Source organism: Schistocerca serialis, chromosome 5 (assembly GCF_023864345.2).
Source record: "Schistocerca serialis cubense isolate TAMUIC-IGC-003099 chromosome 5, iqSchSeri2.2, whole genome shotgun sequence".
NCBI classification, from domain to species: domain Eukaryota; kingdom Metazoa; phylum Arthropoda; class Insecta; order Orthoptera; family Acrididae; genus Schistocerca; species Schistocerca serialis.
Window position 1 is genome coordinate 72843853 of NC_064642.1, and position 1153433 is coordinate 73997285.

The following is a 1153433-nucleotide window of genomic DNA, read 5'->3' on the forward strand; positions in this document are numbered from 1 at the left end:
TGTGAAATACAGCTTTTAGGGCCATGAGAAGCATACATAAGACCAAATAATGTTGTTTAAGGCCCTTGGGAAGTATCCTTACCACCAAAATAGTTTCTTCACGAGACATGGGAAGTATACTTATCACAAAATTAATATTTATTTTGTACATATTATTGTGACTTGTATCAGCTCATTTATTTATTGTTTTCACATTGTGGTAAGTAAAATAAAAACAGAAAAAGCTGTTTTACATTTTCATCTGTAATGGTGACATGTAACAGCTCACAAAAGGGAAGCAGGAAATACACATAATACCATAGTTTAGCAGTTCACAAAAGGGCTGGGGGGAGATATACATTACTACCATAGTTTTTGGTCATAAATCATAAAAATAAAATTATCAAAAATAAATTTGGCCAGTGAATCACAGTTCTACTAAAATACCAAATAAATAAATAAACACTACTGAGTCACACAAAAAATGCAACTGTGAAAGGGTTATAAATTATGCTAACTACCATGGATGGAGGTGCAGAACAATGCCTTGCCCCTTGTCCATGTCCATAGTATCTAAATTATTAGCACAGGGAAAGGCAATGGTCAAATGCAGCACAGTCATCAATAACAAAACTTTGAGTAAAATCAAGAAAGAATCTTATTTAAAGACAGTTCTGATAGGCTTTGAAAGATACAGAAATGACATGACTTTCAAAGAAGTTTCAAAATGAGAAACAAGCCCTTAATGTGTAATATAAAATCATTGTTGGAATACAAACAATAGTATAATCACAGAGAAAGTGTTGAGAAGTAATGCTAGTGTCTGACCAAACAGACAGATAGATGATCTAGATTAATCAACACTTTGTTTTTGTCTTATCTGCCCATTGTTCAATTTCTCATCTTGAGTGGCTTTCTTTCCTACCATTTTGCATCTTCCAGCCAGAATTCTTGGTTATCTCCTTGTAACAAAAGAGGAGTATTTCAAGCATATGAACAACAAAAATCAATATAATATTAAAAATTATTCTAACTGGAAAAAATATGTGTTACACATGAAAAGATAATTAGTTATTGTGAGATCACTACTGTTGTCACCCGTGAGATCAGAACACATTGCTTCATTTTTACAGTATATATTGTGACTTGTATCAGCTCATGTTGTATCAACTAATGTTGGTTTTCATAAGTCAGATATTTGGCATATAATTGGAAAATTCTTAATTCATCATGGTAGTGACGTTCAGTATAGCTTACAGGGAAATATTTTTTAAAAAAGAAACTCACCTTCAGATGATATACTAAATGCAAATGATGTTTCTGAATAAATTTATAATGTGTGATGAACATAGTGCAAAAATAATTAATGAAAATATATACGTTGTACAGCCAAAAGGACTGTATAAAATAATGTTTAGAAATCTAAAATCAGAATTTTATTCTATTACTGGTAGGCCTACTATACAATTTCAACATTTCTTGTTTCATTCATAATACATTTAAATTATTTCTAATAATAGTATATGGCATGTAGCACTCTTTGCAGTTCACAGGGTGCTGATGTGTATTACAATTGTAATGAATAAAGTGCTAAATTAATAAATAACTTAAGTTTAAGAACGGCATCTCATGAAGTAACACTGAATATGGTGACTGTTAAATAATTTTTGTAGCTGCTTACTTTCACAAACAGTAAGAAAATGTACACACTGTCTACTGATACATTTCTTAATTCTGTGATGAAATGGAAATAAGATAGGAAGTGTTATGTAGAACAGAAATAGTGAATTTTCATCATAAATATCAAGACACCTGCTTACTGAAATCAAAAAGAATCTGTCTCAAAATATATCCCTTTATGTCTAGGATGATTTGTACAATTGGTTCTAATTTCCAAACATTCTTAGAGAATTACTCTAGAACTGTTCTCAAGACTCTCTATTTGCACATGGTCATAGTAAATTCTTCTGCTCGTAGAAACAACAAAGCAAGATTTTTACATTTTAAGAGAAAAATAAAAGATCCTTGTAAGTACAATTCAAATTAAATAAGAAATTTTTTATGGTTTCAAAAACTAACTAATTTTACATAAGGCAAAGAAGTGATGTATAGTCGCCCTTATTAAGCTTTCAAGATGGGAATAAAGATAAACTAAAAGGGAGAAAATTTTGTTCATACTAGTATACCCACTACACTGCAGGTATAATATATTAAGAACCACTTACCTCTGAATGAATTAATTATGACCTCAGTTAGCGGGTTCCTTATTTATCTTCTTCCATGTATTGAGACTGAAACTGAGGCTTTAAACCATGTGCCTTTGTAACACCATAGCGGGGTCCAGCTGTTTTTGGTCTCAATTTTACATTTTCATCCCCTGTAATTTCAATTGTGGCTGTCGGTGTCGTATTATTTTTGGGTTTTAAAGCATGTGAACTTCTAATTGACATAGGTGCTGGTACTAGTCCAAGATCTCCTGTTCCGTAGATTGTGACAGCACTAGTGGCTCTATCTCTGAAATAAGAAGGAAACTGCTGAAAGAAATGTTGCCAATTATACCAAACCTATAGCTTTTTTAACATAATTTCTTTGTTTCAGCATACAGAAATAGGGATAGGTGGTTTAGTTTCTGTCATTGTATCCTTTTGGATGGAATTATTTCTGTGTTAATAGAAGTCTGGAATAACAGCCATTAAATCTATAAACAATAATAGCTATTCTTTTGTAATTTAGTATATTGTAATAATGTATATAAACCATTGGTTCCATTTGAATCTCTGGGGTAAAATTGTATACGTATATGGATTTAAGTACTTGTGTCCAAAAGTTCGTGAAGTTTCACAAAGGCAAATATCACACTACCACAGTTTTTACCTTGGGATGGGATAAAGGTAGCATGTAGTAATGACACAGGTATGTATAACATACACTTTATTCCATAACTGACACATACCGAATCAAATTTAAGTTCATGGCAGGCATAAAGCACACCAAATATAAGTTCCTCCGATGTTACACACCAGGCCACTGTCACTAGTCAGAGTTTTCTCACTGCACCAGCTACTGTTGCAGGCAGAGTCCCCACAGAGTGACCCCCCACCCCCCTCCTGTGAGTGTGGAGCACTGGGGAAGGAGAAAGCCAGGGAACACTGCTGTTGCGATTATCTTCACACCTTCGTGCATGTCAACTGTGCCATGGCAGGCTCCAACGCAGAGCGCAGTTGGACCATTTCTCCTTGAACATGATGGGACGGCGCAATGATGCCGTCCTGCTCTGTGGAATATAGATGGTATTTGTTGAGGTGAGGTGGAGGTCAGCGGTGATTGTCAATGGTGCAGGGCTAGAGTGTGGGCATGGCAGACTGACAGGGAAGGTGACATTGTGCTATCCATCAGAAAGTGCTCCACATATAGTTGCAACATGAAGGTGTTATCAGTGTCTGACTTTCTTAGGCTGTCCCTCAATAATGAGGAAATCATCAACTAGTTTGATCTCAATTTCATCCAGCAGAAAGTGCTGCATGTCTAGCTGGAACATGGTATTCTCAGCGTTTGATCCAGGCGACACATCATTGTGCTGTGAAGGGGGTAACAGCGTTGGTTGGAGTGGTTTGTACGTCATCAGTATGGCTGACATCAAATTAGGCCCAAGCTGGTTTTAAGTGGTTGACTACCACAGTGGTAGGCTTACCACGAAGCAACATGTAGAAAGTGTTAGTGCCTAGTCTGATGCCTCTGTGAGAGCTGATATAAGGCAGCTGTAGTGCAGGGCATGATATAGTCATAGTCTGCCAGTGCCATATGGATGAAGATTTTTGGAGAACTGTGTGGCTATGAAGGTGGTATCCTGAGCTGTGTGACGTGTTGTTTGACTTGTGTGATGAGGAAGGGTAATTTTGTGATCTGTCCATCAGTGGTATTTGTAACACAAAGCCTGTAGAGCAAGCAACTCATCACAGAGGACTTCTACGAGGGAGGCACGGAGATCGTCTTTGTGAATGGCGCATACACATAATTGTACCCAAGGCAATGCTTTCATCCAGTGATTTCTGTGACAGATAAGGGCATCTTTAAGTGTATATTGCCATCATTCTAGAAGGCCATTACTTTGTGGATGGTTAGCCACTGTGCAGTAATGTCGTACAGTGCAGAGGTTGCATAGTTCATTAAACAGGACTGATTCAAACTGTTGCCCCTGTCAGTGGTGGCTGCAACAGATTGTGTAATTGGTCGAATATGATCTTCCTCATCGATGTTTGCATGAAAGGTTGAATTCAATTTTGCAAAACAAGACACAATATTTGCTTGGTGGATGCAGAATGGAACAACATTCTTTATGTAAGTTGGTTGTAGAATCTTGAAGGGAGTCAATAATTTGTGAGTTTGCAACTGCGCCTCTGATAAGTTAATAGGACTGTAGGCAGTGGGTGCATTAAGGCTGTGGCAAGTATGAGACAGTTTTTAATTTTATCAAAGGCACGTTGCATATGTGGAATCCACCCAAATTTACACTTACCAATAGTGTCCTTGCCAGCTAGAACTTCTGTAAGCAGTGATTGTAAAGCACCAACATTAGGGAGAAGTAGGCCACAGAAATTAATCATGCCAAGAAAACGGCATAATTCTTGGAAATCTAACAGACAGGGTAGTTGCTTAATGACTTGGTTTGTTGTAGCGTGTGGGGCAGGAGGGAGGGGGGAATACTAGTGGCATTGACCACGTGGCCTAGGAAGACTACTTTCAGCTGACACTTGCCATCATTAATGATGACACCATTGTCAGCAGGCACATCAAGAACTTGTTTGAGATGCAGCTTATGCTTTCCCATGAAGGAGAGAAAATTAGAATATCATGCAAATGTGCACAGCAAAAAGGGAGCTTAAACAGGATACTATGAATAAATTGCTGCCTGGTCTGGGTCATTTTTTTGAGGCCATAAGGCATGTTCAAAAGTTCATATAAACTGGAGGGTATGATGACAGCTATCTTTTGAATGTCCTCCTCAATCATCAGTCTCTGCTCGTATGCCTTTCTGCAATCAAAGATGCTGATCCGAGGCATGGGTGAGGTAGCGGGTATACGTATTGACTCTAACCTTGTATTGAAGTAATGTTGCTGGAGTTGTTGCAGTAGGGCCAGAGATGTGACACATTCGTGCATGTATTGTTAATGTTCATCACTCATGTTGTGGTACTGCATGTCTTTCAAGAGAGAGGTAGTAGAAACCTACCATGGTTGTGAGGGCCAATAACCAATGTCACCATGAACAGAAAGACTGTTGTCTTCATGTTGCAATGTGCCGCATACTACATTGATGGATACTACATTGATGGAAGTCTCAGAGAAAATCATCTCCAAGTACCAGTTCCGTGACATATGCAATGAGAAAGTTCCACAAAATGACTCCCCTGAGCCAAGATCCAAGGTATGAGACATGGATCTGTGGACAGTGATAGAGGAGTCATTCACTGTGCAGAACTGGATGGCAGATATGTCCCTTGTCACTGCAGAAGGTCCAGAGGGTGAGGTGCTTGATTCTGAACTCATGCCAATGAGGAAATACTGTCTATGTATGTGGTTTAATATGTAGAGTATACTACTTTGCTAGGAGGTCCCGTATGAAATGATTTGTCAGTATGCTGCAATGTATGGCTACTCGAATTTTCATCACAATCCAATGTGTCTATTGTGGATCTCACTACAACTTTTGGGTAATCACACAGCAACCAGCAGTTGCGCACCACATCGCCAAACTGTGTTTGGAACTAGCAGAGCTGCCCCTGTACAGGAATGTCAATGCATGAAACATGGTTGCCAATTTTGTGAATTTTTGTCATGGTCGGCTGAAGGTCACCATACCCTGTAGCAGTGTTGATGTCATACTCAGGACTGGATGGGTGTGGTTGGTCTGGTTTGGCTGTGCCTGGATGGATGGTGTTACAAAGCTGCTGTAAGTCACAGTTGCAAGCATTGTTATCTGTGGCATTTATACATTGTTGGTACTGCAAAATGGCAAAAATCCTTGTTTCTGAAATAAACTGCTTTCAGAGGTATATGAATTCTTACAGGAACACAACCAGTTTTGTGATTTAAATCACATCTTCAGCTGTACATACATCAGTAAATCATTTAAGCCTTGAAAGAGGGTGACTGAACCTTCTCAAAATAAAATACTGTTACCAACAACAAGCAGGGCATCAAAGTTCAAATTGACCAATTCAGAAACTGACATGTGAGGTAAACACACTTTTAACATATCAGTTGAAAGCAGTTTATTTCAGAAACATGGATTACTTCAGCTGCAGTTGCCCTCAACAGAAAATTATTGGTAAAAATCCTGTCTGCCAATATTAATTTGCTCACCAATGACTTGCTTTTGTGCAAAGTCATCACCACTTGTACCTAAGGTAAGATCTTGCTGCTTTGGTGTCCATGAAAGGCAACAGAGCAGTGCAGGCTTTGGGGCATAGTATTTATTGCTATCCACGGCAACCAAGATAGTGTCTTGATTATGTCAGTGTGTTCAGTAAGGTGGCAGAGCAAAGCAATGAATTTTGCACTGTCTTCTGTGAAGCCAAGAGGGGGCAGAATGCACTTAGTGATCACAAATCACATCACAGGTTGGTCTGGGCAGAATGGAGGCAGCTTCAGTTGTGAACCAAAATGGGCGGTCATATCACTGATGCATAGTTGTGCCAAGGGCCAGTATGATGTCCAGAGGGGATGACAGATCAGTTCACAGTATCCATATGTGGTGCTGGTGTAAGTTTGGTAGCGATGTCCAGAAACTGTCCAACCGGCTGGGCTACATGATGCGGCACAAATGGCTTGATTGAAATTGGATGCAACATGGTAGGCATGTCAAAATTAGTGAACAGTGAAGAATTTACATGTCCAACTAGGTGCTTAGTATTGGTATGATACATATGTGAAGTGAAACCCGGAATGAAATCACCCAATAGATTGTCTGTAGGGATACATTGTTCAGTACTGTAGGTAGTACTGTTAGCTCCACAGATTTGGAGCCGAGTACCCCGGCGAAATTCTGTATGGCTCTGCATTCCATCGCCAACATTTTTTGGGACCAAATCTGTTGAAATTCGAATCGGGTGTAGATACCAGCAAACAAACACTTTCCGAAACCACCCAGGATCTGCACTGAACTCTTCCCCCAGTGGAATTGATACAAAGAGATCAAAACTACACAGTAATCAATTGATCTACAGAGTTTGCAAGATGCTCGTAAATTCTTCAATGATTCTGATGCGTTATTCACGTCCCGCTATAAACGTGCATATCGTGACAGATTCCCAATCGACTTCATCGGCATATTAATATTTTATTTTAATTTAAATAACTCCCTTAGGCTCAAAACTAACAACAAATATGAACCAATCTCACCCTTCATTTAATTCCGTGCAGTGGAGCTGCGTACACAAATAGTTACTCAGTACAACACTGAGTGTGATCTTTTTCCTGCTTGAACAGTATCAGTTTCTGAGTATTTTGCTGTGAAGCACTACACACATCCATATGAAAGTCACTGTCTTGTCATAAGGATTTCAGTGCTCTACAGTTGCAAGATGGCTCCATCATCTGTGCACAGTATCCAAACAGAATGTGAAGCTTTAAAATGAGCCTTACACAGTCATCGCAGGTCACCAGTGTCGATTTTACCCCGGGATGGGAGAAAGGGTGGAGAAATGACACAGGTAAGTGTATCATGCACTTTATTCCATAATAGACACAAGAAGGATACATGTCTAAGTTCATGGCAGGGATAAAGCACACCAAAGCATAGTTCCTCAGATATTCCTTGCCAGGTCACTGTTACTAGTCAGAAAGCTTCGTCTCTATGACAGTCACTGTCACTGGTGGGGTCTGCACACTACCATTTTTGGGTGACTGGGTATGGGAGAGGAATGGAGGAGTGCAGTCAGTCCTTGTTGTACATGATATTGTTACACTGTTCATGTTTCAATAAAGGACATTTAACCAATTTCATGCATGAGAGTGCTATAGGATGGTCACCTGTCCACAATTTTCTATAACTGATTATCTGATTTACACTGCCTTATAAATTGGAATGTATTTAGGATAAACAATTAAACAATGGAGAATCCAGGATGGAATAATGACAATATTATGAAAGGGATAGATTGCTATTCACCATATAGGGGAGATGATAAGTTGCAGATACGCTCAATAAAAAGACTGTCAAACAAGTAAGCTTGCGACCAAAAAGTCCTTCATCTGAATTAGACAACATATATACACATGCACTGATGCAAATGCAACTCACACACACATGACCACGGTCTCTGGCTCTGGCTGCTGAGGCCAGACTGCGAGGAGCAGTGCATGAGGGGAGAAGCAATCTGGGTGGTGGGGTAAGGAGGAGGCTAAGGTGGAAGGGGGGTGGGGATAGAAGGTTGTTAGTGGTGGGAGACGGCAAAGTGCTGCTTGTGGGAGTGTACAGGGACGAGGTGGAGAACGTATAGGGCAGCTAGAGCTAGGTGCAGTTGGGAAGTTGGAAGTTGGAGGAGGGCAGAAGGGGGGGGGGGGGGGCAGTGGAAAAGGAGAGAATTAAGAAGACAGTGGGTGCATCGGTGGAATAGAAAATTGTGTAGTGCTGGAATGGAAGCAGGGGAGGTGGTAGTTAGGGAAAGGGCAGTGACTAATGAAGGTTGTGGCCAGTGTGGTTATGGGAACATAGAATATACTGTAGGGAGAGTTTCCACCTGCACACTTCAGAGAACCTGGTGTTGGTAGGAAGGATCCAGATAGCGCAGGCTGTTGAGCAGTCACTGAAGTGAAAAATGTTGTGTCTGGCAGCATGATCAGCAACTGGATGGTCAAGCTGTTTCTTGGCCACAGTTTGTCAGTGGTCATTCATGTGGACAGACAGTTTGTTGCCTGTCACGTCTGTGTAGAATGCAGCACAGTGGTTGCAACTTAGCTTGTAGATCACATGGCTGGTTTCACAGGTAGGCCAGCCTTTGCTGGGATAGGTGATGCTTGTGTCTGGAATGGAGTAGGTGGTGGTGGTGGTGGTGGGAGGGTATATGGTAAAGATCTTCATCTAGGTCTATTACAGGGATATGAGCCATGAGACAAGGAGTTGGGAGCAGGGGTTTTGTAAGGATGGACAGGCAGAATACTAATGTGGGAGGGGTGGGAAGGATAGTGGTGAGGACATTCATCATTTCAGGGCACAATGAGAGGTTATTGAAACCCTGGCAGAGAATGTGATTCAGTTAATCTAGCCATGGGTTGTTGTGAGTCATGAGGGGTATGCTCCTCTGTAGCCCGACAGTAGGATTTGGAAAGTGGGGGTGACTGGAGAGATAAGGCACAGGAGGTCTGTTTCTGTATAGGCCTTTGGAAAGGGACTAAGGCTTTTGGAGGAAACATTCATGACTATTTTTTGGGTCTGTTCAGGTTCTGGATTTTGTAAGGTGGTGAGAGAGAGTTTTTGAGGGTGGGGTAAATGTAGTAGGTCTGTGAGGCAGGATTTGTCAGCTGTGAGGGGATTTGGGGGAGGTTTGGATGTTGTAGAGGTGGCAGATAGTGGTATTACGAGGTGGGAGTAGAAAGTGAACAGGGTGGAGAGTGTCAGATATGATGTCGACTATTTTTGGTGATTCCATTAGCCAAGCAACAATGCATAAACAGTATGTGTGACTGGGTTCTAGCTATGAGTAAGGAAACTTTTCTGTATTGACGCAGATGAAAGGAGCAAGAATCCATGGTGGACGATAAAAATGCATAAATAACATAGAAATAGGTGCAAAAAATTCACAAAAATACAGCAAAGCATGTAGGAAAAACCACAGCTGAAGTGTGGGGAAACAAGCTGAAACTTGAGGGGTAGGCCAATAGTGGAAGCTGAAAACCAACAGATACTGATGTGAAAATACAATGAAACCAAAGAAAAAATGAATAAAAGATTGTAATGGGGGTTGCAGGTCTGTGGGTGGATAAGTGTAAAGAAGGGAGACGGCAGATGTGACTAGATTAGGTGAACTTAGAATCTGTGAACTGGAATAAGAGAGGAGGAATGTGCGGTGGGGAGGGGTTGGTACAATAAGGTACAAGTTTTTGTGACGCAGGAAGGTATGAAAAATAACACAAAAATATGCAAGAACGACACAGGAAGAATGATCAGCTTGAAGGTCTAGGATTAATGATATCAGTGGGAGTATGGCCAGTATGGTCTTTTAGCCATAGCCATCTGTTGTGTCTGGATGACGTGACTGATACAGTGTGACTCTTAAGTAGTGCATGCAGTGCAGATTGGAAGGCAACAAGTGAAATGCAGGGAAGAAGAGAAAGAAGGGTGGCAGACACTGAGTATAGTAATGTGTTAGAAAATAGTAACAAAGGAAAACAGCACTGGGTCCCAGGATGTAAGAAAAGCCATTGGGCAAAATCTGCCCTCTGTTTAACTCCTGACTGCACCTAGTTACCCTACCTTCTCACCATCTCATCCCTGTATGCTCGCACAAGCAGCACTCAGTCTGCTTCTCCTATTGTGCACTGCTGCTCCCAGTCTGGCCTTGGCAGACAAAGTGTGTAGTCATGTTTATGTGAGTTGCGTTTGTGTGTGTCCATATCCATGTGTGTGTGTGTGTGTGTGTGTGTGTGTGTGTGTGTGTGTGTGTGTGTGCAGTGTCTAATTATGATGAAGGCCTTTTGGCCAAAAGCTTACTTGTTTGAGCCTTTTTTTGTTGTGCCTATTTGCAACTTAGTATTTCCACTATCTGGTGAGCAGCAATCTATGCTTTTCATAATATTAGGGTAAACAATCAGAAGACAAAACCAAATTGCACTGACACATTCTAGGTGCATAAATTTGAAGTCACATGTGTGAAAACTAAGGAGGAAATTAAACATGTAGTATTACATCCTGCAGCGTGTATCCAATTCTCTTCTTCAATTTAAAGTACATATCCTATGCCACCATCAAACCGGAATTTAACACTGGGAATTGTATTAGTTAACTGGTTACAAAATTCTAAATTATCAGAGTTAGGGTGAGTTAACATTCCTCTTTCAGTAAACCCAAACATGTTGTGTGGTCTTCAGTCCAGAGACTGGTTTGACACAGCTCTTCATGCTACCCTATTCTCTGCAAGCCTCTTCATCTCTGAATAACTACTGCAACCTACATCCTTCTGTATCTGCTTGGCATGTTCATCTCTTGGTCTTCCTCTACAATTTTTAGCCTCCACACTTCCCTCCAATACTAAATTGGTGATCCCTGATGCCTCAGAATGTGTCCTACCAACCGATCCTTTCTTTTAGTCAGATTGTGCCACAAATTCCTCTTTTCCCCAATTTTATTCAGTACCTCCTCATTAGTTACATGATCTACCCATCTAATATTCAGCATTCTTCTGTAGCACCATATTTTGAAAGCTTCTATTCTCTTCTTGTCTAAACTATTTATCACCCATGTTTCACCTCCATACACAGCTACACTCCACACAAATACTTTGAGAAATGACTTTCCGACACTTAACTCTATACTTGAAGTTAACAAATTTCTCTTCTTCAGAAATGCTTTCCTTGCCATAGCCAGTCTACATTTTATATCCTTCCTACTTCTACCATCATCAGTTATTTTGCTCCCCAAATAGCAAAGCTCATCTACTACTTTAAGTGTCTGATTTCCTAATCTAATTCCGTCAGCATCACCTGATTTAATCCGACAACATCACATTATCCTTGTTCCATTTTTGTTGATGTTCATCTTATATCCGCCTTCCAAGACACTGTCCATTCTGTTCAACTGCTCTTTCAGGTCCTTTGCTGTCTCTGACAGAATTACAATGCAGTCGCCTAACCTCAAAGTTTTTATTTCTTCTCCATGGATTTTAATTCCTACTCCAAATTTTTCTTTTGTTTCCTTCACTGATTGCTCAATATACAGATTGAATAACATCAGGGATGGGCTACAACCCAGTCATACTCCATTCTCAACCACTGCTTCCCTTTCATGGCCCATGACTCTTATAACTGCCATCTGGCTTCTGTACAAATTGTAAATGCCTCTTTCTCTCTGTATTTTACCCTTGCCACCTTCAGAATTTGAAAGAGAGTATTCCAGTCAATATTGTCAAAAGCTTTCTCTAAGTATACAAATGGTAGACATGTAGGTTTGCCTTTCCTTAACCTATCTTCTAAGATAAGTCGTACGGTCAGTATTGCCTCACGTGTTCCAACATTTCTACAAAATCCAAACTGATCTTCCCTGAGGTCAGCTTCTGCCAGTTTTTCCATTCATCTGTAAAGAATTCCCATTCATTTGTAAAGAATTCCTCTTAGTATTTTGCAGCCATGACTTATTAAACTGATAATTCAGTAATTTTTACACCTATCAACACCTGCTTTCTTTGGGATTGGAATTATTATATTCTTCTTGAAGTGTTACAGTATTTCACCTGTCTCATACGTTTTGCTCATCAGATGGTAGAGTTTTGTCATGGCTTGCTCTCCCAAGTCTATCAGTAGTTCTAATGGAATGTTGGCTACTCTCAGGGCCTTTTTTTGACTTAGGTCTTTCAGTGCTCTGTCAAATTCTTCACGAAGTATCATATATCCATTTCATCTTTGTCTAAGTCCTCTTCCATTTCCATAATATTGCCCTAAACATATGTAAGGTATTATTTTATTTTTATTTATGTAATACAGTGATGGAATGCTTCTGGATTTGAGTTCCTACCTAAAAATATGTACATCATTTCCACTACCATTCTTTATGCCATAAAATGAGGGTTTAGGAACATATTGTACATTGACTTAACTCCTAATTTTCTTTTATTTATTTATTTATTTTTAAAAAGAAACACACTACGATCATGTTTAATGCTTGTACTGACTACACCATTCACAGCAGAGTGCTGATTGCTCTATGTGGTATTCAAATAGTATTTGATTATATTAACGTAAGTGTATTAATGCAACCATTTTGATAGATTGGTTCATGGTGAAGAAATATAGGTAGGCAACTCTCCAATCCGCTCTGCAGAGTGTGGGAAGTAAGTGTGTGCAACTTACTGCAACTTATGGAAAAATTAGTTTACAAGTGTAATGCCAGACCTCAGTGTCCAATGGGCACAATATTTTAGACAATTTACACATTTCTGTTATCAGGAGGTCATGATGATGAGTTCACTTGATGATGGCAACAGGATCATATGCTAAAATAGCGTGCTCCATGGACACACAGATAAACTAAATTTTAATCAATTGCATCATGAGCAAATTATGAGTCACCATAAATGCATTACTATAGTACAGCCCCTAAACAATGGTGGTTTGTATAGCTCCAGACATGGACAGAGATCAAATTGTTGCCAGTTTCAAGTCACAGTTGGAATAAGCAGGTACAAGTGCGCTGCACTTGAAGAAAATGTGTACACTGCAAATTACACCTCTTGCTTGCTTGTGCAGAACTTGTCACTTACCACCATCATCGGCTGTGACAACTCACAAGTAATGAAATAAAAGTTCATTAAATAGCACACTACGATCATGTTTAATTCTTTCACTATGACATTCACAGCAGAGCACTGAGAATGCTACTGAGCTCTCACTGGTTGTCAGAGAATGCTTCATTAGATGTTCAGAATAGGCCTAAACTTGACTGCCATCATTCGTGGCTCCAACTATAGTTATACAAAGCTTGAATGACTGGTATCTGAACTGATTATGTTGATCAGAAAACCTGAGATGTAAAAGTACTTAGTCCTGGGCTAAGATTCCTGTGAGTATAGCTCTGCTAAAGTTCATCATTCTTTGTGTGCCTCACCAAACTCTTTGTGCTCTGGTGGATTTGCATTCAACAATATTTTGTTAGACATTTCAGTCTGGATTGACTATCCTTCTTGTTTCATATGAATGTCACCATCATGTTTTAAAGCTGATTAAAAGCTGGTAACATTTTTACCTGGTATTCTAATATGTGAACAGTGATGGAATTTCTTGTTTGCAATCCATCTAGCAAATCATTACAATCTCTCATAGCCAAAAAAAATGTTGAGCTGGGTTCTGAATCAAATAATGTTTTTTTTATATATAAAAGGATAACATTTCCACTTTTGAATGTTACCTTTAATTAAAAGCAGCTTAAATGTGTTTATATACAGCATTGCATGTGTGTATGTTAACTTTTATTGCAGACCTATTCAAATACAACAAGAGTTTGTAAGATGGTGGAATTTAATACTATTTCCTCCTGTATTTCACAAAATTGTCAAATTTTAAGCACAACAATAGATTTGTTATAGTGGCTAGTACATAGTTTCTTGTGTATCTCTTGCACTAGTGCCGTGCAAGTCAATGTCTTGTTATTGTTTGAGCAATGTCAATTCTGCATCGAGTACTTCAACGTATTGAGAAATCTCTAGCTTGTTGAAACACGAGTATCATTTGCCCAGCCTTCCCTTTCTGAATTCTTCCAAATAAATCTGTACATCCCCTCAACAGACAAAGCTCCATCTGTAAAAGTAAGTCAACCCCCATACAGGGTGATCAGAAACAGACTGAAAAGCTTGTAGGCGTGCTGCAGAGTAGACAGTGCTGAGAAATAACTGTTAAGAAAAAAATTCAATATGTTATCATTTCTGAGTTAACTAGGGTTGAAGTTAGCCAACCAGGCTATTGTGGGCACAAATTCAAGTGGCCTGCCATGGACAGTATCACAAAATGTGTACACCATTTGGTTTCCTGAAAACTGAACAAGAGGATGATAAAAAAATTGGACATCCCACAGACAGTTGGTAGACGCCTCTTCAGTTCAAGAGATAAACAACCACACATCATGAAAAGTTCCTCTGCTGAGAGTGTCCGTGGTGTTATATTGGAGATCAATCTGTACTGGATACAGAAGCACCATAGAAGTTGGAGGTTAAAGAAGCCAGGCCAAACTTTGCTTAAATGGAAATTACAGATACATCATAAAGAAGACATGACAAGTTGCACACAGGCACAATTAAAAGACACTTATGTAAAGCTTTGTGCCACAGCCTTTATCAGTAAAAGTGAGACACACACCATTCACATACACTAGCAAACACACCTCACTCACACACGACCGCCAACTCCAGAATCTCGGACTGGAAAGCAGCTACCACAGGGAATGCAAACAGCAGTCTGGAGGAGGCAGGGGAAGGGGAAGGGATAATAGTGTATGGATGAGGAGAGAGACAAACACTGCCTGATGGAGTATGCAGCGACTACACTCTTGGCTGAAAAGAGAACACACAAATGACAACAGCCAAAGTTTAGTACAGATTCGTCCATCTGAGAAAAGATCTATGCACGAAACCTTCAACTATTACCACCGCCATGCCTTAGTAAAAGATCTGAATGAGAACCTGAGAAAGTTCTGGTCCTATGTAAAATTGCTAAGCATGTCTAATGCTTCCATCCTTTCACTCATTGACCAGTCTTATGGGGCAATTGAAGATAGCAGAACAAATGCCAAAGATTTAAATTCTGCACTTAAGAAATCATTCACACAGGAGAATAGTACAAACATACCATCATTTGACCATCACTCAGAGTCCTGCATGGATGAATGAACACCTTGCCACTCACAAACCCAAGATAATTCTGGTCCTATGTAAAATCACTAAGGGGGTCTAAGGCTTCCATCCTGTCATCCGTTGACCAGTCTGGTGTGGCAGTTGAAAATAGCAAAATGAAAGACAAAGGTTTAAATTTCAGTTTAAGGAATCACTCATGCAGGAGAACTGTACAAACATACCATCATTTGACCATGCACAGAGTCCCATATGGATTAAATGTACACCTTGCCACTCAAGATTAACACTGTCCTACCTTAGCAAAAGGCCTGGCAAAGAATCGATGAAAATTATGGTCCAATGTAAAATCCCTAAGCACGTCTAAGGTTTCCCTCCAGTCACTCATTGACCAGTTTGGTGTGGCAGATAACAAATGGAAAGTTGAAGCTTTAAATTTTGCATTTAAAAAATCATGTACACATGAGAATTGTATAAATATAATGTTGTTTGATCAATGAACAGTCTCCCACAAGGATGACACAGTAATACGCATTCCTGGGGTAGAGAAACAATCCCAATTAGGTTTTACAAAGAGTACTCTACAGCACTGGCCACTTAATTAGCTTGCATTTATCGCAAATTTAGAGCACACTTGATCCTGTTTAGAATAAGAGAAAACGAACAGATCCATAAAATTACAGACCAATATCATCAACATTGGTTTGCTGGGAGTTCTAGAACATGTTGTTAGTTCAAATACAATAAATCTCCTAGAGCCTGAAAAGCTTATGTCCACAAATATGCATGGTTTTAGAAAGCATCACTAGTGTGAAACTCAGCTAGACCTTTTCTCACATGCTGTAATGTAAACTATGGATGATGAGCAATAGCCCAAATCCATATTCCTAGAGTTCTGGAAAGTATTTGACACAGTCCCCACTGCAGACTGTTAACAAAGGGACGAGCATACAGAATAGGTTCCCAGATATGCAAGTAGTTTGAAGACTTCTTAAATAATAGAACTCAGTATGTTGTCCTCAATGGCAAGTGTTCATCAGAGACAAGGGTATCATCAGGAGTGTCCCGGGAAGTGTGCCAGGACTGCTATTATTTTCTACATACATAAATGATCTGGCGGACAGGGTGATTTGATTTGATTTGATTTGATTTATTTCGTGTTCCATAGGTCAACTGTGTTGAATACACAAGGACGTGGAACGAGTCAGTTTTTTACAAATACAGTCTGATAATCTTATAGCATATACAGAAATTTGAGTACATAATTATATAAAAACTTATACAGTAAATTCTTTGGGCAGCAATATAGAAAAAGAAAATACATATTTTCTTAGAATTATTAAAACACTACAGAAAACAGATACGGAGCACACACAGATACAGATCTCAGGTTAAATAAAATTCGTAGTGGCATTATGTCAACTTGTATTATATAATATTAAAATATTACAATTTATTTAGTTAAAAATTCATCTAGACTGTAAAAAGCTTTTTCTAGCAGAAATATTTTTAGTGCTTTCTTAAACTCGCTATTGTTATGAATCTTTGTCTTTATTTCGGGAGGAAGAGCATTGAAGAGTTTTGCTCCAGTGTAATGGACACCCTTTTGTGCCAAGCTCAAATTTCTGAGTTCACTGTGTATGTCATTCTTCCTCCGTGTGTTATGCTCATGATAATTACTATTTGGTTGAAATATATCTATATTTTTACAAACAAAACACATGAGAGAAAAAATATATTGGCATGTAGTTGTGTATATTTTAAGATTACGAAAACTATTTCTACAAGAGTCTCTTGGGCGCAATCTACATATAATTCTTAAAGCTCGCTTCTGTGCAATGAACACTTTCCTTGCTAATGGCTGGTTGCCCCAAAAAATAATTCCGTACTCAATGAGACAATGAAAATAGCCATAATAGGCCACTTTTGCAGTGTTAGGTTCAACACATGTAGTGACAACCCGTAAAGCATAGGTAGCAGAGCTAAGCCTCTTACAGAGATCAATAATATGTGAAGACCAGTTCATTTTCTTGTCAATGTGCACTCCAAGAAATTTTGTTGTTTCCATTCTGACTATTGGTTGATTACCACATGTCACACTTATCTCTCTCTCTTTTTCTGTTTTTGTACAGAATTGAATAAAGCTGGTCTTACTGGAATTTAATGAGAGACCATTCACCTTGAACCAATTAACCATATCTGAGAGTATGTGATTACTGAGTTCCTCAAGATTGTTGACTGTTCTACTGCTCATAAAAATTGTGGTATCATCAGCAAATAATGTAAATTTACACGGCAGGCTTGTACATGATGGTAGATCATTTATAAAAATCAGGAATAATAGTGGCCCAAGAATTGAGCCCTGGGGCACTCCACATGTAATGGAACTCCATTCAGAATCTGAGGAAGTGTCACATACTCCACCCGAGCTATTCAACACAACTTTTTGTTTTCTGTCTTGGAGGTACGACTGTAGCCAATTGCCTGCAACACCACTTATTCCTACTAATTTTGCTTTTTGCAAGAGAATCTGGTGATCAACACAGTCAAACGCTTTGGATAAATCGCAGAAGACACCAAGTGCTAGCATTTTTTCATTAAGGGTTTCTAGAACTTCATTTGCAAGTGCGTAGACTGCGTCTTCTGTTGAACGGCCCTTTTGAAAGCCAAACTGGCTTTTGCTGAGAACTCCATTCTTCATGAGATGATCAGTAATTCTTACATGTATTAGCTTTTCTAGAATTTTGGAGAAAGCTGTCAGCAAAGAGATAGGTCGATAGTTAGTTAGTTCAGCTTTATCCTCCTTTTTGTACAGGGGCTTCACAATGGCATACTTAAGTCTACTGGGAACAACACCTTTCTGAAGGGAAGCATTGAAAATATGACAGAGAATGTCCCTTATCCACACACAAGAATATTTCAATAAGTTACTAGATATATTATCAACCCCTGCAGAATTCGTACTTTTTAGAGACATGATGATTTTTTGAATTTCTTCTACAGTGACAGGATTAAGGTGCATTTCTGAAATTGTGTTAGAATATACAGCTTGACAAAGAGTTACAGCTTCATCAACATCGGGCTTGCAACCAATCTGTTGAGATACTGATAGGAAGTGTTTATTAAAAATCTCAGCCACCCTTTTGGGGTTATCTATTAGGATACCTTCATATCTGATATTATTTATATCTTCTTTACTTGTTGCATCTCTTCCAGTTTCTTTTTTTACAATGCTCCAAATTGCTTTTATTTTATTATTAGAATTATCTATTTTCTTCTCATAATAAAGGGCTTTTGATTTCTGTATTAGTTTCTTCAAAATTTTACAGCATATTCTATAGTGTTCCCATTTTTCTACATCTTTACAGAATCTTATTGCAGCATAAGTTTCCCTTTTGGTTTTACATGACTGTTTTATACCTTTTGTAATCCAAGGCTTGCTTACAGAATTGGAAGCACTGTTTCTGACCCATTTCTTGGGAAATATTTCTTCAAAAAGAGCACAGAATTCATTTATAAAACAGTTAAATTTAGTATCAACATCGTCATGGCTATATACTAAAGACCAATCCATTTGCTGCAACCTGTGGTTGAAAGTTCCTTTCGCCTTTTCATTAATTACTCTTATGACTTTCCATCGAGGAAATTCGTTTTTGAACAGATTAACGTCATAAATAGTGAGAATTTGTCCATCATGATCTGAAAGCCCACTTATAACCTGCCTGACAATATAGTTCTGATGTCTATTTACATCTAAAAAAACGTTATCTATCATAGTTTGGCACTCGGATGTAATTCTTGTTGGGAAATTTATTACTGAAGTCAGATTGAGTAAGTTCATCACAATCTCAAAGTCTATTTTATTCTTATTTTCTGTCAAAAAGTTTATATTAAAATCACCTGATACTACAATATCCTTCGCTTTTGAAAGTAACCATGACAGAAGGAGTTCCATTGAATGCAGAAAAGTTTTTATGTCACCTGAAGGAGCCCTGTAGACAGCCAACACTATTATTGGATAGAATTTAGTTGTTATTTCTGTGGCACATGCCTCAAATTGTTGTTCCACACAATATTTCTTAATATCTATAGCTCTGTATGCTACACTATCCTTAACATAAATTGCTACTCCACCTTTATCTTTACTTTCCCTACAGTAGTATGTTACTAAAGTATAACTTGCTATAGATGGCAAGGCACATTTATCAGTAACATGGTGCTCAGTTAAGCACAAAATCTGGGCATTATTTATACTGTCCTTTTCACTAATGTTAATAAGGAGTTGATCTATTTTGTGAACAGCAGTCTGCAGTTCCTTGCTGATGATGCTGTGGTGTCTAAGATGAGTCACTATAGCATCACACAAGATGACTCTAGACAAAATTTCTAGTTGGTCTGATGACTGACAGCTGGCTCTAATAGAAAAATACATAAGTTAATGCTGACCAGTATGAAAAAAAGATCCGTAATTTCAGAACAGCATTAGTGGTATCCTGCTTGACACAATCACATTGTTTAAATATCTTGGTGTAACATTGCAAAGCAATATGAAATGGAATGAGCATGTGAAGATTGTCATAGGGAAGACAAATGGTCAGCTTTGGTTTATTGGGAGAATTTTGGGAAAGTGTGATTCATCAATAAAGGAGACCACATATAGGATACCAGTGTGGCCTGTTTTTGAGTACTGCTTAAGTGTTTGGGATCTGCACCAGGCTGGATTAAAGGAAGACATTGAAGCAATTCATAGATGGGCTGATAGATTTGTTACCTGTAGGTTCAAACAACATGCAACTGTTACAGAGATGCTTCAGGAACTCAAATGTGAATCCCTGCAGGGAAGGCGACATTATTTTTGAGGAATGCTATTGCTAAAATTTAGAGAGCCAGCAGATGAAGCTGACTTCAGGACGATGCTATTGCTGCAAACATACATTTTGCATAAGGACCGTGAAGATAAGATAGAAGAAATCAGGGCTGATATGGAAGCATATAGGTAGTCATTTTTCCCTTGCTCTGTCTCCGAGAGGGACAGGAAAGGAAATGACTAGTAGTGGTACCAGGTACCCTCCAACATGCATAGTACATGCTTGCAGAGTATGTATGTAGATGTAGATTTAGATCATAGCGCGATACTCCATTAAGACACACATACATTGCATGGAGTGTTCGTCGCTGTTAGTAGTAGTTTATCCTGTAGTGAAGTAGAAGTGGATAGTTCCTGTGAATTATTATGGGTGGAGGTTACACTCAACAACCGAGCTAGGTTAATAATTGGCTCCTTTTACCGACCTCCCGACTCAGCAGCATTAGTGGCAGAACAACTGAGAGAAAATTTGGAATACATTTCACATAATTTTTCTCAGCATGTTATAGTCTTAGGTGGAGATTTCAATTTACCAGATATAGACTGGGACACTCAGATGTTTAGGACGGGTGGTAGGGACAGAGCATTGAGTGACATTATACTGAGTGCACTATCCGAAAATTACCTCGAGCAATTAAACAGAGAACCGACTCGTGGAGATAACATCTTGGACCTACTGATAACAAACAGACTCGAACTTTTCGACTCTGTATGTGCAGAACAGGGAATCAGTGATCATAAGGCCGTTGCAGCATCCCTGAATATGGAAGTTAATAGGAATATAAAAAAAGGGAGGAAGGTTTATCTGTTTAGCAAGAGTAATAGAAGGCAGATTTCAGACTACCTAACAGATCAAAACGAAAATTTCTGTTCCGACACTGACAATGTTGAGTGTTTATGGAAAAAGTTCAAGGCAATCGTAAAATGCGTTTTAGTCAGGTACGTGCCGAGAAAAACTGTGAGGGACAGGAAAAGCCCACCATGGTACAACAACAAAGTTAGGAAACTACTGCAAAAGCAAAGAGAGCTTCACTCCAAGTTTAAACGCAGCCAAAACCTCTCAGACAAACAGAAGCTAAACAATGTCAAAGGTAGCGTAAGGAGGGCTATGCGTGAAGCGTTCAGTGAATTCGAAAGTAAAATTCTATGTACCGACTTGACAGAAAATCCTCGGAAGTTCTGGTCTTACATTAAATCAGTAAGTGGCTCGAAACAGCATATCCAGACACTCCGGGATGATGACGGCATTGAAACAGAGGATGACACGCGTAAAGCTGAAATACTAAACACCTTTTTCCAAAGCTGTTTCACAGAGGAAGACCGCACTGCAGTTCCTTCTCTAAATCCTCGTACAAACGAAGAAATGGCTGACATTGAAATAAGTGTCCAAGGAATAGAAAAGCAACTGGAATCACTCAACAGAGGAAAGTCCACTGGACCTGACGGGATACCAATTCGATTCTACACAAAGTACGTGAAAGAACTTGCCCCCCATCTAACAGCTGTTTACCGCAAGTCTCTAGAGGAACGGAAGGTTCCAAATGATTGGAAAAGAGCACAGGTAGTCCCAGTCTTCAAGAAGGGTTGTCGAGCAGATGCGCAAAACTATAGACCTATATCTCTGACGTCGATCTGTTGTAGAATTTTAGAACATGTTTTTTGCTCGAGTATCATGTCGTTTTTGGAAACCCAGAATCTACTATGTAGGAATCAACATGGATTCCGGAAACAGCGATCGTGTGAGACCCAACTCGCTTTATTTGTTCATGAGACCCAGAAAATATTAGATACAGGCTCCCAGGTAGATGCTATTTTTCTTGACTTCCGAAAGGCGTTCGATAGAGTTCCGCACTGTCGCCTGATAAACAAAGTAAGAGCCTACAGAATATCAGACCAGCTGTGTGGCTGGATTGAAGAGTTTTTAGCAAACAGAACACAGCATGTTGTTATCAATGGAGAGACGTCTACAGACGTTAAAGTAACCTCTGGCGTGCCACAGGGGAGTGTTATGGGACCATTGCTTTTCACAATATATATAAATGACCTAGTAGATAGTGTCGGAAGTTCCATGCGGCTTTTCGCGGATGATGCTGTAGTATACAGAGAAGTTGCAGCATTAGAAAATTGTAGCGAAATGCAGGAAGATCTGCATCGGATAGGCACTTGGTGCAGGGAGTGGCAACTGACCCTTAACATAGGCAAATGTAATGTATTGCGAATATATAGAAAGAAAGATCCTTTATTGTATGATTATATGATAGTGGAACAAACACTGGTAGCAGTTACTTCTGTAAAATGTCTGGGAGTATGTGGAATGATCATATAAAATTAATTGTTGGTAAGGCGGGTACCAGGTTGAGATTCATTGGGAGAGTCCTTAGAAAATGTAGTCCATCAACAAAGGAGGTGGCTTACAAAACACTCATTCGACCTATACTTGAGTATTGCTCATCAGTGTGGGATCCGTACCAGATCGGGTTGACGGAGGAGATAGAGAAGATCCTAAGAAGAGTGGCGCGTTTCGTCACAGGGTTATTTGGTAACCGTGATAGTGTTACAGAGATGTTTAACAAACTCAAGTGGCAGACTCTGCAAGAGAGGCGCTCTGCATTGTGGTGTAGCTTGCTCGCCAGGTTTTGAGAGGGTGCATTTCTGGATGAGGTATCGAATATATTGCTTCCCCCTACTTATACTTCCCGAGGAGATCACGAATGTAAAATTAGAGAGATTAGAGCGCGCACAGAGGCTTTCAGACAGTCGTTCTTCCCATGAACCATACACGACTGGAACAGGAATGGGAGGTAATGACAGTGGCACGTAAAGTGCCCTCCACCACACACCGTTGGGTGGCTTGCGGAGTATAAATGTAGATGTAGATGGCTTAGGACTCAGCTTGAGTAACATTTTGAGTTTTGGTGGTATTTTTCAGGAAGAACTGAGACACAATGCTGGAAGTGAGGATTATGAGGAATGCTTGGAGAGGATACTTTTGGGAAAGAGTCAGAAGATCCTTTTGGGATTTGGTTTGAAACTATTCTAGGCAGGGCACGACACTCACCCTGTTGATTGTGGTTTGGGACTGGGCAGTGAAGTGATACTTCCAATTAAGGTTATGCATAAGTGAGAGGACATATTTAATTATGACTGTATGACTGAGTTTTGGTGTGAGCTTGAAGGTTACGCCTTTCGAAAGAACAGATTTCTAAAGATAAGAGACAGGATCTGGATGAGAGGTTTAAGACTGAATGGGGGTTGGGGTTCGATTATGGCTATGATCAGTGTTTGATATGAGATGTGCAGGATTGGGAGATTAAAAAGGAAGCTAGCTTGGGCTTGTTGGTTAGGAACAGGGCAGGGGGGAAGGGGGGGGGGTCTCTGGTATTAGCATGGGTGGTAGAAGAGAGAGAGGTGGAGGGGGACACCACAGTTTAGAGATTTGATACTACAGTGTCAATAGCTTCTTCAGGTGGCGTGAGGCATTTTGCTCAAACTGAATATTGATTTTTGTACAAAATACTTTTCATAAAAGGTTTTTATGATATCACTGTATACAACTTCTGAAATTCGAGAATGAGGTGTATGATTTTTGGACATTATGGATTGTCCTTACATATATGAGTAATAAAAGATATTGCAAGGAAACACCAACACTTTTCAATTTGACAGTTATATCAAAAATTTAAGACAGAAACAGGAAAGAAATGCATTCTTGCCTATTGTTTGTTGATGCTGGTAAATCTTACTGCCTTGAAAACTAAAGGAGATGTAGAAGAAGTGGAGATGGATAGGAAATATCACAATACAAAGAGTAACTTTTGAGAAAGAATTGATTCAAATGAGAGCCAAAGTAAGTATTTAATGTGCTTGCAAGTGTGCTATTAACTGTTCATGACTACATTTGCAAATGAGGGATCTGATCTGTGACAAAGAAATAGTAATTTTGTTTGACAATTTTTATCTTTGATTCCAAAATTTTCTACAATAGATTGTAGTGATGCATATCACTCCATGGGAGTGAGGCATATCCTTACATGTCATTAGTGATGAGTGATACTTACACCAAGGCAGCTTATATAGTAAAAAATAATATGTCTAATATTAAAGTGCAGTATTTTGTACTGATTTTATTTTTATTGTGCATGTGGTGAGCTATACTGAGGGATGATACACATCTTCAGCATGGAACAGCAACTGTGCCAAGTTTGTGAGAGAAAATACATGGGCTGGATACAAAGTAGTGGTAACACTGCTGTAACATCAAACCATCTGTGTTGACACAGTGAAGGCCTGTGAGACGAGTCTGTACAGTGAGAAGGGACAGTACTTTGTCAATTACTGTCACAGCAATAGTGCAACTGCCCTATGTTTACATAGATAGCGCAGCATTCTTAGCTCAAAATTGAAGTGGCATGAGGTCAGAGTATGCAAGAATGTTTCCAGCGACTGCGTGAAGCATGTGGTGAAGTAGAGTTGCCATACAGCACAATTTCACAATGGGTTAAAGCATTCAGAGTATGCAGAGATGCTGTGACTGATCACCCCCGTACAGGGCGACCCCATGTGAAGGACACTACAGTTCAACTCCTTGCCTCCTTGTTGGATGCTCTGTGTGAGTTACTAGCAGAAGTCAGAGTATGCCACAAAACTGTGCTCCACTTTCTGCATAACATTCTGGGATACCACAAAATTGCAGCATGGTGGATACCTCTTGAAATGTCTGAGGTGCAACAACAGCACTGCTGTGCTATCACACAAGATTTGTTGAGCTGGTACCAAAGGAAAGGTAATGACTTTTTTTTGATCCATTGTCACTACTGAAAAAAGCTGGGTGCACTCATATGAACCAAACTTGAAATGCCAATCCAATGAATGGAGATGTCCCACTTCTCCTCTAGACAGAAAGAGCATGCTACATCAAGTACCATGAAGGTGATGTTCATTGTGACGTACGATACTGATGGGGTAATACTTCATCTTGCTGCACCATCAAGAATGATGGTATACGCTGGCTACTACTGCACATTCCTGCAACATCACCTTCATCCAGTGTCAGGCAAAAGCGACAACATTTCATGGAACAGCAATCCATCCCTTTACATGGCAATGCACAATGCCAAACCGCTACTGCTGGCCAGGACCTCTTGCACCACTGCCAATAGGAGAGTCTGGAACATCCACTGCACTCACCCAATATGAGCTCCTGCAATTACAATCTCTTTACCAAAGTGAAAGCACCACTGCGAGGGATCCAGTACAACACTGGAGATGATGTTATCCATACCACAAGGCAGATGATACGGGACCTCAACACAAATAGGTATGCAGATGGTTTAAGACACCTTCTGGACATTTGCAAAAGGTCATAAATAACGGGGGTTATTATACTGAAGATGTGTAATTATAAGTACAGTTCTCATTACTATTTATCCAGCTGTTGTACATACTGGACATGGTTACTCCTTAAGATCTGAGAAAGCAAAGTGCTGAAGCTGTCGATTCGTTAAAAAGGGACCTGTTGATTCATCTGTGGAATGAAATGGACTACCATTTCAGTGTCTCTCAAGCAATGCATGGTGTTCATGTTGAGTGTATGCTATAGTGTCTGCACAAACAAAATGCTCTGAACCTTGACAAACTGTCTGTTGGCTTCTGTCTCAGGTTCTTCAGCCGATATTTGTTTGATGAGTTTTCTGACATTTTGCCAGCATAAATGGCTAGCATTGTCAAAGCTGGAGGAGGACTGGAGTTGAGCTTGCAGGTGCAGAGTATATGTACCTGGTGTGCCAATGTCCAAGGGGCTCTCTGTAGTGATTTACAGTTTGGTTCTCCTTTTGCTACCTGCAATAGTCGTTCGCTGAATCATGGGAATCCAGGATTCATTCACCTTGAGGCTTTCTGCTTTCTTTTTGAAGGTATTCTCATGTTTGTGAATTTTTATAGCCTCCCTGAACAATCAGTTGCGATAGCTCTTCTCTACTGTGAGAATTTCCATGTTGGTGAATTTTACTATGTGGTCGACGTCGCACAGCATGTGCTCTGCCACAACCGATTTCTCACCTGCCCCAACCTGCAATGTCGCTTATGTTCTGTGATCCTGATGTTGATTGATCATCCAATCATTCCAACATAAACTTTTCCACATGTGCATGGTATGCGGTATATTCTTGACTTTGCCTATGGATCCCTTTTCTCTTTTGCCGATCTGAGACACACTTTGACCTTCTTTGTCGGTTTATAAATAGTCTTTACGCCATGTTTGTTCAATATATGGGCGATTCTGTCTGTCAATCTGGGAGTGTATGGCAGAAAGCCCATATCCAACATTTCTTTTCCCTATGTGTCACTTCGCTGAGTGTTTGACTCTGTTACACTTCTTATACAACTGGTGGCATACCCATTACTCCTCAGAACACTTTCCAGGTGTTGCATATCTTGTCTGAGGTACAAAGGTTTTCATATTCTTCTTACTCGCATTATGAGCATATTAGTCATGGCTTGGGTGGTGGTTTGACAGTTTGTGCAGGTATTGGCCCATGTGTGTCAGTTTTCGATACATGCTGTGTCCCAGATTTTCACCATTCCTTGGGACCAGTACATCTAGAAATTGCAGCTGCTTGTCCTTCTCTATTTCTATGGTTAATCTTATGTTTGAATCAAGACCATCCAAGTGTCTTAGGAAGTCACCGAGCTGTTCCTCACCAAGGCCCCACACAACAAAGGTATCATTGATGTATGTGTACCACACATTAGGTTCACAAGTTACCAAGTCTAGTGCGTGTGCTTCAAAATGTTCCATGAAGAAGTTGGCCACCACTAGACTAAGAGGACTACCCATGGCAATGCCTTCCAGCTGTTTGTAGAAGTTGCCATTCCATGTGAAATAACTCCTGGTGAGACATGCATGAAAGAGCAAGACATCTCCAAGCTCTTTCTGAAACAGAAGCCAAAAGCAGTTTGTCAAGAAGTGGCCACAAAAACTTTAACAGTTTTGTACTTTGAACCTTCCTCTATCCAGTCACATGTGCAATGTTTCTGTCTTTCATAGTCTGTCTGTCATAAACAACTGAAATCTATTCTTTCTTTTTGAATCAGCATGTATTTTGGATTTAAAATTGTTATTACAACTTTGGTGATGAAGTTCAGAAGATCTATTAGTGGAAGTACATGGTCAATCTATTGTTATACAAAACCAACATTACAATACATACAGTATAATGTAAGTGGGTAGATAAGAAATCTACTCACCAAGTGGTGGCAGGAGAACACACACAGATAAAAATTAAGGAAAGCTCCAAGCTTTTGGAGCTACGGCTTCTTCTCCTAGGCAGAAGGGTTGAAGGGGAATGAAGAAAAAGGACTCGCTAAGTTTAGGAAATGGGGAGAGTTTGAAAAAGTTGTCCAGAATCCTGGATCAGAGGAGACTTTCCCCATTTCCAAAACCTCACCAGTCTTTTTTCTTGCTTCCCCTTTAACTCTTCTGCCAGAAGGAGCCACTGACTCCAAAAGCTTCCAAATTTTCTTAATCTTTATATGTGTGTGTTCTTCTGCTGCCACCTGGTGAGTACATTTTTGTGTATCCAGTCACATTATATTTTCAAACACCGATTATTTTTCTAATATATAAGATATGATACAGAATGTGTTTTTATCTTACATTTTTTCCACTCTTCTCCTCTGATCTGCCTCGCTGATATTGATCAGCTCCAAAAGATATTTCAATAGCGTCTCTCTCTTGCTTACATGAAATGAATCATCTGGGAAGTCCTGCTGTACCTGCGCAGGGAGAAGAACACATTTCTATCTTAGGTTTTCTTGGTGTCATTAGTTAATATTGTGCTTCTGGGTGTTCAGCCAACTATTATTTCCATGCTATGCACAATATTTTGACAACTGATCCAGTTGTCTTCTTCAGGTGCTGTGAGTTATGCTATCATATGCGCTTTAGTCAGACTGATTGGAATCCAGGCAGCAAGTATACACAATAGCGCAACTTGTAGTATCTGAAGAAATGTGAGACAGTCTTCAGAATATTGTGGATAAAACAAAAACAACAACTTGCCTGAACACTCAGAAGAACACCATTAACACACTTCCATACAGTAATAGTTGCTTTGTTTTCATTTTGGCAACATATTAATTTAATTATTTTTAAATCTCCCTGTATCATGAAATGAATACACCACACTGGTTACAACTAGAAAGAAGGATAGACCAACTGGTGGAATAAGGAATGGAAATAAACAATTGGAGAAGATGGAAAGTGTCAAATACTTGGAACTGTAATAGGGGAAAATGGAAGAAATGAGAAAGAGATAAGTGAATGTGGCAGAAAAGTAGAAGCATTCCTGCAAAATGTTAGGAGCCTTGTTTGGAATAATGATGCCCTACAAAAAAATAAAGAAGTGATATCGCTTTCGTTTGGTAAGTCACATCATCTTTGTTTTTATATATGTATATATATATATGGGATGTGTGGATGGATATGTGTGTGTGTGCGAGTGTATACCCGTCCTTTTTTCCCCCTAAGGTAAGTCTTTCCGCTCCCGGGATTGGAATGACTCCTTAACCTCTCCCTTAAAATCCACTTCCTTTCGTCTTTCCCTCTCCTTCCCTCTTTCCTGATGAGGCAACAGTTTGTTGCGAAAGCTTGAATTTTGTATGTATGTATGTGTCTGTTTGTGTTTCTATCGACCTGCCAGCGCTTTCGTATGGTAAGTCACATCATCTTTGTTTTTAAATATATTTTTCCCGCGTGGAATGTCTGTCTGTCTCTCTCTCTCTCTCTCTCTCTCTCTATATATATATATATATATCTTTAAAACCCACTTCCTTTCGTCTTCCCCTCTCCTTCCCTCTTTCCTGATGAGGCAACAGTTTGTTGCGAAAGCTTGAATTTTGTGTGTATGTTTGTGTTTGTTTGTGTGTCTATCGACCTGCCAGCGCTTTTGTTCGGTAAGTCACCTCATCTTTGTTTTTATATATAATTTTTCCCTATATATATATATATATATATATATATATATATATATATATATATATATATATATATATAAAAACAAAGGTGATAGATGATGTGACTTACCAAATGAAAGTGCTGGCAGGTCGACAGACACACAAACAAACACAAACATACACACAAAATTCAAGCTTTCGCAACAAACTGTTGCCTCATCAGGAAAGAGGGAAGGAGAGGGAAAGACGAAAGGATGTGGGTTTTAAGGGAGAGGGTAAGGAGTCATTCCAATCCCGGGAGCGGAAAGACTTACCTTAGGGGGAAAAAAGGACGGGTATACACTCGCACACACACACATATCCATCCACACATATACAGCTGACTTGTGTGAACAGTATACAGTCAAACTGGTGGCTGCAATCTATTGTGATATGACTAGGGCAGCTGAAGGGTGCCACCAGGTGTCGATGAGGGCTGTTGGGACTGTCTCTGCAGTGATGTCTGCTGTGGGTGTTGCGTCTGGTCTGCGTGTGAGGCAGTCTGTCATCATCAGCAGATAATGCTTGTCTTGGGACAGAGAGAGCAGGCACACAATTTTGACATGGATGTGTGCAAAATGGCATGTCACATTGGTATGGCACTGACAGATGTATGGATGTGTCTCCTGACTTTATCACGCTGGCATGCAGTGCAGATGTGTGCTCATTGATGGCAGACTTTCCATAGTCCTGGCCAGGTAAAACACATGAACAAGGGCAACCCAATGGTGTTGATGCCGGAATATGACAGTCTGTGGACATGGTCAAAAGCATTGCACTGGAATTTATCTGGGAGAAATGAGCAGTGTGTGCCTGTTGACAGTCACACCAAATTTTGTGGGCAGAGCTAGGAATGGGACCTAACTCATGTTGTAGGCCACTAGAGGTGTCATTTCGGAGGCTGTCCAGTTGTCTGTCATTCTCCTGTTCTTAGGTGACGTCCTCGAAGTTCACATGCAGAGAGGTAATGGCACAAGCACGGGACAAGCATTTGGCGATGATGCAGTCAATTCCAGAAATATACGTATGTATGTGGAGAACTGTGATACATACTCCAACTGTCAGAACTGGCACAGCATACACTTGGTGTTATTGTTCCAAAATGCATGAGCTAGAGGCTTGTGACTGGTGAAAATCATGAAGGCTGAAGTATTTTTCTGCCAGCTGCTGTAGCCAAGCGGTTCTAGGTGCTTCAGTCTGGAACCCCGCAATCACTACGGTTGCAGGTTCAAATCCTACCTTCGAGGTAGGTAGCTACACTCAGGGGTTCCAGAACTATGGCGGCATTGGGCAGATGGCATTGATAAAAATTTATCATGCCAATATAGCAGCAAAAGTCTGTGCATCTGTAGGTGCAGCATGGTTAAGACCACCTGTACCTTGTCCGTTAGTGATGTGGATCCTCTAGGGGTGATTAAATACCCCAGAAACTCAATTTCTGTGACACCTAATACACTTTTTAATGGGTTAAAGATGATGCTCACCTTGCTCAGGCGGTGGTGGTGGTGGAGTTCGGGTAACATTAAATAGGCCAGGATGTTGTCGAGGTATGCAAAACACCACAGTAAGCCTTGTAAGACGCCATCGAGGAAATGCTGCAAGGTCTGGGCAGCATTCCAAAGACTGAACATCATGTACAAGCTTTCAAAAAGCCTGAAGGGCATAATAATTGCTGGTTTTTGAATGTCTTATGGCACCACAGGAATCTGCATGAATGCCTCTGTGCAGTCAGTTTTGCTAAATATAACTGAGCCTACCATGGTGTGGCTAAAATCCTGCAGGTGTGGCACTGGACATCGGTCTGGCACTGTTTGTGTATTTAAGGCACAATATACTTTGCATGGGTGCCATGAATTATTATCTTTCTGTGGTACTAAGTGCAAGGCAGAGGACCATGGGCTGCACTTGCTACAGCAAGTCACTTGGGCGCAAGTCAACGTGAATGGCACAAGGTAGTTGGAATGGGTGTAGTCATGATGTGGTGGACCGTCAAACATTTGGTGTCTTCAGTGCATGAGGCGGGTGAGTAAGCTCCGGAGATTTAGCCAGTATGTCTCCATATTGTCCAGAGGACTTAACATGTTTAAATCTGAAGAAGCTAGCCAGCCTTTGCTGTCCTGCTAGTTTCAAATATGTTTTTGAATCAATTATCTGGGTATTTTTGATGTTGGCTAATAACTTGAAACCCCCACCCAGGATCGGTTCATTGATGTCAGCCCCAATGAATATCCATGTGAATGAGTGGTGCAGTCCAAGGTCCAAATTTCAGTGATAGGTGCCATACTTTTTTACTGTTGAATTGTTTGCTGCTGTAAGAGACAGCATCTTGGCCTTCCGGTGGTTTCTTAGCATAGGTGGCGGGTGAAGGGGGGGGGAGGGGGGGGGGGAGAACAAACAGATCAAAACACATATCAACAAGGTACTTCGCACTACCAGCCTGTTATGTTATGAAGAAATGTCTGGATACTGCACTTCAGCCAGGTGCACCTATGCCCGGTTGCAGCTGGCATTTGGGTGTGATCAGGGATACAGACACTTTGTCACTTCATTGTCAACGCGTGAATGATACAAGCAAAAGCTGCTCAACTACTGTTCTGATGTCATTGACATCCCACCAGAATGGCTGTCACTGCACTGCCTGTTGCACGAGCCGGATCAGCAGTAGTGGGATCTGTTACCACTACGGCACCAACCAATCAACCTACATGCTGAGTGCTGCCGCCTGTGCAGCAAGTCCTGAACTAGGTGGTGCAGGACAGCTTCCATGCCAGTAGCTGTGGGAGATATGTGTCGCTGTAGAGTAAAATTTGCCAGTGCAGCCACAGCTGCCTTGGCAGCAGTATTGGGCACCATTGCCAAAGCATCACACACCCGATCAGCCAAGTCTACGATGATGTCTAGCTTCATTTTTGTTTGGATGGCAGTAACTGCTGCACTTGGGATGGAAGGCAGTGCATCCAGATAGCATGCAACAGCAAGTTGTAATAGGGAATATTATTATTATTTTTTCTCTCGTTCTTTTAAAATAACAAGTTATTTTGTACCAGTGATAATGTTGGGATACAAGCAAAACAAGTAGAGATATGCTCTTCAGTTGATTAATTTCTGTATCTTCACCTATTTGTCTCTATAACTGGTAGCAGGCAGACATATGACGAGTTCTGCCATTTTAATATTGTTCAAAAATGTGTATTCTAGCCATACATTAAAGAAGTGCTACAAAAGTTATTAGGGAGATGAAGTTTATACATGGATATTTATATATATAACCCCATCTGTTCACCATTTAGCACATGCCGAATCCTGCATCAAGAGGATCAAAGCAGACAAGAGGAATTTGCATGAGCAGAGGAGGAGTGATCTAGTAACAGCATTGTAATAAACAGCTCTATGCACAATGGCGATAATGAGAAATACATGAATTTAAGTGATGGATGTTGATCTAAAATGTATTGAATATTGAAGGTTTGTTGATATTAGTGCCAGTTAAAATTCACTCAGGATGTTTGCACCTTCCAATTTTTTCAATTATTTTTTCCATTTTTTAAAAATTACTCAAGCAGTAATTATCAATCAGTTTTCATTATATATTATATTTTATGCCCCCCCCCCCCCCATTCTGCTTCTATTCAAAGTCTGGGACCTTGTCGGACTGTGTGAGGTTCTGCAGGTGTCGCAGGAACTGAGGTGGCCTCCTGTCACCATGCTCCTCTTGGCACATCAACTGCTGCATCTCCTGTTCCTCTGACAATGAAATTCTCCAGATTAACTCCTCTTTTAGTTGCTTATATGAAGACTGGTTTGATGGGGCGGTGACTTTGTCCAACATTTCGGCCACACAGTCTGGATCTAGCTGGCTCACAATGTGTCCGAATTTGGCAAGGTCGCAGGCAATGTTCTTGCTCAGGAAAACCACCTCCACTTGGCTGAACTACATAATTGGAACATGGGACCAAAAGGACAGCAGATTATCCAACACCCATCCTGTGCTTGCCGCCACTCCAGTAACAGTGGGAGGTTTCAGTGTGGCTGAGATTCGTTCATGGAAGTTTCACTGGGTTGGTTCCAGGTGGGGAGAGACCGTGCATGCGGAGAATGCCTGTAGCTCACTATCCAGCCACTGGCTGCACACTAGCAGCTCATCTATTATCTTTTGTCCACTGTCTGTTGTCTTTTGCAGTTCTTCCAAAGTCGTCATCTTGCTTTAACGCCTATTTCTTTATGGTTTTTTCACAAACAAATCACTCTTCGCACATGAGGATATAAGTGTTAGATCACTCATCATTCTGCATCAACCACACCAATGAAAGTTCATAATCACATATTTAGCTTATTAATCACATTGGGGTCACCAGTGAAGTGGAAACATGTGTGTATTGCTGCTTACTTGTCAGTCGTGCAGTGAGTCAACTTCACTGTTGTACTCATGCATTTTGTTCAGGATGTAAGCTATGGTGACAGTGTTGTATCAGGAACTGATAAATACAATATTGCTGAAAATGTATTTATCCTGCACAAATGGGTAAATGGAGAAGTAATGAAAAAGAAATCAGGTCACAATGTCTATCAAACCAGCGATCGTGATAATCGTGTTTGCACAGTTCCACTCGAACACTGATCCTGGTGGGTGTACACTCCAAGGTGATGAGTGTGTTGTCCGATCACATGAGTGTGGGAGAACAATGGACGTGTGTCCAGAACGAACAAACTTTCCTCGCAATCGTGGGGTGCCGTGTATTTCACAGACGCAAAAAAGCGAAAATTGAAATGAATGGAGAGTGCCAAACAAACTTCTCTACCCATCAGTGGGGAACTCATGTTAAGCTTGACCCATGTGGTCCGCGCATTAGAGTACTGATGCTTGAAAAATGCACCTGCACTGTATGGTGGCTCAGTTCAAACTGTCATTGCTGACCCATGGCCGTGTGCACCACACATTTGCTAGACTTTTGCCTGTCAGTAGGTATGTGCACCAATGGACATCTCACGTAGCTTTCTTAGGCCAGCCATGAGTGACTGTGGTCATTTCATGCATTTTTGCAGCACAGCTGCCAAAATATGATACTACAGTTTTTCACTTTGTGAAGTGCACAATTTTACATTTCTAAACATTTAAAGCAAGTTGCCAGCCTTTGCACTATTTTGAAATTTTTCATGATACGAGGTTACTATTAATATTGTCCATAAGATTATTAATACACAACTAGGAACAGCAAGGGTCCCAACATGCTTTCCTGGGGCACACCCAAAGTTACTTCTACAGTTGACGATGACTCTCCCATCCAACATAACATGCTGTGTTCTCCCTACCAGAAAATTTTCAATCCACTCACTAATTTCACTTGATACCCTATATGATCATACTTTTGGTTATAAGCATTGATGTGGCACTGAGTCACATGCTGTTTGGAAATCAAGAAATACTGCACCTACCTGACTGTCTCGTTCCAAAGCTTTCAGTATGTCATGAGAGAAAAGTATGAGTTGGGTTTCATATGATCAGTATTTTCAGAATCTATGCTGGTTAACACAGAGGAGGTCATTTTGTTTGAGATATCTCATTATGTCTGAGCTTAGAATATGTTCTAAGATTCTACAACAATCGATGTCAAGGATATTGGATGGTAATTTTGTGGATCACTTCTAATATCCTTCTTCCAATTACTGGGCACGGTTTGTTGGATCTACAATAGATTATAGTCAGAAGAGGGGCTAAAGCCACAAATTCAGTATAGATTCTGATAGGAATTATGTTGGGCCCTGGAGTTTTCTTCAATTTTAATGATTTCAGCTGTTTCTCAATACTACTGACACTAACGCTTATTTCATTCTTCCTTTCAGTGGTACAAAAACTGAATTGGGGTGATTCTCCTGAGTTTCTCTTTGCAAAGGAACCTTTGAAAATGGGGTTCAGCATGAGCCACAGCTGAAATTGATCAACTCAAACAAATACTTGGGTGTAAAAATTTGTAGCGATATGAAATGCATCAATCATGTAGCTTCCATTGTAAATAAAACATGCAACTTACTATAGTTCACTCATAGAATACTAGGGAAATGTAATCAGTCTACAAAAGAGACTGTTTGCAAAACACCTATGTGATGCATTATAGAAGCCTGCTGAAATGTGTGCGGCCTGTACTAAATAGGAATCGCAGGGGATATTTAACATACATAAAGAAGAGTAGCAGGAATGGTCACAGGTTTGTTTGACCCATGGGAGAGCATCATGGAGATGCTGGAAAAACTGAACTGGCAAATACACAAAGATAGATACAAACCATCCCATAAAGCTCACTTAGTAAGTTTCTAGAAATAACTTTAAGGGATGAACCTAGAAATATACTATATCTCCCCACATAGAATTCCTGTAGGGATCTTGAAGACAAGATTGGACTGATTACAGGTCACACAGAGGTGTTTAAGCAATCATTCTTCCCATGCTTCATACATAAATGGAATGGGGAAGACCTAAAGTTGGTACAATGGGTAATATGCCCAACATGCACTTCACAGTGATTTGCAGAGTATGGTTGTAGATGGAGGTAGATAACTTCACCATCTGCAATAATTCTGAGGTTACTACTGTCTGCAAGGTTATGAACATACAACATGACCATAAAGGATACCAACACACTTCCAGATATTCTTGAAGTTACTTCTAAATCTGTCGATAACTCCCCATTGATGATAACATGCTGTGACCTCCCTACCATGCAATACTCACTCCAATCATTGATTTCAATTGGTACCCCATTGGACTATACTTTCAGAATAAATATTTGTGTGATGCTGAGTCAAAACCTTTTCAAAACTCAAAAATTACTACATCTGTCTGTACCCATGACTTTCTGGATGGTGTGAGACAAAAGTGCAATCTGGGTTTTACATGACCAATGTTTTTGGAATCCATCCTGACTGGCATTGAGGAAATGATTCTGTTCACAATATCCTATTACATTTGAGTTCAAAATATGTTCTAAGTGCAAGGCTCTACAACAAATGGATGTAAAAGATACTGGATGTCAGTTTTATGTATCATTCCTGCTACCCTTTCTTTAAATTGATGTGACCTGTGATTTTCTCCAACTACTGGGCTCATCTTTTTGGTTGGTTGACTGATTCATGGGAGGGGACCAAACAGCGATGTCATCAGCCCCACAGGATTAGGGAAGGATGGGGAACAAAGTTCGCCAGGCCCTTTCAAAGAAACTATCCTGGCATTTGCCTGAGGCAATTTGGGGAAAGCACAGAAAATCTAAATCAGGATGGCCAGACACAGGTTTGAACCATCATCCTCCCGAATGCGAGTCAAGTGTGCTGACCACTGCGCCGTCTCGCTCGGTGCACATCTTTTTGTTTGATGGATTTCCAGCACATTACACTTCAAGGAGGGGCCACCTCAGCCACAAATTCTGAATAGGATATCTGTTCTATGTTAATGTTTTCATTGTTTTCTATAATGCCACTACAATGCAGTGTACCACATAAAGGTGACCATATTGTGTACAGCTCATCTGTACTCATCTTGTGAATTTTTTCTGGTATGAACAATGCCAGCAATCTTTGATGAACTTGTGAACCATATATTGTCACATCCTGTGGTGCATGCAGTGTTACATAGTGGTTAGCATCACTATCTAGTGTGGTGCTGGTCACCAGTTCACACCTGACCACCAGCAACCACTTGTTATTACATATTTATCATTTCTGGAAGACTCTTGAAATTGTTTCATGGATTAATAAACCAATAAATCGATCTTATGTTTGTAATGTTTATATATTTTAGAATATTAAATGTTAGTAAAAACAGCTACATTGTCTGTCCATGAGGTCAGTCTTCTCTGGCTGTACATTGGTGTCAATAATGAATGTACTTTCAGTGGTAAGTATTGTATTTCACTGATGACCCTGCCTTAGGATATGGACTTCATTGTGGTTTAGACATGACACTGTTTTATGGAGGAACCAGGTACTTCAAAACATCTACATCACAGTGGCTCCAATCAGGCAATGTAAAAGTCATTGCCTACACAGACAGGAAAAGAAAACAGGCAGTATGTCATTTCTAAGATAATCCAGTTAGGAAACAGATGGAGTCCTGAATAGCAGTAAGTCAGCTGCATGCCAGGCATCCAACAGTGTTTTCCAGGGATGCTGGTCAGGACCCTATGAAATTGGTGAAAGGATTCTACAGAGAAGCCACATACAACAATGGGATGACATGGTATGTGTGGCAAACATGTACTTTTAAACTAATGGCACAACCAAACAATGGTTTGAGAAAATCTACATTTACATCTACATACATACTCCACAAGCCACCATATGGCGTGTGGCGGCACATGGTATCTTGTACCACCACTAGTCATTTCCTTTGCTGTTCCACTTGCAAATAGAGGGAAAAAGCATCCATCTATGTGCCTCCACATGAACCCTAATTTCTCTCATCTTATCTTCATGGTCCTTATGCAAAATATATGTTGTCAGCAATATAACTGTTTCACAGTGAGCTTCAAATGCTGGTTCTCTAAACTTTCCCAACAATGTTTCTCAAAAAGAATGTTGCCTTCCCTCCAGGAATTCCCATTTGAGTTCACAAAGCATCTCAGTAATACTCATATGTTGACTGAACCTATTGGTAATGAATCTAGCAGCCTGCCTATGAACTGCTTCAATGTCTTCCTTTAATCGCACCTGGTGGCGACCCCAGACACTCAAGCAGTACTCAAAAATGGGTCATGCAAGAGTTCTATACAAGGGCTCATTTGCAGAAGCACTACAATTTCCTACAATTCTCCCAGTAAAGTGAAGTCAACCATTTGCCTTCCCTACAACCATCTTTACACGCTCATTCTGTTTAATATTTCTTTGCTGTCTTACGTCTAAATATTTAACCGATGTGACCCAGTTGGCCTCCCTGCATATGCCTGTGGTTAATTTGCAACTACCAGAAGTTTCATTGTTGTATGTTTGTTAGTTATTGTTCTGTGTGTTCAGTGCTGTATTGAACAGAATGCTGTGTTGCACAGTTTCCAAATTTTGAGATGGCAGAGTTAAAGGAGCAAAGCATCTGCATTCAATTTTGCATGAAACTCAAGGAAACCTTTACAGAGACAGATCAGATGATGCAGGTAGCCTACAGGGATGAGTGCTTAAGCCATGTTCAGTGTTACAAATGGTTTAAAAATGGCCATACAGAAGTTAAAGATGACTCTCACTCAGGTCTCCCCTGGTAATCTATTGATGACGCTCATGTCAGGATCATCTACAATATTGTGCATGACAATTGAAGACTGACTGTTCAGGAGATTGCAGAAGAATGTAACATTTCAATTGGATGATGAGCGAAATCCTGAGACAGCATTTTGGAATGCATTATGCTGCTACCAAGTTTGTCCCACGGCCCTTGAGTCAAAACCAGAAAGACTTTCACCTTACAATCTGTGAAGAGCTTTCGGATCGTGCAAATGAGAACGAGATGTTCCTTAAGTGAATTATAACTGGTGATGAGACTTAGGTCTATGGTTATCATACTGAGACCAAGGTTCAGTCTTGACGAGTGAGGAAAAGTTCTCCAAGACCAAAAGAAGCTCATCAGGTCAGGTCAAATGTCAAAGCTATGCTGACAATTTTCTTTGGCTTGGATGGATTACTTCATCAAGCCACAGGGACAAACTGTTAATTGATGGTACTATCGGGACATGTTGCAATGCCTGTCATAAAAGTGAGAAGGAAATGGCCTGAAATGTGATGAGACAATTCGTGGATCTTGCATTACGATAACACACCCACACATTCATCCCTGTTGATACGTGACTATTGCACAAAAAATTAAATCACTGTGTGCCTAATTCTGTGTACTCTCCAGACCTGGCTCCTGTGGACTTTCTTTTATTTCCAAAGTTGAAAACTTTATGGAAGGGATGAAGATTTGAAATGACAGAGAGATAAAAGAAAATTCACAGACGGCACTTTGCATAATCCAGCAAGGCTGTTTCCGGAAGTGAAAACAGCAATGGGAGTGGTGTATCAATTGTGAAGGAGAGTATTTCAAATGAGATCATGCACAATAAGTAAAAGGTATGCAAAGAAAGATTTTGTAGACAAAGTTCCAGAATTTTTTGAATGGACCTTGTACACTACTATTGTTAAATTTGAACATTAGGAGATTGTTTTTCCTACTCATCTGTTTTAAGCACTTTTGTCTACATTTACAGCAAGCTGCCATTCATCACATCAACTACAAATTTTGTCTAAATCATCTCATATCCACCTACAGTTGCTCAACAATGACACCTTTCCATACAACACAGAATCATCAGCAAACAGCTGCAGATTGTGCAGATTGCTGCTTACCCTGTCTGCCAGATCATTTATGTACATAGAAAATAATAGCAGTCCTATAACACTTTTCTGGGGCACTCCTGACAATACTATTGCCTCTGATGAACATTCATCACTGAGGACAACATTCTGGGTTCTGTCACTTGAGAAGACTTTTAGCCACTCTCATATCTGGGAACCTATTCTACATGTTCATACCTTCATTAACAGTCTGCAGTGGGGCACCATGTCAAACACTTTTCAAAAATCTAGAACTATGGAACCTGCTGTTGCCCATCATCTATGGTTCACAGGGGTGAGAAAAGGGCAAGCTGAGTTTTGCATGAGCAATGCTTTCTAAAACCATACTGATTCATGGGAAGAAACTTTTCTGCCTGAAGGACATTTATGAAATTCAAACTGAGAACATGTTCAAGAATTCTGCAGCAAACTAATATTAAGGATATTGGTCTGTAAGTTTGTAGATCTGTTCTTTTCCCCTTTTTACATGTAGCACTCACGTGCACTTTATTCTGGTTCCATGGGACTTTGCACTGGATGAGAGATTCACAAAAAATGCAAGCTAAGAAACCAAATTGGGATTCCATCCATACAGGAGTCTGTACATTAGTCAAATGACATTGCTTGTATGATCCTCCTCCATGAATGATTTAAAACTTCCCTTCCTTTTACAGTCTTCTATTACCACAAGTTCCTGGTACATGCATTGAGCTCAACCTAATTGTCATCAACTGTGTAGTGAAACCTAATTGTCATCAACTGTGTAGTGATTGCTACAGAACAACAGGACAGCACAAAACAGTTAGCACATTCCTTATTGATGAAGCAGTAGAGTTACAGGTGATATACACAGAATCCAAGTAGTAGTGAACCAAGAGCCAAGTCCAATGAAAGGGCCAAGGAGTGACGGGATAGAAGCCATTGACCCACTTAGCAATTTTATGCAGGACAAGGGACAAGAATTTTCTCAGATTCTCCACAAAAAGGTATGACAGTGATAGTTGCTGTATGCTTAAACACCCCCCCCCCCCCACTCCAGTTTTTTAAGTGGGGTACTAACAATAGCTTATCTGCTTTTTCTAGTAAACATACTCTCCTAGTCTCCTGGATGGATTTATTAACTTTAGTAGCCCTCAACACTATGATGACATCATGGTCACCAATCCCTGTCTCTATACTGACACTGTCAATAAGATCAGGCCTGTCCAGAGCTACAAGCTCTAAAATATTTCCATTGCTTGTGGGTTGTTGATCTAGCTGCTGAACGCAGTTTTCAGAAAATATGTTCAAAAGTACTTATCAATACTACCGGTCCGCACCACCTACAAAGGATCCATAGGTGTCCCCATCTGTACTCAAAAGGTTAAAGTCACCTCCATCTAATAATGTATCACCTGGATTGGGGGTATTTCTGTGCTCCTGAGTGTAGACTTTCTTTGATTCACGCACGAAACAAATCAGGAGTCGATGTTCACGCGCGCCCCCACACACACACACACACACACACACACACACACACACACACACACAGCCGACTCATGAACGATCGGCAAGCCAAAACGCATCATCTGGTAGGATGACTGACTGGCTGATGATCCACCAAGACCATGGCCCAGCTCAAGTGATGTGTGGCAGCAATGGTCAGGTGAGCCATGTTGACACAGATCTCACTGTTGCTCCAACCCGACTGCACTAGTGCCGCATTGCAACTCCCGACTGGCAGATCCGGACTGCGCTCCAGACACATTCCAACTGACTGGCAGCCCAACTCATGACCCGAACTGCCGATGTGAACTCGCTTACAACAGACAACGACTGGGAAGTAATAGCAGTCAAGCAAAGATACTACGAGAGGGGATATATCGATACGCGCTGCTAGCACCGCTCACGGTCAGGTAAAGCAGCAACTCAGTGACAGTAGTAATTTAAATTAGCATAGTGAGTTGTAAGTACATTAAAAACAGTGTAAAATACATGATGGCGGGAAAATGAGCCACGCACGGCTCATCCTGTTTACCCAATTACTCATCAGGACCTGCAGGGCATCCTAACAGCATGTCTGTATTCATTTGTCTGTTAAGTCAACTTTGATTTTGGGCCAAATACAGACATCAAGGTTTTAAGAACTGTGATCAGATGACATTTCGTGCCATACAAGAAAATATGCAACTTCTGGATACCAAACATGACTGCCAATATAGCCTCCTATATCTGGGAATTATTTTCTTGTGCTGTTGTGAGTGTCTTAGAGGTGAATGCAAGAGCCCATTCTGAACCATTTGGGTTGAGCGTTACTGATCTGATTTTTACATCACAATTCTCATGGAATTTCTTCTTTAACCATCACAGTTCCATTACTGAGTATGGTGAACAGTTGTTAAATAAGATACGCAACACCGCAGGCATTACTTTTCAATTCCTTCATATTTATAGACGATAAGCACCATTTTGATGATCAGTTTGAATTTAGTAATTTTGACAGTTAATACACTGTCCAGTCACATTAATGTGACCACCTGTCAAACAAGTGAATAACCACCTTTCGCAGTGTGGACTGCTGCAAGACATTCACGAAGAGAGTCAGTGAGGTTCTGGAAGGTACCAACATGGATGTGGACCCATGCTGACTCCAGTGCCATGGCCAGCTGTGCTAGGTTTCACAGCTGAGGATCCGTGACATTAACAGCCTGATCATCAAGCTAAACCCACAGAGTCTCAATTGGGTTTAAAATTGAAAAGTTGGTGGCTACTGAAGTACAGCAAATTCATCCTGGTGGTCTTTGAACTATGCACATACATTGCAAGGTGTGTGACATGTTGCTGTGTATTATTGGTAGATGCCAACATGCTGAGGAAAAATACACTGCATGTGGAGGTGGAAACAGCCCTCAAGAGTAGATTTTGATCCACTGTGCATTCCAGAATGACAAGCTCACCCAAGAAATGCCACGGAAACATTCCCCAGACCATAACACAATCTCCTATGGCCTGGACCCTTCCAATGACTGTTGCAGGGTGTATGCTTTCAGACATCAGATGTTTCATGCCATCCACGTCAATGGCCACCAGTCTGAAGCAGCATCAAACGTCATTCATCTGAAAATGCCACCTGTCGCCACTCAGTGGACGTACAGTTGCAAGATTGCTGTGCAAATTCCAGCCTTTGTTGCTGCACCTATAGCAGAATCACATACACAACAACATATGCTGAATGGTCATTGAGGAGGCACTGCTAGTAGCCCTTTGGTTGCTCAACAGTAGCACATCTATTTGCCCATACACTTATATGTTCAACATCTCCTGTCATCTATGGCCCATGGTGCGCTACAGTTGCCTCAGCGCCAGTTTTGGATAGTGCCATTTCGTTATACACAGTATACTTTAACCACGGCAGCACATGAACGATTTACAAACTTAGCTGTTTAGGAACTGCTTCAACCCTTGGCCTGAAATCCAATAATCATGCCCTTTGCAACATTAGACAAATCGCTCTGTTTCTGCAGTATGACAATGAGTGCACTATTTTCTGCATCCCACGATATACTTTGTATACTCTCCACTGCTAGTGCCGCCACCTGCCATCTTTGAGTAGTTATTGCAGATTGACATCAAATATAGGTGGTGGTCACATTAATGTGACTGGATCATGTCTATCACAGGTCAGCACTTTGTAACAGAATTTTGTAATTGGCAACATAGTAACTTTACAATTCAACTACTAAGCACTGAATGACTAATAGCATAGTGATTTGGCTGATTGAATACCAACTGCAGAAAAACATAATAGTAGCTGTGCATCTTAACTACTGTGCACTGACTATGTTGTTGTGGTGGTCTTCATTCCAGAGACTGGTTTGATGCAGCTCTCCATGCTACTCTATCCTGTGCGAGCTTCTTCATTTCCAGGTAATGACTGCAACCTACATCCTTCTGAATCTGCTTAGTGTATTCATCTCTTGGTCTCCCTCTACAATTTTTACCCTCCACACTGCCCTCCAATACTAAATTGGTGATCCCTTGTTGCCTCAGAACATGTCTTACCAACCAACCCCTACTTCTAGTCAAGTTGCGCCACAAATTCCTCTTCTCCCCAATTCTATTCAGTATGTCCTCATTTGTTACATTATCTAGCCATATAATCTTCAGCATTCTTCTGTAGGACCACATTTCTAAAGCTTCTATTCTCTTATTGTCTAAACTATTCATCGTCCATGTTTCACTTCCATACATGGCTACACTCCATACAAATACTTTCAGAAAAGACTTCCTGACACTTAAATCTATACTCTATGTTCACAAATTTCTCTTCCTTAGAAGCACATTCCTTGCCATAGCCAGTTTACATTTTATATCCTCTCTACTTCAACCATCATCAGTTATTTTGTCCCCAAATAGCAAAACCCATTTACTACTTTAAGTGTCTCATTTCCTAATCTAATTCCCTCAGCATCACCTGACTTAATTCAACTACATTCCATTACCCTTGTTTTGCTTTCATTGATGTTCATCTTATATCCTCCTTTCAAGACACTGTCCATTCTGTTCAGCTGCTCTTCAGGGTCCTTTGCTGTCTCTGACAGAATTACAATGCCATCGGCAAACCTCAAAGTTTTTATTTCTTCTCCATGGATTTTAATCCCTATTCCATGTTTTTCCTTTGCTGCTTGCTCAATAAACAGATTGAATAACATCAGGGATAGGCTACAACCCTGTCTGACTCCCTTCCCAACCACTGCTTCTCTTTCATGCCCCTCGACTCTTGTAACTGCCATCAGGTTTCTGTACAAATTGTAAGTTGCCTTTTGCTCCCTGTATTTTATCCCTGTCACTGTCAGAAGTTGAAAGAGAGTATTCCAGTCAACATTGTCAAAAGCTTTCTCTAAGCTTACAAATGCTAAAAATGTAGGTTTGCCTTTCCTTAATCTATCTTCTAAGATAAGTCGTAAGGTCAGTATTGCCTCATGTGTTCAACATTTCTTTGGAATCCAAACTGATCTTCCCTGAGGTTGGCTTCTAGCAGTTTTTCCATTCGTCTGTAAAGAATTCATGTTAGTATTTTGCAGCCACGACTTATTAAACCGATAGTTTGGTAATTTTCACACTTGCTTTCTTTGGGATTGGAATTATTATATTCTTCTAGAAGTCTGAGGGTATTTTGCCCACCTCATATGTCTTGCTCACCAGATGGTAGAGTTTTGTCAGGGCTGGCTCTCCCAAGGCTATCAGTAGTTCTAATGGGATGTTTTCTACTCCCAGGGCCTTGTTTTGATTTAAGTTTTCCAGTGCTCTGTCACTAACTATAGACTGATACATTCTGAGTACTGGGCATTGACTGATTGAGGTTATGTCTACATCTACATCTACACCTACACCTACATCTACATCTACATCTACATCTATACTCTGAAAACCACTGTGAGCTGCACGGCAGAGGGTACGTCCCATTGTACCAGTTATTAAGCTTTCTTCCTGTTCCATTCACATATGGAGTGTGGGAAGAATGATTGTTTGAATACCTATGTGCATGCAGAATTATTCTAATCTTATCCTTATGATCCCTGTGTGATGATACATAGAGGGCTGTAGTATATTCGTAGAGTCATCATTTAAAGCTGGTTCTTGAAACTTTTTTAATAGACTTTCTGGGGATAGTTTACACCTGTCTTCAAAAGTCTGGCAGTTCAGTTTCTTCAGAATCATTGTAACACTCTCCCATGGATTAAACAAACCTGTGACCATTTGTGCTGCCCTTCTCAATGTACATTCAATATCTACTATTAGTCCTATCTGCTACAGGTCCCCCGCACTGTAGCAATATTCTAGAACCAGTTGCACAAGTGATTTGTGAGCAGTCTCCTTTGTAGACTGATTGCACTTCCCCAGTATTCTACCAATAATCCAAAGTCTACCACATGCTTTACCCATGACTGAACCTATGTAATCATTCCATTTCATATCCGTAAAAAGTGTTACACTAGGTATTTATATGAATTGGCTGATACCAACAGTGACTCACTGATATTATAGTCATAGGATACTGCTTTTTTTTTCATTTTGTGAAGTGAAAATTTTACATTTTTGAACATTTAGAGCAAGTTGCCAATCTCTGGACCACATTGAAATCTTATCGACATCTAACTGAATATTTATGCAGCTTCTTTCAGATAGTAGATAACTGCATCATCTGCAAAAAGCCTGATTTTTACTATTAATATTGTCAGCAAGTCATTAATATACTATATGAACAGCAAGATCCCCAATATACTTCCCTGAGGCACCCAAAGTTATTTCTACATCTGATGATGACTCTCCATCCAAGATAACATGCTGTGTCCTCCCTACCAAAAAGTCCTCAATCCAGTCATAAATTTCACTTGATACCCCCTACGACCATACTTTTGACAATAAGCGTAGGTGAAGAACTGAGTCAAATGCTTTTCAGAAATCAAGAAATACTACATATATTTGGTTGCCTTTATCCAAAGCTTTCAGGATATCATGAGAATAAGTGCAAGTTGGGTTTCACATGATCGATGTTTTCCAAATCCATGCTCGATGGCATTGTCGAGGTCATTCTGTTCAAGATACCTCATTATGTTTGAGCTCAGAATACGTTCTAAGATTCTACAACAAATTGATGTCAATGATACTGGATGGTAGTTTTGCGAATCATGTCTACTACCCTTCTTGTAGACAGGTGTTACCTGTGCCTTTTTGCAAGAGCTGGGTACGGTTTTATGTTCAAGGAATCCACAATAGATTATTGTTAGAAGAGGGGCTAACTCAGCTGCAAATTCAGTATAGAATCTGATGGTGATTCCATCGGGGCCTGGAGCTTTGTTCAGTTTTAACAACTTCTGCTGTTTCTCAACACCACTGACATTAATACTTATTTCATTCTTCTTTTCAGTGGTAAGAGGATTGAACTGTGACAATTCTCCTGGGTTTTCCTTATTAAAGAAACATTTGAAAATTGAGTTAAGCATTTCTGTACAGCTGGAGTGGCCGAGTGGTTCTAGGCGCTTCAGTCTGGAACTGCGCGACCGCTACGGTCACAGGTTCGAATCCTGCCTCGGGCATGGATGTGTGTGATGTCCTTAGTTTATTTAGGTTTAAATAGTTCTAAGTTCTGGGGGACTGATGACTTCAGATGTTAAGTCCCATAGTGCTCAGAGCCATTTGAACCATTTCTGCTTTTGCTTTGTTACCCTCAATTTCAGTTCCTGTATCATTCGCTTGGTACTGGGTACTAACCTGGGTGTCATTAGCAGCCTTTACATATGACCAGAATTTCTTTGGGTTCTGTGAAAGATCACTTAGCAATATTCTGTTACAGTAATCATTGAAGGTATCATGCATTGCTCTCTTGACAGCTAAATGCATTTCATTCAGCATCTCTCTTTCTGTAGCTCTACTCTTTGTTTTACACTTATTATGCAGTAATCTCTGTTTCTTTAGAAGTTTCTTTACAGTGACTGTATAGCAAGGAGGTTCCTTCACATTATGAACTTTTGTACTGGATACGTATCTATCCAGTGCATCGTCAACTATTCTTTTAAAGGTGAGCCAGAGTTCCTCTACATGCTCCTGGCCTGTGCTGAAAGTTTCAAGTTCATCATTGACATATTACACTATTGATTTTTTATCTAGTTTACTGAACATATATATCTTTCTGCTTGTTTTAGTTGTCCTTTGTACTTTGGTAATAATTGTTGTCACAACCACATCATGGTCACTGAATCCAGTTTTGATGTGGACATCCTCAAAGAGGTTAGGTCTATTTGTTGCCGTTAAATCCAACATATTTCCATCATGAGTGGGATTCCCAATTATATGTTCTAGGTAGTTTTCAGTAATGCATTTGGTAAAGTTTCACGGGGCGTCTTATCATGACCACAACTAACAGAACTGTAATTTTTCTAATTAATTGTTGGATGATTAAAGTCTCCACTGATGATTACAGTTTGGTTGGGGAACTTAGGTACAAGTTAACTGAGTTTATCTCTAAAGTTTTCAGTTACACTGGGAGATGAGTCTGGTGGGAAATAGAAGAATCCAATTATCATTTTATGCCCACCCCTGATACTATGTCTTGCCCAAACAATCTCATATGCAGCTTCCATTTCTAGCTCAGTGGATTTGAGATTCTTGTCTACTGTGACAAATACACCTCCTCCATTTCCCATTAGCCTATCCTTTCGATAGACACTTAAATTTTCCCCAAAAATCTCACTACTATCAACTGCAGTTTCAATCAGCTTTCTGCACCTCGTGTTATGTGAGCTTTGATGCCTTTCATAAGTGCTTCAAATTCTGGCACTTGGTTGCAAATGCTTTGGCAATTTACCATTAGGATTTTAATAGTCTCACATGTGGGAGGCATTTCTTTCGATCTTACAATTATACTTCTGGGTTTCCTAAAGCTATTGTTATCTGGGTTGGATGGAGAGTCACCTAATCCAAAAAAACACTAGTGTGCACCCCACACAGTCAGCTACCTGAGTAGCAGCTTCTGATGTGCAGTGCATACCTGACCTATTTAGGGATAACTTAACAGTTCTCAACCCAATGGCGCAAGTCCTGGAAGTCGCAGCCTAGCTCTTCACAGAACCTTCAAAGTCTCTGTTTCAGTCTTTCCACATGACTCAGAACTAAAGGGCCACAATCAGTTCTGGGGACAATGTTGCAGATTGTGAGCTTCATTGAAAATCCATGTGCAAGGCTGTTCTTCTCAACTTTCTCTGCCAGTCACTGGAATGACTCAAGAATGGCCTTGGAGCCCAGACAACAGACATCAATTGTTCCACTGTGCACCATGATCTGCAATTCGTTGCACCCTGTACCCTCAATGGCTGTCAGAATAGCCTCTTCAGCATGTTGAATGAGGCCCACAGGCATACACACTGAGTGCACTTGGTGTCCTTTCCTATCCTTGCTGCCATTTCCCTAAGGGGTCCATCAATCACCATATGTCTGAACTACAGACAATTAATAGACCCCTATTCTTTTGTGTTTGGCTCCTACTGATACTGGACAAAACAGGTTTCCCCAAAACAAGTGAAGTGAGTCCCACTGGTTCAAGTTTCAGTGAAAGACAGCACCTCATACTTGTTGTTTTGGGAGACTGGTACAAAACACGAGGCCATTCCTGGTCCCCAACCACCCTGCACAGGATGCCTAGACCTACCATTGACATGCCACCCACAGTCAAGTGGACGGGTAATGACGATCCTGTATTTTCTGTAGTGGAAACAGGATCCACAGGAGAGGATAGTACGTGAAGTACCTCTGGTGTAGCTATCAGAGTTACACGACTCTCGGGAGCTCTTCCAACACACTGATTCGCAGCAGCTGCCAATCATTCGACAGTAGTCAGGCCAATTTCCAGCTCCTTATGAACGTCAACCAACTCATCTCGTGTTTGAGAACATGGAATATGGGAGTCTGTGACATCAATTTAAGGCTATTCTGGTGAAGGATGTAACCTATATATTTATTAAAAGGCTGAAATAAGGAACTTTTTGAGAAATTACACTTTAACACAGCTTGCAAAAAGATGAAAAGTACTTACTGGAGATTCGGCATATGCTCCTCTTGTGTCCATCCTGTGAGCACTATATCATCCAAATAATTTACATACTGTGGAATAATTGGAACAGTTTGTTCTAAAAATTCCTGAAAGTTTGCTGGTGTGCTTGCAACACCAAAAGGTAACTGTTATATCAACAGAGGTCAAAAAGAGTATTTAATACCGGAATAGCTTTGGAAGTCCTGTACAATGGAAGTGAAAAATAAGCTTCCAAAAGACTGATTTTAGAGGAATACTGACTCCCTTATAGTTTTGAAAATAATACATCAAGACACAGAGGGGGGTTTGACACTATGATCAAGTGAGTGTTTACCATATTTTGAAGTTCCCATGAAGGTGTAATAAACCAAATGGTTTGCGAACAATGACTAAAGATGATGCTCATCTAATATAAGGTAATGAGGCAGATGTTATTGATGTTATTGTTGTGTAATCACTCCGCCACAGGCCGTGCATTATGAACAGGTGCTCCATCGTGTTGAAAGATGCTGTTCAACAGTGGGAAGCCAGAAGGCGCTTAAAACATCAATGTAGACCTGTGCTGTGATAGTGCCACACAAAACAACAAGTGGTGCAAGCCCCTCCGTGAAAAACACACCGTAACACCACCGTCTCTGACTCCAGTTCTACTATAACCTCATCTCACAAGGCTAAGTGTATGAGACAGGCTTGAGACTTTGAAACACTTCAGTATTGTCAATTCTTTTAATGTAATGTGGGTGAAAAAAATTAGAAGTCATTCCCAGGGCTGAGAAAACAAGAGAGCAAATTGGGGACACAAAGATTTCATTTCTGCACATGAAATAATGTTCTGGATTGAATGGACTGAGTGGTGGATAGAAAACCCAAAGGCTGTATATGCATCCAGGCCAAAAATATTTTCCACTGATTGTTCTGCTACTACAAAGAAAGTAAGTGTTCTGGTTATTTGCTTATACACTAATTCAGGAACTATCTGGCCCAGTAATGGCATTTCATGATGACCATAATTCCACTGTTTAGTTGCTGCTGTTTTTAAGGATGGACATCCCAATTGGTGATTATGTAGTCTGATTAATAATTGAGACCAAGGCCATGCTATAAAAAAGGAATAAAATGCGAGTGCCATGAACAGCAAAAGGTGGCATGGTGCTACCTTTGACTCTGTGATGTCATTTATGTGTATCTGCACACCTGACTGTTGATGGCATGGCCGGCACTGATAAACATCAGCTATATGACCATGATGAAAGTACTGTTGACAGACATCTTTATAATATTGGCAACATCTAACATGTGTAGAAAAACAACCAGGACAGCTGTGCAGTTGGCAAAAGTTTCACCGAGGCTGTACAGAAAAACTTTTATGGCACTGGGTTCAGATGACAACTATCTGGGAGTCGTTCCACTGTCATCTGGATTGCAAGACATTTTTGCAAGCTCATCACCAGATGGACTAGGTCACATGGCATTTTCCAATCGAGACAACAGTTCTGATATCTGGTAGTAGACAGAAATGGGATCCTGAGCTGCTTGAGAACATTTAAAAGCCCTAGCAATTCGCATACCTTCAGCTAAAGAAAATTGTGACTGCCAAAACAGTGTAGCATGCACTTTACCATTTGGTGCTAATCTAATCACCATGTCACATATTAATGATTCTATGTATGACAGTCCACAAGAACATATAAAGTTTCATTTTCTACCCAGGCGTTGCAGGCCTGTGATCAACTTTTATGATGCACAGCTGTCTGATATTGTCTTACAATGTTGAAAGAACTCTAAACAAGTGGCCACTAAAAGCATTTTTGTTGCAATATGTCCACCCAAAAGTTCTGAATAGTGGGGGTCGGCAGCACCGATGGGTCAGATAAAGGGGCCAGGTTTTCATGGGATAACGGATCTGTAGGTTTATTAGGTAAGAGAAAGACTCACTGTCACTCAGGGCACTTAATGTCTCTTGCTTGGGAATGAAGTGCTAAACACTTACATCCCAGTTCTCTTGAGCGTCAGTGGGCAACTGCAAATCCTGGATTGCCAGAAGTGATTGTAAATGTGCTTGGTCTGTCAGCTGCCGTACAAGCTCATACTGCTGCTCGAGCTGTCATTTCCAGAGCTCAAAAACCTGCTGGTCTATTATGTTTGGAATTCTTATCAGAACAGTCTGGTAAGTCCTATTCTGACACAGGATTGGTTGTTGTTCCAAAAAACTCTCATCACCACTGTTATAGGTCTGCTTTTTCAGTAACACAGATTTAATTAAGCACAACATATTTAAAATTATAGTTCCTGACTTCTCTGAAAGTACACCAAACAAAAGACTTCTGGAGGTGGACACCACATGGTCAATACAATGCTCTGAATGTTTGTTGAATAACTCACATAGTGATGGAGAACAGTGTAGGTCTGACTTTAAAACACTCAGATAGGATCCATGATCTCAGTGCACCATTATGCTGTCAATTAAAAAATAATGGTCAGTTGAATGGTGAGCAAAATAGTCCTGTTCTAGACGGGTAAATCTGTGCACTAGCCAAACATTGTTGGTAGGCAACAACAAAGTTCAAATCATAATCAAAGAGGAAACCACACTATATGTCAATGTAGCAGGAATAAATTCAAACAGTGGTACAATAGGAACTACCCTCTGCCATGCACTGCACTGTGATTTACAAAATATGGATGCTGATGTGAATGTAGAAGTTCTTTCTTAATGCTGGGCTTCCACCCATATCATCCATCACTCTTCATTATTTGGGCTCTCATAATGAGTTACTACACATGATTCTTCATAACATTGAACAACAATATCAATACAAGTTTAACACATCCATTCCATTCTCATTTGAAACATCTGTTTTCACAATTTCATAAATCTGTTATTTTTAGACAATAGTCGAAAATAACAAATATTCGTCATGATATTTAATTTCATTAAATGAAATTATAAGTGTCATAGTTGATCCCTAAATACTCATTTGTGTTTTATAATCCATCCCAGTAGCTGAGATCATTTCTAGTCATGCATAATCTCTGGATCAGCAGAAGTTAGAGTTAAGTTGTTCACTTCAGCTCAATAATGTTGTGTGTCGAGCTGCTGCCAACATTAGTGATCTAGTAATACAGAACCTTGCATATACAGCTACTGTGAAACGACTGTCATACGATCTTGTTCTGTGTCACATTTTAATACATCTCTTGATGAGTGACAAAGTGGTTTCTGGCCCATCGTGGGCAGCACCAGTTACTCTTTTCAGTCCTTATATAAGTGGAAGATGTTGTATGGAATGGAGCTAGAAAAACAATTAGTAATGTCGCTAAATGTTGTGTGGAGGAGAGCGAAAGTAAAGATTAGCTCCACCCTATCTCTATCTGCCAGTTAGATGAACAGTGAAATATACAAGAGCAAGCCTCAGCTCTATGAGAAGAATTACGAATCTCTGCAAAGATAATCCTGGAAATCATCGGAACTCCTGCAAGAAAGAAGTAAATTTCTGTTCAAGTCTGCTTTGAAACTGCCTTGCACTATGTCTGAATTATGATAAAATAGTCATTTCGTTTAATGCGTAAAAACTATTATTCACTGTAGAAACCTCTGGTGCAGATTTCCTTAGTTTTAAATACATTTCTGCATAGAACAAAGTCCTGTTCTGAAATTTTTAACAAATTTGGTTTCATGTGGCCCAAAATCTACTACACTGTCCAGACACATTAATGTGACCATCCGTCAGAAGCCTGAATAACCATCTTTTGCAGCGCAGACTGCTGTGAAACTTGCAGGAAGAGAGTCACTGAGGTTCTGTAATGTAGTGACAGGGGTGTGGCGCCATGCTGACTTCAGTAGCATGGCCAGCTGTACTAGGTTTCGTGGTTGAGGAACAAGGTCCCACAGACTCTTGGCTGGTACATGGCCCCCAAGGATATATGCATACTTGTGTTGATCCATTGCGCCTTTCCAAATGACAAAAACTTTCCTTGGAGCATAACACTCCCTCATCAGGCCTGGACCCTTCTGACAATTGTTGCAGGCTATTAGCTTTTCAAACATTTCATGACATCTGTCATTTCATGGCCAGCGGCCATCTGTTCAATGGAGCATAAATTTGTGATTCATCTGAAAAGGCCATCTGTTGCCAGTCAGTGGACACCCAGTTATGGTACTGGCATGCATATAGCACCCTTTGTCACCAACAAATGGCAGTCAGCATGGGTGCATGAACCAAGCACCTGCTACTGAGGCCCATAGGCAGCAACATTCACTGAATGGCCACTGAGGAGAACTGTTGGTAGCTACTTCATTCATCTGGGTGGTTAGCTGCTCAACAGTTGGATGTCTATTCCCCCATACACATCTCCGCAGCTGTTGTTGACCCATCTCATTTATGACCTATGGCACACAAGAGTTGCCTCGGCACCAGTTTTGGATAGCGCCATATTGCCATGCACAGTATATTTTAACCGTGGTGGCACGCGAACAGTTTAAAAAGTTAGCTGTTTCAAAATTCTTCCACCCCTGGCACCAAAGCCAATGATCATGCCCCTTTGGACATCAGATAAATTGCTCCATTCCTCATTATGACAGTGACTGCACTGTTTTCCATGTCTCCCTGCATGCTTTTTTTACCCTCCACAGCTACTGCTGCCACCTGCTGTCTGTGAGTGGTCATTGCACGCTGACATCAAACATAGATGGTGGTCACATTAATGTGACTGGACTGCATGGTAAAATCCAGTTGGAGAGCTGGGGCTTACAACTGATGACATATCCTTGGTGCAGAAAACTGATCTCATTCTGTGGAAACTTTAGCTAGTACTCAAGGAAAAGATCAACTGGACTTGATGTATTGAACCTCTGAATAATGTTTTGTTGTTAATGGGATTCACAAGGCAAAATGTGTATAATCAGGGAGCTTCAATGCTAGAATGTGGAGATATTATTGATTTGTGGTTATGTTTCATTATAAAAATGAAACATATTAGGGAAGTAGCCACAGAAATAATCTATCTCAGTGAAACCTAGATAGACAGTATTTAGACAGAAATGTAGATACAAGGATGATGTTGTTGGTATTTGGGACAGGAACTCCCTCTACGAAACTTATTATTGGAAGTGTTTGATCAGAAAGGGGTTCATTGGGGAGACCTAACTAAAGTTTTGTGCTAAATCCACAAAAGCTGACTTCCATAGTCGAATGAATTTTGAAATCTTTGAAAGGTGATAAGAGAATATGGTTCTCTCAAATATTCCACCACAGGCAGTCATAGTGATGGACAGTGCTTCATACCATAACAGACAGAACAAGGCTGCAATGGCTATAAAAAGGGCATGTCCCCTGCAATGAGAGTGTGAGGAAGCATGCTTGATTCTCTTTAATTTAAGAACATAGACCATAGTTATACATGGTTGATAAACTAGCTAAAGATAAAGGCCACATCGTTGTCTCCTTGGTGCTTTATAATTGTTATTTAAATGTGGTGAATCTGGAATGAGTGGCAGGGAAAAGGTTGTTTAGGAAGCTCGGCATGACTCCCTGCTTAAGATTGCCAGTGAAGCCCTTCTGCCAGTAGCTGCAGATAAGTGAGAATGATACAGTAGGAAGGTTCAACAACTAGAAGAAGATTACTGGAGGCATGACATTGTTGTACCTGCAACAGACAAAATCATTTTTGATCCTGGTGAATCAGACAGGAGCATCAGTAGTATAGAATGATGCACAGATGAAGAATGTAATGAGAATGATTCCGAGTGATTTATGCGTACCTACAATTCAACCTTATAAATGAAATTAAATGTTTAACATTTTATCATTTTTATAGATAGAATATAAGTTCAAAACTACTGGCTTTTTTAATTTTGAATTGTCTATGAGTATGAATACAGAATTAGTAGCAATAAGCACCATCATTCAAAACGAACCTGTCAATTTTTATTTCAAGAATTCTGTTAGGCTCCTGTTCAGTTTTTACTTTCACAGATGTGTTATGTGAAGCAGCTAGTTCCATTGTAGTGCCCGTACCACATGACGAAAGCGTGGCTTGTCCACTCCCCACCCCCACCTCCCAGTGCCACCTCTCACCCCTCATCTGTCCATGTTCTGGGAGTTGGTGGGCAGAGAACATTGAGAATAAACTATCATATACATTTATACAGTGAAACTCAGTTCAAAAGTAGCCACTTCAGATTCTGCTGATGAAAAAGGTCTTCAGCTCTAGAATCTGAGTTACAAAGAAAATAGAAGCAGAGATATAAAATTACTTATTATCCGACCTCTCCACAGTGTCTTATGGAACAGAGGAATCACAGGTGATCATGATATGATGCCTGCGGAATGTGGTTGGTAAGCTCGTTGGTTTCCTTGATGCTATTTGATGGGAGTAGCTTATATACAAGCTCCAGATTTAACACTCACATTATTATCAAGATCATCACTATTGTCACCAGCAACAACAATTAACAATGCACTACAGGGACACTCAACTCAGTCATGAAGTAGAGTTAACCAACATCAGACACAAGCAGTCCATGTGGCATCAATTAGAAAGGTGTGCACATAGCCATGAGCTACCTGAGTCAGTAAGGAAGTTAATTTATCACAAACAATTCTATCTACTTAAATACTGCAATAATTTTTAATTGAAGGTAATAGATCTAAAGTAATATCTACTGAAACTAAGTAGAAGGCAAAGTACAATGAATATTTACTTACCATTAGAGCTTCTTTGATTGCAGTAACTGCGCTCTGCAGCACATTTTCAAGCTTATCAGACCACATTTGAGCCTCCGCTATTTTATTATTTAGCTCGTTTTGTTTTCTAAGTGCCTTTTGTAATTCCTGCTGTGTTGCCTTCAGCTGACTGTTTCTCTCATTAGCCTCTTCCTCAAGCTCATTTAATTCTTGCTGGAGTGCGGCTGCAGTATTTGCCTCTGCTTGCAGTTTCTCTCTCTCTTGCTCCATTCTCTGTTGTTGGCTTGTTAAAGTTTCAATCCGCTGGTAATTATGAGTATTAATGTTACAGGATAAATTACTTTGATTTGGTTCTTATTCTCAAATATTTATTACAATTTACAACACAAATGTTAATCATACATACTGTTTGTTGCTCAACACATATAGTGAGAGCTTGATGTTTCTCTGCTTCATAAAGTTTCATTTTTGTTTTCAAGTCCATATTTTTCTCTTTCAGCATTTCATTTTCTATCTTCAAGTATTTGTTGGTCTCTAACATCTTGTCAAGCTGAAACATCATCACTGAATACACAACCAAGCACTTATTCAAAATGCACTTAGATATAGAGTCAAATTATCACACACAAAACAGAAAGGGTCTTGAATTGTTAATTATTAGTACCAAGCAAGGTGGCACAATGGTTAGCATACTGGACTTGCATTTGGGAGAATGATGGTTCGAATTCCCATCCAACCACCCAGTTTTAGGTTTCCTAAACTACTTAATGCAAATGATTCCTTTGAATAGGGCATGCCTGATGTCCTTTCCCATCTTTCCCTAATCTGAATTTGTGCTCCTTCTCTAATGACCTCATTGTCGACAGAATGTTTAACTCTCAATTTATTACCTTCCTTTAAGTGTTAATGGCCACATAGTGTAGCGGCTCCCTGCAAATGCACTTTTGGTGCTTGACTGCAAGAGGCGGAGTTTATCTCTTTTATCAAAATCATAGCAAGCAAGAAATTACAAATCAACAAGAAAGAAAACTATAACAAATCAACTAAACTTGGTGCAATTTATGTGGACAATGTTTAATGAGTGGAATGGTTTCCAAATGCACAAACATTACCTATGTAAACAATTTCCATACAAATTGCGAGAGAAAGAAGTGGGTGATGACAACAAAATCATTCAACATAGTGACTTTCTACTGTTACTTTGAGAGACGTTGTTCACTACAGGGTACATAGTTTTCTGCTGTGAACAGATTACACAAATGGCTTGCAGTGCTACTGGTTTTCACATGGTAGTTTTGTGTAGTGCTACTGTGTTGGCAGTAAACTTAATATTTATATAAATTGATTTGTGCAATCTCAAATTAAGACATGCTTTGATTAATGAAAATTTGTGCCAGGGCTGGGCTTGAACCTGAATTTCCAGCCTTTCACTCATTTAAATTAACCATTAGTCTATCTGAGTGTGCCTTGAGGGTTGACACAAATTTTCATCATTTCTTGTGTTCTTCCTATTACTTCCAAACAAACTTATGTGGTCTTCATTTTAATGGTGGTGGAGGTAAGTGCCTATGGGACCAAATTGCTGATGTCATCAGTCCCTACCGAGCGAGGTGGCGCAGTGGTTCGACACTGGACTCGCATTCGGGAGGACGACGGTTCAATCCCGCGTCCGGCCATCCTGATATAGGTTTTCCGTGATTTCCCTAAATCACTCCAGGCAAATGCCGGGATGGTTCCTCTGAAAGGGCACGGCCGACTTCCTTCCCCATCCTTCCCTAATCCGATGAGACCGATGACCACGCTGTCTGGTCTCCTTCCCCAAAACAACCAACCAACCATCATCAGTCCCTAGGCTTACACACTACTTGAACAACACACAGCCATGCCCAAGGGAGGACTCGAACCTCCGACGGGGGAGCTGCGCAAACCTTGATGAGGCACCTGAGACCACGTGGCTCTTCATTTTGCAGTAGGAACAAATGAGGAATGGATATGATGGAGGTTCATGAATTACACTGCCACAATGGATATGTGTGAACTGAATCTGCCTCACTAATATGAAATAGGTGGAACTGAGAAGAATGAATTGAATGAAATTCTGTAAGTGAAGGACACTTGCACACCTTTGATCTTCATGATACTATTTAGTTGTCTTCACTGTCTCACTACTTTCTCCAAAACCAGGTTAGATAAAGTTTGTGACAGCCCATCCCCTTGCCGGACTCTTATTTTTATTTCGAAGCTGACTGACAGTGTACTGCAATGCCTTATCCTGGCAGTATTGTTGCTTAACATTTCCTTTATTATTGCATGTGTTGTAGCATCCATTCCTCTATCTTCTTACACAATAAGCAGAGTACTTCTGGAAACTGAATTGTAGGCCTTTTGGAAGTCCACAAATGTCACTATTATCTCTTTTCCTTTCCTGTGTCTGTCTTCTATTATCATTCTTATTCCCAATATCTGTACTGTACAGTTCCTCCCTTTTTTAAAGCCACACTGGTACTCTCCTATTGTTGGCCCCAGTTGTTCTTCAACTCTGTTCAGCAAGATTCTCAACAAAACCTTGTACCCTATGTTTAAGAGAGAGATTCTCCTGTGGTTATCCAGTACTTTCTTGTCCCCTTTCTTGTGTAGTGGTATTATAATGGCTTCTTTCCAGTCTATGGGTATTTTCTTATTTCTCCAGATATCCACTATTATACTGTACATACTTCTTTCTATTTCAGGGCCACCCCACTTGATCTCTTCTGCACAGATACCATCATTGCCTGCTGCCATGTTGTTTTTGAGGTTTTTAATTGCCTCTGCTACTTCTGCCCTGGTGGTTGTATTGTCTAGACTATCCGGACTTTCGTCACTAGAGCATAAGTGTGTCCACTTTACTGTCAGTGCTTCTGCATTCAACAAATCCCTAAAATACCTAGCCATTTCCTCTCACATCTCTTTCTCACCATTTTTTATTGTGCCATCTTGTTCTATTACGAAGGGTTCTTTTGCCTTGAAGCCTTTAATTCTGCTCTTCATTTCTTTGAAAAAGATTCGTGATTTGTGTTTCTTGAAGGCTGCGTTTCTTTTTTCAAGTTTCTCATTCCAACTACTTCTCTTGGCATTTCTGATCGTTTTGCCAGCAGTTTTTCTTGCATTCTGGAAGTTCAACCAGTCGTCTTGCTTTTTACAGAATTGCCATTTCATAAATGCTTTCCTCCTGGTCTTGACCACATTCTCACATACATACATCCACCACTCATGCTTCCTTTTGTTGTTGTTAGTAGCCAGTCACACTGCCTCTTCTTCCATCATATCTCTCACTCTCTTCCAATCACTCTGAACTACCATTCTCTTTGCATACTCCGCTCTGTTGTTTTTTTCAGAAGATCTAGGTCAGTTCTGTGAGTGTTTATGGTCTTATGTTTCCTTGGTCCGTTGGATATCCATCTGCATTTTATTATGACAAGGTAGTGATCTAAGTTCATCCTGCTATGTTTCCTCACTTTCGTATTCATAATCTCTCTGTGATTCTTGTCATGGATTGCTACATGGTCTATCTGTTTTTCCCCAATCCTGTTTCCAGGGCTGACCACGTTGTTTTCTTGCTTGCCTTAGCTTTGTAATGAGTGCTCATTATTCGCATATTGTGTCTCCTACACAGGTCCACTAATCTCTCACCATTCTTGTTTGTTCTCTTGTGAGCTGGATAATCTCCCACAGGACCTCTTAACTTCCTTCCTGTGCCTATTTGCATGTTAAAAACTCATAGCATAATAGTGACACCTCTTTTGTCCACGTCTGTCACTACCCTATCCAAAGTGGACCAAAAATGTTAAGGTCCTGCTTAGTCTTTTTTGTTCTTATCATTTCTTGGTGCATGTGCATTTGATAGTGTATAGGTTTTGTTTCCTATTTTCATTGTCAGATATGACAGCCACTCGTTTATGTCCTTCCACACAGTAATACTATCCAGGTATCTACGGTCTACTTCAAAGGCTGTGCCAAACATAAAATGTTGCTTTGCCCCTCCCCCCCCCCCAACTCCGGGTTTCCCTTTCAGAATTGCACATCCCTCTGATTCCGTTGTGCTCTTGCCCCTGAATCTTGTATCCCGTAGTGCCAGTATGCCAATCCCAAGTTCTTTCATACTGTCAAGAACTTGCTTTAGCTTGCCCACCTTCATCATTGTCTGTATGTTTATGGTTCCCACTTTAAAAGTCCGTTTTGGTCTGATTTTGTGTCCATGATTTAGACTGGATTTTGAGGTACTGGTAAGTTTGCAGTTTTGTTTCGTATTTGATGCAGGCTTCCCAGAATTCGATATCCTGCTTACATTGACCTGAGTCAATGGGGGATTAGCCCCCTGGGGTATATTTGTAATTATCACATGCTTCATGACTGCTTCACAAGCCGAAGCTTCAACTTTGGCTACCACATTTGCAGTAGTGTGGTTACAACTGAGGTGGTTAGCCCCAGAGGATGTAATCAGGCCGCCCTACTGGGATCAGATGCCTTTTGTGGCTGCTTCACTGGAGGACAGACGCCACTCTGTTGTGAGAAGGTTCATCCATCTTGAACACCATTGAGATCCGCCAAATCTTCTTTTGAAATGACGGGCTGTCTTCTTCTGCTCCTCAAGTCGTTGCCCTTTTCATACTATAATTTTAATTGAGAATGATAAGGAAAAAGGATAGGATAGGATAGGATACAGGATATCAATAGGTTGTTGTGGGCCACGCTTTGTCTGGCTCCTCCCCTTTGGCCTGTCCAGCTTAGTCCTCCGGATCCAGAGCACGCAAACCTCCTTGCCCGCATGGACAGTACAACGTTAAGGCAGTGTCCCCTGAGGATGAATGTAATTAATTCAACACAATAAATAAAAAAAATTATACCATTCTCAAATATGATAATCTCTTGTTGCAGCATTTGGAACTAAAAAGACACATTAGCAACAATGAATGTTTAAGTCAGCCTTGGAGAAATGCTCAGGTAGCCCAACAGTTAAGGCAACTGCTTGCAAAAAGCAGAAAATGTGGTTTCAGGTCCGCATCTGGTACCAATTTTCATTTGTCATTCTATACATTACAGGTCCAGCATTTTTGAATGGTCTTCACAGATATCATTTCATGTCATTACGTCTTCACCAGTTTCATCCTCATCAATTCCATCCAATTCATTTCAGGTAAGCTAATTCAAATGGAATACATCCCATGTGGCAGGGTAGCCTCAATCCTCCATCATATACATTCCTATAGCGATCCTGTTCTAGAATGGAGAACCATCTATGTTTGTTCAGAAATAACAGATGGCTACAGTGAAAATGAAAATTTGTATCATACCTGTGATTAGGTAGCATAACTATTAAGCCAACTGCCACAATAAACAGGAAGTCTCGGTTCTTGTCCTGCTCTAGCACATATATTCAGTAATCATGACATGATCATTACAATGTAGTTCAGTATCTCTGAATGTTATTTCAATAATATCATTTGATGTCATTGGATCTTCACTGATTTCCAGTTGATATACATCTCTTGTACAAGTTAAGTCACAATTGACCAGCTTACTAATTTCTGTGGTGGTTGTAACCCACAATAAAGAATCACCTCCTTTGTTCGTAAGAAAAACTAGTGACAATGAAAGTATCTGTTAGGCATGGAGGTGTGCTCAGATGCCTGAAGGCTAAAGTGGTTGGTTGTGAAAAGTGGTAAATCCAGGTTTAAGTCATGCTCTGGCAAAAATTTTCATTCCTCTTGTTGCGTTCATCATACCTCATGTCATATTAATGCCATAATATTTGTGGAACATAATGACATATATATATCATAATATTTTCATTTTTTGTATGTGTTAAAAACAAATGCACTTGCTGATAACTGATGGGCAAAAGAAATGTGCAGACACCTCCAAAATTGCAGAATTCTTTTTTTCCAAATGGAAATTGTATTCCATTTTATTACAAGGATATTAACAGTTTGTCAAATTACTGTTGATTTTCATGAGTTATAAAATCAGTCCTTTGATTAACTTACAGATAAAATTCTCTGATATGTGAATGAAAAATCAATTTTTGAAAATGTAATATGATTGTATAGGCAAAATATCTACTCACCAAGTGACAACAAGAGAAAACACATATAAAAGTTATGAAAATGTGCACTTTAGAGCCAGTGGCTCATTCTTCTGGCAGAAGGGTTGAAGGGGAAGGAACAGGGATGAAGGAAAAGGACTGGCATAGTTTAGGAAATGGGGACAGTCATGGAAAAGTCACCCAGAACTCCAGGTTTGGAGGAGGTTTACCAAATGGAATAAGAAGGAAAGGCTTATTGCTGGGAACTGCATTGGATGAGATTTAAAAACCTGAGAGCTTAAAGGTGGAAGACAGGGTAACAAGCAAGACAGAGATTACTGACAAAAATCATGCAAGAGCTAATAAGAGCAGAATGCTAAGTGTTTTATACGTTGGTAGAGGTGGGGCATGGGGGAATACACAGGTCAGAAAATAAAAGATATAGAAAACTAAAAGTGTGTGAAGCAAGGAATAGTTATTGAGAAGAATAAATTAACACATATGCCAGGTGGGTGGCAAGAACCAATGACATGTTGTAACATCAGTTTCCACCTGTGGAGTTCTGAGAAGCTGGGTGTCGGGATGAAGAATCCAGATGGCATGTGTAGCGAAACAGGTACAGACGTCGTGACTGTTATATTGTAGAGCATTCTCTGCAACAGGATATTGTGTTTTGCCACTCTATACAATCTGTCTATGCCCATTCATCCTAACTGATAACTTGTTGGTAGCCATGAGCATGTAATGGTAGTGGCGTCAATACATTCCTCAGTAGAAGCGATTATACAAAGCATGGACTTCACTTGCGAATGGAAGGCAAAGAGAAATTATGTAGACATTTACAACTAGGAGTAAGTGCCAATCTGCAAATACCGGCTCTAACATACATACAATGTGGAGACCTTTCAGCAAATATGACAGTGAAAACACAAGAAAAATCAGCAGCAGAAACAGACTTATCCAACTCAATAGTTATGAAAGATAAACGAGCAGGCACAAAAAAGAACTGTACTACACCTTCATCACTCAAAGAAGACACAGTGAAACAAAACTACCATGAGCTAAACCAAGCTGCGATACCGGCAAACGCATCTAACCCAAAAAAAGCAGCAGAACCAAGTTCCACACCTGAAGATATTCAAGATACAACAAGAAGAACTGGGCACTGGAAACCAGAAGCAGTACCTGCAGGAGACCCACTAAGGACATCAGCAGATCCAGTCTCAAAAGTATCAACAAGGACATCTAATTTTACATGTATCAGTGAACACCAACAATCAACTACTACCACCCCAGCAACAGGAGGAAGTTCAGCAATTCCAGTGAGAAGAAATGTAAGGTGACCATGTCATCTACAAGATTTTTTATTCCCAAAAAGCCTCAAGACCAAATTAGGATTACTAGTGCACCTATCAACACCACCTCCAGTAGCAGTCCTTGCAGCAAAACCGGAAACCACCTCAACATCGACCACACAAGTTAAATGACCAGAGAGATGGAGAACTGCCCCTTTTCACCATCAGGACATTTTCTTATGACCAATGGAAAAAACCAACTCACGCTTCTAGATGAGAACGAAGATTTCTCACACAATTTAAATTCAGGAATGAAGGTAAGTGGTCAACCAAGTACAATCAGAACAAACCAAAAATCTCACCAGGTCACTCTTCTCCATCAGAATATACAGTCACTTAGGAATAAAGTAAGAGAGCTTGAAATCTTGCTATCAAGTGAACTCAGAAACGTTAATATACTGTGCTCAACTGATCACTGGCTAAAAGAAAATGAGTTAAAGACAGTGAAAATAACAGATTATGTGTTAGCAGCACAAACTTGTAGAAATAAGTTTACACATGAAGGGAACTGGGTATACATAAAGAAAGATATCGAATTCAATAACTTAGACAATGTTGAATCCTTAAACACTGAGAAAGATTTTGAAATATCAAGCATAGAAATTCCAGCATTCAAGTGAATTGTAATATGTTTATATAGATCTCCAGATACCCACCTAAAAAAATTCAACACTCGGCTTGATACTTTACTAAATAAAGTAGTAACAAATTGAAAAGCAGTTCTTATATGTGGAGACCTAAATGTAGACTTAAATAAGCGAAGCACTTCAAAATCTGAGCTGATGAACATATTAACAGCCAATAATTTGGAGATTACAATCCACTCCCCTACACGTGAAACGAATCATTCTAGCACTACCATAGACCAAATAATAATAAGCTCCAAAACAAAATATAAATGAGTTGTAATAAAAGCTGGACTGGCAGACCATCATGTGCAGGCTATAAACTTTTGTGTAAACACTAATCCATCCTATAATCATATGAGGAAGACTACACACATGGGCAGAACTTACAGTAATACTGCAGTACAAACATTCCAGAATTATCTCCAACAAGAATCATGGGAGATAGTGTATAGTACAGAAAATATTTCTGATAAGTTTCAGACATTCATGAATATTTTTAAATATTATTTTGATCTTGCTTTTCCATTGAAAGCCAAAAGAACACATACCACTAAAAGCAACAAGTGGATTACTAGTGGTATAAGGAAATCTTGTGCTAGAAAATGGTACCTTCATAATATTGCAAGAAGCTACAACACAACTCAGGAGTTTGATAGTTACTTTAAAACATATAAATCTATCTTAAAGTAAAGAATAAAGGAGGCAAAGAAACGAGACAGTGACAAATACATAGAAGATGCTTCAAACAGAACCAAAGCAATCTGGAAAGTTGTAAAAAAAGAAACAAAATCTTACAAAAGTAGAGTTAATAATATAGTATTAAAGGCTGGCTTGGAAAACATTAATAACCCACAGGAAGTAGCTAATATGTTTAATAACTATTTTATAAATATAACAGAGAAACTATTACAACAGACTTCTAATAGAAAACAGCATACAGAAACAGGGAAAAAAGTCTCAAACAGATCAATGTTTCTATACCCAACAAATGTAGAAGAAGTACAGGTTACAATAAAGAGTCTCAAAATGAAACACTCTGCAGGTGTAGATGATATATGTGATTTCGTTATAAAGAAGTGTGGGGACTTGATTACTGAGCCCTTAACCCACCTATGTAACCTATCTTTTGCTACAGGAACTTTTCCTTCATGTCTGAAAATAGCAAAAGTAAAGCCATTATACAAGAAAGGAAACAAAGATGATGTTTCCAACTACAGACCACTAGCACTTCTTTCTGTTTTCTCAAAAATATTAGAAAGACTTTTCAATAAGAGGCTAACAGACTTCTTAGAGGTAAATGGCATTCTGTCAGAATCTCAACATGGATTTAGAGCAAACTGCTCAACCGAATCTGCAGTTCACTCCTTTCTATTAGAGGCACTGATAGCATTAGATAACAAAAAACTTACCATGGGCATATTTTTAGATTTTTCAAACGTATTTGACACCATAAATCATGACAAATTGCTACACAAGCTAGAAAATCTTGGCATTAGGGGAACAGCTAACAACTGGCTCAGCTCTTATCTTAAAAACAGGGAACAATATGTGGAAACAGATCAAGAAAGGGACAATGTCATTAGGAAATATAGTTCCAAGCTACTGGCTGTTAAATATGGAGTGCCACAAGGATCAGTAATGGGTCCTGTTCTGTTCTTACTCTATGTAAATGACCTAAACATAAGCTATGACAGCAGTAAAATATTTCAATTTGCTGATGATACGAGTGTTCTAATTACAGGAAACTCAGAAGAAACTCTTGTAAAAAACATAAAAGAAACCACTGACAGGCTAACATGTTACTTTGATGACAATGACTTAATAATAAACACTGAAAAACTGTAGCTATGGTTATACACACAGCACACACAAAAAATCTTATATCAACCAATCTAGAGCTATACGGACAGACAATTGCCAAAACAGCCTGTACCAAATTTCTTGGACTTCATCTACAAGACAACTTGAAATGGAAAGCACATATTGAGCAGATGAACAAAAAATTAAATTCTTCTTGTTTTGTGCTGTGTACATTAAAAAATTGTACCAGCTACAACACCCTTCAGTGCGTATATTATGCAGTTGTACACTCTCACCTCCAGTATGGGATTATGTTCTGGGAAAATTCTGGAGGTGCCATCAAAAGATTCAAAATTTAAAAAAAAATAAAAAAAAAATAAGAATAATGGAAGGGGTAGATAATTGCAAATCATGTAGACCATTGTTTCAAAAAAGGATGATCCTGCCACTTCCTTGCATATATATACTTGTAAATATAATGTATTTAAAGCAAAACTTACATACAAAAAGACCACTCATCACTCAAAATCACACAATACACAGCTATAATACAAGACAAAAATTGAATGTACATATTCAAAGCGCCAACACAAAGTTATTTCAAAACAGCCTTATCCACCCTAGTATCAAACTATACAATGCCTTACCAGATACCATTAAACGCATACAAAACATTGGTCACTTCAAATCTAAACTGCTTTTACACAGTAAATGAATACCTACAAAACCAAATTTTTGTGTGTTTACCCAATGTAGTCTCATTCAGAAGAACATCTGTATTTCATCTCTCTTTACATAGCGTAACAACATTTATATAAGTATTCATCAGTAATTGATATATTAATGTGTGTTATTATGTACAAAGGTATATTATATGTAAAACTGTTAATATTAACAAAAAATCCAAATATCTCTTGCACATTGTGCAGCTGTAGATGAAAATGGATCAATAAATCAAATAAATCATACCAATGCAGAAGGCTATACAGTGTTTCCATTACAGCTATACATGACATGTGTCATTTCACAGGTGGCTCTCCCTTTGATAGTATGTGTTTAGCCAGTCACAGAGCTGGTACAGGTGGTGGTAGGAAGGTGCATAAGGCAAGTCCGATAGCATAAGTAGGCGCAGGGGGAAGGGGAGAGGGAAAAAAAACTATTCTAGGTGTGGTGGGCAAAATGTCAGACAGAATGGACCTCATTTCAGGGCACAATTTTAGGAAATCATAGTGTTGTTGAAGTGGCTGGTTAATACATTCAAGACCAGGATAGTACTGAATGATAAGATATGTACACCTAAGTTGTTTTTTGGAGGGATCAGCAGTACCAGAATTGAATGTGATGTCCTGGGAAATATGCTTTTGAACTAGGATGGTGGGATAATTATGCCCAGTGAAGAGTGAACTGAGAATGATAGTGTATTGCTGTAAAGAGCCTGCATCTGAACAAATATGTTAGCCTTGAATTCCATGGCTGTATGAGAGGGAATGTTTAATATGGAAAGTAAGGCAGCTGTCAAAATGTAAGTACTATTGTTTGTTAGTAGGTTTAATGTGAAATGAAGGGTGTAGCTGGCCCTCGGTGTGGATGAGGTCAACACCAAGAAAAGTGGCATGGAACAGAACCTCATTCAATTTAACTGGGAGAATGTATTTAGATATTCCAAAAACTTTATCAGGTCAGCCACACCATGAACCTATACAGCAAAGGTGTCATCAAAGTATCTAAACCAAACCTTGTCTGTCACCACTGATCCCACCTTACTCTGTACCAACATCCCCTATGTACATGGTCTGTCTGCTGATGATCATTGCCTCAAGCGGCACTCACCACTGATGCCACCTTACTCTGTACCAACATCCCCTATGTACATGGTCTGTCTGCTGATGAACATTGCCTCAAGCGGCACTCACCTACTTCCAAGTGTATGACATCCTTCCTTCTCACCTTAATCAACTTCCTACTCATGAACAACTGTTTCAACTTTGAGGGGTGAACATATAAAAAAAAAAAATCAGGTACACGGCCATGGAACCAGGAAGGCTCCTTCCAGTGCCAAACTTTTCATGGGTGCTTGGAGGGGGCTTTCCTGGGATCCATAAGCCTTCAGCCCCTGGTTTGGTTTAGATACACTGATGATGTCTGTGCCATATGGGCTCATGGTGTAGCTGACCTGTTTATATTTTTGAAGTCTCTACATACATAACCTCAATTAAATTTCACATGGTCACATTCTGAATCCCACACCACTTTACTACATGTTGACCTCAACCTCACCGAGGGCCAGCTACACACTTTTATTCACATTAATCCCACTGACAAATAACAGCACTTACATTTTGACAGTTGCCACCCTTTCCATGTCAAACATTCCCTTCCATACAGCCTTGACATTTGAGGCGAACACTGCTCAAATAGTGCAGTAAGAATAATATGTGGTGTACATCCACGATAATTTTGTAGATGTCTTTTTAAATCCTTCACCACATAGAGGAAGCGTTTAGTCGCAGACAGACACAATGAAAATACTATTGTTTCTATTCCACCCTGGATTTCCCTCATGAAGTTTGTTGTACATAATCACTGGAGTTCAAACAGAAAAAAGACATACATAATTACAACGCCAGGGAGAAAATGACATCTCCCCATTAATGTTGTATTTAGCACAACAAGGAATGCGCAATGCTACCACCAAAATATTTGATCACTTACGCAATGATATAAGATGTCTGACAAACAGCACTGTTAAATTTGAAAACAAATTTCTCCTTGACAACCCCTGTTATTTAATAGAAGAATTCCTATTTTTGTAATGTGTAAAAGGTGGTGTGTAGGATTTACTGACTCACATCTGTATTATTGTTAAAGAAAAAAAAGAAAACAAAACTCTAGTAAATGATCATCATGTAGCCATATGTACAAACAAATTTGTCATGTGAATAAAAAATGAGTCAATCCACATCATTATGATTAATCACAGAAATGATCCGTGGAACCTGAAACTAACTAATAAATGATCACTTTTGGCTACAGAATACAGAAATAAAGTGGTACAATATGCCAAAATGTTTATGATAACCGGAAGGGCACTGTGCAGCTGCCAAACTTTAATAACTTCAGCAGATATTATTATCACACATACTCAATAAGACAAAAATTCTATAGAATATGAGAATGTGTTAATGCTCTCTTTGTATAAGTTAAAGTTTTCACAAGAAATCACCCCAACAGAAGTTTAATTCACTTTATAATTCCCTCATATCTTTTCTTTCTTAATGTGTTATATCTAGACTGAGAATTACAACAATACAGAACAAATGTAATTAGGAACTATTTGCTTCTGTGTTATTTAAATATTACCTCATTGTTTAAAGCAATATTTTCTCTTATTGCTCTCTGAGTTGTAGCAGCAATTCTGGTTTGTGTTGCATCTTCAAAATCATTTGATAATTGCAGCAATCTAGTCTCCATTTCCTTCATAGCTCTGTGGATGTAAAATGCAAGTCCATACAGTCCAATGCATTATGAATTTAGTTGTCATTATACAATGGCACAATCCAAGTGGAGTACAACATAGTGAAGCTCATGTTTAAAAATTGTTTACAACATAGCAATTCTACATGAAGCTATACTATTTTGAAAATTACACAAATGAACGAAAGAATATGAGGAATACAATGGTCAACAAAAGAAAATTGGAGCATTTTGAAACAAGCATTAGAAGAAGACATATATATACATCAACTAGGCTGTGCCTAACACATCCTCTATTATATCCTTTCCCCTTGGAATGTTACTCCAGGGAGATACTAAATGTTCACTCTAAGAAGACTCTTAAGCTTGGTGACTGACAGCAGAAGCTGTGTCTATAGAAGTTGACTGACCATGGTTGTACCAACAGTGTTCATAATGCAGCCAACTTATCAACTTTAGCTAGCAGATGCTACTGAGTTAAGTGCATCTATGTACTTGTAAATGAAAGCAGATGCAACATAAAAATAGAAATATCGTAGAAATATTATACTGCTTCAAGGTGAATGTTAAGCGGTTTTGATATATTCAATGAAGACACTTGAGGGAATATGGAATAGTTGTAGGTAAACAACTAGAATTCTCTCAGATACAGATTTATTCACACTTAGCTTCTACACAGATACAAGTCCGGAGGCTAACTGCCGTTAGCGTCCAACATCCTGCTCAAAGACTGCTCAAAGAGCTCTCCTCAAAGATAGCACACTTACACACAGAACAAATATCGATATGTATGGCGCTCTACGCCACATAGCGCCCCCCCCCCCCCCCCCCCCCCCCGTACAGTATGGAGTACGTCCCTGTGAATGGGGGGGGGGGGGGGGGGTGAGAAGTTAGGAAGATAACCCACAGTTCTTCTGCGTCAGGCGGAAGCGGTCGACTGGTAGGAGACCGGGGGGTGAAACCCGGTACGTCGACGGTGAAGTCAGCGAGCGACGCCGGCGGCTGAAGACGACGTCCCGTCCTGGAGTGGAGGTGTAGCACTTCGTCAGCCGGCAGGCGGAGAATCACCTTGCCAGAAGGCCTAACAAAGGCACGCAAATTGCCACATGCAGCACTTCTCATCAATTTAAAGTGGCGCACCACACGAGATTCTGCACTTCCTCCCTCAATATTGTCACACGCGAGTACCACACACACCGTATTGCCATCTACGACAACAGATAATTGTATGTCATCAGGGTGCACATGTGTTGTGAATTCTTCGATGGCACCTGTACGAGCAATGGTAGGGAGGCAGGGAGGTGTGGGAAAGCCATGGCAGGGGGAAGCATCTGCTAAGAGGAAAGTGGTAGGTGCACTGGACTGCGCAGGAGACAACCTCGGGTGATCAGCTGACAGACGAGGAAGCGTGACCGAAGGCAACGAGGAGCCAGCGTGGATTGAACGGCGTGACAAAGAGCTGTCACACGAAGATGGTAACACAATGGTAGAATCCGAGTGGTTGGCAGTTCGACTGCGAGGGCTGTGAGGAGTGAAGCCCAGAAAAGATTGGCCACTCGAATTAGATGAACGCGGAGAGGGAGCAGTGCTCGGCAGAGAAGCACGCTGTGGAGAATCAATACCCGAATGCATGGTGTGGGAAGATGGATAGCCGCTCGAAGCAGGAGTGAGAGAAATAGGGGCAGAATCAGGGAGGTTCACCTGAGGCTCAATGAAAGCTGGTTTCACTCGGTTGAGTGAGACCTCGATTACAGAGTCTTTTATGAGGAGATCCATGTTATTCTCAGAGCGTTTGACGACCTTGTAAGGACCTGTGTAGGGCGACTGAAGCGGGGCTTTGACTGAGTCGTCTCTGAGAAACACGTACTCACAAGAGTCTAGCGTGCGCGGTACGTACATGCGCGGAGGTGTATGAGCAGCCAGAGGTGGTGGCTGAAATTTGCTGCAGTGCAAGCACACCCGCTCGAGAAGTGAAGGGAGTTCAGAGGGCTGTGGAAGTGGGGTCGGAGTGACTAATTCTCCAGGCAAAACCAGAGGTTGGCCATACACAAACTCGGCTACGGAACCCTTGAAGTCTTCCTTGAAAGTCGCACGAAGGCCAAGAAGCACGAAGGGCAGTGCCTCTGTCCATAGTGAGTCATGGCAACGCAGGGCAGACTTTAAGGTGCGATGCCATCGCTCGACAAGCCCATTGCTTTGGGGGCGGTATGCAGAAGTATGAGTTTTAACGATACCACACATTTTACATAAGACAGAGAAAACTAAAGACTCGAATTGTCGCCCCTGGTCAGTGGTGAGGTAAACAGGTGAGCCAAATCTAGAGATCCACGAATCTAAGAATGCTCGACTTACTGTCTCAGAGGTAATGTTCGGAATAGGCACAGCCTCAGCCCACCGAGTCATCCTGTCAATGGCTGTAAACAAGTAACGGAAACCCTCGGAGGGGGGCAAAGGGCCTACGAGGTCGACATGAACATGGTGAAACTGGCCTGGCGGTTGGGCAAAACAGCCAAGGGGTGGAGAAGTGTGCCTGGAAACTTTGTTCTGTTGACACACCATGCATGGCCTTGCCCAAGGCTGACAGTCACGGCGCATGTCTCTCCAGACAAACCGTTCAGCTACCAGACGGGTGGAAGCATTGACACCAGGGTGTGCTAATGTGTGCAGTTTGTCAAAGACCTGGCATTGAAGGGGCTTAGGAATGAATGGCCGCAACGTACCAGTCAGTTCATCACACTACACTAAGTCAGATATGCCAGGGAAAGTAGAGCGTACCGGTTGGAGAGATGAGCTGTGGTCTGAAATTAACTGCATGGTATCGGGGTCTGCTGATTGCAGCCGAGGTATGTCCATTAACTCAATTAAGGTTGTGACAGCACCAACACGTGAGAGAAAATCAGCGACCACATTGTCTGCTCCTTGGATGTAGCGAATGTCATTTGTAAATTGCAAGATGTAATCGATGTGATGAAAGCGTTGTGGGGGCGGATCAGCTGCAGGATTTTTTATGGCAGGAACCAACGGCTTGTGATCAGTGAGCACATAGAAATCTCGTCCCTCAACATCAGTTCTGAAGTGTCTTATGGCCTTGTAAACTGCAAGTAATTCTCTGTCGAATGCTGAGTATTTCTTCTGCGCGTTGTTTAGCTTTTTTGAGAAAAACTGCAGGGGGGTCGTAACATCATTGTATGTCTGACTCAGTACTGCGCCGATAGCATTGTCACTAGCGTCAGTAGTGATAAACATTGTGGCGTCCGCTCGTGGGTGAGCAATAGTGACAGCGGAGGCCAACAGCTGTTTGAGTTCATTAAATGCCTTGTCCATGTCCGGTGTCCATGGTACCTGGCGGGTGCCAGAAGTTTGTGGGCCAGCGAGAACATCTGTGAGAGGAGCCTGCCCCGCAGAAGTGGCTGGCAAATGTTTCTGGTAATAATTAACTGTTCCGATGAACCTGCATAATTCCCTATAGGTCTGAGGGCGTAGCATCTCGAGAACAGGCTTGATCTTGTCCTGTGGTGGTGTCAGACCGTCCGATGACACAACATAACTTAGGAATGTGACGGATGACTGGTGCAATTGAGTCTTTTTATTGTTCAGTTCAATACCAGCGGCTGCTAAAATATCTGTCATGACTTGAACACGCTCCTCAATCTGTTCCAAAGTAGAAGCAAAAACCAATATGTCATCCATGTGTACGAAACAAAAGTCTAGATGGGATAAAGTTTGATTGATGAAACGCTGCCACGTTTGGGGAGCGTTTATCAACCCAAACGGCATAAATTTGTATTGGAACAGCCTGAAGGGAGTGGTTATGGCAGTCTTTTCAATATCCTCCAGAGCCATAGGAATCTGATGAAATGCGTGCTTACAGTCAAAAGCAGAGAAGTACTTTGCACCTGCGAGTGCATGATTGAAGTCTGCAATGTGTGGGACTGGATATTTATCAATGATGGTGCAGGCATTTAAACGCCTATAGTCTCCGACCATACGCCAAGTACCGTCTTTCTTTTGGTCAAACAGGATAGGACTAGCCCAGCAACCGGAAGAAGGTTCAGATATTCCTTTTTGTAACAGATCGTCCAATTATTCTTTTGCTATTTTGATAAATTCTGGCTTGAGGCGGCGTGGGCGTTGCGATATGGGCGGCCCATCGGTTAGACGTAACCGATGAACTGTGCCATTAGTGACTACTGCAATACGTGGCGCGGCACGACAGTCAGATGTCTGTGAAGCGGAGCAGGCAGTGGCGGACAGGCCAAGCTGTGGCGCTGAGGGCACGGAAGTACAGGTGTGTCACCCGCTCGTAGGCTGCGTAAAGGCCGCACACGTGTTAACATGGGCGAGGTTGGTACACTGGTTCTTGGTAGCGGGCCGTGCCGCTACGAGCGCTGTAGGCGCGAGTGGGCGTGGCCGAACAGCAGATGGCCGCAGTTCATTGCCACGAGCTTGGCAAGTTAATTGTCCATTCGGAACGCAAGGAGCATGAGCACTCGGGCATACCCTATCATTACAAAAGGGGGTGCTGACACAGTTTACAGAGTTCACAACATTGTCGTTACGTGCGCGGACACGGGAACACCCGACTGGCATGGACTGACCTTGCCTGAAGCCGACGAGTCATCTGCTTGTAGTGCCGCGAGGCGTTGTTATGTGGAGGCCAACTCGTGGTGTATGTCGCGGAGATGCAGCAGCATTTCCGTACATTCCATCCGCAACTTCGAAGACTTGGCACACTCCACTAGCCACTTGTTTGTCCAAGATTGCAGCTCCCAGGATAGGTTTACACACTTCTTAGCATAGCACACATGTTTGGTGTTAGCCGAACTGTCACTCGGCGAAGCGAAAGGAATATGTTTGTTAAGGGGGGGGGGGGAGTAAAACACAGTATTTTGCACAAAATCTAGTGACAACTGATAGTGCTTGAGGAAATCAATTCCGAGAATAGGTTCTTCAATTGTTGACACTAGAAACGTCCACTCCAGCTTGCACTCGGGCGAAAGTTTCACTGTATACAAAGTGGAACCCGAACACTGTAAGGTAGACAAGTTCACTGCGCAAAGTACTGTTTTGTGTGGTTGCACTTTATTGGTTGCTAGGCGAACCGGCAGCAAAGAGACGTCTGCGCCAGTGTCTACCAGAAAACATACACCTGATCATAAATCGCGAACATAGACTCGACCACACTTACTGTTATTGTCCGAAACGGAGTGCAACGTAGGATGGTGCCCGTTGTTTACATCGCAGGAGGTGGCACCGTAGCCTACCTGCGGTTGGAGTTTGGGTAAGAACACGGTGACTGGCATTTGCGAGCTTGCTCCCCAAATCTCGCGTGGAAGAAACAGTAAGGTTGGGTGGGCCTGTGCTCCTGTGGGTAGTTGCTAGGTGACGGAGTATGTGCCCCAGAGTCTTCCACAGAGGCCGATGCACTGTCGTTGCGGGGAGTTGAAGGTGCAGGCAGGGCGGCTAGTTTAACAAACTTGTTATTAGCAGCACCAGACAAGGGCGTGGCATCAGAAAGCATCTTAGTGCGGTCACGTCCAGAATGCAGTGCACGGAGCTCACGTTGCCTGGTGGAGTATGCTCTGTCGGCGGCGCGTAAACGTTCATTTACTGGCCTATCTTCATACGCAGAGATTGCAGTCTGGACAGGCAAAGGCAGCTTTTCAGTCCAGATTTCTGCGAGCATGTCATCAGGCATAGCTTGCTCATCAACGAGAAGACGGATGCACCGCCACAGCTGGGACGGAGACCTGTCGCCGAGACGCTCTTCGTAGATGAGCTGTCGCACATTTTCTCTCCTGGTTTTAGAGACGCACTCCAGTATCGTCTGTTTCGCCACAGCATACTTCCCTGCTAGGGGAAAGCTGGTTTCACTCGGTTGAGTGAGACCTCGATTACAGAGTCTTTTATGAGGAGATCCATGTTATTCTCAGAGCGTTTGACGACCTTGTAAGGACCTGTGTAGGGCGACTGAAGCGGGGCTTTGACTGAGTCGTCTCTGAGGAACACGTACTCACAAGAGTCTAGCGTGCGTGGTACGTACATGCGCGGAGGTGTATGAGCAGCCGGAGGTGGTGGCTGAAATTTGCTGCAGTGCAAGCACACCCGCTCGAGAAGTGAAGGGAGTTCAGAGGGCTGTGGAAGTGGGGTCGGAGTGACTAATTCTCCAGGCAAAACCAGAGGTTGGCCATACACAAACTCGGCTACGGAACCCTTGAAGTCTTCCTTGAAAGTCGCACGAAGGCCAAGAAGCACGAAGGGCAGTGCCTCTGTCCATAGTGAGTCATGGCAACGCAGGGCAGACTTTAAGGTGCGATGCCATCGCTCGACAAGCCCATTGCTTTGGGGGCGGTATGCAGAAGTATGAGTTTTAACGATACCACACATTTTACATAAGTCAGAGAAAACTAAAGACTCGAATTGTCGCCCCTGGTCAGTGGTGAGGTAAACAGGTGAGCCAAATCTAGAGATCCACGAATCTAAGAATGCTCGACTTACTGTCTCAGAGGTAATGTTCGGAATAGGCACAGCCTCAGCCCACCGAGTCATCCTGTCAATGGCTGTAAACAAGTAACGGAAACCCTCGGAGGGGGGCAAAGGGCCTACGAGGTCGACATGAACATGGTGAAACTGGCCTGGCGGTTGGGCAAAACAGCCAAGGGGTGGAGAAGTGTGCCTGGAAACTTTGTTCTGTTGACACACCATGCATGGCCTTGCCCAAGGCTGACAGTCACGGCGCATGTCTCTCCAGACAAACCGTTCAGCTACCAGACGGGTGGAAGCATTGACACCAGGGTGTGCTAATGTGTGCAGTTTGTCAAAGACCTGGCATTGAAGGGGCTTAGGAATGAATGGCCGCAACGTACCAGTCAGTTCATCACACTACACTAAGTCAGATATGCCAGGGAAAGTAGAGCGTACCGGTTGGAGAGATGAGCTGTGGTCTGAAATTAACTGCATGGTATCGGGGTCTGCTGATTGCAGCCGAGGTATGTCCATTAACTCAATTAAGGTTGTGACAGCACCAACACGTGAGAGAAAATCAGCGACCACATTGTCTGCTCCTTGGATGTAGCGAATGTCATTTGTAAATTGCAAGATGTAATCGATGTGATGAAAGCGCTGTGGGGGCGGATCAGCCGCAGGATTTTTTATGGCAGGAACCAACGGCTTGTGATCAGTGAGCACATAGAAATCTCGTCCCTCAACATCAGTTCTGAAGTGTCTTATGGCCTTGTAAACTGCAAGTAATTCTCTGTCGAATGCTGAGTATTTCTTCTGCGCGTTGTTTAGCTTTTTTGAGAAAAACTGCAGGGGGGTCGTAACATCATTGTATGTCTGACTCAGTACTGCGCCGATAGCATTGTCACTAGCGTCAGTAGTGATAAACATTGTGGCGTCCGCTCGTGGGTGAGCAATAGTGACAGCGGAGGCCAACAGCTGTTTGAGTTCATTAAATGCCTTGTCCATGTCCGGTGTCCATGGTACCTGGCGGGTGCCAGAAGTTTGTGGGCCAGCGAGAACATCTGTGAGAGGAGCCTGCCCCGCAGAAGTGGCTGGCAAATGTTTCTGGTAATAATTAACTGTTCCGATGAACCTGCATAATTCCCTATAGGTCTGAGGGCGTAGCATCTCGAGAACAGGCTTGATCTTGTCCTGTGGTGGTGTCAGACCGTCCGATGACACAACATAACTTAGGAATGTGACGGATGACTGGTGCAATTGAGTCTTTTTATTGTTCAGTTCAATACCAGCGGCTGCTAAAATATCTGTCATGACTTGAACACGCTCCTCACTCTGTTCCAAAGTAGAAGCAAAAACCAATATGTCATCCATGTGTACGAAACAAAAGTCTAGATGGGATAAAGTTTGATTGATGAAACGCTGCCACGTTTGGGGAGCGTTTATCAACCCAAACGGCATAAATTTGTATTGGAACAGCCTGAAGGGAGTGGTTATGGCAGTCTTTTCAATATCCTCCAGAGCCATAGGAATCTGATGAAATGCGTGCTTACAGTCAAAAGCAGAGAAGTACTTTGCACCTGCGAGTGCATGATTGAAGTCTGCAATGTGTGGGACTGGATATTTATCAATGATGGTGCGGGCATTTAAACGCCTATAGTCTCCGACCATACGCCAAGTACCGTCTTTCTTTTGGTCAAACAGGATAGGACTAGCCCAGCAACCGGAAGAAGGTTCAGATATTCCTTTTTGTAACAGATCGTCCAATTATTCTTTTGCTATTTTCATAAATTCTGGCTTGAGGCGGCGTGGGCGTTGCGATATGGGCGGCCCATCGGTTAGACGTAACCGATGAACTGTGCCATTAGTGACTACTGCAATACGTGGCGCGGCACGACAGTCAGATGTCTGTGAAGCGGAGCAGGCAGTGGCGGACAGGCCAAGCTGTGGCGCTGAGGGCACGGAAGTACAGGTGTGTCACCCGCTCGTAGGCTGCGTAAAGGCCGCACACGTGTTAACATGGGCGAGGTTGGTACACTGGTTCTTGGTAGCGGGCCGTGCCGCTACGAGCGCTGTAGGCGCGAGTGGGCGTGGCCGAACAGCAGATGGCCGCAGTTCATTGCCACGAGCTTGGCAAGTTAATTGTCCATTCGGAACGCAAGGAGCATGAGCACTCGGGCATACCCTATCATTACAAAAGGGGGTGCTGACACAGTTTACAGAGTTCACAACATTGTCGTTACGTGCGCGGACACGGGAACACCCGACTGGCATGGACTGACCTTGCCTGAAGCCGACGAGTCGTCTGCTTGTAGTGCCGCGAGGCGTTGTTATGTGGAGGCCAACTCGTGGTGTATGTCGCGGAGATGCAGCAGCATTTCCGTACATTCCATCCGCAACTTCGAAGACTTGGCACACTCCACTAGCCACTTGTTTGTCCAAGATTGCAGCTCCCAGGATAGGTTTACACACTTCTTAGCATAGCACACATGTTTGGTGTTAGCCGAACTGTCACTCGGCGAAGCGAAAGGAATATGTTTGTTAAGGGGGGGGGGAGTAAAACACAGTATTTTGCACAAAATCTAGTGACAACTGATAGTGCTTGAGGAAATCAATTCCGAGAACAGGTTCTTCAATTGTTGACACTAGAAACGTCCACTCCAGCTTGCACTCGGGCGAAAGTTTCACTGTATACAAAGTGGAACCCGAACACTGTAAGGTAGACAAGTTCACTGCGCAAAGTACTGTTTTGTGTGGTTGCACTTTATTGGTTGCTAGGCGAACCGGCAGCAAAGAGACGTCTGCGCCAGTGTCTACCAGAAAACATACACCTGATCATAAATCGCGAACATAGACTCGACCACACTTACTGTTATTGTCCGAAACGGAGTGCAACATAGGATGGTGCCCATTGTTTACATCGCAGGAGGTGGCACCGTAGCCTACCTGCGGTTGGAGTTTGGGTAAGAACACGGTGACTGGCATTTGCGAGCTTGCTCCCCAAATCTCGCGTGGAAGAAACAGTAAGGTTGGGTGGGCCTGTGCTCCTGTGGGTAGTTGCTAGGTGACGGAGTATGTGCCCCAGAGTCTTCCACAGAGGCCGATGCACTGTCGTTGCGGGGAGTTGAAGGTGCAGGCAGGGCGGCTAGTTTAACAAACTTGTTACTAGCAGCACCAGACAAGGGCGTGGCATCAGAAAGCATCTTAGTACGGTCACGTCCAGAATGCAGTGCACGGAGCTCACGTTGCCTGGTGGAGTATGCTCTGTCGGCGGCGCGTAAACGTTCATTTACTGGCCTATCTTCATACGCAGAGATTGCAGTCTGGACAGGCAAAGGCAGCTTTTCAGTCCAGATTTCTGCGAGCATGTCATCAGGCATAGCTTGCTCATCAACGAGAAGACGGATGCACCGCCACAGCTGGGACGGAGACCTGTCGCCGAGACGCTCTTCGTAGATGAGCTGTCGCACATTTTCTCTCCTGGTTTTAGAGACGCACTCCAGTATCGTCTGTTTCGCCACAGCATACTTCCCTGCTAGGGGGGGTGCTTTGACCAGATCGTAAATTAAATTGACGCGGTCGTGAAGATGGTTCATGAGGCAAGCGAAGCGTGCGTCGTCGTCCAAAGCACAGACATTGAATGTTTGCTCAACCAGGTTAAACCAGAACTCCGGGTGAGCGGGTTTGAAGTCTGGTAATTTTGGCAGATTCGGCACTGCAGTCACTGCGGAGGTGCGCCTATTACTTCGGACGGAAGTAGAGCATGCAGAAGATTGCGAGTCCGAATTATTGGCTTCCCGTAATGCAGGAATTGCGAAATTCACTTGATGGGGGGGGGGGGGGCGGCTGAGAAGCGACGGACGCTCGAACGGTGTGAGGATCGTCATCAAAATGTGCATTCTCATTGACGTGGTAGCTCGGAGAGAAGCCACAAGTGCTTAAGTACGCCAATGAATGTCCGTTATGCACACGGTATTCACTCAACCGTGAGTGGTGGGGCTGGTTGTAGATGTCGGAGTAATTACTGTCCAGCACAGAATTGTTGACTTGATTAGAAGCAACACAAGGATCCCACACACGTCCACTAGGATGCACACTCGGTGTGATATTTGCTGTTTGGCGAGCGCGGAAGGATACACACGTGGCGGGTACTGATTCGAGTTTGAATTTACTACTGGATTTTCCAAAGTAGCAAAACCTCACTCGACGCCACGAACTGTATTGAATTGTGTGTTCGACACAGGAGTAGGAATGTTCCGACCAATACTCTGTGGAGAACACGTGGGAAGGTCCCGGCTAACAAAGCCAGAGTCCACGACCGTTGGCGGTTGGAAGAAACTGGCGGCAGTCGATGAATTCCACTGCATGTTCTGGCTGAAGGATTCCGAAAATTCGTGCGGCATTTCCACTACGACGGCAGGAGTGCTGGAGAGATGTTACTGGAATCCGGGCGGCGGTGAATGCTGAAAGGCCATTGTCTGGAGCTGAACAAAGGCCCTCGCGATCGCGGAGAAACCCGACGCGGTAGGTGCGTAAATAACCTTCGAGCGGTAACTCGGACGCGTATTACACAAAAACGGGGTCACCAGTGAGGGAATATGGAATAGTTGTAGGTAAACAACTAGAATTCTCTCAGATACAGATTTATTCACACTTAGCTTCTACACAGATACAAGTCCGGAGGCCAACTGCCGTTAGCGTCCAACGTCCTGCTCAAAGCCCTCTCCTCAAAGATAGCACACTCACGCACAGAACAAATATCGATATTTATGGCGCTCTATGCCACACACTCTTTGCACACGGTACTGAATGCCAAAGATGGTAGTATTGGAAACAAGTGAGTATTGGTACAAGGTCATATGCCATCTCCTAACTTCTATCAAAGCAGCAACTTGCATCAGCCACTGTGCCAAGAGTGTTCTTAGAGTGAACAATTAACAAGCATAATAACGTTAGAGGATTTTACAAAGTAGTAGAAAGGCGACATCACACTGAAACTGGGAGCTTCTGGTATAGCACGTTCCCATCTGCTATGTCCTTTTAGTCCCATAAATAACTTTTTCTCTGCTAATTTATATTATTTTTTCAATACATTTATCTGTTGACATTTAAGACTACATAAAAATCTCAAGATCCTATTTATACTTGATTTCAATTACAGTTTATTATTCAGATGCTCATTTTGATTGTTCTGATTGCATCTGTGTAATTAGTTTTCATTAAAGCACTGATAATTAAAAGTTACAGTTAATTAAAATTAGCACTACAGTTTGCTACGTGCACAAACCTATGAGCCAACAGCATAATTCCATACAGTACCTACAGCTTTCAGAAGGTAAGCATTCCAACTTCCTTGTGAAGTACTGTAAATTACCTTAAACTAATTATCCTCTGAAATAATTACACTTCAAATTCCTAAGTTGCCCCACTTTCCATCACAGTTTTTGTCAGAACCACTGTTAGATTCTGAACTTTGTCTACATATTTTTGCCACCTTAATTTTTCTCTACAATTTGACAGAAAGCATTGATCAATTAACTCAATAATTCTTAATTTCAAGCTACTGGCTCTTAATTTGCAATATGATGTTGACACATATAGACAAGGGGAATCACAGTGTGTAAGGATAATAGTTCCACACATTTTTCTAATTTTTGACTAGCAACCTTTCGTATAATTAAAACTCACATAAGTTCTTTTAGTTCGTCAAAAACAGTAAGTTCCAACCTAGCCAAACTTTAAAGCATTGTGTAGGTTTCAAAATAACAGTTTGTTTTTACAACTGTCTATATGTAGTTGGCCACCATCCAAAATAAGCATTCACAGTTCGCAGGTATATGAGCAACATCTATATCAACAAAAATAATCAATGTTTGAAGATATAATGTAATTAAATAGATAAGAAATCTACCTACCAAGTGACAGAGGAGAATATACACACAAAAGGTATTACGTATGCAAGATTTTGCAGCCAGTTGCTTCTCCTTCTGGCTGAAGGTTTGAACGGGAAGGAAGGGGGGTGAAGGAAAAGGTATGGTGAGGTTTAGGATGTTTTAGCAGTAATCTCTGTCTTGCACATTACCCTACCTACCATCTTTAAGCTCTCAGGTCTTCAAATCTCATCTAGTACAGTTCCTGACAATGTCTCTCCTGCTCATCCCATCTGGTAGGTCTTCCTTGATGCGAGGTTCTGGGTGACTTTTCCGATCTCTACCTCTTTTCCTAAACCTCACCAGTCTGCTTCCTTCACCCCTCTTCCTTCCTCAACCCTTCTGCCAGAAGAAGGAGCACTGGCTGTGAAAGCTTGTATAAGTAATATCTCTTATATGTGTGTTCTCCTGTTGCCACTTGGTAGGCAGATTTTTTCAGCCCTATTACATTTGAGTAACATCTATGTCAGATGTGCTCTTGTTGTTTACTCATACCACAATTATGAACATTCTGTACACAAAAATATGTGCACCAACAATCACAAAACTCATGAACTTCAGTAGGTAGAAAACTTATGAGTTATTTCTGTCATCTAAAAAAATGAAAAGTTTGACTAATCTGTGTTGTGACGAACAAATATTGTGTAATGTTATTGTCATCAAAACCAATGATTGTTGAACTCTATGAAACTCATCATGGGATTGCTTAATTGAACTACCAATGCCAGACAGTGTTATTGTGGACTGTGACTATTTCTTATAAATGTTTATTTCGTGCCATGATAGAACACTTAAAATTGTGGATGGTGACTATTTTGTACAAATGTTTATTTTGTGCCGCGATAGAACAATTAATTTCACCACTGCAATTGCGGGGGTGATTTTGGACAGTTGTGCTAATACTTTTTCATAGTGTAAAAACTGGTTATATGTCACATGGAATATGCAAGCCTTTGTCAAACAATTATTCATACAACTGCTTTGGACACAAGTATGTTTGCATGATGTGTCACCCAATGGATACACAAAGGATATGACTGATCAACAACTTGTCTGTCACGATCAGCCAGCAATCACTGTTGACAATTTGTGAACTCACATACAAACTGTGCAGAGAAGATTCTAAAGAAATGTATCCCACCCTTCTTATATTCTATGCCATAACACTGAGAGACTCTGGCTACACATGGAGGTTTTATATTACAACTTTAGGATCATGTGGTTCACCCCAATAGCTGAACGGTCAGCACGTTGGAATGCCAAGCACGGGGGCCTGGGTTTGATTCGTGGTTGGGTAGGGAGATTTTCTCCCCTCAGGGACTGGGTGTTGTGCTGTCCTCATCATCATTTCATCACCATTGTCAATGTGGAAGTAGCCCAATGTGGTGTCGCACTCAATAAGACTTGCACTTGTCGGTCGAACTTCCTGACTGGGAACTCCCGGCCACTGACGCCATACGCTCATTTCCATTTTCAGGATCACGTGAAATTCTGCAATCACCATTTTTGCATTTTCATGCAATTAAACCTTATAGTGCACTTCCACATGAGCCATGGACCTTGCCACTGGTGGGGAGGCTTGCGTGCCTTAGCCATACAGATAGCTGTAATATAGGTGCAACCACAATTGAGGGGTACCTGTTGAGAGACCAGACAAATGTGTGGTTCCTGAAGAGTGGCAGCAGCCTTTTCGGTATCTGCAGGGGCAACAATCTGGATGAGTGACTGGCCTGGTGTTGTAACATCAACCAAAATGGCCTTGCTGTGCTGGTACTACAAAAGACTGAGAGCAAGGGGAAATTACAGCCATAATTTTTCTTCAGTGCATGTAGCTCGACTGTGTGGTTAAATGATGATGGCATCCTCTTGGGTAAAATATTCTGGAGGTAAAATAGTCCCACAATCAGATCTCTGGGTGGGGACTACTCAGGAAGATGTTATCAGGAGAAACAAAACTGGCGTTCTACGGATCAGAGCACGGATTGTCAGATCCATTGATCAGGCAGGTAGGTTAGAAAATTAAAAAAGTGAAGTGCACAGGTTAAAGCTAGATATAGTGGGAGTTATGAAGTTTGGTGGCAGGAGGAACAAGACTTCTGGTCAGGTAAATACAGGGTTATATATACAAAATCGAGTAGGGGTAATACAGGAATAGGCTTAATAATGCATAAGAAAACAAGAACACAGATAACCTACTATGAACAGCATATTGAATGATTCATTATAGCCAAGACAGACATAAAGCCCACACTAACCACAGTAGTACAAGTTTATATGCCAACTAGCTCTGCAGATGATGAAGAGATTGAAGAAATGTATGGTGAGGAAAAAGAAATTATTTATATAGTTAAGGGAAATGAAAATTTAATAGTCACAGGGGACTGGAATTCAACAGTAGGGAAAGGAAGAGAAGGAAAAATAGGAGGTGAATATGGACTGGGGAAAAGAAACGAAAGAGAAAACCTCCTGCAGAATTTTGCACAGAGCATAATTTAGTCATCACTGACACTTGTTTTAAAAATCATAAAAAAGGATGTATATGTGGAGACACTGGGAGGTTTCAGATTCATAATGTAATGATAGGACACATATTTCAGAACCAGATTTTAAATTGTAAGACATTTCCAGGGGCAGATGTGGACTCGGGTCACAATTTATTGGTTATAAACTGTAGATTATAGCTGCTGAAATTACAAAAAGGTAGGAATTTAAGGGTAGGGGGCTTGGATAAACTGAAAGAACCAGAGATTGCTGAGAGTTCCAGATGGAGCATTAGGGGAAGATTGACAAGAACAGGAGAAAGGAATATAAGATGAATGGGTAGCTTTGAGAGAGGAAATAGTGAAGGCAGTAGAGGATCAAGTAGGTAAAAAGATGAGGTCTAGTAGAAATCTGTGGGTGGACAACCCAAGAGATATTGAATTTAATAGATGAAAGAGAAAATATAAAAATGCAATAAATGAAGCAAGCAAAAGAGAATACAAATGTCTAAAAAAATGAGACTGACAGGAAGTGAAAAATGGCTAAGCAGGAATGGCTAGAGGGCAAATGCAAAGATTTAGAGGCATATATCACAAGGGGAAAAATAGATACCACCTGCAAGAAAATTAAAGAGAACCACCTGTATGAATGCCAAGAGCTCAGATGGAAAACTACAGTGGAACTTGGATTTTACATACTCCAATTTTATATTTTTTTGCGATTCTACAACATAAATTTGCAGCTCCTGTGAAAAATCCATAATATCAATGCTAAAAATTCCATGATTTTACATTTCTTCCTTGTAAGGTTTACCTCAGTTCTAAGTTTGTGCTCAATATCTGCCTTGACTTTGTCCTGATTCCTTTCTATTGACATTTGATGTGATTGAATGAGTTTAAGTGGCACAAAAGACAGATGGTTGGCACCATGGGGATGGTTGACACTATGGGTGGTGGTGGAGTTAAGGAAATATTCTAGGCCATTATGGAGAGGGGAGACAGATGAAATGCTGATGTAATCCACAATCAGTGTTGCCAACACAACTTGCAACATTTAGCTTCATCACACAATCATGATACAACTACTGCTAGGTTGTAGCGGTAATGGAAAAATAAGACAGTCGATGTGAAGCATTCTGGACTGAGCCAATACGTGACCAAAGGACCCAGCCAACACCTTTTCTTGTACCACTTATAACTCAGTCTCATCTTTTGCTTGTATTTCCAATGTACCGTATTCAGCAACAATATAAATTGTCAACCATTTAAATTCAGACACTGAATCTCAAGGAATATGCTTGGTCATAATCAAGGAAACATCACCCATTTCCGGCTAGTGAACTGTTATTGGCTGGCGACTTGTTAAGTCACCCAATGGCCAGTGTAATCACCACCCCACACTGACACATGTAAAATGTTCTCACCTACTGGGTGTGTGGAGAGGGGGAGTGGCCCTTCAATGTTGGGAGTGCAGGATGGTCTGAAAGCATTATGCAAAATGCTGAAAATATACTTTTCATACATATGATGTGCTATGACAGAGGTGTCACATGGAAATAGAACACGGGTTTTACTATAGCACAATTTAAAGACTTTCATGTTCAAATCTGACATGACACAGTTGCAACAACTATATACACTACTCATGTATATACTTTGAACCACACACACCACACACTGCAGATCATAAATATGGGCAGCAGTGATAAGTGGACATGAACTGAAACCACAGCACCTGAGCTTTCTTTAAAATGTACATTTTACACAATGTACAGAAATTCACTGATCTGACATTTAATAAGTTTGTAATGTCAACTAGGGAAGTAAACTATTTTTTCATGTGTCTGTTTCTCTCATCCAACTTAAATAACACATTAATGGTGGTGAGCATAAGAAATGTGGCTCATAAGGAAAGCATTAAACAATAACAGGAATGGGGACAAAGTTTATCATTAACTAGATGTTCGCATTTATGCTTATGGTTTAACCACTTAGCTGCTGTGATTTTTTTGGTTTAATTCAACATGTTCATCAATTTTTGCTTTTTTTCTGGACAAGCACAGAGGACGATCTCTCAAAAATGCGCATTTTCAACATATAATTTGTGGTCATAGCATGTCAGAAAATATCTCGATTACCTTGTACCCAGGTACCAATTTAAATTTTTTTATGAGTTTTTACTTGCTGTTACACATGTGATTTTGTAAGAACAAATGAAATTCATTACCACAAATTATTGTGTAAACATTATATTGTACGTTTAATTTCAATCACTTAGGCAGATTTTGTACAAAGTATTGGAGAGGACTGTGATTTTTAATCATATATGTCAATTACAAATATTTTTGCTCATATTCTGGGGCGTTTTAACATTTTCCTCGATCCTGCATTTTTCTCAATTTTGTGTTTTTTAAGTCTGGACCACACAAAAATGTAAAACAGGGGTTTCACTGTAGTCCAAACCAAAAAAGAGAAAGCTGAAAGATGGGAGCAGTATGTAGAGGGTCTATACAAGGGAGATGTAATTGAGGGCAATATTATAGGAAGAGGACAATGATGAAGATGAAATGGGAGATAAGATACTGCTTGAGGAATTTGACAAAGCACTGAAAGGCCTAAGTCAAAACAAGGCCCCAGGAGTAGATAAAATTCTGTTAGAACTACTGATAGCCTTGGGAAAGCCAGCCACAACAAAACTCTTCCATCTGGTGAGCCAGATGTATGAGACAGGCAAAATACCTCAGACTTCAAGAAGAATATAATAATTCCAATTCCAAAGAAAGCAGGTGCTGATAGTGTGAATATTACTGAACTAACAGCTTGACAAGTCATGGTTGCAAAATGCTAACATAAATTCTTTATTGAAGAATGGAAAAACTGGTGGAAGCTGGCCTCAGGAAAGATCAGTCTGATTTTGAAGAAATGAAGGGATACATGAGCCAGTACTGACTCTAAGACTGCTCACAGAAGATAGGTTAAAGAAAGACAAACCTACATTTACAGCATTTGTAGACTTAGAGAAAGCTTTAGACGATGTTGACTGGAATACTCTCTTTGAAATTATGAGGGTGGCAGGGGTGAAATACAGGGAACGAAGTGCTATTTACAATTTGTACATAAACCAGATGGCAGTTGTAACAGTTGAGGAGCATAAAAGGGAAGCAGTGATTGAGAAGGAAGTGAGACAAGTTTGTAGCCTATCCCTGATGCTATGCAGTAACTGAAACAAAAGCAAAATTTTGAGTAGGAATTAAAGACCAAGGAGAAGAAATAAAAACTTTGAGGTTTGCTGGTGACATTGTAACTCTGTCGTAGACAGCAAAGGACTTGGAAGAGCAGTTGAATGGAATGGACAGTGTCTTGAAAGGAGAACATAAGATGAACATCAAAGAAATCAAAAAGAGAGTAATGGAATGTAGTCAGATTAAATCAGGTGATGCTGAGGGAATTAGGTTTGCTATTTGGGCAGCAAAATAACTGATGATGATCAGAGTAGAGAGGATACAAAATGTAGATTGGCAATGGTAAGAAAAGCATTTCTGAAGAAGAGAAATTTGTTAACATTGATTATAAATTTACCGTATTTTATGGACTATAAGACACTACAGACTATAAGATACACTCTGACTTTTAAGCAGTTTTTAAATAAATAAAATTTGTACCATTTATATCAATAGATTGGAAAACAAATTCTTAGTTTATAAAACCAAATTGACCTTTAAAATTCCTGAAAATCGTCATCTTCTAATTTTGGCCATTTTGCATTCAGTCATCTATTTGCACATTTAGTCTTCCTCATTTTGCTCAGGTCTCCTTTACTACCCCATCAGTCAAAAATGGTTTTTTCTGTTTGTGGAGGCCCGAAATGCTGCTCAGCTGTTCCGTTTCCACGTTCTTCTGCACATGCTATTACTTTCAATTTATAGCTTGTATTATATGAATACCTTTTATTTTTTACCATTACAAAATTATCTACTAACAAAAATATTGTACCGTTACCGATAACACAAATCACTTTCCACTCAAGTTCACTGGCACCATAGACTGCAATGATGAATCATAGGCTAGACAGTGTCCTGGGTTTGTGATGGAGGGGCAGCAGGGAGACAGTGAAAGCAAGCTTGTGAATCATCATGCTGCTGCTGCCAGTCGAATCCAATGTTGTCAGATAGAGGTAGTTTCCCCATGGCATCGAATATATGGACATTTTTAAGACTGGTGGGAATGTTAAATCAAACTCTGGACATTTTTTTTATTAATTTTGAGTATATGATACATCAGAACTTTGGAGACAATTTTTCAGAGAAAAAAGTGCATCTTATAGTCTGTAAAATATGGTAGACAGGTAAGTCACAAAACTAATGAGGTGATGCTGAATAGAGTTGGGGAGAAAAGAAATTTGTGGCACAACCTGAGTAAAAGAAGGGACTGGTTGGTAGGCCACATTCTGAGACGTCAAGGGCTCACTAATCTAGTACTGGAGGGAAATGCGGGGGTAAAAATTGTAAAGGGAGACAACGAGATGAATACACTAAGCAGATTCATAAGGATGTGGGTTGCAGCAATTATTCGGAGGTGAAGAGGCTTGCACAGCACAGAGTAGCATGGAGAGCTACATCAAACCAGTCTTCAGACTGAAGGCCATAACAACAGTTCATTTCAAGCATGTGTATCTTCCTTTGGCCTGTAACATTTACAGACATTAATGTACAAAAAGAACAGGCAAACAATAATACAAGACTATATTTCTGTAACTTAATTAAAAATTGCAGCAGCACCAATGTGGTTTAAGCTTCAGCCAATTTTGTGCACACACACACACACACACACACACACACACACACACACACACACACACACACACACACAACATATGAAAGTAGAAGTCACTATTCTAGCCTTTGTAACTGTTCCTTTTTTCTCCAGGAGGAAAATGGTACAGGCAGTGAAGGTTAGAAAGGTGGAGTAGGTACCTCAGTCCTCAGGCTGAGAACGACCGACCTATCATGAGGATATTATGAGACAAAGATGAAGGGTGAGGTGTGAGAGACAATATTAGTTCAAAGATAATACATTCATAATCAGTGTGAAAGCTTTAATCCAGATATGGCAAAGGACAGAGTGAGAAGTAAAATGAATACAACAATAAAAAACTCAGACAAAAGCACAAGATGAGATGGGAAAAAAACCAAAGGGAGAGAGGAAAACAAGAAGACATGAAAAATATAAAAAGTGTTAAGAGTAAATCATTGTGTAAATTAATTGCCATCTCTGTAGTTTAGGGAAACTATTATCATGCAGGACAGTCCCGTGTGGCCCATATGGTGTACAAGAAACCCAGTCCCTTAAGTTATGCTGTACAACATGCCCAGTAACTGGATACTGGGTATTGCTACAATGGAAAGTACATATGCCAGAGAGAGACTAACGAATAGTATAAAAAGGGCAGTGTTTCATTCTTTCTTATAGCTGATGCACATAGTGTTGGAGGTAAAGATCGTCTCTGCTGTGTATTGTTAGAGGAATTGAATATTGTCTTAGAGAAGACCATGCATCCACATCTATACTCTGCAGATCACTGCCAAGTGTGTGGAAGAGGGTACATCTCATTGTACCAGTCATTAAAGCCTTTGCTCATTCCAGTCATGTATGGAGTTTGGAAAGAATGATTGTTTAAATATCTCTGTGGAAGTTGTAATTAGTCTAAACTTATGTTCGCAGTCTCTATGGGACTCATACTTAGGGGGTTGTGGTGTATTCCTAAATTCATCATTGAAAGTTTGTTCTAGAAACTTTCTAAGTACACTTTTACTAGGTAGTTTGGGTCTATCTTCAAGTGTCTATCAATTCAGTTCTTTCATTATTTCATCATCTTCATGACATTCCCTCATGGGCCAAACAAACCTGAGACCAGTCATACTGGCCTTCTTTGTATCTGATCAATACACCCTAAAATAGGACTATATTTGGTATGGATCCAACACATCTAAGCAATATTCTGAAATGGGATGCACAAATGTTTTGTATGCAATCTCCTTTGCAGACTGACTGCATTTCTCTCATATTCTACCATTAAACTGCAGTCTGCTACATGCTTTGCTTATGACTAAGTTATCATTCCATTTCATATTCCTACAAATTGTTACTGTCAAGTATTTGTATTCCAACTGTGGCTCACTGATAGTGTAGCCATAGGATAAAGTGAATTGTCAATTTTCGGAACACTTCAAAATCTTACCGAGGTCTGACTATAAACATTCTCACACTATGCTTCATTATAGATAACTGCATCATGTATGAAAAGTCTACTATCAATATTGTCTGCAAGGTCATTAATATGTAACATGATCAGTAGTGTGCCAACACACTTCCCTGGGACTCACCTGAAGTTACTTCTACATCTGTCAATGGTTGTCTGACCAAGATAACATGCTACATCCTTCCCATCAAGAACTTCTCAATCTAGTCACCAAACTTGCTTAATAGCCCATATGAATATACTTATAATCAAATAACTAGCATATCATTCTAAGTCAAATGCCTTTTGGAAGTCAAGAAGTACTGTACCTTGTACCTATCTGACTGCATTGATCCTTAGCTTTCAGGATCTCATGTGAGAAAAACGTGAGTTATGTTTCACATGATTGATGTCTTTGGAATCTGTGCTGATTGACTCTGACATAATTCTGTTTGAGATATCTCATTACATTTGAGCTCAGAATGTGTTCTAAGATTCTAAAACAAATTGATGTCAATGATATTCGATGGTAGTTCTGTAGGTCATTTCTGCTGATCTAGTAAGTGGGTGTGACCTGTGCTTTCTTCCAACCACTGGGAACAGTTTTTTGTTCAAGAGGTCTTCAGTACATTATGGATAAAACAGGTGCCAACTCACCTGCAAATCTGGTATAGAATCTGATGGGGAATCCCTCAGGCCCTGGTGCTTTGTTCAATATTAATGACTTCAACTGTTTCTCAACATCACTGACACAAATATCTATTTCATTCATCTTTGCAGCAGTATGAGAATTAAATTAGGACACTACTTCTGGGATTTCCTTTGTGGAGGAACATTTGAAAACAGGTGTAAGTGTTTCTGCTTTAGCTTTGTTACTCTCAGTTTCAGTATCTGTCTTGTCCATGAGTGTTTGGTCACTAACTTTGGTGCCACTAACAGGCTTCACATTTGATCAGAATGTCATTGGGTTTTGTGAAAGATTTTTGATAATGTTGCATTGCTTTCTTGACCCAGCTAAATCATTTCATTCAGCATCTCTTTATCTATAGCCCTTTGATTTGTTTTACACCTGTCATGCAGCAGTTTTGTTTCTTCAGAAGTTTCTTTACAGTGACTGCATATCGTGGAGGGTCCCTTACATCAAAAACTATTCTGCTTGGTCTCTATCTATTTAGTTCATAATCGACTATTCTTTTAAACATGAGCCATAGTTTCTCTACATGCTCCTGTCCTAAGATGAAAGTTTCACATTCCTCAGTGAGATATGACATTTCATTTGCTACATGTATAAGACTCACACGTTCATGGGTATTGCAAAGCTGGAAGTAATGTTTGAATTGATATTAGGCAACAGTGTTCATTGATATTTGGGCAATGTTTGGATTTTTTTATATTCAGCCATGCAAGTCACACAGGAATGCACTGTTGTATACTGCTAAAAGTGATGCCCCATCTTTATTGAACTGTAATTCAATTAATTGTAATTTATTGTTCACCTTTGTAACCAGGTGAATTGTATGTCTGAGATCAACTACACATATCTTTTTTTTTATATCTAACTGGAACTGCATTCAATTTATTGACAAGTATTTTAAATCATTCCAGTTATGGAAGTGAAATGTAATTGATTTGAGTCCATGTGAATTGGTATATGGCGACGGGTCGAAGGATGTAGTTAACCGTTACAATGCATCTTTTCATTTAAAAACAAGGTAAGGGAATCACAATTATATTTATATGGAGACAATGATAGTGGTAAGGTCTTTTTTTACTGAAAAAGTATTTTTACAGAAGCAAGAGTTGCTTATGCCTTACTGTAGTGTATTTGGATTTGGTGGCTGCAGTCGCAAAGTACACTAAATGGTAACATCGCAAGTAGTTCTCCCACATCTGGGAGCATATTGTCAATGGATGGATAATTACAGTTAATTTTAAAAATAAGCCAGGAGTTGTGAATGATGTTCCTTCCTGATTCATCATGAATTACAATCATTTCAGTGTCACCGTCCTAAGGCAATCTATTCATTGGCCGTCTACAGAAATCCTTCTTAAACACCCAGAATCCTAAACCCCTCACCTGGTTCAGGTTCACTGATGACATCTTTGTGATCTGGATTGAGGGTGACGTCACCCTATCCACATTCCTCCAGAACCTCAACACCTTCTCCCCCATTCGCTTCATCTGTTCTTACTCGACCCAACAAGCCACATCTCTTAGAAGTTGACCTCCCCCTTAAAGATGCTACATCAGTAACTCTGTCCATATCAAATCTACTAACCATCAGCAATACCTCCACTTCAACAGCTGCCACTCGTTCTATGGCAAGAAGTCCCTTGCATATAGCCTAACCACCCGTGGCCATTACATCTGCAGTGATGAGTGGTCCCTCTCGAAATACACCGAGGTTTTTGACAAGGCCTTTCCAGACCATAATTATCCACCAAACTTTGTACAAAAACTGTGCCTTATCTTTGCAGTCACCCAACATGACCCAAAGTCTCACCATCTGGCCACAGAGGAGCATTCCCCTTGTAACTCAGTAACACCCAAGAATGGAGCAACTGAATTACATTCTCCACCATGGTTCTGATTACCTCAATACACCGATGCTAACAATATATTCATCCATCCCTACAAAACCTCATGGCTCATATCCCTGTAATAGACCTAAATACAAGACCTGTCCCATACATCCTCCCACCACCACATACTTCAGTCTGGTCACAAACATCACCTGTCACATCAAGGCAGGGCTACCTGTGAAACCAGCCATGCAATCTACAAGCTAAGCTGCAACCACGGTGCTGCATTCTATGTGGGCATGACAACCAACAAGCTGTCTGTCTGCATGAATGGCCACTGACAAACTGTGTCCAAGAAACAAGTGGACCACACTGTTTCTGAGCACGCCATCCAACACTACATTCATCATTTCAGTGACTGCTTCACAGCCTGTGCCATTTGGATCCTTTCCACCAACACTAGCTTTTCTGAATTGCACAGGTGGGAACCCTCCCTGCAACATATCCTATGTTCCCATAACCCTCCAGGCCTCAACCTTTGTCAGTCATTGTCCTCACCCATTTAGCCCCTTCCTTGTTACTATTCCAGCACTACACATCCCTCTATTCTTCCAGCACTACACATCCCTCTATTCCACCAACACATCTAGTTGTTTTACCTTACTCATTTTCTGTTATCCCCACCTGTCTCCCCCGCCTCCTTCTAACCTCCCAACTGCACCTAGCTGCCCTACCCTCTCTCCACCTCATCCCTGCAGACTCCCCCACCCCTACCCTGGTATCCCTCCACCTCCCCACCCCAGCCTCCTCCTTACCACCCCAGTTGCCTCTCTGGTCATGCACTGCTGCTGCTCTTAGTCTGGCTTCAGCTGCCAGAGACTGTGGTCATGTGTGTGTTGAGTTGTATTTGCATGATTGTGTGTGTGTGTGTGTGTGTGTGTGTGTGTGTGTGTATGTGTGTGTGTGTGTATTTTTGACAAAGGACTTGTTGGCTGAAAGCTTATTTTATGACAGTCTTCTTGTGCCTATGTGCAACTCAGCATTTCTGCTATATGGTGAGTAGCAACTATCCTTTTCATAATGATGAATCATTTTGATTTGTTCTTCATTAGAACAATCAATTCCATTCATCACTTTAACTACTGACAACTGTCAAAAATTCCTTGAATACCAAGAAACAGCACAAAGGAGTAATGAAGGCTGTCACATCACTGCATTTCATAGCACAGGCAGAAGATGAATACAGAACAACACTCATTACTAGTAGGTATTTTCAGCAGGAGAGCCTGCACTGAATGTCTACACACACAACACGATGCTGTACCCCAAGACAGAATGAACACAAATTCTGTAAAGAAGACACTTACAAACACTCTGTACCAGCTGTTACAGAAAAACAATCCCTTCCACCTATGAGGAGGATGGCAATCTGATCTGTCAGTGTGAAATTTTTAGAGTCATCAAAAGGGAAAATAGAACTCTCAATGCATTGGGCAAGACTTCCCACCTGGAAGTGGATTGTCAGTAAAAATGTGGAAAGCACATGTGGAAACCTTAACATCAAAGGTTTGTTTCCAGACTGGTGACAACTAAAAATACACAGAGATAACATAAAGATCAAAAGTACCGAGTTTTGTACTAACTGAAAATAAGTCATCAAGATGTTCCACAATACAAAAGTCTTCAATTACTAAACAGACAGCAAAATGCTGTAGCTGATGAAAAAAAGGTTCAGAATAATAGACAATGTAAGTCAACAGATCACGAATCATTAACATTATCAGCAAGATATCAGACTCACTTAGATATTAAGATATCTGTCACATCAAAGACATCAATAAGCAGTTTTTATGTCCTGAAGTAAAAAATGGAAAATTGCAATAAAACAATGAAATTAATTTCTTCAAAGTAAACAAAACCTGGACATTAACAGATTCTCCTAAATCTCAACAAGCCATTGATAATGGTTGGTATTATAAACTCAAATACTCTAATGGTGATATGACTTGACAATTCAAAGTAAGATTTGTAGCAGGGATCTCAAGCAAATTGTAAGAATAGATAGCATAAAACCTGAAGTTCAGTGACCAGGTTTGGGTCAGTATTGATTGTACTACCATTGCATATTCCAGAAACATATGTCTTGAGCAGCTTGGTGCTCAGACTTATTATATTAATGAAAATTTATCAGAAAGTATTCATATGAGTCAATCACAAGTTTTGAAGATGGAACTAAGCAATTGTGTAATTTCCACTGAATCTTTTTTGGCCTGAAACAAGCTTTTAGGTCCTAAAACCAACATTTTACTGTACATTTATATAAATTTTTACTCACCCAAGTGTAGACACATGTATGGTCACCCTACAGGTTGCATTAATTTTAACTATACATGTTCATAGTGCCATGACAGCTGTTAATCATCCTGTTACAAATAATCTCCTACTAAGTGAAGTATGGGGAGAATGTGATGTCACATCCAGAAAATTGGGTATTTAATTTGCCTGCAGGCAGAACATTTAGCAGATGTTTCTACACATATCAAAAAAAGTTTTGCATCACCTTGGTTATGAGAGTTCTGGAACCTTTACAGAAAATTGGAATAGCGATCAACATAAACATCATTTCTGCCCTTTTTATTGTTCATGAAAACTACACATTGCGTGTTGTACCACCATACAGCGAGACCTTCAGAGGTAGTGGTCCAGATTGCTGTACACACCGCTACCTCTAATACCCAGTAACACATCCTCTTGCATTGATGCATGCCTGTTTTCATTGTGGTATACTACCTACAAGTTCATCAAGGCACTGTTGGTCCAGATTGTCCCATTCCTCAACAGCGATTCGGCGAAGATCCCTCAGAGTGATTGGTGGGTCACATCATCCATAAAAGCCCTTTTCAATTCATCCCAGGCATGTTCAATAGGGTTCATGTCCGGAGAACATGCTCTTCACTCTAGTCAAGTGATGCCGTTATCCTGAACGACGTCATTCAAAAGATGTGCATGATGGGGGCACGAATTGTCATCCATGAAGATGAATGCCTCACCAATATGCTGCTGATATGGTTGCATTATCGGTCAGAGAACAGCATTCACGTATCGTACAGCCGTTACTGTGCCTTCAATGACCATTAGCGGCATACCTTGGCTCCACGTAATGCCACCCCAAAACAGCAGGGAACCTCCACCTTGCTGTACTCGCTGGACAGTGTGTCTAAGCCGTTCAGCCGGACCAAGTTGCATCCAAACACATCTCCGACAGTTGTCTGGTTGAAGGCATATGCGACACTCATTGGTGAAGAGAACATGACACCAGTCCTGAGCGGTCCATTCAGCATGTTGTTGGGCCCATCTGTACCATGCTGCATGATGTGGTGGCTGCAAAGATGGACCTTGCCATCGACATTGGGAGTGAAGTTGCACATCATGCAGCCTATTGTACACAGTTTGAGTCATAACACGACATCCTGTCGCTGCACGAAAAGCATAATTCAACATGGTGGTATTGCTGTCAGAGTTCCTCCGAGCCATAATCCACAGGTAGCGGTCATCCACTGTAGCAGTAGCCCTTGGATAGTCTGAATGAGGCATGTCATCGACAGTTCCTGTCTCTCTCTATCTCCTCCATGTCTGAACAACGTCACTTTGCTTCACTTCACTCCGAGACGCCTGGACACTTCCCTTGTTGAGAGCCCTTCCTGGTACAAAGTAGCAATGCGGACACAATCAAACTGTGGTATTGACTGTCTAGGCATAGTTGAACTACAGTCAACACGAGCTGTGTGGAATGACTGGAATTGATCGGCTGTCAGATCCCCTCTGTCTAATAGGCACTGCTCATACAGGGTTATTTACATCTTTGGGCAGGTTTAGTGACATCTCTGAACAGTCAAAGGGCTGTGTCTGTGATACAATATCCACATTCAATGTCTATCTTCAGGAGTTCTGGGAACCGAAGTGCTGCAAAACGTTTTTTGATGTGTGTATTTTCTATTTCACTAAAGCCCTACCACTAAGATAGATTCTATGCCACTTCAAGATGGAGGATGTTAACCCTGTAGCAGTACCAGCAGATCCTCCTCATCCAAATAATATGAGTTGACATGCACAAAAATGGACATGTTCAATGTACCATGCAATTAAGCCACGAGTAGTCTGATCCATTAGTCAACAGAAAGCCCGCTAGACATTACTTTGTAAGTTAACAGCATCAGTCGGTATCCTGAGAAGCCCATGAAGATTAATTGGTGTGTCACAAAATGGTAATAAAGTAGACTATCTGATCAAAAGTATCTGGACACCTATTAGTGGACATTAATATCAGATGAGTCCACCGTTCACCTTTATAACATCTTGATCTCTTCTGGGAACACTTTCATTGAGGTATCTGAATGTCTGTGGAGGGATGGCAGCCCATTCATCCTCAAGAGCCAAAACCAGAGAAGGTAATGATGTTGGATGCTGGGATCTGAAGGGAAGTCAATGTTCTAATTCATCCCAAAGGCATTCAATTGGGTTTAGGTAGAGACTCTGAGTAGGCCAGTCTACTTCAGGAATGTTATTGTGCACACACTGTAACACCATAATTACTACTGTAAATACTTTGTACAGATTAATTCTGTTAAATGTCAAGTATGTTTTTCACTATGCAATGTCTTTGATTTATTGTAATGAAGTGGAAAGTTGTGTAAAGTGTTTTCTCTTTACTATCTAAATTCATTGTATTAACTGGAAGAAAATGAAATGTAATTATGTGGCTTTTGTGTTGACACGTTAATGTATTTAAATATTGAGTTTTTTTTAAAAAGATGTTTATTTACAACTAGGTACAAGCTGGTTTATACCTAGGGACTTGCATTGTATAAAATGAAAAGCAACAATACTTCTCATCTGCAACGGAAGTGAGTTGGCATATGCCAAAATGTGATTGGTGCAGGCTAAAAGGTCGAATAGTAGGCTGTCAGCAGCTAGCTACTGGACAGTCTGGTCTGAGCAGCAAGTGCAAGTGCAAGTGCCGAGTGAGGCATCCAGTACCTGGATTAATATGGGAAGGCCTTGGATGTGTGTACAACTATAAAATGGTGCTATATTATTGAAGAAGGCTCTAATGTTGAAAGTATCGTCACCAAGAAGAAGATAATAGAGCAAATTACATCCAGAGGAAAGACCAGGTAGCCACTATGTACTCACCACCAATATTGCACCATCGCTTCAGCAAATCTAAGAGGTCAGTGCATTTAAGTGTTGTTTAATTTGTAATAATAGGGCAAATTCTGTGAAACTTGTGTCCAATCCTTGATTTGGTTCCTCTCATGATACCTCTTAGGATCCACTCCACAGAAATACTGACATCCAAGAATCTTGTGTGTTAAAAACTGATGAAAATGAATATCTGTTTATTTGCATAATTCTGAATGCAAAAAGATATCTAGAGATGCTGTGGTTTCAATTGAAGTTAAGGGAGGAAGTTATTGTTACATTTATGAAAGCCTCCATAGTGATTGATTTGCTTTATTTCAAGGTGTTTGTGCTTTAAAGATAAACTGCATTAAATTCTGTTAGTGAAAATTACTGGTTGTATTAATGGCAAGAAGAGAAGTAGCCACAAAATAACTTGGTACAGTGGAGACTGGTCCCAAACTTCAGTCGTAGACTATGTACTAGTGGATAGGCAGATGATGAGCAGCCTCACAGATGTTAAGGTCATTCCATCTGAGGCCTTAGACAGTGACCATCGGCTGTTGGTAGCCACCCTCAGAGAGAAAAAAGATAGGAGGGCAACAGACATACAGGAGAAAAGGTTGAAGACATGGATGCTGAAAGAGGATGAACGGAGGACCCAGTACCAGACACTGATCAGGAAGAAGCTGCCAAAGGAAGATCAGAGAACAGTGGAAGAAGAATGGGGAGATTTTAAGAGGGCTCTAGTTGAGGCAGCTGAGACTGTGTGTGGAAGAACTAGCACAAAGAGGAGAAGTAAGGAAACCCCATGGTGGAACAACATATGTAAAGAGGCAGTACTTCGAAAGAACAAAGCCTTCAGAGAATGGTTCCAGACCCGAACAGAGGAAGCTAGGGTAAAATATAAGGGAAGCAAGAAAGCGGCACAGACCATAGTAAGGGCGGAGAAGAAGAAGTGGATGGAAAAATGGACAAGAATGTTAGAAGATGACAGTGAAGGGAACAAAAAAGTACTTTACACCATGGTAAGAAATAAGAGGAATGACAGAAGCGAGTGCCTGAGGATCATGGATAATAATGGAAGAGTTGTGGAGGAAATGCATGAGCTCAAAAAGATTTGGAAGGAGTACTTTCAAGATCTGTTGAATGCCGTCAAGTGGGTAACTAACAGCGATGGAGAGCCTCAGGCAGCAGACGATTATAATAGTGGGGAAATTGATTATCTAACTTGGAATGAAGTGGAAGAAGCCATAAAGAGGATGAAAGGGGGCAAGGCACCAGGTTGGGACGAAGTAACAGTGGATATGATACGAGCAGCAGGAGAAGTAGGAACCCAGTGGCTATACAGAGTGCTGAGGGTGGTGTGGAAGGAGAACAGAGTTCCTGAGGATTGGAAGAAAGGAATTATAGTCCCGATCTTCAAGAAAAGGGATGAAAGGAGATGTGAGAACTACAGAGGAATCACCCTGCTATGCCACTGTGGAAAAATCTATGAAAAGATCCTGGAGAAGAGAATAAGAAGCAGTATTGAAAGTAGACTGCAAGAGGAGCAGTATGGTTTCAGACCGGGAAGATCAACAACGGACCTCATATTTGCAGTAAGGCAACTGCAGGAAAGGCACTATGAGTACGGGAAGGACTTAATCATGGTCTTTTTAGATATTGAGAAGGCGTATGACAGTATCTATAGGGACAAGCTCTGGGATGTGCTGAATGCAAAAGGGATAGATGAAGAGATAACACGAAAAGTCAGAAAAATGTATGAGGGAAGTGAGAGTTGTGTGAAAGTGGGGAGGGAACGTACTGCATGGTTCAAGCTGGAAAATGGGCTGCGACAGGGAAGTGCACTTACGCCTTTATTGTTTATTATTGTTATGGATGAAATCCTACAGCAAGTATCAGATGCAATTGGAGATCATAAAATGAAAGCAGTGCTTTTTGCCGATGACCTGATGTTATGGGGAAATTGCGAGAAGGAGGTGCAAGAGCAGTTAGATGTATGGGAGGCAACAGCGGCACAATATGGAATGCATTTCTCTGCAAAGAAAAGTGAAATAATTGTCACAACAAGGAAGAAGAATAGGCCAAATGTGGATATAACTTGTGGAGGGGAAAAACTACAAGTGGTAGAGAACTTCAAGTACCTGGGAAGCATGATTGAAAGTAAGGGGGGAAACGCAATGGAAATAAATGAAAGGTGCAGAAAAGCAGGGCAGTTCTTCAAATGCATTAGGGGGCTTATTTGGAGCAAGGAGGTGCCACAGAAATCCAAGGGAATTATATACCGAACCTACTTTGTCCCCATATTGGCATACGGAAGTGAGACATGGGTAATGCACAGAAGCGACAAAAGTAGAATACAAGCTAGTGAAATGAAGTTCCAGAGGAGCAGGTTGAGTGTAACAAGACGAGACAGATTGCGAAATGTGTATGTGAGGGAAAGACTAAAGGAGGAACCAGTACAGGACAGGATAGAAAAATCAAGACTGCAGTGGTATGGACACATGAAGAGAATGGATGAGGGAAAAATTCCAAAGAGGATGTTTGATCTGCAACTGGAGGGGAAGAGGCCCAGGGGAAGACCAAGAGATAGATGGGTGAAGGGAGTGAAGGAATGTGTGACGAGAAGAGGAGAGAACTGGATGAAGGTGGAAGAGGGGGAATGGTGGAAAGACAGAACACGATGGAGAGGCTTGTGTTCCCGACAGACCCAGCCAGTGGCTGGAAACTGTCCAAGATGATGATGATTAATGGCAATAAGACAGCACATTGTCTTGAAGTTAGTTAGATTGTAAATGCACTTGAAGTCTTATTTAAAATTATATAGAGAAAATTGCTGGCATTAACTGTTTTAAAAACCATGCAAGGTGAGTGAAATTAATGAAAGAATAATACTAAAATATGCATCTTACAAATTGTCTCAGAAAAGTGTGTTTAGTTTGTTTTATAGAAATGGACAGTTTAAGGATCCCGAATTTTGATTTGCTTAAAATGAATAAACCTATTTGAATAATGAATATACAGGGTGTATACACAGACAAGGAAAAGAAATTCCCAGATTTTTCCCGGATCTCCTGATTAAAAATTCTTTTTCTCCCAGGTGAAAACACACTTTTTCTGTGTTAAATGACAGTATACTTTCCCTCGGAACTGTAAAACATATCATTTGAATGGATATGGTTTTATACAGCAGTGTAGAATTTCCCGGCACTTTAGAAAATGAAACTCAGGGCGAAAAACACGTTTTGGAAAGATCTCTGATGTGCAGCAACATGTACGCTGCATATTTTCATATTACAAAAGTATAAATTTGAATTCCACCAACAGGAAAATGTAATGGTTTAAATTAATATACATAGTGTCGCTACAAGAAAAGCAAAGCTTTCGCATATAATATTTGTCTTGAAGATTAATAAGCTACAAGAGAAGCCTAGCTTTCACTTGTAATGTTGATTTGTTTAGCGCATGTTACACTTTAAGATATATCACACAAACATGCCAGAAAAATTTTTAATACTGACATAAATCTCTGATCTTCTAGGCTAGAAATTCTTCTAAATGGCTCGTCATCAAAGAGTTGGTTTTTAAAAGAGATTTAGGAAATACATTGTACATTATCGCACATAGTTCATCTTGTGTGAAAGGAAATTTATTTTGAAAATAACGCTTTTCGAACAACAATTCGCAATATTTTCCCGGGACTTGTTAGAAATAGATTCATTTCAGCAGTTGCCCGACAGCGCCAGATAAGAGGCGTCACCGCACTTGCGCAGCTATAGTGACGTAGGAAGCCCATATGTTCGTACGTGTAAAACATTAAAAGATCTTACATCTTGTCATAAAAGAAACAAGACATCAGAGGATACTCCAGAGTGTCGGAATTTCGTGAACCATACTAAAATGCATAGTTTGCCTTACAGTGCACGTTCTTATGTCCAGATGCCCAATGACGTAGGCCTTGACCTGATATGAAACTTTTCAGTGTGGTTTTCGGGACGTAAATTTTCTTCGAGTACCAGTACTCTATTATCTCATGTTCTGTTCTTTGTTATGGCATAATGCCATACATGCTAGAAGATGAAAACGTGCACTTTAAACGCAGCGAACAGTTGAAACCAGCCAATAGCATGGAATTAAACACTTCGTTTCAAATAAATTCACTGCCTCAGCAGGAAACCCTAATAAAAGCCAAATTTCTCTAGCAAACCGACAAAAATAACTTTATTGTTCTGCAAGGCGATTAATGCTTGACTGTCAGAAAGGTGGAAATAAAATAAAATCTGAAACTAGTAACATATTTTAGCCTTCCGTAATTATGTGAATATATTTTAATTCACTTGATAGCTCCCATCACAGAAATCTGTCTTGTTTTCATTTGACGTGAGAGCAGTAAACGAAGAGGAAACAGAAAAATCACAAAATGTAAACACAGGTCACGTGGAGACTAACCCCCCCCCCCCCTCCCCCACTATAGCGCACATCTTTCTAAAGAGTCTGATACATAAAACATATATATCTTCGAGGAAATGTAAGACACGTTATTTGGTCTTAAGTGTGCACTCCAGTGCCACGCCTCTTCAAACAACATTCTTATAGCGCACATCACTGCATTTTGCTCTGTGGAACTCAAGTGTGTATATTTTGTAATGGATGTCATCAAACTATTTCAGGACAGTGGAAATTAATATGTCCTGTAGTGCCTATCCTGCTCCCAGTCGGCCGGTTTGACATTCTGCCCAACCCCTCATAATTAATACTGGGCATTGTAACCAGGAGAACAAGTACTCTTCAGAAAATCAGGACTCTTTATTGCCTATTAGCTAACGACTTGCTCTTCTGTGTAACATAAAATTAAATATAGGATACCTAAAACCAGTAAATACATAAGACAGGCAAGACAGTGCACATTTCTTCAATCCTTAGGTCCTAGCGATTTTTCTCTCTACTCTTGCTAAAGCTTTACATGTCATTCTTTCCTTTCTGCGAAAGAACTATTACCTCATCAAAGTTCATCAAACGTTTTGCTACGTGAAAAATGGAAATATACTGAAAAAGCTGTTAATACAATTCGTACTCAAGACTGGTGTGGTTTCTCGATCTGATTATGTCTATTTTGTCACTGTGTGCTGAATAAAACAAAATAGGCCTTTCTAATATTGCAGCAATTGTAACATACACCAAATAAGCGACACTGTTTCGGCAATAATGATCTTTTTATAATACGACAAAATAATTCACGAAGTACCAATACGAAATACCTATTTGGCCTACTACAAGCAAAAAGCTTTAAGTTAGTAAATAGTTACACATTTCATTCATGCGCTCCAGTTTCTCATGCACGAGACCAAAAAATAGAACGAAATTTTTGTATAAATTTGGATTGTCATATTCTTCCATAATTTGTGTGATTTCCCCATTTCTTCTCCTTCTAACAAACAGTCTTATCATCACTAATTCTGTAACTATTCCTACCACTGTCAAAACTCATTCTCCAGTTAACTTTACTACCCCTGCCACAATCACCGGTTTAGTTATCCAGAGATTATTCTCTGGTTAGTTGTTATTATGAGTCTCCGGTTAGTCATTATTACGAGTTCGTAAAATGCGTTTCCCGTGCTACTTCCAGAATGGAACTTAAACAGCTGCTAGCCAGGGACTGCAACTGGCCCTGTCTAGTGTAGCGATCTGGCCAAAAATTTTCTGTCAAAATTTCACTTTCTTGGATATACCGAGAAGATAATATGTAATCTTTCTTACCTGTTATTCCTGTTACTCGATTATTTCCACTCTGGTAGTCTGAATCTATGGATTTCACTAGTAATTATAACAATGCTGAACATTCGCAAACCGAATCAACCACATAAACAAGCAGCAGTTGGCATTCTCCGGTTTGGTTTTATTCCGCTCAGCTCATAAAGCCCCGTCCTGTTTTGTCTGCAGGAAAGTTTGTTTCTAGATGTGACGATGATTCCCCTGGCAGAGGCATCACATACAATACACATGCATTCAAAAATCAACTTATAATTCCCACCTGGTTCAGATACCCCGGTTTGCCCTCAGCCCCCACTAGATCTGGGCCTGCTGCGCATGCATGAATCTGACAGCTTTGGCGCGCCAGTAAAATTTTTCTGGGTACCATGTGGCTGGTTGCTGCTACTGCTACTTCCACAACCAACAGCCACATTTCTGTAGCCAGAAGAGGGAAAAGCTACTAAAAAGCCTTTGACACATTCTGCTGTTGACAGACACTTGTATGAGCACTTTGTTATTTTATATGGCACATTTCCTTTACAATTTAAGTTTTATTTTCATTTTTTTCTTTCATTCATGTTTTAACGCTGCAGTATTATTCTGCAGGAGCAGGATACAGTAATAGCCTTTAGTTAGAGTATCGGTTCTTACCAGTCAAAATTACAAAAAATTAACTGAAAACTTAATCAACGAAAATTTCCCGGAAGTCTAAAAAATTCCCGGGTTTTTCCCGCTTTTCTCCCGGATGAAAAAATTCCTGGGTTATTCCCGGATCTCCCGGTTGTTCCGGGTTGTAGACACCCTGATATATTAATTGCAGTTGAAGTAAATTTTGAGTTTTGTGTACTTTGTGTGGTGGAAATTGGAAAGTCAGTTTGAGAGCCCCCACCAACAATTTTGCTTGTTGAAGATAAAATTATCATAACTGCTCTCATTCATAAAAATAGAAAAATTATTACCTCTTAATGAGTATAAAAATCCTATTGCAAGTGGTGTTCATTTATATTTGTACTATGTGAAAAGTAACTATTGAAACAGGACTATGTCCATGTTCATTTTTGGTTTGGTAGTGTCTTTCACAACATTTGATGATGAGATAATTTATATATGACAAAGTATTACTGTTGAGAAGAGATATAGCTGTTAACTGTTCCTGTGAGAACCTGCGAATACCTACTAGTTCTAACCGTTAGCATTACTGTACCACTTGTCTGATTATGGTAGAGTTCATTGCACTACTTCGAAAAAGAAGTAATGTTAGCTTTCCTTTATCATAACTCTATACATGTTATATAAAAGTAATGTCTCACATTACTATGCCTAATTAGGCTGGTGACCATTTTTTATTTCATTTAAGTAAACTTGGTTACTTAAAACATTTGCCAAATTTCAATCTTTAGCTTTCTGATTTCTTCTGTAACACTGATTTCAGGTTCGATAAGCCAAACCCATTAGGTAACTCACGGTCAATTTTACTTAAATCCTCCTAGAGGGTAACATTTACTGCATCGTAATACACATTGTGTGTTGATATAATACGCGATGCAGTATAGTGTTATAACACGATTGCCTCATAGATGCTGTCATGCTGATACAAACGATCATCGTCTCTGGACTGTTCCTCTTGCACGCAGTACGTAATGTTGTAAAATGTGCTCATATCCTTCTGCATTTAGTGTTTCCTTAAGCACAATAAGGGGACTACACCATACCTATGAAGAACGCCCCCATACTGTAACTAACACTACCTCTACGATTCACTTTTGGCAGTATGCTAGTGGCAGGTTACAGTCTCCATGCATTCATCGAACCCAAACCCTTCCATTGGACTGTCACAGGACAGAACATGATTCATTACTCAAAATAACTCATTATGAGTCATCCACTGTTCAGTGATCACTTTTCATGCCCCCTTAAGCGTCTCTTGAGATTGACTACAGAAATGTGTGGCTTATAAGGAACTGCTCAACCACTCCACCCATTCTTTTCAACTCCCTATGCACAGTTATTGTGATACATGGCCTACTGGTAGCATTTTGGTACTCACAAGTGATTTCTTCCACTGATTTTATGCCACTTTTTACACTGACGCTTTGCTATGCCCGACAGTCCACATCTGTTAGTACTGATATTGGTTAAGGTGCGGTTGTTCCTCCACATTTCCACTTCACAATCACATCACTAACAGTTGACTTGGGCCACTTTAAAAGGGTTGAAATGTCCCTGTTGGATTTGTTACATCCAATGAGTAGTCTTTGCTTGAAGTCACTGGTCTCTCCTGACTGACCCATTGCTACTGTGCTGACACCACAATACTCCATACCACTATTTATACTGATGGGCCAGGCTCTCATAACATCTACTGGTCAATTCTGCATTGCATATAGGTGCTTGATACTTTCAGTCAAATAATGTATGTGAAATGTTGTTTATTCATCCCGTTAGATATAATTTTCAACTCATTCAATTTGACGTCTACGAGACATGTCAGGTTTTACAATAAGAACATGTTTAGAAGAAATATAAAAGAATACATTATTTTATAAGGATTTATGAGACACAGATACATAAATACTCATTATAGTTTACAGTACACACAAATAGAATATGTAATTGACAAACTGTCAAAGACACTGCAGATTAGGGACTACACTTTCCATCAAAACATAAAAACTACCTTCAGGCTATAAGGATGCAGACTCTGTGTGTCAATTTTATATGTAAATGAATAAACACACACCCAATAAAATACTTCACAGTATGTGACCACATTGTCAACACACAAAATTCTCTGATGTTTTGCCCACTATTGCAAATGGTGTTTTGCTTACTGCTGAACAAGAAAAACTTTATTTCTTTTATACTAGTGGAAGAAACTGTTTTCATAAGCTGCTGTCGTATTGAGGATGAGGAGGAGGGGTGTTAGACATCCTTTATTGCCGTTTCGTTGATTTCTTATTATTGGTGGAAATAGAAATCCTTGACTGGTGCTTGTGCTATTTCTTTACATTGGTGAAGAAACGGGCAGCAGTTACGGTGTAGCACTGTTTACTTAATGCCTAATGCCGGCTGAGGTGTGCCAGTACTCTGCATACCTACTGCCACTGTGGTCTCCTGCACAAGTGCGTGTATTACTTTGTGAGAGATGTTGGTTGCCCTGTAGTGCTGTTATTGCTGGGAGCCATGATGCTGAAAGTCTATACCCATTTTCTTTATTCATGTCCATGAGCTGCTTGGCTATTTCTAATACCTCTCTAATCTTCCTCCTCAAGGTAAGAGGCTGTTTTGCCAGTATGTTAGTTTATCTGTATTGGAAATATCATCTGTGGTGCATTGTCTTAGATGAATGTATCTCTGACGTTCAGTTATCTGTGTGCTAATCAGTTGCCCTGTCTCAGCTATATATGCCAGTCCTCACTCGCAGCTGATTTCATTGACTCAAGCAGTATGTAGCTTGTCAACTGCATCTGTAGACACAGATATACAGGGTGATTCAAAAAGAATACCACAACTTTAAAAATGTGTATTTAATGAAAGAAACATAATATAACCTTCTGTTATACATCATTACAAAGAGTATTTAAAAAGGTTTTTTTTCACTCAAAAACAAGTTCAGAGATGTTCAATATGGCCCCCTCCAGACACTCGAGCAATATCAACCCGATACTCCAACTCGTTCCACACTCTCTGTAGCATATCAGGCGTAACAGTTTGGATAGCTGCTGTTATTTCTCGTTTCAAATCATCAATGGTGGCTGGGAGAGGTGGCCGAAACACCATATCCTTAACATACCCCCATAAGAAAAAATCGCAGGGGGAAGATCAGGGCTTCTTGGAGGCCAGTGATGAAGTGCTCTGTCACGGGCTGCCTGGCGGCCGATCCATCGCCTCGGGTAGTTGACGTTCAGGTAGTTACGGACAGATAAGTGCCAATGTGGTGGCGCTCCATCCTGCTGAAATATGAATTGTTGTGCTTCTTGTTCGAGCTGAGGGAACACCCAATTCTCTAACATCTCCAGATACTGTAGTCCAGTTACAGTAGCACCTTCAAAGAAAAAGGGACCAAAAACTTTATTGGCTGAAATGGCACAGAAAACGTTCATCTTAGGTGAGTCACATTCATACTGAGTTGTTTCCCGCGGATTCTCAGTGCCCCATAAACAGACATTGTGACGGTTGACTTTCCCGTTAGTGTGGAAAGTTGCTTCATCATTAAACACAATCTTTGAAACGAAAGATTCATCTGTTTCCATTTGAGCAAGGATAAAATCACAGAAATCGATTCTTTTAATCTTATCAGCTGCAGAGTGCTTGAACCAATTTCAGACGATAAGGTTTCATAACTAACCTTTTTCGTAGGACTCTCCATACAGTTGATTGTGGAATTTGCAGCTCTCTGCTAACTCTGCGAGTCGATTTTCCTGGGCTGCGAACAAATGCTTGCTGGATGCGTGCTACATTTTCATCACTCGTTCTCGGCCGTCCAGAACTTTTCCCTTTGCACAAACACCCATTCTCTGTAAACTGTTTATACCAACATTTAATACACCACCTATCAGGAGGTTTAACACCATACTTCGTTTGAAATGCACGCTGAACAACTGTCGTCAATTCACTTCTGCCGTACTCAATAACACAAAAAGCTTTCTGTTGAACGGTCGCCATCTTAGCATCAACTGACGCTGACGCCTAGTCAACAGCGCCTCAAGCGAACAAATGTACAACTAAATGAAACTTTATAGCTCCCTTAATTCGCCGACAGATAGTGCTTAGCTCTGCCTTTTGTCGTTGCAGAGTTTTAAATTCCTAAAGTTGTGGTATTCTTTTTGAATCACCCTATATTTACTGGCCCTTGGCATTTGAAGATTGTTAGTTATTTGGATCATTTTTACGAGTATCTTCCAAGGGACTGTGCAATAGTTTGGGTTCAGTGGCATGTACCTGTTGGAATACATGGCCTGCAGTCAGTATCCAACAGTCAGATGATTAATATATCGGTTTTAATATAATGATGTCATGTGCTCTCTATCTCAACTACAGTATAATATATTGTTGCTTTCACTTTAGGTTAGGTTGAAAGATAATTTGGTTGTGAGAGAGTGAAGCCAAGGAATGTGAACGCAAAACTGTGGGTAACTGACTGATCTGTTACATTGTCTAAAGTTTGGTATCAGATGGCAGACAATACCTTGGATATAAGTTGGAAGAGACAATGAATGTGAATACAAAATTTTGGTTGTGATGACAGGCTGATGTGTACCATCACCCAAGAATTACTAATGTTTCGAGATGGTAATTTTAATTGCATAATCAAAGATGTTTTTACCTGAAAATACAGTTTGTTCATAATGCTACTGTTTTATATCACAGGTTTATTTCTTTTCATGATAAAAACATTATGCTGTAGGTACATCACTGTTGACTGAGAATCAGTTGCAACTTTGTCATCTTAATTATAGCTATCTATGTTGGTAGGCACTTCTACCAATGAATAACATAAAAGCTTGAGTAGCCCTTAGTTTTAACTATGGCTATTTTTCTTGTTTAGTTCAAACAAAATAGAATTTTTAGGAAGAGATTATCTTTTTTCTTTATTTATTTTAAAGAAACAAAAGTTGTGAGGCAGAGAGTAGGATACAAACCTTCCAAGTTGATGCAAATCGAATGGCTTCAGGGTGACTGTTTATTGAAGCTAACTTCAATGGGTGGTTGTGGTCTGTTTTCCTCACATTTGTGTTGTTGTTTTCATGATGATAAAGAGAATGGATAACATGAAACCCATTGCAGGCATACCGCCTACTCATTTTTAATAGCACAAAGGAGCCCACTAACCTCAACATCTCCATCTGACAAAGAGATGTCCCAGTGATGCAATCGACTTTTTGGAACTATCTATATGGTGATATAGGTTAAGATTCCAGATACCACACACTGCAGCCATTCACCCTGGTGGGCCCTCGTTTGCGAGTAACTGATGGAAAAAAAAAAGAAAATTGGAACTTTGTGCGATACTCAGTGGCATTCAAAAAGCTGCATTACATAGTCCGGTTGCATGGTGTAATAGATGGGATAACAGCATTGGATGCAGGAGGCTATGGGTTCGAATTTCCTCAGGTTCAGTAACTTTCTTTTTTTTTTTTTAAATCTTTACTGAAATAACTTTGATCATAGTTTTTATTCGTTTAATTACTTTAAATGTAATTTTTTAATCCCATTCCTTTGTCACATAATTTTAATCATAATATCAACTTCTTCATTTGCCCTCATTTTTCTTCCTGTCATTCTTTCTCTGCTTGAAATCTTTGTTCATATGTTTTTAATTAATTTTATGTATTAATTTTGATTTAATTTCTTTTGTTTTGTCGCTCTGTTTTTTCATCCATGTTATATCTATTTCTCATTTTGCTTGAATCTTGTTTAAATTATAAACCTGTCTTTCATTTAAATTTTCATCTGCATTATTTTGTCCATAGTGCAGTAGGTATTTAGGTTATGTTTTAAATATTTGCATGAAGATTACCATGGAAAAAAAGTACACCTGGTAACAAAAATACATTTTTTGCACCATTGCACAAATAGTAATAGGTTATTTCATCTTTTGTTTCCTAACTGATATCAGACTTTTCAAATAACTGAATATTATAATAGATAAATATAATTAAACTCACATTAAAAAAAAATTCTGATTGTAAAAAGGACGATATAAAGAAAAATGAAACAAATGAAAAAGTTCATATGGTGATTAAAATTATGTGACAAAGGAATAGAAATAAAAAAAACTGAGTGAAAGAAATTATGAAGATAATTTGAAGAAAGATAAAAGAAACTTATGGCACCTGACATTTGAACCTTTTTTGTGTAATGTATATAAACTTTTATTTACAGAATAACATACCAGATTTTGACAAATCACTTCACCTGTTTCGCATTTCAAAGACAACTGATCATTTTGGTATAGTCCAGGTCTTTGGTTTATGAGACTCTTTAGTTTGTGACTGTCCCTTGAACTGAGTTCAGTAGTGTTTGCTTATGCATTTTAGTACATTAGATTGCCTTTTCTGTGAAAAGGGAAATGCTACATTTATCATTTATTTATACAGAGCAAATGGAAATCAGAAAACATTTGGATGCAATAAGAAGCTGAATTACACACAAAAAAAAAAAAAAAAAGAAAAATAATAACAGTAGAATCTCTTGTTACTTATCCCTTGTTTGACTACAGTGGTATTTTATGTTGTATATGTTTTGTATTTGAGGCCGTATGGTAATGGCCATATGGTAATGGCAATTAATGTTCTGTGCATTGTTCTTACAGGTTTACTAGCACATAGAGGCAGTGTAATTCCTGGTTGACACTGTATGGTTCAGACTGTTTCTGAATTTAATATGGTGTGGTATTTTAACTACTTACATAAAATGTCTAAAAAAAGGGAAGCAAGAACACACATAATATTAGGTCACATAAGAAGAAGGAAAGGTACATTGAAAATCAGCAAGAAGGAGAATTTATTTTAACTTTTAATGTTTGATTTTCCTGCTATTCATGATTATGTTGAGTAAAGCGACCTTTTACATATATGCACATTTCATCTATACAAAAGAGAGAGAGAGAAAAACAAATCATGTTACATTTAGACAAACTGAGTAAGAAATAACACATTGGGGTGCAATGGGAAAAGCAAAATATAGAATAAATTTTATAAAAGTGAGAAGCAAGAATAGGAGAGACAGAGCAGAGAGAGAGGTAGGCAGTTACGGTGAAAGAGAGGGCACATTTAAATATGTAAACATTAACTGATTTCAGTGGTGCACACTAATTGATTTCAGTGCACAGTTGTAATGATAGCATGATAATCACTGTTTGGCACAAGTTGTGTTTGCACACAGTGAGAGTAAACACACAAAAAGGATTATGATGATACCGCCAGAAGAATTTTGAATGTGAGAAACATAAAAAAAGGAAACACTTTTTGCTATCATTTTATTGCACTTTGAAACACACCTCATAATTCTTAATGCTTGTGGGGTGTGGGAGGGATGGGAGGGGGTTGACGGCGGTGACGAGGATGTTGGGTGTAGGGGTCGACAGTGGCAGTGACGGCGGCAGCCAAATGACGTTGCAGCAGGCATCCCTGAAGGCGGGGGTCAGTGGTATCTCCAGGAAGTTGTGGAAAGTCTTGCAGTATTCGGCATGTTGTTTTGCCCTCATGATCTTCCCGCAAGCCCATAAGGAATTGCACTGTCCAATGGTTTTTTTGTGATGACTGTGTGGGCCGTCAAAGCTAATATTCACACTGTGGCCATGTGCTTTTGTCTGGGGAACAGTTTTGCTTCAGGGACAGTGAGTGCTGTAACTTGTATATTGCGTGGATCACTCCTGTTTATGTGGATTACCACTTTTTTGCATGTCGCCCATATATTACTGCTTGCCCTGCTAAGGAAACAGTATTCTGTAGTGCCCTTTTTGTTGCACATTTCACTGTTGGTTGATTTTCTCATATAGATTAGGGCCAGCATCTCATTTGTTGGTATGATAGTGTGCACAACCTTGTACCACATAGATTTGGAGTTTTCTGGTGTTGCCCATTGTATGATGTTTTTCCAGACTACTACCTAGTTGAGGTCTCGTAATTTTGTCTCGATTTTTGTCTTGCTTGTGTGCCCTCTCAGTGCACTTAGATGTTTTTCGCTATTCTTAGTTGTGTGTTAGCTACAGTGGGGAGCGCGTAGCTCTTGTTGAGTGTCAGTTGACTGATGTTACACATCTTGAAGGGGATATGGCTGGTGTCTGCAGCACATCCTCTCACCATGGCCTATAGGTGTTTATTAGGCAGGCCATGATGCTGTTTGCATTCTTATTTCCATTTGCATTGCTCTGTGGAGCAACAATGGTGCACACTTCATTTTCACTTTGACTAATCCCAGCCCTCTTCCTCCTTCCTCAGTGAGCACATCATACTTTGAAGATCTCCCGCATCCACAACAGCTCATAGACTACCCCTTGGATCACTCTTGCAATTTCTCTTGGTGCACGTAGTATCTGTGCCATATACCAGGCATCTGACAGGACTGTCGTGTTGATCAGTTCCACTCTTTTTCCCAGTGATAGGTTTCCGTTCACATGTGTGAAGGGTTTTTTGCCAGATGCTGCCATCTTTAGTACACATTTTCGTATTTCTATCCTGAGTATTTTACAGATGTTTGTTATTCAGTATCACTGCCTGTTGATTGTTACACTCACGTTAGCAATGGGGGGCAGCACTGTTTACTTAGGATTCATCCTTGTCCCTGATGCAATATGGAATGTTTTCATGATTGTCTCAATTTTGTCAATATCCTCCTCATTGTTGATGAAAATTCCCACAGCATTGGCATAGGCTAAGCATGCGACCATTTGTGGTCCTATGTGGTAACCATTTAAAGTGGCTGCCAGTTTTCACAGGAGTGGGCCAAGTGCAGCCGTGAAAAGGGCCATGGACAGTAGGCAGCCTTGTCTTGCAGACCTCCCTAATTTAATTCTTCTTAATGTCCACCCACTTATGGATGTAGTTGATGTGGCATTCGTTAGGAAATTTCTTGTGATTTGAGTAAATCTGTAGCCAAATCAGAATACTGTCAGCATTTGAAGTAGGTACCAATGGCTGATCCTGTTGAGAGCCTTGTGAAAATCATTAGAAATTATTGCTGTCGTCACTCTGGTGGTTGCGGCAAGCACAATGCTGTCTCTGTATGTGCAGGCAGAATTGAAAATGCTCCTGCCATGTACAGCACACATTTGCCTTCGGCTAATGGCCTTTATTAATGCTGTATTGATGTTGTCTGCGAGCATTTTGTAGCAATCTTGTAATCTGTATTCAACAGCTTTATACATCTGAACTCCTCAATCTGTTTCGCCGCCTGTTTATTTGGGAGCAGAATTACTGTCCCATTGAAGAATGAGGCTGGTATTTCTGCCCCATTTAAGATTTCATTTACTATTTCACTTAAGAAACCACCTAATAGGTCCCAGAGTTGGCTTTAGAATTCCTTGGGGATGCCAAAGGCACCTGGTGCTCTGCCATTTGCGCTGCCTTTGAGGATGACTATCACCTCATCCTCAATAATGCTTTCAGTCAGTAGCACCCAGTCTGCACTGCTCAGGATCTGATGTGTTTCCAGTAGGATGTCTGCCATTTTGATGTCGGCTGTCTCTTTGCTTCCGAAGAGGTCACTGAAGTGATTTTCTACATGGTGTAGGATTTTTTGTTTAGTAGACAGCTTGTTTCCATAATGGTTGCAGAGTTTAATGATGAGCTTGCTGTTTGCACACTGCCTTTCTCTGTGTGAGTGGTGCACAGTGGCAGGCTTATCTTCGATGATGCCGTGTTTCTGGCTGTGAGCAATGACACCTTTCATTCATTGTCATTTGATGTTGAGGAGATGTGCTTTCAATACTCTCATATATGTCAGTTACTGTGGGTTGTCTGAAGGGCATTTAGGGCATCTTTTAGTCTGAGTGCATGGGACTCTGCCATGATTTTTCTCCAGAAAGCTTTTCCCGCACTGTATCTAATCAGCAATCTTCTGATGGCTGGCTTGCCATGTTCTACCCACCATCTACAGTGGAGTTGTATGAATCTCGTCTTTCTGGACATTCTCCTATTATCTTTGTGATTTCAGAATATCGTGTTCATTTTCCGTCTTCTTTTCTGACCAGTAATCTATCTTCTTGGCTGGTGGATTTTGGTATCATATGCACAGTGATCAGAGAAGATCACTGGACAGACTTCTACTTGTGATACAGAGGTGGCCAACTCTCTGGTCACATACACGTTGTCTAGTCTGCTTTTCCCCCTGTTGTAGTGGAATGTGAACTCTTGTGTTGTCCCTGTTGTGCAGACACCATGTGTCGATGAGCTTCAGATGCCTTATCAGCTCTTGCAGCTTTGCACATAGATTTGGCTCTGGGATCTGATCTTCTGGCGCTGCAACACAATTAAAATCCCCCTAGCACAATGTTGGTGTTGTGCAGGAGGAGTTCAGAATTGCATTCACTGAGGAACTGACTTCTGGCATTCTTGTTATTCATTCCCCATGGTGCATATATGTTTATGAATAGTGTTCCTGCAATTTCTACCACCAAACCATTCTTGTTTATCTTTAGTTTTGACTCTCCTGTTTCAATTTCTTCTCTGACCATGATTGCTGTCCCTCATTGGGTTTCAGCATCAATGTTACTGTAAATGTGATAGTCCAGTACCTCTTCTCTTTGCACTGTTACTACCTCTTGTAGAAGAATTATGTCTGTTGTTCTGTGCTGCAAGAAGTCTGAAAGAGCCTCTAATTTCACTGAGAAGTTCATTCGGTTGACACTGCATCAGAGGATCATGTGCACTGTTTTCCTGTGAATTTACAGTGGTAGGCATTAGGCACTTTACGGGCATAGGTCGGGTGTTTGCTGTGGCCAGTCCAGCAGTAGGACCACATCTTGGGTTGTTTGTGGTCTTTTTGTATTTGTGGGTGCTGCGTCTGACACTTCTGCACCGCTTGTATCCATCGATTTCACATTTTCTTGGGTTTTAGTTTTTGCCAGCTTTTGCTGTTCTACATTATTCTCTTTTCTCTCATCATCAGACTCTTTCAGTATGCATGCTATTTTGTTTACTGATTTCTTGATCTTATTTCGCACATCTCGCTGAATGTCTGCGGTATGTTGCAGCTGGGTCTGGCCCGCTGGCTGGTCACAGCTGTTTCCTGGATGGGGGCGTCAACCTCTGTGATCCTCAGCCACTGGGCAGCAGAGGAGGGAGTGGGGCCCTGGGCTGGTTTGCTCTCCACTGAGTGCTGCTCACCCTCTAAGTCGGAGCTGAGCTTTCACTTCTCCCCCACACCGACCAAGGCCAGAGAGACAGGCTGGGCCTCTTTGCACGTGGCTAACAGTGCTGTCGCTATGGTGGTGGCTACGGCTATGGTTAGCTCTTCATTTGCACATGGTTCTTCACCTGTTAACACTCCAATGTATCCATTCTGTTGTGGAGCAGTCATGCTTTTTGTGCATGGCAGTTGTGCCGGTTGTTTGCTCCTGGGGCAGTTTGCTGGCAGGTGCTCTATGGAACTACTTACTGAGCATGTCTGGGGCTAGCTGCTGTACTGCATGACCCCCTGTGTCCTCATATCATTAGGGGAGGTGGCACATGCTTATTTAACACAATTTAACATACCTGATGCCAGAGTCCACCTCGAACCAAAGTCCTGCACCTCAGAACCCACAACCTCCTGCATGTGAATCTGTTATCTTATCCATTACACCACACAACCAGACTATATGATGCAACTTTCGTAACACTATTGAGTATCACACAAAATTCCGACTCTTTTGTCATCAATTACTTGCAAACAAGGGCCCACCAGGGCGAGTGTCTGCAGTGAGTGATAGCTGGGATCTTAAACTACATCACACCATAGATAGTTTCAGAGTTGAATGCAGTGCTGAGGACCTCTCCATGTGAGAGACAGATCACCATGAACTGTGCCATAAAGTCTGACAACTCTGAGGGGTGATATGAGATATAACCCAGGACATTGACACAGTACTTGTATCGGTATTCTGTATTTCATCTACATACTTTAATTTTTACTGTCTCAGCTAGTAGATCTGGTAATTAAATGTGAATACTGGTATGATGGAATTAAGAATTATTCTAAAGTTAGTTCTGAATGTCATATTTTAATGTTTTGAGTTTTAAAATGAGCTCTCTCACAATAATAAATGATTGACCATGTGCAGTTGGTTCAGAAGTACTACATCTAAATATAAAACATTTTTATAACATACTTATCCTTTGCAAGGATGAATTGCCTTTCCACTTCATAGAGTGTCTGTTTGTGTCTTTTTTCCTGCTCAGCAATCTCTTTTTCTTGAAGGCTGAACTTATTCATTAATTCATCTCGTTGAATTCGAAATTCTTCCAATGAATTCAGCTTTCCATCTGAAGAAAAATAAACACTTTTTATAATATCTCTTCATAGGACTGGAAGGGATTACAAGGCAGAAAATCAACTGATTTAGCACGCTCTCCATGTTAAGATGTTTTGTTTTTAGGAAACCTGATAACTGGATCCTTAGCAGGTGCACTGTTTTACATATGGGATGAGAGTGATTAAAACACATATACATTTACAATTATTAATGAAGAAATTCAAAACTATAAAAGAAAGCTCATACTTCATTAACTGTTACACAAACAGCCAAAATTTTAAACAATTGTTCTGATAAACATTGCCTCTTTTCCACTAATTGTAAGGAGGAAGTATTTTCTGGACCATTTCATGCACTGGGCACATTTTCTGAATGTTTTGATATGGATGCTGATAATATCCAAAAGTTCTTCCATTAATCAATTTTCAATCACGCCAGTGCCTCAGATTCATGTAAAGTTCTTTGTTGATGACTGTAAATTAATTTGCTAAGAAGATTATAAAGATATGGTGAAGTTTCTGCCTGCCAGTGATTACTTGGAGATCTCCATATAAATTGCTCTAAAATGTGGTGCTTATTTAAAAATGAACAAAACATTTATCCCAAAATCTAACATGTATAACAATGAAAATAATCAATTACTGACAATATAATGTACTTGGATAGATAAAAATATACTCACAAAGTGGCAGCAGGAAAACACACACAAAAAATAAGGTTATACTTATGCAAGCTTTCAGAGTAAGTGGCTCCTTCTACTGGCAGAAGGGTTGGAGGGGTAGGAAGAGGGGTGAAGGAAAAGGACTGGAGAGGTTTAGGAAAAGGGGTAGATTTTGGAAAAGTCACTCAGAACCATGGGTCAGGGGAGACTGACCAGACTGGATTTAAGGGCCCATCCAATAACTCTCCCCTGACCCACGGTCCTGGGTCACTTTCCCAAAGTCTACCCCTTTCCCTAAACCTCTCCAGTCTTTTTCCTTCACTCTACTTCCTTCCCTCAAAACCATTCTACCAGAATAAGGAGCCACTGGCTCCAAAAGCTTGTGTAAGCATAATCTTCTCTTATGTGTGTTTTCCTACCGCCACTTGGTGAGTAGATTTTTATCTATCTGATTACAAAATTAATGTATGATTATTCTGGATTTCTTGCTGATTATACTGCTCACAAGTACCAGCAACATATTAAACCTGATGCTACTGCTTGCCCCTGGTAGATTCCTAATGTGTACAGCCCCAAATGATTATTTGTATCTTCGTTGTCTATGGGAGATGGCACACCCAGCACACTGGAAACCTACTATGGAGAGCTACTGTATCTGGGTGCTCTACTGAAAACTAGTGTATATGTAAAGAGGCTGGTTTGGGAAACCATCAACAATGTAGTACATGCTGAAGTACTAAAATTTAAACTTGAGTTTATTCTTATTCCAGATAAATCCCAGTTACAGCAGCACTGCAAGCCAGTGATAAAGCCCATTCAATACACTGTGTCAATTCATTACTTTTAATCGCACAACATCGTCAAATGAAAAATTAGACGTGTACAGCCAGTCAATAATTTCTATCATAATCACACAGCACTCTCAAACTCACCAATAACAAGGGACCACCTCAGCATATCTAAACCTGAAACTCTCTCTCCTGGGGAAAACAAATAAATTTAAAAAATTAAAAGAAACCCTAGTCTTGCTACCAAACAATCGTAGCTGCAACAATGGTGTTAACATTAGAAGGACCGTACCAGTCAATCTGAATGGTATGCATTGTTGAACATTTAATAAGTAGCGTAGTTTTTATTTATGGGCCTTATTTTTCATGACTTTTAGTGTGCCTTGGTGGTTTATAATTTCTGTAGAAGACAAACGACTATTACAAAAACTGAACAAATTGTAAACATTTTTATCTTAAAGGACCGCAGCCCATCATTCCGACCTTTGAGATACTTTCTACATTTCATGTCTATAGAGGTGTAACAATGGATTTTTTCATCTGCTTAGCTCATTTTACTTCACTGTTGTGATCTTGTTCCCTCTATCACTTTATATTTTACTTTATTTAGTGGTAGAGTGGACATACTTTAGTTGCTGTTTTCTGTCAGTACAATGTTGTGTTCAGCAGAAGTTTAGCGCACTTTCTCATTATTATGGCATGCCAGTGTTTTCATTCAGATGAATAATTACTCAATTATGTGGACAGTTTACCAGAGAAGTTTCTAAAGGAGAAGGTATTTTTGAATGTGATGAGTTGGATGATAAAGATGACAAATGAAATCAAATAATCGTATGGCATTTATTGGCTGGGATATCCCCTTCAGGGTTCAGCTGCCGTATTGCAAGTCTTTGTAGTTGATGCCACTTCGGAGACTTGCATGTCAATGATGATGAAAATGATGATGAAAGACACACAGCAACCATTTCCCTGCCGGGAATCAAACCCAGACCCCCTTCTTTGGTAGGCAATAATGCACTATGGAGGCAAACATAAAGATGACAAAGATTATAAAGATACATGGAACATCAGCCCCATGAAATAGAACAAGGCAAATTATCAGAGTCGGAAGATGAGCACTCAGAACCTGTACAACAACATACAAATAACATAGTGCTTAAACGTTCGATTCCAGTGGCACCACAAATTCCTACTCACAGCCGAGGAAAAAAAAAAAAAAACAAAAAAATCACATCCATCTCAGCATCTGGAAGTTTGAAGTACAGAGGCTGCAGCCGATGGAACAAAGTGGACTCAAATACACCAGCGCATGCACCTGGAAGATTAGGGCGTCACAACATGTTGGTAGAAACTCCTGGGCCAAAGTGTAATGCTAAGAAACATAACTGCAGGCAGTTACTCGAGTTCATGGTGAGTGTTGATAAACAATAATATTCTGCTGAACATAAAAAAACTGTACAGAAATTAGAGCTCGAGTACTTCTCCAGGATGACAGTGGGTACTTGATAGTGCCAAATTAGAAGCTGCCATAGCTACAATGCATGCAAGTGGAGTGTATGGAGGAAAGATTTTCCCCCTGAAACTTGTGTGGTCTCAAGTGTGGGGGCCAGCATTTTTTCCTCGCACTATGGGAAGAAACAAGTTCACAGAAGTCATGCAATTTTTAATATCTGATGACAAGTACACTCATGGCGAAAGACTCAAGACCAATGGCTTTGCAGCAGTTACTCCAGTCTGGAATTTATTTGTAGCTAACTGTATCCAGATCTATAAACCAGGTGCATTTATAAACATGGATGAGCAGCTCTATCCATGCAAAGCTCGGTGCTGCTATATACAACATGTGAGCAATAAACCAGACAAATGTGGTTTGAATTTCTGGCTTGCAGCAGATGCCAGTAGTAAATATATGGTAACTGGATTTCCTTACTTGGGTAAACAAAGTGAAAGAACCACTAACATACCTGTACAGAGCATGTTGTTACACAGCCCACATAACCTTACACTTCGATAAGAAGAAATATAACATGTGACAATTTCTTCACAGCCAAACATCTTGCAGAGCAGCTGAAGCAGGAGGACACAACCATGGCGGGTACAATGAAGAAGCCCCAAAGAGAAGTTCCTCCATCAGAAGACTACTGCCAGATCTTTGTATGACACTATTTTATACAAATCTGGCTATACAGCAATTACTTCCTATCAGAGGAAGACCAAGAAAAATATTCTTCTATCGAGCACAATGTACCAGTCAGTTGCAGATGACAAGCAAAAATGGAAGAAATTCCCTGAAAGTGTGAGCTTCTACAATTCCATAATGGGTGATATTCTGTCAAGTTTGGCAGCTGCAGATGACCTATGCATGTGTTTTTCAATGTCCTAGACCTTGCTAAGATCAGTGTCTGGGTGCTTCACAGAGAGACAACTGGAGAAAAATTTATCAAATGAATGTTTCTTTTCAAATTAGCAGAAGAACTCTCTTCTCTGTATGTAAAATCAAGGAAAGCCTTGTCTAACATTCACTGCTATCACTGAAAAATATAAGGTACTGGTATGGAAGACCTTCCATATTGAATGTTGTAGATGTTCAAACAAAACTAAAAATCTGTGTGTGGAATGCTAGAAATTTGTATGTGGTCCATGTGCTGGAAGTGTTCAGTACACGTGTGCAAAGTGTGTTGACAAAGATGGAGGCTTTGATTGAAAAGATGTCATTGAGAGAAAAAAATTGTTATTTTCTCATTATTGCTACAGCAATTTGTGTCTATTTTTCTTTATTTTTCATACTAAATATATGTTTATGACCTGCATGAGGCTTTATTGAGTACAAGTCATGCAGATAAAAATGTTATTACTGTATAATTATATGTTTATTTGTATTTGTAAGTTTAGTTTAAATTGATTTTGCATTTACAATGTATTCTGCACTTCGATCTTTTTCATTTAATTAATTATACTTTCTACAGAAATTTTTAAGTATAACACATTTGTGCAATAAGCATGACACACTACCGACCTTAAGAAGTAAAACTGAAAAGAAAGAAGAAAAACTTCACCGGTCAAAATGACTGGTAGCGGTCCTTCTAGGTAGTTCACAAATACCAGTCCTCCTAGGGTTAATTATGTTGTATCACATGTCTAGCCAAGACTGAATGATAGAATCCACCTTCTTCAGGATGAATAGATGGCCAACTGAGTGATGGAATGCAGCCAGTTGTACCATTATGCAACAAGATTAAAGAGGAAAGCCTGTATCTTATACACATGTCTGACTAAAAATAATTTTTGCAGGATGGAAATTGACAGCTCACATACTTTGATGCATACTCAGTGTATATGGCTTGCTCCAGGAGTGCCTGGTGCCAGCTTAGCTAAACTACAGTTGATGCTGCTTAACATTCTTAGTTATAGAAGGCTTCCCATTTCACTGACTGCACAAATGTAGTGCAGAAGCTATCAAACAGAAACTTTATCAAATAACATGAGAAAAGGCCTGTCTGCACCCAGTGTCCTGCTACTGAGCCACTTTAAGACAATTTACTGGCTTTAAAGCTCCAGATTTAATATAGTCTACTAAAACTTGTGGTTTTACACAAATCTCCAGCTACCTCAGCACCATTTGTATTTGATGAACAATAGCTGTAATATCAGAAAGAGGATGGAAAATTTTAAAATTGTCGACAAATAACTACAAGATGCATGACTTTGATACCGCCATTTGCCAATAGGTGGCGACAACTTAGCTTGGACCTCAGTCAACATAATCTCATTCAAACAGTAGTCTATTTGTGTCTGCACCAAAAAGTTGCTCTTGATTGAAAATGTCGGTTTACAAGCCTGATTCTCGTCATTTGCGGGAGGTGTTACTGTTTTGTTTCAATATGAAGAAAACAGCGGCTGAGTCTCATCAAATGCTCTCAAGTACATATGGTAAGGATGCTATTAGTGAAATAAAGTGTCATGAGTGGTTTCAATGCTTCAAGAACAGTGATTTTAACAGCATAGACTGGCTTAGTGGTGGAAGAGAGAATGTTTCTGAACATGCAGAATTGGAGACATTGCTGAGTGAAGACTCGCGTCAAACTCAAGAAGAATTGGCATGATTAGTGGGAGTGACACAGCAATCCATTTCCAAACGTCTCAAGGTTATGGGCATGATTCAGAAAGAAGGAACTTGGGTCCCGAGTGAGCTGAAACCAAGAGATGTTGAAAAGTGTTTGTGTGTTTGTGAACAGTTGCTTCAGAGGCAAAAACAGGAGGGATTTCTGCATTGAATGTGACTCAGGACAAAAAATGGGTTCATTACAATAACCCTAAATGCAAAAAATCATGTGGATATCCTGGCCATACTTTCATGTCAATGGTCAAACCAAGTATTCACGACTCCAAGATCATGCTCTGCATTTGGTGGGACCGTCTCGGCATCATGTACTATGAGGTGTTAAAACCAAGAGAAACAATCACAGGTGCTCGTCATCGAATGCAATTAATGCGTTTGAGCAGAGCATTAGAAGACAAATGGCCACAATACAGCGAGAGGCACGATAAAGTGATTTTGCAGCACGACAACGCTCGACCCCACATTGCAAAAGAGGTCAAAACATGTTTTAACTGACAACAGTGAGTAGACTCCTTAGTTGTGGGCCCCACATTTTTAGTTAACCATGATCATCACTGCCTTCCACGGGACAAGACGCCAAGTGTTAAGGAATATTTCCTGAATCTACATTGGGTGGGCCTTAGTAGCTCCTTCAAGTCAAGGAATTAAGTAGCAATTGATCCTAGTTCAAATGCCTCCTGTATCAGCTGGTGGGGCTCACATTTTAATAAGTGTATGTGTTTCTGCATTACTTCTCTGCCTCCAGAGCAAGATGATGATGGCCTATCTTTCTTTATTTTGGGTAGTCCCCTTCAGATGTAAGTTCCATTATAAAAAGTAAGGATATGTCCTTTTGAGATAGTATTTAGGTTCTTCAGTACATCATAATCCACTTCATGCAGCCAGGGCACTAAACCATGAGTTAAAAATGGTATGGAACTCAAATCCCAAATTTGCTGAACTGCAGCTCTAGTGGGATTTCTGACTCGACTCTCAGTAGTAAAAGTGGGTATAATCAGGGCTTGAATTTGATATTAGCTAGTATGACTAGTGATTATCTTAATGATTACCTGCTTCCAAAGTCAAAGTTGCTAATGCACACTAGTGCAGTGGTGCACATGTAGTTCCTGATCACCAGACTTTGAACCAATGCTCTTAGTTAAAATTCAAACATCTTCACAGTTTCTGAATATGAAAAATGAGGGCACAATACTGATCATTGGGATCTGTCTGTTGGATGGTGATACACTCAAAAGCAATTTGCACAGAGCAGGCTTTGTACTGACACCAGTTTTCACCCCTTTCCATCTCTTTTTCACAACCATCAACAACACAAACATGATAATAAACTCTACATGCTCTCATCACAGTCATATGGACTGAACAGATACACGTAAGACGCAATACTCACACTTCATGAAGCAAAGGTTTCAGTGTACACAAGGAAGGAAAACCCATCCAGTTTGGCAACTGAACAACTTCTAGTCTCCTAGCCAACAATGCCATACAAATTTGCCTTTCATCTAAGTGACTATCTGAGATGAGGTAGTGAGTACACAATTATCCAATATGGTCAATGCTGATGACATCTTCCCAAATGATGCCTCCTTTAACTTGTTATTCAGATGGACATAAAGTGTGTAACCACCAGTGTAGTTCTATCATGCCTGCACAAGATCTTATTGCTCTTCTTAAAACACACCCATAGCCAGAACCAGAAGAATTACCAGTTCCTAGTGACACAACCATTTTGTAAACTCTTTATGGCTTGTTTGTTATTTATGACATTTATCAATTTGCTTAATTCATGTTGCTTGAGTCCATACAGTGATTTTATTTTTATTTTATTTATTTCTAGGTTTACTTAATGTCACAAGATTAGGGTCATCAGGTGTTCTCTTATGTCTAACCAAGCATTCTGTATATTTTACATTACATTCATTATGGCATTATGATAACCATATTGTAAGTTATATTTAATATAGAACATAACGTTTAGAAATTACTAGGTTTAAGAAAGAAATACAGCTTACTTAAATTCATGAGAAGTACAACAAAAAACACAAATAAAGAATGGTAGATTGAAACTACAAAAGCTAGCAGCTACTGTCATGAGAGTAGAGGTGGAACATGAGGAGAAAGAGGAAAACTGCAAAACAGTATTATGAAAAGGATAGATTTCTGCTCACTGTTAAGGCGGCACACTGAGTTGCAAACAGGCATGATGAAAAGACCGTTACATATAATTTTTTGCCCAAAGCCTTCTTCAGAAAAGAAAAACACACAAATTCACACAATCAAGTACACCACACACACACACACACACACACACACACACACACACACACACCTGACTGCTATATCCAACCAGAATACAACAGAAATGCATCAAACGAGAGCAACAATCTGCACTAGGGAGAGGAAGGGGAAGGGATACTAGGATACAAAGGGGGAAGAGGAATCATTGGTGCCTGTCAGAGGTGAGGGCGCAACAGATGGCAGGACAGTGCTGCCAGATGTAGTATCGGGAAGCTGTGGGGAGGGGAGAGGGGTGGGGGAAAAGGAAGTGGAAAGGAGAGGATCAGAGAAGGGGAAAAGATTGGTGGATGTGCTGGCAGAGAGAAGCACACAATGAGGGTGAGGAGAGGTAAATTGTCAAGAAGTGATGGGACAGAAGGGCCGGAAACTGTTGGGGGGGAGGGTGTGGCGAAAGTAGGTTACTGTATGTTGAGGCCAGGATGATTTCAGGTGCAGAGAATGTGTTGTAAGGATAACTCCCATCTTTGCAGTTCATAAAAGCTGGTGGTGTAGGGGAGGATCCATATGGCCCAGGTCATGAAGTAGCCATTGAACTCAAGCATGTTAAGTACAGCTGTATATTGTACCACAGGGTGATCCACTTTTTCTTGGCCGGTTTGGCAGTGGCCATTCATCCTGGTGGACAACTAGTTGGTAGCCATACTGATACAAAAAACGGAGCAATGATTGCAGCAGAGCTAGTGTGTGAAGTGTGCTTGCTTGTGAGAATGTGCGTGCATTTCTCTTTTCTGAAGAAAGCTTTGGCTGAAAAATTATAAGTAAGAGTATTTTCATCATGCCTGTCTACAACTCAATGTGTTACTTTTACAGTGAGTAGCAATCAACCATTTTCAGAATATTATTGATACTCCAACTAGGGCTTTCCATTGTTTAAAAATTACAAATTGTAATTAAGGAAGATAAAGGAAAAGAAAGTGGGGAGACTGCCTAAGAAATGAAAATAGAAAGGAGTGTAACAGGGAGAAGCATTTGCTTTACTGTTTGACAGAGGGATAAATGGCAGCATATGTTAATATCAGGAAAAAAGTTACGAGTTTGACAGAAGGAAGTGCTTCACCTTCTTTTTAGTTACAGGTCACTGACTTGTGTACAGAGTGCAGGGTAGTTTGATCCAGAGGGGAACAGCAGCAAAAGACAAGGTGTTTTTGTTTTTTGGATAGTTACACCTAGGATACTAGATAAGTGAGACCTTGTGTTTTGATTGTGGTAAGATAACAGGTATTTAATCTCTGATGTGAGACACTGGAGTGCCTGTGCACTGAGGAGCCAATGAAGCAGACATAGTGTATGGTAGTCACATAACTTGTCTGGCTGCAACCAACTTAACTGGACATATGAAGCACTGAAGGGGATATAGAAAGATTTTGCAGATGTAATGCATGCAAGCATTCACAGTTAGTACTAACTATCAGGTGTTCTCAGTACTCATGACATAGTGGATAACATGGCGATACTGGAGGTTCAAGGTTCAATAGAACAAGCGGTTCTACAAGTTTATGTATTTTATCTTGTGTAAATATAACAGACCTGTCTTTCAACAACATCTTTGCCTCTGTACTTCCGCCTCTACTGACATCTCTGCCCAAACTTTTTGCCTTTACAAATGTCTGCTTGTGTCTGTGTATGTGCGGATGGATATGTGTGTGTGTGCGAGTGTATACCTGTCCTTTTTTCCCCCTAAGGTAAGTCTTTCCGCTCCCGGGATTGGAGTGACTCCTTACCCTCTCCCTTAAACCCTACATCCTTTCATCTCTCCCTCTCCTTCCCTCTTTCCTGATGAAGCAACCGTGGGTTGCGAAAGCTTGAATTTTGTGTGTATGTTTGTGTTTGTTTGTGTGTCTATCGACATGCCAGCGCTTTCGTTTGGTAAGTCACATCATCTTTGTTTTTAGATATATTTATCTTGTGTAAATATGTTCCAAAACTTTCTGAGGGCACAGAGGCAAGTGGACAACTTCCTGCTAGTGGCTACAGTATTTTCTGCCCAGTTGAGATGCTCATCCAATGTTACAACCAACATGGTACTGAAATACCACAGCCACTTTGGATGTGGAATGTGTTAAATGTTATGATAAAATATTAGTCATATGTAATGACTAATTTTGATGATATCAAATTTAGTTTACAGTTTAATACACAACAGATTCACAGTGAAAACATTACAGTAATGCAAAATATTAACAAGAAATTTTTATCATCTTCAGATTTAAAATGTATCTTGTTCAAAAACAGTTTCACATGCTTATATGTTGTTATGCAACTTGACAGATGTTTCAGAAAATATATCTAGAATAAAATATGTAAACAAAATGTAGCTGAAGGTTCACAGGAATTTCTAATCTTGGAAAGACACTGATATCTATCTCTGTTTATCATTAAGGGGATGTGATGTGCAAGTGTTGCCTTCTGCTCTCCGCAGCCAAATATGTGTTGCCACAGTTTAGCTGAATGTCCAACAAAGGTGGTTTCCAAGCATTTTGGTTACTTGTTTTGTGCATTCTTTAGTGATAATTCTGTCAACAACAACATCAGTAATCCATTGGGTTCATCAGGTAAATCAAGAAAGATAATTACTTGGTGCATTTCAGTCCCTGTTTACTCCTAAGAAGCAATAAAGACAAGTTTATTTTATTAGTATTGAATGTCTGATGCAAATACTGATAAGATGCATTGCTAGTTAAAAAAACCATGTACAACAAGAAATTTCAAATGAGGAACTACTGAAATTTTGTTGATCACAGTTAGTAAGGTGGCCTAATGATATTGTAACAGTATTGAAACATGATCAATTTCAATGAGAAACAGAAAGTCTGCAAACCACTATGACATGATAAAACTCTTGTCAAAACTTCTGTACACTGGCACAGAAGAAACAGTTGCAGAAACCATTGTGTCTGTGGACTGGTTGATGGGTTCTGTCAGTAGTTTATTCTTGCTCATGAATCTCAAGTGAATATATGTTTTTTTTCTATTTTTTGCCATTCAGGAGAGCAAAACTTCTGATCTGATTGACCTAGCAAGCACATTTGCCTTTTAATATTCTGTTTGAAACTCAGTAGTCTCATTTGAAAACTAAAAAAAGTGTCATTACTGAAATCTTTTGATTAAGACACAATGCTTCTAAAAATGAAATGCAGAGAGCAACCTCTGATTTTTTTCTGCAATAAATCTGAACCTGCTTAGTGCCATTGTGACTATCTTGAACCTGTAGGTTGAAGGAATGAGATTTAGGCTACTTTTTGCTTGAATTGATATATGATTCCTATTACTGCGAAAATCATATGGGCAGCAGATCCTGTAACCACTGGTCACTGCCCCCGAAGTTTATTGCAGCACTTTTTACGTGCTCTAAAAGATGTACCATTGACATATGACCATGTTGCCTGGCTAACATGTGACCTAGGGAGGCAAAAATTGTTGAATCCAATGTGTAGTTAAGGATGGTTAGGTTTTCTGGGGTAAAATTTCAGGTGATAGATCAGGTACATAAATTGATGTATGGCTTATAATCATGGTGGTGGTGTCTGTCACGGTGGTGGGCAGTTATAAGGTTGGTCCAGACATGTCACATTTGGTACCATTGACTGAAAGTCCCTGATCTTGTAATTATATTGGCTGTGTGCCACTTTGTCAACCTGACTTGTAAGCAAGTACAGGAAACAACTGTTTGATTTGCTGCAGAGAATAATCAGTGTAGACCCACTCTTTGGAAAAAGTCTGTTTTTTCTGACATTACTTCTTTCTCCTATATCCATACACCAGCCCTTCCTCGAAGTCATCAAATAACTGTGCTTACCTCAACTTCTTGTGGCACATAATGTACGTCCAAGAACCACCTGGTAGTTCTAGCTTGGCTACACTCAACAACTGCTCATCGCTCTAATTTGCTAACCTAGTTGCTGAGTCTAAATCATCAAAAATGGAAAGACTTTTGCCCCCGATTTTCCTGAAAATGGGATGACTAATACAGCAGTGTTGGTGTCCAGGGTAGGTGTACTTGCAAATGACTGTTCCCTCTTTCCTTCCTTAGCTGCCCTATCTCTGCTTTTAACAGAGCTACTGGATTTATTAACTGAGCTTCCTGAGCAAAACTTGCTTCTCCATATTACCTATTTACTACCAACCCTAGTATACAACATACCCAAAATAAAAATGAAAATGAAGAAGAAAGGATAGGTAAACAACCAAACATGTTGTTGTTGTTGTTGTGTTCTTCAGTCCTGAGACTGGTTTGATGCACCTCTCCAAGCTACTCTATCCTGTGCAAGCCTCAACATCTCCCAGTACCTCTGCAGCCTACATCCTTCTGTATCTGCTTAATGTATTCATCTCTTGGTCCCCCTCTACGATTTTTACCCTCCATGCTGCCCTCCAGTACTAAATTGGTGACCCCTTGGTGCCTCAGAACATGTCCTACCAACCGATCCCTTCTTCTAGTCAACAGTCTGAGCATCTCCTCCCTAGTGAGAGCTAGCTCATCTGTATACCATTTTAGCTGTTTGTTTTTCTGTTTGTGTTTAGGGCTACTTTTGATTAATGGTGAGCAGGAGTACCATAACTCTATGAGTATTTCCAGGAATTTGTTAAACACCATTTCACCAGCACCCTTTCCAGGTTGTGTGTTGTATACAAAGTCCCAGTTAACATAAGATATTCTGTCAATAAATAAATTAATATATTCATCTTTCTGCCCTCTTACCCATGTGGCATTAGACTTGATTCTGACTGATTTAGGCAACTGATCACAGGAGAATGTTAAAATCAATGGTTCATGATCAGCTAGGGCTCCACTGGCAAGTCTGACGTCGTACATATCTCTAGAAAAATTTACTATAATATTATCTAAGCACGCCTTATCCCGTGTTGGTGTGTAATTTGTACATTGTAAATTTAGTGATCTTAAGATATTAAAAAACGTTCTAGTAACATGTTCATCACTGTTGGCCATTTCAATGTTGAAATCGCCACAGATAATTAGTTTTATGTTAGATTTTAGTATTTTCCTCATAAGCAGCTCAAATCTTTCGAAAAATGTATTTACATTTCCTCCTGGTGATCTATATAAGCTAACAATTATGGTATTCTCTACGTTTAGTCTTATACAGCTAAATTCTCCATCTAGTTCTGCACAGTAAGAGCTAACATCTATTTTAGTAAACATTATACTATCTTTAACAAATATTAGGGCACCTCCATTCTTTCTTTCACTTCTACACATAATGTCTCCAACAGCATACCCCTGAGGAACAAAATATTGTACTTGATCGTCTGTCAGCCAATGTTCTGAGATACAAACAACATCAACGTTTTCAATACTGCACAAATGTTCTAATTGTAATACTTTGTTCCTAATGCAGCGAATGTTCGTTTGCATCACAGTAACAGATTTATCTTTATTGTTTATTGTCTGAGAACACTCTCTCATTCGAATGTCGCTTTTAGCAGCTAGTTCAAGTACAGGAGGTTTATTACCCGCCGATTCACAGACTTTTATACTAAAAAATGACGTACATTCCAGGTATTACTCAAACCGCTACTTTCGTAGATCGTTTTATTCCGTGTGAGTCTTTCTTTAATTATTTCATTGACACGATCGCAAACAAACTTTCTCCCTTCATAGTTTAGGTGGCGCCCGTGTCTGGTGTGAAGGTTACGCTTAAGTTTACTTATATCGACCACAGCACAATTTGCGTATTCAGAGCACAGTTTCTTTATTTTAATATTCGTTCTTCGAATTTCTTTATTAACGCACGAACTATAGATTAGATCGTGCCTATGAGGCACTGTAGCAACAACTGTATTCCTTGATTTATTTTTTTCTAGAAAGTTCTGAAGCACTTTTACGCAGACATCTGCTTCATTTTTCGCAACATCATTTGATCCCGTTATGCAAACGACAAAGTCATTTTCTTGCGTGGATTTTGTTTGAATGCAAGCGTCTAAAACGTGTTTAGTTCCCGCTCCAGGTTTAACAACACTGGTCACTGCTAAGTCTCGATTTATTTCTGGAAACATATTTGATAAATTCCTGCCATGGCTATCTGTTAGAAAAAGCACACTGTTCTTTTTACCTGTTGTTTCCCGTTTATCAACATTTTTCCCAGAGTGACCATTCGTTTTCAACGCATTGTCTTTTGAATGGTCTGGATAATTTACACTGTCTTTAACTCCATCACTGGACTGCAGAACACCGTATTTGTTTTTATCCGTAAATGTAACTGATGTTGCAAAGTTCGTTTTCATTTTTCCAGCTAAAGTCCTACCTTTGTGTCTCACTTCTGTCCACTCGGACGATTTGTGCCTTTCGTCGGGTGCCACTTCGGATGATTTGTTCTTCGACCGTAGTTCCCGATTTTCATTCTTGAGTGTGGTGATTTCGCTTCTTAAAGTGTTGATTAAGAATTGTAGACCTGAAACTCGTTCTCTTAAATTTGTTATTTCGACGTTACAATTCTCGCACACTCCCTTTTTTAGTACATAACTGTAACTTTTTCTCATCTTAGGGTTATACACTTCTACACTCGCGGCCATATTCCAAAGATGGTTTGTGTATGCCATAAAATTCCAGTTTTGCAAGTAGGGTGTTAGATGGTATGCAGTCACTGATGAGTATCTAAAGGTGGTATATTTTGGCCTCTTTCAGTCACACATTTCCTACGGCATATTGTTATGGGGACATTCTTGCTTTGTCAGTGAAATTCTGAAAATTCAAAAAAAAGTAATTAGAATAATAAGCAAAGCTAAGCCCAAGGAACACTGCCATCCCCTCTTTATCAAGCACATGATATTAACTGTGGTGAATCTATACATCTACACAGCCCTGCTTTATGTCAAAAGCAACTTAAATGAGTTCGAGACCAGAGAGAACATACATCCCCACAACACCAGAGGCAAACTGGACTTTGACATACCAAGACACAGACTCACAAAGACTGCAAACTCACACAAAATAATGAGTTTAAAACTCTTCAATAAACTTCCAGCATCTGCTCGGTCACTGACCAATAATATTTTCAAACGTAAGGTTTATGACTGGCTTCTCAAACACCCATTTTATAAGATAACAGAATATTTTGAAATAAGCATTGACATTAGTATATAAGAATATTCCTAAAAGAAAAGGAATTAAATTGTAAAAACTTTACTGTAAAGTTGTTGTTAATTGTATATTTAATGTTCAGACCTATTCCGCTGTAAGTGGTCAATGGTGAATAAACTGAATACTGAATACTGAACTGAATACTGAATACAAACTCCTCTTCTCCCCAATTCTATTCAATACCTCCTCATTAGTTATGTGATCTACCCATCTAATCTTCAGCATTCTTCTGTAGCACCCCATTTCGAAAGCTTCTATTCTCTTCTTGTCTAAGCTATTTATTGTCCACGTTTCACTTCCATACATGGCCACACTCCATACAAATACTTTCAGAAACGACTTCCTGACATTTAAATCTATACTCGATGTTAACAAATTTTTCTTGTTCAGAAACACTTTCCTTGCCATTGCCAGCCTACATTTTATATCCTCTCTACTTCGACCATCATCAGTTATTTTGCTCCCCAAATAGCAAAACTCCTTTACTACTTTAAGTGTCTCATTTCCTAATCGAATTCCCTCAGCATCACCTGACTACATTCCATTATCCTCGTTTTGCTTTGTTGATGTTCATCTAATACCCTCCTTTCAAGACACTGTCCATTCCGTTCAACTGCTCTTCCAAGTCCTTTGCTGTCTCTGACAGAATTACAATGTCATCGGCGAACCTCAAAGTTTTTATTTCTTCTCCATGGATTTTAATACCTACTCCAGATTTTTCTTTTGTTTCCTTTACTGCTTGCTAAATATACAGATTGAATAGCATCGGGGAGAGGCTACAACCATGTCTCACTCCCTTCACAACCACTGCTTCCCTTTCATGTCCCTCGACTCATATAACTGCCATCTGGTTTCTGTATAAATTGTAAATAGCCTTTCGCTCCCTGTATTTTACTCCTGCTACCTTCAGAGTTTGAAAGAGAGTATTCCAGTCAACACTGTCAAAAGCTTTCTCTAAGTCTACAAATGCTATACACGTAGGTTTGCATTTCCTTAGTCTTTCTTCTAAGGTAAGTCATAAGGTCAGTGTTGCCTCACGTGTTCCAACATTTCAACGGAATCCAAAATGATCTTCCCCGAGGTCAGCTTCTACCAGTTTTTCCATTCGCCTGTAAAGAATTTGCATTAGTATTTTGCAGCTGTGACTTATTAAACTGATAGTTCGGTAATTTTCACATCTGTCAACACCTGCTTTCTTTGGGATTGGAATTATTATATTCTTCTTGAAGTCTGAGGGAATTTCTCCTGTCTCATACATCTTGCTCACCAGATGGTAAAGTTTTATCAGGACTGGCTCTCCCAAGGCTGTCAGTAGTTCTAACGGAAAGTTGTCTACTCCCGGGGCCTTGTTTCAACTCAGGTCTTTCAGTGCTCTGTCAATCTCTTCACGCAGTATCGTATCTCCCATTTCATCTTCATCTATCTCCTCTTCCATTTCCAAAATATTGCCCTCAAGTACATCGCCCCTGTATAGACCTTCTATATACACCTTCCACCTTTCTGCTTTCCCTTATTTGCTTAGAACTGGGTTTCCATCTGAGCTCTTGATATTCATGCAAGTGGTTCTCTTTTCTCCAAAGGTCTCTGTAATTTTCCTGTAGGCAGTATCTATCTTACCCCTAGTGAGATAAGCCTCTACATCCTTACATCTGTCCTATAGCCATCCCTGCTTAGCCATTTTGCACTTCCTGTCGATCTCATTTTTGAGACATTTGTATTCCTTTTTGCCTGCTTCACTTGCTGCATTTTTGTATTTTCTTCTTTCATCAATTAAATTCGGTATCTCTTCTGTTACCCAAGGGTTTCTACTATCCCTCATCTTTTTACCTACTTGATCCTCTGCTGCCTTCACTATTTCATTCCTCAAAGCTACCCATTCTTCTTCTACTGTATTTCTTTCCCCCATTCCTGTCAATTGTTCCCTCATGGTCTCCCTGAAACTCTGTACAACCTCTGGTTCTTTCAGTTTATCCAAGTCCCATCTCCTTAAATTCCCACCTTTTTGCAGTTTCTTCAGTTTTAATCTACAGTTCATAACCAATAGATTGTGGTCAGAGTCCACATCTGCCGCTGGAAATGTCTTACAATTTAAAACCTGGTTCCTAAATCTCCGTCTTACGATTATATAATATATCTGAAACCTTTTAGTATCTCCAGGGTTCTTCCATGTATACAGCCTTCTTTCATGATTCTTGAACCAAGTGTTAGCTATGATTAAGTTATGCTCTGTGCAAAATTCTACCAGACGGCTTCCGCTTTCATTTCTCACCCCCAATCCATATTCACCCACTACGTTTCCTTCTCTCCCTTTTCCTACTGTCGAATTCCAGTCACCCATTACTATTAAATTTTCATCTCCTTTCACTACCTGAATAATTTCTTTTATCTCATCATACATTTCATCAACTTCTTCATCATCTGCAGAGCTAGTTGGCATATAAACTTGTACTACTGTAGTAGGCATGGGCTTTGTGTCTATCTTGGCCACGATAATGTGTTCACTATGCTGTTTGTAGTAGCTTACCCGCACTCCTATTTTTTTATTCATTATTATACCTACTCCTGCATTACCCCTATTTGATTTTGTATTTATAACCCTGTATTCACCTGACCAAAAGTCTTGTTCCTCCTGCCACCGAACTTCACTAATTCCCACTACATCTGACTTTAACTTATCCATTTCCATTTTTAAATTTTCTAACCTACCTGCCCAATTAACGGATCTGAGATTCCACGCTTCGATCCTTAGAATGCCAGTTTTCTGTCTCCTGATAACGATGTCCTCTTCAGTAGTCCCCGCCCGGAGATCCGAATGGGGGACTATTTTACCTCTGGAATATTTTACCCAAGAGGACGCCATCATCATTTAATCATACAGTAAAGCTGCATGCCCTCGGGAAAAATTACGGCTGTAGTTTCCCCTTGCTTTCAACCGTTCGCAGTACCAGGCCATACTGGCCCAAACAAAACCTTGAATTTGGCACTTACTGGTCTGCATAGGATGTACCTGCCACAGAAGGTTCATAGTTCTGGCCGCTGTCTTCTGGCTGTCCATCTTCATCTTCAGCAGTCAGCCTGACATCAATTATTACATTGGAGCAGTTGGAGACGGTCTAGAGGGTGGCAACAATTGCTTTTTACTGAGGCTTGTTTACAATCATTGGTTGTCAGCGCAGAGAATACTACGAAATTTCCCCAGTATGATGCCCTCCAGCTGCTGAATGCTGTTTTCTGATGCTGATGCTGCATCACCCAACTCCCGTTTTTCCTGGCTGTAGTAAGTGAGGCTGATGGCAGCAGCTATGAGAACATCTGGCTGTGTCATGTTCCACTGCTTGGAGCATAGTGGTCTTCTGCTGTTATCCCGATGAGGGCAGAGATGGCTGGACCCTCACATCTTACTCTCAAGATTACAGCAAAGTGTAGGGCTGCCTCTGGGGCCCAGATGCTTCCATGGCAGGCAATGGTTCATGTCCTTGCAGAAGCAGAGGCATCCACATTATTGGAGCAGAACAGAGCAGTGCTGGCTCGACGTCACCTAGCTGCCCAGTTGTTCAATGATGATGGGCTGCTGCCGCCCCCATTGATTTCGTGGTAATGGTAGTATGTCATGCCGAATAGTCTAGAACAGGATGATAACTCAGCTATCATAATTGGAGTGCAATAACCCCTGCAGGCTGGTGCAGTGTTGGTATATGCAGCCTGATGTTACAGAGGTGTTGCAAAGCTACTGGCCATGTCATCCACTTCCAATCATTGACTGACTTTGGAGGTGGCATGGTTTTCATCCTGGCACTGCACTGCTGATTCTAAGTCTCGTTTATAATTGTACCCTTTATACTTGATGTGACAGAGACTTTTTGGTACATTTGTTCATATGATGTTTGATTATAAATTACAGATTTTACAAATGGCAGCATACAAAGTAGGGACTACAAAATGTCCAAGCATGAAATTCATTTTTCATTCAGAGGTGATACTGTCCCATTCATTTATATAAAATTTAGTATGTTTTCCTATTGAACAATTATATAATTATGATTAATCACTTATCTTCATACTTACTTATTAACAGTATCTCAGATGTTAATTGCTCATGCATCATTTTGTAATCATGTTCCATTTGAGAGATTTTGTTCTTGTACACTTTTGTTTCAGCTTCCCGAGACTGACAAAAAATAAAAATTAATTTAAAAATGTTGATAGAAAAGCATCAATTTGAGCAGCCAAGATAAATATTTTTGCTTTAACAGTTATTACCTTTTTCAATCCATCAATTCTCTCCTGCAGTTCTTGAATTTCACCTACTTTCTCCTGGAGAATTTTTTTCAAGTATGAAATTATATCTGCCCTGTCTTCATCAAGAACCTCATACAATTTTTGATATTCTTCATTACTGAGCTCTAGGTCCAAACACCTTGCTTTAAGCCTATGTACACAAAAAAGTAGCTAACACTAAGATTCCAAGATTAAGGTTCTTATTATACTGAACTGAGCTCTAGGTCCAAACACCTTGATTTAAGCCTATGTACATAAAAAATAAAAAGTAGCTAAGACTAAGATTCCAAGATTACGGTTCTTATTATACTGAACTGAGCTCTAGGCCCAAACACCTTGCTTTAAGCCTATGTACGTAAAAAATAAAAAGTAGCTAAGACTAAGATTCCAAGATTAAGGTTCTTATCATACTGAACTGAAGTTCAAACTTTAAGACATGCCTAGCTCTAAAACAATAATATTTTTTAAAGAACCACAACTTCAGAATACAAACAAATAAATTATATCTACTTATCAGGTAGTAGTAGATGCAAATATGAGCAAATGAAGGCACATGTACTGGCTTTCAGAACCTTCTTTTTATCCAACAAAAGGAAATTCCTATTCAGGAATCCAATATGAAACTTTCTTTCATATCAAACAAGAGACAACAGAATAGGATAAAAGGTTAATTAGCAGTGGAGTGATACGCAGAAAATGGGAGGAAATCTTGAGAAAATTTAGCTGCTTTGAAGATCAAGTAAAAAGCTACCTGGGAGAGCCTCATCAAGGGCTGGAGAAGATGGAAAATCAACAATTCATTGATAATAATAGTCAAGAATAATGGTCAGAAGAGACAGGTAGTGCATTCCAAAAATTTGAATAAAGGGAAGTTCACACTGAGAAAAGAATCAGAGGGGGAAAAAGAAGAAAATATCAGAAGAGATGGACTAACAAGGAAAGGAAAGACAACTAATGTTATAAAAAATGTATAAAAGGAATTAAATAGAAAATGGGGTCAAAACTAGGGAGAGAGGAGCAAAATAAACAACAGGTAGACAATATCAAAGAAAATACTTCATAATTCACCTCAAAAATTGAAACAGCAGCATTGCACTGTCACTTCTAACCCTCATTGTTTAATTTAATTGTTAACTAATTAGGGCTAAGATTTTTTAAAGCTGTGAATGTGGACAATTAGTAACTGCTGAAGCAATTACAGGGTAAATGAGTTCTAGATTTGTTGTTGTCACCTTTAATCTGTTGAACTGGTGGTTTAAATTGATGGTGTTTCAGCAGCATTGTTTAGTAATATGGTATTGTAACTTACAGACAGGTTCAACAAAAAGACTGCTAAACACGTAAGCTTTCAGCCAAAAGGCCTTATTCTGAATTAGGCAACATACACACATATATTTACATGAATGCAACTCCCACACACACATGACTGCAGTCTCCGACTGCTGAGACCAAGATGCGAGCAACACCGTATGATGGAAGAAGCAATTTGGTTGGTGGGGTAAGGGGGAGGCTGGGCCAGGGAGTGGGAGGGACAGTGGGGTATGGGGGGGGGGGGGGAGGTAAAGTGCTCCGTGTGGGAGCACAGAGGGACAAGGTGGGGAGAGGGTAGGGCAGCTAGGTGCAGTTGAGAGGTTAGGGCAGCTAGGTGCAGTTGAGAGGTTAGGTGGAGGGTGAGGAGGGGCAGAGAGCAAGGGGCAGAGGGTTGGTGGAGAGGAAGCAGAAATGGAGAAAAATAAAAAACTGTGGGTGTGTTGGTGAAATAGAAGACTGTAGAGTGCTGCAGCAGGAACAGGGAAGGGGATGAATGAGTGAAGGACAGAGGCTAACGAAGGTTGAGGCCAGGAGGTTTAATGGAATGTAGGTTATACTGCAGCCAGAGTTCCCACCTGTGCAATTCAGAATAGATAGTGTTGGTAGGGAAGATCCAGATGTCACAGGCTGTGAAGTAGTCATTGAAACGAAGATTTTATGTTGGGCAGTGAGCTCAGCTCAGCAACTGGGGGGGGGGGGGGGGGGGTCCAGCTGTTTCTTGGCCACAGTTTGCTAGAGGCCATTCATGCGGACAGACAGTTTATTGGTTGTCATGCCCACCTAGAATGCAGAAAAGTGTTTGTATCTTAAATTGTAGATAACATGTGTGGTTTCATAGATGGTCCTACCTTTGATGGGATAGGTGATGCTTGTGACTGGACTGGAGTAGGTGGTGGTGGGACGATGTATGGGACAGACCTTGCATCTAGGTCGATTGCATGGTTATGAGCCATGAGGCAAAAGTCAGGGAGTAGCGACTGAGTAGGGATGGAGAGGATTTTATGTATTTTTGGTGGGTGGCGGAACACCACTGTGGGAGGGGTGGGAAGGGCAGTGGATAGGGAATTCCTCATTTGAGGATATGGTGAGAGGTAGTTGAAACCCTGACAGAGAATGTGACTGAGTTGCTCGACTCCTGGGTGGTACTGAGTCAAAGGGGAATGCTCCTCTGTGGTTGCTCCTCTTGGAAGGTGGTGGCTGACTGGAGAGGTAAGGCATGGGAGATCTGTTTCTGTACAAAGTTGGGAGGGTAATTAAGGTCTGTGAAGGCCTCAATGAGACCCTTCGTATATCTCAAGAGGGAATATCCACATTACAGATACAGTGTAATGTGTGATGTAGTGAACAGCAGCAATTACAGTGCTGCATTGAGAGAGTATCACTGACTGAAAGATCTGAGGAGAGGCCCAATATCATTATATGGTTTAAAGAAGATGATAATGAAATTCAAAAACACAAGTCAGCTTGGTGTGCCACCTGGAAGAGGAAGGCGTCCTGTCCCAGTGGAAGCTACTGACAAAGTTGCCATTGCTGTAATTGACCAATAAACATGTGCCCCGGCCAGTGCTACTGCTCATGCAGTATCATGACAATTGTCCATCCCACGGCAAATATTACGGAAAGTTTTGTAGTGTCTTTGACACTGGTATCTGAACGAGATCCAGACAGTGCAGCAACAGAGACCTCATGATCCACAGCAATGTTCTGAACTTGGTCTTCAGTTTCTGGCACAGATCAAACTTAATGACATGTGGCCAGGTAATATTCTATGAAGTGACAAGGCACATTTTACGCTACAGAGTGCAGCGAATACACAGATCTGTTGAGTTTGGGAAACTGTTAAACCACATGTTGCACATGAAAAGCCACTGAACTCACCATATGTGACTGTGTAGTGCGGACCACAAGCACCTTTATTCTTGGCTCATTCTCCTTTACACCCAGAGGGCCTGTCAGGTATATTGGGATATCTGCATGTTATCAAGACATCCTTGTTCAACATGTGATTCCTGATTTGGAAGAGCGCAACTGTATGGAAACCACTGTTTTCATGATAAATGGGGTGACACCTCATGTCGTTCACCCAGTGAAAGATCTGCTTAATGTAACCTTCCATGAATGTGTTATCTCCAGAGATTTTCCAGATGCATAGGCTGCAAGATCAACTGATCTGAATCCATGAGACTCTTGGATCTGGGGATAGCTAAAAGAATGCATTTACCAGGGACATGGTTGGTCTCCAGCATCTCACTGACATCTTTAGTGATCCTACCGAACAAATTATGTAAGCATCAGTTAATAATAAAATCGATATTATGCCCTTCTCATTTGTTTGACCTTTTGACCATTCCTCATCCATTACAGATAGAAACATTTTTATATGTCTTTCTTGCATTCACAATGCCAGACTTGCACCTGATGGCCAAAATTGGGAGCAGTTTTTTTTCCAGCATAAATTGATTCCACATTAATGCATTATAATACCTACCAAGTTTCACTGCCATGCGATAACTATAGACCTTAGTGGATCTCGCTGAGTAGCTGCACTTTGATTATAGCCACCTGGTACATTTCAAACCAAAGGCAAGGTGCCTGCCATTCCTGCACAAAAATTTAAATAGCAAGTAGTGTACAATAGAAATTGAGAGACTTTGAATATATCTTTTCTTTTTCAGTGCATTCCATAGCTATTTGTTGTTGGACTATATTTTGTATAGCTATGCTTCCAGGTGTTCTGCTGCATTGTTGTTTCTGTTTCATCCACAACATTTCAATGACCAACTCAGTCATCTTCTTCAGGTGCTGTGAGTTTTGCTCCAACCAGGCAGTGTGTGCACATAACAGCACAACTTGCACAGCAAAGAAGTCAACTGAGCCAGTCTTAAAAATATTGTGCATAAAATGGAAACAACTATACAGGGCAACCGGAAACACACAGTTAATCAATTTCACCGAGAAAACCTGAGGTACATGTTGTAATTTGTGCAGTGTATTGTTCTAAAATACATAAAGATTATAAAAATGGAAAATTTGTTTCTGTTAAGTAGGGCTAATACATAGAGGAAAATGCTGATGCAACTGCCATTTTGTCAGAAAATCGGACAATACCAAAAGAGATTATACAAATTACAGCTGTTGAGGATTCAGTGACAGAAGTTGATGTTAGAAGTCCAGCAGAGGATTTAGCCTATATTTATATATTTACTAATCCTTTTTTCCATTTACCCCTCTCTATGTCCACCTGTTCCTCCCTCTGTCTGTCCATCTCATCCTCCAACTTCTGTCTACCTATCTCCTCCTCAGCACTCTCTCCATCTCTTCATTTCCTCCTCCTCTTCTCTTTGTTTGGTTCCTTCATTCCCTCTCTCTGGTCATATCTTCCTCCCCTTGCTTTTGACCATATGCTCCTCCTCCTCTCTCTTTCCACCTCTGGCTCGCCCTCTTCCTTTTTCACCAGCCCACTGCCCATCTACACCTTCCACCTACCTCACGCATCTCACTCTCTTCCCCTCTCTCTATCCATTTCCTCCTCCCCTCTCTCTGTCCGTCCCCTCCTCTATCCATGTCAACTTCTCCCCGACCATGCTCATTGGCATGTGTAGCACCTACAATACTGTTCAATAAAGCAGGCAGATACCACTTCCACAACACGCCTGTCATGCAGGGCAGGCTATACATCAATGGCCTGAAAAATCATTTATTTCCCCTGATATACAGGCCACCTTGCAGAGCAGGTCGATAAAGCAGGCTGATACTACTCGAACACAACATGCCTGTCATGCAGGGCAGCATAAATGTTGGGGCTCAGAAAACTGTTTCTTGCCTCTGATATGTAGGTTGCCCTGCAAAGTAGTTTGATTTGGCAGGCCGATACTGTTTCCACACAACATGCCTTTTTTCCAGTTCACCCTATATGCCAGGAGCTGGAAAACACATTTTTGTCTGTGTTTCTTCTCCTATTGGAGCTAGGAGTTTACAAACTCCACGACTCTGACTGTTGTGAACCCTGCTGTTTCTGTACCAAATTTGGATGAAATTGATCCAGAGGTTTGGGAGGAAGCCCTAGACACCCACACAGAAGATATGGTCATCACACCAAAATCAAGCAATAAAATCATTTTTATTATAAACACATGTAGTGATCTGTGTGCATTTCTTATGATCTCTTACTACATACTTTCTCATACTTTAGGTGACAATCTATTACTCAGGCTTTCCTGTGGAAAATGGGAACAGTGTTTTGTCATTGGGTGTGAGCTTCATCATAGGCTCATTGCAATGCAAGATGCCTGCCCAAGAGTGTCAGCTGTGAGAAGGTACAATCAGAACATTATGGAGCAGCTTGCCATGCTGTTTTTCTCACTCACCATGGGTGAGCAGTTCCAGAAATATAAAAACTTTTTGGGAGTGTTTAGAAAAAGAGCAGTGTTTAATTTTTCTCCAGACAGTAATCAGAAAGTGTTACAAAAACAGAAAGTAGTTCAATTACACTGAGAAGTAATTGAATTTCTTTTTTTCAAGAGTAACAACATAATAAATGGAGGAGTTTTTATGAGAAATGAAAAAAATTATGTATGATATTAATTTCATGTGATTCAGTGAGCTGATACAAGTCTTTCAACTGGACGCCACTTCTACAACTTGCATGGCCTAACCCACCCGAGTTATCCAACATGGGAAAGGGGACCTACAGTCTCATGCAGAATCCAAACCATGTGTCATTTCTGGTGACTCCTCACACTGGTGTGGGGTGAAGGCTAGGTTACAACAAAGGGTAATAAATCTGTGGTCTGACCGATACTTGATCCCATCATCTCTAGGTTCCCAGGCACGTGCCTTACTGCTAGACCATCTGCCCCCCCCCCCCCCCCCCAAATCCAAAAAAAGGATGAAATGAAACAAATTAACAGTGAAAGGGGAAAAATAAATATTACATGTGATATAGATCAGCAAGCTAGAAATATCAAGGAACATATTATAGAACTACACAAGAAAAAGACTGAATTGAGTCAATGATTAACTGAATTAAAGAGCGTTACACCTAAAGGGCAAATTATATTCTGAAATCAGGAAGTAATAAGATTTAATTAGAGATTAAATAATGGACAATTCAAAGCACTGCCCACCAAATTGAAACAGTTCCACGAATCTACCCAGCAGGAATCTGCTGGCATTCAAAGGCAAATTTCAGATTCTAGCCTAAGATTAAATGAATTAGAACATTTGAGAGATTAGGGTGGGATAGTTGTCTCAGATTCTACTTCAATAATATTGGAGGAACAGGTGAATCTCAAAGTAGAACAAAATGTAAAAGAAAGAATTTCAGATATTAGGGTGAGATAGTTGTCTCAGATTCTACTCCAGTAAAATTGGAGGAACAGGTGAATCTCAGAGTAGAACAAAATGTAAAAGAAAGAATAGTTATCCATGTGTTCACCTCATTCAACAGAAATCTCTGACAAAACAGAAGAGGAATTCAGTAAAATTTGGGAAGAGCTAGAAAATACTAAAGAGGTCATTAAAAAGACAAAGAATAATGGGATGTTAGTGTTTCCTGTAAAGTTACAAAAGGAATTTCCATTGGAACCAGGGACAAATTTAATAAAACAGTTTACAAACTTTAAAATTGGAGGATACACACACCATATTTATTTTCTGAAAATCATTACCAAAGCAATTATAGATCGGCATGCTAAAAATCTCAAGGAACATATTATAGAATTGTGCTAGGAAGAGTCAATGATTCACTGGATTAATGGAACAATGTTGAATTTAAATTGTGTCCACTTCATTTGAAAGGAGATGCAGTAGAATGAGGAACTACGTATGTTGGGGAATTTGTCACAGGTGAACTCTAAGGAAATTACAAAAAGGAATGTTGATCACACAGTGCACAGGAAAAATTAGCCCAAGAATTATCAGATCCTCACTATTATAACCAGAGTTGCAAAAGTTTTAAGCGATATAATGAGTGGCACTTGACATGATCAAAATATTTATATGAACTCAAACAATGGGAAGACCAGGTTGGAGTATCAACAATATTATGAAAAGGTCAGATCGCTGCTCAACACAAAGAAGACGGGTTGAGTTGCAGACAAGCACAATGATAAGGCTGTTTCACACTGACTTTTGGCCAAAGCCTTCTTCAGAAAAGAAAAGAAAACACACACCACATTCACACAAGCTGACACACTTCATGAACACATGGCCACAATCTCCGGCCACAGCAGCTGGAGATAGCAGCCATGTGTGTGTGAGGTGTGCCTGCTTGTGTGAATGTATGTGTGTTTTATTTTCTGAAGAATGCTTTGGGAGTAAGCTCAATATGTTGTCTTTATGGTGAGTAGCAATCTATCCTTTTCATAATATTAACAGATGTAGATGTCACTGAAAACCGCCTCATGACAGTGTTAGTTCATCATCTACCTTCCAGATCAGAAAATAAATTTGATATCATGATTGGTCAAATTTAAATGAACCATTAACATTCACAGGCAGTTGGATATTTAAATAAATAGTACAGGGATTTCCCAGAAATGGAGGATCCCAAGAAGGGCAAAATTAGGAAAATAGATACCTTCTCTGTTTCAGTAGCAGACTGAAAGGCGGAAGTTAGTAGAAACTCACATGTCTGTAAAAGATAAATGCGCAAAGCATACAACAACTACCACCATCATAGCTTAGCAAAAGATCTTGTCAAGAACCCAAGAAAATTCTGGTCCTAAGTAAAATCATTAAGCAGACTGAAGGCTTCTACCCAGTTACTCATTAACCACTCTGTTGTGGCCATAGAAGACAGCAAAAGGAAAGCTGAAGTTTTAAATTTCATGTATAGCAAATCATGCATGCACTGGCGCATGTTGCTAGCTCAGTACGTGTCATGCTTATGCTCCGTAGGATCTGATGCCATGTTTTATATTTAAACATATATATTGGATCCAATGTCAAATGTGTGGTATTTAAAAAAAATTAAGACAAAGAGCTACTTCTTTTATATTATGTATTTTAAAACGCGATTAAGTGGACGACCCACAAATGCATTAGACAGGTGAGAGCCCTCACATCACATATACATATACGATTCGATGTGTAACACCTTCTGAAGAAGACAGTTTTAAAACTGTTGAAACCGTGACAAGGTTTAATAAACCTACATTTTGCAACTGGTTGGCTGTTATTTCCAATACACTGAAGCTCTTAATTTTATCCATTGCTGTCAGTGTTTCTTCTGAGACTATTATTTTTGTAAAATAAAGAACAACCTCTTCAGTCCATAACAGTGATTTTATTTCAATGCATGATATATTTGAGCCCTGGGGGCTCATCTTCAGGTGCGTTAACAGCCTACATCATTTTTTTCCAAATTTAGGTCAATTGTGGTCTGTTAACAGCATTGGATACATGGTTTTAAAGCACAGTATGATTAGACACATTTACAAACATATATACACTTTCATTGTACAGCACACTTGTAAAAACAAGACAAATGTTTACAAATGTGCTGTAAAATGGGAAGTGTATATATGTATGTAAACATGTCTACTCATACTGCACTTCAAAAACCATGTACCTACTACTGGAAACAGACCATAGTTAACGTAAATTTGAAAAAAAAAAATTGATGTACACTGTCAAATCATCTGATGACCCAACCACACACTACACAACAAAATCCTGCAGGTTGCCACCCTATCACATGCTTGCAGAGAAAGCAGCTCCACTTCACTGCAACATTTGCTGCAGTAACAATGACCCCTCTGTCACTGGGAACAGCTAGCAATGGCTTGAATTCATCAGCCATCTGACACTGGTCACCTTCCTGATAATGATACACCGGGCAGCCTTTATAGGACTGCTGCCTGCAGCTCTTGATCAGTGAAAATCTGGCCTCCACTGCAAGTCTCCCAATAGAGCACGTCAGAACCCCGACAACCATTGATTGTGACCATGACCAATTCCGAACTTGCCTACTGCAGCAACAGCAGTTGTGACCAACTGAGTGCCCTCTCGTGCATCTGCAAGGAACTGTAATGTATATACTGACATTTTTAACAGGTTAGGATGATGATTACTTTTCCTTCACTGAGAAACTGATTCTGTTGTTCATTTTCTTGTTTGCTTCTTTGTTGGAATAAAGTTATATCATTCATTGCTACCTGTACACCTTCTAGTTTTCTATGCGCACCATTCTGCAATGGGATACTTTAATTGGCAACAGGGATAACCTTATCACAACTCTCGTGTATACCTTTGGAACTTTGCTCCCAGTATCTGTGCTCCCCCAGGTAGCCACCTCTCTGAATGCTTGAGCCTCCAAATGTTTAACTGTTGTTCATCTGCTCTTTTTTCACTTGCCCATTTCCCATGGCTCAATATGCGACAGAACTTTCACTTCTGCAGCTTTTCCAGTTGCAGGATCAGCAATTGCTTCGTTAAAACTGAGCACTTGCTTCAGCGCTTCTCTGGGGTGACACTTCCCACCTGCTACAGCCGGTATGATACAGCTTCTGCTTCACGCTCACCTCTTTCTGTGCACCTCAGAGGTCCTCTGACGGCACCTCACCTGTCCTGATGCCCCCCCCCCCCCTTACGTTGCAGATTGCCACACCATTATCATTGCATAATTCAGACTTCGCTGCGGCAACGACTCTTGGCCTGTCATCCTTGCTGCACTGGACCACACACTGTACAGAATTCCACTCTTCTTGATGCTTCTATCCTAAATGACTCTGGCCCATTGGCCACTGGCCCCAGTCCCCCAGGACCTCTTGCATACTTGTTTCTCATGCTGTGGATGCTTGGCATCCACAGATACAGTATACTCAGCTTCAACACCTCGTAACACAGCACCTCCGTTTGCTCCAGTGCTTCCTTTCAGTCTGGCACCTCCCGACGTGGCACTTCTGTCCATTCCAGCACCTCCTGACATGGTGACATGACGCCTCTGTCTGTCCTGGCACCTCCTGACATGGCACTTCCATCCACGATGGCGCCTCACGACACCACTCCTCTGTCCACACTGGTGCTTCCTGATGCAGACCCTCCGTCCACTCCAGAGCCTCCTGACATGGCACATCTGTCTACTCCAGCACCTCCCGACATGGTGCTTCTGTCCACTCCAGCATCTCCCAATGCAGTGCTTTGCTCCACTCCAGCGCTTCCTAAAATTACACTTATGACCCCACCAGTGTCTCCTGACATGGCAACTCTGCTTCATCACCTCCACACGTGGCACTTCCACCCAGCGTAGCACCTCTGCCAAAAGCAGCATATCCATCCAATGTGCTGCAGTCCAATGCAGTGCCATTGGTTCTCACACTTGCAGTGCCCTGGATTCCTCCTGGCTGCCACTGATGCCTGCAGTACCACCAGCTCCAGCACTGTGGCTGACCCAATTTGTCTACTACGCCATCTGACCCTCTCCTGCACTTCTGGTGCCCTTGACACCCATCCATTTCCTGGTCTTTCCTGTTCCTTCAGTTGGTGATGTATCTCCTCTTTTTTCAGTTTCCACTGTTCTGGGTCTGTCATCTCCTGATGCACATTCCAGCCAGCTCCCATCCTTGTTGCTGTCTGTTGTCCTGCTTCTGGTGGGGCACTGCCCCCCGCCTGGTCATCAACCTTGGCTGTCCTTCTTTGTGGCCCTCTCTGTCTGTCTTGTGACCTTGCCCACATCTTCCGTGCATCGCTCGTGGAAGTTTTACCAAAAGATCAGCCTTCCCACTTTTGGCAGCATGGGTGCATTTCTTGGTGATGACTCTGCAAGTCTTTTGTTTTTCCAGGCCTCCTCCGAACAACTTTCATCTGCCCTGGGCCATACATCTAATGGCTCTGCACCAAGCACCTGTTACAGCCTGCTCCAGCAACTTCACTGCTGGCTTTGGCACCACCCTCTGTAGCACTACCAACCCACCTGGCTCTCTGCTAATGCTGCCAGTCCACTTGCATCATCCATGCTTGCTGCTGGCCCGCTCGCACCCTCCACATACACTGATGGCCCTGCCTGTTACCACTGTTCCAACTACATCCTTGGCACCTTGCTTCATCCCTCAGATGTCTTGTTTGTTTCATCCACCAAGTTTCTTCCCAACAAGCACCCTGATGGCACACTATGCACCATTCAACACTGACCCTCCAGTGTCTTCTCTTCTCAGCAGAACACAGCCTCTTCTCTTCAGGGCAGCCTTTGGTTCAACTTCGCCAGTGACATTGTTCTCCAGTCCACTTCTCTTGGTCAACTTCACTGTCTCCTCTGTGGGTAAGAGGAGCACCGTGCTCTCAGCTGTCACCTCAGCCACAGCTGTCCTGTATGCATCAAGAAGGCTTCACCATCTCCATCCAAAGGTAAAATGAGTGCAGCAAAAGGTTGAACCTGACAGTTCAGCACGTAGCCGCTCTGTCAGATGCCTGCAGCCAATGCACCTCTACTTCACTGTGGCTGCCACTGCAATAACGAGGGTGCCACAATCACTGGACAAGGCAGTAGCAGTAGCTTGCATATGTAAGCCACGTGACACCGGCCAATTCCCCAGGAAACCTTTACAGGACTGCTGCCTGCAATTCTTGACCGGTGTTAATCTGGCCTCTCTAAGACAAGTCTCCAAATACAGCACATCGGAACAACAATGACAGTAGTGCAACCACTGATTGTGACTGCAACCAATTCTGACCTTGCCTACTGCAGTGATGCCAATTGTGACAAATAACTAAGTACTCTCTCTGGTACCTTTATGAAACTTGACCCCATAAGTGACAATCTTTATGTTCTTTTCAGTGAGAAACTTTTTCTCTTGTTCGTGTTCTTGTTCTTCTCTGTAGAAATAAAGTTGTATCGTTTGTTGCTATCTGGACATCTTCTTGCTTTCAGTGTGCACCATCCCACAATGCAACAATTTAAAAGACGTGTCACCAGGATTTAAAATGCATCATGCATTGAGATAAAGTCACAACTGTGACTAAAGGTGGTTACTGTTTATTTTACAAAAACAAATACGTCTCCAGTCCCTGATGGAACCCCAATTGTCAGGAATCTCTCACCAAGCATAATGACCCAAATGACTGGAAAAAATGCAGGTGAATCCTGTTTATAAGAAGGGTAAAAGAATGGACCCACAAAACTACAGGCCAATATCCTTAACATTAGTTTCCTCCAGAATTCTTGAACTTATTCTCATTTTGAATACAATATATTTACTTGGAACAGAAAAGGTTCTGTCCACAAATCAGCAAGAATTTAGAAAGCATCAGTCTTGGGAAACTCAGGTTGTCTTTTCTCGCACATTATCCACTGAACCATGGATGGAGGGTAACAGACAAATTCCATTTTCCTAGATTTCCAGAAAAGTTTGACATGGTGCCCCACTGTCGACTGTTAAAGAAGTTAAGAGCATGAATAGATTTCCAGATATCGGGTGGCTCAAAGATTTCTTCAGTAATAGAACCCAGTACATTGTCCTTGATGGCAAGTGTTCATCAGAGACAAGGGCAGCATCAGGAGTGACCCAGGAAAGTGTGACAGGCTCACTCTTATTCTCCATATACATAAATGATCCAACAGATGGGGTGGGCAACAATCTGCAGCTGTTTGTTGGTAAGGTGTCATTGTTGAGTGACTGTAGGAGGATACAAGGTGACTAACATAAAATTTCTAGTCATTGTGATCAATGGCAGCTAGCACTAAATGTAGAAAAATGTAAGTTAATGTGGACGAGTAGAGAAAACAGTCCCATAGTGTTTGAATACAGCATTAGTAGTGTTCTACTTGACACACACAAGGAAATGGAACAAGCAGATAAGGATGTAGTAGTGAAAGTGAATGATCAACTTTGATTTATTGGCAGAATTTTTGAAAACTGTGGTTCATCTGTAAAGGAGGCCACTTATACAACACTAGTGTACTTGAGTACTGCTTGAGTGTTTGGGATCTGCACCATGCTGGATTAAAGGAAGACACTGGAGCAATTCAGAGGTGGGCTGCTAGATTTGTTACTGGTTGGTTTGATCAACAGGCGACCATTATGGAAATGCCTCATGAACTTAGATGGCAAACCCTGGAGGGTAGATGATGTTCTTTTTGAGGAACACTGTTAGGAAATTTAGAGAACTGGTATTTGAAGTTGATTGCAGAATGACTCTAGTGCCAATGACACATCATATTTTGTACACTAAGAAAGGAACCTGTAATACAGGAAATAATCGACATAATCAGGACAGGGCAATTGATTTAGGCAGTGTACTGCTTTAACATATTCCACAGATAGTAGAACGGGTTCGATAATTGATACCTTCCACCTCCTCAATGATCGAATGATAAAAGCCAGAGTACGAGTGAAAGGAAAAAGCATTGAAATCATCCAAGCATATGCCCAACAGGTGGGGTGTACAAAAAAGGAGAAGGAGGAATTTGAAGATGACATGCAAAAGCAGCTAAATGGAAGTAATCAGATTATAATAGGGGACCTCAATGCACATGTTGGCACAGACAGGAAAGGATTCGAGGAGATAATGGGACCAGAGGGCTGGGGGAACCGAAATAGAGAAGGAAAACTGTTGCTGGAATTCTGCAAGAGGAATGGGCTGACGATCGCTAACTCCTGGTACAAGAAGAGAAGTAGTCACAAAATAACTTGGTACAGTGAGGACTGGTCCCAAACTTCAGTAGTAGACTATGTACTAGTGGATAGGCAGATGATGAGCAGCCTCACAGATGTTAAGGTCATTCCATCTGAGGCCTTAGACAGTGACCATCGGCTGTTGGTAGCCACCCTCAGAGAGAAAAAAGATAGGAGGGCAACTGATATACAGGAGAAAAGGTTGAAGACATGGATGCTGAAAGAGGATGAACGGAGGACCCAGTACCAGACACTGATCAGGAAGAAACTGCCAAAGGAAGATCAGAGAACAGTGGAAGAAGAATGGGGGGATTTTAAGAGGGCCCTAGTTGAGGCAGCTGAGACTGTGTGCGGAAGAACTAGCACAAAGAGGAGAAGTAAGGAAACCCCATGGTGGAACAACATATGTAAAGAGGCAGTACTTCGAAAGAACAAAGCCTTCAGAGAATGGTTCCAGACCCGAACAGAGGAAGCTAGGGTAAAATATAAGGGAAGCAAGAAAGCGGCACAGACCATAGTAAGGGCGAAGAAGAAGAAGTGGATGGAAAAATGGACAAGAATGTTAGAAGAGGACAGTGAAGGGAACAAAAAAGTACTTTACACCATGGTAAGAAATAAGAGGAATGACAGAAGCGAGTGCCTGAGGATCATGGATAATAATGGAAGAGTTGTGGAGGAAATGCATGAGCTCAAAAAGATTTGGAAGGAGTACTTTCAAGATCTGTTGAATGCCGCCAAGCGGGTAACTAACAGTGATGGAGAGCCTAAGGCAGCAGACGATGATAATAGTGGGGAAATTGATGATCTAACTTGGAATGAAGTGGAAGAAGCCATAAAGAGGATGAAAGGGGGCAAGGCACCAGGTTGGGATGAAGTAACAGTGGATATGATACAAGCAGCAGGAGAAGTAGGAACCCAGTGGCTATACAGAGTGCTGAGGGTGGTGTGGAAGGAGAACAGAATTCCTGAGCATTGGAAGAAAGGAATTACAGTCCCGATCTTCAAGAAAGGGGATAAAAGGAGATGTGAGAACTACAGAGGAATCACCCTGCTATGCCACTGTGGAAAAATCTATGAAAAGATCCTGGAGAAGAGAATAAGAAGCAGTATTGAAAGTAGACTGCAAGAGGAGCAGTACGGTTTCAGACCAGGAAGATCAACAACGGACCTCATATTTGCAGTAAGGCAACTGCAGGAAAGGCACTATGAGTACGGGAAGGACTTAATCATGGCCTTTTTAGATATTGAGAAGGCGTATGACAGTATCTGTAGGGACAAGCTGTGGGATGTGCTGAACGCAAAAGGGATAGATGAAGAGACAACACGAAAAGTCAGAAAAATGTATGAGGGAAGTGAGAGTTGTGTGAAAGTGGGGAGGGAACGTACTGCATGGTTCAAGCTGGAAAATGGGCTGCAACAGGGAAGTGCACTTTCGCCTTTATTGTTTATTATTGTTATGGATGAAATCCTACAGCAAGTGTCAGATGCAATTGGAGATCATAAAATGAAAGCAGTGCTTTTTGCCGATGACCTGATGTTATGGGGAAATTGCGAGGAGGAGGTGCAAGAGCAGTTAGATGCATGGGAGGCAACGGCAGCACAATATGGAATGCATTTCTCTGCAAAGAAAAGTGAAATAATTGTCACAACAAGGAAGAAGAATAGGCCAAATGTGGATATAACTTGTGGAGGGGAAAAACTACAAGTGGTAGAGAACTTCAAGTACCTGGGAAGCGTGATTGAAAGTAAGGGGGAAACGCAATGGAAATAAATGAAAGGTGCAGAAAAGCAGGGCAGTTCTACAAATGCATTAGGGGGCTTATTTGGAGCAAGGAGGTGCCACAGAAATCCAAGGGAATTATATACCGAACCTACTTTGTCCCCATATTGGCATACGGAAGTGAGACATGGGTAATGCACAAAAGCGACAAAAGTAGAATACAGGCTAGTGAAATGAAGTTCCAGAGGAGCAGGTTGGGTGTAACAAGACGAGACAGATTGCGAAATGTGTATGTGAGGGAAAGACTAAAGGAGGAACCAGTACAGGACAGGATAGAAAAATCAAGACTGCAGTGGTATGGACACATGAAGAGAATGGATGAGGGAAGAATTCCAAAGAGGATGTTTGATCTGCAACTGGAGGGGAAGAGGCCCAGAGGAAGACCAAGAGATAGATGGGTGAAGGGAGTGAAGGAATGTGTGACGAGAAGAGGAGAGAACTGGACGAAGGTGGAAGAGGGGGAATGGTGGAAAGACAGAACACGATGGAGAGGCTTGTGTTCCCGACAGACCCAGCCAGTGGCTGGAAACTGTCCAAGATGATGATGATGATGAGTAGAACGGGTTCCTTGGGGCAGATGACAGAAAACACAGAATGCCTCCCAAGCCAGTGAGCTGGTAGCACTTACTCGACCAGAACCAACTCATGAATTGTTACTAGAAGAGGGATGACAAGATATGAAAGACAAAATATTAGGTGAATAGTAATGGCAGAAATTTTTAATTGTAACGTGGACATACAAGGGAGCGATATGTCTTAATTCCCATAAATTTGTAGCACTTTTGAGAAAGAAGTTGTGTGGAACTATACCATAACAGACGGGTATAACGATAAACAAAGGGAAACAAGTTTAATATTTACTACTGAACACAAACTATGCTGTTGGTTACTAATTTAAGATTGGGATGTATTATTAGGACTTGATTGGTTATTAAACTGTAATGTTACATTAAATTTTGATAATGAAATCATTAAGTGGGAAGAGAATGGAGAGAAAATACAAGTAGTTAGGGGTAGCACACTTAATTTATAGTAATCACAGTTATTAATTGAGGCTACATGATCAACACAATCAAAGTAAATCATGATGTAAAGCTATATAATACACAATTACGTAATTAAGAATATTTGGTAAATCAGGTTTACTTATTATGATGCTCCAGAAATTCGCTAGAATGAAGAAATATTCAACCTTTTAAAAAGGGGTCTACAGAATCCCTTCATTTAGTTTAATATATCATTCTGATAATCTTTTTTAAAGAATGGAAAATCCAGGATGGAACGTAACAATATTATGAAAAGGAAAGTTGCTACTCACGATATAGCGGAGATGCTGAGTCGTAGAGAGGCACAACAAAAAGACTGTCACAAATAAGCTTTTGGCCAGCAAGGCCTTTGTCAAAAATAGACCACACACACACACACACACACACACACACACACACACAGACAAATGCAACTCACACACATGACTGCAGTCTCTGGCAGCTGAAACCAAATTGTGAGCAGCAGCAGCAACAGTGTATGATGGGAGTGGTGGGGATAAGGAAGAGGCTGGGGAGGGTAGGGTGAGGGATAGTAGGGTAGGGGTGAGGGACAGTGAAGTGCTGCTGGAGAATGTGCAGGGACAAGGTGGACAGAAGGAAGGCAACTATGTGCAGTCAGGAGATTAGACGGAGGGCAGGGGACAGATGGGGGGTGGGGGAGGGTAATGGAAAATGACAAAGTAAAACGACTGAGTGCTTTGGTGGAGTGAGAGCTGTGTAGTGCTGGAATGGGAATAAGGAAGGGGCTGGATGGATGAGGAAAATGACTTAACGAAGGTTCAGACCAGGAGGGTTACAGGAACATAGGATATACTGTGGGAAAAGTTCCCACCTGCACAATGTAGAAAAGCTGGTGTTGGTGGACAGGATCCATATGGCACAGGCTGTGAAGCAGTAGGTGAAAAGAAGGATGTCATGTTGGGCAGCATGCTCAGCAACAAGGTGGTCCACTTGTTTCTTGGCCACAGTTTGTTGGTGGCCATTCATGCAGAAAGACAGCTTAACAGCTTGTTGGTTGTCATGCCCACATAGAATGCATGCAGCACATTTGTTGCAGCTCAGCTTGTAGATCACATGACTTGTTTCACAGGTAGCCCTGCCTTTGATGAGATGGGTGATGTTCGTGACTGGACTGGAGTAAGTGGTGGTGGGAGGATGTATAGGACAGGTGTTGCATCTAAGTCCATTACAGAAATATGAGCCATGATGTAAGGGGTTGGGAGCAGGTGTTGTGTAGGGATGGACAAGTATATTGTATAGGTCAGTGGATGGCAGAATACTTCGATGGGAGGGGTGGGAATGATATTGGGCAGAACATTTCTCATTTAAGGGCATGAGGGGAGGTAGTCAGTTGCTCGAGTCCTGGGTGGTGCTGACTTATGAAGGTAATGTTCCTCTGTGGCCAGATGGTAAGACTTTGGGAGGTGGTAGGAGACGAAAGATAAGGCATGGGAGATTTGTTTTTGTACAAGGTTGGGAGGATAATTACAGTCAGTGAAGGCTTCAGTGAGCCCCTCAGTGTATTTTGAGAGGGGCCTCTCATCACTGCAGGTGTGATGACCATGGGTGGCTAGGCTCTATGGAAAGGACTTCTTGGTATGGAATGGGTGGCAGCTGTCGAAGCGGAAGTATTGCTGGTGTTTAGTAGGTTTGGTATGGACAGAGATACTGAAGTAGCCATCTTTGATATGGAGATCAACACATAGGAAGGTGGCTTGTTGGGTTGAGTATTGACAGCTGAAGCAAATGGGGAAGAAGCTGTTGAGTTTCTGGAGAAATGTGGATAAAGTGTCCTCATCCTCAATCCAGATCGCAAGATGTCATCAGTGAATCTGAACCAGCTGAGGGGTTTAGGATCTGGGTGTTAGGAAGGATTCCTCTACATGGCCCATGAATAGGTTGGCATAGGATGGTGCCACGTGGGTGCCTATAGCCATACCCCAGATTTGTTATAGGTAATGCCTTCAAAGGAGAAGTAATTGTGCGTAAGGATATAGTTGGTCTTGGTGACTAGGACGAGGTTGCTGGTTTGGAATCCATCAGGCGTTGGGAAAGGTAGTGTTCAATAGCAGTAAGGCCATGAGCATTAGGGATGTTAGTGTAAAGGGGTGGGCATCAATAGTGATGAGCAGGGCACCTTATGGTAAAGGGACAAGAACTGTGGAGAGTCGGTGGAGGAAACGGTTGGTATCTTTCATATGGGAGGGTAGATTCTGGGTAATAGGTTGAAGGTGTTGGTCTACGGGAACAGAGATTCTCTCAGTGGGGGCACATTAATCGGCCACAATGTGGCATCCTGGTGGTTGGGTTTATGGACTTTAGAAAGCATACAGAAGGTAGGAGTGCGGAGAGTGGTAGGAGTCAGCAGAGAGATGGACTCTGGGGAGAGGTTCTGGGATGGGCCTAAGGATTTGAGAGATCCTGTTGGATTTCTGGAATGGGGTCACTGTGGCAAAGTTTGTAGGTTGACAGCTGGTGGAGTCCTTGTGCTAGGTAATCCTTGCAGCTCAAAACAAAACACTGGTGCAGCCTTTGTCCGCAGGTAGGGTTATGAGGTCGGTATCAGTTTTTAGGTGGTGGACTGCGGTTCTTTCTGTGGATGTAAATTTAGTTTGCATGTTGAGTGATTTGGGGAATGATAGTGAGGCAAGGTTCGAGGTTAAGAAATTCTGGATACTCTACACCCTCCTCACTTCCTACTCCTGCTTTGGAGTACTACTGTCCACCACTTCTACAACAAGCTCCAAACCTCCCCCATGGCCCCTCATAGCTGACAAACTGTGTCTCGCAGACCTCCTACATTTACCCCACCTTCTAAAACTCTCTCTCACCACCACACAAAATCCAGAACATAAACAGATCTGAAACACAGTCATGAAACTTTACGCCAGAGGCCTTAGCAGCACAGAAATATCAGTCCTTTCCAAAGGCCTCACCTTTTGTCTCATTCCCAAATTCAGTCACACAGGACTTGTTAAAGCCCTTTCTCCCCTTCTCCAGGTCCCTACATTGGCAACACTTTTTTGCCACCAACCCTACCAATCATCACTCAACCAAAGACACTGTTGAACCCTGCCTGACTCAGTTCACTCCTCCATCCAACTGTGATACACACCCACTGCTCCCAAATCACACCCTGTTAACTTGACATCCACCTCAAAGATGGCTACATCAATACATCTGTCCATATCAAACTTACTAACAACTATCAATACCTCCACTTCAAAAGCTGCCGCCCATTCCATATCAAGAAGTCCCTTCAATACAGCCTAGACACCCATGGTTGCCACATCTGCAGTGACAAGCAGTCCCTCTCAAAGTATACTGAGGGTCTCACTGAAGCCTTCACAGGCCATAATTATCCTCCCATCCTTGTACAAAAACAAATCTCCCATGCCTTATCTTTTCAGTCTCCCACAACCTCCCAAAGTCTCACCACCCGGCCACAAAGGAGCAGTCTCATCATAACTCAGCACCACCCAGGACTGGAACAAATGAATTACATTCTCCACCATTGTTTCAACTACCTCTCATCATGCCCAGAAATCAAAAATGTCCTGCTCACTATCCTTCCCACCCCTCCCACCGAACCTACACAATACACTCATCCATCCCTACACAACACCTGCTCCCAACCCCTTACCTCATGGCTCATATCCCTGTAATAAACCTAGATGCAAGACCTGTCCCATACATCCTCACACCACCACCTACTCCAGTCCAGTCACAAACATCACCTATCCGAACAAAGGCAGGACTACTTGTGAAACCAGTCATGCGATCTACAAGCTAAGCTGCAACCCCTGTGCTGCATTCTATGTGGGCATGACAACCAACAAGCTGTCCGTTCACATGAATGGCCAAGAAACAAGTGGACCACCCTGTTGCTGAGCACGCTGCCCAACAAGACATCCTTTATTTCAATTACTGCTTCACAGCCTGTGCCATATGGATCCACCAACAACATCTTTTCTGAGCTGCGCAGGTGAGTACTCTCTCTGCAATATATCCTACATTCCCATAACCCTCCTCACTTCAACCTTCGTTAGTCATTATCCTAATCCATCCATCCCCCTGTTGCCACATTCCAGGAATGTACCCAGTCTTTTTATTTCTCTCCTTTTCTGCTACCCCCATCCCTCCCATCTATCCCCTGCCCTCCATCTAACCTCCCGACTGCACCTAGCTACCCTAGCCTCTCTCCACCTCATCTCTGTGCGCTCCCCAGCAGCACTTCACCGTCCCCCACCCCTACCTTGCTATCCTTCCCCTTCCCACCCCAGCCTCCTCGTTACCCTCACCCAGTTGCCACTCCCACCGTGCACTGCTGCTTGCAGTGTGGCTTCAGCTGCCAGAGACTGCAGTCATGTGTGTGTGTGTGTGTGTGTGTGTGTGTGTGTGTGTGTGTGTGTGTGTGTGTGTGTGTGTGTGTGTGATCTATTTTTGACAAAGGTCTTGTTGGTTGAAAGTTTATTTGTGACAGTCTGTTTGTTTTGCCATCTGCGACTCAGCATATCCACTATATGGTCAGTATCATCTTTCCTTTATGTAATATTGACAATCTTTTTCTGCATTCTGCATGTTTTCTTTTAAAAAATTTGAGAAATTCACCAAAAACCTAATTCTTTATGTCAGCAGCGACTGTATACTCCTATGGCACATTGTAGCCATTGACAAGCAGCTTGTATGATTTTCTTCACTACGTGATCTAATTGAAATATTAGAGTCTCCTGCAAAGAGTACTGATGTTGTATCAGTTCTTTTACTGGTCAAGTCATTTACATACAACAGAATTCAGCCTTGTGGGACTCTGTACTCAACTTTCTTCTCATTATTGTAAAAACTAGAAATTCCGTGCATCTCACTATCTTTGTATGTTTTTTGATTATGGTGCTTTGTCATTAAAATCTTATTACGTGCAAAACCAGTGTTTCAGACCTGGTTACAGTGGCTTCATTTGGGTCTATTAGTGTGTTTTTGCTGTCCACGGTCACATATTTTGCCATGAGTACTCTCTGAGTATGGACCTGCTTTTGTCTGCTGCTTCTTGCAGCATGTTTCATGACTGGTAGTCATTTGCAAATGAGAACACATGGATGTTATTAATTAAAGTTCAGAGAGAATAAATGAAAGTTTTGAAGTTTTTCAGTGACATTTAAATTCTCCCAGAACTGGTAAAGGAGCAGTTGAACAGAATGAGCAGTTTTACAAGATGTAACGAGACGAACATCAACAAAAGTAGGTTATGGACTGTAGTCAAATAAAATCAGATGAAGTAAAGGATTAGATTAGCAATTGAAACAGTATAAGTACCAAATGAGTTTTATATTTGGGTACTAAAGTAACTAATGGTGGCAAATTAGGAAGTATAAGAAACAAAGACTAGCAACTGCAAGAAGAGCTTTCCTGAAAAAGAGGAATTTGTTAACATGAATATAAATTTAAGTGTATTTATCTGTAGTTTAGCTTTGTGCGGAAGTTAAATATGAACAATAAACAGTTCAGACAAGAAGAAAATAGAAACTTTTGAAATATGGTGTACAGAAGAATGCTGAAGATTAGATGAGCAGACTGAATAATAAATGAGGAAGTACTGAATCAAATGAAGGGAAAAAGATGTTATGCCACAACTTGACAAAGAGAAGGAACTGGCTGAGGCATCAAGTAATTGTCAATTTGGTAACAGAGGGAAATGTGAGGTTCAAAAATTGTAGAGGAAGAGCAAGATTTGAGTCTGTTTTAAGCAGGTTCAAATGGTTGTAAGTTGTAACAGTTACACACAGGTGAAGAGGCTTTAACAGGACAGACTGGCATGGGGAGCTGCATGAATCTGTGGCGACTATCGACCAAGTCGCGGGTAATATCTTTGTTTTTGGCAAGCTCTTTGCCCCAGTCTGTGGTCGCGCGTGAAAGTGTACGGACGTGTACCGAGAATACAGAATGTAAACAACTGTATATGTGTGCTTACGAGAAATAAGAAATGGTGTTTATTACACATGGTGTAGCGTGCATCATTAGATTCGGCAACCCTACCACGCTAAACCCATACTGGTGACCCCGAATTTTGTTCGCGAGTGCTACAACGAAATCTTATACCATCGAGCAGTACACAATGGATCACTGGTCGCCTGCTACACCGAACACGTGCCAACTAAGTGTTCCAACGGACGCTTCGGCATGGTTTTACAATTATCCACCGGGCGTCCGCAATAGTTCTACGCAGTTTCCGAACACATCGACTAGCTGTACTCAACAGGACAGTGTTTATACAATTCCACAGCCACGTGTTCCGAGTGCCCAACAGCCGACGCAATGTGCTCAAACCCCAGTGACTATGTTTAGACGTTTCCCAAGTGCAAGTGTGAATTTTCCACCCGAATCAGTGACTATACAAATCGAGCCGGACGCTCAAGACAGGAGAGTTCATATTTCTGCCGGAACTCCGGATTTTGCACCAACCCCCCCTACACCACCAGCGTCCGCTTTACGAGTGTTTCCGACGGCACACGCCGATCCTGCCGCGTGTGTTCCACAAACATTAGAGGATTTTAACTATTTTAATGCACCTGTAGGGGAGGGGCCCGGAAACTGTATTCCGTCGTTCGCCGCACATCGGTCGACTACGGTCGATTCTACCGCGCCGGTCCATTCTACGCCCGTCGGCGTTACTCCGTCGACCGCTCGATTCGTTGATTTCTCGACCAAGGTCGAGCCAGCCGCGCCTACCGTGCCGCGTGCCACTGACAGTGGCGGAAGCTGGTGCACCGCTACTGCACCCGAGACAATTACGTTGCAGAACTATGGACAGGGAGAGACAGTTTCTGATAAACATTTATGTCAAGACTTTCCCACCCGTTGGCCGAAGCTACCACCCCTTCGCAAGGATCACCCACGCACATGCTTTGCCTTGGTCGACCACGTCCTGCAGCTACACGGCGTCGCCGACGACAATTCGAAGTTCCTATGCTTACTATGTCACCTCCATGACGAACTGGATCTGATCTGCGACATTGTGGCTTCGCCCCCCGCTACGGACAAATATGCGTTCGCCCGACGCACCATCCTCGAGCGACTATCCACATCGACAGAGGAAGCTATCCGCCTCATCAGTCAGGAATCGCTGAGATCCAGGTCCCCGTCGCAACTCTGGCGTCATCTCCGCGCTATGATTGACACGCATCACATGCCGGACATTACACTTTGGACCATCTGGTTGCTGAAACTTACCCCGCAAGTTCAACTTCACCTTCTACATGTAACTTCGGCCCCACTAGATGCCAAACTGAAGATCGCAGACCAGGTTTACAACATTCTGCCCCCCCCCCGCATACCCTCCCAGGGTGCCCTCAGGCCTCAGGGGTTGGCACACCTGCGCGGCAGTTCCCATCCTGCAGTACAGAGTGCGCACGACTCGCTCCACGCATGCGCGCGGAGCCAACGCCGCCTGGCAACCGTCGCAGTAACTCCTCTCCTACCAGCACTACTGCAGCGTCGCCATCGGAGGGAACTACAAACAAGTCCCCCTCCACTGCTGCTTCGACCTCAACCAGCGCGACGGGCGACGCCACGCGCCGCCCCGCTTGGTGTTATTTCCACTCCCGCTTTGGCGACGCGGCTAAGGAATGTCGTTCTCCATGCGCGTTCCCAAACTAATAACGCGACCCAATTCAGGCGCTATGGGCCGCGTTGCACCGCACAGACGCCTATCACTAAATACTTCTTCTCCTCACGCGCCAGGACGCTTGTACGTGAAAGATGCAGTGTCTTGCCTTTCATTTCTAGTCGACACGGGGGCCGAGGTTAGTGTGATACCTTTGTCCGCAGGTATTAAATTCGAGCTTCAGCCTTGCCCCCCGCTTCGAGCCGCCAATAATTCCCTGATCCGCTCTCATGGAATAACGAATTTAAGCCATAAACTGCAGGACATTAATACGCCCTTACAGTGGACTTTCGTTATCGCGGATGTGGATGAACCCGTGCTTGGGGTAGATTTTCTCTTAGCCCACGCACTGTCACCCAACCTACAACGAGGTACACTAACCTTTAACTTGGGAGACCGTACCACCGGTTCAGATATCTTACCCCTCTCATCCGAAAGCGCCATTCTGCTGTGTGAGCTACGGAAACTGCTGTTGCAGTGCTTTCTCTTAGATCACACAACGACGAACTTCGGGACAGCAATGGGGCCCTCCGCTTACGCATCGCCGCCGTGCAAGCCAAGCTCACGGACGCGCGTAAGTAGACCGCCCAGCTGTTGCACACGGTCACGCCCCCAACTCCTGCACCACTTCCTCGCACCTGCAGCCGACGCCGAGTGACATTTCTACTGCCGGACGGAAGCTGTACCCGCGATGCTACCAGGTACCCCACCGAGCTCTTCGACAAGGACTACCAGTGGATCACCGCCACTGCTGCTGAACTGCCGGCCTTGGACACACACACGTGTGCATTACAGGTTAGTCACAGTGCAACGGGTCCCGGTCCAGCATCCCCATCGGTGTTCGCGATCAATAACGGTACTGTCCACAGAATAAATACCACAGAAGGCCCACCGGTACGTGCAAAGGCTAGGCGTTTAAATCCGGAAAAACTTAAACACGCTAAAGCTATTGTTCAGGAACTTTTAGATAATAAGACTATCCGCCCTTCTTCTAGTTGTTGGTCGTCACCCATTCATTTGGTGCCCAAGAAAGATGACACTTTCCGCCTCTGCGGTGACTATCGGGCGCTTAATGCCAGAACAATTTTAGATAATTATCCCGTCCCAAATATTCAAGACTTTACTTCCCAGCTGCATGGGGCACAAATTTTCAGTGTAGTCGATTGTCATAAGGCGTACCACCAACTGCCAATGGCACCTGAGGACGTTGAAAAGACCGCTATCATCACCCCGTTCGGGTTGTTCGAGTATTTGTTTATGCCATTCGGCCTTAAAAATGCTGCACAGACGTGGCAACGGTTCATCGACTCGCTGGTTGGAAAACTGGACTTTGCATATGCGTACCTGGACGACTTGTTAATTTTTTCTTCCTCCTTCGAGGAACATGAACAACATTTAAATACAGTGTTCCAACTATTAAAAGCAAACGGTATCGCAGTGAACAATACTAAGTCACAACTCCGCCGCACCAGTGTCACTTTTCTGGGCCACAGAGTTTCTGGCGACGGCATCCGCCCCCTAACTGAACGGGTGGAGGCCATTAGTACGGTGCCTTTGCCCAAAGATTTTCAGGGCCTCCGCCGCTTCCTTGGAACAGTAAATTACTACCGTAAACATATTCCCCGCGCCGCCGTCATACAAGCCCCACTGACGGATGCCCTCGCAGGAAAAAACACATCAGGGTCTCGGGCGGTCACGTGGACTCCAGATATGCGTCGCGCATTTGATAATCTAAAGTCAGCCTTACAGACAGCTGTTACGCTTGCTCACCCCATTCCTGATGCTCCCATCTCGCTTACTACAGACGCAAGTGATACAGCAGTGGGGGCAGTACTTCAGCAATCCGTGGGTTCTGTTGTACAGCCGCTCAGATTTTTCTCCCACAAACTGACCGCTTCCCAACGTAAATGGTCGACCTTCGACCGGGAACTGTTTGCTATTTACGCTGCTATCAAATATTTCCAAGACGATATCGAAGGTCGCCATCTCGTGGTATTTACCGACCACGAGCCATTGGTTTACGCTTTCCGTAACCCAGGTAAGGACTCATCCCCGAGACGTTTTAGGCATATGGACCTTATATGTCAGTTTATGAATGACATACGTTACGTCAGAGGCGCAGACAATGTCGTCGCTGATTTTCTGTCTCGGGTGTCGGTTTTATCTTCACAACTGAACCTCAGTGAGCTCCCTAAATTGCAGACAGAGGATACTGAACTCGCAGCATTGCGTTCCGATATCAAAACAGGACTCAAACTAGAGTTACGGACACTTCCTGGGTTTTCATCACCCATCTGGTGCGACATTTCAACAGGACGCATACGCCCGGTGATTCCTGCACCTCTCCGCCGGGACATATTTAATAGTATCCACGACTTGGCACACCCTGGCATTCGCGCCTCCGCACGTCTGGTATCTGAACGTTTTGTTTGGCCCGGGGTGATAAAACAGTGTCGCAGTTGGGCACGAGCATGTGTGGCTTGTCAGCGCGCAAAAGTAGGACGTCATGCACAGCCCCCCATGGGTACGTTCGATGTGGCAAAAAGAAGATTCCAGCACATACACATCGATATCGTCGGGCCCTTACCCCCCTCAGGCCCCTTCCGTTACATACTGTCCGCAATTGACAGGTTTACCCGCTGGGTAGAGGTAATTCCTCTCACTACTATCACAGCCGATGCAGTGGCCCGAGCCCTGCTGTTAATGTGGATCTCGCGCTTCGGCTGCCCAGTCTCTGTCACCACCGACCAGGGCCGCCAGTTCGAGTCTGCCCTCTTCCGACAGCTTTGTGAACTGTGTGGGGTGAAACGATTTAGGACTACAGCATACCACCCCCAGAGCAATGGGCTTGTGGAACGCTGGCACCGAACGCTTAAAGCTTCCCTGATGTGCCACGGAAGTGAGTGGGCCGATGCCTTACCATGGGTAATGTTAGGCGTTCGGGCCGCGTACAAAGAGGACCTTGGCGCATCCCTGGCAGAGGTACTGTATGGAGAACCCCACACACTCCCAGCAGAGTTAGTCGAGCCTTCACTTCCTCCAGATCAAATCTGCGACTCGACATTCGTCGGGCAGGTCAAGGAGCTAATTGCTAACATCCGCATGCCGCCTCCTCGACCACACACGCCCCCTCCCGTATTTCTGCATAAGGACTTGGCGTCGTGCACTCATGTCATGGTGCGTGATGACACCATCCGACCGGCACTCAGACCTCCATATACGGGCCCGCACAGAGTCATATCACGGCATACCAACACATTCGAAGTGCTCATTAACAGCACGCCTCAAACGGTATCCGTCTGCCGCCTCAAACCTGCATGGACTCTGGGAGAACTGCCCGATACCCCACCCAGTCAGACCCCATCCCCTGCTGCACCCACCTCGCATGAGGCATCTACCGACAGTCCATGGATGAGCGACGCCCATTCCCACACGTGTGACGTTCCCCACTCCCAGTCGTGTGACAGTGCTACAGGTGCGTGTGACATTCCTATGCAGAGTGATGCGTGTGATGACTTACCCTCCTACAGGCAGCCCCTCGCCACTCCCCTGTTAGGATTCAGTGATGTATCAGGGACCAGCCTCAGAGCGTGTGATGTCACCGATGACGACTCGTGTGGAGATTCTGTCAACCCGTATAAGGAAGTGGTAGTGAATGTCAACACAGATCTTATTTGCAGCTCTAATGTGTTTTTTGTTATGCAGCCGGGTAATGTGTACATCTTCTACGAACAAGCCAGCTTCCCCAGTGACAACTTAACTCACATTCATCTCCTCCAGTCTGTCCCCTTGCCTGTTGGTACTGACCCATCAACGGTCAAAGTCCTACGTACCACCACAGGCATTCAGATCCGCTATCCTGGCCCCTCACAACCCACCATCCCCTCCCCATATCCCTCAACTGCTGTACGAGGATTCACCCGGTCAGGCAGGACCATCCGCCCCCCTCGCTGGCTCGAAGACTGCAATTACTAATGTAATGTAATGTAAGGTATGGTTTCTGATTAAACACCCTCTCCCTCCCCCCTGGGTGTTTCCTTTACATGTATGCCCCAATATTTATGTTTGTGCTCCACACTCTAGGGGGGGGGGGGGCTAATGTGGCGACTATCGACCAAGTCGCGGGTAATATCTTTGTTTTTGGCAAGCTCTTTGCCCCAGTCTGTGGTCGCGCGTGAAAGTGTACGGACGTGTACCGAGAATACAGAATGTAAACAACTGTATATGTGTGCTTACGAGAAATAAAAAATGGTGTTTATTACACGTGATGTAGCGTGCATCATTAGATTCGGCAACCCTACCACGCTAAACCCATAAATCTAACTTTTGGGCTGAAGAGCATGATACAAACAACATTATTTATTCGCAAATTTATCTACTGAGAACTGAACTTAATTTTACTTGATCCTACAGGATTACATTGCATACAGTAAATGCATGTGGAATATAGGACACATCAAAAACAGAAAACATTTATTATCACTTATTTCCTATGCAGCAACCATTTTGATTAGACTCTGCAACATCATTGAGTGTAAGAAACAATACATGTAACTTTAATTTAGTAGATAATCTTTAACACTGCAAAACTCCTCTTCCACCAGATAGTCTTTGAGCTTACTTGAAAAGTTGGTGTCATATATACTATCATGCAGGGTTTTAGGCAGACTTCCTAATAGTTTGGTACCTGAGAAATGAAGTCCTTTTTCAAGTATTATCAGTTGGTAGGTTGGGCTCCATATATTGCTCATCCTCCATATGTTCTGAGTATTGTATTTGCAATCCAGTCTGAACTATCTTTTATTATGTATGTTACTGTTTTATATATGAACAACACTGTAAAAGTTAAGATGCCTAGATTTTTGAAGCAGCTTCTGTATGTTTCAGACGTCCTTTTTCAAATGATCCTAATTGATTTTTTATGTAGTGTGAACACTGTGTGGCTGCATAATTAATCGATAAATAAAGACAGTCACTGAAAGAGTGAAAAATGTATTATGCTTTATATCATTGTCTCTATCTTACCACCTTTGTCTTAGTTTCATGCAATTGATACTCTGTATTGCCTCATGTTTCATATATCTTCAAGTGAGCTGTAACGAACTGTCAAACAATGGAAACTTCAGGATGAAATAACAATAGTATTTTGAAACAGATAGATTGCTACTCATCATATAGGGGAGACATTAAGTCACAGACTGGCACAACGAAAAGACTGCTTTGCGTTTAAGCTTTCAGCCAACAGGCCTTCTTCTGAATTCACACACACACACACACAAACACACACACACACACACACGACCATGTTTCCAACCACTGTGGCCAGACTATAGACTGAAACTGTATATGATGGGAGCAGCAATGTGATGGATGGTGTGGGTAAGGAGGAGGCATGGGGCGAAAAGGGGGAGGAATAGCAGGGAAGGGGCAGGGGAAGGTGTGGTGCTGCTTGTGGGAGTATGCAGGGACATGGTGGGGACAGGATAGGGCTACTAGCTGCAGACAGAAACTTACACTGCAGGGAGAGTTCTCACCTGTGCACTTCAGAAAAGCTGGTGTTGGTAGGAAGGATCCAGATGGCACAGCCTGTGAATCTGTCATTGAAATGAAGAGTGTTGTTTCGGTCAGAATGTTCAGCAACTGGGTGGTCCAACTGTCTCTTGGCCACAGTTTGCTGTTGGTCATTTGTGCAGACAGACAGCTTGTTAGTCGTCCTGCCCATATAGAAACCAGCACAGTGGTTGCAGCTTAGTTTGTAGATCACATCACCGATTTCACACGTAACCATTCCTTTGATGTGATAGGAGATGTTTGTTATAGGACTGGACTAGGTGGTGATGTGAGGATGAATGGGACAGGTCTTGCATCTAGGTCTATTGCTGATGCAAGGGGTTGGGAGCAGGGTAAGAGTAGGGATGCCGCAACAGCCAGACCTGTGGTTTAAAATGCTTCTGACAACATTAATCCACAATAACAGTACATACTTGCAGATATAGTGAAATATCACAATTTATTGTTGTTCACTTGCAAATACATAAAACATGAGACACTAAAGAGAACCACCAACATGGGAGTATGATAAAAGAGAGAAGACAGAGAAACAATACAAAAGATATTATACATTTCACTCTTTTAGTTATTATCTTTACTTCTCAATTAATTTTGTTTCACAACTCTTTTTGTTTCTTGAATGTTTGAGTTTCCACACACAGTCACTCCATACTGCACATATGGTTCACAAAGCCCATGTTATATTGTGCACAGAAGCTGTTTGCTGCATATTTTAAATAGCTGATTCATTAAGAATATGGTGCAGTTGTGTTTGTTACAGATGGAATGCGGTTTTGTGTGTTGTTTTCAATACCTTAGTACTCTTCATTTTTGGACCATTTTTTCCATTTTTAAGTTCTCTGCCACAGTTATGTAATTATCATAGAGTAAGTTTGATATTTCTCTACTAACTGTAACCACTGTGTTCTTTACTTTCATTGACCTGATCCAGTGTTTTTTTTAGTCCCATATTTTTCCTTTCTCTCAGTATTAATTATGTTCCAAGCTGCATTTATCTACAATTTTGAGTTCAAAAGGTGGTGTTAATTGAGCTTGTTTTTGTCTCTCTCTCATTGTTTTCCTGTATATCTTGTGTAATGTTATACAATTTTCAGCTTTTCCCATCCATTTCAGTTTGTACAGATTCATAAGCTGTTCTAATATTTCACAGGTAGTCCAGTGTGTTTGATCTTGCAGCCTCTGTTTTCTCTTTACCATGGGATATGCTACATTAAAATGATGTTTAATTGCTGTAATAAATGCATCATACTTTTCATTTATATTCTGTATCTGTAAGGTTTCATTCCAGTAGCAACCATTCACAAACAGAAATTATTTCAGTTTTTTTTCAGTTACCATCATCTCATCTCTGATAGTTTCTTGACCATAGTAGCCGGCTCTGCCAGCAGTGTGCATATCTTTTTTGAGCTGATTATGGTCCACTTTTGACACATTTTTTATAAAAATAAAAATGCCAGTTTAATTTTTAATGTGGATTGACCTGTGCAGCTGACTTAAATTATCTGACAAATGTCAAATCTGTTGATGTATGCTTGATTCATTTCTTCTCTACTCATAGTTGTCCACCAGGCAGTGCAAAGCCTGACAGCATCATGGTTATGACATGCTCAATTGCTTCATTCACAAAATTTAAGGAGTGCCATCTCCCCAACATGGTAGCTATCTCTCTTTCAACTTCTCAGCAGTATGCATGGTTTCTTTTATTCATTTGTTTTTCCATGATATTGAGTCATTCTGCTATGTGCACTCTCCTAACTAAAATGAATATCAGTTGCCATCATGGGCTGCTAATGTAATAAATGTTGGAAGTTATTCTGATGGAACAGTTTCATTATGATTAATCACAGCTGAAACTGAATTTAAATGCAGAACTGTGGTGTTTAATATAGTCATTCTAGACTCATGAGTGTATTTAAATTTTTACTTTCCCAGTATGCTAGTAGCTTAATACGAAATTGATTCTCTAGGAGTTGATACCATAAGGATTACATATTTTTTCTAAAGAAAATTGCACACATTTTGTTAACTGTGTAACCACTGAAAGCTGGACAGATGTGAGATCATAATCAAGTGCAAATAATGCATATAATACCTTCTCTTCTATATTCATGTCACAATTTGAAATGTATTTCCCTAAGAAGTTAGTGAGGTCCAAGTCTTCAGAACAAAAAGCATACAAACCTTGGATAACTACAGGCATTAGGATTTCCACTGTACCATGAAAAGGCTGAACCAAGAAATTAAAACTTGCTCAGATCCACAGTTTGTAGATTATGTAAAAACATACAGAAAAATATACCGAAAGGCAACAGCAAAGGCAAAGTTGCTATATAATGACAACGTAATCAGTAACTCAGACAACAAACCACAAACTATATGGGACATTGTGAGGAATGAAACTATTACATTGGGAGAAGAGGAAGAAATAATACTCAAAAGCAGTGAAAATTGCAATGTAGAAAAGAATGAAATGGCAAACTATATTAATAACTATTTTTTAAATGTACCACATTCACTAAACTTAAACTTCACAAAACAAAAAATAATACATGCTCCAAGGGTTGGCTGCAGCATGAATATTCCTTCAACAAATGAACAGGAAGTAATTAGAGTGATTAGAAGCTTAAAACTAAAAATGGCAGCAGGTGTTGATGAAGTACCAGTTTCAATCATAATAAGGACTGCAGTGCAGGTTGCAAAACCTTTAGCACATATTGCATATTTATCCTTTAGTGAAGGTGTATTTCCTCAACGACTGAAGATCTCAAAAGTGAGGCCACTATTTAAAAATGGAGACAGACATAAAATAGAAAACTACCGTCCCATATCACTTCTTCCTGCTTCCTCCAAAATATTAGAGAAACTGATAAAATTGAGAGTCACTAGTTACCTAGACAATAATAAACTTTGGAATAGTAATCAACATGGTTTTCATGCGAAACGAAGCACAGAAACTGCAGTCATAGACTACACCCAAGAAATAATTAAAAATTTGGAGAAAAACAAAAGTGTAGTAGGAATCAATTTAGATCTATCTAAAGCTTTCGATAAGGTCTGGCATGAAATCCTCCTTCATAAGCTGGAAGCAGTAGGTATTAGAGGAAGAGTTAAAATGTTGTTTGAGTCATATCTCAAAAACAGATCTCCGATTGTAGAGCTCACCACTGTAAATTCAAATCAAAAAATAAGGTTAATTTCAGAAGCAAAAGAAGTTCCTTTAGGAGTACCCCAGGGCAGCATCTTAGGATCACTACTCTTTCTCATATATGTCAATGATTTACAGTTACAATATAATACAGCCAAAATTGTACTATATGTAGATGACACAAGTTTGATAGCGAGCGACTTTAAAAACTTGTTGCAGTCAACTACTGACAAAATCCTAAAAAGTATTGAGACTTGGTTCAGTGCAAATAAACTTACAATCAATGCAAAGAAAACAAATTACATACAGTTTGGTAAAATGATTCAGGATGAAGATATTAATCTAGAACTGGATGACAGACTAATAGAGAGAGTGCATTTTGCAAAAGTGTTAGGAATGCACATAGATGAAGCTATGAATTGGAAACACCATGTAAAATTTCTTACAGACAGACTTAACTCAGCCTGCTTTGCACTGAGAGTTATTGCAAATGTTTGCACTCTAGAAGGCATCAGAATGGCATACTTCGGGTACTTTCATTCTGTTGCCTCATTTGGAATAGTGTCTGGGCCAGCTCAAAATCTCAAAATCTAACTTGAAAAACATTTTTATTTTACAGAAACGGGCTGCTCGAATAATTACCCACAGTCCAACACAAGCTCACTGCAGACCTCTTTTCAAAAAATTAGGAGTACTTACTCTGCCATCAGTCTATATACTTAAATGTGTGCTCTTAACCAAAGCTAATCTAAGCAATCTCCACACAAATGCAGACTGTCACAACTATAACACAAGGAATGAGAATGATCTCCACATAGAACAAGTAAGAAGAACACGAACTCAGAAGCATGTAAGCCACATGGGCATTAAGCTCTATAATGCACTGCCTCAATACATTAAAGATTTAAAGGACAATACAAATTTTAAATTGGAACTTAGAAAATTTTTAATTGATAAATATTGCTACTCAATAAAAGAATATCTTGAAGACCAAGAAAATGACTTTACAAACTAACCTCCAAAATTTTCTATCTTCGTTTGTTTCAGCTTTTATTATACTTTACCATCTATAGTACTAGTCACATATTGTTACTGAGAAACAAATTACTATAAACCATTTATGTGGAAAGAAACTGTAAGTTTGCTGTCATTTATTATAGACAATTTCATTTTGTACATTCTATATTTTAATTTCTGTGTATGACAAACCCAATTGTAGACAATTTCATTTTGTATATTCTGTATTGTTAATTTCTATGTATGACAAGTCCAATATCGTTTGTACGATGACACGGATGCTAAATAAATAAATATGCTTCTACATCTACATCTTTACTCTGCAAACCACCGTGAAATGTACAACAGAGAGTATGTCCCATAGTACCAGTTATTAGGGTTGCTTTCCATTCCATTCACGTATGGAGCTTGGGAAGAATGACTGTTTCAGTGCCTCTGTGCATGCAGTAATTATTCTAATCTTATTGTCACAATCCCCATATGAGAGATATGTGGGGCGTTGTACTATATCCCTAGAGTCATCCTATAAAGCCGGTTCTTGAAACTTTGTTAACAGACTTACCTCTCAACTTTCCTTGTGAGATCGGTTATTTGAAGCTGATACAATTCCTTGTCTACCTCACTTAATTCCTCAACTACTTCTTCTTTTTCCTTTTTCTTGTTGCCTTTCTTCCCGCCTTTTCCTTTCTTCCCCATTCTTTTGCTCTCTTCTTGTAGTTTTGTCTACCTGAAAAGCACTGAAAAAAATTGTTTTAGTCAGCAGGCCCATAGATATAATCAGCACTGCAATTATGTTAGTACTTGTTTGAATTTCTGATGATGGATATGGAACTATGGTTGTTAAAGTCAATGTTAAACTGCATGCTCAACCAACTTTCACAGAGTGAAAGCACTAAAATTTTAATTCTTTTGCATTGTGAAAGGTGGCTGCAGCTATATTTCTAACATTTAGTACTTTCTTGTTATTAAACAGGAGTGGGGTTCACACAACACATAAATTTCTCATTCACCATCTGGATTTCAGAAATTACTATCAATGTTTCTCAGACAAACTTTTAAATTTAGTAGTAAAATAATTAGCAGCTGATGTACATTCAGTTCTTTGTAACAAAAATTGTAAGAACCTTTAGAGATACACATAGAAAATGAATGTGTATATCATTATCTAGATGCGCAAATGTTGCCAGTAACACAATGATGTTTCTAGTATAGTTTCTCTGACCTCACAATATTCACAGTGACTTTTTGATGCATACAGAAACATTGTTGCAGAAAGTACAGGTGATTTGCAGGTGAAATATTCTCTTCAGTTTTAGTTCAGCCAATAGTTTAGTCAATATTTGTTTGTTTATAGAAATGATCTTGGAAACACTGTAGCCAAAGCAGGTCATCACACTTGTATGATGAAAGATGCAAATTTAAGGCTCATGTACAAGGAAAACTACAATATTACCAGGCAAGCTGGGCCGATGTGCGGTGTTACCACGGTTACTACAAGTTTTTGCTTGCTTCATGATAAACTTTTAGTACATTTTGTGACCAACATGCATCATTTTGATGAAACTTTATAATGTGATAATTTTATGTATAAATCAGATAGTATTATGGTCATCCAACTTGTCACTTGTGAACTACAGAAAAGTAGCAATAGTTGTGTAAATATTGGTGTGGGTAAAAGATGGTACATAGCTTTTTGATTTCTTTCACATTATCTGAGCTTTTTGATTTCTATCACATTATCTGTATGTTATTTGATTTTCTGTACACATCATAAAGTTATCCTGTACATATTTCTCTGCATTAATCATGTGTTCTGTTCTAAGTAACTGCGTGTTAAAAGATCGTTTTCTTCCTTGAAATGGTTCAAGTGTGTTTACCCCGGACTCAGTTTAAAGAGTAGAACACACTAACAACTGATTCACAGCCAGCATCTTAACTTTTAAATATTTTAAAAATTCAAATTATGCAATTCCAAGTGCAAAAGTATGACTTACTGGCACAAAAAATGAAGCTCAATGGACATACACTAAATAAAATTCTGTCTTTGAAATGTCTATGCACACAGATGAATAAGAAACTGAGGGGCCACAAGTACATAGATAAGTTTCTCAGAAATCTCACTTCTGCCTGCTTTGACCTTAAAAATCTCTCTCACTGAGTTGGCTTGAGGACAGCACTGCTAACAAGCTTTGCATATATTCTTCTATGGAATAATCTTCTTGCAAACTGCATCATGCAGAAGCCTTCTCACAGTCCTTGGGAATCTTGCATTTATGTGCCACAAGATTTAAAACCTAATGGTATTTGCAGTTAGTTACAAGACTGACTTTAGAATGAATTGTGAAATTTAACCACAGTGCTACGAGGGTCACTATAGAAGAAATGCACACTATTTTTGTAAAAATACAGTTTTCATTCTGCATGTGTGAAAGTTTTACAGTGTGTAGATACATCTTTCCTGCTTGTTTTCAAACTTAGTTCAACCTGTTCCCGTAGGTGGTACCATCACAGCATGTCTTCAAAATGGCTGCTACACTTGACGTTCGTCAGAAGCAACGTGCTGTCATAAAATTCCTGTGCTGTGAAAACGAGACTGTGGGAAACATCCACAAGAGGTTGAAAAAGGTGTATGGAGATGCTGCTGTCGATCGCAGTACAGCCAGTCGGTGGGCAAGCAGGTTACGTGATGAAATTGGGCACAGCAATGTTGAGGATTGTCCTTGCAATGGCAGGCCTCGTAATGCACACACTCCAGAAAATGAGCAGAGAGTTAACAAATTGGTGACTCCTGACAGACGCATCACAGTGAACAAATTGTCATGCTACGTTGGGATAGGGGAAGGAAGTGTTTGCAGAATACTGAAAGTGTTGTCGTTAAAAAAGGTATGTGCCAGGTGGGTTCCCAGGATGTTGACAGTGGCTCACAAAGAAACAAGAAAAACGGTATGCAGCGAACTTTTGGAACAGTACGAGAATGATGGAGATGAATTTCTTGGAAGAAAAGAATTGTGACAGGTGATGAAACATGGCTCCATCATTTTTAACCAGAGACGAAGAGGCAATCAATGAAGTGGCATCATGCAAATTCACCCAAGAAAAAAAATATTCAAAGCTGCACTTTCTGCTGGAAAAGTTATAGCTACGGTGTTTTTCGATTCCAAAGTACTCTTGCTTGTGGACATCATGCCAAGTGGAATCACCATAAATTCTGATGCATATGTGACGACACTGAAGAAACTTCAAGCTCAACTGAGTCACGTTCGACCACATCAGCAAAAGCAGGATGTTTTGCTGTTGCACAACAATGCACGGCCACATGTCAGTCAAAAAACCATGGAAGCGATCTCAGATGGACAACACTGAAACATCCGCCTTACAGTCTTTACCTGGCTCCATGTGAATATCATCTCTTTGGGAAACTGAGAGATTCTCTTCGTGGAACAAGGTTTGCAGATGATGACTCCCTTGTGCATGCTGCCAAACAGTGGCTCCAACAGGTTGGTCCAGAATTTGACCATGCGGGTATACAGGTGCTGGTTCCAAGATGGTATATGGCAGTTGAGAGGGATAGAAATTATCTGGAGAAATGAAAATATTGTTCCTAAAGGATGTATCTACAAACTGTAAAACTTTCAAACATGTAGAATAAAAGATGGATAAAAAAAAAAAAAATAGTCTGCATTTCTTTTGGAGTGACCCTCGTAAAGGAAAAATTGCCATATATACTTATGACTATGAAAACTAATACTAGGAAGCATATTAAATAACGAAATTTTAATTGTTGAGTATAGTATAGTAAATAAGACAATGGAAAATCCAGTATTGAATAATAACAGTATTATGAACAGGACAGATTACTACTCACCAAACATAGGAGACAATGAGTCTCAGTCAAGCATAACACATAGTCACACAAGTGTAAGTCTGGTCTCAGTGACCAGAGGCAATGGTCATGTGTGTGTGGTTTGTGCTTGTGTGAATGCGTGCATATTTTCCATTTTAGAAAAGGCCTCTTGGCCAAAAGCTCAAATGTATAGCAGCCTTTTTGTTGTGCCTGTCTACTACTCAATGTCTCCTGTGTACAGTGGTGAGTGGCAATGTAGCCTTCTCATAATATTATAAGAATACATAATTACCTTAAAGGTGATTTGGGGGTGTACAGGATGTGAAAGGCAGTAATCAAAGCTGTTGCTTCTGGCACCAACAACTGCTCTAGCCTGTTGATAATACAGTCAAACTGAGCTTGGATGACAAATATTACTAAACCTTTGCTGCAGAGTCCATCAATCTCAGTGTTTCGTGGGTGGTGATTCTCAGTCTCTGAGCAACCTATGACCACGCTTCCAATGGAAGGAAGGAAAGACGATTGGGTAACATTTAGGTCATTACAGACGGAGCACAAGCTCAAATTGTTTCAAAGATGGGAAGGAAGTTGGCTGTGCCCTTTCAAAGGAACTGTTCCGGCAACTGCTTGGAGCGATTTAGGGAAGTCACAGAAAACCTAAATCTGGATGGCCAGATGCAGGTATGAACTGTCATCCTCCAGAATGCTTCCAGTAGGCGAGAGATATGGAGAACATGCTGCTAGCAGTTGAATGCCCAATATATTGATGTAGGTCAGAACAGCACAGGCAAGATGAGGTCTTGCATTACCTTGTTGAAAGACGGAGACCCTAAAGACGTGCGCAGCCACCAGTCTTGACATGCCTGAAGTGTAATGACTGCTGACCAAATTATCAGCTAAGTGAACCAGAGGTGATTGTGTTGTGTCCCCAGTGGCATCCCATATTATCATACCAGTTGCTGGGCCCATATCATAATGACAAATGTTATATGGCAATGCTTGTTCTCCTCAGAATATCCATAAATGGATGGATACCTCGAAATACTACACACAGAACCAGGACTCCTCTGAAGAGACAATGTGCTGCCACACCTGTGGCCAATACTGTCACTGGGCACACTCCTATTGGTGCACCATTCTCTGTTGCCGTATCAGAGAAAGCCGCAACAACAGTTGCTGTGCTGACTGTCTATGGTGCTCCAGATATCATCACACTCTCCGCGAGGGCATTTGTTTTCCTGCAAACTAACGTGTAGTACTTAATCGAATATGAATACAGGAAATTCGTGGCATAACTTGACTAAAAGAAGGGATCAATTGATAGATGCGTAATGAGGCATCGAGAAGTCATCTATTTGATAATGGTGAGAAGTGTGAAGAGAAAACATTGTAGAGGGAGAGTAGAACATGGATACGGCAACCTGATTCAAATGACTCTAGGTTGTAGCAGTTAAGCAGGGATGAAGATGCATGAACAGGATAGGCTATAGTCGAGACGGCATAAGAAGATCCCTGACAGTTCACAGCACTGTTGCCAGATTTCAGCTGTGAAGCGCTAACCGCTGCAGGCGAAACCAGTAACCATCTACAGAGCTGTGAAAACGTTACCTTGGTTGAGGTAGGTCTACCGTTAGGTAGCTGCCACGCCCAGTCCACTGCAACTGTCAGTGGTCAATTTAGACCGACTCAACTATAGCATACAGAGCGGCGTCAAGGTTGTCTTGTGACTGAACACACCACAACAACAACACTCGACAGACACACTTTACACGCAACTCTCTCACATTTTGCAGGACGAAAGGGCAACTTTCCAATTAAGTATCTGTATGTCCATCTCTTTAGAGATGGTTGCGGGACTTCGCTGTTCGATACAGACGATCAAATCAAACGTCTTTCAGCCTTCTAGTATCCAAACTTATTTTATGTGGCTACCAGTTTCAGCGTTTTACTACGCCATCTTCAGGCTGTTGACCGACTTGTAAGAAGATTCTATCTGACCGACTTGTAGGAAGAATCTATCTCGCTTCTGATCGATACAGGGGCCAGCAATACTGGTATTAGTAGATTTTTGCTATAGCATTCACTTCATCCATCATCTGCCGTTGGTCGGTCAGGGGCCTGAAGATGGCGTAGTAAAACGCTGAAACTGGTAACCAAATAAAACAAGTTTGGAAACTAGACGGCTGAAGGTGTTTAATTTGACATCGTTTTCAATTACGCGGCTGAACCTATCTCTCAGAGCCTCCCAGTCAACCATGCCACACGATTTTACTTCCTTTGGTGTCGAAACTATTCATAAAACCAAAGCGCAATCAGTTTCTTACGACAACTTTTAAATTTGATACATTTCTGAAACATCTCATGAAATATGTAAGTTAGCTGTTGACAAGACATTATGTTTCGTCAAAAATAGGAAAATAGAGAGCCTGGGTATCGACAGTTCTTCACCGAGTGCCACGTAAAAATCTTATTTGCTTTAGTTCAATCAAACCAATTTTTTCCCACAAATCTGCCGCGCTGTGACATTTCCACGTTTAACTTTATCTTAATAGAAATTTTTTGACACTGTGTAGTACTTTTTCGTGTTATCATTACTACTGCTATTATCCGTGTTACTATCTGAACTCTTGGATACTTTTTATGTTCTATCTGTTTATTTATGGTTTAGATTGCAGGCTTCATGATCATTTACATATGGTTAGTACTGTAATACTCTGACACGTTCTACATCCTAGCGATACATTCGCATCAAGAATGCATGGAACTCGAAAATAAATGAAGAAAAATAAATGTACATCATCAAAACCTGAGTCTCCTTCTCTGCCTTATATGCTTTCGACAACAACGGTACGGCAGCTAATTAGAATTTTATTTTCGAACCATTATACACGCAACTAGTATTCATTACAGTAACTACTCTTACAAAAAAACGGTGAGATTTATTTCGCGTAGAGTGTCGATACTTTGTTTTGTTAAAATAACTGTGCCGTCGTTTATTTTGATACACTTCTCTTATTGCAGAATGTTTTACTTATACCAATACCCTTATTTCAGTTAGTGCTTCTTGACTGCTGTTGCGATAGAGCATACAAAAGTTAAAATTTTATTAATTACCTTTATTGTATGCTTGAAACTTGCTCCGATGAAAGCGTTTGAATCCGCCGTCTTGTTTACCAACTGACACACTCACGTTCCCAAGGCGACACTGCTTTTACCTGCGGGTGAATCGAGCATGAAGTCCAGTACGGTAGCGTGAATCGGCGACTGTTTGCATTCGATATTAACTTACGCTTTGTTAAATATACTTTTCCGACAAATACACGTCGTGTGACTAGGGCCTCCGATCGGGTAGACCGTTCGCCGGGTGCAAGTCTTTCGATTTGACGCCACTTCGGCGACTTGCGCGTCGATGGGGATGAAATGATGATGATTAGGACAACAAACACCCACTCCCTTAACGGATAAAATCTCCGACCCAGCCGGGAATCGAACCCGGGCCCGTAGGATTGACATTCTGTCGCACTGGCCACTCAGCTACCGGGGGCGGACACTTTTCCGATAGATGAACGAGTCAACATTGTAAAGAAACGACTACACCGAAGAGACGTGGATCGCGAACACTGTTTATGAAGCAACAATGCGCATGGTTTGCACAGCTGACGCCTACACATGTCTCATGTTCAACAATGGAGTTTTCACTGGCACTTTGTTATGGTATTGTAGGATCTCAAAGGTTGTAAAGCAGACGATCGACCGAAAGCTTCCGATTTCTGTCGACTGAGGACTGGGGTGAAACCTGACGGTGGAAGAAGCAAGCAAAAAATTGTTGTTAGTCGTTGTACATATTGACAGCTATATTCTGTTCCTCTAAGCTAGGGTTGCTATACCGAGCTAGGATCTCGTCGGTACACTCTGAGATGAGGGTGTGGAAATGAAGTACAAAATATACTTAATATAATTACTTTTTATTTAGAACACAATTACATGGAATTCGTTGCGGCAGTAGTAGTTGGTACACCACATTTTTCGGAATATATCACCGTTTTCAGCAAGTCAAGGCGTTACTTCAGTTCTTGAGCCAAACTCGGAACAGTATTTTGCAATATTGGTACAAAATTTGGTGTTGTCAGCATGTCGGGACAAGAAGGTCCCTAACGGCAACGGTCTCGATATACTGGGACGGATGACAGCCCGTGTAAACAAACATATGGTATGCTCTATTATTAAGCATCGCTCAAGCGCATGATATCGTAAGACCACTGGAAGTAGGGGCTTACTTGGTGTTTTGGTGCCATTCTAGAGCGAGTGAAACTCTGAAACATGCTAAAGCATTGAGTTCTTAGGTTCTGTTTGATACATTTAACCCATTTAATCTGTTGTTTCGAATCTCATTGGGCTGTCGATTCACAGTGCTTAATTTTCAGCAAAGAAACTTACAAAAATTATGAAATTTGTGTTGAGAAAATTGCAGAAAGCTACGACTTGGAGGGCCAAGCTTCGTCAGTTCTGCCAACGGTATTGTATTCTCGGAATGGTAGGAAAACTTTCCCGTCAACCTTTACAATGTCAGCGATATTTTTTGTGCTACTCATTTTATTATTGTCTATCCTCCATTCAGAGGTTGTTTATTAACTTTTCTTTCAATCTCCAGCTTAAATTTCCTCATCACATAGCAGCTGTTGGCACTCGCCTTTAACAACCATTTATTCGTTGTGATACTTTGGACAGCTGATTTACTGATTCCTGTGAATGAAGGGGAGCACTCTGAAGAACGGAAGTGAGAGCGAGACCACTCAGTCAGTTTTCGTTTACATTGTTCCGTCTATGGGTTCTTAACGTAGAAAATGTCATTTCTGGCCTGCTGTGTACCAAGAAGAAGAAGTTCTAATATCGCGCAAGGAATTGAATTTCACGTTTCTAATGTCGCCAAAGCATTCTCTGATCTTGTGCATGTTTTTTTTTTTTTTTTTTTTTTTTTATGAGAATAATTCCCCAGCTGCTGACGAATCTCTGGCAACATCGATTGATGAAACAGACTTTAGTATTCGTTCATCCATTCATAGTGTTCCATAGATCCCACACAGAACAAAAGTCTATAGCAGGGTCAGTTTAAGGCCCAGCCGCTGCTTGAAACGCCAAGCTGAGAGGGGCGTCAAAAACTCCACAACTTCAAGATTTCCATACGGGACGTATTAAATAAAAGACTGTTTTACCAAAACTCAGCTGACGCCATTTTTTTCAGAAAGTGTTTTTAACGGTTTCTGGTACTTCAGTATGAGCCTCACAAAACGACTAATAGAAAATACGACAAAACTGAAAGTTTACCATTGTAAAAGGCTCCTGAATATAGCAAATTTACACAAAGCTCATTGTCTCCATTTTTCAAGATTCCACGAAAGTAAACTAATTGTTGTTTCATGCTGCATAGTTGAAACTTAGAACACAAAGTTTACGCGTTGAATTTAATAGCCTTTACACTCGTACGCGTTTCTTGTCAGGCAATCACACAGCGTCATACAAGATAAACCAACTGTTTGCTAAGCGGTTGTTGGACAACAATGTATGTTGTCCCGTATAATTCTCTTTCTTGTACAGCCACCACTTTCAAGGCCGGTTTGGCCAGGCCCAGTCGCACATTGGTACAGGGAAGCGCAGTGAAGGAAATACTTCGCGACACAGTGTGTGCGCATATTGGGAGACACTGCAAACAGTCTTTCCTCGTTGATCCAGAGAGCAGTCCTTCCTTGTGTAGATATCGCTGAATTCATGAGTTCTATTCTGGTGAGTAAAAGGACATTATTGTGTTATTACATAGCACTCGAAAACGGAACAAATCAGAATGAAAAAGCGGATAAATAAACAGTTCACGAACTACTTCCGTTTGGACCGGAATCAATTCCACGCAGTTCACGAGCCCATGTGACCGAGAGGTTCTAGGCGCTTCAGTCTGGAACCGCGCTGCTGCTACGGTCGCAGGTTCGAATCCTGCCTCAGGCATGGCTGTGTGTGATGTCCTTAGGTTAGTTAGGTTTAAGTAGTTCTATGCCTAGGGGACTGTTGACCTCAGATTTAAGTCCCATAGTGCTTAGAGCCATTATTGAAATACATATTTTCGGAAGGGTGTAATGCTTAAAAACCAATTGAAAGCGAAGAAAAACTCCTCGTGTTCTTGAGGTAAGTTTTACCCAAATATCTTACAAAGTAAAGACATGAGCAAGAATTAAATTACTTTGGAAAATTAATTATGGTAATTTTGTTACTATTCATGAATTGAGTGTAAGATCCAGCAGTTGTTCTTGTTTGTCCACTGAGCTCTGAAAAATGTCAGAGACGTACTGCTGGCTTCCGACGAGTACGATGGATATGAAGAACTTGTTGCGTCGTAATTCCAAGGTGGTTCGAGTTCTTGAGCTGAAGGACTGTGAATTTCCAAGAGGGATGCCTCAGTATGTGAAATCATTTCAAATATTTTACTTCGGACGAAATGTTGACTTTTTGGGCGCATATTTTTAGTTGCTTGATACAGCGACATAAATAAATGATGTTGTGGGTCAATGGCAGATTTTGAGTCTTCAATCTTTTCACTTTCAGTCGCTCTTTCCTTTGCCCTTTGTTCACTCTGCACCAGATGCGCGGGGAAGGCTGCGGCATTTATCGATCTGAATTAACCTAGAGCTCAGGCTACGCCACGTATCAGCCTGTCATCACAACCAAGACTTACGTAGGGGGGGGGGGGGGGGGGGGGGGACAATATCATACCTTGGCCAAACGTTTACGTACTGTATCTTCTTTCCGTTTCTTGATAAACTACTAAATAACATCAAAATCTAACGCCAAGACAAAATCTATAGGTAGCTTATTTATCCCACATCACATTTCCCAACAGTTTATCGCAAGAAATCGTACTAAAAGATGCATTTTGGAGAGACCAAAAATGTGGTGTGCGTTAGCTTCGTTACATGCTTATAATGTTTGGTATTTTCATTTCTAAACTTCAGACATTTAACGTTTTGTGCACTCAAGCCGCGGTGTTCATGAGTTTGCGTGGCTTAACAGTGATGTTTCAATGACGTCACGGATCGTGTGCTCTGGTTGGCTGACATGAGCAACCGCTATGGAAATGTAGAGACCATATCTGTCTTATTTACACTTATGTATAACAAATATATGCATTTTAAGTGATAATGTGCAGACGACTACTCAAATGCATTGTACATTGCTCTGTTAAAATTGCATGGATACCCTTTCTTGATTTATACTGTTTTTGTTGTTGATTCATGTTTACATCGAACCTGGGTGCACCAAGTTCCGTCAGTTCCAAAATTTTACATGATAAGCTGCACACTGAAATTTCGAACTAGTGGTATGCTGCTGTTAATCTCAAGAAAGTATAACACATAAACTCATGCACAATACACTCAAAAAAAGAAACTTGCTAATAATGCACATTACCAGCAATCAGCGAGCAAGGAAACTGAAGTACGGTACACATTTCGCGCAAGTGGTATATTTCGTGCGCTTGTGCCTCTAATCATTTGTGAAGCTCTCGTTAAGTAGTGATACTTACGGTACCCTAGTCTAGTGTACCCTGGCGATACACTGCAAACTTGCTCCCGCGGTGGATAGAACAGCCAATGACAGAAACAAAACAACTGTATAACACTACCAAAACAATAATACTGCACGTCGATTGAAGACGCATCAAAGCATTATTCAGGGGCAGGGATTCGACAGCGAAGTTTCAGAAACTCTTTTCATTCTCTTTTGATGCAAGCAATGGAACGTGAAGATTGTGTGCAGGTTGGTAGGACACACTTAGGCTGAAACAGCAGAGCCTTCGGGACGCCCATAAGAGCTGTATTACGACGAAAACATGCCCCAAACCTCCGCTATGGAACTAGTGAGATGTCAAGGCGCAGTCTTTAAAGACTTGCTACTAAAGTGCGCGTCATATATGTTGGCGGCCGAGTTTAGGTTCGTTCTGCGCATCTGACGTCACAAAACACAGTCAGCCAATGAACAGAGAACGACGTTGCCAGATCTCGACTGCAGTGCAGAGCATGGACGAATGTCTTCAGTTTTAGAAACGTTCAGTCCTAAATAAAGTAATAGAACAAAAGCAATGTCTTGATAGCAGACTTCCTTTTATACTGCTTTTTCGCAATAAAGAACAGCGGTAATTGTTTATTTCCTATTGTACTTCGACGAAGTGTGTGTAATTCATCGTTATACCAACAGTGTTTATCAGTGTTTTGTGTGACGGGCTAGGGTCCTCATGGCATCCCATATGTGGACGAGCCGCGATAGCGTAACGGTTAAGGTGTTTGGTTTCTATGTGAAAGGTTATGAGTTCAAACCTTGTGTGATGCTTAATATTTTCATTACTTAAAAACAATATCGAAGTGCCTTACTTCACGAATTATATTCGTTTGAATGCAGTTTTTTGAAATTTCTAGTGCTTTGTCTCTTCATTAACCCTTTCGCTGCTGCAGACAGGTGCTCCCCACATTCCGCGCTGTGGGAGATTTTGTCATCACTGCACTGCTCGCCTGTGCAGACACATGGTGTTCCCACTGCTTTGACACGCTTATCATTCGATTTCACAAAAACTATTTGGGCCAAAAATTTGATTTTTACACGTCTTCTTGACTGATACGTTCCCCCCATAAATGACTTAATTTTGTTTCGATGTTCAACGCAGTTATTATGCAGCATTAAATGTAGTAAACCATTGCACGAAATTTTGAAGAATTTGCAGAGGTAGAAGTCCATAGCGTATACTTTCCGTATGGTCGATTTTAGTTGCCACAATGTTGAGAATGAAATGTGGACAAGATACCTAAATTTCATATAAAATTTACTGTATAACAATATCTCATTTAATTTAAGTACCACATAGGTGTTGTATGTAATACTGAGAAATTTCCGTCTTTCGCGACTGTAATAAAAGTTTTATTTACACCGGACGCGTTTGGCTTTATTTTAAAGCACTTCAATCAATGAAAGGTATGGCACACACACAATGGTACTCATGTTCTCTTTCTTGTTTTTGTTCCACAGTCGCAGTTTTACCAATGGCACTGAAATATATTCCTCTTCTGCAACTGTAATAAGCGACTTATTTAGACCAGACGCGTTTTTCTCTTTTGAAGCATCTTCAGTGGACAGTATTTTGTCTCCTCCATTGCCAAGTCACCTTTCCTAGTTTTGTGCTGTGGTAACACAATATTCAACATTTTTGTTGGCTGATCAGTGTTTTAGCAAATAAATTATATTTGACATAGCTCAGAGCACTTCACTGATAGACGGTATATTCAAGTCCTAATGTTTTTGTAAGTCCACAGTTTTGTTTAATGTATTTTGTATACTTCCTTTTGATTGATTGAAGTGGTTTAAAATAAAGCCAAACGTGCTCAGTGTAAATAAAACTTTTGTTACAGTCGCGAAAGACGGAATATTTCTCAATATTACATACGACACCTATGTGGTACTTAAAGGAGATATTGTTATACAGTAAATTTTATATGAAATTTAGGTATCTTGTCCACATTTCATTCTCAACATTGTGCCAACTAAAATCGACCATACGGAAAGTATACTCTATGGACTTTTACCTCTGCAAACTCTTCAAAATTTCGCGCAATGGTTTACTATATTTAATGCTGCATAATAACTGCGTTGAACATCGAAACAAAATTAAGTCATTTGTGGGGGGAATGTATCAATCAAGAAGATGTGTAAAAATCTAAGTTTTGGGCCAAATAATTTTTGTGGAATCGAATGATAAGAGTGTCAAAGCAGTCGGAACACGATGTGTCTGCACAGGCGAGCAGTGCAGTGACAAAATCGCGCACAGCGCGGAATGTAGGGAGCACGTCTTTGTAACAGCGAAAGGGTTAATGCGGCCGTGGTGGCTTTACTTCATGAACTGCACGCTCCCCCCTAAACGTAAGCTTGCGAACTGTGCTATACTATGGCGCTGCTTCTATTAGTGCGTGCGTCGTGTTCAACTGGCAACGCAGCAATGTCCCGCGTCTGGGCGGGCATGCGCGAGCCGCCAAGATAAAAGAATAGAACTATACCTGTTCGAAAAATATGGCGTGACATCACATATCAACAGTTATAAAAACGTTGACTGGCATTACTTAAAGCCCTGTGTGAAATATGCGAAATGCGTTTTGATCATTTAAATTCTGTAATACGATACTGAGAAATTTATTCTAATATATATTTTGGGGCGGTTCCGCTTCGGAGCCTTTAATTACTAGCCGCGCCTGCTCTGTACAATGAAATTTTTTATAAGCTTGGAAACATCAAGTTTCTTTGGTTTTTCTTTACAACATCGGTGCTTGATTAATGAGGAAATGTCCATTGTGCAAGACCCTCAGTATGAGAGTCAATACCTTCACCTCCGTTGTCGTCGTTCTGAGACACTGTCCCGTGGGAGCACATATGGCGCTCGCTAAGTGAACTGTGCTGCCCTTCCCTGCTCCTCAATTTGCGCTGTTGTGCTTGCGCCAGTGTCTCACAAAAACCTTCTCTGCCCCGCCTTGTTGTTTCTATAACTGAGGGTAGGCAATTTTCAGAAGTGATAGTATGGATCAAAACAAGGAAACAATGTCCAGTAACCATGGGCTCCAACATGCACTCTTTAAGAGCTACAAGCACTCGTTCAATAGAGGAGATGTGTTTCATAGTAACGAAGATGAACAAGTGCTCATAGTCCTGAGGAATGCATTTTAGAGACTATGTTTCTTTCCTTCTTTTGCTGCATAGTACCACCTCTGAAAGTTGCCGAGCCTACAATCTTAGCAACAACAGTACCAGTACATATATTCCAATATCAGAGATATCAGAGCGATTTTCACTTATAAATTTCGGCTGGTTAGTTTTCGATACAGGGGCCCGTGCCTCAAATTGATGTATTTATCATTCTCCATCATCCTAGAAAGTTTGTCCATCATCGCAGAACCACCCGGTATATATATATCAAAAAAAGTTTTTTATCACCCCGGATCCCAGAACTCCTGAGAACAGACATTGACTGCGGATATTGTATCACAGACATATTCCCTTTGACTGTTCACAGATGTCACTAAACCCACCCAAAGATCTAACCAATTATGCATGAGCAGCGCCTATCAGACAGAGGGGGTCCGGCAGCCGATCAGTTCTAGTCATTCCACCAGGAAGGAGGTACATGGTTCTGTTGTCTGTAGTTCAACCATGCCTAGACAGTCAATACCGCAGTTCGATCGCGCCCCCATTGTTACTTTGTGCCAGGAAGGGCTCTCAACAAGGGAAGTGTCCAGGCGTCTCTGAGTGAACCAAAGCGATGTTCGGACATGGAGGAGTTACAGGGAGACTGGAAATGTCGATGACATGCCGCGCTCAGACCGCCCAACGCCTACTACTGCAGTGGATGACCGCTACCTAGGGATTATGGCTCGGAGGAACTCTGACAGCAACGCCACCATGTTGAATAATGCTTTTGTGCAGCCACAGGACGTCGTGTTACAATTTAAACTGTGCGCAATTCGCTGCATGATGCGCAACATCACTCCCGATGTCCATGGCGAGGTTCATATTAGTAGAGGGACAAGGACGGCGTCACCCTACTCTACATTGTTGCCAAATTTAATCAAGATGGCGGCAACGACGACATCCAATATGGCGGGATGTAGACTTGGCAACAGCGCATGACATCATCCAAGATGGCGGATTTTGGCGGGAAAATAGGCCAATTGTGCTACGTCCACTAACCTAACCTCAAGAAAAAATGGCGGGAAGTTTGAATTTTGGCGGGAAAATAGACCAATTGTGCTACGTCCACTAACCTAAACCTCCAGAAGAAAAAAATGGCGGGAAGTTTGAAGTCCAACAGGATAATGCAAGCGAAGACCGTACTTGTCTTTATTATTATTGATTATCATTTATTAACATTCATTATCATTTATAATTATTTATTATCATTTCTTATTATTTATTATTATTGACCTGCCTCCACTAGAAAATTCCCTCCAAATTCAAAGTCCAACATGATAATGGCTCAAAACCTTACTTTTGTTTATTATTATTCATTATCACTTATTAACATTCATTAGCATTCATTGTCGTTTATTATCATTCATTATCATTTATTATCCTTCATTATCATTTATCATTATTATTATTATTATTTATTATTATTATAGGCCTACCTCCACTAGAAAATTGCGCCAAATTCAAATTCCAACACGATAACGTCTCGAAAACTGTACTTCTATTTATTATTATCATTTATTATTTATTCAAGATGTCCGATTTTCTCGGTAAGAAAGCAATTTTCCTTACATGCATAACAAAAATCCATCACAAGTTCAAATCCCAACACCATAATTGATCACACGTACGAACTTTCTCCGTCACTTATCTTTTTTCACTGGTAGCCTATCATAATCGTGTCAAATAATAAACGGCTCTTATAGTAACGTAAGTCACGTCCTTTGATTTTGCAGGGGGGGAAGGGACTGAAGGCTTTATTTCAAGCAGTGCAGTCATCACTTGTTCTCCAACACAGTCAGCACACACATCTTTCATATCGCAGTGCAGTCACCACGACGTCTGCGCTCCAGCTGAATTAGTTCAATTCCTCGCCACCCCCTGGCCAGCGCGCGGAGACACTGCCGACGCCTGTCACGTGAGGCGGCCGCCCGCGCTAGACCGCCGGTACACTGGGGGGCGAGCCCAGCGATCGCTCCCACTTCATAAACATGTTGTCGCTGGACACGCTGGAACTTGCCGAGTTTGACGCCACAGCGGCCCCTTGTCCGCTCACCACGTGTATTCGTCGCCTCCGCACGTTTGCCGCCAAAATTGTTTGCCTCGGAGCTGAATCACACAACGGTCCGCCGTTCCCAGCCACACTTTTGGCGCCAAAGTTGTTTTCCTGGGTACGTTCAAACCTGTCGATGTCGACCGCTCACCGTCCACCACGTGTCCTTGTGCGAGCGAGAACGCAGGCTACACTTTTGGCGGCAAAGCTTGCTCTACACTGGAATCCGCCATGACTATATAACAGCACGTTTGGTCCGCACTAGAACGCTCGCTAATACACTCCCTCGCGCGCGCGTAATAACTGTACAATCGCTGCGCCGCCGCCCCGCTTACATCACACACCCTCCATATACGCAATGGACCTAGTCTTCTGTAAATACCTAAGTACTTAATTCCATTTCGTTTTTAAGCATATTAAATAATTCAATTTAAATTTCATATACGTATGCAAAGGTGTTCAACTACCTAATTTCAAGTACTTTTTGAGGACCAGACAGCCACCTCATCCTAGGAACCAGCGCCGAGTTTGAATTCTGCCAGTAAAGAAAGGTCACTTCTGCTTTCTCTACCAACCTAACAAAATTGTTGTAAATAAAGGGCACTTGTACTAACCTCAGCAACCTGACTGCCACGTCCTCCTAGGAACCAGCGCCAAGTTTGAAATCTGCCATTAAACAAAGCTCACTGGCGATTTCGCCACCAACCTTAGAAAATTGTTGCAAACCAAGCTCATCACCGCTAAACTAAGCCACCAGCACTCAAGCTCTTCATACACGTTTCGGGTAAAAGGTCTCACCCTGCACTAGGCCCATGGATGGAGGAACCAATTTACTTTATTTAGGATTGGAGTATATGTATCACACCGACATGCTCCACACCATACAGACCTGCAAAACACTCTTACATAACTCATTTATAATGCTCTAGACATACGCTTGCTAATTGTAAATAGTTAAAAATAGCTCATAGCCCAGCCTACAGACATGCAAACCACTCGTAAATAATGCAAAACATTTACGTCCAAATAGCCAAACAACTGCTAATTTCTGGAATATAATTTCTTTTTGATACTTTTACTTCTCATAGGTTTCGATATGTAAGGCTGACATAAGGCAGTTTCTGAACTCCAGTTGTGCACTATACTTGGCAACACAACCACACCCATCAAGATATTCATTCCAATCCAGACCTGTAACTCATCTACAGATAAATTTGTTGACTCACTCACAGTCTGACCAGATTGCAGTTTTGGCGTAAAAACCGCTCAGACTGCGCTGCGCTGCTCGGGGAAGTAATGAAGGACTGCACGCTATTTGGTTGGAGCCCCTTTTATTTAGTCGTGGAGTATATTTGTCACAAAACACACGCACTGATCCGACTGTGGTCATCTCACACAGGCCACAAAGATGTAAACAACTCCTAATTTCACCACACAATAGCAAACAGCTGTTAAATAATGCAGTACACAATACCCACAGACGAGCTCTGTACTCTTAAACTATCCAAATATAGCACAGCACAGTGCACAGACTTGCTCGCAAAATAGTGCAACAGACGCGCCCAAACACCCCCAGCTGCCAAACCGACCAAAAGTCTCTGCTTGGTCCCCCCCAAACATGACCACAACACAGTCGCATTCGCGCCTAACACCGGGGGAAATTGATATCGGCTATGCACCTTAGATTACGCTCCAAGGCAGACGGGAGAGAGGGTTCCAGAGCCTCCACCCAAGTTGCTTGCGCGCACGCTCGTGACAGCCGACCAGAAAGGGCAATTCACGCGCCATAATCTCTGGAAAACAATACTTCTAATTATTATTATTATCATTTACTATTATTTATGAGCATTTATTATGATTTATTATTATTTATTCAAGATGGTCGATTTTGGCGGCAAGAAAGTCAATTCCCTTACATCCATAACAAAATATCTCTCACAAATTCAAATTCAAACACGATAATCTGACATACCTACGAAAAAAAGAGATGAATTGGGGCCATGCCGTTGGTGGGGAGGCTTGCGTGCCTCAACGACACAGACAGCCGTACCATAGGTGCAACCACAACGGAGGGGTATCTGTTGAGTGGCCAGACAAACGTTTGGTTCCTGAAGAGGGGCAGAGCCTTTTCAGTAGTTGCAGGGGCAACAGACTAGATGATTGACTGGTCTGGCCTTGTAACACTAACCAAAACGGCCTTGCTGTCGTGGTACTGCGAACAGCTGAAAGCAAGGCGAAACTACAGCCGTAATTTTCCCGAGGGCATGCAGCTTTACTATATGGTTAAATGATGATGGCGTCCTCTTGGGTAAAATGTTCCGGAGGTCAAATAGTCCCCCATTTGGATCTCCGGGCGTGGACTACTCAAGAGGACGTCGTTATCAGGAGAAATAAAACTGGCATTCTACGGATCGTGAGCATGGAATGTCACATCCCTTAATCGGGCAAGTAGGTTAGAAAATTTAAAGACGGAAATGGATAGGTTAAAGTTAGATACAGTGGGAATTAGTGAAGTTCGGTGGCAGCAGGAACAAGACTTCTGGTCAGGCGAATACAGGGTTATAAATACAAAATCAAATAAAGGTAATGCAGGAATAGGTTTAATAATGAATAAAAAAATAGGAGTGCGGGTAAGCTACTACAAACAGCATAGTGAACGCATTATGGTGGCCAAGATAGACACGAAGCCCACGCCTACTACAGTAGTACAAGTTTATATGCCAACTAGCCCTGCTGATGACGAAGAAATTGAAGAAATGTATGATGAGATAAATGAAATTATTCAGGTAGTGAAGGGAGACGAAAATTTAATAGTCATGGGTGACTGGAATTCGACAGTAGGAGAAGGGAGAGAAGGAAACATAGTAGGTGAATATGGATTGGGGCTAAGAAATGAAAGCGGAAGCCGTCTGGTAGAATTTTGCACAGAGCATAACTTAATCATAGCTAACACTTGGTTCAAGAATCATAAAAGAAGGTTGTATACATAGAAGAATCCTGGAGATACTAAAAGGTATCAGATAGATTATATAATGGTAAGACAGAGATTTAGGAACCAGGTTTTAAATTGTAAGACATTTCCAGGGGCAGATGTGGACTCTGACCACAATCTGTTGGTTATGAATTGTAGATTAAAACTGAAGAAATTGCAAAAAGGTGCGAATTTAAGGAGATGGGACCTGGATAAACTGACTAAACCAGAGGTTGTACAGAGTTTCAGGGACAGCATAAGGGAACAATTGACGGGAATGGGGGAAAGAAATACAGTAGAAGACGAATGGGCAGCTCTGAGGGTTGAAGTAGTGAAGGCAGCAGAGGATCAAGTAGGTAAAAAGACGAGGGCTAGTAGAAATCCTTGGGTAACATAAGAAATATTGAATTTAATTGATGAAAGGAGAAAATATAAAAATGCAGTAAATGAAGCAGGCAAAAAGGAATACAAATGTCTCAAAAATGAGATCGACAGGAAGTGCAAAATGGCTAAGCAGGCATGGCTAGAGGACAAATGTAAGGATGTAAAGGCTTATCTCACTAGGGGTAAGATAGATGCAGCCTACAGGAAAATTAAAGAGACCTTTGGAGAAAAGAGAGCCATGTGTATGAATATCAAGAGCTCAGATGGAAACCCAGTTCTAAGCAAAGAGGGGAAAGCAGAAAGGTGGAAGGAGTATATGGAGGGTCTATACAAGGGCGATGTACTTGAGGACAATATTATGGAAATGGAATAGGATGTAGATGTAGGTGAAGTAGGAGATACGACATTGCGTGAAGAGTTTGACAGAGCACTGAAAGACCTGAGTTGAAACAAGGCCCCGGGAGTAGACAACATTCCAATCCCAAAGAAAGCAGGTGTTGACAGATGTGAAAATTACCGAACTATCAGTTTAATAAGTCACAGCTGCAAAATACTAACGCAAATTCTTTACAGGGGAATAGAAAAACTGGTAGAAGCCGACCTCGGGGAAGATCAGTTTGGATTCTGTAGAAATGTTGGAACATGTGAGGCAATACTGACCTTACGACTTATCTTAGAAGAAAGACTAAGGAAAGGCAAACCTACATTTCTAGCATTTGTAGACTTAGAGAAAGCTTTTGACGATGTTGACTGGAATACTCTCTTTCAAATTCTAAAGGTGGCAGGGGTAAAATACAGGGAGCGAAAGGCTATTTACCATTTGTACAGAAACCAGATGGCAGTTATAAGAGTCGAGGGACATGAAAGGGAAGCAGTGGTTGGGAAGGGAGTGAGACAGGGTTGTAGCCTCTCCCCAATGTTATTAAATCTGTATATTGAGCAAGCAGTAAAGGAAACATAAGAAAAATTCGGAGTAGGTATTAAAATCCAGAGAGAAGAAATAAAAACTTTGAGGTTCGCCGATGACACTGTAATTCTGTCAGAGACAGCAAAGGACCTGGAAGAGCTGTTGAACGGAATGGACAGTGTCTTGAAAGGAGGATATAAGATGAACATCAACAAAAGCAAAACGAGGATAATGGAATGTAGTCGAAGTAAGTTGGGTGATGCTGAGGGAATTAGATTAGGAAATGAGACACTTGAAGTAGTAAAGGAGTTTTGCTATTTGGGGAGCAAAATAACTGATGACGGTCGAAGTAGAGAGGATATAAAATGTAGACTGGCATTGGCAAGGAAAGCGTTTCTGAAGAAGAGAAATTTGTTAACATCGAGTATAGATTTAAGTGTCAGGAAGTCGTTTCTGAAAGTATTTGTATGGAGTGTAGCTATGTAAGGGAGTGAAACATGGATAATAAAGATAGTTTGGACAAGAAGAGAATAGAAGCTTTCGAAATTTGGTGCTACAGAAAAATGTTGAAGATTAGGTGGGTAGATCATGTAACTAATGAGGTGGTATTGAATAGGACTGGGAAGAAGAGAAGTTTGTGGCACAACTTGGCTACAAGAAGGGATCGGTTGGTAGGACATGTCCTGGGGCAGCAAAGGATCACAAATTTAGCATTGGAGGGCAGCGTGGAGGGTAAAAATCGTAGAGGGAGACCAAGAGATGAATACACTAAGCGATTCAGAAGGATGTAGGTTGCGGTAGGTACTGGGAGATGAAGGAGCTTGCACAGGATAGATTAGCATGGAGAGCTGCATCAAACCAGTCTCAGGACTGAAGACGACAACAACAACAACAAGTCAACCTCCTGTGAATTCGTGGGAAAAGGACTGATGTCTTTATTTCAAGCAGTACCGTCATCACTTGTTCTCCAATAGAGTTAGTACACATCTTAGAACGCAGTCCAAACGCCCAGTCCAACTGAATTAGTTCATACGGTCGCCACCGACCCGCGCGCCACCGGCGAGCCAGCGGTCGCCTCACGTGACGGCCGTCAGCTGCGTCCGCGCCCGCTGCCCGTCCAGCGGCCGCCCACGTCACAGCCTACTGGCGGCGACCCGCGTCACGGGCCTGCGCTTGTCCAGCGATGTAAGCATGTTTTCGTGGACAGTGGAGTCGACCCCCACCGACCAGAAGCGTCTCGCGGGCCCCGAGGAATCATGACGTCACATCAGGACATGACGTCGTCTCTCACGCTAGCCAATAACGCTGGTAGTTTTCGAAACGCGGATATTCTTTGAACATGACATGCTAATGCCTTGTGGGTGTGGGTGTATAATGGCGGGTTTTGTGATTTGTGTGCGTTAAAGCTTTTCAATCACGGAAAAAAATTGACAATACTTGCTGCAAAAGCAGATGCTTGCAGAGGAGAAAGGATAGTTTATATTCCAGATAATGGATGGTAAGTAACTTCCGTTAGTAATCTTATAATGCTCAAGAAAAGTAAAGTGTATGGTAAATGTACAGAAATTTCATTATTTGTGCCTATAGTATTCTGATGCATTATGTTACCCAGTAAAGTTTCTTTCAATGCATCTATGTGGATTATTTGTGGTAACGGCGTATTCTCATAACAAATGGCTTCGGTATTTAAGTTGCAATCATCGTAGCTTTTTCGTGATCAGAATTGTGTAGTAACTATTCTAACGTCAGTAACCTGCACATTTGAAAACTTTTGACTGTTCAAAATTACATCGTTCATCATAGTCAGTATTTTTTACAGTAAAATAGGTATGAATTGCAATGACTGAATCCAGATTTGTGAGTGATATAATCTGTTTTTGTAATGGATGTTTCAGTTTCTGAAGTGAAAATCCAAAGAAGAGAAGACAGCGAGAAGTAGCTTTTTGTCTGTTTCATGGTTTATAGGCCTACTGGGGAAACTCGCCATGTAAAAAAACGAGTAACGCATCAAGCGTGGTACCTCTATGGTGATGTGGAAATCCGAGCGTTGCTAATAAAGAAATTAATTCAGTGTGTGTGTGTTTCTTTTGATTCCTTTACCATGTTGCTTATAGTAGACCAAATTTAATTAAAATACCCAAGTGATAATTTCAACATAAATTGGACTAAGGGCATAGCTGTTTCTAATGGCTTTGCTTCTTCTCAGAGGCAGATTATGAACATTTACCTTCCTCAGGCATGTGTGTTCACTAGTCATTTATGGCAAAAGAAATCACTGACTGAAAGCATAATTTGCTTGGTAGACATAATTGGAAATGGCCTTTTTAGTTATAATTTTACATTTTTGGATTACGGTACTCCCAGAGAGATTAACTTATGCATTTCTTGACCCTGACATGATTAGTAATGGATGTTTCACCACCAGGTCAGGCATAAAGCATTAAGTGTCCTGCTCTGCTGTGAGCAGCATGGTAGTCAATGTGTTAAGCAGGCATTTAGGAACTTTGAGTGTGAAGTATATGAATCTGTACAGTCATGGCTAAAAAGAACAGCTAGAATGCTAATTACTGTTTCAGGAATTATCCTTTACACAGTTAAATATGTATCTAAAAATGAATAAATTTGTAGTCATTTAATCGTTTGGTTTTGTAAGACATTTAAATAAAAATACTGCAGACCCAAAAATAGTCTGGAAATGGCAAGGAATATCAAATATAAGTAAATATTTTTCCTCGATAAGATTAAAGTGTAAAATTGCTGATACCTGGTTCTTACCATATCACTGCTGGCCCCAGCAGAGCAGTCTGCTGTGACCACCAGCACCTTCATGCCAGCCAACGGGTTAATACACAAAATAGGGCAGTGCAAGACTTGGTCCGTGATTCTCATTGATTGAAGCAACTAAAATCAAATTTCTGAGGTGTGCTGGAACTGTGTTATTGGTATATTCCCCAGCATGATTTAAAATTTTTGCATTGAAATGGCACTGACAGTGCATAATATATTTTGCAAATGAGAATAGATACTAAAAAATTTATGTGGGAATTTATTTCAAGAAACCCTTTCATACTGAACCTGACAATTATGTTGACACACAAGTAAACCCACCTGAATGGTACACTGGGTTACACAAGCATTAGCTGTAGGTGTAGAATAGGTAATTTACACGGAAAACTTTTCATACAAATTTTATTGTAAAGCACACCAAATTTAAGGGAAAGGTGCAATGTCTAGATGAGATAAACTTGGACACACGAGAACTGGTTTTGCTCAGATATATGGAAAGTTAACTGTAGTATTATATGACATACAACACATCTGAGGTGCAAATTTGTGGAGAGGAGAGATTGCATTAAACCTGTTGTGTATGGTGCACATTTTGTTGCAGTGCTGGGATGATGTCATCCAGATTTCAAAATTAGTGGTCTAGTAATGAAACTCTCATCAGTTTTAATATTTAAAAATAAACATGCCTGAAAAAGGAAGCTGAATTAGGACTTTCAATTAAATTGCAAAAATGTTCTTGTTTTGCACATTCACTGCGGATGACACTTAAAAGCACGGTGTTAGTAGCTCTTATTGACCTTTGTGTCAGCCACAGTGAATATGTTGAAGGTTTTAAAGTAACAAAGTAGTTGTTGACATTCAGGTATTAATGGATGACAGCAGCAAACAGCAATGAAATAATGTGAATTACTTAAACCAGGAATTAAACAAGTCTACATAGCTTTGAACACAGTCAAAAAATGGTTGGTTCAAATGGCTCTGAGCACTATGGGATTTAACTTCTGAGGTCATCAGTCCCCTAGAACTTAGAACTACGTAAACCTAACTAACCTAAGGACATCACACACATCCATGCCCAAGACGGGATTCGAACCTGCGACCGTAGTGGTCGCATGGTTCCAGACTGTAGTGCCTAGAACCGCTCGGCCACCCCAGCCGGCGAACAGTCATTTCAAACTTGTTATTCACTGCATATTTGTATGCTATAACTAATACAGCGACCTTTTATTTTCTCATCTTTGATCTGGGACACGTGTCACATCTTACTTGTTTTCCTAGAGCAACTCTAGGTTTACAAGATCCACATTTCAGAATTCTGGTAATTGCTAGTCCTACCTCATGCTTAAAGTGTGGGTTGATAGCTGTCTCTTCAGATATGATCTCATCAACTGCCATTTCAGAAACTTGAAGCAAAAATGTGATTATTCAATTTTCTGTCAGTGATGAATATATCACTAATGATAGGTATATTCATGCTGGTATAGAACAGTGCAGGGACATCTTCTGGAACACCTGCTGGGTAGACTAAACTGTGCACTTCACATCCAGTGCATCAATTTCTTCATAGGTAGTATCATAGTACACTACTATCTCAGACTTGATTGTTGCGATGCTCAGCAGCATTATGCCTTGGAGACACTAAACTAACATCCTTCTTAAGTTTTTTGAATGAAGGATATAAGTAAGTAACATCCCCAAAAACAATTAAGTTTTACATTTTGCTGTCAGGAACTCTTTTGGAATCTTTCCTTTTATTATTATTTTGTACATGTGTGGCCTTTTTGTTTCCTCTTCCCAGCTTGACAAGCACATCTGGTTTGCTTAATGGGGATATTTATGGTAACAAAAATAAATAAATAAATAAATATGTGGATACAATGCAACCTGCAAACCAAGATCATCCTCCAAAACTTTACGAGCCTAGGAAATAAGCACAATGATTTGGACATAATAGCATGTTTTAATAAACCAGATGTTTCAGTTATTACTGATCACTGGTATACCAAAAAAGAATCTTATTATGCACCCATTAACAAAGAATTTCTGCTCATCTTTCAGTAGGGATATCAAACCTTATGGTGATGTTGCAAAAAGTGGCAATAATTGGTGCTCAAAGATGTAATTCCTTACGTGTTGGGGGACTGATGACCTTAGCTGTTTAGTCCCCCTTAAACATCCTAACAACCACCACCACCCAACCAACCACCTTACGTGTTGAAGGTGTTACTGAACTTTCTGCGATAAGCTATAGATAGGAATGGAAACATAATTTTAGATATAGAAAGACCTCCATCTGAAAGTACAGATTTTTTTTAGCTAATCTCTATCAGTTGCTTGTAGAGAGAGATAGTAAACACTCTGGGAAAGCAGCTGGGTAATTATGCTGATAATTGTTCACAGTTTAATAAAACCTTATCTAACACAAATCAGTTTTCACTCTTAAGGATGGTGAGTGACACACACAGATCTAACATTACTGATATGTAATACAGGGTACCCAGGACTTTGTACTGGGATACTTTTGTTGATTTATGTAAATGACAAAATACTGCTCCCCAAATTCAAGGATAGTTCTGTATGCCGATGCTACATCCATTGCACGCAAGTGTAAAGATCATGTGCAACTACAAAAACTATGAAACTGTATTACAAATGAAATAATTTGGTATTTCTATGAAAATCATCTCATTGTCAGCACAAGATTGCAGCAGTAATGGATTTTCACCCCACAAGACAGATTTTGAAATTCAGTTGTGCACTGGAACTGATATTGTCATCAAAGAAAACTACTGCTTGGTTACAATTAAACTTTCTATATTTAACATGTTATAATGTGGAAACTAATTACCGTACAAGAACATAACTTGGTAGCATTAATGTCAAGGACATGGGGAAGAGAAATAATGCAGAATCAATTCAATTGAAACACTTAATGTGCTGCTACAGTACACCATACCATTACATACCAGTACCATTACTGATGATGGTGATGGAGGCTGTTATGAAAAGCTTGCAGTTTTATTCAAATCTGATGTGGCAAGTCAATAGAACTTTTTATCCATGTGAGTAAAAGTATTGTGTAAAATCGATAGCGCAGCTTCTTACAGAAGTCTCTTCAGGGTCCTTCGGAGTCTTTCACTTACATGTCAACATATTTACTCCCTAATAGTATTTGTTATCCATAATAGGTGTAATTTTACTCCGTTCAGTTAAATGAACTTGCAAAATACTGGAAGTAAAAACAATGTTCATGTAGACTATACATCCATGCCTACGATTCAGAATGGAATTTCACATTTGGATCGAAAGTCTTCAGTAGGTTGCTGCTAACCATCAGGCAGAAAACTGAATATCCTAAGATATTTAAAAAAATACAAAATAAAAAAATTATTTTATTAGTCTCTCCTTCTATAATTATAATTAAACGTAATGTTTCGACTCAAGGATGCATATGCTAGTTAACACTATGGTTCAAATTAACAGGATTTTAATTTTATCATTTTATGCAGGGCTGACAGTACTCATTGCTTTGTACGAAGTATGAGAGAAAAACAAGACTTGAAAAAAAAAAAACATTTCTAGCTGTCACGGTCATTACTTCCTTCCTCTGTGAAGATGAATATCTTTTGTGACTGAAAATGAGGGGAAGATCACTTACACCACCCGTATAGAACACTTATGTGACACATTCATGAGTATTGCTCCAATGTTTGAGATCCAGGTCAGATTTAAGCAACACACTGAAGCAACTCTGAGGTTGGACGCTAGATAGGTTACCAGTAGTTTCAAACTATGTGCGAGTATTATGAAGATGCTTGGCAAACTCATGTGAGGATCGCTGGAGGGGAAACAATGTTCTTTTTTTATAACACTATTGAGAAAATTTAGAGGGCATGAGAAAACAGGGCTCGGATAGTAGATAGCCTTTCTTCCCTCTCTCTATTTGCGAGTGGAACAGGAAAGAGTATGATTTGTAGTGGTACAAGGTACCCTCCACCAGGTACCATTTGGTTGCTTGTGTAGTATGTATATACATCAAAATACGGAAGTTAATTGTGACTGCTTACTACATTAAGAATTAATAGTTGAACTAACCTAAAGCTTCGTGATTTAGTTCAAATTTTTTCTCCCACTGATACACTCTGACAGTCAGTGACTTGCATCTATAGCAGTCTTACAATGTGGAGATGTCAGTATTGCTTAAATCTATTAATATTCCCTCAGTGAGCTCTTTTTATCTTAAGATCACATAAACTGGATTTTTGAGAAACTACACACAGGAAGATGGCATATAGCTGTTTACAGAAAAACAACGATAAAAATTTAAGCATATCGGTAACAGACACTGGGCAAGAGCACATATCTGGGCTAGAGCACTATACTGGATTTCGCACCCTTCCCCCCCCCCCCCCCCCCCCATTTTCCCTAGAAACCTTGGCTATTTCGCCCCCTCCCCCCCCCCCCTTTTCCCTAGAAACCTTGGCTGGAGTTATAAATTTATTTATAGCATAGTCTAAGGTATAGATCAGGGTGAAAAGAGATAATTTCGTTGACAGTTGTGGAACACAGCGAATGAGAAATAAAGGTTGTGGTAACAGACAGACGTGTGGCTTTGCCTAATATTTGTTTGCGGCATATTTAAATGCATTTTCCCACATTTAACGCATTTCTCATAATTAAAAAAATAATAAAACTTCTAGGTCATCCCCAAAAAACATATATTAGAAAATGAACAAGCATCCGACGTGTTTTGATGCATATTACGTACAGATCTCGTACACAAACTGGAAAAATGCAATGGGCGTTCCACTACGTATCCTTTACCATATTTGATTCGTTTTTCCGCATTTGCTACTGCTGGTATGGGTTCAAAGAAAAATTCGTGCTGCAAACGTCTCAGTGGTAGTTAGTCTACATTAGTAAGCTGCAGTTAATGTGTTAAAAACATTTAGACACATTGTCCTCAATGCGTAATATGTGTTATGCTATAAATCACTCTGCCTTTCGACTAATAATTTGTAATCAGTTGGCTTCAATCAATCACGTAAGACTCTAATATGTAACTTTGACTACGCTGCGGATTATTATGTCACTATAATCGAGATTATTCGCATTCAAATCTTCTTTCTACATTCAATTCTGTTAACGGAAGATTCATTCAAACAATCCGGATTGATTTGACGTTCCAAAACAACAGCTGAAGGCAGGTCTGTATAAACGCTGTTTTGACGTCACTTACGTCAACAGAGTTGTTAACAGGTCTAGTCACCAGGCAGCGCTGTCACGCTTTCAGCCTTTCTGATGACGTCATGAAGCGATTCCTCGGGGCCCGCGAGACGCACGTCCACCGACCAGTTGGCGCCAAAGCTGTTCTCTGGACTGGTTGGAACCTGCCGACTTTATAACGGTCGGTCGGTTGATCCAGCACCTGGTTGACAAAGAATGCCCTGTCGCACGATTGACGCCAAAGTTTGCTCGAGAGTGGAATCCGCCATGACGTCACACAGGTGGTCCAGCACATGTGCTCGCCACGACGTCCCTCGCTAAGTTAATTGATCAACCGACTCTCAGTATTCAATCCACATTCTGCACTTACCTAATCGAAGATCGTCACGAAAACACACGCCCGTACACGTGAGCCTTTGCGCGCGCCGAGCTTAGTACCTCCGCAAGTGAATGTAACAAAGTTCCCATGACTACTTAATGGAATTGATCAATTAATTAACCTCTCTGATGCGGAAAACTGCCACGTCCACCTAGATGGGGAATCGATTTTCCACCAGTACCACGCCCACCTGGACTCGGAATGAAATAGTTAAAGTCCCTACCGACCACCACGGCCCCTTACCGACCCATGTTCGTCGGCTAACATGTACTAATGTGTACTGCCGTTTACTAACGTGCACCAACCTACATTAACGTATATCACATTTCTTCTATACAAAAAAGCCAAGATTGGATTCTGATGGTCAGTTCGTGTTTCGCTACCAACACGAGAAAATTGTGGCAAACGAAGCCACTAACCTAAGTTCCTTTCATGATTCAAAATCGTCTGCCTCTCTCTCACACCACGAGCGCGTGTTCGCCCACGTCACAACCTGGACCTTTATACTCGTGTCGGACATACCCCTCTCTAAATATTCTAGCTAAACTATGACCCGAATACTGCTGTTCAATCCACACGGTCTAGGACATGGCCAGAGCACACCCCCAGCACCTTAGCCGAGAACATCGCTCGCCCCACCTGTAGTTAACCGCTGAGAGACGGAGATATGCTGCAATCACATCCCTCGCGCTGTCGTAGCTACTTGCCTCAGCAATTCGATCTAACAAAACCTCCAAGTAGAAAAAATAATAACCAACTCTCTCATATTCTATATCGTCCCACAAATACGTAACCTACATTTTATTTAGGCATCGAGTATATCTATCACTCCCAAACAAAAAACACTCGCCCTGATGGACCTGCTGTCATGTTGCACAGTCGGCAGACATGCAAACAACAACACGTAATTTCAGTGCACAATTTCAAACTGCTCCTACATAATGCAGTACACATAACAGTAAACATCATCAGTACTCGTAATCTGCCCAAATAACGCATAGCAAAATAACTCAACAGACGCGCGCATTGAACCTGTCCCACACTAAGTCACACGTCCGACAGCTCTCAATTCACTCAAAGGTCTCTGTTCGAACCCTCAAACATGACTTGATGACAGCCACATTCACGCCTAACACCTGAGAAATTCATATCACCTAGACGCCGAACATGACTATCCAAGACAGGCCGCGCGCGTCGTCTGTCACCGTCCTAACTCAGTGCGGTCCAACACACATGTTAAGGCTGCATTCCATTGCTTGCCAGCCTCCACGCTGCCCTCCAATACTAAATTGGTGATACCTTGCTGCCCCAGGACATGTCCTACCAACCGATCCCTTCTTCTAGTCAAGTTGTGCCACAAACTTCTCTTCTTCCCAGTCCTATTCAATACCACCTCATTAGTTACATGATCTACCCACCTAATCTTCAACATTTTTCTGTAGCACCTCATTTCGAAAGCTTCTATTCTCTTCTTGTCCAAACTATTTATTGTCCATGTTTCACTTCCATACATAGCTACACTCCATACAAATACTTTCAGAAACGACTTCCTGACACTTAAATCTATACTCGATGTTAACAAATTTCTCTTCTTCAGAAACGCTTTCCTTGCCAATGCCAGTCTACATTTTATATCCTCTCTACTTCGACCGTCATCAGTTATTTTGCTCCCCAAATAGCAAAACTCCTTTACTACTTTAAGTGTCTCATTTCCTAATCTAATTCCTTCAGCATCACCCAACTTAATTCGACTACATTCCATTATCCTCATTTTGCTTTTGTTGATGTTCATCTTATATCCTCCTTTCAAGACACTGTCAATTCCGTTCACCTGCTCTTCCAAGTCCTTTGCTGTCTCTGACAGATTACAATGTCATCGGCGAACCTCAAAGTTTTTATTTCTTCTCTCTGGATTTTAATACCTACTCCGAATTTTTCTTATGTTTCCTTTACTGCTTGCACAATATACAGATTGAATAACATTGGGGAGAGGCTACAACCCTGTCTCACTCCCTACCCAACCACTGCTTCCCTTTCATGCCCCTCGACTCTTATAACTGCCATCTGGTTTCTGTACAAATGGTAAATAGCCTTTCGCTCCCTGTATTTTACCCCTGCCACCTTTAGAATTTGAAAGAGAGTATTCCAGTCAACATTGTCAAAAGCTTTCTCTAAGTCTACAAATGCTAGAAACGTAGGTTTGCCTTTCCTTAGTCTTTCTTCTAAGATAAGTCGTAAGGTCAGTATTGCCTCACACGTTCCAACATTTCTACGGAATCCAAACTGATCTTCCCCGAGGTCGGCTTCTACCAGTTTTTCCATTCGTCTGTAAAGAATTTGCGTTAGTATTTTGCAACTGTGACTTATTAAACTGATAGTTCGGTAGTTTTCACATCTGTCAACACCTGCTTTCATTGGGATTGGAATGTTGTCTACTCCCGGGGCCTTGTTTCGACTCAGGTCTTTCAGTGCTCTGTCAAACTCTTCACGCAATATCGTATCTCCCATTTCATCTTCATCTACATCCTATTCCATTTCCATAATATTGTCCTCAAGTACATCTGAGCTCTTGATGTTCATACACGTGGCTCTCTTTTCTCCAAACGTCTCTTTAATTTTCCTGTAGGCAGTATCTATCGTACCCCTAGTGAGATAAGCCTCTACATCCTTACATTTGTCCTCTAGCCATGCCTGCTTAGCCATTTTGCACTTCCTGTCGATCTCATTTCTGAGACATTTGTATTCCCTTTTGCCTGCTTCATTTACTGCATTTTTATATTTTCTCCTTTCATCAATTAAATTCAATATTTCTTATGTTACCCAAGGATTTCTACTAGCCCTCGTCTTTTTACCTACTTGATCCTTTGCTGCCTTCACTACTTCATCCCTCAGAGCTGCCCATTCGTCTTAGACTGTGTTTGAATTTGAATTTGTGAGAGATATTTTGTTATGGATGTAAGGGAATTGACTTTCTTGCCGCAAAAATCGACTATCTTGAATAAATAATAATAAATCATAATAAATGCTCATAAATAATAGTAAATGATAATAATAATAAATAGAAGTACGGTTTTCCAGAGATTATGGCGCGTGAATTGCCCTTTCTGGTCGGCTGTCACGAGCGAGCGCGCAAGCAACTTGGGTGGAGGCTCTGGAACCCTCTCTCCCGCCTGCCTTGGAGCGTAATCTAAGGTGCATAGCCGATATCAATTTCCCCCGGTGTTAGGCGCGAATGCGACTGTGTTGTGGTCATGTTTGGGGGGGACCAAGCAGAGAATTTTGGTCGGTTTGGCAGCTGGGGGTGTTTGGGCGCGTCTGTTGCACTATTTTGCGAGCAAGTCTGTGCACTGTGCTGTGCTATATTTGGATAGTTTAAGAGTACAGAGCTCGTCTGCGGATATTGTGTACTGCATTATTTAAGAGCTGTATGCTATTGTGTGGTGAAATTAGGAGTTGTTTACATCTTTGTGGCCTGTGTGAGATGACCACAGTCGGATCAGTGCGTGTGTTTTGTGACAAATATACTCCACGACTAAATAAAAGGGGATCCAACCAAATAGCGTGCAGTCCTTCATTACTTCCCCGAGCAGACTTACATATCGAAACCTATGAGAAGTAAAAGTATCAAAAAGATATGTCGCAAATAAATAAAGTACACTCGTTCTTTCTTCCATCAGCCTGTACACTGAAATTATATTCCAGAAATTGGACGTAAATGTTTTGCATTATTTACGAGCGGTTCGCATGTCTGTAGGCTAGGCTATGAGCTATTTATAACTGTTTGCAATTAGCAAGCGTATGTCTAGAGCATTATAAATGAGTTATGTAAGAGTGTTTTGCAGGTCTGTATGGTGTGGAGCATGTCGGTGTGATACATATACTCCATTCCTAAATAAAGTAAATTGGTTCCTTCATCCATGGGCCTAGTGCAGGGTGAGTCCTTTTACCCGAAACGTGTACGAAGAGGTTGAGTGCTGGTGGCTTAGTTTAGCGGTGATGAGCTTGGTTTGCAACAATTTTCTTAGGTTGGTGGCGGAGGCGCCAGTGAGCTTTGTTTAATGGCAGATTTCAAACTTGGCGCTGGTTCCTAGGAGGACGTGGCGGTCGGGTTGCTGAGGTTAGTACAAGTGCCTTTATTTACAACAATTTTGATAAGTTGGTAGAGAAAGCAGAAGTGACCTTTCTTTACTGGCAGAATTCAAACTCGGCGCTGGTTCCTAGGATGAGGTGGCTGTCTGGTCCTCAAAAAGTAGTTGAAATTAGGTAGTTGAACACCTTTGCATACGTGTATGAAATTGTAAATTAAATTATTTAATATGATTAAAAACGAAATGGAATTAAGTACTTGGGTATTTACAGAAGACTAGGTCCGTCGCGTGTATGGAGGGTGTGTGATGTAAGCGGGGCGGCGGCGCAGCGGTTGTACAGTTATTACGCGCGCGCGAGGGAGTGTATTAGCGAGCGTTCTAGTGCGGACCAAACGTGCTGTTATATAGTCATGGCGGATTCCAGTGTAGAGCAAGCTTTGCCGCCAAAAGTGCAGCCTGCGTTCTCACTCGCACAAGGACACGTGGTGGACGGTGAGCGGTCGACATCGACAGGTTTTTTTTTTCTTTCCCCCCCCCCCCCTCCCCCCCGAAGGGGGCGGGCTGGCAGCAGCTTAGTGTGCCGCTCTTCAGCCGACAGATTTTGTGACAAAGAGCAAGAGAACAAATAATAAAAAAAAAAAAAAAAAAAAAAAAAGCAGGCGAATCGGAGACTCAGAGAGTAACAAGGCGAAAAGAAATCGTGGAACTTAAAACAACAACACAGGGATGATGACGCTAATAAAAATACATACGAAGCAGTCAGGGAAAACAATAGACAATTAAAAAAACACGGCGACAGTCTGGATTCTGTTCGCAAAGGACATAAAATTCACACCTAGCGACAGCATGGTTTCTGTTCGCAACACAAGAAAGACAAACAATACTGAATAGTCACTGGAACACTGCACTAAAAAGTTGGCAAATGTGACACCACAGTCGAGAGCAGCTGGGGGGAAACTGGACAGAAGATGGGAAAACAAAAAAGGGGGGAAAGGAGAGTAAAAGCGAAGGGGGGAGCCGGGAAAGGAGCTGAAGGAGGATGAGGACCCATAAGAGGGGTGGGGGGCAGACGCGACAGGGAGTGGGGTAGGCAGAGGAGGGGAATACAAAAGGACTGGGGGGGGGAGAAGGGAGGTAGGGAGAGGTTTAGTGGGGAGAAAAACAGGACGGAAGGGGGGCGGGAAGAGGGAGCCCAGGGAAAGGACAGAGGAAAGGAGGGGGATTGAGGATCAGAGTTGATAGGAAGCATAAATGGAGGGAGAGAGGGCATCATCCGGGAGGGGGAGTTGACGGAAGCCACCTTGGGAAAGGATCGACAGGCTTGAACGTACCCAGGAAAACAACTTTGGCGCCAAAAGTGTGGCTGAGAACGGCGGACTGTCGTGTGATTCAGCTCAGAGGCAAACAATTTTCGCGGGAAGCATGCGGAGGCGACGAGTACACGTGGTGGCGTCAAACTCGGCAAGTTCCAGCGTGTCCAGCGAAAACATGTTTATGACGTGGTAGCGATCGCTGGGCTCGCCCCCCACAGGCGTCTAAAGCTAGCGAAATGAGGGATGCTCAACTACCGGACCTACCGATAGATGGCTCTACCAGCTGATTACTGTCGTCTGTATTGCCCGCCATATTCGAATTTGGCAAGAAGTTTCTCTCGGTCTGTACGGTGTATAAGGAATTAAGGATTATCGAAATGGTGATTTCTTGTTCCGCTTTCAATTGTACGAAGCGATGGAGTAAGGAGAGTGACTTACCATTTCACAGGTAATACGACTACCGATACAATACGATAAAAATACAGACTTAGTGCGTTTGCTAATTCGATGTTTTTGAACAGGTTTCCTCTAAAGCACCCAGAGCTACTAAAGACGTGGATTACTTCCGTGACGCAGAAAGATTTTAATCCTACATCTTGCAGTTTTCTTTGCGGAAACCGTTTCCGACAAGATGATTACGTAGTGAGCTCTGGAACGTGGAAGAAACGTTTCAAACCCGAAGCAGTGCCATCAGTTTCCGACACATTTGATGCACCAAATAAACAGCCACGACGATATGTTGTTAGGATTTTGAGCGACAACGATGATTCTACATTTGAGGTAGCTAATTGCTTTCCTTGCTGTGTGTGCGGTTTTTACTTTTGTGAATTTATTTCGTACGCTACATAGGTCAAAGCAATGTTGTAATACAGGTCCATATTTTTGTTTTTAGCGTTCTGTCATGGAATCCGTGCTCGATTTGCCCATTGCAGACGCTACTGATTGCGTGGAGAATGTTGTGAATGAGAATTCTTCCGTGGAAAGCATGTCCCACTTATCCAATGCAGAAGCTGCGAATTGTGTCGAAAACGTTAGTATAAGGATGTTTTCACACCCCCAACGTTTTCTTATAATATTTTTTCATCAAACCTTGAGTTATTTCAATCGTATATAACGAAATTATTTCCTTATTTAGAGTGCAGTTGGTTCTTCAGTAATTGATTGTGGTATACAGTCGAAAGTATAAATGGAAGACAAGGCGACCGAAACTTGCATTTTTTTTCTCAGACATTGTGCACGAATTAAAACGTAAACTGAAGTGTGTCCGTGAAAAAATTCGAAGAAGAAAGTGTTTTCCGTGGATGACATCATAAGTTCATTGAAGGAGAAGGGGCATCTTCCTGAGAAGTTACATAACTTCCTCAATCATCAGAAAGGAACACAAGTGGAATTAGTGTGCAATTTAGTGAACAACTCTCTCTCATCAAAGGGTAATAGATGCACAACAAATGTGAAAATGTTTGCGATGACTGTGTACTTTTATTCACCAGCAGCATATGAATACCTGAAAAAATTAATGCCTCTGCCCCATTGATTTCAAAATGGGTGGCAAGTGTAGACTGTGAACCTGGCTTCTTAAAAGATGTTTTCAAGTACATTGTAAGGGACCAGTTCAGCGATTCATGTCTAATTGTAGACAGTGTGGCAATTAGGAAGCAAGTAGTTTGGGACCAAGGAACTAAGCAGTACACAGGTTTTTTAGACTTTGGTGTGGAAGTGCCTCAGTAAAAGAAGTAATAGAGCCATCTGAGGCTCTGGTTTTCATGCTTGTCTCTATTAAATACAAATTTAAATGCCTGATTGCATATTTCTTTATCAACAGTGTACAGGCCAATAATCAGGCCACACTGATAAAATCTGCTTTAGAGAGGCTGCGTAGTTCTGGCATTAGGGTTTGGTGTGTTGCGTGTGATGGCTGTAAGGTAAATATAAGCACTTTATGTTCACTTGGCTGTACTTTAAATTTTTACAAGGGTGATTTTAAAAGCTACTTTCCTCATCCTGTGGAAAAATACAATGTTTAGTGTATCTTGGACATGTGCCATATGATTAAGTTTGCCAGAAATGCTCTAGCAGAAGTATCTGCTATTGAGTCTCCAACTGGCATTATTAGATGGCATTTCATTGAGCAATTGAACAAGGTACAACAAGAAGAAGGTATGACATTTGCCAACAAACTATCAGGACAACATATAAGTGGTGTAAATAGAAAAATGAATGTTTCATTAGCTGCACAGACTTTCAGTTCTAGCATGGCAGATAGTATAGAGTTTTTGAGGAGGGTTTGTGATCCAAAGGAAGTGAAGCAACAGTAGAATTTTTGTATATATTGATAGGATTTTTGGTATACTGAACTCTAGAAATCCATTAGGTAAAGGGTATAAGAGCCCCCTGAGACTTGACAACAAATCTTATTGGCTTGGTATTTTCAGACACTGACAATTATATCAAAAGCTTAAAAATCATTGGTGTTCCATTGCTGCTCCATGCAAGAAATGTTAAATCTGCATTAGAATGTATTTATCTCTATGCTTTTCACAATATGGCCACTAAAAATGCATTTGTAAATTTTGTTAACTGGGGAAAACTGTTTAAAACAAGTGACTGCGTGTACTCTGTTGTAGAATACTCAGAAACTGTTTCAGATGTTAGTGATTGCTGGGGATATGCGACAGAAATATATACAGGCCAAGATTTTGCATTGTGTTAAAATTAAATTTGTAGATTACCCATTTCCTGCTCCTGCTCTTGGTCATGATTACCATTATGAAATTGGGATTGAGGATTTACATCAGACTCAACTTGTTTGTAAGATTGCATCCCTGTACTCCTGCACATGCTTAAAAACATATGGAAAAAAAAGCTCGCTGAGAAAATTTTAAACAACAAATCATGTATAAGGCAGAAGTTAAATAAACTCATATTGTTTAATCATGTATAGTGCTCAAATTGGAAAAGATTATGTATTGGATCATTTCATGCAGATGGGTGTGACATTTTGACAGATTTTTTAAAACTATTTTGTCCATAGATTTGTTGTTGTATAATGATGAACTTCAAACAATGAATCACATTGAAGTAAAATTAACTCTTTACATCCTGTGTAGATATTGTAACAAAATTATAATTATTTATTACATAAGCTTATTTTAAGATGTTTGGTGTTACAAAATATGCACTTGCATTAAAAATGGGTGATTTGTGTGAAATTAATGAAAAAAAAAATTTTCTGAGACTTATTTGACAGATGGCTTTCAGTGTGAGAAAATGTTGTTGTTGTTGTTGTGGTCTTCAGTCCTGAGACTGGTTTGATGCAGCTCTCCATGCTACTCTATCCTGTGCAAGCTTTTTCATCTCCCAGTACCTACTGCAACCTACATCCTTCTGAATCTGCTTAGTGTATTCATCTCTTGGTCTCCCTCTACGATTTTTACCCTCCACGCTGCCCTCCAATACTAAATTGGTGATCCCTTGATGCCTCAGAACATGTCCTACCAACCGATCCCTTCTTCTGGTCAAGTTGTGCCACAAACTTCTCTTCTCCCCAATCCTATTCAATACTTCCTCATTAGTTATGTGATCTACCCATCTAATCTTCAGCATTCTTCTGTAGCACCACATTTCGAAAGCTTCTATTCTCTTCTTGTCCAAACTATTTATCGTCCATGTTTCACTTCCATACATGGCTACACTCCATACGAATACTTTCAGAAATGACTTCCTGACACTTAAATCTATACTCGATGTTAACAAATTTCTCTTCTTCAGAAACGCTTTCCTTGCCATTGCCAGCCTACATTTTATATCCTCTCTACTTCGACCATCATCAGTTATTTTGCTCCCCAAATAGCAAAACTCCTTTACTACTTTAAGTGCCTCATTTCCTAATCTAATTCCCTCAGCATCACCCGACTTAATTAGACTACATTCCATTATCCTTGTTTTGCTTTTGTTGATGTTCATCTTATATCCTCCTTTCAAGACACTGTCCATTCCATTCAACTGCTCTTCCAAGTCCTTTGCTGTCTCTGACAGAATTACAATGTCATCGGCGAACCTCAAAGTTTTTATTTCTTCTCCATGAATTTTAATACCTACTCCGAATTTTTCTTTTGTTTCCTTTACTGCTTGCTCAATATACAGATTGAACAACATCGGGGAGAGGCTACAATCCTGTATTACTCCCTTCCCAACCACTGCTTCCCTTTCATGTCCCTCGACTCTTATAACTGCCATCTGGTTTCTGTACAAATTGTAAATAGCCTTTCGCTCCCTGTATTTTACCCCTGACACCTTTAGAATTTGAAAGAGAGTATTCCAGTCAACATTGTCAAAAGCTTTCTCTAAGTCTACAAATGCTAGAAACATAGGTTTGCCTTTCCTTAATCTTTCTTCTAAGATAAGTCGTAAGGTCAGTATTGCCTCACGTGTTCCAGTGTTTCTACGGAATCCAAACTGAACTTCCCCAAGGTTGGCTTCTACTAGTTTTTCCATTCGTCTGTAAAGAATTCGTGTTAGTATTTTGCAGCTGTGACTTATTAAGCTGATAGTTCGGTAATTTTCACATCTCAAAAATGGCTCAAATGGCTCTGAGCACTATGCGACTTAACTTCTGAGGTCATCAGTCGCCTAGAACTTAGAACTAATTAAACCTAACTAACCTAAGGACATCACACACATCCATGCCCGAGGCAGGATTCGAACCTGCGACCGTAGCGATCACGCGGTTCCAGACTGAAGCGCCTTTAACCGCACGGCCACACCGGCCGGCAATTTTCACATCTGTCAACACCTGCTTTCTTTGGGATTGGAATTATTATATTCTTCTTGAAGTCTGAGGGTATTTCGCCTGTTTCATACATCTTGCTCACCAGATGGTAGAGTTTTGTCAGGACTGGCTCTCCCACGGCCGTCAGTAGTTCCAATGGAATATTGTCTACTCCGGGGGCCTTGTTTCGACTCAGGTCATTCAGTGCTCTGTCAAACTCTTCACGCAGTATCATATCTCCCATTTCATCTTCATCTACATCCTCTTCCATTTCCATAATATTGTCCTCAAGTACATCGCCCTTGTATAGACCCTCTATATACTCCTTCCACCTTTCTGCTTTCCCTTCTTTGCTTAGAACTGGGTTTCCATCTGAGGTCTTGATATTCATACAAGTCGTTCTCTTATCTCCAAAGGTCTCTTTAATTTTCCTGTAGGCGGTATCTATCTTACCCCTAGTGAGATAGGCCTCTACATCCTTACATTTGTCCTCTAGCCATCCCTGCTTAGCCATTTTGCACTTCCTGTCGATCTCATTTTTGAGACTTTTGTATTCCTTTTTGCCTGTTTCACTTACTGCATTTTTATATTTTCTCCTTTCATCAATTAAATTCAATATTTCTTCTGTTACCCAAGGATTTCTACTAGCTCTCGTCTTTTTACCTACTTGATCCTCTGCTGCCTTCACTACTTCATCCCTCAAAGCTACGCATTCTTCTTCTACTGTATTTATTTCCCCCATTCCTGTCAATTGCTCCCTTATGCTCTCCCTGAATCTCTGTACAACCTCTGGTTCTTTTAGTTTATCCAGGTCCCATCTCCTTAAATTCCCACCTTTTTGCAGTTTCTTCAGTTTTAATCTACAGGTCATAACCAATAGATTGTGGTCAGAGTCCACATCTGCCCCTGGAAATGTCTTACAATTTAGAAAATATGTCCCTCAATAACTATGTTAACTTGAATTTTTCTCTTTAAGAAAACAGTTTAATCACAGGATGGGTGTGATCTAATGAAGTATGCAGTGGCCCTATGTTTCAAACAGTAATGTTTGTGGATACTCTGCTACATAAGAGCAATAAAATTGTTACTCTGTTAATTCTTGTTTTAATACTTCCTATAATGAACACAATGTTCCAGTTGATCATAAGCATTCTTATTACTTTATAACCATTCTAGAATAAGGGGACCTGAGTCAGGCAAAACCTAATTTTCTGAATTTTGTCTTTATTTTGCTAGGATGTCTTTCTATTATATTTTCCTGTGTTGAGGGGGGGGGGGGAGAAGAGAATGCAAATAATCATATAGAATTATCTTTCTAGCACTACAAAGTGCAGAATACAGTGATTACAGGTACACGTGGAAATCTAGGAAATTTCAGTATTCATGTTACATGCCTAATTTTCATTAACAATTACCTTAATTATACGGTTACACTTTTTGTTGATTTGAACTGTGTACTACATGTTAAAAAGATTTTGTTTGGTCATAGTAATAAAAGCATTTCTTTTTTTTTTTTTTTAGGTCATATGTCCCATATGGAACTGAAATTATCAAGTTACAATGACAAAGGAAGGAATTAACATTAAGGAATCTTACTTCACAGAAATTATGTAACAATGGTTACACTCCTTGCAAGTTAACTTTAACATAAACCATTTAGTTTTCCATTAAGAGTGAAAGCAGTTGCACGAGTCACGTAAAGAACAAAGTTTCCCATAGGAAACTAAAGTATTTTACGTTCGACTTATTGCAGACCCAAAGTATTGTGATCTTCTTATTTCTATTTAAAAAAGTTTGTAACTCAAATTCACAGACATTTTGGACTATGTACATACATGTGTGTAACAAGGTACTTCTCACGTGTCATGTGGACCTTTAATTTTCTGGTTTAAATATAATTTATTTCATGAATTACCTTTAATATCGACAATGTCTGAATGCAATATTTACCATTTAGAAGATGAAATATTAGTGTACAGAATAATAAACTTCATGAAAAATGCGAGAGATTGTAATGTACCAAACTTGGAATGGCTCTTTATCAATAGCAGGTAAAATAAAGGCTTCTATTAAATGTTCAACGAAACCAGTCAGTACCTCTTAATTCACCATAGAGGTGATACAGTAATAAAAGAATTTACTTTTTTCAGAATTTCTGCTAAGTATTAAAAGTGTGAAGACCTATTCAATAAGTATTTGCTTTACCAATAACGCGTAGTACAAGCACATGTATAAGCAGGTAATTAAGGGAGTCAAGACTTGTGTTAAAATTAAAGATACTGACTGGTATTACTTGCTCACAAAACATTGTAGTTGCTGTACAGTTTATGCTGTAAGTGGTGTACCCAATGTGATTCCTGGAGGACATAATATTCTGTTATCCTATGGGAATGCACTGCTACCACACCTGTTGAAAGCGAGTTTTGCTGTGGAATAGTTGTATCAGACGTCTGTATCAGAAAACAAATCTCCACTGTGACACCCTCATGTTCTTGGTATGCTATTAGCTATAATTACAGGAATACTCTTCACATGGAGGAGGGAGGGAGGGAGAGGGAGAGAGAGAGAGAGAGAGAGAGAGAGAGAGAGAGATGGGAGAAAATCATGTTCTTAGGAGGAGCAAGCTTTACAGCAGCATATGCTGTTAAAAGCATAGTGAGATTTTCTTTTTCATCATTTCCAACACTGTACACAACTTTCTTGCACTTTTATTTTATCACATTTTTCCCTTGAGAATGGAGAAGAGAGAGGAAGAAGAAAAAAAGAAAAAGTAAGCGAGCTTTCATAAGAACTGAAAACTCTACTTGTGTCATTTGTTATTTTCAAAATGTTACTCTCTTTCAAAATGCTGTTCTATTTCTTCAAACCAATTCTGAATGTCTCAGGTTATTACATGTTATTTACTGTACATTGTCCAGCAATACTTCTATTGTTACTGGACAGTTTGTAATTTGGCACTACCTTTGTACCACTGGTATTGACTAGTGTACTTTTGCAGATAAGAAAATCGACTGGACTAGAATGTCCTGTCAGTATAGGACAAATTCAGATAATATGGAACTTTTTACACTAAATTTGCAATATAATGTCACCCTTGTCTAACACAGATTGTAACAGCTATTGGGGTGCCTGTCTGGCCAGCTTCTACAGCTTTCGCTTTCAGGTTTGTTTTTTGCTTGGGCCATATCATGACAACCAGTCATTCCAGTGATTGACACCATGTCAAAGACTGGAACCAAGATTCACAGAAATAAAATTCCATGGTTGTAATTCATAGTCTAATCAATTTTGCTCACTGACATGTTTTGAATTCAATTTTAAAATAAAACCATGGTACCAGCCATTATTTGGGTGTCAGACTGGAAAATTACAGTTTTAAGACACCCCAACCTTAAAATTAACAGCTGTGATCGATGTTATTTTCAACAAGTTCCTTCACTTCCTACATCATCATGGATCAGTCCAATATAATATTATTACTACACTTAACTTCCAAATGATACGAGTTATGCATGTAAGAGGAGCCTTAACGTTGGCCTTTGTGTTTGTCTCATTTAAATGTATTTCTTGTCTCGTATCGAAGACTGAAGCACTGTCAAGAACTGGTGCGTTGTAGCGTTGCTCTTGGGGGACAAAAAATAAAAAGAATTGTTACTTTTTTTTTAATGTCGAAAAAGTGAATATTTTGGTGGGCCACTTGGCAACAGAATCAGGGATTTATTACACTATTATAATAACATACGTTGACCATTAAATACCTGAATAAGAGCAGCATATTGATATATATATATATATATGAGATCGCTCGGAAGAAACATTATCATTTCTGTGCATTTTTATAGTCGCGATGTAGTCATACCCGGATCAACACTAAGGGACCAGAAGATTTATAGACTTTAAAAGAAATGCAACACTACACAATTAAAAAAGAGTTGGTTCAGAAATAATAGGAAAACGATAATGTTCCTTCTGCCTCATGCTGCGTTCGGCCCATCAGCGTGATCGTAATTTCTGATGATGAAGTAACACAAAATAATTAAGTTAAGTAAATAAGGAGATGGACTCATCAAGGTTAATTTACGAAAATAAGCACACTTATCTTTAACACACGTTTTTTTAATGCTACGTACCTTTTCATATTAAATTACAATAGATGACCATTGTGGTTAAATACTTTATACATAACAGTCAAAATGTCCTCTGGATGCTGTCTGTTCGATATCAGTTACAAGAAACTACATCTTTTGTGATTGGAAAAAAATAACAATTAGCATATTCACTCAATATTTTCACATCAAATATAATATACAGTTGTGGAACGCAGCAAGTCCGCGTCCGCCTCTCATGGAATACAAACAGTAAAAAAGGTGAGGCGCCAAAAGCCTCATTTGTCTTGAAACAACAGAATTCTTTTTTACACCATTAATCGATACATGTACATAGAGATTTACTGGCACCGCGCAAGAACGGTAAAGATAAAGAATAATAGATTCTGTCGCTGCTATGCGATGGTTCATTTCTTTTGCTTTACAATTTTTCGATAACTTTGGGCATGAGGAGGGAAGGAATACCGAAGGTATTACTTTCATCCTCATGCCCATTGGAATATTTGTAATTTTCGGATGTAACATACAGGTTATTAAAAGTCTCATTTCATATTCATTCCATAATAAAAGAATTAACGTTTCAATTTGTAATTACTGACGGTGGATCATTGTGAATTTGTTCTGTTTTCTATCAGTGTTTGCATGGATTCAGTCTTTCTTGGTGATTCTTAAAATTAAGGCTATAAGTACACATATTTACAAAATTTATAAGGAAATAGAGTCACACTTCATTTTTCATCGTTGCAAAAGTAATTTGACTATCACAACTGGTACACAACTTTCTGTTTTGACAGTATTCATTATATTGTCATCGTCTTGTCGATTGATTGCCTTGTCCGTCGTCGCATTTAATTATACATTTATTTTCGTCGCACATACACTATTTATGATAGACTTGGATTGTAGAGCGGCCACTGGTGATGGCTTCGAAAAGGAAGTCCATATCTTTCACTTTCAGGGCTCGAGTGTGGCTCTCCGAATTATTTCACATATGAAACAGATAAAATGTCTTATATTAGAATAGCTTACAAAACTAATTTTATATACATGTGGGATGGGATATAGGAAGGATCGGATCCTTTGACGTATTTTCGTGTGCTTATTTTCATTCGTATCGTGATCTCTCGTTAAGGTTTACAGTTCAACAGTGTTCAGAGGTGACCTTGTGACTTGTCTCTGTGTACAATCAGTCATTATAATAATTACGTTAACTTCTCTATCTTAGAGTCTCTCGGAAGGTTTATGATACATACAAAATGTTTTCAGTACTGGGTGTGAATGTTTTTGCTACAGAATGTAGCGCACAGCAACTGTGTTGTCGGTTGAACGTTTACATTATTTCGTCACGTGGTGGCTGTCCGCCCCCACTGTTGCGAGCAATCTTGAAATTCAGTCTGTGCGCGCGCACGTGACCGGAGCTTTCTTGCAGAGCGTTGATTTCGCACTTGAGGTGCCGTGCGTCGCTTTTGTTCGGCGGATCGTGGCTTTGTGCTTTTTTAGATTGCTGGAGGGAGCTTCTGCCACCGAAACTGCCTCACATCACTTCCTGTCCACTATCCAGTTACGGATTCACAGGTAAGTGGTAGCTACCGCTGCAACTGCATGTGTGGAATGACACTGATTATTACACACATCAACGAAATTGTTCACACATATGGTGCAGTATAATACTGCCACTGAAAACCGTCGAACTTTAAAACTTCACTTGCACTGTGGTGAGCGTCTGCGTGAACGGTGTATTAAAAGAAATTCTCGCGTCATAACATCACACGGTGTTTACAAGTTGATTTACATACTAATATTTACAAGAGTTCATTTAAATCGATAAATAATCTAATTGACCACTTTGAATCAAAACAATTGTTTCTCAATTAGTCTTTTTTTTAATTTAAGCCTACGGTCACAGGTAGGCTATTATGAGTCCTTTTTCTTTGACCAAATCCATTCCAATCTCCTTTACAAATTAATTTCATTCATAGTAATCTTTATCACGCTTGCTTACTCGTTTTGTAGGACCAATACTTTTTTTTTTTTTTTTTTTTTTTTTTTTTAGTGCTCGTCTTATTTAGTGTCAAAAGTTTTTCTCGTATGTGCTTGTCTTTAAAGAAAGTTCGAGGACAGATTTGAAAATAGCAATTCCGCCTCTGAGTTTCGTGTAGAAATACAAACAGTCGAAAAAAAAATGGGAAAAGCGGGCCTACTCGCGGATCGTCGACAGAATCTAAATTACTCCTCAACCAGGTCGAAAATTTAATTTACATTGCGCATTACAAAAGCAATATGCGCGTCGCGAACCTACTCATTTTTATATGTAGTGCCTCACTTCCCAAGCACACGTGCATCTTTACAAGTTGATCCTGAGGAGTGGATAGTATCAAGGATCTTAAAGGATTTGCACTTAGGAAAGGGATTCAATAATCACATAATCACAGAGAAAACAATAAATATTGCAGTGCACACTTAAAATAAAATCTATCACTTCAAGCATGTATATATAATATGTATCTTGCTGCAGCTTGCTTACTACTCTTTGCTCATTTCTTAGACTAAGCCAAGTTTATGCATTACGCATTTGGGTATTACTTATCATTTGTATATATATATAAGCCTCTCACTAGAGTGTTGTTTTTTTTTGCTGCTGTCGCTACCTGTGAAGCTTGGGCGAGATCCTTATTATATGTGCTGCTAGCTTGTGAATTTGCAGTATCGCTAATGCTCAATAGTACCGTGAAGTTGCCATAATAAACCATGTTACTCATATCTTCTTTGACTCAGCTTGTTTATAGTCTGGACTCATCTTACTTTGCGTTATACAATAAACTTCCTGTTTATTCCATCACGCTTTTACTTAAGGTTAACGTCAGGCCTTTTTAGAACAATTGCACTGCGTCATCAATCTGTTCATGCTTAATCCTAGGTATCTGTTCACTTCAAAGAGATGTTATTTTATCGCTGGCACAGCACTGTGCTGGAATTTACAAGTTAAATCTACCGACTGTTTTACGCTAACAGGTGGTGCCTTATTTACGTCACCTTTGAAAATAGGGAATAACCTCATGGAATCGAATCTTTTCTTACAACTTTCCTATTTTGTCTGGACGTTTAAGTATTTCCTTTTAAAACAGGTCATTAATTTGTCCTCGATTAAATTTCACTTACTAATACTAAGCACATATAATCATCATTTTCATATTACTATTTAGTGAGAGAAGTGCATTATTCGCTCCTTCCTGCTCATTCTCAAATTACTATTTAGCGAGAGAAGTGCATTATTCGCTCCTTCCTCTTTCCTCATTTTAGTACCTCGGGGCTAATTAATACCTCTCGAGTACATCATTTTCCTTACATACTAACTTATAACTAAAATTGAAAATCGCCTCTAGGACATGTCCTCCTGTTTACATAAAGATTATTCATATAAATACTTGTCTGCAACTTATTCTGTATTTTATTTTCCAGACGCGTTGTTTTAATACACAAGGTTTCCTTTCAGCACCGGTTAACGTCCGTAGTCAGTTCAGTTCCGTTCTTGTTACTCATTGGTTAATCCTGATCTCCAATACCTTAGAATTTTCTTACAGCTTAAATTAACTTAATTCCTGGCGTTATAAAATTTTCTTAAATCCTGATGGTGGAACAATCCTTTGATTTTATTCGTGGCAGGGTCAGATAACAAATAGCTACCAATGTGTGGTTTCCTCATTATCACAAAGGGACCTTCATAAATGTGTTGCCACTTACGATTCTTCTTTAACAACAGGGATGGTTTAAAGTGAGTCCTGACTAATAACTAACTCCAAGAAACTTCTGCAGATGCTCTTCAAGAGCCTCTGGTCTCGTTCTTATGGGTACTATAATTTTATTGATTAATCTTGCATCTAGGACTAGCCTTACGCTACCATCTGATTTTAGCACAGACAATAAAGGACTCGAATAAGGTGAATGAGATACTTCTATCACATTCCAGCGTAACATTTTCTTGATCTCGCACTTGACAGCTTCGCGTCTCGCATATGGAATGGAATAGCTTGTTCTACAGTAGGTTGAATGGGGCAGGACATCCATTCGATATTCAAAGCCTTTTATTAGTCCAGGTTTCTTAGAAAATACTTGAACGTAATCTGTTAACAAATTGTAAAGCTCATTCTTCTGTTGTTTGGATAATTCAATGGACTCACTAGCTTTACCGTATAATTCATTCTGACCGGGAATTAGGTCTTTATACTCATCGTCATTAACACTTTCAAGATCTGTCATGTCTTCTGTCTGACTGTACTGTTGTCTTTTAGTCCATGGCCGTACTGCTGTTTGAAGCACCCCAAAGTTTGTCTTCACCTTACTTCTTAACAAATTTACAGTTACTTGTTGCTGGCTCGCTACTAGAGTACAGATTCCACACTCGATGTCAATTTTAGCTTTCGTCTGCCTCAAGAATTCCATACTCAGGATACATGGCACTGATAGGTTTTTAACAATAAGAAAAATGCACGTTACTGAAATAGACTCTATCTGGATTTGAAGCTGAGTCTGAAGATTTACACGTTGTGTTAGTGGACCAATTGCTCCCGATATGGTGCAACCTTGAATTGGAAGTGATAAAACTTTGCATACAGAGGATATTTGCTTAAATAAACATAAAGATAAGACATTTATATTAGCTCCTGTATCTACAATAGCTGTTACAGGTATGTTGGCAATTGATACCCTTATGGAAGCTTGAACTTGTTCGTCCCATACGTCATCATTGTCTTTCGTCTCAGTGTCTGCTACTAGATCATCCCGTAAGTTTGTCTCTTTGTCATACCTGATTGCTTTAATTTCGTGTGGACTAAGGGACAGGGTGCCCCCATTCAAACCTGCAGCATCCTCTAGGAGGCTCAAAGGTGCTGCTTTTAATTTTCCGCTCGACGCTTACTTTCCTGCTGATTTATATTTCTTAATGTTTCTTCCGTCTGAAACTGGTGTTGGTTTTGTGGTACGAACTCTGTTGGAAACGGATCTTGTTGTCCTGGCGTATTCGCTTGCGCATAATAAATTTGCGTATTATGCGGGCGTTTAGGCTTCAGAGTTCCCGAAGGTCCGTTCGCTTGTTGCGTGAAGTGTATATTTTGTGGCTGAAAGGTATTTTGCTGTGGCTTGTGTTGATTGTAACCGTTACTGAAAGGTGTACATTGGTCTCCACCTTGATTATGCCATTTATTTCTTTTCCACTGACGATTTGAATCGTAAGAGTGATCGTTTTGATAATTACCGTTGATCGGTTGCGTGTTTCCGTATTGATGGAGCTGTGTGCTATAATGTGTATTTTCGTACTGAGGTGGTGACGAATTATATATTGGATTGTATCTCTGGCCGTTATTGTACTTATTTTTGTATTTGCTGTTGGAGTACGTAGTGCGTTTATTTTTGAAACCGTTGTGGGGTTGGTACTGGCTGTCGCTGTGACGCGCTTTCGCTCGGCCACCATTGTTGCCTACGTATTCTGTATTGTGCTGGCCGCCTGCACTGAAGTGGGCGTTGCCAACATCAACTCTAGCGTCCTCGTAAATCAGATCTAACGAGTCTAACACAGATAGGAAAATGTCCGTATCGTCCTCAGACACGTTTACTAACTTTTCTCTGATCGCAATCGGTAGCTTAGTTTTTAGAATCATAATAACGTCTTTAGCGGTGATCGGCGAATCCCAGAACTTGATTTTCGCTAAATACTTTTCAAAATATCTTCTCAAACTACCGCGCTTACTGTTAAACACTTCGGCGTTGTAAACCTCTTTTCTCAGGCGCTGCTGCACACCAGAACTCCAGAATTTAGCTAAAAACATCTGTTCAAACTCTTTGTAACTTTTACAAGAGTCGACCATTTCGGTTCCCCATAAGGCAGCATCGCCTACGATAAATCCACTAACAAATTGAATTCGCTGGCGGTCACTCCAGCTACTCGGGAAAATTCCTGAAAAATTTCGGAGGAACACGATAGGATGAATTTCTCTTTTCTGTGGGTGAAAGGTCGGAAAAATACGATGTCTGATCACGCTTTCCTCCTGCATCAAACTGACAAAAGTGGATGGGCTGGTAGTTTGGTTAACTTGTGCTTCTATAGAACTATGAGTTTGAGCGTTAACAAATGGTGAACGGTAATGTACCTGCTGTTGTTCATTACTTCGTGGTGAATTATTCCAGTCTCCTGACACGGGTGGCAGGGAATTTTCAACTTGACATTTTAGTGTACGAACTTCATCAACTATCTGTTGACGCCATTCAGGTAAATCTTGAGCTAACGCTCGTCTTATCTGGCCTAATTCTGACATCACCGTGTCTCCTGTTTTTCCAGGGGCTGCCAATATTTCAAAGGTCATGTTTTTGACAGTTTCCCTGAGTTCGTTCTTGACCTTGTTTTCTATGAATCCATCTTTGTTTTTAATCCACTCTTGGTAGTGATCAGACAATGCTTCAGCATGTGCCTTAACAGTATTCTTTATTTGGTCCTCTACATTAAGAGTCTCAATCTGTTTCGAAAGATCATCAACAACATTCTCGATCGTGTCTACCGCGGTTTTAACTCCTTTGACCTCATCAGAGATTGCAGTATAATCTTCTTTTAAGGTCGCAGCTTGTTTTTGATATTCTATCACTTTTGAATTTATCTCTCCCTTGGCTGCTTCGATTTTTTCATCTAACCGTTTTGAAATATCCTCTATTTTTGACTCTACTTGTGTGTCAATTTCTAGCCTCATGATCGTGATCTGACTGCTGATTTGGCTTTGGACATTACCCAACAGGGTATTTAAATCAGCTGTTATGTCTGCCTTTAGTTCGGCCTTTACCGAATTTAACCGTGTATTTAGGTCATTTATCTCCGTTTGCAGATCTGTTTTTACTGAATTTATGTCTGTTTTTACCGAATTTATTTCTGTTTTTACTGAATTTATGTCTTCTTTTACTGAGTTGCGCAGATTTGTAAGGACCTGATTTTTATTATGCCGTCTTTCGGCCTTCTCTTTTTCTTCGCGGGCCTTTTCATCTAATTTTTCCTGCTTTTCACGTTCCTGTCTTTGCGCCTCTCTCTGTCTTTGACTTTCGAACTTGCGTTCCATTATTGCTTCGATCATTGCAGCCAAGTCATTTTTTTCAAAAGCGGGAATAGTTTGCACACTAGGACCAGCTTCTAAAACTTCGGTCGAGGCTGCTTCTGCCTCCGCTCGTGTACCTATCGCGCGTGATCGTAATGGATAGTGAGGTCCATTCGCATCACCGCTGTCGTCTGGTTTTGTTTGTGTCCGCTGTTTACCGTCAGCCATGTTCATGAATTATTTGTCAAACGTCAAAATGCTACAGATATTGTTTGTCACTGCCGTCAGTCGTTTGTCTGTGACGTAGTGCTATGGCTTACTGGGACCTAAGATAAAATTTTATCTCTGTGTAACAACTGACGTTCATTTACGCCAAGAAGACAAGATGGTTCCTACTAATTACAAACAAATGAAATATCACACGTTTTACCGGTTTTGAGCGTAGTTATCCGCCATATCGTAATTTTTTTTAAGCACTGACAACAATGTTACACTTTCACTGAATTTAACTACGTAAGAATGGACTATGGACAAATTGAAATAAAGCTGTTTCAAGGCAAGGAAAGACAGGTTTACGTTCTGATCAACTCGAAAGATGCTACGTCACTACGAAAGCTTGGCTACTGCGTATAAAAATTTGACTTACTATGGCTGTCTTGATAATGATACAGCTGGATACTCGCGTTTTTTGGTAATTTCATCAATCGTTCTTCTGAATTAATTAAAAGGTTTTCCCACTTCTCTTTCTCGGTTGAATTGCATCCACATGAAAAAATGAAACAGTTATTAGAACAAGCAAAGAAAATTTTTTTAAACACATACATGAAATGATTTTTTTGATCAAGTCCCTGTTCGGGCGCCAAGTGTAGCGTTGCTCTTGGGGGACAAAAAATAAAAAGAATTGTTACTTTTTTTTTGATGTCGAAAAAGTGAATATTTTGGTGGGCCACTTGGCAACAGAATCAGGGATTTATTACACTATTATAATAACATACGTTGACCATTAAATACCTGAATAAGAGCAGCATATTGATATATATATATATATATTTGAGATCGCTCGGAAGAAACATTATCATTTCTGTGCATTTTTATAGTCGCGATGTAGTCATACCCGGATCAACACTAAGGGACCAGAAGATTTATAGACTTTAAAAGAAATGCAACACTACACAATTAAAAAAGAGTTGGTTCAGAAATAATAGGAAAACGATAATGTTCCTTCTGCCTCATGCTGCGTTCGGCCCATCAGCGTGATCGTAATTTCTGATGATGAAGTAACACAAAATAATTAAGTTAAGTAAATAAGGAGATGGACTCATCAAGGTTAATTTACGAAAATAAGCACACTTATCTTTAACACACGTTTTTTTAATGCTACGTACCTTTTCATATTAAATTACAATAGATGACCATTGTGGTTAAATACTTTATACATAACAGTCAAAATGTCCTCTGGATGCTGTCTGTTCGATATCAGTTACAAGAAACTACATCTTTTGTGATTGGAAAAAAATAACAATTAGCATATTCACTCAATATTTTCACATCAAATATAATATACAGTTGTGGAACGCAGCAAGTCCGCGTCCGCCTCTCATGGAATACAAACAGTAAAAAAGGTGAGGCGCCAAAAGCCTCATTTGTCTTGAAACAACAGAATTCTTTTTTACACCATTAATCGATACATGTACATAGAGATTTACTGGCACCGCGCAAGAACGGTAAAGATAAAGAATAATAGATTCTGTCGCTGCTATGCGATGGTTCATTTCTTTTGCTTTACAATTTTTCGATAACTTTAGGCCATCAGGCGTTTACTATTGAGCGTATATTAATGTTTGTGAGGCGAAAATTACTAATATTACAGCGTCTACCTTATCACTCAGTTAAAATACACTGTGTCATGTACAGGCGTTAATAAAATTATGGAATTTAAAATTCTGATCAAAGAGAGAGCCAAATTCGTAAGTGAATGTTGCAATTACAGTGTCAGCATATATGCAGATCGGTAATGCATCACTTCAGATAAAGAAAAATAACAGTTTTTCCGTTTATAACTAAGTAATACTTTAATAGTTCAGTTATAATTTCTGTTGTCAGCAAAGATACCCCTAAGCAAACTATGTCAACTTTTTTTCAAGACACGTCTTCACTGTTTTCCACACTTGATTTTCCGAATCATACCTGTAGTTAAAAGCTTTGGCAACCACTGTAATTTGTTGAGCTCCATTGAATCTTAAATAGTATTTTAAAACGGGCAAATAAGTAAAGCACTCATAAAATTAATAGTAAACAATTTATAGGTCAGCTTGTCAAACTTCCAAAACACACTCGAATTTAGGAATTTCATAGCAGAACTGTCACTGTTTTTTCTCACTAGATTAGAAACACTTCATTATGTTGATGTGTAGATATCTAGAACATCCAATATAAAAGACTTATCAGGGCGCAGAACGAAAAACATTTTCATCCGCGTTTTGACACTTCGTTTTTCGCCAAATTCAGATATGGCGGACACTCAGTGATATAATCTTTGGCCGGCACGCCCTAGAACCATCTATCGGTAGGTCCGGTAGTTGAGCATCCCTCATTTCGCTAGCTTTAGACGCCTGTTCGCCCCCCAGCGCACCGGCAGTCCAGCGCCTCACGTGACAGGCGTCGGCAGTGTCTCCGTGCGCTGACCAGGGGGTGGCGAGGATTTGAACTAATTCAGTTGGAGCACGGGCGTCGTGGCGACTGCACTGCAATATCAAAGATGTGTGTGTTGACTGTGTTGGAGAACAAGTGATGACCGTACTGCTTGAAATAAAGTCTTCAGTTCCTTCCCCCCTGCAAAATCTAAGGAAGTGACTTATTATTTTACGCGATTATGATAGGCTACCACTGAAAAAGATAAGTGACGGAGAAAGTTCGAACGTGTGATCATTTATGGTATTGGGATTTGAGCTTGTGATAGATTTTTGTTATGGGTGTAACGAAAATGGCTTTCTCGCCGAGAAAATCGGCCGTCTTGAATAAATAATAAATGATAATAATAAATAGAAGTACAGTTTTAGAGACATTATCGTGTTGGAATTTGAATTTGGCGCAATTTTCTAGTGGAGGTAGGCCTATAATAATAAATAATAATAATAATAATAATAATGTTAAATGATAATGAATGATAATAAATGATAATGAATGATAATAAATGATAATGAATGATAATAAATGACGATGAATGATAATGAATGTTAATAAATGATAATGAATTATAATAAACAAAAGTTAGGTTTTGCAGCCATTATCGTGTTGGAATTTGAATATGGAGGGAATTTTCTAGTGGAGGCTGGTCAACAATAATAAATAATAATAAATGAAAGTAAATAATAATAAATGATAATGAATGTTAATAAATGATAATCAATAATAATAAAGACAAGTACGGTCTTTGCATGCATTATCCTGTTGGATTTCAAACTTACCGCCATTTTTTTCATCTGGAGGCTTAGGTTAGTGGACGTAGCACAAGTGGTCTATTTTCCCGCCAAAATTCAATCTCCCCGCCATTTTTACTTGAGGTTAGGTTAGTGGATGTAGCACAATTGGCCTATTTTCCCCCCAAAATCCGCCATCTTGGACGACGTCATGCACTGTTGCCAAGTCTACATGCCGCCATATTGGGTGACGTCATCGCCGCCATCTTGAATAAATTTGGCAACAATGGAGAGTGGGGTGGCGCCGGCCTTCTCCCTCTACTAATATTTGCATCCACGACACAATGCACCGCAGTACAGATGGGCCCAAGAACATGCCGACTGAACCTCTCAGGATTGGCATCATGTTCTCTTCACCGTTGAGTGTCGCATATACTTTCAACCAGACAATTGTCGGAGACATATTTGGGGTCAGTCCAGTCAGGCTGAATGCCTTAGACACACTGTCCAGCGAGTGCAGCAAGGTGGAGGTTCCCTGATGTTTTGGGGAAGCATTATGTGGGGCCGACGTACACCGTTGGTGGTCGTGGAAGGCGCTGTAGCGACTGTATGATGTGTGAATGCCAATCTCTGACCGATAGTGCAACCATTTCGGCAGCATATTGGCGAGGCATTCGTCTTCATGGTCGACAGTTCACACCCCCATCGTGCACATCTTGTAAATGACTCCTTCAGGATAATGACGTCGCTCTACTAGTGTGGCCAGCATGTTCTCCAGACATGAACCCTATTGAACATGCCTGGGATAGATTGAAAAGGGCTGTTTATGGATGACGTGACCCACCAACCACTCTGAGGGATCTGTGCCGCATCGACAGCTGCCAAGCCGAGAGGCCGTGCAGCAGAGCAGCAGCAGCATTTTTGTGATAAACTGTAAATTAATGTAGTCCTTGTCTTTCTGTTCATGTGCTTCCGCAAAAAAATGAACTGTACGTATGTATTTTACTGTGTAGACTAGTGGTTAGAAAATTAATTGTAGTTTTCGTTTTTGCGTAAGTCTTGTGAATATCCTTGTGTAGGGCGGCTTCCTAGTGTAAATTTTCCATGTAGAGAAATTTATTTCTGTTTAATAGCTTGCGGTCTCAGAATACAGTGAGAAATCTGCACACCAACTTTTAGTGTCACTTTATTCTCTTTTGGTATATTTTCAAACCCAGTAGCGCCACTTGAGACCTTATATCTATTTTATACACAGTGCGATATGGCTATGGACTGTGCTTGTGAGAAGACGCAAGGAGAGTTGGCTGCTGTTCATAAACAGCTGGAATCTGCGTTGGCTAATGTCGACAAGCTTCTAGCTAATGCTCGAAGTTGTGGTGTCGTCGGGGCACCAGTAATGAGACCTATGACACCTTTGGTGCTCTGGTAGCCCCTGGTGGCTCGGATGTCGCCGCAGCTTCCAATGCGCAACATCTGGCCAGTCCGTCTCACTCCAGAATGGGTGGCAGACACTGGTGGGTTCACGTGTCACTGGGCTTCCAGGCGAAAGAGGGAGCAGGCTGTGCGGCTGGCTCTCTATGTCTTAGCAACAGGTATGAGGTGCTTCCCAGTGTTGACGATAGCTCTGAGCCAGCACAGGATGCCTCTCCTGTTGGGCCAGCAGTCAATTTTCCTACCCAGTATGGACAAGTACAAAGGGTGGGTATACCAGTCATTGGGAGCTCCAATGTTAGGTGGGCGATGGAGCCCATCAGGGAGACAGCAGGCAAGATGGGAAAGAAATCCAGTTTGCATTCGGTATGTTTGCCAGAAGGTCATATCCGTGATGTGGAGGAGGCCCTTCCAGTAGCTATTGAGTGCACTGGGTGCAACCGGCTGCATGTAGTGGCACATGTCAGCACGAATGACGCCTGCCAATTGAGTTCTGAGGCCATCCTCGGCTCCTTTTGGCGGCTGGCTGATTTGGTGAAGGGAACTAGCAATGTACGTGGGATGCAGGCTAAGCTGACTATTTGTGGCATCGTACCCAGGGTTGATCAGAGTCCTCTGGTCTGGAGCAGAGTGGAAGGTCTAAACCAGAGGCTGACAGCTCTGCGGATGCGAATGCGAATGCGGATGCGAATTTCTCGACCTCCGCTATCTGGTGTAGAATTGTAGGGTTCCCCTTCATAGGTCAGGCGTACACTACATGCAGGAAGCGGCTACTAGGGTGGCGGAGTACATGTGGCGTGCACGTGGGGCTTTTTCAGGTTAGAGGACTCCTCCCTTAGGAGCTAACACGATTTGCCTGTTAAATCAGCCATGGCGACCTCAGAGAATCTTGATCCTCGCAGATCAGAGTTAGAAAAGAATAATATAATTTCAGTAAACTGCAGGAGCATCCAAGGAAAGGTCCCAGAATTAGTATCGCTTACTGAAAGTTATAATGCACAGATAGCATTGGGAACAGAAAGCTAGCTGAAGCCAGACGTCAGACTGGAATGTTTATCGTAAGGATACGTTAGTCGACAATGGTGGCAGTGTGTTTATTACAGTAAAAAAATTCGATAAAGTCTAGCGAGGTGATCACAGATTCTGAATGTGAATTAATCTGGGTGAAATTGAGTATCAAAGAACGGTCAAAAATGGTGATCAGATGCTTTTAAAGTCCACCTGGGTCAGGATATGTAGTTGTAGAGGGCTTCAGACAGAACTTACAGAATATCATTAGTAATTTTCCTGATCATGCCGTTGTAATAGAGGGTGACTTCAACTTGCCAGTTATAGATTTGGAGTGTTATGCCATCAAAACTAGTGCCAGAGACAGGGAATCATGTGGCACTGTTCTAGATGTCTTGTCCGAAAATTGCCTTGAGCAGACAGAGAACCACCTTGTGAGAGTAACGTCATAGACCTCCTGACAACAAACAGGACCCGAAGAGACTTTCAACAGGACAACTTACTGAATTAGTTAACGTAGAGGTGGATATCAGTGATCATGAGGCTGTGAGAGCATCTATGACGATGGGACCTACAAGGAATGTTAACAAAGGTAGGAAGATATATTTGCTCAGCAAGGATGACAGGATACAAATTTCAGAATATTTCAGCAGTCAGCATCAAATATTCGGTGATGAGGACGAAGATGAGGAGAACAAGTGAAAAAATTCAAAGGTGTCGTTCAATATGCCCTATACAAGTATGTTCCGAGTAAGGTTTTAATGGAGAGGAAAGATCCACCGTGGTTTAATAGCCGTGTTAGAAAAGCGCTACGCCAACAAAGAGCACTTCATCTCAGATTCAAGAGAAGTAAAAACCTAGCTGACAAACAAAAGCTGAACGAAGCGAAAATGAGCGTAAGGAGAGCAATGAGAGAAGCGTTCAATGATTTTGAAAGTAAGACATTGTCAACCGACCTGAGTAAAAAGCCTAAGAGATTTTGGTCGTATGTAAAATCAGTAAGTGGGTCAAAACCATCCATTCATACTCTCAGTGACAACACCGGCACCGAAACGGAAGATAAACAGAGAGAAGACCGAAATACTGAATTTTGTCTTCCGAAGTTGTTTCACTGTGACCGATCGTAAGACTGTCCCTCCTTTCAACAGTCGTGCAAACGTCGCAATGGCAGATATTGAGGTAATCGATCGCGGAATTGAAAAGCAGTTACAATTGCTTTGTAGTGGAAAGGCTTCATAACCAGATGAGATACCTATAAGATTCTATAAAGATTATGCGAAATAACTTTCTTCCTATGTTGCAGTGATTTATCGTACATCGCTTGAGCAACGATAGGTACCTAACGACTGGAAAAAGCGCGGGTCATTCCCGTTTTTAGGAAAGGCCGTAAGACAGATCCACTCTATTTTAGACATACACTCCTGGAAATGGAAAAAAGAACACATTGACACCGGTGTGTCAGACCCACCATACTTGCTCCGGACACTGCGAGAGGGCTGTACAAGCAATGATCACACGCACGGCACAGCGGACACACCAGGAACCGCGGTGTTGGCCGTCGAATGGCGCTAGCTGCGCAGCATTTGTGCACCGCCGACGTCAGTGTCAGCCAGTTTGCCGTGGCATACGGAGCTCCATTGCAGTCTTTAACACTGGTAGCATGCCGCGACAGCGTGGACGTGAACCGTATGTGCAGTTGACGGACTTTGAGCGAGGGCGTATAGTGGGCATGCGGGAGGCCGGGTGGACGTACCGCCCAATTGCTCAACACGTGGGGCGTGAGGTCTCCACGGTACATCGATGTTGTCGCCAGTGGTCGGCGGAAGGTGCACGTGCCCGTCGACCTGGGACCGGACTGCAGCGACGCACGGATGCATGCCAAGATCGTAGGATCCTACGCAGTGCCGTAGGGGACCGCACCGCCACTTCCCAGCAAATTAGGGACACTGTTGCTCCTGGGGTATCGGCGAGGACCATTCGCAACCGTCTCCATGAAGCTGGGCTACGGTCCCGCACACCATTAGGCCGTCTTCCGCTCACGCCCCAACAGCGTGCAGCCCGCCTCCAGTGGTGTCGCGACAGGCGTGAATGGAGGGACGAATGGAGACGTGTCGTCTTCAGCGATGAGAGTCGCTTCTGCCTTGGTGCCAATGATGGTCGTATGCGTGTTTGGCGCCGTGCAGGTGAGCGCCACAATCAGGACTGCATACGACCGAGGCACACAGGGCCAACACCCGGCATCATGGTGTGGGGAGCGATCTCCTACACTGGCCGTACACCACTGGTGATCATCGAGGGGACCCTGAATAGTGCACGGTACATCCAAACCGTCATCGAACCCATCGTTTTACCATTCCTAGACCGGCAAGGGAACTTGCTGTTCCAACAGGACAATGCACGTCCGCATGTATCCCGTGCCACCCAACGTGCTCTAGAAGGTGTAAGTCAACTACCCTGGCCAGCAAGATCTCCGGATCTGTCCCCCATTGAGCATGTTTGGGACTGGATGAAGCGTCGTCTCACGCGGTCTGCACGTCCAGCACGAACGCTGGTCCAACTGAGGCGCCAGGTGGAAATGGCATGGCAAGTCGTTCCACATGACTACATCCAGCATCTCTACTATCATCTCCATGGGAGAATAGCAGCCTGCATTGCTGCGAAAGGTGGATATACACTGTACTAGTGCCGACATTGTGCATGCTCTGTTGCCTGTGTATATGTGCCTGTGGTTCTGTCAGTGTGATCATGTGATGTATCTGACCCCAGGAATGTGTCAATAAAGTTTCCCCTTCCTGGGACAATGAATTCACGGTGTTCTTATTTCAATTTCCAGGAGTGTATATCGTTGACGTCAATCTGTTGTAGAATTATGGAACATGTTTTATGCTCAAGAATTATGACGTTCTTGGAAAATGAACATCTCCTCTATAAAAATCAACATGGATTTCGCAAACAGAGATCCTGTGAAACTCGGGTATCATTCAGCTCACGCTAGGAGAGAAGAGCCCTCCGTCATGGACACGTAGGCACGCGTCATCATGAGTTTCACGAGTTGTCCTCTCGACTGTTGTGTGCATCCTGTATATATCGACTGTTATGTGCGTCTTGAATCTGCATTGTTATTTGTTTGTGTTCATTTCCAGCAATACTCGAAATTATCTTCAGAACCACTTCAATTTCTTAGTCTAACGGTTCTGCCCACAGTAATTATGTACAATTCATTGGTTTTTATGAAGATATGAAACACTTTAATTTCTCCCTATTTCACGTTTTTATCCACATGATTTATGCACGAGTAATCGGATTAAAAAAATGACTACACACTTTTTTAAACTTTCGTTATGATTATGATTCCTTCACTCAGCAGGGTGAATAGAAACAGCAGGGTGAACAGAAACAAAACTTCATGTACACAATTACTTTGAATACTACTGGACATTAATTTGAACTATTATTGTTTTTGGGTTGGCCACACTTCAGACTGTTGTTGTTGTTGTGGTCTTCAGTCCTGAGACTGGTTTGATGCAGCTCTCCATGCTACTCTATCCTGTGCAAGCTTCTTCATCTCCCAGTACCTACTGCAACCTACATCCTTCTGAATCTGCTTAGTGTATTGATCTCTTGGTCTCCCTCTACGATTTTTACCCTCCACGCTGCCCTCCAATGCTAAATTTGTGATCCCTTGATGCCTCAAAACATGTCCTACCAACCAATCCCTTCTTCTAGTCAAGTTGTGCCACAAACTTCTCTACTCCCCAATCCTATTCAATACCTCCTCATTAGTTACGTGATCTACCCACCTTATCTTCAGCATTCTTCTGTAGCACCACATTTCGAAAGCTTCTAAGGAAACTATGTTTTGTTGGGTTGGCAGCATTATAGATTGATGTTTATCCTTGTGTCTGTGTCGATAATTTTTAAGTTGTTTTCCTACCTACTTTGAACTTCTCTAGTAAGTAAACATGTATTCTACATATGGCAGTTAATGGCATTGTAAGTACTAGGTATAACATCTATATAAAACAGTAAGGACTGGTTTTTGTTTCACTTTCAATGAAATCAGGTCTGTGAATTTTCAAATTTTTTAGGTTATGTTTATAAACTTAGCAAAATCTAAAAAAATCTATTAGTATGCCATATTAATACTATATAATTCTCCAGTTATGTTACATGCACAACTAACATATCTTCCTTGTTTCAGAGTTGCTGTTGAAATATGCCACGGAAATACAAACCCATCATTGGAGGTGGTTACGAAAAACACAGACCTAATGGTATAAACAATGCCCTTTCTGACATCAAATTGGGGGTTAGCTTGCGGAAAGCAGCAGAAAAACATGGGATTCACTTTAGCGTACTATACAGACACCTAAAAAGAGGCGCCGACATTAAACCTCAGGGTGGACAAACTGCCTTGTCTTTTGAAGAAGAGAATTTGTTTGTAGACAGATTGGAAACATGTTGCGAATGGGGATATCCTGTTGACTTTACAGCCTTAAGACTTCTAGTAAAGAATTCGCTGGACAGAAGGGGGAAGGAAGTGAGAAGGTTTACGATTCATCTCCCTGGTAATGATTTTGTGAAATCATTTATGAGGCAACACAAAGATCAATTAGCAGTGTGAATGTGCCAAAACATAAAACGCTCCAGAGCTGGTGTCACACCAGAAACTATCAACAGTTACTTCGATGAACTGTCAAAGGAATTTGAGAATGTGCTGCTGTCTAATATAATAAAGTATGATGAGACAGACCTTATAGACGATCCAGGAAATCAAAAGGTAGACACACGGAGGAGAACTAAATATCACCCAAGGGTCATGAACTCCTCAAAGGCATCAATTTCCGTAATGTTTGCAGCTGCTGCAGATGGCACTATACTACCCCCTTATGTCGTGTATAAGGCTTTGCATTTACATCGAAGTTGAACCGAAGGTGGGCCAAAATATGCAAGATACAATTGGACAAAATCTGGTTGGTTTGATTTGTTCCACTTCGATGATTGGGTCCTTGCAGTTGCTGTCCCATACCTGAAAAAGCTGGAAGGTAAGAAATTTCCCATTGGAGACAATTTATCTTCGCATCTGTCCATAGAATCAGTTAAGCTGTGTCAGGACAATGACATAAGATTTATATTCCTACCAGCAAACACACCTGACACAACCACTGGATGTGGCATTTTTTCGGCCTCTTAAAACTACTTGGCGCCAAATATTAGAAGAATGGAAGAAAGGCCTAGGAAGAAATGAGGCAACGTTTCCTAAGGATACATTTCCTCTGCTTTTCAAAAAGTTGCGTGACTCCTTGAAGGAGAAAATGTTATTGCAGGTTCTAGGAAATGTGGGATTGTACCTCTAGACCGCAATAATTAAGTGTTGTCAATGCTCCCAAGTACTGGTACCAGTATATCAGTAAATGAAAACCAGGATAAGGTCAATCTTAAGGAATCCACTAATGCTATTGAAAACAGTTTTAAAGAACTCTTCCAGGGTCTTAGACAAGACCAGACTCTTAAACAAAGGAGAAAAAGGACAAAAGATAATGACTAACCTGGCAGAAGTGTTAGTGTTGATGACTTTTAGGACATGGATGGGGAGGGCCCTTCGAGAGTCTTACACAAGACCAGACTCCTAAACAAAGAGGAAAAAGGACAAAAGTTAATGTCCAGCCTGACAGAAGTGTTAGTATTGATGACTTTGAGGACATGCATGGGAAGGATGTAACCTGCAATTCTTCACTTTACAGTGATCGAAGCCCTTGTACATCTAAACAAGACAAGACAACGAAAAAAAAAAAAAATTCCCGAGAAAAACAGAACGGTCTTGCTTCTTCATCAAAGGATGAAGATGCATACTCAGTGCAGGTCAGTGATGATGACTTGATTTTGCCCTCTTCGTTTGTACACATGTATTTACATTTAGCTTTGACGTTATTGGTACAACCGCAACGATCGATGTACTTACTCATGCAGTCAATTTAGGTTATTTACGTCACGTTGACTTAGCGTTACGACACTATGACATAAGGTTGTCCTCATCTGGTGTGAGATGAATGCTACCCGCGAAACTCAGCACGTTCTGTTCCTCCAAGAGATCCTCAGCGCAGTGGACAACGGCGCTCAGTTTGATGCCGTGTTCCTTGATTTCAGTAAGGCATTTGGCACAGTCCCGCATTGCCGTTTAATGAAAAAAATACGAGCTTACGGAGTATCGGAGCAGACCTGCGATTGGATTCAAGACTTTCTTGCAGATAGAACTAAACACGTCGCTATTAACGGAACTAAATCGACAGATATAAACATAATATCCGGAGTACCACAGGGAAGTGTGATAGGACCGCTACTGTTCGCATTATATATAAATGATCTAGTAGAATGCGTCGGATGCTCTTTAAGGCTATTCACAGATGATGCAGTTGTTTATACTAAAGTAGCAACGCCAGAAAATGGTAGGAATTTGCTGAACGACCTGCAGAGAATTGATGAATGCTGCAGACTCTGGCAGTTGACCCTGAAAGTAAATAAATGTAAATACTGAGCATGCATGGGAAAAGAAATCCACAACTGTACAGCTACATTATTGATGACAAACAGCTCGAGACAGCACCTGCCGTAAAATATCCAGAGCGACCTTAAGTGGAATGACCATACAAAACGGATAGTGGGAAAAGCAGACACCAGACTCAGATTCATCGGAAGAATCTTAAGGAAATGAAACTCATCCACGAAAAAATTGGCTTATATGGCGCTTGTTCGCCAGATTATTGAGTATTGTTCATCTATCTGGTATCCCTATCAGGTAGGACTGATAGAGGAGATCTAACGAAGAGTGGCACGTGTCGTCACGGGTTCGTTTAGCTGGCGAGATAGCGTTAGGGAGATGCTAAACAAACTCCACTGGCTGACGTTACAAGAGAGACGTTATGCATCATGGAGAGATTTACTATTGAAATTTCGGGACAGCACTTTTCAGGAGGAGTCAGACAATGTATTTCTTCCCCCCACATACATCTCACTTAATGACCACGAGGAGAAAATTCGAGAAATTAGAGCAAATACACCACTCTCTGTTCACGAGTGGAACAGAGTTGTAGGGATCAGATAGTGGTACCGAAAGTAACCTCAGCCACACAGCATTAAATGGCTTGCGGAGTTTGATGTAGATATAGATGTAGATCCTGTTTCCACTGCAGAAAATACAGGATCTGTTGTTACCCGTCCACTTGAAGGCAGAGAGAAAGTCATGGATAGCACAAATAAGAGCTTCAGCTTATAGAAAGCTGAAAATCGTATAGAATGATATTCATGTCCTGCATATGTGGCTCTTGAGACTGTGCTAAGCAATGAAGATGAGTGTAACATCATCGTGAATAACAAAGTGATGAAGTTCTGATGTTAGTGTCCATTCTTCTTTCTTGAAGTTCTCCACAAAGCACATCCCTTATTTTACAAAGAGCAGTTTCATTGACATTTTTCTGAAACTTTTGTGAGCTTATGAATTCTCCTGTCTGTACCTGTATCTGTACCTAGTGATGAAAGGAGCTCTTCAAAACTCAAGTTGATAAATGCATACCTTGCGCCAACTCTTTTTCACAGATGATTGTGTGGAATGTCAGCTTCAGCCATTGAAAGCTATACCTTGAAGTTAATAAATTCAAATTCTATTTTGAAATAGTTTACTATATTAAAGGCTAAAAAACTGCAGTATAATGTTTTTATCCTAGGTAAAAATTGTCAGCACATATGCTCAACAACTGTAGGAACTAGGTCTGTACATGAATTTATTAGTAAAATATTTCTGATTTGGATCATGTGCAAACTTGTATTTCCTTTACACTTAACATACATAAAATTTTGGCCCATTAGTCAATCATTAGCTCCTTTCATGTCAGATTATCTAAAATTTAACTATTTACTGGTAAGTTTTAACCACTTATAACATACAATTTAAGCAGTTAAATAGTCTCTTACTAGATGATATTTTTTGTACTTCTGTCCCACTTTTTCCATTGGAAAATGAAATAATTTCTAACTTATCAAATTAAAAAGTTTGATTGATAAATTACAAAAATAACAGAAACTTTATGTTTTCATATTTTCCACTGAGTTTAATAGATAATACATATATTTTTACTGAAGCTAGAAAAATACAATAGGTCTAGTTCTTTCTGCTTTCAATAAAAGCTTTTAAAGATCTCAGAAATTATCTTAAATGAAATGAATTGTTTCTTTTTTTCGTATTTAGCACTGGAGTAGGATTAACAAAATACGTGTGTTACAGAGAAGTATAGCATCGTACATATTTGATAAGAAAAAGCACTCCATCTCCATGATCCCAAGAACTAGATTTATTTTTAAAGGTGTTATCAAAAGTTGAAGGAAAGCCTGTTAATTGAGATTTAATTATTTTACTTGCAATTAATATGGAAGGCAATTTCAGGTTGTGAACTATTTTTATATTAAAATGATAAGCCATGGCGCAATGTTGAAAGAAACTGAGGCCTCTTTCATTAAATGGGTGACTTAGTTCTGAGCTTTGTATGAAAGTTAATGCAGTTTCTTCAGAACGTAGCAACGGCCAACAGTTAGGTCCTGGGGAGAAAATATTCGGGTAAAATTTATTACTGGCTGTGATTTAAATATGTTTCCTTGTCGATTTTAATATCAAATTGATTATCAGACTTTGTTCTATTAAAATGATTGCAGGTGCTATTGTATTTCACAAAAGAAGTACTACAGTGCATGAAATGGGACAATCAAATTATAATAACCAAAAGAAATGCTCTTGTATTTAAGAAAACAGATAAAATTATGCACCTGTAAAGGAAGGACAGGTTTGTAAATGAAATATGGTCAAACTTTAACAGTGTATTTTAAAGAAATCAAAATCAACTCACAATATTCCACATAGCAAATATTTGATGCCTAATATTTGAAACAAAAGATGCTCCACATGAAACGCGTAATATTCAAATGCATGCACTTGTTATTCTGATTACTATCAACAGTTCCAGTTGCTAATAATTAAGTAACAGTCCAAGAAATATCTCCTATTTGATATATTATCCAGAGGTGTCTGGAATAGTTATGTTACTTTGGGTAAATTTTGTGTAAAAATTTGTGGTTTTATAAAGGAAACTGGAGTCTGTGAGGGGAGAATGGGGGAAGGATTAAAATGATATGTTGGTTGTGTGAAAAAATGTTTTCAAACTGTCATAAAATGACGTGTTACAGATTTCCTGACAAAGTTATTCTGCTGGCCATCAAAATTACACCATAAGGGCAGGGTGCAACAAATGCAAAATTGGCATGAAGTGTAATATTGTACATGTTTAGAGATGCAAATGATTAGCTTTTCAGCACAACACCACAAAATGTGTAGAGGTAAGGCCAACTAAATTCCATAAATAAAGAAAAATTGCCTGTTTTCCATCCAGAAATGACATTTGAATATTGGTAGTTTGTGAGAATCATGTTGTGTCTCATGTAAGAAGGAAAAATGTCTAACAGCATGTCAGAAATTGACAGTGGCAGGATCATGTTACTGAGACTGTGGTTCATCATTCTGTTATTAGCTACTCCCACTTACAGAAATGTGGAACCAATAGGTTAACGAGGACCCTAATCAAAGCCATGCAAGATCTCAATGGCCTTATACATCTAGCACTCAGGAATACAGTTATATTGGTCACCTAATTTCGCAGAATTGTACAGCTGTGTCACATACCTTGAGATGACTTTTGGAGAACAAAAAACTATCAGCATGGTGACCATTGTTGCAGCTTTCCTTGACACAGAAGCAGAGAGGGGCAAGCTGAAGTTGATGTGTCTAGTGACAACACTGAACACGGGTGTGGGAAGACATTTTCATCTAGGAAAGTCCCAGTCCAGCGTGCAGTTTCATGATGGGCTATTCATGTGTGGGGGCTCAGAGAAGAATGAATATTATCACACTGCATTTGTCATTGTTGTACAGGCCCAGCACATGGTGTGATTGTAGAAGGTGCCACTGAGTACACAACTTTGTTTCATATAGCTTGTAGTTTGGAAAGCTGACATTACATTTCTGACATGATAAAGCTGGTTTTTGCCCTTTCTTTGAGGCTTCTATGAGGTTATCTTTCAGCATGGTATCACAAAACTACATGTTGCCCATGCTGCCCTGATCTACATTAATACAGAGAGTGTTCATCTTGTAAAGCCACAGACCAGGAAACAATGATGCCAGAACTGATCTTGATACAATGGTTGTGTATAGAACAGGTATGTTGTAGGTAACTGCTAACATGTACAATCTTGTTTCCAATTGGGTGTGAGTTTATAATTACCTTTTGGTAAAGTAAGTTTGTTTCCTGGCTTTAGATCATTATTTGACGTAAATTTACTTTTCTAGAGAATTCCAGAAAAATCGATATGACATTAGTTCTTGAAATTGCTTTTCTAAATTATTTACCTTTGAAATATCAATAATACAGATATATACCGATAATCACCATAAATATGACATGTTGATTTGCAGTCAGGCACAATGAAATGAATGTTACTTATTTATTGTTCAGCCAAAGCCTTCTTCAAAAAATAAAACACACACACATATTAGTTTACAGAAATGAGCATACCTCATGGACACATGACTGCCATCTTTGGCAGCTTGGACCAGAATGCAACTGTCGCATTGAAGGAAATTCACTGTCAGGAGGGGGCAGGGCATAGGAAGGGATATTAAGGTATGACTGGGGTGAGAAAGAGCTCTATCTGGTGGAACAAGCAGGGGCTAGATGGGGAGATGACAAAACTGCCAACAGGTACAGCGTCCCTGTGGGGCAGGGAGGTGGGGTGAAATAGAGAGTTGAAAAGGAGAGGAGCAGGGAAGGGAAGATGGGTGGGTGCAATGGCAGAGAGTGGTGCACAATGAGGATGAGGGAACATGAACGGGGAGGTGGTAACAGGACAGAGAGGGCAGACACTTTAGGGTCGAGGATGTGGGCACAATGGGTTACTGTAGTTGAGGCAGCGATAATTTTGGGAGCAGAGAATGTTTTGTAAGAATAACTCCCATCTGTGCTGTTCAGAAAAGATGGTGCATAAGGAGAGGACCCAGATGGCCCAGGTTGTGAAGCAGCCATTGAAATCAAGCATTTTATGTTCAGCTCCATCTTGTGCCACAGGGTTGTCTACTATGCTCTTGGCCGCAGTTTGGTGGTGGATGTTTATCCTGGTGGACAGCTGGTTGATAACTATACTGATGTTAAAAACTTTACAATGATTGCAATAGATCTGTTACACGATATGTCTGCTTTCACAGGTCTCCCAGCCTCTGATGGGGTAGGATAAGTCTGTGACAGGATTGTAACAGGAAGTGATGGGTAGGCGGATTGGTCAGGTCTTCCATCTGGTTCTTCCAAAGGGATATGATACCAGTCATAAGGGATTGGGGTTGTAGGTGGCATAGGAATGGAATAGAATGTTGCGAAGATTGTATGGGTGAAGGAATACCACTTTAGGAGGGGTGGGAAGTATACTGGGTAGGATAACCCACTTTCAGGGCATGATGATAGGTAATCAAAGCCCTGATATGGTACACTTGTTCCAGTCCTGGGTGCTACTGGTTGACAAATAGGGCACTCCTTTGTAGCTGGTTCTTTAGGTGGTGGGCGTATTGGGGCGTGTGTGGGGAAATAGCTCAGGAGACCTGTTTGCAGACTAGCTCCATGGGGTAGCACCTACCTGTGAAGGCCTTGGTGATAACTTTAGCATATGGGGGCAAAGGAGTTCTTGTTACTGCAGATATGCTGTCCACTGTGGCCAGATTGTATGGGACAGAGTTTTTGGTGTGGAAGGAATGACAGCTTTTGAAATGCAGTTACTGTTGGTGGTAGGTAGGTTTAATTTATTTATTTCATGTGATCTGATGGTACACAGTGTGTTGCAGATATCGGAAAATGTCATTTAACATTGTTAACATGTATTAATGTAAGCCTATAGTATTCTAATGTATTATATTGCTCAATGTTTTCAATTTAGCACAAACAGCAAGATTACTGTTCTAAGTATTCATTTACAGAGTAAAAACAGTGACACAACAAATATGACTTCACGGCTTTGCTAAATTTTATGTTGTCTTCGATGGACTTAATACTAGTGGGAAGATTGTTGAATAGTTGGAGGCCCATGTGGAAAACTCCCTTTTTACACAGTTGAGTGTTTGTACGTATAACATGCAGGTTTGCGTTTTTCCTGGTGTTGTGTTCATGTATTTCATTATTCTTTACGACTCTGGGGTCAGTTGGCACTATATGTTTTCTGAAGAATTTTAGAGTCTCAAGAATGTAGAAGCAAGGCAGTGTAAGGATTTCTAACTTTCTGAAGATGGGTTTGCAGGAGTCTCTGGGTTTGCTCCCATTAATAATCCTCAATGCTCTCTTCTGGATTCTAAATGTGCTCAGAGCAGTTGGAGCATTTCCCCAGAATATTACACCATATTTTAGGTGGGCTTGTATATAAGCGTAGTATGCACTGGTTAATGTTTTCAGGCTAGCACATGTTTTCAGTACACTCAATGCATAACAGCCAGTACAAATCCTGGCATTTACCCTTCCTGTATGTGTATTCCATTTCAGGTTATCTTGAACCCACAGACCTAGGAATTTGAAAACAGTGTCGGTATCTATTGACTGGTTATTTATAGTGACAGATGGCTGAGAGGAATTTGCATTTTGTGTTGTGTGGAAGTTCATGGAGGCTGTCTTTTTGGTGTTGATAGTTAATCTGTTGATTTTTGCCCAGTTGCTGATTTGATCAGTAGCCACGTTCACAGCTTTTTGCACCGCCTCTATATTCTCCCCTTTGAGGAGTACAGTTGTGTCATCAGCAAATATTATTGTTTTGTGTGCATCAACATTCAGGCCCAAGTCATTAATATACAGGAGGAAAAGTAGGGGTCCCAATACTGAGCCCTGTGGAACACCTTGCTTTACAGTTTTATTACTTGATAATATTTCGGTTATTGAGTTGCTTTGTCTATTAGTATATTTCATGCTGACTCTCTGTATCCGATTGGTTAGGAATGTAGCAATCCAGTTGCTTGCAATTCCTCTGATACCGTAGTGTTCTAATTTTTCCAGTAATATTTTGTGGTCAACAGTGTCAAAAGCCTTTGACAGATCCAGAAATATGCATGTTATTTGTTGTTTTCTATCTAACAGTTCTAAAACCGTATTTATGCAATCATATACTGCAGTTTCTGTAGATTTGTTGCTTCTGAACCCATGTTGAGCTAAACTTAATAAATCTTTTTTTTTCAATGAAGTCCATCATTTTTTTGGACATTATTTTTTCAAAAACTTTAGAAAAGCAGGATGAGATTGAGATAGGCCTGTAGTTATTCATATCTTTATTATCACCTTTTTTGAAGACAGGAATTACTTTAGAAAGTTTCAGAGCTTCAGGGAAGATACCTGCCTGGAAAGAACAGTCACAGAGGTGAGTTAATGGTTCAGCAATTGTGTGTTCACAATTTTTGATTACAGCTGCTGGGATACCATCAATTCCAGCTGAATATGAATTTTTGAACTCTCTGAGGGCTTTTGCAACATCATTTTCAGTGACTTTGGTAATGAAAATTGACTCTGCACATGTGTGATATTTTTGGTTTGCTGGATGGTAATTTGTGTTAGGATTATTTTGGACCAGTTTCTCAGCTATGCTTGTAAAGAAATTGTTGAATGAGTTCACCACAACTTTGGGATTAGATATAGATTCATTGTGGAGTTTGATTTCTATGTTCGTATGTGAAGCTTTCATTTCCCCTCTTTCCCTTTTTATGATATTCCACATTGGTTTTACTTTATTGCTGGATTTGTCAATGTACTCATCATTCTGCATCCTTTTTGCTTGTCTTATCACTCTTTTTAGGATACATGTGTAGTTTTTATAGTATTCTATTAGTTGGGGGGAGTCACTACTTTGTTTACGTAACATGTGGAGTATTCTTTTATGTTTGCAAGAGATTTTTATAGCTGGTGTAATCCAACTCTTGTTTCTATTATTATTTATTCTTACTGGTTTTTGTGGAAAGGCCTCTTCAAAGTGGTGGATCATTTTGTCAAGAAATATGTTGAATTTCGTGTTGACATCATTGACTGTGTACATCTCTGTCCACTTTTCTTTACTAAGGAGGGCATTTTGCATGTTCAAGTTCTCTTGGGTGAAAAACCTTCGTAAAGTTTTAGGTGGGACTGGGTTTGAGGTATCTTTGCTAACATCGACCTTTAGAATGACAGCTTGGTGGTCACTGAATCCTGCATTGTATACTTCTAGAGTTCGGTTCAGTTTATTTCTATTTGCAAAAATTTGATCTAGAGCTGTCTTGGATGTGGGTGTTATTCTAGTGGGCTCGTTTACAAGGCCATGGAGATTATAAGTTTTTGCAATGTTAATCAATGTTTCCCTGTTTCTGTTGTGGGTGAGAAAGTCTATATTAAAGTCACCACATATAATCACCTCCTGTTTCCACTGACTTATTTTGGATATAAACAAGTCCATTTGTAACAGAAAATCATTAATACTACTGGAGGGGGGACGGTAGATTGTAGCTACAATTAGATTTAGATCTGTAAGCTTTATGGCTGCACATTCAAAGATCTTATCTGTTCCTATTTCCTTTAGGGTAGGAAGTGGGCTATATTCAATGTGTTGTTTGATGAAGATGACAGAGGTGTTGATGGAGCCATCAGAGAGGAAGAAGTCAACGTCCAGGAAGGTGGTTGAAGAGTACCAGATGAAACAGACTGGAGAGAAGCTGTTGAGGTCGGGAGGGAATAAGAATATTAAGAGCACCTGGACCAGACTTGGTGTTTGACATTTTGGGAAGCTAGGAAAGCCTCCTCTAGATTGCACAGAGGCTGTTATAGGAGGGTGCCATGCAGCTGTCCATGGCTGTGCTGAGGATTTGTATGTATACCTTCCCTTCAAAGGAGAAGCAGTTATGAGTTAGGATAAAGTTATTAATGTGTATGAGGAATGAGATAGTGGGCTTGGTGTCTAAAGGATGTTAGGAAAGGTATTGCTCAATAGTGGCAAGACCATGGACATGAGGGATGTTGGTACATAGGGTATCTGCATCTACAGTGATGAGTAGGGATCCAAGAGGCAAAAGGGTAGGGTTGGTGGAAAGTCACTGATGGAAGTGGTTGGTACTTTTAACGTTGGAGGCTAGACTGCAGACAGGTGGTTGGAGATGTTGGTCAATGAGGACCAAAATGCTTTCAGTGGGGGCACAAAAGCCAACTACAAGGGGTCATCTGTTGTGTTTATGGATTTGCGGGGCTTGACAAGAAGATTGTGTGGGTTCTCATAAGTGTGAGAGGGGGAAATGGATTCAGGGGAGAGATTCTGGGAAGAGCCTATGGCTTTAAACAGTGATTGGAGGTTTTGTTGGACTTATGGGATGGGATCACTCTGGCAGAGTTTATGGATGGAGGATTCAGGTAACTGGCAGAGGCCTTCTGCCAGGTAGTGACTGTGATTCTTAATGACAGTTCAAAATGGTTCAAATGGCTCTGAGCACAATGGGACTTAACTTCTGAGGTCATCAGTCCCCTAGAACTTAGAACTACTTAAACCTAACTAACCTAAGGACATCACACACACCCATGCCCGAGGCAGGATTCGAACCTGCGACCGTAGCAAAACTCCTTTACTACTTTAAGTGTCTCATTTCCTAATCTGATTCCCTCAGCATCACCCGACTTAATTCGACTACATTCCATTATCCTCATTTTGCTTTTGTTGATGTTCATCTCCTTTCAAGACACTTTCCATTCCATTCAGCTGCTCTTCCAGGTCCTTTGCTGTCGCTGACAGAATTACAATGTCATCGGCAAGCCTCAAAGTTTTTATTTCTTCTCCATGGATTTTAATACATACTCCGAATTTTTCTTTTGTTTCCTTTACTGCTTGCTCAATATACAGATTGAATAACATCCGGGAGAGGCTACAACCCTGTCTTACTCCCTTCCCAACCGCTGCTTCCCTTTCATGCCCCTCGACTCTTATAACTGCCATCTGGTTTCTGTACAAATTGTAAATAGCATTTCGCTCACTGTATTTTACCCCTGCCATCCTTTAGAATTTGAGAGTATTCCAGTCAACATTGTCAAAAGCTTTCTCTAAGTCTACAAATGCTAGAAACGTAGGCTTGCCTTTCCTTAATCTATTTTCTAAGATAAGTAGTAGGGTCAGTATTGCCTCACGTGTTCCAACATTTCTACGGAACCCAAACTGATCTTCCCCGAGGTCAGCTTCTACCACTTTTTCCATTCGTCTGTAAAGAATTCGCGTTAGTATTTTGCAGCTGTGACTTATTAAACTGATAGTTCGGTAATTTTCACATCTGTCAACACCTGCTTTCTTTGGGATTGGAATTATTATATTCTTCTTGAAGCCTGAGGGTATTTCGCCTGTCGCATACATCTTGCTCACCAGATGGTAGAATTTTGTCAGAACTGGCTCTCCCAAGGCCGTCAGTAGTTGCAATGGAATGTTGTCTACTTCCTGGGCCTTGTTTCAACTCAGGTCTTTCAATGCTGTCAAACTCTTCACGCAGTATCGTATCTCCCATTTCATCTTCATCTACCTCCTCTTCCATTTCCATAATATTTTCCTCAAGTACATCACCCTTGTATAGACCCTCTATATACTCCTTCCGCCTTTTTGCTTTCCCTTCTTTGCTTAGAACTGGGATTCCATCTGAGCTCTTGATATTCATACAAGTGGCTCTCTTTTCTCCAAGCGTCTCTTTAATTTTCCTATGGGCAGTATCTATCTTACCCCTAGTGAGATAAGCCTCTGCATCCTTACATTTGTCCTCTAGCCATCCCTGCTTAGCCATTTTGTCTTCCTGTCGATTTCATTTTTGAGACATTTGTATTCCTTTTTGCCTGCTTCATTCACTGTGTTTTTATATTTTCTCCTTTCATCAATTAATCAAAATATTTGTTCTGTTACCCAAGGATTTCTACTAACGCTCGTCTCTTAACCTACCTGATCCTCTGCTGCTTTCACTACTTCATCCCTCAGAGCTACCCATTCTTCTTCTACTGTATTTCTTTCCCCAATTCCTGTCAATTGTTCCCTTATGCTCTCCCTGAAACTCTGTACAACCTCTGGTTTAGTCAGTTTATCCAGGTCCCATCTCCTTAAATTCCCACCTTTTTGCAGTTTCTTCAGTTTTAATCTCAATTCATAACCAATAGATTGTGGTCAGAGACCACATCTGGCCCTGGAAATGTCTTACAATTTAAAACCTGGTTCCTAAATCTCTGTCTTATCATTATATAATCTATCTGATACCTTCTAGTATCTCTAGGCTTCTTCCATGTATACAACCTCCTTTTATGATTCTTGAACCAAGTGTTAGCTATGTTTAAGTTATGGTCTGTGCAAAATTCTACCAGACGGCTTCCTCTTTCATTTCTTACCCCCAATCCATATTCGCCTACTATGTTTCCTTCTCTCCGTTTTCCTACTCTCGTATTCCAGTCACCCATGACTATTAAATTTTCGTCTCCCTTCACTACCTGAATAATTTCTTTTATCTCATCATACATTTCATCCATTTCTTCATCATCTGCAGAGCTAGTTGGCATATAAACTTGTACTACTGTAGTAGGCATGAGCTTTGTGTCTATCTTGGCCACAATAATGCATGCGCTATGCTGTTTGTGGTAGCTTACCCGCACTCCTGCTTTTTATTCATCATTAAACCTACTCCTGCATTACCCCTATTTGATTTTGTATTTATAACCCTGTATTCACCTGACCAAAAGTCTTGTTCCTACTGCCACTAAACTTCACTAATTCCCACAATATGTATCTCTAACCTATCCATTTCCCTTTTTAAATTTTCTAACCTACCTGCCCGATTAAGGGATCTGACATTCCATGCTCTGATCCATAGAACGCCAGTTTTCTTACTCCTGATAATGACGTCCTCTTGAGTAGTCCCCGTCCAGAGATCCAAATGGGGGACTATTTTACCTCTGGAATATTTTACCCAAGAGGAAGCTATGGATGAAATTTTATAGAGAAAAACATATTCAACTATGATTTAAAGTATGTAAACAAAATTTCTATTTGTTGTAGAACATTATCAATACTTGAAGATATGTAAAAGTATAATATTTGATTGTAAGTTTAGTCATGTTTAAGAACCAACAATGCTTGTAAAACATCTCAATTATTGTACAACATAAATATTCGAGCAGCAGAGCTCGCCATGTCTTAGTTTGCCTCTAATTTTAACCATTTCTCAGTTTTAATCAAGTTCTTCTTACTTTGATTTTAGTGCTACTTTGTAACAAGCTTTGTACCACAGCTGTTATATTTTGCTGGAAAAGTTAAAGACCAAACAAGAGGTCAAATGGAAATATTCATCGGGTTATTACACTTCATTACAAAAAAGATCAAACAGGCTGAATGAATTACATTTCTTGATGATAAGTATTCACTCAGATACTGATTTAGTTGCGCATTACCATTCAGTGCTTTTGGCTCTAAGTGATGTGCATTAGAAATGTGTCTCCATAAAATCATCTGCAGTATTTTCGAAGTTGAAACCCAGACTGAAATACAAAGCATTCAAAAACAGCCTGGATCATATGCTCCTTTGTGGACTTCAAGAAGGCATATGATTCAGTCAATTGGCAATCCCTTTTTGTTATCGTCATAGAACAAGAACTAAACCTGAAAACCTTAAATCTTATCAAACAAACACTCACCAACACAATCTTCATAATAGACTGACTTCATGGTTTCCATATTTCTATAAGAAGAAACAATGCATAATGCGAAACCCGCTGAACTCAATCTCTTGCATAGATCCAGGAGGTGGTTTGACCGATTTAATTTGCTGTCAATATGCAAGCCTAGGTATTTTGAGGTATCCACCCTGGTTATCACCTGCTCACCTATTTTTACTACTACTTCCTCATCCTTGAATGTTGTGTGGAACTGAATGTAGTTTGTTTTAGTGTAATTTAAAGAAAGGTAATTAATGTTAAACAAGTTCAGTGTTTTACTTAAAACCTCATTTGGTGTTTCCTCAAGTTTATCTACTGAATTATCAATAAGTAGTGTAGTGTCATCAGCAAAAATGGTAATCTACAATATTCCATACAGAGAGGCAGATCATTTATAAAGATAATAAAAAGTAGGGGACCCAGAACTGAGCCTTGGGGCACTCCACATGTGATGGTAGCCCATTCTGAAGATAACAGGACTCCATTTTGACTATTCACTACAACTTTTTGTTTCCTGTTTGACAGGTACGAGTCAAGCCATTTCCCTGATGAACCACTTATACCAAGATGTGCAGCTTTTTGTAAAAGAATCTGGTGACTGACACAGTCAAACGCTTTTGTTAGGCCAAAGAGAATCCAAACCACCTTTAGTTTTTTGTTGATAGATTCCAAGACTTTTCCAGCAAATGCAAATATTGCATCTTCTGTTGACAAACTTTTCTGAAATCCAAACTGACTTTTGCTGAGGATATTTTGATCCCTCAGATGCTTAACTATCCTGGCATGCATTAGTTTCTCTAAGACCTTTAAAAAAACTTGTCAGTAGTGATATTGACCAATAGTTAGCAGCATCTATCTTATCTCTCTCCTTATACAGCAGTTTTACGACTGCATACTTAAGCCTCTAAGGAACTATTCCTTGTTTAAGTGATGCATCAAAAATATGGCAAAGGACTTTACTTACCTGGCTGCAACAGTATTTTAATAATTTGTTAGAAATATTGTCAATCTCATTAGAGTTTTTACTTTTCAGAGATTTAATAACTCTTTCAATTTCTTTAACAGTGACTGTTATTATCTTCATGTGTTGTACTGAGCTAGGTACTCTGGCTTTCAAAAGATTGATGGCTTGGTTCATGGAGCCTTGTAACGCTATTTTTTCTGTTACTGTTAAAAATGTTTGTTTAATGTGTCTGCAACTATTTTTGGATTGCTAACAAGATGACACTCACTTTTTATTTGGATATTCTCACTACTAACTGCATTTTTCCTTGTTTCCTTCTTTACAAAATTCCAAATAGTTTTTACTTTATTGCTTGAGTAATCAATGTCTGTCTCCAAGAATGTGTTCTTTGCTGCTTGTATGGTCTTATTCAGAACTTTATTGTAGAGTTTATAGTGCATACTCCCACTGGGATCATTTGATCTCTTGGCTGCTGCATATAGTTCTCTTCTTTTTTTTACAAGAAATTTTGATGCCTTTAGCAACCCAGGGCTTGTTTCCAGATTTTAGCAGGTTTTCTCTCACTAACATTTTTGGATTGGTTTCTTCAAAAAGATTTGTAACTTTATATATAAATATATTAAAATTTGAGTTAACATCAATTGCAGCATACACAGGAGACCAGTCCACTAGGCCTTTACAAATGTCTGCTTGTGTCTGTGTATGTGCGGATGGATATGTGTGTGTATGCGAGTGTATACCTGTCTTTTTTCCCCCTAAGGTAAGTCTTTCCGCTCCCGGGATTGGAATGACTCCTTACCCTCTCCCTTAAAACCCACATCCTTTCGTCTTTCCCTCTCCTTCCCTCTTTCCTGATGAAGCAACCGTTGGTTGCGAAAGCTAGAATTTTGTGTTTATGTTTGTGTTTGTTTGTGTGTCTATCGACCTGCCAGCACTTTTGTTCGGTAAGTCTCATTATCTTTGTTTTTAGATATATTTATCCTAATAATCATATGAAAATGTGTGTGGCTCATCCTCAACATTAGTGAATTTAATGAAAGTAACTCTGTGATCAGCTGAAGAGGACCACACAATTCTGATCTGTAACAATACCATCTTATGTTGTATGGTGTCATTTGGATACAGTATAGAGGGGCGTAGGTAGGGCGAGCATATGGCTCTCCCAGCCATTGTTTTCTCCGATCAGTATAAAAGCCCTGGCACTACTGAGAATTACACCCAGGTTCTTCACATGGCAATCAGATATTCTGACCTCTCAACTATGGAATTGGAAAGTAAGTGTAATGAATTCAAGTAGACTGAGAACTTTGTTATTTGACTATACAATCAATTGGAATTAGACATGACCACGAAGTTTTCATATGTTCATCAAGTTCCTTTGAACTTATGAAGAAGGATAAGCTTTGGGAATGTGGAGAGTCAATGTATACAGTCACAAAAGAAAAGGAAACTAGTACATTAGAAAAAAAGTCACTGCTTTGATAAAAGCTGCTGCTTCCTCAGTTACATTAAATCTTCTTTTGGTCCTTTATATTTTCTTTCTTACAATAATATTTTTTGAAGGAAATAGTAACCCACATATGGAATAACAGAGTTTCCTAAGAGTATCTTTCCAGAATGACTTAAAGTGGAATGACTATATGAATCTTATGATGGCAATGGCAGTTATCAGATGAAAATTTTACAGAAACTTCCAAAGCTGTTCAATACATGTACAGAAGAAACTACTTACAAAACATACATTCAACTGGTTTTTGTGCTTTGTTTTATGGTTTGGGACTCTAGCAGCTTGAATTAGCAGAAGAAATTAATGGTCATTACAAGCATGAACTTAGATAGCAAATCCTGCAGAATGGCAGCTGCTAGGTAACTGATATAGATTTAAAGAACTCTTCTTTTCATTGTGGCTTTGTTTAATTAGTCCAAGGAAAACTCAACTAATTGCAATTGAGGATGTTGCAACAAAAGCAGTGTGCATTGTATAAGACTTTCCTCACAAAATTTGAGGGCTTACATTCCAAAAAGAGTCAAGAAATGTATTACCTCCAATATATTCCACATACTGATCATATTGGGAAACTCAGAGAAATGAAACTTATACTGGCAATATGGAAAACAACAGACCACATAGTGCATTGTGGAGTATGGCTGTTGATAACCAGACAGGTAGATGGTAGGAGCAGTTTGCTGATAAAATCTTCTTTTGGTCCTTTATATTTTCTTTCTTACAATAATATTTTTTGAAGGAAATAGTAACCCAGATATGGAATAACAGAGTTTCCTAAGAGTGTCTTTCCAGAATGACTTAAAGTGGAAGATAAAAAAAGACCAGTGCAGCAACATAAAGGGAGGTAGGAAGATAATAATGATTGGAGGGAAGAAAATGCTCTTTCAGCAAGGCACTAATACACAAATTTAGAGAACCAGCATTTGCAGCCAACTGCAGAACTGTTCTACTGCCACCATTTCATGTAAGGACCACGAAGATTAAATGTAAGAAATTAGGGCTTCCACAGAGGCTTTTATAGACAGTTGTTTTTCCCTCACTCTATTTGCAAAAGGAACATGAGAGGAAACAACTATTAGTGGTACAAGGTACCCTCCGCCATGTATCATATGGTGGTTTGTGGAGTATGTATATGGATGCAGATGAAGGTAAATATTAAAGCATGTACCTGAGGACTCTAGTAATGTCTGGAGGAGTCCTCTGTCCAGCAGTGGACCTGAAATGGCTGGTGATGATAGTGATGATGAGTCTGCAAGTCTGAGGAGGTGGTTTTAGTTTTATAATTCTCATTTTATAGTACAATGTGGCCTGTGTCACAAAGTGATTTTATCTGAGGCACCATTCTACTGAAACATTGTTTGTTGTTTTATCCATATTTGTGAATGCAGGCTTTCTCAATGATAAAATTGTCTCAGGGTGACATCCGAGTCAATGCATTGTTCTTGGGCAAGTTTCTTACTTGCCATCTTCAGGTGAAGTGTTGGGTTCACATCTCATTAGGACTGGACCACAGGTTTCTCTGCATCCTTGGTGCAAGCAGAATCAGCACAGCAGCATGTGTGTGTGAGTGTACACAAGTGTCGGGTCATGGTGTCTTCTCTCCGTGTAGCCTGTTGATTCCACCCACCGCCACCGGCATGACTCCATCGGTGCGCTCTCATCTACTTCTCGCTAATGTTGTGTTCCACGTGGTGCTGAGTTGGAAGCCGCTATCCTGTTTGACCAGGTTATCACTGATCTGCCTCTTTAATAACAGTCCCAGAAACCCTTCACTCTACAGTCTCTTGGTTTGTTCAAATTAAAATGTGTGTTCTTCCCTGAGGCTGCGTTCCACTACCACAGATTTTTCCTTTTGTCTGAGGTGAACACTTCTCACATGTAGGCTGTGTCCCAGTGTGCTGTCTACTGTATGGAAACACACACAGTCCTGTACCCCAATACCGGGAGCTGCCATCATGTAGCATAACAGAAATCCATGCTCACTACCCTTGTACGCAGAGTTCATGACATGTGTGACAAGGACAGTTTATCTATAGAGATTCTGCACCTGAAGAAAACCTTCCAGAAGAATGGCTACACCGAGACGCAGATTAGATGCACTCTGAAGATGAACAAGAAGAAGAAGGAGGACATTCAGGAAGAAGAGAACAACAAAGGTCTGGTATTCCTCCCATATGCAGGGCTGCCCACAGCAAAGATTGCCAGGATATTGGAGAAGAACAAGATAAAAACCATCTTCTACCCTCCAGCAAAAATCAGGAATATGCTGGGCTCAATGAACACCGGGTGTCTACAGCATTTCTTGCAAAAGTGGAAAACAATGTATCAGACAGATGAAGCATTGCATCACACAGCGCATCTCTGAACATGTGAGAAGTGTTGGCCTCGGGCAAAATCTGTGGTAGCGGAGCACAGCCTCAGTGAAGCACACACATTTCAATCCGGACAAACCAAGTGACTGTGTAGAGCAAAAGGTTTCTGGGACTCTATTATTAAAGAGGCAGTGGAGATACGGACAGTGATAACCTGGTCAACTGGGATAGTGGCTTCCAACTCAGCAACATTAGCAAGGATAAGATGTGAGTGCACTGGCGGAGCCAGGTTGGTGGCAGCAGATGGAATAAACAGGCCGCACTGAGAGGAGATGCCAGGACCCTGTGCCCACGGCTTCACTCACAACGCCCCACCGCATCGATTCTGCTCATGCCTGATTGGTCTGACCAGCATCGAGGATGCAGAGAAACCTGTGGTCCAGCAACAATAAAGATCTGGATGAGACGTGAACCTGACACTTTACCTGAAGATAGCAGGTAAGAAACTTGCTGAAATATTGCCTGAGAATGACGCATTGACTTGGCTCTCAACCTGAGAAGACTTTATCAATATTTATTCATACTTTCATTTCTCAATATGTTGCCCAATTTTATTTTATAAGCCTTATTATGAAGTCTCTAAGTAGAACTTATAAGTAAATTTGTGGGGACAATACACTGATCCACAATGTTAATTTTGTTCTTGTCATTATTTTACCATAAATAGGGACATGGAGAAAGTCAACACAATAAAATATGGCAGTCCTCTTGGATGCTAGTTCATCTACATGTACCATCAGTAGTCTGCAGGCCATCTAACAGTGTGTGTCGGATGGTACTTCTGGTACCACTGATGTTCCCCCCACTTCCCTGTTCCATTCAAGAATGGTGCTTGGGGAGAATGATTGTTGGTAAGCCTCTGTAATAGTTCTAATTTTCTCATTGTGGTCATTTTGTGACACATATGTGGGAGGAAGTAATATGTTGCCTGACATTTCCTGGAAGGTACTCTCAAAATTTCAATAGTAGACGTCTCCAGGATGCACACTGCCTTTCCATAGTACCTGTCACTGGAGTTTGTCAAGCACATCAGTTACACTCATGCACCAACCAAACAATCCCGGGAAAAATGTACCAGTCTTCATTGGATTTTCTTTCTCTCTCTCTCTCTCCTCTCAGGCCTACCTGGTAAGTGTTTCAGACTGACGAAGAATACTCAAGAATCAGTCGAACAAGCACCTTGTAAGCCACATCTTTCCTGGATGAGTTATGTTTCCGTAAGATCTGCCCTATGAGTCTGCTTTGCCTACTGTTTAGTTTCACGTTGTCATTCCAGTTAAGATTGTTCTGGATAGTTACACCTGATATTTTATGGTAGCTACTACTTCCAGCATTTTGTCATCAATAGTTGTACAGCTGCGAATTTCTTTCCCTATGTTTGTGCAACATGTTACATTTATTTATGTTCAAGGCCAACTACTAAAGTTCATTCATCAATCAATACTGCCTCCGGCATTGCTACTTTCTCATAGGCAACCACATCATGTGCGAACAGTCTTAAAGAGCTTCTGACGCTTTCTACTACATCATTTATATACATTTTAAACAGTAATAGCACTGTCACGATCTGTGCTCTGGCAGTTACCCTCACTGCCATTGACGTTATTCCATTAACGATGCCGTGTTGAGTCCTATCTGTAAGGAAGTTTTGAATCAAGTTGGGCAAGACTGCTCAGATCCTGCACAGCATTGAGTATATGACCTTCCTGATTCCATATCCACATGAGAGTCATTGGATTTCAACAATGTGAGCATCAGTATTGCAGAGCAATTAAATTCACTGTTGATGTTAAATGGGCCTGCCGTTGTTGAATTCTGGCACTTGTTGGTTGACATTTGTCCTCCTTGTAGGAGGCATAATTGATATTCTCATAGTCAACTAATGTTCAAATGTTATTTTGAATCGGAAACCCACTGCACACAGAATGTAGACAGCATTACTACACCTGCCTTGAGCAGTTCCACTGACAAGCTAATCATTTACATATCCAAGCCTGCAGTTTGCTATATTCATGGTGTGGCAATTTTAGTGGTGAACTATGTACGGTATTATTTTTGTTGTGACTGATGGGTGTATATGATCGACTGGATATTTGTTACAGTGTCTGTAACTACGTTTGATATATCAATAGACAGCCTCTTGGTTGATACACGTTGTTAATTTGTTGACACCTCTCTTACATTTGTAATTTCTCTAATACAAAAAAAATCTTTTACTATCTGTGCTTATACAGCAATCTCCAACTGACTTGCATCTTATGAGTTCATATGATCGAATAAAAATGAAACACTTTGTCAGTGGAGAAACTTGTTAACAAATCTTCACAACCAAAAATTTTGTAATCATCACTAAATCTTTACCTTTCCTTTGTTAATTTGTTGACACCTCTCTTACATTTGTAATTTCTCTAATACAAAAAAATCTTTTACTATCTGTGCTTATACAGCAATCTCCAACTGACTTGCATCTTATGAGTTCATATGATTGAATAAAAATGAAATACTTTGTCAGTAGAGAAACTTGTTAACAAATCTTCACAACCAAAAATTTTGTAATCATCACTAAATCTTTACCTTTCCTTTGTTAATTTGTTGACACCTCTCTTACATTTGTAATTTCTCTAATACAAAAAAATCTTTTACTATCTGTGCTTATACAGCAATCTCCAACTGACTTGCATCTTATGAGTTCATATGATTGAATAAAAATGAAATACTTTGTCAGTAGAGAAACTTGTTAACAAATCTTCACAACCAAAAATTTTGTAATCATCACTAAATCTTTACCTTTCCTTAGAAAGTTCTTTCTTGTTGCATTTGGGTAGCTACATGAAATAATGTACTTCTACACACATTGTAACATACATTTATTTAATTACTTATATTGATTCTGTTATTTATTTTTAGATAATTCAAATTAAATTGCAGTATAATTACATGAAAGATTGCCTAACTTCTTGCTTTTTATGGAATGAAAAGAAACCTTTACATCACTTTTTAATCTAGAAAGTATTTTCCTTTGAGTCAACATATTTTTATGCAAATATAAGAATAAAAGAAATCTCATTTCTGTGAAATATGAACAACTGACATGATTTGAAGAAAGGATATCTCATGAGAGCTGCAGTAACAGACAGACTCAAAGTTATACATACTACCTGCATAAGCATGATTTCACTTAAAGTCCAAGAAAATGTGCATAAAAAATAAGATTTAATTTCTTTCCAATTCCAAGATATTGTGCTTCATCAATGTGAGAATTAAGTGTGTATCATGATGAACAAGTAACAAAAGTTGAATGTTGATCCCATAGTCTGCTCAACATTCTACAGTGTAAGTTCATATTACAACGTTTCATTTCACACACCGAGAACACTTTTTACTAAGAATGACACCATTCTCAGTTTTTGTAATAATGGATGTAAAATACCTGTTGTTGCTTAATTAGCTTTTTTCAGCAGTGATAACAGTAAATATTAATGATGAACCATTATTTCTGGCAGTTATAAATCACTACAGGTCTGAGAGAAACATATTTCACATTTGGTGTTTTTAGTTACAAATGCAACATCATGAACTTATTTTGATTGTTCTGATTGTCTAAGTATGAATTTTAAAATGAGAACAATGGAATGAAAGTCTCTGGATGCAGCTTAGAAATGAAAGTCAGTTCACTTTGTCGCCCACTTCAGAAACAAACTTGTTAAGCAATGAGTCTGCACTTTATTTACAATGAATATGCATTTTACAGTCCCTTTCATCTGATGAAAACCTAACAGTATTATTTCTGATCATTACATGCTACATTATAACTGAGAATATCACACATTTCTCTTTGATTTCTTTGTTAGGATTGTGGAATACAGTTTTAACAGACTGCAATGAAAATAGTGTGTCCATTGTATCTTTGTTAGTACACATTACAAAATTCTTCAACCAAATCATGCAGAAGATCACTCTGAAGTCTTGTCTATCACTGAAACACAACATATAATTAAATTAAACTATCCCTTTGGCTTCTGCATGCCATACAACTGCATCCATGCATGTTGACAGAACATGCAGTTTTTCTCCATACAGCTCATACACACTTCGGCTTGTACTCCTGCATGATACAACACACACATTCATGTATGTGTGTATCCACAAAAGATTTCGCACACACATACATAAACATATTTATAAGCACGTGAGAAAGTAGAGTGTTTGATTTTTATACACATTCATGAAGGAATATAGTTCAACAAAAGGACTTAACTGAACATAAGTACATAGAAGAACGCAGCAGTATTGGTTCAGTCATGCACTGCATTTTCCTGCAAATTATGATTGCACAGATGCCTGAGTTTGACTCCACATATTTTTATTAACATACAAATGGCTTAACTGCAAATGAGCATAGCACAGGCAGTACATTATTTTCTGTGGAATGAGAGAGATCATATGGACTGATAGCTTATCAGATATTGCTAAAAAACTGGCAATAACATATTTAAAAACATAACTCAGAAAGTTACTGTTTTCCATTAAAGCAACTACCCAGGATTAGGGTAGTAATGTTCATAAATTTCAACGGAGGATACTACTGAGTCAGTTCATTACTGTATAAATTGCAAGTGGCAACTAAAATACTGAATTAGCATTTTACTAAAAGTGAGTATTTAAGTAAGGAATGTACAAATTATTTTTCACTTAAAAGAAAAATAGTACATAACAAATCAGATCTCACATCAATTGCAGTGAAAACAATAATAAGTGTTACAAATAATGAATTCAGTCAGAACAATGGTAAACACTGAGTCTATTCACACAATTTTTAGGGCACGGAACAGAATTATCCAAATCTATTCACAAACAACATGATGTCTCAAAATACAGTATCTCAACAACATTATTTGTATGTCATGTATCACAATTTAATCAGTCACGCCAACACATAAAGAGTGTGGACATCGCCATCCCTCATATCCAGAGTTAACAGATGTCTCACTTTGGCTTCACACTTCTAGTGTCCAAATGCGTGAGTCACAGTATCGGTGGAAGAAATGTGCCAGAGTCATCAAGACTGGGATCTAATGTCGAAACTAAGTCAGCTGTCATACGGCTTCCTATACTAGGTTTTGGTTTTGTAGAGTCCACACGTTCAGGTTCTAAGATCTTAGAGACACATTTCTTGCCTCTGTATAGTCTGTATAATGAATACTGCTGCTGGGAGGGGGCAGGAGCAGGTTCTGGTTCAGAGACAGGCACTCTTCTCGTTTGGTGGGGAACAGCTACCGTCTCGGAAGGTGATCGCCTCAGCTCCTGCTGGTGCATTTGGACAGTGGTTGATGACTGCAGCCACTCATGTCTTAAAGCTTCATCTGGTGTCATTCGCTTTTTAGGATCCCACCTGTTAATCATAAAAAGTATCTCAGTTAGTGCTACTGTAACAAGCTTTAACAAGTTTTTAGTTCCGGAAGTGTATAAATAGAAACCTTTTTCTTTATATTAAACCATATTAATGTTGTTTATCAAGATTCCACAAAATTAATAAACTATTGTAACATTACTACTGAAACCTGGTGCGTTTACTTCTGACAATGTATGTCCAAAAATAACTTAATCACAGTTGTAGATATGTGATATTTCTATTCAAGATGGTGACTTCTAGTTATGGACTGGAATAGCTGTGAACATTTTCAGCCCTGTAGAAATAATATTTTTCACCCCACAGCAATCTAGTTTCTTTGAATGGCATTTTACCTATATAATTTGTTGGACAACCATTGCACTAACACTGCCTCTGCCTATGCATTTATCTTCTCTTACTTTCTTTACCCTTCTTCCTGACAATGGAATTTTAATTCATGAGTTTTATGTACTACTGTACATGTCACAGATTTGACTGGAATACTTGGCTATTCAATATTTTATCACAGCCATTACAGTGCTGAACGTAAGAGCAGCCAAGAGGAAAAGAATAACTGTGTAGACTTTGCAGAAGCTGCTTATGTAAGAATCTCTTATGAAGTTTCGTAAATCACTAAATTAAACTGGTGTTTGTCATTCAGATAAATGGGCTATTCATTGAAACAAGCTTTAACATCACACATTTTCAATCATGATGCCCTACCACTAACCAATGGATGGATAAGGATAACAATAACTTTACATGAGCTTACAATAATTTTTCAGAGTCTGCATGTGGGAACAATCATCTTTTTTATACAAGTGTAGAATTAACTATGTTCACATTAATCAGTATAATAACTAACAAACACAAAAACTGGTACCTACTGGAGACATTTTGATATGAAATCCACAAACAGGGGGTCATTACACCTGATAGCAAGTGCAAGGTCTTTGGACCCAGGCTTCCTCTTCCTGCCTTTACTGTTTGTAATACATCTTGGGTTGCCTTTTGAATCTGCAAAATAAGAATAGGTATTGATGATGTTTATACTCTGCAAGGAATACAAAGCACACACACACACACACACACACACACACACACACACACACACACACACCTCGGCTATCAATGTAGATTTTTCACAACAGGCAGTTTTCATGAGCCCACTACACTGATCTAAAGGTGTAATGTTTCAGGTGTTTGAGACAAGTGAAACACAGAAACTTTGAAATTAATTCTCTGACTGAAAATTCCATGGCATCACCTGTACTATGTATAGATTTACGAACCAATAGTGAGATATGAAAATTTATGCCAGACTATGACTCAACCCCAGACTTCCCACTTAACGGGATTGGTTGCCTTAACCACTTCGGCTATCCATGCATGCTTGCCAGACTGACCCAAACTTCCGTATGTTACACTGTCTACATCCTCATGTCATATTTAGTGGACTGCTATATCAGCATATAGCCACTGTGACATATGGAAGTTTGGGTCAGTCCAGGAAACATGCATGGATAGCTGAAGTGGTTAAGCTGACTGTTGCTGATAAGCAGGAAATCCGGGTTGGAGTTCTGGTCTGGCACAAATTTGCATATGTCACTGTTGGGTAGTAAATCTACACCTAGTACAGCTGGAGTCAAGGAATTCACAGTCAGCAAATTAATTTCAAAATAGTTCAACAATGTCTGTCCTTTCAGATGAGCATGTAACTAACCACAGCAACAGCTCACCAAGTATCAGGGAAGAACATGGATTTGATGTGCATCAGTTAATATTTATTATGGCACTTTAAATGGCATAGGCAATTGTGGATCATTTTCTTCTATCAAAACTCAAACAGTTTTTCCAAATTTTCGCTTTCTCTGATGATTTCATCATCAGTGAGTGAGCAATGAGTGAGATAATAATCTTGTTTTGTCTTTCTCTCAAAATCTTCTCCCTTCATGTTCTAGAAAACTTAAGAGTTTAAAATACATAAAGTTTTAAATGGTGAATTCCTATGGGTATGTTCCTTACTCTCTCTCTCTCTCTGTGTGTGTGTGTGTGTGTGTGTGTGTGTGTGTGTGTGCGCGCGCGCCAGGAGAGATTCTACATTTTGCTAAGATTAACCTCTTGACAGCTACAAGGCTCTGAATTTGCTACAATCATAGCAACATACTATCCCAATTTATTTTCACCATCGACTCAAGTATACAACTACAGCCAAAAGACCTTTGGATTTCAACCCAACTACACAAAAAAATATTTGTAACAGAAGAGAAATTAAATGGAAGCCCATATGTTGACAAAATTAGATCATTTTTTGTAGCAAAAAGAACAATCATTATTTAGCTACAATTTTTACAAAATAACACAACATTTTATTGCCACTAATCATCCAAATTTGCAACTACTACTAAATGATCACTCTCTGTTAAATATGCCACTACAACTAACAAAAATAATAGGTTTAATTTAGCGCTTTTACTACTACTGTGATAAGACAATCCAGCAAACTCTTTATCTCTGCATTTGTGTTGTGCTCACAACACTGGTTGTGCTTGCATCTAGCACATGAAATCATATAAAGAAATTCAGGAGGCAGACAATCTTGTAAAGATGAGCTATCTTCTACCGCCTTACCATTATTCTTTGTTGGTGGATGCCATTGTATCACACTCACATGTGCGGCTTTGCAGACTTCACTCTGTGACTGTCCAAGCTGAAATCAGAGTCCTTGAAAATTCCAGTTTATCTGTTCTATAAGAAGCCCTGCCCAACACCCACTCAGAAGCATAGACATCCCAAGATAATTTCACAGTGTTTCCTTTATGCAGGGAACATTCATTGGTCTGACAAATTCAAAGGGTATTTCTTCACAGTCTGGCTCAGTATGCCAGAGTCAACTCCTGAAATGCATGTGCCTATGTTTCTTTTGCAGGCTATGTAATTCTTCTTTCTTTCATGTAATGTTCGAGTTCCTTTAAAGAAACACTATCAATAACATTAATCTTGTTCATTGTCTCTCACTGCTCAATAATCCATGCAATGTTTGTTCCAAAAAAGGTCTTTAGCTGTTACTACTGACTGCCTTTTGAACTCTCACATCATTTGATGTGAAGCCTTGGTTTATTAAAAATCTTACGTATCGCCCTCAATTAATACTTTTCATTAACTACTATGTAAGCCTTGCTCATGATTCATTGAAATATACTATTCCATTAGTAACAAGCATACATTTTAAAACAGCACCAATATAAGTTGTTCTTAGAGTCTTTGGTTAGTCATTCTTGCAAAGACATTAATAAATTTTCTCCTTGCTTGTCATGAGTTATCCAATGATTTGCCTTGTCCTTTCTGTCATTGAAGGGAAGTATCTGTCTGTGTTTATTAAAGAACACATTTGGGATTTATGATGAAAGTGATCTGCTTGGAACACAAAAAAACCTAATGTGGATATTAGTTACACTCCTGATTATGAACACTCCACTGATAAAGAATATAAATAACAGCAGGAATAATGGTGTCTACTCACCATATAGTTAAACACTGAACTGCCAATATGTACATAAACAAGACTGAGGACAGTGCTGAGCTGTCAGATGAATCCCACCTGAGCTGCAGAATACCCCTTGTAACATACACACCCGCACAGTTACACTGTCCCAGCCAACTACACAGTAGAATTTGTCCAAAATCTCAGCAACATACTTAGTATTGTTCATGTGCGAATTGAGGACCCAGTGTCCCAAGTATGCAGTGAGTAGTTGCCTTTATTCCTTCCATTATTTAGATTACACCTAGGACTTTCCTGCCACACCAATAAAGAATTGTTACAGCCCAGGTAATATGATTGTTTGCCCAAAACAGATTCAGTTCAGTGTTTGATGTTTAATATTCTGGGGCCAGAATCCTGAAAAATGAAAAAGTGGACATAGCAGCAAAAGAAGCTTCTCAGGGACACATCATAGACAAGTGTAGTGTCCCCCAATGACGTGTTTCCTCATTACTCCATCAGAAATTCATATGCTATAGGGAGTAAACGTGGCTGGAAGTGACAGAAAATAAGCTGCAGTTAATGAAGCCAACTGTCTAGCCATGTTGGTCCTCTTTCTGGCAACAGAATGGGACAATGTGACGCCAATTCACTTCTGTGTAGGCCATGGCTTCTTAAAATTGCTAGAATTGCTTTTCGTATCACTTTCAATACACAATATGTTAACAAAATGTGTTTTATGTTCTGACGAGAGGCCTGCAGTAAATTTAGCTACTTTAGCTATGATAAGTGTAGTCTGTGTTCTAAACTTTTATATATATATGGTGTCTGTTCTTTCAGACAAGTCCAAAAGAACAGATGCCACATATACTGTAGAAAATTAAGCCAAAGATGGCCAATGATCTCTTCAGTGCTGAAGCACACCACACTTGAACTCACGAGAATCAGCAAAAGGCTGCGAGTAATGAGGATAATGGGCAGGGCACTACTTTAGTAGTGTGTGGATAGGTTGAGAATTTGGGTCTGACAGGAGACATGCTGGGGTACTCCACGCAGCATGTCCAGATGGTGCAATGGTCAGTGCAACTACCTTGTAAGTAGGAGACCTGGGTTCCAGTCCTCTTGTGGCACACATTTTCAATCTTCCTCATTGATTTAAATCAGAGCCCACTCACAACCAATGTCTGTTATTCCTTTGTGCCTTACTTTTGTGAATTGTTCAGATTCTAGCCTAAATTATTAATTGCCTTTATGTGGGACCAAAATGTTAAGGGTTGTCTGTCAACTTGACAGGGTACGCAATTATTTGCAATTCACTGAATGCTTCTGGCATTGTTCTTATATTTTGTTTGACTTGGTTCATCATTTGTTTGTCAGCATGGATTCAGCTTTATTAGCAGCTCTCTCTGCTCTCATAGTAACTTCTTAATATTGTTATTGAAGCATAGTCAGTTTTTCCCAGCATTCACTATCTTCCATGATGCAATCTCATTTAACAAGTGGTGAACAATACTTCTGTATTTTCACCGTATCCCTTCAGAACGCAGAATGTTTGCCACTGATTGGTCAGATATTTTCCAATTCTTTTCGTCTTATCCTTGTTAAAGAGAAATATCTTCAAATTTTCATAACATTTTAATGAACATACTGATAAATGATGGTATAACAACCTTATGGTCACCAATTCCTACCTCTAAACTGAAAAGTTTGGTGAACTTTGTTGTGAACAGATGTACGTGTTCCCCTCACAAGTGTGTTGTCCAAACCCACTGTGCAAGGTAATTTTCAGGAAATTTATTTGCTATATCATCATAAGAATTATTGTTCCTACATTCCTTTCTAAACACTTCCATCTCCCAGTCTATAAGTTGCAAAGATAATTTAAATGCTATATTTTTCTGCAGTGTTCTGCCATTTTGACACTTGCTGTGAGTGGATCATAAAAACATGTCTTGAAAACATCTCCACACAGACTCTAACTCTGCATTTATGTTATTAGGTAGTGCTTTATTGGTTACCTGTGCAACTTGACAGCAGCGTCAACATCCCTCACCCCTTCTTTCTTTTCATTTGTCATTATCTATGATATCTATGACATGTCTTCAAGCTACCTATAGCCACGCCTTTTCCATACATTTCTCTCTACACATGCAGGGAACAAAACCTAAGTGTCTAAAGAGATCGACACAAGGTATTTCCATCGGACTGTCTTAGACATATAGACTGTACATAAAATATTACTCTTTGGCATATCTAGATTCTAATTTCAGATGGCTGTGCCTGAATGTTTTGTTCATATAACAAAAAAGCTTTCCACTTTCAATTTAGTGGGTCACAAAATGTCAGGACATGAGACTGCTGAATGTCCATGCCCACATAAGGAAGGTTGACCTCATGGGATATTAGAAACAGATTTACATAATGTAAACAATACATGAGATGCAAGAGGGTGTTTACTTAATAACAACAAAACAGAGACAAGAAGAGAACAAAATATCAAGTACACAATTAAAGAAAAAGGTATACAAAATGGATCTCCAACTTTAAAAAGAGTTTAAGAATTCTATCAGTATGAGGAACAGGCTGACATATATGGTGAAGGAAACAGTAAAATAATAGTATTTAGTTACTGGAAGGAAAAAGGTGTTGCTTTACATGGTATGTGTGGAGAGATTCAAGAGGCAGGAGGGGACTTGTCTTGATGGGGAGACTAACTGCAAGGTGTAACAGCTGGAGATCAATTATGTTTTGGCCCTTCTTTACTTTTGAGCCTATGGAAATCTTGTTACAGTTGCTCTCACTTCCGAATTTGTTAAATGGACACTCCTCTTCTGTCTCAAAAAGTTTTACATTTCATGTATTGCCAGACTGAAATTAATTTTTATTAGGTAATGTTTTATATTCACTGACACACAGCAACCAATTGCTGCACATATACCTACCGAAAAATAACCTTCTTCTTGAAGCATTCATAATAACATCCTCTGGTGGTGTACCTAAAACTTCCATCACACATGCCAGCTGTTCTACTTCATTTTCGCCAGGGAAAAGTGGGTAACCAGTGTATAACTCTGCAAGTATACAGCCTGTAAAAAGATGAAACTAAGCTGTGATTTCCATTAAATTCTATGTTTACCTTCTATTTATATGCTCTATGCACATACTTATAACAATTCAATAAAAATCTTTTTCTCCTTTCTTAAAAGCCTAAATTTTGTAAGTGATTTAATTAGGCGGTTTGGGTGATTTAAAAGGTTTAGGAGCACACTCAGAATATACAAGGGAATCAGTATAAAAATGTGGTTTTACTCCCATGATACACTGTTTAGTAAATTTACTAAAAAAATAATTTTACTGTGTTAATTACATGTTCCTGTAAGCACTGTGAGGAAAAGGCAGAGAATGGTGTGAATAAAATCATATCCAGTTGTTTTCACCTTACTCCTCCCACCCATATGAAATTGAAACAAGGGAATTATTAATGAATAAAAGCATGAGGCACCACCTGCTGTACACCAGAAACAGACTTGTGGAGTGTATATGTAGGTATTCTGCATATTCAAAACAAAAAATCTTCACATGTTCTTCAGTGTGTTTAAATAAAGATAACTGTATGTAAGGAGTGGTGGATACACAATTGCTTTGCAGTTACCTTGAAAAATGTGAAGAACTTCATACAAGCAAGTGAGAAACATAAAGTGACTGTTATAAGACAGGCAATATATGAGCCACATCTAGAACATAGGAAAAGGTAACAAGTGTAATTGTGAAAGAAACTCTACCAACAAACACACACAAAAAATTTGTGCACCTTTGTATTTCATGAAAAGCTTCACACTGATGGAAACCTGGATATGGTTCTTTAAGAGTAATTACAACATAAACATGGTTTGCCATTGAATGACATAAACAAAATATGATGAAAGGAAATGATGGAGAATAAGAAAGAAAATGATGAAATGGGCACAGGAATACAATTCTGCCATATGTGATTCCCAGAGTTGAAACTGGTCTTAGTTTTTATTACAGAATGGTAAAACAATCAAGGACTATAATTATAGTACTGAATAAGAAACACCACTGAATACAGCAGTAACAACTATTAATGGAAGTGGACTGAGTGAATACACTTGTACACAAGAGACTGAAATAGCTAAGAGAACTGTAGCTACAGAGTTGTATGGTTCTTCAAGTGCAGCGATATCTAAAACCATTGAGCAAGAAATAAAAATATTATTTCGCATACAATGTCGTACTTGTAATTAAGGAAATAGAATATTTTTTGCTGTTAACCTTACCAAGACTCCACATATCAATTGCTGTCCCATACTGCAATCCAAGAATGACTTCAGGAGAACGATAAAAACGAGACTGAATGTATGTATATACTCGTTGGTGAGCATAACAGGAGCTTCCAAAATCTATCACTTTAATGGAACTGCTTCCACGTTGTTTGAGAAGAACATTTTCCTGGAAATTACAATAATGGTTAGAGGAATAATGCTTGTAACAATAGAAAACAATTTCCTTTTACCACAATTGATACATAATTTGCTACATCTCAGTTTTGATACTTACAGGTTTGAGATCACAGTGAATTATATTTTCTCTGTGGAGTAACCTCAGACACTGAACAAGAGAATTTGCAAATCTTCTAATAAGGCTTAGGCTGAACCCTTGATAATTGTTCCGTTTTATCAACTCATACAGATTCAAACTGAAAGAATAATGACAATAAGTAATAGTTTGCACAAAAGTAACCTCTGTATGATTTAATTTGTGTGTATTCTCAGAATAAAACAGGAATTCTCAGACATACCTCATAAGCTCAAAACTAATACACAAATGATTTCGAAAATAGAAGTGGTCCAACATATGAATGACATTGTGACTTCCATCTTTATCCTTCTTCCTTAGATGGTCCAGAATCCTAACTTCTATAAGTGCTTGGTGATGAAATCTCTTCTTGTTCCTACAACACAAGAGATATTTATTGGGTTTCAAGCATTCGCTGTGGAAACATGGCTATTACAACATTTAAATGTATTTCAAACAATGGAAAATCCAGTATGGAATAACAACAATATGCCTTATTACTGGGAAACAACAGTGGCCATGGGTGTGTGTATGTGTGTGTGTGTGTGTGTCACACTTGTGTGAATTTTCTTGTACATGTCCAATAGCTAAACAATATCTAGCAGACTTTTTCATTATGCCTGTCAGCCACTCAATGTCCCATTTAAATATATTTCATAGTTAATAATGTGGAGAAATAATTTACTGAACTTTGTGTTGCTCATCACTATACTCAGAGGCTGAGTTCCCTATGAGCATGTTTGTCAGCCTGCTTTGTCATCTAGCAGGGGCTCAGAGCAGAATAATGATCAGACTCTTATTTTTCCTTGACTGGGCATCAGTTTTAGATAATTTACAAACTGTTTAACTTCCTCGTGCATTAGCTGTTCTTTTTTGTCTCAAATAATGAGTACACAAAGATGTACAAGACATGAAAAAAGTTACATTATCATAAAATTGAAGATTTACACACACACACACACACACACACACACACACACACACACACACACTAACTGGCCCAGAAAATATTTAAGAGATTGACGTGGAACTGGTTCTTGATAATGACCAGGAGAACTTCCCATCCCAGAAAATACTGGAAACCACGATTTCAATGTATGTTGAGTTCTGTCAGTGGTTTCTGAATGAAATGGAATCACAAGTTTTGGATCCTTAGTTTTCTTCAGATGAGGCCTGGTTCAGCCTACCAGGATATGTGAATTCGAGAACATACACCATTATGCATCAGACAATTCCCACCAGTACTTTGAAGAGTCGTTGCACAATAAAAACTGGTGCTTGGTGCGCAATGTCTGGTGTCTCCAATGGAACATGATTCTTCCATCAAACTCTTAACGCTAACCAAAGTGTCCAGAAACTGTTTAATCCATATATAGATCAGCTCACTGGAGATGAATGACAGTATGGATATTTTCAGCAAGATGGAGCAGCAGCCTTGACAATTTTGTCACAAGTGCATAAGGTGTTTGACGAGGATACAACAATCAGCAGAGGCAGTGCAACCTGCAGGTTACTCCCATTGCGTAATCTCTCTCCCTGTAGTTTTTGTCCCTGAGGGAAATAGAAGGGTCATGTGTACTCACATAATTCTCACATACTGGAAGAGCTATAGCAGAATAATGCAAACACTATAGCTAATATCCCTCAGGCAGAGCTGCTACACATGTCTCACAGTTTGATAAATTGAGCACAGCACTGAATCAATGTTAAACAGTGGTTATTTCCAAAATCTTTTGTGATGTTCATTAACAAGGGTCAAAAAAATGGTTCAAATGGCTCTGAGCACTATGCAACTTAACTTCTGAGGCCATCAGTCGCCTAGAACACAGAACTAATTAAACCTAACTAACCTAAGGATATCACACACATCCATGCCCGAGGCAGGATTCGAACCTGCGACCGTAGCAGTCGCTCGGTTCCAGACAACAAGGGTCATTTTTGTGTCAGTTTTATTGTAAACAGTAGTCATAAGAATAAGTTAGGAATAGTGCATATTTTGAAATATGTTGGTGTATCCTACAGTGTAAGTTTCTACTTTTCTAGTATAAACTACAAAAGATACCCCTTCAGCACATTGTTATCAAATTGCTTACCTTATTATTTTTATTGCTACATGCTGATTAGTTTTATGGTCAAGTGCCCGAATGACTTGTCCAAAACTTCCTTTACCAATGACTTCCAAAATTTCATATCGGTATGATATGTGGTCATGAAGAACCTACAACAAAGACAGTACAATGATCCTCAAATATCTAAAGAAAGAAAAACATCACAAAAATTAGACCAACACAAAAAATTAGTCAAATAAAACTAATTACGGGGACCAAAATTTCATTTGAGATACTTACTTTGTTATAACTGCCATTATCATCGTCATAGCCACCATTCTGTAGTGGCCCTTCTTCACCATGTATTTTGCAGGCATCAAGACCTAAATACCAAATCTCTGGATATTTCTCTATTTCTGTTCTCTCATAGTCTGTCAGTCGATTTCCATAGTACTTCAATGCTTCTGAAATGTGTAAGAGAAAAATATTTTAATTGATTCTACTCATAATAATTTCTTGGTTTGAAAGACATGGCTCGGACATATGAAGAAGTTACAGGATTAGTTATTATGACAGTTAAGGAAATAGATTTGTAAACTTCCCAGGTTTCATCCTTATGAGCACAACAAAAAAATTGAATCTTTTGACCAGCCTCCCTCTAGTCATTTACTAGTGAAGATGAAAATATTGTAAACCAAATTTTTCATTTCCTTTCTCTTTACACTTTCACTTGGGTACAAACTTAAGAAAAGTGTAGCAGGGTTTACACGATCAATCATATTTTTATTTGCACTTTTTGTTAGTAAATACCTCTTGTTGTTTTATAGAATGGATGGTATGGACCTCACTTTATATCCCACAGGATAAAAGACATGGCACATTTTTTTATCCATTATAGCTTCTTTCTCATGTATTTGAAGCAATGTCATATCAAATCTCCGTCTACTAATATGAAAAGTATCAAAATCCAACATAAATTTTTATCTTAAGAAGGAACTGCTTAATGGATATTTTACATCTTTGTTCATTTCTTATCACAGCAGACAAACTTCAAAGTGCAGTTTCTCGTAAAAAATTTCAAAAACTGTATAGTTCTCTATACTCTTGGTTATTGTAATTTGTATAATTTTCTGATTTTGTTTTTATTTATGCTTCTACTTTCCACTGCTTTAGAAGACAGTGGCTCACTGTAAGCTATACTCCTACTATCTATAACTCACATTTTCATCACACAGAAAGACTTTCATAAATTGGTCTTAATGGAGAAATTTCTCTCTCTCTCTCTCTCTCTCTCTCTTTCTCACACACACACACACACACACACACACACACACACACACACTAATTACAGACACAGGATGTTAGAGGCATAAGTGCAGATATTTTTATTAGTGAGTCAGGACAGTGTACTGAATAACATTACGTCAGCATTTACTTCATTTGTAGACTAATAATTAAAGCTAATTAGGAGCAATATGTATTTATTTTGGTTAGTATCTCGAAGTACATGTGGCAAGAGCAAGCCATCAGTGCTTATTTTCTCCTGGGCAGCAGGTCGAGTGTTGAAGTACAGACGTGTGGACACTCAACAGTTAATTCTATAGTGACAGGCATGTTCTACTTAGTGATGCAGTTACAACCATGCAGAAGACAATAGGTAATAACTTATGTGATGTGTTTGGAGGGAGACTGTCAGATGCAGAAGAAAATCAACTAACACACTGAAGCTGGTACATATTATGGTACCAATGATCACAATATCTGCACTTATAACCATAATACCACACACATATATACACATGCACACACAGGGCAAATATTAATGAAACTGACAAACTGCAGGGATGGTTTCATGACTGGAAATGGAGGAAAAAAGTCCTATGAACATGTGTCCAGAAACAGATTGTTGCCACGGCAGGTGGTGCTGACGAATGAAAGTTCCTCTGACCATGTGCCGTGTGTTTCTTGTGTGTTGCAGGCTGTGTGATTGACGCAGCATACTGTAAGCAGCAGAATGGTCTGGTATTCATGTCTGGAACAGGCCGAAATGGTGTTTGTTTATGGCCAAGCACATGGAAATGATCAATAGGCAACACGGCTACGCCAAAACAAGTACCCTCAGAGACACTAATTGTGTCACCCAAATTTCAAGCCCTTTTTGGATCTTTCAGACAGACAAACATGCCGGGAGGTGATGGACTGTGTGAACACCAGATTTGGAGGACTGTTTCTACGGGATATACAGACGAAACCTAGTACAATCTCCAGGTAAGTGGTCTACCAACATTTTGTAAGCCACAGTATTGATTATGTGTATCCTGCATGACAACCGCTACTATCCCTGTCACCTGCAGCACAACAATTATCAGCAGCAGATCTCCCTCTACAGGAAGGATTTTGTCGATGATTTTTGCACCAGACCATCACAATTACAGAATTTCTGTCATCAGTCCTCTCTATCAACAAAACAACCTTTACCAGAACTGGTATCATCAATCTGTGTAATCGTCTTCTATGGGGGCATGTGGTCAGAAGAACTCTCATTTGTCAGCGCCATCTACCATGACAATGATGCATTTCTGGACATATGTTCATAGGACTTCCTGTCAGGAATCTGTCCCTTCTGTTTGTTGGTTTTATTGATGTTCATCCTGTACATATATGAGGGGTTTCAAAAGAAAAGGCACAAAACAACACTGTGGATATAACACAATACTTTATTTAAAAGTAGTCACCATAGAGGCCTGAGCACAACTATCCTACTGTTTCACAACTTGAAGTATGCCCTATTGCCAGAATTCCTATGGCTGTGACAGGAACCAGTACTCCACCACATCCTTCAATTTGTTGTGACAGGTGATACACTTCCCTTTGAGACGGTTTTTTAGTAAACCAAACACACTGAAGTTGCAGGGTGACATGTCCAGATTGTAGGGTGGATGCTCAAGCTACTCTCACTTGAACTTTGCCATTACACATGCTGTACGACCTTGGAGATGTGTGTTACCATGGAGCATAATCACCTGCTCCACGAGCAGCCCCAGGCCCCTTGCTCTTGATGCATTTGCATAGACTACAGAGTATCTCACAGTACACATCACACATAATAGTTTTTCTGTGCTCGAGAAATTCAATGAGCACCGGACTTTGGGCACTGAAAAAGATGGTGTGCATTACCTCGCCTGCTGAGGGCAGGCCACTCACACTTCCAGACAACAACTGACAACATGGCTATACTAGCAACACGTCTGTGTGTGAAAGTTCTACTTCTGAGTAAGGAGTTTCTCTAAAAGCAACTTGATGCATCCTCTATGGAGTGAGTATCTAGCCCTTCCACTCTGTTGTTATGTCATCCTGGACCTTTCATTCTTGACAACAAATGTTTCTCAGGATCAGTTATGTATGACAATGATCAACACTTTCTGAGAGTGCATAGTTTGTAAACAGCAATTTTGTTTAAGGAAATAAGCATTTTACAAGAGCATAGAGAGTAGCAACTATGATGCTCTCTAGACAAGTAAATTAGCATTAATGCACGATGAGTGACAACATTGAAAACAGAGTTTATTTATCATAATGACACTTTGTAGCCTTCTACTGACTTGTTCTACACACCTGAAAATTCCTTTAAGGACTGAGCCCTACATAACACACAGTGTGTAGACAGGGGAGTCCCAGCTGCAAATCTACACCCCCTCGGAGAAAGAAAATTTCCACAAACCAAACTCACTTCCTGTCTTTCTGCGTCAGAAGAAAGCTAGATCATGTAATGGATATTGAGTACTAGCAAGTGTGCCCAGAGGCATTTGATACTAAATCTCAAAATCATGTCGTACTTCGCTGTGAAACTAACATTGCCTACCCCCGATCCCACATCTAGCTCACATCCTGAGTGAATACACTCTTGTGTATGATTTTGTAATAAGTCATTTCCAAAGTACTTTTAAAACGTGGAAAGGTCTGTGGGAAGCTGGAAAATTTAAAAAATTATGTTTCTCTAGCCTTTGTGACGTCTTACACATTTGTATTTTTTGTATCCAAAACACAAATGTTCCATCAATACTCGAGTCATTTGCAGAAATAAACTCAGTGTGGTTTATTGTCTGTTAACTGTAATCACGTAACGCATTATAAAACTTTGAAGAGTTTAGAGCTTCATGATACCTCGCAGAACACATTTACTGTGCTCTGATCTCTCAGAGAATAATATCGATTTCCGGTGAAATCATCCTAGAGAAAACAAAGCCTGGCGTGGCTGCAGCTCCAGGCAATTGCCCACCTTGTTTCGTTCTTCTTCTTGAACACAAGGTAATACATCCACATGCACTCGAACCAGTTATTTTGTCTTGGCGGGAAACTGAGGTCTTTCAGACGTGGGTGGAAAGGTGATGTTATTTCTCAGCGGCTGGTATGAATGATAATGCATACCGCTCTTTCTGCTGGAAAAAGACACCAAAAGCGTACAGAGGAGGAGGCAAGCCCTGTGGTTCCTGACAGCGTTGTAGTATTTGAAACAAAGCGCTTTCACGTCACAACTCAGGTACCTCCATCTTTTGTCAGTTGTTTTTTCTATCAATATCTGTGAGGGTGGCGGCGCTGGAAGAGCGGCGTTCAAATTCCCGTTCGACATTACCGATTATTTTGTGCTGGTGTCCTCACAGATCTTATTTAAAGAAAGACAATTTAAGAATCACCTAGAGCTGCTAATGAAATAAGCCTTTATTCACTAAGAGTTTCAAACAACTGATCATCGTAAGGTAATACATATATTCCTGTTTGGTATTAGGCGTCTAAAATAAAATTAAAAAACCCAGGATGGTTGTTTACTACATTTTTGACGCCACTGTAAGAACTACAGCTTACAAGATGATGTTAAAAAAATGTTACCTGATGATGTTCTGTTGATTGAAAGTCGTACTGATTAAGGATTAATTTCATTAGCAGCTCTTGGTGGTTCTTGAATCTACATCTACAGCGCGCAGGCCACCTTATGGTGTGTGATGGAGGATACTTTGTGTACCACTGTCACCTTCCCTTTTCTGTTCCTGTCGCGTGGTTAGAACGACTGTTTGTAAGCTCGAATTTTATCTTAAATGTTCCTTTCGAGAGGAAAAATGTAGGCGGAAGCAATATGCTGGTTGATTCTAGTTAAGGACGTTCACGCATTTTTTAACAGTAAGCCACAGCGCCTCTGTTCTAACGTCTGCCACTGAAGTTGGAAGCGTATCACCATGGCTAAATGAACTTGTGACGACACGTGCCGTTCTTCTTTGGATCTTTTTTATTTCCTCTATCAGTCCTATGTGGCACGGGTCAAAGATACGTCCCTCGTGGTTCGACTAAGCTTACTGAGCATTCTTCCAATGTATGTCAGTCTGGCATCTGCCTTACTTGCGATTAGTCTTACGTGTTCGTCCCACTTAAAATTGCTTCGTAAGCATACGTACTTCTGCATGTTTTAGGGATGTGACTGACAGCTTCCACTGCTTGATCGGCAATCGTGTAATCATATAGTAACGGGTCTTTGTTCCTTAAATATGACATTCTTCAAACATTCGGATTTAGGTTTCCCTAAAATCTAGTATGGCAACGCGACTCAGGGATAACTTGCTTGAAAAGGCCATTGTCGACTTCGTCTCTCACCGTTATCTGACTGAGCGAGTTCCCCGTCTGTAACGACTTTGTTGTTGTTTGTGCTATGAATTCTCCCTTCTCCCTTATTATTCACCACGTCCACCAGATTCTGCATGGCAAATTAATGCTGAGATCATGTGTCTGTGTCTTTGGAGACTTACCCGTTTTCTAACATCAGTATCGGTTTTTAGAATATATCTGCAATTTTTGTATTATAATGGAAAAGGGTGTTAAATATGGCAATGTATGTTACGTACGATGCAAATGTTCAAATGGCTCTGAGCACTATGGGACTCAGCTGCTGAGGTCATTAGTCCCCTAGAACTTAGAACTAGTTAAACCTAACTAACCTAAGGACATCACAAACATCCATGCCCGAGGCAGGATTCGAACCTGCGACCGTAGCGGTCTTGCGGTTCCAGACTGCAGCGCCTTTAACCGCACGGCCACTTCGGCCGGCCACGATGCAAATGTAGACGCCTGACTACACAACAGGTCTATCAATTACCACAACCTTCATTTCACATTCATTTTCGTTGGCGGGCCACCATCCATCCTGTCTAGACCTCGGGCTACGCTACAGATCAGTCTCTACGCAGAACCAAGATTTCAAGGGGTCCACTGCCACACCCTAGCCATCGCTAACGATGCTTCGCCAGGCTGGATGTTGGGCAGAAAACGCACTCCCAGTTCTCTTCGTACCAGCGGGATACCTTCCTGCAGCCGACACCGTACCAAGTCACAGCACTCGCCGACACACAGCTGTAGTGGAGCACACGGACGCTGACTTACCGGCTGGGGTGAGCGGCAGTCTCCGGCCGTGCGAGTCGTGGCGCGGCTGCTGCTGGGGGCTGTGGTCGGCGCTGCTCGAGCCTGAGGTGCCGACCGCAGAGCCGCTGTTCAGCACGGGGAAACACGCCGACACCGGCGTCGGGGCGGCCGCCGTCGACGACGCCCGAGACTCCTGGTGGTGGATGTTCAGCCGGGACACGGACACGCTCTTGAGCGACGGCAGCTTCTGCACAGGTTGGTGGTACCACACCGTGGTCGTGAGCACTGCGCCCGACATGGCTGCGCGGCGACTGCTGGCGGCCAGAGCGCGCGCCGCGGCTCGAGCAGCTGGTATCTCGGCTACCGGTCTGGCTGGTGGGGGAGGGGGGCGGGGAGTGGGGAGGCGCGTGGAGGGGGCGACGCTTCCTGGTGCCACCGGGTCCTTCCCCTCCTCGTAACAGTCTGCTGCTAGCGCTTTGTTTGTATTTGACCCGCTGCGTGCGCGCAGATGCGCCTTGTGACCGACCGCAGTAGTTAAATTCGTCTCGCCGTGTCGAAGGGGATAATGTCTTCATTAAAACCTCTATGGCCAAAACTGCGCACATCTAAAATCCTTGAGAAACTTACGTTCATGAGAATCATGGATCATGTTAATAAGCATAACATCCTTAACAAAAACCAGGCTTTTTCGACCAAACACGCCATTTTCTCATTTGTCAACCAACTTCTCGAACCCATAAACAATAAAATGTCATCAGTTGGAATCTTCTGCGAGCTAAGTCATTCGACTGCGTAGATCACAAAATTCTGCTTACGAAGGCCGAGTATTATGCCTTATATGGTAAAGTTGAGATATGGTTCGAGTCATATCTAGATGGCAGAAGGTAGTACCGAATAATTCTGCAGTGGCACCTTCCTGCTCTGACAAGGGCACAGTGAAATGTGGGGCACCACAGGGCTCAGTGCTTGGTCCCTTCCTTTTGCAAAACTTTATCAATGATCCGCCATGGTGTACAACACGAAAAGTAAACTTCACCCTATTTTTCAGACGACACAGCCATTGTGACTGACAAGAGTACCAAACTTCAGTCCAAAGAACTCTGCGTCCACTATATTCAAAGAACATGGTGGAAGGAAGGGACCAAACACTGAGCCCTGTGGTACCCCACATCTCACTGTGACCCTGTCAGAGCAGGCAGGTGCCACTGCAGAATTATTCGCTACTACCCTCTGCCTTCTGTCACCTAGACATGTCTCGAGGCATATCCCAACTTTAAAATATAAGGCACAATGCTCGGCCTTCGTAACCAGAATTTTGTGATCTATACTGTGTCCACTATATTCACATCAAATGGTCTGTCCCTGAATGTTAACAAGACTCAATTCATTCAGTTTCAAACAGCAAACAAAAAACTGGAAAATATTGAAATAAAACGTGGCGGCAAAAAATATTGTCAGTTTTCTTCCAATTTCCTGGGCTTACACGTCAACAACAATTTAAGCTGGACAGTGTGCCTCATCGACTTATGTAAAAGACTGAATTCGGCAGCATCTGTCATTTGCTCAATTACGTCTGTTTATTTCTTGGAAATAATCAAAGCTGCATTCTTTCGATATTTCCATTCACTTACGACCAGTAGCATTGTGTTCTGGGGAAACCAGTGACGAGGAAATAAAGTCTTCATTGCACAGAAGAGAATCACCAGAATTACTTCGCTAATGCGCTTTGTGAACAATAATCATACAATTTATAGAACAAACAGTGAGTATCATGATCATAATACAAGAAGTAAACAGGATTTTCAAAAAAATGGTTCAAATGGCTCTGAGCACTATGGGACTTAACATCTATGGTCATCAGTCCCCTAGAACTTAGAACTACTTAAACTTAACTAACCTAAGGACATCACACAACACCCAGCCATCACGAGGCAGAGAAAATCCCTGACCCCACCGGGAATCGAACCCGGGAACCCGGGCGTGGGAAGCAAGAACGCTACCGCACGACCACGAGATGCGGGCCAGGATTTTCACAAAGATATAAAAAATCTCATCATGGTAGGCAGTAGATTATTCAAGTATAAAAGTATACAACAAACATCCAGTTCACGTTAAATCAGTCATTGTGGGTAAGACTTATTTGCAGATGATACTTATTTGCAGATGATACAAACATTGCAATAAATAGTATTCAAATATAAATTTAGAAAGGGCAGCTAATCAAATTTTTACTGACATTAATAAGTGGTTCATTGCCAATTCACTGTCATTAAACTTTGAAAAGACCCACTACATGCGGTTCAGAACTTCCAAGAGATTTCCTTCTGGTGTGCGTATAAAATATGATGACAAGGAAATAGAAGAAGTTGAGAGTGTAAAATTCTTGGGATTACAACTTGATAATAAATTCAGTTGGGAGCAACACACTAACGAACTGCTAAAGCATCTAAACAAGTCTGTGTTTGCAATGCGAATGATGTCAGACATAGGAGATATAAATATAAAAAAACTGGCATATTTTGCTTATTTTCACTCCGTTATGTCATGTGGTATCATATTTTGGGGTAACTCCACAAACAGAGAAAAACGTTTTTGAGTACAGAAGCGTATGATAAGAGTAATGACTAGTGTAAATCCAAGAACATCAGGTCGAAACCTATTCAAAGAATTGGGCATATTAACCACAGCTTCTCAGTATATATATTCCTTAATGAAGTTTGTTCTAAATAATACATCTCTTTCTCCAACTAACTGCTTAGTACACAGTATCAACACTAGGAATAAGAACAATATACATAAAGATTTAAAATCACTTACTCTTGCCCAGAAAGGAGTCCAGTATTCAGCAATGCATGTTTTCAATAAGTTACCAGCAACCATTAAGAATTTAGTTTCAGACAAGGCACAATTTAAACATAATTTAAAAGAATTTTTCGTGGCCAACTCTTTCTATTCCATCCATCAGTTTCTCAACAAGTGCAGCAGACCATTTTAATGAAAATTTATTATACTTTAATTTTTGACGATACTTGGTTGTAACAGCCAAGTAACTACCTACTGTGTGAATGATGGCTGTATGGAAAGTCTTAAGTCTGTAAATAGTGAAAGTTTAATTTTAAATCTTGTACATAATCTGACTGTTCTTAACTGAGGATCACTGAAATTAATAATTTACTTTAATTTTTGACAATACTTGGTTGTAATAGCCAAGAAACTAGCAAATGTCTGAATGATGGATTTAATGAAAGCAGATGTAAGTATTAAACCTGTAAATATTAGAAGTTTAAATTTAATTCATGTACATAATTTTACTGTTTATTGACTGAGGATCATTAAAATTAATGAAAGTCAAGATTTCTAATTACATTTTTGTAATGTGTTTATTTGATATGTTCCACATCCAGGAGGATTCCCTCTTTTATGGGCCTATGGAATGAATAATTAATGTAATCTAATCTAATACCGAAACAATGGAGATTTCAGAGGGTTCCAGGAGAAAGATAAACTGTGTCATCCACCGAGGAAACAGAACAACGTATTCATGATAGACAAGGCCTGTCTATGCAGCAGCCAGCTCTCGTTTCTTCACTGGCGATCCTGGCAACCAGTTGGGATCACTGAATAACAAACAACACTGCGAGACGTTCCTCCTAGGGTCCTTCAGCATACAAAGTCACATGTGCTACAGAAGGGGTGGTCTAGCAGAAGGCGCTGGCGCCTATAAATTCGATACTCTGAAGCGTCTTTGTATGCTGTTTCCGGAGACGCGTTCCTATGCTCAAATTGTTCCTCAAGGCACGCTCTACAACCTATCGAAGTTTGTCAGTGTCGTTTTGTAACACGTTGCATATACACTATCTGATCAAACGTGTCCAGGCACCCCTATATAACGCGGAACTGAACCGACAGTGTGAAAGGAAAAGGTGGGGGGGGGGGGGGGAGCGGGGAGGGGGGCATTGTGCTGGCTGTAGAGAAGCAGCAACAGCGCAGAATGAGTCTGTCAGGAGAGCTCATTGACTTCGAAAGTGCCCACGTCACTGGATATCACCCAAGTACCAGATCCGTGAGGGATATTTCAATCCTTCTAAAGCTGCCCAAGTTGGCTGTTGCCGATTATAAAATGAAAAATTGAAGGAACAATCACAGTGAACCAAGAGCAGGCACATGACATGACTGGCCCACAGAGACCGTTGAGCACTGCGGACGGCGGATGCAAAAAATTTTGAAATCAGCTGAAGGAATCACTATGTGACAATTCGATGGACGGGTTTGGGTTTGGCGAATGCGTGGAGAACTTTACCTACCAACATGTGTAGCCCCGCCGGCCCGAGTGGCCGAGCGGTTCTAGGCACTACAGCCTGGTACCGCAAGGCCGCTACGGTCGCAGGTTCTAATCCTGCCTCGTGCATGGATGTGTGTGATGTCTTTAGGTTAGTTAGGTTTAAGTAGTTCTAAGTTCTAGGGGACTGATGACCTCAGATGTTAAGTCCCACAGTGCTCAGAGCCATTTGAGCTATTTTGTGTAGTCCCTACAGTGAAGTACGGAGGAGATGGTGTTATGGCACGGGTTTGGTTTTCACGGTTAGGATGAATCCCCTTATTGCGCTTAAGAAAACGCTACATGCAGAAGGCTAAGTGTAAATTTTACAGCACTGTGTACACTGGAGGAACTGTTCGTAGACGGTGATAGATTGTATCAGTATGACACTGCAACGTTTCATTAAGCAGCGTCTGACAGGCAATGGTTTGTGGGCAACAACGTTTTTGAAACGGACTTGCCGGCCGCGGTAGCTCACTGTAGTCATAAAAAGTTCGGTTTACACATCAGATTTCACGCGGTTAGGTTACGCTTTTCTTCGAAAAATCGTCGGAAAACTGCAACAAACGGCCGGCCACGGTGGCCGAGCGGTTCTAGTCGCTACAGTCTGGAATCGCACGACCGCTACGGTCGCAGGTTCGAATCCTTCCTCGGGCATGGATGTTTGTGCTGTCCTTAGGTTAGTTAGGTTTAAGTAGTTCTAAGTTCTAGGGGACTGATGACCTCAGATGTTAAGTCCCATAGTCCTCAGAGCCATTTGAACCATTTTTTTTTTTTTTTTTTGAAGCGGACTTGCTTGTCCAGAGTCCCGTAATGAACCCAGTGGAAAACTTTTGGAATGAGTTAGAATGTCGACTTCAGTCAGCAGCCCAGCGTCCAACATCACTCAGTTCGTGGCTTCGGCTCTTGAGGTAGAATGGACTGCCATTTTTCCACAGCCATTCAAACACCTCACTGAATGTGTACCCAGCCGAGTTCAAGGGTCGTAAAGGCGAAGGGTGGCCACACCTCATATTAACATCCACTATCTGTCCGGATAGGTTTGATCAGATAGTGTGTATATCATAGAGAGAACTTTCGCTTGTCAATGAGTAGTTGTGAGATTCACGATTTCGGAGACATACCATTCGAAAGAGCCCAAGACACTCGATTTAGTCTACATGCGTCATGGCTTTCCTCCGTAATACGGGTGTGATGCCAGACACAATGGAGCATCAACGGCATTGTGGGAAACTACCACAATGTTATCAGTACGTCCTTACGTAAACAGGTAGATTTTAGAGGGCTATCAGTTACATGATTCCACGTTATCTGAAAAGAGGCAGAGATGTCAGAGGATTAAGAGCAGCTCGTAGAATGTACGAACCGTCGCCTCTTCTTAGTAATCTGCTCTTATTATTCCGTGTAACGACATCAGAACGAGAACATCTCCGAAGTGAGCGGAAAGTGCTTCTCACGAAAGGAGATACGTCAGAAAGATTTGCACTACGATTAGTACCACCATTAGTCGACTACTTACGAGACGTGAACTGTCGCCCCTTGCAACTGGAAAAGATAAGTAGAAGAAACAGTACGCTAAAGTGACGACAAATCAAATACCAAAAAAGTAGAAATATGGTTCGTTGTTAGCGCTGGATATGTTTTGCAAATGGTTTTAATACACGCAGCACTTTTAGTCTAGATTTGTCCTATCCCCCCCCCCCCCCTTAGAAAGCGCTATAACTTCTAGAAACGAATATGTTTACCACGTTTGGGAACTACGGATATGTAGTGAATGTTACCATCAGATGCAAATCACATGTGCAACTCTAGAACCATACACACAAGTATCACTAGACATATTCAGAATAATTCACTGGTTAAGAACTGGAAGAGATTTAATAGTGATTCAAATGAATAATAGCTATTAGCTATCTCCGTACTGAAGAAGAACGTATGGATTGTAACCGAATCAAACACACACACATACTGCGTTCCATGGTATCGTAGATGAACGGGGCGAGCTGGGTTTCACAGATGATCGTTTTTTACAGATTCCATGTTGATACCTACAGAGGAGATTCGCAATCTCCAATGGAATCATAATACTCGAGCACAAAACTCATTCCAGGACAGACATCAGCGACGTATCGTTCTAGTTGTATAAGTCTGCCGGCCGGAGTGGCCGAGCGGTTCTAGGCGATACAGTCTGGAACCGGGAGACCACTACGGTCGCTGGTTCGAATCCTGCCTCGGGCATCGATGTGTGTGATGTCCTTAGTTTAGTTAGGTTTAAGTAGTTCTAAGTTCTAGGGGACTGATGACCTCCGAAGTTGAGTCCCATAGTGCTCAGAGCCATTTGAACCATTTTGCACCATAATCAGTTGTTTTTACTCGTTTCGGTGTCGCAATACACTGCCCTTAGGTCCCTCTGTGACTCTGGGTGAACATGGTGACAACGGGAATCACTCCATATATCTCATAGAAGGAACCATTCGTAGACGGTGATAGACTGTAGCAGCAATGCAATGCAATGTTTTATTAAGCAGCGTCTGCCAGGCAATGGTTTGTGGAGAACAACGTTTCTGAAACGGACTTGCCGGCCACGATGGCCGAGCGGTTCTAGGCACTTCAGTCCGGAACCGCGCGACTGTTACGGTCACGGGTTCGAATCCTGCCTCGGGCATGGATGTGTCTGATGTCCTTAGGTTAGTTAGGTTTAACTAGTTCTAAGTTCTAGGGGACTGATGACTCAGAAGTTAAGTCCCATAGTGCTCAGAGCCATTTGAACCATTTTTGTGTAAGTCTGTTCGACAACACACCTTGAAAACATGATTGACATACTTGTTTTCCAGTCACCTGGAACTCTTCGTTCGTGCAGCAACGTACAACTACTAGTAGAAGAGGAGCAATGCATTTCGTACGGAACATATCCGTGATGGTACGTGCGTCCAGCTCATATTGCAACATACTTTTATTCGAATATGACTTCCCGCTAAAGATACGTTATATTGTCAATACCAGGTGGATGGAGCCGCTCACTTATAAACATAAAAAAGACGTAGATTAATGGCGAATAATGTAGTCGAGACGTCTTTTTTCAGCTCACCAGTTTTTGTTTGTTTGATTAGAAACATATGCTCCGTAACTACAAACACGTCTGCTTCGATCAGTGTCAGGGAAAGAAGACCACCAATCCGATTTTTATCATTTTCGTCAAAGAAAGCCAACGACAACAATCTCTCTGCATTCACTTTCAACGATGACAAAACAAACTCGCTAAATTAATTATTACTATACGAATTCGGCCAACTCAGGACCACGTCAAACAGCTGATTTGTGGTATCATATTCTTTTCCTTTTTTCGCTTCCCAGTATTTCATTTTTTCTCTCTATTGTTCTCTTTTTTCTTCTTTCTTGTTTTCTTCTTTCTTCTTTCTTGTTTTCCTCCATGAGTTCTTTCCCTGAATTTTTGTCTGTTTTGTAAGTCTGTCTCTTATTCTCAACTCATGAAGACCTTTCTTAATTTCTATAAACCATGAAATTTTTTTTCGGATTTTTGCCAAAGAAGTTGAATATTTGTTTCTGTCAACCTCCATTATTTTTTAAGTGGCCAAAAAATGTAGTCATCAGCTTTCTCATTGTATCTATTACCTGTTTTTTTATACAATTCCTTAATGTTTCTCAATGTCGAAATCCCATTTCTATTCTTTGGATCGAAAATATTCGTCTGATTATTATTTAACAACTTGACAATGTTTAAGGCGTGGCATTCTGAGGCATAAAGATACCCGGTTTCAATCACCAAATTATAATGCTTAAATTTTCTATTAATAGATAGGGTTCCTTGTTAAGTGGAATGCCATTACTGGATTAATAACAACAATAAAGCAATTAACAGTCGATTCCTGCCGCTGACGGGGCGGGGGGGAGGTATATGAGATATTACAGTCTGCGGGTAGAGTGCTGGGATGGAGGGGCTACGAGTGAGTGTGTGTGGATACGGATGGTGGTTGGCGGTTATCGCTGAAACAACCGTTTTCCTTTATATTGTTTTTTTCACGCCAGTTTAACCTGACTGTTAAACCCGCTCGAAGTAACCAGTTTCTTAAGTAATCTATTTTCAGTTTTATATCCCTATTATTTCCTGTAATAAAAGTAGAAATCTAACAAAGATTGAAAAATTTTGACTCTCTCAATTTCAAGAGACGTAGAATCAAAATATCAAATTAAATAGGGAAATAGAAGAAAAGTTCGTACGTCCACTGTTCACTGTTTTTCTCGAAAGATAATAAGTGAATTTATAACACAAAAATACACCAGGATTATCCTATTGAGTCTAATTTTTTGAAACTCTGCTCAGAAATCATGTTGTAATCGGGATCCCAGACCACTATTCGGGCATTTGAATAGTCAGTGCTGAAGGATGGAAACTGAGGTTGAAGAACTCTGTTTTCCTTGTTAATTTGTCCGTTTTCAAGGGCTAAAAGCAGATGAAGACATATTATGTAGACACAGATAGATCAGCTGCTTTATATTTTTATTGTACCCCATGAGTGAACTGTTGGTAAGTTTATCATTTATTACTGTTCACCTAATTTCCTTCCTTCTTTTATTATTTCACAGAAATGGCAGATAAATCTTTAATCCTTTAAAGCAAATGAAGCATTGTAGCTCACTGCTATGTTACTTCGTAAAAATATTTCCAGACTATGGTTGGTTCTAGGCGCTACAGTCTGGAGCCGCGCGACCGCTACGGTCGCAGGTTCGAATCCTGCCTCCGGCATGGATGTGTGTGATGTCCTTAGATTAGTTAGGTTTAAGTAGTTCTAAGTGATAGGGGACTGATGACCACAGCAGTTAAGTCCCATAGTGCTCAGAGCCATTTGAACTATGGTTGGTGTCCTGTCTCAGCAGTGCTGTACCAATACTTATGCCGTGTGTCTGTTGCTCGTTTCTGTCGGCATTGTTATTATAACAGCACTGATCATTTTCAGTCGTTTTCTGTAATAGCGCAATATTTCAAATCATTGCAGATTTTACGAATAAAAATTACTCCTTTTTTTAAAATGTGTATTTAAAAACTAAAAATTTTAGCTCTGCTACTATGGTTGATTTCAGTCCTTTTACTCGGTTATTAATAAAAATAAAAAATAAAAACTACTTTATAACCTAGTCCAAACAAATACCGATAATTCAGAAGTAAAACATCGGTATCGATTTCAATCGGTCTGTTTTTCCCATCCCTAAGTGAGGGAGAAGCGCAGCGCCACAGACTTGATAACGAGCGGAGGAAAGTAGGTGTGCGCGTTGCGTCACGACCTACTTGGGGCGTGGGTCGACGGCGGCCACCGAAGCCTAACTCTGGGCCCGCTGGAGTAACGGGACGCGGAGGCGAAATGGAAAGTCGCACTGCACACGCCATTACACCTGCAGCTACTCTCCGCGCTAGCTCACGAGTCTTGTCTTGCGCTCCGGTGTGTAATACCGGTTAACTCCCTCTTCGGCTCTACTGAAATAAAAAAAAAATTCAATAAAGTTTTCTGAGAGAGTAAAGAATCGAAGTTCTGCTATACTTGACAGTAACGGAGATCGAACAGATAGTAGGCTCCGTGTAATACTTCAGCAAATCTCGATCAAGTTGCGCAGCAGTGGTCGAAAATAGCACACCGCAAGCGCAAACAGGTATCTTACGCGCCACCGCGCAGTCCCTAGTCTATTCAACGCAGAGAGTTGTGCACCAGTATGATGCAACAGCGGGCACACCATCAAAACAGATGTCCATCTAAACGAGAGAATGCGCATTATAACTGGAACGATTAAAGCCACACAATCATGTTAGCTCCACGCCCTTTCAGACATCGCTCGCTAGACCTGAGATGACAACCGGCCACAATTGAAGAATAGAACAGGCTTATTGCTCCAATACTTCAATGAGTAAGTCCAGTCGACACAATACTAGACAATACTACACTCTCATGCTTGAAGTTTCGCATAACCCTTTGGGAAGATAAAGCTGCGTTGCAGCGTCAACTCATTATCCTGGAGAAAGCATGGAAATAGAGATGGAAGGCTAGCAAAGGTTTCCATCATAATGGGTACGAAGTAGCAAGCAAGATTTGGTGCCGCCTACACAGGATAAGCAACGCCAAAACTAGGGCCGCCCTACACAGATGGGGCTTCGTCGACAGTTCTGAACTGCGGAACAGCTGAAGAGATTGTGCAGGCTATTGTCCAATAGTGCTCCAGGGAAAGGTGCTCTGGGGAATGGAGTGATGACCTGGAAGCTACAGCTGAAGTTGTTAACTGGACATGATACACATCTGTGGGTGCAGAATGCTGTGTCAAAAGTAGTTTTCCGTAGAATCTGTGATTTGTATTACCTTCTTCTTTATTTCGTGATTTCAAATCTTTCTATTATACAGGGTGATTCAAAAAGAATACCACAACTTTAAAAATGTGTATTTAATGAAAGAAACATAATATAACCTTCTGTTATACATCATTACAAAGAATATTTAAAAAGGTTTTTTTTTCACTCAAAAACAAGTTCAGAGATGTTCAATATGGCCCCCTCCAGACACACGAGCAATATCAACCCGATACTCCAACTCGTTCCACACTCTCTGTAGCATATCAGGCGTAACAGTTTGGATAGCTGCTGTTATTTCTCGTTTCAAATCATCAATGGTGGCTGGGAGAGGTGGCCGAAACACCATATCCTTAACATACCCCCATAAGAAAAAATCGCAGGGGGTAAGATCAGGGCTTCTTGGAGGCCAGTGATGTGCTCTGTCACGGGCTGCCTGGCGGCCGATCCATCGCCTCGGGTAGTTGACGTTCAGGTAGTTACGGACAGATAAGTGCCAATGTGGTGGCGCTCCATACTGCTGAAATATGAATTGTTGTGCTTCTTGTTCGAGCTGAGGGAACAGCCAATTCTCTAACATCTCCAGATACTAGTCCAGTTACAGTAGCACCTTCGATGAAAAAGGGACCAAAAACTTTATTGGCTGAAATGGCGAATAAATGTACAACAAAATGAAACTTTATAGCTCCCTTAATTCGCCGACAGATAGTGCTTAGCTCTGCCTTTTGCCGTTGCAGAGTTTTAAATTCTTAAAGTTGTGGTATTCTTTTTGAATCACCCTGTACTTTATACTTTAGCTTACGTAGCACTGCTCCTTCTTGGCGTTGTGATTCTTTTTCCATCAGTGTATGTAAATTGTCTAAATTTAGCTGCCAATGCTTTTTTTTTTGCTTTAATTGTTCACCTCCAGTGCTTATGAAGCGCAGATTGCGAACCATTTGGGCATTTACGTGCAGGGATGAGGGCAAACGTCTAAAAGCCTCACTTCGGCTGACCAGTGCGACACGTGGACGGCAATTCATCCGGGCTGGCTCGTCACCCAGTGTCCAAGCTACGGCTCTATGATGCACACACAGCAAATTAAATACATGTGTATGTAGAACTAAGCCGACGAGACGTACGAGCACATGACTAGATGGATTGTCCATTGTTAGCGGTACGTGGTGCAACATTCACCGACAAAAGAAGCAAGTTGCGTCAGGACAAGTATGCTAATAATGGGAGACCCTGTGTAGAATAGGATTCCAACAGAAAAAGCGGAGAATCATTGGGTGAAATGGAAGAAAAAACAGAAGAAAACGTTGCAATCTGCTTGTGGACCAGATGATTCGCCGACAGTACAGGTCGCTATTGTGAAAAGAACGAAAGAGATTACAATTTTGATAAGCATTCAGGAAGAGTAGTTGGTTCTAATGCAGCAAACTCTCGAACTGTGCAATTCATAAAATGTGTTATTGAAGGAGATCTTGTCTAAAGAGTAACAGTCACAATCGGAATGAGACGCCTCATGAAACACGCGGAAGTAACATTGCCTGTGGATATGAAATGCAGTATATTTCATCGGTAATTAAGTTCGCTTCGGTTAATTAGTGGGATACTGGAAAACTTTATATCTTATAGCCTTTTCTGGAATGTTGCTCAAGTGTCTCGGAAAAATTTTAGAATCAGGACATTCTGAAAACCATGAATCAAAACAATCAGGTAGATGTAGTGTTTCTTTACTAGTGAAAAGCCATTCATTAAGTACTACACCAACTATTATTAATGAAAGTACGGCCATGGTAGGGAGGTTCCAGCATGTTGTTTGGTTGGCGAGTCATCGACCAATATAGAAGTAACCTCAGACGTACGTATTGGGCTATTAATATTAGTAATTGCGCCAGGCTTTTTACAGATGCGTTGGTCTACAATGAAGTACACTCTGAAAAAAGCTGCGCAAATATTCGATCAGATGTGGATATAATGTCAGAGTGGTGGAAAGATTGCCAACTTGGTTTAATTGTTCGTAAATATAAAAGTGAGCATTTCGCAAAACGAAAATATGTAGTATCATACAACTACAATATCCTTGAGTCACAATTAGAAGTAGTCAATTCATAAAAATAGCTGGGTGTAACAGTTGTGACGACATGAAATGGATTGATCGCATAGGCTCAATCGTGCTTAAAGAAAGTGGCAGACCGGTTCGCTGATAGTATACCAGGATCGTCTGTCTACAAACGAGATAGCTTACAAAACACTCGTGCAACACATTGTAGAATATTGCTCAAGTGTGTGGGACCTATACCAAATAGCCCTAATACTGGATTCTGATTGAATACAAAGAAGGACGTTTTGTTTGACTCGTGTGAGAGCATAATGGGAATGGTGGTACAACTGAACTGCCACAAGCTTGAAGACAGACAACTATCTCGCGAAAGCCTACTTAACAAAGTTTTGAGAACCAGTATAAAGCGAAGAATCTACAAATACTCTTCAAGTCCGCAAGTATCGCACCTGCCGGGACAGCGAAAACGAAGATTTGACTGACTACAGCGCGCCCACAGACATTAAAACAATAATTCTTCCCGTCACCCATACGCGAATGGTTTGATGGTAAGACTCTCTGTCACGCTCTTTACAGTTGTAGAGTACATGAAGACTGAGCTAACTGCGGTATCCAATGGAAGGAAGCCTGACGTGATACCAGCTTAAGTCCGAGGAGAGAGTAAATGTCGGAAATTCTTACCTGGTAGACACTAAAATCTACGTAGAAAATGCCGAGAACCGGTTCTCAGTGATAAAATTGGGAGTAGTCTTCTTCACTCGCTTACCCACTTCCCCCGGAGATGAGATAAAATTATCTGGATGTCGTGCGAAGGTATTCCGGCAAGTGTTTCAAATCACATTTCACCCATGAACGAGACAAGAATAAAGTATAAGATAATACAAATTACATTAACTGATTTTCTAGGTACAGAAATAAAATAGGTTGGAAATTTCTTTCGGCTCTGAATCGCCGCTGCTCTTGACTCAGACTGCCCACGCCATAACAGTGCCGTTACGAGCCATTTTATTCCCTAACTGCTCGCGCTTCTGGGTTGTGGCAAGGGCGTAGTCGAAGAAACGGTTCTAACTATGGCAAACACCTGCGTCGTATGAAAATTAGCTGTGTGAGGATATTGCTTGACTACTTAGAGTTTTACCGGGAAGGTTACAGCCGATACACAACACACCCGGTAGCTTTTCTTTTTAATATTGACCTTGACAGATGTTAATGAATTTAGTTTTCCACTACCTGTGCTAGAAACGAAAGACATAGTGAGTAAGGAAAAAGAAAATCAGGAGAAAGTGAACGCAGCACGTCTGTACTTTGAAAACGTCTAACAAAAAAATGTATGCTTTTCACTGCTCGATAACAAAATAGAACCAACGCTAACGCCTTACGTTATACTCCTATGCAATCTGACAGTGACAGCCATCCAAGTGGTGCCGTGGCTAAGATACGAAAGGGGCTGGGTTCAAATCCCTGTCTGCTATCCTAATTTTTGGTTTCTTCCCTTTTTTCCGGTGGATACCGGGATAATTCTTCGAGCAGACTTCGCCTATCGTTTCCACGTCGTTCTCCAACTGACCTTGGTCTAACTCTAACGTTTCTCCTTCCCTCTCCTGCACTTTTTTGTGAATTAAAATAGGCCACTGTTAAACGACACTGCATTTTCACTGTTAACAGGCCTTCCGATAGCAGTAAGCATTATTTCGTATAAATTCCAGAACGAACACATCAGAAGAGTATAGAATTTACGCTTGGATAACGCTGACTCAGACATTTCAAAATTAAATAAAAGGAGAGTAACTTTTGTGTTACACTGGACATCAATAACATATTTTTTAAGTCAGAGATCCAATCAACAGAAGACGGGCCTACAGCTTCCTATGTTAATGGAAAAACTCGCAATTCTGATATGTTTCTGACATATTAGCTACCAAAGTCATTCACTCGGAGGCCGTTGTTCACTGGTCCACACTTGTACAGGACAATTTATGGGCGGCTCTCAACTGACCAATACATTTATTGTCGACGACATTCTGGTCTACCATGCGAGTGATGGTATAAACTGCACAAGATGTTCAATGAAGTAGAACACGGTAGTGTGTTTAAGAAAAGATAAAGCGTCCCCGTTTTGGAGTACTAGTTAGGCGTGGACAGAAGATAGGATACGGTTTTTTTTTATACTTCACCTTCAAATGTAGCTGGGAAAACTCTCAGTTCGCAGCAGTCGAGACTAGAGACAAAATCCACGGTACTTGGCACAATCACGACCCTTCGAAGGATATGCAGAAATAAAGCAACCACACAACCTGCTGTAAAATGGGTGACAGAGGGTACTTTTTATTGAACCACACACAAAAGTATTAAGGTCTGTTCAAATACGTAAATGATCACTTTTGTTGACAAACTGCAATCTCTCAGCATCCTACCAGTAAATGTAAGCCTGCCATCTTACGTATAACTGTGCCAACGTTTTCATTCCCTGACGTGGAGAGCTCGATGGTAATCCATGCACCAGGCTGATGTTTTGCTAAGCTCTAAAAGTATGCTACCACAATTTCTACCCTCGTCATCTGCCAAAAGCCTGAGATTTGAGCCAAACCACCTGCTAGGCAATGAACGGCAGTGACCGACCACACTTCCCTGAAGCAGCCCCCTCCCCCAGTGCGTGTGGATGACTCTCCGTTCACGATAGCTTGTCACTCTCTGCCTGTCCTAAAGAACTTAACTCAGTCACGAACGTGGTCACTTAATTACACAGAGATATTAGCTTTTGTAGAAATCATTGCAGTACTGCATAAAAAGCTGTTTGAAAATCTAGAAATATCGCATTCTCTTGGTCTGTTCTACCCATGCCCCTTAGAGTATTATATCGCCTGTGCTGTGGCGATCATCTCGGAGGTAAGCCAGTTCGAATCCTAGTGCTGGACGAAATCTTGACTGCCAGTATTTGGGCGGTACGAGGAGGAGTTGTGGTGGAGTCAAGTTTCTCGTCACCAGTCTTTGCGCCATGTCCTGGGTTAATTTCCAGATCTCTCCCCAGTGTGTCAACAAGTGAGGGCATGTGATGCATCCATCGGATGACGACGTTGAGTTTGGCGGCCCCTTTGGTGCTAGTAGAGAGGAGTAGCCTATGTCTTGGCACCTGGTTTCACCTTCTCCTTTCTCCACAAATAAATACACTGAAATGCCAAAAAACTGGTACACCTGCCTAATATCGTGTAGGGCCCCCGCGAGCACACAGAAGTGCCGCAACACGACGTGGCATGGACTCGACTAATGTCTGAAGTAGTGCTGGAGGGAAATGACACCATAAATTCTGTAGGGCTGTCCATAGATCCTTAAGAGTACGAGGGGATGCTTCTGAACTGCACGTTGCAAGGCATCCCAGATATGCTCAATAATGTTCATGTCTGGGGGGTTTGGTGGCCAGCGAAAGTGTTTAAACTCAGAAGAGTGTTCCTGGAACCACTATGTAGCACTTCTGGACATGTGAAGTGTCGCACTGTCCTGCTGGGTTTGCCCATTTCCGTCGGAACGCACAATTTACATGAGTGGATGAAGGTGATCAGACAGGAAGCTTACGTACATGTCACCTGTCAGAGTCGTATCTAGATGTATCAGGGTTCTCATATCACTCCAACTGCAAACGCCCCACATAATTACAGAGCCTCCACCAGCTTGAACAGCGCCCTGTTGACATGCAGGGTTCATGGATTCATGAGGTTGTCTCCCTACTCGTACACGTCCATCCACTGCATAAAATTTGAAACGAGACTCGTACGACTAGGCAACATGTTTCCAGTCATCAACAGTCCAATGTCGGTGTAAAGCTCTGAAGGGTACATGAGTGGGCCTTCGACTCCGAAAGCCCATTCGCTGACGTTTCGTTGAATAGTTCGCACGCTGACACTTGTTGACGGCCCTTCATTGAAATCTGCAGCTGTTTGCGGAAGGGTTGCATTTCTGTCACGTTGAACGATTCTCTTCAGTCGTCGTTTGTCCCGTTTTTGGAGGATCTTATTCCGGCCGCAGCGATGTCGAAGATTTGACGTTTTACCAGTTTTCTTATATTCACAGTACACTGGTGAAATGGTCGTACGGGAAAATCTCCATTTCATCGCTACCTCGGAGATGCTGCGTTCCATCGCACGTGCGCCGACTATAACACCACGTTCAAACTCACATAAATCTTGATAACCTGCTATTGTAGCAGCAGTAACCGATCTAACAACTGCGCCAGAAACTTGTTGTCGTATATAGGAGTTGCCGAGCGCAGCGCCATATTCTCTCTATTTGCATATCTCTGTATTTGAATATGCATGCCTATACCAGGTTCTTTGGCGCTTCAGTGTATAACGGCACACCTCTAATGTATCCACATTCTAGTAATGTGCGCGGAGGAAGAATACCCTTTCCGACAGGGCTGAACCCATGCCTGTGGAGTATCCCAGCCAATAAGCCATACGATATTTAGGTTTAAGGCGTCATAAGTAGAACATGCTAGCTGGAGTGTTGAGCTCAAAGTACATTTTCCAGGCTGTTAGGGGGCTTCGCGAGTTAACACTGAAGAGCGTGAGACTACTTCTAAAATGACCGCTTTCTCAGAAAACAGAGTACAAATCGTTGTTTCCTTCAGCATATTACTGGTGTTGTTCCAGTGTAATTCACAACCGAATAGAAACATAGTGTCGGGCTCGCCAGACACTTCTACTTTCTAAGGAACGAACATTAGTGTTTAACTACCCGTCGACGAAGAGGTCATTAGAAGAGATGGAGCATGAGCTCAGATTTGCGTTACCGAATGAGGTGGTGCAGTGGTTAACACAATGAACTCGCATTCGGGAGGAGACGGTTCGAATCCGTGTCTGGCCATCCACGTTTAGGTTTATGGTGATTTCTCTAAATTGCTTGAGGCAAAAGCCGGGATGGTTCCTTAGAAAGGCCACGGACGATTTCCTTCCCCATCCTTGAAATATTCCGATGTTGTGCTGTGTCTCTAATGATACCGATGTCAACAGGGTGTTAACCTCTGATCTCCCTTCCTTCCTTCGGAGTGTGGAAGAGTGGGGAAGGAAATCGGTCGTGTCTTTTGAAAAGGAACCATCCCGGCATTTGCGATATGCAATTTACGGGGACTGTAGGAAACCTAAAACTGGAACGGATATTTGAACCGCCGTCATGCCGAATGCGGGTCCATATCATAGCACTGGGACTGCTCGCTCGATTTCTGTCATCCGATGTCATGAAGCGTAGGAGCTTTCACTTTAACTGTTATAACTAAAGAAAGTATATACTTAGCAACACTGAGGTTGGTATGAGACTTAAGCACTTTGCTGCTAACACTTTTAGTTATTTGTGTTCTGATCTCTGTCAGTCACTGTTTCATTTTTGTCGTCAGTCTTTTGACTGGTTTGACGGGACACGCAACGACTTCTTTATCTGTCTCAAAGTAGAGTCCTCCATTATTTGCTGGATACATTCCAGTCTCCGTGTTCCCCTACAGTTTTCGGTCTCTACGATTCCCTCGAAAAACCACGACAGCTAAGCCCCTATGTCTCTCATCCTATTCCTTTTTCTAGTCTGTGCTTTCCGCATATTCCTTTCCTCGCCAATTCTGTGAAGGACATTTCTTATCTTATCAGTGCAATTAATATTCAGTATCCTTACGTAACAAGACTTCTCAGACGCTCCGATTATGGTTTTTTTTTTTTTTTTTTTTTTTTTTTTTTTTTTTTTTTTTTCGGTTTCCCCGCAGTCCGTGATTCACTTCTATTCAATGTTACCGTTTCAAAAGTTGGAAAAGTAGTTTACAAAACAGCAGTAGCTAATTACCTGAACGAAGGAATAATATTCTACGTTACTTGCAGTTATCTGGAAATTATAACGGAAACGATATTATAAGGTGAGTGTGAGAAGTCGGTTGTCCGCACATCGCTTCGAGCAGTAGAGGAGGACCAGGCGAGGCCTGTCAATGAAAACAGCGTATCACGGTCACTGCTATGACGAAGCGGAGAAAGCTGGCGAGCACTCGAAGGCTGTTTTGTGAGTACGCAACTCTGACGCGCGTGGTGGAACACGTCACGATTGGGGCATCATCGATAACGTGCACGATTTCCTGCAGGGGATTACGTACCTCTTCTCACGTGGCTACGACCTACCTGTTCGGTGTTCCCCCGAAAGTGGAGGGAGATTTCCCAGTAGTGCCGGGGGCTGTCCGGTCATTAGGAACGGACAATGATGCACGGGCCCACGCTCCCCGTTAATGACGATCACTGCAGGGGCGCTGATGGCCGTGTATACAACAGTTGGAATCGTGTGATCGGAGACTTATTTCTTGACAAAGTTTATTTTATAATGTCTGTTCCTCCAGACATACACAGGGTGTCCCAGCTATCTTGTCCACCCAAAATATCTCTGGAACAATAACAGCTATTGGAAAACGACTTTCACCGGTATCAATGTAAGGCTGGGGCCCATGAATGTACATATTTGGAAACATTCTAAAACGAAAGCATATGTTTTTTTTAACACAAACTTATGTTTTTTTTAATGGACCTCCTATATTTTTTCTTCAGCAATCCATAGCATGACAAAGCACATACACAATGGCGTTGATTGCATCGCAATATTCCCATTACATCCCGAGATATTGAGACGCGAAGTTGACGCTTGAAACACCCGACATGCGCTGCTAGCGCACGTCCTGAGGCTCAGGCGTGAACCCCATGCTGCCCGTAATCGCGATATGATTGACATGCGTAATCACCCTTCCATACTTATCAAGAGGTCCGAAACGAATAATACGGTCTGCTGCCATCCTACATTAACGTCGTACATTCCAGCAGGTATTTATCCCATAGGCTAGGGGTAATGCGGTTCTGTAACATATCTGTGTACCGCAACGTTAGTCACAAAGTTAACTTCGCTTATCGTTAATCCGTTACTAAAAAGGTAATGCCGTTCAACGTTAAAACTTTACTTTACTGTAGATCTAGCGCAAGTGACAGTTAATCATTCTCTCGTAATAGCAAAATTCATGTTGATGGCTTTAGTGAAACGAGCAAGTGGACTAAAAGTTTTGCCGTTGTTTCGGACCTCTTGATAAGTATGGAGGTGTGATTACACGTGTCAATCACATCGCGATTACGGGCAGCATGGGGTTCACGCCTGAGCCTCAGGACGTGCGCTAGCAGCGCATGTCGGGTGTTTCAAGCGTCAACTTCGCGTCTCAATATCTCGGGATGTAATGGGAATATTGCGATGCAATCAACGCCATTGTGTATGTGCTTTGTCATTCTATGGATTGCTGAAGAAAAAATATAGGAGGTCCATTTAAAAAAACATAAGTTTGTGTTAAAAAACACATATGCTTTCGTTTAAGAATGTTTCCAAATATTTAAATTCATGGGCCCCAGCCCTACATTGATACCGGTGAAAGTCGTTTTCCAATAGCTGTTATTGTTCCAGAGATATTTTGGGTGGACAAGATAGCTGGGACACCCTGTATACAGGGTGTTACAAAAAGGTACGGCCAAACTTTCAGGAAACATTCCTCACACACAAAGAAAGAAAATACGTTATGTGCACATGTGTCCGGAAACGCTTACTTTCCATGTTACGGCTCATTTTATTACTTCTCTTCAAATCACATTAATCATGGAATGGAAACACACAGCAACAGAACGTACCAGCGTGACTTCAAACACTTTGTTACAGGAAATGTTCAAAATGTCCTCCGTTAGCGAGGATACATGCATCCACCCTCCGTCGCATGGAATCCCTGATGCGCCGATGCAGCCCTGGAGAATGGCGTATTGTATCACAGCCGTCCACAATACGAGCACGAAGAGTCTCTACGTTTGGTATCGGGGTTGCGTAGACAAGAGCTTTCAAATGCTCCCATAAATGAAAGTCAAGAGGGTTGAGGTCAGGAGAGCCCGGAGGCCATGGAATTGGTCCGACTCTACCAATTCATCGGTCACCGAATCTGTTGTCGAGAAGCGTACGAACACTTCGACTGAAATGTGCAGGAGCTCCATCGTGCATGAACCACATGTTGTGTCGTACTTGGAAAGGCACATGTTTTAGCAGCACAGGTAGAGTATCCCGTATGGAATCATGATAACGTGCTCCATTGAGTGTAGGTGGACGAAACTAAAATGAGCTCTAACATGGAAATTAAGCGTTTCCGGACACATGTCCACATAACATCTTTTCTTTATTTGCGTGTGAGGAACGTTTCCTGAAAGTTTGGCCGTACCTTTTTGTAACACCCTGTATATGTCGCCACATTGCTTTCAGCACTGCCTACACCGCCACACCAAACGGACAGAGTTGTTATTCTGCCGTATTTATACAACAAAATAACAGGAAGACTTTAAGGCACAGTTAACTCTATTTATGACTTTGTAACCCAGATGCGTCGATATTGCTGAGAAAAAATATATGCACTAAGTAAAAGGGCAACGTAAGTTCGTCCTCCGTGACGTACGACAAATTACTTTGAGCGACTCGATTAAGAGTTCTGTTTCAGTTTTCATCTTTTGGCAGTAGACTGGCTTTGAAGGGCCATTGCTCCAAGAATCCACACAAAACACAGTTAAAGGTATTTTATTACGAATACACGCGCCACATTCGCCTAACGCCATTTCATTAATTTTGAGCTCCTTTCGACATTAATCACAAATCGCATCGTTCAGGAGATGGTTAAATATTTTCATTGCGGGAGCAAAGTAAGCAGCCATAAAAACATTTAACCATATCCCTTATGAATTAAAGATAATGACAGATATTGAAAGTCATAAAAAGAAATTGAAATCATTTTTACTTGAAACGTCCCTCCGTTCCGTAGATAAATTTACAATAGATTACATACGGTTTAAATACATTTATGGAATTTTGTTGTAGGTTCATATTTTTTTTAAAAATACAGTTACATTCAGTTGTTGTAGGTTCAGATTTTCAAAAAATCTAGTTACGTGAATTGTAGCCATGTTTCTATAGCAAAAATATATGATATTTGTAAACCTACTAGTAAGTTCCACATAATGGCGACTTGTTGCAAATGTGAACAATGGCCAAACATTGGTGACGAAAATTTCTTCCACCAGGAGGATTTCAGGCTGTTAAACCGCGTATTATCAGTCTCATGATATGTAGTGTCACCGCATAAGCCTTTCCAAGAGCATTAATAAATAATTTGTTACAGTACAATGACGTCTGAATGCCGGCCCATAGAGCAGAGAATGCACGCGTTACCCGTGGATGGTTTTTTTTTCCTCGTTTTTGGTGCGATCGCAGAATTCGTGATATCACGGTTCTCCTTATTGGTTGGCCTACTTTCTGTTTCTTCAGAAATACTTGCGTCGAGCTGCATACCTAGGTAAGAGACATCCGATGGACGGTGTCTCACCCAACACCTTGCCTGAAATCGCTCAGTCAGTCTCTCCAAGAAGCATTGGCATTTCGCCAGCAGTAACTGAGCCTTCCTAATGTAGGACGCGCAGGAACAGAAAAAAAATAACAATGACCTATCACACTACAATTCCCACATATCTCGAGTTAACCAGAAAAGTTCGAAGCTTGTGGAGAGTTAACCTATCGATACGATACACTGAGAGAAATGGGAATTGTTACATCACAAATACACTCCTGGAAATGGAAAAAAGAACACATTGACACCGGTGTGTCAGACCCACCATACTTGCTCCGGACACTGCGAGAGGGCTGTACAAGCAATGATCACACGCACGGCACAGCGGACACACCAGGAACCGCGGTGTTGGCCGTCGAATGGCGCTAGCTGCGCAGCATTTGTGCACCGCCGCCGTCAGTGTCAGCCACTTTGCCGTGGCATACGGAGCTCCATCGCAGTCTTTAACACTGGTAGCATGCCGCGACAGCGTGGACGTGAACCGTATGTGCAGTTGACGGATTTTGAGCGAGGGCGTATAGTGGGCATGCGGGAGGCCGGGTGGACGTACCGCCGAATTGCTCAACACGTGGGGCGTGAGGTCTCCACAGTACATCGATGTTGTCGCCAGTGGTCGGCGGAAGGTGCACGTGCCCGTCGATCTGGGACCGGACCGCAGCGACGCACGGATGCACGCCAAGATCGTAGGATCCTACGCAGTGCCGTAGGGGACCGCACCGCCACTTCCCAGCAAATTAGGGACACTGTTGCTCCTGGGGTATCGGCGAGGACCATTCGCAACCGTCTCCATGAAGCTGGGCTACGGTCCCGCACACCGTTAGGCCGTCTTCCGCTCACGCCCCAACATCGTGCAGCCCGCCTCCAGTGGTGTCGCGATAGGTGTGAATGGAGGGACGAATGGAGACGTGTCGTCTTCAGCGATGAGAGTCGCTTCTGCCTTGGTGCCAATGATGGTCGTATGCGTGTTTGGCGCCGTGCAGGTGAGCGCCACAATCAGGACTGCATACGACCGAGGCACACAGGGCCAACACCCGGCATCATGGTGTGGGGAGCGATCTCCTACACTGGCCGTACACCACTGGTGATCGTCGAGGGGACACTGAATAGTGCACGGTACATCCAAACCGTCATCGAACCCATCGTTCTACCATTCCTAGACCGGCAAGGGAACTTGCTGTTCCAACAGGACAATGCACGTCCGCATGTATCCCGTGCCACCCAACGTGCTCTAGAAGGTGTAAGTCAACTACCCTGGCCAGCAAGATCTCCGGATCTGTCCCCCATTGAGCATGTTTGGGACTGGATGAAGCGTCGTCTCACGCGGTCTGCACGCCCAGCACGAACGCTGGTCCAACTGAGGCGCCAGGTGGAAATGGCATGGCAAGCCGTTCCACAGGACTACATCCAGCATCTCTACGATCGTCTCCATGGGAGAATAGCAGCCAGCATTGCTGCGAAAGGTGGATATACACTGTACTAGTGCCGACATTGTGCATGCCCTGTTGCCTGTGTCTATGTGCCTGTGGTTCTGTCAGTGTGATCATGTGATGTATCTGACCCCAGGAATGTGTCAATAAAGTTTCCCCTTCCTGGGACAATGAATTCACGGTGTTCTTATTTCAATTTCCAGGAGTGTACAATTACCAATGCTACCCAAACTAATACTGCAGTATTTCCAAGCCTGCGGCATATGACAGCTGAAATTTCATCCTTGTGCGAGCTCATTTTCAGTACAGAAGAACAGCAAATCTTACAAATGAAAAAAAAAATGGATGCGTGATGGCACTTGGGTGTGTCTAACGTCACTGTAACCTTCAAGTCGGATATCGCAACACAGAACGTGCACGTGCAGCTTATCGCCATCTTTCAAGACTTTGAAAGTGGTCGGACCACTTGCACGTGGGAGCCGACGACATCATACCGACAGATCGCAGACAATGGCTGTAGTATAATGAGATGAAATGAGCGTATAGCATCGTTGGCTGGGAGGCTCCATAGCGTAATGCAAGTGGTGACCAGATGGACTCAGGGCAACGAGAGCAGGCCTGCGTCCTTGCAGAAGGACAACGCCGCGAAAAGATTGTAGAATTCTTCTATTGGTTTTGGCGAATATTCGAATGAGAGCAAATCGAAATCCGGCCACTGGTCACAGGTAGAGTACCACTACGAACCGTCGGCAACAGATTATGTGGCATTCTGTGGCGTTCAACAGTTAGTCTCGCTTTTGTTTGTGACGGACAGATCGACGACAAGGTGCCTGCAGACAACGTGGGGAAAGGTAACAGGATTCTCGAAATCCGTATCTCTCCAAATCGTGGAACAGGGAGCTGTTGGGTATCGCAGCAGGATTCATTCAGTTGAGTTGAAGGGAGGCTCGCCAGTATGTGGCAAGAATGATAGACCCTGTTGTCATAGTCCTCATGACCAGGGAGGATAATGCAAGACCCCACACTGCTGTTCAAATCACATATGCCTTGAGGACTCAACAGATCTGTGACTCGCCTGGCCAGACCCTCGATTTGTTAGCCACATAGCGTGGCCAGGATGAAATGGGATGATGTAAAGGGTTATTCAAAACGACCTAGACAGTTTCAGATGATTTAAAAAAAATTATATTGAGGTAAGATAGTAATTGATTACATGTAAGCATATAGCAACTCAAGGTTTTCTTTTTTATTGCAGTGATATCCAGCAACATAGCTGCCAGATGGACGCAGAAGGAGTTTAGCGTGAAGATTGTTTTGCAAGAGGACCACATTTGCCAAGACTCCACCTCTCAAACAATTCATTTGCAAATGGGCACAGAAGTTTAAGGAGACAGGATGTCTTTGTAAAGGCGGTTGCATCGGGGCAGCTGTGACTGACATCGATGCGGACATTTTGGGGCGAACATGGGACGAACTGCACTGTAGATTGGACGTGCACCGTGTGACAAACGGTTCACACATTGAACATTTGTGAACATGACACAAAAAGCTTCTTGAGTTGCTGTTTCTACTCATATAATCATACAATACCTTACCAGCTCCTAGCCAGCAATTTTGATGAACTGTCACTGCAGGTATCTCTGGCATGGCAGGGAACTCATCAAGATGACGTTCGGAGACTGTTTGTTTCCATTCTATAACTAATACAAGAGTGTAGAAGTGCCCATGAGGGCACACCTAGTACTGATGTTAACGACGGACGTAAGTTCTGAATGAAATGGAAATTTAATCGTTTAACATATTCATAAAGTAGGTTAAATGTTGAGCTGGTGTTTCATGGTGTAACGGTTTCCATTTCCATACTTACTAAAATATTCCAGACTATTATGCCGCTGTCGGATGAATTTCTCGTTGAAACACAACACCGGAATTAGAATCGAAGTAGTATCCAGTTGTCCCTTTGATTAAGTCACCTTCACCTCGCTAACCTGAAAAGCTCCAAAGCAACCTCAGAGTATGTTTCAGGAATGTCGAAGTTGGAATCAAGGCTTCACCCATGCAATGCACTATGTGTTCTATTCAGCTGAAACATCTTTTTAAATTGGCATACTGATTTAAGGCAGCAGACACAAATGGTTCAAATGGCTCTGAGCACTATGGGACTTAACATCTGAGGTCATCAGTCCCCTAGAACTTAGAACTACTTAAACCTAACTAACCTAAGGACATCACACACATCCATGCTCGAGGCAGGATTCGAACCTGCGACCGTAGCGATCACGCGGTTCCAAACTGAAGCGCCTAGAACCGCACGGCCACTCCCAGCAGACACATTTCTGCTTGATCACGATATCTCTAAAACTACATTGTCGTTCTATGGAAAAGGCTCTTGTTGACAGTGACGAATAAGTACAGCATCTGCCGAACTGAGTGGTCGGTGAGTGCAGAATGTGGAGTGAGAGTGAAACAAAGAAAGGTGATAGTAATGAGAAGTAGCACAGATGAAGGATAGGAGACAAACTTAATATCAAAACTGGGGCCCACATAGACGAACTGCTCGAACTCTGCTACCTAGGAAGCAAAATAACTCTTGACGAAGGATGATATAAGAAGCAGACGAGCACGGAGAGGGCATCCCACCCTTAAAGAAGGCTATCGGTATCAAACACAGACCTTCACCTGAGGAAGAAATTTCTGAGAGTATGCTTCTGGAGCACAGCATTATATGGAAGTAAAACATGGACTGACGGGAAACTGGAAAAGAAGAAAATCGAAGCATCTGAAATGCGCCGTTACAGAAAGACGCTGAAGACTAAGTGATCTAAGGGAAGAAACGAGTTTTCCAGACATCCGATGAGGAAAGGAAGAATATGTGAAAAACACTGAGTAGAAGAGATAGCATGGTAGGACATATGTTAAGGTAGTAGTGAACAATTTCCATGGTAGCGTATGCTAGAATGAGGCGTAGACACACGAAGATGGGGACTGGAAGACAGCCAACAAATAACTGCAGATGCTAGGTGTGCGTGCTGTTCTGAGATGAAGAGAACACTGTTGATCAAAGATAAGTAAATAAAGGCGCTGGTGAGATCAAGATAGCGTTACAGTTTGGCAGGTAATTTACTAAGCCTTTCCGCTACCATCGTGTTATTACTTAGCATTCTTAAAAACGGTACCCACTCACACAACAAGAAAAAGTGAATTTTTCTCTCTCATTCACGTAAATAATATTGGACTCACAATAACTGGAATTTAATGGAACACCCTGTAGAAAACTAAGGCGGAGATACCGCTTTGTCGGAACACACACGTTATGCAGTTCTTTAGAAGCATTTGTCATATTCTGTTTGTCGAATACATTCTGAGTAATGGGAAGTGCACGCTGCGCCTTGTTTGGGATGTTCGGAAGATAAAGTTATCTAGCCAATCGACTCTCGGAAAAGATATGTACGGACAACGTTGTAACACGGATAGGAGTGTCTATAGGAGGTTATCAGTGAGCGGTCACGTGTATTCTTGAAAACTTTGTGTTTCTCCGGCCATCGAATGACGATAACGACAGCTCTGAACGAACAGATGTCGTCATAAAAAAGACACACAATGCATCACAGTATTCGATCGATCATTTCTGTGCCATTTATGCTGCCGGTAGATCAACGAAACGGGCATGTCCATATACAAGCTTAAAAGGACACTAAAAATCCGTCACTAGGACCCCACTTTGGCTATTTGTTAATAGAACTGCGTAGTTGAACATTGTCTTCCTCCAGCCTGTCGAAGTAGTATATATTGTGGATGGCTATGACGAATGCTCGTGCAGGGTAATGTTGTGATTTGTTGGTATGGAGGAGCGTGTAAGGAATGCACGTGAGTGTATGAAATCTTATTCCTCGGGGAAAACACCTACTTCAGCCTCCTCCTCCGATAGCGATTTCTGACGTGCTCATTCTGTTAACATTCTGGTACACAATCTGGTAATGAGACACCGAGAGATCCAGCATTATATGTGATCCCTTGTTTTTAATTTAGATGCTTGGGTATAACAAAACAAATGTGGTACTCATAATGCTCTCGATGCAATCATCTACAGTTCGCGTTCACTCAATACCAAAGTCGAGCTGTCTACATTCTTACCGCGCCCTTGAATATAATACGGGATTCTACGGATTCCCGATTCAGTTTTTAGCCTTTAGAACTGTAGATTTTCTGTTCCTGCGTCATTCAAATCAAACGTCTTCATTTTCAAATAATTTGAGACGGGATTTAATAATTCTTCTCTCTTCCTCAGCTAAACAGTTGCAAGAATTACGCCCACTCTCTTCATCGGGTTTACATTACAACTGACGCTGCTGTATGCAATCGCACCCCGGCAAGAAAAATGACACAAGTTGAAAAACGGCATCTTTCGTTAATGCGACCGAAAAATACGTGAGAAGTGCTCCAACGTGCACGAAAATTATAATGGAATTTACTGCATTGAAATTTAAAGGAAGTTTATACAATCCTGAAATAAATTTTTAGAATTCATTCTTTAAGTCGATTTTTCTTAAATGCTGCCACTTTTGAGTTGTGTCACTGTTCTTGCTGGAGTGCGATTTCGTTAATCGAACATAATTCGCACTGCCAGTGGCTAATATCGCTTTGTTGGGGAGACGTGTAAATTTATAAATGCTTTCCGTCACGAAGATATTTATTTGCCTTGGTTTACTACCGCACTTTTATTTCATCATCTTCAGACCATCACGATCAAAAATATCCCAGTGCACATTTAAAATATTCTTCATGAAATATCTGTAAAACGTGATAACTAAAGTAAAATACAAAATGCGTCCTTTAAAGTGAAGACGCCCCTTCACCAGTCGTGTACAGTCATCAACCTCGCTTACCCAAGCAGATGTGTCATACGGGTCTACAATACCATGCGTTAAACATACGCAAATTTTGTAGAGGAACACACCGTATACGAACTATTGTTGGCTCGCTTGGCATACCGAGCGGTTCTAGGCGCTTCAGTCTGGAACCGTTCGACCGCTACGGTCGCAGTTTCGAATCCTGCCTCGGGCATGGATGTGTGTGATGTCCTTAGGTTAGTTAGGTTTAAGTAGTTCTAAGTTCTAGGGGCTGATGACTTCAGATGTTAAGTCCCATGGTGCTCAGAGCCATTTGAGCCATTTCGCTTGGCATAAGGAAGGCTCCATCCAGTAGCCGAAAACAAGCATCTCCGTTCAAGGGAGAGGTAGGTCTCAAGGAACTGTTGCTCACCACAGTCAGGACATAATCTCTTCATAATTCCCTTTCATACATCTGGGGAACGTCTTCGTATTTTAGTGCTCTCCAATCCACTGCATTCCTCTTCTCACTCTTTCACATCCTGCTTCGCCCTCAGTCTTCCCCTTTTTCGCTCTTCGTAATTTTTTCCGCTTCCCCGGAAACGGCGACAGGCTGCCATACTCCGCTACGCCATTGAAGCCTATACCTGATAAATAACAACGATGTAATGGAGCATTGCAGTCTTCGTATGAACGCGTTAAAACCTGCACACCAAAACGAGAAGCGAAATTTGGTTCATGACACGGTTTTCTGACAACGTTATCTTCGTCTGCGCTACAGTCAGAATGCAGACATGTCCTAGGGAACAGTCCGCAGCTCGTGGTCGTGCGGTAGCGTTCTCGCTTCCAACGCCCGGGTTCCCGGGTTCGATTCCCGGCGGGGTCAGGCATTTTCTCTGCCTCGTGATGACTGGGTGTTGTGTGATGTCCTTAGGTTAGTTAGGTTTAAGTAGTTCTAAGTTCTAGGGGACTGATGACCATAGATGTTAAGTCCCATAGTGCTCACAAGGGAACCTCTCCATCGCACCCCCCTCAGATTTAGTTATAAGTTGGCACAGTGGATAGGCCTTGAAAAACTGAACACAGATCAATTGAGAAAACAGGAAGAACTTGTGTGGAACTGTGAAAAAATAAGCAAAATATACAAACTGAGTAGTTCATGGCAACATAGGCAACATTAAGGACACTGGAACCGTAGCAGCGCCGTGGTCTCGTGGTAACGTGAGCAGCTGCGGAACAAAAGGTCCTTGGTTCAAATCTTCCATCGAGTGAAAACTTTAATTTTTTATTTTCAGTTTATGTGACAAACTCTTATGTTTTCATCACTTTTTTGGGAGTGATCATCACATCCACAAGAAAACCTAAATCGGGCAAGGTAGAAGAATCTTTTTACCCATTCGCCAAGTGTACAAGTTAGGTGGGTCGACAACATATTCCTGTCATATGACGCACATGCCGTCACCAGTGTCGTATAGAATATATCAGATGTGTTTTCCTGTGGAGGAATCGGTTAACCTATGACCTTGCGATCAAATGTTTTCGGTTCCGATTGGAGAGGCACGTCCTTTCGCCTACTAATCGCACGGTTTTGCGATGCGGTCGCAAAACACAGACACTAAACTTATTACAGTGAACAGAGACGTCAATGAACGAACGGACAGATAATAACTATGCAAAAATAAAGAAAGTAAAATTTTCACTCGTGGGAAGACTTGAACCAAGGACCTCTCCTTCTGCAGCTGCTCACTCTACCACGGGACCACGGCGCTCCTGAGCTTACATTCTCCTTTATGTTGCCTATGTGGCCAAGACTGATGACCAGTTTGTATATTTTGCTTATTTTTTCACAGTTCCACACAACTTCTTCCTGTATTCTCAATTGATCTGTGTTCAGTTTATCAAGGCCTATCCACTGTGCCAAGTTATAACTAAATCTGAGGGGGGTGCGATGGGGAGGTTCCCTTGTCAGAGCCATTTGAACCATTTTTCGTAGGGAACAACTGACATTTGTGACACCCGACCTTGACACTCCGAGATGCGACATACGTTATGTGTCAGGTGGCCTGGATTACGAACTGTTTGGTAGGGAGGGCGCCATTCTGCTAACGTAAGGAGCCACCGAAATTCGGAACGTGCGACGGAGTGTCAGATATGAGTCAGAGGCGCAGTGCCTGCAACTGGGCCACCTTGCGACGTCACAGCGGCCGCCGGCCGCTGTTTACGTCGAGATAGCGTGTGACGCGGGCGGGCAAGGCGCCGGCAAGCAAGGCCGCGAGGGCCAGGTAACTGTTTGCCATTCCCAGCGCCACGTCTAACTCCTCCATGTCACGCGCAGACCGTTAACTGGCCACAGCCAGAAGCTGTATGACGTTCTTTGCTTTCGGTCTAATTCCACCGACTACCGAGTCTTAAATGGATCTGGTGTGTCAGAGACGGCAAAGGACATGGAAGGCACAAATGTTCAAAATGTGTGTGAAATCTTATGGGACTTAACTGCTAAGGTCATCAGTCCCTAAGCTTACACACTACTTAACCTAAATTATCCTAAGGACAAACATAAACACCCATGCCCGAGGGAGGACTCGAACCTCCGCCGGAGCCAGCCGCACAGTCCATGACTGCAGCGCCTTACCGCTCGGCTAATCCCGCGCGGCTGGAAGGCACAGCTGAGCCTTGAAAGTAGTTCATAAGACGAATATCAAGAAGAGTAAAACAAAATCAACCAAATGCAGTCTAAGTCGGGCGTTGCTGAGGGAATTAGATCAGGTAATGAGACAGTAAAATGAGCAAATTTTGCTATTTTGGCAGAAAAATAAATGACTATGGCCAAAGAAGAGGGGGATGTAAAATATGGACTGATAACAGCGAGAAAAGTATTTATGAAAAAGTGAAACTTCTTAACATCGAGCATATATTTCTATGTTGGAAGTCCTTTTTGAAGGAATTTGGAGTGTAGTCGAACATCGACGAGTAACTGATGAGGAGGTACTGGATCGAACTGAGGGAGAAAGGAAATTGTGGGACAACTTGACTAAAAGAAGGGATAAGATGAGAGGACACTTCCTGTGGCAGCAAGGAATTCTCAATTTGATAATGGAAGGAAGTGTTGGCGGTCAACATAGTAGAGGGAGACGTAGGCTTGAATAAAGGAAACAGGTTCAAATGGACGTGTGTTGTAGTATTTGTGCAGAGATGAAAAAGCTTGCACACGAAAGACTAGCATGGAGAGCTGCATCAAACCAGCCTTCGGACTGAAGACCACAACAACAACAACAACAATAACAAATATCTCAGAAAAGAAGACAATAGAAGCTTTTGAAACGCACTGGTTTAGGAATATGCTGAAGATTAGATGGGTAGATCAGTAACTACAACCGGGCCCACCCGGTTGGCCGTGCGGTCTGACGCACGGCTTTCCGGAAGGGAAGGAGCGCCTGGTCCCCGGCACGAATCCGCCCGGCGGACTTGTGTCGAGGTCCGGTGGGCCGGCCAGTCTGTGGATGGATTTTAGGCGGTTTTCCATCTGCCTCGGCGAATGCGGGCTGGTTCCCCTTATTCCGCCTCAGCTAAACTATGTCGGCGATTGCTGCGCAAACAAGTTCTCCACGTACGCGTACACCACCATTACTCTACCACGCAAACAAAGGGGTTACACTCGTCTGGTGTGAGATGTTCCCCGGGGGGATCCACCGGGGGCCAAACCGCACAATAACCCTGGGTTCGGTGTGGGGCGGTGGAGGGTTGAAGTGGACTGCGGTAGCCGTCGTGGGGTGGTGCACCACTGTGGCTGCGGCTGGGACGGAGCCTCTCCGTCGTTTCTAGGCCCCCGGTTAACATACAATACAGTACAATACAATACAACTACACCCGGATCAGAGTAACGAAGCTGTCTGCAAAAGAAGATACGACAACAAGTGACTGGAGAACGAGCTTCGCCCGCGCCTCCTGTTTAGCTGTTGTGTCACTCTGCGAACGACAGCACTGCGGTCGCTAATGTAACTGTTGTGATTAGTTTTCGTCATGTACTTTGCTTCTTTGTACTGATTTTTTGAATATTAAGCAAAAATAATGTCTCCAGGAAACAGCGAAACTCAGCAGCGAAGAGATCAGACTGTTTACTGTCCTACTAAGACAAGCAGCATTGCAGGTTAACTGAAAACATGGGAAGGAATTCCGGCACTGAATTGCACAGTTGTTGCCGCCACGTTCCTATTGGGCGAGAGGGTAAGGACGAAACGACATCATAGCTCTTTTAAGTGTCCGCCAATCACTTTGTTATTATGATCGAGGTATAATAATAAGGTGGTGCAGATTCCATCAGGGGAAAAAAAAGTGTGGCACAGTTCGACTAAAATATGGGATCGCTTGAAAGATGCGTCCTGAGGCATCAAGGAGTCGTCAATTTGCTGTTTATAGGGGAGGAGGGGGCAAGTGGGGGGGGGGGGGGGGAATAAAAATTGTAGAGAGCTTGGCTATTGTGAGGAGGTTGCTGTAGCTACGCAGAGATGAAGAGGTTGGTTGGTTGGTTTTTGGGGGAGGAGAGCAGACAGCGAGGTCATCGGTCTCATCGGATTAGGGGCGGATGGGGAAGGAAATTGGCCGTGCCCTTTGAAAGGAACCATCCCGGCATTTTCCTGGAGCGATTTAGGGAAATCACGGAAAACCTAAATCAGGATGGCCGGACGCGGGATTGAACCGTCGTCCTCCCGAATGCGAGTCCAGTGTGCTAATCACTGCGCCACCTCGCTCGGTAGATAAAGAGGTCTCCGCACGAAATAGACCAATGTGGGGAGCTGTATCGAACCAGTTTTCGGACTGAAGACCACAACATCATAGAATTGGAATATAGTGTTGCAATAATCACTGATTTGCATCAAAGGACACTGGCTGAGAGATGTGACTAAGTGATTAAGATCCTGAGCTCGGGTTTGGAAGAGCAGGGTCGGAGTCCATCAGGCCACATTCATTTACGTTACTTCAAAGTTCTTTAATCATTTCAGACAAATGTACGGATTGTTCTCTGAAGTGACACCGCGATTCTCTATGCGACACATGACCAGGTAAACGGGTGCTCCGCCTCTAATGATCTCATAGTAGACGGGATACTGAGCTCTTGATTCCCAATAGTTGCAGTTAAATCATAGTCTCACTCATATTCCATCAGGACAGACGTAAAATATACTTCAGTAGAATAAGCTTCCGGTACACAACAGGAGAGGACTCACAGTTCATAGTATCTCTGACAATGCGTAGCGCTACACGAGTTGTAACTTAAACTTCGTCCTATTAAACGTCGCTAAAAATGGAGAGCTCAAACGGAGACAGAAAAGTATATAAAAAGGAAAGACAGCATTGCGTTTAGTGAATTATTCCAGAATTTGTAACTGACCGCGGTTAATCGTCGGTTACCTAAATCGTGATTGCTGTCCTGGGAGTCGAACTCTGGTCAAACTCATCAGAAGCTCCATGTTTTATTTGTGAGTCCCCAAGCTGATCGTCTGTGGATCTGATTGATGGAAAATGTGGCACAAAGTAAATCGTATTGTGCCCAAAAGTACAGAAATTTTGTCCATAGCTGTGCCACGAAAGGTACTGGTAGTTTTGTGTAAGTAAAACGTGTGTCACTCTTAAGTGAAGAACAGTAATTTAAGTGTCAGAGCAAGTGAACTATCAGTTACGCCAGGCAGGTGTTAATAGGAGATATGGAACGGAACCAGCGTCTACATCCGTCTTGAGCAATCGCTTAGCTTACTGACGTCACACAGGAGAGTGGTCCAGGCTGACTCAGGTGGAACGGAGGTCGAATCGCTTCCGTGATCCTGTAATCCGCAGGGCTCAGGATTTATTTTCGGACCTGAGACCAATTACGGCCGTTTTCGAAGAATGGATGAAACAGAGACGCAAAATTACATGTACTATTAACAAGATTATGAGTCGGGCCATGATGCGTTGACTAACGGTTCAGCCGCTAGAGCGTAACGCAAAATACCGGTTCAGCAGGTAGTTATAATTAATTTTAATTCACACTGATATCAATACATCATTCCCGGTTGCACATGCACGATGAATGTGTTAGAAATCTCTTTATGGTTAATATCGTTGTCAATAGCTTATGAGCGGGAAATGAAACGTGTCGATGGGAAATAGTTTACACGAATAAGCGCGGAAGCTTCATGGAGATGTCATAATGATAACCAAAAGCGATTCCCTTTCAATGCTCCACTACCGAGTCCTTTGTAATCGATGACACTGAGGACTGACAAAATTCACTTCGGAATACGACTAGGAGAAACAATTCCACGTTGAATTACTATAATGAATCATTTACTGATTGCACGGTTAACAGGATCAGAAGAAGGTATTTTTACGAAAATGGAGGTTTATGTTGCGTTACAAATTTCGCAACTTCTTTTGAAAGAGTAGAAACTCAGATTTTTCTTTCTTCTTTTTGTTTATATTTCGTGCACTGTCGACAAGAAGGTCACTTGAAACATATCTGTATTAAGAAGGATGAAGACGGAAATGGCTCTGGATTCAATGCAGCACCATTCCCGTCTCGACTGAAGAGATGTAGCAAAAATCATCGAAAACGCTTGTCAGAACTGCAGGACTAGGACCTCAACTCGGTACCTCTAAACAGGAATTTTAGGTATAGCAGCACTTCACTCGGTGCGCAGAAAAACCCCTCGCGGTAAATGACCGATGAAACAACCGTACAAGGAAAATGGGGAAGCAAGGCAAGAGTTTTTGCAATTGGAATATAAATCACATTTCCTACGGTGTAGGTAATGTACAGAATATTTTTTCAGTTTTGATCCAAATAACACGAGGCCCATCTTTCCGAGCAGAACGTAAGTTGATAATGAAACAAAATTTGAAACTGACTATTTTCTGATAGTCTAATAAAATAATCTGATAAGATTGGCTGTTGAAAGCGCATCATTATTTTGTCAACTGTGAACAGAAATGTGTGACATTCGAAACCGTTTCTCTCACAGTTGGAGAATTAGCGCTACTAAAGTGCCGTTATATTACAGAAAGAAGGTCTAATGAGTGTGGGAAAGTGTAAATGACGCATCTCCGGAGCCAGATACACAAGTGAAAAGAAACAGCCTCCGGGGGCGTTATTAAATTGCCGTTGGAATTTTTCACCTGGCGTGTAAGATTACTGGGTGCTTCCTCAGGCTGATTCATATACGCTTATGGAAATGAAAAATGTTACACCATGAAGTACAAGTCCGATATATAACAAACTTCGTAGAGATATTTATCGAAAAACGGGTAACAAAAAAATGGTTCAAATGGTTCTGAGCACTATGCGACTTAACTTCTGGGGTCATCAGTCGCCTAGAACTTAGAACTAATTAAACCTAACTAACCTAAGGACATCACACACATCCATGCCCGAGGCAGGATTCGAACCTGCGACCGTAGCGGTCGCTCGGCTCCAGACTGTAGCGCCCAGAACCGCACGGCCACTCCGGCCGGCAAAAAAAAAAAAAAAAAAAGGGTAACACTTAATTAATTTACATTCAATTTGGATGTCCATTATCAACAGTATCTGTAGGGACAAGCTCTGGGATGTGCTGAACGCAAAAGGGATAGATGAAGAGATTACACGAAAAGTCAGAAAAATGTATGAGGGAAGTGAGAGTTGTGTGAAAGTGGGGAGGGAACGTACTGCATGGTTCAAGCTGGAAAATGGGCTGCGACAGGGAAGTGCACTTTCGCCTTTATTGTTTATTATTGTTATGGATGAAATCCTACAGCAAGTATCAGATGCAATTGGAGATCATAAAATGAAAGCAGTGCTTTTTGCCGATGACCTGATGTTATGGGGAAATAGCGTGAAGGAGGTGCAAGAGCAGTTAGATGCATGGGAGGCAACGGCAGCACAATATGGAATGCATTTCTCTGCAAAGAAAAGTGAAATAATCGTCACAACAAGGAAGAAGAATAGGCCAAATGTGGATATAACTTGTGGAGGGGAAAAACTACAAGTGGTAGAGAACTTCAAGTACCTGGGAAGCGTGATTGAAAGTAAGGGGGGAAACGCAATGGAAATAAATGAAAGGTGCAGAAAAGCAGGGCAGTTCTACAAATGCATTAGGGGGCTTATTTGGAGCAAGGAGGTGCCACAGAAATCCAAGGGAATTATATACCGAACCTACTTTGTCCCCATATTGACATACGGAAGTGAGACATGGGTAATGCACAAAAGCGACAAAAGTAGAATACAGGCTAGTGAAATGAAGTTCCAGAGGAGCAGGTTGGGTGTAACAAGACGAGACAGATTGCGAAATTTGTATGTGAGGGAAAGACTAAAGGAGGAACCAGTACAGGACAGGATAGAAAAATCAAGACTGCAGTGGTATGGACACATGAAGAGAATGGATGAGGGAAAAATTCCAAAGAGGATGTTTGATCTGCAACTGGAGGGGAAGAGGCCCAGGGGAAGACCAAGAGATAGATGGGTGAAGGGAGTGAAGGAATGTGTGACGAGAAGAGGAGAGAACTGGATGAAGGTGGAAGAGGGGGAATGGTGGAAAGACAGAACACGGTGGAGAGGCTTGTGTTCCCGACAGACCCAGCCAGTGGCTGGAAACTGTCCAAGATGATGGTGATGATTATCAACATCACTCTTTGAGGTGTAACCCCCACGGACACGAATACAACGGTTATATTCGTTAAGGCATCGAAACAGTCTCCCAACATCATCTTGATTAATTTCTTGTCATGCTTCAAACATATGCTACGTCAGTCCCTGAAGACTGCTGGCTACAGGCTGGTAAGACAGTACACGTTTTTCCATCACAGATACGCTCCGTGGGTAACACATCAAGGGACTGGACGGGTCAGTCAAGAATCTGTAGATTCTTCACTTCGTTCGTGACGTGATATGCAGTGTGGGTTCTTGCGTTATCCAGTTGAATATGCCTCATAGTACCACGGTCATGAAAGGTTTACCATAAGGGATTACCATTCTTGCCATATACAGGCGAGCATTCAGTCACTCATCAACGATTATCAAATAAGCGCTGTCGTCATACCCAATAGTTCCCCAAGTCACGGTTCCGCGAATTGGAAAGGCATGGTCCATCTAACCGCCCCAAACAGAAGCGAGACCCATCACTGAAACACCACAGAGTCCTGCTCAGCGTCTTATTTGACTGTGACGCTACAACACGCGAGTGTGTGATGTCGGCGGCACAGTGTAAGCGGCAACTCGAGAACCACAGACAGCGATAAACTACTCGAGAAAGTCCTTTGGGGCACGTTGTGTTGCAAACTCCATCTGAAAAGTTCCTGTAACGTAAGACAGACCCAATATCCACATGTACTTACACCATTCTTCATTCCTGGAAATGGCTTTTTTCTGTACCGAGAATAATCTCGCATACTGATGAAATTTTAAACAACGTGTCCTATAGGCACATAAATACTGCACTACCAGTTTGCTAGCGTTCGGTCAAATTTATGGTGTAACAGTTTCAGTTCCCGTCAGTTTATTATATCGGTAGGTTGAACTCGCCATAAGTTTCGAATATTTCTGGTTAAATGATGATGTGACAGGTCGTGCCTATATTTCTTCTTGCGTTGGCAATACATCTTACACCAGAGAAGCTCTGTTTCGGTTGGTAAAGTGCCAACCCTTTTTGGGGACACTGACTGAGCGATTCTGGCAAGGTGTTGGCTGAGACACCGGCCGTCGGAAGTCTCTTAAAGAGGTATGTGGCTACACGCAAGTGTTTCCGAAGAAACAGAAAGTAGGCCAACGTAAGAGGAGAACAGTGATATCACGACAGAGTAAGGAGAAATACATGTGAGTAGCGCATACACTCTCTGCATACCGATGACACCCCGAAGTAGGTCAAATTAGGTCAACGTGAAGATCGTCCACTGTCCAGTCACATTAATGTGCCCCCCCCTGTCAAAGGACCGCTGTTAGACGTGCAGGAAGACAGACAGTCAGTGGAAGTTACCGACAGAGACGTGGAGTCACGCCGACTCCAGAGCCGTGGTCATCTGCGTTAGATCTCTCGGTTGAGGATCTATAGAGCGAACAGCCCGTTTGAGGTGGTCCAAGAGATTCTTGACTGGGTTTAAATCCGATATACTTTAGCCAAGGAGCCATATGAATAGTTCACAAACTCTGCCGTTTCGGAATTGCTTCAACCCTTGTCCCGAAAACCAATGATCGTGCCCTCCCCTCTCCATTTCCGCATTACGACAACGACTGCACTGTTTTCTGCGTACCCTCGACACGAATTATATCCTCCTCTGCTAGTGCTGCGGCCTGGCGTGTGTGAGTGATTGTTGCACGTTGACGTCGTACACAGGTGGTGGTTACATTACTGTGACTAGACTGTGTATCGTCTCTGTACGTCCATCTTTCCAGAGATGGTTGCCGGCCGCTGTGGCCGAGCTGTTCTAGGCGCTCTAATCCGGAACCGCGCAGCTGCTGCGGTCGCAGGTTCGAATCCTGCCTCGGGCATGGATGTGTGTCACGTCCTTAGTTAGGTTTAAGTAGTTCTAAGTCGAGGTGATGATGACCTCAGATGTCATCCCATAGTGCTTAGAGCCATTTGAACCATTTTGAAGAGGTGGTTGCGGGACTCGACTGTTCGCTACAGGATGTCATATCAAACACCTTTGAGCCGTCTAATTTCCAAGCTTATTTTATTTCGCTACCAGTTACGGCGATTTACTGATCGCAACCGAGGTGGAGTCTTCCTACACGTCGGTCAGGGGCCTGAAGATGGCGCAATAAATCGCCGAAACTGATGTTGTTGTTGTTGTTGTTGTTGTGGTCTTCAGTCCTGAGACTGGTTTGATGCAGCCCTCCATGCTACTCTATCCTGTGCAAGCTTCTTCATCTCCCAGTACGTACTGCAACCTACATCCTTCTGAATCTCCTTAGTGTATTCATCTCTTGGTCTCCTCTACGATTTTTACCCTCCACGCTGCCCTCCAACGCTAAATTTGTGATCCCTTGATGCCTCAGAACATGTCCTACCAACCGGTCCCATCTTCTTGTCAAGTTGTGCCACAAATTTCTCTTCTTTCCTATTCTATTCAATACCTCCTCACTAGTTATGTGATCTACCCATCTAATCTTCAGCATTCTTCTGTAGCACCACATTTCGAAAGCTTCTATTCTCTTCTTGTCCAAACTATTTATCGTCCATGTTTCACTTCCATACAATGCTACACTCCATACAAATACTTTCAAAAACGACTTCCTGACACTTAAATCTATACTCGATGTTAACAAATTTCTCTTCTTCAGAAACGATTTCCTTGTCATTGCCAGTTTACATTTTATATCCTCTCTACTTCGACCATCAACAGTTATTTTGCTTCCCAAATAGCAAAACTACTTTACTACTTTAAGTGTCTCATTTCCTAATCTAATTCCCTCAGCATTACCCGGCTTAATTCGACTACATTCCATTATCCTTGTTTTGCTTTTGTCGATGTTCATCTTGTATCCTCCTTTCAAGGCACTGTACACCCGTTCAACTGCTCTACCAAGTCCTTTGCTGTCTCTGACAGAATTACAATGTCATCGGCAATGGCAAGGAGAGCGTTTCTGAAGAAGAGAAATTTGTTAACATCGAGTATAGATTTAAGTGTCAGGAAGTCGTTTTTGAAAGTATTTGTATGGAGTGTAGCATTGTATGGAAGTGAAACATGGACGATAAATAGTTTGGACAGGAAGAGAATAGGAGCTTTCTAAATGTGGTGCTACAGAAGAATGCTGAAGATTAGACGGGTAGATCACATAACTAATGAGGAGGTATTGAATAGAATAGGAAAGAAGAGAAATTTGTGGCACAACTTGACAAGAAGATGGGACCGGTTGGTAGGACATGTTCTGAGGCATCAAGGGATCACCAATTTTAGTATTGGAGGGCAGTGTGGAGGGTAAACATCGTAGAGGGAGACCAAGAGATGAATACACTAAGCAGATTAAGAAGGATGTAGGTTGCAGTAGTTACTGGGAGATGAAGAAGCTTGCACTGGATAGAGTGCATGGAGAGATGCATCAGATCAGTCTGATGCATCTCATCAGACCGCAACAACAACAAGAATACAAAACTGCTGAGAACACTTCATGGAGTAAGTTAAGAGCTGGAATATTCGGAAATGTAATTGCGATGTGCGGCAGAGGGCGTCATCTGTGAGCGGCTGGCAACGGCTGAGGCGATAAGGTGGGTAAGGTCGCCGGAATGCGGCGCCTGGGGATGCACGCAGTGGCAGCAGAAGTGGTGTGGGTGTGAGGTGTGAACGAGTGGGGGGGTGGTTGGGGGCGGGGTTTAGGCCGCGGGCGGTAACGAGCCGCCCCCGGCCGGCATGCAGCGTGCAGCGCGGGGTGCGCCCCGCATCGATCCCTGGGCGCCGGCCGGCGCTGCGGCTGACGTCACGGTTCTTTGACGCCCCGCAGCGGCCCCACCCCGCCTGCACGTGCGGCGGCCGCGACCCACCCCCGCCGCCCCTTCTCGCGACATTTTCCGTAGCGAGAGCGAAAGCCGGCGCATTTCATCTCGTCAGCGCGGCCGAGAACAGCCGCACTTCCAGAGATACTAAAAGAGGCTGAGAGTTTTCTCCACTTGTGCTCTCTCTCTCTCTCTCTCTCTCTCTCTCCCCCCGCTGTTTTCGTAATTTGACAGATTAATTTTATTTAACAGTAGCTGACTACCCGGCGTTACTCAGGTATTTACACCGCCGGAAAAAAAAAATTAATACACCTCGAAAGACGACGTCGATTTTAATCCGATGACGGCGTATGCCACCTGCTAATATTATACTACTGGCCATTAAAATTGCTACACCACGAACATGACGTGCTACAAACGCGAAAGGAAGAAGATACTGTATATGCAAATGATAAGCTTTTCAGAGCATTCACACAAGGTTGGCGCCAGTGGCGACACCTACAACGTGCTGACATGAGGAAAATCTCCAACTGATTCCTCATACACCAACAGCAGTTGACCGGCGTTGCCTGGTGTCGTTGTGATGCCTCGTGTAAGGAGGAGAGATGCGTACCACCACGTTTCCGACTTTGATAAAGGTCGCATTGTAGCCTATCGCGATTGCGGTTTATCGTATCGCGACATTGCTGCTCGCGTTGGTCGAGATCCAGTGACTGTTAGCAGAATCGGTGGGTTCAGGAGGGTAATACGGAACGCCGTGCTGGATCCCAACGGCCTCGTATCACTAGCAGTCGAGATGACAGGCATCTTATCCGCATGGCTGTAACGGATCGTGCAGCCACGTCTCGATCCCTGAGTCAACAGATGGGGACGTTTGCAAGTCAACAACCATCTGCACCAACAGTTCGACGACGTTTGCAGCAGCATGGACTATCAGCTCGGAGACCGTGGCTGCGGTTACCCTTGACGCTGCATCACAGACAGGAGCGCCTGCGATGGTGTACTCAACGACGAACCTGGGTACACGGACGGCAAAACGTCATTTTTTCGGATGAATCCAGGTTCTGTTTACAGCATCATGATGGTCGCATCCGTCTTTGGCGACATCGCGGTGAACGCACATTGGAAGCGTGTATTCGTCATCGCCATACTGGCGTATTACCCGGCGTGATGGTATGGGGTGCCATTGGTTACACTTCTCGGTCACCTCTTGTTCGCATTGACGGCACTTTGAACAGTGGGCGTTACATTTCAGATGTGTTACGACCCGTGACTCTACCCTTCAGTCGATCCCTGCGAAACCCTACATTTCAGCAGGATAATGCACGACCGGATGTTGCTGGTCCTGTACGGGCCTTTCTGAATACAGAAAATGTTCGACTGCTGCCCTGGCCAACACATTCTCCAGATCTCTCACCAATTGAAAACGTCTGGTCAATGGAATGGTGACCGAGCAACTGGCTCGTCACAATACACCAGTCACTACTCTTGATGAACTGTGGTATCGTGTTGAAGCTGCATGGGCAGCTGTACCTGTACCCGCCATCCAGGCTCTGTTTGACTCAATGCCCAGGCGTATCAAGGCCGTTATTATGGCCAGAGGTGGTTGTTCTGGGTACTGATTTCTCAGGATCTATGCACCCAAATTGCGTGAAAATATAATCACATGTCAGTTCTAGTATAATATATTTGTCAAATGAATACCCGTTTATCATCTGCATTTCTTCTTGGTGTAGCAATTTTATTGCCCAGTAGTGTAAATGTACTGGTGAAAGTTTCAACGTCGTCCGCCAACAGATAGCGTAGTGGCATAGGTAACGTAATGCCATCCGTGTCCACCCTTTAACAGGGAATGCTCATAGCCAGAAGGTCCACTGTGGTGTAAACGTGTGAAGGAAGCAGGCAATCATTCCAAGGAGACGTACCCGTGCTTTCTACAGACAACTGAGCGAGTCTGAAAGGCGTCAGTAATTAGCCTTCCGAGAGGCGGATGGTCCTTTCGGAGAATTATCACACAAGCTGGACGTGCTGCGTCAGTTGTGCAACGATGCTGGTACCAGTGGCGACTGAACATTTTACACTCGTAGAAGAGGTTGTGGACGTCCACGCGGGATCCTCGTAAGGGCAGCAGCGGCAGATCGTACTGCTATCAGAGCACAGATAAGAGGTCTCGAGAGGCCAGACGTGTCAACACGAACTCTTGCGAACCGGTTATTAGCAATGGCAGTATGAGTACGCAGCGGCTCAGAGTGCAACGAACACTTAAAACTAAACACAGAAAAGATGTCAGACTGAGATTCGTTGCCAGAATCCTCAGGAAGTGTACTGCACCTACAGGACAGCTAGTTTACACAACCGTCGTTCGGCCGCCGCTCGTCATTCTGAGACCCGAAATAAAAAGGACTGACAAAGGAAACAGACAAGTTTCAAAGGAGAGCAGAGATTCGCTTAGTGTACAAGAGAGCGACACGAAGATACTCAGCCACAGAAGATACCTTGTCCACCCTTGTGTGGCTTAGCGTTGAAACTCCGTGCATTCATAGGAGTCTGAACCGATGTATTTCTTGCTCCTTCCTATCTGCATCTCGCGAAAAGACCACGAAGAAAATTATTTAAATAAAAATGAATTTTTAATGTACCATGCTTTCACATAGGCCTGGCAGCTATAAAATAATGTGTAATAGCCCCAAACACGTTCCTAACTGCATTTAGAGTCCTGAAAATTTTTGATTGTGAATTTTTAATTGCTATTAAAATACATGTTAAGATTTAAAATGAAAAACGTGGGGTGCATGCAATGGATAATGTTAAGGAAGGGAAATATTCATGCATCAATTAGGAAGTAATGTAATAGTAAGGAGGTGAACTATTCATGCATCAATTATGCATTGCGTGGGCCCCCTGTTTTTCGTTCTAAATATTGTAAGTTTTTTCATAGCTATTAAAAATTCCGAGTCACCAATTTTGAAAACTTGGGCCTATTTGTATGGTGTTAGAAACCAGTCTGTAGCTAGGAGAATTATTTTATACTTCTTACAAGGGGAGGCCGCCAATTGTGAAATTCAGATTCGATTCATACTGCGCATAATAAAAGCTCATGGCCAGAGGTGTAATGTGGCAAAGCACCATGATGCACTTCTCAGCCGTTGTCGAGAAAATCGACAGTTAAAAGAAACCGTTGCGGTGAAATACTCTACCATTAATAATTTCCTACAGTGTCGTGGCGCAGAGGTAAGCGCTTGGGCTCGTAATCCGAAGGTCGCCGGATCGAATCCCGCACCATGCAACTTTTTTTCATTATTAGTTTTTTGTAATTCAAATATATATATACAAACTATTGAAGAATTGCTTATGCATGTTGGAGAAGGCGGATCGCTCTCCAATTGTACCGCCTCCATTTTTCCGTTTGTTTAACAGGGTGTACCAAAACTCTCACGTCCGCACTGATTTTCAACGATGTTAAAAGTTGCGCTAGGGACCGCATCTATCTTCTTTCGAAGTTAGCATGCAACTACGCTGTTATGCGGCGGCTCGTTTCGGCCCATTCAACATCTGTCCATCAAGTGTAACGAGCGAGTAACGGAGTTTATATTTCATACCTGCCACAGCAAATTTGTGTTCGTGGGGTCTCTATTCTAATTCTAACGTTTGACTTACGCTATACGTATTCGTTTCGGAATATCGTTTCTACGTCTTCCGTTAACTATACGTGGTAAACATTATGAAGACAATTAATAACATTTGTGAAATACAACTTTATTTGCGGAAAACATAATGATGTTCGAAGTCGCCAGTTTTTCCACGACAAACGACTTTCAACAACTTATTATATGCATAATTGTTGCAACTGATTGCCGGGAATGTTATATATATATATATATATATATATATATATATATATATATATATATATATATATATGTGTGTGTGTGTGTGTGTGTGTGTGTGTGTATATATATACACATTTGAATTACAAAAAACAAATACTAAAAAAAAAAGGTTGCATGGCGCGAGATTCGATCCGGCGACCTTCGGATTACAAACCCGAGCGCTTACCGCTGCGCCACGACGCTGTAGAAAACTATTAATCGTAGAGAGTATTTCACCGCAACGGTTTCTTTTAACTCGGTTTTCTCGACAACGGCTGAGAAGTGCATCTTGGTGCTTTGCCACATTACACCTCTGGCCATGAGCTTTTGTTATGCGCAGTATGAATCGAATCCGAATTTCACAATTGGCGGCCTCCCCTTGTTAGTCCGATTTAGGAAAATGGTATGTTAAAAATTCCAGCTTTACTTAAATAATTATTTTCTGATTCATATTATTGTGAATGAGAAATGTTTCTATCGATTGCAAATATTTTGATGAGATTACAACAGAGACATGTAATAAATTTCCAGTTTACTCCAGTTTCCCTTCACCTGACTCAGTCAGTCTATCGCTTTCTCCTAAGTATATCTCATGAAAAGGCCGAGAAGGTTAAAATTACAGAGATTCTAACTCACACGGAGGCTCACCAGCAGTCATTCTTCCCGCGAACCATTCCCGATTGGAAGAGGAAAAGGGAGAAACAGCAGTGACACACAAAGTATCCTCTGCCAAACACCAGGTAAGAAAACGAGTTAATATTGCATTGCCATAGCACATCGGAAAGTTTATTTAAAATTAGCTAAAAATTTTATGCCGAACCGACAGACAGATACACAAAAAGCGTCAAAATAAACTACGAACCATTCGCGACTGCAACAGGAATGGTGGGAAAGAATGGGTAGTACTCAAAGTACGCTCCGCCACACACCATAAGTTGTGTTTCAGAGTGGAAGTGTAGACTGGAGGGAACATCGTGTGCGCCGTCTATCTATGATTCGTGTAAATTTTATTCTTTGTGTTAACAGATTTTAACTGTTTGTCTATCGTATTTTCTTAGAGGCAAGTTGGAGAGCAGCACAACATTTGCCTTACCGAGCGTGGAAAACCGTTTCAAAACAACACATAACACACAAAACACACACACACACACACACACACACACACACACACACACACACAATGGCTGGCCGATATAGCGCACAAACGGTAGTTAATCGCCACTCAGATTCGACCAAGATTCATGTTACCTGTTACTGTGATGTTCCAAGATTTAGACTCCAGCCATTGCCCTAAATCTTTGTGCAGCCCGATTGTCTGCAGAGCAGACTTTCCAGCTACCTGAGGTCAACCGAGGGGCAATGACAGAGTGCAGCACGGTCGCAGGTTCGAATCCTGCCTTGGGCATGGATGTGTGTGATGTCCTTAGGTTAGTTAGGTTTAAGTAGTTCTAAGTTCTAGGGGATTGATGACCACAGATGTTAAGTTCCATAGTGCTCAGAGCCATTTGAACCATTTTTTTGAGTGCAGCACCAGTAGCGTGCTTCCCACGAAAGATGCACACGTAGACGAGGCAACTCCTCGAAAAACTTCCGCCTGCCGTCAATAGCTGTTCATTACTTACTATTTCATCGAAGGCCTGTAACAGCCAGACTGTATATATTGTGGTTTACTACGCGATTATATACAATGAAGCGCCACAGAAAGTGGTATAGGCAAGCGTACTCAAATACAGAGATATGTAAACAGGCAGAATATGGCGCTGCGGTCAGCAACGCCTATATAAGACAACAAGTGTCTGGTACAATTGTTAGATCGGTTACTGCTGCTACAATGACAGGTTATCAAGATTTTAGTGACTTTGAACGTGGTGTTACAGTCGGCGCACGAGAGATGGGACACAGCATCTCCGAGGTAGCGATGAAGGGGATTTTCCCGTATGACCATTTCACGAGTGTACCGTAAGTATCACGAACCCGGTAAAACATCAAATCTCCGACATCGCTGCAGCCGGAAAAAAATCCTATAAGAACGGGACCATCAACTACTGAAGAGAATCGTTCAATGTGACAAAAGCACAACCTTTCTGCTGGTTGCTGTAGATTTTAATGCTGGGCCATCAACAAGTGTCAGCGTGCGAACCATTCACCGAAACATCATCGATATGGGCTTTCCGAGCCGAAGGCCCACTCCTGTACCCTTGATGACTGCACAACACGAAGCTTTACGCCTCGCCTGAATCCATCAACACCGACATTGGAATGTTGATGACTGGAAACATGTCGCCTGGTCGGCCGAGTCTCGTTTCAAATTTTATCCAGCGGATGGACGTGTGCGGGTGTGGAGACAACGTCATGAAACCATCGACCCACTATGTCAGCGGGGGACTGTTCTAGCTGGTGGAGGCTCTGTAATGGCGTGAGGCGTGTGCAGTTGAAGTGGTATGCGACCCCTCATACGTCTAGATACGTTTCTGACACATGACACGTACGTAAGCATCCTGTCTGATCACCTGCATTCATTCGTGTCCATTGCATTCCAACTAACTTGGGCAATTCCAGCAGAGCAATGCGACACCCCATATGTCCAGAAATGCTACAGAGTGGCTACAGGGACACTCTTCTGAGTTTAAACACTTCCGCTGGCCACCAAACTTGCGAGACACGAAATTTATTGAGCATATCTGGGATGCCTTGCAACGTGCTGTTCAGAAGAGATCTCCACACCTCGTATTCTTACGGATTTATGGACAGCCTTGTAGGATTCATGGTGTCAATTCCCTCCAGCACTACTTCAGACATTAGTCGAGTCCATATCACGTCGTGCTGCGGCAATTCCGTGTACTCGCGGGGACCCTAAACGATATTAATCAAGAGTACCTGTTTCTTTGTCTCCCCAGTGTACATCTGCCATGTTGGAGTAAGCGAACTATCGCAAAAAAGGAAAGTCAGTGGAAATTTTGATACACTCACATCGCGAACTTTTCATTAGATTTCGGGACGGACTTAACGCTATTTACCTGTTCTTCAAGTCTGAAAGAACGTGCCATGTCAGTGAAATTATTATGAGAAGAAGCAGATGCATCCACTTTTTCTATTTCCCTTGACCATTAGTAAAAATGGTTACATACAAAGTACCTGCAAAAAAAGCGCTCTTTATTGCGAGATGTACAGCCTACAAGAGGCTGTTCGGGTAAAATACGATTAAAAAAAAAAGAAGAAGTATTAGTTCACAAATATCAACTTTAGAATGTACACGCCTCGGCCTGTTCAGCCGCATGTTTATTTTCGAAGCGTCCATGTAGCTTCATATCAATTCACGCATTTGCTGGTGGGAAGCAAACGCGAAGATTGTTGTTCCCCATCACGTGACGCGTGGCAGATAAGCGGGTCGCTCGTGGCGTTAACGCTAATGTAATGGCCAGCTAATCAGCAATTACTGCGAAACGACGTTCATTTCGAAGACCGGTCAAGCAGCAGAAGTGCATCAATCATGACCCGTGATTTTCTAACTAAACTGTTTAGCAGCGGAGCCGCCGCCATCAACGCAACATGCACCCGTAAACTTTCAGCGCTGTAAACTCTTGAAGAGACATTGTCTATGATTGTTGAAGAACAGAAGACATAAAATGTGGACTGGCAATAGCGAGGAAAGCATTACTCAAAAAGAGACATTTGTTAACTTCTAACATTAAGTGTTAGGAAGTCTTTCTCTGAAGGTATTTGTCTGGAATGTAGGGTGTACGCAGTTCAGAGAAAAAGAGAATAGAAGTTTTTGAAATGTCGTGCTACAGAAGGATGCTATAATTTAGGCGTCGATCGAATAGATACTTATGTGTTACTGGACCGTATTAAGGAAAAAAAGAAATGTATGGCAGAACTTGACTAACAGAAGGTATCAGTTGATAGGATACATCCTGAGGGCTCTAATACATTACGCAGATTCAAATGGATGTCCAACAGGTTGCAGTGAAGAGACTTTTGCAGGACAGGCCGGCGTGGAGGGCTGCATCAAACCGACCTTTGGACTGAAGACTACAACAACAACGACAACATAATAGACTGAACAGTCAAAGAAACTGGTACACCTGCCTAATATCATGTAGGGCCCCTGCCAGCACACAGAAGTGCCGTAACACGGCGCGGCATGGATTCGACTAATGACTGAAGTAGTGCTGGAGGAACTGACACTATGAATTCTTCAGGGCTGTCCATAAATCCGTAAGAGTAAGAGGGGAGGGAGGTCTCTTCTGAACAGCACGTTGCAAGGCATCCCGGATATGCTCAATAATGTTCATGTACGAGGAGTCTGGTGGCCAGCGGAAGTGTTTAAACACAGAAGGGTGTTCCTGGAGCCACTCTCTAGCAATTCTGGACACGTGGGGGTCGCATTATACAGCTGGAATTGCCCAAGTCCGTCGGAATGCATAAGGGACATGAATGGATGCAGGTGATCAGACAGGATGCTTACGTACGTGTCACCTGTCAGACTGGTATCTAGACGTATCAGAGGTCCCATATCACTCCAACTGCACACGCCCCACATCATTACAGAGCCTTCACCAGTTCGAACAGTGCCCTGCTGACATGCACGGTCCATGGATTCGTGAGATTGTCTCCATGCCCGTACACGTCCATCCGCTCGATAAAATTTGGAACGCGTCTCGTCCGACCAGGCAACATGTTTCCAGTCATCAGCAGCTCAATGTCGGTGCTGACGGGCCCAGGCGAGGCGTATAGCTTTCTGTCGTGCAGTCATCAAAGGTACACCAGTGGGTCTTCGGCTCTGGAAGCCCACATCGATGATGTTTCGTTGAATAGTTTGCACGCTGACACTTCCTGACGACCCAGCATTGAAATCTGTAGCAAATAGCAGAAGGGCACTTTTGTCACGTTGAATGATTCTCTTCAGTCGTCGTTGGTGCCGTTCTTGTAGGATGTTTTTCCGCCCGCAGCGATGTCGGTGATTTGATGTTTTACCGGATTACTGATATTCACGGTACACTCGTGAAATAGTCGTACGGGAAAATCCCCTCTCCATCGCTACCCCGGATATGCTGTCCCATCTCTCGTGCGTATTCGAACTCACTTAAATTTTCATAATCTGCCATTGTAGCAGCAGCTGACAACTGCGCCAGACACAAAACACTTGTTGTCTTATATAGGCGTTGTCGACCGCAGCGCCGTATTCTGCCTGTTTACATGTCTCTGTATTTGAATACGCATGCCTATAGCAGTTTCTTTGGCGCTTCAGCAGAACGGCATGCTCCTGCGGCAAGCATATCTGAAATTTAGTTTGTTTTTGGATTGTGCACTTATGTGCATCTCTGCTTGCTCGTCATCAAGTAGTTCGTTGACAACACTGATTATCCCTACGGGTGACGAGAAATGGTGCCTTTATGCTAACGACCGAGCGGGTTGGCGCAGTGGTTAGACACTGGACTCGCATTCGGGAGGACGACGGTTCAATCCCGCGTCCGGCCATCCTGATTTAGGTTTTCCGTGATTTCCCTAAAAATCACTCCAGGCAAATGCCGGGATGGTTCCTCTGAAAGGGCACGGCCGACTTCCTTCCCAATCCTTCCCTAATCCGATGAGACCGATGACCACGCTGTCTGGTCTCCTTCCCCAAACCAACCAACCAACCAACCTTTATGCTAACGTAAGGATAAGAAAAGAATGGTTGAGCCCAAACAAAGCAGCTCCCCGTACAAGGACTTGAGCGCATCCACGAAAGATAACATTATGCTCGGGCGGAACAGTGGTGGTGTGGTGTATTAAGAGTTGCTTTGCCGAGGTGCAGCCATCACTGCTGACATTAATATTCGACAGCTAAGACGTCTTGCAAACGCAGTTCAAGAGCAACGGCCAGGAAGACTGAATGATAACACTCGCCCGTATTCTGCTAGACTGACAGAAATCATTATACAGGTGTTGGATTAGAAGGCTATCCGACCCACCTTACTCACTTCATCTTGCACCCTCAGATTTTCACCTTTTCCGCTCTCTATCGAACAGCCTACAAAGAACTTCCTTTCCGGATGAAAATGAGTTCTGAACGTGGCTCGACCAGGTCTTCGCCTAAAAACCGTGTGATTTCTATAGTCGTGAAATCGAAAAAGTATCCCAGCGTAGGCAGACTGTTGTAAATAGTGGAAGAGAATATATTATTGATGACTAAATTCTCTGTTACGTGTATCTACTTATGGAAAAACGCTACGAACTTCTGTACCAACTCAATACGTCCTTTAGGACCATGCCTAGTAACGAGTAACGAGCCTTCGGGTTGATGACAGCTTTACCTTTTACAACTCCCCACGATGTGCGAAAATAAAGAAGACGACAACCAAAGTTATGAAATGTATACGGAAACAGGAGCAGACTGGTGACATCTGTTGGGGTGGGGAAAAATAGCACAATTAGACGAGTTCATATACTTTTTTATCTATGAAGCCATCTAGATCGCTAAGGATATTTGTTTATTTAAAGCGACGTTTCAACTTCTGCCATCATCAGATCGGAACTTGGAACCCGTAAAACAAACTTCCCTGTCGGATGCAATAAAATCTATGACCAGGTGTGTCGCTGTCCTAGTAGATCTCACACCTTTTTGCAGTGCAATTTAACGTGTAATTCTTCAGCTAGTGAACCATCTCATGCAACTTATGTCCCCATTGGTATAAAGGTACAGCGTTTCCAGCTGACGGTGGTAAGATCACGAACTTTTGTGCTCTCGCAGACTTACGTCGAAAGGCGTCTGCTAGTAACACAGGAGCAGGTCGGGCGAAAGTGGGTGCGCAGTTTTGTCTGTAGCGGGCGTATACATGGCCGTTGTCTGCTGGGTTTCGGGTTTCAGAGCCTGGCGGGCGCTTCGCTGGTGCGCCCGCCGTGAAGTTCAGCTCGTCTCAGAGCGGGCGCTAAGGCGAGACAGCCCTGAAGAGAATAGCTGCCACCTGGATCTCTATCTCAACAGTAACAACACTCAACTGTTGTCAGCGAGCGCAGGGCCAAGGAACTGAATAGAAAACGAGAACAGTACAGAGTGAGCGTAAAATCTTTTTTTGATTACAAAACGTTTCTAAGAAACTATGCTAGATACTGCTACGCAGTTTGTTGCAAATGGTATCTTCTAGCATACAGATTTTTTACGAATACACTTTCACATGTCTATACGGTTTTTTGCAAATACTAGCTTAATTCATGAATAGGGTGCAGAATAATAACCGTCACCAGTGCAATAGCAGGTGATTTTCTTTAACAAACGACCAGTTTCAGTCTTGTCTCTATCTTCATTTACATGTTTCCACACTAGACGTTTGAGTTCACTGTTTAAATAAAAAGCAAATAAAGTGATGATGACTAAATAGACGCAACTGAAACAGCTGGAAGTGCAAAGCGACATGTGATGGAAATATTAGCGAACTTACATATAGCTGGATTGTCCATATATTTTGAACATTATGGTTTACCACATGTTTTTACAAACATATGGATACTCCACCTGTATGTAGGTAAATTAGTATTTGCACTTCCAAATGTTTCAGTTGTGTCTGTTTGGTCGTCACCACATTATTTGCTTTTTATTGAAACAGTGAACTCCATCACCATGAGTGGAAAGACGTAAATGAAGAAGGACACAAGGCCGAAACAGGTCGTGTATTAAATAAAACAACCTTATATTGTGAGTGGTAGCTGTCATTATTCTGCATCCTGTTAAAGAGCAGTCACTAAGGTTAACTGCATCCATTATGAATAAAATCCATTTCTATTATGAAGTTTTTACTGATACACTTCGGCATGTGCTCCGACAATTCAGTTACAGGAATTTCGACCATGAGTAGTGTTTCAACGAGATGGTGCACCAGTACACCGGGAGTTATTTGTTCACCAGTTCTTCGATAAAATCTTTCCGGGCTCTCGGATCAGTACAGACATCCAACATGACGGCCACCGCGTTCACTAGACATGAACCCTGTTGACTTTTTTGTGGGGTTACGTTAAGGATAAAATGTTCAGTTCATCAGTTTCTGACGTGCAAAGTCTTACGGTTCGAATAAGAAATGGTATAGTGGCGGATACGGAAGAAATTTTGGTAAAGACATGGAGAGAAATTATGGCCTATACATTCTACGGGCAACAAACAAGGCACATGTGGAAGTGCATCCATAAAAACAAAATCCATAAAAAATTATCAGTTAAGGTACCGTTTCCTACAAATTGCATAGCTGTGTGTAACAGAGTTACTTAGAAGTAATTTTTGTAATCAGGAAAAGACTTTACGCTCACCCTGCTATGTCACGTGCGAAAAACCTGTGAGTTGTCACGCAACGTTATATTTCTTTCCAAAATTCTAAAACACTCAACATTTGACTTCTCAGCTGACATTTTCTTCAGAGTTCTTGTGGTGCGCCGCGCGGGATTAGCCGAGCGGTCTACGGGCGCTGCAGTCATGGACTGTGCGGCTGGTCCCGGCGGAGGTTCGAGTCCTCCCTCGAGCATGGGTGTGTGTGTTTGTCCTTGGGATAATTTAGGTCTTAGTAGTGTGTACGCTTAGGGACTGATGACGTTAGCAGTTAAGTCCCATAAGATTTCACACTTTTTTTTGTTGTGGTACACCCACGTGACTGAACGCACAGTCAGCAGAAAGCTACGTAAATGAAATTCGTAGAAAGACCCAAAGCGACCGTCATATTAAATAAGCCTCTCAGACAGAGAAACAAACTGCTCACTTAATGTCGGCCTGTGTGGCCGAGCGGTTCTAGGCGCTACAGTCTGGAACCACGCGACCGCTACGGCCGCAGGTTCGAATCCTGCCTCGGGCATGGATGTGTATGATGTCCTTCGGTTAGTTAGGTTTAAGTAGTTCTAAGTTCTAGGGGACTGATGACCTCAGCAGTTAAGTCCCATAGTGCTCAGAGCCATTTGAATCATTTTTTGCTCAATCAACTCATTTGATAGCATAGAAATTAGTGGCAGGGCGTATGTACACTGACCAGCCAGAACATTATGAGACACCTACCTACCTAATAGCCGATATGTCCATCCTTGGCACGGATAACAGAGACGAGGCGTCATGACATGAAAGCAGTGAGGCCTTGGCACGCACAAGTCGTCTCATTCCCGTAAATTCCGTGGAGGGAGACAATGAACCCTGACACCTATGTTCAATCACATCCCAGATTTGTTCGATCGGGTTCAGATCTAGCGAGTTGGGGGCCAGTACATCAATTGAAACTCGCCACTGTGTTCTTCGAACCACACTACCATACTCCTGGCCTTTTGACGTGGTGCATTATCTTGCTGAAAAATTCCATTTCCGCCGGGAAACATGATCGTCATGAAAGGGTGTAGTGATCTACAACCAGCGCACGATACTCCTTGGCCGTCACGGTGCGTTGCACGAGCTCCACTGGACCCGTGGGCGCCCACGTGAAAGTTCCCCAGAGCATAAAGGAGCCGCTGCCAGCTTGTCTCCACCCGCATTACGTGTCAAGGAGTCGTTCCTCTGTGTTCCCATGGAAGACGACGGACTCGAACCCTCCCATCGGCATGATCAAGAAGGTATCGGGATTCATCAGACAATGCAGTGCTCTGCCACTGTGCCAACGTCCAATGTCGATGGTCACGTGTCATTTTAGTTGTAGGTGCCGCTGTCGTGGTGTTATCATTGGCGCATGCATGAGTCGTCCGCTGCGGAGGCCCACCACTAGGAGAGTTCGGTGCACTGTGTTCAAACACACTTGTACTCTGCCCAGCAATAAAGTCTGATGTTAGTTCCGCCACAGTTGACCGCCTGTCCTGTTTTGTCAGTCTGCCCAGCCTATGACGTCCGACATTTGTAATGAGGGGTGGCCGCTCAACACCACATCTTGACGTGGTTTCACCTTGGTTTCGCCACGTGGTAAAGACACTCACCACAGTACTCCTCGGACATCCAATAAGTCGTGCAGTTTTCGAATTGCTCGTGCCGACCCTCCGGACCACAACAATCTGCCATCGCGCTTCTTCCCAATTCGACACACGGACAGCACGCTCACTGATAATACATGCACCGTGAATGTGTCTGACTAGCAGTCAATCCTTGCCAGATGACGCTGCTGTCGCCTGGTCGGTTTTTTGTCGACAGAAGGTCGGTGGTCATAATGATTTGAGATTTGGCTGATCAGTGTAAATTCTTTAACTTGCACAGCTTGCTGTCAACAAGAGAAGAAAACACGCATTAAATGCCGAAATATACGACAAAATGTAGCCGAGTGAAGGGGAGATTCTGTTAAAGGATGCCTCGGCTGCAGCAGAACTTTCAGCGTTACATGAGCTGGAGTGTGGATGACCCCAACGTTCGGCTGCGCTTGTGCTTTCGAGCTGTCATTGTAATATCATTCATCAAGTTTGTTACGACAAGCGGACAACAATACGCTTCGCTCGGCAGGCTTCCCAATACGTGTGAGGCTTCAGCGCTTGGTAATACTGCAACAACGTCGTGTTTTGGAACACGTATTATGTTTGAGTATAATAACTTTTCTGGAGACTAGAAATCTACTCCGTAGGAATCAGCATGAGTTTCGAAAAAGACGATCGTGTGAAACCCAGCTCGCGCTATTCGTCCACGAGACTCAGAGGGCCGTAGACTCGGGTTCCCAGGTAGATGCCGTGTTTCTTGACTTCCGCAAGGCGTTTAATACAGTTCCTCACAGTCGTTTCATGAACAAAGTAAGAGCATATGGACTATCAGACCAACTGTGTGATTGGATTGAAGAGTTCCTAGATAACAGAACGCAGCATGTCATTCTCAATGGAGAGAAGTCTTCCGAAGTAAAAGTGATTTCATGTGTCGCAGGGGAGTGTCATAGGACCGTTGCTATTCACAATATACATAAATGACCTTGTGGATGACATCGGAGGTCCACTGAGGCTTTTTGCGGATGATGCTGCATTATATCGAGAGGTTGTAACAATGGAAAATTGTACTGAAATGCTGGAGGATCTGCAACGAATTGACGAAAGGTGCAGGGAATGGTAATTGAATCTCAATGTAGACAAGTGTAATCTGCTGCGAATACATAGAAAGAAAGATCCCTTATCATTTAGCTACAATATAGCAGGTCAGCAACTGGAAGCAGTTAATTCCATAAATTATCTGGGAGTAGGCATTAGGAGTGATTTAAAATAGAATGACCATATAAAATTAATCGTCGGTAAAGCAGATGCCAGACTGAGTTTCATTGGAAGAATCCTAAGGGAATGCAATCCGAAAACAAAGGAAGTAGGTTACAGTACGCTTGTTCGCCCGCTGCTTGAATACTGCTCAGCAGTGTGGGATCCGTACCAGATAGGGTTGATAGAAGATAAAGAGAAGATCCAACGGAGAGCAGCGCGCTTCGTTACAGGATCATTTAGTAATCGCGAAAGCGTTACGGAGATGATAGATAAACTCCAGTGGAAGACTCTGCAGGAGAGACGCTCAGTAGCTCGGTACGGTCTTTTGTTAAAGTATCGAAAGCATACCTTCGCCGAGGAGTAAAGCAGTATATTGTTCCTTCCTACGAATATCTCGCGAAGAGACCATGAGGATAAAATGAGAGAGATTAGAGCCCACACAGAGTCATACCGACAATCTTTCTTTTTACAAACAATACGAGACTGGAATAGAAGGGAGAACCGATAGAGGTACTCAAAGTACCACACCGTCAGGTGGCTTGCGGAGTATGGATGTAGATGTAGACGTAGATGTAGACGTAGATGTAGAAACTGTTGGTCCCTGACGCCCAGACGCTGACCGTACCTACACCGGAAATGCGTGTTGAGTGCTCGGCGTTCCAAAAAGCGAGACCGGCCGCTCGGTTTTAGTGCTAATTAAAGCCTTGACTGCCGCAGGAAACAGTCGATAGTCGACAGTGGGACCACTTTTTGTGGCCAACCCAAACGTGTCTTTTGCAGCAGTTCTGGACTCCCAGTCTGAGACGTTAAGTTACGTGGCACTGTCTTCTCCCATCCACAACTTCAGCTTTCAGGTATACCGCTGCACGCGAAGGCAAGTTTCTACAAGGATTCGAGTTTGACTGAAATCGTCAGCTTGGGGACAATTAGTTACTTTATAACACGAGCACGTAGGGACCCAGAAAGTGAGGGTAAGGTAACTCTTTACCTATGTATCGTCATTATCTGTTTATCATCTAAGAAGTTTTGCCAACATGATGGGACGCCAGCGATCTGTATTAGTCAATGTCTAAAACGGTGCGAGGTTCCAGGTGCAGGTAACCTATCCAACGGCTTCCAGGGCCAATAAAATTTTGGTTTTCTATATTTAAGCCGGCCGAAGTGGCCGTGCGGTTAAAGGCGCTGCAGTCTGGAACCGCAAGACCGCTACGGTCGCAGGTTCGAATCCTGCCTCGGGCATGGATGTTTGTGATGTCCTTAGGTTAGTTAGGTTTAACTAGTTCTAAGTTCTAGGGGACTAATGACCTCAGCAGTTGAGTCCCATAGTGCTCAGAGCCATTTGAACCATTTCTATATTTAGTATACTTATTGACCGGATATAAAAATTTTAAACGCTGTCAAAGTCTACTCATTAAGAGGTACAGTCTTACGGTAAAGGCTTAACAGACTAAGTCACTTATTAAAGTTAGAAACCGGGTGCATATCTTGTGGTAGCGTGAAGTAAGGCACGCAAATTACCGAGATTATATTCATCCAGTATTTGAGAATGGGAGCACTTTGTGACTTCCAAAAAACCTTAGAAATAATTTCAGACCAATAGCTTATCGCTTAGTGCTGTGTGCAGTAAGAGTTCAGCATCAGTTATGATGACTTAATTTATTACTTCTTTGCTACTATTTCTATTCGTAACGCATTTTGCAGAGGGTATCTGCATACACCAAAGGCCATATCTTCAAAATTATTTCATTGTGCGACACATAGGACAGGAGATGTTACGTCATTAACCTTGAGATGCGTGAAAAATTAACTCTTCTTTAAAACAGGGCGCAAATCACCCAGGCAATACTCATTCTAAACTACTCTCGCTTACATTCTTAACACCAAATATTTAACACGTTAACTTGTTTGTAAAGTTGGTTGGTTGGTTGGTTTTGGAGAAGGAGACCAGACAGCGAGGTCATCGGTCTCATCGGATTAGGGAAGGACGGGGAAGGAAGTCGGCCGTGCCCTTTGAAAGGAACCATCCCGGCATTTGCCTGGAGCGATTTAGGGAAATCACGGAAAACCTAAATCAGGATGGCCGGATGCGGGATTGAACCGTCGTCCTCCCGAATGCGAGTCCAGTGTCTAACCACTGCTCCACCTCGCTCGATGTTTGTAAAGTAATCAGATGTTTGTAGCCATTTTATTCATAAGAATCCGATTCTTCAAAGAAATGGGGGGGGGGGGAAGAGGGCGGGGGAGATTATTATTGGTTTTTAATTAATCCATGCACATTATAAAAATGGATGTATGTATGAGTGTGTGTGTGCGCGTGCATGTGTGCGTTCCTGATCTCCACTTAAATCAATGAATGATTCAAATGGTTCAAATGGCTCTGAGCACTATGGGACTCAACTGCTGTGGTCATCAGTCCCCTAGAACTTAGAACTACTTAAACCTAACTAACCTAAGGACATCACACACATCCATGCCCGAGGCAGGATTCGAACATGCGACCGCAGCAGTCGCACGGTTCCGGATTGCGCGCCTAGAAAAACCAATGAATGCATCTCAATCAAACTTGGTACACACATTCCATACTGACGGGCAACAATGGCTGTGGGGTAACAACCGCCTACCTATCATAATTCAGGAGATATGACGTCATAAACAAAGAGATGCGTAAAAACTGCCGCATTGTGAATGGCGTTTAACTTTATAACTTCTTTGCTTATAAATCTATTCGCAACGTATTTTGCGGACGGAATTTATGTATGCTGCTGAATGTACGAATGTACCAACACAAATATAGCGTTGTACGACACATTTAGTTCAAGAGGTATCACTTCATAAAACACTGAGCTGCGTGAAAAAATGCTGCATCATCCATGAAGTTTTAATACTTATATTCTTTACTACTAAGACACTCCTACAATCGGATCAAATTAAGGAAATCCTTGACTACAGGCGGCGCTTTTGACAGCTTTAAACTGCGACGCGACAAATGCTGTAGGCGGAAACAATCGCCATCTATAGAGCTAGGAAGAGACGTTGCAATACAGTTGTTGTTGTGATCTTCCGTCCTGAGACTGGTTTGATGCAGCTCTCCATGCTACTCTATCCTGTGCAAGCCTCTTCATCTCCCAGTACCTACTGCAACCTACATCCTTCTGAATCTGCTTAGTGTATTCATCTCTTGATGTCCCTCTACGATTTTTACCCTCCACGCTGCCCTCCAATAGTAAACTGGTGATCCCTTGATACCTCAAAATACGCCCTACCAACCGATCCCTTCTTCTGGTCGAGTTGTGCCACAAATTTCTCTTCTCTCCAATTCTATTCAATACCTCCTCATTAGTTATGTGATCTACCCACCTTATCTTCAGCATTCTTCTGTAGCACCACATTTCGAAAGCTCCTATTCTCTTCTTGTCCAAACTATTTATGGTCCATGTTTCACTTCCATACATGGCTACACTCCATACAAATACTTTCAGAAACGACTTCCTGACACTTGAATCTATACTCGATGTTAGCAAATTTCTCTTCTTCAGAAACGCTTTCCTTGCCATTGCCAGTCTACATTTTACATCCTCTCTACTTCGACCGTCATCAGTTATTTTGCTCCCCAAATAGCAAAACTCATTTACTAGTTTAATCGCCTCATTGCCTAATCTAATTCCCGCAGCATCACCCGACTTAATTCGGCTACATTCCATTATCCTCTTTTTGCTTTTGTTGGTGTTCATCTTATATCCTCCTTTCAAGACACTGTCCATCCCGTTCAACAGCTCTTCCAAGTCCTTTGCTGTCTCTGACAGAATTACAATGTCATCGGCGAACCTCAAAGTTTTTATTTCTTTTTCATGAACTTTAATTCCTACTCCGAATTTTTCTTTTGTTTCCTTTACTGCTTGCTCAATATACAGATTGAACAACATCGAGGATAGGCTACAACCCTGTCTCACTCCCTTCCCAACCACTGTTTCCCTTTCATGTCCCTCGACTCTTATAACTGCCATCTGGTTTCTGTACAAATTGTAAATAGCCTTTCGCTCCCTGTATTTTACCTCTGCCACCTTCAGAATTTGAAAGAGAGTACTCCAGTCAGCATTGTCAAAAGCTTTCTATTTTCTATCGCTTGAGCCTTGTCCCGCAGTTACGCAGGGTCAGGCATCGTTAATTGGATGTGGCATGTTAATGGTTAAGGGGTGGGCGGGTGCCCTTCCTGCCGCCACCCCGTACTCCCCGGGACGTGATTAGTTTACCCCAGATGTCTGTGTCGAGTGTAATCCATGGAATAGTGCGAATGTGTTCAGATGACTGCGCGCCGTGTAAATGAGGCGGAACATGGGGACCAGCGCGGTATTCACCTAGCGGGATGTGGAAAACCGCCAATTTTTTTTTTAATCTCATTTTGTTCGCTTTTGTTCGTTGCATCTACTCGGGGCGCACGTCGAAGACATCCGTTTAAGTTCGTTGTTGATTTTTTTTTTTTAATTACAGAGGGTAGCTAACCCTCTGACCGAACACGCTGAGCTACCGTGCCAGCATGCTCTCGGCTACCCTGGCGGGTTTGTCAAAAGCTTTCTCTAAGTCTACAAATGCTAGAAACTTAGGTTTGCATTTCCTTAATCTATTTTGTAAGGTAAGTCGTAGGGTCAGTATTGCCTCACGTCTTCCAACATTTCTACGGAATCCAAACTGATCTTCCCCGAGATCGGCTTCTACCTGTTTTTCCACTCGTCTGTAAAGTACGTTACATAATTCTAATGTTCGGTAGCCGTGGCACGGCAGTGCAGCCAGAGAAACGGCGTGCCCGGCCTGGACAACGGTGTGTGCCTTGGCGACGACAGGGAGCGCGGACACGGCGCAGAATGTGCAGCCGAGGCGGTGTCGCGTTGCGTCTCGCGTTCTCGCGTTCCGGCGCGCAGCCAAGCACCGACAAGCAGCCACCGGGCACCTGCCGCCCCCGCCTGCCGGCCCCGCCTGCTCCGGTTACCGACACGCCGCCACCTGTCTCCCTTGCTGCCACATGTGCCTCCTGTTGTGCGAACCACCACAACACGTTCTCTGCTCTTTTACTGGGTTAACTTCGGAACAAAAGTGCACGTTCCGACGAGGAGCAAGGAAGTCGATATACCATTACGGTTCTAGGAGGCGTGTGTGAAAGAAATTGCCTCTCTTCTATTAACACTATACCGTAGGTCTCTCGAGAAGCGAAGCGCTCCTAACAAGGGAACCTCCCCATCGCACCCCCCTCAGATTTAGTTATAAGTTGGCACAGTGGATAGGCCTTGATAAACTGAACACAGATCAGTTGAGAAAACAGGAAGAAATTGTGTGGAACTGTGAAAAAATAAGCAAAATATACAAACTGATTAGTCCATGGGCCACATAGACAACATCATGGAGAGTGTGAGCTCAGGAGCGCCGTGGTACCGTGGTAGCGTGAGCAGCTGCGGAATGAGAGGTTCTTGGTTCAAGTCTTCCCTCGAGTGGAAATTTTACTTCCTTTATTTTTGCGTAGTTATTATCTGTCCGTTCGTTCATTGACATCTCTGTTCACTGTAATAAGTTTAGTGTCTGTGTTTTGCGACCGCATCGCAAAACCGTGCGATTAGTATACGAAAGGACGTGCCTCTCCGATGGGAACCAAAACATTTGATCGCAAGGTCATAGGTCAACCGATTCCTCCACAAGAAAACACGTCTGATATATTCTATACGACACTGGTGACGGCATGTGCGTCACATGACAGGAATATGTTGTCGACCCATCTAACTTGTACACTTGGCGAATGAGCAAAAAGATTCTTCTACCTTGCCCGATTTAGGTTTTCTTGTGGATGTGATGATCACTCCCAAAAAAGTGATGAAAACATAAGAGTTTGTCACATAAACTGAAAATAAAAAATTAAACTTTTCACTCGATGGAAGATTTGAACCAACGACCTTTCGTCCCGTAGCTGCTCACGTTACCACGAGACCATGGCGCTCCTACGTTTTCAGTGTCCTTGATGTTGCCTATCTTTCCATGTACTACTCAGTTTGTATATTTTGCTTATTTTTTCACAGTTCCACACAACTTCTTCCTGTTTTCTCAATTGATCTGTGTTCAGTTTTTCAAGGCCTATCCACTGTGACAACTTATAACTAAATCTGAGGGGGGTGTGATGGGGAGGCTCCCTTGTAAGAACAGCTCAGAATGGGTCGAACAGAGGCACAAAACTATAGGCATACAGGGTGATTCCAAATTCCTATGCTGTTTAGATATGGAACCCATGTCTGGAAATGTACCGTTTGGATGTAAAATCAGTTTGGCGATCGAATCACTTTCAAAACTCCCACTTCACGATAGGCGCACAGCGGATGCAGTGAGCTCTGACCTGCCTGCTGCAGGAACACGTGGCATGGACAATGTTTCGAGTACTTGTCTTCACCTCTCCTAAGTGACGAAGGACGTCCTCTTCAAAGTCGAGAATGCAGCGCGCCATGGAGCATCACAACAAACCCTGGAGTCTGGACAGTTTCTCTTACAGTTCAGAGTGCATTTCACTGGACTCGGTTTTAGACAAATGGACTAAGTCTTATCCAATAGAAGACGTTCACTATCTATATTATTAAGTAATTATCCCGGAACCCAGTTGCACGTTGCCTATCTAACGGCTTTATGGGGAAAAATGATTTTCAACGTTTCGCATAATTTTTGGTCGAATTTATAAATTTAAAATGCTGTCATAATCTACTCATTAAGAGATGTAATCTTATGTTAAAAGTTTAACACATCATTTCTAACATTTACGAAACCTCACAAAATGATGAAAGGAAAAATGTTTATCGTTTACTACATTTTCGCTGTTCGTGTAGTAAAACTTTATTACCTGACATATTTTAATTTATTAATTTTTTTACTACAGACTCTATTCGCAACACCAATTGCAAATAGTGTCCACATACATCACTGAATGTGCTCGAAAAATTGTGTAGTTGTACAACCTACAGTTCAGCAGATATGTCATAGACATTCAGATTTGAGCAGAACGAACTTCTGCTTGAAATAGCGCGCACTGTAACTTCAACATCAGACATGACGGTTAATTTATTAGTTATTTACTACTACATCTATTCGCAATACACTTTGTAGGCAGTGTCTACACAGATCACTGAATGTATCTGCAAAATCATATCTTTGTACGACACATCGTTCAAGATGCATAACATCATAAACATTCAGAAGAGTGGAAACCTTGTTTTTAATGAAAATGAAAAAGACTATATTCATCTCGTTTTGCATAATGTGAGCACTTAGCGATTTCCAACCAACTTTAAGCATAGTTTCAAACCTTTTCTAAACTTTTTCTCTATTTCATGTTTAACGTCAAATATTTAACGCATTAATTCATTTGCAAAGTAATCAGGCACTGGAAGCTGTTTTATACATAGAAGTTCGATTCTTTAAAGAATCGGTGGTTTACTGGTTTTTTAACGAAGTGGTTATACCGTCAGTCATGATTCATACGTTCACGCGCATTCAGGCTGCAGATCGTATGCAATAACACGCCTAAATGTGATCGACATAAGAAAAATTGTATGAAAAACACCATAAGAGTATTGTTTGTGCGAACGCGTGAGTATTTACAAAACGCATTTTGTGCATACTGATGTAGTAACTGTTACCAGAGAACTGCTCGAGAAACATCCTTCACAGAGCGACGGGATTATTCCTAATATAAACGCAAAAAATGTGACACCCTCCTGTGGTATAACGCGCAGGGTAGCAGCTTGCGAGACAGTGAGCAGAGGCAGTTCCGGATCTAATCCGCGTCGCAGATAGTGAGAATCGGCTGCTACACCCCCTAGCTTGAGTGTTGCTTTTAGCAGGTTCCCCACGGTCATTTAGGCAGATGGTCCCTTAGTTCCACCACAGAGAACACGATGCACAAACTGTTGAAATACGATAGCACAGAGAACAAAGTTCACACATTTCACAGACAAGAGGCCTACACGGCTATCTTCCCTGATGTTACCCTGACCGGAAGGGCATCCGGTCACACAGTCGCACAATAAAATTAATCCTGGATAAGCAGACCTCTTAATTTGTGCCATAAATGGCAGGGAAAAGAAAGAAGATCAATGCACACTGTGTTCGGAAAGAATCATTCTCTTTTGTTCCATCATTCTCCAATATTCATCTTAATACACTACTGGCCATTAAAGTTGCTACACCACGAAGATGACGTGCTTCAGACGCGAAATTTAACCGACACGAAGAAGATGCTGTGATATGCAAATGATTAGCTTTTCAGAGCATTCACACAAGGTTGGCGCCGGTGGCGACACCTACAACGTACTGACACGAGGAAAGTTTCCAACCGATTCCCCATACACAAACAGTAGTTGACCGGCGTTGCCTAGGTGTTGTTGTGATGCCTCGTGTAAAGAGGAGAATTGCGTACCATCACGTTTCCGACTTTGATAAAGGTCGGATTGGAGCCTATCGCGATTGCGGTTTATCGTATCGCGACATTGCTGCTCGCGTTGGTCGAGGTCCAATGACTGTTAGCAGAATATGGAATCGGTGGGATCAGGAGGGTAATACGGAACGCCGTGCTGGATCCCAACTGCCTCGTATCACTAGCATTCGAGATGACAGGCATCTTATCCGCGTGGCTGTAACGGATCGTGCAGCCACGTCTCGATCCCTGAGTCAACAGATGGGGACGTTTGCAAGACAACAACCATCTACACGAACAGTTCGACGACGTTTGCAGCAGCATGGACTATCAGCTCGGAGACCATGGCTGCGGTTGCCCTTGACGCTGCATCACAGACAGGAGCGCCTGCGATGGTGTACTCAACGACGAACCTGGGTGCACGAATCGCAAAACGTCATTTTTTCGGATGAATCCAGGTTCTGTTTACAGCATCATGGTGGTCGCATCCGTGTTTGGCGACATCGCGGTGAACGCACATTGGAAGCGTGTATTCGTCATCGTCATACTGGCGTATCACCCGGCGTGATGTTATGGGGTGCCACTGGTTACACGTCTCGGTCACCTCTTGTTCATATTGACGGCACTTTGAACAGTGGACGCTACATTTCAGATGTGTTACGACCCGTGGCTCTACCCTTCATTCGATCCCTGCGAAACCCTACATTTCAGCAGGATAATGCAGGACCGCATGTTGCAGGTCCTGTACGGGCCTTTCTGGATGCAGAAAATGTTCGACTGCTGCCCTGACCAGCACATTCTCCAGATCTCTCACCAATTGAAAACGTCTGGTCAATGGTGGCCAAGCAACTGGCTCATCACAATACGCCAGTCACAACTCTTGATGAACGGTGGTATCGTGTTGAAGCAGCATGGGCAGCTGTACCTGTATACGCCATCCAAGCTCTGTTTGACTCAATGCCCATGAGTATCAAGGCCGTTATTACGGCCAGAGGTGGTTGTTCTGGGTACTGATTTCTCAGGATCTATGCACCCAAACTCCGTGAAAATGTAATCACATGTCAGTTCTAGTATAATATCTTTGACCATTGAATACTCGTTTATCATCTGCGTTTCTTCTTGGTGTAGCAATTTTAACGGCCAGTAGTGTAGTAGCCAACAGTACAAATTATAAGAGGTATTAGGGCGTCACGTTCATAACGTGTGAACTATTTGCCCGTCAATTAAATGTTTAAATTAGCGCACACTGCTGGTCATTACGTAAATTAACAAGCTGACGTCATTAGCAACATGGGCGTAATAGCGTGAACGTAGCTTTCGACCGGTGCTTTGTCCCCATGCCAGTGATGCGAGTACTTAAATTTATTCAAATTATTCTGTCTATTGTCCATTGTTCATAACCATTAGCATAAAAGATTTTGGACGGGCTCAAGGAATGGATTAAGGTGCGAGGGTTTTAGAGGTGCTCGTGCGTCACATTATGAACTTAAATTCATCTATTCCCTGTCTCTGGCGCAACCTGGGAACAATCATTACTATATGATGATGTTAATCACTGGAATCAAAAACAAAAACTTTTGGTTCTTTGCAACATGATATGGCGAAGACAAGTAGAAATGCAACTGCTTGGAGCCGACCGTTCACTTTTTAAACTTTTTTTCAGTTCACGTAAGCCTCCTAACAAAATACATGTTCGGAAGGTCACATCGTACCGCACTATAACTAAAATATCTTACCGAAAACTTGAGTCAATTTGGAATGGTTTCTGTATGCTAAAAGCAACTAGAAATTCTGTTTTGACTTTTATAACGCCTGTTACAAACAGAGGCGGAGTAAATATTTTAGGAGGTGTTAACATAGACTAATTACAATAAAACGTCTCATATAATGTTCTAATCTAACCCAGACAAATATTCACAGAGTGTATTACGGTAAGATAAACGATTAAATTCGAAGCCTATTTTCATAAATAACCCTCCGATTTCAAATGCATTTTCGAATTGCCTTCAGAATGCCGCGTGTAGTTCTTCAGTGGTACTCTTTTTTATCAGGACATCACTGTTTATAATCTAAAGTGTCAATTCGTCTGTGTTTCACGTTTTTCTATGTAGACTTCTCCCTTTAACTATACGCAAACGTAAAAAGCTGAAGGCGTAAGGTTCGGGAACTTTGCAGGCCAAGAGACGTGACCATTTCTGCCGGTCTATATTCTGGGGAATGTTAGATGTAGACGATGTGTCACATGATGACTGCAATGTGCATTGATCCTATTGATGCTGGGAAGAACATATCCATCCTTGTATTCAAAGGAACCTCTCCCAGTAATGCTAGAACCTCATTTTCAAGGAAGTCTAGACAAAAGGGGCCGTTTAAGGCGATACAGTAACACTAGTGGCCCAGTCAACTGATTGTCTGTCGTACCACACCACACATTTACAACGAATCGTTCTTGAAAATGTGTTTCCACAAAGACATGGAGGTTTTCGTCGGGCCACCGATGTCAATTACGAGTCTTATTGATACCGCCCGAGCGAATGTGACACCATCAGCAAAAAGTATTAATGGGATTAACCAGCGATTAATTCTAGTAGTCTACCCGCTTCATCTCCTTCTAGAAGGTGTTGAATCCGCTATAAACGATAAAGATAGAGCTACAGAGACGTACTCTTGTATGAGGAATAAGATCCGCGTAGACATATTGTTCTTCTTGATTGACTACGTTCTGTCAACTGAATACTGTCTTCTATTTCATCCAGACCGCGTCCATTTGCACATTCAGATAATTGTAATTTAAGATTACATCAAACAAGACACCAAGGAACCACAATACGGCAAAAAAATGTGACATACGGTCGGGCCATAAAATATTCACCTTGCCACAGCGTTAAATCCAAGTCATAAATGATGCACTTGATGGTGTAACGTGAGACCCGCTTACGATGACACATAGGCGATAAAATACGTCTGAGTAAACTATAAAATTAAAAAAATTGTTTTGCTAAATGCTATATTGAGACACTGAAAATATGGCATTTCAGGAAGGATTATATTTTCCTGCAGCGGAAAAGATGGGAATTTCATGCAACGTTGTTGAACTTAGTTGGTTCAAATGGCTCTGAGCACTATGCGACTTAACTTCTGAGGTCATCAGTCCCCTAGAACTTAGAACTAATTAAACCTAACTAACCTAAGGACATCACACACATCCATGCCCGAGGCAGGATTCGAACCTGCGACCGTAGCGGTCACGTGGTTCCAGACTGAAGCGCCTTTAACCGCACGGACACACCGGCCGGCCTGTTGAACTTAGTGATAGAAGGAGTGTCTGAGAAAGGGATGAAAGAAGATTTCTTTGAAATACTCGTACTTGCGGAATAAATGAGCTAAGAACAAGTATCGTTTATTGTAACGTTTTCGTAAAGCCATAGTAACCAGCAACAGAGGGACACTGAGTCAAACTACCAGTGTAGTGAAGAATCAGACATTGCCCGAGAGACCGGTAGGATTACAACATAAATGATACCGGTAGGAGCCCGATAAAAATCTGTAAGTGTGCCTTACATTTGATTCTAGGCAACAAAGATTTGACCGTTGAATTGGTAATATAAAATGCATCTCTCAAAGGAAAGTACAGCTTCGCCAGTGCTCGATTCTGAGGCTCCTGGAGTGCGTTAAACTACGAAACGATCTTGTTGCATTTTCTTCTCTATTTACTGGTGCTTGTCGTTTGTCTGTTATAGCAGCTTCTAACCACCTACATCTGTTTAACACGCGCCGTTTGCAGGAATCTAAACAGACGGACGCGGTCTTCGAACTCTGTGACGGGTCTTGGTGGATGCTTCAAGGACGCCTCTGGTCCGGTCGTTCTCTGCTGACGCACAGCAACCTTTGTGCCTTTCCTGGAGCTGACTGGACGTTCAACCTTCACCGCGCTTTACGCCATTCTATTTCGCAGGCCTAAAGCTGAGTCATTAGTTGACAGACCGGAAGACAGACAACAACGGTCCGTTATGTTTATTGACATCATGCCATGAATCACTCTTCAATATTGTCTCCAAACTTCGTCCACAAAGATTTATCATCATGTTCTTGTCAAGGAAGCAGGCTACTTGAGTCTAAACTCACTGCAGGGTGGTTTCAATGAATGTCGTCTTTCAGCAGTGTAAACTAAGTGGTCGAAAGTCACAGGAAGTTTTGTCACTGTCGAAGATGTACCATTTATGACTATCGAGCGTTGTGCCTATATGTTGGATGTGTCTAGAGTGTGGACACGATACACAGGGTGTCCCAGGGGGAAGGGTCAATATTCAGGGATATGACAGGAACGATCATTCGAAACAAAAACTGTCTAGCAAACACGGGTTCTAAAAGCATACCTTTACAGCTATAAGCACCTCATTTTTGCTATTGTGATGCAAATCTCTTCTACTGGTGGTACTGGAGGTAGTATGGGCCAAAACAAGAAAACAATTGGCTGATGAAAATTGAATCTAAAACCCATACTTTAAGTCTTATGAGCAGTTTTTCAGTAAAAGAGAAGTGTTTCACAATAGCGGAGATGAACAAGTGTTCATAGCTCTTAAAGTATGCACTTTGGAGCACTTGTTTACTGGACATTTCTTCTTGTTTTGATTCATAGTACCACCTCTCAAAAAATGGAAAGCGAAGAGCTTGCGATAGAAGAAATTTGTTTCACAGTATCGAAGATCAAAAAGTTTTCCCAGCTCTTTAGGTATAAATTTTAGGGTCCGTATTTACTACACTTCTCTTCTTCGAATGATCGTTCCTGTCACATCCCTAAATATTGACCTTCCTCCTGAGGCACCCTCTAAAAACAAGTGCAAGAAGCATGGATCATAGTATATCGAAGATTAGACGAGAATTTGGGTTGAAGAGATCAACGTAGTCTGTGGTGTCATATACAGTGTAGCAACGATAACATAATCAGTTGCTAGCTGCTGTGGCCGAGCGGTTCTAGGCGCTTCAGTCTGGAACCGCGCTGCTGCTACGGTCGCAGGTTGGAATCCTGCCTCGGGCATGGATGTGTGCGATGTCCTTAGGTTAGTTAGGTTTAAGTAGTTCTAAGTCTAAGGGACTGATGACCTCAGATGTTAAGTTCCATAGCGCTCAGAGCCATTCGAACCATTTTGCACCATAATCAGTTGTTTTTACTGGTTTCGGTGTCTCAATACACTGTCCTCAAGTCCCTCTATGACTCTGGGTGAACATGTTGACGACGGGAATCACTCCATACATCTCACAGAAGGTGAAGAAAACCTCGGCGCCCGCAAAACTTCTTATCGTCTCTGGTGCGTGTGTCTGCAGCACGTCAACTAACATCTTAGTGTCTAATCCATACTAAAAGTTGAGCTGATGCGCTGCAGCCATATGCTCCACAGGCGGTAAGACATTTGGCGGACGTCGATGGTTTCTAGACCTGTAAAAGGTATGGTGGTGATTTCCGTTATCAACGTGATCACACCGAGTAATAGAGGATCCTGAAGATTATGTATTACAACACCAAACTCTGTAGCACATAAATAAACCAGTAAATACCGGTGATGTTGTCATCGTTGATGCATATAAGTCGCACAGTCCAATCACATTAACTTGACCACCTGTCAAAAGCCTGAATAACCACTTTTTGCAGGGAGAGAGTCAACGAGGTTCTGGAAGGAACCGTCAAGGATGCGGATCCATGCCGACTCTCGTGACTTGGCCAGCTGCGCTAGGTTTTTCGGTTGAGAAAAAACGAATTGCATGTAGGAGCGCACATGGTTCCCAAGAACAGATGCTTAATTGTTTTGATTCATTGTGCGTTTCAGAATGACGAGAACACCCAGGAAATGACACGAAAACATTCCCCAGCCCTACCGTTGGATCCTTCCGACGATGACTGCAGGTCGCACACGCCAACGGCCATCTGTCCGATGAAGCATAAAACGCGATTCATCTGAAAAGCCCAACTGTCGCTACTCAGTAGACGTCCAGCTGTGGTATTGTCGTGCAAATTCCAACCTTCGTACCCCATAAACAGCAGTCAGCATAGGTGCATGAACCAGGGCAGAAATGTTAGTCAAGGAGACACGGTTAGCAGCCCGTTGGCTTATCTGGGCGGTCAGTTCCTCAACAGCTGCACGTCTGTTCGCTCGTACACAGTTCCGAAGCCGTCGTTCACCAGTGTCATCTGTGGCCCATGTTGCACCACAATTGCCGTTTTGGATATCTCGAATTTGGGGTGCACCGTGTGCTTTATCAGCCGGCCGGGTGGCCGAGCGGTTCTAGGCGCTACAGTCTGGAACCGCGCGACCGCTACGGTTAGGTTTAAGGGGCTCCGGAAAGGCTCAAAATCATGAAAAGTTCAATTTTTACTTTTTTGCGTTTTCTGAATCTGCAGACTATTTATTACCTTTTAATAGATATATAATTTATTCAATTCCGAAGACTACAACTATTTTTAAATTTTTTTTGAAATGTGTTCTACATGGGCGTGACCCACTGTGGCGCTGTTAAACTGCTGTCAAATGGTGTTATTATTAACGTCCGTGTTCATCAGGTACATTTTAGTGATGTGAGGTAAAGTATGTGTTGTGGCTAACCTGTGAGGGTTCAATATATATCGCTGGTGTGATTGTCGATTGTTTCATGTTTATTTACTCTGTCGTTATCTCGAAAATATTCGTAATTAATTCTGTTTCTTGAGTCTCTGTTTTGTTGAAGTATAATAATGAGCAAAAGTAAAGTTATTAGAAATCCTCTGAAGGCTTTTAAGAAAAGGAGAAATGTTGGAAAGCCAAAGGTATGTGTTATTACTGTAAACAATAAAGACGATAACGAAGTGAGTGAACCTAACCTCTCATGTACACCTGCCCATAGTAGTCAAAGTGGGAAAGAAAATACTTCACAGAAGAAGCTTGGTTCAATGAGTGAAAACTATGAATGTTTTATGGGCGAATCGGATGTGAATGAAATATTTGATATGTCGGTTCTCAAAGGAATTTTTTCAAACTGTGTAAAATGTATTCATTGTAGTGAAGTTGGTCTGGAACTCTCCATAATAAAGCACGTAGGACTTGCTAGTGAAAAACAACGGAAATGTGATAAGTGTTCATACATGACCACTTTTTGGAACAGTGTTGCAGTAACTGCAACTGAAGAAAATGGTAGCAAAATCTACGAACACAACAACGAGCGATGCTTGCTTTAGGCAAGGAACGCCTTCGGGCTGCAGACACGGCTGTAAAGACTCTAGAAATACAAGCAAGAGTAAACAGGAGGAGGAACAAGAGGAAGCTGGAGGAGGAGTTTGCAGAGGATGAAGATAATCCATCCTATGGACCTGGAATGCACTAAAAAGTTAATCCAATCTTTGTCGCTCGATTCCCAAAACTTTTATTTTCTCATACTAATTACATGTTTTCTAAGGATCTTCCAAACATATTTGTTTCAAACTTTCAGTAAATGTTACACAGTACCTTCTGCATAATTTAACACAGCCTTTTTCCAAAAAACTGTATATTTTTTAATATATAAATAAAAAATTGCAAAAAAATGTTGTGAATTTTCATTACAATTGAAAAAAATCATCTTTAATAACTGAACTAAAATTTTGTAAAATCCCTGTGTTAAGTTGTAGCCCATATTCCAATAAATAATCTGTAAAAAGTTCAACTTCCTACCTCAAATACTTTGTCAGGAAAGATGTAATTTATAAGCGTTATTTTAACATTGCAAGTATAGGGCGTTCCGGAGCCCCTTAAGTAGTTCTAAGTTCTAGGGGACTGATGACCTTAGAAGTTAAGTCCCATAGAGCTCAGAGCCATTTTTTTGTGCTTTAACAACGGGGCACGCAAGCAGTTAACAAACCCAGCCGTTTCAGAAACGCTTCCACCCTTGGCCCGAAAGCCAATAATCACGTCCTTTAGGAGTCAGATAAATCGCTCCGTTTTCCCATTACAAAATGGTTCAAATGGTTCTGAGCATTATGGGACTTAAGATCTGAGGTCTTCAGTCCTCTAGAACTACTAAAACATAACTGACCTAAGTACATCACACACATCCATGCCTGAGGCAGGATTCGAATCTGCGACCGTAGCGGTCACACGGTTCCAGACTGAGGCGCCTAGAACCGCTCGGCTCCCCATTACAACGACTGCACTGTTTCCCGCGTACCCCCAACACACTTTATATACCCTCCACTGCTAGTGCTCCCACTCGCCATCTGTGAGAGGTTATTGAACGTTGAAGCCGAAAATGGGCGGTGGTCACTTGTCTGTGACTGGACCAAGTGTAAGAGCTGTTATCCCAGTATCCACGAAAAGATGGTCGTGTGGAGATTGTGCAGGGAGGACCTTCAGTGCCGGAGAGTCAATGTTTTCACACGCAGAAATGGCCGCACAGTTTCTGAAGTCACGTCGCCTCTTCAGATCGATACGGGGCGAACGACAATTAACTGTGAGTCAGATCGCCTCCGATTTTGGGATTCAGGATCCAAACTATTCCAGCCAAATTAAGAGCATAGATTTCAGCATCCGATGGCCGACTCGTGTCACAATGCCTGACCATCATCTTTGGCCAGTAATCTGCTGTATATCGACATTATGGCCGAGTTTCCGCTTAAACGCCATAGTGTTCATTATTGTTTACCACCCTAAGCAGTAACAGCTCACACCATACAAAAACAATTAAAGCTTGGCTAGTGTATGGTTTTTCAAAAATGTTCAAATGTGTGTGAAATCTTATGGGACTTAACTGCTAAAGTCATCAGTCCCTAAGCTTACGCACTACTTAACCTACATTATCCTAAGGACAACACACACACCCAGGCCCGAGGGAGGACTCGAACCTCCGCCAGGATCAGCCGCACTGTCCATGACTGCAGCGCCTTAGACCGCTCGGCTAATCCCGCGCGGCTATGGTTTTTCAGGATATATTATTTTCTCTTCTCTTTGTCTACTTTCGCTAAGATTCGTCATTCCGAAAAAAGCTACTTAAAGTCGAGCTGAAAGCTTCAAATAATGATGTGGAGAGCTTTGCGAAAATACGGGAAAAGAAGAAAAGCTCTATAAAAGAGGGAATGTTAGGTTTTGAAGTGCTGTCGACGACGAGGTCATCCCATAATTAGCTTCAGCTTTTGAATGGACGGAGAGTGAGATGAATGTAGTGCGTTTCCCTGTTTTAAAGGAACCATCCCGAAATTGTGATGAAGTAATTTGGAAAAACAGCGGAAAACATTAATCTGGATGGCAGGGCGGGAATTTGATGCACGCTTGTCCCTACCCCAAATACAGTGCGTTAACCACGCTTTAGTCGGTAGCAAGATTGGACTATAACATCTGGACTCCGCTTCTCGAATGAGATTAACGTTTAGACCATGGAGCAAATCGGGCGTAAATCACGAATGGAGCTGCAGATGTCGCAGGATAAAAAGAACAATAGAAGCGGCGATAACAGACTGGGCGGTGCATCAAAACAAGAAACTTTAACCACGTGTCAGGTCTATAGCGTGATGATTAGCTCAGTTGTGGCTGATAAGCGAAAAATTTTGAGAACACATTTAAGCTGCGTACAAATTATTTATTACCCGACCGCTGTTCGGGACTAACCTATATCAGGAATACTGTCATTATCACATTCAAGTTGTCACCTATCCAGTTCTAGGCGCTTCAGCCTGGAACCGCGCGACCGTTAAGGTCGGGCATGGATGTGTGTGTTGTCATTAGTTTAGTTACGTTTAAGTAGTTCTAAGTTCTAGGGGACTGATGACCTCAGATGATAAGTCCCATAGTCCTCAGAGACATTTGAACCATTTTTTGTCACCTATCGGTTATCAGGGAGAAAATTTGAAAAAATTGAACCATGTATACTGTCTGATCAAAAGTATTGGAACACCTCTATATAATGCGCAGCTGACCACCAGATGGCACGAGAGGTGGACCCGCCAGTATAAAAGGAGATGAGGAGTACCACATTATCAGTAGGGACACAGTAAGGACAGCTCAGTGACTTCGAACATGGACTAGTCACTGGATGTCACCAGAGTAACAACCCCATGAACGACATTCCAACCCCTCTAAAGCTGCTCAAATTGGCTGTTGGTGATGTAGCTGTGCAGTCGAAACGCGAGGGAGCAACCAATGCTAAACCAAAACCAGGTGGTAGACCTCATATGCTGACGGACAGCAACCGTTGAGCACTCGGGGGGTGGCTGTAAAAAATCGCACGAAACAGCGAAAGGAATCACTCTATTCCAGAGTGTAGACAGCAGTCCAGCTGGCAGAATGACTGTGCGTAGAGATTTAAAATGAATTGCGTACACTGGTCGAAGAACTCTTCATAGTACATTTGTGTAGTCTACAGTGAGCTACGCGTGAAGTGACGTAACGGACGCTGCCATTGGACAGTGGACGATTACAGACGAGTGATTTGGACAGGTGAATCACGCTATACCCTATGGTAATCCAATGAACGGGTTTGGGTTTGATGAATACCTGGAGAACGTTAGCTGCCGTCATGGCTAGCACCTACACGGAAGTATTGAAGTATGGAGGAGGTGATGTTATGGCGTGGGATTTCTTTCCGTGTTTGGGCGTGCCTCCTTTACTGCGCTTAGAGCTACTGACAGCCTTGGGAGAGCAGGTCCTGACAAAACTCTACCATCTGGTGAGCAAGATGTATGATACAGGCGAAATACCTTCAGACTTCAAGAAGAATATAATAATTCCAATCAGAAAGAAAGCATGTGTTGACAGATGTGAAACTTACCGAAATATTAGCTTAATAAGTCACGGCTGCAAAATACTAACGCGAATTCTTTACAGACGAAAGGAAAAACTGGTAAAAGCCGATCTCGGGGAAGATCAGTTAGGATTCCCTAGAAATATTGGAACACGTGAGGCAATACTGACACTACAACTTATCCTAGAAGATAGATTAAGGAAAGGTAAACCTACGTTTCTAGCATTTGTAGACTTAGAGAAAGCTTTTGACAATGTTGACTGAAATACTCTCTTTCAAATTCTGAAGGTGGCAGCGGTAAAATACAGGGAGCGAAAGGCTATTTATAATTTGTACAGAAACCAGATGGCAGTTATAAGACTCGAGGCGCATGAAAGGGAAGCAGTGGTTGAGAAGGGAGTGAGACACGGTTGTAGCGTTATTCAATCTGAATATTGAGCAAGCAGTAAAGGAAACAAAAGAAAAATTCGGAGTAGGTATTAAAATCCATGGAGAAGAAATAAAAACTTTGAGGTTCGCCGATGACATTGTAATTCTGTCAGAGACAGCAAAGGACTTGGAAGAGCAGTTGAACGGAATGGACAGTGTCTTGGAAGGAGGATATAAGATGAACATTAGCAAAAGCAAAACGAGGATAATGGAATGTAGTCGAATCAAGTCGGGTGATGCTAAGGGAATTAGATTAGGAAATGAGACACTTAAAGTAGTAAAGGAGTTTTGCTATTTGGGGAGTAAAATAACTGATGATGGTCGAAGTAGAGAAGATATAAAATGTAGACTGGCAATGGCAAGGAAAGCATTTCTGAAGAAGAGAAATTTTTTAATATGGAGTATAGATTTAAGTGTCAGGAAGTCGTTTCTGAAAGTACTTGTATGGAGTGTAGCCATGTATGGAAGTGAAACGATAAATTGTTTGGACAAGAAGAGAATAGAAGCTTTCAAAATGTGGTGCTACAGGAGAATGCTGAAGATTAGATGGGTTATCACATAACTAATGAGGAGGTATTGAATAGAATTGGGGAGAAGAGGAGTTTGTGGCACAACTTGACAAAAAGATGGGACCGGTTGGTAGGACATGTTCTGAGGCATCAAGGGATCACCAATTTAGTATTGGAGGGTAGCGTGGAGGGTAAAAATCGTAGAGGGAGGCCAAGAGATGAATGCACAAAGCAGATTCAAATGGATGTAAGTTGCAGTAGGTACTGAGAGATGAAGAAGCTTGCACCGTATAGGGTAGCATGGAGAGCTGCATCAAACCAGTCTCAGGACTGAAGACCACAACAATAACAACAACAAGAAAACGCTATGTGACGAAGGATACGAATACATTTTAGGGTATTTTGGGCTGCGTACAGTAGAGGAACAGTTCGGATACGATGATATTTTGTGTCAACATGGTAATGCACCGTGTCACAAACGGCATCTGTGAGACCATGGTTTGTGGAACATGACGTTTCCTAGTTGGAGTGGCCCGCCCAGCGCCCTAACTTGAACCCATTAGAACACTTTTGGGAGGAGTTGGAACGTCGACTTCGCTCCAGACCACAGCTTCTATCATTACTACCTTCTCTGGTTTCCCCTGTTGAGGAAGGATGACCTCTCATTCCTCCACAGACATTCAGACACCGCATTGAAAGTGTCCACAGGAGAGTTCAAGCCATTTTAAAGACGAAGGGTGGACACAGCCCGTATTAATGTCCTCTAATAAGTGTCCGGATACTTTTGATCAGATGGTGGTACACACAGGATGTCTTGTTGGAATGACGAGGTAGAAGCGACAGCTGACACTAGCTTCAGTAGCAGACGAGTTGCGCGGAATCCTTACTTGCTACATCTCTCGCGACCAACAAGAAATCACGCATTCACATAATTATATTTCTCAACTTTCTTCTTAGCAAAAGAAACGGTTACAGTTGTCAGCCTAATATATGATATCAATATGGACGTGATTAGCGTCAGTGCGAGATTCATAAGGACGAAGGATGGGACAATCCCGAACGCCGGTCGAGTAATAAATAATGAGCACGCAACATCTTAAAGGAGTAGTTTTTAAAAATTGGCGCTTATCAACTACAGGTGAGGTGCGGAGTCCCAAGCATCCAATAATGTTCGTAAGCTGAGGTTATTTGACAATAGCATTTCAAGGAAGTCTTCTGGGAAACTCAAATTACTATCGAAGTTTTTAGTTTTATAAAACATTTATGCACGTTTCATTAATAGTTTCAACACTTCCTCAGTTTTCACAACATAAAGAGAAGCGAACTGTAGCACGCTGACAGCGGTAGATAATTTATGTGTACATCTGTCTAGCAAGTGCTCTACATAGGAAGGTGAATACCAGTCGTTTGATCTTCACTCCTACATCTTACATCCAGCACATTGAAATCAATGGAAACGATGAATGTAGGTGCAAAGCATTATGAACTTAGCAGAAAAAATAACGTGTACGTTCATTTTCTACAACCTCATCTACATTTTAACACATTATTTTTAAGTACTATTACTAATGGACATCTCGTTGGGCATAATTAAAGACTTCAGTAAGATCCTCCATAATTTTGAGGATCAAAGCAAAAGGTCTCCAGAACTGCTGCAGGAACTTCGCGCTACAAGTAATGTTATCCTTTCGAAATCTAGTCTTCTGTTCTGTGTGGCTGAGTAAGAACAGTGACGCAGCTGGTCATTTCGCAACACATCAGTTTCCTCCCGCGACATACCAACGATCTTCGTCGCAACTCCGAGGCTACTTCCCGAACGCGGTAAATAGCAGCTGGTAGTCTGATTCATATCCAACAGTGTTTCCTCACAGTGTTGGTTATTTCGAACGTGTAGCGGGCCGTACGTAGCGCTTACTACTGGTAGAAGGTGTGTAACTTCTGGTTGCATTTACCGTTGGTGCGAAATACTGCGTGTATTGTGCTACACCCGTAAAGAGATGCTACACTGCTTAAGATCACGGAAGAGCCCGGTTCAGATGCCATTCTCCACCCGTATTTAAATTTCCTGAGTCTTTCGTAGGCCATTGAAAATTGGTGCGCAGATCCTTTCAACGAGGACACAGCCAGAACCCTCTCCACTCCTAGTTGAACTGGACGGGCCCTTAGTCTGAAAAGACCTTGTTGATGGAATATTACTCTTTGATATTTGTGCTTATGCGAACAAAAACTAAATTATAATTTGCTGTTTTTCTGAAATCCTGTATCAATTAATATTACAAGATTTTACCTGTCCAAGCTAGTCCAACAATTTTTATTTGCTTACTTTAGGGTGTGGTGACAACATTTGTCGCAAAAGGATGGAAACTGTCCAGTAGCGGAGCACCGACTTGTGAAACGGGAATTTCAGTTGTTGGCCTACTTATACTTCCGAATAACGCTGTAATCAAAGTTTGTCTGCCATGTGCTGCAGAGAGAGCGTTGTCGAGAAGTTCTCGAGAAACATAATTTAAGATGATGTTTTATCCATTCTGCATCTTGTGAGCTCCGCAACAGTTGAGTATTGTTGGTGAAGAACGCAACCAGTCACAAACACAAATAAAACTTCATTTTAATACGGTAACCGACCTACATAGGGAGGAACGATCATCACGATAAAATAAGGGAAATCAGAGCTCGTACGGAAAGATACAGGTGTTCATTCTTTCCGCGCACTATACGAGATTGGAATAATAGAGAATTGTGAAGGTGGTTCGATGCACCCTCTGCCAGGCACTTAAATGTCATTTGCTGAGTATCCATGTAGGTGTTGATGTCGATTTTGTAATCAGTGAAATAGCATCACATTCCCTCTCAACCAGTGTTCGTTTCGTTTTCTCATCCCCCTCCGAGCGCTTTACTTTTTTGTCGGACTGTGTAACCAATAGCTGTAAAACATCGTCTCGTTACAGTAATTGTAGCGTGTCCTTAAGCCGTCGGCACACGGACCGTGCTGTCGAACGTTAACGTTGAGCGTGCCGAGTTCAACGTGCTGCTGAACGCTCGGGAACCATGCGACTTGTGCATACGCTACGTGGGCCCCAACGTGGTATACGCGATAGCAACGCTCTCCAGCGGCAGTTGAGGGATATTTCTAGTTCGTAAATCACACTGTTTACTCAACGGGCGCGCGTAAAATTCCCACGTTAGCTCTATTAAAACGCACATTTCCTCCATCGTCCACAAAAAGGAAAGTACCATGTCCAATCAATAAGGACACAGACTTATAAAAAGCTCCATTACAAACAGTGCGGTACAAATTTGGAATACTTCTCCACATAAGATAAACATTATTTCACCATTCCAACATTTTAGTAAAACCCCAAGGTCAGTCTTACCTGATCACTGTTCGTACCCAGTAGCAGAATCTGTGCAACATGTGAATTACGAAGCGTGAAAGAAAGAGGAGCAAAATATCTTTACACAAGTAGCGCAAGCTGTCCTGTAGATCAAGCCAATCGAACAAAGTCATCCCTCAAAAAAAGGTGAACTTATATATACATAACATCAACTATTATAGTATATACTTATATTAAACTAATAATAAAGTATCAGAACCTAATAAAAAGGAGAATGTTAGGAAAAATAATTTGGATACGCTAAGATGCGAACCACCACCCCAAATATCATCTTCTTACAGGTCATTGACGCTTCTCATTACGCTAAACCAACACTAGGTAAATTATGTCTAATCATATTGTATTACAGCTTTCTGAAAACATTAATCGTAGATATGTTACCAAGAACAATGCGTTTTGGGTGGATCTTTAGTGTGTCGCTGACTTCAAATAGCCTACTCTCGTAATATGCAAGTTACAATAATTCTCTTGGCAGGAATATGATGTTTCTCATTATTTTATTGGAACGAATCACACAGTTAACAACAGTTTTTCCAGTGATTCTCAATTTGCTGGTGCTCAGAAATGGCATATATACATATAGGCTTGAAATGAATGACAATATGGCGCCACACAACTCCGTACTGAAGGGAGACGGTGTATGTGTGACGTAGATGGCGCTGTGCCATCTCATTGGTCAACGCTCAGACGCACGCTCAGAATATCTGACATGCCAGATATTGCTCTGCACGTTCGGAAAGACTCCCGAACGTGCTGTTCCACGCTATGACGTCAGAAACTCGGCACGCTCAACGCTCAACGTTCGGATGCACGGTCCGTGTGCCGACGGCTTACGTTGAGCGTTGAGCGTGCCGAGTTTCTGACGTCATAGCGTGGAACAGCACGTTCGCGAGTCTTTCCGAACGTGCAGAGCAATATCTGGCATGTCAGATATTCTGAGCGTGCGTCTGAGCGTTGACCAATGAGATGGCACAGCGCCATCTACGTCACACATACGCCGTCTTCCTTCAGTACAGAGTTGTGAGGCGCCATATTAGCATTCATTTCAAGCCTATATGTATATATGCCATTTCTGAGCAACAGCAAATTGAGAATCACTAAAAAAAAACGTTGTTAACTGTGTGATTCGTTCCAATAAAATAATGAGAAACATCATATTCGTGGCAAAAGAATTATTGTAACTTGTGTATTATGAGAGTAGGCTATTTGAAGCCAGCGACACACTGAAGATCTACCCAAAAGGCATTGTTCTTGGTACAATTTGTTATAATTAAACTTCAATTAGTAACATATCTACTATTAAGGTTTCCTGCATGAGCTAAGATACTATGATTAGACTTTTACAGTATGTTGTTGTTGTAGCGTAGTGCCTAGCACGGCCGGCACGGTAGCTCAGCGTGTTCGGTCAGAGGGTTTAGCTACCCTCTGTAACAAAAAAACTGAGTGAACGAATCAACGATCAACCTGAACAGGCGTCATCGGACGTCAGCCACAAACAAATTCAACGAACAATCTAGAACAAATTGAAATTATATATAAAAAAAAGCGTCACTGCCTCGTAGATTATTTTGATGGGGTGGTGGTTCGTGTCTTGCCACTTCCAAATTATTTTTCCTAACATTCGCGTTTTTATTGGGTTCTGATACTTTATTATTAGTTTAATATAAGTATATACTATAATATTTTATGTTATGTAAATATAAGTTCACCTTTTTTTGAGGGGTGACTGTCCGATTGGCTTAATCTGCAGGACAGCTTGCGCTACTTGTATAAAGATATTTTGCTCTTTTTTCATTTTCGCTTTGTAATTCACGTATTGCAAAGATTCTGCTACTGGTTAGGAACACTGGTCGAGTAAGACTGACCTTGGGGTTTTACTAAAATGTGGGAATGATGAAATAATGTTTATGTTATGCGCATAAGTATTCCAAATTTGTACCGCACTGTTTGTAATGAAACTTTTATAAGCCTGTGTCCTTATTGATTTGACATAGTACTTTACTTTTCGTGGACGATGGAGGAAATGTGCGTTTTAACAGCGCTAATGTGGGTTTTTACGCGCGCCCGTTGAGTAAACAGTGTGATTTATGAACTAGAAACTTGCCGCAACTGCCGCTGGAGTGCGTTGTGATCGCGTGTACCACGTTGGGGCCCACGTAGCGTATGCACGAGTCGCATCGTTCCTGAGCGTTCTGCAGCACATTGAACTTGGCACGCTCAACGTTAACGTTCGACGGCACGGACCGTGTATGCCGACGGCTTTATGTCTGCACTCGTTACGAGTTCTCTAGTGTCCGACGTGAGAGGGAGTAGTAACTTGAGGTGCAACGCCTGGGAGCGGGAGCTCGGCTAGGGTAGTGACCTGACCCAGCCGGCAGGCACGGCGCTCGGCCGCCGCTGTCACGCGACGTGGCCGCCGCTGGGACGCGTAGGCGCGCCGCCACTTGTTGCAGGCGGGCCGCCGGCGTGCGTGGGCGGCACGGCGGCTCCAGCTCCAGCTCCAGCTCTGACTGTGGCTGCGGCTGCGGGCCGGCTGGCCCTCGGAGGCCGGCCGCTTTGGCGCAACGCCGTTGCTCAACGGCGGCACCAGCCCGACACGTTCACCGCCGCCCCAGAGCCACCCCTTGCCACAAATCGTGACTGACCGCGCGCGTGGGCTCCGGTATCTAGGAGGCGGGGTCTTTGTCCACAGTTGAAATGATGGACTGCTCTTCCCCTAATACTTCTACAGCTCCACTGGTGTGCAAAAGTTAAGGACGAAAGTCACTTTCATATCATGTGTCACTTCCAAGTAACATAACTAGATAAATCACGGAGGGAGTCCCACAGGGTTCAAGTGTGGGTTCACTCTTATTCCTTATATATGCGAACGATCTTGCACTTAACATTCAACAAGCAGAATTGGTGCTTTTTGCAGACAGTACTAGTATTATAATAAACCCTGTTCGAGAGGAATCAACAGAAATGGTGGTAAATGATATTTTCTAAAGAAGTATGAAGTGATTCTCAGAAAATGGGCTGTCCCTGAACTTTGAAAAAAAAAAAAAAAAAAAAAATACCACACTGCAATCAGTTCTGTACAGCAGATAGTCATAGCAAGAATCGATGTAGCACTTGAGAAGGAGTCAGTATGTACGGTAGAACGCTTCAAATTTTTGGGTGTGCGTATTGATGAAAACTTGAACTGGAAGAAGCATATTACTGGGCTTGAGCTACATTTGATCTTCGTACAATTGCTAATCTTGGAAACAAACGCATCACGCTCCTGATCCATTTTGCATGTTTCCACTCAATAACGGCTTATGGACTAATTTTCCTTGGTAAGTCATCACTTAGAAAGAAAGTACTGATGGCACAAAAACGAACAGTAAAGATAATATGTGGTGTTCACCCATGGGCGTCATGTAGGCATCTCTTCGAGGAGCTAGGCGTTCTAACTGCGCCATCACAACACACATACTCGATAATGAAATTCGTCGTAGATAATCCAACACAATTTGAGAAAAACAGTTATCTCCATACCTACAACACTAGAGGGAAAAATGACCCATTGTTAAAGCTGTCAGCTTCTCAGGAATGAGTTCAATACGCAGCAACAAATATTTTTGATCATTTTCCCAATAAAAAAATGTCTGTCAGGAAGAAAAAAGGTTCAAATGGTTCTGAGCACTATGGGACCTGCCGGAGGCAGGATTCGAACCTGCGACCGTAGCGGTCGCGCGGTTCCAGACTGAAGCGCCTAGAACCGCTCGGCCACCGGGGGCGGCCATTCTGACAGGAAGAAAAGCAAGTTTTAAATCTAAGTTAAATTACTTGTTCCTGCACAACTACTTCTATTACATCGACGAATTTCTACTTAAAAACTGATAACCAGTAAAAAAAACTTGTTTTTAAATGTGGTTGTATGAGTAGGACTAAAAAAACAATGCATTCATTAATGTTTTCACTAATCGTGTATACATACCCTGTAAACTGGCTCGTTCTTCATCATTTCGCTAAATCAGTCAGGGTGATCCACGTAGCACGTAACTAACTAACTAGATCAATCTTGGGCCATACATGGAAAGAACTGCTAGAGTATAGCAGAGAAGGTAACTCGGAGCAGTACACAACGACGCGAAGAGAACTCACACGTTTATTCAAAGACAATAATTACACTGAAGTCACCGCAATTTATGATAGTACTCTGGAGGTTACAAAAGGCGTGACACGGTTCTTAATAGGGTGTGTCAGGACCACGGACGGCAAAGCATGCTCTGCGACGTGCTCCCATTCTGGCCAGAAAATTGGTAAGGAGTTGTTGTGGTAGGGCGCTTGACAACTGTTGTGCGGCCGTTGGTGTGTATGGACGCGCTGCAACTCGTCTCTCCAGCGCATCCCACACGTGACCGATGGCATTCACCTCGGGGGAACGGGCAGACCAGTCCATTTGCCGAACATCCTCTCATTCCAAGACGTCCTCTAACTGTGCTCTTCGATACAATTGTGCGCATTTATCCATGAAAAAGAAGTAAAGTCCCAATGCACCCCCGTAAAGACGCACACGGGGGAAGAATACAGTGTCACAATAGTGTTCAGTGTTCATCAGTTCCAAGATGTGGACGAATGGCTCCGAGCACTATGGGACTTAGCATCTGAGGTCATCAGTCCCCTAGAACTTAGAACTACTTAAACCTAACTAACCTAAGGACATCACACACATCCATGCCCGAGGCAGGATTCGAACCTGCGACCGTAGCGGTCGCGCGGTTCCAGACTGAAGCGCCTAGAACCGCTCGGCCACACCGCCCGGCAAATGCTTGAAACATCCTCGCAGGTTAACTGCACTTTGGAGAGAAGTGTTATTAGTGGGAGCGGGAAATAGTCATTAAAATGCCTGCTTTTTGTTCCTGAAGTCGAATGCCCGAAGGACGTCAAATTACAAGAATTTCGGGAGGCAGCCGACATCTCACGAAACTAAGGAGTGGAATGACAGCCATCGAAGGTGTAGGAGGCTCGTAATGAGCCCCATGGCATGGAACTGAGAAAATGGTGTGTGTATTGATTCCGAGTGATCAGTATAGCTGTTCTGAAATATGGACAAGTTTGAAATTACTTGAAGCTGCATTCTCCATTGCAGACTTGGAATCAGTCACTTCCCGGGTTTCTAAGCGAGTGTTGGAATTTAGCTTGTGAGCACGTGCTCGGTAGGCAGAGAATCCTAAAATCAGATCCCGAAGCCATAGTTACCTGTATGGTAGTGATGACAGAAGTGAAAACGAGGTGTGACTTTATTCCCTATTGGCTGTGTACTGTTATCCTCAAAAGCAGCCACGCACTATCCAGGGGTTCTGTATAAACTTTTAGCGGTACGCAAACGTAGTCCAGCGGTCGGATCTCGAAATCTTCATCACAGAAGTTTCATTGTTTCAATGTGACAACTGTGACCATCTCTCACGCATCGAATCAAAGCTGACTCCTCTCTTACTGACTGCAGAGGATTAATCCAGATCCGCCAACAAACGGTTTCACTTAACTTTCCGGAGCAAGACTTTGCGCAGTTTGTCTCGCGCACAGCCCAGCGCAAGCAGTATTAGGATTCTGCCTGGCCGCGACCGTGCATGTGGTTACACGCGACCCTGCGGAAGCTCCGACGCACGGAATAAAGTAAGGTCTCACTCTGCCGCCGTACTTCCCACTGAGCGTGCCAGCAGACGTAAGGAACACGAAACACTTGGCGAGGAAACCGCGTTCCCAATGACGCCACGAGCGTCGTCATATACAGCAACGTCCAAACGCTGGCTCTGCGAATCATGGCACTGTCGAAATTCTTTACGTGCTCTCAGCTGACGGAAAACGCAACTAACAGATCTTCGAGCTTCTGTAAAGCCTGGCGAGCAACACTACTTCTAAATACGATTACTAAGCCCATTGACACGTCTTTGATGCTCTTTGGCTCTTTTCCTTAGCGAGACTGCCATGTTTTCCTAAATTTGGTCTACACCTACACATATACTTCGCAAAATTATGCGTATAGGGCGAACGATACTTTTTACCTACATTATCGATTTTCTGTCCTATTCCATTAGCGAATTCAGCGAGGGAGTAGTACGCTATCTGATCAGAAGTATCTGGACACAAATTAGAGGACATTAATATAGGCTGAGTCCAACCTCTGCCTTTATGAAGGACTGAACTCTGCTGGAGACACTTTCAATGAGATGTCTAAATGTGAGAAATGGCAGCCCATTCTTCCTCAAGAGCCGAGGTCGGAGAAGGTAGTGATGTTGGATGCTGGCGCCTGGAGTGAAGTCGAGTTCTACCTCATCCCGAAGGTGTTCCATTGGGTTCCGATTGGGACATTGGGCAGGTCAGCCCATTTCAGGAATGTTATAGCCCACAAAATATTGCCTCTCAGGTGCTATTTTGTGACAGGGCTCATTGCAATGCTGGTGCAATCATTCATTGTCTCAGAACTGTTCCTCTAGTACACGCAGTACAAAATGCTGCAAATTGTGTTCATGTACACCGCATTTCGTTTTCTTAAGCTCAATAAGGGGACCGCACCCTAACCACGAAAAATGACGGCAGGTAAACTTCTCCAAGCATTCATCAAACCCAGTGGCGGAGCATACTTCGTACTCATATTATTCATTTCCTGACCTGTTCCATTCGCGTGTTCATCGAGGAAAAAGATGGGTGTCTGTATACCTCCATACGCGCCTCAGGCGCTCTTATCTCATTTTCATGATCGCTAAGCTGTGTGTTTGTACTGGCATCGGGGACGCAGAGCGTGAAACTCGGTGTTGGCACGTAACAAGTTACTCTGGAATAATTTCGAGCATGAGATCTCCATTCTAGCATCGATGGTGTTACTTGGTCTCTTTCATTAAAATCTAGCGTGTGCGTTAGCGATCCTGACTGCAGCAATGGATTTGTCCACTGTCACGAATGATGATGATGAAATGATGAGGACAAGACAAACACCCAGTCCCCGGGCAGAGAAAATCCCCAACCCGGCCGGGAATCGAACCCGGGACCCCGTGGTCCAGAGGCAGCGACGCTAGTCACTAGACCACGAGCTGCGGACGTTTTTCCTCGTTGCATCCCTTCCCAACATAGACTACATTTTCAAGCAACCTTTTGGATTAAGCATAAAAACTATACCGCTACCGTATTTTTCTTATGCCTTCAATATACAGGGTTATTACAAATGACTGAAGCGATTTCACAGCTCTACAATAACTTTATTATTTGAGATATTTTCACAATGTTTTGCACACACATACAAAAACCCAAAAAGTTTTTTTAGGCATTCACAAATATTCGATATGTGCCCCTTTAGTGATTCGGCAGACATCAAGCCGATAATCAAGTTCCTCCCACACTCGGCGCAGCATGTCCCCATCAATGAGTTCGAAAGCATCGTTGATGCGAGCTCGCAGTTCTGGCACGTTTCTTGGTAGAGGAGGTTTAAACACTGAATCTTTCACGTAACCCCACAGAAAGAAATCACATGGGGTTAAGTCGGGAGAGCGTGGAGGCCATGACAAGAATTGCTGATCATGATCTCCACCACGACCGATCCATCGGTTTTCCAATCTCCTGTTTAAGAAATGCCGAACATCATGATGGAAGTGCGGTGGAGCACCATCCTGTTGAAAGATGAAGTCAGCGCTGTCGGTCTCCAGTTGTGGCATGAGCCAATTTTCCAGCATGTCCAGATACACGAGTCCTGTAACGTTTTTTTCGCAGAAGAAAAAGGGGCAGTAAACTTTAAACCTTGAGATTGCACAAAACACGTTAACTTTTGGTAAATTGCGAATTTGCTGCACGAATGCGTGAGGATTCTCTACCGCCAAGATTCGCACATTGTGTCTGTTCACTTCACCATTAAGAAAAAATGTTGCTTCATCACTGAAAACAAGTTTCGCACTGAACGCATCCTCTTCCATGAGCTGTTGCAACCGCGCCGAAAATTCAAAGCGTTTGACTTTGTCATCGGGTGTCAGGGCTTGTAGCAATTGTAAACGGTAAGGCTTCTGCTTTAGCCTTTTCCGTAAGATTTTCCAAACCATCGGCTGTGGTACGTTTAGCTCCCTGCTTGCTTTATTCGTCGACTTCCGCGGGCTACGCGTGAAACTTGCCCGCACGCGTTCAACCGTTTCTTCGCTCACTGCAGGCCGACCCGTTGATTTTCCATTACAGAGGCATCCAGAAGCTTTAAACTGCGAATACCATTGCCGAATGGAGTTAGCAGTTGGTGAATCTTTGTTGAACTTCGTCCTGAAGTGTCGTTGCACTGTTACGACTGACTGATGTGAGTGCATTTCAAGCACGACATAAGCTTTCTCGGCTCCTGTCGCCATTTTGTCTCACTGCGCTCTGGAGCGCTCTGGCGGCAGAAACATGAAGTGCGGCTTCAGCCGAACAAAACTTTATGAGTTTTTCTACGTATCTGTAGTGTGTCGTGACCATACGTCAATGAACGGAGCTACAGTGAATTTATGAAATCGCTTCAATCATTTGTAATAGCCCTGTATTTTTGCTAGCATCACAGTTTTACATCCATTGCCAGATAAACGTTGCACGCCGGGTTGAAACTGCGTTGTGCACGTTCACCATAATACTCGGATTTTTCTAAAACGTTTCATTGCACAAGTAAAATGCGTCAACCTTATAGGTGTCTCCAGCAACGGGAATAGCTCAGATAGCAAAGAAAAGCCTAGCGAATGTTTTGTTATTGACGTTACGGAACAGTATCGATAGTGAAACTTTCCTGGCAGATTAAAACCGTGTGCCGGACCGAGACTCGAACTCGGGACCTTTGCCTTTCGCGGGCAAGTGCTCTACAACTGATCTACCTAAGTACGACTGACGCCACGTCCTCACAGCTTTACTTCTGCCAGTACCTCGTCTCCTACCTTCCAAACTTTCCAGAAGCTCTCCTGCGGACCTTGCAGAACTAGCACTCCTGAAAGAAAGGAGTTCGAGTCTCGGTCCGGCACACAGTTTTAATCTGCCAGGAAAGTTTCATATCAGCGCGGAGTGAAAATCTCATTCTGGAGTATCGATAACGTTTGTCAAATATAACGTTTTAACCTGATAGATGGACGGATTTGTATCCAAGAGGTAACACAACCAACATTCATAACAGAGTCATGTTCATCGGTCAGTATTAGCAATAATTAGTGCTTGGTATGTGGTTGACAGGGTGCCCGTGGCGTGCTAGAGCAAAATAAAACTGTATTGATCGTTTCAACGTGATACTTTCTGATAGAACTGAATACATCAAGACGAAAAACTGGGACATTACTTGTGCGTAGGCGATGAGCCGACAGGCCGACAAGGGCGATCGGAGACGTGTATTTATTATGCCTCGCGGGACACAATGCAGGTTGCGCCACGTGTGTCGTGTTTCATAATGGTCGTGAACCAGTCAGTTCGTGCAGTGCCAATCGCAATCGACTCATTGCGGCAGAACATGCTTCAGTGGCTGTGAGGTTGCGGAATTTGTGCCCCACTTTGACTACCGTGGGACTCGGCACGCAGATCCGGCCGAGCAAAGTCGTCGCTCGTTACGTGAAGCTGTCGTTTGCGCCACAGTCATTATTTCTAGTTTAAAGGTGTTAAGCTTCGTAGTCGCCTGTATCTAGTTTATCTGTAGGAACTTTCCTTTAATTTCGCGTATGTCTGGTCCCGCTTTTCAGCACAGATTGCTACCCCGAATAACAAGTAAGGATAGAACGAAAACTACTGGACTTCTAGGACGCTTCTGGATATGAATTTACCATTTGAAAATGGTTCAAATGGCTCTGAGCACTATGGGACTTAACATCTATGGTCATCAGTCCCCTAGAACTTAGAACTACTTAAACCTAACTAACCTAAGGACATCACACAACACCCAACCATCACGAGGCAGAGAAAATCCCTGACCCCGCCGGGAATCGAACCCGGGAACCCGAGCGTGGGAAGCGAGAACGCTACCGCACGACCACGAGATGCGGGCATTTGAAAATGGTCCCGTCGACGTCGAGGTAATTGGATAAGGAGTAATAACTGCGGTCGGAGAAGGACGAGGAAGAAGATAAAAAAAAATGTTCAAATGTGTGTGAAATCTTATGGGACTTAACTCGTGTGCTTTTCAAAGGAAACATTCCGGAATGCACCTTAACAGATTAAGCAACACGGTGCAAAACCTATATCTGGATGATCGGTCGAGAATTCCAACCATCCCCCACCCATTGCGTAAACAGTGTATTTGAGAGTAAAAAAGGGAAAGTAAATTCTTTTGTAGAATTCCAACCATCCCCCACCCAATGCGTTAACAGTGTATTTTAGAGTAAAAAAGGGAATGTAAATTCTTTTGTAGAATACAAAACTTAAAAAGTCTGTTTATGTTTTACATACCAGTTTAGCAAGATGATGATCATATGAAACAAAAGAAAAAATTTTGCGCTCGAATACTGTTATAAATTCTACACATTGCATCGCTGTGTCTTTCACTGTGATGACGCCACATTTCATCAAGAATGTAAGTCCCTTGAAATTAGGACTGACACGAAGAAAATCAAAAGATTTTACAGTATTTACAGTCGCCAAGTGGTAACAATGCACAAACACTTGCAAGTGTTAAAAAAAGAAAGGAAATGAAAACTGTAAGTTTTTCATTTTATCTACACTGCTGATTGACTTGAATCCTGAAAGGATAATGTACGAAATGAACTGTGAGTGGAAATTGGAAGTAAATGCGAGCTTGTTTTTATGACACTGCCGTTACGTCAGAAAATTATGAAAATGTACAGTCACTTTTAAAAAGAAGATGAAGTACGTATGGTCAATAATGTGACTTAGTATGAGCCGCGGGGATAAATATAGTACGAAAACTGAAGTACTTTAGCCATTTCGCCGGCCGCGGTAGCTGAGCGGTTCTAGGCGCTTCAGTCCGGAACCGTGCTGCTGCTACGCTCGCAGGTTCGAATCCTGCCTCGGGCATGGATGTGTGTGATGTCCTTAGTAAGTAGTTCTAAGTCTAGGGGACTGATGACCTCAGATGTTAAGTCCTATAGAGCTCAGAGCCATTTGAACCAACCACAACTCTTCGACAACCGTCACTGCGGTTTCTTCTCGAGAATTAACTACTGCCCATGTTCAATGATCTCTGCACTGGTTGTTCGTCTGGTGTGCAGTTAGTTCTGCTGAAAGTGTTATTCAGTTTTTTTTTTTTAACACAGATTAGGTCGAATTTCATGAGGGACTGCATGCTGACTTACCAGGCGAATGAATGTTCCATGACCTCCTCGAGTTCAATTTTATTCAAACAGTTCCCACTGACCGATGATAACAGTTTGGTACCTACAAAAGACCATCTAGCAGTGGACGCCATCACTTCAAGAGTATCAGCATCTACGCTCCAATAAACCAGAGACGTCAAGGGCCTTCGACTTTATCATTGATTAAAATTTGCACAAGCAGATTTTAAACGCAAGTTCGTTTTCCCAATTACTCACTTGCAGGAGCAGGAACAAATCTCGTTCTCGTATGATATTTTGCTAGATGCTCAGAAAATAAGAATGACTTCTTTAACACTCTGTTAACAAAGAAGATACCGAAAGATTCAGATAGCGTAACCCAAACGCGTCAATTTTAAAGGACATAGCCAGTACAGGGATATACCAATCTTCATGTTACAACGAAGCTTCGAGTGCTGTTCGAAGCTGCTACATGCAAGATAAATTACAGTTCGCAATTCGTACGTTGAGCATATGTGACCACACTACTTTGATTGTGAAATGTATTCTAGTCTCATTATTCTGATGACTTTTTTTTTATTTTCACTTCTCTCAGTCTTCACAAGACCAGGTTTGCACAGACACACAAATTGATGAAGAAACGTATGGTCCTTGGTAATGTTTATACAGAAAAGTTATATGTTTATTTGATCTATCAAGTTTAGTTCCTCCACTTCGCTAAAAGTGAGCCAATTCTCGAAGTGATGTCATTATAAAATGTTTTTGATACATTATTATGACTTTTATGCAAATGTCTGACTTCTGATGTATGGGTATGCTACCTGTTAAGGAACTAGAGCAAATTATTACAGTGTGGAAAGAAGCTGCTAGTGAAGATACCTTTATATTCTGTATCTTCAGCTTTATTAGAACAAATATGGTGAAATAATGCGAAAGATCGATGAAATACAGAATACTTTTACCATTTTATGCAAACATTCGACAACAACAATGTCGAATAGCGAGGTTGTGGAGGAAAGTACTTTAATACCCAAGCCCCGATGTAGGAGAAAATTCAGATAACCCACTAAGTTAGCCACCGAGCGCGTTGCCGTTCCTAATGTTTTGCTACCTGAGCGCCTGTGATGTACGTCGCGCTAGACCCAGAATCAGGACAAGCAGTAGGCAGGCGGGGAGCAGACGACCGCCTATTTACGTGCGCTACCGTGTCCCCCTGCTTCCACACGCGGCCTGGAGAACACCGTTGTATTTTCGACGTCGTGCTCACGGGCTTTCCACGCCGGCCGCCATCTGTTTCCTGGGTGTTACACAGCCTCGAGTTTTCCGTCTGACGTGTCTAAACGATTTCCTGCAACAACTTCACTAGAGGTCTACATTACACGTGCTGATTTGAGTCATTCCGGAAATCCATAACAGCTGATATTTTTCTTGTGACTAATGTGTTTCATATTTCCATATACGAATATATCTGCCAATTGGATTCCAAAATTCCCGCTGGGGGTTCGAGTCCTCCCTCGGGCATGGGTGTGGGTGTTGTTCTTAGCATAAGTTGTAATATTTTGTTATGTTTGTAAAATATTTAAAGTTTTGTATTTTTGCTCTGTATGTTTCATGTTTGGAGAGAGCAGCGCGACTCGCGGAAACGGCGACTTCACTGCCGGAACCAGAAAGAAAATTGCTGGCCACTAGACGTCGCGGGTCAACGGCCAAAGAGCAGCAGAAGATCCTGTGACCAGTTTGTTGCGTCGATCTCCAACATTGAAATAAATAAAAATTTGTAATTTTCCGTTGTAATGACGTCACAGTATGTTTAGTTCATGTTGTATTTTGTTCAGTTCTGTTTTGTAGAGTCTGATGTTCACATCTGTATGTAGCATATACGAAGACAATAAAACAGTGTATGCTCTAAAGCTTAAATATGTGTTCGAGAATTATTTATGAAGAGTTATACTGAGGAAGAATTATTACTGAATTTTTCCAAGCTATTAATTTTCAGAAGAGTTTGATTTCGATTTTTTGAATCTTAAAGGTTTTACAGTCTGATTTTAATATGGGAAAAATAAGATAACTTGCAAGAATATAATTTCCAAGAAGAAACTAACGACATCTAAATTTCAAAAGTTTGTGCAAACCAGTTGGACTGAGTGACGTAATTTTGCACAAACGACTCAACTGAATTTGTTTTAATTACAGCTTCGTTCAAGAATCTTTATAGAGAACTTTAAAAGAATTTTAATAATTTTTTTGAAGTGTTCTGTAAACGACGTTGGTGACGAAGTCTGCACATGGTCATATTTCAAACAAAAACCATTGAGTCACACGCGTCGTTTCACTACACCGTAAAGTAGTGTGTAAGTCTAGGGGCCGATAACCTTAGCAGTTTGGTCCCTTAGGAATTCACACACATCGAAAATTCCATGGACCATTATCCAAGAATCCGGCCGCCGTTTTCAAATCGGGACATGACTTAATTTTTTCTGGAGTGAATTGATTCAAATTTTAACTTACTATACGTTCTCTTCAAATCCTTCTTAATCGAAAGAAAGTGATTTCATAGAACAACAAGCCTCTCTTGACATCAGAGCCCACTCGGAGATTATGACTCGTTTTCATAGTCTGTCTTAAATGTCGTTTCACTATTTTAACGATTTGCCCTTTATGTTTATGAAGCCTATAACAAATAACTATTAGCTTATACAAACTCCTAACCCGGCATGGACATCATAGAAGAATTCTAGAGGGAAAATGGCCTTCTAAAATATGGTGCTGGAGATCTCCATGACACAAATAAGGAGGATGACCGCGGCTACATTGGAAGGACGGAGCGAGGCGTGCGACGCAGGAGCCGGCCGCGGTGGTCTCGCGGTTCTAGGCGCGCAGTCAGGAACCGCGCGACTGCTACGGTCGCAGGTTCGAATCCTGCCTCGGGCATGGACGTGTGTGATGTCCTTAGGTTAGTTAGGTTTAATTAGTTCTAAGTTCTAGGGGACTGATGACCCCAGCTGTTAAGTCCCATAGTGCTCAGAGCCATTTGAACCATTTTTTTGCGACGCAGGACAGACGTACACAAAAGGAGGACTGCTACATAGAAGGAGATGGAAAGTTGGATGCGAGAGCAACTACATGATGCAGAAAACTCGCAGAAAGAAGAAGCAGAATAACTGTTAGAATTTCCAATGTAAGTTTGATATGTTTTATGGCTTTTATATTTAAAGATATGTCTTATACAGGGTGGTCATAAACAGTCTGAAAACATTGGAAGAGTGTTGGAGGTTAGGCTGCGCTGTGAAGTAAACGTTAAGAAAAAAAATTCGATACGTTGTATCGTTCCCGATTTGACTAGCATTGAAGTTAGCCAATCAGGCCGTTGCGCGCGCAGATTCAAGTGGCCCACCAGAGACGGTGTAACCAAACGTGCTCGTCGTTTTGTTTCCTAAAACCGAACTAGAGAGCGATACAAAAATTGGACAGGGGACGGTCGTAAGGATCAAACCCGAGCCAAAGGCGGAACAGTGTCGTGCGCTGTGAGAACGCCTGACACTAATTGTTATCTGGCAGGTCGCTTGAATTTGCGCGCGCAACAGCCTGATTGGTTATCTTCAATGCTCAATAGCTCGGAAACGGGGCGACGTATCGAATATTGTCAAATGGTTCAAATGGCTCTGAGCACTATGGGAATTAACATCTGAGGTCATCAGTCGCCTAGAACTTAGAACTACTTAAACCTAACTAACCTAAGGACATCACACACATCCATGCCCGAGGCAGGATTCGAACCTGCGACCGTAGCAGTCGCACGGTTCCGGACTACAGCGCCTAGAACCGCATGGCCACCGCGGCCGGCCGAATATTGTCCTTAACAGTTATTTCTCAGCACAGCCTACACTGCAACATACTTACAAGATGCACAGGATGCGCGCGTACAGCGTTACAGTAAGAGCAGGGGAAACAAGGCACTTTTAGTTATACGGATGTAATTGTCTGGTTGTTGTTATAGAGCTTATCTTGAGACCGCGTGTAATGAACGTTTCGCTCAGCAAATGCCGTCCCTGACCAATAGACACGAACCACTCACAAGAAAAATATGTAAAAAAATTTTTTGGGTGTTTAAGATTTTAACATAGTTTTTTCTCGTTTTTCCTGTTATAGCACGTATTGGTCTGATTATATTCGCCATACATTCTCTTCATTATTTCCCGGCAAAGTGTTAACTTAAAACGAAGTACTAAGATGATCTGACGAAAATACTTGCTAAGTAATGGGATAAGGTTGCAAGAGGGGAAAATTATATTTTTAATTGTTTTGAAAAAAATCTATTACATGTTGAGTTTACGAGTTGCCACACAGATGCGTCCTCCAGCGAAGGGGAGGATTGGCGAGTGCTGGAGGTAGGAAAGCTGTAAGCCAGAAAACCCGGAGTCCACAATTGCTGTCGCCTTGACAAAAGAAGACTCGTTTAAAACTTTTTACAACGCCAGACGTTGCTTTGTGTTCGTCACTGACTCACGTAAGTCTGACTAATTGCCAAATACCAGCCGCGAAAGCCTGCACTATTTGATCACGCAATTTTTTTTATCGCGTCAGTTCAGGATAATAGATAATGATATTGAAGAATTTTTTTTTAGAGGAAAGTCAGACAGTACGGTGCGCAGTTGCTATAAATGGCTTTTCAGAATATAGGCCTGTTCAAAATATGATGACCAGAAACGCACTTTTTCCCAGTATGTCTTTCGTACTGGAACAGTTAGAGTATTCGGCAATATTTATGTTAAGCGGTTCTTTCTAGTCAGCTTATAAGAACTAAAAGTACACTACTGGGCATTAAAATTGCTACACCACTAAGATGACGTGCTACAGACGCGAAATTTAACCGACAGGAAGAAGATGCTGTGATATGCAAGTGATTAATTTTTCAGAGCATTCACACAAGACTGGCGCCGGTGCGACACCTACAACGTGCTGACACGAGGAAAGTTTCCAACGGATTTCTCATACACAAACAGCAGTTGACCGGCGTTGCCTGGTGAAACAATGTTGTGATACCTCGTGTAAGGAGGAGAAATGCGTACCATCACGCTTTGGACTTTGATAAAGGTCGGATTGTAGCGTATCGCGATTGCGGTTTATCGTATCGCGACATTGCTGCTCGCGTTGGTCGAGATCCAATGACTGCTAGCGGAATATGGAATCGGCAGGTTCAGGAGGGTAATACGGAACGCCGTGCTGAATCCCAACGGCCTCGTATCACTAGCAGTCGAGACGACAGGCATCTTATCGGCATAACTGTAACGGTTTGTACAGCCACGTCTCGATCCCCGAGTCAACAGATGGGGACGTTTGCAAAGACAGCAACCATCTGCACGAACAGTTCAACGACGTTTCCAGCAGCATGGACTATCAGCTCGGAGACCATGGCTGTGGTTACCCTTGACGCCGCATCACACACAGGTGTACTCAACGACCAACCTGGGTGCACGAATGGCAAAACGTCATTTTTTCGGATGAATCCAGGTTATGTTTACAGCATCATGATGGTCGCATCCGTGTTTGGCGACATCGTGGTGAACGCACATTGGAAGCGTGTATTCGTCATCGTCACACCTGCGTATCACCCGGCGTGATGGTATGGGGTGCCATTGGTTACACGTCTCGGCGACCTCTCGTTCGCATCGACGGCACTTTGAACAGTGGACGTTACATTTTAGATGTGTTACGACCCGTGGCTTTACCCTTCATTCGATCCCTGCGAATCCCTACATTTCAGCAGGATAATGCACGACCGCATGTCGCAGGTCCTTTACGGGCCTTTCTGGATACAGAAAATGTTCAACTGCTGCCCTGGCCAGCACATTCTCCAGATCTCTGAGCAACTGCAAACGTCTGGTCAATGGTGGCCGAGCAACTGGCTCGTCACAATACGCCAGTCACTATTCTCCTTGGGCGAAATGCCGTTCATTCAAAGAAAAGAAAAGAAGGAGACGTTGATGCTTTTGTTTTGGAGATCAGCCCGGACGATTAGCGCGTCAGAATACTCATCGGCGGCGGCAGGCTGCGCAGACGGCGACAGGGCAGGACAGGAGGAACTGGTTTGGCGGCGCGGCGGCCTTGCTCGGGCCCACGCGGGAGCGCAGACGGCCGGAATGCAGAACGGCTCATTCGAAAGGGAAATGACCAGCCAGCCGACGGTTCCCATTCACGCTGGGCGCCGGCCAGCGCTGTCGCCGCCCGTCTTCCCACCCCGGCGGTGCCAGCACCCAGCATACAACGCTCAGTACCTGGCACTCACAACCCAGCATTCAACACTTAGCACTCAGTAGCCAATACGGAGTACCCAAAACCGCGGCACCCAGCACCTAATCACCCGGTACACAAATACCCAGCACCCAACACCCAGAATCCAGCACCTAGCACCCAGCACGAAGCACCCAACACCCAACAACCGGTATGCTGAAACTTCCTGGCAGATTAAAACTGTGTGCCGGGCCGAGACTCGAACTCGGGACCTTTGCCTTTCGCGGGCAAGTGCTCTACCAACTGAGCTACCCAAGCACGACTCACGCCCCGTCCTCACGCCTTTACTTCTGCCAGTACCTCGTCTCCTACCTTCCAAACTTTACAGAAGCTCTCCTGCGAACCTTGCAGGACCCGAGTTCGAGTCTCGGCCCGGCACACTGTTTTAATCTGCCAGGAAGTTTCATATCAGCGCACACTCCGCTGCAGAGTGAAAATCTCATTCTGGGAACATCCCCCAGGCTGTGGCTAAGCCATGTCTCCGCAATATCCTTTCTTTCAGGAGTGCTAGTTCTGCAAGGTTCGCAGGAGAGCTTCTGTAAAGTTTGGAAGGTAGGAGACGAGGTACTGGCAGAAGTAAATCTGTGAGGACAGGGCGTGAGTCGTGCTTGGGTAGCTCAGTTGGTAGAGCACTTGCCCGCGAAAGGCAAAGGTTCCGAGAGCGAGTCTCGGCCCGGCACACAGTTTTAATCCGCCAGGAAGTTTCATATCTGCGCACACTCCGCTGCAGAGTGAAAATCTCATTCTGGAACCGGTATGCTGCTCACAGTTTACCACGGCAGAGGGTCGGACGGGCTCTGAGCAGCTGTCCTGGCCTTGGGGCGGGGACTCTGTATAATCAAAAGCATGTGGGCGCCTAAAATCGACATTAATACCATGTCTGTCCACTCTTCGCCTTGAAGACGGCTTCAACTATGCTGGTGACACTTTCAATGCTGTGTCTGAACATATGCAGATGAACAGCAGCCCATTCTTTCTCAATAGTGAAAGTGGAGAATGTAGTGATTTTGACGGTGTAGGTTGGAACGAAGTTGAGTTCTAACTCATCCCAAATATATTGCATTTGGTCCAAGTGGGGACTCTCCGTAAACCAGTCCACTCATCTACTTCTACATCTACATTTATACTCCGCAAGCCACCCAACGGTGTGTGGCGGAACGCACTTTACGTGCCACTGTCATTACCTCCCTTTCTTGTTTCAGTCGCGTATGGTTCGCGGGAAGAATGACTACCGGAAAGCCTCCGTGTGCTCTCGAATCTCTCTGATTTTACATTCGTGATCTCCTCGGGAGGTATAAGTAGGGGGAAGCAATATATTCGATACCTCATCCAGAAACGCACCCTCTCGAAACCTGGACAGCAAGCTACACCGCGATGCAAAGCGCCTCTCTTGCAGAGTCTGCCACTTGAGTTTGTTAAACATCTCCGTAACGCTATCACGGTTACCAAATAACCCTGTGACGAAACGCGCCACTCTTCTTTGGATCTTCTCTATCTTCTTTGTCAACCCGACCTGGTACGGATCCCACACTGATGAGCAACACTCAAGTATAAGTCGTACGAGTGTTTTGTAAACCACCTCCTTTGTTGATGGACTACATTTTCAAAGGACTCTCCCAATTAATCTCAACCTGGCACCCTACTTACCAACAATTAATTTTATATGATCATTCCACTTCAGGCGGCCGCGGTGGCCGTGCGGTTCTAAGCGCTCCAGTCCGGAGCCGCGCTGCTGCTACGGTCGCAGGTTCAAATCCTGCCTCGGGCATGGGTGTATGTGATGTCCTTAGGTTAGTTAGGTTTAAGTAGTTCTAAGTTCTAGGGGACTGATGACCACAGCAGTTAAGTCCCATAGTGCTCAGAGCCATTCCACTTCAAATCGTTCCGTACGCATACTCCCAGATATTTTACAGAAGTAACTGCTACCAGTGTTTGTTCCGCTATCATATAATCATGCAATAAAGGATCCTTCTTTCTATGTATTCGCAATACATTACATCATGTTAACGGTCAGTTGCCACTCCCTGCACCAAGTGCCTATCCGCTGCAGATCTTCCTGCATTTCGCTGCAATTTTCTAATGTTGCAACTTCTCTGCATACTACAGCATCATCCGCGAAAAGCCGCATGGAACTTCCGACACTATCTACTAGGTCATTTATATATATTGTGAAAAGCAATGGTCCCATAACACACCCCTGTGGCACGCCAGAGGTTACTTTAACGTCTGTAGACGTTTCTCCATTGAGAACACACACACACACACACACACACGTAATCAAATCGATTACTCCGTAACGGCACAGGACGTGTCGTCTCCTCTTAGTCAAACTGTAACGCTCTTTTCTCCCCGGTTCGATTCAGTAACTCTTCATCAGTCATCCTATCTACACATCTAATCTTCAGCTCCCTTCTGTAGTACAACATTTCAAAAAGCTTCTATTCTCTTCTCGCTTACGCTGCTTATTGTTGACATTTAACTTCCGCGTAAAGTTATACTCTCGGCTGTTGCTTCCTGAAAAGACTTCCTACCACTATTATGGGACGTTACCAAATTTCTCTTTTCCTGAAACACTTTTGTTACTCTTGCCTGTCTACATTATAAAAACTCTCTACTTCGCCTACCGGCAGTTACCTCGCAGCTTAAATAGCATAACTCATCTGCTACTTTTAGCGGCTGATTTCCTAATCTAATTGCCTCTCTCAACAGCTGTCTTAATTTTGGTAGACTTAGTTACTCTTGTTTTACTTTTATTGAAGTTCATCTCATATCCTCTTTTCGACACACTATCCAGTTGTGCTGATCTTCTAAGTCCTTTTTTGCCTCTTACTGATTACGATGTCATCAGCAAACCTTAGTTTTTATTTTTTCTCTCCGAACTTTGTTACTCTTTCCAAAGTTACCTTTCGTTTACTTTACGCCTCGCTCAGTGCACAGATTGAATAACGTGGTGGATAGGCTCGTTACAAACCTGTCTCACTCCCTTTACAAATACTGCTTTTCTTTCATGTCTTTCGACTTTTACAGCTGCAGCGCGATAGAAATGCATAGGTTTTCGCGGCCGGTGTTAATCTCATTAAAAGTGTTGTGGGTGTATTGAAGCATTATGTTATGATGTGCGAAAATGTAGCCTACCTACGTAACGATCGAGCTGCAGCAGCCTTCCTCAGCGCAAAGTCCAACCGGCCGAAATTTCGGTACAATTTATTATTTTACAAGATAACGCGGCAGTGCACAATTGTGACGAAACTGTCATCTGGTTATTGTACAGTTTCTGAATAACCTTTTGCTCCCTGTATTTTATCTCTGCTTCCTTAAGTATTTCAAAGAGGATAGTCCAGTCAACATCGTAAAAAGTTCTCTCAACATCTATTAATGCTATAAATATAGGTTTGCGTTTCTTTAGGCTACATCTTAAGAAGATACATTGTTGTCTTGGAGTTACTGAACTGTTTCCCTACGTCTCACCGTTCGAACGTTCGAATGGCCGCTGTAACAACGCCGGTTCTTGACCAGTTCTAATGACCTCGAAGCGGGCACCGTAACAAACGCACGATAACTAACTTCGCTCTCCAAATTCCAGTTTCCTCCGCGTTTTTAAGAGGCTCGTGTAAAGAGAGAAAAACTTGGCGGAACGCAAATAACAGTCTCCTCGCCGGGACATAATTTCACGCGGAATTATCGGCTCCTTTCGTCGCCCACCGGCGCGGCGACGATACTGACCTCCGAGTCGTTCGCCTTTATGCCGCTCGCAGCCGATGCCATTCACCTTGGACGTCCTTAAATAGGAACGGGTGCCGTTAAGCGAGTGGAACGCTCCTTCCAACTGGCGCTCCCGGACCCTCCCTGGAACGCGAATTCCAGCAGCGCCTGCCGTCGCTTCCACGTACCCGCTGGCTTTACTTCCTTTCCCGCGTAGCTGGTTAGCATTCTAGAGCAAGGCACGTTGCCCCAGCGCTCATTTGGAAACAGCTCTCAGATTCGCCTTTCAATAAAAGCTCAACGTATGACAAATTCTTTCGTCTTCCGAGCACCCGTGCTGTCGGCCGGAATCCACACACTCTCAAGGGATGTGGGGCGTGCAACACAATTTACGCGCCTGGCAACGGAAGACAGCAAAACGAAAGCTGAAATTTTAAATTTAGCATTTGAGAAATCTTTCACGCAGGAGGATCGTACAAACATACCGTCGTTTGAGTCTCGTACAGATTCCCGTATGGAGGACACAGTGATAGACATCCCTGGGGTTGTGAAGCAGCTGTATGGGTTGAAAATAAATAAATCGCCAGGTCCTGATGGGATTCCAATTCGGTTTTACAGAGAGTACTCTACTGCATTGGCTCCTTACTTAGCTTGCATTTATCGCGAATCTCTTGCCCATCGTAAAGTCCCGAGCGACTGGAAAAAAGCGAAGGTGACGCCTGTATATAAGAAGGGTAGAAGGACGGATCCTCAAAATTACAGACCAATATCCTTAACATCGGTTTGTTGCAGGATTCTCGAACATATTCTCAGTTCGAATATAATGAATTTCCTTGAGACAGAGAAGTTGCTGTCCATGCCTCAGCACGGCTTTAGAAAGCATTTCTCCTGCGAAACGCAACTCGCCCTTTTTTCACATGATATCTTGCGGACCTTGGATGAAGGGTATCAGACGGATGCCCGGATGCCATATTCCTTGACTTCCGGAAAGCGTTAGACTCGGTGCCCCACTGCAGACTCCTAACTAAGGTACGAGCATATGGGATTGGTTCCCAAGTATGTGAATGGCTCGAAGACTTCTTAAGTAATAGAACCCAGTACATTGTCCTCGATGGTGAGTGTTCATCGGAGGTGAGGTATCATCTGGAGTGCCCCAGGGAAGTGTGGTAGGTCCGCTGTTGTTTTCTATCTACATAAATGATCTTTTGGATAGGGTGGATAGCAATGTGCGGCTGTTTGCTGATGATGCTGTGGTGTACGGGAAGGTGTCGTCGTTGAGTGACTGTAGGAGGATACAAGATGACTTGGACAGGATTTGTGATTGGTGTAAAGAATAACAGCTAGCTCTAAATATAGATAAATGTAAATTAATGCAGATGAATAGGAAAAAGAATCCTGTAATGTTTGAATACTCCATTAGTAGTGAAGCGCTTGACACAGTCACGTCGATTATATATTTGGGAGTAACATTGCAGAGCGATATGAAGTGGGACAAGTATGTAATGGCAGTTGTGGGGAAGGCGGATAGTCGTCTTCGTTTCGTTGGTAGAATTTTAGGAATATATGGTTCATCTGTAAAGGAGACCGCTGATAAAACACTAATACGACCTATTCTTGAGTACTGCTCGAGCGTTTGAGATCCCTATCAGATCGGATTGAGGGAGGACATCGAAGCAATTTAGAGGCGGGTTGCTAGATTTGTTACTGGCAGGTTCGATCATCACGCGAGTGTTACGGAAATGCTTCAGAAACTCGGGTGGGAGTCTCTGGAGGAAAGGAGGCGTTCTTTTCGTGAGTCGCTACTGAGGAAATTTAGAGAACCAGCATTTGAGGCTGACTGCACTACAATTTTACTGCCGCCAACTTACATTTCGCGGAAAGACCACAAAGATAAGATAAGAGAGATTAGGGCTCGTACAGAGGCATATAGGCAGTAATTTGTCCCTCGTTCTGTTTGGGAGTGGAACAGGGAGAGAAGATGCTAGTTGTGGGAGAGAAGATGCTAGTTGTGGTACGAGATACCCTCTGCCACGCACCGTATAGTGGATTGCGGAGTATGTATGTAGGTGTAGATGTAGACATACACTGCCAGGCACCAGGTGATAGTAAGTGCATACTGAGGATTGTAGTGCTGCTGATTCATTTGTCACGGTCATCACAGCGATGTTTTTAGATCAGCAGGCAGTAACTGTGAACAATGCAAGTTTCATTCGAGGGTCCAATAATGCGCTATCGACGCGTACGTACTTCTGATGAACAGCGTCAGCCATTCGGGCGGGGTCGCATTGTGGGCCTACGGGAAGCTGGATGATCGTGTCGACGGATTGCTGCACATGTCGGGCACATAGCATCCGAGGTGCATTGCTTCTTTCAAGACTAGTCTGCGAAAAATTCCCGCACCTGTGCACCACATTCTGAACGTCCACGCCGTAAGGACGCAAGTCAAGATCGACGCAGTGTGTGAGCAGCGGTGGCCGACCGAATGTCATGCGGGGGCGCAATCCGGGCACGTGTTGCACGAGCTGTGTCATCAGGAACCGTTGGAACAATCCACTTGCACGCATGCCACTGCCCTGGCTACTATGGCACCACGACGCCATTGTGATGTCGTGAAAGAGTTGACAGAGAGTGTGATGAGGCTCTGTTGTCTTCAGTGATGAGAGTTTGTTATGTCCGTATGTGACTGATGGGCGCACGTGTGTATGGTGTAGACCTGTGACCTGTCTATTCCGCACTGCAGTTGCCTGCGACACACAGGTCCCACCCCAGGATTCAGTGTGTGTGTGTGTGTGTGTGTGTGTGTGTGTGTGTGTGTGTTCCCGCTACATTTCAGAGGCTGTTATCCCGATGCTGCAACTGTTTCTTCAACAGGAAAGTGACGTGCTTTTTCAGTAGGACAATGCATGTCCACACAGCGCTGCTCTTATGTGCTCCTTGTGGTGTACAGCAACTGCCCTAGCCAGTAAGATCACCAGATCTCTCACCGACTGAATACACGCTGGACATGACGAAGCGAGAACTCACTCTTTCTCCAGTGCCTGCAAGAACCATTGCCAAGTAGCAACAAAAGGTGGAAGTTGATTGGAACACTCTATGGCAGGATGCCATTCGGCACCTTGATGATCGTTTGCAAGCGACAAAACACACGCCTACGGTGCCGCCAAATAGGGGTAAACTGTGTACTGACATGACTGGGCGTTCTTTACTTTCACATAAGTGAATCATTTGCTTTGAATTCGTTATCATATACTCCTAACACGATGAGCTACCACCGCGCGGAGTGGCCGCGCGGTCTCAGGCGCCATGTCACGGATTGCGCGGCCCCTCCACCGGAGGTTCGAGTCCTACCTCGGGCATGTGCGTGCGTTGTTCTTAGCATAACTTAGTTTAAGTAATGTGTAAGTCTAGAGACCGATGACCACAGTAGTTTGGTCCCCTAGGAATTCACACACATTTGAACATTTTGATGAACTACCTCTCATTCCACTTGTGAATAAATTGACCTTCTGCTTGAGGATGTTGCACTTTTTTCCGTCAGTGTATTTCTCCTAATCGGGCTCGGATCATTTACCGTCAATGCTTCACTCATGACCGAGTCTTAATAACAGTCGACAGCCTGTCTTTGAACCGCGAAACAAATGTAAACTTGCTAGTGCTTCAAAACGAATGACTACTCCTTTTTAGCTCACTGCGTTCTGAAAGACAGTCTCCACAAAGACAAATGGAGATAAGACAATGGCACAAATCATTCAAAAACATCACGCTTCAGGTCTTTTGTATACATGGGCGCCGGCCGCTAGGGCCGATCGGTTCTAGGCGCTTCAGTTCGGAACCGCGCGACCGCTACGGTCGCAGGTTCGAATCCTCCCTCGGGCATGGATGTGTGTGATGTCCTTAGGTTACTTACGTTTAAGTGGATCTAAGTTCTAGGAGACTCATGACCTCAGATGCTAAGTCCCATAGTGCTCAGAGCCATATGAACCATTTATACACGGGCCCACAGCTTCAGGGAAGTCATAACAGTGTAAATAAGACTGTAAATCGATGAAAAAGTTTGTTAATGAAACTCGTTTCAACTATGAAAATGTCAGCTCTACTGAAAGGAAAAAAATAGACTTGCATGTTATGTGGCACTTGGAAAGAAAACGAGAGACAAACGGTAAAGCAAAAATGCGGATTCATAATGCCTTCTAAGCATCGTTTAATGTGTTTACATTTTTATATTTTTTCGAGTAAATAAACGTTAATGTTTTGAAATGTTTGGTCGTCCAGTTCTCAGCCGTGTGGAGAATCTAGCTTGCACCGTCTGTGCACAAAGTTTCGAAACTTATTTTATTTCGGATGTATGAGCGATGTCAGCGCAGTAACTACGGTCAAAGCTCGAAGTAACAGCTGTAAACAACAGATGTGCATTGGTTCTGAGAGTTGTTTCAAAAATTAAAATGAAGCAACATCTGTAAATCAAGTGTTCAAAACATTTCCCAGAATGTTTTAAGCTGAGAAAAGTATGTGCAAAGTTTTACCCACACACGTTGACTCCCAAACAAAAATTACGGTCCGAGAACGCTTGCCGCATCTTGACTGAAATGCAAAACGAGGTCAGTTCTTTCGTAAAAAAAAATCAACACGGGTGACGAGACTTGATGTCGTCAACACGAACGTACCATAAAAAGACAGAGGGCAGAAATTCACTTACATCCAAACCAGCGTGTCACACGAGTTGAACAATAACCCAAAGATGGACTTTGCTGACAGTTTCACGTGATTGTGTGAACGATAAGTGCGTTGCATTGAAGTGTCGGGAGATAATGTAGAACACCAGATGCATTAAAACCACCGTCTCAACTTCTCTCTGATTTTCAATTAATCGGGATTTTTTTTGATTGACAGAATGTAACCTTCGTTATAGACATACAGTACAGAATTTTTGCTTTGGTCATTAATAAACTCTATCATAATTTTTTGAACATAGCAGTCTAGAGCAGTTTTTATTTAACTGGTATTGCGAATTTCGTTATATTTAGGTCACACTCAGATTTAAAACCAAAATACAGTATGAAAGTTGCTACCACTGGTGTGCGTCATGTTAAGGAATTTTTAAATCTGAGGATCGACAAAGACGGCCATGGAGGTAATAACAGTTAAATAAATATGCAGTACAGACTGTTTGAGTCATAAAATGATAAAACTAGATCGCTGCTATTCCGCGCGGCGCCGACCGGTGTGGCCGAGCGGTTCTAGGCGCTTCAGTCTGGAACCGCGCGACCGCTACGATCGCAGGTTCGAATCCTGCCTAGGGCATGGATGTGTGTGGTGTCGTTAGGTTAGTTAGGTTTAAGTAGTTCTAAGTTCTAGGGGACTGATGACATCATATGTTCAGTCCGATAGTGCTCAGACCCATTTGAACCATTTTTTATCCCGCGCGGCAAAATGCCACCTCTCTGTCATCATCACTAGTTCCTTAGTTGTGTTACTATACTGTGAGTCTTTCTGAGAAGGGCGGCCCCTCATACCCTCACTTTCACCGTTCAGGTGCGAAACTGCACAACAGACAGCACTCAGAACGGGCGCAACTTTGGCGCCGAAGTGAGAACAAAACCGACCACCCGTGACAAACAACGCTCGGTACAGGAATAATACACCAGGGCCGCTGTGGCGGACTCACTTGTCGCGAGTGGTCCACTGCAACAGGAAAGCCACTCCTGCTGAGGCTTTCATGCGTGCGCCTCAGTAGAGGCACCAGAACAGAGGCCTGTTCGGTCAGCGGCCTGGGCCCTGCGGTCGCCCCAGATCACGTGTCGCACCGAAGTCACGTGGGTGACCCGTGCCTGTGTCTCCCGCTCCGCTGTTCCTACACTTCACCGACACCCGTAAGCACTCCAGAAGAAAAAAATGGTAACCCTCTGGAGGCATCACGCTAATACCTATAAACACAGCCTGCAGCACTGAAAATGACAAAAATGGTTCAAATGGTTCTCAGCACTATGGGACTTAACATCTGAGATCATCAGTCCCCTATAACTTAGAACTACTTAAACCTAACTAACCTAAAGACATCACACACATCCATGCCCGAGGGAGGATTCGAACCTGCGACCGTAGCGGTCGCGCGGTTCCGGACAGAAGCGCCTAGAACCGCTCGGCCACCAAAGGCCGGCTTGAAAATGACGCTCAGTTCCGCGACGGAGAGAATTCGCGAGGTTCTTCAGTAAGGCACTCATTGGCGACGATAACCGGTAGATTTATGCAACTGCGGGGATATTTATTGCTGTATTTCACCCGCCATTCCACATAGTACTAGACATTTCGTATGGACGCTAAGATCGTATAATCAAGCTGATCAGTGGAGGCGACAAGGGAATCTGAACGTTCGTCAAACCAATGTAGCATCAGGAGGCGGAACGAGCCATCAGGAGGTGAAAACTGTGGTTCGGAAGGCAGGTGGTAGACTTCGATTTATTGGGAGAATTTCAGGAAAGAGTGGTTCATTTGTAAAGCAGACCGCATATAGCGACCCATTCTCGAGTACTGCTCGAGTGCTTGGGATCCGTAGCAGGTCGCAGTGTAGAAAGACATCATAGTAATTCAGAGGCAGGCGGCTAGATTTGTTACCGGTAGGTTCGACCAATACTTAAGTGTTTCGGAGATGCTTCGCGAACTCAAATGGGAATCCTTGGAGGGAAGGCGACGTTCTTTTCAAGAAACACTATTGAAAACATTTTGAGAACTGGCATTTGAAGCTGAATGCCGAACGATTCCAGTGCCGCCAACAAGCGCGCGTAAGGGCCACGAAGATAAGATTCTAGAAATTAGCGCTCATACAGAGGCGTACAGACAGTCGTTCTTCCCTCGGTCTATTTGCGAGTGGAACAGCGGTGAGAATGACAAGTAGTTGTACAGAGTACTCTCAATCAAGCACCGTACGTACGGTGGATTGCAGAGTATCTCTGTAGATGTAGATATGGAGTGTCTCGTGACTGCTCGTGATCTCTATAACGCAAAACTGATCCGAGTGGTAAGCAGATCTGTGTCTGTCTGCTGGCTAGTCAGCATTGTACGGGACTGTAGGGAAATGCAGGGTGACTTACAGTTTATATTTGGTGTGATGAACGACTGCTTGCTCTAAATGTAGATAACGTACGTTAATGTAGATGAGTAGGAAAAGCACTCTTGTAACGTGCGAATAGAGTAGTAGTGGTGTGCTGCGTGACACAGTCACTTCGACTAAATATGCAGGCGTAACTTTGCAAAGCGATGTGAAGTGGAAAGAAAACATAAGGTCGTTTGTGGCGAAGGCGAATGGTGGACTTCAGTTTATTGTTAGATTTCTAAGGAAGTGTAGCTCATCTGTATAGATCACAAATGCGACTCATTCTCGAGCACCGCTCCTGTGTTTGGATCCCCTCTAGCGCAGATTAAAGGACGACATCGAAGCTATTCAGAGGTACTGTTGGATTTGTAACCGGTACGCTCAATCAACGTGCGAATATTGTGGAGATGCCTCGGGAACTCAAATGACAAACGCTGGAGAGAAGACGTTCTTTTCACAAAACGCTGTTGAGAAAATTTAGAGATGGCATTTGTGGCTGGCTGCAGAAAGATTCTACTACCACCAACGTACATTATACGTGAGGATGACGAAGACAAGAGAAGGAAAATTAGTGCTCGTATGGATATACATAGATTGATTTTTTCCTCGCTCCATTTGCGAGCCGGCCGCTGTGGCCGAGAGGTTCTAGGCGCTTCAGTCCGGAACGGCGCTGCTGCTACGGTCGCAGGTTCGACTCCTGCCTCGGGCATGGACGTGAGTGATGTCCTTAGGTTAGTTAGGTTTAAGAAGTTCTAAGTTCTAGGGGACTGATGACCTCAGATATTAAGTCCCATAGTGCTTAGAGTCATTTGAACCATTTTTTTCTATTTGCGAGTGGAACAGGAAAGGGAATGACGTACTGGTACGAGGTACACTTCATCAGGCACCATTCGGTGGCTTGCGGCTAATGTATGCGTGCAGCCGTTTGAACGCAGCTGTTCTCATTTTGGCACAGGGAACTCAGCACATCATTATCATCATGAAACTTTAAAAAAATTGGCAATACGTTGTCATCGAAAATGTTGCAATTAACATCATGGTTAAAGACGATGGTAACCCGAAATGTGCGCCCAAACCACGGTTCGAAAATCACCTCCAAAGAATCAGAGAACCACCTCTCTCCTGAACTACATTCCCCACACGTTGCAAGCTAGGGCCTCGTCGACTCTCGGTGCAGTCGACGCCTTGCATCATTTGGAAAAAAGAAAAAAAAACAACGCAAAATCGTGGCTCGACAGATCACACAACACGCCCCTAATCAGCAGTTGTCTAGTTTCTGACGTGCAACTTCATTCGCGGCTGTGAGGATAGGCCTATTGCGAGGTACTTGATTTATCCAGAACACGAATTCAATATCTCAGCTAGCGCACTCTCTTCTTCGACGGAAATAAGATGGGTTTGCTATTACCGTCCCTCCCCCCCCCCCCCCCCCCCACACACATACCTTCGTACGTCATGCGCTACTGAGCCCACTACGTAGCAGACTAATCTCTCACACCAGTGTTTATTTAAGCTGTTTGTTTTTACAAATTGTAAAATTAGGCCGATTTTATCTGCTAGTTAATCTCCTTTTCCGTCTGCTAACGATCAATATGCATACACAGCAATTCAGCAAATTACGGACAATGCCGTAAATGCGCCAGTATAATTACCGGTGAATTTTAGCATTCTGCTTCATTTATGCTGCAAATTAATTTGTCGGCCGGGGAACAACCGATGGCATTCGTGGAACTGTGACCACATTCACGATCCCAATTAAAATGGCAGCTGCGCGCGACTCCGTTTGCACGATAGCAGACACTTCGACATTAATAACGTACTGCTTGGATCGCATTTTAAAAATTTACAGTCTGTGAGTGTGAAAATATTCAGCGTTTTGTTTAGCAGAAATTATAGGACAAGGTGTGCTGAAGAAAACTGAGATCGTGGTCCTAATCTTGGAAATAAACCCCAAATGAATGTGACGAAAACTCAGAGGCTGACAGAAGAACATTTCCACGCTAGCCACGATCACAAAAGAAATATTTTCATTTTGTAAGTCACCTTTACCTCCAATCACAATGTTGCATTTAGGGGATAATAATCTCAACTGATTACTACTTACGTATCGCCGGCCGGAGTGGCCGAGCGGTTAAAGGCGCTACAGTCTGGAACCGCACAACCGCTACGGTCGCAGGTTCGAATCCTGCCTCGGGCATGGATGTGAGTGATGTCCTTAGGTTAGTTAGGTTTAAGTAGTTCTAAGTTCTAGGGGACTTATGACCACAGCAGTTGAGTCCCATAGTGCTCAGAGCCATTTGAACTTACGTAACACCAATTTCCTAGCGCTTAAGTCAGATGGCAAAAATCGCCTTATCAAAAAAAGTTATGAACAAGCATAGCTTGCAGGCAAAGAAATAGTTTACAAGACACTTATGTGATCGACCACTGAAAACTGTTCGATCAAATGTGCTCTGGGTCTAGGCTCCCTGCTAAGCAGTTGAAGATTCCGAGAAGATCTGTGTGATTCGTGAAACTTGTTAGTGTTACAAACAAACATTAATGGCAGTGTTGAGGGGCACTACAAAGTTCAGGAAAGAAGTGGAAATTATGTAGGCACCAACTCTTAAAATACTAAGCGTCATTCTTTAAACAGGAACAGGAGAAATGTAGTGACCCATATGCATATACAATTACCGCCTCGGTATTATATACACGAACATTAAGCCCAGCAACAGAGGTGTACATGAAACAAATTTTGTTTTTAGTTTAATGAATGCCTTTGCTATCGCCATGGCCATATAAAGTTTGGGTAATGCTTCTGTACCACTGATCGTAGCTGTGATATATAAGATGTACCAGCAATTCGGTAGCTGGGCCGTTCCCCGTCTGCCAAATTATTTTTACGTTTATCTTTATAATTATTTCCATGTGCCCGAATGGTGGTGGACTGTCAGAAGCTGATTATCTGCACTTCAGCGGTAAAGGTGTTGATTGCAATAAAGCTGAATGTAAAAGTGCAAAACATTAGTAAAAAGTGCGAAATTCAACAGTTGACTAGATCGATCTTGATGTCACGACGCATGCCTGCTATGGCGGTGGAGCTGACCATATAACGAAGCTGACGCTGTTAACGTTGGCTCTGGAACTACTGTAGTTCGACTGGATGTCGTCTTCAGTGGATCGATTTCCTGCCGATGCCGGCCGCTGTGGCCGATCGGCTCTAGGCGCTTCAGTCCAGAGCCGCGCTGCTGCTACGGTCGCAGGTTTGAATCCTGCCTCGGGCATGGATGTGTGTGATTTCCTTAGGTTAGTTAGGTTTAAGTAGTTCTAATCTAGGGGACTGAAGACCTCAGATGTTAAGTCCCATACTGCTTAGAGCCATTTGGACCTGCCGATGGGATGGAACTACGAGACGAAAAAAAGAAGGTGGAAAATGAATGGAGGAACTGGAGTGTGAATGTGGGTTAAAGAAGTGAATTATTCAGGTTTGCATAACGAGGGCGAGGGGAAAAAATAGTAGCCGCATGGCATGATTGGTCAAGAGTCCCTCAAGAAGGATATTCTATTGCCTCGTGCAAGTCGCAATTGCGGAGAAACAGGAACTACAGCTAAATGTGGGATCCGAAACACATTACCTTTCCTGGATTGGGGTAAAGGGGTAGCACATGGCTGCGCTTATGGTGAGAAGTGGAAACTAGTCAAGGCTGGCCACCTCGAGGTTTTGCGCCACTTCCTGTAGTGTCTTCACGGTCGTTTCTCTTTATTTATTAACTGTAGGACAGGGACAATCGTATATTCTAGTCTGCATCACGTAATTTTATTCAAACTAGCTTTCTAAAATAGATATTCGCATTTATTCCTGGTAACATATCGTCTGTACTGTTGTATGTCGTTGACGCTGTGGTTGTGGTAATGAAATGTTCGTTTCTGTTTTCATCTGTATTTATTCTTATGTTCTGTAAATTACTACACTTAAAGCAACTAAACTGAAATTCTATTCGTTTTGTATATAAAATCGCCGTTTTCTTTCGGCAATATAATTTATTTGTTTCAGACACGTTTCGCCGTTTAGTTGAAGGTATCTTCAGTGGAATTTAGAATGATGCAGTTTTGTTTTGATATGCGTTATCTGTAGATTATAAAACAGTTCGTGACTTGTTTTTTGCATAAGTAAGTGATTACTTATAGTTATCCGAGTTTTTGGCTGGCATCTGTATATAGTCACTCATTTGCGCAATAAACAAGATGCGAAATGTTTTACAATCTACAACCATGTTTTACAATCTACAACTATTGCATATCAAAACAAAACTATATCATTCTAGATTCCACTGAAGATACCTTAAAGTAAAAGGCGAAACGCGTCTGGAACAAATAAAATACAATGCAGCAAGGAAAAGGCGGTTCAAAAAATGGTTCAAATGGCTCTGAGCACTATGGGACTTAACAGCTGAGGTCATCAGTCCTCTAGAACTTAGAACTACGTAAACTTAACTAACCTAAGGACATCACACACGTCCATGCCCGAGGCAGGATTCGAACCTGCGACCGTAGCAGTCACGCGGTTCCGGACTGAAGCGCCTAGAACCGCACGGCCACCGCGGACGGCGAAAAGGGGGTTTTTATTAACAAAACAAAACAAATATTTCTGTGCTTGTCGCAGCCACGCAAACTCGTTAAGCTGAAATTCATTTACGTTCGTTGTATCTACGATGAGAGCATTATCAAGAAGTGAGAAAATATATTTTGTGACTAATACTGCTTCCTTTAACTGTGTAACTTACCTGGAATCCGAAATAGTTCTCATTAAAATCCTTCCGGGTGTATTATCGCGTCATCTTATAAAACATTAGAAATGCTAAAATAGTATAACCGACTGAGGATGGTCCTTGCAACACGGCCGAAACGTCAGGTATTTTAGTATTTGAGCATTTAATTAAATAAGGCTTCTATACACCTAGAAGGATTTTAATGAGATTGACACCGGCCGCGAAATCTACTAATTTATACTTAAAATCGTCGTTGATAAAGGACTGTCACGTATATTTCTTGTTGGTAAAACTGAAGAACTATCGAAGTGAAACATTTCACCATCAAGCGATACCAATTGACGGCATTTGTGAGGGTTTTTATTTTTTTTTTTTTTTTACATATATGTGTTGTCCTTCGAGATGATGAGGGAAAGTAAAAAGAGAAGTGCATCGCTTCAGTATCTAGAAGGGAGAAAGCGAAATGGGAGTAATTCTAGAGGTATCTGGACGTGGCTTGACGGTGGAATTTGTTGCAGGACATTGGGTCACTCAAAGGGATTGATGTTTTGGAGAACTGTGGTTGCGTAACCTATTGTGTCATCATTGGTAGGAGCGAAATTTGAATCTGCCTCTACATCTACATCTATACTCCACAAGCCACCTTATGGGGTGTGGCGGAGAGTACTTCGTGTACAACCATCCCTTCCCCCTTTCCTCTTCAAGGGATCTACATCTACATCTACATCCATACTCCGCAAGCCACCTGACGGTGTGGTACTTTGAGTACCTCTACCGGTTCTCCCTTATATTCCAGTCTCGTATTGTTCGTGGGAAGGATTGTCGGTATGCTTCCGTGTGGGCTCTAATCTCTCTGATTTTATCCTCATGGTCTCTTCGCGAGATATACGTAGGAGGGAGCAATATACTGCTTGACTCTTCGGTGAAGGTATGTTCTCGAAACTTTAACAAAAGCCCGTACCGAGCTACTGAGCACCTCTCCTGCAGAGTGTTCCACTGGAGTTTATCTATCATCTCCGTAACGTTTTCGCGATTACTAAATGATCCTGTAACGAAGCGCGCTGCTCTCCGTTGGATCTTCTCTATCTCTTCTATCAATCCTATGTGGTACGGATCCCACACTGCTGAGCAGTATTCAAGCAGTGGGCGAACAAGCGTACTGTAACCTACTTCCTTTGTTTTCGGATTGCATTTCCTTAGGATTCTTCCAATGAAACTCAGTCTGGCATCTGCTTTACCGACGATCAACTTTATATGATCATTCCATTTTAAATCACTCCTAATGTGTACTCCCAGATAATTTATGGAATTAACTGCTTCCAGTTGCTGACCTGCTATTTTGTAGCTAAATGATAAGGGATCTATCTTTCTATGTATTCGCAGCACATTATACTTTTCTACATTGAGATTGAATGGCCATTCCCTGCACCATGCGTCAATTCGCTGCAGATCCTCCTGCATTTCAGTACAATTTTCCATTGTTACAACCTCTCGATACACCACAGCATCATCTGCAAAAAGCCTCAGTGAACTTCCGATGTCATCCACAAGGTCATTTATGCATATTGTGAATAGCAACGGTCCTACGACACTCCCCTGCGGCACACCTGAAATCACTCTTACTTCGGAAGACTTCTCTCCATTGAGAATGACATGCTGCGTTCTGTTATCTAGGAACTCTTCAATCCAATCACACCATTGGTCTGATAGTCCATATGCTCTTACTTTGTTCATTAAACGACTGTGTGGAACTGTATTGAAAGCCTTGCGGAAGTCAAGAAACACGGCATCTACCTGTGAACCCGTGTCTATTGCCCTCTGAGTCTCGTGGACGAATAGCGCGAGCTGGGTTTCACACGACCGTCTTTTTCGAAACCCATGCTGATTCCTACAGAGTAGATTTCTAGTCTCCAGAAAAGTTATTATACTCAAATATAATACGTGTTCCAAAATTCTACAACTGATCGACGTTAGAGATATAGGTCTATAGTTCTGCACATCTGTTCGACGTCCCTTCTTGAAAACGGGGATGACCTGTGCCCTTTTCCAATCCTTTGGAACGCTACGCTCTTCTAGAGAGCTACGGTACACCGCTGCAAGAATGGGGGCAAGTTCCTTCGCGTACTCTGTGTAAAATCGAACTGGTATCCCATGAGGTCCAGCGGCCTTTCCTCTTTTGAGCGATTTTAATTGTTTCTCTATCCCTCTGTCGTCCATTTCGATATCTACCATTTTGTAGTATGAATCGACGGGACAGATGACTTCAAGTTTATAGGAATAATGCTTAGCTGCAGATGTATAGGTGCACGTTGGGTGGGGCAGGTCGTAGGCCAGATAACCGTGATGTCAGCATTATATTGGCTCAGAAGATAAGCCCTTCCGGCAGTTTACGTAACTGCAAGAGGTTCGGAAGCAGCGGCAGGTGTTGGGTAATGTGGAGCGCCTGGGATGTGGACTGCAGCCAGACGACACTTCCGCACAGCCCTGGCACGCTGATCGTTGCGCGCCACGCTATTCGGTAATGGCGAGGCCCCTTGCTTGATTATGCGCGGATGCCGACGGGCCGCCACTTTGGCAGCTCTGCCAAAGGTTGCTGGCAGCACGCGCTTCCGCTGCACCGCCGTCTGTTCCTCAAGAGAAAGGCGCAGCAGCTGCTCGTCTGCCGACGCTATCTCTCCAGGAAGCACCTTGCCTGCCTATCGACTCGCGTTGACTATTTCTTCTCTCTTTTTCGTAGTTTCCGTCCCCTCTGTACACGACCTCTTCTTTTTAGATTGGATCTCTGGCGAGCAACATCTCCCTTTCAGAGTAACCATTCTAACAACCCTACCACAATGAAGGTCAAAAATTAATTATGATTGTAGTGCTGCTCACGCTGCTAAATATTGCATCTTCCGGCAACAACAAAGTTATATTATGTGGCAGGTGTCATTAGAGCACAATTAATGTAGTCATTTCTTGAAATAATGGATAAACTAGGCACTCATCTTTTCTTGTTTCCCACGCTGGTCTCGTTGTGAACTCATGGATCAATCGTCGAAAATGTAGGTAGTGATGATTCCAAGCTCGAATGCAAAGAGGCCTAGGTGTTATTCTGCGATATTCGAAAGTTTTATAGATGTGTTTCATAAACCATTCTTGAAGATTAAACTTTTGCAAGTTAGGACAATGGTGATGTAAAAAAGTAATCAGCGCTCCGAATTTAAGTTACACTTCTTTTGTATTACTTTTGTTGCAATATCACGTAACTCGTTCCAAAACATCACTTCACAATATAAAACATACTTGAAAATATCTTCTCACTGTTAAAGTTCACATTTCATAAACTGACTACAATTTGCGTCTTTTTAACATAACGACCAAAACTTGACTCTCTAATAACCGCTTACGCGCTCAAAAATCAGAGTTAGAAGTACGTCAAAGATCATAGTGACAAAAGAAAGAATACACATAAGAACAATATCATTGCAATAAATACATATCGATGTATCGAAGTACCTCTACATTAATGAAATCAAATCTGAATGTTGTCACAGGAATATGTTAACTAGTTTACAGAAACACAGTAGAATATTGCTGGTATCGAGAGGTTGAGGTGAGGTGCCGTAATGGTTACGTAATTCAAGTATCATTACACCATCGAACATAGTCACCACAGCTTGTAGTGAATCATACGTCTACATGCATCGTCCGCAAGCCACCATATAGTGTACAGCGGAGCGTACCTATCACCACTACTAGTTAAGTCCTCTCGAGTCATCGGTGCAGTCGAAGCCTTCTACCATTAGAGAAATCGCAAAATCGGGGCTAACAGTACACACCGTCATTCAGCTCCTATCTAGTTTCCGAGTAGTTTGCTCCACTGAAGACGTGCTACTTCATTTGCTGCCCTGAGTATAGGCCTATTGCGAGGTATTCGATGTATCCAGATCACGAATTCTGTTCCTCAGCTAGTGCACTCTCTCCTTCGACGAAATTAATATCGGTATGTTATTATTGTTTTGCACACACACACACACACACACACACACACACACACACACACACACACACACCGTCGTACATCTTACGATTCTAAATCCATTACGCAACAGAGTGAATAATTTCTCAAGCCAGTGTTTAATTAAACGGTTTGTCTTTCCAAACTGTAAAATTAGGCTGATCTGATATGATCTGTTCGTTAGTCCCCTTTTCCGACTGCTAACGATCAATACGCATATACAGCAATTCTGCAAATTAAGAACAATGTCGTCAATGCGTCCACTGGCAAATGGAGCGAGGGAAAAACTGTTCTGCATATGCCTCTGCACGAGCCCTGATTTCTCTTGTCTTCGTGGTCCTTACGCGAAACGTAGTTAGGGGCAGTATAATCATTCTGTAGTGAACTTCAAACGCCGATTCTCTAAATTTTCACAACAGTGTTTCGTGAAAACAACGTCGCCTTCCCTATAGGGATTCACATTTGAGTTACCGAGGCATCTCCGTGACACTCGTGTATTTATCGAACCTATTGGTAAAAAAAATTAAACAAATGGTTGAAATGGCTCTAAGCACTGTGGGACTTAACATGTGAGGTCATCAGTCACCCAGACTTAGAGCTACTTAAACCCAAATTAACCTCAGGACATCACACACATCCATGCCCGAGGCGGGATTCGAACCTGCGACCGTAGCAGCAACGTGGTTCCGGACTGAAGCGCCTAGAACCGCTCGGACACAGCGGCCGGCCCTATCGGTGTCACATCTAGTCCTACGCCTCTGAATTGCTTGTGTGTCTTCCTTTAATGCGACCAAGTGGTGATCCCAAATACTCGACCTGTACTTAATAATGGATCGCGCTCCTTTGTAGATGAGCAGCTTTCTTTCTTTCTTTTGCTTGTGTCTTTTTCCCACAGTGACGCAGGGTCGGCATGGTTAGTCGGATTTGGCAAGGTTAAGTTAAGGGGTGGCCGGATGCCCTCCCTGCCGCCACCCCGTACCCCCCCCCCCAGGACGGAATTAGTGTACCGCAACTGTCTGCGTCTAGTGTAATCCATGGAATAGTGTGAATGTGTTCAGATGTCTGCGAGCCGTGTAACTGAGGCGGGACGTGGGGACCAGCCCGGTATTAACCCAGCGGGATGTGGAAAACCGCCTAAAAACCACATGCAGGCTGGCCGGCACCCCGACCTCCGTCGTTAATCCGCCGGGCGGATTCGAACCGTGCCCCGCGCGCCTACCCCGGTCCAGGAAGCAGCGCGTTAGCGCTCTCGGCTAACCTGGCGGGTCATATGAGCTACTCTTTCTTAGAATTCTTTCCCACTGTCGCCCTTACGTACTCGTTCCATCCCATATAGCTCCGCAGAGTAATGTCTAGGTATTTAATCTACGTGACTGGGACAAGCAGCACATCATTAGTACTATATTCGAACTTTACAGGATTACTTTTCCTACTCACTTGTATATTTACTCTATATTTAGAGCAAGCTACCATTCATCACACCAAACAGAAATTCTGTCTACGTCATCCTGCACCCCCTACGTACTCAATGTCGATGATGATGATGTTTGGTTTGTTGGGCGCTCAACTGCGCGGTCATCAGCGCCCGTACCAAGCCACAATCACGAATAATGATGATGAAATGTTGAGGACGACACCAACACACAGTCCCCGGGCAACGAAAATCCCCAACCCGGCCGGGAATCGAACCGGGGACCCCGTGATCCAGAGGCAGCAACGCTCGCCACTAGACCATAAGCTGCGGACTCTCAAAGTCGACAATTTCCTGTATACTATAGTGGTTTTTCTTTTCTTTTCTTGTGTCGTCAGTCTTCTGACTGGTTTGATGCGGCCTGCCGCGAATTCTTCCCCTGTGCTAAACTTTTCGTCTCAGGGAAGCAGTTGCACCCTACAGCATTATTGCAACTACTGGCTTATTAGAAAACAATTCCAGATTTCTGCTAACCCTATGAGTTTTGCTATTTGGGGAGCAAAATAACTGGTGATGGTCGAAGCAGAGAGGATATAAAATGTAGACTGGCAATGGCAAGGAAAGCATTTCTGAAGAAGAGAAATTTGTTAACACCGAGTATAGATTTAAGTGTTAGGAGGTCGTTTCTGAATGTATTTGTGTGGAGTGTAGCCATGTATAGAAGTGAAACATGGACGATGAATAGTTGAGACAAGAAGAGAATAGAATCTTTCGAAATGTGGTGTTACAGAAGAATGCTGAAGGTCAGGTGGGTAGATCACATAACTAATGAGGAGGTATTGAATAGAATTGGGGGAGAGTTTGTGGCACAACTTGACTAGAAGAAGGGATCGGTTGGTAGGACATGTTTTGAGGCATCAAGGGATCACAAATTTAGTACTGGAGGGCAGCGTGGAGGGTAAAAATCGTAGAGGGAGACCAAGAGATGAATACACTAAGCAGATTCAGAAGGATGTAGGCTGCAGTACGTACTGGGAGATGAAGCAGCTTGCATAGGATAGAGTAGCATGGAGAGCTGCATCAAACCAGTCTCAGGACTGAAGATCACAACAACAACAACAGCTAACCCTATCCGTCAGATCGTCTACATATGCAGAGACCAAGAGCGGGACCGATGACCTCGCAGTTTGGTCTCTTCCCCCAAAACAACCAACCCCCCTCAACAAGAGCGGTCTTATCATCCTTCTATGGCGCACTCCTGACGATAGCCTTGTCTCTGATGTTCTGATGACAACTTGTCGTGCGTAGTTGAACTACATAAGTGATTCTAGCCACTCACATCTATGGGAATCTATTCCATATGCTTGGTTAACGTCTGCAGTGGGACGTCGTGTCAAACGTTTTCCGGAGATACCGGAAATAAGGAATCTGCCTGTTGCCCTTTATCCGTTGTTCGCAGGATATTGTGCGAGAAACGCGCAAGCTGAGTTTCTAACTCCATGCTGATTTGTGGACAATCTGTCCCAAGAAAATGTATTATATTCGAACTTAGAATATGTTCGAGAATTCTACAGCGAACTGATGTTAAGGGTATGTGTCTGTAAGTTTGCGGGTTGCTCTTTCACCCTTCTTATATACTAGAGTCACCTGTACTTTTTTCCAGTCGCTTGGGACTTCACGCCGGGCTAGAGGTTCGCTACTAATGCAAGTTAAGTAAGGGGACAGTGCCGTAGAGCTCTACCTGTAGAGCGATATGGCACAGCAGTGAGACGCTGCAGTAGCGGAGCATCAGCGCTAATTCTGGCGCTTCCAGCGTGAGACCGGTTTACAATGAAAAGACACCGTCTGGACCACTTGCTGCGTTTTATTGGATAACCGGTTTCCACCCGTAATACACTTCATCTTCAGATGCGCATAACTGATGAAAGAAGAAAAACTGTGCCATAGTACAAAACTGACAGTAATGCGGCATTAAAAAGATGCAAACAGTGTCGGTACAAATATAACGTCTCGTGATGTAATTCACATTTATGATTGCGAAGCGCAGCTTGCTGGCAAGGCAAGGATTCACAGAATTCATTGAAAAGCTCTTTTATGTATAACCAATTAAAAGTCGCCTTCAAAACAGAAACTGCTTTAGCACAGACAGTTCGACATAATACTTACAGGGAGAAAAAAATGGTTCAAATAGCTCTGAGCACTATGGGACTTACATCTGAGGTCATCAGTCCCCTAGAACTTAGAACTACTTAAACCTAACCAACCTAAGGACATCACACACATCCATGCCCGAGGCAGGATTCGAACCTGCAACCGTAGCAGTTGCGCGGTTCCGGACTGAAGCGCCTAGAACCGCTCGGCCACAGCGGCCGGCCGAGACTCAACTCTTAGGCTGTCTATTACCATTACAAGAAATTAACAGTATTGTTTAAAAAGTTTCGAAGTTTCAACAGCAACAAGAAAAGATGGTTTCCTCCTTCTTTCTATTAAAATTTTACTAGGATGCAGTGCAGAAAGGCACGACTGGGTCACAGTTTTACTTCAATGGCTATGTTAATTAACCGCCATCCCTAATGCCCGGAGCATAAGGAGCTCGAAACTCGGAACTCAGCTGCCACGTGTACCACGAATAGCTCGATTTGGATAAAACCAACTGCCATGGGTCGGCATGTTGAAAGCCGCACAATAGAACGTGAGCTGCCAGAACCGTCTCTTCGCTATGGATTAGATAAACCACGACTCTACACATCGACCTATGTTGACAGTACGTCACAGAGCTTACAGATCAGCACAGACCGCAGCTGAAAGCTGTAAAGCCTGTTTTACACGATCGACTTTCTGGTCAAGAGCGACTACTTGTGGTGGGTGCGCGTCAGGTGCTTGCGTGTAAATCAGACGCCAACTGGGTCGGTGACGTCAGTGATCGACTGATTGCGCCGTCGAGAGTCTTACAATCCCGAGCATGCTGAAAACTGCGCATGCCCAGAAATAGCCGGTGGCGGCGTCGTTTGCTAACAAGGGCTTGCTGCGCTCTCTCATGTTTTAGTAATAAATTTCGCATCCTCACAATCTTTATCTTATTGCTTGCCTTGTTTTCGTAATACTTTGAAAAGGAAGCATTAGGACTTGGTATTTTTCCTACAAGTGTTCTCTCAACATAAATATTAGACAGCTCAAAGCAGGAAGTTATTAAAGGTTAACAATATCTGGGCAAAGACACAGCCTACACTTCACATAAGTAATAACGTAAATAAATGAGGAACTACTTTTAATAAAACTTGTTTCTGCTTTAAAAAGACAGCCTCGTTGAATATCATCAGGAGCACTGCATTGTATAATATTATAGCCGCAAATATGTCTCAACATTACCCTAGCTTCCATTATGGAGCATTGTCAATGAGCGTTAAACTGTATAAAACCTCGTGTTGTTACTGAAGTTACAGACTTTACTTATGCTAGGAATACGACAAATAAAGGAAAACGGGTTGTTCTAATGATCGGAAACAAATTAAAAGTAATAGTTAAAAAAGGACGAATCTGCAGTAAACCTTTCTAGTACTAAGGAACAGGCGTACACACAGGGAGAAATGTTTTAACGCTCCGGAGAATGAGAACGGTCGTCAAAAGAAAAGTGGATGAAAAACAGAAAAAATGGACGATTATTTCCCCAAAGCGAACTGAAACTGCTTCTGGATGTTATTTGGCAGTTAGAAAGAGAATAAGATACAAAGGATAAAGTAAAAAGGCGTTATTTACTGATACAAATATTGTTCGCTTTTTTTTGTTTGTATGCAGGGTGAACCAGAACTCCACCGACAAACTTCCAGAGGTGGACTAAAACAAGGCAAAAACTCAAGTAAACATTGGCTCTAAGATGCATACCTTAATAACTATAAGCATTTGTTCATATTCGCTACTATGAAATACTTGTCTTGTTTTGAACAAGTGCTCATAGCTCCTAAGGTATGCATTTTACTGGATTTTTTTTCCTGTTTTAGTCCATACTACCACCTCTGAAAGTTTGGAGATGGATTTCTGGTTCACCATGTATATTATATCGAGCAAAGGAATGTTGACATTTTGAAATGTTTGGCTGATCAGTTTTCAGCATACCACCTATATCAAGAGCGTCCACTGTTCATTTTGGATACGTTTTTCAACAAACTCTGTTATTATTGCCAGTTTCTTAGACTGGTTATTATATTCCTACGTTTTGTAAGGAGGGTGCTACCTCACAACCTGACTGTCACCCTTCAGGGGGCAAACTGCACAGCCGACCGCACCCAGAACACATAATTTTGGTGCAGGATGTAAACAAAAACGACCACTCGTGATACGCGAGACGAATTAGTGTAGCATTAGTACGCCAGGAGAGCTGCAGCAGGCTCGCTTGCTCGAGCTGTCGTTTGAGACAAGACAGTCGTTCCTGCAAAAGGGGCGAAGTTACGGCGAGTTACGGAAAACTTTTATACGTGTTGATGGCAACGTACGAGACCACCGCTAGCCACATGAGACAATACATCCTGCTTCAGTACATGAGGCAGGGCACCATTCAGTCTGATGGTATAAGCATTCTCGTGCGGAGGATGTTCTACTATGTGGAATAATTACTGTCGAGAAATCTGCGTGCCATAGTCCCTAGAAATCCTTGATCGCCATGCACTCGGCTTTCCTTTAGACATCCTCAGATGGATCCTTTAGCATTTCATCAGACTCGGAACTTAGTCACTTTGAACACCCTGGAACAACCTATACCACCCGAAAACTCGACTCAATAATGCCAGTCACCCCTCTAATTTCCCATCCTAGTACGCCCCGCGCCTCATGGCACATGCCATCAACCCTACCGCACATTCTCCACATCCTCTTCCACAGTAATTTCAACCACGTTCCTCTCCCAGGCAATGAAATCTGCCCCGATTAATAGTGTGCTTCCAGGTATAATGCCGAACTGTTGTTTGCATTTTCTGTACAATATATCGATGACACCGAACTATCAGTTTAATAAGTCACAGCCGCAAAATACTAACGCGAATTCTTTACAGACGAATGGAAAAACTGGTAGAAGCCGATCTCGCGGAAGATGAGTTTGAAATCCGTAGAAATATTAAAACACGTGAGGCAATACTGACCCTACGATTTATGTTAGAAGCTAGATTAAGGAAAGGCAAACCTACGTTTCTAGCATTTGTAGACTTAGAGAAAGCTTTTGACTGGTATACTCTCTTTCAAATTCTAAAGGTGGCAGGCGTAAAATACAGGGATCGAAAGGCTATTTACAGTTTGTACAGAAACCAGATAGCAGTTATAAGAGTCGAGGGGCATGAAAGGGAAGCAGTGGTTGGGAAGGGAGTGAGACAGGGTTGTAGCCTCTCCCCGATGTTATTCAATCTGTATATTGAGCAAGCAGTAAAGGAAACAAAAGAAAAATTCAGAGTGGGTATTAAAATCCATGGAGAAGAAATAAAACTTTGAGGTTCACCGATGACATTGTAATTCTGTCAGAGACAGCAAAGGACTTGGAAAAGCAGTTGAACGGAATGGACAGTATCTTGAAAGGAGGATAAAAGATGAACATTAACAAAATCAAAACGAGGATAATGGAATGTAGTCGAGTAAAGTAGGGTGATGCTGAGGGAATTAGATTGGGAAATGAGACACTTAAAGTAGTAAAGGAGTTTTGTTACTTGGGGAGCAAAATAAATGATGATGGTCGAAGTAGAGAGGATATAAAATGTAGACTGGCAATGGCAAGGAAATCGTTTGTGAAGAAGAGAAATTTGTTGACATCGAGTATATATTTAAGTGTCAGGAAGTCGCTTCTGAAAGTATTTGTATGGAGTGTAGCCATGTATGGAAGTGAAATATGGACGATAAATAATTTGGACAAGAAGAGAATAGAAGCTTTCGAAATGTGGTGCTACAGAAGAATGCTGAAGATTAGATGGGTTGATCATATAACTAATGAGGAGGTACTGAATAGAATTGGGGAGAAGAGGAGCTTGTGGCTCAACTTGACTAGAAGAAGGGATCGGTTGGTAGGACATGTTCTGAGACATCTAGGGATCACCAATTTAGTGTTGGAGGGCAGCGTGGAGGGTAAAAATCGTAGAGGGAGAGCAAGAGATGAATACACTAAGCAGATTCAGAAGGATGTAGGCTGCAGTAGGTACTGGGAGATGAAGAAGCTTTCACAAGATAGAGTAGCATGGAGAGCTGCATCAAACCAGTCTCAGGACTGAAGACCACAACAACAACAACAACAACAACAACAATATCGATGACTGACCCAGCAACCTTCTTCAGGTGCTGCCAGTTTTGCTGTTACGCGCACTTGCTGCCTGGATTCCAACCACCTGGAGAAGACGGATGGGTCGGTCGTGGAACACTGCAGAAAATGGATATAATTCGAAAGGACACCAGGGAGCACATTATTAAGCAATAACGCCCAGAAAAGCTGGGAGGCCACAAATCTGTCCCGACATTTACCTAACCTATCAACTGTGATTTTGTCCCACTTGATCGGGGATCCCATTCCTTTCGCTCCCCATCTTTACCTACCCCTTTTCACCTTTCTCCCTTCCCCTTTTCCCCCTTCATGTTATGGTCTTACCGACATAAATCACCACCCTCCTACCCTACTAAACGCCTAACCGTCTTCCTCTCCAACAACAGACGATCTTTCCCAGGGCAGGTCCTTCAACATTTAGTGACAACTGAGTGCTTAATTTTTAAGATCGTTAATTTACATGCTGTTTTAAATGTATTGTTATTGTTTTCGTTTTACCTTTCAGTATCCCTGTTTTAAATTATCACTGGATCAAATCAGCTGTATTAATATAAAAGAAAAACGCGTTTTGCATGCTGCCATATTAAGTTTTTTATTTAAGTTGTGCATCCAGACACGTTTCGTCTTATTTACATCTTCCGCGATTTCTTTCGTTTGCACTTATAGGTTATCGTTTGCACGTATACATTATAGGTTTAAATCAGTTGATTGATGTTCGTATAATAGAATTGAAAGCTACTTATACATCAGCGTCTGCTTGTTTATTTGTAAACAAAACAGTTTTCTCTCTTGTGATCACTACTTTCGAGAGACCTGGCTGTTAACTGCTATTTTATGTGTCTAGAGTCTCATTTGTTTCTGTAAGTGTTACAAACGTTCTTTTTTGTTTGTCTGACTATGTATGTGTATACACTCTTTTACGCTTTATTTTATTGTTTATTTATTTATTGTCTCTTTTTTCTTTTTATTATCAGTCTTTTCTTTTTCGTGTTTCGTTTATATACTTTGTTGAGAAGTGAGATTTGTGACCATTTACTTGGTATTTCCATCTATTGTATGATCATTCAGTGTAAAAATCGAGTGATTAGTCATATTCACTTGGTCATTTAGTAGTAGTTCCTTTCCGGCCTTTGTTTTGTATATGTGAAACGATAACCTATATATGCAAATGAAAACACCGTGTACTATTGCAGGACACTCACTGAAGTTGCCTTGTAAATAAGGCACGGAACGCCGTGCTGGATCCCAACGGCCTCGCATCACTAGCAGTCGAGATGACAGGCTTCTTAATCGCATGGCTGTAACGGATCGTGCAGCCACGTCTCGATCCCTGAGTCAACAGATGGGGACGTTTGCAAAGACAGCAACCATCTGCACGAACAGTTCGACGACGTTTGCAGCAGCACGGACCGTCAGCTCGGAGACCATGGCTGCGGTTACCCTCGACGCTGCATCACAGACAGGACCGCCTGCGATGGTGTACTCAACGACGAACCTGGGTGCACGAATGGCAAAGCGTCATTTTTTCTGATGAATCCAGGTTCTGTTTACAGCATCATGATGGTCGCATCCGAATTTGGCGACATCGCGGTGAACGCACATTAGAAGCGTGTATTCGTCATCGCCATACTGGCGTATCACCCAGCGTGATGGTATCGGGTGCCATTGGTTACACGTCTCGGTCACATCTTGTTCGCATTGACGGCACTTTGAAGAGTGGTCGTTACATTTCAGATGTTTTACGACCCGAGGCTATACCCTTCATTCGATCCCTGCGAAACGCTACATTTCAGCAGGATAATGCACGACCGCATGTTGCAGGTCCTGTACGGGCCTTTCTGGGTACAGAAAGTGTTCCACTGCTGCCCTGGTCAGCACATTCTCCAGATCTCTCACCAACTGAAGACGTCTGGTCAATGGTTGGCTAGCAACTGGCTTGTCACAATACGCCAGTCACTACTCTTGATGAACTGTGGTATCGTGTTGAAGCTGCATGGGCAGCTTTACCTGTACACGCCATCCAAGCTCTGTTTGACTCAATGCCCAGGCGTGTCAAGGCCGTTGTTACGGCCAGAGGTGGTTGTTCTGGGTACTCATTTTTCAAGACCTATGCACCCAAATTGCGTGAAGATGTAATCACATGTCAGTTCTAGTATAATAAATTTGTCCAACGAATACCCGTTTATCATCTGCATTTCTTCTTGGAGTAGCAATTTTAATAGCCAGTAGTGTAGTGCTACGTGTCCTCTGACTGAAGAGCATGTTGACTGTAGCACTGACGGCCCACACCCCACCCCCACGCGTCTGCATTGTGGAGGGCGCAGGCTGGGTGTTGTGGCTCAGACGCCGCCCAACGTCCCAGATCGAGTAGCGGGTGGCCGCCTGTGGGCGTGTCCGCAGAGGCGACCGGTGGCGGGTATCCAGGTTATGTCAACAGGCCGGCACCTGGCGCGCCGCTATTGTGGGCCGCTGAGAGACTGGCAGGCGCTGCGTCTATTCTGGTGCGAGCCTTCCGCATTGCCGGCGGCCTTCCGCTTCCGACAGCTCCCCGGCGGCCGGGCACCGGGCCAGCGCCTCCTCGGACGCACTCACAGCCCTCTCAAAAACCGCTGCGCTCTCATTTCTCTCGCCTCTCAGTCCTAAGCCCCTCCTACAACAGCGACTCTCTCGTCTCTATCGACTTCTCGTGGTGAGCCCGCTGCACCACCGCTGGCGTTTTATTCCCGTCTGTCACTAGTGGCCAAAACCGTATGTATCACAGTCTAACACAGTCTCGACACTCCTGTTCATTTTTATTTTACACTGCTACAACAGAGCTCCAAGCGGTTGGAAAGCTTCACTTCAGAGTACGATATCAGATGAGCACGAAAACTACCGTTTGTTGATTTGTAACATAATTTTTACAACAAGGAGTTTATGTAGTGCCATAAAAATGGAGAATAACTAAAAAAAGGACTCCAATATGTCTTTCTTCAGTTTTCTAAGGATCCTGGGAGATACGAAACAGTAAATTATAGGACAATTTATTTACAATTACAATGAAATGAATACCCCTAGTTGCATACAAACGTCGATATACGTCAACAGAGACAGTTGAAAATGTGTGCCCCGATTGGGACTCGAACCCGGGATTACATGGCAGACGCTCTACCCATCTTTTTTTTTTATTTTCATTCCTTTCGTTCGATACAGTCCGTTGCGTTTGGTCTGGTCGGACGTCACAAGACATACGTTCAAGTTGATCGTTGATTCCTTTACCCAGTTTTTTTTATTACAGAGAGCACGAAGCCCTCTGACCCAACTCGCTGAGCTACCGTGCAGGCATCCATCTGAGCCACTGAGGATAGTGCGACTGCAGGGACTATCTCTGGCACGCCTCCCGTGAGATTCACATTCCCAACTTATTGTCCCGCACTACATTCGTAGTGTCTCTGCCCATTATTCTCATTACTCGCGGCATATCGTTTTCTTTTAAGAACAAAACATTGGCTAATAAGCAACTGAAGACCTGAGCTTTTGCAGAAAGACGTCATATATCTAATCAACAACGTGAAGTTTTCGTCACTACGCTTCCAGTGGAATCAATGAATGTGGAACATAGTAAACTTCTATCGAATGTAATACCTACATTAGTTATCGTACCAAATAAGCCACCACAACGGTAGCTGAAGATGTGATGAAACAATTTCCCAACACGCAAGAAGCCAGTTGCACAACTGTTGTTACATCTGAGCCGCAGACGGCAAGAACCTTCAACACATTCGCTTCCGAAGTAAATTTAATTATATTTGCGAAAATATCCGTGTATTAGAAAGTCGAACGAAGAGTAAGGATGTGCGACACATTAGACTCCGTACAAAATTGTTACGTGTCGAGGAAAGTGAACTTCACAATAAGAGCAGACAACAGAAGTATATAGAAGTATATGCTTCTCAAACACGAAATATGTGTTTACAATCAGTTGCTTTAAGAGGAGTAAGTTGCAGTTACGTCAGAAATTACTTCTCCATGAATAAGTATCTTATGTCACTCAGTCAGTGAGTTTTTACTGTTTCTACATTTATTTCACATCCATTCATGTCTCTTGATAATTTACTAACGCTTGGGACGCAAAGGTATAATAACTGTACCGTTAATTAAGTAGAAAAATAAATAAAAACAAACATTAATCTTAAAGCCAGGTCTTTCGCCGTTAGGGGTGCTAGTGTCTCTCCAACTGTCAAACGGTAACATTTGTCACAGCAGGGAGTGTGGTAAGTGTGGTTTACACGACACCGCCAAAATTAGATGTGTTGTCAGACTGTCGACTATGCAGTTTGGCGCATGAAAGGTAAATATGAGGTTATAAAGGGACCTGCCTTTGTACGAAAAAAATCGATATATAGTAGCAGAATGTAGAAACTAGAATGACAATAGTGTTCATTAATGAGCAAAGCGAAATTCATAATGAATGTTATCGACGAAGGTCGTGTGGTGAATTCTCTGCATTCCTGAGAACTGAAAAGGATAAAAGAATAGAAAAACTGTAGTCCGAACATTTAGAAACATCTAAATTTATTTTCACGAAAAAATATTTCCTTACAAACACGTCAAACAATATTTATAACACAGAAAATAGTACTTTTTTATTTTCTTTCTAAGAGGCAATTAACATCGAAAATTATTTTCCCCTTTAAATTGTCACGGTTGGAAAAATTTTCATTAAAAATGTTTGTCCATTTACATTCCCATTCATATATTTTTCCTTTGTCTTTCTTGCTATCAGACAGTTCGTCTCTCTTGTGGAAGAACACTAACAAGAACAAGGTCATCGAGGAACCTTCGTAATCTGCCACGAAAACAAAGCAGAGGTTAAGAAGACACATAATCCATCACTACGACAGGAGTGAACTCTGCGAGAATAGACTGACTTCCTATGTTAGTAGACGAATCCCGGCACGTTCAATTGATCACTGACGTCAGTGATTCGCTCCCGACGTGGTTGGCGGATGATTTGCACGCAGGCACAATATGTGCGCACCCACGGTTGGTTCTCTCTCCTGTAAAACTGGATTTAAGGCTGTATCCTGACCCCTTTTATCTGTACAGCGTCCCGTGATCAAACCTGTGACTAGCTCCTAAGTTCATTTTATAAGAGGGACTTTCTCGTCAAAATCCATTACTCGCGGTGCATTGCACGTCTTGTGTAAAACAGGCGCCAATCAAGTCGCGAGTGAATCACTGTCGCCAGTGATCAACTGTCTGTGGTGACTATAGTGATCGAAAATTGTAGCCTGCTACAGACTGCGCACGTGCTAAAAGAGGAGACCGTGGCATCGTCTTCTAGAACTGAAAGTTAACCAATTTTCGCATTGCTAATTCATGCTCTAGTAATGGGTTTTGAACTTTTTTGCAGTCTTTATCTTTATTTAACTTTTTGTTTTGTTTTCGAGTTACTGTACGCAGATTGCACCAAAACTCGATATTTTTCCTAGAAGTGTTCTCTCAAAAGAGATATCATACATCTAAAAGCATAAAGGTGTATAGATTTCATAGTACCTGGACAAAGACAAAAAGACTTCACTGTACGTAAATAAGAATGCCAACAGATAAAAAAAATTTCAATTAAAATTGTTTCAGTGGCGAAAGAACAGGAGAAACGGTTTCCAGTGTTATTTTCCACTAACAAATAAAACAATACAGGAAGGAAAAAGCAACAAGGTACTATATAATACTTTCTCAATATTGTTAGATGTGTTTGTATGTACATGTTTCCTCGATCAAATAAATGTTGATGTTTTGAAATGTTTGGACGACACTTTCCCTATTCCTCCAGATCAAAGCCGTGTGGTGAATTAACCATTTGCTTTGATCATCGTTAATTATGTGACTACTAAATTTTGAAATTTTATAGGAGAGACAGTATCTCCAACTTCACGGCTCTCACAACATACGGAAATTTAGTGTCTACTTTTCAACAAAAATCGGCGAGACTCAGTACAGGACTAATACGTCACAAGTGCTGCAGTAGACTAACTTGTGAAGACTAGTCAATAGACAAGAAAGTCGTTCGTGTAAAAGGGACTTTAGACATCTACAGTCCGTAGCAAGGGGTTACACTGAGGCATCCGTACGAGGGTGGTACATTAAAGAAGGAAACAACAGCACCCGCAGATCTGTAAATACACTTTGCGAATTAAATCCCACGTTTAGCTGCCTGTAAATATAGGCCATCTGCCTATTGTGGGATCCTAGGCCATATTTTAAGCTCAATGATGAAGACGGAGCTGGAGGGAAACAAGTTTCTCTCAAAGCAGTAGCTCGGCTTGAAGTAAAATCACTCGTATGAAACATATGTTACTTTATTCATAGACATTTTGCAAACAACAGATGCAGGAGAAGAGATAGAATGCGGCCGGCCGGAGTGGCCGAGCGGTTCTAGGCGCTACAGTCTGGAACTGCGAGACCGCTACGGTCGCAGGTTCGAATCCTGCCTCGGGCATGGATGTGTGTGATGTCCTTTGGTTAGATAGGTTTAAGTAGTTCTAAGTTCTAGGGGACTGATGACCTCAGAAGTTATGTCTCATAGTGCTCGGAGCCATTTTATTAGTCCTACAGATAAAATGAGCAGCGAATCAGTGCAAAATTTAACTACAGAAACTATTCTACAGAAAGGTTCTTTTCATTTTTTTCTGTAGGACCAATAGTTTGCATGTGCAGAGCGAGAGAAAATGAAAATCTCGCACGTGGGTTTTGAAGTCATTTCAGATTACGTAAAACCCATCGGTGGGGGCAGCTGAATCACGCTCTATGTAGATGTAAATTTATCTTGGTGACAGCTAACATCAAGTGACTAAGTAATTCCATCCAGATACCTAGATCCATGAATCTTATGACGAGAGTGAAACACGCAGTTCATGGCCAACGCCTCAGACTGTGGGAACAGCGGACAAAGACGAAATCCCTCGACAGTTTCGGACACTGGGAGGCCAGCTCAGAGGCGAAGCAGCCACAAAAAAGCCAAGGCCTTCTTGCATCGCGTGGAAGCACAAGGCTGCATTCACAGGCGATGCGGCGGTTCCAAATTATCGGGGCTCAGTCACCGACTCCTAGCCGCCAGGCACTTGCTCCGCTTCAAAAGCGACCAACAAGGGTTCGCGAGGGGGGACAAAGACATTGTATTCTCCTCTTCCGTGCGCCGCCGACTTTCAACAGACGCACCAGTTACTTTCCTTACCCGTAGATAAACCAAGAACAAAGTATACATAAGTACAATTAAATATTTATTTGGTTTTGTGGAGGGTCGTTAGACAGGTCATAAAAAGTATAGTTTTGTGAAATCTATAATACTGAGCAAGCAGTGCGACGACTCGTGGGTAAGTGTGGACCCACTACGTCACCATCACCACAACTGCCGTTGACTTTTACGTATCCAGTAGCAATGGGAGGCAGCGGAAACAAATGCAAATATCACGAATCTAAAAAATTCACTCTCGGATCATGAATCTATTCGTGGACAATATTAAAACTCGACTGCAAATTCGAATGAGACAAATGTTTGCATGACTGCTAATGACATCCACAGAAAACTGTGCATTGATAAATATGACAAAAAGTACATCTGTCGATATCTTTACATCTCATCAGAAAATTTTAAAACATAAATTATTATCTTATTTTGTTAACTGACAGGGTGATAACGAAAATAAACCAAAAAAAGTATATTATAAAGAGGTACCATTGCAACTACTTTTATTCAGAAGATATTTTTAAGCTAACGACACCATTTGCGTTTAATAAGAAACACACTTCAATAATGGCAGTCTGTCCCTTTTACCGTTGCATAATTTTATTCTGGATAAATATTCGTATTTCTTTCGTATTCTTGGTCCGAGTAAAGGCGAAAAAGACAGCAGATGGAATCAACTGGAGTTGAGATACCAGCACAGCGCCAATTACAGAAAGGGGAATAGCTATCTGAATTTATTTTGATGGTGAATAGCTTTAAAAATTGTTCTTAGATCAGTACATACGATCCTTATAAGGATTCAGAAAAATAACGAAAACAGAACTAATAAAAACTAGTGATAAAAGCACAGCCGGAAATAATGGTGAGTACAGCATTAGTATTTAAAATATTCGCTACGTCGATTGTGTTTCGATTGGTCTTGCAGCTTGTCTTTCCTCGACCTAATATTGATTGTCCGGTTAGTAGGCGAATCGCATTTTTCTTTCTTGTTGTTGTTGTTGTGGTCTTCAGTCCTGAGACTGGTTTGATGCAGCTCTCCATGCTACTCTATCCTGTGCAAGCTTCTTTATCTCCCAGTACCTACTGCAACCTACATCCTTCTGAATCTGCTTAGTGTATTCATCTCTTGGTCTCCCTCTACGATTTTTACCCTCCACGCTGCCCTCCAATACTACATTGGTGATCCCTTGATGCCTCAGAACATGTCCTACCAACCGATCCCTTCTTCTAGTCAAGTTGTGCCACAAACTCCTCTTCTCCCCAATTCTATTCAGTACCTCCTCATTAGTTATGTGATCTATCCATCTAATCTTCAGCATTCTTCTGTAGCACCACATTTCGAAAGCTTCTGTTCTCTTCTTGTCAAACTATTTATCGTCCATCTTTCACTCCCATACATGACTACACTCCATACAAATACTTTCAGAAACGACTTCCTGACACATAAATCTATACTTCATGTTAACAAATTTCTCTTCTTCAGGAACGCTTTTCTTGCCATTGCCAGTCTACATTTTATATCCTCTCTACTTCGACCATCATCAGTTATTTTGCTCCCCAAATAGCAAAACTCCTTTACTACTTTAAGTGTCTCATTTCCCAATCTAATTCCCTCAGCATCACCCGACTTAATTCGACTACATCCCATTATCCTCGTTTTGCTTTTGTTGATGTTCATCTTATATCCTCCTTTCATGACACTGTCCATTCCGTTCAACTGCTCCTCCAAGTCCTTTGCTGTCTCAGACAGAATTACAATGTCATCGGCGAACCTTAAAGTTTTTATTTCTTCTCCATGGATTTTAATACCTACTCCGAATTTTTCTTTCGTTTCCTTTACTGCTTGGTCAATATACAGATTGAACAACATCGGGGAGAGGCTACAACCCTGTCTCACTCCCTTCCCAACCACTGCCTCCCTTTCGTGTCCCTCGTCTCTTATAACTGCCATCTGGTTTCTTTACAAATTGTAAATAGCCTTTAGCTACCTGTATTTTACACCTGCCACCTTCAGAATTTGAAAGAGAGTATTCCAGTCAACACTGTCAAAAACTTTCTCTAAGTCTACAAATGCTAGAAACGTAGGTTTGCCTTTTCTTAATCTAGCTTCTAAAATAAGTCGTAGGGTCGGTATTGCCTCACGTGTTCCCATATTTCTACGGAATCCAAACTGATCTTCCCCGAGGTCGGCTTCTATCAGTTTTTCCATTCGTCTGTAAAGAATTCGCGTTAGTATTTTGCATCTGTGACTTATTAAACTGATAGTTCGGTAATTTTCACATCTGTCAACGCCTGCTATCTTTGGGATTGGAATTATTATATCCTTCTTAAAGTCTGTGGGTATTTCGCCTGTCTCATACATTTTGCTCACCAGATTGTAGTGTTTTGTCAGGACTGGCTCTCCTAAGGCTGTCAGTAGTTCTAATGGAATGTTGTCTACTCCCCGGGCCTAGTTTCGACTTAGGTCCTTCAGTGCTCTATCAAACTCTTCACGCAGTATGATATCTCCCATTTCATCTTCATCCTCTTCCATTTCCATAACATTGCCCTCAAGTACATCGCCCTTGTATAGACGCTCTATATACTTCTTCCACCTTTCTGCTGTCCCTTCTTTGCTTAGAACTGGGTTTCCATCTGAGCACTTGATATTCATACAAGTGGTTCTCTTTTCTCCAAAGGTCTCTTTAATTTTCCTGTGTGGCAGTATCTATCTTACCCCTCTTCTTTACGTTAAAAAAAATCGTTCAAATGGCTCTGAGCACTATGGGACTTAACAGCTGAGGTCATCAGTCCGCTAGAACGTAGAACTGCTTGAACCTAACTAACCTAAGGACATCACACACATCCATGCCCGAGGCAGGATTCGAACCTGCGACCATAGCGGTCGCGCGGTTCCAGACTGAAGCGCCTAGAACCGCCCGGCTACCAGTCTTCTTTACGTCTCAGATAGTTGGGTAGTTACTCATGACGCAATGTGTACTGTATTTCGTTTAGTATTAACTGCAAACCTAAGATGTTCAACACCATACGCCTCGTATACTTAAAAAAATGTATCAACTGTAACAGCAACAGGACAGTTCTTGTCTCACTAGCCCGTCTTGAAAATATTTTGAAAGGGAATAAGCCGGCCGGCGTGGCTGTGAGGTTCTAGGCGCTACAGTCTGGATCCGAGCGACCGCTACGGTCGCAGGTTCGAATCCTGCCTCGGGCATGGATGTGTGTGCTGTCCTTAGGTTAGTTAGGTTTAATTAGTTCTATGTTCTAGGCGACTGATGACCTCAGAAGTTGCCGCATAGTGCTCAGAGCCATTTGAACCATTTGAAAGGGAATAACGTCGTACGCCAGGAACACAAGTTTCCTAGACGTGTAATTGAGAGTACGTTTATGTAATTTTATCTGGACGGATTCGTACATCACGTGTCTTTACGTCAGAACGAGCGCATTAGTCTTAGGAGAGTTGAAACAAGTGAATGTCACGCCTATGAAGCTGATTAATTACTTGCTCATTTGCGCTGATAGCTCTCTTAAAAAATACTCTAAGGAAACATTGACGCTACAATGCACACTTTTTAACTACAAGAAACCCGGAATTCAACTCCAAGAACGGTAAACAAGCAAACGGCGTAGTATGTAGACGAAATAATACTCCACTTCGTTTTGTTCTTTCTTTAGCTCATAAACACAGAATTAAATAATGAAATTCGCGAGATATTGTAACTCTGATCTCAAAGAGCATAACACGTCGATCGCTGTCTTCCTTGACACGACGTAATCCCAATATTCACCCAATTAAACAGCGACTCTTCTGTGATGAGGCCAACCTGTGCGACATTCCCAGGTGATTTTCTGCTCCCGCGTAACCAAATGTTGATCTCGATACTTCGTTTCCGTCTTACGGATGTAATGAAATCTGGAGAGAAAGACACAAAAACACTGAACATACATTGCACGATTCGCAATTGTAGGATGCTCAACGCGTCTTCCTCATGAAGGTTGCATTAGGGTCCATTACGATCACGGCCTTCACACACTGCCGCAGCAGGTTTCGCGAGTCGACGACGTCCAAGCCAGAGGGGTCCGACTGCCCAATTAACGCCGCAACACACGTCCTGCGAATCGGCGCCGTAGCGAGACGGGGAAAACGTGACGAGGAGGAAGAATATGAAATCAGCACAGCAGAGAAGCGAATAAACAGTCTTCCTTTCCCATTGTGCATTCGACTGGGGGACACTTCCTGCTGGTGTAACACGTGTACCGGACTACTGATTGCGCAACGACATTGCAGATGCGACTCACAGGACCCAGAGCAAACCGCAGGATTTCACACTTCACTGATGCTGCCTTTGGATCCAGTCCACTGGCTTATAAAAATGAAGCCGTACCAATAGCCTTGATCGCACTCCAGATTGATTAAAATTTCGAAATGCGTATTGTTTATTGTTACTTATTTTTCAGCTTTACTGAATAACACCGTACAGATATTTTAGGGAAAGATACACACGCTTCCAACTAATTACAGAAGCAGAAACAAAATGTGCAAGTTATATGTTGTAGAAGAGGAAAGACGAACACAAAAAACGGGACTTATAATAAACAAGAAGGAAACGGCATTTTTGTAGTTATGAAACTGGAAACTGAAACAGAGATTTGAAAGCTGTAAATGGTTTTAATATCTCGGGGTCATTCCGTTGTCAAACAATAAGGTCGTTCAGGGTATATATTCGTACAATACGTTAAATGAACGCTGTATTGTGGATCATAATCAAATTCCTGTCCATGTAAACGCTCTGCCGAATTTGATTCATGCCGCGCGGAGTGGCAGCGCGGTTTGAGGCGTCATGTCACGGACTGCGCGGCTGGTCCCGCCGGAGGTTCGAGTCCTCCTCTTTCTAAATGGAATAGTTCCGTTTTCTGTTATTTACTGTCACTTAAATTTCTATTAAACCAAGGTGACTAGTAATTACATATAATAAACTGTATTAAATGCCGTTGATCGCCGCTGGGGGTGTTGCCGTCTATTCACGTGATCTCAGCACGCTATTTAAGCCCATACGAAGGGTTAGTCTCGCATAGTTTCCTGCCGTTATGTAGACAGGAGTGACACCACCAGAAGTCGACCAATGGGTAACATATTTTAAATTTACGTAATTTTAGCTGTTGTATAATGGAGTCTTTCTGACGGCTATCTGTAATTTCACAGTGTAAGCGCCCAGAAGATGACCCCTACGTCGGGTTGAAACCGGTTGGCGGAATAATAATAATTGTGATTAAGAGTGTTTTTGAATAATTGATTAATCATACTAATCGCTGCTTCATCTCCACAACCATGTTGTCCAAAAAATCGATGTAATATTGCCCCACACACGGCCACTTTGCCCCGTTTTGGAGGGCCTGAGGGTTTTTTGGCAACAGGCTGTGTGTCCCATATCCCAGTGAGGGCGATAAGGGGCCCGTGAGACGCCGCGCCTATGTGCTCCTCCAGAGCTGCCCTCGTCTCGGGCGTGGCAAGGCCGGCGCCCGCCCGCGCGCCGCAGCCGCTGCTGCTGCCTGGCGACGCCCAAGGCCGTGTCAGCCACCTCGCCTCTGCTGCTGCTGCTGCTGCCTTTGTCCCTGCCACACTTGCTCCCTCATCCGGCGCGCCGCCTGGATCAGCCACCCGGCAGGTGCCACCCGCTCGCTTCTCCCCCCCCCCCCCTTTTTCTGCTCGCGTTGCCAGCACGTAACACAGCGCGGCTGTCAGCGCCTCGTGCTCATATCCTAGTCACCAAAGGTCATTTTTCAAGTAAAGTCAGAAACGGGACTAATTCTGATGGGCCAAAACATTATAACCAAGACTGACAGTGAGACTAAATGCCGCGCACGTGACTGTAAGGAAAGCATACAGGGTGATCCATTGATCGTGACCGGGCCAAATATCTCACGAAATAAGCGTCAAACGAAAAAACTACAAAGAACGAAACTTGTCTAGCTTGAAGGGGGAAACCAGATGGCGCTATGGTTGGCCCGCTAGATGGCGCTGCCATAGGTCAAACGGATATCAACAGCGTTTTTTTTTTTAAATAGGAACCCCCATTTTTATTACATATTCGTGTAGTACGTAAAGAAATATGAATGTTTTAGTTAGACCAATTTTTCGCTTTGTGATAGATGGCGCTGTAATAGCCACAAACGTATGAGTACGTGGTATCACGTAACATTCCGCCAGTGCTTGCTTCGTGATACATTACCCGTGTTGGTATTTTTAAAAATATCGGGAATCCGATACCTCGATATTTAAGAAGGATGCCATAATCGTATCTCTTCTGCGCGGCTTTCCCCTCCTACTCCCCCTCCATCTCTTGTGCCTTCTTTCAGTGTCTCTGCGCTCCCTCCTGCCCTGTCTTCCCTTTTCCTCTCCCGTCACATGTGTCTCCTGCCTCTTCGTGAACCCACGGTTGCCCCTCCTCTCTTCATCCCGCCGCTTCACCAGCTGCCCCATGCTCTCCCCTTCTTTTCCATCCTCTCTGACCTTTCCCTCGGCAGGTCCCACCTGGTAGTTTTATTCTTCGTCGTGTGTGCTCCAAGTGGGTTTTAAGTGTGTTGTTTCGGAGTGTTTTTAATACTGTGGCCAACTTTTAACCTGTGCATGCGCATCCAGTGTCTTCTCTGTGTTTTAAGAATCGCCAACTGCGTTTTTTAACTTTCTGGTGACTTTTTCAACTGTCCCCAATGAACGTCTACATGTCAGTGTATTTTTACCTCCATTTTCTCCCCTTACTCTGTTTTATGTTTCCCTTTTTTACCTCCTTATGTATGTATTATTTTATTCTTGTTTTAGTTGTCATGTCACTCGGCTGAAGAGCGGCGGATTGTGCTGCTGACAGCCCTCCCCTGCCCATATGGGGCAGGGGAATGAAATCACAATAAAGAAAAAAAAATCGTATCTCGACATATACGAAAAACGTATCGATATATCGAAAAAATGTTTAGACCTTTTGGCGTACAAAAATATCAGGTGCATATTATAAATATAATGGCGGTTTTAGAACTGTATATTTAAGTATTGATTTATTATTAGATATTCTGTACCTCAACAAGCTAGCAGCCTACCTACGCCCCTTAGGGCAAGAACTGAAAGGAAAACGATGTACGCTCATGCTTGGCGATAACCACTTTGCTACCAATGTAAGTGGCGCAATAAAAGGTCCCGTCGTTCGGTATCGTCAGATATCGGATATGTCCCGACTACTTTATGACGACTTCCCTGTATTTTCATTTCAGCCAACGCCAGCGACCTAGCACGTGTAGCGTCACAACTGAACAATGCGAGACTGGAATAGAAGGGAGAACCGATAAAAGTACTCAAAGTACCCTCCGCCACACACCGTCAGGTGGCTTGCGGAGTATGGACGTAGATGTAGAACTGAATGGTGGTTAAACGTTGCAGTTGGTAGCGCTGAGCGCCGAATGCAGCCCTGCTGAATAGCCGCGCGGTAATGGGGCCATGCCACGGATTGCGCGGCCGCATGGGGGTGGGCGTTGTTCTTACCATAATTCAGTTTAAGTAGTGTGTAAGTCTAGGGACCGATGACCTCAGCAGTTTGGGCTCTTAGGAATTCACATACACACACACACACGCCGATTACATCAGCATTTCCCCTCACAAGTCTCCGCCTATCGCAAAGACCATTATTGTCATTTAGATTATTGTTCATCATTTTCAGCAACTATAAACGTAGGCTTCCGCGGCCGTTGTCACAGTCTATAAAATTCTGGGTTTGAGGCCGCATTGTCAACAATAAAATTCCGACGTTTCGGTGACTGTTGCAAGACGCCTTCTTCAGGGTGTACTGCTAAGTGGACAGTACACCCTGATGAAGGCCTCTTGCAACAGTCGCCGAAACGTCGAAATTTTATACTTGACAATGCGATCTCAAACCCAGAAGAATCTTATTGACTGATTTTCAGCAACTGTTTTGAAGAATGATGATGTGAAGAAATAGCACACTAGTTACGTTAATAACTGTTGTTCTTTTAGAATTTTTTAACGCAACGGGTGTGCTATTTCTTCACACCAGGAGTATTGTTATCCCATTCACGAACACCACCTGCCATCCCCCCCCCCCCCCCCCTCATTTTTGCTAAAATATCGATGCATCGGATTTTTATCGACAACCTTTTTCCAATCTTGGATGTTCGGCTTTACGTTTCACAGTCACGTCACCAGTATCTACTTGGCCAACTTTAGAACGGTTGAAATCTCTCTGATGGATTTGTTATTCGGATGACTAGTACTCGTCGGAAGTCACTGACCTCCGCTGACCGATCCATTCTGCTGTTACTGGTTCTCTGTTAACAACACAATACTCCCAGCCTGGCGTGTCCACTTCTCGTGACATCTAGTGGTCGATTCGGCGTTACAGAGGGGTGTCCAGATAGTTTTGATGTGATAGTGTATACGGCCTTGCTCTCTCGCCATCTCGTGCCTCTAGCTGTTGCAGTGTTTCCGCCTGGTGTGTATGCTGTGCTCTCTAGCAGGGTTGAGGTTACGAATGCTGGCAGACACGCTGGCCAGTAGCCAGCGTAATGAGACGTGACCGAGAGTCCGCGGTTGCAGGGGCGGGCGTGAGGGCGTGGTCCAGCCGTGCCGCGACTCACAACGCAGCAGCCACCGCGGCCTTCCCGTGGGAGCCGCCGACGCTCATTCATCTGCTGCTCTGCTCGCCTGCCCATCACCAACGGCTCGGTTTCTGCTTTGCTGGAGGAGCATGTCGGGCGAGCAGGCTGGTGAAGATGGGACGAGGGGACATTGGTAAGGGCGGCGCGATAATAAAAGCTTGCTCCGGCGGATGAGTTGAAGGATTCGGTGTACTGAGTGCAAGGGGCAGCGGAAGCCTATGTCACCTGGAAATGGCGTCATCGCACTGGAGAGTACAAATTTTGACAGGAAACGAGATCATAATGATACTGAATCTACCAGTGAGCGAAAATGGAGGAGTTGCTGGAGCAAAAAGCCCGACGAGAAATGGTCAAAAACAACGAGGTCGGGGAGGGCAGCTGCCCATTAATACCCCATCGCCATCCCCCACCCAGAAATAATCTTCATAGACAAGCCTTGCATCCTAACTCCTTAGGCAGAGGTATCAGTTCAGTTTGGAGAAAGCCAGAACATGTAGTAGATATTAACAGCCGGCCGGTGTGGCCGTGTGGTTCTAGGCGCTTCAGTCTGGAACTGCGTGACCGCTACGGTCGCAGGTTCGAATCCTGCCTCGGGCATGGATGTGTGTGATGTCCTTAGGTTAGTAAGGTTTAAATAGTTCTAAGTTCTAGGCGACTGATAACCTCAGAAGTTAAGTCGCATAGTGCTCAGAGCCATTTGAACCTGCCTCTGGCATGGATGTGTGTGATGTCCTTAGGTTAGTTAGGTTTAAGTAGTTCTAAGTTCTAGGGGACTGATGACCTCAGATGTTAAGTCCCATAGTGCTCAGAGCCATTTTTGAGATATTAACAAACAGCAAGCGTACGAAAACCATTCGTCGTGAAATATCAAAATTCTTTTGTCATTCACTGTAAAACTAACATAAGTTGATCTCGCTCCCCAAACCTACCTCACCCGTCAAGCCTCAATACAAACGACACTATTGGATAAATAATGCCGTTTCCGAGATTTCCCACGCGTAATCGACAGCCGGCATTCAGATTCCTTTTTGGGTCCGTGGTTATTGTGACGCTGTCGAAATGGACGGGCTACTACGGAGCATGAGGGCGACCCGCCTGCATCGACTGAGGATGAGTATGTAAGAATGGAGATGGTTGCTGTGCAACCAGTCACAGATAGGATTGATGCTCGAGTGCTGACATGGTATGGGCGCGTCCGGCGGATGGAAGAACAACAATGGCCGTAGTGTTTGCTAATCGGTCTTCGCCAGGGAGAAGGATCCGAAGGAAGGAAACTGTTGTATCATTTTCGTCAAGAAGTAGCTTAGAAAATTTTTTGTCAAGAGCCGCATTCCAAAACATGAGTGCAGTTATAACTTCGGGTGTTCAGCAGAAATGCATACAGTAAGAACAGTGGAGGTGGTAACAAATGCTATTACATAAATTTAGTACGCCACAGGCAGTAGTTATTTGAAAAACAGCCATAAGCTGCTGATAAAGTAAATCTTTACTAAATATCGTTTTCGACCAACTGTTCGTCTTCAAGCACCATGAAATTATCTGCAACTCTCTGTATGACGATGTTCTTATTGTGGAATTTTACTGTGGACTCTGCAAGCCGAACGGCGGCTTTTATTTTATTTTGTCATTTTACGTTTTTTTATCGTACCGAAACATGGATGATCGAAGCCGGTACTAAATAGAGAGTTATTTTATCGTCAGCTCTTGGTACTTATGAGTACAACCATCTTCCAGGAATATACTCTTCTCTTCGGACACCGTGTGAGCAGGGTAGGGTTTACAAACAGGGCCACCCCCCCCCCCTCCATTTCCCCTGTACCCCTACTCCTTTGTAGGAAAAGAGAAAAACTATACCGAGGTGAAGAACCGAAAAAGCTTCTGGTACCTGGTGACGATGGTCTGGTCGTGCAGAAAGTGTCATCACTTCTGTCTCTGCGCTGTTCATTTTTGCAACACAACCTACGACCAGCTTAGAGACAGAAGTGATGACACTTTCCGCAGGACCTGACCATGATTTTGCAGGACAATGCTCAAGCACGTACAGCGCAAGCTGTTACTGATTTGTCTGACCGATGGGGCGGCTAAGTGCTATACCACCTACTGCACTCCCCTGACTTAAGCCATCGTAAGTTCAACTCGATTTCTAAACTGAAGGAAACACTTGACGCCATTCAGAACTGTTACAAATTCGTCGGGTAATAGACCGCGCCGTTCGAACTGTCAACTCAACTGGCACTGCTAAGAGTATCCTACGACTTCCACATCGCTGGCAACGGGTTAGACATAATGCTGGTGACAACTCTGAAGATCAGTAAATCGTTGAAACAGGTATCTATTTTGTACGAGCTGTAAATAAATAGTTGCCACTATGGAGAAGAAATAAAAACATTAAGGTTCGCCGTTGACATTGTTATTCTGTCAGAGACAACAAAGGACTTGGAAGAGCAGTTGAATGGAATGGATAGTGTCTTGAAAGGAGGGTATAAGATGAACATCAACAAAAGCAAGACGAGGATAATGGAATGTAGTCGAATCAAGTCGGGTGATGCTGAAGGAATTAGATTAGGAAATGAAACACTTAAAGTACTGAAGGAGTTTTGCTATTTGGGGAGCAAAAAACTGATGATGGTCGAAGTAGAGAGGATATAAAATGTAGACTGGCAATGGCAAGGAAAGCGTTTCTGAAGAAGAGAAATTTGTTAACATCGAGTATAGATTAAGTGTCAGGAAATCGTTTCTGAAAGTATTTGTATGGAGTGTAGCCATGTATGGAAGTGAAACATGGACGATAAATAGTTTAGACAAGAAGAGAATATTTCGAAATGTGGTGCTACAGAAGAATGCTGAAGATTAGATGAGTAGATCACATAACTAATGAGGAGGTATTGAATAGAATAGGGGAGAAGAGGAGTTTGTGGCACAACTTGACAAGAAGAAGGGACCGGTTGGTAGGACACGTTCTGAGGCATCAAGGGATCACAAATTTAGCATTGGAGGGCAGCGTGGAGGGTAAAAGTCGTAGAGGGAGACCAAGAGATGAATACACGAAGCAGATTCAGAAGGAGGTAGGCTGCAGTAGTTACCCGGAGATGAAGAAGCTTGCAAAGGATAGAGTAGCGTGGAGAGTTGCAATAAACCAGTCTCAGGACTGAAGACCACAACAACAACATTAAAGTTCCAACCCTCGTGTCCGCTACATCCCGACTCTATTAAAGCTCCGTCGTGCTTTGCGAGATAGAAACCCTGGGAAGATCACCCTGGAATAGGACAGGGCGTGTCCTCACACTGCTGCTGTCACTCTGGAGAAGACCAGAACATTTGGGAGGAAAATTATTGCACATCCTTCCTGCAATCCCGATTTGGCATCCTCCGACTATCATCTTTTTTGTGCTACTACGGAACAAATGTGAGGCCAACGCTTCCAGATGATGCAGAATGTTCGTGGATCAGTGCGCCAGAGTCTTCGGGAAGCCGCAACGGAGTTATATCGTAACAGTATTTTCAAACTCTCAGAACGACAGGAAATATGTGTGCAAAAAAATGGAGACTCCGTTGAAAAGTGACAAAGTGTGTAGATTAAGATGATGTGTTTGGTTCGTCTAGAAAATAAAGACTAAAAATTTTCAGAATTGTTGCAGATTTCTTCCAGTATTGTCCTCGTAGCTAACACCCACATTTCGTTTCCTTGTTTGTGTTAATGTGTGTGTGACCAAGTCTCCAGAACATACAAAGACGCCATCTTTCTTTTAGAGCCCCTAGGGCCGCGCCTACCTGACTTATGCGTAAGTCCGGCAGTGAAAGTGCGTGATAGAGTATACAAACAGAATCATTTTCCCGCTCTATGACGAGGGAACTTAGGGGCGGTCGCAGAGCAGCGCCGGTACCTACCTCCGCCTTGGGGTGTGGCGGCTGGATGAGGGGCCTCCCGTGGCCGCCGCCGCCCCCGCCGCCCCCACCGCCGCCGCCGACATGCGGCGCGGGCACCGCTTTGCCGCCGGAGCCGCCTCCGCCTCCGCCCCCGCCGTACTTGCCCAACACGTCCTTGTGGTGGAGCGCCCCAGGACTCTGCAACACACAACGGCGGCCGCTGTCAGTCGAAGCAACCTGGCGCAGCTGACGGGCGCTAGCTCGCTACCCACCACGCAGCCGCCTGTCTGCAAGGACGGCCGCAGCTCTTTGTTTACGCGGCAGCAATAGGCGCCTGCGCTCGCCGCTCTCACACTGAAAATGCCACTTCGCGAATCTCTGGCAGGCTGTAGGCTAATGCTTATTGTTGTGTTGGCAGAAGAGCCAACACCGTGTTACTATTGGAGGCCGAAATGCACGCGTTTAGCTCACGCAGGCTGGCGTGAGGAGGGAAGGACTATACTGACGTGAGGTCTGGAACATGACAAGGAATGAGAATTCAGAAAGCTGACGTAATTAGTTTGATACTGAACTTTAATCCATTAATGATGAACGTCGCTCTTGAAGGTACATGATTCATAATATTATCTGTTCAGATCCTGACGTACTTGTAGTAACTGAATATGGCACCTTGCTAGGTCGTAGCAAATGACGTAGCTGAAGCCTATGCTAAACTGTCGCCTCTGCAAATGAGAACGTATGTAGTCAGTGAACCATCGCTAGCAAAGTCGGCTGTACAACTGGGGCGCGTGATAGGGAGTCTCTCCAGACTAGACCTGCCGTGTGGCGGCGCTCGGTCTGCAATCACTGATAGTGGCGGCACGCGGGTCCGACGTATACTAACGGACCGCGGCCGATTTAAAGGCTATCACCTAGCAAGTGTGGTGTCTGGCGGTGACACCACACTTATGACAATAAAAACTTTGAACATAGCTGGTAAGGTTCAGTGACCGTGTCAGAATTATATTAGAACAAATAAGCCCTCGGTCACAAATATTAAATCAAAATTGACCAGGTTTCGACGCTACTATGAGCGTCGTCTTCAGAATAACATTAACTGTTCTAAATCATATTAGGTATATAATACATTAATAAAATTAAAGTTTGTGCTGACTGGAAAGAGATGCAGTACTTACAAGTCATATTTTAAAAAATCTAAGCCGGAAAGGCGACGTCATGAATAGTTGTAAATAAGATGGCGAGCCGCTAAGGGCTCCTCGTACTTGAGTGAACGAGGCTTGCAACCCTATAATGCATTAATAAAATTAAAGTTTGTACTGACTGGAAAGAGATGCAGTACTTACAAGTCACATTTTAAAAAATCTAAGCCGGAAACGCGACGTCATGAACCTTGTTCATTCAAGTACGAGTCTCCCTTTGTAATTTAACCCCCCCCCCCCTCCCTCCCCGTTTCCTTCCATTACTAAACTGAAAGACAACACAACGGAACAGAAGAGAATCGAAGCATTTCCGATGCGATGTTGTATAAAGAACGTTGAAAGTTAGGTGGAATGATAAGGTAAGATTGAGGAGGTTTTCCGCATCGGTGGGCAAAGGAGTACATGGAAAACACTGACAAGAAGAAGGAACAGGTTGATAGAAAATGTGTTAAGACGTAAGGGAATATCTTCCACGGTACTAGAGGGAGCTGGAGGAGGTAGAAACTATAGAGGAAGACAGAGGTCCGAATAAATCGAGAAAATAACTGAGGACCTAGACTGAAAGTGCTACTCTGACTTGAAAAGCTTGAAACAGGAGAGGAATTCGTGGCGGGCCACGTCAAACTAGTCAGAAGCTAACGACTCAAAAATAAATAAATGAGTAAATAAAAATTAAACAAAACTTATTATCCCCCGACCTCTAAGGATTTTTTCTATCGAACTAACCCGTCCTTTAGTCAACTCGTAGTGGTTCAAATGGCTCTGAGCACTATGGGACTCAACTGCTGTGGTCATAAGTCCCCTAGAACTTAGAACTACTTAAACCTAACTAACCTAAGGACAGCACACAACACCCAGCCATCACGAGGCAGAGAAAATCCCTGACCCCGCCGGGAATCGAACCCGGGAACCCAGGCGTGGGAAGCGAGAACGCTATCGCACGACCACGAGATGCGGGCAGTCAACTCGTGTCATGAGACTCTATTTCTCTCAGTTATATTCAGTACATCATTGATCGCTCAACCTACTTATCTAATCTTCAAAATTCTTCTTTATTTCAGAATCAACTGAGTCATATGGTTCCTAATCATGAAGATCAAAATGTTTAGAGCTTATGAAGCGTACTACATGGAAGTTTTCACAGTCTCTACGAATAGTAGAGAACATCGAACATAAAAGCACGAACTCTAAATTACGCATCCAATTAATAAACAGAGTATTCCGAGGTGCAGCGCAACAATTCGCTTCAGTTTCTACACGTCAATACATTTGGTCTTGCTGTGAGATGTTTTCGAGAAGCACTCTTCATCAGCGGCTGCTCGGGGTATTAAGTCACCGAAAAAGTGTGCTGCTGAAGAAGAAAACGCAATTAATCTCCGAAAGAGGTAACCCAGAGAGCCCACGTCCGCTCTGGAACCACTCCTCCCACGTCCTATATGCAATGCATCAGGGAGGACATTAGGGGAGATGGATATTTATAACCGACCTGCCTCCCGTAAGGTGAGTGGCGAACTATGAAAATATATCCCAACCAGTTCTCGTTAGGCAACCAAGTACTTGACAGATTGTGCAAAAATTCCCCGACACCTGAGAACTATTAACTAGTAAATTTCTGGTACTTACGCTGGGCGTCACGATCATTTTAGTTTTTTCTCTCTTTGTTTGATGAAATGTGCTGCTTTCATCAAAAATGAATCACTGGAGAGTAGCGAAAACTATCGTCTCCACACTTTCTTTACTATGGAGTATTTTTTTAATAGTGGCATCACCAGCACGTTATACATATGTTTAACATCGTAATCAGAACTTCAGATTGGTGTAACAGTAGCGTCAGCAGGACATTATATATATATATATATATATATATATATATATATATATATATATATATGTTTCACATCGTAATCAGAACTTCAGACTGGTATACTTTTCGCATCATATGAACTTCAGATGAAATCAGTGTGAATGCTGATGAGATTCAGTTACCAGGTTTAGTGGCGGAGGCAGTTCATAACGCGTTTCTCGACCAGGCGAACTGTCTGGTTAGCTGTAAGTCAGAAGTACCGTGTACTTGTACGCTGACAGGACGTGGCTTCAGCTATACGTTTTACAAACGGCGTGCAGGTCCTCTGTATAAGGCAGGTGTCTTAGGTAAGTCCGTGTTTGATAATGGAAGAAAATTCGAGGCAAATGGTAGGGAGACACTCTTACATCGGAGACTACAGCTACGGGATCGCACAGTGCAGTGATTCATGTCCGTGTATCAGAATAACGCCTTACGTAAAATGCCTCGCTCGTCGTGGGACGTCTTTATGTAATGACATAGAGCAGACTTCAAGGCCAAAACCAGTCTTATGGAAAAAAAAACTTGCAATAAGCTGGGCAATGAAGGTCGAATGAAAAATAACCGAAAGACGGGCGACAGTTTTATTTTAGGTAGAAAAAATAGCAACAAACTACAAAAACTACGAAACAAAAAAAAAATGCAGACCGAAGTACGACAGCGACGAAACGTTATATTCGTATCCCAGAGAAGTAATGTCTTTGGTGCGGCCATCAAACTTGTGGGTTTTTCACTGCTTCCTTGAATCATTTCAAGGGAATGCTACGATAATTCCTTGAACAATATCAGACATTGTTCCTTCCATCACTCTCGCAAGAAAGAAAAGAACGTGAAAACTTCATGCTGTTATTTTCGGCAGAGCAGAACTAGTCTGTTTTGAGGGACATAGCCTAATTCTGTTGCATTCTTTATAATAAATTAAAGCAGTTCGTTGCGTCAGAAAATATTTGGTCACGTTCCGGTGGATGTTTACTTGAAAACCGTATTAAAAGTTTCCTGGAAGTTCCAGAATGTGTTAAGTCTATTGGTCGATTCTAAAAGGGAGCAAAACCTGCGGCAGAAAGAAGGAAAAGATGAAGACATGCGGCATTTGAAGCGCATTTGTTGTTCAAGTGCAGTTACGACGACGGAGGAGGGCACAGAAGTATTTCTAAACTCTGTGAAGAAACACACCAACACATCTTCGTACAGCCACTTTCTGGCCTAGTTTGAGATGCAAAACCAGTAGACTTCGTGGTTCCACAGAAAAGCAAAACGGATATAAAAAATCAGACTCAGTAAAGGGAAGTATTATGGAAAATTACAACTCAACGTTCCCCAGAAGCCTTGGCTCCACACAGGTGGAATGAATAAAACGAAGTTCCATAATCAACATTAAATTTAATCACGAATCATTGGCGAGCCATCTTCACCGAAAGTAAACTGTTTGGAAACCAGCAAACGACTTCCTTAGAGCAGGTACATACCATCAACCAATATCGAACGATGTACCAGTTATTCTACACGAAAATAATATATTAATTTTAAAAATAATTATGAAATATGCTAGCTACTGAAACTGACCGTAGGTTAAATTAATTGATAATAAGTGTGTTTGAATGTGTTAATGATGTTCGAATGTAGTTCGTCCTATTACGACGTTGAACTGCCAGTATCGTTGCTGTGAAAATTTGCCAGTTTCTCGTCTGTGTAACTACATTATCTGTTAAACAAACCAGTGTGACGTCACTCGTGGTGTTTGCTTGCGGTGATACCTGCAAGCACTTGCCTTCCGTTTCTAAGCATTACAGAAACCGCTCATACCTTACAACATTTAGATCAAAACACGACGATTTTTCGAAGGATCTGACTGGAGAGAAAATGAGAACAGCGACACCCGTTCTCAGCACAAAGAGCTGACGATCTACAAGTAAGAGGCGAGTCGTCTTACGATAATGACGTCATTGGTTCCAAGGGCAAAATCTCTGGCCGTCTGTGAGATCATCCGCCGGTTCCGGAACGAGCGGAAAGAGCACGGACGGACAGGATAGAAGCGCGAGCGGTCTAGAGGTTTCACGAGCGAAAGGCACGTAGCGCGTGGTGGGCAAGGACAGGTCGACAAAGGCGCTTTCCTCCGTGTCTCCTTCCCGACAATGGCGCTGCTGTCCCGGGCCGCTAAAAAGGAGAAAGGTGATAAAAGGCGTACGCGATTGACTGCAGCAGGACTCCTGTTTTCTGAACAGGAGAAAATCTCGTACGTGCTGGCTTGTGCGCAACGGTATGAAGAGCGTGCAGTACAGCTTTCAATAATAATGGCAATATCTTAACTAATCATACAATGAAGGCTTTCACGACCGGATGGTACTGTTGTTGTTAATTCTTCCGGGTTATAAGGCCGTGGTCCATGGAATACTTCTATTCCTAACGTTTCTTCCAATACTACGTTGGACATCCTCAGAGGTATGGCTGGTCCTGTTGAGTCCTGCCGACTGACGAGTGGGCGTCGGAGAGCGGTCTAAATATTGGGGAAAGTGGGCGTGGTCTAGCTTGCACATAGTAGCAGAGAGAAAACTAGTCAAAGATAAAATGTAACTATCGATAATAGTCCGTCATAGATAAAAATCATTTACGATCCTGTAACGCCACTGTCCGTATCTCGCTTAATTTCATGGCCTCTTCTCTTCTATTAAAATTATCTTCATGCTTATAAATTTAATCACTAAAATAGCGGCGCATACCCTCTCAACAAGCGAAGTTTCATTTCTTTTGCTCCGCCCCTTCTGAGTGCTTCAATTTTGCTGTCAGGAGTTTAAATGCCGAAGTGTTTCATCACCTCGGGGCAGCGTGGCTCTCGCCCTCGAGTAGCCTCAGACGTGAGCAGAGAGCCTTCATTTGTGACAGCACCTGTGCCTTCCAGACACGTCACTCGTGCGAGCTTACGTCTCTCGCACGGATCAATGAGTCACGTGCAATAAGCGTAGTCATAACGAACGATGGCCCTTCGTCGGTCCCGCTCGGTTCAGCTTCTGAAAGGGATTTGTGCTTCTTATGGCAACAACTAGCGGTTTCTGTTCACATAACATAGTGTCAGTAGAGATGAAAAAAGCAAATAAATAAGGAGAATTGTTCAAGCAGAAAGTGCCTTCAGCAAAAAGAAGAAAATATTGAAGTCAAAACTTGTTGTTGTTGTGGTCTTCAGTCCAGAGACTGGTTTGATGCAGCTCTCCATGCTACTCTATCCTGTGCAAGCTTTTTCATCTCCCAGTACCTACTGCAACCCATATCCTTCAGAATCTGTTTAGTGTATTCATCTCTTGGTCTCCCTCTACAATTCTTACCCTCCACGCTAAATTGGTGATCCCTTGATGCCTCACAACATGTCCTACCAATTGATCCCTTCTACTCAAGTTGTGCCACAAATTTCTCCTCTCCCCAATTCTGTTCAATACCTCCTCATTAGTTATGTGATTTACCCATCTAATCTTCAGCATTCTTCTGTAGCACCACATTTCGAAAGCTTCTATTCTCGTTTACTCTAAACTATTTATCATCCACGTTTCACTTCCATACGTGGCTACACTCCATACAAATACTTTCAGAAACGACTTCCTGACACTTAAATCTTTACTCGATGTTACCAAATTTCTCTTCTTCAGAAACGCTTTCCTTGTCATTGCCAGTCTGCATTTTATATCCCCTCTACGTCGACCATCATCCGTTATTTTGCTCCCCAAATAGCAAATCTCATTTCTTTAAGCGTCTCGTTTCCTAATCTAATTCCTGCAGCATCCCCCGATTTAATTCTACTACATTCCAGTCAAAACTTAAGATCAAGAAAATCAGGAAAACGTAACTGAAAGCACATGTTTGAAGTACGGCAGTGTATCACTGTGAAACCTAGACCTTGAGGACTGAGGAAAGTAAAATACTGAATTCTAATGAGATATGGCAATACGTAACTAATGCACTGATAAGATCGCGAATGACCAAGTTCTTGAAAGAGTGGGGGAGAAGAAGTTTTCATGGAACATTATCGTATTGTAGACAGAAGACTTGAGATTCGTATTCATGTACTGAGAGGTGAGGGTTTCCTGTAAATAACAATAATGGAGGTATGTGCCAATAAAAAAAAAGAACTAGGGGAAGACCACAACAGAAGTACATACAGGATGTTAGGGGTATATGTGCACATATTGTTTATTGGTGACTGAGAACAGTGTACTGAACAACATGAAAACAGTATTTACTTAATTCGCAGACTAATAATTAATAGCTATTAGGAGTAGTATGTTTTTAGGTTATTTAGTACTTCCTAGTAGCATGAGCAAGCCAATAATGCTTATTTTCCCCTGGTGTTCAAGCGTGGACGTGTGGAGACAAAACAGTTAGTCTATATTGACTGGCGTAGTTCATTTAACGGTGCTGTTACGACCGTGAAGAAAATATCAGGTAGTGAATTATGTCTGCGGAAAGACTGTTAAAAGCAGAGAAAAATAACTAACAGATTGAAATGGGCACATATTGAGGTACCAATGATCACAATATCTACACTTACACCCCTAACTCCCTGTACATCAAAGTTATGAAAAATATCAGCTGTAATTCCTACACAGGAATGACGATGATGGAAAGACGTGAACGCTGGGATCCTGCTGCCAAACAGTCCGCGGCCTTAACACTAAAGGAAGGAAGGAACGAACAGTGTGATACAAATTTAGCAATATGCCACAAACTATGAATTATTAGAGGAGAAGAATACTACAACTTTAGCTTCTCCGGGATGTTGAGAATACCTTAAGAGTTTGATTTACGCTAATGACGGGGTCCATGACATCACTTTATCAGCCACATGTGTTTTCCTCTTAATTAATACTAAAAGGGATGCTGCTGGCGTCAGATTAGGATCTTGTCCTTCAGCTGCACAAATGCGTACAGGTGAAAGACTACGAATACACTCCGAGAATGGTTGTTTGCGGTCTGTAATTAAAAACCCGGTCATTGAAGTGAACTTGGTATCGAAAATTGGATACTTATGCAACGGGCGTACAACATGTTCCTGCCTCTTTTGACGAAACATGAGATAATCAAAGTGTCTGAAATTATCAGGAAAACGTGCAAGCTACAGGGAAAGAAATAAATAATCTTTTCGCCTATAGTCACAATTTTTATTTTGCCTCCCGGGTACTGCTTTCGGTACACAGTAACATCCTCAGGCCATCCTATGGTGAGAAAAATGTAGTACATAGAACAACAATGCATAAAAAATCTACAAAATATTTTTCTCTATGACAAAAAACGTATTGTATATAGTGTAACCTTCAAATGTACTCGTGTGAGCAGCCTCTTAGCTACGGTATGCAGTCGTCACGTCCGCTTCCCAAGTACGAGTAGGTGTGGCAAGTATTAAAAGCAAATTTTTGCGGCCGGTAGTGATAAGAGTGCTCTCTACGCACAGAGTTTCACTTTTTACCTCCTAAAAAGAATCACAATGTAAAAGATATCGAAACAATACAAAAATAAAAATAGCATAAAATATGAAATTAAGAGAATACATGATGCAATAGTCCCCTCTGTAACAAAACAGTCAACGCTAAATAGCAAATCTATGCGACCAAGTTTTCATTGGCCGTTTGCATACGGTTTATGTTACTGTAAAGCAGGGGTAAGGAACTACGTATATATTTTAAGGATACGCCATATGCCATACGTTTCCTGCCGCAGAGAAAAATATTTTGTAAATATCTTATGAGCTGTTGTTCTATGTAGTGGAGTTTTTTAATCATAGGGTGGCCTGAGCGTGATATGTGTACCGAAACCTGTAGCCGGTAGACGAAATAAGAATTGCGACTGTAGACCAAAATATACATTACTTCTAAAGTGTATAGATCGCTCTTCCAACTGACAGTATGTCAAGAAGATGTAGGGAAAAAATAAAAGAAAAAGAACGAAAGGTGAAAAAAGAACTGGTCGAACTAAAAAGTATGTAAGAATGCGATGCAATTTTTTCCCCCTAACTGTTCAACATGTACATCGAACAAGCAATGAAGGAAATAAAAACAACGGTTCGGGAGCGAGATTAGAATTCAAGCTGGAAGGATATCAATACTAAGATTCGCTGTGACATTGCTATCCTCAGAAAAGGCGAGGAAGAATTGCAGGATCTGTTGAAAGGGTTGAATAGCCCAATGAACACAGAATATGGATTGACCAAAGAAAGAGGAAAGTAATGAGGAGTAACAAAAATGAGATTTGCGACGAACTTAACATCAAAATTAGGGTACAAGAAGTAGACGAAGTGAAGCTCACGAAACTGCTATATATCGCACCTCCGACGGCTGCGACGTAACTCTTTCCATTTACTTTGGTGGTTTTATGTATCGTTTTCAACAATATTTTTCTCGTCATGTACTCTTTATTATCGATTCGACGCTCACTCAAGCATTTCTTATCCGCTGCGGTCTCATTTTCTGTTGCCTTAGAATAAATGAAAAATGCAGATGCAGGTGTGGCTTGCCATGTCCTGATGAATATTGAGCTGAGCGGACGTAAGTAAAGCGAGCCGCGCTCTCGCTTCGTCACATTTCCTTAAAGTCCTTAATAAACGGTGAGTTAAAGTATACGTTGGACTGGGCCAGATAATTTGATAATGTATTTAATGCAATCTATGTTAAAAGTAGAAAGATGGTCGAGGAAGCAGGTGCTTAAAAAATCTTTGTGGGCGAGGGTGGGTGGATATAAAAATACAATAGAACAGGCAAAGAGAGCACTCCTCGACAAAAGAAGTGCGCAGGTAAAGGGTATTCTAAGGAAAAGAGCAGCCGTTAACTGCACTAACTGCGGACAATAGAAGCCACTCTGCCATCCACGTTTCTGATAAACTGCCGCCGTAAGCAGGGAGCTTCTAAATTCTATATTCTGACGCGGCTCGTATCATTTCCAGTTATGCACTTGAAAACGATGCGCGTTTACTCTCAGATAACGCGTCGAGGTAATGGTGCGATAACGTGACGCCTTAAACGAACTTCTACGATTGACGTCACACGCAGAGCAGAGGAGCGAAGCGACTGTGCGGTTTGAAGCCATCACGGATTGGCGCTATGTTCAGAGTCGCTGGTGATACCAGCACACTATACTTCTGCAAACCGTCTGTGTCGTACGAACACCATGCATCACTTGTGAGGGTAATGAAATAACGAAGTTGTAAAGTGTGTTGGGAATCCACAAATAAGAACTTAAATCTCGCATGCTACAGTTGCTTTGAGCGTCCAATAGTCTTGCAGCCGTTGTAACGGAAGGGATTAACGAAGAAAGATTGTAATTTAACGTTCCGTCGATACTGAACGCATTGGAGGAGGAGCAGCTAGTGAGAGTGCTAACACACAGCCTATTCTTCTCGAACAATACGACTGTTGAAGCATCATGGTCATCATCTAACAACCGTAACATTGCCATACAATCTTATGCTCTCGATGTCCAAGACTGGATGGACACAAAAAAAATATTCAAATGTGTGTGCAATCTTATGGGACTTAACCGCTAAGGTCATCAGTCCCTAAGCTTACACACTACTTAACCTAAATTATCCTAAGGACAAACACACACACCCATGCCCGAGGGAGGACTCGAACCTCCGCGGGGACCAGCCGCACAGTCCATGACTGCAGCGCCTTAGACCGCTTTTTTTTTTTAATCTCATTTTGTTCGCTTTTATTCGTTGCATCTGCTCGGGGCGGACGTGGTAAGACATCCTTTGAAGTTGGTTGTTGATCGATTAACTCAATTTTTTTATTTATTTATTTTTTTTTATTACAGAGTGCAGCTAACCCTCTGACCGAACACGCTGAGCTACCGTGCCGGCTAACCGCTCGACTAATCCCGCGCGGCGGATGGACACATTTAGTATTTATCCCTGGAGGCTGGCGTGAAATCTGGTGGCACCAAACTGTAATAGGGTGTTCAGTCGATCGTTGAAGTACCTTGTTCTTACCAAGAGGCTTCGAATCGATTACATTTGCGTCAGACTTAACCATATTACTGCAGTTTAAAAGTATCACCCTCAAAGGATGTTTACTAGAATGCACGAGGTGATTCAGTTAACCTTACATATGTGCTTTATGCAACCCACAGCGCCTTCAAAAACCACTGCGAGATTTTCATATTCTCTCACTCGCTATGCATAAACTATTAGTCCTACAGAAAAAAAATGAATAGGAGCTTTTTGTAGGAAATTCAATGTAGTTAAATTTTGGACTGGGATATGTTTTGCTGGAGTCCACGCTTTTCGAGTTAGTCAAGAAAAACGCATTTGAAGGCCCCCTTCGTACGTTTTTCTTGAATAATTCGAAAACTATGGCCTCTAGGGAAAACGTATCCCAGTACCAAATTTAGTTACACTAAATTTTCTACAAAAATTTCCTACTAATTTTTTCTGAAGGATTAATAGTTTGCGTGTAGCGAGCCAGAGAATAAGAAAATCTCGCGCACGGCTTTTGAAGACGTTGGCGCGTTGCATAAAAACCATGGGTAGGGGCAGCTGAATCAGCCTGTTTAGATACGAAAATCATATCGCGCTAGTGTCGGATTCTGTAATATATGTCCTAAGAAATGTACTCAAATTTCACGCACAATTTCCTGTTAATCAGCAGATATAAAGTAAAGAACTTAAAAACATCTTGTCTGATGCAGCATGATGTTTACAAATGTCCAAACTAGTGACCATTAGTGTATAGAGGTTGGTGATAAAGCACCCCGCCGGCATAACAAATTGCATCGAGCATTTAATTTGGAACACACATCTTTCAGTTTCTACATTAAGCTGCAGATATTTTTTCTTTGGTGTGTGTGTGGGGGAGGGGGGGGGGAGATAATTACATCTTTGATGTGCCCCCCCCCCCCAAGGGTTTAAGATCTGGTAAACGAGAAGAATACTCAACAAAACTTCTCTGGTCAAATCATCTCCTCGTCAGACGTGCATCAGGAAAGGTATTTGTCTTGAAAATCTCCAATGCCTACAGAATCATCCTTGATACAATCATTGATTCGCTGCGTTGGTGGATTTTGATTAAATTTCCTTTTAAAATGTTTTTACACCTTAGTGACGTTATCGTACTTTCAATACCACTTCCGCAAAAGTCTCTCTTCCTGAAGAAATTACACTCGTGTTTGCGACATTCAGTTGTCACCTGGAGATGGCCTATGAAGCCGCTTGACATCGAACAAATTCAGAGCCGCGCGGCGAGGGTGTAACGAGCAGTTATAGGCCAGAAATTTTCGGGAATGGTTGTAAGAAACGCGACGTAGTTCTTGTGGAACCCTGTTGGGTATATTTAGTGAACCAGAATTCGCAGAAGACTGGGTGACCATCAGACTGCCATAGCGTATATCTCACTTAGGGATAGTGAGAATAAGATAAGAGAGATTAAGACATGTACAGACGCTTGTACGTAGTTATTTCTCCTTCGCTGAATGCACGAATGAAATACGACCGAAATCTATATTTCCACCAAGTGCCCTTTCCCATGCACTGTAAATGTCTTGTGGAGTCTTTATGTAGATGTTAAAATGCATAAAAAAGTTATAGAATTGTTTTAGCAAAAGGTATAACAGTAACTGAATTTTTTGTCAGTGCTTGGTAGAACATGGTAACAATGTTAAATAGGAAGCACTTCCAAATGTTCTTCATGATATTTGTTCCATCACGAACGGCCCATATGTTCTCGACTGCAGACAGATGTGGCGATCCAGCAGGCCAAGGTAGCATTTTCCACACTCTGTAGAGCATACTGGGTTATAACGGCGGTATGTGGGCGAGTGTTATCCTGTTGGAAAATATTACCTGCAATGCTACCCGTGAATGGCAGCGCAACTTGTCGAATCACCAGACTGACGTACAAATTTGCAGTCAGGGTAGGTGGGATAATCACGAGAGTGTTCCAACCGTCACACGAAATCGCACCCGAGATCGTAGCTTCAGGTGTAGGTACAGTGTGCAGCACGCAGACAAATTGGTTGCTGGCCCTCAACTGGCTTCTTTCCGACTAACACAAGGCCATCACTGACACCGACGCAGAACCAGCTTTCATCAGAAAACACAACAGACTTCAACCCTCGCCTCCAATGAGCTCTCGCTTGACACAACTGAAGTTGCAAATGGCGGTGGTTTGGGATCAGTGGAATTCACACTGCAGGGCGTCTGGCTAGGAGCTGTCCTTGAAGTAATCTACACTACTGGCCATTAAAATTGCTACACCAAGAAAAAATGCTGATAATAAACGGGTATACATTGGACAAATATATTATACTAGAACTGACATGTCATTACATTTTCACGCAATTTGGGTGCATAGATCCTGAGAAATCAGTACCCAGAACAAACACCTCTGGCCGTAATAACGGCCTTGCTACGCCTGGGCGTTGAGTCAGAGTTTGGATGGCGTGTACAGGTACAGCTGCCCATGCAGCTTCTACACGATACCACAGTTCATCAAGAGTAGTGACTGGCGTATTGTGACAAGCCAGTTGCTCGCCAACCATTGACCAGACGTTTTCAGTTGGTGAGAGATCTGGAGAATGTGCTGGCCAGGGCAGCAGTCGAACATTTTCTGTATCCGCAAAGGCCCGTACACGACCTTCAACATGCGGTCGTGCATTATCCTGCTGAAATGTGGGGTTTCGCAGGATCGAATGAAGTGTAGAGCCACGGGTCGTAACACATCTGAAATGTAACGTCCACTGTTCAAAGTGCCGTCAATGCGAGCAAGAGGTGTCCGAGGCGTGTAAGCAATGGCACCCCATACCATCACGCCGGATGATACGCCAGTATGGCGATGGCGAATACACGCTTCCAATGTGCGTTCACCGCGATGTCGCCAAACACGAATGCGACCATCATGTTGCTGCAAACAGAACCTGGAATCATCCAAAAAATGACGTTTTGCCATTCGTGCACCAAGGTTCGTCGTTGAGTACACCATCGCAGGCGCTCCTGTCTGTGATGTAGCGTCAAGGGTAACTGCAGCCACGGTCTCTGAACTGATAGTCCATGCTGCTGCAAACGTCGCCGAACTGTTCGTGCAGACGGTTGTTGTCTTGCAAACGTCCCCATCTGTTGACTCAGGGATCGAGACGTGGCTGCACGATCCGTTACAGCCATGCGGATAAGATGTCTGTCATCTCGACTGCTAGTGATACGAAGCCGTTGGGATGCAGCACGGCGTTCCGTATTACCCTCCTGAACCCACCGATTCCATATTCTGCTAACAGGCACTGCATCTCGACCAAGGCAAGCAGCAATGTCGCGATACGATAAACCGCAATCGCGTTAGGTTACAATCCGACCTTTATCAAAGTCAGAAACGTGATGGTACGCATTTCTCCTCCTTACACGAGGCATCACACCAACGTTTCACCAGGCAACGCCGGTCAACTACTGTTTGTGTATGAGAAATCGGTCGGAAACTTTCCTCATGTCAGCACGTTGTAGGTGTCGCCACCGGCGCCAGCCTTGTGTGAATGCTCTGCAAAGCTAATCATTTGCATATCACAGCATCTTCTTCCTGTCGGTTAAATTTCGCGTCTGTAGCACATCATCTTCGTGGTGTAGCACTGTGGTACCAACTCCTGCTCAGATTGCTGCTGCAGATGCTAAATGCGCTAGAGCCACACGGCGAATACGATGGTCTTCTCTCTCAGTAGTGCCACGTGACCGTCTGGGCATGTTCGTGACCACCGATGCCAGCAGTCATTACAGTGGCTACATTCCTGCCAAGTTTTTCTGCAGTATCGAGGAAGGTACAACCAGCTTCTCGTAGCCCTATTACACGACCTCGTACGAACTTACAATCGGTGAGGTGTCGATAATGTCGTTTTTGTCGCCTCAAAGGTATTCTTGTCTAACATCAACTCACGACGCCCAATCTGGAAGGTAACTAACCCTCACGACCGTTACCGCTTGTGTTTAAATCAAATCTGATTTGCATCCTCATAGTGGCGCCACTTAGCGCCACTCTTATGCAACTGGCACGAAATTTGAATAGACATTATCTTTTTGGTGTAGAAACACGCGCACCAACTTTCGTTTATGTCGCACATCTCCTTCTTGGGTTTGCGACTTTTTTCCGTCAGCGAGCTGCTCAGTACTAACCTTGAAGTGTGATACGGTCGGGTTCTCCCTCATTGTTGCAGGCACTGTCAGTGGAAGTGCCGGTGCCAGCAGGTATTCCTAACGAAACCTGCAGCCCTCCGATTCCGTAAAAGCTATCACAGCCGACTCCGAACGTCGCCATAGCAACGGCCTCGGTACCGTCAGAGTGCTAATCAGCGTCGCATCACAATGCGAGTGCGGTCGTGCAGGCAGAAACTAATGGTTTCGTAGCGCGTGGAGCACCCTGTTAACAAGACTGGAGTTCATTAGCGGAATCGTTAACGGGAAGAGCAAAAGTGACGCCGAGAACAAAGGTCCACGGTGAAGGCAAGTGCGTGGAAAGGACGTGCGTGCAGAGGGAGCGGCTAGCGCTCGGCGGCGCGTGTGATAGCGGCAGACTGCGAGAGTGAACTTTCTCCAGCGGGTGACCTACTGCTGTTGCCACAGCCGGCCGGTCGACCGCTGCCCTTCACCTTGCCGCTTCCTGTGCCGCCGAGCGCTCCCGGCCAACAAACTTCTGACCGTCAAATGCCGGACACGGCGCCCACTCCACAACACTCGAGCCACACGTGACGTCATTTTAATGTCACGCTCCGTATCGAACCAAAGCCTTCTAGATACAAGGCCTACGCACAGCGGCCATATTGGCACGTGACGTCACAAACTGTTGGCCATCTTATCTGTAGTCGGCAGCCCTGTTGGCGTGTATGTTGTGTTGAAAGTGTGTGCCACGTGAAACTGATATATATATATTTCATACAGTATTCGCATTCAGTTCTTCGAAGTATGGGATACAAGTGTTCCGTTCCCTTTTGCCAGGGAAATTATAAATCCCAAAAAGGCATGAAAGTGCACATGTTTCGATTTCCCAAATGTGTGAAGTTGAGAAATCGCTGGATTGCTGCTATTCCCAGACAGGAATTTGTGTCTACGCATCATTCAAGGGTAAGTAAATGACAAAAAATTTATAGCGTCTTATTTGTTTCCATTGCACCACATTTGCAATTGTTTTTAAAAGCAGTTATGTATCACGTACCAGTATAATTTGTTTCTTAATTCTGGACCATTGCTGCGAGATTAATACGAAGCTGGCTGTGAAATGTCTCTCATATTTGCAACTATTGTCACACAGAATATTTATATTAATTAGTGTGGCTCGAAAATGTTTAGTATTACTTATCATTCCTACCAGATTATTGAGGTTCCAGTACTTTTATTTGGAAGAGCTGCAGAATGATATTGTTCAGTTTTACATATACAGCTATTCGGAAGTAATTTCAATTTGAGTAAACTACATTAGAAAATTGCTTTAATGAATTCTGTGTTCGACAGATTAAGCAGTACAGAAAGCAGAATTTCGATGTAAGTGCACTGTGATTAAATTAACAGCACTCTGAGAGACGAATTTCAGTCAAGGGTATAGGAGAAACAGTCTTTTCATGTTTAAGGTTCTGAAGTTCTGGAGAAACAGGGAAATAAAATATTTTTTCGGGTTTTTTGTTTTATTAAACATTATGTCAGGAGGTGCTCCATTTCGCCGAATGATTTGAGTTTCGTGTGAGGTCAGCAAATTTTGGAATGGAGAGAAAAATTTACGAAAATAACCAGGGAAACAAATTCTTAAATTCTGTAGGAGCTCCAGCTGGTTTATTTAAAACCGAAAACGTCTGCTTGTTATTGCATATTGCCGATTTTTTACTGCAAGAAAACGTAGCTCGTGAGGTAAAAGACAGAATTTAAAACTACAGTTTGTATTCAAGCCTAGAAACTCGTATTTAAGGCAAATCGTCAAAATAATTTTACATCTTGAAATAACATAGGGCAGTTTTGTTCAGTTACTTTAAGCAATTATATAAATTTCCATACTTTCATTACAAGGCCATGTAGAAGAGGAAAGCACGAGAATCCCTATGCGGTCTCAGCTGTAAAACAAGTAAAGTTAGTATAGCCGCAGAGTGCTTAACAGGAGCGTTCCGATACAGACCCGGCCATCAGTATGTGACGTCACAAGTGTGCGCGCAGGCCTGTAGTGGTGTAGGTGGTGTTGATCGAACATGCCGACAAGGTAACTCAGCGTGTTCGGTCAGAGGGTTAGCTACCCTCTGTAATAAAAAAACTGAGTTAATGGATCAACAACAACGAACTTAAACGTATGTCTTACGACGTCCGCCCCGATCAGATGAAAAAAAAAAAAAAAAAAAAAAAAAACAGTTTGGAACTTGGAAGACGCCATATTGGATTTCGTCGCTCTTAGATGAAACTGGTATTTTGTGGGTTTTATATAATGACTTAGGTACTGCAAATAAATGCTTTTTTAAAAAATACCAACACAATTAGCATCTCTCGAAAACGTGTCTGTACTGGTACAATTTGTTGGAATAAAATGACGAAAGACGTCATATTGCTGATTAAAGAATTTTCGTATATGATTGTTTCGTATTACAACTTGCCTGTTAGGAAAGTATGCCGTTTGAAGGCAATGGCGCATTGAGGGTTTTTCAAAAAGTCGTCGTTCTTGATAGTAGTACCAAGTGACCTCCACATAAACAGCAACGTGGGTTGCGGTGATGTAGAGGGTGAACCAAAACTCCATCGGCAATCCAAAAGCTACGACTTGGTCCCAAATAGAACAATGGTCTAGAAACTTTAGAATAAATTTCTATTATTTTACCTATGATAACCCTTAGACTACTGGTTTCGGTCAGCGATGACCATCTTCAGAACTGTTTTAAAACGTATCCTAATACAATGAAGTCATAGTGGCGTCGTGAATAGATACTGTGCTGGTTTGTGTGTATCTTTCAACGATGCCACCATAGCTTCATTATATTAGGATACGTTTTAAAACAGCTCTGAAGATGGTCATCACTGATTGAGACCGGTCGTCTAAGGATGTAACAATTTTGTGATGGTCCCGGCCGAGGTTGGAGTCCTCCCTCGGGCATGGGTGTGTGTGTTTGTCCTAAGGATAATTTAGGTTAAGTAGTGTGTAAGCTTAGGGACTGATGACCTTAGCAGTTAAGTCCCATAAGATTTCACACACAATTTTGTGATGATAGACAGAAATAAAAGAATTTTATTCTCCACCGAAAATCTTTCAGACATTCATCAGGGATATCTTCTGGGTATCTTCGAATAAGAGACGCACGGTCTTCGGCAACTCGTTGCATGCTGTTGGATTTCGTTTGGCTTTTTGTCCCAATTAGCTTTTATCTCTGCCACATTGAAAATATCTGCAGCTTGTGTTCAGTGTCACTCGGTTTTGCTTTTACAGGTTAATTGATGAAGAGTAGGGGATGTCCGTCCCCTGCACGGGTTCACTGAAAAGGATTGCAGAGAAGCGCCAGGATGCTATATTGAGCTGTTCCCACAGCACCAGCAACCACACTGTTGTGTACATGTTATACGTCGGGGGTTGTCGTATTATTCTATGTTGTGTGCTGCACGTTTTGGTTACTGCATATTATGGGCTTCTCCACTGTTGTGAAGGTACAGGGTGATTCAAAAAGAATACCACAACTTTAAAAATGTGTATTTAATGAAAGAAACATAATATAACCTTCTGTTATACATCATTACAAAGAGTATTTAACAAGGTTTTTTTTCACTCAAAAACAAGTTCAGAGATGTTCAATATGGCCCCCTCCAGACACACGAGCAATATCAACCCGATACTCCAAATCGTTCCACACTCTCTATAGCATATCAGGCGTAACAGTTTGGATAGCTGCTGTTATTTCTCGTTTCAAATCATCAATGGTGGCTGGGAGAGGTGGCCGAAACACCATATCCTTAACATACCCCCATAAGAAAAAATCGCAGGGGGTAAGATCAGGGCTTCTTGGAGGCCAGTGATGAAGTGCTCTGTCACGGGCTGCCTGGCGGCCGATCCATCGCCTCGGGTAGTTGACGTTCAGGTTTCATAACTAACCTTTTTCGTAGGACTCTCCATACAATTGATTGTGGAATTTGCAGCTCTCTGCTAGCTCTGCGAGTCGATTTTCCTGGGCTGCGAACAAATGCTTGCTGGATGCGTGCTACATTTTCATCACTCGTTCTCGGCCGTCCAGAACTTTTCCCTTTGCACAAACACCCATTCTCTGTAAACTGTTTATACCAACGTTTAATACACCATCTATCAGGAGGTTTAACACCATACTTCGTTCGAAATGCACGCTGAACAACTGTCGTCGATTCACTTCTGCCGTACTCAATAACACAAAAAGTTTTCTGTTGAGCGGTCGCCATCTTAGCATCAACTGACGCTGACGCCTAGTCAACAGCGCCTCAAGCGAACAAATGTACAACTAAATGAAACTTTATAGCTCCCTTAATTCGACGACAGATAGTGCTTAGCCTTTTGTCGTTGCAGAGTTTTAAATTCCTAAAGTTGTGGTATTCTTTTTGAATCACCCTGTATTTTCACAGAAGCAAGGGTGATCACGGTACCAAACCGAAAAATGGTAATCACAGTCTTACGCTGTAACGAACCGCCGGAGGTCGTGTGTCCCTTATACCAGAATAGTCAGAAAGTATCCTTGATCAGCCTCTGAAAGTTTGTAGGTGGAGTTCTGGTAGGGATGTATCATGGATACTTTGAGAACGAGCCACTTGCGCACCTTTCGATTCAAATATAGTCCGCTGCAGTGCAGCACAGTATATCGACGTGGGCAGCACCTAAATTCCTCGTAGGTGTCCTAATGACCTGCTGTCGCCTATGCAAAGCATTGTTTTGTTTTCTTTTTGGGGCGTGGCGTCAACACTGAGGGCAGCTGTACAGCAATCCGTTCAGGAGAGTCTCGGAGAGTAGAGAGTTACTGTCGACAGAGACCACTTGTTTTGGACGCTGCCTGAAGTGGGTGTTGCATCTGCAGGAAACTGTACGCAGCAAAGCAGACGAATGATAAACAAAAAAAAAAAGAATGGTTCAAATGGCTCTGAGCACTATGGGACTTGACTGCTGACGTCATCAGTCCCCTAGAACTTAGAACTACTTAAACCTACCTAACCGAAGGACATCACACACATTCATGCCCGAGGCAGGATTCGAACCTGCGACTGTAGCGGTCTAGCGGTTCCGGACTGTAGCGCCTAGAACCGCTCGAGGGTTTTTAAGTTTTGTGATGTGTCTGGACTCTGGCCTAAACTTTTAGGCTGGAGGTTTTAGTGTGTTGCAGAGTGGCTGACTCCTCCCTTTTTTCCTTGCGGTCAGCCAGCCACTTCCATCTGGTACATTTTTTTAGCTCCCGCTACCATTTTCTTCCTGTGTTGTCCATGTTTTACTGCTGACGCCCTGCTTCATCCCACGCTTCGGTGTGGGTGAGCACATATTTTTCAATGATTGTTCCCCGTGTTTTATGTTCCGTTTTCTGTCAATGTTCTGAGTTTTTTTTTTTCTTGACACCCGTCTCACTCTGATACTGGACGGGCGCTGAAGACCTAGCTGTCGTGCGCCCACAAACCCCTCTACTACTACTACTACTAGAACCGCTCGGCCACACCGGCCGGCGAATGATAACACAAGATGTTCCAACACAAAAGTTCGTTTTCAGAAGAGTACTGAGGTTTCAATAGGAAGATAATATGGAGGAATAATATTTGTAAACGACGCTATCTCTTGAATTACGTAACACTTAGACTACTTCCAGTTCTTCGAAGACTCTCATCTCTGCACGTCTTGTATCCCCGTGCCAACTTTTCATCTTCTCAGATAATATGCTCCTTTCTAATTACATCGCTGTAGGCGGGATGTCAAAATTTAATGGAGAATGCAGTTCGTATTCCTCGTGAGCTCCCTTCCGTTCGTTAATGATTTTTAACACCTCACGGCATGTGCTATAAATGATGGCGAACTTCCAGCACTGCAGCCGACAGTCGATATCAACCGCTGGAGATATCTTCATAATAACAGAGATCGCTCGTTCTGTGTTTACGCCCTTCTTACCCCGCCCCCCCCCCTCCACTCTAACTAATGAAAGCTCCGCCTACCAGCTACAAAGTTCTTTTGGCGAATGACTCTTCTCTCTATAAATGATTCTCGTCGGGTAAAAAGGTGGGTTCCGTTTTATTATTTCGATTTTAATTATTCTAAATTCTTGGTTATAAACTTAAATGATGGCTTCGCTTTAGAACAGACACTCATTAACCAGAACACGATGATCGCTAACTACCGCGAGAATGAATGCCACCTGGTAAGTTTTCGGTCACGTGCCGCTGTAGGGGAAGGACATAACCGGAGCAAAGGCGATCGGGGACTCGTAGCCACGGTACCAGCAGCAGATGGGGAAATCCAGTGAGATAAGCGACACTGGTAAAAGGCACATCATTGTGGTCCGACGCCTGCGACGAGGATGTTTGGAAATGGTCAGCTGTTCCCCTGCTAGTGTCATGGGCAGTTATGGCAAGTGTTTGCAGGACGGTGAAACCGTGCGGAGGCGACGAAGTGTCGGACGTCGATGCCTTTCCACAGAACGTGGAACTCGTAGGCTTGCCTGCCCAGTAAATCTGTGGTTGATCTGACAAGAGAGTACAGTCCCGGTGCAGGGACCAGTGATCCGCGCCGCTCCTTTCAGCGTACATTGTTGAATACGGGGGTTCAAATGATTCAAATGGCTCTCAGCGCTATAGGACTTAACTTCTGAGGTCATCAGTCCCCTAGAACTTAGAACTACTTAAACCTAACTAAGGACATCACACACATCCATGCCCGAAGCAGGATTCGAGCCTGCGACCGTAGCGGTCGCGCTGTTCCGGACTGTATTGCCTAGAACCGCTCGGCCACACCGGCCGGCGAATACGGGGGTTCGGAGCAGGCGACTCCTACGTGTTCCCATGTTGACCCAAATGACATTATCAGTTACGATTGCTGCTGGCATGCGGATATGCAGAGTGGACCGTGGATCAATGGAAACGTGTCGCCTGCTCGGATGACACACGTTTCTTGTTACAATAGGTCGATGTTCGATTACGCCGTCATCTAGGAAAACGGCTGCTCGAAACGTACACGGCAGCACGCACGCGGGCCGATGGGAGCAGTATTGATCTTGCGGACAGTCATCTGAGGTAGTAATGGTATGCTTCCGACAGCTGTGGAATATTGTTGCAGATATTTATAAAAATATTTCCAAAGAACAAAGCAGTACTGGAAAGACGGAACGCTTAACGAGTCTTTTATTACAGGACAGTTTCGTACAGGGAAACTACATACATTTATGAAACATTGCAAGCATGCTAACATTTTTGTTTTGTTTTGGAAACGTTTCTATAAATATTTTAAGTTTATGTATTTCACTGTGTGCATTAACCTTGTTGGCGGAACGGCTTTTAAGTCAATAAAGATGTTTCACTCCACGCCTCTTAAACGCCCCCTCCCCCTTCCCCCCGAAATTCCCATTGTAGGTGCCATGTCTTCCGCAACTCCTCCTAGCCTGACACTGCAAGAACTTCATCTTTATCCTATATACACACCTCAAAAAATGTTTTGCATCACCCAGGTTCCCAGAACTCTTGAAGATAGACATGGACTGTGGATACTGTATCACAGTCCCTTTGACTGTTCAGAGATGTCACTAAACCCGCCCAAAGATGTAAACAACTATGCATGACCAGTGCCTGTTAAACGGAGGGGGTCCGACAGCCGATCAGTTCCAGTCTTTCCACGACGAAGGAGGTACACGGCTCTTGTTTCATGTAGTTCAACCATGCCTAGACGGTCAATACCGCGGTTCGATCGCGTCCGCATTGTTACTTTGTGCCAGGATGGTCTCGGAAAGAGTCCAGGCGTCTCGGAGAGAACCAAAGTGATGTTGTTCGGACATGGAGGAGCTACAGAGAGACAGGAACTGTCGATGACATGCCTCGCTCATCCCGCTCAAGGGCTACTACTGCAGTGGATGACCGCTACCTACGGATTATGGCTCGGAGGAACCCTGACAGTAACTCCACCATGCTGAATAATACTTTTCGTGCAGCCACAGGACGTCGTGTTACGACTCAAACTGCGCGCAATAGGCTGCATAATGCGCAACTTCACTCGCGACGTCCATGGTGAGGTCCATCTTTGCAACCACGACACCATGCAGCACGGTACAGATGGGCCCAACAACATGCCGAATGGACCGCTCAGGATTAGCATCACCTTCTCTTCACCGATGAGTGTCGCATATGCCTTCAACCAGACAATCGTCGGAGACGTGTTTGGAGGCAACCCGGTCAGACTGAACGCCATAGACACACTGTCCAGCGAGTGCAGCAAGGTGGAGGTTCCCTGCTGTTTTGGGGTGGCTTTATGTGGGGTCGACGTACACCGCTGGTGGTCATGGAAGGCGCCGTAACGGCTGTACGATACGTGAATACCATCCTCTGACCGATAGTGCAACCTTGTCGGCAGCTTATTGCGAGGCATTCGTATTCATGGACGACAATTCGCGCCCCCATCGTGCACATCTTGTGAATGGCTTCCTTCAGGATAACGACATCGATCGACTATAGTGGACAGCATGTTATCCAGACATGATAGATTTAAATAAAGGGCTGTTTATGGACGACGTGACCCGCCAATCAGTCTGCGAGATCTACACCGAATCGCCGCTGAGGAGTGGGACAATCTGGACCAACAGTGCCTTGATGAACTTGTGGGTAGTATGCCACGATGAATAAAGGCATGCATCAATGCAAGAGGACGCGCTACTGGGTATTAGAGGTACCGGTGTATACAGCAATCTGGACCACCACCTCTGAAGGTCTCGCTGTATGGTGGTACAACATGCAATGTGTGGTTTTCATGAGCAGTAAAAATGGCGGGAATGATGTTTATGTTGATCTCTATTCCAATTTTCTGTAAAGGTTCCGGAACTCTCGGAACAGAGGTGATGAAATATCTTTTTGATTTGTGTTTATGTTGTGTATTACCTAACAAAACTCCAATGGCTGCCCCATCTGTACTTCCATTACAGGTTTAACAATGTCAGAATTTTTAATGACATTTGCAAATACGTGTACTAGCAAACAGTTTTAGGTATTTCATTGTTTTTGAAATTACGTTAGAAGAATAGCAGGGTAAGTCAGTAAAGATACTACTGCCCATACATGATAGCTCCTCTCCTGCCTCTTCCCGCTCTGGTTTATGAGCATTTCCTACATAACCCTAGGTGATTCATTGTTCTATATTGTTAGATTTGCTGTTTGCTATTGGCTCTCATCTGTATGAATTACGCTTGGTCTGTGACTGTGTTAGTAAGCTACTTTCCCCTGTTCTCCCTTCATCAATCTTCCATCAACCATCAAATCAGTCAAGTGATGTATTGATGTTCTTTTATAAGGTATGTATTAGTCGACACAATATTTTTGCACCTGGGAATGTGGGCGCTTCGGTCGGCTTATCGTGAATTTGTATCGTGATATTTCATCAGCATACGCTGAATAACTCGGTAGTGTATGCAAACATTCAGAGTACGAAGCGTTTTTCTTAATGGCAACTGTACTTGTTACTGTAACATCACCGCATGTTTCTGGTACCGGCCATGGCAGGCCGAGTGCAATAATATCGTGGTTAAGTAGTAAATATAACAGTGAGTGTTTGTAAATGTTATTACTCTTAATGTCATGCACACGGCTGTGCTCGTATTTTGATGGCAGCTATGTTTCATTTGGCGGATTTTCTAATGATGGGCTACTCCCAAAACGCGTCAGCAAGTATAATTTTTAACAACAAATTATCTGTTGATTTTAGCGGCCTAATAAAGTGTAAGTAGGCTGTTTAGGTTTTAATGTTGGTAACGCCACGTAGTGCTCTGTAAGAAAATCGCCGACTGCGCTGTGTGCAGTCTGTGGCTGGTTGGACTCATTGTTGGAATATTTGCTTGTGTAGTGTTGGGCAGTTGGGTGTGAACAGCGCGTAGCGTTGTGCACTTGGAGGTGAGCCGCCAAGAGTGGTGGATGTGGAGAGGGAGATGCCAGAGTTTTGAGAGGTTACTATAAGCGGACGATACGGACGTGTGTCCGCCAGAAAAAGTAAATTTGTACAGATGGATGTCATGAATTGATAGATATGTATATGATGATTTTTGAACACTATTAAGGTAAATACACTGATTGTTCTCTATCATAATCTTTTATTTGCTAACTATGCCTATCAGTAGTTAGTGCTATCAGTAGTTAGAATCTTTTATTTAGCTGGCAGTATTGGCGCTCGGTGTATTGCAGTAGTTCGAGTAACGAAGATTTTTGTGAGGTAAGTGATTTGTGAAAGGTAAAGGTTAATGTTAGTCAGGGCCCTTCCTTTGTAGGGATTATTGAAAGTCAGATTGCGTTGCGCTAAAAATATTGTGTGTCAGTTTAGTGATGATGAGAATAAGTAAAGAGAGAAATGTCTGAGTACGTTCAGTTTTGCTCAGCTGTTTGAAAATCAAGTTTACCAGCACAGTCATTCTTACTTTTCAAAGGGGACGTTTCAAAAGCAGTGACGTAAGACGTGCTAGGAGTAAGGACCCGACTCCTAGTTCGGCACACAGTTTCAACTCTTAAGGAACTTTCATTACTTTAACCTTCAAGATAAAAATTCCACTGAAGCAGCATAGACCTTCTTCTGAAATTTAGTAACGGTTTCGGTATCAAGCAAAAGACTAAATAAAGTTTTTTAAAGTATTTGGGCACATATACAGCACACGAACGTGTTACGCCGCGCGGGATTAGCCGAGCGGTCTCAGGCGCTGCAGTCATGGACTGTGCAGCTGGTCCCGGCGGAGGTTCGAGTGCTCCCTCGGGCGTGGATGTGTGTGTTTGTCCGTAGGATAATTTAGGTTAAGTAGTGTGTAAGCTTAGGGAATGATGACCTTAGCAGTTAAGTCTCATAAGATTTTACACACACTTGAACATTTCGAACGTGTTACACTGAAAGACGTGATAGAAGGGTACGTCAGGGCAGTATAGACTGTGGTTGCTGGAGGACATTCCTGTGTTGTTCAGTCATCCCCACAGGCAAGTCGCCTTCCGTAGGCGTTTATAGCAAGCAAGTCGCTCGTGTATCTGTAACCTTGTTCTGTCTCTATATGTAGTTGTTGTCTCCTTCCAGATAGAGCTATAATTTAAATCAGCCAATTCTCTTTATCTCTCTCTCTCTCTCTCTCTCTCTCTCTCTCTCTCTACTCCCGACATGGGTGGAGTCTGCATTTTATGTAAGGAAAAGTTCAGTCGACACATCCTGGGAAACGAGCTCTTCCCCTTCACGCCCACTACATTACGTGATTTATGCCTCGTAAACTGGTGGTGAGGTTCTAATATGGCGTCGGAAGGGGCAGGTAATCTCGCGGCTGTCGAAGCGCGCGGTGCCCGCCTGGTAAGGCAGGGCTCCTTCTGCAGAGAGACCGCGAGGCACGTGGCAGAGCGACTAAAACGTCCCGGCCGGATAGCCGCCCCACGTGCTGATAGCTTATCGCCTCGTGTGTGTGCGCGCATGCATCGTATACAGGAGACGAGGCCGCCACCACTGTTCCTATCCTCAAACGTTTCCCGATTACGCACCAGGACACAAACGCTCTTCGGATGATTAAAAATGGGTATAGGAAGATAAGGTAACTGTCCGTTATCACATGCAGTTGGTGCTATCCGAAAACGTTTATGCCGCTTTGTGGGTATGTTATGGAAGACGCGAACATGACATGACGCTCGGCAAAGGTTTCAAATACACTACTCGCCATTAAAATTGCTACACCAAGAAGATGCAGATGATAAACGGATATTCATTGACAAATATATTATACTAGAACTGACATGTGATTACATTTTCACGCAATTTCGGTGCATAGATCCTGAGAAATCAGTACCCAGAACAACCACCTCTGCCCGTAATAAAGGCCTTGATACGCCTAGGCATTGAGTCAAACAGAGCTTCCATGGCGTGTACAGGTACAGCTACCCATGCAGCTTCAACACGATATCACAGTTCAACAAGAGTTGTCACTGGCGTATTGTGACGAGCCAGTTGCTCGGCCACCATTGGCCAGACGTTTTCAATTGGTGAGAGATCTGGAGAATGTGCTGATCAGGGCAGCAGTCGAACATTTTCTGTATCCAGAAAGGCCCGTACAGGACCTGCAACATGCGGTCGTGCATGGTTTCGCAGGGATCGAATGAAAGGTAGAGCCACGGGTTGTAACACATCTGAAACGTAACGTCCACTGTTCAAAATGCCGTCAGTGCGAACAAGAGGTGACCGAGACGTGTAACCAATGGCACCCCATACCATCACGCCGGGTGATACGCCAGTATGGCGATGACGAATACGCGCTTCCAATGTGCGTTTACCGCGATGTCGCGAAAGACGGATGCGACCATCATCATGCTGTAAACAGAACCTGGATTCATCCGAAAAAATGACGTTTTGCCATTCATGCACACACGTTCGTCGTTGAGTACACCATCGCAGGCGCTCCTGTCTGTGATGTAGCGTCAAGGGTAACTGCAGCCACGGTCTCTGAACTGATAGTCCATGCTGCTGCAAACGTCGTCGAACTGTTCGTGCATATGGTTGTTGTCTTGCAGACGTCCCTGTCTGTTGACTCAGGGTTCGAGACGTGGCTGCACGATCCGTTACAGCCATGAGGATAAGATGCCTGTCATCTCGACTGCTAGTAATACGAGGCCGTTGGGATCGAGCACGGTGTTCGGTATTACCCTCCTGAACCCACCGATTCCATATTCTGCTAACAGTCATTGGATCTCGCCCAACGCGAGCAGCAGTGTCGCGATACGATAAACCGCAATCACGATAGGCTACAATCCGACATTTATCAAAGTCGGAAACACGATGGTACGCATTCCTCCTCCTTACACGAGGCATCAGTACAACGTTTCACCAGGCAACGCCGGTCAACTGCTGTTTGCGTACGTGAAATCGGTTGGAAACTTTCCTCATGTCAGCACGTTGTAGGTGTCGCCACCGGCGCCAACCTTGTGTGAATGCTCTGAAAAGCTAATCACTTGCATATCACGGCATCTTCTTCCTGTCGGTAAAATTTCGCGTCTGTAGCGTGTCATCATCGTGGTGTAGCAGTTTTAATGGCCAGTAGTGTACATTAAAATGCCTACCAAAAGGTCCTCTTGATTTTTTTTTTTTCTGTGTGACTAATGGTTTGCATGTAATGAGCGAGAGAATATGAAAATCTCACGCGCAGTTTTTGAAGGCATTGTGGATTGCTTAAACACTATAAGCAGAGGCAGCTGAATCATGCTGTGCAGACAACAAGAGCAGTCCTGACTATAGATACCCTTATCTTGAACACTTGCCGTCCAGGACAACGCACTGGATTGCATTACTCAAAAAATCTTCGAATCACTCACATATCCCTGAGCAGTGCTTAATTTCTAAACTTTTAGGTGGCGGAACGCGCCTCCTTCTACCCCCCCCCCCCTCCCCCCCCCCCCCCCCACCGCCTCCCGTCCCACCGGCCACAGAGAGAGAGAGAGAGACTTGTGATAAGACCTACAATGAGAAATTATTTTTTTTAGAAAATACTGTTCTAAAATTCAGGTTTTTAAACCATAATATCTTATAATCAAAAACATAACACCACAAGGTTCCAATATAAACAACAGCTGCCACCGCCTGCCGCCGTACCAGTGTCTACTTTGCTCCATAGTTCTGCTTCATACGTATTGGCACAAGTCGGTAGTCTTCGCGACATTGACATCATGATTTCAAGTGCTGCCCGCCGCAACGTTCGAACAGTTGCTTTGTAGCTGCTCTATGAACGTGTGTTCAGTATTAATGAACAAGGCTATTTAGCGGTTAATGACGATGAAGGTATTCCTGCTCCATCTGGGTCTCGTACAATTCCGATTTCCCACGTCTTCACGAAAGGTTAATTTCTATGACATAAAATACGACACGGAATAAAATGATTTCGCGAAAGCGCATTATACAGACGTTCACATTCAAACACGGCTTACGTTATTTATTTCTCATTGACACACATAACATGAGACGTCTCCTTGCTACTACATCACTGAGGTTGTTGGCAGCCGTAAACAAAAGGCGATATGTACCGATAACAGCTTTGGAGTCCGGCCCCGGTAGCTGAGTGGTCAGTGTGACGGAATGTCAATCCTAAGGTCCCAATTTAGGTATATTCTGTAGTATATGTAAAAAAAGTTTCTTCCACTTCTGCTCCACCTATCATGGTGACGTTTCCCTCATACTGTCCCACTTAACAGTGTAACTAGAGGAAGAGATCAAACCAGAATACACAATGTGCCTGTGGCATCACAAGTGCATCACATACAGAAACATAAACTCAAAACCAATGCATCGATGCCAAATATAAACTGTTATGCCTGTCCTGCAGTGTCTACCCCCCTCACAAAAAAAAAAAAAAAAAAAAAAAAAAAAAAAAAAAAAAAAAAAAAAAAAAAAAAAAAGACGACAAATGGCCATGTAAAAGGGTTTAAGGAACAACAATAAGAGAAAACGAAAAAGGAAAATATAAAAACGAAAACATACAAAATGACAGTAATATTAACCAACACTAGGAATATAATAGATTAACAGAATAAAATGTCTTTTTTTTAAATGTATCGATGTTAATATATTTAAATAAATATATAAGGTTACAAAAAAAAAGGTTCGATTCCCGGCTGGGTCGGAGATTTTCTCCACTCAGGGATTGGGTGTTGTGTTGTCCTAATCATCATCATTTCATCCCCATCGACGCGCAGGTCGCCGAAGTGGCGTCAAATCGAAAGACCTCCACCAGGCGAACAGTCTACCCGACGGGGTAGCCACACGACATTTCATTTCATTTCAACTTTGGAATGATACTCAGCTTATCTTGGGTATACTGTACGTCCGTACACACACACACATACACAAACACACACAGACAGTACCTCCTGCCAGTCACATTACGTTGGCGACCCACTGTCACGTTCACTTGTACCGGCGCAGCGGCAAATTATAGTTACGTTGTGATTTAACACACGTGTACTACACTACTGGCCATTGAAATTGCTACACCACGAAGTTGACGTGCTACAGACGCGAAATCTAACCGACAGGAAGAAAATGCTGTGATATGCAAATGATTAGCTTTCCGGAGGATTCACACAAGGTTGGCGCCGGTGGCGACACTTACCACGTGCTGACATCAGGAAAGTTTCTAACCGATTTCTCTTACACAAACAGCAGTTGACCGGCGTTGCCTGGTGCAAAGTTTTGTGACGTCTCGTGTAAGGAGGAGAAATGCGTACTATCAATTTTCCGACTTTGATAAAGGTCGGATTGTAGCCTATCGCGATTGCGGTTTATCGTATCGCGACACTGCTGCTCGCGTTGGTCGAGATCCAATGACTGTCAGCAGAATATGGAATCGGTGGGTTCAGGAGGGAAATACGGAACGCCGTGCTGGATCCCAACGGCTTCGCATCACTAGCAGTCGATAAGACAGGCATCTTATCCGCATGGCTGTAACGGATCGTGCAGCCACGTCTCGATCCCTGAGTCAACAGATGGGGACGTTTGCACGACAACTATCTGCACGAACAGTTCGACGACGTTTGCAGCAGCATGGACTATCAGCTCGGAGACCGTGGCTGCAGTTACCCTTGACGCTGCATCACAGACAGGAGCGCCTGCGATGGTGTACTCAACGACGTACCTGGGTGCACGAGTGGCAAAACGACATTTTTTCGGATGAATCCAGGTTCTGTTTACAGCATCAGGATGGTCGCATCCGTGTTTGGCGACATCGCGGTGAACGCACATTGGAAGCGTGGGTTCGTCATCGCCATAATGGCGTATCACCCGGCGTGATGGTATGGTTACACTTCTCGGTCACCTCTTGTTCGCATTGACGGCACTTTGAACAGTGGAGGTTACATTTCAGATGTGTTACGACCCGTGGCTCTCCCCTTCATTCGATCCTTGCGAAACCCTACATTTGAGCAGGATAATGCACGACCGCATGTTGCAGGTCCTGTACCGGCCTTTCCGGATACAGAAAATGTTCGACTGCTGTCCTGGCCACCTCATTCTCCAGATCTCTCACCAATTGAAAATGTCTGGTCAATGGTGGCTCGTCACAATACGCCAGTCACTACTCTTGATGAACTGTGGTATCACGTTGGAGTTGCATGGGCAGCTGTACCTGTACAAGCCATCCAAGCTCTGTTTGACTCAATGCCCAGGCGTGGCAAGGCATTTATTACGACCAGAGGTGGTTGTTCTGGGTACTGATTTCTCAGGATCTATGCACCCAAATTGCGTGAAAATGGAATCGCATGTCAGTTCTAGTAGAATATATTTGTCCAATGAATACTTGTTTATCATCTGCATATCTTCTTGGTGTAGCGATTTTAATGGCCAGTAGTGTATTTCAAATCTCCGGTGCTGAACTGTTAAAGAAAAAGAAAAAGAGTGCCTCTGGGAGGTGCCGGAACGCGTTCCGGCTGAAATTAAGCCCTGTCCCTGAGAAACTATTCCGTCTGCTTGGACCGTCGCTAACAGCGTACAGTTCAACCACACACAGTCCGGCTTGCTGCAGGACAAAGGAAGGGATCATTACGAGGGGCTTCAGGATTCAATAAGCAGAAGACGGACCCGACGAAGCCAATGGCGTCGCCCCGAATGAGAGGGGCCGCACGCCATCGGCAAGTGGGCCTCGTGCTCCTCGTTATCCTCGGCCTCGCCACTCGCCGCCGCCGTCACGTCCTGCTCGGATGGAGGACACAAAAAACTCCCGGAAGCGGGGAAGCGGCTGCTCGTCTGCGGCTCCAACAGCCTTATCTCGCAGGCCCCGAGACGTCTCCTCAATACAGTCTTCTACACGACGCCGTGCCCCGTACAGGGCGGACCAGAACTGCATCGATAAAATTTCGAGGCTCTTCTATTTTCCGAGTACAAACTATTGATCGTGCACAGCAGGCAAACAGCCGATTTGTCTAGCACTTCTCCGGATCAAACTGTCAACAATTTGTATCATGTAACGGCCACAGTCTCCAATCACGTCTTTATTTGACAAAATTGTATTCTCTGAGTATTTTGATATTGTTGTTGTTGTTGTTGTTGTCGTGGTCTTCAGTTCTGAGACTGGTTTGATGCAGCTCTCCGTGCTACTCTATCCTGTGCAAGCTTCTTCATCTCCCAGTACCTACTGCAGCCTACATCCTTCTGAATCTGCTTAGCGTATTCATCTCTTGGTCTCCCTCTACGATTTTTACCCTCCACGCTGCCTTCCAATACTAAATTGGTGATCCCTCGATGTCTCAGAACATGTCCTACCAACCGATCCCTTCTTCTAGTCAAGTTGAGCCACAAGCTCCTCTTCTCCCCAATTCTATTCAGTACCTCCTCATTAGTTATGTGATCTACCCATCTAATCTTCAGCATTCTTCTGTAGCACCACATTTCGAAAGCTTCTATTCGCTTCTTGTCTAAACTATTTATCGTCCACGTTTCACTTCCATACAATGGAACACTCCATACAAATACTTTCAGAAACGACTTCCTGACATCTAAATCTATACTCGATGTTAACATATTTCTCTTCTTCAGAAACGCTTTCCTTGCCATTGCCAGTCTACATTTTATATCCTCTCTACTTTGACCATCATCAGTTATTTTGCTTCCCAAATACCAAAACTACTTTACTACTTTAAGTGTCTCATTTCCTGATCTAATTCCCTCAGCATCACCTGACTTAATTCGACTACATTCCATTATCCTCGTTTTGCTTTTGTTGATGTTCATCTTATACCCTCCTTACAACACACTGTCCATTCCGTTCAACTGCTCTTCCAGGTCCTTTGCTGTCTCTGACAGAATTACAGCGTCATCGGCGAACCTCAAAGTTTTTATTTCTTCTCCATGGATTTTAATACCTACTCCGAACTTTTCTTTTGTTTCCTTGTATTTGATATGAGTACAATAACGAGTATTTTGGTCTGTCGGTGCTCATTACCGGGTAACTGCATTTCGCTTGATTTCTCACCCCAATTTATGTTTGTATCTATACTGCACTGGAAAAGATCTACACAACAGTGCAAATGTCGACGGTATGTGCTGTACGTTTGGAAATACACCCGTTCAGTGTAATGCCGACCTTATTTTGCGCCATCGAGACCACCTTTAATTATGCTCAGTACTGTCTGGATTTGTGTTTCCGACAGTATCAGCTGTACCTTAGCTCTGACACACAGCAGTATTGACAGGTTTACTGATGAATAGCTGACGCACATACACATCGTGTACGAGTTCACTGAATACAATGGAAGACACAACTTTGTGATACTTAGCTATTCCCGTGGCGGCGGTAACCACATCACAGTACTATTACTGTGTTCTCTGCGAATTTCGATTCGAAAATTGAATATTAAAGGCTTTTAACTGTTACGATGGCGTTTTCACAGAAGCAAGTTTAGTTTTGGTGACAAATCTAATAAATGATAATAGTATTACACGTCTGTAATGCCACCTACGTCTGTAATGCCATCTGCGTCTGTAATGCTGAAGGTGGCGGGGGTAAAATACAGGGAGCGAAAGGCTATTTACAATTTGAACAGAAACCAGATGGCAGTTATAAGAGTCGAGGGGCATGAAAGGGAAGCAGTGGTTGGGAAGGGAGTGAGACAGGGTTGTAGCCTCTCCACCATGTTATTCAATCTGTATATTGAGCAAGCAGTCAAGGAAGCAACAGAAAAATTCGGAGTAGGTGTTAAAATCCATGGACAAGAAATAAAAGCTTTGAGTTTCGCCGATGACATTGTAATTCTGGCAGAAACGGCAAAAGACCTGTAAGAGCAGTTGAACGGAATGGACAGTGTCTTGAAGGGAGGATATAAGATGGACATCAACAAAAGCAAAACGAGGATAATGGGATGTAGTCGGGTGACGCTGAGGGAATTAGGTTAGGAAATGAGACGCTTAAAGTAGTAAATGAGTTTTGCTATTTGGGGAGTAAAATAACTGATGATGGTCAAATTAGAGAGGATATAAAATGTAGACTGGCAATGGCAAGGAAAGCGTTTCTGAAGAAGAGAAGTTTATTAACATCGAGTATAGATTTAAGTGTCAGGAAGTCGTTTCTGAAAGTATTTGTATGGAGTGTAGCATTGTATAGAAGTGAAACGTGGACGATAAGTAATTTAGACAAGAAGAGAATAGAAGCTTTCGAAATGTGGTGCTACAGAAGAATGCTGAAGATTAGATGGGTAGATCACGTAACTAATGAGGAGGTACTGAATAGAATTGGGGAGAAGAGGAATCTGTGGCACAACTTGGCTAGAAGAAATGATCGGTTGGTAGGACACATTCTGAAGCATCAAGGGATCACCAATTTAATATTGGAGGGCGGCGTGGAGGGTAAAAATCGTAGAGGGAGACCAAGAGATGATTACACTAAACAGATTCAGAAGGATGTAGGTTGCACTAGGTACTGGGAGATGAAGCAGCTTGCACAGGATAGAGTAGCATGGAGAGCTGCATCAAACCAGTCTTAGGACTGAAGACCACAACAACAACAACGTCTGTAATAAGCCACGGGAGACCGCTGGTCCCCTATATCAAAATACTCAGGAAATAGACCCGAACAGCCTCCGAAATTTTCTTGGTGCATATCGGATTTACCCCGTATAACGTAATATACGAGGATGTGCTGGAAACTAATGCCTCCGAATATTTTATTCTGTTCTCAATATGGTTGAAGTATTACATGTCATGAATACTGCTCGCTCGACATTTCCGCTTCGCTGATGCCGCTAGAGGAGTGTAAATTGTAGCGTAGAGCATGGTGATATATAATGTAACTGTATCGGTGCGTGAGAGGCTCTCAGAAAACTGAAATGACGTATTCGAAGAGGAAGCACCCTCTCCAGCACGACAATGCCAGAGAACGCACAGGCGCTGCGGCGACATCTGCAACAGTCCAACGCCCTGGTTTCACTGTGACTGGCCATCCTCCATACCGTCACAACTTGGTCCCATCCGATTTTCATCTGTTTCCCAACCTTAAAGAACATATTTCAAGACGTCCCTTTGATAGCGATGAAGCCGTGCCAGCAGAGGTGAGGTGGCTCCGTCAATAAAGTCAAACATTATATGGCGACAGTATCAACAAACCGGTCTCTCGTTGGGAGAAATGTGTTCGTCGCCAGGACATGTGGATGAAATGATGATGACAACACAACACCCAGTCCACGAGCGGAGAAAATCTCGAACCATGCCGGCCATCGAATCCGGGCCCGCTGAACCGGGACATAAGTGAGAAATAAATATGTAGACATGAATGATAAAAATGTAGAAAGTCAAGAACGTTTGTTTTATTTAGAAACGTTTTAAGAGGTTTCACCCAAAAAATTCGGAGGCATTACTTTCAGCATGCCCTCATATCACAGTTCAAAACAATTTCATAAAAAATAACCTCTATAAAAAATGGCGTGCTGCGACTGTCGTCCTTGCCTGTTGTTGGGTGTATAAAATACGTAAGCAAGTTCGAATCAGACGCTGCGTCCGTCAGCTAGTATCCACAAGATCCACCATTTCTTTCCCACATGGTAGCCATATTAAGAGCCACAGCTGTATCATTCCTCAGTCTGTCTCGCGAGTTAAAATGGTGGAACAGTAGGTAATGTGCCCACTGTATTATTCTACATGAAGAATAACTTCTCTTTAAAAAACAACGACAAAAAGTGTTCTACACGAACTGTATGCCGCCTTCTGAAGTTGTATTTAGGCCCGGAATTAGTTACTGACAATTAAGTTTTGAGTTCTGTGAATGTTTGCACTGTTTCCTTCATCGTTACATTTCTGTAGGGCCGCGGGTTTCTCACGCCATCAGTATTTCTTAAAGAAAGCTGACATTGTCAGCCGAAAGAATAATTGAATGAAGACTCTCATACAAGATAAAATATTCTACGATCACATTCTGTTTCCCGGGCACGTTTGATTGTTAGCTGTGTTTCCTTCGTAGTTGAAGTAATGATGCAGTCAATTCACCATTCATTTCCTGTTTTTTCCTACACGCGAAAGAGTTGAAAGCCTGTCTGTCACTTTTATGAAATTGATGGCAACCACTTTGCGAGAAGAGCTGGCCGAAATGCAGCACAGAAAAACCTACAGGCTTGACGCGACTCTAGGTAATGGTTTGGCGCCAGTCAAAGCAAGCTTTGTTCAGCGTCCGTCCACATGGCGGCCGAGCTTGGTTTCTACTTGGCACGTGCGCGGCCTGGGAGGCGCGAAAGTAAACGCCGCACGCCACGCACGTGGAACGACCGCAGCTCCTCATTTCTCCAGCACTTTGCTACCACCCCAACACACAGAAGAGAGGCGCGGTACGACCTGAGTTTTTCATGTGTGACAAGGCACTAACGCAGAGCGCTGTAACTGCTGAAAAATCTGTCAGACGACACTACAATAATAAAAAAAAGAAAGGTAAAACAGACCATCGCTAGGTCACGGACATCTGAATAGTTCACATTTAGACCCAGGTCACTGCACGAAACCTTTCGGTCATCTTTCTCTGCAGTATCAGGGATGGGAAAAACCAATCGGTTAAAACCAACACCGGAATTTTAGTTCTGAATAACAGCACTTTTCGGTGTTTGTCTGGTCTCGGTTATAACGGGGCTTGTTTTATTTTTTACTAATAATGTTGTGTACATAGTTCATAGATGAACATCAACAAAAGCAAAACAAGGATAATGGAATGTAGTCAAATTAAGTCAGGTGATGCTGAGGGAATTAGATTAGGAAATGAGACACTTAAAGTAGTAAAGGAGTTTTGCTATTTGGGGAGCAAAATAACTGATGGGCGAAGTAGAGAGGATATAAAATGTAGACTGGCAATGGCAAGGAAAGCGTTTCTGAAGAAGAGAAATTTGTTAACATCGAGTATTGATTTAAGTGTCACGAAGTCATTTCTGAAAATATTTGTATGGAGTGTAGCCATGTATAGAAGTGAAACATGGACGATAAATAGTTTCGACAAGAAGAGAATAGAAGCTTTCGAAGTGTGGTGCTACAGAAGAATGCTGAAGATTAGATGGGTAGATCACATAACTAATGAGGAAGTATTGAATAGGATTGGGGAGAAGAGAAGTTTGTGGCACAACTTGACCAAAAGAAGGGATCGGTTGGTAGGACATGTTCTGAGGCATCAAGGGATCGCCAATTTAGTATTGGAGGGCAGCGTGGAGGGTAAACATCGTAGAGGGAGACCAAGAGATGAATACACTAAGCAGATTCAGAAGGATGTAGGTTGCAGTAGGTACTGGGAGATGAAGAGGCTTGCACAGGATAGAGTAGCACGGAGAGCTGCATCAAACCAGTCTCAGGACTGAAGACCACAACAAAACAACAACAACATAGTTCCGTGTAGTCAGCGCGTACGCAACTTTCCCACTAGAGCGCGCCCTGCTAAGCACAACAGCGCAGGCGCAGCGCCCGTCCGTCTCCGCACTACGAGATGGCGCTGCCTTAGAGACGGACCAAATTCTGCTTCCGCCGACCCGCGTATTAATATGTAACGCAGCCAATGAGATTGCTGCGGATCACACTCGCGCAGTGATATCTGAACGCGCGAGGTATTATAATGAGTGTACAGACCTCCGATTATTCAGTCTGCATTTGTCTGCACCAGTCTGTACCAGTCTGCATTTGTCTGTAACAGTCTATAGTCAAGTTTCAGTCTGCGCCTAATAAGATTACCATATTCCTGTACATAGCCATGAAGATAAATGAATAGAAACTTTGTCAAGTATCAGAGATATGTGAGAATAAGATTAACGTACCAAGACCAAGGGAACTTCAGATTGTCAATTGTAAACAGCATGCAGAATCAAGTTACGTAATGTCTACGCTTCTTATTATTTTAATAAATGTGTGTGAAAATTAATCAAGTTCTGTTTAAAGTTGGTCACCGTCAATCTGCTACTCTAAGCGTGCAAGTGGCATTTCTATCATCTGACCTAACGGCAGAAGATAAACACGCCACGATAAGACCACGAGACATATTGCTGACACTCGCCTACTTCGCTAGAGCGACAAGTCAAATAATCTGATGGTGTGTGTACTGAAGGTCTTACCGTACGCACACCACAAATAACCAAGTAAAAAACCGAAATATCAATTCTTTGTATATCCATAATTGAAATGGACGATTTGAGACGTCAGCTAGTATAATATATGTTATAAAATGATGAAATTCCTCCAGCTGTATTAAGGTGTTGGTTTTATTGGCGACTAGTTTCGATGTTGTTAGAACATCATCTTCAGGCCCTGAATACAACGTACCATACACAACAACCAATGCACCAGTAGTAATTTATAAGTTATTATGCAAAACAATTATATTATAACCATATTACATAATGGGTGATTTTAATGAACTAATTATATTTTTGGTCATTTCTGTTAAAATGCCATCACTCTGGACATCAACCATTTACGTGGTATCACTAAAATACAAATGAAGCTGTATATGCACAACGGCTTGTCACTTAAACTTTTATATGCTCCCATTTTTTAATACCTGATATTAACCTATCATAAAATGATTTAGTGTTGTGTGACACAACGGTAAACTAGTTACTGTACATTAAAGAGGCAATAATAGTTCGCTCGCGGGTCCCGGGACTGGCGCTCTCATCTGATGCTAGAGCTCGCACGTGCCCGTGCGCCCGTGTCCACGTGCCGCTGCTCGGCTGTAGCACGCGCGTGCAGGCTGCAGTGGCACGGTTTATCCCCGCAGCATTGACCGCAGCCGTGGGTAGGTCACGATAAACAACTCCCCACAGAACCGCGTCGTACTCTATGTAACGGCTTCGCTACGACCCGGCGAGTAACACGGTGTTTGACAGATGTAACGGCTACGCAGAGCTCATTTCTAAATGCACTGTGAGTAAATGAATGTGAGGCGCAGTTAGGTGGTAAAGTTGATCTCAGCACACAGCGACATTTAACGATGAGTCCAGTTCTTCGAATGTACGTACCCAGGGATGCAGTCAGAGAAAGACAGGCAGGGCAATTGCCTGGGGCGCCTTTACCGTGGGGGAGAAGTTTTTTCATAGTCGGAAAAAATGAAGAAAGGCGAAAGTATGGGCAGAGGGGGGGGGGGGGGGGGTGGGGATTGGGAAGCGGAACGTGTAGAAGAAGTGGGGAAAGAACTGGAGGGCACTAAAATGGATAGGGGTCGGAGATGCATGAAACAAAATCTAGACCATATCTGATTTGGATGTTGTTAACAGCTGCATGAAACCGACCGCTCCATGGTACGGAAACGCTTGCACCTTGCTTGCCGCTACTGAATGGAGCCGCTCCCGTTTGCCAAGTGAGCCAACGAAACGAAACGGTAAAGAGTATATATAGCTTTTGTTGTTTGTTTGTTACAGCAAGGTAATAAAAAAGAAGGAATAGCATTGTTGTTGCCACCAGTACAAAATTTATTTGTTTTCTACGTTTTTAATTATACCATACAAAACAGAATTATGGAAATGTGTAGCCTTCAAACCGGCCGATGTGGCCGAGCGGTTCTAGGCGCTACAGTCTGGAACCGCGCGACCGCTACGGTCGCAGGTTCGAATCCTGCCTCGCCGGCAGCGGTGGCCGAGCGGTTCTATGCGCTTCAGTCCGGAACCGCGCGACTGCTACGGTCGCAGGTTCGAATCCTGCCTCGGGCATGGATGTGTGTGATGTCCTTAGGTTAGTTAGGTTTAAGTAGTTCTAAGTTCTAGGGGACTGATGACCTCAGATGTTAAGTCCCATAGTGCTCAGAGCCATTTGAACCATTTGAATCCTGCCTCGGGCATGGATGTGTGTGGTGTCCTTAGGTTAGTTAGGTTTAAGTAGCTCTAAGTTCTAGGGGACTGATGACCACAGCAGTTAAGTCCCATAGTACTCAGAGCCATTTGAACCATTTGTAGCTTTCACTTAACTGAAAAGTCATGTCAATATTCAATAAACGAAAAAACAGGCTAAGAAGAAATAATTGGAACACGTCGGCAACAGGGAAAGGCGCAAAGTCAAACTATAACACTAGTTAAGCTACTGATATTGTACGTGAAAAAAAGGGTAAACACCACTCAGAGATTTAGTCCTTAAGCCTGTTCCGACTAGGCATATACTGTCTTCAAACCAGTACGAGACGCGATCTGTGTTCGTGGGACGTGTGATCAACATGTCACCAATCCATCGTCCGCAGCTCGTGGTCGTGCGGTAGCGTTCTCGCTTCCCACGCCCAGGTTCCCGTGTTCGATTCCCGGCGGGGTCAGGGATTTTCTCTGCCTCGTGATGACTGGGTGTTGTGTGATGTCCTTAGGTTAGCTAGGTTTAAGTAGTTCTAAGTTCTAGGGGACTGATGACCATAGATGTTAAGTCCCATAGTGCTCAGAGCCATTTGAACTAATCCGTCCAGCTGTTACTGCCAGTAAATGAATGCTGATGATGCCGCAGCTTTTTTATTCAAGTAGCTCCTCATCTGGCCTCCGTAAATGACAAAAAATCTGAAGCTGTACCGGGAATCAAGGCTGAGCCCTTCCACAACGAAGGCAACGATGCTAAACATTCGGCTACGCAGGCGATCTGTGTATTGCACTAGATCTTTCTCCACCTCCTCCACTTCGACCACGCACCTCTGAAACAATCTACGCATTATCTAAGTCTCATCCCAAATCTATGCTGCATTCAAGAGAAGTCAGTTTCTTTTCCCTGTTGTAAAAGTCGCGGCATATTTTTGACTAGCAGCGAACAAAAAAAAAAAAAAATGGCTCTGAGCACTATGGGACTTAACATCTGTGGTCATTAGTTCCCTAGAACTTAGAACTACTTAAACCTAACTAACCTAAGGACATCACACACATCCATGCCCGAGGCAGGATTCGAACCTGCGACCGTAGTAGTCGCGCGGTTCCGGACTGAGCGCCTGAACCGTTAGACCACCGCGGCGGGCAGCAGCGAACAGATATTTCTATCACATTGTCAACACTTTGTTAATACCTATCTACTACTATTTTTTTATTTCCTCTCACCTGTAGACTTGAACCTATTCGTTCTGGTTTTTCTCCGAACCAGTTAACTTCTACTCCAGGTTTTGTACTGCTGCCATACAGTTCTGTTAATATGTAACTTCTCTCATCCGAGCGGAGTGCTATTTTTTAATGAACGGACGTAGCTCAATTACGCATTGAAAAATCTCCTCTCAACGGATTTATCCGGAGTGTAGCCTTGTGCGGAAGTGAAAACATGAAAGATAAAGAGAATAAAAGTTTTTCAGACGTGCTGCTAGAGATTGGTTGGGTAGATTGGGCAGCTAGTAAAGAGGTACTTAATTCAAAGTGGGATTAAAAGAAATTAATCGGTTGATGGTATTTTAGGAAAGAAGTGGTTCATATGTAAAGGAGGCCGCATGTAGGACGCCGGTGCGACCTATTCTTGAATGTTTGGGATCCTTACTAGATCGGATTGAAGGAAGACATCGAAGCAATTCAGAAGCGGGCTTCTAGATTTGTTAGAAGTAGGGTCAAACAACACATAAGTGTTACGGAGATGCTTCGGGAACTGAAATGGGAATCCCTGGAGGAAAGACGACGTTCTGTCCGAGGAACACTATTCAGAAAATTTAGAGAATCGGCGTTTGAAGCTGGCTGCAAAACGATTCTACTGGGGCCATCATACGCTGCGCGTACGGACCACGAAGAAAAGATACCCAAATGAGGACTCATGGGGAGGCATATAGACAGTCCTTTTTCCCTCGTTCTATTTGCGAGTGGGACACGAAATCAAACGACTAGTAATGGTACAGGGTACACACTGCCACGCCTCGTGTGGTAGCTTGCGGAGTATCTATGTAGATGCAGAGCTACAGTTCATGAAAACTGCGATGTTAACTCCTACAGGCTCGCGAAGGATTTCTGGCAGATGTAAGAAGGACCTGAACGCTCTTATCTCGGCAGGTAAAATAAACACATACTTAACGTCTGACACAAAAATCTGCGGAAGTTGACCTAAGAAGGTACTCTGATGCAGAATGAATAAACCAGTTAAGCTCCGCTTCCGTATCTCTTACACCGGGGACAGGCAGTCGTATCGTACAACGTGCAAACCTCGCCATGGCAGAACCATGAATATTTGAGGTAACACAGGTTGCGCGACGCTCCTTCGGATTAAAATGCAAGTACGATAGCATCTAAAAGTCGCTCACGTGTGGCTATTTTTTAGCACACTCTGTTCTCACTTAGAGGCTCTCTTAGACATTGTGCATGCAAGACCGAATTCGCATTACATCAGCTCGTGTACACAACATTGTTTACGTCTTCCTCAGTGCAAGCCAACGACTTGAAGCGACAAATAATATCGTCAGTGCACGTTGGCTCTGATGCAAACAGCGCGGCGGATGTTCAGTTCCGAAAAACAGTTCTTTGCCGGTCAGTAGGCCAGTAGTCAAAAAATGGCTCTGAGCACTATGGGACTTAACATCTGAGGTCTTCAGTCCCCTAGAACTTAGAACTCAGAACTACTTAAACCTAACTAACCTAAGGACATCAGACATACATCTATGCCCGAGGCAGGATTCGAACCTGCGACCGTAGCAGTCGCGCAGTTCCGGAATGAAGCGCCTAGAACCGCTCGGCCACCGCGGCCGGCCTGAATTTAGACTTACGTTCGTGCTACAGATGATGAGAGGAGGCAGAGAGAAGGCTGGGGACGCATGGCCTACTCCTCGCGAAAATCACCATGGAGGCCGCCGACCGTTGCGTCCCGTAAGAGGGATCAGTCACAATCGACAGTGTCACACGCCCTCACTTCTGCTGTGGACAGGTTGAGAATTGAATGAAGGACATTAGCGCCAAGACTGGCGATCAGAAACTTTACGCCATCACCTCTCCTCTCCTTACCGGCCAAATACAGCCAGCGAAAATTTCATCCACCATCAGGATTCGAACCGGCATACCTCCGAGTCGAGCGCCATCGAAAATGCGTGCACTAGCGACCCCTGCAACGTATAATAAAATATTTTATTTCGAGTCTTTTTAAACGTTGCCCACATCTTTGACTGTTGGCTGAATTAGGCTCCAGAGTCGTTTCCGCGCGTAATTCAAACATTGCTGCCGTCATTTTCGTTTTACTCGCCGAATATTAGAAAAAATAAAAGGTATATCCGGCCGGAGTGGGCGAGCGGTTCTAGGCGCTACAGACCGGAACCGCGCGACTGCTACGGTCGCAGGTTCGAATCCTGCCTCGGGCATGGATGTGTGTGATGTCCTTAGGTTAGTTAGGTTTAAGTAGATCTAAGTTCTAGGGGACTGATGACCTTACAAGTTAAGTCCCATAGTGCTCAGAGCCATTTGAACCATTTTTGAATTGCGCCCATGGGCGCATGCGGCTCCAATCAATTTTTGATGCGGCTCGCGGTTCCCCGCTGTATTGTATAATAATACGTGTCTAGTAACTAACATCCGAAAACGAGCTTCTTCAGAATGTAGGTTTCCTGCTCAGTAACCAAAAAAATGCTTGCAGTGGTATTAATATTTTAAAATGTGTTTAATTTTAATTGGCGCTTGTGGATTCGGCCGCGAGAAAAGTATAGCTGTCCGCTTACCACATGGGCAGATGAGTAAGTGGCGCGGCCACTGCAGGGCTAGAGGATACGAGGAGGGAAATTTTTTTATTGTTTGTCGTCCAGTGCTGACAACTTACGGGCGCGAGTTTCTCGCACCGATCAGCTGCTTCGGTATAAATTTCAAATGGAAGTAAAATGGATTCGTGAGTGGACATTATAAGAGATGGTCATCTTCAAATGCAGTACATATTTGCAGCAAGCAACAAGGAATAAAATTAAGGCTGTTGTAATACAATCGAGCACGGAGGAGAAAAACTACATGTCGCTGAAAGTGGCAACAATCTGAAACAAAACAGTGGACTCGAGGTGTGACGAATGGTGTGGCTTATCAGTATCTTGGGACCTGCGGCCAACTTATCACGTTCTTGCTATAGATAGTGGCTCGTAACATACTATTTATGTAGGTTACCAATTAATAAAAGGATCACTACGTATGAAGTCTGAGGTGCCACTTCACACTATCGGTATTGGCTCTCGATCACAACAGATTAACAACCACTGCGTTATACACTTCAAAAACGCTAATGTCAAGCTATCACTGAATGAATTGATTACCGTCTCTGGCTACGGCTTTTGGAGCTGTCAAAGCCACACGGCAGTGGGGAGGAAGTCTAGCAAAGTGCTTACGTTCCAGTCGCATAATCTGTCTACGATGTGTTTTGGTGCGAAGTACGTGTCGAATTTGCAGCGGCAGTGGGGAGCCAGAGCAGGGCGCATCTGCAGCCGCCTGTTAATCCCGGTTGCGGATTCAATCAAGCCTAACCGACGTGGCTGTTTCTGCAGCGAGAGCTTAGCGTTCTGCGCCCTCAGAGCGAGTCGGATTTACTGTGCAGCTAATTAACGCGGCTCGTTCTCTGGAATGGAGGGCAGCGCCCTTTATTGGAGCCGCGGCTGATTCGTTACCTGCCCCGCGCTCTGCCCGGACAGAAAAAAGATTCGCCCTGCCGTTCTCTACCACCGCATTCACACACACAAGATTTTTTCTAACTTTGGCGTAATGGTGACAGAGCATTCAAACACATACTCCCTATCTCACTCTTTCAGTGCGAAGTCTGCAAATGATGACATCGTGAATCTGACATTCCTTTCTCCGATCAGAAATATTTCGTGAAGCTTCCGCTTCACTTTAATCTGCGACGGCGTTCTGAAAAGTAATGCCTCCGACATTTTTTTGAGGTCATTCACACCTACATCTACATGTACATGATTACTCTGCAATTCACATTTAAGTGCTTGGCAGAGGGTTCATCGAACCACAATCATACTATCTCTCTACCATTCCACTCCCGAACAGCGCGCGGGATAACGAACACCTAAACCTTTCTGTTCGAGCTCTGATTTCTCTTATTTTATTTTGATGATCATTCCTACCTATGTAGGTTGGGCTCAACAAAATATTTTCGCATTCGGAAGAGAAAGTTGGTGACTGAAATTTCGTAAATAGATCTCGCCGCGACGAAAAACGTCTTTGCCTTAATGGCTTCCATCCCAACTCGCGTATCATATCTGCCACACTCTCTCCCCTATTACGTGATAATACAAAACGAGCTGCCCTTTTTTGCACCCTTTCGATGTCCTCCGTCAATCCCACCTGGTAAGGATCCCACACCGCGCAGCAATATTCTAACAGAGGACGAACGAGTGTAGTGTAAGCTGTCTCTTTAGTGGACTTGTTGCATCTTCTAAGTGTCCTGCCAATGAAACGCAACCTTTGGCTCGCCTTACCCACAATATTATCTGTGTGGTCTTTCCAACTGAAGTTGTTCGTAATTTTTACACCCAGGTACTTAGTTGAATTGACAGCCTTGAGAATTGTGCTATTTATCGAGTAATCGAATTCCAACGGATTTCGTTTGGAACTCGTGTGGATCACCTCACACTTTTCATTATTTAGCGTCAACTGCCACCTACCACACCATACAGCAATCTTTTCTAAATCGCTTTGCAACTGATACTGGTCTTCGGATGACCTTACTAGACGGTAAATTACAGCATCATCTGCGAACAACCTAAGAGAACTGCTCAGATTGTCACCCAGATCATTTGTATAGATCAGGAACAGCAGAGGTCCCAGGACGCTTCCCTGGGGAACACCTGATACCACTTCAGTTTTATTCGATGATTTGCCGTCTATTACTACGAACTGCGACCTTCCTGTCAGGATATCACGAATCCAGTCGCACAACTGAGACGATACCCCATAGGCCCGCAGCTTGATTAGAAGTCGCTTGTGAGGAACGGTGTCAAAAGCATTCCGGAAATCTAGAATTACGGAATCAACTTGAGATCCCCTGTCGATAGCGGCCATTACTTCGTGCGAATAAAGAGCTAGCTGCGCTGCACAAGAACGATGTTTTCTGAAACAATGCTGATTACGTATCAATAGATCGTTTCCTTCGAGGTGATTCATAATGTTTGAATACAGTATATGCTCCAAAACCCTACTGCAAACCGACGTCAATGACATAGGTCTGTAGTTCGATGGATTAATCCTATTACCCTTGTTAAACACTGGTGCGACCTGCGCAATTTTCCAATCTGTAGGTACAGATCTATCGGTGAGCGAGCAGTTGTATATGATTGCTAAGTAGGGAGCTATTGTATCAGTGTAATCTGAAAGGAATCTAATTGGTATACAATCTGGACCTGAAGACTTGCCCGTATCAAGCGATTTGAGTTGCTTCGCAACCCCTAAGGTATCTACTTCTAAGAAACTCATGCTAGCAGCTGTTCGTGACATGGGTCTTGAATAATGCAAACGTTACTAGATTCTAAACCTGTATTCTTCATGTCTGCATATTTGAAGCACTGTCGCTAAAGGGCTCCGAATGATAGCGTGTAACGTGGCGGAGTATAACGTTCATTTGTCGATGCGTGAGAATACTGTAACAGAGTTTCGAATACGAAGACTTCGTCCACACACGGAGCGCCCTCTGCTTCAGCATGAGAATTCCAGACCACACACGAGCACTGTGACCTCTGCAACATTCCGACACCCTGGGTTTTCTGTCATCGATCATCCTCCATACAGTTCTGTCTTTGCCTCATCCGATTTTCATCTGTTTCCAAAACTTAAAAGCACACATAACATCTGTTTTATTTAAAAATCCTTAAGAGTTTTCACATTAAAAATTCGGAGGTATTACTTTTCAGCAGGCCTTAGTATCAACGAACCGTACAAACTTCAAAGTATGTACTGTGGGGTTCTGGTGTTTAACTGGTTGTGTTTTGATGCGGGGATGGGTAATCAACCCAGGATTTACCTGAAATATGTTCTTTCACCAGTGATGGCATACTTTCTGGACATAGGAAACTGACCCGCTCATTACCTCTCCTGGAGCTCGTATACGGCGACTGCGGACGCTTCTTTTGAAATCTCTCACAGCAAAAACAAATTTGCACTATTACTGATTTACTGTGTTCGTTGTATTATTGCATGCCGCTTTTTTGTAGTGCTATTAGATATTTACATGATGCAACGAACTCCAAAGAATCACTAATAGAGTATCGTAATCTATCATCTTTATGGCTAATTTTAAAATTATTTTCAGAAACGTAAGGTTAAAAATTCAAAGAAATGGAAGAGGGAGCAAATTATGGGAACAGAATACACAAATCTACTTTATAACATTTACAACAAACAACAGAAAGAAGACACGTAAATATGTGCAAAGCAGAGCATAATAGTTAGATAGTTTAGGCTACCAGTGAGTGACATCAATTGCATTAGGAGTCGCAGACATGGGGTCATCTAGTCTGGACTCGGCGGGACAATCAGTTTAGGAATGTGTGAGTTGAGTTGTCCTGACCTCAGTACAATTGCGAGCGCTAAACGTTCCCCGTTTAAGAAGACCCGGTGATGACATTGTCTGCAGTCCGGAACCGCAAGACCGCTACGGTCGCAGGTTCGAATCCTGCCTCGGGCATGCATGTGTGTGACGTCCTTAGGTTAGTTAGTTTAAGTAGTTCTAAGTCCCAGGGGACTGATGACCTCAGATGTTAAGTCCCATAGTGCTCAGAGCCATTTGAATTTTTAACCCGCACTCCCCCGCCCCCAGAAAAAAGTGTCCCAAACTGATGAATGATACTAAAAAAACGATCGAACGTATTGTAAGGCATTCCTTTCGTGGATGAATTACGTTCTTCCAATGAATTTCAGTGTCCGTCTGCGAAGATGAGTAGTCAGCGCGGCTGACTGCGACCCAGAGAAGCCAGGTTCGATTCCCGATACTGCCAACGATGTTTTACCTGGTGTGAGGAGCTGCTAGACCGAATAGCAGCAATGTCGCCAAGACTGACACCGGAAAAGCGGTGTGCTAACCCGATGCTCCTCCATACCGCATCCAATGACGCCATTGGCAAAGGATGACACGGATGTCGGACGGTACCAACTGGCCCACCAGAGCCTTCGGAGTGGACGAAGCTTATGTTTACAATGAATCTCAGTGTGACATAGGGTTTAATTAAAATTAGTGTTACTGTTCATTCCACTTTAGGTGACTGCTCGGAAAATTACGTTTGTTGAGTTTTCCGACGATTTTTCGAAGAAAAGTGTAACTGAACTTTTTTTTATGACTACAGTGAGCACTGCGTAGAGGTGGCGGGCATTAGAGAGCCTTGAGACTAGCCAGTACAGGAACCCAGGGGCGCCTGGGTTCTTAGGAAGGCCCGAGGACCAGGTGCTGCCCGTGCAGCCAGGAGGTGCGTGGTGCGTGCCGCGACGCATCGCGCCCTGCTACGCAGCCAGCAGGCCAGGGGTCGGACACGCGCCAGATAAACTTATCTCACGCTCTCAGCGACTAACCTCGTTGGCGGCTGGGGCGGCGTGCCATCGCCACGGCTGAAAGCTCCTCTACAGCCGCTCAACTCTGTTATGGCCAGCGGTGAGCGGCTTTTCCATCACATAAAAAGTCGAACATTACATTTCCCGCGTCACTACGATCAATTTGAAAACCAAGCGATGTACTTCAAGGGTGGTTTTCTCTGAGTAGGTTTCACACAGTATTTCTACATATGCATCTATACCCCGCAAGCCACACTTTACAGTGTGTACCGAACGGTATTTTGTGTACCAGTGTCACCCCTTTCTCCGTTCCAGTCGCTAACGTTTGCTGGTAAGCCTCCGTGTGAGCTCAAATATCTGTAATTTTTATTATCGCGGTCTATTCATGTAATATATGTCGGAGGAAGCAATATATTGGCTGAATGTAGTGGAGAGAAACTGAAGGAAATCTGAAATTAATCTCGCCAGAATGTCTGAAATCGACTGAAAAGACTAAAAACCAGAAAATGATGATTTAAATGAAAATGAATTTTTGATATACTGCGTTTTCAAATCGGACTAAGAAGTATAAAATAATGTCTGATAGACTCATACACGTTCTTAACCGTATACAGTTAGTCTTGAAATATGTGACCATGAATTTTTAATAGTGTTTTGAAAGGACGGTATATGATGAACATCAAGAAAAACAAAACAAAGATAATGCAATGTAGTCGAATTAAATCAGGTAATGATGAGGGAATTAGACTAGGAAATGATATACTTAAAGTAGTAGATGAGTTTTGCTATTTGGAAAGTAAAATAACTGATGATGGTCGAAGTAGAGAGGTTATAAAATGTATGCTGGCAATGGCAAGAAAAGCGTTTCTGAAGAAGAGAAATTTGTTAATATAGAGTATAGATTTAAGCGTCAGGAAATCTTTTTTTTAAAGTATTACTATGAACTGTTGCATGTACGGAAGTGAAACGTCGACAATAAACATTTAGACAAGAAGAGAATAGAAACTTTTGAAATGTGGTGCTACAGAAGAGTGCTGACGATTAAATGGGTAGATCACATAACTAGTGAGGAGGTACTGAATAGAATTGGGGAGAACAGAAATTTGTGCCACAACATGGCCAGAAGAAGGGGTCGGTTGGTAGGACACATTCTGAGACGTCAACGGATCACCAATCTCTTTGTGGTGAGAAGCGTGAGAGGTAAATATCGTAGAGGGAGACCAAGAGAAGAATACAGTAAGCAGATTCAGAAGGATGTAGACTGCAGTAGTGCTCGGATATGAAGAAGCTTGCACAGGATAGAGGAGCATGGAGAGCTGCATCAAACCAGTCTTTGGACCAAGCACAAAAACAACATGAAAATATTCCTAAGATTTAAAAAGAAAAAAGTGGGGCACATAATTGATACAAGAGTAATGTACCTCCTTACTATTTGGTATTGTAAGCGCTCCTTGTTTTTCGTTGTAATACTTACGAATATTTTCACTATTATTCACAGTTCCAAATCTTCAGGTCTATCTCTATGCGGGTAGGAATCTGTATGGGGCAAGGAAAAATTATACTATATTTTTGGTTAATTTTGTTTTTATTTAAATATTTATTTCATTTGATGATAGCATCATTATTTTGGAAAGAAGCTGTCACACATCAAGGTTTTAGCGAGTTCGAGAAGATTACAAACAGGATATGCCTCAGTTTTGACGACGATGTGAAAGGATGTGGGGACTCGGATGGTCAGAACTCTAGAGCTGCGAGACAACTCGTCGAAGGAACCACCGCAGTATTACTTTCGTCTGTCTTGGGAACATCCTGGGCGGCCCACATCAGAGTAAGTGAATCGACATTTGTTCCCAGTGCTTCGCAATATAAGCTTAATGTTTTGCCAGCATACTGCCTCGTTCAGTAAGGATCTCGCTATTCTTCACGAATTTTCTCGTGATCGGCCGGTAAGTTACCTTGACACGAAGACTGAACAGGTGAGGAATGCCATATTTTCGCTTGCGCTCTCGTCACGATTTCTTCACACGTTCTCACATTCAGGTCGTAACTGTAGGATAAGAAAAATGAAAGAAGAGTAGTGCATCATATCTTCCTACACATCCGACACTTGCAGGATTTAACGCAGAGTGCTGTGAAGCCATCGAAGCAGCCTAGTGCAACACAAAGTTCGGACGTACAGCCAGTTGGCCCACTTGGCAGTTTCTTATCTTTGGATCGCCAAGCCGGCATCAGTAAGGCGTATCTCGCCGTTGCTGCCAAAGGAAACACCGGCATGTATCCAATACCGTATTTATATAGCGACCTAGTGTCTCCAGAGGACTGCCTTGGAAGCAATAATTCACGGTCAAGACACAAATCGCCGAAACCCACACTCCCAAAACCAACTGTAATCTTCATAGAGTACCCCCGCCCCCCCCCCCCCCCCCCCCCCCCCCCCCTCGGCTTACTGACCGAGTTATTGAATGAGGACGTCTTATCAGTACTCAAAACGGTACGCAGCAAATTGTATTTATTCTAACTCGCGTTCTTCTTGCCAGTTATAATCCCAAATTTTTCTGTCACACCTGAAAAGAAAATATCTGCAACACAAACCCTCATTTACCACATTCTAAAACTACATACTCAACACAGCTTTCTGAAAGGCTTCTCACAAGACTCCTAACATTTTTCTGAAGTTCCTCAAACTGCATACTTCCCAAAAAACCTATTGTATGCTAACAGAAGCGGCTGACTATTCATCTGCATCTATACGTACGTCATCGCATATTTTAATCTTGTAAATAATGCGTTATATTACTTAAATTAAGATTGAAGAATGCCAACATGGTTAACGCTATGTAGGCGAACCAAGAATCAAATTCAAATGGTTCAGATGCCTCTGAGCACTATGGGACTTAACATCTGAGGTCATCAGTCCCCTAGATTAGAACTACTTAAACCAAACTAACCTAAGGACATCACACACATCCATGCCCGAGGCAGGATTCGAACTTGCGACCGTAGCGGTTGCGCAGTTCCAGACTGCAGCGCCTAGAACCGCTCGGCCACCGCGGCCGGCCAAGAATCAAGAAGTTAAAAAAACTATAGCTGATTATTTATTTAATACAGTTACTATTTCATATACTGGCATATTTAATATACCGGTTTTGGCCGTTGCCGGACATCTTCAGACCTTTGAACCTTTGTCACAGGGTAACGCTTCAACTTCGTCACCGTGTACGGTTGTCTCAGCATTAAGCTACTACTTAACGTAATACTATTATTAAAATACTATTTTAATCTTGAGACAATGATGCTGACGCATAACGTTGTAACTGAACTGATAATGCCTAAAGATTGCCGATAACGAGCGAAGCCGTTAATCGCCTGCATTAAATCTTAACTGTGACTGAAATAAATAATCAGCTGTAGCATTCCAACAGTTGCTGCCTCTTTCCACATTAAACAGAGGCTGAACTCGAAATACAGAGGCATAGTTTAGGAAGGATATTTTCTGAGTATTTTGGGATAAAGAACCCTTGGTGTCGAGTGACTCGTTGCAGAGTAATAATGTGGGATTTTTGGTCCGCCTTGATGCAGAATACTATGCAAGCACGGACCAATGGAACAATTTCGAGATCAAGGGAGTAATAATGTATTTACGATTATGTTGCCCCAATTATCTTTCTTTCTATGAGAGTACCTTCATAACAGTAAAAGAAACCTGTAACATGCAATAATCAAAACTTACAACACGGAACACAGAATAATGCAGTGCGCCTCAGATGTAAAAGTTCTGTGATGTGGTTTGCGTCCCTGCGGATATGGCTCAACAAGGCGTGGGTTTGTGATTCTTTCGTTTCATTCAGTGTCCGCGGCTCGTGGTCTTGCGGTAGCGCTCTCGCTTCCCGCGCACGGGGTCCCGGGTTCGATTCCCGGCGGGGTCAGGAATTTTCTCTGCCTCGAGATGAGTGGGTGTTGTGTGTCTTTCATCATCATTTCATCCTCATTAACATCCAAGTCGCCGTAGTGGCGTTAAAGAACTTGTGGAGCGGCGACCGAACCGCCGCGTGAGGGGTCTCCCGGCCACCAATGCCATATGCTCATTATTCATTATTATTGCATTCAGGAACCCACATCGATCAACACGTCACCAGTAAACCACTCCATTGATGTGCAACTGATGTTGCCAGAAAAAACCAAACCCGAGACAGAACGGAGCGGTACTGAAGGCAAGCTTGAGGACGGACGGTAAAGTGGGCATTGTTCTCAGTAAGTACCGTGAGTGCACGGAGTAAATGTCTTTTGAAAAAAGACACGTAGCGCACAAAGTTGGCATTTGGACTCTTGCGTTTATTTTCAGGGCAATACAGATACAACGACAAAGGAAGTTAAGACGCCAAACGAAATGCAATTACTTTGCCACCGGAGACGACGCAAGCCTTATACCGGAATACTCAGAAAATGCCGTTGAATGACATCCAAAACTGTGCCGATTGTTTCGCGTTCACTGTGTATAAACTGATTCCATGTGTAGAGTAAAATACCTGGGAGAGAAACCAGCTATTGATCAATCGAAAACGAATAGCGTGTTTAGGACAGACAATCCTTTGAATTGGCTCAGAGATTCCAGCAAGTAACGGTTTGATTGCCTGGAAACGTAACCCTACTGAATCAACAGCTGCGTGGCCTCGGCGTACTGGCAAGAGGCGATGCAACGGACTCGTCCGTGCTTGCAACGACTGATGGGTAACGCTGTCGGTTGTGTTCTGAAGACAGTACAATGATGGAATCAGCATTGTCTGGTTGGACAATACTGTCCAAATCACCCTGTCCGCGGCTGTGGTGGTGCTTACGAGGAAAGACCGTGGCGCAGTGTGTGCCCCTCATTGCAAAAACGAAACTTCAGACGGGCGCGTGAGTGTGTGTGTTTGTGTATAGAGAGCGCGTACGAGCGGAGACTCACACAGTGAACGCAAGTCAATCCACAGAGGCGCGCCCTTGGCTTTCTACCGACACCCAGCGAAAGTCGTAGATCCGGCCCTCACTGCCCCGAAAGTAGCTTCCTTCTTTTTTCGGTTCGTGAGAAGTGGCCAAGAGCTAGCCTACCCGTTACTACGCCACATCAACCACTGAATGATGTACGTGTTTAACATAGCGACAGATACGAAGATGGAGAGAGAGAGAAAGAGAGAGAGAGAAATAGAGACAGACAGAAAAAGAGAGGGAATTACTTGCTGCGTAACTACTTAATTTCAGAGCTATTTAGGGCTCTAAACGTCTAAGCCCATACGAAACAAGGGCTACATTATATATCAGACTCTTAATGCACGGTATATTAAAAAAAAATTAATGAAATGAATGTACAATTTCATTGAAAAGAGGCGACTATTATAAGCTAACACTTGGAAATATTTTGAATTGGCCAGATATGTTATCGAAACCATTTATTGGAGACATTTAGTAAATTATTTTATATAGGCAGTAAAAAATTCATGTTTCTTATTCCTGCTTCTTACATAAACATGTGGAAGGTTGAAAAGTTTGCGCTTTCACATCGACGAGGCGTAATGTGCTGCCGAAATTTTAGGTACACTATACAGGAAGAATTGCCCTATATTCTAACTCCGAATATTTAAAAACTGTTTAGGATATTGAACGTTGCTCCTGAAAGACTGAAAGATAATAGACTTTGTCTAATCTGGTAACTGTTGAAGACATCAGTAGTCTATACTGTGTTCAGAGGCATAGAGCATAATTGTATTTTTTAATACTTATAACACTTTTGATTAGGTTGTTAGTCTGTTTTTTTTTCATTTGGCGTTCAGTAATTCATACGTATTGACACGTTTGTAATCGTTACGAGTTTACTCTGTAAATGCTCCGTACGTGTTTCAACACGCCGTATCTAAGTATACATGGCGTACAATTATTGGATATAGGTTCCACGTTTTATGAAAAAAAAACTGTTTTTTCTTGTAACCTAAACACGTAAAAAATACAAGAGCTACAAATCCAAAAGATTAATATGGCATATAGAGGTCTGCACTTGGGTAAGATGACACAAAACTGTGGAATACATGAAACGTATCTAGCGTGTTTGCAAGATGACCGGAAAGCATCAGCTCCTGACACAACGTTCTCTTAGCGGATGTAAATGATATACGCTGCGAGTGAAAACTCAGTAAACAAAATGCAGCCGCAGTAAAAATGTTCTGCTACTATAGTGGAGTAGATTACTAATGGGGCGGCCAACTTCACGCATTCGTGGTTCAAATGGTTCAAATGGCTCTGAGCACTATGGGACTTAACATCTAAGGTCATCAGTCCCCTAGAACTTAGAACTACTTAAACCTAACTAACCTAAGGACATCACACACATCCATGCCCGAGGCAGGATTCGAACCTGCGACCGCAGTGGTCGCGCGGTTCCAGACTGTAGCGCCTAGAACCGCTCGGCCACAGCGGCCGGGTATTCGTGGTAACTTGGTAAGTTGACAGCTCACGGCACGGTGTGTGATGTTCGAAACGTCAGGTTTGTGATACACAGGAGTCAACCCTGATTGCTCTGCTATGATGATGGACCATTTTATACGCTCATCACAAATATGTTACTAAACGGATGGGTCAGCAAATCTAGCATACATGACATAAATAAAGCATTTGTTTTACAACGTTCCATAACTTACGTCGTCCACATAGCACTGTGATTTTTAAACTGTATCTGTTTATGATGCAGCAGACAAATGAAAACATTTATCAACGGTAACTTTTATTTTCAATCACGAAGATAATGAAAGTGACTGGCATAGATACTTGTTTCAATTTATGTGATTTTTAAACTGTATCTGTTTATGATGCAGCAGACAAATGAAAACATTTATCAACGGTAACTTTTATTTTCAATCACGAAGATAATGAAAGTGACTGGCATAGATACTTTTTTCAATTTATGTTTTAAAGCGTACAACCTAACAGTTTTTCAAGCAGTCAATGTCAACGATCCATATAGGAGAATACGGCTGTACGTATAAGCAGTTTCAAAACATGGTGCAAGAGGATGAGTTTTATTAGCTTATGCTGATGAGGTACTGTTTCCTTGACAGGACTAGCAAACCGAGCTACTGGTTAGGACGCAGAGGCGGGCTGAACACCGTTATAGTTCAACGTATTACTCGACAAGGCCGGTCTAGCGGGAGCTACATTGGTCGCATACCTAGGTACAGCAGCGTTCCAGTTTAAAGTGCTGTGTCGTGTAACCTCGCTGTGCAAGTACGAAAAAAGGGAAAAATGTCTTGGCGGGCAACTACAACGCCATTAAATTTACTGACGATGAGAAGGGGGAAGAGGTGCAGTGTGGAAGTAGAGGAATACGGAACGCACAATCAAAATTGTTAAGTTGAAAAAGTCCGTGTACAGCAAATTGACGATGTGGGTAAATATATTATTGAACAGAAAATCTATGATACTGTAAGCATTGTAAGGAAATACAAACTTTGCACGAGCTTCACAAAGAACTGGACTTCCATCATTGTTCTATCTGCGGAATTTGCTTTTAAAATGCGCCGCAATGAACGGCAATGCCGCAATGAACGAGAATACATATTTTCCAAAACGGCTTAGTGCATTAGATTTTTGTGAGAACAAATGAAGCACAGAATAAAAGGCAGCCGGTAGTTTATTCTGGTGAAACGTCGGGTGGTATCCATTCCACGATTGTTACATCTGTGCAAGTGAAAGTGTGCGAGAAGTATTCCCAAGCAAAAGTGCCGGTCAGTGTTTAAGCAGTATTTCGCTGTAATCTGACGCGTCTCTAAACGTTGGTGATTGCAATACTGACCTATTAAAAACACAGGTATTTGTGTTGTTATGTTTGCCTCAGTTTAATATCACGACTGCATTTTTCTTTTATTTGGAAATTTTCATGGATTTTCGACATCCTTTCCGCTTATAATCTGAAAAAGGGTGAGCCATCGTTATGGTTTCTATATTTTCAGCTACGTACATGCTCGGCAAACCACTGCGAAATGTGTGGCGTTGGGCCGGCCGCTGTAGCCGAGCGGTTCTAGGCGCATCAGTCCGGAACCACGCAGCTGCTACGGTCGCAGGTTCGAATCCTGCCTCGGGCATGGATGTGTGTGATGTCCTTAGGTTAGTCAGGTTTAAGTAGTTCTAAGTTCTAGGGGACTGATGAGCTCAGAAGTTAAGTCCCATAGTGCTCAGAGCCATTTGACCCTCTAGGGAACTGATGACCTCAGATGTTAAGTCCCATAGTGCTTAGAGCCATTTGAACCATTTCTATACGTAATATATTGCTCTTTCTCCAACAACTAGAGCTATCACCGATGATTTGAACTCATATACTCTTTATCGTAGAGATACATCACACGTCAATTAGGAAGTTCTGTGTGACAAGTCTGCGGTCAATCAAATCATCACTGTGTTAAAACCGTGATGGCGTACGAAGAAAAAGCTTATAAAAATGCGACTACCTGATTGTCTCGGCTTTCAGGATGTCATCCGAAGAAAGTGCGAGTTATTTTCTCGTGGACCGATGTTACGACTGGTCTCGGCAGACGCGTCGAGTTGTGGCGAAAGGGAAAAGAGGAACCAATAGTCGGCCAGCGCGAGAGCAAAAGCGGATGCGATACAAGAGAGCAGAGGAACGGCGGAGAGGCGTGCGGCCGGCGAATAACTGTGCCACCGTTACGGCGGGGGCGGCAGCGAGAAGCGGGACGGGCAGACAGCTAGGCAAACAGCGGCGCCCACCGCCCACGCCACTGTGCGAGGACGATTAGCGGCTTCGGCGACTGAGCAGCAGTCAGCTTGCCGCCGGCGCACACAAAGGAAGGACGGGCCCCTGGAGCTTGCGACAGAGAAACCGGGCGTAGCTCTTAACGTCGTCAGAGCCGCTTTGAAGCCACAAGCGAACTCCGCAGGATACCCCAGAAAAACTGAGAAGCCAAAATAAGATCCGCCTAAATGCCAGAGTTACGCAAGCGCGTGCCAGCGCGCCTGCGTTGACCGAGGTCACTACGTCCTCTAGTCCTCTAGTCCGTAGCCGGTTCCCATTCCGGAGTTGGAAGGACGTTTCGCCGCCTCTATTTGGTTCCTTATCACCAGAGAAGAATATGATAATTCCAATCCCAAAGAAAGCAGGTGTTGATAGATGTGAAAATTACCGAACTATCAGTTAATAAGTCACAGCTGCAAAATACTAACGCGAATTCTTTACAGACGAATGGAAAAACTCGCATAAGCCGACCTCTGGGAAGATCAGTTTGGATTCCATAGAAATGTTGGAACACGTGAGGCAATAGTGACCCTACGACTTATCTTAGAAGAAAGATTAAGGAAAGTCAAACCTGCGTTTCTAGCATTTGTAGACTTAGAGAAAGCTTTTGACAATGTTGACTGGAATACTCTCTTTGAAATTCTGAAGGTGGCAGGGGTAAAATACTAGAAGCGAAAGGCTATTTACAATTTGTACAGAAACCAGATGGCAGTTATAAGAGTCGAGGGACATGAAAGGGAAGCAGTGGTTGGGAAGGGAGTGAGACAGGGTTGTAGCCTCTCCCCGATGCTATTCAATCTGTATATTGAGCAAGCAGTAAAGGAAACAAAAGAAAAATTCGGAGTAGGTATTAAAATCCATGGAGGAGTAGAAATAAAAACTGTAAGGTTCGCCGATGACATTGTAATTCTGTCAAAGATAGCAAAGGACTTGGAAGAGCATTTGAACGGAATGGACAGTGTCATGAAAGGAGGGTATAAGATGAACATCAACAAAAGCAAAACGAGGATAATGGAATGTAGTCGAATTAAGTCGGGTGTTGCTGAGGGAATTAGATTAGGAAATGAGACACTTAAAGTAGTAAAGGAGTTTTGCTATTTGGGGAGCAAAATAACTGATGGTCGAAGTAGAGAGGATATAAAATGTAGACTGGCAATGGCAAGGAAAGCGTTTCTGAAGAAGAGAAATTTGTTAACATCGAGTATTGATTTAAGTGTTAGGAAGTCGTTTCTGAAAGTTTTTCTATGGACTGTAGCCATGTATGGAAGTGAAACGTGGACGATAAATACTTTGGACAAGAAGAGAATAGAAGCTTTCGAAATGTGGTGCTACAGAAGAATGCTGAAGATTAGATGGGTAGATCACATAACTAATGAGGAGGTATTGAGTAGAATTGGGGAGAAGAGTTTGTGGCACAACTTGACTAGAAGAAGGGACCGGTTGGTAGGACATGTTCTGAGGCATCAAGGGATCACCAACGTAGTACTGGAGGGTAGCGTGGAGGCTAAAAATCGTAGAGGGAGACCACGAGATGAATACACTAAGCAGATACAGAAGGATTTAGGCTGCAGTAGGTACTGGGAGATGAAGAAGCTTGCACAGGATAGAGTAACATGGAGAGCTGCATCAAACCAGTCTCTGGACTGAAGACCGCAACAACAACATCACCAGAGTTTGTGTTAATCTCTGGTATCGTTTCCAAATCTCTCCTCTCAAACAGGGGCTTGCGACAGTCTATACTCCGCAAGCCGCCTCACTGACAAGGGGAGACCACGATGTTTGGAACGCGGATTTACTGCAGACTTCGTACACTCGTAGTACTCCATGAGGACAACAAAATGTGTAACCAGTAGCGCGTACTTCTCAAGCGTTATTGACAAAATCGCAAGATAATTTCGGTCATCAAGTGTATAACTGTGCGTGGCCATTTTTACCTCGAAGCGGTGGCAGCCGAGTGGTTGTATCATAGAACTCAGCTACGTTCGGGACGATCTTCCAGTCACCCGTCCTCCCCCTACAAAAGATTATTATTGTTTGTTTATGCTGTCCAAACCTTGCGACCCAATGCTGCTACAGCACCCGGACATTAACTGGCGAACGGTTTGAGGGTGTGTGCATGCACCCTTTTTGCCGTCGTCAGTGTTTGCACTCTGGTACGTTTTAGTCCACGGCAAATTCCCGACTAATAATCGACTTTATCGCATAGGACTGGCTACCTCCCCAACCTGCCCTGACTGTCAGCTCGAAGACACCGACGAGCACCGTCTTACGTGCCCCCTCAAACGAAACGTATGGCTCCTCATCCAACGAATCGTGGACTTTTACTTCCGTGTCCCGCCAACGACGGTAACCCCAGATTTCTTGTTGTTGCCCCAGACGTTTCACTACCCTCTTGCTAAGCACCATACGCTCATCTGGTTTCGAGGACAGGCTTTAGAATACCTCTTTCAGAGTGGTCCGCATACAGTCCTCGACTTCTGGTCCAAAGTTGTGACCGCACATAGCACCCACACCCGAAAACCATCTTACCGACAAACTTTAGCCGCTTATCTCCGCAGCGGCTTCCTTGACCCCCCTCAAAGTTGGGGTGTGCCATGCCTACCCGTCACATAATGCTACACCCTTATCCACGTTCTCATGCATCGACCAAAACAAAAAAAAAAAAAAAAAAAAAAAAAAAAAAAAAAAAAAAAAAAAAAAAAAAAAAAAAAAAAAACACCAAAACAAAAACAGGGAATGTTATATTTTGTTGTATTTAATGTTTTTCTAATATTTTTGTTTAACTAACAATATATGTTCAAATCGTACCTTGAAGAACTGTTGCATTGTATGTATGCATGTACTTTAGTTTGTTCAATAACGATTATTGAAAAAAAAACAGAATATGTTATATTTTGTTGTATTTAATTTTTTCTAATATTTTTTGCTTAACTAACAATCATTTGTATATATTTAAATAGTACCTTGAAGAACTGTTGCATTGTGTATACATAATGTACTGTTAGTTTGTTCAATAAAGACCATTGAAAAAAAAAAAAAGTGGTTAGCGTTCAAGCTCCATAATCGCTGGATCGATAGGTCTAGTCCCGTTCGTCACTTTTTTTTATTTCTAACACAGTCACTTTCTTTACCATTTATATTACAATTGATATAATGGGAAACATACGTGTATTCGGATCGATTTTTATTAAATTTACAATGTTATTTGGCAGTCCACACATTTTTATTATCACAAATAATATAATATTCATAACTATCGACTAGTAAACGACCAAACGCATAAAATGATACTGAAAATGTATGCTGTTGATTTACACCTGTGATATTCGACGTGAAAACAGGAGAAAGTAATTTTTTCAGCATCTTGCATGCGGTATAAACACCACATTTTTACAATTACATGGTTATTTTAACGTTTCTGTAGAAAAACGCGTAATTTACATCAGAAAAGGTTTTCTTTCATCGGTCATTTTGGGAGCAAACCACGCATAACGAAGTTCTTTAAGCTTGCACAGTTATGTGCAATCCTCAATTATTCTTTGCCTTTCCTTTCCATGACTTTTACGAACATATTAATAAATACAATATATCGAGCATTATTTCGGTTTATAAAAATAAGAAAATGTTTTCATACAGGCACTCGCCCCCATGACCCTCGGATTTCCCCTCCGTTCTGTTTCCGCTGTGCCAACTTGCTGACTGGAAACTATGCTCACGTAAGTTGCTCATGCATGCTTTGCCCCGTCCACAACAAAACTACTGTTCTTTCTAAACGCTTGGCCATGTGCTCCTGCTGTAATTTTCATTTCTGATCGAGTCTTGCATATACCAAACGTCTGGACGAAAGTGGTGATGACGAGTTGGATCGGTCCCCTTGTCAGTTAATTTCCTCAGCAGAGGGCGACTAAGCGTACGGTGTGAGAAGGTGGCCCCTGGTCCGTTGCGTCACTGCAGGAAGAGAGCGGCAATGTGCACTGTGCAGGAGTGGAGAACGCAGACGCGGAATGACGCCAGCTTTCGCTGGCGCCTCCGTGAAAACCCGCCCCGAAACCTCTCTCTGAATGTCACTTGTCCATCGGCAAGCACCTTACCCGCTAGCGACAACGTCTCCCCACTTGGCTCTTCGCAGGTTCCGTTAGGCACAGCCGTAATCGGACAGTCACTGATCGAGTATGACGAGTTCCGTACGACTCTCCTCGACGATATTCTCTTACTGTATCACAGACCAGCAAGGAACCTGGATGAATTCCTCACCTGGACAGAGAATACTGTCACCAAATGCGCGAAAACTTGCGCTTGGCTCCACGCGCTCGGAAAATTTTGCAACACATTTCGTCAGGATGTGAAAGATGACCTCGACTACTGAGATGTTATACAACCTGGCACGAGTAGTTATAACTCTAAATGGTTTGAATCAATCATGAATCCTTGCGTGCTTTTCATCTGCAATGTTAGAATACACTACTGGCCATTGAAATTGCTACACTACGAAGATGACGTGCTACAGACGCGAAATTTAACCGACAGGAAGAAGATGCTGTGATATGCAAATGATTAGCTTTTCAGAGCATTCACACAAGGTTGGCACCGGTGACGACACCTACAAAGTGCTGACATGAGGAAAGTTTCCAACCGATTTCTCAAACACAAACAGCAGTTGACCGGCGTTGCCTGGTAAAACGTTGTTGTGATGCCTCGTGTAAGGAGGAGAAATGCGTACCATCACGTTCCCGACTGCGATAAAGGTCGGATTGTATCCTATCGCGATTGCGGTTTATCGTATCGCGACATTGCTGCTCGCGTTGGTCGAGATCCAATGACTGTCAGCAGAATATGGAATCGGTGGTTTCAGGAGGGTAATACGGAATGCCGTGCTGGATCCCAACGGCCTCATATCACTAGCAGTCGAGATGACAGGCATCTTATCCACATGGCTGTAACGGATCGTGCAGCCACGTCTCGATCCCTGAGTCAACAGATGGGGACGTTTGCACGACAACAACTATCTGCACGAACAGTTCGACGACGTTTGCAGCAGCATGGACTATCAGCTCGGAGACCGTGGCTGCAGTTACCCTTTGACGCTGCATCACAGACAGGAGCGCCTGCGATTGTGTACTCAACGACGAACCTGGGTGCACGAATGGCAAAACGTCATTTTTTCGGATGAATCCAGTTTCTGTTTACAGCATCATGATGGTCGCATCCGTGTTTGGCGACATCGCGGTGAACGCACATTGGAAGCGTGTATTCGTCACCACCATACTGGCGTATCACCCGGCGTGATGGTATGAGGTACATGTCTCGGTCACCTCTTGTTCGCATTGACGCCACTTTGAACAGTGGACGTTACAGTTCAGGTGTGTTACGACCCGTGGCTCATCCCTTCATTCGATCCCTGCGAAACCCTACATTTCAGCAGGATAATGAACGACCGTATGTTGCAGGTCCTGTACGGGCCTTTATGGATACAGAAAATGTTCGACTGCTGCCCTGGCCCGCACATTCTCGAGATCTGTCACCAATTTAAAACGTCTGGTCAATGGTGGCCGAGCAACTGGCTCGTCACAATACGCCAGTCACTACTCTTGATGAAGTGTGGTATCGTGTTGAAGCTGCATGGGTAGTTGTACCTGTAGGGCCATCCAAGCTCTGTTTGACTCAATGCCCAGGCGTATCAAGGCCGTTATTACGGCCAAAGGTGATTGTTCTGGGTACTGATTTTTCAGGATCTACGCACCCTGAAAATGTAATCACATGTCAGTTCTAGTATAATATATTTGTCCAATGAATACCCGTTTATCATCTGCATTTCTTCATGGTGTAGCAATTTTAATGGCCAGTAGTGTATATGACCATGTGTATGTTCCATACGTCCAGTTAGGATGGTGCTGCCAAACATGTTACGTGGCTGCCATGTGCTATGTCTACTGTGCGCCCTCACCCCAGTACGTCGCACCAGATATTAAACGCCTGTCATCTCATCACAGTGGCGACACAAGGTCTCACTGATTCAGTATCCTAACTGAAACCAGCCGCAAAACAAAAATATTCTTAACTCCATCTCCTTTGCTGCTGTTTGCCTCTGCAACAAACTTCCTTCCAATCTGCTTACAATTCAATGCCCTGTTGCTCCTAAGAAGAAGCTGGACCACTTAGTTCTATCACCTTCATAACATCTCCCCAAACACTAACGCATGTGACCAGTTTCTCCTGTGTCACACAGTAAAGCAAATGTTTCTCCCAGTTACGCTTCCGTGTCTTTTAATTTCTCAGTTAGTTTTGCCACTTTCTTTTCCCCTATCTTCATTAATTGTGTTTTATTACGTTCCTCGTTCCATCCTTCTTCTATTCATCCTCTCCCGTTCATTGCTGCTGTCGCTCATAGTTTACCTACGCCTAATTTGCCTTTGTTGTTCAACTCCTCATGAACGAAAGTAAACCGTGTTTTGTTTCTGCATGAAAGTAATATTCAAATTTTGTATTCTATATTAGATTTTACTTATAAGATGCTTATCGTAATATAAAATACGAAGAATATCTTTTGAAAGTTAAATAAATCAACGAATAAAAATAAAATACAATTTAGCACCCACATCCTCATTTACAGATCATCCTAGCGACTCCTTCTGACAGCTACTAGAAGCCATATCTCGGACATCTACCCAGGTACAGCCTACAGACTCAAATTCCACATAACGTAAGAGCCAGTAATATTTCACTGGCAGATTGAAGTTCAACTCTGGATACTAATGGAAACACCTTCACAGAGTTCACGTCACACCGTGACAGTGGGATCAGGACGTCAACAATATGTACTCCGGCTGCCCTAGATACAGAGACGGATCAGACTGTCTGCTTAGGAGCTTGTTAAAAAGAAACAAGAACTTCTGTAAACGAGCTGATATTCTTCAAATGGTTCAAATGGCTCTGAGTACTATGGGACTTAACATCTATGGTCATCAGTCCCCTAGAACTTAGAACTACTTAAACCTAACTAACCTAAGGACAGCACACAACACCCAGTCATCACGAGGCAGAGAAATGATATTCTTCGTAACAATCAATATAAACATTTATAAAATGCTCCCAAAACTCTTGTTCATTAGCATTAACGTAGCTCGTGATCAGCATTAACGTGGCACGTGATCAGCTTGTGTGTGTGTGTGTGTGTGTGTGTGTGTGTGTGCATTGTTTTGGCTTATTCATAACAAGTTTGTTAACCCAAGCTGCAGAGACCTCTCGGACACGGTAGTTATTTAATCTACATGAAATTTGTGTTTCAAATTAGTCAGCGATTTCTGGAAAGGTAGCGTTCTAAAATAGAGCTGGCTGTCTTGTTTTATCGGGGGCCAAAATAAATAAATAAAATAAAATAATTTCGTGGTTCAAAATATCGAAACAAAGTTTCCTGCTTGTGGTAATGCGCGTAGTACCGAGTATTCTGTTACAAGGTTAATATTTACAATTCCTTTTTATTCACCGAAGCAACGAGGCATCTAATTTTAAACCACACGCTCAGCAAAAGAGTTTATCGGTACTGCGCTTTTATAAGTTTTGAGTGAAATACGCAGACAAAAGCATCGCTCTAAGGCCACTTAAGTGGAGTTTAAGAGCCAATAGCAGTGAAAATACGAGGTGGCTCAAGACTACGCCTTCACATTTAGGGTATTTTCTGGTTATTTTTGTATACGGTCACAGAGCGTAACAAATATAGCCGCAGTCGCAGTTTCAAGAGCTCGCTAATACAGCTGATTAATGTCTTTTTCCTTTTTTTACGAAGTACCTTGTTGGGAAAAAATATCCAAGCAACACAATTTCCTATTGCGTTTTGGCAGTTGTGGGAAACGAGTTTTCCGTGCCTGTAATTTTTTATAGAGGTTAATTGTGACGAAATCAGTTGAGTCACGCCATATTGGTATTATCGTTACAAAAAGAGAACATCATTGCACTTACGCTATCTTTCGTTTTACATGAATCACTTAGCGAGTACAAAATAGCTTGCCGAGATGCGGCGGTCACGCTAATCGCAAGTTGCATGAGTGAAAGCTTTAGAGCACGCGACGACCGAGACAGAGGAAAGTTAGCCTGTCAGATAAATTAAAGGCTCTTTGTTACCATGTTAGATACAAAACGCTGTCACTAGTTTCTCTTTATACCTCACACGCACACAATACGGTTATTTCGACACTAACTGGCATGCACAAAAAGCACATTCAAAGCGCATACAAGCAGTAAGAAAAATACTTTTTTTGTCGTTTGGCATCGTAACCATCGCAGTCATTTTTGTAAGCACTCAGACGTGGAGAATACAAGCGGGGACAATATGTACCACGACACAAGGAAACGTACGCTGTAACGAATCCGCGATACCAACTGCACTTTCGGTTTTGCGCAAGACAAGTCTGCCTGCCGAAAAACCACACTTCAACTCGTTGGTCAGTGAAAAATAACAATTACCTAGATTGCCAGTTATCTTGCAACGCTATCTGTGGCCTGGATGAAAAAATATATACTTCGTATTCAACAAATAATTGGGTTTCCGCAGCCGGTGTGTCCGATTAACACCATTCTCAATGTCTACCGTGTTACCTTATAAAATAGTAAAGTAACCGACTTTCAAGGCGAACTACAACAGTTTTCTAACAGTCACCGAAAAATGAGTTATTCCCGTGATTTTAGGTGTTTTATAAGATGACGAACCAGTACAATCATAAGGACGTTATTGAGACCCAAGTAATTGTCACAGAAAAAGCCAGCGGAATCGACCAAGCCTGTGGAGGATGTGAGGTACGAAGAACCAGTTTCGGATATTTTGAAGGGCTATAAACGGCTTTTCACCCCATAGTCTTTAGTTCATTCCTTAAATATTGGATCTGGTAGCAGCACGATTCGTGTTGAAATGTGGAAAATTTTCAAAATAATTTACTCGGAAAAGCAGTCGTCTTTTTGTAAAATGACGTCATCCAGCGCTTTACGAGGAACAAAATCCTCACGGCTCACGATTTCTGATCAGTGGTACACGCTATGTTAAGGAATACGGGTAATTATAGTGTACAATAATACACCGTGGGCAGATACACTGGGCAGCCTATGTGTGATTCTTAGTCGCCTTCCCAAGGTTGTTTAGGCAAATGGTTTCCAACTTCTGCCTCAGAGAATACAATGCACAAACAGTTCAAATGGGTTCAAATGGCTCTGAGCACTATGGGACTTAACATCTATGGTCACCAGTCCCCTAGAACTTAGAACTACTTAAACCTGACTAACCTAAAAACATCACAAAACACCCAGTCATCACGAGGCAGAGAAAATCCCTGACCCCGCCGGGAATCGAACCCGGGAACCCGGGCGCGGGAAGCGCACAAACAGTTATAATATGAAGATACACAGAACAAAGTTTACTTGAATTACAGATACATGGTGCACGCGACTTCCCCATCTTACGTTACCTCGACAGCTGTGTTGTCAGGGGGCGGGGGGCATCCGGCCACAAAGTTAAATAATAAAATAAAAGATTGCCAAATCCTGAAAAAGTGAACGCTGCACTGGTCAGGACAAACGCTAGAGAAAAAAGAGAAAGCGTACTGTCAAAGGCAGGGTAGGCGCTGCCTTAACACAGGTTTCCATTAGCTTCAGTGTCCCGCTACGGGAGCAGCCTGTGTGTGCTCTAGAACGTCCGACACGCCGTATCGGAGCGGCAGCGTAGCTGTTGTTTACACTCCCGCTGCGCAAACAACCGAGGGCGCCGCCAACGCACGCCGCTGCAGCATTTAGATGAAACTGGCACCCGTGTGGCACGCCTGGGATTTTAAAATGGCAGGTCGTTCAAGAGAGACGGCACAGTTTTAATACACTACACTATGAGAATTTAAAGAGCTGCGTCACGGAGCCAACAAAAGCCGGTGTATTACACTATCTGACGAAAAATATCCGGCACCTCAATGTGGTGCGGCATCGACTACTACATGTCACGAGAGGTAGACCTGCCAGTATAAAAGGAGGCGGGGATACTGCAAGTCTGAAGGACGTTGCAAAGGTGTGGAGGTAATTTTTAAGTTGATTAAAAGACGCGCTCTCTGACCGCTAGACAGCATTAATATCTTTGGCAACGATAAAATGCAGCTGAGACCAGAGATGGTAATTAATGAGCAATTCAGCGCGCACTAATTAACTAGTAGCTTTCTGTCTATGTTGAGATCTGAAAGAGACCAAAAGTATACGAGGTTTTGTGCAAAAAAAAAAAAAAAAAAAAAAAAAAAAAAAAAAAAAAGAAAACAAAGTACGGACTCCAAGTATTATCAAGCTTGTGAATGTATTACGTAAAGGTACAGTCTCACCAACTGCGACATGGTCGCGTATACAAACAGTGATCCAATACTGTCAAATGTTTTTTATTCCAGTCTTTGGTCACCATATCAATTCTTCAGACGATGACCGGTTTCAGTCCGTAATGACTATCCTCAGATCTTTTTTACACCATGTCCTAAACTGATAAAGCCATAATGGCATCGTCAAAACATATAATTATGATCAACACAGCACCGTCACATAGATCTAAAATAAGATGTAGAATAGGCCACATCGTCCACACAGTCGCTGCTGGAAGCACGAGAAAATTTTCTTAGTGTCTACCTCTGTGAAACCAAGCCACCTTACGTAACAACTATGTCGTTAAATAATTTTAGGTTATAAACTGAAGCAGATATAATGCCCAAAACACCTCAGTTTAATGCTTCGAAACGGAGTCGTAACTTCTAAAGGCTTTGCAACAAAACAGGAAAATAAAATATTGCAACTGAAGACGACATACTGGGGATGAACAAAAATACGCAAATACGAAAAATGTAAGACATTTTCATGCCTAATGCGATGTAAGAAAACCGATGACATACAAAAGCGTTTCCACTCATCTCGGAATGGATAAATACAGGTCCTGCATGGTTTTGAAGGGAATCTTATATCATTCTTCCCGCAAAATAGCGACAAGTAACGAATATGGAGGTGCATAACGATCACGTACCGTTCTCTCCAAAGCAGGCGACAGAGGTTCAATAATGTTGAGACATGGAGACTCTGGTGGCCAGACTATATGCAACTATTCATCGTCGTGCTCGCAAAACCAGTCCTGGACAATGCGAGGTGTGTGTGAACAGGGGACCTGTCGTCCTGGAACACAGCGTCACCACTAGGGAACAAACATTGTACCATGATCAGCCAAAATGGTCACATCATTCTTTCCAGTAATGCCACCTTGGAGAGTGTCCGCCCCCGGTAGCAGAGTGATCATCGCGACGGAACGTCAATCCTAAAGGCCAGGCTTCGATTCCTGGCTGGGTCGGAGATTTTCTCCGGTCCGGGACTGGGTGTTGTGTTGTCCTAATCACCATCATTTCATCCCCATCGACTTGCAAGTCAAATCGAAAGACTTGCACCCGGCGAACGGTCTACCCGACGGGAGGCCCTAGTCACACGACCTGGGAGAGTACTCACAGGGACGATGCAAGACTACCATATGGCTCTCCATTTCATCACCAGACTCCCGCCGTGTTTCATTCTCGGGACGTAAATTCAGCCAGAAGTTGGAAACACTGCGCAACAAGACTCATTCGAGCCAATTACTTCTTTCCATTGCTGTACAGTCCAGGTTTAATGCCTTCGGCATCACGCATTCCTATTACGGGCATTTGCATCACAGCTGAGTGGTTTTGGAATCCGTGCTCGCTCTGCAAAGCTCTCCTTACAGAGGTCGCCCCGTGTTGTTTTAATGCCGACAGGATTCGCGGGAGTGACATTGGAGTGTGCATTGTGTTTCACGGCTGTTCAAAAATGGTTCAAATGGCTCTGAGCACTAAGGACCTTAACATCTATGGTCATCAGTCCCCTAGAACTTAGAACTACTTAAACCTAACTAACCTAAGAACATCACACAACACCCAGTCATCACGAGGCAAAGAAAATCCGTGACCCCGCCGGGAATCGAACCCGGGAACCCGGGCGTGGGAAGCGAGAACGCTACCGCACGACCACGAGCTGTTCACGGCTGTCATCTCTTATTTTTCGTACAATCCTCTTCCATGACCGTCTCTCACGATCACACAATACACACTTTCGTCCGTGCTGTGACTTAGCCGATGATGTTTTTCCGCTTACACTGGATGCCCTATAAATGTTCGATACGGTACCTCTTGGGTTAGTGTTGTTTAACGTCCCGTCGACAACGAGGTCATTAGGGACGGAGCGCAAGCTCGGGTTAGGGAAGGATGGGGAAGGAAATCGGCCGTGCCCTTTTCATAGGAACCATCCCGGCACTTGCCTGAAACGATTTAGGGAAATCACGGAAAACCTAAATCAGGATGGCTGGAGACGGGATTGAACCGTCGTCCTCCCGAATGCGAGTCCAGTTCGATACGGTACCTCTTGCAACGCCAAACACTTCGCCTACCTTGGTTACGGAAGCACCAACAGTTCGCAAGCATTCGAATTCACTTAGCTCTAACATTATGCACCTACATCTGCACACAACACTGTTGTGAGCATGCGCGATGCTTGCAACGTATTGAGTATACTGTACAGGTGCAGTTCGTGGCCAAATACCGGGTGATCAAAAAGTCAGTATAAATTTGAAAACTGAATAAATCACGGAATAATGTAGATAGAGAGGTACAAATTGACACACATGCTTGGAATGACATGGGGTTTCATTAGACACAAAAAAATACTAAAGTTCAAAAAATGTCCGACAGATGGCGCTTCATCCGATCAGAATAGCAATAATTAGCATAACAAAGTAAGACAAAGCAAAGATGATGTTCTTTACAGGAAATGCTCAATATGTCCACCATCATTCCCCAACAATAGCTGTAGTCGAGGAATAATGTTGTGAACAGCACTGTAAAGCATGTCCAGAGTTATAGTGAGGCATTGGCGTCGGATGTTGTCTTTCAGCATCCCTAGAGATGTCGGTCGATCACGATATACTTACGACTTCAGGTAACCGCAAAGCCAATAATCGCACGGACTGAGGTCTGGGGACCTGGGAGGCCGAGCATGACGAAAGTGGCGGCTGAGCACACGATCATCACCAAACGACGCGCGCAAGAGATCTTTCAAGCGTCTAGCAATATGGGGTGGAGCGCCATCCTGCATAAACATCGTACGTTCCAGCAGGTGTTTATCAGCCAGGCTGGGGATGATGCGATTCTGTAACAAATCGGAGTAACTCTCACTCGTCACGGTAGCAGTTACAAAACCAGAATCACGCATTTCCTCAAAGAAAAAAGGCCCGATAACGGTAGATGTGGTAAATCTTACCCATACCGCGAATTTCTCGTCGTGCAATGGAGTTTCCACGACAGTTCTAGGATTTTCGGTAGCCCAAATTCTGCAGTTGTTGGCGTTGACAGACCCTCGGAGCGTGAAATGAGCTTCGTCGGTCTACAACACGGTACTCAACCAATCGTCATCTTCCGCCATCTTTTGAAACGCCCACACCGCAAATGCCCTCCGCTTCACTAAATCGCCAGGTAACAGTTCATGATGCCGATGTATTTTGTACGGATAGCATCGGAGGGTACGCCTAAGTGCCAACCAAGCAGTAGTGTATGGAATGCCGGTGTGACGTGCGACTGCACGAGCGCTGACTTCCCCGTGCATAGACGAACCCGCTACAGTCTCTATTTCTTCCTGAACTGTCTCAGCAGCGCCTTGTGCTCGGTCGGCCACTACGGGGTCTATCGTCTAAACAACCCGTGGCTTCGAACTTCGAAATCATTCTCGCCACAGCTGCATTTGTCAACGGACCTTTACCCGTTCGAATCCCCTTCCTATGGTAATAGGATCGTAACGCTGAACTAGCACATTCTCCATTCTGATAATACAGCTTCACTAAAAGCGCCTTTTCAGGTAACGACAACATGCTGCGACTGCTGGCGCATCTGATTCTCTCTCTCATTACAGCTCCTTTTCTACACGATTGTCATGCGCAGTCACTGACATTTTGCTGTCCAGCGTCATCTGTCGGACATTTTGTGAACTTTCTTTTTTTTGGGTTCTAATAAAACTCCATGTGATTCCAAGCATGTGCGTCAATTTTTACCTCTCTATCTACATTATTCCATGGTTTATTAAGTTTTCAAATTTATATTGACTGTTTGATCACCCGGTATAAGAGCGCTACATGCAAGCTTGGCTAACATTTGAATTTACGTTAAAGCATGCATTTGTCGCGGTATTTCCGTATTTTTGTCCAACCCTTGTATAACAAACAAACAAATAATCGTAACGGAGTGCAGGTGCAATCGTGTGGACAACGGGACGCGATTTTTTTCACCCGCCGAACCCGGGGGGTTTGCGCCCCTAAAGTTTGCGGCCGCGCTGTTTACGGCCGGGGAAGTGTGCAAGTGGGTCAGCGGCGAGCGCGCATGCGCAGCGGGAGGCTGGGCGCGCACCCCGCGACGCCGCTGGGGTCAAGGCCGGCCGCGCAGCCGCCCCCTCCCGGCAAGCCCGCAGCTCCTTGTCCGCCGTTGCACCACATCCTGATCTGTCTGCCTGCCCCGCCGAGCCAACTCTCGCGTCGGATTTCGTAACGTTTTTACATCGCCTACCCGTGCGTAAAACGCATCGCCAAAGCAACTTTCTACAACCGCATATGCGCGACCAGAAGCGCTTGGCTTATGACAACTGAGGCAAAAGCGAGCTATAAAGCAAAGCGTAAATAAACTGCCGTTATTTATTGCTACTTCTTTTTAACAAATTTCTATCTCGTACGCTTTTTGCAATGCTCTAAGGGAAACTCCCGCAAGACTCAGTTTTTACAAGCGTTGAACGAAAGAGGTTTTGATGTACACTACTGGCCATTAAAATTCCTACACAAAATTCACCACTCTGTGAATGTCACTTGTCCATCGGCAAGCACCTTACCCGCTAGCGACAACGTCTCCCCACTTGGCTCTTCGCAGGTTCCGTTAGGCACAGCCGTAATCGGACAGTCACTGATCGAGTATGACCAGTTCCGTACGACTCTCCTCGACGATATTCGCGTGCTGTATCACAGACCAGCAAGGAACCTGGATGAATACCTCACCTGGACAGAGAATACTGTCACCAAATGCGCGAAAACTTGCGCTTGGCTCCACGCGCTCGGAAAACTTTGCAACACATTTCGTCAGGATGTGAAAGATGACCTCGACTACTGAGATGTTATACAACCTGGCACGAGTAGTTATAACGCTAAATGGTTTGAGTCAGTCATGAATCCCTGCGTGCTTTTCATCTGCAATGTTAGATTACACTACTGGCCATTGAAATTGCTACACCACGAACATGACGTGCTACAGACGCGAAATTTAACCGACAGGAAGAAGATGCTGTGATATGCACATGATTAGCTTTTCAGAGCATTCACACAAGGTTGGCGCCGGTGACGACACCTACAACGTGCTGACACGAGGAAAGTTTCCAACTGATTTCTCATACACAAACAGCAGCTGACCGGCGTTGCCTGGTGAAACGTTGTTGTGATGCCTCGTGTAAGGAGGAGAAATGCGTACCATCACGTTTCCGACTTTGAGAAAGGTCGGATTGTAGCCTATCGCGATTGCGGTTTATCGTATCGCGACATTGCTGCTCACGTTGGTCGAGATACAATGACTGTTAGCAGAATATGGAATCGGTGGGTTCAGGAGAGTAATACGGAACGCCGTGCTGTATCGCAACGGCCTCGTATCACTAGCAGTCGAGATGATAGGCATCTTATCCGCATGGCTGTAACGGGTCGTGCAGCCACGTCTCGATCCCCGAGTCAACAGATGGGGACGTTTGCAAAACAACAACCGTCTGCAAGAACAGTTCGACGACGTTTGCAGTAGCACGGACTATCAGCTCGGAGACGACGGATGCGCTTACCCTCGACGCTGCATCACAGACAGAAGCATCTGCGATGGAGTACTCAACGACGAACCTGGGTGCACGAATGGCAAAACGTCATTTTTTCGGATGAATCCAGGTTCTATTTACAGCATCATGCTAGTCGCATCCGTGTTTGGCGACATCGCGGCGAACGCAAATTGGAAGCGTGAATTCGTCATCACCCTACTGGTGTATCACCCGGTGTGATGGTATGGGGTGCCATTGGTTACACGTCTCGGTCACCTCTTGTTCGCATTGACGGCATTTTGAACAGTGGGCGTTACATTTCAGATGTGTTACGACCCGTGGCTCTACCCTTCATTCGATCCCTGCGAAACCCTACATTTCAGCAGGATAATGCACCACCGCATTCTGGATACAGAAAATGTTCGACTGCTGCCCTGGCCAGCACATTCTCCAGATTTCTCACCAATTGAAAACGTCTGGTCAATGGTGGCCGAGCAAATGGCTCGTGACAATACGCCAGTCATTACTACTGATGAACTGTGGTATCGTGTTGAAGCTGCATGGGCAGCTGTACCTGTACACGCAATCCGAGCTCTGTTTGGCGCAATGCTTAGGCGTATCAAGGCCGTTATTACGGCCACAGGTGGTTGTTCTGGGTACTGACTTCTCAGGATCTATGCACCAAAATTGCGTGAAAATGTAATCACATGTCAGTTCTAGTATAATATATTTGTCTAATGAATACCCGTTTATCATCTGCATTTCTTCTTGGTGTAGCAATTTTAATGGCCAGTAGTGTAACATAAACATCTTTATCTGGAACCTGGCTAAAAGTAGGAAAAGAAAGCGCAGGAGCTACATGCTCTCCCTACCTCCCTCCCTCCCCCCCCCCCACCCGCCTCTCTTTCTCCCCCCCTCTCTCTTTCTCTCTCTCCCTCTCTCTTTCTTTCTCTCTCTCTCTCTCTCTCTCTCTCTCTCTCACACACACACACACACACACACACACACATAGGACCGCAAGCACGCACACACATGCAACAACACTCACCTACATAGCCGTGCGACACACATACAGGTATTCACAAATTTATTTATTTATTTTGTTTATGGCTACATCAGAAAAAATAATATTACAACTTTCTCAAACTACAAACTAATATCCAGGCCACGGACGTACTCTACCGATCCCTGTGCCATCACCAGGAACTCTGTTGGATCGCTAGTGAAAGCACTCAGAGGAGGTTCTTGAATAAAATGGCGAACAGTCTGCTTTTCAGTGCCACAGTCAGAACTTGGAGAAGTTATGTTCTTCCACTTGTGGAAACGGTCGGCCCATCTTGCACTGTCGGTGACCAGATCTTCAAAATGTTCAGTTGTGTGTGAAATCTTATGGGACTTAACTGCTAAGGTCATCAGTCCCTAAGCTTACACAGTGCTTAACCTAAATTATCCTAAGGAGAAACACACACACCCATGCCCGAGGGAGGACTCGAACCTCCGCCGGGACCAGCCGCACAGTCCATGACTGCAGCGTCTCAGACCACTCGGCTATTCCCGCGCGGCGACCAGATCTTGCTTGGAAGAAGTTGAAAGCCACGTGGTTTCGTCGATATGCATGGCATCTTAAGTTGTTCTGTCGTAGCATTAATCTGCCACGTGAGTCTCCAGCTGTCATTAGTATTAAAACCGTTTACTACTAACATTCTAGCGTTTACCAGGGGTGGGTGAAGCGAGCGAAGCCTACATTTACTGATTTATTTATTTATTTATTTCATTAACAGTACAGAATAACCCATCGCCTTGAAATGTAAGGTGGGTCGGATGCTTCTGAATCTAATAGCAAAGACTTCTCATTATTACAGTCTACATTGTTACATTTACTGATGCTGAGATTCTTGGAATGTCTGCGTGAACGGGGAGATTAAGATTTTTCTGTAGTTTTTTATACTTCCGTACAAGCGCACTTTCCCGCCGCAGGGATGGAAGTGGTGTGTATGGGTAGCCAGAAAGTAGGTGTGTGTCTGATGGTACCAGTTACAAGCCGCATGGTGTGGCTGAGATGTGTATCAACAAGATTTGTGTGATCACTATTCGTCCTGGCTGGTGAGCAATATTCAGTAACACGGTAAACCAATCCAAGAGTGTTGAAGCAGTTGATCCACATGATGTGCTGCGGAGTTTCTGGTTCAAATGGCTCTGAGCACTATGGGACTTAACATCGGAAGTCATCAGTCCCCTAGAACTTAGAACTACTTAAACCTAACTAACCAAAGGACATCACATACGTCCATGCCCGAGGCAGGATTCGAACCTGCGACCGTAGCGGTCGCGCGGTTCCAGACTGGAGCGCCTAGATCCGCTCGGCCACTTCGGCCGGCTCTGGAGGCTGTTCTCTCGAGTTTTGATGTCGGCAGCTCACATACGCTAACCACTCTGAATACTGTCTGAACCTGACAATTCCTTATATTGATTTAGCTTTTGCTAGCGACTCAAATAAGTTTAATGCGTAGTCATGAAATTTCAACTATCACCCCGAAAAAAATACATTTACGTAATTAATAATTTGTTTGTTTCTAGGTACACGTCTTCTGTTTTGGTACTGATTGAAATCCCCTCGTCTCAGTACCTTGCAACGCCAGTAGAGGAGTCAAAAGAATGGCGCACTCCATTATTAAGGTGCAGTATCAAGTGGTATTCGGTTTCTGCGTTTCAAGGGGAATAACGGTGCACAATCTTTACTGTGTTCGTGGAAGTAACCTGCCCCGAGGAACTACCAAGCGGCACATTGGATAGGTGGCCAAGATGCTTTTAGTGTGGCCAAAATAGTGCGAATAATGAAGAATGAAGTGACAGACCATCAGTCTGTGAAGAACAGGGAGTAGCCACATAAGTGAAGGCCGTGGTGTTCGAACTCCGGCGAATCACAATAAAGACAATATTGGAAAAAGTGAAAAATCAGTCATGGATCAGTTTTCAACTTGCACGCCATTTTTGAACATGACGGAAGCGGCCGCCGGCGTGGTTCGGCTGCTGCACCCGCGCCCTCAAAAAGCCCGCCGAAGCGATGTGACAGAGGAACAGTTGCGGAAGATAAACTGTCATTTTAAAATAATACAGGAACCTCAGCCCTAAGGATATAGAAGTCAAAACACAATTTCAAAATCCAGTAGCTATCAGCTACCGTACGAATATTGGTAAACTGCCATCCTCAGATTTAAAACATATTTTAAAATGACAAATTTCACCATATTTTGCAAAAATGTCGTTTCCTCGAAATTTTCCTGCCCCTAGCGAGATGACCACGGTGATTAGCTCGCTGCACGAGACTCTCTGCACAGTGACCCGAAGGCTTCAAATCGTTATCCAGACGTGGCCCACGATCGAAAAAAATGGAATTAACGAATCCACTCACAAAACACCGTGCCGCCAGCCGGGACACACGCGGAAGAAAAAGAAGAAGGTAATTAAAATTTTATGTTCAGCCCTTGTATAAGCTTGTATGTCCTCATAGTAACTTTGCCACTTTCAGTTACTACCACTGTAATTCTCAAAGAAAAAAGTCTGGTGGGCCTCTAGGAAAGGTCTCTTTGCAGTTACATCCACCAACGTGAGGAGAACTGCTGACACACACAGCTTCACAGCGTCCACGCCTTCGTCGCTCAGCTGCACTGCACGTCCCACAAAGTGACGCCCGACGCAGCAGGTGCCAACTTTGCCGTGATTGCTCTTGACGTCAGACGGCGTTACTGTCAGCCTCGACTTTTGACGTATAACGGAAGTATCAGAAGAAAGTTTAAGGTTGTCAGAACAGTTTTCCTCCGCCATTAATGCACATATCGGGCGGCAGCGCGACACTAATACAGCGCTCGAGGCCGGCGTATCTCAGTGAGGTCAGTAGATTGCTAGCGACTCGTGTGATCTTTCAGTGAACCAACTTCGGTTCTGTCGTAAGACGAGGGATCACGTTGTTAATACATCTACATCTACGTGACTACTCTGCAATTCACATTTAAGTGCTTGGCAGAGGGTTCAACGAACCACAATCATACTATCTCTCTACCATTCCACCCCCGAACAGCGCGCGGGAAAAACGAACACCTAAACCTTTCTGTTCGAGCTCTGATTTCTCTTATTTTATTTTGATGATCATTCCTACCTATGTAGGTTGGGCTCAACTAAATATATTCGCATTCGGAAGAGAACGTTGGTGACTGAAATTTCGTAAATAGATCTCGCCGCGACGAAAAAATTCTTTGATTTATTGACTTCCATCCCAACTCGCGTATCATATCTGCCACACTCTCTCCCCTGTTACGTGATAATACAAAACGAGCTGCCTTTTTTGCACCCTTTCGATGTCCTCCGTCAATCCCACCTGGTAAGATTCCCACACCGCGCAGCAATATTCTAACAGAGGACGAACGAGTGTAGTGTAAGCTGTCTCTTTAGTGGACTTGTTGCATCTTCTAAGTGTCCTGCCAATGAAACGCAACCTTTGGCTCGCCTTCCCCACAATATTATCTGTGTGTTCTTTCCAACTGAAGTTGTTCGTAATTTTTACACCCAGGTACTTAGTTGAATTGACAGCCTTGAGAATTGTACTATTTATCGAGTAATCGAATTCCAACGGATTTCTTTTGCAACTCATGTGGATCACCTCACACTTTTCGTTATTTAGCGTCAACTGCCACCTGCCACACCATACAGCAATCTTTTCTAAATCGCTTTGCAACTGATACTGGTCTTCGGATGACCTTACTAGACGGTAAATTACAGCATCATCTGCGAACAACCTAAGAGAACTGCTCAGATTGTCACCCAGGTCATTTATCTAGATCAGGAACAGCAGAGGTCCCAGGAGGCTTCCCTGGGGAACACCTGATATCACTTCAGTTTTACTCGATGATTTGCCGTCTATTACTACGAACTGCGACCTTCCTGACAGGAAATCACGAATCCAGTCGCACAACTGAGACGATACCCCATAGGCCCGCAGCTTGATTAGAAGTCGCTTGTGAGGAACGGTGTCAAAAGCTCTCCGTAAATCTAGAAATACGGAATCAACTTGAGATCCCCTATCGATAGCGGCCATTACTTCGTGCGAATAAAGAGCTAGCTGCGTTGCACAAGAACGATGTTTTCTGAAACAATGCTGATTACGTATCAATAGATCGTTCCCTTCGAGATGATTCATAATGTAATAGGTGTTGCACGGCATCTCTGAATCTACTACTGAAAAATAACATTTTTTGTAATTCACTTCTTCTTTTCTCTTAATAGTTACAACGTCACTAATTTACTTTTTATTTTATTTCATGCACTGTCTATAAAGTGAAACAAACTGTATAGTACAACATTCACCCTCCTACTGTTTTTTTTTGTTTACTGTAAAAATAAACTCAGAAATCGATTTATTAACGCTGCAGTCAGTTGGGTGGGTTTTGTTAACTGGCCCTCGATATCACAGTCATCAGTTCCCATTCGATAACGTTTACAACTTTCCAATCAAAGAATTCAACGTAATAAAATGACACCAGAATAAAATACTAAGCTACAGAGAACGTAATGTTACAAAAATACACCGAACAAAACTGTACGAATACGATGTATAAGACATCAGTGTAATAACGCCGAAATAATTAAAACCAATTACTAAAAAACCAAGTTTGTCTTCCCAAAAGTTTTGAGGAAAAAACTGTTTCTCTCACAAACCAAAGACACTAAGATTGAAAATTTAGCTCTCCAAAATAAATAACATCTCAATATAGTTAATCTTTCTCTGCAACGGAATGTGCGCTGTTTTGTGCTGCACTAGAACTCGAACGTGATACCTTGCCTTTCGTTGGTCTTCGGGAGTAGGAGGGCTGGACCGGCAAAAGCTTTAGAGAGAGAGTTGTGAGTCGTGCCCGGATAACTCAGTTGGTAAGAGCATTTCTGGCGAAAGCAAAGTTTCCAGGTTCGTGAACCGATCCGATATACAGCTTCAATCTGCCAGCAGGTTTCAAAGTCCCCTGCCGAACGATCTGAGGCGTCTGTTCAGCATATATACCATACAGCGCCATGATGCAGTGTGTTCGGTAGTCTATGGGCCTTTCTGGACCGAAAGAAGCCTTGGGTTGAAAAGCAGTACACTTTACATAGGCAAGTAATGTTACAAGATTTAATTATCATCACTGCCGTGACGCACAGACCTACGGCGTGGTTTAAGTAAACTTTCGCTACTTGAGAGGGCAGTCGTGAAAAACGAGTGATTGGAGACAATGAAACTTTGTGCAAACATTTTTGAGGACATGCGGAAGAGAAACAACGAATAAATCATTGAAATAAATCCTTTTAATTTCGACACAAGAGGGTTCAAATCGGTGATCTCGATGATCACGCAGCTAGGAACGACCAGCCAATGATTCAATCTTCTCCAAAAGTGTTACGAAGTAGCCGGCCGAGGTGGCCGTGGGGTTCTAGGCGCTTCAGTCCGGAACCGCGGGACTGCTACAGTCGCAGGTTCGAATCCTGCCTCGGGCATGGATGTGTGTGATGTCATTAGGTTAGTTAGATTTAAGTAGTTCTAAGTTCTAGGGGACTGATGACCTAAGATGTTAAGTCCCATAGTGCTCAGAGCCATTTGAACCATTTTTTTTGTTACGAAGTAACCGAGTCACCTTACGAGCAGTGTGAGGTGGAGCTCCATCGTGCAAAATGGTTCAAATGGCTCTGAGCGCTATGCGACTTTACTTCTGAGGTCATCAGTCCCCTAGAACTTAGAACTAATTAAACCTAGCTAACCTAAGGACATCACACACATCCATGCCCGAGGCAGGATTCGAACCTGCGACCGTAGCGGTCGCGCGGTTCCAGACTGTAGCGCCTAGAACCGCTCGGCCACCTCGGCCGGCTCCATCGTGCATCAAAACTGATGTATCCAAAGCACCTCTCTACCATAGAGCACGGATCACATGTTGACGAAGCAAATCACAGTAAGGTCTGCCTTTCACACTGCATGCCCTTGGTCCTTGGGATCCGAACTCCCCAAAGAAAAATGGACGTCATGAACTGTGCCGCCAAAGCCACACTACACACTGACTCGTTATCTATGGAGGGGAACGTCATGAACGTTCGTTGTCTGTGGCGGTCCCCAAATGCAACAACTGTGAATATTAACTTTCTTAGTGAGCGTAAAGTATTCTCCATCACTCCACAAAATGTTTCAAGGCGACATGTCTTCAACTTCAACCCTTGCAAGAAACATAAGACCGAAGTCTACTTGAATGTGTGGGTAAGGTGCCAAAACTTGGTGAGTGACGTGACGTGTGTGCGGACACACAATTGTTCGCAGTATTTTTAGAACGGCGGACTATGGAATGTTCAGGTGTCGTGACACAGCTCGTACACTGCTTGAAGATCGCGTTTCGCTTCCAGCATTCTCAGCCACGGCAACAGTAATTTCTTCAACAATTTGTAGCGCTACTGGTCGTTGCCCTTCTCAGGAACAAACCGAATCATTGGCCGATCGTTCCAAAGTGCATAATCGCTAAGATCACTAGATTTGAGCCCTCTCACGTGGAAATTAAAATGTATTTCCTTAATTTCTTTTCCGCATGTTCTTACAAATGTTTCCAGAAAGTATCATTGTCCTACGATAAATCGTTTTTCATGTGGGCCCCTCTCAATTGGCGAAAGTTTAATTATAACCATCCTGTATACCCACGCCGATATCATTCTGACAGGTCGAGGACCTTTCAATCGACGCGCCGTGCTCACGGCTCTCGTTCACAGCTGAACACAGGTTAACTTTCGCTGATGATAGACGTGCAAGCACATTAACTGCACAACTGGCGTTAAGTGTGACTCTGGCCCGTGATAAAGCACGGACAGTGTTTAGAAGTATGAAATCCGAGGAGGAGATGGCGGTCTTGATAGTCAGAGGCACAAGCAGAAGGCATCTGCGTGAGAACCGCTGACTGGCCGCCTCCAGCGCGCAGTGTCGGGTTGCGCTTCCAAGTTGGCTGTCGACGAAAAAAGCGCTGGCGACGGCGCAAGTGCCCGGCTGCCCGGATGCCCTCGGTGGCCTTTGGGTTGCCTAACGCCCAGGCGCTCCGCCGCCGCTACTGTCTGGCGAAAGGAAGGCGCGCGACTGTTAAGTGGGCCAGCAGACAGGTGAGGTGCCTCGCGGCGGCGCCTGGGGTCGCCAGCCTTACGTCTAATGCAGGGAGGACTCGCTCTGAAGAGCCAGGCGCGTGCAGCTGTCTACGGGCCACCGAGCTGATGGCTTCTCATAAACAGCCAGCGTCGTAGTGGTTAAAACTGAGGGAAGGGTCATTCCACCTAATAGAACAGTGAAAGAAGCCACCAGAGTGAAATTATGAAAGTGGACTTAACATTTCACTTGACGAAAGGTGTTTTTGATATTACTGTCACCAACCAAAAGTTATTTTATTGCCACTTCGCTTTTCTGAGGTTTAAACATGCATCATCAGGTTGATCCATGTCTTTTGTTATGCCTTTGTGGCAACCTGTGGCACTGTTTTCAGTGGATCATTTGCGATTTGTAAACACTACAGTATTCTGAAACGGCAAATCATGTAACACGACAGAAAAAGGAATTTGTGGCCACTGGAGACAGTGCTGTGGGTTACCTAAAAGCAGTAACTCGTGCATTCACGTAATTCTACCTGATAAGTGAGGTTTAAATCTCTGAAATATTTAGTGGAAACAAAATAAACTGATTCAGCAAACTTTTTTTCATTCGCTATCAATAAAAGTCACGGCAAAACTTCTAGTGAAACCTCCGGGCTGTATACTCGCGGCCAGTGAAACATTTTCGTTCTTGACGTATAGTCCAGAGCTGCGTTGGAGATTCCCCTGAGCCTCTCCGAGTAAAGAAAAGCTTAACTCCAAATATTCACATGTTCTAGTGTTTACAAAAAAATCGTTCTCTAAATACAAGAGGTGAAAGGAACCAGTTATTACAACTTATCATTGATAGGAAAATACAAGCGAGAACTCGTGGCTGAAGGACGAGCAGAGGTGATACAACACAAGAAAATACCTTTCACGCTTCACTGTCATGTCCAGAGCTGATGGCTACGTAGACTGCCAACCTCTGTCAGGAGAAAGCTCCTTAAGAAGAAGAAAAATGCAAACATCCATCATCATAGGGCAATAATAAGGCCAGAATTCTTTGTATCAGATATGCTAACTGTAAGATCAATGAAAGAGAATGAATAAATCAGAAAAACGCGAAGAAAAGTTGTTAGGAAGGTACTTGGAAATGGGAAAACAGCAGGAGTATTTAAAGTAAGAGGTAACACAGTAGTATACTCTCACGCAGAACGAAATATGAAGATAGGAAAAAAATGGCTTATGTTCTATGGCCAAATCCAATGAATAGCCGTAGCAGAATGAAAAAAAATTGAACAATATTTTGAGAAATTAAAAGACAAGCGAAATTGGCTTAGGAAAGTGCATGAATCTCGAACAAACTGGTGGAAAAAAAAAAAAAAAAAAAAAAAGTGGAAGGAGCTCAGATCACTTCTGTTTACAAAAAGGGACAAGACTCTGATGCGAAGAATTATTGACTTTCTTTATTGACGTCCATCTGGTGCAGGTTCCTAGAGCGTATTGGCGCAAATATTATTGCGTTCCTGAAAGAAAACAAGTATTTCTCTTAAAAAAAGCTTTTCTTTATTCATATGCAACATGTCGCAAACAATACGTGAACAGGCAGAATTTGTCTTCGTAGATTCCCTTAAGACGTTCGGCGCTGTACCACATTGTCAGCTACTAACCAAAATGCGATCGTGATATGTATCTTCGTAAATGTGTAACTGGCTCGAGGAATATTTGATTAGTAGAGTTCAGCAGGTTGTACTGGACGGCGGTAAGTTCCACAGAAACAAGATAAACACTGGAATTGGCCCAAGGAAGCATTACAGCTAATGTATTCAGTATATACAAACGACTTGTCAGACAAGGTGAACAGCAGTGTGAGACTGTTCGCTGGTGACACAGATGTGTATTGGAAAGTACCGTCGTCATCCGACGGTCGCGAGAAATTGCTGAAAGATTCAGACAAAATTTTTCTTTGTATAACTTACGACAGCTCTCTTTATATGGGGATAAATACAAGATAATGCGTATAACAAGGAGAAAGAACCGTGTAGTATCTGGTGACAAGATTAATGGCGAACGTCTTGAGCACGCCACATCGTATAAGTATGTTCGAGTAATGAGAACAAGCGACAGCAGGTAGAACGATCACGTAAAATCAGTATTAGAGAAGGCGAAAGGAGACTTACAAGGAAACATCACCAACCATTATCTCAAGGAGAAAAGATTACACGTGCAAGATATCAGCCCTAGCGATCGGTCCCGCGCGAAAATTGGGCCATTAGCCACATAATAACCAGTTATAACCTTCTTAAAGTACAGCTTTTAAACATCGCTCCGCCCCAGCGCACCCGCGTAGTGCCCGAACGCGGCAGCGGAATGACAAACAATGCCCTCCTATTGAAAACCATCACAGCTTCTTTAACAGTGTCAGCTTTACAATCCAAAGGAAATACGGCACAACAGCGATAGAAGTCGCCAGCGGGTGTCCTCAACATGTTCGATAATGAAGACCGGAACTGTGTTTCGTATTAAGAGTTACTTGAAACATATTGTGTGTAAATCAGGGAACATTGTATAACAGGGGCCAACCGAATAGGGCAGTGCAGTTGTTAAGACACTGCTCTGATATTTGGGAGTCGCCCTGTCCAACCATACTGATTTGAATTTTCCGTGGTTTTCCTAAATCACTAAGGAAGGCAAATGCCGGGACGTTTTGTTAAGCAAGACCACGGCCGACCACCGGTCCTATGCTCATAAATCATGTTATGTAGTCTATGTGTTGCACATTTTGGGCTTTTGATTTGTATTGTACTACCTTCACAATTCCTACATCATTGTGAGATGATCCTGAAGTAAAAGAAGATAATAATAATAATCATTATTAGCTAGGGCGGAACATCAACTCCATTTTCAAGTAGGTGGATATCAGTAGGTTTTAGAAAGAGTAGATCACATTCGGAGCTGGTTCTCTATTTAAAGTGAATAGCAATGTACCTGAAAAGAAGACCTAAAATTTTCGTAATCACTGTTGTTGACTTCAGGAAAGTCGATGAGCACCGTCAACAGGAATTCACGGTTTTAAATACGCAATTAACTGGGCTTAGATAGTAAAACTGCATCTCAAATTAAACACACACTAACAAACGAGCTCTAAAGTGAAATTTAGAGGTACAGTTTCTAGAAATTTTTAGATGAAAACTGGAGTGAGCTAGAGAGATTGTCTCTGCCCGCTGCTCTTTAACTGAGTTCTAGAAAAAGAAATAAGGGAATGGAGATTGTCATTAGGAGGAAACCAAACCAATGAGGGAGTTAGATTAGGTTACACAAAGGGCAATATGCAAATGGACTGCTTTTTTTCTCAGACTCAATGGAAACAGCCACCAGACAAACGGAACGGCTTAAACAACAAGCTGAAAAAACGGTCTTACGTGTCTCCTTTGAGAAAACCAAATTTATGACAAACACCAATACAGCCACGAAAATAATGAAAACGAAGAATGAAAAAAAAATTGTGTGAACTAACAATTTCGCCGGCCGAAGTGGCCGTGCGGTCAGAGGCGCTGCAGTCTGGAACCGCAAGACCGCTACGGTCGCAGGTTCGAATCCTGCCTCGGGCATGGATGTTTGTGATGTCCTTAGGTTAGTTAGGTTTAACTAGTTCTAAGTTCTAGGGGACTAATGACCTCAGCAGTTGAGTCCCATAGTGCTCAGAGCCATTTGAACCATTTGAACTAACAATTTCAGGTATGTAGGAGAAATAATTGAACAAGGGATTTCGGAAAAAAAACCATTAAAGTGAGAATTAATAAGATGAAAATAGCATACTGCTTCAACAATGGCTAATACGATGAGAAATCAATATCGATTAATGCTAAGCTTACACATTACTCTGCCGTAATTCTCCCAGAAGTACTTTATACAGCAGAATGTTAAACTCTGAAAAAAAGACAATAAAGAAAGCCCTGGAAATCGCACAAAGGAAGGCACTAAGATAAATTTTAGGAACAATTAAAGTGCAAACACAATACAGAAGACGTCATAATAGTGAAGTTTATACACATATTGAAAAAATTGCAGACACAATCAGGGAAAAGAAAATAGCTTTCTACGGCCTCATTTAAAGTATCAATCCCAACAGACTAACAAAAAGATGTTCACATACTTCGATAAATTAAGTGCAAAGAAGATGCACTTCGATAAATTAAGAGCAAAGAAGATGCAAGGGACATGGACGAACTACAGATAACTGCACAAGATATTGAGGAAAGGCTGCCACTAAGAAAGTGTTACGGGACTGCAGGGGTTCCCACGAAAAATCCAAGAACGGGAGCCACGTGGACGAAAGGGGAAAAAAGAGAAACATCGAGAAATGATAAGAGAAATGTGGAAGAAAAGAAAGAAGAGGTGCTACAGACGCGAAATTTAATCGACAGGAAGAAGATGCTGTGATATGCAAATGATTAGCTTTTCAGAGCATTCACACAAGGTTGGCGCCGGTGGCGACACCTACAACGTGATGACATGAGGAAAGTTTCCAACCGATTTCTCATACACAAACAGCAGTTGACCGGCGTTGCCTGGAGAAACGTTGTTGCGATGCCTCGTGTAAGGAGGAGAAATGCGTACCATCACGTTTCCGACTTTGAGAAAGGTCGGATGTAGCCTATCGCGATTGCGGTTTATCGTATGGCGACATTGCTGCTCGCGTTGGTCGAGATCCAATGACTGTTAACAGCATATGGAATCGGTGGGTTCAGGAGGGTAATACGGAACGCCGTGCTGGATCCCAGCGGCCTCTATGACTAGCAGTCGAGATGACAGGCATCTTATCCTCATGGCTGTAACAGATCGTGCAGCCACGTCTCGTTCCTTGAGTCAACACATGGGGACGTTTACAAAACAACAACCATCTGCACGAACAGTTCGACGACGTTTGCAGCAGCGTGGACTATCACCTCGGAGACCACGGCTGCGGTTACCCTTGACGCTGCCTCACAGACAGAAGCGCCTGCGATGGTGTACTCAACGGCGAACCTGGGTGCACGAATGGCAAAACGTCATTTTTTCGGATGAATCCAGGTTCTGTTTACAGCATCATGTTGGTCGCATCCGTGTTTGGCGACAGCGCGGTTAACGCACATTGGAAGCGTGTATTCGTCATCGCCATACTGGGGTATCGCCCGGCGTGATGGTATGCGGTGCCATTGGTTACACGTCTCGGTCACCTCTTGTTCGCATTGACGGCACTTTGAACAGTGGACATTACATTTCAGATGTGTTACGACCCGTGGCTCTACCCTTCATTCGATCCCTGCGAAACCCTACATTTCAGCAGGATAATGCACGACCGCAAGTTTCAGGTCCTGTACGGGCATTTCTGGATACAGAAAATGTTCGACTGCTGCCCTGGCCAGCACATTCTCCAGATCTCTCACCAACTGAAAACGTCTGGTCAATGGTGACCGAGCAACTGGCTCGTCACAATGCGCCAGTCACTACTCTTGATGAACTGTGGTATCGTGTTGAAGGTGCATGGGCAGCTGTACCTGTACGCGCCATCCAAGCTCTGTTTGACTCAATGCCCAGGCATATCAAGGCCGTTATTACGGCCACAGGTGGTTGTTCTGGGTACTGATTTCTCAGGATCTATGCACCCAAATTGCGTGAAAATGTAATCACATGTCAGTTCTAGTATAATATGTTTGTCCAATGAATACCCGTTTATCATCTGCATTTCTTCTTGGTGTAGCAATTTTAATGGTCAGTAGTGTAGATGTAGACCGGTCACCCATCCGAGTATCTGCCCCGCCCCTATAGATCTCGCCGTCGACGGGACGTTGAACTCTACGCTCCCTTCCTTCCTTTTGGCTAGCTGACTATGCTATAGGTACGTCGGCCAGTGAGACAGCGCAGAGAGAACAAAAGCCGGCAGCGAGCGGAGGCGCGGTCGTAAAGATGCCCACACCGCACGGCACCAGCCGCGGCCGCCCTTGGCCCGCTGCAGCCGCAGCTGCAGCCGCGGTTGTCCGGCCTTTTATGCCCCGGGGGCGTAGCCGGGGCCCACGTGCCGGACTTAACGCGCGGGAGCCGTTACGTTACCGGGCCCCACCCACCCTCCACTGCGGCTCTCCTAGCCTTCACGCACATCTCCGACGCTGTGGCAGACTTCGCTAGGAAGGAAGGAAGATTTAGAGTCGACAATGAGGTCATTAGGGACCGTGCACAAGCTTGTGGTGGGGAAGGAAATCGAGTGTCTCCTTAATCTGGACGCCAGGCACTCAGTTGTGAATTGCAGAATAAACATGTAGATGTATTTGTCGATGGAGACTTGAACCGGCATTCTCCCGAATGAGATTCCAGTGTGCTGAACACTGAACGGTATGACAAATGTACACCTATACTCCATAAGTCACCTTACGGTGTGTGGCGGTGGGTACTTATGGTACTGTCATCACCCACCCTTCCTCTTCTCTTTCCGCCCCCTACACTGCTCCATTCTCGAATGGTGCGGGGGCGGAACGACTGTAGATAATCTGCCGCTTGAGCTCTAATTTCTCTGAGCACGTGTCACAGACCGGTTTTGCGATAATACACAATGCTACCAGTGATTCGCTGCGATTCTACCAACGCATTCCATACATTTATTGGATTCAGAAAAAAATCCTTTATTGATCAAAATCGCAATTTAATATTTTTATTCGTTACTATTTTTAGCTGAAGTTGTTAGCCATCTTAATATCACAGGATAAAAAAAAATTATTCTGTATGCAATCACCAACCAGTAGAACACATCGTCATAAATATTGTGAAAGCTGTATATCTCATTCTTATTATAGAGCTCGATGAAATATTAATGTGAAATCGAGCAAGATTAAGAGAACATCGCATGCACTGTATAATAATATTATATGAATAACCTCCGCATGCGCCTAGTGACATCACTATTACACATTATTTACTCAAGAGACGTAGCACCGGAAAACAATATATAATTTCCACTCAGTTTTATCAGGATGAAGTATCCATACGCAGTACCACACTTGCACAGTGGATATGACATCCTCACATAACTTGAGTGGAAATTATGTATTTTTTCTGTTGTTACGTCTCACGAGTAACGTAGTGTGTTGCGATCTCACTCCGCACATGGGAGGATTATTCGGTATAATGCTATTATACAGTAGATGCGACGATCTCATAGTCTCGCGTGATTTTACATTAATGTTTCGTCGAGTTGCATAATAAGCTTCAGCTATACAGCTTTCACAATATTTATGAGGGTGTGTTCTACTGGTTGGTGATTATACACAGAATAATTTTTTTGTCCTGTAGTATTAAGATTGATACCAACTTTAGCTGGAAATAGTAATAAATAAAACAATAAATTGCGGCCTTGACCAATAAAGTATTTTTTTTACTCAAGTTATAGATAGCGTATCTCCGATTTGACCATGCCAAGTAACAACCAAAGTATTCTACTATAGCATTATCAAGCGTGAAAGCAAACAGTATGGCTTTAGCCATCACTAAATAACTTTGTCCGTCCCTCCCGCTGTTAGCCGAAAATTACTCCTTTCCCTTGGTGCTGCAGTAATTTCGGTGCCGTCCTCCGGAAACGATGATTTACAGAAAACTGCTAAAAATTGGGGTACCAAATCTATATCCTGTCCCTTTGCCTTGTACGTTCTCATACATATTTTTGTTAATGTCAAAAAGGGTTTTTCTCAATTATTCTGATAGTTATTCTGTTTCAGATTTTTAGCGTTCAGTGTCAGCTCCATTTCATAGATATAAGAAGAAAAAATATTTGTAATTTTTTCCTATTTTATTTACTGGTTTATTTGATATCCTAGATTTCATCATATGAGGATGTAATTTCAGGTTACCGAATTGTGTCGTATTCACAATATTAGGAGCTGTACTAGCTTGTACTAATATGTTTGCTGTTTATGTATGAAAGTAATCTACCTCAAAAATACTGACTGGATAACAGTCAATCGTTTAAGATAAAATAAATTTTGTATACAGCCTGTTAATTTTGATTTTTGCTGTATCACACGATCTCAAATTGGTCTATTCAGTTGTATCATAAATGCCAACTTCAGAACTTTTCTCCTCTTGGATAATTTTTTTGTTATTGGCTTTCGGAAAGTACCCATACAGTCATCTCAACACTGGAAATGTTATATTACAGTTTTTTTGACAATTCAGAGTATACATTAGTTCAAGTCGGGCGCTGGTACGGAGTTAGGTCAGATTCCGACGAAAAACAAATTTTACATCCATAGTACACTGAAACGAATAAACAAGACGCAATGTATCACAGAAAACACGGAGGTAGTGCGCTGTAAAATTCTTATTGGTAACTCAATAAGAAGCGATGAATCGCTTTTGGTACAGATTTGGGATATTCCCCCTTCAGTGCATATTTATGACTATGTATCTAAATCCATACACATAATAAAACTGGATGTATGTAGGTGTGTATATGTGTATATCCCACATTTCCTCCTAAACCAATGTACCGGTTTCAACCAAGCTTGGTACAAATATCCCTTACTATCAGGTAACAATCGCTGTAGGGGTAATAACCCATACGTATAATAGTTCAGCAGAAATGACGTCATAAACAATGAGATGCGTGAAAAACTGCCGAATCATGCACTTCGTTACTTCTGCGCTACTAACTCCATTCGCAACAAATTTCGCACACAGTGAAAGTACCTACACAAATACATCGTTGTATGGCACTTGATTCAAGAGGTATGACGCCATAAACAGCTATATGCACGAAAAATGCCTCATCATGAAGTTTTAATGCACTTATTCTTTACTACTAAGACACTCCTACAGTCGAGTTAACTTAAGGAAATCCCTGACACCTGGCAGCGCCTTTCACAGCTTTCAGCTGGGAAGCCAAACAGCTGTAGAGGGAAACAATAGCCGTCTACAAAGCTACGAAGAGGCTTTGCCATTGAGAAGGTTTACACAATCGCGTTGCAGACACTCGAAGCAGCTGTGCCCAGAGTACAGAAACTGTCCGGAATGGCTTCACACAGAGGCTACTGCAGGAGTGCATAAAAGGTAATAATAAACGAAAGGAAGATGTTTGTCTTGCTCACAGGTCAAATTGGCAAAATGAATACCCGGACAGCGCCTGGCTTGTCAGATAGCTAAAATGTTCTTTTGTACGTCCTGTAAGAATTGTCTCAATAGCTGCGGATAGAGAATTGAATATTTGTCGAAGTCCATAAGTACCACGTAGAGTGAACGTCAGAACAATATACAAGAACAGATATGGATGTTACAGATATACAGGTACTGCAGTATTCAAAATGGTTCAAATGGCTCTAACAAGGGGAGGCCGCCAATTGTGAAATTCAGATTCGATACATACTGCGCATAATAAAAGCTCATGGCCAGAGGTGTAATGTGGCAAAGCACCATGATGCACTTCTCAGCCGTTGTCGAGAAAATCGACAGTTAAAAGAAACCGTTGCGGTGAAATAATCTCTACGATTAATAGTTTCCTACAGCGTCGTGGCGCAGCGGTAAGGTCGCCGGATCGAATCTCGCGCCATTCAACATTTTTTTATAGCATTTGTTTTTTGTAATTCATATATATATATATATATATATATATATATATATATATATATATATACTCCTGGAAATGGAAAAAAGAACACATTGACACCGGTGTGTCAGACCCACCATACTTGCTCCGGACACTGCGAGAGGGCTGTACAAGCAATGATCACACGCACGGCACAGCGGACACACCAGGAACCGCGGTGTTGGCCGTCGAATGGCGCTAGCTGCGCAGCATTTGTGCACCGCCGCCGTCAGTGTCAGTCAGTTTGCCGTGGCATACGGAGCTCCATCGCAGTCTTTAACACTGGTAGCATGCCGCGACAGCGTGGACGTGAACCGTATGTGCAGTTGACGGACTTTGAGCGAGGGCGTATAGTGGGCATGCGGGAGGCCGGGTGGACGTACCGCCGAATTGCTCAACACGTGGGGCGTGAGGTCTCCACAGTACATCGATGTTGTCGCCAGTGGTCGGCGGAAGGTGCACGTGCCCGTCGACCTGGGACCGGACCGCAGCGACGCACGGATGCACGCCAAGACCGTAGGATCCTACGCAGTGCCGTAGGGGACCGCACCGCCACTTCCCAGCAAATTAGGGACACTGTTACTCCTGGGGTATCGGCGAGGACCATTCGCAACCGTCTCCATGAAGCTGGGCTACGGTCCCGCACACCGTTAGGCCGTCTTCCGCTCACGCCCCAACATCGTGCAGCCCGCCTCCAGTGGTGTCGCGACAGGCGTGAATGGAGGGACGAATGGAGACGTGTCGTCTTCAGCGATGAGAGTTGCTTCCGCCTTGGTGCCAATGATGGTCGTATGCGTGTTTGGCGCCGTGCAGGTGAGCGCCACAATCAGGACTGCATACGACCGAGGCACACAAGGCCAACACCCGGCATCATGGTGTGGGGAGCGATCTCCTACACTGGCCGTACACCACTGGTGATCGTCGAGGGGACACTGAATAGTGCACGGTACATCCAAACCGTCATCGAACCCATCGTTCTACCATTCCTAGACCGGCAAGGGAACTTGCTGTTCCAACAGGACAATGCACGTCCGCATGTATCCCGTGCCACCCAACGTGCTCTAGAAGGTGTAAGTCAACTACCCTGGCTAGCAAGATCTCCGGATCTGTCCCCCATTGAGCATGTTTGGGACTGGATGAAGCGTCGTCTCACGCGGTCTGCACGTCCAGCACGAACGCTGGTCCAACTGAGGCACCAGGTGGAAATGGCATGGCAAGCCGTTCCACAGGACTACATCCAGCATCTCCACGATCGTCTCCATGGGAGAATAGCAGCCTGCATTGCTGCGAAAGGTGGATATACACTGTACTAGTGCCGACATTGTGCATGCTCTGTTGCCTGTGTCTATGTGCCTGTGGTTCTGTCAGTGTGATCATGTGATGTGTCTAACCCCAGGAATGTGTCAATAAAGTTTCCCCTTCCTGGGACAATGAATTCACGGTGTTCTTATTTCAATTTCCAGGAGTGTATATAATTCCCGGCAATCAGTTGCAACAATTATGCATATAATAAGTTGTTGAAAGTCGTCTGTCGTGGAAAAACTGGCGACTTCGAACATCATTATGTTTTCCGCAAACAAAGTTGTATTTCACAAATGTTATTAATTGTCTTCATAATGTTAACCACGTATAGTTAACGGAAGACGTAGAAACGATATTCCGAAACGAATACGTATAGCGTAAGTCAAACGTTCGAATTAGAATAGAGACCCCACGTACACAAATTTGCTGTGGCAGGTATGAAATATAAACTTCGCTACTCGCTCGTTACACTTGAAGGACAGATGTTGAATGGGCCGAAACGAGCCGCCGCATAACAGCGTAGTTGCGTGCTAACTTCGAAAGAAGGTAGATGCGGTCCCTAGCGCAACTTCTAACATTGTCGAAAGTCAGTGCGGACGGGGTACACCCTGTTAAACAAACGGAAAAATGGAGGCGGTACAATTGGAGAGCGATCCGCCTTCACCAACATGCATAAGCAATTCATTAATATATATATATATATATATATATATATATATATATATATGAATTACAAGAAAACTAATAATAAAAAAAATTGCATGGCGCGAGATTCGATCCGGCGACCTTCGGAATACGAACCCGAGCGCTTACCGCTGCGCCACGACGCTATAAAAGAATCATTAATCGTAGAGAGTATTTCACCGCAATGGTTTCTTTTAACTGTCGATTTTCTCGACAACGGTTGAGAAGTGCATCTTGGTGCTTTGCCACATTACACTTCTGGCCATGAGCTTTTATTATGCGCAGTATGAATCGAATCTGAATTTCACAATTGACGGCCTCCCCTTGTAAGCACTATGGGACTTAACATCTGAGGTCATCAGTCCCCTAGGCTTAGAACTACTTAAATCTAACTAACCTAAGGACATCACACACATCCATGCCCGAGGCAGGATTCGAAACAGCGACCGTACCAGCCGCGTGGTTCCGGAATGAAGCGCCTAGAACCGCTCGGCCACAGCGGCCGGCTGCAGTATTCAGACAAATATTTAGGAGGTACATACTGACATGCATTTATAGGCTAAGCGTTCCATATCCTGCTGAGTAGCACTTGGGAATGCATTCCACGCCCGTGGTCGTGAAATTGGTTTGTGGTTTTCCGTGCTGGTAGAAAACACATTTAACTGCGCAGGTAAGTGGATTACACGTGGCCTTCCTCATTTTTCCTGCAAGGACGACGCAGGCTGGCCGAGGGGAAACACGCAAACAACAAAGTGTCGTTGCACAGAAAGACCTGTGTGTAATCCACAAGGGGCAGCAGGCAGATAACAGGTGCGCAGTGCCGACAAAAGAACGGCTGACCACAAAGGACTAGCGTCCGAGCCGGCTGCAGCGCACAATAGCGAGGCTTAGCTCGTAACCCACAGCGAGGAAGGACCTGCTACATACAGTCTACACGACACGCGCAGAACACCACTCCCCCGTGCAGGATGCCCAGCGTGAGACCCCTCCGACCCGCCGCCGGACGCGGAGGAAGCCCTGCCGCGGAAGGGCAAATAAAACATCGCATGATATCCCGTCTTTCAGGTCGTAACACTTTTCTGCACGTCCGATAGAAAAAGGCGACTACGACCAGAGTTGGAGCGTCCGGTGCCTACCGGAGTATCTCCTGGGAAGCGTGCAAATCTTCTTCCACTTCAGTCAGATTACGTGTCTTCTACAGTCAAATCTTACTGTGTGTGGCGGAGGGTACTACGTGTGCCTACGTCCCTTTCCCCCTTTCTTGTTCCACTCACTAAAGGAGTGCGGGAGGAACCATTGTTGGCTACCCTTCGTGTGAGCCCGAATTTTTACCTTCGTAGTTTCAAAAACAGAGAAAAGTTACGATGGTGGTTGTAACGTTTCGGTGATCTACATGCTGTTTCCCCCCGTATGGGACTTAACTTCTAAGGTCATCAGTGCCCTAGAACAGAACTACTTAAACCTAACTAACCTAAGGACATTATACACATCCATGCCCGAGGCAGGTTTCGAACCTGCGACCGTAGCGGTTCCAATCACGCCGGGTGATACGCCAGTATGGCGATGACGAATACACGCTTCCAATGTGCGTTCACCGCGATTTCGCTAAACACGGATGCGATCATCATGATGCTGCAAACAGAACCTGGATTCATCCGAGAAAATGACGTTTTGCCATTCGTGCACCCAGGTTCGTCGTTGAGTACACCATCGCAGGCGCTCCTGTCTGTGATGCAGCGTCTAGGGTAACCGCAGCCATGGTCTCCGAGCTGACAGTCCACGCTGCTGCAAACGTCGTCGAACTGTTCGTGGAGATGGTTGTTGTCTTGCAAACGTCCCCATCTGTTGACTCAGGGATCGAGACGTGGCTGCACGATCCGTTACAGCTATGCGGATAAGATGCCTGTCATCTCGACTGCTATTGATACGAGGCCGTTGGGATCCAGCACAGCGTTCCGTATTACCCTCCTGAACCTACGGATTCCATATTCTGCTAACAGTCACTGGATCTCGACCAACGCGAGCAGCAAAGTCGCGATACGATAAACCGGAATTGCGATAGGCTACAATCCGACTTTTATCAAAGTCGGAAACGTGATGGTACGCATTTGTCCTCCTTAGACGAGGCATCACAACAACGTTTCACTAGACAGCGCCGGCCTACTGCAGTTTGTGTATGAGAAATCGGTTGGAAACTTTCCTCATGTCAGCACGTTGTAGGTGTCGCCACCGGCGCAAACCTTGTGTGAATGCTGTAAAAAGCTAATCATTTGCATATCACAGCATCGTCTTCTTGTCGGTTAAATTTCGCGTCTGTAGCACGTCATCTTCGTGGTGTAGCAATTTTAATGGCCAGTAGTGTAATTAAGGAGGTTAGTCGGACCTACGTTGCCATAACCTCTTCATCGAGAGGTGCGAATGGTAAGCAGCGAATAAAAAAAGACGGTGCAGCGACAATCGCACAGAAAACTCAAGACTTTTGAGGCTTGTCTGAATTTAGAGCTTCTCTCAAGTTTTAAGCTTCTTTTACCACGAGTCCGGTTAAGAAGCCGTCCTACTAAAATCAATGTGCTGCTACCCAGTGGTAGCGACAGTCTTCAAGATCTCGTTGAGTGGCAAGCAGCGCCACCTGCGAGGATGCAGCGGCCAGTGAGTAAGTATGTTGTTGTCAACAGAAGGCACGGGGGCAGCGGAGCGCCAGACGGCCGGCGCTGGCTGCGGGAACGGGGCCGGCGCGTAAATATAGCGCGCAGCGCCGCCGTGGGCGTGCCTTTTTTGTTGGCTGCGGCTGGCGGCGGTCGGTGCCTTACTGGCCCGCCCGAGTTTTCGGCCCGTCTCCGTCTGTTCCGGGAAGAGCCGTTACCCGGCCAGGCGTGTCTGCGCTTTCCGCAGCTGTCAGCTGTTTGCACAGCGCACACGCCGCGCCCGCCACCGACCGTGCTCCTCGCCAGATAAACACGAGAGCTAGTCGTAAACTTTTATTTGCGACCTCGAGAAAAAAGACACCACGGCAATGAAACGATGACGGTTTCAATCTTTCGCTTCATATTCGCCCATCAATGTGACACAATCTTTCCCGACGATGAACGATTTGGCGGAGATCTCGGTTGTGGAAGTCTGCGTTTTGGTGTGTCGGAAAACGATCGACCTCGAAAATGACCTTGTCGTCATCATCCCAGAAAGGAAAAAAAGTCTCTGGGTCCCAAGTCGGGAAAATACGGGGAAGAGCTAAAATCTGAAAGATAAATTAGCAGCACGTGTTACTGCGTCCTGTTCGGGATGAGATAGCCAGCTGTCGTGGATCAAAAGCACTGCCGTATATATACCGGGTGATCAAAAAGTCAGTATAAGTTTGAAAACTGAATAAATCACGGAATAATGTAGATAGAGAGGTACAAATTGACACACATGCTTGGAATGACATGGGATTTTATTAGAACCAAAAAAAATACAAACGTTCAAAAAATGTCCGACAGATGGCGCTTCATCTAATCAGAATAGCAATAATTAGCATAACAAAGTAAGACAAAGCAAAGATGGTGTTCTTTTCGGGAAATACTCAATATGTCCCCCATCATTCCTCAACAATAGCTGTAGTCGAGGAATAATGTTGTGAACAGCACTGTAAAGCATGTCTGAAGTTATGGTGAGGCATTGGCGTCGGATGTTGTCTTTCAGCATCCGTAGAGATGTCGGTCGATCACGATACACTTGCGACTTCAGGTAACCGCAAAGCCAATAATCGCACGGACTGAGGTATGGGGACCTGGGAGGCCGAGCATGATGAAAGTGGCGGCTGAGCACACGATCATCACCAAACGACGCGCGCAAGAGATCTTTCATGCGTCTAGCAATATTGGGTGGAGCGCCATCCTGCATAAACGTCGTGCGTTCCAGCAGGTGTTTATCAGCCAGACTGGGGATGATGTGATTCTGTAACATATCGGCGTACCTCTCACCCGTCTCGGTAGCAGTTTTGCTGTCCAGCGCCATCTGTCGGACATTTTGTGAACTTTTTTTTTGTTCTAATAAAACCCCATGTCATTCCAAGCATGTGTGTCAATTTTTACCTCTCCATCTACATTATTCCGTGGTTTATTCAGTTTTCAAATTTATACTGGCTTTTTGATCACCCTGTACACATAAAAAAAATTTGCATCACCCTGGTTCTCAAAACTCCTGAAGATAGACGTTGACTGTGGATATTGTATTACAGACACAGTTGCTTTGGCTGCTCAGAGATCTCACTAAACCTGCCCAAAGATTTAAACAACCACGCATGAGCAGGGTCCGACAGCCGATCAGTTCCAGTCATTCCGTCAGGAAGGAGGTACATGGCTCGTGTTGTAGTTCAACCATGCCTAGACGTTCAGTACCGCGGTTCGATCGCGTCCGCATTGTTACTTTGTGCCAGGAAGGACTCTCAACAAGGGAAGTGTCCAGGCGTCTCGGAGTGAACCAAAGCGATGTTGTTCGACATGGAGGAGATACAGAGAGACAGGAAATGTCGATGACGTGCCTCGTTCAGGCCGCCCAACGGCTACTACTGCAATGGATGACCGCTACCTACGGATTATGGCTCTGAGGAACCCTGACAGCAACGCCACCATGTTGAATAATGCTTTTCTTGCAGCCACAGGACGTCCTGTTACGACTCAAACTGTGTGCAATAGGCTGCCTGATGCGCAACTTCACTCCCGACGTCCATGGCGAGGTCCATCTTTGCAACCACGACACGATGCAGCACGGTACAGATGGGCCCAACAACATGCCGAATGGACCGCTCAGGACTGACATCACGTTCTCTTCACCGACGAGTGTCGCATATGCCTTGAACCGGACAACCGTCGGAGTCGTGTTTGGAGGCAACCCGGTCAGGCTGAACGCCTTAGACACACCGTCCAGCGAGTGCAGCAAGGTGGAAGTTCCCTACTGTTTTGGGGTGGCTTTATGTGGGGTCGACGTACGCCGCTGGTGGTCATGGAAGGCGCCGTAACGGCTGTACGATACGTGAATACCATCCTCTGACCGATAGTGCAACCTTATCGGCAGCTTACTGCGAGGCATTCGTCTTCATGGACGACAATTCGCACCCCCATCATGGACATCTTGTGAATGACTTCCTTCTGGATAACGACATCGATCGACTATATGGGCCAGCATGAACCCTATCGAACATGCCTGGGATAGATTGCAAAGGGCTGTTTATGGACGACGTGATCCACAAACGACTCTGAGGGATCTACAACGAATCGCCATTGAGTAGTGGAACAATCTGGACCAACAGTGCCTCGATGAATTTGTGGATAGTACGCCACGACGAATAGAGGCATGCATCAATGCAAGAGGACGTGCTACTGGGTATTAGAGGTACCAGTGTGTACAGCAACAGCTTAGGTGAGGCATAGAGGCATTTAGACGATTTTCACTCGCTCAGTACGCGAGTGGAATAGGAAAGGAAGTGTATAATGTTGGTAACTCATGCACTGCACAGTGGTTTATTGTTTATTTATGCAGTTGTTTACAGGAAACCTGAGAATGCAGCATTTGTGGCCGCCAGCACTTCTAGCAACTGGAGTGGAGAACTTTACGAATGAGAGACCTAGAGGTCCTCTGTGTCCCAGTCCACGTCTTGGGTATGGCGTCGGATACTACAAACCTAAGTATGTTAGCTTCCATAATGCAAGATGGAACTCGTCGTGTTTCAGGTCTTCTATTAAAAAGAAAGGCACAGATCTTCAAAACAGTAACCATATTTTTAAAGATAAGGAAATAATGAGGGTGAAAGTGTTCGGCGAGTGTTTAAGAAAAACTAGGGGGCAGCCGCGCGAACCGTGACAGGATGCCCCCGACCGTGCGGCCGTTTCGTGGCGTCAAAGGCAAGAATTTCCTGTTCTTACTGGTAAATACGGAAGTTGTTTGCGAAAAATAGATACGTTTTTTACATAAGTTTGGCGAGGTATTGAAGTAATGTATGATATGTTTTTGTTTTGCCGTTTTTTTCATTTTTACGTTTTAGATGAGGAAATTGCGTGTTATAGCGCTGTATGACAAATCTGTATTGTTTTATTTATTTTACTACAACAAACCTCTGTTTCACGCCACAAATTAACAATTTTCAAATAAAACCCTTAATTAAATATTGACAATTTCAATTTTGTTGTAAAGACTGCTCACTTTTAAGCAACAGACAGGAGGACAAAGACGTATGTTCCGTAGAATACACGGTCCTCTATATATCCTCATTGTTTCTAGACAGTTTACCGCTTCCGGTTTTTAGGGGAATCTAGTAAGACGCTGACCGCACATGTACAGAAAGTGATCGTTATGAGGTAACGTCCGATAGGTATGCAACAAACACATTGTACAGATAAGTGGGTACGACCTTAAGTGACCAAAGCTACTGGAAAACTACTGCAGTCTACGCTTACTTATGGTAGTCTACGGTAGTTTCACAACTCTGTTATTGCTGTATTTTGCTGATTCATTAATTAGTGAAAGAGATTTTTCTGAAACAACCGTTTTGCAGCAATGGGGAAATCCAGGTCGTTCTCTTTGTAGCTTGTACTACAGAGACGAAACGGTGAAATAAACGTTTCACAGCAAAAAACACACAAAGCCTGTTAAATTTTCAGCAACGGATCAGCAATCCCTTAATGAACAAAAGATCTTTCAAATGGCTGAAGAGATTGAGTGTGCCTTTCCTCACACATAACAAGAAGAACATAAAAGGGAAGCTCAACTGCGCGACCGTTGGTAATCGACGCTGTTGAACAAAGCGAATATAGTATCTTCATTACTCTTCCTACAGCCCGAACTCTAAATTCAGTCACCTTTACACTAGCATGCTGCTTTATGCTTAACCTTTAATTCCTTCATGACTGTTGCAAGATTATCCGCTAGAGAGTAACACAGTTCGCACTCCTCTTATATTAGCGCATCTGCCAGGTAGGGTTTTTCGGCATTTCTGTGATGACTCGAACAAACCTTAACCCTTCGTGCCGCCCCCTTTGTATCCTCTGTTAGTCCGGTTTGGTGTGGTCCCACATACTTGGACAGTATTTAAGATGGGTCTCACGAACAGGTGTGCTCCTTGGTAGGCTCATTGCCAGCGCCCTAGCAGTGAAAACCCCTCCGCCGCACCCGTAGTGCACAGCTGTATGCGGGCGCGGACCGCTCACGTATCGCGGACCCTAGCCGGCTGGCACCTGCCGGGTTCAACGCCCCGACCTTGCTGTCTATATCTGTAGCCACACTCTGCACGCTGCCATCTGCTCTCTGGCGATCCCCCTCTGCTCCTGCCGTACCGCCCCCCCCCCCCCTCCTCTTGTAATGCACTACTGCGCCGTCTTTTTCTCGTTCTTTGGCCTTTTTCCCATTTCTTATAAGAGGTGTGCTTTGTTACACGGCTGAGTCCCTGTTAATGGCAGTCGGTGGCTGATGCGTTTCGTGAGGCCATGAACGAAATAGTTCTAAATGTTTTCGTAGCGTGTAACTCTGGCGAGACATAGATACCAGGTCTGAATTTACCTAGGTGGATGTGAGACACCGTCTTCGTATCACATCCACACTGGCCGACTCTTCACTCATAGTGACTAACTCATGAGGCAGACTCGATCCCGGGCAAGGTCGCCCGTATCCCGGAAGCAGCGCGTTAATGCTCTCGGTTATCTGGGAGGATGCTGTACTACATACGATTATTTTCTTTCGCTATTTACCATCCTCTCACCTGTGAACCTAACTAGAAAAGACTTCTCCATTAGACCCCCAGCCAACCTCAGTGACTCCACTGCGTGGCCATTGTCCACAGCAAGCACAGATATATTCGTTTTGTAGATCAAAATCGCCTTTTCTTCGCTGCAACGTATTTTATTTATTCCAGGCACGTTTCGCCTTTTCTGCTTTAAGGAATCTTCAGCGCAATCTAGAATGATACACTTCTGTTTTGATATCTGATATCTGTACATTATAAAACAGTTCACTTCTTGTTTTTTTACCTAAATAAGCTGATTACTTACATTTTATCGAATTTTTCGTTGGAATCCGTATTTCCTCTCACGTGATAACATGCAAGAGGTCGCACTATAATTTAATTTACGAAACATACACATATTATCACTTTACAATGTTTTTTCTTCGCAATTTTCATGTTCTTTGCGCTAATTACTTTGGTGCATTATTATTCTTCCATCCCTACTTGTACACGTTTTTCCCAAAACTGTGATTTAAAGTCGTTTACTTTATGTGTATAACTGAAATTTACAGTATACCCACAGTAACTGATATTATCATCCCCCCAATCTTCAAATGGTTAAAATGGCTCTGAGCACTATGGGACTTAACAAAAAATGGTTCAAATGGCTCTGAGCACTATGCGACTTAACTTCTGAGGTCATCAGTCGCCTAGAACTTAGAACTAATTAAACCTAACTAACCTAAGGACATCACACACATCCATGCCCGAGGCAGGATTCGAACCTGCGACCGTAGCGGTCGCTCGGTTCCAGACTGTAGCGCGTAGAACCGCACGGCCACTCCTGGGACTTAACATCTGAGGTCATCAGTCACCTAGAACTTAGAACTACTTAAACCTAACTGACCTAAGAACATCACACACATCCACGCCCGAGGCTGGATTCGAACCTGTGACTGTAGCAGTCGTGCGGTTCTGGACTGAAGCGCCTAGAACCGCTCGGCCACCGCGGCCGGCCCCCAATTTTCAAACCACCCACACTCACAACAGGAAGCTCCATAGAGTAAACACAGTGCCACCCAACAAGGAGAACTAACAAAAAGACCCTGACATAGTAATGCAGATGGCCAAGAACAATGGTTCAACAGAAACAAACACAATCACGATTACACAGTACGAGAACAACTACACAGGATAATCAGTGCCAGACTGTTGACGAAGGTCCGACCCTACAGAGTACGCTCTCAGATATATGAGACTACTTTCTAAATAATATATTCGGTACGTTGTCCTGGATGACGAGTGTTTATCGGAGACGAGGGTATCGTCAGGAGTACTGCAGGGAAATGCGAGAGTGCCGCTCTAGTTATCTGTACGCATAAACGATGTAACGGATGGGGTGAGCAGCAACCTGCGAGCGTCTGCTGATGACATGGAAGTGTCGACGTTGAGTGACTTTGTGACAATTTTTATGTGGTATGATGGATGGCGCTTGCTCTAAATGTGGAAACTGAAACGCAGGTAAGGAAGGAAAACAATACTGTAATGTTGGAATACAGTATTAGTGGTTTGCTGCTTGACACAGTCAGTTCGATTAAGTATCTAGCCGTATCGTTGCGAAGAAACTTGAAATTGAAAGGTCAGTTTTAGGGAAGGCGAATAGATAACCATCACTGGGAAAAGTCGGGCCGTAATTTTAGGAAAATGGTTCAAATGGCTCTGAGCACTATGTGACTTAACATCTGAGGTCATCAGTCACCTAGAACTTAAACCTGACTAACCTAAGGACATCACACACATTCATGCCCGAGGCAGGATTCGAACCTGCGACTGTAGCAGTCGCGCGGTTCCAGACTGAAGCGCCTAGAACCGCTCGGCCACCGCGGCCGGCCGTAATTTTAGGACTGCCATGCTGTGGTGCCAACAGATTATGCCTGTAATCTCCCGACGAATTATGGGAGGCTGTCAAGACGAAGGTGTTATGATGTGGGGAAGCATAATGTTGCGTGGGCGTACGACACAGTCACTCACTGTCCAATGTTATTCTGACACTGTGCTCCTTCAGCACGTGCGTCTTTTCAGGGATGCAGTCGATCTTTAACCTTAGTTTTGTGAGTGAAAACGCACGACCGCATCAAACTGCCCAATAATGGAGTGGCCTGCCCGTTACTCTGACTTAAAACCCATCAATCACGTGTGGAATGCTTTGGAGAGACGTGTTGCACATACACCAGCGAGCATATACCCTATTAAACGAGTGTTACAAAAAGGTACGGCCAAACTTTTAGGAAACATTCCTCACACAGAAATAAAGAAAAGATGTTATGTGGACATGTGTCCGGAAATGCTTAATTTCCATGTTAGAGCTCATTTTAGTTTCGTCAGTATGTACTGTACTTCCTCGATCGAATTGTAAATTTTTACTATCAACATGTGTGAGCTCACGAGAATCCGCACGCAATTGTGCAATCACGTCATCAACACAGATTTTCTGTGAACGTTTGGGCAGGCATTGTTGGTGATGTCTTGATTGGGCCCCATGTTCTTCCACCTACGCTCAATGGAGCACGTTATCATGATGTCATACGGGATACTCTACCTGTGCTGCTAGAGCATGTGCCTTTACAAGTACGACACAACATGTGGTTCATGCACGATGGAGCTCCTGCACATTTCAGTCGAAGTGTCCGTACGCTTCTCAACAACAGATTCGGTGACTGACGGATTGGTAGAGGCGGACCAATTCCATGGCCTCCACGCTCTCCTGACCTCAACCCTCTTGACTTTCATTTATGGGGGCATTTGAAAGCTCTTGTCTACGCAACCCCGGAACCAAATGTAGAGACTCTTCGTGCTCGTATTGTGGACGGCTGTAATACAACACGCCATTCTCCAGGGCTGCATCAGCGCATCAGGGATTCCATGCGACGGAGGGTGGATGCATGTATCCTCGCTAACGGAGGACATTTTGAACATTTTCTGTAACAAAGTGTTTGAAGTCACGCTGGTACGTTCTGTAACTGTGTGTTTCCAATCCATGATTAATGTGATTTGGAGACAAGTAATAAAATGAGCTCTAACATGGAAGGTAAGCGTTTCCGGACACATGTCCACATAACATATTATCTTTCTTTGTGTGTGAGGAATGTTTCCTGAAAGTTTGGCCTTACCTTTTTGTAACACCCTGTATACCCTTCTAAAAATCATGTCCTGCCTATTGCAATGTCCAGAGGACCACCAAAAATTTCGGCGTCATTAATGTGTTTGAATAAAAGTGTCTTTTATGTTCGTCTCATTGCGTAATTCTCTCAGTTACCTTCTGCACTGTGCTGTAGCAGTTCTTTCTATGTGTGTGGTCCAAGTTTCATGGAGCTATGTTACTTGGCAGTGACACATAATGCATAAGTAACTTTCGTCCTTAGAGGTTTTGCACACCAGTGTAATGAGACGGAAGCGCGATCGCCCACAGGCAGTGCCAGGCAGCTCGCGCCCTTCTCGGGCCTCGAGGGGATAGTTGCTGGTTCGCAGCCAAGCGGCGGTCGCGTGCTTCCCCTAGTTATCACGCGTCCAGGAAGCGCCATGGCAGCGGGGGCGACGGCCCGCGTCAGCCGAACTTCGCCTATAAATCCTCCGCATGCGGCGGCCGCTGCGGAAGCGACTAGCGACCGAATTGCTTTGTCCTACGGTTCCAAATTTTTGGCGAAACACCGCTCTCGCTGCTTGATTCCTGCGATAAAGGCCACGGTCGACTCACACGAGCTGGACGGAGTGGCCGTGCGGTTCTAGGCGCTACAGTCTGGAACTGCGTGACCGCTACGGTCGCAGGTTCGAATCCTGCCTCAGGCATGGATGTGTGTGATGTCCTTAGGTTAGTTAGGTTTAAGTAGTTCTAAGTTCTAGGGGACTGATGACCACAGATGTTAAGTCCCATAGTGCTCAGAGCCATTTGAACCATATCCTTTTCACAATTTTACTATAGCACAATTCTGTTCTGAATGAATCTAATCTTGTCTTGCCATTTTTTATAACAGAACCAGGTCCACCACTATTTAGACAAATGTAATAGTTTGTGTGTACTCTCCTAAAGTTACGCACGAAAAGGTATATATTACAGTGAGCCAGTTAAAACGAGAATGAAAAGTCTCACTCGCATTTGTTGTTCTCCAAAGCGCAGATGATTCAGAATGAACTTTCACTCTGCAGGGGAGTGTGTGCTGACTCGAAACCTTTTCGCACATTAAAACTGTGTGCCGGACATGGACTCAAACCCGGGAAATTCACATTTCGCGGGAAGGTTTGGAACGTAGGAGATGTGATACTGGCGGATGAAAAGCTGTAAGGACAGGTCGTCAGTCGTGCTTGGGTAGCTCAGTTGGTAGAGCTCTTGTCCGCGAAAGGCAAATATACCAGTTTCGCCTCCCGGTCCTGCCAGCAAGTTTCTCAGAGGACTCTTCTGTTCAAATATATTTTCATGTCCTACATGAAGGGCAAGTTTCCGAATTTGGGTTAGGGAATTAATGAACAACTCGTCGCTTTTCAGCAAGCCGCAATAGAGGAGAAGAAAACATTCTGAAATTTTAAAAAAAATCTTAGCTCTCCATTCTACTCTGTCTGTTTTTGAATCCTGGATGCCAAGTTAAAAAGTACTTCATCTGTTTCGTACTTTTTATTAAGTTTGTTGTTGTTGAAACGCTAGTCTATTAATTAAAAAATGGCTCTGAGCACTATGGGACTTAACATCTTAGGTCATCAGTCCCCTAGAACTTAGAACTACTTAAACCTAACTAACCTAAGGACATCACACACATCCATGCCCGAGGCAGGATTCGAACCCGCGATCGTAGCAGTCCCGCGGTTCCGGACTGAAGCGCCGAGAACCGCACGGCCACCGCGGCCGGCTATTAATTAAATATTTGAAAGTTAAAGTAGTTGTTATTGCCCATATTTTGTGTGCTAAACATTTATTTACCTTCAGATGTTCTCCCTTCATCGCTTTATAAATCTCTTCGCACGTTTCTTGAATTATTTTGGTTAGTGTGCTCTGTGGTATTGGAGTGCTGTATTGCAAGCTAGAGTAGCTCTCTCCCTTAGCAAGAAATCGCAATGTTATGGTAAGCCTTTCTAGTGCACATATAGGATTTCTGAAAATGTTCAAATGTGTGTGAAATCTTATGGGACTTAACTGCTAAGGTCATCGGTCCCTAAGCTTACACACTACTCAACCTAAATTATCCTAAGGACAAACACACAAACCCATGTCCGAGGGAGGACTCGAACCTCCGCCGGGACCAGCCGCACAATCCATGACTGCAGCGCCTAAGACCGCTCGGCTAATCCCGCGCGGCCAGGATTTCTGAAATGTGTGTATTGTTTTGTAATGTGAGGAGCCACTTTATTGAGCAAATACTGAAATGCACTCTCATTCATTCGTAAGTAATGTATATAATACTTGAGGTCCTCCATTTGCAGCTCTCGTAAAAAAAAAAAAAAAGTACTGAATGCTTTTATTATCTCGACGTAAAACCCACGGCTTCAGCCAAGTATGTTTCCTTTTTTTTCCACCGCTTCTCTTCCAGACGCACACGCAAATCAGTTGTGGTACAAGCAACTGCAGAGCATAGTAACAAGTTGTTGTTTCCGCCATCTTGAACTTTTGACGAAAAATATAACGACAGTTTAAAGCCCATTTTTAGCACCACGTCAAAGATCTTTGTTAAAGAAATTTGACGAATTTTTGATCATATTTTTTTGTCAAAGAAATATGATAGTGTAATACTGGCCTTACACGTAACGCGTAATGTCAAAGGCTGGTTATTAATAATCACTGCAGAGCTCCTGCACGTGTTTTTCGAAGTTTTCTCCGGCGATTGTGGACTCCATGATCGTGGTAGCGGTAGCAGCGTATTCAGTTTGAAACTGTGGATAGGTGCGGCCTGCACAGCAGATTCGTGCGCCGGCTGGCCTTGGGCTGTTGCAACGGCCGCTGCAGCTAGCTGACCAGCCAGCTTTCTCGGCGGGAGTCTGTGAGCGCTTACCGTAGCAGACGAACGATCCGCCAGGCCTCTCTGCACGCTAAACGCAACGTTATCGTCGGCTCACCGCGCCAGATCTCTCTCTTACTGACAGCCATCTGAAAATTAGCTTCTCTGCCTGACTGGGGTCTTACTGCATCGATTGTCACAAATAAGGCGACCACGTGACAATCGGATTTTTGCAACTTTTTTTACATTTGTGTTACGTGAAGTTCAGATCTCATACACTCAGTCGCAAAAGTATTCGGACAACACGTAACGGCGCATAATTTTGCAGTTCGCCGCATGAACAAATACAGAAATTGCACTTTGTAATGTATTTGGGACTCTGGGTACGATGTCTCAACGTGAAACACGCGTCAAATACGAAGAATTGTTGTTGGACATGTGTCTGTTACGTAATATTTCCTGAAAACGGCATGGGAAGGTGCAACAAAAGTATTCGGACAAAGGCGGACAACGTGAGAAAATAGTTCATTCCGAGACGCACAGAGGGTGAAGCGACTGCAGTGTGTCCGACATTTCCGCGAGACGATAGCGATGATTAGTAAACACGTATCGCGAGCCTGTGCAGGCCGACGATGGGACGCAGAGGGAAGTGTTCTACGTTGGAGCAAAGGCAACTTGTCGTTTATCATCTCGCGAAGGGGAAAACCTGCAGGGAAATTGCCGCAATAGTGAACATGAAGAAAAGTACAGTTCACGACATTATTAAACGGTTCGAGAAAGAAGACCGATTGGAATTCCTTCGCAGTACAGGACGGCCACGGACATTTTCACAGAGAGATGAACGTGTGATTGTGCGGAAGGTACAACAGAATCCGAAAATATCTGCCACACGAATTGCAAGTGAGGTGAAGGGAGACCTTGGTATAAAAGTTCATCCCGAAACCGCGCGGAGAGTACTACGACGATCGCAGTACCGTGGTCGAGTGGCACGGCGAAAGCCATTCATAAATGCAGTGAACCAGAAGAAACGTATGCAGTTTCCGAGGGAATACTCCGAATACGTTCAGGCTTGGCGAAATCGGGTGATATTTTGCGACGAATGTAAATTTACATTATGGCAAAGCGACGGAATGGCAAACGTGTGGCGAAAGACCAATGAAGAGCTGAATCCCAGGAACCTCAAACCAACAGTAAAGTTGGGAGCATCATGGTGTGGGGATGCATGTCCGGCAATGGTGTGGGTGATTTAGTGCTCATTGATGATACGATGAACAAGGAAGCGTATTTGAATATACTGCGAGGACATTTGAAGCAGAGTGTACGACATCTAGTTATTACGAACAACTTTCATTTTTATCAGGATAATGATCCCAAGCATACTGCACATATTGTACAAATGTGGTTGCTCTTCAATTGCCCGAAAGTATTGCACCCCCCTCCCCAATCACCAGACCTTAAGCTAATTGAACATTTGTGGGATAAAGTGAAACGGACCCTCCGCGTGGACAACATCTATACGAAGGAGACCTTGAAAGAGAAACTGCGCCAAGAATGGGCAAATATAGGCCCAGATTTCACGAAAAAACTCGTGGAAAGTATGCGTGGTAGATTGGAGGAGGTATTGAAAATGAAAGGTGGACCCACAAGGTGTTAACATTTTCGTCGCACAACATATGAACATTTATTGGACAGTGTCCGAATACTTTTGTTGCACAGGGTGTGCAGGAAGTTTCATTTTTGTTGTTAATTTTTCTGTTATTTATGTTTTGGAAACGAAATAATAAAATAATTCTTCTGTAATTAATGTTGTTACGCATATATATTGCTAATAAATATGTTTGGGTTTCATAGTCAGTGTTTCTCGAGTACTCATTGTGAAACTTCCCACTGTCCGAATACTTTTGCGACTGAGTGTTTATCAATTCCCAAAAGCAGCTCGACGCGACTCTTAAAACCTCTGGAGAAAATCGAATTTGAAGTTTTCTGAGTGTTTTAAAAATCAAGGTTAACTTTTCCAAGGGTATCTGTGGTCCTGTGGTGGAATGGTCACCTGTCATGCACGTGGCCTGCTGTCGATGACTGGATGATACGGTGTTTTAAATGAGTCTGTATGCTTAACGAGCATGTTCATGAAGTATAAAATACATATGGATGAAAAACAGATATATCGATAGCGCTCGAGACTGATGAACGCAAGTTCCAGTCTCGTTCTGTTGTTGTTGTTGTTGTTGTGGTCTTCAGTCCTGAGACTGGTTTGATGCAGCTCTCCATGCTACTCTATCCTGTGCAAGCTTCTTCATCTCCCAGTACCTACTGCAACCTACATCCTTCTGAATCTCCTTAGTGTATTCATCTCTTGGTCTCCACGATTTTTACCCTCCACGCTGCCCTCCAATACTAAATTGGTCATCCCTTGATGCCTCAGAACATGTCCTACCAACCGATCCCTTCTTCTGGTCAAGTTGTGCCACAAACTTCTCCCCAATCCTATTCAATACTTTCTCATTAGTTATGTGGTCTACCCATCTAATCTTCAGCATTCTTCTGTAGCACCACATTTCGAAAGCTTCTATTCTCTTCTTGTCCAAACTATTTATCGTCCATGTTTCACTTCCATACATGGCTACACTCCATACAAATACTTTCAGAAATGACTTCCTGACACTTCCTCGTTCTGTTATTATCCTATTATCGTTTTTTTTCGTTTTTTTTTCAGTTGGAATACATACGACGTTCAAATATAAACTTCGCGAAATATGTGATAATTATCACATGTCTAACTGTCGGATAAGTGCACACCGGGGGTTCCATGCAACTTTAATTATGTACGTTGATAGTTATCCGTCATGGGAATCGAGAATCAGGGGGAACGAAGCAGTTGTTTACATTAGGAGTTAGTGAGTCAGCAAGCACGAGGTTGTGACTTTCATAAGCCGTTATCTGATAAATTTTTCATTAGGGCTCAAGCAGATTTGCATGTATTTGCAACTAAACTACGTGTGCTGAGAAATTTAGCTCATCTAAATTTTTTAATGGCAATGTCTATATTTCGGCAAGGCACCACATATGGAGGGCGTGCGGTAGCGCCATAACGAGAGCGCCGCACAAGTTGCGATTAACAACTTTCGCTCTACGGTGGATGCAGCGGAAAAAATATTTTTTCCGTGCGGCTAGTGTACAGAGATGAAAATAAAATACTGCAAAAGATATTTTTTTCTAGTAGTAAAAACACTGCGTTGTGTAGAAAATGGGCCATACTGTGAAAATACTTTGGCTTTTTATAATTACAAACGCATGCAGTCGCCATAACGGCGGAACTAGTTGAGTAGACTTGACAGTAGAGGACGTAGGGATTATCAAGGAAGGACGGGGGTAAGATTAGGTTTTGACGTCCCGTCCACGACGAGATCATTAGCGAGGGCACACAAACTGCGAATGCTGACAGCTCTAATATTTCACTAACTGTTCAAGGTATTGAAATAAATAAAGCAGGATACAAAAATATTTGGACAAATTTGGGGCGTTTATCGGGCAGAAATAAGAAAGAAAGAAGTTCAATTGTGTGTCAAACTGCTACGCTTTTAAATTATTAGAACAAGCACTTTTCTGATACAGCCGATAAAAGTTGACATCCTGACAACATTTCGAGATACGCAGCATACTGTGCCTGGTCGTCATACTTCCACCAGGCGCCGGCCAGGGTGGCCGAGCGGTTCTAGGCGCTACAGTGTGGAACCGCGCGACCGCTACGGTCGCAGGTTCGAATCCTGCCTCGGGCATGGATGTGTGTGATGTCCTTAGGTTAGCTAGGTTTAAGTAGTTCTAAGTTCTAGGGTACTGATGGCCTCAGAAGTTAAGTCCCATAGTGCTCAGAGCCATTTGAACCACTTCCACCTGGCGACAGGAGAATGTTCGTAATCATAGTTCTTGGATTTGATCATTAACATTACACACGACAACCAGACCATTTGTGTCACAACTCGGCACCATAAAGATGGTCTACGAAACCGCTTATTACATAGTAAATGTGTGATACTACAGCTGATGTGTTTTTCCATTAATCAGTGAAATTCAAGACGCTCTAAAAAATCTTCCTAAGGCAGAAAAATTGTATATGATGGGATTTCAGCGCATTTGGTCTTCTGTTGTAGACGCATTTCAGGTGTCTCCTAAGGCAGATTTATAAGTGGAGAAGGAATAGTTCCACGACCTGCCCGATCTACACATTTGTCCTTTATCTGTAGAAAGATCTAAGAGAGCTAGTTTATGCAAAAGAATTCCAAATGTGGATACGAACTATACCTTGTCATGGTAATCGCGAATGTTTCCAATATGGTTGGTATATCTTTGAAAGATTTCGTTAATTCAAGATTCGAAGATACTTAAGTGAAGAGACCAAGAGTAGAACAGTTTGAAAATTGATGACGTGAACAAGCACTACGAGCGGATAGTTAAAAACAAATAATGTGGTTTCCTATGATGTACTTTATACACAACTTAAAAGCGAAACTTTTCCAAACATACTTTACGTGACTTTTATCCTTTGTTTAATTGGAGGAGCTAAAATCCAGTGCTTGTTCTTGTATTTTTGCTGCAACCTCTGTACAGACGACGGCAAAGACGTTAGTAATTTAATTGATTTCAATCGAATTAAAAGGACACTCTTTGTGAATATTGTATGGGACAACGTATTTGAGAATTTACATCAGGCGTTCTTCGCCCTTCAAGACGTTATTTTTATTCCTTCCGTAGCGTTCTCTTTTCCCGTTTAGACAGTGACGTATGATAAACAAAACTTTTGATGGGTTCTGAAACGGCTTCTTTTCAATGGAGCTACTTCCGTGACCCCACGCTCTGTCTGGCAGCAGCAAGCCAACTTGTAGTACCTCGAGACCGCACTGGGGTCAGATACGAAACGACACACGTCAAACGGCTCGCCAAAGAAAATTATGGACCATACGAGATGTGTTACAGACGTGTAAACGGTAGTGAAAATGTCAAGATCTAGAGTAAAACAGCTAAATATGATCGAGAATGAAGGGCTGTTTTCTGCTAAAAGTTCCACAACATGCACTCTCGTTACAAATTTACGCGAAATTTAACATCGCGTGAAATCATTATCACGAAACAATTCAGAAGCAATGAAGCCATAATATCCTAGTCATCAGATAAACTCAAAACTCGTAGCAACTGTTGGGAGAGAAAGCCTGCTCTTCATGTATACCATACTCCGCTCGTGAAGTACATCGCAGAGGGTACTTTTCTGCAGTACCACATATTTGGGTTTCGTCCGATTACATTCGTATACGGAGCGTTGCGTGAAGAATGCCTCAGTGCGCTTACAGGGTTTTCGTATATTACATATCATTCCTAACACTATACTGATTACTGAAACTTTACCAGTAGGCCTTCGCAGCACATTTCAAGCGATGAAAACCGCAACAGCTGCGCCAGAATGATGTAAAATGGTTCAAATGGCTCTGAGCACTATGGGACTTAACATCTGAGGTCATCAGTCCCCTAGAACTTAGAACTACTTAAACCTAACTAACCTAAGGACATCACACACATCCATGCCCGAGGCAGGATTCGAACCTGCGACCGTAGCAGCCGCGCGGTTCCGGACTGCGCGCCTAGAACCGCTAGACCACCGCGGCCGGCAGAATGATGTATTAATGTCGATTAGTCTCGTGACATTATAGTAACACTTTCAGGTAACAAACCATTGAGCTTTCGTCACGTAGCATCATCAAAACTCCGCAAGGGCAAGTAATAGAAATATCCTATCTTATTACGTGAGGATGTGACTGCAATGTCACGAAATTAGTCGTGATTAATAAATCACTTTGACGCAGCAACTGCGGTTTATATCAATAGAAATGTATCATCACTACTGTGGTTGGCTCTCATACCAAATGAATTGTGGGTTGGTAGGACAGTTGGCGTCCATCTTCAAATGTCAGCAGTTCTGCAACGCTCTCTCGTTACTCAAACAATTCTGTGACCGTTCGTGCTCCCCTTATACAATCAATATCTACTGTTAGTCTTATTTGCGATGCGATCAGCCCCCAGTCATTTCGCAGACTGAGTGCATTTCCCCATTATCCTACCAATGAACCCACGTCCGTGGTCTCCTCTACACACGACTGAGTCTACATTATGTACCCGCAAATTGTTGCTCACAGATAGCCTATTTGTATAAGTTGGCTGATTCCGTTTGTGACTCACAAGTATTGTAGTAATAGAGAACTAACTTTAGCTTTTTTGAAGAGAATAATTTTACATTTTTGAACATTTAAAGCAAATTACCAATCTTTTACCGCTATGAAATCTGTCAAGATCTGGCAATATTTGTGCGGTTTTTTTTTCAGATAGCATTTCACTGTAGATAACGATTTCCTCTGCACAAAGTCTGACGTTACTATTAATACTGTCTACCAACACAATTTCGTGGCGTACTCCTGATGTAACTTCTACATCTATCGATCTGTCAACAGTATCAGCCGTACGAGAGGGGGGTGGCCAGTGTGTTGGAGCGTTCCTTCCAATCCGCCGATCCGGTCAATACTCCCCTCCCCAGACATTACGGCCCTTGACTTTTTTTCTGGGGCTATATCAAGGACAGAGTCTTCGTCACATCAGTTGCTGACGTCGACGAACTGGAGGCTAGGATACAAGATGCTGTGGGTACTGTGACAGAACACATACGAAACACCTGGAGGGAACTGGAATACCGCCTCGACAGTCTTCGAGCTACCGAGGGAGCACACGCTGAGGGTTACTAACGTATGTGGTCTTTAAAAAAAACTAGTAACACTAACCTATGTAACGGCATCAAATGTAAATTATTATGTCAAACGGTTGTTCTGTAATAAATTGTTATAATCAGGGCAAAACTTTGTGCTCACGCTGTATATTTAAATATAAGTACAATTACCGTTATTAATAAATTAATCATCCGCTTGCACAGACGACACAACAACATTTCGTCAGGATATTACAGTTTCACAACTTCGGTGTCGTTGGGGGGAGATTTGTGGGGGAAGGGGTATTTATTTAGGCGGTAGGCGGCAGCAGCCTGAAAAGCAAAACAGTCGACACGAAGTATTCCGAATGCTGCCGATCAGAACTTGGTAGCCAGTGTTCAGTTCATCGTGATGTAATATGGATTCTATAGGGGCCCATTATCAGTTTACATAGTTTACCAGTTAATAATGAAATAGTTATACATGCGGCCCGAGGTATTACCCCACAATGTCAGCATTGGCTCTTGAACAAAAAAGACTGACGACCACAGGTGTGCAAGGTGTAATTGGCGCCGCAGGTGGTGTTTTTCGTATTATGACTTGGGTCCACTCAATCAGATGACTGCGATCATTCCAGCCTTCTCTGCGACCAAGTGTTGCCCCTGGTTCTCCATATTCCTGATGAGTATACTGTACACACTCTCGTCCAAGATGACAGCAACTGTGTTGACAAGACCGCACGCATCCATTAATGCTTTCACGAACACTGAAGCACCCTATGGCGTAGCCACTAAACCACAAAATCGCCCATCTTACGATAATTCCATAGAAAATATCAGGGGCTATTTGTAACAGCGGGTGGAACGCATCAATCAACACTCCATGATGTGGAACGTTTCACCAATGAGAAGGTTCATCTGAATATGCTGCATTTGAAGAAACTTGTGGACATTCTTACTCGCCGAATTTCATCAAGGTCAGAGGTAGTGTTACGCGGTATTAGCGTGCTGTCTGGTGTGGTTACTTTTTGTCCTGTGTGTTTATGTGCCAATAATTATCTCGCACTTAATTACTGGACAAGATGGTTAAATAACAATTGCAATGCTGATTTCAACTAAATGTACACTACTGGCCATTAAAATTGCTACACCAAGAAGAAATGCAGATGGTAAACGGGTATTCATTGGACAAATATATTATACTAGAACTGACGTGTGATTACATTTTCACGCAATTTGGGTGCATACATCCTGAGAAATCAGTACCCACAACAACCACCCCTGGCCGTAATAACTGCCTTGATACGCCTGGGCATTGAGTCAAACAGAGCTTGGATGGCGTGTACAGGCACAGCTGCCCATGCAGCTTCAACACGGTACCACAGCTCAAGAGTAGTGACTGGCGTATTGTGACGAGCCAATTGCTCCGGGACCATTGACCAGACGTTTTCAATTGGTGAGAGATCTGGAGAATGTGCTGGCCAGGGCAGCAGTCGAACATTTTCTTTATCCAGAAAGGCCCGTACAGGACCTGAAACATGCGGTCGTGCATTATCCTGCTGAAATGTAGGGTTTCGCAGGGATCGAATGAAGGGTAGAGCCACGGGTCGTAACACATCTGAAATGCAACGTCCACTGTTCAAAGTGCCGTCAATGCGAACAAGAGGTGACCGAGACGTGTAACCAATGACACCACATACCATCACGCCGGGTGGTACGCCAGTTTGGCGATGACGAATACACGCTTCCAATGTGCGTCCACGGCGATGTCGCCAAACACGGATGCAACCATCATGATGCTGTAAACAGAACCTGGATTCATCCGAAAAAATGACGTTTTGCCATTCGTGCACCCAGGTTCGTGGTTGAGTACACCATCGCAGGCGCTCTTGTCTCTGATGCAGCCTCAAGGGTAACCGCAGCCATTGTCTCCGAGCTGATAGTCCATGCTGCTGCAAAAGTCGTCGAACTGTTCGTGCAGATGCTTGTTGTCTTGCAAACGTCCCCATCTGTTGACTCAGGGATCGAGACGTGGCTGCACGATCCGTTACAGCCATGCGGATAAGAGCCTGTCATCTCGACTGCTAGTGATACGAGGCCGTTGGGATCTAGCACGGCGTTCCGTATTACCCTCCTGAACCCACCGATTCCATATTCTGCTAACAGTCATTGGATCTCGACCAAAGCGAGCAGTAATGTCGCGATACGTAAACCGCAATCACGATAGGCTACAATCCGACCTTTATGGAAGTCGGAAACATGATGGTCCGCATTTCTCCTCCTTACACGAGGCATCACAACAACGTTTCACCAGGCAACGCCGGTAACTGCTGTTTGTGTATGAGAAATCGGCTGGAAACTTTCCTCATGTCAGCAGGTTGTAGGGGTCGCCACCGGCGCCAACCTTGTGTGAATGCTCTGAAAAGCTAATCATTTGCATATCACAGGATCGTCTTCCTGTCGGTTAAATTTCGCGTCTGTAGCACGTCATCTTCGTGGTGTAGCAATTTTCATGGCCAGTCCACTGGCCAGTCCAGTGTCAGTGATTAGTCGTGTCACAGACATCCTGACAAGGACGTAAGGTGCCCTCGTATAAAGTGTGTGAACGTAACGAACTCAGGAGAGGTGGAACCCCTGGCCAGGGAGACTGGTGTGGTGGCGGTCGTGAGCGGCTCCGTGCGTGCCTGCGGCCATCTTCTGCCAGAGCCCAGGGTCGATTTCCTGTGGTCGCGCCGACACGCAAGGTGAGGTGACCCTGCCGGGCCTGCTTCTGCAAGAAAACTTCGGGGAGTCGCCCTACCTGCCGCACCTCCAAAGTGAAACTTAACTAACGTCTTACGCTTCATTATAGATCTTTACGACGCTACGGAAATATCTGTTTCCGTCGCTAATACCACTACGTCTGTAGCTTCTTACGTGTTCCACAAGCCAATGCACAATGAATGATGGAGTCACTTTCGTACTGCGTGTCCCATTCGTAAAAACCGAACGTGTCTGCCCAGTGGTAACACGCTGAATTCTTATTATGAAGGACTAAGGTTCAAATCCTCGTCTGGCTATCCAGATATAGGTTTCCCGTGACTTCTGGAAATGGTTTAAGGCTCGACTGCCTCCGTAGCCAAAAGGCTCCATACAATAGGGCACATAGTTATAAAGAAAAATTAGTTGCACGAAATTCAGCAACTAGGAAGACATTCAATGCAGTATGCCAACATTATAAGAGCAAAGTTGAAACAGTAGCCGGCCGAGTTGGCCGAGCAGTTCTAGGCGCTACAGTCTGGAACCGCGTGACCGCTACGGTCAAAATTCAGCAACTAGGAAGACATTCAATGCAGTATGCCAACATTATAAGAGCAAAGTTGAAACAGTAGACGGCCAAGTTGGCCGAGCGGTTCTAGGCGCTACAGTCTGGAACCGCGTGACCGCTACGTCACAGGTTCAAATACTGCCTCGGGCATGGATGTGTGTAATGTCCTTAGGTTAGTTAAGTTTAAGTAGTTCTAAGTTAGACATTCAATGCAGTATGCCAACATTATATGAGCAAAGTTGAAACAGTAGCCGGCCAAGTTGGCCGAGCGGTCCTAGGCGCTACAGTCTGGAACCGCGTGACCGCTACGTCACAGGTTCAAATCCTGCCTTGGGCATGGATGTGTGTAATGTCCTTAGGTTAGTTAAGTTTAAGTAGTTCTAAGTTGTAGAGGTTTGATGTCCACTGAAGTAAAGTGCCATATTGCTCAGAGCCATTTGAACCACTTTGAAACTGAGTATGGCTGCGAGAAGTGGAAGAAGATATAGGCAAATACCGATAAACAACTGATGAATTCAAAAGCACGATCTTTGTGGCACAGGGTTATCCACCAAAAGATTCCTACGAGCAGCAAACGGTATGAAATGGGGCTTAGCCCTTAGTCACTGTCTACTCGCTGCAGCCTAGAGATATGATAAGTTTTCGCATAACACGAGCTGTGAGAAGACTGAAATTTGGCAATGGACGAGACAAAGACATGCAATCATAACGTGTATTCCACCATCGACCTACATTCAGAAGACATTCTATTCTCAGGCAAGTTCTTTCATCCAAAAAATGGTTCAAATGGCTCTGAGCACTATGGGACTTAACTTCTCAGGGCATCAGTCCCCTAGAACTTAGAACTACTTAAACCTAACTAACCTAAGGACATCACACACATCCATGCCCGAGGCAGGATTCGAACCTGCGACCGTAGCGGTCACGCGGTTCCAAACTGAAGCGCTTAGAACCGCACGGCCACACCGGCCGGCTTCTTTTATCCAAGAACGAAACACAACGCATATCTGGCCCCTAGCCTGTTGGACACACTACTCAATTAGCAAGAAAACAGAATGAGTGTTGATCATCTGGTGTTACTTGACAGTGGAGCACAACAAACGGCTAGACTGCACAAAATACAAAGATACTTTCGCCCGATTTTTGACGTCTGTTCTATAATACTGACCCATGCTACTGCAAAGATGATTTGGTTAAATTCCAACTTTTAGAAACATGTTTTTATAAGTTTTTATTATTCTCGAGAAAGAAGAATTCTGTTTTTCAACAGCAGACGAACCACGATTTATTTGTTCATACGAAACGAATTTTAATTTCAAGAACAATAAAGCAACGAAGCTAGTCGTAGAAGGCAAAGGAGGAGATAAAAAAAATTTTAAAAAATTGTTAGTGTCACTACCATCATTACAGAAGGAGCCGGGTTCGATTCCCGGTACCTCAACGGATTGTTTTGAGCTATGGCTGTCTGATACGGAGTCCACTCGGCCTCGTGAGGTCAGATAAGAAGCTGCTTGAACAAAGAAGTAGCGGCATCACCAGGATTCATCACTGGCAACAAAGGGTGGCAACATGATAATCACATGTCCCACGATCATAAATCGCTCTTCGTACTGCTTTGTAGGGAACAGTGGGCCAGTCAGAACAAGCCTGAGGACTAATCTGTGAGTGGTGTTTACTTGTTCGTTTTACGGTTTAAAGCTAACGCTGGGATGTTTCCCGTGAAAAGTACATTGCCGATTTCGTTCGTAATCCTTCGCCAAGACGATCTGTGTACTCTGATTCCAATATCCACATTGCCAATAAGAAGTTAAATGTGTACTTTGTAAATCCTTCGGCCGGCCGGAGTGGCCGAGCAGTTCTAGGCGCTACAGTCTGGAACCGCGCGACCGCTACGTTAGCAGGTTCGAATCCTGCCTCGGGCATGGAGGTGTGTGATGTCCTTAGGTTAGTTAGGCTTAAGTAGTTCTAAGTTCTAGGGGACTGATGACTTCAGAAGTTAAGTCCCATAGTGCTCAGAGCCTTTTGAACCATTTGAGCGGTGGCTGTTGACGAATAGGCGGACAGCGCGTTTCCGGACCCATGTCCACATAACATCTTTTCTTTATTTGTGTGTGAGGAATGTTTCCTGAAAGTTTGGCCGTACCTTTTTGTAACACCCTGTAATTAGTGTCTGTCTCTGTTTCGCGATCTCTTTGCCATTACTCATGTAAGTGAGAGGAGAGTGCAGATGTCTGTGAGGGGTAAAAAGTTATTAGATGTGAAAAAGAGGCCCGTGAGAGAGAGACCAGTGGGAGAGGCTGGACAGCTTCCGGTGCGGCCGCGCCGCCGGCGTCTGCGGCGACAGCTGGAGCGACAGGTGCGGCCAGCGGCCGAGCCATTGACACGGCCAAGGCCACGCAGAGCCGCGGACCAGCCTGCCACACGAGTCTGCCCGCAGCGCGCCTCGTCATTTTGTCGCACGCACGTCGTTTCACCCTGTGTGGTGTCACCAGCAATGGGCTACTTCCTTTCGACACCGTCCCGATTCCCAGAAGCTCGTCAGAGTAATTGCGTGTTAACGAACTGGTTTCCTGGCGCCTGGAACTGCAGCGCAACATTGCACTAGTTCGGCCCTCACTCTTAGTTTCTTCAGCGCATGCGTAATGGCCGTTACTGTCATATGAAGTTTTAGTACAAACTGTTGCCACTGATGAACCCGCGTTCCAGCTTCAGAGCTTAGCAGATTACATGAAAGAGCGCTTGAAAATCGCATTGCCTCTCCGAAACTACTCGCGAAGAATAAATAAATAAACAAAAATAATGAAATTAGCTATGGAAATGCTATTATACGTTCTCAGTTAGCTGCTGGGGGCAACGCCTTTGTCGCAGTAGATACACCGGTTCCCGTGAGATCACCGAACTTAAGCGCTCTCGAGCGTGGCCGGCACTTGGATGGGTGATCATCAGCCGCCATGCGCTGTTGCCATTTTTCGGGGTGCTCTCAGCCTCGTGATGCCAACTGAGGAGCTACTCGACCGAATAGCAGCGGCTCCGGTCAAAGAAAACCATCATAACGACCGGGGAGCGGTGTGCTGACCACACGCCCCTCCTATCCGCATCCTCAGCTGAGGGTGACACGGCGGTCGGATGGTACCGATGGGCCACTTGTGGCCTGAAGACGGAGTGCAATTATCTGTTGGCTGTAGTCCAATCACCGTCACTCTCTACAGCTCCCTCTAACACCATGATCCCCGACGTCTTAGCAGCCGTCCTGTCATCCTTCTTCTTGTCAGTTTTTGCCGTATATTCCTTTCCTCTGCAATTCTGCGTAGAACCACTACATTTCTTACCTTATCGGTCCACCTAATTTTTGACACTGTTCTGTTGCACCACATCTCAAATGCTACGAGTCTCTTCCGGTTTCGCCACAGTCCATATTTCACAACTATACAATGCTGTGCTCCAAACGCCCATTCTCAGAAGTATCTTTCTCAAATTAAGGAAATTTATTCCTCAAATTATGGCCCATGTATGATACTAGCAGGCTTCTCTTAATTTCGTTCATTATTATCGACGTTTTTGGGAAGCTTGCAGTGGCGTCATTCATTACAGACTGGATCAGTTACTTATTTTGTCCAGAAATTCCCTTTTTGCCAGTGCTAGTCTCCTTTTTACGCCACCCTTCTTCAGTCCGTCACGGGTTATTCTGCTGCCTGGGTAGATTAATTACTAATCTTCATCTGCATCGTGATCACTAATTTGTATTAAGTTTCTCGCTGTTCTCGTTTCTGCTACTTCTCATTGCTTTCGTCTTCCTTCGATTTACTCTCAATACATATTCTGCACTCATTAGATTGTTCATTCAACAGATCCTGTAATTCTTCTTCATTTTCACTGAGGATAACAATGTCACAACCGAATCTTATCATGGTTATCCTTTCACTTTGAATTTTAATCCCACTCTTGAACATTTCTTTTATTTCGGTCACTTCTTCTATGTGTATGCTATACTGGAAAGTAGAGGCGAATGCATCCCTCTTATACACTTTTTAATCTGAACACTTCGATCTGCATTCTTAGTTATAGGCCCACAAAATTCTCCACCTAAAATAACGGAGAAGATCATGAAGAACTGGACTCTCCCGGTAACCCTCTGTTTATCACATAATGTCGACGCATCTTTCGAAACATCGAATGTTTACTTACATCAAAAATGCCTTTCTACTTGGCAGAATGAGATATTCGTCGAGAAGGACATCAGCCATACTAATTACTTTGAGACAGTGTCATTATTTTCGATTTCTGTTTATGGGCAAAAATAATGTTTCGTATAAAATCAATTTTCTCTTAAATATACACTGCCTGAAGAAAAAAGTGAAGCATTAAGATACATGTCGGATTGTCAATGTAACATCGTGTACGTACACACCAAAGGCGAGTCTGTGAATGGTTAAGAGAGGCAATTCTCTGTGACATATAGAGCAACCACCAGAGTACATTAATGTTGTTGCTTATCTCGTAGCGTACACAGAGGAGTGAACAACGTCAGTTGTTGATAGATCACTTGGAGGACACAGAGATGCCACGTATCGTCTGAGACAGCATTATCAGTACCTGACAGAATTTGAAACAGACCTCATTGGGGGTTTCCATTTGGTCGGCTGATCTCATCGTGCAATACCTTCATTTATATGGCTTTTGGATGTGACAGAGGCCTTTGTTGGCCCTCACTGGAACGTGAGCGCAGGCATATTCGTCGTCACGGTTCCGGTCGATCGCGTGTGACCACCATCAGGGAGCATGTACGTGTTGTGCAACCACCCCGTAACCCCTTCACGTCTACGCCCGCCGTCTGACAAGGGAACATCCCCATCGCACCCCCCTCAGATTTACTTATAAGTTGGCACAGTGGATAGGCCTTGAAAAAATGAACACAGATCGATCGAGAAAACAGCAAGAAGTTATGTGGAACTATGAAAAAATAAGCAAAATATACAAACTGGGTCGTCCATGTGTAATATAGGCACTATTAAGGGCAGTATGAGACTAGGAGCGCCGTGGTCCCGTGGTTAGTGTGAACAGTTGCAGAACGAGAGGTCTTCAGTTCCCCAGACTGCAACCCATTTCCACGACCCAAGCGACTGGCGACTCTCTGGATCCTCGCCATGACGGCACACGCCATCGTAGCGCGGAGGCAGACCGACCGGCTGGCCTTCCTGATGGACCTCTGGGAGGAGAACAAGACGGCCCAGCAGCACAGGCGATACCACGAGAACTTCAAAAACTTCCTGCAGATTCCACTGCAGACAGCAATCGCCAGAGTCCTCCCCAGCCTGTGACCCCCAGCACCGCCACCAGCCACCTCACCGCACTCACCACAAGAATAACGTGTGCAGTGATAGTGAACAAGTGCAACACAAAAGATAAAGAGCTTTCTCTTCTCGCATCAAATAGTGAAGTATAGTACTATAAAGTGTTCCTTCCTAGTGGAATCAGTGACACAAAGTGCTCCCTAGTGGAAAGTGCCAACTACTCATTATTATTAGATATTTGATTTCCTTTACTTTGTGCCTACAAAATTCTATTGATTACTCACACTATCCTTTCTGCTTCTCTTATGTAATATGACAAAATTTTCTCCCTTCTTCAGTTAGGTATATTCTGTAGTATATGTAAAAAAAAAAAAAAAAGTTTCTTCCACTTCTGCTCCATCTATCATGGTGACGCTCCTTCATACTGTCCCACTAAACAGTGTAACTAGAGGAAGAGATCAAACCAGAATACACAATGTGCCTATGTCATCACAAGTGCATCACATACAGAAACATAAACTCAAATCAATGCAACGATGCCAAATATAAACTGTTATGCCTGTCCTGCAATGTCTACCCCCCTCAAAAAAAAAAGACGACAAATGGCCATGTAAAAGGGTTTAAGGAACAAACAATAAGAGAAAAACGAAAAAGGAAAATATAAAAACGAAAACATATAAAATGACAATAATATTAACCATCACTAGGATAATAGATTAATAGAAAAATGTCTTTTTTTTTTTAAATGTATCGTTGTTAAAATATTTAAATAAATATATATGGTTACAAAAAAAAAAAAAAAAAAAAAAGGAGAAAAAAAAAAAAAGTTCGAATCTTCCTTCGACCGAAAATTTTTAACTTTTTATTTTCAGTTTATGTGAAAAACTCTTATGTTTTCATCACTTTTTTTGGAGTGATTATTACATCCACAAGAAAACCTAAATCGGGCAAGGTAGAAGAATCTTTTCACCCATTCGCCAAGTGTACTAGTTAGGTGTGTCGACAACATATTCCTGTCATGTGACGCACATGCTGTCACCAGTGTCGTATACAAAATATCAGACGTGTTTTCCTGTGGAGGAAACGGTTGACCTATGACCTTGCGATCAAATGTTTTCGGTTCCCATTGGAGAGGCACGTCCTTTCGTCAACTAATCACACGGTTTTGCGGTGCGGTCGCAAAACACAGACACTAAACTTATTACAGTGAATAGAGACGTCAATGAACGAACGGACAGATCATAACTTTGCGAAAATAAAGAAAGCAAAATTTTCAGTCGAGGGCAGATTTGAACCAAGGACTTCTCGTTCCGCAGCTGTTCACGCTAACCACGGGACCACGGCGCTCCTCGCCTCATATTGCCCTTAATATTGCCTATCTTACACATGGACGACCCAGTTTGTATATTTTGCTTATTTTTTCATAGTTCCACACAACTTCTTCCTGTTTTCTCGATTGATCTGTGTTCAGTTTTTCAAGGCCTATCCACTGTGCCAACTTATAACTATATCTGAGGGGTGTGTGATGGGGATGTTCCCTTGTGAGTACAAGCGATGGACTTCCTGCAACATTCTGCGTCATCCCGCAGTATTGCTCGGAGACTTGCAGAAACCGGTCTACGGGATTACCGGCTCACGCGTGGACTGCCGTTAACATCGTATCACTGACAGCTGTGTTTCAAATGGTACCGTGACCGGCAAACATGGACTGCTGACGAATGGTGTATTGTGCTCAGCGACGAATCGCGGTTCCGCACGTCCCTGGGTGACCAGCACTGGCGAGCATGACGGCGACCGGAGAGAAATTCCATTCTTCCAGTATTTTGGAGAGGCACATCGGTGCTACTGCTTGGCGTCATGGTGTGGGGAATTATCGAACATAATACAGGTCACGGCTGGTGGTGACTGAGGGACTCTGACTTCACAATGATACGTCAGGGACATCCTACGTCCTCATCTCTTACCTCGCGTGAGACAGCGCCATTGTGTCTTGTGAAAACTGAGGGAGGAGAAAGGAAAGGGAAGGGACTGATGATATTAGATGCGAATTCCGCGTGGTGTCTATTCTTTCGCACAAGTCCGAAAGAACATAAACCGCGCATTCATGTAATTCGTATTTCTATTTTCCAATGGACAATGCTCGTCCTTACAGTGCACGTGTGTCTTTGAACTCAGATGTCGAGGTGCTGCCTCAGCAGCAAGATCCCGAATTTTTCCCCGACAGAACATGTGTGGGACCAGCACGGATGTCAACTCTGCCTCAGGGCAGGATATCAAGGAGCAGCTATATCGGTTGTGATTCAAAAATGGTTCAAATGGCTCTGAGCACTATGGGATCTAACATCTGAGGTCATCAGTCCTTTAGACTTAGAATTACTTAAACGTGATTAACCTAAGGCAATCACACACATCCATGCCCGAGGCAGGATTCGAACCTGCAACCGTAGCAGTCGCGCGGTTCCGAACTGAAGCGCCTTGAACCTCTCGGCCACCACGGCCGGCGCGACACCTCTCCCTGCACAACAGCGTCATTAGCGAAGAGTCGCAGATTGTTGCTCAGACTAACTGCCAAACCGTTTATATACGGGTGTCCCAGAAATGTTGCGACAAGCTTCGAAGCCGCTGTAGGGAGTGTCTTGAGGAACAAATCCAGGATAGCAACCCGTGGCCAGGAACGTCTTTCGACGACGCTACAGGGCGTCGAAGTTGCAGGAGCTGGCACCTGCCGCTAAGACTCCCCGCCGGCAGTAAACGTGACTTTGTACGCGGAACATTTCGCAGTGTTGTTTGTTATACATCGATCACAACTGACCGCCACGATCACCAGTGGAGAAGACGGAATTTGCTGCTGCTTAGATAGGCTTTGACTCCTATGAATGCCATGCGCTGTTGCCTTAGAGGATGATAGTATCTGGCTCGGGTTTCCATCCGCAAATCGTCTGCTGTATACCGATATACATTTGAGATTAGAGAGGGTTTAGAGGGCCAATGAGACAACAGAGCGCAGCATTCATGGGAGACAAGGTCTTTCGATGTAGTAACTGATTCGATTTTCTCCACTGGCGATCGTGGCAACCTGTCGCGATCACTGAATAACAAAGAACATTGCGAGACGTTCCGTCTTCGGTCCGTTGCGTACAAAGTCACGTTTGCTGCCGAAGGGATGGCCTGACAACAGGGGCGGCACTATAACTTCGACGCTCTGTTGCGTCGCTGGATAACATTTCTGGACGAGGGTTCCTATTCTCAATTTGTTCCTCAAGACACCCTGTACAACCTATCGAAGTCTGTCGCAACATTTCTGCGATACCCTTCATATAGAGAACAAAAGCAGTCCTAAGCACTTCGATGGGGCGCTCCTGACGATACTCGTTGTCTCTCATAAACACTCGCCGATGAGGACAGGGTACTGGGTTCTGTTACTTACGAAGTCTTCGAACCAGTGATATATCTGGGTACCTACTCCGTATGCTCGTACCTTCGTCAGCAGTCGAAAAAGGGACACCGTGTCAAACGCTTTTCGGAAATCTAATAATTGTCCAACTATCAGCTTAATAAGTCACGGCTGAAAAATACTAACGCGAATTCTTTACAGACGAATGGAAAAACTCGTATAAGCCGACCTCGGGGAAGATCAGTTTGGATTCCATAGAAATGTTGGAACACGTGAGGCAATAGTGACCCTACGACTTATCTTAGAAGAAAGATTAAGGAAAGGTAAACCTGCGTTTCTAACATTTGTAGACTTAGAGGAAGCTTTTGACAATGTTGACTGGAATACTCTCTTTCAAATTCTGAAGATGGCAGGGGTAAAATACAGGGAGCGAAAGGCTATTTACAATTTGTACAGAAATCAGATGGCAGTTATAAGACTCGAGGGACATGAAAGGGAAGCAGTGGTTGGGAAGGGAGTGAGACAGGGTTGTAGCCTCTCCCCGATGGTATTCAATCTGTATATTGAGCAAGCAGAAAAGGAAACGAAAGAAAAATTCGGAGTAGGTATTAAAATCCATGGAGAAGAAGTAAAAACTTTGAGGTTTGAAGATGACATTGTAATTCTGTCAGAACAGCAAAGGACGTGGAAGAGCAGCTGAACGGAATGGACAGTGTCTTGAAAGGAGGATATAACATGAACATCAACAAAAGCAAAACGAGGATAATGGAATGTAGTCGAATTAAATCGGATGATACTGCGGGAATTAGATTAGGAAATGAGAGGCTTTAAGTAGTAAAGGAGTTTTGCTATTTGGGGAGCAAAATAACTGATGATGGTCGAAGTAGAGAGGATATAAAATGTAGACTGGCAATGGCAAGGAAAGCGTTTCTGAAGAAGAGAAATTTGTTAACATCTAGGTTTAAGTGTCAGAAAGTCGTTTCTGAAAGTATTTGTATGGAGTGTAGCCATGTATGGAAGTGAAATGTGGACGATACATAGTTTGGACAAGAAGAGAATAGAAGCTTTCGAAATGTGGTGCTACAGAAGAATGCTGAAGATTAGCTGGGTAGATGACATAACTAATGAGGAGGTATTGAATAGAATTGGGGAGAAGAGGAATTTGTGGCACAGCTTGACTAGAAAAAGGGATTGGTTGGTAGGACATGTTCTGAGGCATCAAGGGATCACCAGTTTAGTACTGGAGGGCAGCGTGGGGGGTAAAAATCGTAGAGGGAGACCAAGAGATGAATACACTAAGCAGATTCAGAAGGATGTAGGTTGCAGTAGGTACTGGGAGATGAAGAAGCTTGCACGGGATAAAGTAGCATGGAGAGCTACATCAAACCAGTCTCAGGACTGAAGACCACAACATCAACAGTAATATGGAATCTGCCTGTTGCCCTTCATCCGTTGTTTTGCAAGGTAACATGCGAGAAAGGCTAAAGTTCGCGCGAGCGATGTTTTCTAATCTATGGTGATTTTTGTACAGAAACTTTTCTCTCACAAGGCAATTTATTATATTCGAACTTCTAAGCACTTCTGCAGCGACTCCTGCTGGTAGGCTTGTGAGTAGGCAGGCACTGCCTTTCCCTGGCGAGCGCGCGTGCTTACGGCAGCGCGGCGCCTCGGCTCCTGTGGGCATCGTCTGCCGAGCCGAGCTGATCTCCCATAAAAAGAGGAGGGGGTGGGGGGGGGCGGCTCTAGCCTAATTTCCATCGGCTGCGGCGGCGCCGGCCGCGGGGTGGGGGCGTCAGAGGGGGGAGGGGATAAAGGGGAGGCGGAACCGGTCCTTAGGCAGCCTGTTGCCAGCTCTCCTCGGCGCCTGCTGCCTTCGGCTCAGCACGCGTGCCCTGTCGTGCGCCCTGGGATTATCTCTGATCCTTCGTTCTACAAGTGCACACTTGTGGCGCTGTCCAGTACTGACTATGTACGAATATAGTGAACGCACTAATGTTGTTGCTCGCATTTGGAGAAAATAGCTGTAGACACTGCACAATTACTTAGACCTATTATGCGGTTCTCTATAATGAAATACTTCCCGGAAAAAGGTTCACAAAGATCCGGTCATATCTGGATAAGATTTCAAACGCTGAAAATTTACTTCAAATGTTCAGAAAGCTACAAGTTTACACTTCGCAAAAGGCGAAAGCGTGACCACGATAAATCGAATGATCACATATGGTCGATCGTAGGTAAAGCAGTTGGCAGTTCCTCGGTATGAAACTGGGAAAATGCATTCAGTCTACATAGAAGATTGCTTACAAAATGCCCCTGTGTCCTCAACCTACAATCCAGTTCGTAGTAATAGACGGAAAGTCATCGAGTAAAACAGAAGTATGTCCGGCGTTCCCCAAGTAAGTGTTATAGGCCCTCTATTGTTCCTGATCCGCCGGCCGCTGGTGGCCGAGCGGTTCTGGCGCTACAGTCTGGAACCGCGCGACCGCTACGATCGCAGGTTCGAATCCTGCGTCGGGCATGGATGTTTGTGTTGTCCTTAGATTAGTTAGGTTTAAGTAGTTCTAAGTTCTAGGGGACTTATGCCCTCAGCAGTTGAGTCCCATAGTCCTCAGAACCATTTGAACCATTTTTTGTTCCTGATCTATATTAACGACATAGGAGACAATCTGAGTAGCCGTCTTAGATTGTTTGCAGATGATGCTGTCATTCACCGCCTTGTAAAGTCATCAGATGATCAAAACGACTTGCAAAATGATTTAGATAAGATATCTGTATGGTGCGAAAAGTGGCAATTGATCCTGAATAAAGAAACGTGTGAAGTTATTCACTAAAAGAAATCAGCTAAATTTCGATTACGCGTTAAATCACATAAATCTGAAGGCTGTAAATTCAACTAAATACTTAGGGATTACAATTACAAATAACCTAAACTGGAACGATCACATTTATAATATTGTGGGTAGATCAAACCAAAGAATGTGATTCATTGGCGGAACACTTAGAAGGTGCAACAGGTCTACCAAAGAGACTGCTTACACTGTGCTTGTCCGCCCTATTCTGGAGTATTGCTATGCGGTGTGGGATCCGCATATCAGGTGGGACTGACGGATGACATCGAAAAAGTACAAAGAGGGGCAGCTCGTTTTGTATTATCGCGAAATAGGAGAGATGGTGTCACAGACATGATACGTGAATTGGAGTGGCAATCATTAAAACAAAGGCGTTTTTCATTGTGACGGGATCTTCTCATGAAATTTCTATCACCAGTTCTCTCCTTCGATTGCGAAAACATTCTGTTGGCAACCACCTACATAGGGAGAAATGATCATCACGATAAAATAAATCAGGGCTCGCACAGAAAAATTTAAGTGCTCGTTTTTCCCGCGTGCCGTTCGAGAGTGGAACGGTAGAGAGACAGCATGAAGGTGGTTCATTGAACCCTCTGCCAGGCACTTTATTGTGAATAGCAATCACGTAGATGTAGAAAGAGCGGTATAATTTTCAACAGGGTATAACTTATACACTGTCCAGTCACATTGTGACCACCTTTCAAAGGGCTGAATAACCACCTTTGGCAGGCTTGTGTGGCCGTGCGGTTCTAGGCGCTTTAGTCTGGAACCGCGTGACCGCTACGGTCGCAGGTTGGAATCCTGCCTCGGGCATGGATGTGTGTGGTGTCCTTATGTTAGTTAGGTTTAAGTAGTTCTAAGTTCTAGGGGACTGATGACCACAGATGTTAAGTCCCATAGTGCTCAGAGCCATTTGAACCATTTTTTGAACCACCTTTTGCAACGAGGAATGGTGAGAGATGTCCAGTAAGAGATTCAGTGAGGTTCTGGAAAGTACTGCCAGGGGACGTGGAGCTATATCGACCCCAGTACCGTGAACAACTACTCAGGTTTCTCGGCTGAGGAAGTGAAAAGCCCGATAGAGGTTGTCCCCCAGATTTTCGACTCGGTTTATATTCGAGGAGTTTGTTGGCTAGGTGGGTATGGTAAACTTATCCTGGTGCTCTTCGCAGATGCCAACGCACCGGAGGAAAACAAACCCCATGTGGGACTAGACAAGGTCCCCAAAGGTAGATGCACACTTATGTTGATGTATTGTGCCTTCCAGGATGATGAGGTCACCGAGGGAGTGCCACGAAAACATTCCCCAGACCACAAAACACGAAGGGTGTTTGCTTTCAGACGATTCACGCCGGACACGCGGACAGCCATCTGTCTGATGGTATATATAAAACATGATTCAACTCAAAAGACCACCTCTCGCCACTCCATGGACGCTCAGTTGCGGTGATGACGATGATGATGATGTCCCATATTCCTGGGAATTCATGAACGAGGTGCTATGGAGGCCCATAGGCAGCAACGTTTACTGAACGGACATTGGACAGACACTGTTGGTAGGCGCTTGGTTCACCTGCGCGGTCAGCTGCTCAACAGCTGCACGTCCATTCGCCCGTACACATCTCTGCAGCTGTCGTTTACTCCCCACCACAGGTGCCTCGGCGCCGGTGTTGAATAGCGCCATTTTGCCATGCACGGTGTACTTGAACCACAACGGCACGAGAACAGTTTGCAGACTGAGCCCTTTCGGAAATGCTTCCATCCTTGACCCTAAAGCCAATGATCGTGCCCTTTTGAAAGTCAGGTAAATCGCTCCGTTTCCGCATTAAGACAAAGAATGCACTGTTTCCTGGATCTCGCCGACATTATTACCCTTCACAGCCAATGCTGCCGTCTGTAAATGGTTATTGCACGCTGTCGTCGAACAAATGCGATGGTCAATTAATACGAGAGGGCCGTGTAATAAGTACTCATTTAAGCAATGGTTTCACCTGTTACAAAATAACATTTTCAGAATGAAATTTTCACTCTGCAGCGGAGTGTGCGCTGATATGAAACTTCCTGGCAGATTAAAACTGTGTGCCAAACCGAGGCTCGAACTCGGGACCTTTGCCTTTCGCGGGCAAGTGCTCTACCAAATGAGCTACCCATGCATGACTCACGCCCCATCCTCACAGCTTTAATTCCGCCAGTACCTAGTCTCCTACCTTCCAAACTTCGCAGAAGTTCTCCTGCGAACGTTCCAGAACTAGCACTACTGGAAGAAAGGATAATGCGGAGACATGGCTTAGCCACAGCCTGGGGGATGTTTCCAGAATGAAATTTTCACTCTGCAGCGGAGTGTGCGCTGATATGAAACTTCCTGGCAGATTAAAGATTCTGCAAGGTTCGCAGGAGAACTTCTGTGAACTTTGGAAGGCAGGAGATGAGGTACTGGCGAAATTAAAGCAGTGAGGAAGGGGCGTGAGTGATGCATGGGTAGCTCAGTTGGTAGAGCACTTGCCCGCGAAAGGCACAGGTCTCGAGTTGGAGTCTCGGTCCGGCACACAGTGTTAATCTGCCAGGAAGTTTAAAATAACGTTTGCTGGCATTAGTCACGATTTTGCTATATTTATTTTATGTACGATGCGTTTCAGGAAATACCGGTGAGAATCCATCTAAAGAGTTGTTTTTTTTTTTTTTTTTTGTGTATCAGCACATTTTTAGACGCGATCTGAGCTCGTGCCTTTACTGTAATGTAAACACGCGCAATTTTCTATGTATGATGGAACTTTCTCTATAGCCAACGGCGAATTTGCAAATAACGGCTTCTTAAGGATTGTTCGTTGTCCTCTGTGTAGCGTTATTTCCAATTTCGACATCAACTATTCAAATACCACAGATTTAAACTAACATTGTAGTGGTAAATATGTCATTTGAATCTATTGAGACTGTGGTCTCCAGCCAGAATAACTTCACTGTAGAATATTGCTCAGGTGTGAGTGATCCTTACTAAATAACACTAACAGGAGACAGGCAATGCGAATAGTGAAACACTCGTTTCATTCACGGGAGGGCGTCGCGGAGCCTGCGAAAGCCTACTTCTAAGTTTCAGAAACGAGTATCAAGCAAGAAATCTAGCAATCTACTACATCTCCCACAAAGAGAATGCGCAGATTTGATTAAACCAGTAACAGCGCGCTCCGTACGCGAACGGAGAGAGGTAAAATCCTTATCCGTGGATCGATGGAAAATACCCTCCGCCATGCACTTCACACACAGCTGACTACCTGACATAACGGAACATGAATGGTTACTGTTTTATCACGATTTTAATTCCATGTGACATGCCACTGTTAACTTCAGACCGGCCGCTGTGACCGAACGGTTCTAGGCGCTTCAGTCCGAAACCGCGTGACTGCAACGGTCGCAGGTTCGAATCCTGCCTCGCGCATGGATGTGTGGGATGTCCTTAGGTTAGTTAGGTTTAAGTAGTTCTAAGTTCTAGGGGACTGATGACCTCAGCTGTTAAGTCCCATAGTGCTCAGAGCCATTTGAACCATTTTTTTGTTAACTTCATGAATATAGATCAGTCTGAATACGATCAAAGCCGTGGGAACCGGTAACTGAACATTAAGAAATATTTGCGACCAGTGACTGTTTGTGGAATTTACAAAAAAATTCATGCGGATAATGTTTACTTCCTCTTCCGATATTTCGGCTAACAGCCTACCAGCCATAGTCAAAGCGTGTGGACGGGTGACTATTCTCACATGATATTCTGAAACCCATGGACCAAGGCAGTGCATTATTTCGCCACTTCCGAAAAGCAGTTGACTCTGTAGCTCACGAACACTTGAATATTTCGACCATATGGGACGCCATAATGAGGGCTGCGACCGTTGACCGATATAAATAGAACATTTTCAGCGTCAGTCGCTAATTTATTTCGCTACTACCCTACCTTCAGGGCGAGAATTGTAAATAAACAATTCTCCACTTGAAGATGATGGTGTGAACCATCAAAACGTGTAGTGGCAAAATAAATAAGTGACTGATGCAGAATCTGTTTTATTTGTATATACCTACACTTGAAAGAACGAACGTTTGTGTTATGAAATGAAGTTTGTGACGTGGTTGAGGACTTCTTGGTATGGAGGACGCAGTGTTGTCTTGGATGGAAGGTCATCGGCAGATGCAGAGGTAACTTCGGGCATAAACATAAACCAGGAAAGTGTGTTGGGACACTTGCTATTACATTATTGACCTTGCGGACAATATTAATAGTAACCTGAGACTTTCCGCAGATGATGAAATTATCTACAATGAAGTACAGACTGTGAAAAGCGGCACAGATACTTGGACAGTGATAAGATTTCAAAGTGGCGCAAAGATTGGCAACTTGCTTGCGTGTTTAGAAATGTAAAACTGTGCACTTCACATAACGAGAAATATAGTATACTAGGATTATAATATCAACGACACACAATTGGAGTCCGTTAACTTACAAAATTACATGGGTGTAACAATTGGTAGAGAAGGTAAATCAGGTTGCATACTTCGTTTTATTGATAGAATAAATAGTATGGTCATGAAATGAGACTACAAAGGAGATTGCTTACAAATTATATGTACCTCCCATGCAAGAATACTGCTCAAGAGTGCGGGGCCCGTACCAAATGAGTCAAAAAAGGCTTACTGAACGATTACAGAGAAGGGCAGCACGAACGGTCAGGCGTTTGTTTGACCCATCGGAGATGAGTTCAGTGATGCTGAAGAAACTGAACTGGCAGACGACTGAAGACAGACGCAAACTATTTCGGGAAAGCCTACTTACAAAGTTTCAAGCACCGGCTTTAAACGACGACTCTAGGAATATACTACAATCCCCTACGGATCGCTCTCATGGCGATTGTGTGGGCAAGATTAGATTAATTACACAACACATTGAGTCATTTAAGCTATCATTGTTCCCACGTCCTTGACGTGAATGGAACAGGAAAATGCCCTAATAACTGGTACAATAGGAAGTACCCTCTGTCATCTACTTCACTGTGGCTTTCAGAGTATTGAACGTAGAAAAGCTGTGCCACTGGAGGCCAGAGTGAGTAGTCGAATGTGCACGCCTCACGTGTTACACATTACAACAGCACCAGACAGACAAAATTTGTGTATCATTGACAAATTAATGCAAGCCCCATCTGTGACACAGAACCAGTCGAGAAGCTGAATTTCTACACTGATTACGAACGAAGTGGTTTATTGTTCAAATTGTTAGCAACAGTTGGAATGCGAGACAGTGAAGGTCACAACATGAATTCCAGGGAGAACTAACAATGGAAAAAAGATGCGAGATAGAAGCAGTGAACGGTGCAAGCTCAAGATGTGGAAGACCGAGCGAGTTACAAGAACCATGGCGTCCTAGCTATTGCCGGCACGGTAGCTCACAGCGTGTTCGCTCAGAGAGCTGGTTGGCCTCAGCCTCTGTAATAAAAAAAAACTGAGTGTAAGGAGCAACAAGCGAACTTTAACGGATGTCATGTGACGTCCGCAACGACAAAATACAACGATAAAAAAAGAGCTACGTGGTCGCTGTGTTGGACTGCAAAGTGGAAGATCCGAGTTCAAATCTCCCTCATGCCCCAAATTTTTCACATTTATGAACTGTCCGCCCGGTCATTGGCGTGTCTGTTGTCTTGGCAATTGTCATACCACACATTAGCTATAGAATATGAGTCATGTGGTAAAAATACACTCCTGGAAATGGAAAAAAGAACACATTGACACCGGTGTGTCAGACCCACCATACTTGCTCCGGACACTGCGAGAGGGCTGTACAAGCAATGATCACACGCACGGCACAGCGGACACACCAGGAACCGCGGTGTTGGCCGTCGAATGGCGCTAGCTGCGCAGCATTTGTGCACCGCCGCCGTCAGTGTCAGCCTGTTTGCCGTGGCATACGGAGCTCCATCGCAGTCTTTAACACTGGTAGCATGCCGCGACAGCGTGGACGTGAACCGTATGTGCAGTTGACGGACTTTGAGCGAGGGCGTATAGTGGGCATGCGGGAGGCCGGGTGGACGTACCGCCGAATTGCTCAACACGTGGGGCGTGAGGTCTCCACAGTACATCGATGTTGTCGCCAGTGGTCGGCGGAAGGTGCACGTGCCCGTCGACCTGGGACCGGACCGCAGCGACGCACGGATGCACGCCAAGACCGTAGGATCCTACGCAGTGCCGTAGGGGACCGCACCGCCACTTCCCAGCAAATTAGGGACACTGTTGCTCCTGGGGTATCGGCGAGGACCATTCGCAACCGTCTCCATGAAGCTGGGCTACGGTCCCGCACACCGGTAGGCCGTCTTCCGCTCACGCCCCAACATCGTGCAGCCTGCCTCCAGTGGCGTCGCGACAGGCGTGATTGGAGGGACGAATGGAGACGTGTCGTCTTCAGCGATGAGTGTCGCTTCTGCCTTGGTGCCAATGATGGTCGTATGCGTGTTTGGCGCCGTGCAGGTGAGCGCCACAATCAGGACTGCATACGACCGAGGCACACAGGGCCAACACCCGGCATCATGGTGTGGGGAGCGATCTCCTACACTGGCCGTACACCACTGGTGATCGTCGAGGGGACACTGAATAGTGCACGGTACATCCAAACCGTCATCGAACCCATCGTTCTACCAGTCCTAGACCGGCAAGGGAACTTGCTGTTCCAACAGGACAATGCACGTCCGCATGTATCCCGTGCCACCCAACGTGCTCTAGAAGGTGTAAGTCAACTACCCTGGCCAGCAAGATCTCCGGATCTGTCCCCCATTGAGCATGTTTGGGACTGGATGAAGCGTCGTCTCACGCGGTCTGCACGTCCAGCACGAACGCTGGTCCAACTGAGGCGCCAGGTGGAAATGGCATGGCAAGCCGTTCCACAGGGCTACATCCAGCATCTCTACGATCGTCTCCATGGGAGAATAGCAGCCTGCATTGCTGCGAAAGGTGGATATACACTGTACTAGTGCCGACATTGTGCATTCTCTGTTGCCTGTGTCTATGTGCCTGTGGTTCTGTCAGTGTGATCATGTGATGTATCTGACCCCAGGAATGTGTCAATAAAGTTTCCCCTTCCTGGGACAATGAATTCACGGTGTTCTTATTTCAATTTCCAGGAGTGTATATAACCGTCACAAGTAAAAGTGATGAATAGTGAGAGCAAGAGAGATGCCGCATAGACCTCTCACAGAAATGAAAACAACAATTAAACGGGTGTGCACCATGTTGCAACAAAGGAATTCAAGAGGCAAGACTTCCAAAGCGGAATGCAAGAGCCATAACGCGTGGTACTTATGTAGAACAAATAGGAGGTGCGTACGTCTGGATGTCCCTTCGTTTCTGCTACAGACGGACGTTACACGACACGGACACAAATCTGAATACACCGAACAGACATTTCAATGACCGGACGGACAGTTCACAATTTCGTGAAAAAAAAGTGGTATAAGGAGATTTGAACAAGGATCTTCTCCTTCGGTGTCCATCATCGTGGCTACATAAACCACGATCCATAGCTAGTCCACTTCGCTCGATGTTGCACATCTTGGGCACGACCTTTCAATGTTTCTATTTTGCTTCTTTTTTCACTGTTCAATACACCTTCTTCCTATTTTCAAGCTTGATCTGTGTTCAGTTTTTGACGGGCTGTCCTATGGGCCATCTTACCACTAAATCTGAGGGGGATGCGAAGGGAAGTTTCCCTTGTAAGATGTGCAATAAGAGACTTCGAAGAGTCTAGCTGGAGGCTCTTGTCTCGGTTGATCAGGTCTGTTGCTTCTTTGTTGACCGTATAACCACGAAAGGACGATACTATGTCCAGCGTCTGGAGTTCTTTCAAATTGTTAGCAACAGTTGGAATGCGAGACTGTGAAGACTCACCACATGAATTCCTGGGAGAACTAACAATGGAAAATGATGCAAAATAGAATAGTCAGTTAAAAAACAGCCACAACAGGTATTTTCGGTTCTATTACTACGCCCTGACATTCACAATAAATTGTCACCGATAACACAAGAGGAGGTCACTGTCTTCTATGCTATTTACTTTACACTACGTGTTTCGACGCTAATTTCCATCACTGAGCGACATAAAGAAACCTCTTCGTGGGCCGTTGGGTTCTGATTTTTGCTACATAACTAAGTTGTCTATGCTAACGTGCAATTTTTTCTGTGTAGGGGGTACTTTAAAAAAAGTCCGCAAATTTTCAAACGATCCACGTCTTTGGAAAATGTGTGCTCATATTCTAAGTATGTCTGCAAGTGAGTATTACCTAGAAACGCTTCCCCGTTTATAAACACCCATAGGCCACTTGATTCTGTTGGAGGACTAGAAGCACTCGTACCAAAAAAGCCACTTCTGTACATCGTCTGGCAGAGGAACATAGGTTTCAGCAGGATGTAGCGTAAGAACAGTTACTGGTTATCGTTTGATTTTCACGAATTAAGCTTTCCTTCAGTTCAGAGCTCTACATGACGAGATCTTATTAGACTGATTTCATCTCCAGGTATCATATTGCAGCGACATTAAGAAGCTTAAAAATATTCTCAAAGTCCCCACCCACTCTCCCCAGTTAAAAGTATGTAGAATTTTCTTGCGTAGTTTGCAAGAAACTTTACGCATATTTGCCGAAGCGCCCGCTAATTGAGATTTTCCAACGGTTTCGTTACACTTTCCCTACAGTAAAGCAAGCTTATGACCGTACGCACTGCCCTTCTGTATGTAATCTCGATGTCCCACGTTAGACTGATATTAGTAATCCCCCGATCTCCAAAGTATCGAATTCCCACTTATAAAACAGCTTCAAACTTCTGAATACTTTGCAAAAGAATTAATTTGTGAAATATTTGACGTTAAGCATGTAAGCGAGAAAAAGATTAGAAAAGGTGTGAAATTATTTTTAACGTTTGTTGAAAGTAGCTATGTGCTGTCATTAGCAAACAGTGAATGAATGTAACTTGGATAATTTGCGCTCCATTTTTAGCAAACGCTAATTTTCCACCCATCTCAATGTTCATGATATCATATCTCCTGACGTATACGTTGTTCAATGATATAATTTTGAACGCACATTTAGTGGTCTATGTGTATACTGTCTCGACAATGTGTTACGAATAGAATTAATAGTAAAGAAGCACTGTAATAAATTAAAACGTTATGCCTGATGGTGAAATTTTCCAGCATGAGCAGTGAAAATGTAGTAAGCGATAAACGTTTTTCCTTCCACCATTTTGTGGGGGATGTCAGCGAGAAAAAGTTTCGTAAACGTTTGAGATTATATGTAAAGTTTGTTACAAGTCACTAAGTGCTCTAATTCCCAAATTCTGGATGAGTAAAGTGTGGGTATTTGCGCGCGGTGAGTTAAGCATATACACTGTTTCTAACGGTAGTACTTGTCGTACTGTGTTAAACCTCTAACGTAAGATTATACCTCCTTATCAGTAAGCTATGACAGCATTTTAAATTTTTAAATTAGGTCAGTAATTATTTTGTTTCCACTGTAAGTCATTAGATAGGTAACCTGCAACTGACAGTAATATATATGCGTCCCATATACTTAACAGTATACCGGTATAGATCGAACAAGCGTTTTATATCAAGGCTCTTTTGTGGACTACTGCTCTCCCAATATTCTACGATTCGTACGTAGCAATTTCTTGTAACTAAAAACAAGTCTCACTTACTGTAACTTTAAAATATTCGTACGACAAGAGTGGCTACAGATGCGACTGTTTAATCGTGTCGTCACGTTCTCACGAAGTCAACTCTTAAAACTTTGTCTTTTCTTACACGTAGAGCAAATTAGCAAGCTTCGTAACAGGATGATACGTTATACGGTCTAATTACGAATGCTGAACTTTGAAAACTTCTCAATATATTATACCTAAATCTGACGAAGCAGATATCGTTGTCTGAATATAGTCGTTTATGACAGACAAAGACAGGATTTCACTCAGTCTACAAATACTCAATCTCAATCCATTGTTGCCTTCACTGCTGTTGACAACACAACGAGTATCGCTTGCACCAAGCTTCTTTATTCCGTAAACAGTCACTTCGCAGATTTTATAGATTCCATAATGAATATTTGTCTCCTCCATTTATCTGCTGACAATCTGAAGACGACCACTGCCTGGTCGAACCGGTTACGCCATTGTGAAATGCTCATTTGATTGTGCCGTAAAAAAATATACGAAATAAAACAATATTTATTAATTTGCAGAGATATACCCTAGTTCTAATGTTTCCCGCGATATCCCGAGATCACGCGGAACCGTGTTACGGAACGGCTGCCTGAGCGTATGCAACTTCGCTGGAGTCCCTATCAGAAGAAACGAGAGTAAAAGCTAGCGACTGACAGGCAGCTGACTCCCACGCGGTGAAGCACAGCTGAGCGCGCAGAAAGCTACCGACGCGCTTTTTGCGTGCAGTACGCACGTTGTCGGAGGTCCGTTTAAGGTCAGTGCGTGGGAGTTGTTGGTAAACACTCGTCAGCTCGCGTGGGTGTCTTCCACCCCCGGCAGCCAGACGGCGGAGGCGCAGTCCTGGCGCGCGTCTGCTGAGGACCACACGTCCCCGACAAATGCGAGCGCAGATGTTGATGTGATGGTGTATAGCTGTAAACAGGGAAAGTGCTCTTGGAAGAGAATGTTGTTGTTGTATATCCCGTGTCGTTTTCTCGACAGCTTTGCGAGACGAGTTCTCATGGAGTCGGCCCATGGCGCTGTGAAAAATTGTAAAATGCTTGTTCTACGAAAATCACACATCAATCCAGACATTGTATATGTTAATTTCCAAGTGGTAATTACGTGACACGGTATAAAGGAGCGACAACGTTACCGAAGTTCTCACAACCACCGAACTCACTTCACCCATTTACCGGTTCTCACAATGTTAGCCCTCCATCTATTACCACTTTTCTGCAAGCGGCGATTGTTGACATCATTACTGAAGCACAAGTATCCTACATTGCGCCAACCTTGAGCGAACATACAAATTTTCGAGCTCAGATTCTTTAGAGAAATATGTTCGAAAGCGCATTGTCAGATTTAACTTAATGTATATGTAGAGGTAAAGTACTTAATGAAACTAATCACTTGACCTTAAATAGATTTTTTAAAATTACTTTACTTAGAATCACAAAGCACGTTCTAAATTTCGCGCATCATCGGTTTCTGTTAGCTGACTGTCTTATAGTTACTGGCCTTAGAAATGTTTCTCTTACTTCGCGAATGTACTTCGGAACACTAGACAGAAATATTTGTATCGCTCAGTCTGGCTTTGTGAATAAGAAGCTAGATCGATGTTCGATAGTCGCGTACTTCTGATCCGCATTTCATTGCCAAGATTTAATGGTGTCAGCGGTTATGATGATGTATCGTTTAGCTTAGTTGGTTCTCCGTTCTTAGATGACCAAGATGCCAAGGATGCGCAGTTCTGAGAGCATTATACGGCCGCGGTGGTCTCGCGGTTCTAGGCGCGCAGTCCGGAACCGCGCGACTGCTACGGTCGCAGATTCGAATCCTGCCTCGGGCATGGATGTGTGTGATGTCCTTAGATTAGTTAGGTTTAAGTAGTTCTAAGTTCTAGGGGACTGATTACCACAGCTGTTAAGTCCCATAGTGCTCAGAGCCATTTGAACCATTTTTTTGAGAGCATTATAGGGCTTTAACTCCATAACTGTGGCGAAAACGAACGTATAAGTTGATGACACACAGCAATTAGCACCCACTAGAGGTTTTAACTTTATTTGAAAACATAAAATGCGATTTAAAATTTCACTCGTTATCAGGAAGAATAATGATTTGTGTGGGTTGTGCTCCACAGCTTTGATATAATAAATGGATGAAATTTGGAAAAACACAAAAGTTGATTTTTATGTGAAAACTCTACTTCGAAAATTATCATCTAAAATAGCAGCGTTCGGTGTTTTTCAAGATGTTTTTATTACTTAGCAGCTAACATTCTCCATTTATTTTCACATTCGCTCGATATTTACTTCCGAATTGTATTTTGAACGAAATTTAAGAATACGATGCTCACGTCTAAATTAACTTTCCATCTTCAATTTTCGAACTACAGTAAATATTTTGTGGATCAATAAACACAATAAACAGAAACCTATCTACGACATATTTTCTGGTGAGTACTTCAATTCTGGCACAATACGTTTTATTCTTATAAGGATTACGAGTTGTATCTAACGCTCGATTAGCTGTAGTAGATTTATAAGCGTAACAGTTCATCATAAGGTATTGCAGGTATCGAAAATTTGAACAACGGTAAAAAGTGTAATTGGAATGCGAATAGAAATACGTTCTCTTTGGTACGTTTCAGACTTTGTTCATGGATATTTTCTGAGTATTTTGGTATAATGGACCTGTGTTCTCCAATGGCTTGTCACATAGAAATGACACTTGGTTTGATTTCTTACCTCCATTTATCTTTGTACCTATACTGCACCGAAAATACCTGCGCGATAGAGGAGATGTCGACAATATGAATTGTTTGTTGTTTGGAATCAAACTTGTTCTATTTACTCAGGATATTTGTTGTTGAAGACGGTAAGTTTGCATGAAATACTGCTCTGTTGTGTTTCGCGTTTGTTTTTCCGTTAATGTTAGTTGTACGGTACAGAGCATGCACAACAGTGCGGATAGGTTTATTGATGAAGAGTTCGCCGAAATGCCTCTCGTGTATGAGTTCATTGACAGCAATGGAAGAGCGGCACAAGGATCCTATGATGAGCCGTTCGCGCACCACGTTGCAGTACTTACACGACACAGGCATCTACGAGCAACCAGCTCCTTCCGCGTTAGAACGGAATATACTAGCCGTGCAAGGTATGCTAGAACCTTTATTCATTTATTTGCTATTTTCTTTTAGTCTGCTATCCGTATAAAAGAACAGACCGAATGTTGCACATGAATTGGCATGAATAAAGCACATATCTTAACATAATTTCAAATGTTATGCTAAAACACCCAATCTAGAAGATTTGACTGAAGTAGAGGTATCTGGAGAAACAAAAAGTACAAATCAAAATTACGGCAGTACTCTGCAACGAGCCACCAGAGAGAAAAGGCATGTTGAACCAAAATTCTCAGATATGTCCTAGAACAATCTCAGAAATTTTGTGGCTCGAGCTCGGGTTCGCCTTGAATACATGTAAATGTATTTATTTCATGTACAAAAGTCAAGTTAGACCGACAACGCAGCCAGTACACAACACAATTTGTTTTAATAGCTATATTTACATTAGCACGATGCGTGCTGCCGTCACCAGGTGCATGGTTATTGGTTAGATACTATTTTGTATGATTACATACGCAACAGGTACGATGTTTTGTTGTTGTTGTTGTTGCACAAGTCATTGAACATCGTTGGTCGAGTTCTGACGTATAAATTACAGTAGGTTAGGATCAATCACTTACTTTCAACACGACGTGCACTGATTATACTGCCCTGTTAGTAGCGTATGGTATGAAATACATTGCAATTTCTGGCACATAGATAGCTAAACAAAAACAGTAACATCGTTTACAGTTCCTCTCAACTGTGTTCACAATGAAGACCGGACGCCCATAGGAAGATGTCGATAATGATCTTCAAATATTATATCGAGTCGACAGAGAATATGAAATCGATTTGTACGAAGAACTAAAAATTTTCTTACAGGGCAAGGAATGTGGAAATGAGTTACTGAATGACAATGGAACACAATGATACGAATTTTTTTTCATAAACTTTTTCACAGCTGAGTGCCTCTTTCAAAAAAACCATAAACACCTGAATAAATACTGAGTCTCTTCTAAAAAAACTAATATTTTCCGTGATTCCTGTACGACAAATAGTCATGGAATGGAACGCAATGAATTTTTTTCAAAAACTTTTTCACAGCTGAGTGCCTCTTTCAAAAAGACCATAAACACGTGAATAACTGTTGAGTCTCTCCTAAAAAAAACTAAATGTAATATTTTCCGTGATTCCCGTACGACAAATAGTCATCCGGTGCTAATAGCTAGTTTAGCTTAATTCAGGCATCATAATATGTGTGTTCAAGTTCAATAACTTAACAGTGCAATGGTGTTTGTCTCCAGAATAAACATAATCCTGTGGCTCTGTAATAATCTTGAACGTATAGTCACTTGATACGCAAGTAACATTTTTTGTCAATTGATACATGTGATGTTAAAGCAGAAAAATTGTGTTGATCGTAACCCACTGCGAATTCTCGTCAGAACTTTGCTAACTGATCTCGCCGGCACTCACAATAACAAACTCATCGCACCTGCGGCGTAGGTAGTCGTACTAAATAGTTGTTAATTAACAGACGAGCACCTGATGGTGACACCATATTGCCGAAACGCCTCGCGTTTAAGTATATATATTGGTATTATACGTGAGTGAAGCAGTGACTTGAGTTGTTTGTAAAATTCGTCAGACGGTTGCAGACCTCGCCCGGACCCACAGAACACGAATGTACGCATTGTGAACGGTACGTGGTGATTGTATTTCGTGGTTCGACCACTGGTCCGCCGCAAATTGTGACGACAGGCTGGAGCCGATGTAGGTACCGCTGCGCAGGGTGCCGGTTCGGGAACTCGAGAGCGGCTCGCCGAGTACTGTCTAGACCAGCCCGCAGCCAGCACGCGGGCCGCGGAGGAGCAGAGCAGCCAGCAGAGGCGAGAGGGCGTACCGCGTGCAGGTGCGCCGAGCCGCGGTTCCAGGGGTACGTGTGGTAGCAGCACGAGCCCATGGCGACGCTGCCGACCGCCGGCGTTCACTGGACCCGCCGCCCGGCGCCGGCGCCGCCGCCGCCTCCGACGCTGCCGCCGACGCCGGCGTCGCCTGCCGCCGCTGCCGCCGGGCGCGCCACCGTCGCGCGCCCGCCGCTTGCACGCGGCGGTCCGCGATCAATACCCGGCGCCGGCCGACAGCCGCGGTTCAGCCGCTGCCACCGACACCGGCCGGCCCTCTCCGGGGAGGAGCAAAGGTCAGGCACAGGCGGTGTCAACACGGCGCCCGCACAGCTGCCGGCGGCCGCTGCTTTTGCCTTACGAAATTGGCGATCTCGTTGTGGAGAGCCGAGGTTATTCTCTTACTACCTTTGCACTAATCTTCCTTTCTTTCTTCTTGTCGTATTGGGCATCGGCGGAGTACATTATTTCAACCCTACGAGGTTTGTCCGGAAAATACGTATAAAAGTTGAATAATAACTTTATTTTACAATTATTCAGGCATTACAATATGGTCTCCTTCAAAGTACTCGCCCTGAGACGCGATACACTTCTGCCAACGCCGTTTCCACTGTTGATAACATTGCTGAAAGTCTTGAGTTGTGACGTTGTTCAGTTGCCGTGTCGTTTCCGCCTTGATGGCTTCCACATCTCCCAAGTGCCGCCCCCGAAGCACCATTTTGCATTTCGGGAACATGAAGTCACACGGGGCTAAATCGGGTGAATAAGGCGGGTGGTCTGTCACGGTGATTGAGCTTCGGGCCAAAAACTCGCGCACAACGAGCGACGTGTGAGCGGGCGCATTGTCGTGATGAAGGATCCACCTGCCCCCTTTTGCCAACTCCGGTCGAACTCGGGCCACACGAGCCCTGAGACGTGTCAGAACTTCAACGTAAAATTTTCCGTTCACTCTCTGACCGGGAGGGACAAATTCCTTGTGAACAATGCCCCTATAATCAAAGAAAACAATCAACATTGTCTTCACATTGGACCTTGATTTTCGCGACTTTTTTGTTCTCGGTTCTCCTGCTAGTTTCCATTCCTTGTTTTGAGATTTGAGGTCCACATCGAATTCGTAAAACCGTGACTCGTCTCCAGTGATGACTCGGTGGAGAAAGTCCCCTCGTTCCTCTGCCTCCAACCAATCCTCACAGCACTCGACCCTCTTTGCTTTCTGTTCTGGCGTCAAGAGCTTCGGTACGATTTTCGCACACAATTTCTTCATTTCAAGTTTTTTTGTCAGGATTTCGTGAACTATTGTTTTGGGGATTGACAGCTCGTCAGCAATCATTCTGACTGTCAATCTACGGTCTTTAAGAACACACGCCCGAATTCGTCCAGCATTTGCATCGGAACTCGATGTCGACTGCGTCCTGGGCGAGGGTCATCGTTCACTTCTTCTCGGCCATCACGGAACCTTTTTAACCACTTGTTCACGGTTGTTTCCTTCAGAGAATTGTCTCCGTAAACCTGTTTCAAACACTCAAAAATCTCACGGCCATTCTTGCCTAGCTTTGCAAGAATCTTGATGTTGACGCGCTGTTCCTCAATCAGAGAGAGCTCCATGCCGACGGCAGGTGAAAAAGGGTAACTGTCAACAAGCTGCCGCACACTCCCACCTTCACGCAGAGTGCTCTGACTCGAACTGAACGTTGATGGGATTGATTACAGCAGTAGTCCCACCTGGTGGTGACTGCAACTTGTAACATAAAGACATTATTAAACTTTTATACGTATTTTACGGACAAACCTCGTACTGTTCTTTTCCCTTCCACCTGGGTCTTAACTTTAGCCTAGGAATAACTGAATTCCCAGCGTTGCCCGCATATGTATTAATTCAAACTTTTTATTAGTCCTTCTCTTCTTTCTCACTCTCTGGGTCCGCCTCTTCCTTCACCCCATCTCTGTCCATATCCCCACCCCCTCTCTGTGTGTACCTCCTCCATCCCCCATTTTCTGTCCATCAAATCATTCCCTAGTCGCTGGTTACGTTCTTCTCCCTCGTCTCCCTGTTCATCTTCTACTTCTTAAGTAATAGAACCCAGTACGTTATCCTCGATGGTGAGTGTTCATCGGAGGTGAGGGTATCATCTGGAATGTCCCAGGGAAGTGTGGTAGGTCCGCTGTTGTTTTCTATCTACATAAATGATCTTTTGGATAGGGTGGATAGCAATGTGCGGCTGTTTGCTGATGATGCTGTGGTGTACGGGAAGGTGTCGTCGTTGAGTGACTGTAGGAGGATACAAGATGACTTGGACAGGATTTGTGATTGGTGTAAAGAATGGCTGCTAACTCTAAATATAGATAAATGTAAATTAATGCAGATGAATAGGAAAAAGAATCCCGTAATGTTTGAATACTCCATTAGTAGTGTAGCTTTTGACACAGTCACGTCGATTAAATATTTGGGCGTAACATTGCAGAGCGATATGAAGTGGGACAAGCATGTAATGGCAGTTGTGGGGAAGGCGGTTCATTGGTAGAATTATGGGAAGATGTGGTTCATCTGTAAAGGAGACCGCTTATAAAACACTAATACCACCTATTCCTGAGTACTGCTCGAGCGTTTGGGATCCCTATCAGGTCGGATTGAGGGAGGACATAGAAGCAATTCAGAGGCGGGCTGCTAGATTTGTTACTGGTAGGTTTGATCATCACGCGAGTGTTACGGAAATGCTTCAGGAACTCGGGTGGGAGTCTCTGGAGGAAAGGAGGCGTTCATTTCGTGAATCGCTACTGAGGAAATTTAGAGAACCAGCATTTGAGGCTGACTGCAGTACAGTTTTACTGCCGCCAACTTATATTTCGCGGAAAGACCACAAAGATAAGATAAGAGAGATTAGGGCTCGTACAGAGGCATATAAGCAGTCATTTTTCCCTCGTTCTGTTTGGGAGTGGAACAGGGAGAGAAGATGCTAGTTGTGGTAAGAGGTACCCTCGTCCACGCACCGTATGGTGGATTGCGGAGTGTAGATGTAGATGTACATTCCTTTCTCTGCGCATATTGTTCTAACACTCCCCGTACTCCTCTGTTCATCTCTTCCTCTTCCCCTTCTCCAGTTCGTCCTTCCTCTCTGTCTGTTATTCCCCTCCTCAACCTCTCGCTACTTACCTCTTCGCCTCCCTGTCTCTGTCCATCTTCTCCTCTCTTCTTTCTCTATCCGTCCCACCACCCCCCACCCCTCCCCCCGTTTCTGTGCCCATCTCCTTCTTTCCCTTTGTTGTCTGTTCATCTCCACCTCCACCCTTCTCTCTCCACGCCATCACTATCAACCAAATAGGAGGCTTGTGGTACTTACCTCCACAATATTTCTTCCCAGACTGTAGCTAATATGTGTACGAAATTTGGTTGAAATCGTTCCAGGAGTTTAGGATAAACTTTTTATCCGTGGCTTTGCTTTCGCACGCACATGTCAAATATATTTCACATATTTTTACATGTTTCACACGTATTTGTACACATATTTGAATGGTATCCCTACGAATTTATCCTGGGGTTTCATTTTTATCCAGTTCAATATTTACGACGTTGTGTCTCCTGAACTGTGAGTCGTACCATGCAATATTCTTCTAGGTACATTCAGCGGCATATGTGGATACTGTCTGCGAAATGTGTGGCCAATAGAGTTAGTAATAAAGAAAAAATAAATTAAAACGTCATGCTTGATGCGGCAGTTTTATTGCATGAATAGTGAAATCAGTTTGTGGGGTCCGTCATCGAGAAAAGGTTTCGTAAAGGTTTGAAATTATGCGTAAAGTTTGTCGCAAGTCTGTAGTGCTCTCATTCTCAAACATTGCGTGAGTAAAGTATGGGTGATACTGGCAGAAGCGAAGCTGTGAGGACGGGGCGTGAGTCGTGCTTGGGTAGCTCAGGCGGTAGAGCACTTGCAAATGCCCCGAGTTCGAGTCTCTGCCCGGCACACAGTTTTAATCTGACAGGAAGTTCATATCAGCGTACACTCCGCTGCAGAGTGAAAATCTCATTCTAAAGTGTGGGTACTCGCGCGTCGTGGGCGACACTGCTTTCTCACTCCCATCCCCACCAATACCTCTTTCATGGGTACGTGGTTCTTACCCACACAGCGATGATTTGTGTGCCAAGTTTGGTTGATATCTATCCAGTGATTCAGAAGGAGACGTGGAACATACATATATATATACATACATACATACATTCGGTCATCCATTTTTGTAATGTGTATGGACATGAATTCCTGCATTCCTTTCCTATGCAGTTCCTTTGTCGCTTCGGTCTACATTTTGCCACTTGTTTTGGCTTTTCCCGGGAGCCAAGGCGCTGTCTGAGTTTCTTCCGTGTGCGGAATGCTTTTATGGATATGCTCCAGTGTTATCCCCACCCCTCCTAGATCTTTGTCAACGCTGACGAACTACCCCTTCTTAGTTTTCTTAGAGAGTAGCAGACTATGCGATTGCTTAGCTTCGTAGAACTCATACAGGCAATGTGGCCTTAGAAAACAACCCTCCTGCTACGAATGGTGATATTCTACATACGTAAACGTAAACTCCGTCCACAGGCACTGGCGCGTCCATCGATACCGACCGACCGCCGAGTCATCCTTCGCCAATGGCGTCACTGGTTGCGGTATAGAAAGGCGGATAATCAGCACACCTCTCTTCCAGCTGTTGTCAGTTTTCATGACCTGGAGCCACTCTTCAGTTGGCATCACGAGACTGAGAGCATCCCGTTCCAATCCTCAAATCAAGGTAAAAATCCCTGACAGTACCGAGAATCGAACCCATGTCGTCCATGCTGATCGCTCAGCCACGGAGGTGGACGTTACTACGGCAGGTTAACTATTATTGAATGTTGCACTCCACTTCAAAGCGACACAACCATATGATACTGTCTTTCGACGCTGTCACCAACGCTGTAAACAACGGTCGTTCAGTTCCTCAATGACAAGAATGTGCTCATTGGTCACCGAACCACATTTATGAACAGCCTCATTGCCGGAAATCTGCGATTGTTGCGAATCAGTTCCTGGATTGCCTGTACAATGTTGTCTGTGGTCATGTCGATGGCTTTCCTTCCCCCGATTAGAATCACCAGCGTCTGTGAGGCTGCGGTCAAATTGTCAGCTGTATACAAGCAATTTGGCAGGACACGAGATTGCACTTGACCCATAAAACGCCAGAATTTCACTGTTAATCTGTGTAAAGTTTAAGTGTTTGCCTGCAAGGGTAGTACTGTCCATCGTACTGCAGCTTCGGAGTACTTTCCATTTGCCGCGTCATTTCAATCCCACTCTGTGACGCACCTTCCATCCGTATCGTAGCAAAACTGTTTCTGTGGGAAATTCAGAAGATTTACTCTCTTTTGACAATGCCCTGCTACTGCGCACTATGATCTTAGCGCGGGATGACACGTGTAACTTATTTTTGGAAGTTCCGATGTCTATATAGAGTTCATGTTGTGTCGTCTCCTGAATTTGCCATTTTATTTTATTGGGCCTACAATGTTCCGCAAGATCAGTCTTTCTCTTATTTCTGATTTTTCGATAAGACATTTTCTGTTCATAGCAAGGCATTGTATGGCGTTTTTGTAATAAATTGATACCGATATATTCTTGTGAGCACTTATGGCTACTCGGTACGGTTTTCCCATACTTGCAATTTGTGATGCAAAAGCTAATTTCTCAGAGATGTTAGGCTCCTCCAGCCTCCTAGATGCACTCAGCCCTATTTATTGTTTTATTTATTTGCAATCGATTCTGTAGCAAACGGCGGGTTCATCTTCAGCCACTTTGTCATTGATACCGATATGGCGTATCACCTAAATTAGAGGGCTCGTGGTTTCCATACTGGAGAAATGGTTAAATGGCTCTGAGCACTATGGGACCTAACATCTGGGGTCATCAGTCCCCTAGACTTAGAACTACTTAAACCTAACTAACCTAAGGATATCACACACATCCATGCCCGAGGCAGGATTTGAACCTGTGACCGTAGCAGCAGCGCGGTTCCGGACTGAAGCGCCTAGAACCGCTCGGCCACAACGGCCGGCCATCCTCGAGAAGGCTGCGATTCTAGAGTGCAGGAGAGTTCGGTCAATTTTCTTGTCGCCTTCGATTATGTTTCAAAATACTGTTTTTGGGAATTCTGTCGAAATCACTCGTTGCGACTACCTCTAGTAGTGGCAGTCTCTCTAATGACTCACTTTATTAAGTAAACGCCGTTAGCAAGCAAGGGAACTGTTAGCAGCTGCAAGTAGCCACACGTGTTTGGCTTACTTACTTCGTTTAATCATTCGTGTAACACTTGCTAGTGGTGTCTCTAATATTACCCTACTCTGTTGCACTCTAGGCAGACTCTTGCAAACTCAACACTCTTTTACTAAGGTGGATAGAACTTCGGAGGCCAGAAACAGAAAACTATACTTAACACTATTAAAACAATAGTATGAAATACCAGTTAATGACGTATCAAAGTATAAGTGACAACTGCAGGGACAGGGATTCCAGAGTGCAGGTTCAGCCATCCCGTTAATTCCCCTTCGTTGTAAGCAGAGTAAAGTGAAGGTCATGTGGAAGTAAGTACGACTACCTTAGGCACAGCTGGTTCTACAAGCGGTATTCTATAAAAACTACACTCCAAAATCCTCTCCCATGGAGCTAATTGACGTTCCATGTCGTAGCTACCACCTATTTGTGAAAAATCTCTCGATATCACCAATTTTTTTTAAAAAAGTTGACAGTCATTATTTAGTTCTATCTGGAAAACATCCGAAAGCTCCATGATAATAATTTAATTTCTGTTACTCAATCCTGAAGAATATATTTCAATGTGAACTTGGGGGCGGCTTCGGCTCACACGGCATTTAACCACGAAGCACCATTGTTAACGAACCGTAGCATCATCTGCTCTTGTAACAGCCGGCCGCGGTGGTCTAGCGGTTCTAGGCGCTCAGTCCGGAACCGCGCGACTGCTACGGTCGCAGGTTCGAATCCTGCCTCGGGCATGGATGTGTGTGATGTCCTTAGTCTAGTTAGGTTTAAGTAGTTCTAAGTTCTAGGGGACTGATGACCTCAGATGTTAAGTCCCATAGTGCTCAGAGCCATTTGAACCATTTCTTGTAACTACACTCCTGGAAATTGAAATAAGAAAACCGTGAATTCATTGTCCCAGGAAGGGGAAACTTTATTGACACATTCCTGGGGTCAGATACATCACATGATCACACTGACAGAACCACAGGCACATAGACACAGGCAACAGAGCATGCACAATGTCGGCACTAGTACAGTGTATATCCACCTTTCGCAGCAATGCAGGCTGCTATTCTCCCAAGGAGACGATCGTAGAGATGCTGGATGTAGTCCTGTGGAACGGCTTGCCATGCCATTTCCACCTGGCGCCTCAGTTGGACCAGCGTTCGTGCTGGACGTGCAGACCGCGTGAGACGACGCTTCATCCAGTCCCAAACATGCTCAATGGGGGACAGATCCGGAGATCTTGCTGGCCAGGGTAGTTGACTTACACCTTCTAGAGCACGTTGGGTGGCACGGGATACATGCGGACGTGCATTGTCCTGTTGGAACAGCAAGTTCCCTTGCCGGTCTAGGAATGGTAGAACGATGGGTTCGATGACGGTTTGGATGTACCGTGCACTATTCAGTGTCCCCTCGACGATCACCAGTGGTGTACGGCCAGTGTAGGAGATCGCTCCCCACACCATGATGCCGGGTGTTGGCCCTGTGTGCCTCGGTCGTATGCAGTCCTGATTGTGGCGCTCACCTGCACGGCGCCAAACACGCATACGACCATCATTGGCACCAAGGCAGAAGCGACTCTCATCGCTGAAGACGACACGTCTCCATTCGTCCCTCCATTCACGCCTGTCGCGACACCACTGGAGGCGGGCTGCACGATGTTGGGGCGTGAGCGGAAGACGGCCTAACGGTGTGCGGGACCGTAGCCCAGCTTCATGGAGACGGTTGCGAATGGTCCTCGCCGATACCCCAGGAGCAACAGTGTCCCTAATTTGCTGGGAAGTGGCGGTGCGGTCCCCTACGGCACTGCGTAGGATCCTACGGTCTTGGCGTGCATCCGTGCGTCGCTGCGGTCCAGTCCCAGGTCGACGGGCACGTGCACCTTCCACCGACCACTGGCGACAACATCGATGTACTGTGGAGACCTCACGCCCCACGTGTTGAGCAATTCGGCGGTACGTCCACCCGGCCTCCCGCATGCCCACTATACGCCCTCGCTCAAAGTCCGTCAACTGCACATACGGTTCACGTCCACGCTGTCGCGGCATGCTACCAGTGTTAAAGACTGCGATGGAGCTCCGTATGCCACGGCAAACTGGCTGACACTGACGGCGGCGGTGCACAAATGCTGCGCAGCTAGCGCCATTCGACGGCCAACACCGCGGTTACTGGTGTGTCCGCTGTGCCGTGCGTGTGATCATTGCTTGTACACCCTCTCGCAGTGTCCGGAGCATGTATGGTGGGTCTGACACACCGGTGTCAATGTGTTCTTTTTTCCATTTCCAGGAGTGTATAAGACAATCAGTACAAACAGTCGAGTTATTACAGTTCCAAAATACACGAGCTGTAACCAGGAGGAAGAAATATGACTTCTTAACTTTTGTTCAAACGTGGGGTCTACTACTTTTAGTGAGTTAAACTATACGGCATGCACACGTCTTTGTCGTAGTTTCTCGCGCTGCAGCTTTCTGAATATTTCTGTGACACCTTAGCGCTGACTAAGCAAGCTCGTGTAGAGTGGAACAGCCCTTGTTTCTGTCTTCAGTATCTTTTCAGTTAATCCAACTAGGTAAGGGGCCCCAACAGACGAACAACAAATAGTACAGGAAAAATTCAGTTAGCCGTCCCCAGCTGCAACGAATTGCTATCCTTTAGAATTCTCCGATAAATCTCAGCCTGACTAGATTTACGAGGTCGTTCCGCTTTAAATTGCTCCGGATAGACACCTCTGGATACTGCACGTCTCAGACTGATTACACTGCCGCGTCGCTGACCATGTTGTTCGACACGGCTTCTTTTCGCCTGTTTTCCCAGCCACGTTACTTCATTTCTAAGTCAACTCCCTGCACACAACTGCAGAGCTACGGCCGTCTGTTCATAGAATAGATGGAGCTGATTTAGCAAATATATGAGCCGCCAAAATTTTTCTAGAAATCATACTGATTTGCTTGTAAAATTCTGTGCGGTAGTAACCTTGTTGTAGACAATCATCGTTTGGTCCTCTAACGGCAGCCGTGTTTGCAGATAAAATTATGGGATTTTTGTTGTGTCTATCAAACAAAAAACTAATCTTTATTTCAGCGCCTTTGTGCCGTTACCAGTGGGTCATATTTTTTCATGTTATATTCTCGAGAAGGTTTTTCAGGGCCTTGTATAAATTATGTGTTTTTCCTGTAACCAAGTTTGATTTCACTGGAACCGTTGTGCACCGCGAATGTAGTAACTACTTTTTTTAAGGAAAAGGAATTCACCAATCAGTTGCAAATCCAATCCACATTTTTAGTGCAGGTCTGGATTTCAGCCACTGAATAGCTATTATCTTCAGTGCATTTAAGCCGGCCGCTGTGGCCGGTTCTAGCTTCAGTCCGGAACCGCGCTGCTACTACGCTCGCAGGTTCGAATCCTGCCTCGGGCATGGATCTGTGTGAGGTTAGTTAGGTTTAAGTAGTCTAGGGGACTGATGACTTCAGATGTTAAGTCCCATAGTGCTTAGAGCCATTTAAACCATCAGTGCATTTAAGTAGAGTGAATTCCTTTTCTTTTTTTGCGGAGGGAGTGGGGAGTAATCCCCATAATTGTTGTCCTTATCTGTATATCTTTGCAAAAATACAGAGCCACAGTACATGTTTTCAAACAATCAACTCTCGCTAGTTAAAAAGTCAAACTTCGCAAAACACACTGCACAAACTTCGACATTGCGTTTTGCAACGTTCGACGCTTTAATTTGTGAGTGTGTTCATTTTTTTAAAGTACTATGGCTCTATGCCTGTTTCTGTAATAAATGTTTTGTATCTGTCGTCAACACTAAACGCCCTATCAATCTCCTTCGGTGGACTCTATTTACCCTTTTGTTGGTGTTTCCCTTCTAATAACGATATACGAAATTATGTTTGTTAGGAAGTCGTCAACCCAATATCATTTCTCTTCCGGTATTCCGCATGTTGTTAGGATGGAAATTTCAAACGATCCGAATTGTAAGTGCTATTAGTTTTGTCAGCTTGTGGCTAGATACAGGGCTCGAATGTACTTATTAACTCCCAAATTTGAAGACAGACGTATTTCCACATTTAACGATGGTAAACTGCGATGGTTGTTCATAAGTGCCTGAAAAATGGTTCAAATGGCTCTGAGCACTATGGGACGTAACATCTGAGGTCATCAGTCCCCTAGAACTTAGAACTACTTAAACCTAACTAACCTAAGGACAGCGCACGCATCCATGCCCATGCAGGATTCGAACCTGCGACCGTAGCAGCAGCGCGGTTCCGGACTGAAGCGCCTAGAAGCGCACGGGCGCAACGGCCGGCATAGGTGTCTGACATTCCTCCTTATTGGATAGCGCCTCTGAAAGAAACCTCGTACGATTTTGCTTTTGGGCTCTCACTAACGCTTCGTATGAGCGAACAGTACGTCCGTTGTAGGCGCGCACTCTGAAGACATAGACAGACAGACAGCCCGTGTGAAGGAAGTAGCGATCCACTGTGTGTGCGGATGTGGCGGGCTTTGTGTGTAGAGTGGTATCAGCAGGCAAGTAGGCCAGCTAGCGGTGAGCAGGCGCGATACAGGTTGTCACCGGGAAAGGGGGGGGGGGGGGGGGGGGGAAGGGAGAGGATGCGGCACGTGACCAGTGCTGCCACGCCCCAGCCCTCTTTTGTTCCCAGCAGGGCCATAGGACGCCCACACTGGCGGGCTGTGGTGGCCACTAAGCACCATAATACAGACGTACCAGTCTCTTGACCTTAACGGAATAATTCCTCGTGTTACGGTTATGAAGAAAAAAGAAATATATCAGTATCTTCTGGGGGCAAAACACAGCTGCTGCGCCGCTCTTGATGCAGCTTCATTACGATGCTGCCAAGCCTTGTATCAGAACCGAGCATGAAGAGATGCCTGTGACCTTTGTCAGCGTCTACAAGTTAAGGGAATTTGATTCCGCCTATTATGTAAACAACTGATCCTTTTACTGCCTAAATATGTTGCAGCACATTATTGCCATCATCTCGGGGTCATGCTTTTTTTAATTTCTTATTCTCTTGAATTTCATGTTTTGTAGGGCCATATTTACATCTACATCTACATCTACATTTATACTCCGCAAGCCACCCAACGGTGTGTGGCGGAGGGCACTTTACCTGCCACTGTCATTACCTCCCTTTCCTGTTCCAGTCGCGTATGGTTCGCGGGAAGAACGACTGTCTGAAAGCCTCCGTGCGCGCTCGAATCTCTCTAATTTTACATTCGTGATCTCCTCGGGAGGTATAAGTAGGGGGAAGCAATATATTCGATACCTCATCCAGAAACGCACCCTCTCGAAACCTGGCGAGCAAGCTACACCGCGATGCAGAGCGCCTCTCTTGTTGAGTCTGCCACTTGAGTTTGTTAAACATCTCCGTAACGCTATCACGGTTACCAAATAACCCTGTGACGAAACGCGCCGCTCTTCTTTGGATCTTCTCTATCTCCTCTGTCAACCCGATCTGGTACGGATCGTACCAGATTATCGTATAACTTGCCTTACTTTTTCTCACAGTTGTTATCCACATATCTGTGCTGCTATCTTTCAGAAATAGGCAGAGAAAAACAGTATATGTTTTTAAATGAACAACACGCACATATCAAAATGCCGAAAGCTACAAAACGCAATGTATACACGGTGTAACTGTTATAAGTTCAGGTATTTCTAATGGTGACTTTTGTGTTCGTGACTTTTGTGTTGGCAGAAGAGCCAACACCGTGTTACGAGTGGCGGCAGAATTGCACGCGTTTTAGCTCATGCAGGCTGGCGTGAGGCGGGAAGAACTATACTGACGTGAGGTCTGGGACATGACAAGGAATGAGAATTCAGAAAGCGGACGAAATTAGTTTGGGAGATACTTAACTTTAATCCATTAATGATGAACGTCGCTCTTGAAGGTACATGATTCACAATATTATCTGTTCAGAATACATTCTTGAAGACAGTACTTATAGTAACTGAATATGGCGCCTTGCTAGGTCGTAGAAAATGACGTAGCTGAAGGCTATGCTAAACTGCCGTCTCTGCAAATGAGAGCGTATGTAGACAGTGAACCATCGCTAGCAAAGTCGGCTGTACAACTGGGGCGAGTGCTAGGGAGTCTCTCTAGACTAGAGCTGCCTTGTGGCGGCGCTCGGTCTGCAATCACTGATAGTGGCGACACGCGGGTCCGACGTATACAAACGGACCGCGGCCGATTTAAAGGCTACCACCTAGCAAGTGTGGTGTCTGGCGGTGACACCACAGTGACTGAGGACAGTGTACTGAACAACATTACATCAAAAAAATGATAATTAATCGAAACCCTCAGCTGCGAACAAGTGCTGTTGATCTACCTCAATTGGGACAGCTGAAAAAGTGTGCCCCGAGCGGGACTCGAACCCGGGATCTCCTGCTTACATGGCAGGCGCTCTATCCATCTGAGCCACCGAGGGCACAGGTACATCAACAGCACCTGTTGGCCGCTGAGAGTTTCGATTTATTGTTATTTCTTTCTAGAAAAGCTGCATGGTCATCATTGGTATCTGTTTTTCGGAACAGTTACTATCTTCATAACATTACATCAGTATTTACGTTTTTTTGCAGACTAATAATTTCAGCTCTTATGAATAGTATATTTTAGGTTGGTTAGTACCTCCAAGTACACGTGACAAGAGCAAACCTTCAATGCTAGTAAGAGAAAAACAGTATGTTTTTAAATGAACAACACTCACATATCAAAATGCCAAAAGCTACAAAACGCAATGTATACACGGTGTAACTGCTATAAGTACAGATATTTTTAATGGTGACTGAGGCAGCAGGACAGGTACCGAAGTTAGTCTGACAGGCGTTAGGACCGTGCAGAAAACATCGTGTCCTAAACTTTGTGACATGCTTTTGGGAACTCTATTGGACGCAGAGGAAGACGAGTGTACATATTAGGTACTACCTATAAAAATATGTCCCCTTACACCTGTTACACACAGTATGTTCAGCCTAAGTGTTTTGTGAAGTTTGACGTTTGAAATCGCGAGTGTCGTTCATCTGAAAACATGTGCTGTGGTTATGCCTTTTCTCGCAGAAGTATACAGGCGAGGACAAGAATATGAGAAAAACTGATAATTTAAAGAAGGCTCTATACAGAACCCAAGCTCCTCGACAATAAGACACGAAAAAAACATAGCCCCCTAATAATTGGACAAATGTGCTGAAACCAGTTTGAGAAATGAAAAGATCAGTTTTTGAAACTTCCTGGCAGATTAAAACTGTGTGCCCGACCGAGACTCGAAATCGGAACCTTTGCCTTTCGCGGGCAAGTGCTCTACCATCTGAGCTACCGAAGCACGACTCACGCCCAGTACTCACAGCTTTACTTCTGCCAGTACCTCGTCTCCTGCCTTCCAAACTTTACAGAAGCTCTCCTGCGAACCTTGCAGAACTAGCACTCCTGAAAGAAAGGATATTGCGGAGACATGGCTTAGCCACAGCCTGGGGGATGTTTCCAGAATGAGATTTTCACTCTGCAGCGGAGTGTGCGCTGATATGAAACTTCCTGGCAGATTAAAACTGTGTGCCCGACCGAGACTCGAACTCGGGACCTTTGCCTTGCCCGCGAAAGGCAAAGGTCCCGAGTTCGAGTCTCGGTCGGGCACACAGTTTTAATCTGCCAGGAACTTTCATATCAGCGCACACTCCGCTGCAGAGTGAAAATCTCATTCTAGATCAGTTTTTGTTTGATAGGCGAAATCAAATCCACACAGTTTAATTTGCAAACACGGCTCCTGTTACACTAACAAAACCCAGATGACGATGACAAACAACGTAGTTACCACAGCCAGAATTTTAGATGTAAATCGGAATTCTTCCAACGAAATTTTGGCGACTGATATGTTTACTAAGTCAGTTTCATCTTTTCTATAAATACGTATTCGTGTACGTGCAGAAAAAGATTTGAACTGAGAAAAAATGTCGGCACGATAATTAAAAAATATTGAATCGATTTGTCAACAGAAGATGCGTAGGGAGAGTAGCTTGACATCATCCCGCATAAGCGGAAAGAAAGATAAAGTTTAACATGTGTTCGACGTCGAGTACATTAACGACGGTGCACAAGAGCAGTTGCATAACGGGGGAATCAAAGTCGGTTGGGGCTTTGTTGAAACAAACCCGCTCATTCTATAGAAAAGGAATCCAGTTTGTTAACAACTGCGTCACATCGCTCAGTCATTAATCATTATCCTAACGGCAGTTCGTGGGGAGGAAGTATCACGATCAGGTATCGTTACCAGCTTCAGGTATCTACAAAGTAAGCGAAAATCTTTGTTAACAGTGTGAGATATTTTACTTGCGGAAGATGTAGTTGTACAGTATTATAGTTGTAATTCGCTTTTGTGTTTGCGAAGTAATGGGATTTTATTCAGTTACTTTCCGGATAACGGCCATGCCATCCTTCCCATCATGCATGCGTGAGCATGTCAGTTAAGTTTTGGAAGCTACTCGAAACGACCAACTGATAGAATCCATGTACTAATTACTGAGGTAGCGACACGCGCTGCGCGTGGTTCTCCAGGGAATGGCGGTTTTAATTTGCTATCCTGTGAACGATATGTCTGATGTGTAACTGTGTTGCATGGACGGCTGCGATTTGTGGCAGTGCCGCATTCTGTTGTTCATGGTAGGAAAGAAAAAAAAAAAAAAAAGAAAACCAGAGCTCCTTTCAAATATATGAATAGGGCCATAGACCTAACTGGTCTCAGTGCTATGTCATCATTTAACGATGTGTTGCGTATGTGTCAGTTACTGCGCGACGGATGAGGCACAGTAACTCAAGGGAAAAAAAAATCAGGGAACGAGAGACAGAGCAACATAAATACACAGACATTACCATCAATATCTATGTAAGGTCCTAAAGTACGTGAAAATGGAAACAGATTCCTGAAACATGTCGTGCTGCACGTGAAAAGAGATGTAACTGGTGAAGTACTTAATTATTTAAATAATTATTGACGCCGTTGCAGACTTCCAAAAAACGTCATTTACGATGGATGAAATTAATTAACCGCCAGATACATGTCAAGTGTCTCATGCCTACACCCCACGAGACACTGCGCACATGCTTCGATGCGATATCAGGAATTTCACTCTGAACACTCCCCTGAGACGAAAATTACTTCCACCACTGGGATTGGAATGGGTCACCGCTCTGTCGAGCTTCTTCGCACTAACGTGCATTAGAGACTTCGAAATTGGAGGCTATCGTAATCGTTTCCAAGCGTAATAATAATTTCAATAGTTACATCCTGAAATAAAACTTTTCTTGACGTCATAGTTTACTACGAAGGGCATCCGCCGCATACGTCGCGTATGTAATGGCTCCCAAGTCCTCCCAGCTTAGAAATAACTTTGGTGTCTAGTCTCACAGTTCTGTGAGGGTAAACAAATTCGGAAGATGTAGAAGACCCCGAATGGGGACTTCGACAACGAACATGTGTTCTAAAGATATCGACGATGTATCGGAAGACAAAGTTTACTGTAGCGTTGTGTTTGTGCTTGGAGTATACGTAACATATAAACAACCTGCAACTTATGTGTGCCCTGGCTCCCACGGAAGTAGGTTGCGTAAAGAAGCGGGGATATTCACGTTTCTTTTCCTTTCCAAAACACAGCTCCATTCTCAGAGGTTTGGCCCACCATAACAGTCAATTCCCCTTCCTCCCATTTATTAGCCAGCGCAGTAATGTTGCAGCGCGCAACGCAATAATCTCCCAAAACATCGTGCGGTGCAGTGTAGTGTAGCAATCATTCAGGGTCACTGTGATTTTGAAACGACAGACAAGTATTCTCCAATATAGATGTCTAAAAACAACGCCAGAAAGCGTTTACAAGTGCGGTAACACACTGCTTTAAAGAGGATTTATTTCGTGAAAGTGTCGCATTTCCAGAGTGTAGAAAAGAACTGTATACAGAAACCCCTTGAAATCTTATAGGACCGAGCATGGCTTGTTACTATATCCACTCATCTGCAACTGAGGTAGAGGCAGATTACTATACTCCAATTGGCGTACGTTCTTTGACCTATCGAATCTGTAAACCATGTACATATATAAAACTGTATGTGTGTATGTATGTGTGTGTGTGTGTGTGAAAAGGGTTGATAACTCCTGATATCTAGGCTTCCGTGCATAACATGAAACTTGTGCAGGTATGCATCCCAAGGAGCATAGGTGCGGATATGCATGACTGAGCAGAGAGCAGACGAGGAGATAGACAAAAGTCGGAGTAAGAGATGGATGGAGAGAGGTGGAAGAGAGTGGGGGTGAGAGTGAAAAAGTTTGGTAGCCCCTGACATCTAGGCTGCTCTGCATGACATGCATGTTGTGAGGGTAGTTTTCGAAGGCAGTCCAGGTGGTGTATGTGCGGATCGGCACAGCTGAGCAGGGACAGGGGGGAAGAGGAGGAGATGAACAGAGAGAGGGTGGAGGAGGGCATAGACAGAGAGTTGGGGAAAGAAAGAGCGGAGAGGAAGGAGGAGGAGATGAATGGAGAGAGGGTGGACAAAGAAACGTATGCGATACGTATGCTGTTTGAGTCTGTGAGAGAAGCTGTTGAAAAAGGTTTGTGTATTTATGAGTTCATTAGGCTTTTAAAAAGGGATATTCAATGATACTTTAATTTGTACCAATGACTTGATAGTTTCTTTAATTTGTTAATGTATGAAAACTTAACTTCTGGTATCAGAATATTTTGTGTTTCTGTACTCACGAAAACGTTGCCAGCCAGCCGAAATCGGCTATCATCCAGTTGTTATTGCATTATAAAGCGATAAAAACGATTGAAATTTATGACGAAAGATGATTGCTTCTGGTGTGTCCCATGGGAACGAACTAGAATCTTCAATTTTCTCAGTATACGTAAAAGATTTACAGGCAGCAGCAGCAATACCATAAGATTGTTCGCTGACCCCGATACTGTCCATGGGACACTATCGCCGTTGGACGAGGAAGACTTGGACAAAATTTCCATGTAATGAAAGTGGATAAATATAAGATAACGTCTATAACAAAGACGCAGAACCCGACTGCATCTGATTATGGGATTAGTGGTGAGGATATTCAGCATGTCACGTTGTACTCGTATTTAGAAAGGTAGTAGGCCTTCTAAGAAGCGATATGAAATGGGACGATGATGTAAAATCAGTATTAGGGAAAGAGAAGGGAAGAATGTACGGAGCAACTGTTGAGCAACTGACCGCGCAGATGAACCAAGGGACTACCAACAGTGTCTCCTCAGTGGCCGTTCAGAAACGTTGCTGCCTATGCTCTTCTGCAGCAGACTCCTGGTTCACAGACCCATGCTGACTGCTGTTCGTCGTCGAAGAAGATTAGAATTTGCACGCCAATACCCCAACTGGACGTCCACAGAGTGGCGAGAGGTGGCCTTTTCAGATGAATCATGTTTTATGATCCATGGGAAGAATGGCCGTTGGCTTGTCCAGCGTGCAAAGTCTGAAAGCATACACCCTGCCTGCATTGTGGCCTGGGGAATGTTTTCCTGGCATTCCCTGGTTGACCTCGTCATTCTGGAAGATACAGTAGGTCAACGCAAGTATGCATCTATCTCTGGGGACCATGCCCACCCCTACACGGAATTTGTTTTTCCTCGGCACGATGGCATCTACCAGCAGCACAATGTAAAGCGTGACACAGCTCGCATTGTACGCGCCTGTTTCGAAGAGCACCAGGACGAATATACTGTACTCCCCAGGCAACCAAACTGCCCGGATTTATAACCAGCTGAGAAACTATGGGACCACCTCAACCGGCTGTTTGCTCCGTGAATCCTCAATCAAACCTAGTGCAGCTGGGCACGGCACTGAAGTCGGCATGGCTTCATATCCCTACCGGTATCTTCCAGAACCTCACCAACTCTCTTGCTGCACTTCTCGCAGTGGTTTGCGCTGTAGAAAGTGATTATTCAGGCTTTTGACAGATGGTCACATTAATGTGACTTAAAGCAGCACTACGTCATCAGGCCAGATGTGGCCAACCGGTACCATCCGACCGCCGTGTCACCCTCAGCTGAGGATGCGGATAGGAGGGGCGTGTGGTCAGAACACCGTTCTCACCGTCGTTATGATGGTTTTCTTTGACTGGAGCCGCTACTATTTGGTCGAGTGGCTTCTCATTTGGCATCACGAGGCTGAGTGCACCCCGAAAAACGGCATCAGCGTATGGCGGCCCGGATGGTCACCCATCCAAGTGCCGGCCACGCCCGACAGCGCTTAACTTCGCTGATTTGACGGTTCAAAATGGCTCTGAGCACTATGGGACTTAACTGCTGTAGTCATCAGTCCCCTAGAACTTAGAACTACTTAAACCTAACTAACCTAAGTACATCACACACATCCATGCCCGAGGCAGGATTCGAACCTGCGACCGTAGCTGTCGCGCGGTTCCAGACTGTAGCGCCTAGAATCGCTCGGCCACTCCGGCCGGCTGATTTGACGGGAACCGGTGTATCCACTGTGGTAAGGCCGTTGACGTTTAATGTGACTTGGCAGTGTATATTATTTAGCAACTGTCCCGGTACCGCATTCAAGTTGCAGGTTGTCCATGTAAAGTTCAAAAAATGGTTCAAATGGTTCTGAGCACTATGGGACTTAACTTCTGAGGTCATCAGTCCCCTAGAACTTAGAACTACTTAAACCTAACTAACCTAAGGACATCACACACATCCATGCCCGAGGCAGGATTCGAACCTGCGACCGTAGCGGTCGCGCAGATCCAGACTGTAGCGCCTAGAACCGCTCGGCCACACGGGCCGGCCCATGTAAAGTCTCGCGCCAACAACGAAAATATTATTTTAAGTATTTCGCGTTGTTATTGTTCAAATTTAAAAGTGTGAAATACTGTCATAATCTACTCATTAAGAGGTGTTACATTATGTCAAAAGTCTGACGCAATAAGGGAAGGGAAGTATTTTCTTGCGGCAGCGTAAGTGACGGTGCGCAAATACCCGGACTTTAATCATCCAGTATTTGAGAGTCAGAGCACTTAAGAAACTTCCAACAAACTTTAAGCGTATTTTCAATATTTTCTAAATTTTTTCTTGCTTACACAATTAACGTCAAACATTTGACACATTAGTTAATGCGTTGGAGTCATCATAAACTTTTTTGTGCTTTATTTTAGGTAATATTTTTAATTTATCGATATTTATGGTGGCCAGGTTGCAATGTGTTGGGGATTTATATTCAGATATCTGATGGTATGTAAAAATGTGTTAACATTTTTTCGAAATAATTTCGACCCTTCCAACATATTTGTAACATTTACAAATCTGAAGATGGCAATATAACTTTGCTAAACTAGTAATCAGGGTATATATCAAAGGCGTTCTGGGCAATAAAATTTCGATTTCGGAAGTTTTTTTACATATAACACATTAACTCATTTGTAAAGTAATAAGACGCTCGAAGCTGTTTTACACGTGGGAGTTGGATTCTTTAAGGAACCGGGAGAGGGTGGGGCGGTTACTGGTTAGTATCTAATCCACTTCCTCATGACAGTATTCAAGTCGGCTTTGATAACGGAGTATGAAGAGCCAAAACAGCGCTGAAAAAATGCTATCATTCGTATTGCAAAGCCGTATAGGCTACGGACACAGTGTCAAGCGCGCTAGCTGTAGTACACAAAACTACGTCATGAACAAAAAGCTGCGACATTTTGCGGGTGGGGAAGGCAGCAGTATGCAAAATGCGCTGGGCGCTGCAGAAATTTCTGATAGCAGCCAAGCGAATTGTAAAATGAAAAATCCTGAAATTATTTTAAAGCGAGCGACAAGTCTACATTTTACTGCTCTAGAGACGGCCAGTCTGTTGTCTTACTCACCGATGTACCTAAATCGCGTCGTCGTACTCGCGACCGGCTCGACGTCACATGGTTCTACTCCCAGTTAGGAAACAGAAGGAAAAAGAAATGTCATCAGTAGTACACAATTGATGTTTTATTGCTGGTTACAAGCGTGCGCGCTAGTGTATTAGACCGGACCTCAATCCTTTCATATGATGGGACTGAGTGAACCGAAGACATGCTAAAAATGATGATTTGTCTGTACACTGATTACATAAATTTCGTCATACTTTTGCAATTGTTACACACAAGGAAGCTCAACTGGATTTTATTTCGCCCTTTTATTTGCATCCTCAATCAAACATTCGCAGTTCTGATGAACCGTTACACTAGCACGCACTCGTCACATCTGTCTATACTAAACACTTACATTGCAAAGTACGTAAAGGATGAAAAGAGACAAGATCGAGTTACATACATCAGCACCATGCTACAACAGCAACTCGGGTGTTCAGTATTTTAATCCAGTCAGTAAATAACAAGTTCGCCAAACGTGAGTAGGAAAAACCACCATCTTTAATTTTGTAATTCCCTCGCAAGGCGTTAACGAACACAGTGAAAAGCTTTTAAACTTTCCGTGATTACATTTTCTTCTGACTTTCTCTCGGCGTCTCTCATTCAGTTATCAAATCTGTCACAGAAGACACACTGCTCGTTTGTTTATTCTCATCTTCATCAGCGTAATGGATCCAGTAATTACTGCGCACGTGAGGAGTGCTTAAGGGCGGCTATCAGGTATGCTGTCTAAACGCCCTTCTTTTTACGTTTTGTAAACTTGGCCGTATGTCTTTACGGTAGTAACTTACATTTTTAGTCATATCCTCCCTTCTCCATTAACATTTCCGTCGCTGGGTCCAAGAGTACGCTCTTTATTTACTAGAGTCTTTCAGATTCCTATAAAGTGTAAAGGGAATCAGTACTGTATCCAATTAAATGAAAGTGGACAGTTTCTTAAGAACTCAGCAATGTAGGAAAACGTTTATCGGTTTCTATAGACTGTGGATACCTTATTGCTTGTAAATGGACGCAAAGTGTACAGCGTATAGTTTAGGTAAGGAAACTGTAACTTGGCGTAGCTTTATTCGGATATTGACGATTTGAGTAACGGTAGTGAAATGAGTTTTCAACATCAGTATTTCAACATTAGTTTGTCTTGAAAACTCAGATAGTTATTTGCTAGTACTTTAATGAGAAAATCTTGGATTCTTGCGAATTTTTTTCTAATAACGACTATTTCATAGGCTACCGTGTCAGTCAAAACTATGAAGTCGTTTGCACCTCGAGTTCTGTGTTAGGTAGCAGGCAGTTTTCTTACTCCCTCCCTTTACCCATCTGTCCCCCTCCCCTCTCTCTTTCTCTTCTGCCAATTACTTTTAATTAACAGAATCCAGAGGCAGAAGCACAAAATCATGCGTTTCACGTTTAAAATTCCAAGGAATATCCATTCTTTCCACTGACTTAACAAATATTAGGAGCAAGGCAGCTGAATAGTCACCATTTTGTTATACCGGCGGCAGCATCATTCATGAACGTTGGCAATAGTTTTAAGTAGAGCTAAATGCAGAGTGTTCGGATATATGCAAATGCCTCGTAATAGATATTTTCCAAAACGTGTAGCGTACCAATTATTAGATAAAGCTATAAACTAGATGACGTGAGTTCCTTGAAAAATCATAATTAATAATTTATAATAGTGCTGAAGAACTACTTCACGAATTTCTAACCACTAGGCCGTGTGCCATCTGCCGCGTTAAACCATAAAACCCCGACAAAATCAGTTAAACTCTGTAAATTGTACTATGGACCGAGGATGTAACATACAATGTTGATGGTACTATGTCGGGGAAAGTGATTCTTACCACTGCACGACATTTTAAAGTGAAGTAGGCTACGCGCCGCCCAGATCACGTAAGTCTTCTGTTTATTAGAAAATCTCCAATCCACAATTGGTGTGATATTCCGTACGCTGGTACTTTGCTCATTAGGCAGCAGTCCGGAACTGTATCGAAAGCCTTCCGGTAGTCGAGAAACACGGCATCTACCTGGGTGCCTGCATCTACTGCTTTCTAGCACTCGTGGACTACAAGAGCGAGCTGGGTTTCACACGACCGTTGTTTTTCGGAACCGATGTTGATTAACACAGAGGATATTTTCGACGTCCAGAAATGTCATAATACACGAGCGTAAACCATGTTCCAAAATTTTGCAACAGCCCGACGTCATACTTCTGTACTTTTGTACGTTTGTTTGACGACCCTTCTTAAATACTGGAATAACGTGTACTTTTTTCCAGTGATTAGGAACGCTTCGTTCCACGTAAGTTCAAATTCAAATGGCTCCAAGCACTATGGGACTTACGAGGGTAATCCCAAAGTAAGGTCTTTAATTTTATTATAAGTACATAGACCTGTTTATTTCTACATTGGTTTACATCAGTTTACAGCTTGAACATTTAGCTATTTTTCGACGTAATCACCATTTCTGTCGATGCATTTTTGTAGACGCTGTGGCAGTTTTTGTATGCCCATGTCATACCAGCTCGCCGCCATGCTGTTCAGAAAGTTATGAACCTCTTCTTTCACCTCGTCGTCGGAGCTGAATCGCTTTCTGGCCAAATGTTCTTTTAACCTAGGGAACAGGTGATAGTAACTGGGCGCCAAGTCAGGACTATAGGGTGGATGGGTGATTATGTTCCGCTGGAACTGTTGCAGGAGAGCAACGGTTTGCCGGGCGATGTGTGGGAAAGCGTTGTCATGGAGAATGTGTACGCCCTTGCTCAAAATTCCTCTTCTCCGCTTCTGAATTGCCCGTTTGAGTTTTTTCAGAGTCTCACAGTACCTGTCAGCGTTAATTGTGGTCCCAGCGATTCAGCTCCGACGACGAGGTGAAAGAAGAGGTTCATAACTTTCTGAACAGCATGGCGGCCAGCTGGTATGACATGGGCATACAAAAACTGACACAGCGTCTACAAAAATGCATCGACAGAAATAGTGATTATGTCGAACAATAGCTAAATGTTCAAGCTGTAAACTGATGTAAACCAATGTAGAAATAAACAGGTGTATGTACTTATAATAAAATAGGAGACCTTACTTTTGGGATTACCCTCGTAAGTCCCATAGTGCTTGGCGCCATTTGAATTTGAACTTACGTGGAGCGAAGCGTTCCTAATCACTGGAAAAAGTACAAGTCATTCCTGTGTTTAAGAAGGGTCGTCGAACAGACGCACAGAAGTACAGGAATATGACGTCGGGCTGTTGCAAAATTTTGGAACATGGTTTACGCTCGCGTATTATATTTCTGGACGCCGAAAATATCCTCTGTATTAATCAACATGGGTTCCGAAAAACAACGGTCGTGTGAGACCCAGCTCGCTCTTATAGTCCACGAGTGCCAGAAAGCAGTAGATACAGGCACCCAGGTAGCTGTAAACTGATGTAAACCATTGGAGAAATAAACGAGTCTATGTACTTATAAAAAATAGGAGACCTTACTTTTGGGATTACCCTCTTAATATCTGAGGTCATCAGTCCCCTAGAACTTAGAACTACTTAAACCTAACCTAAGGACATCACACACATCCATGCCCGAGACAGGATTCGAACCTGCGACCGTAGCAGCAGCGCGGTTCGGGACTGAAGCGCCTAGAGCCGCTCGGCCACAGCGGCCGGCTCCGCGTGAGTAATGACACGGAACAATCAGAGCAAAATATCTCTATAGCTATGTAGCGTCACTGTCACTTTACCATCTCTCGGTCGCCATCGCATCACACATAAAATTGATTTTCAAAATTTTCAACTAATTAGTTTCCTGAATCTAAATTAATTTTCAGCCCCAAGTGCTCAAGTTTCTTTATCTAGGCACTTTTTATTGTCTCGCCGTCCCTCGAGTGTGTGTCATCGCAGCTGCCTCGAACATGTGAGCTACGGGGCTGACTGCAATCCCAGGTTGCGAGCAGGCATTTTGGGCCGAGTGAGAGACGGGCGTAGCTTTCCCAGGCAGCGCCCGTGCTGATTAGCCTCGGTAGCTATCGGCGGCCGGAGAAAGCCCGCCGTAAACGCTTTCGTTCAGAGCTAGAAAGCGCCAGCTCGTCTCCGAAGAGTACCCCGGGGGACGAAAAGGTTGCTGTCTCGAGGCTCCGGTGTTACTGCGCTGCAACAAAGCACAGGTAATAAGCTGAGGCTGCCTGTTCACGAGCCGAAGACTAGATAAACAGCTCATCACGATGCATTCGTCTCGGCCCATTACTGCTTGGCACCTTTACTCGATACTTCTAGGCGACTGGTACCCGCTCGTTACCTTATTCGGAATCGTAGTCTCAAGCCGAACACTGATGGAAAACGAGTTGCAACTCCTCCACTAATATGGGCAGCGTTTCCTTGGACATATCTGTATTACACTTCGCTGGTTATGGCTACGTAGTTCGTTCCCAAGAAACGACGTAGTGGCGTTCCGAAAAGCTTGAGTTTTCAGGCAGGTTCTCCATATCTCCACATATACTCACGCAAACAGCCGGCCGCCGTGGTCGAGCCGTTCTAGGCGCTTCAGTCCGGAGCCGCGCTGCTGCTGCGGTCGCAGGTTCGAATCCTGCCTCGGGCATGGATGTGTGTGATGTCCTTAGGTTAGTTATTGGTTCAAATGGCTCTGAGCACTAAGCGACTTAACTGCTGAGGTCATCAGTCGCCTAGAACTTAGAACTAAGTAAACTTAACTAACCTAAGGATATCACACACATCCATGCCCGAGGCAAGATTCGAACCTGCGACCGTAGCGGTCGCTCGGCTCCAGACTGTAGCGCCCAGAACCGCACGGCCACTCCGGCCGGCTTAGGTTAGTTAGGTTTAAGTAGTTCTAAGTCTAGGGGACTGATGACCTCAGATGTTAAGTTCCATATTGCTTAGAGCCATTTGAACCAACTCACGCAAACACTGCCCTACGCTGTTCATGAGTATGTGGAGTAAACATTGATGCTCCAAAATATTTGACCTCCTGATTAATAGCTTGCTGGAAACCAATAATGCAGCGATTCTTCGTGGCATGGATTCGTTAAGTCATTAGTACGTCCCCGGAGGTACTTGGCAGAAACGTCTGTGCGCACGACACTCAGTTTCTGTAAAATACGGGCCAGTGGTTTGTCAGCTCGGAGCTGTATTCCAATAGCGTCCCAGGCGTGTTCCATCGGGTTCAGACGAGGCAAATTGGCTAAGGTATCAACGTGAGTTCGCTATCATGGTGCTTAAACCACTGCAGCGTTATTCTGGCCGTGTGACACTAATAGGTATTCTGCTGACGTCATCGCTTCGGGGTCTGCATGTTCACTAGTCCACAGCTGTTCAAATGGCTCTGAGCACTATGGGACTTAACATCTTAGGTCATCAGTCCCCTAGAACTTAGAACTACTTAAACCTAACGACATCACACACATCGATTCCCGAGGCAGCATTCGAACCTGCGACCGTAGCAGTCCCGCAGTTCCGGACTGAAGCGCCTATAACCGCACGGCCACCGCGGCCGGCTCCACAGCTGTCACGATGCCTTCGATTACAACCACTTGTTCCCCGGAACCCCAAGCGAATTTCACCAAAAGTGTAATTCTGGCCCCACGGACCTGCGTTTGTGTTTCGCTGAAAGTTTCTACCACCTGTCCACCTCGATGACACCATATCCAGAGATGATAGACCTGCTGTAAGTAGGAACGTGATTCATCCGACCAGGTGAAAATTTATCATTAATTCAGTGTCAAATATCTATGATCTCGCGCCCACTGCATTCGTAAATGCCCGTTGGGTCCACATGGAAGCAAGTAAGGGTCGCCTACTGCGGAACCCAATGTTCAGAACGTGCCCTGAGCAGTGTGCTCCGAAATACTTATGCCTGCACCAGTACTGCTTTCTGTCGTTAGTTTTGCCACTGATCACCACCATTCCCGCCGCACACGCCGGGCAAGTTTCAGACCTCCACGTTCATGGACCAGGAAAAAAAAAGTATTTATTCTTAACTATATATCTATCGCTGCAATTAATGTTACGATTTAACAGATGGCCATTTCGAGTCATTGCTTTGAGAGACACCTTTTGATCAGATAATGGCATACCAACATTATCTCGAACACCTTTTGCTCCTATTAAGCGAGGCGGTGCAGTGATCTCAAAGCCGAGTAATGCGAATTCTAAGATGATTCGTTTGTAATGAATACGGCTATTTCGTTCCCCGTCAGAACATGTGCTCCGTCTCTAATGATCGTATGGTCAGTGGCACTTAGAACTCTAATCTTATTCGTAAATAAGGGACGCTTGAAAGTGAGATATTCCGAATCTAAGTATTGACCTCAGATATCGGAACCCTTCCAACAAATCTTTTATTCACTTTCACAAATAGTGATTAACGTGACAGGTCATTTCGTATTGTTTTTCAGTATTACCGTATTGGACGGTAAATGGCAGCATCACCTGCAAACAATCGAAAAGGTTGCTCAGATTGTCTCCTAAATCGGTTATACGGATCACCGATAGCAGAGGGCGTTTAACACTTCCTTGGGGAACGCCAGAGATCACATCTGTTTTACTCGATCACTTTCCGTCAGTTACGACTTCTTCGTCTTCCTCTTCCTCTTTCCTGTTCCAGCCGCGAATGGTCCGCAGGAATGGTGATTGCTAGTAAGACTGCGAATGACCTCCAATTTCTTCAGTTTTAACTTCATGGTCGTTTGGTGTACATATAGCAGCAAGCAAAATGTTCATTGCCTTTTATAGAAAAACATCATATAGGAATTTTAACAGTGAATTACACTATAGTTTCACTGTAGTTTCACAACACTTTTCTTGTAACGTCACCAAAGAAGACGAAGTAAATATTCCCGTCTTCGAATCAAGAATAACTGCCATATGAGTTACTTAGACGTAGATATTTTCAGTGTAGCGAAGCAGCTTAAATCACTTAACGAAGGTAAGTCTTCCAGTACAGATTGTACACCGGTTAGATACTTTTCAGAGTATGCTAATACAACAGTCCATATTTAGCAAACTTATACAACCACTCGCTGAACGAAATATCAGTACCTAAAGTTGCAGAGCTCAAACCAGTACTCAAGAAACGAAATAGGAGTAATCCGCTCGATGTCAGACCCATACCATTAGAGTCGATCTGCTGTAGGTTTTCGGAACATATACTGTTTTCGAACTTTATGAATTACCTCGGAGAAAACTATTAATTGACAAATAGCCAACACGGATTCAGAAAACACCGTTCTTGCGAAGCACAACTTGTTCCTTATCCTCACGACAGGGGATGTCAAATCGATTCCACAGTTTTAGATTTCTAGAAGGCGTTTGACACAGTTCCTCAGAAGCGGCTAATAATAAAGTAACGTACATACAGATACTCTCAGTTGTGTCACTGGACTCGTGATTTCCTGTCAGAAAGATTTGTTACCGGTAGGTTCGAACAACACGCAAATATGACGGAGATGGTTCGGGAACGGAATTGGAAATCACTGGTGAGAAGGCGCGTTGTTTTCGAGGAGCACTATTGAGGGGCTCCGGAACGCCCTATACTTACAATGTTAAAATAACGCTTATAAATTACATCTTTCCTCACAAAGTATTTGAGGTAGGAAGTTGAACTTTTTACAGATTATTTATTGGAATATGGGCTACAACTTAACTCGGGGATTTTACAAAATTTTAGTTCAGTTATTAAAGATGATTTTTTTTTCAGTTGTAATGAAAATTCACAACATTTTTTTGCAATTTTTTATTTATATATTAAAAAATATACAGTTTTTTGGAAAAAGGATGTGTTAAATTATGTAGAAGGTACTGTTTAACATTTACTGAAAGTTTGAAACAAATATGTTTGGAAGATCCTTAGAAAACATGTAATTAGTATGAGAAAATAAAAGTTTTGGGAATCGAGCGACAAAGATTGGATTAACTTTTTAGTGCATTCCAGGTCCATAGGATGGATTATCTTCATCCTCTGCAAACTCCTCCTCCAGCTTCCTCTTGTTCCTCCTCCTGTTTACTCTTGCTTGTATTTCTAGACTCTTTACAGCCCTGTCTGCAGCCCGAAGGCGTTCCTTGTGTAAAGCAAGCATCGCTCGTACCATGTTAGAACCTATCTTCATTCCCATATTTCTAAATGCCTTGCACCTTACAATGCTGCCATCATTGAAAGTCGCAACAGCATCATACACACCAAAGTGAAGTGTTTCTATTCCAACAAATACAGTCTTGGGGATTCTCGACCATATAACACTATTTACACTTTCATTGGGGTTTTGAGTTTTTCCGTGAATACACTTTTTCAACAGTTCAGGTGCTGCTAAGTCTCTGAAAATAGGTTTTATCACCTCCAGTATTGCATGAGGCAGACTAAAATGTACCTGATGAATACGGACGTTAATAATAACACCATTTGACAGCAGTTTAACAGCGCCACAGTGGGTCACGCCCATGTAGAACACATTTCAAAAAAAATTTAAAAATAGTCGTAGTCTTCGGAATTGAATAAATTATATATCTATTAAAAGGTAATAGTCTGCAGATTCACAAAACGCAAAAAAGTAAAAATTGAACTTTTCATGATTTTGAGCCTTTCCGGAGCCCCTTAAGAAAATCTCGAAAACCGGCATGTAAGGCTGACTGCAGAACGATTCTACTGCCGGCAACGTACATTTCGCGTAAGGGCCATGAAAATATGATGAGCGAGATAAGGGCTCGTACGGGAGGGCTCTGTTTGTGAGTGGAACAGGGTACGGAATGGCTCGTACCTTGCGGTGTACGTATGTAGATGTAAATAGGCAGTGCCTTACACTGAGAGCTCACGACTCGGGGTGGCTTGACCGCCGGGGTGGGTAGGGCGCGGCGCTGCGGCCCGGTGGGGGCGGGGCCCGGCCACGTGTGTCGGCGGCTGCCCGGGTATCGACCGCCGTGGGCGGCGGCGCTCAGCTGGACCGCAACTGGGCCGCGCGCCGCCGCGCCACCTGTTACCCGCAAACTCGCCTCCTCAGACGTGCCAGCGCTGAATAATTCCGCAGCGGCGCGCTCTGGGACGTATCTCGGCCCTTCTCACTTACCGACCGTTGCCGGGTTCTTCCTCTCTCTCTATACTTCACTCTCGCCTCTACATCATCTAACGCTCTGTGGCAGAGGGCACTTTGGCTGCTACTACCCGATCTCTCCTTCCCTGTTCCACTAGCGAATGACGCGTGGGAAGAATTGTTGCCGGTAAGCCGCTGTATTAGCTACAATTTCCCGATTTTTCTCGTCGTAGTCATTTCGTGAGATTAGTGTGGGAGGAACTACACTACTGGCCATTAAAATTGCTACACCAAGAAGAAATGCAGAAGATAAACGGGTATTCATTGGACAAATATATTATACTAGAACTGACATGTGATTACATTTTCACGCACTTTGGGTGCATGGATCCTGACAAATCAGTACCCAGAACAACCACTTCTGGCCATAATAACGGCCTATGCATTGAGTCAAACAGAGCTTGGATAACGTGTACAGGTACAGCTGCCCATGCAGCTTCAACACGATACCACAGTACATGAAGAGTAGTGACTGGCGTATTGTGACGAGCCAGTTGCTCGGCCACCATTGACCAGACGTTTTCAGTTGGTGAGAGATCTGGAGAATGTGCTGGCCAGGGCAGCAGTAGTCGAACATTTTCTGTATCCAGAAAGGCCCGTACAGGACCTGCAACATGCGGTCGTGCATTATTCTTCTGAAATGTAGGGATCGAATGAAGGGTAGAGCCACGGGTCGTAACACATCTGAAATGTAACTGTTCAAGTTGCCGTCAATGCGAACAAGAGGTGACCGAGACGTGTAACCAATGGCACCCCCATACCATCACGCCGGGTGATACGCCAGTATGGCGATGACGAATACACGCTTCCAATGTGCGTTCACCGCGATGTCGCCAAACACGGATGCGACCAACATGATGCTGTATACAGAACCTGAATTCATCCGAAAAAATGACGTTTTGCCATTCGTGCACCCAGGTTCGCCGTTGAGTACACCATCGCAGGCGCTCCTGTCTGTGATGCAGCGTCAAGGTTAACCGCAGTCGTGGTCTCCGAGGTGATAGTCCTTGCTGCTGCAAACGTCGTCGAACTGTTCGTGCAGATAGTTGTTGTCTTGCAAACGTCCCCATCTGTTGACTCAGGGATCGAGACGTGGCTGCACGATCCGTTACAGCCATGCGGATAAGATGCCTTTCATCTCGACTGCTAGTGATACGAGGCCGTTGGGATCCAGCACGGCGTTCCGTATTGCCCTCCTGAACCCACCGATTCCATATTCTGCTAACAGTCATTGGATCTCGACCAACGCGAGCAGCAATGTCGCGATACGTAAACCGCAATCGCGATAGGCTACAACCCGACCTTTATCAAAGTCGGAAACGTGATGGTACCCATTTCTCCTCCTTACACGAGGCATCACAACAACGTACCACCAGGCAACGCCGGTCAACTGCTGTTTGTGTATGAAAAATCAGTTGGAAACTTCCCTCGTGTCAGCACGTTGTAGGTGTCGCCACCGGCGCCAACCTTGTGTGAATGCTCTGATAAGCTAATCATTCGCATATCACAGCATCTTCTTCCTGTCGGTTAAATTTCGCGTCTTTTGCATGTCATCTTCGTGGTGTAGCATTTTTAATGGCTTGAAGTGTAACATGTTATGCTTTGCCGGTTGAAATAAGCCTCGTCGCCACAGTGGTAGGTTCTGAGATTTGCGTGGGGCGTATGCAAAAAAAATTTGTGAATGGAGGCTGGGTATATGCGACAGTCTCACACATCTTAGTGGGAGGGTCTATACGCCCATATGGTACTGGTCAACATCGAGTCCAACGTCTTGTTGCAGCGGTAACCTCCCCATCCTCCACGAAGTGCATCCTTCATTGGGCCAAGCGGATGGAAGTCGGAAGGTGGGAGGTCCGCGCTGTAGAGTAAGGGAGGTCGAATGAAGTTCTGTGAGCAATTCTCGGGTGCGCAAGTTTCTGGTAGGCGTTCCGTTGCCATGGAGAAGGAGGAGCTACACCTCGCCCAGCGACTCACCGTGCTTTTATTCGCTGCCAGCTCTCCGTAGACATTCTACAAGTGCCTATGGATATATGCGTTGGTTTCCGGCCAAAAGAAATTCGATGACAGCTCTCTGCTTGGAACACACCTCCGCCAGTTTAGACACGTACAGACGTACCTCTTGAAAAAATGAATTTTTCATCTGGAATATGTTTTTCGTATGATCCTTATTTTTGGAGATATTTTGTTGCTGCAAGTTTATATGTAAACACGTTGCAGAAACGACAACGTGCTTTTAACAACTAGCGCTGCACTTTCGGTTTAAAACTGGATGACCAACGCGGTGGGCGGGGGGGGGGGGGGGGGGGGGGGGGGGGGGGGAAGGTAGCGGAAAGAAAAATGGTTTGAGGAAGGGATAGGGTAATTTGCTGGTTGAAATGTTGGGTAATGTCAAAGAACACGTCCGACACGTTAGTTGGCCAGATTTTAATGGTTCAAATGGATCTGAGCACTATGGGACTTAACTGCTGAGGTCATCAGCCCCTAACTAATCTAAGGACATCACACACATCCATGCCCGAGGCAGGATTCGAACCTGCGACCGTAGCGGTCGTGCGGTTCCAAACTGTAGCGCCTAGAACCGCTCGGCCACTCCGGCCGGCGCCAGATTCGACGGAACCAGGAGCGCTTCTGAAGATGTCTAACGCCGTTCTTGGCGAACCATGAGGAACAACCACGCGAGACGGAAGATTCACCAACAACTAGGGTAACTGGTCGTGAAAAGCCTCCACAATGATTTTTATGTTTATTAATCTTTTCGTATGCTCATCGGCTCTTGTGTAAGCACTAGAGGAGCGCAGTATAAGTTTCTGTTTATGACATAGTTAACTGGAAGCTCAAACTGCGTTCATCTAGCGACTACACAAAATTTTTTAATATTAGTTATGGGCTCTGTTTCTTCGAGTTATTTTTTTGACATTTAGCGCAGTACTCCATATAACTGCGTTTCTGTGAATGAGAGTCGTTGGAACCAAAAGCGTTCTCAGTACGCTGCCCCGCCTCCAGAGCCTCGGCTCGGAACAGCACTCAGCTGAAACAGATTACTGAACGTCAGCTGCAACATCTCCGCAAACCGGGCAGCTCTTCACTCCCGCAGTGAACGAGGTTGAGTAAGACCGCCGACGTAGCGTGTGACATCTCCAGGCACGAGTTAGCGCGTGCCACATACCGATAACCTGCGTCAAAGTTCCGAGTCAGGGTCAGGCACGAGGTAGTCTGAATCACACCCAACAGCTTTACTTGATAGTGGCGGCTGCGCGCCGTGGCTCACTTGCAGTGTGTCACTGTGTACGGCTGGAATGTAGACTGCGCGTGGCTATGCAGCGCTGACTCGAAACTCCCAGGCTACATGTTCTATTCATAAAAACGGAGCTGCATCAGTCGGAAGCAGCATTATACAAAAGCCAGTCAGGCCGTTCTGACTCATATTTTAAGTATTTCCGTAGTTCCCCTGAAACATTTGCAGCGAAAGCCAGTGTGGTGCTAACAACTGCAGTTTCTATAAAATAGTCATTATTCCGTCTCTAACTTTTAGACTTCAGCGACATCATAAACTTATTCTTCGTTCCTCCACTGAAGAGAATTTAATCTCCTCAAGCTCTGTTCATTGTCGGCGATTTGTGTCACATCTGTAAGAGAAAACTCTTGCAACGTAACGCATTACAAAGTTCTTTCTAGAATGACTCTTTCACTCTGTGGCGTGGACCACTCTGCTTTGAAACTTTCTGGGAGATTACAGTTGTATGCTGGACTGGAACCGGAACGCGTACCCTATTCTTCGTGCGGACAATTCAGCCCCTTACAGACATTGTAAGGTGTCAGGCAAATCCAACACCTTCCATGAAAACCCTGACATGATAGCAAATCCGGCAGTATGTCACATAGCTCCAAATAAATCCTGACATTAAATTAACCAAAGTAATACGATCAACGAGTGAGCAAGTGGAATACCACAGACTAACACAAGAACGCCTGAATGCATGTCATACCTTCCCACCGTGAAACAGACGCAGTTCCGAGGGAAGACACGAGAACAGAAGCCGAGAGCAGAACCGTGTTAAGCTAGAAGCCCCTACGATAAGGGACGGACACCCACGTCGCCAGTTGACCGCCAAAACCACCCCCCAGCCCATGTTAAAAGATAGAGGCCTCCAGAAGAACAGTATAGATCTTACGATAACACAAAAGGGCCACACCAGCTGCAAGTTTTATCGTGAGACTTTTTCGCGTCTCTGTTACGTTGCAAACGTTAAAAACATTGCCCCACCATGAAAAGTATAACGTTTCTCATTGGATAGACAGAATTTTTGTAGGCGGAGCTTAAGGTTAACATTGAGACAAAGATTGGTCAGTTGAAAACACAGCCAGGTAGCTTTTCTTAAACCAACTTCGGTAAATTGTAGTAAGGAGAAGTTAGAGAAGGAGTTGCTTCCGAGACGGCGAGATGCGTGGAGCTGTGCTGCCCGCCGCCCCATGACGCTGCCTAACCAACGACAAGGTAATGAACGCACGCGATGCCGCATAACAGCGCAGAACGCTTCACTCAGAACTGCAGAAGTGTCATCTGTTACACCCCTTTTTGCGTAATACTAGTGTCGATCGTCAATTAAAGCTCATGGTATTCACATTTGCTACGTAAGTTAAAATCTGAAACGCGATGATTTTTCTGTTATATAATTATTGAGAAGCCACATCAGCCACTGTAATTTACGACAAGTTAGATAAATAATTAAAGATAATTGAGGGTCACTGTAGACCATTTTGGTAGTTTTCTCTTTTGTGAAACTTAATTTAAACCAAGATTATAGATGTGATATGGCATAGGTCATCCTTCGATCCATTGTAGAACTTGGAAACCCATTCAGGGAATATTCGTTCACATTTTTGTTGAACGCAGTTGGTTTTTATCATCCTGTATTAAAACATTTCCTTTTATCAATAGTACAATTTATAAACTATGTTTTGTGACTAGAATAAAATTTCCAATGGTAAACTTAACTGCTTTTTCGACGTTATTTTACCAGCTAACTAAAAATAAGAAAGCCTTGAACCCCTTTCACTAAATTTAGTTAGTATTAAGGTTCTTTTACAGGGAGTGCAGTGAAACTGACGCTGAAATCATTAAGTATTTGATTATATCATCGCTAGTCTCACTGAACTCTTCTGAACTCTACGTGTCACGTGTGGTCTGGCGTCTCCTTACCAGCAACAGGTCCCGGGATCAAACTAGTCAATTCCCTAAAAAACACGCTCAGAGCGTCGTTGCGCGAAAGTGGTAGGGTGACACGATTTAGAACAAACAGACACCACGCAGAATGTTAGAACATATTTAGGCCAGTACTGCCTACCACTTCCCGAACTTCTCAGAAGCTCTCTTGAGAGACTAGCACTCCGGGAAGAAAGAGTATTTTGCAAAAATGACTTAGCCAAAGCCTAGGTAATTTGCACTTTTAGAGTGGATCATAGTTCAGTCGGTAAGAGCATTGCCCGAGGAAGGCAAGCTTCTGGGTTTGAGTCCCGGAATGGTACACAGTTACTGCCTGTGAGAACGCGGACGTTGGTTTTGCCTTTTGACAGCTCAATTGGTAAAATCATTTCCGCAAAAGTCAAGGTCCCGGATTTGAATTCCGACGTGGCACGCACTTATAAATGCGACAAAGTTTCAAAATGTTAGCTATCTGCTGTATATTTGTAGTAATAAAAGAAAAAAGCAGAAACATAACTAATTGGCTCATGAAGAAAAGTAGGAAGTACAAGATGTTGCACGAAGTTCGTGAAGGGAATAGTTACTCAGAAAGAGCTATCATACTGTAACTCTGTTTCTCACGTCCTGTTCTCATGTGTATCATTTCCTGCTGGCATCAACAGACGCTCACTTTCATCCATGCGTGAATGAAAACAAACTATTGCCGTTTGCAAAACACTCATGCAACAGCCCGCTGGCGCCGAACATGGCAATGGTTGATTGCAAAATCTACTTTCGTTCAACCGTAATTGATTACCGCTGTAGCAAAGCTTTTAAATCGTTTGCTTACTCTTCAACTATTACGGACATTGCAGTCTTTATCATCACCGTCCATAGGTTCTGAGAAGACATTAAAAACCTCAGTTAATGATGTCAGCAAATCTGGTAATTAGCAGTTCTCGTTCATGAGGCTCGGTGATGGAACAACTTCATTCGAAGTACTACAACAAACGTTAACAAAATCAGTCTTAGTACGAAAGGGAATAAGGAAAAGAAAATCATTAGTATCATAAACCGTTTAATGGTGATGTACTTGAGAGGTCCACAAAGTATAAATCTGCTGAGTTAAACAAACAATCCACGATTTTCGTTTATTATTCCGCAATTTTCGTTATGCTTTAAGTCTTCTCCCTTTCATTCCAAATTATCCGTGGCCGTCACACGATGCAATAGTGTCTTCACTGAAACGTAGAAAATTATGCTATTTCAACGGGCTTCTTTTTGCTTTTAGTGAGGTTGTTAATTAGGAAATCATTTAATGACATTACATTATAATTACATGCCAAGCTTTCGTACTAACGCTTCACGACTCGACCAAGTTAGCCACAATTTTTCACTCTGTCATCTGGTGAAATTGATTATAGATGCAATCTTTTTTGTATTTCCCAACGAAATGAACTTCCTTGTAACTTTGGAGAAATGATACACAAAGACAACAGGAAAAAAATGTGTTACAGAGGAAGCAGTTACCTTTCGTAGACCAACGTATGACACGGTATGGAATCTTTGTTTTAAGATACTGTTGGGTGAGAAATATCCCAATCATCACAGAATAACATTGCCCCGTTGTTTCGTAATTCTACCGAGTTCTTCCTTCTTCCAACTGGACAGCATAGTGTATACTACCATCAAGAAGATGTCGCTGCTGGATGAACTATCAACTGCTTAGGAATTAGGGATGGAATCTACATCTACAACATTCCTGTGCAATTCACATAAATATTTCGCAGGCTGTGCATGTGACCACCTTCAGACTATTTCTCCACCTTTCCACCCTCGACTAAGTTGGAATAATGAACATATAAGCCTTTCTTTTACTTTGTCACGATCGTCTTTTACTTCTGTGTAGGTGGTAGTCATCAAACAGCTGGTGGTTCTAATTTAGTGGAAAGGTCTCCCCGCAACGAAAAACGCCAATTTGCTGATCATGTCTGCAATACTCCCTCCCCTATTTCATGATAATACAAAAGATGTGCCCTTCTTTGAACTTTATCGATATCCGCAGTCAGTCCTTTGTGGTAAGAACACCATACCGCACAGCAGTAGTCCACAACAGGACGGATAAGTGTGGATTTGTTGCATCTTCTAAGTATTCTGCTAATAAAACAGTGTTTGGTTCGCCTTCCCTACAATATTTTCTATCGAACTGTTCTTATTTAAGTTGTTGTTAATCGTAATCCCTGTGTATCTATTTGAATCGTCAACCTTCAAATTTGTATAGTATATCGCGTAACCGAAATTTAACGTGTTTTTACTGCTCAAGTGTTACTAGGCGGTAAACAGCAGCGTCACCTGCAAAGCAAATTAAAAGGTTGCTCACATTGTCTCTCAAATCGTTTATGTAGATTAAGAATAGCAGAGGGCCTATGATGCTTCCATGAGGAACTCCAGCTATAACTTGGTTTGGTTTCATGGAATGATCTCCCGTCAATTAGTAGGAACAGTGACCTTTCCGACCTGGCGTTAATTCTTCGTCTGATGACTTTGCTCTCCTATCCGGCCAAGTACAGACGGCCAAAGTTTCTCTTTTTTCGCGCCGATTTACCTTCAGTTCGACCACCATCGTCCGAGCGTACCTCGCCGATCGCGACTACTGACGAGAGGGCAATGTGCAAAATGTGTAATCAATAGTGCGTGCAACGATAAGCCAATCGGTGAACTCAGGGAAGACGACTTGAAGGTGAGAAGACTACAGTTAACAGGAAACCGTGGTAGCCTGCATAAGCAAACAGCGGTGGAACACCGGTGAAGGCTGAATAATACTTTCCGCTTCCCTTGGCGTGGGAGCCCGCAATCTCCATAGTATTAACATATCAACGCCGCGACGTCCAGAGGCATGTTTATGGACTGGCCGTATTCCAAGTCACATGGAGCGAAGAGAGTAGGCTGCCTAGCGTCCTAGCACACGTGAAATATTTGCTAGGGGAGTTCTCGCCTTCGCTGCACGCTAGTTGCAAGATTAATTCCCTCATTTTCACATCATTCTCCTCGTCAGTGCTTTGCTAAACGGTGATCAATGCATCACGGAACGTACTTACTGCCTCGTTTATGGACTGACCTTCATTATCCAGAACGTACATTTATAACACAAGGTCTCGCACTCTGGATTTTGTCCAACTTACGAGTCTCTCTCGGCGATCGTCAGACAAACTTTTTGCCGACAACTGCAATGACATTAATATCGTTGTCAAAGCAATAAGTAGTCGTACTGAAATATCGTACTACATAATTGTACTTGACAGGACAAGGTAGTTACACAATTTCTTAAAAATGTACAGTCTAGATCACACATCTCTTACTGATATCAATAAAATACGAAACCTAGACTATGCTTTGATCAGAAAATAACAATAGAAGATCACTTTTTCTTGGCGCAAATGCAAGGAAAAGATGAATATTCTTTACCACCAGATGGTACTAGTATGTTTTAGGGGCCTTTGTCATGAAAATGGGGCATCATCAAATATAAAATTATAAGTATATTGACAAATATACGATTTGTTGTGTTCCCGACTGCTATAGATGTAGCACAGGACACACCCAAAAAAAGGTAAAGGAAGGCTAGAGTGTAGTGTCTCGTCGACGCCGATGTCATCAGGAACGCTGAATTATCGTGAGATGGGTAGGATCATGGGATAGTGTGTGGTGCTTTTGAAAAAAACTGTCGCAGCATTCACCAGATGCGATTTAGTGAAACTACGGGAAACTTACCCCTGGATTACCGAAGAAGAATTTAAACCCTTCTCCTCTCGAACACCAGTACAGCGCCGTAGCAACTGTGCGAGATCGTTCCATAAGACTTTCTCAGTCGTGAAACTGTTACTGTCGATTGAGCGGGTTTGACACGGCGTCATCTGTGTGGCTGCGGTCTCGCTCTACATCTCTGCCGAATTAAAACGCGACATTCACCCGAAATCAGAAAGGAAGTAAACTACGGTTCTGTCCGCTAACATGAATAATGCGCGAGACAATAATGTGACAACAAAGCGGGTTTGCAATGTGGTGTGCTCTAGAAATTCGAAAAACATTTTCATCAGAAAATGTCAGACTACACTTGCTGACAAAAATAGGTGAAAGACCCACATGGGGCCGAGCGGTTAAAGGCGCTACAGTCTGGAACCGCACGACCGCTACGGTCGCAGGTTCGAATCCTGCCTCGGGCGTGGATGTGTGTGATGTCCTTAGGTTAGTTAGATTTAAGTAGTTCTATTTCTAGGGGACTTATGACCACAGCAGTTGAGTCCCATAGTGCTCAGAGCCATTTGAACCCACAAGGGGAGGAGGAAACGAAATAAAACCTCAGGGGTAAGAGTGTATATGATGTTATTCCAGTGATTACAAAATCGAGACAAATTAAAAAGTAGTCGACAGTGTGAGCCAGTTTATCACTATGATGCACAGCCCCCGCTCGGATGTAAGCACTGCGAAGCGTGTATTGAAGCTGTTGTATCCTATCCTGGAGCAAACTGGCCCATAACTGTTGTAACTGGTCCTTGATATCCTCGATACTGGCTCGTGGACAGAGTTGACGTACGAGCTCGAAGTACCTCAACATCATGTACACAGTTCACAGATGATGATGATGACGATTTTAGCTTGTGGGCCCTCAACGACGCGGTTATGCAGCGCCCGTGCAAATTCCCAATCTTTTCACTGTTCAGTCTCGCCATTTTCGTGAATGATAGTGGAATGATGAGGATAACATAAACACCCACTCCCCGGGAGCAGAAAATCCCCCACCCGGTCGGTAAACGAACCCAGGACGCCGTGATTCAGAGGCAACAGTTCATAAAGAGACGTGTCCTGCATGAACGAGGATTGTCCTTTTGAAACATGGCACTTTGGTGTTGTCGCATGAGAGGTGACACACGAGGATGCAGAATGTCTGTGACGTACCGTTGCGCCGTCAAGATTTGCCTCAGCTACCAGCCGTGACTTGCAGTTGTACATGATGGCTCCCCGCCCATCACGCCAGGAGTAACTCCTTTCTACCTCTCATAAAAATTGGAAAATGGGGCTTCTCGCTACGTCGCCGCCAAGCTTGCCGAAGATGGTCAACCAGGATTGTGCACAACTGCGATTCCCCGACGAACGAAGTGCGACGCCATTTATTAGCAGCCCATGCTTACCGGTCACGACATCACTCAAAACTCAGCCGTTCGTATCCTGGCGCCAACGGCAGCCTATGCATCTACATCTACATCTACATTTATACTCCGCAAGCCACCCAACGGTGTGTGGCGGAGGGCACTTTACGTGCCACTGTCATTACCTCCCTTTCCTGTTCCAGTCGCGTATGGTTCGCGGGAAGAACGACTGTCTGAAAGCCTCCGTGCGCACTCAAATCTCTCTAATTTTACATTCGTGATATCCTCGGGAGGTATAAGTAGGGGGAAGCAATATATTCGATACCTCATCCAGAAACGCACCCTCTCGAAACCTGGCGAGCAAGCTACACCGCGATGCAGAGCGCCTCTCTTGCAGAGTCTGCCACTTGAGTTTATTAAACATCTCCGTAACGCTATCACGGTTACCAAATCACCCTGTGACGAAACGCGCCGCTCTTCTTTGGATCTTCTCTGTCTCCTCCGTCAGACCGATCTGGTACGGATCCCACACTGATGAGCAATACTCAAGTATAGGTCGAACGAGTGTTCTGTAAGCCACCTCCTTTGTTGGTGGACTACATTTTCTAAGCACTCTCCCAATGAATCTCAACCTGGTACCCGCCTTACCAACAATTAATTTTATATGATCATTCCACTTCAAATCGTTCCGCACGCATACTCCCAGATATTTTACAGAAGTAACTGCTGCCAGTGTTTGTTCCGCTATCATATAATCATACAATAAAGGATCCTTCTTTCTATGTATTCGCAATACATTACATTTGTCTATGTTAAGGGACAGTTGCCACTCCCTGCACCAAGTGCCTATCCGCTGCAGATCTTCCTGCATTTCGCTACAATTTTCTAATGCTGCAACTTCTCTGTATACTACAGCATCATCCGCGAAAAGCCGCATGGAACTTCCGACACTATCTACTAGGTCATTTATATATATTGCACGGGACGACAGATCCCTAATGCAGCTGCTGCCAGTTTCCGACCAAAGGTGCGCGATGACACAGAGACCTTTACTTGTTCTCGGGTGGCAGGCGGACATGTGAAGCGGTTACGACGTGCCTGGTGCACAGTATTGTGATCCTCCCTTGTGGTGGTCACACACTGACTGGAACCTTGATGACGGATATGCTTTCGTCACATCCATCGGGCCACCGTCACAGTCGAATGCCCCACGAATCTGGATATTGTACGATACGACCTGTCGACCAAATGGTGACCCTCAATGAAGCCCCTTTCAAACACTATCAGATGATGATAAGGCTTTCTCACGCGAGTTTGCGTCTCTTTCACAGTGATCACTCAACATATGACGCTGTTCACGGCCTTTAAATACCCTACAACGTGTGGCGACAAATAATAGTAATGCACGCCGGCCGCTGGTGGCCGAGCGGTTCTGGCGCTACAGTCTGGAACCGCGCGACCGCTACGGTCGCAGGTTCGAATCCTGCCTCGGGCATGGATGTGTGTGTTGTCCTTAGGTTAGTTAGGTTTAAGTAGTTCTAAGTTCTAGGGGACTTATGACCTCAGCAGTTGAGTCCCATAGTGCTCAGAGCCATTTGAACCAATAGTAATGCACTCTGCTGGGCGTTCTACGTGTCACAGAATACTGCAACTCTAATAATTAAGATACCCGCCGATAGTGAGTGCATTACATTGACATCCGACCATGTATGTTGTGTGCTTCACTTTTTTCCTCGGGCAGTGTAGGAGTATATTAAAGCGTCTCACGTCTTCATTGTGCTGATATTTCAGGAGTAGTATTGGTCGGATTTTCCAGCAATTTGTACATGGTATCAGCAGCTGCTGCATCAACAACTTATCAGTGCTGGTAGTCGTACGAGGTGTGTGAGAAAAGTGATGAGATCGACAACACTGCAATCCATCTGGCTACGCTGTACTGTTTCACTTGCATAGACCGGCTTGTCCATCCCTTCCAGATGGTCAGTCCGAGTTTCAGCTCCGTACAGCCATATACAATATGTACAACAACCAAGAGGGAATAATAAGAGTGGACGATCAAGAACGAAGTGCTCGTATTAAGAAGGGTGTAAGACAAGGCTGTAGCCTTTCGCCCCTACTCTTCAATCTGTACATCGAGGAAGCAATGATGGAAATAAAAGAAAGGTTCAGGACTGGAATTAAAATACAAGGTGAAAGGATATCAGTGATACGATTCACTGATGACATTGCTATCCTGAGTGAAAGTGAAGAAGAATTAAATGATCTGCTGAACGGAATGAACAGTCTAATGAGTACACAATATGGTTTGAGAGTAAATCGGAGAAAGACGGAGGTAATGAGAAGTAGTAGAAATGAGAACAGCGAGAAACTTAACATCAGGATTGATGGTCACGAAGTCAGTGAAGTTAAGGAATTCTGCTACCTAGGCAGTAAAATAACCAATGACGGACGGAGCAAGGAGGACACCAAAAGCAGACTCGCTATGGCAAAGAAGGCATTTCTGGCCAAGAGAAGTCTGCTAATATCAAATACTGGCCTTAATTTGAGGAAGAAATTTCTGAGGATGTACGTCTGGAGTACAGCATTGTATGGTAGTGAAACGTGGACTGTGGGAAAACCGGAACAGAAGAGAATCGAAGCATTTGAGATGTGGTGCTATAGACGAATGTTGAAAATTAGGTGGACTGATAAGGTAAGGAATGAGGAGGTTCTACGCAGAATCGGAGTGGAAAGGAATATGTGGAAAACACTGATAATGAGAAGGGACGGGATGATAGGACATCTGCTAAAACATGAGGGAATGACTTCCATGGTACTAGAGGGAGCTGTAGAGGGCAAGAACTGTAGAGGAAGACAGAGATTGGAATACGTCAAGCAAATAATTGAGGACCTAGGTTGCAAGTGCTACTCTGAGATGAAGAGGTTAGCACAGGAAAGGAATTCGTGGCGGGCCGCATCAAACCAGTCAGTAGACTGATGAAAAAAAAAAAAATAAAAAAAAAGACTAGCCATCACACGATTTTTGAGAGCGCCATCAGTGAAACTGTGTTTTTTTTGTGTGTTACGTAAACGGAACAACGGAATGTAGAACAAAGTTATACCCTCAAATTTTGTGTTAATCTTGGGGAAAACGCGCGAGTGTGATCTTTGAAAAGTTGAAACAGGCCTGTGGGGGAATAGTCTTGATCATGAGCACAAGTATTTCGCTGGCAAAAATCATTTTTGGAAGGCTGAAAACAAGTCGGAAATGAACATCGCTCGGGGGACCTTCGACTTCAAAAACCGCCGAAAAAGTCGAATGTGTGCCTGCTTTTGTGAGATTGCTCCTACAGGACAAGCTGTCAACCAAGTGTTTTACAAAGATGGCCCCAAAACGCTCAGGATATCGAGTTAGAGTGGACATTGGGAGCAAGTGGACGCTGTATGATGACAACGTTCCATGTCACATGGCGACTTCCATTACGGAATTTTTGACCTCAAAGTCACTCCCGTTCTGCAGTCGTCCCCCCATCTTTATCCCCTGGTCTGAGACCTCACCACTTTTTTTCCGAAATCGAAAAATGTCTTAAAATCGCGTCATCTTGGGTCTGGAGAACATTCAAAAGAATGTGACTAACGTGTCAAGGGACCGCCAGTTGAAGCCTTTCACAGCTGCTAACAATGCTGGGACCAACGATTCCGCCGGTGTATAGCTGCCGAAGAAAACTAATTTGACGGAACAACACTGTTATTTGAAAAAAATAGAAAACTTTGGTAGATGAAAAATCAGTCTCATTACTTTTGGTAGATAAGGAATCAATCTTATTACTTCACTCACACACCTCGTATGCTGTTACGTCACGATATACTTTTCAAATGGTTGAAATGGCTCTGGGCACTATGGGACTTTAACATCTGAGATCATCAGTCCCCTAGAACTTAGAACTACTTAAACCTAACTAACCTAAGGACATCACACACATCCATGCTCGAGGCAGCATTCGAACCTGCGACAGTAGCGGTCGCGCGGTTCCAGGTTGAAGCGCCTAGAATCGCTCGGCCACACCTGCCGGCGACGTACTTTTCGTTTTATTCAGTTTGAACATAGCCAATGGCAGGGCTTCTTGATATTGATAACAAATAGGATGTGATGTCTGCACGAACGGTCCAGTTGCGTTTTCCAGTTTTGGCGCTGCTGCTGCTCATAAAAAAATAAGAAGAAATTTGGGAGACCATAAATGAAGAACGGAACACAAGGAGGCTGACACTGAAGTATACTGTTAAAGCAATATTTTTCGGTCTGTTACTAGCACTGAGTATGGGAAGTGGGTGAGGGAAGGAATATTTCCTCACTCTAGGCTTCACCCCTCTTCAGAGATGCGTATTGTACGCGGCATTCCGGATGAAATTAAAAGGGTAAAGGAAATTGAATAGCAGGAGTGCGGCCGGTGTAACGTAGTGAAAGAGTAGCATTAAATTTTGGGACGACGTTTTAAAAGCGGAGGGGGCGACGGCGTGGCGCCTCGCCGGCTGGCCCTAAACTCATTGCAGGCAGAGTGGCTGCGTGGGCGTCCATTATGTGGCGCGCTGCGTGGGCGGAACGCCGGTGGCCGCTGCGGTCCGCGGGGGTAGGCGCGCTCTTCACAGCGGTACAGGCAGCTACAGCTCAGCGTTCTGGCCAAAAGTATCCCGACACGGCTACGCACTGCAAAACTGACCACTAGATGTCACGAGCGGCGCGCCCACCAGTATAAAAGGAGGCAGGGAGTATTGTGTTGTCAATAGGGAAGCAGTAACAGCAGTCGTTGAATGTCATTAGCTGTGATGTCCGCCCCCGGTAGCTGAGTGGTCAGCGCGAGAGACTATCAATCGTAAGGGCCCGGGTTCGATTCCCGGCTTGGTCGGAGATTTTCTCCGCTGAGGGACTGGGTGTTGTGTTGTACTAACCATCATCTTTTCATCCCCATCGACGCGCAAGTCGCCGAAGTGGCGTCAAATCGAAAGACTTGCATCAGGCGAGCTGTCTACCCGACGGGAGGCCCTCGTAACACGACATTATTACTATTAGCTGTGGTGGCTCCTTCGCGTTTCCACTTCACAATCACATAACTAGCAGTCGACTTGGGCAGATTTAGAACGGTTGAAACGTCCTTGACAGGTAACAAATCCATCAAGGATATTTCAACCGCCTGCCTGTGTGGCCGAGCGGTTATAGGCGCTTCATTCCGGAACCACGTGGCTGCTACGGTCGCAGGTTCGAATCTTGCTGCTGTGTTGGCAGAAGAGCCAACACCGTGTTGCTAGAGGAGGCCGAAATGCACGCGTTTACGCTCACGCAGACTGGCGTGAGGTCTGGAACAATTAAAGGAGTTGAGTCTAATAAATAAAGAACATAGTTGCTTGAATACTTAACTTTAATCCATAATTGGAGAACATCGCTCTTGATGATACATAATTATAATCTCAATATAAACTGGTAATGGTGCCTTGCTAGGTCGTAGCAAATGACGTAGCTGAAGGCTAAGCTAACTATCGTCTCGGCAAATGAGAGCGTAATTGTCAGTGTAGCATCGCTAGCAAAGTCGTCTGTACAACTGGGGCGAGTGCTAGGACGTCTCTCTAGACCTGCCGTGTGGCGGCGCTCGGTCTGCAATCACTGACAGTGGCGACACGCGGGTCCGACGTATACTAACGGACCGCGGCCGATTTAAAGGCTACCACCTAGCAAGTGTGGTGTCTGGCGGTGACACCACACTTGCCTCGGGCATGGATGTGTGTGATGGCTTTTGGTTAGTTAGGTTTAAGTGGTTCTAAGTCTAGGGGACTGATAATCTCAGATGTTAACTCCCATAGTGGTTAGAGCCATTTGAACCATTTGATATCTCAACCGTTCTAAAGTTTCGTAAGTTGACTGTTGGTGATGTGATTGTGAAGTGGAAATGCGAAGGAACAACCACAACCAAAGCAAAGTACTGACGGAGAGGGGCCGTCGAACATGGTTGCAAGAAAATCGCGTCAGAGCGACAGAAAGAATCACTCGTGAATTGCAGAGTGCTATAATGGCTTTAGGGAGTTAGAAAGATGGCGTACAATGACCGAGCAACTCCTCATTTAGTAGTCAGTGTTAAGTTACGCTCGACGTGGTGTAAAGAGCGAGGCTAATGGACAGTGGATGACTGGAAAGTGATGATTTCGAGTGATGAATCACGCTATGCTCTGTGGCAGTCCGATGGACGGTAGTGGCAACAGTGAAAAACGGCGGAGGGAAAGTTGCAGTACGGGTGTGTTTTTCACGGTTAGCTTGTGGTCTCCCTATTGCAGTTAAGAAAGTGCGGAAGCATATGAATACGTTTTACAACTTTGTGTTCTTCATACTGTAGAAGAACAGTTCGGAGACGATGATTGTTTCTATCAGCACGATAATGCACCCTGTCATAAAGTAGAATCTGTGAGGAATGGTTTGTGGACAACAACATTCTTCAAATGGACTGGCCTGCAGAAATTCCCTATGTGAACCGAATGGAACCCATTTGGGGTGAAGAACCCCGACTTCGCTCCAGATTCTATCGTTCAACTTCACTGCCTTGTATGATTACGGCTTCGAAAGTCCAGTGGGCTACCACGCTCCACAGACATTCACACATCTCACTGAAAGCTGTCGTAGATTCATCTTCTATGAGAAACGGGACGACGGATGGTCACTATCTCAGGAATGACGCTACCGCCTTCAGCCGTGAGTTTTTCAACTTCCTTTACTAAATGTGGCTGTCTTCGGTGCTGCACTTAGTTTTGATTCAGTTATTGTCAGTTGAGGGCTCGATAAGTGTAGACCGAAACCGGTCGCATTGCATAAACGAATTTTAAAAACACACGGCTGATGGTAGTACCATCACTCCTCACCTCATTAAAAGTGTCCCCAGTAGAGCTCAAAGGTGGACTCACCCCATATCAAGTGTCCGGATATGTCCGTGTGCATCCAATTCTCGTACACAAACTGTTAAACTTCTCTGTATCTAAATATCTACCAGGAACTAACGTCATGGAGTGTGGCAAAGGGTTCTTCCCCCTTTCCTATTCCACTGGTGAACAGCGTGCGGGAAAAAAAATTGTTGGTAAGTCTCCAAGCGAGCTTGAGTCTCTCATGCTAGAATCGCTGTCTTTCCGCGAAATACAAGGAGGGGAAAGCAATATGAACACTGAATTTTGTAAGCAAGTTCTCACACAGAATTTTAATAGCAGACCAAACTGTGATTTACAACGCCTCTCTTGGTAGGCCTGTATACTTAGTTGGCTGGCCATGTCAGTGACATTTTCACGCTTGTTTGACGAACCTTTGACGAAACTTCCTGCCCTTCTTTAGATCTTCTCTATTTCCTCTATCAGTTCTTCCTGAAGATTCTTCCGATGAATGACATTCTGGCGTTTGCCGTTCCTGCGCTTTATTTTATGTGATCGAGCCACTTTAAATAGTTGCGTACGGATACTCGCAGATATTTAATGAATGTATTGCATTGCTTGTTCAGCGATCGCGTAATCATTCAGTATGTGTATTTCCCCCAATGTCTGCCAAATATGCTACATTTGTTTAAATGTCACGGTCAACTGACAGTCCCTCTACAAACAACGGTCTGCAGATCTTCCTGTATTTCGTTACAGTCTTCTTTCATTGTATAACATCAGCGAACAGCCTCGTAGAGTCTCCGTCGTTATCCACTAGGTGATTTATACCAATGGTTCCACAACACTCCCTTCGGTGAACAACCGAAGTATCTTTTCAGCTATAGATATCTCTCCGTTAAGAATTACGTGCTGTGTTGCACTTCCTAGGAGCTCTTCAATCCGACAAGTCTCATATTCCATATGTTCGCATTTTCTTCCTTAGGCGGCAGTGTGGTAATGTATCGAACACCTTCCGGAAATCAAGAAAAACGCAATGAATATGGACATCGCTATCTACTGCATTGTGGCTGCCCTGTACGAACAGAGACCTGGAGTTCATGCCAAGGGGTGTTTCAAAAGGTACGTTACAGTTTCAGTGTCGTATAACTCGACTTTTACTTAGTTTAGAAAAAAAAAGATGTTCCTCCGATGCACCAACTCAAAAAGCTTTTTATGTAAGATAATGAATATAATATATTGCCTTCCCAGTTGACAAGAGCGATATAACTGAAAAAAAAAGTTTTTTTCTTTTTGTCCCAGGATATCAAGGGCACCATAAATGAATCTAAGAACGGAGCTTGCGCAGGAGAAAGCACAGTGTGTGGCTTGGTTTACTGAAACGAAGTCAGACATCCAAGTTCAGAGAAATTTCAGGATTTCAGGACGCGATACTGGAAACCACCATACTCTCAGTCACCTATAAGAAAGTGGTACACGAACTTCGTGGGAAAAGGGAGTGTGAATTTGAAGCACCATGTACGCAGGCCAAGGAGAAGTGGCGAAGACAGGGGGAGAATACGACAAGTTTCCACTGTTCACCACAAAAGACTGTTTGTAAGGCACTAAAAGAATTGCGAATCCCTCGAACGACAGTGCATCGCGTACCCCGAAACCATCTTCATCTGTTTCTCTGAAACAGACCTGTCTGACCTCGTTTCATTAAACCAAGCCACACACTGTGTTTTTCAGGCAAAATATTTATTCATTACCTTAGATATAAAAACCTTTTTGAGCTGATGCATCAGACAAACTTTGCTTTTTTCTCTAAGTTAATCACAAGTTTGAGATATATGACACTGAAATTGTAACGTACCTTTTTGGAACACCATTGACAGTATAACTGAGGCGCTAACGACAAGAAACGCCTAAAGCACACTGTCATCGATTTTGAGATTGTAGCATGATTGCATGCTCCCGACATCTGTTGATCTTATGGCGAAGCAGTTTTATCTATGTCTGTAGCCCCACACTGTATATATGAACATTCACGAAAAGCTGCTCACCAATTTCTCCGATATTCAGTTCCATAAGGGTCCAGAGCACAAAGCCTAATTTTGAGGTGTTGGAATAGGTCAAATTGCGTATGGAGTGAATTTAGTATCTCTTCTTTATGTTGTGATTGTGCTTTCACATTAATTACAAATCTTAAATCTGTCAAATCTTAAATCTGTCAAAAGACACTGTTATCACTAGCCTACAAACGGAAATTTTGTGAATTATCCTTAATGATAAATGTAATCTTAAATACGAGGCCTATTCGGAAAGTAAGGTCCTCTGGTTGCAAAATGGAAACCACTGTGAAAATGAAAAATGTTTCATTTGCAACAGTTAGCTACACCTTCCAGCTACTTCTCTACATAGTCGCCACTCCTATTTCGACATTTGTCGTAGCGTTGTACCAATTTTCCAATACCCTCGTCATAGAAGGAAACCACTTGTGCTTCCTGTCAATTCTCTGCGCTGGTCTACAGCTCGTTGTGTGAGCCAGAACGTTGTCTTCATAGCTAGCGGTTCATGTGAGCAGAGGTGAAACTCATGGAGAGTCAATTACGGGCTCTATTGTGGGTGATCAAACACTTCCGATCGAAAACGCTGCAGGAGCATCTTCATTGCCCCTTCGGAGTGCCGCCAAGAATTGTCATGTGGAAGGAAACGTACAACAGTTAAGTTGTGTGGGCTGCATGACATCAGGCGAAATCTCGCACCAGGCCCTCATACTTGGCGGGAGACACTATTGTTCTAAGCATCTTTACGTGCTCACTGTGCGTTCAGAGCTGAAAAGAACGACGTGACGCGATGGACGGGCTTACTAAAGATATTGCCCAACACATCTGTGCAAAGCTTCATGGAATTTTTCATTGGGTTTCCATTTCGCACCCCATCGGACCTCGCTTTCCGAATAGCGCTCGTATTAACTTATATTTCGTAGCATAAAAGTACTAAGCAAAGAAGGGAAAGCAGAAAGGTAGAAGGAGTATATAGAGCGTCTATACAAGGGTGATGTTCAAGAGGACAATATTGTGGAAATGGAAGAGAATGTAGATGGAGATGAAATAGGAGATATCATACTGCGTGAAGAGTTTGGCAGAGCACTGAAAGGTCTAAGTCGAAACAAGGCCCCGGGAGTAGACAACATTCCATTAGAACTACTGACAGCCTTGGGAGAGCCAGGCCTAACAAAGCTCTATGATATAGTGAGCAAGATGTATGAGACAGGCGAAATACCCTCACACTTCAAGACGACTACAATAATTCGAATCACAAAGAAAACAGGTGTTGACAGATATGAAAATCATATAACTACTAGTTTCATAAGTCACAGCTGCAAAATACTACCGCGAATTCTTTACAGACGAATGGAAAAACTGGTAGAAGCCGACCTCAGGGAAGATCAGTTTGGATTCCGTAGAAATGTTGGAACACGTGAGGCAATACCGACCCGACGACTTATCTTAGAATATAGATTAAGGAAAGGCAAACCTACGTTTCTAGCATTTGTAGACTTAGAGAAAGCTTTTGACAATGTTGATTGGAACAATCTCTTTCAAATTCTAAAGGCTATTTACAATTTGTACAGAAACCAGATGGCAGTTATAAGCGTCGAGGGACATGAAAGGGAATCAGTGGTTGGGAAGGGAGTGAGACAGGGTTGTAGCCCGTCCCTGATGCTATTCAATCTGTATCTTGAGCAAGCAGTAAAGGAAACAAAAGAAAAGTTCGGAGTAGGTATTAAAATCCATGGAGAAGAAATAAAAACTTTGAGGTTCGCCGATGACATTGTAATTCTGTCAGAGACAGCAAAGGACTTGGAAGAGCAGTTGAACAGAATGGACAGTGTCTTGAAAGGACGGTATAAGATGAAAGTCAACAAAAGCAAAACGAAGATAATGGGATGTAGTCGAATTAACTCGGGTGATGCTGAGGGAATTAGATTAGGAAATGAGACGCTTAAGTAGTAAATGAGTTTTGCTATTTGGGGAGCAAAATAAATGATGATGGTCGAAGTAGAGAGGATATAAAATGTAGAGTGCCAATGGCAAGGAAAGCGTTTCTGAAGAAGAGAAATTTGTTAACATCGAGTATAGATTTAAGTGTCAGGAAGTCGTTTCTGAAAGTATTTGTATGGAGTGTAGCCATGTATGGAAGTGAAACGCGGACAATAAATAGTTTGGATAAGAAGAGAATAGAAGCTTTCGAAATGTGGTGCTACAGAAGAATGCTGAAGATTAGATGGGTAGATCACATAACTAATGAGGGGGTATTGGATAGAATTGGAGATAAGAGAAATTTTTGGCACAACTTGAGGAGAAGAAGGGATCGGTTGGTAGGACGTGTTCTGAGGCATCAAGAGATCACCAATTTAGTATTGGAGGGCAGCGTGGAGGATAAAAATCGTAGAGGGAGACCAAGAGATGAAAACACTAAGCAGATTCAGAAGGATGTAGGTTGCAGTAGGTACTGGGAGATGAAGAAGCTTGCGCAGAATAGAGTAGCATGGAGAGCTGCATCAAACCAGTCTCTGGACTGAAGGCCACAACAACAACAACAACAGCATTAAATGGGTACACTATGTTTTTGTAGGAAGTTGAGACCTGGTTAAAAACAATTCAGACTTTTGTGACTCGTGATTTGTCTATAAATTTGATTTCACAAACATCTATTTTTCTCAGAAGTTTGTTTCTGTGCCTCATTTGTTAGCGTACCCTAAAGTCGGGACATTTGGCGTCTCGCAAGATATTTACGCTGGATGGGTCATGCCACACCCCAAAATCGGAAGGTCCCACGAAAATCGGGTCACCTGGAAACGATAGTTCCGCAGCAAATGTTTATTTCCTGAGAGATAGCTATCATGGTCAATTTCGGTGGCCAGTCGCGCTGGTGCGTCGCAGAAGGAGCCTCCGGCACGGCGCGTGGTGGGGGTCGATCTCCCGCAGTGGCGCGTCCGGACTCCCACGGGTGTGGGGCGACCTTGCGCTGGCGAGATGGAGTGCCGGCAGAGTTATGGGCGCCGCGTGTGATCGGCTACGCCGCTATTTCGGCGCCGCGGCCGGCAGAAATAGCAGCGCCGAGCGACGCCCCAGCCTCCAGGACCAAAGACCGGCCGCTGGAGAGCGTGCTTCGCGCTGCACAGCGCAGACCGCCGCCACGTGCGCCAAACGACCCCCCCCCCTTTCCACCCCCCCCCCCCCCCCCCCACAACGTCTTCCTGTCGCGGCGTCCCAGCCCACATCTCCCCCCGCGGGGAACGAATGGAACCGTACACAAATGAAAACACGTCTGGCCAGTTGTAAGCTTCCAGATCACTCTTCTCTCCTTCAATTCTCACCGCCGCGGTACATAAAAACATTAAATCTAGTTAATACTAGTTGAGAAACCCGGCGGTTTCCCGTGTATTTATACACTCCTGGAAATTGAAATACGAACACCGTGAATTCATTGTCCCAGGAAGGGGAAACTTTATTGACACATTCCTGGGGTCAGATACATCACATGATCACACTGACAGAACCACAGGCACATAGACACAGGCAACAGAGCATGCACAATGTCGGCACTAGTACAGTGTATATCCACCTTTCGCAGCAATCCAGGCTGCTATTCTCCCATGGAGACGATCGTAGAGATGCTGGATGTAGTCCTGTGGAACGGCTTGCCATGCCATTTCCACCTGGCGCCTCAGTTGGACCAGCGTTCGTGCTGGACGTGCAGACCGCGTGAGACGACGCTTCATCCAGTCCCAAACATGCTCAATGGGGGACAGATCCGGAGATCTTGCTGGCCAGGGTAGTTGACTTACACCTTCTAGAGCACGTTGGGTGGCACGGGATACATGCGGACGTGCATTGTCCTGTTGGAACAGCAAGTTCCCTTGCCGGTCTAGGAATGGTAGAACGATGGGTTCGATGACGGTTTGGATGTCCCTAATTTGCTGGGAAGTGGCGGTGCGGTCCCTTACGGCACTGCGTAGGATCCTACGGTCTTGGCGTGCATCCGTGCGTCGCTGCGGTCCGGTCCCAGGTCGACGGGCACGTGCACCTTCCGCCGACCACTGGCGACAACATCGATGTACTGTGGAGACCTCACACCCCACGTGTTGAGCAATTCGGCGGTACGTCCACCCGGACTCCCGCATGCCCACTATACGCCCTCGCTCAAAGTCCGTCAACTGCACATACGGTTCACGTCCACGCTGTCGCGGCATGCTACCAGTGTTAAAGACTGCGATGGAGCTCCGTATGCCACGGCAAACTGGCTGACACTGACGGCGGCGGTGCACAAATGCTGCGCAGCTAGCGCCATTCGACGGCCAACACCGCGGTTCCTGGTGTGTCCGCTGTGCCGTGCGTGTGATCATTGCTTGTACAGCCCTCTCGCAGTGTCCGGAGCAAGTATGGTGGGTCTGACACACCGGTGTCAATGTGTTCTTTTTCCCATTTCCAGGAGTGTATATAGCTGTGCTCGACACTTGGAACGCGTGGAATTTATTTTTGTCTTGTAAAGCGTCTTTATATACAACGTTTTAAGTAGTACGTGTGCTGCCGTAAGCTGTCGCGCACTGGTCGGCAAAGAGGTTGCAAGAAGATCGATAATACGCGCTGAATCAAGAGACCAAAACAGACGCGCAAACAACGAGCCTCCAACGCCCTGTCGATCGCCAATATTTAGATCGCCGCCGCTAATAGGAGGGTCCGGTCTGTCATAGTCCCAGTAAGTCACAGACAGTCAGCCCAGTCAGTCAGAGAGAATCAGTCGCAGACAGCTTAGTTACTAGCTCAGTTACTATTCTAGTAGGCGTCTGTCAGTTTACGTTACTGGTTATGAGAGTGTAGTGTTTCTAGCGGGACTTTTGCTTCACCAACAGCGAGGCTAAGTGGACTACTACGGAAAAGCTTGTACCACAGCACATGTATTAGCTAAAAGTAAAGAACCCAGTTAATACATGTGTGCAGTTCGTGTTTTGGAAAGGAGATACTGGCCACCAAACAACATCCTCTCCCTGGCTTCCCCTGGTACAAGACTACAGTGTCAAAGACGACACAAAAGTATGATGTGGGACAGAACGAAGAGCTTGTTTCCTTCATTGACACGGGAGACAGCCAAGAAGAGCTGGCCCTACGAAAAGCTGCTGAAACTAAGGTCCACGACCACAACACGCAGCGCCTGACCTTGGGCTTTGTTGACGGTCATGGCATAACATAAGCTCACAGGGGACTATACATGTTTGAAGCGAAAATTGACAATTTGTGGTAAGTCCCTATGGGACCAAACTGCTGAGGTCATCGGCCCCTAGGCTTACATACATCTTAATCTAACTTAAACTAACTTACGCTCAGGACAACACACATACAAATGCCAGAGGGAGGACTCGAACCTCCGACGCGGGGAGCAGTGCGAACCGTGGCACGGTTCCTAAGACCACGCGGCTACCGAGCGCTGCTCTTAAAGCGAATAGGTAAGCTGTTAGGGATAAGTGGGATTCTCGTCTGCTCCACTTCCCGTCAAAATATCCGCTTCTATGGTGTTACGTTGCAGAGGAGAAACTTTAATGTCCTGTGAATGAAGGGTTCTGAGGATTAAAATAATGCATGACGCTTTCGATGGGTCACTTCGTGTCTCGCTTTCGCAAGATGTTTCCACAGACCGAGTTGAAGCCTGATGTTCTCGAGCCGCAGCAAGTACCGTCTCACGATCTTCATTGGATTCTGTCGTACCCGTTTTGATGTATTCACTAAGATTCGCCCGTTTTCTAGGCATTTTTATTCGCAAACAAAACGAAATGAAAATCTAATGAGTAGACACCCAAACCACAAAGAAAACTTAATAAATTGGTTTATTCTAGCAAAGAATATGCATAAAATGTATAGAAAGGAGCAAAGGAATGTCGTTAAGTTTTTCACACAAATCGAAATAAGTAAATCTGTATATCCTAGCCAAGTAAATTCAATGTTACTTTGTATCCGTACAGATAAGATTGCGTCATTTAATTCTGATATTGAAGTAAACGTCCGAAAATACTTCTCAGGTAAAAATAAAATCTGGTTCTTTGGTGTACTACGAATATCAGTGCTCTCTGTTGGATTTTTGGTGTACAACGCCATGATCATGAAATATCCGAACTACTAGGCTGACCAGACAATTTTAGCCGGCCGTGGTGGCCAAGCGGTTAAAGGCGCTACAGTCTGGAACCGCGCGACCGCTACTGTCGCAGGTTCGAATCCTGCCTCGAGCATGGATGTGTGTGATGTCCTTAGGTTAGTTAGGTTTAAGTAGTTCTAAGTTCTAGGGGACTGATGACCTTAGAAGTTAAGTCCCGTAGTGCTCAGAGCCATTTGAACCATTTTTGAACCAGACAATTTTAGATAAAATTTGAAATTGTGGTACTGGTACCTTTTCTTTCCGTTACCCGATTTTTATGAAATAAAGCCTGTACATTGCCCCATGCTACACTCTAGTTACATGTGAAAACCCCATGAAAATTCGTCTACTAATTTTGGTGATTAGCGTGTTCAGACGGAGACGAGGGTTTTACAGTTTTATTGTTAGTATAGATATAGGTAGATACAATACATATTCCAGGTCGGAAAGAATCCTTGTTGTCAGGTTAGAGTGAGGGTACCAGTTTCAATCGGTTACGGTTCTTACTGATAGAGACACACGTGTTAAGTCACAAACCTGTTGATTTATTAACATGTAACACTTAGTTAGGCAAACTTCCATATTCTAATATTTGACAAAAATACACCGTTAATATCGTGGTTTCTGTCATTTGATTTTTAACACAACTAATATACGTGATGAGTGTACGGGCGCGAAAGCAACCTGGCCAGTCACTTCTGTGTGAGACTTGAACAGTACTATTTCCAGTCTCTTCCGCGCTGCAAATTGTTACGCAACACTACAGCAAACATCACAGAGCGTTCACTACCATTCACTTGTAACAATTAGCAAGCGTTTACACTGAAGCAACACGAGAAAACGGTACAGGGTGCCAACATTAGGATCATTGAGTTATTATTTTTTTTCTTTTCATTTTACCGTGAAAACGTGTTTTCAATCATCAGTCGAACTTTGTCGTGTGAGAAAATACAGTCAGATTTGAATCACTAATAACTACGAAACTAATAACGCTTAAACAACGGCTGAGCCCACAAAGGATAGATCAGATCTGTAAGTGTTTTAATCGCAGTATTTTGTTCTGCATGTGACGTAATCGTACAAGTGTAGCCGCATTCGCATCACTGTTTGCGTAAAATTATAAATTGTTGTAGCGTTGAAGCGCGTTTAGCTAGGACATTGAGTCGAGTGTGAAGAGCTTACGGAGCACTAAAAATATTCGCTGGAATGTAAGTGGAATTCGGTATACAATTGAAAATTATAAAACAACGGGAGCTGTCGTCTCCTAATACTCTGAAATATGCTCGAAATGATAGAAAACACGAGTTGTAGCCATTAGAGTGTGTCTTTCTGAGATCGTTTGGCAGTGTCACAGGCCACAATCAACAAAGATGCTGACACAGATGGCGTCAGAAATGAGATTATGTTGTTGTTGTTGTTGTTGTGGTCTTCAGTCCTGAGACTGGTTTGATGCAGCTCTCCATGCTACTCTATCCTGTGCAAGCTTCTTCATCTCCCAGTACCTACTGCAACCTACATCCTTCTGAATCTGCTTAGTGTATTCATCTCTTGGTCTCCCTCTACGATTTTTACCCTCCACGGTGCTCTCCAATGCTAAATTTGTGATCCCTCGATGCCTCAAAACATGTCCTACCAACTGATCCCTTCTTCTAGTCAAATTGTGCCACAAACTTCTCTTCTCCCCAATCCTATTCAATACCTCCTCATTAGTTACGTGATCTACAAACCTTATCTTCAGCATTCTTCTGTAGCACCACATTTCGAAAGCTTCTATTCTCTTCTTGTCCAAACTAGTTATCGTCCATGTTTCACTTCCGTACATGGCTACACTCCATACAAATTATGAGATTATAGAGATTATAGAAAAATTTTATCCTGCCTTGGAATCGTACAGTTTTGGAGCTAATCATTGTACGAGACGGCGAAATTCACGATGGGAGCAAAAAACTCGTATTCTCTTAATCGTACCTGAACTGCTAACTTTTAAGGTACTACCACTCGTATTACCTTTCCACTCAAAGTGTGCCAACGAAGAACTTGTATTCAGTTTAGCTTATCATTCAGAATTCTTAATTAGGAAATAGACTCTACAGGGAATGGTGGTGATGGCTGGGCATGTAAAGTGGAAGGAGATGTACGATTCACACTGATGATGGAGCACAGATTCACTACGTCAAATAATACGCGCTTCCGCAGGAACGTTTCTACTTTTAAACTAATAAAAGTGTGCGCATTGCCACATTTCGCAGGATTACAAGTGTCGTTCAAAGTAAACGTATGTGTCCAAATTGATAAGCGAAGATCCGCAATCGGGCTATCCGAACTGATTTTGTCGATACGCAAGTTAAATTAATCGAAATGACCACAAGTTTGATGAACACAAATTACATTGATCCCCTTGTAGCTCAAATATGTCAAGATACGTGTTCATCAACCTGAACAACGTGTTGTTGTTACTATATCTGCAACTTGTCCCACTTGGTAACCACTTTATAACATCGATAGCCCACAAAAATGAGCACACACAGACGAGCAGTTTGGATAATGTCAGAAAGAAATGTCGGGCTACATTAAAACATTTAAAAGTGTAACAATGGAAGTCACCTACGACGCAGTGTTACTTGGACCACGAATATAGCGACGAGATTGACTGAAGACAAACTCTTTAACTGTATTGTCAATGTTACCCAGACTTGCACATGTATTTCGTATTATGAGCATTATTGCAGAAGACAAATCTGATTGAAACAACGAAGGGAACAGTATACTATAAAAGAGCTGATTGTTACAGTGCCGCATGGAAGTTGAGGCGCAACTTACGATGGTATGAAACTTGTCACCAGCAGTTCTGTAAGTGAAAACGACACGATCTTGAGGAATTCGGATGCTAAGGCTGCGCAAATGCAATGACACTAGTATACTGGAAAAGTTAAGGGAAGCCCTACAGTGCTGATCGATCCCACATATGAACTTAAGAAGTGCGCTGTTTGGGTCGATGGCCGCTTGCGTGAGTAACCGTGTTTACCTTCACCGTGTTTGTACACGGCAATTAAACTTCCAGGAGCTCAGTAGGCAGGTTCTTGACCTAACCGTATCTCTTCACTTTCAGGAGAGCGGGAAATGCAAATAATGTCTCAATGGTCTATGAGTTAATGTCATTAGATGTAACAACGACTTGGCAGCTTTCAATTTCGGTAGGATTGTCATCTAGGTCAGACATATGACGCCAACTGAACACTTGCTTCAATACGTAAGATGTGACGTAAACACGAGATAGCTCTTTATCTGTCAGATTAGAAGTAGTACCTTATTTCCTTACAGCGCATTTTCGATATTGTGACCTTAGAAAAACTTTGAGATGTCCACCATCATTTCTTTGCAGAGGATTATTCACATCTGCCATTGCACTGAAAACGAAAATATTTTACACATACTATTTAATGAGATTTGCTCAACTTAGTAATCAAATGGTATACATCCTCAAATTAAAGTAGATTCACACTGTACTCTTCATGCGTACCGTATACACAGTAAAAAAGCCGAAGAACAAAAGTTGTCAGCACAGTTACTGAATGTAAATCTGAAACACGGATTTTGTTTGTTTTTCAGGTAATATGGACCAGTTTATGGTGAAAGGGTACAGTACCGCCCGACATTGAAAATAGCTACAACATACTTCATTATTTTTGTCAGAACAACACTTTTTTTTTGTAAAATAACTCAATTCGAATTAATACAGCGAAGCCGGATACCAGTGTGGGAAAGAATGACAATTTATTTATTTAATTGATCACATGTGCACTCCCACAAAATAAATCCCTACATCCAGTTTGGTGAGATCTGTGAAATGAATGAATGTATGGTCGTCTGCTAACTGCAGATAGTGAATGTGGATATATGATCATCTTTGGGACGATCCTTTGGCCACCTTTGGTGGGACCAAAGAGATGAAATTTACCTGAGCTTTGAGCGCCTGAAATGTGGCTGACCAATACGGTAGCAAGGTCCTCTCCCACTTGGGCAGAGGTGCGAGAGGATCTGAAGAACGGCCATGTTTCAGCACTCTGCGCTGGACCTTGTGCTGTTAAGACCTGTTTTAGGTGTGCTCCGTAAAGACAAAAGAGTGGAGACGTGGTATGCATGTGGAATACTTAAGAGTAGTTTGAAATAATAATTTCTCTATTTCAGGAACTTTTGTGGGGAGAATTAAATGTCAGACAGGTAATATTAATGGGATCGTAGTAATCTTCGGAAGTGACCAACGGTCACAATGAAACCACGTGTAGCAATAAGTTGAAATACTTCCGTGTGCTTAAGTTAAGCTGAATTACTAGCGTGTGTACTATAAGTTGAAATATTTAAGAAATAGCGTGTGCAGGACTTGGAATTAGAGGCGGGTACTTCCACGTGGTGAGTACTGTGTGAGTCTCAATCTGTGTATGAGACAAAGGATAAAGAGAAGTACTCGTCCATGGTATCAGTTGAGGACTCGTGTGTGTGATGAATATGTTCTTAATATTACTTTGCGTGATATGTTTCCGTGTGACGCTGGATTCAAACTATAATACTCTGAGAGAGAAGCAAGGTGAGTCAGCCGTCTATCCAGCAACGCCACTTGGCTTGCATTGCACAGGAAGACGTGCATATATCTCCAGAGTTCAAAGTAGGAAAGTAGAATTACGAAGTGTGGCAGTGTCGTGTGAAACTGGGATAAATATTAATTGAAGTGGGAAAGCTGAAAGTGATAATGTTGTGACTATTCCCTGTGTTGTATTTCATGTTGTAGTGTGGTGTATGTCATGTGATTTGAGTATGTGTGGTTTGCATGGGAGAGTAGCAAGGTAGTTTCAGAGGTAGTGGGTTATGCGTGTTCCTTTTGTATCGCTCGGTCTGGAGGAAAGTTTCGTGATGATGGTTGTGAGAGTCGAAGTGTGAGATATAGCAAAAGATCCACCATCCTATCCAGAAAGTGCACTGTAGCGTTAAATAATTACGAGACCATAAGGTAGAGAATCACCAATGTAATCACTGGGCGGAATTTCTCATGTGTTATTGTTGTAGGTTATAGAATTTGTGTGTTTAGGTTATAAAATTTATCGGAATAAATAAGATAGTGAAAAGAAAAAGATTGGTGGCCTTTTCCTTCGAATTGTATGTTGTCATGATACCCAGAATTTATAATGTGTGCGCCACTCATATTCAGTGCGATGGCCATGTGTTGATAAAAGCCGTTAAACAAAAAAAAAAAAAGAAAATGTGGTATTGCCATTGCGTAGTGAACAGTCAGAGTAGTGTAAATTACTAAAAGTCAGATGTGCGTTTCCGTTGCGTAATATTCATACAGAAGAATAATTTGTAACTTAATTTTGAGCACTAGAGTTCATGTTACTCGATAAATAAGAATGAATCCACTCGCTTGGCAGACCACTCATCTTGCAGGCCTGACTGCTTGATGCCACAGTATGAGCTAGGCATGTGGGTGCCTCTCAATAGCTAGAGACAAATTAAACCCTAGTCGTTTTTTGTTCTACGTTCACACTATATAGTGTCTCTGCTACACTAGGCTATTGGCGAAAAATAATGCATAACATTGAACTTCAGTTGAGTCCCTCACTTAGTACTAAGCATTTCGACTTAACGTTGCGCCGGTAATAGCGTAAACTAGGGGAGCTATACAGGGTGGTGCAGCGGTTAGCACACTGGACTCGCATTTGGGAGGACGACGGCTCAAATCCCCGTCCGGACACCCAGATTTACGTATTCAAGGATTGCCCTAAATCGAAATAGCAAATGCCGGGATGGTTTCTTCATCAAATGCACAGCCGATTCCCTTCCCCATCTAGGCCTAATCCCAGCCTGTATTTCATCTCTAATGACAAAGTCGTTGACGGGACTTTAAATTTTAATTTTTCTTCGTTTTTCATACAGGTTTTATTTTTTAAATATGTCACATATTCCTACAGGAATAATCATATGTGTGAAAAACAATACCTGTCGAGGTATGGGTCGTTTTAGTTGTGACGAGAATGTGTAGTATTTAGAGATGTAGCAGGATTCACAAGCGATGGCATAGAAAATATACTAAAATGCACACGAGTGGGCAGATTCCAACTCTCGAGCAATCGCGGAGGTAAGACTGCAGAATTGCTTCAGTATCAATGCATGGGCAGCAGTTTTCGGTGACACACTCATAGGGCCGTACAATTTACCAAACAGATTAACAGCTGCTGTGTGTCACCGATTTCTGTGTGGTGAGTTGCCATTTGAGAATGTTATCCTTGAAGAAGGAGAACGACTGTGATTTATGCACCACACCATTTTCAATTGATCGTACGACGGTACCTCACTGGGCGATGGTTGGTCGAGGAGGCCCGGCAGCATGGCCTGGGTTCAGAGATCCTGAATCCGTTGAATTTCTGGTCATGACGACGTTGAAAGGCATTTGTGAGTGCTCAACCCGTCTAGAACGTGTATACGTTAGAGATGCGTGGAACAACGCACGTTGCGCAGTCCGATTGAAGCCAAGCGTGCTTGAAAGAATGCGTGATTCACTGCGAAGACGGGCAAAAAGATGGCGGTAACCACATGCGGCACTGTCTACTGTGTCTGCTTCTACGAGGCAGACAGATGGGAATGAGAAGCCAGATTGCCCCATGGGAATGAGAAACCAGATTGCCCCATATCTCAACAAATTTTGGTAACTGCATGTATTATTATGTGGACATACTATACTATCTCCCACAGAAAAATGTGACACCCTCTATCATTAGGTAACGCGCCACCACGACGAGAGATTGCTGTGAGACTCGATTAGCTTGTACGCAGCTGATCAGCATGGTTCCCAGAAGGCGTTTGACCCCGTTCTCCACAAGAGCCTACTAATGAAACTGCGTGCCTATGTAGTAGCGCTACAGTTGGGTGACTGGATTCGTGAATTCCTGTCAGAAAACTCCCAATACGTAGTAATCGACGGAAAATCATCGAGTAAAATAGAAGCGGTATCTTGTGCTTCCGAAGGAAGTGTTACAGACCCTCTGTTGTTCTTAATCTATATAAGCATTTTAGGAGACAATGTGAACAGGCCTCTTAGATTGTTTGCAGATGATGCTGTCTTTACCGCCTAGTAAAGTAATCAGAAGATCAAAATCAGTTGCAAAACAATTCAGATGCGATATCTCTATGGTGCGAAAAGTGGCAACTGTTTCTGAATAAGGAAAGAGGTGAGGTGATCCACACGAGCACCAAGAGAAATCCGTTAATTTCGATTACACGACAATCACACAAATTTAAAGGCTGTGAATTCAACTAAATACCTAGGAATTAGTATTAGGAACAACTAAAATTGGAAGGATCACATCGATAACGTTATCAGGACCATAAACTACAGACAGCATTTTGTTGGTAAAACAGAAAATGCAACAGGTCAATTAAAGGGGCCGCCACAGATCCATTAAAGAGACTTTCTACACTACGCTTCTTCGTCCTGTGCTAGAGTGCTACTGTACTGTGTGAGATCCTTATCGGATAGGATTGATGGAGAACATCGAAAAAGTGCAAAGAAGGGCAGCTCGTTTTGTATTATCGTTAAATAGGGGGGTGAGTTCAAATGGCTCTGAGCACTATGGGACTCAACTGCTAAGGTCATTAGTCCCCTAGAACTTAGAACTAGTTAAACCTAACTAACCTAAGGACATCACAAACAACCATGCCCGAGGCAGGATTCGAACCTGCGACCGTAGCGGTCTTGCGGTTCCAGACTGCAGCGCCTTTAACCGCACGGCCACTTTGGCCGGCTTAGGGGGGTGAGTGTCACGAGTCTGATAACCGACTTGGGGTGGCAATTATTAAAATAAAGGCGTTTTTCGTTGCGGCGAGATATTTTCGCGAAATTTCAATCACCAACTTTCTCCTCTGAATGTGAAAATATTTTGCCATCGCCAACCTACAAAGGCAGAAATTATCACAGCAATAAAATAAATCAGTACTTATACAGAATGATTTAAGTGTTCATTTCTCCCACGCACCGTTGGAAAGTGGAACGCAGAGAAACAGTGTGATAGTGGTTCGAAGAACCTTCTGCCAGACACTTAACAGATGTCACTTGACTACTCGGAGCAACTTAAACTGCTGTGGAAACGGTAATCAGTAAATTCGTCGACTTGATCTGCGCCTGTCTCACCAATCAACCGCATTTACGCGCTCCAGTTCATCCGGGTTGGTGAAAGCAACGGTTTCCGTTGATGAGGACCTCACGCTCAGCGTGAAATAGGAAGGTATGTGATCTGGCCTAGATTTCGCGTGCCTTACTCTTTCTCTCTTTCCTAGAGTTTACCCGTTTCATTGGCTGCCAATTTTATTTTTACTTGAGTCAACCTAAAGTGGGTGAGTCAAGCGTCAGGTATTCCTGCGACTCACGTAAACTTTCTTCTCTGTGGTATGAACATTACCTTTTTGGGTTTTCTCAAACAGAGGTTGGGAACTAGCCAAGCATTTGCCTAACTGAGCGTGGAAACAAACTTCAAACCACACTTAGGCTTAGATCCGAGTCTGTCTATTCTTGTCCCGCAAGTTAGGGCGCTGTACTTTAAGCTATACGAGCATACAGGCATGTCAAAGGTCACGTTTAGGGGAGGAAGGGGGGGGGGATGAATAGGGTGCTTTACAGTATAATAACAAACATTTAGTGAATACTAAAACAGAACTGAATTCCACGACACTTGAAATGGGACACAAGAGGCATATACAATAAAATTAAATTTGTAATAAAAACAGTGAACAGAGTAAGTAAGAATGGCATTATAGCTAATCAAGGAGTTAAGCAAGGTTGCAGTCTTCCTCCAATTTTGTTCAGATTATGTATAACAGATATGTTTAAAAATGGAATGAGGAAACGAAAAACACCGAAGGAATAAAACTGGAGAAGGGCCATTGCGTAAACACTTTTAAATTAAACTAAAGGGTCATATTGTAATTTCAAAAAATCTTTAAAAAAACAGAGGTAATGGCACCTGGAGGAAAACAACAATTTCGCTCAAAAATGGTGGTAAAAAAACAAAATCATAGAGCAAGTAGGTCATTTTAGCTACCTGGGCTGTGACATTTGTTTCGATTACAACTAAGATATATGAAGAATAAAGCAGCAAAAATTTTTAACAACTAAAGAAACAGAGCTAAAATTCTATAAAACGCTAGCTGTTCCAGCGCTACTTTACGGATCTGTGGCATGAATAGCAAACAAGCAGGACTAAATCGACAAGTGACGTCAGAAATGAAATTCCGCAGATCAGCTAAAGAATGTAAACTAGACGGTGGAATAAGGAACAAGATGTTGTAAATGAGCATAAAATATTTGCAATAACAGAAAAGATCGATACATATTAGCAGAAACGGAAGTAACATGTAGACATAATGCAATAAGGCCTAGATCCTAAAAGGCTGGCCGGAGTGGCAGTGCGGTTCTAGGCGCTTCAGTTTGGGACCGCGTGACCACTACGGTCGCAGGTTCGAATCCTGCCTCGGGCATGGATGTGTGTGATGTCCTTAGGTTAGTTAGTTTTAACTAGTTCTAGGTTCTAGGGGACTGATGACCTCAGATGTTAAGTCCCATAGTGCTCAGAGCCATTTACATCCTAAAAAAGTTTTGCAATACATACGCGAAGGGATAAGCGGCGTAGATGGACCCAGGAAGCGATGGAGCTAATGACGTTGCAACCGGATCACTTTCGTCGAACAAAGCTAAATTTCGTGGTGTTATTGTCCTCGAAGGACATTAACTGGTGCATTTTTGTAAGTTGTTCGTAAATTGAAATATGTTACGCCTCATTAGCGACAGTACTTATTTTCCTGTACTTATCATTAGGCTGTGAACTTTCGAGAACGGTGAACCAGAATAGCACGTTAAAAACTGTAAAACCTAAGTAAGCTCTAGGTAGCTACTGACAAGGCGAAAGAGCTGTTTCATTGGAAACGTGGTAGACTAAGCTAATGAAAGCAGGTCGGATACGGAAGATTTGCTACAGGATGGTTAGCCTGTGTGTTTGGGTGTAAGAGCAGGACGCAAGCGGTGTTACAACGCCGGCGCGGTGTGCGGTGAACGCACGCGGCTCTCCGCTCCCCCTATCCTGTTTAGCCACTCGACGTCGCTGGACGTGCAGGCTCTCACGTACGCAGCTACATCACACCCTTCCTCTTCCCGGGACAACGTGACACCATCCGCAGTCACATTTGTGACCACTTCCTATCTCAGAAGGAAAGAACCACTTACAAAACACCTGTTCGACGGGTTTTTAATTAATTATTGGACCATTACCAGGTTGGTTTTTAGAAGAGGTAGAGAAGATCCAATGAAGATCGGCACGTTTCATTACAGAAATACTCAATAAACTCCAGTGAGAAGCGCTGCAACACAGGTACTGAGCTATAGGAAGAGGTTTGTTTACCGTTGAAATTCCAAGAGACAGTGTTTCAAGAAGACTGGTGCATATTACCTCCTCCGACGTTAATCCTTCGAAATGACTAGGAAGAATTTTCAACATTTATTCTTCCCACGCACCATTCGCCAATGCAACAGCGAAGGTGAAGAAAATAGTTGTAACCCAAGCACCCTCCGCGGTACACTATAAGGTGGGCTGTGCACTGTAGATGTAGAGAAACGATGAATAATTTTGTTGATTCTATCAAATGGAAATACATTGTTGTTGTTGTTGTTGTTGCCGGCCGAAGTGGCCGTGCGGTTAAAGGCGCTGCAGTCTGGAACCGCAAGACCGCTACGGTCGCAGGTTCGAATCCTGCCTCGGGCATGGATGTTTGTGATGTCCTTAGGTTAGTTAAGTTTAATTAGTTCTAAGTTCTAGGCGACTGATGACCTCAGAAGTTAAGTCGCATAGTGCTCAGAGCCATTTGAACCATTTTTTGTTGTTGTTGTTGTTGTGGTCTTCAGTCCTGAGACTGGTTTGATGCAGCTCTCCATGCTACTCTATCCTGTGCAAGCTTCTTCATCTCCCAGTACCTACTGCAACCTACATCCTTCTGAATCTGCTTAGTGTATTCATCTCTTGGTCTCCCTCTACGATTTTTACCCTCCACGCTGCCCTCCAATGCTAAATCTGTGATCCCCTGATGCCTCAGAACATTACCCTACCAACCGGTCCCTTCTTCTAGTCAAGTTGTGCCACAAACTCCTCCCCTATTCTATTCAATAACTCCTCATTAGTTACGTGATCTACCCATAATTCCAATCCCAAACAAAGCAAGTGTTGACAAATGCGAAAATTACAGAACTATCTGTTTAATAAGTCACAGCTGCAAAATACTAACGCGAATTCTTTACAGACGAATGGAAAAACTGGTAGAAGTCGACCTCGGGGAAGATCAGTTTGGATTCCGTAGAAATGTTGGAACACGTGAGGCAATACTGACCTTCCGCCTTATCTTAGAAGAAAGATTAAGTAAAGGCAAACCTACGTTTCTAGCATTTGTAGACTTAGAGAAAGCTTTTGACAATGTTGACTGGAATACTCTCTTTCAAATTCTGAACGTGGCAGGGGTAAAATACAGGGAGCGAAAGGCTATTTACAATTTGTACAAAAACCAGATGGCAGTTATAAGAGTCGAGGGGCATGAAAGGGAAGCAGTGGTTGGGAAGGGAGTGAGACAGGGTTGTAGCCTCTCCCCGATGTTATTCAATCTGTATATTGAGCAAGCTGTAAAGGAAACAAAAGAAAAATTTGGAGTACATATTAAAATCCATGGAGAAGAAATAAAAACTTTGAGGTTCGCCGATGACATTGTAATTCTGTCAGAGACAGCAAAGGACTTGGAAGAGCAGTTGAACGGAATGGACAGTGTCTTGAAAGGAGGATATAAGATGAACATCAACAAAAGCAAAACGAGGATACTGGAATGTAGTCGAATTAAGTCGGGTGATGCTGAGGGAATTAGATTAGGGAATGAGACACTTAAAGTAGTAAAGGAGTTTTGCTATTTGGGGAGCAAAATAACTGATGATGGTCGAAGTAGAGAGGATATAAAATGTAGACTGGCAATGGCAAGGAAAGCGTTTCTGAAGAAGATGAATTTGTTAACATCGAGTATAGATTTAAGTGTCAGGAAGTCGTTTCTGAAAGTATTTGTATGGAGTGTAGCCATGTATGGAAATGAAACATGGGCGATAAATAGTTTGGACAAGAAGAGAATAGAAGCTTTCGAAATGTGGTGCTACAGAAGAATGCTGAAGATTAGATGGGTAGATGGAAATACATACCATCTGTAATAAGTCAGTTGTTACTGCTACTCTATATGACTTCAGCTATATGACTGAGATGTTGAACTATACGTCCTTTTTTTGTGCGTCACGCTTTGTAACCGCTTTCAGCATCACGTCACATTGTCTGGGAGACACAATAGAAACTCACTCTTTTACGTTATTTTGGGAGCTTGAATTATTTCTTGAGAAATTATATAGATTGGCAGAACACTTAGAAGGTGCAACAGGTCTACCAAAGAGACTGTTACACTACGCTTGTCCGCCCTATTCTGGAGTACTGCTGTGCGGTGTGGGACCCGCATCAGGTGGGACTGACGGATGACATCGAAAAAGTACAAAGAAGGGCAGCTCGTTTTGTATTATCGCGAAATGGGGGAGATAGTGTCACAGACATGATACGTGAATTGGAGTGGCAATCATTAAAACAAAGGCGTTTTTCATTGCGACGGGATCTTATGAAATTTCAATCACTAGTTTTCTCCTCCGACTGCTAAAACATTCTGTTGGCACCCACCTACATATGGAGAAAAGATCATCACGATAAAATAAGAGAAATCAGGGCTCGCACAGAAAAATTTAAGTGCTCGTTTCTTCCGAGCGCCGTTCGAGAGTGGAACGGTAGAGAGACAGCTTGAAGGTGTTTCACTTAACCCTCTGCCAGGCACTTTACTGTGAATAGCAGAGCAATCACGTAGATGTAGATGTAGAAGTCTTCGCGCGATTTTATTAGGAAAGAAAAAAAATTCCCAGTCTTTCGCCGAGTAGCAGAGTGGACTGTTTGCAGTCCGGCTCATTATGGAATCGCAGTTCTTTTCAGCTATTTAACAGGCGAGCATGAAATGCGACAGAGGGGTTCCCAATGGTGAATAAAAGGCAGGAGTTGGCAGTTCTAGTATCTGCCTAACAGCTATGCATCCCCTCCCCCCCCCCCCCTCCGCCCCCATTACCTTTATTGGTACTAGGGGACTAGAACTACTTTTAATTTAATGAGCACTTCAATGTTCTGTCGCACGGAATAACAGGTGAATCTTTTTTGGAAGGAATTACTGCATTTTTCTTAAACTATTATATCTGAAAATGGGTGCGGTATTTTAACGGAAGTTATAATGTCTCTCAGTTGCGGTGAAGTAGAAGTTTGTATTTCCAGTTCTGCCGCTGACGAAGTCGTTAACGCACACCAGCTTAACGCACTCCGGCCTCGTGCATTCAAAAAGAAAACTTCCACTATAAGTATTCCAACTAGCTATTTCTAGTTTCAGAATTTGACCACAAGGAGTGATAAATGTAGTGTCGTATAGGTTCCTAATTAACAGAGCACAGGCATACATTATAATCCTTGTCTCAATTTCAAGTACAAACCAGCACCCAGTGGCTCGAGGAGTAAGGCCGTTGTTCTCGGAGGTTCCTCAGCGCTGTGCAACAAGACGAAACTCCGTCAAACTTCCCGCTATCCTTCAACGCAGACACGACGCTAAACTTAACGTGCACCCATCTCAGCAAACTACCCAATACTAAAAAGTTACACCAGAGACACAACTGCCATAGTTTGTAATGAAATGCGTATACTCACATAAGAGCGAGGAACACCTCTTTAAATTCGGTGTACGGGATATCTAAGCCAACAGCTCTATACAACTTCGCTTTAGTTTTTACTTTGCGTGAAGCAAGTAGTGCATAATGAGATTTCACGCGTCGCTTGATTTCACTATTTAGGTAGAATTACAAGAGCCATCAATGGGGCTCTCTATTTTGAACTTCCCTGCGGTTGTAAAACTTAGCTTGTACTTAGCTTGTCCGTCAGACTGAAATGTGCCGCTAGCAAACGAACAAAGCTTTTAAACTGCGTGATTTCTTTTTGCTTTGTTAGTGCTTTAACTTCTCGTCTGCAAGCTAATTAAGAACGGATTGGCCTACTTCAGGTCTAAATCAGTTTGAGTTCTCTCTCTCCGTGTTTAATTTTTGCTCTAGTCGACGTCATTAAGAATCTACTAAAGGCAATGTATCGTAGGATACGCAAACCGCTGCGGCTGTATCGCAGCTTTTTTTCATAAAAGAAGTGATGTTTCGCCAGAGAATAGTAACGTCGCACAATACCTGACTATGATTCCCACATTGAACTTTTGCCACTCGGAGAACTGTTCTGAAACTAGAGCAGTGTGTTTACAGTCAATGTAGTTGACATTTTATTTCGAACTGGTACCTTTGCAGGCGAATAAGAAGAACCACGTAAGCCCAATATTCTTGCTGGTCACAGCTTGAGTGTGAGATGGATGCAAGGCGAGTTTCTCTGTTGTTTCCAGGGTTACTCGGCATCTTCAGCAAGATTTGGGTTTTTCTTGTTGAGCGTAATACGTACGAGCGTGGATAAAAAAAAGCCTCCTGTGTCATAAAAAAAGGCCGGCCGCGGTAGCCGAGCGGTTCTAGGCGCTTCAGTCCGGAACCGCGTGACTGCTACGGTCGCAGGTTCGAATCCTGCCTCGGGCATGGATGTGTGTGTGATGTCCTTAGGTTAGTCAGGTTTAAGTAGTTCTAACTTCTAGGGGACTGATGACCTCAGATGTTAAGTCCCATAGTGATCAGAGCCATTTGAACCATTTTTTTTTGTCATAAAAAATTTAGTAATGAACATTTAACAGTGAAATTAGTACATATCATAGACTGATCCGATTTCTACACAAAACTACCGTTTAACAGGATCACAAGGCATTTTTGCACATTTGGTGATCATTGAACGCGGGCATTAAATCTAGTTTGTAGAAATTGTGAATTTTGCTTCTTGACCCATGATTTTAAAGCTGTTATCAGCAGTGTGCGGCGTTGGGTGAAGACTTTCCGTAACAGAGAAACGGGCATTGCAGATAAACTGCGCAGCCGCTGGTAGATAACATCTCTCGCGGATACCAGTTGAGGATGTGCTGATGAAATTATTCGAGGAGACAGTCGCGTTAGAGTTTACAATCAACAGCTTTAAAATCATTCTGAGAAAAATGAGTCAGGAAGCAAAAACCTGAATTTTTACAAACATTTTGTGCCCGGGTTCAACGATGGCGCAAATGTGAACAAGTACATGTTGAGTATGTTGAACGATAGTTTTGTGTAGATGGTGGTTCAGGCTCTGATCTGTATTAATTCCACTTTAAGTGCTCATTACTACATTTTTTTAATGACACAGAAGGCATTACTTTTTTGATCCACCATCGAGTCTGTGGGCAATAAAGGCAGAAGCAACAAGGAACCAGATCTAGTATTCGCGGACAGCTTCCTAAAAACAACCTGACGCAATCAACCTGCGTGTTTCCAAGTGCGTCACACAGCACGGCGCTTCGCTATCTTGCACAAACATCGGTGGCGTACGACAAGGGTTGCCACATTCTTTGAGCTGCCGCCAGTGCTTTCGCGTCAAACGTATCGATCGCTGGTCTAAATGTTCCGTGTTTCCTGAAGGGTGCTCGCTTTGACCGTCCGGTGACTGTGACGCTCAAAAGCTTATACATTTATTTATCGGCTTTGTCGCGTGTCTCTTAAGCTGTGCTTTTGTGCAATGTTAAGATATTTTGCCGTTCAGTTTTGTGACGAGTCACAAAAGCACTGGAGAACTCATTGCCCAAGAAGACAGGTATAGGGAAAAACTTGATGTAAATTGCTAACGAATTATATAGCGTTTCTCGTGAAATGATATTAGAGCGCCTTATTCAGACGTCACCACTGTTGCACATTTTCTTAATCTCATCCGCAGAGCGTTTAAAAAAAGTGTCACATATTTGTATAGGAGATTAGACAGACCTAGGAGAAAAGTTTTTATAATGATATGTGCGAAAACCAGTACCTACTGAGATACGGGCTAACCTGAGCTCTCATTCCCATCTGTGTGTTGCGCACAAGCAGAGCTGCATGCAGTTACCACGCATCCTGACACATCCTTCAGCCCTTCTTCACAGTGAATCGCACATTCTTACAATTACACCTCGTTCCATTCGGACTGCGGAACATGCGTTGGTCACGCTTCTTTAACGTCTGCACATTGTCGATTAATTGAGCATACACCAGTACTTTTTTACATCATCATAGGCAGAAATCCAATGATTGAGGTCCGGTGAACGGGGAGGTCATGCCGCTGCAGCAGTCCATCGCCCACATAACGTCGCGGTGAGGCAGTATCGCACGTTCTGTAAAAAAAACGTCGCAGTGCCCTGTCGTGCAGAAACACTGTCGCTCTGTTTCTGCAAGGATAACGTTCTCCAGTGATAACTCATCACGCTGAAATGGGTGATACATAGCACCTGTTAATCTGTTTGGTAAAATGTACGGCCCCACCAGTCTGTCACCCACACTCCTGCTCATACACTGCTGCTGAAGCAATCCTGATGCTTCAGCTGCTGCTCGAGAATTTGAATCTGCCCACTCGCGCGTACTGTGACAATTTGCTATGCTGAAACTTCCTGGCAGATTAAAACTGTGTGCCCGACCGAGACTCGAACTCGGGACCTTTGCCTTTCGCGGGCAAGTGCTCTACCAACTGAGCTACCGAAGCACGACTCACGCCCCGTACTCACGGCTTTACTTCGGCCAGTACCTCGTCTCCTACCTTCCAAACTTTACAGAAGCTCTCCTGCGAACCTTGCAGAACTAGCACTCATGAAAGAAAGGATATTGCGGAGACATGGCTTAGCCACAGCCTGGGGGATGTTTCCAGAATGAGATTTTCACTCTGCAGCGGAGTGTGCGCTGATATGAAACTTCCTGGCAGATTAAAACTGTGTGCCCGACCGAGACTCGAACTCGGGACCTTTGCCTTTCGCAGGCAAGTGCTCTACCAACTGAGCTACCGAAGCACGACTCACGCCCCGTACTCACAGCTTCACTTCTGCCAGTACCTCGTCTCCTACCTTCCAAACTTTACAGAAGCTCTCCTGCTATGCTGTCTCTTGTGAATAGTACCTACGTTATCACAGGAGAATACGTACTTGTTCAAAATGGTTCAAATGGCTCTGAGCACAATGGGACTTTACATCTATGGTCATCAGTCCCCTATAACTTAGAACTACTTAAACCTAACTAACCTAAGGACATCACACACATCCATGCCCGAGGCAGGATTCGAACCTGCGACCGTAGCGGTCACGCGGTTCCAGACTGAAGCGCCTAGAACCGCACGGCCACACCGGCCGGCAATACGTACTTGTTCTAACCATGCAGTCATTTGGTACATTTTATGTAACACTGCTTGCAGCTAACAGATCATGGTTAATGAGTGTTCGATACATAGCATGTTGACACTAACTTATTAATCCAGTGACAAGTATCACACCTAGAGTCTTCGTATACAAGCTTTATATCTGAGCTTAGCCGTGGAATATAAGTACCTCTGCCGGCCGAGGGGTTCTACGCGCTTCAGTCAGGAACCGCGCGACCACTGCGGGTGCAGGTTCGAATCCTGTCTCGGGCATGGATGTGTGTGATGTCCTTACGTTAGTTAGGTTTCAGTAGTTCTAAGTTCTAGGGAACTGGTGACCTCAGAAGTTAAGTCTCATAGTGCTCAGAGCCATTTGAACCATTTGTAAGGACTTCTGTTTCTCCGATGTTGCACCGTATCGTACTCCGAAATGATTTTTGCTTCATAGTGATAAATAAAGAAGTTGAAGAGAAGTGCTGAAAGTTTTGCTTATAACAGAAGGAAGCGCAACTTTCGTGTATGCGTAAGCATGAGGGCCTTCGAATAATTCGTTATTATTACGACACTACGTAACTGTCCACGAATAGATTCTTCTTTGCAAGTACAACATTAAAAAGCAACACAGTGATTATTAAAATCTTCCACAAGACACAGGGTTTGTTTAAACACCATGGAATTATCCGCTGTAAACAACCGAAATGTCTTTCTGCCGTTCCTCAGCTGTTGCCGATCACATTCTTATAAGCCATCCACCCAGGTAAAGCGTCTGACTGTATGCAAGGAAGACATTGTGTAGCAACTCATCGTAATCATGGAAAATGGTTTCCAATGTGAAGCTGGTAATGTACTATCACGCAGGAAAAAAGATAATCTGTTTGTGAACCAATGCACGGTTCATTTAAAAGTATTTTCGCACCATTTAACCATAATATAGTCGAGTAACAGCCTTTGAACCAGTGAAAGTAAGTTACCAGTTTAAGTAACTAAACTTTCTGTTGATTATTACCGCGTGAGAGGCCGGTGTGTTTGTTGTCAAAAACTAATAAGAAATAATCCTAAAAAATAGTTCAAATGGCTCTGAGCACTATGGGACTTACGTCAGAGGTCATCAGTCCCCTAGAACTTAGAACTACTTAAACCTAACTAACCTAAGGACATCACACACATCCATGCCCGAGGCAGGATTCGAACCTGCGACCGTAGCGGCCGCGCGGTTCCAGACTCTAGCGCCTAGAACCGCTCGGCCACAAAGGGCGGCAATAATCCTGAATTTTGGAACACCGAACTGGCAGTTAATAAGGACAATAAAGGAAAATAATAGTCGATAACAATATTATTGCACATGGGGGAGAGGACGCTTCGATTTGGTTTATCGTGAGTTTTTATCGAGGTTTTTCAAGAGGGCCGGCCGAAACACTTGGTAGTGTACGGACAAGTGTCTTGAAATTATTCACAGTGCTATACGTTTTCCTTAGTCGTTGCTATATGTGTTTACTGTAACTTCACCAAGTGTTTCCGATAACAGCCCCTGAGGACACGAGCAATAATATCGTGATGGGGTAATGGCTACATTTAAATCAAACGAATGATTGACAAGCATAAAATTGAAATAAATTTTCAGACGTTATTTTCTATGAGGGGGCTGGTCAGAAGAGGCAGACACGGTTTACACCACAGTTATGGTCAGGACACTACCTACATTATATCTCTTGATAAAAACTACACTCATTGCCAACTAACAGATTTCAAACATAGGTGAGACCGCTTGATATTTCATTGGTGTGCTTTATTCATGGTTATGTAGCGAACTGAACACCACGTGCAGTGTACGAAAATATTTGGCGGTGTCTGTCTTTTGCAGCAGCAGCTTACGCTATCGTTTAAACTTGCACTGAGTCAAGCTCGGATTACCCCTGCAGTCACTGACTCAATGGCGCAGCGCTGTCTAAGCTTTCGCAGAAGAATGATGACAATTTCCGCCCATCGTGATTATGTGAGCAGGCGCCGTCTGCCTGCCTCGTCCATTCTGTGCGACGCTAACATCATCAGTTCTACATGTCATTTTTTCTTTATTGTTAGTTCAATTCCCCACGAAGGGGCGGTGTGGCAGCGGATAAAACCGCTCTTCGTAGGTCACACGATTTGAAAATGGGGCAGAAAATACAAAAAAAAAAAAAAAGATAAAAATAAATGATTATTTAAAAACACGTTGGTGGACAACAGGTACAATTTTTACGGAAAAAAGATGACAAAATGAAGATTTTAAAGAACACATTGTTGGACAATATTGAAGTTTTTTTTTTTTTTTTTAAAGCGTTGTAGCTGATTTTATACTGTACTTGAAATAATATGATGATAAAAAGAATGACGTCATGGGGAATGGTGATGTTGGTGATGCATGAAAATGATCGTAGTTATAAAGAATGTGGAATGACGTGTATGACTGTGCGGCAGGCAGGTTGCGACTCATCAAGGTGGAGGAAAATGGAGGCACGAAAGTGGAAGGTTGGTGTGAAGTGTATTGTTGTGACCAGGGTTGGAAAGAGGTGTATTGCTCGAGATGGATGTCATCTTTGGGGGGTGGGAGCTGGTTGAAATTCCATAGAGGGTCGGTAAGGCATGAGTGAGCATGGAAGGTGGAATATGGATGTAGTGGCGCAGCGGAGTACCTGGCCTAATGGATGGTGGGAGGGAAACTGGATGCCAGGACTGGGTTTTATAATTAATGGATTGAATCGAAAGTGCTCTAGGAAGAGAAGAAGGTGTGGGAAGTCGAGGAGTCATTACAGGATGCGAATTGGTGTAGGTAGGTGGATGCGAGGCGAGTGCGTATCTTTCCAAGGTTTTAAGGGACTCGTAGAATTTAGGGGAGGTGGAGATCCAGGCAACGATGGCGTAAGTGAGGATTGGGCGGATGGACGTTTACAGATGGGTGTAGTGGTAGAAAGATACAGTCCCCAGTTGAGGCCTGTTAGTAATTTTGATACGGTTCGGGCTTCGTGATGGTTTTTTCCGTCGACGGTTAGTTCTAAATACTTTATTGTGTAAGAAGGATGATTTGATTGTAGACGGAGAGATAGAAATCTGAACGTCGAAACAAACTCTCTGTATGATAAATAATTCTATTTTGGCCAAGCCGTGTATGTCGTTTTGTCATTATCTCAAGGAACTATACATCTACATGTACAATCCGCAAGAGCTATGACAGCGCGTGACAGAGGTTACTTCGCTGTAATACTCTAACGATTTTTTGTCTTAAAATCACTTCCCTCCATAACTACTGCGGTGGCGCTGGTACAGCAACTGTAATAGATCTTTAGATACAGAAAAAATAGTCTTGGTTGCACAAGATAGGTTTATTTAATCTTGACATGTGACGCGTTCCGCCTGTTCTAGACATCACCAGGCAGTCGATAAAAGTCTTGCTAATCGTGGCCGAGTCACGCATCAGTTTTGGTAACAGCGTCGCCATAGTTCGCGTTTGCAGCGCGCACGTCGGAAAGATACGAATTCCACGCTAATCCCCTGCCTAGAAGTCGTTGCTTAGAAACCAGCATCGGAGTCGTACTACGTTGAATGTACACTGCAGTAAGGCCCTCAGACGGAAATTTTTTGATCGCCCCTTTTATATTCTGACATTTGTATCTCATAACCTCACATTCACCGTGTCGTACTGGGCTAGGCCAAGTGACACTGGTTTGACGATCCGTCTAGCGTGAGGACACCTCCATTTGCCGGTGTCCTGTAGACTTCGCCTAGTAAAATTCGCAACCACAAAACGTCGAGGAGAGGTCCACTAGTCTGTCTCTCCGAACTCCGCACATTGCTCGGCAGCTAGAACAGCCAAGGGTTCTTACGTGGCGAACTTATGAAGAGAACCACAGATGTTCGAAAACAGTATTGTTCAAATGATAATTAATTGAAACCCTCAGCTGCCGAAAGGTGTTGTTGATATACCACGATGGGGACACCTGTAAATGTGTGCCCCGACCGGGACTCGAACCCGGGATCTCCTGCTTACATGGCAGATGCTCTATCCATCTGAGCCACCGAGGATACAGATGAAGAGTGGGAGTGCAGGGACTTATCATTTGCACGCAGGAGATCCCGGGCTCGAGTCCCGGTCGGAGCACACATTTTCAGCTGTCCCCATCGAGCTATATCAACAACACCTTTCGGCAGCTGAGGGTTTCAATTAATTATCATCTAGAGAAGCTGCACGGTCATCAATGGTATCTGTTCTTTCGAGAAAAGTTACTATCTTAATATATATAGTTAAAGGCTACCCAGCCATCGACCTTCGTCTGTGCAAATGCGCACAGGTTGCCCAAACTCTTACGGGAATCGTCACCTTAGTGTGCGCGAGTAATGAGTGGATGGGCAAATACCTATTATGTACATTACGTGTGTAGATTGTGGACAGTTGGGAATGTGGGTCTCACGGGAAGCGTGCAAGGGATATGTCCCTACAGTCGCGCTATTCGTGTGTATCCTCGGTGGCTCAAATGGATATCGGCACGGCAGCTCAGCGTGTTCGGTCAGAGGGCCGATTGTCCTCTGTAATAAAAAAAAAACTGAGTAAAGCAATCAACGATCAACTTGAACGGACGCCATGTGACTTCCGCCCAGACCAAACGCAACGAACTATACTGAACAAAATGAAAAAAAGAAAGAAAACGATGGATAGAGCGTCTGCCATGTAAGCAGGAGATCCTGCGTTCGAGTCCCGGTCGGGGCACACATTTTCAGCTATATCCATCGAGGTATATCAACGACACCTTTTGACAGATGAGGGTTTCAATTAATTATCATTTATTCTAGAGAGGCTGCACGGTCATCAATGGTATCTGTTCTCTCGAGAACAGTTACTATCTTCATGCATACAATATTGTTTATTTCTTGACACAATCACAACCTATTTCAGCCACAATGAACATCTTCAAATGCTAAAAGCAGCATCCGGGTAATACATGTTCGTGCAATACACTGGGCGCAGTTTTCAAACGTCCCCATTGGACAGTAATGTCGCTCTCCATTCCGTTTCGTTGACGTCCAATGAGAGTGGTTTTAATGCGTCGCTTCCCTTGAACAAACGCGACGTTTCGGTGGGTAACCGAGGTACGCTGCGTAGGACAGTCTACGTGTGCCTTTTTTTAGCGCCAGAACACAGGAAGAGACGCGAGAGAATACGACCCGCCGCAGACTGCGGTATTCCGAGAGCGCGAGGTGTCGGCAGAGGCAGGCATTAGCATCGGCGGCAACTCGCGTGTAGCAGCGCGTGCTTCGGCTGAGTCAGGCGGCTATCAGCTTTCCGGGAGACTTGCACCGCGGCCGCGGCTGACGCACGGCTTCACAGCTAGCTGCACCGTCGCTAATTGGCAGCTTTCCTGTCTGCTGTTCCCAATACTGCTCTGTCTTTCCCGGTCGGCCTGTCGGTGTGAAGTGGACCACTAACCTAAGACACTCATCCATGCGGTACTGTGTCGCGGCTGCAGTTTGTCTGCACGAAGGGTGAGTCACAAAACTTCAGTTACGCCCTCGAAAAAGTAAAGTTACATAATTACTTTTTTCTTTGTCTGCAGGCGCATTTCGTGTGATACGAGAATGAGTCAAACGAAAACCTTAAATATATATTTTTTAAGTACACTACTGGCCATTAAAATTGATTCACCACGAAGATGACGTGCTACAGACGCGAAATTTAACCGACAGCAGGAAGATGCTCTTGATAATGTTGACTGGAATACTCTCTTTCAAATTCTGAAGGTGGCAGGGTCAAATACAGGGAGCGAAAGGCTAATTACAATTTGTACAGAAACCAATGACGGACGGAGCAAGGAGGACTCGCTATGGCAAAAAAGGCATTTCCGGCCAAGACAAGTCAACTAATATCAAATACCGGCCTTAATTTGAGGAAGAAATTTCTGAGGATGTACGTCTGGAGTACAGCATTGTATGGTAGTGAAACATGGACTGTGGGAAAAACGGAACAGAAGAGAATCGAAGCATTTGAGATGTGGTGCTATAGACGAATGTTGAAAATTAGGTGGACTGATAAGGTAAGGAATGAGGAGGTTCTACGCAGAATCGGAGAGGAAAGGAATATGTGGAAAACACTGATAAGGAGAAGGGACAGGATGATAGGACATCTGCTAAGACATGAGGGAATGACTTCCATGGTACTAGAGGGAGCTGTAGAGGGCAAAAACTGTAGAGGAAGACAGAGATTGGAATACGTCAAGAAAATAATTGAGGACGTAGGTTGCAAGTGCTACTCTCAGATGAAGAGGTTAGCTTAGCACAGGAAAGGAATACGCATCAAACCAGTCAGTAGACTGATGACCAAAAAAAAAAAAAAAAAAAAAAAAAAAAAAAAAAAAACTGAAACCAGATGGCAGTTATAAGAGTCGAGGGACATGAAAGGGAAGCAGTGGTTGGGAAGGGAGTGAGACAGGGTTGTAGCCTGTCCCCGATGCTATTCAATCTGTATATTGAGCAAGCAGTAAAGCAAACAAAAGAAAAGTTCAGAGTAGGTATTAAAATCCATGGAGAAGAAATAAAAACTTTGAGGTTCGCCGATGACATTGTAATTCTGTCAGAGACAGCAAAGGACTTGGAAGAGCAGTTGAACGGAATGGACACTGTCTTGAAAGGAGGATGTAAGATGAACATCAACAAAAGCAAAACGAGGATCATGGAATGTAGTGGAATTAAGTCGGGTGATGCTGAGGGAATTAGATTAGAAAATGAGACACTTAAAGTAGTAAAGGAGTTTTGCTATTTGGGGAGAAAATTAACTCATGATGGTCGAAGTAGAGAGGATATAAAATGGAGACAGGCAATGGCAAGGAAAGCGTTTCTGAAGAAGAGAAATTTGTTAACACCGAGTATTGATTTAAGTGTCAGGAAGTCGTTTCTGAAAGTATTTGTATGGAGTGTAGCCATGAATGGAAGTGAAATGTGGACGATAAATAGTTTAGACAGGAAGAGAATAGAAGCTTTCGAAATGTGGTGCTACAGAAGAATGCTGAAGATTAGATGGGTAGATCACATAACTAATGACGAGGTATTGAATAGAATTGGGGAGAAGAGGAGTTTGTGGCACAACTTGACTAGAAGAAGGGACCGGTTGGTAGGACATGTTCTGAGGCATCAACGGATCACCAATTTAGTACTGGAGGGCAGCGTGGACGGTAAAAATCGTAGAGGCAGACCAAGAGATGAGTACACTAAGCAGATTCAGAAGGATGTAGGCTGCAGTAGGTACTGGAAGATGAAGAAGCTTGCACAGGATAGAGTAGCATGGAGAGCTGCATCAAACCAGTCTCAGGACTGAAGACCACAACAACAACAACGAGGAAGACGCTGTGATATGTAAGTGATTAGCTTTTCAGAGCATTCACACAACTGTGGTGCAAACTGACCGCTTGATTCACGTCTGCGAGTGGGATCGCGACAAATGCTTCTATGGCCACAGGGTGTGACATCTCCTTTATGGGGTTCCATTCGTTTGCGGAAGCTGTGGACAGGCGAAGTGTAGCACCACATCCCAGCGCACAGTGGAATCCTCGAGCCACTGAATTGCAGCACAGCAAGAGGAATGTAGCAGCCGTGTTAGGGCAATCACTACGACTTCTTTAGACATGAGGAGTGAAATTCCCACGCCTATCCAGTTATAGAGGTTCAGGTTTCTGGTGGCTTCCTTAAACAACTTCAGAGAAACGCTCGATCGAATTCTTGTAGAAGGTCAAGCCGAAGGAGGCGACACGTTAGCCGGTATATCTGACTTGCAGTCGGGAGGATCGGCACTCAGATCCCTGTCCAGCCATCGAGATTTCCGTTTTACGATATTTGCCTGAACTGCTTACGGTAAATCTCTGGGATGGTTCGTTTTAAAAGGTTATAATAAACTTCCCACTCCATTCTTTCCGATCTGAGCTTGCGCGGGCCGGCTGGTGTGGCCGAGCGGTTCTAGGCGCTTCAGTCTGGAACCGCGCGACCACTACGGTGGCAGGTTCGAATTCTGCCTCGGGCATGGATGTGTGTGATGTTCTTAGGTTAGGTATGTTTAAGTAGTTCTAAGTTCTAGGGGACTGATGAGCTCAGATGTTAAGTCCCATAGTGCTCTGAGCCATTTGAACCATTTGAGCTTGCGCGACCTCACCACGAATGACACTTTAAACCCAAAAGCTACTGACACACAAGAAGGTCAAGGTTAGTTCTTTCACCAATCTTACCACCGTTTTGCTAGGATTGTCTCGAATCACAACGATCTCGATGGGGTGGTCGTTTCTTTATATGCCGAAGATTATGTTGGTTCTTGGTAAGTGATTAAGAAATAAAGTGAAAATGTCGTGTCCCACTTCTGTGAGGAACGCTCCCAGTGAGCCACGTGGTGACTTGCCGGACTGAATAGGGACTGCGGGTGCAATCCTCGCTAATAGTGCTAACTAAACAGTAAAGCCGTCTGGCATAGTGGCCGCAGAGGTCGCGAAGCGGGCGGTCTGCCCTTAGTTGGAACTATTCATTCTTTCTCCTCGCGCTCTTTAGCACACCTTTTTCGCAAAACACGAATTTACCATTTTTAACTGTAAACGTTACACGTAGACGAGAGACGAGCGCCTGCTGAATGTTGATCACAATGAAAGAGAGAGGAGGGAGAACATTTCTGCTTACTTTTCGAATAGCACGCAGCTGGTAGCCAACCTTATTATCGCCATCAAGCGATATCCGTGGACTTTACTGCATGCCGGAGGTTACTTCGTACCATTGCTACGACTTTCTGTCCTAGTCTAATGGCATATAGAGCGTGTGAGAAACGACTATTTATGGGTTGGTCAGAAACAGTCTCAAAAGCTTATAATGGTGTTGCAGGGGAGGCTGTGCTGAGAAACAATTGTTAAGAAAACGATTCGATACGTTGTGCCATTTCTGAGTTAATCAAAAATGTTCAGATGTGTGTGAAATCTTATGGGACTTAACTGCTAAGGTCATCAGTCCCTAAGTTTACACACTACTTAACCTAAACTATCCTAAGGACAAACACACACACCCATGCCCGAGGGAGGACTCGAACCTCCGCCGGGACCAGCCGCACAGTCCATGACTGCAGCGCCTTAGGCAGCTCTTTTTTATTAGTTTTTTTCTTTTTTTAAATCTTTTAATTAATCCCTGAGCGGAGAAAATCTCCTACCTAGCAGCGAATCGAACCTGGGCCTTTAGGATTGACTTCCTATCACGCTGACCACTTTTTTTTTACTTAACAAAAGAAATAAAACAAAATCACAACCATCCCTACGGGGCACAGCCATTTGTGTGCCTGCCAAATAAAAATGAACTCTTACTTCTTCAGGCGTTGCCTTCCTAACTATACGTAATCACTCCCAATCTAAAATAAGAAGAAACTATACTATACGGGACTAACGTGTAACCGCTCAGCTAATCCTGCGCGGCCTGAGTTAGTCAGCATTGCTGTTAGACAATCAAGGCGTTGCGGGCTCAATTCAAACGGCCCGCCAGATACAATAATTAGTGTCAATTGATCCCACGGCGTAGATGATAGCGCAAGAGACTGCTCAGCCTTTGGCTAGGGTTCGATATTTACTACCGTCCCATACTCAATTCTTCTGACGATTTTTGTCCGGTGTTAGGAAACCAAACGAAGAACACGTTTGGCAACACCGTCTCTACAGGCCGCTTGCGTCTGCCCCTGCAACGATCTGATTGGCTAACTTCACCGCTAATTTACTTGGAAACGCCGCGACGTTGATAATTTTTTTCTTAACAATTATTTCTCAGCGCAGCCTACCCTGCAGCACTCTTGCAAGCTTTGACTGGTTCTGATCACTCTGTATACGGCTATATACGCACCCTAATCTCTCCTATGACAGGTGCGGATACAAGGGTGGGGAGGGGGGGGGGGAAGGTGAAAAGGGGGATCAAGGTGGGGAGTCTTATTCTCGCAAAACATATTTCAATAGAAACTTTCACCATCTTGTGACATTGTCAGCGAGAAAAACTTTTCTTAAAGGTTTGAAAACATGTGTAAAGTTGTTTTGCAAAAGTACTCTCATTCTCAAATACGCGATGAATTAAGTGCGGGTACTGCGTGTCGTGGGGTACATTGCTTTTGCATCTCCACCCTCACGCCTCTGATAGGTAATGGTTGCTACCGCAACAGCGATTCTTTCCAGACAGTAACTGGTATGTTACGAAGTCTGGTTGAAATCGGTCGAATGGTTACATGCATAAATACATACATACATAAATACATACATTGAAACATTTTTATAACATGTGTGGATGTATGGATATCCGCTTCTTGGAAAAACAGGGCATCACTGACAGCTGCGAACAGCTGACGTCACAGGTCCGTCACAGATATAGGTTGGGCCCCTCAACCCCTGAGAAACTTGCACCTACGTCTGTCGTAACGCAAACATCCAAGTATAACGTGGTTCTAGTCGGCAATCTCAATCAGGTGTGCTTCGCAGTACCGATGTTGCTGAACTTTCATGCTATAAAGATCTGAAAGACAACGGCTGTGACCTAGCCAGATGAACATTATCGTAGAGTTATGACGCCTAGATAGCCTTATTTGCGAAAACTCTTGCGGATTTGTGTGCTGTGCTGCGGAGTAGTGCCTTCATCTGGACCGTTGTGAAATCTGCCACGTTTGTAACCTTTCTTGGAAGACAAGTGCAGTGGGGTTATTCATCAGTCACGCTTTGTTGCGCCACGTGGTCCATCAACTCGTTAGATGGGACACCAGAGTGGTCCTTGATCCATAATAACTGGACACGTTGGGTTTCATGCTGGTGGTTAGTATTGCAGTCCCAATGCTGTTTTTCTAGGTTTTCCAGCGAATTCGCGACATGATGTCGTCAAACTGATTCGCCGCGTATCTAAAGACTTTCTTAACTGTAAGAGTCGAGGGGTATGAAAGGGAAGCAGTGGTTGCGAAAGGAGTGAGACAACGTTGTAGCCTCTCCCCGATGTTATTCAATCTGTATATTGAGCAAGCAGTAAAGGAAACAAAAGAAAAATTCGGAGTAGGTATTAAAATTCATGGAGAAGAAGTAAAAACTTTGAGGTTCGCCGATGACATTGTAATTCTGTCAGAGACAACAAAGGGCTTGGAAGAGCAGTTGAACGGAATGGACATTGTCTTGAAAGGAGGATATAAGATGAACATCAACAAAAGCAAAACGAGGACAATGGAATGTAGTCAAATTAAATCGGGTGATGCTGAGGGGATTAGATTAGGAAATGAGACACTTAAAGTAGTAAAGGAGTTTTGCTATTTAGGGAGTAAAATGACTGATGATGGTCGAAGTAGAGAGGATATAAAATGTAGACTGGCAATGGAAAGGTAAGCGTTTCTGAAGAAGAGAAATTTGTTAACATCGAGTATAGATTTAAGTGTCAGGAAGTCGTTTCTGAAAGTATTTGTATGGAGTGTAGCCATGTATGGAAGTGAAACATGGACGATAAATAGTCTGGACAAGAAGAGAATAGAAGCTTTTGAAATGTGGTGCTACAGAAGAATTCTGAAGATTAGATGGGCAGATCACATAACTAATGAGGAGGTATTGAATAGAATCGGGGAGAAGAGAAGTTTGTAGCACAACTTGACAAGAAGAAGGGATCGGTTGGTAGGACATGTTTTGAGGCATCAAGGGATCACAAATTTAGCATTGGAGGGCAGCGTGGAGGGTAAAAATCGTAGAGGGAGACCAAGAGATGAGTACACTAAGGAGATTCAGAAGGATGTAGGTTGCAGTAGGTACTGGGAAATGAAGAAGCTTGCACAGGATAGAGTAGCATGGAGAGCTGCATCAAACCAGTCTCAGGACTGAAGACCACAAGAACAACAACAAGAAGTTCGCCAGCGAAGATGCTGCCTTCCATCGGTAACTTGAACATAGCCCAAGGTAGAGAACCCCGGCAGAAGTAAGAAAAGCCAGAGCCCTCTCTTGTTTTGTAGCTTTCTGGTAATATCTGGACCCATGATGGCCACGTTGATGCCATCAGATGGGAGATGCCAGTGGAAGAAGTGTACGACCGCCCGGGCTCAATTTCTAGCTTAGCGTTCACCATTGGCTACCTTTACTGGACGACGTCTGGCATTGTGAAGAACACGGATACCAATGGCAGCTGTGGTTGACATGTTCTGCAGTGTATCAGATTCAGAGACAGGGAAACAAAATGCATGTGGCCGCGAATGTAGGCTAAGCGTGGCAGACTCCTTCCTCCGCCGCGCCTGCCGATGCTCCATTCATTCAGCGGGCTCGGCGCCCAGTGAATGCGCCGTGTTGGCGGTCGATTGATTCGCCGGCAAAATGCAATCAGTCGGCCGCGCCTCACGCAATCATATTGCCGGCGCTCGTTCCATTCACAAGTGCAGCCACGACGGCGCCGCCACGTCTACGACGAATCCAGCTTTCGTGGGCGGCGTCAAACGTCCTTCACAATACTTAGGACTGTACTACTTACCACCTTGTGTCTATGCTGTTTCTATTGGGACGCCATTCCGATTCCTATGATCTACAGGGTGAGTCACCTAACGTTACCGCTGGATATATTTCGTAAACCACATCAAATATTGACGAACCGATTCCACAGACCGAACGTGAGGAGAGGGGCTAGTGTAATTGTTTAATACAAACCATACAAAAATGCACGGAGGTATGTTTTTTAACACAAACCTACGTTTTTTTAAATGGAACCCCGTTAGTTTTGTTAGTACATCTGAACATATAAACAAATACGTAGTCAGTGCCGTTTGTTGCATTGTAAAATGTTAATTACATCCGGAGATATTGTAACCTAAAGTTGACGCTTGAGTACCACTCCTCCGCTGTTCGATCGTGTGTATCGGAGAGCATCGAATTACGTAGGGATCCAAAGGGAACGGTGATGGACCTTAGGTACAGAAGAGACTGGAACAGCACATTACGTCCACATGCTAACACATTTTTATTGGTCTTTTTCACTGACGCACATGTACATTACCATGAGGGGTGAGGTACACGTTCGACGGGCGTTTCATAGGACGTGGAGGACGCATACATTGGCCAGCCCGTTCTCCTGATCTTACACCTCTGGACTTCTTTCTGTGGGGTACGTTAAAGGAGAATGTGTACCGTGATGTGCCTACAACCCCAGAGGATATGAAACAACGTATTGTGGCAGCCTGCGGCGACATTACACCAGATGAACTGCGGTGTGTACGACATCCATTACGCCAGAGATTGCAATTGTGTGCAGCAAATGATGGCCACCACCTTAAACATCTATTGGCCTGACATGCCGGGACACACTCTATTCCACTCCGTAATTGAAAACGGAAACTACTAGTGTACGTGTACCTCACACCTCACGGTAATGTACATGTGCGTCAGTAAAAAAGACCAATAAAAAGGTGTTAGCATGTGGACGTAATGTGCTGTTCCAGTCTCTTCTGTACCTAAGGGCCATCACCGTTCCCTTTGGATCCCTACGTAATTCGGTGCTCTCCGATACACACGATCGAACAGCGGAGGAGTGGTACTCAAGCGTCAACTTTAGGTTACAATATCTCCGGATGTAATTAACATTTTACAATGCAACAAACGGCACTGATTACGTATTTGTTTATATGTTCAGATGTGCTAACAAAACTAACGGGGTTCCATTTAAAAAAACGTAGGTTTGTGTTAAAAAACATACCTCCGTGCTTTTTTGTATGGTTTGTATTAAACAATTACACTAGCCCCTCTCCTCACGTTCGGTTTGTGGAATCGGTTCGTCAATATTTGATGTGGTTTACGAAATATATCCAGCGGTAACGTTAGGTGACTCACCCTGTGTATGTCAGACCCTGTGAATTTCATTCTCTGTTCAAGCTTTGTTACACTGCTATAGAATTGGTTGAGGTAAATTCAATGTACATTTCTCACAAAGCTAAGAAATTATCAAATTTGAATGGAAATAAAAGTCTTTAAGACTCCGTAAACGACGTCGCAGATGCACGCTAGAGAGATTGTGCTAGATGCAGCTACAGTGGGCGGAAGCACCAAAAGCACATCACACTGCCAAGCCTAATACAGTTTAGGACAGGGGCCTCCAAACTACGGCCCGCGGGCCGAAACCGGCAAACCGGCCCGCGTTAGCTGGCCGGACATCCCCGGTATCCGGCCCGCCAAATATTTGAGGTGGTGCCTATACTGGCAACAACTGAGCTCTATCTTTACGAAGTGGAAAGCCATAGTTAAACTTGTGGCTATCCACAATAAACAAACAGACCATTCTCCGTGCGATAGTGAAAAAAAAAGAACGGTTAACAGACTAGTCTGGCGAAAACATTTTAAGTAAAAAAATTCTTTGCATTTTATTCTACTCACGAGTCTGGTGCAAGCCTTGCAAATGGACGCCACTTTGGCTACTAGCCTTAGTAATCAATCATTATGGAAGATGCTTCTTAAGCGAGGTTTCATTTTCTTTTGATTACGTTGTAAAATACACATAGCAAGTAAATCGTACAAAATATTTTTATTTAAAGGCAACTTAAAGAAAATACAGTACCTGGTGTACATAATAATATTGGATATTTTAGTTGTAACTGATGTATAAAAATAAAAGTAATTAATTTATACCTCGAAAACTCACACTGTTAGAGTATTCACGTAAAGAAGTTTAACATCTTAGTGATAATTAGTGACTTTTATGTAGTCGTAACTTTCATTTAGCCTTGCATTACGGTGATCATGGAGTGCTGGGGTGGTTTAATCCAACTAGGTAGATCTTGGCCCTTATGACTTCATGGAGGAGTCAATGTGGCCCGCGGACTAAAAAGTTTGGAGACCTCTGGACTTTAGGAAAGCCCTTGACATTCAAAACAGCTGGCAGTGGTCTGGGAATGGATAATTACAAGTCCTGTAAGGTTTTCAAGGGAATCTTATCCATCCATCCGGCAAAATAGCTTCAGGTGAAGATGATGGGTGGTGGATAGCACCCTTCTCTCCAAAGCAGACCACAAAGGCCCAACAATATTGTTGAGATCTGCTGACTATAGTGGCAGGGTGAGATGCGGCAGTTGATCCTCGTTCACAAACCAGTCCTGAACGAGGCGAGCTGTGTGAACAGGGTTCCTGCCTTCTTGGAAAACACGGTTACTGTTGGGGTACAAACGTCACACCATAGGATGAGCCTGGCCAGGCAGTATGGTCACATAACCCTTGGGAGTAATGTGGCCTTGCAGAGTAACCATGAGGCCATGGAATGGCACGATATGACTGACCAAATCATCACCGAACCCCCGCCACGTTTACTCTTCGGACAAAAACTAGGCAAGAAGCTGGGAATAGGACTCTTCCTCGAAATGACTGTCCTCCGTTTCTGCCTAATCCGAATGTCATGGCTGTGAAGTCACGTTTCCCTGTTACTGGCAGTTACATCACTGATGTGCTGCAATTCGCTTCGTGGGTGCTACACTACTGGCCATTAAAATTGCTACACCACGAAGATAACATGCTACAGACGGGAAATTTCACCGACAGGAAGAAGATGCTGTGATATGCAAATGATTAGCTTTTCAGAGCATTCACACGAGGTTGCTGCCGGTGGCGGCACCTACAACGTGCTGACACGAGGAAAGTTTCCAACCGATTTCGAATACACAAACAGCAGTTGACCGGCGTTGCCTGGTGAAACGTTGTTGTTCAAATGGTTCAAATGGCTCTGAGCACTATGGGACTTAACATCTGTGGTCATCAGTCCCCTAGAACTTAGAACTACTTAAACCTAACTAACCTAAGGACATCACACACATCCATGCCCGAGAAAGGATTCGAACCTGCGACCGTAGTAGTCGCGCGGCTCCGGACTGAGCGCCTAGAACCGCTAGACCACCGCGGCCGGCGTTGTGGTGATGCCTCGTGTAAGGAGGAGACATGCGTACCATCACGTTTCCGACTTTGATAAAGGTCGGATTGTAACCTAACGCGATTGCGGTTCATCGTATCGCGACATTGCTGCTCGCGTTGGTCGAGATCCAATGACTGTTAGCAGAATATGGAATCGGTGGCGTCAGGAGGGTAATACGGAACCCCGTGCTCAATCCCAACGGCCTTGTATCACTAGCAGTCGAGATGACAGGCATCTTATCCGCATGGCTGTAACGGATCGTGCAGCCATGTCTCGATCCCTGAGTCAACAGATGGGGACGTTTGCAAGACAACAACCATCTGCACGGACAGTTCGACGACGTTTGCAGCAGCATGGACCAACAGCTCGGAGACCGTGGCTGCGGTTACCCTTGACGCTGCATCACAGACAGGAGCGCCTGCGGTGGTGTACTCAACAACGAACCTGGGTGCGCGAATGGCAAAACGTCATTTTTTCGGATGAATCCATGTTCTGTTTACAGAATCACGATGGTTACATCCGTGTCTAGCGACATCGCGGTGAACGCACATTGGAAGCGTGTATTCATCATCGCCATATTGGCGTATCACCCGGCGTGATGGTATGGGGTGCCACTGGTTACACGTCTCGGTCACCTCTTGTTCGCATTGACGGTACTTTGAACAGTGGACGTTACATTTCAGATGTGTTACGACCTGTAGCTCTACCCTTCATTCGATCCCAGCGAAACCCTACATTTCAGCAGGATAATGCACGACCGCGTATTGCAGGTCCTGTACGGGCCTTTCTGGATACAGAAAATGTTCGACTGCTGCCCTGGCCAGCACATTCTCCAGATCTCCCACCAATTGGAAACATCTGGTCAATGGTGGCCGAGCAACTGGCTCGTCACAATACACCAGTCCCTACTCTTGATGAACTGTGGTATCTTGTTGAAGCTGTATGGGCAGATGTATCTGTACACGCCATCCAAGCTCTGTTTGACTCAATGCCCAGGCGTATCAAGACCGTTATTACGGCCGGAGGTGGTAGTTCTGGGTACTGATTTCTCAGGATCTATACACCCAAATTGTGTGAAAATGTAATCACATGTCAGTTCTAGCATAATATATTTGTCCAATGAATACCTGTTTATCATCTGCATTTCTTCTTGATGTAGCAATTTTAATGGACAGAAGTGTAATATGATTCGCGATTGTAACATTCAGTTCTATAGTAACTTTTGAAGCTGTCGCCCTCTTAGCATTCGTCACAATCGTCCTCAGTGACCGACTGTCACAATTACTCAACATACTCTTTTATCCGATGATGTTTTTACGTTTTCACTGTGTCCGGTATAAATCTTCGACACGGTGTGTCCTGAAACAACAGAAACCTGGGCTCCCTAGGTTAGGGACGCACCCGTTATACAAGCACCAACAGTTTGCTCACGTTCGAATTTACTTAGTTCACTGACAGATGTCCAGAACTCTTTTCTGACCACGAGTGACAGTTGCAAAATATTGAGGACAATCCACAGGCGCCGTTCGTGCTCAAATAAAACAGCGCAACCTACAGGCTCTGCGTTTATGTTCGAGCAATCATTTATCCCTATTTTTGTGCGACCCCTATAGCTCTAGATATTACACACACTGATGGCGATAAACATTTTTATGGTTTCGAGGTCCACCTTTTCCACAGTCCCTTAATTATTGATAACAAAGAAACGTAGCAATAGATTGTAACAGTATTGACAACAATTCGGAAGCAAAATAACTGATGATGGTAGAAGTAGAGAGGATATTAAATGTAGACTGGCAATGGCAAGGAAAGCGTTTCTGAAGAAGAGAAATTTGTTAACATCGAGTATCGATTTAAGTGTCATGGAGTCGTTTCTGAAAGTATTTCTATGGAGTGCAGCCATGTATGGAAGTGAAACATGGACGATAAGTACTTTGGACAAGAAGAAAATAGAAGCTTTCGAAATGTGGTGCTACAGAAGAATGCTGAAGATTAGATGGGTAGATCACATAACTAATGAGGAGGTGTTGAATAGAATTGGGGAGAAGAGGAGTTTTTGGCACAACTTGACTAGAAGAAGGAATCGGTTGGTAGGACATGTTCTGAGGCATCAAAGGATCATCAATTTAGTATTGGAGGGCAGCGTGGAGGGTAAAAATCGTAGAGGGAGACCAAGAGATGAATACACTAAGCAGATTCAGAAGGATGTAGGCTGCAGTACGTCCTGGGAGATGAAGCAGCTTGCACAGGATAGAGTAGTACGCAGAGCTGCATCAAACCAGACTCAGGACTGAAGAGCACAACAACAACAACATGCGTACGCTGTTATCTCAATAATTCATTACGTCGCAAGAACACGTACGTCGCTCTACAATCAATGACTAAGCAATGAAACTGTTAAAAGAAGAAAAGTAGTCATTCATGACAATAGTGATTTTAGATTCCCATAGTGTAATTCATTTTTGTTGTTGAATAACTATAATGAAGTTTCATTTTTCAGTAGAATGTGTGCTGTTATGAATCTTCAGTACCTGAATAGCGAACCCAGAACGTTATGAGGAGCCATTGATTATGGAACACGTTTACCAATGGGTAGCATAGCAACAGCAGCTCCTTTTCTGACGTGATAGGGACACCACAAGCCACTGTACAGTGCATGGCGGAGGGTACGTCATAGCAATACTGGCGACTGTGTATCCAGTTCCATTAGCGTGTTATGCGACGAAAAAAGGACGTCGCACAGTCTCCTACGAATACCAGTTCTCTAAATTTTCCATTCACGAGTTCAAATGTAGCTGCTCTCTCTCCCTCTCGAGGTTTCGGCCAAAAATATATCACAAGCGCAAAAACGCTAAATGTGCTAGTGACCTAAAGGGAGCGATGTAATACACTACTTTGCCAAAGCACGCCATAATAGGCTTTACACATGACGCCGGCAGATCTAGCAATGAATACTGGTTCTCCACAACTTCAGTCACTACTTCAAAACAATAAATCTTCTTTTGCTAATCAGGACTGCCAGAACACTGAGCACCAACAGGCCAGTTTCCTTCAGCACGGTTCTTTCGCAGGTTTTTCATTACCGCGAGTGCACGATTAGCCTTAAGCCTTGCCGTTCTTCAGTCTGTAACAAACGCGCACAAAGCTACTTGTTTCACTGTAAATCTGATGGTTGCTTTCTTCATTAGCAGAGGATTATCGTCCATAATCTCGGCGCACATTCCAAAGAGGTATCCTGCTTTGTTCGCTTCGTGCCGTGAAACCCACACGGTGTAGCCAGCTGAAGGAGCCTGACTGTAAGATTCATCACCAGACGGCGACACATTTCGTATACGGACCTCTAACGTACTACCAATTGCTGTGTAGTCAGGCTTTCCCGTTCTTTTATTTTTCATATGTTTTATACGACACAATCGCATGAGCTTTTCACAACGCTGTAAGCGGTTTCGACCGTAAAATAGTCGTTTTCACTGTCCGTCATTAGAAAAAAAGAAACAAAGACACATAACAGAATCTATAAAACTAGCTTAGCAACTACCTACGCAATGGTAGAAAAAGTAAGTTGCAAACTGTAACACGTGCTATTATTGTAGGACATTAAAACGCCATATTTCATCTTTTTAAGGGGGGTAGGACGTCAAACGGGCAGACTTGGAGCAGGAGAGGCACCACAGGACATTTTAATTTCGACTGTCTATACTTTTACAAATAAATTCATAAAACTTTGAAAGCATGATCAGGAAGGATTCAGGATTCATACTCATAGCAGTGGAAGCTCAAAAACGTAACAAAATACATTTTTTTTACATGTGAAATTTCATCATTTTTTCACTCACTACTGGCTGCATTTGTTGCTATAGGTACACTTTTCTTCCTAAGTAAGAGAGATTCTTCGATGAATTTTGCACAGCATAGAAACTATAGTTACATGAAACTCTAGAGTTCATTTAATTTATGAAAAAATGAAAGAACAGTTACACTTTAGACTTCATGTTTAGAAAAAACTCAAATTTTATAGTTAATTATCTAAATTTTTACCACAGATTTTAATAGATTTGTAAAATTCTAGAGTTTCACACACCTGTAAGTACTGCTTGTGTGCTGTGCAAAATTCATCGAAGAATCTCTCTTACTTAGGAAGAAAAGTGTACCTACAGAAACAAATGCAGCCAGTAGTAAGTGAAAAAATGATGAAATTTCACATGTAAAACAAAAGGTATTTTGCCACGTTTTTGAACTTCCACTGCTATGAGTGTGAGTCCTCAATCCTTCCTGGTCATGCTGACAAAGTTTTATGAATCTATTTGTAAAAGTATAGCCAGGAGAAATTAAAATGCCCTGTGGTGCCTCTCCTGCTCCAAGTCGGCCCGTTTGACGTCCTACCCCCTTAATGTATCAATGCTCCTCCAAATATAGCTGGAATATTTCGTAACAAGATGATAAAATGGCTCTTAGAGATCTAAACCAGTTACGTCATTGTGAAATGCTCATGTGATAGTGCCGTATAAAATAAAATAACGCCATCAGTCGCTTATTGTCCACCGTCAGTATGTCATTCTTTCCCACAACAGAACAGCAGACGTGGTGGAAGGTCCCGGGACCACGCGAGGAGAGAGACACTTATCGTTAATGGTACTGCGGCGATAACGTGGCGAGGGCTTCTCGACTACACAGTTTCCGTCTCCCGCTGTAACGGACGAGGCGGAGGTCCTGGGAAGACAACGTAAGTGTCCCTGATACGCTGCCAGACGGCACGACGCCTCGGCTGTTATCGTGGCCGAGGTCCTGGTTCACAATACCAAGCGAACAAGGTGGCGCCATTGTTAAAACAGCGTACTTCGTGACGGAAGAGGAAAACAGCTAGAGATCTTCTTTAGTACTGACGCACACGCTTTACCAGAACTCTTTATTCAAAGCTGATGTCCTTCGTATACACACATTTGACCTTGTGTGGTGACCTAACCTATTTATTCTACACTCAGACCAATTAGCGAACATAATCAGTTTTCCTTAATAACGATAACATTTTCTACATTAACCGAAGTTTCTACCCAGCTAATGACAGGACGCTCCTACCGGTCTCACCCCTAACCCCCCCCCCCCTCAAAAAAAAAAGAAAAAGAAAATCCAACTGCCGAAGAAAAGAAATTATACTCGCAAACCGAACTAGGATCCAACACTGACACACATACACAGATGTATCAGTCTTAGCAAAGGCGGAATAAAGAGTGTCTCCAAAGTCAGTTGTCGGAGAACCTCATTTAGCCATTCATCACTACCTACTTTCAATTGAAACTCCGAAAGACTGTGGGTTGTATAAACTTCCAGTAGTTTCGAACGTTCAATGCGTGACGTTACTCCCTATGCTACCAACCAATGTCAAAAACTGCTAGCATGCGAATATAGAGAGCATTCGCATGTATCTGAACGTTACATGTATTACAGAGAAATAATACAAACAAATCTCATATAAAATATTCTGTCTCAGTTACGTACCAGTAAACCCTAAATTTTTTAAACAATCGAACTCCCATGCATAAAACAACTTCAAACATATGATTACTTTACAAATGATTTAGTGTGTTAAATGTTTTATGCTAAATATGTAAACGAGAAAAAGTTTGAAAATCGTTTGACATTATGTTTAAAGTTTGTTGGAAGTCGCTACGTGCTATCATTATCATATCGATTGGAATATAGTCCAAGTAATTAGCACTCTGTGAAATAGGCTGCCTGGAGATATAAAACATGATTTGTATCAACCTTTTAGCGTAAGATTATATCTGTTACTGAGTAGATTATGACAGCATTTAAAGTTTTTAAATTGGGTCAATAATAATATGAAATACTGGAAACCAGATGTATGTTGTCCTCGGAAGCCATAAGATACGGAATCTGCAACTGGGAGTGCTCCTACCATAATTGATATAGATGACTAGCCTGTTCTCTACTGCTTCGCCAGCTTATTTGTTTGACACATATTGGTCACATCTCGTCCTCCATCCCCCCCCCCCGCCCCCCCACCCACTCACTGTGAATACCCTTCTCCTCCCTCTGTCCATCTCCTCCTTACGCCTCTCTCTGTCCCATCTTCACCTAGGCCCCACCTGACACATGTTCTGCTCGCCCCTTGGCTGCCCACTTCCTTTTCCCACCCTCTCTGACCATCTCATCTTGCCTCCTCCGGTTATAAATCCCAAAGTGGTGATACTGACGTTTCTGCGTCAAATTTGGTTTATTCGATCCAGGGGCTTGGGAGGAGAACCTTTGCGTACACACATATGCTCTGCTTTATACATTCATATTCTAACCTTTTCCTTGCAGCTTTGCTTGCATATGCATTTCACATATATATTGAACACACCTCCTCCTCCCCCTCTCTGTGTCCACCTCTCTGCCAGTCTACCTCATCTTCCTACGTCTGTCTGTCTATCTGCTCCTCCCCACTCTCTCCATCTCTTCATCTCCTCCTCCCCATCTTCGTCAATTTCCTCTGCCTCCTCTCTCTGATCATATCTTCCTTCCTCTCCATCTGATCAGATCTTCCTCCCCCCTTCCTCTTACTATATCCTCCTTCCCCTATCTCTTTCAATCTCCACCTTCCCTTCTTCCTGTTCCACCTGCCCTCTACCCCTCTACACCTTTCACCTGCACAATGCAGTTCCCCTGCTCCTCTCTCTCTCTGTCCATCCGCACCTCTATCCATCTCAACCTGTCCCCGGCCATGCTCATCACTACTTGTAGCCCTTGCAATACAGTTCAATAAAGCACTACTCCCACAATACACCTGTCATGCAGGGTAGCCTACCTGTTAGGGCATTGGTTGGTTTGGGGAAGGGGACAAAACAGTGAGGTCATCGGTCCCACCAGATTAGGGATGGATGGGGAAGGAAATCAGCCAAGCCCTTTCAAAGGACCTGTACTGGCATTTGCCTGAAGCGATTTAGGGAAATCAAGAAAACCTAAATCAAGATGGCCAGACGTGGGTTTGAACAGTCGTCTGGGTGTGTAAAACCGTTTCTTCTCCCTGACATGTAGGCTGCCTTGCGAAGCATCTTGATTTGGCAGGCCGTTACTGTTCCCCTCACACCATCTCTGGCGTGTAGGGCAGTCTAGACGCTGGAAGGACACGTTTTCTCCCGTATCTCCGCTCCTATTGGAGAAAGAAGGTTATAAATCCACAGTGCTGCGACTGGTGAGACCTGCTGTTTGCATGACAAATTCGGTTGAAATCGATCTAGCCGTTTGGGAGCGGATACTGGACACAAACATACACTCTTATATATTTCCAGTAGGAGTGGAGATATGGGAAAAAACGTGTCCAATCTAGCCATTTGGGAGCGGATACTGGACACAAACATACACTCTTATATATTTCCAGTAGGAGCGGAGATACGGGAAAAAGCGTGTCCTTCCAGGCCCAGCACGCAACAGATGGTGTGAGGGGAACAGTAACGGCCAGCCAAATTAACTTGCTTCTGAAGGTAGCCTACATGTCAGGGACAAGAAATGGTTTTTCACATCCCGACGACAGTTCAAACCCGCGTCCGGCCATCCTGTTTTAGGTTTTCATGATTTTGCTAAATCGCTTCAGGCAAATGCCAGCACGGTTCCTTTGAAAGGACTTAGAGAGAGAGAGAGAGAGAGAGAGAGAGAGAGAGAGAGAAACAAGGAACCCAAAAGACATACGGTTCCTCATTGCTCGCCACACTGCATATGCAGCTCCAGAGCAGAAATCGCTTTGCTGTTCCAGCTCTCCCGCTTGACAGTGCGTGCTCTGCAGAACGGCACAGCCCAGCTGGGAACGCGCCTGGGACCCTGTGGGCCGTGATTGGCGAGATCTGCGCGGCTGGCTGCGCAACAGGTCGTTTCGCGTGTCCGCCCGTGTCGCGCTGTCAGCGGTGAAAGCATGTCCCCCGATCGGGCTCGCAGATTACGGCGCCGCTGCAATTCCACACGCCAATAGCCTCGCACGAGCCGTGACTAGACGCTTTAGAGTATTACTTCTCGCACGCCGAACGCCGACCAGCCGGTGCACAGGTTCAAAGAAGAGGGAATTTAGTGTGTTTTTATCAGCGTGTGGCTACTAACAACGATACTACACGGCAATCGATTTCTTAAAATTTTTTGTATTTGTGGTGTGTGAAGTTCAGAGCTCAAATGTCAAAGCTGTTGCATGCAACTCTCAGAAATTCTCGCGAAAATCGACTTTGAAATTTTCCGATCATCTTTAATACGCTAAAGTGAGGTCGTATTCTCGCCAAACAGCGTGGCTCTGTGATAGATTACTTGCTCTCATGTATGGGGGCTTGGGTTCTATTCTGATTTTTTGACAAAAGTGCATGTTCCAAGAGAATTTCTGTGAACTGTAAAATGCGTAAAGATGGAAAATAACGGCAGAGCTCGAGAGTATTAATCGCTGGATCGAGTTTCGTTTCAGTCATTATGTTTTTCGTTTTTTACGTTATAATTTTCTATAAATACATGTTAATTAACTCAAATGTAATTCTCATTCTTATGAAAAATATTCGTCCTCTTATTTCTAATTGCATATAGCATAAAAAATCTAGTTTTGATTGAAAATATAATTTCGTAATCACTGATCGTTTATAAAACATTGTTAATCAAAATTGTTCAAATTAAAATAACTTAAAAATTAGTTTTTTGTATTTTTATATATTTTATTCTTCGTGGAAATGCTCATAGAGTATGCACCTTTGACTAAAAGACAGAAAGCTTCAGGAATTGAACGTAGGTCCCCCACGCGGGAGGAAGGCAGTCTACAACAGAGCCACACTGCTTGTGGAAAATGCGACCTCCCTACGTATTAAAGATGATCGTGGATCTTCAAAGTCAATTTTCGCGAGAATTTTTGAGAGCTGCACCGAACTACCTTGCTTCATTGATATTTGAGTTCTAAACTTCACTACTATAAACAAAAGACATTAATGCATAAATAAATAAAAATAATAGGTCCGATTGCCGTCTGGTCTCCTTGCAAGTAAATAAGCTGGAAACCCACCCGACATTATGGGGCTTCGGATGAAGTGATAACGATGATGGTGATGATGGATTTAGTGCACCCAACGACATTGTCACAGGTCCCTTACGGGATATCAGCATACGTACGTCGTGTTTCAACGATGCCTGCCCTCGCAAGCGAAATTGCTGTGACGATTCTCCAAGAGCAACAAACCAGATATCTTTAGAATATCTGGCTATTTCGCCGCAAATATGATGTTCGTTCGCTTTTAAATCCTCCAGTCGTTTAGAGAGTCGCCTTAATGGCATATTGCCTGTTGTACGGATGGAAGGCTACTTAAACGAAACCACGGAGTTTACTGACTTTCGTTCCCCACAAAGCTTTAGGTAGGAGGCCAGAGACTGTACAAAATTTTAAAATGTGTGTTACGCAGTTGGACAGGACAAACTGCTAGATCATCCCGTCGGATGAAGAAACTGTCAATGGATAACGGCATACCACATGACCATCACTTACTTTCATCGATGGCCTTAGCTTCAGTTTCGCCAAGTTAGATGACCGATTTGACTGACCGCAGTTTGTTGTTTAGCTCCTGCAACCGCTCATATTCGGATACGCGCTTCATCTTTCTGTCATGGAGATAACTATTAATTAGTAGGCTGCAACATATTGGTTGAAAACTGGCAGTGGAGAGACAGTAGACGTCTTCGTGAAGGAAATATTGACATCGAGAGAGCTCAAAGCCTGCAGAGTGAATTCATGGCACTGAGTGTGGGACAGCTGCGAAAAGGCTCTTAGGATATATGCATTCTTCCCCAACATCAGGGAGCGATTGATAATGGGAACATTTTAGTCCCATTCGGGAAATGTTTCATTTCTTAACCGGCCATGGACCACACCCCCACGCACTGGCTGCGTGTAAACGTCGGTCGGGAGGCTAAGTGCGCTTGTGGAGGGAGAGAGAATCCAGAACACGAATAGCACTTTCACACGACGACATGACGACATAACACAATCACTTACGGGGGCGGTGCGTAAAGAGTACTTGCACAGCGACGGTACAGGTTGCAACGGGCAAGGGAAACAAAAAAATGATACCGCAGACAATACTCGAACTAGCGAGACAGACTGCAGTAGCAGCGGTTGCAGACTGGACGGCAGCGGCACGGAATGACTGAATGTATAGTCACCACAGTGTCACAATAAAAAGTGTTCATTAGACGGTAATATTAGCTTCTAAGAGAAGACAGCACACACCGCGGTGTAGCCACCAGAGGGCGAGAAGCTCAAAGTATAGTTGAGATCCTCGCCTTCGGATAGCGAGTAGTAGCAGATCGGACGGTGGCTGCCCGGGACCGAGAAGCTCAGTGTCTTTCTGAGGTACAGCTCCACAAACTAGGTTCCAATAAACCCACTGTTTTCCCCTCTGATCGCCTATCTTTGTTGCCGTGCCTGTAGCAACACATCCCAGTGACCCTAATGGTACAAATCCTCCATTACTACAGCGCAACTTCTGTCTACTCCCTCTGCCATACTATGGAATCCGCCCCGATATTTATCGATCCTACCAACCATAAATCTTAACTACGTATTTCAGTCCACATCAAAGCTCCCCTTGCATCTCTCCTCATACGTTCTCTTTCTACTACTACGAACCTTTCCACGCACTACATTCCTGCTCATTTTCTGCCTTCGGGGCATCCACCCAACACCTACCTGCATCTCCATAGCCGGTCGTTCAGCATTTTAGTGAAAGTGCAGTGCTCCTTTTCAAATGAAAGTCGTCGTTTCTGTGAGGTGTTTTGAACAGATATTTTCATTTTCATCTTCACTTAGAAGTCTGTCAGTTGTAATTTTTTCTTCATGTTTGATCGTGTTTGTTACTCTTTTATATTTTTAAACCTTTTTCACTGAAGAGGCGGCCGGCTGGAGTGGCCGAGCGGTTCTAGGCGCTACAGTCTGGAACCGAGCGACCGCTACGGTCGCAGGTTTGAATCCTGCTTCGGGCATGGATGTGTGTGATGTCCTTAGGTTAGTTAGGTTTAAATAGTTCTAAGTTCTAGGGGACTGATGACCTTAGCAGTTAAGTCCCATAGTGCTCAGAGCCATTTGAACCAGCCACTGAAGAGACGAACTTTCCGCTGTTCTGTACAACAATACAGGCAAAAATGCTAGAATGTCATACTAGGGCATTAGCGCAGAATGCAAGGAAATGAAGTTTATAAATAAGTCACGTGACTTTTATGGTTTGGTATCGACAACATATGCAGTACGCTATGCTTACCCCATAGATACTTCTACATCTACATCTACAGACGTACACCCCAAGCTGACGGTTCCTTGTTCCACTACTAGTCACTTCCTTTCCTGCGCCACTGGTAAACAGATCGAGGGGAAAACGGCTGCCTCTACTCCTCCTAATTTGTCTAACCTTCGTGGTCCTCAGACCGAAAGTGCTTTGGCGTTAGTAGAATCGTTGTGCAGCTAACTTCGACCTCCAGTTCTCTAAATTTTCTCAATATTGTTCCTCGAAAAGAACGTCGCCTTCTGTCCAGGTTCTCTCATTCGAGATCACGAAGAATTTCCGTAGTAATCGCGTGTCGATCGAACGTACCGGCAGCAAGTCTAGCAGACACCTCTGAGTTGCTTCGTTGTCTTCCTTTAATCCGACCTGGTGGCGTTCCCAAACACTCTAGCAGTACTGAAGAATTGGTCGCACTGGCGTTCTTTACAGATAAACCACATTTCCCTAAAATTCTCCCAATAAACCGGAGTCGAGCATTCGCTCTCCCTACTACCTTCTGCTGTTATGAGGTGAAGCAGTGTTCCCGGCAGACGTAAACCCCTGTCGCGCGTGTCATCCCGCGCGCACGTCAGTTCCGTATGCCGGAGGCACATCATGCTGCCAGGGAGGGCGTAACGCTACGCCAGGGGGCTGTTGGCGGCGGTCGCGCCTCCCCGAGGTAATCAGCCGGAGTGGCGGCTGGGACTGCGGGCCTCGGCAGGACAGCTGCGGCCGCGGCTCAACTGCTCGCTTCCTGCCGCGCTCTAAACCAACTCCACTGACCTCTTTCCCGGCAGCACGCCTTTTGCCTCTTTTAGTGGTTCGCAAACAATGCCGCAACGAGCGGTACAGTAATCTTGTGCCCTACTTTGCCTGTCCACGGAATGCCCTGTTTGTACGTCTCTAGCGCTTTATTTGGCAGTGTTGCCAGAAACCACGGGTACTTTGGAGAAATGAAAACATTTCCTGATCCTATATTGGGCATCATGGGGGTATAATACGTGCAGATGTCATGAGGTCGCAAAATTGAAGCCGACGTCAGCCATTTTAGTTGCCCCAAACATTATCTTCCGGAGCTTTGATTTCGTGGAGTCATGAAAGCCTTTTTATCAAAATACCAGTTTGTGTCATTTACAGATGTACTAATCGTTCTGATTATGATCTAAGGTGTAAAATAAGCACATTTCATTCGTAAGCAGACTAGCTGAAGCGATTTTTTTCTTTTATACAGGGTGTTACAAAAAGGTACGGCCAAACTTTCAGGAAACATTCCTCACACACAAAGAAAGAAAATATGTTATGTGGACATGTGTCCGGAAACGCTTAACTTCCATGTTAGAGCTCATTTTATTACTTCTCTTCAGATCACATTAATCATGGAATGGAAACACATAGTGTAAGTAGGCTGTTTATGTTTTCTTGTTGGCAATGTTACGTAGCGCTCTGTATGAAAATCACAGGCTGTGCTGTGTGCAGTCTGTGGCTAGTTTGCATTGTTGTCTGCCATTGTAGTGTTGGGCAGCTGGATGTGAACAGCGCGTAGCGTTGCGCAGTTGGAGGTGAGCCGCCAGCAGTGGTGGATGTGGGGAGAGAGATGGCGGAGTTTTGAAATTTGTCATGAACTGATATATATATATATATATATATATATATATATATATATATATATATATATATATATATATATATTATGACTATAAAGGTAAATACATTGTTTGTTCTCTATTAAAATCTTTCATTTTGCTAACTATGCCTATCAGTAGTTAGTGCCTTCCGTAGTTTGAATCTTTTATTTAGCTGGCAGTAGTGGCGCTCTCTGTATTGCAGTAGTTCGAGTAACCAAGATTTTTGTGAGGTAAGCGATTTGTGAAACGCATAGGTTAATGTTAGTCAGGGCCATTCTTTTGTAGGGATTTCTGAAAGTCACATTGCGTTGCGCTAAAAATATTGTATGTCAGTTTAAGCACAGTCATGCATAAATTGTTCAAAGGGGACGTTTCAATAGCAACACAACGTACCAGCGTGACTTCAAACACTTTGTTACAGGAAATGTTCAAAATGTCCTCCGTTAGCGAGGATACATGCGTCCACCCTCCGTCGCATGGAATCCCTGATGCGCTGATGCAGCCCTGGAGAATGGCGTATTGTATCACAGCCGTCCACAATATGAGCACGAAGAGTCTCTACATTTGGTACCGGGGTTGCGTAGACAAGAGCTTTCAAATGCTCCCATAAATGAAAGTCAAGAGGGTTGAGGTCAGAAGAGCGTGGAGGCCATGGAATTGGTCCGCCTCTACCAATTCATCGGTCACCGAATCTGTTGTTGAGAAGCGTACCAACACTTCGACTGAAATCTAGAGCAATGAGTCGCATGTCAACACAAGCACCGAAGTCAACATTACCTTCCTTCAATTGGGCCAACTGGCGGTGAATCGAGGAAGTTCAGTACATACTGACGAAACTAAAATGAGCTCTAACATGGAAATTAAGCGTTTCCGGACACATGTCCACATAACATCTTTTCTTAATTTGTGTGTGAGGAATGTTTCCTGAAAGTTTGGCCGTACCTTTTTGTAACACCCTGTATATGGTTCAAATGGCTCTGAGCACTACGGGGCTTAACATCTGAGGTCATCAGTCCCCTAGAACTTAGAACTACTTAAACCTAACTAACCTAAGGACATCACACACATCCATGCCCGAGGCAGGATTCGAACCTGCGACCGTAGCGGTCGCGCGGTTCCAGACTGAAGCGCCTAGAACCGCTCGGCTACACCGGCCGGCTCTTTTATATACATGAAATCTTGGTTGCGCTGTTTCCCTTTACTGTAGTAGTTTTGTTTCTGTCATTTGACTGTATATTTCCTATCAATCCTGCTCGAAAAGCTCTCTGGGTGACTGCTGTGAGAAGTGTAAGACGTGTATACTTCTATTGTCTATTGTCAAACCACAATTTATGAAAGATGTTTATATTTTATTAATAGGATTAAGTTGCAATAATTAATATTTGTCATTTTGGAAATAATTGTGGTAGCAGGGAATGTCTGCACCAAAGTATTGTTGGCGGGAGGGACTGCACATTGATATAATTTTAAAAAGGGCGGGAGAGACCGCGTATGGATACATTTTGGTTCAAAAATGGCTCTGAGCACTATGGGACTTAACATCTGTGGTCATCAGTCCCCTAGAACTTAGAACTACTTAAACCTAACTAACCTAAGGACATCACACACATTCATGCCCGAGACAGGATTCGAACCTGCGACCGTAGCAGCCGCGCGGTTCCGGACTGCGCGCCTAGAACCGCTAGACCACCGCGGCCGGCAATACATTTTAAGAAAGAGCGGGAAAGATCGCGCATTGATACATTTTGTAATGGTAGCAGGGACTGTCTGCACCAGAAAGCATTGTTGGTGGGAGAGACCGCACTTTAGCATTCGCAGGAAGTCAGTAGCAAGCGAGATCTGAAGCGAGTCGGTTGCAGGTCTGAAGCGAGAGGTTGAGAGGAGCGGTGTGCCTGCCAGCCACCAGCTATGATTTACAAGAGATTATATACGGATGTACAGAGACATCAGCTAACTATTACCATAAGAAGAACTAATAATATTGAATTATTTTTTGAGAAACTCAGGACTATTGAAGGTATGTTTGCGCAATGCTAGTTGTAAGATTATTGTAAAAAATAAGTCCCATTTGAACGTTTGTAAAATCATTTCATTACCAGCAGTAAATATTTGAAGAAACGTATTCAGAATATAATTAATTTTTGCCAGCAATGTTGCATTACTGATTATAATCCATCCCCAAAACCATCAACGTAAAACTCTGCAGAATTTTATTGTTGTCAAGAAAAAGTTTAACTATGAATTACGTAGCTTCAGTCAAATTAATTAAAGAATAACGTCAGCTTTGGTAATAAATACAGCCACTTATTATGACAGCCCACCAGCAACTAATAGAGTATAGTAAACCAGAGTAAGTATATTCATGTCGCAGTTCGATGTAGCAGTGAGATGGCGATCCAGTAACAGTAAAAAAGGTAAGAAACGGTTTTGGGTTATTGCAGGCAACGACTGAGAGCCACAATGACGACACATTATATGTTTCGCCGAAATAATCAGCAAATCACTTTTAATAAGCAGCATTTAAATTTGTAGGCGAAGATTGCACTTATTATTATTGAGAAAGAGAGTTAATTTCAAAGAGAAGATTTCATTTGTTATTATTAAGCAAGAGATAGGAATCCTAAGGGAAGGTTTCATAGGTTATTGTAGAAGGGAAGGTTGCGTAACAAAAGAGAGATAGAGGAGACGGGAAGGTTTCAGAAGGAGAGACTGGAAACCTACCAAACATAGTAAAACATGTTCCCAGCATTTTCGGAAAGATAACATAGACCAAACATGTTTCGTCAGTCCTCATTAACGATAATGCTGGGGTTCGAAAGCAGCCTTTTCACATCACATACTTCTCTACGTGTTCATTCGAAAACTATAACAAAAGAAGTTGCACTGACGAGGTCTAACGAATCTTATTACTGGATGAAATATGCATTTAAAAACCGAAAAACGTCTGCAAATTGCTTCCAGCCGCTATGATACTCGCGGTAGTACTGCAGTGTTTGCTATTCAAAACAGCTGGTGCGTGCACGCTACAGAAATTGACAACAAGAAGCTATCGCAAACAGCAGTACGCTAATGTTTTGAGGCCTTTGAACGTGGTGGTACCTGCTTCAGAGCAGCCTACAGATTAAGTGTGGAGCTCCATCTGCCCTTATTACTCCTCCGTACTTGGCAGTAATGCGTTCAGAGAGATATAATATAATAATTATACATCCCTGTATACATACAAGCATAATTTACTCTGTGTGATCCAAAGATATTTAGTGCTCATAGTTGCAAAACTTGTCAGCGACAAGCTTGCGAGAAGAACCACATACAGAATAAGAAGTGACAGCGCTGATTTAGAAGAATTAATCGTGTAGTGTCGGATACTTTGTCTAGTTCGTCGAATAATGATCTATCTATTAGCCAAGGCAATAAAAAAATCCTCCATAGTGTACCAGTTGATAAAACAAAACATTTCTTCAAGCTCAACAATAGGTTTATCTGTTACGTTAGTGCTACCGACGAATCATTGTAGTACTTCGAGTAGTTACTGTGCAAGGTCGCATTACTGCCAAGTATGATATGGAATTTTGGTTGGTCAGACCCATTCCATTGTATGATGTTTGTTCCCCAGTGGTGAAGCTGTGTATCAAGATGACATGGCCTCTGTTAACACACACCTCGCACTGTCCGGGACTGGTTTTGCGAGCACGAGGATGAATTGTAGTATCTCTTCTGTCCGCCACAGTCACTACATCTCAATATTATTGAGCGTTTGTGGTCTACTTTGCAGAGAAATGTGTGAGATCACTAACTGTCTCCTTCGTCTTTACCTGAACTTGCCACTATTTTGCAGAAAGACTAGTACAGTATTGAATTGAAAACCATACAGGACCAGTATTTATTCATTCCGCTATAACTGGAAGCCGTTTCGAATGTCACCTGTTTTCCCACACTGTATTACTCCAAGTAAAGTGTTGTGTTTTTGGTGTCTCCGTATTTTTCTCTGACCACTGTATAATCTTACATTAAAGTTTCACCAGAATGAATCAAGTATTAAAGTTGGAAACTGTGTATCTCTCGAGGCAGCTTAACTCATGGCAGGTAAATTACCCAGTCTATATTCATCCAATATTTGAGAATGAGAACCCTTAGCAATAAACTTAATACGTAGTTTCAAATTTTTTTCCAAACTTTTTCTTGCTGACAATCCCGAGAAAATAATGAAAGGAGAAAAGATTGTTGATTACTAATTCGCGCTGGTCAAGCATCAGGCACGACGTTCTAATTTCTTACTTCTTTGCTACTAACTCTATTCATAACATATTTTGAGACAGTATCCACATATGCAATTCAGCTATCTGAAAAATTGTATAGTTATACAACACATAGTTGAGCAGATACGATGACAAACGTTGACATGCGTGATAACATTAGCTATTCATGAAGTGGAGCACAAATTACTCAGACTATACCGATCCAGTGTTTGATAATGAGAGCGGATATATTTAACATATTAACTCATTTGTGAAGTAATCAGACGTTTGGAGCTGTTTTATACGTGGAAACTACAGATTAGTCTAACACAACAGAATATCTGGTAGTCTGAAATTGACATCAATGACGGAACAGTTATACGACACGCAAAAACATCTAAATATCTAGGAGCATATATTGACAAAATCGTATTGGGTAATATGGAAGTAAAATATAGAATACAAGAAAGCAGAATTGTAAAATGGTGTATGAATCAATGATTTTATCTTGGAACTCTTCCATTTGGTCCGTGTTTGCAAAGAAAAACAGTAATATCAGAAACTGAGTCCGCCTTGATGCGAAACACCTTGTTATTCGTTTGTTTCTTTATTCTCCCAAACTAGTTTCGGCGACAAATATCACCATCATCAGTGGGGTTTTTAATCTAAAAGATGCAGAAAATAGCATGGTTACACAAACACAGTAGCACATTATTACATTTTTTTCTTACCATTCGTCTTTTGAAATATAGTATACTATGGATACTTTCATACTACCTTATTTATTGTATGTTACAGCTTGTTTTGAGAAATTATTGTCGCTGTTTGCGACATATTTCTGTTCGCTTTTATCTGTTGCCTTTTTTTTCAGATGACATGATGTTCGCTAAGTATGAATTCTTTTCGGTGGGACAAGAACATTTCTAACATCAATAAGAAACCAATGGGTGGGCTAATGTTAGAACTGTCCTACGCTATGGACCAGAACTATGGATTTTAAATGCTGGCCTCAAAAGAATAGTAATAGCTTTGGAAATGCGTCATTTACGAAGTAGCGCCAGAATATCAAGAATCACAAAAATAACAAATGGTGAGGTGGAACGACGGCAAATGAAACAGCGACAGACACAACTGAAAGAAAATAAATAATGTGGAATGGGCCTTTGTTGACGATGACAGATCATAGGTTCAAAATGTTCAAATGTGTGTGAAATCTTATGGGACTTAACTGCTAAGGTCATCAGTACCTAAGCTTACACACAACCTAAATTGTCCTAAGGACAAACACACACACACATGCCCGAGGAAGGACTCGAACCTCCGTCGGGACCAGCCGCACAGTCCATGACTGCCTCGTCTTAGACCGCTCGGAGATCATAGGTGGCCAGGGAAAATTTTGGACAGAAACCACCTGGCAGACGTAACCGCGTAAGACCATAACGTTCTTGGAAAGACATCGTCAACGAAAGAACGGAGCAAGCCCTGAATATTGAGGATTGGCAGACGATAACAGGAATATAGCAAAATGTTGTTATTACTCGATATTTTTATTAATCAACGCTGTAATAATAATAATAATAACTGTTCGATTGTTTAAAGTATCGGCTGGGAGAGGTTGCTGTCGTCTTAGTATCCGTCCTATCTGTTATTTTTGCTGAACTTGGGGAGTGTGTGCATTAATTGTTCTCGTTGCTGTTGACAATCCGAAGCTTTCCCTGGCACTGGATTATTTCCTCGAGGTCCGGTAACTGAGTGATAGCCGGCACGGTAGCTCAGCGTGTTCGGTCAGAGGGTTTAGCTACCCTCTGTAATAAAAAAACTGAGTTAATGGATCAACAACGAACTTAAACGGATGTCTTACGACGTCCGCCCCTAGCAGACGCAACGAACAAAAGTGAACAAAATGAGATTAAAAAAAAAAAAAAAAAAAAAAAAAAAAGTGGTCAGCGCGACGGCCTGTCAATCCTAAGGGCCCGGGTTCGATTCCCAGCTGGGTCGGAGATTTTCTCCGCTCAGGGACTGGGTGTTGTATTGTCCTAATCATCATCATTTCATCCCCATCGACGCGCAAGTCGCCGAGGTGGCGTCAAATCGAAAGACTTTCACCAGGCGAGCGGTCTACCCGACGGGAGGCCCTCGCCACACGCCATTATTACTTCCTCGTTCGCATATTTCTGTTCCAAGGCTGTCGTATTTCGGCTTCTCCGCCAGGTCCTTCAGTTTGTGCGCCTATTTTGGAACCGCCCTGTGTAGTCATCCCACAAGCAGTACTGCTGCTGCTCGCACCACAGTGACCCCCGCCCCTGACAAGTTATAGGTGGGGAAGCAGGTGTGTATCGCGCTGCAGGCGGCTGGAGAGACTTGTTGCGCTGAGTCAGCAGTGGGCTGCGCGCCGCCTGTCTGCCCTCAGCCACCGCCGGAAGCGCCTCCCGGCTGCCTGCACGTGGCCGACTGACATGAGGCCGGCGGACCGACACGTGGCTCTGCCGGCTAGCATTCATCTCACGCTAGGTGAGCAGAACTCCACGTTATAATGACGTCACGCTACGTCATCGTGACGTAAATAACCTAAATCGACTGAATGAGTACGTATATCGATCTTTGCAGTTGTACCGATAACGTCAAAGCTAAATGTAAATACATGTGTACAAACGAAGTGACAGGAGTTGTGTGATACGCTCATACCAGCTGAATGATTTGTTAAATGTAATCCCAACAATTTGCGATGTTCAAAATGGTTCAAATGGCCCTGAGCACTATGGGACTCAACTGCTGAGGTCATTAGTCCCCTAGAATTTAGAACTAGTTAAACCTAACTAACCTAAGGACATCACAAACATCCATGCCCGAGGCAGGATTCGAACCTGCGACCGTAGCGGTCTTGCGGTTCCAGACTGCAGCGCCTTTAACCGCACGGCCACTTCGGCCGGCAATTTGCGATGTTATTGTGTATTTCATGTACATAATTAATGTCTGAGCGAAGGAGCCATAACGAAATAAAGAAAAATAGCTTGTCATTCTTTTTAAATCCGACGAATCGTGTATAAATCGTGTGGACAGAAAAGTGAAGTAATTAATTATTAAGCTGCAATCCAAAGAATGTAGGATGTTATTGTGTGTTTCGCGAACGTAACGAATATCTGAATGAAAGAATCATAACCATAACGAAAGTTAAAGAAGTGTCTAGTCATGTTTTCAATCCGATTAATGTTGAATAAATCATGTGGATAAAAACGTGAAATAGGAAGAAATTAAAGTGTTTCGTATTTTTATAAAATCGAATGAATTGTACATAATTCACGTAAGCAGAAACGTTAAACTGAGAAATTGAAGTGGTTCTGAAGATAATTCCGAATGTTGCTAGAAACATTAAACCATCTAGTTCCATTTAATTTTGCCTTCGTGTTGTAAATCAACTAAGAAAGATAGTGAAATCTTTCAGACTATCTTCATGGATCTGCTCGAAAGTTCTCTCATCTCCGTTAAGAGCCCATGTTCAGAATGACGTACACGCTAGCAACACCGGACAATATGACAATGAAAGCACATAAACAAATAACAATGCCGATTCAAGACGCACACAACAGTCGATATATATATATATAGAATGCACACAACAGTCGATAGGACAACTCGTGAAACACTCATGATGACGCGTGCCTACGTCACTATGGCGTAGGGCTCTCCTCACCTAGCGTCAGATGACTGCTACTCGGCTCTGCCTACCCACGGGAACAGAGCTCCAAACACGCTTCTGACCGAAACATTGTTTCCGACCAAGCTCGCAACACCTTTCAAACTTGTTCGTGTCTCCTTTCGCGCTAGCGATTATCATCTCCCAGTATTAGCACCGTCTACGACGCTCAACCTGACGGCAACCATTACACACTGTGTTTCCCAACGATGTGCTACGATATATCCAGCGAAGAGGATGTGCTACTGCGTTACTAGCACCCCGGATCACGTAATATTCATAATTAATTGTGGCCATACTGGATACGTTTGGGCTTTAGTTTAACATAACGCAGCGCGTTTAGAGCATGTTCTGCCCATCTTCAGGCGTTTATGCATACAGAAAATTACTTAAAAATAAACTGTCCTAAATTATGTTGACATAGAACTTCTTGCTTATTGTTCGCTGCTGGAGGGGCTGTTTGGGTATTAACACTAAAATTAAAGATACAGCCACCCTTTGAAAATCGAAGATAACCTCGAAATTTTCCAATAAACAGGAAAATGTAAAAGAACGGATATTATGGAAGAAACGGAAATTTTTATTTATACAGCAAAATATGGAGTTCTTAATGGGATAACCGAATTCGAAAACTGAAAGTCCTTCAGTAGTCTTAAGCCAGTTCCCAGGCAAATGACGCGAAACAAACGATCGCCGCATTGTCAGTTATCAGAATATCGCTGTAAAATGCGATAATCGACACTCATCCACGCTACAAGGCCGCCATATTGTATTAACTGTACCAGCGTCTACAGGTACATAGAAAAATTTCTGCAGTGAATTATGTCAAAAGTAAATAGTACAAAGAGCAAAGTTACACAACATGTCCGCCATTATACCGAGGATGAAATAAGATGCTTTGGGACGCCAGTATCGTAAGCGCACAACTGAGATCCAGAAACGTGTATCACACGACTTCCGCAACATAATACCTGCCGCAAAACTACCTGCATCCCACAAAAGCTGTCGTGGTGTCAATTGTAATAAACAACGAGACACAGCTCCAAATAAACAAAAAAACATCACTGGACATCACCTTCTAGCCAATCACTGCCCTTCCCTCTCACTCCAAATATCAAAATGTGTGTGTGTGTGAAATCTTATGGGACTTAACTGCTAAGGTCATCAGTCCCTAAGCTTACACACTACTTAACCTAAATTATCCTGAGGACAAACACACACACCCACGCCCAAGGGAGGACTCGAACCTCCGCCGGGACCTCACTCCAAACATCCAGCCCCACCAGCAACTAATAGTAAACAAATGTTAATACAGTTGAAGACAATTTATTTTTAAGTAACAATTTACTGTATGAATAAACGTCTGAAGATCGACAGAACATGTTCGAAACGCGTTGCGTTATGTTAAATTAAACATCAGGTAAATAAAAGTAGCATAAAATACCAATATACAACGTAACATTCAGGCTGCCCGTTATTACGGAGAAACAGGCAGTTGCATAAATAGTTTTTCGGTCGGTTCATTTGTGACGCTACGAAGTCAGTTGGCCTACACGCCTCACGGAAGTGGTAACACGGTTTTTTCTGTGAAGCGTTTTGTGCAAGGTTTGTTGCCTATTTGCAGACGAAGCGCTGCAAGATGAATGTGTTCGTTTCATAACCAACTGTGGGTGAAGGTTTGCTATGATTTCTCCAGAGCAATTTTTCCTAGAGTATTCAATCGATGAGCGCAGATTACCTCGCGTAACTCTACGAACGAAGTTCATTCCTACTATAGGGATAATTCTTACAATTATATGCGGAATAAATAAATGAAATCAATGGAAAATATCACTTATAACAATTTCTCAGGAATTTCAAAGTACACTGTATTGTGCTGAAAACTTTCTGATAAGTTGTTGGATTTATGTATATGCATTGTTTACACGATCGTCTTCCTTCATGCCGCGTATTTGCTCTCTGCTCTGCAGCTCGTCTTATATGGATTATGGGGATAAAAAGACCTCCATGTGCGGATATATCATTTGAAATCTTTCAAGTTCTTTGATTATCATCAATTACTGCCCAAAGCAATAGACAATAAACAATAAACAATAGTTGATTATCAGATACGGATTGGTTTTGACTACCACGTCCTAGAAAATTGGACACTACAGCAGTTTCAGTAATTTGTTTCCAGTTGTGCTCTTTTATGGTTGTTAACCGCTTCCCAGTAAGGTCGTAGTGACTCTCTGATTCCTGCTTGTTAGGCTCCAGCAACAGTACCAATAAATAATAAAAAAGATTTCTTACGTCATTTGAGTAATGACTCAAATACTCGGCAGTGCAAGCAGACAGAGGCAGAATAGTTGTCTTTGTTGGACGAACAAAGTATAGCAGACGTCCTGGGAATGACATTTTACGAGAGCTGATTCTAGAAGACCACGCTGCTCTTCTGCTAGAAGAAGAGCGTATAACGTAACAGATTTTGGTTACAAGGATTTTGTGGACTTCAAAGCACTCTCACAGAAAATAGAATCAAACTATAACAGAACATCAAACAATGAAATGATCGAATAAAATGACATGAAAGAACTCAAAAATACAAAACAGTGACCCAGGCATTCCTTTTGTGAAAAACATATACGAGCAAAAGGAATATGCGCACATCACCGTCAACAGTACCAGGACAAAACAACTGAACATCTCTGAAATGCAATGCGTTGCAGCTTACAAGAATAAAATGGACTTTTTTGCTATAAAGAAAGCTCATGTTGAGTCCCTTCCCCCTCTGAAATGTATTCCTGCATCCCATAAGCCCATTTATGATACTGTGTCTTCGTAAACTGTGTTCCTTATATTATAAGTGGTTCAAATGACTCTGAGCACTATGGGACTTAACATCTGAGGTCATCAGTCCCCTAGAACTTAGAACTTCGTAAACTTAACTAACCGAAGAACATCACACACATCCATGCCCGAGGCAGGGTTCGAACCTGCGACCGTAGCGGTGGCGCGGTTCCAGACTGAACCGATCGGTCACACCGGCCAGCCCTTAATTTATAGCTAATTGTTGTTCATTGTTAAATTGTATCATTTTCATAAATTATAATTTTGTATTTTTCTGATAAAACAATTTCAACTTGTTTTTCATTTTGTATTGTAACTTGACTGATTTTGTCTGATCGAGATTCGAATGTCTTACTACAGTAATTTTAAACAAATACAAATTATCTGAGGTAGAAAAGTGGCAAAAGTATTATACGACCGATGATAACAAAAACAAGAAAGTTTTTACATAAGCAAGAGAAATGACACTACTTAATGAATACCTCATAACACCTCACTTTCGACGTGACCAGAACTTCATGTCCATACTACTGTTGTATAGAATATAATGAAATTTACTGCCAAAAATAGTTATTTGAAAGTTAAACTATTTCAATATAAGTTTTATAGACTTCTTGAAGTCGATTTTTCTCAAGTATTACATTTTTGAGTTGTGTCACTATTCTTGTCAAGGTTCAATATCTGTTATTCAAAGACAAAATAGCTAAATTAACACAGAAATGCTACAGCTACAATTTCGTGTGCTGTTCGCCTGACGGAGTCGCTATTAAGAGATGTTGGGAGGGAGAGGCGGCCAGAAGTCAGCGTCCATTGGTAACTACTCCTGTTATTTTTTTGTCGAACTCAGTAAAATGCTTCTCGTTGTCTGTATCGTTGGACAACACAGCCTTTTTGGGATGGAAAATTATCTTCCATGCGAAAGTACCAGAAAAAGACAGACGTGTATTGCAACAACAAACCATTATGCCACTCAATCCACTCACAGAACCACTCATACAGTTATGTCCACTCAGGAACATCAGTATAGGTCGAAATTTCTGTTCTCTGGCTATTAACAGCTCGTTGACCATAGCGGCACGCTTTGGAGATTAACCTACTCTTATCCAAATGTAGGGACTTCGGAAGCTTTTCGTACGTCGCGACCTCTTTTTACGTACCTGACGTGAGGTAGTTCTGTCCGCCGATGTTACATTTGTGAGATAACCGGGGTTTCAGGTGGCTTCCTACATAAGGTTGTCGTTCTTTTGGTTTCATATTTCGCATACAGTTTGTAAAAGACCAACTCCGAAGGTATTTTCTTACCTTAAGTGGTTGCAATGGACTGGGTACTGTTACTGCTCCGAGCAGCCACAAAACCACTTCAGCACGGAGGTTAGACTCTACATGCTATCAGGCAAGACTACATTGTCGTACAGAATGGCGTAATTTTCCAGGGGAAGCAAAGGGCTGAAAAATTAATTTAAAATTAAACAGCCGAAAAAACTGAGCAAATAGGCGAGAAAATGAAAAAGAGGATACATTAAAACACCGAAATTATTTTCACTCCATACGGAACAGTTACTTTATAAGCCTTCACTTACTTTGACGAAAATGGACACATTGCCTCTGCCTACCTCAAAACTGAAGTTGCCGCTGCTGAGTACGAAACGGAAACAAACATGACCTTGATTCGTCTCTGTAGAGCAATGGTGCGGGGCACGTGGGCTGGCTTACGATCGTGTTGCGACTTGATATCTTACCTCCCTCAGTCCCTTTTTTGTTTTGTCTCTGCAGATAATTTGTCAAGCGTCACTTGAATTCAGTGGTTCTGTTGTTGTTTTTTGTTCTACTACTATTTACAATGGTAATCGATCACATGGTGACAAGCTATGCTTTGTACCTCTTTTCCAACATTATCTAAAAGGAGTAAAAGGAAAGTGAAGTTCATCATACACATCAATAAAAAATGAATTGGGGTCTGTATCTAAGTCTGCCTCTGAGTGTCTGAGACTCGCAGCACAAGAAAATAACTACACTGTCTTTTATCAAACAAATTAGCTGCCATTTTTTTAAATTTAACATATGCGCAAGTAATGACCAGGAAGAGAGCGTCATGAGTCTTTCATCGACAGGACATGATTATAGAAACTGCGTACCTTATGCTTGCAAGCTGTTGTCTCAGTACAATTTAAAAATTAGTGCACACTTCTATCTCTATTCTGCTTATTGCAATTTGCTGATGGTTGTATTTACACAAGTAACATGCGAAGGGACATTTTCTGCTTTAAAGTGTGTAGAGACTAGGCCCCGTGCACAGTTATGACAAGAAACCGTGGAAGCATTTGTAATTTGAACAATGAAACAGATATTAATAACGTCGATGTTGTGTTTCATGAGAGTAGTCCCACGCCTTTACTTGTTCATTTTCTTGCCATTAAGTAAAATAAGTAATTGATCCCAAATTAGATTACACCGCTGTATTCAACTGATTCTAGTTTAAAATGTTCAGCACATTCCACCTATTTCAATTACTTTGGGAACTTTCAAAAACTGAGGACAAAAAATAAGAAAGTAAGGACATTTGATTTCCTCAATCACTTGTAAAGGAATTGAGAACTAAGCACGAAAATTGAGGACTGCCCCCGAAAATAAGGGCGGCTGGTGACCTTAGTTTAATGATTCAAAGTATTAAATGAGATTCGCATTGTTGTGTCGTTGGATGTTAGTGATGGTGGAGGGGGGCGCTATCTGGTTTACCAATGGTAGCAAAAAAAAAAAAAAAAAAAGAGGTCGCGTCATTTTTCAATTGTCACCTAGGGCCCAAAACACCTAGAAACGGCCCTGCATGAGACTGATTATATGAAATAAGTTATGTAAATGGTTCTGCTGTTAAGAGTCCTTTATTTTACAGTCTATGCTTGCAATTAGCCAAAGCATACTGAAGATCTCTGTATATGTTACTAATCCTAAATGTTTTGTACAATAGCCAGTCAGCTGTATTTCTCGCTGCAGTTCACAAAGGAAGTTCAGCTATACGCAGCTGGAGCAACCACAGAGCCACCTAGCGGGCGCTGTGAGAAGCTACTGCTCCTGCGCTGTAGATGGCGGGCAGTCGCAGAATGTGAGGTCGAAGTTCCAAGCTTCGCTCCTAGAGCGCTCTCGCTGTGCTGCTGCAGCGGGCGTCGCGCTGTGGACATTGTGATACTCTCCCGCGCATCATGTATTTTGCCCATCATATATTTTGCCCATTTCACTCGACCTCGGCTGTAAGCTGTGTTTTACACGGATGTTGTGGTTAAAATACGCGTATCAAGTTTCTGTGCAAAAGAGAAGCGCTGATAGACATATCTTTTCTGTTGGTTTCGTTTCGTGGTTTATTCGTTTCATTCAATCTTGAATGTCAAATATTAAAAGAAGAACATATTTACATGAACGTGTAGCACTGTAAATTAGGATGTTTGTCAAGGTCATTGTCAGAACCAAAAGTTCAATGTTCCCAAAGGTTATCAACACTGTTAAGTACACCTGCAAAACGAGGGTGGCTTACTTCTCAGCTCTAAATCTCAGCTAGCATTTGTATTTTGATAAACGTTTGAGCCGAAAAGGCAGCGGTCGCCCCGCTAAGCCATAGGTTTTATCTGATCTGACGCTGAACTTGTTTTACCACTGATTCTTATGTAACTTAGTAACACATCTGATGATAATAATAAACGGTTCATTTTCATTTAGGCGGTTTTATACACACAAATTCATCATGGTCGCATATTCACTTAGGGAATTTATATCCTATACCCATGAGTCAGGTCGTGTCGATCACATGGTCGTGCTTGCAACAACGAACGAGGTATCGGAACACGGTATTGGATTATTATTAATTTGACTCGCGTGTAAAGAAGTACACTTCAGACAGCATTTATTTTGTAACGCTGTTTGGTTTTCATTTCGCATTAATGTTATTTTCAGGTTTATTCTTTCACTTTCTGCTTCCCTTGAATGAAAGCCCACATACACAACGTGATCAAAGGTATCCGGACACCCTCATGTAATGCGGAATTGACCTTTAGATGTCACGAGAGATGGACCCGTCAATAGAGCAGGAGGTGAGGAATATTGTGTAATCAATAGAGAAGCAGCATCAGAATACGTGAGTCAAGGGAATCTCAAGACTTCGAAGGGTACCAGTTATTGGAAGTCACCTGAGTAACAAATCACTCAAGGACATTTCAACCCTTCTAGAGCTGCCTCTTGGTGGTCTGATTGGAAATGCGAAGGAACAACCACACCGTTAACTGCCGTCGTGTGTAGTGCCAACAATGAAGTACATGAAACTTCCTGGCAGATTAAAACTGTGTGCCCAACCAAGACTCGAACTCGGGACCTTTGCCTTTCGCGGGCAAGTGCTCTACCAACTGAGCTACCGAAGCACGACTCACGGCCGGTACTCACAGCATCACTTCTGCCAGTTCCTCGTCTCCTACCTTCCAAACTTTACAGAAGCTCTCCTGCGAACAAAGTTTGGAAGGAGACGAGGTACTGGCAGAAGTGAAGCTGTGTGTACCGGCCGTCAGTCGTGCTTCGGTAGCTCAGTTGGTAGAGCACTTGCCCGCGAAAGGCAAAGGTCCCGAGTTCGAGTCTCGGTTGGGCACACAGTTTTAATCTGTCAGGAAGCTTCATATCAGCGCACACTCCGCTGCAGAGTGAAAATCTCATTCGGGAATGAAGTACATGTCCGCCCCGGGTAGCTGAATGGTCAGCGCGACAGAATGTCAATCCTAAGGGCCCGGCTGGGTCGGAGAGTTTCTCCGCTCAGGGACTGGGTATTGTGTTGTCTTAATCATCATCATTTCCTCCCCATCGACGCGCAAGTCGCCGAAGTGGCGTCAAATCGAAAGACTTGCACCCGGCGAACGGTCTACCCGACGGGAGGCCCTAGTCACACGACATTTATTTAATGAAGTACATAGGAGTTTGTGTTAAGGTACGGCTGTTTTACGTGGTTGATATGTCTCTCCTTACTCTGCTTAGCAAAACGCTGAATACAGAAGGATGTGAACATATTTTTCGGCATTGCGTCCTGCGTGCAGTAGAGGAATAGTTCGGAGACGATGATTGTTTGCATCGGCATGGTGACGGACCCTGTCATAAAGCACCGTGTGAGACACTGGTTTGTGGTCAATAGTATTCCTGAAATGGATTGGTCTGCCCAGCGTCCCCACCTAAACCCAGTAGAACACGTTTGGTATGAGTCACAGCGTCGTCGTAGCTCTGCGTAGCAGCGTCCAATATTTCTACGTTCTCTGGTTTCAGCTCCTAAGAAATAATGGGGCGCTGTTCCTCATCATACATCGAGACACCTCATCAAAAGGGTCCCCAGCATGGTTCATGCCGTCATAAGGGCGAAGGGTGGACACATGCTATATTAATATCACCTGATAAGTGTCGGAATACCTTTGATCACACAAGCGTACGTTGGCAGATATGGAGGCGATGCGACACTGTTTTGGACAATTTACATAACTTGAGCTACACAGGAAACGGAGGGCAAACGTTTTCGTGTCCTCTTCTCCCAGGACGGAGAAGTGTTACGCGGAGCTGTTATCTTACATCTACATTTACATGGATGCTCTGCAAATCACATTTAAGTGCCTGGCAGATGATTCATCGTGCCACTTTCACAATTCTCTACTGTTCCAATCTCGTATAGCACACGGAAAGAATGAACACCTATATGCCTCTCTACGATCTCTGATTTCCCTTATGTTAGCATGGTGTCGTTTCTCCCTATGTAGGTCGGTGCCAACAAAATATTTTCGCATTCGGAGGAGAAAAGCTGGTGATTGGAATTTCGTGAGAAGATTCCGCCACAACGAAAAACGCCTTTGATTTAATGATCATTTCAGTGACACCCTCTCCCCTATTTCGCGATCATACAAAACGTGCCGCCTTTCTTTGAACTTTTTCGATGTACTCCGTCAGTCCTATGGTAAGGATCCCACACCGCGCAGCAGTATTCACCGCGCAGCAGTATTCTAAAAGAGGACGGACAAACGTAGCGTCTCCTTAGTAGATATGTTACATTTTCTAAGCTTTCTGCCAATAAAACGTAGTCTTTGGTTAGCCTTCCCCACAACATTTTGTATGTGTTCCTTCCAATTTAAGTTGCTCGTAATTGAAATTCCTAGGTATTTACTTGAATTTACGGCCTTTAGATTTAACTGATTTATCGCGTAACCGAAGTTTAAGGGATTGCTTGTAGCAGTCATGTGGATGACTTCACACTTCTCGTTATTTTGGATCAATTGCCAATTTTCGCACAATACATATATCTTTTCTAAATCGTTTTTCAATTTGTTTTGATCTTCTGATGACTTTATTAGACGATAAACGACAGCGTCATCTGCAAACAACCTAGGACGGCTGCCAGATTGTGTCTCAAATCGTTTGTATAGATAATGACCAGCAAAGAGCATATAACACTACCTTGGGGAACGCCAGAAATCAGTTCTGTTTTACTCGATGACTTTCCGTCAATTAATACGAACTGTGACGTCTCTGCCAGGAAACCACGAATCCAGTCATAACTGAGACGATATTCCATAAGCATGCAATTTCACTACAAGCCGCTTGTGTGGTACAGTGTCAAAGGCCTTCCGGAAATCCAGAAATACGGAATCAATATGTAATCTCTTGTCACTTTCATCACATGGATACTCGTATCTCTAGAGAAAAAGCAGCTGTCTCGTAACGAGCCTGTGAATACAATTCGTCTTGTTACTCTTACAGTTATTTCTTCCAAGACGTCTGCGAAGTTGGCCGCTCACAGATGAAACAATATTAAGTGCTAAGTTTTTGTATGGAACCCGTGAAAAAGTAACTGTTAATGTTACACTACCACTAGAGCATGTCGCCAGATACACTAATGAAACTGAATTTTCAACTCTTATTCAGTAGCTTGATCGGATGTATCAGCTGTCTTCGTATATCTAAATGACCCGTGTCTTACCAGCCAAAGCATCCACAATTAATAACGAAGTTTACTCACTGAACGTTTCTTTTAATTTTTGCAGGCTCTATCAGAGCTCTACATCTCCATCAAAAACAACTGCAAAAGTAAGACATGCTGTAGCTATTTTGTCAAAAATTGAGATTGCGTGTCAGCAGCTGTGGAAGAACAGAGGTTAATTCGAACAAATAATAATAATAAAAAGCAGCGACCGGCCACTTTTCGTAATCCTATTGGTTAAAAATGAATAGCACCGTTACTGGTTCGGTTGTTGCGAAGTTTTCTTGGCGTGAAACTATGCGCCGTATAACACTGTTGACTATTATTGAAGATATTCCTATTCCTCTGAACGAAGATTCACTGTTGCGGCCACGTGGTTATAAATCTGGCAACATCGTGAGCACGTGACGTTCAAGCTAACTAGTGTGGACTGCCGGTTGGCTCCTACCACTTGACATTCTGCAGAAACGTAAATCACACAGTTAATTTACTCTAGTTAGCTGAAGCGCTATCACAGTGGTCGAGAGGTCAACGAGACCACTGGGCCAAACATCGCCCCGCCGACCAATGTCAGACACATCCCAAATGATCTGCATCACTTAAAGTGCTTGTTATTGGAATACAGCTGTATCCGTATGAGAATATCTGCCAAACAGATTATGGAGGTTAACGACATGTATAAGAATCTTGTAGCAGTCAACACAAGGAACGTGGTCGAACAAAAATGGAAGCACAAAGACTGATCAGTCATAAAGGAAAAGGGACTCAGTTCACATCTGCTATCTCAAGTGCAGGCAGAGTAAACAGGAAACTGTGGTGTCACCGCCAGACACCACACTTGCTAGGTGGTAGCCTTTAAATCGGCCGCGGTCCATTAGTATACGCCGGACCCGCGTGTCGCCACTGTCAGTGATAGCAGACCGAGCGCCACCACACGGCAGGTCTAGAGAGACGTACTAGCACTCGCCCCAGTTGTACAGCCGACGTTCATAGCAATGGTTCACTGACAAATGCGCTCTCATTTGCCGAGACGATAGTTAGCATAGCCTTCAGCTACATTTGCTACGACCTAGCAAGGCGCCATAGCATTTGATAATTTATCTTAAAGCTTGTACAGTAACGAGAGATGTTCGACAATTGTGGATTAAAGTTAAGTATTATATCAACTACGTACTTTATTTGCAATTCTCAAGATATTGTCCTGTTCCAGACCTCACACCAGTCAGCGTGTAATTAAACGCGTGCATTTCGGCCTCCTCTAGCAAAACAGTGTTGGCGCTTCTGCCAACACTACGGAAACTCCCAAGAAATTTCAAACTCCGTGCAATTCAGCCAGCAACCTGACCCAGGTGCGTCCCCTGTGCCCTTGTAGACAGCGACGAACATGGTTTCATGAATAAAAATTCGAGGGAGTTGTGGGATTTCATGAAACAGAAACTTGAAATGATAGGCTGAAACACTCCAGAAAGCATAACATCTGTTAATATTCTCACTCGTGATGAGGAACCGAATTCTAGGACCAAAAGAAACGCGACAGGATACATGACGTTCCTTCTTTTAAAAAGAGAAGAAAATATACAATAAAATTTAGTAGGATATTTATTGGCCCGTCTCCATTCGTGCAGACTCAAAAAGTATAAAGAGATCTTCGTAGTTTTTTTTTTTTTTTTTTTTTTTTTTTTTTGCCGGACAATATTCTTTAACTTAACAGGTGCATGGATGATATCACAGTACTGTAAATTTGGTGACAACACAGAAGTTCTAGTTTTAATTTCAATTATATTTGCCTTATATTTTGTCATTTCATTCCCTCCACTTCATTTTAAATATATTTCTCTCGATCAAGAAGATTTAATCTAGCACAAATCACCGCACCTCCGTTGCCAAAGAAGAAGACATAAGGAGTCTTAGTTAAATTCACGATAAAAAGAAACTTTAACAACCACATATGGTTTAGTCCAATGACGGAAGATGCCACAGTCTTTATCAATAGCAGACGATGCTTCACTATTTCAGTTACTCTTGTTTACGACAGTTAATTTGGTTACGTCAGTTAATTTGGCAGAAAATGACGTCTATGTTAATTCACTTTCCATTATAGGTACTATATTTAAGTTCATACGAGGAAAGCTTCGTTTATATATTTACATTTTCATTCGTTGGCCGACATTACCACGACCCAAATGTATCTTCACGCGGAAATATACAGTTACTTTGATCATCCCCTGTTTCATGAATCGATGTGGCAGAAGACGCTGATTATATTTAATTACATTACTTTTTTATAAGAAGAAATTTTAATTTAGTTAAATCGCACTACCTCATAGTGAATAAGATTCGATAACAGTATTTTGAACAGAATACTCGGGCATAAAATTAGAAAAGGAAAAAATATATAAATAAATAGACAAATGGTCAGCTTTGCTGGTTGTATACGTGGACATGCACGGCTGGATCGCTGGCGATTACCTCAATTATTTTCTACGGCGGTTAGTTTTCCAATGTAGTCTACGCAGCCTCGTGGTATACGAGGGTCAGTAGCGATACTGAAAGGATATCCGCCAAAAGAGAATCAAATAGAAAGGCTTACACCAGTCTGGTAGCTACACGACACTTACCTTCAACTAGAGATGCTCTCTATCAACTCTACGGTCCGGTAGTTTTCGCACAGAACATAAACGGCGTACTAGATGTCAGCATTACCGATAGTATTGGTAGGGAAAAAAACACAATTTATTGTGTGTGAGACAAATTATGAGGTCACGATGGCTCCTCATTTTTTGTTTGTTTGTTTGTCCTTACAAAATATAAACTGCATTTTATGAGCAACAAAAATTAGTTGATCAAGTAATTTCAGGTCTTTTACGTAAAACCATAAAAATTACTTTTGAAGCAAATACAGATTAAGTTCTCAAATATAAAATAAATATATGTAATTATTGTTGTTATTTTGAACTCAAGAGAAAGTTCATCTTGATCAAAATCAGGAGTTTCAAGTTATAAGTGTAAAAGTTCTTTAGGATGACACAAAAATATGTTTTATATAAGTTCTGCAAAGAACTAAAACAATGGCTGATATGCTTTCGTTTCGCGTTTTTTAAAACATTATTTTTCAGAAATTGCGATTTCTAGCGTTGTATGATGAATGTGTATATTTTTTATGTTTTTAGTACAACATCTCTCTTTGGCACATTGCAAATAAAACCTGAATTAAACAACGACAGTTTAAATATTGTTGTAAGTAGTATTTATTTTTAAGTAACAGACAGGTGGTTTATTATATAGTTTGTGCGACCCTCTTTACAGACGTAAACTGCTTCCAGCTTCTAGAGCGTATACGCAAACAAAGCGGCGGGAAATGAGGCAACGCCCGATAGGTATGCAACACACTTAGCGTACAGGTAACGCAATGTCGATCTTAACTGACCATCGGTCCAAGGGAATCTACTATAGTCTACACTTACTTGCTATAGTCTACAGTAGTTTCACCACTCCACCTACAACTATAGTTACACCGAGACTGGTGGAAGGAGAACTTCTTCTTAACGCGGCTACAAACTTATAATTTCAGTTTATCGATATCGCGTTGACGCGCAGCGATGACGTGTTAGTAGTGAGCGTTTGTGGTCGATGTTAGTAGCGAGGCGAGTGGCGTCTGTACCGTGTCGTAGCGGCGGCAGGAGCAGTCGCGGCACGCGAGCAGCCGCAGCGGGGGCGGCGGGGGCGGTACGGGCGGCGGCACGGGCGACGACAGCTCGAGCGAGTCTGAGGAGCTGGTGTTGGAGGCGTGCTGGCGCATGGCGCCGCGGGCCGGCCGCAGGAAGTCGTCCAGCAGGTAGAAGGACTGCGACTGCGACTGCGCTGTGGCGGGCGGCGCCGGGGGCGGCGGCACCGCGGGGGCGGCGGCGGCGGCGGGGGCGGGCGCCTGCTGCTGGAGGCGCATCAGCGCGCCCAGGCTGCGCCAGCGCCGGCCGCCGCCCCCCGAGGCGGAGGCGGAGGCGGCGGCGGGCGCGTCGGGCGGCGGCTGGTGGTCCTTGCGGTGGCGGCGCCACCAGGCGGGCGGCGACAGCAGGCTGGCGCTCTTGCGCACCGCGGCGGCGGCGGCGGCGGCCGGGGGCGGGTCGTCGTCCTCCTCCTCGAGCAGCGGCGGCGCCCGGCGCGTCACGAAGCCGTAGTCCGTGTCTGCGGCGGCGGCGGCCGACGGCAGCGTGGCGGTGCGCGCGCGGTGCGGCCCGCGGCCTCCCACGCCCGCCCCCGCGGCCGCGCCGGCGCCGACGCCGCCCCTCGGCAGACACGAGAAGGACGCCGAGTGGCGCAGCCCGGCGGCCGCGGTCGGCGGCGCCCCCAGCGCAGGACGCCGGCCCAGCTGCGAACCCAGCCGGCCGAGCCGTGCTCGCTCACCACAGCCCACCTGCCTCTCACCCCACCTCCGTTCCTCGCACCTCTGCGCATCTACCGATCTGACCACCCGCGCAATAGCAGAAGCAGGACTCGGCCTTAGAAGTGTCATTACAAACGTTGCCCGAGTACCACATTAACAATGAGACTATCTATATTTACACATTTGCCACAGGCTCACACGATCTCCGCAACTTTTACCTACTCAATACTTGAAATCCACAGATGGGAGCAGACACGATTTTCTCTTCCGCACGGCTCACAACTCGTGAGTAAGCCACAATCTAGGACTGTTCAATGTCAAGTTAATGAGTACTATTACATATTTTATTTATATATACACGTTATATATACATGTTATATATATATATAAAGCAGAGAGTATGTAAGTGTTTGTTTGCAGCTCGTTGTCTTGCGGTACCGCTCTCGCTTCCCGCGCTCGGGGTCCTGAGTTTGATTCCCGGCGATGTCAGGGATTTTTCCTGCCTCGCTGGGTGTTGTGTCGTCTTCATCATCATTATTCATCCCCATTACGGTCGGAGGAAGGCAACAGCAAACCACTTCCACTAGGTCCTTGCATATTAAAGCGGTGCGGGTCTCCCGCATCATCCCCTACGCTCCTCGGAGTATGGCACATCATCATTTATGTTTGGCATTTCTTCCCCTACGCTCCTTGCAGTATGGGACCTTATCATCATCATTTAAGTTTGGGATCTCTTCCCAAACCTCCGGATCGATTTCAGCCAAACTGGCACAGAAGTGGCCGGCCTCGCGAGTATCAGCACTGTGCGGCCTATAGACTCCTAGCAGCAAAGATACGGGCAAAAATGTGTTTTCCCAGATTCTGGTTCTGGGATATGGGCTGTCCTGCGCAAAAGGCGTATGTGGGAATAGTATCAGCCCGCCAAATCAACATGCCTAAATGTCAGAGACAACAAACGGTTTTCTGAGCCCTGATGTATAAGCTGCCCTGAGAGTTGTGTTGGGGGAGTCTCGGTCTGCTTTGCATGCTGCCCTGTACATCAAGGGCAAATAAATGATTTCCGAGCACCTGATCTGTAGTTTTACCTGCATGTGGGTGTATTGTGGGACTCGTATGGCCTGTTTTGTTAAACTGTGTTCCAGGACGTATTCCGGGACGTATACATGCCAATGAGCATGGCTCCAGAAGGATTGAACATGGCGAGGGAGAGGAGGAAACGGACAGAGAGAGAGAGAGAGAGAGAGAGAGAGAGAGAGGGGGGGGGGGGTGGAGAAAATGTATGTGGCAGTTGGAAGCTGTACAGGGGTAGGGGCAGGTGGAAAAGGAAGTGGGAAGTGGGGGAGACAGAGTTGGAAAGACAGAGAGGATGAAAGATATGGTCAAAGGCAAGGAGGAGACAGATTGGGTCAGAGGGAGGGGCTGGAGGAAATGGACAAAGAGAAGAGAGAGAGAGAGAAAGGGGGACGAGAAGACAGACAGAGGATGGAGGATGAGGTGGAAAGATAGAGGGAGGAAGAGATGGACAAACAGAAGGGGAGGAGGAAGTGTGTTCAGAACGTGAGACAAAAACATACGCGGGCACAGCCATGGGAAAAAAAGTTGATACTACATTTCAGAAACGACAGCTTATTATCTTGATTGAAATGATCCTAAACTCACTGCCCACGGGATAAGATGAGGTCCCTATAAAAATCCCGAGTTTCCAAACTGGCCACCACAGCAATGCTTCCCAACATTTCTGAAATCATTACCCATGAGTGTAATCAGATGTTAGCTGGTAGCTGCTGTCAAAACAGGCGTTATTTAATGCATTCCGTTTGGTAAAGGACATTACAAAGACAGACGGAAACCATTTTGAAATTTTGGTTGATTTTCACAATTTGCGCAACCGAGAAACATTATAATGTCCAGTCACTCTTGCCTGATACACAGAGAATGTGTAAATGACCTACGAACAACTCGGTTAGGGGCTGTGAACTATATCTACTCGATAGTGTAGCAGCGTTCTTACTAATGTACAGAACTCAGTTTTCGGAATTCGCGTTGAATGAGGAAAATTACGGGTAGCTTAAAGTGTGCCACTGTGAGATGACAGGACAACGACAGAAATGTTCCTGACACTAGAGGTTTTCTTCTAAGAGCAATGAGCCTTAACATTATGCTTCAGGTCGATATTGTTCGGAAATTTTCAAAAGCAGTTTATCGGCTGAGCCAGTATCCCAACACAATCGTGCGTAAAATAGTCGCAGGGCTGTTGGGATAAATAATTAATGCTGTGATCTATACCTAGAGGAGACTGTGGAAACGAAAATATCTTGGATGTTAAGAGAGAAAATATTTCAGTCACTGTAAACGATAAGCATCCTTTATAGAGCATAGGTTCAATAGGTGGAAAAGAAAGGCTTGTTTTCGGCAATACCAATAGCTTACTGTAAAACATTAATGTGGAATCACAGTTTCGTTTTGTCAATTATTTATTGATTAATTTCTGTTTGTGACCAGGGATGACAGTCACTTGTGGTACCTGCACGTCTGTGATCTCGAAAAACCCTGTATCAAAGGAGAAGGATAAACTCGTTAATAATAAAGCGCAGATTCGCCTGTTAAGGTCTGGAATGTACGAAAGCGGATTCGTCTCGAATTTAAAACCGTAACAAACAAACCAAGGAAGGCAAAATGCAGTACTGACACTTTCGTTATGTTGGCTCACTAGGCATATCGAGAGTGGCTCGAGCTAATACCTCAAACAAAACGTGTCCTTACAAGGAAGACGTCGGTCTCACGTGCAAGCTGCTCAACACAGTCCAGACCGAATCTTCTTGATATGATTTGTGTTTCGTTGGGAACCACTGTCATAATTTACTTTTTGGATGAAACTGTCACCATTTCACTGTAAGTTTATTATTATTAATTTATTTCCCATTGCTGCGACTTCGGGTTTATTGTCACCATCAAGTGCAAAGGTGAAAAAAAAGTCGTTAAATATCCGACGTGTTTTACTGAGACGTTGTCCTCGATGCACTACAGCACATATATACCCGTTGCCACCTTATACGGACTGTGTGTTAACTAAATACAGATATTACAGCTCGGATGTACGAGTTGTAATACCTGGTTTTAGTTATCACTCATGTTTAACGACCTTTCTTCGCCTTTGCGCTTGATAACGGCTATAAAGTCGATATAGCGAAAGTGTGAAACAAATTAATAATAAAAAAATTACGGACAAATGGCGCGAATTTCACACAAAAAGCTTCTTAATTATTTCCTTTCAGGTATCTCGACCCTTTTCCAATTTTTGTGCCTTGCAGTTTCTTCTTATCTTTTTTCTTCTTCTGCTATTACTATTATCTCCTTCCCCTTCCAAATTCGTTCACCCTCTTCCCCATTTCTTTTACCCTTCCTCATTTTCTTTTATCCGTCACAAAAACGAAGCATCTCCAATGGAAGTCACAGTAACACCAAAGGAAAGAAACTACTTTAACATTATAAATACCCCATCGCATACTGGGATCATTAAGTAACTCCAGATTTGTTCTAAATCACCGCAGTGGAACCCAGTTTGTAGAAATTAATCTCATTTCAGACTGTAGAAAGTATCTCTGTCAAAGAGTGTAAACAGCGCACTTCCAAATCAGTTATCAGGTAGGTCGTGAATAAAATCAGCGCGTAAACCCCTGGGACGCAAGTGAGACGTGGGCGTCAGAGGTGCGAGGAACACTGCAGCGCCTTCCAGTGCTCTCTGCTCGTGAGAGCGGAACAGAGCAGACGGTTAGTAGACCACACCTCCACCACCAGGAAGCTAACAGCGTGCACGAGTTAGTTAGTGGTTAGCCGCGAAGCATGCGTTGCAAGCAGCCGTGCCGCTGTGTGTGTGTGTGTGTGTTGACACAAGCAAGTCTCCAGTTCCTCGCTAGGCGCGAAACCGCGTTTTTGCTGCCTTTGCGTCCAACTGTTGCGTCTTTGTGTTGCGCCTGTTGCCGACACCGAAGAGAGCCAGTGCAGTCGTGGAACGCGGTCGCGTCTCACAGATGTACGTCCACGTTATCTTTTTCAAGTCGTGTCCTACAAAGTCTCTTGACGCTGCTGCTCCCATTCTCGAGCTACGATACAACAGCAAACACGCCGAGCAAAGATGTCTGTATGGTTAAGAATGCCGCACGAAAAAAGTATAGCAAAAACGTTGAATACTCATCGAAGCTTAATAACAGAGAGAACATAAATAAGTTTCCTTTAATTTACGTCTATGGTCACAAACTTTTTGTTAACAGATTACCGGTTTCGGTCTTTAATAACCATCATCAGATATGCAGCAAAAAAGGGAAAACATAAATACACTCGCAAACTGTATACAGCTTAAGAACAATACATAGACCATAATGAAAAGTAGTACTGACAAAATTTACATTTGTGTGCTTTAAAGATGCAGAGGCATACCTGTTTCATAAAAACAAAGTTCTAATGTACTGCAGCCACAGTGGCATCGTCAAATGTTAAATGCGGATTCAGCACCAGCATCGTCAAACACTTATAAATAACATCATTATGGTATATGTATTGTTCTTAAGCTGCAGATCTGATAATGGTCATTAAAGACCGAAACCGTGGACGTAAATTAAAGGAAACTTATTACATATACGGGTCACTGTTTTTTCGCGACGATGTCGCAGCTTGTAGAACATAAATACTCGATGCTGCTACGGGAGTGCAACCGATCGTCTCTTGGTACGGTCGCACTCGCGAAACATTATAGAGCACTCAGTACGCCAGGAAATATTCAAGTTTCACACCATAGATACTGCAATAGCGATACGAACTTGTACCACTTTTGCTTACTTGATGCAAGGAAGGAAGTTCCACGTTGTAATGTAATCAAGCCCAAGACATATTGTGAATCCTGCGATACCAGACGGTATCGGTATCTTCCTTTACAAAAAGGTCATTTAAAAACTTTGTCAACTAAAATTAAGTACTTCGTCATCAAATATCCACATTTCATGTCTTTTGTACATTAAATTACATTAAGTTTTGCTAAATATGTACCAGCGATTGTTTCAGATAAAGATGTAAACTCTTTGGTTTGTATAGTTGCTTTGCACTTTCTTCATCGTGTACAGACTTGGCGGGAAGTTGTGGTGAATTACGTTCAAGTCATTTTGTAATGCTGCACAAAGCAGACGTGTTGTTCGGGTTATTATAACAGACTGCGTCGTTAAACGTAGCCTGAGATTTACGAGGTATTCACAATGCTCACAGCTCTTAATTTTCTACGCTGTATCCCTGCTGGCGGAGATTATTATGCCTCTAAAGAAGACAACGAAGCCAACACGGAGACAATCAGCTAAGTAAATGCTTTATATCTTAGTGTGTGGATATGCTCTCTAATGCATCTCACTTCAAAATAATGACAAACGCCGGGCCCGAGGACAAATCACTAAATATTCAGCACTGAAGAGGCACATTATAACGGCCGGTCTATATCGAGATTATCGGTGCTGAGCATGAGTTGTGTTGGGTAAGGATTAGGCATTAAACGAACAGCAGCCTACTTTAAGCAACCGTACCGCCATTTGCCTGACACTGGGAAACAGCGGAAATCCTAAATAAGCATCGTTGTAGCTTGATCTGGAGCCTGTTCTCCTTAACACGAGTGCAGCATCTTAGCTGCTGCGCTGTCTGCCTCGTTGCTAGCAATTAAAACTCTATACACGTTCCACCACCACGTCTGCAGTTTCATTTGGTATATCAGCGTGATAGCTTGGAGGTTTCTCGTGTGGTTTTAACACTCGTGTGGGCGAATTCCATGGTGTTTCCCGAAATCCATATTACTAAAATAATATTCTGAAAAACCCGCACGGATTGAAGCGTTCGTCATTCAGGAGCAGATGACACCTATATCTATACTTCGCAAGCCATTGCGTAGTGTGTGGCGGAGACTCTCTGGCTTAAAAATGGTTCAAATGGCTCTGAGCACTATGGGACTCAACATCTGAGGTCATCGGTCCCCTAGAACTTACAACTACTTAAACCTAAGGACATCACACACATCCATGCCCGAGGCAAGATTCGAACCTGTGACCGTAGTCCACAGTTCCGACCACATTTATAAGCTACGTAACTTCAAGGTTAACGTACCCTGCAGTAATCAAAAAGAGTAACATACAGTTTTCTGTAACTGATGCGAACGTTGTTCTTTTGAACGTCACATTCGCTTCACGTGTTGTTAAACGTTGTATCACGAAGTCGATAGACTGCTCTTTCCGTCTTCGAGGTTGCGTGTGATGTTAAAATGACGTCACGTTTGCAGAAAGTTTGTGAGATGAGTGTTACGCTGACAGTTGTTACCGTCTGACAGCTGGAACGATACTAGCAGCCCTAGTGGTGAGGAAGCCAGCCGTAAGATTAATTTTTGTTTCTAATTATTTTTCTGCTTAATTAACGAAAGGGGGTCTATTTTTGTGTTACGAGCATTAGCAAATTATCAAGAGACATGAATGACGCGAAATAAACGTAAAAAGAGACGAATCTCACCTGTGCAATCACAGAAGCCACAACTTATTCATGATGAAATATTTTCGAGTACGTGACCACTTGCAGCTTACTCCGCTAAAAGCAAGAGAATACAAACACATATTTCATGCACCAGATGCATATATTTCTCGGCTGTTCTTATTACGATAGGCAATTTCCTTGACACGCAACTATTTTGTATGGAGTCTAATGATTCACACATCATTACACTTCACCAATACACGAATATTATTGTAAATGAGATTACTTTCGCTTCAAAAGCAAATGTGTTGAAGATTTTTGCCGTTTGTGGCTCAGATGAAACAACTACCCTGGAATTTGGGAAACAGTTTAATCGGTTTTTACTTTTTATTACCACGTTGTGTCGTTTTTCCATCATCTACAGTTGCGGTGGCTTATTTGGTACTTTAAATAATGTACGTGTAGCATTCCATTGAATTTTCCGACGTTCCACATCTACTGATTTGCCTGGAAGGGTAGTGAAGAAAACTTCACATTGTCTAGTAGATATATCACATTTTTCTGCACAAGATTGGGTCTTTTGCTATTTAATAGCCCTCCCCCTTTTTTTGTTCTTAAAAGAAAACTACTTTATTGAGTAAGTATCTGCAGGGTAAAGGAGAATCGTAAATAAACTGTCCTGGGATAGTGTTTCATGCGTCCCACGGTCCTTATAAAACTAAAGAAAGTTAAATATGGTCACATCAGTAGTTAGTGCCGGTTTTTATGGCAATACGTACGCTTCGTAATCTAAAACTATGTTGCAAATCATTATTTTTACTGAATGAGATTTTCAAAAATGGTGCAAATGGCTCTGAACACTATGGGACTGAACATCTGAGGTCATCGGTCCCCTAGAACTTACAACTACTTAAACCTAACTAAGCTAAGGACATCACGCATGACCGAGCGAGGTGGCCCAGTGGCTAGCACACTGGGCTCGCATTCGGGAGGACGACGGTTCAATCCCGCGTCCGGCCATCCTGATTTAGGTTTTCCGTGATTTCCCTAAATCACTCCAGGCAAATGCCGGGATGGTTCCTTTGAAAGGGCACGGCCGACTTCCTTCTCCGTCCTTCCCTAATCCGATGAGCCCGATGACCTCACTGTTTGGTCTCTTCCCCCAAACCAACCAACCAATCAACATCACGCACGACCATGCCCGAGACAGGATTCGAACCTGCGACCGTAGCGGTCGCGCGGTTCCAGACTGAAGCGCCTAGAATCGCTCGGCCACACCGGCCGGCACTCTCTGGCACTTCCTTCATTTCTGTTCCGGTCTCCAATGGTACCGGTACGTGGGAAGCACGTCGGTAAATACTGTATTGTACCGGCTGCTAATTTCTACCGCTGCTATAAAATTCGTACCTCTTGTACTACCCGACATTTAAAGAGGTCAGCGTGAATTAACTGATCATAGGAGCCATATTCTCAGCTTGAGTGTGTGCATGCTTGTGAGTGTCTGTCTGTGTGTGTGTGTGTGTCTGTGTGTGTGTGTGTGTGTGTGTGTGTGTGTGTGTGTGTGTGTGTGTGTGTGTGTGTGATGTATTGAACAGATCATCTTAGGACAGTGATGATTTTGATGTTGTTTTAATCTAATTTTTTGTGTGCATGGCGAAGAGAACTACTGTTAATATGAGGTAAGTGGTAACTTGATGTTGTATTTATGAGCGAATGTACATGAAATAACCTTGCTTTGCAGACAGTCACGAATCTGTATTCGTTGTGACTCGTTTGTAGGAAACTGACAAACAGAAAATGGCGACGACGCTCCTAGCGCACCGCTATACGTTTCCGATATTGGACCGGTGCAATTTAAAAGACTTACTTATATAATGAATTTCAAAAATACGTTTAGCATTATTTGTGCAAACAGTGGTTCAAATGGCTCTAAGCACTATGGGACTTAACATCTGAGGTCATCAGTTACCTAGAGTTAGAACTACCTAAACCTAACTAACCTAAGGACATCACAAACATCCGTGCCCGAGGCAGGATTCGAGCCTGCGACCGTACCAGCAGCGCGGTTCCGGACTGAAGCAAACGTAATGTTTAGAACGGATGAGGTGAATTTTCTAATACGTTATTTATCCTAAGTTGTTATTTAAAAAATGTGGCAACAGAAACGCATAATGGAATGTAGAGCACAGATGAACAGCATTTAGCTGTAACAATATATCCAAATGGCAATCATGGATTAAATGAATGTGTACGCATATGAAACGTGCCTCAGCCAACAATTAAGAGGCGTGCTGAAAATAAAAAAAAAATGCAAACGGAGATATAAAGCTTTTGGTAACAAAAAACAAAGTTGAAAATGAATTGGAAGAGCATGTTCTTACATTTGAAGAGATTATGTTCGTTTATGCCTGTTGGATGTTAGAAAACTTGCCCTTGACATTTCACAAAGAAACGAATTGCGCCATAATTTCAATGAAGAAGCCATAGCAGGCAAAATGTGAGCTAAGTGTGTCCAGCCAAGAAATAACACCTAATCGGAGGGAAATGTTGAAATTTCCAAGCAAAAGATCTAGCCAAGAAGCCAGTAAACTGACGAGTAGCAAGGGTGGGTGGAAGTCTTGAAAAATAATGATGGCATGCTTGCAAATAGTGATGTAGGAACTAACAAATAGAGGATTTCCTAAAACTTAGGGTACTACATATCTTCAGGCTCAGGGACATAGGTTATAACGGTAGTAGAAATTATGCACCCACTGGTAAAAATTAGGAAACCTGATTCCTAATTTATATCACTTGCAGAGGTTTAGAAAATTAAGTGTGGTGTCTTTATTTTTCTCAAAATTTCCAATCTTTAAATCAGGTACCAAGAAAAATATCCTACAGTTGAGAATGGCACTATGTAAACAATTTTGTAACTTTGTCTTTCGGCTATAATAAGTAAAATATCGAAAATGGCACAATTTAGGCAACTCCTCCTACATAGGAAGAAGGAATTTGATAGCTGACTCTCGTAGGAACGGGTGCTCTTGGAATTTTGACAGTAAACTACACTCTCTTGAGCCCTCGGCACTGGACTTATGTGAGCATCTTATTAAACGAACCTGTGATGAAACAGATCGCCACTCTTTGACTCTTCCCTATTTCCTGTACCAGCCCTATATGTTAAGGGTTCAGACTTCCACCAAGCCGTGCTAGCCACTATGATGGCATAAAAAGAAGTTCCGAACTACGACAGGCGTACGTTGAATATCCAACAAATGAAACGGAGTGGGAAAAAAGGAATGAAGAAGCAACATAAATAACACGAAGTTATCCATCACAATTCCATCTGGTGTTCGAACGTAGTAGCCCCGTGTTGTGTACATAGTTCCGCGTAGTCAGCGCGTACACAACTTTCCCACTAGAGCGCGCCCCGCTATGCACAACAGCGCAGGCGCAACTCTCGTCCGTCTCCGCAGTACGAGATGGCGCTGCCATAGAGACGGACCAAATTCTGCTTCCGCCGATCCTCGTATTAATATGTAATGCAGCTAACGTAGAACCTTTTCTCCTGGCGGATCACACTCGCGCAGTGATACATGAACGAGCGAGGTACTATAACAAGTGTACAGACCTCCGATTAGTCAGTCTGCATTTGTCTGCACCATTCTGTACGAGTTCTACATTTGTCTGTACCAGTCTGTAGTCAAGTTTCAGTCTGCACCTAATAAGATTACCGTATTCCTGTACATAGCCATGAAGATAAATGTATAGACACTTTTGTCAAGTATCAGAGATATATGTGAGAATAATATTAAGGTACCAATACCAAAGGAACTTCAGATTGTCTATTGTAAATACCATCCAGAGCAAAGTTAAGTAATTTTTATGATTGTTATTATTTTAATAAATGCGTCTGAAAATTAATCAAGTTCTGTTTAAAGTTGGTCACCGTCAATCTGCTACTCTAAGCATGCAAGTGGCATATCTGTCGTCTGACCTAACGGCAGAAGGTAAACACGCCATAATAAGACCACGAGACATATTGCTGACACTCGCCTACTTCGTTAGAGTGACAAGTCAAATAATCTGATGGTGTGTGTACCGAAGGTCTTACAGTACGCACACCACACCCCGCAAGCATCCTGTGCCCTGGATGCAGTGCTGCCATTTCTACGCGGATAGATGTCAGCTGAGACCCTAGCAGCAAAATGCATAAATGCTTTATGAGATGTTGCGGCCATTTTTAATGCATTCAAAAGCTGATATTGCTCTTGACCACAGTATTTATTAATTTTAATAAAATTTAATTTATTATTTTTAATGAAAGTAGTAAGTACGGTAGTCAGTTTCTTGGTTTAGCAATGCGAACGGGCGGAGCACAGCGTTCGGCGCCACGGTGTGAACTCGCGCCTTCCCAGGCGACTCCGTGAGAACGAGCTGCCCGCATTCTTCATCCGATCCGGACCACGCCGAGCAGACCTGTCCGCTGCTAACAACAGCTACGGACGCCAAGGTTCGGCCTTGTGAAGCTTTCGCCCTGCGTCATTTTATAGTCTTCGCCTGACGTAGTTCCGGGCTACAAATTTTCAGGCCCGATCTGATCAAAGGCTCCCAACAACTAGGTAACGAAAAAGGCAACAGGGAATCCAATCCCATACAAGCAGCACCGCTAGTATTTTTCAATTGCGAATTGTATGAAGATATTCAGAGTCAGCAAATATGATAGCGGTGTCCGCCCCTGGTAACTGAGTGGTGCCGGCACGGTAGCTCAGCGTGTTCGGACAGAGGATTAGTTGTCCTCTGTAATAAAAAAAAAAAAAAAAAAAACTGAGTGAATCCATCAGTAACGAACATCAACGGGCGTGAGGGGACGTCCGCCACGAACAATTGCAACGAACTATGACGAACAAAATGAGATTACAATAAAAAAATATAAATAAATAAAAAAGTGGTCAGCACGACAGAATGTCAATCCTAAGGGCCCGGGTTCGATTCCCGGCTGGGTCGGAGATTTTCTTTGCTCAGGAACTGGGTGTTGTGTTGCCCGTATCATCATCATTTCATCCCCATCGACGCGCAAGTCGCCGGAGTGGCGTCAAATCGAAAGACTTGCACCAGGCGAACGGTCTACCCGACGGGAGGCCCTCGTAACACGACATTATTATTATTGCGGTCATCACCATCATCTCTTCGTGCATTTAGCTCTTCGGCCAATTGCGAACTTCAGACTCGATGTTTCTATCTTTTCTGTGGTCTGTCCATTTTGCAGAACCTTCTATGCTAATATCCGTACACCGAATTTGGCAACCAATCATCGCTCAGTCAACGTCTATGGAATCTTCAAATTCACCCTAATCTAAAATTTTGACATTTAAGGTATAAATGTTGAGTGTTTGCCGTATCGCTTCATTTCACTTCCCGTCCCTCATTATTATCTTCATGGCTAGTCGAATAAACTGCTTGTCAGAGACTTGGTCGCCACTTTTGTCCTTGCTTCTAAGGAACCAAGCTTCGACTTAGTATAAACCCGCCGGTACCGACATAGAGTCATGTGCACGCTGTTTTTTAGACGCTTCGATGCTACAAATGTTCAAATGTGCGTGAAATCTTATGGGACTTAACTGCTAAGATCATCAGTCCCTAAGCTTACACACTACTTAACCTAAATTATTCTAAGGACAAACACGCACACCCATGCTCGAGGGAGGACTCGAACCTCCGCCGGGACCAGCCGCACAGTCCATGACTGCAGCGCCTTAGACCGCTCGGGTAATCCCTAGCGGCTCGATGCTACAGATAATGCAGATTCTAAGTACAACGTGCTATTATGCTGCAGTTACGATTACAAATTCCGTTCCGATCTTGGCACTCAGCAGAAACCCTCTTTATCTTTCCATTGACCATTAAATAAATTTGTTTTTGGATAGGTTTCACCTTTAGCAAACACAGTTTTTTCTTCCTTTCTATGCAGACATGTTCCGCTGAAGTTACAGCGTCGTCAGTGCTTCTTTTATTTATTTTCATTAATATGTCTGATTAGAACAGAAGGAAAAGATGTCTTTGCTCAAGGCAGAACCTATCCAAAAGCAAATTTATTTGTAATCAAACACGCATACAAGAGTGAGCTTCAACCTCAAGATGAGTATCAATTCAATATTTCGAAGATACCACACTTCTGCATATACTGCGTGAAGTGCACAGCTTCGCATTTCTGAACGGCAGACGAAATATTATCTCTGTGTCTCTCCATCTAGGATACAGAGAGAGACAGAGTACTGAATAAAAAGCTTTACAAAAGTCTAGAAATACCGAATCATCCGGTTTCCCACATACACACTCCAGAAGAGGGTTGATATCTGCATGTCCGTACGCCGCCGCCTAGAATAACGCCGGCACCATAGCTCAGCGTGTTAAGTCAGAGAGTTATCTGCCCAATGTAATAAAAAAGAAAAAAACTGAGTGGACGGATCAACGATGAACTTGAACGAGCGTCATCGGACGTCCGCCACGAACAAATTCGACGAACAATAACGAACAAAATTAGATCAACAAAAAGAAGAATATTGATCGTAGGGTGTATGACCCATACGAGATAACTCTAAGAGGTGACACTGAACGTATATAAAGAAAAGCAGCACGAATTGTCACAAGTTTGTATGACTCATGGCAGAGGGTCACGGAGACGCTAAAAAATCTTGAAGTAGCAGAGGCCAGCTCCCCAGCGAAGGAAAACTTGTAAAGTTTCAAGAAACAATATTAAGTGGGGAATCTAGGAATGCGTCACAACCCCTCCGTGTCGCATCCGTTGAGACTGTAGATTAATTAGAACGTGCACAAAGGAATTCGATCATTGTTCTTTCCACACTCTATAAGCGAATGGAACGGTAGCAAAACCTTAATACGAAATACAACAGGAAGTACTCTTTCCCATGCACTTCACAGTATTTTGCAGAGTACAGACTTACTTGTAAATCGATCTCTCTCTTTTTTTTTTTTTTTTTTTAAGAACCCATCCTGATTTCTGTGCAGAAGGCCATTTTGTTCAAGGTATGACATAATGTTTACTGAGAATATGAGCCAGAGTTCTACTAGAATCAGATGTGATATTAGCTGGTAGTACAAGTAGCTGTTTTTCTTCGACCTCCTAACTTCGTCCCCTGACTGCCATTTTTGTGGGAAGGCCGCGGACTGTTTCGCCCACATCTCGGGACTTGCCGCGGTCCTTGCGGAGTGGAGTGGAGTGCAGACATGAGTTATTCATAGGGCCACGCGCCGGGCCCGAGTTTACTGCCGGCCCTTTAGTACGCCCCACGGTCGACGGCCGTGGCACCAAGGTTTATAAGCCGAGGGGCGGCTTCCGCCTCCGATATAGAACGGTGGAAGGTTATCAGTTGAGGGCCCGCCACGCACCTGGAGGACTGCATCTTCACTGCAGAGCAGTCCACATGCAAAAGAAGGACGGTTCTAGGCGCTTCAGTCCGGAACCGCGCTGCTGCTACGGTCGCAGGTTCGGATCCTGCCTCGGGCATGGATGTGTGTGATGTCCTTAGGTTAGAGAGGTTTAAGTAGTTCTAAGTCTAGGAGACTGATGATCTCAGATGTTAAGTCCCATAGTGCTCAGAGCCAGTTGAACCATTTGAATATCCGAGGGTTCGTTTGAACACCACAGCGGCTTGCGACGCATGGACCTATTTATTGGAAGCGGTATTCTGTTGCGCTTTTCCAACATTTAAAGTGACTTGCCCATCCAGTGATACCTGCAGTTTAACCACAGTCTGACACATGCAGTCACGACACTCTGCTAATTTTTTTTATACACTGCGACAGCAGCGCTCCAAGAGGACTGCAAGCTACACTTCTGAAGTCGATATCAGGTGAGTGCGAAGAGTAAAAATAATGAAACTTCCTTGCAGATTAAAACTGTGTGCCGAACCGAGACTCGAACTCGGGAACATTGCCTTTAGCGGGTGCTCTGCATCTCATTTTGTTCGCTTTTGTTCGTTGCATCTACTCGGGCCGGACGTCGTAAGACATCCGTTTAGGTTCGTTGTTGATCGATTAACTCAGTTTTTTTATTACAGAGGGCAGTTAACCCTCTGCCCGAACACGCTTTTTTTTTTTTTTTTTTTTTTTTTTTTTTTTTTTTTTTTTTTTTTTTTTTTTTTTTTTTTGCATTTTGTTCGATATTGATCGTTGGGTTTGGTCGTTGCGGACGTCGCACGACATCCTGTTAAAGTTCAGTGGTTGATCCTTCCACTCAGTTTTTTATTACAGAGGCCAACCGGCTCTCTGACCGAACACGCTGAGCTACCGTGCCGGCTGCATCTGAGCTACCCAAGCACGACCCACGCCCCTTTCTCAAAGCTTTACTTCTGCCAGTACCTCGTCTCCTACCTTTCAAACTTTATAGAAGCTGTTCTGCGAACCTTGCAGAACTAGCACTTCTGAAAGAAAGGATATTGCGGAGACATGGCTTACCCACATCCTGGGAGATGTTTCCAGAATGAGATTTTCGCTCTGCACCGGAGTGTGCTCTGATATGAAACTTCCTGGCAGATGAAAACTGTGTGTCGGACCGAGAACAGTTTTAATCTGCCAGTAAGTTTCATATCAGAGCACACTCCGCCGCAGAGTGAAAATCTCATTCGGCCGGCCGCTGTGACCGAGCGGTTCTAGGCGCTTCAGTTTGGAACCGCGCGACCGCTACGGTCACAAGTTCGAATCCTGCCTCGGGCATGGATGTGTGTGATGTCCTTAGGTTAGTTACGTTTAAGTAGTTCTAAGTTCTAGGGGACTTATGACCTAAGATGTTGAGTCCCATAGTGTTCAGAGCCATTTGCACCATTTTTGAGAATCTCATTCAGTAAAAATAATGATTTGTAACATAGTTTTAGAGTAGGAAGCGTACGTATTGCCATAAAAACCGGCACTAACTACAGATGTGACGATATTTAACTTTCTTTAGTTTTATAAGGACCGTGGGACGCATGAAACACTATCCCAGGACAGTTTATTTACGATTCTCCTTTACCCTGCAGATACTTACTCAATAATGTAGTTTTCTTTTAAGAACAAAAAAAGGGGGAGGGCTATTAAATAGCAAAAGACCCAATCTTGTGCAGGAAAATGTGATATATCTACTAGACAATGTGAAGTTTTCTTCACTACCCTTCCAGGCAAATCAGTAGATGTGGAACGTCGGAAAATTCAATGGAATGCTATACGTACAGTATTTAAAGTACCAAATAAGCCACCGCAACTGTAGATGATGGAAAAACGACACAACGTGGTAATAAAAAGTAAAAACCGATTAAACTGTTTCCCAAATTCCAGGGTAGTTGTTTCATCTGAGCCACAAACGGCAAAAATCTTCAACACATTTGCTTTTGAAGCGAAAGTAATCTCATTTACAATAATATTCGTGTATTGGTGAAGTGTAATGATGTGTGAATCAGTAGACTCCATACAAAATAGTTACGTGTCAAGGAAAGTGCCTATCGTAATAAGAACAGCCGATAAAAATATGCATCTGGTGCATGAAATATGTGTTTGTGTTCTCTTGCTTTTAGCGGAGTAAGCTGCAATTGGTCACGTACTCGAAAATATTTCATCGTGAATAAGTTGTGGCTTCTGTGATTGCACAGGTGAGATTCGTCCCTTTTTACGTTTATATTCGCATCATTCATGTCTCTTGATAATTTGCTAATGCTCGTAACACAAAAATAGACCCCCTTTCGTTAATTAAGCAGAAAAATAATTAGAAACAAAAATTAATCTTACGGCTGGCTTCCTCACCGCTAGGGCTGCTAGTATCGTTCCAGCTGTCAGACGGTAACAACTGTCAGCGTAACACTCGTCTCACAAACTTTCTGCAAACGTGACGTCATTTTAACATCACACGCAACCTCGAAGACGGAAAGAGCTGTCTATCGACTTCGTGATACAACGTTTCACAACACGTGAAGCGAATGTGACGTTCAAAAGAACAACGTTCGCATCAGTTACAGAAAACTGTATGTTACTCTTTTTGATTACTGCAGGGTACGTTAACCTTGAAGTTACGTAGCTTATAAATGTGGTCGGAACTGTGGACTACGGTCACAGGTTCGAATCTTGCCTCGGGCATGGATGTGTGTGATGTCCTTAGGTTTAAGTAGTTGTAAGTTCTAGGGGACCGATGACCTCAGATGTTGAGTCCCATAGTGCTCAGAGCCGTTTGAACCAATTGAACTGTGGACATGTGGACAAGGATAAGATTAAAGTGTCGGCAAAAACTAATTGCGAAACTTACTGAAAGAGTTGTTTTAACTATTTTCCTAGCACGTCTTCATCAACCTCAAATGTAAGGCGATTTACAAGCAAAAAGAAGCCGAAGCCATTCAGCACTGTTGCATCTAACATACAGTATATATTCAACGTTACTTTCTCTGTAGAAATTGTGAAATCTAGTTTCAGGAGTAGGGCTGTAATTAAAAAGGATGGACAGTCATTCTGTCAGACGAATTAAAGTGCAACTCACTGAACTTTCGTTCTATGAACAAACACTGTTTCAGAACACCACACATTGAGGATCTCTCTTAAACGTTTCGGTATAGGCATAATTTGTTGTAACAAAATAACGAAAATCGTCATACTGGTGGTGAAGGATATATTTCAATTGAAGACACTCTTGTTTGGGAAAGAAGTGACGTAAAAGAACTAGCTCGTAAATTTTCTTTTAAACTTTATAGATGGCTGAGACTAAGTTACTTTTTAATTCTTTTGCAAGTGTATCAGTTTCGTCTGTGATTTTTATTCTGAGTGGTAGTTTGTTTTACCAGATGACCAATGTGTTCTGAAAAGTTACTCGCATGTGCGTGTTTCATGCTTAATGTGATTGTTGTAACAAAATAACGAAAATCGTCATATTGGTGGTGAAGGATGTTCTTTAATTGAAGACACTCTTGTTTGACAAAGAAGTGTCATAAAGGAACTAGCTCGTAAATTTTCTTTTAAACTTTATAGATGGCTGAGACTAAGTTACTTTTTAATTCTTTTGCAATTGTATCAGTTTCTTCCGTGCTTTTTATTCTGAGTGGTAGTTTGTTTTATCAGATGACCAACGTGTTCTGAATATGTACTCCCATTTGCGTGTTTCAAGCTTAATATGTAAATTATTGACAGCGACGACTCTCTCCTGAGAGAGCACACTTTTATGTATCTAACATCGAATGTCACAGATCATACTTTTATTAAATTAACAGGGAAGTCAAGGAATCTTTTAGAAAGAGGAAAAAATGGAGGTAGCAAGACACGAATCAGGACCATTGAAGTTGTGCGCCCTAAAACCACAAAAAAAAAAAAAAAAAAAACAAAAAACGAATCAGGAATCTCCCACTACACAATTACAGACACAAAAATACAACAGTACGATGAGACTGCACAAATTTAGACTCTGTGGTGTAGCTACGGTCGCAGGTTCGAATCCTGCCTCGGGCATGGATGTGTGTGATGTCCTTAGGTTAGTTAGGTTTAAGTAGTTCTAAGTTCTAGGGGACTTATGACCACAGCAGTTGAGTCCCATAGTGCTCAGAGCCATTTTCTGTGGTGTAACTTACATCTGATATAAGCCTTAACCGTCGATAAGTCCTTATGTGACGTTTAATTATAATAACCCTACCAATGACGACGTGCTTTTATGAAGCTTCGATCCTGTGTGTGTCGTCAAAATGACATCACGTGTACACGAAGTCTTGTGAGCTATTATCCGTGCTAGAAAGGCCTACATAGAACGCTAACGGAAGTCGATAGCAGCTCCTGCTGTTGTCGATATGGGGTGTGGCGTCAAAATGACGTCAGAGTTGCCGGAAGTCTTGTGAAATGAGTTTGTCGCGACTGTATAAATATGTTAGACTGTGTTTAACGTAATTGCTATTTTTCACGTTAACTAACGTTGCCATAGCTGAAGGACTGGTAAATAATAAGTGACAGATAAAAATCCTATCACTAAAACTGTCTTCGGATCTGTAGTATGTCACGTAACCGCTGAGTCACATGCTGAACACCGCGGTATTGCTGATGCAATACAAGCGTGCAGCGTGTTTTCATTACAGACAGTTTCATGCAGTTCAGATATAACTGAATAGTATCCGGACCTAGTCTTCATCTTAAAAAACAGTGGAAAAAAACTAGTTCCAAGGGCAGAACTGTTAGTCTCAAACATTTGCAGGGAATCTTAAATCCTCTGCACCTTCTAACGCTTGTTTAGGTGATATCATGCAAATATTTTCACTGAGCAAATGTAGTATGGACTCCGACATGAAACAGTGCTTTACGTAAACTTGAAAATGCGGAGAGCCTTCTTTATCGCCTTCAGTTTTAATTCAGATACTCTGCAGATAAACTTGCATTCTTCTCTATGACGCAACTGTCAGAACAAATATTTTCTCTCAGATTTTCCCGATTTACGGTTGACACTGAAAGACAGGAAACATGATGACGCCAACTAAAATTTCTTGTTTTCATCCCGACGCTCTTTCCCATGAAAAGACTGTAGCATATAGGCGACGAAGAAGGCACACACACACAGATTTACAGTGTGTTGCGTGTTTCTTTTTTTTTATGACTTAGAACTACTTAAACCTAACTAACCTAAGGCCAGCACACACATCCATGCCCGAGGTAGGATTCGAACCTGTGACCATAGCAGCAGAGTGGTTCCAGACAAGTTTGAAGACCAGACCACTTTTAAATCTCCCCTTTCATGGTTCACACATAGCGGAGACAATGAACTCTGACTCGAGAGCTCTAGAGGAGACCATGGCATAGGCAATGTTTCGAGAACTCGTCATCGGTGTCTCTTGCACTTGTCCTCTTCAAGATCAAATGTGACGCGCGTCCGTGGAGCACCACAGTCAACAACCCTAGCTGCGAAGGTATTAGTTTCTAAGAACAGTGGAACGTGGTCTAGTCATTGGATGGCTCTTGAGTAGCAGATTCGTCTGGGATATTTCAGCCCTTCTACAGCTGTCCAAGTCGGCTATTCTAATGGCGTAGCAGAAAGGGAAATAATAAGCACAGGTAAGCCAAGACCAGACAAACCTGATGGACTGGAAACTTCGAGCACTGGGTACAGTTGTTAAAAAATCACTGTTGAGATCCAAATTTCTGCAAGCGTCCATCTAGAACAAGAACTTCAATGGATGTTAAAAATAATGAGGTATATTGGTCTGGCAGGTCCTCGTAGGGCACACATTTCTGTAGGCAATACTAAGCGACACTGCACAGTGGGCAACTGGAAACGAGTGGTTTGGAGAGATGTTTCGCGTCTCACCCCGTGCAATCCAACGGAATGGTGAATGCCTGGAGAACAGTACCTGCCGTCATGCGTAGCGCCAATAGTGTAGCATGGAGGAGGTGATGTTCGGGCCAGGGGGTGTTCTTCGTGGTTAGGGTGTGGCCTCTTAAGAACACGCTACATGCCGACTGGTATGATCACATTATACTGCATTACGTACTGCGAAGAGTAGAAGAACAGTCTGAATCTATCATAAAGCGTCGTCTGTGAGGCAGTGACTTGTGGACAATGGCATTACTAAAACGAACTGGTCTGCCGAAAGTTCCGACGAGAACCCAATGGAACAACTCTGGATCAGTTAGACTTTACTCCAGACCCCAGCGTCCATCACTATCTTTTCTGATTCCAGCGCTTGAGGAACAATGGACTGTCATTCCTTCACAGACATTCGGACACCTCACTGAAAGAGTCCCTAACGGGAATCGATCCTTCATAAAGGGTAAGTGTGGACACATTCCAATTTAATGTCCACTGATGGGTGTCCGGATTCTTTTGGTTAAATGGTTCAAATGGCTCTGAGCACTATGGGACTTAACTTCTGAGGTCATCAGTCCCCTAGAACTTAGAACTACTTAAAACTAACTAACCTAAGGACATCACACACATCCATGCCCGAGGCAGGTTCAAAAATGGTTCAAATGGCTCTGAGCACTATGGGACTTAACATCTGTGGTCATCAGTCCTCTAGAACTTAGAACTACTTAAACCTAAGTAACCTAAGGACATCACACACATCCATGCCCGAGGCAGGATTCGAACCTGCGACCGTTGCGGTCGCGCGGTTCCAGACTAGCGCCTAGAACCGCTCGGCCACTCTGGCCGGCTCTTTTGGTTAGATAATGCCTGTGTTGCGTTGGGCGTGTGTGTGTTTGTTAAAGAGTGAGTGATACCACTTACGCTGATTGCACGGATGGATACAAATACGTGTTGAGTAGCTTCGACATAGGCTACTGCCAGTGCCTGTGAGAGAACTGAACCGCACAGTCGGCCCAGAGAGGATGGTAAAGGGGGAGGGAGGGGGAGAAGGCGCGCAGACAATAAGCGGAAAGAGGCCTTCAGCGGCAACACCGCGGCCCAGCTCAGCTCACCACACGACCCGGGGCCGCAGGATATGTCTGACACGCGAGCGCCTTTTGTTGGCACCGGGGAATCTTTCTTCGTTGTGTAGGCGGCACGCCAGCAGCGGACAAAACGGAGTACGACAGTGGCGCAACCTGTACCCGCCCTGAACCCTATCCCGCACCAAATGCGCAGGCCCCTCGCAAAAAAATAAAAAAAAACCACCTTGTATGTATAAATATACAATATCAGTGAATCTCCATTAGAGTTAATCAACACATATAGATCCTGGGACGTCACATTTTGTGGGACGGGATGGAATGATCGGGTAGGTTCGGTCGCAGGCAAAGCAGATGGCAGCCGTCCGAACATTGGTAGAAGTACAGGGGCACCTCAAGCTTAGTGTTGCGATGGGAAAAATGTCTCAACCGGTCCCGGGACTATGTGGAAAAATAGTGTGAGGTATGTAGGCTGTTACGTGAGTACCTTACTTCGGCTAGTAAAAAAAAAATAAAGGCAAAGACTTTCTGATTCGTCCTCGTAAAAATGGGCGCGAAAACTGTCCTCCACTGCTGTTGTCATCGCACCGAATGAAACGTGTTTGGCTGTCAAATGATCAAAGCGTAGTTCCTTCAGTGTCTACCGTAGCAGAGAATTGTCGAGTGATCATTCACAGAAACCAAAGAAATTCTTGTATGTAAAGGCTGTTAGTGGCACCAAAGATGCCTGTTGTAAGGTGCCTCTTACGTGAGGAAGACATTTTTACCAGTTTTAATAAATTATTGTATCTTATTGATGTATTCACGATAGTTAGGAAGTGCTGTAGTCCGTAGCCGGCCATGACTCGGAGAGCATTTCCCACGCTGGCTGGCTAGGTGACGAAGCGACCATATGTCGCGCGTGGTGGGGTGGGGCTCGGCGCTGGACCGTAGCAACAAGCGTTATCCTGGGAAATATACATGACGAGAAGTACCGACATCTTGGCGCCAAAGTCACCGATTTTGTTTATTTACATTTAATGATTAAAGTCATTTATAACAACATGAATAATAGGAGGAGCCTCTGGATGTTATCATAATTTTGCCTCTTCAAAATTCACACCCGTTCATTGACAAAAAAATGGTTCAAATGGCTCTGAGCACTATGCGACTTAACTTCTGAGGTCATTAATCGCCTAGAACTTAGAACTAATTAAACCTAACTAACCTAAGGACATCACACACATCCATGCCCGAGGCAGGATTCGAACCTGCGACCGTAGCGGTCACGCGGTTCCAGACTGAAGCGCCTTTAACCGCACGGCCACACCGGCCGGCGTTCATTGACAAATGCTTATCTTAGTAAGTACGAACTTGATCGGAAATCCACGAACTATGACGAAACTAGAAAGAGATACGGACTGCGAGACCGTGGCTGCGGTTATCCTTGACGCTGCATCACAGACAGGAGCAACTGCGATGGTGTACTCAACGACGAACCTGGCTGCACGAATGGCAAAACGTCGTTTTTTCGGATGAATTGAGGTTCTGTTTACAGCATCATGATGGCCGCATCGCGGTGAACGTACATTGGAAGCGTGTATTCGTCATCGCCATACTGGCGTATCACCCGGCGTGATGATATGGGGTGCCATTGGTAACACGTCTCGGTCACCTCTTGTTCGCATTGACGGCACTTTGAACAGTGGACGTTACATTTCAGATGTGTTACGACCCGTGGCTCTACCCCTCATTCGATCCCTGCGAAACCCTACATTTCAGCAGGATAATGCACGACCGCATGTTGCAGGTCCTGTACGGGCCTTTCTGGATGCAGAAAATGTTCGACTGCTGCCCTGGCCAGCACATTCTCCAGATGTCTCACCAATTGAAAACGTCTGGTCAATGGTGGCGGAACAACTGGCTCGTCACAATACGCCAGTCACTACTCTTGATGAACTGTGGTATCGTGTGGAAACTGCGTGGGCAGCTGTATCTGTACACGCCATCCAAGCTCTATTTGACTCAGTGCCCAGGCGTATCAAGGCCGTTATTACGGCCGGAGGTGGTTGTTCTGGGTACTGATTTCTCAGGATCTATGCACCTAAATTGCGTGAAAATGTAATCACATGTCAGTTCTAGTATAATATATTTGTCCAATGAATACCTGTTTATCATCTGCATTTCTTCTTGGTGCAGCAATTTTAATGGCCAGTAGTGTAATAGACTCCTTTAGCCCCGCCATACTGCGAAATCGAAGAGGCACGCGTGAAAAAGTCACGCGAATTCTGTTCGACACTTCACAATGATAGCGACGAAGTCGGCCGCTGTAAGTGTAACAATGCGTTCGGCGTTTTCCGCTGCGGTGCGTAGAGAGCGTGTCGCCCCACGCGCAGGCGCAGCTTCCGCCGGACACCTAGCGCCGCACCGCGGACGCCGTCGCAACTGCGTGACGAGAGCAGCCGCCCCCGCGCAGCGCGAGACCGGCCGCAGCCGGCGCGGCGCGGCGTGGCCCGAGAGCGGCCGGCCGAGGCAAGAAGCGGGCCCGTGGTCGCCGGCGGCGGTTTTTGCCGGCCGCGCGCCGCCACACCGTGTGAAAGCTCTCCGCCCGCGACCGACGAGCGGCGCACGCCCGTCCCGAAGCGTGCAGCGGGCCGTGGCGACCCCGCCTACGCGCACTCGTCAAAAGACGCCAGATATCGCCATATACTGAAGCCGATCCCCCTGCCTGCTATAGGCTCCTGCGGTGTTCAGTGGTTAATGGTCTGCACCGATGCCGATATTCGCGGATAGCCCATATGGCGAGTGACCCAGAGGTAAAGAGCCAGATTGCGATTCCAGAGAACTGCAAGTAATGACATCGAATGCTAAAGGGAGTCGTAATTTGGCATATCATAACCATTTTTGTGTTTGTGTGTGTGTGTGACTGGCGGTCAACTGCTGGAAGAAACCATTCCGAGGTATTCACCGTCAGTCACATTCGGTGATAGTACCAACAAATCTCTCCTCTGTCCTATCTTCTTTTTATATCCTTCTTAAAAAAAAACAAAATTTTATTTATATTTCAACCTTAAATTATTGTTATTTTGCAAAGTATGATTCTTTGTAAATGTTGTAGATAAAACAAAATAAAAGAAAACCATAAAAAGATGAAATACGAATATATTGTAAGATGTATGACCTGTTCTAAACATCAGGTAACAGGTCTATAATTTGGCAATAAATAAATAAATAAATAATAAATATCAGATGGCTGTACATTTGCATTGGTTGTGTTGGTGTACACAAATGGCTCTGAGCACTATTGGACTTAACATCTAAGGTCATCAGTCCCCTACAACTTAGAACTACTTAAACCGTAGCGGTCGCGCGGTTCCAGACTGAAGCGCCTAGAACCGCTCGGCCACCTCGGCCAGCTGGTGTACACAAAGATGATATAAGTGCGGTACTCAGACACACGACCAGAAGCGAATGGAATAAGGCGTGGGAGACCGAAGATCTGCACTAGGACACCTCGTATAAACAAATGTACCCACACTTACCAAAGGCCCAATGGTAAACAGAAAAATAGGATGTGAACGTTACAAGGAGCGACCAAGAATTTTCCGTTTGAGGACTTTGCTACAGCATATATGCAACCCAGCGACTACGACAAGTGTGTATAAGCACAGACATGTAGGCAAGGTGTAGTGTGGCCGTAGGACAGATACTTTTTGATCGCCCCTTATAACTCAACTGGCGTAGGGAATAAGAGGGAATTCGTAAGGACCACTGCCAGACTGAAATTCAACTACAGCTGCTGCCATCAACACCTCTTTGGAAACCACATGGAACCATCAATTGCGACTACGGTGTGATCCGGGACCTCAACCACATATATTTTGAGATACAGGACGTCAACCATATCTACAAAATGGTTCAAATGGCTCTGAGCACTATGGGACTTAACATCTCAGGTCATCAGTACCCTAGAACTTAGAACTACTTAAACCTAACTAACCTAAGGACATCACACACATCCATGCTCGAGGCAGGATTCGAACCTGCGACTTTAGCGGTCGCGCTGTTCCAAACTGTAGCCCCTAGAACCGCTCTGCCACTCTGGCCGGCAACCATATCCACTTTGGCTATGCTTTGTATAGAACAGAATCAGACTGGCAACCTTTGGAGCTGGTCCACATGAATCAAGAACTTACTTCGAATGTGTCAATGCAAATTGCTTGCGGAATTCGTGTTGGAAGTTGGAACTAAGTAACTGTAACCGTTTAGTCGGGGTTTGTGTATTTGCATATATGTGTATATGTACGTCTGTATGTCTATATATATATATGTGTGTGTGTGTGTGTGCGTGTGCGTGTGTGTGTAAGAGTTTATTTTGTTTTTTATTATAAACGGCTGTCGGTTAATTAAGTGGTCACTGTATTTCATTAAACACCATGTCAATGAAATTCGTTTTAAGTTCCTCAGCAACTGTAGAAACGATTACCGGCCGGAGTGGCCGAGCGGTTCTAGGAGCTTCAGTCTGGAACGCGCGACCGCTACGGTCGCAGGTTCGAATCCTGCCTCGGGCATGGATGTGTGTGATGTCCATAGGTTAGTTAGGGTTAAGTAGTTCTAAGTTCTAGGGGACTGATGACCTCAGAAGTTAAGTCCCATTGTGGTCAGAGCCATTTTTTTTTTTTTTTGTAGAAACGATAGAATGATGCCTTCAAAAATGGCTCTGAGCACTACGCGACTTAACTTCGAAGGTCATCAGTCGCCTAGAACTTAGAACTAATTAAACCTAACTAACCTAAGGACATCACACACATCCATGTCCGAGGCAGGATTCGAACCTGCGATCGTAGCGGTCACTCGGCTCCAGACTGTAGCGCCTAGAACCGCACGGCCACTCCGGCCGGCAAATGATGCCTTCAAAGGTTAGGCAACACTGTACGTTTGCACTGGTTGAATTGGTGTACACAAAGACCAAACAAAAAGTGCAGTTCCGATCAGTGATAGAATTCTGTTGTTGTAACTTTTTCCTTCTTTGGCAATGTTTCTTAATGTGAAAAATACCAACTGGCGCCGCAGTTGACTGAGGAGGTCGGAGGAAGACGACCATATGCCAGCAACAAAAAGAAATGTGCTGTTCAGACCAACCTTCGTTTTGATGACAGCTTCACTTTATTGCAAGTAATTATTTCGGTGATAAAATCCTGTGTAGATGCGAATATCCGCAATAATAATTCCTTCATGGTTCAGTGTCTTTCATTTACGATCTGAGTCTACTTGCATTATGTGCGCATACATTATGTTTGCTATAAAATCAGTGTATTCATCTGTGTTTCCGGTAAATGTAAGAGTAGTCTATACTACTAAAAGGCTAAAGCGGTGCTCGGTCACAGTTGCAGGTTGCCTATCTAACGGCTTTCAGGGGCAATTATAATTAGATTTTTTGTATTTCGCGTTAATTATTGACCGAATTTTAAAATTTAAAATGCTGCCATAATCTACTCATTAAGAAGTATAATCTGAATTAGACGTTTAACACATTAAATCAAGTATGACAGTTAGAAATCATGTACATGTCTTAAGGCACCGTAACTTAATGCGCGGAAATAACCTAGACCTTAGTCATCCAGTCTTCGAGAATGAGATCACTTGACGACTTCCAATAAAATTAAAACAAAATTTTAAACATTTGCCAAATTTTTTCTCAGTGACGCGCCCCATAAAATAATGAAAGGAAAGAATTTTATCGTTTACTACATTTTCGCTGCTCATGGAGTAAAACTTCACCAACAGGCATTACGTTTCATTACCTCTGTTACTTAGTATCCCTAGTCGCAACACATTTTGCAGACAATATCCACATATACCGCTTAACGTACCTGCAAAATTATATCATCACATATACACTCCTGGAAATGGAAAAAAGAACACATTGACACCGGTGTGTCAGACCCACCATACTTGCTCCGGACACTGCGAGAGGGCTGTACAAGCAATGATCACACGCACGGCACAGCGGACACACCAGGAACCGCGGTGTTGGCCGTCGAATGGCGCTAGCTGCGCAGCATTTGTGCACCGCCGCCGTCAGTGTCAGCCAGTTTGCCGTGGCATACGGAGCTCCATCGCAGTCTTTAACACTGGTAGCATGCCGCGACAGCGTGGACGTGAACCGTATGTGCAGTTGACGGACTTTGAGCGAGGGCGTATAGTGGGCATGCGGGAGGCCGGGTGGACGTACCGCCGAATTGCTCAACACGTGGGGCGTGAGGTCTCCACAGTACATCGATGTTGTCGCCAGTGGTCGGCGGAAGGTGCACGTGCCCGTCGACCAGGGACCGGACCGCAGCGACGCACGGATGCACGCCAAGACCGTAGGATCCTACGCAGTGCCGTAGGGGACCGCACCGCCACTTCCCAGCAAATTAGGGACACTGTTGCTCCTGGGGTATCGGCGAGGACCATTCACAACCGTCTCCATGAAGCTGGGCTACGGTCCCGCACACCGTTAGGCCGTCTTCCGCTCACGCCCCAACATCGTGCAGCCCGCCTCCAGTGGTGTCGCGACAGGCGTGAATGGAGGGACGAATGGAGACGTGTCGTCTTCAGCGATGAGAGTCGCTTCTGCCTTGGTGCCAATGATGGTCGTATGCGTGTTTGGCGCCGTGCAGGTGAGCGCCACAATCAGGACTGCATACGACCGAGGCACACAGGGCCAACACCCGGCATCATGGTGTGGGGAGCGATCTCCTACACTGGCCGTACACCACTGGTGATCGTCGAGGGGACACTGAATAGTGCACGGTACATCCAAACCGTCATCGAACCCATCGTTCTACCCTTCCTAGACCGGCAAGGGAACTTGCTGTTCCAACAGGACAATGCACGTCCGCATGTATCCCGTGCCACCCAACGTGCTCTAGAAGGTGTACGTCAACTACCCTGGCCAGCAAGATCTCCGGATCTGTCCCCCATTGATCATGGTTGGGACTGGATGAAGCGTCGTCTCACGCGGTCTGCACGTCCAGCACGAACGCTGGTCCAACTGAGGCTCCAGGTGGAAATGGCATGGCAAGCCGTTCCACAGGACTACATCCAGCATCTCTACGATCGTCTCCATGGGAGAATAGCAGCCTGCATTGCTGCGAAAGGTGGATATACACTGTACTAGTGCCGACATTGTGCATGCTCTGTTGCCTGTGTCTATGTGCCTGTGGTTCTGTCAGTGTGATCATGTGATGTATCTGACCCCAGGAATGTGTCAATAAAGTTTCCCCTTCCTGGGACAATGAATTCACGGTGTTCTTATTTCAATTTCCAGGAGTGTAGTTCAGGGGATGTTACGTCATAAACAGAGAGTGTGTGAAAACTTCCTTGTCTCAAAAAGGAGCGCAAATTAAGCTGACTAAACAGCTGTTAATGTTATACTGAATGAAAGTATTATTTTAGACGAATGATAATGACTGGCATTTAACAGTATGCAATATGCTAGAACAACACTTCCCAATATTTTGGAAAAGTCCCACGAAAATTACACTAAATTCATTTCGGTAATTACGACAGACAGTTTAACATTCTGAAGACATCAAAGATTGTGAAAGGCTATGTTATATTACAATGTGGTTGTGCACGATCATCCTTTACTTTCTTAGACTATGCAATGTTAATTATGAGATCCGACTTCAGCGGACGAAAATTCAAGCCTGGCAAGGCCGACCGTCACAGTTCCGCAGTACCGAACGGATTTTAGAAAATTTTACCGTCCGCGGATGCAGATAAAAGAGTTTCAATTGTGCTTGGGGGTGGCGTTGACCTCAGGGGCGTCATTTTTCTTATCCATGCAGATATCTAGCAACGGGCTTCAGAACGAACAGGAGCGGTCCAGTTCGTACAGTTCTGCACAGATAAGAAAAATGCTATCCTCAAAGACAAACATGAAGATTTTTTAGATCACTTTAATGCGTTCGGTACGCCGGACGGATGACAAAAGCTTACGTTTGGCCAGTATTTTCATCCGTTGAAGTCCAATCTCTTAGTTTACAGGCCATAGGCTAAGATCACATTTTAATATAGTGTCACCCGTGATATTCTTCGCATTTCACTTTTCTGTCGTACTTACTGAAATCGATTTTGTTAATTTTTATGTGAACCATTTTCGAAACATTTGGAAGTCAAATAAAGTCGTTACAAGTCGTCGTCACATATTGTCTACTGTCATTGAAATTAAGTTCATTTATCAAAAATACATTAGTGCACATCAATACGTTCTACAATGAACTTAAATGATCAATTTTTGAAACCTATAATTTTCTCCTGTTGCGCCGCAAAAGTTCGAAATTTGGCATGAAGGTGCCTACGACGTTCCTCTGTAACAGTGCGTAAGCGTGGCGCACTGTGACGTCCCCATCGTGCTTGGCGACGCTTCAAAAAGCAGCTCAGAACTCCACGTGAGTTGGGTTAATCCTCACATCACCATCAAATATTATTGCAATTCTGCCAAATGCCACCGCGGACGTGTTACACGATGGGAAGGTCGTCACAAACATCTCACAAGTTGAATCTTCCTGGCAGATCAAAACTGTGTGCCGGATCGAGACTCGAATTCGGGACCTTTGCCTTTCGCGTGCAAGTGCTCTACAATCTGAGCTGCCCAAGTACGATTCACGCCCCGTCCTCACAGCTTTACTTCTGCCAGTACCTCGTCTCCAACTTTACAGAAGCTCTCCTGCGAACCTTGCAGAACTAGCACTCCTGAAAGAAAGGATATTGTGGAGACATGGCTTAGCCACAGCATGGGGGATGTTTGCAGAATAAGATTTACACTCTGCAGCGGAGTGTGCGATGATATGAAACTTCCTCCAGATTAAAGCTCTGTGCCGGATCAAGACTCGAACTCTGACAAGTTTTATGAAGGCTCTGCAATGGAGGCCAGAACCGCGACGCGTAACGTTGAAATCACGGCGAGTTTCTTATGGGTGGCCGAGGAAAACATTTCAGACACACCGCCGCTCATAACCGACATGGAAAGGCTTCAGGTTTCGCTTGCGGCCCGCTGGCGCTAGCGTCGAGAGGGTTGCCTGACCCGTCAGGGGGTAGGGGTCAGTGGACGGGTGTGTCTGTATAGAAACATTTTTCCAGGGGGCGGGGAAGAGGGGAGGAGCAAACCTTATAACTCGTTTTCAAATCAAGTTATTTGTAAAAGAACCATAGTCTGAAATTACGAGGGTCACTCCAAAAGAAAAGCACACTATTTTTTTAAATCCATCTTTTATTCTACATGTTTGAAAGTTTTACAGCGTGTAGATACATCCTTTAGGAACAATATTTTCATTTCTCCACATAATTTCTATCCCTCTCAACGCCATCTTCGAACCAGCGTCTGTATACCCGCACGGTAAAATTCTGGACCAACCTCTTGGAGCCACTGTTTGGCAGCGTGCGCAAGGGTGTCATCTTCAAACCTTGTCCCACGAAGAGAGTTTGTCAGTTTCCAAAAGAGATTATAGTTACATGGAGCCATGTCAGGACTGTAAGAAATTCATCTCCACCATTGTCGTACTGTTCGAAAAGTTCGCAAAAAAAAAAAAGTTCGCTGTATACCGTTTTTCTTGTTTCTCTGTGAGCCACTGTCAACATCCTGAGAACCCACCTGGCAGAAACCTTTTTTAACGCCAACACTTCCTTCCCCAATCCCACCGTAGCGTGACAATTCGTTCACTGTGATGCGTCTGTCAGCAGTCACCAATTCGTTAAATCTCGGCACATTGTCTGGAGTGGAGTGTGTGCAGTACGAGGCCTGCCGCTGCGAGGACAATCCTCAATATTGCCGTACCCACTTTCATCACGTAACCCGCTTGCCCACCGACTAACTGTAGAGCGATCGACAGCAGCATCTCCATACACCTTTTTCAACCTCTTGTGGATGTTTCCCACTCTCTCGTTTTCACAGCACAGGAATTCTACGACAGCACGTTGCTTCTGACGAACGTCAAGTGCAGCATCTTGAAGACATACTGTGACGGCGCCACTCGCGGGAACAGGTTGAACTAAGTTTGAAAGTAAGCGGCAAGGATGTACCTAGACACTGTAAAACTTTCACACATGCAGAATGAAAGTTGCATTTTTACAAAAGCAGTGTGCATTTATTTTGGAGTGATCCTCGTTCCTGGAATATCCATTTCGTTTCCACAGTATAGGGTTGCGAGAATATTTTATCTTTTCTGTCAGATAAGGTGTACCCAAATGAAAAGGAGACTACAATTATATATAAATAAGTTTAATACAGGAAAAGATTGGAATGTCACCAGTGGAGCCGCCAGGAGAAACGGAAACTGAAGATCTCGGAAGAAGAGCGGGAGAGGAGAAGAGAAAGAATGAAGAGGTTCTGGGAGAAGAAGAGGAAAATGCAGTCCATGAAGGGGCTACCCGTGGTCCTACAGAGGCCGTAACGCAAGAAGAAGAAGATATAAATAAGTTTTAATAAAAATATCATAATTACAGTTCACGTGGAACAGTAGAACTACGCATAATGGCCATTGGCACTGCCACACCAATCCCATCGCATAGGAAGGAGTCTTGTTGACGGCTGCAGGGGCTCTCGTGGATCGCTAGCGGTTTCAGTTTTCCACTTTGCCCTGCACTTCCTTATCACAGGTGAACCTCTAATCTTCGAGTCACATAGGAAGATATCGAAGCTGTAAGGAGGATGTTCCAGGATCTCCCATCGACATTTTTGAACGTGGTCGACAGTCTTCTTGGTCACACATTCTACCTCATAAAGCTGACACCATAGGAATGTTGTGCATCGTGCGAAACACTGCTCTCCGTACACATCTTTCATCCTGCGATAGCTGTGTGAAGCGAGCTCTCCTTCTACTCAAAGAAGTTGATAAGCGCTCTTTATGCTGATCGGGGGCTTATTAAAATTCCGTAAGTGAGAACGTCGCTCGATTTGATCGAAGAAAACAAACTGATTCGAATTTCATAGACTGTCGTCCAAAGCCTGTACGTTCGGACGATGAAATCGGCTCCAGTTTGACTGTGCATGTAGCGTTGTACTTATCTGAAAAGATCCGCTGTCTATGGCCGATGTCAGTTATTTGCGAAGTCCACCGTTATCAGTGCAACTACGACCGCAGCCTATAAGTAATGTAATTACAGGATGGAAAGGATTAACCGCACGGTTACTTCACTACAAACAGACATTTCAGGGATACGACAAAAAATACAGGACTTCTACATCTATCTACATCTACATCCATACTCCGCAAGCCACCTGACGGTGTGTGGCGGAGGGTACTTTGAGAACCTCTATCGGTTCTCCCTTCTATTCCAGTCTCGTATTGTTCGTGGAAAGAAAGATTGTCGGTATGCCTCTGTGTGGGCTCTAATCTCTCTGATTTTATCCTCATGGTCTCTTCGCGAGATATACGTAGGAGGGAGCAATATACTACTCGACTCCTCGGTGAAGGTATGTCCTCGAATCTTCAACAAAAGCCCGTACAGAGCTACTGAGCGTCTCTCCTGCAGAGTCTTCCACTGGAGTTTATCTATCATCTCAGTAACGCTTTCGCGATTACTAAATGATCCTGTAACGAAGCGCGCTGCTCTCCGTTGGATCTTCTCTATCTCTTCTACCAACCCTATCTGGTACAGATCCCACACTGGTTAGCAGTATTCAAGCAGTGGGCGAACCAGTGTACTGTAACCTACTTGCTTTGTTTTCGGACTGCATTTCCTTAGGATTCTTCCAATGAATCTCAGTCTGGCACCTGCTTTACCCACGATCAACTTTATGATAATTCCATTTTAAATCACTCATAATGCCTAGCCCCAGATAATTCACGGAATTAACTGCTTCCAGCTGCTGACCCGCTATATGGTAGGTAAATGATAAAGGATCTTTCATTCTATATATTCGCAGCACATTACACTTATCTACATTGAGATTCAATTGCCATTCCCTGAACCATGTGTCAATTCGTTGCAGATCCTCCTGCATTTCAGTACAATTTTCCATTGTTACAACCTCTCGATATACCACAGCATCATCCGCAACGGCGAAGGTTCGAGTCCTCCCTCGGGTATGGGTGTATGTGTTTGTCCTTAGGATACTTTAGGTTAAGTAGTGTGTAAGCTTAGGGACTGATGACCTTAGCAGTTAAGCCCCATAAGATTTCACACACATTTGAACAGTGAACATCATCCGCAAAAAGCCTCAGTGAACTTCCGATGTTATCCACAAGGTCATTTGTGTATATTGTGAATGGCAATGGTCCCACGACACTCCCCTGCGGCTCACCTGAAAGCACTCTTACTTCGGAAGACTTCTCTCCATTGAGAATGACATGCTGCGTTCTGTTATCTAGGAACTTTTCAATCCAATCACACAGTTGGTTTGATAGTCCATATGCTCTTACTCTGTTCATTAAACGACTGTGGGAAACTGTATCGAACGCCTTCCGGAAGTCAAGAAACACGGCATCTACCTGTGAACCCGTGTCTATGACCCTCTGAGTCTCGTGGACGAATAGCGCGAGCTGGGTTTCACACGATCGTCTTTTTCGAAACCCATGCTAATTCCTACAGAGTAGATTTCTAGTTTCCAGAAAAGTCATTATACTCGAACATAATACGTGTTCCAAAATTCTACAACTGATCGAGGTTAGAGATATAGGTATATAGTTCTGCACATCTGTTCGACGTCCCATCTTGAAAACGGGGATGACCTGTGCCCTTTTCCAATCCTTTGGAACGCTACGAACTTCTATAGACCTACGGTACACCGCTTCAAGAAGGGGGGCAAGTTCCTTCGCGTACTCTGTGTAAAATCGAACTGGTATCCCATCAGGTCCATCGGCCTCTTCTGAGCGATTTTAATTGTTTTTCTATCCCTCTGTCGTCTATTTCGATATCTACCATTTTGTCATGTCATGTCTTCCTCTGTGAAACAGCTTTGGAAAAAAACATTTAGTATTTCGGCCACTGGAGCCGTGCGTGAGGCGGGGAAAGGTCTGAGGCTGCGGCGAGCGCGCGTGAGAAAGCCCTCCGCGACGGAGCAGCTGTGCAGCGGGTGAGACAGCCAAACCTTGACCGCGGGTCGGCCGCCAGCTGCGAGCGGCGCGGCGTAGCGCACGATCTGTCTGCCGCCGCCGCGCGCCACTTTAAATCCTCTGCGAGTGGCCAGCAGTCTGGTGACCCGCGTCTCCCGCTGTCCTCTTCTCCTCCTGCCTGCCTTCGTATTCGCTGCCTCCCTCTCCCCCCCCCCCCCTCATCACTTCTTCCCCCTCCACCCCACTCCTCCGTCCACTCTTGCTACAGAAACTGTCTCCCGCTTGGCTCGCCTGTGTCTCGTCTGTTGCATATGTTGTTGTGGTCTTCAGTCCTGAGACTGGTTTGATGTAGCTCTCCATGCTACTCTATCCTGTGCAAGCCTCTTCATCTCCCAGTACCTACTGCAGCCTACATCCTTCTGAATCTGCTTAGTGTATTCATCTCTTGGTCTCCCTCTACGATTTTTACCCTCCACGCTGCCCTCCAGTACTAAATTGGTGATCCTTTGATGCCTCAAAACATGTCCTACCAACCGATCCCTTCTTCTAGTCAAGTTGTGCCACAAACTTCTCTTCTCCCCAATCCTATTCAATACCTCCTCATTAGTTACGTGATCTACCCACCTTATCTTCAGCATTCTTCTGTAGCACCACATTTCGAAAGCTTCTATTCTCTTCTTGTCCAAACTAGTTATGTCCATGTTTCACTTCCGTACATGGCTACACTCCATACAAATACTTTCAGAAACGACTTACTGACACTTAAATCTATACTCGATGTTAACAAATTTCTCTTCTTCAGAAACGCTTTCCTTGCCATTGCCAGTCTACATTTTATATCCTCTCTACTTCGACCGTCATCAGTTATTTTACTCCCTAAATAGCAAAACTCCTTTACTACTTTAAGTGTCTCATTTCCTAATCTAATCCCCTCAGCATCACCCGACTTAATTCGACTACATTCCATTATCCTTGATTTGCTTTTGTTGATGTTCATCTTATGTCCTCTTTTCAAGACACTGTCCATTCCGTTCAACTGCTCTTCCAAGTCCTTTGCTGTCTCTGACAGAATTACAATGTCATCGGCGAACCTCAACACTTTTATTTCTTCTCCATGGATTTTAATATACTCCGAACTTTTCTTTGTTTCCTTTACTGCTTGCTCAATATACAAAATGAATAACATTGGGGAGAGGCTACAACCCTGTCTTATTCCCTTCCCAACCACTGCATCCCTTTCATGTCCCTCGACTCTTCTAACTGCCATCTGGTTTCTGTACAAATTGTAAATAGCCTTTCGCTCCCTGTATTTTACCCCTGCCACCTTTAGAACTTGAAAGAGAGTATTCCAGTCAACATTGTCAAAAGCTTTCTCTAAGTCTACAAATGCTAGAAACGTAGGTTTGCCTTTCCTTAATCTAGCTTCTAAGATAAGCCGTAGGGTCAGTATTGCTTGTACGACGATGTAAAATGCATGACTGTGAACTGCACAGGTTTTTCCTTGACTGTCATAGTAACCGAAAGTCGCAGCGTTCGATGGGCTCGTTTCGCGACCTCTCGAAGACGCTCATCTTATTTCTACAATTGCACTGACGGAAAAAATCGCAACATCAAGAAGGAGCTGTTTTGTAAACCCTCGTCGTCAGGTTTTTAAAGGTCTCGTCGCTACTGCTGTGGAGGCCGATTTGCCACTGTTACGGTAGGCCGAGTTTTTGAGTTCGTGGTGGCCGAGCTGTTCTAGGCGCTTCAGTCTGGAACCGCGCGACCGCTACGGTCGCAGGTTCGAATGCTGCCTCGGGCATGAGTGTGTGTGATGTCCTTAGGTTAGTTAGGTTTAAGTAGCTCTAAGTTCTAGGGGACTGATGACCTCAGAAGTTAAGTCCCATAGTGCTCAGAGTCATTTTGAACCTTCCCTCCTCTCTGCTGAGCTGTGTGCGTCCGCTTGCATACCACCTGGAGCGCATTCTGATACTATCTGCACAACACACTCGTCCCCAGTGCGGATGAAATGTCAGTCGTTACGAACATTTCTCATCTAGGCCCTTACCGAGCAGACGGACAAGAAAGCGATTTAATATTGCACTGTCATCCACTTCTGAACTGTGTTTAAAATTTCAAAACTCTGACCCATAGGGAAGTCAGTTGAAAGTCTCGCAATATTTGCACTGAAAAAACAGACGAGAAAGCGAGCTGATAAAAACATGTTGATATGAGAACGTATCCCTGAATCGGGGCCGCACTCCCCGTAGTTCATCAATGGTGCTCGCTCCGCGAGACCATGCGAACACTGACAGAGAAGGTTCGTATGAGCAGTTGCCAGCGGGCTCGTGCGCGTGCGCAGAGCTGAATTCGCGTATGAGCAGTGCCTTCCTCCCGCTTCTGCCTACTTGGAGCGTGGCTGTTTGGTGTATGAGCTAGAGTTGTGGCGATTCGTGAATGAGTCGTTCATTTGAACGACTCTAAATAAAGAATCGTAAGAATCGAATCGTGATACGGACGAATCGCCGTTCAAAAGAATTGTAAGAACGATTGCGTGTTTCCGAGTCGTGACGATTCCAAGTTCCAACGATTCATCGATTCTTAGTACGCTATGCTTCCGAAGGCAACTGAATGATTACGACCGCCAGATGGCAGTCAAGTGGAGGATGCATGTGAACAAATGAAGCTCGGAACGAACAAACGAAGTTCTTGGGCCGTAATATTACTCGTGAAAACCAAGCTGACACTTGGCGCTGGCTGACGGGAATGAGCGTAAAGGCATTTCCCATTTACTATCGCTACCATCAGCCACCGCGCCGACGTCAGCTTAGTTTGCGCGAGTAATACACGAACTAGTGATGACAGAAACGATATACAGCGAGTACACAGCTCCCAATACACACGATTAAAATCAAGAACTCCACGTATGATGAATAAATAGGTACCTCTTATTTGTTGCAGATGCAATGCAAAACACACACGCCTTCTTTACACACGAGCAATAGCACTTTTATTATGTATTATATTTCGCGTATCTCGAAAACGGCCCTAACGATTTGGATGAAATTTTCTATTTAGACTGGTTTTTGCTTTTTGAGTTCACCTACATAGTTCCATACTATTTCTGGCATATCTTATCGCGACACAGTTCGATTCTAACCCCATTGACAATTTCAGACATGTGCTGCCATCTGTGAGTAAGATGTAGAACTTTTTGCATTCCATAAGAATCGTGCCATCGCTGACTAGAATGAATCGTGAAAGAATCGTGAACGAATCGTAGGAATCGATTCGCAATGTGAGATTGAATTGTAGGAATCGAATCGGGAAAAAGAATCGTGTTGCCCTACTCTAGTATGAGCAGTAGCAGCAAGTAGCCAGAAGCTACCCGGAAAAATTTACCTGGCGCGCCCAAGCTGCCAGATTCGCGCATGCGCAGAGCAAGCTGAGTTATAGTGGGGGATCCTTCCCCACGTGACCCGTGTATATGTTTCGTGTCTTCGTTTACAGCTCCCACGTCAAATGAAAACAAAACAGATTTCTGTGGCCGGGAGCCATCAAGTGGATTAATATACACTCTCCTAACCATCAAAGACCAAAATAAGTTAGTAGTTCCAATTTTCTGATTTTATATTATTTCCACGTTATTAGCAATCAACCATTAATGTCTTAATGAAGCTATTTATGTCTGTTTTATAGAGAAATTTGCTTCAGTTAATTTTTTTCCGCAGAGGCAGTTAGTTTATTTGAAACGAAGTGTTTCATTCCGCGCTATTGGCTACTTTCAACCTCGTTCAATTTAAAGTGCAAATTTTCATTTTCTGGGACGAATGACGTTATACCATAATAAAGAACCAAATATGAGAATACAGTACTGGACCTCCAAGAAAATTGGTATCACGAGAACCACATGAAAAGCTGAATATCAGGTACTTCAGAGTCCATCTAGACATAGAAATGTGCAATTAGAGCGGAATGAAGCATTTTAGTATGGTTTATGAAATTCTGATGCTGCTGTAGTAGTCTCTGATGTCCTGTTCCTTTTATGACACTGTAAGATCTCTTAATGCTATATACGTACGAACATACGTAAACATTGACTTGAAGCTAAGTAGGCAAATTTGGTCAGTAGTTTTGAACTAAATATTTTGTTTCAAATATAATGACAGCTGTAGCAGAATTTTATAGATCTGCCTTCTGTGAAAGTGTTTTTCGATCACAAGGCACTTGTCTAGTACCTCCTCTGGGTCTGAAGTTATTTCTTAATTTGTGTTTACGTCTTAAATTTACAGAATGCCATTCTATGTTAAATTTGAGACTGGCAGCATACCATGTTTTATCGTTTAAACTCCCCACATGGCTTCATATTTATTCCTAGAGTAGAATATAAACTGTCAGTTGTACGGTTGCTTTGCCTCACAGACAACCATGTTAATTTTTTCACATTTTGAAATAGTAACGAAATTTATTATCCTTTATTCCGGTGTAAGCTACACAAGAAACTGTCTCTTTTTTTTTGTTGCAAGAAATTTGTATTCCATCCTAGTAGCTTTTTGCAGTGCTGTGTAGATGTAAAGCTGTTGGAAATGCTGCATAACAGTAGCGCAGAGTACTAATATAAAAAAAAAAAATCTGTCAGAGTCACCCGTTAGCAAAATTTTGTGGTACTTCGAGCCGTGGAGTCTAATTTTGAAATGATATTTTGCTAAGAACTGCTTCCTTATTTGCATCCTTTATCTGTGTGGGATATGATAAAAGTATGTCTTCTCAACAACATACCGCACAGGCGGCACGGCTACACATGGTCACGTCCGCCGCTCGTGGTCTCACGGTAGCGTTCTCGCTTCCCGAGCACGGGGTCCCGGGTTCGATTCCCGGCGGGGTCAGGGATTTTCACCTGCCTCGAGATGACTGGGTATTTGTGTTGTCCTCATCATTTCATCATCATCCAGGAAAGTGGCGAAATTGGACTGAGCAAAGATTGGATAATTGTACGGGCGCTGATAACCACGCCGTTGAGCGCCCCACAACCCCAACATCATCATCATCTACACATGGTCACGTGATGCCCCACCAGAAATACGACGAAAAGCGTATGAGCAGAGCAAGCACCAAGCACGGGCTGCCTACGTCATCGTAGCTGCGCATGCGCAGTACATCCTGTTGTCTGGCGCTTTCTGGTAACTGTTCAAACGAACCTAGAGAGGCCTTGGTGGCCCCTCATGGGGTGGGGAGAGCGGGGGTGGGGGGGCTCGGGATGATGAGGAAGCGGGGACGCTGGCCGGAGCGCGATGTGCCTGTCGGGGTTCCGATGCGGCTCGCAGTGCCGTTTACAACAGTTAGCGTACCATTAGCGGAAGCGGACTCTCCCTTCCGGCCGCATGTCGCGTGTTTACTCGGAGCGCATCGCGCGTGGGCGGGCTGCACTGGGGAGCTGTGAGGAAAGCACAGCAAGTGGAGCGCTGCGGGGGAGGCCGGCCGCACTCTCGCCGCAGCCACGGCGACAGCGGCCACGCTACGCCGCCTGCCGAGAAAGGAGACCGCAAACTGCGGCTGCGGCTCTGCCAGCAAACAGTTGCCCACTTGTCTAGCCTGCAATGCCCGTCAGTCACACGGGGAATGACGAGATAAACGCCTACACTACAGCCTAACAACGATATGTTAACAGCGCCTTGCTGATACTCCAAGTTCAGCTGGAAGAGTCGAATCACAATTTTTTACTGGGTTCCTCGAGTCGGAAAAAAGTGTACCAGCTAAGGAATGCGGGGGCACACAGCAGTCGGTCGCAATCCCATTGGTTTTTACACTACAGGCCATTAAAATTGCTACACCACGAAGATGACGTGCTACAGACGCGAAATTTAACCGACACGACGAAGATGCTGTGATATGCAAATCATTAGCTTTACAGAGCATTCACACAAGGTTGGCGCCGGTGGCGACACCTACAACGTGCTGGCATTAGGAATGTTTCCAACCGATTTCTCATACACAAACAGCAGTTGACCGGCGTTGCCTGGTGAAACGTTGTGTAAGGAGAAGAAATGCGTACCATCACGTTTCCGACTTTGATAAAGGTATCGCGATTGCGGTTTATCGTATCGCGACATTGCTGCTCGCGTTGGTCGAGATCCAATGGCTGTTAGCAGAATATGGAATCTGTGTGATCAGGAAGGTAATACGGAACGTCGTGCTGGATCCCAACGGCCTCGTATCAATAGCAGTCGAGATGACAGGCATCTTATCCGCATGGCTATAACGGATCGTGCAGCCACTTCTCGATCCCTGAGTCAACAGATGGGGACGTTTGCAAGACAACAACCATCTGCAAGAACAGTTCGACGACGTTTGCAGCAGCATGGACTATCAGCTCGGAGACCGTGGCTGCGGTTACCCTTCACGCTGCATCACAGACAGGAGCGCCTGCGATGGTGTACTCAAACCTGGGTGCACGAATGGCAAAACGTCATTTTTTCGGATGAATCCAGGTTCTGTTTACAGCATCATGATGGTCGCATCCGTGTTTGGCGACATCGCGGTGAACGCACATTGGAAGCGTGTATTCGTCATCGCCATACTGGCGTATCACTCGGCGTGATGGTATGGGGTGCCATTGGTTACACGTCTCGGTCACCTCTTGTTCGCATTTACGGCACTTTGAACAGTGGACGTTTCATTTCAGATGTGTTACGACTCGTGGCCCTACCCTCCATTCGATCCCTGCGAAACCCTACATTTCAGCAGGATAATGCACGACCGCATGTTGCAGGTCCTGTACGGGCCTTTCTGGATACACAAAATGTTCGACTGCTGCCCTGGCCAGCACATTCTCCAGATCTCCCACCAATTGAAAACATCTGGTCAATGGTGGCCGAGCAACTGGTTCGTCACAATACGCCAGTCACTACTCTTGATGACCTGTGGTATCGTGTTGAAGCTGCATGGGCAGATGTACCTCTACACGCCATCCAAGCTCTGTTGGACTCAATGCCCAGGCGTATCAAGGCCGTTACTACGGCCAGAGGTGGTTGTTCTGGGTACTGATTTCTCAGGATCTGAGCACCCAAATTGCGTGAAAATGTAATCACATGTCAGTTCTAGTATAATATATTAGTCCAATGAATACCCGTTTATCATCTGCATTTTTTCTTGGTATGGCAGTTTTAATGGCCACTAGTGTATTATGCATGCAAATCTACATTTCTGTTATAAATAGCCACCTTCAGTTCATTTTCGTTCAAGTCTCTCAGCAGTTCAGGTCACTATATGCTCTGACAGGTGTTTAGGCAGAGGGATACACAGGATCGCTTTATAACATTTGTCAGTGCTGGAAGTCAACATTCTGAGCATTTGATATCACAGTCACAACAGAACATAGGCGAACCATGCCTGAATTAAGCGGGTACCGACATCGGTGCAATAGGGCGGATATTTGTTGAACCTGTTCTCGTGACCGCAGGACAATGATTTGCGGCGCTTTTATCTTGCTAATATCTCATCAAGTTACATACGTATTATGTCTATGAAGTACTCTTATAAGCCTCATTCCACTTCTACAGAACCAAACTACATAATAACACTTACAAAAGGCAGCCTCACAATTGTACAGCTGTAAACGTAAAAAAAAAAAAAAAAAAAAGAAACCTTGCGTACGTCATAAGAATGACCATGTTCTCCACTACAACACAGCTGAAACCTCAGCTCCCTATGTTTACACGTACGGCAATATTATTTGGAGTGCCTTTGTTTGGATGTCTCATTCTTCATACCTCCTGGCAGTTACTGAGAAACAAGAGATATGCATCTACACTGTTAGATAACACCTACAGTTCTGCACGACGTTACTGGTATTCAACCTTATTCCAGCTGGAACCTCTGTACCCCAGTCTATTAGTGGGTGCCTTGCTACGATAAATTTCATGTGCCAAATTACCTCAGGTCTTGTAGATACAAGTTCAAACTCTTGACAAGCCCGTATATTCCTATCTCAGAAGAAGATAGGAGTTTAATATTCTATCAACAACAAAGTCATTAGAGAACACAGGTTCGTGTGGTACAAGGATGAGGAAGAAAACAGAAGTAGCCTTAAGAATAACAGCAATAAAAAACGGGTAAGTTCATCTCAAGAGATTTATGGAAGTCACGAATGGTCACGCTGAGATCTACTCACTATTTACTTTAGTTGGCATTAGCTCGACCCCCCACAATGTTCGTGAATATCTTTTCATTGTAGTCACCAGCTGTTAAGGGTGTAGGTCCGTGGCTTCATATGTATAATATTTGTATATCCATATTTGTAATAGATGGTTACAAGAACTTTGGGTGTTCAATATGAACTGAAAATTAAAACACTTGCAACCGTCTCTTTTGCATGTAATTTGTTTCCGCAATCAGCTTCGGTGTTCCATTGCTCCATCTTCAGACTCCTTGACCAACGTAAATTTGGAGGCATCCAATCTTGTATGCAGTCATAATAGGAGCATATATATAAGGATCTCCGGTTTACACGACACTATTCCTTCGTTCATCAACCGATGACTGTCAAGACTATTTAGCTCCTGTTACGATAGCACACGAGTTTGGATTCCTCCCGATTTACGTTGGTCAAGGGGCCTGAAGATGGTGTAATGGAACACTGAAACCGGTTGCGTAAATAAATTAAATGAAAAAGAGACGGGTGCAGGTGTTTTAATTTTCATTTCATATGTGTAAATAGTAAACAGACACTTCGTATAATATTGGTTTATTTCTGTTCTGTTGATGAACAACATGACATGATTGACGGTGTCCCTGTGAGCCAGTGTTGCCACCTTCACCCGATGCAATAACAATGCAACGCCATCTTGTAAACATACGCACATCTGTCGTTTGCTCAAGCGTCTACCGAGACTCTCACCACAACAACCGCCCACGCAAGTGCCGCTGACGAGAAGAATCCTCTTCAGCTGACCCTGCTGCGTCTACTCTAGTGGCTAGTGATGTCGTTCCCTTGGCGTCAGACAAGCCCTACGTCAGAATCACGACGTGTCGTATGTCTAGTGTCATGTAAGCTCAAGTTATGTTGATGGCAACTAATTATACAGGTAATTCAATACACCCAAATGACGTTGTGGATCCCTCACAAATTTCTTATTGCGTGCAAACTGTGTTTATAACATTTTGATTGGATCAGGATGGAAGGTGTGAAAAGGGCAAAAAGCATTAAAAAAGGCCATAGAACATGCGAAAAGTCTGTCGGAATATCGAACGATTCCGTTGGATGAGATGATTACAGAACAGTAATTGGATTCGTCAAATGCTATGTCTTTATCGATGTTTTAATTAATTAATACTAATTAAAATATTATTTTTATATGAAATTAATTGTCAGAAGCGAGTGATTTTGATCTCTTGCTTCGACTGTTATGCATTAATTGTTTCAGAAGGCTTTTCTAAAATGTGTCAATATTAAGATAAGAAGGGTTCTCATATCAGGCTTTACACATTAGTTGATGGAATCTATCGCCTGCGAATGAGAGGTGGTTCCGACTTCCAGTATATGTTGGTATGGCTGAGGATAACTACTAAAATACAAACCAAATATGAAGAGTTGAAGCACACGAACAAAGCTGATAAAATTATAAGTACTGTAAAAGGATCAATATGAGAAGTGACGAATAATTTAAAGCAATTTTCTGTAGTGGCCGCAAGAGCCTGTTACGTTACTCCAGAATCAACTTTTATTACGTGGATACTAGGCTATGAATAACTAAGCAGTTATCTTCTGAAGCAATCGATCGATCGCAGTCGACCTCGGGTTTACTAAAGCGCAGCTATCTGAATAGATTTGTATCACACTATGCAGATTCGAAACTTCAGGGGGGCTCGGCTGTTGTTTTATGGCCGTAGTTACACAACGGTGCATTTCCACCCCTTGGTTGTCTGGACACTTCTTCAGTTCTACGTCCTCGTTTACACTGTTCTGACCTCATTACCCCGCCGGCCCTGTGGCCGAGCGGTTCTAGGCGCTTCAGACCGGAACCGTGCTACTGCTACGGTCGCAGGTTCGAATCCTGCCTCGGGCATTGATGTGTGTGATATCCTGAGATAAGTTAGGTTTAAGTAGTTCTAAGTCTAGGGGACTGTTGACCTCAGATATTAAGTCCCATAGTGGCTAGAGCCATTTGAATCATTTGAACCTCATTATCAGATTACTTTTCTCCACCCCGTATATTTGTCTAAATAACTCCACGCGACCTATTCGGGACCAAAGTGCTGAAATGCCGTAGTATGTTCCCACTAAGGCACCGCTGGTGCTCGCAATGTTGATTTAGAATCCTTTGTAGACATGTGGCGAGCTCTCACTGGAGGCCGGAGTTGGGCCGAAGCAGCCAGGTGAGCTACGTTAGTGTTTGCTGTGTTTGCTTCCCTTCCGGACGCGCACACGTGTTCTCTGTGTAGAGGTCTCCCGGGCAGCGCCGTGACGGGGGGCGGAGTGGTGCTATTTAGGGCGCGGCATCGCCTTCCGCGGAGACCATCGCAGCCGGAGGCAGTCGGCCGTTCCGTCTCTATACAGGGGCTGATCTGACTACACGATCAGCGACAATCACTGCGATCGTTCACGAGCGTTAAGTATGCGAGAGCTACTGCCTGCAGCGCTTTAAAGTGAAGCATCCACATACAGTCAATTCCACAAGAAGGAGTAAGCCATAATTTTAAATGTACCGTCCGCAGCGACATCTCTGGTAATGGTCTCGAATCCTTACTCAACGCGCTTTTGCAGAGTGTATACAGGGTGTCACAAAAAGGTACGGCCAAACTTTCAAACTTTCAGGAAGCATTCCTCACACACAAAGAACGAAAATAGGTGGACATGTGTCCGGAAACGCTTACTTTCCATGTTGGAGCTCATTTTATTACTTCTCTTCAAATCACATTAATCATGGAATGGAAACACACAGCAACAGTACGTACCAGCGTGACTTCAAACACTTTGTTACAGGAAATGTTCAAAATGTCCTCCGTTAGCGAGGATACATGTATCCACCCTCCGTCGCGTGGAATCCCTGATGCGCTGATGCAGCCCTGGAGAATGGCGTATTGTATCACAGCCGTCCACAATACGAGCACGAAGAGTCTCTACATTTGGTACCGGGGTTGCGTAGACAAGAGCTTTCAAATGCCCCCATAAATGAAAGTCAAGAGGGTTGAGGTCAGGAGAGCGTGGAGGCCATGGAATTGGTCCGCCTCTACAAATCCATCGGTCACCGAATCTGTTGTTGAGAAGCGAACGAACAGTTCGACTGAAATGTGCTGGAGCTCCATCGTGCATGAACCACATGTTGTGTCGTACTTGTAAAGGCACATGTTCTAGCAGCACAGGTAGAGTATCCCGTATGAAATCATGATAACGTGCTCCATTGAGCGTAGGTGGAATAACATGGGGCCCAATCAAGACATCACCAACAATGCCTGCCCAAACGTTCACAGAAAATCTGTGTTGATGACGTGATTGCACAATTGCGTGCGGATTCTCGTCAGTCCACACATGTTGATTGTGAAAATTTACAATTTGATCACGTTGGAATGAAGCCTCATCCGTAAAGAGAATATTTGCACTGAAATGAGGATTGACACATTGTTGGATGAACCATTCGCAGAAGTGTACCCGTGGAGGCCAATCAGCTGCTGATAGTGCCTGCACACGCTGTACATGGTACGGAAACAACTGGTTCTCCCGTAGCACTCTCCATACAGTAACGTTTGCACAGCAGCAACTTCTCTGACGCTGACATTAGGGTTATCGTCAACTGCACGAAGAGTTGCCTCGTCCATTGCAGGTGTCCTCGTCTTTCTAGGTCTTCCCCAGTCGCGAGTCATAGGCTGGAATGTTCCGTGCTCCCTAAGACGCCGATCAATTGATTCGAACGTCTTCCTGTCGGGACACCTTCGTTCTGGAAATCTGTCTCGATACAAACGTTCCGCGCCACGGCTATTGCCCCGTGCAAATCCATACATCAAATGGGCGTCTGCCAACTCCGCATTTGTAAACATTGCACTGACTGCAAAACCACGTTCGTGATGAACACTAACCTGTTGATGCTACGTACTGACGTGCTTGATGCTAGTACTGTAGAGCAATGAGTCGCATGTCAACACAAGCACCGAAGTCAACATTACCTTCCTTCAATTGGGCCAACTGGCGGTGAATCGAGGAAGTACAGTACATACTGACGAAATTAAAATGAGCTCTAACATGGAAATTAAGCGTTTCCGCACACATGTCCACATAACATCTTTTCTTTATTTGTGTGTGAGGAATGTTTCCTGAAAGTTTGGCCGTACCTTTTTGTAACACCCTGTAGATAAACAGCAAGAGTGTTGAATGCTCTCGTGGTCGTGCGGTAGCGTTCTCGCTTCCCAGGGCCGGGTTCCCGGGTTCGATTCCCGGCGAGGTCAGGGATTTTCTCTGCCTCGTGATGGCTGGGTGCTGTGTGATGTCCTTAGGTTAGTTAGGTTTAAGTAGTTCTAAGTTCTAGGGGACTGATGACCATAGATGTTAAGTCCCATAGTGCTCAGAGCCATTTGAACCATTTTTTGTTGAATGTATTATTTTGTTGGTTGCAGTTTAAAATGAGTGCAAGATATCTGAAGCATCACGAGGCAGCCCCCCTTGTAAATCATCCATTTAGAGGTTGGAAACGTGTCTGATGTACCGAGAGAGGGCTAACGTGCGTGAAGACAAAACTCAGGACAATTAGCTCCATTAAGAAGATATTTTTTCGAACAACGCAAACTGGGTGCTTCAAGAGGGCAATGATCCGAAACATCGCAGCCGCCTCTCTGCAGCTTGGAAACAAGACAATGGGGTGTCGACGATAGATTAGCCTGCATTGTCTCCTGAGCCGTCCGCGATGACCGAGTGGTTCTAGGCGCTTCAGTCCGGAACCGCGCGACTGCTACGGTCGTAGGTTCGAATCCTGCCTCGGGCATGGATGTGTATGCTGTCCTTAGGTTAGTTAGGTTTAAGTAATTCTAAGTTCTTGGGGACTGATGACCTCAGAAGTTAAGTCCCATAGTGCTCAGAGCCATTTGAACCATTTGAAGACTTCATAAGTAATAGAACCCAATATGTTGTCCTCGACGGCGATTGTTCATCGCAGACACTGGTAACATCAAGAGAGCCCCAGGGAAGTGTGATAGGATTTTGATTTAAATCCTGAGCGTTCTGCAGGTGTTCCATGGCGTAAATATACAAGGAGGAATAGGTTTAAGTTTGTAACATATTCTAAACCGGAGACTAGTGCAGATATATTTAAAGTTAAATCGTGGACAGATTTGGAAAAAGAATGTAAAGGTAAAAATCGGCTTTTTCAAGGTACTAATCCATTTTATATTGGTCTTCAAATTGCTGGTGATGAACCTGAGAAGTCGGATAATGTTCAGAGTGATGTAAAATACCTAACTTTTGTTGTAAGAAATAGAGTTTATATGACATTTTGTAAGAGGAAAGGCACTGTTACATTCTGAATAAAAGTTATTGTTTACAGCTAATGTCTGCGTTGGCGTTCTTTTATCCCAACTGGGACCATATCCGAAATTATCCGGACGATCTGCGCCTGGCCTTCCTTGTCCCCAACGGTGAACAGAGGATTGATGAATTAGCTATAACATTTTGTGGCAATAGAATTAATTATTCTGCAGCAGTTATTGTTTTAGAAGAATAGTGGTATTATAAGCCTAATCTGGACGATTTAATTCGTCAGTTTAGGGACGCATACAAAGAATATGTATTTATGCCTAATGGTATAAGGTGTGCAAACAGGTATTTTGACTTTAGGCAAGGTCGATATATATATATATATATATATATATATATATATATATATATATATATATAATATCTGGCAGACGGGGCGGGCAGCAATCTGCGGTTGTTCGCTGGTGATGCTGTGGTGTACAGCAAGATGTCGAAGATAGGTTGATACAATACGAAAATTTCTAGCTGGTGTGATGAAAGGCAGCTGGCTCTTAATGTAGAAAAATGTAAGTTAATGTGGATGAGTGGGAAAGACAAACCCATAATGTTCGGATACAGCATTAGTAGTGTCCCGGTCGACACAGTGATGCCGTTTAAACATGTGGGCGGCACGTTGCGAAGCGATATGAAATGGAACGAGTATGTGAGGATTGTGGTAGGGAAGGCGAATGGTCGATTTCGGTTTACTGCAAGAATTTTAGGAAAATGTGGTTCATCTATAAAGGAGACCGCATATAAGACGCCAGTGAGACCTATTCTTGAGTGTTGCTAGAGTGTTTGGGATCCGCACCAAATCGGATTGAAAGAAAACATCGAAGCAATTGAGTTGCGAGCTGCTAGATTTGTTGCCGGTAGGTTCGAACAACACATGAGTGTTATTGATATGCTTCGGGAGGTCAAGTGGGAATCCATGGAGGGAAGAAGACATTCATTACGAAGAACACTACTGAGACTGTTTAGAGCACCGGCACCTGAAGCTGACTGCAGAACGATCCTACTGCCGTCAATGCACATTTCGCGTGGGGACTACGAAGATAAGACACGAAAAATTATGGCTCATAAGGAGGCGTGTAGTCAATCGTTTTTCCCTCGTTGTATCTGCGAGTGGAATAGGAAAGGAAACGATTAGTTGTAGTAGAGAATACTCTCCGTCGCGCACCGTACAGTGACTTGCGGAGTATATAGATGTAGATGTATATGTGGAACATGCCTGAAATATACTGGCCTGTGTAAGACACGAGCTGAACCGACTGGAACATCTTTGGGATGAGTCAGAACGTGGAGACCCCAGCGTCCAACATGACGACCTCCACGATTCACGGTTTCGGGTCTTCAGGAAAAATAGGCTGCCATTGCTCCACAGACACTCACACATCTCTTTAAAAGTGTCCCCAGCAGAGTTCAAGCAAATGCGAAGGATGGACTCACCCCTTATTAATGTCCACTAAAAACACTGCTCATTAGATAGAGTACTAGGAACTTCCGTCGGGACTACTGTCATGTCGAAAACCCACATAAATCAAGCCATGGAGAAGGCAGATACCAGACTCAAATTTATCGGAAGAATGTGACAAAGACTTAAAGAGGGCACTTACATAAAACCTCAACCGGTAGTTTCTTAACTGTTATTAGTTACTCAGGGACCGTTGCCAATTGATGAGGGGACTTCAAAAAGTAAGATACCCGTTATTATGACACGGCAAGTAATTTTTATTGAACGTTACACTACACCTCCAAGTGATGCACATTACCGTTTCACCACAATCGTTAAGCCTTTGTACATAACGATCGGAACGTTTTACCAATAGCTCAGCTCCTCAACGATAGAAATCTGTTCCTCTGTCTCGGAGAGTGCCAACAAAAGTTCGAAAATCGATTGCTGCGAGACAGTTCCTCGACTGTCTGCGAGCGATGTCGATAGCCCTACTTCCAGAGCACAGCGTCACCCACGTCCGTGCGGCCTTTGTTCCATTTCTCTACGGCTGGACGCATCACTGAATGTGGTCTACATACTGACAGAGTTTCACGGTGAATCCGGGTGTAGTGTACATGGCGTACTTCAGCTTTGCAGTGAGTTTCCAGTTGCCGCGCCATTTCACTCGCACGCTGTGATGCACCTGTTAACCTTACCACACAACAACTGTGCCTGCGCGAAACACAGAACATGTAATGTATCACTTACTCTGTATAGTCCCCTCGCTGAATAAGGGACTATGTATTACAAAGTCAAAGAAGCGCTATTCATAACGGATACCTATAATCTAAACGACAGCCTCACAAAAAGATTTAAAAGCTACATTGGGAGACGGTACAGCAAGGCGTTATGTATGCAACACGAGCTTAACGTTCCACGTTACCTGCTGGAACATACCTCTCACAAGGAAATTTTGGAGAATAGGTACATACAAGCAGAGAGGGAAGGAGGGCAGGGGGGGAGGCGGGAGTGTGGGTGGGGAGAGTGTATCAACAAACCTACCGCGTACCACACGTAAGTAGGCCAGTAAAGACGGAAAATGATGTACCATCCACCACACATTGCTGTACGTGCCCAGCGAGATACAGCCCAGCTGCCGTGTTACTAGCCCTACAAAACATGCTGCTTCAGGTATCGCTGTAAGCAATTACGAAACCGCCAGTCTCCAAATGACCACTGCACGGAGTGAGGTACAAGCGACAGATGGTACAATATGTACCAGTCCCGTAGGAGAGTCCGCCAATTGTACTGAACTTGCTTATGACTGGTCGGCACATTCGGGTGCTAGCGGCAAAAACGCCGAACTTCTCTTATTAATTATTTGTATACTTTTCATTGAATTTAACCCAGTTTTCATTATGACAATCTCTCATCGTTACCCTAAGAGTCTATCGTTTTTGCTTATTAATTTTTGGGAATTTGTGGGAAGTTCCTATGGGACCAAACTGCTGAGGTCATCGGTCCCTAGGTTTACACACTACTGAATCTAACTTAAACGCCTGGGAGACGAAGTACCGGGTGATCAAAAAGTCAGTATAAATTTGAAAACTTAATAAACCACGGAATAATGCAGATAGAGAGATAAAAATTGATACACATGCTTGGAATGACATGGGGTTTTATTAGAACAAAAAAAAAGTATTGCTAGACGCGTAAAAGATCTCTTGCTCGCGTCGTTTGGTGATGGTCGTGTGCTCAGCCGCCACTTTCGTCATGCTTGGCCTCCCAGGGCCCCAGACCTCAGTCCGTGCGATTATTGGCTTTGGGGTTACCTGAAGTCGCAAGTGTATCGTGATCGACCGACATCTCTAGGGATGCTGAAAGAAAACATCCGTCGCCAATGCCCCACCATAACTCCGGACATGCTTTACAGTGCTGTTCACAACATTATTTCTCGACTACAGCTATTGCTGAGGAATGATGGTGGACATATTGAGCATTTCCTGTAAAGAACATCATCTTTGTTTTGTCTTACTTTGTTATGCTAATTATTGCTATTCTGATCAGATGAAGCGCCATCTGTCGGACATTTTTTGAACTTTTGTATTTTTTGGTTCTAATAAAACCCCATGTCATTCCAAGCATATGTGTCAATTTGTACACTCGACAGCAAAAAAAAGTGGGTCACCCCTGAATTCCAACGTGTAGGTTGCACCTGAATGTATGCAACCAACATAGCATACCTGTGTTGCACATAGTCGCAACCCTCCACAGTACAGTCGTTGCAAGATACACAATGGGTACCGCTAGAGACTACTAGAGAACACCGGTCTTTATGACAGTCCGTCCAGATGTAAAATAACACCACGATAGTACAGAGGAGATCAGACAGTCCTTAACGTTTGTAAACTAAACTTAATTACAATAAGTGACATTTCAAATGTTATGGAACAACTAGTTTTGTCACATAAATCGTTTAGTAATCCTTAGGCACAATTAAATATTTGAGACAGTATATGGATTTATAAAGTTGTATGGCAATTGGAAACAAGTTCTTTGCTGTCTAAAAGGTTTACTCAACACATGCTGAACGTCGTTCAACGTTCAATGGTGAGTGGTTTCGCATCAACTTTATGTAATAATAAGCAGTTAAAAGAAAACGTGATTAGCGGCGGCAACCACTCTACGGAAATCCCAACATTAACAGCGAATCACAAGTAATATCATTGATCACATTACTCATCAAGAGTTACTTGTACACGAAGTTGTACTTTAAATGACATGACCAACGTCTTTGTTCTGGATCCGGATGCAAACCCAGAACGTAAAGCCATTGTTAACCAAGCAAAGCTTTGTGCCATAACGAGACTCGATCACTAGGCAGAAATAGATGTCAAATATTGACGTTTGCACCAGTATCAGTTATCAATTCTCAACTTGAACGTAAATGACGATAATGTTTGTACGAAAGCAGGAACCCTAACATGACAATTACGGTCTTGGTAACTAACCTCGAAAGACGTTGTATAGTGTTGCATTGTCAAGGAATAAAGGATGCGCATGTTTAAAATTGAAATGCCATCATGTAATGCTGAGAACAAGGATGAGAACCCAGCACCTAATCGGATCGTTGAATAAGTACGTAAAATCAGAATGTAGATATCACAGTTTGTCACCAGTAGTGGGGTTGGAACCTTAAATGACGACTGAAGTTGTATTGCCTGACCGGGATTCGAACCCGGCACCTACCACCGTCGTTGTCTAACCAGGAACAGACGAGAAATGTCCAATGTTGGTCCACCATCAGCGAGATGTGCACACGTTTAACTAGAAATAAGGTGACGAAAACGTCTATGCTGACTGAGGGTCAAACGCCGCACCCATGGTTATGAAGACACGTTAATAATCAGCTTCATATTCAGTAGTAGCTAGGAGTAGCATGTTTAGTTGCAAACCTTAGGCCTTACTCATCCCTAGTAACGTGTTGCCTAATATCTGCGATATCATGATGTTAATTTACAAGTGGATTGACTGTGCCGGCCGGTGCGGCCGTGCGGTTAAAGGCGCTTCAGTCTGGAACCGCGTGACCGCTACGGTCGCAGGTTCGAATCCTGCCTCGGGCATGGATGTGTGTGATGTCCTTAGGTTAGTTAGGTTTAATTAGTTCTAAGTTCTAGGCGACTGATGACCTCAGAAGTTAAGTCGCATAGTGCTCAGAGCCATTTGAACCATTTGATTGACTGCCGTAAAGAGCAATGTTCTCTAGTAGTCGTGTATCATTGAGATGTAAATGAAGTGCCTCGGCAGAAAGTAATTTCCGTCGTGCAGCACGTATTGTTTCAGAGACACTGAGCACATGTTATAAGTGCACAAAACGTGTATTATATACTAAGTATATACTATTATTTTTAGAAGCTGCCGCCAAACCTGTGTACTTTTACATTCCGCTTAGTTGTCGTGGTTGAATACTGGTTTTCTTAAGGCTACATCTAATGCACAGCGCTTACAAGAAAGTATAGTACCCTGCGTCATACTATTGCTAGCTAGGTGAAATATTTTGTGGTAGCTATGTTTAAAATGAATGTATTTTTGAAAGTATTGTTCGTCAAATTTTTGAATAAATCGTCAACTGTAGGTGTGCCTGCACATGTTATAGCATAATAGCTGTAGCTGCGTTAGTTTGTACTACAGACTTGGGTAGGTTAGGTGTAACTTTTGATCCTTCAAGGGGTGATCGTGGCCATGCGGACCGGGTCCGTACTGGCCGCGGCTCGCGAGCTACGGGCCAGCCAGGCTGGCCGAGGCGAGACGCAAGTGAGCGAGCTGGCGGTGGCGTTGGTGGGCCAACAGCCCGGGACGAGCCAGCACGGCTGCGCCGCATGCCTCTGCCTCTGCCGCTCCGTTTGGCGTAAATAAGTTTACCTCCTCTTCTGGCATCAGTATAAGAGCGGCAAGCAGAAATACACATCAGGCTGTCTGCCGTAATGGCTCACTGAGAGAGGTCTATTCGAGGTAGAGTCAAAAAATGGTTCAAATGACTGAGCACTATGGGACTTAACATCTGAGGTCATCAGTCCCATAGAACTTAGAACTACTTAAACCTAACTAACCTAAGGACATCACACACATCCATGCCCGAGGCAGGATTCGAACCTGCGACCGTAGCGGTCGCGCGGTTCCAGACTGAAGCGCCTAGAACCGCTCAGCCACTCCGGCCGGCCGAGGTAGAGTCGTCGCTCTCATTGAGGAAGGAGGATGTTCCATCAGAGAAGCTGGCAGACGGTATGGCGTACCACATACCACTGCAACGAGATGGTGGAGGATCTGCCTTGAAAGAGGCACCACCAACAGGGCTCCTGGCTCAGGCAGGAAGAGAGTGATCTCACAGCAGGAAGACAGGGACCTAGTGTCTAGGAGCAGAGAAAATCCCTTTCTGAACGCGAAGCAGTTGCGGCGGGAGACCAACTTCCCCGGCTCTAGAGACACGATTCGCCGAAGGCTAAGGGACGCTGGACTGCATGCACGACGATCCGCCGTGAAACAAGAGCTCAGCGAAGACAACGTTTTATACCGGCTAGCATTTGCGAAGCTCCATCTGAGGGCGTCGTGGGACAACGTCATTTTCACTGATGAGAAGGTGTTTTCCTCCAATAACGACGGTCCACGAATCGGTTACAGTCCGCAAGTATGTAACCACGACGAGAAGTGGCCGGCTATCTGTTACCTGATGGGGTTGGAATTCTGCGAGAGGGGCGGGAATTCTTCACAGGATAGAAGGAACTCTGGACAGCGCGCAGTATGCCCACATATTGGAAAATGTGATGCTTCCATCAGTGCGAATGCTGTACGCAGAAGGGGACGTCACAATGTAAGAGGACCATTCTCCCATTCACAAGTCTGCATTTGTTCAGCAGCGGCTCTCCACGAGTGGCGTCAACGTCATGGACTGGCCGCCACGGGCGGCTGATATGAACTCCATGGAAAACATGTGGGCTGAGGTCGCCAGAACATTAACAGAGAACTGACCACGAAACCAACCAACTACAGCGGACGCTCTTTGGGACTGCGTCCTGGAAGCCTGGGTGGAAGTTGCTTCTTCAGGCTTTTACGTCCGACGGCTTATACATTCTATGCCAAGACGCGTGATAGAAGTACAAAATAATGAATGATTCTGGATAAAATATTAAAGTTCTTAAAATGTTTTGTTATGTCTTCTTTTTCCTCATTTTTCCTCATTGGTAGCTAGTGGAAGATCGCGTGGCAACAGAAAAGTTTGAGTTGCCCTTTTAATTCAAGTGGGTTTCTTTTGAATATACAGTTTGTTAAGTACTCTATTTTGATTTCATTTATACCCTGTCTACATACTTACAAACTAATCAGCGTAGGTGGACTCTGTCACAGTAGTTTTTGTTATTTCAAATACGTCTCTCTCTTCCCCTCCATCCATGAATACACCCTCCGTCCTCCACACAATACGCCAACGATTTCATATTATGTTTACCCGCCGCGCGGGATTAGCCGAGCGGTCTAGGCACTGCAGTCATGGACAACGAGGCTGGTCCCGGCGGAGGTTCGATACCTCCCTCGGGCATGGGTGTGTATGTTTGTCCTTAGGATAATTTAGGTTAAGTAGTGTGTAAGATCAGGGACTGATGACCTTAGCAGTTAAGTCCCATAAGATTTCACATACATTTGAACATTTATGTTTACTCGTTGTTAATATCTCTTCTATTGTCTCTCTCACACACACTCTCTCTCTGACACTATCGCCGCAAGTGCCCTTCTATTACACTCCCCCAAAACTTTGTAAACAAATCTAGCGGTTTCCAATGACGCTTCATTTTCTCTTTTAATTGCTGCTGTCTTTACTCTCTATCATTCCTCTCACCACCTATGAAACCGAATTCTTTGATCTCCCCTTCCCTATAACCCATTCTTCTTTCTGAGAACAGTCCTTCCTTATCTCTCGGTCCTAAGATAAAACGAACTGTGGCACATATCTAAGTAAGCAATACTTTGCAAGCATTTCACGTTATATTTTGCACTTCTGACTTCTATCCATTCCCAGATCCCGCCCTTCTTCCTGTTACGCATCCCTTGACATCTGCATCTACATCTAAATAAATACTCTGCAATTCATAATTTTGTGCTTGGCAGGGGTTTTGTGGTCTGGTGGATTAATCTTGTATTGATGTGTAAAACGTGTAGGTTCACATCTCACGTCAGGCGTGGATTTTTAACACACGCAAGTAGCTCTCCTTCACCCCTAGTAGCGCCAAGTGCAGAACGCCAGTAAGCTCCGCAGTTCAATATCCGCAGTAAAGATAACATCCCTTTGCTGCCCTCTGGGCATTCGTTTGAGCTGTGACAGATGGAGAAACCCCGTAAGGCAGAGACTCTGTCACCAGCAAGCCGTCGTAAACTAGAAAACGTATTTCATTTAATGAACCAATGGTCATGTAAGTTCACAAGGGTCTTACTTTATTTGAAACTGAGACGTTGAAATTTGTGGTGCTAGACTGGGATTAGAATTCGATTTCGCTGTGTTCCCGATGATTGCAAACTCTTCTAGGCGTCCTCGAAAGGCACCTATCTGGTTTCGAATCCCGATCAGCACAAAATATTCATTATTTCATTTCAAGCCCTAGCATGTGCACTCCGAACTACTGGTGAAAAATAGTTGCATTTTCAACGTCTCTTCGTGCGTCGTCAGTTGTAACGTGTTCGTTTCAACTCACAGCCACATGATGAGCTTTTTATCACAACATTACAAGATCAAACGTTTCCTTACCTCTTTTCAAGTTCAAACACTCCTCTCCATCCTGCTGGTGAAAACGGATTTGGGTTTGACGTTGTGTTCGTTGTGATCACCAACGACGACATGTTGTGGATTCAACTTCAAGCCAGCAGAGTATTTTCCATCACATCATTGAAAGTACAAACATGCCATTCCTAGCTATTATTGGAAAAGAATTTGATAGGTAAAGTGTCTTCATGACCACGTTTGCGGGGTTTGAATTCCATTCAGCACAGAACTTATCGTCGCCTGATGTCTAGCACAACATGCGCCCATCTCGCTACTGGTGAACCAACAATAGCTATTTATCGTCTGTTCCTGGCTAGAAAACGACGGTGCTAGATGCTGGGTTCGAATCCCAGTCAGGCAAAAACAATTCTATCGTCAGTTAAGGTTCCAGTGTCACTGCATATTTCTTTCAGTTACCTTCTGTGCTACACTGTACCAGTTCTTTCGGTCAAAATTTAATCGGGCTACGTTAGTTGGCAGTGACACATCACGCGAACGTTATTTTCGTCCTCAAGTTTTTCATACCAGTGTATTTTGCGCATGGAGTAGGAATTAAAGTCCAGGGATAAGAAATAAAAACTCTGAGGTTTGCTGATGACATTGAAATTCTGTTAGGGTCAGCAAAGGATTTGGAAGAGCAGTTGAACGGAATGGACAGTGTCTTACAAGGAGGATATAAGATGAACATCAACAAAAGCAAAACGAGGATAATGGAATGTACTCGAAGTAAACCGGGTAATGCTGAGGGACTTAGATTAGGAAATGAACACTTAAAGTAGTAGATGAGTTTTACTATTTGGGCAGCAAAGCAACTGATGACGGTCGAAGTACAGAGGATTTAAAATGTAGACTTTCTATGGCAAGGAAAACGTCTCTCAAGAAAAAAAAAAAAAAAAAAAATGGTTCAAATGGCTCTGAGCACTATGGGACTGAACGTCTGAGGTCATCAGTCCCCTAGAACTTAGGACTACTTAAACCTAACTAACCTAAGGACATCACACACATCCATGCCCGAGGCAGGATTCGAACCTGCGACTGTAGCGGTCGCGCGGTTCTAGATTGTAGCGCCTAGGACCGCTCGGCCACTTCGGCCGACTCTGAAGAAGAGAAATATGCTAACATCGAGTGTAGATTTAAGTGTCAGGAAGTGTTTCCTGAAAGTATTTGTATGGAGTGTTGCCATGTGTGGAAGTGAAACTTTGACGATAAACGGTTTAGACAAGAATAGAAGCTTTTGAAATGTGGTGCTACAGAAGAATGCTGAAGATAAGATCAGTAGATCACGTCGCTAATGAAGAGGCACTGAATAGAATTGGAGAGAAGAGGGTTTTGTGGCATAACTTGAATAGACGAAGGGATCGTTTGGTAGAATATGTTCTGCGACATCAGGGGATCACCAATGTAGTCTACTAAAGAGACTGCTTACACCGCGCTTGTCCGACTTATTCTGGAGTATTGCTGTGCGGTGTGGGATGGATCCGCATCAGGTGGGACTGACGGATGACATCGAAAAAGTACAAAGAAGGGCAGCTCGTTTTGTATTATCACGAAATAGGGGAGATAGTGTCACAGACATGATACGTGAATTGGAGTGGCAATCATTAAAACAAAGGCGTTTTACGTTGCGACGGGATCTTCTCATGAAATTTCAATCACCAGTTTTCTCATCCGATTGCGAAAACATTCTGTTGGCACCCACTTACATAGGGAGAAATGATCATCATGATAAAATAAGAGAAATCATGGCTCGCACAGAAAAATTTAAGTGCTCGTTTTTCCCGCGTGCCGTTCGAGAGTGGAACGGTAGAGAGACAGCTTGAAGGTGGTTCATTGAACCCTCTGCCAGGCACTTTATTGTGAATAGCAGAGTAATCACGCAGATGTAGTATTGAAGGGAAGCGTGGAGGGTAAAATTGTAGAGGGAGAGAATACACTAAGCAGACTTAGAAGGATGTAGGTTGCAGTAGTTACTGGGAGATGAAGAGGCTTGCATGGAGATGTGCATCAAACCAGTCTTTGGACGGAAGAAAGCAACAAAATTAGTAAAACAACATTTTGTGATAATTAAATGAACATGTTTACTTATTTCACCTGTCTGTTTATAAATGAAATCCGTTAAATCGAGCTCTGAAACATTTTATTACTAGGATAGAAAAGTGTTTGGGCCCCGATGTAGCATATTTGCTGCATACCCTAATATTTTGGTGAATCGTACAGTGTTCTTAAATTTAGTGTTTTAATATTTATTTGTTGTCGCAGAGCAACGCATTGTTCACCAATATACAATTCTCGTCCATAAACTCTAGGTTTAGGACTGAGGAAGTTGGAAAGACTCGTTTTGCAACAAATACCTGGAAATGAAGAGATCGGCACAGGAGAAAGCGAAGCTGCTGTTTGCAACGAAGCTGATGAAAGTCTAAAGATAGCGCGCCGGGGCAGGCAGCAGCAGATGTTACGGAAGAGTTGCGGAATGTTGATGCGACGTGTGATGTGGCATGTGGCGTGTGGCGGCTGGAGCTCCAGCGGCTCTGCTGGAGCACGTGGCGGCGGCTGGCAGCTGCAGACCAGCAGGTGTGTCTGTGTTTCTGTCTGCCTGCCTGCCGCAGCTGCTTGGCCTAATGCCCGCGCCGCTACCTGTACCTCCTCCGCTAGCTCCAGCACCGCACGCATCACACTGCCATGCTCTTTCTGTCAGCGCTGCGGCTTACGGCAAAGCTTACACTGTCTATCCCGTGCTTCGGCTGGAATTTTTAGTGAGCGGTGACAGTCGGTTGACGAATTCCGATTTCCCACCTACAGAAGTGTTGGCCTCTGTAGCCGAACGAGTGAGATGTGTGAGCATCACGCTGAAGAAACGGCTTCGATTCGAGATACTATAAAGAATTTTTCCTTGGTGGCGATTTCGAATGGGTTTCATTCGGCCGAGTGGTGACAACTGCCGAGCTACTAGCGAGAAAAGCGGCGGATCCGTTCTGCAGTGTTGACATTAACGAACGGGAGAGTGGCGATGTTTTCAGGTTCTACATTAGTAAACTGCTTTCCAGGAAGCCAGGACGACTTACAGGTTGCCTATCCAACGGCTTCCAGGGCAACAAAAATTTTACTTTCAGTGTTTCGCGTGATTATTAACGCAATTTATGCTGTCATAATCTACTTATCAACACGTATAATCTTATGGTAAAGACAACTATTACAGTTGGAAACTGTCTTGAGGCAGCACAACTGGTGGTGCGCAAATAGCCAGACTGTATTCATCTACATGGATATTATGCAAATCAAATTTAAGTGCCTGGCAGAGGGTTCACCGAACCACATTCTCAATTCTCTATTATTCCAATCTCGTATAGCGCGCGGAAAGAATGAACACCTATCTCTTTCCGTACGAGCTCTGATTTCCCTTACTCTATCGTGGTAATCGTTCCTCCCTATGTATGTCGGTGTCAACAAAATATTTTCGCATTCGGAGGAGAAACTTGGTGATTGGAATTTCGTGAGAAAATTCCGTCGCAACGTAAAACGCCTTTCTTTTAATGGTGTCCATCCCAAATCCTGTATCATTTCTGTGACACTTGAGCAAGCAGTGAAGGAAACAAAACAAAAATTCGGAGTAGGTATTAAAATCCATGGAGAAGAAATCAAAACTTTGAGGTTCGCCGATGACATTGTGATTCTATCAGAAACAGCAAAGGACTTGGAAGAGCAGTTGAACGGAATGGATAGTGTCTTGAAAGGAGGATATAAGATGAACATCAACAAAAGCAAAACGAGGATAATGGAATGTAGTCGAATTAAGTCGGGTGATGCTGAGGGAATTAGATTAGGAAATGAGACACTTAAAGTAGTAAAGGAGTTTTGCTATTTGGGGAGCAAAATGACTGGTGATGGTCGAAGTAGAGAGGATATAAAATGTAGACTGGCAATGGCAAGGAAAGCGTTTCTGAGGAAGAGAAATTTGTTAACATCGAGTATAGACTTAAGTGTCAGGAAGTCGTTTCTGAAAGTATTTGCATGGAGTGTAGCCATGTATGGAAGTGAAACATAGACGATAAATAGTTTGGACAAGAAGAGAATAGAAGCTTTTGAAATGTGGTGCTACAGAAGAATGTTGAAGATTAGATGGGTAGATCACATAACTAATGAGGAGGTGTTGAATAGGATTGGGGAGAAGAGAAGTTTGTGGCACAACTTGACTAGAAGAGGGGATCGGTTGGCAGGACACGTTCTGAGGCATCAAGGGATCACCAATTTAGATTTGAAGGGCAGCGTGGAAAGTAAAAATCGTAGAGGGAGACGAAGAGATGAATACACCAAGCAGATTCAGAAGGATGTAGATTGCAGTAGGTACTGGGAGATGAAGAAGCTTGCATAGGATAGAGTAGCATGGAGAGCTGCATCAAACCAGTCTCAGGACTGAAGACCACAACAACAACAACTCTCCCATATTTCGCGATAATACAAAAGGTGCTGCATTTCTTTGAACTTTTTCGAACTACTTGAGAATGAGAGCATTTATCGACTTCCAACATACTTTACTTACAGTTGTAAAACATTTACGAAATTTTTACGTCGATGATTCCCCCCCCCCCCTCCTCTCCCCCCAACGAAAGACGACTTTCGCTGTTCATGCAGTCAGACTTCACATGACGTTTTAATTTATTACTTGTTTTCTACCGACTCTACTCGCAACATAGTTTGCAGACAATATCCATGTATACCACTAGAGTTACCAGCAAAATCATGTGTTGTCGGACGCATAATTCTGGAGATACGACGTCATAGACATTTAGACGAGTGAAAACTTGATTTTGTTTAAAATGAAGCGGAAATCACCCATATTTTTCCAGTATTTCATAATGCAAGCTATTAACGACTTCCTCCAAACTAAAAGCATAATTTCGAACCATTTCTAAACTTTTTCTCGGTTACAAGCTTGACGTCAAACACTTGACGCATTAAATCGTTTGTAAAGCAATCAGAGATTCGACGCTGTTTTGGGAGCATTTAGGCATGGGAAAACTGTGGTAGGGAAGGCAAACGGTCGACTTCTGTTTACTGGGAGAATTTTAGGAAAGAGTGGTCCAACTGCAAAGGAGATTGCATATAAGATGCTGATGTGACCTATTCTTGAGTACTGCTCGAGTGTTTGGGATGCGTACCAGATCGGATTGAAGGAAGACATCGAAGCAATTGAGAGGATGGCTGCTAGATTTGTTGCCGGCAGGTTCGAACAAGTTTTACGGAGATGCTTCGGAAACTCAAATGGGAATCCCTGGAGGGAAGGCGGTGTTCTTTTCGGGAAGTACAATTGAAATATTTAGAGAACCGCCATTTGAAGCTGACTGCTGAACATCTACATTTAAATACATACTCCGCAATCCACCATACGGTGCGTGGCGGAGGGTACCTCGTACCACAATTAGCATCTCTCCCTGTTCCACTCCCAAACAGAACGAGGGAAAAGTGACTGCCGCTATGCCTCTGTACGAGCCCTAATCTCTCTTATCTTATCTTTGTGGTCTTTCCGCGAAATATAAGTTGGCGGCAGTAAAACTGTACTGCAGTCAGCCTCAAATGCTGGATCTCTAAATTTCCTCAGTAGCGATTAACGAAAAGAACTCCTCCTTTCCTCCAGAGAGTCCCACCCGAGTTCCTGAAGCATTTCCGTAACACTCGCGTGATGGTCAAACCTACCACTAACAAATCTAGCAGCCCGCCTCTGAATCGCCTCTATGTCCTCCCTCAATCCGACCTGATAGGGATCCCAAACGCTCGAGCAGTACTCAAGAACAGGTCGTATTAGTGTTTTATAAGCGGTCTCCTTTAGAGATGAACGATTCTGCTCCCTGCTCCCGCCAGCATACATCGCGTGTAAGGACCACGACGATAAGATACGAGAAGTCGGTAAACACTATTGAGAAAATTTAGAGAACCGGCATTAAAGATGACTGTCGAACGATTCTGCTCCCACCTACACACATCGCGCGTAAGGACCACGAAGATAAGATACGAGAAATCAGGGCTCATACGAAAGCGTCCAGACAGTCATTTTTTCCTCGTTCTGTTTGCTAGTGGAACGGGACGGGAAATGACAAGCAGTTGTACAGGGTACTCTTCGCCACGCACGTAACGGTGGCTTGCGGATTATCGATGTAGAGTTCCTTTCTTTAAGGAACCGGGGTTTACTGGCACTGGACTGAGACAATGTTTGCCTAGAATTTAGAGCGGGTGAGGGAGGTATTACCAGATGAAAAGTTGTCAGTTGGTTCAGTGCTGCGAAGGAGTGCTCCCGCACCCCGGAACTGGCGTCCACTTGGCAGCGTGGGCGTATCGACCGCGGAGGGCCGGCTGCTTGCCGCTCGCGGGGTGAACGAACGGCCGCCAGGGCGGGACCACTGGCCACCACTCCCGCGTGACACACGCGGATGGCCTGGTGCGCTTCACCGATCGTCATTCAAAAGTCTCCGGCGGGCGCTAATTCCGCAGACTCACGCCACGCTCGTCGCCTCTGCGCGAATCGCCAAACAGCGAACGAAACGACTGCTTTATCTGTGCAGCTACAGGGTGTTTCAAAAATGACCGGTATATTTAAAACGGCAATAAAAACTAAACGAGCAGCGATAGAAATACACCGTTTGTTGCAATATGCTTGGGACAACAGTACATTTTCAGGCGGACAAACTTTCGAAATTACAGTAGTTACAATTTTCAACAACAGATGGCGCTGCAAGTGATGTGAAAGATATAGAAGACAACGCAGTCTGTGGGTGCGCCATTCTGTATGTCGTCTTTCTGCTGTAAGCGTATGCTGTTCACAACGTGCAAGTGTGCTGTAGACAACATGGTTTATTCCTTAGAACAGAGGATTTTTCTGGTGTTGGAATTCCACCGCCTAGAACACAGTGTTGTTGCAACAAGACGAAGTTTTCAACGGAGGTTTAATGTAACCAAAGGACCGAAAAGCGATACAATAAAGGATCTGTTTGAAAAATTTCAACGGACTGGGAACGTGACGGATGAACGTGCTGGAAAGGTACGGCAACCACAGAGGGCAACGCACAGCTAGTGCAGCAGGTGATCCAACAGCGGCCTCGGGTTTCCATTCGCCGTGTTGCAGCTGCGGTCCAAATGACGCCAACGTCCACGTATCGTCTCATGCGCCAGAGTTTACACCTCTATCCATACAACATTCAAACGCGGCAACCCCTCAGCGCCACTACCATTGCTGCACGAGAGACATTCGCTAACGATATAGTGCACAGGATTGATGACGGCGATATGCATGTGGGCAGCATTTGGTTTACTGACGAAGCTTATTTTTACCTGGACGGCTTCGTCAATAAACAGAACTGGCGCATATGGGGAACCGAAAAGCCCCATGTTGCAGTCCCATCGTCCCTGCATCCTCAAAAAGTACTGGTCTGGGCCGCCATTTCTTCCAAAGGAATCATTGGCCCATTTTTCAGATCCGAAACGATTACTGCAGCACGCTATCTGGACATTCTTCGTGAATTTGTGGCGGTACAAACTGCCTTAGACGACACTGCGAACACCTCGTGGTTTATGCAAGATGGTGCCCGGCTGACGTCTTTAATTTCCTGAATGAATATTTCGATGATCGTGTGATTGCTTTGGGCTATCCGAAACATACAGGAGGCGGCGTGGATTGGCCTCCCTATTCGCCAGACATGAACCCCTGTGACTTCTTTCTGTGGGGACACTTGAAAGACCAGGTGTACCGCCAGAATCCAGAAACAATTGAACAGCTGATGCAGTACATCTCATCTGCATGTGAAGCCATTCCACCAGACACGTTGTCAAAGGTTTCGGGTAATTTCATTCAGAGACTACGCCATATTATTGCTACGCATGGTGGATATGTGGAAAATATCGTACTATAGAGTTTCCCAGACCGCAGCGCCATCTGTTGTTGAAAATTGTAACTACTGTAATTTCGAAAGTTTGTCTGCCTGAAAATGTACTGTTGTCCCAAGCATATTGCAACAAACGGTGTATTTCTATCGCTGCTCGTTTAGTTTTTATTGCCGTTTCAAATATACCAGTCATTTTTGAAACACCCTGTATTTTCGGACTACTTACCCACAATGTAGAAGCCACAATTATCGCCTTCGTCTAGATTCTCTACTGCCTGCCTAATGTCCACGCTCTGATTCAGCTGAGTTCGCTATTAAGTAATTGCGGGAAATAGTCACGGACTGTAGCAATGATACAGATGATGCAATCCAACGAGCGGAGGACATACACTGTCCTTTGAAAAGCATCCGGGCATTAATATGGGGTGTGTCTACCCTGAACCTCTATGAAGACTTGAACTGGGCTGGGGACACTTTCACTGAGGTGTCCCATTGTCATAACAGGTGTAGACTGTCGTTTTATGGCCGTAGCTCTCTGACCAGTGGTTATCTGGAAAACTGTGCGCGATTCGACGTAACCTGCCGTACTCCGACTTTATTATTATGTTGTTTTTCTCCGTTCTTTGCAGTTGCTGCCGAGAATGATCACACCAACAAAGTTGTTTAACAGCACGCTGCTAATGTAGCAGAACTACAAGCCGAAGTGTCGCTACTTTTGGAGATGCTCAGCTACACTAATCGCCGACAGCTATTAATCATGAAAAACAATCGAATAATCTACATCTACATCTACATTTATACTCCGCAAGCCACCCAACGGTGTGTGGCGGAGGGCACTTTACGTGCCACTGTCATTACCTCCCTTTCCTGTTCCAGTCGCGTATGGTTCGCGGGAAGAACGACTGTCTGAAAGCCTCCGTGCGCGCTCTAATCTATCTAATTTTACATTCGTGATCTCCTCGGGAGGTATAAGTAGGGGGAAGCAATATATTCGATACTTCATCCAGAAACGCACCCTCTCGAAACCTGGACAGCAAGCTACACCGCGATGCAGAGCGCCTCTCTTGCAGATTCTGCCACTTGAGTTTATTAAACATCTCCGTAACTCTATCGCGGTTACCAAATAACCCTGTGACGAAACGCGCCGCTCTTCTTTGGATCTTCTCTATCTCCTCCGTCAAACCGATCTGGTACGGATCCCACACTGATGAGCAATACTCAAGTATAGGTCGAACGAGTGTTTTGTAAGCCACCTCCTTTGTTGATGGACTACATTTTCTAAGCACTCTCCCAATGAATCTCAACCTGGTACCCGCCTTACCAACAATTAACTTTATATGATCATTCCACTTCAAATCGTTCCGCACGCATACTCCCAGATATTTTACAGAAGTAACTGCTACCAGTGTTTGTTCCGCTATCATATAATCATACAATAAAGGATCCTTCTTTCTATGTATTCGCAATACATTACATTTGTCTATGTTAAGGGTCAGTTGCCACTCCCTGCACCAAGTGCCTATCCGCTGCAGATCTTCCTGCATTTCGCTACAATTTTCTAATGCTGCAACTTCTCTGTATACTACAGCATCATCCGCGAAAAGCCGCATGGAACTTCCGACACTATCTACTAGGTCATTTATATATACTGTGAAAAGCAATGGTCCCATAACACTCCCCTGTGGCACGCCAGAGGTTACTTTAACGTCTGTAGACGTCTCTCCATTGATAACAACATGCTGTGTTCTGTTTGCTAAAAACTCTTCACAGCTTTGACATCGTTTATCTTCTGTTTGTCTGAGCGGTTTTGGCTGCGTTTAAACTTGGAGTGGAGCTCTCTTTGCTTTCGCAGTAGTTTCCTAACTTTGTTGTTGTACCACGGTGGGTTTTTCCCGTCCCTCACAGTTTTACTCGGCACGTACCTGTCTAAAACGCATTTTACGATTTCCTTGAACTTTTTCCATAAACACTCAACATTGTCAGTATTGGAACAGAAATTTTCGTTTTGAAGGCACGGGATTGATGTAGAAGCGAGGGTAGAACTGAGAAGCTCATTGAACTGTGCCGAAGTACAGTCCCAGAAGCCGCCTTACGTGGAAGGAGCGCCTTGGCGTGGCAGAGGGATAGCGCGCCGCCACGACCCGCTCGGGGAGATGCCTAGCGACTAGTGTGGGGCCGGCTACACTCACCAGGGTGGCGATCGCGCCGCAGATCCCAGCTAGCATCACGACCGCCACCTGAAAGCAGCACACCGCGACCTCTGTAGCAGCCGCCGTCCGCCGTCTAGCACACTAGCCGTCTACCGCTACTCGCTCAGCACCCGCTCTGGCTGGCTCTTCTCATGCAAAGCACGGGGCAACACCAATACATCAACGTACCCACCTGCTCTAACAACGGTAGGGATCCACGTACATCATCAAATGTCGTTGTAAAGCCGTCCTAACATCGGGCGAGGCAGCTGACGTTGGCGTGGACTCGGACAGGAAGGGAAAGCCATCAAGCGCCTGTGTCACGTGGGACGTGCTGGTCAAAGTGATCTGCAACTGCTGCACTTTCGGTCGACTTACCTGGCTCCCAAACCACGCAGTTTATTTACGAAAATGGGCACACATAAAATTCATACGTCAGCTCTATTAAAAAGCACATTTCCTCTCTCGTTGATATCCTAGCCATGTCGTTCTGCCAGTAGCATACAAACTCAATATCCATCAACATTTAAATTAATATACAAGTTATAATTCGGAAATTGCTTAACCGCTGATATAACCTTCCTGGCCAATTTATTACAACAAAACATTCCAATAATGCCTCGCTTTCTTCTATGTTCTGGTGCTTTTAAATCGCATATATTCGTAAGATCTAACTTATAATGTAATAAAAATTGCTTCAAAGTACACTACTGCCCATTAAAATTGCTACACCAAGAAGAAATGCAGATGATAAGTATTCATTGGACAAATATATTATACAACAACTGACATGTGATTACATTTTCACGCAATTTTGGTGCCTGGATCCTGAGAAATCAGTACTCAAAACAACCACCTCTGGCCGTAATGACGGCCTTGATACGCCTGGGGATTGAGTCAAACAGAGCTTGTATGGCGTGTAGAGGTACAGCTGCCCATGCAGCTTCAACACGATACCACAGTTCATCAAGAATAGTGACTGGCGTATTGTGACGAGCCAGTTGCTCGGCCACCATTGACAAGACGTTTTCAATTGGTGAGAGATCTGGAGAATGTGCTGTCCAGGGCAGCAGTCGAACATTTTCAGTATCCAGAAAGGCCCGTACAGGACCTGCAACATCCTGTCGTGCATTATCCTGCTGAAATGTAGGGTTTCGCAGTGATCGAATGAAGGGTACAGCCACGGCTCGTAACACATCTGAAATGTAACGTCCACTGTTCAAAGTGCCGTCATTGCGAACAAGAGGTGACCGAGACGTGTAACCACTGGCACCCCATACCATCACGCCGGGTGGTACGCCAGTATGGCGATGACGAATACACGCTTCCGATGTGCATTCACCGTGATGTCGCCAAACACGGATGCGACCATCATGATGCTGTAAACAGAACCTGGATTCATCCGAAAAATGACGTTTTGCCATTCGTGCACCCAGGTTCGTCGTTGAGTACACCATCGCAGGCGCTCCTGTCGGTGATCCAGCGTCAAGGGTAACCGCAGCGACGGTCTCCGCGCTGATAGTCCATGCTGCTGCAAAACATCGTCAAACTGTTCGTGCAGATGGTTGTTGTCTTGCAAACGTCCCCATCTGTTGACTCAGGGATCGAGACGTGGTTGCACGATCCGTTACAGCCATGCGGATAAGATGCCTGCTAGTGATACGAGGCCGTTGGGATCCAGCACGGCGTTCCGTATTACCCTCCTGAACCCACCGATTCCATATTCTGCTAAGAATCATTGAATCTCGACCAACGCGAGCTGCCCAGTAGTGTACTTAATATACTAGTTATAGTTCGAATATTGCTTAACCGCTGATATGACGTTTCTGGTCAATTTATCACAACAAACCATTCCAATAACGTTGCGCTTTCTTCAATGTTATGGTGCTTTTAAATAGCATATATTCGTAAGATGTAACTTATAATGTAATAAAAACTACTTCAAACTACACTCCTGGAAATGGAAAAAAGAACACATTGACACCGGTGTGTCAGACCCACCATACTTGCTCCGGACACTGCGAGAGGGCTTTACAAGCAATGATCACACGCACGGCATAGCGGACACGCCAGGAACCGCGGTGTTGGCTGTCGAATGGCGCTAGCTGCGCAGCATTTGTGCACCGCCGCCGTCAGTGTCAGCCAGTTTGCCGTGGCATACGGAGCTCCATCGCAGTCTTTAACACTGGTAGCATGCCGCGACAGCGTGGACGTGAACCGTATGTGCAGTTGACGGACTTTGAGCGAGGGCGTATAGTGGGCATGCGGGAGGCCGGGTGGACGTACCGCCGAATTGCTCAACACGTGGGGCGTGAGGTCTCCACAGTACATCGATGTTGTCGCCAGTGGTCGGCGGAAGGTGCACGTGCCCGTCGACCTGGGACCGGACCGCAGCGACGCACGGATGCACGCCAAGACCGTAGGATCCTACGCAGTGCCGTAGGGGATCGCACCGCCACTTCCCAGCAAATTAGGGACACTGTTGCTCCTGGGGTATCGGCGAGGACCATTCGCAACCGTCTCCATGAAGCTGGGCTACGGTCCCGCACACCGTTAGGCCGTCTTCCGCTCACGCCCCAACATCGTGCAGCCCACCTCCAGTGGTGCTGCGACAGGCGTGAATGGAGGGACGAATGAATGGAGATGTGTCGTCTTCAGCGATGAGAGTCGCTTCTGCCTTGGTGCCAATGATGGTCGTATGCGTGTTTGGCGCCGTGCAGGTGAGCGCCACAATCAGGACTGCATACGACCGAGGCACACAGGGCCAACACCCGGCATCATGGTGTGGGGAGCGATCTCCTACACTGGCCGTACACCACTGGTGATCGTCGAGGGGACACTGAATAGTGCACTGTACATCCAAACCGTCATCGAACCCATCGTTCTACCATTCCTAGACCGGCAAGGGAACTTGCTGTTCCAACAGGACAATGCACGTCCGCATGTATCCCGTGCCACCCAACGTGCTCTAGAAGGTGTAAGTCAACTACCCTGGCCAGCAAGATCTCCGGATCTGTCCCCCATTGAGCATGTTTGGGACTGGATGAAGCGTCGTCTCACGCGGTCTGCACGTCCAGCACGAACGCTGGTCCAACTGAGGCGCCAGGTGGAAATGGCATGGCAAGCCGTTCCACAGGACTACATCCAGCATCTCTACGATCGTCTCCATGGGAGAATAACAGCCTGCATTGCTGCGAAAGGTGGATATACACTGTACTAGTGCCGACATTGTGCATGCTCTGTTGCCTGTGTCTGTGTGCCTGTGGTTCTGTCAGTGTGATCATGTGATGTATCTGACCCCAGGAATGTGTCAATAAAGTTTCCCCTTCCTGGGACAATGAATTCACGGTGTTCTTATTTCAATTTCCAGGAGTGTATATTCTTACTTTATACACAGCGTAGACGTTATTTTAAAACCTAAATAATTTTTCGCTTTAAGATGTCTTACTCCTCTTATGGACGAACACTAAACTGAAGAAATAATAAAGTCGTTACGATACATTTGCAATTTCTCTCGAAAAGAAAGCAAAACAACAGAAATAAAGATCATGAAGACACAAGAGCACAAAAGCCACTAGTATAGCAGTGCGCGCGGCGAAGACAGGTTGACTTCCGATGCCTGCAGACGACGTCACTCTCAGCGCTTGCTTCCCGAGAAATCCTTACTGCGACATGACGTGGCGTTATGGTCCGTGTGAACACCGTCATTTGAAATACATTGTGGGTTGTTTTGGCGTAACTTGACGCGACGGCGAAAACTGGCCTTCACTCTGCGTATTGAACGAATGCAGAAAAGGGCAGCACGAAAGGTCACTCGTTTGTTTGAGGACTGGGAGAGTGTCACAGATATGCTGAAAGAAATGAGCTGACACACATTTGAAAACAGACGCAAACTATTCCTAGGAAGCGTACTTCCAAAGTTTTAATAACTGACTTTAACTCGTGGCTCTAACAAGGGAACCTCCCCATCGCATCCCCCTCAGATTTAATTATAAGTTGGCACAGTGGATAGGCCTTAAAAAACTGAACACAGATCAATGGAGAAAACAGGAAGAAGTTGTGTGGAACTAGGAAAAAAATAAGCATAAGATACAAATTGAGTAGTCCATGCGCAAGATAGGCAGCATAGAGGATAGTTTGAGCTCAGGAGCGCCGTGGTCCCGTGGTTAGAGTGAGCAGCTGCGGAACGAGAGGCCCTTGGTTCAAGTCTTCCCTCGAGTGGAAATTTTAATTTTTTATTTTCAGACAATTATCAAAGTGTAGGCACTCACACAAAATCAACTTCACTCTCCAAAATTCCAGGACATGTTCAGTTTTGCTTGGACATATGCAGGATTTGACAGTCTACACACCGAAAAATTTGAAAACGTTAAAAACATATGTTTTGACAGAGCACAGGGAAAACTGAGCGACTGTGAAACTGTTGCATCCATTTGTTGCAGTTTATGTGACAAACTCTTATGTTTTCATCACTTTTTTGGGAGTGATTATCACATCCACAAGAAAACCTAAATCGGGCAACGTAGAAGAATCTTTTTATCCATTCGCCAAGTGTACAAGTTAGGTGGGTCGACAACATATTCCTGTCATGTGACGCACATGCCGTCACCAGTGTCGTATAGAATATATCAGACGTGTTTTCCTGTGGAGGAATCGGTTGACCTATGACCCTGCGATCAAATGTTTTCGGTTCCCATTGGAGGGGCACGTCCTTTCGTCTACTAATCGCACGGTTTTGCGGTGCGGTCGCAAAACACAGACACTAAACTTATTATAGTGAACAGAGACGTCAATGAACGAACGGACAGATCATAACTTTGCGAAAATAAAGAAAGTAAAATTTTCCCTCGAGGGAAGACTTGAACCAAAAACCTTTTGTTCCGCAGCTGCTCACGCTAACTGCGGGACCACAGCGATACCGAGCTCACCTCTCCTTGATGTTGCCTATCTTGCAGATGGACTAGTCAGTTTGTATATTTTGCTTATTTTTTTCATAGTTCCACACAACTTCTTCCTGTTTTCTCGAGTGATCTGTGTTCAGTGTTTCAAGGAGTATCCACTGTGCTAACTTACAACTAAATCTGAGGGGGGTGCGATGGGGAGGTTCCCTCGTAAGAATATACTACAAGGTGGTTATAATTAAAGAGCAGCTACTCACAGACGTGCAGTGTGGGCTGTAATTATTGCATGACAGCGAAACTTGGTGGATATTCTAACTTGTTAAAGCGGAACTGATATATGCCGCAACAAATTGTTTGAATTTTGGCCACCAGGTACAAATCTGGCGCTGTGAACGCCAGAAAGACGTGTTGAAATATTTCCATAAGTGATAGATTAGGAATGGGACGTGGGCAAAAGAGATCAAACAAGCGAGAAAGGCATAATATTGATTTTATTGTTAACCGCTCCTCACACAATTTTTATTATGCGCATCAGAGACGTTGACGAGATGCTGTACAGCGTCAGAATTGCAGCTGGTGGCTAAAATTGGAACTAATTTTCCGGTGTAAATTGGTTCAGCATTAACGCATTAGCATGTTACCAAGTTCCGCTGCCATACGGTAATTACAGCCCACACTTGACCTCCGTGAGAAGCTGCCCTTTAATTATAACCACCCGGCACATATAACCCTGGAAATATCGCTACCGTAGTGATCGTGAGAGAAAGTTAAGATTAATTACAGCGTACATGGAGGCTTTTAAACAGTCATTCGTCGCACGCTCCATACGTGGATGGAATTCGAAGAAGCCCTAAGAATTACAATAAGTACGATGGGCAGTACCCCCTGCCATGCTCTTTGCACTGATTTGCAGAGTATGGATGTAGTTGTACATATAAAAGTACATTCGCGAGTAAATGGTTGCTTCCCTCTATAGCACGTCCACGAAGTAACGCATGCTACTGCGGTTACCTTCCCATAGGAATACCTGTTATCGCTAGAACAACCGGTTTTCAGTTACATCGGATTTTTTTTCAGCACCAGTTTAACCTGGGTGTTAAAACAGCTCGAAATTACCGATTTCAGAAATAACTAATCTTCGGGTTTTTATTCCTATTATTTCATTTAGTAAAGATAGATATCTAACGACGATTGAAAAATTTTGCGTTCCTCAGTTTCAAGGCACATAGAACCAAAATATTAGATTAAACAGGCAAAGAACAGAAAACTTAATTCGTCCATCTTCGCTGTTTTTCTCGAAAAGTGATAAATGATTGAATATTACAACAACAACAAAAAAAAAAAAACAGTATTCTCCCGCTGATTCTAATTTTTTGAAACTTTGCTCAAAAAATTTGTTGTAGTCGAGTTTCATACCACTATTTGTATACTAAAAGAGTCAGCGCTAACTAATCCTCGACAATAACAGCGAGAAACTACTATACAGAGCAGATTGGAAAGTCTCGCATACTACATGCAAACGCGTGATATCGAATAGGCCACGCCCCAAGGTCTTGGCAATGATGTACCATTTCTTACGCCGTGTATTTGTTGCTCGTTTCTGCCAGCACTGTTATTAGAAAGCGCTGACGCCTTTCCCCAAATTCTATAATAAGGCAATATTTCAAAGCAATGCAAATTTTACTGAAGAAATTACTCTTTTTTTAAAGAAGGTTTATTTAAATGTGTGTGTGAAATCTTATGGGACTTAACTGCTAAGGTCATCATTCCCTAAGCTTACACACTACTTAACGTAAAATATCCTAAGGACAAACACACACAGTCCGCAGTGTCGTGCGGTAGCGTTCTCGCTTCCCACGCCCGGGTTCCCGGGTTCGATTCCCGGCGGGGTCAGGGATTTTCTCTGCCTCGTGATGACTGGGTGTTGTGTGCTGTCCTTAGGTTAGTTAGGTTTAAGTAGTTCTAAGTTCTAGGGGACTGATGACCATAGATGTTAAGTCCCATAGTGCTCAGAGCCATTTGAACCATTTGAACAAACACACACACACCCATGCCCGAGGGAGGACTCGAACCTCCGCCGGGACCAACCGCACAGTTCATGACTGCAGCGCCTCAGACCGCTCGGCTAATCCCACGCGGCGTTTATTTAAAAATCGAAAATTATAGAACTGCAGGTAAGGCTAATTGATATTTCGGTATTTTTTATCCCGTTAGTAGTAAAAATGCGCCTGTTATAACTAAGATTTTATGTTGACTACGGTACACGTATAGCACCATTCTTATCCGTCATCTATCAGAGATCACTGGAACGGCAGAAAGTTCCACGGGACTGGAAGAAGGCTCAGGTCATAGCAATCTATAAAAAGGGTAGAAAATCGGATGCACATAATTACCGGCCAATTTCACTGACATCGATTTGTTGTAGAATCATGGAACATATTTTGTGTTCAGACATAATGACCTTCCTAGACTCTGAGAAGCTCATCTGCAGAAACCAGCACGGTTTTAGGAAACAGCGGTCATGCGAGACACAGCTGGCCCTCTTTGTGCATGATATACGACAGGCTATAGATACCGGCTCCCAGGTTGATGCCACATTTCTCGACTTTCGAAAGGCGTTCGACTCAGTTCCGCATTGTCGCTTGCTACAAAAAGTGCGCGCTTACGGTCTATCCAATGACATATGTCCAATGACATATGTCCAACCGGATAGAAAGTTTTCTAACAGACAGGGAGCAGTATGTTGACCCGAACAGGGTGACTTCAACAGAAACAAGCGTAACTTCAGGTGTGCCCCAGGGCAGCGTAATAGGTCCTCTGCTTTTTACGATTTACATAAACGATCTGGTTGATGGTATTGACAGCGGCCTTAGACTGTTTGCCGATGATGCTGTAGTCTACAGGAAAGTAGTATCACACGAAAGTTGTGAACAAATCAATGAGGATTTGCAGAAAATAAATGCGTGGTGTAATGACTGGCAGTTATCTCTCAATATTAGTAAGTGTAACCTACTGCGTATAACAAGGCGAAAATCCCCATTAATGTACGAGTACAAAATAAATGATCAGTCTTTGGAAGCGGTAACATCAGTCAAGTATCTGGGTGTAACTATTCGAAATGATCTCAAATGGAATGATCAGATTACACAAGTAAGGGGTAAGGCGAACTCTAGATTTCGGTTTATTGGTAGAACCCTGAAGCGATTCAGTCCTTCAACAAGGGAAATAGCTTACAATACGTTAGTTCGTCCAGTCTTAGAGTACTGTTCGTCTGTGTGGGACCCTTACCAGTTGGGTCTGATTATAGAGATTGAGAAGGTCCAAAGAAGAGCGGCAAGATTCGTTACTGGTACATTTAGCCATCGCGAGAGCGTTACAGATCTCATAGAAAGTTTGAAGTGGGACACACTTTCACATAGACGACGCGCTAAACAGAAGCGGCTGCTCACTAAATTCCGAAATCCAATGTTCACTGAGGGTGTAGAGCATATATTATTACTACCAACTTCCAAATCGCGTAATGATCATCATTCAAAGATAAGGAATATAAGAGCTCGTACTGAGGCGTTCAGACAGTCGTTTTTCCGTCGCGCGATCTGCGAGTGGAACAGAGGGCCGCTTGGTGACTAGCGGAGTATATACACTCCTGGAAATGGAAAAAAGAACACATTGACACCGGTGTGTCAGACCCACCATACTTGCTCCGGACACTGCGAGAGGGCTGTACAAGCAATGATCACACGCACGGCACAGCGGACACACCAGGAACCGCGGTGTTGGCCGTCGAATGGCGCTAGCTGCGCAGCATTTGTGCACCGCCGCCGTCAGTGTCAGCCAGTTTGCCGTGGCATACGGAACTCCATCGCAGTCTTTAACACTGGTAGCATGCTGCGACAGCGTGGACGTGAACCGTATGTGCAGTTGACGGACTTTGAGCGAGGGCGTATAGTGGGCATGCGGGAGGCCGGGTGGACGTAACGCCGAATTGCTCAACACGTGGGGCGTGAGGTCTCCACAGTACATCGATGTTGTCGCCAGTGGTCGGCGGAAGGTGCACGTGCCCGTCGACCTGGGACCGGACCGCAGCGACGCACGGATGCACGCCAAGACCGTAGGATCCTACGCAGTGCCGTAGGGGACCGCACCGCCACTTCCCAGCAAATTAGGGACACTGTTGCTCCTGGGGTATCGGCGAGGACCATTCGCAACCGTCTCCATGAAGCTGGGCTACGGTCCCGCACACCGTTAGGCCGTCTTCCGCTCACGCCCCAACATCGTGCAGCCCGCCTCCAGTGGTGTCGCGACAGGCTTGAATGGAGGGACGAATGGAGACGTGTCGTCTTCAGCGATGAGAGTCGCTTCTGCCTTGGTGCCAATGATGGTCGTATGCGTGTTTGGCGCCGTGCAGGTGAGCGCCACAATCAGGACTGCATACGACCGAGGCACACAGGGCCAACACCCGGCATCATGGTGTGGGGAGCGATCTCCTACACTGGTCGTACACCACTGGTGATCGTCGAGGGGACACTGAATAGTGCACGGTACATCCAAACCGTCATCGAACCCATCGTTCTACCATTCCTAGACCGGCAAGGGAACTTGCTGTTCCAACAGGACAATCCACGTCCGCATGTATCCCGTGCCACCCAACGTGCTCTAGAAGGTGTAAGTCAACTACCCTGGCCAGCAAGATCTGCGGATCTGTCCCCCATTGAGCATGTTTGGGACTGGATGAAGCGTCGTCTCACGCGGTCTGCACGTCCAGCACGAACGCTGGTCCAACTGAGGCGCCAGGTGGAAATGGCATGGCAAGCCGTTCCACAGGACTACATCCAGCATCTCTACGATCGTCTCCATGGGAGAATAGCAGCCTGCATTGCTGCGGAAGGTGAATATACACTGTACTAGTGCCGACATTGTGCATGCTCTGTTGCCTGTGTCTATGTGCCTGTGGTTCTGTCAGTGTGATCATGTGATGTATCTGACCCCAGGAATGTGTCAATAAAGTTTCCCCTTCCTGGGACAATGAATTCACGATGTTCTTATTTCAATTTCCAGGAGTGTATGTAGATGTAGATGTAGATGTAAGACAAAACAGATACCGAAAGATACTGGTTATTCGGAACTAAAATACCGGTGTCGGTTTTAACCGGTCGGTTTTTTCCACCTCTACCTTCCCACGTCCATAGCCTGGCGATCTTTGGGTGTTTACAGCAGGCTCGGGGGGCTATATGGGAAGGAAGGCTACGAGCGAGAGGGCTTATTACGAGGAGGCAGCGACCCTGGCCGTGAGACTGTCGCTGCCCCCGGCCATGTTTACCCGCTGTTAGGAGGCAGATTCACTGCCACTGGCTTCGGCGCCGCTGCTTTGTAGCGGAGTGTAATTTGGGCCGGCCGGTAATTAAGAACTAGCTGTGAAAATTGCCGCCGGTGTGTCGTAAGGCGGCAGTGGGACGGGCCGAGCAGCAGGACAGCGGGACAGAGGGAACTGGTTTGTCCGGCGGCCGTGCAAGCATAGGCGCCGGCCGGCTCCCACGCGTCTCGCCGGACAGCCCAGCAGCCGCACCACACGTGCGCGCTCGCACTGCACCACGCCGCTACTGGCGACACCTGCTGGGGAGGGTTTGAAAGTGCTTCCGCCGTCTGTCCAGAAGGATCCGAGACTGGTGTACGTCACTACCGTGGCAGCTTCAACTCACAACCCTAAACAACAGTTGTGAATTCGACCAATCAGCTGTGTTAGTAGTGGGGAACACGTGAGGCAATACTGACCCTACGACATATCTTAGAAGAAAGATTAAGGAAATGCAAACCTACGTTTCTAGCATCTGTAGACTTAGTGAAACCTTTTGACAATGTTGACTGGAATAGTCTCTTTCAAATTCTGAAGGTGGCAGGGGTAAAATACACGGAGCGAAAGGCTATTTACAATTTGTACAGAAAGCAGATGGCAGTTATAAGAGTCGAGGGACATGAAAGGGAAGCAGTGGTTGGGAAGGGAGTCAGACACGGTTGTAGCCTCTCCCTGATGCTATTCAATCTGTATATTGAGGAAGCAGTATAGGAAACGAAAGGAAAGTTCGGAGTAGATATTAAAATCCATGGACAAGAAATAAAAACTTTGAGGTTCGCCGATGACATTGTAATTCTGTCAGAGACAGCAAAGGACTTGGAAGAGCAGTTGAATGGAATGGACAGTGTATTGAAAGGAGGATATAAGATGAACATCAACAACAGCAAAACAAGGATAATGGAATGTAGTCTAATTAAGTGGGGTGATGCTGAAGGAATTAGATTAGGAAATGAGACACTTAAAGTAGTAAAGGAGTTTTGCTATTTGGGGAGCAAAATAACTGATGATGGTCGAAGTAGAGAGGATACAAAATGTAGACTGGCAATGGTAAGGAAAGCGTTTCTGAAGAAGAGAAATTTGTTAACATCGAGTATATATTTAAGTGTCAGGAAGTCGTTTCTGAAAGTATTTGTATGGAGTGTAGCCATGTATGGAAGTGAAACATGGACGATAAATATTTTAGACAAGAAGAGAATAGAAGCTTTCGAAATGTGGTGCTGCAGAAGAATGCTGAAGATTAGATGGGTAGATCACATAACTAATGAGGAGGTATTGAATAGAATTGGGGAGAAGAGGAGTTTGTGGCACACATTTACTAGAAGAAGGGATCGGTTGGTAGGACATGTTCTGATGTATCAAGGGATCACCAATTTACTACTGGACGGCAGCGTGGAGGGTAAAAACCGTAGAGGGAGACCAAGAGATGAATACACTAAGCAGATTCAGAAGGATGTAGGCTGCAGTAGGTACTGGAAGATGAAGAGGCTTGCACAGGATAGAGTAGCATGGGGAGCTGCATCAAACCAGTCTCAGGACTGAAGACCACAACAACAACAACAAGTAGTGGGCGTGTGGCCGTGGTGTTTCAACGTTGTTGTATCACAAACCGCTATGGAGCAACATTTCCGAATCAAGTGTTCAACACATTCTCCAGAATGTTTTGGAAAAGAGGAAAGTGTGTCAAAAGTTTGTCCCGCAGACTTTTAACTCCTGAATAAAGACAACGACGCGGTCTGGCACGACTTGATTCGAACGCAAAAACCATACACTCTTTTCTGGACAATATCATCACTGGTGATGATATTTGATGTTATCAATACGGACGGAGCAGAAAACGACGAAGGACAGAAATTCACATGGAAGGTCAACGCTTTGACGACATGACCGACTTTCGAGCGAATTTGACGCGCAAGTTGAACAACATAACAAAGAAGAACTTTTCTGACAGTTTTACATGATTGTAAGGACAAATGAAGCACTTAAAACTCTGTCTTAACTCTTCCTATTGCCTATTAATTCAGACTCGAAGCTTTTTGGACTGACGGGACATGTTATCGTTGGATATTTAACGTGCAGTCAAATGGGACGACTTCGCCACGTGGGACAACATTGCTAGTTTTTACACATCAATTATTCTGGCGCTCCGCAAAGTTTCAGCACTGACCAGTAGAGGTGCCACAGTTTACATTGCAAGTAGAGGACATCTTATTGAAATAACAATGAGCATTTAACAACGAGCATTTAACAATGGTCCAAAAGCGCGTTCTCAACAGTGTCAAATGTTTACAGGTCTCGGTCCTGGAGGAGATGATTTTTTTGGTAGTCTGCAAAAATATCTCGCCCTTCTCATTGATTCAAATCAGAGTAAAAATTATTGTTGTGCTTAACAGAGCATGTAAGTCTCTTTCAGAATCAGCTTTTGTTACATTGTTATCTTGTTGTTGTTGTTGTCTTCAGTCCAGAGACTGGTTTGATGCAGCTCTCCATGCTACTCTATCCTGTGCAAGCTTCTTCATCTTCCAGTACCTACTGCAACCTACATCCTTCTGAATCTGCTTAGTGTATTCATCTCTTGGTCTCCCTCTACGATTTTTACCCTCCACGCTGCCCTCCAATACTAAACTGGTAATCCCTTGACGCCTCAGAACATGCCCTACCAACAGACCCCTTCTTCTAGTCAAGTTGTGCCACAAATTTCTCTTCTCCCCAATTCTACTCAATACCTCCTCATGAGTTATGTGATCTACCCATCTAATCTTCAGATTTCTCCTGTAGCACCACATTTCGAAAGCTTCTATTCTCTTCTTGTCTAAACTATTTATCGTCCGCGTTTCACTTCCATACATGGCTACACTCCATACAAATTCTTTCAGAAACGACTTCCTGACACTTAAATCTATACTCGATGTTAACAAATTTCTCTTGTTCAGAAACGCTTTCCTTGCCATTGCCAGTCTGCATTTTATATCCTCTCTACTTCGACCATCGTGTTATTTTGCTCCCCAAATAGCAAAACTCATTTACTACTTTAAGAGTCTCATTTACTAATCTAATTCCCGCAACATCACCCAATTTAATTCGACTATTGCTGTTAAATGTTAGTAATTATAAATAAATCAGTAGCATTGGTGACTTTTCACTGTAATAAGCAGTCTTCCGTCTAGCGACATATAACTCACAAGCCGCTACGCGATTGCAGCGCCTTTCCATAAGGCAGCCGTGACTCATGTAATAGCTCATGAGCTGGAAAGTGTTCGTAGCGTCGGTACCGGTTAACGGGACTCGACTGCCGAATGCAGGGTCTTTTCACTGTGCAAACCGTGACACGTTTCTACAGCTCCAAGGGTGCTGTGCGCTCTTGACTGCAATCTTGTACTCGCTTATCACTGTAAAAATAAATTACTACAGGAAAGTGAACTTGAGAAATTTTCTATCAGCACTTCGAAAACGAGCGATTTTGTTGGTTTCAGTGAACTTCACTGTACTCGTTGACCCTGTTACACCATTAGTACCTATTACTTGCTACGTTCGGAAAGAATGTAGGTAGCTCTATCGCTGGATTTCATCATGAATCTTCAATGAATCACTTCTGTTTCACACAATACGTACACAAGAGCTGTCAAAACTGGTTTTCTGAAGATCGTAGGGGAACGTATTACTTCTTCTCATGAACGTGTCGCGAAATGACCACGACGAGAAGAATCAAAGAAATTAGAACTCACTTGAAGATTTATCGATATCCATACTCCACAGGCGCAGTTAACGAATAGAACAGAAGAAAGGGAACTAAATGACTGAAGTATGAGAGCCACCCTGCGCCGAACGCCGCAGTGTGCCTTCAGGAGTATTGATACAGATGTAGAGCAAACGATTTTCCAATACCGCTTTGGGTGGTCATGTAAACACTCAAGTAACGATTCTGGGAATGAAATGCTAGCTGCCACGTTCCAGCTTTCACAATCGGTTTTTCTTGTAAACGCTCGCCGGCCGGAGTGGCCGAGCGGTTCTAGGCGCTACAGTCTGGAACCGCTACGGTTGCAGGTTCGAATCCTGCCTCGTCCATGGATGTGTGTGATGTCCTTAGGTTAGTTAGGTTTAGGTAGTTCTAAGTTCTAGAGGACTATAGACCTCAGAAGTTAAGTCCCGTAGTGCTCAGAGCCATTTGAACCATTTTGTAAACGCTCAACCGCACTGAAGTATTCATTGGACTCTCAGCTTGTTACTTGTTTTCTGAAATTTGCAGTGACTTATGAAGTAGACAGGGTGTCCGAAAAGAAACGGTCAGCACTCAGGGATACGACAAAAACGACCATTCGAAGCAAAAAAGTCTAATAAACGGGCTCTAAAATGCATACCTTAGCAGCTGTGAGCACTTCTTTATCTAAGATACTACGAAACAGCCGGCCGGAGTGGCCGTGCGGTTCTAGGCGCTGCAGTCTGGAGCCGAGCGACCGCTACGGTCGCAGGATCGAATCCTGCCTCGGGCATGGATGTGTGTGATGTCCTTAGGTTAGTTAGGTTTACGTAGTTCTAAGTTCTAGGGGAGTAATGACCTCAGAGCCATTTAGAGCCGTACTACGAAACAAACCTCCTCTACTAAAAGCTTCTTGCTTTCCATAGTCTGAGATGTGATAGTATGGATCAAAGCAAGAAGAAAAAAAAAGGCCAGTTATCATGGCCTCAAAAGTGTATACCTTAAGATCTATGAGCACTTGTTCATATTCGCTGTTATGAAACACAGCTCTTCTGCTGAACAAATGCTCATAGTTCTTAAGGTATGTGTGTAGAGCCCATATTTACTGGACCATTTTTGTTGTTTTGGTCCGTACTACCTCCTCCCAAAGTGTGAAAAGCATAGAGCTAGCAGTAGAACAGATTTGTTTCACAGTATCAAAGATGAAGAAGTGCCAGTAGCAAACCCCATGTTTTCTAGACCTTTTTGCTTCGAATTATCGTTACTGTCATATTCTTGACTACTGAACATTCCCCCTGGGACACTCTGTATGTATCTAGACGTAGCTGTGCAACTATAGGAAGTCTTAATGCACTAGCCACGGCTGCTGCCAGCTTCTCTTTGAATACTTATAGCTGCCTGCTCGATCAAAACGATCCTGACTACACACAAAGTTCTCGAAACAAGGAGCGAGGAGGTACGATCCTTCACTCTGACTACAGCCGTTACGTCACAGTTGCAGTGACGCACTGTCAGCTCACAGCTCACATCTCACATTACCGAAGTATCGCCAATGACATGTTGAAAGCACAGACGATATTTTTGACTTTTCGTGTACTCCTCGTTAATTGTAAAGGGTTTTAATTAAGACTCTGAGGCTATGATCAGTCGCACTCTTAGTAAAATACAGCTTTCAGGCAGGCTGTGAGCCGTGCGTACCTGGAGCGGCTGGAAAAGACTACCCGTGAGAATTATGTCTCCCGGTTTGCGTACCGACCCGGCACATAGCTGGGAGTCACCTAACTTCATTTCGTTCAACGAGATAGTTTTTGAGAGACTCATGACACTTGTTTGTTATACAAACATCACACAGTAGCCTGAAATGCAGCCCATGTAGCTGACGCAAAATCGAATGAAATGAATCAATTCCAGTGACGGTTATCCATTTCCCTTCCGGTCGGAAACCACCTAACTTAAGTTTCGAACGTCAGTGTTCTTGCATCACGAAATCAGGAAGGCAGGGACGCGGATATACGATTTTCTTACCCTTAATCCAGTATTTATAAACGGACCTTTTAACAAAAAAATTCCAGGTTACGATTGTCTCACTGATTGAATGCTTGCTCACGTGAGGATCGCATTCGGGAGGACGACGGTTCAATCCCGTCTCCGGCCATCCTGATTTAGGTTTTTCGTGATTTCCCTAAATCGCTTCAGGCAAATGCCGGGATGGTTCCTTTGAAAGGGCACGGCCGATTTCCTTCCCCATCCTTCCCTAACCCGAGCTTGCGCTCCGTCTCTAATGACCTCGTTGTCGACGGGACGTTAAACACTAATCTCCTCCTCCCCATCCACGTGAGGAGGAGTAGAGGCGGAGGCGTGATGTCGTCAAATCGTACGTACTCTGGTATTTGTTGTTGTCTTCAGTCCGAAGACTGGTTTGTTGCGGCTCTGCAGTTTATCCTGCACAAGCATATTCATCTCTGTATAACTATGCAACCACTTGACCCTGATTATTCTGGTGTTTACATCTCAGTTTCCTGCACGCAACGCAGATGCTGTGATGGTTGCCTACCCCTGCGTCAGCGCCATGTGTTTGCCAGCACGTTTAACACATCGCTCAGATAGTCGGTAAACTGAGTTCGAGGGAAACAAAAATAGCTGCAGAGATTTTTCTTCGCGAACAACAACTTTGCAGTAAGAAACACAGTGAACGAGAATGTCAGCCTACAGTTTCTCTCTTGGAGGAAATTATGGCAACTGAGAAGTCATCTGTGATAGGCCTGTTGCAAAAGGGGTAGATGATATAAATACACACACACACACACACACACACACACACACACACACACACAAGAAAACTGAACCAGTATCCGCGCAAAATAGTTCAGTTCAAAAATTTACGAAATTGACAATGGAATTGCTAATAATCGCCGGCCGAAGTGGCCGTGCGGTTCTAGGCGCTGCAGTCTGGAGCCGCGAGACCGCTACGGTCGCAGGTTCGAATCCTGCCTCGGGCATGGATGTGTGTGATGTCCTTAGGTTAGTTAGGTTTAACTAGTTCTAAGTTCTAGGGGACTAATGACCTCGGAAGTTGAGTCCCATAGTGCTCAGAGCCATTTGAACCATTTTTTTGCTAATAATCAGTTCGTGCGAGTACTGTATTTCCCACAGTTGCTGACGTTGTTACCCAAACATTTTCAACACACTGCCTCCACGTGAGTCTGTCCCTGGCCTAGTGTTAAGGATCTGTATTCTTGTTTAGACGCTGTGCATTATTTGAAATGGGCAAGGAAGGGAAAGCTGTCTGATACGTCATACATGAACTACATGAAGGAAATGTTCCAGTATACAAGTCGCACCTTCCAACGCTTTTGGGATGATGCTCCTCTCGGCTGTAACTGGATCGAATCCTGGTGCTGCAGGAAATTTAGTATTTTTTCTGACTGGTAGTGATACTAGACAAGTTGGATATAGTACGCATCTATCTTGCGTTTGATCGCAAAACATCTTTCCCGTGTCTCGTGGAGTTGGGAGCATGTGGCAATCTTGATTATTACCTGCCACTCAAGTGCTTCATGGAGTGGTGGTGTGTGACACTCTTGATTATCACTTATCAGTTCGGAGACCAACATAGTGTTTTTCGGGAAGAGTGTTATTCTCTGGCATTCGATTTCACCGAGCCCCTTCCCTTATTTCCGTAACCATCCATAACTACACTAACACAACACTAAAATGTAAGAGGAGTTATAATATCCAACAACACGAAACACATAAAGGCTTCAGTAAAGAAGATGGTTGCTTTCTCAGTGTTTCAGTACATCGCAGGTATGTCAATAAAAATTTATGAATAAGTTGGAATTCGAAACATTCACCAGAAAAGTAGCCCGGTTAAGAGGCTACAAAACAACTAGATAGTTTAATTACATGTTTGGCTGGTCCAAAAATATTTTATTAATTTCCTGATGCGTTTCGACGTTTTGAAAATCACGTATTGACCAGTGGCCTAAATGTGTCAGGTAATTAGTATAGCCGCGCGGGATTAGCCGAGCGGTCTCAGGCGCTGCAGTCATGGACTGTGCGGCTGGTCCCGGCGGAGGTTCGAGTCCTCCCTCGGGCATGGGTGTGTGTATGTTTGTCCTTAGGATGATTTAGGTTAAGTAGTGTGTAAGCTTAGGGACTGATGACCTTAGCAGTTACGTCCCATCAGATTTCACACACATTTGAACATTAATTAGTATAAGATTTGTAGTACGCATAAGCATATTAAATTATATAAGTGCAACTATGGCAGCCGCGTTCGTGTCATGTATCCCAATAAAAAAAGCTGGGTGAAAATGATCGAACAAAGAATTACTCCTAAGCACGCTTGGTTCAGCAGGCGAAAGTTCTATGAAAGTATTGTACGAAGGAAGTTGTGGGTTCACCGTACCGTCAACAACCAAGTCATTAGAGTCGGTGCACGAGCTGGAACTGAGGAAGGATAGCGAAACGCTCCTTCCCTACCTTACTCGGAGCTTCTGTAGCGTAACGCGAAATCACACTCGCGGTGCGGACTAAATCCACATTTCCTTGTCGACGTATAGGGCGCTGAACTAATTACGCGACATACTGCTCAGAGGATTAGTGACGGATCTGGATTTATTGTATGCTCTGCTACACTGCCAATCATTCTAAACAAGCCAGCCTCGCTTTGACCCTTGAGATAGGGTTAAACTTCACACAACTCAAAAGCCAGTAATTTAACACCTGTACATATAAAAGTACTTTCAGGAAAGTTTCCGAATCTGACCATTGGACTGCAAAACATTCCCTACTAAAAGTTCAGTATCCCGTCTGCAACAGTTTACCAACATGTATACTGTATATGCAGACTGAAATCACAAATGAAAATTTGGTCAAAGCCAGGATTCGAACCCGGGCCTCTTGCTCACTAGGCAGATGCGCTGACCGCTACACCACTCTCGCACAACGGCGTTGCACAGCTGCATTAACTACCGTAGCACGCCTCCTTTCTCAACCTAAATTCCTGTTCGCATCTCAGCCCACTCAATTCGAGTTTGGAGTGAATGCCAAATGGTGTGAGGCGTGAACGGGAATTTGGACTGAGGAGGGAGGAGTGCTAGGATAGTTAATGCAACTGCACAACGCCGTTGTGCGAGAGTGGGTTAGTGGTCAGCGCATCTGCCTAGTGAGCAGGAGAACTGGGTTCGAATCCCGGCCTTGGTACAAATTTCTTGCTTCAGTCTGCATAACGCATCATAGATGTCTGAGACTCGAAAAGATCTCTGGAAGAACACAGTTTCATTTTCTTATTAGCAACTGCCGTCAATAATTAGCGCAACATCATCCGAGGAATACGATTCCAAGTTTGTAGCGAAAATGTCACACAAAGACATCACGCTCGCACTAAACAAATTATAAAATGACTTTTTTTTAATAATATGAATATTTATGTATGTGTTTGGAGAGAGAGAGAGATTTATTTTTGACTGAGATTTCTACTTTAAGTCGTAACTGGTAGCTGAAATTTTGGTTGCTGCCTCCATGAATGATCAGCTTTTGCACCAGTTGGTAATGTATTACAATTTGGAGGAAGTTATTGTTCTTTAAGGTTTAAAATACAACTCTGTTAGTTACTTGGCCGTATTGCAGATAGCTTTGAGTCCAAGTTTTCGTAGCTTTTCATACCTAAGGCAACACTGTTGTAAGTAAACAAGATCAAACAGCAATCTGCTTTTCGTGAGACACACAATCTTCCTTCAAACTACACATCCTGCAGCATCAAAAGTGGTCAGTGGAGTTCAGCACCATACTACTGTACAAGAACATAATCAAACTACTGTAATTAAGAAATTATGAGAGGTTGTTACTTATTGAATGAAAACTATAGAGAATGCATTTATTTTCCTGTATTTAGTGAACTTTGTACACTTACAATTCTGTCGATTGATAGACGGCGACGACAATGAAGTTCACCTCCTTTTCCAAAACCAAGATATTTCTATTCTTAACTTTTTTTAGTAAATCAATAAATCAATTGCCTTTTTTAAATTTTTTTTAGAGTCCATACTCAAAGATTCACAACTACTATCCTTGCGGGGATTGCGCGCAAAGGAGTTTGTTGCTGTCCAGCTGCGCTTCACTTGACTTCAAGTACTTTTTGAATCAAATTTACATTTACAGTATTTACATTTATTACTGAGCTTCTCAGAATAAAATCAGACACAAATTAGTTAAAAAAAGGGGCAGTGAGGCTCACATAACATTACAAAATGAAATATATTGCTATCAATTCAAAAAATGGTTCAAATGGCTCTGAGCACTATGCGACTTAACTTCTGAGGTCTTTAGTCGCCTAGAACTTAGAACTAATTAAACCTAACTAACCTAAGGACATCACACACATCCATGCCCGAGGCAGGATTCGAACCTGCGACCGTAGCGGTCGCTTGGTTCCAGACTGTAGCGCCTAGAACCGCACGGCCACTCCGGGCGGCTGCTATCAATTAAGTCTATCCATGTACATTATTTTATTCAACATCACCTTCAGCTAGCTGATGGCTCCGCGATCTGATCTGAGGCCTCTTTTGACCGAACAAGTCCGCGTCATTAATTTACAACACTTTTTAGCAAAACCAGAAAAGTGCCTGAGCAGAATTCCACGCCCGCGACGGGAACGCGCTTTCGAATGCTTTGTAAGCTTTCCGCGGTAGAAAAATAATCTCGTTGATAACGGAGGACTATTAGCTACCGAACTCAGAAATGATAACCACTTTATAGGAGTGACCTCCATCCCGGAGGACCGCTTAAATCACACGAGGACTGACGACCGACTCGCCTGCTTCACCAGCTCCACGAATCTGTTTAACGTGTGGATCTTTCTGCCCATCAGAAACAGGAGCAAACTCTAGACATTATCGTTGGACTTTTCCTGCTCCCGCTTCCACCACTTCTGTAAGGCGGCGTCCTCTGGAATGAGCACGTCATATTCAACTGCAGGCAACCGCAGACAGATTTCCATATTTTGACTTACATGACCCGCATTGGCTGTAGAATACCCTTTATTAAAAGTTACGACTAGTTTCGCATCAATTGGAGACGCATCTTCAGGTGATAAAGATTTTTTGTAACAAGCCATCGCCGAAAAGATAACTGCTTTAGAGCGACTTCTCATCATTCACGCCAACATGTAAATAAATAGCGCGCTAAAAGCGACAGTCCATATTTAAAAGGAAGGGGATAGCAGAACCGTACTACAAGCAGGAAGATGGGTGAGCGTAGGCAGGCAAGGTTTAACAACGTTGCCTGCAAAGGACGCCGGAAGGCCGTCACGCGGGATTAGTCTTCGTGTAGGCTCCGGCCACAACTCGTATAGGAGGATTAGGGAAAGACCGTTGTATCAGCTCTAAGCTGAAGAAAAACACCGTGCGCCCTACAGCTGGATACTGACTCAGCCGACTACAATAGCGGACAGGGCTAGCGCACGGAAGTAAATGAATGAATGAATGAATGAATGACTGACTGTATGGCACTATTGGCTAGGAGATTCTCTATGGGTTTGTTCGGATTCTGAGGCAAGTCTTCCTATCTGGCGCCTCTTCGGCGTCTTGCGCATCTTTGTGATGAAGATAAGAAGTGTTTATTAGGACAATACAAACTCCCAGTCCCCGAGCGATGGAAATTTCCGACAGGTAACTGAACCCACCCCACAGCCTGAAAAGCTAGTGTCGCTAACCACTAGACCGCGAGCTGTAAGAAATAATAACTTACAACGGACGAGAGGTAATGTCCATATTCTTTTCATGGAAGTACCCCGGCATTTAGTCGCCTGCTATCCCGAATGCGAGTCCGGTGCGTCCCGACCGCTTCACTTTGCTCGGCAGTGTCACACGTATTAATGAATAATTATTTAAATAAAAAGAAATTTTCAATATAACGATTTTAAATCTTACTAAAAAGTATAAAATAATTTCTCCTGGCCCATTACAGATTCCAAATCCCATACAGATCGAAACTTCCTGGCAGATTAAAACTGTGTGCCCGACTGAGACTCGAACTCGGGACCTTTACCTTTCGCGGGTATGTGCTCTACCATCTGAGCTACCGAAGCACGACTCACGCCCGGTCTCACAGCTTTACTTCTGCCAGTATCTCGTCTCCTACCTTCCATACCAGGCAAAGGTCCCGAGTTCGAGTCTCGGTCGGGCACACAGTTTTAAACTGCCAGGAAGTTTCATATCAGCGCACACTCCGCTGCAGAGTGAAAATCTCATTCTGGAAACATCCCCCATACAGATCGTTTGAAAGTTTGTGATTGTGAATTTTTAACAGCTATGAAAATACTTATAAGATTTAAAATGAAAGCCAAGAGGCACATGAAGCATATAATAAGTGAACTATTGATGCATCAGTCGTGTATCGCATATGCACCACGTTTTTCGTTGTAAATTTTAGAAGTACATTTTTTAGCTATTAAAAATTCACAGTCACTAATTTTCAGAAGTATTTGTATGTGGTTAGGAATCTGCATCATGCTAGGAGATATTTTTTGATACATTTTAGTCCAGTTTAAAAACACATCATATTATAAAATTATTTTGGTTACATACTTATTTTACACTTTTTAATACGATTTAAAAACGTGTTATATTAGAAATTTTTTTTTAAAATAATTACCATTGTTATAAAGTATTGTGACCTGAATCTGACAAGGATCAGGAATGACTCTAAGACCCAGTAGACACTGGCCGACTGGCCAGAGGCCATCGATAGCGGTTAGGCAAATGTGAACAGGAGGGCAATAAGATAATGGACAGCAAGAGATGACTAGGCAGAGCAACAAAATTGAAACGATTAATTCTAGAGTGAGAACCTAAGGCATACTGAAATCTGAGACCAGATCAACGGTGTATTATGAGAACGATACGGAAGGGCTAGCTCAGCCATGGCGTAACTAGCTTTATAGTGTTGCTGCAAGCACTGATCGGCTGGAAAGGTTGGCACGGCTCGGAGGTGATGTGAAGTCAACACTGCAGAGGCGACACTAGCGCCTGCAGGTGTAGCAGTGCCTTCTAGTGCCGTCATAGGGTTCCACGCTTGCCGCCTGGAACGCATTCCAATATTATCCACATTACATGGTAGTCCTGCAGGGCAATCGAAATGTTAGGTGTTACCAAAGCTTTTCACACCCAACTCATCCCCATAGGGGATAGGTATATCAGACAGGCGAGAGAGCGAGTCAGTATTTCATTGTCATTCAGTTCAGAGCTATGTTCACAATTTCAAGTCTCTAGATCATAGCGAAGCTAACTTAAAGCAACTGCAAAATTTAAACCAGACAGACGGACAAGAAAGCGACATAATGTGTTAGAAAAAAGGGAGGCGGTAATGTTTCCGGTTCTTAAAGCGAAGTGACGAAACTGTTCTCGGACTTGAGGCGAATACCAGGTGCTGATCTAATACTTACTTACTTTCCGTGTCCGCAACTAGACTTCAGACTTCCAAAAATCAGCAGCCAACATGGCCTTGTCATTTGCCTCCCATAAGTCATTCATTGTGCAGGGCTGGTCTAAATATGGACAGATAAGCAGGTGTTGAGGATCCTGGACAGAACCACACAGCCGGCCGCGGTGGTCTAGCGGTTCTAGGCGCTCAGTCCGGAACCGCGCGACTGCTACGGTCGCAGGTTCGAATCCTGCCTCGGGCATGGATGTGTGTGATGTCCTTAGGTTAGTTAGGTTTAAGTAGTTCTAAGTTCTAGGGGACTGATGACCACAGATGTTAAGTCCCATAGTGCTCAGAGCCATTTGAACCATTTGACCCAGAACCACACAGACTCTCTTTTAGGAAACCCCATTGCTGCAGGTTTGTCTTGCACTTTGGCACTTCTACCCTCATACGGTTTATATTTCTCCAGACTGTATATGGTAGGTCTCCACCAGGCGCCAGTTCTTCTTTTACATCTTTATCGGGGTTTCTCAGGTCGATTTCCCACCTTTTCAAACGATTCTCTGCAGCCGACCCTTCCAGGACTCGGGTACGTGACAGGAAACTCTTCCTCGAACAAAGCCGTCGGTCAGCAGGCTGGTGTCCATATAAAGGGTGACGCATGTCCTTTTCTTGCTTGGTTTTTAGGCTTCGGCAGCGATGTCACGTCGTATGTTGGGCGATGCAATCCCCATGATTAAGTACATCTTGTGCACTGGGGTTGGCCTCAAGCATCCGGTAACAATCCATGCCATTTCATACACCGCGACATCAACTTTTCTCGCGTGTGTTGATGCAGACCATACTGGAGCAGCGTATTCTGCGGCTGACGCACTGAGCGCAAGGGCTGAAGTTCTCAGGACTTTTTGGTTTGCATCCCAGGATCAGCTGGTTACTTTCCTGATGATGATGTTTCTAGTTGAGACTTTTTTCCTTGTGGCATTACAATGATATTTATAGGTCAGTGTGCGATCCAACGTGACACCAAGATATTTGGGGGTTTTACAATGCTCGAGACATTCACCTCTCCATATTACATTTAATTCGTGATTTGCCTCCCTGTTCTTTAAATGGAATGCACAGGCCTGCGTCTTGGAAGGGTTCGGCCTTAGGAGGTCTGCCTCATAATACTGGGAGACGGCTTCCAAGGCACTCGTTAATTTCTCCTCTACATCCATAAAATTATTACATTGGGCTGCAACTGCAGTGCCATCGGCATACATAAATTGGCGCGTGATGTTTGGCACTGGTTGGTCGTTTGTATATATATTATACAGAGCTGGGGCGAAGACGCTTCCCTGATGTAGGCCATTCCTCTGATTTCTCCACCTGCTCTTCTTGCCCTGGAGACAGACGAAAAATCTCCTATTATGCAGGAAAGTACCTATCAGCGACCTCTTGTCACATTATATACTTTCCTACACATGCGTTTATCTGATCTAATAACGCTGTTTGACGGATATGAGTACAGCTAGGTCGCCTTTGGTGGACCGAAAGGGTCAAAAGGAGTCCTTGACGCCCTCGATAGCAGCTGGAAAGCTTACTTCCGGCAACAGCTGGGGGGTCCAGACTCGGGGCCGAATCGATGAGCCTCCTAGGGTCACGTGTGGGCCTCGCCGGCTGGTCCTCGACTCCTCGATAGGCTCTCGGGCGGCAGAGTCAGCGCGGAGAGGTGGTGCGCGTGCTGCGTGCGTGTGCGTGGGAGGCAGCTGGAGGCGGAGGCCCGCACTCCCGCGCGCCTCTAGTTCCCGCAGTGCGCTGCGCCGCCGCTGCCGCCTCCTGGATCGATAGCCACAGCCAGAGCAGTGGCCGCCGCCCCCGCCGTCCCTACCGCCCCACCGCCCCCGCACCACTTGACTTCCCGCTGCAGCCGGCAGCTGCGGTCGCAGCGCGCCACTCGACCAGCTCTCCCTGTGTTATTGGCAGCAGGCCCCAGTATTAGCCACCGGCAATCTGTCTGCAGCTACAGCGTGTGTCCATATACCGGGTGTAACTAAACTCCCTATGCGGACTTTGAGGACTTCTAGTGGGAATCAAGACAGTTAAGCTTAGGACACGAACTAATGTCTAGAAACGTATCTTTTTCCCGCTATAACACACGTTGCTCTCCGACTCTTGCTACTTGTCGTCTGTGTCCACTTGCAAGCAGGGCTCGATGTGACCACTGACGTAAACACAGGTACGATACCTCCTTACCGTGTTACAGTACACACGGTCCCCAGCCCCGGGTCCTTAGGCATCCGCAGCAGCCATAACCCGCTCCAGCAGTTCTTCCGCGGATGTCACAGGCGCCTCGAAAATCAGACATTTCAAGCGACCTCATAGGCAGTAGCCTAGTGGACTCAGGTCCCATTGCGCCGAGCTTTGCTGAATAATAACGTCATGTCGGCGTATTCCAAAAGGTTTAGTTAGCGATGGTTAACAAATGGTTCAAATGGCTCTGAGCACTATGGGACTTAACTTCTGAGGTCATCGGTCCCCTAGAACTTAGAACTACTTAAACCTAACTAACCTAAGGACATCACACACATCCATGCCCGAGGCAGGATTCGATCATGCGACCGTAGCGGTCGCTGGGTTCCAGGCTGTAGCGCCTAGAACCGCTCGGCCATCCCGGCCGGCCATGGTCAACAGAAATGCACTAAAAATGAAATGTACGTACAGCTTGAGTTCTGTACTCTAGTGAAATTAAATGTCGTGTGACGAGGGCCTCCCGTCGGGTAGACCGCTCGCCTGGTGCAAGTTTTTCGATTTGACGCCACTTCGGCGACTTGCGCGTCGATGGGGACGAAATGATGATGATCAGGACAACACAACACCCAGTCCCTGAGCAGAGAAAATCTCCGACCCAGCCGGGAATTGAACTAGGGCCCTTAGGATTGACAGTCTGTCGCGCTGACCACTCAGCTACCGGGGGGGCGGACTGTACTCTAGTGAATGAACACTACTGTATTGCAGTACAATACAAACATCACAAGCACAAGAGCAGCTACATACCTCTTTGGGCAGAACACAGACTCAACCGAATGGCATGTAAACTAACATGTAGTGGTTATAGGACGTCAGGTCATCGTTCAAGGACACACGTAACACTCTACTCACTGGCGCTGAAAATGTGGGATATTAGAACTTGTACCGTGGCATTTTGCGTATAGCGGAAAAATGGTACGTTTCAGGACAAGAATTTGTATGCTAAATTGAACCGTCTATATCCCACTGCAATTCCTCGAATTCTGTAAAGGGATTATAGATGCACCTTACATAAAATTTAGCGCACTCAATCGGAATATTAGCACAGGGACTGGAAAATGTACTGGACATGTTTCTGTTCAACTCGACGTGCTTTTCATAAATTCTAGATCGGTTGCGACCAATCGATCTATTCCAAATGGATTGCTTCGAATGAAAACTGTTTTCCTCGTCATAACCTAAATTTTACGTAATAAAAGTTCGTTGGGATGTAACGTAAGAGAGACTGGCGGCCAAAACACAAAACTGTTTGAAATTATCCGTTCCTTTTTCATATTAATCGTTTTACTTACATCTACTTCATCAGATTTGATCGACTGGCAGAACTTTTCATAGTCGATTTGTTTTTTAAGAAATTATCGCCAGATTTACTAACATGTATTCGTAGTGACGGAATAGTTTTTGCAGAGGGTGGCTTCCGCCCCAACTAATGTTGGAATACTTGATATGAGAACATTGCTCATCTTAATTCTGACACTTTTATAGAAAAGTCTTTTGGAACAATTGATGAATCTCAGTCGAAGTAGGAGATCAAAATACCGCGCTTCTGATAACTAGTTCCACTTAAAAATCAGTGTTTTAATTGCAGTTAACTAACTAAAACATCGATAAAGACATATCAATAACATTTATAATGTGTTTTGCCCTGTCCGTCCCTTTCAATTGGAGTATTATAAACACAATAACCATGCGACCAGGGCCGGAGGTTTTAGGCGCTACAGTCTGGAACCGCGCTGCTGCGACGGTCGCAGGTTCGAATCCTGCCTCGGGCATGGATGTGTGTGTGATGTCCTTAGGTTAGTTACGTTTAAGCAGTTCTAAGTTCTAGGGGACTGATGACCTCAGAAGCTAAATCCCATAGTGCTCAGAGCCATTTTTGAACCAGGGCCGGAAATTTGTGAGGGATTGTCGGTGTATTTAGCCGTCAACATAACTTAAATTTAGACAAATGTTAATTTGAGTCATAAGCCAGGTGGTAATTCTGACGTAGGGCTGGTCTGACGCCTTGCGAATGACGTCAGTAGTTTCCAGAGTAAAAACAGCGGCCTCCGCTAAAGGAAACACCTCTGGACAGTAACACGTGCGTGGGCGGCTTTTGGTAAGAGAGACTTGACGAATTCTTGAGCAGACGACAGATGAGTTTATATTTACAAGACGGCGCTGCATTGTTTTTGTCTAGGGTGAAGGTGGCAACTGTAGCTCACAGGTGCAGCGCGTTGTGTTGTTTTGAAATAAAACAGTAACAGACCAAAATAAAGTTAAAAGATAGTCTCAACCCTCAAAAGCACATACGAAACCGTGGGCCTGTACAGTGGGAACCAAACGACTATAAGTAATCCACGGGAGTTGTGAATTTGGAAGTCTACATTATTAACGGTGATCGAGTCAATGCCAATTACAGTAAACGGTAAGTAGATCTCAGTATATTACTAATAGCTACTACCTCCATCTAGATTCTAGCAACCTCCACAGGCAATCTTAACAAAAGAAGGAAGTTACACTTCGAGTTTTCCAGTAAATCCGTCTCATTCGTTAAACACTGCCGGCCAACTCCCATACGACTCCCAGCCCTAGTATGAGGCCTATTGCTAGAGATCTCTTGCACGTTCGCTAAAACGCAACACTCGCCGACAAAAGAGGTAACGGGCGAAGAGGAATTCAGTGTCCGAAAACGAGCAGCCCCTTTCGAATTCTTTTAGGCTTGCCGTATTGAAAATATATCTGGCGTTCCGCAAGGGGACTGTCGTTTACCGTCTACTAAAGTCATCAGAAGATCAGTACGTATTACAGGATGACTTAGACGAGATATCTGTATTGTTGTTGTTGTCGTCTTCAGTACAGAGACTGGTTTGATGCAGCTCTCCATGCTACTCTATCTTGTGCAAACTTCTTCATCTCCCAGTACCTACTGCAACCTACATCTGTTTAGTGTATTCATTTCTTGGTCTCCCTCTATGGTTTTTACCCTCCACGCTTCCCTCCAATACTAAACTGGTGGTCCCTTGATGCCTCAGAACATGTCTTACCAATCGATCCCTTCTTCTAGTCAAGTTGTGCCACAAACTCCTCTTCTCTCCAATTCTATTCAATACCTCGTCATTAGTTATGTGATCTACCCATCTAATCTTCAGCATTCTTCTGTAACGCCACATTTCGAAAGCTTCTGTTCCCTTCTTGTCTAAACTATTTGAGATATCTGTATGCTGCGGGAAGTGGCAATTGACCTAAACAATTAAGTGTGGCATCCGCCACATGTGGCATTTAAAAACGAGAATGGCATCGATGATATCCTGTTAGAAATGTTACAGAACGTAGTAATCGACGAAAAATCATCAAGTAAAACAGAAGTGGTACCCAATGTTCCCCAAGTAACCCAAGTAAGTGTTTATAATCCTTTGCTGTTCCTAATTTGCACTGACGGAAAAAAGTCGCACCACCAAGGAGTTCTACGAGATAAATGAAAGTTGGTAGGCGCGTTTCTACGTCTGAAATGACGTCGTTTCAAATTTCACGGCAGTCGCATAAGAGTGGCGTTAGTAGCGCCAGTACAACGACGCAAATCAGGTTTGCTTTAAATACACGCTGTAACGGTCGTGAGCGTTAGTTACCTTTGAAATTGGACAACTGAATTGATGTTAGTCAAGAATGCCTTTAAGACGACAAACATGACATGATCAACTTCTCACTGTGTATGAACGAGGTCGTTTAATAGGGCTACGAGAAGCTGCATGTTCCTTCTGCGATACTGCAGGAAGACTTGGCAAGAATGTAGCCACTGTAAATGGAAATGGAAATGAGCGTTTGGCGTCATTGGCCGGGAAGCCCCTTACGGGGCAGGTCCGGCCGCCTTGGTCTTATTACATTCGACTCCACTTTGGGCGACCTGCGCGCCGGCTGGGAATCAAATGATGATGAAGACAACACAACACCCAGTCCCTGAGCGGAGAAAATCCCCGACCTAGCCGGGAATCGAACCCGGGCCCCTTAGGACGGCAGTCCGTCACGCTGACCATTCAGCTATCGAGGCGGACGCTACTACAGGGCTATTACCAATGATTGAAGCGATTTCATAAATCCACTGTAGCTCCATTCATTGACATATGGTCACGACACACTACAGATACGTAGAAAAACTCATAAAGTTTTGTTCGGCTGAAGCCGCACTTCAGGTTTCTGCAGCCAGCTCGAGAGCGCAGTGAGACAAAATGGCGACAGGAGCCGAGAAAGCGTATGTCGTGCTTGAAATGCACTCACATCAGTCAGTCATAATAGTGCAACGACACTTCAGGACGAAGTTCAACAAAGATCCATCAACTGCTAACTCCATTCGGCAATGGTATGCACAGTTTAAAACTTCTGGATGCCTCTGTAAGGGGAAATCAACGGGTCGGTCTGCAGTGAGCGAAGAAACGGTTGAACGCGTGCGGGCAAGTTTCACGCGTAGCCCGCGGAAGTCGACGAATAAAGCAAGCAGGGAGCTAAACGTACCACAGCCAACGGTTTGGAAAATCTTACGGAAAAGGCTAAAGCAGAAGCCTTACCGTTTACAATTGCTACAAGCCCTGACACCCGATGACAAAGTCAAACGCTTTGAATTTTCGGCGCGGTTGCAACAGCTCATGGAAGAGGATTCGTTCAGTGCGAAACTTGTTTTCAGTGATGAAGCAACATTTTTTCTTAATGGTGAAGTGAACAGACACAATGTGCGAATCTGGGCGGTAGAGAATCCTCACGCATTCGTGCAGCAAATTCGCAGTTCACCTAAAGTTTACGTGTTTTATGCAATCTCACGGTTTAAAGTTTACGGCCCCTTTTTCTTCTGCGAAAAAAACGTTACAGGACACGTGTATCTGGACATGCTGGAAAATTGGCTCATGCCACAACTGGAGACCGACAGCGCCGACTTCATCTTTCAACAGGATGGTGCTCCACCGCACTTCCATCATGATGTTCGGCATTTCTTAAACAGGAGATTGGAAAACCGATGGATCGGTCGTGGTGGAGATCATGATCAGCAATTCATGTCATGGCCTCCACGCTCTCTCGACTTAACCCCATGCGATTTCTTTCTGTGGGGTTATGTGAAAGATTCAGTGTTTAAAACTCCTCTACCAAGAAACGTGCCAGAACTGCGAGCTCGCATCAACGATGCTCTCGAACTCACTGATGGGGACATGCTGCGCCGAGTATGAGAGGAACTTGATTATTGGCTTGATGTCTGCCGAATCACTAAAGGGGCACATATCGAACATTTGTGAATGCCTAAAAAAACTTTTTGAGTTTTTGTATGTGTGTGCAAAGCATTGTGAAAATATCTCAAATAATAAAATTATTGTAGAGCTGTGAAATCGCTTCAATCATTTGTAATAACCCTGTATACATGATTGCTGGCAGTGGTGGTCTCGAGAATGTACGGTCGCAAGAAGACCTTGTTCTGGACGGCCACTTGGCACTAATGGGAGCAAGACCATCGTTTTCGGCTTATTGCTCTGGTGCATCGTACTACATGTGCAGCAGAAATGTGAGCAGCAGTTCGGAACACGGTGGCGCAATGAACTGTTACAAATCGATTACTTCAAGGACAGCTGAGCCACACTCCCTGTAGCGTGTATTCCACTGACCACAGACTACCACAGTTTGCGATTTCAGTGGTGCCAAGCGAGAGCTCACTGGAAGGTGCGTTTTCTGGTGAAAGCCGGTTCTGCCTCGTTGCCATTGATGGCCGCATGTTGGTTATAAGGAGGCCAGGTCATCACCTGCAACCAACCTGTCTGCTGGTCTGCTGGTGGTGTGATCTGGGGTGTGATTTCGCATAAAAGCAGGAGCACTCAGGTGGTTATCCCACGCAACCCGACTGCAAATTTGTACGTCAAGCAGGTGATACGAACTGTTGTGACCGAGCGAGGTGGCGCAGTGGTTAGCACACTGAACTCGCAATCGGGAGGACGACGGTTTCATCCCGTCTCCGGCCATCCTGATTTAGGTTTTCCGTAATTTCCCTAAATCGTTTCAGGCAAATGCCGGGATGGTTCCTTTGAAAGGGCACGGCCGATTTCCTTCCCAATCCTTACCTAACCCGAGCTTGCGCTCCGTCTCTAATGACCTCGTTGTCGACGGGACGTTAAACAATAACCACCACCACGAATTGTTGTGCTGTCATTCATGAATAACATGACACGAGGTGTTTTCCAACAGGATAACGCTCGGCCACATACCACTGTTGTAACCCATGATACTCTACAGACTACAGATTGTTGACATGTTGCCTTGGCCTGCTCGATTATCCGATCTGTCTCTGATCGAGCACATATGGGACATCATCCGTCGACAACTGCAGCGTTATCCACAATCAGCATTAACCATCCCTGTATTGATCGGCCAAGTGGAACGGATTAGAACTCCATCCTACAAACTGACATCCGATACCTGTACAATACAATGTATGCATGTTTGCATCCTTGCGTCCAACATTCTGGTGGTTACAACGGTTATTAAGAACCAGGATTTCACATTTGCAATGGCTTATCTCGCGCTTCTGTGATGTTCCAATGTTAATCACTTAAATATGTTACCTAGGCAAATGTACTACCGAAATTTCTTTACTCTAAATTAATTACTTTTTGATATTGCGTTTTTTCCGTCACCGTATATAAACGACTTAGGAGACAATCTGAGCAGCACTCTTAGATTGCTTGTAGACGATGCTGTCATTTACCGTATAATATTACCGTATAATAAAATCATCAGAGCCGGCCGGTATGGCCGAGCGGTTCTAGCCGACCGCTACGGTCGCCGGTTCGAATACTGCCTCGGGCATGGATCTGTGTGATGTCCTTAGGTCAGTTAGGGTTAAGTAGTTCTAAGTTCTAGGGGACTGATGACCTCAGATGTTAAGTTCCACAGTGCTCAGAGCCATTTGTACCATTTGAAAATCATCAAATGATCGAAACCATCAGCAAAATGACTTAGAGACGATTTCTGTGTGGCGCGAAAAGCCGTAGTTGTCTCTCGATAACGAGAAGCGTAAGGCCATCCACAAGATAACGAAAAGAAATCCTTAAATTTCGGTTACGCGATGAACCACAGAAGCTCAAAGGCGGTCAATTCGTCTAAATGCTTAAGAATTACAATTACAAACAACTCAAATTTGAGCGACCATATAGATCACGTTGTTGCGAAGGCAAACAAAAGACTGTGTTTTATTGGAAGAACAATTAGAAGACCCCGGCGGAGGTTCGAGTCCTCCCTCGGGCATGGGTGTGTGTGTTTGTTCTTGGGATAATTTAGGTTAAGTAGTGTGTAAGCTTAGGGACTGATGACCTTAGCAGTTAAGTCCCATAAGATTTCACACACATTTGAACATTTTTGAACAATTAGAAGATGGAACAGGCCTACTAAAGAGACTAGCAATTTTCATTGTGGCGAGATCTATTCATTAAATTTCAGTCACCAGCTCTCTGAGTGTGAAAATATGGAAGAAATGATGATTGTAATAAAATAAGAGAAATCAGAGCTCGTCCAGAAAGATTTAAGAGTTCATTTTTCCCATGCGCTGTTAGGGAATGGAACGGCACAGAAACAGTCTGGAGGTGAAACTTCCTGGCAGATTAAAACTGTGTGCCGGACCGAGACTCGAACTCCGGACTAGTAGAGCACTTGCCCGCGAAAGGCAAAAGTTCCGAGTTCGAGTCTCGGTCCGGAACACAGTTTTAATCTGCCAGGAAGTTTCATGTCAGCGCACACTCCGCTGCAGAATGGAGTCTGGAGGTGCTTCGACGAACTCTCAGGCAGGCACCTAAGTGTGAACTGCAGAGTAGTCAGGGACAGAAACAGGTGTCTACGATTACAGCGGTGCCGAGTTCAGAGTTTTGTGGCAAGGCGGAAGCAGGAGTAGCGCCTGCGGTGATTAAGACTGAGGAGGCAGGGATGCGAGTCGGAATAACGGCGGCTGCCTAACTAGGGAGGCACGCGGGCCGAGTCGAGCTGAGCTGCTAATGAAGACCAGGAAGCGACGCAGCTAGCGGACCGCCCACCGACACGCGCCCATTCGCTCCGCGACTCAGCTTCCGGGCAGCAGCAACGGCCAAATTATAAACTGCGGGAGCTACAAAATATGTAGCAAACTCAGCCGTGGCGTTTGCAGATGACCCATGTCGTTGGAACGAATCAGTGAGCTCAGGGCAGGACTTCAGATCTCGTTGGAGAAAACTGAATTGGCCGGCCGCGCTGGCCGAGCGGTTCTAGGCGCTTCAGTCTGGAACCGCGCGATCGCTACGGTCGCAGGTTCGAGTCCTGCCTCGGGCATGGATGTGTGTGATGTCCTTAGGTTAGTTAGGTTTAAGTAGTTCTAAGTTCTAGGGGACTGATGACCACAGATGTTAAGTCCCATAGTGCTCAGAGCCATTTGAACCATGTTTTTAGCACATCGGAAGCGTGTATCACTTTCAACCATTCAGACTGCGTAATAGTCAAAGACAGAGGAGTCCATAGAACAATTTTATGTGTTGTCAGTAGAATGTGCCAGCAAACTCCTCAGTAAAAGTGATCTCCCGAAGCTTGTCGGTTTACTTTCAAAAGGTAATAGAACATTAAATAAATAAGAAAAATACCAAATGATTGATTGCTAATTTACGCAAAGCGTACGTCTACCGTTCTATATTCCAAATATCTTACGATCAGAGAACGCGAAAAGACAGAGACGTCTCTTTACTGTAGCCACAGATACTAGCTGCTCGTATAAAGAAGAACTGAATGCGGCAGTTTAGCTTATAAATGTTCGAATTCAGTCTTTCTTGTTCGTGGACTCCGTACAATGAAAACTTAGAATTTTAAGACTACCGTTGTTTAAAAGTGAGTACTTTCCTCATAATGACGTCAGAAGTAAACGCGAAAGTCGTATTAAAATGTTACCGAGTCGCAGTATCGTCACGCAGCACGCGAAGTAAAGAGTGTTTTCCAAGCCGTGGTCCCCCTGCGGGTTGTACGTACCCGCAATCAAAGAACCCCCCGTAATCGTGTTCACATCGCTTTATGGGCTTCCGTGCTCCCGATAAGTGAGCCCACAGAAGTAATTAAAATTTCCACGTGCGTGCGCACGCGGGCTTTTAACGAGACGAGTCCCGGGCGCACAGCGGCGAGCTTGACAGCGTGAGCCCCACGTGTCCGCTACAACCAGCCGTCTCCTTCGCTGCAATCTCTAGGACCGTAGTACTGCAGCAAGTCATAGATACCAACTACATGGAACTCGCGATCGAGTGGCAGAGCGTGTTACAACATCCCAACAACCCCCCTAAAGTCGATTAAGACAGAATATCATAATATGAAGTTGGGAAGAGTTATCTTGGCAAATACAGGGTTATTACAAATGATTGAAGCGATTTCACAGCTCTACAATAACTTTATTATTTGAGATATTTTCACAATGCTTTGCACACACATACAAAAACTCAAAGTTTTTTTAGGCATTCACAAATGTTCGATATGTGCCCCTTTAGTGATTCGGCAGACATCAAGCCGATAATCAAGTTCCTCCCACACTCGGCGCAGCATGTCCCCATCAATGAGTTCTAAAGCGTCGTTGATGCGAGCTCGCAGTTCTGGCACGTTTCTTGGTAGAGGAGGTTTAAACACTGAATCTTTCACATAACCCCACAGAAAGAAATCGCATGGGGTTAAGTCGGGAGAGCGTGGAGGCCATGACATGAATTGCTGAACATGATCTCCACCACGACCGATCCATCGGTTTTCCAATCTCCTGTTTAAGATATGCCGAACATCATGATGGAAGTGCGGTGGAGCACCATCCTGTTGAAAGATGAAGTCGGCGCTGTGGGTCTCCAGTTGTGGCATGAGCCAATTTTCCAGCACGTCCAGATACACGTGTCCTGTAACGTTTTTTTCGCAGAAGAAAAAGGGGCCGTAAACTTTAAACCGTGAGATTGCACAAAACACGTTAACTTTTGGTGAATTGCGAATTTGCTGCACGAATGCGTGAGGATTCTCTACCGCCCAGATTCGCACATTGTGTCTGTTCACTTCACCATTAAGAAAAAATGTTGCTTCATCACTGAAAACAAGTTTCGCACTGAACGCATCCTCTTCCATGAGCTGTTGCAATCGCGCCGAAAATTCAAAGCGTTTGACTTTGTCATCGGGTGTCAGGGCTTGTAGCAATTGTAAACGGTAAGCCTTCTGCTTTAGCCTTTTCCGTAAGATTTTCGAAACCGTCGGCTGTGGTACGTTTAGCTCCCTGCTTGCTTTATTCGTCGACTTCCGCGGGCTACCCGTGAAACTTGTCCGCACGCGTTCAACCGTTTCTTCGCTCACTGCAGGCCGACCCATTGATTTCCTCTTACAAAGGCATCCAGAAGCTTTAAACTGCGCATACCATCGCCGAATGGAGTTAGCAGTTGGTGGATCTTTGTTGAACTCCGTCCTGAAGTGTCGTTGCACTGTTATGACTGACTGATGTGAGTGCATTTCAAGCACGACATACGCTTTCTCGGCTCCTGTCGCCATTTTGTCTCACTGCGCTCTCGAGCGCTCTGGCGGCAGAAATCTGAAGTGCGGCTTCAGCCGAACAAAACTTCATGAGTTTTTCTACGTATCTGTAGTGTGTCGTGACCATATGTCAATGAATGGAGCTACAGTGAATTTATGAAATCGCTTCAATCCTTTGTAATAGCCCTGTACATCTTTGCCGATAAGCTAACACCAAGAAGTTTTGATAACAACAACATTATATATCACTGAGAGTTTTGGTTATGAAAAAAGGAGGAAGAAACCTCAGATTTAATTAATGGACAAACAACCAAGTGATAATTGCAATTAATATCTTGAAAGCTAAGTCCAAGGTGATGTTAGAGATAACTTTTATGTGGAAGAGAGTTGTAAGCGCAGCGAAGAAATTCAATGCGCCGACAATACTCTTTCACAGAAGAAGTCGCTTGCTGGCTCTCGTCCTGTAAAGACGTGCGAGAACAATCCTGTCTTAGTTATTGAGAGTACGGAACGCGACGAGATTGTTTTGCGTTCAGAAGTGTTTCTCGCGTGACGTAATTCACGAACTTCGGAAACCGATTTTCTAAGCAGAGACAGGAACTGATAGACGCGTTTAACCGTGCATAACGGGTTAACTGAACTTTATTGACGAAATTAGTTGGAACTAAAAGAAGAGTGGATAGTATATCGAAGGACTACACTCAATTAGTCTCCAGTAGGACACAATTACACGACTTCACTTAATAGAACTGACTTTACCAACCAACTGCGTGTGCGTGTGGTGCGAAAGTTATAAAGCATTTAGTGGCCAAGGAACAATAAACTGTTCGTCCCAAGTCAAATATGAAGCGTGGACTAATTATTAAGTGATTTAATCAATGATAGTTAACCAACGACTGTTCAGCAGGGACAATTTAATATGAATATCAACTTCATTAATTAAAAGAGAACTTTTGAACATTTTTTTAACATTACGGCGTAGGTTCACTCAGACGTGATCAAAGAGTATCTGTGGATCTCGCTTCATACAGGTTCAACAACTCCATAGCAACGAGACAACAGCCTAAGAGAAGACTGATCATTACAATGTTTCGTCGCAATTGGGTGTGTGTACGATGCGGATGCGATAAGATTTAGCAACTACTGCATATCCGGGCAATGACTAATTAAATCTTAAATCAGAAGAAGCATCCAACGTACGAGTTCGCATTTCTGTCTCCCGTTCACCAACGGGGACCTACGTCATCGCGCATCGTGTCTCAACTCCACTGCGAGAGCTGTGGCAGCAGCAGCTCTACGGCGTCGACAATATCAGCACGCGGTTGGAGTCCGGGGGCGCTACACAGTGTGCTTCAGACCAGTCCACACTCACGTTACCGCAGTGATATCTGCGCGGTAAATGAAATGAAATGTCGTGTGACTAGGGCCTCCCGTCGGGTAGACCGTTTGCCTGGTGCAAGTCTTTCGATTTGACACCACTTCGGCGACTTGCGCGTCGATGGGGATGAAATGATGATGATTAAGACAACACAACACCCAGTCCCTGAGCGGAGAAAATCTCCGACCCAGCCGGGAATCGAACCCGGGCCCTTTGGATTGACAGTCTGTCGCGCTGACCACTCAGCTACCGGGGGCGGACATCTGCGCGGTCAGCGCTGACGACTATTGACGCGGAGGCTCAGGGTTTGATTCGCCGTAACCAACTTACGAGTTTTCTGTGGTGAAAATTTCTGGAGTATGATATTATCACTACCATGAGGCCAGTTGAGAAGCTGCCTGGGAGAACGATAGGTTGCATTGCCACGGAAGGCACTTGAGTGGCGTTACTTAATAAGCTTTAAGGCAGGCTTTTTTCCGATGTTTCATCCTATGAAAACATTCAAGCTACTTGACAATTATGCTACTTTCATCACTGAGAAGTCTTAAAAAATTCAATGGCAAAATCAGAGGGGATACCACCTAATCATTCTGATTACAGCGATTTAAAGAAATCTGATTTTTAAATGGCAGCGAATGTCCAATACGTGCCCTTTTCCGACAAAATGGCTACTGTGAACAGGGTTTTTATTTTATTGGTGCAGCGGCATCTCTTGCTGCCAACATACTTGCCAAGTTTTACGGATGCCATTTATTTAAAATTCAGTATTTTAAAAGAAAAACGCCTTTTGGATGCTCCACACCACACTTCTTTTTTAAAAAAATTTGCATGTGCACATAAACGAGTTTCTCCTCATTTGCAAAGCATATTCAGTGGGTGTCAGATTAGCGCCTAATTCGTTATTTGTAAGCCAAACAGCTTTCTCTCAGATGCAGAAATGATTGAAAGCTTGCAGTTTTTCTTGTGACCACTCTGTTTTCGAAACACAGCACTGTTAACTGTCATTTTTTGTGTCTAGAGTAGAATTCATCATCGTAAAGAAACATGTAAAAGAGATTTAAAAAACATTTCTCTTAGTTGACGCCAGAATGTAATGAATTTATACGTTAACGTATATATAAATTTCTACATTTACAAGGCATATTCAGTGGGTGTCAGATCAGCACCTAATTCTTTATTTGTAAGCCAAACAGTTTTCTCTCACGTGCAAAAATGATTGAAAGCTTTCAGATTTTGAAACTTCCTGGCTGATTAAAACTGTGTGACGGACCGAGACTCGAATTCGGTACCTTTGCCTTTCGCGGGCAAATGCTCTACCAACTGAGCTACCCAAGTACGACTCACGCCCCGTCCTCACAGCTTTACATCCGCCAGTACCTCGTCTCCTACTGTCCAAACTTCACAGAAGTTCTCCTGCGAACCTTGCAGAACTAGCACTCCTGAAAGAAAGGGTACTGCGGAGACACGGCTTAGCCACAACCTGGGGGATGTTCCCAGAATATTTTCAGTCTGCAGCGGAGTGTGCGTTGATATGAAACTTCCTGGCAGATTAAAACTGTGTGACGGACCGAGACTCGAACTCGGGACACGGAGCTACCCAAGCACGACTCACGAGCTGTCCTCACACTTTACTTCCGCCAGTACCTCGTCTCCTACTTTCAGTTTTTCTTGTGGCCACTCTGTTTCCGAGTCATAGCACTGTTAACTGTCATTTTTTGTGCCTAGTGTAGAATTCGTCATTGTAAAGAAACGTGAAAGAGGTTTAAAAACATTTCTCTAAGTTGACGTCAGAAAGTGATGCATTTGTACGTTAACGTATTGCCACAGGTCGCGTAGTATTTGTGTTATTTGAATGGTTTCGCTCATCAGAGATAAGCATGCTTAGGCGGCAGCTCGTTCGAGGATTAATGTACCGAGTGGTTGCAATAGTTACAATGGCCACTACGTCTCGTGCAGGCGATGCCTACTTTTGCTAGAAATTTATACGTATTGTATCCTTCCCACATTACTGCCGAGAGAAATGGAGCATTGATGAAGACGCTGCTCTTGATTTAAGTTTTCTATGATTTCCTCAAGTCACTTGGGAATAAATCGAGGATAGGTTTCCTAGCAAATCCTTGTGCAGCAAGTAGACAGGATATTTAATTACTACCTGTTTGTCATCACGCATTACTTCAGTGATTATAGAAACATTAGGAGTCGTGAGAGCTAAGTGGGATAAACTGCTTTTCAGCCAACTAATTCCACCAAGGTCCGTACCACAGAGAATGTTATTATCCTTATCAGTGAGACGGCGTGACACGTAATACCGCAGAGGAAAGAGATGTTTGCCGCTCTGCCGGGATGTGGCAGTGAGGCGTGCTATATCAGCCAGCTGCGCGCTATCGCTTCTGTGTCGGTTTCCCGCATCCTCGTTGGTTCAGGACTTTGTTCAGTCACAGTCCACTCCATTTCCGCTGCCGAACACCGGGACGTTTGTCTTATCCACACCGTGCTACGAGGATTGTGGAGTGAGACTATAATACCTGTTTCCCATGTATACTCGCAATATTAGGAACAATGGATACACCGCCCGTCCAAACAACTTAGAGACTCTCTTAGTTCCTTAGCAACGTTAGCAAAGTAACTGTAGTGATAGTTTGAACCAACAACTGTGAACAACAGATATAAATTCGACCAGTCAGTTGTGAGCAGGATGTGTTAAGCAGTGGACATACGCTGTAGTGTGTCGATGTACTTGTATATTTCCAACTCTGGGGTTCAGGACATCCTCCATATTCGTTTCGAAGAAGAGAAAAGTTTGTGCAAGGTTCCTGTACCCCTTGACTCTCGAACAAAAACAACGAAGCGTGGACGCATGCCGCGACTTGACTGAGATGCAAAACACGGACAATTCTTTTCTGGAAAAAGTAATAACCGATGAAGACACTTGGTGTTATCAGTATGAACCTATATGAACCTACCACAAAACGAAAAAGTACAGAAATTCACACAAAGGGTCGTCACTTCGAAACTTTCTGAACTGACGTTGTATGTTTTCTGCTACTGCTACTCTTGGTTTTGTTTCTCTCACTTCAAGAACGCGGATTCTATAGCTGTACAAAAGGGTTCAATTTGGTACTTTCGACGTGTTTCGTAGAAATATTTCATAGAAATATATGAGAATGAAACACTCAGTAAAAACAACTACCACTTTCCGTACTGAAGCGTTTTATAGCAGAAAAATAGAAAGTGTGAATACATTTGTCATCTTTTATGCTTAGAACCCACGTGTATTTAATATTTCGTAGATGCCGAAAGTATCGTCTCATGAAAAACCAAAGGAAAGATTTTTAAAGAACTACCATGGGAATAGGTGGAGTGTGTGGAATAAAACAGACTGCCTGTAAACCTACTGCGTTCGTGGTCAGACAGATATTTGTAACTCACCTTCTGCTCCTCTCTCTTCCTCCCTCTATCTATCTCTCCCTATCTATCTATCTATTTATCTATCTATCCATCTATCTAAAAGTCAGTGAGCAAATCGTCTTATTCGAACGTTCTTAGTACCCGAAATCTCACGATTCACTCTCTGCGCCTTATCGAAAGCAATTATTGGTGCGTAAGTTAATATTGGAAATTTCGGCCTGCAAATTTCGTCGGCGTAGGAAAGAATTATTTCAGTTCTCTGTAAGAAATTTCAGCACTTATGTATGGTAATAACGTATAAGGTAAATTCTTACACACGTTGAACAAGAGCTACTCTTTTATCACATCGTCCTCATAACTAACAACTTACAATTAGCGACTGATCGTTTTCGTAACTCTTCTTTGCCTCTCATCAGTAAGCTGGTGATCAACGCCCGCTATTCCCACCGTAGGCCTTTACAGGTTCTGTAGGACAGTTTTGATGTCAGCGTTAGTGTGGGAAACGAACAGAGGCACGCCATTTAAAAAGGGACTCCCAGTACAAAAGTTTCTGCCCATGGTAGAAAAAGATACTATACGTCTGGTGGGACGAAGGAATGCCGAACTGCTTCGCGTGAGTGCGATCAGCAACTACTGACATTAAAGTCAGCAACTGTGACGTAGTGCACCCGCAGTAGGAGAAAAACGACCGAGAAGACTGCATCACTTGCTGCTGCAACACGATTATACGCTGTTGCACGCAGCTAACATGGCGAAAGGAATTACGCGGGAGGTTGTCTGGGAGCTGATTCCACAACCTCTTTATTCTGCCTGTCTTGAGGGCTCAAAGTTTCACCTTCACCAGCAATCTGCGCTAGCGAAAGATATTTCTGAAATTGGCTTGACGATTTCTATGATTCTGAAGCAGAAAATTTTTAGCAGCAATCTTCGCTAACGAAAGATATTTCTAAAATTGACTTGACGATTTCTATGACTCTGAAGCAGAAGATTTTTTTCTGACGAAGAAGCAAGTAACATTGTAAGTCTTCGGATCAGGTTAATTTATGTAAACCGTACGTCTGAAATAAAAAGGCCCTAAGCACTTCTGCATCAAGTTAACATTTCTCCAAAGCAAATATAGGCTCGTTTCTACCACGATATAACTGTATCGCAACCCTAGTGTTATAGAATAAATAATACTGCCAGAGTATAAAAGTGCTTCAGTTTGATGCATCTTTGCTTAGAACAGTTTCTGGAACGCATATGTGGCTTTAATACGACTGGAAAAGTAGACTGTGACCACTGAAAGATAGTCTCAGAGACCAGTGTGCGATTTGTGATTTTACCAGTGGGGGGGATCTTTTAGGGGGTTAGTGTAATTATATATGTTACTTGCTTGGACCGTGGCGTTACCCATGGTTAAACAGTTATTTATAAATAGATGTTAATGCCGAAACTCACTACTCACGCGCATGCACTATCAGAAAAGCCATCCCTTGTTATATCTTTAAAAGTACATTATAGGTAAAGCTTATTTACAAAATCATCTACATACAGGTGTACGAGGGGAATTCAAAAAGTAAAGGCACATTTGTGAAAAGCTGTACTTATTCTGATGATGGAAAACTGAGACATGCGTTATTTTTCTACGTAACCTTCCTGGACTTCAATGCAGTTTTCCCAACGTTTTACGAGTTTTTTTTATTTCATCAGAAAATACGTAAATCTGTAACCAATTTTGCACCGCAGAAATGACGTCTTCATCACTTTCAAATCTTCCCTGTAGTGCTTCCGTTAAGGGTCCAAACATGTGAAAATCGCGCTTGGAGCCAGGTCTGGACTGTATGGTGAATGCCCACTCCTTTATTGCTTCGGCTGTCCGTTTGGCAGAATGTGGGCGAGCATTATCTTGCTGCAGGATGACACGTCTTCACAGCTTTCCACGACGTTTGGATCTGATTGCAGGTTTTAGTTTCGTTCGCAACACATCACATCCACCATACAACACAGACCTGGCTCTAAAGCCTCGTTTACGGTGGGGCGATGTCTTGCAACATTGTGGCATGCTACGGAAATGTGGCGTGCGTCGTCTTGTCATTTAGTTCTAAATGTTTTGAAATGCTTACCTACTGCATAACACTTTTTCAAAATTAATAAGCAAACATATTAATTGTATTAATAGTAAGACTATTAAAAACTTTCAGTGTTCGGCTCCACAAATTTAAATTATATGTAAAGTTTTATTCCAGTGCGTGGGAAATAAACATCCCAGGTTGGGATGCATAAACTAAAACCAGAGGAGGGGATGGTCTGATGCAGAGGCGGGGAAATCCCCCCCATCTCCCCCCCCCCCCCCCCTGCAAATCGCACACTGCCCTTACATACAAAGCGTCTGTTCACCTTAAATTGAAATAAATCCTATTGATACTGGGGTTATAAACTTCTAAAACTCGCTATGTGAAGGACACTAAATGTCATTCGTTACAGTAATTTGCTCTTTCAAGTGGAGTTATTTTCTTCGCGTTTAAAATAAAACTCAATTATTTGAAAACCAGATCATATTGATTTATTAACACTCTTTGTTCTTAATTTTTCGACTTCCTGACAGCGTTACCCTACAACTATATCTAAACTGTGCAATCCACTTTAAAGTGTGTGTCGGAGGGCACTTCTCCTACCATTATCATTTCCCCGTGCCCAGTACCATTCGTGAACGGCGCGTGCATTTTGATTGTCGGTAAACTTCTCCACATTAGTTCTGATTTCTCTGATTTTTCTATCGTCGTCATTTCGCGAGAGACGTGTGTGGGAGGAAGTAATGTGTAGTCCGACTCTCCACAGAACGTACTCTCTCGGAATTTCAGTAGTAAACTCCTCCGCGATGTACAAAGCCTCTCTTGTAGCGTTCTGGAGTTTGTTGAGCATCTTCGTAATGTCCTTGCACCGAATAAGCGATCCCGTGACAAAACACGTACCTCTGCGTTGGATCTTTTCTCTCTCTCTCTCTCTCTCTCTCTCTCTCTCTATCTATCTATCTCTCTCTCGCTCCTATAAACCCAGCCTTGTAACTTAATTAGCAATAATCAGCTACTATTGGTGAATATTTCCGCAAATGGAGACTGCAGCCAAGTGCCGCTAGGACAGAAGTCTCAACATTTCACCTAAACAACAAATTGGCCAATAGAGAACTCACGGTTCGCTTTGAAGGAAGATTAAAAAAAAAGGTTCAAATGGCTCTGAGCACTATGGGACTTAACATCTGAGGTCATCAGTCCCCTAGAACTTAGAACTTCTTAAACCTAACTAACCTAAGGACATCACACACATCCATGCCCGAGGCAAGATTCGAATCTGCGACCGTAGCAGTAGCGCGGTTCCATACTGAAGCGCCTAGAACCGCTCGGCCACACCGGCCGGCGAAGGAAGATTCAGATATAACAGAAACACGAAACATATGGAGGTCACGCTTGATACAGCGCTCAGTTACAAACATCATCTATTAACAACAGTTGCCAAAATCGAATCTCGAAATAACGTCCTCCAGAAACTCTGTGACATGGGGATCTCCTGCATCGACTCTCCGTACTTGAGCTCTGGGATTGGTCCACCCTGTTGTGGAATATTGCTTACCATGCGTCTTAAAACTGGTACAATCAGACCTACACCTACTTCTTGGCTATCTAAAGTTAATCACATACCGCCTCCATCTCTTATACGGTAGTAAAAAAAAAAGTCACACACACATTCCAAGCATCAGTAATGGAAGGCTTCGCTGTCCTCACCCACTTCTAGAAACTGTGGAAATGTTAGTTAACAACGGCTTTAATACTGTTGACTGCTGGAGACACACATGGCAGGTTAATGCTACTTCGGAACAACTTGTGATATGACGCCGTGCATACTGATCAAGCCACCTGGCTCTGAATTGCTACGCAATATGTGTTCGGTTAGAAAATTATTTCTCCAAGTAGATGCTGTGACGCTGAAAAGCAGACTGTTCGCCATGTAATTCCAAAATGTCCTCTAAGAGCTTTCTCTGGCCATCCAACATAGTTCCTAGTGATGACGGAGGGATCAATACACAACATTCATGGCTAGCATGTTAGTTTGTAATTTTAGATAATTTTAATATTATGTTTTGTGACGCAGTCATACGCAAAGTAAAAAAAAAATTAAATAAATTAAAAAAAAAAAAAACAAGAATCAGTGGAACATGTGTCTTGTTAGCCACTTATTTCGTGGATGAATTACATTTCCTCAAGTTTTTTGCAGTGAATCTTAGTATCTGCTTTTCCTACAGTTTGTTTTACGTGGTTATTCCAATTTAGATCGCTTCTGATATTTTGAGGTAGTTACTGTTCCAGTGATATGTCGCCAATGGCACAGTTGAACAGCAGTGCATTTCACCGCCTTCTTTTGTGCAATACGTTTCACTTATTTACGTCCAGGGTTAATCCCGGCAGCAATGATCCATTCTCTCTTATAGACAAGTGCTTGTCAGAGAAAAGCCTTTTGGGGCTTCCAATGTCATCTAAGAGTCTGTAGACTGTGACGCAAGGCCGTGACCGATCCTTGATAGAGTGCAGACTTTCTTTTCCCTGCGGCAGTAGGAGGGGGAGAGAAAATCATTAATAAAATCTGTGAACAGTAATGACTCTGTAACTCTCTCGTTCCGTCAAGAGCAACGTGTCAGAGTTCTATATGCAAGGAAGGGTGGCTGGAAAGAATCGACCCATAGTGAGTAAAATATGTAAATCAGAAGAATGATACAAACTGAGTGTTGAACGATATGCGAGGGCTACTGAAAAGTACTGCCTCTGAATTTTTTATGTAAAATCTCTTAAGCATTTTAAATAAGACCAACGTTGTTAACATTCTACATATTTATTCTTAGTGTCTACTCATTTATTTCTCAACATAGTCATCCTGATGACGAACATATTTCTGCAGATGGAAGACCGGTTTCTTGATACCGTCACCGTAAAATGCTTGACTTTGTTGACGGTGCCAGAAACTCACCTGTGCTTGTATCGCTTCATCATTAACATAGTGACTTCCTCGAAGGTGGTTTCAAGTTCTGAAAACTGATGAAGACTGGACGGGACCAAGTCGGGTCTGTATGGAGGATGATCGATGACAGTGGATACAAGGCATCGAACTGTTGCAGCGTTCGTGTGTGGTCTTGCATTGTCACGCTAAAGGAGACGATGTTCTACGTGTGGAGAAACTGTTCTAATTCGAAACTCGATTACAGCACCCTGGTTCTCACGCAGCGACATAGTTACGTTACACACCGCTACGTTACACGCTACACATTGGAGCCCTCTAGCGGCACAGGTTTGCAAATATGTAGACACGAAGAATATGAGTGTAGAAGGATGCAACGGCAACTTGCTGTAATGGAACGCTGGGCACTGCAAAATAAGATAACGATAAACCCGACGAAGACGGCAGCCGTTCTGTTCACACGGAGGAAACCAGTTCTGAACTACAGACTCCAAATAGCTGATCAATTTATCCCATGGTCGCCGGGAGTGAAGTATCTTGGTGTCTACCTTGACAAAAAATTACTCTTTACGCAGCATATTGACGACAAGAAGACGGCAGCCCAGAAGATGGCCAGGTCATTGATTCCGTTCCTGAAGATTAAGGATCTCAACCCTAAGACTAAACTCCAGTTGTATAAGGCAACAGTGGAACCCACAATGTTGTATGGCTCCACCTCGTGGGGAACTACGTGCGTCTCCAACTACAACAAACTCCAAGGGCTGCAAAACATTTGCTATCGATGGATCACAGGAGCTCCATGGTGGACAAGAAACGTCGATATCCGCACCGCACTCCACGAGACCACTATACAAGAGAAGGTCCATGACAAGGCTCTACGAGTTTTTGACAAAATCGGTGCCCTTAGGGACGAAGTTCGACAATTAGAATCGGTAGGAACGGTAAACCCTGCAAGATGGCACAAGTATCGAGTACCGAAGTCAATAACGTTTCACCCCCCATAGGCAATCTGTCATAACACGAGAAAGCAGTCACACATAACAGCCTCGACACATTTCACCCTCCACAGGAGATAGACATCACCAAAGACAGCAGGCTAAAGGAGCCATTGCGTGCCCAAGCCTAACTGAATGTGTAATAAATAAAGTGTTTTCCTTTTATCCTTACATGCTATCCTAGAAGAATAAGTCATCAAGGATGATCTCTTCAGTCCACACTACACACACACACACACACACACACATACACACACACAAAAGAGTGTAGAATGTTAATAAAGCTTGTTTTATTTGAAAGGCTTTAAGAGTTTAACATAAAAGATTCGGAGACATTACTTTTCAGCCCGTCCTCGTATCTGCACACAAGTACAAATAAAGGAGCTCGTTGGCTACAGTGAACGAATGGCATTTAGCTCCGGGAAACGGAAGTAAGCTAATTCCCAGCGGTGAGGCAGCTTGCCTGTGACGAGAGAGCGAGACAAAGGGGAACAGAGCGGAACAGAGGAGAAGCCGCGAGAGGAGAGGAGAGTGTTTGCGTGGAGGCGGCTGCCCCGGATACGCTACAGGGAGCCTTCTAACGGCAGAGCCGGCCGGGAAGTGCGCGCCTGTGGCGTGGCGCGTGGCGGAGGGTGCCTTCCGCAGAGGGCGGCGGGGCGGCCGCACCTTCCGGTGATTCGCGGACCACGACAGCCGACCCCACCAGCGCTGGCCTTTACGAGTGTGTCCACGGCATGCGCTCTGCTTCTTGTGCAACAAGGAGACATCGCTAACTCGGATCTTACATTTTAAAGGGAAAATCACAGCTGGAAAAGACATCGGCCCCAGCAATCGATCCTGCGCGAAAATTTGGACCATAATCCGTCTAGCACGCAGTTACGACCTTCTGAATGTACAGCATTCAAACTTAGCAAGCGCCGGTTCTTTGGCATTTGCTTCGCCCACTGCATCCGCTTAATGCTGAAACGTATTCAGTAAAAGTTGTATTACGAAGCACATTTCATAAATAATGGACAATAAGGTTTTTTTTACTTATACGCTTATGAGGATGTAGATGAAGATGAAACGGGAGATATGAAACTGCGTGAAGAGTTTGACAGAGCACTGAAGGTCCTAAGTCGAAACAAGGCCCCGGGAGTAGACAACATTCCTTTAGAACTACTGACAGCCTTGGGGCAGCCAGTCCTGACAAAACTCTACCATCTGGGGAGCAAGATGTATGAGACAGGCGAAATTCCCTCAGACTTCAAGAAGAATATAATAATTCAAATCCCAAAGAAAGCAGGTGTTGACAGATGTGAAAATTTCCGAACTATCAGTTTCATAAGTCACAGCTGCAAAATACTAACGCTAATTCTTTACAGACGAATGGAAAAACTGGTAGAAGCCGACCTCGGGGAAGATCAGTTTGGATTCCGTAGAAACACTGGAACACGTGAGGCAATACTGACCCTACGACTTATCTTAGAAGAAAGATTAAGGAAAGGTAAACTTACGTTTCTAGCGTTTGTAGACTTAGAGAAAGCTTTTGTCAATGTTGACTGGAATACTCTCTTTCAAATTCTGAAGGTGGCAGGGGTAAAATTCAGGGAGCGAAAGGCTATTTACAATTTGTACAGAAACCAGATGGCAGTTATAAGAGTCGAGGGACATGAAAGAGAAGCAGTGGTTGGGAAGGGAGTGAGACAGGGTTGTAGCCTCTCCCCGATGCTATTTAATCTGTATATTGAGCAAGCAGTAAAGGAAACAAAAGAAAAGTTCGGAGTAGGTATTAAACTCCATGGAGAAGAAATAAATACTTTGAGGTTTGCCGATGACATTGTAATTCAGTCATAGACAACAAAGGACTTGGAAGAGCAGTTGAACGGATTGGAAAGTGTCTTGAAAGGAGGGTATAATAAGAACATCAACAAAAGCAAAACGAGGATAATGGAATGTAGTCAATTTAAGTCGGGTGATACTGAGGGAATTAGATTAGTAAATGAGACACTTAAAGTAGTAAAGGAGTTTTGCTATTTGGGGAGAAAATTAACTCATGATGGTCGAAGTAGAGAGGATATAAAATGGAGACAGGCAATGGCAAGGAAAGCGTTTCTGAAGAAGAGAAATTTGTTAACATCGAGTATAGATTTAAGTGTCAAGAAGTCGTTTCTGAAAGTATTTGTATGGAGTGTAGCCATGTATGGAAGTAAAACGTGGACGATAAATAGTTTAGACGAGAAGAGAATAGAAGCATACGAAATGTGGTGCTACAGAAGACTGCTGAAGATTAGATGGATAGATCACATAACTAATGAGGAGGTATTGAACAGAATTGGGGCGAAGAGGAGTTTGTGGCACAACTTGACTAGAAGAAGGAATCGGTTGGTAGGACATATTCTGAGGCATCAAGGGATCACCAATTTAGTACTGGAGGGCAGCGTGGAGGGTAAAAATCGTAGAGGGAGACCAAGAGATGAATACACTAAGCAGATTCAGAAGGATGTAGGCTGCATTAGGTACTGGGAGCTGAAGAAGCTTGCGCACGATAGAGTATCATGGAGAGCTGCATTAAACCAGTCTCAGGACTGAAGACTACAACAACAACAGGCTTATTTTTTCCATATCTGTTTACACTCCTTCAATACAGTCTTCCTGTTTCCCTTTGACTGAATCCCAACGTCTCGGAAACTTTGTTATTCCATCCAGGACACCATGTCTGTGCATCTGTCGAATGGCTGTAGGAAGATCTTCCAGAGAATGATAACGATGTCTATGCATACGTTTTTTCAACTTCGGAAACAAGTCGAAGTCTGGTGGACTCACATCCGGGCTGTAGGGAGGATGCGGCAACACTTCCCATCCGTATTCGCGTAGTCTTTGGGCTACAACAATGCCGGTATGCGGGCTCGTGGAGAGCCTTGAGCAACTGAGGTCGGGTTTTGTCTACTTTTCTGCGCAAGTTTTGCATAAAGTTACAATAAGATACTGCGGTGACATTTGTTCCACAAGGGGCTCTATCTTTCAAGCGATTCCTTGGTAATCGTAAGCCAAAATCATCGTTTGCTTGAGCTTTGATTGAGGGCGTCGCATCTTTTTGGACGTGGAGAAGTTCTCCACTCACTGGACTGTTATTTCAACTACGGTTAAAAGTCTCTAATCCACGTTCCACTAATAGCGACAGGTCTTTGCAAAAATTCATGGCCTTCACGGTCGAATCGTTGTTTGAGCGAGGCTCCAATATTTCTACTTCTCTTCAGCAATCAAACAGTGTGGGGACCCACCTTGCAAAAATTTTTCTCTTCTTCAAATCATTTGTCAGAATACGGACTACTGACGCTGGGTAAATTCCCGTGACTTCAGAGAGTTCCTCACAAGTTGGACTGCGATCTTCTTCAACAGCATCTGCCACAAGTTTCACACTTCGTTCATCTGTTGACGTTTTTGGCCTTCCGCGTCTTGGATTATCGTTTATGCTCACACGACCGCCACGAAAACAATTAACCAAACTGTACTACGGTCCACTGTAAACTCACCACAAACTTCACTTAACGCACTGTGGATTTCTGTCGCGTAAAGTTTCGATCTTTATGTACGACTTCTGGTCTTCAACAGTCACGTACAGGGTCCATTTCTAGCTTTGGGCAATTTTATGTCAAAGGACACAGCGAAAAAACAAAAAACACGTGCTTCTACCTCAAGCTACCAACTACTTCTGACGTAATGTTCAATGTTGTTGCATGAAACAATCCACAATAATAGGAACCGGGCCGTTATTTATGAAATGTTCCGCTATTTTATTTTTTGTTATTTTTTCGAAGAAATCATTGTCTTGCAAGAAATTTTATGCCAAAAACTGTAGATGTTACATCAACGATCGAACAACCCATATCAACGTGACACCCTTCCCCCTCCTCTCCCCTCGCCTTCAATATCCTGCGAATAGGACGCTCTGGTGGGCTCCGCTGTACAGTACTTTCCGCTCGGGCGTGTGACAGACAACCGGTGCGCGCGAAATTTAAAAGCTGCACGTTCAGGAGGTCATAACTGCACCCTCCGCATACTGTCACAGTAATGGCCCAAGTTTTCGCGCGGGATCGATTGCTGGTGCTGGTATCTTGCAAGTGTGTTTTTCTTCCCTCAAGATGTGAGGTCCATTTGCTGAGCCTCTCCTGAACGCATTTACAAATCTGTTCCCCATACAGTCCTATCTCTCCCCACACGACTGCCACGCCGGCCGGAGTTGCCGAGCGGTTAAAGGCGCTACAGTCTGGAACCGCACGACCGCTACGGTCGCAGGTTCGAATCCTGCCTCGGGCATGGATGTGTGTGATGTCCTTAGGCTAGTTAGGTTTACGTAGTTCTAAGTTCTAGGGGACTTATGACCACAGCAGTTGAGTCCCATAGTGCTCAGAGCCATTTGAACCACGACTGCCATATTATTTTCATAGCGCTAAAGAAAGATATTCGTGGCCGTCGATTTGCTTCGGACGTAGAGGTGCACGCTGGATGCAATCACAGTTAGCCGGCCTGTGTGGCCGTGCGGTTCTAAGCGCTTCAGTTTGGAACCGCGTGATCGCTACGGTCGCAGGTTCGAATCCTGCCTCGAGCATGGATGTGTGTGATGTCCTTAGGTTAGTTAGGTTTAAGTAGTTCTAAGTTCTAGGGGACTGATGACTTCAGATGTTAAGTCCCATACTGCTCAGAGCCATTTGAACCATTTGCAATCACAGTTCCGAAGGCAATTTTTCCATCAATGCTTTGACCATCTTCTGTCACAGTGGGATAAATTAGTATTCAATGAACTGTGGATGAAGCCCGACCAACAGGCATTACATGCATTGATCAAAAATGATAGTGCATTGAGAATGGCCAGTTTCTAGCTGAAATCTAGATGTGCCAATAAAAATTCCAAAGGTCGACTGATAGCTGAAATCTATTATTTACAAGTAAAACAGGAACAGCCTCTGAATGGAGGGTAACCTGATGAGTGGATAAATGTATTAACAGTCATGGCGCCGGCCGAAGTGGCCGTTCTCGGCGCTGCGGTCTGGAACCGCGAGACCGCTACGGTCGCAGGTTCGAATCCTGCCTCGGGCATGGATGTGTGTGATGTCCTTAGGTTAGTTAGGTTTAACTAGTTCTAAGTTCTAGGGGACTGGTGAGTCCCATAGTGCTCAGAGCCATTTGAACCATTTGAACAGTCATGGCGACTAGTTTTGCAATAAACAGTTAACTTACTTTTTTCCAGTCTTCTTTTTATTTGACTAACCCTTATACTACAACGTTTTCCGCTCAGTATACATGGTTTTGAGACGACATCCTCGAAGTTAATTAATCGTGGTATGCAAGGAGGCAAAATATAAGAGAACAACCTTGTATCCAAGTGAGCCGTTTAAGAATGAAAGTGAGTCGCCAGTTTCACTATAATTTTTGCACAAAGGTTCGCAACACACGCCGCTGCCGTGGCCAGTCACGAAATGAAAGGAGCGGCAGCGGCGCTGCTTCCGCACTGCTAGCCTGTGACCCGAGGCACGGACCGCCGACCCAGCCGGTACTTTCTCTCGACCTGCGAGGCGGAGCAAGCGTTCACACTCTCTTTCAGCGCCGGTCTCGTGGGTAGCAGTTGACCTGTTAAACCTCAGCCAGTGCGCAAAGTACACACAACGTGCTAACTGCAGCGAAGTGAGAGTTATGCCGCGGGACAAAAGCGGCGTCCACACGACTGCGCCATACTGGCTTACGACCCAGCGGCGTTTTAGAAATAGTATTTGCTTTTCTTCTGTCCTCTACAATGTTCAGAGCCCAACTGTGTGGATCTGTACGAACTAAACTTCGATACATAGAGCCCAAGTGCAGTGCGATCTGACGTTACAGGCTCTCAGGATACATCTGTCGCTCTGTTGCCGATTTTGAAGAGATTCAGCATCACAAGCCTTCCCGTCTGTTACGCTACACTGACCACTCAACACACATAAGGGTTTGTGGACGCACAACAGCAAGGTCTATAGCACCCGCGCAGATGCCGCAAAGTAAATAAACAGGGTGTAACAAAATTCCCTTTACAGATTTTAAGGGCAGGTTCCTTGCACGAAAGAAGAAATAACTGTCTAGTAAACATGGATTCTAAAATGTATACTTAAGAGCTATGAACACTTGCTCATCTTCGCTGCTGTGAAGCGCATCTCTCATGTTGAACAAGTTCTCATAGCTCTTAACGTATGCATTTTACAGCCAATGTGTTGTGTTGGCAGAAGAGCCAACACCGTGTTACTAGAGGAGGCCGAAATGCACGCGTTTATCTCACGCAGGCTGGCGTGAGGAGGGAAGGACTCTACTGACGTGAGGTCTGGAACATGACAAGGAATGAGAATTCAGAAAGCTGACGTAATTAGTTTCACACTTAACTTTAATCCATTAATGATGAACGTCGCTCTTGACGGTACATGATTCACAATATTATCTGTTCAGAATACATTCTTGAAGTAATTATAGTAACTGAATATGGCGCCTTGTTAGGTCGTAGCAAATGACGTAGCTGAAGGCTATGCTAAACTGTCGTCTCTGCAAATGAGAATGTATGTAGACAGTGAACCATCGCTAGCAAAGTCGGCTGTCCAACTGGGGCGAGTGCTAGGGAGTCTCTAGACTAGACCCGCCGTGTGGCGGCGCTCGGTCTGCAATCACTGATAGTGGCGACACGCGGGTCCGACATATACTAACGGACCGCGGCCGATTTAAAGGCTACCACCTAGAAAGTGTGGTGTCTGGCGGTGACACCACACAATGTTTACTGCATACTTTTTTCTTGCTTTGCTAAAAAGAACCTGTCCTCCAACTCTGTAAAGGGAATTTAGTTACACACTGAAACTTTCTGGCAGATTAAAACTGTGTGTGCCGGACGGAGACTCGAACTTGGGACCTTGCCGGTCGAAGGAAAGTGCTCTACCAACTGAGCTGCTCAAACACAGCACCAGTCAGGACCCCTGTTCATACCTTTACTTCCTCCAGTACCTCGTCTCCTACTTTCTAAACCTCAAATATGTTCTCCTGTGAACCTAACAAAACAAGTACTCCTCGAAGAAAGGATATTGTCGAGACATGGCTTAGTCACAGCCTGGACGATGTTTTCAGAGTGAAATAGCAACCAAGTGTGTGCTGTTATGAAACTTCCTGGCATATTAAGACTGTGTGCCGAACCAAGACTCGAACTCAAGACCTTCGCCTTTCTAGGATGAGTGCTCTTACTGACTGAGCTACCCAAGCACGACTCACGACCCGTCCTCACAGCTTTTCTTCCGCCAGTATCTCCCATCGTACCTTCCAAACTTCACAGAAGTTCTCTAGAGATATTTGCAGGACTAGCGTTCTTTCATGAAAGGATTCTGCGGAGACGTGGCTAAGGCACAGCGTGGAGGATGTTTCCAGAATGCATTTTTCACTCTGCAGCGGAGCGTGCGCTTTTATGAGTTCGTGTTTCGGACCGGCACACAGTTTTAATCTGCCACAAAGTTTATACCAGTGCACATTCCGCTGCGGAGGAAAACTACATTCTGCAAACATTCCCCAGGCTGTGGTACGCCATGTCTCCGCAATATCCTTTCTTCTCAGATCGCTAGTCCTGCAAGTTTCTCAGAGGAGCTTCCGTGAACTTTGGAAGGTAGGAAGCGAGGTACTAGCGGGGGCAAAGCTGCGAGAACGGTTGTTAGTTGTGAATGGAGCCGGCCGCTGTGGCCGAGCGGTTATAGGCGCTTCAGTCTGGAACCGCGAGACTGCTACGGTCGCAGGTTCGAATCCTGCCTCGGTCATGAATGTGTATGATGTCCTTAGGTTAGTTAGGTTTAAATAGTTCTAAGTTCTAGGGGACTGATGACCTCAGGTGTTAAGTCCCATAGTGCTCAGAGCCATTGAACCATTTTTTCGTGAATGGGTAGCTCAGTCGGTAGAGCACTCGCCCGCGAAAGGCAAATGTCTCGAGTTCGAGTCTCTGTCCGGTATTCAGCCTTAATCTGCCAGAAAGTTTCATACCAGTGCACACTTCGCAGCAGAGTGAAAATTTATATCTGTAGTCACCCGCAGTATAAGCGGAATAGAGAAAAATGGGGAAGCATTCTAGCGACGTAATGGGCTACAAATGGGGATACCGAATGTCGTATGCGACTTTGAGAAAAGGCAGATAATTATGACCCGACGGCCGGAAGCTCGGCGAAGCTGGGTGAGGTACTGTCATGAGCATCGGTAGAAACAGGTTCAAGCTGGTGAAACCACCAGCAGGCGACGATATGTTCAACGTCCGCGCCTCATCACATGTTGTTGTTGTTGTTGTGGTCTTCGGTTCTGAGACTGGTTTGATGCAGCTCTCCATGCTACTCTATCCTGTGCAAGCTTCTTCATCTCCCAGTACCTACTGCAGCCTACATCCTTCTGAATCTGCTTAGTGTATTCATCTCTTGGTCTCCCACATCACACAGCGTGTGTGTTGGAGTGATGGGCGGTGATGTGTGACCCAAAGCACGTTGTTAAACGTAGGATCCAACAGCAGAGGACTCCTACATTTACCCTTGTTGGCTCAACGGCGATTGCAGTGGACACGGGACCTTGAGATTGGCCCATAGATCAATCTGTGTTACGTAGTCGGTAAACCACGTGCCTGGTTATACTAGGTCGATGGTCATGTCTACATAAGCCATCATCCAAGCGAAGGGCTACTCGAAACGTGCACACCGTCATGGACCCATGTCTGTGGGGGCAGCATAATGCCGTGATCGACATTCATCTGAGCTTCCATGGGATCTGTGGTAGCAATCGAAGACACCACGACCGCCGTGGACCAGTGAACATTATTATAGACACCCCGCATCCCTTCGTGCTCTGTGTCTTCCCCGAGGACGATGATGCCCTTCACCAGTATAATAGCCTCTGTCAATCCAGGATCGTGCTAAAGTAATTCGAGGAGCTTTATGGTGAACTCATGTTGAGGTCTCGGCCACCAATTCGTGATGGAATGTTTGTGGGATACTATGGAGCGCCAGATCCGCATCCACAAACCACGAATTGGGTGACATGTGTGTAGGAATCTGGCGCCACATATCTCTGGAAATCTACTAAGGATCTGTCTAATCCACGTCACGCAGATCCGCTGCTGTATTGCGTTACAAATGTGGACCGACATGCCATCAAAGAAATGGTCACAGCGTTTTGGCTCTTCACTGTACATATTCAAGTAACAGATTGGCACTGAATATTCCGCGACTTACATGATGTCAGAAGACAACTGTCGAAGCGATCTGTTTGAATGACATCCAAAGTATGTCATTGTTATGACTAAAATGAGTACTGTCGTAGAATATTTAACCCTTCATCTCGAAGACAGTAATTCGATTCCCGATCGAGTTATCAGTAGTCATATTATCAACGGTTTTCCTAAACAGAACGAAACAGACGTGAAATAGCCGCGTGGGATTAGCCGAGCGGTCTAAGGGGCTGCAGTCATGGACTGTGCGGCTGGTCCCGACGAAGGTTCGAGTCCTCCCTCGGGCACGGGTGTGTGTGAGTTTGTCCTTAGGCTAATTTAGGTTAAGTAATGTGTAAGCTTAGGGACTGATGACCTTAGCAGTTAAGTCCCATAAGATTTCACACACATTTGATTTTGAAACGTGAAATTTTCTCAGATAAGGTCGTTGATTCTGCCTAAGCAGGCCACACATGCCTTGCTTTATTGCAGCTGTAACCCGAAGAACAGTTTCCAGGACATAAAATGTGTGACGACTCTTTTTTTTTTTTTTTTTTTGCAAAAAGAAGATACTAGCTTTTCCCGGCCGCGTGTTGCTGTGGCCCAGTCTGGTTAAATGGGAAAGAAAGAAAACAGAACCACACGTTTCTAACATGGATATGCGTCCTAATCTTCTTCTCCACTCCTGTCTCTGTCCTTCTCCTCCCCCCATCTCTTTATCCATCTACTCTTCCCCCCCCCCCCCCCCCCCGCTCTTCGGCCATAGCTGCCTTTCCCTATCCATTTTCTCCTACCTCCTCTCTCTTCATCACATCCTGCCCCTCCCCTCTCTATCCATCACCTTCTTCCTCCATTTTCTATGTCCATCTTCTCGTCCTACCAACGGCCTTGCCGCAATCGTAACACCGGTTCCCGTCAGATCACCGAAGTTAAGCGCTGTCGGGCTGGGCTAGCACTTGGATGGGTGGTCATCCAGTCTGCTGAACGCTGTTGGCAAGCGGGGTGCACTCAGCCCTTGTGAAGCAAACTGGGGAGCTACTTGATTGAGAAGTAGCGGCTCCGGTCTCGTAAACTGGCATCCGGCCGGGAGAGTGGTGTGCTGACCACATGCCCCTCCATACCCGAATCCAACGACGCCTGTGGGCTGAGGATGGCACGGTGGCCGATCGGTACCATTGGGGCCTTCGTGTCATGTTCGGACGGAGTTTACTTTAGTTTAATTTTCTTCTCCTCGTCTCCATCTCCCCGCTCTCACTATTACAGCATATTCACATTCCGTAGTAGTATTCTAATCGTAAGCCGATACGCCATAAATACGATTTCCTTTTCGTTGAAAACATTTCACTATACATTTTTATATATAGATATAGTATTTGTTTTTATATATCATGTATATTAAAAATATATAGCCTATGTCTGTCCGAATGTTCGTTACAGCACTACATAAAAATTTAAAGTAATTCGGTCAAGAACTTTTCAAGATTTTTGGTAATGACGTTTCTCCTTTATGTATAAGATGTTTATTTGTATATTGTATACAGGGTGAGTCACCTAACGTTACCGCTGGATGTATTTTGTAAACCACATCAAATACTGACGAATCGATTCCACAGACCGAACGTGAGGAGAGGGGCTAGTGTAATTGGTTAATACAAACCATAAAAAAAATGCACGGAAGTATGTTTTTTAACACAAACCTACGTTTTTTTTAAATGGAACCCCGTTAGTTTTGTTAGCTCATCTGAACATATAAACAAATACGTAATCAGTGCCGTTTGTTGCATTGTAAAATGTTAATTACATCCGGAGATATTTTAACCTAAAGTTGACCGTTGAGTACCACTCCTCCACTGTTCGATCGTGTGTATCGGAGAGCACCGAATTACGTAGGGATCCAAAGGGAACGGTGATGGCCCTTAGGTACAGAAGAGACTGGAACAGCACATTACGTCCACATGCTAACACCTTTTTATTGGTCTTTTTCACTGACGCACTTGTACATTACCATGAGGGGTGAGGTACACGTACTCACGTGGTTTCCGTTTTCAATTACGGAGTGGAATAGAGTGTGTCCCGACATGTCAGGCCAATAGATGTTCAATGTGGTGGCCATCATTTGCTGCACATAATTGCAATCTCTGTCGTAATGAATGTCTTACACGCCGCAGTACATCTGGTGTAATGTCGCAGCAGGCTGCCACAACACGTTGTTTCATATCCTCTGGGGTTGTAGGCGCATCACGGCACACATTCTCCTTTAACGTACCCCACAGAAAGAAGTCCAGAGGTGCAAGATCAGGAGAACGGGCTGGCCAATTTATGCGTCCTCCACGTCCTATCAAACGCCCGTCGAACGTGTACCTCACCCCTCATGGTAATGTGCATGTGCGTCAGTGATAAAGACCAATAACAAGGTGTTAGCATGTGGACGTAATGTGCTGTTCCAGTCTCTTCTGTACCTAAGGAACATCACCGTTCCCTTTGGATCCCTACGTAATTCGGTGCTCTCCGATACACACGATCGAACAGCGGAGGAGTGGTACTCAAGCGTCAACTTTAGGTTAAAATATCTCCGGATGTAATTAACATTTTACAATGCAATAAACGGCACTGATTACGTATTTGTTTACATGTTCAGATGTGCTAACAAAACTAACGGGGTTCCATTTTAAAAAACGTAGGCTTGTGTTAAAAAACATACTTCCGTGCATTTTTGTATGGTTTGTATTAACCAATTACACTAGCCCCTCTCCTCACGTTCAGGTCTGTGGAATCGGTTCGTCAGTATTTGATGTGGTTTATGAAATATATCCAGCGGTAATGTTAGGTGACTCACCCTGTATACGAGGGCTATTCGGAAAGTAAGGAATGATAGGTCGCGAATTGGAAATCAAAGCTGGCCGGAGTGGCCGAGCGGTTAAAGGCGCTACAGCCTGGAACCGCACGACCACTACGGTCGCAGGTTCGAATCCTGCCTCGGGCATGGATGTGTGTGATGTCCTTAGGTTGGTTAGGTTTAAGTAGTTCTAAGTTCTAGGGGACTTATGACCACAGCAGTTGAGTCCCACAGTGCTCAGAGCCATTTTTTTGGAAATCAAAACTGTTTTATTTGCAACAGTTAGCAACAACTTCCGGCTACTTATCTCCATAGTCGCCGATCCGACTTAGACGTTTGTCGTAGCGTTGTACCAACTTTCCAATACCCTCGTTATAGAAGGCAGCCGCCAGTGCTTTCTGCCAATTCTTTACGCAGGCCTACAGCTCGTTGTCTGTGCCAAAATGTCTTCATAGCCATCTGTTCATGTAAACAGAGATGAAACTCAGAGGGAGGCAATTACGTGCTATATTGTGGATAATCTAACATTTCCAATTGAAAACGATGAAGGAGCATCTTCACTGCCCCTGCAGAATGCGGCTGAGAATTATCTTGAAGAATAAAACGCACAACAGTTATGTAATATTGGCTGCATAGCTTCAGGCGAAATTTCTCACCAGGCCCTCGTACTTGGCGGGAGACACTATTGTTCTCTGTATCTTTATGTGCTCAGAACTAAAAAGAACGACGTAAAGCGATCGATGGTTATACTAGAGACACTGCCCATCACACTTGTGCAAAACTTCATCGGATTTTCACTGTGGTTTCCATTTCGCGACCGATCGTTCCTTACTTTCCGAATAAGAATTGTATTAAAAATAAATATATAAAAATACACACGTATTCGAAGACAACGTTCTGGCAAAATGCCAAAGAAATCAGTGAAGAACTTTCTGAGATTTAAGAATTTCAACATATGAACGTTTCAATTTTTATTTATATACATTATCCCGTTTCACGCTAAATTTATTTCGGATATTTGGCGGCACTGGGATATTGTAAAGAGAATGGCTGTATGGTTTCAGTGGAACTTATAAAAGGGTGCCGTTATTCTTGAGAAAGCGGACTGGAATACAAATGATTATTTATTTAATAAATAATACCGAATATCGAGCTGAGTCAGGTGAGATCAAAGTAGGAATCATTACATTTCGTTAGGCGGCCAGAGAACGAATGAGCACGGATTAGCAGAAAATCTTGCTTTTAAATACTCTAGTTCCTGAAAACGCCTAACGTGCACGATCCACGCTGAATTACTTTAACGGCAGAAAATGTGTTCGTCCGACCAGCAAAGAAGTATAGGCGATCTTCCTGTAAGGGTGGATGTTTTTCTTTCGCCTGGGTCAAGAGGCAATGAATCACTTAGGCTGGGCTGCTATGGGGAGCTCTTGATCAATTCAAGGGCAAACGTGGCCGTTAGATTAACAAACACGGACAGGATCTGCTTCCTTCGTATCTAGAACAAACAGTTTACAAGAAACAAATTACACGTACTACGGCGAGATCAGGCACCTGTGGAAAGGACTGTAGACACACACAAATCGAACGACGAGAGACCTAAAATATCGAGCAAGAATAGCAAAGCAAGGGCGTCCGTAACTCCAGTGAGACTAATGACCAGTGACACGATGTTTTGTTACATCGCTATGCTATGTTTCAGGACGTCTCCAGAGCTGTGCAGCAGCAATACGGCTAACACGCAATAAAGAACACTTGTCTGGTACTGGAAGGAAAGAAGTGGAATATCGAGTGATAAAAATGAAAACCAGTCCACTCGTACATTTCTTTATATAGGTAAATAAACATATTCCGATGCTAAAGTTAACTGCAACAAGACGCGGACTTATTACAGCTGCAAAAGTTGGAAAAAGTTCTCAACACGCGTCCCTTTCGGGTAATCTCTTTTTGACTGACGTCTGAACTACGTTCCAGCAGGGCTCACTCCAGCCATCAAGCATAACAGTCCCTTTCTTTAGTAAGCATTGAAATTCAAAGTTTACCCCACAAGAAAGACCAGCGAGAGTTCGGGAGGAACTTGATTACAAATCTGCCATACACATCAGGAACAGATATATACAAGCCAAAAGGAATGTTTACCACCCCAAACGAAAATAAACAACGTTCAGAGTTCAGGAAAGTAACAGAAAGCCGTTTCTCTTCTCTGCGAACAGATAACTACAGAGAAAAGAGAAAAATTAGGATCGCTTTGCGGTAGTACTGTAACCATATAGGCCTGAAACTTTGATCTTTAGTTTCGTCATCCACTTTTTTTATGTTTCCTCCTCAGTGCCGCAGTTCACCTTAATGCGGTGTGCTTCACGAAGGCCGGTGTGCGCTCCTGGACGGATGGCTCCAGTAGTAAACAAAAGGCGACAAACGGACGCTAGAAGTATTTTAAAAAACAGAAGTGTTACTCACAAGCACTTCCATTATTGCAATTCTCATCTGCCCGTGTATGCACTAAATGAATGTATACATCTAGAACAGCCGCTATCAGCCATGAAATTTTTGTTTTCCTGCGCATGAAGGTGAGAAACTGGTGTTCATTGTTGCTGTTATGATGGTGTTTCTCAGTATCTTATCGATTCTAGAATTTCCCGGAACAGGGCATCAGCTATTTAACGTACTCTGAGTTAACATACGCTCTGCATTTCAGAGGTTTTATTTACTATTTATGCGTCCTAAGCTTCAATTTCACGCCTTTCTTTGTAGCAACACTATATTATTCTGCAAAATTACAGCTGGAGATTGCACTGAGCACTCAACACTGAGCGCCAAGCAGTTTTCTGCAGTATTCTCTGAAATTCACAGCAAGAGTGAATGTAAAACCGTTCTACCGGAAAATACGTTATAACGAAGCTCGGAAAGGTTAATTGATATCTCTGACATGTGGAGAGAACTCAAAATGATAATTAGTGCAGCGTACTGACTGATGGAAAAATATCATTATGCGTCCACCACAGACAGCTCCAGACTCAACGACATACGGCCCAATATCATCGCAACAACAACAACAGCAGACGGTAATGTTTCCTCCCCCTCCCATACACACGCCATTACCTCAATGAAGCGACTGCCTCAAAATTACATTAGACGTAGTTCGTAAATTGTTAAATCACTATAGCCGACATATTCGTCGCGAGAGAAGACAAGCTGTATTGATATTTAAAACTGTTTTAACATATCGTGTACTGGTCGGTCTTAGCTGCACACGACTAGTTTTCATTTCCCTTTATTTAGGGTGCATGGTTTCGTCAGCAATACAGAGTTCTGACATTTGACTATGAAACAGATGTGATGGGTTCTTGACGGAACTACAACCAGAGATCTGAAGATGATCCAGTGAAGCTAGTCATACTGTAAAAAGATATGCAACTGAGACTGAAAAATAAACAATATATTTAAGTTGCTTTAAATGACCAAATACTTCATTATAGATTATTTCAGTAACTTTCTTCGTATGCTTGTAATTAAAAAACCACCAGATAATGAGCAAAACAAACTCTAAAGGCGTAACAATGTGTGGAATCATATTTTGTAGTTCGTTTAGACTGCTTTAGTTTTTTTTAATGGAAATGACCAGTTCACGTTCACCTGAACTATGACTAGATCTGTATATAAAAATATAAAAATAACCAATACATAACATTGTTTTTATGCCAGATTTAATATCAATTGTATCCTGTGACGTATTATGTAAAGTTTTGCTGATAAGTTGGACGGGTTAGTTTTGTAATCGATACAGTCAGATACGTTCAGGTACATTTGATTTTAGAACTGGTTTAATAGCAATGTTGTACGTACGTAGTAGAGTGTATGTTGGACAGTAATCTTATTTTTATCTACGAGGGCATACTGAAAAGTAATACCTCCGAATTTTTTATGTGAAAACTGTTAAAGCTTTTTTAATACGTCCTTGACATCATAAATATTTATCCTTCATGCCTACATACACTACAGGCCATTAAAGTTGCTAGAACACGAAGATGACGTGCACTGACGGCACTTTGAACAGTGGTCGTTACATTTCAGATGTGTTACGACCCGTGGCTCTACCCTTCATTCGATCCCTGCGAAACCCTACATTTCAGCAGGATAATGCACGACCGCATGTTGGAGGTCCTGTACGGGCTTTTCTGGATACAGAAAATGTTCGACTGCTGCCCTGACCAGCACATTCTCCACATCTCTTACCAATTGACCGAATTTTTTATGTGAAAACTGTTAAAGCTTTTTTAATACGTCCTTGACATCATAAATATTTATCCTTCATGCCTACATACACTACAGGCCATTAAAGTTGCTACAACACGAAGATGACGTGCACTGACGGCACTTTGAACAGTGGACGTTACATTTCAGATGTGTTACGACCCGTGGCTCTACCCTTCATTCGATCCCTGCGAAACCCTACATATCAGCAGGATAATGCACGACCGCATGTTGAAGGTCCTGTACGGGCTTTTCTGGATACAGAAAATGTTCGACTGCTGCCCTGACCAGCACATTCTCCACATCTCTCACCAATTGAAAGCGTCTGGTCAATGGTGGCCGAGCAACTTGCTCGTCACAACACGCCAGTCACTACTCTTGATGAACTGTGCTATCGTGTTGGAGTTCCATGGGCAGCTGTATCTGTACACGCCATCCAAACTCTGTTTGACTCAATGCCCAGGCGTATCAAGGCCGTTATTACGGCCAGAGGTGGTTGTTCTGGGTACTGATTTCTTAGGATCTATGCACCCAAATTGCGTGAAAATGTAATCACATGTCAGTTCTAGTATAATATATTTGTCCAATGAATACCCGTGTATCATCTGCATTTCTTCTTGTTGTAGCAATTCTAATGGCCAGTAGTGTAGTTCAATAATTGTCACCCTGTATGTAGATATGAAGAGCAAAGGTGCAGAATGTTATAACGCTCGTTCTATTTAAAAACCTTTATCAGTTTCTATACAAAAAATTCGGTGACATTACCTTTCAGCACGTTGTTGTACACATCTGAGGGCGGTTCGTGTGGAAAGAAACTTGTCACTCTAAAAAATAAATAAATAAATAAAGCAAGCTAGACGGACAACAAAACATGTTATGTAACAAGTGAATACGGTCTTTTTCAGATGTCAATTTTTGCATTGTATTAAGTTAAAAAATAAGTAAGTAATCAACTAGTGGCGGAACAAAACACGCAATTTACCCGTAACAGCGACGGCAGCGACACTTGGCCACACCGACCACAGTGGGGAGAACCAGTCCATTCGTAATGTGCATACGTGAGTGCTGCAGGTAAGCCGGCAGCGAGTGTTGGCAAGTATCCCACGCGCGCGACCGTTACATAGCGAGGCGCGCGCCGCGCGGCACTTTCGATTTCTGCCGGTCGCGTTTCTCCGCAGGCTGGAACAGGTTGGAGGCTGTGGCTGTGGCTGTGAGGTCAGCCCATCGCCACCCGCGCCGTAATGACGGCAGCGGATCGATTACGCAGGCCGCCTTCCACTTTATTAGACAGCCGCGCGAGGCCAATAGTGGCAGTTAGGCGCTGCACATTATGCAAATGTCCCTGTTAAAGAGATTACACACGTCGCCGCACATCCAGGATGCAAACTGCGACAACCAGTGCTCCGATGCTGACTGCTCCTGACGCTGTCTGTTCGTCTGTGTTCGCGGTATCAGCCGCGAGGGCGAAACTAACGACACATAGGAAGACTCTCGAGGCAGTAACTTTTTGTACAGAACACGTTCCTAAAGCCGTCGGCACACGGACCGTGCTGTCGAACGTCAACGGTGAGAGTGCCAAGTTCAACGTGCTGCTGAACGCTCAGAAATGATGCGACTTGTGCATACGGTACGTGGGTCCCAACGTGGTACGCGCGATCGCAACGCACTCCGGCGGCAGTTGCGGCAAGTTTCTAGTTCGTAAATCATTCTGTTTACTAAACGGGCGCGCGTAAAATTCCCACGTTAGCTCTATTAAAACGCACATTTCCTCCATTGCCCACGAAAAGGAAAGTACCATGTCCAATCGATAAGGACACAGGCTTATAAAAGTTCCATTACAAACAGTGCGATACAAATTTGCAATACTTCTTCACATAAGATAAACATTGTTTCATCATTCCCACATTTTAGTAAAACTCTGAGGTCAGTCTTACTTGATCACTGTTCCTATCCAGTAGCAGAATCTTTGCAACATGTGAATTACTAAGCGTAAAAGAAAAAGGAGCAAAAAATTGAAAAATGGTTCAAAATGGCTCTGAGCACTATGGGACTTAACATCTGTGGTCATCAGTCCCCTAGAAATAAGAACTACTTAAACCTAACTAACCTAAGGACATCACACACATCCATGCCCGAGGCAGGATTCGAACCTGCGCCCGTAGCAGTCGCGCGGTTCCGGAATGAGCGCCTAGAACCGCTAGACCACCGCGGCCGGCAAGGAGCAAAATAGCTTTACACAAGTAGCGCAAGTTGTCCTGTAGATCAAGCCAATCGAACACCCAAAGAAAAGTGAACTTATATTTATGTACATCAAAAATTATAGTATATACTTATATTAAACTAATAATAAAGTAACAGAACCTAATAAAAACGCTTATGTTAGGAAAAAAATCAACGTACTGGCGAGTCGCGAACCACCTCCCAAACATACAAATTTCACAAATCTGTCATACTGCTCACCACGTTCTTTTTTTTTTAAAAAAAAAAATCTCATTTTGTTCGTTGAATCTGCTCGGGGCGGACGTCGTAAGACATCAGTTTAAGTTCGTTGTTGATCGATTAACTCAGTTTTTTTTATTACAAAGGGCTGCTAACCTTCTGACAGAAGACGCTGAGCTACCGTGCCGGCGCACGTTAAACGAACATTTTATGGATAATTGCCATTCCTAGGATCTTACCTATCTTAGCAATTGCTGAATGCTTTAATCGTAACTATGTTACTATCTGAAAATTAATTATAACAAATTGTACCAAGAACAATGCGTTTTGGGTGCATCCTCAATGTATTGCTACCTTCAAATAGCATACTCTCACGATACGCAAGTTACAATAATTCTTTTGCCACGAATATGATGTTTCTCATTATTTTATGGCGAGGGATCACACAGTTAACAACAGGTTTTCCAGTGATTCTCAATTTGCTGGCGCTCAGAAACGGCATATATACGTGTAGGTTTGAAATGAATGCCAATATGGCGCCTCACAACTCTGTACTGAAGGGAGACGGCGTGCGTGTGACGTAGGTGGCGTTCTGCCATGTCATTGGTCAACGGTCAGACGCACACTCAGAACATCTGACACGCTAGATATTGCTCTGCACGTTCGGAAAGACTCCCGAACGTGCTATTCCACGCTATGACGTCAGAAACTCGGCTCTCTCAACGCTCAACGTTCGGATGCACGGTCCGTGTGCCGACGGCTTAAGGACACGCCTGTAACCGTCAGGAACGAGGTTTAATTATATTCATTTCCTTTTTTATACCTTTTTTTTACACATTCCCTTTTCCTTGGCTGGGGAGTCCTACGTCTCCAGAAATCCTTTATGCGTTCGCTAACGCGTTTTCTTATTCTCCAAATGAAGCTCGTGAATGTGTCTAGTTTCCCTTCCACGTTTTGTGCTCGGCCCTTAAACAAACTTTATCAACAATATTTATCCACACCACAGTGCTCTCATCCGTCTTCCACAGATAGCTGATACCAGCTACGAATGTCTTTATTCTGCAGAGTTTCTACGTGAACATTTAGTTTAAAGAATTTGGTGAATGTGTTAAATGTTCACGATTCAAAAGCAAAAACTACCATTGGTTGCGAAGTTGCAGTAACTATAAATTTAAATATTTGTCATAACGGTCTTCGTTTTTGTCTTGATCGTTTGCATTCAGTTATGTCTTCTCTTTTGGTGAATCATTGTGGATCGTAGCACGCACGTTTAAGATTCGTTGTTTCAGCACGGGGTCCCGGGTTCGATTCCCGGCGGGGTCAGCGATTTTCACCTGCCTCGAGATGACTGGGTGTTTGTGTTGTCCTCATCATTTCATCATCATCCAGGAAAGTGGCGAAATTGGACTGAGCAAAGATTGGATAATTGTACGGGCGCTGATAACCACGCAGTTGAGCGCCCCACAAACCAAACATCATCATCATCATCATCGTTGTTTCATATATAATGTGCATGAGATATTACAGCCATACATCCTTTGCTATCAGTTGTAAGGCCAAATATTCATTTTCTTATGATTAAATGTCATTAAATTTATTTCGACTTGAAGCTCTGTTGCCACGCGGGATTAGCCGAGCGGTCATAGGCTCTGCAGTCATAGACTGTGCGGCTGGTGCCGGCGGAGGTTCGAGTCCTCCATCGGGCATGGGTGTGTGTGTTGGTCCTTCGGATAATTTAGGTTAAGTAGTGTGTAAGCTTAGAGACTGATGATCAAATGGCTCTGAGCACTATGGGACTTAACTTCTTATGTCATCAGTCCCCTAGAACTTAGAACTACTTAAACCTAACTAACCTAAGGACATCACACACATCCATGCCCGAGGCAGGATTCGAACCTGCGACCGTAGCGGTCGCGCGGTCCCAGACTGTAGCGCCTAGAACCGCTCGACCATTCTGGCCGGCTAGGGACTGATAACCTTAGCAGTTAAGTCCCGTAAGATTTCACACACATTTGAACATTTTTGTTGTTAACATTTCTTGTCTTGTGGCTAAACGTGATAAACTGTACTTTGAAATCAAATTGTTCCGGTCAGCCAGAGTGAAGTTGCCTTTACAACTGTGTTAATGTTTATATTGGTCTTTAACTGATAAATGATGAAATTTGTCTAATAAAACTACCAGAACCGTCAACTCCCCCACTCCCATGCTCCCTGCCGCTAGACTTTCCTTATATAGAGTGATTCAAAACCTTGCGCACAAACTGAAAGAGCTGACGCAGGTGTCGAAACGCAACAACGTTGGAGAGGGAACTCATCTCCCCGGAAGTAATCCTGTACCACTGAAAGTTTTGGAATGTCAAGAACAACAAGGGCAATCAAGGTACATGCGCCGTAAGTTCCGCAAAGATAATGTACTCTTTACTTAACAATGTTGAATGTTATGGGAGTTGTTTAAAATGGAGGTCGCCACATTCAATACAGGCGTAACATTTGTAGAAGATCCTGTGGCACTCCACCAAGTACAGCAGACATTGCACGAACCTCATCAGACGTGCAAGTACCCTGGGGAGAGATGTTAAGGGCCAAGCAGATGAATCTCCCCTTCGAGTCCTTCGCATAGTGCACAAAGACATGCGCGGTAAAACGGGCTAACCCTCAAATGAAAAAACATGGAGATAAATGTCGCCATCTGTTGCTGGGTACGGGAACTATCAAAACTGACACTGGTCTCATACTTAAATATCACATTAGCATACTGAGGGGTGAGATCAATGTAAATTTTGATAGGTCCCGTACCCAATAACAGATGGCAACATTTATCTCTAAATTATTACATTTGAGGGTTAGCCCGATTTTCGACGCATGTCTTCATTGCGTTGGGTGAGGGCGTCACGTACTCGCAAAAAGAAGTGTGCAGGTGCTCCGTGTAGAGACATCCATCTGCTGGGATGACAAGCAGTTCCGTTTACATAGAAACAGTACGTTATCTTTGCTGAGCGTATGACGCATGTGCATGGATTGACCGTCTTCTTGATCCTGACACTGCAAAGCTTTTATTGGCTCAGGAATACTTTCAAGACCATTGGAATACTCTCTTTCAAATTCTGAAGGTGGCAGGGGGAAAATACAGGGAGCGAAAGGCTATTTACAATTTGTACAGAAACCAGATGGCAGTTATAAGAGTTGAGGGGCATGAAAGGGAAGCAGTGGTTGGGAAGGGAGTGAGACAGGGTTGTATCCTCTCCCCGATGTTATTCAATCTGTATATTGAGCAAGCAGTGAAGGAAACAAAAGAAAAATTCGGAGTAGGTATTAAAATCCATGGAGAAGAAATAAAAACTTTGAGGTTCGCCGATGACATTCTAATTCTGTCAGAGACAGCAAAGGACTTGGAAGAGCAGCTGAACGGAATGGACAGTGTCTTGAAAGGAGGGTATAAGATGAACATCAACAGTAGCAAAACGAGGATAATGGAATGTAGTCGAATTAAGTCGGGTGATGCTGAGGGAATTAGATTAGGAAATGAGACACTTAAAGTAGTAAAGGAGTTTTGCTATTTGGGGAGCAAAATAACTGATGATGGTCGAAGTAGAGAGGATATAAAATGTAGACTGGCAATGGCAAGGAAAGCGTTTCTGAAGAAGAGAAATTTGTTAACATCGAGTATAGATTTAAGTGTCAAGAAGTCGTTTCTGAAAGTATTTGTATGGAGTTCAGCCATGTATGGAAGTGAAACGTGGACGATAAATAGTTTAGACAAGAAGAGAATAGAAGCTTTCGAAATGTGGTGCTACAGAAGAATGCTGAAAATTAGATGGGTAGATCACATAACTAATGAGGAGGTATTGAATAGAATTGGGGAGAAGAGGACCTTGTGGCATAACTTGACTAGAAGAAGGGATCGGTTGGTAGGACATGTTCTGAGACATCGAGGGATCACCAATTTAGTATTGGAGGGCAGCGTGGAGGGTAAATCGTAGAGGGAGACCAAGAGATGAATACACTGAGCAGATTCAGAAGGATGTAGGTTGAAATAGGTACTGGGAGATGACGAAACTTGCACAGGATAGGGTAGCATGGAGAGCTGCATCAAACCAGTCTCAGGACTGAAGATCACAACAACAACAACAACAAGTTCATGTTACAAAACTGTTGTATTTCGGCTCCTCTGTGAGCTCCTTCAGTTTGTGTGCAACCTTCCGAATCACACCACCAAGCGAGGGGGCGCAGTAGTTAGCACTCTGGACACTCATTCGGGAGGACGACTGTTTAAACCCCCATCAGGCCATACAGATTCGCGTTTTCTGTGATTTGTGATTTCCCTAAACCGCTCCAGGTAAGTGCCGGGATGGTTCCTTTCAAAAGGACACGACCGATTTCCTTCCCCACACTTTCGTAATTCGAGCTTGTGCTGCGTCTCTAATGACCTCGCTATTGCCCTATAGTCTGTTACCAAATTTGTGCAGTTGCGCTGAAATGCGAATCTTTTGCATATCCAAGAAAGAAATTTCATGGTGTTGCAGTTTTTATGGACAGTGGTGTATATCAGTTTGCGTATCGTTGGGCTGTTTCGAACTGACAGTCGATCGTCCCGAAGATGAGAACCTTTTGTGTGAACCCCAGGGGCGCGAGCTCCTCTAAATTGTCCTCGCTGCCGGTTTTATGCAACTCTTACTTCCTCCATAATTGAACGGCGCAGACTCATTCGGGTGCGTTTCTGTTGTTCCCTGGAGGTCCCGCTCGTAGCTTCGCCGTGTTACGGCGCTGTTTCAGAGGCCATTACGGGACACGGTCTGCACCCTACTCCACCACTGCACTAAATGTTACAACACTTGGTTTCTTTCTGTGGAAGCTGCAGCTGTACTAGAGGCTTTAAAACACGTGACCTCCCTTCAGGATCCCAAGGTCCTCATTCTATCCGATCCTACGCCAGTTTTACGATCTCCAAGGCATAAAAAGTGGAGTTCCAAAACCTGAAACCTCATCTTGGCACTCATTTGGCTGTACATCCAGTGTGAAATACACGTTATAGAACTGCTGTGGGCTAAAGCTGACTCCGGCGTCATTCATAACGAAGAAGGCGACATTCTCGCTAAAGAAGCCGCAAAATCTGGGAATTTAATCGACGCCAGACTTCTGAATTGCACCGTTTGGCCCGACAGATTGCCTTTCAACAATGACTAGAGGACTGTTGCATTTCTTCTGGGGAAGATAATACACCAGTTATTCCACGTACATCCTGGTTTTACGATGTTCGCCTACCAAGATGACTTCTATCTGTTGTCTCGCATTCGAGAGGAGGACGGTTCAAACCCGCGTCTGGCCGGCCTAATGTAGGTTTTCCGTGATTTCCCTAAATCGCTTCAGGCAAATGCCGGGACGGTTTCTTTGAAAGGGCACGCCAGATTTCATTCCCCATACTTCCCTATGTTTCATGGTTCAAATGGTTTTAAGCACTATGGGACTTAACATCTGAGGTCATCAGTCCCCTAGACTTAGAACTACTTAAACCTAACTAACCTGAGGACAGCACACACATCAATGCCCGTGGCAGGATTCGAACCTGCGACCGTAGCAGCAGCGCGGTTCCGGACTGAAGCGTCAAGAGCCGCTCGGCCACAGCGGCCGGCTATGTTTAGTGTATTTTAGACACTGCACATTTGAATCTCTATTATTACTATTCTTTTCGTTTCATTTCTTAAATTTATGATGTCAGAATAATTAACCCAGTTTAACTACTCGGGAAAATCCTACACGGCATTTCAGATATCTTTGTTAAACGTGTTCTCGCACTCCGGCCTCAGTGGTTAGAGACACTGGTTATGTGTGTGTGTGTTGTTCTTATTCAATATGTGTGTGTGTGTTTTCTACTTTAGAAGACTGCGTTTAGGCCGAAAGCTCACATGTATCGTTTCTTGTGCATAGTGAGTAGCAATATCCATTTCATAATATATCGTTACTTGTACATTTATTTATGTTTGCTCCACAACATCATTGTTAATCTGTTATACTGCTCTTCGACTTTTCTTTTAAATTACCAAAACATATGTTTCACTATTTTACACGTATGTCAAGCAACAGAAGGCCTCTAAAGCCCTATTTAAAAATTGTATCTGTATGCCCTCATATTATTTCATCAAGTTACGTTTTGTACTAATTTCTTGTGGCTCAATGGCCAGAAACAAGTGAATCCAATGGTCGCCACTTTGGCGAGTTGCGTGTCCCTAATCTTCTCCACTTACTGTGCGGTGGAGGCGCGCGGTCTTGGGGCCTTGACACGGTTCGCGCGGCACTCCCCGTCGGAGGTTTGAGTCCTCCCTCGGGCCTGGGTGTGTGTGTGTTGTCGCTACTGTAAGATAGTTTAAGTTAGATTAAGTAATGTGTAAGCCTAGGAACCGATGACCTCAGCAGTTTGGTCCCATAGGAATTTAACACAAATTTCCAAAAATTACCTCCACCTATCCAACCGGGGAAACAGGAGCTGCAGTTCAAAGCGGAAAACGAACCAAGTGGCGTTCCTGTCGACTCGTCATACAGTTGAGAGGTGACGGCTCGTTTGAAAGTAGAGTGAAGATTCCCGTACTCCGGCCGAGACTTGATCCTGCCTCTCGGTTTCCAAGCACGCGCTTTACTACTAGACTAGCAATTCGACTATGTTTCGGCATGGTTCAAACGGCTCTAAGCACTATGGGACTTAACTTCTGAGGTCTATAGTCCCCTAGAACATAGAACTAGTTAAACCTAACTAACCTAAGGACATCACACACATCCATGCCCGAGGCAGGATGCGAACCTGCGACCGCAGCAGCAGCGCAGTTCCGGACTGAGGGATCTAGAACCGCTCGGCCACAGCGGCCGGCTATGTTTCGGCCTGTATGGCAATTATTTACCTTTAACCTCATCTAATGGCTGATAGCTGCCGTAGGCCAAATAAAATTATAATGAATACAAGACACCTAATGCGGAGCTCATTTTGTGTTCTAGTTACTTTGTGGAAAAGTTGGAAGAAGGACATATCGAAATCTGCAGCGCTTGCAGATATAAACAACGTGTATTCCCTCTCCAGGAGAAGCGCACTGAAGCCAGTATAGTAGCACTTCGCTTCAGTGGCTAATAACAGTGACTTGGTCATTTTGAGTTTTGTAAGTTATCAAAAAATGGCTCTGAGCACTATGGGACTTAACATCTGAGGTCATCAGTGCCCTAGAACTTAGAACTTCTTAAACCTAACTAACCTAAGGACATCACACACATCCATGCCCGAGGCAGGATTCAAACCTGCGACCGTAGAGGTAGCGCGGTTCCAGACTGAAGCGCCTAGAACCGCTCGGCCACAGCGGCCGGCTGTAAGTTATCGTTGCGCACGTCAGAGAGAGAGAAAGTTGTGTCCCTGTTAAACAATCTTTAGTCTTTGCCTCGGCGCAGTCTGATACATTCTTAATTGAAGTGTGGTAGGTGATGGACGTATTCGGCAGTGCTGTGTTGACTTGTGATCGTATCTGTTAGAGGAAGACAGATTTACAGTGAAGAACAGCAAGGATGAATATGATGTATAAACTGAAAGTCGAAAAGAATATAAATTTTGATTGATGTGGAGAGAAGAAGGAAGACTGCAGCACTGCGCAAGTAGTTTGTCGAAATAACTATTGCCAGCTAGTTAACTTGCTCAGAGCTGAGAGAAAGACCACCCCACTTCTCTGAGTCATGCATTAACGTATCAACTGATTAAGCTGTTTGGCTTTTAAAGAAATTTTCTGTTAACATTATAGCCTTTTTAAACAGTTCACTTTGTTAAGCATACTATCGTTCAGACCAGTGTTATATACGAAGATCAAGCGAAGTTTTACTCTGTCTTTTTGAATACATACTTCATTCCGAAATCGTTGTCTTGGAATATCATTTCATAGGAATATTACTCTCCCGATCCCACATTTTCAAGAAATTTTATCATTACGCTTCACCATATTGCACCATATGGTACGTGACAGTTTGAATAATGTGTGAAAATTTTATTTAAAAATAGAAATCGAGCTTAGCCACTGCCTGCTTCCTGTTGTGCTTTCGAGAAATCTGCAACAATTTCATCAAGGCGCGAGGCAAGTGGAAATTTTGATTAGGGCCATTCAATTGCTTTACTTCAGTTGTGCATTTAATATAAGGATAATTTGTATTGAGACTGGTTACAGCTTAATTCCAATTAGGTTCTGTTTAGTCAAAAGTTAGCATTCGAATTTAAGGTGGATATAGCTTGTAGGTACATAATTTCGGTAATACGTGGACTTTTTACGGAGTGGGAGGTAAATTTGGGCTTCATTTCACAAAGTAACATTAGTGGGGAACTTACATAATCATTAGTCTATGGATTGCATGACTTGCAAATAGACGAAAATAGTAATAATATCACTGTTCTATAACTTTAACCACAAAGTAATTATTATTGCGGATATTTGCAGATGTACCCGTGTCTACCACTATTCGCGCAGATTATTATCCTCAAAGTTATTTTTATTCCGGTTATCTGCTTTCGTACAGTCCTGTAGCTACAGCTCTTCGTCCAACTTGTGTGAAACGCAAATGGAAATGTAGGTACACGCCGCGTGACTGGTGACTGGGGACATCTTGGGGTCGGGAGCAGCTGGACAAACTACGTGTGTGTGAGATGATGACAGACAACGCTACTAACTACTTTCGTCATTGTGGAAAGCTACAATACATATATTCTAACCAGCGGCAAGAGTCTAGCATGCGTCTACTGTCTGGAGGTAAGATTCCACTAAACAGATTTAAATTTATTCAGACTCAATCTTTTTAGTAGTTTCTGCAAGTTAACACTCAGCACAGAGGCCTAATGCATGCAATGCAGAAGTAGACACCTTATGACTAATCTATTCAGCCGGCACGAGAAAGCAGTGAGCGAAGAAAAGCAATGACCCAGAAAATGAAAAAGAAAGAATGCATTCAATTAGCAGTAATTTTACGACGGCGCAGTAGCGAATGATTTAGTAACTCTGCTAAACGAGAAAACAGCAAATGGGAGACGTGCGTTCCGAGATGGTTTTTGCAGAGCAAAACGAACTACTGACGTCGCTGTGAATCAAGTGATGCAGAGACTTGATTACTGAGACAGTTGTGGTGAGGGAGCTTGCTCATTCGTCTGCTTCCGACTTTACTGGATCGAGTCTACCATATCATTTTACAAAATGACTCTGACGAATAGCTATGTCTGAACATGTTTAATTAGTTAATGAATCACTCGCATTTGGACTAATTAATGAATTTACACAAATATCTACAAAGGAACACGGAGTCAGAATGAGTTTCTTAACAGCGAGCACACCTATTTCTGCAACTTACCATCGTAAAACGTGGTCAATGGAAATGACTACCCAATTACGCATTGATCGTAAGTGAATGCATCTCCAAAAACACTTAAGTGCTAGCTTCTTCTACCATTAATGACGTACCGTACTCCTGTTATCGATCGTGTTATTACCGTTCTTCTGAACACCAAAGAAGTTAATGTCAATTAATTAATTAATGAAAGTAAATGGCAGTAAGAACATTATTAAGTACTTAACCGTTTTCAAAGTTTCCACCTGGCCGTTTTCAAGTGGATCTGGAAATTGTGCTGTAGAGGTGCGAAGTCAAAGAAGTTCCTGACCGACGATTAGTTCTACCTTTATTCGCAGATGAATTGCAACAACTAAAAGGAATCTTATGTTCTGCTTTCTGATCTGCATGGAGGTCATTAGAGATGGAGACAGCTTAGACTGCAGACGGATCGGGGAAGAAGATTGTGCATGTCCGATTTTAAGGAAACGCACCGGCAACTGTGTGCGAAGCCCCAACTAGAATGACCATTCAGTGATATGAACCCAAATCAGCCGATTCTACATCCACATTTCTAATCCGCAATCCATCTTAAGGAGTGCGGTGCACTGCTATCTCTTCCTCCACTGCCTGTTCCATTGGCGAGTGACGTGGCAAAAACATTATAGATAAAACCCAGTGTTAGCTCTAATTTCTCTGTTTTCGTCGTCGTGGTCATTTCACGAGACAAAAGTGGGAAGAAGTAACATGCAATTACAACAGAAAACTTACATAACGCTTCTTTTGCCACTGGTACTTGTTGATTATTCCTTAATGATCCTGCGTTACGTGGTGCTCTTCGTTGGATCTTCTCAATACATTCTATTAATCCAAACTGGGAAGTATGCCAGAGTGTTGTCTCCAGTACTTACACGTGTATGCAAGCCATTTCTACCATGTATGAATTACATTTGCTTAAGATTCTTCCGCCAACGGTATTGACGCAGTGGTAACACCGGTTCTCGTCTGATCACCGAAGTTACGCTCTGTTGGGCTAGGATGGGTGACCATCCGGTCTGCCGAGGGATGTGGCAAGCGGGGTGCACTCAGCCCTTGTGAGGCAAAATGAGGAGCTACTTGATTGACAAGTAGCGGCCCCGGTCTCGCAAACTGGCAAAACGGCCAGAAGAACGGTGAGCTGACCACATGTCCCTCCATGCCCGCATCCGTTGATGACTATGAGCTGAGGATGACACGGCAGTCGGTCGGTACCTTTGGAACTTCATGGACTGTTCGGGCGGAGTTCTTTAGTTTTTAAGATTCTTACAGTGAATCTGTCCACGATATCTGCTTTACCTACAGTTAATTTTGTGTGTTCATTCCAATTTACGTCACACCGCACCGTTAATGCTGTGTGTTATGCGTCTTATACTCTTTACAGTGATTTTTCGCTTATACCAAAACCGAGCAGTAGGGAAATGACGGGCAGTATGGGCGGCCAAACTACTGGCCACTTGGTATTTCTTGGATTTTTTGCAAAAAAGCGGAAGTATGCAGTGCTTGGAATAAATGCAGACATCACTCCGCCATTTTTTAGAAATTTAGTGATGTAACTGTTGAATTTGTCTCACAGGTAAATTTTATTTTGTTTTTGAATGTCGAAGCAGGTTAACGGTGTAATTTTCAGCATCGGTTTATTCTTTTAAAGGTGAGAAGTAATGTTATCATACTAGTTTTAATATTTAAGTAGTCTAATGTACATTGTACCGCAACAATAAAACTCCCCTCATTCAAGACGATTTGTCTTTACGCCATGCTCTAAAGTGGAATGTCAGTCGGGTTTTAAGGGCCATTCCAAAGTCGAGTGGTACGGGCTATACATCTTTATTGTGTTTAGGCACGATACCAAGTTGAAGTAGACTTCCGTCGATGAGGGTGGAGGGAAATGTTCTGAAAATGCAATGAAACAAGTGGTTTCTAGTGTATTTGAAGGCGAATGACTGAATGTGCTACTGACAACTGTTTTCATGTTCCTGGAACTACAATGCAAAGGAGATTAATATCAGTGTAGGAATTCAGACTCCTGTGACACATCAGATGGGCTTTTTGAAGTCACCTTTTTGAAGAAAATTTGAAGAAATGCTTGAAGCACACATGAGAAATTCAGATACCATGTTAAGGCGTCTATCTAAGATTGAGTCTCAAAAGTTGGCTTACGATTTTGCAGAAAATTTAAACAAAGAAAAGAAATTTGCAGGTAAAGATTTCCACCCAAACTTTATGAAGAAACGCCAAGAACTGTCTTACACAAAACCGCAGCCCACAAGTTTAATGCGTTGTGTCTGGTTCAATGTATCACAAGCTGAAAGGTAGTTACACCATCTGTTTTTTTATTATCTTGTACTTTTCATACACAGGTTGATTCAACTGCCCCTACCGATTTGTCTTATGCAGTCCACACTACATCCGTATCATAAACGGTACCCAGACGGGCGACAGCCACGTAATTACTCCCCTCTTAGAGCTCTGGGAGACTATACAAGTGAGGACTAAGATATACCTTACTTCGACCATACATATCCAAGTGTCTCCAGTATTTCTTTTTTTTAGCTAGCAGTAAAACCATACAGATTCTGGATGTCTCGTTAAGTCTATTCCGTTCATAGTAAATACTTCAGAAACGTCGCCTTACAAAGTGTGTTTCACCATCGGAAAAAAGGAAATTAACAGGAGATATCAAAATCGGAAGTGTGGAAGTAACAGATTTCCTGTATATAACCTCTGGACCATTTACAGAGACATGCAAAATCTGTATGACTACACTGCTAATAACGCAAAGAAAGATTTGAGACACTTGGACAAATATGAACAGAAGTAAGGTATATCTCAGTCCAAAAATACTGTGTGGCTCATGGCCAATTCTCGCTTCTATTTTTTACAGTATGATTGAGTTTGCTAACAGTCACACGAAGTTCTGAGAGGGAACTTATGTCGATTAGGTGGATACTGCCTGGCTGGATACCGTCCCTCCTACAGAAGTAGTGCAGGTTGCATAAAACGAATAGCAGAATCACCATGTATAAACGGATTAATTTTTTTGTGAATCACTTAAACACCTTTCTTATTTAAAAAAAATTTTTTTAAGCGGCCCATACTGGTTGCCGTTCTCATAATGAGTCTCTTCGCCTATCTGTACAGTATATGTTACAATAATTTACATGCGGAGTCAATTGCAGTTCCCTGCACAAGTCATAGATCCTCCACAGGTCGTCCTGCATTCCGTTACAGTGTTCGGGCACTGCAACCTCCATACACACAACGGTATCGTGCGCGAACGGTTTTTGATGGCGCTTCCGATGTTATCGGTTCGATCATTTATATGTATTGTAAACAGTGGCGGCGCTATAAAACTAGCTTAGAATGCTCCCGAAACTGTTTTTGCATCCGTACATTTCGTATTATTAAAAACAATATGTTGAGTTCTGCCCAGTAGGAAGGGTCTTGTCCGTTACTCGGTAAAGCCGTCGGCACACGGACCGTTAACGTTGAGCGTGTCAAGTTCAACGTGCTGCTGAACGCTCGGGAACGGTGCGACTTGTGCGTACGGTACGTGGGCCCCAACGTGGTATACGCGATCGCAACGCTCTCCAGCGGCAGGGATGTTTCTAGTTGCTAAATCACACCGTTCACTCAACGGGCGCGCGTAAAATTCCCACGTTAGCTCTATTAAAACGCACGTTTCCTCCATCGTCCACGAAAAGGAAAGTACCATGTCCAATCAATAAGGACACAGGCTTATAAAAGATCAATTACAAACAGTGCGGTACAAATTTGCAATACTTCTCCACATAAGATAAATATTATTTCATCATTCCCACATTTTAGTAAAATCCCAAGCTCAGTCTTACTTGAGCACTGTTCCTACCCAGTAGCAGAATCTTTGCAACATGTGAATTACGAAGCGTAAAAGAAAAAGGAGCAAAATGTCTTTATAGAAGTTGCGAAAGCTGTCCTGTAAAGCCCCCCCCCCCCCCCCCCGAAAAAAGGTGAACTTATATTTACATAACATCAAATATTATAGTATATACTTACATGAAACTAATAATAAGGTATCAGAACCTAATAAAAACGCGAATGTTAGGAAAAAGAATTTGGAAGTGTCAAGGCACGAACCATCACCACAACAAACAACTCATTACTTTTTTTTCTTTTTTTTCTTAAAAACAGTTGGACGCGAACAGGCGACCATAAGTTTAGAGTGCACGAAGATTTTGAATTTTTTTTTTTTTTTGTCGTTATTGATTGTTGTGTTTGGTCGTTGGGGACGTCGCAAGACATCCTGTTCAAGTCCGGTGGTTCATCCTTCTACTCAGTTTTTTATTACAGAGGCCAACCAGCTCTCAGACCGAACACGCTGAGCTACCGTGCCGGCTATTTACTGGATAGTAGCGCTACTCATTATGCTAAACCAACGACACCCGCATAGAACCTAGTCATATTATATTACACCGTGCTGAAAACCTTAATTGCAGATATGTTACTAATTGAAATTTAATTATAACAAATTGTACCAAGAACAATGCGTTTTGGGTGGATCTTCAGTGTGTCGCTGGCTTCAAATAGCCTACTCTCATAATAGGCAAGTTACAGTAATTCTTTTGTCACGAATATGATGTTTCTCATTATTATCACACAGTTAAGAACGGATTTTCCAGTGATTCTCAATTTGCTGCTGCTCAAAAACGGCATACATGCATATAGGCTTGAAATGAATGCCAATATGGCGCCTCACAACCCTGTACTGAAGGGAGACGGCGTGCGTGTGACGTAGGTGGCGCTATGCCATCTCATTGGTCAACGCTCAGACGCACGCTTAGAATATCTGACATGCCAGATATTGCTCTGCACGTTCGGAAAGACTCCCGAACGTGCTGTTCCACGCTGTGACGTCAGAAACTAGGCACGCTCAACGCTCAACGTTCGGATGCACGGTCCGTGTGCCGACGGCTTAAGGCCGGGCTTTGATCAGCAAACGAGAGTGCGGAATTAAGTTTAGTGCCTTTATTATTACGCCACATTGCTCGATGCGACGCGAGCGGAACATGTTATGGAGTTGTGGCAAGACTTGTCAGCCCAGAAGGAGGGAAATGGCTCGGAGGGAGCGCGCGGCCCCACACGGAGTACGGCCGGGTCGCAGCTAGCAACAGCCTGACCTTGCGCTCCCAGCTGCTACCTGCACTGCCCACCTCTGCCCCTTCTTCCCACTGCAGCCGGCGACACACCAACCCACCGCCAGCGAGTTGCTCCCGCAGTCCCGTGCTTTGTATCTTCGTCGCACGGTTCAACTGGCCCCATTCCGCTGGTTTATCTTCACCTCGCAACCTCTTTATGCTGTGTTTCAGACCGAACTGAAAATCACTGAGCGTTCTTTTGTTTTACACAGTTACAGCTGCGTCCGAATCTGACGGGGTTATTTACTCCTTACAGACCCTACACTTTTTCCTACTGTCGGATACGCTTGGATACGCTTCTTGCGGCCCCTGTGTAACGGGAGGAATTTTTTGCATGTCATCTCTCTGCAAATCAAGTTAGCTCTCCGTTTTATAAATTCAAACGCCTTTTTTTACTGCGGTATAATATTATTTACCTTCTTGACGAGTCACGCCTTTTATATTACGGGGAGGTTTACTATCTTTTGGTTCAAAAAATCGATTTTTTCTTTTAATTGCATTTTTGGATCCATAAAAGTGTTTAAAATCCACCCCTGAAACGGTTTTTCCGAATACGGAACGCAAATGTTTCTAAGTAGGCCGTTTTCAAGAAGGGACGTCGAACAGATGTGCAGAACTATAGACCTATATCTCTAACGTCGATCAGTTGTAGAATTTTGGAACGCGTATTATGTTCGACTATAATGACTTTTCTGGAGACTACAAATCTACTCTATAGGAATAAGCATGGGTTTCGAAAAACACGATCGTGTGAAACCCAGCTCGCTCTATTCGTCCACGAGACTCAGAGGGCCATAGACACGGGTTCCCAGGTAGATGCCGTGTTTCTTGACTTCCACAAGGCGTTCGATACCGTTCCCAACAGTCGTTTAATGAACAACGTAAGAGCATATGGACTATCAGACCAGTTGTGTGATTGGATTGAAGAGTTCCTAGATAACAGAACGCAGCATGTCATAATCAATGGAGAGAAGTCTTCCGAAGTAAAAGTGATTTCATGTGTCGCAGGGGAGTGTCATAGGACCGTTGCTATTCACAATATATATAAATGACCTTTTGGATCACACCGGAAGTTCACTGAGGCTTTTTGCGGATGATGCTGTGGTATATCGAGAGGTTGTAACAATGGAAAATTGTACTGAAATGCAGGAGGATCTGCAGCGAATTGACGCATGGTGCAGGGAATGGCAATTGAATCTCAATGTAGACAAGTGTAATCTGCTGCGAATACATAGAAAGAAAGATCCCTTATCATTTAGCTACAATATAGCAGGTCAGCAACTGGAAGCAGTTAATTCCATAAATTATCTGGGAGTACGCATTAGGAGTGACTTAAAATGGAATGATCATATAAAGTTGATCGTCGGTAAAGCAGATGCCAACTGAGATTCATTGGAAGAATCCTAAGGAAATGTAATCCGAAAACAGAGGAAGTAGTTTACAGTACGCCTGTTCACCCACTGCTTGAATACTGCTCAGCTGTGTGGGATCCGTACCAGATAGGGTTGATAGAAGAGATAGAGAAGATCCAACGGAGAGCAGCGCGCTTCGTTACAAGATCATTTAGTAATCGCGAAAGCGTTGCGGAGATGATAGATAAACTCCAGTGGAAGACTCTGCAGGAGAGACGCTCAGTAGCTCGGTACGGGCTTTTGTTGAAGTTTCGAGAACATACATTCACCGAGGAGTCAAGCAATATATTGCTCCCTCCTACGTATATCTCGCGAAGATACCATGAGAATAAAATCAGAGGGATTAGAGCCCACACAGAGGCATACCGACAATCCTTCTTTCCACGAACAATACGAGACTGGAATAGAAGGGAGAACCGATATTGTTACTTAAGGTACCATCCGCCACACACCGTCAGATAGCTTGCGGAGTATGGATGTATATGTAGATGTACATGTAGATGTAATTCACGGTTGGACAAAAAAAATGCACCTGCCTGAAATCGGCCTTTTTCACGCACCAGTTTTTTTTTTCTTTCGGAGGGCGTGTTATTGTAACGGAGGTTGGGAGGAAACACACAAAATTCAAATGAAAGTTTGAACGCGTGTGTTTGGAAGTTAGCCCACAAACATTTGCATTCTGGTGCGAAGGCTGTGGAGATTGCGACTTTCCTGGCAGTGAGCGGCTTCAATGAAGGGTATTCAGCAATTCTGAAGGCCATGACAATGATGGACGTCACCCTGGGACTCTATTCGACGCAGTTCGCCAAGGATTCGGACGACCACCGGATTCAAGCGGCCGAAAACCGCTTGTCACCGGCCGTACGAGCGCCTCTGGAGCAGCGCAGGATGGCCCAAATCGGGCAGAGCGCCTTCTATGAGGAAGAGGAAGGACTAGTTTATGGACCCGCAATAGCAGATTGAATGTAAGTTGCATAATATTGCATTTATATGTAGTCAAAACTTCAAACGCGTTTTTATCGAAATGACTTTTTTTTTATCGCGCGGTATGGTAACTTCAAATCTACTGAACCAATTGGCATAATTCTTTGTCTCCGACGAAGCTAACGAAATTGTCTAGGAGTTGTACCACTTTTATTCCGATCCATCAACTATAAATATTTTTACTAGGCCGACGGAGTCGAAAATCAATGAAAAAACCCTATTTTTCTTCAAAGGGCCGCCATTTTGTTTCCTGTGGTCCAAATAACTTAAGCGATTTACAGCTCCTAAAGAATCTTATATACTTCTCTAACGTCGACTCAATTTTGATTTCAGACGAGTCGGCTGACGTGTGACATCCCGCGCGTGGAGGTCTATATCGAAATTTTGTTTCGTTCCGACGGCACTTCCGCCTTTGCTCTTCGACATTTCCGGTCGAGAAAATTTCAGTCTGTAAAGGAAATGTCAGTAAACATAATGACCAAATTTGATATTGATATCTATAACACATCTCGAGAAAAAAATTCACAAAGAACATGCTTTTTTCGAGCCAAAGATAGTAAACCTCCCCTTAAACACGTCTTCAATGAATTTTTTCTGGAAAAATTATTGTTATATGTAATATTTAGAGATTCTAAATAGATTAATTCCACTTCACTTACGAAAATTCGGCACATATTCACTTCGAGTACTTTTGTTGATATTGTTTTCACACTTCGCTTTTCGTTGACTTCGATGCACTTCTGGCAATAATTTAAGATTTTTTGTACGGAAAGAGTAACGATTTTCTTCTGATAAAAACTCTCTGTTCACTTCGAGTCTTTTGTTTTAGGTTAACCAAAAAGTTGTAAATAAAATACTTGCAAGCCTGGTTAAACGACACAAATTCGCCTGATGTCGGAGATACAAACCTCCGAAACGCATGGTGGATAGTATAACATAATAAATGTGACTGGTTACAGCAGTGTGTGTTGTCAGTCGATATCTATTACGGCCAAGAAGAAGCCTAACCTAAAAATATCTGCATTTAAAATTAGCCGGCCGGGGTGGCCGAGTGGTTCTGAGCGCTACAGTCTGGAACCGCGCGATCGCTACGGTCGCAGGTTCGAATCCTGCCTCGGGCATGGATGTGTGTGATGTCCTTAGGTTAGCTAGCTTTAAGTAGTTCTAAGCTCTAGGGGACTGATGACCTTAGAAGTTAAGTCCCATAGTGCTCAGAGCCATTTAAAATTATTTAATTTTTAAAAACTACTCCCATACGATATAAATGGAGAAATATGAAAAACTTAAATACGCTTTTGAGGTGGCTAGCACATTCAGTTTTCCTATCAGCCAGCCGCAGAACCTTGTCTAATGATTTTTTCCTTTCTGCTGCTATTATACATGAACCGTAAAAGCAAGCTTTGCTGTATGATTTTTCCTGCCAGTGTTAACACCTTTACGTCCGAACGTGTTAGAACGATACATAAATGATGAGGTTTTAATTATGGATGTTATCTTCTAGAGGTAGGGAGGGCTGGAAGAGGATCCGCTCAGCCCTTGCGAGTCCACCACCAGCAGTGGAGGGAGAAACTTTGACTATGCCAGCCAATCGTGCTGGCGAAACATCAGAAATATCATCAGACGAACGTCAACCGAAGAACCCGAGACAGAAGCCAACAGGCACTTTGTCAAATGAGGAACTGCTTGAATAAAGAAACAGTGGCATCACCAGGATTCATCCACTGGTAATAACGGCTGCAGGGATTGGCAACATGTTGGACACATGTCCCAAGACCACACTTCGCGACTCGTACTGACCTACAGACAGCAGTCGACCGGTCGTAACAAGTCTAAGGTCTTATCCGTGAGTGGTGTTTACGTTTACCTTTTAGAATGTCAACTAAATGTCCTTCAAAATCTATAGTTAAGGACATTGATAGCAATGGGTCTCCCAAAATGCTTTGCGGGTGCGTTCTCGACACACTCTACATTGGTGAAGAATTTGCGACAGTCTCACGCCTTTGACAGTGCCTGGAAACCTCACCGATGTCTGGGTCTTCGGAACTGAAGCTGGAATACCGGGGCGCCAAGCCATATAATTTACAGCCAGTACTCGGAAGGGAGGTCCGTTTTCTTTAACTCGTGTAAACGGAGACTGTTTGTTATGGTTGGCAGCTAGAACACGTCCGCGGGTTGTAAATCGGGATGACAGCTGGGTTTACTCCGGCCTGGAACAGCCGCGTCCAGCCCAGGGCAGCCCCAAGCGTCCATCCACAGGCGCCGGCTGCTGTGACCGCGGCTGCTCAAGCCGCGTACGGCAGAGTAACAGACAAGCGTTTTCAGTTTCATTTTTTCCATTGCACAGGCTTACCGAGTATCGGACCAGATTTGTGACCATTCAGGAATTCCTAGCAGCTATCACTGAAGAGTCGAAGGACATGGAACGGAAGCAGCGATTGAGAAGTAAGTCAGGGGGTTGCCTATCCACGATGTTTTGCAATCTTTACATTGGGAAGGTAGTACAGGTAACGAAAGAAAAATTTGGAAAAGGAACTGAAGTTCAGGGAGAAGAAATAAAGACTTGAAGATTTGCCGATGATACTGTAATTCTCTCACAGATAGCAAAGCACTTGAAAGAGAACTTGAATGGAATGGACTGTGTGTTGAAAGGATGACATAAGATGAACATCAACAAAAGCAAAACGAGGAAAACGGAATGTAGTCGAATTAAATCAGACAGTGGTGAAGGAATTAGATTAGAAAACGAGACACTACAGGTAGTAGCAGATGACTTTTGCCTACGTGGACAGTAAAATAACTGATGATTGCCAAAGCAGAGAGGACATAAAATATCGACTGGAAATGACATGACAAGAGTTTCTGAAGAAGAGAAATTTCTTAATACCGAAAATAAATTTAAGTGTTTAGGAAGTTTTTTCCTCAAGACATTTGTCTGGAGTGTAGCCTCGTACGGAAGTGCAACTTGGACAATAAGCAGTTCAGACAAGAAGAGATTAGAAGCGTTTGAAAGGTGGTGCCACTAAAGAATGCTTAAGATTAGACTGGTAGATCATGTAACTAATGAGGAGGTACAGGAAAGAACTCAGGAGAAAAGAAATCGTGGCATTAGTAAACTAAAAGGAGGGATCATTTTATAGGGAACATTCTAAGCCGTCCAGGAATCATCAATTTGGGAATTTAAATACGTGTGTGTGTTTGGGGGGGGGGGGGGGGGGGAGGAATTGTAGAGGGAGACCAGGAGACGAATAGAACAAGCAAGATGTAGGCTGCAATAGTTGTTTGGAGATGACGAGGCTTGCACAGGATAGAGAAGAGTAAAGAGCTGAATCAAACCAATCTTCTGAGTGGAGACCACAACAATAGCGATATATCTACACGGTGTTCCGAACAGAATAAAGCCGAGAGGTGTAAAGGTATTTTTGAGAATACCCAAAGAGAGCGCAGCTACTGTTTACAATATGCATATAAATCTACATCTACATACATACTCCGCAAGCCAACTGACGGTGTGTGGCGGAGGGTATTTGAGTAACTCTGTCGGTTCTCCCTTCTATTCCAATCTCGTATTATTCGTAGAAAGAAAGATTGTCGGTATGCCTCTGTGTGGGCTCTAATCTCTGATTTTATCCTCATGGTCTCTTCGCGAGATATACGTAGGAGGGAGCAATATACTGCTTGATTCCTCGGTGAAGGTATGTTCTCGAAACGTCAACAAAAGCCCGTACCGAGCTACTGAGCGTCTCTCTTGCAGAGTCTTCCACTGGAGTCTATCTATCATCTCCGTAACGCTTTCGCGATTACTAAATGATCCTGTAACAAAGCGCGCTGCTCTCCGTTGAATCTTCTCTACCTCTTCTATCAACCCTATCTGGTACGGATCCCGCACCGGTGAGAAGTATTCAAACAGCGGGCGAACAATTGTACTGTAACCTGCTTCCTTTGTTTTCGGACTGCGTCTCCTTAGGATTCTTCCAATGAATCTCAGTCTGGCATCTGCTATACCGACGATTATATTTATATGGTCATTCCATTTTAAATCACTCCTAATGCCAACTCCCAGATAATTTATGGAATTAACTGCTTCCAGTTGCTGACCTGCTATATTGTAGCTAAATGATAAAGGACCTTTCTTTCTATGTATTCGCAGCACATTACACTTATTTGCATTGAGATTCAATTGCCATTCCCTGCACCATGCGTCAATTTGTTGCAGATCCTCCTTATTTCAATACAATTTTCCATTGTTACCTCTAGATGTACTATAGCATCATCCGCAAAAAGCCTCGGTGAACTTCCGATGTTATGCATTTATATATATTGTGAATAGCAACGGTCCTACGACACTCCCCTGCGGCACATCTGAAATCACTCTTACTTCGGAAGACATCACGCCATTGAGAATGACATGCTGCGTTCTGTTATCTAGGAACTCTTCAATCTAATCACAAAATTGATCTGATAGTCCATATGCTCTTACTTTGTTCTTTAAACGACTGTGGGGAACTGTACCAAACGCCTTCAAGTGGATACCGCGGGAAGTGTGATCAATAACTGTTCATAGACGATACTGTGATCTACACGAAGGTTGCAGTACTACAATAATATAGCGAAACGCATCATGACAAGTGGAGAATGTATGGACAGTCAACTGACGCTGTACATAAATAAAGGTAACGAAGAGATCAGTTACTGTTCGACTGTGTTGTAAGCGAGAAATTACTGGAAACACTAAGGCACGCAAAATATCATCCGGAGCGACATAACGCGGAATAAACACATAAATTTAATTGTAAGAAAAGCAGATACCGGGCTGTGGTTCATTGGAAAAATCTGAAGAAACTGCATTTCACACTTGTGGGACCGGATCTTGAGTATTGTTGTTCCGTATGGGATCCTTACCAGCTAGGATTAATGAAAGAGATAAGATCGAAAGAAAGGCGGCGCGCTCCGTCATAGGATTGTTTGATAGACGCGAGAGCTCTGCGGAGACACTCAACAAATTCCAAAAAAATGGTTCAAATGGCTTTGAGCACTATGCGACTTAACTTCTAAGGTCCTCAGTCGCCTAGAACTTAGAACTAATTAAACCTAACTAACCTAAGGATATCACACACATCCATGCCCGAGGCAGGATTCGAACCTGCGACCGTAGCGGTCGCTCGGTTCCAGACTGTAGCGCCTAGAACCGCACGGCCACTCCGGTCGGCAACAAATTCCAGTGAGAGACGCTGCGACAGAAGTGTTGAGATGCTTACAGGTGAAGTTCTGAGGGACTATGTTCTAAAAGTGCCAAGAGGCGAGAAAATCCGAGAAATGAGAGCTCACACAGAGGTTACCCGACGGCACCATTCACGAATGGATCAAGGAAATGGCAAAATGATGGCGGCGCCAGATGTATCTTTTGCCACGCACCCTAATGTCACTTGTGGAGCTTAGAGTTAGATGTAGCTAGATGGAACTGAAGTCTCAGTTGCAGTTTAACAACTTGAGGGAAATTTCTTCTCATTCATATTTATAATGTTAATCACGTCAAGAACTGATTTATTGAAAACTGATACGTTTCGGAAGAGCAAGCTTCTATCTCCATCACTCGATACAGTATCCATCATCTTACAAAAGCTAAAAATCAGTTCATAAATCGTCTGAATTAAATTGCCGATGTGTGCGGCTTTCGTAACTCTTCGCCTCAGTATAGTGAACGCACAGGGAGACCACTGTTGGAAGCTACAACAAGAAATACAGTATCTGTCGAACGAAGTGGTCTAATGATCAAAGAGAGATTATAGTAAAGAAGAGACGTGTAACGTGTTGCGCATAAACAGACAGAAAGACGCAATATTGCATGGTTACATGCCCATAAAATGTCTAAGAGTAAGCGTACGGAGCGATTTAAAGTGTAATGACCGCATAAAAATAAGCGCAGGTAAGGCAGTTGCCAGACTGAGATTCCCTGGAAGAATCCTAGGCAAGTGTAGTCCACCAGTAAAGCAGGTTGCAAAACCATCATTTGAACAACACTTGAATACTGTTCGTCAGTCTGGGACTCTCGCCAGACAGTTTTACAGAGGAAATAGAGAAGATGTGAAGAAGAAAAGTAGACGAAGATGTAGAAGATAGTCTGTAATACTCGCATGTGATTTTCAGTTCCAATTTTGATCAATATGCACACCCAGGAATATACTTTTCCTTGTGCTGTATTGTTATTGATGATAACATATCTTGCCTTGTACAGAATTAAATGAAGAATCAGTAAAGTTTTGAATACTTAATTTATTGTTCGTTCTGTTGGACCTGAATATAGTTCCATCATCAGCAAAGAGCACTAGTTTTGCTTTACCAACACAAGATTGTAAGATCATTATTATTTAGCAAGAACAGCAGTGGTTCCAGTATTGAACCATGTGGAGCGACAGCAGTAATTTGTCGTCACACAGAAGAAGATTCGTCATAGGAACTGCACCCGCCATCTACACATTTGTTACACCACGAAGATGACGTGCTACGGACGCGAAATTCAATCGATAGAAAGAAGATGCTGTGATATGCAAATGATTAGCTTTTAAGAACATTCACACAAGGTTGGCGCCGGTGCGACACCTACAACGTGCTCACATGAGGAAAGTTTCCAACCGATTTCTCATACACAAACAGCAGTTGACCGGCGTTGCCTGGTGAAACGTTGTTGTGATGCCTCGTGTAAGGAGGAGAAATGCGTACCATAACGTTTCCGACTTTGATAAAGGTTGTATTGTAGCCTATCGCGATTGCAGTTTATCGTATCGCGACACTGCGACTTTGATAAAGGTCGGATTGTAGCATATCGCGATTGTGGTTTGTCGTATCGCGACATTGCTGCTCGCGTTGGTCGACATCCAATGACTGTTATCAGAATATGGAATCAGTGGGTTCAGGAGGGTAATACGGAACGCCGTGCTGGATCCCAACGGCCTCGTATCACTAGCAGTCGAAATGACAGGCATCTTATCCGCATGGCTGTAACAGATCGTGCAGCCACGTCTCGATCCCTGAGTCAACAGATGGGGACGTTTGCAAGACAACAACCATCTGGACGAACAGTTCGACGACGTTTGCAGCAGCATGGACTATCAGCTCGGAGACCATGGCTACGATTACCCTTGACACTGCATCACAGACAGGAGCGCCTGCGATGGTGTACTCAACGACGAACCTGGGTGCACGAATGGCAAAACGTCATTGTTTCGGATGAATCCAGGTTCTGTTTACAGCATCATGAAGGTCGCATCCGTGTTTGGCGACATCGCGGTGAACGCACATTGGAAGCGTGTATTCGTCATCGCCATACTGGCGCATCAACCGGCGTGGTGGTATGGGGTGCCATTGATTACACGTCTCGGTCACCTCTTGTTCGCATTGACGGCACTTTGAACAGTGGACGTTACATTTCAGATGCGTTACGACCCGTGGCTCTACCCTTCATTCGATCCCTGTGAAACCCTACATTTCAGCAGGATAATGCACGACCGCATGTTACAGGTCCTGTACGAGCCTTTCTGGATACAGAAAATGTTCGACTGCTGCCCTGGCCAGCTCATTCTCCAGATCTCTCACCAATTGAAAACGTCTGGTCGATGGTGGCCGAGCAACAGCTCGTCACAATACGCCAGTCACTACTCTTGATGAACTGTGGTATCGTGTTGAGCTGCATGGGCAGCTGTACCTGTACACGCCATCCAAGCTCTGACTCAATGCTCAGGCTTATCAAGGCAGTTATTACGGCCAGAGGTGGTTGTTCTGGGTACTGATTTCTTAGGATCTATGCACCCAAACTGCGTGAAAATGTAATCACATGTCAGTTCTAGTATAATATATTTGTCCAATGAATACCCGTTTATTATCTGCATTTCTTCTTGGAGTAGCAATTTTAATGGCCAGTAGTGTACATAGCAAGAACAGCAGTGGTTCCAGTATTGAACCCTGTGGAGCGACAACAGTAATTTGTCGTCACGCAGAAGAAGATTCTTCGTCGGAACTGCACACGCTATCAATCTTGTTTCCTACCAGTCAAAAGGAGCTGAAACTTCAGAGTGCCCCTTATGTTTATTTTGCCGGTGCACGTCGCGTTGCGTGCGTTGTGAACTGCGCTGTGTAGGCACCGCGCGGGCGTCGGTCGTAAGGAGGTGAGTCAGCCGTGCAGCGAAGGCGACAGTAGTGGCGCGGGCGAGGCAGAGCGGACTCGAGAGAGAGGCGCGGGTGGGCCGCGGGTCCCCGGGGCCCGAACTGGTCTCCGCTGGAGAGGAGAGAGTGGGAGTGCGGGACAGTTGGTCCGTTAGCGGCGGTCAAAGCTCGCGCCGCCACCAAGGCCGCAGCGCCTGGCACCCAGCCCACCAACCGACGCCGCAACCGCCTCCCAACCTGCTTACCTGCCCAATTGTCCCTCTATACATGTCGACGATGTGACACTGGCCGCTAGAGTTGCAAAATTACCGTAGGCTATCGTGAGTAAGTGTAGACCGCGACAGTTTTCCTAGTAGCATTCGTCAGAAAACGTCGTACCAGAGCTACATGTAAGTGAGACGATTGCATACCTTTCGGGTTTTACCTCATATCGATTACATTTTGCGTACGTGATGAGAGTCTTAGTAGATTCCCCCAGAAACCGGAAGCTGTGAACTGTCTAAAAAGTGTGTACACATATATAAAGGGCCGCATAATTACGGAACGTTTTTGTTCTACATAGTTATCCCTCCTCTTTGTTACGATGCTGTAGTAAAAACAAAAAATAAAAAAATACAGGTTTATCATATAGCGCTAGAAAACGCAATATCCCGAAAAAAATAAAAGAAAAAACTGCAAAGCAAAATATATCAAACAGTGCTTCAATAACTTCCTGGCAGATAAAAACTGTGTGCTGGACCGAGATTCGAACTCGGGACCTTACCTTTCGCGGGCAAGTGCTCTACCATCTTTTTTTTATTTTTTTTATTTCTAGCTGCCATTGGTTACCCGAAATTATCCTCACACTGGCCACAGGAGATGCCGCGTTACCAACAGATGACCAGTCCTGGTTGGCACTTGGTTTCAGATTATAGGCGACACAAGCAGATTCCATACGTAAAAAGAGCGTCAGGAAGAAAAATAACAGCAAATAAAAAAGTCAATACGACGATGAAAATGACGTGACAAAGTATTACAAACAAAAAAGAGAATTTAAAACAATTGACTGAATAAAAATGATAAAGTGTTACTATTAAATTTATAAAAATCAAAAATTTCGCGGTCTTTGACGAGATTCGAACCTACGATTTTCTGTACGTCAGATCACAAGCTAACCACTACACTTTTTTTTTTTTGTCAGGCTTACCACTTTTGCTGACATACATTTTGTTGTACTATCGCATAAATAGTGTCTACAATGGCCATATGTTGACAAATAGGGGCTAATTAGAAAATTAATTAATTAAGGAAATGAATAAAACTGAAAATGCCCAAATGAAAGACATGAAGACATTGCGGATAGTACAAATACAAAAGAAACATGCTCCTGTAGCAATGAAATGAAAGTCGTGTCGGGGGCGACACCTGCTCACGACCCGACGTTCGATAGAGCAAGAGAGCCATCTATCGACTCGTTCTCCAGACGTTGGTGTAAGACTGGGTCGTCTTCTCGAAATTAACTAATGGTCCGTAAGTGTGATCGATGTCTATCTCGGCTTCTTCGTCTATCTCATCTCTCACCCGTCACACCCCATTTGGCCGGCGGGTCGGTAAATGTAAGTCGCCAGTAATTAGCGAAGTCTTGCCTATATTTTTTATGCTGTTGCAGCTTTGTGTGCCCATCCAGGAAAAAATGCCAAAAAACAATTTTGTTCTTTTCCGATTCGTTATACACGTAGACCACCACCATTCCCCGCACCCATCTCACTGCATTGGTTTTTTGGACCGGAAAATAAGATTCTTGGGGGAAAAAAAGTGTGTCTGATGAAATTGTGTGAGGGGCGGAGCGTAACAGGAACGCCAATATCTGTTGTGCCAAGTGCCACACTGGAGCCGTCCCACTACATGCTAAACGATGTTCATCAGTGTCCACTGTTGCGCAGCCTAAACATAGTGGAGTGTCTGCCAAATGAATCGCGTGCCGCCGTTGATTCGTTGCGAACTTCCTATTTACCACCACATACCATGTTGAGCGTACCGACGTCGGGAGGTAAACGTTCCGTATAACGCGCCACATCTGTCGCCAGTTCTTGTCTGGGTACTACTTTTCCAGGGTATTCCTGGGACACCGGGGCGCAGTAAGAGTTGGTATACGTCTCGCGTCGTCGGTAGTCGTGTTGTTGGGAAGGAATCTCTGACATAGCTAAGCTCCAAAAAAAAAAAAAAAAAAAAAAAACCTTGAAATGTGACAGCTTCGGTGAAATATGGCCCACATTGACTGGGGGCAGCATTGAAGTGGGCGCTAGTACATCGGCCAACGCACCCGAGATATTGCGAAATTGACCGCGCCACTGTCGGAAAATCGTACTGACGAATAACGCCCGTGCCTTTTCATGTACGTTCACTAGACCAAGTCCACCCTCTCCAGGTGGTAGCGTAAGCGTTGTGTATCGGATCTTAACTATCTGAGCTACCCACGCACGGCTCACGCCCCTTCCTCGCAGCTCTGCTTCTGCCAGTATCTCGTCTCCTATCTTCCAAACTTTACAGAAGCTCTCCTGCGAACCTGCGAGTCTCGGTTCGGCACACAGTTTTAATCTGCCAGGAAGTTTCATATCAGCACACACTCCGCTGCAGAGTGAAAATCTCATTCCAGTGCTTCAGTAGTTCGTCATAATTGTACAAAACATGTTTCTTTTATTCATAAAAACTTTCTCAGTTATTAATAATAACAGGAAACTCTTTCCTTTGATCATGATGAAGAACGTTCTATTGAGTACAAACTAACGACAATAATCATACAGATTTTCTATGTTTGTGCATGTAAACTGCAGGTCCAACAGGAGTAAAACTAAGAGCTCACGCCTCATTCACCGATGACCACCAATCATAGCAGACAATGCTAGAAGCAGTACACCATAGCAGATTTCCACTCCTTACATCGTAGCAACCTATTGTAAGAAAGTGTCCGTCCCTTCCACCTCAAGAGACCAATCAAAGTGACGATCTTTCAAATTGTGACGTAACGTCATTCGCAGTGAGCAGTAATGACAAAATGTAAGTCATTCCACACGAGCTAAAGCACACCAGGGGACCCGGAAGGGGGCCACTGTAACTGTGGCCGAAATGCAGGTTGCTCCAGTAGTGGCTTTTTTTTTCTTTTTGCATTATGACGCGGTACGATACTCAGAAACCTTTTATGTCAGCTAGCTCTGACCGCAGAAGCCTATGCAATTATATTACATCAAGTTGTTCGACTCGATTTCCACCACACTACTCCAGTACATTGTAAACAGTTATCGTCTATACCCTGTATGTTGTTGTTCTGGTCCTCAGTGCGAAGACTGGTTTGGTGCAGCTACACACGTTAGTCTAGCCTGTGAATAGCTCTTTATTCAAGCATAATTACTGCAACCTACACCCATCTGAAGCTTCAGAGAGCTGCAGCGTACATGCCTCATGTGATGATCACTAACGCAGCCTGTCGCATCTCAACAGTCCCGTTTAATCACCCATTCACCCATCTTCATCCAAAAAAAAAAAAAGATCTGGGACCTGAAGGCTGTCGACCGATGCTACTCTCGTCACCCTTTGGTCTCTGCTATCCATGACATTCTCTCTGTCCGTGGCTGTGCCTTCTGCTGAGTTGTCTTTCTCGGGGTCCCAAGTCATTTGGGCATCCCAGGTAATGAACTGGCTGACCGTTGGGTAGAGAAGCAGATATTTACCCCACTTTCCCTTTCATGATTCCAGCTGGGGATACGCGGAGCCACGTTAAATCTCTCTTTGCCCAAGCTGGAATGATATCTGGTGCGTTACTATTCACAATAATAAACTCCCCACAATCTAGGAGTCTATTGCACATTTCGTGCTCTTCCTTCCGCTCCTCACGGGAGGAGTCCACTGTTTTATGTCGTCTACTCATTGGTCATACGAGGCTCACTCATTGTTTCCTCTGGCTTATCGATCCACTCTCACAATGTGTTGAAGCCAGGCTGACGACATCCCATATATTGGTGGAATGTCCCCTTCTTTTGGCCCCTCGTCCAAAGTATCGCCTTACAGATTCCTGAAATTTAATATTGGCAGACGATGCACGGATGGTTAAACTGTCGTCAGTTTACTCCGTGAAAGTGTTTTTTATTTCCAGATATAAGGTTTTGCTTTGTTTCTGGATCAGGGGAAGGGTGATTGTGGTTGGGGCATCTCTTCATGTTTTCTCGGTTTGGAACCAATGACCACTCTCCCTTGCAAAGACCGCTATTTTATCCCTCTGTTTCCCCACTTTTTAGATTTGGGCTACCCTTTTATACCTTCTACTGTGTGCGTTTTAACTTCCTCATTTTATACACTGAAGAGCAAAGGAAAAAAAAAAGCTGGTACACCTACCTAATATCGTGCAGTGCCCCCGCGAGCACGCGGAAGTGCCGGAACACGACATGGCATGGACTCGACTAATGTCTGAAGTAATGCTGGAGGGAACTGACACCATGAATCCTGCAGGGCTCTCCATTAATCCGTAAGAGTACGAGGAGGTGGAGATCTGAACAGCACGGTGCAAGGCATCCCAGTTATACTCAATAATGTTCATGTCTGGGAAGTTTGGTGGCCAGCCGAAGTGATTAAACTCAGAAGAGTGTTCCTGGAGCCACTCTTCGGCAATTCGGACGTGTGGGGTGTGGCATTGTCCTGCTGGAATTGCCCAAGTCCTTCGGAATGCACAGTGGACATGATTAAATGAATGCAGGTGATAAGACATGACACTTCCGTACGTGTTACCTGTCAGAGTCGTTTCTAGACGGATCAGGGGTCCCATATCGCTCCAACTGCACGCGCCCCACACCATTACAGAGCTTCCACCAGCTTGAACAGTCTCTTGTTGACATGCAGGGTCCATGGATTCATGAAGTATGTCTCGATTCCCATACACGTCCATCCGCTCGGCACAATTTAAAACGAAACTCGTCCTACCAGGCAACATGTGCCCACTCATCAACAGTCCAATGTCGGTGTTGACGGGCCCAGGCGAGGCGTAAAGCTTTGCGTTGTGCAGTCATCAAGGGTACAGGAGTGGCCTTTCCGAAAGTCCATATCGATGATGTTTCGTTGAATGGTTCGCACGCTGACAGTTGCTGATGGCCCAGCATTGAAATCTGCAGCAATTCGCGGAACGGTTGCACCTGTGTCACGTTGAACGATTCTCTTCAGTCGTCGTTGGTCCCGTTCTTGCAGGATCTTTTTCCTGCCGCAGCGATGTCGGAGATTTGATGTCTTACCGGATTCCTGATGTTCACGGTACATTCGTGAAATGGTCGTACGGCAAAATCCCCAAATCATCGCTACCTCGGAGATGCTGTGTTCCGTCGCATGTGCGTCGACTATAATACCACGTTCAGACTCACTTAAATCTTGATGACCTGCCATTGTAGCACCAGCAACCGATCTAACAACTGCGCCACTTGTGTCTTATATAAGCGTTGCCGACCGCAGCGCCGTATTCTGCCTGTTTATATATCTCTATTTGATTACGCATGCCGATACCAGTATCTTCGGCGCTTCAGTGTAATTCGTCTCCTCTCCACTTTTAGCAGACCCCCTCCCTTCCGTGTGTAACTTTGAAATCGCGGTACTGCTGACCTCGCCGTTTAGCTCCCCCTCAATCAATCAACCAATTAATGAAAATGTCTGCCATTGAAAGCAACAGTGGGTGAAGCGTAGCAACGAACATCACCACAACTGGATACCTCTGCAAGCTCTAAACATGGGTTGTTGCAGCAGGGCACGACATAGCCAGAGGCGGAATTATGAGGTAACAGCTCGAAGTTCACTGGGGTGCTTGAGCCGTCAGCACACGGACCGTGCTGTCGAACGTTAACGTTTAGTGTGCCAAGTTCAATGTGCTGCTGAACGCTCAGGAACGATGCGACTTATGCATACGCTACGTGGGCCGCAACGTGGTATACGCGATGGCAAAGCACTCCAGCGGCAGTTGAGGGATGTTCCTAGTTCGTAAATCACACTGTTTACTCAACTGGCGCGTGTAAAATTCCCACGTTAGCTCTATTAAAACGCACATTTCCTCCATTGCCCACGAAAAGGTAAGTACCACGTCCAATCAATAAGGACATAGGCTTATAAAATTCCATTAAAACAGTGCGCTACAAATTTGGAATACTTCTCCACATAAGATAAACATTATTTCATCATTCCCACGTTTTAGTAAAACCCCAAGGTCCGTCTTACTTGATCACTTTTCCTATCCAGTAGCAGAATCTTTGCAACATGTGAATTACGACGCGTAAAAGAAAAAGGAGCAAAATGTCTTTATAGAAGTAGCGCAAGCTGTCCTGTAGATTAAGCTGATCGAACAAAGTCATCCCTCAAAAAAAGGTGAACTTATATTTCCATAACATCAAATATTATAGTATATACTTATATTAAATTAATAATAAAGTATTAGAACGTAATTTTTTATTTCTCAGCATAACCTACCCTGCAATGCCCTTACAGGCTTTTCAGTCTGTTAATGGTATAACGAGGTACTGCAGTCTATATCCATTTGAAACTGATGGCTGTGGTCAATAGCGTTCTCGCTTCCCGCGCCCGGGTTCCCGGGTTCGATTCCCGGCGGGGTCAGGGATTTTCTCTGCCTCTTGATGACTGGGTGTTGTGTGATGTCCTTAGGTTAGTTAGGTTTAAGTAGTTCTAAGTTCTAGGGGACTGATGACCATAGATGTTAAGACCCATAGTGCTCAGAGTCATTTGAACCAAGCTGTAGTCAAAGCCTTATTAGTCTCAATCCTCGTTGTAATCCCTACACTTCCCTCAATGGTCAAATATTTTATACTGTGATATCTCAGGATGCGTCCAACCAACCCATCGCTTCTTTTACTCCAGTTGTGCCACAAATTTCTTTTCTCCCAGTTCGGGCCTGTACCTCTTCATTCTATCTACGTATCTAATCATCAGCATTATTCTGTCGCGCCAACATTTCAAAACTTTTTATTATCTTTTTATTTCAACTATTTATTGCCTACGTTTCACTCCCGTATTCCAGACGAATGACTTCAGAAATGTTAGGAAAAAAATTTGAAAGTGTCAAGGCACGAAGTGTCAAGGCACGAACCACCGCCACAACAAACTACTCATTACTGGACAGTAGCCGGCCGGAGTGGCCGAGCGGTTCTAGGCATTACAGTCTGGAACCGCGCGACTGCTATGATCGCAGGTTCGAATCCTGCCTCGGGCATGGATGTGTGTGATGTCCTTAGGTTAGTTAGGTCTAAGTAGTTCTAAGTTCTAGGGGACTGATGACGTCAGATTTTTAGTCCCACAGTGCTCAGAGCCATTTTTGAACTGGACAGTAGCGCTACTCATTACGCTAAACCAACGACACCCACATCGTACCTAGTCATATTATATTACACCTTGCTGAACACCTTAATCGTAGATATCTTACTAATTGCAATTTAATTATGACAAATTGTACCAAGAACAATGCGTTTTGGGTGGATCTTCAGCATGTCGCTGCCTTCAAATAGCCTACTCTCATAATATGCAAATTACAATAATTGTTTTGCCACGAATATGATGTTTCTCATTATTTTTTGGAACGAATCACACAGGTAACAACGGGTTTTCCGGTGATTCTCAATTTGCTGGTGCTCAGAAACGGCATATATACATATAGGCTTGAAACGAATGCCAATATGGCGCCTCACAACTCTGTACTGAAGGGAGACGGCGTGCGTGTGACGTAGGAGGCGCTGTGCCATCTCATTGGTCAACGCTCAGACGCACGCTCAGAATATCTGACACGCCAGATATTGCTCTGCACGTTCGGAAAGACTCCCGAACGTGCTATTCCACGCTATGGCGCCAGAATCTCGGCACGCTCAACGCTCAACGTTCGGATGCACGGTCCGTGTGCCGACGGCTTTACAGGTCGCCCAGGTGAGAACTAGAGACGGGGTTGCGCAACTGGGAGCGCGTGCCCTCTGCAGTTACGCTTTCTCGGTTGTGAAAAGCGCGTCCTCTTGCTCGGCGGCGGCCCGCCCTCCTCCCTCCTCTGTCCTTCCCGGATGCACACAACAGCGGCCCGCGGTCCGCTCCGCATTGCCGTGCTCCGCTTTGTCGAAACGCGGGCGGCGCGTCCCCGCCGGCGCGAGCTGCTTTCCACTCCTGTCTCCCTCTTGCTGGCTGCCACTTCGCCTCCCGCACATAGCAGAACCGACAGGAGAACACCACTCGTCAGCACGTACTCCAGGCCCGCGCAGATTCTTTTCTTTCTCCTCCTGATTTCTCTCGGAGAACGTGAAAGGGAAACAGCTTATCACCAGTGATAATCTGTACATTAAACAAGCTTCACAATGTAGAGAAACTGAGGGAATATTTTGAAAAGTGTTTCACACTGCATGGAGAAGAAATTAAAGCTTTTGCAGTACGCCAGTGATACTGCAATTCTGTAAGAGACGGCAAAGAAGTTGGAAGAGCAGTTGAACGGAATCGAGAGTGTCTTGAAATGAGGTTATAAGATGAAAATCAACACAAGATTTTTTTGTTAAAAAGCAGTAAATAAAATACATTAGAGAAACATTTAAAGTGCCTTTGAATGATACCAGAAATCATGTACAGTAAATGAGGCTTGTCAAATCTCTCCTGTGTTTTATTTCTTACTTTCAGACAAACTGGCTGTTTTTGTCATTCATTTTCCTTATCTTCAGGTTTTGTTCAAAAAGCATGAAATGTAATATACTTAAATATCGATTGGTGTTCTGTTGTTATTAAGAGTATATAGATCAAGAGAATGCAGAGAAGTTTCAATTTATGCTTTATTTACAAAGCTAATAGCAGATGTTGGTAAAATATTTAAATTTTCTCTGAAGTTTTTCTTAATTTACTTTATTACTTGCAAGCTATTAAGTATATTTTTGTAAAACTAGACCTCACGCCGCCGGCCGGGGTGGCCGAGAAAAATAAATCAGTAGTACAGCAGATACAAGAATATGGCGAGAAACATCTGGTGTCTGATATAAAGGAAGATCTTGAACTCCCTATGGATGCGTTCAGAAGGCTGGAACTGACAAAAATAACAAGGCAGTGAAATATTTTGCGATGTCGCTGTTCGGGACTTCTCTTCTGTCCATGTAATTTACCCTGGAAGGAACACACATCAAGTATTTACTGAATGATTAATTTGGGTCTGGGAAATGGTGATGAGGAACCTCAGGCTGCAGAAGAAGAAAATGTGCATGTTGGACCGCCACCAGTTGAAGGTGACAGTAAACGTGCTGAATTGTGCTACTGCTAAAGACTCATTTTTTGAATGCTGTAATTTATGGCTGCAATTATCTGTCACCTTATTTATGTCATTTCATTGTACCCATTTTTATTACTGTTTTTGTCGAATTAAAAAAAAAGCGGTTCTAGGCGCTACAGTCTGGAACCGCGCGACCGCTGCGGTTGCAGGTTCGAATCCTGCCTCGGGCATGGATGTGTGTGACGTCCTTAGGTTAATTAGGTTTAAGTAGTTCTAAGTTCTAGGGGACTGATGACCTCAGAAGTTATGTCCCATAGTGCTCAGAGCCATTTTGAACCATAGACCTCACGCCGGTCAATCTGATACTCCATTTGCCTATTACCGACTCTTTGTTTGGCTATGAAAACTCGGACAAAAATCTATTGTGTAATTTCTAGTGAGTCTTGTTTTCGCTCCATTCCAACATTCCACCAACGAAGCAAGGGTGATGGAATGTAGTTGAATTAACTCAGGCAGTGCTGAGGGAATGAGATTAGGGAGTGGGAAACTGAGCATTCCACCAACGAAACAAGGGTGATGGAATGTAGTTGAATTAACTCAGGCAGTGCTGAGGGAATGAGATTAGGGAGTGGGAAACTGAAAGTAATAGATGAGTTCTGCTATTTGGGTAGTAAACTGACGACAGCAGAAAGGGAAGATGCTGACTGGCAATTGCAAAGAAAGCGTTTCGGGAAGAGTTACTTGTTACTTCCAATATACGTTTAAATGTTACGAAGTCTTTTCTGAAGTCATTCGTCTGGAATACGGGAGCGAAACGTAGGCAATAAATAGTTGAAATAAAAAGATAATAAAAAGTTTTGAAATTTTGGCGTGACAGAATAATGCAGATGATTAGATACGTAGATAGAATGAAGAGGTACAGGCCCGAACTGGGAGAAAAGAAATTTGTGGCACAACTGGAGTAAAAGAAGCGATGGGTTGGTTGGACGCATCCTGAGATATCACAGTATAAAATATTTGACCATTGAGGGAAGTGTAGGGATTACAACGAGGATTGAGACTAATAAGGCTTTGACTACAGCTTGGTTCAAATGACTCTGAGCACTATGGGTCTTAACATCTATGGTCATCAGTCCCCTAGAACTTAGAACTACTTAAACCTAACTAACCTAAGGACATCACACAACACCCAGTCATCAAGAGGCAGAGAAAATCCCTGACCCCGCCGGGAATCGAACCCGGGAACCCGGGCGCGGGAAGCGAGAACGCTATTGACCACAGCCATCAGTTTCAAATGGATATAGACTGCAGTACCTCGTTATACCATTAACAGACTGAAAAGCTTTGAAGGGCATTGCAGCGTAGGTTATGCTGCGAAATAAAAAATTACGTTGCGCCGTTCCCGATTTAATTATCATTGAAGTTAGCAAATGAGGCCTTTGTTGCGCAAATTCAAACGGCCCGCCAGACACAGTGTCGCCAACCGTATTCCTCGTTTCGTCTTCTAAAACCGAACAAGTGAACGATACGAAAACTGGACATGCGACAGGATCGTACCCGAGCAAAAGGTTATCGTTTACGCTATGAGAGCAAGTTTCAGTAATAATATTGTATCTAGCGGGCCGCTTGAATCAGCGAAAACGGCTTGACCGCCTAACTGGTTAACTTCCATGTTAATTAAATCGGAAACGACGCAACTTGTCGTTGTTTTTTTTTTTCTTAACAGTTATTTCCCGGCAGAACCTACTCTGCAACAAGCTAACAAGCTTTTCAGTTTCTGACCACCCTGTATAGACATGAAGAGGCTTGCAAAAAATAGACTAGTATCGAGTACTGCATCAAACCACTCTTAACGGCTTCAGAGCGAAACAATAAAAAGAATACTTCCTTGTGCGACGTTTCTCTCAGGATTTTCTTAGTATCGTAGCTGATTTCAAATCACAACAACGGCATCTTTCTGCGTCATCACGGAGGCAAGTTTCCAGACAGCGATTCAAGAACTGTCTGAAATTGTACGTGTGATGATAATAATATGCAGCGGTCTAAGTGGAACACCTTGAAACGTCTTAAATAGTTATAAGCAACGCGCTCGGCTCAACATCCTGTCTAGCACGCTCGTGTCGCAAGAATCGGAGCGCAAAGTGAACACTGCTTCCTAACCAGGGCAGAACGACGCAGAATCTCTCCACACGCTTCCGAACACTTTCTTAATAAGGTGTCACCAGCAGCCACGACCGCAATACCCGCTCGGGAACAGACCTAAGTAAAATAAAAAATAAAAAAGAAAGTCCAAGATACACTACAAACGTTTCAGCAATGTAACGTTCGACATGCAAGTATTATCAGATAAAGAATTCACTTGAGTTCCTCGTACTAATTAGCAGTAAAGTGGCTTAGAGGTAGATTAAATCTTCTTCTTTTGAATTACAGCTGCTTACATAATAGCCCTGTTATACCACCTACCTCGAAAGCACTTCCAGTACCTTTTCTGAGGTGCAAAACTATTTGTTCTCGACAAAATTCAGAAACATTAATTGGAGGCTCCAATACTTTATTAGTTGTGAATCCGTTCACCATAAAAAACTTTTTTTTAGCTCTATTGGTCTTTTAGATTAGAAATGTGAATTTCTAAAAAGGCTTCTCATTAGGACTGGCTTCTAAACAGAGATGTAATGGTTCTAGTGGGCTACGGGTAAAAAACTTGCTCCAATTATTATCGGGGACTGCTCTTCCCGAGCTCTTCTTCCGTCCTTGCGTTCTGACGTGGAGCCAGGGCGCCGACACTTATTTGGGAAAAGGAGGTTTCGTAACACCATTCAGCCCGCGCTTACTTATTTATACCGTGGTTTCGGTAGCTAAATTGAAGACAGTGCCAACAAGGCTATGAACGATTGAGATACCTTTGCGTCATTAACAATCTCGAAATCGATGACACACTAAACTCTTACCTTGCTTCCTCCTTCCGCTCTCAATTTATTGCCTGAATTCAACTGTGAGCGACACTGCGGTGCCCTCATTATACGATGAGTGGGTGAGAGTCTTGGGAAGGCACTACGACACGACTCGGTCTATGACTGGTCAAACCTATGCAACGCATTTGTCTTTCTTGGAAGCATTGCTTTCCTGACGCCCCACATTCAAATCGTGTGCATTGTGATTCAACGTAGTCCATCGATCGCTCCTTAAGGCTCTGCGAAGGAGGCGTGACTCCCACTCGTTAAAAACAAATGGTGTACTGTGCGTGGAAAATACTATTGATAACTGACCAATTCTCATTTCGTCTGTGCTATGCTACGACCCACATATCGTGCACCAATTTCAGAGGCGGCTAACTTCTAACGTGTCTACACCCGTGCCGTACGCAACTTCTAGCCACGTGGCACATATTCATATGGAACTACCCTTCCCCTCGCTGTTAACCAATAGCTGTCTTATTAGAAACTGCCTTGCATACATTCAGGGGGTGGACAAAAATGTGGAAACATCAGAAACACAGCTCAATATTATACCTAATAAGGTGTAGGAAAACTGTTGGCACTGAAAATAGATTCCAGTCGTCTCGAAATGGGTGAATACGGATCTTGTACGGTATTACAGGGAATCCTGAGTACTGCTCGGGTGTTTGGGATCTCCCTCAGATCGGATTATAGGAAAACATCGAAGCAACGCCAAGGCATGCTAGCCTCGTTACCGATAGATTCGATCAACACGCCAGAATCGGCATTTTTAGCTGACTGCAGAATAATTCTACTGCCATACACTTCGAGCTAGGGCAACGATGAAATTAGTGCTCACACGGAGACTTACAAACAGTAATCGTTTTTCCTTCGCTCCATTTACGAGTGGAACTGGAAAGGAAATTACGTAGCGATAGAAGGTACCCTCCGCCACGCACCATACGGGTGTTTACGGAGTGTGTATATAGATGTAGTTGTGCAGTTTGTACTATTCTTCCTGCAAAATAGAGACAAACTCGAGAACAATGATGGAGCTGGAGAGCGACCGTACCCTTCTCTCTAATCCAGCCCACAAAGACTCAATAATATCGAGATATGATGACTGTGAGGGCCAGACGAAATACGACAATTCATCCACCTGCTCACTAAACCAATTGTGGACGATGCGAACTGTGCGAACGTGGGCCCTGTCGCCTTGGAACACATCATTATTGGGAGACAAACATTCTACCGTGGGATGGACCTGATCAGCTAAAATGCTCACATAATTTTTGAAGGACATCATCTTTACGCCAGTGACTGTAATAGGTTTTTTATTGCACTATTGCAATTTCGGCCTTAGGCCATTATCAAGTGCTGCTGAAAAATACAGAGTGTGGTAGCGTTCTCGCTTCCCACGCCCGGGTTCCCGGGTTCGATTCCCGGCGGGGTCAGGGATTTTCTCTGCCTCGTGATGGCTGGGTGTTGTGTGCTGTCCTTAGATTAGTTAGGTTTAAGTAGTTCTAAGTTCTAGGGGACTGATGACCATAGCTGTTAAGTCCCATAGTGCTCAGAGCCATTTTTTGAAAAATACAGAATGTTTAAAAATTATTTTACAAATTTATAATGTATCTCGACGTTATGCCGTTTATAACAAAACTGGCGTAAAGATGAGGTCCTTCAAAAAGTTTTGTATGACTGTTAATCCCAGCTACAAAACGTATGCTCACATAATTCCTAGCAGTAATGCGATCTCGCAGAGTAACCATGATGCCCATGGAATAACGGGATATCGCTGCCAGTATCACCATCGAACCCCAGCTATGTTTCACTCTTGGAACGTAATCTCGGCCAGTAGTTGGAAACAGTGTGAAAGAAGACCCATCCGACCAAATGGCTCTTCCACTGCTCAATTCTCCCGATTTTATGGATTCGTCACTACGTTTTCCTGTTACGGGTGTTTGTATCACAGATGAGTGGTCTATGAACTCCAACTCGACCCACAGTTTCCAACTCACGGAGCTCCCTTCGCGTCGTTTTGGAGCTGACATTGCACCCGAGTGCGACAGTCCTACAGTGACTTATACGGTTGTCGTCCCCTTATTTTTTGTCACAGTCCTCTTCAATAAAACTCTGTCGCGATCACTTAACACAAGCTTTCGTCCGCGTTGTGACTTCGCGGATAATGTTTTTCCGCTTTCCCTGTATGCGGTAGCGCTCTTCGATGCGGTGTCCTTTGAGACTTCAAACACTTCAGCTACTTTGGTTACGTAAGCACGCATCATACGAGCACCAAGAAAAAAATGGTTCAAATGGCTCTGAGCACTATGTGACTTAACTTCTGAGGTCATCAGTCGCCTAGAACTTAGAACTAATTAAACCTAACTAACCTAAGGACATCACACACATCCATGCCCGAGGCAGGATTCGGACCTGCGACCGTAGCGGTCGCTCGGTTCCAGACTGTAGCGCCTAGAACCGCACGGCCACTCCGGCCGGTCGAGCACCAACAATTTGCCCACGTTCGAATTTGCTTAGTTTCCACTTAATGTCCTCACAGCCACGACCGACCTTTGCAAAGTACTGAGGGCAGCGAGTAAGTACCGTTCGTGGTCAAATACAACAGCGCAGCTTGAAGGCTTGGCTAGAACTTGAATATATGTGCAAGCATCCATTTTTCACGGTGTTTCCCATTTTTTGTCCAACCCCTGTAAGCCGGCCTACTAACGTGGCAACGAGAATTATGGACTGGTTCATTCCTGCGTACCACTGTTATAGACCGCTTATGTTTATCATGTAGAAAAGAACGAATGTATATTTTGTTTTTAAGCAAACGTTCAAAAAAATGGCTCTGAGCACTATGGGACTTAACTTTTGAGGTCATCAGAACTTAGAACTACTTAAACCTAAATATCCTAACGACATCACACACATTCATGCCCGAGGCAGGATTCGAACCTGCGACCGTAGCGGTCGCGCGGTTCCAGACTGTAGCGCCTAGAACCGTTCGGCCACTCCGGCCGGCTAAGCAAACGTGTTCCTCCTTTTTAACTGTAGGAACCGTCAGTGGTTTTCATTTTTCTATTGTTTTCGTGTGTCCATTGCTTCTTCAGTAGGCACTAGATGCGCACAATACAGGTTTCCAATTGATAGTATATTACACGTATACATAGCGCTGCTCATAATTTTTCCTGTTCCACATTGCACATGACCTTGCTTACTTGCAGGTTGGGTTGAGGTAGCAACTGAGAAAAAATTGCTGACAGTATAACAATATTATTGTAATCCGCCTTTAAAATGTCCAGTTCTTGCCACTACAGTGTCTTTGCGCCTATTGTTTGCCTGCATGTCGCCACTAGTAAATGTAAGAACAACCGATGCTATGTGGCATTTGAATGTAAACAGAATGCAAACTGGAAGCAGTGCCGACACATGTTAGGGTGACCTCAAATGTCACTCTATACATACCTTCGTAGCTGTGTATCTGTCCTTCTGTTTAATACCTTATGAGCGGAGACAACAGATTCTGATGATGCTAATGACACGCAGGATTGTGTTTTCCAAGGCTAACAGACGAGAACTTGAAAGAAATCGGCTTTAGTACTAGGTAACACACATGGAGTAGGAGATGTTAGGAACTGCTGTTTATGTCAAAAGTGTAAGTATTTGGGTAAAACATCTATCTATCTATATCCGGATCCCGCTCCAGCTACTGCCAGGTCTGGGTGCTGACGAGTCCTCTCCATTTGGCTCGGTCGTCCCACCACTTTTCTTCCTCCACTTGCTGCCAGGTCACACCTCTCCTTTCCACAGATATTCTCACTCCCATTTTCCACCGTGTTCTTGGGCGCCCTCTAGGTCTTTTCCCATCCACCTTTAGTTCTTCCACAATTTTGGGGAGTCTCTGCCCTTGCATCCTCTTAACATGCCCATACCATCTTAATCTCTTTTTTTTTCAATTTCTTTTCTCATACTTTCTTGTTTAAGGTCTTTTCTAATCTCTACATTCCTTACTCTGTCCATTCTTGTTTTTCCCTTAACTGCTCCGAGAAATTTCATTTCCCCTGCTTGCAGTCTGCTCCAGTCCCTTTCTGTCATTGTCCATGTTTCTCCACCATCGATGACAATAGGGAAGTAATAATTCTTATATATAAGGAGTTTTGCTTTTTCTGAAACTTCCTTATTCCAAATCAGGTGTTTTATTGTTTGGTAGTAATTGCATCCCTTCTGTAGCCTATTAATTTCGTTGGTTATTCTTCCATCCCTAGATATTTCACTCCCTAAATAAGCGAAACTTCCCACCACTTTGAGGGGTTCTCCATTCAAGGTAATATTTCCGTTGATCCCTTTCTCTCTTCCAAATACCATTGCTTTATCTTATCTTTATTTATTTTTAATTCATACCTTTTCATTATTTCCTTCCACGCGTCAAGTTGTAACTGTATATCTTCCTCTTTATCACCCCATATTACCATATCATCTGCAAAAATCATCTACATCTACATCTGCCAGCATCTCGTGGTCGTGCGGTAGCGTTCTCGCTTCCCACGCCCGGGTTCCCGGGTTCGATTCCCGGCGGGGTCAGGGATTTTCTCTGCCTCGTGATGGCTGGGTGTTGTGTGATGCCCTTAGGTTAGTTAGGTTTAAGTAGTTCTAAGTTCTAGGGGACTGATGACCATAGATGTTAAGTCTCGTAGTGCTCAGAGCCAGCCATCTACATCTACATGTACATTTATACTCCGCAAGCCACCCAACGGTGTGTGGCGGAGGGCACTTTACGTGCCACTGTCATTACCTTTCTTTTCTGTTCCAGTCGCGTGTGGTTCGCGGGAAGAACGACTGTCTGAAAGCCTCCGTGCTAGCTCGAATGTCTCTAATTTTACATTCGTGATCTCCTCGGGAGGTATAAGTAGGGGGAAGCAATATATTCGATACCTCATCCAGAAACGCACCCTCTCGAAACCTGGGCAGCAAGCTACACCGCGATGCAGAGCGCCTCTCTTGCAGAGTCTGCCACTTGAGTTTGCTAAACATCTCCGTAACGCTATCACGCTTGCCAAATAATCCTGTGACGAAACGCGCCGCTCTTCTTTGTATCTTCTCTATCTCCTCCGTCAACCCGATCTGGTACGGATCCCACACTGATGAGCAATACTCAAGTATAGGTCGAGTGTCTTGTAAGCCACCTCCTTTGTTGATGGACTACATTTTCTAAGGACTCTCCCAGTGAATCTCAACCTGGTACCCGCCTTACCAACAATTAATTTTATATGATCATTCCACTTCAAATCGTTCCGCACGCATACGCCCAGATATTATACAGAAGTAACTGCTACCAGTGTTTGTTCCGCTATCATATAATCATACAATAAAGGATCCTTCTTTCTATGTATTCGCAATACATTACATTTGTCTATGTTAAGGGTCAGTTGCCACTCTCTGCACCAAGTGCCTATCCGCTGCAGATCTTCCTGCATTTCGCTACAGTTTTCTAATGCTGCAACTTCTCTGTATACTACAGCATCATCCGCGAAAAGCCGCATGGAACTTCCGACACTATCTACTAGGTCATTTATATATATTGTGAAAAGCAATGGTCCCATAACACTCCCCTGTGGCACGCCAGAGGTTACTTTAACGTCAGTAGACGTCTCTCCATTGATAACAACATGCTGTGTTCTGTTTGCTAAAACTCTTCAATCCAGCCACACAGCTGGTCTGATATTCCGTAGGCTCTTACTTTGTTTATCAGGCGACAGTGCGGAACTGTATCGAACGCCTTCCGGAAGTCAAGGAAAATAGCATCTACCTGGGAGTCAGTATCTAATCTTTTCTGGGTCTCATGAACAAATAAAGCGAGTTGGGTCTCACAGGATCGCTGTTTCCGGAATCCATGTTGATTCCTACATAGTAGATTCTGGGTTTCCAAAAACGACATGATACTCGAGCAAAAAAACATGTTCTAAAATTCCACAACAGATCGACGTCAGAGATATAGGTCTATAGTTTTGCGCATCATCTTGGCTAAAACATGAGTGCATCCTATAAATTGGTAGTGCATGTTGAAGCGAACGTTACTGCGACTCGGGGTCTCCTTGTAGCCAGGGAGCGTCATGAGTGCATCCTATAAATTGGTAGTGCATGTTGAAGCGAACGTTACTGCGACTCGGGGTCTCCTTGTAGCCAGAGAGCGTCGGTGGACCCGTTAGCGCGGCAGCAGGAAGGCCGATGGAGCGAGGTGATAGCAGCGAGAGCGGAATGTCAGCGCGAAGCGACGCCCACAATGAGGACGGCTCTGATGCAGAAGACAGCACGCCATTGGTCAGACGCCTCTGCCAAAGCCACGAGCACTGGCTCCAGGCAACGAGCTCTCTACTGCAGAGTAATGACACACAGAAGTGTCTGTTGCTGTCCTGCAGCACGCTTCTAACAGGTAAAAGAGACAATACAGGCTATTGATATTGCGGACGACAGAAATGTTCGAAAAGCTTTTCTATACATTTGTTTGTTATACTACTGCTGTTTTAACACAAGACTAAAAACATGATTCAGGGAAACATGATCTACGAGGCGTGTTTTTTAAGTAAGTACCGTTTTGAAATTAAAAGAAGACGTGCTAAGATATCTCAATAATTTTATTTTTACCTTAATCTACTTTTCTACATAATTTCCGTCAATATTTAGGCACTTGTCATAGCGTCGTACCAGTTTTTGAATACCGTCCTCATAGAAGTCTGCCGTCTGACTTGTTAACCACTACATCACCACTTTTTTGACTTCGTCATCGTCTTGAAGACGCTAACCGCCCAGGTGTTTCTTCAAGTGCAGGTACAGATGGTAGTCACTGGGCGCAAGATCGGGGCTGTACGGAGGATGATCTAGAGCACGAGTCTCCAAACATTTTAGTCCGCGGACCACATTGACTCCTCCATGAAGTCATAAGGGCCACGATCTACCTAGGGGAATTAAAGCACCCTAGCACTCCATGATCACCGTTATGTAAGTCTAAAGCAAAGATGAAATCGCAAAAATCTAAGGTTTTGGGAATAGCTAGCACTGAAACGAACTACGATTTTTATTTAATTACATAATTTTGATTGGTGGACGTACGTGACCGAAATACTGGCGTATTTTATTCTGGCGAATTTCACCGACAAAAAAGTATGTCACTGCACATTTTGTACGTATTTTACAACGTAATCAAAAGAAAGTGAAACCTCGCTTAAGAAGCATCTTCCATAATGACTGATTACTAAGGCTAGTCGCCGAAGTGGCGTCCATTTGAAAGACTTGCACCAGACTCGTGACAGCATCCATGATGTGAAAAAGGAACAACGACTGTCGTAAATTACTGTCGTAAGCTACAAACGAAGATCACAAAATCAGGAGTAGCGAGAATAAATACAAGCAAGTACCAACGTATACACACACCATATAGCCATAACATGTAAATACAAAAAACAAAAAAAAAAGAAGCAGACAATGATAAAAATCCTATGTATAATTGTAGATAGCTTTACAATGACAACCTAAGCCGAAATAAGCTTATCGCAACAAAGAAATTAAATTGAAACAGCGGACCCAGACGAACGTAAATTATTTTCCTAATTATTACATGTATAAGTATGACTGATGCATGACTAGACCCGTAAACTCACCAGGTTTCCATTTCCCACTCTACAGATCTTTTGTGAGTGCCCTCTGGTCACATGACTGACTTGCAAGAGGTAACTGTAAAATGTGAACCCCAGAAATGTCACAATTAATAAAATTTTGCAGGCTATTATGCCCTGATCCAATGGATTTCACTTTAAAACCCGGCGTTTCGTCCCCATCTGCGGAGGACATTTTCAACGGGCCAGTTCGAGAGGCATCTTACTTTATTTCCAGCATGCTTCGAGGCATCTACGGGAAATGCGCCAGGTTTTACTGGGACTTCATCTCTTGTTTTCCTCGCCGTCATCTGTTTACGCTTTCTGCCCAGGATATCGTTTCATCCTTGGTTTTTCTTTTTGCTCCCTGCAGGCTGACTTGTTGGAACGCTGGATCGGAATGGTAAACAATCACAAACATTCCAAACCGAAGGCTGTTGGTCGCTTGAAGGTGCAGTAAAGTCAAACTTTGCTTATCCATGGACGTAGTAAAAAGTTTTTAATGCAACGCGAACAAACAGCAATAGGATTGGCAGATACGGCAGCCGTCTGATACGTCGCGTGTTGAGGTATCACAGGAGAGGCTACAACTATTTTCACTGAACTGCCAAACGCATTAGTACGCAATAAAGAAACCTGTCTTATTCAGAGGCCGGAAACCAAATTATAATTCTAATGAGTGCCCCTTAGAGGAAATAGTCGCAACCATAGGTAACAAATACACTCCTGGAAATGGAAAATAGAACACATTGACACCGGTGTGTCAGACCCACCATACTTGCTCCGGACACTGCGAGAGGGCTGTACAAGCAATGATCACACGCACGGCACAGCGGACACACCAGGAACAGCGGTGTTGGCCGTCGAATCCGCTAGCTGCGCAGCATTTGTGCACCGCCGCCGTCAGTGTCAGCCAGTTTGCCATGGCATACGGAGCTCCATCGCAGTCTTTAACACTGGTAGCATGCCACGACAGCGTGGACGTGAACCGTATGTGCAGTTGACGGACTTTGAGCGAGGGCGTATAGTGGGCATGCGGGAGGCCGGGTGGACGTACCGCCGAATTGCTCAACACGTGGGGCGTGAGGTCTCCACAGTACATCGATGTTGTCGCCAGTGGTCGGCGGAAGGTGCACGTGCCCGTCGACCTGGGACCGGACCGCAGCGACGCACGGATGCACGCCAAGACCGTAGGATCCTACGCAGTGCCGTAGGGGACCGCACCGCCACTTCCCAGCAAATTAGGGACACTGTTGCTCCTGGGGTATCGGCGAGGACCATTCGCAACCGTCTCCATGAAACTGGGCTACGGTCCCGCACACCGTTAGGCCGTCTTCCGCTCACGCCCCAACATCGTGCAGCCCGCCTCCAGTGGTGTCGCGACAGGCGTGAATGGAGGGACGAATGGAGACGTGTCGTCTTCAGCGATGAGAGTCGCTTCTGCCTTGGTGCCAATGATGGTCGTATGCGTGTTTGGCGCCGTGCAGGTGAAGCCACAATCAGGACTGCATACGACCGAGGCACACAGGGCCAACACCCGGCATCATGGTGTGGGGAGCGATCTCCTACACTGGTCGTACACCACTGGTGATCGTCGAGGGGACACTGAATAGTGCACGGTACATCCAAACCGTCATCGAACCCATCGTTCTACCATTCCTAGACCGGCAAGGGAACTTGCTGTTCCAACAGGACAATGCACGTCCGCATGTATCCCGTGCCACCCAACGTGCTCTAGAAGGTGTAAGTCAACTACCCTGGCCAGCAAGATCTCCGGATCTGTCCCCCATTGAGCATGTTTGGGACTGGATGAAACGTCGTCTCACGCGGTCTGCACGTCCAGCACGAACGCTGGTCCAACTGAGGCGCCAGGTGGAAATGGCATGGCAAGCCGTTCCACGGGACTACATCCAGCATCTCTACGATCGTCTCCATGGGAGAATAGCAGCCTGCATTGCTGCGAAAGGTGGATATACACTGTACTAGTGCCGACATTGTGCATGCTCTGTTGCCTGTATCTATGTGCCTGTGGTTCTGTTAGTGTGATCATGTGATGTATCTGACCCCAGGAATGTGTCAATAAAGTTTCCCCTTCCTGGGACAATGAATTCACGGTGTTCTTATTTCAATTTCCAGGAGTGTATGTTACTTTCTGTCAGCTGAACAACTGACAGCAATAAAATGAAATAAAAGTGCACTTCTCTGCATGATAGTCGTTTATTACACACTGTACCGCTCCTATGGTGGTGAAAAGTAGCTGCATGTTTTCACATTATTCTTCTAAAAACAAAGCAAACTGGACAACATAAAAGTGACCCGGAATGTTAATGGACATCACAGAAGATACTGGAAATGACGGCCGTTGATGTCGATGCATCGCTGGGCTCGATTTATCAATTTATCAAAGTGTGACACCCGGGTAGCAGCTCTGCCTGCGGGATACCAGCAACAGCTTTCCAGTGTTCTGCTGTAGCTCTACCGGTGTGTCAAAGTTGTCTGAGTACATGCGACTCTTCGATTTTCCCCACAGATCATAGAGATCAGGTAATCGAAGTGGCCAGGAGATTGCAATGCTGATTATCCTCTACTCACCGAACACCTCATGCAGTTTAAATGGCTCTGAGCACTATGGGACTTAACATCTGAGGTCATCAGTCCCCTAGAACTTAGAACTACTTAAACCTAACTAACCTAAGGACATCACACACACCTATGCCCGAGGCAGGATTCGAACCTGTGACCGTAGCGGTCGCGCGGTTCCTGACTGTGGCGCCTAGAACCGCTCGGCCGTGTGTGCTGTTGCTCCGTCTTGGTGAAAATTTCCATACAGTCGTTCATCTTCTGTGAACTGATGCAGTCACGGATTAAATAGTTTCCGGACGCATCGATTAGTATTAACGGATCGGTGAAAGAATTGTGTTACGATGGCGGCACCAGACGTTGCACACCAAACAGCAATGTTGAGATTACGCAACGGCGGGGTACTGATGGAGATTTTCTGATGCATAATGGTGCATATTCTCTAAATTCACGTGCTCTGGTAGGATGAACAGGCGTCCTCTCAAGAAATGAAAAACTGAGCCTCCGAAACTCCTGATTCCACTTCACTCAGAAACCACCGACAGAACTCAACATGCCAAAGGTCGCCTGTCCACTTTAACTCACACACAGCAGTAGATCTGTAAGGATTCAGATGCAAGACCCCTTTTATACTATTTCGACACGACGACCTCTTTAAGTCCCACGTGCACAGATGAAGATGACATTTCGCCGGACCTTGTTACAGGCTTCCCTTCACTCTAGCAATGTTTCCCGTTTTTGATCTCTTTTCTGATAATTATGACTCTGCTCGCTACAGAGCCCGTTTCGCGCGATTTTGCCACTATGCATTGCATTTGCTGGTGGTTTTGCCAAAACACTTGCAGTCGTAGACTCTTGCGCAAACAGTTCTGCAAACGTCTTTCACGAATTATAATGCGCATAACACTCGACAGTGAACACGAGCTGTTTTATCGCGAGCACCAAATCATTAAACTTGTCTGCTCCTTTCATTCATTCAAGCGCAAGGGGAAAGCGATGTACTCGGGACAGAGCATGATGTGAGAGACGCGCATGCGCAAACATACGACCCGACTGGCATATCGAAATCAGGGTTTTTAGCATTTTCTGTGATGGGCAGTTCATTAACAACGGTCAGTTCTGCACCTGTCTTATAAATATTTTGCGATTCTCTTTCATTTTTCCCATTTTGTACGTTCTTTACTCTCTGTGAAACATCTAGTGAATGACGTAATTGAAAACTTGATCGGTAAAAACAGTTATTATATCGTAACTTTTAAATTAAAGCAATCGTGAAGTTAAGTACTTCTCTAAGAGGCATTGTTGACGTTTTCCATTGTTTCCAAAATTATATAACCTCGTTTCGTAAAACTATTCCAGTGCAGTCTCATCACAGAGAAAACCCCACCAACACAAAGCAAGACAGAACCAATGTTCTTCACCTAGTAAAAGTTGGTCCAGATGTAACGTTCAAAAAATGGTTCAAATGGCTCTGAGCACTATGTGACTTAACAGCTGTGGTCATCAGTCCCCTAGAACTTAGAACTACTTAAACCTAACAAACCTAAGGACATCACACACATCCATGCCCGAGGCAGGATTCGAACCTGCGACCGTAGCAGTCGCGCGGTCCCGGACTGCGCGCCTAGAACCGCGAGACCACCGCGGCCGGCAGATGTAACGTAACAGACACATTCCGGTACAATATAAAGTTGAATGAAATTATCCGTCTTTTCATATATCAGTTATTTATGTTCGTTTTATCAGCTTACGCCGTGTTGGTCAAATTCTGAACTTGGTTTCCTGTTTAGAAATTACTAAACTTTCATTACAATTCAGAACCACGTCTTATTCACTGTGACATAGCAGGATTTGTGGAGATTCGCGGCTATGAACTAATCCTACAAATATATTCGTTTTGTAAATAAAAACCACCTTTTTCTTGCTGCACTGTAATATTTGTTCCAGACACATTACGCCTTTTATTTTAAGGTACCCTCAGTGGAATCCAGAACGATACAGTTTTGTTTTGATACCGATATTTGTAGATTATAAAACAGTTCACGTCTTGCTTTTTACATAAATAAGTGATTACTTACAGTTATTCGCGTTTCTGGTCACTTGCTGGAGGTCGCACTAATAGTGCTCCACAGAAATTAGCGCAAAGAACATGAAAATTGGGAAGAAAAAAGATGGTAACGTGAAAATGTGCTTATGTTCGTTCTTAGAAGGGTCAGTCGCTTCTTGGACTTTCTATAATTGTTGGTTTCCTTGGCCAGTGCACGTACGTTGTTGAAATTAGCATTTTGGCTGCAGTACTCTTTATATTTCGCTATTGTAGATTTCGAACATTGTTTTATCCGTGTTTGGCATTAGTTCTCTTTAAGACGTTCTTTTACGGTCCTTCTCGAATTTACACTCGGCTACGGCCATACGTAACTTCGTCGATTTCTGCAGGGTAGTGGTAGTCAGAAGCGTCCGTTTTGCTTCGTAAAATATTGGCGACAAAGGTCAACCCGTTGGAACACCGTCAGATTGCTCAAAAAATTTTCTTTTATTTCTAAAAGGGCTTGCTCGTAGACATAATTCGATCAACTCACACGCATCTCGAGCAACTCTCCCCCCTATGATCTCAGAAGTATGTGGTACTCGGATGTTAGTAAATAAAGGTTTCAGGTCGAATCGAAAAAATTGTACGAGGGTCACTCCAAAAGAAATGCACACTATTTTTTTAAAAATCCATCTTTTATTCTACATTTTGAAAGTTTTACAGTGTGTAGATACATCCATTAGGAACAATATTTTCATTTCTCTACATAATTTTCACCCCTCTTAACTGCCTTACGCCATCTTGGAACCAGCGCCTGTATACTCACACAGTAAAATTCTGGACCAACCTGTTAGAGCCACTGTTAGGCAGCGTTCACAAGGGAGTCATCATCTTCAAACCTTGTTCCACAGAGTCTTTCAGTTTCCCAAAGAGATGATAGACACATGGAGCTAGGTCAGGACTGTAAGGCGGGTGTTTCAGTGTTGTCCATCCAAGTTTTGTGATCGCTTCCATGGTTTTTTGACTGACATGTGGCCGTGCATTGTCGTGCAACAGCAAATCATCCAGCTTTCGTCGATGTGGTCGAACACGACTGAGTCGAGCTTGAATTTTCTTCAGTGTCGTCACATATGTATCAGAATTTATGGTGGTTCCACTTGGCATGATGTCCACAAGCAAGAGTCCTTCGGAATCGAAAAACACCGTAGCCATAGCTTTTCCAGCAGAAGGTGTGGTTTTCTATTTTCTTTTTTTTTTTTCTTGGGTGAATTTGCATGTTGCCAATCCATTGATTGCCTCTTCGTCTCTGGTGAAAAATGTTGGGGCCATGTTTCATCACCGGTCACAATTCTTCCAAGAAATTCATCTCCACCATTCTCGTACTGTTCCAAACGTTCGCTGCATACCGTTTTTCTTGTTTCTTTGTGAGCCACTGTCAACATCCTGGGAACGCACCTGGCACAAACCTTTTTCAACGCCAACACATTCAGTATTCTGCAAACACTTCCTTCCCCTATCCCAACATAGCGTGACAATTCGTTCACTGTGATGTGTCTGTCAGCAGTCACCAATTCGTTAACTCTCTGCACATTGTCTGGAGTGTGTGCAGTACGAGGCCTGCCGCTGTGAGGACAATCCTCAATATTGCCATGCCCGCTTTCATCATGTAACCTGCTTGCCCACCGACTAACTGTACTGTGATCGACAGCAGCATCTCCATACAGCTTTTTCAACCTCTTGTTGGATGTTTCCCACTGTCTCGTTTTCACAGCACACTAATTCTATGACAGCACGCTGCTTCTGACGAACGTCAAGTGTAGCAGCGATCTTAATGACATGCTGTGACTGTGCCACTCACGGGAACAGGTTGAACTAAGTTTGAAAACAAGCGGGAAGGATGTATCTACACATTGTAAAACTTACACATGTTGTTGTTGTTGTGGTCTTCAGTCCTGAGACTGGTATGATGCAGCTCACCATGCTACTCTACCCTGTGCAAGCTGCTTCATCTCCCAGTACCTACTGCAACCTACATCCTTCTGAATCTGCTTAGTGTATTCATCTCTTGGTCTCTCTCTACGATTTTTACCCTCCACGCTGCCCTCCAGTACTAAATTGGTGATCCCTTGATGCCTCAGAACATCCCCTACCAACCTATCCCTTCTTCTAGTCAAGTTGTGCCACAAACTTCTCTTCTAGCCAATCTTATTCAACACCTCCTCATTAGTTATGTGATCTACCCATCTAATCCTAAGCATTCTTCTGTAGCACCACATTTCGAAAGCATCTATTCTCTTCTTGTCCAAACTATTTATCGTCCATTTTTCACTTCCATTCATGGCTACACTTCATACAAATACTTTCAGAAACGACTTCCTGACACTTAAATCTATACTCGATGTTAACAAATTTCTCTTCCTCAGAAACGCTTTCCTTGCCATTGCCAGTCTACGTCTTGTATGCTCTCTACTTCGACCATCATCAGTTATTTTGCTCCCCAAATAACAAAACTCCTTTACTACTTCAAGCATCTCATTTCCTAATCTAATTCCCTCAGCATCACCCGACTTAATCCTTTGCTGTCTCTGGCAGAATTACAGTGTCATCCGCAAACCTCAAAGTTTTTATTTCTTCTCCATGGATTTTAATACGTACTCCGAATTTCTTTTTTGTTTCCTTCACTGCTTGCTCAATATACAGATTGAATAACATCGGGGAGAGGCTAAAACTCTGTCTCAGTCCCTTCCCAACCACTGCTTCCCTTTTATGTCCCTCGACTCTTATAACTACCATCTGGTTTCTGTACAAATTGTAAATAGCATGTGGCTCCATGTATTTCACACCTGCCACCTTCAGAATTTGAAAGAGAGTATTGCAGTCAACACTGTCAAAAGCTTTTTCTAAGTCTCTAAGTCTAGCTTTCACATATCCAGAATGCAAACTGTATTTTTACAAAAATGGTGTGCATTTCTTTTGGAGTGACCGTCGTCCGTATAACCACAAGAGATGTGGATTTGAGAAACTGGGAACTGTGGGCTCGAATTTTTTGTCGAAACGCAACACGGTACAGTGCGCAGCTGTCACGGGGTGACAATCGTTAACTTGTCACAGCGCCGTGTGTCGTCGTAAATGTAGAACAGGGTCGCCGATTTGGACGTGGACGGAAAGTGAGGCTGTAATCTGGTGTGGCGGCTGTGATAGGAATCTAGGCGCCCTGTTGTGTGGGCTGGGCAGGTAGCAGCGGCGGCGCAGGTAGCGGCAGACACCCGAGAGCCGCGGGAGAAGAGAGCCGGACCAGACATACAAAGCGGGCTGGCCCCACCACCTCCCCCAGTCCTCTCTGTCGCGCCGACGGGAATTAAGGCCATTAGCGGGGCGACCGGCGGACGACTGCTTCTTAGGATGCCTTTGTTTCATTAACTAGGCTTCTCTGTCGGGGAGATAACAACTACTTCACCCTGAAAATGGGTAAATGGTACACCTTTTGCAACACGTGGGAGCGCGTATCAACAGGTCAAAGAGGCAGAATCGTCTGAAGATGATACACCGTGTTGGACTTCACTGCGAGGACTGGTATGTTGTATCTCTCCATGCTAGCCTCAAGAAAAAACATAACTTCCAGCCTAATTAAAATTAAGAACAAATATTTTTCATACCGCGCTGTTATAATTACTGTGCAACTACTCACGGAGGTCCAGAGTGGGCCGCAACTACTGCGTGGCAACGAAACTTGATAGATAACCTAATATACTACTGGCCCTTAAAATTGCTACACCACGAAGATGACGTGCTACAGATGCGAAACAGGAAGAAAATGCTGTGATACGTCTTCACTGGGGTGGAAAACTTAAGGACGAAAGTATCTTTCCTAATGATGTGCCTGACGAAGTAACATACACTACTAGCCATTAAAATTGCTACACCACGAAGATGGTGTGCTACAGACGCGAAATTTAACCGACAGGAAGAAGATGCTGTGATATGCGAGTGATTAGCTTAACAGAGCATTCACACAAGGCTGGCGCCGGTAGCGACACCTACAACGTGCTGACATGAGGAAAGTTTCCAACCCATTTCTCATACACAAACAGCAGTTGACCGGCGTTGCCTGGTGAAAAGTTGTTTTGATGCCTCGTGTAAGGAGGAGAAATGCGTACCATCACGTTTCCGACTTTGATAAGGGTCGGATTGTAGCCTATCGCGATTGCGGTTTATCATATCGCGACATTGCTGCTCGCGTTGGTCGAGATCCAATGACTGTTAGCAGAATATGGAATCGGTGGGTTCAGGAGGGTTATACGGAACGCCGTGCTGGATCCCAACGGCCTCGTATCACTAGCAATCGAGATGACAGGCATCTTATTCGCATGGCTGTAACGGATCGTGCAGCCGTGTCTCGATCCCTGAGTCAACAGATGGGGACGTTTGCAAGACAGCAACCATCTGCACGAACAGTTCGACGACGCTTGCAGCAGCATGGACTATCAGCCCGGATACCATGGCTGCGGTTACCCTTGACGCTGCATCACAGACAGGAGCGCCTGCGATGGTGTACTCAACAACGAACCTGGGTGCACGAATGGCAAAACGTCATTTTTTCGGATGAATCCAGGTTCTGTTTACAGTCTCACGATGGTCGCATCCGTGTTTGGCTACATCGCGGTGGACGCACATTGGAAGCGTGTATTCGTCATTGCCATACTGGCGTATCACCTGGCGTGATGGTATGGGGCGCCATTGGTTACACGACTCGGTCACCTCTTATTCGTATTGATGGCACTTTGAACAGTGAACTAAACAACCGAACTAGGTTAATAATTGGCTCCTTTTACCGACCTCCCGACTCAGCAGCATTAGTGGCAGAAAAACTGAGAGAAAATTTGGAATACATTTCACATAAATTTTCTCAGCACGTTATAGTCTTAGGTGGAGATTTCAATTTACCGGATATAGACTGGGACACTCAGATGTTTAGGACGGGTGGTAGGGACAGAGCATCGAGTGACATTATACTGAGTGCACTATCCGAAAATTACCTCGAGCAATTAAACAGAGAACCGACTCGTGGAGATAACATCTTGGACCTACTGATAACAAACAGACCCGAACTTTTCGACTCTGTATGTACAGAACAGGGAATCAGTGATCATAAGGCCGTTGCAGCATCCCTGAATATGGAAGTTAATAGGAATATAAAAAAAAGGAGGAAGGTTTATCTGTTTAGCAAGAATAATAGAAGGCAGATTTCAGACTACCTAACAGATCAAAACGAAAATTTCTGTTCCGACACTGACAATGTTGAGTGTTTATGGAAAAAGTTCAAGGCAATCGTAAAATGCGTTTTAGACAGGTACGTGCCGAGTAAAACTGTGAGGGACGGGAAAAACCCACCGTGGTACAACAACAAAGTTAGGAAACTACTGCGAAAGCAAAGAGAGCTCCACTCCAAGTTTAAACGCAGCCAAAACCTCTCAGACAAACAAAAGCTAAACGATGTCAAAGTTAGCGTAAGGAGGGCTATGCGTGAAGCGTTCATTGAATTCGAAAGTGAAATTCTATGTACCGACTTGACAGAAAATCCTAGGAAGTTCTGGTCTTACGTTAAATCAGTAAGTGGCTCGAAACAGCATATCCAGACACTACGGGATGATGATGGCATTGAAACAGAGGATGACACGCGTAAAGCTGAAATACTAAACACCTTTTTCCAAAGCTGTTTCACAGAGGAAGACCGCACTGCAGTTCCTTCTCTAAATCCTCGCACAAACGAAAAAATGGCTGACATCGAAATAAGTGTCCAAGGAATAGAAAAGCAACTGGAATCACTCAATAGAGGAAAGTCCACTGGACCTGACGGGATACCAATTCGAATCTACACAGAGTACGCGAAAGAACTTGCCCCCCCCCCCCCCCCCCTTCTAACAGCCGTGTACCGCAAGTCTCTAGAGGAACGGAGGGTTCCAAATGATTGGAAAAGAGCACAGATAGTCCCAGTCTTCAAGAAGGGTCGTCGAGTAGATGCGCAAAACTATAGACCTATATCTCTTACGTCGATCTCTTGTAGAATTTTAGAACATGTTTTTTGCTCGCGTATCATGTCATTTCTGGAAACCCAGAATCTACTATGTAGGAATCAACAGGGATTCCGGAAACAGCGATCGTGTGAGACCCAACTCGCCTTATTTGTTCATGAGGCCCAGAAAATATTAGATACAGGCTCCCAGGTAGATGCTATTTTTCTTGACTTCCGGAAGGCGTTCGATACAGTTCCGCACTGTCGCCTGATAAACAAAGTAAGAGCCTACGGAATATCAGACCAGCTGTGTGGCTGGATTGAAGAGTTTTTAGCAAACAGAACACAGCATGTTGTTATCAATGGAGAGACGTCTACAGACGTTAAAGTAACCTCTGGCGTGCCACAGGGGAGTGTTATGGGTCCATTGCTTTTCACAATATATATAAATGAATTAGTAGATAGTGTCGGAAGTTCCATGCGGCTTTTCGCGGATGATGCTGTAGTACACAGAGAAGTTGCAGCATTAGAAAATTGTAGCGAAATGCAGGAAGATCTGCAGCGGATAGGCACTTGGTGCAGGGAGTGGCAACTGACCCTTAACATAGACAAATGTAATGTATTGCGAATACATAGAAAGAAGGATCCTTTATTGTATGATTATATGATAGCGGAACAAACACTGGTAGCAGTTACTTCTGTAAAATATCTGGGAGTATGCGTGCGGAACGATTTGAAGTGGAATGGTCATATAAAATTAATTGTTGGTAAGGCGGGTACCAGGTTGAGATTCATTGGGAGAGTGCTTAGAAAATGTAGTCCATCAACAAAGGAGGTGGCTTACAAAACACTCGTTCGACCTATACTTGAGTATTGCTCATCAGTGTGGGATCCGTACCAGATCGGTCTGACGGAGGAGATAGAGAAGATCCAAAGAAGAGCGGCGCGTTTCGTCACAGGGTTATTTGGTAACCGTGATAGCGTTACGGAGATGTTTAATAAACTCAAGTGGCAGACTCTGCAAGAGAGGCGCTCTGCATCGCGGTGTAGCTTGCTCGCCAGGTTTCGAGAGGGTGCGTTTCTGGATGAGGTATCGAATATATTGCTTCCCCCTACTTATACCTCCCGAGGAGATCACGAATATAAAATTAGAGAGATTAGAGCGCGCACGGAGGCTTTCAGACAGTCGTTCTTCCCGCGAACCATACGCGACTGGAACGGGAAAGGCAGGTAATGACAGTGGCACGTAAAGTGCCCTCCGCCACACACCGTTGGGTGGCTTGCGGAGAATCAATGTAGATGTAGATGTAGTGAACGTTACATTTCAGATGTGTTACGATCCGTAGCTCTACCCTTCATTCGATCCCTGCGGAACCCTACATTTCAGCAGGATAATGCGTGACCGCATGTTGCAGTTCCTGTACGGGCATTTCGGGATACAGAAAATGTTCGACTGATGCCCTGGCCAGCACATTCACCAGATATCTCACCAACTAAAAACGTCTGGTCAATGGTGGACGAGCAACTGGCTCGTCACAATACGCCAGTCACTACTCTTGGTGAACTCTGGTATCGTGTTGAAGCTTGATGGGCAGCTGTACCTGTACGCGCCATCCAAGCTCTGTTTGACTCAATGCCCAGGCATATCATGGCCGTTATTACGACCAGAGGTGGTTGTTCTGGGTACCGATTTCTCAGGATCTATGCACCCAAATTGCGTGAATATGTAATCACAAGTCAGTTCTAGTATAATATATTTGTTCAATGAATACCCGTTTATCATCTGAATTTCTTCTTGGTGTAGCAATTTTAATGGCCAGTAGTGTACCAAGGTGGCTGTCGCTGTAAATCAATGTGGCCCGGCCACTTCTAGTGCTCCTGCAGAGTCGCGAGAATTGTCCATCCCTTGGTAAACATGGTCAACAGTATGGGAAGTTTTGCAGCCTATTTTACACAGGTACCCGTACAAACTACAGACGCAGCAACTGAAACATCACATCCTCAGCAATGTTCTGAATTTTCCCATCGGCTTGTGGCACGAATAGAACCTGATGCGCGCGACTGCTACGGTCGCAGGTTCGAATCCTGCCTCGGGCATGGATGTGTGTGATGTCTTTAGGTTAGTTAGGTTTAAGTAGTTCTAAGTTCTAGGGGACTGATGACCACAGATGTTAAGTCCCATAGTGCTCAGAGCCATTTAGAACCTGATGACATGTGGCCGGGCAATATCCTATGGGGCAACGAGGCACGTTTTGCACTCGAAGGTGCAGTGAATAGACAGGACTGACGTATCTGGAGTACTTTTAAAGTGCGTGTAGTGGACGAAGAGGCGGTGCACTCGCTGTATGCGACTTTTTGGTGTGGATTCACAACTACCTTTATTCCCAGTCCGTTCTTCTTTGCAGAGTATACACCCACAGGTGTGTTAAGTGTACCGTGATGTCTGCACGTTATGCGCAGAGTGTAATTCCTGCTTTGGAAGAGAGCACCTGTTTTCATGCAAGATGGGGCAATACCTCATGTCGCTCGCCCAGTGAAAGATCTGCATAATGCAACGTTCCATTTACATGTTACCTGGAGAGGTTTTCCAGATACATGGCATGCAAGATCACCTGATCTAATTCCATGTAACGTTTGGCTCTGGAGATATCTAAAAGAATGCAGTTTACAGGGGCATGTTTGGTCTCTACCTGATCTGAAGACCAGTACACAGGAACGCTTTGCTCATATTCCACCGGAACTCCTGCGTATAGCTGTTGATCACTTCGTTTTACGTATACAGCATCTCGTCGACGTCTTCGGTGCTTATATTCAACAGATTGTGTAAGCAGCAGTTAATAATAAAATCAACTTTTTGCCTTTCACACTGGTTTCACCATTTCTCCCCTCGCCCAATTTCTAGTCATTACATATGGAAACATTTCTATAGTCTTTCTTGCATTCACAGCGCCAGATTTGCACCTGGTGGCAAGCATTGGAACCATTTTTCTCCCTCTGCGTAAATCGGTTCGGCATTAACGCATTAGCATATCTGCAGAGTTTCGCCCCCATAAGATGATTACAGCCGACACCGGACCTCTCTGAGAAGCTGAGCTTCAGTTATAACTACTTGGTACTTTGAGATATTACACAAAACTATACAACACATGAAACGCAGACTTTATACGCGACGTTTGTCAGAGACAGGGACGTAAAATTTCATACTGATTACGCGTAAAATGTTTCAAAAATTACAAAAAACACAATTTTTCTAATTTTATACACGAGGAATGCAATGCGGTACGAAACTGTGGAAAGAACGATTTCAGAGATTTCAATAGTTTTCAAGATATGACGTGACAAGCTCGAAACCGATTTCCAGAGAGAAAAATGTTATCTGCTTCAGAACGGTTAACATAACTCCGGTCCTAATTAAAATTACTAGCAAACTTTTACATACTTTGGAGGACTTCCCTCCGCAGCAGCTTTTATAGTCTGTAGAAATTATTATTGGTTTTTCTGCGGGTGAAAGCGTGAAACAACAGTACACTTTTCTTCTGAAGTTTACAAAAGAGTGAGGTGAAATGAAAAGAAAAGAAAAAGGAAAAGAAGAAAACACAAATCCAACATGAAAAAAAGTGGTTCTATGCGCTTCAGTCCGGAACCGCGCTGCTGCTACGGTCGCAGGTTCGAATCCTGCCTCGGGCATGGATGTTTGTCGTGTCCTTAGGTTAGTTAGGTTTAAGTAGTTCTATGCCTAGGGGACTGATGACCTCAGATGTCAATTCCCATAGTGCTTAGAGCCATTTGAACCATTTGAAAAAAGTGGGCTCATCTACATCAACCTGGCTGTTCTGCAATTCACCCTTAGTGCCTGGCAAAGGATCCATCGAACCACTTTCACTCTATTTCTCTACCGTTCCACTCTCGAGGAGCACGCAGGGAAAACGAGCACTTAAATGTTTCCATGCGAGGTCTGGCTTCTCTTACCGCAATGATAATTTCTCCCCTTGTAGCTGGGTATCAACAAAATATTTATCACGTTCGGAGGAGAAAGCTCCAGATTGAAATTTCGTGAAAAGATCTTCCCGCTACGAAAAACACCTTTGTATTAATTACTGCCACCCTAACTTGCGGATCATATCCTTGGCACTCTCTCCCCCATTTCGAGATAATACAAAATGAGTTGCTCGTTTTTGAACTTGTCTTCCGTCAATCCTATTTGGTAAGGAGTGCACGGTAGTACTTTTGCAGAGGACGGACAGGCATGGTATAGCCTGTCTCTTTAGTAGATTTGTTGCAACTTCTAAGTGTTCTGCCAATAAAACGCAGTCATTATCTAAGTGATCGTTCCAGTTTAAATTGCTCGTAATTGTAATTCTACTATTAACTACTACTTAACTGAATTGTTCCTTTTAGTACTCATGTGGATGACCTCATAGTTTTCATTATTTACGGTCAACTGCCACTTTTCGCGCCATACAGATATCTTGTCTAAATCACTTCGTAATTGGTTTTCATCTTCTGATGACTTTATTAAGCGCAAAGTGTATGCACAAGCATTATACACTCTAAGAACAAATATGTACCACGAAGGAATTATCCGAATGGGACGGAAGTCGGTAGATGTGACGTAGATGTAGAGACAAACAAATGATTACAATTTCGGAAAACCTGCATGATGGACCAACGCGTTATTGACTTGGTCAAGTTTTGAAGCTCTTTCTCTTGAATAAACCATCCTGTTTTTCTAAAACTGTGGTCATGTATGTATCTGTACATGTATATCACATCTACCTATTCCTGTCCCATTCGAATACGTGGTACGTCGTTTTTTGTCTTAGAATGTATTTTATACTTCGGCCTCCGCTAGCAAACGAAGGAAAAGGAAATGGACGTCAGAAAATGTAAACAAGAGCCAAAAATATCTTAAGTAAGTTGTACGCCAGTTTTATCAATGAATACTGTTTTCAGATCATAAATACTAAGATGCTGAAGACACTTCATAAATAAAACAGAAATTGAAGTAAGCTGAAGATAGGAAAACCGAGTTTTGACACGCGTGGAGAGACTATGGTGATTTTTACCGTACGTGAATCTCAAACTTTGTACGTGACTTTTTGTAGGAGGCAAAAACTTTGACGGGATTTTCAATGACCGTTGAGAATGGAGCACTGTGTGCATTTCTTGTAGCTAGTTTTACTAGTAACGTCAGACGTTAGCTAATTTAAATTAGACTGTGTGTCATAATACGTTTCTCCTTGGCTCCTTGCCTCCAGAATTCCTACCCAACGAAAATTCTGAAGGTGGCAGCGGTAAAATACAGGGAGCGAAAGGCTATTTACAATTTGTACAGACACCAGATGGCAGTTACAAGAGTCGGGGGACATGAAAGGGAAGCTGTGGTTGGGAAGGGAGTGAGACAAGGTTGTAGCCTCTCCCCGATGTTAATCAATCTGTATGCTGAGCATGTAGTAAAGGAAAGAAAAGAAAAATTCGGAGTAGGAATTAAAGTCAATGGAGAAGAAATAAAAACTCTGATGTTCGCCAGTGGCATTGTAATTCTGTCAGAGACAGCAAAGGACTTGGGAGGACAGTTGAACGGAATGGACAGTGTCTTGAAAGGAGGATATAAGATGAACATCAACAAAAGCAAAAAGAGGATAATGGAATGTAGTCGAATTAAGTCGGGTGATGCTGAGGGAATTAGATTAGGAAATGAGACACTTAAAGTAGTAAAGGAGTTTTGCTATTTGGGGAGCAAAATAACTGATGATGATCGAAGTAGAGAGGATATAAAATGTATACTGACAATGGCAAGGAAAGAGAAATTTGTAAACATCGAGTATATATTTAAGTGTCAGGAAGTCGTTTTTGAAAGTATTTGTATGTAGTGTAGCCATGTATGGAAGTGAAACCTGGACGATAAACAGTTTGGACAAGAAGAGAATAGAAGCTTTAGAAATGTGGTGCTACAGAAGAATGCTGAAGATTAGATGGGTAGATCACATAACTAATGAGGAGGTATTGTATAGAATTGGGGAGAAGAGGAATTTGTGGCACAACTTGACTAGAAGAAGGGACCGGTTGGTAGGACATGTTCTGAGGCATCAAGGGATCAGCAATTTAGTATTGGAGGGCAGCGTGGAGGGTAAAAATAGTAGAGGGAGACCAAGAGATGAATACACCAAGCAGATTCAGGAGGATGTAGGTTGCAGTAGGTATGTCGTGATGAAGAAGCTTGCACAGAATAGGGTAGCATGGAGAGCTGCATCAAACCAGTCTCAGGACTGAAGACCACAACAACATGTATATCTGCTGTTTGTGAGCACCAGCAATCACTGGAAAACCCGTTGTTAACTGTGTGATTCGTTCCAATAGAATAATGAGTAACATCATATTCGTGGCAAAAGAATTATTGTAACTTGCGTATTATGAGAGTAGGCTATCTGAAGGTAACGACACGCTGAAGATCCACCCAAAACGCATTGTTCTTGGTACAATTTGTCATAATTAAATTTCAATTAGTAACATCTACGATTAAGGTGTTCAGCAAGGTGTAATATAATATGACTACACACCATGCGGGTGTCGTTGGTTTAGCGTAATGAGTTATTCGTTGTGGCAGTGGTTCGTGCCTTGACACTTCCGAGTTTTTTTTTCCCAACATTCGCGTTTTTATTAGGCTCTGACACTTTATTATTAGTTTAATATAAGTATATACTATGATATTTGATGTTATGTAAATATAAGTTCACCTTTTTTTGAGGGGTGACTTTGTTCGATCGGCTTAATCTACAGGACAGCTTGCGCTACTTCTATAAAGACATTTTGCTTCTTTTTCTTTTACGCTTCGTAATTCACATGTTGCAAAGATTCTGCTACTGTATAGGAACAGTGATCAAGTAAGACGGACCTTGGGGTTTTACTAAAACGTGGGAATGATGAAATAATGTTTATCTTACGTGGAGAAGTATTCCAAATTTGTATCGCACTGTTTGTAATGGAATTTTATAAGCCTATGTCCTTATTGATTGGACATGATACTTTCCTTTTCGTGGACAATGGAGGAAATGTGCGTTTTAATAGAGCTAACGTGGGAATTTTACGCGCGCCCGTTGAGTAAACAGTGTGATTTACGAATTAGGAACATCCCTCAACTGCCGCTGGAGTGCTTCGCCAACGCGTATACCACGTTGCGGCCCACGTACCGTGTGCATAAGTCGCATCGTTCCTGAGCGTTCAGCAGCACATTGAACTTGGCACACTAAACGTTAACGTTCGACAGCACGGTCCGTGTGACGACAGCTTTACTGTTCTCTCGCGAGGTCAACAGAGATGTTTTCGGCTTATCTGTGGCCGCGACCAAAGTCCAGTATCCCAGAAACAGTTTCGTACTGCCGATATGTGGACTGTATCGAGCGATAAAAGGCTGTCGCGCAAGACTGGGGAGTGCGCGCCAGACGTGACAAGTCGACTGGCGGAGGCATTGAGCGGCGCCACCGGACCGGAGCCCCGCGCTTTAAATCACGACTGCCGGCCGCACACGGCGCACAAAAAGTCTCGCTGACGCTTCAAATGGTGACAGCGGCGCGCTCTGCTGCGCGGCGAGCTGGCGAGGCACGCGAAATGCGCGCTGCAGTCCGCGCTATTCTGGGAACGACGCGGCCAGCGAGTGCAGGATTGATGAGCGCTTCGGCTGACGGCCACCTGACGTGGGAGTCCGTTGTGGAGCACGAGCAATGACAGGACCGTTGCCTGCTGAACTAATACGTTGCTGAAAAAAGAATGAAACCCCTCGAGGACTGCGTCCAGCGGCACCACGGTATGATACGTGCATACTGAAGAGCTGTAGTTCATTTGTCACTGTCTTCGGCGATCAGATTGCGTTCAAGAGTTCTATCTGCGCGCCCTCTGTTTTGACTCTAGAGGCATTGTCTGTGTCAGTTTAATGGATAAAGCAAAAAGCTGTCCTGGGTATAGTTTGATGTGTTTGCAAGTATACAGGGTTATACAAAAAGGTACGGCCAAACTTTCAGGAAACATTCCTCATATACAAATAAAGAAAAGATGTTATGTGGACATGTGTCCGGAAACGCTTAATTTCCATGTTAGAGCTCACTTTAGTTTCGTCACTATGTACTGTACTTCCTTGATTCACCGCCAGTTGGCCCAATTGAAGGAAGGTAATGTTGACTTCGGTGCTTGTGTTGACATGCGACTCATTGCTCTACAGTACTAGCATCAAGCCCATCAGTACGTAGCATCAACAGGTTAGTGTTCATCACGAACGTGGTTTTGCAGTCAGTGCAATGTTTACAAATGCGGAGTTGGCAGATGCCCATTTGATGTATGGATTAGCATGGGGCAATAGCCGTGGCGCGGTACGTTTGTATCGAGACAGATTTCCAGAACGAAGGTGTCCCGACAGGAAGACGTTCCAAGCAATTGATCGGCGTCTTAGGGAGCACGGAACATTCCAGCCTATGACTCGCGACTGGGCAAGACCAAGAACGACGAGGACACCTGCAATGGACGAGGCAACTCTTCGTGCAATTGACGATAACCCTAATGTCAGAATCCGCATGCAATTGTGCAATCACGTCATCAACACAGATTTTCTGTGAACGTTTGGGCAGGCATTGTTGGTGATGTCTTGACTGGGCCCCATGTACTCCCACCTACTCTCAATGGAGCACGTTATCATGATTTTATACGGGATACTCTACCTGTGCTGCTAGAACATGTGCCTTTACAACTACGACACAACATGTGGTTCATGCTAGATGGAGCTCCTGCACATTTCAGTCGAAGTGTTCGTACGCTTCTCAACAACAGATTCGGTGACCGATGGATCGGTAGAGGCGGACCAATTCCATGGCCTCCACGCTCTTCTGACCTCAACCCTCTTGACTTTCATTTATGGGGGCATTTGAAAGCTCTTGTCTACGCAACCCCGGTACCAAATGTAGAGACTGTTCGTGCTCGTATTGTGGACGGCTGTGATACAATACGCCATTCTCCAGGGCTGCATCAGCGCATCAGGGATTCCATGCGACGGAGGGTGGACGCATGTATCCTCGCTAACGGAGGACATTTTGAACATTTCCTGTAACAAAGTGTTTGAAGTCACGCTGGTACGTTTGTTTCCATCCCATGATTAATGTGATTTGAAGAGAAGTAATAAAATGAGCTCTAACATGGAAAGTAAGCGTTTCCGGACACATGTCCACATAACATATTTTCTTTCTTCGTGTGTGAGGAATGTTTCCTGAAAGTTTGGCCGTACCTTTTTGTAACACCCTGTATATTTTGTCGGTCAAATAAATGTGTATATTTTGAAATGTTTGCGTGAAACTTTCGTTATTCTTCCAGTTCTCATGCGTATAGAGAATTTAACACACGAACTTTTCCAAGAACTTCCACCATGAATTCTTCTGTGGACATTGGTTAACACCATTATCATTGCTTGTTCCAATATTTTCCTACTATATTTTTATTTTTTTGGTAAAAAAAGCTAGTCTCTCATGAACTCGCTTTCAGAGTTTAGATGCCGGACTACACAGCAGACGAGCAGTTTTGGCGCTGGCATGTAAACGGAAATGGCCACTCGAAACTGACAAGACTCCGTGCTGGGGACGCTGCTGCAGACTCACTTGTTTCGAACAGTCACTTAGACAAGAAAGCCGGTCGTAAAATGACGTTTACGGAGCGGGAAAGCCTCTGACCTCCACGTTCTGTGATGACGCGTGGGCGTGCAACAGCTTGTCTTCAGCTCGTGATTTCACCGTCCTTCAACCACTTCCCATTGAGGGTCACTGCAATAGCACGCGAACGCCCGATCAGCTTCGCCGTTTCTGAGAAGCTCGTTCCCAAGAGTCGGGTCGAAAAAATGTGTCCTTTGTTGAAGTCCCTTAAACCAATGGGTTTTCCCATTTGCGTTCCTTATCTCGCTAATACGATTCCCAATGTGTTTGTTTACGAAATAGCTTTTCTACCACCAATCACGATTTTCTTTTTATTTACATTTTTGACGACGCGTTTTGGAAAATGAGTCCCATTTTGAAGTGTGTTTTCTTTCTACTGTGCCATTTATTCGTGGTGTTTTCGATGTGTGAGGTGCTGCACTGTTATGTTGTCTTTTCTTCAATGTGTAAAAACACGCGTAATTTTTAATTAACGATCGAACATTATAAACAGCTATTGGCGAAATTTGAAAACAGCTCCTACTCCCGGTTTTCTTGTTGTCCACTAGTGCAGAAAGTCACATATAGTAAACATCACACCAATATTCTGCGCACAGTATGCAGATATACACAGAAGACAGTTACAAAGAATTTTTACACATAGTCAACAGAGATGACGCTATAAGCCATACACACAGTATGAACACTTTCGCACAGAAGGTATTGAGCTGAATAATCTTGATTGCTATTTGCTGATGTGTATTCACAATGCCATTTATTTCTATGTATCACTATTTTTTGGCATAGCACACACAAAAGACGCATGAAAATGGGAATTATTTTCCGAAATGCATCGTGCAAAATATAAATAGAAAATCATGACTGGTACCAAAAAAGTTATTTCATAAACGCACTCATTGTTTCTACAGTCTTAGGCTTACAGCAGCCAGATCAGTGTGCTTCTCATTCGCCTCTGCTCTATATGAGTACTGTGTGATCAAAAGTATCAGTACACCTATTAGTGGACGTTAATACAGGGTGTCTAGTCACAGCTAGATACTTGACGGATGTTACTGCTTCCAAAGACTGGGCACTTATTTTGCACTCGTACATTAATGGGGATTTTCGCCTTGTTATACGCAGTAGGTTACACTTACTAATATTGAGAGATAACTGCCAGTCATTACAGCTCGCATTTATTTTCTGCAAATCCTCACTGATTTGTTTACAACTTTCGCGTGATACTACTTTCCTGCCGCTGTCGATACCACCAACCAGATCGTTTATGTAAATCGTAAACAGACAATGTTGACTGGAATACTCTCTTTCAAATTCTAAAGGTGGCAGGGGTAAAATACAGGGAGCGAAAGGCTATTTACAATTTGTACAGAAACCAGATGGCAGTTACAAGAGTCGAGGGACATGAAAGGGAAGCAGTGGTTGGGAAGGGAGTAAGACAGGGTTGTAGTCTCTCCCCGATGTTGTCAATCTGTATATTGAGCAAGCAGTAAAGGAAACAAAAGAAAAATTCGGAGTAGGTATTAAAATTCATGGAGAAGAAATAAAAACTTTGAGGTTCGCCGATGACATTGTAATTCTGTCAGAGACAGCAAAGGACTTGGAAGAGCAGTTGAATGGAATGGACAGTGTCTTGAAAGGAGGATATAAGATGAACATCAACAAAAGCAAAACAAGGATAATGGAATGTAGTCTAATTAAGTCGGGTGATGCTGAGGGAATTAGATTAGGAAATGAGGCACTTAAAGTAGTAAAGGAGTTTTGCTATTTGGGGAGCAAAATAACTGATGATGGTCGAAGTAGAGAGTGTAACGGAACTGAAATGATGGTGGGCTGACAGTAATTTGGAGCCCGCGCGTCGGAAACGGGCGCGCTGGTTGAGACTGCCAGGGAGTGCACCCTGATGCCATCTATTGGCGAAACTGGGAATTAGCGCTGTCTCAGACAATGTAGTCAAATGTATTCTTTTTCTTGGTAATTATAAGCTATTACTGTATGATTTAATGTTATAAAGCGCTAGTAGTAAATTATTATGACTGGTATGAACTCCAGGGTAATAAATATAAATATTCTTAAATACTAAATGATTTCGGTGAAAAGGTGGTAGGGGAACGCCCCCACTCTTGGTGATACGAGGGTAGCTAGAGGTAGCTGGAGACACAGGGACTGAACAATGGAATGGCCTGGGGGGGCTTGACGGGAACGGACGTGCGTAACTGTGCTCACGCAAAAGTGACTGTGCAACAGCGAAGAGGCGAATATCGTCGCCGTTTGTGGAGTGGAACGCGACGAATGGTTGTCGAAGCCGTCTCTATGCCACTGGGGCTGAGTGTAAGAGTTCCTGCGCCCAGATTTTATGGCGGACGCGCAGTAGCTTATACGAGTGCTACAGCTCGTAGTTCCAGCCGCCATTAAGGGCACGAGGCGTGAAGAGGAAGAGCTGCGTTAGCCACATGCATCCCACCACCAGCACCGACACGTCTACCCAAGGCAAGACTGCTTGAAATTGTTAAGTCGAACTTTCTATACATGTAAAAGGAGAATACCAGTTTTATTTTGTGCAAGTGCAGAGGACAGAATATAGTAATGAGCAAAATTACGACGCATGTTGTTCATTGTAAAGTGTAGTAACCTGAAACATAGTGTAGTGAAATCAGACTGAGGCCACCATCGCCTCTTCCATTTACAATTCTTTTGGGTGTAGAATACTTTAGCGTATAAGAACCAGAAAAGAGCAATGGGCACACCAGAATGAGTCGCCTATTTATAGTTACTTAAATATTTCTGAGTAACCTTTCAAGTAAAGTCACTTAACTAAATCTATAGCAATTGTCCAAAGAGTAATATCCCAAAATCATTAAATAAGTTGAAGGGTAGAAGTTTGTTAACCTAAGTTGCTTAAATTGTCTTGGTGGTAACTACCAAGCCAACTCACAGAAATTGAGAGAGTATTTGCTTTGTAGAATCACCTAGAATGATCAGAAATAGTAATATTCAGAATTAAGTTTGAAATTCAACTCAAGCCGTTTCACTTTGAAACGAGCCAAAAAATTGATTTATTCTTTTGCTCCTTCAGAGCTGGCGACCGTAGTTATAAGTATTTTCAGGAGGATTCGACGGTAAGTCTGCTGCTCTCGTCGTGCTGATAGGATTATCTACTGCTGCTAGCAGTGGTGATTGGATACATAAGCTCACTGCCAAGTTAAGTGGGTCAGGTAGGCAGTGTTACCATGTGAACTGTAGGGCACTGTAGGCCGTGGATCGAACCCGTTCAATCATCACAGCTCTTTGAGAAATAGTCCGGTTAGGAGTGTACTAATCCAATAGGTAAATACTGGCGAGTAACGGTCAAAAATGTATACGCAAGTGAATTTAGCAAGGTCCATGTAGCACCTAGTTAATGTGGTGTAATGGCGAGGGTAGGAGTAGAGTAAAAGTGAGCTGAGCTTGTGGCAGCTGTGCTGTCTTCAAAGATTAATAACGCCAGAATTCACTACTAACTCTTACCATTAGGGCTGAGCTATTTACGGTTAAAATACGTAGCAGTAAGCGCAAAGGCGTGACAGCTACAAGTCCGTATTGGCTTAATACATACGGAAGTAGGAAGCGGGTCATTCTGTCAGTGGAGGGGGTTAAAACAACCGAGCCAGTTGAGAACATACCCCGTTTACTGATGGAAAGATTCGGCGGTTCGGTCGCAAGAGGATATAAAATGTAGGCTGGCAATGGCAAGGAAAGCGTTTCTGAAGAAGAGAAATTTGTTAACATCCAGTATAGATTTAAGTGTCAGGAAGTCATTTCTGAAAGTATTCGTATGGAGTGTAGCCATGTATGGAAGTGAAACATGGACGATAAATAGTTTGGACAAGAAGAGAATAGAAGCTTTCGAAATGTGGTGCTACAGAAGAATGCTGAAGATTAGATAGGTAGATCACATAACTAATGAGGAAGTATTGAATAGGATTGGGGAGAAGAGATGTTTGTGGCACAACTTGATCAGAAGAAGGGATCGGTTGGTAGGACATGTTCTGAGGCATCAAGGGATCACCAATTTAGTATTGGAGGGCAGCGTGGAGGGTAAAAATCGTAGAGGGAGACCAAGAGATGAATACACTAAGCAGATTCAGAAGGATGTAGGTTGCAGTAGGTACTGGGAGATGAAAAAGCTTGCACAGGATAGAGTAGCATGGAGAGCTGCATCAAACCAGTCTCAGGACTGAAGACCACAACAACAACAAACAGCAGCGGACCTATTACGCTGCCCTGGGGCACACCTGAAGTTACGGTTGTTTCTGTTGAAGTCACCCCATTCAGGACGACATACTGCTCTCTATTTGTTAGAAAACTTTCTATCCAACCGCATATGCCATCGGATAGACCGTAAGCGCGCACTTTTTGGAACAAGCGACGTGGTGACAGATAACGTTTTCCAGGCATTCGCCGAACGCAAACCCCAACATTGGACTGCCACAGGGTATAGCGTTATTCATCACTCCGAGTCACTCATTTCTAGTCATCCACGGACCAGTGACTCGGTCTTCACAGTACCTCGAGCCTCGCTTAGCACTGAGTACACAAATATGTGGCTTATGAGAAGCTGTTTCACCCATTCTCTTTAATTTCCTGCACTCAGTCATTGTGCTAGCTGGCTGCAATTCCCGAGTGACTCCTTCCGCTGATTTATTGCGACTTTTTTACAACCACCTTCCGCACTGCCCGTCATTACGAGAGGTCTGGGTTTAGCTGTGATTGTTTATCGTTCATGGTTCAAATGGCTCTCACATCTATGGTCATCAGTCCCCTAGAACTTAGAACTACTTAAACGTAACTAACCCAAGGGCATCACACAACACCCAGTCATCACGAGGCAGAGAAAATCCCTGACCCCGCCGGGAATCGAACCCGGGAACCCGGGTGCGGGAAGCGAGAACGCTACCGCACGACCACGAGCTGCGGACGTTTATCGTTCATCTCCTTTACAGCCTCATCACCGGCATTCGACTTGGACAGATTTAGAAAGGCTGAAATGTTCCTGATGGCCGGCCGAAGTGGCCGTGCGGTTAAAGGCGCTGCAGTCTGGAACCGCAAGACTGCTGCGGTCGCAGGTTCGAATCCTGCGTCGGGCATGGATGTTTGTGATGTCCTTAGGTTAGTTAGGTTTAACTAGTTCTAGGTTCTAGGGGACTAATGACCTCAGCAGTTGAGTCCCATAGTGCTCAGAGCCATTTGAACCATTTTTTGTCCCTGATGGTTGTGTTTGCAGGTGATATCCAATGACTAGTCCACGTACGAAGCCACTGAGCTGTCCTGAGCGACGAATTCTGCACTTACCGCCTCTCTACAGTCAATACAATACTTCCGGTCCCCTTCTATACGGGTCCTCATCTCCTCACATGTAGTGGCAAATTCTGCATTACGTAAGGCTGTCCGCATACTTAACGACTAGACAGTGTACGCAATTCGCATACACTGTATGGAAAGAGTCGTTGTGCGCAGAACAAGCCTTCCAGACAGCAGTAGCTCACGGCTCTTTCTTTGCTAGGTCTTCCTCCTGACTCGTGCCTAGGGGAACCGCATGTCCTTTCCTCGTGACGTGGCTCCGAACGGAACAGCCTGTAATGCGGACGACTGCAGTGTTTTGCACAGCGGCGAAGCAGACGAGCCGTCCCCCCTGGATCGCTACTGCGGCTGCAGCGGGTCTGCGAACCTCTCCCGAGGCGTGGGTGGGGGCGAGGTGGTGCGGCGCGCGGCATGGCAACGCCGCCAGCGGCCGGCGTGCATACTACTGCATTCCCAGCGGCACCGGCTCAACCCACCTCAGATATCTCACCGCGACGAGCAACACTGCACCGCCGCCGCCGGGCATCTAAGTCCAAACCGTTCTTTGTCTCCTGCCACTGACGCAAGACGGCTTTTAGTAATAACGTTGCCACTGGCTGGTAAATACACCACGAAGATGACGTGCTACAGACGCGAAATTTAACCGACAGGAAGAAGATGCACGAACAGTTCGACGACGCTTGCAGCAGCATGGACTATCAGCTCGGAGACCGTGGCTGCGGTTACCCTTGACGCTCCATCAGAGAGGAGCGCCTGCGATGGTGTACTCGACGACGAACCTGGGTACACGAATGGCAAAAAGTCATTTTTTCGGATAAATCCAGGATCTGTTTACAGCATCATGATGGTCGCATCCGTGTTTGGCGACATCGCGGTGAACGCATATTGGAAGCGTGTATTCGTCATCGCCATACTGGTGTATCAACCGGCGTGATGGTATGGGGTGCCATTGGTTACACGTCTCGGTCACCCCTTGTTCGCATTGACGGCACTTTGAACAGTGGACGTTACATTTCATGCAATTTTGTCATATGATGACATATTGGAGACCGTGGCTGTTTTTGAAGACAAATGTTGATCGTGTTAGGACAGCAACCAGACACAAATTTACTTTGAGTTCCTTTATTCAAAGGAAACCGTTACCGGTTTCGAATCGTTGCGATTCATCATCAGACGGTTTACACGCTTTCTTTCTACATTTGGTGTGTTTTTTACAGATTAATTGTCCTAAAATATAAATAAAACACAATTACAAACACGCCACACACAGATGGTTGTGTTGCAGCTTTTCGTTGCATGTGACTTACGTGAAACTTCGGTTTCGAGTGATTGTTTCTATAACGTTCATCCAATCGATGTAAATGCATTCCCACTGCATCCTCGTTGTTGCACACGTAATAGTTCTCACTGTACACTTTAGATTTGTCACTGAGTTCATTCCAGCCACGCACCACATGTTTGTAAGCTCTTTGTATGTACCAAAACATGTGGTGCGTGGCTGGAATGAACTCAGTGACAAATCTAAAGTGTACAGTGAGAACTATTACGTGTGCAACAACGAGGATGCAGTAGGAATGCATTTACATCGATTGGATGAACGTTATAGAAACAATCACTCGAAACCGGCGTGTCACGTAAGTCACATGCAACGAAAATCTGCAACACAACCATCTGTGTGTGGCGTGTTTGTAATTGTGTTTTATTTATATTTTAGGACAATCAATCTGTAAAAAACACACCAAATGTAGAAAGAAAGCGTGTAAACCGTCTGATGATGAATCGCAACGATTCGAAACCGGTAACGGTTTCCTTTGAATAAAGGAACTCAAAGTAAATTTGTGGCTGGTTGCTGTCCTAACACGATCAACATTTGTCGTTACATTTCAGATGTGTTACGACCCGTGGCTCTACACTTCATTCGATCCCTGCGAAACCCTACATTTCAGCAGGATAATGGGTGACCGCATGTTGCAGGTCCTGTACGGGCCTTTCTGGATACAGAAAATGTTCGACTGCTGCCCTGGCCAGCACATTCTCCAGATCTCTCAGCAATTAAAAACGTCTGGTCAATGGTGGCCGAGCAACTGGCTCGTCACAATACGCCAGTCACTACTCTTGATGATCTGTGCTATCGTGTTGAAGGTGCATGGGCAGCTGTACCTGTACACGCCGTCCAAGCTCTGTTTGACTCAATGCCCAGGCGTATCAAGGCCGTTGTTACGGCCAGAGTTGGTTGTTCTGGGTACTGATTTCTCAGGATCTATGCACCCAAATTGCGTGATAATGTAATCACATATCAGTTCTAGTTTAGTATATTTGTCCAATGAATACCTGTTTATCAACTGCATTTCTTGTTGGTGCAGCAAGTTTAATGGCCAGTAGTGCAGGACATGACGAGCCTCGCTGTTGATGTTGTATATTGCTGCTTCCGCGTCGGAACCCGAGTAGGACTCGAGTGATGGCTGTTACTCAGGGGACGTCGCCCGAGTCTTGCGAACAGAGCGTAAAAGTTCGAAGCTGCCATTGCTGTTCCTTCCCTCTGCCGGTAACCCTGTACGCAGCACAGTACGCAGCACAGTGAAGACTGCCTGCACTGTGTACAGCGTAGCGCTAAACTTATCACCTATCTGTACTTGAACACAGAATGCCTTGTACTTTGCTGTTCTGTGTTGCGTCCATTCTAAGTTCGTCTGTCGACAAAAGCGAGAAGAGAGAAACCTGCCGAAACGAAACCTCTTGGCAGTGTCAAAATTCTGATGTAGATCTTCAGTTTTTCAAAACATACCACACTCAAGCAAATTGTAAATAAGAATGGTGTGTACCAGTTTCCTTTCTGAACCAATAAAGCTGTTGTATATCTGTTAATTTTACGATCTCATAATCAACCTACTGAGCGAGGTGGCGCAGTGGTTAGCACACTGGACTCGCATTCGGGAGGACGACGGTTCAATCCCGTCTCCGGCCATCCTGATTTAGGTTTTCCGTGATTTCCCTAAATCGTTTCAGGCGAATGCCGAGATGGTTCCTTTGAAACGGCACGGCCGATTTCCTTCCCAATCCTACCCTAACCCGAGCTTGCGCTCCGTCTCTAATGACCTCGTTGTCGACGGGACGTTAAACACTAACCAACCACCACCACCAACCATAATCCACCTTTTACGAATAGCTAAAGCAGGTTTTTTTCTATCTATAGTTACAACGTTATAATCGTCGGAAAAGTTAAAATCAGATGTCCAACTGCCATAACCACGGTGACTGTAACCCGTCTCGAAAGTATTAATTTTATTTATTCGTATGGCTAGGGCTCCCCGTTGGGCAGACCGTTCGCCGGGTGCCGCTCTTTCAATTTGACATCACTTCGGCGACCTGTAGTCGATGAGGATGAAAGGGTCATGATGAGGACAGCACAACACCCACTGCCTGGGCGTAGAAAATTCCCCGACCCAGCCGGGAATCCAACCCGAGCCCAGAGGATTGACAAACCGTCACGTTGGCCATTCAGCTACTGGGGGCGGACGAAAGCATTAATGACCTGCAGGACAATATTAACAGTAACCAAAAGAATGTGTTGCAGACGCAGCAGTTATCTCTAATGATGTACTAGCCTCAGAAAAGCTTAGCAGATATTCAGGTAACATTTCAACTTATTTTGAATGTTGGAAAATGTAAAAACTGCGTGCGTCGCAGAACGTCGCATCCCACAACACCAGAACATCACAAATGGGACCAGTCAACTCATAAAAACACCTACTTGCAACTGTTTATGAGAATGTGATGTGAGATGATGACATGGACTTAGGCTCAAAATCATGAAAAGTTCAATTTTTACTTTTTTGCGTTTTCTGAATCTGCAGACTATTACCTTTTAATAGATATATAATTTATTCAATTCCGAAGACTACAACTATTTTTAAATTTTTTTTGAAATGTGTTCTACATGGGCGTGACCCACTGTGGCGCTGTTAAACTGCTGTCAAATGGTGTTATTATTAACGTCCGTGTTCATCAGGTACATTTTAGTGATGTGAGATAAAGTATGTGTTGTGGCTAACCTGTGATGGTTCAATATATATCGCTGGTGTGATTGTCGATTGTTTCATGTTTATTTACTCTGTCGTTATCTGGAAAATATTCGTAATTAATTCTGTTTCTTGAGTCTCTGTTTTGTTGAAGTATAATAATGAGTAAAAGTAAAGTTATTAGAAATCCTCTGAAGGCTTTTAAGAAAAGGAGAAATGTTGGAAAGCCAAAGGTATGTGTTATTACTGTAAACAATAAAGACGATAACCAAGTGAGTGAACCTAACCTCTCAAGTACACCTGCTCATAGCAGTCAAAGTGGGAAAGAAAATACTTCACAGAAGAAGCTTGGTTCAGTGAGTGAAAACTATGAATGTTTTATGGGCGAATCGGATGTGAATGAAATATTTGATATGTCGGTTCTCAAAGGAATTTTTTCAAACTGTGTAAGATGTATTCATTGTAGTGAAGTTGGTCTGGAACTCTCCATAATAAAGCACGTAGGACTTGCTAGTGAAATACAACCGAAATGTGATAAGTGTTCGTACATGACCACCTTTTGGAACAGTGTTGCAGTAACTGCAACTGAAGAAAATGGTAGCAAAATCTACGAACACAACAACGAGCGATGCTTGCTTTAGACAAGGAACGCCTTCGGGCTGCAGACAGGGCTGTAAAGAGTCTAGAAATACAAGCAAGAGTAAACAGGAGGAGGAACAAGAGGAAGCTGGAGGAGGAGTTTGCAGAGGATGAAGATAATCCATCCTATGGACCTGGAATGCACTAAAAAGTTAATCCAATCTTTGTCGCTCGATTCCCAAAACTTTTATTTTCTCATACTAATTACATGTTTTCTAAGGATCTTCCAAACATATTTGTTTCAAACTTTCAGTAAATGTACCTTCTACATAATTTAACACAGCCTTTTTCCAAAAAACTGTATATTTTGTATATATAAATAAAAAATTGCAAAAAAATGTTGTGAATTTTCATTACAATTGAAAAAAAATCATCTTTAATAACTGAACTAAAATTTTGTAAAATCCCTGTGTTAAGTTGTAGCCCATATTCCAATAAATAATCTGTAAAAAGTTCAACTTCCTACCTCAACTACTTTGTGAGGAAAGATGTAATTTATAAGCGTTATTTTAACATTGCAAGTATAGGGCGTTCCGGAGCCCCTTAAGGCGCTTGTATCACCACATTATCCAGGGTTTACGTGCCAAGGCAGGTCAAACCTCGCAATCTCAGTCCCAGCTTTCCTGTTTCTACGTCCAATGTAAACTCTGCAGTCTACAAATGCATGACATAAAGTGCTTCTCATTTCACAACGTAATTAAGATTTCTTACCGTTCCATTCGCGTAAGGAGCACGGAAAGAATGACACGGCGAGCGGAATAATTTGACTAATCTTGTGTTGGCGACGCTTGTGGGAGCGTTACGTACGGGACTGTAGTTCTCTCCTAACTTCATCAGTTACGACTGGTGTTGAAACTTTTTAAGCAGGCTTCCGCGGGTTAGTTGGCATCCATCTTCCCTGACACCTGATATTCTTTGTATACCTTCAATATTCCTATTTCGTTTGGATCCCACACACTTGAGCGATATGGAAGCATGAATAACACTGGCGTTTTTTAATAGCGTACGCTGTGTTTTCCCAGTATACTTCCAATAAATATAAGCCTGACACTAGTTTTACCGTTGATTGAGTCTATGGGATGATTCCATGCCACATCCTAACAAACCTCTGCATCCAGGTATTTTTATCTGTTAATTGATTCCTTACATACTCTGCAAGGCACCGTATGGTGACTGGCGGAGGGTACCTTGTGCCACTACTAGTCATTTCTTTTCCTGTTTCACTCACAAATAGAACGAGGGAAAAAGGACTGTCTGTCTAACTTTGTACAAGCCCTAATTTCTTTTATCTTTGTGGTCCTTGCCCGGAATGTACGTTGGCGGCAGTAGAATCATCGTGCAGTCAGCCGCAAATGCACGTTCTCTAAATTTTCTCAATAGTTTTTCGCGCAATGAACGTCGTCTTGCTTGCAGGGATATCCTTTTGAGTTCACGAAGCATCTCTGTAACACTCGCGTGTTGATCGAAGCTACCGGCAACAAATCTAGCACCACGCCCCTGGATTCTTTCGCTTTCTTCCTTTAATCTGATCTGGTGTGGCTCCCAAACACTCGAGCAGCACTGAAGAATCGGTCAAACTAGTGTTCCGTTCGCGCAGTCGCCTTTTGAGCTGAACCACACTTTCCTAAAATTCTCCCAGAAAACTGGAGTGGACCACTCGTCTTCCGTATTACGGTCCTCACGTGTTCGCTGCATTTCATGTCACTTTGCAACGTTACCAATAGATATTTAATCTACGTGCTAACAATGCTGTACTCGAACATTATCGGACTGTTTTTCGCACTCATCTTCATTAACTTACATTTCGCAATTCTGTCAAAAACATGGTTGCAGGCCGTAGATGTTATATGAAATAAATTGTTGATAGTGTACAACAGGCAGCCACAAACTGGTTTTTGGTTACTTTATTTAAAAAGTACCATTACCAAAATGAGGAGGTACTGGCAGAAAAGGTGTGAGGACGGGGCGTGAGTCGTGCTTGGGTAGCTCAGTTGGTAGAGCACTTGCCTACGAAAGGCAAAGTTCCTGAGTTCGAGTCTCGGTCGGCACACAGTTTTAATCGGCGAGGAAGTTTCATACCATTACCAATTTCGAATTTTTCGCAATTCATGGTTCAAATGGCTCTGAGCACTATGGGACTTAACAGCTGTGGTCATCAGTCCCCTAGAACTTAGCACTACTTAAACCTAACTAACCTAAGGACACCACACACATCCATGCCCGAGGCAGGATTCGAACCTGCGACCGTAGCAGTCGCACGGTTCCGGACTGCGCGCATAGAACCGCGAGACCACCGCGGCCGGCGCAATTCATCATCTGACGGTTTTTTCATGCTTCCATGAAAAGAAATTATACATTGGTTTCCTGTAAGTTGCCGTGAAATGTCCTTCTGACGCATTTGTTTCTGCAGTTTTACTGCAGTTAAATATATTGTTGGAAACTCACAGGAAACCAATGTATAATTTTTTTGACGAAAGCACGTAAAAACCGCCTGATGATGAATTGTGAAAAATTCGAAACCGGTAACGGTACTTTTTAAATAAAGTAACATAAAAACAGTTCGTGGCTGGTTGCCGTACTTCATCAACAATTTAACATACATTTTTCTGAGTTTAGAGGAAGGCGCTGTTCTTTGATATTTTAGTCGTCTCACGCTGCGTTTTTGCATTTTATGAAGCACACACTTTTATTTTCTGGACATTTGTAGCAAGTTGCCAAATGTCACCATTCTGACATCTTATGGAAATGTGAGTGGATATTTGTGCAGCTTCTTTCGGACAGTACTTCATTATGTATAATTGCATCAGGTGCAAAGAAGGCCTCGCCCGTTTTAGAGAAAAATTTCGTACACAATATAACAAACGATTTGTTCATCTGTGAAATGCAGTTAGAGGGTACTTCACACAGCAAATGCTGGTAAGTTCTATCGAGCACACAGCTACTGTCGTAATTAATACTGAGATAATAGCGCTACAGGTCGCAAACACTTCGATTTTATAACTGGCTTCATCTGTCAGGCGCAATTTTCGCGTGGTTGTTATTGCCCTGGAGGCAAAACTTTAGCGAGTTGGAAGTACGGCGGTGCTTTCGGTATACGCGATCTTTTTACCACTTAGAGCCGCCACCTGTGAACACTCTGGCAGATGTGAAAAGGAAAATGTGGAATCTCCAAAAGTGCCATATTGAGACGGCAGCCGCAGCTGATAACATAAGGCTGTGCGCGGTCACACCTCTCGTGTCGCAGGTGGCCTACGCCGTCAGGGGCTAGACCAGCACACAGCCGCACGTGCGATGGAACTCGCTACGCACTACACGACACGACTGGCCGTACTGCTTCGCACACCATCCTATCCCCCACGAAACTTGGCTTACAGCTCTGGACTTATCCAACAAGAAACCGTTTCACACCGCTGCGTGTCATCGAACAATTACATCTACATCTACTTTTATACTCCGCAAGCCACCCAACGGTGTGTGGAGGAGGGCACTTAACGTGCCACTGTCATTACCTTCCTTTCCTGTTACAGTCGCGTATGGTTCGCGGGAAGAACGACTGCCGGAAAGCCTCTGTGCGGGCTCGAATCTCTCTAATTTTACATTCGTAATCTCCTCGGGAGGTGTAAGTAGGGGGAAGCAATATTTTCGATACCTCATCCAGAAACGCACCCTCTCGAAACCTGGACAGCAAGCTACACCGCGATGCAGAGCGCCTCTCTTGCAGAGTCTGCCACTTGAGTTTGCTAAACATCTCCGTAACGCTATCACGCTTACCAAATAACCCTGTGACGAAACGCGCCGCTCTTCTTTGTATCTTCTCTATCTCCTCCGTCAACCCGATCTGGTGCGGATCCCACACTGATGAGCAATACTCAAGTATAGGTCGAACGAGTGTCTTGTAAGCCACCTCCTTTGTAGGACTACATTTTCTAAGGACTCTCAATGAGGAATCTCAACCTGGCACCCGGCTTATCAAAAATTACTTTAATTTAAATGATCATTCCACTTCAAATTGTTCCGTACGCATACTCCCAGATAATTTACAGAAGTAACTGCTACCAGTGTTTGTTCCGCTATCATTTAATCATACAATAAAGGATACTTCTTTCTATGTATTTGCAATACATTACATTTGTCCATGTTAGGGTCAGTTGCCACTCCCTGCACCAAGTGCCTATCCGCTGCAAGTCTTCCTGCATTTCGCTGCAATTTTCTAATGCTGCAACGTCTCTGTATACTACAGCATCATCCGCGAAAAGCCGCATGGAACTCCCGACACTATCTACTACGTCATTTATACATATTGTGAAAAGCAATGGTCCCATAACACTCCCCTGTAGCACACCAGAGGTTACTTTAACGTCTGTAGACGTCTCTCCATTGAGAACAACATGCTGTGTTCTGTTTGCTAAAAACTCTTCAATCCAGCCACACAGCTGTTCTGATATTCCGTAGGCTCTTACTTTGTTTATCAGGCGACAGTGCGGAACTGTATCGAACGCCTTCCGGAAGTCAAGGAAAATGGCATCTACCTGGGAGCCTTTATCTAATCTTTTCTGGGTCTCATGAACAAATAAAGCGGGTCTCACACGATCGCTGTTTCCGAATCCATGTTGATTCCTACAGAGTAGATTCTGGGTTTCCAGAAAGGACATGACACGCGAGCGAAAAACATGTTCTAAAATTCTACAACAAATCGATGTCACAGATATAGGCCTATAGTTTTGTGCATCTGCTCGCCGACCCTTCTCGAAAACTGGAACTACCTGTGCCCTTTTCCAATCATTTGGAACCTTCCGTTCCTCTAGAGTCTTAAGACTTGCGGTCACGGCTGTTAGAAGAGGGGCGGGGGGTTCGCTTTCTCTTCAACTAATAAGTCGATTCCAGCGCAGCAGACATACTACACACTTTTCAGAAACGCAACTAACAATGTCATATTAAAATTGTAAGCACTTCTGTAAAAGAGAATGACAATATAATTCCTGCAGAGAAAGATAAGTGCGATGCCAGTTCGTGCAACTTAGCGAAGGGTTAGCTGCTACTTGTACAGAAAGCAGACTGCAGCTATAAGAAACGAAGTGCATGAAAATAATGGACAGGGTTGTACCAAATCCCCCATATTATACAATCTGTACATTAAGCAGGCAGTAAAGGAAGGCAAGAAGAAATTTGGAGAGTGGATTAACATGCAAAACAAGGAAAAAAAAACAACGCATTAACATTTGACGACGACTTGGTAATTCTGCCAGAGATAGCAAAGAACTTGAAAGATCAGGTGAACAAGAAGCGAATAGGAGCTTTTGAAATGTGATGTTATAGAGGAATGCTGAAGGTTACATAAGATAACTAATCAAGAGGAAAAGAACAGTCAAGGAGAAAAGACCTATGTGGTACAACTTGACTAAAAGAAGGGACAGGTTGATGTGGAACATCCTGAGACACTAACGAATAGTTAATACAGTTAATTTGGTCATGGAGAAAAGTGGGGAGATGGGGGGGGGGGGCTAAGTTGTAGAGGGAGACAAGTATTTCAATGCGGTAACCAGAGTCAAATTAATGCGAGGCTTGCAGTAGTGCAAAAGATTTAAAAAAAAATCTTAACACTCTGGCGTTTGTTACTATTGGTTATCCGTCTTGAGCTGAATACAATTTTGTGAGTTTCTTTCATTTTTTCTAACACTGCATATGTACGATTTTCAACCTCGCTAATTTAAGGTTTGCTTTTTGGCATGAAGAGACTTGATCTCGTTGTTTAGTCAAATTCCTTGGGCTATTTGTTTTGTTTTCTATGCACTGGCAGAAATGTTTTTAACCTGTACATTAAAGTATTTAGGTATAATACTATTTGATCTGCAAATGTTTTTTAACTTTATATGTTGGACAGTTTTATGGAGGTTGAGGTGTATCCTTCTAAACTCCATGTAGAGGCCACTTGGAAATGCCTGAAAAGGCTTCCATAATACGTTTGTTTGGAGTCAGCTCAGACGGATAACCAATAGTAACAGCTTTCAACCGGTGCTGCGAAAGATGGCCACGCAAACAAACGTATTCTGGCGTTTATTCGCCGTTCTTACATATGGCGAATAAACGCAAGAACGCTGTCGTCACTGACATGCAGCATAAATTTAGCAGCCGCCGATGCAAAACTGATGGATCTTTCATGACAGAGAATCGCTTGAGTAGCCTTCCTAGTCAGCACACGTTGGTTGGATTGTCGTCAGTAATATTTCGATGGTGAGAGCAGTAGAGGATACGATGTGTGTTACTTAATCATCAGACCACGCGAGTAAAATCTCGGCCCTCTCCACAGGTCCCGATGAGTGGAGTGTTTTGGCCCTCTTGGTGACAGTATGTTCTGTGGATGGAACCCTGACAGTATGAAAGAGGAAGAAACCTCTTTCAACATCAATGTTTACCCCGTCATCGAACCATTGATTTCTTTTAAGTCAAACAGCTTTCTCTCAGTTGGCAAAATGGTTGAAAGTTGGTAGTTTTCGTTTTGATCAGTGTTTTCAATAGATAGTACTTTAACTGCCAGTTAAACTCTTATATGTTGAAAATAGTTACCAAAACGAAAACTGCCGGTTAAAATGCTTCATGCTGAAAACAGTGACCAAAAGGAAAACTGCAGCTTCCAACCAGTTTGCCACCTGAGAGAAAGCTGTTTGGCTTAAAAAGAATCAATTAGAATCTGATCTGACACACACTGAAGATGCGTTGTAACTGAGGCGAAACGCGTCTGAGCGCACATGATAAATAAATAAAAATTAATGTATAGGCGTTTTTCTTTTCAACTACTGTATTTAAATATAGGTGCTGCAAAAATGGCCAGTACAAGAAACTTGCGAATAAAGTTGTGTCGGAACAGATGATGGTTTACAATACATCATTTCAAACCTAGGTTTGAGCTGCAGGGTGATCGTGTGGACGTAGGGACGAATTTTCCGCCTGATTTACACTACTGGCCATTAAAATTACTACACCAAGAAGAAATGCAGATGAAAAAGGGGTATTCATTGGACTAATGTATTATACTAGAACTGACATGTGATTACATTTTCACGCAATTTGGGTACATAGATCCTGAGAAATCAATACCCAGAGCAACCACCTCTGGCCGTAATAACGGCCTTGATACGTCTCGGCATGGAGTCAAACAGAGCTTGGATGGCTTGTACAAGTACAGCTGCCCATGCAGCTTCAACACGATACCACAGTTCACCAAGAGTAGTGACTGGCGTATTGTGACGAGCCAGTTGCTCGGCCACCATTGACCAGACGTTTTCAATTGGAGAGAGATCTGGAGAATGTGCTGGCCAGGACAGCAGTCGAATATTTTCTGTATCCAGAAAGGCCCGTACAGGACCTGCAACATGCGGTCGTGCATTATACTGCTGAAATGTAGGGTTTCGCAGGGATCGAATGAAGGGTAGAGCCACGGGTCGTAACACATCTGAAATGTAACGTCCACTATTCAAAGTGCCGTCAGTGCGAACAAGAGGTGACCGAGAAGTGTAACCAATGGCACCCGATACCATCACGCCGGGTGATACACAAGTATGGCGATGACGAATACACGCTTTCAATGTGCGTTCACCGCGATGTCACCAAACACATGATGCTGTAAACAGAACCTGGATTCATCCGAAAAATTGACGTTTGCCATTCGTGCACCCAGGTTCGTCTTTGTGTACACCACCGCAGGCGCTCCTGTTTGTGATGCAGCGTCAAGGATAACCGCAGCCACAGTCTCCGAGCTGACCGTCCGTGCTGCTGCAAACGTCATCGAACTGTTCGTGCAGATGGTTGTTGTCTTGCAAACGTCCCCATCTGTTGACTCAGGGATCGAGACGTTGCTGCACGATCCGTTACAGCCATGCGGATAAGATGCCTGTCATCTCGACTGCTAGTGATACGGGCCGTTGGGATCCAGCACGGCGTTCCGTATTACCCTTCTGAACCCACCGATTCCATATTCTGCTAACAGTCATTGCATCTCGACCAACGCGAGCAGCAATGTCACGGATACGATAAACCGCAATCGCGATAGGCTACAATCCGACCTTTATCGAAGTCGGAAACGTGACGGTAGGCATTTCTCCTCCTTACACGAGGCATCACAACAACGTTTCACCAGGCAACGCCGGTCAACTGCTGTTTGTGTATGAGAAATCGGTTGGAAACTTTCCTCGTGTTAGCACGTTATAGGTGTCGCCACCGGCGCCAACCTTCTGTGAATGCTCTGAAAAGCTAATCATTTGCATATCACAGCATCTTTTTCCTGTCGGTTGAATTTCGCGTCTGTAGCACGTCATCTTCGTGGTGTAGCAATTGTAATGGCCAGTAGTGTATCTCTGCAGGCACCGGGTAGTAAGAAGAACTACGACTTAGCAACACCGCAGAGCCTGGACTTAGTGAGTCGGCAGCAGAGTGATGATAGAACAGCGCATATCGGCGGGGCTAGGTGGGCGGCGATGGCGTTTCACTTTCCGTTAGCCGCGGGCGGCGGCGCGGCGCGGCGCGGCGGTCGCAGCTCGACTCGCCAGACACGGCGCAGACGGGCGGCGAGGTCGCACTGCTGCCGGCTTACGAGGCGTGGTCCAGCGCGGCCCAAGATGGCAGACGCCGGTCGATGCACGCCCCCTACACCGCGAGACTGCTCGACGCCAATTAGGGGGACGCCGGAGGGAAGCTCCGCCATCCGAGCTGCTCTCCCGTTCCTCTGGCGAGTCGTACCTTCTCTGAAGGAACTACGCTTACCCTCCGAGATTTCAGACGATCGCACTCACCGACCCATCAGACCGATAAATGCACGAAATGTATTTAATTGCGCTTTCCCTCAGACTTTAGCCACGAGAAATTATGGTGGGGTTTATCCGTGTGATGCTTCAAATGCCGGTATTATGACGCATCGTAGACACGGTAGTTGCGCACTTTGACTCACAACATCGCCAGTATTTGAAAATTAATCGTTTTATTAGATTTGGAGAAGGAGAATAGAAGCTTTCGAAATGTGGTGCTACAGAAGAATGCTGAAGATTAGATGGGTAGATCACATTACTAATGAGGAAGTATTGAATAGGATTGGGGAGAAGAGAAGTTCGTGGCACAACTTGACCAGAAGAAGGGATCGGTTGGTAGGACATGTTTTGAGGCATCAAGGGATCACAAATTTAGCATTGGAGGGCAGCATGGAGGGTAAAAATCGTAGAGGGAGGCCAAGAGATGAATACACTAAGCAGATTCAGAAGGATGTAAGTTGCAGTAGGCACTGGGGGATGAAGAAGCTCGCACAGGATAGAGTAGTATGGAGAGCTGCATCACACCAGTTTCAGGACTGAAGACCACAACAACAACAACAACATTAGATTTGGCAACGTAGCCGTCTTATATTGTTGACATTTTCATTTACGTAGTGACTATCATCGTGCTCACCGTTTCGCCTTTTTTCACGATAACACACGCACAGTTTTTTCTCCAGCTAAATGTCATCATCAGTGACTACTACTGTCGAAAGCAAATCAACCCGGTGTAGTTATAAGCCCAATTTCAAAGTCGCAGTTGTTCGACATGTGAAAGGATTGCCTAATCAGAGAAGCTTTCAAGAAGCCATTACACACACACACACAGACACACACACACACACACACACACACACACACACACACATGCGCGGCCGGCCGGAGTAGCCGAGCGGTTCTAGGCGCTACAGTCTGGAGCCGCGCGACCGCTGCGGTCGCAGGTTCGACTCCTGCCTCGGGCAAGGATGTTTGTGATGTCCTTAGGTTAGTTAGGTTTAAGTAGTTCTAAGTTCTAGGGGACTGATGACCTCAGAAGTTAAGTCCCATAGTGCTCAGAGCCATTTTTGAACACATGCACGCACACACAGGCGCGCGATTTTCGTCTGGGAGAATGGACAACACTGTCCCAGAAGTCAATTAACCATACCGTAGGTTCTGCCCCCCCCCCCCCTCTCGGTTCCGATGAAGATCTTCTGGAGGCTTTGCTTGGTCGTCGGGCAAATGCTGAAAGTGGAAGTCTGTTCTAAGTATTTCCAATCTGTAAGGCCCTCTACCTCGTTCCCAAACTTACTGGAATATCCGGCTGAAAAGATAAAGCTTTGTTCTACAACTGCCCGCCCATTGTTCAAGAGTAGAGAGTGAAAGAAATGAAAAAAAAAATGGAAGCGTCGTTTAAGAAATGCGTCGTTTCCATTGCCGTGGGTGGTAGCTAAGAGCACGTACTTTGTGAGGAGTGTGACAAAGATGCTGACGTAAGGAAACAAATAGCGACAGTGAGGTGACATGTGTGGGACTGTGATTAGAAGACTGGCATTGACATATAAAAATGTGATTAAGAGAGAGCATATCGTCAACAACTTTTTGTAAATGGGTAATGTGACACGAATTTTTGTCCTCCTTTTTCTCTTTCGGCCCTCTTCAAAATTAAGGGAGAGGCTAACGTCGGGACCAGCACTGCATTTGCTGTTTGAGCTTTCTGATAAAAATCATACCTCTCCTCAGTGTAACAGAATTATGTTAGCCCCCACTCGTCCACTGGATGGGTAGCAACATTTCAAGATCTCTTCTCTTCAGACGACTTCCGGTATTATTTAAACAGAACACACCGGACTTATGTTACAAAAGAGCAGGGTCCAAATAATCTTTTATCATCCTGTTTTTACCCGTTTGCTGCCAGTTTGCTAAATATTCTTCTGAATTTTTGTTTGCGTCATGTGAAGTGAAAGTTTTCGCCAATATTTCAAATATCGTACAATGAAAGCCACATGCAATCACGACTTTAGCGTTGGTTACTTTTACAAGATGACAGGATTAGAAGCGCAGAAGGATCATAAAAGTGATAATTTTGGTTTTCCGTTATTTACTTCATCCACTACACAAAATGCTACGATCTTTCTTCCTCGTGCTATAAGTGGCCAGGTGAGACTGTGCACTATCAATAATGACACCGACGACACGTGAAACTCTATTTATCGTAACTTCTAGCAAACAAACTTAAATTTTCAGGCAGCATTGTCTGTTCAGCGGAACGGTGTTCAAGCATCCTCCACCAGTCATAATAAACACAACCACACGTGACGTCGTCAAGGATATTCATTCCTTAGAATGATTGGCTTGTATCCGAGTGGATCAGGATTTTGAATGCATTCGTATCACCTTCCTTAAAAGTTCCCATAAAATTATTTCGGAGTATGAAGAAGTGTTTTCTTCAAGGTCACAACGATTTCTTTTCTCAGACCTTTCGATGTGAGCCAGTCCTCAATCTCCAGTGATCTAGACGCCGACGAAACTATAAATAGTGGCAGAAAAAAGTGAATGCTTTAGCCCACTGCTGTTGTTATCATGAACATACAACAATTTCACCCTGAAGTGAGATGCTTACTGCCTTCCATTTCATTAGTTTCTTCCCAGCGTCGCTCCGAGAGATAACAATGATTTCGGAGAATGCATAAATATTTCGTTGAAGGCCACAGACGATTTCTCCTTCCCAAACTGTCGGGTTGAGCTAGTTCTCCATCTCTAACGATCTAGATGCTGTCGGAACGCTAAATAACGCCAAAAAAAAAAAAAAAAAAGAAAGCGTTACCACAGTCGTATAGTTGTAGTGGATATAAAGAAATTTTGCGTTCAAGTGAGATGCTTCGTTTTACCCTAGCGTCACTGCACTGCCATTAAAATATAGCTCGACCGTAACCTTCAAAGACACCGCACTACGTTAAGCAGCATGCGTACATTATGTGGAAGACGATCATGCACACGAGACAGAGAGAGTACAGAAACTGACACGTTTCCATGATTCCCAAAACCAGCAAAAAACTGTCTGCGGAAGTGACACACAGCTGCACACGCACAAAACGCCGGCACTAGTGTCAGGAGAGCGTCGGTGGTCCGGCCGTGGCAGCGGCGGTGAGGGGAAGAAAAGCGGCATGCAGCAGACAGCGCGGTCCTCACCATGGAGCGGTGTGTGCTGCTCGCGGCGCCTACAGCGGCGACATGCCTCGCAGGCGCTGCGGAGGTCCGTCCACTGCTGCGGGTCGTCGCTGCACGCCGCTCCGGCAGCTACTGGACGCTGCTCGGCGGCGCGGTCCTCTGCGCCGCCGACGCGCCGAAGGCTGCCGAGCGCGGCCGAGCGCGGCCGACCTCTTTGTTCTCGTGATTCAGCGCGGCGGTCCTCTCTGCGGCTGCCACTGCCGCCTACCCTCTGCTCTGGTCGGTCCGGCTGATCACCCGCGCCCGCCAGAGATCGATATCTCGCGCCACACTGATCAAAGGACGCGCTGACCGCGCCGCGGTCTGCAATTAGCGACAGCCCTACCGCCTCGCGCCGCAGCCGCATCCTCTATTTTCGTGGACTTCACACCGGCGAAAAGCTGCCAAACACGATGTTGTATAAAACTTCCTGTCAGATTAAAACTGTGTGCCCGACCGAGACTCGAACTCGGGACCTTTGCCTTTCGCGGGCAAGTCCTCTACCGACTGAGCTACCCAAGCACGACTCACGCCCCGTCCTCATAGCTTTACTTCTGGCAGTACCTCGTCTCCTACCTTCCAAACTTCACATAAGCTCTCCTGCGAACCTTGAAGAACTAACACTCCTGGAAGAAAGGATATTGCGGAGACATGGCTTAGCCACAGCCTGGGGGACGTTATAGAAAGAAATTTTCACTCTACAGTGGAGTGTGCGCTGATATGAAACTTCCTGACAGATTAAAACTGTGTGCCGGACCGAGACTCGAACTCGGGACCTTTGCCTTTCGCGGGCAAGTGCTCTACCGACTGAGCTACCCAAGCATGACTCACGCCCCGTCGTCACAGCTTTACTTCTGGCAGTACCTCGTCTCCTACCTTCCAAACTTCACAGAAGCTCTCCTGCGAACCTTGCAGAACTAGCACTCCTGGAAGAAAGGATATTGCGGAGACATGGCTTAGCCACAGCCTGGGGGATGTTGTATATCTTATCTCAGGCTCGAACCGAGAAGCGTTATAACCCCTCCTCCCATCCCCCAAAAAAGTAACTAAAACACTCATATGGTTATGTGTATAAATTATCCGTTTTTATTCCTAGCTTTCGGAGAGTAAAGTAGCACCAGAACCGAGACTCCCGAAAATGACAAGGAGTACCAGAACCTAGAAGCTTCATCATCAGCATCATCAGCCAATTCAATCATTAAATGATGTGGCCTCTTCGAGTCGTGGATTCAGGTAGACTTTCAGCAGTCTTCTCCAAGTGGGACGGTCTTGGGCAGTTTTCTGCCAGGTGTTAGTAGCGATCTTCTTGATGTCTTTGTCCCATGTGCTCTTCCTCTAGGCCTCCGGTGCTCTCTCGGACTCCACTCCAGTACTAGTTTGCCCATCTGCTGTCTTGTCTTCTTGCGACGTGGCCAGCCGACTGCCATTTCAAGGAACCTACTGTCTCTAAGATGTCGTTTACCTTCGTCACAGACTGGATGTCATCCGCCCTTTTCCTGTCCTTTCTTGTATAGCCCAGCATTGATCTCTCTATGGCTCTCTGTGCTGTCCTAAGTTTCTGTTGTGTACATAGTTCCGCATGGTCAGCGCGTACACAACTTTCCCACTAGAGCGCGCCCCGCTAAACAATACAGCGCAGGCAGCTCATCCGTCTCCGCACTACGAGATGGCGCTGCCATAGAGACGGACCAAATTCTACTTCCGCCGATCCGCGTATTAATATGTAACGCAGCCAATGAGATTGCTCCTATCATAGAACCGTTTCTCCTCGTGGATCACACTTGCGCAGTGATACATGAATGCGCGAGGTATTATAACGAGTGTACAGACCACCGATTAGTCAGTCTGCATTAGTCTGTACCAGTCAGCATTAGTCTGTACCAGTCTATAGTCAAGTTTCAGTCTGCGCCTAATAAGATTACCATATTTCTGTACGTAGCCATGAAGATAAATGTATAGACACTTTTGTCAAGTATGAGAGATATATGTGAGAATAAGATTAACGTACCAATACCAAAGGAACTTCAGATTGTCAATTGTAAATAGCATCCAGAACCAAGTTAAGTAATTTTTATGCTTGTTATTATTTTAATAAATATGTGTGAAAATTAATTAAGTTCTGTTTAAAGTTGGTTACCGTCAATCTCTCTACTCTACTCTAAGCGTGCAAGTGTCATTTCTATCGTCTGACCTAATGGCAGAAGATAAACGCGCCATGATAAGACCACGAGACATATTGCTGACACTCGCCTACTTAGAGCGACAAGTCAAATAATCTGATGGTGTGTGTACTGAAGGTCTTACAGTATGCACCCCACAGTTTCCCTTTTGTAAATGACTTCAGTGTCCATGTCTCGCAGCCATACGTCATTACACGAAGAATGCATTGATCAAACACTGCTTTCTTCAGATTTACTGACATTTTTGACCTGAATACTGTTGAATTCTTCCCAAATGCTTGCCAGCCAAGCTTGATGCGTCGATAGATTTCTGGCCTTATGTCTCCCTTCATATTTATAATCTGGCCAAGGTAGACATATTCACTGACCTCTTCTAATAGACTGTCCTTAACTTTCACATCTACAGCTGGGACCCATTTCTTGGACATCACTTTTGTTTTGAAAAGGTGACATTCCGATGCAAGATCTGTAACTAAGTTTTGGAGCTCTGCGAATTCTTAGGCCAGTAAGGCAACATCATCAGCAAATCTCAAGTTAGTAAGCCTTCTTCCATTAATTCTAATATCCAAAGGTCACCTGTTAGTGGACATTAATGTGAGGAATGTCCACTATTAGGCTTTGTTAGGGACAAAGCAGAATGGATCTGAATATCTGTGGAGGAAAGGAAGGCTATTCGTTCTCAAGAGTCGAAGCTAGAGAAGGTTGGACGCTGACGTCTGGAGCAAAGTTGACGTTCCAACCGATCCCAAAGGTCTTCCATTGGTTCCGGTCGGGAATCTGGGCAGGCTAATCCATTTCAGGAATATTAATTGTCAACAGACCACTGCCTCATACTTGCCTCTTTGTGACGGGGTGCATTGTCATATAGATACAGTCATGGTCACATATCTTAGAAAATAGATTAACGAAAGGCAAACCTACGTTTCTAGCATTTGTAGACTTAGAGAAAGCTTTTTCAAATTCTGAAGGTGGCAGAAGTAGAATACAGGGAGCGAAAGGCTATTTACAAATTGTACAGAAGCCAGATGGCAGTTATAAGAGTCGATGGACATGAAAGGGAGCAGTGGTTGGGAACTTGTAGCCTGTCCCCGATGTTATTCAATCTGTATATTGAGCAAGTAGTAAAGAAAACAAAAGAAAAATTCGGAGTAGGTATTAAAATCCATGGAGAAGAAATAAAAACTTTGAGGTTCGCCGATGACATTGTCATTCTGTCAGAGACAGCAAAGGACCTGGAATAGCAGCTGAACGGAATGAACAGTATCTTGAAAGGACGATATAATATGAACATCAACAAAAGCAACACGAGGATAATGGAATGTAGTTGAATTAAATCAGGTGATGCTGAGGGAATTAGATTAGTAAATGAGACGCTTAAAGTAGTAAATGAGTTTTGCTATTTGGGGAGCAAAATAACTGATGATGGTCGAAGTAGAGAGGATATAAAATGTAGACTGGCAATGGCAAGCAAAGCGTTTCTGAAGAAGAGGATAGATTTAAGTGCCAGGAAGTCGTTTCTGAAAGTATTTGTATGGAGTGTAGCCTTGTATGGAAGTGAAACGTGGACGATAAATAGTTTAGACAAGAAGAGAATAGAATCTTTCGTAATGTGGTGCTACAGAAGAATGCTGAAGATTAGATGGGTAGATCACATAACTAATGAGGAGGTATTGAATAGAATTGGGGAGAAGAGGATTTTGTGGCACAACTTGACTAGAAGAAGGGACCGATTGGTAGGGCATATTCTTAGGCATATAGGGATCACCAATTTAGTACTGGAGGGCAGCATGGAGGGTAAAAATCGTAGAGGGAGACCAAGAGATGAATACACTGAACAGATTCAGAAGGATGTAGGTTGCAGTAGGTACTGGGAGATGAAGAAGCTTGCACAGGATAGAGTAGCATGGAGAGCTGCATCAAACCAGTCTCAGGACTGAAGATGACAAAAGAGGTCTCCTAACTCTTTCTCTGCTGTACGCAGTACACAGTGGTGTAAATGTGTCCGTATCCTTTCTCACTTGGCGTTTTTTAAGCGCAATATAGGGACCGCACCCTAACCACGAAAAACACCCCTCTCTTCCCCGCGCTGGAACACCCACTCCTGCAGATACTATTCTCCAGCCATTCGCCAAACCCAAACGCAACATAGAGTGATTCAGCGCTCCAAATGACTGGTTTCCAGTTACCCACTGTCTAGTGCGACGCTCTTGACAACGACTGAAGCGTCACTTAGCATGTGTGGCTTATGTGCTGCTCTACACGTAACTCCCGACGCACAGTCACAATGCCAGCTGATGTCCTAGTAACACTTCGAAACTGACGAGTGATCCTTATCCCAGATTTCATGCGATTTTTTCAACCACTGTCCGCCGTGCTCAATGGTCCCTGTCCGTCAGTGTATGAGGCTTGGCTGTTATTAGTTTAGTTCCTACTTTGCATTCGCACCACCAACGGTTGACATGGGCAGCTTTAGGAGGACTGAAAGTCGCTGCTTGATTAGTTTTTCAGGTGACATCCAATGACTAGTCCACTTTCGAAGTGGACCAGTTCTGTTGTTATTGCTTCTTTACTGACAACACAATACTACCATCTCGTTTTATAGTTCGGACTCGCCTTTCGTGACAAGATCTGCCAGGTCTTCCGTATATGCCGGGTTTCATGTATTCTGAACTCTTTTTTTTTGTCAGCCTTTCGTCTCACATGTTTAAGAACAATGATCCCATATTGCATGCTAATATAATATTGTGTGGTTGAACCGCAACAGTTTCTTTATTTCTAACGATTCAACTCCGATTATCTAAATATTCCGAGCGATAGATCGAACTGTACATCGACATCGTAACTTTGTTCCGAAGCAGTAATGAACGTATCAAGCAGTATATTAGCCTAAATTTCAAAATTTAATTAGTTTTACAAGCTTATACTCAAAAGTATGTACACTCCTGGAAATGGAAAAAAGAACACATTGACACTGGTGTGTCAGACCCACATACTTGCTCCGGACACTGCGAGAGGGCTGTACAAGCAATGATCACACGCACGGCACAGCGGACACACCAGGAACCGCGGTGTTGGCCGTCGAATGGCGCTAGCTGCGCAGCATTTGTGCACCGCCGCCGTCAGTGTCAGCCAGTTTGCCGTGGCATACGGAGCTCCATCGCAGTCTTTAACACTTGTAGCATGCCGCGACAGCGTGGACGTGAACCGTATGTGCAGTTGACGGACTTTGAGCGAGGGCGTATAGTGGGCATGCGGGAGGCCGGGTGGACGTACCGCCGAATTGTTCAACACGTGGGGCGTGAGGTCTCCACAGTACATCGATGTTGTCGCCAGTGGTCGGCGGAAGGTGCACGTGCCCGTCGACCTGGGACCGGACCGCAGCGACGCACGGATGCACGCCAAGACCGTAGGATCCTACGCAGTGCCGTAGGGGACCGCACCGCCACTTCCCAGCAAATTAGGGACACTGTTGCTCCTGGGGTATCGGCGAGGACCATTCGCAACCGTCTCCATGAAGCTGGGCTACGGTCCCGCACACCGTTAGGCCGTCTTCCGCTCACGCCCCAACATCGTGCAGCCCGCCTCCAGTGGTGTCGCGACAGGCGTGAATGGAGGGACGAATGGAGACGTGTCGTCTTCAGCGATGAGAGTCGCTTCTGCCTTGGTGCCAATGATGGTCGTATGCGTGTTTGGCGCCGTGCAGGTGAGCGCCACAATCAGGACTGCATACGACCGAGGCACACAGGGCCAACACCCGGCATCATGGTGTGGGGAGCGATCTCCTACACTGGCCGTACGCCACTGGTGATCGTCGAGGGGACACTGAATAGTGCACGGTACATCCAAACCGTCATCGAACCCATCGTTCTACCATTCCTAGACCGGCAAGGGAACTTGCTGTTCCAACAGGACAATGCACGTCCGCATGTATCCCGTGCCACCCAACGTGCTCTAGAAGGTGTAAGTCAACTACCGTGGCCAGCAAGATCTCCGGATCTGTCCCCCATTGAGCATGTTTGGGACTGGATGAAGCGTCGTCTCACGCGGTCTGCACGTCCAGCACGAACGCTGGTCCAACTGAGGCGCCAGGTGGAAATGGCATGGCAAGCCGTTCCACAGGACTACATCCAGCATCTCTACGATCGTCTCCATGGGAGAATAGCAGCCTGCATTGCTGCAAAAGGTGGATACACACTGTACTAGTGCCGACATTGTGCATGCTGTGCTGCCTGTGTCTATGTGCCTGTGGTTCTGTCAGTGTGATCATGTGATGTATCTGACCCCAGGAATGTGTCAATAAAGTTTCCCCTTCCTGGGACAATGAATTCACGGTGTTCTTATTTCAATTTCCAGGAGTGTATATGTAAACTTATGCCGGTATAAGGTTCCAGAACTGCCGTATGGAAAAAAAGGATTAAATTGTTTAAGTTGGAGGCGGGAAGTTGAAGATACGGAAAAGGCAATGTTCCTGGAACGTTTAGAATTTGTTAGATACGAACGTTAAAAAAATCAACAGAAAATAATTTCTTTGATTTGTACTGGATATCACATTTCTACTTACGCAAGCATTTCTGTATTTCATGGAATATGCAGTTTAAGTACCGTTTTCCTCTTTGCCTAAATAAGGAAATTAATTTCATTGAGGTGCGGTATGTTTTAAAATATTTTCAGTTTGACGTAAACGAAAATGAACTGCTTGATCATTTCTGTGGTGACTCTCATTTTATCATTTTAAATGATAAAGTCTGTATTGCTGATAACGTTTGTGAGAGATGGGTATGTGTGTTTTGTGATTCTAAATGCAAAGGATTAGTACAGAGAATTTGGAAAACATTCCTGGTTGTGTTACGAGTATCCCAGAATCTATTTCCCACACGGAGGGAGTGTTATCAGTTGTGAATAATAATTGACTGATGTAAGAAACAGAAATTCTGTTGAACTAATTAAAGCTGAAATGCAAATTGTAACGAATTTCAGTTTAACCTGTAACGAATTTTTCAGATAAGTGGAAGATGATTGATATGCCCTGCCTCAGCCGCAGGACAGGACGGTTGGAATAAATTGTGGAAAGGGGTCAAAATAAGAGGTTGTCAGTTACACTCGAACATACAACTTTATCATTTGATCAAACATTACAAGAGCCCAAAATTTTTTTTTAAACACACAGCTTTAATCTGTGGGGCTTAATTACCGGATGAAAGCCACTTTAATTTAAAAATGGCTGAAGGCCGATAACTTAAAGCGCAGGCATAATCAGAAATTTAAAAGGTAGGCCTAGAATTTTCCAACTTGAAAACCACGTTGTTGCTGGTGGGAATATCCCAACAGCCGACAACGAACTCCAAGCGACACAATGTGAACATGATGATGATGATGATGACGTTTGGTTTGTGGGGCGCTCAACTGCGTGGTTATCAGCGCCCGTACAAGTATCCAATCTTTGCTCAGTCCAATTTCGCCACTTTCCTGGATGAAGATGAAATGATGAGGACAACACAAACACCCAGTCATCTCGAGGCAGGCGAAAATCCCTGACCCCGCCGGGAATCGAACCCGGGACCCCGTGCTCGGGAAGCGAGAACGCTACCGCGAGACCACGAGCGGCGGACACAATGTGAACAGTCTTGACTTGCTGGTAGGTTAAAACTCAACTTTCGTGTCCAGGGCCGGTGAGCCACACTCTCCGACACCGCGTAGAGACCGCCAGCGGGCCCCGGCTAAATTACGCCCCGCCGAGATTCCTCACTCCTCCACGCCAACCGACCGACTGCTCCGAGCCAGTACGCCAACAACATTTAAAATAACTTGTCAGTCAAAATCACACAAACTACACACAGTTTCACGAACACTTGCACGATGAACTAGACAATGCTAACGGCAGTGACTGTACAATAACAGGGACCTACCCATAAGCGATCGCCGGCCAAATACACGTGGTCCCACAAGACGACCGACCGATGACCAACCAAAGTCGTCCCCACTCCAGTCATGTGTGTCGGCAACTATCGGGCAAATCATGGCGGTCCGGACCTCACTGCTGCCGTGCTCCGACTGAATTTGTGCCGCGTGCCAACTCAAACACTGTCCGATCCCAACTAACTCACAACACACGACGACAACGAAGTAATTGCAGTTCAGCAAAGATAATATGGCAGGGCCTATATCGATAAGCGCTGCTGCTGCCGCTCACGGGCAGGCAAGGCAGCAACTCAGTGACACAAGTAATTGAAACTAACATAACGAGGTGGCAGTACGGCAAAAACAAGATGATAATTAAGAAATGGCACGAACACGAGCAACGTACGGCTCAATGATGTTAAGTTACTTTCTGGTTGTTGTTGTTGTGGTCTTCAGTCCTGAGACTGGTTTGATGCAGCTCTCCATGCTACTCTATCCTGAGCAAACTTTTCATCTCCCAGTACCTACTGCAACCTACATCCTTCTGAATCTGCTTAGTGTATTCATCTCTTGGTCTCCCTCTACGATTTTTACCCACTACGCTTCCCTCCAGTACTAAATTGGTGATCCCTTGATGCCTTAGAACATGTCCTACCAACCGATCCCTTCTTCTGGTCAAGTTGTGCCACAAACTTCTCTTCTCCCCAATCCTATTCAATACTTCCTCATTAGTTATGTGATCTACCCATCTAATCTTCAGCATTCTTCTGTAGCACCACATTTCGAAAGCTTCTATTCTCTTCTTGTCCAAAGTATTTATCGTCCAGGTTTCACTTCCATACATGGCTACACTCCATACAAATACTTTCAGAAATGACTTCCTGACACTTAAATCTATACTCGATGGTAACAAATTTCTCTTCTTCAGAAACGCTTTCCTTGCCATTGCCAGTCTACATTTTATATCCTCTCTACTTCGATCATCATCAGTTATTTTGCTCCCCAAATAGCAAAACTCCTTTACTACTTTAAGTGTCTCATTTCCTAATCTAATTCCCTCAGCATCACCCGACTTAATTAGACTACATTCCATTATCCTTGGTTTGCTTTTGTTGATGTTCATCTTATATCCTCCTTTCAAGACACTGTCCATTCCATTCAACTGCTCTTCCAAGTCCTTTGGTGTCTCTGACAGAATTACGATGTCATCGGCGAACCTCAAAGTTTTTGTTTATTCTCCATGAATTTTAATACCTACTCCGAATTTTTCTTTTGTTTCCTTCACTGCTTGCTCAATATACAGATTGAATAACATCGGGGAGAAACTACAACCCTGTCTCACTCCCTTCCCAACCACTGTTTCCCTTTCATGTCCCTCGACTCTTGTAACTGCCATCTGGTTTCTGTACAAATTGTAAATAGCCTTTCGCTCCCTGTATTTTACCCTGCCACCTTTAGAATTTGAAAGAGAGTATTCCAGTCAACATTGTCAAAAGCTTTCTCTAAGTCTACAAATGCTAGAAACGTAGGTTTGCCTTTTCTTAATCTTTCTTCTAAGATATGTCGTAAGGTCAGTATTGTCTCACGTGTTCCAGTGTTTCTACGGAATCCAAACTGAATTTCCCCGAGGTTGGCTTCTACTAGTTTTTCCATTCGTCTGTAAAGAATTCGCGTTAGTATTTTGCAGCTGTGACTTATTAAACTGATAGTTCGGTAATTTTCACATCTGTCAACACCTGCTTTCTTTGGGATTGGAATTATTATATTCTTCTTGAAGTCTGAGGGTATTTCGCCTGTTTCATACATCTTGCTCACCAGATGGTAGAGTTTTGTCAGGACTGGCTCTCCCAAGGCCGTCAGTAGTTCCAATGGAATGTTGTCTACTCCGGGGGCCTTGTTTCGACTCAGGTCTTTCAGTGCTCTAACAAACTCTTCACGCAGTATCATATCTCCCATTTCATCTTCATCTTCATCTACATCCTCTTCCATTTCCATAATATTGTCCTCAAGTACATCGCCCTTGTATAGACCCTCTATATACTCCTTCCACGTTTCTGCTTTCCCTTCTTTGCTTAGAACTGGGTTTCCATCTGAGCTCTTGATATTCATACAAGTCGTTCTCTTATCTAAAGCTGCATGCCCTCGGGAAAAATTACGGCTGTAGTTTCCCCTTGCTTTCAGCCGTTCGCAGTACCAGCACAGCAAGGCCGTTTTGGTTGTTGTTACAAGGCCAGATCAGTCAATCATCCAGACTGTTGCCTCTTCAGGAATCACACATTTGTCTGGCCTCTCAACAGATAACCCTCCGTTGTGGTTGCACCTACGGTACGGCCATCTGTATCGCTGAGGCACGCAAGCCTCCCCACCAACGCCAAGGTCCATGGTCTCTTGGGGGGGGGGGGGGGGGGGGGCTTTCTGGACGTAAATAAAATTATAAATATTTGTAAACATGTTTGAGCATTAACATGTTTTATGTATTTTGAGGTGTGAGAATGAAAACTGAAATTTACTCATAAAAGCTAGAAACTGAAATAGTGTAGAAAACACTGATAGTGTTACATCCTACATGGTATAAAAAGTGTTAGCAATATTCAGAATATCCCTTATGTTCAGTTCGAGATCCTACTTCACACTTGGTGGTCAATTACATAGGAATGTAGGGATAGTTATGATCAGATAATGTAAGTTTAACAGACGATAGTTTTCCGTTGCTTTCGTGAAAGTGTGCCCACATTATTGGACTTACGACCTGATCGGCTGCAGAGAATATTCAAACCACTAAATGGCGTACAATCACAGGCTTCTCGTACCTGCGTCAACAACAGACTCGAAACTGTTTTGTGTGCACTGGTAAAACCGGAAATCCATTGGAAGTTCAGTGAAACAAGCCAAAAAGGTGAAGTTCATCCTCTAAGAATAACCGATTACCGTCTTTCCCAGAAATAGGCGAAAACGACATGCTCACATGTCTATAGTCTGTGGACTGTGTTCAAAATCCTAGTGCTAAGAGAAATAAAGCGTGGCCAAAATAATACTGACCAGGAATATTTATCAAGCATCCTAAGATACCCAACCCGACTTAACATCATACATACCGGTTGCAGGTGACGTAAGTTGGGTTGCCTATCTTAGGATGCCTGACAAATGTTCCTGGTCAGTTTTGTTGTGGTCACCCCGTACTAAGAATGATTATGGCGTACTACGACTCTATATTGTTTAAATGATGACACAGACGAAGCTCTTTGAGCTTGCTGCTGTTATAGTTCCCAAATCAAGTGCACAACATACCTATTTCTGAAAATTTCATGCGAATACTTTTCAGATGTTGCACTTTTAGGGCTGTCTAATTTCTAGTCACTATAAAAATGAATACACTGTGGGCAGTCCTATCTTCTAACAAAGACACCTCGTGGCAATCGGAAATTTGTAATTTTTCATATTTATGGTAGTGAATTTCGAACTCAAATATCAATAATACAAAGGAGTTCAATGTAACTCTCAAAATTTCTCGAGAACATTTACTTTTAAAGTTTTCGTAGGAACTTCAAATGGCTCTTAGCACTATGGGACTTAACATCTGAGGTCATCAGTCCCCTGGACTTAGAACTAATTAAGTCTAACTAACCTAAGGACATCACACACATCCATGCCCGAGGCAGGATTCGAACCTGCGACCGGAGCAGCAGCGTGGTTCCGGACTGAAGCGCCTAGAACCGCTCAGCCACAGCGGCCGGCATACGAACTTCACTAATTGCAGTTTTCCCTATGGGTCGCGTGGGTCACTCGGTAGCGTCGGAGAAAAGAAATCAAGTCATCAAAGGATTGCTTTTTCGAATCCCGTGAACGTCTCTTTTTTAATTTTATTTGTTTCGTTCAGTTCGAAAACTTACATTGCGTGAATGAAAATTTATCAAATTAACTAATATGTAATCTTCATTTTTTATGAAAACTGCGCGTCTTCTTATTTCATACCGCACGCAAAGTTGCACTGCAAACATAAATTTTTAGTTTAGGTACTTTACAAAAGGTTGTTAATAAATCTCAATATTTTTTTTCAATTTAAACTATGTTTTATAAAACATCAGCAATAAAGAATTTATATTTGCAGTGTGTGCAATATGTAATTAGAAACAAACAGATGTGCACTTTTCTCATAAAATTGTGAATATATTTATTTTGACTTGAGTATGTAACATGGATTTTATATTTAAATAATCTTGGTGTTCGAACTGAACGAAAAACGTAAAACGAAAAAAACACCACAGCTAGGTTACAACCAGCGGTCCATTGGTTACCCAGGTACTATTCTCCGACACTACGAAGCTACGTGAGCCACACGACCCATCGTGAGAAAACGCCTTAATTTTAGCCAGTTTAACTTCCTCGGAAATACTGAAAGTCATTTTCCCGAGAATTTGTGAGAGTTGCAGTGAACTACTTTGGTGGATTGATATTTGAGTTCTGAACTTCACGCAGCATAAATATAAAAAACTACAAAAATCCGATTGCTGGGTGGTCATCTTGTGAGCCGGCAACAGTCGTGTTTGAGTTCTGAACTTGACGCAGCATAAATATAAAAAACTTCAAAAATCCGATTACTGGGTGGTCAACAGTCGTGATGTCAGGTCTGGGCTTGCATGGCGGGGAGTGAGCAGTTTTTCGGTCAGTGCGCTTCGGCGGCGCTGGCTCGCGGTCACCGCCCCTCGTCGGTGGTGACGGCACCGCCAGCTGGGCTCGCGGCTGTCTCTGTGTGGCTGGCAACAAGCTGACGCGTTCCTCCGCCAATTTGGTGCGTCGCCTCTGTGGCTACCGAGGTCAAGGGTGAATGTTCCGCGCCGAGCCGCAGATGTCCTCGGCCGCTTTCACAGCCGCTGACACGCAACGGAGGACCGCCGGGTCCCACCAAAGCCTCTCCCTCGATATCCGCCGGCCGTAGTGGCCGTGCGGTTCTAGGCGCTACAGTCTGAAACCAAGCGACCGCCACGGTCGCAGGCTCGAATCCTGCCTCGGGCATGGATGTGTGTGATGTACTTAGGTTAGTTAGGTTTAATTAGTTCTAAGTTCTAGGCGACTGATGATCTCATAAGTTAAGTCGCATAGTGCTCAGAGCCATTTGAACCATTTGAACCTCGATATCCCCTCAGATCTTACCGCTGTTCTATCCTGCCCGATACTCAAACGTCACTAAATGTGAAAACAGATGCGCAACGTTAGTTCCGAAAGCTGTAGACCAAAGCAAGCCACCCATTCCTTACTTCTTCTTTGCACACCACTACATCGTGCGGAACATTCTCCACACTGATTTGATCTTACCAAAACACATACGTACATACGGTGCAGAAAAACAAACCTGGGGTAAGAAGCAAGAAGGTAAGAGGTCGTCGAACTGTGCAAATTTTTCCATGTTGGGAAGCACCATTCTAGAGCTACGGCCAATCAGCAACTATTCCATGAAAGTGTGTACCGTTAAACTAAGTTGCCCTGCCAATACATACACTACTGGCCATTAAAATTGCTACACCTCGACGATGACGTGCTACAGACGCCAAATTTAACCGACAGGAAGAAGATGCTGTGATATGCAAATGATTAGCTTTTCAGAGCATTCACACAAGCTTGGCGCCGGTGGCGACAACTATAACGTGCTGACATCAGGAAAGTTTCCAACCGATTTCTCATACACAAACAGCAGTTGACAGGCGTTGCCTGGTGAAACGTTGTTGTGATCCCTCGTGGTAGGAGGAGAAATGCGTACCATCACGTTTCCGACTTTGATAAAGATCGGATTGTAGCCTATCGCGATTGCGGTTTATCGTATCGCGACATTGGTGCTCGAGTTGGTCGAGATCCAATGACTGTTAGCAGAATATGGAATCGGTGGGTTCAAGAGGGTAATACTGAACGCCGTGCTGGATCCCAACGGACTCGTATCACTAGCAGTCGAGATGACAGGCATCTTATCCGCATGGCTGTAACGGATCGTGCAGCCGCGTCTCGATCCCTGAGTCAACAGATGGGGACGTTTGCAAGACAACAACCATCTGCACGAACAGTTCGACGACGTTTGCAGCAGCATGGACTATCAGCTCAGAGACCGTGGCTGCGGTTACCCTTGACGCTGCATCACAGACAGGAGCGCTTGCGATGGTGTACTCAACGACGAACCTGCGTGCACGAATGGCAAAACGTCATTTTTGCGGATGAATCCAGGTTCTGTTTACAGCATCATGATGGTCGCATCCTTGTTTGGCGACATCGCGGTGAACGCACATTGGAAGCGTGTATTCGTCATTGACATACTGGCGTATCACCCGGCGTGATGGTATGGAGTGCCATTGATTACACGTCTCGGTCACGCATTGACGGCACTTTGAACAGTGGACGTTACATTTCAGATGTGTTACGACCCGTGGCTCTACCCTTCAGTCTATCCCTGCGAAACCCTACATTTCAGCAGAATAATGCACGACCGCATGTTGCAGGTCCTGTACGGGCCTTTCTGGATACAGAAAATGTTCGGCTGCTTCTCTGGCCAGCACATTCTCCAGATCACTCACCAACTGAAAACGTCTGGTCAATGGTGGCCGAGCAACTGGCTCGTCACAATACGCCAGTCACTACTCTTGATGGGGGGTTCTAGGCGCTTCAGTCCGGAACCGCGCTGTTGCTACGGTCGCAGGTTCGAATCCTGCCTCGGGCTTGGATGTGTATGATGTCCTTAGGTTAGTTAGGTTTAAGTAGTTCTAAGTTCTAGGGGACTGATGACCTCAGCTGTTGAGTCGCATAGTGCTCAGAGCCATTTGAACCATTTTTTGAACTACTCTTGATGAACTGTGGTATCGCGTTGAAGCTGCATGGGCAGCTGTACCTGTACACGCCATCCAAGCTCTATTTGACTCAATGCTGAGGCGTATCAAGTCCGTTATTACGGCCAGAGGTGATTATTCTGGGTACTGATTTCTCAGGATCTATGCACCTAAATTGCGTGCAAATGTAACCTCATGTCAGTCCTAGTATAATACATTTGTCCAACGAATACACGATTATTATCTGCATTTCGTCTTGGTGTAGCAATTTTAATGATCAGTAGTGTAATATTATGACAAACAGCACGGTTATTGGCCTACATCTACGTACGTACCCTGCAAGCCAACACGGTACTTGGCGGAGAGTACCTCGTACCACAACTAGTCATTGCCTTTACTGTTCTACTCGCACATTACTATCTAAATGCCGTAACATCTCCTATCTTCGTGGTGTTTACGCGAAACGTACGATGGCGGCAGTAGAATCATTCTGCAGTCAGCCACAAATGCCGGTTCTCCAAGCTTTCTCTACAGTGTTTCGCGAAAAGAAAGTCGTCTTCCCTTCGTGGATTCCCGTACGAGTTCACGAATCAACACTCGCGAGTTACTACCGCTAACAAATTTAGCAGCACGCTGCTGAATGTCTTCGATATCTTCCTTTGACCCGACCTGGTGGCGATCTCAAACACTCTAGCAGAACTGAAGAATGGATCGTACTACTGTTCTATACGCGGTATCCTTTGTAGATAAGTCACACTTTCCTAAAATTCTTCCAACAAACCGAAGTGGACCTTTCGCCTTCCCCAATACCGTAATTGCGTGCTCGTTCCATTTCATGTCGCTTTTCAACGTCACACCAAGAAATTTAATTTACACGCCTCTGTCAAACAGTATTCAACTAATGCAGTATTCGAATATTATCCGATTGACCTGCTTATTCAGCCGCGATTAACCTACACTTCTCTTCATTTAGAGCAAGCTGCCATTCATCACACCGACTAGAAATCTTGTCCAAGTCATCTTGCATCCCCCTACAGTCACTCACCAACCATACATTCCCGTACACCGCAGCGTCATCAGCAAACAGACGCGGACTGCTGCTCACCCTGTCCGTCAGATCATTTATATACAGGGTGTTACAAAAAGGTACGGCCAGAATTTCAGGAAACATTCCCCACACACAAAGAAAGAAAAGATGTTACGTGGACATGTGTCCGGAAACGCTTACTTTCCATGTTAGAGCTCATTTTATTACTTCTCTTCAAATCACATTAATCATGGAATGGACACACACAGCAACAGAACGTACCAGCGTGACTTCAAACACTTTGTTACAGAAAATGTTCAAAACGTTCTCCGTTAGTGAGGATACATACATCCACACTCCGTCGCATGGAATCCCTGATGCGCTGATGCAGCCCTGGATAATGGCGTATTGTTATCACAGCCGTCCACAATACGAGCACGAAGAGTCTCTACATTTGGTACCGGGGTTGCGTAGACAAGAGCTTTCAAATGCTCCCATAAATGAAAGTCAAGAGGGTTGAGGTCAGGAGAGTGTGGAGGCCATGGAATTGGTCCGCCTCTACCAATCCATCGGTCACCGAATCTGTTGTTAAGAAGCGTACGAACACTTCGACTGAAATGTGCAGGAGCTCCATCGTGCATGAACCACATGTTGTGTCGTACTTGTAAAGGCACATGTTCTAGCAGCACAGGTAGAGTATCCCGTATGAAATCATGATAACGTGCTCCATTGAGCGTAGGTGGAAGAACATGGGGCCCAATCAAGACATCAACAACAATGCCTGCCGAAACGCTCACAGAAAATCTGTGTTGATGACGTGATTGCACAATTGCGTGCGGATTCTCGTCAGCCCACACATGTTGACTGTGAAAATTTACAATTTGGTCACGTTGGAATGAAGCCTCATCCGTAAAGAGCACATTTGCACTGAAATGAGGATGGACACATTGTTGGATGAACCATTCGCAGAAGTGTACCCGTGGAGGCCAATCAGCTGCTGATAGTGCGTGCACACGCTGTACATGGTACGGAAACAACTGGTTCTCCCGTAGCACTCTCCATACAGTAACGTTTGTACAGCAGCAACTTCTCTGACGCTGACATTAGGATTATCGTCAACTGCACGAAGAATTGCCTCGTCCATTGCAGGTGTCCTCGTCGTTCTAGGTCTTCCCCAGTAGCGAGTCATAGGCTGGAATATTCCGTGCTCCCTAAGACGCCGATCAATTGCTTCGAACGTCTTCCTGTCGGGACACCTTCGTTCTGGAAATCTGTCTCGATACAAACGTACCGCGCCACGGCTATTGCCCCGTGCTAATCCATACATCAAATGGGCATCTGCCAACTCCGCATTTGTAAACATTGCACTGACTGCAAAACCACGTTCGTGATGAACACTAACCTGTTGATGCTACGTACTGATGTGCTCGATGCTAGTGCTGTAGAGCAATGAGTCGCATGTCAACAAAAGCACCGAAGTCAACATTACCTTCCTTCAATTGGGCCAACTGGCGGTGAATCGAGGAAGTACAGTACATACTAACGAAACTAAAATGAGCTCTAACATGGAAATTAAGCGTTTCCGGACACATGTCCACATAACTTCTTTTCTTCATTTGTATGTGAGCAATGTTTCCTGAAAGTTGGCCGTACCTTTTTGTAACACCCTGTATACAGAGAATAACAGCCGTTCTACCACACTTTCCCAGCGTACTCCTGATGATACCCTAGCCTCTGACTCAACTCTCGCCAGCACCACATCGTAGTGCCATCTGTTACAAAATAAATCTTCGAGCAACCTCACGTATTTGAGGACCTAATCCGTATACCTGCAATCAGCTGAAGATAAAGTGCTCCAACTGAGTTGTCAAAGCTAGGAATACCTGAAATTTCTGTCCACGGCTAGATACTTAAGACACGAATTTTCTGTAGTGTTTCCTGGGCAAAGCATCAATGAACTACGCTCCAAGTATGACAATGTCATTAATTAAGATAATAAGCCGTACTGCAGAAATAACACTGAATGGAAATGGAAATGAGCGTTTGGCGTCATTGGCCGGGAGGCCCCTCGCGGGGCAGGTCCGGCCGCCATATCGCAGGTCTTATTACAGTCGGCGCCACATTGGGCGACCTGCACGCCGGATGGGGATGAAATGATGATGAACACAACACAACACCCAGTCCCTGAGCGGAGAAAATCTCCGACCCAGCCGGGAATCGAACCCGGGCCCAGAGGACGGCAATCCGTCACGCTGACCACTCAGCTACTGGGGCGGACAACACTGAATAAGATAGTAAGATGTGGTACTGTAACGTACAGTTTTATTAGTAATAACATCTAAAGCTGATATATTTTAACCTTTATTGTAATAAGTACAGTAGGTCAGTCACAAGTGTAAAGTAAGAGGACGGCGAATAAAAAAAAAAAAAATGGAAGAAAGATTTTGAAATGTTTTGTGGAACGGTTTGTGTAAAAGTAAGTAAAAAACAAATTAGAGAATCATTTTACATGGCTTTGAATGATGTTCGAAATTATGTATGGCAAATGCGACTACACGGTCAACTTATTCCACCAGAGCAATATCCCCCACTAATCTTTAAAATTCAACGATCCTGAGTAAACACCGAACTTTAAATTCTCAGTCCTCACATGATTTGCTGTACATGACTTCCAGCATCATTTACACGCGCGTCAAATGATTCTCTAATCTATTTTGCTTCTTACTTTTAGACAAATCATTTCACAAAACATTAGACCCTCTTTTTTCCAATTTTTTACTTCAAAATTTTTTCATTGCCAGTTAATATCACATCACTATAACTGTTCATGCGTAAAAATAACTTTCTGACACTTCATTTACACAGCTAAAAGCAGCAGTTCATGAAATATTTCGGTTTCCTTCAAGACACTAACTCAGTTTTTATTCATCATCCTGAATGCTTCCAAGCATTTAAACCTTCTTTTGAAAAACTAGACCTCACGCCGATGAATTTGATACCCCATTTGACCATTTCCCACTCTTCGTTTGGCTGTGAAATTTCGGACAAAAACCCACTGTGTGATTTCTAGAGAGTCTTCATTTCGTTACGCTCAAAAATTTGATTAAAAAGAAAACAGAAATTAAATTTTAAATGTTGTCCTTTGCTTAAATAACTTTTTTCACAAAAAGTACCCCAATGAAATTAAATTTTAAATATTGTTCTTTTCTTAAATCACATTCTTTCATAAAAAAGCCAAATTCCTGCCTCAGACAATGTAAAACGTTGACACCGTTGTAGAAGTGACTGGCACGTCCTCTCAAAACTGCTAGACACATTCACTTTAAATTACCGGATGCACTTCCGCGCTATCGTCATTGAGTGACTGTCTTTTATGGCCTTAGCACTACAACGTTGCGTTTCCGACCCGACTTGGTGGTTCTTTGGAAATTTTGATGGATTCGACGTCCCCCACCCTGCTGTGGCTTTGTCAATGGAATGTTCTCCTCCATGTATGTCCCCGAATTCTGCTACTCGCAAAAGCAACCATTTTCCCATCTCCCAGAGAAATAACCCTCTTCGATTTCAAGAACGACGTCATTTCCATTAGCCTCTTAGTTTAAATGGCTGCTTTGTCGTGAACACTGCAGACGTGCTTATTCTCGAGTGCACAGACACATGTTAACACGACATTCTCGCAAGAGTGTAACAATATCAGATGCTGTTCGCATTTAGACATGGCATGGTCGTCAATGAACACGATCCTAAAATACGAATATACAAATTACGCGTATATAACTGTTGGCCTATCACCCACATGTGTTTACTAGTACGTGCGGGTTGGTTATACACTTACTAGCCGTGCCAGGCACTAAATTAAATTTGAAAAAGTTTGTTGAAGCGCTTTGCGATACCCAATATTTTTAGTCTATCTTTTTGGCCTCGGCTTCACCCGTACGTATTTCTGGCTCACTGCAGTGCTCATTCTTGCGACCTGGTTGACGCACTGAACAACTGAATAAGAAACTGATTGAGAGTCAAACTTGTAAAAGACTTCAAGTCAACTAAATACAGGAAATAAATATCATAGGGTCGTTTTTGAAGTTTCTTTGTATGCCATCCCTTCTCATCCCCGTCCCACCCCTAGGAGTAGTGCGATTATCTTATTCCGTAGTATTTTTATGCTAGTAATGTGTTGTGTATAACCAATTTTGGTTGAAACTGGTCTAGGCATTCCTGAGATTTACTTCTATATCTCCGCTTTACTTCCCCACCCTCGGCTGTAGGGATGACAGCGGTGTCTTACTGTCACAGAACTTTCTTCCAGTGAAACGTGTGCCAAGTTTGGTAGACATTGCTTCAGTCATTACAGAAACATGCTGACATGTCACTGTGTTTGCATCCCTCTCCACTCCGTACTCCACACAACACCACTCCTCGGGGTGCTAATTTATGGAGGCTGACACCAATGAGCCTTGCGAACAGAAAAACTACGGATTCGATACTAATATAGGTAGTTATCGATTATTTTTACAAGTCACGGTTTCTCCTCCCCACACCTAGGGGTGACATGGGCACACTAACCCCACAGAAGTTTAATACAGATAATTACACAAATAATGAATAGTGTATAAAAAAATTTTGTTCAAATTTCTCCAAACGTTCCTGAGTTACTCTGCTATGTCAAATCTTTTCACCCCAGCTCCCATCCCAATGCGAGACATGTGCTTCTTACCCTCTCGTGAAGCTCCGTGGGAATGCGCACAACAGCTCACCAAAATTTCACTGCAATCATATGAATGGTATAGGAACGTATAGAAGACGAACAAACAAATGCCCACTTTTATATGTTAGATTCCGAGGCCGTGTCCGTTTACTGTGCGTGACATGTGACTTCTGTTTTATATATACGAGGTTGATGTGCACATGCATTTGTTCACTTGAGAATGAGCACATACTTGAAACTACATAACAAGCGGTTCCTAATAATAAAGAAGTCGTTTAAACTGTTCTTTTTAAACTAACAGCCTATCGGAAATGATGTCGTTCTTTAAATTTTGCGGTGCTGTGTTGTCCAGTCGCAAAGTAATCATGCCCGTCTGATATTAGTTGCGCAGATGTGAGAGTGCCACTGCTGGACACAACGTGACAGTTCACAAGGGCTGTTAGAACGGAAATTTCGCACCAGACACGCGCCTAATAACATTCTAAGTCAGTCAGCATCAGTCTTCTGAACATGTCTACCACACGGTAGGTAGCTGCGTTTTACGGCTTACTTTTGGCGAAAAACTGTAACGATTTTCTTACTGCAATTTGGAAATAAATTAGAGAAATATAATAAGAGTGAAGTAAATCTTTGCCGCAACTCATCGTAGGTGATAACATCTATTTAATATTACCCATCGATATTAATCTTTCTTCGTTCGAGACATAAAGAAAGACTGAGATACAACTAAAACCGTTGCTGGTCTCCTGCTGTAGAAATACGCACTGTAATTTGACTTGGGAGTGTCGTTTGTTAAAGTGTGTACAGCACACATTTGGATATATATGCAGTAGATGTGCGTGCAGATGAAAACAGGAAACACGAGAAAAAGTAATTACAAAAGTTTTATCTCAAGTACAGATAGTGTTGAGGATCAGTGGACAAAGTTCAGAACCATCGTACAATATGCGTTAGATGAGTATGTGCCAAGCAAGATCGTAAGAGATGGAAAAGAGCCACCGTGGTACAACAACCGAGTTAGAAAACTGCTACGGAAGCAAAGGAAACTTCACAGCAAACACAAACGTAGTCAAAGCCTTGCAGACAAACAAAAATTACACGAAGCGAAATGCAGTGTGAGGAGGGCTATGCGAGAGGCGCTCAACGAACTCCAAAGTAAAGTTCTATGTACTGACTTGGCAGAAAATCATAAGAAATTCTGGTCTTATGTCAAAGCGGTAGGTGGATCAATACAAAATGTCCAGACACTCTGTGACCAAAATGGTACTGAAACAGAGGATGACAGACTACAGGCCGAAATACTAAATGTCTTTTTCCAAAGCTGTTTCACAGAGGAAGACTGCACTGTAGTTCCTTCTCTAGATTGTCGCACAGATGACAAAATGGTAGATATAGAAATAGACGACAGAGGGATAGAGAAACAATTAAAATCGCTCAAAAGAGGACAGGCCGCTGGACCTGATGGGATACCAGTTCGATTGTACGCAGAGTACGCGAAGGAACTTGCCCCCCTTCTTGCAGCGGTGTACCGTAGGTCTCTAGAAGAGCGGAGCGTTCCAAAGGATTGGAAAAGGGCACAGGTCATCACCGTTTTCAAGAAGGGACGTCGAACAGATGTGCAGAACTATAGACCTATATCTCTAACGTCGATCAGTTGTAGAATTTTGGAACACGTATTACGTTCGAGTATAGTGACTTTTCTGGAGACTAGAAATCTACTCTGTAGGAATCAGCATGGATTTCAAAAAAGATGGTCTTGTGAAACCCAGCTCGCGCTATTCGTCCACGAGACTCAGACGGCCATAGACACGGGTTCCCGGGTAAATGCAGTGTTTCTCGATTTCCGCAAGGCGTATGATACAATTCCCCACAGTGGTTTAATGAACAAAGAAAGAGCATACGGACTATCAGACCAATTGTGGGATTGGATTGAGGAGTTCCTAAATAACAGAACGCAGCGTGTCACTCTCAATGGAGAGAAGTCTTCCGAAGTAAGAGTGATTTCAGGTGTGCCACAGGGGAGTGTCGTAGGACCGTTGCTATTCACAATATATATAAATGACCTTGCGGATAACATCAGAAGTTCACTAAGGCTTTTTTACGGATGAAGCTGTCGTATATCGGGAGGCTGTAACAATGGAAAATTGCAGGAGGATCTGCAGCGAATTGACGCATGGTGCAGGTTTGGTTCAAATGGCTCTGAGCATTATGGGACTTAACTTATAAGGTCATCAGTCCCCTAGAACTTAGAAGTACTTACACCTAACTAACCTAAGGACATCACACACATCCATGCCCGAGGCAGGATTCGAACCAGCGACCGTAGCGGTCGCGCGATTCCGGACTGAAGCGACTAGAACCGCTCGGCCACTTCGGCCGGCACGAACCCGAGGCCTCGCCATATAATCACTAGATTACGAGCTGCTGACTATGGCATAAACAAGAATTTAAATCAAAACTAAGGGCACATGCAGCTACTCCACAAGGCTACCATTAGAAATAAATAAAAGAAAATGAGTGAAGCTCTAGTGCAATTGGTTCAAATGGCTCTGAGCACTATGGGACTTAACTTCTGAGGTCATCAGCCCCTAGAACTTAGAACTACTTAAACCTAACTAACCTAAGGACATCACACACATCCATGCCTCAGGCAGGATTCGAATCTGCGACCGTAGCGGTCGCGCGGTTCCGGACTGAAGCGGTTAGAACCGCCACTCTGGCCGGCTCTAGTGTAATTCGTAATGATTATAAGCCATGGCTATTTATTACGAGGGCGTGCTGAAAAGTAATGCCTCTGGATATTTTTTGTGAAAGCTCTTTAAGACTAAAAAAAAATAATTTATTCCTCATGTCTACGCATTTATTTCTCAACATAATCACCCTGGCGACGAACACATTTCTCCCAACGAGAGGTCAGTTTTAGGCTACTGTTACTGTCGAGCGTTTGACTCCGTGGTGGAGCCACAAACTCACTTCACCTCTGCTCGCACCGCTTCATTACTATCAAAGCGAAGCCCTCGAAGGTGTTAAGGGAAAAGAGATGAAAATCCGATGGGTCCAAGATTATCTGTGACAGTGTCGGGCTGTTGCAGATGTCGCAGCGTCGTGAGTGGTGTGGCATTGTCATGCTAAAGAGAGTCTCGATACAGAGAACTGTATGTACGGCGGGTGCCTCGAATGCTCACTCCTGACCTGAAACACATGATACTGTACATTTGTCGACATTTCTTTACATTAGGAACTGAATAAACAATTCGGAGGCATTACTTTTCAGCAAGGTCTAGTATTATACACTACTGGCCGTTAAAATAGCTACACCAAGAAGAAATGCAAATCACAAACGGGTATTCATTGGACAAATATAAAATACTAGAACTGACATGTGATTACATTTTCACGCAATTTGGTGCATAGATCCTGAGAAATCAGTACCCAGAACAACCACATCCGGCCGTAATAACGGCCTTGATACGCCTGTGCAATGAGTCAAACAGAGCTTGGATGGCGTGTACAGGTACAGCTGCCCATGCAGCTTCAACACGATACCACAGTTCATCAAGGGTAGTGACTGGCGTATTGTGACGAGCCAGTTGATCGGGCACCATTGACCAGACGTTTTCAATTGGTGAGATATCTGGAGAATGTGCTGGCCAGGGCAGCAGTCGAACATTTTCTGTATCCAGAAAGGCCCGTACAGGACCTGCAGCATGCGGTCGTACATTATCCTGCTGAATTGTAGGGATTCGCAGGGATTGAATGAAGGGTAGAGCCACGGGTCGTAACACATCTGAAACGTAATGTCCACTGTTCAAAGTGCCGTCAATCAACGAGAGGTAACCCAGACGTGTAAACAATGGTATCCCATACCATCACGCCGGGTGATACGCCAGTATGGCGATGTCGCCAAACACGGATGCGACCATCGTGATGTTGTAAACAGAACCTCGATTCATCTGAAAAAAATGATGTTTTGCGATTCGTGCACCCAGGTTCGTCGTCGAGTACACCATCGCAGGCGCTCCTGTCTGTGATGCAGCGTCAAGGGTAACCGCGGCCATGGTCTCCGAGCTGATAGTCCATGCTGCTGCAAACGTCGTCGAACTGTTCGTGCAGATGATTGTTGTCTTGCAAACGTCCCCATCTATTGACTCAGGGATCGAGACGTGTCTGCACGATCCGTTACTGCTATGCGGATAAAATGCCTGTCATCTCGACTGCTAGTGATACGAGGCCGTTGGGATGCAGCACGGCGTTCCGTATTACCCTCCTGAACCCACCGATTTCATATTCTGTCAACAGTCATTGGATCTCGACCAACGCGAGCAGTAATGTCGCGATACGATTAACCGCAATCGCGATAGGCTGCAATCCGACCTTTATCGAAGTCGGAAACGTGATGGTACGCATTTCTCCTCCTTACACGAGGCATCACAACAACGTTTCACCAGGCAACGCCAGTCAACTGCTGTTGTATATGAGAAATCGGGCGGAAACTTTCCTCATGTCAGCACGTTGTAGGTGTCGCCACCGGCGCTAACCTTCTGTGAATGCTCTGAAAAGCTAATCATTTGCATGTCACAGCATCTTCCTCCTGTCGGCTAAATTTGGCGTCTGTAGCACGTCATCCTCGTGGTGTAGCAATTTTAATGGCCAGTAGTGTACTTTTGATATTTACCTAGTTCAGGCAAGCTTAAGGAATGTTAACGCGTGATTTGAGCGGCTTTAACACGCCGTGAAAATTCAGCAGGGAGAGCACGTGACGCGTTGGCCGTACAGATCGCCTTTTGAGAGTGGAGTGTTTGCGTTCTCTCGGGACCAGCTGCGTGCGAAGGAGGCCGCCAAGTTCATTTATTAACCACTGCCCGCCGAGCGGCCGCTAGTCAAAGGAGCCTTTGAGGCCTGCACAACCTGACACCGCCGCTCGCCAGAATTCATCCTCTCAATGATGAAGTCTGCACAGTTCATCTTGGCCTGAGGTTCTGTGTAGCACACTCTCTAACAGGGAATCCCGCGATCTGAGGTCGATTTTAGCCACAAATTAGCGAAAACAAAGTTCGCTGACCGCATTTGTTAATGGTTAGGTGCCAGTCTTTCGAAAGAAAAAAAGTAGGTACGAAGAACAGGTTAAAAGCTGAAAAAAAACAGCCTTACACACCAATTTATATAAGACGTTAACAAGTTTTTTCTTTTTTCCATGAACAAAAAAAATGGCTCTGAGCACTATGGGACTTAACACCCGAAGTCATCAGTCCCATAGAACTTAGAACTACTTAAACCTAACTAACCTAAGGACATCACACACACATCCATGCCAGAGGCAGGATTCGAAACTGAGACCGTAGCAGCAGCGCGGTTCCGGACTGCTCGCCTAGAACAGCGAGACCACCGCGGCCGGCCCTACGTCAGTTATTATGTATCATTCATGTAATGTACCTTACCTAAATAGGATGTACAGAGTGATTCAGAAATATTTTTATATACTTGGGAAAAAGGTTGACGTTGGCTGCGTTGAAATTGCGCGAAATTTCGATGAGTGTCCTTCTCATCATCTTCTGGCGAAGTGGACCGTAGCGGTCGCGCGGTTCCAGACTGAAGCTCTTAGAACCTCTCGGTCACACAGGCACACCGCCTTCTATAATACAGGGTGATTCAAAAAGAATACCACAACTTTAAAAATGTGTATTTAATGAAAGAAACATAATATAACCTTCTGTTATACATCATTACAAAGAGTATTTAAAAAGGTTTTTTCCACTCAAAAACAAGTTCAGAGATGTTCAATATGGCCCCCTCCAGACACACAAGCAATATCAACCCGATACTCCAACTCGTTCCACACTCTCTGTAGCATATCAGGCGTAACAGTTTGGATAGCTGCTGTTATTTCTCGTTTCAAATCATCAATGGTGGCTGGGAGAGGTGGCCGAAACACCATATCCTTAACATACCCCCATAAGAAAAAATCGCAGGGGGTAAGATCAGGGCTTCTTGGAGGCCAGTGATGAAGTGCTCTGTCACGGGCTGCCTGGCGGCCGATCCATCGCCTCGGGTAGTTGACGTTCAGGTAGTTACGGACAGATAAGTGCCAATGTGGTGGCGCTCCATCCTGCTGAAATATGAATTGTTGTGCTTCTTGTTCGAGCTGAGGGAACAGCCAATTCTCTAACATCTCCAGATACTAGTCCAGTTACAGTAGCACCTTCGAAGAAAAAGGGACCAAAAACTTTATTGGCTGAAATGTCGAACAAATGTACAACTAAATGAAACTTTATAGCTCCCTTAATTCGCCGACAGTTAGTGCTTAGCTCTGCCTTTTGTCGTTGCAGAGTTTTAAATTCCTAAAGTTGTGGTATTCTTTTTGAATCACCCTGTACAATGGATATAATGAGTGTAAGCCTTCTTTGAATGAGCGGATTGATGTTTCTGGGTTGTACCTGGAAAGCAGTTGAACTTAAACTTTCATTATAATGAAGGATTTTGGGACATAAGTTATTAAGCACTTTTTTGTTTTGATATAAGGAATCTGTCCCAAGAGTTGGTAAAAGTACTTCTGAATCACCCTATGGAATTATTAAGACTAATGCGAAGTCCCCAGCCTCAGGATGCACTGTAGAGTCGCTTGCGACGTTTACAGGGTGTTTGTAAGGTGCCTCTTACATGAGGAAAACATTTTTACCAGTTTTAATAAATTATTGTCTCTTACTGATGAATTCACGATAGTTAGGAAGTGCTGTAGTCCGTAGCTGGCCATCAGTCGGAGAGCATTTCCCACGCTGGCTGGCTAAGTGACGAAGCGACCGTATGTCGCGCGTAGTGGGGTGGGGCTCGGCGCTGGACCGTAGCAACAAGCGTCAGCCTGGGAAATATACATGACGGGAAGTACCGCCATCTTGGCGCCAAAGTCACCGATTTTGTTTATTTATATTTAGTAATTAAAGTCATTTATGACAACATGAATAGTAGGAGGAGCCCCTGGATGTTTAAAACTATTTATCATAATTTTGCCTCGTTAAAATTCACACCCGTTCTTTAACAAATGCATATCTTGATCGGAAATCCACGAACTGTGACGAAACTAGTAAGAGATACGGACTGCGCGCTAAAGTCGTCAGTCGGCGTTAAGAGCTCATCCTGTATTGTTCGATGGTAGCCTTGCTCTCGGTTACGAGTAGTTTGTGACATGAGTGTTTAATTATTGATCTAATAGGAATAAAAGTGATATTACGGCATTATGAATTTGGTTTCGAATCAATAGATACCCCAAAGTTGAGTCGACAGTAATTTCAGGTAATTAGCTTCCACCGACAGAGACATCCAATGAAGAATCTGCACGGGACAACATTTACGAGAGGTGCACCGCGGACAGGTAGGAGGAAATCCGACGACACGACCCACCAATGCGGATCAAGGAAGGTCCGACCTACACTCGCAAATTCCGGGTGGAAATGCTGATCAGTTATACTGTACGTCACATAGACCACCCTCTACGGACTCGCGGCTAAGCTGAGTAACAACAGTATCATTTTAGAAGCGAGGGATTGTTGCATGTTTCACAGTTCCTATCAGGCTTCTACAGATTTTAGAGAGGACATGGTAGATAAAGTTCTGATAAGGAATCCACTTCTGCAAATGTACCGTATAGAAATGAAATAAGTTTGAAAATCGTATCGTTTCCAAATCTTCCATTCACGGAACGCCCACAGCTAAGACAATGAGCCCTGACCGGTTTGCTCTTTAGGAGACAATGCCAAAGGGATGGCAGTTATCGCTGAAACGACCAGTTTTCGTTTATGCCGTTATTGTCGTCTCCAGTTTAACCTGACTGTTAAAGTAACCGGCTTTTGAAGTAACAGATTTCTTACACTAGGTAAGAATTTTATATTCAAGTACTATTGGGTCAAATGGCTCTGAGCACTATGGGAATTAACTTCTGAGGTCATCAGCACTTTAGAACTTAGAACTACTTAAATCTAACTAACCTAAGGACATCACACACATCCATGCCTGAGGCAGGATTCGAACCTGCGACCGTAGCGGTCGCGCGATTCCGGACTGCAGCGCCTAGAACCGCTCGGCCACCGCAGCCGGCATTCAAGTACTCTCCAAAGAATTATATCTGAGTAACTTGGTTTTCATTTTGTTTTAAATGTGTAGCACAAGGAAATACAATTTCAGGTGTTTTTGTAGGCCAAGCAATCCTTTCTCATTCGGTATAGGCAGGAAAACATAGACTATCATTTGAACAAATTGCATTTTCATATTAATCTCCGCCATGTCGTGCTCTTCCTTCGGAAGGAAAGTAAGCACAGGGATTTGTGTTTCCGGCACAGCAATATTCACACAGCTTTGAGTGGCATGTGAGGGCGGTGAAAGAACCGGACGAGAGGTGGGTGTTCGCAAATGTCCAGAGTGGTATCGTCCAAAAATGGCCCTCCCACACCAAAGCCAACATCGTACCTCGATACCACAGACATTACCGATGTCTTGCTGCAATCCGTGATGACCAAGCAGTACACCAGTGCTCTTCAAGTCTATGTGGAACTTTACTTTTCTAAATTTTGAACTTGTGCTGCAAGAGAAAAGTTTGTAATTTTGTGCACCGAATGATGCTTTATTGTTCAAACTATACACTACTGGCCATTAAAATTGCTACACCACGAAGATGACGTCCTACACACGCGAAATTTAACCGACAGGAAGAAGATGCTGTGATATGCAAATGATTAGCATTTCAGACCATTCACACAAGGTTGGCGCCAGTAGTGACACCTACAACGTGCTCACATGAGGAAAGTTTCCAACCAATTTCTCGTACACAAACAGCAGTTGACCGGCGTTGCCTGGTGAAACGTTGTTGTGATGCCTCGTATAGGGAGCAGAAATGCGTACCATCACGTTTCCGACTTTGATAAAGGTCGGATTGCAGCCTATCGCGATTGCGGTTCATCGTATCGCGACATTGCTGCTCGCGTTGGTCGACATCCAATGACTGTTAGCAGAATATGGAATGGGTGGGTTCAGGAGGGTAATACGGAACGCCGTGCTGGATCCCCAACGGCCTGGTATCGCTAGCAGTCTAGAAGACGGGCATCTTATCCGCATAGCTGTAACGGATCGTGCAGCCACGTCTCGATCCCTGAGTCAACAGATGGGGACGTTTGCAAGACAACAACCATCTGCACGAACAGTTCGACGACGTTTGCAGCAGCGTGGACTATCAGCTCGGAGACAATGGCTGCGGTTACCCCTGACGCTGCATCACAGACAGGAGCGCGGTGCAATGGTGTACTCGACGACGAACCAAGGTGCACGAATGGCAAAATGTCATTTTTTTCAGATGAATCCAGGTTCTGTTTACAGTATCATGATGGTCGCATCCGTGTTTGGCGACATCGCGGTGAACGCACAGTGGAAGCGCGAATTCGTCATCACCATACTGGCATATCAAAAATGGTTCAAATGGCTCTGAGCACTATGGAACTTAACATCTGAGGTCATCAGTCCCCTAGAACTTAGAACTACTTAAACCTAACTAACCTAAGGACATCACCCACATCCATGCCCGAGGCAGGATTCGAACCTGCGACAGTAGCAGTCTCGCGGTTCCGGAGTGACGCGCCTAGAATCGCACGGCCACCGCGGCCGGCTACTGGCATATCACCCAGCGTGATGGTATGGAGTGCCATTGGTTACACGTCTCGGTCACCTCTTGTTCGCATTGACCGCACTTTGAACAGTGGACGTTACATTTCAGATGTGTTACGACCCGTGGCTCTACCCTTCATTCGATCCCTGCGAAACCCTACATTTCAGCAGGATAATGCACGACCGCATGTTGCAGGTCCTGTACGGGTCTTTCTGGATACAGAAAATGTTCGACTGCTGCCCTGAACAGCACATTCTCCAGATCTCTCACCAACTGAAAACGTCTGGTCAATGGTGGGCGAGCAACTGACTCGTCAAAATACGCCAGTCACTACTCTTGATGAACTGTGCTATCGCGTTGAAGCTGCACGGGCAGCTGTACCTGTACACGCCATCCAAGCTCTGTTTGACTCAATGCCCAGGCGTATCAAGGCCGTTATTACGGCCGGAGGTGGTTGTTCTGGGTACTGATTTCTCAGGATCTATGCACGCAAATTGCGTGAAAATGTAATCACATGTCAGTTCTAGTATAATATATTTGTCCAATGAATACCCGTTTACCATCTGCATTTCTTCTTGGTGTAGCAATTTTAATGACCAGTAGTGTATGTAGATATTCGACACACTCCTATGGCAACAGATTGCATAAAATATAGTGAATCTTTTTTGTCATTCATGTAATAAATTGAACTAATGTTTCATTTGTTGTAGTTCCGGTCCGGTGTCCACAAATCTCCGTGTCCGCATACCACCAGAGACCAACATGGAGTGATGACGAGGCCCATTTCTTAGCTTGTGTGCGGGCAGCGAAGCGGAACATTTGAAAGTGATGGATCTTCAAGCTTATTCTGCATCCAAACGGTTCATCTTGGGACACGGGTTCCTTATCAAACTTTTGTCTTCTAATTTCGCTCTGGAGTGCCTAAAAGTGCCGTTGAAACCAGGCCAGCCGCCACAAGGCAGTTTTTTTCCCGGTTGGTAGTTCGCGCCGTGTAAGACGAGCCGAGTGCAGCGGCTGCATTTCGGCGGTTAGGCAGCAGCCTCTGGGGGCCGCCCGCTGTATCCTGTTCCCCCAAAAGAGAAGCCGCAGTCGTGCAGAATGTAAGCCACGGGCGTCACGGCCGCTGCGCGCGGAGAAAACCGACAGCCGCCATCTCGCGCCGCTCTTTCACTGCTGATAGCGTCCCCGCTAATGGGCCCCTGCAAAGAAACTCCTGCGCCTATCGCTTTCAGGTGACCATCTCCGACTGTCTGCATTCCTCTTTCCTTTACTCCGTATCAACTGTAAAGGATGAGCCAGACAACAAGGGATTTTACTTTATTATATGAGCCTCAAACCGGTAACTTCATTTTTCCATTACGGCCAAGCCACGGCCGGCAGTGTTAGCTGCCTGTAAATTCTTTCATCCCACGGTCTAGTAACAGGAAGTCAGCACCGATGAAGGGCGCCTTGTTCACGCGCCTCTCTCATGTGCTGACGAGGTAACGCCGCCCCAGGCGTCGCTTAGCGCGCAACGCTCTGGAAAGTTCCATGCCGCCCGCACGGTTTGCTCGGTCCTGACCAATCAGGGCGGAGGAAGCCGCGTGGTGCGTCGAATATTCCCGGCCGCCCCTCGCCGGGCTCGCTCTCTTGTATTCTTGCTCACCCGCGAGTCGGATGCGCGCCCTGTAGCACTGAACATATCCCGCTTCTCCCGGTGCTGCGGCACTGTGGACTTAGTTTTGGCAGACAACAAAGTTCGGTAGCTTTGCGAACAATGTTCGCCAAATTGTAAGCTCTGGCTCACCCTCACCTCCCTAGGCCTATGTAGCCCCTTTTCATCATGCTTTAGCCAATAAATGGCCTTTCTCTAAAAATTACCCTATTATTCCACAACGCCCTCCGCCTGCCCATACGCCCCATCCTGTACACAACTCTGATTAATGTCGTGTAGCTACCAGCCTTTTTTATGAATTATACGACGTTACTGACAGCCACCATCTAGTGAACAAGATGTATAAGTCAGGCGAAATACCCTCAGACTTCAAGAAGAATATAATAATTCCAATCCCAAAGAAAGCAGGTGTTGACACATGTGAAAATTACCGAACTATCACTTAAATATGTCACGACTGCGAAATACTAACACGAATTCTTTACAGACGAATGGAAAAACTGGTAGAGGGCGACCTCGGGGAAGATCAGTTTGCATTCCGTAGAAATGTCGGAACATGTGAGGCAATACTGACCCTACGAATTATCTTAGCAAATAGATTAAGGAAAGGCAAACCTACGTTTCTAGCATTTGTAGAATTAGAGAAAGCTTTTGACAATGTTGACTGGAAATACCGGCCGTGGTGGCCAAGCGGTTAAAGGCGCTACAGTCTGGAACCGCGCGACCGCTACGGTCGCTGGTTCGAATCCAGCCTCGGGTATGGATGTGTGTGATGTCCTTAGGTTAGTTAGGTTTAAGTAGTTCTAAGTTCTGGGGGACTGATGACCTTAGAAGTTAAGTCCCATAGTGCTCAGAGCCTTTTGACTGGAATACTCTCTTTCAGAATCTGAAGGTGGCAGGGGTAAAATACAGGGAGCGAAAGGCTATTTACAATTTTTGCAGAAACCAGATGGCAGTTATAAGAGTCGAGGGGCATGAAAGGGAAGCAGTGGTTCGGAAAGGAGTGAGACAGGGTTATAGCCCATCCCCGATGTTATTCAATCTGTATATTGAGCAAGCAGTATAGGAAACAAAAGAAATATTCAGAGTAGGAATTAAAATCCATGGAGGAGAAATAAAAACTGAGGTTCGCCGATGACATCGTAATTCTGTCAGAGACACCAAAGGACCTGGAAGAGCAGCTGAACGGAATGGACAGTGTCTTGAAAGGAGTATGTAATATGAATATCAAGAAAAGCAAAACGAGGATAATGGAATGTAGTCGAACTAAATCAGGTGATGCTGCGGGAATTAGATTAGGAAATGAGACGCTTAAAGTAGTAAAGGAATTTTGTTATTTGGGGAGCAAAATAACTGATGATGGTCGAACCAGAGAGAATATAAAGTGCAGGCTGACGACGGCAAGGAAAGCGTTTCTGAAGAAGAGAAATTTGTTAACATCGAGTATAGATTTGAGTGTCAGGAAGCCGTTTCTGAAAGTATGTGTATGGAGTGTAGCCATGTATGGAAGTAAAACGTGGACGATAAATAGTTTGGACAAGAAGAGAATAGAAGCTTTCGAAATGTGGTGCTACAGAAGAATGCTGAAGATTAGATGGGTAGATCACATAACTATTGTGGAGGTATTCCATATAATTGGAGAGAAGAGAAATTTGTGATACAACTTGACTAGAAGAAGGGATCGGTTGGTAGGCCATATTCTGAGGCATCAAGAGATCACCATATTAGCATTGGAGGGCAGCGCGGAGGGTAAAAATCGTAGAGGGAGACTAAGAGATGAATACACTAAACAGATTCAGAAGAACGTAGGTTGGAGTAGGTACTGGGAGATGAAGCAGCTTGCACAGGATAGAGTAGCATGGAGAGCTGCATCAAACCAGTCTCTTGACTGAAGACCATAACAACAACAACGAGATTTCCGAAAGAATAGACACCACTGATTCGTCTCGATGGGCAGTGAATCCACCACATTCAGTGAGGATGCATAATTACGTCCAACCTCCTGCGGCAGTCTCAAAGAAGCGAGCATTGTGAACATGGAGAGGGGCTGCGGTAGGTGGAGCTGTGGGCCGACCGAGACAGGCCGCGCAGTTACGATAAACACAGTGTCCGGATGACACATTCGTGAAGGCAACTACCTAGTAAGGGAGAGATCCCAGGTTCGAATCCCAGTCCGGCACACATTTTCACTCGTCGCCGCTGATACCACACAAAGCCCTGATGCAGCTGATATCAATAGTCCCTTTCTTTTCCTGTCCTTTCTTCCCACTCCTCCTTCAATTTACATACCAGCCTTTTTTTTCTCCACTCTGGCGGTTTACATACTAGATTCACGTCTTATATTTGATCAACCAGCTTCTCATATGGTTTCGTGAAGCTAAGTGGACGCAGAGATGACCACCAAGAGTAGAACCCAGGACTTCCGTGCTAGCCGGCCTCGGTGGCTGAGTGGTTCTAGGCGCTTCAGTCCGGGGCCGCGCGACTGCTACTGTCGCAGGTTCGAATCCTGCCTCGGGCATGGATGTGTGTGATGTCCTTAGGTTAGTTAGGTTTAAGTAGTTCTATGTTCTAGGGGACTGACGACCTCAGATGTGAAGTCCCATTAGTGCTCAGGACCATTTGAACTTCCTCGCTAGTAAGCAGTGACGCCACACACCAAACAACGGAAGCAGCGTTAATCGACTCATCGCGAGAGTGCTGTTGAGAAAAAGAATATGGACTGGAGGAAGGCGAGTTAACAGTCTAGTGTTCCAAAAAGAACACTTATGAGGTTGTCCAATGTGAAGCAAAGCGCAGGTGAGGAAGCAGCAAAATCAAGAAGAGATAGACCTATAAATCTGGCTAAAGAGAGAGAGCAGAGCTGGTTTACTATTGTCTACCTATGGGAGGTTCTTCCTGTGGGCTTATTCGTGATGACCTGTAAAGAATGGCCGTACAATTGGTAGAGAGAAATAAAATCGAACACCCTTTCAAAGACGATGTTGTTGGGAAAAAATGGGCTAGACTGTTTCTAAAAGGCTACAAAACCAAACTGTCGCAAATAAAGCTCACAGGATCATTCCATAATAGGGTTATAGAAAAAAACTATAACCGTCTCAAACACATCATATTACAACTACTTTGAAAATAGAATATGTTTTCTCTCATTTAATACCTTTTCTAATTTTGTTTAGTGATATTTTTTTTAAAGGATTCCTATTTTGGCTGCTACTTTTCACACTAACTTAACATAAGGCTTTAGAAAATAAATTTTTATCCTAACTTTTAATTATATAGGGCGCGAAGGCTATAAGTGCAGATATTTCTATACGTGGTAACTTAATAAGTAATTTTTTCTCCGTGTTGAACAATCCTCCAAAAACACGCCACAAACTTTACGACTGTACCACTAAGTGGACTACACCTGTCAGTATAGACTAACACTTTTGCTTCTACACGTCCACACTTCAACTCCTGACCTGCTCTCGAGGCGAAAGTAGTCATTAATGCGTTGCTCTTGCCGTATGTGCTTGGAGGTAGTAACAAACCTAAAAACAGACGACTTTTAATACCTGTTATCATTACTGCATCTGTACCCGTGGTCTAGGGGTAGAGTCTTTGATTCATAATCAAAACGTCTTCGATCCCGGGTTCGATCCCCGCCACTGCCTAAATTTTGATAACTAATCAGCATTGGCGGCCGAAGACTTCCGGCATAAGAAGTCAGCCTCATTCTGCCAACGGCCTTGTCAAAGAGGGCGGAGGAGCGGATAGAGGTTCAGGGCACTCTCTTGTCCTAGGGGTGGGAAATTGCCCCTAAAGGCGGAAGAATCAGCAATGATCAACGACATGAGGATACAGAAGGCAATGGAAACCACTGCATTAAAGACACGTAACGTGTATCCGCAGGACATGTGGCTTGTAATTGAAGAAGTGTCATGATGATCTCTCAATTGGCAAAAGACTCCGGAATAGTCCCCCATTCGGATCTCCGGTAGGGGACTGCCAAGGGGGAGGTTACCATGAGAAAAAGACTGAATAATCAACAAAATGATAACGTTCTACGAGTCGGGGCGTGGAATATCAGAAGCTTGAACGTGGTAGGGAAACTAGAAAATCTGAAAAGGGAAATGCAAAGGCTCAATCTAGATATAGTAGGGGTCAGTGAAGTGAAGTGGAAGGAAGACAAGGATTTCTGGTCAGATGAGTATCGGGTAATATCAACAGCAGCAGAAAATGGTGTAACAGGTGTAGGATTCGTTATGAATAGGAAGGTAGGGCAGAGGGTGTGTTACTGTGAACAGTTCAGTGACCGGGTGGTTCTAATCAGAATCGACAGCAGACCAGGTATACATGCCGACGTCGCAAGCTGAAGATGAACAGATAGAGAAAGTGTATGAGGATATTGAAAGGGTAATGCAGTATGTAAAGGGGGACGAAAATCTAATAGTCATGGGCAACTGGAATGCAGTTGTAGGGGAAGGAGTAGAAGAAGAGGTTACAGGAGAATATGGGCTTGGGACAAGGAATGAAAGAGGAGAAAGACTAATTGAGTTCTGTAACAAGTTTCAGCTAGTAATAGCGAATACCCTGTTCAAGAATCACAAGAGGAGGAGGTATACTCGGAAAAGGCCGGGAGATACGGGAAGATTTCAATTAGATTACATCATGGTCAGACAGATATTCCGAAATCAGATACTGGATTGTAAGGTGTACCCAGGAGCAGACATAGTCTCAGATCACAATATAGTAGTGATGAAGAGTAGGGTGAAGTTTAAGACATTAGTCAGGAAGAATCAATACGCAAAGAAATGGGATACGGAAGTACTAAGGAATGACGGGATACGGTTGAAGTTCTCTGAGGCTATAGATACAGCAATAAGGAATAGCTCAGGAGGCAGTATAGTTCGAGAGGAATGTTCATCTCTAAAAAGAGCCATCACAGAAGTTGGGAAGGAAAACATAGGTACAAAGAAGGTAGCTGGGAAGAAACCATGGGTAACAGAAGAAATACTTCAATTGATCTATGAAAGTAAGAAGTACAAAAATGTTCCGGGAAACTCAGGAATACAGAAATACAAGTCGCTGAGGAATGAAATAAATAGGAAGTGCAGGGAAGCTAAGACGAAATGGCTGCAGGAAAAATGTGAAGACATCGAAAAAGATATGATTGTCGGAAGGACAGACTCAGCATACAGGAAAGTCAAAACAACCTTCGGTGACATTAAAAGCAACGGTGGTAACATTAAGAGTGCAACGGGAATTCCACTGTTAAATGCAGAGGAGAGAGCAGATAGATGGAAAGAATACACTGAAAGCCTCTATGAGGGTGAAGATTTGTCTGATGTGATAGAAGAAGAAACAGGAGTAGATTTAGAAGAGATAGGGGATCCAGTATTAGAATCGGAATTTAAAAGAGCTTTGGAGGACTTAAGATCAAATAAGACAGAAGGGATGGATAACATTCCATCAGAATTTCTAAAATCATTGGGGAAAGTGGCAACAAAACGGCTATTCACGTTGGTGTGTAGAATATATGAGTATGGCGATATACCATCTGACTTTCGGAAAAGCATCATCCACACAATTCCGAAGACGGCAAGAACTGACAAGTGCGAGAAGTATCGCACAATCAGTTTAACAGCTCATGCATCGAAGCTGCTTACAAGAATAATATACAGAAGAATGGAAAAGAAAATTGAGAATGCACTAGGTGACGATCAGTTTGGCTTTAGGAAAAGTAAAGGGACGAGAGAGGCAATTCTGACGTTACGGCTAATGATGGAAGCAAGGATAAAGAAAAATCAAGACACTTTCATAGGATTTGTCGACCTGGAAAAAGCGTTCGACAATATAAAATGGTGCAAGCTGTTCGACATTCTGAAAAAAGTAGGGGTAAGCTATAGGGAGAGACGGGTCATATACAATATGTACAACAACCAAGAGGGAATTATAAGAGTGGACGATCAAGAGCGAAGTGCTCGTATTAAGAAGGGTGTAAGGCAAGGCTGTAGCCTTTTGCCCCTACTCTTCAATCTGTACATCGAGGAAGCAATGATGGAAATAAAAGAAAGGTTCAGGAGTGGAATTAAAATAGAAGGTGAAAGGATATCAATGATACGATTCGCTGATGATATTGCTATCCTGAGTGAAAGTGAGAAGAATTAAATGATCTGCTGAACGGAATGAACAGTCTAATGAGTACACAGTATGGTTTGAGAGTAAATCGGAGAAAGACGAAGGTAATGAGAAGTAGTAGAAATGAGAACAGCGAGAAACTTAACATCAGGATTGATGGTCACGAAGTCAATGAAGTTAAGGAATTCTGCTACCTAGGCAGTAATATAACCAATGACGGATGGAGCAAGGAGGAAATCAAAAGCAGACTCGCTATGGCAAAAAAGGCGTTTCTGGCCAAGAGAAGTCTACTAATATCAAATACTGGCCTTAATTTGAGGAAGAAATTTCTGAGGATGTACGTCTGGAGTACAGCACGGTATGGTAGTGAAACATGGATTGTGGGAAAACCGGAGCAGAAGAGAATCGAAGTATTTGAGATGTGGTGCTATAGACGAATGTTGAAAATTAGGTGGACTGATAAGGTAAGGAATGAGGAGGTTCTACGCAGAATCGGAGAGGAAAGGAATATGTGGAAAACACTGATAAGGAGAAGAGACAGGATGATAGGACATCTGCTAAGACATGAGGGAATGACTTCCATGGTACTAGAGGGAGCTTAGAGGGCAAAAACTGTAGAGGAAGACAGAGATTGGAATACGTCAAGCAAATAATTGAGGACGTAGGTTGCAAGTGCTACTCAGAGATGAAGAGGTTAGCGCAGGAACGGAATTCGTGGCGGGCCGCATCAAACCAGTCAGTAGACTGGTGACCAAAAAAAAAAATCATTAGTGTGAAAATTAAGTAAATACTGATGTAATGTTGTTCTGTACATCGTCCTCAGTCACCAAAAGAAATATCTACAGTTTCACCCATTACACCCTGTATTTCTAAAGGTTAAAATGTCAATGGTGCATATCACATGCTTTTAAAATGCAATTTTTTCTATTATTATTAAATAAAAAGTGGGGATCTGGTTTTGGGCACATTGGTCTTAATTTCAAAATTCTTAAAAATAGTTTCAGACTCTGCTAAGAGAGGAATCACATAAGAAACAACATCTTGCTTCTTGCTTACAAGACAGAAATAATCAATACATTATATCTCATTAATTCTTTTTCGCACACAGTAAGAAGTAAAGCAAAGTCGTACTGCATGATAGGCTAGGAGGCCCGGCGGGTCTGGCCCAGCTGCTAGCTTCAACTTCACACACGCACATGGGGCAATCGCACCGCCACCAAGAGGCGCTCACAAAACAAGAAAAGCTCAGTACGCTAAAATAAAATAACAAATAGCCCTAAAAGAACGTAAACGCATATACGAGATGCTGTCAAAACGTAACAGAAATATCGTAATATCGTATGCTGAATTTGTCCGATTTGCGCCTTTTTTCGTTGTCGTGCTGGTAAGCATGTCTGAAAAATAGCCTGTCCGTACAGTATTAGCCGTATCGGATGTTTAGTCTGTGGTCAGATATATTTCAAGTCTTTGGTAGGACTGGTGATTACATTGTACAAAAATGGATCAGACAGTTTTTATTACATTTGCTATAAGAACAAAACAAAACCGTAGCAAAGCTTCAAGAATAAGCAAAGTTTTGGAACTATCAAATATTTCTTTTGTTAAGCCTGTAGGAGACAAACATGGGTTTACGAGTTGTGTAAGCGATTCGAAGAAGGCCATGAAGCCGCTGAAGATGACGAGAGCCCTGGACGGCCGAGTATGTTATCAACATATGAATTAGTTGAAAGAGTGAAAGAAATTATTATGAATGGTCACCGAACCACACTCAGAGAAGTCACTGTTCGCATTTGATTTGCTCATTCTTAGGGTATTTTGGGATTAAACGTGTCACAGTAAAATTCGTTCCAATTTGTCGAATTTCGAAGAGAAACAACGGCGAAGGCAAGTTGCCCAGGACTCGTTAGATTAATCCAACAACTATAGCAAAACTACTGAAACGTCTCATAATAGGGGATAAAACACGGATTTATGGATATGACGTCGAAATCAAGACTCAAGCATCCGATGGAAGCATCCTCGATCACCAAGACCGACAAAAGCTCTACAAGTGTGGTAAAATGTGAAGGTTATGTTTGCTGTGTTCTTTGATTTTAACGGCGTGGTGCTCAATGAATTCTTGTTGCAAGGTCGAACGATCAACAACGAGTACTTGCTAACTATTTAAAAGCCGTTCGAGCGAATCAATCAAAAAGAAAAAAGAAAAAGAAAACGGACTTGTATCCAAATTATTCACAGCTTTTGCACCTTGATAGTGCACGTCCTTATACTTCGTTGCACACAGATGTATAAGAAGTAAGAAGTAAGAATACAGCAGACAGAAGTATATTCTCTTCTCTATTCAAAGCTATAATCAACGAATTTCATATATCAGAAATGTATTAAGTTATTTAAGGAATAATGCATTCAAGTAGCAATGAACTATATTCTATTTCAACTAACAAGTAACAAACAGAAGTGTATTTCTCATCTCAAGCTAAAATTCACGTATTCCACGTATGAAGTACTCAATCAGCATTTAATCTGTATAATCTGTGCAAACATACATTAGCACAAACAATTTCAGATGAGAATAGCTCGAGGTTGTAGCGAGACCTTATCATCTGAAGTAGATAGAAATAGGCCATTACTAACCAACATACTACTTAGACTGTATTACTCATCCAAATACAGAATATCACTTCCCTCTACATATTACAAATTATTCTTAACCACGCTCATTCGGGAGGACGTCCGGCCATCCTGATTTAGGTTTTCCGTGATTTCGCTAAATCGCTCCAGGCAAATGCCGGGATGGTTCCTTTGAAAGGGCACGGCCGACTTCCTTCCCCGTCCTTCCCTAATCCGATGAGACCGATGACCTCGCTGTTTGGTCTCTTCCCCCAACCAACCCAACCAACGAAGCTCATTGTGTTACATTTTCTTTTTTTTTTATTTTTCTTTGACATTTGCATTGTATAAATTATATTCTCATCAACTAGGTAGTAAAAAATTATATGGAACCATTTTAACAATTGTTGAGCATTCAATTCGCTGTAACCTCAGAGAAATCTTTATATATTATGTTCTTTATGTTATTTAAAAAAATTATTAACAACTGTATACCAATAAGACTGGAACAATGAAAAGTCTTTGCTATTAGATTCAGAAGCATCCGACCCACCTTACATTTCAAGGCGGTCGGTTACTCTGTACTGTTAATGAAATAAATAATAACTTCGTTGCTTTTCGTGAATTTTTAACCAAAACAATACTGTAATGATGCGCCAGTCTCCATATCAGACAAACATATCCCCATGTGACTTTCATATGACTTTTTTGTGTTCCAGAAAATGAAGCAAACCGTAAAGGATCGTCGTTTTACAAATATAGATGAGATTGAAAACGCATCGCTGAGAGAGCCAAAGGGTATCCCAAAGATTGAACTGCAGAAGTGTCTCGGAGATTGGAAAAAGCTCTAAAATAAAGTGCAGAATATCGAATGGAGACTATTTTGAAGGCGATAACATTGATGTAGAGGAATAAATAAAATTGTTTCCGTAAAACAAAAATTCCCGTTATTTTTAAAACACCTCGTATATCCCCCTAATATACAGTGCGTAATAGGTATAACTGGAGATATTTTTATATGTGGTAACTCAGTATGTACACACATCATTGTGTTGATTGTTTTTTTCTCCATGTAGAACAGGCTTCCCACAAACACGTCAGAAACTTTACGACCCAATGATTTCTGCACGGTCGTAATTGTACCGCAAAGTGTTCTACGCCCGTCAGTATAGACAATCCGTTTTGCATCCACGTGTCCACACTTCAACAGCTAACCTGCCACCCAAGTGAAAATAAACAGTAAATGCTTGCTCTTGTCACATGTAGTCGTACGTAAATGTGCTAACCAAGCTTAACACGTGCTACTACTAATAGCTGTAATCATTAGTTTGCAAATGAAGTAGATACTGATGTAATGTTGTTCAGTACACCTCTTTAGTCAACGCACTTACGCCCATTACACCCTATAGATTATCCAATACGCAGTACTCAACTGAATACTGTGAAGTATGAAGAAAATTACAACAGAAGACGTGAAAGGAAAAATATAGGAGCAGAAAGTAGGTGTTAAAACGGCATCGGGATGCAAATATCAAACATCTGATGTTCCTTATCGACAGCATTACATCGGCGACGCTTCCCAAGTTGCTGTGAGTAGTGCTGTAGACGTGAACAGAATGTGACAGAAATTGGATCTCTCGCTGTGTTCTCGACTGTGTCTCGTAACTACACTACTGGCCATTCAAATTGCTACACCACGAAGATGACGTGCTACAGACGCAAGATTTAACCGACAGCAAGAAGATGCTGTGATATGCAAATGATTAGCTTTTCAGAGCATTCACACAAGGTTGGCGTCGGTGGTGACACCTGCAACGTGCTGACATGAGGAAAGTTTCCAATCGATTTTTCATACACAAACAGCAGTTGACAGGCGTTGCCCGGTGAAACGTTGTTGTGATGCCTTGTGTACGGAGGAAAAATGCGTACCATCACGTTTCCGACTTTGATAAAGGTATCGCGATTGCGGTTTATCGCATCGCGCCATTGCTGCTCCCGTTGGTCGAGATCCAATGACTGTTAGCAGAATATGGAATCGGTGGGTTCAGGAGGGTAATACGGAACGCCGTACTGGATCCCAACGGCCTCGTATCACTAGCAGTCGAGATGACAGGCATCTTATCCGCATGGCTGTAACGGATCGTGCAGCCAGGTCTCGATCCCTGAGTCAATAGATGGGGACGTTTGCAAGACAACAACCATCTGCACGAACAGTTCGACGACGTTTGCAGCAGCATGGACTATCAACTCGGAGACCATGGCTGCGGTTACCCTTGACGCTGCAGCCGGCCGCGGTGGCCTTGCGGTTCTAGACGCTGCAGTCCGGAACCACGGGACTCCTACGGTCGCAGGTTCGAATCCTGCCTCGGGCGTGCATGTGTGTGATATCCTTAAGTTAGTTAGGTTTAAGTAGTTCTAAGTTATAGGGGACTGATGACCAAGTCCCACAGTGCTCAGAGCCATTTGACGCTGCATCACAGACAGGAAAGCCTGCGATGGTGTACTCAACGACGAACCTGGATGCACAAATGGCAAAACGTCATTTTTTCGGATGAATCCAGGTTCTGTTTGCAGCATGATGATGGTCGCATCCGTGTTTGGCGACATCGTGGTGAACGCACATTGGAAGGGTGTATTCGTCGTCGCCATACTGGCTTATCACCCGGCGTGATGGTATGGGGTGCCATTGGTTACACGTCTCGATCACCTGCTGCTCGGATTGACGGCACTTTGAACAGTGGACGTTACATTTCAGATGTGTTACGACCCGTGCCTCTACCCTTCATTCGATCACTGCGAAGCCCTACATTTCAGCAGGATAATGGACGACCGCATGTTGCAGGTCCTGTACGGGCCTTTCTGGATACAGAAAGTGTTCGACTGCTGCCCTGGCCAGCACATTTCCAGATCTCTCACCAATTGAGAACGTCTGGTCAATGGTGGCCGAGCAACTGGCTCGTCACAATACTCCAGCCACTATTCTTGATGAACTGTGGTATCGTGTTGAAGCTGCATGGGCAGCTGTACCTGTACACACCATCCAAGCTCTGTTTGATTCAATGCCCAGGCGTATCAAGGACGTTATTACGGCCAGAGGTGGTTGTTGTGGGTACTGATTTCTCAGGATCTATGCACCCAAATTGTGTGAAAATGAAGTCACATGTCAGTTCTAGTATAATATATTTGTCCAACGAATACCCGTTTATCATCTGGATTTCTTCTTGGTGTAGCAGTTTTAATGGCCAGTAGTGTACTTTCACTATCGAGAAATTTTTTTCACGACAGACATGGAGCCTGAGACGCTTCCTACGAGGCACATCCCTCAAGCAAAAAGATTCTAATTTGAATCTATTATACGATGGGCGTTCAATAAGTAATGCAATACATTATTATTGTTATTATTATTTCGCTTGAGTCGTCCAGGACTACGTTAAGTTTTGTTACATTTGTCACGGAACTCTGCTTTCCTTAAATCCCAGATTTGTCAAGTATGGTGAAATGTTAAATATGTGTGTGAAAATACAAACATAGAAAGCGAAAAAGCGGCAATTAAAATCAGCATTGAACAGAGCACACATGAATGTTAGAAATCTGCGTAATAAAAAATGCTTTTCTAAAGATGTCAAATTAAGGCTTTATAGTACAGCTATAAAACCAGAAGTCGTCTGTAGGTAGTCCTACCAAGATCAAAGTTTACGGGGTACTTTATGTGCGTTTTAATGAGTAAAAAGTTCAACCGATGCGGTGGTAAACTGACTATCGTCATCCTTTCACTCATTTGCGCCCTGTGTTGGAAACCCGATTATTATTTTTACTTTTCTTTTTGTTTTTCATTTATCTACCCTGTCCGCAGAAGATTACTGTATGAATGTTATCCAGTGAATATTGAAATAACCTTGTCCTTATTGCTCTACTAATTGTATGTCAGGTGAATGAATTAAAAAAATATATAAGTAGATGAATGAAAAAGTTATTTGAAATTGTTATCAGTGAAATTCCTATAAGTGTATTTTGATTCATAGTCAACTGCAAGCGCCAGGTTTCGGAAAAGTGATCCGTTATGCGTAGTTTGCCGCAAAATTATTGCCAACGTGTGTAATCTTCAGCAGTTTTAAAGGCGTTTCTTTTTCGAGTGAGCTCCACACGAAAAAATATCACTGTAGTAAACCAGCCTTCACACGATGCTCGTTTTGTTCGGAATTTCTATGTTTCGAATGTTTCTACGATGGGTACCATCCGAAGGAATTCACCAAATCTTCATGAAAAATAATCGTATGAATAAAATTTAAGAATTAATGTAAGAACTGACATTAGGAAATGAGTATTTTAGAAGTTTGTAACCTCTGATAATACCGTACACACAAATGTTATACAATAACTGTGACGTTGATCGTAAAACCTAGTTGTAATTTTTCAATTAATACAACGCTTTTTTTTATCCCCTGTATTGATCAGAAACATTCGTGTAGTAAAAAATGGAAATGAACGTATGGCAACGTTGGCCGGGATGACCCATCTGGGGAAGTTCGACCGCCAAGTGCAAGTCTTAATTCAATAGACGCCACATTGGGCGACTTGGCCGCCGGTGATGAGCATGAAATGGTGATAGGACAACACAACACCCAGTCCCCGACCGCATAAAATCTCCAACCCTGCCGGGAATCGAAACCGGGCCCGCTTGCATGGGAGGCGAGCATGCTACTACCCAGCTATTTTTTTTACCGGTAATGGGGTAGGTAAACAAAATATTTTTATTTCTACAAGCATAAATACAACAGAAATGCCATCCTTCCGGCGGAGTCAACACGAGACTTTACACTCGAACAAGGCGAGCAACAGTCTTTATTAACAAGGTGTCGGAAAAAAATAATAACGATAATAATGAAGTAAGCTAGGAGGTGTGAGGCAATAGACAAAAAGAGAAGAAGGTTCGGGGGTATGATAAGACTCGCAGGCAACTGCCCGGCAGATGGAGCGTGGAGGCAGAGTGGGTAGGGGTCAGCACGCGAGGTCTGGCCACTGCGTCCGCGGCACCACTACAGGGAAGAAGCGCCCGGAAGGACGGAAGAAGCCAAAGAGGAGGAGACAATAGAGTTGGGGAATGACCAGCGTGCTCTGGTATAGTGTATAAAAGAAAGGAGACACGTGTCCATGCGTTTACTCCTGTGTGGGTTACGATATAGAAAGTAGCGCAGAGAGACTGAAACGCCCCCTTTAAACAATTATACAGGACTGTGCTTAAACTGACACACAATATTTTGTTAGCGCAACGCAATCTGACTTTCAAAATTCCCTACAAAAGAATGGCCCTGACTAACATTAAACTATACCTTTCACAAATCACTTACCTCACAAAAATCTTCGCTGCTCAAGCTACTGCAATACAGCGAGCGCCACTACTGCCAGCTAAATAAAAGATTCAAACTACTAAAGGCACTAACTACTGATAGGGATAGTTAGCAAATGAAAGATATTAATAGAGAACAATCAATGTATTTACCTTAATATCATCACAAGTCATAATATATATATCAGTTCATGACAAATTGCAAACCTCCGCCATCTCTCTCCCCACATCCACCACTGCTGGCGGCTCACCTCCAACTGCGCAACGCTACGCGCTGTTCACAGCCAGCTGCCTAACACTACAATGGCGAGTATTACAACAATGCAAAGCAGACACAGACTGCCCACAGCACAGCCAGTGATTGTCATACAGAGGTGGCGTTACCAATAAAAAACCTAAACAGCCTACTTACATAGAGAAAACCTAAAGAGCCTACTTACATAGAGAAAACATAAACAGCCTACTTACATAGCCCCCATGCTCCCTACAAAAAATTTTACAAAATATTTTTGGGCAGTGGCCAATAATGATTTGATAAAATTTTTCATAATTACAATAACAAAGATATAAAATGCACACACTTATTAATATTATGTTGGTCAAAAGATCAAAATTTCTCACAGTCCATAAAGACAGTCCACATTGTTCATCACAGTAAAAATGCAGAGTTTTTCTCAAAGTCCAAGCAGTAAAAGAAAATGCACATAGAAGTAGTGGATTTCCATGCAGTCTTGAAGAAGTAGTGTCCTTCCATCAGAAAGACAGTGCTGACTCTTGACATGCTGACAGGTAATGGGCCACAACATAGCAAACCCACAGCAGAGTCATTCGACGTTTTGAAGAACATTGGTAGCAGGTCATCACAGAGCAGACCCACTGTAGTCCTGGTAGAGATTACGGTATTGGTGGGCCACCAGAGGTGCAGACCCACTGCAGTCCTTGTAGAAATAATGGTATTGATGGATCATCAAAGATGTAGACCCACTGTAGTCCTTGTAGAGATAATGGTATTGATGGGCCACCAGAGGTGCAGACCCACTGTAGTCCTTGTAGAGATGGCCAGCAGCCATCTGTTGCGATTGTGCAGGTGCACATTCACCATTGAAGAGTCTTGCGGAGAATATAGCAAGTCCATAAACCACCACTTGTGCACTCACAAAGTTTTTCTTTTAATTGTCCTTAGAACCAGCAATGCTGTTATCCAGTCCCTTGCTGAATTACCAACACACGTGCAAACACTAACAGTCCCTACTTCTCATATATTGTCCACATACTATGACCAACAGAAACGTGTGCAGTGAAATGTAACTAACAAGTTAATAATGTCATGAACTGGTGACAATTACAATTTTATAACATAAGAATACAATTACAAAGGTACAAAATACATCATTAAAAACATAATAATACAGATAACATTTGTAGTACAGGCTTTACAAAAGAATAGAAATAAACATATACATGAGTGTTACAAAAATAGTGACATAAGTACATACATAAAATAATGAGAATAGTTTTCGAAACATTAATTTCACACATGAACATTGAAACAGAACAGAATTGTAAACAACTTTACAAAGAAAATAACATATTATTAATGCAACTTATATTTGAGGATAACAGTATTCCTCCTCATAGTGAATATAGCTTAGTATTAGAAGAGAAAAAAATTCTATGAAACAGTACACAGAGACAGGAAGAAAACAAATACTCAAGGGTACACAAACACATAGTGGGATAACACCAATAGGAAAGGACAGGGTTCGTTTTCAGTGTAACATTTGGTACTGCAGTCCAACCCAAAACTTCATATATCTTTCCTCTTATTTCATCCTTTGTTTCCACCAAAAAAAATTCTAACTAAGCATGCTTTCTGTGTTTATATGTTCACACATCTCTTACCTCATTTTTATTTTCCATTATCTTACCTCATCATTTATTTCCAAGAAAATCCTACCTAAAATACTTTTTTTTTTTTTTTTTTTTTTTTTTTTGGCCAAACCATTTTCTTATAGCGTCTAAATGCATTTCTTCCAATTCATCATAGTTAGTTTCTTATATAGTCTACCCCTCTTAAGCTAACTTAAATCTACTGAGCTCAGATGCTAAACTAAGGGACGAGGCAATGCAGCAGCACATAAAACAATTAATATAAACAGCAATGAAAAAAAATGCCAATTTGCAAAGCTAGCAGCATAAATGAGCAAAAGTCAAATTCAATAACACTATGCCTGGCAAACAGCAGCAACTTATACCTAAACATGACATAGCGCAAGCAGAAAAAATATTACACTAAACAACAATGCAGATAAGGGAAATGTATATTCACATCTTAATGTCTATGTAATTAAAGTGGTGCACCACAACAACTGATTGTAAAAAGAAATATTACCATGTACTTGAAAAGAAAATTATGTGTTACTGTTACTAGATCCTTCTTATTGTTCTTTCCTTTCCAAGTGCTCCTTTTTTAAAGAATGTGGATCATAAAATAATTATTTAATAGATCTGTTGACAGAAAGTGTTCACATTAGCAAATGCATTTTATTTTATAAAAGCAATGCTGCAACACAGCTGGAAAACAGGTGTCAAATGAAATAAGCAACTATGAAAAGCAAAGCATAAAAATATCATTCAGTAGTCATGTGACATTTCATAAGTTAGTAGCTCTCAACTCTCGTAGAAAGACGCTTGTCGTAATCAGGTGTGCAGATGTACGAATATTTCCCATCAATTCATAAGCATTTCAGTAATTAGCACAAAGTGCGAGTAATCATATGTTTTCAAGTAACGAGGGTGTCGCATTAGCGATGAAAGGCACACCCTAATGGCTTGTTCTCCAGGTGTTTGACACGTCCCACGTCCCCTTTTTTTTTCTACCTGTGCCGCTGAAAAGGGCTCGCAATAATGGCTTTTTCTCCAGGCGTCTGACACAGCTGGGTGCCCGCGACGCATTACGTGCAGGTGGTCACTTAACTTTCGTACGGAAATATTTACGACAGCAGTTTCTGCTACCGTTGCAGTCACATTTAAAAATATTTCACAGGTCAAGAATTAGCGTTGCAAATCTGTAGAAACAAAATCCTATAAATATAAGTGTCCAAAAAAAAATATTCGTCAGCATTGTGATACAGTCACACATTTCATAACTCTTAAAGTACGTTTCTTGGTTTCCAACATCCTTTTCATAAATCAGAGTCCCTAAACACTACTCATTATTCCTTACCTCATTATACATATACATATTCGTCGACACTTCTTCAATATTTCATCGTGAGAAATACGTAGCATAATAAACATTCCTCAACAACATAATACACATCGTCGTCGTAATAATAACATCGTAACACTTCAGTCAAATTTCAAAATCGTCGTAACTTCCTCCAATAATTTCTAAGCCTAAAATAATTCTCTGCTCATGTCAAAAGTGTCAGCTGCCTCAAACGTACTTTAAAAATCATGATCTCATACCAAATACATCATTCAAAGCTCTCATAGTATCACAATGATTCCGAAAAAATATGAACAGTTTACAAAGTACAGACAAAATACAGTTTCATAAGTGTGAAGTTATCCAACGGTGTAATTACGTAAACATGTGTCACTGACGTAGTAAAAAACATGTTTATCTCTCAGTTAAATGATCAGATAGCTGTGTAATTTGTGTGTTAGAGAAATATGGTACCGATGTGTAAAGTTGTATAAGCAAATACCATATTAGCTAGGGTTCCTTGTGGTTGCCAAACACATGGTACACAAAGTAGGCATATACCCCCCTGAGGATTAATGTAATTATACCCTCAGGTGTTACAGATTACACCAATGGAATGAAATATATCACGGAAAACTTTCTTTGTAATTCAAAAATCTTTAAAAATAAATGTTTTAAGTATAAAATTGATCACTCAAATACGTGTACTGTAGCGCTAAACTGTGCGTCTTGTAACATAATATCTGTGGAAGTGTCGTAGTTATTTTCCTCCGAAAGCTAAGTTCTGCAGAAGCCAATGTACTTACCTCATGATAAACAAAAGTGAAATGCTTTGCGTAGAGATATCTTAGTTATTACGCTTATTGTTGTGATGATGAAAGTACTGTGCTGTAACGTATTGTTGTGCTATGGAAAAGGCTGTCTCCTTGTAGCTATACCACAAAAGTTACTAATAAAACATGTTTTGATTTCCAGAAGAATTCAGAAAACTGTGCAGATATAAAACAGATACACCGCAAAAGCAACATTGTAAATTCTCACTCATTAGTAGCGTCGTGATAAAAATCGTGTAGCTGTCACATAAACTAACCTCTGTGTCATCTGGTATCTCTCAGAAAGCACTTTAAATTCAGAATGTATTTTCAAATAAACCAAAATGTTGCATTAAAATCTCATTAGCAGTACTGGTAAATGTTCTAAGTATGTGAGCCTTATAGTCGTTACGTAATCGTGCAACAAACAAGCAAGAATGTACACACACAATAACACTGTGACGTCTGTTTACTATAACAATGCATTCGTCATTTCTGTTTAAATAAGTTCTCTTGGTTCTTGATTGGATATTTAACTTCAAACATTGTTGCATGGTAACAGTTTCTAAAGCATACTAGTAACGTGAAGTGAAACGTTTTATGGCAAAGACAAAGTTAAAAGGCAGATTATCTGTCAATAAATGGTTTTACATGTGAAATGTGGTGTAAACCTTTACTCTTCCTAGTACGCAGAGTTTCAACTTCAACGCAATTATCATGTGGTATACGTCGGATTCTGTAAGGTCCATTGTAAACTAGAAAGAATTTGTGACTCAAGTGTTTCTTCTTATGTGACAATGAATGAGCTTTAATGAGAACTTTCTGACCAATATACAACTTCTTTGCATTTGCTTTACCGTGTAGTTTTCTCCTTTTGTCTGCTGCAGATTTTATATTTTTAAGAGCCAAATCAATTATGTCTTTGTGTCGAAGTTTACGTGTATTTGGGAAAGGTACAAGCTCTCTGATTCTGTTCGGTGGTTCTTCATTCTTTAGTACAAGAGTAGGTGGTAAAGCAGTGGAATCATGAGGCATTTCATTCAGCACATTTTGAAATAAGTGTAAATATCTGTCCCAATGCTGATGCTTTCTGTGACAATAAAGTCTGCAAAGCTTATTGATTTCTTTCATAATCCGTTCAGACGGGTTACAATGTGGTGAGTACAATGAAATAAAAACAGGTTTGATTTTATGGTTGCGAAGCATGCGTGACCAAACAGCAGATCTGAATTGAGGTCCGTTATCTGAAATGACTTTGCTAACGTGTCCAACTTCACGTAAGAAATTTTTAACAAAGGCGTTGGATACAGACCGTCCAGTGGCTTTACGTAACGGTGTGAAAGAAACAAATTTTGAAGTAAGTTCAACAGCGACTAGAACGTACGAAAATCCATTAGATGTTCTGACAAGCGGTCCCAAGAGATCAACAGCCGCAAATTCTTTTAATTTAGAAGGAATAATAGGAAACAACGGAGCACGATGTGAGACAGTGGATGGTTTCGCCTTTTGACAAAGTTTACAAATAGACAAGACTCTTCGAATTCGCTTTTCCATATTGTTAAAATAACAAGTCGTTCGAAGAATATGATAACATTTCCGTGCGCCAAAATGTGCGTAGCTGAAATGAATGTACCAAATGAGCTTATTAACAAAATCGTCAGGAATGCAAAGTACCCATAGCTTGTCATCAACAGTGCAGCGTTTGAAGAGTATGTTGTTTCTAACCAGGTAATAATGCCGAATCTGTGTGTGTGTCTTTTCATGCCATTTGCTCTTGATGTCTTTCCAAATCGGATCTTTATCTTGTTCATGAGCAATGTCCTTTAAAGATGTGGTGATGAAGTTTTCAAAGGCGACTTTCTGAATGTAAAGAATACTGAAATTTTTCTCGAGGTTGCCTTCTGTGGTACTTTTCTCAAGCCCAGCCGGTGCGCGTGACAATGCGTCCGCAACAATGTTCTCCTTGCCGGGAATGTAGACTACTGTGAAGCGGAATTCTTGCAGAAACAATGCCCAACGTTTTAACCTGTCATGATTTAATTTTGAAGACATAAGAAATTGTAATGCACGATGATCACTGTATACTTTTACGTGCTTACCAGAAAGAAAGAAACGGAATTTGTTAAATGCCCAAACGATAGCTAAAGCTTCTAATTCAGTAACGGAATAATTTTTTTCAGATTTTGTTAGCACTCGGCTAGCAAAAGCAATGGTTTTCTGAACGGTAGTGTCATTTTCTATGGCTTCTTGAAATAAATGGGCACCAAGACCGACTTTAGAAGAATCCGTGCTAAGGCAGAAATCTTGTGACAGATCTGGATGAGCTAAGATTGGCGCGTGAAGTAACGCTTCTTTCAAAGAATTGAATTCCAACTGTGCTTGTTCGTCCCAGTTCCAAATAGCATTTTTTCCAGTGAGAGAACAAAGTTTTGGTGTAACAAGAATTTGCATATTCAGAAAACGACGGTAAAAATTTACGAGACCTAGAAAACTGCGGACTTGTCTTTTTGTGGATGGAACTGGAATGGCTCTGATTGCTTCTAACTTTTCAGGATCCGGCTGAATGCCTTCAGAAGAAATAATATGTCCCAAAAACTTCACCTTTGACCTACCGAATTCAGACTTTTCCAAGTTAACTGTGATTCCAGATTCTGCAAAAATACGTAACAAACTGTTGAGGATGCGATTATGTTGTTCCCATGAAGCTTCTGCTATCAGAATATCGTCCACATACAAGGTGATGTGACGTTTTAAGAACTCAGGTAATATGGAATTTAACCCACGAATGAATGCTGCCGAAGAAATGTTCAAACCAAAAGGAAGTTTCCGAAACTGATAACAAACGCCGAAACAAAGGAAAGCTGTGTATTTTCTACATTCTGGATGAAGTTCGATCTGATAAAAGCTGGATCTGAGATCAATGGAAGACAACACTTTTACACCATTAAAATTTTGAAGAAGTTCTTCTAACGTTTGCGGCCTGTCTGTTTCAGGAATAATGATCGTATTGATTTGTCTCGAATCTAAGACAAGCCTGATCGATCCATTTTTCTTCTCAACAACATGTAATGGATTGTTGTATGAGCTTACTGCAGGCTCAATAATGCCCTCATCGAGCATAGATTGTATTTCTGTTCTAACACGGTCCCTATAATGTGCTGGAATTACATATGGTCTAACACAAAATTTAGTATGCTCACGAACACGAAATTGGTATTGAAATCCCTTGATTGTTCCTGTTTTATGAGTAAAAACTGTGGAATGTGCTTGTAAAATCTCAAAAAGGTCCTGCCTATCAGTGTCATTACAATTCTCAATTGTTTGAATTTTATTCTGAATTAACTTATTAGTGTCAAATGCGCCGTCGATATCATCCCTGTCAGTACTTGCAGAGTGATTGTTAGTGTCTAGTTCCGTAGAAAATTCCGAACTGTTGTCTAACAGAACGTAAAGCCGATTAATTTCCTCATCATGGTTTGAGAGCCAATCTTCAAATTTCAAAGCTATTGACTTACCTTCTTTTTCTAAAGTTATTTCAGCATCGTGAAAGTTTAAGATTGCTTTGTATTCATTCAAAAAGTCTACTCCCAGTATAATTTCCGTCGACAATAATGGAACAATAAGGAAGTTCGTAGAGAAGCTGTGGCTTTGACAAAAGAATTCTAGGTTGGTTTGTTGGCGTACATCTACACTTTTTCCAAAGATTGCACCCTGTAATTTAATCTTACGTAACGGAAGTGTGGGGCAATCGTTCGATTTGTTGCATTTGCTAAAGGCTGTTTCACTGATTACTGAAATGGGACTGCCAGAGTCAAGTACTGCCGTAAATTTTACGTCATTTACTGTAATGCAAATCACAGGATATGCAACGTTGTTATGTTTTACGTTGTGTTCTTGGAGTAAGATGTCCCTAATATCTTCCATTTTTACGTAATTACTAGCTACGGCAGCTGCGTCGTTAGTGTCATAAGAACGTTTTGTGGCTGCCAGCGGTGTGAGTCATTGCCTATTGTCTCTTTGTTGGCGCGCGTCGTTATTGGGGTTTGGAGACCTAACTTCTACAAATTCACCGTGACGAGAGGGCCCTGCTCTGTTTGAATCCCGCCAGTTCTGATGCAATTCAGGTCTGTCGTTACGATCATATCGTCTGTCGTCATGTCGGTAGATTCCATAGTTTCTTTCTTGTCGGTCACATGGTGGAGAATTTCTCCCTGAATCGTAACTGCGCGCTGGTCCGTTGCGTCTAAAGTTATTCTGTCTCCCTTGATAGTATTTATTTTGGTTCCCATATTGTCTGTTTCTCTTATTATCTCTGTGATAATCATTACTACGGAGAGGTGATCTTTCCCTGTAGTTATTACTACTCTGCCAACGGTTGTCATACGGGTGGTGTCTGTTTTGGTCACGATTTGTGTTGTGAGAATAGCCTTGTCGTGTCAAGTTATTACTTCTTTCATCGCGGAATTGCGACGGATGTGACCTGTAATTGTTGTGTTCCTGGTTTCGCGTTCCGCGATTGTCAGTGTCAATTTCTAATTCTTGTAAGAGTCCCTGAAATGCTTCAATGTCGTCTTTGCAACGTCCTGCCAAAATAATATGTCGTAAATGTTCAGGCAGTTTGATTAAGCAAATGCGGATGAGTTCTGAGGGGCTGTATGGGTTTGAAAGATACTGATTCTTATGCAACATGTCTTCAAAATATTTCATAAGACTGGAAAATTCAGATTGTTCGAAACGTTTCATCATTATGATGCTATGTTTTACACGGTCTTGTGTGGCTTGAGACCAATATGCTGAGAGGAAGGCATGGTAAAATTCTCCTTCACTGTGGCAATCGCGAATGACCGATCGCATTCTTACAGCTGGTTCATTCTCTAAGTAGCCACACATAAATTCTAATCTGTGTTCCAACGACCAGTTGGGAGGAAAACAATGCGAGAATTGATGGAGCCATGCTTGTGGATGAATGTCGTTGCCAGAATTCTTAAATGTTTTGAATTTACGTGTAGTAATGAACAGCTTATAGTCAAAATCGTCATGTCGGCGAGTCGCATGTCGGTCATTGTTACGTCGTGTCGGCGGTTCCATATCGAAATTCGGTGCACATTGCCAGTTTCTTTCATAACTTCCGAAATGCCCTGTGTTATTATTTTGCGTCTTTTCCGTATTTCTAAGTCCCTCTTCCCGTGTTGGAGCGCGAGTGTCCTCTGAAATACGTAATTCTTGTATTACCTGTGTCAGCTGATCTTGTACTTCCCGGATTTCTCTTTGGTGTTGTGTATTAATTTGATTCTGATTTTGTTTGAATTTTCTTATTTGTTCATACTCTTCTGTGTCAGTGAAGGCTACAGGTGTTGTGTCATTCAGATCATCATCTACCTTTGTAGATAAGTTAGTGAACTGATCTGAAAGTTCGGCTACTTTATCCGATAGTGTACTTATTTCCTCAGTGTGTTTTTCTGAACCAAGTTTCAGAGTGTCCATTTGTGTTGAAATCGAATCTACTGTGTCCTTTAAGTTATCCTGAGTTTTTGCAAGTTGCGTAACCGAATCGGTAGATGCAACTGAGTCAAATTTAGCTTTCAAGGTCTCATGATTTTCATGAACAATAATTTGCAGTTCTTTTATGGCTGCTTCGTGATTCTGTAATGCATTTTCATGCCGCGAAAAAATAGGTTGGAAATGCTCACAAATTTGTGTTTTTACGTCATTACAGACTTTTTGACATTTCGTTTCAATGTGATGTAACTCAGTAGTTAAATCTTCACGCGTTTGTTCAAGAGTTTGTTCCAATGAGTCTAACTTTTGAAGCTGTTGCTGTGTTTGTCTCTGATTTTGTTCCATTGTGTCTAACTGTTGCTGTGTTTGTCTCTGGTGTTGTTCCATTGTGTCTAACTTTTCAAGCTTTTGCTGTGTTTGTCTCTGATTTTGTTCCATTTGTTGCATTAATTGCAATAATAATGTATTAGTGTCTGGAATCTGTTTCTCTACGCTTTTCGGCAGTGCATTTGCACCGGCAACATTCACATTTTGACAAGCATAAAATGCGTCTTGACTTATTTGAGAAAACGGTGATGACCCAAAACCTGAATCTACAGTATTTGCGAAATTGTGTCCTGTCATTTCGGATTCCTGAGGCGAGCTGTTGCCGACCGATCGATCGATAATGCTTCCCTGTTCACTACCTGTTTCACTGTCTACACCATTGTTTGCAGCCCGCTCCATTTCCCTATGCACAGTTACCAAATTACTACTTTGAATGTCTGTTAATTCATTACTCTGCGGCGCTAACACACTGCTTTCGTCTTCACTGTCATTTCTCAGTTTACTTTGGAGCCTAGTATTACGTTTTTCACACGCCATTATTGTCACAATATTTCACACGACAACACAGAAAAGCACAATTTGAAGAGCAAAAATAAAATAACATAGCAATGGAAATAATGTCTACTTAATTGCCAGCGCAGCTGCGAAATACTTGGTGCAAATCTACATGCATGCCACAACTGTTTTACTGTACAACAATGAAAACTACAACTACAAAGGAAATTCTCTCTATAAGTACGCGCTAGCAATAAACAATAGCTACACTAATTACACAAACTACAAGAAAAATTAGAAGATTCCAGTGAGGTATCCTAGGCTAAGGGTCGACATATGAAACGTCCCCTTAGAACAATTTATACACGACTGTGCTTAAACTGACACACAATATTTTGTTAGCGCAACGCAATCTGACTTTCAAAATTCCCTACAAAAGAATGGCCCTGACTAACATTAAACTATACCTTTCACAAATCACTTACCTCACAAAAATCTTCGCTGCTCAAGCTACTGCAATACAGCGAGCGCCACTACTGCCAGCTAAATAAAAGATTCAAACTACTAAAGGCACTAACTACTGATAGGGATAGTTAGCAAATGAAAGATATTAATAGAGAACAATCAATGTATTTACCTTAATATCATCACAAGTCATAATATATATATCAGTTCATGACAAATTGCAAACCTCCGCCATCTCTCTCCCCACATCCACCACTGCTGGCGGCTCACCTCCAACTGCGCAACGCTACGCGCTGTTCACAGCCAGCTGCCTAACACTACAATGGCGAGTATTACAACAATGCAAAGCAGACACAGACTGCCCACAGCACAGCCAGTGATTGTCATACAGAGGTGGCGTTACCAATAAAAAACCTAAACAGCCTACTTACATAGAGAAAACCTAAAGAGCCTACTTACATAGAGAAAACATAAACAGCCTACTTACAAGACTCAAATGTCAAAATGTCAGCAGGGGGGGGGGGAGGGGGGGGGAGTGTACTCGGCGTGTGGCACCATCCAGCTGAGCGGGGGTGACGTAAAGATCGCATCTACAGGGTGTTTCAAAAATGACCGGTATATTTGAAACGGCAATAAAAACTAAACGAGCAGCGATAGAAATACACCGTTTGTTGCAATATGCTTGGGACAACAGTACATTTTCAGGCGGACAAACTTTCGAAATTACAGTAGTTACAATTTTCAACAACAGATGGCGCTGCAAGTGATGTGAAAGATATAGAAGACAACGCAGTCTGTGGGTGCGCCATTCTGTACGTCGTCTTTCTGCTGTAAGCGTGTGCTGTTCACAACGTGCAAGTGTGCTGTAGACAACATGGTTTATTCCTTAGAACAGAGGATTTTTCTGGTGTTGGAATTCCATCGCCTAGAACACAGTGTTGTTGCAACAAGACGAAGTTTTCAACGGAGGTTTAATGTAACCAAAGGACCGAAAAGCGATACAATAAAGGATCTGTTTGAAAAATTTCAACAGACTGGGAATGTGACGGATGAACGTGCTGGAAAGGTAGGGTGACTGCGTACGGCAACCACAGAGGGCAACGCGCAGCTAGTGCAGCAGGTGATCCAACAGCGGCCTCGGGTTTCCGTTTGCCGTGTTGCAGCTGCAGTCCAAATGACGCCAACGTCCACGTATCGTCTCATGCGCCAGAGTTTACACCTCCATCCATACAAAATTCAAACGCGGCAACCCCTCAGCGCCGCTACCATTGCTGCACGAGAGACATTCGCTAACGATATAGTGCACAGGATTGATGACGGCCATATGCATGTGGGCAGCATTTGGTTTACTGACGAAGCTTATTTTTACCTGGACGGCTTCGACAATAAACAGAACTGGCGCATATGGGGAACCGAAAAGCCCCATGTTGCAGTCCCATCGTCCCTGCATCCTCAAAACGTACTGGTCTGGGCCGCCATTTCTTCCAAAGGAATCATTGGCCCATTTTTCAGAGCCGAAACGATTACTGCATCACGCTATCTGGACATTCTTCGTGAATTTGTGGCGGTACAAACTGCCTTAGACGACACTGCGAACACCTCGTGGTTTATGCAAGATGGTGGCCGGCCACATCGCACGGCCGACGTCTTTAATTTCCTCAATGAATATTTCGATGACCGTGTGATTGCTTTGGGCTATCCGAAACATACAGGAGGCGGCGTAGATTGGCCTCCCTATTCGCCAGACATGAACCCCTGTGACTTCTTTCTGTGGGGACACTTGAAAGACCAGGTGTACCGCCAGAATCCAGAAACAATTGAACAGCTGAAGCAGTACATCTCATCTGCATGTGAAGCCATTCCGCCAGACACGTTGTCAAAGGTTTCGGGTAATTTCATTCAGAGACTACGCCATATTATTGCTACGCATGGTGGATATGTGGAAAATATCGTACTATAGAGTTTCCCAGACCGCAGCGCCATCTGTTGTTGAAAATTGTAACTACTGTAATTTCGAAAGTTTGTCTGCCTGAAAATGTACTGTTGTCCCAAGCATATTGCAACAAACGGTGTATTTCTATCGCTGCTCGTTTAGTTTTTATTGTCGTTTCAAATATACCGGTCATTTTTGAAACACCCTGTAGGTAATAGACGAAGGCGGCGCAGTAGCGCAGTCGGTGCTCGACTTCACTGTGGGCGGTTAGTAAGTAGTCAAGGCGTGATTTGTCGACATCATTATACACGTAGCTGATCGCCCATCCCTTGACCCATACAATCGCACGATTTTTGGTGGATGGGAAATAAGTATCCTCAGGATGGATAAAAGTCCATGGATCAATCGAATCTGGCGGAACGAGGAGGTAACAGGCATCGTACTGTCGACCAAGTTTCCAGACGTCACTGGTGGCAGCACAAGTGAGTTGTCGGACATCGTTATCCATGAGGTGGCAAATTGAACAAAGCGGAGAGTCCGTTAGTCTGATGGCGTGAAGACGTTGATTTGTGGCGAATTTTCCACATGCGACGTGGTACCATGTTGCCCGGACGTTGGAGGGAAGGAAAAGCTGGTGGATATGACGCCAAACCGTGGGCCACCGCGGCGTCGATGGATATCTGAGTTTTGAGTTGCTGGGTATTTGACGAAGCGGTGGGATGTAAAAATCTTGAGGTCGAGGAGAACGTGTGTTCGGTAAGTGTGTGTGAGCATAACTGAAGTCGACGACGAAATCAGAAATGTGCGTTAGATGGCGCTTGATGTGTCTGACTGGTACTGGTGGCGTAATGGTGGTGGGTATGAGAATTTCCAGCAAGCTGCGCGCATGTTCAAGGACGCTGCTCGGAGTCGCACATTGTCAAGGCCGAGGCCCCCAGCTAGCGGGGGGGGGGGGGGGGGGGGGGGGGGGGGGGGGAGCGTTTCGTAACGGACCTTAAAGAAATAAGTGACGAACAATCGTATTGTAAACTTCTAGGGACAGGGGCGGATAAATTAAAACGTAACAACAATAATCGGGCTTCGAACACGGTACGCAGAGGTGAGAGACCATTGTGCTGCCATTTCGTCTGAGTTTATAGCGGTCTGAAGGCATCTAAATTACTTCTAAAATTTTGACCGTCGTTTTCTCAGAAACGTTCGAGTATCCACGGATAAAGTGAGACACGTGTCGCTTATGTTGAGTCTTTTACTGAATGAAGTTTATGGGAAATCGGGTGATGGCGCCTGCCGTGTTCTCCTCGTCAGTGTACCTCTTTATACGAGCGAATGACCCTTTGAGTGACTGCAGGCTTATTCCGATAAACTGCACGGGAGTTAGCCCCACACAGGGTCTCGCTGCAAATAGTGACATGCCACAGTATCATCTGAAACAGGGTGTCTCACGTACGTCGGAAGCGCCTTGTGCGGCGTTGCGCGGTTTCCGGGGAGGCAGGGACGCTCCGCTATGTAGTCTCCGCACCGCTGCTCAGAAGTCTTAGTAGTTGCGAGGAGTCTCCTTAAGGGGACCACACCGTTGGTTCAGGTCGAAAAAAATCGATTTTCGGTTTATCATATTTCGATAAATTAATGTTTATTATAAGTACCCTGAAAAAGATTTTTCCGAAAAAAAAAATTTCCGAGGATTTAAAGAGCATTTTCCTACCACGTGTGGTTATATGTCACGGCCACTTTTCTGTCACCCACTTTTCTGCATATATTTTAGATCTTTATATGCCCAACATTGCACGTTAGGGATTTTTTTTTTTTTACTCCCGAGTGTGTTGGCTATCCTTGGAATGCAACGGTCGGTATTCTTTTGTTTCTGCTGTTTGTCAACAACACGCTTTGAAACACGCGGTTAGTTTTGTTCAAGTGTGATTGCGAGTAGTTGTTATACTTAAGTTTGCAGTGCTTGTTTACATATGTACTCACCTCTTTCACCGCTATTTATACAGAAGCTCCTGCAAGTTAAGCATATACCTAACGTCCTCTACTGATGATAAGCCATGTCATGGATTGTGCCCATCAGGAGAAAATTCGTGGTGCAAATACAGTAGGGCTCAGGCAACTGGAGAATCTTATTCTCACCAGCATTCTCTTCCTGCTGCTGTTATTACAGCAATTACACCTATTTTCAGAGACATGGCTCATCCTGACCCAAGGAAATGTCTGCATGGGCAGACACAGAACCCAAATGAATGTTTCAACAGCAAAATTTGGAACCGCCTTCCTAAAACTGTACTTGTAGGCATGCATGCAATGAAACTAGGAGTTCATGATGCTGTTATTACATTCAGTTGTGGTAATATTGGAAAGTGTTCAGTACTGAAAAAACTGGGAATTAATCCTGGTGAAAATATGATCACTGGGCTGCAACATTGCGATAAAATGAGGATAGCCGATGCAGACGGGTCTGCATCTACTATGGCCAAGAAAGCAAGACAAACATCCAGGAAGGTGAAAAAAAAGCTGAAAGACCTGCTAGAGGCCAAAGAAGGGCCATCATATACAGCAGGACAGTTTTAATTAACTGTAAGTAACAAATTTCAAAAGTTTTTACTTTAAAGTCAATTTCCTGCAAACTAAAATTTTCAGTACATATGCTCCATTATATCAGAAACTATTGTAGACAAATGAATGAAATTTTCAAAGACTCTGCATAACATAAAAAGCCACCTCTGGTACTACATTCATTAATATTTCCCCATAAGGAAGTTCACAAAAAAATATTTTCTGCAGAAAAAAAAAATTTTTTGTTAATAAATTTAAAAAAGTATTTCTTAAAAACTATAAAATGAATAAAATAGATTTTAGTACAGTTGACTCTACTAGCGTAATGTAACATACAGTAAAATATTGAGGCCTGCATTAAATAGCTTTTTCCGAAATGGTTCAAATACTTGCCTAAATTAACATGGGTTAGATAGGCAGGGTGTGGTCCCCTTAACTAATATGGCCAAGGTATATGAGCACCTCGCCCTCGAATTGCAGTTATCAAGCACATTAAATGAAATAGCAGTGGCGAATATGTACAACCATCAGCTGCAGAATGGAATGGCGACAATGAAAATTTGTGTCGGACCGGGTGTCGAACCCGTATTTCCCGCTTATCGCGAGCGATATCCTTACCATTAGGGGATTAGATTAGGTAATGAGACACTTAAAGTAGTAAAGGAGTTTTGCTATTTAGGGAGTACAATAACGGATGATGGTCGATGTAGAGAGGATATAAAATGTAGACTGGCAATGGCAAGGAAATCGTTTCTGAAGAAGAGAAATTTGCTAACATCGAGTATAGATTTAAGTGTCAGGAAGTCATTTCTGAAAGTATTTGTATGGAGTGTAGCCATGTATGGAAGTGAAACATGGACGATAACCAGTTTGGACAAGAAGAGAATAGAAGCTTTCGAAATGTGGTGCTACAGAAGAATGCTGAAGATAAGGTGGGTAGATCACGTAACTAATGAGGAGGTATTGAATAGGATTGGGGAGAAGAGAAGTTTGTGGCACAACTTGACTAGAAGAAGGGATCGGTTGGTAGGACATGTTCTGAGACATCGAGGGATCACCAATTTAGTATTGGAGGGCAGCGTGGAGGGTAAAAATCGTAGAGGGAGACCAAGAGATGAATACACTAAGCAGATTCAGAAGGATGTAGGTTGCAGTAGGTACTGGGAGATGAAGAAGGTTGCACAGGATAGAGTAGCATGGAGAGCTGCATCAAACCAGTCTCAGGACTGAAGACCACAACAACAACAACATCCTTACCATATGACTATCCGTGCACGAATCACGGCCGGACCCAAACTTCCATACGTTGTCAACCAGGCGTCTACAACCTGTACTCATACATCCACTACGTATATTCCAGTAAAGTTGAGACATTTTATTTGAAACTCGCTTGCCCGGTGTCGGCGGATAAATACGACATTGCAGTCCCTGTGTTACTCCGAATTACGATCCAAAGTCCCTTTGGACTTGCACGTATGAATCTAAAGCCATTAATCCAGCGATCAGGATCTGACGCGCCTCTCCGTCTCGAAAGCTCCTGTTCTGCAAGTCACGATGAACGAACGGCCCCTGCGTCGACAGTCTCCAAAGGGAAAATGCAGGGAACGTTCACGGCACGCGCGTGCAGTCAGTTTTAACGACGGAGGCAGGACTTTTGGAAACTGCTGGAAAGAGGTCTGGTGCCCTTTCAGCGCTGGAGGAGTGGCGATATTAAGCGCAGTTGCGACGTGCGCGATACCGGGCGAATTCCGTCATATTGTGCGCGGGAAGAATTCTTTCTAGACATCTCCAAAACTGCGCTGAGGTGAGTCACTGGAGAGTGAATTTTCCGCCGGCTGCGAGAATGAAGAAAATAAAAAAGGGTAAGGTAGACGCTTGTAGATTAGTAAAACGCGCTTGCGAGGAAATATTCGAGGTAGAAGTGGCGAGCTTTTCTGGGCGGGGGGAGTGGAAGCAGCGAGGCGCACGGCCGGGGCTGCGTGCAAATTGCTGCCGGGGCGGCTGAGTGCCGGTCTCATTAGCGGCTCGGGCTGCAGCTGGCTCCGTGTCCTCCGTGTCTGGGGCTGTCCGCTGCAGCTCGTCAGCGACTCCCCTAAAACTCAGCATTCACTCGCTCCTTTATGTTTCGCGTCGCCACGGAAACAACACACGCCAACAGCTACTGTGCGTGCGCTACTCACCACCGGCGTTTCCTTTGTAAGCACTCCTCTTTTCTGTTTCGGCTAGGATGTGACGCAGGCCGAGCTGTCTGAAGCGGGGAACTTGTCATTCTTTTGTGAAGGTGGTGGAAATAATTGCTCGGGCCATTATCTGGAGAAGAACTTTCAGGTCGCGCAGGGATTTTAATCAACTACTGGTACAAAATCTTGTTTCGTAGACATTAGACTGTGATTTGTATACCGCTAATGTATTGATACCATAGAACAGAAGAGTTCCTTTTCACCACCACGTATGAATCACGCAATAGTTTGCCGGCCGCAGTGGCCGAGCGGTTCTAGGCGCTACAATCTGGAACCGCGCGACCGCTACGGTCGCAGGTTCGAATCCTGCGTCGGGCATGGATGTGTGTGATGTCCTTAGGTTAGTTAGGTTTAATTAGTTCTAAGTTCTAGAGGAGTGATGACCTCAGAAGTTGAGTCCCATAGTGCTCAGAGCCATTTTTTACGCAATAGTTTTAGTTTTAGTTTAGTTTTAGTTATGTCATGTTCCGTAGATCATTTTCCCGATTATTTTATCGATATGATGTGGAACAAGTCAGATTACAAGATATATATACACGCATGAATAGTGCTGGTATTAATGTTACTGAAAGTTTTAGTTCTCCACACGCAACTACATTTAGAGCTACATTTTCATTTTTTTGCCGTTTCTGGAAACAGAAACTCGTCCATGTAGTAGATGGAGTTGCCCAAAAAAAATGATTTTAAGCTAGATTTAAAACTTGATCTGCTACCTTCCAGACACTTTATGCTGTTGGGCAAATGATCAAAGATTTTTGTTGCTGAATAATGTACTCCTTTTTGAGCAACTGACAAGCTTCAATAATGGATAGGAAAGGTCATTTTTCCCTCTACTGTTGTACGTATGAACATCACTGTTCTTTGTGAATTGAGATGGATTATTTGTAACGAATTTCATTAGCGAATATATGTACTCTGATGGTGCCGTTAAAATACCTAACTCCTTGAAAAGATGCCTACATGACGTCCTTGTGTGAACACTACTAATTATTCTCACTGCTGTCTTTCGTGCAACCAATACTTTATGTATATTCTAACACACAAAAAATAACAAAGACAGATTTTATAACTCGGGTATATACAAGGTAAAATGCAACAACTGTCCAGTACAGTATGTGCGTCTTCCGGATTGGATTTAAGGAACGTACATATACATTTAGCTACAACATTCCATATAAATCTGCCGTAGCTACATATACACTGCCGGCCGGTGTGGCCGAGCGGTTCTAGGCGCAACAGTCTGGAGCCGCGCGACCGGCACGGTCGCAGGTTCGAACCATGCCTCGGGCATGGATGTGTGTGATGTCCTTAGATTAGTTAGGTTTAAGTAGTTCTGAGTTCTAGGGGACTGATGACCTCAGCAGTTAAGTCCCATAGTGCTCAGAGCCATTTGAACCATTTGAACATATACACTAAGTTGACAAAAATCATGGGATATCTGCGTGCTGCAGCAGTTCAAAGTGGCCTGGAATAAACAATTCGATGGAAATATTCAAAAAGATTTCGGGCTTGCAGCCGGTCGTCGTTAGCTTCCGTCCACCATATTTCGACTGGACAACTGCCAGCCATCCTCAAGTGAGTCGACAGAAGTCCCCTGCAGAACTATTGAACCATGATGCCTCTATAGCTGTCCGTAGTTGGGGAAGTGTTTTCTTTGCAGCATATTGTGCACCCACTCACTTCTCGATGATGTCCCATAAATGTTCGATGGGATTGACTCCGGGGGATCTGAGAAGCCGAATCATTCACGCGAATTGTCCGTGATGTTCTTCAACTCTATCGATAACTATTGTAGTCTGATGACATGGCGCATTGCCATCCATAAAAATGAAGTCCATAAATAGCTGAACATGGTCTCCAAGTAACCGAGCATGACCAATGACTGGTCCAGTTGGAACGGATGACCCAGTCCATTCCATGTAAACACAGCCCACGCCATTAGGCGACCAATGACTGGTCCAGTTGGAACGGATGACCCGGTCCATTCCATGTAAACACAGCCCACGCCATTAGGGGACCAATGACTGGTCCAGTTCGAACGGATGACCCAGTCCATTCCATGTAAACACAGCCCACGCCATTAGGGGGCCACCACCACTTACATAGTGCCTTGTTGACAAACTGGATTCGTGGCTTCTTGGGGTCTACGTCACACTCGAACTCTACCATCAGCTCTTACGAACTGAAACCGGGATTCATCTGGCCAGGCTACATTTTTCCATTTGTCTAAAATACAACCGATATGGTCACGAGCACATGCGCTGCAGGTAATGTTGCGGTACCATTCAGCATTCAAAGTGTGTTAATTCCGATCGTGAGGCCACAACCGCGTCAGAAACCTTTTCGCATGAATTGGGTTGGGTTGGGTTGTTTGGGGGTAGAGACCAGACAGCGAGGTCATCGGTCACGTCGGATTAGGGAAGGACGGGGAAGGAAGTAGGCCGTGCCCTTTCAAAGGAATCATCCCGGCATTTGCCTGCAGCGATTTAGGGAAATCACGGAAAACCAAAATCAGGATGGCCGGACGCGGGATTGAACCGTCGTCCTCCCGAATGCGAGTCCAGTGTGCTAGGCACTGCGCCACCTCGCTCGATTTTCCATATGAATCACCTCAGTAGAAATGACAGCTCCGCCATTGCACTACCTTTTATATCTCGAGTACGCGATAGTACCGTCATCTGTACAGGTCGGCATCCCATTACTTTTGTCACCTCAGTGTGCTATGAGAAAGTTCAAGCTTTTCACATTGGAGAAGAAAATCTAAGAATACTTCATGAAACAAAGGTAAAATATTGAATCTCTTTGAAGAGTTAGTAGTCGTCATTTAGAACAGAAAACATGGACAGAGCGTACTTAATGACAAAATTGGGACAGTGGCACTGAACATTTTTAAAAGCTTCTCAAGCATGCTACATGGCGGGCGAAATAAAACTGGCCCGGAAAGTAATTTATGCGCCTTAAAATAGGCAACCAAACTAACAACATCCTTACCCAGCGTGGCTGATGTAAGTTGGTGCGTTCTGGCATTTTTGAAAAACGCGTATTTTTTTTGTCGCCTTCAGAAAAATGGTCCCAATGGCTCTGAGCACTATGGGACTCAAAGCTGAGGTCATCAGTCCCCTAGAGCTTAGAACTACTTAAACCTAACTAACCTAAAGACATCACACTCATCCATGCCCGTGGCAGGATTCGAACCTGCGACCGTAGCGTAGCACCTAGAACCGCTCTGCCACACCGGCCGGCTTGTCGCCTTCCTTTACTGAAATAGGCATCTGGAAACGTGTTAATATCCAAGAAAATGTTAAAACGAATGTTTGTAAAAATTGTATAATACATGTTTTGCAAGTACTTTGTAGATACCATAGTGTGGGGACGCAGTACGTGTATGTCCGTGAGTCACTGCCTGCGCTGCAACCTGTCACCCCCCCCCCCCCCCCCCCCCCCCCAGTTCAGAGAACTAACAGCCCATGGTTATAGCTGACAGACGAAAGTGCAGCCGACGGCCTTAACCAACAATCTTAAAATTCTTAAAAGGGACAGTGGCGCTGTACATTTGTTAAAATTTATTGGTTCCCATCTTTTTTTATGTGTAATAGGTAGGCAGTACCGTTTGAACCGAACGGAGAAATCGATTCACGTCGTGAAGGGAGTAGATTTAGGTACGCTAGTTCTCGGGAGCGTAACAACGTGTGCGATGAGTCGTAGGGATAAGAGACTACCGGGATATGACTATATGTGTTTTCGAATGTCTCTCACGATAAAAAAAAAATGGTTCAAATGGCTCTGAGCACTATGAGACTTAACTTCTAAGGTCATCAGACCCCTAGAACTTAGAACTACTTAAACCTAACTAACCTAAGGACATCACACAATCCATGCCCAAGGCAGGATTCGAACCTGCGACCGTAACGGTCGCGCGGCTCCAGACTGTAGGGCCTAGAACCGCTTGGCCACCTCGGCCGGCTGTCACGATAAAAATCGGGAGTATATTGTTCGCTAGTTTTATGGTTAACAAGTTGCTTGATAGTCCATGTTACGCAGGGAGATCTTTGACTGAGAGTTAAAGTTTGCTGGGCTTGCAATTATTTGCAGTTATTTATTGGTAGGGAGGTATTTTAATGTGCTGTGAGGAACAAGACTTTGTGATTGTGGTCGAGAGTTTTGTCTGATGATGATCATATTGGAATCCGTACGGCACCGTGGCGTAAATCTACTGATTCTGTCACCACGCTCAGAGGAATGTGACTTATGGCTACCTTTTTGCATGGAATACTCTTAGAGGATACAATTGTGGCTGTTTATTGATGGTGGAATGGTAGATTTGGTCCCTGAGCGAGATAATAAATCAAGACCCCTGTATGTGGATAAGGAATTTCATCTTGTACCTACAGTGACGATTTGCCCATGCTTCAGTGAAGATCTGCCCTGGCATTGTTAAAGACAGACCACGAATATTGAAGGAACGGTTATAAAAAGGCAAATGTAAGGTAAGCTATTGTTTATCATTAATTGTGGCGAGGGACCATTGACCTAGGGATCTGAGTAGGACATGTGACGCCAACACCTGAAGAGACTATGAATTTTGATCTGAATGTTTAATCGCATGGATTAAAGTTGCGGTGGCACCTAGATTTTTGGTTTATTATTTTTGTTTGTTTGATAACTTCTGTCCGTTAGTGAGAATTTAAGCTTTTTCTGGCACTTGTGCACTTACAATGAATTGGCTGTATAGATTTTGAAATAAAACAAAAAAATATAGTCAAGAAATTTAAAAAAGAAGAATTAGTTCTCGAATTATAATTTGAAACAAATCACCCTTCAAAGACCTACATTTTGGCACCAAGACTACAAGTTACATGAAAATAATAATTCTAAACATGTCATTTCAAATGAAAGAAAGATAATGATTATTTGATAGGTAGTCATAATTGCGGTAATACTGAGGCAAAGAATTAAATTATATTACGACTATCTAGTTGGAAAGGGAAAGACAATTGTTACTAAAAATTAACTGAGAAACACAGATTCAAACATTCTACTCAAATCATTAAGATCTCAAACAGTCTGCATACAGCAAAGATGTAAAAAGCAGAGGAAAGTAGATTTATTTTCATAAACGTAAAAATAAAAGAAAACCGGTGCAGGTAGCAAATTACATCGCTGACCTGGCTTGTAACATAATCTCTGAAAACTGTGTTAAGCGTACTGAACAAAAGAGCGTAAATTACGCTGGATTGAATTTACGACAATAAAAAGGCTTACTACTATTGAATTTGACGTGTTAGCAAAGAGTGAAAGGTTTTATTTTCAGTATCCATTTTCATATTAATTCTGAATGGGATTAGCGTGTATAGCTGGTTTACGATACATTAATATGAGTCCACGATAGACAATTCGTGCAGAGTGATCAGCTTTCAAGTAATTTTTACTTTCGTGCCACAATGCGATAAATTCCGTTAAGCTAGAGCTAACATTATAAAGCAGATAACTGTGTTTGCCTGCATTTTCTCTAACACGCTAGCTACTTGTGACTTCATCCGTGTACTACCATGTTTTGTCTTGAAGTTTACGAATACATATGAGCATTCCAAAAAATAGAGAATCTTTATCATAATGTAGAAGGTCAGATGCGTTAACTGCAAACATTGCTTGTACTTATAACATCTCCCTTGTGCTGTAGAGCTCTTGTTCAGGCACGTGGTTGTACAGGATTAATCAAACTACATTGTAAGTCGTATGTCATTAGTAAAGTGATGCAGTACATTGGGTAGGCTATCCCCTGGTGTAGAAATACACTGCTGAGTAAAACTTAAAGACAAAAGTAACTTTCGCTTGATGTGTCACTGCCAAGTAACATGTTGTTGTTGTTGTGGTCTTCAGTCCTGAGACTGGTTTCATGCAGCTCTCCATGCTACCCTATCCTGTGCAAGTTTCTTCATCTCCCAGTACCTACTGCAACCTATATCCTTCTGAATCTGCTTAGTGTATTTATCTCTTGGTCTCCCTCTACGATTTTTACCCTCCACGCTGCCCTCCAATGCTAAATTTGTGATCCCTTGATGCCTCAGAACATGTCCTACCAACCAGTCCCTTCTTCTCGTCAAGTTGTGCCACAAACTCCTCTTCTCCCCCATTCTATTCAATACCTCCTCATTAGTTGTGTGATCTACCCATCTAATCTTCAGCATTCTTCTGTAGCACCACATTTCGAAAGCTTCTATTCTCTTCCTGTCCAAACTATTTATCGTCCATGTTTCACTTCCATACATGGCTACACTCCATACAAATACTTTCAGAAACGACTTCCTGACATTTAAATCTATACTCTTTGTTAGCAAACTTCTCTTCTTCAGAAACGCTTTCCTTTCCATTGCCAGTCTACATTTTATATCTTCTCTACTTCGACCATCATCAGTTATTTTGCTCCCCAAATAGCAAAACTCCTTTACTACTTCAAGTGTCTTATTTCCTAATCTAATACCCTCAACATCACCCGAATTAATTAGACTACATTCCATTATCCTCGTTTTGCTTTTGTTGATGTTCATCTTATATCATCCTCTCATGACACTGTCCATTCCGTTCAACTGCTCTTCCAAGTCCTTTGCTGTCTCTGACAGAATTACAATGTCATCGGCGAACCTCAAAGTTTTTATTTCTTTTCCATGGATTTTAACACCTACTTTTCTTTTCTTTTGTTTCCTTCACTGCTTGCTCAATATACAGATTGAATAGCATCGGGGAGACGCTACAACCCTGTCTCACTCCCTTCCCAACCACTGCTTCCCTTTCGTGCCCCTCGACTCTTATAACTGCCATCTGGTTTCTGTACAAATTGTAAATAGCCTTTCGCTCCCTGTATTTTACCCCTGCCACCTTTAGAATTTTAAAGAGAGTATTCCAGTCAACATTGTCAAAAGCAGTCTCTAAGTCTCCAAATGCTAGAAACGTAGGTTTGCCTTTCCTTAATCTTTCTTGTAAGATTAGTCGTAAGGTCAGTATTGCCTCACGTGTTCCAGTATTTCTACGGAATCCCAACTGATCTTCCCCGAGGTCAGCTTCTACCAGTTTTTCCATTCGTCTGTGAAGAATTCGTGTTATTATTTTGCAGCTGTGACTTATTACACTGATAGTTCGGTAATTTTCACATCTGTCAACACCTGCTTTCTTTGGGATTGGAATCATTATATTCTTCTTGAAGTCTGAGGGTATGGTTTGAGGTATGTGAGCTTTAAACGTTCCTCTATGTTTGGCAGCAGCTCATAAGTTCTACGCCACGTTTCCTCATTATTCCATTGATCTTGCCACGATTTTATCCCTCTTCTTTTAATTCCAAACTTGTCCCCAACATAACCCCCCATTATTTCCATTATTTTCTCCCTCCTCTCCTTCTTCACCCAACACCAGGCAGCTTGTTCTCTAATTTTGATGTCCAGTGGACAGATCCTCATTAGCACTAGAAGTGCCCCCCCCCCCCCCAGGAGTTGTTCTGTATGCTCCTACTGAACGCAGGAGCATATTTAGCTGCACCCCTCTTACGGCCATGGTAGGCATAACTGTTATATCCTAGCCAGTAATGCCACCCGAGCCCGCTGCAAAAAGGTTGGCAGCATGAAAGTCCTGACGCCGTTCGCATAAGCAGCGCCAGCGAGACAGGAAATCGCCGCAAGTCTGCGCGCCACCGCTGGCTTCTGGGTTCTTAAGCGCTGGAGGCGCGAGCGCTAGGACAGTTTTGTATTCGCCGCTCAGTTGTATGCTCGCCACCGAATTGTGTACTGGCTAGTCAGTTGTGTGTTCAACGCAGCAGAGTTGTTGTTTGTCGTCAGCCGACGCTGACCTAGCCGCTCCGACTCGAACTAGACAGATCTCTGTAGACACGGAGTTCACTACTGTGTTTCTGTATCTTCGTTAATAAAGATAAGTACCGACTTTTATTTAATCAGAGTGTTTGGGGCTTACATCTTTCTGTTCACTGTTCCACCGGACCGGTCGGCCCGCTATTAAAAGTGTGGCGGTGACTTCGTAAGCCGTTTCTACAGCGAATTGTTTGTCCCTACGAACGCCGCCACAAAAATAACCTTAGTGTGCCAGTGTGCCCAGACCCCTGACCTGTAACCTACTATCGATGTTAGGATGCTATTGTGGTATAGTTTAATTAGGTCAGGTGGGAGGTGGAAACGTTTGTGACAAATTCCGATAACGTTATTTAGCATTACCAAGGATCTTTGTAATACCGTATCAATATGTGATGTATAGTTCCACCTCTCGTCGATGACTAAACCTAGATAACGGGTCTCACGGCGCCTAAGAACTGGTGAGCCGTTAATTCTTACAGTTGGACTTCTAACAAATTGATCTTTGAGTAACAAATATGTAGACTACGCGCGATTGTCATTTTTACTTTGCGGCACCATGCAGTCAGAATAGTTATAGCTCCCTCTACTTTGGGTTCTAAACCCTCGCGACTTCGACCGCCAGTCAGCATGAGGAGGTCGCAGGCGTAGGCTATGACCTCTAGCACATCGTCATTGCTCTTTAGGCCTTTCAGAAGTGGTTCCATATTAATGTCCCAAAAGAGAGGCCCCAGGACAGAGCCCTGAGGACATCTTTTGGTTATCTTCTTGCTGACTTTGCCGTTAGGGACCGATAGCCAGACCTCCCTGTCTTCACAATAGCTCCTAAGATAGCCATATAGCGGCCCTGGACAATCCTTCTCCCGCAAGGATCTATTGAATTTAAGTCGGGGGAACGGGCAGGTCAGTCCATTCGCCGAATATTTTCTCGTTCCAACAGCTCCTCCATCTGCGCTCTTCGATGCGTCGCGGATTGTCATTCATAAAAATAAAATCAGGGTCAAATGCACCCATTAAAAGACACACATGAGGAAGGAATACACTGTGACAATAACGTGGACCGGCGAGTATACCTTGTTCAAAGGGTTGCGAGGTCAGTACGCCCGTGAAACGTTATGCCTTCTCACACCGTAACATGTGGACCACCAAAACGATCATCGTCGACAGTGCTGGACGTACCTTCACACTACGAAAGGTGGGAGCATGTCACTCACACAAGAACATTTTCGAACAGAACTGAAGCCACTGGACGCAAGTACTACTCTGAGATGAAGATGTTGTGCCCAGGAGAGGAAGTCGTTGCGACTCGCATTAAACAAGCAGAAGAGAGAAGGTAAAAAAAAAATTACAGTGCAATGAAAATTAGCGAATTTACTGATATTATGAACACTTAATGCGAAAAAGACACATACAAACAGAGGATAATTGATAAAGTGTAGCTGCTTTGGCAGTGAGAAGATTCTGTGGTGTGCGGGAAGGAGTGTCCTTGAGTGCCGTTAGGGGGAAACTAAGAGAGAGTTTCTAGATGGTGTGATGAATGAAGCTAGCCCTAAATGTAGAAAAATGTAAGTTAATGTGGATGAGTAGGAAAAACAGTCGGGTACAGTTCGAATACAACATTAGCAGTGTGCTACTTGACACAATCACATCTGTTAAATATCTAGGAGTAACGTTGCAAAGTTATTTCTACATCTACATGGATACCCTGCAAATCACGTTTAAGTGCCTGGTAGAGGGTTCATCGAACCACCTTCACAATTCTCTATTATTACAATCTTGTATAGCGCGCGGAAAGAATGAAGACCTGTATCTTTACGTACGAGCTCTGATTTTCCTTATTTTACCGTGGTGATCGTTCCTCTCTATGTAGGTCGGTGTCAACAAAATATTTTCGCATTAGGAGGAGAAATGGAATGAGTACGTCAGGTTGTTATTCGGGGAGGCAAATGCTAAACTTAGTTTTATTGGGAGAATTCTGGGAATATGTAGCTCATCTGTAAAGTAGACGGCGTATAGAACGCCAGACCTATTCTTGAGTACTGCTCGAGTGTTTGATACCATTAGGTCGGATTAAAGGATTAAAGCAATTCAGAGGCATGCTGCTAGATTTGTTACCGGTAGGTTCGATTGGCGTGGAAATATTAGGGAAATGCTTCGTAAACTCAAAGTGGAATCCCTGGAGGGAAGGCTACTTTCTTTTTGGAGGCAGTATTGCGGAGAGATACGAGACCCGGCATTTGAAGCGGCTTCAGATCGATTCTACTGCTACCAACGCGAAAGGACCACCATGACAAGGTGAGGGGTTATATTTGCGTATGGAGTAGGGAAAGACTAATTGTGGTACAAGGTATTCTCCGCGTTTAGCCATACGGTGGCTTGCGGAGTATGTATAATAATTAGTTGTAGATTACGCTTTGCTTCCTCTGCTATGTCTCACCCAGGAGACATCACTGTACACGAAGCGGCCTCCTTCCTCTTGCACTCTGTGGCTTCTCCACCACTTTGTAGGCTCGTGATGTACCGATGACTGGCGCACGTGGCGAGTTTTTCTGCCGGTAATTTTGCTCGGCATGTCCGGTGGCGACGTGGTTCTGCATTCCATCGCCTGCAGCATCGCCATTCTCAGCGCCCGGCGCGGTGATACAGCATCCAACGCCGAGGACTTGCTGAGAGCTGCTGTCTTAGAGATATTTAATACTTATGGGCTATAGACTTCAGGGGCAGGGTGCCTAAATCTATCAAAGTAATTATTTTCTGCTAACTCTGATCCTTTTACAGCGTTGGAGGGCCTCTGTATCCCTTTACGTTATTGAAGAACTACGACGAATGACCTATACTTATCCAGTGAATAGCCAAAAGTCACGGGAAGACGCTGGATGTGACGTTAGTATCTAGTCACCCTTCCACTACCCTTAAACTTACAGTGCAGGCATGGACTCTGCGAAATGTTGGAACCATTCTGTAGATATACCGACGCAGGCACGTACCTAAAGACTGGAATATTGCTAAGTCACACCAATACCCAGAAAGGGAAGTAGGAGTAATGCGCTGAATTACAGGCCTATATCACAGTACAGTTTTAGAACATATACTGTATTCGAACATTATGAAGTACCTCGAAGAAAACGATTTATTGACATATAGTCAGCACGGATTCACAAAATATCGTTCTTGTGAAACACAACTAGCTTTTTATACTCATGAAGTAATAAGTGCTATCGACATGGTATGTCAAATTGATTCCATATTTTTAGATTTCCAGAAGGCTTTCGACACCGTTCCTCTCAAGCGTCTTCTAACCAAACTGCGTGCCTACGGAGTATGGCCTCAGTTGTGCGACTGGATTCGTGATTAACTGTCAGGAAGGTCACAGTTCGTAGTAATAGACGGAAAGTCATCGAGTAAAACATAAGTAATATCCGGCGTTTCCCAAGGAAGTGTTATGGGCCCTCTATTGTTCCTAATCTATATTAACGACGTAGGAGACAATCTGAGTAGCCGTCTTAGATTGTTTGCAGATGATGCTGTCATTCACCGTCTTGTAAAGTCATCATATGATCAAAACGACTTGCAAAATGATTTAGATAAGATATCTGTAGGGTGCAAAAAGGGCAATTGACCCTGAATAAAGAAAAGTCGATTACGCGATAAGTCACACAAATCTGAGGGCTGTAAATTCAACTAAATACTTAGGGATTACAGTTACAACTAACCTAAATTGGAACGATCACATAAATAATATTGTGGGTAGAGCAAACCAAAGACAGCGATTCATTGGCAGAACACTTAGAAGGTGCAACAGGTCTACCAAAGAGATTGCTTACACTACGCTTGTCCGCCCTATTCTGAAGTATTGCTGTGCGGTATGGGATCCGCATCAGGTGGGACTGACGGATGACATCGAAAAAGTACAAATAAGGGAAACTCGATTTGTATTATCACGAAACAGGGGAGATAGTGTCACATACATGATACGTGAATTGGAGTGGCAATCACTAAAACAAAGGCGTTTTTCGTTGCGACGGGATCTACTCATTGAATTTCAATCACCAGTTTTCTCCTCCGATTGTGAAAACATTCTGTTGGCACACACCTACATAGGGAGAAATGACCATCACGATAAAATAAGAGAAATCAGGGCTCGCACAGAAAAATTTAAGCGCTCGTTTTTCCCGCGTGCCGTTCGAGAGTGGAACCGTAGAGAGACAGCATAAAGGTGGTTCATTGAACCCTCTGCCAGGCATTTTATTGTGAATAGCAGAGTAATCACGTAGATGTAGATGTAGATGCAGATGTTGTACAGCTGCCCATAGTTGTTTTGCGTTGTTGGTGCTGGGTCATAGAACATAGTTCTCTTTTTTCCGATCATCAGTCTTCTGACTGGTCTTCTCTTGCACCAGCTGCTTGATCTCAGAATAGACTTGCATCCTAGGTCCTCAGTTATTCGTTGGATGTATTGCAGTCTCTGTCTACAACTATAGTTTTGACCCTCTATCGCTCCTTTTAGAACCAAGAAAGTTACTCCAATAACATGTCCTATCAGCCTGCCCTTCTTCTCGTCAGTGTTTTCCTTATTTCTCTTCCTTCGCCGATTCTGCGGACAAACTCTTCATTCTCTATCTTAGCAGCCCACCCAGTTTCTCAAATTCCTTCTGCAGCAACACATCGAAAACTCTTCGAGTCTCTTCTTTTCCGGCTTCCCCGCAGTCTACGGTCCACTTTCATGCAGCACTGTGCTTCAGATGTGATTTCTCAAAAATTTATTCTTTAAATAACGACGTATGTTTTATACTAGTCGCAGCTTCGAATCCTGCCTCGGGCATGGATGTGTATGATGTCCTTAGGTTAGTTAGGTTTAAGTAGTTCTAAGTTCTAGGGGACTGATGACCTCAGAAGTTAAGTCCCACAGTGCTCCGAGCCATTTGAACCATTCTTTGAAATAATACTTGCACTTGGTGACCGAACCCGAATGGGACATCCCGGCCAACAATTCCGTACATTTCATTACTTGGAGTCCCGCTCTCAGAGTTTGTAACCAAAATGCTGCTAGTGTTTGCCACCTCTGTTAGCACTCACCCCATGGACTCAGATATTGACTTCTGTTGTGAACCAGCTGCCTCCTTTGCTTTCTCTAATCTTTAGAATCAACGTTAAATGTAGTAGTTAGTCTGATTACAATTAAATAGTATTAATCAGACCCCTGAGCTGCTACGAGCATTCTAACGGCTCCCAAAATCCGCGCCTCTCACAGATGACATTGTTTGGCGCTGATCCAACCAGCCAGCCTGTCATCACTGAAAATTTGTCGTTCAACAATTGCTCCTAATCAAATGGTTCAAATGGCTCTGTGCACTATGAGACTTGACATCTGAGGTCATCAGTCCCCTGGAACTTAGAAATACTTAAACCTAACTAACTTAAGGGCATAACACACATCCATGCCCGAGTCAGGATTCGAACCTGCGACCGTAGCAGTTGCGCGGTTCCGGACTGAAGCGCCTAGGACCGCTCGGCTACCGCGGCCGGATGCTCCTAATCGATCGAGGATTGTAGACTGGTCTGTCATCCCTCTATCCTATTTTAGGACACGACAGCTAGCGAGAACGAACTTAGTGTCCACCAGGTGATGGTGATAGGTTCTGCGCGCACCCAGCTCTGGTCTGCCTATATTGGTAGCAAGCGGAACGGCTCACCTGAGTTGGGCAGTTCGCAGCGTGTCCCGCACACGGCTGTGCTGTAATTGGTTCTGCACCAGGTGTCAATGGTGTTGCGCGTACGGCCTTCCGTTTCGCCGGCAAAACAAGCGAAAGTGCCGACTGACCTCAAATAAAAACACAAACAGAACGTGACGGATTGAGCCCTGTTTTCAAGCTGCGTACCGTGCGAGCATCTGCTTTCACTGGTACAGTATTTGAATAATGATAACAGTAACACTTATTCATTCAATAATATAGATAAGTCACTCTGAAAGAGTTGTACAGAATGTACATAATATAATATCGAAATAAATTTTTTACTTAATTTCCGTTGTGGCTCGACTGTAAGACACACTCGTAATTTTGACGAAAGAAGATAGAAACTTGGTCGAGAAAAAGCAATGTCAGATCTCCCATTTACAAATACTATCAGAATATACATCAACTTAATCACATTTTTTACGTTATAATGCAGATGAATTACGCAGAAATAGCAGTCTTGTAATCGCTGTTAACTTTATTTATACAGAGTGGAGTACAGACATTGAAAAGCGGCTCCAAAGGGGTCAAAATTATTGATAAAAAAATACAATGCATTTTATTTGCTGATGATATCGTACTCATGGCAGATCTGAAATAGGACGCGAACTGTATGTCATAAATTTTACCCGATATCTTGTAGATCCACAAATTGAAAATAAACACAACGACACTAAAATAAAATAAATAAATCTAATAAACAAGTAACGACCAACATTAAGATATGAAACGATATACTAATGCAAGTAAACGAGTTTTTCTGCTTGGGAAGTACGATAACAGATGATAACAGATATATAATGGATATTAAAATAAGAATTGCAGTGCCTATACAAACTTACAGAAATAAGAGTTATTTATTAACAAATCAATACTTTAATGTAGAAAAAGAAAGACATTCAGCAAAATATTTATTTGCAACGTTTTGAGACATGGCTGTTAAGAGTGGAATCTGGGAAAACAAAAGAAATAATTAAAAACAAGAAAAACTATGTGAACTGGACACCTAATTCGACACAACAGATTCACAAAAACATCTTAGAAGGAAAAATTATGGAAAAAACGTAAAAGGCAGCTCCAGAACACCCATATCACAAAGTGTTACCAGAAACTAAAAGTAAATGGTAAATCCGACGGCGACAGAGAAATATAGCTTTATAAGTATGGAGTTGCCGTTAGGATCTTATGGAAATGACTGGCAGTATTTTCGCCACTCTCATTCCAAACTACGTTGCCCTCGCTTTCACTCAGGGCGCTGGACACGCAGCATTTCGGGCACCACACCTTTTGGAATCCTCTCTATTAAAAGCTATCTTCGCATACTGAGTGAATGCAAGTCGGAAATTTGTATCATAGTTCCATCGAATTCCGAAGTTTGCTAATGATCTTCTTTCGACGTTACCACCATTAGGTGGCGGAGATCAAATTTGACGCTTTAGTTAGAGAAAAACAGTGAGTGGCTGTCGTATAAAATTGCGCAACTCTGAGGACGATATGGTCACTACCTGAATGAAATGTCAGCCATCGAAGACGGTTACGTCGTTACCTCATATTATAACGATTTATTTCCAAACACTGGACATCCTGTTACCTCATTTCGAACTAAGGAACGTGCACTACAGTTTCCATGAGGCCTAAAATTACCGACAGATCTCGGGGATAAATCGCAACCTACTTCTCAGTGACTGGATTTTGGGAAAAAATGTGGCTTACTTTCAAACAAATGGGGTATGAACAAAATACAGTGAAAAATCCCGTGTGTTAATTTATATTTCATTCGCTTCTTGAGTCTCTTTCTCTCTCTCTCTCTCTCTCTCTCTAAAAATGGAAATGTCGTGTGGCTAGGGCCTCCCGGCGGGTAGACCGTTCGCCGGGTGCAAGTCTTTCAATTTGACGCCACTTCGGCGACCTGCGCGTCGATGGGGATGAAATGATGATGATTAGGACAACACAACACCCAGACCCTCTCTCTCTCACACACACACACACACACCACAACCACCACTCAACTCACATCACTTCATACATGGAACTTCACTCAGGCAATTATTATCGCTCGTTCCAACAGATTTATGAGTGCTCAACTGCCTAATATAATCAAAGCAAAAAAATTGTTCAAAAAATGGCCCAAATGGCTCTGAGCACTATGGGACTTAATATCTTAGGTCATCAGTCCCCTAGAACTTAGAACTACTTAAACCTAACTAACCTAAGGACATCACACACATCCATGCCCGAGGCAGGATTCGAACCTGCGACCGTAGCGGTCGCGCGGTTCCAGACTGAAGCGCCTAGAACCGCTCGGTCACTCCGGCCAGCAAAAATGGTTCAAATGGCTCTGAGCACTATGGGACTTAACATCTGAGGTCATCAGTCCCCTAGAACTTAGAACTACTTAAACCTAACTAACCTAAGGACATCACACACATCCATGCCCGAGGCAGGATTCGAACCTGCGACCGTAGCAGTCGCGCGGTTCCGGACTGAAGCGCCTAGAACCGCTCGGCCATCACGGCCGGTTAATCAAAGCAGAAACATTCTTTATTGGAAAGATATAGTGAAATACATCGCATGGATTCATGAGTGAAGTGGTAGGCCTGTGTCAATATGAATAATTTATCTGCGTGAAGAAATAATAGAACTAAACCTGACATTTTGCAACTGATTGGCTGTCTATTATTTCTGCACGAAGATTTTATCCTATGGTTGCTGCTTTAGCCATGTTTAAAATTTTGAATAATTTATGTATTTCTCAGCACTGTAAAAGCTAGTAGATATCAGCATCGTTTTCAGCTCTTTCTCAAATATACGTAATGTTTTTATATTCTTTAGCTGTGAAGGCTTTTCATTGAATAATATTGTAGTTTTACATAGCATACTTTTCTGATGTAGGGCCTTGGGATTTCTCTACGAAAATAATTCCTACTTTTAGTTTCCCAACTGTGAGTTTGCTGTTACATAACATTGCCTTAATACCAGCCATACGACAGAATACCACAGCACGGAGGTTCTGGCATACACTTCCTGCTGTTGGGGTAGCTTTATTAAGGAAGAGAGTGAGATTAAATTAGCAAGTAATGTTAAAAAAAGAGACTGTGGTTTTTGCTTAAATTTGGCCTGGAATCCTGTTATTTCCCTGGTTTTGTCTTCCGGCGTATTCCCTGTATACTGAGTTTTAAATTTCCTTGCACGTCGTTGCATTTGTGCCCTGAAAACAGTGGAGTATATACCTGTCGAAATACCTGCGGTTATCAAAGATATCACCCAGCTGCAATCCCGTCAGTTATTTGAACATTTTATACACTTGGAGAAACTCGAGTAAATAATTTTGATTTACTTCTTGATTTCGGAGGATCGGTTAAAATTAGGGTGACCAGAAGTCCGGATTAAGCCGGACATGTCCTCCTTTTTAGCTCTTTGTCCGGGGTCCGGGCGGATTTTCACAGTGTCCGGCTTTTTCACAAAATTGAGCGTAATACAGTTAAATTTACAATTCGTCCCGTTCTATTGCTCTTTTCTTAAATAATTTAACTATTGGCACAGCCTTCGTGATAAACACGCACGAAGGCGGTGTTAGTAGGTGGCACCAGGATCGTCGATGTTATCGCTGATCCACCTATAAGCGAATGCAAATACCGATTACTTAAAATTTTCGTTTCGTATCTTCGCTTTGTATTGGCTTGGCTCCCTGCAGTGCACGTGTGATTTGTGAGTGGAATTTTAAACCGAGTGAGTTACGTAAAATATTTGGCTATGCCCAAAGGAAAGTATACGTTTTCTGATGTCCTTTCCTGCAAATATCGGGCTTTAAGAAAGGGAGAAATGAATTTGAAGCGGAATGTAAGATATGTGGAGCAGGAGCCTACGTCTCAGTGGCCAATAAAGGTAAGAAATAAATCGACAGATTAACTGTCATGATTTTATTTCATTGTTTCATAGTTATTCAATTTACTTGTATTCGGAAGGTTAAAGTGCAGTTTCATGTAGTCAGCTGCTGCTTGAATTGTAGATGTTGGTAGCGGTGCGTCGAATGAAGGGAAGTGAATGGTCTTACGTTTTTCGCTTTGTAAACAATTCCGTGCTGTTGACATAACAAAACAATTGACGCCACACTGTCACCACAATCAATGTTTTTAATTTTTTTTTACATTGCTCAGTTAACCATCACCTGACGATCAGTAACAATTAACTGCTAGTTTTACCGGTAATTCCCGGCAGTCACGTGACTTGTCCAAAGCTGACGGGTGGTATCATCATCTGCAGTTGACCCGTTTGATGTGTCCTCTTTTTTCTTCCTTTGTCCTCCTTTTTGAAGCTGTTTGTTCTCCTTTTTAAACAATTGCATCTGGTCACCCTAGTTAAAATATGAAAATCACACTGGTAGCAACTGCGATAAATTGGACGCTATGAAGCAGTGTGTTTTCGTTGCAGAAAATGTCCATTAATGTTTTGTGGGCCCTCGCGGCAGACAGGAATCGCACTACCCTGCTAAATGGATTTTCTTGTTCTGGAAGACTACTGCCAATGCCATCTGTTGGGAAAGTGGGCGAGTGGGCCGCGATGGGAGTGTTTGTTGGAGGCGAGTCCGGAGAAACATGGGGGGCCGATGGCGTGCTGCGAGCAAATCGTTCCATTTTAGCGAGAGCGCTAGCAGCTGGCAAAAGAAGGAAGCGTTAGCACGAGGAAATGGAGGACTGGCAGCGGGAGCGGAAACGCCTGGCAAGCGAACACGCCCAGTCTGTAAGCGACGGCGCAGAAATAAAACTGTTTCATCTGAGCCGACTAAAATATCAAGGCTATTGGAACAATGGAATACTAACGTTTTCCTAAAGACGTTGGCAGTAGGGACTAGGATTAGCCTACATATTCCTCACTATAAAAATGAGAACGTGAAAGGAAAATGTGAAGCGCAAAGTTTGACGGATGCAAAATAGAAGAACGAGCTAAAACATTCACTGCTTGTAGTCAAATATGGCTGAGAAGTTAACAGTCTCATGAGATTCGAGAGCCATGAGAATTCAAGAGTAACTGCTAACGCATTTCTAGAAATTGTCCACAGAAATGGCACACGCGAAATATTGTTTTTCAAGGTGTGACCGTAATCTATCAATGAAAACTACGAAAATGTGTATTTTAAGGATTATTGGGGTAGAATGTAATCTGCCGCAAATATTTTTAAGGAATATTATTTCACTGCTGTGACCTGTTTCGAGCAATTATACCCATCTTCAAATGGAGTATCAAAATCGTCTGCAGCATGTCGTCTACTCCTGTATTGCGTAAGAGTATTTGTGTAGTTATCAGCAGTTTATATAATGTGTCGATGACTTTGTAATACAGAATGGTATACTAATGTGCAGGCAGTTCAAAACATGTGAAGTGGTTGCATCATGTGCATGTACATTTGTTCTGTTACCGTATTTTTGTCCGGTGTTGGTGCTTACGAATTTCTGGGAGCATTACGTGTGAACAGCACGCACATACTACACACTCAACTGTACCACATGAAACTAAACCGAGACAAAACACCTTCCACTAGAACATATTTAGCCACATATGACTCACTCACTTTACATGTTTTCAATCATACGTTAAGAGTCATCTACACAGCATACAAAGTGGTGCTGACTGCTAATTAAAAAAAAAAAAAAAACAGGAGCGAACATCGTGTTGCTATACCGCAACAAGTGAAACCATGTGAAGATGGGCACAATGGCTCGAAACCGGTCCAAGGTTTTTAAAAGTATTTGTGCTTGGTTGCGTTTTTCTTCAACAGCCGTTCACTGAATAACAGCAACAGAGTTCAACATGAGTAAGCATATCTATAGAATAAAAATACATATTTGCTTCTCCAAATTTCATGTTATTCTAAAGATAATATGAACAGTGCAACACATAGATACAGCACAGAGACACAATGAAACACTTGAGTCAGAGACGTAAGAAACGGATTGTCAAAAGACAATCACTTGTAAGGTATTCCACCAGAGAGATTTTATAGGATGTTATTCACCAAAGGGAGGTTCACTAAGACTCGATAGTTGCTTTTCACATCCGTTGTTGAAAAGAATGCTCGTGACAGAAATGCAGCAGAGAATTGGATGTGCACTGTGATATAGTCTAGAATAGAATACTGCGGGCCGTTCCAAAAACATTTTGATGGTTGCACTTACGACACAGTTGTAAATGAGGATGACTTGATGAAGTTCATTAAATACATTAAACAGGATAAGTTTTTGTTACGTAACATACTATATCGGTAGCAAATAAACTATACGTGGAAGTTAAGAAGTCAAATTTCAGGAAACATAAATTTGACGGATTTTGGAACACTGTACATTTATTTTCAAGTATTGCTCCAAAACTTTGTGATTATTATAATGCTGTCATTAATTATATTAATTAAGACGTGTGTACTTGACACTCTGCGGAATGAAATGTCCATAGTGGGAGTACTGTTCAAGGTGTCAAGGATCATACGTGATGGAAGCTAACGTGCAAACAGGTCGACTCCGGTCTAAAATGAGACAGACACTGAGTGAACTAAGAACTCGTACACATACGGTATTCAAATTTTATTGGATTAAAACACTAATATAAATAATACTTTTATTTATTTGAAAAATGTGGTCATTGTTGTTGCTGTTGTTCTTATTGTGGTCTTCAGCCCAAAGACTGGTTTGATGCAGCTCTTCATGCTACTCTATGCAGTGCAAGCCTCTTCATCTCAGAGTAACTACTGCAACCTACATTCCTCAGAATCTTCTTAGTGTATTCATCTCTTGGCCTCCCTCTTCGATTTTTACACTCCATGCTTCCCTCCAATACTAAATTGGTGATCCCTTGATGCCTCAGAACATGTCCTACCAATCAATCCCTTCTTGCAGTCAGGCTGTGCCACAAATTCCTCTTCTCCCCAATTCTATTCAGTACCTCCTCATTAGCTACGTGATCTTCCCATCTAATCTTCAGTATTCTTCTGTAGCACCACATTTCAAAAGCTTCTATTCTCTTCGTATCTAAACTGTTTATCGTCCACTTTTCACTTCCATACATGGCTACACTCCATACAAATACTTTCAGTAAGACTTCCTGACACTTAAATCTATACTCGATGTGAACAAATTTCTCTTCTCCAAAAATGCTTTGCTTGCCTTAGCCAATTTACATTTTATATCCATTCTACTTTGCCCAACATCAGTTATTTTTCTGCCCAAACTGCAAAACTCGTCTGCTACTTTAAGCGCCTTATTTCCTAATCTAACGCCCTCAGCATCACCTGATTTAATTCGACTACATTCCACTATCCTCGTTTTGCTTTTGTTGATGTTCATCTTATATCCTCCTTTCAAGACACTGTCCATTCCGTTCAACTGCTCTTCAAGGTCCTTTGCTGTCTCTGACAGAATTACAATGTAATCGGCAAACCTCAAGGTTTTTATTTTTCTACTGGATTTTAATCACTACTCCAAATTATTCTCTTGATTCCTTTATTGCTTGCTCAATATAGAGATTGAATAACATCAGGGATAAACTACAGCTCTGTCTCACTCCCTTCTCAATCACTGCTTCCCTTCCGTGCACCTCGACTGCCGTCTGGTTTCTGTACAAATTGTAAATAGCCTTTCGCTCAGTGTATTTTGCCCCTGCTATCTTCAGAATTTGAAAGAGACTATTCCAAATGTGGTTAGCAGGTACTTTTCACTTTTCAGCTCGTAATATTTGGTGCCCACACTGCCCTGGCCGACCTAAATTCGCTTTTGGTCATCGCAGGCTAACACGGTAAACAAAGACATAGGAACTGCTGACGTTACTCTACTCCTACGTCACGAAATCATCGTGTCCTGTACGACGGCTCCAACACGATCTATTTGTGCGCTTCTGGAGTGCAGGCGTGTGCGGATGTCCCGTTGCGCAACCGCAGCCGTAACAGGCAGGGTGCGCTTGCGGTTCTTCCGTAAGCCGTGGACACGCTCCACCACGCCTAAGCTCGTCTGCTGATGTCACACCTGTTTTCAAGTAATACACTTACCTTGCGTTACGAGCCACCAGTCTTCTGACTGGCATGATACGACCGCCACGAATAACTCTCCTGTGCCAACCTCTTCATTTCAGAGTTTTTATCCTCTACAGCTGCCTCTAGTACCGTGAATATTATTCCCTGATTTCTTAACGGATGTCCTATTATCTACCTTCTACTTGTCAATGTTTTCCATATATTCCTTTCCTCGCCGATTCTCCTAAGAACCTCCTCATCCCTTACCTTACCAGTCCACTTAATTTTCAGCAGTCTTCTGTAGCACCACATCTCGAACGTTTCGATTCTCTTCTGTTCCAGTTTTCTCACAGTTCATGTTTCACTACCACACAACGCTGTGCTCAAAAACGCAAACCCGATACACACGTAGTTCATTTTGGATGCAACTTTTTCTCTGTTTTACAGGAGACTGACCTACACCTGTCTAATTAAATTTAAGGAACATTTTCTTTTAGAACAGGTGCATTGTAGACATGATGGACATGTTTGATACGTTTTGTCAAAGGGATTTCAATTGAACTGGAAATTATTCTTCACATATTTTTTATAGCTGGATAAAGTAAAGCAACGTTTCCACCAGTACCTGTTCGGAGTTATGTTTTATTTTTTGACATGTTTTGAAAAGTTTATCATAACATGCGTAAATCGCTACGCTGCACAAAAAATGAAATTATTTGATCTTTATATCTAATAGTTCACTTCAAAGTCATTTCAACTGATCCAACTGTACGTTGTTGGTGAAACATTGTTTATGATATTAGCTAAACTAATCACTTTTATAGCCTTGTTTCACAAACTTTATTATTACTGTACGACCTAAGTTTCGGGTTATAAGCCAATTTCCTAATACACAACTGATCCCAAAGATTAAGAGCCAAGCAGACATAAACCTGTCAAACTGTTAGTCTATCGAACCTTGACTTAAACTGTAAAAGTTACCTTTGTTCACAATTTTGAAAAATAGCTCAAATGGCTCTGAGCACTATGGGACTTAACATCTGAGGTCATCAGTCCCCTAGAACTTAGAACTACTTAACCTAACTAACCTAAGGACATCACACACATCCATGCCCGAGGCAGGATTCGAACCTGCGACCGTAGCGGTCGCGCGGTTCCTGACTGTAGCGCCTAGAACCGCTCTGCCACTGCGGCCGGCTACAATTTTGACGCCTTTACATATGGATTTACAATATTCAGTAGGACAGCATTTACATTAACTACGTCTGGAAATACAATGAAATAGATCTAAGCACAGGAATGGGAACTTTTCGTCATTATCTACTCATGTATGAAGGCGCCTAGGTTCTTTACAAATGTAGAGGTTGTAACATTATCTAAAAGGGATGCATAATTGAAATGAGCTTGCTCATTCAATAATAAGTGTGGGGATCTAAAAAAATTCCCAATCCTCTGCATAGCTCTACTCCAAATTCTGTCCTAATTAATTTTGCAAGTCCGTATGTAACTACACTCCTGGAAATGGAAAAAAGAACACATTGACACCGGTGTGTCAGACCCACCATACTTGCTCCGGACACTGCGAGAGGGCTGTACAAGCAATGATCACACGCACGGCACAGCGGACACACCAGGAAACGCGGTGTTGGCCGTCGCATGGCGCTAGCTGCGCAGCATTTGTGCACCGCCGCCGTCAGTGTCAGCCAGTTTGCCGTGGCATACGGAGCTCCATCGCAGTCTTTAACACTGGTAGCATGCCGCGACAGCGTGGACGTGAACCGTATGTGCAGTTGACGGACTTTGAGCGAGGGCGTATAGTGGGCATGCGGGAGGCCGGGTGGACGTACCGCCGAATTGCTCAACACGTGGGGCGTGAGGTCTTCACAGTACATCGATGTTGTCGCCAGTGGTCGGCGGAAGGTGCACGTGCCCGTCGACCTGGGACCGGACCGCAGCGACGCACGGATGCACGCCAAGACCGTAGGATCCTACGCAGTGCCGTAGGGGACCGCACCGCCACTTCCCAGCAAATTAGGGACACTGTTGCTCCTGGGGTATAGGCGAGGACCATTCGCAACCGTCTCCATGAAGCTGGGCTACGGTCCCGCACACCGTTAGGCCGTCTTCCGCTCACGCCCCAACATCGTGCAGCCCGCCTCCAGTGGTGTCGCGACAGGCGTGAATGGAGGGACGAATGGAGACGTGTCGTCTTCAGCGATGAGAGTCGCTTCTGCCTTGGTGCCAATGATGGTCGTATGCGTGTTTGGCGCCGTGCAGGTGAGCGCCACAATCAGGACTGCATACGACCGAGGCACACAGGGCCAACACCCGGCATCATGGTGTGGGGAGCGATCTCCTACACTGGCCGTACACCACTGGTGATCGTCGAGGGGACACTGAATAGTGCACGGTACATCCAAACCGTCATCGAACCTATCGTTCTATCATTCGTAGACCGGCAAGGGAACTTGCTGTTCCAACAGGACAATGCACGTCCGCATGTATCCCGTGCCACCCAACGTGCTCTAGAAGGTGTAAGTCAACTACCCTGGCCAGCAAGATCTCCGGATCTGTCCCCCATTGAGCATGTTTGGGACTGGATGAAGCGTCGTCTCACGCGGTCTCCACGTCCAGCACGAACGCTGGTCCAACTGAGGCGCCAGGTGGAAATGGCATGGCAAGCCGTTGCACAGGACTACATCCAGCATCTCTCCGATCGTCTCCATGGGAGAATAGCAGCCTGCATTGCTGCGAAAGGTGGATATACACTGTACTAGTGCCGACATTGTGCATGCTCTGTTGCCTGTGTCTATGTGGCTGTGGTTCTGTCAGTGTGATCATGTGATGTATCTGACCCCAGGAATGTGTCAATAAAGTTTCCCCTTCCTGGGACAATGAATTCACGGTCTTCTTATTTCAATTTCCAGGAGTGTATATCCGGCTCTATAGCTGAGTGGTCAGCTTAGGTGGCTGCAAAGTGAAGTACCGGGTTCGATTCTAGATCTACATTGTAATCCACAAACCACGAAGCGTTGTGTTGCGTCGGCCGGTGTGGCCGAGCGGTTCTAGGCGCTTCAGTCCGGAACCGCGCTGCTGCTACGGTCGCAGGTTCGAATCCTGCCTCGGGCATGGATGTGTGTGATGTCCTTAGGTTGGTTAGGTTTAAGTAGTTCTAAGTTCTAGGGGACTGATGACCTCAGATGTTAAGTCCCATAGTGCTGAAAGCCATTTGAACCATTTTTGAACGTTGTGTTGCGGAGAGTACTTCTGGTACCAGTAACTCATCCTCTCCCCTGTTCCACTGAATGGGGGGGGGGGGGGGGGGAAGGGAGGGGGAATGATTGTCGGTAAGACTCTGTATTAGCTCTAATTTCTCAAGTTTCTAGTCGTTGTCATTTCGCAGCATGTTTCTGGGCGGAAGTAATATGTTGTCCGACTTTTCCCAGAAAGTGCTCCTTCGAAATTCCAACACTAAACCTCTCCGTGACGCATAACGCCTCTTTTGTAGCGCCTGCCACTGGAGTTTGCTGAACATCTCTCTAAAGCTGACCAACAGATCTTCTGGCCAAACGCGCCGCTCTTCGTTGCATCTTGTCTATCTCTTCTATCAGCCGTACCTGGTAGGCATCCCAGATTGATGAACAATACTCAAGAATGAGCCGAACAAGTATCTTGCTAGCCACCTCGTTCGAGGATGAATTCCTTCAGATTTTTCCTATGAATGTCAGACTGCGATCTGCTTTCCCTACTATTTGCTTTATACATTCATTTTGGTTGAAGTCGCTCTGAATAGTTAATCCTAGATATTTTACGGTAGACACTGCTTCCAGCAAATTGTCATCCCAGTAACTGTCAAGGATATTTCTTTGGTGGAAGGATTGGTATGAGATGCAATCAGCTTCGTGATGCCAACTGAGGAGCTACTTGAATGACAAAGTCCGTAACTGTGTCAAAATTGGCAACATAGGTAACTTTTATACACTACTGGCCATTAAAATTGCTACACCATGAAGATGAAGTGCTACAGATGCGAAATTTAACCGACAGGAAGAAGATGATGTGATATGCAAATGATTAGCTTTTCAGAGCATTCACACAAGGTTGGCGCCGGTGGCGACACCTAAAACGTGTTAACATGAGGAAAGTTTCCAAACGGCTTCTCATACACAAACAGCAGTTGACCGTCGTTGCCTGGTGAAACGTTGTTGTGATGCCTCGTGTAAGGAGGAGAAATGCGTACCATCACGTTTCCGACTTTGATAAGGGCCGGATTGCAGCCTATCGCGATTGCGGTTTATCGTATCCGTGACATTGCTGCTCGCGTTGGTCGACGTCCAATGACTGTTAGCAGAATATGGAATCGGTGGGTTCAGGAGGGTAATACGGAACGCCGTGCTGGATCCCAACGGCCTGGTAGCACTAGCAGTCGAGATGACAGGCATCTTATCCGCATGGCTGTAACGGATCGTGCAGCAACGTCTCGATCACTGAGTCAACAGATGGGGACATTTGCAAGACAACAACCATCTGCACGAACAGTTCGACGTCGTTTGCAGCAGCATGGACTACCAGCTCGGAGACCACTGCTGCGGTTACCCTTGACGCTGCATCACAGACAGGAGCGCCTGCGATGGTGTACTCGACGACGAACCTGGGTGTACGAATGGCAAAACGTCATTTTTTCGGACGAATACAGGTGCGGTGAACGCACATTGGAAGCGCGTATTCGTCATCGCCATGCTGTTGTATCACCCGGCGTGAGGGTATGGGTTGCCATTGGTTACACGTCTCGGTCACCTCTTGTTCGCATTGACGGCACTTTGAACAGTGGACGTTACATTTCAGGTGTTTTACGACCCGTGGCTCTATCCTTCATTCGATCCCTGCGAAACCCTACATTTCAGCAGGATAATGCACGACCGCATGTTGCGGGTCCTGTACGGGCTTTTCTGGATACAGAAAGTGTTCGAGTGCTGCCCTGGCCAACACAATCTCCAGGTCTCGCACTAATTGAAAACGTCTGGTCAATGGTGGCCGAGCAACTGGCTCGTCACAATATGCCAGTCACTACTCTTGATGAACTGTAGTATCGTTTTGAAGCTGCATGGGCAGCTGTACCTGTACACGCCATCCAAGCTCTGTTTGACTCAGTGCCCAGGCGTATCAAGGCCGTTATTACGGCCAGAGGTTGTTGTTGTGGGTACTGATTTCTCAGGGTCTATGCACCCAAATTGCGTGAAAATGTAATCACAAGTCAGTTCTAGTATACTACATTTGTCCAATGAATACCCATTTATCATCTGCATTTCTTCTTGGTGTAGCAATTTTAATGGCCAGTAGTGTAGTTTAAGTCAAGAATTGATGGATTAACAAGTTCAGTTGTTACCTTTGCTTGGTTCTCATCTGTGGAAGTATAACTCGAAACCTAGATAGTACAGTAATAATATAGTTTGTGTAAGAAGACCAAAAAACTTTTCGTTTAATTGATATAATCACTTCAAAGTGTTTCTTACACCCGCCGAAGATTCTCAGGCTTAACATCAGATCGAACTGTGCACTGTAATTACATGAGACAGCCGTTCGTCGAATAGAAGCGTGTGGCTGGCTGTTGCACTCGCCAGTTCACACATTGGTTCGTTAGGAATGCGCATGCGCCAAGAAGCGGAGCTATAACGTCACCGTTGGAACGTTGACATCCAGAGCCCCTGTTGGAGAAGTAAGGAGAAGTAAGCCACGGACCCTGCATGACCAGAGCGGCGAAGTTCGGGCACAAACAGCGGACCTTAGCGAACGTGTGCGGGCAAGGTGTTTGTTGTGACTTGGCAAGACAGCCAAGCCACTAGGAGATAGCCGAAAGGCACGCGTTTAAGCTCACGCAGGCTGGCGTGAGGTCTGGAACAGTTAAGGGAATTTATAGTAGCAAAGAACGTAAGTAACTACTGGAATACTTAACTTTAATCCATAATTGGTGAACATCGGTCTGACGGTACATGCATCACAAGATAAATAGCAATTGATAATGGCGCCTTGCTAGGTCGTAGCAAATGACGTAGCTGAAGGCTATGCTAACTATCGTCTCGGCAAATGAGAGCGTAATTTGTCAGTGAACCATCGCTAGCAAAGTCGGCTGTACAACTGGGGCGAGTGCTAGACCTGCCGTGTGGCGGCGCTCGGTCTGCAATCACTGATAGTGGCGACATGCGGGTCCGACGTATACTACCGGACCGCGGCCAATTTAAAGGCTACCACCTAGCAAGTGTAGTGTCTGGCGGTGACACCGCAGTGTTAGTTCACGATTTAGCTGTCCCAGCTTCGATTCCCCGTCGGTGTCGTTTCGGTGGATACGTTTGTCTCCTCCAACATCTGTAGGTGGGCAAGACGATCTTGTTCTCTCTGTTCATAATGTCGTGTCCCGTCTCGACACAGAGTTCTGCAACAGCAGGTTTTTCTGACTGACCTAGTCTTGTGTGACGTCTATGTTCATCGCAGTCTTTAACAGTGCGACACGTCTGGCCAATGTATGATTTTCCTCACTGTCACAGGATCTCGCGTGTTCTTGGTCTCCTTAGACTTAGATAATCTTTTACGGACTCCAGCATCGTGTGCACTGGTGCCGGAGTGCGAAAGATACATTTTATTCGGTATTTCTGCACTAAGAAGCACATTTTCCGGAACTAGTCTTTGAAGTTTCAACTTTCAACTATTCTTTCATGAAGTCCAGTACAATATGAGGAAATTTTCTGAGTCACCATCAACGCTTCATTTGGTGGCTTTAGTCTATGGTGTAGTTTGCCTCTCCAAATCCTTCAGTTTTCTTTCACCATTCCTCTTTCTGTAATTGCCTTTTAACATTTTACTGATCATGTATTTTCCATAGCACATGTCACTTGATAACATTACCTTTGTTGTATGTAGCAATCGCGTCAAGTGTGGCCTATAATACACTCTGCCTCTAGATCTTGAACCCTTACGTGGATGATGCAAATATAGTAGAATAGGTACCAATTATCATATAATGTCTGATAAAAAAATCACAGTCTACCGAAGGCTGCCACTCACGTTATAATCCCAGTTCCCCGAGATCTGTGAGGCACTGACTTATTGAAGAAGTGTCTTCATGGTCGAACAAAGAATTACAGCGAGAGAGTGAACAATATGATTTGAAGCATAATTCTGGTCATAAGATCAATGAAGCTTCTTTACGCTGGATGTCGGAGTTGATGTCTCCTCCCATGCAACGTCTCTTCTGCCAGCAGCAGTCTTCCCATTATAACAAGGAGCTATTATTCCGTTTCCAGCTTTTGTAATTTTTTCGTCCTCATCTGTGTATAACGCTACGGTATGTTGATAATTTTTATTTAGTACCGTCCAATTACAACTGAATGGAACACAAATTTTGTGCCATGTGCGTTTCGCCTTTATTCTTTGCAAGGCATCTTCAGTGGCCTAGAATGTAAACTAAATAGTATAAACAAAAACATGTACATATTCCAGGCTGTTGCACGTGCCTTGCAAAGAATAAAGGCGAAATGAGTATGTCACAAAGAGTGTGTTTCCTTCGGTTGCAATTAAACAGTCACAAAGTGAAAATTACAAACATACCGTAATATTATTCCATCTGGTGTGTATCTTAGATTACTGAGTCGCGAAATGTTTGCGCTGAACTAACAGTACAATTAACAAAGTAATAACAAAGACATTACGCTATTTTTGAAACTCGCAATCTGAGACGGTAACAATTGCTTATGGTATCATGTTAGCGAACTGTGGGCAAACATTTTTTACAAAACAAGTCGTGATGAACTTCTGCCAGTATACCGAAATTTTAGAATATAAATAAAAATTTTACAGTTAAACACAAAATCATTTTAAAGAGGAGTAGCTCTCCCATTCTAGTATAGAAAAAATTAAAGTTATCGTCATTTTCTGGGCCCCGTTTTACTTAAAACATATGTTAATGTTATAGAAATGATTTTTTGATTATGTATGTCCATGTGCAACTGAATAGATGCTATTTATGTTTTTCGAGGCGCATTTCGCATTAATTTATGGACAAATCTTCAGTCGCAATATAATTTGTTGTTTTATTCACAACAGCAAGCAGACACATAAAACAACGACGGCACATATTCCCCTTTACAATGCCTCAATTACTTAATGCAGAGATTGCCTGACAGAACATAAATTGTATTTATTCATTTGCACGTGGCAAGACATAATACAGGAATCATTAATATAATATTACTGACCACTGAGTATTGATATACGAACGACGTATAACCGTTGTTACTGTTTTCGTGTTGAAACTACGGGAACTTACTACAAAGTTACAACAATCTCTTATATAAAGTATGTTTATGTACTACACATTCTAATATCTCCTGCTTGCCTTTACTTGCTCGATGTCTCGTGGTCTGAATAAGGATACTTGGCCAAAAACATCTGAAATAATTGCTTTAATTACACATTTTTCTCATAAAGGAGCAACGAGTTCATGCCAACTTTTGTGATACAATGTCCACTGGTCTGAGTAAACGTTGTATCACGAGCGTATTAACATGAGCAGTGCGAACATATGCTGCTTCACGGACTACACATGCAAGGCATTGTTGATCATGTGAGTGATATTACAGGTGACGGAAACGCTATTACACCTTATCGGCGTTGCCTCAGTAATGTCATATGCTACAAACTTCAAACCACTTTGTAAAGCAAGGAAACAGCTTTGGTGACAACATACTACAAACCATTCTGGATTTTGAAATTCTATGATAGAACGTGTTTAAGTAACACAAACGTGAAGTATGGTATTCTTCCTTTAAACGGTTGTACTAGAACGAGGAGTAATTACACTAATATCAGATTTAGTGGACATTACCTTTGAAGCAGGGATAGTAGCAGCGGCCGCAAGGTTACAGCAACGAAACCAGCTTACCTGCGACAAACAAAAAGGAACATTATCAGTGATGAAGTGGTAAGACATTCATTCATAATGCATGGTCGCTTCGCTGTATACGGTGTACATGCATGTCTATCTATGCGCCGCGTAGGCAGCTTATAGTTTCTTACCTCTGAGGGACTTTTATTTTTACTCCCTTTTCTGTCAGACTTAGTTTATATCTAAATATTTTGTTTTCCATCACGTCCTTAAAACACTCCGAAATTATTCCAGAAAGTGAACAATGTCTTTTGTACGGAACATATAAAAGCAAATGACACATTGAAACTTCCTGGCAGATTAAAACTGTGTGCCGGACTGAGACTCGAACTCCCGAGTTCGAGTCTCCGTCCGCCACACAGTTTTAATCTGCCAAGAAGTTTCATATCAGCTCACACTCCGCTGCAGAGTGAAAATCTCGTTCTGGAAATGACACATTGTTAGCATTGTCTTGTGACTATAGCAGAATCACTTAAAATTCTTGTCAACTTCTGTAGACGAGGTTGCTAACACAGTGCTGTGGGGAGGCGCTCGACTCGTAGGTAGGCCGAATCGAATGTTTAGTTGGCTACAAGAGGACGGTTGTGGCGTAAGGTTCCTGATCCCATGCCTTTGCGTCAGTGTCCTCGATTAAATTCCAAACCTCTCGGCAATGTCGCCAAGTGACGCTGTTCGTCCGTCGGATGGGTACGTTCGACCCCTTTGGTGTTAGTCGAGAGCAGCAGGACATGTGCCCTCACCAGACTTCAACCTCTCCCTTCACTCATCACCGTCACCATCATGCAACACGAACATAACACTATACTATACACCTGCACACGGTCCTATTACACTCACCTACATGACACACATACGAAACCTCTAACATATCAGCAAGGAAATGTGCCAATGTGTCCGGAGGAAGAACACCCTAAAAGGCGTACATATCATGACCAATGGTTATAGGAAGTGTCTGTACCATGAGAAACACCAGTTTCTTTGCCATTTTTGCCACTATAAGCACCTCTGCAAGCCCGAACAGGTGAGTGACACGTATTCTTTAGTTACCAGAGGTTGTACAGGGTGATTCAAAAAGAATACCACAACTTTAAAAATGTGTATTTAATGAAAGAAACATAATACAACCTTCTGTTATACACCATTACAAAGAGTATTTAAAAAGGTTTTTTTCACTCAAAAACAAGTTCAGAGATGTTCAATATGGCCCCCTCCAGACACACAAGCAATATCAACCCGATACTCCAACTCGTTCCACACTCTCTGTAGCATATCAGGCGTAACAGTTTGGATAGCTGCTGTTATTTCTCGTTTCAAATCATCAATGGTGTCTGGGAGAGGTGGCTGAAACACCATATCCTTAACATACCCCCATAAGAAAAATCGCAGGGGATAAGATCAAGGCTTCTTGGAGGCCAGTGATGAAGTGCTCTGTCACGGGCTGCCTGGCGGCCGATCCATCGCCTCGGGTAGTTGACGTTCAGGTTTCATAACTAACCTTTTTCGTAGGACTCTCCATACAGTTGATTGTGGAATTTGCAGCTCTCTGCTAGCTCTGCGAGTCGATTTTCCTGGGCTGCGAACAAATGCTTGCTGGATGCGTGCTACATTTTCATCACTCGTTCTCGGCCGTCCAGAACTTTTCCCTTTGCACAAACACCCATTCTCTGTAAACTGTTTATACCAACGTTTAATACACCACCTATCAGGAGGTTTAACACCATACTTCGTTCGAAATGCACGCTGAACAACTGTCGTCGATTCACTTCTGCCGTACTCAATAACACAAAAAGCTTTCTGTTGAGCGGTCGCCATCTTAGCATCAACTGACGCTGACGCCTAGTCAACAGCGCCTCAAGCGAACAAATGTACAACTAAATGAAACTTTATAGCTCCCTTAATTCGCCGACAGATAGTGCTTAGCTCTGCCTTTGGTCGTTGCAGAGTTTTAAATTCCTAAAGTTGTGGTATTCTTTTTGAATCACCCTGTATTATTGAGCAGAGCTCGGGTGAGAGAAAGAGACAGTTGCAGGGAGAGAGAGAGAGAGAGAGAGAGAGGGCGAGCGAAAGAGATAGTTGCAGAGAGAGAGAGAAAGTTGAGGAGCTTAGATAGCGTGTGTGCCGCACAGAGAATAGAATTTTAATTTGAGATGCTCCCTGATGTATGGTGTAATAAAATAGCCCCTTGGACGTCCTTTGCCATCCCATGAAGAGACTACATTTCTTTTATGCTTAGTCCGCAGCTCGTGGTCGTGCGGTAGCGTTCTCGCTTCCCGCGCCCGGGTTCGATTCCGGCAGGGTCAGAGATTTTCTCTGCCTCGTGATGACTGGGTGTTGTGTGATGTCCTTACGTTAGTTAGGTTTAAGTAGTTCTAGGGGACTGATTACCATAGATGTTAAGTCCCATAGTGCTCAGAGCCATTTGAACCATTTTTATGCTTAATTAATTGTTTAATTACGATGCTACAATACACCTCTCCCAGTAATTTGTCTTTTTGAGGAAACTTATGTAAAATTTGAGTTTGATATTGTATTTGCGCTCTATAACAAGTTTGTGAACATACTAAGAATATTTTGTTTTTAATAATTACTAAGTAACTGATCCAAAGTTGCTACGCAAATGAGTCTGTTAATTAATTTTTATCAAAAACAAAATGTATTTTGCAATTTACAAATTTATTTTCGGAAAATCGGCTAGCTATTTTTGATACGCATATTATTTGGAATTCATACGCATGATAGGAATACTTTTCGTTCTTTCTATCGACTGTGATTAACTAAAATGTAATAACTATTGTTATTTTCTGGAAACTTGTAAATTACTTCAGAATTCTTAACGAAATTACGTCCGCGCCCACAAAAAGTTCTAAAGCATTATTTTCGTTATTTTTCTATGTGAATTGATTTTATTGGACACTTTTGTAAATTCTGACTGTCAATGATTGTTCTAAATCATAAAAATACCAGCGGCGTGCGTACAGCACCAACCATCAACAGCGCAGCATGTGGAACTTTATTTACATATTTTTCCCCGCCGAACATCTCGCGTGCATGTAAAGCAATTTTCTGGGAAATCTGTACCTGCAACTGATTTCGTACATTACACGATTAGTTTTGCATGTACAGCAGCAGAGCAGAAGGGCTGAGCAATGTTTGCAGCGAAGTTACACCTCAAGAATGAAGATTTTCAAGCCATGTAGATTTCACGAATATTTTAGGCAACAACACCAAATTAATGAACAGGTCTAAATTTTTTCAGTTCAATCAATTTGTTGAGACAGTTGCATCTCAGCTGGTGGAGTTCCATTTTTAGAATTCTGCGGTTCACATTGTTATTCTGGTCGTGAAACTTAGTGTAACCTTTGGCATTAACTTTCAACTTCTAAGTCTGCAAAATATATTATTTATCAGCTACCCATATTATACACATCCCACACCACGCTGACTTCCTCGCTATCAGCAGTTCTATTTTAATGACTAAGCGTAAAGGGATGAAGGGATGATTTTTGAGGGTATTTTATAGTGGGATGGCACTTCTGGAAAAAGTTAATTTACATTGAGCTTTATTTACTGAAAGCGCTAGCTGAATAATTTTTGTAGAATAAAGATGTGTTTAACATAATCTAAGTGTTAGTATCCGGGGTGAATTATCAGTGACGTGTTCAATATTCTAATTATCTTTCTTTCACCATTGTTAGTTTCATAAGAAGAGCAAAGAGTAAATTTCTACGTAATTTAAATATTGTACGCAAAGATAATTTTTATGGCGTATAACAACACTGAGAAGAAATCACAGCTCATTTTAGTACGAGTCACTTATTTGTCATTAAAAGGATTTAATGTAATTTCAAAATATCCCCTTTATTCATTTACAAATAGTTTCCTGAAGCTAATCCTCACTCGCTGTTGCATGGACAACGAGCAACATTTTTAAAAAGATAACAAAAGCCTAACTGGAAAAAGCAGCTTAAGTAAGATAAGAAAATAGCCATTCAGTTCACTACTTCAGACTCCTGCATTATGCGGACAAAGCAGAGCTGAATTATCCGTTGTGAGTTAAGAAGCAATTGTAGGGCATAAAAGAACTTTTGAGAGAAAATTAGGAACAGTTTTCATTTGCAAGGTGTTCCTGTAAATTCAGTAAATTCGTTTTTCTAAAGGAGCACAGATTCAATACGCAACAGCTAGACTTGGTGTTGTGATTGTTTGATGAGAAAGCAATTCTGCATATTACTGACAACCATTCTTTGTATTCAGTTTCATTTACAAATAGTCATATTCAGTTTAGATTAACTGGTATCACACTTATTGAAAGTAAGTTACACAGTTAATGTTCGTGTTGGAAGTAGGGTAGCTAAGGTTATGCGAGATCAGAATACGAGGGCGACACTGTAATCGGAATTTAGAGATCACACATTTTCCAAGGGGAGGGAGCAGCAGTCTCCCCCCCCCCCCCCCCCACCACCACCGCCCCACTCCCTGCTACACACACACACACAGCAAATAATGCAAACCCCAGCCACGTAATCGTATTAACGTTAACTCAGTATCAGTCTGAGGAATGCTAGAAAATTTGTTATAAGTTCTTATGTTTGCTCGTTACTTGGTTTTTGCATGTGTCAGGGAAATGAGGTTTTCACCAGTCTGGAGCAATCATCCAGTATTTTCCTAATCCTCCAAAATTAATGATGGTCGGAGCCGATTATGCTGATTTCAAGGGTGAGTAATTTCCCGATAACGGCCTCTGTTTTCTAACTCATTGCAGAGCAAGTTATAACGCTCTGACCAGGCACCAGAACTTTACATAAGCATTTTAAGTAGGAGTAACAAACTCCCAATGAAAATGTCCCTGAATATGATTGGCTGGAAGGCCTAAATCTATACCACTATGTGAAGATAACTCGTTGCTTGACGTTTTCACGAAAAATCTCGAAAATTTCTTGGCAGTTCACTTCATATTTCTACGCGATATTTTAATAATTGTTCAGACGTAGATTGGTTACATATTTTTCACACACACACGCACACACACGGACGGACAAAACCTATGTAGTTTAAATATGTGTGTATAAATATACTGTATATACTACTACATAATGGGGAAACGTTCATAGCAAAATTCTCGAAAAGTTTTTGAGCGATTTACTTCAAATTTTTACAGGATACTCTAGCCAACAAATAGATTTATTTTAAATTTTTAGACAGTGCTCTAACAAACAATGAGACGGATTTAGGCTACATATTTTTTGTACAACAATGTACAGGTTTTCATATGAAACCAACTGCGAGAAAGAAAATGCTGTACTGTGTTGTGAAGTTGTGTTTTTTGTTTACTCTCTCGCAGTCAGTTTTAACTACGATAACAGGATATTTAAACCATTAGACAACTTGTTCATCCAATTTATATTATTTCTCATTACGTACAATTTCAAAAGAAAATTTTACACAGAACAATATGACATTTTGTTCTGTTTCTCGCAGACGGTTTTAACGGCTTGTCGACATATGGTTAGAATGTTAAATACTACAGAACATGAATAGTCTTAAACTTTGTAATCGTATCCGTCTTTAGATTAAAACTATGCCAAATAATGTCACTGAAGCTACTATCCTCACAGACCTGGCAGCTGGAGAGGCCTTTCTCATACTCAGTGTACCAAAGATACCAATCGATTTACCTACACATTTTATGCGACTTCAGTTACCAGCGAAAGTTTCATTTGCAATACCAAGGCTCAAGGGCAGAGGGAGGGAAGGATAAGAGACGGACAGAGTGTGGTGGGGGGGGGGGGTCGTGTGAGGAAATGGACATAGAGAGGGGGAAGGTGGAGATGGGCAGATAGAGAAGGGAGATGTAGAGAGAGGGGGAGAAAGGGGTGGGCAGAGACAGGGGGAGAGCGCGATGGGGAGAGAGGGGGAGGAAGAGATGGGGAGGGAAAGGGGGAGGACGAGATGCAGAGAGGGGGGAGAGGAGGAAGTGTACAGAGAGAGGGGGAGGAGGCGATGGGGAGAGAAGACTAGGAGATCTAGGAAAGGGGGGAGGAAGGAGGAAGGGGGAGATGAACAATGAAAGACAGGAGGAGGAGCAGGTGGGGAGAGACCTTTGGAGGAGGAGATGGACAGGGAGACGGGAGAATAGTGATCGAGAGACTGAGGGAAAGAGGATATGGACAGAGAGAGGGGCCAGAGTGAGATTTGGACGTATATCCAGTTTGCATACATGTTTAACAGTTGCGAAGCACTGTCCAGCTCGCGAGCGTTGTAATTTCATGGGCCGGATTAGAGCTCACGAAATCGTGGAGCAGACCGGCATTCTTGGTGGGGTGTACCATGTAGTCGTAAGATGTTTTCGTTGTGTTTTTCTGAAGAGGAGAGTAGGTGATCCTTCGTGATCAGCCCAGTCAGCGAAGGCCAGAAAAGGTCGAATAGGGAAAAATTCACATAGTCACAAAATTTTGTAGTGGTAAGAAGGAGTCCCACGAACAACAAGCATAAATCCCGAACAATGGGGTGTCAGCGTAGGAGCGGCGGTGCCTTTCAAGGTCATTTATTTACGTTTTTCTCAAATAACTTGAAAACCGTGGCACCTAGCGAAAATGTTACCCTGTACAAAAGTATCGTTATATTACATTTCATACAAAAAGGACCTATTCGTTTTTTTCTCTTCGAATAAGAGTTTCCACGTTTCAGTGATTAGAAAAATCGCACATTGTCTTAATAGTGTTTTAATGGAATAAAATTAATGTTTGTTGTAAAAAGAAGTGATTTAAAACCAAATACTGGATGTGTGTATCACATCTAAGTGCAGTAGGACTGGGATAAATTGTGTCTGGGGGTGTGACAGGCTAGAGGGAGGATTAGGAGAGTGGTAAGAGGGTGGGGGATGGAGCGTACACTTTTGAGGGAAGTTAGGTCGCTGGATTGTGGTCATGCACTTTGTACTCTGACGAATATATAACTTGAAACAATTACACATCTGACTGAAGTATATATAATACCAAAATATCGCTAGGATATCGCATGTACGCGTTTAAATTTTTAGTACCAAAGCGAATTTCTTTCAATGCAGACTCAAGTACGACTGGTCAGTGCTATCCCTTTGTTCTTTCTACTTAATGTTACACCTACATATTATCTATCAGCTACTGTTCAAATATAGTTATGGCAGTAACTTTAGCTTTGTAGACTCATTAATGTGTGAACTGAGGTATCTACGTGTATTCATTTAATACATGAAAGTCTTGTGGTATAGACTAGAACCGATCTAAATCACCAATTGTTAATCATGTTTTGCTAGAGCGTAGTCCAGTCAGCAAATTAGTAAACGAATACCCTTTCCATTTTTTACAATTTAGTAGTCATATATGATATGGCACATTAATAACTGATACACATTTTCATTTTTTATCTAATTAAACGCCATGTATTAATAGCAGTGTGTAGTTGAACCGTAAATAAATATCTGACTTGCGCTAATAATACAAAAACTTTCCTTTGCGCTCGTGAATTAATTTATCTCCTGTGTCCCAACGGCAAAATGTTAAATATTTAAGCAAGCATAACGACTGCGAAGTTTATTTTACTTACGGTTGTTCGAAATAGACATAATAACAGCGGACTTTCCTTCTTTTGTTGTATTTTATGGTAACCAGCTGATAACTAAGCACAGATTAAATTTACCGCCAAGCCAGCGATATAATTTTAGTCTTGTCTCTGTTGTTAACTTATTTCACACATACGTTTTTCTCTGTTTCTTTTTTGTGTTATAAAATTATTATCAAGCATCTCTTTCCTATCTATCGCCTAAACTAATTAACTGTTTTACAGTTTTTACCTCTTTTGGTCAAGTAGAATTTAACAGTTTATACCCATTTTGGTAAGCGTAATACACATAAATGGCATCTGTGAACTGTTGTTCTATAAAGTATTTAACCAAAAAATCTTAATATCTTTGATTTTGTTCTTTCTTTTGCGTAATTTTAAAACTTCTTTTCATTTATTCTTTCTTTCTTTTGAAACTGGCTATTCTACTTTTGCTTAAAAATAAAGAGGTACTGTCTCTGCTTTTTTAGTTTTCATTAACCGAAGTTTTATTTTGTCCTCATTTTCTTAAAGCAGGGTACCATCGGCTGTGTATGAGCGCCATCATAGTTTATCCCAAACAACAACGATAGTGAAATCAATAAAAAAATTACAAACAAAACAAACCTACCCACCAGCACCAATTTAAGCCACGTAGTCAAACAATTAAAGCAAAACTCTGCCCACTACGGTTCCTTAAGGAAAGGGTCACTCACCACAATAATTCTGCAAGTAATTATCATCCTACACAAAACTCGCTTTAATGGTTCCGATACGGTACAACTACTAAATAACTCTGGGTAAGATCATTGTGAATTTTCGGGCAACACACGCTGTGAGATTAAAGATAATTTCCGCTTTCAGATGTCTAGTACCTATTACACTAAGTATCTTGCATATGAGTCAGTACCTCGCTCAGTACACCATCAGAACAACCTCCAGTACACAAATAGCAACCACTTGATTACCTTGAGGGTGCCAAGTCCAACTTAAATACAGCAGCCACTCAGTTACTTCAGAGGGTGTCAAATTTCAACATAAATGCAGCAACGACTCAATTACATTAGAGGATGCCAAAAAGAACCAATAGCTATTACATACGGGACAAACCGGATCTCTGTTCGATCGCCACAAATCTTCGCAAAAAAAGTTTGCTTAGTCAGTATACAACTCTAACAGCCAAATGCTGCTATAACCTAACAATTCATATACACCCGTCTTTTTTATAACGTTATTTCGCAAGATCTCCCATACTAGCAGCGCTATTCTGCATTAAAAAACAATTCTTAATCATCGGAACCCATGATACGGTAACCGACTAATAGCAAACTCGAGGAGCTACGAAATTTCCTGGCAGTCACTCTCCTTATAGTTGACTTACCACACCTGCAAACCTGCTCCCGACTAAGTCTGAATTTTAAGACATATACACAAGCAGTACCTATTCCGACCCTGTGAGCACTTAATGCTCAGCTGCCACTGGTCTAAATTCGATCTTCACTGCAACTTCGCATAAGTCCTTTGTTAAAACTCTTTTGGAACGATTAAATCAAACAAATGTACAGCGCTACCGCTACTTTTAACAGTTAGAGATTATTAAGCTGGCTGCCCCTTCATCTTCTAATGGCCGGCTGCCGCTTGTAGTAACATCTTTGCCCCTCGATCTGCCGATGCATTGTCGTTAACCAACTCGCAGTTTTACAACGGCACTCAGTAAGTTACATTTGAACAACACTATATAAGCAAACATTTATAATGATACATATTGAAAACCATTATATGACAATACACACCCAGATGCTGAGTCAACAAGTTAAGACGACTAATTACAGTCACGCCAAGCATCATCAAATCTTTTGAGCCGTCACAGCTTCCCTCCATCTTATATTTGAAAGCTGAAGAGCGAGAAGGCGAGTTCCCTCTGCCCAGCTATGTCACAAGAAGCATCTTCGGTGTGCTTCACGTAGTTATACGGACACTTTTGCGGTTCGCATTATGAATCACTGAAGATCCAGGGTGCAGAGACGCCCTGGGGGTGTTTTATTTTCCACAAAGCGCATTAGCACTACGTAGAATACAGGTATGAGCTACGAATAATATAACGCAAGGAAAGCGCGTGGACAGATTCTTCTTATGTTAAAAAATGACGAAATTCCTCCAGCTGTATTAAGGTGATGGTTTTATTGGCAACTACTTTCGATGTTGTAACAACACAATGTACAATGTTCTACACGGCTAAATGTAAAATTTATATACAAATAAGCACTAATATCATAAACTAACGAAAACTTTACTATATAAGCATGAGCTTAGTAAAGTTTCCAGAATGAAATTTCCACTCTGCAGCGGAGTGTGCGCTGACATGAAACTTCCAGTCAGATTAAAACTGTGTGCCGGACCGAGACTCGAACTCGGGACCTTTGCCTTTCGCGGGCAAGTGCTCTACCAACTGAGCTACCCAAGCACGACTCACGCCCCGTCCTCACAGCTTTCGCAGGAGAGCATCTGTGAAGTTTGGAAGGTAGGAGACGAGGTACTGGCGGAAGAAAAGCTGTGAGTACGGGGCGTGAGTCGTGCTTGGGTAGCTCAGCTGGTAGAACACTTACCCGCGAAAGGCAAAGGTCCCGAGTTCGAGTCTCGGTCCGGCACACAGTTTTAATCTGCCAGGAAGTTTCTTAGTGAAGTTGTTTTATATACTCACATAAGAGAATTGGACAAGAGATGGTGCAGAGGTATAGTCTGTCCGTAAACTGAAAAGAAAGCTGTGTTTATGGTGGGGAAAGTGTTCTTTTCCGGAAGAAAGCTGAAATTGCCACACAGGATGACTAAGAATCAATTTCCCCTCTCGCAGTGTAGAACAGTGTGCAGAAAGTTACGTAGAATCTGTCCACATGCATTTTTTGCATTAGTGTATCTGGAGTCCATGAAGTGTTGATGCCCCGAAATAAAAAAATCCCGAAGGCGTATCTGCACACAGCGTCGCCAGTGATTAGTAAAGAGCGCTGTCCGAGGGTCGGCATGACAATGTGAGGCACTCTACAGTTGCTTCTTGTGACGTAGTGGGGTAGTGCGCGGGAACTTGTCCTCTTGTTCTTCAGTTTGCAAACCTTCAAGTACGGAAGAGGGAAGAGCATGATTACAATCCGGCGACCTGCCTTGCTCCACAAATCTAACCTCCCCCCCCCCCCCCATCTCCCCCTCCTCCTCCCGTCCAGCCCGTCACATCACCAGAACACAATTTATCCCTTAAAACGTTTCTATTGCTCTTAGATGTGGTACACACATTCAGTATTTGTTTCTAACCCACTTCACTTAACAGCGAACATTAGTTTTATACCATTAAAACACTCCTCTTAATTGAATTTTCTCATTTTGAGAAGACCAAAGGAGTGATCTCTTATACAAGATGGGGCAGATATACACTCCTGGAAATGGAAAAAAGAACACATTGACACCGGTGTGTCAGACCCACCATACTTGCTCCGGACACTGCGAGAGGGCTGTACAAGCAATGATCACATGCACGGCACAGCGGACACACCAGGAACCGCGGTGTTGGCTGTCGAATGGCGCTAGCTGCGCAGCATTTGTGCACCGCCGCCGTCAATGTCAGCCAGTTTGACGTGGCATACGGAGCTCCATCGCAGTCTTTAACACTGGTAGCATGCCGCGACAGCGTGGACGTGAACCGTATGTGCAGTTGACGGACTTTGAGCGAGGGCGTATAGTGGGCATGCGGGAGGCCGGGTGGACGTACCGCCGAATTGCTCAACACGTGGGGCGTGAGGTCTCCACAGTACATCGATGTTGTCGCCAGTGGTCGGCGGAAGGTGCACGTGCCCGTCGACCTGGGACCGGACCGCAGCGACGCACGGATGCACGCCAAGACCGTAGGATCCTACGCAGTGCCGTAGGGGACCGCACCGCCACTTCCCAGCAAATTAGGGACACTGTTGCTCCTGGGGTATCGGCGAGGACCATTCGCAACCGTCTCCATGAAACTGGGCTACGGTCCCGCACACCGTTAGGCCGTCTTCCGCTCACGCCCCAACATCGTGCAGCCCGCCTCCAGTGGTGTCGCGACAGGCGTGAATGGAGGGACGAATGGAGACGTGTCGTCTTCAGCGATGAGAGTCGCTTCTGCCTTGGTGCCAATGATGGTCGTATGCGTGTTTGGCGCCGTGCAGGTGAGCGCCACAATCAGGACTGCATATGACCGAGGCACACAGGGCCAACACCCGGCATCATTGTGTGGGGAGCGATCTCCTACACTGGCCGTACACCACTGGTGATCGTCGAGGGGACACTGAATAGTGCACGGTACATCCAAACCGTCATCGAACCCATCGTTCTACCATTCCTAGACCGGCAAGGGAACTTGCTGTTCCAACAGAACAATGCACGTCCGCATGTATCCCGTGCCACCCAACGTGCTCTAGAAGGTGTAAGTCAACTACCCTGGCCAGCAAGATCTCCGGATCTGTTCCCCATTGAGCATGTTTGGGACTGGATGAAGCGTCGTCTCACGCGGTCTGCACGTCCAGCACGAACGCTGGTCCAACTGAGGCGCCAGGTGGAAATGGCATGGCAAGCCGTTCTACAGCACTACATCCAGCATCTCTACGATCGTCTCCATGGGAGAATAGCAGCCTGCATTGCTGCGAAAGGTGGATATACACTGTACTAGTGCCGACATTGTGCATGCTCTGTTGCCTGTGTCTATGTGCCTGTGGTTCTGTTAGTGTGATCATGTGATGTATCTGTCCCCAGGAATGTGTCAATAAAGTTTCCCCTTCCTGGGACAATGAATTCACGGTGTTCTTATTTCAATTTCCAGGAGTGTAAGTGTCCCGGAGAACAGAGTTCCAGGGCACAAAGAAACACAGCAGAGGAAAGGAAATACAGTATTAAGCTGACTACAGCAAATGTTGATAGTGACCACCATTCATTTCCTGGCGCTTTTGCGCTTGATCGGCAAGTTGCTGAAGGCGGATCGAAACCGGACTGCTGGAATTACTGCAGTCTCATCCGAAAAGTTCTACCGCAGTTCTTGAAGATTACGAGGGTTGTTGCTATACAACTTAGGTTTGAGGGCTCCCCACACAAAGTAATCGCACACTGACAGGTCAGAACATGGGTAGTCAACTAGGGCCGCAACCAGACTGTCTTCGGCAAACAACACCGACTCGTGCGTCGAAACTAGTAATGTAATCTTTTAAAAATTTTATTGTTTTAGTAACTGTGGCTTGACGACGATTTTTGGTACCAAACAAACACTTTAAATTTCATTCAGTCACACTCGTTGATGACTGTTATGTCGAAATACAAAATATTTCTTTAATTGAGACAACCGGTTTCGACAGGCTTTATTGTAATCTTCGTGCCTTAAAAAATCTTTTTGTTATAAAACATGTTCATTTTACGTTGGACCTCACGCCAAGTTGTCATGTAGATAAAAAATCAGCACATTTATCATCACCAAAAAATTTTAAAAAACCTGTCGAAACAGGTTGTCCTAAATAAAGAAATATTTATGCTATTTGTGGTGTTTAATATTTATAACTATTCTTCATTATATGCGATTTTTCAAATTCCTGAAACGTGGAAAATATTAGACCTAGTGTCGCGTCCCAAATGTGAATGTTGCTAGGGATTGGGCGACAGGGTTCGGCAACTGAGGGGAATAGTCGGTTGGACTAAGTGAGAGGGATTCTTGACTATGTTGTTATTATAAAAGATAAGGACTAGAATTAGTACTGAATGACGAACACTGTGTGTGACTTCATTCAGAAAATACCCTCAACCTGGTATACATTTGTTCTGAATGATGATGATGATGATTGGATTGTGGGGCGCTCAGCTGTGCGTATATCAGCTCCCATACAAATTCCCAACCTTTTCTCAGCCGAATATTGCTGAGGTGAATTATCTCTGACCCCGCCGGTAATTGAACCCGGGACCGTGTGCTCGCGAAGCGAGAACGCGGCCACGAGACCACGAGCTGCGGACTGTTCTAAATGAGTTGTATCGACGAAAGTTCAAGTCCGTCAATATTAACTGCGTCTGCACCCACGACATGACACATAGGCCTCCTCAACTACCCGGCCAGAACTCCATCTGCTGTTCCGGACTACTGCAGATAACTTCGCTGAGCCTTGCACGGCTAATGACTTCGCCCGTTTCTGGCAATACTGCTACCTCTCCACTTCCACAAGGACCTGCCGATCCTATCTATCCTCTCCTCCTGTCTGCTCTAACTGCTGTGACTCTCTCCTCGGAGTGTCTGCATCCGAGGTTTAATCAATTTTCCCCTCGCCCCCCCCCCCCCCCCCCCCCGCCAGTACCTGACGTGGCATAATGTCGAGGGGCCGTCGCCATCTCACTGGCTCTAATTATGCACTGTTTTTAAGAAGCTGAGTGGAGGGAGGGAGGCGTCTGTTGTAAATTCACGTTCTGGACCTCTTCATGACGTATACATGCCCCTTCCAGAGAATCTCTCCCCTCTTACTCTTGCTCTGAAATGATATTTATGGCTCACAATGTTATTTCTTAAGTGCAGGGGTGGAGTTGCCGTGGCGCCATTGACTGAAAGGAGTTCGTTCTACGTGACTTGAAGTGTCTGACATTGTACGTAAGCCTGTTTCGTGCTATGGTGCTCAATGATATCTGCCTGCCTCGTAACTTTTCTCTTGTTACGCTCTTAAAGCTTTCCCCAGTTATTAACTCTTACGTCTTAGCAGTCATTTCAGTGAGACACTAGAGAAAAAATGAGTAGGGGCTCTTTTGTAGAAACTTTAATGCAATTTAAATTAGTATGGGAAACATTTTGCTGGAAGTCGCAGTTTTCTAGCTATTCAAGGAAAACACAAAAAGTGATCTTTAAATGCACCCCCCACCACCACTCTCAAACCTCCCCCCCTCCCCCCCCCCCTCCCCCGCCCCTAGGGGTAATGGTGTGGCGAAACAAGCGCTGTATCATTTGAGAGATACAGAGGCGAGCTAGTGTGCCGACACTTACCGAAGTTCACTGCTAGTAGACCACGTCACCACAACCCGTCTGTGCGTAGCACACAAGTATTGCACCATAATTTACGAATGGAACTAAAAGTTAAAGTTCCTTTTCCAAACTTTATTAGCGTGTGGATTAGTATATTAATTTGTAAACTGTCAAATCTCAGAATGATCAGGTCAATATTTTTCCCTAAGTACGTCGTTTTAAGAAAAAAATATGTGACGCTAAATAATAAAGCTAGAAACCCAAAAATTGGTCATAATGTGCAGATGTATGTCAAAATTAACTGGTACATGTCTCAACTTGACTAACGAAATATTTTGGTCAGAATCCGCGTTTTTAAGAAAAATTAAAGCTGTTAAATATTAGACTTAGAAATATGAAAATTTGTATGAAACATCAGTTCAACATAAAACCATTAATTATGTAAGCCCACTGAGTTACCTCCAATAGTTATTGAGTAATTTGCAGAAAGCTAAATTTGGAACTAAAATGTCCTTATGTAGTAGTAGATTAAGTGTCAGTTACATTAATGCTAGAAATTTTTGGTTACAGCACGTGATGCAACCTATTAAATAATAGAGCTATAACAAGTTTCAAGGCCTCGATGTAAATAATAGCAAATAACTCTTAAAGTTAATAATAACAAATAAGTCTTAAAGTTGTAGTTCAGAGGTCAGGTTCTACTGTCAATTCCGTTCTGAAAATTCCAGACGGCAAAGTTTAAATGCAGGCAAGCTAAAACTCTATCTGTGATTTTAACCAACTTAACCACATACATACAAAAATTATGAATTTTCTAAATTAATACACAACAGTGTCATAAAATATTGTGTGTCCGATAAAGCTGACGTTTAGAGGCTGCTATTGTGGGCATAGGACGGATGACATCAGGGATTCCCTTGGCCGTCCGCTGCGCCACATGTAGCCCGAGAGGCAAGACTAGGCTCTACTTCGCATCCTCCACTGTAGGATCCGTGTCAGTCAAACGCCGGAGTGGGCGCGATGCCTCGGACGACCTCAGAGACAGGCTGTTAATAAAAGCATATATTCAGTAATAATAGGAAGTGAACTCGCGAGGACTGTACACCGTCCGGGATCGCTTAGATTTAGCAGAAGTCACTGTTAGTGTGCCGCCCTTAATGATAAGAAATTTGTGTGGCAAGTTGTACAATTGTTTTCCACTTTTGTGGCGAGCAATTATTTTGATTATCAAAAGACAGGGCGAAAGACAATTTAATAGGAACTCACCCTTGAGGTCGCCTCTGAACTGCTCATAGTGCTGTTAAGACAGAGAGATTTATTGTCAATATTAACATAATGAATACTGCAATGTTGAGTGTGTGATACTTTGTCAAATATATATATTAATTAGAACTCAAAATATCCGTTTATAATCATAGCCCTGATCCCGCTGAGCAAATAGAGAATAGAAACATTTCTTTCAGTGGGCTGGACAAGAAAGTGGACTTGCAGACTGGGAACAATGGTCAGTATGTTCTCCATCGCTCTCTGGCTGACCACATAAATAGTTTCCAGGGTCTCGTAAAAGATGGCGAACAATACTCCAATATTTACAGTAATTCAACAATATTCTAATATTTCAAATATTTTCCCTATACTTATGACTGTTTAATATAATTATATTATAATTTGCTCGGTAGTAGTAGGGAGTGCCATAGCAACATTTTTACTACGTTTATCATGGCACTCCCTCATACCACTGTACCAAAATTTGCGACTAGACGAATTTTTTCCTGTAATTTTCCTTCGTTGGCTGGGCTATACGGAAGACTGAGAGAATGTGAAGTGCGTTCCAAGGCGTGGGTATGGTATTCTACTTACAATTAGTCATTTTGCTGTTTTTCTCGGCGAGTGTTACAGATCAGTGAGCGAAAACTTCTTTGGTGAATAGAGAGACCTCAGACCAAATTGTGGAGCTTTTAGTTAGCCGGAGGTACTGATTAATTCATAGCAATACTAGGGTTAATTCATAACAATAAAATTGTTTCCTTGCGAATTTGAGAGTAATACAGGGTGATTCAAAAAGAATACCACAACTTTAAAAATGTGTATTTAATGAAAGAAACATAATATAACCTTCTGTTAGACATCATTACAAAGAGTATTTAAAAAGGTTTTTTTTCACTCAAAAACAAGTTCAGAGATGTTCAATATGGCCCCCTCCAGACACACGAGCAATATCAACCCGATACTCCAACTCGTTCCACACTCTCTGTAGCATATCAGGCGTAACAGTTTGGATAGCTGCTGTTATTTCTCGTTTCAAATCATCAATGGTGGCTGGGAGAGGTGGCCGAAACACCATATCCTTAACATACCCTCATAAGAAAAAATCGCATGGGGTAAGATCAAGGCTTCTTGGAGGTCAGTGATGAAGTGCTCTGTCACGGGCTGCCTGGCGGCCGATCCATCGCCTCGGGTAGTTGACGTTCAGGTTTCATAACTAACCTTTTTCGTAGGACTCTCCATACAGTTGATTGTGGAATTTGCAGCTCTCTGCTAGCTCTGCGAGTCGATTTTCCTGGGCTGCGAACAAATGCTTGCTGGATGCGTGCTACATTTTCATCACTCGTTCTCGACCGTCCAGAACTTTTCCCTTTGCACAAACACCCATTCTCTGTAAACTGTTTATACCAACGTTTAATACACCACCTATCAGGAGGTTTAACACCATACTTTGTTCGAAATGCACGCTGAACAACTGTCGTCGATTCACTTCTGCCGTACTCAGTAACACAAAAAGCTTTCTGTTGAGCGGTCGCCATCTTAGCATCAACTGACGCTGACGCCTAGTCAACAGCGCCTCAAGCGAACAAATGTACAACTAAATGAAACTTTATAGCTCCCTTAATTCGCCGACAGATAGTGCTTAGCTCTGCCTTTGTTCGTTGCAGAGTTTTAAATTCCTAAAGTTGTGGCATTCTTTTTGAATCACCTTGTATTTCTCTGTTGACTCCGAATTATGAGGGCTATTCGGAAAGTAAGTTCCAATCGGCCACGAAATGGAAATCACTGTGAAAATTCGATGAAGCTTTTCATGTACCTGCTGGGCAGTGTCTCTAGTATGCCCGTCGATCGCGTCATGTCGCTTTTGTCAGTTCAGTGCGCACAGTGAGTACGTAAAGATGCCTAGAAAACAGCGTCTCCCGCCAAGTATGAGGTCCTGGTGAGAGATTTTCCCTGATTTCATGCAGCCCACATAACATAACAGTTATACGGTTCCTTCTTCGCTACAATTCTCGTCCGCACTCAGCAGGGGCAATGACGATGCTCCTGCAGCGTTTTCGATGGGAAGATTTTGATGATCCGCAATACAGCCCGTAATTGGCTGCCTTTAATTTCACCTCTGCGCACATGAACTACTAGCTATGATGACAACGTTTTGGCACAGACAACGAGCTGTAGACCTGAGTAGAGAATTGGCAGAAAGCACAGGCGGCTGCCTCCTGTGACGAGGGTATTGCAAAATTGGTACAACGCTACGACAGATGTCTAAGCCGGAGCAGTGACTTTATATAGAGAAGTGGCTGGAAGGTGTAGCTAACTGTTGCAGTGGTTTCCATTTTGCGACCTATCGGACCTTACTTTCCCAACAGCTCTCGCATATTTCTGTTTCGTTGTTGCGGTGATTATCGGCGAGCGTTGCTTGTGGCCAGTTGGTTGCGGCGTATGAACTGTCTGTTGTTTACATTCTCCACTTCAGTGGCCGCATCTCAGAATGCAGCACGGATTCAGGAAATATTGTTCTTGCGAAACGCAACTAGCTCTTTATACTCATGAAGAAATAAGTTCTATCGACAGGGGATGTCAAATTGATTTCATATTTTTAGAAGGCTTTCGACACAGTTCCTCACAAGTGTCTTCTAACCAAACTGCGTGCCTACGGAGTATCGCCTCAGTTTTGCGACTGGATTCGTGATTTCCTGTCAGAAAGGTCACAGTTCGTGGTAATAGACGGAAAGTCATCGACTAAAACAGAAGTAATATCAGGCGTTCATCAAGGAAGTGTTATAGGCCCTCTATTGTTCCTGATATATATTAACGACGTAGGAGATAATCTGAGTAGCCGTCTTAGATTGCTTGCAGATGATGCTGTCATTTACCGTCTTGTAAAGTCATCAGATGATCAAAACGACTTGCAAAATGATTTAGATAAGATATGTGTATGGTGCGAAAAGTGGCAATTGACCCTGAATGAGGAAAAGTGTGAAGTTATTCACATGAGTGCTAAAAGAAATCAGCTAAATTTCGATTACGCGATAAGTCACACAAATCTGAAGGCTGTAAATTCAGCTAAATACTTAGGGATTACAATTACAAATAACCCAAGTTGGAACGACCACATAGATAATGTTGTGGGTAGAGCAAACCAAAGACTGCGATTCATTGGCAGAACACTTAGAAGCACAACAGGTCTACTAAAGAGACTGCTTACACCACGCTTGTCAGCCCTATTCTGGAATACTGCTGTGCGGTGTGGGATCCGCATCAGATGGGACTGACGGATGACATCGAAAAAGTACAGAGAAGGGCAGCTCGTTCTGTATTATCGCGAAATAGGGGAGAGAGTGTCATCGACATGATACGGGAATTGGAGTGGCAATCATTTAAACAAAGGCGTTTTTCGTTGCGGCCGGCCGTAGTGGCCGAGCGGTTCTAGGCGCTACAGTCTGGAACCGCGAGACCGCTACGGTCGCAGGTTCGAATCCTGCCTCGGGTATGGATGTGTGTGACGTTCTTAGGTTAGTTAGGTTTAAGTAGTTCTAAGTTCTAGGGGACTGATGACCTCAGCAGCACTTTAGGACCAGAGTGGTAAAACTGAGGTTATGAGTGGCCGTCATTTTCACAAAAAGTCGAATTATGGTACAGAATTAAAGAGCTAGTGATGATAACAGAGTTTATTAATAGCCAAAGTAAAATTCATTGTGGATGTTTTGACAAGGTTCATGTGGTACATTCTCCACACTACTGAGAATTGAAAGAACAGGAAAAGTGTCGCCCAAACTTTTGAAAACTTCAGCAGGTATTTGCTCGAGATAATAAGTACATACAACTCATCAAAAAATATTTAGAAGTAAGTAAATAGAGCCTTTTTACCTGTTCCTTCGTGTGTTGTTTTGTTTTTATTTACCAAATAAAATACATTATTTTTCTGACCTTTTAACAGCAGAAACTACTTTGATTAAGGACGTTTATATATTTACGTTCTAATTTATGCAAGCTTATAGGCTTTTTCTTTCTTCAGGTATTACAATTTTCCAGCATCTCTCGTGGGAGAACATTAATAGGACAAATAACATGTTCCCATAAAACTTGCGCAGGATGTCACGAAAACAAAGCGAACAATGAAACAGAGGTTAAGAAGACGTAAGAGCACAATATCCTTAGTATCTGCCAGCGCCATCGATGTAGACCTGCCACCGATATCTCTGCAGCTGGGGATACTCTCGTCCGCGGGTGTCACACCGCCATACAAGAACGCGTTGGCGTAGCCTACCGTGAGCCGGGACCCACGAGAAATACGTGAGAGACGCTAGGTTCACCTCGGTAACACTTCTCTGGCGTCACTATGACGTGCACTTGCGTAATTTCGACCGTCGGAAATGTCTGTCGACTTTTGTGGTCGTATCGAGTCAGAGTGCGGTGAGCATCCCGTGGAATGATCATCAAAAATGGTTCAAATGCCTCTGAGCACTATGGGACTTAACTTCTGAGGTCATCAGTCCCCTGGAACTTACAACTATTTAATCTAACTGACCTAAGGACATCACACACACCCATGTCCGAGGCAGCATTCGAACCTGCGACCGTAGCGGTCGCGCGGTTCGAGACTGCAGCGCCTAGAACCGCTCCGCCACAAAGGCAGGCGAATGATTATCCATCTTGCGTTTACGGCGAGGTATCACCACGGTGAGCCTACAGTTTCACGATTTCACTTGGGAGTTGGCACCATCTTCGTGTTGATACGTGCCACCATCTAGAGAATGATTTTGTAATAGCAGTTTATCGATATGAAATGACGTGACTGGTTACTGTTTTCTGTACCTAATTATATCCAAGCATGAAACTGATATGAGGTTAACAAAGTTATGGTCTTTTCAGAAGTGGTCTGCGAATACAAAAACATTGTGTGTGAATCACTAGAATTAAAAAACTGAAACTGATTTATTGGCTGCGTACCAGTGGATACGTCACACCTTCCCTAATCTTATTCGATTTGACTTGCTTATTCTCTTCGCCTTAATTGATCTGTTTAGTCACTTGGGACCATAAAGGTAACATAATTTTGTGTCATGTACATAAGTGCTTGCTACAGAAGAATGCTGAAGGTTAGATGGGTAGATCACATAACTAATGAGGAGATATTGTAGGACTGGAGAGAAGAGGAGCTTGTGGCACAACTTGACTAGAAGAAGGGATCGGTTGGTAGAACATGTTCTGAGGCATCAAGGGATCACCAATTTAGTATTTGAGGGCAGCGTGGAGGGCAAAAATCGTAGAGGGAGACGAAGAGATGAATACACTAAGCAGATTCAGAAGGATGTAGGTTGCAGTAGGTACTGGGAGATGAAGAAGCTTGCACAGGATAGAATAGCATGGAGAGCTGCATCAGACCAATCTCTGGACTGAAGGACACAACAACAACAACAACATAAGTGCTTTGCCCACCAGAATAATAAATGTAGCATTACCATAACACCCTTCTGACATTGCAAAAAGATCGTAAATACGGAGTACCATACTGACAGAGGTAGCCATTCTTTCTCACGAAGTAGTGCAGTAATTCATATCTCCAATTGGTACATTAATTGCAATTTTGGAAACTATTGCTACCTTTTTTTTTTTGAAATCGAAAATCTGCCAACTTCATACTCGTCATTTACGCACCGTAATTATGTGTAACGAGAAGTGCTTTGTAAGCTTCCTTTGCACTTTTGAAAGTAACTGAAACAACGAGAAAACACATCTGCAGGTACATTCCTGTACCCGTTGAAGAATACACTACGTCTGCATACGCACAAGATGTTCTTGTTTGGAAAAGAAGCCTCCTAAAATAACTAGCTCGTAAATTTTCTTTTATACTTTATAGACGACTGAGAATAAGTTAGGTTTTAATGCTTTTTCAAATGTATCACTCTTTTCTATGCTTTTTATATTGAGTAGTATTCACTTTTGCCAATGATAAACATATTTCGAGAATTTACTAGTATTGGCGTGTTTCATGCTTAATCTGTAAATTATTGGCAACTACAGCTCACTTCTGTACATAATATCAAATGTTACAGAACATACTTTCCTTAAATTAGTAAAGTCCTAGAACCTTTTAAAAAAGCGAAGGGGAAAAAATTTAGATGTAGTAGGACGAGATCCGACACACTAACTACATTCCATTACTGAACCGGTTACTCTGACCAATACGCCACTGTAGAACCACGTAAATTGCAACTCTATTTCGAACTTAAGCACCGTGAAGCCATCAAGTGCCGTTGTGTTTTACCTTATATTTAATTACAACAAATCGCACTAAAAGTGACGAAGTGGCCGTGTGGTTCTAGACGCCGCAGTCTGGAACCGTGAGACCGCTACGGTCGCAGGTTCGAATCCTGCCTCGGGCATGGATGTGTGTGATATCCTTAGGTTAGTTGGGTTTAACTAGTTCTAGGGGACTAATGACCTCAGAAGTTAAGTCCCATAGTGCTCAGAGCCATTTGAAGCAATTTGAACTAAAAGCGACGCGTTTTCGGGCGATTTGAAGCAGCCTTATTCACAGGACATATGCAGCAGCTGAAATCCTATCAAATAAGTCTTCTTCTACTTCTCAGAACTAGATACAATCACGAAAGACGATAGATGTCCCTGACGGTCAAAACTGGGTATATACATGCCGTAGCGACGTCGAAGAGAACTGTTACCGAGGTGAATCTAGGAAATATTAGCCCTGAACGAACTTGTGACGTCACTCTAGTAGCCTTGTCCTTTCGCAAACACTCGGTTCCGTGAAGGGCCCTCGGGAAATCAGTACGTCACTGAAAAGCTACCAATTGAAGGCTTAACTTTGCCGTGCGATATCGAGTGCTTGCATGCATGCAGGTGTAGAACAGCGCAGTCGATAACTCTTACAAGACACGCAATTTCGGCTATTACGGATAAACGGAAACATCCACTCGTGACAGGCGAGAGACAGTGCAGAAATAAAACGCCAGGGGCGCTGCAGTAGAGTTAATTGTCACTAGTCGACTAAGACAAGAAATTGTCGTGGAGAAAGAGGGCTGTATAGGACTTTAGTCACGTGCACGGTCCCGGTCAGCAACCGACGATAGTATTGTTTGTCAGGGATGCAAGGTCAGACTGAGAACTGGACTGGAATGCACTGCAGTGTTCGCTCGCCTCTGTGCGTGGATCCACGCTACGGCCTGCGAGACGGGGAGAAAGCGTGCGCCGGCTCGGCTGCGCGCATTGCCTCCGCCGGCTCGCGAGAATAGCCGGGGCGCGCTGACCGCACACCTCGGGTCAGCGAAGGGCGCGTGCGGGCGTGGGCTGCGTCGGCGGCCTGCAGCCTGCAACCTGCCCACAAAGCGAGCCGCCAGCTTGCCTTTTGTGTCCGCTGCAGCCGCTTCCAGCCGCCCACGCACCTCCTGCCGTTGTTGCAGCGTTCCTATACCTGCGCTACAGGTCCGTGCCTACAAAGAAGTACGCATCTCTTCCTTTCCCTTGCCGACAGCCGCTGCCGACCCGTTATACCTGTGCCTGCTGTGACGATGGAATGAGGTCGTCCGCGGGGACGGATCAGTAAATCAGTACCGGTAACTATGTCGCCATAAGTGTCTTCAACCCGGTCACAAATCTGTCTGACATTAGCTACGCTCGTATTTTTTTCTCAATGCGACAGTACAGAATTACATTGCATACCGTCCGGAGATCAAGGAACACGGTACAATCTGAGCGCCTTTGTCTACGGCGATCCAAATTTCATGGACGAACAGGGCGACCAGTTTCCCACAAATTCTTATTTGCTGAACCCATGTTGTACTACTTCGTAAGTCGTGAGCATAAAACATGTTCCATAATTTTACTGCAGATTGAAATCAGCAGCCGGCCGATGTGGCCGTGCGATTCTAGGCGCTTCAGTCTGGAACCGCGTGACCGCTACGGTCGCAGGTTCGAATCCTGGCTCGGGCATGGATGTGTGTGATGTCCTTAGGTTAGTTAGGTTTAAGTAGTTTTAAGTTCTAAGGGACTGATGACCACAGATGTTAAGTTCCATAGTGCTCAGAGCCATTTGAACCATTTGAAATCAGCAATATACAGCGTGAAACTTCCTGGCAGATTAAAACTGTGTACCCGACCGAGACTCGAAGTCGGGACCTTCGCCTTTCGCGGGCAAGTGCTCTACCATTTGAGCAACCCAAGCACGACTCATGCCCCATCCTCACAGCTTTTCTTCCGCCAGTACCCCGTCTCTGACATTTGAACTTTAAACGTTACACACTTCCTGTTGCCCAGACAAACTGAGAAAGTCTGTTGGTTCTTTTGCATTAGGTGTGCTCTGGTGCGGACCTTAGGCGGCTTATGAAAGCCCCATCGGTTCGTGAGGTTTCCTGTGAAAACACCGAAGAAACCATGATTTTTGGGTACGAAAAGTATCAATTTTGGGGGGGGGGGGGGTGATCAAATCTATGATTTCCATTTACGGCAAATCTTCTAAGTTTTTACCATATTTTCCTAAGATGACGTTCTTGGAGAACTTCGAAACCTTGTTTGATATCTTTATTCGTTACCGACAAGTTACCATACTTGTGCACGTACGAGCTGAGTGGCAAATGTAGTTTTGATTCATGTAGCGAACATGCGACAGTGGAGACAGTGCGAGTGGGACAGAAAGAGAGAGCAGACGTGATTGTGGGAGAGAAAAAGTGATAGTGAAAGAGAAAGAGAGATGGTTGAAGATAGTAGCCTTGGGAGGAAAAGAGAGAGGAGATTGATGATCAGTGAGATACAGTGGCAGTTAAAGGGAGAGAGTGGAGAGAGAGAGAGAGAGAGAGAGAGAGAGAGAGAGAGAGAGAGAGAGAGAGAGAGATCGATGGAGATATAATCAGTGGGAGCAAAAGAGAGAGGACAGTCAAAATAAAAAAAGTACAGATGATTGGAGTTTCTATCTGGGGGGAGGGGGGGGGGAGGGTTTAGGGGTCAGGATCATCCCAGACTGGCGAACTTGAAGACATAGGTACAGGGGCATATTTTGAGCCGAAATTTTAAATACGTGGATAGAGGGGAAAATCTAAGTTGTACCGGTTAGAATTTTTGAGTTGCTCGAGTTATGTTGGAGACAGTGGCAGCAGGAAAGAAAGACAAAAGAGGACAGGGCAAGTGAGAAAGGAGACTGTGGGCAGCGGAATATACTGTAAATCAATAGGAGAAATAACAGACAGTGGGAGAGAGACATATATAGACAGTGGCAGTGAGAGGGAGATGCTGAGTACGAAAGCTTATCTACAAAGAGAGACTTGGTAAAAGCAATCACAATACTCTGTGTTGAAAGCGCACAAATATCTTTGCATGCCAGAATTTTTGGTGAGGAAGGCGGAAGGAGGATCGAGGAAGCTGATTCCCGACTTGTCTGTCAGTCTTTTAAAGGCAAACACATTCGTCTTTTTGTTCTCCGACGGGGCCATTTTTCCGTTGGTACTGTTTATCCTATTACATGTTATTTCTTTCGATTCTGGGCCCACTCGTGAGAATATCATATTAAAATTGCTATGTATATGATTTTGGATGTGTAACAGTTACGAAGATATGCCCACATCCATGTATGCGCTTGTGTATCCCAACAGTCTGCGTCGGTATCCACCGTAAACGAGTGCGAACTTTTTCTAAATGTTTGTGAATCGTGTAACTGTGGCTGGACGTGAATACCAGCCCTGTATTCACCTATCGGACGTGGAAAACCGCCTAAAAGCCGGCACAGCAGCCCTCTCCTGTAATCCACCGGACGGATTCAATCCGGGCCCGAATCCCGGAAGCGGCGTTAGTGAAATAAAATTCTAATATATGTGACTAATTACGTATGGTCTTTCACTGTTTTTATGTTATCACGCTACGGCCAGTTGAATTGTTAGATTTTAAATTTCTTGTTCTGTGTCCTATGTGAGTTCATTGTTACGTTCCAGGTGCGCTTGACAATTGCGAAAATGCAGAAACGGAACAGTTTTGGAGAATAAAATAGAACATTTTATCTAATCGAACACGCACTGCGTACATTATTATGTTGTCGTTCTAAGTATTTACTGAGGCTGCAGTACCCGGCTAAACGATAACAGTCGACTTTCTAAGATGTACACCACTAGCCATCAGAACTGCTACACCACGAAGATGACGTGCTACAGACGCGAAATTTAACCGACAGGAATAAGATGCTGTGATACGCAAACGATCAGCTTTTCAGAGCATTCACACAAGGTTGGCGCCGGTGGCGACACCTACAACCTGCTGACATGAGGAAAGTTTTCAACCGATTTCTCATACACAAACAGCAGTTGACCAGCGTTGCCTGGTGAAACGTTGTTGTGATGCCTCGTGTAAGGAGGAGAAATGCGTACCATCACGTTTCCCACTTTGATAAAGGTCGGATTGTAGCCTATCGCGATTGCGATTTATCGTATCGCGACATTGCTGCTCGCGTTGGTCGACATCCAATGACTGTTAGCAGAATATGAAATCGGTGGGTTCAGGAGGGTAATACGGAACACCGTGCTGGATCCCAACGGCCTCGTATCACTTGCAGTCGAGATGACAGGCATCTTATCCTCATCGCTGTAACGGATCGTGCAGCCACGTCTCGATCCCTGAGTCAACGGATGGCGACGTTTGCAAGACAACAACCATCTGCACGAACAGTTCGACGACGTTTGCAGCAGCATGGACTATCAGCTCGGAGACCATAGCTGCGGTAAACCTTGAGACTGCATCACAGACAGGAGCGCCTGCGATTGTGTACTCAACGTCGAACCTGGGTGCACGAATGGCAAAATGTCATTTTTTCGGATGAATCCAGGTTCTGTGTACAGCATCATAATGGTAGCATCCGTGTTTGGCGACATCGCGGTGAACGCACATTGGAAGCGTGTATTCGTCATGGCCATACCTGGCGTGATGGTATGGGGTGCCATTGGTTACATGTCTCGGTCACCTCTTGTTCGCATTGACGGCACTTTGAACAGTGGACGTTACATGTCAGATGTGTTACGACCCGTGGCTCTACCCTTCATTCGATCCTTGCGAAACCCTACATTTCAGCAGGATAATGCACGACCGCATGTTGCAGGTCCTGTACGGCCCTTTCTGGCTACAGAAAATGTTCGACTGCTGCCCTGGCCAGCACATTCTCCAGATCTCTCACCAACTGAAAACGTCTGGTCAATGGTGGGCGAGCAACTGGCTCATCACAATACGCCAGTCATTACTCTTATGATCTGTGGTATCGTGTTGAATCTGCATGGGCAGCTGTACCTGCACACGCCACCCAAGCTCTGTTTGACTCAATGCCCAGGCGTATCAAGGCCGTTATTATGGCCAGAGTTGGTTGTTCCGGGTACTGATTTCTCAGGATCTATGCACCCAAATTTCGTGAAAATGTAGTCACATGTCAGTTGTAGCATAATATATTCGTCCAATGAATACCCGTTTATCATCTGTATTTCTTCTTGGTGTAGCAATTTTAATGGCCGGTAGTGTAGTTGCAAATGTCTCTGAATTGTGTGAAAGCCAGCTGAAACGAGCACCATTGAGGTGAGCGCTCCTGAAAAGCTAAAGAGCGGCGGCACGTCAGTCACAAAAGACGCCCGGGGCCGCGGCGTTGGCGGTGCACACACAGGAGGAGCGCAGCGTGGAAGCCTATAATCGGCCGAGTTAGAGCCGTTTAAACGCTGCCCCGCTTCCGGCTCGCGACAAAAACACGAGTTGCCAGCGTGTGGGACACATGGCGGCGGCCGGCCGGCTTTTTACGGACTCGGAGAGCTGGGTAGCCGAGACCGAGCCGCCCTGCGGCGTCACTCGCTACGACCGCGTCTCACTTGACACTTCTGACTGCTCTCCGCCAACACCCATCACGACGTAGCTCTCGAAAAGTCAGCAAAAGGACAATAACGATGAGGTCCCGAGTTCGAGTCTCGGTCCGGCACACAGTTTTAATCTGTCAGAGCACACTCCGCTGCAGAGTGAAAATGTCATCCTGTATATACAGTGTGTTTCAAACATTTCGGAGTCAAACTCAAGCGGGTGATAGTGGGTCCATATTGAGATATGGTACCAATAGTCGCAAATTCATGTTTGTTTTGTTATGGTGCTACGTAACCTACACGGCACAACAACAACGTAGCTTATAGTAATTTTCAATGCGACAACCGCCAGTGTCAATGCATGTGTTGCAACGTCGCATGCAGTTCTGTCGCACTATCGCAAAAATCCCGGGCGTCTGCTGTACACTGGAACAGGCAGCGTGCACCCCTGACCGCCGGACAGACATACTGTACACAACTCAGCTCATATCAGGTGTGTCCTGTGACGACCGCATGCATTGCACGGCAGATTAACTTGTGCCGCACGGACACTGCTAGACCTGCTGCCAGTTGTCCACTGTGTCACACAGCTTGTGATCATTCCTTGGTGAGGTGTGCTACTGTGTACAGCGCATGGCTCATAGTCACAGATGGAACGTTCCTTGTGACGAGAGTAAACAGACATGCATTTAATATACGCTACGCAGCATAGGTGAAAAGAGAATGCGTTCCCAACAGGCGTCATCTTAAATGGAAGAAGTTAATCTCTGTGGATACTTCCTTAAGCCGTCGGCACACGGACCGTGCATCCGAACGTTGAGCGTTGAGCGTGCCGTGTTTCTGACGACACAGCGTGGAATAGCACGTTCGGGAGTCTTTCCGAACGTGCAGAGCAATATCTGGCATGTCAGATATTCTGAGCGTGCGTCTGAGCGTTGACCAATGACATGGCAGAACGCCACCTACGTCACACGCACGCCGTCTCCCTTCAGTACAGAGTTGTGAGGCGCCATATTGGCATTCATTTCAAGCCTATATGTATATATGGCGTTCCGAGCACCAGCAAATTGAGAATCACTGCAAAACCCGTTGTTAACAGTGTGATTCGTTCCAATAAAATAATGAGAAAGATCATATTCGTGGCAAAAGAATTATTGTGACTTGCGTATTATGAGAGTAGGCTGTTTGAAGGCAGCTACACACTGAAGATCCACCCAAAACGCATTGTTCTTGGTACAACTTGTTATAAATAAATTTCAATTAGTAACATGTTTACGATTAACGTTTTCAGCATAAGGTAAAATACAATGTTTAATTACCAAAGGCGCGTTGTTGGCATAGAGTAATGAGTAGCGTCACTGGCATGTATTTAGTTGTTTGGTGGGTCGTGTCTTGACACTTCCAAATTTTTTCCCTAACATTCGCGGTTTTATTAGGTTCTGACACTTTAATGTTAGTTTAATTTGAGTATATGCTATAATATTTGATGTTATGGAAATATAAATTCACCTTTTATTGAGAGGTGGCTTTGTTCGATTGGCTTAATCTACAGGACAGCTTGCACTACTTGTATAAAGATATTTTGCTACTTTTTCTTTTAAGCTTCGTAATTCACACGTTGCAAAGATTCTGCTACTGGGTAGGAACAGTGATCAAGTAAGAATGACCTTGGGGTCTTAGTAAAATGTGGGAATGATGAAATAATGTTTATCTTATGCGGAAAAGTATTTGTACCGCACTGTTTGTAATGGAACTTTTATAAGCCTGTGTCCTTATTGACTGGACATGGAACGTTCCTTTTCGTGGACGATGGAGGAAATGTGCGTTTTAATAGAGCTAACGTGGGAATTTTACGCGAGCCCGTTGAGTAAGCAGTGTGATATACGAACTAGAAACATCTCTCAACTGCCGCTGGAGTGCGTTGCGATCGCGTATACCACGCTGGGGCTCACGTACCGTATGCACAAGTCGCATCATTCCTGAGCTTTCAGCAGCACGTTGAACTCGGCACGCTCAACGTTAACGTGTGCCGACGGCTTTACGAGAGACGACAGTTCACGTCACAGATAGCCGGCCAAGGTTGCAGCCAAAGACATGTCCGAACACTACACATTCAGAAGGTGGTGCTCGATCGTGTGGCCGACCACCCAACAATGAGCCCCCGCCAACTTGCCTGTGAAACGCACATTTCGAAGAATGCAGTCTGGAGAGTACTGGTAGAACGGGTATTACGTCCCTGTCACAAATGGCCGAGCGGTTCTAGGCGCTCCATTCTGGAACCGTGCTGCCGCTGCGGTCGCAGGTTCGAATCCCGCCTCGGGCATGGATGTGTGTGATGTCCTTAGGTTAGTTAGGTTTAAGTAGTTCTAAGTTCTAGGGGACTGATGACCTCAGATGTTAAGTCCCATAGTGCTGAGATCCATTTGAACCATTTTTTAACAATAACGATGTAAGATTTAACACTTTGAAACGGTACAGTAGTTTCCGCTCCATAAGCAGCAGGTTTCGCTGCTCGCTCGCATCGGGAAACACAAACGGAGGCGGCTCTGCCTCCAATTCTATCGCACGATGCGGCCGGCCGCGGGTGCAACAGTACCCATGTGGACGGTTGGAAAGAAATGTGTCAGGTTTCATAATACGTACAGGGCTATTACAAATGATTGAAGCGATTTCATAAATTCACTGTAGCTCCATTCTTGTCATATGGTCACGACACACTACAGATACGTAGAAAAACTCATAAAGTTTTGTTCGGCTGAAGCCGCACTTCAGGTTTCTGCCGCCAGAGCGCTCGAGAGCGCAGTGAAACAAAATGGCGACAAGAGCCGAGAAAGCGTATGTCGTGCTTGAAATGCACTCACATCAGTCAGTCATAACAGTGCAACGACACTTCAGGACGAAGTTCAACAAAGATCCACCAACTGCTAACTCCATTCGGCGATGGTATGCGCAGTTTAAAGCTTCTGGATGCCGCTGTAAGGGGAAATCAACGGGTCGGCCTGCAGTGAGCGAAGAAACGGTTGAACGCGTGCGGGCAAGTTTCACGCGTAGCTGCGGAAGTCGACGAATAAAGCAAGCAGGGAGCTAAACGTACCACAGCCGACGGTTTGGAAAATCTTACGGAAAAGGCTAAAGCAGAAGCCTTACCGTTTACAATTGCTACAAGCCCTGACACCCGATGACAAAGTCAAACGCTTTGAATTTTCGGCGCGGTTGCAACAGCTCATGGAAGTGGATGCGTTCAGTGCGAAACTTGTTTTCAGTGATGAAGCAACATTTTTTCTTAATGGTGAAGTGAACAGACACAATGTGCGAATCTGGGCGGTAGAGAATCCTCACGCATTCGTGCAGCAAATTCGCAATTCACCAAAAGTTAACGTGTTTTGTGCAATCTCACGGTTTAAAGTTTACGGCCCCTTTTTCTTCTGCGAAAAAAACGTTACAGGACACGTGTATCTGGACATGCTGGAAAATTGGCTCATGCCGCAACTGGAGACCGACAGCGCCGACTTCATCTTTCAACAGGATGGTGCTCCACCGCACTTCCATCCTGATGTTCGGCATTTCTTAAACAGGAGATTGGAAAACCGATGGATCGGTCGTGGTGGAGATCATGATCAGCAATTCATGTCATGGCCTCCACGCTCTCCCGACTTAACCCCATGCGATTTCTTTCTGTGGGGTTATGTGAAAGATTCAGTGTTTAAACCTCCTCTACCAAGAAACGTGCCAGAACTGCGAGCTCGCATCAACGATGCTTTCGAACTCATTGATGGGGACACGCTGCGCCGAGTGTGGGAGAAACTTGATTATCGGCTTGATGTCTGCCGAATCAGTAAAGGGGCACATATCGAACATTTGTGAATGCCTAAAAAAAGTTTTTGAGTTTTTGTATGTGTGTGCAAAGCATTGTGAAAATATCTCAAATAATAAAGTTATTGTAGAGCTGTGAAATCGCTTCAGTCATTTGTAATAACCCTGTATTTATATGCAGTGCTTTTTTTCTAAAAGAAGTTTGAGGGTGCTCCGACATTGGATATAATGCAGCGAAAATTACTTATACCTGAAGCATGGGATACCACCCGTCTGCTTTTAGGCATGACGTCATCAGCATGTCATCAACATGCATACACATATCGTTTATCACTACCATCGCCAACTATTAGCAGGCGAGGGTACTACATGCTTGTCGAACTGCCAGCGATTCAGTTGTCGAGAACGGCTGGCGCAGCTTCGAAATGCTTGAAACAGTCAATGACATCGCTTTTCCCACCAAATACTGCACTGGTGTCATTAGTATTGCAATTACCAACACGAAAAAATGAAATAAAAAATTTACGTCCGTGTAATAATTCTTTGGCACTCTTCCAAGACCGAGCGAGGTGGCGCAGTGGTTAGCACACTGGACTCGCATTCGGGAGGACGACGGTTCAATCCCGCGTCCGGCCATCTTGATTTAGGTTTTCCGTTATTTCCCTAAATCGCTCCAGGCAAATGCCGGGACGGTTCCTTTCAAAGGGCACGGCCGACTTCCTTCCCCGTCCTTCCCTAATTCGATGAGACCGATGACCTCCGTGTCTGGTCTCCTCCCCCTAAACAACCCAACCCACTCTTCCAAGTTCTCAACATCGTAAAAAAAATAATTTGCCAATGAAAAAGTTTAGGGGTAAGCATCCCCCAGCGCTCCCCCAGAAAAACAGCACTGTTTATATGTGTCGTGTATTATGCATTTCTTGTACGTGAATGTGAATCTGCACATGAACTTTCCTAATCCTCCTCACACGTTTCCATAAAGCGTGGCCAAATCTTAGTTGGGAAGTAGTTCTGTATTATAGTAGTGCCAACCTTACTCCTGGGTAGGGGATGAGACAGACAGCACAGGCGGGTAAAAGTCAAAGATGTTCCAGTGTCACAAGATTTGGGGTGTAGAGGTTGGTCACGGCCAAGTGGTTCGACCATCCCCTCCACCGGGGCCCAGGAAGAACTCCGGGTGACCGCGATATTCGGAATGTTACAGAAGACGGGTAAGTGAGCAGACGCGCCCTCAGTGCGTCTGTCCCGATGATCACGCGTGGAAGAGAGGTATTTGAATATTTGCACTAATTCTTGTATTTCCAGCGTCTGATTGTGTAAGGAAATGAATGTTCTCGTTTAATTTCGGAAATTTGACCCCCTGTGTTAATGTATTTGGTCCCCAGTTTGCCCGTTATCCTCTTCACATAGTGGATGTCCCATGTAAAATATTGGGAGACTTTGGTGGTATACATTTTGCCAACGCAATTCCGTCTTGCCCATAGATATGTGCGTGCAGATTAGTATATAATATACCCGAGCTATAAATTATAAAATTGTAATATCTGTAAACTGGAACAATTCCTGCAATCGCTGTAAAGTCGAGTTCAAATGGTTCAAATGGCTCTGAGCACTATGGGACTTAACTTCTGAGGTAATCAGTCCCTTAGAACTTAGAACTACTTAAACCTAACTAACACATCCATGTCCGAGGCAGGATTCGAACCTGCGACCGTAGCGGTCGCGCGGTTCCAGACTGAAGCGCCTAGAACCGCTCGGCCACTCCGGCCGGCTAAAGTCGAGTGATAATGTTTAAAATAAACAGATAATCAATTGTCATCAATCTTTAACATACCATAAAAATCACAAAGGAGTCATGTTAAAGGAATTCTTTTAAAATAAATGATATAGAATGCAGGGACCCACACATCAGCTCTCAAGCTCCCCTCCCCAGTTATCCGTTGCACAATTTTCATTCAGGCCTTGACGACATCAACTTACAACTGGTGTCCCTAGGCAAGGGGGTTTGACGGTAATCTTTCAACTTAATCAGAATTTTCCTTAATACTTGGTTGGTGCGCAGTTTGTAGCGCTCTTGTTTAGAATGTTGATTTTTCGGTTGCTATGGGTTTATTTGCCGATTGTCATTTTTTTTGTCGTTCACTTTTGGTTGGTTAGTTGATTTGGGGGAAGAGACCAAACAACAAGGTCACTGATCGGATTAGGGAAGGATGGGAAAGGAAGTCGGCCGTCCTTTTCAAAGGCACCATCCCGGCATTTGCCTGTAGCGATTTAGGGAAATCACGGAAAACCTAAATCAGTATGGCCGGACGCGGGTTTTGAACCGTCGTCCTCCCGAATGTGAGTCCAGTGTGCAATTAACTGTTGCTATCTAAGTCTTACTGTCATTTTGTTATTCGGAGATAGTGAGTAGAGCTGTGCACGCTAGAAAATAAGAGTGTCATGTCGAGAAATCAGAAGATTTCCGATGTATTCTTCTGTTAGAGTTAAATAGAGGAATGACAGCAGCTCAAAATGGTTCAAATGGCTCTTAGCACTATGGGACTTAACATCTGAGGTCATCAAAAAATGGTTCAAATGGCTCTGAGCACTATGCGACTTAACTTCTGAGGTCGTCAGTCGCTTAGAACTTAGAACTAATTAAACCTAACTAACCTAAGGACATCACACACATCCATGCCCGAAGCAGGATTCGAACCTGCGACCGTAGCGGTCGCTCGGTTCCAGACTGCAGCGCCTAGAACCGCTCGGCCACTCCGGCCGGCTGAGGTCATCAGTCCCCTAGACCTAGAACTACTTAAACCTAACTAACTTAAGGACATCACACACATCCATGCCCGAGGCAGGATTCGAACCTGCGACCGCAGCGGTCGCGCAGTTCCAGACTGAAGCGCCTAGAACCGCTCGGCCACAGAGGCCGACATGACGGCAGCGAAGGCAGTCGGAAACATTTGCGCCATGTAAGAGGATAATGCCATTCGACAGGGCACGGTAAGAAAATGGTTTTCTCATTAAAGGAAGATCGTTTTGACATTGTGACTCTCCACGTTCAGGCAGACTTTCGGGATCTGATGAAGAGAGTTCAAACGCATTAATCCACACTGATTAGTCAGTGTAGTCGAGAAGTGTCAAATGTGACGAACTGTGATCATACCACCATCGTGCGACATTTGCACGCAATGAGGAGGGTAATCAGGTGCATGGGGACCGCATGATCTAAGACAAAATCACAAATATGAGCGGGTGGCGATATGTGCATCTCTGCTTGCTCGTCATTAATTGGCTCATAAACAACACCAACGATTGCTATCCAACACCGTTACTGCTGACGAGAAATTGTATCTTTATGCTAACATAAATGGAAAACAAGGGGGAGTGGTTGGGCTCAACCAAAGCATGAACTCCCTGTACAAAGACCTGCGTACATCCACAAACGTAATGTTATTCATCTGGTGGAGCAGCGAGTCTACGAATTGCTTCCCCGAGGGGTAACCATCACTGCTGATATTTATTGTGAACAACTGAGGCGTCTTGTAGAAGAAATCCACGAACAACGACCAAGAATACTCCGCGAAGTGATGGTACTTCACGATAGCACTCGCCCACATCCTGCTAGAGTGACAGAAAGCACTATACACGAGTCGTGTTGGGAAGTCATTCCGCACCCGCCCTTTCACCCGATCTTGCGCCCTCAGATTTTCACCTTTTCCGCTCTCTATCGAACAAGCTTCAAGGAACTTCCCTTCAAGGTGAAAATGTGCTTCTGTAAGGCGTCAGGCAAATCCAACACCTTCCATGAAAACCCTGACATGATAGCAAACCCGGCAGTATGTCACATAGCTCCAAATAAATCCTGACATTAAATTAACCAAAGTAATACGATCAACGAGTGAGCAAATGGAATACGACAGACTAACACAAGAACGCCTAAATGCATGTCATACTTTCCCACCGTGAAACAGACGCAGTTCCGAGAAGAGAAACGAGAACAGAAGCCGAGAGCAGAATCGTGTAGGCTAGGAGACCCTACGATCAGGGAAGGACACCCACGTTGCCAGCTGATCGCCAAAACCACCCCCCAGCCCATGTTAAAAGATACAGCCCTCCAGAAGAACAGTATAGATCTTACGATAACACTAAAAGGGCCACACCAGCTGCAAGTTTTAGCGTGAGACTTTTTCGCTTCTCTGTTACGTTGCAAACGTTAAAAAAATTGCGCCACCATGTTAAGTAAAATATTTCTCATTGGATAGACAGAATTTTTGTAGGCGGAGCTTAAGGTTAACACTGAGACCCTGATTGGTCAGTTGAAAACACAGCCAGATAGCTTTTCTAAAACCAACTTCGGTAAATTGTAGTAAGGAGAAGTTAGGAGAGAGTTGCTTCCGAGACGGCGAGGTGTGGAGCTGTGCTGTCCACCGCCCCCTGACGCTGCCTGAACACCGACAAGGTAATAAACGCACGCAATGCCGCATTTTTGAGCGCATAAGGCTTCACTCAGAACTGCAGAAGTCTCATCTGTTACATCCCCTTTTTACGTAATTCTAGTGTCGATCGTCGATTAAAGCTCATGGTATACACATTTGCTACGTGAAGTTAAAATCTGAAACGCGATGATTTTTCTGTTATATAGTTATTGAGAAGCCACATCAGCCACTGTAATTTACGACAAGTTAGATAAGTAATTAAAGATAATTGAGGGTCACTGTATACCATTTTGATAGTTTTCTCTTTTATGAAACTTAACTTAAATCTAGATTATAGGTGTGATATGGTATAGGTCATCCTTCGATCCATTGTAGAACTTGGAAACCCATTCAGGGAATCCTTTCAATATCGCTTTAACATTGCCTTTATAATTTTACACTTTGGAACTATTTTCGAAGATGTTGGTCACACACTTTAGCTAAACTTTGTCAGATTAGAGTCAGAGTGTGCTAATAGCAACCGCGTGGTAGTGTAAAACTTTATAGCATACTTTCAAAGTCATCCAATAAAGACCAATTCACATTGGCCGTCACGTACCGTCAAAACATTCCGCAATGCATTTCAAATGGCGGCATCCACACGGCACGCTACGTCACGGCACAGCACCGTCAAGATTTCTCAGGAAGAAAGTTTTGACGGCCGACGTCATCATCCGTTGTTGATCACGTGACCCCGAAGCTCATTTCCTCCCAAATCACAGGCATCTGCGAATCTCTGTACTTCGTTTCTTTATGCTTTTCGTGGTTGATATCAGTTCTTATTCTAAGTCTTTATTATTTGTTATTTTTGTTAGTTGTTACAAACTGTTTCGTTTCGTTCTTTTATTAAAATTTACCGATACCGTATCTAATATCTTATAATTAGATACCAATATGGCTGCAATGGAAGTGAAAAATGTGCTGTGAGTAGAAGCAGACAGATTATTGAGTGGGTTTTATGTGTACGTTGTCAGGCATTTGTAATATTTGGTGCCGAAACAGGACTAAACCTTCAGACAACGGCAAAATGCATTTTTTGTGAAGTACAGATCAAGTAATGTATTACAGTTGTTTGTTTAGATACAGTATGTATCAGATCAAGTAATGTATTACAGTTGTTTGTTTAGATACAGTATGTATTTGTGGCAGACTCATGTCTTATTAAGCAGCTCTGCATTATGTGTGAAACTGTGTTGGAAGCATTACTGACGAATATTTACGTGGTTTCAGTAAGTATGCTCTGTATAAATAACGCACTTGAAATATTAAAAGCCAAACACAAGATGTGAAGAGAACATATAGATCTTGAACAGAAAGGTGCTGAGAGATATACGACAATTGCACTAAATTTTGTACTGGACTGGCAACTAAACTTAGCCTTAAACAAACCAATTTTTCACGGGGTATGACGACAGATCGCAACACCGTGTTCCTTTTAGTAATTCTGGGTGCAATTTGACGTAAAAAATGGAAAAAACGGTGCTCAGACTTTTCATAAAATGAATATTCCTTTTCCTCGAGCTCCTTGGAGAGTGCGTGAAATTCCCCTTCTGTACGATATCCCATACTGACATTTTTCGACCCCATACTCTTTTCTCTTGCGTTGTTTTAAATACACTTCTGTCTTCTTTTTCTAATACACAAGCTGCCCCTGCAAGCTGCAAAGCATTTGAGTTCAATAAATACGATCTTCGTACAAATGTGGAGTCCAGCTTCCAAGTATACATGCTACCGCGTTGTGTATGTGCACTTTGGGCATAAAAACAGTCAGTTGAGAAGCATCTTTCGAAGGCCGCAATGCCCAGGGAAAAACAGTTGAGGACTGCTATGCAAGTTGAGATCACGTGACTTGACGTGACGGACTGTGTGAATACACCGTGACGTGACTTTAAGCCAGAAGTGATAACTGACATTTCCCAAGGAAGTGTTACAGGCGCTCTGCTGTTCCTAATCTAGAGAAACAATTTAGGAGACAATCTGAGCAGCCCTCTTGGATTGTTTGCAGATGACGCTGTCATTTATCGTCTCGTAAACTCATTCGGCGACGAAAACCAAAAGAAAAATGATTTAGACAAAATATGTGTATGGCGTGAAAAGTGACAGTTGACCTTAAATAATGACAAGTTTGATACCACCTATACGAATGCTAAACGGAATCCGTTAAATTTCGTTTACACGACAAATCACGCAAATCTGAAGGTTGTCAATTCAATTAAATACCTGGGAATTCTATTAGAAAGACTTAAAGTGAAACCAGTTATTAGTGGTTTTCCGTCTTGAGCTTAATACAATTTAATTAAAGAAACTTCTCTTTAATTAAATTGTGGTAAGCTCGAGAAGAAAAACCAATAATAACTGATTTTACCAGCGGCTTCGGAATCTGGCCATGCAAACAAGCGTATTAAATTGGTACGATCACATAGATAATGTCATGGGGAAAGCGACCGACTATAGTGTTTTATTCGCAGAACACTGAGCATACGCAACAGATCCATTAAAGACACTGCCTACATTACGCTTGTCTTCTCTCGTCTGGAGTTCTGCTGTGCGGTGTGGGATCCGTATCAGATAGGATGCCCTTCAAAGAAGGGAAGACCTATCTGTGCTATCGCGAAAAAGGGGAGAGAATGTCATGCATATGATAAACGAATTGCAGTCTTAAAATACGAAGGCGTATAACATTGCGGCAAGACCTTTTCACGAAATTTCAATCTCCAACTGTCTGTGCGATGAATACTCTTATTTTATTGACGCCCACCTAAGTAGGGAGACAAAAACTGTCGTATGGTACGACGGCCTAGTATAAGTCTTTCTGTTGGACGCCTACTTGGCGCATCATTAAAACCAACGTTGCCGGCCGCGGTGGTCTAGTGGTTCTAGGCGCTCAGTCAGGAACCGCGCGACTGCTACGGTCGCAGGTTCGAATCCTGCCTCGGGCATGGATGTGTGTGATGTCCTTAGGTTAGTTAGGTTTAAGTAGTTCTAAGTTCTAGGGGACTTATGACCACAGATGTTAAGTCCCATAGTGCTCAGAGCCATTTGAACCATTTGAGCCAAAACCAACGTCACCAGGTTTCCCCCGGACGCTCACCCATCCAAGTAGTAGCCGGGTTCACCGTTGCTAAACTTTGGTGATCGGGCAGGAACCAATGTTATCAACGTGTTAAGGTCGTTGGCAGAGGGAGAAAAGATAATCTTACAAAATTAAAGAGAAATCAGAGCTCGCACAGAAAGATTTAAGTGTCCGTTTTTGCGACGCACTGTTAGAGAGTGGAACTGCAGAGAACTAGGGTGAAAGTGGTTCGATGAACACTCGGCCAGGCAAGTGTGAATTACAGAGTACTGATGTAGATGTAGATGAAGCTGATCACAGACGACGCTGTTGTCTACAAGAAGGCTGGTTAGCCAGAAGACGGTAGCAAAATGCAGGAAGATTTGCAGTGGAGTGATGATCGCCGCAGAGAAATGTATCTGACACTAAACGTACTAAATTTACCGTATTACGCATAATTAGGCGCAAACGCCTGATCGATTAAGCTATTGTCGATGACCGACTGGGAAAAGATAGCAGTCGTAGTACCTGGGAGTAACCTCCCGGATCAGTCTAAAGTGACCACAAAAAACTGACTGTGGGAAACGCAGATAGCACGCTGCGACTCGTTAGAAGAAACTTACGGAAATGTGATTCATCCACGATAGAAGTGCCTTGCACATCACTTGTCAGCGCAATTCTTGAGTACTCCTCACCATTCTGGGATCTTCATGTGGTTGGATTAGCTGAAGAGACAGAGAAAATCTAACGAAGAGCGGTACGTTACGTCACGGGATAGTTTAGCAAACGCTGGGGCGTTACGGAGATGCACGACAAGCTCCGATAACAGACACTGCACGGGACAAGTTCTGCACCACAGTTGGTTTCACTGGTTGATGTTTTGGAAGCGGACGTTCGAAGAAGTGCAATACAGGGTGAGTCACCTAACATTACCGCTGGATAACCACATCAAATACTGACGAATCGATTCCACAGACCGATCGTCAGGAGAGGGGCTAGTGTAATTGGTTAATGCAAACCATAAAAAAATGCACGGAAGTATGTTTTTTAACACAAACCTACGTTTTTTTAAATGGCACCCCGTTAGTTTTGTTAGCACATCTGAACATATAAACAAATACGTAATCAGTGCCGTTTGTTGCATTGTAAAATGTTAATTACATCCGGAGATATCGTAACCTAAAGTTGACGCTTGAGTACCACTCCTCCGCTGTTCGATCGTGTGTATCGGAGAGCACCGAATTACGTAGGGATCCAAAGGGAACGGTGATGGACCTTAGGTACAGAAGAGACTGGAACAGCACATTACGTCCACATGCTAACACCTTTCTATTGGTCTTTTTCAATAGTATAATAGATTTGTCCAATGAATACCCGTTTATCATGTGCATTTCTTCTTGGTGTAGCAATTTTAAAGGCCAGTAGTGTATTTTTTGAATAGTTATGTTAAATATCGTGCGAGCCCAACAAGTGGTGAGCGTGCCTGCCGTAGAGTGTATGCGGGCGTGTCCTCGCATTGGCCAGAGCGCAGCGCTCCAGAGGGGACCGCCGACCCCCACGGATGCGTTTGCGCGGGTTCGCGTGACCGCCGCGTGCGGGTTCGCAGAACGCGGCCGCAGCTGACGGCTCGCAGCTGGCAGCTGTTGCCGCCGCAGTCCGGGCCTGACGAGCTCAACGAGCTGCGAGTGGAGCGCCGTCACCCCTGACTCTCTGCGCTGCCCGGCGAACGCCGCACTGACACACACAGGCACACGGCCGCAAACGTACTGCTGCCGTGGAAATATCTGTCTCTCGCTGCCACTAAACCAGCACTGTGTAACAGCTGCTCTTCTATTCTTCTCTACGTAATGAAAACAGAACATCTGACGGATGACTATTACTTTGGCTTTAGAAAAGCAACAGAGAAGCAGCTCTGATGTTGTGCTTGAAAAAGAAAGAAAAACTTCAGAAAAATGTATACACGTTCGTACTGTCTGTCTATATTTGCATACAGGGTGGTAATTATTGAACTATATTAAAAATGGCAATTAGTTACAAACTACAGCCTACACACACTTTATTCAACATTTGAATGCCACGACTATTCGGATTTAGGTTCAAATGGTTCAAATGGCTCTAAGCACTATGGGACTTAACATCTGAGGTCATCAGTCCCCTAGACTTAGAACTACTTAAACCTAACTAACCTAAGGACATCACACACATCCATGCCCGAGGCAGGATTCGAACCTGCGACCATAGCGGTCGCGCGGTTCCAGACTGTACCACCTAGAACTGCTCGGCCACGCCGGCCGGCAATGTCTGAGCAGTTTTGTGGCCATCGGAAGTGATTAAACTCAGAAGAGTGTTCCTGGAGTCACTCTGTATCAATTCTGGACGTGTGGGGTGTCGCACTGCCTTGCTGGAATTCTCCAAGTCCGTCGAAATGCACAATGGACATGAATGAATGCATGTGATCAGACAGGATGCTTACGTACGTGTCACCTGTCACAGCCATATCTATACGTATCAGGAGTCCCATATCACACCAATTGCACACGCCCCAAACCATTACAGAGCCTTTCTCAAACTTGAACAGTCCCCTGTTGACATGCAGTGTCCATGGGTTCATGAGATTTCTACGCGTCCATCCGCTCGATACAATTTGAAAAGAGACTCGTCCGACGAGGCTACATGTTCCCAATCATCAACAGTCCAATATCGGTGTTGACGGGCCCAGGGGAGGTATAAAACTTTGTGTAGTGCTGTCATCAAGAGCACACGATTGGGTCTTCGGCTCCGAAAGCTCGTATCGATGATATTCGTTGAATGTTCGCACGCTGACGTTTCTGATGGCCCAGGATTGAAATGTGCAGCAATTTGAGACGGGTTGCACTTGAGTGTTACATTGAACAATTCTCTTCTGTCGTCGTTGGTCCTGTCCTTGCAGGATCTTTTTTCTGCCGAAGCCATGTCGGAGATTTGATGCCCGCATCTCGTGGTCGTGCGGTAGCGTTCTCGCTTCCCACGGCCGGGTTCCCGGGTTCGATTCCCGGCGGGGTCAGGGATTTTCTCTGCCTCGTGATGGCTGGGTGTTGTGTGCTGTCCTTAGGTTAGTTAGGTTTAGGTAGTTCTACGTTCTAGGGGACTTATGACCACAGCAGTTGAGTCCCATAGTGCTCAGAGCCATTTGAACCATTTTTTGGAGATTTGATGTTTTACCGGATTCCTGATATTCACAGTACACTCGTGAAATAGTCGTACGGGAAAATACCCCCTTCATCGCTACCTCGTAGCTCGTGCGCCGACAATAACACCACGTTCAAACTGACTTGACAACCTGCCGTTGTAGCAGCAGTAAGCGATCTAACAACTGCGCCAGACACTTGTCTTATATAGGCGTTGCTGACCGCAGCGCCGTATTCTGTCTGTTTACAAATCTCTGTATTTGAATATGCATGCGTATAGCAATTTCATTGGCGCTTAAGCGTATATCTACCAGGGAGATTCTAACGTTTCTAAACTTTCTTTGCCGGCAAGGGTGACCGAGCGGTTCTAGGCGCTTCAGTGCGGAACCGCGAGACTGTTACGGTCGCAGGTTCGAATTCTGCTTCGGGCATGGATATGTGTGATGTCCTTAGGTTAGTTAGGTTTAAGTAGTTCTAAGTTCTAGGTGACTGATGACCTAAGATGTTAAGTCCGATAGTGCTCGGAGCCATTTGAACCATTTTAAGTCCCATAGTGAAAAAAAAACTTTCTTTAGTGGACTTTTGGTGATGTAATTGTCAGGTGGAAACGTGAAGGAACAACCGCAGCCAAACCAAGGCGAGGCATATCTCTTGTGCTGACGCACAGGAAGCGCTAATCGTTGCGGAGAGTGGTTGTAAACAATTGCATGAAATCAGCGGAACGAATCACTCGTGAGTTCCAAGGTGGAACCAACAGCCATCTATCAAAGTGGCTGTATTGGTAGTTAAAAGTGATGGGGTACAGAAGTCAAGCGGGTTTTCAAGACCCACACTTTTCTGTAGTAAATCGTAAGCGATGTTCGATCTGGTATGAAGAGCTATCCAACTGGACAGTGGATGACTGGAAACACATGATTTCGAGTGGCAAATCACGCTATACCGTGTGGAAATCCAGTAGAATGCTTTAGGCCTGTCAAATGCCTGGAGCACGTTACTCGCCATCACGTGTAGTGCAAGCAATGGAGTAAGGACTAAGTGATGTTACGATATGCAAGTGTTTTTCGTGGTTACGGTGTGGTCCACTTATTGCGCTTAAAACAAGGCTAAAGGCGGGACGATACGAACATTTTACAGCGTCGAGTAAGCCTGTAGTAGAGTAACAGATGTGAGGCGATGAATCTGTGCGTAAGTATGGCAGTGCCACCTACAATAAAGCTGCATTTGTGAGGCAACGGTTTGTGAACAATAACATTCCTGAAATGGGTTGGCGTACCCAGAGTCTCGAGCTGAGCCCAGTGGAACACTTTTGGGATTGGTTAAAACGACGACATCTCCCCATGCCTCAGCGTCCACCATCAGTTCCGTCTCTGGTTTTGGCTCTTGAGAAAGAGCTGGACATGGAGCTAGAATGGAAAACAACAGAATCACGAAGAAAGCATTTGAAGGAACTCTCCAGACAATAAGACCATTGGGCCGATCCCGTACAAGGTGGAAAGATGACACAGAGAAGGACATCGCAGCATTGGGAATTTCCACAGGGTGGAGAAAGGCTGCGGGAGATAAAAGGCGGTGGAAGCAGATCGTTGATGCAGCGTTTGGGCCTGTGATCGCTCAGATGAGAGAGAGTTTAAGGCAAAAGGGACACAAGCTGCCGATGCGATGGATCTTTCTACAGCTGCGAGAGTTCTTTACAGGATGTATCACAATAAACAGCGGCCATCTGGGATGCTAGGTTTGTATACCGTGCGTATCATAATTAGTAGCGAAAACAGAGACAGGTGAATGTGTACGACAGCAAAAAGGGAGAGGTGAGGGAGCCCAAAATGATAAGTCGCGTGTGTCGAAAAATGTTCTTCAACTGCTCTTCAAATATGCTACTAAATTTTTGCGCGGCTCGTCATATAATCGGTTTTCGACAATCGACCTTACTCTTGAGGAGCGCCTCGTACTGGGCTGCCATTCCTCCACATTCAGATACCTCACTGAAAATGTCACTACCAGAGTTTTGGTCGCCATAAAGGTGAAACGTGGACAAACCTCATACTATATATACTTATATGCAGCCGTCTAGAACGAAATTAGGATTATAAATTAATACCTACAGCTGCTGACGGGCGCTGATATATATCATCAACTGGGACAGGTGAAAATGTGTGCCCCGGCCGGGACTCGAACCCGTGATCTCCTGCTTACACGGCAGACGCTCTGTCCACTATTTTTTTTTTTTTTTAGTTGATCTCATTTTGTTCTATATTGTTCTTTGAATTTGTTCGGGCCGGACTTTCGATGACACCCATTCAGGTTCTTCGCTGATCCGTTCACTCAGTTTTCTTTATTGCGGAGGGCAGCTAACCCTCTGAACGAACACGCTGAGCTACCGTGCCGGCATCCGTCTGAGCCACCGAGGGCACAGAGGATAGTGCGACTGTAGGGACTATCTTCCGCACGCCTCCCGCGAGACTCACATTCTCACCTTGTATGTCCACACACTACATTCGTAGTGGCCCTACCCAACACATTAATTACTCGTGGAAGACATTCTTACCAAATCCCAAAAGAACAGACACCATATCCATATAAGTATATAGTTCTGCTAATCCCGGCCATGACCTTCCTCTTCTGTGCGGATGCACACATATTACCGGGACTCTTACGGGACTTGGTAAGAATGTCTTCCACGAGTAATGAATGTGCTGGGTAGGGATACTACGAATGTAGTGTGTGGACATATAAGGTGAGAATGTGAGTCTCGCGGGAGGCGTGCGGAAGATAGTCCCTACAGTCGCACTATCCTCTGTGCCCTCGGTGGCTCAGATGGATGCCGGCACGGTAGCTCAGCGTGATCGTTCAGAGGGTTAGCAGCTCTCTGCAAAACAACGAACTTCAACGGATGTCTTACGACGTCCGCCCCGTGCAGAAGCAACGAACAGAAGCGAACAAAATGAGATTAAAGTAAAAATTAAAAAAAAATATGGATAGAGCTTCTGCCATGTAAACAGGAGATCCCGGGTTCGAGTCCCGGTTGGGGCATACATTTTTACCTGTCCCCGTTGATATATATCAAGGCCGGCAGCAGCTGAAGGTATTAATATATAATTCTAATTTCACCTCATACTAGGTTCCGTAAAGTTTTTATGAAACAGTATATATTCAGAAGTGCTGAGAGAATAATGAATCCTGTGTATGATACTGTGCTGTACGGTAAGCCGTCGAAGTTGAGTGACTGTTGGAGGATACAAGACGACTTAGACAAAATTTATAGTTGGTGTGATGAATGGCAGCTAGCTCTAAATGTGTAAAAAATGTAAGTTAATGCGGATGAGTAAGAAGATCAAACCTGTACTGTTCGGATACATTATTATTAGCGTCCTGCCTGACACAGTCAAGTCGTTTAAATGCCTGGGCGTACGTGAAGTGGAGCGAGCATGTGGGAACTGTGGTAGGGAAGGTGAACACTCGACTTGGGTTTATTCGGGGGATTTTAGGGAAGAGTGGTTCACATGTAAAGGAGACCGCATATACGACGCTGGTGCAACCTATTCTTGAGTACTGCTAGAATGTTTTGGATACGTACCATGTCGGATTGAAGAAAGACATTGAAGCAATTCAGAGGCGGGCTGTTAAATTCGTTACCGGTTGGTTCGAACAATACGAAGGTGTTACCGAGATGCTTCCCGAACTGAAATGAGAATTCGTGGAGGGAAGGCGACGTACTTTTCGAGAAACACTATCGAGAAAATTTAGAGAACGGGCATTTGAAGGTGAATGCCACACGATTCTAATGCCGCCAACATACATTGCGCGTAAGGACCACGGAGATAAGATACGAGAAATTAGGGCTCATACGGAGGCATAAAGACAGTGGTTTTCCATCGCTCTATTTGCAAGTGGAACAGGAAAGGAAATGAAAACTAGTGGTACAGGTTACCCTCCGCCTCATACCGCACGGTGGCTTGCGGAGTATCTAAGGACATGTAGAAAAATGAGCATTTAAGTATATGCAGAGTCAGTTTAAGGTAAACAGTAAAAATATGATAACAAAGGACATAAATGAAAGAATAGCCTCAGGATCCAGATGCCTGTACTCACTAAGCAACCTACTCAAAAGTAAGGCTTTGTCAATCACCACAAAGATGAAGATATACAACACTATCATCTGCCCCATAGTACAGTACGATTCAGATAGATGGACGCTTACAAAGAATGAAAGAGAAAAACTGAATGTTTTCGAAACAAAACTAATGAGAAAAATCTGGGAATCTGTGTTGGAGAATGGCGTATGGAGAATTCGAAAGAACAATGAAATTTATCAGTTAATAAAGCAACCCAATATCATCCAGAAATCAAAAAGTAGGAGACTGCAGTGGGCTGGACATGTGGTTAGAATGGTAAACGACAGACACCAAGAGAGCATTTGAAGGAACTCTCCAAACAACAAGACCATTGGGCCGATCCCGTACAAGGTGGACAGATGACATAGAGAAGGACATCGCAGCATTAGGCATTTCCACAGGATGGAGAGAGGCTTCGAGAGATAGAAGGCGGTGGAAGCAGATCTTTGATGCAGCGCGTGGTGTACAGGGCCTGTGATCGCTGAGAAGAGAGAGAGGTTAAGGCAAAAGCGACACAAGCTGCCGCTGGGATGGATCTTCATACAGTTGCGAGAGTTCTCTACGGGACGTATCACAATAAACATCGGCCACCTGGGATGCCAGGTTTGTATACCATGCGTGTCATAACTAGTAGCGAAAACTGAGAGCCGGCCGCGGTGGCCGTGCGGTTCTAGGCGCTCCAGTCCGGAGCCGCGCTGCTGCTGCGGTCGCAGGTTCGCATCCTGCCTCGGGCATGGGTGTGTGTGATGTCCTTAGGTTAGTTAGGTTTAATTGGTTCTAAGTTCTGGGGGACTGATGACCACAGCAGTTGAGTCCCATAGTGCTCAGAGCCATTTGAACCATTTTTGAAAACTGAGACAGGTGAATGTGTACGACGGCGGAAAGGGAGAGGTGAGGGAGCCCCGAAGTGGTAAGTCGCGTGTGTCGAAAAAATGTTCAACTGCTCTTCAGATATGATACTAAATTTTTGCGCGGGTGGTTATATAATCGTTTTTCGACAATCGACCTTTACTCTTGAGGAGCGCTTCGTTTTTCTTATATAATCGCAGTTATGTTGCGGAAATGAAGGCCTAGATTAGTCCTCGATAACGATGAGCTGACAGATACTGCGAGGTTCCTAATGAAAAGAATGTCGCTCGTAAGAATGTCGGCGGCGCAAGAAATACCGAAGTTGTGCGCGCGGAGCGCTAATGAATGCGTGGGCGGTGTCCTGGAGGCGGGGCGCTGTGTCGTGCGGTGGCAGGCCGCCCCTGCCGCCCCCGCTGTCCCTGGCCGTGCCAGGGGCAGAGTCCGCGCACGCACTGCACGCACCCCTCACGCACCGCCAAATTAAAGCCGCTGCCGCTACCGCCGCCACCGCCACGCCCTACTTTACTTGCTCTTCTTTTGCGCACAAAACCTGCACAATTCCACACAGAAATTCCCCGCCACCAACTTTCCCTCGCTGATAGTTGCCACGTTGTTATCGCACGAACAAAACAAGAGTCGCATTATGAAACTGTCAGCGCTGAAATCTGAGATATGACTCAACCTAACACAAACAAAATTTTCGTACCTGCTCGCAGTGTGAGTTATACATCAAAATTATAATACAAAATATCCTCTTCAAAGAGACTGATTATATCGTAAGCAAAACGCGATATGCTCGTTGTTTGCTATAGACAGCTCAGCGTGCAGCTATGGTCCAGAGTAGGGGAAATTCTGTGTTTAATCGTTGCACGCAATATCGACAACCGCAGGAACAGCTATCGAGTTGCGCTAGAGTTCGATACAGGCCTCTCTCGTGTGGGTACCACCTCACACATATCGTTAGCGGCAGATATATACCGATTCTGGTAATATGAGTGTTACCCGCGCGTTATTTGTGACAAGGAAGAATATGAATGTTATTGCTCATCGTTTCACTCTCAGCAGTTTAAGCTGTCCTCTTAGATTCCTGCCTAACCACAGGCTAGGAAATAAACAGCCAAATATTTGTGAGGAGCAAGAATATGAATTTTATTGATGCTCGTTTCAGTCACTGTGATTAAACCTGTCCTCTTAAGATTTCTGTCTAACCACACGTTTAGAGATCGCCACATATTTGGAAATGAACAGCGAAGTTTTTGTGACAGAGAAGGGTATGAATGTTATTACTGGTTGTTGCACTCGCAGCAGTTTATCCTCGTAGGTTCCTGCAAAACCACTTACTCGGAAATCGTCACATATTCGGAAATAAGATGCCAAATATTTATTTCATCCTTAGTTCTCTAATCGGACGGAAATGTTAAATAACACCGAATATTGCAAAACATATTTATATTATATTCATAAGAAAAAACCCGAAATGTGTTGACAATGAGAATATGCAAAAAAATGTATTAGCGTGTAGTAGGAAGTGCACCTACATCCTTCGACTCCATAAACCACGATATTACCCATTATGCGAGAGCTTAATAGTATGACTTTTGTCTCATTTCTCGGTTGTCATAGTAACTCCTGAAGGCTTATATCGCTGATGCATTATTAACTGACACTAAATCATAAGGATGAAGTGTCTGTGACACATTTTCTGTAATTTCCAAAAAACGGTGCACATCGAAGTCGCGGCGTCACTGCGACCGATATATATCGACTGTCGAAGCGGAAAATTATGGATATTGTTTTCTGCTTTGACAGCTGAACGTCGCATGAGAATAGTAGAACGTCTCATGGCTAGTAGAAGTCATGAGTGGATCTACTCCAATGACCATGTCGAATTCTCTTACGGTGACGCAGTTGGTTGCCTGTCTGTGTGATACTGAAGAACGCTTAGAATTCTTTTGGCAATACGGATTGATTACCCATCACGGCGCGAGAAACTGTGTTCACTATGGCTCAGAGAATTCTGTGACACTATCGAAGAGGACAGTGAAAGTTAATTTTCCTTTCCAGCTCACGTGTAAGAAGTGTAGGAAGAGAAATAGTATAACATGCGGTTTGATGATACAAAAGCATGTACTGACCAGAGCATTATCTTGCTGCGTGTTGGATACGTAATTTTATAATGGAAGAGATATTATTCATTTCTTTGATAAATTACCGTTAGTGAAAAAGTGCTCTTACTGTCTCTCTTTTAATGACTTTCTGTTTTCTATACGTTCGTCTTTTGTCGTCTCTCTTGTTAACATCTCGAGATTGGAGCGTTCGATATATATCTCTCGCAGTGAAGCCGCGACTTCGATCTGCAACGTTTCTTGTAAATTACAACGTTTTTAGTGTACCATTGCCTTGAAACGGCATACTGCAAGTTAAAATACAAAATGGTTCAAACGGCTCCGAGCACTATGGGACTTAACATCTGAGGTTATCAGTCCCCTAGAACTTAGAACTACTTAAACCTAACTAACCTAAGGACATCACACACATCCATACCCGAGGCAGGATTCGAGCCTGCAACCGTAGCGGTCGCGTGGTTCCAGACTGAAGCGCCTAGAACAGCTCGGTCACACCGGCTGGCAGTTAAAATACAAAACTGCTAAATAAAGCAAAATGAATATGGCGCCTGATGCATCGATTGTCAATATTGTATAAGACGTCAAAATGACGTCACGTTTGCAGTAAGTCTTGTGAGATGAGCGTTACCCATCAGAGAGCATATAATCTCAACGATCGAAGATTAAACATCTGTAAAATGCATGGAACTATAATAACGAGAGTTGTCATGACGTCACAATCTTGAAGTCCATGTCGTATATGTCAGTCCCCGTGCATTAGGTTCTGGTGGAAGTTTTTGATCAAAAATAGTATTTTCGGGTTTACTGATCCTTCCGATTACAATTTTAAGTGTAAAGGATTCACATTTCATTCGTAAGTTACATGTCCAAGCGATATTTTCTTTTGTATACATAGAATTTGGTTGCGCAGTTAGCATTTCCTAATGCTTTTATTTCTGTCGTTTGGTTTTAGATGTCCTATCAGTCCAATTCGAAAAGCTCCTTTAGTCAACGCTGTGAGAAGGAAAGACTGGAAACCGGCCAAACGCAGCAAAATATTTTCTCATTACTTTCAGTAGTAGTACGTGGATCGAATCTCAGTTTCGTCGGTCCTTACTAAAAAAATGCTTGATTACGAAAGCAGCTTTATCACATAATACAATTCTGTTCTTGGTTATTCGAAACGTAGTTTAAAAAAGAAAGTTACATTAATCACAAAAAAGTCTGAAAATGACCTCCTGTCACCATGGCATGTACGAAAGCGCTAAAACATGTACCATTTAAAACAACTCTTGCGTGCACACGACAGAAATTAAGTAGCAATTGTAGACAGTAGTATGCTAACATGGCGGCGCCGGCTTCAAAGTAACGAACAGCATAAGTGTGTAGCACTGTCTCCTCTTATAATGCCTCCATGACAGAATGTTACACTACTGGCCATTAAAATTGCTACACCACGAGGACGACGTGCTATGGACGCGAAATTTAACCGACAGGAAGAAGATGCTGTGATAGGCAAATGATTAGCTTTTCAGAGCATTGACACAAGGTTGGCGCCGGTAAGCACACCTACAACGTGCCGACATGAGGAAAGTTTCCAACCGATTTCTCATACACAAACAGCAGTTGACCGGCGTTGCCTGGTGAAACGTTGTTGTGATGCATCGTGTAGGGAGGAGAAATGCGTACCATCACGTTTCCCACTTTGATAAAGGTCGGATTTTAGCCTATCGCGATTACGGTTTATCGTGTCTCGACATTGCTGCTCGCGTTGGTCGAGATCCAATGACTGTTCGCAGAATACGGAATCGGTGGGTTCAGGAGGGTAATACGGAACGCCGTGCTGGATCCCAACGGCCTCGTATCACTAGCAGTCGAGATGACAGGCATCTTATCCGCATGGCTGTAACGGATCGTGCAGCCACGTCTCGATACCTGAGTCAACAGATGGGGACGTTTGTAAGACAACAACCACCTGCACGAACAGTTCGACGACGTTGTTTGCAGCAGCATGGACTATCAGCTCGGAGACCATGGCTGCGGTTACTCTTGCCGCTGCATCACAGACAGGAGCTCCTACGATGGTGTACTCAACGACGAACCAGGGTGCACGAATGGAAAAACGTCATTTTTTCGAGTGAATCCAGGTTCTGTGTACAGCATCATGATGGTCGCATCCGTGTTTGGCGACATCGCGGTGAACGCACATTGGAAGCTAATATTCGCCATCGCCATACTGGCGTATCACCCGGCGTGATCGTATTGGGTGCCTTTGGTTACACGTCTCGGTCACCTCTTGTTCACATTGACGGCACTTTGAACAGTGGACGTTACATTTCAGATGTGTTACGACCCGTGGCTCGTCACAATATGCCAGTCACTACTCTTGATGAACTGTGGTATCGTGTTGAAGCTGCATGGGCAGCTGTACCTCTACACGCCATCCAAGCTCTATATGACTCAATGCCCAGGCGTATCAAGGCCGTTATTATGGCCAGAGGTGGCTGTACTGGGTACTGATTTCTAAGGATCTATGCACCCAAACTGCGTGAAAATGTAATCACATGTCAGTTCTAGTATAATATATTTGTCCAATGAATACCCGTTTATCATCTGCATTTCTTCTTGGTGTAGCAATTTTAATGGCCTGTAGTGTAGATAATATAAAACAAAGTGACATATGGCACGTGGTCATGTTGTGATTCATACAGCTCCAGTCTAGGATAGTGAACTTATTGCCGAACATTGTATTTAATTCATATCTAATTAGCGATTTTAAGTTGATTACAAGCAAATGCAGTTTGTTCCAAAATGAATATACGAGTTTTAAGGCTTTCTAGCGTTTATTACGTACAACTTATAAATAATATATCAAGTGAAAGAGTACCACTTGTCACATCGAGTCGATAGGCCAGTTCTTCCCAAAACTTGGTCAGTGGATCTGGAGCATTGTTGCAACAATGTTGTTTCTAAAGTCTGGTGGATCAGCTGGTAGCCGAGGTACATGCACAGGATTCTTTATGTAGCCCCAGAGGTAAAAATTTCGTGGCGTCAGATCGTGTAAGAATGTGAAGGTCATGCAAAAAAAGTTCTGTCATCCTGCCCCTTACACTCAACCCAGCGGTTGCCTACAAAGTCGTTTAACCAATCGCGTTCTGAGTTATGCTAGTGAGGTGGCGCCCCTTTTTGCTGTCAAATAATATTCTGTGGTTTAGCTTCTTCCAACTGAAGAAACAGCATCAAGATAAGAAACACTTTATTAGTTGCTTCACCGAAAAACAGAAGCCCACAAACTTTCCGCCGGGGATGGCACGAAAAACACTCTTTTTAGGGGAGTCTCGTTGCAACTGTACCATCTCATAGGGATTTGCTGACCCCCAAGTGGGCACATTATATGTTCACATCTCCACTTACGTGGAATGTCGATTCATCACTGAAGTCGACACGATGCAGAAAATCTTCATCGTCATTCAACAACATTTCGTTTGCAAAGGTGGCACGTAATCCGTATTTCGTAGCCTTTAGAGCTTGTAACAGTTGTAAATGAAGAGGACATAGCTGTAAGCACCTCCTTAAAATTCTCCACACAGATGTCATTGGAACTGCTAATTCACGAAAATCCTTCCCAACTGACTTCTTGGGGCTACGCGTGAAAATCTCTCACTAGTTCAACACGTTCCATACCCTTCCCTTCGCGCACAAGTATACAAACAAAACAGTTTTATTTGCTCTTTCATTTGACGTATTGTTTATAATTGTAAGTTGAATATAATAAATGCTACAAAGTCTTATAACCCGTATACTCATTTTGAAACACCTGTTTAGCAATGTGGAATTTGAAATGTGTTGGATGCATTTAGTAATTTGGACATGAAGTATTGCTTCTGTTCAATGATTACGAATTATGCTGTAGTGATTTGAACTTGCACTTAATTAGAAACTTTCCTGAAATAAGAAAGAGGGCAGTTTACGCAAGTGACAGTTAATTTCTCTTTGTTGGCGAGATGATTCTTTGACACTGCTTTATTTTACGCATACTGTCATAGCTACGTATTTTTCCCTCGACTTCTTCTTGTCAGATTACAGAGAGACAAGTCAGGGCTTATTAACGATTACTAGAAGCGTGGAAATTACGGGCATTTCAGTTAAAGCAGCTGTTTTGTGTTTTCTCCCTGAGTCGGTGACTACATTTCGAAGCACTCAGGTTTCCTTTGGACAGTCGGTTGATTTAACTCCAGCTCCAGAAGAAGATAAAACCCTGCATGATACAACAAACGCCACACGTCGTCCAAATCCGTGCCCTGTCACAGCTTACTGACAGCCGACTGTGTGCTGCGGGTTAGAGGGCACCCTCCACTAGAGCATTACTTAAAGAAAGGTGGTGCGGCGGGCAATACATAGCCGACCACATCCTGTCCTGGAACCTTGGGATGAAGACGATTCATTACAAAATTCTCACCCATTTCTAGTCTGCGATGCTACTAATCCGCAGGTATGGCATTCCTGAGCGCCACTGAAATTACTGTGACTTAACAGTTTCTATGTAACTTCGGTTTTTCTGGTTGGAACTCTGTCCACGGGAAATTATGCGGCTATTTTATCGATGCGATATCTGCTTGAACTCCGCAAACATTAACAATTGTTGGTCATGATCGATACTAGCCAGAAATATTTTTAAAAATCTTTACTTTAATGCCGAAACCTGTTTCGTGATATTACGCCCATCTTCAGGCGTTTAACATGTCCAATTACAATAATGAAATTCGGGAGGACGACGGTTCAATCCCGAGTCCCATTATCCTGATTTAGGTTTTCCGTGATTTCCCTAAATCGCTGGACTCGCATTCGGGAGGACGACGGTTCAATCCCGCGTCCGGGCATCCTGATTTTGGTTTTCCGTGATTTCCCTAAATCGCTGCAGGCAAATGCTGGGATGATTCCTTTCAAAGGGCACGGCCGACTTCCTTCCCCGTCCTTCCCTCATCCGATGAGACCGATGACTTCGCTGTATGGTCTCCTTCCCCAAACAACCCAACCCAACCCTAAATCGTTGCAGGCAAATTCCGGGATGGTTCCTTTGAAAGGGCACGTCCGACTTCCTTCCCCGTCCTTCCATAATCCGATGAGACCGATGACCTCGCTGTTTGCTCTCTTCCTACAAACAAACCAACTCAACCCAACAATAATGTATTCGTTCAGGAAATCCAAAAGAGCGACCAAAAAATAAACAGGACAATTGTAAATCAAGATGATATTGAAGACAGTACAAACAGACTAGGAACATATTAGGAAAATAATACTACCCAAGCCTGGCGGTGGCGCTGTGTCAGTCGTGGTCAGACAAGGATTCTGTTTAGTTTTGAGTGCATAATGTCGGAGCTAAGTGATTTCGAACGCGGGAAAACTGTCGGTGCTCCTATGGTGGGTGCTTCCATAACAGTGTTTGGTGTTTGATGAGGTACCGTATCAGAGATTTATGTTTACCGTATACAGGGAAAGCGGAAGAAACATCATCCATTAAGTCAGAAAACGGACGAATGTGTGTACTGGTTGATCGTAACAGACGCTCATTGAAGAGGATTGTGAAGAAAAGTAAGAGGACAACGGCTGAAAATGTTACTGCAGATCTGAAATGCGCACTTGCGAAGCATATTGGCAAAAAAAAAAAAAATGGAAAAAAACCCGAAGGGAGTTCTGTAATCTGGGAACTGCACGACAAGCCGGAACTACTGATGCAAATGCCCCTAACAGGAAAACGTGGTGACGAGGCCATAAATCTTGGACTGTGGGCAATGGATGAATATCATTTGGTCTGATGAGCCTTTTTCAGACTGTTTCCAACTTCTGGGCGAGTTCAGTCCCAAGACTGAAACGTAGAGAGTTCGGTGACGATTTGAGCAGCCAAATCGTGGCATTCCATGGGCCCCTAGGTTACTCTGCAAGATCGAATTGTTAACATCGATTACTTGACCATTTTGGCTGATCAAATCTATCCAGTGGTACTACGTTTGTTCTCCACTGGTGATGCTGTGTTGCAAGACGACTCACATAGTCAGCATCGTCAAACGGTTCCAATGGCTCTGAGCACTATGGGACTTAACATCTGAGGTCATCAGTCCCCTAGAACTTAGAACTACCTAAACCCAACTAACTTAAGGGCATCACACACATCCATGCCCGAGGCAGGATTCGAACCTGCGAACGTAGCGGTCGCACGGTTCCAGTCTGAAGCGCCTAGAACCGCTCGGCCACACCGGCCATCCCAGCATCGCCCTGGACTGGTTTTGTCACCACGAGGATGAATTACTGCACCTCACCTGATCAACATAGTCACCAGATCTCAATACTATTTATCCTAAGTGGTCTACTTTGGGAAGAAGGGTTCATGATCGCTATCCGCCTCCATCATCGTTGTCTGAACTTGCGACTATTTTACAGGAAGGCTGGTATAATATTCCCTTGAAAACAATTCAAGGCCTGACTTTATCCATTCCGAATCGACTGGAAGCTCTTTTGAATGCCAATGGTTTTCCTACCGTATTTTATGCGTGGTAATATGTTGCGTTTTTGATGTTTCCACATTTTTGTCCACCCTCTGCAGTACAGTATGTTGTGCTTGATTAAAGACTGCATCATTATTACTTTTCCTTTTTTGCACTTGTAAGCTGGCTTAATGATACTCAAGTAGAAGAACGCTAAACTAGCGATACGGAGACAACAAGAACCCATTTTCCCGACGGCTGTTTTCTCGTCTTCTTGTGACGCTTCAAGAAACTGGATTTTCAACCCGAATTCAAGTTCTTCATAGATGAGTGGCATTTCTACCTTCTCTGCGTTGGCGTGTACTGTTCTCGCAGAAACCTTCAACTGAAGGCCGTTGACTGAATGACCGCTGTGCATTTGCCTTGTGTTTGCATTTGTTTACTGCCGGTTCCAGCAAGTGGACGAGTTAAAGACAGTTTCGTATAACGTTTTTAATATCATGTTTACGTGAATGGTACACTATGATACGTGTCTGAACAGGTATTGAGGAGAGAAGTGGATTGCAAGAAACAGAAGTGCTAATTAAAAAATGCTCTTCGTAATGAACAAAGTTTCACGAATGGCAATGTTGCTGATAACATGATAGCAAAACAACATTTGCTGCATACATTTGTGATTATGACTCTCGACAAAAGAGTTACTTGGAGTGGTCAAGATAAATGGTACACCCTATAAAGATTTTAACGAATTCTTTTTCTCTAATTCTGTGTACGTTCCCCACAACAGGCAAATTCCAATCAAGAACGCGTCTTCCATAAGTAGGCGTTTCTGGTATGTTGACTTTACAATGAAGGTCTGTCGACATCCAACTGAATACCTGGTGATGAGGACATGCTACGATGGTACTTTGCCACAGTAGAAACGACATTGAAAAAACACCAGACGGGCTTTCCTTATAATTTTTCCATTCATTTCACTCGCTCCACCTATCGAAGTGGTACGGTATTGAGAAACTGGACTCGCATTCGAGAGAACGGTGGTTCAAATCCCCGTCCGGCCATCCAGGTTTCGGTTTCCGTGGTTTCTCTAAATCGCTTCAGGTTGAACGCTGGAATGGTTCCCTAGAAAAGCGCACAGCCGACATCCTCCCCCATACTTTGCTTCGAGCTTGTGCTCGATCTCTGATCACTTTGTCGTGGATGGGACATTAAACCCTAATCTTTCTTCCTCGTTTTTCTCGGTTTTGTCAAGATTAGCCACAATGGCTACCACGAAAAATGAGAAAAGATGTCCCGTGTTTGGTGCTGTTTGCTGGTGCATATCAACGAAATCCTGGAGAAAGCGTTCGACAATATAAAATGGTGCAAGCTGTTCGAGGTTCTGAAAAAAGTAGGGGTAAGCTATAGGGAGAGACGGGTCATATACAATATGTACAACAACCAAGAGGGAATAATAAGAGTGGACGATCAAGGGCGCAGTGCTCGTATTAAGAAGGGTGTAAGACAAGGCTGTAGCCTTTCGCCCCTACTCTTCAATCTGTACATCGAGGAAGCAATGATGGAAATAAAAGAAAGGTTCAGGAGTGGAATTAAAATACAAGGTGAAAGGATATCAATGATACGATTCGCTGATGACATTGCTATCCTGAGTGAAAGTGAAGAAGAATTAAATGATCTGCTGAACGGAATGAACAGTCTAATGAGTACACAGTATGGTTTGAGAGTAAATCGGAGAAAGACGAAGGTAATGAGAAGTAGTAGAAATGAGATCAGCGAGAAACTTAACATCAGGATTGATGGTCACTAAGTCAATGAAGTTAAGGAATTCTGCTACCTAGGCAGTAAAATAACCAATGACGGACGGAGCAAGGAGGACATCAAAAGCAGACTCGCTATGGCAAAAAAGGCATTTCTGGCCAAGAGAAGTCTACTAATATTAAATACCGGCCTTAATTTGAGGAAGAAATTTCTGAGGATGTACGTCTGGAGTACAGCACTGTATGGTAGTGAAACATGGACTGTGGGAAAACCGGTAAAGAAGAGAATCGAAGCATTTGAGATGTGGTGCTATAGACGAATGTTGAAAATTAGGTGGACTGATAAGGTAAGGAATGAGGAGGTTCTACGCAGAATCGGAGAGGAAAGGCATAAGTGGAAAACACTGATAAGGAGAAGGGACAGGATGATAGGACATCTGCTAAGACATGAGGGAATGACTTCCATGGTACTAGAGGGAGCTGTAGAGGGCAAAAACTGTAGAGGAAGACAGAGATTGGAATACGTCAAGCAAATAATTGAGGACGTAGGTTGCAAGTGCTATTCTGAGATGAAGAGATTAGCACAGGAGAGGAATTTGTGGCGGGCCGCATCAAACTGATTCCAAAAAAAAAAAAAAAAAAATCAACGAAATTCGTAATTTATGTCCTTCATGGGAAAGTCAGACATCTTTTACACACATGCTTTGCTTCTTTCGCGTAACATGTTGAAGTAACCTAAGGGAGGTCGTGGGTTTCAATAAGCAGATCTGCGGTTTCGGTGCGTCTCAGGGCTGTATGTACTGTAAAACTTTGTTATGAGTGTTCTTTAGAAATTAGTGCGGTGGCCGCTGCCGGCGGATTCCGAATGCAGGGAGTTCATTAACCGAAGGCAGGAAATTGGCCCAGCCATCGCGTGCAGACCCCTTCTCTCTTTTCTCTAATGATAAACTCCGGCGGCTCCGTGTTACCGGAAAAAAAACAACGTTAAAAACTAGCTGTCTGACAGCCACCACACATTCGTATGAAAACATGGAACATATTTCGCAGTTACACAACTGTGCATTACAATTGCACTACCAAGAAACAAACAACAATCGTAAGATTATAGTTATGAGAGGTGTCTGTTCTGTCAGACATCCATAATTCTGCGTGTGCGAAGACTGTCTGATGAAAAAGTTTCAGTGCGTATGCAGAGCCAACGTCTGAACTCCTACGGGAATCAGAAATCAGAGTAGCGGGTTAATGGATGAGCATTGCTGTGGTGCGGCGAGGAGGAAGTTGGGAATTTTGGTCCCACGGAAAGCATGTTCGGATGCTCGCGACAAGGCTGGTGGTGTTGACACGCCGAATGCTGGCGGCATTAGGTTATTTTGTGAGCACAAAGCTGCTTTTTAAAGTCGGATATGAAATCCTCACCCTCCCTAGTAATCGTGGAGGTCATGGGCTAGTCCACGTCCATGGACACGATACCAGACAAGTCTGACGGACACCGTCTTCTCGTCTGGCACCGGTAGCTCATGCCTCACCATTTTGTACATACGGAACTACCGACAGCCAGGATGGCAAGGGCACGTGATTTATATCGCATCGTGACTCGAGGACGGCAGAGGAATGCCATAAAGAGGCGGCAACCAAATGTGACATGGTCAGTGGTATGGCGTACAGTGCGCCTCGTACACCTTGATACGGAGATGAGCGCACTGTGGTATCGGGTTGAGTAAATGGGAAATGTTAGATACAATTCACATGACGGATACGCCACTGTATCCGCAGTGCAATGTTCTAAACAGAGAGGAACATCGCCTGATATGCGGGTCTTGGTCGGAGTATGGTGTTTGGTTCAAAAAAATGATCGCCTTCCTCTTTCAGGAGGTGCCACAAGCAATAAAACCACGGATACTACTTCTCCCAGATATGACATATTTTCCCCGGACGCAGGCCAACGCAGTGACCTGGATTTTGGGTCTGGCTGTATTTTACCTTTTCCGAGGCGGCAGTAACAATGTGCTAGACTTTTGGGCCATACTACAAGAACGTTACTCACCGATCATGCTAAATCCGAGACATCGAACAAATTAAGCGAATTTTTAGAGTGTGCCTTGCTTTATGCCCCACCCATTTGCGGCGTACAGTGTAGGAGAACGTAATTAATACATATGATTATCCTGAACAAGAAAGGACCGGAAGAGTGGAGAGGGTCCACAATCACACGTGGAGACGTATCCGCCACCAACACGAGGTACAACGGGATCGGCGAGGAACGCGCACACGACATGGGACGTGGTCCGTTATTGGTTCAATTGGCTCTGAGCACTATGGGACTTAACTTCTGAGGTCATCAGTCCCCTAGAACTTAGAACTGCTTAAACGTAACTAACCTAAGGTCATCACATACATCCATGCCCGAGGCAGGATTCGAAGCTGCGACCGTAGCAGTCGCGCGGTTCCGGACTGAAGCGCCTAGAACCGCACGACCGTCCGTTAGTGTTTTGTACTAAAACAAGTAGTTTATGTTTATTATTTGTTACATCACTTACATAAAAGACATTGAAAAAGTCCAATTACTTACGTTTTCGGAAATATTCAATTATCATTTTACGTGCAACATTTAGCTCATGTACTAGGCGACTGTTTTATGTCCTCTACAAGAAAATTTTTATCCTTATTTTTTTTAAAAAGATATTAAAAAACGGTAGCAGGAAATCCTGTGTTCGAATCCCGGTCTGGTAAATAAAATTAAGCAGTCGGGTTCTGGCAAAAAAAAGGGCGACTAAGGTAACTGTTGTAGAGACGCTGAGCATCCGTGTTCGAGTCCCCATCCGAAACCAATTTTCAACTCTCGTTGTTGCATTGCCACAGTGCCCTGTGCGACTGGAAGTTCAAATGGTTCAAATGGCTCTGAGCACTGTGGGACTTAACTTCTGAGGTCATCAGTTCCCTAGAACTTAGAAACTTAGAACTACTTAAACCTAACTAACCTAAGGACATCACACACATCCATGCCCGAGGCAGGATTCGAACCTGCGACCGTAGCGGTCACGCGGTTCCAGACTGTAGTGCCTAGAACCGCTCTGCCACCCCGGCCGGTGACTGGAAGTCATTATTTCCTTCCTATCTCTTTTCGATCCCGTTTCGTTTCCGTTCCTTTAGTCAAATGGTTCAAATGGCTCTGAGCACTGTGGAACAACATCTGAGGTCGTCAGTCCCCTAGAACTTAGAACTACTCAATTCTAACTAACCTAAGGACATCACACACATCCATGCTCGAGGCGGGATTCGAACCTGCGACCGTAGCGGTCGAGAAGTTCCACACTGAAGTGCCTAGAACCGCTCGGCCACAGCGGCCGGCTGTTCCTTTAGTCTAAATTATTTGTAACCGTTAGGTTGTCATTAAACACATCTGGTTATGGGTTGCCGTGAGCCGTAACAATGTTGGTGAACTCTGGGACAGAGATGTAGTAACGTGGAATGACGTACCTTCATGTCATTCAGTGATGCAACAGAAATATCAGCTTCGTAGCCAGATCTTTGCCGCACATATGTTAGCACAGCTCTTCATCTCAGTCGTGAAATCTGACCGACGTATTGTTGCCGGCGAATCTTCACTTCACTTCTCACTGATATGAAAATTCGCAAGGAATGACACTTGGTCCTGATTCCACGTTAAACTGTAGGTCTCCTTTCCTCAATAGGAGCCGGCCGCGGTGGTCTCGCGGTTCTAGGCGCGCAATCTGGAACCGCGCGACTGCTAAGGTCGCAGGTTCGAATCCTGCCTCGGGCATGGATGTGTGTGATGTCCTTAGGTTACTTAGGTTTAAGTAGTTCTAAGTTCTAGGGGACTAATGACCACAGCAGTTGAGTCCCATAGTGCTCAGAGCCATTTGAACCATTTTATTCCACAATAGGATAACTGGGGCTGGTTAGCGACACACATGCCGCTTAAGTGGCGTCCAATTGAAACACTTCACCAGGCCATTGGGCCACACAGAACTGCTGTCATCCCGGCGCAGAAAATAGGTTTTAGATAACAAAGTTAGGAGGGATGACGAAATATCGATAATGGAGCGTGATCTGGGGCTTGTAATTTTGCAATTGTACGGAATCAATAGCGAGCGTGGCACAGAATTTGTACTGTCTTAGAAACGACTTGGTGCTATCTTCTGTGAAAGCGAAGATGAATTGCAGGACCTGTTGAATAGACTGAACTGCCTAAGGAGGACAGAGTATGGACTCAGAGCAACGTGAAAAAAGACGAAAGTAATGAGAAGTAGCAGAAATGAGAAAAGCGAGAAACCTAACATCAGAATTGGGGACATAAAAAGCAACCTAACACTGGCAAAAAGCGCATTTCTCTCTAAGAGAAATCTATTAGTATCAAATATAGGCCCTAATTTGACGAAGAAATTTCTGAGAATGTGCGCTTGGAGCAGGACATTGTATGGTAGTGAAACGTGGACTGTGAGAAAACTGGCACCGAACAGAATCGAAGCATTTGATATATGGTGCTACAGAAGAATGTTTAAAATTAGGTGGGCTGGTAAGGTAAAGAATGGGGAGATTCTCCTCAGAACCGGCGAGGAAGGGAATATGTGGAAAACCCTGCAAGAAGAAGGTAGAGGATAGTAGGACATCTGTTAACACACCAGGGAATAACTGAAATGGTATTAGAAGGGGCTGAAGAGGGTAAAAACTGTGGAGTAATACAGAGTTTAGAATACATCCAGCAGCTAACTGAGAACATAGGTTGCAAGTGCTACTCTGACATGAGAAGGTTTGGCATAGGAGAGGAATTTGTGATGGGCGCATCAAACCAGTCATAACACTGATGACCCAAATATTGTATATGTGAGTTGAGAGTAGTTGGTTGTCTTTGACGGGCAAACATTTTTCACTCAGACTGTAGTATTTGTATCCCAACTAGGAATCGTAAAGTAATAGAATTCTCTCACCATGATATTTAATGAGTAGCGAATGTAAAAATCTTAAGTCATTTTTTCAGTTTTAACCGCTTCAACATGAATGTTCCGTGACAACATTGCTTTTAGTTTCCTTGCAACCTAAAGACCGATCTACGGTCACAGCCAAAGGTATAGTGTAACTTTGTGTGGACCCGTTAACAGACTTCCCATACCAGCTGTAGAATTTTCCCCTATGTGTGAAAGTTAGGAGAATATGTCAGTACATGAAAAAATTGTTCTAGTGACTATTTCATACACTATTCTTACTTATGTCTTCGCCTTTAATGAACATGCTTACATTTTCCACTAATGCTTCTCCTGCCCGTTTAATAACATGTTATTCAATTTCCTTGGGAGCTATGACCATACTAAAAAGCCTAGATGGAACATATTCCTCTTTGAAGCTCTTTTACGTTACATATTCACATCAGGTTGCTTAGTGACTCTCAAGGAGTGCATTATGTGCTCAACACTGCATCGAATTGTTATTCAGGAGTACACTATCTTCTCTGTTCTCTCCATTTCCATACATATTCATGGTAGCCCCAACAAAATATCGCTCTTGAAATGCGCACATCACAGCCGTCTACACACAACGATTATAATACAAGCCTCCACTCTTTTACGTGTATTAGTCTCAAGCCTGCAGTTTTTACTACGATTTACTGCGAAGTTACATCTGAGTGTAGCTAAGAATATCGTAAGTGTAGTGTTGGCAGAAGAGCCAACACTGTGTTTCTAGAGGAGGCCGAAATGCAAGCGTTTAATTACACGCTGACTGGCGTGAGGTCTGGAACAGGACAATATCTTGAGAATTGCAAATAAAGTACGTAGTTGATATAATACTTAACTTTAATCCACAATTGTAGAACATCTCTCTTGATGGTACATGCTTCATATAATAAATATCAATTGAATACGGCGCCTTGCTAGGTCGTAGCAAATGTAGCTGAAGGTTATGCTAACTATCGTCTCGGCAAATGAGAGCGTAGTTGTCAGTGAACCTTTGCTATGAACGTCGGCTGTACAACTGGGGCGAGTGCCAGGACGTCTCTCTAGACCTGCCGTGTGGTGGCGCTCGGTCTGCAATTACTGACAGTGGCGCGGGTCCGACGTATACTAATGGACCGCGGCCGATTTAAAGGCTACCACCTAGCAAGTGTGGTGTCTGGCGGTGACACCACAGTAAGAACATCAACAGCATACTAAACAAACCTAGTAGAGATTGTAACTTGTCTGTATAAGCGTATGGCGTAAACAAATTCTTTGCCTGTCCATCTTTTCGCGTAACGAACTCAGCATTTTCCCTTCGACTCAAAATACGGCTGGTAAACCTCGAACGTGGCTGATTTAACTGGCACGCAGCTAGCAGTCGCTTTCAGTGAAGTAATGCCTCATGTCTTTTCGGGTTCTTCCACGACTGTTGCGTGCTCGACTCACATTAGCGCTCCTGATTCATTTGTTACACATTAGTGGCTAGAGAGCAGTCTTTTGTAGATGCGTGTTTCGTTAGCGATCCAGCTTATCTTGGCTTAGGAATTAGAGCACGATAAACTCAGAGGTGAAAGTCTTTGTTATCGACTTTCTCGCGTTAACCTGGGGCTCACGTGAAGCAGCACACACTTTGATCCAATGGCAACTTGGCTATTTTTCAGCATTGGGCTACTTTACGCTCCCGGTAACTGACTGAAGTTTTTCAAGCCCTCAATTCCTCTATCGCCACCTAGGAACAAGTTTTATCTTCGATGATGTTCAAGAAAAATCCGAAGTGCACTTTGTTAGAAAACATGTTGACTGTTACCATCACGATGGATAACTTACAGTTAAGTCACGGAAATGAGTAAACTTTACGACCGCGGCTGTTTGTTAGTCATCGACGGATTACTTTGAAGAGTACTGGCGAACACCGCGTTTAAAGTGTCTGAGTTTTATGAGTAACCCCACACTCTCCCCAATCTCTCTTCACGAATAGCAAGGTACGGCAGGATAACAGTGAATCTTGACGAATACCCTCCCAAATTTTTTCCCAGAGATACATAAAGCACTCTTTAGTTAACGTAAAATTCTAGTAACTTTCTGTTAAGTCAAATCAGTGACAAGTAATAACAAGAGTCCCATAATAGCGTAACTCCAATATAAATCCCTCGCAAAGAAAAACAGGAAGTCTGTGGAGACATAATTTGAGTTGAAATTAAAGAGACATGCCAATGTCCTTTTCCGTCAGTTCGCTTACGATGGTGTGTCCAGTAACCAAGGATGAATTTTACGACTGAAGCTAGGTTGCAGTCTGCCACTGACTTTATGAAGACGTCGCCAGAATTTTAAGTGCTTAAAGTTGCCACCATGTGGCAGTGGCAGTTCAGACTTAGAAGGAAGTCTTACAAAGAAACACGTACAGGCATGCCTGTATGATAAACACTCTATAGTTAGTAATACTACAGGATTATATATATATATATATATATATATATATATATATATATAATGTGTGTGTGTATACATAAACCAGTATGACAGAGAGCTGCACGGATAGACCATATATGCCACAAGAGAGAAAATTTAGTGGATCACATTACGAAAAACCATAATAATTATTTGAATCTGTTGTATTAGAATATCTTTCTTTGAATAACGTATTCCAATTTGTACAACATTGCAGAAAACCCATTAGTGCCATCCATTGAACAGTAGACACTACTGGCCATTAAAACTGCTTCACCAAGAAGAAATGCAGATGATAAACGGGTATTCATTGGACAAATATATTATACTAGAGTTGTGATGACTGGGTGTTGTGTGATTTCCTTAGGTTAGTTAGGTTTAAGTAGTTTTAAGTTCTAGGGGACTGATGACCATAGATGTTAAGTCCCATAGTGCTCAGAGCCATTTGAACCATTGTTATACTAGAACTGACATGTGATTACCTTTTCACGCAATTTGGGTGCATAGATGCTGAGAAATCAGTGTCCAGAACAACCACCTCTGGCCGTAATAACGGCCTTGATACGCCTGGGCATTGAGTCAAACAAAGCTTGGATGGCGTGTACAGGTACAGCTGTCCATGCAGCTTAAGACGATACCACAGTTCGTCAAGAGTAGTGACTGGCGTATTGTGAAGAGCCAGTTGCTCGGCCACCATTGACCAGATGTCTTCAGTTGGTGAGAGATCTGGAGAATGTGCTTGCCAGGGCAGCTGTCGAACATTTTCTGTATTCAGAAAGGCCCCTTACAGGACCTGCAACATGCGGTCGTGCATTATCCTGCTGAAATGTAGGGTTTCGAAGGGATCGAATGAAGGGTAGAGCCACGGGTCGTAACACATCTGAAATGGAGCGTCCACTGTTCAAAGTGCCGTCAATGCGAACAAGAGGTGACCGAGACGTGTAACCAATGGCACCCCATACCATCACGCCTGGTGATACGCCAGTATGGCGATGACGAATACACGCTTCCAATGTGCGTTCACCGCGATGTCGCCAAACACGGATGCACCCATCACGATGCTGTAATAAGAACCTTGATTCATCCGAAAAACTGACGTTTTGCCATTCGTGCACGCAGGTTCGTCGTTGAGTACACCATCGCAGGCGCTCCTGTCTGTCATGCAGCGTCAAGGGTAACCGCAGCTATGGTCTCAGAGATGATCTACATCTACATTGATACTCCGCAAGCCACCCAACGGTGTGTGGCGGAAAGATAGTCCATGCTACTCCAGACGCACAACAACGTTTCACCAGACACCTCCGGTCATCTGCTGTTTATGTAAGAGAAATCGATTGGAAACTTTCTTCATGTCAGCACGTTGTAGGTGTCGCCTCCGGCGCCAACCTTGTGTGAATGCCCTGAAAAGCTAATCATTTGCATATCACAGCATCTCCTTCCTGTCGGTTAACTTTCGCGTCCGTAGCACATCTTCGTGGTGTAGCAATTTTAATGGCCAATAGTGTATAAAATATCTAATACAATTTCAGCATTATGTGCTAATGGTATACCTGAAATGTGAAATAAAATAAGAGATGATAGTATTGCACATTATGCAATTTTGAAAAATACTGCATACATAACAGACAATGTGATTTAGGATATTTTTGTTATACGGACTTTTACAGAACGATATCGACGTATTTCGAGGAGTTCCAGCGGGTGTCGTGAGGAACAAACTGAGGGTAGGAACCCATGTCCAGAAACTCCATCCAACGACGCTACAGAGCGTCGAGGTTATAGGAACAGGCGCCTACTGCTAGGACACCCCTGCGGCAGCAATCGTGACTGTACGCTGACGGATCGTAGGCGGAGCGTCTCGCAATGTTATTTGTTATTTAGTGATCACGACTGAGTGCCACGGTCGCCAGTGGGGAAGATGGTGCTAGCTGCTGCTTAGACAGGCCTTGTCTAATATGAATGCCATGTTCTGTTGCCTCTGTGAATGACAGTTTCAGACACACGTTTCCATCCACAGTTTATTTCTCCAATGCTGAAAGCCGTTGGAGATTTTAGAGCGTTCCAGGAGAAAAATAAACTGCGGATGGAAACGTGTGTCTGAAACCGTCATTGAGCAAGGCAACAGAGCAGCCGGCCGTGCTGGCCGAGCGGTTCTAGGCGCTGCAGTCTGAAACCGCGCGACCGCTACGGTCGCAGGTTCGAATCCTGCCTCGGGCATGGATCTGTGTGATGTCCTTAGGTTAGTTAGGTTTAAGTAGTTCTAAGATATAGGGGACTGATGACCTCAGAAGTTAAGTCCCATAGTGCTCACAGCCGTTTGAACCATTTTCGCAACAGAGCACCACATTCATACCACCTTCTTCGCTGGCGATCGAGGCAGTCAGTCACGATCACTGAATAACAAACAACACTGCAAGACGTTCCGCTTACGGTTCGTCAGCGCCGTACCAAGCCACATTCGCTGCTGAAGGATGGGCTAAGGGCAGGCGTCGGCACCCTTGAGTTCGACGCTCAGTAGCGTCGCTGGATGACTGTTCTGGACACGGGTTCCTATCCTCAGTTTGTTCCTTACGACATCCTCTACAACCCCTCTAAGTTTGTCGGTATAGTTTTGTAACACCCTTTATCATTACTAACTGTACATTGCTTTTTTTATATTATTTATATTATGCAATACAGGAACGCTTGTATGTGTGTTTATTTGTAAATGTTTCGTCTTGAGTCTGAACTAACTGTCACCTGGTGATATCCTCAAGCCTATAGAAGCCTGTTTATATGCTGTACCTCTATATGATACTTCATCTGACACTGTATTAGGTGAAATGTATTTTTCTATTCGTCTATTGTACCATTTTGTTGTACCTATTGCATTAGGAAATGCTTTGGGGCGTGACATAATAATGCCTTTACTGTGAGGTAGTTTATAGCGAATAAACCTTGTACATATGTTTATTTTTTGATTGTGGATACCTTTCCCTGTACTCACTTTTAGTTAATCATGCGTAAAACACGAATATGACAAAGATCTAACTTCGAAGATCGATGTAGACGTACTACTTTGTGCTAAGTGGTATGTAACCCTATTGCTATGCAGTCTGCTCCTTATATGTACTAGTATGTCCCAGTTGAACATTGGCCCATAACCTTCTCCTTAAATATTTTTCAGATTTGTAGATGGGAGTTTAAATTGCTGAAACTGGTTAGCAATGTACGAATATTTGCGGTCTTCACTAATAACGTGTTCCCACAAGGAGTATACAGCACTGAAAATCATAAATCGCCTTCCGAACTGACAATGTAAGGTAATTGTCTCATTAAGTTGTTAGCATCGAATGAAACGGTTTTTCTTTATCTATAGCTTTAATCAGGTTAAATTTAGCAGTTCACCGCACATCACCCCTCCACTCCGTTTCCCACCTGAAAACGAATAAGCGTGCTTCCGCATGGGTTTCAGTACAACAGTATTTCTTGAAGGAACATAAGATCTGTTTAAGGCCACAGACGAGCAGCCTGTGTTTTGTTATGGACGCTGAACAAACTGCGCAGCGCTAAGCGTGTGTGAGCGACGTCGGTATCGACTTGGCTCTGTCGGCGTTGTCTCCGGCCGTTCCTATGCAAAAATCTATGCAAGCGAGCAGGCGTTGCTGGGTCGATAGGAAAAGCCCTTCAAATGTCAGCAGTGGCGGACGGTCTCTGCCACACTAGCTCCGCTTTCTGGTGAGAGAATGGAATTCCGACGGCGAGAATTTCTGCACTGCTGCAATTACACAGACGTTTTAGAATCCATGGAACTTGATGATTTGAGGAGGTACTCCTACACGCCCTCTGAAAAGTTTGCTTTATCAAATACTGTACGAAGATGGCACAAATCCAGGTTGCTTGCTGCATTGCCTGAAATGGCACCGCTTCTATGAATCCTGGCAGATTTTTGGATTCTGGAGGGATCAGTCGAGTGGGACAGTAGCGAAGCCATAATATAGACGTGTATTCATGTGCCAAACTAAGAATTTACTGATATGTCTCAAATCCATTACGCGAAGGTACTCGTATGTCACGAATTTTACTTTATAAGACATTCTACGAATTCTAGTCCTCACATTTGCAGGGGGAGGCTGGCATTTTGACCGATAGCGTTTTGGTGATGGCAGAGAATGCTTCTGTTTGACTTTTTCAGTGTGGCATGTGTAAGGATTAGTATCTCGTGCTGCATAAGTTCTTCATGTCATGTTTCCCTGCAAGTGAAATTAGTTATGTAATGTTAATACTTGAAAACAAGCATGAATAATCAGACTGGGGGGTGGGGTGACAAACCACCTCAGAAAATCCACAGGCTACGAGGACTGTTCTGAAAGCAAAGTCCGATCGGTCGCCAAATGGAAACCAACTGAAAATCAAAAATGTTTTATTACCAACAACACCAACAATTAGGTACACCTTCTAGCTACTTCTCTACATAGTCGCCGCTCCGACCGAGACATTTATTGTAGCATTATACCATCTTTCCAACACCCTCGTCATAGAAGGCAGCCACCTGTACTTTCTGCTAATTCCCTACATACACCTGCAACTCGTTGTCTGTGACAAAATGTTCTCTTCATAATCAGCGGTTCTTGTGAGCAAAGACGAAAGTCAGAGGGAACACTTCCTATCGAAAATGCTGCAGGAGCATGCTCATTGCCCCTGCAGTGTGCGGCCGAGAATTGTCGTGGGGAAGAAATATATGACAGTTGTGTGGGCTGCATGAAATCAGCGAAATCTCTCACGGGCACTCATACTTGGCGGAAGACACTATTTTCTAGGCATCTTTATGCACAGACTGTGCACTCAGAGAACTGAAAGAGCGATGTGACGCGATCGATGGGCATACTAGAGACACTGGCCAACACATTTATGCAAAGCTTCATAGGATTTTCGCTGTGGTTTCCATTTCGTAATCGATCGGACCTTGCTTTCTGAAAAGCCCTCGTAATTTCGTAATGTCGGGACGTAGTTTCCGATTGTTGCTATGTCCCTGCATACCATTCCAGCAAATAGTGTGAGGAGCAACCGGTACTCCACAAATTACATTAGAAGTGTAACAGAGCCAAACACTCGGCGAAGTAAGGAACCAGAAAAAGAAATGTCGGGTACGGCCTTTCTGCCATACATTCCCAGAGTGACGGACAGAATCGGCCGTATATTGCGCAAACATGGCGTAAAGACGATTTTCAAACCGACAAGGAAGATCAAAGAGTGTCTTAGATCGGCGAAGGAGAAAAGAGACCCACTTGCAATGTCGGGAATATACCGTATACCTTGCACATGCGGAAAAGTTTATGTCGGAATGACTGGACGATCCATTAACACCAGGGTCAAAGAGCATAAGCGACATTGCAGGTTGGGGCAGGCGGAGAAATCGGCCGTGGCAGAGCACGCACCGAGTGAGACCGACCACGTAATAAAATTCGCCGACATGAAAGTTCTGGCTGTAGAGAAGCACTATCACACGCGCTTGTTTAGAGAAGCTGTAGAAATACAAAAACACGCGAACAGTTTCAACAAGAAAGAGGAAAGCCTTAAGGTAAACGGATCCTGGCTTCCCGTATTGCAGCGAACGACCGTCGCAGGTAGCAAGAGCAGAACCGCACCGGAAATGACCGCGGAGAAGCCCTCGGACGTTGGCGCGCCAGGTACATACAGTCTGCGGCCGCGAGCTCGCCTCCAGTTCACCACCGGCAATGGAGGGTGAAGCTTTGACAATGCCAGCCACTCGTGCTGGCGAAACGTCAGAAAATCATTAGATGAACGTCGGCCGAAGAACCCGAGACAGAAGCCAATAGGAAGTTTGTCAAATAGTGTGAAGCTTAAATAATAACAAAGGGCGCAGTAGTTTTTAAATAATAATTTTCCTCAAACTCAGTTCGTCAAAGAAATGAGAAGAAACCTTAATGAATGGCGAAGGACGCCATGCACTTTATAAGACGTGCACGTAAAAGTGACTGAAAAAGTGATGTATCTGTACGTTAATTTGGTTAACTGATCTTCAAGGTTCTGTTAAGCATTGAGCATATATTTTTAATGTGATTTAATGGTCCTTTACAATTAGAGATAGCATCTATACATCGATATATCCGAAATACTGACATTTTGCAGAGAAAATGTCGACAATCAAACACAGATTTTACACTACCGACAGTATGTCCGATACAATGGGCTCTCATGATTTTTCGTATTTTTTGTGTAGTTTTACTGAATATTGTATGTAAGTTGTTGGTTTCTAACACGTAATGTAAAATGTTGTTATAGTATTAGTCTTCAGTTCGACGGCTGACTTGATGCAGCTCTTCACGTCAGTCTATCATCTGCAAGATACATAATCACTGCATAACTACTGAAACCTGCACCCACACGAATCTGCTCAATGTGGTCACACCTAGTCTCCCTCCACAATTATTCCCTGATATTTCCTTCCACATCTGTATTAAGTATTTATTGATGCCTAAGTACATGTTATGTGATAGCTTTATTAATACAGACTAAATGTAAATAACCAATTGCATTAGTTATCCTTAGTTAAAAAGTAATGAAAATATGAATATTGTTTTACATAGAAATTTAACCAATTTTTCAACAAAACTAGTTTGTAATTTGACAATAACTGACTTCTCATAGAACAAATGTGATAATAGTTTCCAGTTTCGTATCTAATAATTTAAAAAAAAAACAACATTTGCGCTTTCTGATAGGTTGCATAGAAAAACACTGTTACATTACTTTCGGTACAACTAGAACAACGTTAGGCCTATTATCTATGCATCGTATCAAAGACACGATATCTGGACTAGTCAGAAAATTTTGCTATATCTACGAACATTCACAATGAGTGGTTCGTATGTAATTATCTATCAAATATCTTTCTGTTAATTTTGTCTAAACGAAGAACCGCAGTAGTTCTACTGAATCCCATGTCTCTCACCAACCTGTTCATTTACATGTGCAATTGTGTTTCTAAATATGAATTAATAAGACAAAACATGCACACTTGCCGGCCGGAGTGGCCGAGCGGTTCTAGGCGCTACACTCTGGAACCTCGCGACCGCTACGGTCGCAAGTTCGAATACTGCCTCGGGCATGGATGTGTGTGATGTCCTTAGGTTAGTTTTAAGCAGTTCTAAGTTCTAGGCGACTGATGACCTCAGAAGTTAAGTCCCATAGTGCTCAGAGCCATTTGAACCATTTGGACCATGCACACTCACTTTGAAATATTCTGTATGTTACGAAAATATTCTTAATTAGTACATTTTTCTTACCAATTTAAAATGTAATTTAACTATAGTTGAAGGTATTCTAACAGCGAATGTTCGTAACTTCGTGTCAAAGATATACCTACAGTAGAGCAATGTGCTGCAAAGATTTTATGACACTGTCGATGCCAGGGGTCCGATTTTTCTGACAAAAAGTTAGGATGTCGCAATCTCATTGATACTTTTTGTCGAGTTTCCTGTTGTTACGGAATATGTTTTAAAAACGCTAAAACTATTTTGAATATTGAAATATTTTTTTCATTATGTTTGTAGTGTGATGTTTTAACGAAATGTAAGTGAACTTTCATTTCCACAATACCCCTGCTACTCACTGGAGAACCACACTTCCTAAAACCGTCTCTTGACAGACTTACAGAAAAAAATGGATTTATCAGTCACAACACTTTAACCCTCTAACAAAATATTTTGAAACAGCAAAAAACTGGACCAAAAAGCCAACTTTGCAACCGCCTTTTGTGTAAACCCACAGAAATAAATGTCCTATGGACTCGGTACTGCTGGAAAATCTTTGTAACAAACTCATTATTTTGCGTAACTTTTGGATGTTTTCTGTTAATTATATTGTTCAGCTGAGGAAAAATAAGTGTTAACTTATGTATCATGGGAATAAAAAAGCACGAAAACGGATGTGTGTAGGAGTAATCCCAAGTTATTTTAACATTTATGTAAAATGATGTAGTAATTTAGTACTATTTCCATATCTGTGATAGGAGTCAGCGTCCGATGAAAGAGTATGTTTTGATTGTGAGTAGCAAGCAAACATACAGGCCACGAAATGCATTGTGTTTTCATAAAAAGGCATTTAGTCACTGTATTTCGGGCCTGGATTACACGGGCAGTCCTGTTGACAGAATAGACAGTGGCATTGGTGGACTGCAGTTCTGCCCTGGCCCGATGTGACTACGCACTTATATACACTACTGGCCATTAAAATTGCTACACCACGAAGATGACATTCTACAGACGCGAAATTTAACCGACAGGAAAAGGATGCTGTGGTATACAAATGATTATCTTTTCAGAGCATTCACATAAGGTTGGCGCCGGTGGCGACACCTACAACGTGCTGACATGTGGAAAGTTTCCAACCGATTTCTCATACACAAACAGCAGTTGACCGGCGTTGCCTGGTGAAACGTTGTTGTGATGCCTCGTGTAAGGGGAAAATTGCCTACCATCACGTTTCCGACTTTGATAGAGGTCGGATTGTAGCCTATCGTGATTGCGGTTTATCGTATCGCGACATTGCTGCTCGCGTTGGTCGAGATCCAATGACTGTTAGCAGAATATGGAATCGGTGGGCTCAAGACGGTAATACGGAACGCCGTGCTGGATCCCAACGGCCTCGTACCACTAGCAGTCGAGATGACAGGCATCTTATCCGCATGGCTGTAGCGGATCGTGCAGCGACGTTTCGATCCCCGAGTCAACAGATGGGGACGTTTGCAAGACAACAACCATCTGCACGAACAGTTCGACGACGTTTGCAGCATCATGGACTTTCAGCTCGGAGACCATGGCTGCCGTTACCCTTGACGCTGCATCACAGACAGGAGCGCCTACGATGGTGTACTCAACGACGAACCTGGGTGCACGAATGACAAAACGTCAGTTTTTCCGATGAATCCAGGTTCTGTTTACAGCATCATGATGGTCGGACCCCTGTTTGGCGACATCGCGGTGAACGCACATTGGAAGCGTCTATTCGTCATCGTCATACTTGTCTATCACCAGGCGTGATGGTATGGGATGCCATTGGTTACACGTCTCGGTCACCTCTTGTTCGCATTGATGGCACTTTGAACAGTGGACGTTACATTTAAGATGTTTTACGACCCGTGGCTCTATCCTTCATTCGATCCCTGCGAAACTCTACATTTCAGCAGGATAATGCACGAGCGCATGTTGCAGGTCCTGTACGGGACTTTCTGGATACAGAAAATGTTTGACTGCTGCCCTGGCCAGCACATTCTCCAGATCTCTCACCAACTGAAAACGTCTGGTCAATGGTGGCCGAGCAACTGGCTTGTCACAATACGCCAGTCACTACTCCTGATGAACTGTGGTATTGTGTTGAAGCTGCATGGGCAGCTGTACCTGTACACGTCATCCAAGCTCAGTTTGACTCAATGCACAGGCGTATCAAGGCCGTTATTACGGCCAGAGGTGGTTGTTCTGAGTACTGATTTCTCAGGATCTATGCACCCAAATTGCGTGAAAATGTAATCACATGTCAGTTCTAGTATAATATATTTGTCCAATGAATACCCGTTTATCATCTGCATTTCTTCTTGGTGTAGCAATTTTAATGGCCAGTAGTGTAGTTCTGTTGATCAGAGCGGTTCCCCTAAAAAGGCCTACTACAGGATCCAGACCCAGTCAGACACACTTGTTGTTGTCAGGTAGCCACACGGAGGGAGACGATAGTGGCATCCAATCCCGACGGGGTGAATACCTGGGCGATGTTCTGGCAATAAACTTCCAGTTTTTTTATACAAACTTTGTTGCTTGTGGGCTCTGAAGAACCTTTCAACTCCAAGCTCAATCTTAAAGCCATTACTAGACTTAGCTAACCGGTTTCGGCAAGGCTACGATGTCATCTCTGGATCTTATGCTTTATAACATTATATCATCTTTCTCATCAGTACTGCAAGTTGTGAAAACGACGATGAAATGTCATAAAGCATAAGACCCCGAGATGGCAACACAGCCTTTCCGAAGTCGGTTATTAAGTTTAATAACTGCTTTACTAGCGATCTTGCTGTTTGTAAGTTTCTTCAGAGTCCACACTATACTGCAGATCGCCCCGCGCTAATAGAATGTCAGGAATACATTTGTTAAATGTGCCTGTTCCTCTTTTCTTTTTAGAGTTAGGCTGTTGTAGTGACAGAATCACTACTGAGATTTCATACAAATAGGAAAAGCAGCCTATTCCACAACTAAGATTTTCGTTTCTTTTCTGCCTTAGGCGTGCTGCAAATTTGAAAATTTTCTCGCAAGAAAAGTTTCACTTTTATTGCTAAAGCGTTATCTGTGGTTACCAACAAACCTCGATTCTGTAAGCAATCGAACTCTCGTGTATAAAACAGTTTCAAACGTCTCATTACCTTACAAATGGGTTAATGTGTTAAATATTTAGTGTTAAGCATGAAAGCTAGAAAAGCTTAGGAAGGGTTTGCAATAACGTTTAAAGTGCGTTCGAAGTCACTGGGTACCTCATTCTCAAATACTGGATGAATATAGTCGAGGAGGACCTGGAAGAGCAGCTGAACGGAATGGACAGTGTCTTGAAAGGAAGATTTAAGGTGAACATCAACAAAAGGAAAACGAGGATAATGGAATGTAGTCGATTTAAATCGGGTGATGCTGCGGGAATTAGATTAGGAAATGAGTGGTTTAAAGTAGTAAATGAGTTTTGCTATTTGGGGAGCAAAATAACTGATGATGGTCGAAGTAGAGAGGATACAAGACGTAGACTGGCAATGACAAGGAAAGCGTTTCTGAAGAAGAGAAATTTGTTAACATCGAGTATAGATTTAAGTGTCAGGAAGTCGTTTCTGAAAGTAATTGTAAGAAGTGTAGCCATGTATGGAAGTGAAACGTGGACGATAAATAGTTTAGACAAGAAGAGAATAGAAGCTTTCGAAATGTGGTGCTGCAGAAGAATGCTGAAGATTAGATGGGTAGATCACATAACTAATGAGCAGGTATTGAGTAGAATTGGAGAGAAGAGAAATTTGTGACACAACTTGATTGGTTCAAATGGCTCTGAGCACTATGGGACTCAACTGCTGTGGTCATAAGTCCCCTAGAATTTAGAACTACTTAAACCTAACTAACCTACGGACATCACACACATCCATGCCCGAGGCAGGATTCGAACCTGCGACCGTAGCGGTCGTGCGGTTCCAGACTGTAGCGCCTTTAACCGCTCGGCCACTCCGGCCGGCGACACAACTTGACTTGAAGAAGGAATCAGTTGGTAGGGCATATTTTGAGGCATCAAGGGATCACCAATTTAGTATTGGAGGGCAGCGTGGAGGGTAAAAATCGTAGAGGGAGACCAAGAGATGAATACACTAAACAGATTCGCAAGGATATAGGTTGCAGTAGGTACTGGGAGATGAAGAAGCTTTCACAGGATAGAGTAGCATGGAGAGGTGCATCAAACCAGTCTCAGGACTGAAGACCACAACAACAACAACATAGTCGAGATAATTTGGGCAAAAGAGCTACGCTGTCTGAAGATTATATATACAGTTTCTAACTGTAAAAGTTACGTTACCGTGTTAAACCTTTAACATAAAAAATATACCTCTTAATGACTAGATTATGACAGCGTTTGAAATTTTTAATGTCTGGCAAGAGTTATATGAAATACTGAAAATCAAATTTTTCTTGCCACCGGAAGCTCTTAAATAGTCAGCCAGCAACTGGGACAGCGAACCATGGACCATGAACCGCGTTAGTCAGTTAGTAATACAGTTACTGTAATCGATACGAATAAACGTCCATAATTTGAAGTTATGGAACTTTTGTCAGTAAAGGCGACACACATCTGTAACAGGGATTTTTTTACTTTTATTTATGTTTCTTATTTTTTAATTTGCTGTACGCTTACGACGGAACCAAGCCAATTTAAACCATTATTATAACAGCTCCTTTGCAAGACTGCACCAAAAAATTGCAACTTATTTTTATGTTTTTAACTGAAATAATCCTTTCAAAGCAACTTAACATTCCTGACATGATGTTGAACATTTTTATAATTGGTCTTCTAATGAAGCTGCCATGCGCTGTTAGTTCTATCGTGTGATTTTGACAGTTACATTCTTTTTACACAGACAGATTTTTCAAATTTGAGTATCGTAACAATGTTTTCTTTCCATGTTTCACGTCAGTGTACATGATTCCAATCTTCCTCCTGACGAAAACTACGTCTGACAGATGCTAGGATGTTGCTAACTTAGATGTGCCTATGTGAAGTGCGTTTAATTCTAGAATTACTTTTTACTACCTGTCATGATGTTTGTGATTTTAATCATTACTACATTCTACTTCATATTTCTTATGATAGGCAAGTCCCGAACACCAGTCAAACGCCGCGCGGATTAGCCGAGCAGTCTAAGGTGCTGCAGTCATGGACTGTGCGGCTGGTCCCGGCGGAGGTTGGAGTCCTCCCTCGGGCATGGGTGTGTGTGTTTGTCCTTAGGATAATTTGGGTTAAGTAGTGTGTGTGTAAGCTTAGGGACTGATGACCTTAGCAGTTAAGTCCCATAGGATTTCGCACACACGCACACACACACACACACACACACACACACACACACACACACACACACACCATTGAGACAACAAATAATTTGTGTACAAGTAAATATTGTTACGCATATTTGTTGTCTGACTTTTGTATTACATATATATATATATATATATATATATATATATATATATATATATATATATATATATATATATGCGTATCTCTGCGTATCTTCTGTATATTTTCTTTTAAGGATTCAGTACCTCAATCTGTAAAACGGAGCCGGCCGGTGTGGCCGTGCGGTTCTAGGCGCTTCAGTCTGGAACCGCGTGACCGCTACGGTCGCAGGTTCGAATCCTGCCTCGGGCATGGATGTGTGTGATGTCCTTAGCGTAGTTAGGTTTAAGTAGTTCCAAGTTCTAGGGGACTGATGACCGCAGATGTTAAGTCCCATAGTGCTCAGAGCCATTTGAACCATTTTCTGTAAAGCAGAACCCTTATAGGGGCACTTTTTTCGTTTGTCTGTCAGCCTGTCCGGCTGTTAAAAATCCTTTTCCTGGGGCGAGTAGACGTATCAAGATGAAATTGTTGTCCCATGCTAAGGTCTAAGGTACCTTAGCTACATATAACATTTAAGTTTCTACGTCAACGCAATCAAAAGTTATGGCCATTTAGATAAGAAATTTTGATATCTTGCCAATATTAATACCGATAACAGGCAAAAATCTTCGAAATTCTCGATTCCCAGGATTACCGAATAGTCTGTATAAACGAGTTTTTACGGAACTCTCTGTGCGTGAGTCCTACTCGCACTTACGCGTTTTGTACAGGGCCAACGGAAGACTAAACCAGAAAGAAGTTCTGAGAAGATGATACCGTTTACGTATTGTACTTATTCACATGGATAGTGCCTACCGCGGTCATTAGAGAAAGATAGTTCAGCATAACTGAATTTTTTTTCTGAAGAATATTAGCAATTTTCTCGATTAAGACGTCTGTTTACACGAAGCTATAATCTAGGCACTGTCGATTCTCACTTTTATCAGTTTGTCAGGCTTCGACCGCGAATGCGTTTGGTTTTTTAATCACGGAACGACGTCCTAATGGCCCGTAATGCGGCATCCCTCGTTCTTTGTGTACACTGTTACTGCGAAACTTGGACTGAAGTTCTTTTTTTCCTTCCGCGCCACGTCACCTACAACGATGGGTCGGAGAGGCGGCCTCGCGCAATGCGATTATCGAACGCGATCGACAAATGGCGAACACGTACGTATAAGGCGCGCGGAGAACGGCGAGCTCAGCACAAAGGCGCCCCGCATAATGACGGACGGCCTTGACCTCACGCCCAAAGGCGGCGATGGTGCCAGGCGGCGCGCAGTCACTGCACGGCGCGGGCCGGGCGTCGAACCGGGGACCGCGGGGCAGCGAGCGCAGCGGCCGGCCGCTGCGCCACCAGCAGGTGTGCTATGTTGAGTAGCACTGCGTTCTCTGCTGACTGATTCCTTCAGCAGTTTTTGGACAAACCGACAAAATCTGCTACATTATCTGATCAAAAGTATCCGGCCACCTCTGGGTAATTCGGAACTACCCACCAGATGTCATGAGAGGCGGACCCGACACTATAAAGACAGACAGTACTGTGACGTCACCAGAGGAGCAACAGCAGCAGAATCCCTCCACGAACCACGGACCTTGCCGTCGATGGTATCGCTTGTGTGCCTCAGCGACGCAGGGACCAGACAAACGTGTGGTTCTGAAGAGGGCATCAGCCTTTTCAGTAGTTGCAGGGGCAAAAGTCTGGATGGCCTTGTAATATCAACCAAAACTGCCTTGCTGTGCTCGTACTGCGAACGGCTGAAAGCAAGAGGAAACTACAGCTTGTAATGTCACCAATTTTTCTAGTTGGTAGTTGATAGATTAGTACTGATCGGCCCTGGCTAAAACTCGGCGGAGTCGGTAGAGCGATGATACTGTTATTAGGTAAAGACGACGTTACAAAAAAATAGTGCTGAACTCTTGACGTGTGCGTGACACTTCGCCAATTGTGACCAATATTACGTTACTCGTCGTAATTAACTCGTTTATATTCGATGGTTTAAAAGCTGCTATAAAAATATTAATGGTAAGTTCAATTTACTTCCACCGACACCAACCTCCCCATAGTTTGGTTGTAATTTCAAATCTCTAATAAGTCGTAACATTGAGATTGCTTCCTAACGTCAGAGAGTTTCTATATATGCGCCGAGCGCTTCAGTCAAATATTATCGCAACACGCGAAAGATCACAGTTATGTCTCTAAACAATTTTGAAATTCGGAATCACAAATGCGTAAATTGGCACGAAAGGGTGGTTTATTTCACAATAACAATCACTTCCTAACAAGGCCGTGAGGAAGAAGCTTTACCAGGTGGTGGTGGAGGAATTTATAAATTACCTGCTTTAAAACTATTGCCAAGTTCCAGAGTCCATTTGCAATTACGAACGAAGTTAATTATCTGTCAGTGTTCAATGCCTAACTAGAGTTGTGTTCGAGTTATCTAATTAAAATGTTCACTTCAGTCTAATATAAGGTAGTCCTCTATCTGAATTATAAACGATGTTATAGCTGAAGTCAATGTTTCGTTTCACTGCGTCATAGTAGATCGCAAGTGTCAATCCTCGAAAAACAATCTAACCGCTCCTCCATATACGAATATTCAAACAAGTCTGACCAGCTTCGGCTAACTCTCGTAGTGACAATGGATCAAATTTTCCTTAGCCATTACTCACGATTCTCGAAGAGTACTCACACGAAGTATTCTTTGAGATCGTTGGTTCTACTTTGCTAATTTTTATTATAATGATTTTGCGATTTACTTTGATTTTGAGTTCGAGTTTACTGAGATTCTATCTTTCTTTTGTAAGTTGATAAATTACTAAGTATAAGATTCTTGTTTCAATTGCTGGTTATTATCCAAATAATAGTGTTAAATGGAACTTTGGTTACTTGTTCACTTTTCATGGAATTTGGAACTTGTTTTGGGGAAGTTTTTTGGGGTATTGGTTGCTATTTTTTCATTTTTCATCCGAGGAAGTGGCATTCCAACTGTAATTTTTTCCTAGGCACGCAGCTCTACTGTGTGCTTAAATGATGATGGCGACCTCTTGAATAAAATATTCCGGAGATAAAACAGTCCCCCATTCGGATCTTTGATCGATGACTACTCAGAAGGCTATCGTCATCAGGAGAAACAAGATTGTTGTTCTGCGGATCGGAGTGTAAAATGTTAGCTCCCTTAATCGGGCAGGTAGGCTAGAACATTTAAAAAGGGAAATGGATAGGTTGAACTTAGAGTAGGAATTTAGTGAAGTGTGGTGGCAGGAGAAACAGGACTTTTCGTCAGGTAAATACATGGCTATAGATACAAACTTAAACAGGTGTAATGCAGGACTGCGTTTAATAATGAGTAAGAAAGCAGGGATGCGGGTAAGCTACTATGAACAGCATAGCGAACGCGTAATCGTAGCCAAGATAGACACGAACCACACATCTACCTCAGTGGTGCAAGTTTATTTGCCAACTAGCTCCGCAGATAATGAAGACATTGAAGAAATGTGTGACGATACAAAAGAAATTATTCAGATAGTTAAGGGAGACGAAAATTAAATTTTGATGGGGGGCTGGAATTGGATAGTAGGAAAAGAAAGAGAAGGGAAAAGAAAAGTAGTGGGTGAAAATACAGTGGCGGAAAGGAATGAAAGAGGAAGCCGCCTCGTAGAATTTTGGACAGAGCGCAATTTAATCATCGCTAAGACTTGGTTTCAAAATGGTTCAAATGGCTCTGAGCACTATGGGACTTAACTGCTGAGGTAATAAGTCACCTAGAACTTAGAACTACTTAAACCTAACTGACCTAAGGACATCACACACCCCCACGCCCGGGGCAGGATTCGAACCTGCGACCGTAGCGGTCGCACACTTGGTTTAAGAAACATGAAAGAAGTTCGTATACATGGAAGAGACATGAAGACACCCGAAGATTTCGTATTGGTTATGTAAGGTAAGACAGATTTCGGAAGCACGTTTTAAATTGTAAGACATTTCCAGGGGGAAGATGTGGGCTCTGACCACAATTTATTGCTTATGAACTGTAGATTAAAACTGAACAAACTTTAAAAAAACGTAAAAAATCAAGGAGATGGCACCAGGATAAGTTGAAAGAACTTGAGGTTGCTGAGAGTTCCAGAGAGAGCTTTAGGCAACAGTTGAGTAGCACAGGGGAAAGGAATACAGTAGAAGACGAATGGGTAGCTTTAAGAGACGGAGTAATGAAGGGAGCAGAGGGTCAAACAGGTAAAAAGTAAAAGCTTAATAGAAATCATTGGATAACACAGGAGATATTGAATTTCACTGATGAAAGGAGCCGGGCGGTGTGACCGAGCGGTTCTAGGCGCTTCAGTCCTGAACCGCGCCACCGCTACGGTCGCAGGTTCGAATCCTGCCTCGGGCATGGATGTGTGTGATGTCCTTAGGTTAGTTAGGTTTAAACAGTTCTAAGTTCTAGGGGACTGATGACCTCAGATGTTAAGTCCCATAGTGCTCAGAGCCATTTGAACCATTTGATGAAAGGAGAAAAAATAAAATGCTGCAGGCGAAAGGTAATACAAATCCTAAAAAGTAATGTTGACAGTAAGCGCGAAATGGCTAAGTAGGAATGGTTAGAAGCGTAATTCACTAGGTGAAAGATAGATACCGTCTACAGGAAAATTAAAGAGGTCTCTGGAGGAAAGAGAAGCTGCTGTATGAATATCCAGAGCACGCAGGAAATTAGTCCTAACCAAGGGAAGGAAGCTGAAAAGTATCTAGAGGGTCTATACGAGGGAGATGAAGGCAATATTACAGAAATGGAGCCGCGCGGGATTGGCCGAGGGGTCTCAGGCGCTGCAGTCATGCGCTGTACGGCTGGTCACGGCGGAGGTTCGAGTCCTCCCTCGGACATGGGTGTATGTGTTTGTCCTTAGGATAATTTAGTTTAAGTATGTGTAAGCTTAGGGACTGATGACCTTAGCAGTTGAGTCCCATAGGATTTCACACACATTTGAACATTTTTGAACAGAAATGGAAGAGGACGTAGATGAAGATGAAGTGGGAGATATGATACTGCGAGAAGAATTTGACAGAGCACTGAAAGACTTAAGTCTAAAGAAGGCCCCGGCAGGTGACGACATTCCATCAGAACTACTGATAGTGCCGGCCGCTGTGGCCGAGCGGTTCTACGCGCTTCACGCCGGAACCGCGCTGCAGCTACGGTCGCAGTTTCGAATCCTGCCTCGGACATGGATGTGTGTGATATCCTTAGGTTAGTTAGGTTTAAGTATTTCTAAGTCTAGGGGACTGATGACCTCAGATGTTAAGTCCCATAGTGCTTAGAGACATTTGAACCATTTGAAATACTGATAGCCTTGTGAAAAAATGGATAACAGAAGTCTTCAATCTGGTGTGCAAGATGTACGAGAGAGGCGGAATACTCTCAGACTTCAAGAAGAATGTAATAATTCGGATTCTAAGGAAAGCAGTTGCCGACACGTGTTAATATTACCGAACTATCATTTTAACAACTCATGGTTGCAAAATACTAACACGAACTCTTTACAGGAGAATGGAAAAAGTGGTAGAAGCGACCTGGAGGGAGTTCAGTTTGGATTCCGGAGATATGTAGGAACACTCGATGCAATTCTGACCCTACGAGGTTAAAAGATAGGTTAAGGAAAGGCAAAACTACGTTTACAGCATTTACAGACACGCCTTCGCTAGTCTTCTGGGCTCAGTTCGAAGTGGCACTCATCACTGAAGACAGTTCTACTCCAGTCATTGAGATTCCAGGCTGAAGATGGGTCTGGAGACACCCCAGGCAGAGATGGGCTACGATCCTGACAATCGCCCGCCATACGCCCCTACAATCAGGACCGATGGAGTGGGATGCCATTTCTTTTCATACCAATACCCTCTCTGCTGCCATTCGTGGCACCCTAACAGCGCAGCGGTGCGTCGACGATATTCTACACCTCGTTTTGTTGCCCTTCATGGCAAGCCATCCAGGGCTTTCATTTCAGCAAGATAATGCCCGCACGCACTCGGCGAGAATTTCTGCTACTCGCCTTCGTGCTTGGCAGACACCTGCCTTGACCAGCAAAGTCGTCGGATCTGCCCCCAATTGAGAAAATCCGCAGCTTAATGGGCAGGGCCTTCAACCATCTCGTGATTTTGACGATCTAACGTGCAAATTGGACAGAATTTGGCACGATATCCCTCAAGAGGACATCCAACTGCTGTATCAATCAATGTCCAACCCAATAACTATTGGCGTAGAGGCCAGAGGTGAACCAACTTGTTGCTGACTTGCTCAATTTGTGGGGCTCTTTCTATTGAGTAAGTCATACATTTTTTTCTCAAATTATGATCATTTGCTTGTCGGTACATGTGCATCACATTTACCAGCCGGCCGTTGTGACCAAGCGGTTCTAGGCGCTTCGGTATGGAACCGCAAGACCGATAAGGTCGCAGGTTCTAATCCTGCCTCGGGCATGGTTCAAATGGCTCTGAGCACTATGGGACTTAACATCTGTGGTCATCAGTCCCCTAGAACTTAGAACTACTTAAACCTAACTAACCTAAGGACATCACACACATCCATGTCCGAGGCAGGATTCGAACCTGCGACCGTAGCGGTCACGCGGTTCCAAACTGAAGCGCCTAGAACCGCACGGCCACACCGGCCGGCTACCTCAGGCATAGATGTGTGTGATGTCCTTAGGTTGTATTGTATTGTATTGTGTATTAACCGGGGACCTAGAAACGACGGAGAGGCTCCGTCCCCTCCGCAGCCGCAGTGGTCCACAACCCCACGACGACTACCGCAGTCCACATCACCCCTTCGCCGCCCCACACCGAACCCAGGGTTATTGTGCGATTCGACCCCTGGTGGGGTCCCCCCCAGGGAACGTCTCACACCAGACCAGTATAAACCCTATGTTTGCGTGGTAGAGTAATGGTGGTGTACGCGGACGTGGATAACTTGTTTTGCCGGCCGATGTGGCCGTGCGGTTAAAGGCGCTGCAGTCTGGAACCGCAAGACCGCTACGGTCGCAGGTTCGAATCCTGCCTCGGGCATGGATGTCTGTGATGTCTTTAGGTTAGTTAGGTTTAACTAGTTCTAAGTTCTAGGGGACTAATGACCTTAGCAGTTGAGTCCCACAGTGCTCAGAACCATTTGATAACTTGTTTTGCGCAGCAATCACCGATATAGTGTAACTGAGGCGGAATAAGGGGAACCAGCCCGCATTCGCCGAGGCAGATGGAAAACCGCCTAAAAACCATCCACAGACTGGCCAGCTCACCGAACCTCGACACAAGTCCGCCGGGCGGATTCGTGCCGGCGACCAAGCGCTCCTTCCCGCCTGGAAGGCCGTGCGTTAGACCGCACGGCCAACCGTCAGGCATGTCCTTAGGTTAGTTAGGTTTAAGTAGTTCTAAGTTCTAGGGGACTGATGACCTCAGATGTTAAGTCCCATAGTGCTCAGAACCAACCATTACATTTACCGATTTCCGTCCCGATCGGTTCAAAAATGGTTCAAATGGCTCTGAGCAATATGGGACTTAACTTCTGAGGTCATCAGTCCCATAGAACTTAGAACTACTTAAACCTAACTAACCTGAGGACAACACACATCCATGCTCGAGGCAGGATTCGAACCTGCGACCGTAGTGGTCGCGCGGTTCCAGACTGTAGTGCCTAGAACCGCTCGGCCACTCCGGCCGGAGTCCCGATCGGATAATACCTTCATTGTGAGTCTCTACTTTTTCTTAGAGTGTAATTTACGAATCAAACATGATGAAATTCACGTCAGTTTGACTTCTGTCAAGTGTTGTCTTCATGGTGTTTTAATCACCAGTAGCGTATACAATCACTGAGCGCATTTTACAGCTCATTTATAACAGACAGAGTGCATTACCGGAAATATTCGCTGTAGATACCGACCGTTGCCAAAAGACGAAGTACTCCAGCTGCAGATTCTCCGTGCTCTCGTTGCAGCGGTGTGGGAAATATTGCGTCCTTCGCCGCATAAAACTGATATTTTGCAACGGTGCCTCAGACGGAAACCGCATTATGCAAGTGAGGAGAGGCAGAGCGAAGGGAAAAAACGGGTCGTCGCGGTGCAGACCGCAGCCGCCGACATCCGACGCCGTCGTCTGCGCCTGCGCCGGCCCGCTGGGGTCCTTGGTTCGACAGGCGACAGCCGCCGGCGCAAACCGCAGAGCAGCCAGATCGCCAATTCAGCCCGCACACCGTCCAGCTTGTGCGGCGCGGGCGTGGAGAACGCGAAGTCCGTCACATTGTTGTAATACTTCAGAGGTGCAGTTGCCGTTAACTGAAGCATCACCGAGGAGAAGATCTGAAGTTCCCCGAATTGTAGTTGTAACCAGCTTATGTAGATGCTTCTTGACGAGAAATGGCTCAAAGTACAGTAAAACCGTCGTCGCATAAGAATTAGCTGACGTTGGCGAGGTGCTCTACGAGATGTGTGACTTCACTTCTGCTATGTCCGCCCCCAGTAGCTGAGTGGTTAGCGCGGCAGAATATCAATCCTAAGGGCCCGGTTCGATTTCCGGCTGGGTTGGAGATTTTCTCAGGGACTGGGTGTTGTGTTGTCCTAATAATCATCATTTTATCCCCAACGACGCGCAAGTCGCCGAAGTGGCGTAAAATCGAAAGACTTGCACCCGGCGTACGGTCAGCCCGACGGGATGCCCTAGTCAGAGGACTTCTGCTATTTCACGTTGGGGAGCCATTTCGTAACGTTGTTATTGTTGTTCTTGTTGTGGTCTCTAGTCCGAACACTGGTTTGCTGCAACACTCCATTTTACTCTATCCTGTGCGAGCCTACTGCAACCTACACCCTTCTGAATCTGCTTACTGTATTCATCTCTCGGTCTCCCTCTTACGATTTTTACCGCCCACACTTCCCTCTAGTACTACACTGCTGTTCCTATGAAGTCCCAGAATGTGTCCTGTCACCTGACCCCTTCTTTTACTCAAGCTGCGGAAAAAAATCCTCTTCTCCCCAATCCTATTCAGCACCTCCTCATTAGTTAAGTGATCTACTCATCTAATCTTCAGAATTCTTTTGTGGCACCACATTTCGGAAGCTTTCATTCTTCTCTTGTCCGAACTGTTTATTGTCCATGTTTCACTTCCATATATCAATGGCTACACTCCGTATAAACACTTTGCGAAAAGGCTTCCTAATAGTTTAATCTATATTCGATATCAACAAAAGCAAAACGAAGATAATGGCATGTAGTCGAATTAAGTCGGGTGACGCTGAGGGAATTAGATTAGGAAATGAGACACTTAAAGTAGTAAAAGAGTTTTGCTATTTGGGGAGCAAAATAACTGATGATGGTCGGAGTAGAGCGGATACAAAATGTAGACTGGCAATGGCAAGCAAAGCGTTTCTGAAGAAGAGAAATCTGTTAACATTGAGTATAGATTTAAGGGTCAGGAAGTCGTTTCTGAAAGTATTTGTATGGCGTGTAGCCATGTATGGAAGTGAAACATGGACGATAAATAGTTTGGACAAGAAGAGAATAGAAGCTTTCGAAATGTGGTGCTACAGAAAAATGCTGAAGATCAGAGGGGGAAAACACATAACTAATGAGGAGGTATTGAATAGAAATGGGGAGAAGAGGAGTTTGTCGCACAACTTGACAAGAAGAAGGGACCGGTAGGTAGGACATGTTCTGAGGCATCAGGGGATCACAAATTTAGTATTGCAGGGCAGCGTGGAGGGTAAAAATCGTAGAGGGAGACCAAGAGATGAATGCACTAAGCAGATTCAGAAGGATGTAGGTTGCGGTAAGTACTGGGAGATGAAGAAGCTTGCGCAGGATAGAGTAGCATGGAGAGCTGCATCAAACCAGTCTCAGGACTGAAGACCACAACAACATATTCGATATTAACAAATTTCTTTTCTTCAGAAACGCTTGTCTTGCGATTGACAGTCTGCAGTCTATATCCTCTGTACTTCAAGCATCATCAGTGGTTTTGGTGCCCTAATAACAAAACTCGTCTTTTACTTTGAGTCTCGCTTCCTAATCTAATTCCTTCAGCATCACCTCGTTCGCTTCTGGTAGGTGGGTGGTCAGGGCGACAGAATACCCATCCTAAGGGCCCGGGTTCTATTCCCGACTGGGTCGGAGATTTTCTCTGCTCAAGGACTGGGTGCTGCGTTGTTCTAATCATCATCATTTCATCCCCATCGACGCACAAGTCGCCGAAGTGGCGCCAAATCGAAAGACCTGCACCCGGCGAACGGTCTACCCGACGGGGGGCCCTACTCACACATTTTTTTAGCATCACCTCATTTAATTCGACTACATTCCACCATTGCCTACTTTTTGTTGATGTTCATTTTACGTCCTCCTTTCAAGACACTGTCAATTCCGTTCAGTTGCTGTTGCAAGTCGTTTACTGCCCCCTGACAGAATTAAAATGTCGTGGACAAACTTCTAAGTTCTCGTTTCTTTTCCCTAAACGATAATTCCTACTCCAAATTTTTCATGAAATACAAAATACGTTCTGCGATACTTCGGCAATGTGCTACGTAAACTGGATCCAATAAGAAGCAAGAACGACTCTCAACGGCTCAAGCAGAATTTGCGAGACGCCAAATTGTTATTTTTCGTGTTCAGCTGAAGCCTATGTTTGGTGGTTTTTATGTTATAACTTAGACCGTATCACTGTACGCTGTTTCTAATCAGCCGCACTTTGAGTCTCTCGAGAACGCGCAGTTATGGGTACGATTAGTTGTAATAAAATGGCGGGAAGCGTCAGAATGCTGATAAAAGGATTATCGAATTTAGTTATTTTCATTTGTTATGAAAGTAGGCCGTGTTAAGGCTACGGAACGCCGAAGGTTCACCAAAAACTTGTCGTTTTTGATAGAATTTGTCAGCGAATAAAACTTTCAGCCGACGGTAACACAAAATACAAGATCTTTTTCTTTTAATCTTTATTCAGTCTATTAATATCATACACCATAACCCACCACCTTATACATTAGTGGGCCTTAATATCTACAACACAATTCAATGATGTTAGCAGCATTTTTCTTATAATTCTAGTTTTGGTCTACTTACATGCTACAGGAAATGATGAAATTAGTTTCTTAATGGATAAGATCTAGTCTCTACTCATATCTAGCTATTCTAAAAGCTACTTCCTGCAGCGTTACAGGCGTGCCAGTTGTTGTATAGACCTACTATGTGGCCGTGCCCACTGAGCTAATCCCAGTGGGCACGCCCCTGGCACACCGGGCTAGCCCTTAGGAGATCGCTGCAGGTTGTGTTTAGGGATGTCCTTTCTACTGTCTACTTCTTTTTTTTTTGTCTGTAGCTGCTTATATTTTATGATCCACCATCTAATTTCTCATGGTGGGTCGTATATTGCCACTTAGCCGCTGAGACTGGGTCCGGGGTCCGGTGTGATTGAAAGTAACACCACACCGGCTCCCGTCCCCACTCACACCGTTGCCCGTCTCCCGCCACGTGGAGGCGGGCTCTATTTGTTTAGATCCATTTATCTTTTTTTGTGCAGAATTAGAAAAACTTATAACTAATACAAAATCAAGTGAGATATTAATAAACAAAACGAAATTAAATATTTAGAAAGAAGGAAGGAAGAGAACTGAATAGAGAAGAGATAGGTATAATATTGCCCGTCACCTGGTTGTGAGCGGCGGCCCGGCTCTTGGAATGACCCTCAAGAAGCTGGCCGTCGCTCACCATGCCTTTAACATTTACCATCCTAAAAACTAACTTAACTAGAAGAGATTAGGGTACGTTAAAGCTAGAAACTAAGACTAAGACCTCCATGTCCAGCCTGCTAAACTATTTACGATATACAATAGAGAGGCAACTGATTTTGTGCTTGGCTCAAAGTTGCTAATGAAAGGGTACTTGTGGTAAAAGTAATAAAGGTAATGACGCTAACAGTTTGTGTTGAGCCTACAAGGCTCCTAGTAGAGTACATCAGGTGCAAGCACCTCTCGGCCCCGCCGACAACACGACCTGAACGGTGGTTTTCCCCGATCTACCATAGGTATCCGTCGGGTTGGGCTCAAAAGAGACGAACCACAATTAAGATCCTTCCATCCAGGCAGTGCGCCGCCTCTTACCAGGAGGCGTAGGTCCCTTGAAGAGGTGCCTAACTTTAAGCTTCAGATCAGAAGTTATTAGTGTAGTGGAGGTTGAGGTATACGCTGTGTAGGTTGGTTGTACAAATAATTCCCGCTGAGCCAATGAGACTTACAATGATACGTGGTGTGGCAGTTAGCACCTTCCGGCCCCGCCAGCAACACAGCCCGAACGGTGGTTTTCCCCGATCTACCATAGTTACCCGTCGGGTTGGGTTCAAAAGCGAGGGACCACAATTAAGATCCTTCCATCCAGACTGTGCGCTGCCTCTTAACGGAAGACGTAGGTCTCTTGAAGGGGTACCTGGCTTTAAGCTCTTATTAGACATGGAGGTGCTGTTAACTATTTACATATAAGGTGCAATCTGTTTCTTCGGATTCTGTGTGACTTGTGCACCTCTTGTCGGTTGTTCCAGACTGTTCTTTGAAATTGACTTGGTTGACACTATGGATCACCCACGCTGGACGCTTCAATATCTGTGTTGGTGCCCTGGTCTGTATCTGTTTTTCTTCATCATTCGTGGTGCTAATCATATCTGTGTTCCCCTGGGCATCGTGATGTCTGTTTGGACCGACTTGCCTTCGGTAGGGTCTGTTGCGCAAGTATTCTGTTTGTTGGATCTTCGAGATTTCGTCAGTTAGTTTGTTGAGTTCAGTCCACCATTCCGGGTCGCGTGTTATGGCATGTAGTTCGTTCCACTGAGAAATTTGTAACTACTAGGTCGCTATCGTGTGCAATTGTCAAATTCGGGTGTTAGCGCACTTTCCCCCTGTTCCAAAACGTGGCGGATTCCTACCGTCACGGCGATTGGCCAGTCCACGCCCTGGCGGAATGGGATAGGTCGCATTGAGTCATGTCGTGATCAGTAGTTCATGTGTTTTCCCTACGATGTTCTCGCAGGTCCTTTGCTGATACCTCGCTGGCAAGGTGGTTTATTATGTCGAATGTGGTCGGGTTTCTGATTAAGTGGTAGGTGTCATTGTTTGGTAGCTGGTTCCTTAGGGCACTCGTAGGTCACGTGATCCGGAGTACCCTGTTCGGCTGTGCAGTCACACGAGGGGGCAGCCCTTTTTCCGAACCGGCAAAGATATGCCGGGTACGGTCCATGACCCGTGAGGTAGTGCAGCAGTTCCGTACTTGGTTGGAAATGCGAGAGTTGGAGACGTTCTTTGAGGTTTGGGAGCAGTTGGTAAGTCCATCTGCCTGTTTCCTCTCTGTCCCAGAGTTCTTGCCATAGCTCTTCTCCTCTTCTTTTAATTGCAAACTTATCCCCCACCCGCACCCCGAAAATGCTCTCAGTTTTTTCTATATCTCCCCTTTTCACCCAATACGTTTATTGCAGACTAGTGGAGTTTCTGCGAAGTTTGTACAGTACATCTACACATCTACATCTACATTTATACTCCGCAAGCCACCCAACGGTGTGTGGCGGAGGGCACTTTACGTGCCACTGTCATTACCTCCCTTTCCTGTTCCAGTCGCGTATGGTTCGCGGGAAGAACGACTGTCTGAAAGCCTCCGTGCGCGCTCTAATCTCTCTAATTATACATTCGTGATCTCCTCGGGAGGTATAAGTAGGGGGAAGCAATATATTCGATACCTCATCCAGAAACGCACCCTCTCGAAACCTGGCGAGCAAGCTACACCGCGATGCAGAGCGCCTCTCTTGCAGAGTCTGCCACTCGAGTTTGCTAAACATCTCCGTAACGCTATCACACTTACCAAATAACCCTGTGACGAAACGCGCTACTCTTCTTTGGGTCTTCTCTATCTCCTCTGTCAACCCGATCTGGTACGGATCCCACACTGATGAGCAATACTCAAGTATAGGTCGAACGAGTGTTTTGTAAGCCACCTCCTTTGTTGGTGGACTACATGTTCTAAGGACTCTCCCAATGAATCTCAACCTGGTACCCGCCTTACCAACAATTAGTTTTATATGATCATTCCATTTCAAATCGTTCCGCACGCATACTCCCAGATATTTTACAGAAGTAACTGCTACCAGTGTTTGTTCCGCTATCATATACAATAAAGGATCCTTCTTTCTATGTATTCGCAATACATTACATTTGTCTATGTTAAAGGTCAGTTGCCACTCCCTGCACCAAGTGCCTATCCGCTGCAGATCTTCCTGCATTTCGCTACAATTTTCTAATGGTGCAACTTCTCTGTAGGAGCGAATTACCCCCGAAAGCGAAACTATGAAGGCGGCACGTGAGTCGCGGCTGAATAACTCCGTCGATAAGATCATTGTCCGCGGGTGGTAAGGTGCCGGGTTCGAGTCCCGATCCCGCACACAGTTTTAGCATTGATCCTAAACGTAACTGCTGAAGTACCCAAGGCTGTACTTGCTTGCAGGTAGATATAACTCTGTAAAAGGGGACGATTCTTTTGAAAATAAAAGATTTTTAGTCCTGTGTGAAAGATAAAATTTATTGCAAGTTCCTGTCTTTCTTCGTGTAGAAGATATAGTCGTGCAGACTCTTGATGGACAGTTGCTTCTAAATGTGAGCATCGCGTTTCTTTTGTGCCGAGGCACTGGTATACGGGACGGTTTACTCGATGTTACACGAAGGCCTGCAGGTGCAGTAGGTCTGCGAACCCCCATGCGGCGGCTGCCAGCGGGTAAGTAATGTGGGAGTCCAGTTGGCCGATCTCACGTGGAGCCGAGATTTACGGTCATCGATTGGCCGGAGCGGCGAACCGGGGGACGGCCGGCGGTGTTCCCATTACGACGCGCCGGCCGCGCTGATAGATGGCCGTATAACTCGAGGGGTCTTACCCGGCTCGCTGGAGACCTATTGGGAATTATCATAGCCGACCCGGCTCACGCCACAGCTGGCGCGTCGCGGTACGGGAGCAGCACTGCTCCGCGTTACTTAAGCCTTTCGTGACTCAGGGGGCACTCGTGTCCCAATAAATTAATAGGCAGTTTTGGGCGTTGGAACGCCTGTGTGCCATGTCTCTCTAGTGTTATCTCGTGAGAAACTTTCGGACCTCGGAGAAAACTGCTATGGACCGTTGAGCTGGATATAAGGAGCGTTTCTACAAATTTTGCACAAACTAAAGGAACTGATGGAGGAGTTGAAATACAACAATTCCGGAACAGAAAATTATTGCCTTGGAAGTAATTCTCAGCCTGTGGAAGCTCTGGAATGTTAGGAGCATTAAGGACGAACAATGTATTCACTCCTTAAGCCAAGCAAAAATCTGCTGTTTACTCAGTAATGTTCCGGATGTACTCTAGTCTTATATTAGAACAAATAAGCCCTCGGTCACAAATATTAAGTCAAAATTGACCAGGTTTCGACGCTACTATGAGCGTCGTCTTCAGAATTAAACTAACTGTTCTAAAACATACATAAACTAAGGTTTGTGCCGTCTGGAAAGAGATGCAGTACTTACAAGTCACAGTCTAAAAAAAATCTAAGCCGGAAAGGCGACGTCATGAAAAGTTGTAAATAAGTTGGCGAGCCGCTAAGGAGTGCTCGTACCTGAGTGAACACGGGTTGCAACAAAACTGGGGTGCCCACGTTAGAAAGTGTGGGCAAGTAAAGATGGTGTTGCTACGAGCGCCATGTAGTAGCCGCAGAAACAACTGGGCTACTGTACATTCAAAATTAGACATTCATTACAATTTCATGTGTCTAATTTTGAACGTACAGTAGCCTAGTTGTTTCTGCGGCTACTAGATGGCGCTCGTAGCAACACCATGTTTACTTAAAAATGGCTCTGAGCACTATGGGACTCAACTGCTGTGGTCAAACGTCCCCTAGAACTTAGAACTACTTAAACCTAACTAACCTAAGGACATCACAGACACCCATGCCCGAGGCAGGATTCGAACCTGCGACCGCAGCAGCAACGTGGATCCGGACTGGAGCGCCTAGTACTGCACAGCCACCGCGGCCGGCCATGTTTACTTGCCCACACTTTCTAACGTGGGCACCTCAGTTTTGTTGCAACTCGTGTTCACTCAGGTACGAGCAGCCCTTAGCGGCTCGCCATCTTACCTTATTTACAACTTTTCATGACGTCGCCTTTTGGTTTAGATTTTTTTTTTTAGAATGTGACTTGTAAGTATTGCATTTCTTTCCAGTTAGTACAAACTTTAGTTTATTTATGCCTTATACACCTATTATGTTTTAGAACAGTTTAATTCTGAAGACGACGCTCATAGTAGCGCCGAAACCTGGGAAATTTTTACTTAATATTTGTGACCGAGGGCTTATTTGTTCTAATATAATTCTGACACGGTCACTGAACCTTAGCGGCTGTGTTGAAAGTTGTACTCTAGTCTTCTTGTGAAGACCCATTTATTTGCCAAGATCCCGATGTTAACACAATTACTGGATTATTAGTTTCGGCAATATGTATTGCCGTCTTCAGATCCATAAAACCTGGCAATGATAGCTCACCTGGCATGTCATTGTAACGCCTCGAATTTCTTATGCATATTGTATAGTCCAAATGTGACACAGTGGTTGTAGCATTATATGATGTAGCTGCCACTGCCCGGTTTTATAGGTCTGAAGATGGCAATACATACGGCCGAAACTAATAATCCGGTAACGGTGTTAACATAGCGATCTTTGCAAATAAGTTGGTTTTCGCAAGAAGACTGCAGTACAAATTTATAGGCCGCCTCCTGCGCTGAATGCTAATGTCAGGCAACCATGATGTTTTAGCGTACAGAAGGTGTTCAAAATGGCGAGCGTGACATTCAGTACAGGAATAACGTATTCGTAGAAAATTCTGGAGCACTCTATCAAGTACACCAGGCATCGCGTGAACCTCATAAGACGCTCCAATCATCCCGGTGAGAAGTGTTTCTGTAGCGGGAACTCGTGTCACACACACGGGTCTTTTGATATGTCCCCTAACGGTCAGAAAAAAATCAGAGGGCTTCAGATCAGGGGAGTGAGATGGTCGTAGAAAGTGTGAAGCGGACAGCTGTGTTTCCTTATACGTTAGACACAATATTTTGAAACATTATACTTTGTTGTGACTTGGCAAGACAGCCAAGCCACTAGGAGATAGCCGAAAGGCACGCGTTTAAGCTCACGCAGGCTGGCGTGAGGTCTGGAACAGTTAAAAGAGTTGAGTCTAGTAAAAAAAGTACGTAGCTTCTGGAATACTTAACTTTAATCCATAATTGGTGAACATCGGTCTGACGGTACATGCATCACAAGATAAATGGCAATTGATAATGGCGCCTTGCTAGGTCGTAGCAAATGACGTAGCTGAAGGCTATGCTAACTATCGTCTCGGCAAATGAGAGCGTAATTTGTCAGTGAACCATCGCTAGCAAAGTCGGCTGTACAACTGGGGCGAGTGCTAGGAAGTCTCTCTAGACCTGCCGTGTGGCGGCGCTCGGTTGCAATCACTGGCAGTGGCGACACGCGGGTCCGACGTATACTAACGGACCGCGGCCGATTTAAAGACTACCACCTAGCAAGTGTGGTGTCTGGCGGTGACACCACATACTTCTCAGTAATTCTTATGGTTTGTAGATAATTGTAGTTAGTGAGACGTATATGCCCCAGCAACTTCACACAATATAAAAAATGGCACTGTATGTGTCGTGTCAAAGGGGTGTACAAATATAATACTGAAAATTTTACGAGATATTCCATGTTTTTCATTTTCATGACAGTAAATTTATTTTGGTACACTTTCTTTATAGTTATTCCCGTGTTTGGCATCCTGATAAAATCCCTCTAGAAAGAAAAATTGAACTTTGAAAATGCTAGATTTACAAGAAAACTTGGGCCTTGCTTGGTTTGCGGATTACATGTGTCACCAACTTTCAAAATTGGTTCAAAAGGGTTCTAATGGCTCTGAGCACTATGGGACTTAACATCTGAGGTCATCAGTCCCCTAGAACTTAGAACTACTTAAACCTAACTATCCTAAGGACATCACACACATCCATGTCCGAGGCAGGATTCGAACCTGCGGCCGTAGCAGTCACGCGGTTCCGCACTGAAGCGCCTAGAACCGCTCGGCCACTCAGGCCGGCTCAAAATTGGTCAACTTAAAAAAGTTACTGGTGGAAATGTAATACTGATCGTAACGGAAGCTACTTTTCGTATTTCATTTTTCAGATATGTGTTAAATGAGATTTGATCTAAAAAGGGTTAACCCGTCCTCGTACTGGACGTGAAAGCAAACGTAGACGTGGAACTGCACGAACATTGTGACGTTACAGTGAAGAATTTTATGTTACGAAGCACTCACAGACGTGAAATGCAGAATCTGAGGCATCAGAAGATGGTCAACAAAGATGGAAGAGAGCTTTTTTTGTCTCAAGCAGAATTTAGATATTGGATTACCTCATTTGCAGTTTATGCCCTTATTTGATAGTTCTTATAAAATAAGCTACGTGGCGTCAGTGTACGCTATTCCAAAGTGTCAATACATCGATTTATAGAAAATGAGTCGTTTTTCGTGTGATTTGTTGTAATAAAATGACGGAAAAAATACATCGGTGATTACATGTTTTTCGTGTTAGCTGCTTCGCGTGCTATAACTTGCGTGGTGAGGAGGTACACAGTTTCGAGAAACTAATCTGAAAAGTTATAAAAACGCGCTGTTTTTGTACGATGTGTTATAAAGAAACGTCAAGTAATGACATATTGGCGGTTAAAGCCTATTCGAAATACTAAGATCAAGGGCATAGACGGAGCTAACTCTGGTCAATTTTAGAGTGGTTGATAGTGACATGCGGCATCAACTGAAAGGTTGCCGTTTCGTATTCTGGTTGGCTCTGAGCACTATGGCACTTAACTTCTGCGGCCATCAGTCCTCTAGAACTTAGAACTACGTAAACCTAACTAACCTAAGGACATCACACACATCCATATCCGACGCAGGATTCGAAACTGCGACCGTAGCGGTCGCGCGGTTCCAGACTGCAGCGCCTAGAACCACTCGGCCACCCCGGCCGGCTTCGAATTCTGCTTCCTGGAATATACTATTTTCAGCTTCATTGCTTTCAAAAGTTTTCTTATTAATTTAATAGAAATAAGTTCTGGAATATTTTATGTAATGTATAAGTGAAACTGAGTGTAGTGTACGTAGTTCCGCGTAGTCAGCGCGTACACAACTTTCCCACTAGAGCGCGCCCCGCTAAGCACAACAGCGCAGGCGCAGCGCTCGTCTGTCTCCGCACTACGAGATGGCGCTGCCTTAGAGACGGACCAAATTCTACTTCCGCCGATCCGCGTGTTAATATGTAACGCAGCCAATGAGATTGCTGCTATCGTAGAACCTTTTCTCCTCGCGGATCACACTCGCACAGTGATACATGAACGCGCGAGGTATTACAACGAGTGTACAGACCTCTGATTAGTCAGTCTGCATTTGTCTGCACCAGTCTGTACCAGTCTGCATTAGTTCTATAGTTGTCTGTACCAGTCTACAGTCAAGTTTCAGTCTGCACCTAATAAGATTACCATATTCCTGTACATAGCCATGAATATAAATGTATAGACACATTTGTCAAGTATCACAGATATATGTGAGAATAAGATTAACGTGCCAATACCGAAGGAACTTCAGATTGTCAATTGTAAATAGCATCCAGAATCAAGTTAAGTAAGTTTTATGCTTGTTATTATTTTAATAAATGTTTGTGAAAATTAATCAAGTTCTGTTTAAAGTTGGTCACCGTCAATCTGCTACTCTAAGCGTGCAAGTGGCATTTCTATCGTCTGACCTAACGGCAGAAGATAAACACGCCACGATAAGACCACGAGACATATTGCTGACACTCGCCTACTTCGTTAGAGCAACAAGTCAAATAATCTGATGGTGTGTGTACTGAAGGTCTTGTAGTACGCACACCACACCGAGTATGTTCGGTTTTGCGGACGTACCAGGAAACACGAACAAATGGATTGCCAGATTGCGGTCATGTTATTGGTCGATATTCGCTCCCCCCCTCCACCCCCCCGCCCCCCCCCCCCCCGCACACACATATACCGCGCAATTCATTGCAGTGCATACTATAGACAGAACAACATTGCTAACATACGGACAAGGGAGTATATGTGCATTTAAATACATAGACGCAGTGACAAAGGAGCTGTACCTGTATAAAGTAACAGTTATTAAAATAAACGTGGTCCAGCCGAGGCACTTTACCGCGTATTTGAAGAAGTAGAGTGGGTTAGGCCGGACTAGATGACAGCAAAGAAAATTTTTAAATACGCAGAAAACCTTTAGAGTTGAAAGATATGCAGGGTGTTACAAAAAGATACGGCCAAACTTTCAGGAAACATTCCTCACACACAAATAAAGAAAAGATGTTATGTGGACATGTGTCCGGAAACGCTTAATTTCCATGTTAGAGCTCATTTTAGTTTCGTCAGTATGTACTGTACTTCCTCGATTCAACGCCAGTTGGCCCAATTGAAGGAAGGTAATGTTGACTTCGGTGCTTGTGTTGACATGCGACTCATTGCTCTACAGTACTAGCGTCAAGCACATCAGTACGTAGCATCAACATGTTAGCGTTCATCACGAACGTGGTTTTGCAGTCAGTGCAATGTTTACAAATGCGGAGTTGGCAGATGCCCATTTGATGTATGGATTAGCACGGGGCAATAGCCGTGGCGCGGTACGTTTGTATCGAGACAGATTTCCAGAACGAAGGTGTCCCGACAGGAAGACGTTCGAAGCAATTGATCGGCGTCTTAGGGAGCACGGAACATTCCAGCCTATGACTCGCGACTGGGGAAGACCTAGAACGACGAGGACACCTGCAATGGACGAGGCAATTCTTCGTGCAGCTGACGATAACCCTAATGTCAGCGTCAGAGAAGTTGCTGCTGTACAAGGTAACGTTGGCCACGTCACTGTATGGAGAGCGCTACGGGAGAACCAGTTGTTTCCGTACCGTGTACAGCGTGTGCAGGCACTATCAGCAGCTCATTGGCCTCCCGGGTACACTTCTGCGAATGGTTCATGCAGCAATGTGTCAGTCCTCATTTCAGTGCAAATGTTCTCTTTACGGATGAGGCTTCATTCCAACGTGATCAAATTGTAAATTTTCACAATCAACATATGTGGGCTGACGAGAATGCGCGCGCAATTGTGCAATCACGTCATCAACACAGATTTTCTGTGAGCGTTTGGACAGGCATTGTTGGTGATGTCTTGATTGGGCCCCGTGTTCTTCCACCTACGCTCAACGGAGCACGTTATCATGATTTCATACGGGATACTCTACCTGTGCTGCTAGAACATGTGGCTTTACAAGTACGACACAACATGTGGTTCATGCATGACGGAGCTCCTGCACATTTCAGTCGAAGTGTTCGTACGCTTCTCGACAACAGATTCGGTGACCGATGGATTGGTAGCGGCATACCAATTCCATGGCCTCCATGCTCTCCTGACCTCAACCCTCTTGACTTTCATTTATGGGGGCATTTGAAATCTCTTGTCTACGCAACCCCGGTACCAAATGTAGAGACTCTTCGTGCACGTATTGTGGACGGCTGTGATACAATACGCCATTCTCCAGGGCTGCAACAGCGCATCAGGAATTCCATGCGACGGAGGGTGAATGCATGTATCCTCGCTAACGGAAGACATTTTGAACATTTCCTGTAACAAAGTGTTTGAATTCACGCTGGTACGTTCTGTTGCTGTGTGTTTCCATTCCGTGATTAATGTGATTTGAAGAGAAGTAATAAAATGAGCTCTAACATGGAAAGTAAGCGTTTCCGGACACATGTCCACATAACGTCTTTTCTTTATTTGTGTGTGAGGAATGTTTCCTGACAGTTTGGCCGTACCTTTTTGTAACGCCCTGTAGATGAGGGGGTCACTAGACAGCGCTGGTGTCGCAAATGTCGACCAGCGGCATGTTCTCTTCCGTGTACGTAGCAGTTCGTTTCTGAGCGTGCAGGAATTGCACTGGAAACTAGGTAGGCGTGCTTTACACGTCTCGTGTGAGCACGGCATTAGGCGTTGGGTCCTGGCGTGACCGGAAAAGTAGTGGCGCTGCATTTGTGCCACGTAACGAGGAGCTAGGAGCATCACAAAACAGCGAACGTAAACACGAGAACGCTTCGTGGAGGGCGGGGTAGCCGTAGCGGGGACGACTCTATTCCATAAGTTCACTCCACATTTATACTTGGGCCACCGTAATTAAACCTCTCCTGCGCATGTAACATTTCTAGGCGGCGCTACTTGCATGTCTCGGTAAACTCTGGAAATACCGGCAGCTAACCAGTGCACGTCTGTCTACGTCGCGATGCGGCTGCTGCACGCGACACTCCCTTGCTCCACTGACACTCCATTCCTCTATAACGCCTAACCCACCACTTCTCTCTTTCACTTCTTACAGTGTCCGTTTTTTCCCTCCCTTCTTCTGATGGCAGTGTCCGGCTTCTCTTGGAATACTTGCCAGTATTCTGTCCCACCGTTGGAAAGCAAGTGACGAGGTCCTGCTATAGTAAGGATGCGGTGGCAATAGTTCTCTGCTGCTCCTCTTCCTCGCTGCATCTTGGCTCCAAGGTAAACTTAAGATTAAGAATTACTGGCATCGTGTTGAACCGTCAGCGTCTGTACTTAAGGGGGGATATGACGTCAAACAGGCCGACTTGGGGCAGGAGAGGCACCACAGGACATTTTATTTTCTACTGTCTATACTTTTACAAATAAATTCATAAAACTTTGTCAGCATGACCAGGAAGGTTTCAGGATTCACACTCATAGCAGTGGAAGTGCAGAAACATAACAAAAAAATTTTTTTTTTAGATATGAAATTTCATCTTTTTTTCACTTCCGGTTGGCTGCATTTGTTGCTATAGGTACATTTTTCTTCACAAGTAAGAGAGATTCTTTGATGAATTTTGCACAGCATACAAACCATACTTACAGGTGTATGAAACTCTAGAGTTTTCCAAATCTATTAAAAACTGTGGTAAAAATTGAGATAATTAACTAGAAAATTCGATTTTTTTCTAAACAAAGTTTAAAACGTAACAGCTCATTCATTTTTTCATAAATTAAATATTTTCGAGAGTTTCAGACACCTTTAAATATTGTTTGTATGTTGCGCAAAATTCATCGAACAGTCTCTCTTACGTATGAAGAAAAATGTACCTATAGTATCAAATGCAGCCAATAGTAAATGAAAAAATTACGAAATTTTACATGTAAAAAAATTATTTTGTTATGTTTTTGAACTTCCACTGTTACGAGTGTGAATCCTGAATCCTTCCTGGTCATGCTGACAAAGTTTTATGAATTTACTTGTAAAAGTATAGACAGTGGAAATTAAAATGGCCTGTGGTGCCTCTCCTGCTCCAAGTCGGCCCGTTTGACGTCCTACCCCCCTTAATGTGAATAAAAAGTATCAGTATGACATTATTATAACTATACTGGTTTCGGTTATATAATGGCCATCATCAGACCAATATCATGTTCACACGAGGAAAGAGTGTGCGGAAGGTGTTGTTACCAGGTGTTATACGTCGCCGTTTGCTGACGATGGTTGTTATGTAATAAAAACCGGTACCCACCAGTAAAACTAAAATCTGCGGTTTAAAATTATACTTTTAATTTGATTTTGTTTAAAATTATATAAATAATTTGAATTTCTGATTGTTGCACACCTTAGGTTATGATTGGTTGGTTGGTTTAAAAGAGGGGAGCAAGGGACCAAACTGCTAGGTCATCGGTCCCTTGTTCCGATTAAAACAATGCCACAACATTGAATATGAATCTAGAACGGACATACGCGAAAACATAACTGTTTCCTTAATAGAGCGTTGGTCCACCTTCAGAACACAATACAGCATCGATATTGCGTGGCATGGTTTGTACAGGGCCTTGGTGAGATTCCTGAACTATGTGACTCCAGATGTCTGGGTACGTGTCGCGCAACTTCCGAAAATTATCGGACCGTATGTTTTCGAAAATGAACAGGGAAACACAATAACTGTCAATGCCAATCGTTGCGTGGAGATGTTACGAACTTCCCTTACACCTGCATTGAACAACTTTCCGAATGTTCAAGAAGCCTGGCTTCAACAGGACGAGCCGGCCGGAGTGGCCGAGCGGTTCTAGGCGCTACAGTCTGGAATCGCGCGACCGCTACGGTCGCAGGTTCGAATCCTGCCTCGGGCATGGATGTGTGTGATGTCCTTAGGTTAGTTAGGTTTAAGTAGTTCTAAGTTCTAGGGGACTGATGACCTCAGATGTTAAGTCCCATAGTGCTCAGAGCCTTTAACCACAATGAACGGTAGTTTATTCAACAGCGATACAGGCAGGCTATGAAAGTACTGAAGACAGTTAAAACTGAATTCAAATAACAACAGCAATTTAATTTTCTTTAAGCTCTCAATAGCTTAGATAAAAAAACTGAAACATCTATCCTGACAGACTATTTGAAATTACTATCTTCAAAGTATACCCATTGGTTAATAAAAGTAATAGTCGATAAAATCTTAATGAAACTGATCAGAAATAAAATCAGAATTTAGTTACTTTTACTATACAAGTAAAAAAATGTGTGTGTGAATTCCTAAGGGACCAAACTGCTGAGGTCATCGGTCCCTAGACTTACACACTACTTAAACTAAGTGATGCGAAGAACAACACACACACCCATGCCCGAGGAAGGACTCGAACCTCCGGCGGGAGAGGCCGCGCAGTCCGTGACATGGTGCCTCAAACCGCGCGGCCACTCCACGAGGCCCACTATACATGTAAACCAAATACAGCTGACATACACACACACTGGACATCAATCCCTACAATCCATACACGTACAACACAATTGCTAATGCCTACTCCTCCTCCCACACAGGCCATGAAGGCCCAAAGGTACCGACCGGCCGCCGTGTCATCCTCAGCCCGCTGGCGTCACTGGATGCGGATATGGAGGGGCATGTGGTCAGCACACTGCTCTCCCGGCCGTATGGTAGTTTTCAAGACCGGAGCCGCTACTTCTCAATCAAGTAGCTCCTTAGTTTGCCTCGCAAGGGCTGAGTACACCCCGCTTGCCAGCGGCGCTCGGCAGACCGGATGGTCACCCATCCAAGTGCTAGCCCAGCGCGACAGCGCTTAACTTCGGTGCTCTGACGGGAGCCGGTGTTACCACTGCGGCAAGGCCGTTGGCACTAATGCCCACTGCACCGACTAATTATGCAGCATTGCGCTTTAATTCGTTACTTCCCAAACACCATAACCCAAACAAATCGCGCAGCGGTATTTGATGACTGAGTGCAGCTTAAGATACAGTTTGAAGAGTTATTGCTTAACAGCCTTACTTCTGATTTAAATTATGTTAAACCAAAAAAAGTAAACACAATAACTTAAATCATCGTGGTGCACCACTTCTAAGTTAAGGAGTTGGCCCCTTGAGACACCAGTGATTCTAAATTTTTTTCTTTGGTTCTTGGAATTTGAATACACACTGACCAGCAGTGAAACACCAGTCTGGCGCACCACGCCTTAACTACTCGGTTTTGCTTAGAATCGTGCGGGACACCACTGTCACACTTAACGTTTAATCCCCATAATCCTTACGGTATATAACACCTTAATCAATGTCATGATTACAGGGAAAACTTTCACTGCATCGCCCACATGAAGCCAGGCGCAAACGCTTAAAAAATTCAGCAAAATTTGACAGCCCTTTGCACAAACACATATTGGGAAGATGTTAGTAACCACATTCCATGCAAGGGTGTATACCAACACTGCCGGTCCCTACAGCGGTGAGATAACTAGAAAAAATGAACAAACCACAACTTTCTGTAACTTCGGCGAACCAGACCAGTAGCAGCGGGTGACACGGCAAAGCAGCTAAAAGTACCACACTTCGTTAATACTCCTTCGCATCAGACTCAAACAACAGTAACCTTGTTCCGCACCCATCGGTGCTGCACAAGACCCGTAGCACCCAGCAGTATTCGTTTTGTAGTGCCGACTGCCCAGCAGTTTACGCAGTTCTTAACGTTGGCTGTTGGCAATACAACCAGACCTTCGCGCACAACCGATCCCTTTTTTTGGTCATCAGTCTACTGACTGGTTTGATGCGGCCCGCCACGAATTCCTTTCCTGTGCTAACCTCTTCATCTCAGAGTAGCACTTGCAACCTACGTCCTCAATTATTTGCTTGACATATTCCAATCTCTGTCTTCCTCTACAGTTTTTCCCCTCTACAGCTCCCTCTAGTACCATGGAAGTCATTCCCTCATGTCTTAGCAGATGTCCTATCATCCTGTCCCTTCTCCTTATCAGTGTTTTCCACATATTCCTTTCCTCTCCGATTCTGCGTAGAACCTCCTCATTCCTTACCTTATCAGTCCACCTAATTTTCAACATTCGTCTATAGCACCACATCTCAAATGCTTCGATTCTCTTCTGTTCCGGTTTTCCCACAGTCCAGGTTTCACTACCATACAATGCTGTACTCCAGACGTACATCTTCAGAAATTTCTTCCTCAAATTAAGGCCGGTATTTGAAATATCAAATATTATTAGACTTCTCTTGGCCAGAAATGCCTTTTTTGCCATAGCGAGTCTGCTTTTGATGTCCTCCTTGCTCCGTCCGTCATTGGTTATTTTACTGCCTAGGTAGCAGAATAGCAGAATTCCTTAACTTCATTGACTTTGTGACCATCAATCCTGATGTTAAGTTTCTCGCTGTTCTCATTTCTACTACTTCTCATTACCTTCGTCTTTCTCCGATTTACTCTCAAACCATACTGTGTACTCATTAGACTGTTCATTCCGTTCAGCAGATCATTTAATTCTTCTTCACTTTCACTCAGGATAGCAATGTCATCAGCGAATCGTATCATTGATATCCTTTCACCTTGTATTTTAATTCCACTCCTGAACCTTTCTTTTATTTCCATCATTGCTTCCTCGATGTACAGATTGAAGAGTAGGGGCGAAAGGCTACAGCCTTGTCTCACACCCTTCTTAATACGAGCACTTCGTTCTTGATCGTCCACTCTTATTATTCCCTCTTGGTTGTTGTACATATTGTATATGACCCGTCTCTCCCTATAGCTTACCCCTACTTTTTTCAGAATCTCGAACAGCTTGCACCATTTTATATTGTCGAACGCTTTTTCCAGGTCGACAAATCCTATGAAAGTGTCTTGATTTTTCTTTAGCCTTGCTTCCATTATTAGCCGTAACGTCAGAATTGCCTCTTTCGTCCCTTTACTTTTCCTAAAGCCAAACTGATCGTCACCTAGCGCATTCTCAATTTTCTTTTCCATTCTTCTGTATATTATTCCTGTAAGCAGCTTCGATGCATGAGCTGTTAAGCTGATTGTGCGATAATTCTCGCACTTGTCAGCTCTTGCCGTATTCGGAATTGTGTGGATGATGCTTTTCCGAAAGTCAGATGGTATATCGCCAGACTCATATATTATACACACCAACGTGAATAGTCGTTTTGTTGCCACTTCCCACAATGATTTTAGAAGTTCTGATGGAATGTTATCTATCCCTTCTGCCTTATTTGACCGCAAGTCCTCCAAAGCTCTTTTAAATTCCGATTCTAATACTGGATCCCCTATCTCTTCTAAATCGACTCCTGTTTCTTCTTCTATCACATCAGACAAATCTTCAGCCTCATAGAGGCTTTCAGTGTATTCTTTCCATCTATCTGCTCTCTCCTCTGCATTTAACAGTGGAATTCCCGTTGCACTCTTAATGTTACCACCGTTGCTTTTAATGTCACCAAAGGAAGTTTTCACCTTCCTGTATGCTGAGTCTGTCCTTCCGACAATCATATCTTTTTCGATGTCTTCACATTTTTCCTGCAGCCATTTCGTCTTAGCTTCCCTGCACTTCCTATTTATTTCATTCCTCAGCGACTTGTATTTCTGCATAACTGACTTTCCCGGAACATGTTTGTACTTCCTCCTTTCATCAATCAACTGAAGTATTTCTTCTGTTACCCATGGTTTCTTCGCAGCTACCTTCCTTGTACCTATGTTTTCCTTCCCAACTTCTGTGATGGCCCTTTTTAGAGATGTCCATTTCTCTTCAACTGTACTGCCTACTGCGCTATTCCTTATTGCTGTATCTATAGCGTTAGAGAACTTCAAACGTGTCTCGTCATTCCTTAGTACTTCCGTATCCCACTTCTTTGCGTATTGATTCTTCTTGACCAATGTCTTGAACTTCAGCCTACCCTTCATCACTACTATATTGTGACCTGAGTCTATATCTGCTCCTGGGTACGTCTTACAATCCAGTATCTGATTTCGGAATCTCTGTCTGACCATGATGTAATCTAATTGAAATCTTCCCGTATCTCCCGGCCTTTTCCAAGTATACCTCCTCCTCTTGTGATTCTTGAACCGACCCCTATTCCACGTCAAAAGTGAACAGTCTGAGACACGGTGATACTAACGGCTTCAGTAACGGCTCACAGTATAGTAAGTGCTCTACATGCGTTACCCGCCGGCCGCGTTGGTCTCGTGGTTCTAGGCGCTGCAGTCTGGAACCGCGCGACTGCTACGCTCGCAGGTTCGAATCCTGCCTCGGGCATGGATGTGTGTGATGTCCTTAGGTTAGTTAGGTTTAAGTAGTTCTAGGGGACTGATGACCACAGCTGTTAAGTCCCATAGTGCTCAAAGCCATTTGAACCATTTTTTTTTTTTTTTTTTTTTTGCGTTACCCGACATTACCTTACAAGGCGTGCCGCAAAAATCCGACCGATTGCTAAAACGTTAAGAACTCTCACAGACAAACAGTATAAACCACCAGTGAACTACAATACAAAAGAAACCTTATTTCAACACGTAATGTTCGCTTTTGCATTATCAGTACCACAGGCAATAATAAAACAATTCCTTTAGACGAATAGCTGAAAGAACTAGGTACAGTCCGCAGTTCAATGTTGCCGGAGAACGCTGTGTTCCCAAAAGAACGTTTCACACTCCATGCTGCGACGCCTTACTAACGTACACCACATCGGCAGCTCACAAACAGGAGATGTTAATGTGAATAATTCCCAGAGCCAGCTGCCGCTATTTGCTTGCCCAAGCACTCCACGCTTCTCGTAGAGGGCGCTCCGCCAACAAACGCGCGAATTCATACCGTCAGAATGACCAACATCCGGCACAATATCTTGTACAAAATGACACAACTTTATTTCTGCAGATGAACGAAAGCGTTCCGTTAACACGCTCGTAACCTTAGTAAGTAAATGCGGGAATATATTTTTTGTAAGTTAATTCATATCTAAAAGTTTTCTGTGGCTAGCTACGAATTTCCTGATAGGCTGTTACGGGAGAAGAAGCGTTCTTAACATACAGAGGCCCAGTTAGTCACAACCAACGGATCTAACACGGGTGCCGATGTAGCAGCAAGTTCGCTCTGGCCTTACATCATAGGCGGCAGAAAAATGGGGGGGGGGGGGGGGGGAAGAGAGGGCACTTGCCCCTCCTTCCCGGAATCTGAGGAAACAAACTTTCATATTTATTAAAATATTCTCGCACACTTCTAGCAATGATTGTCTGTGATTGTGCTAAAAGCAGAGTTACCTTCTCCAAGTGATAAGGAAAATAGTTTGCTCTTCTAAAGTTTATTTTTGATTCTCCACTTTGGAAGGGGGCTATTAATTTGCCATTTTCCCCTGATTCTTTTTATTGCTACCCAGCAACATTTTCCCTACAATTTTTAGCACGTTATTATTATATCGCTTTCCTGACTGGTTCTCTGTTCGGTAGGAATTTAGCAATTGATTGTAAACTAGCTTCCCAATGAGATAGGGACTTGACATTTTAGAAATAGATCATAACTGGACGTCAATACAATATTAGCTCGCTTTCTTGTCTGGTCTGCGGTGGAGGCTACTTTATGTACCGCTGCCATCATTCCCTTTCCTGTTCCAGTCGCGGAAGGAATATACAGGGTGGTCCATTGATACTGACCGGGCCAAATATCTCACGAAATAAGCGTCTAACGAATAAACTACAAAGAACGAAACTTGTCTACCTTGAAGGGGGAAACCAGATGACGCTAGGATTGACCCGCCAGATGGCGCTGCCATAGGTCAAACTGATATCAACTGCGTTTTTTTAATTAGGAACCCCCATTTTTTATTACGTATTCGTTTACTACGTAAAGAAATATGAATGTTTTAGTTGGACAACTTTTTGCGCTTTGTGATAGATCGCGCTGTAATAGTCACAAACGTATAAGTACGTGGTATGTTCAAAAAATGTTCAAATGTGTGTGAAATCTTATGGGAATAACTGCTAAGGTCATCAGTCCCTAAGCTTACACACTACTTAACCTAAATTATCCTAAGGACAAACACACAGACCCATGCCCGAGGGAGGATTCGAACCTCCGCCGGGACCAGCCGCACAGTCCATGACTGCAGCGCCATAGGACCGCTCGGCTAATTCCGCGCGGCAGTACGTGGTATCACGTAACATTCCGCCAGTGCGGATGATATTTGCTTCGTGATACATTACCCATGTTAAAATGGACCGTTTACCAATTGCGGAAAAGGTCGATATCGTGTTGATGTATGGCTATCGTGATCAAAATGCCCAACGGGCGTGTGCTATGTATACTGCTCGGTATCCTGGACGACATCATCCAAGTGTCCGGACCGTTCGCCGGATAGTTACGTTATTTAAGGAAACAGGAAGTGTTCAGCCACATGTGAAACGTCAACCACGACCTACAACAAATGATGATGCCCAAGTAGGTGTTTTAGCTGCTGTCGCGGCTAATCCATACATCAGTAGCAGACAATTTGCGCGAGAATCGGGAATCTCAAAAGCGTCGGTGTTGAGAATGCTGCAACAACATCGATTGCACCCTTAATATATTTCTATGCACCAGGAAATGCATGGCGACGACTTTGAACGTCGTGTACAGTTCTGCCACTGGGCACAAGAAAAATTACGGGACGATGACAGATTTTTTGCACGCGTTCTATATAGCGACGAAGCGTCATTCACCAACAGCGATAACGTAAACTGGCATAATATGCACCATTGGGCAACGGGAAATTCACGATGGCTGCGACAAGTGGAACATCAGCGACCTTGGCGGGTTAGTGTATGGTGCAGCATTATGGGAGGAAGGATAATTGGCCCCCACTTTATCGATGGCAATCTAAATGGAGCAATGTACGCTGACTTCCCACGTAATGTTCTACCGATGTTACTACAAGACATTTTATTGCATGATAGAATGGTTATGTACTTCCAACATGATGGATGTCGGCACATAGCACACATGCGGTTGAAGCGGTATCGAATTGCATAATTAATGACAGGTGGATTGGTCGTCGAAGCACCGTACCAAGGCCCACACGTTCACCGGATCTGACGTCCCAGGATTTCTTTCTGTGGGGAAAGTTGAAGGATATTTGCTATCGTGATCCACCGACAACGCCTGACAACATGCGTCAGCGCATTGTCAGTGCATGTGCGAACATTACGAAAGGCGAACTACTCGCTGTTGAGAGGAATGTCGTTACACGTATTGCCAAATGCATTGAGGTTGACGGACATTATTTTGAGCATTTATTGCACTAATGTGGTATTTACAGGTAATCACGCTGTAACAGTATGCGTTCTCAGAAATGATAAAGTTCACAAAGGTACACGTATCACATTGGAACAACCGAAATAAAATGTTCAAACGTATCTACGTTCTGTATTTTAATTTAAAAAACCTACCTGTTACCGACTGTTCGTCTAAAATTGTAAAACATATGTTTGTGACTATTACAGCGCCATCTATCACAAAGCGAAGAAAGTGGTCAAACTAAAACATTCATTTCATTTTTTTTACGTACTACACGAATATGTAATAAAAAATGGTGGTTCCTATTTTTAAAAAAAACGCAGTTGATATCCGTTTGACGTATGGCAGAGCCATCTAGCGGGCCAACCATAGCGCCATATGGTTTCCCCCTTCAAGCTAGACAAATTTCGTTCTTTGTAGTTTTTTCGTTTGACGCTTATTTCGTGAGATACTTGGCCCGGTCACGATCAATGGACAACCCTTTATTGGTTGATTGAGGTAAAAGGAAACTGAAATAAGCCTAAAATTTACCTCATGACTCATTATTCTCATCGAAATGTTTGAAATCGACTGAAAAGTTCCACACATTCAAGACTAAAAAGAATAAACTAATTCTTTAAATAAAATGGATTTTTAATATAGCACTTTTTAAACGGATCTAAAAATTATAAAATATTTTCTCCTAGCCCCTTATAGATTCCTAACACCATACAGACAGTCCTCAAAATTTGTGATTCGTTATTTTTAATAGCCCTGAAAAAGGGGTAAGATTTAAAACGAAAGGACAAGAGATATCTGCAATATATAATTGCTTCATGAGTAGTTCACCTTCTTGCTACGCGGCTCACGTTTTTCGTTTTAAATCTTACGGATATTTTCACAGCTAATAAAATTTCGTTTTCAGGACTATCCGTGTGTGCTTAGGAAACTATGAGGCAAGAAGAAATTGTTTTATGCTTTCTAGTTCGATTAAAAAAACGTGGTAAATTAAACATTCAATTTAATTTAAACATTTTTGTTTCAGTTGATTAACTTTCACTGCAAACATAACATTATTGACATATAAATAAAATCTTGTGAATAACATCCGTGGACTTAATCATAAGAATACTATAATTTGAGATCGACGAATCAAAATAGTGGCATCTATATTCATAAAATATCAATATGTACTCATCCTATAATAATGAAATATGGTTACCATTTCTGTATCATTATTATCATCAGAAGTTGTTATACTTATTGGTGATTGCTGTGACTCCATGAAACTAGCGGTTTTTTTTCCTTCAGAAACGCTTTTTTTGCCATTGCTAATCTATATTTTATATCTTCTCTACTTCGGCCAACATCAGTTATTTTGCTACCCAAATAGCAAAACTCATCTCCTACTTTAAGTGACTCGTTTCCTAAGCGAATTGCCTCACAAGGGAACCTCCCCATCGCACCCCCCTCAGATTTAGTTATAAGTTGGCACAGTGGATAGGCCTTGATAAACTGAACACAGATCAATTGAGAAAACAGGAAGAAGTTGTGTGGAACTGTGAAAAAATAAACAAAATATACAAACTGAGTAGTCCATGGGCCACATAAGCAATATCATGGACAAAGTGAGCTCAGGAGCGCCGTGGTCCGGTGGTAGCGTCAGCAGCTGCAGAACGAGAGGTCCTTGGTTCAAGTATTCCCTCGAGTAAAAATTTTACTTTCTTTATTTTTGCATAGTTATTATCTGTCCGTTCGTTCATTGACGTCTCTGTTCACTGTAATAAGTTTAGTTTCTGTGTTTTGCGACCGCATCGCAAAACCGTGCGATTAGTAGACGAAAGGACGTGCCTCTCCAATGGGAACCGAAAACATTTGATCGCAAGGTCATAGGTCAACCGATTCCTCCACAGGAAAACACATATGATATATTCTATACGACACTGGTGACGGCATGTGTGTCACATGACAGGAGTATGTTGTCGACCCACCAAACTTGTACACTTGGCGAATGGGTAAAAAGATTCTTCTACCTTGCCCGATTTAGGTTTTCTTGTGGATGTGATAATCAATCCCAAAAAAGTGATGAAAACATAAGAGTTTGTCACATAAACTGAAAATAAAAAGTTAAAACTTTTCACTCGATGGAGGATTTTAACCAAGGACCTTACCTTCCGCAGCTGCTCATGTTACCACGAGACCACGACGCTCCTGCATTCCCAGTGTCCTTGATGTTGCTTATCTTCCCATGAACTACTCAGTTTGTATATTTTGTTTATTTTTTCATAGTTCCACACAACTTCTTCCTGTTTTCTCAATTGATCTGTGTTCAGTTTTTCAAGGCCTGTCCACTGTGCCAACTTATAACTAAATCTGAGAGGGGTGCGATGGGGAGGCTCCCTTGTCAGTATTATCTGATTTAAGTCCACTACATGCCATTATCCTTGTTTTGCTTTTGTTGATGTTCATCTTATATCCTCCTTTCGAGACACCGTCCGTTCCGTTCAACTGCTCTTCCAAGTGCTTCCCTGCCTATGACACAATTACAATTCCCTCGGCAAATCTCAACGTTTTTATTTCTCCTCCCTGGACTTTAATTCCTACTCTCAATTTTTGTTTTGTTTCTTTTATTCGTTGCTAACATCGGCGGTTGGTTGTAACCCTGTCTCTCTTCCTTCATGCCCCTCGACTCTTATAACTGCCGTCTGGTTTCCGTACACATCGTAAATAGCTGTGTTTTATCTATCCTATCTTCAGATTTTCAAAGAGAGTATTCCAGTCAACCTTGTCTAAAGCTTTCTCAAAGTCTACAAACGCTATAAACGTATGTTTAACTTTCCTTAACCTTTCTTCTAAGAAATGTCGTGGGGTCGGTATTGCCTCGCGGGTTCCTACATTTCTCCGGAATCCAAACTGATCTTCTCCGATGTCTGCTCCTACAGTTTTTTTCCATTTTTCAGTGAAAAATTCGTGTTAGCATTTTGCAACCACGACTTATTAAACTGATAGTTGTTAATTTACTGTTATCAATTTATTGTTAGCAAAAATTATTTTAAACCGGAATCTTCCATCATATATAAATCTAACCGAACAAGTTTTGACGGTGCAAATGTATTTCCATTCGGTTTACTGAAGTTGCCCTTGATGTATTAATATAATTCGCTTAACACATCTATTCACTTACGCCTTTAAATTAAATTCATAGTCATATGTGAGGAATTTGACTTCGTTTCATCTATTTCATTCCTCGTTGCCTTTAGCGTACTGTGCACATAGGTACAAGATTTTGTTATGGTGTGACGCCTCTATATTGCCTTTTACTGGACGGGAACGGAAACGCCGCTACTAACCACTCCCGTTTCCCAATTCAATATCACCCACTATAAATTCCATCTGTTGCCAACCCACACACCCTGTTTCATAAATCTCGCCGAGAAAGTGCCTAAATTAAAATGGGAAGCGCCAGTAGAAACACGCCCGTAAACAAATATTCCAGTGTAACATTTTAATCTACAACACAATGGGCCAATTATAGGCATTCTGCAGCGATAGATGAAACATGTAACGCTATGGTCCACGTGGATGTGTGTTAAACTTAATAATCCTTCAGACGTTGAAAAAAGAGAAAGTGTGGTTTTTGACCGAAAGAGATCACATGTCAGAGGTTGAAGGACCTATACTCCAACACTGACCAATTATGATGGTTTGTTTGCTAGAGTCGTGAAGCGACCTGAAAAATAATAACTATTATTATTTCATCATTATTATCACTTATTGGTTCACTGATATTTTCACGGTAATGATATAATGAAACCATTTAAGTAACGCCACTAAGTTAACTGCACAGGAAGCTTTCAGTGAAATTGTTTTTTGCAGTTGCCAACAGAGGAAAATATATGGGTTTTAGTTGTGTAGATTGCGTTCTGCGACAGCACCGACTGCCGATATTACGACAGTGCCTATGCGTACAGACCCCTGTTATCACATGTCTTTACGTCCTATGCCAGATACCTGTATTTGGCCATCTTCTCAGTGCAGCTGGTGTGCAAGTTATGGGTTTGGATGCAGAGATGAACTATCAGGAACGTGACTCAAGTCCTTAATCCTCGTTCTCTTCTTTCCTTCCAGTACTCTTTCATATGTTCGTTACGCTTTTTCTTCCCATCTTCTGACCAATTCACACCAATTTTTTCGCTCTTCTACCTTGGACTCCCTCCATATCCAATACTTTTTTTCCCTAACAGTTCTCTGACCGTTTGTTCTTTGGCTATTATATTATTTTTTAAATCCTTTTTTACTTCAGGGATCCAAACTGTTTTTAACTTCTTATCCCACAAATATTTGAAGATCTTCTTGGTTAATTTGTCTTGCATTCGATATAAATGTCCAAAAAATCCCACTCTTCTTTTACTCATTACTTCTACTATGTTTCCACGTTTCCGTAAATTTAGGCAATTTAAGACCTTCCGTAGTTTTTCGTGGGCCTAATACTTTCCTAATGATTCACCTAACTAGTAATTCTAATTTAGCTAAATTACAGTTTAATGCTAGATATTCGCTTGGGTGTACTGGTGACATGAGGGGCATCCGGCCACCCCTTAAACATTAACATGCCACATCCGATTAACCACGGCCGACCCTGCGTATCCGCGGGACAAGTCCCAAGAACGAGAGATTCGCTTGGGTGGACACATTCTGGCCTCACTACCGTACTGTAATGCCTAACTTTTGCGTTTTTAGACAGGCAATTTTTGCAAAAGTCTTTAGCTGTACTATAAGCCCTTCCCATTTTATGTATCCTTTCCTCTATACCTGCTTTTTCCAAACCATTGTCTTCGATTATCTCCCAAAGATGTTTACAATTTTTAATTTTTCCAGTTTGGTCAATATCTGTTTTGATACACTGTGATGTATTTTTTTTTTCCTACAAAATTCTTAACCCGGCGCTACCAGCTATTTCTTCAAAAAGGTTAATTTGCATTACAGTAGACGTCACATTTTCAGGTAGTACAGTAAAGTCATCAGAAAATGTGAGACAGTTAATTCCAGTGTTTTTGATTCCTCTTCCCAACACTATTAGTGAAATCTTATAGTGATTCAGTTCTTCATTCCAAATTCTCAATGTATTTTCTAGAATACAATATACAACAATGAGGATAGGCCAACTCCTTGCGTCGCAACTATCTTCTGTTTGTAAAGGCTGAAATATTTCTTCGACAAATATCACTTTAGATACTGTGCCTTTCGTCCGCGAATTAGATATGCTGATTTAGACTTTACACCAAATTCTCGGGTTATTTTATTGATAGTTTGTCTGTGAACGGAATCAAAGGCCTTTTTGAAATCGACAACCATTAATACAGTGTCTTTTGAATTCATTAACTTGTGGCGAATGACTGACTTTAGATTATATATTTATTAAGAATACCATCTGTCCTTAAAGTGTTCTTGCTATTCACCTAAATGACTGTTCAGTGTTGTTCCTACTCCGTTTAGTAAAATCTTGGAAAATATTCTATATTCACCTGGTATCAACGAAATTCCTCTATAGATGTTATAGTCTTGTTTATTCACTTTCGTATGTAGTGGATGTATCAAGACTACCATCCAGTCTTCTGAGATTTTTTTTTCTGTTTTCCAGATTTCCGCAAAGATTAATTTTAGCTCATTTTTTTTTATTTTTGGTACACACTATTTCAAAATCTCCGCTGTAACAGAGTCTTCTCCACCAGCTTTTTTGCTTTTCAAGGTCTTAATTACTTCTTCAATTTCTTCGGTAGTCCGAGATAAACATTCCTCTAGATTTTCAAGAGTGTTTGTGAATTCCAACTAATGGATTAATTCTGGGGAATTAAGAAAATGAGCAAAATATTTTGCACGTATTTCGTAATTGCCAGTGTTGCTTAACCCAAGTCTGCCATTTTCATTTATGAGGCACACACTTGGGAGTTTGCTATCCCTTCAGTCTGCCCTTAAAAGTCTGATAAGAATCACGAGTATTATTTTTTGAAAAGTTTCCCTCAATTTCTGCAAGTTCCTCTTTTCAAAATATGTTTTAATTCCTCTGATTGATCTTGCTGTTTCTTTGTTGTGCAGACATCGTGTTCAATTATTCTTGAAAATTTCCACTTTTTCCATTTTTTGGCTCTCTCTGTTAAAGCTTCGTGACATATTCCCCCTTAACGGCGGTTATTATTGCTATTATTACTTCTTCTTTTTTCTTTGATTTCGGGCGTCAATGGACCACGTGCCGTAACTTCCTCATGATGTTGCCGTCTTTCCTGATTTTCGGTATTTCCAGTAGTTCTTCATCCTTTTATTGTGTTATTTTTTACTTTCATCTGACCGTACACTGATGCATACTCAGACCTCTTCCTGAAAACCCCCTAACGTTCTAATCTTGTTTCAAAAAGTTGGACTGTCTAGAGTTCTTGCTTTGGTAACGTTGATTTCTGTTATGTCCATTTTCACTTCTCTGTATTAACCGATTTGCGGTTTGGGATTTTTGTCGAAATGATCTAATATTTTTTTTAGTCACTGTTTCCGGGTTTATTCGAACCAAGTGATCATATAACGAAATTCTCCTTTTCCAGAGAGCATCGGATAGTTTTTCAGTCTGACTGTAGATTTCATCCTTGCTTCTCGTCTGCACCCTCCCAGCTTTTTTGGACCGAGTATTTTTCATAGTGTCTTCCTTTCCTTTTTCTCCAGTTTTTTAGTTTCTCCACTATTTACTAACGACTAAAGATTCCACTGACTAAAGGCATTCCGATTTTAGACAGTGTTGTTAGATTTTTGTTTTTATTGGGAGTGATTTTTTTTATATCAAATGTCCTACGTTAACTGATAAGCCACTATCGCCTTGCTGAAACCACTTTTTATTTAAAATGGTTCAGAAATTTCCCCACGGAGTTTTATTGTTGGCAATGTTTTTTTTATTATTACCATAATTTTGTTCACCTGTACCGAATTCTTGCAGTGCACCGAAGGGTGTTTCTATGTCTACTGAGCTGTGGTGTCTTGAAATCTGCAAATGTTACGACAAGATTTTTGCTTCTTAGACAATAGTCATAATCTGTTCTACGCAGGACCTGCCCTTTCCAAATCCTCTTTGTTCTTCCAAACGATTTCCAAGTGCCATGAATAGGATTTTGTACCGAACAGTCACTAAAGAGATTCGTCTGTAGTTGTTGTCATTTGCCTCATTTCCATTCTTGTGTGCTGAATGTATGAGAGCGCATTTACATTCTTGGGGAATTTTCTTTCCAAATTTCCTTAAAACTTTTTTAAGTATTTCAGTCTTGTCGCAGGTGGAATTTTTCTACATTGCCGCAATAATTGAATCCTCTCCAGGAGCTTTGTTATCTTTGAGTTCTTCAATTATATTTTATATTAAAGTTTTATCTGGCGGTTTTGAATTTGGGTAAGAGATTTCCAGCTTCTGCTTAGTCAAAAGATATCACTATCTCCTCACAACTGAGCAACTCAGCAAATAAATCACAGCTTTCCTAGTTATTAATGGCTAGTTTCCCGCTTTATCTTTTCAAATATGGTCTTGGCAGCTGATACTTGGTTAATATAGTTTTGAAAGTTTTACAAAAATGTCTTTTGCTGCTTTTCTGGAAGTCTTCTTCAATATCATGTAAAAAAGACCTTTAAACATTTCTGTAAGCAGACCTCAATTTTTCTCCTTTAACTTCCTTTGGTTTATAAATTCCAAATAATTAGTTTCTTTCTTTATTGACTATCAACTTTTCCGCACTCTCAGTCTTTCGTCCAAGGCACATTCACAGCTTTGATTACATCATTCTAGGCGCGCAGTCCGGAACCGCGCGACTGCTACGGTCGCAGGTTCGAATCCTGCCTCGGGCATGGATGTGTGTGATGTCCTTAGGTTAGTTAGGTTTAAGTAGTTCTAAGTTCCAGGGGACTGATGACCACAGCTGTTAAGTCCCATAGTGCTCAGAGCCATTTGAACCATTTGATTACATCAGCCGTTATTTTTCAATGGAACCGTTTACATCGCAGCATATATTATTCTGGTACTGATGCTTTTCTAGTCAATAACTTCCAAGTTGTTTAATTTGTTGTGGAAGATTTCTCTCCTGTTTCATAATTTCTGTAAGTCAGTCTAAAATATTTTATTCCTGTGTCTTCCAGTCTTGAGTGGGGGAGTAAATCGTACCTTAAGTAATTTTACCACTTGTGATGGTCTCTTTCAATAATTGTTGCTTCCGTCACCTTGACATTCATTATGTATTTAGTGTTTCCACAAGAAATCGCAACGTGAACAATTTGGAACTTCCCTAAATTTGGATTTGGTGACCTCCAAGTTTTTTGTTTTCCGGGGAACTCGCTGAAATATTTTTAATTGTGTCGTTGTTGTTATTCGTCCTTCAATGATTTTGAAGCGTGATAGAGGCAGGTCACTTCCTCAAGTGGCAGACAGTGAGAGAAAGGCTATTTGGCGAAAATGTACTTAAAAATTTCAAGAATGAGCTTACAAGGAGAATTGATATTCTCTCTCGCGACGAGTACCATCTCATCAGCACAAACCTACTGTATTGGCCTGGGAGTTTCCTTTCTGCATTGCTGTATTCAGTTCTACCAGTTTTCCTCGGTGGTGACTGCTGTCACCTTGCAACAGGTCACAAGAACGGCGTTGCTTTTACCTGCCGAATACCAGAATTCCGCAACTTGTCCAGAAGTGTCCTTTCTGCCAGCACCCGAGCTCCACTACTGGTAGCAGACTCGTGATTTTTCCATGACCGCTCTTCACAATACATCAGCAACCCATATTCTAGGAGTGTAGCAATATTAAGCAGATGAGTACTATTAAACTTTATTATAAAATTTACAAAACGGTATATTACTACCAGGATGACTAAAAGTTGTTTAAAGAAATAAATTATATCACAAAAAGCTTAAATAAAAATTACTTTTTTCAGAAGATATTGTTGTTCTAACGATAACAATTAAGCTTCGTGCGAAACAAACTTCAGAAAGTGTAGACTGTCCATCTTGCCACTGCAAAGTTTTTTCTGGATGAATTCTTGTCTTCATGTAGTTTTCTTGCAAATGTCTGGTACAGAATCAGGGGTGAAATTATTTAGCAAACTGTACGAGTGTGTTTGTACGCTTCTCAACTTACTCATAAAATGTGAATTATTGGATGAGTCGATTAAAAGAGAATTAAGGCGAGAATTATAACTCCGGAACCCATTTATCGTTCTTCAAAGCGCAGAGGACCATTCTCACTAAATATGAGGAGAGAAAGACTCATTTTCCTCAACAGCATAATTTGCTGTGAGGTGGGCAGCGAAGTGAATCTTCTGTCATGATGCTCAGTACACAATATAACTCATGCCCTAATCTCTATGATTCATGTAAGCCATAGAAAAGCAGTAATGAAGCCAAATTCCTCATTCATATCAATTTCCTTTCTTTTTATTGCAATTTTACCGATTTCCTGCCTATGATTTGTACTGTCAGGCAAAAGTGATCACTTCCTACTATAAAAATATTGGCATTACCATACTTCTCATTCGAGCATTTCCTAATCGTCAGTAGATTTCGTTTTCGCGCAGCTCCTCAATCTAACCTTTTTGTGAAGTAGGAGTGCATGGCTCTTTTCACTGCACATCACTTTTACACTTTTCTGCATCTTCAGTATTTCTGAGTTATACGACTAGCAGCACTTTTCAGTAATTTGCTTCCTCAGCACTATGTCAATACCATTCTTTTCTCTGCTGTAGCTACATACTACGAGGCCATAAGTGAAGTTGTCGGACGCACCAGTCTGGAGGAAAACGCGCTCTTCTGCCTGAAGAGGAAGTTGCGAAATTCGAGTAAGTGTATTAGGAGACCCTTCTTCGACGTTTTTCTGAATATCAAAGTCCGTGTCTGCTCTCTTTAACTGGCCATACAGTCACGCCAACAGATTTGATCAGCTACCTGCGATATCTGCTCAACCTCACCTCCTCACAATCATGTAGAATAATCTCTGACCTCTTCTGACTCTACTCAAGGACGTAACGTGTTTTTTAGGGACGTGGCGAGGCTAAATATAGCGAGTCCTTCGTGACTGGGCGGCAATTTTCGGCCGCCCTATTTTTCACGGCGCAGCATTCGGAACCGAACGCAGGGTGGTCGGGCATTAGCGGGGGCCGGACAACGCTTTCGCGCTGCGTGTCACAGCGGCTGCAGATGGATGGCTTCCTTCATTAATTCCCCATTCCGATAACGGTCGGCACTCTTTCGTTATAAGCTGATGTGAAACGCCAACAAAACTGATCTATTATAGCTTGTCTATTACGTCGCCGATCGAAGAGGCTGGTAATTACACAGCGTGAATATGGGACTGATAAATAGCAACAAATCCACAACATGCACCACTAAGGAAAATATTTTCACCAGGTGCAATTTTATCATAATATTTTGCCGCACATTTACGACTCTTATGAAGCCGTACGTCGAGATACACGCACGGTAGTAAGGCGTTTTATAATTACTGGCAATCGGCTGACGATATGAAATTAAGAAAGTAGTAACCAAAAGGCACACGAGTAATCATGAAAAATGACATTAATAGACAATTCGATGCTAATGACAACGCATTGCTGACTGATCGGAATGCAGTTCAGATTCTGTCTAATGTGAACGACCTGCGGAAAACGAATATTTTTCCGTGGGAGCATAATTTTGTTATTAATTGATTACGGTTCTCGGCGCATTTACTCTAATAAAATGGACAATAGGGGCCACTGTGATGGGACAGGTATCCCAGAACACAAAGGCAACTCTGAACACAGTAATACAATATACAACAATTAGCTTCTATGTGATGAAGAGATTGAAAGAATATATGATGGATAAGAGAAGTTATCCACATAGTTAACGAAGATGAAAATTTAATTGCGATGGATGACTGAATTCAACAGTAGTAAAAGGAAGGGAAGGAACACATATATCACACATGTGTAATATACAGCGTGGTCCATTGATCGTAACCGGGCCGAATATCTCACGAAATAAACGTCGAACGAAAAAACTTCAAAGAACGAAACTTGTCTAGCTTGAAGGGGGAAACCAGATGGCGCTATGGTTGGCCCGCTAGATGGCGCTGCAATAGGTCAAACGGATATCAACTGCGTTTTTGTTTTTAAATAGGAACCCCCATTTTTTATTACATATTCGTGTAGTACGTAAAGAAATATAATGTTTTAGTTAGACCACTTTTTTCGCTTTGTGATAGATGGCGCTGCAATAGTCACAAACATATGGCTCACAATTTTAGACGAACAGTTGATAACAGGTAGGTTTAATAAATTAAAATACAGAACGTAGGTACGTTTGAACATTTTATTTCGGTTGTTCTAATGTGATACGTGTACCTTTGTGAATTTATCATTTCTCAGAACGCGTGCTGTTACAGCGTGATTACCTGTAAATACCACATTAATGCAATAAATGCTCAAAATGATGTCCGTCAACCTCAATGCATTTAGCAACAACGAGTAGTTCGCCTTCCGTAATGTTCGCACATGCATTGACAATGCGCTGACGCATGTTGTCAGGCGTTGTCGGTGGATCACAATAGCAAATATCCTTCAACTTTCCCCACAGAAAGAAATCCGCTGACGTCAGATCCGGTGAACGCCCGGGCCATGGTATGGTGCTTCGACGACCAATCCACCTGTCATGAAATATGCTATTCAATACCGCTTCAACCGCACGAGAGGTATGTGCCGGCCATCTATCATGTTGGAAGTACATCGCCATTCTATTACGCAGTGAAACATCTTGTAGTAACACCGGCAGAACATTACGTAGGATATCAGCATACACTGCACCATTTAGATTGCCATCGATAAAATGGGGGCCAATTATCCTTCCTCCCATAATGCCGCACCATACATTAACCCGCCAAGGTCGCTGATGATCCACTTGTCGCAGTCATCGTGGATTTCCCGTTGCGCAATAGTGCGTATTATGGCGTTTTATGTTAGCACTGTTGGTGAATGACGCTTCGTCGCTAAATAGAACGCGTGCAAAAAATCTGTCATCGTCCCGTAATTTCTCTTGTGCCCAGTGGCAGAAATGAACACGACGTTCAAAGTCGTCGCCATGCAATTCCTGGTGCATAAAAATATATTAAGGGTGCAATCGATGTTGATGTAGCATTCTCAACACCGACGTTTTTGAGATTCCCGATTCTCGCGCAATTTGCCTGCTACTGATGTGCGGATTAGCCGCGACAGCAGCTAAAACACCTACTTGGGCATCATCATTTGTTGCAGGTCGTGGTTGACGTTTCACATGTGGCTGAATACTTCCTGTTTCCTTAAATAACGTAACTATCCGGCGAAAGGTCCGGACACTTGGATGATGTCGTCCAGGACACCGAGTAGCATACATAGCACACGCGCGTTGGGCATTTTGATCACAATAGCCATACATCAACACGATATCGACCTTTTCCGCAATTGGTAAACGGTCCATTTTAACACGGGTAATGTATCACAGAGCAAATACCGTCCGCACTGGCGGAATGTTACGTGATACCACGTATTTATACGTTTGTGACTATTACAGCGCAATCTATCACAAAGCGAAAAAAGTGGTCCAATTAAAACAAACATATTTCTTTACGTACAACACGAATATGTAATAAAAAATGGGGGTTCCTATTTTAAAAAACGCAGTTGATATCCATTTGACATATGGCAGCGCCATCTAGCGGGTCAACCATAGCGCCATCTGGTTTCCCCCTTCAAGCTAGACTGGTTCATTCTTTGCAGTTTTTTCGTTTGATGCCTATTTCGTGAGATGTTTTGCCCGATCACTGTCAATGGACCACCCTGTATTAGACCATTTCAAAGCAACTATCCGGGAAAGCAAACTGTCCTTCCTCCTGTGGTAGTGGGCGCTGAGGTGGGGAGATGCTGACAAGGTAAAGAATCGGAATTATGGCGTATCCGAAAGCCTCCGGGATCGTTGGCTAATTGAGGACAGTCCTGATGATGCTTAGTTTATCGGCGATGTTGTGCTCTTTCCGACCGTGGCCTTTGCGACACCTGACATCAACGTGGTGCTTCCGACTACAAATATTTTAGCCAGAACTTTTTCGGCCGTCAAAGGAAGGCGCAGCAGTGGGAGAGACGCTTGCCGGACATACCACGTCGCAAAACTGGCTGGTGTTAATCGCGGTTTTTTCCTGACCGTTTTGTAATAAGTACATTATTTCATATTTTATTCTCGCTAAGGAATAGTTATGCACTTAGTAAGTAGGCAAGTTTAAATGTGAATCTTCCTGGCAGATTAAAACTGTGTGCCGGACCGAGACTCGAACTCGGGACCTTTGCCTTTCGAGGGCAAGTGCTCTACCATCTGAGCTACCCAAGCACGACCCACGCCCCGTCCTCACAGCTTTAATTCCGCCAGTACCTCGTCTGCTACCTTCCAAACTTCACAGAAGCTCTCCTGCGAACATTTTTTTTCTTTTTAATCTGATTAAGAAACAGAAGAAGCAGCAATTGACAGAACACGTCTCTGTTTCCGCGTCGAAGGTAGCACCAACTATGGGGCAGGCTCTAAGGAAATACCACGGTACAAAACTGATGGTTTTGGCGCAGTACCAGCGGCACCTACTAAACTGTCGGAAAGTCCACGGAGCCCTCCTCGCGGGGAAGGCGTGGGAACGAGGTACACAAGAGTACGACGGCCGTTCAAAACGGCATGGAACACATTTTTTTCTGAAAGCAGTTTGGTTTTAATCAGGTTTCCAGTACACCATATTATTCCTCATACTTTTGGCTATGAATCTCTGTTTTTAAATATAATCTCCGTTCAGTGCGGCGGCCTTACACCACCTCATTGGGGTGAGGGAGGGACGGCGGGGGGGGGGGGGGGGTGATTATATGCCCTGTACCACTCTGCCATGTTTCATCGCATGTGACAACAAATTATCAAGATCAGCTTCGTAGCGCGCAACCAGTTGCGCACAGATGGTCCTTCGTTGTCCTTTATGGTCTTCTGTTAGACGGAGAGCAACCTGGAGGGCACTCAGCTTTGAGTACCCCAAATGGTGGACGAGTTTGCCATTATCACCTACGGAGACGTCCGGTTGTGCAGCGAGGTGTTTGACGGTGATCTGTCGATCACCTCGAGAGAGAGTGTCCGCACGTTCAAACACTTCAGGAGTCACGGCTGCGTGCGACCGGCCGGCACGCGGGTGATGGGACAGGTTTGCGCGACCTTGCTGCGATGATGACTGAGGCCTCGCTTACCGACTCACCGTGCTTTTGTTCAATGCCAGGTCTCCGTATATATTCTAAAAGTGCCTATGAATATCTGCGATGTTCTGGTTTTCCGACGCACCTCCGTACTGATGCCATTTTGAAGGGTACCTATAGGGTCGCCACCTATTGCAACTTCATGAAACAGTAGGAACTGAAGCGGGAATATACCATGACGTCCCACAACAAATTCCGCATTTTACCAACCAAAAGTGGCCGAGAAAAAATTACTTATTGAACTCCCCTCTTAAGTAAGCGTATAAAGACGCGAAATCAGCTAATAACAATAACAATAATAATAATAATCTGAAAAAGAGAAATTTGTTAACATCGAGTATAGATTTAAGTGTCAGGAAGTCGTTTCTGAAAGTATTTGTATGGAGTGTAGCCATGTATGGAAGTGAAACGTGGACGATAAATAGTTTAGACAAGAAGAGAATAGAAGCTTTCGAAATGTGGTGCTACAGAAGAATGCTAAAGACTAGATGGATACATCACATAACTAATGAGGAGGTACTGAATAAAATTGGAGAGAAGAGAAATTTGTGGCACAACTTGACTAGAAGAAGGGATCGGTTGGTAGGGCATATTCTGAGGCATCAAGGTGTCACCAATTTAGCATTGGAGGGCAGCGTGGAGGGTAATAATCGTAGAGGGAGACCAAGAGATGAATACACTACGCAGATTCAGGAGGATGTAGGCTGCAGTAGGTACTGGGAGATGAAGCAGCTTGCACAGGATAGAGTAGCATGCAGAGCTGCATCAAACCAGTCTCTGGACTGAAGACCACAACAACAACAATAATTGAAAAAAAGTTTTCTGCTCTGATATTTAGGAGTGGTGGGCAAGCGCTGTGCTACTTGGACGCAGGCCAGAACGGGGAAAACAGCAACGGTGGCCCCGCTGGGATGAGTCGGCCACGTGCCGTCGCCATCCCGTTCACAGCCGCAGTCCGTGTAGCTAATCTTAACTTGCGCCGGCGCGAGCTCGGACTCCTTGTATCCGAGATAGGATCTCTGCATTTGGGTATAGGAACGAATATTGTCACTGGCATTATTGTGGCTACATGGCGGTGTTCATAGAAACCGCTGCGAATACATAGAAAGAAAGATCCCTTATCATTTAGCTACAATATAGCAGGTCAGCAACTGGAAGCAGTTAATTCCATAAATTATCTGGGAGTAGGCGTTAGGAGTGATTTAAAATAGAATGTCCATATAAATTTAATCGTCGGTAAAGCAGATGCCAGACTGAGATTCATTGGAAGAATCCTAAGGAAATGCAAACGGAAAACAGAGGAAGTAGGTTACAGTACACTTCTTCGCCCACTGCTTGAATACTGCTCACCGGTGTGGGATCTGTACCAGATAGGGTTGATAGAAGGGATAGAGAAGATCCAACGGAGAGCAGCGCGCTTCGTTACAGGATGATTTAGTAATCGTGAAAGCGTTACGGGGATGATAGATAAACTCCAGTGGAAGACTCTGCAAGAGAGACGCTCAGTGGCTCGGTTCGGGCTTTTGTTCAAGTTTCGAGAACATACTTTCACCGAGGATTAACCAGTATATTGCACCCTCCTACGTATATCTCGCGAAGAGACCTTGAGGATAAAATCAGCGAGATTAGAGCCCACATAGAGGCATACCGACAATCTTTCTTTCCACGAACAATACAAGGCTGGAATAGAAGGGAGAACCGATAGAGGTACTCAAGGTACCCTCCGCCACACACCGTCGGGTGGCTTGCGGAGTATGGATGTAGATGTAGATGTAGATTCTGCAGCACAGAGGCAACTCCACAGAGATCAAAACTGTAAGTCTTCTGCGGTGATTGGAACCGCAGAGCACGCTCCTCATACTTTTTTAAGAGTTGATGGTGAGAGCATGGCGCGGAAGAGGGGAGGCGGTTACACAGCGGATACGATTGTAGATATGATTGTCAACTCGCTTAAAATGGTCCGCAGCTCGTGGTCTAGTGGTTAGCGTCGCTGCCTCTGGATCACGGGGTTCCGGATTCGATTGCCGGCCGGGTCGCGGCTTTCCTGGACTGGGTGTTTGTGTTGTACTCATCCTTTCATCATCATTTTTGAAAATGACGAGACTGGACTGTGAAGAGATTGGGAATTTGTACAGGCGCTGATAACCACGCCGTTGAGTGCCCCATAATCCAAAATGATCATCATCATCATCAACGCTTAAAATGGAGTGAAACTGGAGAACAACTGAAACCTGGATAGTTTTCATACACTGCCTGACAAAAAATGTGGAGCACCCAGAAGGCCAGGAGGAAACGAAACGGAACGCCGCACGTTATGGCGGTATTTCATGTTGCTGCTGACATTACAAATTCGAGGCAGATTTACAAAGAACTAGACAGTATGACCACCCTTATGAGGGTGATGTTGCACCCCATCAAGCCTTCGTGCATGCACTGATTCGGTTGGGAAGGGTGCCATAAAGCCGTCGTATCCTGTCTTGAGAAGAGCTTGCCATAACCGTTGTAAGTGGTCACTGACATGCTGGATCCTGACACAGGTGTAAGTAGGCTGTTTAGGTTTTTATATTGGTAACGCCACGTAGCGCTCTGTACGAAAATCACTGGCTGTGCTGTGTGCAGTCTGTGGCTAGTTTGCATTGTTGTCTGCCAATGTAGTGTTGGGCAGCTGGATGTTAACAGCGCGTAGCGTTGCGCAGTTGAAGGTGAGCCGCCAGCAGTGGTGGATGTGGGGAGAGAAATGGCGGAGTTTTGAAATTTGTAAGACTGGATGCCATGAACTGCTATATATATTATGACTATTAAGGTAAATACATTGTTTGTTCTCTATTAAAATCTTTCATTTGCTATCTGTGCCTATCAGTAGTTAGTGCCTTCCGTAGTTTGAATCTTTTATTTAGCTGGCAGTAGTGGCGCTCGCGGTATTGCAGTAGTTCGAGTAACGAAGATTTTTGTGAGGTAAGTGATTTGTGAAACGTATAGGTTAATTTAGTCAGGGTCATTCTTTTGTAGGGATTTTTGAAAGTCAGATTGCGTTGCGCTAAAAATATTGTGTGTCAGTTTAAGCACAGTCATGTATAATTTTTCTTAGGGGACGTATCATATGTCGACCCTTAGCCGAGGATACCTCACTGGAATCTTCTGATTTTTTCTTGTAGTTTGTGCAATTAGTGCAGCCTTTGTTTATTGCTAGCGCGTAATTGTAGAGAGAATTTCCTTTGTAGTTGTAGTTTTTTATTCTTGTACAGTAAAACAGTTGTCGCATGCATGTAGATTTGCACCAAGTATTTCGCAGTTGCGCTTGCAATTAACGAGACATTATTTTCAATGTTATGTTAATGTGTTTTCTTGTTTTGCTCTTCAAATTGTGTTTTCTGTGTTGTCGTGTGAAATATTGTGACAATAATGGCGTGTGAAAAACGTAATACTAGGCTCCAAAGTAAACTGAGAAATGACAGTGAAGACGAAAGCAGTGTGTTAGCGCCGCCGAGTAATGAATTAACTAATGTTCAAAGTAGTAATTTGGTAATTGTGCATAGGGAAATGGAGCGGGCTGCAAATAATGGTGTAGGCAGTGAAACAATTAGTGAACAGGGAAACATTATCGATCGATCGGTCGGCAATAGCTCGCCTCAGGAATCCGAAGTGACAGGACACAATCTCGCAAATACTGTAGATTCAGGTTTTGCGTCCTCGCCGTTTTCTCAAATAAGTCAAGACACATTTTCTGCTTTTCAAAATGCGAATATTGGCGGTTCAAATTCACTGCCGAAAAGCACTGAGGAACATGTTTCAGACACCAGTGCATTGTTATTACAGTTAATGCAACAAATGGGACAAAAGTTTCAAAAGTTAGACACAATGGAACAAAATCTTCAAAAGTTAGACACAATGGAACAACACCAGAGACAAACACAACAACAGTTAGACACAATGGAACAAAATCTTCGGAAGTTAGACACCACACTTGAGCAAACAATGTATTTACCTTAATAGTCATAATATATATTGCAGTTCATACCATCTAGTCTTACAAATTTCAAAACTCCGCCATTTCTCTCCCCACATCCACCACTGCTGGCGGCTCACCTCCAACTGCGCAACGCTACGCGCTGTTAACATCCAGCTGCCCAACACTACAATGGCAGACAACAATGCAAACTAGCCACAGACTGCACACAGAACAGCCAGTGATTTTCGTACAGAGCGCTACGTGGCGTTACCAATATAAAAACCTAAACAGCCTACTTACACAGGGACGAAGTTGCCATATGTGCTGGTCCCACACATGTTCTATCAGGGGTGGTTTGGGTTGTTTGGGGGGAAGAGACCAAACAGCGAGATCATCGGTCTCATCGGATTAGGGAAGGATGGGAAAGGAAGTCGGCCATGCCCTTTCAAAGGAACCATCCCGGCATTTGCCTGGAGCGATTTAGGGAAATCACGAAAAACCTAAATCAGGATGGCCGGACGCGGGTGTTCTATCAGGGACAGATATGGGGATACGCTGGCCATGGGAGTATCTAACATCTGGGTTACCTGATCTGGGGCAGGGCAGCAAACAGCGAGGTCATTCGTCCGATCAGATTAGGGAAGGACGGGGAAGGAAGTCGGCTTTGTCCTTTCAAAGGAATCATCCCGGCATTTGCCTGAAGCGATGTTGTGAAATCACGGAAAACCTAAATGAAGATGGCCGGACGCGGGTTTGAACCGTCATCGTTCCGAATGAGAGTCCAGTGTCTAAGCACGGCGCCTTCTCGCTCGGTTCAGCGTCACGCAGACAGCTCATAGAGACATGTGCCGTGTGTAGACGGGCACTGTCCTTCTAAAATACTCCACCATGATACTGTGGCATGGGAGAAGCACATGAGGACACACGATTTCCATGACGTGCTGTTGTGCTGTCAGCGTTCCCTAAGTCACTAAAAACAGCTGTGGCCTAAAATCATACCTAATGGCTCCTCGCACCACGATGCTAGAAGTAGCACCACTGTATGAGGTGCATTCAAGTTCTAAGGCCTCCGATTTTATTTCTCCAGACTGGAAAGAGATAGAAACATGCGCATTGTTTGAAAATGAGGCTGCGCTCATTGTCAATACGTCCCAGAGATGGCAGCACCGTACGGCAGATGGAATTTTACCGCCAGCGGCGAGAATGAGAACTGTTTTAAATACTTAAAATGGCGACGTTTTCCTTCCTTGAACAGCGTGCAATCATTCGTTTTCTAAATTTGCGGGGTGTGAAACCAATTGAAATTTATCGACAGTTGAAGGAGACATGTGGTGATGGAGTTATGGATGTGCCGAAAGTGCGTTTGTGGGTGCGACAGTTTAACGAAGGCAGAACATCGTGTGACAACAAACCGAAACAACCTCGGGCTCGCACAAGCCGGTCTGACGACACGATCGAGAAAGTGGAGAGAATTGTTTTGGGGGATCACCGAATGACTGTTGAACAGATCGCCTCCAGAGTTGGCATTTCTGTTGGTTCTGTGCACACAATCCTGCATGACGACCTGAAAATGCGAAAAGTGTCATCCAGGTAGGTGCTACGAATGCTGACGAACGACCACACGGCTGCCCGTGTGGCATGTTGCCAAGCAATGTTGACGCGCAACGACAGCATGAATGGGACTTTCTTTTCGTCGATTGTGACAATGGATGAGACGTGGATGCCATTTTTCAATCCAGAAACAAAGCGCCAGTCAGCTCAATGGAAGCACACAGATTCACCGCCACCAAAAAAATTTCGGATAACCGCCAGTGCTGAAAAAATGATGGTGTCCATGTTCTGGGACAGCGAGGGCGTAATTCTTACCCATTGCGTTCCAAAGGGCACTACGGTAACAGGTGCATCCTACGAAAATGTTTTGAAGAACAAATTCCTTCCTGCACTGCAACAAAAACGTCCGGGAAGGGCTGCACGTGTGCTGTTTCACCAAGACAACGCACCCGCACATCGAGCTAACGTTACGCAACAGTTTCTTCGTGATAACAACTTTGAAGTGATTCCTCATGCTCCCTACTCACCTGACCTGGCTCCTAGTGACTTTTGGCTTTTTCCAACAATGAAAGACACTCTCCGTGGCCGCACATTCACCAGCCGTGCTGCTATTGCCTCAGCGATTTTCCAGTGGTCAAAACAGACTCCTAAAGAAGCCTTCGTCGCTGCCAAAGAATCATGGCGTCAGCGTTGTGAAAAATGTGTACGTCTGTAGGGCGATTACGTCGAGATGTAACGCCAGTTTCATCGATTTCGGGTGAGTAGTTAATTAGAAAAAAAATCGGAGGCCTTAGAACTTGAATGCACCTCGTACATCGCCAAAACACGGGAATATTGGGACCCGCCTCAGATCGCCGTCGTACTCGCTGACGCTTCTCATCCGGGATAGTGCAGAACCGCGATACATCACTGAACATAATGTGAAGCCATCCATTAACAGTCTATGCTTCCCAATCACGAAATCACCCCAAACGCAGCCTTTTTTTGTGATGTTAACTGCAGTTTACAGTTGGGACGGTAATTCCCTAGCTCGGCTGCTGCTAGTCCACAGCTCGTGATATAATGGCTAGCATTGCTGCCTCTAGCTCACGGGATCCCTGGTTCGATAACCGGTCAGGTCGGGGATTTTCCGCACCCGTACGCTGGATGTTTGCGTTGTTTTCATTATTTCATCATCATTCGGGAAAGTGGCGAGACTGGACAATGACAAGATTGGAAATTTGTATGGGCGTTGATAACCAGGCAGTTAAGGGTTCCACAAACCAAATATCATCATCATCATCATCATCATCATTGGCTGCGGCTAGTCTCTGACCGATGGCGTGGAATGAAACAGAATGTTGCGTAGAGTTCATTACTTGCTCTCGGATGGCAGGCGCAGATGTGAAGGGGTTGGGATGTGCTGGGCGCGCTTTATGGCGACCCTCCATTGTGGTGGTCAAACGCGGTCAACCGGAACCTTGACAACAAGCACACCTGCCCTGGCGTTACCATGCACAGCAATAAAGGGCCACTGTCACATCCGAATGCCCCCAATATCTGGATACCACACTATTCGACCAGACCGATGACCTCAGCAGTTTGGTCCCATAAGACTTTACCTTACTATTCGACCAGTTGTCCAAATGGAGATTCACAATGTGGCCCTTTTCAAATTATGTCAGCTGCTGATAACGCTGTCTCATACGACTACGTGGCATATCCGTGTCCTTCAGTGTCATCATTCTACACATGAAAATGAACGCTGTTCATGCCCGTTACATACCCGACCAGGCCTGGTAACAAGACTAATGCACTCTGGTGACCCCGCTACCTTTCACAGAGCATTGCACCTCAATTCATTTACGTGTTTGTGTGTGTGTGTGTGTGTGTGTGTGTGTGTGTGTGTGTGTGTGTGTTTACGACATTGCACTGACATCTGGCCTTGTCTTCTGGGTGCTTCACTTTTTTTGTCAGACAGTGTGAATCTCTTGCAGTCGTTTAGAAACTTATAGTCGTGTGAAAAGTTGATTTGTTAAGCCCGTAGAGTGCAGGATGTGCAGTTCTCAACATTTACACATTTAACTACAAACGCTAACGTTTCGACGTGTATATTTTTAAACAACATACAGCTGTCTACGGTATTGCCAACTGCTGTGGTGCAGTCACCTCACAACTTTTGTTTGTGTTGAGGTAGCTGTATGCAGCTCAGTTGTCGTTTGTTTTTCTTCTTACTGTTATCTGTGCGTGTGGAGGAAGGGGGAGGCAATGGGAGAGGAAGAGGTATTTGGATGCGGCTTCTTTCGTAATTTGCATTTTTTTAAAATAATGACAGCAGTGACGGTGATGGTGTCTAGATACGAGGGTCACTCCAAAAGAAATGCACACTTTTTTTTAAAATCCATCTTTAATTCTACATGTTTGAAAGTTTTAGTGTATAGATACATCCTTTAGGAACAATATTTTCATTTCTACACATAATTTTCATCCCTCTCAACTGCCTTACGCCATCTTGGAACCAGCGCCTGTATACCAGCACGGTAAAATTTTGGATCAACCTGTTGGAGCCACTGTTTGGCAGCGTCCATAAGGGAGTCATCATCTTCAAACCTTGTTCCACAAAGAGAGTCTTTCAGTTTCCCAAAGAGATGATAGTCACACATGGAGCCAGGTCAGGACTGTAGGGCGGGTGTTTCAGTGTTGTTCATCCGAGTTTTGTGATCGCTTCCATGGTTTTTTGACTGACATGTGGCCGTGCATTGTCGTGCAACAGCAAAACATCCTGCTTTTGCCGATGTGGGCGAACACGACTCAATCGAGCTTGAAGTTTCTTCAGTGTCGTCACATATGCATCAGAATTTATAGTGGTTCCATTTGGCATGATGTCCACAAGCAAGAGTCCTTCGGAATCAAAAAACACCGTAGCCATAACTTTTCCAGCAGAAGGTGTGGTTTTGAATTTTTTTTATTGGGTAAATTTGCATGATGCCATCCTGTTGGTTGCCTCTACGTCTCTGGTGAAAAATGATGGAGCCATGTTTCGTCACCTGTCACAATTCTTCCAAGAAATTCATCTCCACCATTCTCGTACTGTTCCAAAAGTTCGCTGCATACTGTTTTTCTTGTTTCTTTGTGAGCCACTGTCAACATCCTGGGAACCCACCTGGCACAAACCTTTTTTAACGCCAACACTTTCAGTATTCTGCAAACACTTCCATCCCAACGTAGCGTGACAATTCGTTCACTGTGGTGTGTGTGTCAGCAGTCACCAGTTCGTTAACTCTCTGCACATTGTCTGGAGTGTGTGCAGTACGAGGCCTGCCGCTGCGAGGACAATCCTCAATATTGCCGTGCCAGCTTTCATCACGTAACCCGCTTGCCCACCGACTAACTGTACTGTGATCGACAGCAGCATCTCCATACAGCTTTTTCAACCTCTTGTGGATGATTCCCACTGTCTCGTTTTCACAGCACAGGAATTCTAAGACAGCACGTTGCTTCTGACGAACGTCAAGTGTAGCAGCCACCTTGAAGACATGCTGTGACGGCGCCACTCACGGGAACCGGTTGAACTAAGTTTCAAAACAAGTGGGAAGGATGTATCTACACACTGTAAAACTTTCACACATGTAGAATGAAAACTGTATTTTTACAAAAACAGTGTGCATTTCTTTTGGAGTGACCCTCGTATGATGAGTTACTTCAGTTTGTTACGTGGCGGAAGCGAGGATTAAGAGTGAGTTATTACTCATATTAATGAGCCTATTCATTACTTTCTAATTAATTGTCATCACTATTTGTATATACATTAAAGTGACAAAAGTCATGTGATACATCCTAATATCGTGTCGGACCTCCTTTTTGCCCGCCATAGCACAGCAGCTTCACGTGGCAAGGACTCAACCGTTGGAAGTCCCCTGCAGGAATATTGAGCCAAGCTGCATCTATAGCCGTCCATAACTGAGAAAGTGTTGCCGGTGCAGGATTTTTTGCACGAACTGCCCTCTCGATTATACCCCATAAATGTTCGGTGGGACTCGTGTTGGGCGATCTGAGCTGCCAAATCGTTCGTTCGAATTGTCCAGAATGTTCTTCAAAGCAATCGCGAACAATTGTGGCCTGCTGACATGGTGCATTGTTATCTATAAAAATCCATTGATATTTGGGAACATGTTGTCCACGAATGGCTGCAAATGCTCTCGAAGTAGCTGAGCCCGTCATTTCCAGTCAATGATCGGTTCTGTTGGACCAGAGGACCCAATCCGGTCCATCTAAACACAGCCCACACCATTGTTGAGGCACCACCATTTTGCACACTGCCTTTTTGACAGCTTCGAGGGGTCTGCGTCACACTCGAACCCTGCCACCAGGTCTTACCAACAGAAATCGGAACTCGTCTGACCAGACCACGGTTTTCCAGTCGTCTAGGGTGCAACCGATACAGTCACGACGGCAGGAGAGGCGCTGCAGGTGATGTGCAGTTAGCAAAGACTATCACGTCGGTCGTCTGCTTCCATAGCCAATTAACGCCAAATTTTGCGGCACTAACCAAACGCATTCGTTCTTCGTACGTCTCACATTGATTTCTGTTGTTATTTCACGCAGTGTTGATTGTGTGTTAGTACTGACAAAAAATGGTTAAATGGCTCTGGGCGCTATGGGACTCAACTTCTGAGGTCATCAGTCCCCTAGAACTTAGAACTACTCGAACCTAACTAACCTAAGGACATCACACACATCCATGCCCGAGGCAGGATCGAACCTGCGACCACAGCGGTCGCGCGGTTCCAGACTGTAGCGCCTAGAACCGCTCGGCCACCGCGGCCGGCTAGGATTGACAACTTTACGCAAACGCCGCTGCTCTCGAACGTTACGCGAAGGCCTTCGGCCACTGAGTTGTGTAATGTGAGACGTAACACCTCAAGTTTGATATTCTCGGCACTTTCCTGACACTAAGGATCTCGAAATATTGAATTCCCGCTGGCCAGAGTGGCCGAGCGGTTCTAGGCGCTACAGTCTGGAACCGCGCGACCGCTACGGTCGCAGGTTCGAATCCTGCCTCGGGCATGGATGTGTGTGATGTCCATAGGTTAGTTAGGTTTAAGTAGTTCTAAGTTCTAGGGGACTGATGACCTCAGAAGTTAAGTCCCATAGCGCTCAGAGCCATTTGGTGTGGTGGTGTGTTGGGGCTTATGGGCGCTCAACATCGAGGTCATCAGCGCCCTGACACACATTAAAAGGAACGGATGTGGACAGACCTAAGAAAACTAAAGCACACACTCAAAGAAAGCAGGAAAGGAAGGAAAATGCTACATAAGAAAGTAAAACCTAAGGAAAGGGGAATCATAGCAATAAGAATGTCACAGGAAAGTGTTATTGGCTGGCCACTTACATAAAATATGGGCGAGCTTGTCACACAGTGAGCAAATTAAAATCCTCTCCCTAAAATCTTTGTAAAAACATTTGACAGGGCACAGAACTTTAAAACTTTAACCACATTCGTCCGAGTGTTGCCTAAAAGGGACGGCAGGTCCGCTGGCAAGTCAGCCGCGACCCGTTGGTCAGAAAATAAAATGCACTCCAACAAAACGTGGCGCACAGTGACCTGGACGCCGCAAGCACCACACATTGGAGGGTCCTCTCGCCGGAGCAGGAAGCCGTGCGTCATAGGGCTGCGGCCTATTCGAAGCCGGGTGAGGAGAACCTCGTCCCGTCGATGGGGCTGAAAGGAAGTACACCTCACACGCGTTGTGGGTTTGACTATACGGGGCTTATTGTCAGTCACTTCCAGCCACTCATCCTCCCACCGACGCATGACCCGTGAGCTCAACAGCGAGGTGAGTGCGTGCAAGGGGATAGCACACTGAGATACTTGTGGGGCGAGACACGCCTCCTTGGCTGCGAGATCTGCCCTTTCATTCCCAGCAATGCCAACTTTGAACCATTTTTTAAATTCCCAACGACTTCCTAAACGGAATGTCCCGTGGTACCGTGCACCTAGCTCCAGTTACCATTCTACGTTCAAAGTCTGTTAATTCTTGTCGTGCGGTCATTATCACGTCGGACATCTTTTAATATAAATCACCAAAGTACAAATCACAGCTCTGCCAATTCACTGCCCTTTTGTATCTTGCGTACGAGATACTAACGCCGTCTATATACGTGCATACTGCTATTCCATAACTTCTGTCATATCAGTCTATAACGTATGTGTACGGAAGTTATCCTATTATGTTAACCGCTTTCTGTAGTAGTTCTTTTTTTTTCAGTACCTCTCACATGTTGTTCCCACTTTGTTCAAGATCGACTGGCCGTTTTCTTCTGCGGTGACGCCGCCCGCGGTGCTGTGGGAAGACGGAAGCGTGCTCCTATGACGGACAGCGACGTGGCGGAAGATGCTAACGACGGCACATTCCCGCTGCAACTCTCACTCCCACGCCAGTGACGTCACTTCCGGCAATTTCGACGTCGCCGCCTTGCTCGCTATCCTGTACAGTCCCAGAACAATACGGTCAGCCCGTAAGAGCCGGTTGCGCTCGTTACGTCACGGAGCAAGCGCGCATCTCGCGACCGTGACACAGCCGAGCAGGCGGCAGGAAGTAAACACGGCGCGCTAGGTGCTAGGTGCCAGCAGGCCGCTTCCTCGCTAACAGCACGCGCTCGCCTCCTAATTACCGCCCACGCCCGCGCACGCCGACATTAACTGCGGGCGCTCGTGTAACGAACACGTGTCACATATGTGTTCATTCAGTTCTTTCACTACCGCTTCTACTGCCCTCTGTCTCGCTAGTCATTCGTCGTCTGTGCTCGTTGCCTCCTGTACTCTCGTGGCTGCAGTTATGCAGCGCTTTATATATTCTGTCTGCACAGTCGCTGAGATCGGTCCACGGCGTCTGGTCTATAAGTGAATGCGTTTGTCGTCGGTCAGACGAAGACAGACGGACGTAGTATGACTAAATGTACAGTCACCGAAAGGTCGTGAAACCAAGTATTCATAAGACATTAATGTTACACTGGACTCGCATTCGGGAGGACGACGGTTCAATCCCGCGTCCGGCCATCCTGATTTAGGTTTTCCGTGATTTCCCTAAATCACTCCAGGCAAATGCCGGGATGGTTCCTCTGAAAGGGCACGGCCGACTTCCTTCCCCATCCTTCTCTAATCCGATGAGACCGATGACCACGCTGTCTGGTCTCCTTCCCCAAACCAACGAACCAACCATTAATGTTAAATTGTAAGAGAATTTGGGAAATAGAGGACAGCACACACTACCTATGTGGTGTCACCGCCAGACACCACACTTGCCAGGTGGTTGCCTTTAAATCGGCCGCGGTCCATTAGTATACGTCGGAACCACGTGTCGCCACTATCAGTGATTGCAAAAAAAATGGTTCAAATGGCTCTGAGCACTATGGGACTCAACTGCTGAGGTCATTAGTCCCCTAGAACTTAGAACTAGTTAAACCTAACTAACCTAAGGACATCACAAACATCCATGCCCGAGGCAGGATTCGAACCTGCGACCGTAGCGGTCTTGCGGTTCCAGACTGCAGCGCCTTTAACCACACGGCCACTTCGGCCGGCTCAGTGATTGCAGACCGAGCGCCGCCACACGGCAGGTCTAGAAAGACTTCCTAGCACTCGCCCAGTTGTACAGCCGACTTTGCTAGCGATGGTTCACTGACAAAATACGTTCTCATTTGCCGAGACGATAGTTAGCATAGCCTTCAGCTACGTCATTTGCTACGACCGAGCAAGGCGCCATTATCAGTTGCTATTGATATTGTAAATAATGTACAGACAAGAGCTACGTTCAACATTAATGGATTAAAGTTAAGTATTCCACCAAGTACCACCTTTTTTCTGAAGTCTAAATACCTTGTCCTGTTCCAGACCTCACACCAGTCTGCGTGAGCTTAAACGCGTGCCTTTCGGCTTCCTCCAAACCCTGTGGGTTGGCTCCTGCCAATCCACAACAACCTAAGTGTAAGATCGTGACGTCTGAGAGGGTGAGGGCTTCAATGTATCGCTGACGTCCTCGCCCCTGGATAGGGGGTAGTATGAGGGGGTGCTGTGTGAAGGATGACCGACGCCAGTGGACCTAAGGTGTCCGATTGTTGCAGATACCGCAGCCCTCGTGTGTGGCATGGCAGTGTCGCGCTGAAGGAGACGGTGTTCCATGTGTGGAGCAAGTTTTCTGCGGTTGGAAACTCGACTACACACGGTGTTTCTCGCGCACCGACATAGTTATGTTATACATCACCATGTTTCACGACCGAGCGAGGTGGCGCAGTGGTTAGCACACTGGAATCGCATCTGGGAGGGCGCCGGTTCAAACACGCGTCAAGCTATCCAGATTTAGGTTTTCCGTGATTTTCCCAAATCGCTTCACGCAAATGCCGGGATGGTTCCTCTGAAAGGGCACGGCCGACCCTTCCTTCCCCATCCCTCCTTAATCCGACCGGACCAATGACCTCGCGGACGCGCGAAGTAACCGCGCAGGCTGGGGCGCCTTGCTACGGTTCGCACGGTTCCCCCTCCCCCCCACCCCCTGTCGGAGGTTCCTCAGGCATGGGTGAGTGTGTGTTACCATTGGCGTAAGTTAGTTTAAGTTAGATTAAGTAGTGTGCAAGCCTAGGGACCGATGATCTCAGCAGTTTGGTCCCATAGGAGCTTACCACAAATTTCCAAATGACCTCGCTGTTCGGTCCTCTTCCCAAAATCAACCAACCAACGACGTTACACGTTACAATTCGCAACTTTCTAGCGGCAGAGCGTTGCAGCTTGCGTCAGCGACCGAGTAATATGCATGAGGTGTAATACCTCAACCGATATTGAGAACAGAAAAAAATAGGACACATTAGTTTTCAGTACGCTTCGTACTTCTAAGCTACTCGTGCTGCAACAGCGTTCTAGAATTGGCAGCACTGGCACCTCGCATACGATCTCCTTCACAGGTACATCACACTTTCCTCGAATCCTTCCAACGAATCTGTTTTCCTTTCGCCTTTCCTATTACTGATTTTACGTGATCGTACCATTCATATTACTTCTTAGTATTACCACTAAATACTTATATGAAGTGACAGGCATAAGATGTTCACCACACCGGAGAATAATTGCTTCTTTTGTTTGCTTTTTTTAGACTCTGGAATTAAAGTACTTGTACACTACATAATGAGCCGTTAAACGGAATATTGCTGTGAGAACTGAATCACACAGTCATACGTAAAATTTTGCCTGGAATCCGAGCTAAGGAGCAGCTTGAGATTTTTCTTTCGACACACAAAGCACTGTTAGAGATAAAAGTTATCTTAAATAAGAGAAAGCAAAACTATGAGAATTACCCCTGTAGCCACCAGGCTGCACTAGTATGCATTACGTTATGTTATTTGGAACAGTTTTACCGATCGTCCAATTTTCTTATTAAACGATCATGTCAATTGCCTAGCACTATGTTGGCCGGCCGGTGTGGCCGTGTGGTTCTAAACCTCTTCAGTCTGGAACCGCGCGACCGCTACGGTCGCAGGTTCGAATCCTGCCTCGGGCATGGATGTGTGTGATGTCCTTAGGTTAGTTAGGTTCAAGTAATTCTAAGTCTAGGGGACTGATGACCTCAGAAGTTAAGTGCCATAGTGCTCAGAGCCAAAAAATGGTTCAAATGGCTCTGAGCACTATGGGACTCAACTACTGAGGTCATTAGTCCCCTACAACTTAGAACTAGTTAAACCTAACTAACCTAAGGACATCACAAACATCCATGCCCGAGGCAGGATTCGAACCTGCGACCGTAGCGGTCTTGCGGTTCCAGACTGCAGCGCCTTTAACCGCACGGCCACTTCGGCCGGCTGCTCAGAGCCATTTGAACCATTTTGAGCACTATGTTCGGAGACGTCATGACTACGATACACACACAGCAAGAAACGCTTCATGCCTGGCCTGGTCGTGTCATTTACCAAATGATCCGTCCGTGTTTTTCGTAGCCACTATGAACGCTTGAGCTCATTCGAAACAGCGTGGGAGGAAATGAAGTGCGTCTCTGATTCAATATCGTGAGCTGTTGTTATTATTATAACAAGCTTGAGGCTTGGCTCTTGCAGAACGGCCTCCCCCGTTAAGAGTCCCGCTCCCTGCTGTAGCCCAGTGTTGCTACAGCTTGTCCCAGGGTGCACCACGTCTAATTGGTGAGCTCCCTCCACTTCGCTTTCTGTCTCTTATCTGCCACTCACTCGCTTCCCCTTTTCGCGTTATGTATTTAACATAAAAGTAATGCATCAAAGGCCGAAAAGACTCCTTCCCAACCTAGATGGGAACTCAATCAGACTATCAACTTATGAAGTCTGTGAAACGTCGATGCAACGTCTCTGCTCTATTTTGTGTCATCCTCTTCATTTGTACATATAATTTTCAAAATAACTCTTTCTATGTATATATTTATGTATGTACGTTCCGCATTTCCTCCAAAAACAATGGATCGATTTCAACCAAACTTGTTACGGATATCACTTATTACCTCGAAAAAAAAAAAAAAAAACACTTAGAGGGTAGAAACCACCTAACTTCCAAAGGGGTTGGTGTAAAGATGAAAAGGGGATGACATAGATACATAAGTCAGCAACATCGGAGCAACTTCAACCAAATTTGGTGTATACCTGACTCATTATTTGTATAAAAATATGGTAGCAGTAAGATACCTCTACTGTTCTTGGGGGTAGGGGCCGAAGAGGAGACGGGAGACTTGTGAAAAAGAAAATGACCTGTTGATATTTATTTCCAGTATTTGCCTCTGTTGGAATACTTTTAAAGTATGAAGCACCATGCGACTCTTATTTGTGTTGTTCAGTACGACCAAGACGCGAAAATAAGTATATATATATAAGCATATATTTATATATACAGGGTGAGTCACCTAACATTACCGCTGGATATATTTCGTAAACCACATCAAATACTGACGAATCGATTCCACAGACCGAACGTGAGGAGAGGTGCTAGTGTCATTGGTTAATACAAACCATAAAAAATGCACGGAAGTATGTTTTTTAACACAAACCTACGTTTTTTTTTAAAACGGAACCCCGTTAGTTTTGTTAGCACATCTGAACATATAAACAAATACGCAATCAGTGCCGTTTGTTGCAATGTAAAATGTTAATTACATCCGGAGATATTGTAGCCTAAAGTTAACGCTTGAGTACCACTCCTGCGCTGTTCGATCGTGTGTATCGGAGAGCACCGAATTACGTAGGGATCCAAAGGGAACGGTGATGGACCTTAGGTACAGAAGAGACTGGAACAGCACATTACGTCCACATGCTAACACCTTTTTATTGGTCTTTTTCACTGACGCACATGTACATTACCATGAGGGGTGAGGTACACGTACACACGTGGTTTCCGTTTTCAATTACGGAGTGGAATAGAGTGTGTCCCGACATGTCAGGCCAATAGATGTTCAATGTGGTGGCCATCATTTGCTGCACATAATTGCAATCTCTGGCGTAATGAATGTCGTACACGCCGCAGTACATCTGGTGTAATGTCACCGCAGGCTGCCACAATACGTAGTTTCATATCCTCTGGGGTTGTAGACACATCACGGTACACATTCTCCTTTAACGTACCCCACAGAAAGAAGTCCAGAGGTGTAAGACCAGGAGAACGGGCTGGCCAATTTATGCGTCCTCCACGTCCTATGAAACGCCCGTCGAACATCCTGTCAAGGGTCACCCTAGCGTTAATTGCGGAATGTGCAGGTGCACCATCATGCTGATACCATATACGTCGACGCGTTTCCAGTGGGACATTTTCAAGCAACGTTGGCAGATCATTCTGTAGAAACGCGATGTACAGTTCAAATGGCTCTGAGCACTATGGGACTCAACTGCTGTGGTCATAAGTCCCCTAGAACTTAGAACTACTTAAACCTAACTGACCTAAGGACAGCACACAACACCCAGCCATCACGAGGCAGAGAAAATCCCTGACCCCGCCGGAAATCGAACCCGGGAACCCGGGCGTGGGAAGCGAGAACGCTACCGCACGACCACGAGCGCGATGTATGTTGCAGCTGTTTGGGCCGCTGCAATGAAGTGAGGACCAATGATTCCGCACTATACATTTACAATCCACGGTCGCTGTCGCTCTACCTGTCTGAGCCAGCGAGGATTGTCCAAGGACCAGTAATGCATGTTCTGTAGATTCACTGCTCCGTGGTTTGTGAAACCCGCTTCATCGGTAAACAGTGACAGAATTGCACTGGATGATTAAAGTCATCACCATGTAATTGCTAATGTAGCGATACATGAAACGGGTGAAAGCGGTGACGATGCAGTATGCGCATGACACTGCTCTGACTCAGTCCACCGTCTCTCGCAATGTCCCGTGTACTCATGTGTGGGTTCATGGCAACAGCAGCTAACACACCAACTGCACCCGCTTCTCCTGTGACGGGCCTGTTACGGACCCGTTTGCGTGCTACGACCATACTTGTTGCATACAATTGGCGGTAGATGTTTTGCAATGTGCGGCACGTTGGATGCTCTCTGTCCGGGTACCGTTCTGCATACACCCCGCAGGCTTCAGCTGCATTTCGTCGACACTCGCCATAGATGAGTATCATCTCCGCCTTTTCAGAGTTCGAATACACCATGGTCACAGTTCCTACAACACTACACTATCACAGACGTCTGGTAACACGGTGTACTACTGTTGGTCTGCGTGCGGAGACGAATGCAGAATAACAATAGCAGCAAGCGCTACATGCGGACACTGCGACAGCTAGACCAAACCACAACAGTGCACTACAGCCACACTCGTAAACACGGTCGTCATCGTAAACATGTCCCTGCAGATGCTGCTCGCCGATCGTGGCCCGTGCTTGTTACAACACGCAACTGAACGTCGGAGGTTTCAAGCGTCAACTTTAGGTTACAATATCTCCGGATGTAATTAACATTTTCCAATGCAACAAACGGCACTGATTACGTATTTGTTTATATGTTCAGATGTGCTAACAAAACTAACGTGGTTCCATTTAAAAAAACGTAGGTTTGTGTTAAAAAACATACTTCCGTGCATTTTTGTACGGTTTGTATTAAACAATTACACTAGCCCCTCTCCTCACGTTCGGTCTGTGGAATCGGTTCGTCAGTATTTGATGTGGTTTACGAAATATATCCATCGGTAACGTTAGGTGACTCACCCTGTATATATATGGTTCTTCACTTCACAACTGGACGTCACAATGGAAGCAGACAGATGGACACTAACCGAAAAAAGCCGCCCATAGTGTTACAGTAAGTACAAAACTAAAATTTTGCATCCATATCGACAGAGAAACAATACTCATGGCGATGCATTAAAACATGTGACATCTTCTTGTCACAGAGCCAGTACCCAGCATTATGCTAGAAATAGGTACGTATCTTCCCGAAAACCATTGAAGATGAACCTGAAAAGGTTCGAAAACCGGTTCATGGATTAATAAATAACTATTCAAAAAAGTGACTGTTTGTAGTTTTACGTACTTACAGCTATATTTTTTTCTTGACCTCCCCTAGGTTTCTTCTCCTAAACGTTTTTCATACAATATTTGTAAAAACTTACTGTGTCTAAAGAAGCGTTCAGAAAGTTTTGTTTTCCTTTTTTAAATCAGAGTCTTTCGTTCACTGAATTCTTTCAAAACATCTTCGTTGGACTTTTATTTCCTCGTTAACCTTCATAACGACGATGTCATCGCTTCTAAACGCTCTCTTTCCGCCTCCAACATTGTCCAGTTTTCACAAGCATACAGGATACAATTCAAATGAAAGTCTTGATAAATTATTCTTTTTTTCCTTTACCTCTTCGTCGAAATTCTGTTTTGCTGTTTCGGTTGCTTTTCTGATTTATGTGCTACATATATTGTCTTCTGTATTAAGGCCCTTAAATCATAAAATTAAGCTGTTTCTCTTATTTTATTTCTTTCAGTTTTGATTTGAAGTGTTCTTATTATCTTTAATTCTTATACAGTTAATCTTAAGTTCATACTTTTTCATAATTGTTGTACGTTTATATTCTGTGAATGTTTTTCACATTAGCAATTTGCGCAATATCACCCACAAAACGAGAATTATGGTCGCCTTAAGTACAGACTTTTCCTCTATCTGGATCTTCAGACCATTTTTGATCAAAATGTTAGACATTGCCTTACTGTTTTTTTAATTTAGCTTTATGTTGCTCTTGGTTAACATCTATCCGAACGTTTTGGTCTTTTTGTATGGTTGGCATCGCTACGTTGTCTTTCCAGTCCAAATATGTAGCTTGCAAGTTTACGAAGATTTTCTTCCAGTTAACGCTGTCAAGTACCTTTTCTAAATCAACGAAGACTCTGTAGGTAAAGTTCCCGGTACCGAAATCATTATTTAATTTTTATCCAGCAATGAGTACTTTGACAGACTCCGTAACAGTGACCTGAGTAGATGGCTGCCATGCGGTCGACCTGGGATCGATTTCCGGTACTGCCAAGGACTTTTCCTCGGTGGCAGAACTGGCATAGCGTTCACTCAGTCTCTTTATGCCAATCAAGGAGCTATCTGGATGGGCAGCAGGCACTGCAGGGTCTGGGAAGTCGGCAAAGCGGCCAGAAGAGCAGTGTGCTCACCACACGCCCCTCCATTGGGGCAGCCCTGCAGCCAAGCGACTAGCGCGAGGTTTGGTGTTCTCGTAAAGGTAAGTTATTTTAGATTATAAAACACATAGATTAGTACTGATTACGTGGTAAATAAGTGTATTAGTGTGCCGTTTAAGTGTACCATTAAAGGTTTCATTTCTCATTACGTAATATAGCAGAAAACGCGAAAAGACCGTACAGTCGTATTTTCTGTTTACGTTCTGCTGCAGCAAATCTATAGAATTTCGTTTAGTTGTTCCTTGCTCTCTCCAGCAATTTAACTTAGCGTACCTCTTCATTATTTAACTAGCATTTCCGGAAAGTAGCGTAAAGTTTAACTTGTTGTTTCAGAAACTTTGCACTTTTGTTTTTGTTTACACACAGTTGCGTATAGGCCAAATTTGTGTAACCATATTTTCGTGTTTATCTGTAATTTAACTGACTTATTCTTAATAAATTATTACGTTTATCATGAGTGAAAAGTGCTTGACTTGCCGTAGAATTGTTAGGTCGGGGCTTTGGTGTGATGGGTGCTGTAGTTTTTTCCATGTGGGTGACTGTAGTGGCGTGGGAATAGGGGAAGTAAATGAGACTCATCAGTGGTTTTGTAGGATTTGTAGTAGAGATAGGAAGATACTGGAACAGGAGGGGAAAATTGCTGCCCTTCAGGCTGAGTTAGACAAGGCCAGGGGAGATCTTGACAGGTTAAGGAGGGAGAAGGGTAAAGAGAGGTGGGAAGTGGCAACAGGCAACAGGAGGAACAGGCCTAGAACTTTGTCTGACAGCTTTATGGTGAATGTGGAAAATAGATTTGACCTGTTGCTTCAGTTAGAAGCTGGTGAGCCTCAAGCAGTTACAGGTGTAGACAGGGCACAACAAACTTTCAGCAGCAAATTGAAAAGTAAGAATGTAGGGAAATCAGTAAAGGGAAAGAAAGTGTTGTTGTTAGGTAGTTCCCATGGAAGAGGTGTTGGCCAACTCTTGCAGGATGAACTAGGATCAGAATACCAGGTCACCAATTTTTTTAAACCTAGTGCTGGTCTGGAGCAGGTGACAGAGGATTTAGGATCACTTTGCAAAGATTTCACTAAGGAAGACACCGTGGTTATAGTGGGTGGGGCAGGTAACAGTATTGACAGAGATCCTGGGTACAGCATAGAGTGTGACCTGGCGAAGATTGCATCAGCATCGAGGCATACCAGTGTTGAGTTTGTATCTGTTCTTGGGCGCCATGACCGACCTCATTTGAACTCTTCTGTCAAGAGAGTTAATTTGGAGCTGGAACGGCTGCTCATGTCGGGTGCGGGGTCACACATTGGTGTGGTTCATGTTGATTCTGTCAGTAGGTGGGATTATACTAGGCATGGCCTTCACCTCAACAGGAAGGGGAAGGGTAAATTGGCTGGGGAAATAGCAGGAAAGTTAAAGGGGGGAGGCACTGTCATGAGTGGTAAAATACCAGTGGTTATAGGATTCAGAAAAGACCCTTTTTTAGGGTAGGGAGGACAGAAAGAAAACAAATTTTAAGAGAGGTTAGAACTGAGACAAACCTTCAGTTTGAGAAAGAAATCAAAAAACATAATTCCAGCTTATTACATCAACATAAACAGCCATTGGTTAAGAATTTTCAACTGTCAGCAGATATTTTAACTCCATCCAATTTTAAGTCAGTCAATGTGAAATGTCAGCTATCTTTATTGCATCAAAATATTCGAGGACTGAGAAATAAAATTAATGAATTAACTATCTGCATAGATGAATTAGAGTCTTCAAACCCAGCTGACATAATCTGCCTCTCTGAACATCATGTGACCACTGGTATAGAACTTTTAAGTGTTACAGGGTTTAGGTTAGCATCTCACTATTGTAGATCAGAAATGGAGAAAGGAGGAGTTGCCACATTCATCAGGAACTGTCATAAATTTAAGAACATAGACATTCATAAATTTTGCCTAGAACAGCATATGGAAGCATGTGCAACAGAATTAGATTTTCACAAAAAATCTTTCATAATATTAAGTGTATATCGAGCACCTGCAGGTAACTTTAATCTGTTTGTAAACCACCTTGAAGCTGTACTGGCCCATTTAACAACCAAAAACAAAGAAATAGTGGTTGCTGGTGATTTCAATGTAGATTTCCTTAAAGACTCTCCCAATAAGAACCTATTTGAGTTAGTAACACTATCATTCAACTTAATTCCCACAGTAAAGTTCCCCACTAGGATAACCACTTGCTGCCGGCCGAAGTGGCCGTGCGGTTAAAGGCGCTGCAGTCTGGAACCGCAAGACCGCTACGGTCGCAGGTTCGAATCCTGCCTCGGGCATGGATGTTTGTGATGTCCTTAGGTTAGTTAGGTTTAACTAGTTCTAAGTTCTAGGGGACTAATGACCTCAGCAGTTGAGTCCCATAGTGCTCAGAGCCATTTGAACCATTTGAACCATAACCACTTGCTCACAAACAGCCATTGATAATATCTTTATAGAAAAGTCAAATGAACAAAATTATATTACAAAACCAATAGTCAATGGCCTCTCAGACCATGACATGCAGTTCCTTCTGTTAAATGTTAATACTGAACAGGATATAAAATCTGTTAAATCTGAGCTCAAGAGGGTAATCAGTAAGCCAAAAATTGATTATTTTAGGACACTCCTCAGAGACATTCACTGGACTGATGTTTACAGTGCTCATGGCATGAATGAAAAATATAACATTTTTGCTAATAAAGTGCTTACCTTATTTGAACACTGCTTTCCCCCAAAACTTACCAAGGTTAGAGCAAAGTCTACAAAGAAGCCATGGATTACTCGAGGAATAGGGGTATCTTGTAAAACAAAAAGAAAACTGTATCTGTCAATCCGAAACATTTCCAATGTTGATGCTATAGCACATTATAAGAAATACTGCAAAATATTAAAGACTGTAATACGGATGTCAAAGCAAATATATTACAAGGAAAAGATAGTCATATCAGATAACAAAATAAAGACAATATGGGATATAGTGAAGGAGGAGACCGGTAGAACCAGACATGAAGAGGAACAAATAGCATTAAGAGTAAATGATGCATTGGTGACAGATGTGTATAGTGTTGCAGAACTTTTTAACAAACATTTTATAACTGTTACTGAGAAGATGGGGTTGTCAGGTTCGGTAGATGCTGCTATGGATTACCTTAGACCAGACATTTCAAGTAACTTCCATAATATGAATTTGACCCTCACTACCCCAACAGAAATAATGTCCATCATAAAATCTTTAAAATCAAAAACATCTAGTGGGTATGATGAAATATCAACAAAGTTAATTAAAGAATGTGATTCTGAGCTAAGTAACATATTAAGCTATCTGTGTAACCAGTCGTTTATCAGTGGAATATTTCCCGAATGGCTGAAATATGCTGAAGTTAAGCCACTGTTTAAGAAGGGAGATAAAGAAATAGCATCAAATTTCCGTCCAATTTCACTGTTGCCAGCATTCTCAAAAATTTTCGAAAAAGTAATGTACAGTCGTCTTTATAACCATCTTATCTCAAATAACATACTGTCAAAGTCACAGTTTGGATTTCTAAAAGGTTCTGATATTGAGAAGGCTATCTACACTTACAGTGAAAATGTACTTAATTCATTAGACAAAAAATTGCAGGCAACTGGTATATTTTGTGATCTGTCAAAGGCATTTGACTGTGTAAATCACAATATCCTTTTAAGTAAACTAGAATATTATAGTGTAACAGGAAATGCTGCAAAATGGTTCAAATCTTATATCTCTGGCAGGAAACAAAGGGTGTTATTAGGAAAGAGACATGTATCAAGCTATCAGGCATCATCCAACTGGGAACTAATTACATGTGGGGTCCCACAAGGTTCCATTTTGGGGCCCTTACTTTTTCTTGTGTATATCAATGACCTTTCATCAGTAACATTACCAGATGCCAAGTTTGTTTTGTTTGCTGATGATACAAACATTGCAATAAATAGCAAATCAAGTGTAGTCTTAGAAAGATCAGCCAATAAAATATTTGTAGACATTAATCACTGGTTCCTAGCCAATTCTTTGTCACTAAACTTTGAAAAAACACACTACATGCAGTTCAGAACTTGTAAGGGGTGTCCCAAGAGTATATGTCTAACATATGATGACAAGAAGATAGAAGAAGTGGACAGTGTTAAATTCTTGGGATTACAGCTTGATAATAAATTCAACTGGGAGGAGCACACCACAGAACTGCTGAAGCGTCTTAACAAATCTCTGTTTGCAATGCGAATTTTGTCAGACATAGGGGATATAAAAATGAAAAAGCTGGCATACTATGCTTACTTTCATTCCATAATGTCATATGGGATTATTTTCTGGGGTGATTCATCAAGCCAAGCTAAAGTTTTCCGGGCACAAAAACGTGCAGTAAGAATTATATGTGGTGTGAACTCAAGAACATCCTGCAGAAGCCTGTTTAGGGAACTAGGGATACTAACTACAGCTTCCCAATATATTTATTCCTTAATGAAATTTGTCATTAAAAATATATCACTTTTTCAAACCAACAGCTCAATTCATGGAATCAATACTAGAAATAAGAATAATCTTCACAAGGATTTAAAGTCACTTAGTCTTGTACAAAAAGGTGTGCATTATTCAGGAACACACATTTTCAATAACTTGCCAGCAGCCATAAAAAGCTTAACAACCAATGAAATTCAGTTTAAGAGAAGCCTAAAGGATTTATTGGTGGCCAACTCCTTCTACTCCATTGATGAATTTCTGAGGAAAACCAACTGATTTGTATATAAGTACAACATAACTTCTGCACAATTTCAGTGCAGTAATGTGTTCACTGAAAATTTGTGTGTGTGTGTGTGTGTGTGTGTGTGTGTGTGTGTGTGTGTGTGTGTGTGTGTGTGTGTAAGTATAATCTAACTTCTGCACCATTTCAGTGCAGTAATGTGTTCATTGTAAATAAGTATTACAGTAGTTGTATTACATGTTTCTTACCTTATAAATAAATATAAAACTTTTTTATTTTAAATTCAGTGCAATAGTATTTGTAAAATGACTCTTAGTGTTCATTAAAAAATGACGATCATTCCACTTGGGACCTGTGGAATGGTACATTAGCTTATTTGTTTTAGTTTAAATATTTGTCATGTATTGTTGTTTTTCTGACATGTTCCACATCCTGGAGGACCTCCTCACTACGGATCAATTGGAATGAAAGTAAATCTAATCTAATCTAATCCATGACGGCGCAAGGCAGAGAATGACACGGCGGCCGGTCGGCGTTCCTTGAGCCTTCAAAGCCTGGACGAGGAGCTTGTTTCCTTTTTTTTTATGTTTAGTTAACAGTGTTGGATTTTTTCTTGTAACGAAAGTGCTACGGAAAATGGTATGTCCCGCCAAATAAATAAAAGAATAGCGTAAATTTGCCCCCCCTCCCTACATTTGTGAACGGTTCAAGATATCACAAAGAGAATGGTGTAAATTTGCCCCCTCCCCTCCGCTACATTTGTGAACGGTTCAAGATATCACAAAGAGAATGGTGTAAATTTGCCCCCCCCCCCCCCCCCGCTACATTTGTGAACGGTTCAAGATATCACAAAGAGAATGGCGTAAATTTGACTCCCCTCCCTACATTTGTAAATGGTTCTATATATCACAAAGAGAATGGCGTAAATCCCCCCCCCCTTACATTTGTGAACGGTTCAAGATGTCACTAAGAGAATGGCGTAAATTGCCCCCCCCCCCCCCCCCCATACATTTGTGAACGGTTCAAGATGTCACAAGACGTTTCCAGCAAATCATAGTAACTCTCTTATTAACCGAGATAATGAAGCAATTATGGATTCTCTAACGGAACTAAACACTTTTTTAATGGCATTCGAAAGCTTCGACAATGCGACTACAGGGATATAATGCTCGTTAATGGCGGTGTTGCAGGGATATAAAGCTCGTTAATGACGGTGTTGAAACGATTTGTGAATGTAGGATACCGGACACCAAAAAACTATTTCAAACGTATATAGATATTCATGATAAATGAAATATTTTTGTTGATATACGTATGTAATCGAAAGGTTTTTTCCTTTTTTTTGTAATTTCTTGGCTTTTGGGACATGCCCACACATCTGTCTCAATAATGGAATGTCAGTTACGAATGCACGAACGTAAGGCCAGCACAGCACCTAGTACCCCAGCGGCCAAAATCTCCGACGCGGGCGGGAATCGAAACCAGGCCTCGCAGCTACCGAGGTAAACAATCGAAAGGGTTGATATAACGGCGCAGCCTGGAATAAGAGTCCCATTTCGCTTTGTTTACTCCGCCATTGTCGACTTCGACCGCTTTACCTTTCATCTTAAGAACATTTCTACAATATTTTTGCGAAAGGTTTCAAAGCGATCGTCAAAAAGCGTTTTGGGGGAGTCCAAATTTCGAAGTGGTGACAATGGCGACGCTTTGAACGATGCTTGAGACAGTAGCAGGGGGAACGATCCACGCGGTGCGGCCCGCCGCTCCGCCGCTGCCTGCGTGCTCTGCTGCAGGAGACGCGCGCTGAAAGCGGAGAACAATTGACGGTGGCCGCCGGCGCGAGCCGCGTGACGGGCCCTCTTCCGGAGGAGCAGCGCCCCGTCTTGTCACCCAAACCCACGGCCCGGTTGCAGCGCCGATGGAGAGGAGTGCTACAACGTAAACACTAGCACTCTTAGAAGTTGCAACTTCCGAACAATGGTTCGGAAAAATTTTAATTCACCATTTGTTGTTTTCCTCTTCAGTCTGTAGCGTGGTTTCAGGCAGCTCCCCGTTCTGGTCTCTGCTATGAAAGCCTCTACATTTCTGTATAGCTACTGCAATTTACGAGGGCGTTCTGTTCTCTATTTCCTCTGAGGTAGTGCATGTCATGCATAATACTACATCCACTTTCTACATCTACACTACAGGCCATTAAAATTGTTACACCACGAAGATGACGTGCTGCAGACGCGAGATTTAACCGACAGGAACAACATGCTGTGATAAGCAAATGATTAGCTTTTCCGAGCATTCACACAAGGTTGGCGCCGTGGGCGACACCTACAACGTGCTGACGTGAGGAAAGTTTCCAACCCACTTCTCATACACAAACAGCAGTTGACAGCGTTGCCAGGTGAAACGTTGTTGTGATGCCTCGTGTAAGCAGGAGAAATGCGTACCATCACGTTTCCAACTTTGAGAAAGGTCGGATTGTAGCCTATCGCGATTGCGGTTTGTCGTATCGCGACATTCCTGCTCGCGTTGGTCGAGATCCAATGACTGTTAGCAGAATATGGAATCCGTGGGTTCAGGAGGGTAATACGGAACGCCATGCTGGATCCCAACGGCCTCGTATCACTAGCAGTCGAGATAACAGGCATCTTATCCGCATGGCTGTAACAGATCGTGCAGCCACGTCTCGATCCCTGAGTCAACAGATGGGGACGTTTACAAGACAACACCCATCTGCACGAACAGTTCGACGACGTTTGCAGCAGCATGGACTATCAGCTCGGAGACCGTGGCTGCGGTTACCCTTGACGCTGCATCACAGACAGGAGCGCCTGCGATGGTGTACTCAGCGACGAACCTGGGTGCACGAATGGCAAAACGTCATTTTTTCGGATGAATCCAGATTCTGTTTACAGCATCATGATGGTCGCATGCGTATTTGGCGACATCGCGGTGAACGCACATTGGAAGCGTGTATTCGTCGTCGTCATACTGGCGTATCACCCGGCGTGATGGTATGGGGTGCCATCGGTTACACGTCTCGGTCACCTCTTGTTCGCAATGGCGGCATTTTGAACAGTGAACGTTACATTTCAGATGTGCCACGACCCGTGGCTCTACCCTTCATTCCATCCCTGCGAAACCCCACATTTCAGCAGGATAATGCACGACCGCATGTTGCAGGTCCTGTACGGGCCTTTCTGGATACAGAAAATGTTCGACTGCTACCTTGGCGAGCACATTCTCCAGATCTCTCAACAATTGAAAACGTCTGGTCAATGGTGGCCGGGCAAGTTGCTCGTCAAAATACGCCTGTTGCTACTCTTGATGAACTGTGGTATCATCTTGAAGCTGCATGCCATCCAAGCTCTAACTCAATGCGCAGGCGTATCAAGGCCGTTATTACAGCCAGAGGTGGTTTTTCCGGGTACTGATTTCTCAGGGTCTATGCAGCCAAATTTGCGTGAAAATGTAATCACATGTCAGTTCTAGTATAATACATTTGTCTAATGAATACCCGTTTATCATCTGCATTTCTTCTTGGTGTAGCAATTTTAATGGCCAGTAGTGTACATCTAAATCCACATGGTTGCTCCGCAGTTCACACTTAAGTGCCTGGCAGAGGCTTCATCGAACCATTTTCATACTAATTGTCTAACATTCCACTCTCGAATGGCGCGTGGCAAAAAGGAACACCTAAATCTTTCCGTTCGAGCTCCTATTTTCTTATTTTATTATGATGATCATTTCTCCCTACGTAGGTGGGTGTCAACAAATTGAAATTTCCCAAATAGATCTCGCCGCAAAGAAAACCGCCTTTGTTTCAGTGACTGCCACCCCAACTCGCGTATCATATCAGTGACATTCTCAACCCTATTGCGCGATAACACGAAACGAGCTACCCTTCTTTGGACTTTTTCGATGTCCTCCGTCAATCATACCTGGTAGGGATCCCATACCGCGGAGCAATATTCCAGCAGAGGACGGACAAGTGTAGTATAGGCTGTCTCTTGAGTGGGTTTGTCGCATCTTCTAAGCGTTCTGCCAACAAACCGTAGCCTTGTTTCGCCTTCCCCACAATGTTATCTATGCGGTCTTTCCAATTTAAGTTGCTCGTAATTGTAATTTATAGGTCTTTAGTCGAATTGACAGCCCTTAGATTTGTCCGATTTATCGCATACCCAAAATTTATCGGATTTCTTTTAGTACCCATGTGGATGACCTCGCACTTTTCTTTGTTTAGTGCCAATTGCCACTTTTCGCACCATACAGAAATTCTCTCTAGATCATTTTGTTATTGGAATTGATCGTCTGATGATTTTACTATACGGTAAATTACAGCGTCATGTGCAAACAATCTAAGGGGGCTGCTCAGATTATCATCTAGATCATTTATGTAAATCAGGAACAGCAGAGGGCCTATGACACTACCTTGCGGACGCCAGGCATCACTTCTGTTCTACTCGATAATTTACCGTCTATCACTACGAGCTGTGACCTCTCTGAGAGGAAATCACGAATCCAGTCACACAACTGAGACGATACTCCATATGCACGTAAGTTGATTAATAGTCGCTTGTGAGGAACGGTATCAAAAGCCTTCTGGAAATCTAGAAATATGGAATCGATCTCGATCCCTTGTCGACATCGCTCATTACTTTATGGGAATAAACAGCTAGTTGCACAAGAAATATACTTTCTGAATCCGTGTTGGTTATGTTCGAGTACAGTACAGGGCTATTACAAATGATTGAAGCGATTTCATAAATTCACTGTAGCTCCATTCATTGACATATGGTCACGACACACTACAGATACGTAGAAAACCTCATAAAGTTTTGTTCGGCTGAAGCCGCACTTCAGGTTTCTGCCGCCAGAGCGCTCGAGAGCGCAGTGAGACAAAATGGCGACAGGAGCCGAGAAAGCGTATGTCGTGCTTGAAATGCACTCACATCAGTCAGTCATAACAGTACAACGACACTTCAGGACGAAGTTCAACAAAGATCCACCAACTGCTAACTCCATTCGGCGATGATATGCACCAGTTTAAAGCTTCTGGATAGCTCTGTAAGGGGAAATCAACGGGTCGGCCTCCAGTGAGCAAAGAAACGGTTGAACGCGTGCGGGCAAGTTTCACGCGTAGCCCGCGGAAGTCGACGAATAAAGCAAGCAGGGAGCTAAACGTACCACAGCCGACGGTTTGCAAAATCTTACGGAAAAGGCTAAAGCAGAAGCCTTACCGTTTACAATTGCTACAAGCCCTGACACCTGATGACAAAGTCGAACGCTTTGAATTTTCGGTGCGGTTGCAACAGCTCATGGAAGAGGATGCGTTCAGTGCGAAACTTGTTTTCAGTGATGAAGCAACATTGTTTCTTAATGGTGAAGTGAACAGACACAATGTGCGAATCTGGGCGGTAGAGAATCCTCACGCATTCGTGCAGAAAATTCGCAATTCATCATAAGTTAACGTGTTTTGTGCAATCTCACAGTTTAAAGTTTACGGCCCCTTTTTCTTCTGCGAAAAAAACGTTACGGGACACGTGTATCTGGACATGCTGGAAAATTGGCTCATGCCACAACTGGAGACCGACAGCGCCGACATCATCTTTCAACAGGATGGTGCTCCACCGCACTTCCATCATGGTGTTCGGCATTTCTTAAACAGGAGATTGGAAAACCGATGGATCGGTCGTGGTGCAGATCATGATCAGCAATTCATGTCATGGCCTCCACGCTCTCCCGACTTAACCCCATGCGATTTCCTTCTGTGGGGTTATGTGAAAGATTCAGTGTTTAAACCTCCTCTACCAAGAAACGTGCCAGAACTGCGAGCTCGCATCAACGATGCTTTCGAACTCATTGATAGGTACATGCTGTGCCGAGTGTGGGAGGAACTTGATTATCGGCTTGATGTCTGCCGAATCACTAAAGGGGCACATATCGAACATTTGTGAATGCCTAAAAAAACTTTTTGAGTTTTTGTATGTGTGTGAAAAGCATTGTGAAAATATCTCAAATAATAAAGTTATTGTAGAGCTATGAAATCGCTTCAATCATTTGTAATAACCCTGTATATGTTCCAAAATCCTACTGCAAATTGAGGTCAGTGATATGGGTCAGTAATTCAATGGGTTACTTCTATTTCCTTTCTTGAAGATTGGTGTGACCTGTGCTACTTTCCAGTCTTTAGGAACAGACCTTTCGTCAAGTGACCGGTTGTATATGATTACTATGAAAGGCGCTATTGTGTCTGCATACTCTGAAAGGAACCTGACTGGTATACCATCTGGACAGGAAGATTTGCGTTTCTTAAGTGATTTGATTTGTTTCGCAACACCTAAGATATCTATTTTTATTTCACTCATGCTAACAGCTGCTCCGGTTTCGAATTCTGAAATATTTACTTCGTCTTCTTTCGTAAAGGACTTACGGAAAACTGTATTTAGTAACTCCGCTTTAGTGGCACCACCATTGGTAACATTTCCATCGCTATCGCGCAGTGATAGTATTGACTGTTTCTTGCCACTGGTGTTTTCTACCATATTTTGAGACAATGTTTCACTGTGGAAACTATTAAAAGCATCTCGCATTGACGTCCGCACTAAATTTCGAGTTTCCAGGAAACTTAGCCAGTCTTGGGGATTTTGCATTCTTCTGAATTTGGCAAGCTTTTTTCATTGCTCCTGCAACAGTTTTCTGACGTGTTTTGTGTACCATGGTGGATTAGTCCCGTCTCTTATTAGCTTATGCGGTATGAATTTATGGATTGCTGTCGATACTGTATCTTTGAATTTGAGCCATATGTGGTCTACACTTACATAATTAGCTTGGAAGGATTGGAGACTCTCTCTTAGGAAGGTATCAAGTGAACTTTTATTTGCTGTTTTAAACAGATATATTTTGCGTTTATTTTTAGTGGTTTTGATAGACATGGTTTTGAGCCTCGCTACAATGACCTTGTGTTCACTAATCCCTGTATCCGTCATGATGCTCTCTATTAGATCAGGCTTATTTGTGGCTAAGAGGTCAAGTGTGTTTTCGCAACCATTCACATTTCGTGTGGACTCATGAACTAATTGTTCAAAGTAATTCTCAGAGAAATTTCGGAAGATGTTTTCTGTCTTCCACTGGCTTTGAACATGTATTTTCGCCAACAATTCGAGGGTAGACTGAAGTCTCCACCAATTATAACTTTACAACTGTAGGAGTGGGGTACTTATTTGTTGTCAGATTCAAGTTTTCTTTGAACCGTTCAGCTATTATGTCATCTGAGTGGGAGGGGGGGGGGGGGGGGCGGTTGGTAGAAGGAGCCAATTATATAACCTCTAACCATAGTAATTCGCAGGAACTATCTATTCAACTTCACTACAAGATAAACTACTACCAACATACACAAACACATCACCACCTACTTTATTTAATCTATGCTTTCTGAACACGGTTTGCGCCTCTGTAAAAATTTCAGCGGAATTAATGGTTCAAATGGCTCTAAGCACTATGGGACTTAACATCCGAGATCATCACTTCCCTAGACTTAGAACTACTTAAACCTAACCTAAGGACATCACACACATCCATGCCCGAGGCAGGATTCGAACCTGCGACCGTAGCAGTCGCACGGTTCCGGACTGCGCGCCTAGAACCGCGAGACCACCGCGGCCGGCTCGGCGGAATTAATCTCCGGCTTTACCCAGCTTTCTGTTCCTATAACGATTTCAGCTTCAGTGCTTTCTATCAGCACTTGAAGCTCTGGTACTTTTCCAACACAGCTACGACAATTTACAACTACAATACCGACTGCTGCTTGGTCGAGTCTCATAGTTTCTTTCCCCTGTACCCTTTGAGACTGGAGCCTTGTTTGATCTTTCCCGGGACTGTCTAATCTAAAAAACCGCCCAGTCCACGCCACACAGCCCCTGCTACCCGTGTAGCCGCCTCATGTGTGTGTAGTGGACACCTGACCTGTTTAGCGGAACCCGAAACCCCACCACCGTATGGCGCAAGTCGAGGGATCTGCAGCCTACACGGTCGCAGAACCGTCTGAGCCTCTGATACAGCCCCTCCACTCGGCTTCGCTGAGTCAAGTTGAAGCCCTCTGCCGCTAGAGGGCTCCGAATTATAGCTTGTAACGTCGCTGTGTGTAACGTAACTACGTCGGCGCGTGAGAAACAGCGAGCTGTAATCGAGTTTGTAACCACGGAAAACGTACCTTCAATTGAAATCCGTAGAAGAATTCAAGCTGTGTACCGTGATAATTCTACCGACGTCATTAATGTGTGACGTTAGGTTGTTCGTGCTCGTATGAAAGAAACGGTGGCGCTAACGTCAACGTGTGTGATAGATTCGCTGGATCTCGGTTTTCGATTTGCTAGTGCGTGGAAAACAAATCGCCTACATTGATACTTTAACATTTGAAAAACTGTAATATTTAAGGCTGTGTGTACACAGAGCTACCGTAAATGATTCATTCGTTTTCAAATCTCTTTATTTTCCAGAGTATTACGTGTACAAATATGATCGATGGATTACTAGGACCGCAAAATCACCAAGTTTGTGTTTAGCACTCTAGAAATGTACCTTAGGCGCCAATCGGGTAACACGAGCTCGTAATGGAGCTCGTTCCATGCATTATATAGCAACATCTTGTCAATGCAGCATTGATACGCTCTCTGAGATGTTCCAGTGTTTTTGGCACTGGTGGGTACCCAAACACGGTCTTTAACGTACCCCCAAAGGAAAAAGTCACAAGGCGTTAGGTCAGGTGACCTGTGGCTTCAAGACAACAGAGCCACATCATCGTTACCAGTACGCTCAATCTAGCGGTGCGGAAATTCGTCGTTTACGTAGCGACAAGCATTAGTTCTAGAATGACGGGGTGCTCCCATCTTGTTGGAAGATGAAATTCTCAGAAGCAGCAGTCAGTTTTGGAAATAACCACAACTACAACTTATCAAAGTAAGAGGTACCTGTCACAGTTCCCTCACAGGGGAAAAACAACCCACAGAGATCTGTGATCTCGTTCATGCACCGCAACTTCATTACAATTTTCAATGCCCCACACTCCCACATTGTGGAAATTTGCCTTTGCAGATAAATGGAACGTTGCTTCGTCACTAAATACAGCTTGGAGGCGAAATGTTCATCCTCAAGTTCCTTCTGCATAGTGTCAAGGCAGTTCACTCGCAACACCCACCGGTGGGCACAATAGGATCTAGGTGAGTTTACGATTCTACTCATGCATCAATCGTATTTGTACATATAATACTTTCGAAACCATAGAATTATGAGAAAGAATTAATCACTTATAGTATCCCTGTATATCTTCAACGAGTTCTTAAAAAATATGTTTAAAATGAAACAAAATGGAATTTATCAAAACTGATCTTTGTACCATACCCATTTTTCAGTTTCTCTGGCACAGCTGGTAATCCTTTGAAGGGCTTAAAGGGCAGAAAGAGTATTTGGATCCATTCTAATCTCTTTTGTCCGCTCAGGTCGCGCAATGTGTTAGTTCGAGTTTCGAAAATTTCTGATCCCATTTGAGTTTGACGTTCATGCGATACTTATCTAACAAGGGGACCTTGCGGACTGTTCCTCCCCAGTTTTGACAAACGAAATTTTTTATGTTATATACAATGTTGCAACACACAGTGAATGCAAGACCACTTCAGTTCTTTACACTTTGAAAGTCAGCGCCCGCTTCTACGTTTCATACACCAGTGCGGCGCATTTCACAAAAAAGAAAAAAAAAGAGAAACACGATAAACTGGTTTTGAAGATTGGTTGTTTTCACGTTTAAGTAGAAAACGGTTTAGGGATCTCAACACACTCCTCAGTAGCACGGAAGTGCGTAGCGCTGAAATTAT

General features: G+C 43.4%; 2 protein-coding genes and 4 non-coding genes across 10 annotated transcripts; all 6 read right to left on the reverse strand.

Annotated features, from left to right (window-relative positions):
* Positions 1-586: 586 nt before the first annotated feature.
* LOC126481609 (cilia- and flagella-associated protein 157-like) lies at positions 587-177319 on the reverse strand. Of its 2 annotated transcripts, none has more exons than XM_050105482.1 (11): positions 177181-177319; positions 170785-170959; positions 136061-136229; positions 135866-135968; positions 116691-116844; positions 69195-69318; positions 56396-56539; positions 56011-56292; positions 28052-28170; positions 2205-2493; positions 587-941 (listed from the first exon to the last, which is right to left on the reverse strand). In XM_050105482.1, the coding sequence occupies exons 2-10, from the start codon at positions 170916-170918 to the stop codon at positions 2244-2246; spliced, it is 1479 nt and encodes a 492-aa protein (XP_049961439.1). In that variant the 5' UTR covers positions 170919-170959; positions 177181-177319; the 3' UTR covers positions 587-941; positions 2205-2243. The 2 variants fall into 2 exon arrangements, with proteins under 2 accessions (XP_049961439.1, XP_049961438.1); XM_050105481.1 differs by lacking the exon at positions 177181-177319 and adding an exon at positions 174359-174434.
* Positions 177320-253231: 75912 nt separating this feature from the next.
* Positions 253232-901227, reverse strand: LOC126481601 (dual specificity tyrosine-phosphorylation-regulated kinase 4). Of its 4 annotated transcripts, none has more exons than XM_050105469.1 (12): positions 901131-901225; positions 748270-748317; positions 416206-416382; positions 272324-272549; positions 266198-266361; positions 265943-266067; positions 264073-264225; positions 263832-263970; positions 263552-263723; positions 262196-262339; positions 256657-256786; positions 253232-255769 (listed from the first exon to the last, which is right to left on the reverse strand). In XM_050105469.1, exons 1-12 carry the CDS (start codon positions 901131-901133, stop codon positions 255403-255405), a joined length of 1848 nt encoding a protein of 615 aa, XP_049961426.1. In that variant the 5' UTR covers positions 901134-901225; the 3' UTR covers positions 253232-255402. The 4 variants fall into 4 exon arrangements, with proteins under 4 accessions (XP_049961426.1, XP_049961425.1, XP_049961427.1 ...); XM_050105468.1 differs by lacking the exon at positions 748270-748317 and adding an exon at positions 579238-579291 and having other exon boundaries at positions 901131-901148; XM_050105470.1 differs by lacking the exon at positions 748270-748317 and having other exon boundaries at positions 901131-901227.
* Trnas-cga (transfer RNA serine (anticodon CGA)) lies at positions 369373-369447 on the reverse strand. Its single transcript has one exon. It is a non-coding gene; the product is annotated as a tRNA-Ser (tRNA).
* Positions 571727-571801, reverse strand: Trnat-ugu (transfer RNA threonine (anticodon UGU)). The gene has a single exon. It is a non-coding gene; the product is annotated as a tRNA-Thr (tRNA).
* Positions 635162-635235, reverse strand: Trnat-ugu (transfer RNA threonine (anticodon UGU)). Its single transcript has one exon. It is a non-coding gene; the product is annotated as a tRNA-Thr (tRNA).
* A 216499-nt stretch (positions 901228-1117726) lies between the features above and the next one.
* Positions 1117727-1117801, reverse strand: Trnas-cga (transfer RNA serine (anticodon CGA)). Its single transcript has one exon. It is a non-coding gene; the product is annotated as a tRNA-Ser (tRNA).
* Between the last annotated feature and the right edge of the window lie 35632 nt (positions 1117802-1153433).

Excerpts from the sequence above, each read along its gene's own strand:
- LOC126481609 (XM_050105482.1), bottom strand. The coding sequence starts at position 170,918 with ATGGGGAAGAAAGGAAAAGGCGGGAAGAAAGGCAACAAGAAAAAGGAA. Across the intron at positions 56,540-69,194 it reads ATATTGCTTTAAACAATGAG|CTTGACAAGATGTTAGAGAC; the intron begins GTAATATTTAAA and ends ATGATGTTTCAG. Across the intron at positions 56,293-56,395 it reads TATGTGTTGAGCAACAAACA|CGGATTGAAACTTTAACAAG; the intron begins GTATGTATGATT and ends CATAATTACCAG.
- LOC126481601 (XM_050105467.1), bottom strand. The coding sequence starts at position 681,516 with ATGCGCCAGCACGCCTCCAACACCAGCTCCTCAGACTCGCTCGAGCTG. Across the intron at positions 263,971-264,072 it reads ATTAGTTTTGAGCTTATGAG|TTTGAATCTGTATGAGTTGA; the intron begins GTATGTCTGAGA and ends TTATTCTTTCAG. Across the intron at positions 256,787-262,195 it reads AAGAAGAAGGTTATTTTTCG|ATTCAAAAGGCAACCCAAGA; the intron begins GTAGGTATATGT and ends CTTATTTTGCAG.